Source organism: Rhyacophila brunnea, unplaced genomic scaffold (assembly GCF_057557595.1).
Source record: "Rhyacophila brunnea isolate RB1 unplaced genomic scaffold, BYU_Rbru_1.0 scaffold_20, whole genome shotgun sequence".
NCBI lineage: Eukaryota > Metazoa > Arthropoda > Insecta > Trichoptera > Rhyacophilidae > Rhyacophila > Rhyacophila brunnea.
The window spans coordinates 18,862,881-20,000,000 of NW_028232860.1; the positions used below are offsets into that span (position 1 = coordinate 18,862,881).

At 34.6% G+C, this 1,137,120-nt stretch overlaps 26 protein-coding genes and 1 long non-coding RNA gene across 37 annotated transcripts in view; 15 read left to right on the forward strand and 12 right to left on the reverse strand.

Moving 5' to 3' along the window:
* The first annotated feature begins 9,735 nt into the window (after positions 1–9,735).
* On the forward strand, positions 9,736–53,170 carry Pkc98E (Protein kinase C). Of its 3 annotated transcripts, none has more exons than XM_085948401.1 (18): positions 9,736–10,008; positions 10,254–10,386; positions 18,138–18,252; positions 23,915–23,975; positions 24,614–24,872; positions 29,573–29,604; positions 31,893–31,963; positions 32,652–32,796; positions 35,303–35,436; positions 36,195–36,276; positions 41,241–41,359; positions 45,973–46,205; positions 47,261–47,409; positions 48,383–48,435; positions 49,104–49,290; positions 51,035–51,198; positions 51,897–51,995; positions 52,432–53,170. In XM_085948401.1, exons 1-18 carry the CDS (start codon positions 9,912–9,914, stop codon positions 52,510–52,512), a joined length of 2,214 nt encoding a protein of 737 aa, XP_085804527.1. In that variant the 5' UTR covers positions 9,736–9,911; the 3' UTR covers positions 52,513–53,170. The 3 variants fall into 3 exon arrangements, with proteins under 3 accessions (XP_085804527.1, XP_085804526.1, XP_085804529.1); XM_085948400.1 differs by having other exon boundaries at positions 41,226–41,359; positions 52,432–52,640; XM_085948403.1 differs by lacking the exons at positions 9,736–10,008; positions 10,254–10,386; positions 18,138–18,252 and adding an exon at positions 23,589–23,831 and having other exon boundaries at positions 41,226–41,359; positions 52,432–52,640.
* Positions 53,171–75,574: 22,404 nt separating this feature from the next.
* On the reverse strand, positions 75,575–84,306 carry Pnn (desmosome associated protein-like protein pinnin). Its single transcript, XM_085948404.1, has 5 exons — positions 84,094–84,306; positions 83,841–84,005; positions 81,963–82,480; positions 79,034–79,456; positions 75,575–78,383 (listed from the first exon to the last, which is right to left on the reverse strand). The coding sequence occupies exons 1-5, from the start codon at positions 84,222–84,224 to the stop codon at positions 78,187–78,189; spliced, it is 1,434 nt and encodes a 477-aa protein (XP_085804530.1). The 5' UTR covers positions 84,225–84,306; the 3' UTR covers positions 75,575–78,186.
* A 103,114-nt stretch (positions 84,307–187,420) lies between these two features.
* Positions 187,421–188,559, forward strand: LOC147071325 (paired box protein Pax-1-like; the record flags this gene model as incomplete). The annotated part of the gene is made up of 1 exon (XM_085948567.1): positions 187,421–188,559. A coding segment is annotated over one exon (618 nt), but the record flags the coding sequence as incomplete, so codon positions are not given.
* A 20,317-nt stretch (positions 188,560–208,876) lies between these two features.
* LOC147071326 (high affinity copper uptake protein 1-like) lies at positions 208,877–264,711 on the reverse strand. Its single transcript, XM_085948658.1, has 4 exons — positions 264,571–264,711; positions 212,559–212,701; positions 211,484–211,722; positions 208,877–210,285 (listed from the first exon to the last, which is right to left on the reverse strand). The coding sequence occupies exons 2-4, from the start codon at positions 212,673–212,675 to the stop codon at positions 210,084–210,086; spliced, it is 558 nt and encodes a 185-aa protein (XP_085804784.1). The 5' UTR covers positions 212,676–212,701; positions 264,571–264,711; the 3' UTR covers positions 208,877–210,083.
* A 21,925-nt stretch (positions 264,712–286,636) lies between these two features.
* LOC147071327 (odorant receptor 4-like) lies at positions 286,637–294,336 on the forward strand. The gene is made up of 5 exons (XM_085948568.1): positions 286,637–287,466; positions 288,581–288,680; positions 290,725–290,829; positions 292,146–292,301; positions 294,218–294,336. Exons 1-5 carry the CDS (start codon positions 286,637–286,639, stop codon positions 294,269–294,271), a joined length of 1,245 nt encoding a protein of 414 aa, XP_085804694.1. The 3' UTR covers positions 294,272–294,336.
* A 6,981-nt stretch (positions 294,337–301,317) lies between these two features.
* On the reverse strand, positions 301,318–304,993 carry AP-2sigma (adaptor protein complex 2, sigma subunit). The gene is made up of 3 exons (XM_085947916.1): positions 304,909–304,993; positions 304,590–304,739; positions 301,318–301,742 (listed from the first exon to the last, which is right to left on the reverse strand). The coding sequence occupies exons 1-3, from the start codon at positions 304,909–304,911 to the stop codon at positions 301,467–301,469; spliced, it is 429 nt and encodes a 142-aa protein (XP_085804042.1). The 5' UTR covers positions 304,912–304,993; the 3' UTR covers positions 301,318–301,466.
* A 288-nt stretch (positions 304,994–305,281) lies between these two features.
* Positions 305,282–315,365, forward strand: LOC147071329 (uncharacterized). Of its 2 annotated transcripts, XM_085948058.1 has the most exons (5): positions 305,282–305,410; positions 305,486–307,168; positions 309,244–309,378; positions 309,770–310,003; positions 315,031–315,365. In XM_085948058.1, the coding sequence occupies exons 1-5, from the start codon at positions 305,389–305,391 to the stop codon at positions 315,363–315,365; spliced, it is 2,409 nt and encodes an 802-aa protein (XP_085804184.1). In that variant the 5' UTR covers positions 305,282–305,388. The 2 variants fall into 2 exon arrangements, 1 of the variants encoding a protein (XP_085804184.1); XR_015070765.1 differs by lacking the exons at positions 305,282–305,410; positions 305,486–307,168; positions 309,244–309,378; positions 309,770–310,003 and adding an exon at positions 310,651–314,770 and having other exon boundaries at positions 315,031–315,142.
* Positions 315,366–328,422: 13,057 nt separating this feature from the next.
* LOC147071330 (solute carrier family 71 member 1) lies at positions 328,423–329,985 on the reverse strand. The gene has a single exon (XM_085948059.1). It carries the CDS (start codon positions 329,869–329,871, stop codon positions 328,423–328,425), a length of 1,449 nt encoding a protein of 482 aa, XP_085804185.1. The 5' UTR covers positions 329,872–329,985.
* Positions 329,986–336,353: 6,368 nt separating this feature from the next.
* LOC147071331 (ubiquitin-conjugating enzyme E2 J1-like) lies at positions 336,354–341,802 on the forward strand. The gene has a single exon (XM_085948194.1). It carries the CDS (start codon positions 336,529–336,531, stop codon positions 337,258–337,260), a length of 732 nt encoding a protein of 243 aa, XP_085804320.1. The 5' UTR covers positions 336,354–336,528; the 3' UTR covers positions 337,261–341,802.
* A 7,441-nt stretch (positions 341,803–349,243) lies between these two features.
* Positions 349,244–375,594, forward strand: Sf3b2 (splicing factor 3b subunit 2). Its single transcript, XM_085947930.1, has 14 exons — positions 349,244–349,465; positions 350,349–351,384; positions 361,463–361,587; positions 364,622–364,776; positions 366,946–367,138; positions 367,994–368,203; positions 368,561–368,763; positions 370,020–370,170; positions 370,657–370,860; positions 371,406–371,484; positions 372,061–372,235; positions 373,011–373,135; positions 374,239–374,459; positions 375,429–375,594. The coding sequence occupies exons 1-14, from the start codon at positions 349,445–349,447 to the stop codon at positions 375,495–375,497; spliced, it is 2,967 nt and encodes a 988-aa protein (XP_085804056.1). The 5' UTR covers positions 349,244–349,444; the 3' UTR covers positions 375,498–375,594.
* Positions 375,595–379,075: 3,481 nt separating this feature from the next.
* LOC147071333 (eukaryotic initiation factor 4A-III) lies at positions 379,076–392,792 on the reverse strand. The gene is made up of 5 exons (XM_085947944.1): positions 392,547–392,792; positions 392,037–392,372; positions 390,126–390,348; positions 388,585–388,839; positions 379,076–380,768 (listed from the first exon to the last, which is right to left on the reverse strand). The coding sequence occupies exons 1-5, from the start codon at positions 392,689–392,691 to the stop codon at positions 380,516–380,518; spliced, it is 1,212 nt and encodes a 403-aa protein (XP_085804070.1). The 5' UTR covers positions 392,692–392,792; the 3' UTR covers positions 379,076–380,515.
* Positions 392,793–392,934: 142 nt separating this feature from the next.
* H (transcriptional corepressor hairless) lies at positions 392,935–641,966 on the forward strand. The gene is made up of 6 exons (XM_085947934.1): positions 392,935–393,498; positions 393,812–393,979; positions 397,513–397,732; positions 397,872–398,818; positions 399,526–404,273; positions 641,839–641,966. The coding sequence occupies exons 1-5, from the start codon at positions 393,312–393,314 to the stop codon at positions 399,552–399,554; spliced, it is 1,551 nt and encodes a 516-aa protein (XP_085804060.1). The 5' UTR covers positions 392,935–393,311; the 3' UTR covers positions 399,555–404,273; positions 641,839–641,966.
* MTA1-like (metastasis associated 1-like) lies at positions 425,256–622,441 on the reverse strand. Of its 3 annotated transcripts, XM_085947927.1 has the most exons (19): positions 622,262–622,441; positions 561,828–561,989; positions 505,550–505,657; positions 478,561–478,617; positions 449,165–449,469; positions 448,441–448,558; positions 447,305–447,522; positions 445,411–445,599; positions 444,406–444,539; positions 441,639–441,751; positions 437,517–437,617; positions 437,206–437,433; positions 435,881–436,106; positions 434,292–434,513; positions 433,119–433,244; positions 432,797–432,937; positions 428,793–429,064; positions 427,806–427,924; positions 425,256–427,517 (listed from the first exon to the last, which is right to left on the reverse strand). In XM_085947927.1, exons 1-19 carry the CDS (start codon positions 622,287–622,289, stop codon positions 427,349–427,351), a joined length of 3,036 nt encoding a protein of 1,011 aa, XP_085804053.1. In that variant the 5' UTR covers positions 622,290–622,441; the 3' UTR covers positions 425,256–427,348. The 3 variants fall into 3 exon arrangements, with proteins under 3 accessions (XP_085804053.1, XP_085804055.1, XP_085804054.1); XM_085947929.1 differs by lacking the exon at positions 432,797–432,937; XM_085947928.1 differs by lacking the exon at positions 432,797–432,937 and having other exon boundaries at positions 428,793–429,067.
* Sec23 (transport protein Sec23) lies at positions 623,271–642,287 on the forward strand. Of its 2 annotated transcripts, XM_085947931.1 has the most exons (14): positions 623,271–623,403; positions 623,491–623,781; positions 625,101–625,356; positions 625,983–626,565; positions 627,700–627,842; positions 628,422–628,561; positions 630,088–630,206; positions 632,421–632,574; positions 632,668–632,819; positions 633,334–633,508; positions 634,485–634,640; positions 636,105–636,170; positions 639,589–639,609; positions 641,947–642,287. In XM_085947931.1, exons 2-14 carry the CDS (start codon positions 623,503–623,505, stop codon positions 642,034–642,036), a joined length of 2,334 nt encoding a protein of 777 aa, XP_085804057.1. In that variant the 5' UTR covers positions 623,271–623,403; positions 623,491–623,502; the 3' UTR covers positions 642,037–642,287. The 2 variants fall into 2 exon arrangements, with proteins under 2 accessions (XP_085804057.1, XP_085804058.1); XM_085947932.1 differs by lacking the exon at positions 639,589–639,609.
* A 3,057-nt stretch (positions 642,288–645,344) lies between these two features.
* elm (calcineurin like EF-hand protein 1 elm) lies at positions 645,345–650,654 on the reverse strand. Its single transcript, XM_085947857.1, has 4 exons — positions 650,494–650,654; positions 648,181–648,444; positions 647,040–647,133; positions 645,345–646,104 (listed from the first exon to the last, which is right to left on the reverse strand). The coding sequence occupies exons 1-4, from the start codon at positions 650,558–650,560 to the stop codon at positions 645,960–645,962; spliced, it is 570 nt and encodes a 189-aa protein (XP_085803983.1). The 5' UTR covers positions 650,561–650,654; the 3' UTR covers positions 645,345–645,959.
* A 3,770-nt stretch (positions 650,655–654,424) lies between these two features.
* LOC147071338 (coiled-coil domain-containing protein lobo-like) lies at positions 654,425–853,914 on the forward strand. The gene is made up of 4 exons (XM_085948569.1): positions 654,425–654,826; positions 655,383–655,508; positions 853,624–853,818; positions 853,906–853,914. Exons 1-4 carry the CDS (start codon positions 654,425–654,427, stop codon positions 853,912–853,914), a joined length of 732 nt encoding a protein of 243 aa, XP_085804695.1.
* LOC147071339 (protein distal antenna-like) lies at positions 662,497–692,257 on the reverse strand. Its single transcript, XM_085948519.1, has 2 exons — positions 692,229–692,257; positions 662,497–664,973 (listed from the first exon to the last, which is right to left on the reverse strand). The coding sequence occupies exons 1-2, from the start codon at positions 692,255–692,257 to the stop codon at positions 663,215–663,217; spliced, it is 1,788 nt and encodes a 595-aa protein (XP_085804645.1). The 3' UTR covers positions 662,497–663,214.
* Positions 853,915–854,268: 354 nt separating the features above from the next.
* Positions 854,269–877,618, forward strand: LOC147071340 (dynein regulatory complex subunit 7-like). Its single transcript, XM_085948570.1, has 13 exons — positions 854,269–854,334; positions 855,608–855,766; positions 857,370–857,903; positions 858,924–859,083; positions 860,571–860,718; positions 862,212–862,321; positions 864,204–864,351; positions 865,333–865,399; positions 866,755–866,967; positions 868,864–869,085; positions 870,450–870,614; positions 875,126–875,217; positions 877,430–877,618. The coding sequence occupies exons 1-13, from the start codon at positions 854,269–854,271 to the stop codon at positions 877,569–877,571; spliced, it is 2,226 nt and encodes a 741-aa protein (XP_085804696.1). The 3' UTR covers positions 877,572–877,618.
* A 69,953-nt stretch (positions 877,619–947,571) lies between these two features.
* LOC147071341 (juvenile hormone esterase-like) lies at positions 947,572–990,137 on the forward strand. The gene is made up of 9 exons (XM_085947945.1): positions 947,572–947,699; positions 959,820–960,014; positions 970,141–970,336; positions 970,428–970,562; positions 971,811–971,946; positions 972,297–972,539; positions 981,969–982,153; positions 988,170–988,453; positions 989,922–990,137. The coding sequence occupies exons 1-9, from the start codon at positions 947,587–947,589 to the stop codon at positions 990,106–990,108; spliced, it is 1,674 nt and encodes a 557-aa protein (XP_085804071.1). The 5' UTR covers positions 947,572–947,586; the 3' UTR covers positions 990,109–990,137.
* A 1,381-nt stretch (positions 990,138–991,518) lies between these two features.
* On the reverse strand, positions 991,519–1,015,286 carry LOC147071342 (histidine ammonia-lyase-like). The gene is made up of 16 exons (XM_085947933.1): positions 1,015,151–1,015,286; positions 1,011,146–1,011,358; positions 1,009,215–1,009,281; positions 1,007,846–1,007,873; positions 1,006,690–1,006,837; positions 1,005,737–1,005,967; positions 1,003,750–1,003,889; positions 1,003,120–1,003,251; positions 1,000,398–1,000,557; positions 999,060–999,199; positions 998,195–998,339; positions 996,945–997,031; positions 995,440–995,552; positions 995,172–995,302; positions 993,403–993,520; positions 991,519–992,250 (listed from the first exon to the last, which is right to left on the reverse strand). Exons 1-16 carry the CDS (start codon positions 1,015,203–1,015,205, stop codon positions 992,119–992,121), a joined length of 2,040 nt encoding a protein of 679 aa, XP_085804059.1. The 5' UTR covers positions 1,015,206–1,015,286; the 3' UTR covers positions 991,519–992,118.
* A 5,620-nt stretch (positions 1,015,287–1,020,906) lies between these two features.
* On the reverse strand, positions 1,020,907–1,026,363 carry PQBP1 (poly-glutamine tract binding protein 1). Its single transcript, XM_085948213.1, has one exon. The coding sequence runs from the start codon at positions 1,026,258–1,026,260 to the stop codon at positions 1,025,370–1,025,372; it is 891 nt and encodes a 296-aa protein (XP_085804339.1). The 5' UTR covers positions 1,026,261–1,026,363; the 3' UTR covers positions 1,020,907–1,025,369.
* Positions 1,026,364–1,034,466: 8,103 nt separating this feature from the next.
* On the forward strand, positions 1,034,467–1,049,052 carry LOC147071344 (uncharacterized). Of its 3 annotated transcripts, XR_015070750.1 has the most exons (6): positions 1,034,467–1,034,769; positions 1,040,195–1,040,889; positions 1,041,303–1,041,410; positions 1,041,500–1,041,817; positions 1,043,139–1,043,447; positions 1,043,809–1,043,871. XR_015070750.1 is itself a non-coding variant. In XM_085947946.1 (5 exons), the coding sequence occupies exons 2-5, from the start codon at positions 1,040,793–1,040,795 to the stop codon at positions 1,045,566–1,045,568; spliced, it is 714 nt and encodes a 237-aa protein (XP_085804072.1). In that variant the 5' UTR covers positions 1,034,467–1,034,769; positions 1,040,195–1,040,792; the 3' UTR covers positions 1,045,569–1,049,052. The 3 variants fall into 3 exon arrangements, 2 of the variants coding, with proteins under 2 accessions (XP_085804072.1, XP_085804074.1); XM_085947946.1 differs by lacking the exons at positions 1,043,139–1,043,447; positions 1,043,809–1,043,871 and adding an exon at positions 1,045,378–1,049,052; XM_085947948.1 differs by lacking the exons at positions 1,043,139–1,043,447; positions 1,043,809–1,043,871 and adding an exon at positions 1,045,378–1,049,052 and having other exon boundaries at positions 1,034,467–1,034,657.
* Positions 1,049,053–1,051,255: 2,203 nt separating this feature from the next.
* On the reverse strand, positions 1,051,256–1,069,161 carry Cbs (Cystathionine beta-synthase). 2 transcript variants are annotated; one of them, XM_085947937.1, is made up of 12 exons: positions 1,069,015–1,069,081; positions 1,068,423–1,068,487; positions 1,067,972–1,068,115; positions 1,066,716–1,066,822; positions 1,064,835–1,065,002; positions 1,060,108–1,060,289; positions 1,058,371–1,058,610; positions 1,054,219–1,054,351; positions 1,053,372–1,053,546; positions 1,053,061–1,053,195; positions 1,052,451–1,052,641; positions 1,051,256–1,051,533 (listed from the first exon to the last, which is right to left on the reverse strand). In XM_085947937.1, the coding sequence occupies exons 3-12, from the start codon at positions 1,068,097–1,068,099 to the stop codon at positions 1,051,445–1,051,447; spliced, it is 1,548 nt and encodes a 515-aa protein (XP_085804063.1). In that variant the 5' UTR covers positions 1,068,100–1,068,115; positions 1,068,423–1,068,487; positions 1,069,015–1,069,081; the 3' UTR covers positions 1,051,256–1,051,444. The 2 variants fall into 2 exon arrangements, with proteins under 2 accessions (XP_085804063.1, XP_085804062.1); XM_085947936.1 differs by lacking the exon at positions 1,068,423–1,068,487 and having other exon boundaries at positions 1,069,015–1,069,161.
* A 1,087-nt stretch (positions 1,069,162–1,070,248) lies between these two features.
* On the forward strand, positions 1,070,249–1,076,740 carry Arl2 (ADP ribosylation factor-like 2). Of its 2 annotated transcripts, none has more exons than XM_085947950.1 (3): positions 1,070,249–1,070,388; positions 1,073,529–1,073,883; positions 1,075,503–1,076,740. In XM_085947950.1, exons 1-3 carry the CDS (start codon positions 1,070,324–1,070,326, stop codon positions 1,075,635–1,075,637), a joined length of 555 nt encoding a protein of 184 aa, XP_085804076.1. In that variant the 5' UTR covers positions 1,070,249–1,070,323; the 3' UTR covers positions 1,075,638–1,076,740. The 2 variants fall into 2 exon arrangements, with proteins under 2 accessions (XP_085804076.1, XP_085804075.1); XM_085947949.1 differs by lacking the exon at positions 1,070,249–1,070,388 and adding an exon at positions 1,071,931–1,072,033 and having other exon boundaries at positions 1,073,471–1,073,883.
* A 9,960-nt stretch (positions 1,076,741–1,086,700) lies between these two features.
* LOC147071347 (RNA helicase aquarius) overlaps positions 1,086,701–1,137,120 on the reverse strand; it is a 163,512-nt gene continuing 113,092 nt past the window's right edge. The window contains exons 7-27 of the mRNA XM_085947925.1: positions 1,111,478–1,111,591; positions 1,109,334–1,109,437; positions 1,105,691–1,105,802; positions 1,103,939–1,104,152; positions 1,103,149–1,103,197; positions 1,101,742–1,101,977; positions 1,101,409–1,101,626; positions 1,100,951–1,101,120; positions 1,100,202–1,100,333; positions 1,098,918–1,099,058; positions 1,098,718–1,098,809; positions 1,097,559–1,097,757; positions 1,095,509–1,095,707; positions 1,094,732–1,094,856; positions 1,094,403–1,094,563; positions 1,091,356–1,091,623; positions 1,089,727–1,089,898; positions 1,088,885–1,089,055; positions 1,088,523–1,088,720; positions 1,088,130–1,088,306; positions 1,086,701–1,087,418 (exon numbers count right to left, since the gene is read on the reverse strand). Coding sequence (XP_085804051.1) covers positions 1,087,197–1,087,418; positions 1,088,130–1,088,306; positions 1,088,523–1,088,720; positions 1,088,885–1,089,055; positions 1,089,727–1,089,898; positions 1,091,356–1,091,623; positions 1,094,403–1,094,563; positions 1,094,732–1,094,856; positions 1,095,509–1,095,707; positions 1,097,559–1,097,757; positions 1,098,718–1,098,809; positions 1,098,918–1,099,058; positions 1,100,202–1,100,333; positions 1,100,951–1,101,120; positions 1,101,409–1,101,626; positions 1,101,742–1,101,977; positions 1,103,149–1,103,197; positions 1,103,939–1,104,152; positions 1,105,691–1,105,802; positions 1,109,334–1,109,437; positions 1,111,478–1,111,591 — 3,474 coding nt within the window. The 3' untranslated portion in view covers positions 1,086,701–1,087,196. The remainder of the gene's footprint in view (positions 1,087,419–1,088,129; positions 1,088,307–1,088,522; positions 1,088,721–1,088,884; positions 1,089,056–1,089,726; positions 1,089,899–1,091,355; positions 1,091,624–1,094,402; positions 1,094,564–1,094,731; positions 1,094,857–1,095,508; positions 1,095,708–1,097,558; positions 1,097,758–1,098,717; positions 1,098,810–1,098,917; positions 1,099,059–1,100,201; positions 1,100,334–1,100,950; positions 1,101,121–1,101,408; positions 1,101,627–1,101,741; positions 1,101,978–1,103,148; positions 1,103,198–1,103,938; positions 1,104,153–1,105,690; positions 1,105,803–1,109,333; positions 1,109,438–1,111,477; positions 1,111,592–1,137,120) is intronic.
* LOC147071348 (uncharacterized) lies at positions 1,087,589–1,094,201 on the forward strand. Its single transcript, XR_015070751.1, has 3 exons — positions 1,087,589–1,088,125; positions 1,088,530–1,091,897; positions 1,093,892–1,094,201. It is a non-coding gene; the product is annotated as an uncharacterized LOC147071348 (long non-coding RNA).
* Positions 1,122,481–1,137,120, forward strand: part of LOC147071349 (G protein-coupled receptor Mth2-like) — an 80,100-nt gene continuing 65,460 nt past the window's right edge. The window contains exon 1 of the mRNA XM_085947942.1: positions 1,122,481–1,123,069. The gene's annotated coding sequence lies outside the window, so the exon portion shown is untranslated. The remainder of the gene's footprint in view (positions 1,123,070–1,137,120) is intronic.

Below are 1,137,120 nucleotides of genomic sequence, written 5' to 3' on the forward strand. Positions count from 1 at the left end.
AGAATACCATAAATAATTCATTTCGATCAATCTTCATAATTCGTAATCGTGATGAATGTATGCTGACAATAAAACTAATATAAAAAATTGACTATCTATTATTTTTGTATACGTGTGTTTTTTAATTATTTCTATATCTGTATATTTCGGATGTTAAACATCACTTCAAATCATTGTTGTGTCATAACAATATTATTATTCACAAAAAATTAATGTCATATTAGAATGTGTACCATGGCAAATGTTTATGAAATTGGAAGAAATGTCAAAAAAAATATGTTTTCATAGTATTTAATTACTGGCTAAATGATTGTATACACAACTAAATACTAAACTGTATAAATCTATTTATCTATTCAACGTAACTAAATAATAATGCTAGCCACTCTACATATCCCCAATAAATGTTAATTTTTTTTTTTAATATACGTATCAGGTTCTGTGTCTATGTCTTATTGTTTATACAAATTATTTTTTCTCATGTTTATGGCATGCAAATATTAATGAAAATAATACAGTAATAATTAGTTGATAATGAATGAATTGTTTATGAATATTTTGTGAAATCAATCACTTTAGTCAGTTATTTGACCAAAATTTATTGCCTGTAAATCAAAATTTGAACATACATGCATGCAAATAATAAGAAAATTTTAGAAAAAGCATAATGTCGCCTACATTACAACATATATATCAGTGGCAAGGAGGCGTAGGTTGTATTTGTTTCCATTAAACTAAGAATACAATTTGCAGATGGTGCTGGTTAGATTTTAAAATTCAATTTAAGCCCTGCCTTAACCAAACCATTATAGTTTGGGTATGTTATGGGCGATCTGACAAAAATAGTGCACACTTTTTCAGTCATACTTATTTGTTTTCGTTGAATTAAGAATACATGTTACAAGATAGTATTGGTTATTTTTTTTTATATTCGTTAAGCCCTGCGAATACAAAACCGTAAACGATAAAAAAATAAAAAATATTTATAAAACATCCAAAATTATGCGTGGTTTAATGGCATAATTTTATAAATAAACGAATATTTTTTTTCAATATTATCTATAATATGGCTTGGATTAGACAGGGTTTAATTAAATTTAAAAAAAATAATAAACACTATCTACACGTTGTAGTCTTAGTTCTACGAAAACAAATACGTTCAACTGACAAAGTTTAGTGTGCACTATTTATGTCGGATCTTAACAGCCTACCTCCACCTTTCGCTACTGATGTGTATTAAGACATTTTCCAATCTTGAGCTGTACAAAGCTATATTAATATGATTTATAAACATTCATTAAAAGACGTTCAGATATAATTAATAATGTGTTATGTTCATAATATTATAATCATTCCATTATTAATAATTAGGATCATTCTATATACTTTATAATATGTGTGTATTATAATAGACTTATAGATTGAATGACCAAGACAAATAATTTATATTTTATTTATATATACAAGCTATATATCTTTCTATGTTTAAATAAATAAACTGTTTTGTAGCAATCCTTTCCAGTTATTATATTGTACTCCTGTTAACATGTATCAATAATTATATTGTATCCATTACCTATCATTACTTTTGTATTAACTTTGTTGATTAGATTAAATATTTATGAATGGAAAAGCATCTTGTACAATTGAGTACTCATCTGCATAGGCATATAATCTACATGCTTATTTAAATGAGAACTCATTGTCATATAATGTACATATCTGTATGTATATTAAACAGTATGCTATGAATAAAATTACTAAAAATTCTTAATATCTAAATAGTTGAGAAACTCTTTCAGAGCCTGATAATATTAAATATAGTTTGAGTTCAATTATTTTCTTGTAAAAACAATTTACAATACAGCTCAGTGATGTCCATAATGATCATTGCTACACATTTTTTTTTGGCCATGTCCGGTCCTAAGAAGATCGTAATTGGCCTCTACACAATTACTCGATAGTCTGGTTGCCATTTCAAACTTAAAAGGTAAATAAATGTGTTCAAAATAAATATGTATGTATTATTCAATTAGATATTAATGATATCTACTAGATATTTATGTATCGTCAACACGCTTAATATTTCATTGTAGTTATATCAAAATTGGTCAGATATTATTATGAATTTATCTAGAATCTGTCATTGTCCCAGCCTTTTTTGTTTGGCGTAACCCTTGAAGCATGTTTTTAATCTTATGGAACCTTTACTTGGTGGACACACTTTAAGGTCCAGGTAATAAATTACAAAATGGCCGTGCATAGCAGTAGGCAGTAACATACCTACCTATGCAAAAAGTCGACCATAAACAGACGCAAAATGCCGATTCTTATTATTTTAGTCTCAAATATTATCTAAATTCATTAACTACTACAATATCTGTGTTAATATTGCAATTAAACAGATATGTGCGTAGAAAATCTTTAAAATTATGACTTATACCTCTACAAACATTCACAGGACATTAGCGCCGCACCCTACTTTCAAAAATTCTATTATTCATATCTCTTTCTTAAATTATTTTTAATAAAACTGAATTCCTCAATTTTTATTCCTTCATACAGCTGTTAGAAAAATTCTCTTCCCAAGTAGAATTCAGTCTAGTTCAATAATAACTATGATGCAATATCTAAACTAAACGTAAGCTCAACTTTCCAACACCGCCGTGCGTAAATGCATGTCATGTTCTTACTTTTAACCTATTAGCAAAAAGGTTGCAAAATGCATGTAGGTGCATATCTTTTCGGGGAGCTTATCCAAATTCTTGCTGAGCCCCTGACATGCCTTGCAGTGATACCAATAATGTTAATACACAGAATATCATCTGCTTAGTGGGAATAATTGTAATAATCAATTTTGAATCTTTTCTGTAAAAATTCATTGACATGTTGCAGACAGTCACGGTAAACACACATTAATGAACTGGTTCAATTTTATAACGGTTGATTTATTGTCCTACAATTTACTTTTATTATTAATATGATACATATACTACAATGAAATATTAAGTTGGTAATAATAAATAAAAGGCCCTCAATTTAAATAGCTAATGAAAGTGATGTGTATAAATACGTTAAGTGTGCAATTCTCTTAAGTCCTATGCATTAAGTTCGTTGATTTGAGAAAAGAAACTATAAGTTAATTATTATTAACGATAATTAAATATATGTAACATGATATTGTAAATTTAATTTAGAAATCAATTTTTATTATTTGTGTAAAGCGTGACATTAAAAACTATGTGAAGCGTGTGATACTAAGCTAACGAAATGAAATTCAATAGATATTTTTATAACTTTATGTACTATACAGATTTTATGGTTTATTATATTATTATTTCAGTGTTTGCAACACTTATTTAACTTATAATTTAGTTCTTACTACGATAAGTATAAAGTCTGCAGTGAGCTGCGATACTATAAAATAATATTTATAAGCAGGGCAGCATTATATTGTTTTCTAAATGAGCATCCATTAATTCGATGCACTTAACTGCACCCAATTAATCTATTTTCTACTTTTTCTTTCATGTGATACACCGTATCTTCTCTCTTGATATATCATCTATCATTCCAAAGCATATAACCATATTAACCTTTCTTTTTATTCTGGCTTTTAAAGCATGTAATAGCACTAATTTGTAAAATATTACATCATTAGACACAACTAGAAAATTGGTATTTAAATGTTGGTAATTTAGTTAGTGAAATCAGTAATTTTCATTTGGACAATACACTGATTCATCAAACCGTTTACTTTTTAAAAATCATTGTTACGACATTGTGGTGTGTATTAAAAATTATTACTACCCCGTTCATAACTATTCATTAAAGACCATAACTGTATGTGTGTTAGTTTATACAAATATGGATATTCAAAATAATTCAGATGTTTAATAAAACATTTAATTATTATATTTATGAAATAATAATAATAATAAACTAAGCACTGCCTTTGAATACAATGTTTTAAATTCTTAAAACATTCCTTAATCTACCTCTTTCTACAAACTTTAATCTTGTAAGTATCTCTTGATGGACTCATCCTATAATATATACAATATTATACACAATATAGTTAGTTATTTAAGTAAATAAATGTGAACCAATGTAAAAAATATTATTATATCTAACCAGTATAATAAATTTAATTAATAACCGTACATATTACTTTGAGACATCTTATAATAACATCGTGCAACATTTTAAATGATACCCCACACCAATAAAGTAAAACGCAATATATTATCCAGTACTTAATACATATAAATCAATAACGGTTAGTAGTGTGTTTTTATCCGATTTAAAGGACATTGTTAAACTGACAACAAGTACTATTTTATAATGAGTTTTATTTGTATTAATATAATGTCTTTCCAGCGAGAACTGAGAGTTAACACCATTAAAATGACCCCTAAATTAATTAATATTGTATTGTTGTTTGTGTGGGGGAAGAACAAACAATCGCTCGCTTGGTCTAAATGCGGCGTTAGAAAGTTATTCACATATACCTGAAGAATGCACGAGTTGCCAGAATACAATAATAATTTTAAATAATGTACCTTCATATAATTTAACTATCATGCATTTATTAGAGGATTGAATTGAATGAACGCGTACATAGATTAATGTTTGTGTTATGTAGACATTGAGTTTTGATTGTTGCAACTTATCTACCAACAGTAGAATCATAATATAAACTGATTTCTATTGATTCATAACATCATTTCTATATACCTAGATAGATAAACAAACTGGTTAGTTTATATTCTATTTATAATAAAAGGCGATATTGTTTCACATTTTTTGGTCTCAATTTCTAGATAAACCCACGTGGTATTTCTTTTTAAGGCTCTGATTTGCGTACTAATAATTTATTATTTAATATTATGTAATGTGTATTTTTATTTGATTTCGTTTCCGTGCTTCGCATCGTAAGTAATTTGATATAATTTATATAAAAGAATAACTATTTTCGAGACCTTTTTGAATTCATTGCCAATAGTAATAAATATATAACTAATGTCTTGCCAGTCGTGTAAGCATAGAATATATAAATGAAATTTTTGAATTAATTAATTAATATTTGATATTTTGTAAATATGTAAATAAATAAAAATACATTTATGGAATATTTTTTATAAGAACAGAGTAGTGATCTTGATTGTCACAAATAATTAATAATAATAATGATGTATTATTTTTCTACTGAACTTTAACGAAAACGATTTTGTAATGAAATAAATACTCATGGTTGATCTGCCTTAAAATTAATGCGACAATAAGTGTAGAACAACGATTTAATGTACTCAGTACTTACAATGCAAAAGAATATTTTTATTGTAGGATGAAATTAAAAATAAAAAAGTACAATATACTGTTTGAAGTTTTATTACAAAATGGACTACTCATTGATACCAACCAAAATCCTCTTATTCCACCCCGAATCACATTTAAATTAATTCTTATGAAGTTTATTTACTGTCATTGTACCTTGAATGCAACTACTGGTTCTCCAGTTCTAAAATCATAAGCCCTTGGTAACGGACGGATATATCTACTACTAATGTTGCGATTACATTATGATCACGTCACGTGCTGGCACGGTGACAAATTTTGTCTATGGTTTCGTCATTCCGCAGAATATTCAATGATGTAAAGTGCCAACTCTAATTTATTAGTATTTTGTAGTATTATTCATTATTCATGGTAATTTCAATTAATTATAATAGTTTCTACTTGTGCGTACGTTAAAATTACTTAAAATATTGCATCCATAGATAATATTTTGAACAGAAAACCCAACCAGCAGACCATAGATAATAGATGTGATCGCCAGACATAGATTATAATTTAATCATAGAGAAAAACAAAGAGCATGCGTTTTGACGTGAATCTAAAATGTGTGGGCATGCAGAACATAATAAAATCATTCATTGAGTCATGCGGTTGCCGATGTAGCGCGGTACGCGTGAGGTGACCATATTGCTGTTCTGGCCATTTCGGCAGATTTTGCTAACTGACAATGTCCGTTTTAAAAATTCATAATGTGCTATGGGATGGGAGCATCAGTCTAATAACATTATGTTAAATACCAAGAAAAATAACATTATACACCTTTTTCCGGTAGCGGCAGCTTACTATGACAGCACATAACATGATGATAAGAGGCGTTTCACACAACCTGGGCATGTCTTCTGGATACCATTTGAAACTATATGAATAAATGAGATGTTAATCCTCTCAGTAATCATTCTACTCAATACAGATGAGCACTGTTTCATCCGATGTTGGTTCATGAGAAAAGCAAATTAGACAAAACTATGGACTATGTCAAAATTGTACATATATATATAATGTTAAATTTAGATGTGGTCCCGTGCCATGAGAAAGAAATCGAAGGTTGAGAAACGACACCTTGTAAGTGACATTTTGTTCAAAATACGTTTTTTGCATTATTGAACACATTGGTAGTATCAGCTAGGCGTCTACTGACGAAAGCTGAAAATTCTTAAAAAAATATTTAGCTCCTAAAAATGTTTGAAACGATATCTCGTATCTGCTATTCAACTAATAAAACTCGTAAATGCATCATTTTGTTTGCTGCCAGTCACCTGTCAGATGCATGTAAGTAATCCTCATACTACATACATACATTCACTATAGATGACAAAAACATTGATTCGTAATATCAAATATCAAACACATTGTGCGCAGGTGATCCTTTTTCCTCTCCTGTAAAGTTGTTAATTTGTCATCTACGAAGTGTCGTTTCTTGAACGTCGATATGTATAGTATTTTGTTTTTTCATCTCAGAGAAGAGAATCACATCAGTAAACAAATTTAAGATCCAACATAAATTGTGCACGCTGAACTTTGCCAGTCAAACGTATTTGTTTTCATTGAATAACTACAATTGTAGATAGTGTTTGTTAGTTTTTAAAATTCAATTCACTAAAATTCAAGCACCATCTGCAAATAATTGTATTCTCAATGACAACAAATAAGTATGACTGACTGATCTTAACAGCCTACCTCCACCCCTCGTCACTGCCACCGACTTTATAAGAGTCTTGTAAAGCATGCTTGTTATTTGTTGAGATAGTAGGTGGAAGATATACCGAAATAGAATTTTTTTCTCGACCATATCCGATCCTAATGGGATCATATGGGCCTCCATAAAGTGGAGGTTTGTATTAACAGTTTTTGTTTTTACGAGAAATGGATGTCAGCTACTTGTTCAACCTATTAGGTCTATACACTGACTATACGTATATATGTATTTATATAGGGTCGTGGGTCCCAGGTTCGAATCCTGGGTGTGGTAAGTACAAATATTGTTTTTCAATTTTTAACAGCCTACCTCCACCCTTCCACTGGTCAGTGGTAATGTAGACATTGGAAACCTGGACAATAACTCTGCGAAATGAACAATCCTTAAATATTTTAGAAATAAAAATCTTATTCTATGGACATAAGAAGTATCATGAACTAGTCTACAAGATAATTTATTCCAAAACTGGGAGACTAAACCAGCTGCACCATATGCAGTCATGTGCACTGCATAAACTACAGTGCACTGACAAATAGAGCCAACAATTTAGTAGGACGTAGAAGAGGTAAGCGAAAAATTCACTGGTTAAATGGAGCTATCGATGACTGCCATATGTTTGAAGTACCGAATTGGTGAGTGGTCACTTTTTGTATTGTTTTAATTAATTTTCTGCGAAATAACACTGGATGTGAACTCAATGGCCTTTGGAAATAGTAACAAGTAAAGTAAATTGCCATGTTCACTTCTAAGCAGAGCATATGTACCTCCGCAGGGTCACTTCTTTTTTCGAAGGAACTATTTTTGGTTATAGTGCCGCAAATGACCACATGACCAGTCATCATTTTTTTACGGAAACAGTTTATCCCATGTGGATAATTATATTAAATACCTTTTTCTGTCGGCGGAGATGCTTTTCAATCCAATAATAATTGTTAATTTAAAGTTTGATACTTTCATACATTTCTATGCATCATTATCAGACACTAATATTAGGTTAGTGTTATACCCCCGAATGGTCCCCATTTGGGGATATCTCCTGGGGGTCTAAAGAGGCCTGAACCATTCCGAGCTGACGCATCGTAATGGTCGATTACGAGAAAATAAAAAAACCTGGCAACGTTGTTTGTCCGAATGTCAAAAAAAAGGCAACGACGCAGTTGTACACTGCTTTTGTGGTGAGAGATCGCTTGCAGCGCTAAAGTGCTTTTGCGCTTACAGCGATATCCAAAAGCGCTTTTTCACTGAGACCGGTCGAAAGGGAAAGCATGATTTTGGCGGACAGACGCATCTAGATATCGACATTGTAAACAGATACATTTTGTCCTCCACAAAAATTATTAAAATTATATAAAATTCCCACGGCTTCAGAAATAACCATTTTATCAACCAAGCTACCATGGATTTACTGTTGTAAAAACACACTTCATATATTATATTGACATCTCTAAAATAATGTTAGAGGTATTATACCATACATACAAATAACATCCATTATCACTTGATTGGTCATGGACAAAATTCTTTAATACGAGATATTGCTTCCAGTTCATTCTCAAAAAATGTCTTTCGTTAAAACTATTTAATTACTTACCGTTATTAAGAATTCATATATGTCATATTATTACCAACTGATATAATTAATGTAGGTACAGTTTGTGTTTCATGGATTACAAGTACTACCTAGATAATATTATCACGTTTTGACATTTACTTTTAGTACCTACATTGTTATAAAATAAAATATCACGATACTAAATTATTAACATACCTATATCACGATTAACATTAATCGTATTTTTCTTAATTTAATCTTTAATCTAATGCAATAATATGTAAAAATTCTTTGAAGAATACATCAGGTTGAAAAAACTCCATTTGATGTGAAGCATATTGCCATTTGTGCCAATATTATGATATATAGATCATCAATACTGGCATATTTTTCAATACTAGTTTATGTTTTTTTCTGTGCCATTCACTTCAGAGCTCAGAAATTTGCTTTCGGCGCGTACAATAATATGCTATTCAAATCGCCCTCGCCAAACGAGAACGAAAGATTTTGACAGCTAAAATCTAGTCCTTGCCAGTAAACCAAAAATACGTAGTAATAGATCTACAAAAACTGCAACGGAAAAACCTCTAATTATTCAAACGAAAAATAATTTAACTTAAAGTTTTGAACCCTATATTTTTTTTCATAAATTTTACAAATGTATTTGGGTGTTTTTTGTCCAATTTTTGTTTGATTATAGCAAAGAGGTTGGGATTATGTACCTACCTATGAAACTTATTTTACTTTTTTCAACATAAATAGGTATGCCTACAATATTTTAATCGTTAAGCAAGCTTTAAAAAAATAATTCGATTGTTTCGTTCGCGTTTTAAATATGATTAAAGAATAAATTTATTTACCTACAACAATTTTTATAACATTTTTTTAGAATGATTTTATCACTTTTGGTTCGATTTTCAAAATGTCAAAAAATCGATCTTATATAGGTACCTAGTACCTACTCACTAGTGTCAAAAAAATCAAGTTTCAGATAAAATCTTTGACATTCAAAAGATTTTCTTCAATTTCCTTTTCGTTAACAAAAATTTTCCAGGCATAAACCATTTTCGAATTTTCTCCATAGCGTCATTGGTTGAGTGGAAATATAAATAGATTTTGTAGGTCGTATGGATTCTGTCGCGAATCAGTGGAACCCATGGCCGATCTTCATGGCTGTCATGGAGTCGATTTAAGTTTTCTTTCATTTTTTATCATTTCCCAATGATTTTGGGCCCGAAAATCGGCACAAAGTGACCGTGCGGGGTGTAATTATTAGTTAAAAAGTAGTGTAAGGCTGATATAATAATGTTCAGCGGCACGGTTCGCGTTAAAGTGTGCGAAGCCACGGGCCTTAGGCCGACGGATTTTCAAAAACGGCACAACATGACATTTGGCAAGCCAGGTAATCATATGCTCGCAATATCTCACAACAACACCCGCTTAATAGTTAATACCGCAATCTAACTGAGGATAATTGATTAAGTGTTGTTTTCTTTACGTCCCGCGCGTCAAATGCATTTTATTCATTTGAAGTTCGACATATTTCGTCTGGACATATTTAGCGTTGGTATTTTGTAAATATACACTATTCTAAATCTGTTTAAGCTAATTGCTCATTGAAGGATTTCGTTTGCGATTGAATTTTAGATGATCAACCGATAGACCCGTATGTATCAATCGACGCTGATGACCATCATTTGGATAGATCGTCAACTAAGCCTAAAACATTCGACCCTGTTTGGAACGAGTATTTCGTACATGATGTCCATAATGTAACGAGGTATTTATCTAAATTGACTATCATATTTTTACAAACCATTAAATGTTTATGTCATTTCCATTCAGTCAAGTTATCTTGAACAATTATATTTAAGTAATCATAAAAACTTCACAACATAAATCGTATGTAGGTGCAATGCTTATCCGTGATAGAGAAACCTATACTTTTGTTATTGTAACGAAAAGTCTTTTGATTTTTAAGGAATATTTGAATTGTTGACTACATACTTTTATAACAGTGCCAATGACAGTTTATTAGTAATTAAAATTGAATAAATAAAACACTGTCTCAGATTTATATTAAATAAACATAAAGTGTTGTTTGTTATATAGACATACCACTAATTTTCGAAAGTAATTAAACTTATTCCCAACATTAACAATTGTGAAGACAGTGACATTTTATTTCTATGGAATAGTCCGTACACCCCGTTTACATGTGCATAGATTTACTGTGCACATAAGAAAATGTATGGGGGAACATGTATTATCCTGCAGTTGGCAATATTGCGTGCATGAATCAAACAAGTTTGGAAGCTGCTGAATTGTGCTGATTTTTTATGCGCAAGTAAGATCTGCGCCTGCGCAGTAAAACGATAATAGCGGACCTGCCGGTAAAAAAATGAACTACTCGTTTGAGGTTAACCAATTTTCAATACGTCCTGTCAAATAGTACTATAAAATGACAACATCGCGTCTCGCTTACTCTTGAAGAATGTGATTGGAGAGACAGCACTTTTACGTGTAAACAGTTATTGTCACGATCATTTAAAATAAGCACTATTGCCGACAGTAATTCCATGCACGTGTACAGGCGCTATTATGCACCAAAATCGTACTGTCAGTTTGGTCTTCTGTGAAGTTAGCTGCACACCGCCTTATACCAATGGGTTGCCCTGATTGCCCCCATACATCAAAATTATTAAACTTTACACCCAACCTACAAAATATACTAAAAGTCAGTCGATTGCGGTACCTAAGTTTTATTATTGAAATTCAGTTGCAGGGTGCTATTAGATCAGTGATGGCAAACCTTTTTACGTACGTTTGCCAAAATTTCCCAAATATTATTTATCAGCTGTCTGAAGTGCCCAGCAATTTTTAATGGGGGGAAAAAAATTTTAAAAAAGTTTTTCACTTGCTACGGTGATCATCAGCTGGGTCTAATTGTAAACAATAATAAACATTACCTCCAATGATGACAAATGTCGATGGTAGTGTTGCCAGCTTAAACATATACAGGGGTACGGAAAGATGAATCCACGTGATATCAAAATTTTTGTACGTGCCATTTTGCCTATTCCGAACCTGACTGTTTCACAAGCTTATTAAAAAAAAAACTATTACCTACTCACTGCAATATGTTGCGATGGGCATTCAAACATGGCCAAAATTAATTGGAATCAAATTTTGCCGTAGTTGTTCAATAATATATTACTATGCAAAATTACCGCATGTCAAAAAAATTAATCCCACGATGGCCACGCGGCTTAAGTGTCGGCTTATAGCGTCATGGGTCATCAGGCTAGAATCCTAGGTCTGGCAAATACATTTATATTTTTTTAAAATTTGTGTTGGTTTTTTGAGTCAGGGTATGGACCTAATAGATTGAGCAAGTGGCTATCCAATTTTAAGCAAACATCCATTTTGCGTATAAACAAAATCTGTTAATACGAGGGTGGGTCAATAAGTCCTTAGAAAAGCCGACAGGTGGCGCGACTAGTACTGTAAGCGGTTTGTTTTCATGCAGCGGCACTACCGATTCAGTATGCTGCGAAGTTTCAATCAGATTGGTCGGGTTGTTGTGTGTTTCTCGTACATTTAAAAAAAAAATTTGCTTGTGGAAAATGGAAAAATGGAAAATGGAGAAAATTGAGTTTAGAGCTGTTATTAAACATTTTAATATAAAAGGGTTAACAGCAAAGGAAATAAAAAATGAGTTGGATTTAGTTCACGGCATATCTGCTCCTTCACTTGCAACTATTTATAACTGGTTAAATGAATTTAAACGTGGTCGTACATCAACAAAGGATGAACCACGCTCAGGACGTCCTGTAGAGATGACTACACCAGAAATGATCAATAAAATCCACGATATGGTGTTAAGTGACCGAAGATTAAAGTTGAGTGAGATAATTGAGGTTACAGGGATCTCAAAAGGTAGCGTCATTTCTATTTTACATGACAAATTGGGCATGAAAAATATTTCTGCAAGATGGGTGCCGCGTTTGCTCACAGTCGACAATAAACGCAATAGGGTGGTGGCCTCTAGAGCCCTGTTGTCGCTCATGCAACGCAATCCGGATGAATTTTTTCGTCGCTTTGTGACTGTAGATGAAACATGGATACACCACTATACTCCCGAGACGAAAGAACAGTCAAAGCAGTGGATTGCGAAGGCAAACCATGTCCAAAGAAGGCGAAAACCGTAAAATCAGCTGGTAAGGTTATGGCTACTGTATTTTGGGATGCACGTGAAATTATTTTCGTTGACTATTTGGAAAAAGGAAAAAAAATAACAGGGGATTATTATGCATCTTTATTGGACCAGCTAAAAAACAAAATTGAAGAAAAACGGCCTCATTTAAACAGGAAAAAAATCCTCTTTCATCAGGACAATGCCCGTGTTCACACATGTTTACGATCAATGGCTAAAATTGAAGAATTGAAGTTCGAATTGGTCGACCACCCACCGTATTCGCCAGATTTAGCCCCCCCAGTGACTTTTTCCTTTTCCCAAACTTAAAAAAATGGCTAAGTGGACAACGTTTTTTTTCAAATGAAGAAATCGATCGGACAAATGCTTATTTTGAGGACCTTCCGAAAACTTATTTTTCTGACGGTTTAAAAAATATTGAGAAACGTCTAACCAAGTTAACCAAGTGTATTGAGCTCCAAGGAGATTATGTTGAGAAATAAAAAAAAAATACAAAAATAAAAACTGTTTTAATGCTTTTTTCTAAGGAATTATTGACCCACCCTCGTACATACCTCCACTCTGTGGAGGCCCATATAATCTTATTAGGATCAGACATGGTCGGAAAAAATTAATAACCTCTATGATGTCACTTTGGTACAACATGAATCATGTTTACAAACGTGCATTGCATTCTCTTTTAGAATTTTTAATAATTCAAGTTTAACATAATCTTGTGAATTTTTATTTGTATGCATTCCTGAATAATGCAGTGGCATTAAGTAAACAAACAAATGGAAAAAACAGCACTGGTAAATTTTCTGCGAATTTACTGTACCTATACATTTATGGATAAAGCGTAGCTATCACCAAATATCATTTCTTTCCATCCACTGGAAGTAAACGATTAAGAAAGTTATCGCACAATCCGTAGAAGGAAAGACACAATGATATTCGATTTTGTGAGGTGAAAAGCTATGCTGTGGGTATTAATAACGTTAATGAGATTATTGGTAATGCACAGGATGGGTGTAAGAAACCATTTTGGGAGGCAGCTAATGTCCACATCGAATTATATTACCAAAAAAAAAATTGTTATTAGAAAACCTAGACCTAGCTAAATTTAAAAAATGTTGGCGATTTGTTGTTTGCTTTTATTGATAATTAATATTTACCTACCCACCCATTGCAAAGTGAATGTCACCGGTTTACACTTTCGATTGTTGTGTCACAGGTTCAAATCCGCTGGGTGGGAAAGATTCAAATATTTGCTTATGTCCAGGATTGAGAAAATTGCTATAATGACACCACAGTGAATGTAAAGTCGAGTTCAGACCTACATACGTCTACTTGCAAATAAATGAACAATCTATAAATACTGTTTAATACTGTTGAAACGTTCTTTGAGTATATGAAAATTTATCTTTTATTCAAAATCTTCGTTCATACTGTTTTTTTATGGGAAATGCTTTGATAAACACACAAGCATGTTTGGACATATTTGCTGGAATATTTTTACCGGTAGTAACAGCATATGGTCCCGCAGATTGTTTATTTTTATTCAATTTTCACGATGTAGCCTGTCCAAACTACATTTAATTGGATATCAATCTTTGGAAGACGCGTGTACATATTGTGTTGAGTTTCAAAAAAAGTGTACTGCCAAAAGTTTACAAACCATTTTATAATTTGCTACATTTGTATATTGCACTTGCACATAATTTGTATATAGTCTACAGTCGCTATTGCTGTTCGAATTGGTTTGTCTCACTTGCCCCACTCTTGTTATTCAAACGAACTATCGAACCTTATTTACAATGTGATATAATTGTACCAACGAATCGTCGTAAACACTTTGTTAAGATACCCCACTTAGCCTGTCCACCAATATATGTGTTCTTGGTATTACATGTAATATTCTTGCAGCTCTTATAAATAAATAAATAAATTACCTACCATCTATTTGGATAGGTATAATATGACCCAAATAGATGATGACCCTATATTTTATCAATCATAATCATTGATAAGTATGGGATGTCACGTATCTACTAGAATCATAATAATACACAGAATGGTCATGTTATGATGTTGCCTTTACAATACAATAAAATGTAGCCGATTTTTGGAAATATTAGGTGCTTATTTGTTTGCAACTTTTCATCTAAACTTGTAAACAGTTTTTACTGAACAACCATTGTGAAATAAATTAATGATGTTTTTTACATCCTATCAGAGGTGTCTGTTCGGTCTCCCGGTACCGTTTAAGAGACTTTTAACAAATTGAAAGGATTAATGATAACTATTTGACTTAGACGTGAAATGAGAAAAAAATGTTGTCGCATACAATGTTGTAAACAACCTGCGTCCATTTACCAAAATCAGCATCATGTTAAAGATGATACCTCAATGGGAATGGCTGGAGCAGCATTCAGTTCAGTGCAGAATGTCTGGGATTCTCAATTATATTGAACGAAATGCCGCCTATACAATGATTGTATAGTCAGTGCTGTTTTACAGTAGCTAGTCATGATATTTTGCTGGGCTTCAAAACCAGATGTTTGCAAGCAGATACTAGGTGTGCAGTCTTATTACTTTATCAGTAATGTAGAGATAATAAAGTAGACCATGCACTAACCTGACTCCATTACATATTATAAATTCCAACCCTGCCTGTCGTTTCTTCGAGCCAAAGAGATTCTAAATTCCATCTACTAGATGTAATCAATGGATTTACAGGATGTTGGCATGACCATTGCCAAGCGAAAGGAATGTTTGGAGCCTCTGGGTAGTGTCCAAATCCTCCATCTTAAGAGCGGACATTAATTTAGAGCTCTTAGTCACGATACTGATAATAATGCGTGTCTCAATGGGGCTGAGTCAAAAATAATTTGATGTTATTATGATATAATCTTATGGCAGTCGCAATCTTGCTAATGGAAATACGTACAAATATAGCAAAAGAATTTGCAGTCGCAACTGGAATATAGGTCTAAGGCAGAAATTCCATAGGAGGCGGTGTGGCGAGGTGTGAAGTTTTAAAATATTTGCCTTTCATTATCTCAAAAATTAGATTGATGGCATATGTCTTTTTTTATATGTCTATTTGGAAACCAACTGCGAGGAAATCGATCAGCGAAAATTTTAGATCGATATCACCAATTACATGTTAGATAGGCAAGGGGTGTCACCGCTTGACCAAATCTCTACCGGTGTAAACTGAGTGGCTTACGTGCACATTTATTAACCCCTCATATAGTATTTTATCTTTTGCGGATCTGATATTGCTCATTCTGACAATCGCCGATTTCATAGTTTGTCTTCTTCTAGAATTGAAATCTCTTATGGAGCATTTCTCAAGTCAGTCAGTTGCGTCCGCATCAATCCGTACATGTGACCGTTTGATTACTCAACAATAGCCACAAACAAGCATTATCAAATTGGCCGAGTGCCAAATAATAATAATACCATCAATGAACACCCGCCGCCGATCTCTGGAATGGTAAATTTGTAATTGAGAAATTTGCCAACACTATAATATAGCACTATAACATCTTTCAAAACTAAATTAGCAGTTTTGAATTAAGAAATTAACTGAGATATTTAATTGAGTTACAAAGACTGCAATGGGTAGCTCATTTGAAAGAATCCCAGAGGAAAAGGGCGGGGGTTTAGAAGAGTGGTAGGCTGACGGCGTAGATGAAGATCAGAGCCGCATAGAATGGCCCCGCAAAAGAGCACCCAAGTGCGGAAGCCGAGTTGTGAAGATAAGACCATGTCAGATTTTAAATGAAAAACAAACTGAAACTTAACGCTATCTACTACTTATTATTATAAAAGAATAGGGGAAGTTGAGAATGCCAATCCAGAAAGAGAGAGAAACTATTCTAGAATGATCACGATTTTCAGTCATGAGGGGATGACAATTAAGAGAATGATTTTAATTGTCGTATAATCTATCAACACCATTTCAGTGTACCAACCCATGGTGGATATCTTAATAAAACGACGAATTGAATGTTTACTTTGAAGAATGAAGTCCCACCAGGAACGCGAATCCCAATACTATTGATAAATCGCCATCATCACTCTAAAACGGAGAAAAATAATGCATGACCACAGTGTGGCCGTTTCCTAACAGACTTTACGATGTTTGGGGCCCACATCATTGATCCAAACCATTGATAGTATACACTATCCCATACGATATTCCTACCAGTGGCGAAGGGTGGGGGTAGGCTGTTAAGATTCGCTATAAATAGTGCACACTAAACTTTTTTACTCATATTTATTTGATTTTATTGAACTAAGACTACAATTTACAGATGGTGTTAGTTAGTTTTTAAAAATCAATTAAACTCAGCCTAAACGAAACCATAATAGTTTTGGTCCAATTTGGGCAATACGACAAAATTGTGCACACTTTTTCATTCATAGTTATTTGTTTTCATTGGATTAAAAATACATATTACACATATTGTTGGTTAATTTTTTTAATTCATTAAGCCCTGCCTAAACCAAACTATAATAAATAAAAAATATCATTCTATTTATAAAATATTCAAAGTTATGTATGATTTAATTGCATAATTTTAGATATTTTATAGATAGACATGTATTTTTTGTCTATTATCTATTATGGCTTGGTTTCTCAGGGTTTACTTGAATTTTAAAAACTAACTAACACTATCTGTAAATTGTAGTCTTATTGCAATGAAAACAAATATGTATGTCTGAAAAAGTTTAATGTGCACTGTTTATGGCGGATCTTAACAGCCTACCTCCACCCTTCGCCACTGATTCCTACACTAATGTGAACACCAAGCATGGAGCATAGATCGATTGAAAATGAGACAAGTTTTAGTATGCTAGTTGTATAGTAGTGTAACAAATTGATGACTCTCAGATTAGATCAAATTTAATGGCCAACTATTTCATTTTCTGTATATTAACTATGGTGGACACGTTTTCCAGAATAGGTCAAAGACACCTGACAAAAATCTAAGAATCACCTTTATTACAATGCAGGTATAGTTCAGTTTTTAATCTCGTTTAGCTTTATCTGTTTATGATAGAATAAAATTAATATGAGCGGACTCGGGAAGTGTAAAGTAATGTATGGGGCACGGTGTCCTTTTATTATTAACAACCTTCGTCCATTCAATATTTTGAAAAAACATCCTGTGAATTTTACTCAGCTAACAGGATAAGAAACTGTGACACACCAGTCTGAAGGCAAATACAATCGTTTGACCAAAGATAATAAACTTTCATAGTTCTCGGGTGTTGAGAAATGTTGGGAATATTTTCTTAATTCTGAACATTTTTATTGTTAGCCTGGGGCTCACTGTTTTCCACGATGCGGCCATACCCCCTGATGACTTTGTCGCCAACTGCAATATACCCTTCGAGGACCTCATGCACAGGGACAAGGAGGCACCAGACTTCTGGGTAAGATATATCACTACTATATTATCTATATCGCTTTAACATTACTTGCTACTCTGATGCTATATCGTTTGTTACTGTGAAATATCATTCGGCGCAGTCACCCCATTACTACCTGTGTATCAGATCAAATTTCAACTCTCTAGGTAGGTATATGGAAAGTATGCGGACATTGAGCGTGACAGAAAAACACAGCAGATTTTAGCTTATCTTTTTATATCATATATATGAAGAGTTTCCTCTCTAGAAGACCTCCATTACAAAAATCTTTTGTCATTCTGTATGTTACCAATTGAACCACAAGCCTAGTTTCCTGATCTGAGTGAAATTTCAAACGAATCTTGACTCTTGGTACCATATTAAACGACTAATGGAATTCAACCTTGGTATGAAATTTGGGTTGATGACTTGTATCCCATTTGCTTCCCATACATCGGGACCTCGGTAATATTAAAAGAATAGGTTGAGCAAGTGGCTGACATCCATTTCTCGTAAAAACAAAGTTGCCGTAAGATATAAATTAAACAATTTACCCGCTTGGATCTCGATGTGAAACCTTTTTTTTTATGCCATTACTATGATTTCACAAGTATTGATTTGTGCATATTCACCAAGACACTGCATATTATTTTATTTACTAAAATAATAGAAAATAAAACACAAACTGGTGGCACTTTCAGTTGCTTGTTTTCATTAGTTTTCAATATTCCACACGATTGTTGCCTTGAACTATTTGTACAGTTCTCTTAAAATGTCGACAGATTTTGTAAAACTGAGCCGTGTAGAGTTGTTTTAATGTTGTTCAAACATCATTATCAACAAACTGTTGGTCCTTATCTGAGAACTGTGACTGATTACTGCAGATGTGTACATTCTGTTCTCGTCTGTATAGTATTTAATTAATGTTTTGAACTTTGATTTATCTAATTATAATATTATACTCGTATATTAATTTAGTTTGAAGACAGTAATATTCCAATTTTATTAGATTCAACAAGAACACCAATTTGATTGGTACAACTTGATGTAGTTTTATGTAGACAAGAATTTTTTCTCAATTCTATACGGCCATATTATGTTTCCGATACAACATCTCATCGTGAATTATGATATGGCAAACTGTGTACGTACAATTTTCCAGATACGAGTCTGAATAAATATATCATTCCATGGCTTATAATGTCATGGGTACGAGATTCACATTCTGGGTCTGGCAAATAATGGATGTCAGCCAATTGCTCAACCTATTGGGTCCATACCCTGACACACACAAATTGAAAAACAATGTGTACTTGCCAGACCCAAAATTCGAACCTGGGACCCACGGCATTATAGTCCGTTACATTACAGTAACATTACAAATTATAAATTCAAGACATTCACATGACATGAAAAAACAAAGAAATTGAGTGACAATATTTATACAAAAAACAGCATAATAAAAAAATTACATACAAAAATCATAAAAGGTACAAAGGTACATAGAAGTACCTACACCCAGTGATCTAATTAGACCCTTTTGTTATATATGAGGATATTGTAGATCAGGCATGTCGATCCGGCATGATCCGATTGAAGGATGAATCGTGGTCTATCACACTTCACCATCATATATTATCATTATGTCATACCATTGGAATTGAACTATGAGAATGTAAAAATCGTGTACCGCTGTGTGTAACATGTTGTACTATATGATTTCATTGAGATTTTGAAGAGGAAGCATTGATCAATCCTATTTATATATGTGTTCAAATTAACCGTGAAGAAGCCTGCGTTGAGTACCACTTGATTTGTATTGCATCACCCAGAGTCTGCCACGGTAGTGTAATGTAACGCGAATTTGTCCTATGGACGTAGCTACGATCCTTACATGCAATGCTCGTAGCGACGTTCGCGCTGATCCATCGGCTATCGGTTTTTAACACAAACACAAAGGAGCTCACAGTGGTCGTTTGAAATGGATCAACTCGAACAACAACACAATTAGAATTTTTCCCCGAAACAAGCATGGCATTCATAAACTACAAAAGAAGTTGTTTATTGTAATGAACGCTGGTAGGTACCTACTTACTTCACAAACCTTGGATTTTTTTTTCAACCATATGCGTGGTGACTTTTTGAATCTTGTCTCTTGTCGGCGAAAACACCAATTAGGTAGGTAGTTAACACTTAACTAGTGTCATAAACGTTATCTGACCCGGCGGCATCATGTCCGCTCTAATTTTATTGCTTAGGGACGAAATGTTGAAACGATCCACACATTAACAGTTATAAGAAAATTTTTGACCATATTTTAGCTCGGTATATCCGATAAGGAGCTCGATATAAAAGTGAATAAATGTAAGGAGAAAATCATAAACTAAAATGTCAACGAATGTTTCCTCATTGCATCCGAGATCTCGCTATATCATATTTTAATTATTTTTTTCGCCATGTTGGATATCTCATTCTATTGACTAACAATATTTTAGACCTTTATTTTGTCCAAAAGCAATTTGTCTAAAATTACCAGACTCCAAAAAAGTTATGTAATAGTTAAAGACAATGACTACTCACGAATGATTAAAACTTGCGCAAGTCTCTGCTACACATGTTCAGTTATACCTGCGGAAGTATGCAGTATAGAAATTCAAACATTTTCATTTTGCTTGTACAGTCAAAAGACTTGTGCAATACTATCATACAAAAACTCATGTGTACTTGTGCAAAAGAATTGCACAACTATAACGTTCAAGCATGGGCCCTACAAGGGAGGGGCTGACTAGCTATTTGAGATAAACACACACCACGATAGTTTGGCTCTAATAGTAAAAAATTTTCTTCACATAATTAACATTTGAGAATATATGGTTGCGCGATGCAATTTGGTGCAATATTGGATATACTTAAATAATAATTCACGTGTAGAGTTTTATTTTCAGTATGTTTCCTGATGGCTATTTATCCAATATGGCGAGGGGTCGCATATTACTTGGCTACCACAAAAGCGGGTCATAATCAGTGCATCATAATATGATGCCGAGTGCCGATAACTCAATAATTCAAGTAAATTTATTGAATAATACAAAAAATCACTAAAAATACTCTTAATTTCACCTGGCAGAACTGTCTTAAACCGTAAGCCCCGGCCAAGGTGGACGCGTTCGGCGGAGGGTTGAGCAGCGTGCGCAACTCAAACGTTTAAACATATAACCAAAAAAAGACATTGTCTACGAACATTTTCACGCACGGTTATACGTTTGAGTTGCGCACGCCGCTCGACGCTCCGCCGAACGCATCCACCCTGGCCGTACACTTAATGATAGGTAGGGGACCATAACCATCACGACATAAGCTATCATTGATGCCGGGTGATCATCATTGTACTCCCAGCTGTAAAACACTCCATGTATAAATTTATCCAATTGCATCCAGGGTGTCGCAATCTGTAGTGACCAGATTTATAATTATCTGAGGTAATCCATACCTAAAAAAAATAATATACAGTATTCATACTCTTTCCTGGAAATACTTGTTTAAACATTTTATCAAATTTATTTTGAGTGTAGAATCATAAAAAATAATTCCATCGTAAATCTATTATTAGCGTGCAAACTAATATGCAGATAAACAATGTACCCCATGTACATTGCTAATCATCTAATAATCGAAAACATTACGTGAATGCAACAGTTTTCGTCTATTAATTTGCCTGTATGGTGGCAGGTTGTCAATGATAGAATAAAATGAAATAATATCAAAAGTTTCCATTAAATTTTTATTTATTTTCACACATTATTAACACATTCACAAAAGTGAGAAATACGGGAAAAACATCAAGGAGTCTACTCTATTTTAAGTATTTATGAAACAACCCGGGCTTCAAACTGGAACTAAACCGAAAACCGGTTTTGTATGAACGTAAACTGGAACCGAACTTGGAAAAAAAAAAATCTTTTTTTTTCGGTCCGGTACATATTCAAACACGTGCGTTAACATGATCTTACTCTCCACTTCAGTTGTCATAGATAGATTATATGCGTATAGTGTGATGCATCCTGACATATAATTCTCATAATTTATAATATATTATTTTTTAAATTTATGGCTACGGCCGTGCGGTGCTGCATAACCATTGGTTTTGGAGCGTGGCACCGGGCAATCATACAAGTACCATAAAATTTTTAATACAAATAAAAACATTTAAAAATTAATCACTTGGAGCTAAACTAAAAACCGGAACCGAACCGATATATAGTTTTTTACTTGAACCAGAATGAAAACCGATATGAAAAAAAAAGACAGTTGGAAGCCCTGAAAACAATGTTCGATTAAGGCCATGCATTAGTTGAGGCACGGTCTAAAAAGATCGTTGCTAGGCGATGCGCGGATTGCGGGTGGCGGGTGAAAATGACGCCTGTCAAACGAAATATTATTTGTCATATAAATCCAACATACGTCCATTTTATGTTCTGTTTATTGTTCTATTAGTAACAATAATAATATATTCATTGACATGTTTTCTTTTTAAAGTAAATGGGTAACGTTTTTAGTCATCTTTACATGATTTTAGAATTAATTGACCCGTCGCCATCACGCAGCAAAGTGACGTGTTCCTGGGTCAACATTCTCTCACTAATTGGCAGCGAGTCCAAAATTTCGTCGCGCGTACAGTTGAAAATTATTTGGCGTTTCACTGATGCGTCACCTTAAATTGTTCACTATCATGTATATGGAATATATCAATATCAGAAGAGAGTTACCTTAATATTAAAATGGATCTGTTGGCAGAATAAGTCTAATGCCGGGTCCACACTGGCAACATGTTGCCGGCAACCTCATCAAATTTTACGATAAGTATGATAATTATCGTAAAATTTCTTAAGCAATTATGATAATTATTGTAAAATTTAACGAGGTTGCCAGCGACATGTTGCCAGTGTGGACCCGGCATAAGCATGAATGTCAATTTTCAACAATCACCCATACTATATTGGTAGAGTTCATTTTTAAATAATATACATAAAAATGCACTTTATATATATTATGTGTTATTATGTAAGCAGCCTTGTTAGGATAATAGGATATCAATGCTGTAAAGACAAGGGTTTTACAATAATGACCCTTATTGCAATATAAATCAACCACATTCATCTCTATAATACAAAATGCTATTGAACAAACAAGAGATGTCTGTGACCAGGGTCATGTAAGAGGCTCCTTTTATTCTTCACATGCTGTATCCATTAATGCCCATGGCATAGAAGATAAAAAAATTCTGGCTTTAGACCTATTTATATAAAAATAAAACTAGCCAGCATAGTTTTTATGATACGGTGCACCGCTCTCCATTCTAATGCTTTTATTATCAGCAAATAGGAAAGATAAACTGATAACACCTCATCTTAAGTCAATTGTTTGAAATAAACAAATATGTTTCACATCGTCGCGACATTTGCAATTAATTCTCCAATCCGAAAGTACTGTCAAATCGAGAGACCAAAATGTACTTCCAATCACCGATCACGATGAACTATTTAAAACGTGAAAACATCTACAGCAAAGCGTTGAAAAACAAATATGTGGCTTTGCAAAACGAAGTGGGTTTGCAATATTCAAAATGTTTTGTGTTTGTTTTTAATGTTCTGGTGGTTTGTTTAATTTTTATTATTTATTGTTTCAGGTGGACTTGGAACCACAAGGAAGATTGCACGTTCGCATAGACCTCAAATGGAACTCACAAGGTAAACAACATATTTGTGTTTTTTTTGTGTTATCAATAACAATTTCTTTTTTGTTTGTGTTTTCTAATTCGTATTTTGAAATAAATCTAAATTACTTAACCAGTAATGCCGCATTCTCACGTGTTAATTCTAGTTGCTCAACTATGTTGTTGAGTGTTGAAAAAAAATTTTTCCCACATATCAATTTAAGTTGAATCGATAATCGTAAACAAGATGGCGTCGGGTGAGTTTGTTAGTTCATTAACGTCATTTTATCACATTTAAAAAAAAAATTGGATGAAAACACTATACTTAATTCAGAAACTAAAACAATAGCACTCTGTGATCACGACAATCAACTATGTAATCGCTTGTAATTTGAAACATGTTTGATGTACCGATACGAGTTGTTATCACCATAGTTACTGTCAAGTCGTATGACGATTCACTATTAAATCGGTAAAAATAGAAAGGAGTTCAGCTTGGTTGAAATATGGTTCCCACTTATCAATTTACGTTCAATTGTCACGTGAAAATGCAGATTTCACCACGGACCACAACCACCTGTGAATGCTACAATCCGTGAAGGTTTTAGGAGTGAATATGGTAATTTACTTCTCTTTGAACATTGAGTCATAACTGTTGTTTGATGATTTCAGCGGAGACGTCCCAGGCGTCGAGCGTGAGCTCGGTGTCGACGGGTGGCAGCTGCGGGAGCGGGGGAGGCGGCGAAGGCAAGGGGGGGACCGGCGGGTCCGGAGGCGAAAAGGAAAAGGGGCGGGAGTTCAAAGAGCGGGCTGGCTTCAACCGGAGGCGGGGGGCCATGCGCCGGAGGGTGCACCAAGTCAACGGCCACAAGTTCATGGCCACCTTCCTCCGACAGCCCACATTCTGCTCTCACTGCAGGGAGTTTATATGGTGCGTACTTTTTGATTACCCACATTAATATCTAACCACATCAACATATCAGTCCAGGGCAGGAAAACGGCAATCAGTCATTCCAAATATAATCACTGTAGAAGCTATTTTTAACTAAATTACTTTTATTGCAGTTTTAGTACTTATGAATTTCTATCTACGCTATCGCCATGCCAATTTGGTATGTGGCAAAACACTGTATGTCACATAGATGAGTTATTGCATTTCCTGAAAATTTGAGGCATCTGTTTTCAAAAACGGATAGGTCCACGTATCGTAAAAATACATACACATTATATATGTAATTTTATGCAATATGTAATAATTTATAACTTTCATAACTCACCAAAAAAACTATATGAAAAAGATGTTTGAAAACTTCCAGTTTTCAGTTTGAAGACTTCCGAAACTCATAAATTAAAATGATACAAACAAATGTAGCTAGCTGTTAGTTTCAAGGTCAATAACGTCCCTCCGTATTGTGCCATTATGAGATAATCACAAAACAATTAGAAAAAGAAAATAGCGAAATAAATGTACTTCAATAATTAAACTTAATAAAAAAAATTATTTTAAAGTTAGTCACAAAATATAAAAAATGGCAGCTGATTTGAAATCAGGCTTCAGTTTAATTATTATATTTAACTGACAAACGGAGCTGAATTTGATATTTCATGAATATTTATACAATGGCAAAGTACTTCAGAATCACTTTTAGGATCAGTATCAAGAAAAATATGAAGAATGGTATAATCGTGTAAATCGGTAATAATCGAGGTTACCGATTGTGAAAGTGATAGTTACAAATAGCGATATGTGGAGTTTTATTTGCTTATATTTATTGCAATTAACCGTTGATCGTCTAATAAAAATGGACACATTGTTCTAATTTGTAAATACAATGGAATGGAAGTAAGAAACCAATGTTAAAACTAATCATTTATTCTTGTAACACATGAATTATTGTGGACATATTATAAATAGAGGCCTCATTTCACTTTTACTTGGCACAGCTGAAAAGACAACCTAAACACTACATATTTCATAATGAAACAACTGATATTCATTATAATCCTATCTCCGTAGTGACTTGTTTGGAAATATTCCTGTCTTGAACTGGTGTATATTATAATACCCAATCACACGCCATGTACAGTGTGAATTCACACTAATATGATCTTGAAACTGGTGACTTTCATGTATTATCTTAGCAGCAACTGAATACATCTAATGATAAATATATCAATACCCTGTCTATACTTTACTTTCAGTATCAATAAAATAACTTAACATTAACAATAAAACAGGCCTTAAGGGGGGACATGCTCGTCGAAGGTCAAAATTGAGTTTTTATTGTATTTTCAAACCATGATCCTGGACACTCCTTAAACGTTGTAGATAATCTATTTATATAATTTTAAAGCCTTATTATCCTTTATAGTTATTTTAAGCATTTGATGACTGCATAAAGTATTTTTGTTACATAAAATAGTATTCTTTTAAACCTCTCGCTCTAATGTTTTAGAATATAGTCATATTTCAGTACATAACTGTGCAGTGGTGTTAAGATTTTTTACATTTATTAATTTTTAAACGCATTTATAAAACCATTAGTATAATTTATTACGAGATAATTTTTGTAAAATATTCACGATAAAAAATTATATTGATAATCTCTGTGATCCCAAATTTGACTAGAATTAGGCATTTTATTATTCAAAAAATCGGCAAGATTAACACATTTGAAGATGATTCTAAAGATACTTATTATAAGCTATGTCTTTGACCATTCAAGTGTGATAAACATCTTATGAATAATGATTGCTTTATAATAATTATTGACCTAAGAATAAGGTAGTGTTTTTTTGAAATACGCCATTTCTTTTGTCATTCCCCAGTGGTTAAGCTACAACATACGGCCGTAGCCATAAATTGACAAACTACAATTAAAGTAGGGAGTAAAATTATGTTAACGCGCGTGTTTGAACATGTACCTAACCGAATTTTTTTTTATTTTTTTTTAAACGGTACATGTTCAAACACGCGCGTCAATATCATTTTACTCCCTACTTTAATTATAGTTTGTCAATTTATGGCTACGGCCGTATGTTGTAGCTTAACCACTGGGGAATGAAATGGCGTATTTCAAAAAAACACTACCTTATTCTTAGGTCAATAATTATTATAAAGCAATCATTATTCATAAGATGTTTATCACACTTGAATGGTCAAAGACATAGCTTATAATAAGTATCTTTAGAATCATCTTCAAATGTGTTAATCTTGCCGATTTTTTGAATAATAAAATGCCTAATTCTAGTCAAATTTGGGATCACAGAGATTATCAATATAATTTTTTATCGTGAATATTTTACAAAAATTATCTCGTAATAAATTATACTAATGGTTTTATAAATGCGTTTAAAAATTAATAAATGTAAAAAATCGTAACACCACTGCACAGTTATGTACCGAAATATGACTATATTCTAAAACATTGGAGCGAGAGGTTTAAAAGAATACTATTTTATGTAACAAAAATACTTTATGCAGTCATCAAATGTTTAAAATAACTATAAAGGATAAGGCTTCAAAATTGTATAAATAGATTATCTACAACGTTTAAGGAGTGTCCAGGATCATGGTTTGAAAATACAATAAAAACTCAATTTTGACCTACGACGAGCACGTGGGCCGTTAAGACCAGGTCTCGAGTGACAATTTATAATTAACGAGAATTTCAAACATGCAGTTGGATCATTCAGAGTCCAAGCATTCTTCAGACAGTGCAAAAACGTTTTTTGATAAACTCATAGGGTGTATAATGTATATTATTGATGAACCTCATGAATAGGTGTTATTGATGTTCAATAATGATGTTGAATAATTTGCCTTCTTTTATAATGATTTAGTTGTCTAATAACCCTATTGTTTTTGTGTTGATTTTTGATAAATAGCTATGTAATTTTAGTGCACTCTTTTGTTTAGTTATAATTATTATTATTTTCTTTTAATTGGTCAAATATTATTTTTACAGCCAAACTTTTTAATTTGTAATCTTAATTTGAATTATTAATGCATGTGGCTAAAATCACTACTGACAGATTTTGTTTTCCAAAGCGATTGTTATTAATTATTATTGTTTGTGTGTGTGTGTGTTTTTTTTTTGTTTTCTTGGCATTACCTTTAATCCATTGCCGCTTTTTGTTTTTAACATTTCCTCATTTTATTTTTTTCATGTTTATCTAATTACGCACCCATTTTGTTATATTAAAATCTTTAATGGTATCTCATAATATTTGTCTATTGTTCGTAAACCAAACTGTAAACATTCTTGACTCTGTCACTACTGACAGCACACAGTGTGTCAATACCATAAAGGGACTATTTATTGAATGGGCGGATTGGTAATGAATTTTCAACACCTATTTATCGTAAAAAGCAGTGTTTCACATTAATTAGTTGCCATATGCTCTGCCTGGTTACCTCGAAGAGAGAGACATTAATTGGTTGATGCAACAGTTAATTCAGAATATCCCTGAACTTATTTGGGCCTTACAGGGAAAGATCTCTGGTACGAGTTGGATCATAAAAATACCTTTTTACTGTTATTTAATCATACAAAACAATGTTTGCCAAAGGCTTTAAAAAAAACCATTTTGCTCTGCTCTCGTATATGAAAGCGAATCTGAAAAAAGTTACTAATGCTGTGATTAAATAAACTGCAAGTCATTTTACATTAGTGATTCATTATCAGGAAGCTTAACATTGCAGTCTGAGATTTATTTTACAATAAACTATCATTATTTAGATCTACAATCACATAAAATCACAAATAATAGTATGTAAGTAGCCAAAACAAAACAGTACCAGCATACCAACATTATCTTTCCTGTTTATAATACATTGCAAGTAATGCTGTCCGTCGACGGAGAGAATAATATTTTTTCTATGTGTACTCTTATCGTACATAGTACCTACATAGTTGGTAGCACACCCGTCTTTGAAGTCATATGTGTAGGTTCGATCCCGCATCTTACAAAAATTGCATGTTGTTTTTCATCAATGGGTTAGGTGAATAATGACAACCTTTCCTTATAAAAAGGGTTGTTAATTTATCCTTCACCTTATGGAGGCCCATATGCTCTGCTTATTAGTGAAAATGGCAATTTTTATACTTTTAAAATTAAATAATAATACAGATGGAGTGCGATCATGCAGTGGGAAAGGAAATAACACACTACAGCATCCGTTTTTTCTCCTGGCCCCGTGCTATCCCGCTGCCTACATTATTAATATTTGCCAATCACTGCTTGGCTTACAGATCAACTAGGTTACGTATGTCACAACATTTAAAGGGAATATATTATATCCAATTAAATATTGTTTGTGAACACACAAACTGACATACTATAGAATCTCTTGATTAATCTTGATATAGATCTTGATCGGCTGTGCTCCGTGCTTGCTTTTAAACATAGAAATTATTGCCGTTAGAATAAAGGCATGGCTAAGTATGTAGAATTATTTAATTGTTATTCGTGGTTCCGATGAATTGTTGAAATAAAGCATTATTTGCCGTTTGGTTTATGGACAATAGTATGTGTATGGAAAGAAATAAGCGGGTATCGCTGGCATGTATTATTTACTGGTGATGCATCAGGAAATGACGTGGGGCTTTCATTTTTTTCTGGTTTCAGGGGATTGGGCAAGCAAGGGTATCAGTGCCAAGGTATGTAGCCTACCAAACCTCTTTATACAAACTCAAACAATGTAGACCATTCTTCAACGTCTATCGTAGTGAATGATTTAATCGATCATGCGGAAACCAATAAAATATGACCATTACAAAAACAAATAATTTAAAAGTTCTTGTCTTTGCTGTGTCAACACACAATTTTGACTCATATGAGTATTGATGACAATTTAAATCGTAGATTGTTGTAATATAAGGGATTCTCCATGATCGATATAAATCCTGAATCAATACTGTGGTCAGCTTGTATTTTTTGTGTATGATAACTTTTCAATCGTGTGTTAATATGAATACAGTGAAACCCCGATTGTACGGTTTTCAAAGGACCCTAAAAATAAAATGATAGATGCGGGATATATAAAATATTTTTTCTAAAACAAACTCGTTTTTCTCCAGGATTTTTTTCGACATCTTGAATTATTTTCAGTTCCTCAGCTTGAGTTCTAGTTTTCTTCATGGGGGGCATTTTAGTTGTGACTTATAAAAAATCGTGATACGAGATGTGAGGCAAACCTGACCACCAACCGACATATGCAAACAAAGCGACACGACTGAAAGGTCTGTTCTGTATGTATCATAAACAATTCTACGAAAGCGAAATGAAAAATATTCAACGAAAACGGTCAATCGGGATAATATTTGTGACGAAACCATACTATTTAGACGATAGACCGAGGAAAATGATAAATCAGGGAACGGTAATGCGGGATTATTTAACATCGTTCTTATGGGTGTTTGGCGGAACTTTCAAAAATGAACGATCCGTGCGGGAAAACGATTTATGCGAGAACGGTAGATCGGGGTTCCACTGCACTGTCCAAAGATAACTGATACACATACTCTCAAAATATTAGTCCATCTGTTTTTCAAACTGCATCAGCCTACAAGCTATCAGTAATCGCGAGTGGAGAACTACAAGGTTCTAAGTGTTTGCCCTTGGCGAAACAAAAGTAACACTGATGCAGCTTAGAATACTACTTCATTGTTGGGTTTGTTTTCTCAAGGATGTACACTTAGAACCTTGCAGTATTCAGTTAAACAATTATGTCAGTTAAAAATTTAACTGGACTGAATTCAGATTGAAGCGTCTTAATTCTTTAATTATTGTATATTATGTATTTGTTACATTTACATACATTATGTAAATTAATTTCCACTATATTTTCCATTATAAAAAAGAAAATCTGTTAATACAAACCTCTACTTTGTGGAGTTCCATATGATCCTATCAGGATCGGACATGGTCGGATATTTACTTATACAAAACATAAAATTTTAAAATCTCAAAATTACTTAATACATAACGTGAAATAGCCGTAAAGACATTATAAAAATATGCTATTTAAGTCATGGACCTGGCAGGATTTGAACTCACAACTTTCGTATACCGGTCCATTATTGACTGGGTAGCTTAATGGATAAAACACTCGCCATGCAAAGGTTGTGTGTTTGAAACACATTTATAACAGGATATTTTTATAGGTATATTTTTGAGGCTGTTCCGAGTTATGTATTTTCAACTTTAAGAATGCTAAATTCTTCAAATCTTGTGTATATTAAGTATTTAATAAAAATAATTAAATATAAATTTTTGTGGTCTTATCAATATTATGACCTGAGAATAGAAAGCAGATTCTGAATAAATTTAATTAAAAATAGTTATCTTCTAATACAGGCTGACTTGAGTGGTATTATTTAACCTAAGGTGCTTTTTTAATTGGGGTAACAGTATTAATACTTTTCTTAGTCTTTTGATATAATTCTGCTCTTTATTTGAATAGTTACGATGGCGACATTGAATAAAAAAAATTTCCATTGATAATATTATTATAATGCATGAAGTCAAGAGTATTAAATATTCTTGTTTTCCAATAACTAACAATACTTCTAGTTTATTAATATTCAAACATTGGCTAACAGCATGCTTCAATAATTAAAGATAAATCATTAAATTTACTGGGTATTTCATAGTATGGTGTTCTTCTTGATATTATAATAACAATAAGTTTTAACACTTGGGGTGTAATTTGTAATAATTGATTACATACTAGACTTAAGTGATACACGGTGAATTAGGAAACAGTATTGTTTATTTTGTTTACATTTGCCATGTTTTAAAATGAATTGTAAAATGAAACATACGAAAAAAATACCCAATATGTAATAATGGTTTTCATGCTCGTTTCATTTGAATATCTGGCAAGTGTATATATTCAATAGATCGTGTATGTGTCAACTGTTAATGTATCGATTTCAAAATGCAGTTTGCACGTGCGTCGTCCACAAAAGATGTCACGCGTCCGTCGTCACAAAATGTCCGGGGATGAAAGACGAGGTAATTATTTTTTTCATGTTTTGTACGTTACAATTACAAGTAAAAAAAAATACTGCATGTGTGCAGTATAAAATATTTTTTAAAGGCATTATTGTCCATTATTTAAAAAGAATAACAGTTGTCTTGAATTTATGATCATGACAGCAAGAAATGATATTATATGTATATAACAGAAGAATTTTTTTAAATTTTTATATTACTTATTGTTATAAAAACTGCAAAAATATGTATATATGTCTTAATAATTGAAAGTGATAGCTCATACCATAATATTACATGTTATTTAGAAAAGTTATAAGATCACCACTTCTCATTATTAGAAATTCTCTTTCTTTCAAAAATATACATGTCAGTGATTAATTTGCTTGTCAATGAATGCTTCGAATATTGTCCTTTACAATAATGTACAAGCTCTATGAATAATACATCATACCATACTGCTCTTCCCTTATCTCTTAGATATAACCTCACTTCACAGTCAAATGAAAAACTTCAAAGCCGCTGAATTCCCTCATCCTCAAACAAAATATATATCATCTGCCGATGTAGTATTTTCCTGTCAACGTACATATAACTACTCCGATACTGGTACAGAACACATTCCAGATTTCGATGATCGACCTGTTTGATGAATAAGAATACTGTGCTGTCAGTCCTATCATCGATGTGTGTGTGTGTTTGCTTCCAGACGTCTCAGCCTTCAACGACGGGCCAGCGCTTCAATGTGAACATCCCGCACCGATTCGTGGTGCACTCGTACAAGCGCTTCACCTTCTGCGATCACTGCGGAAGTTTGCTCTATGGACTCATTAAACAAGGCCTACAATGTGAAGGTACACCCACTCGTAACTTTATTGACCGACTTGCTGAACTTAACTTGTTTAACCACCGGTTTTAACCGCTCCCTGCGAACCCTGTACCTTGTGAATTGTACCTGGACAGTCTGCATTTTGACTCGAGCAACGAACACTTGCCCTCCGGTTGGATGCTCAACTACAAGTCATTGCAACCTGTCACTCGCAAGTGATTATTGTACGAGGGTGGGTCAATAAGTCCTTAGAAAAGCCGACAAGTGGCGCGGCTAGTACTGTAAGCGGTTTGTTTTCATGCAGCGGCACTACCGATTCAGTATGCTGCGAAGTTTCAATCAGATTGGTCGGGTTGTTGTGTGTTTTTCGTACATTTAAAAAAAAAATTTGCTTGTGGAAAATGGAAAAATGGAAAATGGAGAAAATTGAGTTTAGAGCTGTTATTAAACATTTTAATATAAAAGGGTTAACAGCAAAGGAAATAAAAAATGAGTTGGATTTAGTTCACGGCATATCTGCTCCTTCACTTGCAACTATTTATAACTGGTTAAATGAATTTAAACGTGGTCGTACATCAACAAAGGATGAACCACGCTCAGGACGTCCTGTAGAGGTGACTACACCAGAAATGATCAATAAAATCCACGATATGGTGTTAAGTGACCGAAGATTAAAGTTGAGTGAGATAATTGAGGTTACAGGGATCTCAAAAGGTAGCGTCATTTCTATTTTACATGACAAATTGGGCATGAAAAATATTTCTGCAAGATGGGTGCCGCGTTTGCTCACAGTCGACAATAAACGCAATAGGGTGGTGGCCTCTAAAGCCCTGTTGTCGCTCATGCAACGCAATCCGGATGAATTTTTTCGTCGCTTTGTGACTGTAGATGAAACATGGATACACCACTATACTCCCGAGACGAAAGAACAGTCAAAGCAGTGGATTGCGAAGACAAACCATGTCCAAAGAAGGCGAAAACCGTAAAATCAGCTGGTAAGGTTATGGCTACTGTATTTTGGGATGCACGTGAAATTATTTTCGTTGACTATTTGGAAAAAGGAAAAACAATAACAGGGAATTATTATGCATCTTTATTGGACCAGCTAAAAAACGAAATTGAAGAAAAATGGCCTCATTTAAACAGGAAAAAAATCCTCTTTCATCAGGACAATGCCCGTGTTCACACATGTTTACGATCAATGGCTAAAATTGAAGAATTGAAGTTCGAATTGGTCGACCACCCACCGTATTCGCCAGATTTAGCCCCCAGTGACTTTTTCCTTTTCCCAAACTTAAAAAAATGGCTAAGTGGACAACGTTTTTTTTCAAATGAAGAAGTCATCGATCGGACAAATGCTTATTTTGAGGACCTTCCGAAAACTTATTTTTCTGACGGTTTAAAAAAAAATGAGAAACGTCTAACCAAGTGTATTGAGCTCCAAGGAGATTATGTTGAGAAATAAAAAAAAAATACAAAAATAAAAACTGTTTTAATGCTTTTTTCTAAGGAATTATTGACCCACCCTCGTATAATAATATTGTCTTGGATACATCTGTAGAAATAAGAATACAAAGTACAGTAAAAACAAAACAATGATTCGGTTGGTTGATGTTGTGCGTGCGGATGTCCGACATAGATAACATACGACTGACAACGGTATTCGTACACATACAATCCATGAACCGAATCATTGTCTTGTTTTTACTGTACACTCACCAGATTGAACTTGCTCTCACCACAGCAGGCTGGGAAAGGGTCCAAGGCGAAACTCAATCTCTTCAGTTAAATAGCCTGCAATATATTTTTATATGAATCTCTGCTACTATAAATAATAGTGAAATAAACACCGATATATATTGATAACTCCCTACCCGACCTCTTAGAAATCGCGTGTAATTCATGAATTTTACCACATTTTTGAGACCAGTATCATATGCGAGGTCTCTAGGTTAGGTGCCCCAAAAACGATCAACCTCTGCGAACCGTTTATGTTAAAAACCATGTTTTTAAATCCTCATACTAATTTACTGGACATTTTGATAGAAACTAATTACCTAATCAAGATAATGTTTTTATTGGCTTTTTATCCACAAAATTAAGTTTTGAAACGGTTGAATATTAGGCCGATTTTAGTCGCATTGACCCCATTATGAATGTATTTTTTTTTTAAATAATATCTAATTTTATTCTAAGTATGCTATGATTATATTGCACAAGAGTTCGGCATTTTAAATATTTTGCAATCACATATTTAATTAATAAAAAAGTACCTTTTTGTTTTATTTCATTATTTTTTCTTTGTAAGGCCATAAAACCAGGCCTGACAGTTGGTACATATCTCATTAAGAAATATATACATATTAGAGAAGCAAAGCGGTGAACCTATCTTTCATGCAAAATCAAGGTTATAATGAATTATCCATTTGTGAGTGAAATATTAATATTGGGTACCTACTTGCTTATCAATATTTGTAATTTGATGATTAATGTTGTCATTATTGATATTTAAATTATTATGTAATTTGCAGTATGTTCGATGAATGTGCACAAGAGATGCCAGAAAAACGTAGCGAACAATTGTGGCATCAACACCAAGCAGATGGCGGAGATCCTCAACGCCATGGGCATCTCGCCTGACAAGCAGACGCCGCGCCGATCCAAGGTACTTTTCTCTTTTGACCATCTATCGGTTGAATACATTCAAATTTGCATGCACCATAGACTGGCATAATAAGGTAAGAATTGCCATAATTTTTCAGAATGATGCCTCAACCAAGACGTCTTTCAAAGTTGTGTGTTAGAAATGGAAACGAAAAGTACTTCTTTATCTAAGAGCCGGATGTAAAGATGTAATTGTTCAATTTACATATAAAGTGCCATCACCAAATAGTGGCAGACTTGTGAAATGCATATGGAATCTGTCCAAACAGTCAAGCATATTGCAGACATAATGCACCTATATACTATTTCTACGCAAGATTAAATACCTAAATTTCAAATGAAATTGAAATTAAATACAACACCATACATACTTCCTCGAAATCCATTCACAATACACCTGACTATTTTGACAGTTGTCACTAGTGTTTCTCAACCAATATTACTTTGCACAAAATGTGATATATGTACCTACAAACTTTAAAAGTATGGACCAAAGTACATACATACTATGTGTCTGGACAGGTTTGCCAAGTCCGGATAATCCATACTTCATTCATATTTATAGAAAGCCTGAATAAGGTAGACATTCGTTAAACGTGAGTTAGCAGAAAGAACAAAATGTATATTTCAGTTCTGATATGTACATATTTGTGGTGGAAATAATTACAAAAAAAATGCCACTTGTTACTTACTACTACAGGGCTTGTAATACTGTTTTAAATTAAAACGAGTGCTAATATGTGTTTATTTTTTGCCTAGTATTTGAACCAAGGTGCCGGCGATGGTGAAGGCGCCTCAGTTGAACACGATCCCAAAGATGGCGACAAAAAAGACGACAAGGGTAAACTTCATTTAAATTAATATGTTACATTTTTATATTAACAATTTACCTACTGCTCTCACGATTGTGGCGTGATATAGTAGCCAAGTGTTACGAACCGCACACACCACAGTGGCGAGTATAGACATGTGCAACTTTCGTGCAAATCATTTTCAAAGTGGGTTAAGTTATTAATAAGTATATTTATCTAATATTAGCTAGAACTGAATAATTATCTGATGGGTAGTTTTTCATTCAGGCAATCTGGTATGCAGATGGTCCCGGATTCATGACTGAGGAAATTTCATGTTTTATTTTAAATTACGATTGGAATTCGGTTTTATGTATCATCATCATCGTCATCTTCCTTATTGCCTGAATGTAATATGTAATATTATAATCATATGTTTATAGTAAGATAAAATACAATGTCACAATTACTAGTCATACAACAAATCAACTGGCAAAGCATCAATCCATACAACAGCCTTCAGTATGGCTTGGTGTATTGTTGAAACTTCTCCTGGGAATTCATACAAGATGCAAGACTCACTGACATGCTCCGTGTTCTGAATCGCATCACACTCACAAAGTGGCCTGTAAATTGCTTGAATAAATATTGAAAAAATAAAACAACCATTTTCGCATTGTAAAAGCATTATGAACCTTCCTGCGTAGGTTAGTCGAGATTGTGTAGGTGGTGGTCGTCCGAGCTTATGAGCTGAAGTTTGGCACTAATGTAGAACTTACTCCCAAACCCCCATCGATCCGAGTGCTGTGAGGCTTTTTACGGTCCAGTTCGTAAATAGGATGATAATGAAATCTCGCCTGGCTCGGAATTACTCTATACTTACCAATAATCTATTTATCAAGATAAAGCTAATATATGAGGGTGGGTCAATAAGTCCTTAGAAAAGCCGACAGGTGGCGCGACTAGTACTGTAAGCGGTTTGTTTTCATGCAGCGGCACTACCGATTCAGTATGCTGCGAAGTTTCAATCAGATTGGTCGGGTTGTTGTGTGTTTCTCGTACATTTAAAAAAAAAATTTGCTTGTGGAAAATGGAAAAATGGAAAATGGAGAAAATTGAGTTTAGAGCTGTTATTAAACATTTTAATATAAAAGGGTTAACAGCAAAGGAAATAAAAAATGAGTTGGATTTAGTTCACGGCATATCTGCTCCTTCACTTGCAACTATTTATAACTGGTTAAATGAATTTAAACGTGGTCGTACATCAACAAAGGATGAACCACGCTCAGGACGTCCTGTAGAGGTGACTACACCAGAAATGATCAATAAAATCCACGATATGGTGTTAAGTGACCGAAGATTAAAGTTGAGTGAGATAATTGAGGTTACAGGGATCTCAAAAGGTAGCGTCATTTCTATTTTACATGACAAATTGGGCATGAAAAATATTTCTGCAAGATGGGTGCCGCGTTTGCTCACAGTCGACAATAAACGCAATAGGGTGGTGGCCTCTAAAGCCCTGTTGTCGCTCATGCAACGCAATCCAGATGAATTTTTTCGTCGCTTTGTGACTGTAGATGAAACATGGATACACCACTATACTCCCGAGACGAAAGAACAGTCAAAGCAGTGGATTGCGAAGGCAAACCATGTCCAAAGAAGGCGAAAACCGTAAAATCAGCTGGTAAGGTTATGGCTACTGTATTTTGGGATGCACGTGAAATTATTTTCGTTGACTATTTGGAAAAAGGAAAAACAATAACAGGGGATTATTATGCATCTTTATTGGACCAGCTAAAAAACAAAATTGAAGAAAAACGGCCTCATTTAAACAGGAAAAAAATCCTCTTTCATCAGGACAATGCCCGTGTTCACACATGTTTACGATCAATGGCTAAAATTGAAGAATTGAAGTTCGAATTGGTTGACCACCCACCGTATTCGCCAGATTTAGCCCCCCAGTGACTTTTTCCTTTTCCCAAACTTAAAAAAATGGCTAAGTGGACAACGTTTTTTTTCAAATGAAGAAGTCATCGATCGGACAAATGCTTATTTTGAGGACCTTCCGAAAACTTATTTTTCTGACGGTTTAAAAAAAATTGAGAAACGTCTAACCAAGTGTATTGAGCTCCAAGGAGATTATGTTGAGAAATAAAAAAAAAATACAAAAATAAAAACTGTTTTAATGCTTTTTTCTAAGGAATTATTGACCCACCCTCGTATTAAGGAATCGTACCTCATATAAAAATAATGTATGAATTAAACAATTACCTATCTACTTAATTTGCCGAAGAAAGGGTTTTTTTATATAAAACAGAATATTCTTACATAATTTTATCAATGTAGGACCCAAAAATTAATTTACTTTATAGTTTAGTAAAAATACTCATTTATTTGTCATTTGTTAGCCGTTTGTGTTATGTTAATAGTTTTTATAATAAAAAAGTTGTGTATGAAATAAGAATCACGCAGCACACGGTACTCACCAATTCGAATTGCATTGTCGTAGGTATTTAGTCGTACAAAATTGTATAAATTGTCCTCTGAATTAGGTAGAATTATTATGGTAACAATAACGTATGTCTTATTTTAACGTAGTTTTAGATGTACAATATTGTGATTTTTGACATGATTTTCCTAACGAAATAGTGTGGCATCTCCAAGCATGAGAATGGGCAAGGTCGAGGCAATTACGGAGGTCCCCCCCCCATTTAGATTGGCTGCTCTGTCGAGTTGTACTGTGGCTGCAAGATTGGATGTACCACAATGCATCGCGGCTTCCGAAAAGTTAGACTTCTATGCACAGCAATGTGTCGTTACTGCATGGATCATGACTGTGCGAATCGTCTGATCGGACTCTATATTATTTTGTCACATAAAATGTATTAAGTATCTGTGTCTCTTTTCTAGGACAGGACAAGCTTTACAAATCTTCACCAGCATCTGTGTCAGCCAATGTGTCTGTTTAGACTATGTCTCCTCAAATGAGTTGAAAAAGAATTTAAAATAATATTACTCTGTCAATTCTTAGTGGAAAGACACCGGGTGTCCTCTTGAAGCGGACGAAACCGGTTTTGATCATTATTAAATTATGTGAAATAAAGTACTAAATTTTGTGTTTTATTTTAATTAATTGAAATAATATCGTAAGAAACGTCATGTCAAAAACCACAATTATATCGTGTACCTTTACTCCTGGGGTGACGCAAACCTTTTTATGCTTAGGTGCCGAATATTAATATTTGTATTACATAGTTGTTTTATATAGTTCCACAGTTCTGTCATTCGTCAAAAGTTCGCCACTGCTGCTAATTTTTCTAAAGTATTGTCTGATTTGATTGTTTTTCAGTTTAGACATGTATTTTATGGTGCTGAATATTAGCTCGACGTTACGGCCAAAATTTAAATTACCTAAAATATTGATTGATTTTTAAACATTATTTTATGGTGAATATGCTTGGAGTTTATCTTCATATTTTGTAATTATTGTTAGATTCAATTGATATAAGTGCTAAGTTAAACTTGATGTTGTTTTGTAGTTGAATCCCATAAAATAGCAAGATGCGCAGCCAAAATTTCTATTTTCTCATCACTCATCACTCATTTTCATTTATTTTTAGTTTATGAGTTTTATGGTGCTGAATACTAATCCTGAATTAATCATTTTGCAATCGGATTCCGATAAAATAGCAAGATGGCGACCAAAATTTTATTTTTACCAAATTATTGTCCGATTTGATTGATTTTCAGTTTATACATTATTTTATGGTGCTGAATACTAATTCGAAGTTAAACTTTATATGTTGCGAATGAAAGCACATAAAATATCAAGATGGCAGGCAAAATTTTAAGTTGCTATATTTATATCGGACTTTCAGATTGGACTTGTATCTTATGGTGGTGAATACTATTTCCAATTTAAATTTGAAATTTTACAATAGAAGACCATGTAACAAGAAGATGGCGGCTAATTATTGGATTATTGTATTGTAATATTTCAGATTTACACAACAATCAGAACAATTAATACCTATCTATCTGTATGTGCTTACTACCTATTGCCCACAGCTTTATCGAATTCGAATTGGTGTTTATGTGTATAATATAGTGTACAGTGATATTCTTATTTCGCACATATCTTTTTTATTATACCTACCTTTTTTTAATAAAAAAAGTTTTTATTTTACATTTAATTTTTCGAAAATCTGCTGATTTTTAAAAAATCTACTTCATCTGACAACACTGGCTTATTTAATCAGGTTTCAAACAGATTTTGTGATAAGTTTAAAGACGGTTCCTATCGATATACCCTTAGTAATGTGTATATTAATATAAAGTAATATTGCATAATGTGAATGGAACCTCAATACATGATGCGTTTAATTCAATGAAAAAATTAGCAAACTGCTATTTACCACAGTATCCATATGCTCAACCTTACCACAATAATTTTTTAAATGTCGCCCTATAACGTGGGTCCCTGGTTCGAATCCTGGGTCTGGCAAATACACATTATTACTCTGGACCTAACAGGTTGAGCAAGTGTCTAACATCCATTTCTCGTAAAAACAAAAATCTGTTAATATAAACCTCCACAGGCCCATATGATCTTTTAGGATCGGATATGCTCAAAAAGTCATGGCTTTAAAGCCAGGATTTCATTTGAGCTCTCGACACTTGCTTGTGCCAGCGATGATCAATCTATCATTTCACGAGGGCAAAATTAAATACTTTTTGAGGTTCGCATTTTTTTACATAATATAAATTTTTCATATAATTATACAAACCGATTATTTTTCAACGCAATAAAATCTTATTCATTATTTGGCATAATACTATTATAAAAAAATCTTTGTTGGACCACAGAAAATCATCCGCAACTCATCAATTTGCGCAGTCTATGTTATGAATTAAATTTCCATAGGTAGAAGACATAAACAAATAATAATAGCATAAGTAGACATTTTACTGATATGTTGGGATGTTGTGGTTGAAATAGGAGAGTTTGCTTTAGAACGAAGCGATTCAGGCAGAGCCAACAAATTCAGTCTGGATGACTTCCACTTCATCAAGGTGCTCGGCAAAGGCTCCTTCGGAAAGGTCATGCTGGCGGAGAAGAAAAACACCGATGAGGTAAATTATTGCTACTATTCATTCATTATTAAAAAATATAATTCTGTGTTTTAGTGGAAGAGAAGTCTTTCCTAGCTCTATCTAGATGAGCATGGAATGGGTAATGTTGAAAAAATTTAGTCACCTTGTTCAATAACAAATCACTGTTAATATAAATCACTGTTAATATAAAAATCACTGTTAATATAAAAGCCTTACCACTATATCATGGCTATTGATGTGTTAGCGGCGAACTGCGTAACTATGTTTATCCCTGCGCTTTCAGGTGTATTTTTACAGTCCCGACCCTCGCTAAAGTCTTGATAATTGAATACAGCGCCATAAAATCAAGATATAATGGTTCTACCATTATACAACTATCACAATATAATATTATGTACATAGTTCTGATCTCTCCACAGTGTAGATATTGTCATATTTTATCAATCAGCCTAAGCTTTTGCTACCATGCTGAAATTCTATTCTACCAAGATGACGTACTTGGAGTCAATCTTCAAACTAATAAATTGCACTTACACCATGTTAGAATTGGGATGACGCTTTGTAAATTTTGAAAGCTGAATGATTAATGACCATTGTCCTCCCAGCAACTTTATTCCAATTTGCTGTGAGTGTTCCAAGTCACGATTGTATCTGTCATAAATTTTATTTTTATTCCTCCCATCTTCGAATCGCGGAAGTTTTTCTCGGGAATCTTTTGCGCAACCTCTATAGGCCGCGATGGTAATTATCTGTATATATATCTTACCGTTGAATAGTATATAGAAATATTATTAATTACATGGTGAATGTGTTTAAAAGTTTCTTATGATTCCATACAATTTGTTTCATAAAGGTTTTGCCTAGAATTTCATAGTTTATGTTATTTTTCGTTTGTTTAAAATCTACAATGATTTTTCCTTGTAATATCTAGTAATATCTAATGTCGAATTGTTCTTTGATTTTCATACAATATCAGTATTGTTTTAATTCTAAAAATATCCCTTCTGATGACTGCCATCCGAAGGTGAGAAATATGCAGAAATAATATCAAAGTAGTCCATCATTTGCAAATGTATTGTTTTATAATTTGAAGAAAAACGTTAGGTTCTTCTTTACAATACTGTGATTAGCCAATGACATTTTGTATTTCCTAATCGGCATACACGTCTCAAACAATCATAAATAAATTGAACGTAGTTATGCAGAATGTAACCAGTCCACAATAATGTCGAGCTGAGATAATCGCACTTTAGTAACAACATGATTGTTAAAAATGTATGTAAAAATGTAAAATGTCAAATTGTAAATAGTATTTTATTTCAAGAATATTTTTTTTGCGGCTTGGCTATTTTCAGCAAAATGTAGAGAAAACCTTCTCGCATCTGATCTATATCAAATCTCATTTTTTTATTTTTTTGTGGATTGGTTACTTTCTGCATAACTACGTTCAATTGTTAAAGTGCAAAAAAGTAGTTGTTAACCAATCGGTGGATCTCCCATAATAGATTACCAAGGCACGGATTTAAGTTGCCTAAACCAAAGTGAAAACTATTCACGAATGACAGCGCTATATATTGCACTCATGGTGGGTACATGGAATAAAGCCACAGGGATAATATGTAAATACCAGATTTTTCAATGTTTAACAGTTATGATCGTAGATACTTGTCGAATGTTTTAACACAATGACTAAAGGCTTTGATGAGTGACACAAATAGAATAAAATATTTTCAAAACAACGTACACATACGTTCGTTTGTGTTATACGGATATTTTTTTGCACAAAAGACATGACGTAACAGCTTTTTTTATATTTTTTTCTCTGTAAAAAAAATATTAATTCAATAGTTTTATAGATTGATAGCTTCAATCCCAATATTAAATATAAACCCCGAAATGGTCGAGTTGTAACATATCCACTTGGTAAGTCTAGGATCTCAGGCTCAAATCCTGGGTCTGGCAAAATTCACATATTGTTTTTCAATGTGTGTTTGAATCCAGAGCATGGACTTTAGGTTTAGGATAGGTTGAGTAAGTGACTGACATCCACTGGCGGCTCCCTCTATAGGTCATTCGGTCATTGACCTGCCAAAATAAATACCTAAAAGTGCGGCCACACCGGCAACAAGTCGTGCGACAACTCGTTAAATTTTACGATAATTATCATAATTGCTTAAGAAATTTTACGATAATTATCATGCTTATCGTAAAATTTAACGAGTTGTCGCGCGACTTGTTTTCGGTGTGGACCCGGCATTACAATCGACATAATAATATTTATAATATGTGCAATGTCATATATAATAATATTAATAATAATCGGTGGATTTGAAATTATAGGGCGCGCGATATTGTGTCAACCCAGTCTATTGGGCTTTTTTTGTTTGGGCGATAATTCCCCGAACAAAAATATTGTGTTCGCCGGCAGTCTGAAAATTGACCCAAATTGAATATTTTTATAAAATTTTCTCTCTCATTTCTCATACATAAGACAGAGATCGATATAACACAAAATACGAGATCGAAGCTTGTAACGGTGCGTGAATTACTGTAATATCGGCAATGCCCGAGTGTGAGACAAAAGATTTTTTCACCTAATTAAATGAAACAGAATGATAACACTGACTAGATAATTGGTCTCAAGACGCAACTGTGTATGCGGTTCGGATTCGTTGACAGGTTTTGACGAATGCCTTTGGTTATTTTAATAATATATAAGGAGTTTTTGGTGATTTATAACATTTTTGTGAAGCAGTTAGTACGCACGCAGTAGCAATTGAAGTCTGTGATACAATTATAATGGAAATGGAAGCACGATTTGCATCCAACGATCATCTCATTATATCCGATTTGTTCAATAAAGAAAATTACACTGATTTTAAAAATAATTTTCCCACACGTCAAGTAAATTTGGTAAAACTGTTAGAAGAAATAAACATAATCAAGTTAAAAAATGAATTATTGGTGTTTTATCAACGAGATGATTTGCATGGCGCTATTAGTGCAGTTTCTCTTCTACATTTTTTACTCAGCAATAATTTCAACGAAACATTTTCCGAGTCGATCAAAGTTCTCCAATTTATTTGCGTCATACCAATGACAACAGTTGAAAGTGAAAGATGTTTTTCCACTCTCAAAAGAATAAAAACCTTTCTACGCAATAGGGCCAGGATAGACTGACCGCTCTTGCAATGCTCAGTATTGAAAAAAAATATGTGGGAAAAATAGACAATTTTTATAATCGTGTGATTGATGATTTTTCAAAAAGCAAAGAAAGAAAAGTGGACCTGATTTACAAAAAATTATAACGCGTTGTGTGCAATTTCGGTTAACGATGGGTTGGCGTTATGAAAAACGGACATTTTTTGAAGGGTTAGTAGGTACCGACCTATAACAATTTCTAGCACTTATACTATAATGTATAAAAAGTCAATTTGCAATACGTCTTTTCAGTATACAACGAAAAGGCAAATTAAAATAATATATTCAAAATTGACCTGCTAGGTTTTTCCGGATTAAGCCGCCAATGCTGACATCCATAGCTCATAAAGAAAAAAATATTACCAAACCTCTTCGTGAGGTGGCCAAGATACACCGGATTGTAAATCCAATTTAAAAATAAATATAAACGGCTAAGATATAAATATCATCAACTATTAATAGACTTATATTGTATCGTGTCTCCGAACATCTTATTGGCAGTCTGCAGGACTGCAAATCTTCTTGTTCTTTCACATACAAATATATGACCCCGATTCCTGCTTCCGTCATTGACACTGCATGCATACAGCCGTGATATGACTGTTGCAGTGGCGGCTCCTCACACCATGCAGATGTAATGCACTCCCTGCATTTTTTTTAAAACATCGCATACTTGACATTGTTATTCATACGTTCATTATGAACAGTATATATTGGTGTACTTCATATGTCATACCCACTATGTTTAGTGCATAGACTTACTTGCACTTGAACACGGTTTTTAGTTTGCATTGAATCATTAAGAAACCACATTAACAGTGGTCTCACTAGTGTTTTTATAGCATGTTTACAACAATTGCGTACGGTGACCCAACTTGCCATTGAAAGTACGTCTACATTAATAAAAAAAAAACAGGCATACAGGTAACTGAAAATTAAAAAAGAACCGAAAATATTTTTAATCACATATAAATTCATTAGAAATAGACTTGAGTTCAAATAAAGTTTGATTTACAATATACATAGGTATTATCCACGTGATCATAATCCATTTTATATTGTCATATAAATTAATGAAGATGATTTCAAATTTACTGCTTTGCCCTTTTACACATACGGGAATGCTCCACATAATTGATGTATTAAAATTTTGTAGCCTGTCTGGCATTTTACCTCCCACCAACAATTTGTGCTTGACACTATTTTACCTCGAGATATTTTTGGATAAAAGATGACGTCCAAAAATACCCGTATCAACTGGATTATTTTAAATCAGTTTTATTCTGACTGATTTTTTACTTGACTCAATTTAAACCAAATGACAATTGACACTTTTTTATCCTGGCAGTTAATTTCTCATTATATTATGTATTCCCCTGTCTGCTTGAATAAATGAACAGGAATAAAAACTTTTGGACAATGTTGTGCAGGTGTATGCGGTGAAGGTGCTGAAGAAGGATGTGATAATCCAGGACGACGACGTAGACTGTACCATGACGGAGAAGCGCATCCTGGCGCTGGCAGCCCGCCATCCCTTCCTCACGGCGTTGCACTCCTGCTTTCAAACCAGGGACCGCCTCTTCTTTGTCATGGAGTACGTCAACGGCGGCGATCTCATGTTCCAGATACAGAGGGCGAGGAAATTCGACGAACCCCGCGCTAGGTCAGATGCTTCTCCCGCAATTACTATCTTAGCGAAATAAATTAATCGTTTCACCGGTACAAAGACTGCCTAAATGTGTTTACTGCATCCATTCACAGGTGAAACCAATGATTATTATCTGCGTTGGCTTTATAATCCAGTATGCATCTTAGCTGCTTCCTGAAGAGGTTTCCTAAAGCTGGCAACAAATGTAACTGCATACTTGTGCAATTTTTCTTCACGTGTATACCTACCACTCAAGTGTGCAGTTACATCCGTAGCTGACTTTACAGATTTTTTCACAAGACATGGTTCACTCACTCAATTATGCATTGTGCATGCTCTGGATCCAAACACATGTTAAAAAAACAACGTCTGAATATGCAGGATTCCCATCCAAGACCCTTTACCACTTGCGCAGCGTGGGCATATTTGGCGCAAAGCTAATCATTAAATTATGAAAATATCAATAAATAATTTCATATTCTGGATCTCTTCAATAGCAGTTGAATTCGGGATACTATCCCATTCCTGATGACAAAGGGGTGGTTGAAAATATGCTCTATCAAATTGGACATCGGGAGCAGCGAGAACATGTATATTTTAGCTAATTATATCTAAGTTTGGCAACTCTACATAATATAATATAATTGTGTAATTCATGTTATGCGAGTTGCTAATGATTTCGCAGTTATTTTATTTATTTTTAGAAGGAGGTTCATAAATAATGTTATTTAATTATCCTAGTTGGTAAAGTGGCTGCTTTGTATAAATACAAACCTGCGGCTCGTCAAAGAAATGCATATTGTTTTTTGAATGTGTCTTTGACACAATGAGTCGGGCGACTAGCTAACAACCATTCCTCGAAAAAAAGGTTGATTAATGTAACCTCTCTGTGGAGGCTTAAAGGCTCTGCTTAGGAATGAACATGATAATCTATATTTACTTATATTTAACTCATTTGGAGGATGGGTTTATAACCCGAAACAGTCGAAAGTCAGCAAAAAGTTCCACCACACATAATTTGTTGTCAATTTTGTTAGGTGATTGTGTAATAATTTTTTTTTCCTTTTTAGATTTTATGCAGCGGAAGTAACGCTGGCCCTCCAATTCCTGCACAAGCACGGAGTGATTTACCGAGATCTGAAACTTGACAACATCCTCCTGGATAACGAGGGCCACTGCAAGCTAGCCGACTTCGGAATGTGCAAGGAGGGCATCATGGGTACGATCATTTTCACCAATTACTGCATCTGATGGTGGTTGTGTAAGAGCCGAGCCACACCGGGCGACTCTGGTCTCGAGACCAGTCGCCGAGACCAGACCGATGCATGAAGTTATATGGACCATGCCACACCTGGTCGCCCAGTAATCGCGCAAGCAATAAAGTCGCGCGATCAGTAAAATCTTGTTCGTGCGCTCGGTCTGGTCTCCCGGTCTCTCTTGTCTCTCTAGTCGGGCGATCGGCAGCGATGTATGAAAACATATAGCTATGTATTGAGCGCTACCACACTAGGCGACCAGTCGCCGGCAGCCACGCCGCATTTTTTGCATAATTGCGTGTACATTCATTATTATTATTGGCTGCCTCTCTGGTCGCCGGCAAGTCGCCCGAGTAAATCGCCCGAAGAGACCAGAGTCGCCCGGTGTGGCTCGACACTAATTTAGGTAAACAAAAAAGACGACAACAACTGTTCAGATGGAATTTGAGTCAATTTAAGCACTTTTCAGCTCAACACAGCAACAATATTCAATAGACTAATAGTTGATTCTATAAATTTATATATAATTATGTTGTTATATGCTCAAGAAATTCTGAATATTTTTAACTTGGCGTATTGTGATGATGTGCAGCCTAATTTGAACTGATCTGTCATCAAATTGCTTTTCAGTATGGAATTGAATCGAATCACAAAGTTATATTGAGCGAATATTTAGATTAACAATCACAAATATACCATACACATCATCCAGGCCGACAAGCCTCCGTGTTTCAATACATAAATTATTAATTTTGTCTTCGCTTACCGGACAAGTGTGAATGAATAAATAGATGCTTGTACAAATTGGCTCCGCGCAGATCAGACTGCACGGGCTGCAAATATGTGATGGGTGGAGATGGGGTTACTCAAATCATGCACAGTTTGCATTGGCCGTGTCTAAACCGAGCTTAAATGATTGGTTTTTTTTCTTTCTAGATGGAATTACGACAACCACTTTCTGCGGAACGCCAGACTACATAGCACCTGAGGTTTGTTCTCCATAATATTCTAGACATTCTCATGTATTCTGGATACACTCAAAGATGTTCTGTGTATAGAGATGGAGCCTAGATGTATGAAATTGAAGCAAAAAAAGGATCTCCGTCCACTGACTAAGTTAGCTACAAATGACTTTACATTGCAGGCTCATTTGCAAAGAACTTCACACTGCTGCAATGACATTTATTTGCCACATTGCATGGTATATGAAAAGACATTTGTTATGAGTGCAGCCAATTATACAACACTTAGGCATTATTATTTTGTTGAAAAATCTTGTAAAATTTTTGTAAAACCGTTTATAACAACGCTTGAGTAAGTTTTCACAATGAACATAAAAAATGGCAACTATTACGTGAGTAAGAAAATCAGAATTGCAACAGAGTGATGTTAATATTTGTGGAGTTTATCAACTTATCCATGCTTCATGCGTTTGCTAAATATTTTCAAATGTCATAACAGAAATAAGAAGGCTCTCTATTTATGGTAAAATTTTTTCGGATACACCCAATATTTCATATTATTTTTGCTCAATGGTGTTTAACCAGATTGAATATTTGGTAGTTGCGTTTTATGATATTTTGACTATGGCTTAAGCGTTTTCATTGGTGTCGTGCACCTTAAATATTCATGTCTAAAATACTTATTCTGTTTACAGATCTTACAAGAATTGGAATACGGGCCGTCGGTGGACTGGTGGGCGTTGGGCGTCCTGATGTATGAAATGATGGCGGGGCAGCCGCCCTTCGAGGCGGACAATGAGGACGATCTCTTCGAATCCATCCTGCACGACGACGTCCTCTATCCTGTGTGGCTTTCCAAGGAAGCCGTCTCTATACTCAAAGGTGCACTTTCGATTCTCTCATACTGTTAACCTGCAAACACTGACTTCACATATTTAGCAAGTAACAGAGAATGTATTCTTAGTGCCACAAGTTAACACGATTATAGAGGCCTTCATAATAGAGTGTGCCAGAGCATCAGGAATTCCTGTTGCATCACACGACAGATTAGATAGCAGGTTCTATTAAAACATGAATTGTCTTAACACCAGTGTAAGTGCAATACTACGAATAAACCATTTATGATAATATTCAAGAGAGACAAAAAATCTTTTTACCAACTGAGTGTAGCTTTGAGTGATTCAAATATGGTTTCAACACAATATTGATTTAAGCCGATAACTCAAAAACTATCAGTGAAACTATAACTAATGAAATAAACTATCAGTATATTTTTAATGGTACCAATCCAAGATTACTTTGTCTATTCGTGTAGATCAGAAGATGAAAATTACGTACACGAATTACTGTACGTGGATAATTATTAATTGCCGTGGCTAATTGCATGCTCGGACAGATGCAATAATGTGTTTGAATATACTATTAGAAGTGTATAAAGGCTTAATTACATTGACAAAAAAAAAAAAAAAACATTGGCAGACACGCAGACCTAACCCGATCCAACGATCCACCCTAACCGTCGTGGTCAATGTTTTTACACTATTTGCAATTACACGCAATGATTCAATAGCGTTGGTCCTTGTTTTTGATTGGTTTAAAATAAACATAGTGTTGCTATTATTAAAAATATAGGTTGACCGAAAACTATTTCTTCGTTAGATTGGTGGCAACACTGAACAGTATTCCCGCGCAAATTTACGTCATAACGATCGGGACGATGGAAAATAGGACACTTTACTCACGATTGCTCCCGATCCTTGAAAACCATAGAGAATAGATTTTGACAGTCATGGCAGACGATCGGGCCAGACGCAATCTGCCAATGTAATTTGAGATTAACATTATACCTACGTAAGGTTCAATAGTGACCAAACAATAAATATGTCAACCCCATCTACCCATTACGACACTACAAAACAACAATTCTATAGACTAATGTTACTACAGTAAAACCTTGTTAATACGAATTCCATGGGACCGAAAATCGAAAAAAAATTCGAAATATGAAATGTATGGGGAAAGATATAAAAATTTTGAAATTTTTTTTTTTTATTTTCATTAATTTTGTTTCCGATCATAGATGTGCCTACCAAATTGGATCGTAAAATGTCAGGACTATTTTCATTACCTTCAAAAATAAATAATTTTTGATGTTTTAAGAAAAGTCTGTCACACTTTTCAACGACTGGCTCATGAAATAGTGTACTTTATTACGATTTATTGAATATTTTTATATGCCAGGACTCGGAAATTATTTCGAATTAAAGGTATGGTTTTATATGAAAATAATGTTCAAGGGACTTTTTTTTCGTGAAAATTTCGAATTACGGTGAATTTTGAATTATTAGTGTTCTTACTAATGAGGTTTTACTTATTTTTAGGTTTACATTCGATGATGTGGATTGGAGTGTATCCATTTAATTTTTGAGTAAATCAAGTTTACAAGCAATTTGATTTTTCATTCTCCATTCCTGAACAATGGAGCAACCGTAAAGTACACACAACTGGAAATAAAATACCTAGAGATATTGAACTTGTGTCAATGTTTTTTTTGTGAACCACGATTACACAAAAATTAGCACACCAAGCGTGATGGCAATAAAATTAATGCATCTTTTTATGGCAGGCTTCATGACAAAGAACCCGGCACGGCGCCTGGGCTGCGGCGGCGGTCAGGGCGGTAACCCGGCGCAGGGAGAGGCCAACATCCGAGCCCACGCCTTCTTCAAAGACATGGAGTGGGAGAATTTGGAAGCGAGACGCGTTCGCCCACCCTTCAAACCCAAAATCGTAAGAGAGCCCCATTTTAGTTTTGCTCACAAACACATTTCCTTCCAAAAGTTCATTGCAGTCACAGATGCATCTTGAATGCCCAATATAAGAAAAAAATCTGGTGTCTGATCAGCAATATTAACAGCAGGACAGGATGAAGTTAGATTTTACATATCTAGATAGAATGTATGAAAGAGAAGATGAAAAAAACGTTACTTAAACTAATGATTACATTACCTATGAGTAATTTTTCGCATTGTGGATCCATTTGTAGCAAAATTCACACTGTTATCGCCCATGAAGTCAAAAACTCTAACCATTTCAACACAATTTTAGATTCACTCAATTGTTCAATTCCATGAATTATTAAATGTACAGATATTGCCAAGATGAACTGTACAACTTGAATGGATGAAAAAAAGTGTTGTTAAATTTGTGGCCCATTTTGAACATGAAACATGTTCGACTTGTACCAGAACCAAAGCATTATTGGCATTATAATAAAAAAAATACTGTTATTGCATGTGAAAGATCTGATTGTGACAACTATTCTAAATAGACTCATTGAACTACACTGAATCAACATTATTTAAAAGATTTAGATGAACACAAAAATCATGTACGTCATATGTACATAGTAATGAAACGTCATAATATGCCGTTATCTTTCAATGTGACTTATGTATAAAATAATATGTATTAATTTTTAATTGCAGAAAAATAAGAAAGACGCACTGAACTTTGATGCGGAGTTCACGAAGGAAGACCCGGTGCTGACTCCCGTCTCAGCGGATGTACTGCGTTGCATCAATCAGGTGAAATAACACTCCACATCAAACAAATGATTTCTATTTTAACTCTTCATAAGTGAACAGACGAATTAAATATCTAGATGTCTGCCAATTGCGAAATGACACATTATACGCTGCCAATGCAATTATTAAGCAATGCAATGCAAGCAAGAAAGCAAAGTTTTTCTAGTTATATTTTTGAAATTTTACTATTAAACTTTCAATCAAATAAACAAAGAAAAATCGACATAATGCGTATAAGGAAACATGCGATTACTGCTTTTATTTCTTTAATATTTTGACGCATACTTTGATATTAATTTCACATGATTTTTAAAAACTTGTGAACATTTGATAACTGAAAAAAAAAAAATTACTATTCATTAGACGCGATATTTTTTGTGTTTCACTTCAGTTTCCGCTTGGTTTTTAACGATGTTTAATATTGTGCGTATTTCAGGAGGAATTCAAGGGCTTCTCGTTTGTAAACAAAGACTTCTGCCCGCCACGGGGAACCCCCGACAAGACGCCGCAGGCCTAAGCCAACACACTCAAGCCAACTCTCCCTTCTAACCATAGCATCTCACATTATTACAATTAAACTATTACCATTCGTTTATATCAGATCTTATTATAGTATGTTTTTGTTATGTGTAAACTGCACCATGTGTCAACAAAAGATCTTGCTTTTTTTTTACGTACTTTTTAAAGAATATATTTTTTATTTACTTTACTTTTTGGTCTGAGTGGGTGGGGGGGGGGGTGTAACTTTTGGTGCCATAATTGTAACTGTTATTGTAGTGTAACATGTTACGCCGACGAATAGTCAATGTGAAGCAAGACTTGGGATATTACCATTTATTCAGTGTTCTTGCTTTATTTGGGTTTTACAAAATCATTCGTGCCCATATTAACTTTCATAACTTTTACTCGCTTCGAATGAACCAATAGCCTCCTTTTTACTTGATTTTTGATTATGTAATATTTTTTACAACGACTGAGTTTTAAATACTTCACCCCTGTTAAATTGTCATTCTCTCAAAAGTCATCCTGTATGTCAATACGCATAATAATATTTATTTTATTTTTGTAATATAATGCCCACTCAGACTATTACAGACTGTACGCACACAAGTTGACAACATCATACAAAAGGCAACTCGGCTCGATTCGGCCATTAAATCTTGCAAGTAAGTGATAAAAATAAAGCTGTTATTTGAATGAATAGTATCACTCTCATCGGTAAAAATATGCCAGACAGGGTAAGAAAAGAACTTGAAGAAATCGATTGAACAGTCAATAAATATTTTATGCTGTAATAACATTTTAATTCCACTAAATCGTCAAAATATAATTTCTTTTTCTTGTCTGGATACTTGGTCAGTATCAGTCAAGTACGGACGCTTTTTTAGGAGTACCGACAAACACCTCCTACCGTCAAGTTGATAACGCTGGCAACAACACATTCAAATAAATTATGATAATTATATTACATATTTTACGAGGTTGTCAACTTTTTCTCTGTGTGTACACAGCTTTAAGCTGTTAATTATTTGTTTATTTTATTAAGAGTTTTACTTTAAATTATCTGTATATTGAATAGTCATTGTGATTGTTAGTTTAAGCCTTAATTTATTTCATGTAAAATGTGTATTATATTTTTGTTCAACAGTATTTATTTCTTGTCATATTTTTACCATTATAAATTTTTTCAACGATGTTTCTACTAATAACACTATTGTTTATCTTTGAATAATCAATTATTATTGATTTTGACTAGCCAAATAAGCATCCATTAATGTAAATATGGATAAACTATAACCCCATTTTGTAGTGATTACGGGAAGAGAGTGGGCGTGGCCGCAGAGATGCGTGCCCACCGGTGGGAGGTTATCTGAAAGAGGAATGTAAAATTAATTAACTAATTATTAGTAATCTTTGAAGAATCTTTAAATGGAAGATGTGGCCGAATCTTAGTTTGTAAGGTTGTTTTCAGTTCTTGTATATCACTGTGCGGATATTTGAACGTGCTCCTTTGTCCTGCATAACGCTAAGTGACTTATTATTAGTCAAGTAAATTAAATACGTGCACGAATCGTTGAAGAGTTCTACCTGTCAATTATCTTATCATTTCTCAAGGGCTCAATTTGTTAATTTCATTATTGGGCAGTGGCGAAGAATGACTATTGAGGGAAATAATCGATAAAAAAACGTGCACATACACTTACATGTAGTTTGATAGTTTTGACAGAAAATAAGTCATGGTCGGAGCAGCGACGAAATCTATGCAAAAGGTTGATTTATGTGAAGTCAGGAATATAAAATGTAATCAAATCCACTCTGTGTAATTCGTGCGCACCAGAATAAATTGCATCTGTGCATATTCAACGTTAAATGGTTCTACTACAGTCTAAATATACTATATTAATATTACTTAGATACATAAATCTTTTTTCAAATGTATTCATTTGCATTCATTAATGTATGTATGTAGTATTTTTATTTACTCATATATAATTGGTATATTTTTATTCATATTAATTGAAATATATTTAAATAATGATTCTATGTAAATAGGCGGATATAAATTTTTTATTTATTATATTACTGAGTGTCAAACCAAACGTTCACATCAACTCCGTATCAGAATGTTATTCCTATATTATTAACATGTCACATACTTACAGTTTTATTTTTCTGGTAAGCTCATCATTGATCACCCTGTTTTACCCATTTTTATGGTAAGCGCTATGTAATCACTCAGTAAGGAGTCTTCGCCACTGCTATTGGCTAAAATTGTAAATACTGATTTACGATGGGTGAAATTATTTCACACCTAGCAGCATTAAAAGTCAAACAAAAGAACACCAAATTAAAATCTCCATCATTATCTTTGGTAAAATTTCAAAATTGAAAGGAACAAACTGACATTCTTTGTATTTTATTATTATTAAACATTATTATAATACGTTAGTTTGAATGGAACGCAGGTGGAACTTTATCAACGATCGTGATAAATATCACAAATTAGAAGCTTCCTATACCATATTAACATATTAATGTATAATGGATGTCATAGAGATAAAAAATGGTATCGTCGCGGTCGAAAAAAAAAAGATCCTGGCGACATCGTAATTTACATTTTAATTTGTATGTAAATGATAATAAAATATATAATATTAATAATCATGTAATCGACGATAGGGAGGAGATATGCGAGCTACTCGTCATGGAACGGTGGTTATTCCGTTCCACTGTATATCAATCCACGCACAATGTGGCCGAGCCACTGATCGTTTCCTGCCCGTAACAAATCGAAACCGCTCACCTTCCGTTAGCTTCGTATGAGTGACATCTAGTGATGCAACTGATACACTCCGTGATAGCTATCCACTGAGAGGCGCCTTATAGCAATGACTATATGCCTTTTTATTATGGTGTATACAGACAATTTGATGATTCGCTCAACCTAACCTAACCCGTTGAAGACAGAATTAATATTACAGGGTCACTTACAAAGACATACTGAAGCTAAACTAAAGCTGATACTGTACAATTGAAGTTGCTCGTTTATTATTAATGTATAATTAATTTTTACAGCTTTTTGCAATCTCTCAGCTGCATCAATTGTCTCCCAACGGGTTAAGTCTCAATTAGTCCATTACATTTTACGCATGCGTAGAACGTAGTCGTAATGTGTGCGTCAAACTGAACTGGTGCTGGAATTTCATACCGTTCACCGGATAATTTGTAACATGAATCAACACATTGTTTTTGATCAGCATAACAATACGAAAGGTAAATTTATTGCTGTAACAGTGCCAACAGTGTAAACATTTGCCATTATGTTAAAGGTGCCAATGCTACAGCACTAACACATCAATTTTGTTTTCGGTATAGATATATATATGAAAACCTTGATTCAGTAATTGCTTGTTTTGATGACTTTATTCTTCAGGCATACAACCTGATCGAATAGAACCTATTGTAACTCACTTATATTGATCACAACATATACATAAAAGTATCATACTATAGTCTTATCTAAGTCTATTTATGTTTTAATACTCATCGAGTAAATAAAATATTTTTTGTATGTATTAGGAAATATCTTTGCCGATACGGGGTGAGCAATCTTCGGAATGCTTCATTTATCTTAATAATGAACAAATTTGTACCTCACCAAAGTTCAATCGGTCTATACTACGTGACTCTTCTAATCATCTAATAGAAAATAATCCTTTTACAGTTATCAATTCAAACAATTACTGACTACTGATAATAAATAATAGCTCACGAATATCTTTGTCGGGCTTTAGTCACTTGCGACTAGACACATGAGACTGATGACCTTTCACGTCTCAGTCGCGTGACTGCTTAGATTTCGACCGTTTTGAATTGAAGTCAGTTTTATAAAAGCAGTCACACGCGGCTGATACCTGTTGTCTCGCAACTAGTCGCAAGTGATGTAAAAAGTATCGGACGCTAGAATTATTATCATCTTTTCAAATATTCTAATAATTATTTTAGGTAAAGGTAAATATTATTGACTGAGTTGGTTTTATATTAACTTTTTATTTCATTACTTTTTTTTAAATTTACGTTTTATCAACGTATTGCCAGTGCTTAAATTATATATTTGAATCGCACATATGATTTGACGTGCAGTTTTTTCTGTAATGTATAGAAATTAAGTACGAAATATTTTAATAGCGCTATGTCTAGCATAATTTAAATATCTGAATCATGTTAAGCGTTAGAGATTTAGAGTAAAGATGCTTGATAGTACAAAAAGATCCTAGGTAAATATCGTGTAATTAATACAATCTTATTAAATGTGATGTTATGCGATGTCCAGTTTAGTCAATAATGTTTATTGTTACGCGCGCGCCACAGTAACCGGGCAAAATGTAATCATGCGGCCGATGATAGCCGACGTGATCATAATTGAACACAAAAAAAAACAGCTAAATATTCATTATATTGTATTCTGAAACGTACTTTTAAAATTATTTTTTTAATAAAAAAAAAATACCACTTAGGAAGTATGAAAATTAATGGACGTAAGATTATTTACATTGTGGAATTCGTGAAGCGTATTTTTATCTATTGCGCTTGGGTTGTATGATAGGGTTTCAGAAAATGCACATTATTACGTTATCTCTATTGCATATTGGATGTTTACTATACCTCCGTTATGCCGGGTCCACACCGGCAACAAGTCGCGCGACAACCTCGTTAAATTTTACGATAATTATCATAATTGCTTAAGAAATTTTACGATAATTATCATACTTATCGTAAAATTTAACGAAGTTGCCGGCGACATGTTGCCAATGTGGACCCGGCATTAGGTTGTACAAAAAATCGTGTCATATTATTGTATCATAGCCTCTTCGTTTAGTTGTCCTTGCCCGCTATGTTTTTAATGTGTTTTTACAGAGAGCGTAATTTAGTATCGTAGGGTAGAGTAACATATTATTGTCGAATCAAGTCTCGATCTATGCCTATTTCAAATTCACTGTAAATATAAAAATTAGACAGGTCGCCTCGAATAGTGTTCTAATCAATTGTCGTACTATTATAATATTGTTTAATTGTTTAGTTAGAGAGAATTATGTACTATTATACGACGCCGAGACGGTAGTGCAATCTACATTGGTTATTTGTTACACAAATAGATAAATATAGATCAAATTAGATAATATACCTATTGTTAATATTGGCACTTTAAAATGGATTTTAAATTCGAGTCGTTTATATCGAAACGTTTGTGTTATTATTATTTTTTAAATCACCTCGTCAGTCAATCACCGTCGTGTAGTTATTTTAAACACTTTTTTTTGACAGTGTTATTTATTTACGTCTTATAATAATTATTTATTACTGTTGGCCATCAATGTATTTTTTTTTATTATGGTTATTCAACACGTTAACTGTGCTTCGATGATTTTTTTTAAACAATAGATCAATTTGTATTTTTTATATTCATTAGAAGATGTAAAGAAATACCCATTTGACCCTAATGTAATTATGTGATTTAAAATTTTGTGAAATTGAATAAAATATATTCATCATTTCACAGTGGCAACATTAATTAGCGTGTCATTAATAATTAAATTTATAAACGTCTGGTAAATAATTCAATTACATTGTACGATTGAAGAGGACATTTTTGTTAAAAATGCATTATGACCTTTTTTTAAATAGATTTCTGACACCGTCAGTGTCAGGGTTATATCCAGGGTCAAAGCGATACAGTGAAACTTTGTTGAATGATTCAAACACAATAATTCCAAAATTTGTTTCGATTTTAATTATTAACCTTATTTCATTTCTGTGCTGATAGATAATCATAATAATAATTGTTAACGCAACTTCCAAATCGTCGATATCGATCATGCCAATACAATTCTCTAGTCAAAATGTGCACGTTATTGTCGCATGCGGTATTTTCAATTGTGAACTCGAATACTAGGATTACGCTAATATCTTTTTTTAAGTTTATATATAATTATATCATTTTGTTTTCATCGGTGAATCATTAAAATATTTGCTTTTGATTATTTTTGCTACTAACACACTGTGATCTCATTTAGTCACTGTGACTTTTTCTCGCATATAGTTATTGTTTACATACTGTGATGTGTATAACCAGTATGTTTATTGTTTTCACTACCTACTTGATATATTTCCAAATCACAGATATATTAATAATTATTTATCTTTTCGAATCTCTCCACACTTGTAATTTGCTAGGGTGTCAGCCTCGATAGTGATTTAAACAGATCAAAACACTCATAAGATTTTTTATATTATAAAGTATTTAGTTCAATCTTTATATTATATTCTATTTCGGTTCTATTTTTTTATTTTTAGATAGTTGCTATATTTTTAAACCAAAGACTAAATTGTTTACTACGTTTCATATTTTTTTCTACACGCAGTATTTTTATTTAGTAAAATAGTCAATGAAATTTTACTTGTTTAACTTGTCACACTAAAGCTTTAAAACATGAGACAAGCGCAAGCATAGACGCACTCTCTACGACTTGTGTATCTGCAGAGTGACATTATCAATTTAATCTTATATTATTGATGTTACTATTTTTGTGCTAGCCCTTGTCGCAATTGTCTTTTATATAGATATCTTCTATACATACTGATATAACATAGTTTAACCGAATGCAATTAAAAATCTGCTTGTATCACGAGACACAAAGAAATAAGCATGGATTGCCATTTTATTTAATGTTTCAAAATTATATTTGTTAATATTATTATATTCTAAATCGTTAAGTGCCATTAAATATTTATTCAATTTATATAATATGTCCAGTCAGCTCGTTTATTGATTAGTAGTCATTCGTATTGTCTTTGGTAATTCTTGTTACTAAGCATGCTACGTCAGTACATTTATAATTGAAACCTTACCATTATTAATGCAGAAATGTCATATTAAGCAATACTGCACGGTTCTGCCAACTGAACCGAAGAAATTTGTCCTTTGGCCCACCTGCAATGATAGCATCAATTAAACACAGTGCCAACAGTGTAAACATTTGCCATTTTGTTAAAGGTGCCAATGCTACAGCATAGATCAATTTTGTTTTCGGTATACATATATATATGAAAACCTTGATTCAGTAATTGCTTGTTTTGATGACTATTCTTCAGGCATACAACCTGATCGAATAGAATCTATTGTAACTCACTTATGTTGATCACAACATATACACAAAAGAATCATATTATAGTCTTATCTTAGTCTATTTTTGTTTTAATACTCATCGATTAAATAAAGATATTTTTTGTATGTATTAGGAAATATCTTTGCCGATATGGGGTGAGCAATCTTTGGAATGCTTCATTTATCTTAACCCATAGCTTACGGGCCGCACAAAATTGTGTTTTTGCTAATTACTTTTCAAATGCAAATTAACACGTTAATTACAAAATTAATTAAAAGGGCCCGTAAGCATTGTGTTAATAATGAACAAATTTGTTCCTCACCAAAGTTCAATCGGTCTATACTACGTGACTCTTCTAATCATCTAATAGAAAATAATCCTTTTACAGTTATCAATTCAAACAATTACTGACTACTGATAATAAATAATAGCTCACGAATATCTTTGTCGGGCTCCTAGTCACTTGCGACTAGACACGCGAGACTGATGACAGTTCACGTCTCAGTTGCGTGACTGCTTAGATTTCGACCGTTTTGAATTGAAGTCAGTTTTATAAAAGCAGTCACACGCGGCTGATACCTGTTGTCTCGCAACTAGTCGCAAGTGACGTACAAAGTATCGGATGTTAGAATTATTATCATCTTTTCAAATATTCTAATAATTATTTTAGGTAAAGGTAAATATTATGCCCACGGTGGCCGCGCGGCATAAGCGTTGGACTATCATGCCGTGGGTCCCAGGTTCGAATCCTGGGTCTGGCAAGTACACATATTGTTTTTCAATATGTGTGTGGGTCAGGGTATGGACCTAATAGGTTGAGCAAATGGCTGACATCCATTTCTCGTAAAAACAAAATCTGTTAAATACAAACCTCTACTGTGTGGAGGCCCATATGATCCTATTAGGATCGGACATGGTCGAAGAAGAAGAAGAAATATTATTGACTGAGTTGGTTTTATTTTAACTTTTTATTTCATTACTTTTTTTTAAATTTACGTTTTATCAACGTATTGCCAGTGTTTAAATTATATATTTGAATCGCACATATGATTTGACGTGCAGTTTTTTCTGTAATGTATAGAAATTAAGAAAAACGTCAAAAAAGTAAAAATGGAAACAAACGATTTTACATAGGTACTTTATATTTTAACTTCAGCCAATTATTTCGGAAAGGTTTCAATAGATTAAACATCACATGCACAGTAAATTAATTGCCGTGGCATTCGGATGGTTATAAATCAAATCAGTCAATGGTTATAAATTATTGGTGAATTTTATTTATTAACTTATTACACATGATATAATTATGCCTATATACCGTAATGGTCTGAAATGAAAAACGCTTGCCTCTGAAATTATTATGTTTTGCCAAAACGACATCTTATATTTTTTACATTAATTGTTTAGTTGAATCGTTAATTTCTTTTAATGGAAATATCCTGGGCGAGAATGATTTAAAGAAATGAAAAAAAACCTCGTACACATACTTGTTGTCACTAATCATGTAATAGGTAATCATGTATTCTGTGGAAATTTTAATATGTAGCTTAATTTTTAAGTCTATTCGTGAAACGAGAGAACATTGATTATCGTGTCGTTGTCGAAATTCCATTTTACAAAACGGAAATTCAAGAAAACTTATTATGCATCTTTTTTCAAAAGCTGTCAAATAAAATGCTCACTCCACACCCTTGTATCGGTGCTGAGTATGCATTTTATTTTTCAGAGTTATTTTATAAAATAATATTAAACGGGGTCATATTGTACATTTTATGTTTATCATCTCGCATGCAGTATAAAATTAAACACATTACCCGTCTTTGATAATTATTATTTACTTAGTTAAATACCGCGATGCGCTAATATGTCCCCTTGTAATATTCTTTTATAATAGCTGCAGTTCGGTACTTTGACATTCTGAAAATGTCCAACATTAGAACTGAAAAGTGCTTAAGAAAAAAATGTCGATTAGTGTTTTAGAAAATGTAATAATATACTCTTTTAATTAAAATATTATACATGTTATGGAATTAACACAGTGAAGCTTGTTTTTTTGCATTGAAGTATATAATAATATTAAATAATGAAAAAAATGTGCTTATAACTTAAAACAAGTGTAATTTGTACTGTTTTGAGTGAAAAATGTAATGTTAAAAACTATAAGTTAACCAAATATTACATAATAATTATTAAGTAATTAATATTAATTAATTAGTAAAAGTATGGATAATATATTATACATAAATATAATATAAAGAAATGTTGATGTTTCAGATACAATTATTATTGAAATTATACATATTAGTGTAATATTAATGCTGATTTTCATGTTATACTATAATTATTGCGTAGCGGAAACTATTCAGGCCCGGGTGGAATAGTATCTTGCAAAAATGGTTGCATATATTTGTGTTGAACACGCATTGATGGCATATATGATCATATTGATTCACATATTTAATTATTAATTAATAAATATGTACTTCAACTGGCCTACAGATGGCAGCACTATAGAAAATAAAATATTATTAATTTGATCAAGTATCCCTTCACCGAACCGGGTATACTAGCACTTTTAAATTTCTTATAATCCATGGAAGCAAGGCATTTCTATGGTATTAATTTCTTTACAGACCTACAAACTTATCTGTAAAATGGCCAAAATGGTACTATGAACTACCATGGGACGCCATTTTGAAAATTTCAAATGTCAAAATTGGGTAGTTTTTGACAGTGGCTTCCCCATTCCATTCTTCAGATAAGTTTGTAGGTCTGTAATATAGTAAAAAGTATGTTTCAATTTTGAAAGTCAGTGACACTGTTTTCAGTTGTTGCCAGTATTTTAATGGTTTTCCCACATTTCATTTTTTTTATATACTCTGTAATATTAGGTAATTAAAATTGGTAAACCAATATGATAAATGTATGCCGTCGCGTCTGGTGCGTTTAATATGATATCTTAGTACAAACCCAAAGCCAATGCCTGCCATATTAATATTAAAATTAACCACCGTTTGCAATACGCTTGCAAAATATCGTGTTTCACTCGATAGTTTTGTTTCGGCTTTGTTCTATTTCGTCTGTTGTAACTTTATCATTTTGGGCACATGTACCTGCTATAATTTTGTTCGTTACAAAACATTAAGCGAAATAATATGTCATGGATACAAAATGAAAATCATGTACTGCCAAAATAATCTCCATCAAGCGCTGTCTGACAGTTGTGCTATATCTTACTTTTGTAGGAAACCTTTTTTGACCAAGATCTCCTTTGTGAATATATTTGGAAAAGTCGTTTTTTTCTCTTTTGTGTTTAATTGGAACCCCTTTTCTTAATTGCGAATTTTTGTAAGATCCTATTTGACCTGTGCCCACGTATTTTTCTAAATTAGTTATATTTTGGTTGTCCTTTTCTCTTTGAAAATAGTTATTATTCCTAATCCTACATAAATGTGTGACCGTTATATTAATGTTTCGTTTTATTGTTGTACTAAATTCTGCATTTATATTGATGGTAATAATTAATGAATATTATTACAGTTTGATAGACATCTGAGAGGAAGAAGAATTGTAGCCATATGCGTACGGCGGGAAGTAATTTAACATAACAAATTCAGTGAATTTTGCCTTGAGATGTGTTTGAGACGTTCACTGTGCAAAAAAATACAATACTATAAGCATACCACATTTCTGTGACTTTCGATAGTTTTGACAGAAAACAAGACAGTCAGAACATCGGTGAGCGAGAGAAATTGATTTGGATAAAATTGTACATATTGATTGAATTTCTTTGCTTGCAACTATTTAGAAGACAGTATTTTATAAATTTTGGAAATCAGGTTTGATTGTTGATAGTTTGTTTTTATCGCTGGAACAATTCTTTACTAAATATTTACTGTTAAGTCGTATCACAATAATTTAGTTAAAATTCAAACCGTTTGATTGTTGTACTTTCATATAAATTACTCTGTGGTTAATATCTTGTCTATGGTTCCTCAATCGTAATGGTATGATGGCTTGAAATCATGTGATGGAACTTTTTTTTTCTGTTATGCAAATGTAGACTATCAACTTTGTCCAACTTAAATTTTGACCACTCAATACAAACCCAACTCGCAGTGTTAATTTTAAAGCTAATGTCATCGTTTTCACGTAACCATGCCCCTTTTACTCGGAATATGAAGAAAAAAATCAGTTACACATTGCTTTACAGTTGCTCAAGAGAACATGTGATACCCGACTCAATGTGAACAATTTTAGAATTATTTTTATTAAATTAAGACCCGCCGCACGCCTATGCCTTGAGGCATGCGTGTATGTTGTCGTATGAATGTATCTGAGTACATGTCTACCGCGTGGGATTGTGAAGTCTAATATAAATATGGCCTTTATTGACGCTTAAGCTAGTGCCATGGCGTAGCGCGTAATCCGTGCGGCCCTTCAAGGAGTTGTGTCATGTCTTTTACAATAAGCAATTTGCCTATGTCAAGCTAACTAGCAAGCCATTACTTGGCCTATCTAGTCATTGTCGACTGTGCAGTCTCGCGTAGAGCTCTGTTTTATTCGTTGTCATAGCTGATGATAGTTTTAAAATGATTTCGATTGACGGGTGACTGTTCAGAATGGTGGTAGAGTAGAAATTTTGTTTTCTAACTAATATTCAATGTTGTCATCCAAAAGAAATATTACAGTGATACAAAATCTAAAAATAATCTTTCAGTCTAAGACAGCCTTTCAAATTGTCCTAGATGGGCTTGTTCAACGCTTATTTAGAGGTTTATTAGTATGAAGTTGAAGAAGTGCTTTAGTAAAATGGGTCATTCTTCGCTTCTTTACCATGTTGCCAAAAATCACTTCGATCTAACGCCTACGGGTGCTAGTGCTAGTGGTCGAAAAGTAAATACTCTGATTTGACTTTGTTTAAATTTTCAAATGTGTTTGTTCTTAAAACTTGAAGATAGCATTTATGTCTGTCTTTTATAAGTCTCTGAATACTTAAAGAAAAGTTATTTTAAGACATATAAATGCTTCTTTATCCAGTTTGTTTCCATCGTCGTAATTGTAAACTCGAAACTCTGCATTAGTAAGCATTATATCGTATAAAATGAATATGCTTTATAAATATTTTAATTTTCTGTCTATATCCGGCTCTGAGACTTTGTTTTTGAGATGTTTTTGTGTCCACAGTCACACATTGAGTGTGTAAATTGTCGGTTAGCTGCTTTTGGAATGTGCAACACAGAAATGTAATCCAACCACAAACTCCTGTAAAAATAAAATAGGCAAAAAAAAACTCCTTTTCAGAACCACCATTTGTTTATTTTGTTAATCCTCTAATCAAATCACAAAAGAATGAATGCAGCTGATTAAATGACGACTTCTCAAATGTTTTATTTATTTTATTATCCTCGACTGAATTTTATTTATTAGTGAGTGAAACCAAATTATTTTTAATTTGTTAATCGGGAAAGTTATCAAAATAGCAATCTATCATTTGAAGATGGATAAATTTTAGCCTACTCGACAGTTCCTTTTATTTCAATAGATTAACTGTTAGGTATCGTTGTACCTTTTTGCCGAAATCATGTCTTAAGCTAAATGTTTTAATACCATTCATAGCTTTTTCGCAAATGTAGTTTCGGCAAATTAGATTAACAATTAAAAAAAAAAAAAGAACGGATTATGTTATTATATTATAATAAGAAATTATTCAATCAATATTTGAACTGTGAATGATACAAAAAGGCAATGATTAATATTGTATTGATGACTTTAAAATATATGTGTAATGCATATCTATCGAATCAATTATCATTCTGTTTCACTCAAATTATGTTGGGCAGAGTAATGACATATCGATCACCTTATTATTTATTGTCACCAATATAAACGATCAATGACTTATTGTTCTCTGTTATGGGTCGTCCGTAAATGACGTCAAATGATTTTCGGTATTTTTTCCCTCCTGTCAAAATTCCGTCAGATTTTCCACAACTCGTATCTCTTTCGTTACGTAACTTCGGTATTTTTTCCCTGTCGAAATTCCGTCAGATTTTCCACAACTCGTATCTCTTTCGTTACGTAACATCAGATCCCCCACACCTTAGGCCGTGACGTCATATACGGGTAACCCCTGATGCCTTACGACTTAAAACCTGAGATTTTTGTTTAAACCTAAACCTTCTTGGTTTGTAGTTATTATTAAATTTAATTCTGATGTGTACACCAAGTCACAAATTACTTGCTCGGATGTGATAAATAGGACAGATTTTAAAACAAATTCTTTTATCGCAAAGCAGATATTTTCTAAATACATACATGTTTTGTAATAATAGTATCTTATATATAGTAATACTGTATTTGTTGATCATTGAAAACCTTGTGCCAAACGCTGTGCTCTGTCGCACTCCACATATTATGAAACAGTGTATTAATTTATTTGTCATTAAACTAACATAGGTTACGTCTGAACTCAAACTGCAAGAATTGTATCAGTTATTTGAAGTAACAAATCAAATGAAAAATAGAGCATATTATTTATATCATGTATATAGAAGAATCGTATGGTTTTATAATAATGTTAAGTACATATTTTAGTCTTTTAGCTATGAAATTATCTAGTATTTATATTTTTTACTACACTGGTGTTTTAAGCATTAATTAACAAAACAAAGAAAATAACATTCTTTACTACATTCGATACATATTCGAGTCGTACTTCAAATAATTGACATGTTCTTTCTAAATTATAAATTGAATCTTCGCAAGACACTCGGGGAAAAAAACCTTTTAGCTAGCGGCACAATAGCTTCAAGAATACTAATCGTCACTTACTTATCCAAATTATCTGTCAATATTTTGTGCAATAGATGAAATTATTATTATACTAATTAATAAATATTGCACTTTTTTTACAAAATTTAAATGAAAATTCATCACTTTGATTTCTTATGGTATTTATTTGCGTTGAATTTGTGATTTTGTCACAATTGATATTGTATTTAAGTCACAAAGTGTTGTAACGTTTCGTTGGTTATCTTCACTTTCTATACGTTTGTGTACTTGCCTGCTAAAATGAAGATAGTGTGTTAATTTTTATAAAAGTGACGCGACGCTAGCTTGCAAGCTTATAATACGAAGTAACATAAAAATTGTATAGAAAATTGTGAGCTGGAATTGATGTATTTTTTGAAGAAAAAAACGTGATTCTGAGAAATGCACAATTGTTTATTTATTGTGATATCACGTGATTGTTTATTTTTCACTTAGGCATTCATAATATTACCCGCCATAGTTGAAATGTTTTGTAATGCTTGGAGGTTTCATTTTGTTATTGTAAAATTTTGCTATGTCTACTAATTATTCAGCCAAAGATTTACAAAATGTTTTTGTTGATTTATTGTAATGAATCTATACGTCAGCTTTATGTGACAGTTGAACGCGTGAAATGGACGCATGTACGCGGTCACACAGATGACCTTGTCGCCTATCAGTATGTCGTGAAATCTCTTTTTGTCTACGGAAGAGATCTATACTTTGTGAATGTACAAGTGGTGTGTTGAGATCTTTTTAAAAGTCAAACCAAATGAATTTTTGTCACAATTATTTCTAGACCACTGCGTGTATGTTATATACGAATATAATATATATATATATATTATAAATATATATATATCTAAAATAGATATAAAAGAAGGTATGTGTAATCCTACGTGTATTAAAAAATGAACTTAGATAATTGTGAATGATGTTTTATTTATCCACCTAAACCTTCGATAAACAAACTGACCACACAAATACGGAAGGCTTTTCCAAAATCATTTTTAAAAAGTGTTAAATATGCTAAGTCGTATTCCAAGAGTTAATTATCTTGAGATATGAACTGCCAGGCGTAGCAGTTGCAATGTGGAACCCGACAGCCTTGTTAACTGGTTGGAACGAGTAGAGGACAACAATTACATTTTGAGATGCGATGAGTTGGAAAATTAATGCAAACATTGTGACACTAATGCTGTTGCGCCAAGTCAGAGTTGTCGTATTACATGCATGCAGTCTGTCAAATGTCATGGATTATCCAAAATATGTTCAACAAACTGAAGGTTGTAGATTAAACAAATGTCGAAATTGCTTAATATAAAAAAATGTCAGTGGCATGGGCACATGTGCAACTTGCAATTTTATTTAGATAACCGCCTCGTATCCCGAAATGACCCAAGTAATATCAATGTTATTTCTGATCAAGAAAAATAACAGAAATGTGTTACTGTGTTAACTAGTTAAAATAGCTTTGCAGGATAAAAAAAATGTTGATGAGAATATATGTAATGGAGTAATAGAATTATATCGTTAGATTACATTATCGAACAATTACAAAAACCTTAAACTTTAATCCATGCTACTTTCAAACAAATTCGCCATTTAACGTTTTAGCGCCCATTTAGTTCGGGTGTAGGTAATCGTTGCACGACATGAAAACTATCTATTATATGTTATGAGATGCTGGTTGACCTGAAGAGACACGTATGCTCTACACAAAACAAGGGTGGATGAGAGAGTTTATAGTAACAGTAAGTAGGTATTAAAATGAACTTCAATATCTTTTGTTGTTTACTACAGCCTGAAGAAAATTGTTTTTCAAATAATTGATGCTTGGCAGAGGTCTCTCATGAATATAATTTCTAAGGGATCTTGATATTACGCTTGACAATAATTGAATGGCCATATAAGCCAGCTCGCACATCACAACTCGCCTTGTGTGCCTGACGGCCATAAATCAAAACTTCTGAGACTGCCGGCGAATGTTGCATGTTACAACCTCGCACATCTGCCTAGCGGCAAACGTCAAACGCGAAAAAGGAGAAGTCTCTCGTCTGCCATTTTTATTGTGTTGATTGTATGAACAGACGTCAAACGCGGTGACCAGCGATGAGCGAGCAATGACAGTGTAGACAGAGACAGAAATGGCCGCAGGCTGTGCGCATGCGCGGAATCGACATTTTTCGAGATCGACATGCATGCTTTGGCCAATGCAACTCGAGGCATGTCGCATAGTCGCAGTTGCATCGGCCAATCTGCGAAGCTCCATTTGATAACGTTTGTTTCTTGGTTTACGATGACGTCACATCGACGAATTCGTCGTAAGACGCATGCGGCGAGTTCTGATGTGCGAGCCCACTTATGGTTACCATTCTGCCATAAGGCCCTACAGATTTTGATTTTTCAAATGTTGGTGAGGCACACACAGAAAAATGTTACGGGGGGGGTACATTTCGAAAAAACATTGATAATCATTTTTTAGTGCAGTGGGAGGGAGCACCAATAATACAATCTATAGGCAGTATGTTGTAAAGTGTCAGAACTTGAGGAAGGAATGAATGCGAACGATATAACTTTTGAGAGAAGATTTCGTGTAAGTTGCAAAATTTTCGCCTGTGACGCGAAGTTCCTTTGTATATCAGAATTGTAATGAATCCATTTAAGATAGCCATGCAGAATGTAATAAAATTTGAGATTGCAGGTGGTAAGGAGAGGTAATTTGAGTCTGTTTATGGTCAACATTCCACTCAGGTATATCTCCACTTACTGATTTACATGTCTCTTTTGTAATTATGCACGCATTCTTTGTATAATTTTACACAATAATGTATTGATTTATAAATTCGAAAACGCGACAACCCTACGAAAAAAAATATTTTGAGTCTCGATTTATTACAAAAAGCGCCAAGTCTGTTTTTCATATTATTTAAAGCTTGGTTGATTTCGCGCGTGTTTAAGTCAACCAATAAGGGAACGTTCAATATTGAAAAGGGCGTCTCCCATGGTGTAGCATCTGGTAAACTTATGACAGTGCCACGGAAATAGGTGCCTTATGCGGGATAAATTAAAAAGTGAAGTACAAGTAGCGCTAAATCCAATTTTATTTTGCGTATATTTATTACATTTAAGAGTTTATCGGCTGAAACAAATTGCCATTTGGTTCTAATTTCGACATAAAATACAACAGAAAAAAAATCTCATGTTAAAACAAATAATTGAAGCTAGAAACATAAAAACGTTGTTTCCCGAAAATATTGAATTGTGGACTTGTCGCTTTTTGTAATTAGACGCCTCAATTATACTCACAAGATTTTAATAGGCGTCATGTAGGTTCCCGGAGATTTTACAAAATGCTCCAAGGGTTCTGCCAACCAAAAGAGGTTTTAAATCACTACAATATCGTATTGAATATGTATTTGAACTATGGTTTTCTTGAGTCACCTACAAACAATAACCAATGAAGCCTTCCTGTGTCATATTTTTTAAAGCATTAAAAGAATATTTTTGATTTCAGTTGATTGGATGATATTCTTAAAATAACCATACGCGATTCGGTTTTGGAACCTTTTTCAACTATAAAATCATACGAATTTCTTTGATTACAAGAAAACCTTTTAAATGTGGTAACACACAAGGAATTGAAATTGAAATTCAAAATCAGCCAACAAAAGTTCTGGCTTCAAAGACACCTTCACTTTATCATTAGTTATGAAGTACAAAAGTTTTTAATTGCATTTCCTTAGTCATGTTTAGTGGTAAAAAGAAACTGACAGCAAACAATTAACACAATCACTGCTAACCTTTTAATTACCACATTTAAATAACACGTTAATTGTATCTAATGGCCAACGAATCCAAACGCGCTAGTCGCGGTGTTAGCACTAAATGAATGCTGCTGACAAAAACATAGTCAAAAATTAATTATATTGTTACTAGTAGGTATACACGAGATGTTTTCAAATGTAGAATGTTACATTTTCAAATTTTGTGAATTATTCGTTGAATAAAGGAAGTGGTTTGTAGATCATGGTTTCGTAATGTTTATCAGTTTGATCTATAAGTGCACTACGCCATCCAATTGAGAAGAAAGAGTCCAGTGTGAAAAGGTTATTAGGTTGCATGGAAGAAAAACATGTTTTACCAATAGTATACATTTTATTTACTTGATTTACAGGTTTTAAACTTAATTATGGATAATTGGCTCCATGCAAAAAATAAATATACACCACAGACAATAAAACTGACTGTGAAAAATGATTAAATCAGAACATACAGTATTTTATGTAAAAAAAAATTTCATTTCTATTGTCGCTTCAAGGTTCAACAGACACACGTCATGTCGTCAAATTTCAAACCAAAACTAAATTTCCATGGACCGAAAGATGAAGTACAACGGACCAGTCTGGTTTAAAACTTTACTTAGGTAGTGAAATTCATCTTAAGTTATTTTGCAGTACTTATATGCAAAATTAACTAGGCATAAGGTTTTTTTTATATATTATTTAACTAACAGACATAAAATATAGGAAAATTTAAAGGAGCCTGTTAATAGATTATTATCCTTCGTAGTGCATCAACCATAATAGAAGGAACAATAGAGGTTAATCAACACAATAAGACTACTTGAAAAAATACAACACAATACCAACCAGGCACAGCGAACACAAGTGAATCGGACTTACTTGGCATGTTATATTATTATGTCATATGATTTTTGATATTTTTTTACACCCAAACAAGGAAAGAGTGATGTTTTCCTATACGTCTTCAGACCCGTCAGTGACATATAATCAATACAAATAGAAGATTGAGATTACAAGGAACTCTGCACCCACACATCAAAGCCATCTATAGTCAGGCAGTGGCACTAAATTGCCAGTTTCGATGACTGTGCTAGTTTAGTTATTGCTTAACTTCAAATGCAATGCGGTAACTTGTTTACAATAAATGAAAATTTTCGTTCGCCAATAGAAAAGAAGAAAAATAATGAACTTGTTAACAATCAACCACACTTAGTTATTCGATACGAAAATTGAATTGCCTTAAAAACTGAAGTCCAAATTCTTTGAGCAGTTCTAATATGGTTATTGTTACAGTTGGTATCGTCTATCAACAATATTGCATCGCTTCTTTCACTTGGCGCACTTTTTCCTATATTATGTTGATGTCACACCAAATGTGTCATATTTATAGTAGTAGCAGTGAAACAATCACAGAAACACCTAGGAATGAGAAAATCAAAAAGATGTATCATGATATAAACATAACATGAACCCAGATTACTCACTGCATTGGACTGCAAGGGTCATTTTATCGTTTATTCGTGCCCCTCTTCCACAATCATAGGATGGTATATTCGGCCCTTTCGAGACAAAGAAATGTATTATCTTTACCTTACAGGAAACCCCAAGCGCAAGTAAATTTAGCAAGAAGAGATACATATATTTTTATTTTCTGTTAATTTTTCCGTCATTTTGTATTATTTTATGTCCAATACAATACGACAGGGTTTCCCAAACCAGTGTTCCGCAAATTTATCAGAAGAGTACCACAGTATGTCAAAAAAAACCATTATTGTTTTACTTCCGTTTACTACGACATATAATTTATGCGAAGCAGGATTTTCTTATTATGCTGCAACAAAGTCAAAGTCCAGGAACAGGCCCGACGCTACACCAGATATAAGAATTCAACTTTCTAATATTCGAGATATCAAGAAGGTTTGCAATTCAAGGACCCAAAATCATCAAAGCCATTAAGAATTTCATTCACTTGTGTGCTGTTTTAAAAATAATTGTTTTTTTTTTTAATTTTTGATTATCTACTATTTACCTACCTAACCAACAAAATAAACGAGGTGTTCCGATACAATTTCAAGATTTGCAGTATTCCATCGCAGAAAAAATTTGGGAAGCTGTCAATACATAACTAAAATTGCTGATGCCGTTTCCACAGTCTTACCGAGACGTTTTGTCAAACCACTCAGTGAGACTTTTCGTGCTAGTATTTTGCACATTAGGGTCGAGTGCGCCTACTACACTCTCGTTCTCGGCCATGCTCGGGGAAAGTGTGGGCATAAAAATTGAGATGTTTCTTTGACCGTAACGGGCCGAATACTATTCTGTGTTCTTTTCACCACTGTCACAAAGTGTGTTCATAAAGAATATTTTTATTTTAGAATACATCATATCCCTAAAATGTTACTGGAAAAGTTATAAATTATAAATTATAGGACTAATAGCTTTACAATATTTTTATTACACAAAAACCACTACAAAAGCAAAATGCTTAATTATTACAATAAACGTTAAATGAAACAAATATTCAGCTAAAGGCACAATTATTTTCAACACATGTCATCAATAATTGAATTGGTGTTTCCTCAGGTAGAGCTTCATCGTAAACTTCATTTCGGCTAAATTTGACTAAAATTTGAAAAGTTTAATAATTAATTATCGTGCTTACAAAAATGTTTCACTTATCCTATTAAAATGTTATTTAAACCTAATACAATATTTTGACAATATCATGTATTATATTTGTAGTGTAATATTTACATCAAATTTATTCTATACCTACTTAAATAAATCTATTTCTACTTTTAACAAATTGATATTATCCATCAAATGCCACAAAATCATAGATCAACTCGAGTTGTATGAAAGTGTCATAAATGTACTTAATTATATGGAAAACACATTATGACTGGCGTAAAAGGAAATTAATTATTTACATTGAAGAAGATAAATATGTACACATAATTAAGTATTATGTACACATGAATAAACCATAAATGATGAATAAATTCACAAATTTTATTTATCATTTGATTATACATACAGTCATTCCTCGCTATTCACAGTTTTTCTGTTTTTATTTGTCATCAATATGTTTCATGTGAATTATTTCATATAACTGTGTTTACCAGAGTGCTTCAAATTCCTTCAATCAAAAGGCTGTTACAGTAAAACCTCGTTAATACAAAATCCATGGGACCGAAAATCGAAAAAAAATTCGAATTACGAATTGTATGGGGGGAAAATATAAAAATTTTCATTAATTTTGTTTCCTATCATAGATGTGCCTACCGAAATGGGTCATAAAATGTCAGGATTATTTTTATAAACTTCATAAAATAAGTAATTTTTGATGTTTTAAGAAAAGTCGTCACAGTTTTCAATGATTGGCTCATGAAATGATGTACTTTATTACGATTTATTGAATATTTTTATATGCCAGGACTCTGAAATCATTTCGAATTACGAAATTTGAATTACAGCGAATTTCGAATTATCAGTGTTCTTACTAACGAGGTTTTACTGTATTAGCTAGCGCCGGACGTCAGTTACAATAATTAAGTTCTTATTCTTACTAATGCCAAAACCCTGTGGGTCTTGGGCTCTTCCAGCGTCTGCCTTCATCCAGGTCAGTCCAATGCCGATTCCCCCCAGTTTAGAACTTTAAATCCAATTTGACACTATCCCTCCATCTTTCCATCGGCTTCCCAAATTTGAGTTTCGTTGTTATGCGTGACATGTTTTGCAGCCCAGCCATCTAAGGTGGCCCAATTTGATAGACTGTACCAAACCGTACAGTTCATAATTTAATCTTCACACTTTCTGTGCTTTTAGTTATGTACCAAATCTCCGAGCTATACATGACAACTGGTCTTATTAGTGTTTAGTGTATTAGTATTACCTAGCACAATTCTTCTTTAAATTTCGATTTCTAGGCTACTCTCACTGTTGATAGAGGACTCCAGATAGACAAAATTCTTGTCCCTCCCAAACAATAATTAAGTTAGTGATCTATAATCGCAACCAATAGTGTATCTGTTACTTCTTATATAGTTAACCTCTTCTATGCCGCAATTAGTTAATTGCTGGTAATTAACTTAAGAATTGGTGGAATTACGGCGAATAAGTTCGCTTTCGGCAGTTAACAGATTAAATAAAATTTCAAATAAGTTTAAAAATGATCCTGATAATGGAAGTGTTTGACAGTAGACTGGAATTTAACATCAAAACATTGAATTGAAATTTAGTTCCATCAAGAAAACTCTGTACGTCATTCGAGTTGGATCTAAATATGTATGAGAAAGGAACACGACAATTAAATGAGAGCTTGATCGGCGTGATTGCATATTATAATGAAATTAACAAGGAAAACGAATAGAAAAAAAATTGTCAAAAGGTAAAATATATTATAAGTTGATCATAATTATTACAATATATTATATTTGTCTTGATTTATCTGTAACGCAGAGAGAAAACATGTAAATAAATGTTTAGGAGAGAACGAGACAGGGAGAGGACATATTAACCGGATAACTGCCGCCAGCATCTTAGCACGCTTTTCTATTCCGAGAACAGAGGACCGGCCAAGCAAAATGCGCATGCAAAGACGCTCCACTTGAAACGCAATATATTGGCCAAGGTCAATGTTTTGAATGATTCAATCACATTGCCCACACAGCGACATCTCTTAGAATCATGGTGTAATACTTACATTTGACAATTTCTATATTATCATCAACGAAACGTCAATTTTAAACAAAGCTTTCTTGGGTTACCGAAACGCGTTGCTAGTAGGGTTGTGCAATGGATCCGATATTTAAGAAATCACACGCCGGGATTCCCGTTTACTTATAGTAGATGCAATCGAAATTATGCTTCGCTTATGCATACGAAAAACGGGGAATACTGTGATTCCTGAATATACACTAATACTCGATAGGAGTGACACATCTCGGAATACATACCAGTTGAATATTCGTAGTCGTATTTGACGTATCTAATTCGGTTTCGCGGCTGAAATATTTTCACTTTATAATTCATTTCTTTTATGATAGTTTTATAATAATTACTTTTAAACTTTTTGCATTTTATTCGTAATTTACGGGTACGATTTCGTAAGTTTTAAACCTTCGTAATCTGTGTTGTGTCGGTTATTGTTTATTTTATAAGATATTAGTGTCGGGACTTATTTTATTCGCATAGTGCTTAACTTATTTGACTTTTTTGTATTAAATCTTTTTATAATAAGTCAAGTTTCTGGGATATTTGAACTTTTTTACATAAAATTTTTTATCTTCTTCCTAATCAAAATGGAAGGAACACAAAGTACATCAGAAAATGCCGAACAGGCCTCACTGTTGAATCGGATGACAGTAATTTTGATGTAGATTTTGATGAAGAGGAACAATATGTTTTGATTCCCAGTGCATATGAAGCTGCATATTGTAGAATTATTTCTCATACATAATCACGTTCTCATCTCTACTGTGTAAGTGTTGTGACAACCCCGACGTTTTGTGAAACATTAAGTTTTATTTATTTCGATAAATGATGGCGTAAATGGACACATCGTGTATTAATTTGGTAAGTTTATATGATATTGTATTAATATAATGCCAAAAAAGGTATATTTACTAAAGTTTATTTTTTCAAAGAAAATCGCGGCCCTCCGTATATGGCCATACTAATACCTCCTGGCATAGAACAGGTTAAAAGAGGTAAGGTGATAGAAAACACTACATACTTAATTCTAAATTTGAAAAATGAACTGACACGCAAATACAGAAATCGTTTATTTTAATTGGGTTGTGTGAAAAACAAATGATATGATACTTTTATAATAGTTTGACAAATGACTGAGAATGTTGACAGGTGGCACTGTCCCCTGGTAATTTTTTCTAGTTTGCAATGTGTGTAAAAATTCAAAGATGTATACGCATTCACTGTTTTAGTATTCACAGATGTTTTACAGAATAGCGAGGGACAACTAATATCGAAACAAAAACATAGTTTTGTGACTGTAATAGAATAAAGTACAGTAGAACCTCGGTTAACCGGATTAACCTTACGGAACTCTCGTGGAACGGAGGCTCTTCATAATAATTATAATACATACAGTTAAACTTGTTTCAACTTACAAATAAAAATATTTAAAAACTGTGAAATTGTATAATATAAATACAGCCTTCTGACTTATTGCATGTTTCAATCAAATGACATGACCATAGTATTACTCAAGAATTCGATATCACTATACAAGGCTATAAACTAAGATATATCAGAAAAGGTCGTCGCAATCGAACTCAACAAAACTATGTAATAAGGACAATTTTAGGTGTAAACAAATTCAGAGGACTGTCACAAAATATGTTCCTCGAGAGGATGATTTATAAACACTCGCACATGAGTCTAAAATTTGCACTATACTTTACACTTGTGAACACACAAGTGAACTATTTACACTATGTGATCACGATAAATGTTGCATCCAGATATTACGTTGATTCGTACGCGTTTCCAGGGTATATAAGCGGCTACCAGATCAGGTCGAGTCACTGACGATGCATATTTCACATTTCAAGATGATTTTAATGGTGAACTGAAAAAGTTACTGGCTTACATAGGGCACGGTAACTTAAATTCTGTTGCATATTGTATGGAATTTTGCACACATATCAAATGTTCTCCGCATGTAATGATATGAATTCAAATCAAAAATATGCCGATAAACATAGAAGTTAGTATCAAGAATCAATTTAAAATTAGATTAAAAATTGCAGAAATCCAAACCAGCTTGAATTTGGAACTAAGCTCATCACAGTATAAAAAATACTGAATAATATGCACAAATGTTAGCATGCAGCCACACTCAGTGGACAACTTATACTGGTGGATCTATAATAGGACCAAACTCATCCCCCACCAATGTCTATAAATGAATATGCAAGGTAGTGGCGAAAACTTGTTACTAAATGATCGGTAACGTATCCGCTTATGATGTTGTATCTTGTCCATTTCTCATAAAAAAACATGTTAGTGACGCAGCCAAGATCAACATGAAAAATAATAGTAACAGTGTCATATTATTAATTCATATTTAAGACAAGCAGTTAATCTATTCGTTCCGGCTGCCATCATTTACCTGCGTCCAATAGGAACACTTCACCACTGATGCAAACGCTATTTTCGGTTGCTCTGAAATTTAATCATTTTCGAGACTATGGACGTCTCTTAAAGAGATCTGCGGAACTAAAAATCCCCCTGTTCCTACACGTACATTCATATATATTGCCGTCCTGGAACCAGACTGAAAAATGTATCTTTCACTTTGCGTAGGTAATTAAATATATGTAACTTTAATCACTTTTCAACCCTCTATCCAACAATAAAACTGTCATATTTTAATTCAATTTTTACTTTTAACTTGCTATTGCTTTGACAACTGTCAGATGTCAGTTGTATCAGTGTAGTTTTACGGTTCACTGTTTTTATTTTACGAAATTATCTCTTCCTATATATCAAATACTCTATTCATTATTTTGTGGATTGGTTTACTGATTTATGGCAAAACTGTCATTTTTCATATTCTACAGTCTGGTTCCAGGACGGCGACATCTATACCCCTATACCCCCGACCTCTGTTTTCGTTCTTGACACTACACACAGCGATTTGAAATTGCAACCAAAACATATACATAGGTTGTAAAAAATTCAGTGTTAAATTCGGCCCCAAAATTGAAAACAATACAATGACACCACGAAATGGATTTAGACCTGACAGTTGACTTATAATCGGAACGCATGAGGTGACTATATTCCTCATATTAGACTCCTTCCCCTTGGGAAATGGATACAAATCAGCGCGTTACGTATTTGCGTCGTATTGTGCAAATCAATGGAGAACTTAGATTATCACTTGTCGTCTATTTCCTTTGTGGGTATTTCATCATCGGGTTTATCGGTAGATTCCGGAGGGATATCCACTGAAGGTTGCTCATTTTCTTTTTCTTTGCTGCCAGGATCGTCTTGGGTTGGGTGGTCTAGCTCAGCAACAGGTTGACTGGTTTCTTCCAATTTTTGTGCTTTGGTAGCGATAGCTGCGACTGCAACTGCAAGATAGACATTCTAAATAAAGTAAAAAATTCGCCTGGCCTGGCACCATCAGGTTACCACCTCTTCCGCAGTCCACATAATCTTATTAGTGAAAAACGGTTTAGTACAGAAGATGACGTTCGACGAGAGCTTGATTTATTCTTCAGCTCAAAACTGAGATGGCAAGGGAAGAAAATTAATCTAGAAAATAAACTTCATTCAACAAAAAAAAAATCATTCCAAACATTCTTAAAATACTGCAAATATTCACATACATACCAAAGAGCTTTAATTATGACTATTATGAGTGATATTCTGTAGATTAGTGTGTAATTTGCTCTTATGCGGAGCCCATCCCCTCCAGTCAACTAGGAATTGAAATAAATACTAACTATTCATTTCCCACAGCACATTAGCTCCCTTTCTATATCACCATGATACAGTATATAATATAGGTAATAATAACCTTACCAAACACAAATGTACATTTTGGTGGCCGTACTAAGCTAACGAAAAAAGCTCGCTATGTCACCAAAACACAGGTCTCAATATCTATAGAATTATTACCACCTACTAAACACTGAATGAAAATTGAAAAGATACCTACATATTATTATATTATACGATTAATATTATTAATAAAAATATTCCTATAAATATATTCTACCATTATCAGTCTCCGCTTCATCGTCATCAGAAGAACTATCATGATGCTGTGGAACCGCTTTCCTGTCGATAGTTTCTTTATCTCCATTCTCCACCTTCAGAAGTAATTTAATCTTCTCTTTCCCTTCCTGTTTAATCGGAAGATTGGCTTTAATTTTAATTCTATCAGATTCTTCGGCTTCCTGTTTGACTCGTACGGTAGAATTGAGTACGGCTGCCTCTACATATGAATCGCTGTCATCGTCGTCATCGTCATCAGATGCGGCCGAATCGGCCTGATCGTTTTCAGCATTGTCCTGATTGTCGGAGGATAAGCTGATCACCAGTGTTCGAGAGCCGGGCGGCAGTTTTACGTTGCGCAGGAACCGCTGCTCGATGGATTCTAATTCAGTCTTAACATCCTCTTGTTTCTTCTCAATGGTTTCTGGATGAAAAAACAACCAGACAAATATTAGTACATACTCAAAATACCCACGAGGATTCTATACTGAGATGAGAATGTGAAGATAGTGATGATTCCAGAATTGGTCACGTCGAATGGTGGGTCGGGTAGCAATGTTCTGATGTTTTGGTCAATGCTGAAATTATATTTACCCAAGTCGCCAGAGTTACGTCTAGCTGAACAGCAAAAAAAAAGTTTTTAAATTGGTTAGGTAAAACTTGCAAAACATAATTTAAGGCGCTTCATATTATCAAAAGAAGATTAAAATACAAGCTGTGGAGTATTTGTAGATCTTGAGTAAAACGCCACCACACCAGGACTGTTAATTAATAGCTGTCCATACACGGTGAGTTTGAGCTGCAGGTCGAGCCTGCAGGTCAATACGTAATAACGTACATACAGATATCTTTTGTAGATAAATCAGCTGCGAACATAGACGAGCAGTACATATTGGCCTACAATTAGACCGCCATGCTCAGACTCGCGGCGAATCTCAATCCTGTTTTGTAAAACTGTTGGATTTTCGACATGTTGAAAGATATTAGATGTACAAGACGTTAAGTAGAAGGTTGCGCATTGTAACATATGTGTTGCATGTTATAAAAAGTAAACCGAAAATAGCAATATTTGTACATATTATACAAAATCATTTATTAGTAATATTTAATAGGTACGCGGAGATTGCAAACAAATTGTATTTATAATAACGAGGGTCAACACATTATATAATAAATAATAGTTAAAAATATTAAGCTATTGTGAAAGTACCGAATAATAATACCCCGTTGACACGTGCACGGATTTATTGCTGACAGTACGTATCATCGCGGCCATAGCAAGAAAATGTACATGTAAACATGTATTATTCTGCAGTTGCCAGATTGCATGCATGAATCAAAACAGTTCGGAAGCTTCTGAATTTTCACGCGACAGTTAGGATTTTTTCGATCTGCGCCTGCGCAGTAGAACGATTGTGGCGAACCTGCCGGCAAAAAAACAAACTACGCCACGGAGACTCATTTTGGGGTTAACCGATGTTTACGACCAGTCAAACAGTACCATAAAATGACAACATCGCGTCTCGCTCACTCTTGAAGAATGAAGATTGGACAGACAGTCAGCTCTTTTACGTGTAAACAGTTATTGTCACGATAGTTTTAAATACAAATTATTGCTGACAATAAATCCATGCACGTGTACAGGCGCTATAAAATGATAACTTGGGTAATAAATTAATATAACTAATATATATAAGCAATATTTTTAGTAAATGACAATATCTGTAAATTGAATTAAAATTTACATATTATTCTATCTAATTATGGCGGTCTAATGTAATGAATGATACAATTATCATTTTCTATGAAATGTTCAACATTCGTGTACATATAAAATAAACAAATAAATATTGTTAATCTATTGTAAAAATATGACCAAATAGATATACGCTGACTCAAATGCCTATCGATACAGATACCTAAGTACATTTTGTTTCTAAAGTAAATTGTTTATTCAAAATAAAAGTACTCTTAAATAATGTGGTTTCGGCGAATCAATAAAACACTATTATACACCCACGATTGCCGCGCGGCTAAGTGTTGGTCTCTTTCGTTGGGTCTCAAGTTCGAATCCTGGGTCTGACATGTTGTTTTTCAATTTGTGTATGAGTCAGAGTATGAACCTAATAGGTTGAGCAAGTGGCTGACATCCATTTCTCGTAAAAACAAAAATCTGTCAATACAAACCTCCATTCTGTGGAGGACCATATGATCCTATTAGGATCGCACATAGTCGAAAGAAAAGAAGAAAGAATATTATAACTATATTATAACAACTTACTATTATCTCATAATAATATAAACAAAGAAAACTTGTTCGTGTACCCATATTGTTCAAGTATACCCCTACTTAAAACCAATTTGTAGCACTACCCCTGTGTGTCATCTAGACAAATCTAATCTTCATAGTTGCTGATGCTTGGTACAAACTTTACTTATATGGACAGGTCTGATGACGGTACTGAATGACGGTTTTGGATGACGGTAAAGATTTTAATGGTTCGGTTTGAACTGATCCGTGGTGTGCCCACTAACGTTTAGTTTTTGACCGTGGTATACTCAACCCGCAGGTCGAACTTGCAAATATATGCTTGTATAGAGGGCCGAAGAGAACATGTGACACTTTCGGGCCACACAACAGTGCTTTTGAGAGGTCAAGAAATACCTGGGATTCTCCATTAACAGTGATAGTCACCCAGAAATCAATATTAACACGAGAATTTTCGGAAATTATTGCCCGCTGAGTGATCAACTAAAACTATACGATAAATTTAGGGGTAATATCCTGTCCTTACTTGTCGCTTAGCATTGTTTTTAATAAATTAGATTTTTTATTTATATAAGATCAAGCCATCAAACACAGAAATAGGTTAAGTGGCTTTTGCATAATTCCATATCCAGTACGGGAAAAAAGAAACCATTGTACTTACTCTCAAGTCTCTTCCTACTGATAATTAATTTCTCTTGAGCGCTATCATTCATCTTTTTAGGATACCAGAATATGTGCGGCTTGGTTTTAGTCTGAATAAAGTTAAGCAGCGGCTTCTGTGCGCTTTCCCACTTCTCAAACTCCTGCATCCGGTACATCTTAGCCTCCAAAGCTTTTATCGTGGCCTTTTTCATTTCCCTCTCGGCGAAAAGATTCTGTCTCTCTTTTTTCTGATTCTCTCTTTCCTGATTCGCTTGCTCTTCTATCTTTTTTTCCACCTGAGCTTTTTTGTCTTCTTTATTCTTCAGAACTATTTCTTCTTGTTTGAATTTTTGCAGAGTTCCGAGCAAGGAACCAAACATCCTACGGTTACGAGCCTTTGATACTTCATCGCCAGTCTGCGCTTTGAGGACTTGTTGCTTTGTTGGCATATCTCGAATGACCTGTGAAGATATTCGAGGCTTTTTCGAAGATTTCTCATCTTCACCGTCACTCTCGACACCTGGCCGTGTTGAAAGCCTGAAATATTAAACCCACATTAAGACTTATGATGTACGCTTGCCACATTACAGTCCAAAAAGCTATATATTCATACTATCTCATGAACCAGATAAATTCAAATGATTTTTCCTCATGAGACAAAAAAACTGATTTAAATTTTTGTTATAAATGGAATTTTGAAATTCAAAAAATTAAAAAAGAATAAGCTCTACAATATGAGGTTTGCAAATTTTATTTTTGTATTGACATGATTAATAATGCCTGTACACGCGCATGGATTTACTGGCACCAATAGTGTGTAAATTCAACTATCGTTGACTGTATTCGATATTAATAGAGAATTCAAAAATGGTATATCGAACAAAATGAGATAATTATACGAATTTTACAAGATAGACTGACAATATATATTTAAAATTAGCGGTAAAACTATTAAGAGACATACAATAATACCCATGAAAGCACATCCACTTATGGCAAATGTGATACTCGGTTGAAGCTGTGAAAGGATTGGATTCTCTGTAAAAACCGCACAATAACGCCAGTGGCGAAGGTAGCCTGTTAAGATCTGACATAAATAGTGCACACTAAACTTTGTCAGTCAAATGTATTTGTTTTCATTGAACTAAGACTACAATATCTAGATAGTGTTTGTTAGTTTTTAAAATCCAAATAAACCCTGCCTAATCCAAACCATAATAATAGTATAAATTATGCTATTAAACCCCATAATTTTAGAAATTTTGAAGATAAAAGAATATTCTTGATCGATTATGATTTGGTTAGGCAGGGCTTAATGAATAATAAAAAAATATTCAATAGATTCTGTTATGTATTCTTATTTCTACGAACAAATAAGTATGACTGAAAAATTGCGCACTATTTTTGTCAGATCGCCCATACCTAAACAGGCATGGTTTAATTGAATTTTAAAAAGTAACCAGCACCATCTGCAAATTGTATTATTATAGTTCAATGAAAACAAATAAGTATGATGTATCTTAACATCCTACATCCATAGTGTGGAAATAAGAGATATGGCGGGTGGTGGATGGAAAAGCAAGAATTCAAATATAAATAAAGTAAAACCTCGGTTTATACAGATTCAGCTGATTGAATATTAAGCATTTTGGGCGTAGTTTAGCCCAAAATAATGATTCATTAGTACATTCGATTGACTCATTTGTCTGGTGAAACATAATCAATGTTACACCATGCATCTATTTATTGAACTAATCTAAGGTCGGAAGGTTTAAGCTGTCCATCAAGTTGATTTCATTTAAAATATAACAGCAAGTTTGGGTTCTAAAGCAAATGGCCCACAATTCGGTAGGCGGTTTGTAGTATATTAATAATTATAAACTAGGTACATAATTACCTGCTAAAAACAGTTTTTGTTTCTTGCGGCCTTTTTCTATTCTGTCTATCATCTTCGAAATTCCGATTACTCTGTTGATCCTGGTAAAAGTTCTGCCTACCTAATCTCGAACCGCCTCGTATGGGATAATTCGACGGAGAGTTCTGCGCTCCCCGATCGGTATTTCTGCAAATAAATCCTCAATTAGGGTTACCGTTCAAAACCAATTACCCATTAACACGATTGCAAAATATCTGAGCGACCGAATACTAACCTATCATTTTGATAACGGCCCGTCGTTTGGACAACCTTCTTTATGCGTTCGTCTATTTTTTGTAGGCTAACTTTCGCATTTTCCAATTGCGTTATGAAAGTGCCCACGGAGGAGCAGACCTCAGTACCCATGGTTTATTTTTTTACATTTATTTCGTCCAAACAACAAAACATTTGCTGTCAAACGAAGCAAGGTTGGTAAATTACTTTCCGTAAAAATGTTAAAATAAATCCATCTATTGATGTTCGGTGTTGCTAGCAATAGTAATTTAGTAAATCCAAATCGAAAAACGAGCTGTCAATGCGGTTGGCTTGTATTGACGGTCGATAAAACAGGAATACTCTATTGAATATATTAATATAATATATTCATAGATGGCAGTATACGAACTTGTAATAATTCATTTCGTTGCTTTTTTATGACAAAATATTATTGAATTGATTGTAGTATAGAAAGTAAAGGTACCTATTTAAATTCTAGTTTGCCATAAAAATTACTTACATTATTTTTCTACTTTTTCGTCAGGTCCTCATGAGTGAGGATCGTAACCCGAGTGATTTGGCTGTCGAACAGTCTTCTCAACGGTTTGGACCCTCTTCCCTCGGCATTCTACGACACGCAATGTTTGTATCAGCGGTAGACCCGTGGAATTCATGAAATTGTGCAACCATCTGAGGCATCCAATGTTTAGGAGATGTACTCGTAAAGGTGGGGGGCCGTGATTTTAGTGGTCAAGTGAATGACGCCTGCTAGATTTTGTTCAACCTGCCCCTCCCGCCGCCTAAAAATATGATAATGGATATATTTTCGAAATACCTCCCTCCCCCCAAAGAACAGATTAATAAATATAATTCTGATAGACTATTCCCCAATACATTACATTTTGACGCAGGGTTTTGAATGTTTTGAAAGTGTGTCTTGCAACCTTCAAATACACCAATATTGAATGAGCGTCACTACATGAACCGAGATCAGTTGTGAGAACGAAGGACAGGCGTATTATTTACAAGTGTTTAAGTTTATCCGATATTCTTCCACACTCGAGATCGCTTGCATGATACTCCACACCCGTTAGGTATTTCAGTTTCCATTTTTTCTGAGTTCCCCCCATACCTTTTTTTCTGTGTGCGCACCTGCAGATACCTATCTCGTTGACTATTTCTCAACCTGTTTGTAGGTACCTACGAGTATATAGAATTCTATAAACATTATATTAGGTAGGTACCTACCTAGCATAATATACTCATTTAAGTAGGTACCTACTCAGTCTTCATAATTTTAATTTATTCAATTTCCAGTTTTCAAAAGAAAAAATATTCATGTAGGTACCTAGTTCGCGAAAATACGATGTCAAAAACATACATATAATATTTCGGAATCCACAAATAAACGGGTCCCCGAAATTCTGGAACTTGGGATTGCAAACATAGCCCCACAAGGGGAGGGGGGGGGGTAACAGGGCTCTAGCCTGGTGACCCGGCCGGACGGGTCGACCTAATAGGAGATAAACACACATCATAAATTTGCTCCAATGGTAAAAAGTCACCGGCGACGCTATTTACCTTAAAAAATATTAACATTTTAAAACATGTGGTTGTATCATACAAATTTTGATTATTGTGTGTTGATATTCAAATACTCCATAATTCAAGTGGATTTATTCAAAAATATATTTAAAAAATGCTAAAAATTCACTGCATACCTACTCTTAATTTTACCTGGAACACCATTTGGAAAACGGTATCTGTTCTGAGCATCACACTACCTTTAACCCTAGCGATAGGTAGGGGGGCCAGCCAACGATTCTGGCATGGGGGCCCGCTTCGGGATGTGGGGGCCATGATTGAAAACCCTAGTAAGTTTGGAATCTACTAATGCCCTAAACATATTTTAATATCATAATAAAAATACTGCAGTGTAAATGCTCTAGCGACGTAAAATATTGGTTGACCGACGCCGTTTTGGCATAAATAACTCACAGTGAGTACTCCGTCGACATGAAATTGCCGAGGAGATGTCACTCGCCTTTGATTTTCTTTTTTTTCTTTTCGGGTGTATTTTTGCGGCGGTCCTCGCAAATTAATGAAACACGTGGTTCACTTCACTTTCAATTATTTTTATTATTTTACTCGCTCGCGATGGAGATGGAAGTCTTTATGCATATTTCTGGAAGAAAAATATTTTTCCATCTTGAATCTTAATTATTTATAGACCAAACTATAAACCGGTTTTTTTAATTAGCCGTAGTAGAAAAAATAATTGTGTGATGGAAAGCAATTTAAAGCCAAAATTCGTCACAAAAATCATAACCTATCTAGTAGTTATCTAGTTAACGCGCGTGAGTACCTAAGTGTACAATTCTGATATAAACGAAACTGAACAAAATACCTATAGGACAATAATTCAATTTTAATGATTATAATAATTGAAACAGGTGAAATTAATTTTACCATTAGGAAAATTAATTGATAATGATTGGATACAATATAAAATAAATGTCCTTGTTTATTTTCGAAATCTTTCTTCGATGCGAAAGGGCGACCATTTGCACAAGTACCTACATAAATACAAGACACAATTCATTGGCTCTTCAATCTGAAATTAATCTTGGCCGCCTCACGAAAAGGTTTCCTAAAATAAATGTTTTTGGTTGATAGAAATGGAGTTGCTCAACCTATCGGGTCCATGCTCTGGTCCAAGCAACACGTGAGTATGCCACGCCTGGGATTCGAACCCAATACCAGCGACTTCTTAAACGGGACATATTTCCACTTGTCAGTCACAGGCTGTTCCTTGATTGATTAGAAACATTTATGCTGCCAGCCGCGACCTATTATGGGCTCAGACTCCGCGGGTTGGACGGGGGGGGTGGCTGACAGGGCTCTAGCCTAGGGGCCCGGTCTCAGGGGGTGCCTGGCGTAGCAGGTCGACCAGATAAAAGAGATGAACACACATCGCACATTTGCCTTAATGGAGGAAAAGTCTATTCTGTAAAAATTCCCACTGCCTTTAACCCTAGCGATGGGTAGGGGGGCCTGCCAAAGATCTTAAATTTGGTCTAATAGTAAAAAAAGTCGCTTGCATTGTACTTCGGGGTTATTACCTTTTTAAAATATATGGTAGTGCGATGCAATTTTTGGTTGGTGTGTGTTTATACTCGACAACTCCATAATTCGATGTGTTAAAAAATCGCTAAAAACATGAAATGAACTTGATTTGACCTCGAACACTATTTGGAAAACACTGGAGAGCATCAGTCTGTCTTTAACCTCAGCGATAGGTAAAGGGCTCGGCAAAGATCCTGACCTGAGGGCGTGTTTGAGGATGTGAGGGCCATGCTGGCAAGAATAGGGAGAGATGCCCTTGGACGATGCTAGGACGCGCCTTGGGGCCCTTGAGTTGTTGTCACTTATGATTATGTTGATGATATTATGAAAAATAATAAAACTGAACTACTTTCGTGTGTTCAAGCGAAAGGGTCAAAATACAACATATAATGATATTATACCTAAGTCGTTTTTCGGAGATAAAAATGCATCTTTCCCACTAGCTCAGCATAAATGGAGTAGGTACCTATTTATTTTCCGTTTATTATTTTTGTAGTTTGCTGTTGGCTCGCTTTGAAAAAAAGAAACGACATAATTTTGCGAACGTCGCTTGAAGATAATAATTTATTCGTCGATTTTATTTTTATTCTGAACCATTCTGAAGTTCTGTCATGTCGAAAAATTAAACCGTTGACAGTTTCTTCATGTTGTGTGAATTAATTTCAAGTCCCCAGTAATAGTAATGTGCGAATACATACATGCAGGCATGGTAGAAATGTTTGAAAAGGAATCTATTAGTAAATGAGTGGAACAAATTATGTTTTACACGGATAGGTAATAATTGTTATGAGCATCTGAAATAAATAAAATTAAGTGGAAAAAAACATTAATTAAACTACAAATAGGTCATATAGAAATTGTCATCACAAATATTCTTCAAAATGTCAAATATACCTAGGTAGGTACCTACTACAAAAATAGCCGTAGCCAAAATAAGTAAAATAATATTTTTCCAGTATTTTAAAATGAAAGGAAAAGCTATGAAAACACTGAGTGACAACAATCGCGAGTTTTTTTCTATAAATCAATTTCTACACTTCTTTCTACAAATTCATGTCTCAACTACTAACTGTCAATGTAGCATATTATTAACAAAACTCGTCGTCTCGAAAAATCTCCAGTCATCGTAAGTTTTCCCAGGCCATGGTACGAGTATCATCCCATAGCTCGGCCGTATACATCCTGTGTATGGTATTAAGCGGCCTTCCACGACACTGGAATCCGGTTGGCTGAAGGACAAGCAAGTCAGTTTCAGTGTCGCTTTTTTACTTCCAATGTGACGAGAAGCTACATGGTCCACTTTCTTACCTACTCGTTATACTATTGCAAACCCAGTATTCGCCACAAGCACCTGTCATCGAATATTAGTATACGTTTGCTCTGAGATTTCGTAAGGTGCCTTGACTCTTTACCATAAAACAGCACCAGCATGCAAGCGTCCATCACGCGACATTGGTTTTAACCATAGGTGTATTAAAAGTAGAGATAGGCAACGATTTGGCTTCCTTACACAACTGAATGAAGCATGCCTACAACAGCCGATAACTCACGAGAAATGGCGACGCGATAAAAAAAATGCAGGGCATCACGGAGGATTTACTTTGGTCAGTATAACGTACCCATCAGCGCTCGAAATGGTAAAGTTTACGAACCGGAGCGCTCGACAGTTTTCTGAAGATATTTACACAGTTATCAAATTTTATGTGAATTTCTTAAAAATACATAATTGTGTTAGATTTTCTATTATGTGGCCTATCTAGCTCAGACGGTCAAACTATTTTTTCCACGAGACGGAACTAATTCCGGCGATAATTTTACCGATTTCACGAACAGGAACGGCGCTCCGGTGCGTTCCGGTCCATTTCGAGCCCTGGTACCCATATAATATAATGATAACGTGGAAATTTTTCCGCAAATTGATTACCAACCTGTTTCACCATACTTGCCGGCTTCACCATACTTTCATATACCATGCCGCCCCTAGGTTTTAACTGAGCCCGGTGATATACCAGGGGTAAATCTAAACCTAGACATGCACCTACTATTGGACAAAATGTTGGTTTTCTTCGCGTTGATTTTCAAACAGACACGAGAATAAATTATTGTCGTGTAGCCTATCGATTATTTTTCTCGAATGCCATTGAGTTGTTGAATAGGACAGCATTTTTTAAGTGATTGGTGATTGGTATAAGTGGACTTAAGCCTGGGGGGCCGGGTTTAGAGGGAGCCTGGCGTGGCGGGTCGACAAGTTAAGTGAAAATAAATAAATTTACCATAAATTACTAAAAAAAAGTGAGCTATTTTCCTTTATGATTATTAAAATTAAACAATATGTGACTGTGTGATGTAATTTGATGTATTATGATGATTGCTATAATTAAATGATAATTCTCGTGTAGAATTGTAGAATTGTATTTTCTAATTAATTTAAGTGTGTTTCCTAACTTACAAAATGGCGAAGGGTTGCATGTTACTTGGTTACAATAAAAGGAGGTCGCGATCAGTGCTTCATAATATTATGCTAAGTGCCGACCTCAAAAAATTGACTGGATTTATTTAAAAATCGCTAAAAATATACGGAATACCCATAGCCCTGAGGTTCCATGGAAACCACCTGGGGAATACTATTATAGAAAATCACACTGCCCTTAACCTTAGAGATAGGTGGGGAGTTCGCTTCAGGATGTGGGGGCCATGAGTGTAACTCTACCAAATAATTACGAGTAGAATACGATAGAGAAAGGATTATCCCGATGATAGCTTATATGTCATAAGATTCATAAAAAAGAAGTGTCTATTCATTCAAATTCCAGAAAGGTATTTAAATAAGCTAAGACCAAGTAGGTATATAGTGAAAATTAAAATTAAGAATCTTAAGCATTAAGCTCACCAAAAATAGTCAAAGAAACACTGGTTTAAAGAGTTAAACGAAATTAACTAATCAGTACCAATCAAACTACTAATCAATTTAAAATTCCATTACCTTGAAACCAGCTTCGCGTAATTATTAATTACTAATTCGCTGTATTGCCATGTTATTGTTTTAGAAATAATAAATCCCTTGGTAGTTACCACACTGTGCCACCCAAAGGAGCCAGTTTTTCAGTGAGACACAAATAGATTGTTATAGCGCTCGCTCGATTTAAGCTAACATTTCATGGGCAACTTTATGGCCGCGATCTGCTTGTGTTGCCGCTCTCTATCCGCTGCCGGAGCTGGAGACTCTTTGGAGTTCATGCGAAAGCCTGCGTATTCACTTATGACGGACGATCACGGCTCGGGGTCGAGGACCACCCGCGGGCGCAATGTGAACTGATCGAGACGTACCTACTACTAACTACATAATTACAATATTATCTATTAGGTATTAGATTTAATATTGAATATCAAGTTATAAAACAACTCAGTGCATAGCTCTTACTGACGCATTTTTGGGCGTGTCCGGAAACTTTTACGTATGCAATTCGCCGTATCACACTTCACCGTGAAATATTGTATCGGAAATATAAAATTATGGCCGTATTTTTTTTTCTAGATGCCTTTATGGATACCTCGCATTTACTATCGAGATTTCTAAAGGACTTTGGCACGCAAACTACTCTACTTGATGCTAGTCAAATGAAAATTGTGCCGCCCGAGAGAATATGCCTTATTGAAAACTATGGTATTGCTAATTTGAATTCGGCCAGGGCCTTTGTAGCGCAAAGCGATGGTGATTCTGATGAATATTTTGTCGTATTCATTGGGAACTGAGGACTGCGATTTGTAGCCGAGTTTTTTCCCGTGGTAAAAGAAATGTCGCATAGGACTGATATTCTGAGCATATACTTATCCTATCTTATATGGTTGCAGTCACTGGATCTGAAAGGCATGAATCATCGTTACATGTCACCATTTATCATTTTTATCCTTTTTATTACATCAATACAGAAATTAAAAAGTGCGTCTCTTCCGACTTAGTTTGTCATGGTCCCCGGAAGGTCTCGAATGTCCGCATCTGCCATATGTAATAAAAAGTTCAGGTTGTGCCGCTCCTTGCTAAAGATTTGACAATCTAGGAGTAAATGTAGGACGTCCTGATCGCTTCCGTCGTCGTATGGCCGTATATTAAAGACCGTCCAACGTCTTTGAGTCGTATGGTACCTAACTACTGACATAAAATTATTGTCTAAATAAAACACGGTTCTTGTCTGTTTACATTTACACTTCACAGGAAGTCGGCAGCAAACAAATTTTGAAAATAGTCGATATACTGGATTATTTATTAGGTTAGGTTTTCATTCTTGAATTCATGAATTTTGCCAAAATCAGCTATGAAAATTGAATTAATGTTCATATTGAATCTAATAAAATTGGAGACCGTATAGTAAACGGTCATCTCTTTCTTATATAAAGCTCACGGCAAACTGTGCCATGGTGAAATGTTTTACGTACAATTTACATGTAACCGTAATATGTACGATTTTGTAAAAGTATTGAGGTAGGTACCTACAAATATATTTTAAAGCCAATTCACCCTTTGAGTACCTATATCAAATTTCATAATAGAAACTTAAAATTCCTAAATCTAAAACTGCGAAAGTATATAAGTAAGTACATATCAATCAAGTGGCTAAAAAATCTTCAATTTATTGTGTCTTACTGGAAATATTGTAATAATAGACCTAATATTAAATTAAGATCAAGTCATAGATTATTGTAAATATTTATTTACAAAACAAACATAAACAAAACCGACGTCTATGCGGGAATAAACTCAATTAATAAAAAGCTTTCGAGTTTTCTCGCCGCACCGTTTTCCGGCGCTGCCCTCCGTCCGGCAGCAAGCTCGCACAAAGCGAAATTTTAATTTCACGCCGGTTTGACTTCGCTAAGTCGCAGCGAGGAATAATGGCGACGTTCGGAAGTAAACGGTCGCAAACGCCGTTCCATTTAACTCGATTTAATTGAATTAACCGACTCGCCACTCTTCCAACCCGAGTGATTCAATTATATTAGCGTCGAGATAAAATCGCGTAAAACAACTGTGTGGCAGGATTTCTTGGACATTAGTTAGCATGGTGCGATTATTAATTGAAATGCACAATATGAGTTTCAAAACATAAAACCGGATCGTCAATATTATGATCAGTCTTTCTTAATCCACTGAAAAGAGTAGATATCTACAGGCCCATTACTGTGTGTCTACTAGCGCAGGCATGTCCAACTTCAAATAGGCTGTGATCTGCAGTGACGTCCCGTGGGGGTAGGCAGATTGAGCGTCGCTTGGAGGCGGCAGTTACTCGAAGGGCGGCAAATCTAGGAGAATCATTAAATATATAGGAATAGGTACCTAAACTTTGTAATAACGGAAATATCTATCCATTAAAAAATTCAGCTCACTGGAAACTGGGCGGAAACAAAATGTATTAATTAGCATAAAAGGTTAAACAAGACTGTATTTTTTTAGTCGGGTTCGCGATTTCTAGTTTACTTCCGTTGTCTTTGGACATCGTTCCTTGATGACCAACAATGACACGTGCAGATTTGTGAATTATATTTGAATTATATGTAGGTACATACTTAGGTACCTAATTAATTTATCCAAATATTTTTGTCAGTCATTCGCGAGTTTTGAAAGTTGTCAGGTGTATTTTTAAATATATCTGAAACTGTGGACTCGCAATATTGTCTATTGAAGTAGAGATGACATTTAAATTAAATTTTGTGGTATATATTTTGTTATTAATTTTGTTAACAATGTATTTCTTAGATATTGAAGTCATGAAAGGATAATAAAAAATACTGTATAATGGGGTGGAATTTTGACGCTGCCTAGGGGCGGCATTTTGTCTAGGGACGTCACTGGTGATCTGTGATCTACTACAGCATGCGCGCACACAAGGTGGTGGGGGGGGAGGTATTTGAGTCTGGACCACGGGTCCCCATACATACTCCCCCCAAAAATGAAAATTATCAGAATGATTCTAAACATTGAAATTGAAAGCCAATAAACTATACCTTTGGGCTTAGACAAATAAAAACATGGCAAAAAATGATTTGTAATACTTCTCCAGCACCCTTTTTAAAAAAAATTCTTAGATTTTAATTTCTAACACAAAAATTTCGAAACACTAATGTCAGGTTTTTTTAGAAACCCAATCCCTAATGGAACTGTCAAAATATTCTCGGTGTCCACCCGAATACCGGAGTGGTGTAGGTCATGGCTGGGGAGGGCTGACAGGGCTCTAGCCTGGGGGCCCTGGCTGTGGGGGGCCCGGCGTGTCGGGTTGACCAGATAAGTGAGATAAACACACATCATAAATTAGCTTTAATAGCAATTATACTATTAGTTATTATACTTCATGGCCGTGAACATTTTCAATTACTTATATAACTGTTCAATATATTTTTTGATTATTATGTGTCGATACTCGACAGCTCCATTATTAAAGTAGATGTATTAAAAATCGCCAATAATTCACTGTATAAGTACCTAACCTTCATTTGAACTAAAACACAATTTGGTAGGGGGCCGCCAAATATCCTAGCCTGAGGGCCCGTTTCAGAATGTGGGGACCATGGTGTAGTTACACCGAGTGCAATAGACAAAAGGCCGATAAACGAGAAATTAGGCTGTGAAGAAGAAAAAGAGCCTATAGCACTAATTTACATTCTCTTCCTTGCCCCCCCCCCCCAATATTAAATTCTGGGTGCGCCACTGGTTCTAAGCAATGATTATTCCAAACTAAAAAAAGCAAACAAAAAAATACATAATATTTTAATGGTTTCTGATAATATTATGAATCTCTACAATCGTTCGTTTAGTAGCTACTTAGACATTATAATACCAACCTAATACAAAAATGGCTTGCTTAAATAAGGAAATCATTACCTCGGCGGAAATTGAGATTTTCTTTTTGAAAAATCGTCTCATTTTATCGCTGACATGGCAACATAATTATTCATTGTTACGTTGGCAATAAAATAATTAAAACAATGTGTTTACATTAGAGAAAAAGCGTGTAGGTTGATAGAATAATGTGTCACACTTGATTTCCAGGGACGTGTGCGCTAAACTGTCAGGCTTGATGGATCACTTCGAAGCGCTTTTGTCTATGTAATTTGTCTATTCTTTACCAGCTTTACTCGTTTATTCTATTTTTAAATTATTGCATTGAGAAAAGTGTTCAGATAGTACCATACGTACTAAACTTGTTGAATATCTTTGAACGTTTTCTTGACGCCTGTCCAGGCCACTCTAAGGTTTATATCTACATTAATAGGTAGGTAAGTGTGAGATCTGTTACTGTGCATAGTATTGATAACCTAAATATAACTAAACCAAAAGTAATACCCACATCAACTTTGTAATTTGGTAGATGTAGGTATCTACCTATTGCATGTTGGCGGCTGATTATATTTCATGATGAGTTCTTATAACCAAGGATACATCGATTCGGAAAACTATCAAGTAGAAAGTAGACTCTTAAAGGTTCACCTCTTATTCAATGGGCCATGCCCTATATACTTACCATATTTTGATAATACATGGATCAATTTAAATAAATAGTCAAAACATAAAGTATATTCTGGCTTTATTAATATTAGCAAATCAGTGACGTCCCCCACCCACCCATACCACCCTCTAGGCAGCGCCAAAATGCCGCTCTATTTTTTATACAGTATTTTTTATCATTCTTTCACGACTCCAATATCTAAGAAATGTGTTGTATGGATACATTACCTACTAACAAAATATATATCGCTAAAATATACAAAATTTAATTTAGATATAAAAAGCGAATAAATAATATAATAGGTAATCATGTCCCATCAATCATCCAATCAATCATTAACCCAAATCACCAGAAGTCTGAGGTTCTATTTGGTCACATTTTGGTCTGTACAATTTAGCAATACACAGATTTATTATTTTCAGATCATTTTTACTATACAACACGTAAATAAAATAATATTAGCTATTTCTATATATACCAAATGATTCTCCACGATTTGCCGCAATTCAACTACCGCCCACAAGCGACGCTCAATCTGCCTACCCTAATATCTCTTTATACTGCTGAAGAAACTGTCAAAATGGACATGATTCACATTCAATTTAATGTCGCATCAATACTAGTATTGTCATTTATGCGGAAAATTGTAAAGCTACGATTGTGATATTAACACACAATATAGAAATCTGTTTTATCTGGCCACTGAAACATAAAAACGATTGTTATGAAAATTGGACTTGATCTATAATTATTATGAACAGCGATTAGTTCATCTTATAGGCAGCATCGATAAGTGTTGGGTTGCATTTTTCCTGTCTGAAAGTATGGCTAGAATCTATCTGTGTTATAGGTATTATAATATCTAGTACCTATAATAAATTGATTTTGATTCTTGTCTTCAAATTTCAATTATACAACGAAATAAGAAGTTTATCTCTCTACCTCAGCCATATATTAAGTACAGTAAGATAAAAACAAAATGAATGTCTCCAACTTAAAAATAGTTCAACGAACCGGCGAGGGGCCAAATGCATTGGCTCGGATGGCCACAGACAGACATGTGAGCGGGCAGCGAGGCAGTGTGCTGGCACTCAAGTCTGCAGCCGGCCGTGCCAATTTTTAATCTCATTAAATTACGCATCTGCATAGATTGAATTCGCAGTTACGCTGGAGTAACCAGTAACACCGGCATCTGTTAGAGTTAGACGACATCACAAGAATCTATTTCCCCGCAGAGGTGCTTCGCCGCAAATCAGGCGGCGGTCCTCGAAGGCGGTCGACCGTTCAAGCGAGGAATGAAAGCCAACACACAATCTGACGCTGCGTTCCTACAAATAGCACATTTCATGACTACACAAGAAAAGACAACATACAATACACATATATAAACAGTACAGTACCCACAAATACCATAAAATCGCGACCAAAGACGTTCTTGCTTTAACTGTCCATCAATAATAATAATGTTTATTAGGTTTTGTTTCCGTAAGCATCCGCTTCCGTTTGGCGCATGCGCGATATGAATTTTTGAGTTATACCCACAAGTCAACACAATTGAGTGAAACGCTATCATAAATCAGTTCATGCTCAGAGGAATGTTGCCAACTAGTGACGTTCTGTAGAGGTAGGCAGGTCATGCATTATTTAAGGGCAACTTTTGAAATCAATGGCTATAAAGCAGACAATGCGATCGCTTCGTTACGAAATACCGACATGATAGTTTAAAAAATTATAGGTATGGGTGCCTCCAAACTTGTCAGCGCCTCGGACCTCTTCGTACCTAATATCAGCGTCCTTCGAGAGTATGTTTAATTGAATAGATGACAATGGCATGTGTATGTCAATTTTTCAAGATTTTCGTTTCTGTCAAGTGAAGTCTGCCTGGATGGCACTTTTCCTTTGGATGTCACCGTTGCCAAACCACGACGACAAATTAACGCGTACGGATTCGACGGAAAACTGAAGCGCCTAGTTTCAAAAGCCCCTAAAACGGTTTTTGAAAATGTTTGAGTTAGATATGTTAGATAGATATTTTTGTTACCCATATGATGGCCAAAGATTGAACTTTAAAAAACGTCAAAAACCGTCAATACGTTTGATCAAAAATAAGGGTAAATTTCAAAACCCGCAAAAATGATTGGGTGTGCCTTTCAAATACCCCTAAAATGGAAAGCCAAAATACTTTTTAGAATGTGACGAATTGAAAAATAATTACATAAAGTTCACATATGTAATAGATATGATTTTTTCTCATTTTTCTGAAAACTACCTAAAATCGTTTTTCTCATTTTTCTCAGAACTACCTAAAATCGTTTTAGGGGCTTTTCAAACTAGGCGCTTCAATTATTCTTATTCCAGGGCAAAATACATCGGTTCGTGAACAAGAGTGTAGGTACATTGTATACATACAAACTGTTCGCAAGTTATATGAAAGAACATTTCTTTCTGAATATTTAAATAAATTATCAAAAATTTTATATGTTTTGATACACATGTACCTACACGTATTTTTATTTTCCACTGCGGAATGAAAACACTGTAGATGTACATGTCGATGTTCATAGTTTGAACTAGGCTTTATTATTACAGGTAGGTACCTACCTACCTTCACTCAAAAAAATCAATTTTCAAAACGAGTCACAGTGTGCGTCTAGTGACTGATTTTAAGGTCCCCAATGATAACAAAATACCAATGGTCGACGTTCACGAAATCTACTATAAAATATGTAGGTCCGTATATAATATTCACAGTTTCTACCTTTCAACGTATAATTTACCTACTTTCACGAGATGTCACTGATTTTAATATTGTTGATTGTAGTCGAGCGCTTCTTCTGTAAAATCTAAAGCAATATTATTTTTTAAAAAAATCATAAATTTGTGAGAAATACACATATTTTTATATATTTTGGTATAATGTAATAATTTTATGTGTACAAGTCTGTTTACTGGACGTCAGGCGGGAATAATGACAATTTTCATAGCCGAATTCGGCAAAATTCATAAATTCTAGAATGATAACTTAACCTAATCTAACAAATAATCCAGTATATCGGCTATTTTCAAAATTTGGTTGCCGCTGGCTTTCACTAAACTAAACAGACAAGAACCATTTTATGCTTGGAGACAGTGGCGGCTCGACGACTTTCTAGGTGGTGGGGTTTAGCCATTAATTGTTAAATATATACTTATACCTACCAAACTATCTCATATTATACATTAAGTACCAAGCTACTTAAAATAATAGGATTTCATTAATGAGGAAATAAGTAATTTTAGATAATATGATTATATGAGTTGTTACTTAATCACATCTAAAAAACTAATAATTTAATTAATAATAATAGCTATTATAGACTTACCATTATCAGTTTTGAACCTACGGGTTATTAATTGATTCTCTCCCCAGTATGTGTAGACTAACGCTAATGCATTCAAATACTTTGTAGAACGAGATTTGTAATCATGTGTTTAATATGTAATTAAGTAGGTATATTATAACAATGATAAAAATATCGGACGTGTATTTTTGACTTATAACGATGTGGGGATGGTCCCTACGAACCCTTAAGGTAGAGCCGCCCCTGCTTGGATACCCCTATAGCGAATCGGATGCATCATTAGCGTCAAAGAAAATCACCCCGCCGATACGCAGGTAAATAGTTTCCATCCGTAATACCTATCTAATTTTACATTCTCACGTAACCATTTTCCGTAGACTTTTCCAGCTAGTCAATCTGTTTTTACGTCATATGCCAAAAGAATATTATTTTTATTTGCCGACTAATTCAGTTATTTATAGCCGCACAGCTCATTAAATGCTACGTAACATTACAAATATCAAGATTCGTCCAATGATATAAGATGGTTCCTCGAGATTAAAAGAAGCGAGGGAAACTACGGAGGTGGCGTTTTCATTGGCAGAGAAAATTAACAAGTCTTGCTCTATAAAACCCAACTACGTATGACCGAGAATCGCGTGGGATTTATAGAGTTAGAGGTAATCATCTCGAATTAGATAGTTTTACAGAAAAATCATTAACGAACTTTTAATTAGATATTCTTTAAATAATTTAAAACAAGAATTTTCTGAATGACATTTTTATCTACGTCGCAAATGGATCATTTTTAATGTTCCGTTTGAAGTATTCAACTTAGCTACACCTGCAAGAACATATTATCGCCAATTTCTATGAGAGTATTTTCATCATGGGTCTTATAAAATATGTGGGAGGATGCTGGATTTATATATATACCTATATATCTCTCATTTTGATTTAAAAAAATAGAATACACAAGTACCTATTGTCGAATATTTAGGTACCTACCTACTCGTGTCATTTGTATGTAAGAATCTTGCACCAATGTCATGAGACATTCAAAAAAAATATTTAAAAAAAAAACAGTCTACAGAAACCTAGTAGGCATATAATCCGTGTCATTTAAAACGTTAAACTTATATTTAAAATGAAATAATTACAAGATAAAAAGAACTTTTTATATAAGTACCTACCACTTTTTAAATTTTCTGTTGAATCATATAAACTTGATAAATCTATGTACTTATTAATAACTTCTTTTTTTGTACTTGATAGAAATACTGAATAAATATTATATAATACAGAAATGTCATTTTGACATTTCTGTATTGATATATTGATTTCCATAGTAACGCACGTATATATTAATAATTAAGTTGCTAGGACCCACTTAGCAACCAATAATAATGAGTAGTAAATATTACTTTAACGATTTTTTTCCGAAACATACTTACAAAACAGAATTAACTGAATGAATTCAATTCTGCTTAAAGATGGCCAAAAGTATTAAAAGAATGCATTATCGTCGTGTTCTGATACCTATATTCTAAAAGTTTCAAATGTCTAGCTAGTCAGGAAGTTAGTTAAAAATCTTGGACAAACAAGAAAAAATCAGTACCGGACAAACAAGAATACGAGCTAATAAAAACGTGGTAAAGGTAAAATGGATAGTTTTTACCGCCTGCTGATTTTTTTTTCGATTAATGAGATTTACAAGATACCTACAACGACGATATTGACATAGGTCTTTAGAATTATAGGCTGTTTTCCATGAAGCAGAATAGAGATGAAGCAGTCGGTTTGTCAGAAAGAATCATAAAAATCTTCAAAACAATCTTGATCTTAATTGTAAAAGAATAAATCATATGGGTAAGTAATATTAAAAAATCCTGACAATATAACAACAATTGCATTTTTAACCCTAATAGCGGTTTCACCTCTCACAAAACTTTCCGAAAAGGTGGCTCCAAGCCTGTCACCGCCATGAACCGCGACGTATGCGACGAGAGACGACTCCAATCGTATCACACGTAAAAGTTTAGCTGCTCACGTCTGGATAATTAATAGAAGACACACAGCCACCTCAGAGGTTCCGCAACAATTAATAAACGAATAAAAATGTAAAAAAGGGTTGGGAGAACTACTCTATTGTTGTTGGGCTGTGTAGAAAAGAACACAGCATCCCTGGAACTAGAGATACCTTGCAGTAGATATTATATAGAGGGGAATTGAGACGACGTTTCTTGTAGGCGTCAAAACCCCACATTGACAAAGGAGATAACTTTTATGTGATTAAAATAGATAGGTACGATTTAAACTTCGATATGCTCATCAATATAAATTATTATTAGCGTGTAGGCTACGTAATCCACCGACAAACCTACGCAAATTGAATTTCGTACGCAGTAAATATATTTTTCTTAGATTTTATAGAAGACAATAACAAACCATAGTGTTGCTCTACGCTAAGATTTGGCGGATATAATATTCAAAAATAATGGAACAAAATATAATAATGTCGACGGTTTTCCCGCCCTCGCTTGTTTTTTTTTTCTGACATGTCATCGTTTGACAAATCTGTCTGTATGCAGCCGTCAAAAGATTTGAGTCGCCGGCTCTGCGGCCACGTGTTTTAGCTTTAATTACAAATTAGTTTCTTTATTTAAGAGCACCGCCATTCCATAGTTAGCTGGATACCTATCTATTTCAAAAGGGATGCCGCTACGAGACAAAGAGGCTCATTTTCTTTTCCAAATAGTGGTCGGAAACTAACTCCGTTCGTGTTATACAGGTACGCCATAATAAATGCCATTACACACGTCTTATCTAGATACCTATATTGAATATTATATCCTATTAGTGATGACTTGTATGGGGTAGGCAGATCATGCACTCTATATGGGAGGCAGATGAAGGAAAGGTAGAAAATAATATGAACATATTTTGAGAGTGTGTTCCGTTGAAACCAATATCTGCTGGCAGCGATAACAATGTAGTTATGTTATGTATGTATAGACAGATTGTCGGTTTAAGATGTTCGAGAAGAAGTGATAGTAGGTACCTATAAAAAGGATAGGTTTATGAATTTATATGCAATTTGTAGCTAAACATGGAAAAAGGCGTTTTATTTATGATTTAGACAGCGCATTGCTTTTGGATGACTCTTTCAGTGACGATCCTAAATCCTAAGCTAAATTCTTCCCCCTACCATATTAAGTATATTAGTCTCAAATGTTATTAAAATTCATTGGTAATTAGTTATATTGTATTATTTTTTCTTTGTTTTATTATGTATCCAGATTCTAGAACATGTATTGAAAACCTTAAAAGTTCCAATGCACCTTCACAGACATTATATCCAATTACCTAAAATGCCGTAGACGAAAAAAAAGAATCGATACGCAAATGAGGACATATTTTTATGTATTTTATAATTTGCTGCCCCTAAACAGCGTACGAGTCCTGCCGTAGGCACCACACGGGACATCACTATTTTTTTTGTCAAATACTCCACTGCAGGTACATCAATGCAGAGTATATAACGAACCTTTAAGGCCATGTTAATGTGAATAACCAAAAGCCGTATTACTTCGAGTCCGTTCTCAATCTCAACATTAACCATCTGACCTGTTATGTTCTATGAATTCATTTAGACCTACGTATTTCAATATGTAGAAACCTAATACCTACTTATATATTTTACAATATATGTATGATAATATATGTATTACAATATATGTAAGATGGATGTATATTTGATGAAATTGTTCGCAGAGTAAAGCTAGGCTGGAGTGCTTTTGGCCGCCTGAATAATGTCTTCAAAAGTGACCTTCCACTGTGCCTAAAGCGCAAAGTGTTCAACCAGTGTGTGCTTCCCGTGATGACATATGCGTGTGAAACATGGACCCTAAGTAAAAGAGAGATCCAGAAACTTAGAGTAGCACAACGTGGTATGGAGAGGTGCATGCTGGGCATAACGCGAAAGGACAAAAAGAGGAATGAGTGGATAAGGAAGCAGACAAGGGTTTGCGATGTAATAGAGTTTATTAAAAGCCTTAAATGGAGATGGGCTGGACACATAGCTCGAAGAAGAGACAATCGTTGGACAAATCTAGTCATCCAGTGGTATCCAAGAAGTACAAAACGTCCACAAGGTAGACCTAGAGGCCGCTGGATCGATGAAATGATAAAGTTCTGCGGAAGTACGTGGCAACGCAATGCACAGGACCGAGAGAAGTGGAAGCAACTTGAAGAGGCCTTCATCCAGCAGTGGATAGATTCAGGCTGATGATGATGATGATGATGATGTATGATAAAAGAACACCATACCTACACCGGCAGTATACCACGTGCGGACACAACCACTAACCACAGCCACCGGTGGCAATCAATCACACGCTGTGGAGTGCATTCCCTTTCTATTGTATAATATATATTTGTATGAGACGTTCATATACGTTGTAGGTATAGCATAATATGATAACACCATGCAAATTGTTGCGAAGTTCGGAAAATCCATAGCCAACCGATTTGACTGAACACCGCTCTTAACTTGTCTTATCGCACCTTATTGCTTCCAGCGCAGTTTCCCACGTGCATTACCCATTACTAGACAGACTTCGCTTTGATTCCAGCAATAAACACAATGGCTATAAGCTGTAACCACTGACGGGATTTTCACCTAAACTACATTCTAACTATTGAACACCGAAACACGTTGCGCCTGCATTCTCTCCATTAAAATAGTATATTTTAAACAATTGGTCTATGGTTGCGTATCTCTGATTTAGAATAGGTTTTAATATGAAGGTATGAGTTCCACAGGAAGATGCGCATTTAATTACCGTTATGTACGAGTATGACAGTTCCGCGTTATTTTTGAGGGAACGAACATTCAAAATTCGAAGAATATTTCCACATCATTGTACAAAGGGAGACACTATCAATAATAATCTTACTGTATTGTCATATTTGATAATATAACTAACTGTCGATGAGGAATATACACGACTTGTTTTTCATTATTGTCATATGTGAGAAATTACCGTTGTTATGGTGTTGTCATAATTAATTAATTACTTACCTACCTAAAATTTATATTAGATACCTAAGTAGGTATTGTTTTTTTTTTGTTATAAAAAATGCTTAATTTTGTAATGCTGAAATTTGAACACCAAAAGTTATATTAATTATATCAACATAAACTTAGTGACCGACCGTCTACAAAGCAAATCATCATCCCCATTTATAAGAATTTGTTATTTTCTCAACCTCTTGAACTCATTCTCTAGATCCAAATAGATCCAAATACACAACCATGACGTAAAACATAATAATTTTGTAGATTTTACCAAGCTCGCATAAACAGATGGATATTACCACTGACGTCCCGTGGGACCCGTGGGAGTAGGCAGGTCGCGCGTTGCATATGGGTGGCACATTATAATGGCAGCGAATGAATGAATACATACAAATGAGACCGGTAGCGGTTTTCCACGAAGCAGGCGATGCTGTCATTTCATTAGAAAGTATCAACATCTTAGTTTAAAAAATAATCAGACCCTAAAAAATCCTGAAAACATAACTATTGTTGTATTGTAGTAGGTATATGTTGCAATACATAAGCTTTACCAATTATTGATCTACCGACTCAGGTAGGTATTAATAATCCTAGATTTGATTGCTAGATCAACTCTAGATCTCCAAATTTTATTTTTCTGCAAATAATTTTTAATTCGGGTTTTTTTTTTATTTTTATTAAACATTCTTACGGTGAGAATATAAAAAAAATATATATAAATACACAATAAATGCGTAATTATTGACATTACTTTTGATATTAGATTTGAAATTGTAATATTCATCATTGGACGTACCTAGGTACCAACATTATTTTTAATAACAAATTTTAGATTTAATCTATTCGATCGCCAAAAACTGGCTGTCATTTTCCACAAAAAAACGACATAATAGTTTACTTACTTACCTATGTATCGAGCTGAAAACGTTTTCCTGTTCATGATTAATGATAAACATAGTAATTTATCACAAAGTAGATGACAGGAATTTATTTTTAGCTTTCCCTTCTCCGTTTGCTTTCATTTATCCATGGACCATGCAGTTGCTCGTTGTGACGTTAGCGCCATAATATTACCTACCTACTTACTTACCTATTCAGCGCTCATTCTAATTTATTAACAACCGGTTCGCAATTAAATTCAACATTAAATGTGTAGAAACAGTGCCAACGACTCGTTCCTAAACTGTTACTAGTGTTACCTTCAATTAAATACATAAATAAACCTAATGTAGGTACATGTAACACACTGCTAAGCCAAATACCCGGTACCCATATACCTACCTACAACGCAATTACTAGAAAATGGAGAAGTACTAGAGAACTAGAGAATTACAAAAAAAAATAAGAGAAATGAATTAGCTCCTGGGCTTGGCTGTAAGAAGTTATAATTCTTGAGTGTAGAGAAATATGGGTTGAACTTAAACACGTAGGTACAAAGGTACCTAATAAATTATTTGGTATTTTCAAAAGTTACGTCTGTACCTATCATGATATGGTACCTATCCTTTAAATTTAAAGTTTGACATGTACCTACTTAAACGAATCGCGCAAATATTAATAATATTTGAAGACCAGTGCTCGAAATGGACAATTCTACGAACCGGAGCGCTGCATAACCTTCAAAAAAATATCAAAGAGTGTTCGATTTTTTGTTCCAATCTTAAACCGATGAAAGAAATAAAAACAATCTTTGAACTTTTGACATTCACAGCATTATAATCAAGTTATGAGTATGAATACTTAATTTTTTTCCACGTGGTAACTTTGATAATTGTATCTATTTACATCATTTATTTTCCGCCCCTTAATAAAATGGCAATATTGAACAGTGCCATTATCTGCATACTTTTTTATCATACGTATGGCATCACAAGTCCTGAAATTTTGTTATACCATATTAATTTAAATATCTAACTTAACCGTTTTATGGGCAAAGAAATTACAAGACCATAGATAAATTCTTTTTTATCGACCATGTCCGATCCTAATAAGATCATATGGGCCTCCACAGAGTAGAGGTTTGTATTAACAGTTTTTTTTTGTTTTTACGAGAAATGGATCTCAACCACTTGCCCTACCTATTAGGTACATACTCTGATACACAATATGTGTACTTGCCAGACCCAGGATTCGAACCTGGGACCAACGACACTATAGGCCGACACTTAAGCCGCGCGACCATCGTGGGTGTTGTATATTTAAGATTTTGTAAATATGATATAAAAGATATTAAGTAAATTCTCTCCTAAAAATACACTTACTAAAAGTATCATATATTTAAAATTAATAATCATTATACATAAATACATTTGTAACCAGTGTAACATGCAAGAAAGCTTCTCTTTGTCAATATTGTCAATTGTTATTGTAATTGAACATGTGCTAAGCGAAATAATTTGTTCCCGAATTTCAATGTATTATAAATTTTAATACGTTGGAACGTCATTCATACAGTATATTTTTATATTGGATTAATCTTGAACAACAAACAAATTAATTCACAACTTAACATTACCTGCTGTATTAACTGTTGTACTGTATTTTGTAAATAATACACATATTTTAAAATCTTGGCTTTATTGAATTTACACAATGCAATGAAACCGAGATTTTGAGCCGAGTTATAGACTAATTGTTTTCAATAAAAAATGAACAATACTGTCCAGATTGACCACGTGGAGGTGTAAGCATATTCCTTACCAGGAAAGGAATACTGTAGGATAAGGGCGTTAGTGGAGAGAGGAGGGATCCAAGCAATACATTATTAATTATTACAATTACATATTATTATGTGAGTGCATTCATAATTATTATACATATTTATATATAGATAGATAGTATGTATACATTTATATATTTACTACAAGGTTTACGTATTGACACGTTGATAAACAATCATTAAGAAAAATAAGAAATGCATATCCGCATTGGTTTGTTTAATTTTTACAATAATTTCCACAGGAGGTCGTACGTTTTGTCATCTTTCAATTCTCTTTTTCGACTTGCCGTGTCATCCGCTGAATGCCGACCTTTAGCTAACCATGACCGAACATATTTTTTAGGATTAAATTGCCTCAATGGCGGACCTACACTATTTATAAATAACAACGTAGCACACGTTTTAATATTAAGACATGATCTTGGTGGTGTCATTATCTCATTTAAAGCGCTAAAATTTCTTTCGCATTCAGCTGTTGATATTGGGATCGTCGCTATAGCTTTAAGGAGAGGTTTCAAATCTTCTGGAGTTTTATTAGAATCATCACACATTTAAAAAAAAAAACCTAAAACCGCGTTTAATATCTAATTCATTTAAATGAAATTGATGGCATAATCTGATAATGTTATCCTCTCCATATCGTATGTCCACGCCGTCATCATCTGATTTGCGATAATTATTACGATCCAGTACTTGCATACTCTCTAATAAATTGTTATATAGATTAATGTTTTCTTGGTGAATGTTTGCGTTTCGACTGACATGCAATGAACTTGTAATCATTCGATTTCTTAAGTTATTGGCTAGACTTCTATATAATTGAGAAACATTAATGGCTTTAACCTTACCTTCCTGAATAATTAGTCCTTTGTATATCTTTTCATCTATGGCTCTAAGAGCGTCTAATAATTTTAGACCGGGATCATTTGCCATCGAATCAAGGACACGAATGGTGGTTTTAATCGCTTTATCAGCATCAACTAGTGTAATATTACGCCTTTGAAGATAATTCGATAAGAAACCTAATTCATCTAGTGCATCTGACATTGTATTTAAATTTCGAACAAATTCCACACCTGTTAACATTTTTCCAAGGCCACTATATTTGCATCGTTCTGATTCATCCCTAGTATTATCTTCGGATGCTTTATTAAAATGATCGTATAGTGCCGAATAATTATTAATAACGGCATTTACTGTAAGCATACTTGAAACCACCCACCGCACTGATAAAACTCTTCCAATTTTTAATAACTGGGTTTCTAGTGAATTGGCCGCTTGTCTCTTGGGAATATTTTTCAATAGTTTCGGTTGGAACTTTTCGATCATCCAATTTTTTTTTATGTGCAGATATATTAGTTTCTTGTGTAATGTTATTGCCTGCTGGGATTTTTAATCAAATTTTTAAGAGAACCCATTTTCTTTAAAATGTAACTTACATATATATAAAACAGTTAACATTTTAAATTGAAACACAAAACTTACCAGAATGTAGCGACGTCAGCATAAAAATAATTATTATAAACTTATAAACAATCAAATAAAATGACCTACTTTTAGTTAAATTGAAGTAGGTATGCAAGTACCTATACAAAATACATACAAAAAAGGTATAACATGACATATGGTATATAATTTAATAGATAATCACACGACACAACACTTAAATATAGGTATTACCTATAACCGCAATGAATAATTTAAATTATAAAATAAAATTAATGTTTTTGTCTGGAAATTTATTAATTGGTGAATTATTAAAAGTGGTATGAACTCGCCAAAGGGAAAAACAAAACTTTATTAACAATTACATATTTAATTTGAAATATTTCAACCCCTTAAAAACATGTAGGTTATTTAGGGAAAACTTTTTACTATTTACTACAAAGGCTTTTGTCAGGGCACACATTTTGTCGGTAATAAAATAATTTAGCGAACTCATCTGCGAAGGTCTAACTACCTAGTTAGGTTTTTTCATGTATGCAATATTTATTTAGTTTACACTTTACAGCTTTAGTGTCTTTAGACAATGCATTTCGCCCGGTCGCCCGGAAGAATACGTAGAAGGTGAACACAAAATTTATGACATGCATTTGTTTTTTTAACACGCACGCTCTTAATATTTCGGTGCGTACCAAATTCTTTTAAAAAATGCAATGTTTTTTCTGTGACTATAAATGGAAACAATTGAGAGAAATTATACAATTCTCTCCAGTACATATGCTCGTGTTTTAAAACAATCTTTTTTGAAGCCCAGTTTCATATTGTCTTGAAAAAATAATATTTTGTTGTTTACCCACCGTTCTTGAGTACGTAATATGTACGGGTCATAGAAAATTCAGTGGTTGTAAACCAGTAAAATTATTTTTTAATAAAAATTAATTTTCGTCAATTTTAAATCTGACCCGGAACGTAATAATATTAAGTATGACGCTTGAGGATTTTACTAGACGACTCGCTGTCCGTCGGATATTTTACGAACCGGTACGCCATTTTCGAATTTTTAACGAACAGGAACGCCATCCTCGGAAATCCCACGAACAGGAACGGCGCTCCGGGGCGTTCCGCTCCATTCCGAGCGCTGTTGAAGACATTCAACAAGCTTAGTATTTCTTGCCTTTTATTGCCTGACCGTCATTAAATCGTTACTAAAGCTGGCTTCAAAGTCTTGGTTTATGGCTTCTCGCTTTAGCATTTCTGTCTTATTAATCTGATATGTGGCCACGAATAATGCATATTGATTTATTATTCCATACGTATCTACGTAATAAAAATACAACATGAACTAGCGACATCTTTAAAAAGTATAAAATAATTTGTATATATGTAATTGTAACTGATATCTGTACGAAAAAAACTGGTGCCGTATTTTGGAGACATATGTAGGTACATAATAAAGAAAGATATAAAATTGTTTAAAATGTAATTTAGTTTATTCCAAAAATGTTGGAGTCCGAGTCCAGGAGTTCCAAGTCTAAATTGAATCCGTGGTCGTCGTTAGAGGTAAGAATCTGAAATTCTATTGAAATGTAGCCTCCATATTGAGTATTGACAGTCCAGCTTCAAAGTAAGTATAACACACAGGTATTTTTCACACACACACGTCTCAGGTATTTTTTATACGATGTTTACAAAATCGTGTCTGTCAATAGTGTCATCAACAGTGACGTCAGACAATTCGTTCGGATTTATTTTGCCAAAACCGAAAATATTCAAGAACATAATACAATCTACAATTTATAAACTATGCCACTAGTTTCTTACCAGAGCGTTGGTGAGGAGCTCGGAGCAGGAACACGGAGTTTAAAACAATGGGGTTTTACCCGGAGCAGGAGCGGAGCCGGAGCACCCAAAATTTGTAGTGCCCTACTGCTCTGGATGTTTTTATTATTATTATAATTAAATTTTTGTCTTAAATTCCAATGAAAATATTATATTTTACACGAAGACGAACTCAAGCGAGTTATTAATTAATTAATTCTAAGTGAGAAGAGGCAGATAATGAACGACGATTTGCTGTCGGTTTTGTTTTTTTAACGTTTGTATACATATAATAACCTACCTATTATAACTTTTTACTCGGAGCGGAGCAGACCCTGGGGCGGTGCTTGATCCTACCAACTCAAAAAGGGGTCCGCTCCAGCCCTCTGTTTCTTACATTACATTTTAAAAACGAGTGGAAGATATACCAAGGTGTTCTATGTGTCGAAAATAAGGTAAATTATTGTTATTATTAACGAATTCCGGTAAGTATCTAGGTAGAAATAAAATACATTATTATAAATATTATGTACCTACATGACTAATGATGGCTACTGCCATCTAGTGTCTACTTAAATGATTAATAAAATTCGTAATATTTTAAGCGGCACAGTTCTTCAGTTAAAATTTTCCCGCCGTAACGCGCGTAGCACTGGCGTAGCAATATCTACGTTCTACGAGGTGTAATGTCTACGACTTGCTGAGCGGCTTGTGTCACGCCCAGCAGCAACATGGCCACCCCGATTTGGCGCGCTGCGGTCCAATGGGCGTGGCGCTAACTTTTTAAATCAAGAGCATTCCACTCCATTAAGTTTATAGCCAGGACCAGATCGAGCACGTCGAACATCGAAATAGAAAAATATGTGAATAGATAATTTTCAAAATCAATTCGAATTTAAGCTCGTAACTGTAATTTAGGTATTATTTTCTCAGATGCACTACAGAATACATAATATATAAATAGGTAGGTACATCATGCTGTACCTACCTAAGTTAAAATTCTCTCGCGAATATCTTCTGTAATGGATCTTGGTAATACGTTTGACAAGAAACTGACATTTATGGTTAGGTACCACTTATGACAAATATTGAGCTTCGTCTTTTCGGATGTTACTGTAGTCAAAGTTTTTACAATTCCTTAACTAGAAACAGACTTGACCGTATGTTTATTGTCTGGTCTCCGCACCAGGAAAGTACGGCGTTATCGTGCAGAGGGTGTAGAGTGGAGAGAAAAAATGAGACCCTTTACTTTAAGCTGCATGTATATTATCCGTGGCTATATTCAACTGACTTTCTCCTGAAGTACCTACATGTACCCTGTACCTATGCTTACATGCCGTAGCTTAAATTTTAGAAGAGATCGATATTTAGCTGTAAGCAGGTAAATTTTTTCCGACATCTACACGGTATATATGGAAAGTCTGATATTCTTTTTAGTATTGACTGTGTGTAACTGATAATTATCTTAGATATCGGGAGCATCCTTTGTTTGTTCTCCCAAGGTGTCCCAAACTCTCAAACTCACCTGCGATTGATAATACCAATCTTATTACCAATAGCCTTCGGATAATGATATATTCCACTTACGTGAGGGTGAGTTTAGGCGGTCGTTGTTGTATAGGATTTTAAGATAGGGTGTAGATCACTCTGTATGGTTCCATGTACCTACCTACATTTTAACAATATTTTTATGCCATGTCATGAACGCTTTGAATTTGTAATTAGTTCTGTTCATTATATTATGTAAAATAAATACATTTAAATTTAAAAAAAAAAACAGAATACCCTTTTTACAATCACCTGATACATTCTCTTCTTGCGCCGTCTTGTGACGATGGTCGACTACCAGGGCAATCTTCACTATAGGTACATAATAATAATTCGTTGGAGATGTACTCGTACCAATCACAGAGATTCTTAATCCACAAAATTCTGTGCAAAATGTGTACAATTCAGTGCTGATATTTTGTATGCGGGCTTGTATTCTGTATGTATGTAGGTATATCAAAATAAATATCAATGACTCCAGCTAAAAAAATGAAGTAGGTAGTAGACGATATATTTCAAAATTAATAATTACCAGGCGCCCCTTACAGTTAAACTAAGTACCTAGGTACAATTTAAGTCTGCCAGCTTTAGTATTGTGAATTTTCTCATAGCTGTGGCAATATAATACCTTATTGCACTCCTGCTAATAAGAAATATTTTACTGCTATTTTATGTGGCTACCAAAAACATGGTTTTGATTTAACGATGTTATATTATGCTACGTCTTTTATAGCTTTTTATTAGGAATGTTTAGATAGGATATCGAAAGTGATTAAAGGTGGGGAATGGCAGGAAACTGTACACAATCTCAAACCAAGGGTAGGTAATTGACAACCGGCATTTTTAAACAAACACATTTATTTCGGTAGTAATTAATTATACGTTAAAGCACATTGTATGATAATTGGGTATACATTATACTCGGTTAAGTAATCGATTTTAATTTTTTTGTTCAAACACGCGCGTTAACATCATTTTACTCCCTACTTCAATTATAGTTTGTCAATTTATGGCTACGGCCGTATGTTGTAGCTTAACCACTGGGGAATGCCAAAAGAAATGGCGTATTTCAAAAAAACACTACCTTATTCTTAGGTCAATAATTATTATAAAGCCATCATTATTCGTAGGATGTTTATCACACTTGAATGGTCAAAGACATAGCTTATAATGAGTATCTTTAGAATTATCTTCAAATGTGTTAATCTTGCCCATTTTTTGAATAATAAAATGCCCAATTCTTGTCAAATTTGGGATCACAGAGATTATCAATAAATTTTTTTATCGTAAATATTTCACTATAATAATGTCGATATAAATTATACTGATGGTTTTATAAATGCGTTTAAATATTAATAAATGTAAAAAATCTTAACACCACTGCACATTTATGTACTGAAATATGACTATATTCTAAAACATTAGAACGAGAGGATTAAAAGAATACTATTTTATGTAATAAAAATACTTTATGCAGTCATCAAATGTTTAAAATAAATATAAAGGATAATAAGGCTTCAAAATTATATAAATAGATTATCTACAACGTTTAAGGTATGTCCAGGATCATGCTTTGAAAATAGAACAAAAGCTCCATTTTGGCTACGCTGAGCATGTCCCCCCTTAACAGGGGTTGCAGATAATACCTACCTATCTACGTTCTATCGACCCAGAAATAAACGAGCCTAAGAAAGTTACATTTTGAATAGAATGTCTGTTCGTGTTCGCAACGGTGACGGTCAACTGGCCGATTTTCATAATATATATCTCAAACAATGTCCGACTATATTATTTTATTTCGCCACATCTCTTTCCGATACAAAAGCTGACGGTGAACGATGCTGCGGCAACTACGTAGATACCTATAATTTACAGAACATGTATACCTATTTCGATATCTCCACTTGTAGAAAACGGTTCGCTATCTCGTATGCATTATTTGGGTTCAATTATTAGACTAAGCAACAGTTAATGGAAAATTAGAATAGAACCAAATTTACTCTATGTAGAATTTAGAGTTAGGTATTTAGTTAAATAAGTTAGGTATAGGTAAAACACTCTACAGAGTCACTGTTGTACGCTAAAATTGCTTCTCATCTGTTTTGGTATTATTTGTGTGTATGCATTAAGCCCTGCAATAAGACCCTACTTAGAACCGCCTGCAATTATTACCTTATCACCAATTGGTTAGGCGTGCAGTGCAGGGGCATAAAAGGCGGAGTTTCTGTTGTTATTGAGAGTCACTAGCCATAAACCTGTCATAAACTCATTATTTGCAGTTGTCTACAGTGTGTTCATATAGTGATAATGAAGATCTTGGCATAAAAACAGCAAATGTCACAAAACACTTTTTTTTCAGGAGAGGGTAAAAACATAATATCTTGGTTGTCAATTTTTTTTTTATTAATTTGACAATGAGAAATTATAGAGAAACCGTATATGCACTATATGAATGTAAAAAAAATATTAAATTTATTTCGGTTAAATAGATATTTAAAAAAGAATGAGTGTGACATTTGCTGTTTTTACACAATTTTTGGACATTTGTTGTTTTTATTGCAAAATTGAAAAGATCGAAATGTAAATAGTATGACTAAAAACTATAATTTTATTAAATAAAATAAAGAATATATATTTCTGTTATTTTTTAATCATAATACAACTTTTAATAAGTTTTGAACATATTATTTACCTATTAACTTCAATGTTTCTAAAAAATTAAGAATTAAATATTTGAAAAAATGTTTTAATCATGTGCAGGTTAATACTGATTAGCTAAGTATTATTATTATTGATTTAATTTAATAAAACACATTTTTTAGTATCTACTTATTCCACTTTTAATAAATAAATCTGGACAGGTTTCGTCCGCCTCTGTTTTTTCTGCCAACTGTTTTCAACAGTTGAAAATGTCCCTCTAAGGCGGACGAAACCTATCCAGATTTATTTATTAAAAGTGGAATAAGTACTAAAAAAAATGTGATTTATTAAATAAAATCATTAACACAATGGATTTCCACCATGAATTGATAGTTACAACGAAAAAAAGAAAACCGATAAGCCTCGTCTGACACCTTCACTATCAGCAAATTATACGATACATTTATAAGGGTTTTGTAAATATTTAGCTAATTTTAAAATATTTTTTTATTTAGCTCCTTTCAATGGAACTAATCCACCATATGTTGTTTTAAATGCAATCGTGACTTGCATTTGATTTTTATTCACTACATTGAATCTATACCACAGCCTAGAGAGAAACAGAAATGTTCGCAAAGCACTTTTCCCTTACTAGCCTGGTCTTTTTTTGTACATTATAACTAGCCTACAAATTTTTACCGAAAAATGCCTAAGTTTTAACCTATATTTCATATTAAAAAAATCTTTTTCTCCGGTCTCTTTAGATTTTATAATGAAGGGCCCAGAATTTTCCTTATTGCATCCAACTGAACAATAATGAAAGTCACCGTTATTTGGTAAAAACGTTGCATGGTTTTGTTAATTTTTCTCTTTCGAGACATTTCAGATGTCTATACTAGTAATATCCATGATAAAATATAAAAACAATCATAAGAAAACGTTATAAAAAGCAATAATTAAACGAATCAAGGATAATTTCACAGCTTAGACACTAAATTGTATGGAATGTATACTAACATTACTAACGCCGCCTGGTGATAAAAGTGTAGAACTACTGGACCTTTGCTGTTTTCACACAAAAATGCCTGGACTATTGCGGTTTTTAGAAAAGTGGCATATTTTTGAGAGCAGATTTGTGGGACTTATGATTTTTTTTTAAATATATCTTTGCACAGTTGTATGTAATCATACACAGGGAATATAGAAATGCAATAAAATGAAAATGGAAAAAAGTGGACATTTGATGTTTTTATGCCAAGATATTGATTGTTATCGAAACGATTTTGCATACTGAATTATGTCCCGTTTAATTCATCCATAATATAAATGCCCAAACGAAGGAAGTTGTATATAATATAATATATCATTATATATTATATCCATACATAAAAAATTAAAACGAAATGTGTAGTGAAATTAGTGGTGTGACGGAAGTTTCGGAAGCATCAGGAGTTGGTTTAAGAACGGTTTGGCGTGTTTAGGTCAAATGGATGACATTAACGATTACCTTCATTAAATTGTGTTCTTCCTATTATTTATTTTACTTTAACAGCATATCATTTATTGTGTACTTATAGTTGAAAATGCCATTTGTAATTGTTCTACGAAGTCCTAATTATTATATGTATACTTAAATGACATTGCCAACGAAATTATGATTTTATTTTTTTTATTTATTAATTTTTAAAACGCATTTACAAAACCATTAGTAAAATTAATGTTAACATTATATAGTGACATATTTACGACAAAAATATATATTTTATAATCTTTGTGATCCCAAGTTTGACAAGAATTAAGCATTTTATTATTTAAAAAATCGGCACGATTAACACATTTGAAGATAATTCTACAGATACTGATTATAAGCTATGTCAATATATATAAATAGATTATCTACAACGATTAAGGAATGTCCATGGCTATGCTCTGAAAATACCATAAAAGCTCCATTTTCACCTACGCTGAGCATGTGGGCCGTAAGGGTAATTCATAAATTCCAAAACATTGTATATTCCCAATCCCCACCTAATTAAATAATAATACACGATGTTTTCATTCAATTGTAACTATCAGTATAAGTAAATAATATATAGGTACCTATACGCATTTTTTATTCGATATATAAGTCATAAAATATGCTTATTTACCGTAATACTTCATGCACACTCTGTGTCAATACTACTAAAGAACACCAACACAACTGCAAATCGTTTTTAGCGTACAACAGTGTCGCTGTAGAACGAAACACCTATACTTACCTAGATATTTTTGTAATAAAACAGTTGAATAGGAAACCTTGTTGATAGTAATATAATATACAAGAAATCACACAATCTTATCGTATGTCGTAAATGCCGTTTTGAAAAATGTATAAATTTTAATCTGATTTAATTGACAAGAGTTATTCGCGGCGGCCATCGCTGTCTAGATGACGACCGGTCAAATGTAATTTTCAAACGGCTTTTTAGGTCGTTATATCGGTATAGGTCAGCAAACCTTTAATGTTAAAAACATTTTTAAAAAATGTAATAATGTAACGGCAATTGTTAATTTTTTTCGTCCGAGCGCTGACCCTCAAAGAAAATACGTCTTTATTTGAGTCAAAGGTTTTTTTTGCTTTCCTTCCAAAATAATACCACCCCCCTTATCCATAAGTTTTTTTTTTCGACCATGTCCGATCCTAACAGGATCTTATGGGCCTCCACAGAGTAGAGGTTTGTATTAACAGATTTTGTTTTTTACGAGAAATGGATGTCAGCCACTTGCTCAACCTATTAGGTCCATACCCTGACTCACGCACAAATTGAAAAACAATATGTGTACTTGCCAGACCCAGGATTCGAACCTGGGACCCACGGCGTGATAGTTCAACGCTTAAGCCGCGCGGCCACCGTGAGTGTCTTCCATAAGTACCTGCCTATATATTTTTCATCCAAGCAGCTTTTCCCATGTGATTTGTTTTCATACTATTTCAAGGTACCAACCTATTTTTATGTTACCAATCAAAGATATACTACATTTTCTAGGTGCTAGGTATACCTATAATTATTCCAAATCGCACGCTAACTATCTACTATTTCAAATTCCGAGACGTTCTGCATCGTCGTTGAGATTCAAATTGGGTTAGATACATGAACTTGTTTTTTAGGACAATCTCACTCGTACACAATTCTTTGTATGTTAACAGAAGGTACCTACTTCCGCGGATGCCAAAGGTGGCACATATGCCATAGGTTCGCCAACGCTGGTAGGTATAGGTGACACGCGGAAAACAAAATGTTTTGAAAACGAGAACAATCAAAGGTGTTGAAGAAGACCATTTCTATTAATTATTACAGAAGATTTTTTTCATCAACTTTTTTTGTGACTACGATAAGGTATGCATATGACATTAAATTAAAATTAATAGATTTCTTATCAAGAATAATAGTTTTTTCTCCACGTCTCGGCTGTAATTTTATTCAATTCCGCCGCCATTTTATGACCCTTTGTGGGGGAGAATCGGGTGCTCCGAAATGCCCGGAATGGCAGTAAAAACAGCGTAAAACAAAAACAATTTAAAAAATGTTTTATTTGAAGCAGTCAGAAGCGGCGCGGGATTTATATCTGATATTAGTGAAAATTATAAAATATACCCACCTAGTTTATTAAGTTGTCTTTTATAATATAGGGACATATAGGTTGATTTAATACCTACTAGAAGTAAGTTGTTACTAGCCTAGGCATTTGTTCATTGGGTGTGGTCCAGCGCTTGATGAACGAGTATTAACCAGGCCTGCACTTAGGGCGATCGCACCGAATTGGCCCAATCGGGAATCGAGTGTAGCAATTTAAAAATAATAATGAAACTACACGAGAAGTGTTTTTTTCTTTAATTGTGCCTGTACAGCGGACTCAGATCGCAATATACCTACTTACATAACAATGATTACCTACATTTTGTTGATAAAGCTATTTATAACCACTATCTTCCTATTCCGGCCCAATTTAACATTCACCTCGAGTAAGTTGTAAAACAAATTTAATTGCGAGAATTTTTTAAACATTATCTTATGTAACCTATTGACACGATTAGTGTAAAGTGATTCGTACCTAAGTATTGAAATTACATAACAAGAAAAATAAATATAGGTACAACATCTGTCTGCACAAAACAGAATAATTATGGTTCTCTTATTGACATAAATAAATGTCATAAATATTAGGTACCTACATATGTAGAAATTGTTATGATGATTGCATTGTTATTATTTTTTCTTACAAACTTATGTATATTGATATCATCATCCAATGAGGATAAGTAGGTAAGTAATTATTACCTACATAATATACTTTTTAGAAAATCTATCTTGTTATGTTGAATATAAATTATGTTTTCAGCATTTTCGTGGTGATAAAAATCAGTTGGAAATGAAATAGTGGATATTTTGGCATTTATCCAGACTATAAATTTCTTTATGGTGTATAAAAAGATTTAGGTACCTACATTATTTATAACATGGAATGACACTCACCTTCCTAGTAGAGTAGTAGGTATAGGTATAGTATATTAAGATGAACTAGGGAGTTAAATGTATTGCCAGTTTTCTCAAAATACAGTTAAATGTTCATTTATTATTTATTTATGCGAATTTATAAATCATATTCTGATAGGAAAACGTTCATTTACTGGATGAATAAAATTTAGTTCAGGTTTATTATTACAGTAGCCATAAATAATATTAAAAAACTATCTTCATATCAAAATTATTAGTAATTCTCTGTTCTATATTCGAATTTCGATTAAATCGAATTTAAAATGAAGCAAAATCGAAAAAGATTTAGCGTTTTCGTGATTCATGATTAGTTTATAACGTTTTTACAACGTTTTTATTAGCTCGTATTCTTGTTTGTCCGGTGGTTTTTTGTCCAGTATAAATCTTGCAATCGATTTTTAACTAACTACCCGACTAGCTAGAAATTTAAAACTTTTAGAATATAGCATAACACGATGCCAATGCATTCTTTTAATATTTTTAGCCATCTTTAAGCAGAATTGAATTCATTTTCAGTTAATTCAGTTTTGTATGGAAAGTTATTTCAGAAAAATCCGTAAAAAGTAAAAGACTATTATTGGTTTCTAAGGGGGTGGTCCTAGCAACTAAATTATTAATATATACGTGCGTTACTATGGAAATCAAAATGAAATGTCAAAATGACATTTCAGTATTCTATATTTGTTTGTATTTTATTTAAGTACTTCATATCAAGTACAAGTTTGAGCATAGTGAGCATAATAATTCAACAGAAAATTTAAAAACGGTGTATATAAAAAGTTCTTTTTATCTTGTAATTTATTATAAAATGAACTTCTCACTAATTAATTGACATTCACCATAATATAATATAGCTACTTACATAAAAGTTTACAATAGGTAGGTATATGGCATATGCTATGTGTATCACTTACACTTAGTTACATGGTGAACTTTATCAAATAAAATCCTACTAAAGCTTCATAAAGCTCACCGAAACGCGTTTCGTAATGAATCCTAGGTATGTATAATATGTTTATACCTAAATGCGACGTTTATAAATAAATAAACCCATAGGTATTTATTATCAGTGAAAACTACAAGGTAGGTAAGTGATAAATTTATTTTTTAATACAGTTATAGATACCTAGATACTATCTACTACTAGATAGACCTACATACTTTTTATTTACCTACATCTAAGAAAACCTTCTTCTGTAGATATGGAACCTAAACATAGGTAATCAATATATTCTAATTAATTTTAGTTTTGTAGGTAGGTATTATTCCATCTGAGTATTTTTTGCGACCTGGGTTTTGCCTTTCGGCATCTTCAGGCACTATGTGCACTCACCAATTGGAAATATAATTTATTTAACAACTTATCGATACCATTTGCAATTATTTGAACCTATTATTAGTTCCATGAAAATAAATAAGTACCTATCTACGACTGTCAAAGCTTAGTGTGCAGTATTTTCGTCGGATCTCCACAGCCAACCTCCACCCTTCGCCACTGCTTTCTATCCAGCGGCGATTTGACGCAAATGACGCAATCAATTCGCCAGAAGATTTAAAAACGGGGCCTCAAAAGAGTTTATAATAGTCATACAATTATTTAATTACTTAATATAACCCCATAAAGGGGGGGGTGACAGGGCTCTAGCCTAAGGGCCCGGGCTTAGGAAGGGCCCGGCGTGACGAGTCGACCGATAAATGACATAAACACAGACCACAAATTTGCTGTAATAGTTTAAAAAATTGACTGCGGCGTTATTTTAGTTCAGGAATTGCTAATAATTAAAATATTTGATTGTACGATGCAATTTTTAACTGTGTGCCTATACTCGACAACTCCTTAATTCAAATGGATGAATTTACATATTAAAAATACAAAAAAACGCTAAAAATACACCATGGAAAACGCTACTGTAGCGCGTCACACTGGCTTTATCTTTAGCGATAGGTAGGGGGCCCCGCCAAACATCCTAGACTGGGAGCCCGCTTCAGGATGTGGGGGGCATAGCCAGGTGTCTACGTCACTAAGCACTGGCGCTCTAACAATTTAATATCTCTTGTTTCGACGCCTTTCTCCTGTAAATACCAAAGTAGGTACCAATCCATACTGTAGGTATAATATATTTAGTAGGTATAAGAAAAGCGTCGTCAATATTACTTAGATCATTATTTAGTTAGGTACAGCATTTCAAACATTTGTATGTATGTATAAGTAAGTAGGTATGTACATATCTCTGATCACGCACCGCCACTATTATCGTAAATTTTCATTAGGGAAAACCATCATTCATCATTCACCTGAGAAAAGCAGTCAGAAGTCGACTTAAAATTCAGAACGCTAATATTTTTAAATATCCGTCCATTAGACAGATCATAAATCGATGGCACGTCAACACAGATGTGAATTTTTAAACTTTTTTTAGCTATTAAACTTTCATCGTGTTTGCCAAGCAGAAGAAAAACCATCGAAGTAAATCGCTCATTTCCATTCATTTCAAAACAAATGTTTTATCTCAGCGCAGAATCAGCTCCTTCTTCGAACGCGCGAACTTGAAGGAAAATTCTTTAGAATTAATTCGAAACGGAGTGACCCGATTGGTCGGAGGGCAGGATTTCGGTGTTCGCAGATGAAACGGAAGATAGCACCGGCTCCGTCTTTCGCGGTCATTCGACTGTTTCGGCGGCCAATGAGACAGAACCGTTCCGAACGGAATTGATATGGAAAAGGAAAAAAGCACAACGCATGTGAAGCGTGGAACGGATGTTGCCAGTCGTTCCCCTGCCACGGTCGGGAGTAAACAAATTAGTGGGGGTTGGATGCATTTTTCCCGCTTTCTCAAGATCGATTTAGCATTGCGAAAATTAAATGGACTATATCATTAGGCATACAATATAAGTGAATATATAACATAATAGGTATGTGACCGTGACGCAATTCATAAAAACTAATGTCACATTCATTTAAAAAAAAACAATCGTGACGTTTTTCGATTTTTAATCGACATTTAAAATATTTTAATTTCGTAATGTGATTTAGGAACGAGGTGCCTATTCTAAAACAAACAAACAGTTATCTAGAAGAACTTTATTCTATCTAAACAATATTATTATAAAAATACGTGCCAAGACACATATTTTTACTGTTCAAAACTACTAATTTAATTAAGTGTCCTAAAAATGCCTGAAAGAATGAAAATAAGGAAAAAGTGCCAAATTGTTATTAGTTGTTGTGAATTAAATAATTAGACTGGATTTATACACATCAGCCAAACTGGAGGCGTACAGGATGGATACAGGTAATTTTTACCTATACATTACTTACCTACTATTCTTACCTATCCAATTAAATATTTTATAGTTTATTTAAATATCTATCAATTAAATTAATTATTTTTTTATTAATACTGGGTCTGGCAAGTACACGTACTGTTTTTCAATTTGTGTATGAGTCAGAGTATGGACCTAATAGGTTGATCAAGTCGCTAACATCCATTTCTCGTAAAAAAATTCTGTTAAAAACAGAAATCTCCACTCTGTGGAGGCCCATATGATCTTATTATTGGACATGGTCGAAAAATAATTAATAACATTGAAAAATTGCGAGACATGCGACATTTTTTACAAATTAGGTATAATATGTAGAATAAAATTATGTAGGCTCATCAAGATTATCACTCAATTGCAGTTAATATTGTATGCTTCTATTATTCAAGCACTGATACATTCGAATGCTACATTCACTTTGAAAGAATACTTTTATTTGTATAGGTACAATTATTGTGCATTAGTCGTAAATTGGAGTACCTATTTAAACTCTTATATGGGGATATTCATCTATTTTTGAAATATGTTTTTTGGTCGTTTTACAATTTTCCACCATTCAGCTGTACGCAGTACGTGTTGGTACCATATAGGTATTAAATAAAAAGAGGGGTAAGGAATCGGCTTTCTCACAGAACTGAATGAAGCATTCCAACAATAGCCGATAACTTACGAGAAATAGAAACGCGATAAAAAAAACAGGGCATCACGGAGCCTACTTTGGTCATTATAACGTATAGGTAAATCATTCTACAGTGGCACCATAGGCAATTCGCACGTGTACTGAATTGCTTGCGACAATGCCAGTTTCAATGCTAGCAAACAATACCACTACAACTGCAAGCCGCATTTGCCGTCTCCATGGTGCCACTGTAAAACGATTTACCTATACCCATATAATATAATGTCAACGTGGAAATTTTGCCGCAACTCGATTACCAGCCTGCCTAACCATACTTTTCCATCATACTTTCATATAACCTGCTTCCCCTAGGTAGGTACCTACCTCATATATAGCAATATAACGTTGCGGTCGTGATGGAATTTAATATATTATTATTTTAACAATAGATATAATTAATAAATATAAGTACCTATCGTTTCTAATGTTTGCCGCCCCCTGTTCCCTGCCGCCCGAATAAAATGCACTCCCAAAATTACGTTTGGCGCAGGATGGTGGGTGTATAAATGAGTGTCGAAGACACGATACTAATCCAAAAATCTAAAACAATAAATTGGGAACAATAGGTATGTACGTATGTCAGTGATCGATTTGATAAATTATTATATTCACAATATAGATAGTAACGCCAAGTAACGCGCAGCAATTTATACGTCTTGTATATTCGGCTTAGCAATCATAAGTATATTTTTTAAGTATTTTTTATATAGAAACTCCCGAATCTTATTCCTCAAAAGTGTGGCGCATGTTATTTGTATATAATATATGCCATATATGTTACGACTCCTATAATCTCATACTATCAAAATATGTCACTAGTTTCTCGCGTTGTAATTTCATTGCTTCAGGGTGTAATAATAAATCAATGAACCAGCTATTGCAGTGTTGCAGCCAATTCTCGTTTTTTAAATTATGTTTGTAAGTCGAGATAAACTTTAAATAATCAATACTCAATACTTATTGAATTTTCGTCACACTCATGAAGTTAGGTTAAAAGGGCTACCGTCCACCCTGTTGTCTGGTGACTTTTATTTGCCAAGCTATTAACTTCATCATTTATTGTTAAATTCTCGCCTGCGGCACCATTTCCTTCAATTACACATTTTTGATTAAATCAAAAGTGTCAAAAAGTTTATTGGCTTTAGGTATGCGGAAGCATGGCGTTGTTAATTAAGAAGAGATAAGAAAGCAGTTATGCAGCCTCTCATCACATATATGGTGAAGTTACAACGCTGACGTGGTACGGATGCGTGCAGCACTCGAAATGGAAAATTTTACGAACCGGAGCGTGTGATAATTTTACAAAAATATCAGCATAGTTATCTAATTTTATATGTATTTTATAAAAATAAGTTTGTTTGATTTTTCGTTATATGGCCTATCTAGCTCAGACGGTCAATTTATTTTTCTCATGAGACGGAGTGATAATGTTGAGGATTTTATGAACCGGAACGGCGCTCCAGTGCGCTCCTGTCCATTTCGAGCCCTGTATGCGTTTCGACAAACCCTCAATCAGGCCGGCCTTTTATTCAAACCAACCAAATATCCCGGCGTCCTGGAAAAGCCACTAAATACCTACCATCCAAGACCTGGGAAGACGCAAGTAGACTGGCGAGCGACAGAGATTCTTGGAGGCAAAATCAAATACCATTTTAAAATCGAATGAAGCAGGCCATTTGAAAAAAGAAAAATAGCAAGTCCACACTAAGGAAGAACATTAAATTTATATATTATAATTTGTTTAGTTCAGTTCATCTTCGTATATAAATAAAATTATTTATTTTAAATGGGCGCAGATAAAAAAAATACTACATTGACATTTAATTACATGCTCAGTGAATGTTTCACAATTTTATAATATTATTTTTTATAATTGATGTTTATGTTTCCATGTCGTTAAATGATATCAAATTATTTCTTAGGTAGGTACTAATAAATTTCCAATGAGAGTAGCTTCGCTGTCTACTTTGTAAGGCATACTCAGTAAGTAGACAAATTAAGTAGTTAGTACTTCCGGCGCGCACTACCACTGACAGTTGTTCTTGTCCACGTTTCCGATCCATCAACAAATTGAATGATTACTCTGTCATAAAAACTCATCATCATAGTTGAGGGTTTTTCGTTGTGTATTGAATGAATATCGAAAAAGATATGTAGGTGTAGGTACATTAGGTATATGAGGTTGTAACATGTTTATTCATTTCCTAATGTGTCAGCAACCAGTGACGTCCCTAGACAAAATGCCGCCACATTTTTTTTATACAATACTTTTTATCATCCTTTCATGACTCCAATATCTAAGAAATGTGTTGTATGTATTCGTTACTAACAAGATATCGTCACTGTTCTGGCAGAAGACACTAATTCGAAAAAATTACATATTGAGTTAGTTATGCCAAAATGTTCCTTATTTCAAACTTTACCGTCTGGAAACCTTCTTAACAAATAAACCGTCTTTATTTTAAAGTCATCCTTTTTACGATTACTTAATAAACTCACATGATAGACCATTTCGAACATTTTTAAAACTTCAAAGTCAAATTACTCAAAACTAGTATTCTCCAGTTAGTGTGTTCTGCCAGAACATAGACGATACATACCACTATATCTAATTTAAATGCCATCTCTGCTCCAATAGGCAATATTGCGAATCTACGGTTTCAGATAGGTGTCTACATTTAAAAATACACTTGACAACTTCCAAATGTCGCGAGTGACTGGCAAACATATTTGGATAAATTTTAAATTAGGTGTGCACGTGTCATTGTTTTTCACCAAGAACGTGACGTCCAAGGACGACGGAAGTAAACTAGACATCGCGAAACCGACAAAAAATCCTGTTAACTTTTATAGTAGGTAGGTACCTAATTAATACATATTGTTTCCAATCAGTGAGATGATTTTTGTAATGGAAAGATATTTCCTGTGTTACTAAGTTTAGGTAGCTATTTCTATACTTATATACCTAGTGATTCTCCTCGATTTTCCGCCCTTTGGGTAACTGCCGCCCCCAAGCAACGCTCAATTTGCCTACCCACTGGGGACGTCACTGTCGTCAACAACTATATCTAGGTAATAGATCCACCAGTATAAGTTGTCCGTAGAGTGAGGGCGCCACATGCTAACATTTGTCCGGGACATTTTTACAGACAATTATTTTGAATCATGCTGGTATAGAAAATTAAGTTAAGTATCATTATTTATTTTAAACATGGTAAAAAAAACAGGGAAACGATTAGTCAGTCCAACTCCGATACGATTATGGGAGTATTCATTGCATTTTTACCCATGCAAAATACAATCTTTGCAATATCAAACAGTAATAATTATTGAGAATTATTATTGTATTCAATTAGTTTTTGCCTAGCAATAAACGTTGTCATTATGTTACAAGTTTTCCGATAGGTACCTAACCATCAAGATATTGAAAAATGTGAACGGGGGGGGGGAGTTGTTGAGGTTTTAAAAACAGCGACCTGCCATTATTTTACTTGTCACTGCGCCCCGTGGCGTAACAAAGGGTGTGCGAACGGGGAAACTATCCCAGGCGCAACGCGGGTAGAGGCGGTGGAGTAGTTTCATTGAATGTGCAAGAATAAAAAGTGAAAAGAAAATTTCATCTTGAAAAGACTAAGCTATGGCGAGAAGAATTTTCATGATTATTATAAATAAATACTTAGTAATCTTTTACCAGTCAAGTTCTTTGGTGTTTATTATCTTTAGAAAATATACGTTTTTGATTAGGTACCAATATTGTTTATCAATAATTAACCACTTTTGGTTAAGTGATTATATTCAATCTTGAAAATTCATTGTTTTTTCTTCACCAGCTTAATTAAATGAATCTTATATATAGATAGGATCTTGATTTTTTTTCACATTTAGGGATTATACAATTTGAAAATACATTTAGTAATCCGTAACATTTAAACCTGTTAGTCGTAACAGAGCACAGTTAAACTTATCTACTTATTTAGAGGTTTACGAATTTTGTATTAGGTACTTACCTACGCAACTGACGTATTTTTATGTACTGCCTTCGGCGCTATAATATCTTGTTACCCCCCTGACTACACCTCAGCCCTATGTAATAATAAAATCTCTAGGTACTCTGGAAGCTGGTAAAAATGCGTATATATAGGTTTATAATACATACTTTATTTATAATATATAAGGCCCAAATGAAGTTCATATAAGAATTATCGGTTTAAAAAAATATGTTTTTGTAATAGGAATCCTTGTGTAACCAAACAAAATAAGAATGTCATCTCTATCTTTACGTAAATCAAAATATCAAAAGCTTCCGTTTTCACCCGCCACAAGAGTATCGCGCTGTCACTCCGTGCAGGCCTTCTCGTATTTCCACAGCCACTTTTTCACACTAGGTACTGATTTTTTTCTTTTTTAAATTTATGACCTCAAAGTGAGCGGCGTATTTTCTTTACAAATCACATATTAAATCACTTTGAAAAGGTCTTAGTTCATGTTACTATTCCGCGGTTATGTCAAATATAATGTATATATTTTTTGATACCAGTGATTTTGAACCTTTACTTGGAGGAAATCTTTAATCATATTATAAATTATATGTGAACCCTAACCTGTTTGAATCAAGCGTTCGGAATTTACTTTAAACAAGTATATTATACACACTGGTTACCAGTGGCGCACCCAGGGGGGGCAAGGGGCCTTGGCCCCCCCCAAAAACATTTAAAATGAAAGCCAATATATTAGACAAATAAAAACACGGCAAAAAAATGATAAGAAATTCTCCAGCACCCTCTAGAAAAATTTCTTAGATTTTAATTTCTAACACAAAAATTTCGAAACACTACAGGTTTTTTTAGAAACCCAATCCCTAATGGAACTGTCAAAAAATTCTCGTGTCCACCCGAATTCCGGAGTGGTGTAGGTCATGGCTGGGGAGGGCTGACAGGGCTCTAGCCTGGGGGCCCGGGCTTTGGGGGGCCCGGCGTGTTGGTTTGACCAGATAAGTGAGATAAACACACATCATAAATTAGCTTTAATAGTAAAAAAGTCGCCTGCGGCGCTATTATACTTCATGGCCATGAACATTTTCAATTGCTTATATAATTGTGCAATATATTTTTTGATTATTATGTGTCGATACTCGACAGCTCCATTATTAAAGTGGATGTATTGAAAATCACCAATAATTCACTGTATAAGTACCCTTAATTTGAACTAAAACACAATTTGAAAACGTTAATGTAGTGTTTCACACTGCCTTTAATCTTAGCGGTAGGTAGGGGGCCCGCCAAATATCCTAGCCTGAGGGCCCGTTTCAGGATGTGGGGATCATGATGTAGGTACACCGAGTGCAATAGACAACGAGGAATTAGGCTGTGAAGAAGAAAAAGAGCCTATGGGACTAATTTACATTCTCCTCCTTGCCCCCCCCCCCAATATTAAATCCTGGGTGCGCCACTGCTGGTTACAAATATGTCTATAGTTTTCAATCAATGGTTTTGTATTAATATACCTACTTAGGTAGGTATTTGTGTCGTTTACAAAGTTACACAATAATAATTAATCATGACACAAATATCTAACTATGATAAACTTTCAAACTACTTACTTCACTGTTTTTTTAATAAGCCACGATAAAACTGAAATATATATTTTGCTCAATAATTATAAAATGGGTCGGTAGATAGTAAGCAAGTTGCTAATTTTCTTGGAACCCAAGAGTTTTGTTTGACTTTGGCTTGAGATTTGTTGATCCCAAAATTCCAGGTTTGAAGCAAAATCGACAAGCTGAAATATGATTCATTAAATACCTACTTAGAAATCTCTAATTAACTATTTTAAAACTTTAATGACTTTTGCAATAGATACATAGGTACTTACATTCATCTCACTCAAGTTCTCGCTATTTATTATTTTTGAAACATTATCCAATCACATGCACAAATTCTGCTTTTTGTCATTTGCCAATAAGTTCACGGGTAGAGTTGGGTATTTCCCGAGAAAATCTCAATCTCGAGATTCGGGATTTCCAGAAAAGAATTCTCGAGAATTCTAGAGATATCGGGAAATTTAAAAAAAAACTGTAAAAATCCTAAAATCAGTCTAAAAACAGATAAATTCAAAAAAATGAGTTTTTTTTAATTTATGTAAAAAGACAGACAAAATAGAAGTAAGAAAACCAAAAATAATTCAAAACATTCGTTATTAAAATGGAATTTCAAAAAAACACACAATCGCGTACGCTTTCTAGACAAAATATTCCCTGATGTTGCAAAAATTGCGCTCATTTTGAATCGACGTTGGCTTAATTGTGTTAAATGCCCCGATCACTCTTTGGACGTTTTGTGATTTCTGTCGATTTTTTTCATAAAGAAAATGATTCATTCAATCAATATTTGATAATAAAAAAATCCCGAGAAAAGATTCTCGAGATCCGGGATTTAACGAAATGTTAAAAATTTGAATTCTCGAGATTCGGGATGGAATATCTCGAAAATTTCTCGAGAATTCCCGTCGGGAAATTTCCGAAACCCAACTCTATTCACGGGTATGTACGGATTTGATTCTCGTTGCCTCATATTGAGGAATACTCAATGAAAATAGACTCTAAATAAATGTTAGTTCTGCCATAAATAATGTAAGAACCTACCTAAGTACACCGTGGATTCATTTGTAGAGATATCCTACCTATTAGCCAGAGCCTCATATAATAAAAACACCACAGAACAGAACTATTTCTGAGTTCCCTGAAAAACGCATTGCATTAGTATCACAAGCCTAAAGTTTTTGTATGTACAGTTAACCATTATTATTTCGTTGGACAATAATTATTACCTCCAGTCTCCAAAGCAAAACATCAAAACCAGTTGTTCACAGTTCACAACAATTCACAAAGCTAACGCAAAGAATACGCACACGAACACGCATCTTTTTCTTACCGGATATGGGGGCTCGAACTAATGAGAAATCGACTTTAGTCGAAAACATAGTCAAACCATTATTTGATACAAGATTTTTTATGTGTCGCTCTGGACAAAATTAATTTATTAATAAGTTTCAAAAATCTTTTTTTATACTATGTACCTATGTTTTGTGGGTACCCACAAATCTACAAAATTAGAAATTACAATTTCTCCACTAGGTACTCTCCAGTTTCACCGACGAGGCTGTTTACATAACAATGTTTATCGAGCTTGTCCCAAAATCAATGTTCACATACCTACATATTATTATTTGTAATAATTTTAAAAGCCACATAAGTTTTTTGTCCCCGTTTACAGTGTTGGCACAATATATTATTATTTGAGTTGGCCAATGTTTGCGCGGGGACATGTTTCGTGTTCGGGGACACTAAGTGTGCAGCTACCGTCAAAGGTTCTTACGCCTACGGTACTGATTTACTTAAACAAGGGCTTTCCAACTTGCAGGGTCATCAAGAGAAAGACTTTTATTTTTCATCCACTAACTAAATGATCTCGTTTTTTTTAATAAGTAGTAGACCTATTCAAAAGCTCCTTTAAGCTCGACGGTCCTCGGCCATTCTTTTCTGCACTCTACAACTATGAAGGCCACAGCAAGGGCGTAGAAATGTATTTTAGCGTCCCTTACATCAGTGCTCCGCAACCTTTTCTCACCCACGGCACACAAAAGGTCTTCCTAAAATTCCGCGGCACACCAAACGTAAAACAATTTATACACCAAAGCATGGACCCCAGGCCAGAATCTTCGGCGCCCCCCTACCTATCGCTAAGGTTAAAGACAGTGTGATACTTTAAAATAGCGTTTTTCAAATGAAGTTCGAATTAAAATAAATCGTATTGATTTTGTTTAGCGTTTTTTTGTATTTATTAATTCATCCACTTGAACTACGGTTAATTGTCGGTGAACAATGATTATTTGTCGAGTATTGACACAATAATAATAAATTGTATACCACAATCGTATGTGTTGAAATATTAATGTCAGCGAAGTAAAATAGCGCCGCAGCCGACTTTTTTTGCAATTAGAGCATATCTGCTTGACCTGCCACGCCAACCCCTCTGAGCTTGGGCCCACAGGGCACCAAAATTACATTACATACCTACTTATTTAATAAATAATTAAATAAACATAACACTCGACGAAGAACCAAATGTACTTACATCATTATTCCCATGTATTGGTATTATCAATAAATAGCTTGTTTCAATGATCGTACAAGTTTTTAGCCTTACTTAGTTAGTTTGGTAGCCATGTCAGAAATACGAGGATATTCTTTACTAACCGAAATCCATAAAATACCATACGAGGTTCTATAGAATTTTTGGCATTGGTTGCAAAAGGTTTTCGAATCCAGTCGTATTGATTGTATGAAAGTAATGATGAAATTTCTTTTGAAGCAAAGTTAAATGTTTTTGAGACGGATCCAAAATTAATTGCTTGTTTTCATTGGTGGTCTGGTAGGTCCTTTGGTACATTTGTAGAGATCCTTGTCTTAAATCTTTCTAATTTATCAGATCACGTGAATATATTTTATTCTGACCTTGCATTGTTTTATTAAGTTCATGCAGGTGCTCAAATGTATTTATTACCAGCCACGTGCGCAAATTTAGCTATTAAGTAAGTATTGTATAATATACAAAATTATTTGTGTTTTTTTTGGAAGCAATGCTCCACGGCACACCTAGCATCGTCTCGTGGCACACCAGTGTGCCGCGGCACACCGGTTGCGGAGCACTGCCTTACATAATAGAAAATAATATGTACAAATGCACAATTGTACCTACCTATTTTAATAATGTACCTACGCCCCTAAAACTGAATAAAAAAATTCACGGAACCCGATTTAGTATAAAAATGACGCCCACTATGGCTCAGCGGAAATGTGTTGGCTTATAATATCGTGTGCCCGGGCTCGAATCGCAGTTCTGGCAAATAATTCACGTGCTGTTTTTCGTTGCTTGTTTGGAGTTTGAGTAAGTATGCACCTAATATGTTGAGCAAGTGGCTACATCCATTTCTCGTCTTCTTCTTATTCTGCCATCCCCTAGCGGAGGTCGGCCACCGTCAAGGCGACCTTTGATTTGTCGTCTGCTACCCGGAACTGTTCAGTGGAGCTGCACTCGTACCAATCACGAAGGTTCTTAAGCCACGAAATGCGGCGCCGTCCTCTGCTACGCTTACCATTGATCTTTCCTTGAATGACAAGTTGGGGAATGCTGTATTTTTATCCTCTCATAATGTGGCCGAGGTACTGTAGTTTCCTGGTTTTGATACTACGTGGAACTTCTCGGTCCACATGGCAATATTACGATCCAACGTGGTGATGTAATGTAATAAAAGTCATATAACTCTTTATATTAGGTATATCTAATTGTTAATAAATGAAAAACAGTGAATTTTCAACTAATTTCAGCAAGACAAAATGGCTTAACGATTATAGTTGAAAACCATTCTTTACAGTGGCGAAGACTCCATACTAGGCGAATATTTGAAGCCTACATTCTTAAGAACACTATTTTTTAATTGCGTATTGACTTATTTATATAATCACTTGGTTATATGTTCTATAAAATAATTTATTTTGCCAACGAGAGATGCCGTATGTGCCGTAGGAACGTATTAAACAGATAATTACAGAACAATCGGCAAAGGTTTTAAAAAATATACCATAGCGCGCCATATTGTCTTGACGTAAATAAAGGTCAGATTATGTTTCAAATAATTCAGATTTTTTTTCATATCGACTTTACATCACGTCTCACGCTCAGTCGATCGAATTGTATGAACTAAGGTAAGCTCCGATCGCAGAGCCTAAAATCGAAAAAAATAACTTCTATGATGTTTAATCGAATATTTATAAATATAGACTGTTTTAAAAAATAAAAAGAACTTTTCTGTAATGATTTTTGATGTGTATAAATGTTTTGAAAAAATCCGTAATTTAAACTGATCGCTTAATTTTATGTCGTCAGAGAGTTTTTGAAGGTTCTTTAAATTAGTGTGTCGTTGTCATTAGTGTGTACGTATTCATTAATAGTAATATCGTATTATCTTCTTATTTCTCGTAGGTATACCTGACAAGTGTATTCTTTTTATCAGATCTCTACAGCCTACCTCTTTCCAAAAGTCACCCTTTGCCACTGATTCTTTATATACATATAATAAAAATAATAAGGGTATGAATACGTATTCATTAGTAGTAATATCGTATTATCTTCTTATTTCTCGTAGGTATACCTGACAAGTGTGTTCTTTTTATCAGATCTCCACAGCCTACCTCTTTCCAAAAGTCACCCTTCGCCACTGATTCTTTATATACATATAATAAAAATAATAAGGGTATGAATGGCTCTGCAGGCGATTTTTTCAACGATAAAACAGTATTTTTTATCTAAATTATAAGAAAGATTGTTCTCCCAATAATTTCGTACTTTCTGGATGAAATTTTCTTTCCATTTCTTATTCTTGCATGTTCAACAAAACAACTATTCTGCGCCCCCATTCAAGCTGCCCCACGCGCACATCCTTCGTTACTCTACTCAGGACGACAGCCTAAAGTAGGACTTGGTGTGGTCTAGTAGAAATCTCGTAAAAGTAATACCTCGGTGCATGCTATTTGCAAATAAAGTATAAACAGTAAAATAGGAGCAGCTAATTTAATCATTACGCTTAGTAACTATTTTTAAAGTTTCACACACATATAATTATTTAGGTTCCTTTTTCACAGAATGATTTCTTGATAATTTTTGGAAACAACCGATTTATTGTTTACAAGAAATATATACCTTTATCGAAACGTTTAGTATTGAAACATAACTAACAAAATTCTGTGTTTGTTGTTTTTTAAAATGTTATTGTGATATTAAATCTTTTCTGTCAACATTATCGTTTAAACTTTATTTGCGAAAAAGCTTTGACAGACCTGTCAAATCGCTGAAGGCTGTGTTTGAACAACATTTGTTTTAGCTGCGACTGCAAACATTGCCCCTGTTTAAACCATACCTTATTCAGTGGAAGCTTGTGAGCTTTCATGCTTTTAACGACGATACGTAGGTAGATTGTGCTTACCTTCCCAGGTACTTAGTTACTCTGGTTGGAAGCTACTTTTTAAATTTAAATATAGTTTGATAAAATTAATTGAATATTAACATACCTACCTACTACTTACAAATAAAGTTGGGATAAAATATACAATATGTCTAGACTCAAGTTTTATCGAATTAATCGAAGGAGAACTACTTACTGCAATGTTTTAATAGCTCCTCTCCTGGCTGTGTTAACTTTTAGAGTGAGATAGACAGTTTTGAAAGTTAAGACGGTTAGTTTATTAGTGTATAGAATAGACCCCCTGTAAGTAATAATTCAAATAATTATGTAGTTAATTTAATACCTCTTTGATGTAGGTGCACTAAATTTAATAATATTCTTTACTAAATAATGCTGCGAGATTTCACTGTTTAATTTATTGGTAAATATTATTTCTTTAGTGGTTAGGAAGTGTATTCTCGCAGCTAAATAATGTATTACAAGTCAAAGTAAACATTAAATGTTAAATAAGCGTTTACTATAAATAGACTTCACCATTATTCGTTGATAATTATTTTTATTAAATTCCTAATTAGGCGTCCTCGTCAATGCTATCTAATCATCATATCAAGGTATCCAGATATATCCTCAATGCTGGTGATACCCAACACCTCTACAAATAGAGACAAGACTACGAACAAATAAAAATAAACAAATATGCCGCGTCTCTCATACTTCCGCACGGCTACTTATCGTAGGTATTGTTACAAGATTTTGTCCACAGGGTGGCCAATTCTTAAACACCAGTGACGTACGTAACCATTAGCATTTAATTATATTTCCTTTCTTTTCAGTACTTTTAATTGGTAAATGATTTCTATGTCAGTGACTATATTTCCTTGACGGAAATAGAGGACGTAATAGTCATAAATTTAAAAAAAAATATACGTCCATAATAAAAGTCAAGGGCGTTTCCGTCGAAGCTCAAGTCGCGAGCTTTTTTTGGACATTCCTCCCAAAAAAGCCGTAAGATATCAATCTCTAAGGGTTCCATGAAGAATAAGAATATTTATAACAGAACGGTGACAAAATAGAACACGAAAAAACAGAACAGTGACAAAACAGAACAGCGATAAATATAACTATGGCCTTTCAGTAAAATTAATATAACATTTAATATCGAAATTGTCGTATCTGTATATGTTGTAGGTATAGATTTTTATTAACACAAATTTTTCAATACCTACGCCGTAGAAAATCAAATTATATAATTTGTGAATTCCTAATCGCTGTAAAGCATCAATTAAATGGGACTCAACTCAGTGTTGCCATTATGCTAGTTATATCTCGTCCTATTAAATCTAGGTAATATGTTAAAAAAATTTGGGTGACTAGGTACAACGAAATAATGAGTTTAATAATTCTGTGAAGTTGTGCATGATTGTCAAAATCAAGCAGATAAATTGAGTTTTTTTTACGCCGAATGGCCAACGTGCAGTGATTATATGTTATATTTCTTTATTTAATAAACATAAATATAATATGTGGATTTCCCCGGGCTGTTCTGTTTTTTCATGTTCTGTTTTGTCACCGTTCTGTTTCTTCATGCTCTGTTATAGCATCTTCTGTTTTGTCCGGTTACCATCTCTAAGGCACCTACCAGATGTTTTCTGATGTTCAGAAAAATGGGTACGATTTAAAAAATAAAATAGATACCTAACTATGTAAATAAAATAAATCTAGAGGGCAGCATACATAAATAACGGGTGGTCACAGAAATGATACCACAAACTAATAAATACATATTTTGTGTCGTACTTCCTTAAATATGTCAAAATTATTTACAATTTACATACAGAAACTCTTTTTTATCTATCATTTATTACTTTAGTTCATTGCATACTAAATTAAAAAAAAACGGTAATCAATCAATAGTTTGGACGATGTATAGAGAAAATCAAATGTAGGTTCTTTGTGTGACACACTTTTTTATAGCTATACCGTAATCAGGGAAAACAAAAATAAGGGAAGTAGGTCCCCATCTGGGTAAATCTCTATATATATAAAAATCTCGTGTCACGATGTTTGTGGTCGAACTCCTCCGAAATGGCTCGACCGATTTTTATGAAATTTTTTATGTAGATTTTTTAGGTATGAGAATAGGTCAACAAGTATATTTCATACCGCTAGGTGATTAAGGTATCTCTATCCAGAAAATTTTTCTTTGATTTTTTTGACAATTTTTTTTTTTTATTTTTTTTATTATTTAGCATAAAAAAATACCTATAACCCCAAATTTTCACCCTCCTACCCCCACCCTCCCATTTTTATATCGCGATTTTATTATTTTTGTATGAACAAATTTAACCGTCGTTCGTATTTCAAACAGAACGAAATTATTTATGTTGTTGATAGACAGATGGCGCTACGTCCGAGAAGAATTCAAGAGAAGCGTCGCTTTGACATTTTATTCGGCATATCACAACGCAGTGCGTGCAAAATTTTGTACGATTTATTTCAATTTATCTATTTTTATGTGCATGTATTACAGTGCACAATGCCAGCAAGACGCAAGGGGGGCCGTTTGGGCTTTCAAACGAATAAAGCAACAAACATGTGAAATAGTAAAGCAGAAAGAACAGACGAACAAATCTTACAAGATAACAAAAACGTGCGTGTAAGCATGTCACAATTGCGTGCATCTCAATCACAAGAGGCACGAGCTGAACGAAATCAACAACGACAATTGGAACGGAGCCAAGCGCGCCGGTTTGTAGTTAACACACGCAGAACAAATGACCGACAACGCCAACAAGTACATCGAGCATTTACATCCGCTTCGTTCCTTCGTCTCGCATTCGATTACGAGCCAGATGTTGAATATTCCGCTCAACCGAAAGTGCTGATTGGTGCTATGGACAAAGAATGTCCCCATTGTCATGCGCTCAAATTCAAACATGAGTCAGCCGGGATGTGTTGCGCATCAGGAAAAGTGCAACTATCAGAAATTGAGATACCACCAGAACCATTGAACGGCTTGCTCATCGGCACGGTTCCAGATTCAAACCTGTTCCTGAAGTCCATTCACACATTCAATTCATGCTTCCAAATGACTTCGTCCGGAGCAACAGAAATAGTTCACAATACTGCGGCAAATGGTCAACAATTCTATTCAACATTCAAAATCAAAGGCCAAGTATACCACAAAGTAGGCTCATTGCTGCCAATGCCAAACGAACCACATACATTTTTACAAATCTACTTCATGGGCGCGGCGGTGAGGACATCAATCATGTGGATGCACGTTGTGGCTACAATAGCCTCAATCCGCCTAATGCCAGGCGCATCGTCGGCGAACTGGACGCCCTGTTGAATGAGCACAATGAATTATTGAAATTCTTCAAAGCACACATGCACGAATTGCAAAGTAACAATCACGCTATTGTCATCAATCCTGATAAAACACCAGCTGGAGAGCACGTACGTCGATTCAATGCGACTGTTGTTGACGACATTGCTGGAATCATGGTTGGCGACCGCACATCGACGCGAGAAATCGTGATTCGAAGAAGAAACAATAATCTGGAGTTCATCGCTGACACACACCGTTCATACGACGCTCTCCAATATCCGCTAATTTTCTGGAAGGGACACGACGGATATTGTATAAACATTAAACAACGAGATCCTGTCACGGGTAATTCATTCATTATGAACATCATTACTCATTTTGAATTGAGAAAATGAATGGTTGATGTTTTTTTGTTTTTATCGGCGGTCATCGTCTACAGCGCTCTATTCCTCTTTCTGTCATAGATCCCATCCCCACACACTTACGATACATTTTTTATTTTTTATTTAACAACCAAAATATTTACTAGAAACAGCGCTCGAAATGGAAAAATTTACGAACCGGAGCGCTCGACAGTTTTCTGAAGATTTTTACATAGTAAAGTTATCAAAGTTTATGTGTTTTTTTCATAAAAATAAGTGTTAGATTTTCTATTATATGGCCTATCCAGCTCAGACGGTCAAATTATCTATTCCACGAGACGGAGCGAAAATTTTACCGATTTCACGAATAGGAACGGCGCTCCGGTGCGTTCCGGTTCATTTCGAGCCCTGACTAGAAATAATTTATATGGCAGAACAACGTTTGCTGGGTCAGCTAGTATGGGTATAAAAGTCTTAAACACGTGTTAAAGAATATATTATTTTCAATATTTAAATGCTTTAAAATTTGTCACGTAAAAAAAATGCACATTCAATATTAAATTAGTAATAATATTCAGGGACATTCCCGAGGCTAATATGACATGTCAGTTGTTATGTTATTAACCAAAACTCCTTTTAAAGTCTTGGTCACTGGCAACTAACTGACTTTTGCATTTCCATCGTGTTAGTCTTTTTTGTGACGGTAACGATATTATTAGAGAGTACCAAGTTAGAATTGGTAAACATAAGTACAAAAATATTATTTTCGATATTTAAAACATGAAATACGTATTCTTTTACGCAATAATTGTTCATCTACAGAATAATACATCATTTTATAATATGTGCTTATGACACTTAATCAACAAATAAATCACAGAGCATGTGTGTGTGGATCTTAGGATTTTATTGTCGTTCAATTGTCTGGTACGGTGTAGGTATATATGTAAATAATTAAAAATCTATATATGTATCTTTATGGATATATTCTGGGAAAAAGCAAATGTGCCCATGCAGCTGGTTACGCCACTGAATAAAATTATACCTATCCGCTGCACCGCGAAGCAAGCGGCGCATCCGACTGCAAGAAGACAACAAACAAGATGAAATAAGTAAAGAGAAGTGCTCCTCAAACACTCATTTGTAATTCGATAAAGCCAAATCCATTAGCAGGTGTTTGGCGGGCTCCCGCTCGGGTGCTCGGCCCTACAACGGGGGCCCGAGGCGAGGCGGCTCCGGTAAATATTTGCGGAAGGACTGGCCACTTTTAACATCTCGGACTCTGGGTCGCCATAGCACCATACTATGGTAATGTTATTCGGATGCTGACTGTCAATAACTTTGGGAAACGTTTTGATTAATTAAAGCAAATGTTATAATCAAATATAGAATCTGGGGATTGAAATAATACAGGCATAACCGAATTGACTAAACATGCTATTATAATATTTTACATAGCTGCTTTCAACATTTTCATAATAATAAAATAATAAAAAATATTAACATTTTAGTACATGTTTGAAGGGGTATACGCAGTGGCGGCTCGACGACTTTCTATGTGGTGGGGTTTAGCCATTAATTATTAAATATACATACCTACCTACTTTATCATAATATACATTATGTACCAAGCCCACGCTACTTATATTATTATGATTTTATTAATGAGGAAATGAGTAATTTTTCAGAATAAATAATATGAATCTGAGTCATTACCTACTTAATCACATCTAAAAAGCGTGCCTTAAATATTAACTTAATTAATAGTAATAATTCTTATAGACTCACCATTATCAGTTTTGAACAACTACATACAGTGAGTGTTTTTACTCGCCTCGGGGTTATTTAATTAGCTCCCCAGTATGCGGATACTAACGCTAATGTATTCACATTATTTGTAGCATGAGATTTGTACTGCGGCGACGGGATGGAACTGATTGACCCTAGTCAGCGAAAAATAGACGCCATTAATTTTAATTAACTATTTTAATACAGCGTAATCATCATTATGTTATTACAAAATTGACAATTATTGCTTTATTTATTTTTATGATAATAATAAATATCTCTATAAAATTGCGATGGGTTTAGATGGATAAAATATATTAAATAGTTCATTTAATCATGTCATTAAGTAGGTATACTATGACAATGTTAAAAATATTGGACGTGTATTTTTGACATGATAATAATGTGGGGTTGGTCCCTACGAACCCTTAAGGTAGAGCCGCCCCTGGGTATACGATATACTTCTAGGTACACCTTGTTTTTCCATCCACCACCCTCCACGTTTCCGGCGTACAGCAGTTGCCCTTCAAAGTTGTGCCAAGAGTATCTCAGGAGTAACTTTCCGAAACCTTGATTGGCGTGCATTTGAGTGCACATGATTCCTGCTTTGATATACCTATGTAGTAAATTACGGTCAATTCTCGATGAGAAAAAACCTCGCTCCCCGTAAAATGCCGCAAACTTTATGAAAGCTGAGAAATTTTTCCTTGTAATACCAAATCGAATGGCCGATTCAATTGGATTACATGTAAATTGTAAGTAAAACATTTCACCATAGCACAATTCGCCGTGAGTTTTCTATCGGAAAGAGATGACCGTATACTATACGCATACGGTCTCCAATTTTATTAAATTCAATATGAACATTAATTCAATTTTCATAGCTGATTTTGGCAAAATTCATGAATTCAAGAATGAAAACCTAACCTAACCTAACAAATAATCCAGTATATCGGCTATTTTAAAAATTTGTTTGCTGCTGGTGTAAACCGATAAGACCCGTGTTTTATTTAGACATGAATATTATGTCAGTACTATACGACTCAAAGATGTCGGACGATCTTTAATATACGGCCATATATTTCCGATACAACATTTCACGGTGAAGTGTGATACGGCGAACTGCGTATGTACAAGTTTCCGGACACGGTTAAATTGAGGGTCGGGTCTGATCGGCTTGACAAGCTCTTCCCTTTCAACCGACATAAATAACAGATATATAACAGATTCACCTTCAACTTTCTTGCACATTTCTTCGGTTACATGTCAATAATTGTACGTATGAAGTTCGCCTTATCACAGTTCACCGTGAGCTGTTATACCGAAAATAGGCGGTCGTATAGCATTGGGATCGCGTTGTTATTAATTTATACTAACAAATTTACAAATTAAATTTATTTGTTGTAGAACACGTATAAACAATAATTTAAAAACGTAAAAACATTAACTAAACCATACCAGTCCTGCGCATCTATTTTATACACAAGGCTGCTATCGGCGGCTATGAGGGTAGTTTATCATATTTATGTATTGAGGTATTATACAATAAGTTAGCCGTCTAAAGTGTAGTAAAAGTGATAAAATATTATGCTTAACATCAAGAGTAGGGTCCCTTAATATGCTCAAATAAGAGTGGGTGTGGTGCGTGGTGGATGTGGTTTGGTGGAGCAATTAACTTCAATGAATCTAAAGTAAAAATTACAATATCCATCTGAGACGTAATGGGTACGTTGGTCGATATGAAAAACACAACAATGGTTCATTAATGAAGTGATCTACTACTTGCTCTCGTGTTTGCATACTATGATAATTTCTAATGCTGATTAGTGATTACGAAATAATTTGTTTATCGCTGTTTCCGAGCGCGGACCGCTATCAATCGGCGTGCCTCGTGTGAAGAAAGCTGAACGGAGCCCGCCAATTATTAATTGCGCGCTGGGCCACGGGGTCGCCTCTGACAGATAGCCTAATGCCCCCCTGCTCTCCGCGCTTTGGTGCCTCATCATCCGTCAGCTGCATGACCCCGTGCACCCGTGGAAGTGCGTCATAAAATTACTTATTGTAGAGATTTATGCGAAAGCTGCTGTCAAGATTCGTTTGTGTCGCACCACCAGCCCCTGCAATGCCGGTGACATTAAAACACTGGAAAAAATTGGCAGAAACTACTCGACGCAATCGATTAGTCAGAAGCTTTAAAAGGGGGGCTCGAAACAGTTCAAACAAGTCACACAATTATTAAAGTATACTGAAATCTTAATCGATTTCAAATCATTAATATTAGCGTGTAGTTTTTTTTTACTAGATACCTACAAGGTAGACTGGTGTCAGATTCTTACGGTAGTGCAGGTGACTCATTTAAGTGTTGGTGTATTTACTTTCCAATGACATTAACACCGTTCCAAAGTGATTTCGTCATGGTCACTGAAAGAAAATCTGTCCTTCCTCTAACCATATTTTTTTCTAATAGGTAAGTTTCTGAGATGTTTCAAATTATAGGTATATGACCGATACACTATTGCAATATTAGAAACGGAGGATTTTTGATATCCCAGCAATTATTGGCGTGTTTAGTGACGTAGAGACGCTCTACGATAAAAACATATGAGTCAAATTTTAATTTTCCAAATAAATGCATTCATTTGAACGATTTATTATCCTTAGGCTTAGGTACATTATACACTGTAAAAAATATAGGCACACACGTGGTTTAATCGCATTTAATTCTATCTATTCGGGTAAACGTATTTCTTTTTTATAAATCACAATACCTGTAATATATATACATATAATATAATACAATACAATATAATACATATAGTATATTATACTTACTTACAATGCATATGCTTATAAATAATGTAGTACGTACCTATTTAGATTAATAGCTTTCATAAATTAAAAAAAAAACTAATAGAACGTATGTAGTTGTGTGATAGAAGTGTGATATGAAGGATAAACCGCCAGAGACGGCGAAAAATTTCATAACCTCGGAATTCACAATCAAAAATGAAGGTAGTAATAATATAATATTCGGAAGAATATTAAGAAGCTCAATGTAATTGAGGCTTTAAGCCTCAATTACATTGAGCTTCTTTACGAGCTGTTTGTTGGCGAATTTATAATCTACCTGTAAAGTCGCCCAGTGTAATCATCGAACAAGCTAACATGTTCGATGATTACACTGGGCGACTTTACAGGCAGATTATAAATTCGCCAACACACAGCTCGTAAAGAATCTCAATGTAATTGAGGCTTAATATAATAGTAGAGTGTTTGGCCTGTTGCTATTGATATTTTTTTTTTTTTTTTTGTGATTTTACCGAGGCTTTGACTGCGACTCGCTGTCATATCGCCTCTTCTCTTCTAGAAGGGGATCCGTCGATCAGGTCCTCACTCCTATTCTGTTAAATAACTTTACAATTTTGCCTACCTCTTCCGTCTTACCCACCGCCAGGACACCCTTCAATTCGTCGACATTCTCATAGATCTATTGATATTATTAAAAAAATAAAATCAACTACTTACCTATTTATTAAAAAAAATCAATTTGTGAGAAATATGCATCTTTTTGAGATGTTGGTATAATTTAATAATAGTGTGACTGGTTTTATATTTTTATTTGGAGGACCCATCTAAAATTTATGACGGATCGATTGCTTTATTTGTGTCACAAAAAATCACCACTGGGAAATAGCTGTGATTAAAAGTTAAGCCACGAATTTCTTATAAAATTCAAATAAATGCTTACACTTCAGTAGGAGAATGCAAATTGTAACGGTATGATGTATTAAAATTTAAAACAAAGCTTTATTTTATATACCTAGTTCCATATTCTTAATTTGTAATTTCTTTTATTTTGTTAACTGTCAATTTATGGTGGAACTGCATTGTATTGTTGTTTTAATTTAATAAAACGCATTTTTTTTGTAGTACTTATTCCAATTTTAATCAATAGATTAGGACCGGGTTCGTCCGCCTCAGAGGACATTTTGAAAATGTCCCTCTGAGGTGGAAGTGGAAGAAACATGAAAGTGGAATAAGTACTAAAACAATGCGTTTTATTAAAGTAAAACAACAATATCTTAATTTGTAGATGATCAATAAATTCCTCCACAAGTATCAAGAGTTTTATTTATATTATTAATAATAAAAATAGCAATGTAAGCATATTAATTTATATTGGAGATATTATTGTAAATGTCTCTCTTCGATTTATTTATTTTATCGCCACATTATAATGACATGCACCGTGGAAGCATGGATCAACAAACTTAAATTATTATAACAATTAAATACCAGAGATGAATTAAGCAATTTTGTGCCTACCGACTTTTAAGGTTTTTTTATTCTTCAAAAATAAAATTTTACTGACTTCTGTGTGTATTATAGAGTGGTATGACTTTATCAGAAATGAATAGATAAAGCAGCTGACTTTAAAACGATTTTTTAACGCTATCGAACATTTAACTTGATTTTACAATAGTGATTTAATTACGAAAAATCGTTAAACGTCCATACGTATACCCATGTATACATTATAATTTAATTTCCATCCGTATGTATTGAAATAAAAATGCGACAATGTGTCAATTGTAACAAGTCGAATGTATGAAATTTTTGTCTAGCTAGGAAATCTATGAAATATATGAAAACAACAAACGCCGCACCACGTTGAAATATGAAAAATTCAGAAATATCCACACAAAAATGTGTTTGCTTAAATAATTTGATTAGCCATCACTATGTATGTGCACCGGTTTATGTACCGTTTCACAAAATTTATTAATGTATTTTTTTGATTTTTTTCGTCACTTAGCTTCGTTCAACGTGCACTTTTCGCCACTGTCGCATGTGGGTAAGTATACCTCAACATATATGAATTGAATTGAAAATAATGTATGTTATTTTGTGGGTTTTTAAAACTTATGTACCACTACGGAAACTTTCAAAAAATTGTATATAACAACAAGTCAGAAAAAATGACCTTCGAGAATTTACCCGAACGAATTTGTCACGCATCATTATGATACTGCATCTACACTGATACTACACCGATGGATTTCCTGTTCCAAAAAATATTATCGGGTTTTCATAATATTATTTGCTCATCGTATACCACCATTACCTGCAGAGTCTTGCAATTCAAATTACAAATGCAACGAATAACGTAACATTTACCAGGCGCTTAAATTGTACTGCATATAATTTTCTTAGTACACTTCACAATCACTCATGCCACACAGGAGTCCAACGGAATATTGGTTAGGAAGCTCTGCGCATCTATTCTATACACAAGACTGCTTTCGGCCCGCTACGGCAGCTATCTAGAATGGTCACATGTAAATTGTACGTAAAACATTTCATCGTGGCACAATTCGCCGTGAGCTTTCTATTGGAAACAGATGACCGTATAATATCTACTATACGGTCTCCAATTTTATTAGATTCAATATGAACATTAGGTTCAATTTTCATAGCTGATTGTGGCAAAATGTATGAATTCAAGAATGTAAACCTAACAAATAATCCAGTATTTCGCCTATTTTCAAAATTTGTTTGCTGCTGCCTTCCTGTAAAGCGTAAACCGACAAGAACGGCAAAGAGGTTTAAAATACGGCCATATATTTCCGGTAAAACATTTCACGGTGAAGTGTGATACGGCGAACTGCATACGTGCAAGTTTCCGGACACGATCTAGAGTAGGAAAGTATATGAGTATTAGTATTCATTGTAACAATTACACTAAGTTGGCCGTCTAAAAGGTCAAAACTAACTATCTCGCTCTGAAATTTAGCATAGCCAAGAGAGGTGCTGTTAAAACATAGCACTTATTGAAACAATTACAACTAACTTATTGCAATTGTTACAATAAGTGCTAATACTTCGATGCTTTCCTACTCTAGATAGCTGTTGTAGCGGCCGAAAGCAGTTTTGTGTATAGAATAGATGCGCTAATCTAGGTCACGTCGATATTAAAAAAAATAGTATTTTGGCATTTTAATGTTCTCATTCAACTCTGTATCGTGAAATGAGTAAAATCGAATAAATGCAATAATCATTACATGCGCCGATAGTAAGAAGCTACTAGTACTTTAACAAATTGATGCACATTGTTGCAGACAGAATTGATTTCCTCGCTTCGTTTATTTAATGAGACGAAACCGAATAAAAAGAAATGTTTGATAAGAAATAACAAAATAGTTGCGACTTATCAAATTAGTTTTTTTTTCAGACTTTGATAAACATCAACAATTTTATGTCCAAATAAGAGTAAAATATTAAAACATCTTAATTAATTATATACATACCTACCCGTATCTCCAAAGTATAATTTTCGCTGAATTATTGCTTATAGATTTTCTACCATAATATTGTAAAATATGTCACGCCTATTTAACACCTTGAGTTTATTCAGAACAGAAACTTGATTAACCAACATTAAGGCTATACTTCAGCTGGGGCACGGTCTAAAACGATCGTGACTACGCGACGCGGGAGATTGTGCAAACGACGGGTGCAGAACAAAACATAATTTGTTATAAAAATTCAACATGCGTCCATTTAATGTTCTGTTTATTGTTCTATTAGTAACAATAATAATATTTTCTTTTTCAAGTAAATGGGTAACGTTTTTTAGTCATCTCTACACGATTTAAGAATTTATACCCCCGTCGCCATCACGAAACAAACTGACGTGTTCACAGCTCGACTTTCGCTCTCCGATTGCCAGCGAGTCCAAAATTTCGTCGCACCTATAGTTGAAAATTATTTGCCGTTTGACTGAGATATGCTCTTAAGGTGAATGCTCCGCCCTATCAGAGACACCTAACAGAAATACAATTTTTTAAATATGTATTTTACATTTTTAACTGTTTTAATTAATCAATACGTAGGTATCTAAAAACATTAAAAGATAAGTTATTTTTAAATTAAAAAAATAACTTGTCATAAAAAAAGTTATTTTATTATTAGGTACATAATATTCTTTTATTATTTAAAAAGATTTTTCTTTTGTATGTAGGTACTACTAAAAATACTTTTGAATACTTCATAGTTTTATGTATTTTACATCGTTTTTATTAGCTCGTATTCTTGTTTGTCCGGTGGTTGTTTGTCCAGTACAAATCTTGCAATCGATTTTTTACTAACTTCCCGACTAGCTAGACATTTGAAACTTTTAGAATATATCAGAACACGATGCCAATGCATTCTTTTAATACTTTTAGCCATATTCAAGCAGAATTGAATTCATTTTCAGTTAATTCTGTTTTGTGTGGAAAGTTATTTCAGAAAAATTCGTAAAAGTAAAAGACTATTATTGGTTGCTAAGGGGGTGGTCCTAGCAACTAAATTATTAATATATACGTGCGTTACTATGGAAATCAAAATGAAATGTCAAAATGACATTTCAGTATTCTATATTTGTTTGTTTGATTGTTTGTTTTTTTTATTTAAGTACTTCATATCAAGTACAAGTTTGAGCATATTGAGCATAATAATTCAACAAAAAATTTAAAAACGTAAGTATATAAAAAGCTCTTTTTATCTTGAAATTATTTTATTTATTTAAAAAAAAACATATACTCACTAAGTACTTTTTTGAAATGTAAACATATAACTGTAAATCCTTTTTATTTGTACCAAATCGATCTTCCACATTGTGACTATAACGAAATTAAAAATAAAAAGGATTTCAAAATATACTACACATTTTTATTTCTTATAAAAATCGATATTTTTTAAATAAATATATAATGGGTAGTGTACATTAATTTAAGTATGAATCACTTATTAAAATATTTTTACTACCTACATAAGAGAAAATTTAATAAACTAAATGTTAATGATAAAAATATTTATAAATAACATATAGGTAATAATATGACAGTGTGGAGGTAGACTTTAGGTGTGCACAATTTTGTCATATCGCCCAAAGTATACCAAAACTATTATGGCTTGGTTTCGCAGGGCTCGATTGAATTTTAAAAACTAACCAACACCATCTGTAAATAAATTGTAGTTTTGTTTCAATGTAAACACATATGATTGACAAAGTTTAATGTGCACTATTTATGCCGCATCTTAACAGCCTATCTCTACCCTTCGCCACTGTGAGATGTGATCCTATAACGAATTCACATTTTTACTTATAGTGATGACCTCCATGCGACCCTTAATTGGCCGTAACCCCGCCATGCTCACTAGAGACATTGTTGTATGCAGTGGTCGAAATGCCTGCAGTAATCCGGCCCACCATTTATTTTAATGTGTAGATATTATTTAAATTTAGATTTAGAGAACACCTGGTAAATGGCACGTGTCCTGACCACGTGACGTGCCTTTACCTTCAACACAAAACGTCGTTTCGGTTCACTTAATTATTAAATACTTTGTCTCAGTAAATATTTCAGAAGCCAAACTTTCACCCCAAATTAGCTCATCTACTAACTTTTGAACAGTTGGAATTTGTGTTTAAATTTACCGTATTCATTAAAATTACAGTTATGCATGGCATCAGTACCATCAGTCTACTTATATCACTTTTAGTTTTAATAATGTACCCACATCAGCGGTGTCATTCTTTTCTATGCTGATGATAGTACAAAGGTGTATAAATTACAGTAAGTACTATAGTAGGTACATGGAACATGTTTTCGATCGAATTCTTTAAAGTTTTTAACTTACTATTTTACCTTTTTCTCGGAATCAAAATTATGATACGGTTGCAAACCTGACCCACATAATTATTTACTGTCGAATGTCGTACAAAAATTAGTTTTTGTCACTGAGGGATGAAGATCAGACATTAAATGCTTTCAAATTTTGAAAAAACTACCACTTTACAGTTGGGTAAATTTTTCCGCGTGTTATGTGTTAATTACAACGTTTTTATTAGCTCGTATTCTTGTTTGTTCGGTGGTTGTTTGTCCAGTACAAATTGTGCAATCGATTTTTAACTAACTTCCCGACTAGCTAGTAGCTAGACATTTGAAAGGTTTAGAATATATCAGAACACGATGTCAATGCATTCTTTTAATACTTTTAGCCATATTTAAGCAGAATTGAATTCATTTTCAGTTAATTCTGTTTTGTATGGAAAGTTATTTCAGAAAAATCCGTAAAAAGTAAAAGACTATTATTGGTTGCTAAGGGGGTGGTCCTAGCAACTAAATTATTAATATATACGTGCGTTACTGTGGAAATCAAAAGGAAATGTCAAAATGACATTTCAGTATTCTATATTTCGCACCCCCAGTAAAATACTGTCGTAAGTCTGAAATGGGCGTTTTCGAGTTATGGATGTGGTTGGATTCGTATTTTTTTTGCTATTTTAATAAAATACTATCGTATCTCAAACTCAAATAGTGTCGGAGAGAAAGCACTTAATACAGTACATTACTTTCCGAAAACTGTTGAATAGATAATAAAATAGTGTTGTAACTAAGTTACGACAGTATTTTACAAGAAGCTTTCTAAAAAACTAAAACAATACTTTTCAAAAAAATACTGTTGTAACTCTGTTACTACAGGAAAATCTTGAGATACAGCGTAATTTTCTCACTAATTGCATGGATATTATTGTTCTAAAGTATTCAAACAAAAAAAACTGGAAGCAGCAGAGGCAACAATTTTTGTTATCAACAATTAAATGGAAGTAAAATACAAGAAGTATGCAAAAAATACTTTATCAACACATTTGGGGTGAGTGAAAGGTACTGCTCCACTGCATGGAAAACAAGAGATCTTCTTTCCGGAACGCCAATTCCAGAACAAAGAGATCACAAAAATCACAAAAAAATAGTGATGTTTAAAAAAATGATATAAGAGCTCACATTAAGTCTTTCCCAGTGATCGAGTAACATTATTTGCGTGCACAGACGTCCAAATTGTATTTAGATGGTAAATTAACAATTGCTGAAATGTATCGGTTATACAAAAAACAACAAGCTGACAGCAATATGCCATTTGGAAAAGAACACTATTATACGCATCTATATTTAATGACGAATTTAATATTGGCTTCTTTAAGCCTAAAAAAAGATTTGTGCGTTGAATGCGACCTATACATTAATTCTTCACCACCAGATGAAAAAATACAACTTCAAGAAAAATATGAGACACATCAACCTGGAAAAAAGAGGCAAGGGATGAAAAGATCAAAGACGTAGCAGAGTCCCGAACTAATGGCCAAAATAGCGTCATTAATGTAGCTGTTTATGATTTGCAGGCTGTTTTACCGCTTCCTTGCGGAAATGTGTCAACTTTCTATTATAAACGAAAGTTTGGCAATGTACAATCGTACAGTCTATAATTTCACTGAAAATATTGCAAACTGATACATGTGGGACGAGAGTCAAGCTGCATGAGGATCCAATAAAATTGGTAGCTGTGTACTCGATTACAATGCATGTAAAAAATATCACCACAATGAGCATTTTATTTTTTACAGTGACAATTGTGCCGGGCAGAATAAAAATAAATACATTGCTGCAATGTATTTATATGTCACCGGGAATTCACAAAAAAATACAACGATCTCTCATAAGTTTTTGGTCACCGGGCATAAGCAAAATGAAGGCGATATCGTCCATTCTACAATTGAGCAGCAGAAAACCAGGGCTCTAAAAAGTGGACCAATATTTGTGCCCAGCCAAATGATTACCATTGTACAAACAAGTAATAAAACAGGACAACCATACATAGTTAAACCCATGACGACAAATAATTTTCTCAACATGAAAAAACTAGCAGATGAAATCGGTAAAAATTACAACACGGATGAAAATGGAGAAAAAGTTTTGTGGCAGAAGATTAAAGTTATAAAAGTAGACAGAGACTATCCATACATTATTTTTTTTAAAACCAGTTATCATGAAGAATGTAGGAAATTGAATGTTCGACAACAGCAAATAGGCAAACCGTTACCAATGGATGGTCTCAATATATCCAAAGCATATCAAGAGTGGCCAAAAATAACGACAATTAAAAAGAAGGATTTGCTTTCCTCTGCACCGCTAAACATCGTGAATTTTATTATGATTTTTTGCTTCTCTTCCAAGTGATGTTTAAAAATTAAAAATCGTATGTAAAAAATTTATTTTCCCATTAAATTAAATAATTAAGTATTTTTTTGTTGTTTTGAACTAATAATTGTATTTTTCTTTTTTTTTTCAATAAATCTTTAAAGATTGTACCATAACTTAATATTTTGAAAACCTTCCTTTACAGTGCCCAACAAATTAGTTGAAATTATTAGAGTGATGGTAGGGAAATTTACATAGAAAGTATTGAGTTGATTCAAATTTTAACATGAAATTGTCAAATATCCTAATAAAATACAGTCGTAACTCAGAAATATTCAAATATCTCCGTTTGTATATGTTTTAGAGAAAAATGATGAATACAGTTGAAAATAGATCATGTTTTTCCATAAAAATGAGTAATAATTTTTACATTCAGACTTTTCCTGTATTTACAAAGAATATTTGAAACTTCAAATGGCTCTCCTGCAAAATGCCAATTTTTGACTTACTACAGTATTTTACTGGGGGTGCGATTTGTTTGTTTGTTTGTTTTTTATTTACTTCATATTATTATCAAGTACAAGTTTGAGCATAATAATTCAACAAAAAATTTTAAAACGTTGCATATAAAAAGTTCTTTTTATCTTGTAATTATTTTATGTAGGTATAGGCCAATGAAATTAAGTACCTATTTTAAAAATGGAATTCGTTATCATTCAATGGCATTACCAATATGATACCCAAATTTGTTGGTATTAGAAGATTTTAATGCACTGGAAACCAACGGTTAAAATATACGTTTACACTCTTCTACCAGATTTCGTGAAGTTGAATGTGCAAAAATAAAAATTGACAATTATCTAACGATGAGAATAAGTGAAAATAAATGATGTATACACATTTTAAACATTAAAAAAATGACGAGAGAAGGACGTTAATAGCATTCTTGAATATGGGTCGATTATCTGGTGTCCTTACGAGGTTTCCTATAAGCTTATTTTAGAACGCGTCCAGAAGGAATTTCTTCGATGTCTTTATTTTAAGACATTTAACTATTTTCCATTCGATAATTCGTCAAATGAGTATTTTCCGACTGCCTTTCTACAGGGCATGCTTACTTTTCACTCTCTTGAATCTCGTAGGTCTCTTCTGCTCTTGAAACACTTTTGCCTGTTATCGCGACGGATGGTTTCCAATCCTGGTGTCCTAATGAATTTGAATTTACATGCGCCTGTCAATTACCCACGTGGTCGCAGCCATGATTTATTCTGGATCGGAACCGTTTCCCCGAGTCAAGCCTATCAGGCACCATCAGCGAGGGGTTCAAGATTAGTAAATGCGCTCCCTAAAGACATAGACATTTACAATGATGTACTTTGCATTTTCTTTTTGAAACTTTATTTTTCTGTATAAAATTGTATGTTTTTTTGTTTTTAAAATTTTGTTTTTCTGTAAAAAAATTGTACTTAAGTAGGTATGTTTTGATTTTAATATTATTATTATTTTCTATGTTCTCTTCTTCTCTCTTGTGAGGGTAATATTTCTTATAATGTAAATCTCATGTTGTGTACGTCTTCAATTTAGATTTGTTATGTCCACAATGTTTTGTTTAAATAAATAAATAAAATAAATAAAAGTGTCATTGCACGAATTAGCCAATGCTTCTTAAACTGAAGGGCGTGGTTCTTCCCTGAGCCGTGAAATATTTCAGTACCTACCTACTTCGAAAAAAATCTACAAATATTTCTTTCAAAATGTGCACAATTAAATATTGCAGTACCTTCCTTCCGCAGACAGCTCTTCATACTTAGTGGAATCGATATCAAGAGATGGGGTAGTTTAATATTGGTGCGCAGCTAATTAATAATGGCTGATATAAGTATAACGACTGCTCCGTGTAAGACGGAAGTAACTCCCTTTTTTGGGTTTTCGAGTTAGGTCCACTTTCGTATGCAGAAAATTTTTCTCTATTTTTCTGTGAGACAGTGGTTACTCTAACGTAAATAGATTGTCTTTAAATTCAATTAAAAAATAGTCGTATGTCAAATACTAATATTTTTTCCATGTATTACAGAAGTAAGTTGAATTACTGCCGTTTTCATGGGATATTATTTTGATGTATCGGCCATAAGTCAGACATACGTCTGTCTTCACCGGAAGTATTATGTCTATGGCGCAAAACTTGTTGATTGACATTTCTTGAAGTGCGTACGTATCACTGCGATAATCAAGTGAATATAATATTATACTATACGATGTAACATCAAAATGATTTCTAACAGAACAAAAATAATAATGGAAATGGTAAGCGGAGGATCTTTGCCCATAGTGGATACTAGTAAGTAGATTAGTAAATCGAACAATCACATTACAAAAAATTATAAGACGTTTTAATTTTGAAAGGCAAGATACAACGTCGCCTATGATGCACCTTAATGAGAAGACAGGAATATTCTATGATACTTCGGATGCTACTAATTTGGAAGAATTAGTACCAAACTCTGTATGAAAATACATACTTTTATAATTTGAAATATCCGATGAGATTGATGTACAAATACCTGATAGGTAATATCATAACTATATATTACATTTACAGAGACCGGAAAATTTGCTTGATATCGAAAATGAAATGCATCCAGTAAAACAATCATCTGGTATTCACAAAAGACAGGTGACACCTTGAGGAAAGATTGTTAGAAAACGCATGAGAAATCCTGACAGTGGGCTGTCAATAAATCTAAAAAGAATCATAAGCGAGGTTTAGAATATAAAACTAGAAAAGGTGAAGTTATGGTTGCCAAGTACATGGGAGCAGGTTTTAGGTTGAACTATCATAAAATTAAATGCATGATAAATATATGCGATGAAGCTCGAAAAAAAATATTTGAAGCTTTGTGGATATTACCAGATTGTGAAAAACAGTGGAATTTTATCACCTGGTACATCAAATTTGTGCCGAAGAAGCAAATAAGAGCTTCCGATGCCTATAATTCTAGGCGAACCGTTTCACGACAATATTTCATAAAAATTGTGAATGATGATTGTAATATTTCTGACATGCGTGTTTTTCAAAAGATGTTTATAGAGACATTGGGAATCTCTGACAAAATGGTATCTACTGCGTGTAAAAAGCTTGATGAAGGAGGTGGAATGGTGGCAGATATGCGAGGAACACATGTAAAAAGGGTAAATAAAATTTCTTCAGAGATTATTGAAACGGTTCGAGACCACATACTAAGTTTTCCAGTAGTCGAGTCTCATTATACCCGAAAATCGTCTAAAAAACTATACTTGGATAGCGACCTTTCCATTGCTAAAATGCATAGGCTCTATATAGAATAGCTGAAAGAAGACAACACCAAAACATCTGCCATTTTGCGTCAGTACTCAGATGTTTTTAATAGTGAGTTCAATAATGCGTTCCAGCAACCGAAGAAGGACCAGTGTGAGATACTATACGAGAAATAAGTATAAAGTCGCAGCAGAAAATGAAAAAGTAATTTAAAAAAAAATGAGTATGAAACCCATTTAACCAATACAATTTAAGTAACAGCATTAAAAGATGGTGACAAAAAGAAATGCGTAACCGCGTAACAGCAAATGAAATACCCATAGCTTTTTAGAGAAAGGACATACATAAAATGAGGGGGACTCAATGCATGCAACAATAGAAAATGCAAGAAAACACAAAATTATCTATGTCCCTGAACAATGGGTCATGTTAATTCGCTGTGCGAAAGTGAAAGGTCACCCATACAAAATAAATGAAATGTCTTATGAAGACTGGACTTTAAGCCATTAGTTACAGCAAGAAATTGGAAAACGGCTAATGATAATTCCACAGTGAAATGGAATAAAGTCCGCGAGGTGTCGTGCAATATAAAAAACCTTCCGAAGTGTGTATTAAATACACATACACGCAGGATCTCTTGACCATTTTACTTCAAAGACGAATAAGACTGAAAGATTTGTCATCGTTATGCGAAAACACTCTCATTCCGAAAGCTTATCATAATTTGTATCGGTCACTTACTTCAAACGATAATTTTCTTGAACATTCTCATAACGAAAGAGTTGACGCAACGGATGAGTTAGAAAGTGATTAAACGATATTTTTTATTAATTTCACTATCATTTCAATGGTATCCTTTGAAGATAGTGACCGTATATTAATTCAACTACTCGGTATTGATATTGTTCTTCTATTTTGTATTGATATCCAATTCCCCGGCGGCTTGTTCTGAGGATGGGATAGCTACACGAAACAGCTGTCACCAACATTGTTCTTTACCATTATTTGGTTTTGTTCTTTTTATTGATCTGTTTGCATTAACTGTGTATTGTGTTAATTAATGTGGGAAAAATACCCTATTGTTTATGTTATTCTGGACTTTTTGCATGTATACATTAGGTATATTAATTGCCTTAATGATTTCTTCTCATATATTTTTTATAATTGTGTCAATTTATTGATATTTTCTTTAATAAATATTTTTTTTTTCAATTACTTGTTTACATTTATTTAAAAATTATCAGAGAATAAGGAAGTAACTCAACATACTGCCTTGATATATTTTTATTATATCCGAGGAAAATGGCAGTAAGTCATAGTGTACCCCGAAAGAATGTCGATGGAAACAAAACAGTACATTAATAAATTTAACCATTAAAAATTATGGTAGAATCAAAAAAAAAATTGAAATTTCCGTACAGGAGAATAAGAATATTTTTTCAAAACTTAAATTAATTCTCCTGCAAAATGCCAAATTTTGACTTACTTCCGTCTTACTTGGAGCAGTCGATAAGTTACCCGTCTAAACTGTCTATTAGAGCTCTAAAAGTTAACACAGCCAAGAGAGCGGCTGTTAAAATAAAGCATTTTTCGACCGTTTGGACGGTTAACTTATTGTAACAATTAACCGTCTCAACACCTACATAGATATGATAAACTACCGTCGATAGCCGCTGATAGCCGATATTGTGTACAGAGTGGACGCAATAATGGTATTAGGAAAAAATCTTGAAGCCAATGGAATTCAAACCCACATAAACATCACATGCCTTGCGAATATTTACATTATATTTTACTTGATCAATGTATGTCATTCTAGTGGGTAACCCTAAGGGACAAAGCCCACCAAACGCGGCGGATCGGGGCGCTCACTAGGTAGTAGGCCCGTGAAGCGTGAATACAACCGAAATGACACTTCTTCCACCCGCGCATTACCCTTCACCTATGTAATAAGGAGCGCGAGAAGCACAAAATAATTATTATTATCAGCGCCTCTCATAACATAGCAATAAAAATATTATTTTATTTCTCGGCGGCCTGTAATTCATATTCACGATGATATAATTCTACTAGCAATATATCGCAAACCCAGCAACTAAACAATGACTTTATTGTTATTAAAATAATGCCAAGGCGCCCGTCTATCGACAACGCGTCCAGAAGCGGATAAATAAAAAAGCGCGCGCCCTTTTGCTTGCCGCATTCAATGAGCTTTGACATATTTGAATATGTAGTATTTTCGGTAATTCGTCCCGCTGAGAAGCCAAACAACGCGTGCGCCTCCACCTATGTGCTCTGAATTATGGGACAGGCGGGCGCAGCGCTTCGTCAAAACCAGTATTCTCTGCCGTATTTGATCACGTTGTATTTTCGATGATTCACCGCGCCACTTGTGAAATTTTGCGCGAGCGCCCCACTCGCTGCGTTAAGTGGGTTTCACGCCTAACCTAACAATCTACTTATGAATTGTATTTTATGAATTCCATATTATTACTTATTGATTTTAATAATACACGCATTATTAGATATATTTAAATGACGTTTAATAAAAATAATAAGATGTATGATGTTAATAAAATTGGCTACAGCAAACAAAACAGATTAGAAAGTAAATAATAACATTTTTAAATATAGATACACAAGTAGCTGACCATTGATCTTTCCTTTCAAGGATTTTACATACGCGTGTAGCGAAATCTTCAATTATTAATCAGTATAAACATTATTTGGTACTGTTCGGTTATACCGGAGCCAGCGGAAAACGCATTTTGAAAATAGCCGATAAACTGGATTATTTGTTAGGTTAACCTAACCAAACCTAACCTTACCTAACCTAACCTAACCTAACCCAACCTAACCGAACCTAAACTAACCCAAACTAACAAATAATCCAGTTTATCGGCTATTTTCAAAATGCTTTTTCCGCTGGCTCCGGTATAACCGAACAGTACCCATTATTTTATTTAAGAAGGAAATTGCCAGTGCCATAAATACACAGCAATAAATAAAAAAAATTGCGTTATCATTTTTAGGAACCAGTATATTTTTTCGGTTCGCTAATTATAAAGAAACCAAAAAAATATTCGACAGATAACAATAATAATTACGCATGACAAACAGCCTAACTTTGCGGTTCAATAAAGAAGATTTAACATTAAAAACGGGATATGTAATAATATTATAAGTCAGGGATGGCGAACCTTTTTATGTAGGTACGCGTGCCAAAATTTCCCAAATAATATTTTTCGACTGTCTGACGTGCCAAGCAGTTTTTTATGGCGAAAAAAAATAGTTATTAAGAGTTCTATTAAAAAAGTTTGAAAATTACAATTGGGTTATTAATATTCTATCTTACACCGTATTTCTAATTCTTTTAATGTTTTTTTTCTTGTTTTCAAATCACTCAAAGAGATCGTGGAAGCATTTAAACCACTCTTCTTTTATATTATATTCTCCATCACTGAACGGTTTTCCATTTTTAGAGATTATGTTTGAGGTAAAATAACGAGCAGTTATTATATTTGAGTGACTGCCAATAATTAATTTCATAAGGTTTGTCGATTGTATATTTTTAATTCCCCGATGCTAAGGACCAACCTATGCAATTGTATATTTACATTAAACGTAATGATTATTCTTTAAAATGATTTGCCTGCAATTTTTTATACAATGCGATTTGTTATTATTTATGGATGTATTTCGTCGTTTCCGTTTCCGCATCGATTGGCACCTTAACTGAATATGAAAAACCGAAGAAAATACGCGTGGCAATGTCGTCATCATTTTTTTAATGTTATAATTATATAAGTAAGTACTTACTTAAGTACATAATCTATAAGTATTTATTTGTAAAATATTTTTATAAAAAAAAACATTTTTTAAATATATAAAAAAGCAATATTTCTTTTCTCTTCAAAATGAAACATTCGCGTGCCATGCAAAATCCTCTCGTGCCATAGGTTCGCCATCCCTGTTATAAGGAATAGATTCTTTACGAAATACAATTTTTGCTAGATTTAATCGATTTTCGCTAAAACTTTAAAGTATCGAATCAAAATAATCGTATTTTTTTAAATTTCCCTTAAAAGGTGATCCATTAGTATGTTTCATCAGTGATTACTATAAGAGTTATGAATTAAAAAAAAAACGATCTACGCGCTGCAGGTCTGGGGTGGCGGGATACGCGAGAGTTGGCGGTGGACCGAGGGAAGTGGCGCGAACTTGTGCTTGCAATGCTGAGTGTGACAGGGTAAAGTAATAGTAGTAGGTATAACGTTAACTCTGAACTATAAAGATATATTTTATTCTGATGTCATAAATTAAATATATTGTACACGTTTCACCGTACCGCGGAAGGTAGGTAAGAAACTAAAATAAATTTCTAGAATGGCAATATTTTAAATTTAATTGCCATTAATGGTGTCCTTTGACATGGAGGTTACAAGCGTCCCCTTTGACTCCTTTTGACACAACGAGGTTTGGACCCTTGCATATTTTTCGACGACCGAGGAAACAAGCGTGAAAACTTGAACATATTATTAGATAAATCAACATTAAAATTTGAGACAGCAAACTATCGGTACCTTAGACCCGACGATATGCGCTCCACCATCATATACTGTAGTTGTAATCCCAATATTAAACATAGAGCGATAATAGACCTAGATATATTATGTATTTCGGTACAGTGGCAGGAGGCGCTGAATGATTTGAGACCCCGATGTGGTCTGAGGTGGGAAGATTTGGAGGGGTCTATGTTTGTGTATCAACGTAACAGTGGCGAAGGGTGGAGGTAGGCTGTTAAGATCCACCATAAACGGTGCACACTAAACTTTGTCAGTCATACGTATTTGTTTTTTATTGGAATAAGACTACAATTTATTTACAGATGCCGTTGGTTAGTTTTTAAAATTCAATTAAACCCTGCGAACCAAGCCATAATAGATAATAGTCAAAAAATACTCGTCTATCTATAAAATATCTTAAATGATGCAATTAAACATACATAACTTTGTATGGGTATTTTATAGATAGATTAATATTTTTTATCTGTTATACTTTGGTTTATATTAATATTTATATAACAATATGACATTAATCGAACCAAAATAAATAAGTATGCATGAAAAAGTGTGCACAATTTTATCATATCGCCCAAAATATAGCAAAACTACTCTGGTTTGGTTTAAGCAGGGTTTAATTGATTTTTAAAAACTAACCAATATCATCAAATACGTATGACTAACAACGTGTAATGTGCACTACTTATTGCGGATCTTAACAGCCTACCTCAACCCTTCGCTACTGCAACGTAGGTATCTATCTACGATGTAAAAATGCCAATATCTCAACATATAACATAAGTACTATTATTCTAGATGACAATGATGGGACAACAATTATTACAACAATTACTTTAGTTTGTTTTTCCTGTGGGTATAAGTAGGTGCCTACGTAGTTATTTGCAGAGATTTTGTTATGCTCAATTTGTAAAACACGCCTCTTTTTTTTTAAATATGATATAAGTAATTTAACAATTTCATGGCTGGTATGAACTGTTTCGAGGTTCTTTTTTAAATCTTCTGACGAGTCAATGGCGTCGTCTGCATTAAATTTTAATTGCCCCCTTTAAAATGCACGTTAATTACATCGATCGGCCGCCTGGTCATTACGCACCGTGTGCGTCTTCCGCGTCCAAAGTATTAAATCCAACATGCGTCCATTTAATGTTCTGTTTATTGTTCTATTAGTAACAATAATAATATATTCATTGACATGTTTTCTTTTTAAAGTAAATGGGTAACGTTTTTAGTCATCTTTACACGATTTAAGAATTACTACCTCCGTCGCCATCACGAAATAAATTGACGTATTCACACCTCGACGTTTGGTCTCCAAAATTTCGTCGCGCCTATAGTTGAAAATTATTTGCCGTTTCACTGAAGTGTCGCCTTAATCTAATTTGTTTGTTTAGCTGGCCTAAATGAAGTATAATAAACCAGATAACTACACGTGCTTTGTTTTAACTCCATAAGTTAGCAATATTCTTTTTTCAAATCGTTTTGTCGTCGAATTCTCGGAAAATCCAGTGCCGCCGCCGTCGGAAGGAAGCGGAAAGGGGTAAAAAAATATTCGTATACGCCCCCGCGGTTCTGGGAAAGCACGTAACATCGCATCCGTCGCGAAGACAGTAAAAAAATAACGAAAAAATGATTTTCGATTAATTTCGTGGCTAAGTTTTCGGCATGGGTATTATATTAACAAATTATGAAATCGTTTATAATACTAACTAGTAATATGTTACAGATACGATGTAAACTATAAACAAAAGTTAACAATGGAAGTTTTATATTTGAAAAACCACCTACTAAACAGTAAGCCGGCTCTCACATCTAAACTCGTCTTGTTTGCCGCACAGTCATAAATCAAAACTTCTAGGAACGTCGCTCCGGTGTTGCATATGAAGACACCTACCTAGCGACAGTCGAAACGGTATAGGAATGACCAATTCGTAGGCGTGCGGATGCGTTCTGGCGTCTTCGACTCACAGCCCGAAACGCATGCGATTTGTTGACAACAGCACTAGATGTTTTTTTTTTCAAACTAAAAAGTCGCATTCGACCAATCTGCAGAGCTCCATTTGGCAATGTGTATTTTGTGAATAACGATGACGTCACATCGACGTATTCGACACGTTGCAGACGAGACGAGTTTTGATGTGCGAGCCGGCTTAATTAAATAATAAAAGGCTATCAAAATAAATAGAAATATACATATATTATATAGCCTCGGAATGCAACACATTTTGAAAATTAATAATAAATAAATACCGTCGGTAAATACCACGGAATACAAAAATAAGGAAAATGCGACTGGCTAGGCACGACTCTCAAGTATTGATACACGTGACGTGATAAACATTAGTATTGATCAATATTTACGTATGCATTATAATGATATGCATTCATAAAGTTTATCACGTAAACATGCATTAAATATTAGTAATATTTGAATACATTCAGCGGGCATTATATTTCTTGCGTTTTATGGCCTAGTTTGTGGTGACTGGCCTTCGCATTTTAATCTTACATTACATACATTTTTTAAAACATTGTAAGCAAGATCAAGGCTATACTTCAGCTGGGGCACGGTCTAAAACGATCGTGACTACGCGACGCAAAGATTGTGCAAATGACGCGTGCAGAACAAAACATAATTTGTCATAAAAAGTCAACATGCGTCCATTTAATGCTATTTTTATTGCTCTATTACTAGTAATAATAATATTTTCATTGACATGTTTTCTTTTTCAACTAAAAGGGTAACGTTTTTTAGTCATCTTTACACGATTTAAGAATTAATTCCCCCATCGCCATCACAAAACAAATTGACGTGTTCGCAGCTCGACTTTCGCTCTCTGATTGCTAGCCAGTTCGAAATTTCGTCGCACCTATAGTTGAAAATTATTTGCCGTTTCACTGAAGTACCGTTTTAATGCAGATAAGTTTTACAAAATGTTTTCCAGACGTTTTAGCAAAACGAATGAAATGATTTGTATTAATAAAAACAATATACAATATACAGCGTAATTCAAAACGATCTCAAGGTAACGTCAAATTACCTGTTTAATTATTTGAATTTAATGTCTTACTAACAAATGGCATTCATAACATGTCGCTTAATCTAAAAATTCATTACTCGGTCAATTACTCCGCCAAGTTGCACGTACGTCTAGCGTCAGCTATCCGCCGGATAAATCAGGAAGATGCGAACGTAATAATTAGACTACTAATTACATAATCATTTCAGCCACTTGAACTTTGGCTGGCGGTAAATCTGGCAAGCTATTGACGAAATCTTGATGGTTCCGGTTGTCCAATCGCACGCGCCCAAGCCTCGCGATTCGCGCGCCCAATTACCGATCACTGGGCGCAATTTGCGACGCCACTGTCCATTGCAGAGGTATTTTTCGGATACTTGGTCTCGGTAATATACTGTTTAATTATTTTCCAAGCATAGTCCCTTATAGCGCCTGTACACGTGTATGGATTTACTGGCAGCATTAGTAAGTATTTCAAACTAGCAACTGTTTACACGTAAAAGTGCTGACTGTCTCTCCAATATCATTCTTTAGTTCTTTAATTCTTTAGTTCGAAGCAGACTTGAGAGTGGGTCTATTATTTGGGCACCGCATCAGTTGAAGTATGGACTTATGGTGGAGATGGTTCAGAAGAAATTCTTGAGACTCCTTTACTTGAGGTTTTATGAATAGGTACTATCCGTGGCTTTATCCAACTGACTTTCTCTTAGGCATGCTTACATACTGCAGTCTGAAATTTAGAAGAAATCTTTTTTTAGCTACGTATTTTTTTCGACTTATACGAGGTATAAATGAGAACTCTGCCATTCTGGGCAGTGTTGACTTGTGTGTCCCTGTTAACTATCTTAGAAATAGTGACCATCAGTTGTTTATTCTCCCAAGGTGCAGACCCAACCTGCCACTGGTAATGAAAATTGGGAGGGCGATAACTATGTTCAACGAAATTGCTTCGGGTGTTGATATATTCCACCTACGTGAGATGAGTATATGTGGACGTTGTTTTATAAATTCCTAAAATAGGGTCTGCTTAACTCATCCGATGTACTTCCTTGTACCTATCTAATTTATATTTTTTGTATTTACACATTTCTACTGTTTAATAACATACTATCTATCTCTTTTATTATGTAATACTGTTTTATAGTTCTTTGTTTCTAAATGTCATGTTGTGAACGTCTTAAACTTATAATTTTAGTGTCCATAATACCTTTGTTAAAAATAAATAAATTGAAATTGAAAATTGAATTCTTAAAGAGTTAGCGAGATGCGATGTTGTCATTTTATGGTACTATTTGACAGGTAGTGAAAATCGGTTAACCTCAAAAAATAATCACCTCAATTACTAACCGCTGTCAGGATCTCTCCAAATTGTTGTACTTACACTTGCTAATAATTTAATGATCTATTTTTTTTATTCAAAGAATAATTCAAACATTTAAGAATTTAATACTATTTAATTTCTAGTGGTTATACCTATATACGATGGTTTTGTGGCGTTTTAAGAATCAGCCTATGGCATCGTGGATCCCAGGTTCGAATCCAGCGTCTGACAAGTGCACGTCATATTACTTTTCAATTTGTGTATTAGTCAGAGTAGGGACCTAATAGGTTGAGCAAGTGGCTGATATCCATTTCTCATAAAAATAAAATCTGTTAATTCAAACCTTCACTATGTGGAGGCCCATATGATCATAGGTGTATTCAAATTATGTATGTCCAATAAAGAGGCAAGGTGTCTACTCCTGAGACATAAAAACTGCTGATGCTTTACAGCCAAACGTAGGACCTCGTGACACGCTCAATAAAGACCGAGCGTGGTGCGTGGGGGTAGATTTTAAGGGGTCTTGTTTGTGTTGTCTAACTATAGTCTGCACTTAGCCTACCATAACATTTACAGTAGAGGCAAACATTAAATTTCTCTAACATTCTTTTTGTTCACCATCCGTTTTTTTTAAGAATGAATTCTACCTATTTATCACGGTGTTACTTGTCAATGAAAATCGTTTAAAATGATATATTTTGAATTTTTATTTCGACTGAAAACGTTGCGAAATTCAAATACTTATCCCAGTTTACAGTATGGATCATTAATTAGCGTATCTATTTGTTGAATGCTGCTGCGACGAAAGATTCTATTAGTAAACACTGTTATTATAGACACAACATAATAATCAAATAAACGTATAGAAATAATAATATTATACAAGCGAAATATTATAATAATTCATTAGGTACAATCAACGATTTGTCACGAAAAGCAACCGACCATGGTCGACTGGAAACCAATGGGCTGACGAAAGTGGTCTTTTATCATAACTTCAAAACAAAACATGGCGTTCAATCATAACAATATTTATTAATTTCATACATTTGTGTTGTTTATTGGATTGTTTTAGTGTCTACTTGCTATTTAAAATTGATGTAAATCATTCAAAATCGTCACTAAATTATGCAGAACAAATGTATAACAATATATCGATTTTTTTTTTCATTTCAAAGTTTAAATACCAATTAGCCATGGTTATTATTTGAAAATACTTATGTATGATTTAGTAAAACAATATTATTGTTCGCGAAGTGTTAAACGTATTGTAAAATTAGTTGTGTCTTACTTGCGGGTTTATTCTATATACAAGCCTGCTTTCGGTCCGCTACGGCAGCTAAATAGGGTAGGAAAGTATCGAATAATTAACACTTATTGTAACAATTACAATAAATGTTAACCGTCTGAACTGTCTATCTCGGTCTAAAATTTATCACAGCCGAACAAGAGCTGTTAAAACATAGTATCTATTTATTGTTCCAATTATAACTAAATTATTGTAATTGTTATAATAAGTGTTAATAATTCGACACTTTCCTAACATATTTAGCTGCCGTAGCGGACCGAAAGCAGCCTTGTGTATAGAATAAACCCGCTGTTACATTTAGAGTTAATAAAATATCATTAAAAGAGTGTTTTTTTTTTCCTTTTGTCTGTTGCCTTATTTTTTTAATAAAAGCTGTCACCAAAATGGATATTGATACTTATAGATAAATGATGACAGTATGTTCACACAGTATTTATATTCACACATTAATATACCCTCGTGGAATCAACTAAACTTACTAAACGCACAAACTACCTACAATCAAACATTAATGCTGCGGATTCGTATGAGGAAGGGATGGCCACCAAAATCACCACCGCTGACCGTTGATTATATTAGTAGGGCGCAAGTCGTATCCTATCGGTGTAAACGGGATTGACAAAAATAATAGGGATGCCGGATGGGTGAACGAAATACTAAAAAACTAAAACATAGTAATATTATTATGTATTAAATTTTCTTTGGCCATATCCGCCCCTTAATTGGGGCATATGGACACCACGCGGCGCCTCCAAGAATCCCTGTCGCTCGCCAGTCTTCTTGCTTCGTTCCAAGTCAAATCAGCATCCCGTAGCTCCGCCGTATACACTCTGTATATACTATTTAGCAGCCTTCCAGGACGCCGGAATCCAGTCGGCTTGAAGAACAGGCAAGCCAGGTCGAGGTTCTCTTCTGGCATCCGCAGCACATGGACCAACCAGGTCCAACGTCGCCTCTTCACTTTCAGCGTGATGAGAGGCTACTCGGTGCATTCTCTTATCTCGTCGTTGCTCCTAAAGTCATACCACCCCACCGCACACCCAGTATTCGACACATTACACGACACAGTACATCGACAAAATATTAAATAAATTTAGATAGGTACATACACATTTAAATATTTCAACGGCTATTACTGATTAGCTTTTAACAAAATAAATTTATAGTTAGAAGAATTGCTAACTACATTGAAGTGGTGTTTCATTAAACGTGCAAGAATAAAAAGTAAACCGTAACGTTCATTGTAAAATGACGAAATTATGGGGGGAAGAACATTCTTATATATAATAAAAATTTATGTTTCATTGTAAACAATATTTTTACTGTTTATTGTCTTTAAAACATTTGTTGATGAATTATTTATTAAATATTACGTTATCGATTGTTCAGTCTTTTGCCTGGTTAATGATAGTTATTATGTAATGTCAAAAAATAGCTGCCTTTCCTTCTTAGGTACCTAAGTTCCTACCTATATGAAAAGTTATATGATTTTAATATTAACAAAAAACAGGGATCTTGAATTTTTTCAGTCTTAGGGGACCGTATATTTTTGAAAATACTGTTATTAGTTATTAAATCCGTATTATTTAATTCTTTTAATGGTAGCTGGACAACATCGAGCTTGGTATCTATTTATAGGTTGGTAGTAAGTGTGCATAGGTACGTAAGGGGCGCATTTTTCGTTACTGCCTGCCTTGGGCGCTAAAATACCTTGCTACGCCCCTGTACGCAGACCTGTAACGTGAAAAACGTTAGGCAACCTACAAACTTGTGCCGAGATTGTCCCAGAGTAACCTTTCAAAACCTTGACTATCTAACTCTGATTCCTACTCTGGTATATGGTATATTAATATATTACTATGGTCAATCCTAGCCAGCCAATTCATGCTTATTATTGTCTTGTATAAATTATACAAACATGATTATTTAATCGCATTTAATTAAATGTGTTCGCGTAAACGACTCCATTTTTGGACGTTACAAGTAAAACTATAAATAATGCATTATTTAGCTTGATAACTTTCATGAATTTATATTATTAAAACACCAATAAAACACAAAGTATGTAGGTACTAGGTAAGTATGTGAATTAGAATGGTAATGGTATAATCAAAATCATTAAATATATACTTTCATATTATGAAGGTACTGGTGGTAGCTTCTTTTTTATCCACTTTAATAGATATAGGTAGGTAAGCATATAAAATTCGCGAGTTGTGTTTTAATTTTCCGTCTCTTAACAACGCATGGTCTGCATACTCCCATGGAACGTCAGTGACTTTAACATTGTGATATTTCAGCGTATGTTCTGTGAAATCTAAATCGATATTTAGAAAATTAATACTATCGACCGAGGGTACGAGATGGAATTTGAATTTAAATTTAATTGATTTATTTACTTATTTAAAAATATAAAACATTGTGGACATAACAAATCAAAATTCAGGATGTGCACAAAATGAGATTTAAATTGAAGAAAATCTGGTGTTAATCAAACAAAGTTAAATAAAAATACATACTTGTTTAACAAATTAATATTACCCTCACAAGAGAGTTAGTATGTTATGCAATAAAATAAATATTAAAAAAAAAAATACACAGCACATCGATGAAAATGTCTATGTCTTTAGGGAGCGCATTGACTAGTCTTGCACCCCTCGCTAATGATGCCTGATAAGCTTAATATGAGAAAACGGTTCTGCGGGTCTATTCTATACAAAAGGCTGCTTTCGTCCGCTAAAACCGCTAACTAGGGTATGTTTGTGTCAAATTGTTAACACGTATTGTAACAATTATAATTAGCCGGTATTAATTGTTGCAATAAATGATATATTTTAACGGCATGCCCCCTGCCTGTGCTAAAATTTAGAGCATGAGCGATATAGAGAGAGCGAGAGAAAGACAGTTTCGACTGATTGACTGATTACAATACAATTACAATTATAATATTTCAATATAAAATGTATGTAACAAATACTAACACATTATCACGGTCGTTAGCACGTTAGCGGTCGATAGTCGCCTTTTGTATAGAATAGACCCACTGATCCAGTATAATTATGTCATGGCTGCGACCACGTAGGTAATTGAAGTTCTGTATTATTACATTTGAGTCATTTTTTGCAACCCAAATGGTAACTAAAATGGAGAATGGTTCAACAGTTAAATCAATATTATTTTTTTTAAAAAATCAATTTGTGAGAAAATCTTTTTTAGATTTTGATATAATTTGATAGTTTGAACTATTTGAGGACCCAATTTGAAATTTTCTGATGAATCGATTTCATCGAAGAAAATCATCAATACTTCATCGTCATCCAAAATAAAACAATATTTTAAATATAGGTAGGTACTCGTACGTGTGTACGAAGTAATATTACAAATTATTATGAAATACATTTGTGGCAGAATCTTCACCATTGATTCAAATACATACTACATACTCAAGCAAATCGTTATCTCCACACGTCTGCGATAGCCTATGGACTATGTTAAAAGTTTATCGGTACGTTTAGCGGAAACTTCTGGTTTTATAAAAAAATAAACAATTCTTAAAAGAAGTAAGTACTAAAATATACCTAATCAAGTGTACGTACGTTGTATCCTTACAAAAGTTTGCATATTATACTGGAAATATCACAGGACAGATAATAAATAGAATTCCGATAGGCATGTGAGTGAGAGTGACTGAGAGAGACTTGAGAGTGGGTCTATTGTTTGGGCACCGCATCAGTTGAAGTATGGCCTTATAGTGGAGAGGGTTCAGAAGAAATTCTTGAGACTCCTTAATTTGAGGTTGTACGGATACTATACGTGGCTTTATCCAACTGACTTTCTCTTAGGCATGCTTACATACTGCAGTTTGCAATTTAGAAGAAATCTTTATTTAGCTATGTATTTTTTCGACTTATACGAGGTATAAATGAGAACTCTGCCATTCTGGGCAGTGTTGACCTGTGTGTCCCTGATAACTATCTTAGAAATAGAGAACATCAGTTGTTTATTCTCCCAAGGTGCAGAACCAACCTGCCACTGGCAATGCCAATTGGGAGGGCGATAACTATGTTCAACGAAATTGCTTCGGGTGTTGATATATTCCACCTACGTGAGGATGAGTATAGGTGGACGTTATTTTATAAATTTTTAAAATAGGGTCTGCTTAACTCATCCGGTGTATTTCCAAGTACCTATATAATTAATATTTGTGTATGTACATATTTGTTTAATAACATATTATCTATCTCTTTTTTTATGTCATGTTGTGAACGTCTTAAACTTATAATTTGTAATGTCCACAATATGTAAAAATAAATAAATTGAAATTGAAATTGAAAATTGAAATTGAAATACATTACATTTTGATGCTGGCTTTTGAATGTGTGAGTGTCCTAATAAAATGAAAGACGCATTATGCACTTGAAATAGTGTGTGTAATACACAAATATTAAATGAGCGTCAACGCATAAGCCGAGAGCAGTTGTCAGTATTCGATGTGACGTATTATTGACACGTGTTTAAGTTTATCCCGGATCACTCCTTACTCGAGATTGGTTAAGCTGCGTTGACACGGTCCAAGTACACTTGTATCGAGTGCCATCCAAGTGACAGCTTCATACTAATTATTCCTATCCGAGTTAACGTGGATGAGTAGGACGCGGTCCAAGTAGCTTGGATAGGAATAATTAGTATGAAGATGTCTCATACGAGTGCACTTGGATGGCACTCGGTCCAAGTGTACTTGGATCGTACTTGGACCGTGTCAACGCGGCTTTACCTGCTACTCCTTACCCGCAAGGTATTTCAGTTCCCTGATAAATATCGAATGGTTTTCACAGATTTCAATTGAATTTTAAAAACTAACCAACACCATCTGTAAATTGTAGTCATATTTCAATGACAACAAATACGTATGACTGACAAAGTTTAGTGTGTACTATTTGGGTCGGATCTTAACAGTCTACCTCAACCCTTCGCCACTACCTTCCACTATGCATTATTTCTCGCCAAAACTATCGAACTTTATGCTAATGCGGTATTAATTGAGTTAATATTAAATTCTACTGAATTCTACTCTAATATTTAATTCTAGTCTTGATAATGGTGTTACAACCGATATAGCTATCGATAAACCTTCTAAAAAACCTGTAGAATTTAATATTAATTATATTTTCATTTCTTCTAGTGCGGTATGTTTATAGTTAAATTCGCATATGATTGGCGCGTAGTTTGTAAGTTTGTCAGGATTTATTGGTCTATACTCTATTTGTATTCGTGTCAGCTGGTCGCATCAGAGTTCACCATGAGCTGCTATTGCGGAATCCAATGCCCATATAACATTAAGATCAAATTCTTGTCGAAATAAAACGGTTGCAAAATACGTACCTAGTGTTACACCCCCGAATGGTCCCCATTTGGGGATGTCTCTGTGAATCTGGAGAGGCCCGAATCGATACCAAATCGACAAATAGTAAGGGTTGATTACGATAAATAATAAAACTGTAATATAATGTAATTTAACAAGAATGGCAGCACACCATTTTGCGCATTGCTTTCTGCGCCGGATCTTGGCGCGCATGCACTGAAGAAAAAGGAAGGATTTTGGATAGTAAAATAAAAAACACGTTTATTCGAGCTCCGCATATAACTGTATAAAAATGTAACCATTAGATAATATTAAACGTAAATACATCTCGTCGTTTCCATCACAATTCCGGTGTGTTATTTGTTCACCTCCAAGTCTCGAATCCAGACGAAAAACCACAAAGACTAAAAGTGACAGCGTGCTTGCCACTTTCTAAAATGGAGGGAGATGACACTAGGTAAAAACACCGGAATACAAGAGAAAGACAGAATAGAATATGTAGGTAAAATTAGAAATAGGTACAATCTTATCGTATGTATATTATTATATTTATATAAAAATTCTAAATGATTCAAAAGTATGTTAGCAAGTAAGTGCTCGTACCTATCAAATACCTGATAATAATGACAGCGTTATCACCAGATATTTGATGCCAATTGTAACTGATTGGAATTAAAATTGGAACATTACTGTCTGAAATGCTCCACGAACAATGCGTTGTTTTTTATCCCGATGCTATACGGCCATCTCTTTCCGATACGACAGCTCACGGTAAACTGTGATACGGCTAAATAAACCTGTAACCATCGGTATTATGTGGTGGGTACCTATGCATGGGCCCCACATCGTGAAGCGGACCCCCAGGCTAGGATCTTTGGGGGACCTCCCTGCCTAACGCTAAGCCGGCTCGCACATCACAATTCTCCTTGTGTGCCTGACGGCCATAAATCAAAGACTTCTGAGACTGCCGGCGAATGTTGCATGCTACAACCTCGCACATCTGCCTAGCGGCAAACGTCAAACGCGAAAAAGGAGAAGTCTCTCGTCTGCTATTTTATTGTGTTGATTGTATGAACAAACGTCAAACGCGGTGACCAACGATGAGCGAGCAATGACAGTGTAGACAGAGAAAGCAATGGCCGATGGCCGCAGGCTGTGCGCTTGCGCGGAGCCGACATTTTTTGAGATCGACATGCAGGCTTTGGCCAATGCAACTAGACGAATGTCGTAAGGTCGCAGAGTTGCAGTTGCATCGGCCAATCTGCGAAGCTCCATTTGATAACGTTTGTTTCTTGGTTTACGATGACGTCACATTGACGAATTCGTCGTAAGACGCATGCGGCGAGTTCTGATGTGCGAGCCCACTAAGGATAAAGGCAGTATGAAGCTCTACAGTAGCGTTTTCCAAATGGTGTACGCGGCATAATTAATAATGTGTATGTTTAGTGTTTTATTGTAAATTTTAATACATCCATTTGAATTATTATGGAGATGGCGAGTATTGATACAGAATTAAAAATTTTATCGTACAACCACATGACTTTAAATAATATCTAATATTATTGAAGGAAAATAGCGCTACAGTAGACTTTTTTTACTATTAAAGCAATTTTGTGATATGTGTTTATCTCACTTATCTGGTCGACTCGCCTCGCCGGGTTCCTCATTAGTCCGGCCTCCCAGGCTAGAGCCCTGTCAGCCCCCCCCCCCCCCCCCCCCCCCCTTGTGGGGGCCATGTACACATGCATCCAATGTGGTGTCGGTTGATTATGGATTAGTATGGAGCGCTTTTCAGTCAATGAAATTATATGATGATGCAGGTGAGCCTAAACTGAAAATGGACTTCTACTTTTTATCGTGCCATTTCCTAACGGAGTCAGCTGTTTTCAGGGCGATGGCTTTTGTAAGGACATCTTCATGAGCGAAACTTACATATTAAACCTCGTTGGTTCCGGGTCTTCTAGCATTCGTGTCGCTTGCATGTCCGCACCGCTTTTGGAAAGCTCTCTCTGTGTTCAGCACCTGACCGCTGACCAGTGAACCTGAGACCATTATTCTCAAAGCAAAAACTGTTGTCCTCTCTCAGTGCGGCACTTCATTATTCCTTCAACGGGGTAACGAGCCGATAATGGCTTTCCATTCGAATTGTTTCAACTGGCCACAAGACGTAAAGTGGCAGTAAATATTAACTAATATTCTCCGCGTGCAACAGTGAGAAACTGTTTATTACTCCACAACAAAGTTGCCAAGTTTGTACATTGTTTTAAAATACGCTAAATCGGTTTAGTAAACAAGTAAAAGTAAGGTATGTGCATATTCGGAATTCTGAGATATGCTGACTTCTCCAATAAAGGGTTATTACCAGGGCAGCAGAAAGCTTCTGCAACCAATTTAAAAGAGAATAAAGTAGACAGTAATTAAGAAATATTATCGGTACAAGTCTGTTTACAGGAAGCCGGACGCAGTGGCGTCCCGTGGGGGTAGGCAGATTGATCATCGCTCGGGGCGGCAGTTACTCGAAGGGCGGCAAATCGAGGAGAATCATTTGGAATATATAGAAATAGCTACCTTAACTCATTTAGTGCCGACAACGCGACTGGCGCGTTTGCATTAGGTGGCCATTAGATATAATTAACATGATATTTAAATGTGGTAATTCATTCGTAATTATCTTGTCAGCAGTAAATGTGTATTAACTTAGTATTAACGAAAATATCTTTTCATTATCAAATTTAGTTCACTGGTTTTTTCGGGTTCGCGATATCTAGTTTACTGCCGTTGCCCTTTGATGTCCTTGATGACCAGAAACGACACGGCCAGATTTGCGAATAATTAGTCTGATATTTGGTTAGTAATGGATCCATACAGTACATTTCTTAGATACTGCACTCATGAAAGGATGATAAAAATACTGTATAAAAAATGGGGCGGCATTTTGGCGCTGCCTAGGGGCGGCATTTTATCTAGGGACGTCACTGGGCGGACGGAAACTGCGATAATGTTCATGGCCGATTTTGACAAAAATAATGAATTCAATAATGAAAACCTAACCTAACATTTGAATTTTCGTAGCGATTGTCCACTCGCCAAGCCAGCACATTGCCATTTGATCACCTTTGTCTGCCTTCTTGGTTACGCATTATATGTATTTATTTCCAGTAGCATCCAGACATATTCGTTTTATTATAATGTAGGCACATGCAGGGGAGGGGTTACATGTAAATTGTACGTAAAACATTTCACCATAGCACAGCTCACCGTGCGCTTTATATCGGAAAGAGATGGCCGTATACTATACGGTCTCCAATTTTATTAGATTCAATATGAACATTAACTCAATTTTCGTAGCCGATTTTGGCAAAATTCATGAATTCAAGAATGTAAACCTAACCTAACCTAACAAATAATCCAGTACTTATATCGGCTATTTTCAAAATTTGTTTGCCGCTAACTTCCTGTAAAGTAGTGTAAACCGACAAGAACCATAATAACATTAAATTCATTTTTTTTAAAGTAAATGTACCTATACCTACTTTGGATATTTAATACCGGTATTTCGGTAGATATCGATAAATACTCTAATGCCGGTATTGCAATCGCTACGTACCATCGCGTCATTCAAATATATATCGATGCGTCGTTTTTTGTCGATACGATACGTAAGTTGTAAATAGATGAAAATGAAAGGAAAGGAGAGTCTCGGGTTCGTATCCCGACCGTGACGCGCTCAGCACATGTTGCCACGCTTCGGTTGCATTCAAAGAGCTAGGTCGGCGGTTTCAAAGTGACATACATGCCTAGGACGCGGTCTTGGATATTATCCTGACGATGTGACCAAGTTTTACTGTCGTTGATAATTAATTGTATTACTTATATAATTTGAAACAACTTCAGAAATTATACATAATAAAATGCCAGCTCTAAAATCTCGTCTGGCCAAAGTTTGGAAAATCCACAGCATCATTAAAAAACGCTGATATTTATTTTCAATCTTCCAATAGGGTGTTGAAATAGACTCCTATAGAATTCGATACAGTGTACAAATACCGCCCTCACTATTGTCTACAAATGCGTTAGGCACCTACATAAATATATTTTATTATTTATCTTCGGCTATCTTAAATAGACAAAACCAACAAAAAAAAATGAAATTGATATAGGTGCGCACCATCTATTGAGAATTAGAGCATTTGCATACAACCTACTCTCAAACATTGGTGGTTTTAGGTACGTGAAAGTTTGTGGCGCTGACAGGTTTGGAGGCACCCTTGAAAAAGAATGCCAATGTGGTAAACCGACATTATACAATGTATTACAGTGGGTTTTACGAAACAATAATAGTTGGGTTGTCAGGATTTGTTATGCTTAGATTATTTTCTAAGCTTTGATGTCAATATTATATTTTAATATGCGACAACATTATTTGCTTCGTGGAAACCGTCACTACTCTCAAAATTCGTAATAATTGCATTCGTTCCTTTATTCGCCGCCCTTTATAATGTGCCGCCTCTATGCAACGCATGACCTGCCTACACCCACGGAATGTCTCTGATTCGATGTATTCGATGTATGGTGCTGGCGGAGGATGCTCCGCATTCTTTGGACGGCCATACGCATACATCAACCTGCAAGTGACGATATCTTCAATTATTTGGTCACATTGTTAGAAGAGACAGAATGTGGTCAATGGTCGCACCTTCCAGATGGAATGACATGTGACTGAATTTACAATGATTAAATCAACCAGATCAGCGCAGGTCGATCCTGATGGAAAGAGATTGTTTGTAACGCGCATGTGAACCATTCCACCACCATTCGCTGTAATGTGGCAAAAGATAATATGAAGGGCAGTCACGGCGAGACACCTTGTCAAGATATTCGTTGGTATTTTTCCCAGGGTGATGGACATCGAGTACTACTTTTTTCATTTTTTGTATTGGTGCTGCGCTGCTTATCTTCAGCTCGGGCACAAAATACTGCCACAAAAGCAAACTCAGGCAAGGCACCACAAGTAACTCCGAACCAAATTGTAGCAGAATTTCATGACTTCTAATATAATTTTTTTTTTACTAATTATTTTTTATTTATAATATTCAATTTAACCTACCGACATTTCCAATGAAGGGGGTTAATTGTCTTTGTTTTTTATAAGGGGCAATTAATACTAAGTGGTTGAAAACCATGAAACCATTTTTCTTAGCCGAATGCGTGGGTATTCTACTGTATTTATGCATATTTCAATTATTGGAGCCGTTATGACTTACAAACGTTTTATATATTATGGTCGACGGTCGGGGAGGATTATTTTATTAAATGTTCATTTACGCTTTGGTATTTTTATACATATTTATTTAAATGATAACAGTTAATACGTTTATGTTTAATTTGGACGTGGACACCCTACTCAAATGCATAGCATGACTAATGTCACCATATTATTTGGATCTGGACAAGGAAAAACTAAATCACATGTCTGCCGTTTTATTCACTGTTCTTTGGGTGAATTTGAAACTTCTCCCGCCGTATTTAAACTTAAACTTACACCAACGATTGTAGCCATAGTCACATTCTGATTGAAAAATAAATATACACCATTGAAATATAATATGTATGATAAATAGTATAGATAAATAAGTTTCTAACCCAAGAATACATATAGACCTGTGGAGTGTGGAGATAATTTAAAAGATTATTTTATAACAATTGGTTATTCACCAATCGCGGAACCTATTTGTTACATGCCCTTGATCACATACATGCCTGTTACACACAAACCGGTCGAAAAAACGTAACAGCGAATTTGAGTTGCGGGATTCGAACCTATAGTATATTATATAATGTCGGCTGAAAGGCAAGTGCCAAAAACTCATAATTTGTTCGAACAATATAGAACCTCATGAACTTTTAGTATTACAGGAGTTAACGATGTTAATGATGTCTGCATGTTTCCGCTTCTTGTCGCGAGAGAGAATATTTCAAGACTTGTCCGCAGTAATCCAGTAATAATAATACTTATATAATATTAGGCATTGCACGCCAATCACAATAATAAGATCTCGGTACCTTTTCTCCTACTGTGACACTCCCAGCATTACTTTGAAAAGCACTTCCCATTCGTCACGCAACAGTTTACGCCCGAAAGGTGGAAGGCAAGTTTGCTAACTTTTACGAAATGGAGGGGGGGGGTAGGTACAGGGTGTGATTATAAGAATGAAATACATTGATATTTTACTACGTGTGTGCGTTGGTAGTGGGAATTTGTGGCTTTTATTTTATTTTTTATCGTAGAAGGCCTCAAACCCATCAGGGCCTCCACGTCCCTAAACCCGCCATTGTGAGTGGTGACCCTGGGTATAGTATACCTACGCTGTTTTAGGTTCACTTCTGATCTAAATACTTACATCATTTTTTGAAAGCGTAGAGGTAGAGAGTGAAATCGAATTATCCACCTATAAAATTTTCCTTCATTACCATAGTTGCCAATTGATTGGAAAATCGATCGATTATAGAAACCATATTATAGGGATATGAATGGACCAATACCTACAATATTTTTTGCCAATTCCAATGCTTTAAATTAAAATTATCAGTATTATTTTCATAACCTCCATGACCTCATAAAATAGAAATATTTTGAAAATTACCCTCGAGCGGCGACTCAAAAAGAATATTATCATTTCCCTTCCGCACGCCCATTTTTCGAAGCAGACAGACGGTCACAAAATGCAAGATGCTCGTGTCATATGTCATCGGGCTCCACAGAAGTGACATTTAGTTTGCTAATGACATTGGATACCTATTTTTTATATCTTTAAAGGTTAGAATACGTTTTGTCTGGCCACTCTTATTTTGTGATATCAACGTTGAAAATTATGCTAAATTTTAATATTATAACCAGTTACATAATATTATCATAATCATCAGTCGGGGTCGATCCACTGCTGGATGAAGGCCTCCCCTAGCTCCGTCCACTCTTCTCGGTCCTTCACTACAATGTACATCCACGAAACTTATTGATTTCGTTGTTCCAATAGGTTTCTGGACGTCTTGTGGTCGTTATTACCCACCATTTGAAATTGCGCAGCGATTGTCCACTCGCCAAGCTAGCACATTGCCATTTCTTCACTTTTGTCTGTCTCCTTGGTTACACATTATATGTATTTATTTCCAGTAGCATCCAGATATATACGTTTTAATATAATGTAGGCATATGCATGGATTACATGTACATTGTACGTAAAACATTTCACCGTAGCACAATTCGCCGTGAGCATTCTATCGGAAAGAGATGACCGAATACTACACGGTCTCCAATTTTATTAGATTCAATATGAACATTAATTCAATTTGCACAGCCGATTTTGGCAAAATTCATGAATTCAAGAACGAAAACCTAACCTAAAAAATAATCCAGTATAACGGCTATTTTCAAAATTTGTTTACCTCTGGCTTCCTGTAAAGTGTAAACCGACCAGAACCGTGTTTTATGTAGACATGAATTTTATCACAGTAGGTACTATACGACCCAAAGAGGTTGGACGGTCTTTAATATACGACCATATATTTCCGATACAACATTTCACGGTGAAGTGTGATACGGCGAACTGCATACACACAACGGCCTTTCAGAGAAAACGAGAGACCCGGACCTACAGGTGTTTTTGAGCACCCTCTTCTATGACCCCCTTCAAAATTTAATAAATTGTAGAATGCTAGTTATTCTTCAGTACAATTATTTAACAAAAACCATTTCGATTTCCCGCTAGCAAATGTTTTTTTCGGAATTTCGGAATAATTGAAAGTACTTATGTAAATCTAGTCTATTTAGTCACTTTTGATAAAAAAAATGATCTTTGTCTCATATTTACACTAAATCATTTTTTCCTTCTTCTGCATTCATAGACATGGTTAAAAAAATCCATTCGTAATAAGTAACACTATGCGTTAATCATTAATCGGTATTTGCAAAACCATGAGATTTTCAATGAAAATAATCTGTCACCCCACCCCTCTGATATACATAGCTTGTGTGTTGTCATGATGTGAATTCACGAGAAGCATAGTAAACAGTTTTTATCAGAGCGTTGGATCGGAGCTTGGAGCAGGAGCACGGAGAAGTGGAGCAATGGGGTTTTACCCGGAGCAGGAGCAGAGCTGGAGCACCGAAAATTTGTAGTGCTCCACTGCTCCGGATGTTTTTTCTATTATTACATTTTTGTCCTATAATCCGATGAAAATATTATATTTGACACTTTTATAACTCTGGAATTATTTTTAACACTACCGAGTGATAAATAACCTCACTCTTTAGACAGAAGAGGTAGATAATGTAAGACGATTTGCTGTCGGAATTTTGTTAAATATAATGTTTAATAATAATGAATAGTACGAATAATAAACCTTGTTTCAAAACTACTTGTTTTTAAAATTGTTAGGATTTGTATACATATAACACGTATTAAAACTTTTAACCCGGAGCGGAGCAGACCCTGGAGCGGAGCTGGAGCGGAGCAACTCAAAAAGGGGTCTGCTCCAACGCTCTGGTTTTTATGTCCAAATGTCACTAAAAATTAACGCCGGAAGACCAGGTGAAAAACGTACTCGTAATACTTCATATTCTTATCAATGTAAATCAAAGAGTTTGGTTATACTTTTTACAAAATGTTCATAGTTATTGTCTTTCCATATTTGACAACTATTAACTATTCCAAAATTATTTTACTATCGTTGAATTGGTACCTACCTAATGTAATTTGTGATTCTGTGACAAATTAAAATTAAGATAGCATCAATTACATTATATATTTGCCTTGATTTATCTACACATACATGATCTGTCTGTAACGCATAAGCTGAGAGGTTGCGTTTTGTTGCGTGATTTCATAAATAGAACAACAACGTTACATCCATCTCATGCGCACAGCGCGTAATCGCTTAGTCACGTATATGCATTTCGCACACAAGCTTACTCACATAAAATACACCGGCTTTATCGAAATATATACCTATCTACCAATCTATATTGGTATTCAAATCGATGCGTTCTTTACCTGTGAATAGTGTTACCATGTATTGCGTTGCGTATGATATTATTGTCAGCTAAGTAGTATTATTGAGCGCATCGACACGTATGTTGAGTGTTGACAGGTGACACTGCCACCTTGTATTTTTGTCGAGTTGTATATACCTATAAAACTTTTTTTGGGTTCATAACATTAATGCAAAACGTTTCTAACGGAATAAAGTTTGTCAAGTTTGTTACAAATATAATATTATGTACCTACCAATGGATTATGCTCCAAGGTTCGAATCCTGGGTCTGGCAAATACACATATTGTTTTTCAATATCTGTATGAGTCAGATTATGGACCTAATAGGTTGAGCAAGTGGCTGACATACATTTATCTGCTAATACAAACCTCCACTCTGTGGTGGTCTATAATAATAATATGATCTTATTAGGATCGGACACGGTCGTGATTTTTTTTTATAATAAGTTTAATAAAACCCTTTCCTCCGCGTAACGTTGATACAACGCCATCTACATAGAAGGTTTTTATCAACATCTTTGCTCGTATGTATGCAGTTGAATTTAAAATCATTTTTCAAACGAAATTTAAAATATTCTAAAACAAACGAAACCCAACCTTCGCATCTTCCCTGACAGGTTATCGCGAGTGGCGACCGCTGGGAGAAAGCGATCTTTATTTTGGTAAACGCTGGTATAAATTAGGTAGATATACGCAGAACCTTTTGTCAATATGATATTATTAAAATACTACTCCGTGCTCACTTTCTGTGAAATAGTCGTGTATAAGTTGAGCTATTAAAAACACTTTATCCCCGATACTTGCGAACTCCGCCGGCTGGAAATAGGGGACATTTTTTAATGTCTTTTTTATCACAGAGGAAACATATTAATTTCGTAGTTATTCTTTAGAAGTTGGACCGCAGATCCTACTCTGCAGTTAATTAAATTTAAATGTTTTTATGCTGTTTTTTGTTTTGTTTTGTGGCAACACAACGTCTGGTGTGAGTAGACTGGCCGGTAATATTTTTATGTTTATTAAAGAGTTAATTTCAAGAATTGCTGAATAATTCAGCAATCATTTTAAGAAAACATTTTAACAAAAAACGTTTACTGAACTTGCATGCAGTAATTGCATGCGTATTGTGTTGTGTAAAGCACCTGTGATGACCAACCGAGCGTTAACGTATCTACTTACAAAGCCTTGGGTCTCGGCTTAGTATCTCCGTTTATCCGTTATTACAATGTGTGTTTCCACCCAGAGTATGGACCTAATAGATTCAGGCAGTGGCTAACATCCGTTGCTCGTAAAATCAAAAATCTGTTAAGAAATCTCTTCGTGAGGCGGTCAAGAAAAAAGTATATTCCATGGACACCAATGTTTGTAAGTAGGTGCTTAATTTCAATTAAATACAGTTAGATTAATTAAAGTTATTGATATTAAATTCGCTCATATAATTTTGGTCATTTTTTGTTGCATTGTGTTGCATTTTACTTTTGCGTACAATTTTTTTACGTATTTTGTAGACAGCGATTAAATACAAAAATTAAAAATGACGAAATAGACTGATCATAAATTATGTTGTTTCAAATCATTGAGACAGAAAACGGTTGGACCAACCCGCACCTCACCTCACCACTCCACCGATTCTGACCACGTTACCTACTCCATTAATTCAAGTTAGTGTGTTAATTTCAAGAAGTTGTATTTTGTGATTTGGGAACCTCTTGAGTAGGGATTCCAATCCCGGGATCCCGAATCCCGGGATCCCGGGATCCCGAGCTATTTTCGATACCTATGAATCCCGGGATTGATAAACATAATCCCGGGATTTCGGGATTGATTTTTTTATCAATTGTTATGCAAAATAAAATAAAAGCGAAAATATAACAGAAAAAATACTTTTAATAAAAAATAACTACATTAGAAATAAACTGAGTTTGAATGAAGTTTGATTTATACCCATTTGTAGGTTGCCGATTCATTTTATTTTTTCACATAAAGTATTAAAAATGAGAAAGATTGGAAAAAAACAATGCTTCGCAGTTTTAACAAAGTAATTCCACCATGATATCATACGTTTTACGGCAGTTTCATATTTGGCTGACTAATTAGATTTATGAAGCGGAAAGGCCATAAGTACGCCATGATTATTTGCTTTACTATTTTAAATCTCACTAATCCATTCATCATGTCTTTACTATCAGAAACAGCAATCTCATATTAAATTCACATTATTATTTATATTACAATATTATTTACTCCATTAAACTTGTGTATGTATGTTCAAGATTGAACGTATACAATGTTAACAATAAATGTCTTAAATAGTATAAATTATACTAGATTTATTTTTGACCGATTTTATCAATGTCATTTGTAAATATAAAAATTTTATATTACCAATTGAAAAAAATGCCAATCCCGGGACCAGTCCCGGGATCCCGGGATTGTCAAATTGTAATCCCGAAATCCCGGGATCAGAATTTTGGCTCGGGATTGGATTCCCTACTCTTGAGACATCGATATAAACCTACTTGGTAGAATATTTTCATCTATGTTGGTAGATAACAAAATGTAGTCCGTGCAATGCAAGTTTCATTAATATTTTTCCATAGTTGTATAATTGAATAAACAGACATATAGGCAGAATTGAAAAATATATATTTTGTGGTTTAGCATCAAGGAAATAATCAAATATTTCACATTTATACTTACCAATGGCGATTTTATATGGCGCAAATGACGCAAACGAATCGTCAGAAAAATTTAAAGGTGGCTTCCAAGTTGTTTAAACCAGTCATTAAATAATTAAAATATTATAAGTAAAGTACCTACCAAAATCTAAAAAAGATAAAGTCTGTTTAAAATAAACCTTGTTTGTTTAGTTTATACTTACAAAATGAAAATAATAAATTGTTTGAATGCGTGGATTTATGTAGAAAATTAAAATTTTTACATCGTACCTATGTGGTTTCAAAACTAGTCAGTGCGTCGGGTCTTGCTTTTTTAATGTCTGAGCATCTCGATTAATTTTTTGCCTTTCCCCCGCAATTGCCTCTGTGCTAAGCCCTTTTTCAGTACAGACGTTACAATTATTAATTGTAAAACTTCGACCCACATCATTGTCTATAGGTATTCGGTATCAAACATTATTAAGAATTTTATTTTTAAAATATGTATAATGTATATTTTATTATATTCTGCCATGATTCATTGCGTACATAAAATGCTTCCTACATGTTTAGAGAAATTTTCGAACACGCAAACAAATTAGTTGATTTCTTCTCTTCATTTGTTAATCGCGACGCGTCTTGTAATTTTCTCGCGAAGATGAAATAGTTCGACAAATCACCGCTGTCGCTTTTCCGCAATCACTTTGACAGACGTCCAGCTTTCGCCAGGGTTGCACAATACTAAAATATATTTTTTTAATTAATTCTATTTACCAAATATTTGGTACAAAAGAACTGATCATATTGTATTAGCTACAAAATGGAAAATGTATTTCAACAAAAGTTGTTCCCAGATTCACGAAACAATAAGCTTCATGAATGTTTTCACGTGTTCCAATAACTGACTTAATATGATGTACAACTAATTAATATATGTTTAAATTGATAAAACCACTATATAGACTCAGTGTGTCGCGAGGATAACTCAAATGAGTACAAATGTGTTATTGTTTCAAGCAAAACTTTTTAATTTACCATTTTTTGTACGTCGCAAAACCCTGATTAGATTTAAAATGACTGAAAAAGTTGAATAACACTGAGTAGTATAAAATAAGTTTGTGGTCGATCAAACATATTGTGCAGAATTACTCCCAGATGTTAACCTTTATTATATTTTTGATTTAACTCTTCTGGTGTAAAGTTCATAAAATATACCTACCATACTATTTTTCTTAAAAAAAAATGGTTGGCAACCGAGTATAGTTGTTGAAAAATCGAGTGTGATCTTATTTTTCAGTAAAATATTAATGGTTCCAATTAATTATTATTAGTCGGTGTATTTTCTAAAGCCCACTCGTGTAAGCAGAGAATACGATAAAATATCTAGTAGCCATATGAAATAAATACCTAAAATTACAAGACATTATAATAATTAGATTCCTACTTATGTAATCAGCGGTGATTTTCTTTGACGCGACTGAATCGCCAGAAAGTTTTTAAAGGGTGCCTCCAAACAGTTATAAGTATCTCACAAATTGATGACTATATTTTTCAATAATATCGATTTTGAATTCACAGAAGAAATTATAGTCATATCATGCGTTGCTAAGAGATATCAAATTAAAGCAGATTGCTAATATTTTATACCTACATTTTTAGAGTAGGTAGTTAAATTTCGTGAACGTGAAATTTATATTTTTATCGTAACGAAATCAATCAGTGCGTCAGGCCTCTACGTCAATGAACGCGCCACTGTGTGTAAAGCAATATATTAGTATGCGGAAATTCTTATAAATTATGAGGCCCTGAAAGATCTTACAGTTGCGTTATGCGGACTGAAACACGTTATCTTCTATGTTTTTAATTCATAAGATTTTTAAATAAGTATGTTCTTCTTCTTCTTTTGATGGCTCTACAGATCAACACTCTTACGTCGATTTGCACTCTCTCCTCACAGTGCATCTATCGTCTCCCGACAACGCTTTTTCTTCCAGGGTTCCTAAGAAATACTGCTTTTGACAGCCGTGTCTCTAGCGTGCGCTGGACGGTAGATACAGCTTAATTGCCTTAGCTATTTATTATCTACACAATTAGTTTTGATCTTAATTCTAAATTATATTCACGTCATCAAAATGTATCTCAAAATTTATTAAGATTTAAACATATAAAATGTTCGGCAACCCTAATAATCTTTCTCCTGTTTTCTTTGTGAAATCTCTCAGCTCCTTTTCAAATGCGACAGAAATCGTTTTTCCGAACATACAAGCGTCCGTTCGAAACAATTTGAAACATTTTAATCTGTCACTTTTTGAATTTAGAACCATTATATTGTACAAAAGCGACATAACACTGCTATAAAACTGATTTAACTGTCAAATAGCGTGTTTTATTTTAATGGATTATGGCAACAAGATGTTCTTATTACTTATTAAATACCTGCATTAAACAAACCTTATGTATCATTGTCAATAAAACAATAAATAAAGAAGATTTTATTAACTCTTTAAGTTTTTATTATTTTATACAAACTTTATTATCTTATAATGTTCTATCTTAGATATGCCTTTAACTAACTCATTATTCTAGAATAAATCATATTTATATTGTAAAAAGAATTGTTTTTAAATGGACAACGAACCATTATACAAAAAAAAAATAGGTATCATATTATTGTCGGTATTAGGTATTTGGTTGGTATTAAAAATGTTAGTACCTAATGGAATCCTATGGCACTAGGACAACTGGACGCCAGGACATGTGGGCGCCGGACTGTCTAATGAAATAACGTTCATTAATGAAATAAATAGACGTTCGCTATGGTTTTGATGCAGAATGTAAAAAAGGAAGTTTAATAAGTTTATATCTGCTATTTAGTAGTTTTAATTGATTTTCCTCTTTTTTTTTTATTGCGGATTGAAAATTATTATGCCTGACGCTTCATATAAAAATAAAAGAACTCTCTTCTCCGTGGAACTAAAACATATGCACAATTAAATCATTATTTACGTTTATTCAATATTTTAAAAGTACCTATATTTCATGAACGTCTATTTTATTTTCAAATTTAATTCGATTGCGTAGCGCCCAGTTTTCCCAACGCCGAATCAAGCCGCGCCAATCATATGGCATACAGTTAGCAACCTAATAGGTTGAGCAAGTGGCTAACATACATTAAATTTCTCGTAATACGAAACATCTTCTTGAGGCGACCGAACACAAATGAGTGGATTGAACTGTTTCAAGGCCCCTTGTTTAAATATTCGAACGAATCGATTGCGTCATTTGCGTTAAAGAAATCGACTCTGTTGTTTATCAAAGGCTAATTAAAAACATGTTTGCACATTGATTGGCCCTCCAATTACTTTAATTTATTACTTTGAGACACAATATGTTGGTCACCTTCTGCATAAATTTATTTAACACCTATTTTAATCATATTTTTACATTATAAATGATAGTTTGTAACACTGATACATTGAACGTTTTACCATCCAAAACAGAACCTAGTTTCATTTTAAAACCATCGAGGCAAAATTAAATAGTAATAATGCTCGGCATTTTAGAACGATTTTTTAATGGGCAACACTGACGTTGATCAAATAATTAAAACTTAAAATATCAAAGGACTTTAGTGTAAGTATCTTACAAAATGTTTATCCAAAGGGACGGGCGTTGCTGTGAAAACATGCCATCCATCTCTTTCCTGTCACGAAATTAATTCTTCTCTTGAGAACACAACACCGCGACAATGTATCATTTTGGAAACATTTTGTGTTTCTCTTTGAGAGAGTTTTTTTCAGCTTTTTTACGACATATAGGCGGATCGGATCATTGGTATATGTGGTTGTCTTTTGATCACGATAATAGTATAATTATTGTAATTAAACTAGGTATACTTAGTTATGTTTATAGCATCTCACTTGTCGAAACGAATGTTATATAAATAATAAAAGGTATCTACCTATAGATGATCTTTAATAATATACCTAGTAATAGTTTCTTATTTTCACGGCAATAAATGTTGTGTACCTACGTCGAATAATCCATTTAGGGAAAAGATTTCCTGTTGGAGGAGAGGCACGCGATCGTAAAATGTTCACATATTATAGACAGTCATACTCACAACTCACAGCAGAATATTACACCATCTTCAAAATCTAAAAAATATTTTTGCAAATACCTATATGAATATGAATTATTTTAAAATATTTACATTTCCATACATAATTTGAAAACATCTCATGCAGTACCCACTAGAAAAAATCTTTTCAGAAAAAATATGACATCCGATGGGTCTTGAGCCTTGAACCTTTGGATTCGCGCCATTATGCTTTTCCAATTAATCTACAGGTATCCTACTTAAATACAACGATTCTAGTAGTTGTTAGATGAAATATTTATCAAACTGCGTTATAAAGTTGGCTATCGGTATTTTATTAAATTAAGGTAGATATTAATTAATTAATGCTCGATATTATGTTACAATCTTCTGTCTTATTTGTTGAATAAAATAAATGGTTTATTAGATTGATATTTCGTTTAATTAATTGGACATCTTAAATGCAATAAAAGTGTTTCTAAACCCCGCCATTGTTGCATTTCACTGTCCGTCGCTATTGAGGAATCTGACCTCTTTTATATGTCCTAACTATGTGTCTCCAATGATCCCTGCGTTCCGCCGTCCACATAACCGTGAAGATACTGATGGGTCATTTACGTGGTCGGACCATAGCCTTTTTTAATTATTGTTTTCCCCTCTGGCTATGTGGTCGAATAACAGCAGAACTTTCTGAAGGCTTAAGGGAGTCGGTCTTTCACTTTTAGTTTATTCAGAACCGTTGACATACAAAACGTAGATATATATTCGTGCCTACATTTTGCCGTCAGCCGTTATACATATCTCAATTTCATCAATCCGCCTCATGTCTTTTTTATTCAAAGTATGGTTCAAGTCTCAACACCACAAAGAAAGATGAAGAATACCATAGTCGTGACGAGGCGAACTTAGATCCATTTTAATATTTGATAAACATCTAGGTAACAACTGCTACTAAATTCTAAAGCATACCTAAATCAATCGGATAATCAAATTCGATCGCATTAATTTGAATTTGGAACATCTCTAAGTTCAACTTTCAAATTTCCCCGTCAGATCTCTTTGAACGTATTCATTTTTATAGAATACATTGTATCTAGCGGCCTCTTTGACTAGAGTTAATTAGACGCGGAGGGGGACGGCGATAGTCGACGCCGGAGGACAACTATCACGATTGAAAGAGACGGATGTATGCCAAACGCGAAATGGATTGGTCGCGTTTAAAAGAATTTGTTCTAAAACGTCAACTGTTTGGTACTGTGAAATTTATCGCGGAAATTTATCACCTCCTCCACTGGCGTGCGTAAGAAAGGGAGATTTCCCTATAAGAAAATATGAGGGGCCATCCATATATGCCGTCACGCTTTAATAGGAGAAAGGGGTCTGGTATAATGACAAAACCAACAAAATATAAACATTTTTTAGGTCGAAACAACCTTTTGACGTGTTATTTTAAATACTGAGTATATTGGCGACTATCTTCTGTATTTTTAAATCAAGGTATTAACAATAACTAAGTGCCAATTAATTTTGATTCCTGTATGACGTTTGAATTTCTAAATTTTAGTTTTTTTACCTGTTAGCCCTGCCACTATCGTTTCTGTCGATTCTAATAATTATTAAGTACACTAAGGAATATACAATTATTGAGAACTGGGTTTACCTTACCGGGTGTAATAGCGGTTTTAAGGAGGGTTCGCTTTATTACTTTAGGCCATAAAAACAATAGACACAACGCGAGCCGACTGTCCTCAAATATTGAATGCGCGTTATGTTAACACAAACTTTAATTTATATTATGAGACAGACGTGACTATTGAAACATTCCTTAATACATGTTTCAGTTTATCCCATATTTTTCCATACTCGAGATCCGTACCTACCTTGTTATACTACACCCGGTAGGGAAACCAGTTCCCATTAAGTTTGTGTTCCCTGAAATCCACGTATATATTTTTAGTTAAAATATGTTTTATTTAATATTTACCTGCAAAAGGAAAAAATATAAGTACTATTTATTTATGTACCTATTCTTAAATCTCATTGTAAAAAAATAATTAAATTAATTTAGTCTTCCTGTGATCATTTAACCCCGCCACTGCTCCAATCTAAATGTGTTCCGCTCATCAATAGCTTGTGGAAGCCGTTGCCTCGTGAGGGATTGATGTTTTCAACTCGTTTGTTGGACATCGTCAAGTCTGCGCTCTAATAAAAAAAATCCCCCGCCTAATTAATCATTGTGGGGTGAGACGCCTAACGGAAAGGCGGGAAACGCGTCATACGTCACCTCAGACACTAAATGACGCGTTCTGAATTTGAAAAACCGAGAAAATTACGAACACGGTACCTACTTAATCGAAAAAAAATAATTAAGTATTACATTCTAATATATGTTGCTGAATATAAAGATTAACAAACCCTATACCTTATGTAGGTACCTACCTATCTATGTCTCCAATGTCAAGTAAGAAGTCAGCTATAATAATATCCGAGTTTAGCATCTGGGTGTTTGCCCATTCGGCACATGATAATAACTTTTGACAACAAATTTTTAAATTGAGCATCTCAAACAATGGTTGTTGTTTCAGACTTTTTAGAGACTATGGGTATGTACAATGATGGACTGCCTGGGTAATGTTTAATAAAAGGTTTCAACTTTCAACAGGTCAGATGATAACAGTATAGAACCACGACAATATAAGAATACACACGGACAACTACGGAAACTTATTTAAATAATATTTAATCTTCTATTTCCAGATATGTCGTTCTTTGATATTTTTGACGGTTACATGATTGTAAATTGTACGTAGCTATTACATTCCACGGTATCACAATTCGACGTGAGATGTCGTACCGGAAAGAGATGACCGTATGCATTGAGATTTAAAAAATGACGCGTTGTTCGTCGAGTATTGCAGACAATGTTCCAATTTTATTAGATTTGACAAGAATATTAATTTGATCTGATATTAACGCTGTCATTATTATCAGATATTTGATTGGTACGAGCATCTATCAGAATTTTATATAAATATATAGTACATAATTATATGATTGTATTTCTAATTTACTTACCTCGGTACATATCATTTTCTTCTGTCCTTTCCCTTGTATTCCGGTGGTTTTTATTGCGCATTTTTAATTGTTTTATTTAGAAATGGATTTTATCTCAATACTATACGACCATCAGTTTTCTATACAACCGCTCACGGTGAACTGCGATACGGGCAACTACATACGTACACATTTCCGGACACGGTTTTTGACTAGATTTAGATTTATAATGTACCTACAGTTGGTGTCAAATAATTAGTTCAGATTGTTGGATCGACATTCACCATAATATCATTATTATACCCGTGCTAGAAATAAATAAACAATATTAATTTATTTTCTTTCTATTTCCAGAGGGCCAGGTGCAGCAGTACGGCGAAGTGAACCAGTTGGGTGGCGTCTTCGTGAACGGACGCCCTCTCCCCAACGGCGTCCGCCTCCGTATAGTCGAGCTGGCCCAGCTGGGAATAAGACCCTGCGACATCTCGAGACAGCTGCGCGTCTCCCACGGGTGCGTCTCCAAAATCCTGGCGCGCTACCACGAGACGGGCAGCATCCTGCCGGGCGCCATCGGCGGATCTAAACCGAGAGTCACAACACCAAAAGTCGTCTCCTACATTAAAGAACTGAAGCAAAAAGATCCCGGAATTTTTGCGTGGGAAATTCGCGACAGATTATTGTCAGATGGAGTCTGTGATAAATACAACGTACCTTCTGTGAGTTCTATCTCCAGAATATTGAGGAATAAGATAGGGGGAGTAGGGGGTCCACCACCACACGCTCATTTGTATACTCCTTTGTATCCAGGGCCCTTGTATTATGGTCCCCAGGGTGGAAAAGCACCCCCTTCGCCACCTAGAGCACCTTGCTGGCCGCCTCCGTCTCGGCCTGCGCCCCCGCCACATCCACCGTATAATTATTATATGTATCTACAGGGAGCGCCGCCCCCGCCTGGTACTCTATGATATAGGTGAGCGCTCTATGCGGCGACTCTCGGGCAGTGGAAATGTGGACGTCAAAGTGTCAATAGAGACAATAAAAAATATGTTAACATATATTTGACATAATGTACGTCCGCAGCAACACGAAGTGATGTAAAATTAGTTTTTAAGACACCGTTTTTTAATAGTGAGTGATAAAAGCATTAAAACATCAATCAGACTGAGAATAAAACAGAGCAGCAAAGTTATAATAAAAACTTACATTTTTAATTTAATTTATAAGTCATAATATCGTACTTATGATCAGTGAACCAGTGACATTTTCCGTAATCAATTGATTAATGTTAAACATTTTTGTTTTAATAGCTACTATTAGACAGGAACATCCTAGCTATTTGGACTAGGGAGAATGTATGTATTCAGTGACGTCCCTAGGTAAAGTGCATCCTTAAGCTGACTTAGAATACAGTCCTCTTTCATTGTTACTTTAAAATTATCTACAAATTTGTTAGCGTAAGGTTAGGCCTCAGTGGCCGCGTTTTGCAGTGCGGAGCGTGAAGCGTGCATATTATGTGCACTCGTTTAACATGCACGCCCCGCTCTACAAAACGCAGCCATCGAGGCTTTACACTTAGGTACCTACCTATTTCCCTATTTTGTTATATTTTTTTGGATAATTAATTAGACAAATACACAAAACATCTTTAAATTGACAAACCTATACAGGAAATACAGTCACGAAACTTACCCTCGTACAGTGGTGGTTTTGGGTATGTGAAGGTTTGTAAGGCACCGACATGTTTTCCAGTGTGTTAAACCGACATTGAAATATGTAGGTATCACAATCCAATAATAGTTATGTAGTCAGGATTTTTTATACTTCAATTATTTTTAACTGAGATGTTCATACTTTCTAATGGTGCGACAGAATCGTCTGCTTCATGAAAATCCGCCACTGTTCTCAGCAATTGTAGTATTATTGTATTCGTGTCTGCATTCACCGCCCCGACGGGACGACACTGTATGTTTAGTTACAGACACATTTTTTTAGCCCGCAGGCTTCGCTGAAGACAGAAACAGTCATTTTACCTCAATTAATTCTGTATTCATAATCATAATAGCAACCGTGCCGTGCCATAAAAAATAACAATTATTTATTATGTCTATGATATTGATGAATCAAGAGGACTTTCATAAATTCTATCATTATTGTTTTCTTCGGCTTTCGCTGGTCGTCTTTACAAGTTGCTTTCGAGTGAGATCCCCATCATACCGACGATAAAAATATTGCTTTGCAAAATATGCTATATTGCGATATTTCATTAAAATCTTTAGCATTTTGGACAATTAAAATATTATTATTGGTTCTTTTAATTTGGTATACAACGATATGGCAGCTTTTTGTAAATTTTAGATCGATAAGGTTTTACTTCTAATTCGGCCGGACGACAATTTATTTAGTTAGTGAATCTTCACATATATTTTAGGAAATCATACGATTAATACCGTATGGGGCGTGAACATGTTGATAAGTCTAAAAACATCAATTCTCAGGGCAACTCTCTGTAATATTTTTTTAAAGTTTAGTTTGTTTGGAATTTACAAGCATTTAAGTAAAATTTAAAATCATCCAAAATATATAATCTGATTTACCACAGAATACCAACCTTACAAAGAGCGGGCCTGAGCATTGGTGTTTTTAGACTTATCAACATATTCACGCCATCCCTAATTATAGTGATAGGGACGTTATTTCGTGCGCCTAACGTCCTATAGAGCGATGCAGTTGTGTTGATGGACTCGTCACTAATTCAAGAGAATGAATTAGCATAGAAGCAGAACCACATTACTCTAAATGTCTAAATGAACAGATTCTTCAGTTTTAATACACAACCGGCCACAAGTCTTCCGGCGGCCAGGATTATCTACAATAAATAGGTTAGATACCTATTCGCATGAAAGTAACTAACTAACTGCCTTGAAACCGGTCGAATCTATAAACATATTAAATTTAATAACTATGTTAGCTTAAACTATTTATGTACCTACCTACTAATACCCAGGCAATACCTAATTATTACTAATTGTTGTGTAATATTCGAATATCGTATTAGTTTGCCCATTTCAACAGCTTTCCAAAACGGTGACACAACATTAACCCCCTGGACAAAAACTCTCCGTGTAAATCACCCCCTATAATATATACTTATACATATTTTTCTTTTTAATTTTACTTATTTAAACTAAGTACATTTTTTGTTAAATATTTACCTATATCAATATTTCAGTAATTATTTTCCCTCACTCTCTATCTCTAAAATGTGCATATTAGTTGTTGTATAATTTTATATATATATACAATTTTTTCCGTGTCAAATAAATATTTATTTTGTCAAATTCATTTTAAAACATTTATTTTGTCAACTAAAATATTATTTTATACGTGGGGTTAATTTCCAGGTGTTTTTGATATAGGGGGTTAACGTCCGGGGGGTAATTGTCCTAGAACCTTCTAAAACGTAGCAAATAAATAAAATACTTAATTTATTCAATAAAATCCAAAATTCTTTAAATTAACAAAAAATCTTTACCAACATAAAGTTATTATACACACCTCAAACCAAATCACATTAATGTCCAATCGATTTTAGATGCATATTATGAAGTACCTTCCTAGGTGGCATAGTTTAGGAGCAATAGTTTATTATTTCCGTTAACCTTCAGATAACTCTTCAATTGCATAGTAGTACTTAACAGCCACCGCAAAATGTTATAATAAATGCGGTATCCTGCGGCAGTTAACGGTCACCTGAGGTTACTACTTGTGAGTAATGGTAACTTTTAATGGAATTTGTCTGACCCCACAGAGCGATGCTTTCGTCCGCCGCAAGATACCGCATTTTTGTAGCAACTTGCGCTTTGTGAAATCGACCTTGTAATTAAAATTTAATAAACAGACATAGCATTGTATCTCATTAGGTATTTGTTTCCAGCGCCGACAATAAGACATATTATCACGACATAATTGGGTGAAAAAGAATTAACAAATGCATCTGTGCAATCTTAGTTGCATTAGATATTACTTACAATAACATTAATATTTAAAAAGCTACTATACTTACTGATGGTATATACTATATAGTATCTATACTTACTTCAATTATGTGTTTTAAATTATAGTTGATTTTCTAATAACATACGATTAAAAAGTTTGTAATTGGTATTTTTTTAATACCTAGATGTTTTAATTGTGTTTATACTGACTGTTATTGGGATCTTGCTTTCCAAACCTTGTATTTCTGTATATGAAAAGTGAGATACAAAAGATGTTACACGTTATTTATAATTTATTTGATATTAAAACAGTGAAATTTACTTTTGTAGGTACGTACTTATATTGAAAATTATTTTAAGATATTTGATGAATCACGTATTCCTAGTTCTATAATATGTACAGTGCTCGAAATGGAAAATTTCACGAACAGGAACGCTGTATAATTTTCCGAAACTAAGTACTTATGCTAATCCTTTCTTTACGTACGTACGTACTTTTGATATAAAAATGCAACAATAAACTTTAAACTTCTTACGTGGATCTATATTGGGCAGGTTGGTAAGGATTGTCAGCGCCGCAGGCGAAATAATCTTGTTTTAACAAAGTATACCGTCAAAAATTGTATTATTCTTTATTTTTACTTTATCTACCACTATAACCAGTGCATGATACCTCTACCACCACTCGTCACTGATTATAACTTACTGTCTCATTTGGGATAGATAAGTTTGTAATTAATTAGTCATAACAAACAACATATCCACATAAGTACCTTATAGATTCAAATTAAAAAAATATTTACGTAGTTATAGAAAATTTTACAAATTCCATTTAAATACGAGCACAGAATATCAAACATCAAGAAATAGTATTAAAATAGTGTTTAAAAAATAAAGAAATAGTATTAGAAAAAACAGTAAGTGCCTACCTATATCAAGAATTTATAAAATAGCGTTCACATAAACTCGTTCTCACGCAGGTGGAATATACGATTATCCGAAGCGATTTGGTTGAACATAGTTATATCCTGCCCAATTATCATTAGCAATTATTGCACCTTGGCAGAACAAACAACTTAGATTATCAAGAAAGTTATAAAATAATATATAATAAAATCAATACTAAGTACCAATAATGGCAGAGTTCTCATTTGTACTGGGTAGATATAAGTTGGAAAAAGTACGTAGCCTAAATACCTAGCTCTCTTTTTAACTTTCAGAATACAGTATGTAAGCATACGTCTTGAGAAATCAATCGGATAAAACCATGGATAGTATCCACTATCCACACAGCTTTAAAGGATTCTCAAAGATTTATTTTGAACCTTCTCCACTATAAGAAGGCCGTACCTACATCTAATAAAAGTTTCAAGTCATCCAAACAACGTAAACATGGCATTATTTGTAATTAAATTACCAATGGTGTGTCATTTTCATTTATATAAGATAAAACATGACGGAAGGTGAAACTCAGGTTGCTAAGCGCGATTCTTATAGAATAATATAAAATTGTCATTAATTAGTACCTACTATATTCAACATTATAAGGACTAATATTGTATTGTATGCATGTTATGTTACAATGGTGATGCTTTGGTTACAATTATTGTAATATACATCTACCACCGTATTTATTTAATAATCTATGACTAACACCACCTAAGATAATTAGATGTCCGCACTGGACACATAGGTACCTAATTTGTTAGTACCTACTTATTCTAAACGATTCAATCTATATTGTTTGTCCTTCCCTACTCACGTTATTATTGCCATGGAAATGATAATAGGTACCTACATACAATACAGATATTATGATGGTCGTACATTTTTATTAAAGGATATTCCTATATTTTTTTTAAACAAATTTACAAACAAAAATTAAGTAAAAGTTCTCTCCACACTACCTATGTATTATTTCTATTATTTTTAAAGTCACAAGCTACAATGCATGTAATAATAATTGTAATACAATAGGAACGTCCCAAATAAATAAACTCTGCAGAAGGCTATTCAATATTTTCTGCCCAAACCATCAATGGCCCAAACACATTTTTGTAGAAAAAATCATTCATTATTCATTGTGAAAATTGGAGTTTACGACTTATCATAAATATTTTTTTAACACAAGTCAAGTTGTTGAGATGATAATAATTATTGAATCACAGAACAGATGTTGCCACTGTATTGTCCACCGGAAAGAATTCCTAATGTTTTAGCAGATTTACACGAAGTACCTACTACGTAATTAAGCCTTCATTATTTTTATAAATATCCACAAAATTATCAAATTGTGCGTGTGGCCAGAATTATCTTAAATCAGTTTGGATACCAGCGACAATAGTATATAGGTATATATGTAATAATATAATTAAGTATGTAAAAATGGCGAATTTGTATCCCACAGGAAAGTACTTATTAAAAACGATAATTGTAAGGGTGATTATCCACTTAGTGTTACGAAGGAAAAGCGAATTTAACATAATAGACTTTTTAAAATATTATATTATAAAGCCTATTATAAGGAAAGTATTCATCCACAGGTACTCATCATGACATATGGCAAATAAATGAATGAATGTAGTAGTTATATCACAAGATTTATTGTACTATAGTCGCAATTCAACAATAATGTAAATTACAAAACAAATGTAAACATCGTAAAAAGAGGGGTTTACGACACGTCATAAGCTTTTTTTAAGAAAAGTTAATTGTTGAGATGAATACCATCTGTTGCCACTTCAATGGTTATTGGAGTGAATTCCTAATGTAATGTAATGTGGTTTTAGCAGATTTACACGAATTACCTACTACTTTATTATACCTTCATTATTTTTATAAATAACCACTCAATATCATTTTTTAAATGATCAAATTGTGTAGGTATGTGGCCAGCGTTACGTTACCTGCGACAAAATATTTTTCAATAGTTTCGGTTAACACGTTTCGCCTGATGACATTTTTGACCAACTTTTAGAACAATTGTTTATTAAAAAATCAAGTTAAACACACAGTTAAAATTAAAACACAAAACTTACTAGAATGTAGCAAAAAAACACCAAACTAATAATATAAACAATTTTGTTTAGAAACGTATTTATATCTTAAATAATACAAAATATTTTAAAAGGCAACTAATAGGAATATTATAGCGGATTGCACGAGTCAAATTATCAAACTTTTTTGTACTAATTTAACCATCGAAAACACAATTCATTCACCCGAAAATAAATGGCGAAGTAATAATTTTTGTCACTCCGAATAAAATAATATAATAAATTAGTAGGTAAGTAAATTAACAATGCGTAAGTCAAAGGCAAGATTGTATTGAGATTTGAAATGTTTCATCCTTTAGAAATTATTAAACAATGTATACTTTATTTTTTAAGGGTTTTCAAATAGTGTCAAGCAAGGCACATTTTTTTGGGTAATAAAGTAATTTACGCTTGCAGCTGGTTGTTTCTTGTTATTTAGACAATGCATTTAGGCATGGACATATCGACACAAAATAAGAAGGTTGAAATAAATTTAGGGATGTCATAATTTTTATTTTTAACCCTTGCACGCCCGGCATAACATAACTTCGTTAATTTTTAATTTTGAGAAAAACTTTAAAAGATACATTCATATATAATTATCTCAATCTAACGAACCGCAACGCAATTTTAAATGAATCCACGAGCCGGAACGGTATATTTTGGAATTCCACGAACCACAACGGCGCTCCGGTGCGTTCCTGTCCATTCCGAGCGCTGAATATGTATGATTATACCAGCCAATATTTCTCAAAATGTCATTGACCCTATCAATATAATAATATAATGATTCACGGAAAATGCACCACCACGAACAATTAAGCGCAGACGAAACATTTTAAGACTTTTCTTTTATCATCCAGATGATTCAGACAGTTTTTTTATTCTTGTGAATCCATCACACGTGCAATTGTTCGTGCGGTCAATTATCTATGTACAACATGTAATAACTACTAAAATGTAATATTATTTCTGTATCATACGTCACGTTTAGGAAACATTCCTAATTGTGACCATAAAGTTGCATACGTGATTTACAAATTATATTTACTGCTAAGGCTAAGCTTCTGCCATGCTTTTCTTTTATCGTCCAGATAAGTAGTTATAATATCACGCAAAATGGCATGACTCAGTTCCATTATTAAAAGTTGTATTCACAAACGTACCGCAAGTTGCCGCAGTCTTCACGCCATGCTACCGCATTATGCTGCAAACTGGCGCGTCCGTGTGCCGGTTTGCGATATGTGTGGAACTATAACCTAAGTATTGATATATGAAATTAATTATTTGCTATAGGCACGTGAAATGGACAGTCTAGCTAGCCTGTCCCTGTTATCTACTAACGTTATGAAATAAAACCGGACACCTATTCCTACAACCAATCGTAGGTATATTAATAAAATATTATAGACGTACTTATATGTAGATTTTAGACGTTATGGATTTATTTAGATGTGAATATCTTGTGCCATTATAATATGTAAATATTACAATACTAAGAGTGATTTACAAAATCAGAATGAAAAATGCTTTAATCTGAACAAATAAAGTGCCCTGGAAAATATTGAAATTTGTATCTACTAATTACAATCATAATACCGTTTATGGTCCAAGAAATACTTTCATCGTACGAAACAACGACAATATTGATAATATATGACGTTGTTTTACTAAAATAATCAAAGCTTAAATTAGTTTATACAGGTATATGGTATAATCTATACAGTGACGTCCCTAGACAAAATGCCGCCCCTAGGCAGTGCCAAAATGCCGCTACATTTTTTTTTATACTGTACTTCATGTCATCCTTTCATGACTCTAATATCTAAGAAATGTGTTGTATGGATACATTACTAACAATATATATACAACTAAATCTAATTTAAATGCCATCTCTGCTTCAATAGACAATATTGCGAGTCTACGGTTTCAGATAGGTAGATTTAAAAATACACCTGACAACTTCCAAAACACGAGAGTCACTGGCAAACATATTTGGATAAATTTTAAATTAGGCATACACGTGTCAATTGATATATTAATATTTTGTAGTTGTGATCCTTATCGTCACAACTACAAAATAAAAGGGAAAGTCGACAGGTAGGATGGAATAAAGTATAAAGTTAAAGAGCTGAGCATGAGACATAAGCAAAGGCCATGAGTTACGAGCATCCTTTTCAGGCTGAACAATAATTACTTCCGTACCCTCGCAACTGACAACTGTAAAAAATTAAATTAGAATACAAAAGGGGATTGCACGGCTGAAGGCACGTGCAATCTATGATTAAAGATGTACTTATTAAAGTCCTGGACGCCACACGGTCTTGATACAGTGAAAGATTATAATTATATAGCAGTGTGGAATAAAGGGGAAATAATAAATGAAAGAGCAATTTATGTACTTGACCGAAACTATATTATAGCAAAAAAAACAAGAATATTACATTAAAAAGTTATTAAGGAAATACTATAATAAAGGCAAGCAGCTAAGTTTTAAAAGAAACATTGGAAGATAAGTGAATCAAATAGTAATAGTTTTAAAATACCAAACTTGGAACGACACAGAGGCTTGAAGCACTGCGGCTGCAATCGTGCTGCTTTAAGTGACGTCCATTATGAATGTTGGGTAAACCAAAGCAGAGCACGACTATACTGTATGACAGACCGAATCCAAAAAGCCCTGTTGCTTCTTTCGCACCTCGCGACGTCCGTTGCGGCCGGAAATTCTAACAGCGACATCTGTGCAATGGCGTACGCTCCATGACGTGACCATAAATATTCGTCGGGGTTGCCAGAGTATGAATGTTGGTTATGTTCATTTTGAACATAACACAATGCTGTTCACCAAGAACGTGACGCCCAAAGACAACGGAAGTAAACTAGACATCGCGAATCCGACAAGAAAATCGTGTTAAAACAACCCGTGAGGAGTGGGCTGATTTTTTTAATGGAAAGATATTTCCGTTATTACCAAGAAATAGCTACCTATTCTATAATATACCTAGTGATTCTCCTCGATTTGCCGCCCCTTGGGTAACTGCCGCCCCCAAGCGACGCTCAATCTGCCTACCCCCACGGGACGTCACTGTATCTATATAAATACAGTGGCGAATCGCAGTTTCGTTGACCATACAAAAAACTTACAATTTTCTTATATTGAGAACTAGTAATGCAGTAATGATTTAATAGGAACCTATTTAGAATCACTGGTCAACGAAACGTTTTTCAGAAAATTATTAGTAAGTATTTAAATGCGTGCACATTTTAAGTTTCAAATAGGAGAGCGCAGAGCACCAGGTGCTCGAAAAATTTGTGAGTGCATTTATCACACAGAATTATATGATTTTTATACCAACGAAAAAATATCGGAAACCCTTGATTTTTTTCTGTTTTAAGGAGGCTGTCAATTTCTTAAAGCACTTATATTATGTACCTACCTATCAATTATTTAATTCATACTATATAATGGTAATCGAACACGTGTGAACTTAATGTGGTAATAGGTACTGTCTAGTGTGCATAAGTTTTGTATTATGTAAAGGGCGCATTTTTTGCTACTGCCACTGGCGATAAGACACATTGCTACGACCCTGCATATTATAGGTAATAATAATCAGGACTGATGTCCTCCGTTTGAATGGAGATTGCCAAATTTAATGATTCTATTTATTTGTTTAAAATAATCTCTTTTCTCAAATAATTGGTAGGTACATAGGTACTTAGTTATATGTATTACTACCAGAACGTTTAATGGAGACAGTCAATAAATACGAATTAATGGTATACGCATACTATAATTACAGTGTTTCCTACCTAATCTGTTCGGCTTTGCTAAGTATCAGGGCTCGAAATGAACCGGAACGCACCGGAGCGCCGTTCCGGGTCGTAAAATCGGCAACATTATCGTTCCGTCTCATGGAAAAAAAAATTACCATTTGAGCTAGAATGGCCATAATATAACAAAAAATCACACACTTATTTTTATAAAACACATAAAATTAGATAACTATGTTAATATTTTCATAAAATTACCGAGCGCTCCGGTTCGTAAAATTCTCCATTTCGAGTGCTACTAAGTATAGCAGTGTCACTGCACACCTACGGGTAGGGCCGTATTTACACTTAAAGGGACCTGGGCTATTACTTATTGCCCCCCCCCCCCCTCCACCAAAACACAACTTATTAAAACGTATTAATTTAAAAACATGTTTATTTGTTCACAATATATAGTTATTTGCTTAATCGCATGTTTAATTTTTAAAAAAAGAACAACTAAAATGCAACACGAGACTTTCTTAGAAATATTTTATTTATATTTGATTTAATATATTGAACTCTAAAATCAATGAAAAAAATGATAATATTATGTCGTATTCCAAGAGTTAATAATTATCTCGAGGTATGAACTGTCAGGTGAAACGTTTTTTAGTCGGGCTCTGTCACCCGTGATAATTAGATAGAACGAGATAAAGCAGAACACTTATATTATCTTGAGATTCACTAATTGAACCTTACATAATTCTGATGAAGGTATTTATAATTTCCTCGTTTAGTTACAATAAGATGTTCAACTGTCGTTTTAACCATAGTTTTAACATACATTATAATTGCAATAAATACATAGGTCTTGTAATAAATATTATTTATAACTTGTACTTAGTTATTTCCTAGGTATTGTAATTATTATTAATTTACGATAATTTTATATTGTTCGTGAATCTTTTTAGCGATATTTTATATACGAGATGAATGTATTAAGTATTTATTATTTTTAATTAATTATTTTTAACATTTGTACATATTTTCCCACCTTAAATACCTGTGTTTATAAATAAAGCATATTTTGTGTACTTACAGCATATTACTTGTTTTATTCGCCCGTGTGATGAAAATAGCATTTTCCTAAATATCCTTATTCCCATACTGGAAGTCAACATGATAATTAAAATGACACATCCGAATTAGTACAGAACAAGGCCTGAACAAAAACGATGCATGAGTGCGAGTGAGAAAGTATTCGGCACCCTTATAATCTCTGCGACACGCGCTAGAGTAAGATAAAAGGTCTACATATGTGTGAGTTAGTTTCCAAAAGTGTCGCCGGCAAATCGTGGCGAATCGCTTCACTTAGCGTCGATAACCTGCGAGGTTGTGTTGCTAAAATTGCTATTTTTGTGTTAAACATAAAGTCAGTGGTAAATATTTTTGGTTAATTAAGTAGAAAATATGGTTCTGTGAGTTGTATTAAAATATGGTAGCCGTACTGATAAGCAAGAAGATGGTATTACGTTTCATAGGTAAGTTGATTCATGTTCGTGATAATTTATTTGTATATTATTATATATTATAATATCAGTGACCTAGTGTTTCTTTGAAATAACTTAAATTATGGATATCTTTACCTAATGGTTGCATTTTGATCACTTAAAAATACTATATAACGTAAAAAAATAGAAAATTATATTTTAATTCTGAGCGTCTAGTGCGAGCACTTTGGGCGAGCACTAGCAAAATGGTCTATGGTCTCGAACATTTGTAGACGAATGCGTTCGCTCGCCCACAAATCAAACGCACGGCACGCAGCTTCATTTAGCAATGCAACGGGTGGCGTCTAGATGTATCTATAGTCTATGGTACAGAAGCTGTGACTGGGATAGATACATACATGTAAAATATACAATCACTCTCCTGTCGCCTGTCGCATGCTTCGGTTGGGTTAAGTTTTAATAGGTAGATTAAATAATATAAGTAATACAATTTTATTTAGTTGAAAACTGTTAACATTCTAAAGCAGGTAGGTATTACAGAAATGTGATTAATTAGTGTCCACGGCGGCATAGTTTCTAATGGAAGAGCGTCTGTCTCTAAATCCATGGATGCGGGCTCGTTCCCGCCCCTGGTAAAAATGACATGCTGTGTTTTCAATATGCATTTGATCCTTTTGGTGAAGGGAATGACTAATAAAATAATCATTTCTCAGAATGAAAGCGTGGGCCCTATGGATGCCCAGACTATTTCCTACATGCCTTCATACCTACCCCGTGTTTACTATCAACGTTTTTTTACGGACTTTGGCACGCAATCTACTATACTTGATGCTCTTCTTCTTGGTCGTTTACTTCAGATTTTGTCATCTTTTGAGCAAACTAGACTTTCCAGTTTCCACTCTTCTCGAATCGTCTGCTTCTCTCAGGACAGGGTCAAGGCTGTCCCCGGTCAGCTCCTTCACTTGGTCGCGTCGGCGCGCCAACGCTCTTCCTCTGCTTCGCCTTCTCTGGAAGTTACTCAAAAGTTTTGGGCCAAAACAACCAATATCTCTAGGAGTAGGTAGGTTATCCAGTGCGCGCCGAAAAATGTGTCCAAAAAACTGCAGAATGCTTCTCAAACATACATTGAATATATACCTACTGTCTCAAACATATTGTCGACAGCCGTTTATTTATCTGTAGACTTTGTATGTTTGACTGTTTCATCGTGTGCTCACTGTACAAAGCATTCGGCGCCAATACCACATTTTGATGGCAACAATTGCCTTCCGCTCCCTTGTCCTCTGGTCGATCCCAGGTATACAAACTCATCCACTGTTTCTAAGTTACGAGTAGGTATAATTACTTGCTGGTAGGTATAAGATTAGCCCGATCGATCCTAATTCAAAAGATAAATGCATCAATGAAAATCATTTGTATACTCGCATCGGGTATTGCTGATTTGAATTCGGCCAATGTCTAGTTTTCTACCTGTGTGAAATCCATACCTACTCAGAATTAAATATAATAATTACAATATAAGAAGAACAACATTTTTAAATTTTCTGTTGAATCATATAAACTTGACTTGACTAGCTTAAACGATCAAAAAAAATTGTACTTGATAGAAATAATACTGAAATGTCATTTTGATTTCCATAGTACCTAACGCACGTATATATTAATAATTTAGTTGCTAGGACCCCAGACCCCTAGCAACCAATAATGGTGTCGAAATAACTTTTCATACAAAACAGAATTAACTGAAAATGAATTCAATTCTACTTAAACAAGGCTAAAAAAGTATTAAAAAAATGCATTGGCATCGTGTTCTGAATGTTCTGATATACTCTATAAGTTCTTAAATGTCTAGCTAGTCGGGAAGTTAGTTAAAAATCGATTGCAAGATTTGTATCGGACAAAGAACCACCGGACAAATAAGAATACGAGCAAAGAAAAACGTTGTAAAAATCAGAGCCTTATCTTATATTTAGTCAGTCGACACTAATACAATGCGCAACGAAAAGATTTATTATCTATGTAGGTTAACATATTATTTACTATGACGTTGATGTGTAGGCATGGGAACTACGACCACTAATCCGGTCTGCCACCATGACTTTTCCTGTATACTATCGTCTCATGTAGACGAATCACAAAAGAGAGTGCGTCTCTCTAATTATGTGAAGTGATTCGATTACAGCACTCGGTCAATGTCCACGTCCAACAACATTTTGCCGCTTTTCAGCAAGGCGTTGTTTGTTGGCTTTAAAAACATTTAAATATTATTCAGTTGTCAAAAAACTTTTTATGTGAAAATGTGCTGCCAACTTTACTATGAAGTGCTAGAAATGTGCCGGAACAGAACTCCGGTTCGTAAAACTGCGGTGTATCAGTCGCAGAAGCGAAATTATGATTTGGATTTGAATATCTTGCTTTTAAAATAAAATTCATTTTTTTGTAACTAAAATATTTTTATTAGGTAACACACATAATATTCTGCAGTAAATAAATTACAGTTACAGATAGAAAACTTAATAGGTACAGTACATTTTTTTTTTCAAAAAATTTACAAAATCAAAATCAACATTAGTGGACATAATATAAGTACCTCATCTATGTACATCACGTTAGTCAAGGGTAGTCAACCTGGTTCCTATCGCCCACTAGTGGGCGTTCCAGCTTTCATGATTGGCGGTAGGGGTTTTAAAAACATTTTCATTATTTTTTCATAAAAGTCCCCGTGACAATTTAAATTTCAGAAAATATACTATTTGTATGCCCTCGCATAAGTTTAGTTCACGTTTCGTAAGTGAAACTAAATGGCGCTATAGTGCGACTGCAGACAAAAAACCTCGTCCTAGAGCAGCGGTTGTTCCTCACAAAAATTGATCCAGATATCCAGTATTTAATTTTGCAGCATCAGCCTCAGGGATCTCATTAATAATTTAATTAATTAAATGTAATTTCATCAGACTTCATGCTTCTATGTAAGCAGAGTATAAATAAAAATATAGATTTAAGTACAGTAAGTTATTTTATAAAGATTTATTTTGCCAAACTCAGTGAAAGTCTGACATAAAGTACTTGGTAAGTAATTATTATTATATGCTTTCTGTAAATCAGCTTTATAAATTTACTTCCCTACTTTATAAACCACCATTACTGTGGAACTGGTGGGCGGTCAGAAAATTCTACTACTAACAGAGATACAAACGTGGGCGGTATGTATAAAAAGGTTGACTACCCCTGCGTTAGATTAATAAATTATATATTTTTTAAATCAGAATTTCAAAACTATTATAATTTTTTATGCTGTCAATATCGGATTTATCTAATAGTAAGAATAGCATTAAAATAATAATAAAAAATATACTTAATAAGTATAATTATTTATAAAATATACATTGCTCAAATTATACTGACAGATTTTCTCACTGATCGTCTGCCCCGATCGTAAAATGTCATTTTGGACCGTTCCCTGGAGTCATGGACCTAATTAAATCTCTCCGATGGTCAACTGAGTCGTCTGTGAAAAACAAGAATTATTAGATTTCGGCATTTTGTCAATTTACATTTCCAAAATACATTTCTTGATCTGTATGAGTATGCCAATGTAATTTGAGCTTTACATCCAGTGCTTTATCTATTAACTTTATAGTAGTAACAGCTCATTACATCATCCTTATAATTTTATCACACAGTGCTAATTCCGCAATTTATGAAGCTTAAGAAAGATGTATAGTTGGAAGACCATAACTTTGATGGCTTTCTGGTATCCAGAAAGACTTACGAGTGCCAGGAATCAATAACTGGATAAGACATCTGCTTGAAACGACCAAAGTCCACCTTAGGAGAAGGAGGCAGACAAGAATAGATATGTAATGTGAAAGAGGCTGCCAAGTTGATGAAATGTGTCTCACTTAGTGAGTGGACAACCGCTGGGCAATTGCAGTTATAATGCTACCCAACGGCCACTAAACGAACACAAGAGTGGCCTAACCCCGGTGGATCAACGAAGTTATCAAGTTCGGTAAATGTATGTAGCAGCGAAGAACAAGTAACAAGTAGAAGGAGCTAGGGCAGGCATTCATTCAGCAGTAGACCGATTGTATCGTTAATTTGTAAGTAATGTGATAACTTCTCAAAGTGATATAACCAAATTCTTGAAATTAGATTAAATCAATAATACAAAACACTTGTAGAGTAACAGTTCTCAATAATTATTATTAGTGACAGGAAACAAAATATTATCATATATCAAGCGCTCAACAGATTTATACCAAAAATAATTTATAACCATAAATTCTAAATTAAACTTAACTATATTTTATTACATTTTTTTTAATATCATTTCTGGCATTTGATAAAACTATCTACATTAAATTTAAATATTATAAAGTATATCAAAAACATGTAGTAATATTTTCTGTTGATATCAAACGGTGAAGAAGAATATCTTTATAATGAACAGGACGTCACTGATTCTACAGCAGTAACACAAACTCGTGGAATCACATAATATAATCAGGAGTCATACCGGTTATACCAAGATTCAAAACTCCACGTTTATAAATCTACGAAACTGCCTAGTGTAAGCCAGAGACATAGGTGGTGAAAAAATTCTTGTAAGCAACCCGGGGAGATAGAGACTAGTCACAAATTTGTTAGGACAGTGAGACAAGAGTAGTCATACAACCACTAAATGTAACATACTAAAGAATGGATGGAAGCCAGACCGTCTTGAAGAACACGTCATGAAGACTTGATATAAGAAATAGGAATGTACGATTAATTGAGATAGATATTCAAAGAATTCACACTGCTAAATACGACAGCAATTAAATGTTAATTACACCCACTGTTTTATAAAAAAATGAATTACCTACGGTAAAGTAACGTTTGATTAAAAAAGTGCTAACTTTTAGCAATCTATTTCTTAGTCTTGGGTAATAATTCATTTTGTGACGTGTTTAAGTACTAAAAATACACTAAATATCCATAATTTTACCGTGAACATTATTTATTTTTAGTGATAGATAGGGGCCATGCATATTAGTACCTACATATTAAAGAGTTTGAATTTTCTCAGCTCAATTTAAAATAAGTAAATTAAATCGTTGAGAACAAAAATTTTTAAATTTCAATCAATAATAATATATTATATTGCACATTGTTTATAGCGTATTTTTAAATGTCGAGAATGAATAGGAAGTTATTATACTGTTGATATTGCGTTTATATTTGAAATAAAAATAAGTGAAACAATATGAAAATCACAACATTATCCTTAGCTTATCAAATAACGTATTATATAAGTTAATAAAATCTGAGCTGATTGATAACATAATTTTAATAGAAAAAAATGGTGAATAAAGGTTTATTAGAATAATAAAATAGGCAATGAATTCCAATATAAAATTAAATTAAATTACCTATCTGAAGTTGTTTTTATAAAATATTTCATTTTTGAAAACGCATTTTATTCATATTTCATTTCATTAATACGATATTAAGTTCATTATTATGTCTCCACTTTCACCAGGAAATCACATGGCGTCGCCTGAGGATTGGTTTGTCAAAAGCGACAATATATGAGATGTTCAAGAGACGAAAAACAAAGTTCACTACCTTATGCTATGCTTGAAGATCATTAATATTTATTTATTTTACGTAGTGATAGATACATTAAATTAGAATAGGTATATTAAAAGACTATTCCTGCGATATCACTCATTTAATTCAGAAGAATTTGTATTTATTTAACAGCATAATATACTGCAGCGGGGGTAGGGATACAAATATACCTCCGGCAGTATTTGGATTTTCGACACTTTCTAAATTGCTTTTTTTTAAATATTGCTCGGTGCTGGTTTGTAAAATGTCCACACATTAGACAAACCAGCACGGAATGATTGTTTTCTACCGTGGTTTAAAATTGAAATTTAAAAAAAAATTTAAAAAAAATATCTGATCCAAATAGAGCTTCGAAAAATCAATCCTAAGCGACAATGTGTTGGTACACATCAATACAATCGATCACATGCAATATTATATAAATGTAAATAATAACATGACTTTACTATTATAATCTATAATGGTTGAAGATTTTGTTTATGTTGGCTCTTGCATTATACACATCAGAGGTTGTGAAAAGGAGAATAATCACAGAATACGTATCGCACGAGGAGTGATGAAAAGCTACAATAAAATATGGATTAAAATAGACCAGTCGCCTGGTCAAATCTACGTTCTTCTTCATCTTTCTTTATGGTGTTGTAACTTGGAGCATGATGCAGAACCATATTTAGAAACATTGATTTACCAAAATATAGGATAGGCATTTAGCTAAATTCGCATAGATTTGATGCGTATACAATTTTCTGACAGTTCGTAAAGCATTCGGAGGCATTCATTGTTTGGTTTATTAGACGGTATGCAGCCAATGGGGTAATGACTGATTAGTATGGAATGGTTTTCAGCCAATAAAATTTTATATTGTTATGATGCAGGTTTGCTAACACTGAAGGTGGGCAATATATGTATGATGTTAAAGTCAGATTTCCTACCCGTAATGGTCCAATCAAATGAATGTCGTAACAGGTTTCATAACACCTTCTACAAAATGCATGGTGGAATGTTGGGATCACTGAGGACATATAAAAGAAATTACGATTTTAACCAATGAGAAACACAATTTTTTTTATTAAAACCTACATTTACAAAGGCACTTTGTTTTGACATTTTATAATTTTTATTATAATAGTCCATTATTTAGGTACACAATCAGTTCAGTTGTCTAAAAGTTTGAGTTGTCTCCAGTGTCAGTTTAAATTTGGACATGCGAGGTATTAACAATACTGGATTATTTAGAGGCACGCAATATTTTCAATTAAAGCAAAAACTAATAGCGCCTGTAAACGTACATGGATTTACTTGCACCAATAGTGTGTATTTTAAACTATCGCGATAATAACTGTTTACACGTAAAAGTGCTGACTGTCTCGCCAATCTCATTCTTCAAGAGTAAGCGAGACGCGATATTGTCATTTTATGTTACTATTTTTTGACAGTTGTGAAAATCGGTTAACCTCAAAATGAGTCTGGGCGGTGTAGTTGGTTTTTTTCTGGCAGGTTTGTCACTAGCGCGGGCATCGAACAAACCCCAACTGTCGCGTGAAAATTCAGAAGCTTCCGAACTTTTTTGATTCATTCATGCAATCTTGCAACTTGCATGATAATACATGTTTACACATGCATTTTCTTGTTATGGCCGCGATAATATGTACTGTCAGCAGTAAATCCATACACGTGTATACGGGGTATAAATCATATTATAAAAACTTATTATATTATAATTATTCTTCACTGTTATGTTTTGGCTTCAATGGCTACAATGCCACTGTAGCTAGAAGTAAGCAAAGACAACAGCCGTCTCCTCAGTTTGTAGGATCTCATTGAAATTGAATTTTAATGGGCACGCCTTGCTTGAAAACATGTATTCCGCGTTTAGCAATACTCGCGGCTTATCATAGATCCCCACATCACAATATTGCCTCAAGCGCACTCTATTGTGGCGTGGAGTCTGTCGAGGGCTTTCTATAGTTTGTATTCAAGACTAGCTGTGGGGAGGAAATGCCCTGCTGGCCATATTATCCATTATTTGAATTCGAATTAATATCATGTATAACCCGTAACTAGTTAACTATACATCAAATTCATCAGTAAATAAACAATTGGGAGAAGGAAATAATATCGTTTTCTACTTTGAACATTCTACTAAAAATTTGCATTTTTTCAAATAATCCAGGTTACTTCTCGGGTTCAGAAATGTAAATACAAAACAGTTGTAGACATTTCGATGATCCAGTTTTAAACAGTAACAACTCAAAAAACGTAGTTTTGAGATAATCATGTTTTATTATTTTGAATGTTTTACAATACACAAGATTTGACAAGTTTTCAAAGGATACATGTCATAATTTATCTATTCTAAATGGATCTATACAAAAATGGTTTTGTTTGAAAGTTTGTAAAATTTCATCATGGCTCTCAAGATATCTAAATTATTTTTTTCGGATTGTTTCTGTACAAAACCGACAAAAGCTCATTTTTATGAGTATTTTGATTCGAATTTTTGACTTGTTACCGTTCAATACTGGGTCATCGAATTTTGATTGTAGAGGATACTTGAACTTGACTGAACTGATAACTCTATTAATAACAGATCAATGATCGTAAAATAATGATACTCTTACTTCGATATTGATAATAAATTGAACAGTTGGCACTGTTAACCAAAGTTATAGCGGGAAAATACAGTTTTGGAGTGATAGCAATGAGTCAATTATTGTAAAATGGAATTGTTAGGATGTAGTTACAATAATAGATTACATTGATATGCTACCAACTGAAGATAATTAAAAGCTACACAATACATACCTACTTAATAATATTATAACCTGTTTTATTTAAAAAATAAATTAACCTATCACAACTTATTACCTACAAAAATACGGATCACTATGTTTCACAATTTATTATCAACTGCAATGGAAATTTGCATATTACAATAATATCTCAAGAATATGAATATCAAAATAGTGTTTATAAGTATTGTGGTATAAATCATATTTACAATACATGATATGTAAATTGAAATTATTGCCTTCCATCTTGAGCAATTTTACTATTCAGGGTTTAGAATGATGAAAACAGTTCAATAATTAATATAATATTGTCTATGGCAATGGAATTATTATAAATATTGTCAATTCTTTTAGTCTATAGCGCTCTATGGAATGACGGTTCAATCTACTCCAATCTACTCATTTATTATTGTACAATTATTACTACATTTATAAACTTTAATGGCAATATATTATTTATCAAGGAATATCTTTTCTTACTATTAACTCTTAATTTATTAAATATCTTTTGACATTATACTGTCATTCGTAACTGAGAAGCAAGATGGATTTATGTTACAATACAATAATAAGATGAAATTATGTGTCATAATACTTTTGATATAATACAGAGGTGTCTCGGCACGATACAGTCACTGATACAAGGCTCTGAGAAGGGGGGAATGAACACAAGTTGAGTACCTGACATCTGCACATTGTCTTGATGGCATGATAAGATAACAATATAATTATGTTATTATACACATTCTAATAAGATTAACAAAATCGATCCAATATCCTCTCTGGTACACACATTAAAATAAAGCGAAAAGAGAACCCAAACAATGATAATTAATTTACTGATTTTAATTATAAGAGTTATGCTTAGATGGTATATTGCTATGCATGTTACATAATACAGATTTTACTGTCCAACAACAACATGTGGACAACTCGTCGCTAACCGGAAGGCGCTATAATCGAAGTGCGGTTAAAAATGGGAGGAAAAATGGGGTTTTAAATCGTTTTAAATTCGAAAACAATCGATGGCGATTATTCTGGAACTAATACGGATCATTCATTTTCCAGCTAAAATTTCCAATATTTTTTTAATTGATGACCAACAGATGGCATTGATAATACATTTTATTTCGATGAAAAATTTAAACATTAAGAAAAATTAAATATTTACTTACTACTTAATGAACATTACACCTGGAAGACAAATTTTATAATTTTCAATTTTTTATCATTAATTAACGTTACAATATTGAAAAATCTTTTAAATAATAATAAGGTTAATAATTATTCACAGAAAAGTAAAGTGATGAAAATTACCGATAACTAAATTTGACTGCTATGTTGCATATGAATTAAACGTGGCAAGTAGTAAGAAAGAGTCGACGAGAGATGTGTCCAATAAGAAATCATAAATTGTTGTGATATTTTTCTCTCCTATATTTATTATGCTATGTCTCATGAATTTTGTCTTAATTCATGAGACATAGCATAATAAATAATATATATGTCATATAAAAATGGTCTAACAAGATTTTTAGATCTAGTAATGTATTGCCATAATACTCGTACATATTAAATAATATATTATTATTGTGTCTTATTTTTACATGTATCATTTAACTCACAAGCAGATTTTCATTCTATTAGATATTCAAACCCTACTTATACACACATAATAATAGAATTTTATATAATGGAAAAACAAAAGAAGAACAATCAAAAGTCAGAACATAAAATTTGAAATTGGAAGTTATGTCATGAGGTTATTTGACAAATGAGCGAAAACTTTTCATGTTACAATAAGTTAGCCATCTAAACAGTCAAAACTGTCTATCTCGTTCTAAATTTTATCACAGCCAAGAGAGGTTCTGTTAGAATATGGCACTTATTGCAATAATTACAACCAAATTATTGTAATTGTTACAATAAGTGCTAATACTTTGATACAAACCTACCCTAGTTAGCCGTCTTTCGCTTTTTATCACATTAGCGGTTGATAAGTATAGAATAGACCCCTAGGTATTGTTATTAGTTGCTATGTTGTCAAGACAACTCTCACCAAGAAATTTCAACATGGAAATAGTGGTGAAAACTAACATCTGTCAAGTTATTTTACTCTCAGTGTGACGTTTGCCGCTTGATTATTGTCCAATATTTTATTTGCTAAGAACCTCACCGTAGGGGGAGTGTGGCTCACGCTACTTTCCTTACACACAACCTTGCACATATTCCACTAATATCAGCCTCATATTGTTAGCAGTTGTTATTAATAGCTGTACATTATATTTCATCGTTAAATAATTAATTATTGACAATGTTCACTGGTGTCGATTACTGAATGCTTTCTCCACGCAAACAGGAAATATCCTAAGCCTGTTCCTAAGATGAGGGCTAAGCACAGCCAGATGTTGTAGGTCATCACAACCAACATGAGCAGATACGAGAAGAAGATTTGGATCATGTGCAAAACGGTTTGTAATGAATGCATCCCCGAGAGCATCGGATATCTGAAACCAACAATAAAAAAGAACATTATTATCGATTCTAATTTTATTTTCAAATAGAGGTGAAAATATAAAAATACAGATAGATACTTGGGTAATATTTTTTTTCAGTGTTACAAAAAGTGTCAATATTTTCTGCTGTCACAGGTACAGCTCTTACAGCAAGTAGCAATTGCACGCAACGATTCAGGTGACGACGGCTGAATCGACTGACTGAATTGTCTCGACACTTGTGATTGGTTAATAACAATAGATTAAATATAATACAGATGGAGTGAAGTGAAGAATTGGGACAAGAAATGGCACGGTGCCGCCTCAGTTTTTCCCCAAATCCCTGGCTATTCCGGTGCATGCCTTATTATTCGAAAATGGATATGCCCAGTTCATATTATTAGCCAATCACAGCTTAGCTTACAGATTGACTCGGTACTCAACGAATATCCAAAATATTGTTTATGTCGTATTTCCACATGGTAATTAATTCTGTCAGTTTTTCTTATCTACATAACGTTCTTCTTGTATATAAAACAAAATGGCATTTTTTTACAGTTTCCCGGAGTTTGTATTGGCTCTGTGACAAAATACCGACTGACGATAACTAACAGTGAGTCTGACAAGAAACGCACAAACTGGCATACTAAAAAATCTCTCAGCAAAATATTGTTTGGTATACTTCAAATGTCATGGTGAACTATGTATTTGTATTGCATTTGGATAAGATATAACAAGTTGCTAACTGTATTTACCTTATGAAGCATATTTTTGTTTCGTATTATCATTATTGTCTATTCAAATAATGAATAAAGTCCGGCAACAAGTATTGTAAAGGAAAATGGTCAACATGACAACATTGACAGCAGTTGAAGATCACACCAGCTATCAAGTTGGGTCAGGTGGTAATAGAAAAATTTTACTGAGACTCAACGAAAAGATTTAAAGTGACACTTCTCAATCAGATCAAACAGTCGGTGGAAGTCAGCGAGTCGGTGAGGCAACTTGTGTAATTTAACCATAACTGGGATTACATAATAAGATAATTAAAAACTCAATAATGAAACTTTTAAACATGGCAACATCAATGGTCAGATAAATAATAAAGCTAGGGTTTTTGATATCTGAAATAAATCATAATTCACTCTTCCAGTCTATGGTAGATGTTTCTAAAATACAAGGCAATATTTATTATAAATCATATTTATACCTGACAATCTTCTGTCCGCTGCAGTTTCCATCGGGGCCGCACTCCTGCTTGGTGATGTTCACCTGGCTTGACGCCGGGGACGATGGCGCTCCCGACCGGAACAACGTTTCCCGGAAACTCTTCAATCCTTCGTAGAGGATTCCGGCCAGGAACATTACTACGCAGGCTCCCACCATTTCTCCAACATTTGTTGAAGTCCATCCTGGGAACAAGATGTCTTGTTGTACACTTGCGTGGAACTGAAAAAAGGGTTTTATTTGGTTTAGTGTTAGATATTTACAATCTCAATAATATGGTGATCTAATTGTTATTCATTCAAAATATCTTCTACATTATTCCTTCCTAATTTTCCTGAGATATTTGTAACATGTAGCCCAATCCAGGTCTAATACTGCTTATGATAAAAAGGTTACATGGTTGGCTCTCTTATCAACTCAAAATAAGTAGATTTATAACCAGCAAATATTTTAGAACACAATCTAGATGAGATTGACCGGGTTATTCGAAGAATGTAGATTTTAAACGAAAAAACTAAATTTTATTATTTAAATTTCAAATTTATTTATTTTTACATATAGTGCACTTTACAAACTATAAATTTAAGATGATCACAACATGACATTTAAAAAAAAAGAAACAATATTAGAATAGTATATAAAAAAATAAATAGATGCAGTATTAGAAAAACAGCAGGAAGAGTAAATACAAAAATAATAAAGTAGATATAAGGAAGTACACCGAATGACCTAAGTAGACCCTATTTTAAGAATTTTTAAAACAACACCCACCTATACTCATCGATACGAAGGTGGAATATGTCAACATCTAAAGTGATTTGGTTGAACAGAGTTATTGCCCTCCCAATTGGCATCACCAATAGCAGGTTAGTTCAGCACCTAGGGAGAACAAACAACTGATGCTACCAATTTCTAAAATTTCAATATCATGTAAAATCACATGCATTTTAAATGAAACGTTTTCTTTTTTTGTCTCAACTGTATAAATTGTCGTTTGTCTTGTAAATCTATTTAGGTACCTCACAGACACACATATAGATATAATAAATTCTACTTACCACCATTGCCATCATGTGCATTCCTCCTGGACTATCTCCACCATCTCCTCCATGATTTCCATGGTCCATCGCAGCATGCGGATCGTCACCCATTGCATGGTGGTGTGAATGATCCATGTTGGTCTGTGAATATTCTGCAACAACTGAAAATAACATATCATTAAGATGGTTTCGAATAATATCCTTGTAACCCTTTCACGTTCAAAATGATTTAAAATAAGTACACTTCTAACATTGGGCATTTTCATTTGCAAGTTCCAGAAATGTTAATTTTTATTTCGTTTGCATAAAGTGCAGTTTATTTAAATACCATCTATTAAAAATATTTGGAAGCTTATATCATTTTAGTTTTAGGAAAATTCCGCTAGATGGAAGTATTAATAATCCGTCAAACGTCAAAACATAAACATTTATTGTCTGGTTTTAAGGTTAGGATTTTATTGTATTTGAGAAGGAAAACTTACGTTTTTGACCATTGTTTCGATTATATCTTAATAAGTAATCACATAAGACATACACTCCACAAAGGGGCACTAACATATAAAGTAGTCGTTTATATTTTCTTCGCGATCTCATCATAAAACAACTTTTATAAATGTACGTAATGTTATTATCACTACCTACTCACTCACTGCTGACGACACAGAAATTGTATTTTTTTAAATGTAATAAATAATTCACAACATATATTACTATCATAACCAAATGCTTGCATTGTATCTACAGATCGTTATAAGTAATTTAAACTAAAATAATATTGAGTCAAGACAACACTTTCTCCAACTTCATATCGACGTAGGTATGTAAAAGACAGTAGGTGTAGGTATATTAGCTATGGACGTATGTTTATGTTACCTGTTACCTAAGTTGTCATACCTACCTATATTATGGCATGGTAATACTACGCCCGATGTAACGAATGCAGACATTCAAATATAAACGCGATGGAGCTTTTTCTTACCATCATTTAAATAGGTATGAAATTAATATTTACTTTATATCAGTGGTTTTAAGACTTCTTTTATAAGATGCTCTTTTGCCAAAAAAACAACGTTTCCATCCAAAACGGTACAGTTCGGTTATGAGGAATACAGCGGCAAACACATTTTTAAAATAGCCGATATACTGGATTATTTGTTAGGTTAACCTAACCAAACCTAACCCAACCTAAACTAACCCAAACTAACAAATAATCCAGTATATCGGGTATTTTCAAAATGTGTTTTCCGCTGTATTCCTCATAACCGAACTGTACCCATAGATCTGACATGTTTATGTAACGCAGATGTGGGAAATGAATGGTGCCATGATGGATAATAATACGTAAAATAGTACCTCGCCAACGGGCTTCCGGAATATTATGATACAAAAAAAAACATTATTTTATTTAAATACGAATGAAAATTTAACTGTACAGTCGCACTTAAACAATAAAAGTATTAATCTATGTAGGTACATACCTACCCAGGTGCGACTCTACCTTAGGGGTTTGTAGGGATCATCCCCACATTACTAGTATGTCAAAAATACACATCTAATATTTTTATTATTGGACAGAATACCTACATACCTACATAATTTTTTTATTAAACTTTACTCGTTATATTTATTTTAACTCGTATTCTATGGACACATTTATTATAATTATAACAGAGCAATTGTCGTAAATTATGTAATAATATAATGTCCGATTTCTGCAGCAATAAAATAGTTAGTACCTATGTACAAATTAAGAAAGCTTTGGCATCTATTTCTCGCTGACCGGGAATGATTGTGTACTTTCCCGTCTCCGAGGTACATTCTCGTTATACGAAGGAATCGAATGCATTTAAGCGTTAGTGCGCGCCGACTGGGGAGCAATTTGAATAACCCCGAAGTGAGTAAAAACAGCTTGCTAGATGTGATTGAATAACGACTCAGATAATGATAGTATTTATTCTAAAGGGGGTATTTAACATATAAAATTACCCATCACTATAAATCATATTATTATATTAGATAGCTTGGTACCTACATAATGTATAATATGAGAAAGTATATGTATATTTAATAATTAATGGCTAAACCCCGCCACTTATAAAGTCGTACAGCCGCCACTGTAGGTACCTACCTACTTAAATAATATCGGTACCAGTGGCGAAGGGTGACTTTTGGAAAGAGGTAGGCTGTGGAGATCTGATAAAAAGTATACCTACGAGAATAGTACGATAGTTAATACTAATGAATAGGTACACACTAGTAAATGACAACGACACACTAATTCAATGAAACTTCAAAAACTCATTGTCGACATAAAAATGAGCGATGTGTTTAAATTACGTATTTTTCAAAACATGTAGGTATACCCATCAAAAATCATTAGATAAAATTTATTTTTATTTATAAAAACAATCTGTACTTACTTATTTATTAATAGGTATTCGATTAAACGCCGTTAAAATTATTTTTTTAATTATCTAATTATTAATGATTTTGGACAAAGTGCGCAGTCGTGACAACATTATTATGCGCGAATGTTTTAGGCTCTGCGATAGTAGCTTACCTTATTTCGTAAAAATCAGCAGACTTGCTGAGGTTACGAGACGTAAAGTCCATAAGAAAAAAATTCAGAATTATTTCACACATAATCGGAGATTTATTTACGTCGAGACGTCGCGGCGTTTTTTATTTATTTACGGCGCGCTGTGGTATATTTTTTAATACCTTTGCAGTTGTTTTGTAAACTGTGTAATACTGTAATACATTCCTACATATACGACATCTCTCGTTGGCAAAATAATTTATTTTTATATAACATAAAATAATGAAGTGATTAAGTATATAAATATTTCAATATGCAATTAAAAAATATTTTTCTTAAGAAGGTAGGCTTTAAATAATCGCCTAGTATGGAGTCTTCGCCACTGATCGGTACGAGTAGGTAAATGGGGATCTTGGTAAAGTTACATTCGAAATAGCTATCGATTGATAAAAGACCCTATAGAACTTAATATAGTGTCTATTATCTTTTTATTCAGGTGGATGAAGACGTTTTTTCGTTCTGTTAAGCATATCAAATGCCCACATTTTTTCCTTGTCTACATTCATATCTAACGCCGCTAAAATAGAACCCAGGATTCGGTGAGTTCTATTCATGCAACTGACAGTATCTAAACGTCTGGAGCAGGGAACTCATTTCTTTTCTGTGGTCTGGAGAGAAAACCCGATTTGGACTAAATAATAAACTACGAGTAGGTACCTACCTATATTATTTGCCAATCAAATCAGATCGTCTGAAATTTCTAAAAACATAAAAATTCATCAAGGAAAATAGTTGATAGGTATAATATGCAGTGTGGCGTCATTTTAGAATGTTGCTACCTACCTATCAGAAAACTAGGTATCTAATGTTCGGTTAACAGGAATACAGCGGAAAACACATTTTGAAAATAGCCGATAAACTGGATTATTTGTTAGGTTAACCTAACCAAACCTAACCCAATCTAACCTAGCCCAACCTAAACTAACAAATAATCCAGTATATCGGGTATTTTCAAAATGTGTTTTCCGCTGTATTCCTGATAACCGAACAGTACCGAAAAATATAATATGGTACAAGTCGGTTATGGGGAAGCGAGGGGAAACACCTTTTGAAAATAGACGATATACTGGATTATTTGTTGGGTTGGGTTAAGTTAGGTTAGGTTAGGGTTTCATTCTTGAATTCATGAATTTTATCCAAAATCAGCTATGCCAATTAGCACGGTTCTCGCCTGGCTTCCCAAGCAAAAAACAATATTGAGATATGAATTAGTTTACAAAAAAGGAAGATTTATAATTAGTAGGTATATATGAAAATTTAACATAATTGTTTTACTGCAGAGGTCTGCTAAATACACGATTTGCTCCAGAGGCCTCCAAATTACTTAATTCGCCACTGCCGTTACATATTTTTCTTGAAATAGTGACCGCAATATTGTGTCGATTGCAACAGGTGTTACGAAAATCTCGCAAGATTGCATCCGCGTTTGCATTTGTCGAGGCGTAACAAATCGAATTATTTTTATTTGGTGTTGTTCAATTGCAAGACTTTCCATTTTTTTTTTATTAGTGATAAAGTCGACGGCCAAAATAATCTATATCGATTTACACGTATCTGTTGATCATTCACTCATTAGTCATTCGGTTTATTTGTGTTAATTAGATTCTATTAATTTAATACATTGAATTAGGTATCGATTACTCTTAAGGCTATAGGTACTTCAGCTGGGGCACGGTCTAAAACGATCGTGACTACGCTACGCCAAGATTGTGCAAATGACGTGTGCAGAACAAAACATAATTTGCCATAAAAAGTCAACATGCGTCCATTTAATGTTATGTTTATTGTTATATTACTAATAATAATAATATGTTCATTGACATGTTTTCTTTTTCAAGTAAATGGGTAACGTTTTTTAGTCATCTTTACACGATTTAAGAATTAATTCCCCCGTCGCCATCACAAAACAAATTGACGTGTTCACAGCTCGACTTTCGCTCTCCGATTGCCAGTCAGTCCGAAATTTCGTCGCACCTATAGTTGAAAATTATTTGCCGTTTCACTGAAGTACCTACCGTCTTAATAATAAAATTGTGTTAATGTTGTATATTTAAAAAATATTTGGTTTAGATATACTGACCTAATTACTCACTGATACTTTACTCAAAATAATTGGCAACAAAATAACTTACTATATCTTGAATATGCCGGTTTCCGTAATTTTGTGTGTCCAATGAAATAATTTAGATAGAAATTTCTCCCTAATATTTGTATCTTTCTTGTGTGTGTCCCTGTATAATATATTATCTAATAAACTTTTTTTTTTTTATTCAAAGAATAATTCACAAGATTTGATAATGTAAAATTCTTTATTGAACAATAGGGAGAGGTCGTAATGGACCGGAGCACGGTTCCGGTTCGTTAAATCCCCGAGACTATCGTTTCGTCTTGTGGAAAAAATAATTTGACCGTCCGAATTAGCTAGGCAATATACCTAACACTAAACCAAACACACTTATTTTAATAGAATATAAATAAAATTAAATATTAACAATTAAACACTATCCAGTGCTCCGTTTTGTAAAATTGTCCATTTCGATCGCTGACTAGCGGTACATAATTTTAAAAAATACGGCACCAGGCAGTTATATGGCGATAGTACAAAAAATATTTGGTTAGAAAACAAAAAATACATTAGAAAACAAAACCACAAAAAAACAAAATCACAGAAATTGCAACAGCCTCCTGTTTGGCCTGGTTATGATAAGCTGATAATATTACGCACTAACCAATCAGACTTTTACAAATACTTTTTTAGTTTTAGAAATACTTTAAATACAGTTTTATAGCTATTACATTTGACGAATTATTATTCAAATAGTATACAGAAGAAGAAGATAGAACGTCACAGAATAGATTGCCGATAAGATGGGATACAATTTCAACATTAAATATAATATTACAGTGGCGAGGTGTGGAGGTAGACTGTTATGATCCGACATAAATAGTGCACACTAAACTTTGTCAGGCATACTTATTTGTTTTCATTGAACTAAGAATATAAATTGCAGATGGTGCTGGTTAGTTTTGAAAATTCAATTAAACCCTGCCTCAACCAAGCCAGAATAGATTAGGGATGCTATGGGCGATCCGACAAAAATAGTGCACACTTTTTCAGTCATACTCATTTGTTTTCGTTGAATTAAGAATATATATTACAGATGTTGTCGCTTAGTTTTTTTAAATTCATTAAGCCATGTCTAAATCAAGCTATAATCGATAAAAAATATTCTTCTATCTATACAATTATGTATGGTTTAATGGAATAGTTAGATAAACGAATATTTTTTGACTATTAAATACTGTGGCTTGGATTAGGCAGGGTTTGATTGAATTTTAAAAACTGACAAACACTATCTACAGCTACATATTGTAGTTTTAGTTAAATTAAAACAAATACGTTTGATTGACAAAATTTAGTGTGCACTATTTATGTCGGATATTAACAGCATACTCTTCGCCAGCGATATATTGTAAATGAAAAAATGGTGGCTTAAAAATACTTATGAAAGTTCCTCGTTGTAACAAATAATATGTTTTATTATCTTAATGTGGCATTGAAAATAAATATCAGAAAAGTTGAAGAAAAGATTAAGGTGCAACTTTATTTAATACCTCTATGGTTGCAATAAATGGACGAAATCACTCGCGGCTCATTTATTCACTAGCCTAACACTCTTAAGTTTTTTGATGAGTCTGACATCCACTGGAGAAGTATAACCTAGGACCGCGTACTGAACCGGAACAATAAAAAATATAAGAAGATTTTCCTTCGTTGATACGTAAGTCGATACCCATATCGTGTTCAGAGACGGTGATACTTGATAAATTAATAGATACCTACATTTTGAGGATGATGGTGAATTAATTAATGAAAAATAATTTGATATTCGAATAGCAATGGGAGGGAAGCAAGCACGATTTCATAATCCAAGATGGCGAAACCTACTCTTCCGGTTGGCTCGTTGAAGGTTACAGATAGTCAAAACAAATTCCTTTCATCGTCTATCTATGTTAGAGATATTCATTAACAATAGAATCAAAATATTAACATGACGTTATGAACGGTGCTACATCAGTCATCATTCACTGACATTGTAATTTTCCCACTATGGAGTGGGTTTTTCACAAGGCTTCCATTGATAATCGGATGCGCCAGTGAACATCAATTAACTTCGAATTATATAACTTTTGAAGTGTGTCATATTTTGTTCAACTTTTCAATTATAATTAGCGTGCTATTCAGAAAGATTTTCCCGAGATTATCTCATTTGGTAGGTAATACCTACCGACCTATCCCATGAATATTATGTCAACAAGGATAATTGGTTTTATAATGTATTAACAGAGAATGTATTACTTACAGCCTATGATATGGGGTTGAAATTTATTTTTTTATAAATTTATGCTCATGTGAATTAATTATATTATTCGGTGGGTACACATTTCTGTAGATTATTATGAATACCGCTGCGCCAAATTAATCGGTTTAAAAAATATGAGCCTGATTGACGATTCGGATATTTTTCTATTGGTAATTGGTGATTAAAATATATTATTTATAGTTTAATGTGGCAGTACATTATTACACGGTAATGGATCACACATGGAATGAATGATACGAATAAATAACACCAGGTAATTGATATTATCTGAACAATATATTATACAAGTTGAAAGTCCATGTCTATTCAAATTGTTCGATATGAGATTCAGCATAATGATGGATTTCAACACAGAACCATAATATAGAAACTTCTAAAATGTCAGTAATAAAGGTTAAAATAAGACGCTAAGTTTCACACTCGATATTAACTGGAAGGCATTGCACCTTACCGAGCTTTAAAAGTCTCTGACTTTTGGCCTATACTATTAGTATTATTAATAATAATATATAACTAACTATAGGTATTTATAGTAGGATTTAATTTTGAACCTATTGACTAGAAAAATTCTCCAGCTGGTTTCAAGCCACCAGTCCGGCACTGTCTGTGTGTGAAAATAAAATATATAAAGAGGAAAATTATTGTAGTATCTCTTATTTAGAAACACGAATGGTATAGATTCACCAATATAAGTTGTCCGCTGAGTTGGGCGCCACATGCTAACATTTGACATAATAAATCATTCAATACTTTTTTATGCTGTGATGAGTTTACTTCTAAAATTATTCGAACATTGACGATGTACGATGCTACCTATATATATAATATTATTAATTTTTATTAGTTATAAGTACAGTGTATTTCTTATTGCGTCGTTTATAATACCTACATACTTAATAGTTTATTACCTACGTACGATTGATAAGAGAATCAGAAGCAATTTCTGTCATCAATATTTTAATTATACATTTATAAATATTTAATTTTTGTGAACATGCGCGATTGTTAATAAATCATTGTAAGTATTTCTAATCGATTTTTAAGTCATGCTTTTAAAATCAACCGGTTTGTTTTTGAATAGTAATATGACATAATATTATGTAATATGTTCTAGCGGCGTGATTCAATGAAGCAGGCGAGGCGATCGCTTCGTCACTCATCAGAAGGATATAATGATATATATAAGATCTATCGTAGACAGTGTTGCCAACTGTATATCTCACATATTAATGTTTAATCAATCACAATCTCAGTGTAACTACATAACTCAAACCGTAAAAAAACATATAAGGGTAGCTGTGGGTATTTATAATAATCAATAGTGGTTTATCGCTTAGAAAGAATATTCGCTAGAGGGCTTCCACGTTCCTAAGATTTTCCGTTACTAACATTAATTGATAACGATCCTGGATCGTTTTTAGTAATTAGTATGCAGGGCCACGCCAAGGGTGGTTGCCGCCCGGGTGCCAACCCAAAATTGCCGCCCACCCCCCAAATACATAAAAAGTTTAGTTTCACATTTATATTATAAACGAAAATTGTACCACAGTCTATTTTTTCCCCGCTTATTAAACCAATCCATTATAATAGTGCCCCTCACATATTATAGCTTAATGACTCGGTTAATATCCTAGATATATACAATTACATTTTGCCCTAATATTTTATGTCTATTATGATAGAACACTGCACCATTATAAATGATGACTTCAAGGTAATGCTTTTCAAAATATTTTTATACATTTGTGATGCATGTCACTAGTCATAGATCAGAGATCTTTAACTCATAAAGAGGATGTTTATTTTATGCATATGTTTATATTTATCATGTGTTAATTCTTCAATTTGCCGCCCTTTCATGAGTGTCACCCTTTGGTAGTATACAGTACACAAAGGTAATTCATAATATTTTTTAACATTAGATTTAGTTTACGTACCTATGTAATTGAATTGCATATACTATATTTTTAATAATGAATATCAAGTATTATAAAATGTATTTCTATGCATTTTCCGCCCCCTGAATCCTGCTGCCCGAGTGCTTCACACCCCCAGCACCCTCGCTTGGTGCGTCCCCGTTAGTGTGCTTCAATTGGAACGTACTATTCTCTGCTCCGCAATTGGGAGACATTGCTTGTAAACAAAAAAAGAAATAGCGGCCTACGGTTGACGTCTCGTTTTGATTACTTACTTTGGTACGTCTGTGAACCTAGGTATAGATATAAATTCTAAATAATTATTATGGTTATTCTTATAAATAAAAAACTTATTTTAGTATTGTATCGCTAATGAAAGTTAACACTCACGATGGCCGCGCGGCTAATTATAACGCCGTGGGTCCCAGGTCGAATTATTATATTATTTTTCAATTTGTGTCTGTCAGGGTATGGATAGGTTGAGCAAGTGGCTGACATTCATTTCTCGTAAAAAACAAAATCTGTTAATACAAACCTCTACTCCAATGGTACTCAACCTTTTTTTTCTTCGGGCCAGATACATATATTTGTAAAGTAACGCGGGCCGCACCACTACTGGTGTGACGAAAAAAATCATGAAACCCCCCTTTTTTACAAAACATTTTTGAGATTTTAAAAATTATGCGTGTTTTTTAAATTAATCGTGTGCAATAGCAACACTCATACCAGATCTGATGTGGACCATAATGACAATCCTCTTCGGGTGTCACTATCTGTGCGTCAAAGTCGAAACGAATCTCAAGATATACGAAATTCCTGATAATAAATGTTTTTCGGGCCGCACATAAAAGCTTAAAGGGCCGCAGGTTGAGTATCGCTGCTCTACTCTGTGGAGGCCCATATGATCCTATTAGGATCGGACATGGTCGAAAAGAATGAAAGTGAAGCCATTTCAAATAAATCTAAGAATAGTGTAGTGTGAAACTTCACACAAATGAATCTTGCAGATAATTTAATCATGTGTTACTTTTTAAACATATAAAAACTATATAGGTAGGTATGCATAGAAGAGAGTCGTTCTTCGATATCTTTAATTGGTACCAGGATTGCCATATTAACATTATTCTTGCCAGATCTAGCATTTTTCACTAGTCACCTAGCTTGTAAAAATCACTCCTTGCGTTTTACATAATCTATCGCTTCAAATTCAATTAATACAGGGAACACAAAAACAAAACGAATTGGGTTATATTCTGGATTTAGCTGAAAAACGGTACAATTAATATTGAATAAAATGAATATCAGTGCTACAGAATATTACGTTATTACTTATTTTTACATGTATCATAATATAATATAATATGCCATATTGGTAATATTTGAGGACACTATTTGTAAATATCTTTTTTTGTTTTATGGCCTTACCGTCATTAAATAATTAACCAAAACTGGTTTCAAATTCTTAGTCTATGGCTACTGGCTTTCGCACTTACATCTTATTAATCAATACATACGTTATAGATGAATAATAAGATGGTATACCTTCAACGCAATGTATTGCCATAATGTTAAATTTTCACGTAAACGTGATTGCCATGTTAATAAAAACAGTTAGTTCAGTATGTCATGTTCATGAATTCATCGTCACGCAATTAATGTCATATCATATTGAATAATATTGTTATATCAAAACATTACATCGCGTGGCATCACATAATATAATATATTTGACAATATATTATTATATAACTTGTGATACTCTTAAGTATGATTGATATAGGTATACTTTCACATCTCTTCGTCGTATTATCTGACGAAAGTGATAACTGATATGATAACAATCGCTCATAATGTAGGACGTATACTATGTAGAGGTGAATTTAATATTTAAGACGGTCAATAACACCAACATAATATTTGTTATCCGATAGAATTTGCTTTATATGGCTACCCATTGGCTGATATAAATAGTCAGTATTATCAGTTATTTTAACTAAATTTTATTGTATATTCTTTTAGTTTAAACTATTATTTTTGAGCACAAAAAGCTACACAAAAGCACTGATCACTGATCACTGAAACCCAATCTGATTTCACTAAAATCTTTCTCCAACATTTATACCGAAGGCCATGGTAAAAGATGAACGTTCTGGCGCAAGAACCTCGGAGACTGGTTTGAACTCAACACTCCATCACTATTCGGGACAGAGGTAGTCAGGGAGAGAGGTAGTCAGGGAGAGAATGGCCGAACCAGGCGAGCTCACAGAAAAATGATATGAGGGGTATTTTTATATGTACCTAATACAGCGGGAGGGGCGGGGTGAACAACATCTAGTAGATGCCACTGACTTCCTTACTTACCCAAATACAACGAACTTTTCCGTGTATATTCCCCATATACGCAATGGTTACTGTCCGTTTGTGTTGTAGGCTGTTTCTTGTATCTTAGACATACTACGTCAGAATATTAAAGCACACATTGCTTGCCTCAGATGGTTGCACCAATAATTCATGAGTTCCGTTGATAAATCATCCGGGTCACTATCTTGAATCATGGGGTCGTGTCGAAGAAGAAGTGATATTCTATTCACCTAAATAATTTGTATATTTCTTTCGTTGCTGTGCACGCCTGGACCGAACTCATCGCCGACGTCCGATAACGGATACGGTCAGGCTCGCACGCAAGGGTTTCGGGTCCGGACACCCCCTCAAAATGGGGAAAATTACTTAATAAAAGTTATTTAGGTAAGTATAATAATAAAATAAAACTTTACCTATCTACCTGCCACTATAATAATTATAATGTTGCCATTATTTATTATTACATGCCTGTTATTGGTATTTAATTCAATTGTAAGTACCAATCTATCTACATAAGACCGTGAGCATTGTTCTTTTTTTATCATTCAGCAATACAACGTGGCTTCAACATTGCAAGTAGATATTATTTATTTAATTTCATAACCGCATGCAAATCATGCCATGAATATAATTTATTATACCATAGAGATGATATAATAATAATATTAATAATAATTACTACTCACGTTTATATAAACTTATTATTTATTATTAACGAATATTTTCAAACATTTAGAAGTATTAAATCATGAAGATTTAGATACCTTCAATATTTGATATTTTCAGTTAATGATAATTTGATTGTCACTATAAAATTTAGACTTCATATCACTCAGCATTAAATTAGTTGAACACTTTAATATGTAGGTTTTTTTGTTACAAAACATTAGAGAAATAATAATTGTGAGCGTTTCCTCAATCATAACTAGATCAATAGGGTCTGTTTTGATTAGTAAATACGACAATATATATTGTTATATATACTGCATTAATATAAATAAGAAGGACAATCTATAAATCCTCACTCAACTCATCGAGTCCGTCACGAGTTCTTCACTCGACATAGTACATCCGTTATTCCACTCGAATTAAGTTTCTCAGTTCATTAATACAATTAATCTCTTGATCATATCGATCTTACCATTAGATAATTATTCACGATTATAATCTCACATTATCATCCTTATTATTGTATTCAGTCAACCAATAAACTCTCATCTAAACAACCAAGCAGCAACAACCTTCTATCACCTCCACCTCACCACCTCCAAAATATGTTTAGACGGATACATTATTGAAATACATATTATGTTTATAATACCTATAATTATTTCTATAAGTAAACTATGTTGGAAATAAGACGCTAAGTTTCACACTAGATATTAACTGGAAGGCATGGCACCTTACTGAGCTTAGTGAATAAATTATTCTGGTGGTATTTGATAAACAATATTATTTAATGTAACACTAACACCAAATTATTTTGTTTACATTCATACGTTAGATTGTTAGTACTTAATTAATATTTATTTATGAATTATAATAGTCAAATAATATAATATTATTTGTATAATGTTGTTAAAAACGATAATTTTCTTCGGTCAATGGTATCCTGGTATAATAACCGTGTAATTTAGCAATCTATTTAAATTAAAATATAATATAAACACAGACATACTTTTCAAGAAAAAATCCTATTTAAATGCAACTTTCTAGATCGTTGAACTGCACAAATATAATTCAAATAATGTTCACTGTCAATACTCACTTGCACTTTGACTTAGATATAATTAAATTACTAATTATTACTTACTTAAAACAAATAGATTACAAAGAAATACAACAGCCCGTAATCGCGCGTATGAAAAATTGCCACGGAGTGATTTTATATTCACTGTGCGCAACTGGGAGACAAACAATATACTAAATACAAACTGAGCCTCGAACGTATCTAGCAGGCAGGTTGGATATTGGCCGAAGAATTTTCGATCAGATATGGTCAACGTAACGTCAAGTAATTAACCAAAATAATGACCGCATCAATGCACTATTAACTTAGGTATAGTATATATTTCTCAAGATTTACACGATTTTATTCGTAATATCCTCTGGTACTTTAAGCACAGGCGTTTTATGCTATATTCTTCCTGCTTTCCCAGTAGCGGTTTTCTAATAAGCAACCAAACCGGTGGCTACGTCAGAATGTACCAAAATCTTAAAACGACACGTGTTTTTTTTACAAATTGAGTATTACAAAATTATTCTCCTGGCTTATTTGCTTGCGTCATTGGTAATGTGACAAGCCCAAGAAATCCTAATCGAAGTAGGTACATCTTGAAGTACGTCTCGGAAGATATCAGTCTTCTAATGGTTCATTCCTTTAACCTTTAACGTTATTTGATGCTTTCGATTATGCTGTATATCATGCGATTATCCTATTTGATGACACCATACGGTTGATTTTTTAAAAATAAACTACCTATTTAATGTTTGCGGACTTGTGGATTATTTTACTTTCATATTACATAAGAATCAACTTTCTATTCTTCTTTTTTGTTTTTACCTGTAATTAACATTTTTTATCTATTTCATGGCTTTGTTTATAATTAAATACCTCATTTCTATTATATTATGTCGCATTGGCCAAAATCTATAATAATATTTTTAAAAAAATCTAAATAAATAAATACGGATTAGGTCAAGTTAAGGCCGATTATATTTAGGCCTGAATTGCAAATTACGATGGTAGTGCTAGTTATTAATTATCTTCCTTATTGACTTTCGATGGAATATTTCGTTCAATTTAAACAATCTTCATTTTCTACAAACAGTTTACGACTAATAACTAACACTACCACCAAAGATTACAGTTTCGTGTCACGGCGTGACAAGAAAATCAATACTAGGATAATATTTAACTAAATGTTATAATCTTGATCTGGAATAAAGACAGTTTTACAACTATATTGTTTAAATATCTCACCATGAGGTACACTTAATAATTATATCACAATATCTATCATATAACTGTCTGATCTTCACTTCTTTACTTATCGACTTCACAAAATAGAATAAACCTTGATTGATTAATAATAACGAATATCTAAGATGAGATTTGGATTGCCAATATATTTTACGAAATTAAATTTAGATAGTGTCCATTAAAGGCCCTTTGTTTTTCTCTCCAATTCGTAATAACCTTCGAGCATTATTAATTAACCGGTGATTATTTCTTATATACGTTCTTGAATGGTAATGGATATAAAAATGCAGCAAGAGGGTATAAACATGTACTATACCTAACGGATACCTTTCACCTGACCCTGACAGTATCGTATGCGCCTAACTTCAACTTAATTTTGGCGCCATCAATATTAATTTATTAAAATCTAATATAACCCTCAGGCGTAGTTGACAATATCGCATCCCATGTCATGTTATGGTTGAAAATGCCTGTCAAGCATGTGATTATTATTATCAAATCGCTGCCTTCGCCGGAGAAACCTAGGTTAGGTACAATAATGTATCTGAAATCGCAACACCGACTCGCAGCAGCTGTTTACTTCATATCATTATGATGACGAAAGAACGAGAAGTAAAAGTGAATTCCGCCTCAACAAGAATAAAAATAAGACAAGACAAGTGACTGCGAAACGTTTAAACAGTTTCATTACGCCTCAATGGTTTTAAAAGGAAACTGTTTAATCATTAATAACAGTTTTAAAAAGTTACATTATGCAAAGTCATCTCTAATCTCTCCCAGACGAATTTTGGAGAAATTTTCAAGTGAGACGAGAGTAGAAAACATTATGCTAGGCTTACAAAATTAGATGCATCTTGATTTTATGAATCGTACAATATTTTTACATTAGTACGATAAACAAAGATTGCGCACAGTCATGTCGTGTATAATGCGCAGTGTTCCAATTTTTAAATATATAATTTTATATAAAGAATTATTAATGACAGATTTATAAAACAAATGAAAATTAATGTTACTGTTACTGTCATTTTCATTCAAAATGAATTAGCTACCCACTGAAAAATAAGCCCGTAAACGAGCAACTTTTTACGGCACTATGATTCGGCAATGTTCCCATGCTGCCGAATGATTCCATCTATTGTCCAAACTTTCTGGCAACAAGGTTGGTCGATATATCGAATATTAATACTTTTTATATTCCGCCGCGGATGAAAATTTTTACAAAAGTATTAACAAACAAGCATGTGTAATGTTTTTTTATTAACTGCGCATATTTCTACTTACTGTCCAGACCACATTTCATTTTCTAACTGATGTTAACTGTCAATAATTATTGGTGGAAGACATTAAAAAAATACAATATGTTCTAATGTACTTTATTTTAATCATGTAATTTTATAGCAAGGTTTGCAGACGCGAATGTGCGTTGAGTTTCAAAACCTTTAAATAAATGATTGTGCACGACAATTGTTTTAGGACAAATGTTTACAAACATTAAATTTTGTATAATGTTTATTAACGGATAAGTGTATCTTGGTAAGGACTATGCATTAGCAAACCCAACACAACATGTGAGTTGTGACACAGAATATCACCATTAATAATAATAATTACCCACAGTGACATCCCTATGCAAAGTGCCGCCCTTAATCATAATTAGAATGTCGCTCTCTTACATTAGTTAATTATTATCTTTATGTACCAACTGAGTTATGTTTTATTTGATATTTCAATCGGATAAAATTCAATAAATGACTTTAAACGTATTTGTCTTTCCTTTCTTCATTTGCCGCACATTATAATGTACCGCCTCTGAGCAACGCATGACCTGTCTACCTCTACGGGATGCCACTGATCACCCATGTCTAAATTGTGTTTTACGCTTAGCAATTATTCAATTGTAACTAAATTCGTACAAATCTCCGCCATTCTTGTGGTTTAATTAAAATTCAATGATTTACCGTTTCGAAATTTATATTTACCTAGAGACAATACAAACAATGACAAAACCCTTTTGTTTAGTAACACAGTTACCGAGAAATAATCATTTAGCGTTAAGTGTCGCAATCAGCAAAAAGTTGACAATGATTATGAGGTACAGCCATTAAATCTGCACTGGTAACATTCTCAGAACTTATTTTCAAAGACAATGGAAAAATTTAGCACAAGCTAATATTGCCAGTATCAAAATGATGCTGTTGTAGTTTTTAAACGTAAACAATTCTAATATACTTACTGCATTTTATGAGTTATTGCCTAGGCCTAGGCCCTAAGTAACTAATCATTCAATTGATTCAATAATAAAAGTTAATTTATCGCTTTTCAGTCAGTAGCGTGAAGATTAATAATTACAAGATAAAAAGAACTTTTTATATACTACGTTTTTAAATTTTCTGTTGAATCATATAAACTTGACAATTCTATGTCAATATCTATTAATAAATACTTTTTTGTACTTGATAGAAATACTGAATAAATATAGAATATTGAAATGTCATTTTGATTTCCATTGTAACACACGTATATATTAATAATTTAGTTGCTAGGACCCCCTTAGTAACCAATAATAGTGTTTTACTTACAAATTTTTTTCGAAATAACTTTCCGTACAAAACAGAATTAACTGACTAACTTCCTGACTAGCTAGACATTTTAAACTTTTAGAATACATCAGAACACGATGCCAATGCATTCTTTTAATACTTTTAGCCATATTTAAGCAGAATTGAATTCATTTTCAGTTAATTCTGTTTTGTATGAAAAGTTATTTCGGAAGAAATCCGTAATCCAATCCACTATTATTGGTTGCAAAAGGAGTGGTCATAGCAATTAAATTATTATGGGACTTACTATGGAAATCAAAATGACATTTCAGTATTCTATATTTGTTTGTTTGTTGCAAAATAGCAAAAAAATGATTTGTTGACAATAATTGCCTTATTTGTCCTAAATTATAAATACATAGAATTGTAAAGTTTATATGATTCAACAGAAAATTTAAAAACGTGGTATATAAAAAGTTATTTTTATCTTGCAATTATTTTTAACCAGGTTGTTAAGCGGAATATCATAGATCCCAAAATATCCTCGTACAAAGTTATTTTGTTTTACTATTTTGAATGTTTTATTATTCTATATTAGCTGGTTTCCTATGCACAATTCCTAAAACAGGTTTCTATAATATCTCAAGGTTCTTATAATCGACGATCGCTGCTACAAAAAACCAAATCTAAATTTATTATTACTACACTACCTTTAAAAATAGGTTCGGTCATACCAATCACTCTATCAAAATATTATTACGATGAACAACTAACAGTGTTTCAATGTTGAATTCTACAAACGATCAAAATTAATTATGAGTAGAAATATCGAACTTTTAGTAAAATATAACAACTATATCATGAACTAGACTAATTCTGAACTATATGTAGGTATATTAACTGATTTATTTGGTAACTATAAAAAAGGAATATATTCTTCATGTAACAAACTCAGTATAATTCAATGACATTAATGTGGACGAATCATCTGGAAAAGAAAATGACACTCACTTTATTGTCGGGTCTGCCGAATGGGATAATCTGTTCTAACGCCATTACAATAAAGGTGATATTGCTATAAATTCCTGATGGTTTTTGTTGGGTCTGCCGAATGGTTCGGTTCGAATGGGTTCGCTCAAATGAACATTGACATTAGAAACACTGCTCTAACGCCATTACAATAAAGGTCATATTGCTATAAATTCCCGATGCGTGATATCGCGTAATGGAAATTGCGTGACGTCTACCAATACATGCGAATGCGCGAATTTACTTGCTAGCTACTGTATTGAGTGCGTCGTCCATTAATAATGTCATTGGTATAATTACAATAATTACACCGCATGCTGTTGATATTTCGCTTTAGTTTCTTACTTACATATTTACGAATCTACTGTGGAGTGTTCAATAATAATGAACGCTCGTTGAAATCATGCAGCTAATTTAATAATGGCTATTTCTAACCCATTTTCAGATTCACTTTCATAATATATTAATTTGCAAATGACGCTGAGACATGGAAGAAAATTGTGCAGCAGGCGACTTTTTTTACTATCCGTGAGACACAATGTTTTTTTCTTGAGATATTTTACTTCCACTCACTTCATTTTTTGGTGACTGGTTCTTGAGACTTTTGCCGCCCCTTAAATCCTGCCACTTTGACACGCCCCTGCACCTAACAATATGTAAAAGGTTCTTAAAATATTTTACTGACATATTTTACCTATTAAAAAATATAATATTCTGAATTATAATGCGGCTTGGTACGATCGATATGTATGAATGGAGTACGGAAGACTAAATTTATAAAATAATCTTTAATGATATTGAAGACAATTGCGCGAGAAATTTACTATCCGTGAAACAAGCTCATGTTCTTGAAATATTGTACCTTTATGACGTCTCTTTTTATTTTTTGGTCACCGGTTCTTGGAACTTTTTCCGCCTCTTAAATCTTGCAACCCGCGTGTTTGGTACTCCTAACACCCCCGCTCGGAGCGCCCCTGTGTGACAACACGTTCCCAAGGTGTTTCCCACTTTCAAAAACAAACAGTGTTCCCGATTTGGCCATGGTACAAAAATATTTCGACAAAAATACCTGCCCGGAATGACGATGCGTCTGTTTGTCAACAAAGTGTGTCAACAAAAGCGCATGGGGATTCCCCTCACGTTTTTCCTGAATCGCTGATTATCTCATCTTGCGAAACAAAACGGTGGTTGACACGTCTACCGTCACGCGACGCGGGGCGCATGCGCCTGTCTCATGCATAATACTATGCACAAAGCAGAACCGAATTTTGGTATAGTATAGTATAGAATTATAACCTAAACGTACCACACTTTGTATAATGGACATGCACATAATTCGAAACAACAAATCATTGGTAGATTCTTTAAGTCACGACGACTGAGAGGGGCTGGAGGGGTTGTTGAAAGAATATTGGATAGGAGACCAAAGATCCTAACCAAGTAGGAACCGGAATAAACTCCCAACGCCGCGAAAGAAGAACATGAAGTGCCACAATTATGTACAGGCGGTTTTCACAGATAAGTGAAACCCATTTTTTTACAAATAATATATCAACAGTCTTGGAGCGGTCAGGACCCTATGTACGCGCCTGTCTACAGAAAAACGCGAAGGCCTGCACATTAACCCATAATCGATGCAGTGTGCAAGACTTGGCATTTTCCCAAAGTGAAAACATCGGTCATTAAAATTGCATTCTTTTTGTTCCCGTTAAATTTAAGTTAATTCGGCCGATTTGACCGCTGAAATACAACCTTTATTTTTTTATTTTCAACCTTATTTTAGTTATATTAATACTATCGACCGAAGGTACTTGATGGAATTAGAATTTAAATCCATTAAAACTTATTTTAATTCTTGTCAAAGTATCGATCTACCAAACAATTATTTATTACTATGAAACAGCTGGATCCAATTATTCCTAAGTGAACCAAGAAGATGTTATTATTTGATGTATTTTTTAATGTTGTCCCGTAATACCATAGTAATTATTAATTATTATTGTCTTCAATGGTGCAATTAGTATTTACTATTATGAATTTGTCGACTAGTGCAATTCATTTTACGCTCATTTAATTGTAGTGTCCGGGTTTAGTCATTCATATTGTTCAAGCGAAACAGTTGATAAAATAATAGTGAATTATTATCATTTTTATACAGACATAACAATGTTGTAAAATCACTGATCTCATGACCTACAGTGCTATTGCCCCGTTGGATGAGCATTAAATTTGATTTCAATTACCTGCTTTTTATGGTTTAATGTGGCGTGAACTACAATTTGGTAATCAGAGAACTGACAATTTTCAAGCCAAATTTCATGCTATTTGAATCAGTGTTGGCTTGGTAATGTGGTATTATGGAAACAGGAAAGAGATGATTCTGACGTTACTGCCTTGGGATTTTGGTAGTATTATAGCAGTGACGGAAATACACGGCAAAAGACTCGTTTTTCTATAATAAAAATAAATTTATTGGAATTGTGGATACTTATCACGGCTCAGTGACGTCCCGTGGGGGTAGGCAGATTGAGCGTCGCTTGGGGGCGGCAGTTATTCGAAGGGCGGAAAATCGAGGAAAATCGTTAGGTATATGTAAAAATAGCTACCTAAACTTAGTAATAAATGAAAAATCTTTCCATTAAAAAAAATCAGCTCACTGGTTGGAAACAAAATGTAATAATAATTAACATAAAAGATTTAACAGGACTGTAACTTTTTGTTGGGTTCGCGATGTCTAGTTTACTTCCGTTGTCATTGGACGTCACGTCTTTGATGACCAGCAATGACACGTCGTGCAGATTTGCAAATTATATTTGAATCATAGAGGTAAATACTTAACTGAAGTTATCGGATGTATTTTTAAATGCATCTGAAACCGTGGATTCAGAATATTGTCTATTGAAGCAGAGATGGCATTTAAATACAATTAGATTTAGTGGTAATAAAATTTTGTTAGTGATATACAATACATTTCTTAGATATTAGGAAAGGATGATAAAAGATACTGTATAAAAATGGGGTAGCATTTTGGCCCTGCCTAGGGGCGGCATTTTGTCTAGAAACATCACTGTGACACGGCTTGCCTTAATATGACGTATTGAAGATGACTCGAATTTGAGGCAAAACGATGTATCTATAAATAGTCTATGGGCAAAACCAATGTTTCTTCTCAATTATTATCTTGTTTATATAATTTTACATTTTCCAAACAATAAAGTACGCACGAATTTTGTACATAGTTCCAATTTTAAAAACATTATTTTGAAGTCGATGACAGATAAAAAAAAAACAAAATCGTTTTGCTGTCATTCCATTGGCACTATTTATTGTGATGGTTCCTTAAAATAATGGGAAACATTCTGCAAAGCATCAAAAAGCTTTATTGAAAGATTTTAGAACACATTCTGGCTATTTGGATGACTTCATTAATTATTAATATCGTGGAAATAATACTAATATGCAAGACATTTTCCTTGGCAGTGGTAAAAAATGATAATAGGATAAGGTACGTACCAAATAATGTCTAGAGGGCTTTAGGCAATCTTTTTATCTTATCTTACTTGAGACACATTCCTAAATTATAAATACCAGCATTGAGTTAGGTACTAATAAAGATTATTAGATATATAATTTAGATATTATTTCGTACATCTTTGGATGGACTTTACACATTGTTTTAATAATGTCATATAAAATACCAATAGGTACATTTTGCTCGAGTCAATTTTTTTTATTACGTACGCCAGTGGGTCTATTCTATGCTTATCGACCGCTAAAGTGATAAAGTGATAAATATTATCAAACTTAGGGTAGGTTTGTATCAAAATATTAGCACTTATTGTAACAATTACACGAAGCTGGTTTTTATTGTTGCAATAAGTGCTATATTTTAACAGCACCTATCTTGCTGCTGTTAAAATATCGCACTTATTGCAACAATAAAAACCAGCTTCGTGTAATTGTTACAATAAGTGCTAATATTTTGATACAAACCTACCCTAAGTTTGATACTATTTATCAATTTAGTGTTCGATAAGTATAGAATAGACCCACAGGGACAGATAACATTGTACTGCGGGGATGGTGTTTAAAATTTACAATTCCGCCACTGTATTAACTACTAAGTATAGTATTTTTTATGTTAAAACATTACTTGCCCGTTTGAGGCATTAATGTCAAAACAAAGACGTTTCGGGCGTTGGTGTAAAAAAAACCTACACAACATCACTGTATTTTTAGTACACCTATGCAATATTACAAGTCAGTAAAACATAGTAGAAAATAATATTATTTGAATTACCTACAATAAACAATAATAATTAACTGATGGCATTCCGGAGATAACTATCTGTTCATCCTGTTTGAAAATTTTGCAACGTCGTTATTACGTTTTTTTTTTTTTAAACGCTTCGTGCAAAAATACACTTCAAGGTTTTAAATAAATTATAAATTCAATGTTTAAATGTGACCTTCTTTGGACCAAAAGAAAACTTTGGTTTTAACGTTTCACAGAATGCGTTGCCAACTTAGTGTTTTTCTTGCCAGATCTAGCATTTTTGAATAGGCATCTAGCTTCATTTGGCGTATGGCGTTAAATTTAGCGTTTTTCAACAGAGCAAACAGCTTAAAATTTCTCATAATAAAGCGCGAATATTACACCAGATTTACTCGAAAATCAACATGCTGGTCTTACGTAGGTACTTTATATCTTACAGGTCAAAATACCGGGTGGCAGGGTCATCTGTCAACATTATTGTCGACGCACTCAATGCGTTCAATATGTTCAATGTGCAGACAGATATATTGTAATGTGTGTGTGCTTCAATGTGTGTCTTGCGCTGTGTTGCTGACAGATAAATCTCGACGAATAATGTTGCCAACAGTTGGCAACACTGTTTACAGATTTTCAAATAGGTATATCAAAATATTTTTTACAATTACACAACTAGCTTCTTAGTGGCCGGTTAGCTTGACTGATATGATACCGATAAGTTTCCTTCCTACAGTAGGAGACAAAAGAGAGGCCATTATGTTTTTTCTCCATCTGCATAGATATCAAAAAATGTAGTGCTGACTCCTACATCCTATTTTTCCCTGTTATTTTTTTTTGCTTTCTTCCTTTAGACTCACGACGAAGGACCATGAGCTCTTTGTCGTGAGTCTGTATAAAAATGTATACAAACGCGAGTACTTACTATAGATGATGAGGATAGAATGCTGTTTTTCAATTTGTGTATGAGTCAGAGTATGGATCTAATAGGTTGAGCAAGTGGCTGACATTCATTTCTCGTAAAAAACAAATTATGTTAACAAAAAACCTCCACCCTGTGGAGGCCCATATGATCTTATTACGATCGGACATGGTCGGAGATATATATTATACAGCGATCGAATTGGAAAATTTGACGAACCGGAGCGCTCGACAATTTTACGAAAATATTAACATAGTTTTAATTCTAATTCATTGTTCTAATTTTGTGTATTCTATAAAAATAAGATGTTAGATTTTTTGTTATAATATGGCATATCTAGCTCAGATGGTCAAATTATTTTTTCCACGAGACGGAGCGAAAATTTTAGGGATTTTATGAACTGGAACGGCGCTCCGGTGCGTTCCGGTCCATTTCGAGCCCTGATATTATACCGATATATAATATTATAATAGATTCACATTTTTCTAGATATCGCTAGCATGGACGATAGCAACCGGAAGGATTGGAGGCGATATAGATGATGCCTGTATTGGATGAAAATCACACTATAATAATAATGTTCCCGTACAAACTCTCTCGTTTAGCGCCCATGATGGCCGAGCGGCATCGTGAGTCCCAGGTTCGAATCCTGGGTCTGGAAAATACACATATTATTGTTTTTCAATTTGTGTTTTGAGTCAGAGTATGGACCTAATACGTTGGACAAAGTGGCTAACACTCATTTCTTGTAAAAACAAAAACCCTCACTCAATGGAACCCTATATGATATTATTAGGATCGGACATGGAAAAAAAAACTCTCGAGTAAAAAATTCGATTCGATAGCAAGTAAATACTGCATATTAATATATAATTTATATTACAATGAATTCGTGTACTATATAATAAGTTTTACTGTTTTATTTTATGATTTTAAGTCGTGTTACTTTTGTTATTTTTATTACCTACTCTACTGGATGCTTTATGTTTTTTTTTAATAATATATCTGTCTACCTACCACTTTATAGGTTTCTAAATTTATAGTTAGCGGTATTGAATGTTCCCACACAAAAGAAAAAAAATACCATTTCCTGTGTATCTATATATTTATCATATAATTTTTGTTGCTGACAGATGTGATTGTAAAAAGTGATAATTTTAAAATCAATTTTACTACTATTTATATTTTTAAAAGCGTGAGTATTCGTGGGTAATCGTAAAAATACTAAAATACACCCAATACACAATGAATAAAAATAGGGTCACCATTATTCAAAATAAAAAATGCAGATATTTTTCAATGTAAAAACATTAATAATAGATATCGATATGTGAATTTGATGCATCCGCTGGGTATGTATACCATTGGAGGGAAGAAGAAGAAAATCAATCACTCAAGTGGATCTTCAGCATCACACCAGAAATTAGAAAAGGCAATTATAAATTAATGTTTCACCACATATGGAATACCTTTCATTTTTTTGTGACACGTAATATTGTCAAATTTATCAATTATGGCCGAGTGGTAACTTGTCCGCGTATGAAGTCGGCGTCTCGGGTTCGAATCCCGGGGTTATCAAGTTCACATACTAATTTACAATGTGTGTTTGAAGATCTACGTATATCAGATCGTAGTGCCATATAGTAAAAGATCAAATAAGATTTACTAAAAGATCTGTACCTATTGTCAGTGACGCCCCGTGGGGGTGGGCAGATTGAGCGTCGCTTGGGGCGACAGATACTCGAAAGGGAGGCAAATCGAGGAGAATCATTGGGTATAATAGAAAAATAGCTCCCTAAGCTGAGTACTTACTTAATAACGAAGATATCTTTCCTTTAAAAAATTCAGCTCACTGCTTGGAAACAAAATGTCATAAAAAGTTTAACAGGACTGTATTTTTCGTGGGGTTCGCGATGTCTAGTTTACTTCCGTTGCCCTTCGACGTCTTTGGTGACCAGAAATGACACGAGCACAGATGATAAAAAATATTATTAAAAATAATGGGGCGGCATTATGGCCCAGGGGCGGCATTTTGTCTAGGGACGTCATTGCCTATTGTCCTATGGTACAGATACGTGGAAATATACTGCTAGCGACTCCCAGAAGTTGCAAGTGTTTCATTGATTCCGTCTTCAAGAAAAGTATCTGATGACATAGTTGCAAGCACTAGCTCTCTTCGGTTGGTCTAACTAACGTCATCGGATAATCTAGTATCTACCCACTAAGTGTCTAAGCTGTTGTATGTAGTAAACCAGAATAAAAACGGACTACGAGAAGAACATTGGTGGTAGGTATACAGAAAGCTTTGCGAGGAGTACGTGAGGTGGATAGCTGGAGAAAGAAAACGTAATACTAAATAGAAAATTATGATATTTGAGGCGGTCAAGGTCCATCTCGATCTCTATGCCACAAAATAAGAAGAGTATTATCAAAATATTATTTATTAATTCACATAAATGTCCGCTTCCAAAGCACGGTCTCTAATTCATCATCTTGCAAATTATTCATGTTGATCTTTTAACTTTAAACTAAGCTAAGATACAACATATACATAGAAAACAGATCAGCAGTATGTCGCAGCGGTTGGCAGACCAGCACATCTACCAGCACACAGACGGTTATCTTATTGTAACAATGAACCACCTCAATACATAATAATTACAAGATAAAAAGAACTTTTTATATACAACGTTTTTTAAATTCTGTTGAACCATATAAACTTGACTTGACTAGCTTAAACGATCAAAAAATTTTGTACTTGACATGTCATATTGATTTCCATAGTAACGCACGTATATATTATTTTAATAATTTAGTTGTTAGGACCGCAGACCTCTAGCAACCAATAATGGTGTTGAAATAGCTTTTCATATAAAACAGAATTAACTGAAAATGAATTCAATTCTACTTAAAGATGGCTAACAGTATTTAAAAAAATACATTGGCGTCGTGTTCTGATATATTCTAAAAGTTTCAAATGTCTAGCTAGTCGGGAAGTTAGTTAAAAATCGATTGCAAGATTTGTACCGGAGAAATAACCACCAGGCAAATAAGAATACGAGCTAAGAAAAACGTTGTAAAAATATGATAATCTTCCCTTTATAGCGCCGACAGCAGCCTTGTGTATAGAATAAAATATGCGCTGGATCGTCAATGGTGTGGGGAAAACAAACATAGGTGTTTTAACTATCATTATAATAATATACTATATAGTTTAGTGATTGTCGTCACCCTACCCAAAAATATCTACATAGGTATTCTGATAATTACTACGTAATTTTGCAAGGTAAACCGGTTTTTCTGTTTGTAAATAAATACCACTCTCGAGTCTCGTATAATACGTTGTATAACAGGTCCAATACACCGGTGTTATTGTAGCTATAATAAATTATATGTATAATAATAATATATTCACTTTTATAAATTTTATACCGTTTATGTTTATCAATCTAATTTACAATAATCAATAATGTTACCTATCAGTAGCGGAGGTAGGCTGTTAAGATTCGACATAGATAGTTAAAATTAAACTTCACTAAGAATACATTTTGCATGTAGTGCCGATTAGTTTGTAAAATTCAATTAAACCCTGTCTGAACCAAACCATAATAGTTTAGGTATGATTGGGCGATCCGACATAAATAGTACACACCAGGCTGTAGTATATTATTATGGTGCTGGTTAGTTTTTTAAAATTCATTATGTCATGCCTAACCAAACATAATCGATAAACCATAAAATATCATAGCGTAAATTTAGATATTTTATAGATAAATGAATATTTTCTGACTATTATCTACTATGGTTTGGATTATGCAGTGCCTAATTAAATTTTAAACACTATCTACATTCTACACATTTTAGTTTTAGTTCAATGAAAACAAATACGTTTGATTGACAAAGACTAATAATTATGCACGTATGTCTGATCTTAACAGCCTACCTCCACCCCTCGCCACTGATCGACACCGGTATCGCATCGGTCAAATACTATCGATAATTTTTTAGAAGACCCTACGTATATATCATATCATAACATAATATAGAATGACAAAATGATAGTTTTTGAGGCATTCAATATTCAATACCTACGTGTTAGCCGATGGCTCCTTCAAGGTGTAATTCCGACCCGATGTTGCAAGAATAGAAAATGCATACATATGCCTGGTAGGTATGTATTACTCAAAACAATATTATCATTAAGCAACGTAGTAACATGATTTAAAATCAGATAATGTAATGCGGTCAATCGGACAAGAAAAAATAACACGACAACAAAAAAATATAAAAAATATATTCCCTTGCGGTTTCTCTTATTTTGGAATCGTCATGTCAAGCAAACAAGCAAACAACATAACAATAATATTCGACACTTCTCAAAAATACCATAAATATTGTCAGAAATAATATTTTGTAATAAGTAGATAATTAAAATATATTTCCTGATCAAATTTATATTTCTTCAAACACCCTTATTTCATAACGGAGTAACCTAATGCAGAGGGTTTGGGAAAACGTTATTTAACAATGTGTATGTGTCATTAAATAATAAATAACTTGGTTCACAACGTTTTGATAAATAATATTATCATCAATCAGAGAGCCAGTGTAGTTAAAGTCCAAAAAGGACATCTGCACTGTAACGGCGTCATAGATTTTTCTAACTTTGAGCAGGGCTCGAAATGGAACGGAACGCACCGGAGCGCCGTTCCGGCTCGTGAAATTTGTAAAATTATCGCTCCGTCTCGTGGAAAAAATATGTTGACCGTCTGAGCTAGATAGGCCATAGAATACAAAATCTGACACACTTGTTTTTATAAAATACACATACGATTTGATGATTATGTAAATATCTTCAGAAAATTTATCGAGCGCTCCGGTTCGTAAACTTTTCCATTTCGAGCGCTGACTTTGAGTACAGTTTTGCACTTGCCAGGAATTCGACGTGGGACATAAAATCACACCAAAACCTAACACAACCTCTTCTCCTTCTTATTTGACCATATTCGCCCGACGTCTCCGAGAATCCCTGTCGCTCGCCAGTCTTCTTTGTATCTTCCCTGATCTCTGTCTTATACACTGTGTGGATGGTATTAAGCGGCATTCCAGGATGCCGGAATCCGGTTGACTTATAGAATAGGCAAGAAAGGTTGAAATTCTCTTGAAACATCCGTAGCACGTGGCTAATCGTTACTCCTAAAGCTATACCACTGCACACTCAGCAGTGACGTCCCGTGGGGGTAGGCAGATTGAGCGTCGCTTGGGGGCGGCAGTTACTCAAAGGGCGGCGAATCGAGGAGAATCATTAGGTATATAAAGAAAGCTACCTAAACTTAGTAATAACGGAAATATCTTCCCATTAAAAAATCAGCTCACTGGTTGGAAACAGAATATACCTATCTATTAATTAGGTAAGTACTGTACAATTTTCAACAGGACTTTATTTTTTTGTCGGGTTCGCGATGTCTAGTTTACTTCCGTTTTCCTTGAACGTCACGTTCTTCACAGTCACTCGCGAGTTATGGAAGTTGTCAGGTGTATTTTTAAATGTACCTATCTGAAACCGTAGACTCGCAATATTGTCTATTGAAGCAGAGATGGCATTTAAGTTAGATTTAGTATAGGTAACCATATCTTGTTAGTAATGTATCCATACAACACAATTCTTAGATATTGGAGTCATGAAAGAATGATAAAAAGTACTGTATAAAAAAATGTGGCGGCATTTTGGCACTGCCTAGGGGCGGCATTTTGTCTAGGAACGTCACTGACACTCAGTATCCGCCGCAAACATTTGTTTAGCACACGGTTAACTTCTAAGGTACCATGACTCGCTACGGTAACGCAGCACCGTCAGAATTCAAGCGTCATGACATTTGGTTTTAGATGAATACAGTCGTGAGTTCCAGACAATCCAACCTTTCCTATTCACAAAGTGCTTTCTTCTGTGATGTGTACCTCCAGGTATTTAAAACTGTCGACACATTCGATCCCATCGCTAATCACGTAGAAATCTGGACCAATTAATTCCACATAACGCAATTTTTCATCACGTTGATTTTCAAATCGACCCGAGACGAATTGTTATGAGCCTGCTGATTGGATGGGAAGGAGAGTTGACACCACAATCTACCGTAACCTAAAAATAAACACCTGCTTAGTACCTACTTAGCAAATTATTTTCCTTTTTGGTTTGTTCTTATGAAAAAAATGCATACTCATATGCATATCACATCGCACACAGATTTTTCTTTAAATCAGTGTCGCCGTTATAATTCAGAAGTACCAAGATTGCTCATGTTAATTTAGGCACTTACAGCTTTATGGTTTAAAAGATTTCGGTTTTCTCAGAAGAATTGTTCAAAAATATGATAGGTCATAATGACAACCGCACTATAATTGTTTTGATTCCGTGAAAAATCTTAGCTATATTAATAAATTTGGAGCATTCAATAAGGAAAATGTTACGTGTTCTATAGTTTTTTTTTTCAGAAATATTATAATAAGTGTTACACCATTTTAAAGGAAGGATAAATTCTTCTGGCATTGCGGCCACGACGAAATCACGTTGGAACGGTGTTGTTTGAAAGTAACAATACCTAAACCTAAACGAGTTGCCTGCAATGCCAGAAGATTCTGACCATTCCACTATAAACTATAATTAGCAAATAACAAGATGGCAACACTGTCTGAGATAATTGACTATCTTTTAATCGTACACTCTGTGATGTCCTCAGGTAAATTTCCGCTTTAAAACGGAAGTCAAAGTGCCTCCCCCTCATAACAATAAAAACTATGGTATACTTACTCTAAAAGATATCACCAATACCGTCGAGTCAATATATAAGACAATATCTATAGCATCGATCGTAGTGCTAGTTATTGCTTATACTTTGAATGCAATACGATAGTCTGTTCGCAATAAATAAAAGATTTACTATTGCATATTTCGTTCACATGAATTAACGTGTTCCTATTTTTGTTAAATTGAGATAATGGCACAAATCTAGAAAAAATAGGATTACGCCACTATGTTTAGACAGTCTATGTACGTACTGTTTTTTTTATGTTTTTATGAGAATAAAGTATAATTTCGGTATTTTATCGCAAAAGCAGATATTTAATACTAATGAGATCAATCGATTTAACTTCACTGACTCTAAGTGACTAAAGCCCTTTTCTCTCAAATTACTCTGGTGTATTTTAGTACTTTTTAATGTTGGATAATTTAAAAAACAGAAATATCATGTTACATTAGAAACACGTTCTCCTCAAATTTTGGTGCTTGGTCCTTTATTTATTCCAATTCTTCAAGTTGCCTACATTAATTATCAATTGTAATTTATTATTCATTTTAAGTTATTTTAAATTGAAAAAAAAAGTGCAATGAAAATCTTTTAAATTCTGAGATAGACTGGCTTTAACGTTTTCACAGTTTATTAATGGTTCAGGCCAAGAAAAATCTCATATATACACTCTCCATTATATCTACTTAATATTCGTGTGTACACCTTGGTTTGTCGCCTTCAAACAGCGCATAATCTGCCTACACTGCCGGACACTGATTACACTATCCATAAAAACAAGGCGAGTGGAGGAGAGAAATAATAAACGATATACAACTATAATATTATGTCAATCAAATTACTGAAGCGTCAATCTGACATCAAGGATCTTAGCATATTGTTTGACACACGATTCTTCTTCACTCACACATCGCTTCTACTCTTCTGCGTGCAAGCAAGCTTTTAAGATGCATCATGAGACAAACTAAACCATTCCATAATCCAACGTAGTACTTTACGTGTCGTTAGTATTCTTGAATATGGGTTCATTATCTGGGGTCCTTGTGAGTTTCCTATAAGCTTCTTTCAGAGCGTGTCCAGAAGAAATTTCTTCGACATCTTTGCTTCAATGTATAATTTGATCATTTTTCAGACGAGTATTTTCCGACTAGCTTTCTTCAAGGCCGCCACTCATTCTCTTGAAGCTCGTATGTTAATTCTGCTCTAAAAGCATTTTCCCTGCTCTCACGTGATATAGTTTCTAATCCTGATATATTATGTAAAGTTTGAATTTATATGAACCCGTTAATTACATGTGTGGTCGCAGACATGACCCATTTTGGATAAAAATTGTTCCCTCGTGTCAGGCTGTGCGGTTGGTCAATGCACTTCCTAGAGACGTAGACATTTTTAGTGATGCGTTATGTATTGCGTAAAATTCTACTTTATTGATATTTTTTTCTTAAATTATTTTTATCTAGAATATTGTCGTTCACTGTTTTTTTTTAATTTTCTTTTTGCTATAAGATTAATTTTTGACTTGTTTTTTATAATAATATGATTTACATGTTCTTTTTATTTTAAATATCATGTTGTGAACGTTTTGAATTAATAATTTGTTATATACTCAACATAGTTGTTTTTTTTTTTAATAAATACATAAATAAATTATTATAAAATTAAAACCCAAACCATTGTAAGATGTCGACGTGAATTTATACATTATATTATTATCTTTCGAATAATGATTCTATTGACATGTTCAATACCTCTGTTCACACAATCAGACACTATAGTAAATGGCCTAATTTTATATCGACGTGTCTTCAATAATATGCTGATTCTATTGTACTTATAATTTATTTTGTTATATTATGTACATACTTAAATATTAAATTTCACAGGACTGTAATATTTTATATAAGTAGTTATTGTTTTGTGTGCTGTTTTGTACTGTTTTATTTATATATTTTCTTTCTTAGCTGTATGCGCCGTTTATAAATAAAAATGAAATATAAATAAATTGAATACGAGTTAGTTAGTTTTCATGTGATTTAATGCGAATTCAGTCAAGATTATCTCGCGTTAATTCTAGAAAACACATTAGGTACAATACATTATCCATTGTTTCATTATCACTAATCCCATCGATTCCAAGATGTTTAACGGTTATTTGAATTGTGTCTTTATCCTAATATTAATAACTACACACTGATAAGAGCAATAAGCCTGATAAGGCGAGCAACGTAGGTACTGTCTGCTTTAGTGCTGACAAGTGTGATTCACAAAAATAATAGCAGATGAAGTAAAAAAATAAACTACATGACATACAAAAATGTGTGTATTTCAAGAAGTCGTAATTATTATTATGACCTTTGTTTCTAATACAATGAAGATTAAAGAACAATTTATTATTTCGCAACTAACAGACAAGTCATACTTACAACTATTAAACGTACCAATGTTTCTGAAGTGTTTAAAATGATGTATGTTCAATAAAGAGTATTTATTACTTTGCTTGTGAATTTACAAGTTTATTCAAAAAAAGACATAAAATGTCAATTTTTATTGAAATCAACATTTGAATGCCATCTTGCGGGCGTTTACGATATCTAGGTATCTGTAGGTAAGTCTCAAAAATCGTTGTTTCTACAAAAACGTCATATGTTGCAAAGGTTTTTTCTCTCTCTTCAAAAATCATATTTTTTGACAATTAATGTCGTTTTTGTAATCAACTCGTCATTATTATTCATAGATTGAAAAATATTTTAAATAAGAAATACTGTCGAACAAGATCTTTTTGGCTACGTGTTAAAACTCTGAACTAACAAGCTCCTCCCATTTTTAACCGCAATTCCATTATAAACTAACAAGCTCTTCCTATTTAGTCGACGACAGCGCCTTCCGGCTTGTGCCTAAATCTTCTTGTTGGACAGTAATTATGAACATGAATTGCAGAAAAAATGATAATTTATTAACAATGTCATAATGCTAAAAACTAATGAAGGGAGAAAAGTACAAAATTTGATAGGAACATTCCAAAAAATATGAGAAATTTTTAGCTGTTTGTGGTGGCGAAAAACGCTTATTTTAACGCCATAGCAGACACGTATTATGCATGCTAGATACCTACATACAGGGGCGGCTCTACCTAAAGGGTTCATAGAGACCATCCCCACATAGTTTTGTCAAAAATACACATTCGATATTTTTATCACTGTCACAATATACCTACTTACTTGATTAAATGAACTATTTAATTTATTTTATCATACTGGGGAGCGAATAGAATGACCCCATGGTGAGTAAAAACGCTCGCTGCATGTCGGTGTTCAAAATTGAAAAATGGTAAGTCTTTAATAATTATTAATACGTATTACATAAATAGGTTAATATTTTTAAGCGCACTTTTTAGATGTAGTAAAGTGACGACTCAAATAATCATATTATTTATTCTGAAAAATTACTCATCTCCTCAATAATAACATCATTATTATTATAAGTATCTTGGTATATAATGTATATTATGAGAAAATAGGTACATGGGTGTGTATATTTAATAATTAATGGCTAAACCCCACCACCTAGAAAGTCGTCGAGCCTCCACTGCCTACATATTATTCAAAAAATGACAAGTCTGGGTAGAAAAACAATAAGTTGGAAATACTACCTATGTATGCCTCGAAATCCTTATAGATTAATAACGACGAAAAGTGGTGAAATCGTTTATCAAAATATGCAGTTGCAAGTTGCAACAGAAGGATACAAATTGTGTTATCTTTGAACTCGTCGATAATATTGTCACTAAGTTGTAGAAGATAAATAAAATATGATAAGTTATCAATTTCTATACATTTTCAAAACACACACTTATTGTAAAATTAATACAATTTAGTTTATTAGGTATTTATCTACGTACAATATAAAATTAAAAACAATTTTTAAAAACAAAACAACCTTTACATGTCTGACACAATATTATGTAAAGCTACAAAGGTTGACCGGCAAAATATACATATTAAAGCGTAAATCTAAGACCAGTCGCACATTGAAAATCATCTCGACTGGGATAATAGTCATAAATCAAAACTGAGCGCAACATGCAACTTTCTTATGTACGTATGGGCAAGGCCTTGCGAGGACAGTGACGTCACACGGAAAGCCAAAATGAATGACGAAGTGCGACATTTCAGGATTATACCTGCGCTGCATTTCGGATGAAAATAGTTGCATGTGACTCCAGATGTTTTTTCAAACTAAAATGTGTTATTATAGCAGTGTGTATAGCATAAGAGAACGTGTGTTTTGTGAATAATGATTACGTCACATCGACGTATTCGACACGTTGTAGACGGACGAGTTTAGATGTGCAAGCCAGCTAACACCAGCGTGCAATTTTAAGCAATTCGGTAAAAACGAAAGGAATAGACGGTGACATAACACCAGAATCACGGCACCTTAGTTGAGAAGCACTGGCTTAGAGGGGAGGTTGCCAAGAATAATAATTGATAGTCGGCAAAATTTCAATGAACAATATAAAATGGCTAACGAGGTTTACAAATCATTGTTTGGTAAAACTACTTACAGATGACATATCTTATGAAACATTCAAACGATATTATCTACCGACCGACCAGTTCATTGAAAAATGTTATATTTATTATATTATTTTTAAATTAAAGTACTTTTCCGCATTTTTATAATAAGCTAAACCGTATATCGATTTCGTCTTACGACATTTCAATTGGTAACAAATAGTTTAAGAATTTGGAACTATTTATTTAGACCGTTATGGATTAACACATTCACTCTGTTTTAATAATTATAAGGCCATTTTTTATTAAATTAGAAAAAAAATCTGTAAATATGATAGTGCCAAACGATATGAATAAACCATGTGTTCGTAAACTAGTTGTCACCAATTGAAAATGTCGTTAGATGAAACCGGTCTTTGTTTATTATAAAATGTGGAAATGAATATGCTGTAAATTAAAAAGTAGAACAACCATAATATAAGTAACTTATGTGGTTATTTATTTTAAGATAACATATGATAATATTTTTTTAAGTTGATATACAAATGATGCAGGCATGTCCAACTTTAAATATGCTCTGATACATATGTCATCATAGTCTACTACACTCTCTTATAGTCATTATTCAACATAAACTACTAACGTATTAGTGCCCGGTAGCGTTACAAATTAAACGACACCCATGTTTCACCGGTTACATGTAAATTGTACATAAAACATTTCACCGTGGCACAGTTCGCCGTGAGCTTTCTTATCGGAAAGAGATGACCATATTATACTATACAAAACATTCTCCAATTTTATTAGATTCGACATGAAAATTAATTAAACTGGCATAGATGATTTTGGCAAAATTCATGAATTCAAGAATGAAAACCTAACATAATCTAACCTAAGGTAATCTAACCTAACTTACCAACCGAAACTAACCTGACCTAACAAATAATGCAGTATATTCCTTCAGTATATGGCTTCCTGTAAAATGTAAACAGACAAGAACCGTGTTTTATTTAGACATGAATTTTATGTCAGTATTATACAACCCAAAGAGGTTGGACGATCTTTAGTATACGGCCATATATTTCCCATACAACATTTAACGGTGAAGTGTGATACGGCGAACTGCATACGTACAAGTATCCGGACACGTGTTTCACCACCACAAATAAATACTAATTTTCCCATTCGTCAAATTATTCTTCTACTGCGCTACGGTAAGGGAACTGCGTCTCTTAAGCGCAGGAGTTCAGATTTTCTCTTTCTTTCACGCATCTGGCAGGCTGTGTGTGGTGCAATTCGAATCAAGTGATACGATTACGCGGGTTTATCTCATGGTTAATTTGAAAACAAAATTTACGTAATCTGGCTTAGAAAATAAAAATAGGAATTGATAATGCTCCCCCTTCAAAATTTCAATGAAATCATAATATTATATTACAACTTTTTTTTTACATTTCCATCACTCAATTTGTAAGGGTAGGTATATGGTGCGATCGACCAATATCAATCTGTAAGGGTAGGTATATGGTGCGATCGACCAATATCAATCTGTAAGGGTAGGTATATGGTGCGATCGACCAATATCAATCTGTAAGGGTAGGTATATGGTGCGATCGACCAATATCAATTTGTAAGGGTAGGTATATGGTGCGATCGACCAATATCAATTTGTAAGGGTAGGTATATGGTGCGATCGACCAATATCAATCTGTAAGGGTAGGTATATGGTGCGATCGACCAATATCAATTTGTAAGGGTAGGTATATGGTGCGATCGACCAATATCAATTTGTAAGGGTAGGTATATGGTGCGATCGACCAATATCAATTTGTAAGGGTAGGTATATGGTGCGATCGACCAATATCAATCTGTAAGGGTAGGTATATGGTGCGATCGACCAATATCAATTTGTAAGGGTAGGTATATGGTGCGATCGACCAATATCAATTTGTAAGGGTAGGTATATGGTGCGATCGACCAATATCAATCTGTAAGGGTAGGTATATGGTGCGATCGACCAATATCAATTTGTAAGGGTAGGTATATGGTGCGATCGACCAATATCAATTTGTAAGGGTAGGTATATGGTGCGATCGACCAATATCAATTTGTAAGGGTAGGTATATGGTGCGATCGACCAATATCAATTTGTAAGGGTAGGTATATGGTGCGATCGACCAATATCAATTTGTAAGGGTAGGTATATGGTGCGATCGACCAATATCAATCCCGCTATCGACACATTTGACATATATGTTATATTTTATAGGATGTATTATTAGAGGTTGTGACCGAGAAATTTCATCTTGGCAATTCTCGAGAAATCATTAGAAAAAAGGTCCAATCTATACGAGAAATGAATTTTTCGATATTTGGGGAATTCTTATTTCATACAATGAAATTCTCGAGAATAGGAGATTTTTTTAGGGATAAATAAGTAAGGGAAAGGGTGAAATGGAAAAAGAAAGTTTTCGACCACAAATTCGGGGTTAAAAAGGCATAACATCTAAAAAACCCCTCGATTTTGATTCTGAACGGAATATTTAAATTTCGTCGATTAAAAAGTAATACGGCCGAAGAGAAAAAAATAAGAAGAGCGAAAAAACGCGATTTTTTAACCAAAATACCTTAAAAATTACAGCAAGACAAGTATGACGTTGATTTTCGAGAAATCAATAAACCAATTTCGAATTCTCGAGATATATGAGGTTGGAGCGGACAATTTTGTAAGTTGCTCCGCTCCGGGACCTAATACTTTCTCCAGCTCCGTTCCAGGGTCTGCTCCACTCCGGGTTTAATAGTTATTATATGTAGGTATACAAATGTTAAAAAATAAAAAAAATAGTAGTTTTGAAATAAGGTTATTATTCGTCCTTTTTATTATTAATTCTATTAAACAAAATTTCCAACAGAAAATCGTCTTTCATTATCTGCCTCTTCCATCAAAAAAGTTAGGTTATTTATCACTATATTCGTATTTCAAATAATTCCGGTGTTGCAGTGTCAATATAATATTTTCATTGGATTATAGGACGATAATTTAATAATAAAAAAAAACATCCGGAACACTGGAGCACTACAAATTTTCGGTGCTCCGGGTAAAACCCTATTGCTCTACTGCTACGAACTCCGCTCCAACGCTATGTTTAAATGTGAGAAAAGTCGAGAAATGACAAGCTCTAGTTATTATGTACTCTACCGATTCAGCAGTCTTTTGATTTTTATATGCCACGTAATCGTTTCGCCATTCATAAAAATATTAAATCATTTTTAATATTTCGTTTTCATCAATAATGTCAAATTATGCACCATGCAATATCAATAGATTGGGTCGGTAGATAGTGCATTCTTATCATTAAATAAACATTATTAATATAAGTATTATTAATATGTATAGGTTGCGTTTTAAAATAACTGTGTTTACACGGAAACCTGAATATAAATTAGAAGACAACACGCTCACGGATGTCGACATAACAAAAACACCTATGTAAATATTTTCAAACTTTTTTACTCATTTTTCTGTCTATAAACTGCAGCGGTCGGCAAAGTGTCGATAGCTACGCTTTTTGAGGTCGATCGTGTTGGATGTTGGGTAAAAATAAAAATCGACGAATTATATTATTTCTAAATTTATACGGACTAAAATAATTTAAGTCGTTTTTTAATAATCACATCATAACGCTTCCTTCTCTCGATAAAAAGGACCGAAGACGCTCTCTTTCTCATATAATCACAGTGAAGTACCGCCCTTAGACAGACCTTTGGTTTTTTTGTTTTAAATTCTTTGCAAATTTGTTAGATACCTAACTACGTACCTATTTTATATCGAGTTTAAGTTCGATTAACGAGTGGATTTCACAAAGAACCATAATATAAGATCATACACAAAGTGGTCCAAAAGTCAATCTTGTTCGGTTTTCCTGAAAAGAAGTGTTCACTTAATTCACATAATGTATACTTAACAGAAAACGCGCCAAAGCCATACGAAAAAATATATTTAAAACCCCAGCGATTAGCAGAAACCGCATATTTAATGTGATATAAATATATTTTATTTTTCATACATTTATTCAAAAAAAGAAGTTCATAAGCTAATAATATAAATGGCCAGATTATTCAAATTTGTAAATAAAATACAATAAAAAGAAACTAACGTTAAAACCAACCAGTTATACCTACCAGCCTAGTGCACAAAAACGATATCTACCACTAATGTTGAAAAGTGGACTTATCGGTTTTGTAATTAGACTCTTTTTATCTACCATGTCGACACGGTACGTTGATACCTGATTTTAAACGGAACTCTGCACGTCTGAACAGTTTTTTGAAAAAGTATAGTATGGTTTTTATTTATAAAATAGAAACACTTCCGGTTTAGTATTTATTCAGGGTTCACAGATATTAATCAACAATAACAGAGAATACTTTAAACGGTACACGAAAACAGATTAACAAGATAAGATGACTCGCTAAACCAAATAACCAGACGAACTTGCCAAAGAATTAGTTCAGTTCAGGTAGGTATCCTAAACCACACTTATCACTAGAAACGAATCTCGATAGTGTAAGGTACTTAGTTTCAAAATAGAGGACCTGTATGATCAAAAGGGTCAGAGAGAATCAGACTAAACTGACTGGCTGTGACACTAAAAAAAAAGTTCCCATCACTACCCGTCATATACCGTGCATATGCACAGCCGTGGATATGCACGGCCGCTTTTCATGACGCTTTAAACGTGTCTGAAAGAAGTGATTTTAAATGCTCATTCCGTCCCAAGACGGAGACGCACGGGACTGATGCTGCAACCATCCACCGTAGTGACTGTGAGAGATAAAATTACGGAGTTAACATAGAGTTAAATCCTAACCTGTCTACATAGCGCCTGCGGCGTCCGGTCAATCGGCAGCGCCATTTACGGTTTTCTTTTGGAAGTCACGCCGCTACAGAAGTGAGTTTTCTACCACTGCTGTATTTATATACATTATCATTTATGCGGGCGTAGTAAATATTTATTATCGGCATATTCCTAACATTCCAAGTTTAGTAACTCACGTATTTAAAATTTAATAATTAAGGTAATTCAAAATTAATTATGAAACGAAAATTCAGATTTTAATATTATGTCATAGGTATATTATTTAAAATAACCCCAGGAAAAACTACAGTGTTACCAGTATGACATTAATGACTGCAGTAAATATTGATAATTTTCTGAAAAAACGACCATTATCTCAGAAATAGATAAATGTTTTGTAATTAGCGGCGATAGAATTGCCTAATAATAGCTTATGATTATGCGGTGTGGTAAATACTAAATTCACAACAAGAAAAACATTATTTTACTGTAGTGATAACGAAAAGGTTTCGTTATATCTTGAAAATAATTACAGTTTATATTGACATGCATTTGGATAGTGTTGTGAAATATTATTATATTTACGACATGAATCAATAAATAAATTTATGACTGACCGAATCCCTACATTATCATGTTATATTGTTAGACATTATAGCAAGGGATGGTTTTATACAAATAAATAAGGAGGCACGATGGCCACGCGGCTTAAGCGTTGGCCTATTGCGTCGTGGGTCTCAGATTCGAATCCTGGGTCTGACAAGTACACATATAGGTTGAGCAAGTGGCTGACATCCATTTCTCGTAAAAAAAATCTGTCAATACAAACCTCCACTCTGTGGAGGCCTATATGATCCTATTAGGATCGGACATGGTCGAAAAAAAAATTAGGATTACTTTTAGATTAAGTACTGATTAGACTAAATAAAGATATATTGTGTAATTTTAAGAACTAGCTATAATCCCACAATATTGTAGATGTATAGGGTGTAGTAACATGGATTGTAATTGTTCACATCATAAAATTGATAGTTTCTGATGTTTTTGTGGAAGATCTTTTCTTTAGGGGAACTACATATTATTCTCCGCTTAATCCTTGCCCGTGGGAAGTTCGCAAAGATCCAGTATTCAAGCTATATAGTGAATGTAAAGATTACTCTCGTTTCAGATGCCATACCGATAAGTTATGATACCTGATTTTACAACTGTCAATTAATTGAATCCAATAAAGTATTTTAATAATAAAAAATCGTTAATAACTAATTTTGAATAATTATAGCAGCCTGGTTAAACCGTGCTATAACAGTGTATTAAAATTATTAATAGTTTCTGTATTTCCCAATATCGCGGACAATAAGAGCATGATTAACTGGTAATACCGCCAATAAAACAAAATAAACCTTAGAATAACGAAATTCATATCTTCTTCTTTCGACCATGTCCGATCCTAATAGCATCATATTATGGGCCTCCACAGTGTGGAGTGGAGGTTTGTATTGACAGATTTTGTTTTTACGAGAAATGGATGTCAGCCACTTGCTCAACCTATTACGTCCATACTCTGACTTTAAACAAATTTAAAAACAATATGTGTACGTGTGAGACCCAGGATTCGAGCCTGGAACCCACGGCGTTATAGTCCAACGCTTAAGCCGCGCGGCCACCGTAGGATCTAACTGCTGTGATTTATTTCCATCAACGACTCTCAGTTAGAACAGGTGGAAAACTATGTCGATCTGCGACATCATTGTTAATTTTTAGATTGTGCAAATATATAATATGTAGGGATTATAAAAATAAAACAATATGGATAGCAATTGTCAGTTATGCTTTGCGGAATAGCGCAATCTGCAGCGTGCGCACCTGATAATCGAAAGATATGTCGATCGTTCCCACCCGTTACCCTTTTCATTGCTATTTTATTAATTTGTTGAATAAATCATGACGATTTTTTGACACAGATCAGAGTGGTTCACTCTCCTGGGAATATTCTTGTACCTACCGCAAGTAACAAAGTTTTACGTCAAAAATGCATCAAGATAATAATACTATCAATTGTATAAGTAATATATAATTTGTGTAATTAGAGATAATATCAAGAAGCAATGTCATTGCATTGTGATTTTTTTAATACCGGTAATAAAGATATAAGTAAAATTATCAATGTTGTTATTTGACACGAGGAAAATTGAGGTATTATTGCTCACGATTTTTTTTACTGTAGACATAAAAATCATACCCGGTGACAGAGACGCATTAAGGAATACATCTATCTACACTGCCTGAAATGCCATCATATTATTTTACTTGATAAATATAATAATATATAATATAGAACCCATGGGAAGTTATAATTGTGACATTCTTCAAGCTCAAAGTTTCAAAATTTTTTCAATTGGTATTTCAATCATTCTTTCCAAGACCAACAATGTTATCTCGCACTAATATAGGACAAAGAATCTTTTAGTTAATTTAGCTTATTCTCGTTTCGCGGAATTTTTCTCACAATCAAAGGATAAATATCTTTACATGTCACCTTATGTCTGCGTGTGTATAAATTTTGAATAACAACGTGGGTCTTCGAGCCCACAATTAAGAACCTACGAGTCAATAGGTATATATTATATACCTACCTATTATATTATATTGACATGGCCCAACACAAAGAGGATGACATGCCATTATAGCATGGCTAGTCACGCGATGCAAAATTAGTAGGCAGTAAAAATGTTCAAACTGCCCCGCCCTGCGAAAGTCCTTGATTCGTCCCTGAAATAAATAAGGCAAAACCCTAACCGGACCTAAACTTAATTAATTCAAGACACATTTCGTGTCAAATCCTGCCTGCATTTTTCGCAGTATTTATAATGTTTTCATTTCTTCAAATCTTCTGAATGTGTTGGAAAAAAAACATTACAAAGTTTATGACACTTTTTGATGCAGTATGTAGCACTATTCTGAAGAACACAACGTTCTTTTTTTCTGTTTTCAAATATACTTTCTTTTGTTTTCGTATATCATTTGTTTTTATTCTGCCGTCATCATTTTCATCAAAGATGTCTAAAACCTCCTCTATACAAAAGCCTAAATGTATGAAATTGAAACAAAAAAGGACTACTTTATTGGTTCACAGGTGAAATTAACTACAAGTCAATGCACGGGACAAAGACATCTGCAAGTCGCGGTTCTACTCCGCGTCGCTCAATTTTAGGACTTTATTCCAGTGTGCAATGTCCTCCTGGACATCACATCCATCGCAGAGCTGCATAGCTTCTCCCCATAAGGACATCAAACACGACCCTTTTGTCAGCCAAACGTGACATCACGATGTGCTTGTATTTTTCGGCTTCTCATTAATTGAAGATCCATGTTATGAATGAATATGAAGAGTGCATAGGTACATCGATGAAGAATAAGAATCAAGCAATTTCTACATCAACACAATTTACAAAATTTTAATTTTTAACATTAATACAAATTTGTTACATTGAATAATATTTTTCCCGCTCATCAATACGTAAATAATTCTGTCTACACGATTTTCCAAGAATATTTGATCAGTTGTATTAATCTGCTTACAATAAAAAATGATATCATTTTTTATCCACAATATATTAATCAGATATAAGTTATTAATATAATCGCATTAGCATTCATTCAATATTCCAACTTAACTATTGAAGATTATACTATCTTGTAGTGTCTGAATAATATTATTACCTAATACCTGTCATATCATAATGTCTAATACATTATAAACAAGACGATAATTCATATTATTATTTATAGAAAATGGGTAAGTCCGAGTAAGTGGATAGTTACAATTTTTAATAGCCAAAAATAAAATTGTGATTATACTCGTACCTACCTACCAAAGATAATAATATGATTTTGTGTAGATATCTTTGCGCGTTTCAGTTGCTATGTAATGCTTCAAATACACTCTATGACGATCGGTCATACATAATATGTCGAAAAAACAGTTTCTTATGTTGGCGTCCTGTGTCACAGGGTGTCACAGAGTGTAAATACGAAGTCATAGCTGTCATACAATATGTATTTATAAATGTCAGAATGGCATAGATTTGATCATAGACACTAAAACGCTCTTAGCATATATGTGCCCGATCGTCATATAGTCTATTTGAACCATAACGATGAAAAATATTCACTTCAATTGGTTGTCAAAATTATGTCAAACTGAAAATCAACTGGACGTCGTTATGCTTTGATCTAGTGACGTCAGCTGTTTTCACAAAACTGAGATAATTAGATTTTAGATTACGCGTCTTTTCATACAATACTTATACTATATGATATGTTGGTTTGGGCGTGATGAGGTGTGGAGGATAAGGTCGTAGTTGTTTGGATGTTGTGAGGAGAGAGTTTATTTATCGTTACAAGAATAAATAAATACAATGATAAAGATGACAGGGTGACGTTATAATCGCAGGTACGGATGTACTGATGAGATTGACTATATTAATGAACTGACTGGTGATGTACCGAGATGTTAATATAACCGAGAGACTGGACTCGAGTGGAATGAGGTTGACTATGTCTAGTGAGTGGACTCGAAGTGATAGTGAGCCGAGTGATGGACGCGAGTGGAGTGATATTTTATAGATTGTCCTTGGTATTTATAGAAATGTAGTTCGTACATTACAAGAGACATTTTCGCAATTAAACAAATCATAATAAATCCTATTGATCTAGATTATGATTGAGAAAATGCTGACAATCGTTTCCGCTACGTTGTTTTGTTTTGACCACAAAACATACATTTTAAAGTGTGTCACCCTTCTAATGCTGAGTGGTATGATTGCTACATAGGTAGCGATACCAAATAACACACTAAATACAGGGCTCGAAATGGACTGGAGCGCACCGGAGCGCCATTCCGGTTCGTGAACTCGGTAAAATTATCGCTCCGTCTCGTGGAAAAAATAATTTGACCGTTTGAACTAGATAGGCTACACAACAAAAATCTAACACACATATTTTTATAAAGTAGTACACATAAAATTTGATACCTATGTAAATATCTTCAGAAAATTGTCGAGCGCTTCGGTTCGTAAACGTTTCCATTTCGAGCGCTGACTAAATACTTAAATCCCCCACCAATAATCCTGCAATCGACAGAATTAGGAAGAAAAATAATAAATCTATTATCTAACTCTTGTGTTGTTACTATTAGTTGTAACTTTTAAATAAACGAAACAGAGTGAGAAAGTAAAATAGAAATACTTACCGAAAAAAGTACCGTTGTTAGGACGAGTTTGACAATAGAGAGTAGGTAGTAGTGACTCGGGAGACGCGAAGCATCCCTTGAAACTGCCTAACGTTACTCGTCACCTTTTTTTCGCGCCAAATTTTTGTTACGTCAATCTAGGTATATCCACGTCGCATAGGTATCTCATGTAAAAAGCCAAATACACGTAATATTTAATGTTCCCGACTCCGCGGTTTTATTCATTAAAGTGTCTCATAAACCCTTTGCATATCAGTTGACGTGCATAATTCAAAACGATCTAAAAAGAGAACGTATCTATATACGTATATATTATATTTTAATTTAATGAGTTAACTTTAGATTTATGATACATAACAAAAGTTATTTAAACAAAATATACACAGTGCAAGGATCGGGGAACTAACTCGTTTGGGGATTGCCCCAAAATATATTTTGTTTACAGCGATATAACTCCCTCAAATTGAAATTGAGATGTTTTACCTTAAGTAATTTTACAGAATTCGGAAAAAAATCAAAATAGTTTATTGAATCCATTCACATGGAGAACAGAGTCGTAAATGTGAAATATATAGCGTATTATAATTACGATAAATAAAACACAAGCAATTGTGGATTCTAGGCAAAATTAATAAAATATCTCATAATAATTTACTTTTATTTATCGAAACGATTCTATTTTAGATAAGTTACCTAGATGGTTAATTAATAATTATAATACCTACGTATACTACCTACCTACCTAATATATCTATAATAGGTGTACAGTTGCAAATTTGGTATCAGTTAACAATGTTCCATTGAATAGGGCGATACCGGTCCTGATTATTATTAAATTATGTGGATCATGCACTAAATAGTGTGTTTTATAATTGATTACAATAATAATAGGCACAAATATATTGTACTCTTTTTTTAATTTTCTCCATTTTATTACACCAGTGTAACTCGCCACTTCAGACAAAAGTTTTAAGGGTTAGTGTTTTCTACGAAACTGATAATTTATATTCCCCCACTGGTAGAGTTGGGTTTCGGGAATTCTCGAGAAATTTTCGAGATTTTCAATCCCGAATCTAGAGAATTGAAATTTTTAACATTTCGGGAAATCCCGGATCTCGAGAATCTTTCCTCGGTATTCGGGATTTCTTTATTATCAGATATTAATTGAAAAAACGATTTTCTATATGAAAAAAGTCTACAGAAAACACAAAATGTTCCAAGACTGATCGGGGCATTAAACACAATTAAGCCAACGTCGACTCAAAATGAGCGCAATTTTTGCAACATCAGGGAATTTTGTGTATCATAAGCGTACGCGATTGTCAGATGCAGCGATTGACAGTCTGTGTTTTTTGAAATTCCATTTTAATAAGTAATGTTTTGAAATATTTTTGTTTTCCTACTTTATTTGGTTTGTCTTCTTACACACTTAAATAAAAAAAACATGTTTTTCGAATTTGTCTGTTTTTACCATAGAGGTATTTTACACTGATTTTAGTATTTTTACAGGTTTTTTTAAATTTCCCGATATCTCGAGAATTCTTTTCTGGAAATCCCGAATCTCGAGATTGAGATTTTCTCGGGAAATACCCAATTCCCCACTGGTGAAGAGATATTTTGAAAAAAAAAAACGATTTTGTGCGCCATTTTTTCAAGATGGCGGTAACAGCGGAAGTGCACCAAGGTTGATAACTTTAATTTTTTATTACCATCCCAATCGATAAAATTCATCCCTGCATAACAATGTCGGGATTCAATTTTGAATTTTTATTAACTCAAAACTTATAAATCGTAGCACACATTAGGTTACAATAAGGTGACGTCACGTAACTAAATATACCTTTACCTACGCACATAATTACCTATGCTATTTATAGTTTATACTTCCCAAAAAGATTTCGTTATATTGCATCTAATATTGCACAACACCTGTCTCAACGCACCATTAATTGAATAGGTAATTTATTAATGCGTTTTTATCCTTATTCAGATTTAAACAGGAAACTTATTTGCTGGAAGTTGTTAAAGAATGCTGATATAAGGAAATTCCATTGATATTACAAAATCCTTTATTACATTAAATTAGTAGGTAGGAAACGGTGGTGTGTGATGACGTTCGAAACGTGGGATGCTCTTCAAAATACGTGGCTTAAAATATATATAACTTGAACTTGCTATCTATATACATACTCATGCGGGATTTATGTGGAAAGTAGATACCTACATATATAAATATATATGTATTTTACTATGATATAAATAGAAAACGCAGCGATCGCTATAAAATACCAACGGGTAATATTTAGGTTAGGTATAGTAAATATTTTGTTTATATGATATATTATAATAATATTAACTAAAATGATTTTATTTACATTAGAATAAATTAGGAGTGCGCTGCATCCGCAGTATCTATGGGCCGTACGTCACTGGTATACAGTTATAAAAAATGTCAGGTAAAACATAACAAGTGATTCAATTCTTAGTTCATGTGAGTAAATATTATATAGAACATTGTGTACACTTATTAAGAATTTCAAATACTCTGTAGCGTACTTTAGATAATATTTTTATGACTTTTATTTAACCTTTGATTGACGAAATTGGCTTAAAATGGCATACGATGTGAATAGGTACCTAATCATAATTGGATTAATATTATTATGAATGCTTACCTACTTGCGAATATTTTAAGTAGGTAGGTACAGTTTTAAGAACATAACACTTGTGGAATTTCTTCTTATTAGCCAACTGTTCAGTTGGAATATTGAATGAGTGATAGTGAGATTATTTTAATAAAATAACTCAACACTATATTATATGCTATTAATAAGTGAATAATTATAAAATGATATCATTTTTCATTATAACCAGATACATCTGAGCAAATATCCTTGGAAATGTGTAGGTACGAATTTATTTATTCATGAGTAGGAAAAACAGCATTATTCGATGCAGTGGTGAATAGGGAATCCAATCCCGAGCCAAAATTCTGATCCCGGGATTTCGGGATTACAATTTGACAATCCCGGGATCCCGGGACTGGTCCCGGGATTGGCATTTTTTCCATTGTTTATATAAAATTTTTATATTTACAAATAACACTGATAAAATCGACCAAAAATAAATCTAGTATAATTCATTCTATTTAAGAAATTTATTGTTATTATTGTATACGTTCAATCTTGGAAATACACAAGTTTAATGGAGTAAATAATAATGTAATATAAATAATAATGTGAATTTAATATGAGATTGCTGTTTCTGATAGTAAAAACATAATGAATGGATTAGCGAGATTTAAAATAGTAAAGCAAATAATCATGGCGTACTTATGGCCTTTCCGCTTCATAAATCTAATTAGTCAGCCAAATATGAAATTGCCGTAAAACGTATGATATCATGGTGGAATTACTTTGTTAAAAGTGCGAAGCATTGTTTTTTTCCAATCTTTCTCATTTTTAATAATTTATGTGAAAAAATAAAATGAATCGGCTACCTACACATGGGTATAAATCAAACTTCATTCAAACTCAGTTTATTTCTAATGTAGTTATTTTTTATTAAAAGTATTATTTCCGTTATATTTTCGCTTTTATTTTATTTTCCATACAAATTGATAAAAAAAATCAATCCCGAAATCCCGGGATTATGTTTATCAATCCCGGGATTCATAGGTATCGAAAATAGCTCGGGATCCCGGGATCCCGGGATTGGAATCCCTAGTGGTGAAGACTCTAGGTGTCTATAGCTATGTTACATACGTACAAGTTGGCCTCTACATCTACTTAAGTTTTCACCCCAAGTTGATGTGTAATAATTTTCTGCCATATTTTTATTGCTAAAAGTAGGTAGGTATACAAGGCAAATTTGAGATAAAAATCCAAAAATACACACAGGTAATTAGAAATTAAGTAATAAAACTATTTTTATTCAATGAATAATATAGACAAAAGATGTTCTTTTTAGACAAATGTCTAATATTATTAATACATCAACCAAAAGGTAGCTGCAGATACTAAATAATAATCTATATTATTTTAGTTTAAAATACATACATTTTATGTATCAAAAAATCCATGTCCGCAATGAATAATATTTAAACAAATTTTAAAAATTCTTTATTAAATCAATAATGTATGTAACAGTGAAGTGTTTTATATACGAGATTAGGACTAGGAACTTCAGATCATGGCCCCCACAAGAGGGGGGGGGGTGACAGGGCTCTAGCCTGGGGCCCGAGCTCAGGAGGGGCCCGGCGAGGCGAGTCGACCAGATAAGTGAGATAAGCACACATCACAAATTTGATTCAATAGTAAAAAAAATCACCTGCGTCACTATTTTCATTCAACAGTATTATTGTTTAAAATTATGTGGTTGTACGATACAATTTTTAATTGTGTATCAATACTCGACATCTCCATAATTCAAATGGATGTATTGAAATATACAATAAAACACTAAATATACACATTATTTTTTTCCGCGTACACCATTTGGAAAACGCTACTGTAGAGCGTCACACTGCCTTTACTCTTAGCGATAGGTAGGGGGGCCGCCAAATCTCCTAGCCTGGGGGCCCGCTTCACGATGTGGGGCCCATGCTTCAGATCCTATATTATATTAGGTACATGTTAACCAAAATATATCTGCAGTGACAAACTTATAATATTCTTACGAAGTAGTAATTACTAATAATTACATAATATATTTTAAGTTCAACAGTATATATTTCCGCTCCGAGTTGAAGTATATAGGGCTGGAAAATGAGTTTTTTTTTTAAATTATAGTATTTAATGGGGATGCGAAATATCTACATCCACAATATGGAGGTACATATTCAGACATTATAGTATTATGACGTTTGCTTTAAGCCATTCGCTCAATCCATATTCATGGGCTTAAAGAAAGTGGAGGTGAGGTAAGGTTACAAACACGCGCGACCTGGATCTAAAATATTTATATTAAGTATAATAATATATTTTATTATCCAGTCAGCGGGATTCTATCTCAGACTCACCGATCGCAAACGAGATACGTTAACCTCTGATCTATTACTCTGGACGACATACATTTATATAGTATAAGTATCTAATAATAATCACTTAACCTACAATAAATATGCAAATTTGTTTTCGTCGTCCAATATGAGTTAGTAGTAAATTCGATGATTTCCGTAGAATGACAATGCATATATATTTTTATGTGATAAATGAAGCCAGTTTTGAATGCGAAAACTGATGTGGAGAATGTCATTTCCATACATTGATTTACTAATGGACACAGCATCTGAAGAATACGTTGACCCCCGACACTTGTAAACGACCCTGCTCTCTCTCTCTCTCATCCGATTCTGAGCAGCAAATTTCCATTCGTTCGTAAACAAATAAATACAGTTGGATGTGGTTGAAAAATTAACTCGTCGTTATCGCAGAATCTACCATCGTGCCTCACTTCTTCTACTAACGTGTCCACTTTAATACAAAGATTTTCTTCGTGCTTGAGTGTCCCGCTATAAGAAAATGTTGCAATGATAATAAACTTTAAAGTATTAAATCGAAATTGTTGTTGGTATTATATATTTTCAAATCAAAGAAAGCACTTACGTATTGCGATTTTTTCTAAATAATATCCATGCATGTAATGTTAATATAAAAAGAGTCTTGTCAATACTACAAACGGTGGTTTCAAATAGCTGTAGATATAGCCAATACCAAACATTGCCACTCTATCATTTTGTTATCCAATGATGGGTAAGCATTCTTTGGAAATTTTAATTTATAGACAATGCAATTTATTAAATTAATTAAATTAATCTATCTATAAAACACAACATAATGTGTATTATATTTCCTTTCATACATGGCCACAACTGATATCTACATATTATTATAATAATAAAAAAATACGTTTGTTTGTTCAAATTACCATTCCAGTTTCCTGCCAGTTCCAATATTTTGAATTTTCACGATAGACAAAGTTTGCATATTTTGGATTCGATTGTAATTCCGTTTGTTTTATTTGGCTGTCAGAATTTATTTTCATTTTAACATGTCGTACGCCTGGGTACAGATACTTTAATATTGGATAATGTAATTATTATTGTTTTGTTAATTTAGAGTTAGATAGATATATTGTATATCGATCAATGAAGCGACCTCGTGCGAAGCTGGATATTTCATCTAGTAAGATATAAAAGCGAAAACCAGTTGCCATAGACAAAGTATTTGAAGTCAGTTTTGGTGTATGATTATTTAATGACGGCCAGACCATAAAAAGCTCAAATATTACCAATATCAAATGCGCGTTTCCTTTACGTTACAAAATGCATAATATGTATGATACTGGCGTAAATATTGCAAATATCATTTAACACGTGTTTGATTTTGTCCCATATTTCTCGCACTCAAGAATTGTACCTTATAACCACACACAGAAGTCACCCACATCCCTTATTTTTGTGTTTCCTGGTATCAACAAATTTTACATAATATTATCTTCGAATTTGAGTATTTTATTGAATTCCTATGTTTTTTTTCTACTATCAGAGTCGAATTTACCATTAAGGGCCTAGAAAATATATTTAACCGTGCTATTTTTTAACAATGCCAACTTGTAAACTTCGGGTTCTTTTAAGACTACAGCTAGTGAACTCAATATTGATGTTGACCAATGGAGTTAGTGTTTTTAATTACAGTAGGTAGTAGCAATCCGGTAAAAACCTTTTTTCCGCAAATAATTTATTTCTCAAACCATGCCAAGCAAAGTGATCGCTTCACCATTTTCATATTCTGTACGTACCTAATGTACATTAAAAAACAACGATGTTCAAGTTCCTGACATGTTCTTCGGGAGTCAGAGTAGATGGGTCAATAACACTGTCCCACGCGAAGGGTTGTATCAATATTATAACAACTTTCAAGTACACTGATTGTTTAGGGCGTTTAGGCTCTAATATTAACCCAACCGCTTACGTAACGCAGGTTTATGATGTACCTATATACTTTCATACCCGTTCACATACAGACAATCGAAATTGGCCGCATCACATAATAATATGATATATGAGATATATATACTCAAACATTTGTATACGAATGCGTTCGCTCGCCCACAAACCAAACGCACGCTGCGTCGGCGTCTAGATGTATATATAGTCTAAGATAAGCCCCATTTACTTACTTTTTATTTAATATAAATATGTATATGAAAATGAGAGTATAAAAAAATAATATTGATAAACCCAGGGCTCGAAATGACCGGAGCGCCGTTCTGGTTCGTGAAATCTGTAAAATTATCGCTCCATATCGTGGAAAAATAATTTGACCGTCTGAGCTAGCTATGTCATATAACAAAAAATCTAAAACACTTATTTTTGAAAAAAAGTTAAATTTGATTACTATGTTAGGTTAATATATTCAAAAAAATGTCGAGCGCTTCGATTCGTAAACTTTTCTATTTCGATCGCTGGATAAACCCCAACCGTACACTACCTACAAGGCCGGTTGTATTTATTAGGCAGAAACTTCCTTGATATTTTTTATATTAAATTTCGCAATAGAATTATTTAATAGTAGGTAAAAAAAACTTACCTCTTAACTACTAAATCACAGTTTCTCAATCCAAATATCTCCAGCTGCACAATCACTTATTTAAAATACTATTTTCACTGTCAACAAATATTATCTTATACATAAACAGTGTCAGTTAAAGATACCTATTTAAATTAAATTAAACTTTACGATAAATTGATCCAAGTATTAAAGTGTCGAGTGTTAATTATATTCGATAACAGAGTTTCGAAGTTACTGACTGGTCTGGCAGAGTTCGCGGCGAGAATGACAGCAAACTTGCACCGCGATTGTAATTTTATTTGACTTAACCGTATCTAATTGGCCAGTGGCGGTCACTGTTGGAAATAATAAATATAATATAGGTACACATAATATAATATTATGCAATTATTTATAAAATAATACTTTTTAAACAATAGCTCTGGAATTAATCGGATAATAAATTATATTATGTAAATATCACCTTCGCATTGTTGAATATGGGAAAGATCGTAAAGTATTTTCTTTCAATAATTTGATTTAATATTACTCATGCTCTATTAAAAATAATATTCGAGTTTATTTAACCAGGAAAGTAAAGCAGTAGATAAAAAATTATATTAGCATTTTTCATTTAAAATATTCAGAGATAGGTGATACCTAGATACGACAAAATTAGACGACTCTTGTAGTAAATTATCTAAGGGTAAGTATTTTTATATAACTCTAGATTTTTAATATTAATATCTGAATATCGGAAATATTATATTATATTTGACGAAATAGATTTTCCAAAAATGTTGTTTCCTAAAGTCACTGAAAAGATTGATAGTATTTTATTATTATTATTTGTTTCTTTATTAAACACCACAACAGGTCTACTAATAGTGGAAAAACTTTCAGGGTTGAGGAATTTACATATTAGATTATGTAAATATATTTTGACCTCACTGGGAATCGAACCCAGAACTCCGTGATGGAAGGCCAGCGCATTGCGCACTGCACCACGAAAGCCGCCAATTGCATATTACACAAGTGCGGTCACTTTCATCTTACGTACAGATGTGTTGTCCATCTACCCTGAAATGGTCGTAGTGACAATTATATAAGTATTTAATATTTTTACACAGATATTAACCTCACACGAATGCTGAAGAATTAATATATTAGGGGCATCTATATATGGCGTCACGCTCTAGTGGGGCGGGTCTGATACAATGTGATGCTTTGTGACGAGGCGGGTCAGAGAAAATGTGACGTCACAAAGGAAACAAAACATATAAAAATATCTGAAAACTCAATATTGAAGATCGGGGATTTAAAGATAAATATCAAGATTTTTTTCTGTTTTTTACGTTTACGATGGGTGTCAAAAAAGTTATATGACGAAATGTGATGATGGGGGGGGGAGGTTTAAAAATAGCTAAAGTCATGTGACGTCATAATATGACATGGACAGCCCCTTATATAAAATCGTTCAATGAGGTACCTACGAGTCCCCCGCCCTCAATGAATCCACTTATTGGTTTTTTCCCTCCTAAAAGGAACATACAATCGACTGTGGAGGTAGTCTTATTAAAATACTTTTTCAAGGAATAGCTGTCAGCCAATCACATAAACACGAGAAACGAATGATGAAACGACTAATGCCCTCCCGCTACTGCTAGTCCACCGCGGGCGTCTGGGTAGATAGGGCGATTAGATAGATGACGTTTATATTTCTAACTGTCGTGATATTATTATTTCAAAAGTGGTTTGTATAAAATATGAATAGTTTCCTAGCTTAAACTTCAGTATTTGGGAAAGGTTGTAATTATTGGAAACGATATAAAAATAACGTAATGAATTATAAGTCGTAAATACAAAATATGAATTAAGTAGTAATTATTAAGTATTTATGTGTATTATATTATATAGTTCGCCTGAACTGGGCATACCAATCAGACCAATTTATTAACCGCATCCTGAATCGTTATCAGTTAGCTCTATTGTCAGCTCTTTCAAAAATAATATTGTATCGCTTTCTAATGTTGTTATCGCAAATAATCTGATGTTTACGATTTTAGCAGTGCACAATGTGTCAATGCACAAATACTATATCTATTCCAATAACCAATAAACAATAATATTTCCCTATTATAGAAAATACTACGCAGATTGGAGTGTTCGCGCGTAAATATTGTTAATTAGGTCGGAAAATGTATTTACGCGATGACAAATAGGTTAGGTACTTTCTTGACCCAAAAACATAAAAACAATATTGTTATGACATTTTAATAGGCGACTGTAAGAGCCGAATTAAGGCTACATTCCAGGGGCCTCTGCCGAGTCTACATCGTATTTATTTATTATCAAATTATCATCTTAATGCAAAAAATAATTTATTTTTATTTAATGACAAATCATACGCAATCGCAAAGAATTGTGCCAAATAAGAGATAAAAAGTAATGGTCCTGTTGAGCATTTCATGTCCACGTTTTAAGAATTAACGAAGCAGAATATGTAGTGGCCTCGTCTTACATGAATAAATATTTTTCATAATCTGACCAAAAAATCGCAAAACATAAAAAATTTAGTAACATAACTGATATTCAATGACAGTTTATCGCATAGGCAACATTTTGCAATGGGGCCTCCATACCAGCCTGTCACTAAAGACGATCTCGAAACTAATTATTGTCAGAGCCTCGGATTTCCAAATACATAAAACCACCATTCATTCCATAAGAAGATTGTATCTTGCTAAATCCTTGACGACATTCCGCTGCTGTGCAACCTAAGGCAACTTAAACAAAAAATACAATTGAAATTTATATTCGTTATTTTTTATGAACTCAGATATTGGGAAGTTAGAATCATAAAACTCATAAATAATAGATATTGTGATATAGGTAGCTACAACATAATGTTAGTTTAATTCCTGGTAAGTTTTATTTAACCATTATAGTTTAAAAACGAACAATATCAAGATCAGATCATAAAACTGCATTAATTTCCGATTGCGTATTTTACCGTTTACAATATTTGATTTATTAGTTGAGGCTTACAGTATTGAGTATATGCAGCCTACAAAGTCTTAATCTGGCCCTGGCTACTATAAATTACGTGTTTTTTGCCTGTTTCAAGATATGCGACTCGTCAATCGAGAGATGAATACAATAATTATTAACTTTATTATTATTTTTACTTTTACGGAGCAGATTACAAGGAACTTGGAAGTATTATTATAGCTACGCCAAAACTTCCAGGGTTTGATAAGCATGCGAATAAGGATCGTTAGTCAATTAGAGTATATTGTGTTTCAATTAGTTTGAATTCTAGTAAAATTAACCGGTACACAGTACCCAAATGATAGTGAAATCTGAATTACGTAATCATAAAATCATTCCGGAATAACATAGTGCAGTGCTCCGCAACCGGTGTGCTCCACAACCGGTGTGCCGTGAGACGATGCTAGGTGTGCCGCGAGACGATGCTAGGTGTGCCGCGGTGCAATAGCCAAATTTGCGTACATGGCTGGTAATATATTTGAGCACCTGCATGAAATTAATAAAACAATGCAAGGTCAGAATGAAAATATATTGACGTGCTCTGATAAATTAGCAGAATTCAAAAATAAACTCGAACTTTGGCAGGAGTTAAGACAAGGATCTCTACAAATATTCCAAAGGAACTACCAGACCACCATTGAATATTGAAAACAAGCAATCAATTTTGGATCCGTCTCAAAAACATTTTACTTTGCTGCAAAAGAAATTTCATCAGTACTTTCATACAATCAATGCGACTGGATACGAAACCCTTTTGCAACCAATGCCGAAAATTCTATAGAAGCGCTTTTCCTATAAATTCGAGAGGAATTTGTTGAATTGATAAATGACGGGACGCTAAAACTGATCTTCGCCGATATTCCATTGGTTATTTTCTGGATTTCGGTTCATAAAAAATATCCTCGGATTTCAAAAAAGTCACCTGCGGCGCTTTTTTACTACGCAAGTATTAATATTTTAAAATATCTTATTGTAGGATACAATTTATTATTATTGTGTCAATACTCGACAAATAATTATTCCTAACCCGACAACTAACCATACGAAAAATTGCTAAACATAAAATCAATACCATTAATTTTACCTTGAACACTATTTTTAAAATGCTATTTTAGAGTATCACGCTGTCTTCAACCTTAGCTATAGGTAGGGGGGCCGCCAAAGTTCTTGGCCTGGGGTCCCCCTTCAGGATGTGGGGTCCATGTTTTGGAGTATAAATTGTTTTACGTGCACTAATTAAAAATGCCAAAAAATATTTTGCGAAACGTATAAACAAAATCACCTCAACATTGTCGACTGTCAAGTAGGTATTTGATTTAAAAGTAATTAAATTAAATTAATATTAAACTAAATAAAAACTTACATACTTTAATAGTGGTTAGGGCCTATTTCGTTCGCTCAAAACGAGGGCTCACAATCTATGATTAATGGGGGAAAGAATTATTCGTCATAAGAATTTAATTAAAGGATTCTAGATTCTAAATTCCATAATATTTAAAAATGAAATGGCAAAATTCATACTCACGGTGCATGTAAAAATTTAGTGCACTTACATGGATATTGACCTCTTTGTGTGGATAAGGGTTTTTTTTTTGCAAAAAAACATTCGACTTGTTTTTGGACGGATACTATTAAATTGGTATTGACTTTGATTGTTATGTTTATAGAAAAGGTTAGAAACGTTCGACGTAAAAGAACATTGTCAACTTATCTGATCAATAATCGACACTAAGTGAAGGAAACAGTCCCGGTCGTTATTAAATTGTGTGAACATTCTATACATTTTGTTTTTCAATTTAGTTTAAATTAATATTGTTTTTATTTTTCAATTATGTACGCCAATGTAATACTTATAATTATACCTACAGCCTTGTTCTTACATAATAGAATAGTAATTTTATTTTCTTACAAGTTTTGCACCCATCTTCAAATCATAATTACATGCTAATTAAAAAAACATTTAGTAACCAATTTGGAAAACAGATTCAAGAATAGAGGAATGAGTGCAAAATTTATAATTAACATTCTAATTAACACTTAATATTAGGTAGTATTAAACACCTCTCTGTCAAGTGGTTTTTTTTTTTTTTTTTGTGATTTTACCGAGGCTTTGACTGCGACTCGCTGTCATATCGCCTCTTCTCTTCTAGAAGGGGATCCGTCGATCAGGTCCTCACTCCTATTCTGTTAAATAACTTTACAATTTTGCCTAACTCTTCCGTCTTACCCACCGCCAGGACACCCTTCAATTCGTCGACATTCTCATAGATATCTGCAATTCGCAGCTGTACTCTGTGAACTTCATATTTGGGGCATTGCAGTGCTATATGTACAATGTCCTCTAAAACATGACATTCATCGCAGAGCTGCGATTCGCTTCTTCCCATGAGGACATCAAATCTTTTGCCCATGGTGTGCCCTGTTCTTAGCCTCAGTATTAACTTAAGCTCATTCCTCGTCAAAGAAGACTCTACAAACCAGGGCACCTCTCGTGGTGTTGGTAGAATCGACTTACTCCATTTCCCCTTTTCTAATGATGCCCTATGGTGAAAATCTATCCACATACTATGGCACATTTTCTTTATAGCCTCATTCCAGTCCAGGTTTTCTGGTATCCACTGATATGGTACCCCTGAATGGCCGGCTACCTTTGCCAGCTCATCTGCCCTTTCATTTCCCTCAATGCCCATGTGCGATGGGATCCATTGAAGGCATAGATCTCCTCCTCTATTTTTCTTGGCGTCGATCTGGTCAAGGATGTGGTATGCTATGGTTTTACTGTTATGTGAGCGAGTTGCTGCGGCAAGATGTTGTAAAGCGCTTTTAGAGTCTGTTAAAATGACAGCGGATTGCGCCGAGAAATCATCGCTTAAAGTGTATTTAATTGCTTCGTTTATCGCGATGAGTTCCGCTGTCATTATTGGTATTGCTGGGTTTAGCTTCCAGCTCTTGTTTATACCTACTTCTGGTATCACAAGAGCTGCTCCTGCTCTATTCTGATCTTTGGATCCATCTGTATAAAGGTGGCTCCATCCTGCGTACATCTCTGTCAGCATTTTTTCGACACGCTCTCTTCCTTTATCGGATACTATGCTCCGTTTTGGTTTGTCTATTCCTTTGACCTCTAGTTGGATAACAGAGCTGAGGTCGTAGGTACCAACTGGCCTCCTCAGCGAATACATACCTAGGCATTTTGTATTTAATACCTCCCAACTTTCTGTGGCTTTTAGGATTCCTACCAGTAGAGGGAGCTTTCTTTTCTCATAATATGTATTGCTTTCAACAAGCTCGTATAGGAGTTTCACCTTTGCCAATATGGGGTTATCTATTATAGATTTCCACTTCATCCATGTCTTGGTAGCCAGTGCCCATCTCCTGACATTCAGTGGAGGTACGCTGAGTTCCGCTTGGAGCACGTGAATGGGTGTTGTCCTGATAAATCCTCCACATATTCTTAATGCTTTGGACTGGATGCGGTCTAGCCTCACCGAATTAGTTTCGGCGGCGGAGTGGTAAAACATGCTCCCGTAATCTAATCGGCTTCTAATGAGTGCCGTGTATAACCTTCTCATATGAATGGGGTGTACGCCCCACCCACCTCCCGCGAGTACTTTGAGTATGTTCAGAGGTTGTGTCAGGCTATTCGCGCAATGACTAATATGATGCTTCCACGTTAGTCTATAGTCCAGGTTCATACCTAAAAATTCATAAGTGTCTACTCTTTCTATTATAGTGCCGTCGATTTTTAAGTTAAGCTGGTTTTGTCTCTTGCCTCTGGCAAAAAGAACCACCTTAGTTTTGCTGGGAGCTACTTTGAGGCCTCGCGTTTCCAATAATAATTTCATTTCGTCAAGACTCTTCTGCATTAACCTTTGACATTCATCTACTCTTTTTCCCGAACAAAAAAGTGCGAAATCATCTGCATATTGTACAATGTTGACCCTCGTCATTAACTTTAATATGTCAGTTGTAAGAATGTTGAATAGTAATGGGGACAGGGGGTCTCCTTGCGGAAGGCCTCTTGAGCATACCGTACTCTTCTTTTCATTATTAATGCACATGGTGATTTTTCTTTCATTTAAATACTGCTTAAGATATTTAGTGATCTTCCCACCGATTCCCCATTCATTCAACACCCTTGACACTTCTTTCACATGCACATTATTATACGCATCCTGGATGTCCAGGAATGTTGTCAGGGTTACTTCGTTTTTGACCTGTGCTGCATTGATGTCTAGTACTAGGTTGCCTATGTTCTCCAGAGTCGACTTTTGCCTTCTGAATCCCGTAGTATTGTGATGAAATAGTTGTTTTTTCTCTGCAAACCATTCGATTCTTCTTGCAATCATCTGGTTGAACGTTTTGCACATGCATGATATGAGTGCAATTGGTCTGACTGACGACACTAGGGTAGGGTCTCGCCCTGGTTTTAAGATTGGGATAATCATCGTTTCCTTCCATTGCCTAGGGACTTTGCCGGTTTCCATGATTAAGTTGAATATCTCCACTAGTTTATTTTTTCCGATCTCTGGCAGCTGAGCGATCATGGAATATGAAACTTCGTCCATGCCGGGGGCAGTGTCTTTATTTTTGGTTACTGATCTTAGTTCCGCCACTGTAAGAATTTCATTCATTGTATCATTAGGATTATATGTTTCCTGTTCTGCGATTTCTTCCTTCATTTCGTCACTTTTACTTGCTAGTTGTTGAAGGAGGAGTGACGCCATGCTTTCATCCAGTTGATTATTGAATTTGTTTCCCGATTTGCCCTTCATCCAACTCATTTTTCTCCACATTTCTGAGTAGGAAGTTTCCGAGTTGACGGAGTCACAAAATGTTTTCCAACTTTCTCTTTTGGCTTTTAGAATTACTTTTCGAGTCGTGGCTTGCTTTTTCTTTAGTTCTAGGTAGTTTTCTGTGGAACTGATTTTTTTGAAGCGAGTATAGGCAAGCCTTCTCTCAGCGATTGCCTTTGATACTTCGGAGTTCCACCATGGTTTTGGTCTAAAGTTTGGGTGACTGCATACTTTGAGTCTCGGAATGCTTGAATTTGCCCCATTATTCAATATTGCCTCCAATTTATCATACTCTACTTGTGCATCTCTGGTAGGTTCTGTAAGTCTGTCTATGTCATTTGAGATTATTTCTCGATATTGTTCCCAGTTTGCTTTAGGGTAATTTCTTCTTGGGATGATTTCTGTTTGGCATTGATTTTCCACAAACTCGATGATAATGGGTAAGTGGTCACTGCCCATCGTATCGGAGTCTATTTTCCAATCGGTTTCCAGTACCAGCTCGTTGGAGATAAATGTTATATCCGGTGCCGCTCCTCTCTGATTTGGAGGGGCGACCCTGGTACTTTGTCCATTGTTAATCGCTACTAAGTCAGAGTCAAGGCATACGTCAGCGACATCCTCTCCTCTTGCGTCTCGAAGTATATGATCCCACATTGGGTGGTGTGCATTGAAATCTCCACCCATAATTGATCCCTCTCCCATTTGATCGAAGAGCCTGCTCCATGCGTTTTTCCGAATGGTAACATTGGGTTTACAATATATTGCTGTCACTGTTTTTAGTTTTTGTGTCCCTCTGATTTCGACTTGACATGCCTCCAGTTCAGTTGGAAGGCCTTGTAGGGTCTTTTCTTTAGACGCCAGTGTTTTATGCACCAGAATCGCTATTCCTCCGTAACCATCCCCTCTGTCTTTTCTATACATCGTGTAATCATTGAATTTCAGATAGTCTAATTCAGACCTCAGCCAAGTCTCTGAGATTAATGCTATTGAAATTTTTTGTCTTATTAAATAGAGTTCTATATCATCCTTTTTTTGCTTCATACTTCTGGCATTCCATTGTAAAATCCTAATTTGTTTTTTACTATCCATTTTGCTCCAGAACCTCTCCTAGAATTTCCTTTAAGTGTCCTTCTTTGAATTGTTTGCATACCCAGTCCACTGCTTTAATTATTAGTTGTTTAATGATCTGCTGCCAGTCTCCCCCTTTCAGCAAGACTTTCATAATTTCTCCCATCGCGTTAACCTCTGTCTTCCCCTTTGAATTTTTCTTATTTTTTGTAGGCTTTACGCCACTACCTGTAGCTATTATTGTTGAGCCTGAAGCTTCTACCACCGCTTCTTCTTTCTTTTTGATTTCCTTAGTTTTTTGAATTGTTTCGCTTTCATCTCTTCCTACGATTTTTTTTTGTTTTAATATGTCAGCATAGCTATTATTTAACATATTTTTTTTTGCTTCCTTGAAAGGTATGTTCATTTTTTTCATTGCTTCTTTGCAATTCTTTTCCTCTTGCCACTTTAGGCATTTTTGGCTGTTTGCCGCGTGGTTACCTTTGCAATTGATGCACGTAATTTCCTCATTTTTTTCGCAGGTTTTGTGGTTTTCACCACACTTAGGGCACGTTTCTACTGTACGTCCGCAATTGTTCGCGATATGTCCATATCGCCAGCATTTGTAGCATTGCATAACCCTGAATACATACGGTTCTACAGCAAAAGAGACTCCATATATGTAAATTGTTCTCGGCAATATTTTCTCCCCAAATTTAATACTGACTGACGAGGTCTTTGTCAGCTCTCCTGTATCACCTTTTCTTGTCAACCTCTTAAGGTTGATTACTTTTGCATCACTTTTGATTTCCATTTGCAGTTCTTGGAGGTCCATATCAATATCGACTTTTCTTATTACTCCATAAGAGCAGGAGTCATTCTCTTTGGTCACAAAACCGAGATCTTTGAGTTCTCCAGCTTGTTTCACTTTATCTGCTTCTTTTTCGTCTTCTACTTGGATGTACGTCTTTAAATTTTTATTGTAAATTTTCTGTACTTTTACTCCTGCCTTATGCAGCATCTGCGCTATTTTTAACTTTAATGGAATTTTACTTCCCGTCGCTATCATGACGATGTTTTGGTTTCCCTTTGGAGTGACCCCAGAGTCTCTTCTGGGTTTTTTTCCAGAGGTCACCGTCTGCCATTCTTCTTCTTTTTCTCCAACCACTTCCTCTTCATCATCGTTTCTTTTCTTCTTCGATTTTTTGGTTTCATTCACTTCCATTGTGGTGTTTTCCATTTTATTGTTTTTGCCGTTCACGCGGTCTTGGAATTCGCGCAACAGTGTGAACAAAAAACAGTGTGGACAACCCCTCGCTTCACAGCGTTTGACGCACTCCCCGCACAAAGTGCACTATCCGTGCAACAATAAATATTTTTCACTTTTTCTCAAGCACTGGCACTGATTGTCAAAATCACATGGGACCACACATGTTGAGTTTATTGTCAAATTCATTTACAAACAATATTATTTTTGTTGTATCCCGTATTTATAACCGTTCGCGAGTAACCAGGCGAGTAGCGACACGAATACGCAAGCGAAGTTGTACAACCTCACTCCACCGCTGTTGGCTTCCGACTGTGTCAAGTGGTTTGTTTTTTTTTTTGAAGTTATACTTCTTTTGGCGCATTTGGGAAATCAGATTAGAGGGTATTTTTGGCGTGTGACATGTAACACATAATTTATTTTTTCACACGATAAAAAACGCAGTCGATTGGATTCGAACCACCGATTGTTGGGTTATCGGCCGAACGCACTACCTTTACGCCACAGTATAATACTGCAATCGTGACGATTATACAGTTTAATATTATAGTTTAGTATTGTTTCGTTGCCTAGGCAGCGAATTTATTATTGTCGGCAATTTGAAATTCCTTACGTAAACAAACGATTAAACATCAGTGACAGTTGATACTTTAAAAATAGAAACAATGAAAAACCATTAAGTATATAATTTAGTCATATAATTTAAAGTGTATAGAAATAAACCAACGGCGTTCCAATAAGCGGTCCTTTTTCTTGAGTGTGTAATTTAACAAGATAATTAAGAACTAGAAGAATCTAGTTTATCACAAGTTTTGTTTTTGTTTTGTTACGCCAAAGAAGTATAACTTCTAACGCGCATATATAAGTACACACACCGATTTTTTTCAATACAATATTAATATCATTTAATTAAAGCATCATCAGCATCATTAGAATAGTGTTAACTCAGAGTATCTTTGACTTCATTCAATAACTCTCTCCACCTGTCAGTGATTTCCTTAGGCAAAGTCCCGCCCTTTATAAATCGGTGGAATAATGGATTTGCATACGACCGCGTCTTGAAACTTTCTAAAAATTCTCCCTGACAGCAGACTTCCCAAACCAGTCGATCAAAGATCTAAAGAATAACGATCCAGCCATCCCCGCCGAATTTTTGAGACCACAAGCGATATTGCTCTTAAAGATATTTTCCCTACAGTAGGAGACAAAAGAGAAGCCATTTAGTTCCCTCTCCATCTGCATAGATATCGTCGGTGTTTTGTAAAAAGGACGAATCAACCATTTTGGCGAAATCGAGATTTTAATGAAAATACAATATGTACCCCACTAGCTTTGTTGTGTAAAAACGGCGAATTTTTATCTAATCGACTAAAATTAAATTAATTAAAATTACGAATAAAAAGCGAATGTGACATATTAGGCCTTTTCAAATATTATATAATAATGCCTATTATAATGTCAGTATTCTTTCTAAGCTTTATTATAAACTTGTTAGATATTTATAATCATCCACAGGTCATAAACAACTAAATGTCAATAGTTAAAAATCCTCCTCCTGTAAAATAGCATTTTGGTTAATTCGCCCTTTTTGCAAACACCAACGATATAAAAAATAAAATACTTCGAAGTGCTGACTTAATTCGAAGGAACTGTATAAACCCCTATTTTCCCTGTACTTTTTCTTTTTTTCCCTTCAGACCCACGACGAATGATGACGAATTTTCTGTGAATAGATTTTGTTGTATGGTACGGAAATAATTACTGTGGCAGCAGAGATGGCAATACCGGCGACAGGCAGAAAATATGAGAGTAGAAAACCATAGCAACCAAAATCAACAACCATATGCAAGACCGACAGATGACCGACAGCAACGAACACAAAACGAACTATATGTTATTACTATTATATTATACAATCAAATATAAAGACATTGAGCATTACAACGATTATTCTAAACTACCAAAAGCAGGCGAGCACACAAAGGGTTTTTGGGACTGGGCCCCGCACAGCAACGAAAAAATACAAATTATTTAGATTTTAGGTGAACGCGCCCCGGATGATTTGCTTATCGAACAGCCTTCTCGGCGGGTTAGTCCCTCCCCATTTCGGCATACTATGATTGGCAAGGCCTGTTTCAGTGGAACTCATGAATTGGTGCAACCATCTGATTCACAGACATCCAATATTTGCTTTAATATTCAGACACCGCACGTCTAAAGACAGCATGACAATGCAGACAACACAAACGGACACTAACGATCCCTAGAAATATGAAAATTACGCCACGCACATTCGATAACCACTCGTGGTCACAATAACTCAAAGAAGTAAAGTCAGGTAAGGTCAGGTGTTCATCGTTGGACTCAAAGTGCGTAGTTTCTGGGTATGAAGAATGGCCCGGAAAAGTGCGGGAGCTCGAGGTTAAGGCGACAAGACGCTATAAGTAATAATGCGGAGTAAATACGAAAGTCATGACACCTGCTAGATTTTGTGAACCCTGACTTCCCTCACCGCGTTAAAAAAAACAATGATACTCGTATATTATTATGGATATATTTTCAAAATTGACCCAATTTTTCTGACCAAAATAATACAAACTAGTGTGAATTAGCATCACTTTATATGACCTTTATTTTTTTAAACGGTTATAAATGCTAATGAATAATGTTTTAGAAAGAAAAAAACAATAGACATTGTATAAATAAGTGCATGACGTGAATCGTTGTTTAAATTTCCATCGTATTCTTTACTGCTCTGAAAAATAACTGTGCTTTGTTTAAACTACTGAATACAACAGATCCGCTGAACAGCATCATATGCGGGTGCAATGCAGTCACCATGGCCACCTCTTGAACGAATTTAATTTTAAATACATATATTTTAATATGTCACCATGCACTTAATATATTATTCATAAGAGATTATTATATGTGAAATATATTTTACATCGTATTTAAAATGCCACCACATCCAGGACTATGCAATGTAAGACCAAAGCCATCGTTCGCCCTGTTATAGCAGATAGCTTAATTTCAAATGGTAGGTAGAAACCTACAGTGCTGGATTTATACTTGAAAGGACCCAAAAAACCCCAAATTATTCCTGCTTAATATTTGATTGTGTGGGAGTCATGGTGTGATGGATGATGAAGTCGGGATTTGGTGGTTGCTCCGATGGATGAAGGAGCGTTTTTTTATTTGCAGCGTAAACAGTCGGTACAAGAGTATGTTACAGTAGTTATGTTACAAGTTACAATACTTATGATACTGTTCCGAGGTCCGAATCTCGGGAGAATAAAATGTTGTGCGGAGCGATACAGAGACTGAGATTCTAACAGACCGGGAACTTATATTCGAGTGACATGTCTAAGGAATTATGATCCGCTATTTATTGACGTACTCACAATCAAAATAATATCTTGAAAAGAATATTTAGGAAACAATTATTATAATTGAGTCAGCTACTATATGGCTTTTGCGTCATTGGATGTAACCGACTGTGTGAAAAAATGGATATCGCGGAAATTATCATGGCAGTCAGCTATTTACTGAGTTTGCCACAATTGGACGCATGGAGAAAAGGATATTTAATATCGCCGATCAATATGCTGACACGGATTGAGTTGTTTATTCCGATAATGCAAATTTTGATCAGTCTAATGATCAGATCAGATCAGATCCTATTATGATCGGATATGGTAGGAAAAAAATATATTAACATGGGCGGTGTCTGATATATTATTTGTACATTGTACATATTTTTCTGGTGCTTTTTTTCTGCAATTGATTTCAATAATATTATATTTTAATGTAAGTACCTTCCTGTTTTTATAGAGATTGATGCGGAGATAGCTGCATACTTTGCCTCAAGATTTTTCCAGATTATTTTTCTGGCTCCAGGGCCGCTATAAATTAATTCAGGCGCACTAGGCTATAATCCATTTAGCTTTTTGGCAAATCTGGCCCTGGGTACCTTAAATGCATTACTTTTTACCCTAAACCAATGCCAACATTACTTTTATTCTGATGCTAACCCTTCGTGCTATATAGACTATGTATCGATTTATATGTTATAGTACCTAGTCATAATAATATGTTTGTTGGTAAAAAACCCAGAAAAGTATCATCGTACAGAGGTAAATATGTTGTTTTGTTATATTATTATCAACGTGTCTATAAATTGTTAAAATATAGATAGAATTTTTGCAAATGACAATATATGTGGCCGTCGCACTTGCTAGTACCGGCCTTGATCGGTACCTATTATTGGGGGGACGGATTTGAAAAGATATTTACACAATAAGGGCGCCGTAAAAAAGAGAAGTTCAAAAACCATCGGAATATACTGTTCGAAGCCAACAACCGGTTCACAATTAATCGGAATATATTTTTAGCAACCGGAACACGAATCTGCCAAATGGCACCACAGGGTTTCTTCGGCCATTGTACGTCATAAATGTTAGCCATTATCCTCATAACTTGGCGAGTCGACATAAACAATAAAGATGCGAGATATTCACCAGTAAACCAAGGGTTCAATGTTGCCAGTTGACATAATTTTGCACGTCGGCTTTGCTCAAATAAAGCTTATCGGGCGTTATACGTGCACAGAGATTCTGAAAAAAAACCGGTTTAATTCAAATCGCGCGAACTCCGAAAGTCAAGAGCCAAGTGTGGGTTGGAGTGCAACACTACAATTCATATCATACTGCTGATTGTTTATTGATAAGCTGGTCAGGGCCGAATGCGGAATCAAAGCTGCCCAACGCATTGAATTACTCATATACACATCAGCTGATGAATAAAAAGACTTTCGCAAAAGATTCTGCACATTAAAATTTGTTAGTCATTCGTATTTGTTTTTATTGAACTAAGACTACAATTTATATATGGTGTTGGTTAGTTTTTTAAAAATCAATTAAACACTGCCTAAACCAAACCATAATAATTTTGTATACTTTGGGCGATACGATAAAATTGTGTACATTTTTTCATTCATACTTATTTGTTTTCGTTGGATTAAGAATACATATTATTATTACACATATTGTTGGTTCATTTTTTCAATTCATTAAGCCCTGCCTAAACCAAACTATAATAGATAAAAAATATTATACTATACTATATTATACTATAGAGTATAGATGTTTTATAGATAGATGAGTATTTTTTGACTATTATCTATTACGGCTTGGTTTTCGCAGGCAGGGTTTAATTGAATTTTTAAAATTATCCAACACTATCTGTAAATTATAGTATCATTTCAAAGAAAACATATACGTATGACTGACATAGTTTAGTGTGCACTATTTATGGCGGATCTTAACAGCCTACCTCCACCCTTCGCCACTGGTTCATACAAATGTAATAATTCGTAAACGGGTGAATGTGGTTAAAGCATCCACCCACATTTCAATAAGAATGCTTATTCTAAATTCTCTTCCATGTCTTTACAGCAGTATTTTTATAGTCTTCTTACGTTTCCGTTAAATGTTCTCACTAAGGAACACAAAAATAATGAGAGGTTGTAACTGTAACACGGTTTAATTATCGAGTATCGTGAAATATATGGTCAACTGAAACACGTGTTCAATAATATGTATATTATTTTGATTAGTTATGTCTGTACCAGGGAACTCAGAAATAATGGGAACTCAGGGCTCGAAATGGCTCTAATAACAACATTGATTAAACAAAAATAATATTCATCCAAAAAGCGATAACACCTGTGTCACCGAACCATACAGTTATCGTAAGGCGCTTAAAGAAAAATGATTTATATAGGTACTAATATATCCGTAATGTCACATTGGCACTGTCGGTTACGATGATTCGGCTTGGGAAATAATACGTTTGCTAAACACTCAATATCGAAACAATATCACCAGTTTGATATACTTTGCCAAATGTTTCTTATCACAAATGTCTGTTTCTTGTAATCAATTTCTACATAAGGATTATTTTCACACGGCGACAATTTCCCCAAGTGCCGTGTGCATACATTTGATTATGGAGATTTATTGATTGATAATTAATTGAATGCTGTGTTATTTTGACAGAACCGTCTTAATAACATTTGGCAAAATATATTATTATATAGCATAGAAGATAGATGTAATATATAGCAGTGAACAATTGCTACTTTTTTTTTTCGACCATGTCCGATCCTAATAGGATCATATGGGCCTCCACAAAGTAAAGGGTTGTATTAACAGATTTTTGTTTTTTACGAGAAATGGATGTCAGCCACTTGCTCAACCTATTAGGTCCATACCCTGACTCGTACACAAATTGAAAAACAATATGTGTTCTTGTCAGACCGGCGTGATAGTCCAGCGCTTAAGCCACGCGGCCACCGTGGGTGTAACTGGGGTGCTACTTTGGTCTACCAAATCTACTAAAGAATCACATACTCCACTGTTGTAAAAAATCTGATTTACAAGACGCTGATCCAAACGATATTAACCTACTGTTCGAATTATTGGACTCTCGTCTCTCACCATAGCGATGAGCGTGCGCTCGATATACACCTATTCGAGAGAAAAGTATTCGGCATAAGCTGGAGCCCTATCACCTCTTCCAAGAAGAATGTATCTCGTATCAACATAGCAAGAAGGGAATCCTGGATACCAGACCGGACGGTCAGAGGTCGATTGACAGGCCTAGACTCCGGTGTTTAGACGGTGTCAACAAAGAGGATTCTTTAAGCCGATCCAGTGGTAGGTAGGTATAACTAACTATAATTTCGATAGGTGTGCTATTTTGGCATAATCCGTAATACCGTGTATTCAGCGCTCGAAATGGAAAAGTTTACGAACCGGAGCGCTCGACAGTTTTCTGAAGAACAATACATAGTTATCATCGTTAGAAGACATAGTTATCAAACTTTATGTGTATTTCATAAAAATAAGTGTGTTAGATTTTCTATTATATGGCCTATCTAGCTCAGACGGTCAAATTATTTTTTCCACGAGACGGAGCGATAATTTTACCGATTTCACGAACAGGAACGGCGCTACGGTCCATTTCGAACCCTGCGTGTATTAATTGTGTGTGTGTAAATAAATTAATTATATATCAGTTTGTGACTTCCAATGCTTCCTTTCACGATATAAAATTGTTTTTGAACAGCACCTATCTCACATTAGCAACTGGTTTCAAAAACACTTTCAGTATGATACTACGGAGAAGTTCACATGGATTCAAGATCTGAGATAGAGAAGAGAAATGAAGGTAGCTACAGGGACGTCCCGTGTGATTACGAGATCATGCGTTGCTTGGGAGTGACAAATTAAGGAAGAAATGTAAATAATACCGTTTTTGAGAGTACATTCCGTGAAATCTATACATGTTCGCCTACAGTCTACAACCTACAGGCTAACGATATATGTTGGTATGTTTAAATCAGGCTGAAAAAATAATGCAGTAAAAGTAGGTAATGAACTATTAACAAATTTGTGACTATGTATATATATTATGCATTTTCAGTCTACTTTGGGGCGGAACTTTACCTAGATAATAATATGTCACTTGGATAACTCCGACCCCACTAATGACGCCGTGAGATGAAAAAGTTTGGGCGACGATAGTTGATGAATAAAATAAACTCCATACTTTTTAATAATAATAAGTCCGCTCCTGCATTTTCTAATTTAATTAATATAATCTTCTCTGCACACGGCTCGAATCTTTAGAAGGTGTTTTAATATTATGTTATCGTATAACCTTATTATAATAAGAATTTTAAATCCTTTTGCACCTATCCGATTCACATCTGTATAATATTATTTGATTGAACAATCGTTTTGCACACGACTCTCGATTGTCTTGTGATAAAATGATACGGAAAAAGTTTCTTGCTATATTTATAATAAAATCTCGATTGACATTATTTATTAATATCAATAATATTATACTTATACATTATTGAACAATGGATGTGATCCATTTAATTGAATATTAGTTAATCATACTGTGTTATATAATTAAAAATTAAATAATAATATTCCTAGAAGCGCCCAAAGAAAACGGTCAATGTAGATTGTATATAGTTGAATATCTAAATGTGTAATAATGATATCAAAATAACCGCTTTCCATCTCATGCATGAACTATAAATAATACTCTACTACTAACACAAGTAAAAAAATAAAGGGGAGAATATGGGTAGGTACACGATATTATCATGAAAACTATCAACCAAACATTAAATAATGGACACTAAAGAACACAAAAATAATGGCAGGTGCGCTATCTTCTCGGCGTGGTTGTAAGAATTTACGATTGTCAAGTTTGCAGAAATAAGAGAAAAACAAAGATAATATGCTATTTTCAATATTAAACTTTGTCACGTAAACCCAATATTAGTAACTCTTGGTTCTCCGGGTTAACTCCGGGTTCGATTCCCGATGAGGTCACAATATAGTTATGTGGTTTTCTCAAAGCCTGGGTGTTTGTGTTTGTCTCACTTACATTAGTAATTACAATAGAATAGTCTTGCAGAAAATTGTTAGTAAATAGATGTAACAATTTAAAAATATAAATGTATGGATTTAGGTGAAGGGGGTACTAGAAATACCTATTTTAAATTAAAGCACTCCGGGACTTTTTTCTTTACCACAATCAACAAAATTTAAAATACTTACAACGACTTACATTTAACAAGTTCATTTGAAAATCTGGTACCTACACCTAAACTTGCAATACAATATAGCAATATATTTATTATCTTCATTTAATTGGTTATCATTATTATATATTTGCACACGACGCTATTAAATGATTTAGATAGGTACTTAGAGAAGATACACACTATTATCTTTCATTTTGTGTATTAAATTGATAAGGTATCGTCTCCATCATAATGCCAATGTGTGAAGTGCCTTATAATTATTTTATAATACTAAATTCCTGAATATATTCTTGGTTTTCGTGTATTTTCAGTACATTATGAAGGGAAGATTCGCCGTCACCCTGTATACTATTTCCGTGACTCAGTAATTTCCAGACCAAAGCTGTGGCACTGACTTACGAATTTAGATGGTAGTGCTAGAGATCGATTATCTTCGATTACAATACGGTAACCTGTTCGCAATAAAAAAAACAAATCGCTAAAAAATTATTACCATTCATTTCAATATGCAACAATCGTCATTTTTCTACAAACAGTTTCCCAAATTGCATTCGAAATATGAGCAATAACTAGCACTACCATCTAAGTTTATAGTTTCGTGTTACAGACTGACTATAGTGGACTTTGGTCCGGACCAGGGGCGTCTATAAATAGTCAGGCCATGGCATTAAACGGCAAGTTCATATGATAGTTATTGCGTAGTTTCGAATACAATGTGGTAATCCACAGTAAATAAAGATTTTCGATTGCACATTTTGTATTATAATTTATCAATATGAAATAATCATCATTTTCTACAAACAGTTTACCATATTGCAGTCGAAGTATAAGCAATAACTAGCACTACGGTCGAAATTCACAACTTCGTGCCGCAATCAGAATACAGTAGGCCTTGAAATTAATGAGGGACGCTGTTTTTTTTTTATTTTATGGACACAATGCATATAATAGAATGTATAATATTTATATGCACATTAGTATAAATATTCTTTTTAACACTACAGTAGTGTAGTAGTGTAGTCGATTTCGTGCCGCAACCAGAAGACAGTAGGCCATGAAATTGATGAGGAAAGCTGTTTTTTTATTTCATATACACAATACATATATTATAGGTAGGTATATACACATATGAGTCGTATAGTATCAAAAGTCGATCTGTGCGCTATTCATCATTTCGAGAAAATGACGAAAAACGTTTTGTTGGGTTTTTTAGTGTTATGAAATGAAATGTTTCTACATTTAGAAATTAGAAATTCAATTCAAATTGAACAGTTCTACTTTTGTTTCCAAAGTATTGAACAGTTCTAATTCTGATACCAAGCCCTATTTTATACCACACAGAATATATGATTTTGATTCAAATATTATATTGCTAGTCGTACATTATGGTCAGAAGAATAATTTGGCATATTTAGTTAAAAATCGATATATTTGCGACAGTTCTACTTTTGATACTATACGACTCATATATTCTACACTATAGCGGGCCATGAGGCCCAATGGCAGTAGTGTAGTGGAAACAGTGTAATTAGTAATAGTAGTGAAACAATCACAAACAGCTAGACTATTTATGAAAATCGCATGAATACCTATATTGTACCTCACTGGGAATCGAACAAGGAACCCCCAGATATAAAGCCAGCCCCTTACGGAATGGACTACGAGGGCCGTTGTTTTATTATCCTAGAACCTACTATGTACTTACTAACTCCACTGTCACGTAAAATAAAGCACGTATCAATTTATCGTATACCTACTGCTTGATTTGTGTTTCCATTAATTTCTCTGACATTGATGTAAAATCGTCAGCTTGTAATTTAACTATGTGCAGGTGAGTATTAATGGGGTAAAACGTAAAACGGTAACTAGGGGTAGCTAACTACTCCACCTGCATATACCTACCTAACTAGTAATTTCTCTTGTCACTAGAAGAAAATTAGTAGGTAACTAACAACCTGTGTGAACTGTTTTCATTAGATAATTTATTTTATTCCCTAGTTTAAAGTTCCACTTTTCCACAGGTCCAAAGCTTTTTCAAATTTCGAATAAACGACGAAAAACTGTTTTGCAGATTATACCAAGCAGTAAATTTATTCTTTTTATCATTGTTTTCATAATATGTGTTAACAAATTTAATTTGTATGCAGATAACGTGTAACGTGGAAAAATGGGTTTGGAACTCATTGACAAAATTTGTCTATTTAATAGAGTGGATTCTGAATCTTACTTTTATGAACATAAGTTACTTCACTTTTGTAATAATTCAGTACTACGGCTATAATTATTGTATTTTATGTTTGAATCGCGACACCTGATTGGCCGACATAATTTGGAATGACTTTTGAAAGTCAGTTCTCAAAACATAATGGTTTGCAAGTTGAAACTCTCACCAGGCTAACACTATAGATGAAGATGGCATTCACACATAAAATCATCCAGAATTGTTTTTACCAGAGCGTTGGAGCGGACCTTTTCTTGAGTTGCTCCGCTCCAGCTCCGCTCCGGTACCTAACACTTGCTCCAGCTCCGCTCCATGCTCTGCTCCGCTCTGGGTATTTTTTTTAATGTGTATTATGTAGGTAGGTATACCAATGTTATAAAAGGCAGTTTTGAAATAAGGTTTATTATTCGTCCTTTTGGTTACCTACCTATTGAATCTATTAAACAAAATTACCGGCAGCAAATCGTCTTTCATTATCTGCCTCTTCTGTCAAAAAAAATAGCTTATTTATCACTCAGCAGTGTTGCCGTATTTAAAATAGCATGTTGCAAATTGTCAAATATAATATTTTCATTGGATTTTAGGACGAAAATTTAATAATAAAAAAGCATCCGGAGCAGTTGAGCACTATAAATGTTTGGTGCTCCGGGTAAAACCACATTGCTCCACTGCTCCGTGCTCCCGCTCCAATGCTCTAGTTTTTACAATTCGATGATTCAATAATTATTAACCGGTTCGGTTCAGAAAATCGGTTAAAAAGTCATGTTTATTACCCACCAACTATAAAATATTTAGAATCTGAATAATATTGCTGTATGGAATGATAATAAAATTCTGCACGCTTTGATGTGACATTATTCTGATAGATAGATATATTATTATTATCGAGTATTGACACGTTAAACGACACGTTTATAATAAATTGTACACTTCATTTTCCTCTGAATAACTAAGTAGTCCAAACGCTTAATATACCTACCTACCTATATTATAAAAACAATTTTTAATCATCTTTATATTCATTGTGAAAGAAACTTGATGTGGAAGACACGATAAGTGTTTTTTTATCATTTAAATTGTGTAATTCAAAAATGGAATCGGTTCGACGCAATTTTGTGATATCATTTTTTAACCCAAAAATATCTGATAATTTATTCCAATTGGCCTGCTTTAGAGAGACTTTCACGAAGACATGTATGGGGATGCTCTTGAACGGAGTATATCCCGGCCGTCCATATCTCATATCATCAATCTGGCTGATCACAAACTACCTTCTTCAGACGGTGGCCATCTCAATCCTTCTATACACAGCTGTTATCGATTTGACAAATGGCCACTTTCTGGATGCCACCCGGCAGATGTCAATATTATTCTTATTAATCAACATGCTGATTAAAATGTCAAATCTTTGGTATCACAGACACATTATTGCATCTCTTATTGACCGTCTAAATTACGATTATAAAACGGCAAATGAAAACTTTAACGAAATTGAACTGAATATTGTCAAACAATATGCAATTTCTGGTGTCTTTCTCCAAAATATCTGGTCGTGTTTGGTAGCCTTTGTTGGTAGTGTTTTCCCCGTGTCAGCAATTATCTTGATGATATATTCGAGGGTTTCTGAGAATGTTGTCGCGAAAAGAATGGTGTTTTATTGTCTGCTTCCATGGCTCGACAGCATTAAGTTTGAGACACCATTATTCGAACTGTTTTTCGTTTATGAATTGTTCTTGAGTATCTGGTCTTCGCTTCTTTACATGGGATTTGACCCGCTGATACCTATTTTCTCTCTTCACATGTGTGGACAGCTGGAACTGGTGAAAGAGAGATTGACAAAGGTTTTTGGTAAAGATTTTACGGTTTTAGAGACACGACGAAGAATTTCTATGATAGTTGAACATCTTCAAGATATATATAGGTAGGTAAGCCAAGATTGTAGATACTAGATACAACTAAACAATCAAACTTATCTGAAAATATACTCTTCAGGAAAAAGTATACCTACTCATTTAGTTTGTATTCCCTGTCATTCATTCTAGTCCTTACATTCCCGTTACAGGTCACTAGAGGACACCAAAAGATAAAAATGTATTTATGTCGTTATTAATTTTATGTTATGTTATGTACCTACGTCATACATTTCACTAAAAACCTAAGCTGCCTAAGTGAGGTCTCGTTTTCAAATAATCCTGTTTTTATTACTATAGTAACTAGGATACTTGTACAAACTTTTAAAAATATGTTGATTAATAAATGCTTAATTAATTTATTAAACCAGGAAAACATTCAAATATACGATTGCTATGAAAATAATTACGACATTTTATACATCATGTCCATGGGAAGTAGTTACATTGTAGTGATGGAAAACTGCTTTTCAGCATCATAATATTGTGTCACGTGTATTCGTTTAATCGTCGACATCTCTATCGGTCACTTGTTTAACAGTCACGAAATATCGGACGTGCACCTCAACATTCTTGCCTTGGGAGTCTTGGGACAATTTCCATTCCGACATAATTAAAATGCTAAATCTCTAACCATGTTTGCCAATTTCTGATTTTATGCAGGGCATGCCAAGCGGGGTGATATTGGTGCGAAATACCCGAGCGGAAGGATTCAGGGGACTGTAAAAGTCAGAAAAAATATTTTAGGATGTTATTAAAACATACATAGGTACATGATATCTAAGTTTACGTTGGAAAAATCGCGCAATTTTCTTCGCTGTTATTAAATATTTTTTTTACAAACTATTCTTTCGTGCTCCATTGATACAAATCTGTCAATTTAAAACGCTTTACATTATAATTCAGAATAATTGTTTCAACTTTTCTTTGACTTCTGTCATATTTTCACTAAAAAAATTATCTTTTTATTTGGAGGGGGGCTCTCATCCGGGCTCTCAATCTTGGGCTGACACCCGGGTGGCAACCATTCTTGGCGCGACACTGTTTTTATGTAGCAATATGTTTCAATAATTGCATATTACGTTTGAAGTTGTATTCAAAATATTTTATTGTTCAATGTACCAGGTTCTCCGAAGACGTGAACACAGTATCTAGTTTCGTATATGAAGCAATATTCTCGTTGGCGCCATTTCTGTCCACAGCTGCTGCTTTTCAAATATTTACTGTAAGTAATTAGCTGAGTGGGTAGGTACATATTATATTAATTATTGATACATTATTTTATTTTATTACATACTTATCTATTATTATCCTTTTCCTTGGCCTGTAATACACAGGGCGCAGTCTCATGCCGCGTTTACAATCTTCTTCTGACGATGTCGCCCTTCATTAGATTAATAAAGCCTGAGCATGTCTTTTTTCACAAGCAACGAGTGGTCCACTGTTCAGCTGTCAGAATCAGATCCCAGATTACTAACTTGACATATTGATTCGCCCTTTCTCGTTTCAAATTGAATTATATTTTTTTTTTAAATCAAATATAGGTATTAACTATCAGTGTTATTTATAAATAATATAAATTCCTGTTATTCATCATCTGTCAAAGTCAGACTAGTCCTTCACACAAAAACCGGTGGTAATATCGATTTCCAAAAAATATGTACCTAGCATTGATCTATGCATTACATTAATTGTAGGTGTGTTATTGCTAGTGTATTATTTATCATGTAACTGTAACTCATATATCCAAATCAAACCATTCCCTGTGTCGAGACAGCTGGAAATATCGATTTGTAATAGCATTTTATTTTTTATTATATGTCTAAAATACTCCAGTTTCGCTTGTCTTTACTTACTTCTCCATTTTAGAAATTTGGTATTTTAAAAGCTACATGGTAATATTATATCGTCGATATACTGGCAGACAACGTTAAGTCTAAAAATACAGTTTTGAGAAAATTGACTTTTAAAGTTTGAATCTCTCTGTTAAATACAATTAACCACAAATTGTTCATAATGAAAGGCAATGACAGGTCATCCATAGACAACGGGAGGGGCGGAAAAGGTAGGCCCAGTCGTGAATGTTTCGGCCTTCTCTTGAGTCGGCAATGCTCTGGTTAAAAAAAACAAATGTTATTATTATTAATTCAAAACGAAGCGTACATCTTTCTAGAAGAGGGTTGAGTGAAAAGCAATCAACCAATCTCCTTCAAAAGAAATCACGTCCCGGAATCTACTAGGTGTAGGTATAATATTCGCAATTTCTACCTTAGGCTGTCTCTTAGCAACGCACTACTCTACTCCTACAGGACGTCGTTAATTTTAACATTGTTGAATAATAATAATAGTTAAGTGTTTTTAAATCGGTATCATTAAAAATACCCCTAAATTTATTAGGAATACGCTTATTTTATTAGATCTTAGTATACCTACCCTACGAAGGCCGAGCGGGTAACGCGTCGGCCTGTAATGTGGGTCCCGAGTTCGAAAAAATTACAATAATGTTGTTTTTCAATGTGTATTATTTGGATCATATGGGCCTCCACAGAGTAAAGGTTTGTATTGACAGATTTTGTTTTTTTACGATAAATGGATGTCAGCCACTTGCTCAACCTATTTGGTCCACACCCTGACTCACACACAAATTGAAAAACAATATGTGTATACTTGCCAGACCCAGGACTCGGTCCTAATATTTGGTCCCAGAGTTTGAACCTAATAAGTTGAGCAAGTGACTAACATCCATTTCTCGTAAAAACAAAAATCTATTAATATAACTTTCACTATGTGGAGGCCCATATGATCATAGAATCGGATATGGTTTTAAAAAAAACCATGACTGGTTTGGAGGCCCCCTTTAATTTTTTTGACGAATCGGTTGGGTCATTTACGTTAAAGTTAAACTCGCCACTGTCTATACACAAGAATATAATATGTGTCGCTAGATTTCAAAATCAGCCTAGTCCATAATAGATGAATAGGAAAAAACAACTTTTTGTTTTCACAAGGGTGAAAGTTTATATTATTTCGAGTATAGAATATTTAAAATCAATAAATTCCACATTTTGATAATGCAAGAATGTTAGAAAGCAGTAGTTCATTAGCAATTCACAAAAAAAGTCAAAAATACCTAAAGGTGGACTTGGCTGATTTTGAAATGTAGCGACACATATGTCACTTTATTTTAATAAATAATCGAATAATTATTTATGTATCCAATCTACCCAGTGTCAGTATGTACATACATTTAATTAATCTTATTTTTCTAGTGCCTGAAAACTGGAGAAGTGCCATATGAATTTACATTCTTCTTTGTGGCAACTGTTATCCATGTATTTATTCCGAGTTACTATGGAGACTTACTTCAAGAAAAGGTAATATACTTCGTTGGGTAGGCATCAGTGACGTGAGGTGAGTTTTGCTTGTAGGGATGCTATTGAAAAAATACATAGATACACACTCCATGATCGTATAAAATATAATATTACCATTTAAGGGTGAATAGGGTAAAAAAATATATACATGTCTGACCTATAATGTCCTGGGTCTCGTGTTCGAATCCCGGGTCTGTCAAATTCATACAGGTGTTGTTTTTCAATGTGTTTTTGGACGACCTAATAAGTTGAGCAATTGGCTAACCTCCATTTCTCATAAAAAAAACTGTTAATACAACCTCCATTCTGTAGAGCCTCCTATGGTTTAAAATTTTAAATAACCATACAGGGTTTGTATAAAAGGAGCTGCCCAGAGACCCAGAGCCCGAATAATAAATCGAAAAAATACATGACATTGTTTTTAATTACTTTTTGATCTGTGTCGTTTCTGAGGCCCACAATACGTTTTAACCCAGGGTTTTCCCTTCGAGTGTAAATCCAACCCTGTAAATGCGGTCATTTAATCTACCAGGTTATGAATAATTTATTGTTAATATCAAACGATGACGTTTACAATAATACCTTTTTATAGTAGATACGTTATATTAATATATTTTATATTATGATCGTGAAGTGTTGGTTTCTAAGAGGAGTAAAATAGGATATAAGAATGACATAAAATGAATACGTGTATTAATTAAGGCGCTAACTACCAAAAAAATAAAAACTGACATTTTTATAGAAAAATGTTCTACATAACAACGCCAATAACGTCAACTATGGTCTAAGTGCCTCAATCAAGTCAAAAAAATACAGCAAAATATTTAAATCTGGCAACGTTGTATGTCCGTTGGCGTATTTATTTTAAATGGTGTAAGTACCACTGCAGTGGTCAACGGCATTCAATATAAAATGGCTGACGACGGTGTGTTGACACTCGCGAGTTCTTAATTCCTAAAATTATGGAGGCAGCCGAGATTGCTTCACACTGTGTAACCACATTTTTTAAAAGGTCTGCTTCATGCAATTTTACTGCAATGACTCAGTATTTTGTAACCACAGAAATTACTACTTTATGGTACTTAGAGCTCTCCCTATTCATATAATATATATATCTTTCCTACAAAGTGTACAGATTACTTAGACTAAACTTCCAAATATATTACAAAATCTTAATTTTTTACCATCACGGGTCATGTGGAGTACCATTAGTACGCGAGGAGCGGCCTGAAGCAATGCATGACCTTCCTACTTTCACAGGACACCACCGTTCAAACTTGTTGAAATTAATGTTTAATAAGTAAATGATATTGTAGAGTTTATCAGTGGTCGAAAGCGTTTACGGTTGCAAATGGGAGGAACACGTGGACAAGAGTGCCTGCAGAACTCTGATCATTGTGATGCTTCGCTCACAGCGGCCAATTCAGCTCACCACCATGTTTAAGCCTGTCAGTCTTATGCTCTTTTCTGAGGTTTGTTTGTCATTTTCTTGTATTTGTAAAGATTCAAAAATTGGAAAACTAAAAATGCCCACAGTCAACCTCGAACCACCAACCTTTTAATTGACAGCCAAGCCGCACTACCAAATGTACAATTGAGGGTATGGAAAAATAAATTTGTCAATTTTTGAGAAAACTAATTAGTACGCACCAGTGGCAAAGACTCCATTCTATGCGATTATTTAAAGCCTACCATCTAAAGAAAAATAATTTTTAATTAAATATTAACGTATTTAAATAATAACTTGATTATTTTATATTCTACAAAAATAATTTATTTTGCCAACAACATCTGTCGTATATGTAGGAATGTATTATAAATATATACAGAACCATCTGTCAAAGGTTAAAAATAATATGCCACAGCGCCATCTCTCTTCAACTAGTGTACGTATCGGATTATTGTGCGAGGAATGCAGATTAGTTTGTATGGACTTTCCTCACGTGTCCTCATGCCCGTCTACCGTAATCTATACAATACAGTAAGCTCGAAAGGCAAATCCTGAAACCCTTACGTATAATAATATGATTGTCTATGACTGCAGCTTTACCCAAAATAATTAATAATAACATAATTTACAAAAAAAAATATTTCTACGGCATTCAACCACATATAAATATAGATTGTTTTTAAAAATAAAAATTTAATGCAATGATTTTTGATGTGTATAAGTAAATACATAATTTAAAGTCATCTCTCAATTTTATATTGTCAGTGAGCTATTGAAATTTCATTGATTTATTGAAACTTGTTAAACTTAGTGAACTTATTTATATTGAAAAACTACTGAGCAAAACCCTGTTAAAGCAAAAAAACCAGTGTAAATAAAAAATAATCGGTACTTTTTTTAAACCGTGTTATTTTGAAACCGTGCAAAAAGAGGATCGGGTGTATACATTTATATGTGAATGGGCCTCATCTGACTCATTATGATTTTTTCATGAAAATTAGGGTTATCATGAGCAAGCTGTAACATCTTTTTGGCATATGTACAGCGTCGTAAATGGTCTTGTGGAAGAAGCTCTTATGTCAACTGAATTTTAAATAGGTACAAATGGAAGTCTTTATGTATAATTTCCCACAAAGTTGCTGTCTTAAGTCCAATTTCTTGAGCACGGTGTCGAAAGGTTGATGGATTGTTTTGAACACTTTCTAGGATAGCAGAAATATTTTCAGCTGATCTTCTAATACGTTGTGGCCCAAGCCTGTACGTATCTGCTACAGAGCCTCTTTCTTAAAGATCATTCACTAATCGATAAATAGTGGGTTTTGATGGCAAATTATTTTTACCCAAAACTTCACGTAATTTTCTAGTCGTCACAATAATTGATGATTAATTTTGATACAATGTTTTTACAATTAAAACGCACTGGCTTATAGCATATTTTTCCATAACAAATTTGCCACGTCTTCACAACTTCCAAATATGAACTGTCAAAATTCGTGTTTACCAAAAAAAGTAATAAACCTTCCCGGCGAACACCCTGTATGTTTGAGGTTCCCTTTTAAAATCTTCTGACGAATCAATTGAGTCATGTTGCGTTATAAAAACGCACCACTGCATACATAATAATGAAATGCCGAAGATGACAGGACCATAAAAAAGAGCTTGTAGCTGCCATCTTTCGATGTAGGTACACAATGTTAAGAACATTAATTTCTTAAAGCCGCGTTGCAACGTTTCAAGTTGACTTAGACCGAGCGCACTCGTATGAAGATGTCTCGTATTAGTGCGCTTGGATGGCGCTCAGTCCAAGTGTACTTGGATCGTGGCAACGCGGCTTTATGGCTACCAATTCAACTACACTAAAAACTTATTATTTCAATAAAATTTAAGATAATATAGATTAGTCTCATAATTAATTATTAATACTATACTTTATTCCAGGTGTGTCAGCAGTCGTGGACAATTTTTAATCTACTTACAGCTGTTTTTAAATAAATAATTTTGTCTATTAATATAGTCATAATGATATTATTATGTGAAGCGCCTAGTTTCAAAAGCCCCTAAAACGTTTTTAACGTTTTTAGGTAGTTCTGAGAAAAATGAGAAAAACTATTTTAGGTAGTTTTGAAATAAATGAGATAAAATCATATCTATTAAATCTGTGAACTTTATGTATTTATTTTTTAATTCGTTACATTCTAAGGAGTATTTTGGCTTTCCATTTTAGGGGTATTTGAAAAGCACACCCAACCATTTTAGCACGTTTTGAAATTTACCCTAATTTTTGATCACACGCATTGACGGTTTTTGACGTTTCTTAAAGTTCAATCTTTGGCCATCTTATAGCTTATAGGTAACAAAAATATCCATTTAAATACATATTATCTAACTCAAAAATTTTCAAAAACTGTTTTAGGGGCTTTTGAAACTAGGCGCTTCATGTGTTACTTATTCACACTACAATAATTTTAAATCCCATTATGCACTGATATTTAATACCTATGTAGAGAGACATCCAAAAAATGAAAAAAATCACTTAAATTCTAGTTGAACTATTTTAATATCACCCAAAAGGTATCAATCCCCAAAGGATCCAATTCCGTGCTATATGAAAAAATGTTTCGTGATATTTGAATTACCTGTTACTATAATTATAATTAGGTATACCTGAATCGTATATAATCATTGCTAGTTAGGTACAGTAGTAGAATTCACACTAAAAATAACTTACATTAGTGTCACAAGTATAAAAAATAATTAACCATCATAATTATAGAAAATTTATAACATATCTTTAAGAATATAGATAGCTAGTACCTACTATTGAAATCAACCAAGAAATATTCGAAGGAGTCTTATTTATTAAGGAATTATTTTACTGTAAATTCCTTTTATTTCTGGATACCTACTCTCTACGATTAATTGTTTGTCAACCATTGACATATTGTACCACAATACCAGTGACATCCCGTGGGGGTAGGCAGACTGAGCGTCGCTTGGGGGCGGCAGTTACTTGAAGGGCGGCAAATCGAGGAGAATCATTTCGAATATTTAGAAATAGGTACCTAAACTTAGTAATAACAAAAATATCTTTTCATTAAAAAATTCAGCTTTCTGGTTAGAAACAAAATGTATTAATTAAAATAAAGGGTTTAACAGGACTATATTTTTTTGTCAGTTCGCGATGTCTAATTTACTCAGTTGTCCTTGGACGTCACGTCCTCGATGACCAGCAATGACACATGCAGATTTGCGAATTATATTTGAATTTTAGGTAGGTACATACTTACCAAATAAATTTCTCCAAATATTTTTGCCGGTTATTCCCGAGTTTTGAAAATTGTCAGGTGTATTTTTAAATGAATCTGAAACCGTGGACTCCCAATATTGTCTATTGAAGTATAGATTTTATTTATCATTTAAATAAGATTTAGCGGTATATATTTTGTTAGTAATGTATCCATACAATACATTACTTAGATATTGGAGTCTTGAAAGAATGATAAAAAATACTGTAAAAAAGATGTGGCGGCATTTTGTCTAGGGACGTCACTGCACAATAAAATACTAATTCGTGGAGTGCTGCTACAGTAGCATAAAATTCATGTGTTGTTTAACCAATGGGTAACAATCAAAACTCAATAAAAGTATTTCAAAATACCTCCATACCATGCTCCTTCTTGTGACATAAGTCAAAACTAATGGTTTAATTTTTTGCTCTTATCTCCCTTTATCCTAAAATCAAACATTGACTTAAATTGACATCTTGAATCGATGAATGACTGTAATATGTAAGTACCAGATTTGGCAACAGCGTTTTTCTTGCCAGATCTAGCATTTAAGAATAGGCTTGCGAAATTCGCATCTGGCAGCTGATCTATTGTGCTTTATATTCTTATAAATAAATTAAATGCTATATACAAAATGATGACTAAGCTTCTTACCTCCAATAATTTTATGACTTATTTTAATAAGTTGTAAAACATTTAAATCTTCTTGAATCGTTGTTCTTAAAAAAACAATCTTAATAATTATGACACATTTTTTTAAAATCCTGGTTCATGACATTTTTAGAATTTTGAGAAAATCTAGTATTTTTTTCTACCACCTAGCTTATTTTTTTACCTTAAGCTAGGGTTTCCTAAGAAAGCAGTACCGTTATGGAGTGGCCGTCACAATAACAAGGCATGATGCGGCGGACGTAAGAAAACGGCTGTAAGAACGGTAACCAGAGATGTAAACTTAAAAAAAACAGACAACAGTTAGTGAGTGTATTGCGGTGGAGAATGGACGAACTAGATATAGCATTATTATTATATTTGGAAGATGAGGAGTCATCAGAAGACGTAAACTGTCGTTTGGAGGAAAGTGAGATATTTAGAAATGCTGCTACAGAGGGTGCCTTTCCAATTTTAGTGCGTCGCCGTCTGCACTGCAAACAGGAAAAATTCAGGCAATACTTTCGCTTAACACCAGGATTGTTTGTTTATGTACTGAATCACATAAGACATGACTTAACTTCCGATATTATTCCACAGATTTCGTTTTAACTGGGGTTTTCTATAATTTTTGCTCTTCACATTTTATAAAGATTCATTATTTCTTACAAAATCAATCAATATTTCATCATTTTCGATGGACCAAATTACGTTTCCAGTGTTTTTTTTTTACTTATTTTTTATTTTAAAACGGTCACCGCTACACGGGAAAAAATGTTTCACTATGACGGCCGTCATGTAAATGGTGGCACCGCTATTTAACGTTACGCTCATAACCAACGCTCTCTAGGAAACCAACACCATCTGGTTTGCATAGACAACGTTTTAGTGACGTCAACCACTGCTACATAACGGTACTGCTTTCTTAGGAAACCCTAGCTTTACCCAGCATATTTTGTTGGTGAGTTTCGAAAATGAAGTGAGCAATGAAATCATTGCTAATAAGTACTTCTTATGGTTTGCTAAATCAAGTTAAATCATAATCTCATTAGGCCGATATTATTGTACGGAACTGAGGTTATATATTACACCCTGTGGTCAACTGATTCCCAGAAACTGATGAGGTATGAGTACAGGGTATTCAGAAAGATTCTTGGGCCAATCGGTGAAATGGAGTGTGACGGTGTCGGTTCTATCCCAAATTGTACAATGTCTGCAAAAAGTTGGATATGTATTGTGAAATTTATTAAAATCCAAAAACTCTACTAGGTAGGATACTTTACCTGGTGGTACAAAAAAATAATTGTAACATACGTGTATTTCATTCACCTGTGCAGGCGTGCGAGGGTTTTGGGTCCGGACCCCGTCTACCAGGAACGAAAAAACTTATTTAGGTAAATGGAATATTACTTCTTCTTCGTCAATACTCCATGACTGAGGATCATGACCATGACCCGGATGATTTGACTGCCGAACAGCTTTCTTAATGAGTAGACCCCTCGAGTCTTGGCATTATACGATACGAAAGGCTTGTGTTAGTGGAACTCATGAATTACTGCAAACTGAGACATTCAATGTTAACCTTTTCTATGCCTCACGATATTACTATGGCAGTATCTGACACACCGCAGATTTTTAATGACACGTTGAATATAGAGCTTTACTAAAATCGCTGAAATACTGATGATTTATGGCTTAGTATTTTTCATAATTATTCAAACAGATGGCATTGTGTTAAATTTTTTAACACATTGACTGCTGACTAGATAATTACTAATTAATTACCACATTTAAATAGCATGCTAATTATATATAATGGCCACCTAATCGTTACGCGCTAGGCGTGTCGTTAGCGTCCAAATAAATTATGCATATCAATCAACAGTGACTAGTAATTCGAGTTTAAAGTCGGACAAGATAACTCACGAAATTTGTATGTATGGCTTGTCGATCACGGCCTCATAGAGAAAAGTCACTGAAGGCATAGAACCGGTTAAGTTTGCTTTAATATTGTACACTACACAAATGGACACTTAGAGGCCATCCATGGACTGAAACCGTATGCGGTTTAGATCCGTGTGCCATACTAAACTTATGATTTTTGTTCATGAAAATATTATATTTTCATTAAATTTGTAAGTGGAAGTGTATGGTAGAAACGGATACGATCAGATGCTTATAATATACTTTGTGAAAATATATTTAAAATAATATAAAAATAAGCTAAGTATGGCACACGCTTCGAAACCGCATACGGTTTCAGTCCATGGATGGCCTATAACCTTTTCACCGCAGAGCATTTAATTAATTACTACATTTTAAATAACATGCTAATTATATCGAATGGCCTACTAATGAGGACACAACAGCTATGCCGTCAGCGGTGAAAAGGCTATGATCATAATAATTATGATCGTTAGTCCAAGCACATTCGATAAATACTTGTGGATGAGACAAGTTACATAGGTGTAGTTATAGCTGGAGTGTCTGGGTATGAGTAATGTACCCAGTAAACTGTGAGAGTCCACCGTTAAAGAAACGAAAAGCTATAAGTAGTATCTGTGGTAAATTGGTGGTATCTGCTATATTTTTAAATCCCATCCCCTCCTGCCGCCTTAAAAATCAAATTAAGGATATTTTTTCCAAATGGACACCCCCCCCCCAAACCATTTTTGTGAAGTGCCTAGCTGTCTGTTGGTCAATTGTCCTGGCATCCAATCAGCGGTGCCAAAATGTCCTAGACCTGTCAACGATAGACAATATGATTTAGGGACCCCAATGTCAAATCAAATTAGCTAGAATTCTCTTCAGTATTTTTGGTGGTAAATTAAAAAACATTCTTCAAAAAATCTTCATTTTATTATACAATGATACTATTTAATAACTATATTAAACTATACATAGTGGAATTTACGAGAAGTCTAACTAAAAATAACAGTAAAAAATAAAGATTATTTAACTAATACTACGACTTTAGTTTTAAGTTGAGAATCTTTCAAAATAAACAAAACATCTTGCTATGTAATAAGAGATAGCAAATATTGTCAGTTTTGGTATATATTATGCAGATCACATTAAGATGGTTTTTAATTTTAGTAATATTTGAAATTTTCCTAAAATATTAAAAAGTGCTTTTGTGAAAGCTATATTTTTACATCAATCTTAACCAATTCACTTTTTAGGCATTAAAAGAAATATTCAGTAAAAATAGTCCTCCATCCGAAATTAAAACTAAAAACTTTGGTGGGTAATCAGAGTAACAATACAATCTATTGGTGAAATTACTAGTCTGTTCATAGATACATACATGTAATGAATCTAGTTGTAATTTATTTATGGTCGCCAAGTTCATAGATAATAAATAGATTTGAATACATACATACATCAATATTATTTTTAATGTTTTATAATCAATATCCAGATATATGTAAATGTACCCAGATATATCCAGTTTTACATCAGTATGTTTGTGAAAATAGTAATTCATTGCCGATTCGCAATATAAATAAACCTTATCAAATACTACCATGATGTTCATTAATATGTACATTAATAATATATTCAGATGGATTTTTTAAAACAGGAATTATAACAGTTGTAAATATGACTTTTAAAATGATATATATATATATAAAGAATTTTATTACGGTAATCCCTTGTTATGAACATAAGAAACGATTCATCTACTTGACAAATTAGTAATTGAAGGAACCCCCTAACAGACTCGTAAATCTCATAGTGAGAAACCCCACAGGAAGCTGCATTGCCCAGCGCATACAGAAAGCAAACACTCCATGAAAACTCAAGACAAATAATGAAAAATATGGCCGAGTGGCATGGAGAGCACGACCCTTTAATTACTAAGAGTCTAGTAGCGTAAAATTGAACGACCCGCACCTCCGTCACCTCCTGTGAATTTTACGGTATTAGAACACATTGTGCTTTTACTGTATGGATGCGCTGCTCGAAAAATTAACGCACACGCTGTTGCCCAACTGCTTCCTGCAGATGAAATCATTGATTGTAATGAAGAAACTTTTTAAACGTATTTGACATAGATTAATCTATAATAGCTATGAATTTACTATAGTTTTTTTATAACGAATCCTCTTTATATACGGTTGTCTAAATGGCCTCTTTGCTAAACGTGAACTTAAAAGAACATTAGCACAATATTTACACAATACTAAATATTTTAAATACATAGATATTATTTTTTTACATCAATACATTCTTAGATTATTGAGAACACCGCACGCTTGAGTATTTCATTTTAAATTCATTACAAACGTCAACAATGCGGCAGATATATGTGCTTATACTATGCATGAGGGGAATCCTCAATCAACAGAACTCAATTCAAAGACAGTTTACCTTCAATTGGGTGTTAAAAAATCTCTTGTACGACAAATATATTTTTAGTTGGTATTATTAAACTACGACTAGGCAAATCTTTTTTCTACAATTGCGTGGCCTTAAAATAATATTATAATATCTGAAAGCAATTTAAAAATTCAGCTGCATAGATTTTTCATTTAATAATTTCAACAATAATTGAAATGCAGAATAATATTTAATCCGATAACTTACTGACAAAAATAGTAGGATTTTCAGTTATCGTCTAGCAGGTATGTTCAATGTCAAAGCAAAAATTACCACCTGCATGAGGACAACAATTTGTATACACTTCACCAGTGCGAGTACAGGTGCTAAATACAGCTTCAACCAAAGATATTGAAGACAGCTTCTTATTCCAGATGAAGCCATCTGTGGTTTCTCTATCAGTCACTGAAGAGTGTTTTAGTTTGTCTTAAGTGTAATCTTTCTAAGCAACAAACAATGAATGCCCTTCTGACTCTTCAGAGTTTGTATGTAAAATTAGTTGAAAAAGGGTTTTTCTTAAGCTTCACCTTTATACATTTAGGCTCCATCTTTATAAAAAAAGGTTTTCTTCAACATCATTGAGTTCATTAGTAAGCACGTAACTGCTAAAATATCCGCCAGGTTAGAAATAAACCTCATTTCTCTAACGCTACAGTTTTTAGTTTGTTGTGCTGATTGCAATCACTGATTCTATAAATTACAAAAAAGGCCTACCACATAAATGCCAGTTCAATTTGTATAATATATATAATTTATTTTAGATTTTTATGGTCATATAAAAACATCTATAACCAACCCAAAAGTCTTTAAATTGCTTCTATTGACTCAGAACCAACCCCTGTCTGATTGTGCATATAATATGGGTAAGATTATTCCAACGAGTTTAACATTAGTAACTGTTTTAAAACTTTGGTCTGGGACGTCTCTCTGATTTCTCCCGCCAAAAACATTTCGTCGACGACTGTGTACACTTTGTAGAAGTTGAATACCAGGTCTAGTTCGCACACATTGTGGAAGTATTCGTTGAGTACCTCCACAAAGTTGTGTATCGCCTCCAGATAGCAGAGATTGTTGTCGTTGACGTCCACACAGATGCAAAAGTACAAACCTGCGTACCGCCTGTATACTATTTTGAAGTTTCGGAACTAAAACAAAAGAATGTAACAGTTAATACAATAAATTAATTAAATACAATACGAAGATAAAATTTAAACCAAGAAACTCTTTTAGGAAGAAAAATATAGTATTTTCACAAGGCCTTCCTCATTATTTAGATGAACAATCGTGTAAAATCACAGATAACAGTACATTCGCACACACGACTTGGTTTCCCTTGTGTAAAAAAGCAGCCCCCTCACTCGATTAAAATGTATTTGTACAAATTTGCATTAAAATTAAGTATGTCAAATATTTTTTCGCTTTAAGAAAGTATGTCATGCCTCATTGACTATAAGATATGATAGATAAGATGGAAATATATGTTGAAGGTACTTCTGGAAATGGGAGTTGGAGGAAACCTTACCTGTCTCATCAAAAACCAATATAACAATAGCCACACAAAGGTAAGAGTAGCGTAAAATAGCGTATTTTCAGAGTTTCCAAACCGAGAAATGAGTCTGTCTCTCGATAAAGTTTATGAAGGAACTCCTGTAAGCACTCGGCCCCTGGGCCAACCCCGGAGGTGGCTGGATAATGTCAAAAGGGACGCAGATAGGCTGAGTGTCACTGAAGAGAGAGAGCTCTGAATAGAAATTCCCAGAGGATGGTCGTGCGGTCGGCCATGTACCTGAATGATACGTAGTACCAGCTTAACTATCTAAATACAGTCGAACTTGGTTATTACGAGGAAGATGGGACCGACTGAATTTGCTCGTTATAAGCATTACTCGTTATATCAGAGAATAGGTATTTTTAAATGAGCGGTCACATAACACAAAAAGTTGCAATTCAAACAAAAATACACAATTAGAATTTTCCCCCGAAATAAGCATGGCATTCATAAACTACAAAAGAAGTTGTTTATTGTAATGAACGCTGGTAGGTACCTACTGACTTCAGCTTGGATTTTTTACATGAAATTTCAACCATATGCGTGGATACTTTTTCAGCGAAAACACCAATTAGGTACTTAAGACTCTTAACTAGTGTCATAAACTTAATCCGATCCCGGCGGCATCGGTCTACGATAGGATTTTATTGCTTAGGGTCAAAAATGTTTTTAAACGATCGACACATTAACAGTTTTAAGAAAATTTTTGATGATACGTTTGCTCGGTATATCCGATAAGTAGCTCGTTATAAAAGTGAATAAATGTATGGAGAAAATCATAAACTATAATGTCAACGAACTCCGTCCGAACATCTGAGATCTCGCTATGTCCGTGATCGTAATAACCAAGATCGACTGTAACAGTTCGACTGTTCGAAGTAAAATAACAGAAAAGATTGCATTATCCAAAGTTGGTACCTAACCCCATGATCATTTTTTTACCACTGCTAAGGATGTTTGTAAAAGTATTATTTCCATAATAATTAGTGAGCTCATCCAACTGGCCAGAATTTCCTCTAAAACCTTCCAATAAATCTTTTTCATACATCACCACAATATAATATAATATGCAACATCTGGTTTTTATGTTAATTCTCTGTTGTATTATTGAATTGTACAATGTGATTTAACAATGTCCTTTTATAATAATTACCCACACACTTTTTTACACATTTACTTACCTACATTATGTTAGAAAAGGTACACAGAAAGAAGAAACCGGACCCACCCCATGTTTACATGCAGTGTCACTTACACAAGGGCGGAAAAAAAACTGTCAAACATTGATTTTTTACTTAAAAAATCTTAAACTTTGTGACCACTGTCCTTCCTGAAGATATCTTGTCAACCGCGCGCTTTGCAAAAATTAATAAAATGTGAATGAATGCACCAGTGGCGAAGAGTGGATGTAGGGTGTGGAGATCAGACACAAATTGTGCACACTAAACGTTGTCAGTCGTATACTTATAGCCCCTGTACACGTGCATGGATTTACTTGCAGCAGTAGTATGTATTTTAAACTATCGCGATAAACTATTTACACGTAAAAGTGCTGACTCTCTCGCCAATCTCATTCTTCAAGAGTAAGTGAGACGCAATGTTGTGATTTTATAGTACTATTTGACAGGTCGTGAAAATCAGATAACCTCAAAATGAGTCTGCGTGGTGTAGTTCGTGTTTTTACCGGAAGGTTCGCCACTATTGTTCTACTGCGCAGGCGGAGATATAGAACAAAACTGTCATGTCAAAATTCAGAAGCTTCCGAACTTTTTTGATTCATGCATGCAATCTTGCAACTTGCATGATAATACATGTTTACATGTGCATTTCTTATTGTGGCCGTGATAATACGTACTATCAGCAGTAAATCCATGCACGTGTAAACGGGGTATTATTTGTTTTCATTGAACTAAGAATACAAATTGCAGGTGGTGACAGTTAGTTTTAAAATTCAATTATACCCTGCGTAAACTAAACCATAATAGATTATAGATTAAAAAATCGTCTCTCTATAAAATATCTCAAATTGTGCCATTAAATCACACATATTTTTAGATAATTAATAGATAGATGAAGAACATGTTTTATCTATTATGGTTTGGTAGGGGTTACTTGAATTTTAAAAACTAACTAACTCCAACTGTAATTTCTGCTCTTAATTCAATGAAAATAAATATGTATAACTGACAAAGTGTATGCTATTTTTGACGGATTTCCACAGCTTACCTCCACTATTATGGCATGCTTAGGCAGGGTTTAATTAAATTTTAAAAACTAACCAGTACCTTCTGCAATTTGTATTCTTAGTTAAATGAAAACAAATGTCGCACCGGACAGCTGAGTTTATTTATGAGCAAATAATTTATATTTATGAGCAAATAATTAATAGGTAATTAAATGTCATTTGTAATCGGTAGGTATTATTATAATAATATGTACTCACTTCCACAAAATTCGTATGTTTAGCATCTCTGACTGTAACGACGGCATGCACCTCTTCGATAAGCTTCTGCTTTTCGTCATCATCGAAGTTCATGTACCATTTCGCTAATCGCGTTTTACCAGCTCGATTCTGGATAAGGATAAACCGAATCTAAAAAAAAACGAAAAATTGTCATTTCAAAAAGTTCAATCGCAAAATTTCAAAGGCATGAAAACAATCCAACGAGGTAACAAAATAGAGGCCCCGTTTGGTGTATGTTTAGAAATATCAGATAATTTCAGTCAAGATTTACTTCGAATATAAAATATAACAAAATTACCATTTTGATCGATCTGACAGTTCAAGTCTTCGCCGCTGACGTACGCAATACCACAAAGTTGTTAACGATTGCCCGTAGAAACTCCCTACAGCTGTTACCAACCGTATTTACAAAATCCTCGCACGATTGCGTTTCATTGGGAATACTTGAAACATTATTTACCTATCTAGGTATCTCGTACAATTATATTTTTCAGTTTCAACAAACAGCATACCTATGTAATATTATTATTTTATCTATTCTGATCGGAAAATGTAATCTTTTTATTACTGAAATTGATTTATTCTCAAGGTTGTTTGGTTGTTAATTTTTATAATATTTTTCATATGGCAACAGTTTCTCTATTTCAAACTGTTTAAATTTTGAACGTTTTATTACTAACGTTTGATTTCGATTGTTTGTGTTGCCTTGCTGTTTAATGTTTTGGCACATTTCATAAATTGGTGGCTATTGAAATACAACTTAATTGATTGATAAACAATGTCTACGAGAGCCAGTAAAAGTATGTATTTATTTACACAACATTATCTTGTTATATTCGTTTAATCCTTGTATCTAATTCATATCATTATTTTAGGGGGTAAAGTGACACCGTTGAATAGTGCAGTTTTAGATGTTTTGGTGTCACAGAAACCATCTCCAACGATGACAATAATCGAGAAAAAAAGAAACCGGAGAACTCGCAAGTGCGATTCGATTGTAGATTCTTTCAATAAAGAGAACGAATTCGTGGAACCGACAATTCTTGTGCAACAAAAGGTACTTGATAATAAACATCAAAAACAGGCAGATTCTGATAAAAACTCAGAAGGTCCTCGGAGGTTTACTCGTTCATTGAAGGTTCTTCCTGAAAATAATGACATCAGCGACTCGATTATACCAAAAGTCAGCGGAAAGCGTACGAAAAAAGTAAAAGTTGATGAAAATTTGAGCGATGCCCCTTCCGTTACATTGCCTGTTCAAAGGGGTACCAGAAGAAACAAACCGGACACTGTTCATGTTAGTCTTATATTAGATTCTGATTCCAGTAATATTTCGGCAGCATCTGAAGTACCAGTCGTGAATCTGGAACCGACGAAAAAGAAAAATGCAAGAAAACAAGTCCAGAAAAAAGTGTCAGAAAATGAGCCGACGGTTAATTTAAATATGCCATCTAAACGAGGATCCACGGGAAGCTCAAACGTTGTCAACAATACACGCACACGAAGTAAAATAATAAATGTTGCTAACCCTGATGTTGTGGATAATGATTATGTCAAACCAACGAAAAAGTCAAAGAAAACATCCTCAAAACAAAAAAATGACAACAGCAAAGCTATCTCTGAACATGACAGCGTCTCTAATGTGGCGTCGGATAAAAACTTATCGGCTGCTTCTGATGAGACTTCATACCACAGCGTTAACGGCAGTCTTTGTAATATCGACAAGGATGACACCAGCTTTAGCTCAGCGATAGAATCTCTCAATGATGTTAATAAAAAGACATCTCTGCTTACAAAAAGTAACAAAGATGACACATTTACAAAGATGGAGATTCAAAATATATCGAGCCAAAACAGATCAGATCACCTAAATGAGACTTATCCCATCCTACCATTAGATTCTTCACAACCTGATAGCGAACTCCTGATCAAACCGGCTGTTTTAAAGTCTTTACAGTCAAAGAAGTCTTTGAGAATATCGGGTATCGAAGAATTCGAGCAGCCGATCGTTCCAGTCCCTGTAATGCAGAGACAAGGCACTTATATAAAAGAAAATAGCTTTGATATTTCAAACACGGGGATTATAAACATCTCAGACAGTTCCCGGAACTGCAGCATGGATCGTAGCTCGAGGAGAAAGGCGTTATCGGCGTCTAGTCCTTGTAGAATATTCGGCGATAGGAGTACGATAAATTTGGACAGCTTCGCGACAATTAAAACACCACTGAAACCGATCTGCCTAGCTGTATCGGTCGGGTCGGCCGGACAGACTCCAATGCCACCGAGAAAATCGTCAAACGCTTCGAGAGACCCTGTTAGTTCTACACCGTCGAAAGGTCCAAAAGTATTAAATAGAACTCATTCATTGGAGAAACCGTCAAAACAGAATTCTGTGTTGCTGAACGATAAGCTGGTTAATTTATCTGCCGCAAAGAGCGGGGGACGTGTGGCCTTTCGAAGTCCTAATCGGCGGCAGGTGTCGTTTGCAGCACAATCCGGTAAAATCATCAAGTCCAGTATGAAGGGATCCACCAAAAGCTTCCTTCTAACAGACTCTTGTAAGTGTTTTTCACTTTCTAGTAAGTAAAATATGATAAAGTAATATTCATTTTTTATTTATTCAATGAACAATTTACAAGATTCAAGAATGTAGCATTCTTTATTGAAAATATATAATTTGGAAATACTCCAGAAACATGTATATTTAAAAAAAAAAATGTCACCAATATTAACACCTCAGATGTATAATTGTTGATTGATTTCATTGTGCTTTATGGTGAAATCGGTAAAGCACATTGGCCAGAATCCAATGGAAGCAGGTTCGAGTCCTACCCGGTACCAATATTTTTGCTAACAGGTATGTTTGAACCTTAATTACCCAGATTTATCTCAATTTGCTAAATTTTTGTTCAGAAAATTTACACAGAACTGATAATCATTATTATAGAAATCCAGTTAATTGAGGTGCTACTGTATCTGTATTCAATAAAGAATACTATATTCTGGAATCATATGAATCAGTCATTGAATAAAAATATTGTTTTTTTTTTTTTTTTATATTTGGCAACTCAATATTGAGCCATAACCCATAGATAAGGAATCCTTGCTCAAAAGTTATTAGACAAAAAGCCCACTAGATAAACTCTAGTCAGTTTTAGGTGTTGACAAATTAATTAGTCACATATTAAAGTTTATCATGTGCCATGTGCCCATATACCTACATAGTCAATTTTGGAAACAAGCTTCATTTGTGTGGGAAGCAATTCACTTGTATGGCACCCGTCTAAAAACAATAGCACTATTTATCTAGAGCAGGGGTTCCTAACCTTATTTTCTATTTCTTAAATGATCCTTAATGATCTTAAATTTCTTAAATCCCATGATTGCCGCGCGGCTTAAGCGTCAGTCTATCGCGTCGTGGGTCGCAGGTTCGAATCCTGGGTATGGTAAGTACACATATTGTTTTTCATTTTGTGTATGAGCCAGAGTATGGACCTAACAGGTTGAGCAAGTGGCTGACATCCATTTCTCGTAAAAACAAAATCTATTAAAACAAACATCCACTCTGTGGAGGACCATAATGGTCTTATTAGGATCGGACATGGTCGGGGGGAAATATTTATAGGCAAAGATGGAATGGCTGGCATCATATTTTCCGGTGAAACTTACACAAGAATAACGTAATTTTGAAAAACCTCCATACATATTAGAAAAAATTCTAGAAAATAGTTAAAAACGTCTTTCACTTTCTAGGTGAGTACTTTCGCCTCTGATGATTTATGTGAATTATTTCTTATAACTAGACTCCGATTTCTATTAGCTGGCTTATATGTCATTGCGTCACATTGACGATGGAGTTGGCGGGTGGCGGACGTAATGCAGCGTTAAGATACTGAAGCAGGGGGAATTTAGGAATTTAGTTCCACTGGTTCATAAAAGAACCGTGATGACGTGTACGCCAGCTTATAGAAATCGGACTACATTTTAACTGGGGTTTATCAAATTACAATAGCTTTTACTAGTTTTTAACAATTCCTAGTCAAATATCAAATCAAATCAAATAACCTTGTATTAATGAAGATGAAATATTATTTAAAAACATTAAATATAATGAAACCGATACTTAATTATAAATATGTAATTATGTTTTTTAATTGAAAAAAATAATAATTTAATTAATGAGATCTTCGACATTAGATTTCTTCAATCAATTTTTCATAGTTAGAAATGTATGTGCATATTCCTATTACGCTCAGCTATATATATATTCTAATGCTGCATTGTTATCCCTCTTCGACACAACTTCTGATCGCGCTTCAACTAAGCGCCAAATGTATGCAGTTTTGTTTGTTCAACCATACATCGACGATAAATTTAATAAATCCAATCAACCAATACAATAATAATCGATTTAAAATAGTATAACAATTATATTTTTGTTTATTAATATATCAAATGCACCTATGTGTCCATGAGCGCTCACAAAAGTGCTTGCAGATGCTCTAGCGGGCACAGGGTTGGGAATCCCTGATCTACAGTCCAGTTGATTAATAACACAGCTTTATTGATTCAATGTATCTGCGTAATACCAGAGATAACATTAAGTAGTTTTCATGTCTTTTGTGCTTTTCAGTGAGGCCAGGATCAAGAAAACGCACCATAACCCAAGAGGCCGACAGCCGAGAGGGGAAAATCAGAAAGATGACTGCCAAGGATCTAAATGTCAGCGCAAGTCGGCTATCCAAACCAAAAACACCCATCAGTGAAGGTTCATTTCAAGTTCCACTGTTTTGTTTGTCCTTCTACCAACATCTATCATACTAACTACTATTTGTGACCATGTTCTAATCGTCATATTGTTTGGTTTATTGAGTTGCAAACTCCGCTTCACTATAAGAGGGGATATGTAATATAAATATTTAAGTGAAATCCAATCCCACCTTATTAGTTATATATGTTCACAGATCCCTGTGATAATAGTAAAAATTGAATGATTGAAAAGAAGTGGTGGGCATTATTAAAATATTTTATTTCCGGTACAGAACGGTTATCGCTATTGACTCCCCTTCATTAATGATAACCTCATCGTTTTGGACACTTCAATACATCTTAACGTGTCTAAGATTTAAATTCATATTATTATTTAATCTTCCCTACAGCACAATCTCGATTCAACGGCAGAGCTAATATTGCAACACGCGTTTCAACACCTGCCAAACTTCAACTAATTAAGCTGGCCGCTCCGCTTTCGCGAAGCAAAATGCCCGACTTCGCATCCCTCCACAAAAAACAGTTTGAACAGATGGAGTCACTCATTCAAAACAAATCCAGGAAAGAAGAGAGGGCGAAACAGCTTCTCTTTCCTGCTCAGCCGCCGGTCAATTCTCCAAAAGGTTTGTAGCTTTTGTTTTTTTTTCACAGTAAATTAAGTTTTTTCACTGCATGGAATGACAGGATGATAAGGACCGGATTGATATTAAATACATGCGTCATGATATTCAAATTGAGCCGTGAGGATCTATCTCCCAGGGTCACCACGATCTTGTGTTTTTCGAAAGCTAAAAAAGTAATTAAATAATTTGCCACTGGGTTGTGGATGAGTTTGTATAATCTTACGAGTAATTACCGCAGGTAAAGGTAAATTATTCCATAGTGGCACCATGGGGGTATGACTAAAGCTATTCGCAGTTGTTTCGATAATGATTACTAACATTGAAACAGGCATTGTAATACGTATGTAGTACTAATTAATACACATGAGAATTCCCACTGTAGAATGATTTTCTTATATGCCCATGTAAGTACCTGTCGTCCAAATGTTTGAATCATTTTTCATTACCTCACTTGCACTGATGTCGGAGATGGATAAAAAAGGTTAATATAATATGTTATTAAAAAAGTAACTAAATAAAGTCAGTACTTACATTTTAATAAAACTGTTTTTGAAGGCCCCAAAATACATTAACCCAAGGCCCCTTGAAGTTTTAGGACTAGGAGGGTATAATTTTGTATAAAATGAACAATGTATCTTATTTTTTGAAATATATTTATTTTACAAATAAAAATATGGATGCAGCTAATAGGCTCGATGTCCCTACATTACAATTATATTTATGTTTGTTAGTGTGAGACTAGTCATTCTTACATCGATTGCGATTTACCCTTTGAAAAATACTTTCAAAATAACCTTTCCCACTCAAACACACAATGGAAAATTGCCCTAGCAATACCATAGAGCTCTCACAATTTCAGCAAACTCTATGGTGATTGTTAAATTCACACTTGTCTATACATAATATATTATCCATTATTAAAAATATATAGATATTAATTTTGATAGAACCAGCATTGCATTTGCCAACAAAAATATGTTACTACTTACAATAATCTGTGTGATCAGATTACAATTAATACTCTCATCGTATTTTACTTGATGTTACTATTTACTGTACAATCTTTTTATGAATTATCCACTCATTATATTAAAAGTTTTGCCATATGGCAACATTCTCTTTTCAGTTCTTATAACACAGCAAGTATGCAAATCTCTCGCCAAATCAAAATATGACACCTCCCCATATATTATATAGCTTTCTCTTTGTAATATGATATTTACAAAATCATAATTCCCAAACCGCAAATTTGATGAAAAACATTTAATTACCAAATAAATTTACCCAAAATTCTCTGAAGCACTTTCATCTTTTGGTATAAAGTTAAATTACCATTTTTTTCATATATTATATGCCTCCACGGCGTGGAGGTTACCTCAATACATTTTTTTTATGAGGAATGGAATAATTAACCGTATTCCCAACCCATGTTTTCTCTAGATCTCAACATATTAAATAACACAACATGCTATGAATTTGATCCAGCCATGGAATTCAACCCCGCATGACCCACAGACAATGATATGGGCGTTTTGTCCACTATTCGAGTGCAGGCTCTTTATTTTGACAATGTCATAATTACTCATCAGATTACAATACTTTTGCATCCGCAACGTTCAATATACAAATAATATGAAAAACCTCCAAGTGTTCACACTAACATTTATAAAAAAATGAGATAATATAATAATCAATTACATTTATTACATAATTAGTAAAATGAATTATCTAAAAATATAATCCGAACGAAATGTAAAATATAATACATTGTTATGACTCGAGTGCTTTCCCAAAGTGCTAAACGTCAAATCACAACTTGCAACATTCCTAAAAATAATTATAAAAAAAAACTAAAAACACATTTTATATCATCGAGATGTATTTATTTACATTTCAGGCAATGAGTTAATTTAAAAAAAAATATATATATATTATCTTTCATCATCAAATTAGCCTTTTCTACCATTTTTTTATACATTCGATAAATAATCCGAAACCCCTCTTGTCAAATTTAATTCACTCGAAACCATTTTTTTTTATTATTATTTTATCAATCGAAAGCAATGGATAATATTGTTAGCAAACATTTTTAGCTTATCCTTTTATTATTAATATATAATATATATTCTAGAATAATTTAATTAATAAACTTTGGTACATTTCAACAAATCATTGCAGCATGTCACACTATTATTTTTCAACAACACTCTAAAAAGCTTATTATACTACAAGTACAAGGTTTATTACCATAAAATCATGGAAATGGTGGGAGGGTTTTTTTTTCCATCATCAAATGATGAGTTTATGTGAGTATTAACCGGTTAAGTGCCCAGAGCGTCTTTGCACGCCTTAATTACACCGATTCTTACGTTAATTACTATCAATTAACTAATTGCGGCATAGAAAGGATTAAGCATAAAATTTAATGTGACATGGCTGAATTTATTTACATACAAAAATACATAATATTATCAGTTAATTATTCAATAAAATGTAGTTGCAATATTATCATTTAATTTAACTTCGGGGGGTACAGCGATTATTTAAGACGTACATATTATATATAATAATATATAAGTAGTTAATTAAAGATTCCTTTTTGCAAAAATTATACTAGAATCTTAAGATATACGTGTATAATATAAAATAAATAGTTAAGTAAGCATAACATACATTTACGATTATGCAATGATGTCTGATAAAAATAATTACTCAGCAAATGCAAATGTTCATGTTAAACTTACTCATTCAATATTTCATATGGCATATGCGGTGGTCTCCGATTGTTGAGAACACAGCGACGCACGCATACACAAAGGAGGACTGTGTACAAAAATATCATTTAAAATCACAATATGACTCGGTCGTGTTATAAACTATCCGCGCGCGTTCAATTCGTCTCCACCGTAGCGACCCGTCTACGCTGGACCGTTGTCTTTCTATGATTCAAAGATCGTAATATTCAGTTATTCACTAGTACTTACGATGGTTAAAAATGTGTTTGTTTTATATTATATAAAAATAAATTAATCGGTTCAAAAAAAATATTTTACGCCTTACAAGCGAGCGAATTGACTTACCCCGATATAATCACTCAGGTATTACTCTAGTTCAGTTTTCAAATTTAAAAAAAAAAAAACTACTCAATCGATGCGTGTCAATAATTACATATCTAATTCAGAAGAATTAATTAATTTATTATTATTACATTACATAATATGAGAGGATAGCATTGTTGATATTTTAAATGCAAAATTTATGTACATGTATTCTTTCGCATCATAAAGAAATCTTCAAAGTTTGAAATCTTCACAGCATTCATTATATTTTTAGCATACAAATACTCTCTGTTTGCATATTGATCTGAACATAAAGGAAGATCTTTTCTTTAAAAGTATTATATCATAAAATCAAGCCGTCAATTCACACAAGCGTGCCGTGCCGGAGAGGGTGTAACAAAAAGACTAATTTCGTGCACTTCTAAAAAAGTGTTCGTATTTACCAGATATTCAATTTATCATGATATTAATGCATACGGAAGATTTTAATCTGATGCATTACACCACTGATTTTAAATATCATTCTAAATGGTGCCACAATATTTAATTAGGTTATCATTATATTGTAAATGGCAATGTTTCGGTGTGTCTGGCTGAAAATGCAATCTATAAATATAAATTTTCTTATCAAATATTACATTATTTCGGTGCTCAGACCTCCTCATTGAAAAACGTGTGATCGCCGTCTTATATTCAGACCAATACGGCAGTGTTAACTTGCAAATTTTCTACACTGTGTACACGGGAACAGTGGAAGAGAGTTTGGTGAAATTGCAATATAACACTCATTTTTAAAAAGTTTCATTAAATTCCTTCAAATAAATTAATATAAGTAGTCCCAGTGTAATTTATCAAGGAAAATAATATACTATAAACCTATATTATAAATTACAATTATTGATATAGAATATAGTATTATTACGCCAATCTTAAAATTAATTTAATTTTTAAAGGTTTTAATTAGCAATTATGTTTACACAAAGGATATTAATTAATATACAGTGAAATTACTTGACTTATTGTTTATAAAACAAATTAAACCACCAAAATACTGTTTGATTTATCCTGGAAAGACATAACATAACCGTCACAATTAATAGTTATCAACCTTAACAGAAGGACGTAAATAAATAAATCAAAATATTTTTATGTTATAATAAATGTAAATTGTATGCTAGAAAATTAATACGTTTTTGATAAGTTTCTTTTACATAATTATTATTAAATGATGCTATTGAATTTTTAATAATACCTTACATGATTCTTAAATTTTTAAAATACAAAAAAGCCAATATAAATAAGAACACAATATTGACTAAATTTCTAGGATTATCATATTGTCATCAATTAATGAATACTTAGTGTTGCACATGTCGTAATAAATATTATGTGAACATTTTATTAGTCTCATAAATGAAAACAAAATGTGTTTTTCAAATATTTCGAAACTTAAGTTAATATTAAAGCTGACTAAAAAAACGTTCGGTGCGCTTATATACTACGCATCTTTGAAAGATTATTTTTTAAACTCTTGCAGAATTGTTTGTAACATTCCGATAATTGGGTATCAAATAAAATGTAACCGAATTCATTACCTCGCGGTCTTATTAACATAAAAGTAACGTGAAGTTTTAGTGATCCAGACACCATAACAGAACATTTTTTTGTTTTGTTTTAATCAAGCTTAAGAATTTTAAATCAATCTAAGGTAATCACGGTGTAATAAATGATTGCATTAACAGTTTAATTTTTATTGGTAAGCACGCACGCCACCTGGATTACGATGGTCACACGAGTTGCATTCAGTAAAAATATTTTTCTAATAAAGATGTTCCAAAAGATGTAAGAATAGAAAAGAAGACCTATGTCGTAAGATTTGATTGAAAAAATCTATAAACGATAATAAAATGATTGTAGATTTTGCATTGCTAATAATGACACATAATGGATTGCGTATTTTTTTTACAGTTGGCAAACAAGAGGTGAAGTCGCTCTTCAAAGATTTGCCCGTGATACGGAATCAGGTGTACACGAGGTTCGGATACAAGTTCCCGGTCCCACAGGGCGATGAGAATTCGGCGAAAAACGTTTCCGTCGTTGACAACGAAAACAAAAATATCGCTGTGCCACCGAGTTCTACCAAAACCAAAATGACAAAGTCGCAAGTGCGGAACGTCGTGATGAGGGAAGAATCCGTCTCATTGGTGGAGAAGAAGAGGATTGAGAACAGAGCGTACGTCAAGGGGATAAGGACCAACCGACGATTCGAGCTGCAGATGAAGTCCAGGAATCTAGCTGTTTAGTTTTGATGAGTTAGGGCTGACATACAACACTGCCGTTTGCTTTTATCATCGCACGTCTTACTAGATTCCAAATGCAATGCAATTAGAATCTCCAATTGGATTTTTTTAAATCTAATTGGAGATTCTAATCAGATGCATTTGGAATCAAATGAGACCTGCGTCAACGCACGCAAACTGCAGTGTCGTGTCTGAGCCCTTAATATGTTTTGGAATTGACATTTTATAATTTGATTATGAATAATTTTATTTTAGTTATAAATCTAGAAACATACTTAATTTGCATTTAATTTACTGACACTAATAATAATTAAAGAAATACATACATGTATATTGATGATTTTTTTTGATGAAGTGTGAAATTGATTTTTTTTAAATCATTAATATCCATTGTTGTATTTAGTGATTAATATTAACTATTTTTAATATAAAGTTATAAGTTGGTATCAAATATAAAATTTCAAAGTCATCAGATAATTTGAATTTATTTTAATTGATGTTGCCAACATTTAAAAAATTAATAATATATTATATATGAGTAGAGCATCATTGATCAAAAGCTGGGGTAAATTATAGTTTAGTATTATGTAATTATAAAGTGATATTAAAATCATTATTACAATATAGGTCCATAATTTTATTGATGTCATTTTTTAGTTGCCTTGGAGGTTATGATTGTCCGCATTTTACTTTATTTATAACAAAATAAATAATGCTTTAATTGTGAAAGTATTTTTAGATTTACTTGTTTCGTTAGTTAAGTTTTTTCCAGTTTTAAATAATTTGGTGTCCGAATGAAGACATTTTATCATGATAAATTTTCACAATAAATGACTAAATAATCGAAATGAAAACTTTTCATTTCTGCCTACTGCCCCTTTTCACAAATTAACAAATACAATTACTATCTCAACAACGAATAGACATGAATCTACATTATTAGGTATATAGAAGTACTAAAAGCTTTCAAAAGTTTTCATTGTATAGTAACATAATATATTATTACAATCAATATGCATGTTATATTACTCCATTCTTAGGTTTCTTACCATAATACAATTTCAGATTCATTAGTAGTTTTGTAATTGGTGTAAATTTGGTGTATGTAATACAAATTAAAAAAAAACCTCAAAGTACCCTTGAAATTAGTACCTAATACGTAAATGTAAACCACAAGGTGCCAAAATATTTACGAAAATAATGTTCAAAAACGAAATGAATAAGAAAAATATGTTTGTCTCGATAACTTTGAAATAAAATCGATTTGACAGATAGATAGAAACATATCTCCATTAGAAGAACACACCATGAAACCCCACGGTTACTTTTAATATCTGGCTAGCGTGCAAGGCTTTAGTTCGTTTGTCGGCAACACCAAAGATTCCATTTAATGAGACTACTTTGCGGTAGTCAGTTAGAGTGTTACATTACACTTGTACTTATCTGAATCAACGAATTAGTTAAGAATATGATAAATGTTGTCTTGTTGGTCATTTCCTCATGACTGAGGATCGTGACCACCTTGAAATTGAATCTTCTAAGCGAACAAGACTTTCCACCCCTCTCCATCCTCTGCTATAGTAAATACATGGCAGCAAATATCTATTCAATCACTCGTATGACGTGTAAAGCGCCGGTTAAGACGCACATGCTTTACGACAAGCTTACCTGCGCAAACCAATTTGTATCGGGAAGCCCGTGCGTATGGACGGGAAAACTGTACGTGCAAGCCTGCACTGTAAAAGTGTTCCATATTTTTATACCGCGCAGGCAAATCGCTGCCGTCTAGCTGATGCATAAGAGGCAATGTAGAAATACTCATACAAACAAAACCATATACGAACATAAAATGATATTGTCAGAACCAGTTCAAGAACCTGTACATCGTCAACTTATGCCACCGAATTTTTAAAAACTTTGCAGATGGTATATACGGCACAGGTCTCAACGACGTGTTCAGTGGTCTGGATGTCTTCGCACTCCCACAACATGGGTTTAATACTCGCTTATCCATGCTATACGCACGTTGGCTATGAACTCAGTATATGCAAACGAGGCCCATGGATGTAAGTAAAAGTATTCGATACAACTGAATGAAACATGACCTGTTTAATATGACAAATCTGTCAGTTGAGTGGTGGACGGAATTTTGGGGAGGACTTTATAAAGCAGTGGATTGACCCTCTGATAATGACAATAGATATAATTTAATTTATCTGGATATGTCATTATAATTCACACTTGATGAATGAATAACAAGTTATAAATTAGTGAGTATGAATATTTGCTTTTGCTTATGTATGACATTGCCAATGATGGAACTAATAATAATTGATAATTTGTTTATGTTTGAACTAGGCAAATCAAAAATGAGGGGGGCAATTAATTGTATCACGTTTTAAATCACTCTTATGCAATGAAACCACAACCTATCCTAAAGATAAAGCGCAAACGATGCATGGCATAACATGTTATCTTGAAAAGTATATCGTTCAGTGTGACAAGCAAATTTATCATAGCAGGTTGGTAGATAGTGAACATGTTTTTTTTTCAATTTGTCACACTTTTTTTATTGTACAATCTGAAATGTAAAATATTTACCAACATTCAACACATATATTAAATTGAAAATCAAACAAATGAAATGATACTACTGTAAACTGATTTATTTAGCAAGAATATCATTATTATAACATTTCCCAAATGGGTTCCACGAGGGTTTTTGTAAGATATGATTTTAACAAGGCGATTGAAGAAGACTAGCTAAAAACACAAAACTGCTATACGGAGCAGTTCAAATTAATTTTTCAAAAAACTTAAGAAGCTTCTGAATTTTCACGCAATAATTGGTACTATATGGCGGTCCACATGGGCAGTAGAACGATAGTGGCGAACCTGCCGGAAGAAATACAAACTACACTGCACAGAATATTTTGATGTTTATCGATTATCTACGAACTTGTCTGAATCTGTCAAATAGCATCATACGATGACAGCATCGTGTCTCGCTTATACTTGAAGAATGAGATTGGCGAGACAGTCAGCACTTTTATATGTAAACAGTTATTATCGTGATAGTTTAAAATTATGTAAAGATATGGGTAACTACCACTCAGTACAACTTTTGCATTTAGATGACTGGGGGCTATCATGCCGGCAAGGATTTTTTGCATATTTTCTGAATCACACATTCTGATCATTTCGTTGTCGTCCAAAATTGCATATAAAGTATGTTTTATCATTTTAAGGAACATTTTTATCATGAGAGATAAAATACGGAAAGGAATAATTACGCTACATTATGCTGTATAAAACAGAAAAGCGTTCTGCGACATTTTTTAGGTTTGGAAATACGTCATGATAACTGACAATGATGGTAATTTTAGCAGCTGCAACAAACGTGATAAACCACAGACAATTTGATTGAAACACTAAACAATTCTATAATAAGACATACATTAAGTAATGTGTATTTGGTAGATTCAACTAAATTACATGGATAAAATTGACAAGTCGCGTTGAGTTTGTAATCTTGTTTGTACTTGGCAACACTCAATTTTACTGTAAGAATAACACCCTCAGAGATGTAAAAGCAATTCTGTCATCGGTGTTGATCTTTTAGACATGACAATAATGAATATTTTTTTTGAATATTGATAATGCAAATTATTTCTATTGATCTTGTGTGTGCTATTATGATATGACATACTAAAACCTGTATCGATAAATAAAATATGCAGAGTAACTCGAGGACTGCTACGTCTGAGGTAGATGAACAAACATATGGTAAGACAAAAACATTAGGTAAAAAATATTATCATAGAAGTAAACAATTCTGTATAAATTAAATTTTATTATGTAGTAAGAGTTGTATATTTATTTAATTAAAGTATTTAACAAAAAAAAGTCTCACTGCATTCATTTTTTTTTAAAGAAAATATTCATATCACATCTGGCAAAATAATGAACAGTAAAAACGAATTAATAATATTATGTAATAATAAAACTAAAGATAGGTATCCGATACGGTCCAAAACTAAGGGGCATTCCCAAATTTTAATTTAGATATGAAGCCAAATGAATTACTGAATAATAACAAATGACTTAATTGGGGAGCCTCATAGTTGCGGGCGCATATCGGACTAGTAGATCACATCAAAAAATAATAATAAAAAGTAAACGATTGAAACATTACTGCGCAAGGGTACTAATAATTATTAATCAAAATTAGTCAACGTAGTTTAATTTTCATCAGTTAAGGACTGCATATTGGGTGATTTTCATTTCCACAACACGATCAGCCGTCATGGTAACTGCGCTGATAAAGGAAGATACCAATGACAATGATGGGACTTTGAGAGATCATAGCGTGGCACTGGGCTTAATGATTAATGTTTTTTCTAAATTAAAAATTGATTTGAGATTCAAACACCCATAACTCAACGATTTAAAACTTTGCTAGGTACAAAGAATGATTTGATTGTCAGAAGAATACAGAATACATCTAATATTTTTCGTCAATAAATATTCGGGTTTAATTGAATTTAATACTTGTTCTGCAATTTTAGAAAAATGATTCTGTTCTTGGTTAAAATTTGTTTTCATACATTATACCCTTGTTGTAAAGAAATGCTTCAATTTTTATAAGTAGGTCAGTCAGCTAGAACCATGATTGTTGTTACTACCATTGTAGTTTCATACATAAGCAGTGACATTATAATATTATGTGTATTGGTAAGTGATTGAAAATGTTTACATCATTTTAAAAAGTCACAATATACCTAAAATAATTATTAATAGTGCATACTTGAACATAGGCAATGGAACTGTCATGCTTAAAACAGAGTTATCACTAAACATAAGCTAAGAGCAGTTAGGCCATCCTCCCACGGCGCAACTTATGTTCGTCGAAACTGAAACTAAAATTCCAGCCAGTATCTAGCTAATGTATTTCAATGGCGGCTCGCTGACGGCGAGACTGGAATCTCTCAACTTCAAAACGGTCGCGAAGAGATGCGACATGCTAGTCGCGCGGTCTCTGAAGTTTCCAAAACAGTAGTACCAACATCATTAGATTTCGGTGAAAAATCATATTTTCTTACCAAAATTGGTAGCACTTCGTAAAGCCGCTAGCGTCATATCGTAAAAACCAAAACAACCAGAGACGTCAAAAGTAAATATTAATCGGAAAATTAAAATAACATAATTGTAAACGCTGCAGCGCGCGTATTGTCAGTTTTTGTACAACACAGCTGACAGTCCAGTTTGATAGTTTGAGGTTATGTGATTATTATTTCAACTGGGTTTCAGTAGCGCCGTGTGCGAAGCATCACATTGGTCAGTTTATGAGTTCCTTCACAAACCAGTTCCATCAGATTTCAGTTGCGCCGTGGGAGGATGGCCTTAAACTTGATCTGATTCAACCACATGCCATTCGAGGAAGACAACATTGCTTTTTTAAACCTTGATTATTCAGATGAATTAGGGTTGAATGTAGTCCGGATGAATTTAATTTCTTTTATACTTTTAAGAGCTTTCCATAACTGTCATCTTGTAAAAAAATAAAAAAAAAAGGAAAAATAGGACAAACTCTGCAAAATGACAATTCCAGATTCCAGAGATTTTAAAAATCAGAATACCAGCATTTTCAATGAAAGTCTCATTTTACAAGATATATAGAGACCGACAACTAAAACTTGAGGTGCAGTAGTTTGGTGATACTAATAGCTCACAATACCCACATCACTTCACTAATGCCAAGTTATAGTTGCCAGTTTCTAGGTGCATTCATAGCAATCGTTGAAAAATTCACCACTAATTGACTGTTTTTATGAGTCTCAATCGAAAATGATGTTCATAATGAAATCTAAATAATTGAGATTCTAGTGTATTTATGCCATTTTTTTAAATTACACTATCAATTATTATCAAAATTCAATATTTTAAGACCCCATACGCTATTGCGTTAAATCGTAGATGTATTTTGTAAAACATGTGGGCAGTCCGTTGTCAATAAGTGAAAACTATCACATGCTTGTACACATTGAATACGGCTACGTTTTACACATTAGCAATATTTGAAATTGTATCATTCATATGAAAATTCATTCAAATGTACAAAAAACCTGCAGGTGTTATTTCTCGAGATCCTATCGTAGGCACGGGGTTAATCAGTATGATTTCTCCATTTTAACACCGAGAGCAAAGAAACATTGTTCATATTAAATTAAATAATGAACCCAGGGGGTTCCCTGACCCACAGTCGAGAAGTGATAAAATACTGAATTAAATAATGGGATAAACAAATATATAGACATTTTATAGATACATTCACCGTTAAATCCTGACAACGTCTTGGCAATGTGTAGTCGTCATATTAAGTCAATAGGCGGCTTCACAAATTCCCAGTGATTAAAATAATAGAGATTTTTAGAAAAGTCTCTTTAAATAAATAAATAATTGATAAATAACTAAGATACTAAGTAATTTGACTTAATTATAGTTTATTGATTTTGATATTGCACATAGACTTACAGAAGTAATTATACTTCCTGAAAGCCAGCAAAACAAATGGTAAAGAACCAATCCTGGCAAAGATACCAACACAAAACATTCTAATCATACAAAATATGCTAGATCCAAATGTGGATTTGTAAATAAAAATATCAACTCGAATTCCATATTAACCGTGTTATTGATAATATTATTTAGTATGATAATACAGTTGTTTTTAATATCAGTTTTTGAGTAAGTGCCCTCATGAGTCACTTGTAACTACATTCTGCTATGATTGTTCAATGTTGGAGTGCCTAACCACACATATCCGTTACACACCTGGAACTCAGATAAAGAAACAACAACATGTTAAGTAAATATAATAATCTGTTTACCCTGGATAATTATTATAAATTTGACATGTCTTGCAATATCTTCACAAAGCCACTATCAGTTGCAACATGTAAGTAATCTCACATTAAATCTACCTCTCTTCGACTCAATGAATCAGAATGGGATTACAGACCACATGATAGCTATTATTATTTTTAAAGAAATTATCATGGTCATCATAGCAACGAATTGCTTGATATTTTACATAGAAAGGATTTGTGGATTAACAACAAAAATATCACCAAACTATAATGAATGATTGAATTAAAGCGCAGACTGTTATCAGTGTCATTAAGGAAAGAATACTGCAGTCATTGTCCCCATAAATATTCATTCATATTATGAATATCATTGTGTGAAAACAGTGACGTCCCGTGGGGGTAGGCAGATTGAGCATCGCTTAGGGGTGGCAAATTGAGGAGAATCGTTAGGGGGACAATATAGAAATAGGTATCTAAACTTAGTTAAAACGGAAATATCTTTCCATTAAAAGGTTGATCTCACTGGTTGGAAACAAAATATATTAATTAACATAATGGGTTTAACAGGCCTAAATTTGGGTTCGCGATGTCTAGTTTACTTCAGTTGGCCTTGGACATAACATCCTTGATGACTAGCAATGACACGTGCATATTTGTAAATTATATGTAGGTAAATACTGACCTAATTAATTTATCTAAATATTTTTGCCAGTCATTCGTGAGTTTTGAAAGTTATCAACTGTATAAATTTAAATGTATCTGAATCCGAAACCACACAATATTGTCTGTTGAAGTATGTCGTTTAAATTAGATTTAGTGGTATATATTTTGTGAGTAATGTATCCATACAACACATTTCTTAGATATTGGAGTCATGAAAGGATGATAAAAAATGGAGCGGCATTTTGGCACTGCTGAGGGCCGGCATTTTGTCTAGGGACGTCACTGTGTGAAAATCTCTTTGTTGTCCTGCGATAAACAAAGAAAGGGAAGAATTACCCAAGCGATTCAACAGTAAATCTCCCCGAAGTTAAATGAGCTATTTAATTATTTACGGAAAGCAAATAAGTCTTCATTAATTGCTTCTGGAATATATCCAGAAATCAACATCAGATTGTTATTGTGGTGCAGAAAAAGTGAGTGAAATCATCAAATGAATCAATCAAATAAAGACCAGCCCATCACTGCTACGTATACAAACAGTGTTCGCCTAACGAGATAGCATTTCAGGCACCCTTTTTATTTTGTAAACCTATTAAGTAGCTATGTCAAATATGTGGATATGTAGAGGTACTTTAAAAATGACGACAGCCATGTATAGATAGTAATAAGTACAGCAATTACTCTGCCATTTTTCTGGCTACCCATTACCAGATGGGGAGATTATCCAATGTATCTATTAGTGACATCGGATATGCACGGTTAGACACTCAATGTAAAAATAATTAACCAAAATCACCGGTAAGAATGACGACACACTAATGACCCATTATTTATTTACAAATAAATATATAATACTGTTTATCGTGTACGCAGATATAAAATTTTATTTGCTCAATCCACCATTAAACGTTTACTCAAATAAGACATTTCTGTAATGGCCACAGATGCAAATAAAAAAGCCTTAATTACTCTGACGTAATTAAGTCAACAAGATGGCATATGTTTTCAGTAAAGATAACATATATATTCCTGCCACCTGCGTATACGTTTAAATTCTACTGAATAGATAATATTTTCTCACTAGACTTCGAACTCACTAAAATACAAGTGTCAACTACCTAACACATTGAAGGATTTCGACACTTCTAAATTCATTAAGTGAACATTTTTTTCGTACTGATTGGACAATGCACACCTAATTGGCTATTATTGGTCATGATTCTAATTTGGGAAATAATTACTTTGTCAGACAGAGACAATACAATGTTATTTCATACTTTGATAAAAACTAAAATATACCAATATTTTAGGTGTTCATAATGGTTTCACATAATTTCAGATATTATTAAAGATTGGATATTGTGCATTATTTAAAGTTCAAAATCTAAGATGACTTAGAATAAATTAATATTCAAGGATATCAACAACACGAGAAACTACGCGGAAAATCAAGGAATTTGAATTAAAATTCAATGATTATTATACAAATATTTTTTAATCTGCTTATGGGCTTACCCACTTGATCTTCGGGACATCAATAAATTTTGATATTCATTTTTGGAACCTCATCGGTAAATTAATTGCATAACATCCCTATAACGTGGCAAATGGTGGAGGCAGGCTATGGAGAATAATACACACCTTTTCAGTCATACTTATTTGTCTTCATAGAACTAAAAATACAAATTACAGATGGTTTCTAAAATTTAATTAAACCAACCGTACCTAAAGTAAACTATAATAGATAATATTGTATAAAAAATATTCTTCTATCTATAAAATATCTAAAGTTATGTACAATATAAGGCATAATTTAAAAAAAATATAACTATAACATAACTAAAATTATGCCTTATATCATACATAACTTTAGATATTTTATAGATATAAGAATATTTTTGATCTATTATGGTTTGGTTTAGGCAGGGTTTAATCGAATTTAAAAAACCATCTGCAATTTGTATTCTTAGTTCAACGAAAACAAATAAGTATGACTGACAAAGTGTAGTGTGCTCTAATTATGTTGAATCTCCACAACCTACCTCCGCCCTTCGCCTCGGTCCTATAGTTGTAGTAAATAACCATAGTGTGTTTCTATACAGAAATACTTTACCAGGGAATTTAAGCCAATTTCAATAATCGACAATGCTAAACCCACACTGCCACCTACTAAAACATGTCACCGCCACAAGCCGTCCTATGACCTTGCCAATGGTATACTAAAAGTTGCATTTTTGATCGATCTATGCTCCTGACGCGCGGGGTATTTATTGTCAGCCCGACTTGTACTGACTTCTGCTAATTTTCAACAGTATTTTCAACAGCGAAGGATATTGAATTAAGTCAAAACAATCTTGAAACAGTCAAACTCGGTTATTACGATCACGGACATAGCGAGATCTCGGATGTAATGAGGAAACATTCGTTGACATTTTAGTTTATGATTTTCTCCATACATTTATTCACTTTTATATCGAGCTACTTATCGGATATACCGAACAAAAATATTGTCAAAAATTTTCTTAGTTAATGTGTCAATCGTTTCAAAAGATTTTCGACCCTAAGCAATAAAATCTGACCGTAGACCGATACCGCCGAGACCGGATTATGTTTATGACACTGGTTAAGTGTCTAAGTACCCAATTGGTGTTTTCGCCGATAACATTCAAAAAGTATCCACGCATATGGTTAAAATTTCATGTAAAAAAATCCAAGCTGAAGTCAGTAGCTACCAGCGTTCATTCAATAAACAACTTCTTTTGTAGTTTATGAATGCCATGCTTGTTGGATGGTTTTCATATTTTTTTATGTTCTACATATTATGCTTACTCTGGACAATGCATAATAAACATTACGAGGTTCTAATTGTGTATTTTTGTTTGAATTGCGACTTTTTGTGTTATGTGACCGCTCATTTAAAAATACCTATTCTCTGATATAAGGAGTAATGCTTATAACGAGCGAATTCAGTTGGTCCCGTCTTCCTCATAATAACCAAGTTCGACTGTATTTATTATTCACCGTTGATATAAGAAGAATTGAAATATATTCCATACTTACTGCATGTAAAGAATATGAATCATCTACTCCTAATTACCAATCAATATAGAATTTTTCTTAAAACCAGTTTATCGAATCAATTTACCACAATTAATATCAATAAATTATTGCAACTCAAAGAAATCTATTAATTAAAGAAACTATTTTTCTTTTGCCCTTGATATAATATATATATATTATAGCCTATTTGACATGCATCATCTTGATATTTTCCATAAATTTTGAAAAAATTCAATGTTTTTAGAAAAATTTTGATATTTATGACGTTTCAGTATTATTTATGCATTAATCAACTGTGGGTCGCCCCGATTGATTTACGTAATTAAATTAGCACTTATAAGTATTGTTAAATTAGCATTTTATCAGACGACGTTTCAAATATATCTTTTGTACTTTACTTTACTTTAGTAAGAAGTCTTTACATATTCAGAATGCCCGTAAACAAATTAAATATTGAAATGCAAGAATGACTCGATAAAAAAATATTAATGAAAAAGTTATAAGTAAGTATAGTATACTCTTTTTATAAATTAAATCGCTTACAGCAAAAATCCAACACACCCCCAAAAATCACAAAAAAAAAAAAAAATCACTCGCTTAAAACATGTAAAAATTCATCTTTTACGACCCGGTGAATATTTTCAGGGTTTTGTCAAAAATAATAGTTAAATACTATCACTAAAAGGAGCGCTTATCAGGTATTATACTGAAAGAATATTCAATAATAATACAATTATTTACATAGAATAAATTAAACTCCAAATTTAAACAGAATAAAGTTCTTTGTGCAATATTTATATCTTGCATTCTAGTTATCATTTTTTTTTATAATATATAGTATATATTATATAAAATAAATGGTGGTGCCTTTGAAACAGAAAACACAATAATTATTATCAATACAATTTTATTTACACATACCGACCGCCGCTTATCTGCGCATATCTTATATTAAATTCATATAAAAACTGTGAATATCTGTCAAATTTTGAGCACATGCCATACTGAATTATAAAACATGTAATAGGTACATCTTGGGTATTACCTAAAAGGGCTTGAACAGACAGAAAGCGGTCAGGCGTTCTGCGTTCAGCGTTCTTTGCAGTGTCTGGATCGGCACGGTCGAACTGCCTGCTGTGTGTACAGTTTTGATGAAGTCCATACACTACAAAGAACACTGAATTCTGAACGCGTAACGCAGAACGCCTGACCGCTATCTGTCTGTTCAAGCCCTTAATTAAACCGTCCATTGAATATTTACAGTGAACTATTGTTTTATTTTATGAGAAAAAGTATATTATTATATAAGTGTAGGTAGGTCAGATCAGAATGATTCTGTTCATTATCTTTATGAAATATTCTTTGGGTTTTACCGTAATGTGGAACTTGCGATTGCTATGACCATCGAACCACATTATGAAAACCCAAAGAAAACTACATACTTAATGGATAGATGAATAAGTACATTTAATCAAGGGGCCTGAGGCTTATATTTTTGATAATGACCAATTAAGTAATTAATAACTCACAAAAATATAAGTCATTACACAAAATCAAAACAACAAAAATGTTGTTTGCACAGTATGTATGTGTACATTTTGTTATGCAGATTTATTGTGTGGTCAAAAATAGATTAAGTGCGGCAGATAAACGGTTTAGTGGGTAAAAATGGACGCTAATGGGAAATTTTAAATTTATTCCTAAAAATACTATGGAATGATTGCAATGCACACTGGCCACTAGAAGAAGGGTTTTGATTGGGGAAAAAACTACACAAGACAATAAACATATGAAAGTCAATAGGCGGCACTGTCCAAAAAAAAAAAGCGTATAATAAAAGATTAAAATTACACAATTGATTATTTCCTATATTCACAGCTCACACTCACGTATGTATTAAACACTAGGAGAATATATTTCTCGAAACACCATTAGGATTTGTCCGTTACCAATAGACCACAGGGACGTCGAGAGACGGCAAGAGGGAAGCGAAAAATAAATTTCATCTACTTAATGCAAAATTCGGCAACATTTACCCGCAGCACAGAGAAGCGCTTGCGGTTATCTCGGTAAAACTATGATATCTTTACGTCTACGGGAAGGGAAATAAATGCAAAACACAGAGGTCAACGAATAGACTGAGGACTGTTGACAGCGAATGATTGTCACTGAACACCCCGATGGCCGACACCGCCCGATCGGATCGGGACTCCGCACTTCGACAGACTACCGTCGCGTCAATAATTCGATAGAAATAAAGCAATCGAATCCGGAGACATCCCGCCTCTCGCTCAACAGTTTCTGTTTCTTATAAATTCCAGGATGTCGCTGCGTAGATGAGTGAGGACGCTGGTAAGTATCTGAGACCGCCCACTTCACACGTCGAAAGCTTCGATGGACGCAGAGTCAGCATCGGAAGCGGCGCGCGGAGGCGATCGAGAGGGTGAGGGGGAGGGGGAAAGCGAGCACTAGAGGGCGGCGGAGTCGGCGGCCATGAGCGGCGACAGGGGACCCGCCACCCGCCTCCCTCTCTCGACTTCGTAGTGCAGCTCCGTGCTCTGGCGTCGCGGCAGCTCTTCGGGAATGAAGGCGGCGACGAGCAGGGCGCAGATGACCAGGAGGGCTCCGAACACGAACGGAGGGCCGGGCACCAGCCTGATGTACTGCGCCTCCGCTTCCGTGTAATTGCGGTGAATCTTGTTCCCCAAGTGGTCTTCGTTCAGATCGACATGGAAGAAGTAGAAGATCACCCCAAACATGGCCGGGCCCAGCCCGTTGCAGAGACCTCGCATTCCTGTCACCATCCCCTGGACCACGCCCTGCTGGTCCACAGTGCTGTTCATGGAGACAAAGGCGCTGATGGCGGGATATGTGATGGATGAGATGGAGGCGAGGACCCCCGCCGCCCACATCATCCAGGTCTGGCTTCCGAATCCGTACCACATCAGCTGCAAGGTCTCGAACAGCAGCCCTATCATAATGGTGTGCTTGGCACCCAGGGTTCTCATGAGGAAGCCGAGGATTATCTGCGCGGCGATGCTCAGGATGCCGACCGTGGCGATGAACACCGCCACCTGCACCACTCCGAAGCCCATCACCAGTTTAAGGTATACGAATATGCATGAGTACTGGCCGGCCTCTGGCAGGTACGACAGAAACACGGTGACGCACAGCATCAGGACAGTCTGGTCCTTGCCGACCTTACGCAGCGCCGCAAACGGGTCCGCCTGCTCCCAGCTGATTGGGGCACCCCACGAGCTCGGCCTCACTTTCTCGGGCAGACTCTCAGGCACGGCCACGAGGATAAAGAAAACGTCCAGGATCGCGATAGCCGTCGCCAAAGCCACCACTAGCGTCTCGTTGTACGCGTCCATCAGGTAAGCCCCCAGCGCGGGAGAGATGACCATGCTCGCGGCGAAGGTCGCAGAGACCAGCCCGTACGCCCGAGAGCGGTCGGCCTCAGAAGTCACGTCCGCCACGTACGCGAACACGATCGAAAACGTCACGGCGAACACCCCACTGATGCTGATCATGGCGAAAAACCACCACGTATTGACGGTCATCAGAGGTATGGGGAAGCAGGTGAAGAACACCGTTATCAGCAAAAAGAACTTGCGGCCCCACACGTCTGACAGGGCTCCGATCAACGGCGCGCTGAGAAACGACAGGATGCCCTTGATGCCCATTATTAGACCGTTCATCAGGAAAGTGTGTTCCGGGAAGGTCGAGTTCAGCACCGATATTATGGGCATCGTGAGCAAGCCCCACGCGAAAAACTCCAGAAAAATGACCACAAGGGCATGAAAAACGCTAGGATCACCCACTCCAGACATTGTCATAACTCCGTCTTTGATGACGGTTTTGCGATTTCGAATGACCATTTCGACTTCGTGTTTTGATGACTTTGTAGGCGTCATTTAAATGTCGCAATATGCTTTTTTCTAAAAACTATTCACTCACTCGACATTTTCGGTTTGACAACAAATTTACTCATGAAAGAAACCAATACGCCACCTAACGATCAAATCAACTCCATTATCTGAGTTTATAGTCTATGAACAATTGGACAATTTGTAATTTGGTGACCATAAACAATAGAAATTACAAAATGTATGTATTCTACAATTAAATTACCTACGTACCTACTGAAGTGATAGGTAGTTACCAAATAATTTAGCTGACAAAGACTAGGTACCTAGTATTTTCGAAAAAATAAGAATATTTATTTTGATCTAGGTAATTTCATCATTACTTTTCAGCCAATAATAAACAATTTTATAAAAAGCAAATACCATTCCTACCTAGGTACCTACATTACGTTTATATTTTCACACCTAGTAGGATTAATTTTCACTGAATGTAGACACTGCACACACACAATCTTGTCTGCGTGAAAGCCTCGTGTGCGCGATATCACACGGGAATGGTCGTGTGTCTAAAGTCGCGTTGGTCGCGCCCAATCTTTCACGCGTGCCGTACCTCAAATCGTTTTACTACGTTCGTCACAAATGGACGTTCGCAATTTCTCTCGCCAATTTATTACAGACCTTATGGACATGTATAAAATACTCCCATGTTTGTGGAGAATCAAATCGGCGGCATATAAAAATAAAAATTTACGCGATGTGGCGTATGCAAAAATAATAAATTTATTCAAAGAGAGAGGATTTCCCGAGGCCAATGAAAGGAGTTTTACCTACCTTCTTGTTGACTCTGAAGTCCCTTGAGATGTTGATCGTATTTTTCGCCTTGTGTTCTTCTGTGATGGCCCCTTTTTACCCCCTTTTCTTCTCGATTACTTATCTCTCTGGTTGCTCATCTTGTTTTACCGGCTGGCAGGACTGACGCTTCTATCGTAGCGTGCTTTGTCTTTTGTTCTTCAATTTGATATGTCTCAAGGAAACCAGGTAGGTGTTCTCTGGACTTCAGAGTCAATAAGAATAATAAGAGTTTTAATGGTAGGTAAAACTCCTTTCATATTCGCTATTGACTCTGAAGTCCCTTGAGATATCTGTTTGTTATCACCTGGTAAAGCAAGATAGATCCTGCAAGATAAGGTGGATGAACCTAACATGAGAATTAGGTATAACATCTCCTTGCTTTTAGGCTCAGTGCACCGGGCTGAACAGAGAGGTCAACATATTTTGTTCCCCCGCTGTAGAAGTCTGTGTGTCTATCGGTCTCTGGTAAAATGTTTTAAAAGTAGCTTCTTGGCGCCAATTACCTCTCTGCAAGATGTCATCTAGGGGTAGTTCTCTAACCAATTTAGAAAGGCGACTGCTGATCGAGTACTGCCTGGTGATTCCTGTACCCCTGCATCAGCGAGTACTGACTTCACCCAATTTCCGATGACTGCTCGAGTCGCAGGTTTTGGGGGGCCTCTTGACGAGATAAATAATGCCAGAATATTACCACCCTCTTCTCTTCTCTCATTGGAAACGCAGATAAGTTTTCGTAGCCAAAATACTGGATGGATGTTTTGGCAGCTGGAAGCGCTTAATTTCCATCCAGATTGGCGGTTCCTTGATGTGTCTGTCTTGGAACCAAACACTGGCCATAGAATTAATTATATGGTCGCCATTATCGACTAGGCCATTATCCGCTAGACTGAGTAGGGTAAGGTCATGAACCCGTCGTCCCGATGCGAGTCATAATAATATAGCTGTTCTGCGTGAAACTTCATAGAGGTTGTATACTAGTGGTGTTGTTTTCTTGAGGTAGTCCACGATTATTCTTGGATCCCAAATCGATGGTTTTATAGGTCTAGTCTTGCGGGTGGATATGGCTTTTAACATATGACGCACTACTATGTTACTGCTGATGTCTTTACTGATCATAGGTTTGCAAAAAGTAGCTATGGCTGACTTATGTACAAGAATAGTGTTATATGAAAGACCTTCATTAATGTATAATGACCCAGGTATCTAGCCACTTCAATTGGCTCGGGGGTATTATAGCTTATCGTGTTGTCCATGCACCATGTCTTCCATTTGTCCCATGCAGGTATATAAGTCTTCAAAGTGGATTGTCGCCAGCCGGAAGTGAGAAGTGATCTGTCCTCTACCGACCAGCTAGAAACTAACTCTGCCCACCCAAAATTATCCATAACTGGAGTGATAGATCCCGGACTTGTGGAGGTGGATGGTTTGTCACCGTATCCACTAGAAATAACTCCAAGTGCGGGATCGGGTAGGGGGGTTCCAGTGATCTCTGCTGTAAGTCTGCGCTCCAAAAACACTTCTTCCACCATGGGGCCACTAGTAAATATTTTCACCTTGCCATGGTCAGGTGTGCCAATACTTGTGGAATTAGATTCAGTGGCGGGAATATCCAGGCTAGTTTGAAGTCCCACTGTCGACTGAAGGCATCGTGGAACAGTGCAAGGGCATCGTTCGGATTTCGTGAGACATACGTTGCGACAACATGGGCTGTGTTGGGCGCGAACAGGTCTACGTCTGGGAGTCGCCATCTTTGAAATAGGGGAGCTGTAGCCGCCATAACTAGGTGCCATTCTGCGATAATTTTGCTGCGTGAGAGATGGTCTGCCACGCAGTTGTATTTTCCTGGAAGGCTTCAGCAAAGACTTAGTAGGGTTGCAGACTTTGTGCCCCCTTCGTTGTTGATGTAGGCCACCACTGTTTTGTTGTCAGTTTGTAGGAGTAATTCTGATCCCCTGAGCGTTTGCTCTCGGAGTTGTATGGCTGAGAGTACTGCATACAGCTCTTTTCGGTTGGAGTGCCACGTAGATTGGCGTTTTGTCCATGTACCTGATATGTGGCACTCGTCTAACTGCGCTCCCCAGCCTGACTCGGCTGCGTCTGTGGTGAGGAAATGATTGTAGGGTGCCCTGTGAATCTTTCCTGAGGAGCTCACCGCTCGAATCCACCACATGATGTCCTCTCGAGCTTGTGGTGGAATCGATGTTGATTTGTGAGGGTGACTCCTTGATAATTGAGCGCTCGTACGTTGTAGACGTCGGCAATGCAACCTCCCCTGTGGAGTGACGAAGGTTGCAAAGTTGAGTCGCCCGAGGAGGCGTTGGGCCTGCCTGAGCGACCAACTGCCTTTTTGGATCTGCAATTGCAGGTGGTGACGAAGTGATGTGCACTTCTCTGTTGATAGATATTTCCGATTGTTGTGAGTATCCCACGTGATACCCAAGAACTCCCGCTGTTGGCTTGGAATCAGACAAGATTTTTTCTTGTTTATTATCCAGCCTAGTGCCTGCATGAAATCTATCATATAAGTCAGTTGCGACAGAAGAATCTCTCTGGACTGATTTTCCAACAGTTAGTCGTCTAAGTAAGTGACGATTCTCATACCCTTTCCCCGGAGGTGTTCGGCCATCCAGTTTGTTAATGCGGCAAACAGTCTTGGTGCTGCCGACAGTCCGAACGGAAGGCATGTGAATTGATGGAGTTCTCCTTGGTAAACTAGCCGAAGAAATCGGCGATGTTGTATAGCTATAGCTACATGTAGGTACGCTTGGCTTAGGTCTATTTTTACTAACCAGTCTTCCCTTTGCAGGAATGTTGGGACCTTGAAATGGTGGAACAGTTTGAACGGCCTTGGTTGTAGGAAACCGTTTAGGCGTTTTAGGTTGAAGACGGGTCGTTAACTGCCGTCTTGCTTCCTTACTAGGAACAGGGTTGAGAGAAAGCTCGGAGATGGCTCTGCCAATTCCAATACTCCCGATTTCTTCAGTTCCGTGATTTGTGAAGTGATCTCCGGCGATTGTCACGTTTGGAAATCCTTCTGGAATTGTACGGAAGGCATTATTAGAGGGGGTTTCTTTATAAACGGAATACGGGTTCCCGTTATTATTTTTAATAATGGTGGTGGTGCACCCTTGGCCTGCCAGATTTCCTGGAAATGCTGGAGGCGTCCCCATTTGAACGTGGTGAGGGAGACCCGGTCACCTGCGTCTAGGGTAAGTGCCCCTCGCACCACCTCGGTTATCTCTCGGAAAACCTTGGTTGGATGGGCGTGGGCCTCTCGGCAAGCCACCTCTAACCTGGTCTGGTATCCTCCTCGTGTATCCCTGCCTCCAAAAGGTGTCCTTGTGTCCACCTGACGAAGTGCTAGGTTGACTCTCCCTGCCCTGGTCAACCACTTTGGTGGTCTGATCGAAGACCTTCTCACGACCCCCACCTCTTTCTAGTAACCCCGCCAGTGTATATTTATTGAAGATATGTTCGGCGCTAGGTGGGATCTTGTTAAGAGCCTCTCGGGTGAAAGTGTCTTTTAAACCGGAGAGGATTTTCTTCCGCCTCGTCTGAACCAACTCTGCCCGTTTTCCACAAAGGATTCGGGTGACGTCCTCAGACACTTTGTTGAGTGCTGAAGAGGGCCCGAACTCCTTTACGACCGTCTCAAAAAGAGCCGTACCGATGCTGTGGTCGCTGACAGAGTCGACCACTCGCTGTAACGCGTCCCGAATACACTCCTTTTGAGCATCGCATTTTGGAGGCCGGCGATCGTACGCTCCATTAGATGTATCGTTTGCGATGAACGATCGTAGGGGCGTAACTCATCGTTGAGTCCCAACTCAACGAAAGACGGGGCCGCCAAATATTGGCAACGGAATCCTGTTGGGTTTTTCCGCTGTTTCAGGCCTTGCGGGTGGCCGTAAAAAACTTACCGGAGAGTCGATGTTTACCGTCGGCCTCTGCAGAGTAGGCACCACTGCAGGCAGACCCTGTTGGGTCAAGATTGAAAAAATCTGTGATACCTTGTTATCAAGTGACATTACTGTTGCCCTCAGTTCACACACTGGATCGTCCAACAGCAATTCCGACTTATTCGAGTCGGTCTCCATCCCTAGTCCCTCCGCGACGTTGCTGGCTTCATTACGCTCCATTATTGCACAAATTTCACAATTTAACTGCACTTCAACGTTTGACAATTTTTTTTCGCTTCTGAAGAAAGGGAAAACCAAAGAGATTAGACTGTCCGGACGGAGGAATCCAATCTCTTTGGGGAAAACAATCAAAACAATTGAAGAACCAAAGACAAAGCACGCTACGATAGAAGCGTCAGTCCTGCCAGCCGGTAAAACAAGATGAGCAACCAGAGAGATAAGTAATCGAGAAGAAAAGGTGGTAAAAAGGGGCCATCACAGAAGAACACAAGGCGAAAAATACGATCAACATCTCAAAGGACTTCAGAGTCAATAGCGAATAATAGAGACTTTGTAGTAAAAATAATTCAAAGCCTTAGGGGTTCTTTTCGGAAAGAATTTTTTAAAAAAGTAGAGGAAAGTCGACGTAGCGGTTGCGGAAGAGATGAAGTAGGTATATGAGCCATCATTGCGGTGTTACGATCTGCTGCTCTTCACGAAGTACCAAGAGCTTCCAACGGCAAACATGTCAAATATGGATTGATAGATCGGGGATATTGAGAATGAATCTGTAATCAAATGATGTACTTCATTCATTCATTCTTAAATAAATTTTTAAATCATTGGGATATTTTGACGTAATTCATGAATTAAGAGTAGGTGATCAAAACACCGTATAGTCTTTAATCCAGACTTTTCGTTTTTTTGTTTTGACTTAAACTTATATTTGCGCACGCACAAGCGCAGCTAGTATAATATTTCTTCTTTGTATATCCATTTATAATGTACAAATTAAGTGTGTACGGATGCCTTCTTGTATAAAAATATAGTTAAATTGTTCACGCGTTATATTTTGGTTATGTTGTGTGCGGAAGGATTTGATTGAATTGTTTTATCTCAAGAATGGTTTGTTTGCGAAACTGTGTTTGAGCTAAATGTCAAAATGCAGTGTGTCAAAATAACACACTCACACACACTCACTAAAACCATGCTAAAACCGTTGAATTGTTGTACGCTCCGACAACGACAACGACCAACGATCACGCCGTAATGAACGCGCGATAACATGCCTAGACGCTCAATCCCGGCGCGTACTCCTCATAACATGCGCAAAACGTTGCTGATATAGTTGACATGTAAATTGTAGCAGCAGACATCTGACACGTGTGATATTACGCGCACACTACCGGATTCCGGCGCGTACGCTCCTGAGCATGCGGTAAATAATGTGTGTGTAAAGGCCATTAGGAATGACATTATATTCTGATATTTTTATGAATGCATTGCATTGAATAATAATTATTAAAAAGTAAAAAAATATTTTATAGCATCGATGTAATAATTATTATCGTTTAATTACATTGTTAAGTTACCTACCTATATACCCAGGTACCTACCTACCTATTTGAATATTATTCTATTCAACTCCATATTATACCTAGTTTTACTAATAATATCGAAAAAGAACGTTATATATATTTCATATAATTGTTTTGTATTTTATTGAGAGTGAAAAATATTTTTCTCTAAAAAATTGTTTAAAAATATATTTTTATGACATTACGTAGAATGATTTCATTGGTTACCATAAACACGACACCTACCTTCTTGGTAATATTTTGATAACATAGTGAATTGAAGTTTAGTTCAATAGAAAGGTGAAGTGGATTTGACAGATATAGCACAAATTGTTTCCTTATTACAAATTATTCAGTATTTTACGTAAAAAATTGAAATGGAAGATATTGGCAATAGATACAATACAAAGTGCCCCGGTGTGAAACGGCTCATGCGAGAAGCCATCGAATTGGCGGAAGCGACCGAAGAATATTGTGCAAAACCTTTAGAAGATAATTTGTTCGAGTGGCATTTTACAGTTCAAGGACCAAAAAGTACAGAGTTCGAAAATGGTGTCTACCATGGCAGAATAATCCTGCCAAAAGAATATCCCATGCAGCCTCCGCATATTATTTTGCTCACACCGAATGGCAGATTTGAGGTCAACAAAAAGATATGTCTGTCGATTTCAGGCCACCACCCGGAAACTTGGCAGCCCTCTTGGTCGATAAGGACAGCTCTCCTGGCATTGATAGCGTTCATGCCGACGCCCGCCGAAGGCACAATCGGATCATTGGAGTACACTCCCGCAGAGAGGCGAGCTCTTGCCAGAAAATCAAAGTGCTGGGAGTGTCCGCAGTGCGGTGTAACCTCCGCCCTCCTGTCACAGACCGCTGCGAAGCCTCTTACCGATGAAGAAAAAACAGTTTTGAGCCAAATAGCTTTAAAGGCGGAAGAAGAGAGACCCCCGAACGCAGCCTCACCTAATCACACTGAAGCTACTGTCACAGACGATCGTGACGCATTAGACAACTTCAAAGATGTCCTCGTTGTCTTTTTAGTCATCGCAATTGGTATATTTTTCTACAGGAGAATCAATATCTTTTATAGCCCTGAAAATGAGAGTTAGGAAACTATCACATATAAGTACCTATATACTGTCCCATATTGTAAACTGGGTACACACACCATCAAAATTTCCTTCAATATTTTCATCAATATGAAGTTTGTATGAAATCCGCCCATCAACATTTGACCTTCCACGGACATTATATTGATACATTGATTAAATATTTGAGTGTGTATGTAATTACAGGATTGTCAATGTGATTATGATAACATTCTGTTTCATTTGAAAATATTTAATACCTACATTTGTATTTAACTAACTTTTATATATACTAAGCTTAATTGCAGCATGCCCGTTAGTTATCAGTAGCCATTTTCATTGAGCAGATGGCGTAATTAATCCATCAAAAGGTTTGAAAGGGTGCATCGAAACCGGTCAAACCAGTTGTCATACAACTATTGAGTTATACCGGAATCCAAGAGACATTCATATTTCTAAATCGAGTGAGTACCTATAAAATATTACACAAAACAAAAAAATCCCTGTAACTAAATGGCATCTAAGAGTCCTATAATACAACTACTCCAACAGATAACGTACTTCTTATACACAAAAAAAAAAACAACTAATATGATTCAATAATAATTATTTTTAGTTACAGGATGTGATTCTAGGAAAGAGATAAATACATTGATATTTTTACTATGTACGTGCTACTACTAGTTACTATTTACTATGTAGTTAGTGCCTCGGCCTAAAAGCACACAAACATATTTAATTTAATATCTTTATCTTCCAAAGATGTTGATAAAAACCTTCTATATACATGCAGCCTAAAACCCATGAAGCAAAAAGCTACTGTTACGTCAGTTACAAGTTACTTTGTATCGCAACAGGTTCATTTGAAGATAACTTCACACTTTTGCTATGTGATTTGCCATCACGATGACTAACAATAATATTATATCAATTCGGCATTATTAAAAGTCCTGTTGAATCGTTTATAACTGCTGTAAATAAACTGTAAACACGATTAATATCAGAACGTATCAAACGCTTGCATTAGGAATTCGGATAGCAGTGTCAATATCTGTAGTTTACCAACTTAACCTTGCTACATTCGTTTAAATGTCATAATAGAAATAATGTTTATAAGACTCGAATATTATTATGTAGATCAAAATATTCTTTCATAGATATTTTAACAATTTTCTTTTATAGTAGATGCAATATAACAGCAAAAATTCATAATACCTCTGTTACAATTAAATATCTCTTTTTTTACATCACTCAGTTGAATTATACAAATTTAAATCTTTTAAATCTATATAGCTAAAAGGGCATGTTTTATTTCACATTAAAATAAAATACATAATGTTTTTAAAAACACGGGCTTGCTGCTCTTAAGCTTGGTTTTTCAGAATTACGTCTGCCCTATAATGAATTATTCTACAATAATCGTTGGTTAACATTTTGTCAGAACTAGGGTTTGCGGTCCACTATGATATAGTCACTATGAGACATTTCAGTTGCTTTTTTTGTAATCCCATAATATATTGGAGATAGGTATAGTAATCTTCAAATTCCAGGAATGTTCGAGATTGTAAACGTAAACCCTAAACAGAACTCGTTAAGTGGCAGATGTAAACTTTAATATACGTACTAATAAACAGAATATTTTCTTTGTTATTATTGTAAAAATATAACATTTATTTTTATCATTTTCCTCTCCAATTATATTGTATATTTGATTGGTCACGTGATAATGTTTATTATAGAAATTTAACTATTAGTTTATAATATATTATTTATACTACCTACCTATCTATGATATATGAATAATTTAGAAATCACATTTTAGTTGTAATAGATCCAAAAAGATGTTTAAAACTGTTATTTTGTCAAATTTCTATTGACACACTTTCATAGTATATTATTGAAGAAACTTGTTTTGATATGTGCCATCTCTTTGGTTATAAACCTAAATGATTTGGAGTTGAACTTTAGCATTCAGCTTTCATTATAATGATTCAATTTACATTCCTCTGTTATTATTTTTAATATTATTAGATTTCGATTTGTCATAGTGAACCGGAACGATATACAAATTATAATATGTATCATTATCAACAATTGTTTTATTATATTGACTTTTACAATTAGGATTTTTCTGTCCAATTAGACATTTGTTAACTACTTAATATAATCCTGATTGGACTTACAACAGCTGCGTCATGCGTTTATGGATCAAGTGAATTTAAAAAAAGTTATCTTCTCTATTGTGTTAGCATTGCTTATTCTATATATCCATATCACGGTCTAATATCAATACAATTATTCAAGCTGTTTGATGTATTAAATACATCGAAACTGTCACTCAGTATGTAGAATATACCCTTTGGATAACTGTGCTTATTCAGTCTTAGATGGTCACCTGAGCGGCATTCACCCATTCTGACAACCAATCCAAATGTCTAAAAACCCATTAGATAGAAAATTTCAAGTGGCCTTCACCAAGTACAGCAATAAATTTTAATTGATTTTTACTTTTATGTTTGAATTATTTTTTTGCGACCCGGGTTTCGCGTTTCGGAATCGCTAAGGACTAGGTGTAATTTGATTCACTATTTTTAAATCGTCTTCCATCCGGTGCTGGATAGAGGCCACTCCACCTTTACGCCACTCTTCACATATAGGGCTTCTTGCTACTCTTTGAGTCTTTTAAGTGTCCATTTAGTAACGTTGGATGATGAGATCCATTCAGCAACGTGACCTATCCATCTCTACCAAAAGATCTTCGCAGATGTTATGATAACCTCTAAAGTTTTCTTCCTTATACATTTATGTTGCTTGGGATGCTTCCAGAAGACAGTGCAGTTGATCGAATTTTTGAATGTTCATTTTTTCACTTTGCTAATCTACCTAATTATGCTTATAAGTATTTATAATAGGTATATCCAGTGCTTTTTAGGGATTCGCCGTATCTCTGCCTTTTTTTAAATCTATTTTAAAAAAATTCACAAATAGCAACCCTGTTAATATTTTCATTGTTAACTAAGAGTATCATGTGGAACCATATTATTTAGAACCGTAAATAGATAAAATAAACAATTTGTAACAACACATCACATGTTTTTTCTCGCTCAAACTAGAGTGCCGATTTTGATATTGTACGTTGGACGTCTATCTTTTATTTCTGGATTATACTCTTTGACAATATCAGCAGTGATGTTTATAAAGATCATTTAACAGTATTTTTTCGACCATGTCCGATCCTAATAAGATCATAGGGCCTCCACAGAGTGGAGGTTTCTATTGACAGATTTTGTTTTTACGAGAAATGGATGTCAGTCACTTGCTCAACCTATTAGGTCCATACTCTGACTCATACACAAATTGACATGTACATGTACAGTAATATACCCGTTTTTATCAAAAAAAACATCTTTGTCATTTCGTTATCTTACTTTGAAAAGGTTCTAATTGCACTTGACCATGTTTTGAGCTATGAGCGTTTGAAATATGGAATGGTCATATTTTCAATATAAAAAGACAGATAGAACTCCGGCATACTGCTAATTCCCATATTTGACAATAGATGACTCTGAAATGAACGTATATGATAGAATATGGCTAATGGAACCTTTTCACACCAAAAAGTCATTTTAGGCCAAAATGTCAGTTAGAACCTTTTCAAAGTAAGGTAACGATTTCGCAAGTTTCAAAAAATGAAAGCTACATTTTCGCATGGTTCTGTTCTCTGAAAGTACCGACTTTGAATATATTGTGATATTTAAAAAAATTATTGCCCTTGATTTGCAATAAAAATACAAAGTAATTAAATTAGCAAGTTTACTTCATATAATTCTATTTCAAACAGTTTTATCAGAGCTAACTCTTGTGTTATCAACACCATTCACGATAATTTTGACGAACGTTATGTAAAAATAACACATTTTGTTGACATAGGTGCTTTGTATAAATTCATCTTTTTATTATGATCGCCTATTTTATAATTATCCTTCCAACATGTTAGTTTTGTAGTTTTTTTTTTGTCACATTGTATAATCATACTCCATATTTGGCAAAAATTGTGTGTTTTGTATTAAGTTAAGTAATAATTTATGGCAAAATTAATTTAAATAAATTATTGATTGTGTTCGATGCAAGCATCAAATCTCAGGGAGAAAATAAAATAACATTGTGATTTATTATTTTAGATTGCATAAGAAAGTTGTAAATTAATTTAAAATCAAAAACACCGCTGCAGCAACATATTTGTTTTTATTTTATCGTAAGCGTGTAATATAAATATTTGGTGATTGTTTATTCTAATAATTCGACTATATGTTAAATATTTATTATTTCTAAATAAATAACTTTAATAATTATATTATATTTATTTGTTTTATTTTGTTACCTTATTAAGCTAACTCTATTACACATAGTCAAAACTATCCAATTTGTGTAAGTTTAACGACCCACAATCGCCGCGCGGCTTAAGTCTATTGCGTCGTGGGTCCCAGGTTCGAATCCTGGGTCTGATAAGTAGGCATATTGTTTTTCAATTTGTGTATGAGTCAGAGTATGGACCTAATAGGTTGAGCAAATGGCAGACATCCATTTCTCATAAAAACAAAATCTGTCAATACAAACATCCACTCTGTGGGAGCCGTATATATGATCTTATTAGGATCGGACATGGTCCAAAAAAAGAAAAAAATTGTGTAAGTATGGCACCCCCCAAACATGAAAATTATCAGAATGATTTTAAACATTGAAATTGAAAGCCAATAAACTATACCTTTGGGCTTAGACAAATAAAAACATGGCAAAAAAATGATTTGTTATTATTCTCCAGCAACCTTTTTATAAAAATTTCTTAGATTTTTATTTCTAACACAAAAATTTCGAAATACCAATGTCGGGTTTTTTTAGAAACCCAATCCCTAATGGAACTGTCAAAAAATTCTCCGTGTCTACCCGAATTTCGGAGTGGTGTAGGTCATAGCTTGGGAGGGCTGACAGGACTCTAGCCTGGGGGCCCGGCGTGTTGGGTTGACCAGATAAGTGAGATAAACACACATCATAAATTAGCTTTAATAGTAAAAATCTAGTGAATTTGCGTAGGCATCATCTTTGCTGTACAGTTTTATTTAGTTTTAGTTTAAATAATACCAACTTACACAATATAATATTTCTTTTACTTCTGTTTGAGTAGGATATACCTACCAAAGGTGGAAGCCGCCAAAGGTACCTACCTATCGAAATAAATATGGTAGCCCCAGTCCTAAAAGGTTTGCAATCGCTGCCATATATTATTAAAATAATTCAGAGCGTTGGAGCGGGCCCTTTTTGAGTTGCTCTGTTCCGGCACCTAACACTTGCTCCGGCTCCGCTCCAGGGCCTGCTCCGTTCCGGGTAAAAAGTTTTAATAAGTATTATAAATGTATACAAATATTAAAAAATTAGTACTTAGTTTTTAAATAATCGTCATTTTTATTATTAATTTTAATTCTATTAAACAAAAACAACAGCAAATCGTCTCTCACTATTCGCCTCTTCTGTCAAAAAAGTGAGGTTATTTATCACTCAGCAGTGTTGGCATATTTTAAATAATTCCAGTGTTGCAAAGTGTCAAAATAAATATTATTTTCATTGGATTTTAGGATGAAAATTTATTACTTAATAAAAAAAAATCCGGAGCAGTGGAGCACTACAAATTTTCTATGCTCCGGCTCCTCTCCTGCTCCGGGTGAAATCCCATTGCTCCAGTGCTCCGTGCTCCTGCTCCGAGCTCCGCTCCAACGTTCTGAAATAATTTGAACTTTATTATAATATGGATTAGAATAAAGTTCTAATTATTTTTAATAATATATGACAGTGATTGCAAACCTTTTAGAATATATTGTATTATAGTCTATGGACTTTATTAACTTTATTTATCTGAAAACCCTGAATTCTGGGGCATAGATTATTTTTATCTGGAGCTTATATTATTTCTCTATGGTCTAGAGGTAGAAGAGTATACCTAGTCTATGTGCTCGGCCGTAGTGGTTAGGCGGGCGCGGCGCGGCGGCGTCTAGCGAAACATTTGAGTTTCGCAGTACGTCACCGCGCCGCGCCCGCCAAACCACTACGGCTACAGTCTATGTGCTCGGACGTAGTGGTGTGGCGGGCGCGGGGCGGCGGCGGTGCAGGTAACTCAAACGTATGAACAAGTCTCGACATGTCCGTAGACAATGCGCGGAGACGGGTGTTCGCACGTGTTGTTTTTGCGCGCGTAGCTTAAGATCGTACATGCGGCGGTTTATTCCCATACTGCGTGCATAGAGATGTCCGCACTGAATAGACGGGCGCCGACGCGGAATAGGTGCGAGGTCGGGCACGGTTAGAGTGTCCGTAGTAGCCCACGCGCGTCCGGTCGTGTTCAGCGTCAAACCAGGGATACGAAACCATAAATACAGAAAAGTTTTTGCTGGAAAACTCCTATTTGAAATGGCAAAACTTTGCAGCAAAATATGGGGCCAATGAAATCAATATGGAAAGTAATTTAACAGAAGAATTTTATAACTTTACTAATACAAGAAACTGCGGGAACAACCAGACAAGTTTTTCGAATAAGAGGAACATGAGCAAATATTTGATTAAGTATATTCTAATTGATTGAGGTTTTTTACTATTCTTTTTGGGTCATTTTTTTGCGATCTGACTATCGCCTTTCGGCATCTTCAAACACCACCAATGGTGAATACACACTGTCATCTAATACAGTTAATTCCTGTTTATTTGGTAAATTTATATTATGAATTTAAATCTAAATTCCATCAAGTACCCTTGGTCGATTTTATAATTTGATTATATATTGGATAATAATATACAAGGAAACTAAGTTTCAAAATGATTCGGTTCATATGGTGTGAATGTAGGTGTAGAGTATACGCTTTATAACTTTGCACCCCGGCTCTAGGATGGAAATGATCTATTTAATATAAATCATTTTTTAAGTACCTTTATAAATATAAGTAAGATTAGTATACAATATTATATTATTTGCTATGGACTCTGAAGTCCCTTGAGTTGTTGATCGTATTTTTTGCCTTGTGTTCTTCTGTGCTGGCCCTCCTTTTACCCACTTTTCTTCTCAATTATTTATCTCTCTGGTTGCTCATCTTGTTTAGCAGGCTGGCAGGACTGACGCTTCTATCGTAGCGTCCTTTGTCTTTGGTTATACATAGTTGATTATTTTTTTCCTTTGTCAGAAGCGAAAAAATTTTGTCAAACGAAAGTTCAGTTAAATTGTGAAATTTATGCATTAACATGGAGCGTAATGAAGCCAGCAATATCGCGGAGGGACTAACGATGGAGACCGACTCGAATGAGTCGGAATTACTGTTGGACGATCCAGTAGGTGAACTGAGGGCATCAGTAATGTCACTGGATAACAAGGTATCTCAGATTTTTTCAATCATGACCCAACAGGGTCTGCCTGCAGTGGTGCCTACTCGGCAAAGACCGATGGTAAACATCGACTCTCCGGTAAGTTTTTTACGGCCGCCCACAAGGCCTGAAACAGCGGAAAAACCCAACAGGATTCCGTTGCCTGTATTTAGTGTCGTGGTACAGGAGCCTGATTTTCCGACACCAGACAAAGCTCGGGTAGCGGAACTTACCAGACTCCAACTGTTCGACACAGATAATTGGGCGGGGGTTCGCTACGCTGAATCCCAAAAACAATATTTGGCGGCCCCGTCTTTCGTTGAGTTGGGACTCAACGATGAGTTACGCCCCTACGATCGTTCATCGCAAACGATACATCTAATGGAGCGTACGATCGCCGGCCTCTAAAATGCGATGATCGCTCAAAAGGAGTGTATTCGGGACGCGTTACAGCGAGTGGTCGACTCTGTCAGCGACCACACCATCGGTACGGCTCTTTTTGAGTTGGTCGTAAAGGAGTTCGGGTCCTCTTCACCACTCAACAATGTGTCTGAGGACGTCACCCGAATCCTTTGTGGAAAACGGGCAGAGTTGGTTCAGACGAGGCGGAAGAAAATCCTCTCCGGTATAAAAGACACTTTCACCCGAGAGGCTCTTAACAAGATCCCACCTAGCGCCGAACATATCTTCAATAAAGATAGAAGAGATAACCGAGGTGGTGCGAGGGGCACTTACCCTAGACGCAGGTGACCGGGTCTCCCTCACCACGTTCAAAGGGGGACGCCTCCAGCATTTCCAGGAAATCTGGCAGGCCAAGGGTGCACCACCACCATTATTAAAAATAATAACGGGAACCCGTATTCCGTTTATAAAGAAACCCACTCTAATAATGCCTTCCGTATAATTCCAGAAGGATTTCCAAACGCGACAATCGCCGGAGATCACTTCACAAATCGCGGAACTGAAGAAATCGGGAGTATTGGAATCGGCAGAACCATCTCCGAGCTTCCTCTCAAACCTGTTCCTAGTAAGGAAGCAAGACGGCAGTCAACGAGCCGTCTTCAACCTAAAACGCCTAAACGGTTTCCTACAACCATGGCCGTTCAAACTGTTCCAGGGAATATCATTTGATATAATTTTATACGACGTAATAAGGCAAAGAGGCGTACCAGTGTAATAAAAAGTGCACAATTGTAAAACATATTCCGCGCATTGTCTACGGACATGTCGAGACGTGTTCATACGTTTGAGTTGCCCGCACCGCCGCCGCCCCGCGCCCGCCAAACCACTACGTCCGAGAATGGTGTCTCAAACCATCATGAGCTTACCGCGTGCGTCTTGCGCATTTGTGGCATTATTTTCACAAAGTATAGATAGTGCGAAGTGTTGTAAAGTAGGTATACGTTTTATTACTTTGCACTTTTTACATCACTGGTACGTCTCTTTGCCTTATTGCGTCGCATAAAATTATATCAAATAAATTATATTCACTTGTATTAATATAATATGTAGTACTAAATAAATAAATATATAATAAATATTATGTAAAAATAATATGTTTAAATTTCAATAATTCTTAGCACACATAATATTGTACACTTATTTTACTTGTATTTATAAAGGTACTTAAAAAACGGGAATATATATTCGCACACTTGAATAGACTGTTTTCACAAAGCGCTGACAACATTTAAAAAGATGTTCGATCGGAAATGGATGATATTCACAAATCAACTACAACAATCAAATGATTGATTTGCAGTAAGGAAAAGGTAGTCTTCACGTATCAATATACTATTGTAACCCAATTAATCGTACAAGATTAATTTGCCATTATCCCATTGATTTTGCCAATATCCTGCACTATTTTAATCATGTATGATACTACCTTTCGTGATAGTTCCTTGTGAACTATCACGGATCCGATGTCGCATAGGTCCTCATCTAGACTCCTGCATCGCGCCTCCAGCTGCTGTCTTTGGAAGCTGAAAATGGGGCAATGCATAAAAAGATGAGGGACATTTTGAGGGGTCATATCATCACACGGGCAGCTGTCGATCTCGGAGAGCTTAAATCGATGCAGGTAGCTCATGAACCCACCGTGACCCGTGAGGAATTGTGTGAGTTCAAAGCCAACTTCCTGCATTCTCCTGAAATCAAAGGCATGGAAAATTGTTGGAAAAACATTTTAGTAATATTTCCTGTCGTTTCTTTCAAATATCGATCATTCCAGAGTTGAAGGGTCCTGCTTTTTGTTTTCCTTTTGGCAAAACTGAGCGGAAACTTGGCAAAATCTGGGGCCGTCTTCTTAAGAGTAGCCTCTCGAGCCTTTTCGTCCGCTTTTTCATTTCCTAGGATTCCGCAGTGACCCCTTATCCAGCCGATGTACACGTTCTGTTTTCTGCATCGTAGTTCCTGGATATCAGTTTTAATGTCCATGACAATAGGATTGACCGAATTTCGGTCCGTTATTGCATGGACGCCTGATTTGCAGTCTGTCAAGATCGTTATTATTGTTTCCATCTCTTTGGTGGTTTCTTCAGAACGTAGCTCAAAGCTTCTCGGATCGCCAGGAGTTCCGCCTGAAACACTGAGCAGATGTCGTCGAGTTTGATCTTTCTCGACGGCAACTCTCTCACGCTATCGTAAGGTACAGATGCTGCACCCACTTTGCCGTTCAAGAGACTGCCATCAGTGAAGATTCTCAGCTCATTCTGCGTTGCCTCAGGCAGAGTATGATCATAGTATCCATGGTCAATCCGGTTGCATTCCGCGGGATGAGGCAGTGAGAAAAAGTCTCCGGTTCCCTGGTAGACTCTGTCTTGCGGCAAGTCCTGCAGGGTGAGATTCTTCTTTACCTCATATGCTTCTGCAAGCTGCCTGATCCTCAGGTCAAGTGGCATGAAGCCGCTCAAGACCTGAGCAAAAACTAGAGAGATCATTCTGTATCCTTTGCAAGATCTGATGGCAATTTGTCTTTGAATTGAGTTCAGTTTCTTACGGTTGACTTTTTTCTTTACAGCGTCCGCCCACACGCTGGAAGCGTACGTTATCAGAGGCTCGACAGCACCTAAATATATTTGCTGCATAACCCCCGGCGACGCACCCCCTGTGGGTTTGGCGGCTCTGATCAATTTGTTCGTGATGCTTGCAGCCTTTTTACAAATATTGTCGACGTGTTTGGACCAGTTAAAGTGGCGATCTATGGTGAGACCGAGAACCTTAAAGTGATCCACGTATTTTAGTTGAACTCCGTTCATGTAAATGTTTGGTTGTCGGTCCTTTTTTCTGGTAATATACATCACGTTGGTTTTGTCTTCTGCAAGTTAGGTTAGGTTAGGTTGGGTTAGGTTAGGTCAGGTCAGGTTAGGTTAGGTTAAGCTATATTAGGTTAGGTTACGTTAGAATAGGTTAGGTTAGATTAGGTTTAGTTCAAAAAAGATACTTATATAATCTCATGACGGCATCTGCGCCACGTTTACCAAAATTTATATCGATGAACCGAAAAAGATAAGTATACCTAGGTGGTGTTATTTGGTTGTAGATTTACATCAAATAATATATATACATATTTATATTACTGCATTAATTATATTGACAATTAAGCATCATTTTTGCGATTGCCTTCTAATAAAATTGTATTGCTACAATTATTAGTTTGACATTTGTGAATTTCTACCTTTTCTTTGTGCGATATATTATTTATCGGTGAAAACAATTTTACAAATGTGTGCAGTTGTCAAAATTGAGTGAATTTATATTTACAATGAGTGATTTATGATTTTTGTTTTGTGAAACAAACTATTTTATGTGATTTCATCTATTTATTTGTGAAATCATTTAATATATGTGAAAACTATTTTCCAAATGTTAAGAGCCGGGGTGCAAAGTTATGAAGCGTATACTCTACACCTACCTACATTACAAGTACGAGTATCATTTCGACAGTAACCATTCACACCATATGAACCGAATCATTTTTAAACTTAGTTTCCTTATATATAATCAAATTATATTATCGACCAAGGGTACTTGATGGAATTTAAATTTTCAATCACAAATATAAATTTACCAAATAAACAGGAATTAACTGTATTAGATGACAGTGTGTATTCGCCATTGGTGGTGTTTGAAGATGCTGAAAGGCGATACTCGGATTGTAAAAAATGACTCAAAATAAATAGTAAAAAACTTGAATCAATTAGAATATACTTAATCAAATATTTGCCCATGCTACTCTTATTCGAAAAACTTGTCAGGTTGTTCCCGCAGTTTATTGTATAAGTAAAGTTATAAAATTCTTCTGTTAAAGTGCTTTCCATATTGATTTTATTGGCCCCAAATTTTGCAGCAAAGTTTTGCCATTTCAAATAGGAGTTTTCCAGTAAAAACTTTTCTGTGTTTATGGTTTCCTATCCCTGATTTGACGCTGAACACAACCGGACGCGCGCGGGCTACTGCGGACACTCTACCCGTGCCCGACCCCGCACCTATTCCGCGTCGTACACGCCCGATCACTACGGCCAAGCACTATGAGTATATTAGTCTATGATCATAGCCTAATACACTTGTCTATGATGTGTCTATAATTGTTTTTGTGATTGTTTATGGTTGTTCGCTACCATAGATTCGCTACCGACCGGCCGTGGTGTAAAAAAATATTACTACTTGAAAAAGTCTAAATTTAATAATATTATTGATTATAACATTTAATTATCTACATTTGAAATATAACTAAAATATTGTAACTTTATTGGTGATGCGTAAATATTTTTTGCTCTGATAGTTCAGTTTACTTGTCAAAATGGATGACATTAACGAAGAGGTTAGTTATAAAAATGATACTGCATTCAAACTAGACGTTTAGCGTAACTTGTTATTGATATTAATTATCCTGTACTATTAAACACATTGACTATCTAGAAATAAAAGGGAGCCCACTTTTATTCCATCTTTTGAAAATACAATTTATTGGTATTCGTCTGACGGATGCTGGCATGCATATTAATTTCTATGAATAATTTGATATAACACCAATTTTTGTCTCGATCATGTTAATAAGTGTCATTTCAGTCGAGTGCCACTGAATCATTTGGGGTGGAGAAAGTATCTCACTCCGTATGAGGATGTATCCACCAAGCATTGTAGAGCAAAAATTATGATGAAACATTACAGAAAGCTGAAATTTACAGCTTCTATTGCACATCAACAATATCTAGTATTGAGGGTTACATGTAAATTGTACGTATTACATTTCACCGTAGCATAGTTCGCCGTGAGCTTTCTTATCGGAAAGAGATGACCGTATACTATACGGTCATCTATATTTTCATAGTCGATTTTGGCAAAATTCATGAATTCAAGAATGAAAACCTAACTTAACAAATAATCCAGTATACCAAAATTTGTTTGCCACTGGCCTGTAAACCAACAAAAACCGTGATTTATTTAGACATGAATTTTATCTCAGTACTATATGACCCAAAGAGGTTGGACGTCTTTAATAACACGGTGAAGTGTGATAAATGTATATTACGTAGTAAACCTATGTTTTGTTTTGCAATTAAAGATACCAAATTATTTTTTAATTGCTTAAGGTTTAAGGTTTTATGGCAATATATTAATTAAATAATGCTGTTTCAGTTCATAACGATAAAAACAATAATATACATTAACACGGATTCATGATAATTGTGATTTCATTTAAGGAGGGGATGTCGGTGCGCATCGCTCAACAGCAGGCGATGATCGAGCAGCAAAGACAGGAAGAGTTGCTCCGGCGGCAGCGCTCCGCTCTTCAAGAGATGGGCCATGACGGCTCCATGGCTGAACATGAGATGGAAATGCAATTACAGATGATGTCCGTCTTGCCCGGGGCCCCGGGATTCGGCGGCGCCCCAAACTTTTCCAAGGGTAACCGTGGAGGAAACCAACCACCTGGACCGCCCCAAGACATGCCCATGATGAGAGGCGGCCCAGGTAACCCTCCCGGTGGTCCGTTGCAAGGCATGAGGGGACCTCCGATGCCACCTTCCACATTCCCACCGGGGGCTTCGTCAGATAATCCTCCCCACATGGGTCCCGGACCGATGATGTCAGGCCCGCCTCAAAACGGCGGCGGAGGTCCTCCCGGCCCAATGGGACCGCCTGGGCTCGGTGGACCGGGACCAATGGGACCGCCCGGTATGGGACCTCCCGGCATGGGACCTCCTGGCATGGGACCTCCCGGAATGGGACCGCCGGGATCGGGTGGGCCTGGACCGATGGGTCCGCCCGGAATGGGACCGGGGCCGATGGGTCCTCCGGGAACGATGGGACCGGGCCCTATGGGCCCCCCGGGAACGATGGGTCAAGGCCCCATGGGACCGCCGGGAACCATGGGACCCGTGGGTGGGCCCCCGGGAACAATGGGTCAAGGTTCCGGACCCCCGCCAATGGGACATGGCATGGGACCCCCCGGAATGATGGGTCCGCCTGGCAGGGGCCCTCCTGGACCTCCCATGTGGGGCGGCGGCCCCATGGACGATGGCCCTCGCAACATGGACGATGGTCCTGCGAAGAATCAGAGGTCTCAGAATTCCAGCAACCTCCCGTCTCTGCTCTCCTTGAAGTTGGAGAAACCCGAAGAGCTAAAAAATAAAAAGCCTTCCGATGTTATTCTCCCTAAGGCGTTAGAAGAGGCTCTCGCTTTCAAAGATCAGAGAGCTGCGGCTGTCGGAACGGTAGACAACGAAGAACAAAATCGTTAGTACAGTACTTCTTTTTCTAAATACATTATTCAAAGGTAATTGATCTATACTAGCAGAGCCAGCTGGCGGTCGCCAGTCTGTCTCGCTAGGTCTTGCAGACGGCTTGGCGGTGTTGGATATTAATATAATTGTGAAGTATGCATAGACGGCGCCATAGTTTTCCCTTCGGGATGGGTTTTCAGTCACCTCAGACAGTTTGACATTTCGTCGATTTGTCAGTTTTACGATTTGCAAGTCGCCACTGCCAATATAAATTTGGGGTCATATGAGTAATCTATTCTGGAGTCTGGCCATCACAATACCGTCTTGACACCACCTCAGGCTGATAGGCCTAGCAGAACAGCTGGCAATCGCTGATTGCTACCACTGACATTTTAATAGAATATAATATGTTTATATATTGCACTTTTTCATTCATACTTATTTGTTTTCGTGGAACTAAGAACATACATTACCCGTCATGTTGTTGGTTAGTTTTTTATAATTCATTAAACCCTGCCTAAACCAAACAATAGTAGTTAAAATATTATTCTATCTATTAAATATCCAAAATGATGTATGATTTAATAGCATAATTTTAAATATTTTATGGACAGATACGTATTATGGCTTGGTTTTCCCAGGGTTAATTTGAATTTTAAAAACTAACCAACACCATCTGTAAATTGTAGTCTTAGTTCAATGTAAACAAATACGCATAACTGACAAAGCTTAGTCTGTACTATCTATGGTGGATCCACCCTACCTCCACCCATCGTCACTGCAGGATAGTCTAATTTTTCATACATTTAGATTATTGCGTTATAATACGTTTTATTAAACGCTTTCGCTGTTGAAGAGATAATGAGATTTTAATTGCCCCCTTTAAAATGCACGTTAATTACATCGATCGGCCGCCTGGTCATTACGCACCGTGTGCGTCTTCCGCGTCCAAAGTATTAATCAATGGGGGAAGATCCCATTAGATTGAAAAAATGTAAAAACTATATCTCATAATGTCTTTTAAGATACTCGTAATTACCACCCTGAAGCGGTGTGTCCATATGTTTTGCTTAAGAACAAAAATGGTATTTTGTTTTAAAATTCTTTAAAGTACTTAATATACTAATGAATAAATTCCAACATGCTAAATTTATTATTTAACAAATTAATTATCTGGGTGGGGAAATAAAGAAGTATTATTTTTATCATGTACAAAAGTGGAAAAAGTAGCAGGTATCCACTTACCTATTGGACCTAATTGTGTAATAAAAATGTCATAATTGACTATATTTCACTATAAGTATATTATATTTCACTTATAAGTGATGAATGATAAAATAGCAAACAGCATGCATATTAAGAAGCATTATTGGAATTTTATTTTTATTGAGTAGGTATTAATAGTTACTAATGATATAAAAGAAGAAGAAAGGTTACTATAATTTTATATACAATAATTATTATTATAAAATATATAAACATCATTAATTTTTAATTACCTACTTGTATTAAGAGTGGGCCGAACACCAACAAGGTCATTCATAGTTCATTCAGAGAGTAATCTCAGCGTTGAAAGGACGTCATTTTAATTCAGTCTAACCTCAAAAACCTTTAACCATCGGGGATTTATTTTAAGAAACGCAATAATTATTAATTACAATTCTCTGTCGAATGAATAATCATTATTATTATTATTATTACCTTCAAACATAACATGTACCTATGCGACGTTAGCTGATGCCGGCCGATGCAATACAGGGCTGTCAAAATAATATAATGGTACAATCTAATGGTAGATACGTTTGAAAGAGTTACAAATTTAAAGTTAAAAATATTTTACTGTACAGATGGAATAATTACATACTTCCAAGCGTCAAACGGCATACAACATTCATCTAAAATAATTATGAAAAGACTAGCTGATTATGTTATGTTATTTTTGTATTGTTCTTATTTTTTTGCTTATCAAAATATTTCACATATTATCTGATGATGTGTATTTTGGATATATCGTAATATGTATCTGGTCTCATTAAAATTGCTATTAAGTTGATATAACATAGGAAAATCTGTAAATCATTAAAATGTTAATTTCGTTACAGTTTTTAATTAAACCGGTGCAATTACATATTAGATTTAAACACTGTTGTACTGTGTGACTTTTATAATATCAGATAGCCTTACGCGAGATGGGCAAGATAAAAAATAAAACTGTAGGATGTCGGCAGAAGAGTAAACAAAACCCAGCTCATTGGATAACCGAATGGTAAGCAACTGTATATTATATCGTCGGTATAGTGGCAAAAGGTGTTAAGTCAAAAAACCTTGTTTTGAGATAATCGTCTTTTTCTAAATTCAAAAAATTGAAACCTCTATTTAAATAGTTTAAACATTTTTACCTAAACTTGCTACTTTATGATATTCGGTAATCATTTATGAATTCGATTTGAGTATTGTCAAGTCTTTTTTATAGTAATAATAATTAGTTTTTTGAGTTTATTTACAAAAAGGTGAATTAACGATTGCCACAACGATTTTTGAGTTAATAGAATAGTCAAACATAAAATGTTATAGTTGAGTAGTAATACATTGGACTCTAATAATAGAAACTGGCCAATTTAAAATAAAATTAAAACAGAAATAATGTTAGGTAGGTGGATACTATTAGGTAGGTATAGAAGTAATTTGATATTTTTGTATGTAAGATTAGTGATAATCTTGTTTCAAATTATGATACTTTTCATCTTTATTAAATTATTAAACATAAATTTGTGTAATTAAGTACTAGGTAAAAATAATAAAAAGAATACATTTTTATTTAATTTATTTATCAGAACATTGGATTAGAGGTGGATAAACGGTATGGGGATGATGATTACACAAAAATAATTTATGAAAACAATGAAAATTAACAATCACCCTATAAAATTAATTAAGAAAACTTAAAATATAATTAAGAGATCATTTCCGCTTCATCATAGCCAACCTCGAAGGGTTCGAGAACAGTATTTAATTTATTTATTAGAAACATCGGATAACAGGTGGATAAACGGTATGGAGATTTAAGAAAGAAATTTGGCAAATACTTTCTTTTAATTCATTTTGATAAAAGTGGTATGATTTTGAGTCCTTGCGCAGTTTGCCCTCAGCAATTCGTACCCTTTGGGTTTTTGGACCAGCACTGTCTGCATTCCTTAAAATAAAATCCCCTTTGCGTTCGAAGCTCTTTCTTCGTCTTCTTTGGCCATATCCGCCCCTTAATTGGAGCATATGGACACCACGCGGCGCCTCCAAGAATCCTTGTCGCTCGCCAGTCTTTTTTCTCCGTTCCAGGTCAAACCAGCATCCAGTAGCTCCGCCGTAAACACTCTATAGATAGTATTTAGCGGCCTTCCAGGACGCCGGAGTCAGGTTGGCTTGAAGAACAGGCAAGCCAAGTTGAGGTTATCTTCTGGCATCCGCAGCACGTGGCCGAGCCAGGTCCAACGTCGCCTCTTCACCCTCAGCGTGATGGGAAGCTGTTTGGTGCATTCTCTTATCTCCTCGATCCTAAAGTCATACCACCGCACACCCAGTATTCATCACAAACATCTGTTTTCGAAGCTCAGTATACGGTTGCTCTGAGCCTTCGTAAGGTGCCATGATTCGCTACCGTAAAGCAGCACTATCAGAATGCAAGCGTCAAATAGGCGGCATTTGGTTTTGACCGAGTACAATCGTGAGTCCCAGACATTATTAATATTTTCTCCATCCACAACATCACTTTGGTATGCATCATCTAAAATATATATAAAACATATGCGTTAGTGAGGATGTCTTCCGATTACATAAAAATACGCCATAGAAACGTGATATCAGTACACAAATAATCAATAATTGTAGAGCAAATTTCATTTTGAGGTTATGTTGAATTAAGTTGCTTACCTTTTACATGCTCCCTTATTTTATTCTGTTGCCCATACAGAAACATAATATTTTCCAATCTTAAATTATACACGTCGATAAAAACGATTATACAATAGATTACAAGCACAATTGTAGAAAATATGAGATATATAAATACGCGCGAAACGTCAACATTCAGAACCAACTGTCAAATGTGGTCAAATGGTTGCAAGCTGTGTGTGGCATAGACAATAAGTCAATATAAATAACGGACAAGTGACTAGAAGCTTGAAGCCAAATAACGTTAAGTCATCTTATTGTCATTTGCCACTATAAAGTATGAAAGAAAGTGACTTAATACGTATTGAATTCTTTAAATTATGTCACAACTACATGGACTTTGGCGGAGCTTGTTTTTTCAGACGATAGAGCGTGTTAAACTTTATCATTCTGCATTCATAACTCAAATCAGCCAATTTTTGACTTATCGTCTTCTGCCACTACACCGACGATATTATATTTTTCCGCCAAATTGCACACAATTAAAAAAAATTTATCATAAAAACAAGTAAGACGTCTTCGACAGCCCTGGGTGTCGCTGTCGGGCGTCGGCAGTTTTTTTGTCTTGTTCTCTGCGATCCGCTAGCTTTGAATAAAAAAAAATCTATGGGTGACCACGTTAATAATCATTTTTTATAAGTATAAATTATTTCTTGCATTGGCTTTACTCACCAACAAAATACAATAATTATTGTACCTACCAACTAAAAGTAAAGTTGCGTTACTTGTTTGTAAAAGTGTCAGACTAAATTTAAACCAATCGGGTAAGTAATAAAAAGTGACTTTCTTTTTATAATAAACTATATTCCACGTTTTTTTTAAATATGCATTAGAATTAAACAATATGTACCTATTTTTTTTAATAATTATGTAATAGGTCTTACACATTCAAAATAAATACTATTCATTAATAATGTTTTTTTGGATAGCACATGAAATAAAAATGTAGGTAGATATGTATTTCAACATCCTTCGTATGTTTAGTTAAAGGTTTTCAGGTTAAAACGTTATTAATATATTATTAAGTTTATATCGTGGCTATCTATCATATTGGTTGCAATTACTTGCCACCAAATAGCTGATTAACAAATTGAATTTAGTAACATTTACGTATATTAGAAGATATCATTTTTTGGTCTCCCCATTCTTTATTCACTTCGACAGTGTTTATGATTTAAATTTAATTAAGATAACATTATTTACTTTAGACCGAAGCATTGTCGGCGACCTTTGAATATTACCAGTAGAGCAACAATTCCGGACCACATGTAAAAAATCATATTTTCAATTCTCAAGGGCAATTCTGTAGAGCGTCCCCTTAAACGTCACATCAATTTCATGTACCTACCTAAATGTAAAAATAATACAATTATTACTGAATCACGATAACTACCTATCTATTTTATATGGAAGTATGTGATACTTCGACGTTGATTTGATAATAGTATCTATCTGACATTTATAGTGAATTTTTCAGGAGGCGCAAAAAATGTTTTTGTCGGTATCAGTATTATTTTTATATTTCAAGTGAAATGATTTAATATTAGTACTAAAACAGTCATTTAAAGATGTATGGAAATTGTAATGTCACAATAAAATAAATCAAGCAGATAGATAATATTTCTTTTTAGTTTCTAGACACTTCGATGCAGATAGACACCATTTTCCACGTCAAATTTGAGCATTTTAGGATTTTTTTTCGTAGAACAATAATATTTCCATTCGATCCGTCACCATTTTGTACAAAATACACCAATAACCTAGAATTCGCCAAAACTGCAGATAGATACTATTGTCGACTTACTATAATATTGAGAAGAACGTAATATGTACCTATATAATGTACTTTCTTATTTATTAAGTATGAAATTATTCAATTTATTGATAGAAGTATTAAAATTATCTTCATCTTAAATTAATGTCTTGATTGAAATTGATTATTTATGGGTGCTAATAGAAATGTCACATTTTTTCGATTATTTCTGCAAATTCAAAATTTGAATTCTGACACGTCAAATGAACTTGTTTATAGGCGGTTCACAAAAGAAAACAATTGAAAATCATTAGTCTATTATTTTGACAGATAAAAAGCAGTGACGTGGTTTTAGATTATATTTTCGTAATAATTAGTGAGGAGATATGCATTTATTTATTGTTAAATCTCAATAGTACGCCAATGTGCCGCTTACAGATTTGAATAGTTTTGTGGAATATTAATTGTGATTTGTGAAATATCGATTATATAGAAAGTATTAAGCGACATTACAATCAATTTGCCGTAGATGGCCAGCAAGATGCGAAAATGTATGGTGATGGATATAAAACGATATTATCTGTGATTGTGTCGAGTTTTATCAGATTGTGCCAGATTCAAATGGAAGTAGATTCGGGACTCCAAAAATTGAAGTGAATTCCTTTAATAATCAACAAAATGGTATTTAAATAAAAAATATGATGCGTATTCCAAAATCTCTTAGGATAATAATATATAGGAGATTATATATGTTACACCGAATGTGTGAAATTGCGTATTACATGAAACCGGCAAAATTTTGCCTAATTCATGAAAAATGCAAGCCTGTTGCCTTATTCATGAATTAGGCAAATTATCTCCCGAGTGCGTGAATTCCTGCGTTCTATGCGTTCCTATACCAAATTTGGAAAATCCATGCTTCTCACATGGACAGCCGTATGTGGCCTGCTCATGTGTTGGAAAACCTGATTTATTCGTGTACGCACCAGACTGAAAAACAAAAATATTGTGTATCCAAAAGCACTTCAATAAACAGAATTAAAACACAAACACTTTATTTCTTTGAGTGGCATTGCTACGCATGCCGGGTACTCGCTAGTTGTATTATAAAAATCATTTTAAGACGATACTTCAGTGAAACGGCAAATAATTTTCAACTATAGGCGCAACGAAATTTTGGACTCGCTGGCAGTTGAAAAGCGAACGTCGAGGTGTGAATACGTCAATTTGTTTCGTGATGGCGTCGGGGGGTATTAATTCTTAAATCGTGTAAAGATGACTAAAAACGTTACCCATTTAGTTGAAAAAGAAAACATGTCAATGAATATATTAATATTATTACTAATAGAACAATAAACAGAACATTAAATGGACGCATGTTGGATTTATATGACAAATTATATTTCGGCATGCGTCATTTCCACCCGCGACCCGCAATCTGCGCATCGCCTAGCCACGATCTTTTTAGACCATGCCTCAACTGAGGTATAGCCTTAATAGGTGCATAATTCAATGAAAAAGTCATTCCACTTTTTCTTTTATTTATTTTTCAACAAAAATTTTATAGATCCACCAGTATATGTTGTCAATAACATGTCAGTAACATTTGACATATCGTCGCTATAGTACTTGTTTTCCGAATATCCATTTTTGTCAAAATCGACATTTTAATGCAGTTATATTTCTTTTGTCTAACTACACCGAAATCATTTATAAAAATTGTATATTTTCATGTAGAAACAGAGATATTTTTTTAAAAACTCCGAATACGCCATGTTTCGCAACGATTGCTTTGGGCTTATTTTCCGAATGTCAAATAGAATAGCTCGGTCTTACTCTCGCATATCGCTTTCATATAGCGCTGTCTACTTCTAATGTCGCTCACTTCATATGTGACTGATGTCTGTTTTTCGTCTTTCAAAGCGCGCGATTTTGACTACTATTGTGTTATTTTAAGTTTCTATCGTTTAAATAGTAAATTTATCAAATTTAAAGTTATCAATCTTGTCTGGTACATCACCAGTTCGCTCTGAACTTACAGCAGAGTTATGGAAGTAAGTATTTTAACCTAAATTACTGTATTTTGTACTGAGAAACAGAGATAATATCCCAACGGTCATACGAATTGTACAGTGTGACTCGGTAACTACTGTCTTAAAAAATAATTATTATTAATGTCTATAATCAAAACTTTTTCTGTTTTTAATTTACTTTTTATCTATTCATGCTAAAATGTACGTGAATATTTAATCTCATTTATTAATAAGATGTATGTTTATACTTATTTTTTTTTTGTGGATTTCCATTGAATAGTACATTTGATTGTATTTTCATTGAGTATAATTATAATACTATTGGCTATCCAATAGATATTTTAGTAAACGTACGATCTATTAAGATTAATTCTGGTTTCGTGAGTGAATATTTTATATAATAATATTATACTCAGGATAGAATATTCGCAATCAATGGTTATTAAATAACACATGCCCCTATTTTTTGTTCCATGCCAATAAAACATAATACCTAATATGCAATATATGGTTTATAATAAGTTTAATTGTATCAAGTTCGATTAAAATCCATAATGAAGCATTATTTGTGACCAATAAAAATATCATTGCCACCGTTTTAATATAGAAATTAGGAAAATTTTACTACCTACATTATTATTACGTAAATCTATGATACAGATTTTTTATAACTATAATTAGGTATATAATTTTATGTTGATTCCCAATTTTGTAAACAGAAAATGGTGAATGGCATATTTTATAATTACCTATGAAATTAGGTAAAAACGATCATTGATACAACTTGATCACCTATTTACAAAAAATCATGTACCTATCAGTAAATTTATTAAAAATTACGTAAATAAATATTAAGTTTTTAAGTTTGTACTTTTTGACCACACGGTATACCGTGGTCCATGCAACGATACGCTACGGTCTTACATTCCGAATGTCCTTGTTTTGTTCCGAATATCCACTTTTCGGAGCCAGCGCTGAGAATGATCCGTATATCCACATTGCTTACTTGTAAATAAAACGTATTTTCTCTTAGTTTAATGAATTATACTAATATATTATTCATCAAATCTCTTCTTGGATAATGTGGCTATCATAAAAAGGAGACAGAGTGCTTGATATATAAACTGATATTTAAATATAAGACAGGGAACTTTGTTTTTCGTTTCCTGAACAATCGACATTTGGTCTATTCGGAAAACAAGTACTATAGCGACGATATATCAGGGGTAATATGTAGATGCTTATTAGTCCCTGATGTTATTAATATCTGTTAGTAGTAGTGTAGAAGGTTGTGTTGAGTCTGCGTGATATTGTAAATTCAGGTAGACTCAGATTTCTATAAGCTGGCGTACACGTCATCGCGTCGCATTGACGATGGAGTTGGCGGGGGGCGGACGTAATCCAGTTTTAAGATGCTAAAGCGGGTGGAATTTAGTTCCACTAGTTCATAAAAGAACCGTGATAACGTGTACGAGTTGGAAGGTTTACTTTATGATTTGAATTTAGGTTGAAAGTTTCTTTTGACTACATTGTTGAAAGGCCAAAATGCAACTGTTTTATCGACTGTCATTTCCTGTATATATCATTATTACAATACTTTTTATACTATGATGAACTTAGTTCTAAATTCGATCACATGACGATTTATGATGGTATACCTATAGATGATTTGGACATTATTCAGATACGAAACAGTTTGCTTAAGGCTCATTTACACGAGTCACTGCGGATGATCCTCCGCAGGGAATTGGATTCAGGCATTCCTTTTTGTTTACATGTGTCACTGAAAGTGAAATACTCGATTCATTCCAAAATGGTGTCTAGTGAAATAGCGAACAAATAAATCACAGAAACGGCAACCAAGAAACACAAAACAACACTTTGTTTATTACAATCAGTAATTAAATATGATGTGGACTGCAGGAACATCTATTTAATAGTTTACGTACCTATGTAAATGGTATGACAGTACTCAGGGGCGCAGAATCATCCGCAGCGATCAAAAAATGATCCAAAGTAGAACAAGTTCAACATGAATGTGTGTATATGCATTTATACGGGTCACTGCGGATGATTCCTCCGCGATGATCGTCAAAAGTGAACCATCTAAACGGATCTTTATATTATCATAAAAAAAATTTCATTGATAGGTTTGACCGCAAATCTCAAATACTAACAAAATATAATATACTCATGTGTGTACCAATGTATGATAGATGCATTTAATCCTATGGCATGTTACTGTTAAAAATAAATATATTGCAAAACATAAATTTAGATCCTGATAGTTATGCTCTGGAATAATTTGATTATATTTTCATTGTCTGATCTTAAAATTTTATACTTGTTTAATACGACAGCCGTCAGAATGCCTTCCCCGCCCCCCGCCCCTGTCATCAGCTCTGAATACGATGCGGAAGAAGACGATCCAGACTCTGATGAAGAAAATGAACCTACCTCTAAAACTAGCGCATCTAAACAAGAGGTATTTCGGCTCTATGTTACGACTGTACACCCTGGATAAACGTCAGATTTCTATAGTCAATACTTGAAAGCGTCTAAGCGAGATTTTTTGAGCATAGACAATCATCGGAAGGAATTTTTCAAAATAACGTTATAGATAACAATATTTTTTGTATAAAATTTTGCCGTGTTACATAACTAAACGATATTGTTATTATTTCAGATAATTTCGACTCAAATTTAATCAATAAAATAAGAAATACGAGTGAAAATGGCTTGAATTGTTCTTATTAACTCTTTGATTAGTGATTGTTTTTATAAGATAATAATATTTATCCATAGTCAGTATTGCGTATTTAATTTGTATTCATTTAATTAAATGTATAATAAATAAAACAGGCTCCAGTTTATGATATTTAACATTTCGCTTCCACAAACAAATGGCCCGGTCAAATAGCCTCGATAAAACGGCTCACACTGATTGAAATTAAACGTCACTGGTCTTCATTAAAATGCCACTTTTCCTACTTAGAACTTACCTTTCGGCATAATATTATACATATCATAAATATGCATGAAGCGTGTTATCTTTCATATTAAATATTATACCAAACTAACCTCGTATTTTTTACGAAATTTTAATTTTAATTTTAATCCTAATTTTCTCGGTCATGCGTTAATACGGAATACTGACTATGGATATAAATATTACAATATCTATTTATTATCTATAACGTTATTTTGAAAAATGTTCCTTATTTTCGCATACCTACTTATCTATTTAGAGCGTTTTTATGTGAAGGTAAGGCTCGCACAAACCAACGCGAATATTCACCAAGTACCCCGTCAAAATATCCCGAAAAAAGCACCGGCCATCGGTACGGAAGGTCCGGTCAAAAGAGTCTCAAAAAAGCCAATGCCGCTGTAATGCTCCCTACTTACCTGTTGTTAATGAACAAACGTAACATTTATTCACGCAGGGGATCAAAAGATACAATGAAAGCCATCAATTTGTCATATATTTGGCTATTTTTTGAGACTCTTTTGACCGGACCTTCCATATCGATGCGGGTGCTTTTTTCGGGTTATTTTGACGTGGTAAATGCGAATCGATGGCAGTGTCGGAGCAAATAATTGTATCAATGATAATATAAAATTATTGATATATTATTTGAATGCTCGATACCGAAACGTCAAACAATCGCAGCGCCCCATATTGAACTTTGTAAGATAATAACTTAATTTCCTTCGGAAATCTGAACGTCGCGTGCTCTTTCCCGTAAGCCAATACGAGCTTGATTGGCGAATAATTCGCTTTGGTGTGTGCACGAATGTTTTAGGTTACTTTATAATTATTTAAATTTTATGAAATGCATTGGCGAACTCTATTATGCTATACTGATTTTTGAAAACGGCGAATTTTGTTAATTTAAAATGTTTGAATTTTATACTTACATTGTAAATGATTTTTATATTTTTACTTATTGTCTACGCTTATAATAGCGTTTTCGCCATATAATAGCGGTTTTTTCGATGATTGTCTATGCTCAAAAAATCTCGCTTAGATGCTTTCAAGTATTGATATTAAAAATCTGACGTTTATCCAGGGTGTACGGTCGTAACATAGAGCCGGTATTTCATTAACATTAATTTCTAGTATCGTATATAAACAAAGTATGAGTTTTATCTAATCATCCGTTAACACATTTGTGGATTTACTGCTGGCAGTAAGGATTGTCACTAACATGACAATAAAATTCAAATTTCAACACTTATTGTCATGCAAGTTGCAACACTGTATGCACGGATGGAAAAAGCTCAGCGGATTCTGAATTATCACATGATAGTTGTAATTACATTAGCGGCCAGCGGTAACGACCACAGCGACCCTGGCGACTAATTATACCACGCAGCACACAAAATATGCAAACAACAATAATCACGCCTCGCAATAGTTTAATTTAAACATTATTTATTGCTGGCAGTAAATCCATGCATGTGTATGGGCGTAATTGCAATAAGTTTGCATCTGCAATTATGTCATGTGAATAAATTATATCGCACCATGAGTAGGTACTTTAGTGTATTAAGTCAAAAATTATCATTTTGTAGTTAATAATGCAGTTTTATTTAGAATTTTTTGTTTTATTTATTGCTTTAACGTAGTAAGTAACTCAAACAAAATGTGAAATGCGTTGTAATTGAGTTACTTCACTTAAGTATTTTGAAAATGTTTTAAGAAGTTGACTGTTTTACTATATTATTTAGATATACAGTAAAACCTCGTTAGTAAGAATACTGATAATACGAAATTCGCCGTAATTCGAAATTTTCCCGAAAAAAAAGTCCCTTGAACATTATTTTCATATAAAACCATACCTTTAATTCGAATTTCGTAATTCGAAATGATTTCAGAGTCCTCGGCATACAAAAATATTCAATAAATCGTAATAAAGTACACTATTTCATAAGCCAGTCATTGAAAATTGTGACAGACTTTTCTTAAAAAATCAAAAATTACTTATTTTAAGAAGGTAATAAAAATAATCCTGACATTTTATGACCCAATTCGGTAGGCACATCTATGATCGGAAACAAAATTAATGAAAATCAAAATTTTTTTTTTTTAAATTTTAATATTTTCCCCCCATACATTTCATAATTTGTAGTTCAAATTTTTTTTCGATTTTCGGTCCCATGGAATTCGTATTAACGAGGTTTCACTGTATTATGGTAATGCATCAATGTGATGTATATTTTGGTGCATTAGTGTATTATTTTGATTTGATATACTAAAGTATTAAACTCATACGAAGTTCTTAAACTTACCGCAATATTACAGATATAAATGATTTGTAACTTCAAACGTTGATATCTCAAAACTATACTTTTGGAGTTAATACACTAGTACTCATGGTGCGATATATATTACATTCCTCAATTATAAGATAAATGACCATTTTTTTTTCACTTCTAACTTGAGCATATGGGCCTCCACATTATTAAAAAAATAAATTTGTAGACAAGGAATGACTTCATTAATTGTGTTTTGCCAGGGAGCCGGCAGGGCAAACAAGAACCGCCGGAAAAAGAAGCGCAAGAAGCAGGCCAAGGCCAAACGGATGGAGCACAAAAAAGAAGAGGAGCTCAAGAAGCAGGAAGAGACCAAGGAGCCTGCCAAGGAAAAAGAAAAAGTCGACGTTGAAGTAGAGTAAGTCATATTTGGAAACACTCAAATCCCTTGATGCCGGAATCCTAGGAGCTTAATATATATTTTAGTCAGAAATATAACTTCAACATTTTAACAGTTTCTAAATTCTTCTTCATATTGTGATTCGGAACAATTCAATGGAGCTGCATTCGTACTGATCATGGAGGCATTGCCTTCTGCTACATTTACCGTTGATCTTTACTTGTATAATGAGTTGGGTAATGCTGTACTTTTGTCTTCTCATAATGTGGCCGAGGTACGGTAGTTTTCTGGTTTCCTTTGATACCGTGCAGTATTTCTTGTTTATTTCTCATTCAGTCAGTAATAAAAATGAATATTAAATCCTGTGTAAATTTCGATGAAAACCATTAAAATTTAATTTTTATTGCAAATTCAATTTAACCACTTGACTGTTTATCCCGAGTGTGACTCGGGCACACGTTTTCTTCGTACACTGACTAGCCCGAGTCTGACTCGGGCGTTTTTTTTATCAACTTGACAGGAATGTTTATCACGAGCTACATTCGGGAAGATCATATTTCAACTTGTCACACAGTTTATTATTTGTTTTGACTGGTATTTGAGTGATATATGAGCCATATGACATAATAAAAGCTTTATATACTGCCGGGCAGAGCGGGCCTGATTAGTCAATGACTTCATTGTTCCATTCATAGTTATTTTTGAGCACATTTTAGAAGTAAGTTCGTAAAAAATAAGTATATATTATTTATACTTATTAGCTTCATTTTAGTTACCAACCAATACCATCTACGGCGAATAAAGAAAGGCCTACTAGACGTGCAAAGTATGCTGCTCACATTTATGAATGAAAACGACAAACGAATACGGAATGAGACGAGATTGTGATGTAGGGTTGTGTATTGAATTTTTCAAAATTTACCATACCAAAAAGACTTTATTATTTCCGTAAAATTTAAAACATAAACCTACATATCTGTTGTGATAAAAAGTAAAAAAACATGTAAACAATTTATAATAAAACGTTAAAAGAAAATTTGACATTTTTCATAAAATTTTAAATATTGTAAAAAAGTGTTAATTGAATGTGAAAAAAAGTAAAACAAACGTAAGAATAAAATTTTTAATAAATTGTTTATAAAATGTTTAAAAAAATATCTGACAATTTTTAGACACTCTTTCTCACCAAAATATAACTGGGAAGTGGTTAATCTATTTGAAAAATTTTGTAGAAGTTATTATTATTTGTTATTCAAAGGTAAATATATATACAAGATGATTTAGGAATAGAGTAAAACCTCGTTAGTAAGAACACTGATAATTCTAAATTCGCCGTAATTCGAAATTTTCCCGAAAAAAAAGTCACTTGAACATTATTTTCATATAAAACCATACCTTTAATTCGAATTTCGTAATTCGAAATGATTTCAGAGTCCCTGGCATATAAAAATATTCAATAAATCGTAAAAAAGCCCACTATTTCATGAGCCAGTCATTGAAAATTATGACAGACTTTTCTTAAAACATCAAAAATTACTTATTTTATGATGGTAAAAACATTTTATGACCCAATTCAATAGGCACACATCTATGATCAGAAACGAAATTAATGAAAATATTTTTTTTTTTTTTTTTTAAATTTTAATATATTTCCCCCATACATTTCTTAATTCGTAATTCGAATATTTTTTCGATTTTCGGTCCCATGGAATTCGTATTAACGAGGTTTTACTGTATAAGATTATTTTTATATTATTTGAAACTTTCATGGTTTGTTATACTGTCCGACAAGAAGATCTAGGCAATAACCTGAAGTTGCTGGAGTCGAAGTGCGGTTAAAAACAGGAGGGGCTTATTAGTTCACAGTTTTAACACGTTGACAAGAAGATCTTGTTCGATAGTATAAAATTTTTGTGTTCAGAACACGCGGTGACAACTCAAAAATCTAATATGATAAGATTTATGATCATGACATCAGATGTAAAACCTCAAAAATCTTCCTAATCCTAAAAATTCTAAAATAAAATTTGGACAGACTAGGACATATCTTTTACTTTCCGGGTGATAACTCCTATCTATTAATTCTCCGATACAACTATGTATCACTATCGCAAATATCTGCATATAACCAAAGTTGTTAGCGGACACTTGATAGAATTTGAAACATCCCTTGATTACCGATTCTAGGTACATTCAAGAAAATCTGTTGTTCCACGAAATGCAGCCTATGTATCGGCAGTTTCATCAGATCTTCGAGATATTCAAGATGTCTGAGAAGAAGCCCGATTATGAGGAATCTCTTCCAACAAAGCCGACACCTGCACCCCGTAAACCGGAAAAAGTTCACGATCAGTTTGAAGTTGACGAGGAGACAGAAGAGGTAATGATGAACATGTACATGCGCAACAATATTAATTAAAAACATATTGAATAATCCATGGTTGTTAACTGACATTGACAAACGTTTGCCAAATAGGTTAAAATAATAAGCAAGATAGCAAATAAAAATTATAAATTTTATCATAATTTAAAAAATGTTGTAAGTACGAGGTCGTACCACTTTCCTTGATATAACCCCATGTTTTGTGCCTTTTTTGAGACGTGTAGTGCGTAGATTGAACTACCATAATGTCAGTATTTTATTAACAAAAAATGGATGCAAAGATTTAATTTTTCTATATTTAACAATTCAACCATTATTATCCAAAAATTATTTCGAAATTTATTGTCAAATGTTATATATTTCGAAAAATAGTGTTGTATGTAACAGTGATTGGCCAATATGCCACAGTACACAGTAGAACTACAATGTATGCAATCATTACAAATAGTAAAGCAGTGAATATGCAACACATCCACCATGGTGTATTTTCTTTTTTTATTCCCAAAAATGCAATCTATGTTGCCAATGCCGAAAATAAATATTCGCATTAGATTGAGATTTTCACGAAAATTTATACTTATTGATTACGAACAATTATACAAAAGTGGAACAACATTTTGCCATACATTTTATATTTCATAATTTGAAATTTTTTTCGTTTTTCTATCACGTCGATTTCAAATTGATAGGGTTTTACTGTATGTTTTTAGTTAATAATTCAACCAACTATGATAAAAATCTGTGGCATCGCTCTCAAGTGTTGTTTTTTTATAAAGTTCATAATACTTCTTCAAGTACCTATAGTAGATTAATCTGTTTGATTTAAACTCTTTTGTTACATGTGATGTTCAGAAAAAAGCAAACGACGAGAAGGACCGATTGTCGAAGAGGAAGCTGAAGAAACTGTCTCGGCTGTCAGTGGCGGAGCTGAAGCAGCTGGTGGCGAGGCCCGATGTCGTGGAGATGTACGACGTAACGGCGCGCGACCCCCGTCTCCTTGTCCAACTCAAAGCTCATCGAAACACCGTGCAAGTTCCCAGACATTGGTGCTATAAACGGAAGGTAAATACAATATCTTTACTTGTATTCATCTATTCTCTTGTAAGACACAGAAAAACCTTTACTCAAGTTATGAGTTATAAAATTACATCACTGTTTTGGGACTTGTGGCATTCATGAAAATGTGTAATGCCTTACTACCCCTTTCCGGAGTCAACAGCGTACGGTATAGCTCGAGTGGTCACCTATTCATGCGCGACACTGATTACCTTGGTGTTTGAATAGAAACCTGTTTAATTTATGTGCTAATTGTCTGTCTGCCTTAAACGTATTATGTACATAGTAGATTCATAGCTATTTATTTTTCGTTGTAATAAATTGTGCAAATGGGTAACATTAAATATTGTTTATTTCTTTCAGTATCTACAAGGCAAGAGAGGTATAGAAAAACCCGCCTTTGACCTGCCAGACTTCATAAAGAAGACGGGTATTATGGAGATGAGAGCATCTCTTCAAGACAAGGAAGAAACCAAAACCCTCAAAGCTAAAATGAGAGAAAGGGCGCGGCCCAAACTCGGCAAGATTGATATTGATTACCAGAAACTACACGACGCTTTCTTCAAGTATGTTTTCCTATTATAGATGGCATTTAACAGTTGTTTTCTTCTCTACTTATTCCTGAGTCAAGTAGGGGTCACCATTTGGTGGAGGCGTAAACATATTTTGTAATAACTTTTTTGCTAAGCTATAAAAGGTGTTACTGTGTTATATATATCGCACGCTTAATAATAAAGTGACCTAATCCAAAAAATGCGATTTTTCAGGACAGCCAAAAAACAGATTTACACATGGGGCTTCTCTCAATCAAATCTTGATTTTAGGATGATTTTAAATGTTACCATAGTTTTTTTTGCTTATAATGATAATTTGTTAAATTGAGATGTATACTGAAGTAATTTTAATAATGGTAATTGTTGATTAATTTTTTTTTTACATATTATTGTAGGCCAATTTATTACAAAATATTCCAAATTGTTTTGAACATTGTAAATTGTAAAACGACCCATATAAAAATAAAACATAAATGTATATCTCATATTTTGTATTACATCGAATTATGTAGTAATTAGTCATAATACATTTAAACATTTTTTTGTAAAAAAGGGACATAAGTACAAATAAGTCACTTTAGCATGAAATATTCATGTTAAATTTACCTTATTTTTTTTTATAAAAACGCCGTAAACAGTAGTGAGTCACTTTATCACGCAGGCAGGTGATGAACATGGTCAGTGTGAAAGAGACCCATGTATTGGTATCTCACTCATTCGTTGAAAGAATCCATGTTTTTAAATTTTAGCCCAATAGATGGTGTTGTATTAAGTCATTTTATCATTATAACCCAAAAACTCGAAATTTTGAGTTAGGTCACTTTATTATTGAGCGTGCGATATGATATATATCCGCAGCTGGATGAAGGCATGCCCAAGTGTTTTCAATTTTTCTTGGACCATGTTGACCAGCAGTATTCCCATCAAATTTAATTATTTCACTTGCCAGCTATGTCTAGCTGGCTTCTCTAGCTTCTTGGGTATCCTATACTTCTTGTGTACCATTGGATGACTGATCAGTTGTAAAACTATATATATATGTCATCGAACCTGGAGAATTAAATACGTATTTCCTGAAAACACTTTTTTTGTTAATGTCGGTGGAATGTAAATTTATTTGTTTTTAGTGTCTCCTGTAAAGTAGAGAAAAATGAGACACTTTTCTTTGATTCGAAGGGGCCAAATTAGAACCAACCACCATATGGATGTAAGATTTTGCACACTAGGTACATACCTATCCAGGTAATTGTTTATTTTTTCATTCATAGGTGGCAGACAAAACCCCGCATGACCATTCACGGCGACCTCTACTATGAAGGCAAAGAATTTGAGACCAGATTAAGAGAGAAAAAACCAGGCGATCTGAGCGAGGAGTTGAGAACCGCCTTGGGCATGCCTGTCGGTCCCAACTGCCACAAGGTGGGTGGATTTATCGACCAAATGCGATAAATTAAGTAGTTGACCAGGTAGTTATACGGAGATGCCTTTAAGGCTGATCAGAATTGTGCAGTGGTTTGAAAATTTTGTATCGATGTTGGTGCATTGGTGATTCAATGGAAACTTCAGTAAAATCTTTTTCACATTGCCGAAATATAAATTGATATGTAACTGCAATATTTTTCCTCTGAAAATAATGGCGTATTTACGCATTGAGAGAAAGTGGCAACACGTATTTCTGTGCCAAATATTTTCATTTGTTTGATTGAAAACTTTATCGCCACCATTTTTTCAATTTCAATCTGCCAACTTACAAAATATTAATTTTACTCCTGCTACATATTCAACCACACTAAAAACGTTGCAAAAGTGTTTTAATATGTACTAAAATTTCATAAGACTCCATCTTGCGGTAGTCGAAACATTTTGGGTATCTCAAAAATAACAATAAATATGTATAACTTACAGGTTCCCCCTCCATGGCTAATCGCCCAGCAGCGTTACGGTCCGCCACCATCATATCCCAACCTAAAGATCGCCGGCCTCAACGCTTCCATTCCAGACGGGTGCGCGTTCGGTTACCACGCTGGCGGGTGGGGCAAGCCGCCCGTTGATGAGCACGGGAAACCTCTCTATGGAGATGTCTTTGGTCATACTCAGAACTTACAAGATGTAAGCATACAGACTTTTACAGTTTTGTTTATATTATTTTGTATCGCTTGCATAATGAGCGACGTGCTAACGGCTAATTATAAATTAGGGACAGTATTATATTGTATTATTGAATTATTTCATAAAGTGAAAACTCAAATAAATGCTATGTCTGTTCATATATAGGCGGTCCTCGACTTTCGTACGTAATTGGTTCTTGAAGATGTGTACGAATGTTGAATGTATGAAAGTAGAGCAATGTAGAAAAACATCAAAAAGTGTACATTAAAATATTTATTTATTAATGGGTATGATAAAGTTAATGATGCGTGTTAGCAATCGAGTGTTTGCTGTGTCTTTATCAATTGCCACTGCATGGAAGTGCACAGTTTTTGCGTTATCAAAAAATTCTAAATTTTAAGAAATATACGAAATAGTGGATTGTACGAAAGTGGAATAACAGAGTAATAATAGTAGAACAATAGAGTAGAGTAACGCGATCGGGCCAGGATATCTTTAAAGTTATTGCTTTGTTACTCCATGTGATTGAAATCTTTTTTTTTCAGGATATCGAGGAGACTGAAATTGATCGGACAATGTGGGGAGAATTAGAATCAGAATCGGAGGGAGAATCGTCAGAAGAAGGTAAACAGTCATTCTTAATCATTCAATCTGAAAATTCCTCCTCTCTGCTTTCCACAACTTGCAGCAATAAATATGTAGAATTTAATCATCTGGCGATGTAAGACAAAAAATTGGATAAGAAAAGAAAATATAAAATGACAAAACATGTAAAAGTGGAATCGGCAAGGCATCATCCCCACACAACAGCCTCTGGCTCTGTTTGTAATTATAGAAATTGCAGGACTCTGTTCAAAATGGCTATTATCAATACTTAAATAATATGATGTGGCAGGTATTAAAACACAGGCTATTCTTTCTTCCATTTTTTCGATATTTCGACACAAATGTTGTTTACCATGGCTTATAAAATATCTCTAAAGATTGGGTAAGTAAAGAAATATAATAAAAATATTTACTTAATATTCATAAGATGTATGTTTTGAGAAATAGTGTTCTTGAAACCTTGTAATTTTTTCTGTTCCACTAAGTTCCTCTTAAAAATGAATACTTATTGGATTATTCATGACAATCATGACATATCACCAATTTAGCGCCTGAGTCGATTAAAAATAAATTAATTTATATTTTTAATAACAGAATCAGAAGGCGAAGAAGAAACAGTGGAAGGCGAATCCGGAGCTGGGGTTAGTGGTCTGGTGACTCCTGGTGAAGGCTTGGCAACTCCCTCCGGAATGTCCTCTGTTCCTCTTGGACTTGAGACCCCAGAGACTATTGAACTTAGGAAGAAGAAGATAGAAAATGATATGGAAGGGTAAGTTACTAATTTAATTAATAACATTATTATAAACATACGACATCAGCATGTACTTGGATAGTTTAGATAGAAAACAATACATAGTTGGAGCGGCATAAAGCGATGCAATAGGCTTGATGTTAGTGTAGTCGGGAATAGCAGAGGTATATTCGCAGTCGCCCTGTGTAATTCATGCAGTCTAGGAGATATTGTAAAATTAATTAATTGTTTCACTATCGAATGGAGACATATTATATGGGATTTTGTATACATTATGGTAATGTTATTAGAAATGATTTTCAGTCAGATACAGAGAAAATAAATTTCTATTATGTATTATTATTTCGTAAATAGACGTCATAAAATCTTGATAATTCCAGCCCACTGTGAACAATAAGTCTAAAAAATTGCAGAATACATGTTGAGACAATTATTGTGAATAGCCAATACTTTATTTCTGGTCTCTGGATGATTAACTGGCTTTTCCTGTGCTCTGTCCAAGAAATACGAAGCATTCAGCGCCAACACCACATTTTGAATTGCATTCCGCTCCATTGCCCTCAGGGTCTTTTAAAGTATGGATGGAAAAGACTAATGTTTGCATAAGCATCGTTTTCGTGGCAATTCAGATTCCTCGACCATTCTGTATGGTGGTAAAACGTGTCATCGTATTGTTGCAATTTGTGTACGCCTTTTTCTAAACTTATAACGAATATATTTTCTTGTAAAATATGATATTATTTCACATCACAATGAGAGACACTTCTACTAACCAAAATATTACTATTTTCAGAGGTGAGACACCGGTGTTGTACCAAGTCCTTCAAGAGAGACGAGGAGTCACAGCGGGCATGATGGCTTCCACTCACGTCTACGATATGACGGGGGCGGGAGGCGCCCAACCGCCAACTGTCATCGGTACGTCTAATTTGTCATACTGTTATTTTGTCAATACATATTTATTTATTATAGTCGTTTTATAAGAAATATTTTAATTATTAATCAATTAGCATTTTCTAACTTCCAATTTAAACAAAACTATTATGTAAAAATGCAATGATTAATTTTCTTGATGAAATGGCATTTAAGAAGATGATTCCACTATAGTACACTCCACTTTGACGGTTGTTATATTAGATACAGTAAAACCTCGTTAGTAAGAACACTGATAATTCGAAATTCGTCGTAATTCGAAATTTTCCCGAAAAAAAAGTCCCTTGAAAAAAGTCCCTATAAAACCATACCTTTAATTCGAATTTTGTAATTCGAAATTATTTCAGAGTCCTGGCATATAAAAATATTCAATAAATCGTAATAAAGTACACTATTTCATGAACCAGTCATTGAAAATTGTGACAGACTTTAGAGGCACAACTGCACTCCACTCAAAGGAAAAACAATAACTCACATGTTTCAGGGCTGTAGATATTTAATTGTTGATTGTTGATTGGATTTTCACATAGTTTTAATGAGAACCAATGCCAAACAATTGTGTTGACAAATTGGAAAAATAAAAAATAACTCTATAATTCTAGATAAGTAGGTACTTGGTAACTTCAATTTATGGATTAATGACACATGGTATTTGCACAGATTTTAATTTGAAAGAATTGTATCGGAAATTTGGTAGGTACATCTATGATCCGAAACGAAATTAATGAAAATCCACAGAAAATTTTTATATTTTTCTCCCATACATTTTGTAATTTGTAATTCGAATTTTTTTTCGATTTTCGGTCCCATGGAATTCGTATTAACGAGGTTCTACTGTATTTGGCTTATCACTATGTTATTCCACTGTTTGCTTTCAGTTAAAGAGACGGATCTCATTTTCATTACACCTTAAAACTAAGTTTGATCATAAAAACTTTATGAAATAAACTATGTACGCAGCGTATAAATGTTGCATTTGGGACGATACTTGTATTAGTGTCGTGGCATCTTAATATTACATATTGAAATATGGTGATTTCAATATTCAACATAGATATGAAAAAATAATTTTGGTATTGTCATTGCAGCGGCAGCCCGCAGACTGGCAGCAAACGTAGCTCCCTCAGAGCGAGGAGCGGGAGGTGGGGGCGCTGGCGGGGCTGTGGAATTGGCGCTGGACCCCTCGGAGTTGGAATTGGATGCAGAGGCAATGGCGGCTCGTTACGAACAACAGCTCAGAGCGCAGCAGCAGCAGCCCGCCAAGGAAGATCTCTCTGACATGTTGGCTGAGCACGTCGCCAGGCAAAAGGTTATATATTGCACAATTCATATATCGTCCAATGTCTACATATTGGTTGTATATTGCACAATTCATAAACACTCTTCTTAAAGTGGACATCCATTGTATTGCACAATTCATAAAAATACTCTTAAAGTGAACGTCCAATGTTCAATGTCTACATATTGTCTTTTATTGCAAAACGTATGTTGTTTTCTTGAAAGCTCTATTGTCATGTTTTTTATAAGTGTTAATAAATTTGCGAATATGGGTGAATAAGAAATGAGACCAGTCTCAGGGAATATAAAGTAGAATTGTGACCTTAACCTAGGTCTGAGACTGTGTATGGTTCTCTATTATGTTCTCAGTACTTTTCTATGGTGTATATGCTAAACCAAGAGATGTCATGAAGAGTTGAGGCTTTCAAGATGTGGCTGTATAAACACATCCTCAAAATTCCTTGGACCGACCGGATGATGAATGTTGACATTCTCAGTCGAATGGGAAAGGACCGAGAAGTTCTGTGCAGTATCAAAACCGGAATACTACAGTACCTCGGCCACATTATGTGAGGACAAAAGTACAGTATTCTCCAACTTGTCATCCATGGGAAGATCAACGGTAAACTGAGCAGAGGACGGTCACCCACTTCTTGGCTTAAGAACCTCTGTGATTGGTGCAGCTTCACCAAACTATTCCGGGTAGCAGATGATAAAACAAAGATCGCCTTGATGGTGGCCGACCTCTGTTAGGGGATGGTACGATAAAAAGAAGAATAAATATGTAGATACTTTACTCACAGAAAGAGACAGAATCTTCCCTTATTCACTCCAGTAATTATTTAAAAATTGGACATGGATATCCACGATTATTCTATTCGAACCCTCGAAAGGTTTTCTTGCCAATGCCACTTGAAAACCCTACCCAACCATTATCAATCGGCGTTACCTACACGTTTTTGTGACTGTAATGACTTATTTTCTTATATTTTTGTTGCAGAGCAAACGCAAGAGACAGCAAACAACAGATTCCAAGCAAGCCAAAAAATACAAGGAGTTCAAGTTTTAGGTTACTAGTGGTATAGGTACTGTTCGTACCGTAAATTATGTATATCTGTCAAAATGAGATAAAACAATTATTGAAATAAACTTCTTCACAAATTTATTGTCAATGTTTTTATTTATCTCCAGAGTGATTTAATACTAATGTGTATAAGAGAATATAAAATATATTATTTGATTTAATGTTAATAATAAATTTTAGTGGCGGAGCACACTGCAAGAAGCCGTGCAATATACGCACAGCGCCGAAACGGCACTCGCTCTTTACACCTCTCGCAGTGTGCTTTGCCGCTTAATCACTAAGACTCGCGGCTTTCCAAATCCGTTCTTGATAAAAACGAAATGTCTACCTTATCTCTTTCTGCTATAATTTATCTTGGTTTTCAAGAATGTAGTAATACAGTAGAACCTCAATAATTCGAAGTCCAAGGACCCTGAAAATTTGATTTCGAATTAGTAAAAATCGCTAGAACTCAAATTTTCAGAAAAAAAATCATCAATTTTATGGAGATGATGTAGTATTGAAAATAGTGTTACATGGCATTTACCAGTGAAAAAAGTAATTTAACGATGAACTAATTTCAAATTATCACTGAGTAATCAGACATCCAGTTAGTTAAATGGGTACCTAGTACAGTCAGTGCTCGGAATAGAAAATTTTACGAACCGGAACGCTCAATATTTTTTCAAAAAATATTTGCAATATTCAATATAATAACTGTAATACAAAAAATATCTCAGTTTTACATAATGTACTTTACAAAACATTTTCATCACGACATTCGCCCGAATCAGTTGTTTGTGACATCAAAATATAAAATAATATAAGTTTACGAAATCGTTTACAAAATCATAACATTAATGTACAAATATAAATATCTAAATGTATATGAATCTAATTGAATTAATCTAATCTAATTAATCTAAATAAACATAAAAATACATGAAATAATGGACAAACCAACACAATTTCCCATTGGTTTCATTGGCACAGTTCATTATAAGTTAAGATTTATCAACAATTGGACTATACTTCCACATAGGAGAAACAAAAACATTTCGTCAATAACTTTATGCGACTTGCCAAGCCGTTAACATCTAGATTGAAAATTAATAAAAGAAAATACATAGATCTTCAAGAACTTAAAAATACCATGCTTGTTGATTTTCACAATTACTACGACAATATACCATAAAATCACATCCTGGGAAATAACCCATGCTTTAAATTACATGAAAAGTGGGAAAGCCCCCGGGAAGACGGTCTAACGATAGATATCCTCAAAAATGCGGGAAAGGATGCAAATGAAGTACTTGCACAATTGTTCACAGCCTGCATATGCAAAGAGGATGTCCCAGAGGCATGGAAAAATGCCAGCATTGTCATTCTTCACAAAAAAGGTGACAGAGAAGACCTAGCAAATTATCGTCCAATAAGTCTACTCCCTATTCTCTACAAGACGTTCACAAAAATTCTCTCAAACCGTCTGCAAAATGTACTAGACGAAAACCAACCGAGAGAACAAGCCGGATTTAGAGGAGGATACAGCACTATGGACCATATCCAAGTCATCAGAGAAATCATAGAGTGGTGCCAGGAATACAAACTGCCACTATGCATGGGTTTTATAGACTACGAGAAGGCGTTTGATTCGATAAAGAAATGTTCAATACTCGACGCACTCAGAAAACAAGGAATCCCTGGGCGCTATATAAATATTTTCAATAATATATACAATAGCGCAACAGCATCTGTCAATCTCCATAAACCATCCGTTAGAAGTTATACTTCTTTGGCGTAACAAAACAAAAACACAACTTGTAATAACCTAGATTTTTCGACTAGCTCTGTTGTGGTGATTTAGAATCAGGTTCACAAAATAAATAAAAGTGTTTTTTAGGTTCATCGAACTATCCAAATTATTTGTTTTTCTTATTGGTAAGAAGTTGAAATGGAGTGCCGCTGGTTTAAAATTACCTTGTTGCTTAATTCCGTATTTATTAATACTAGCTGAGCCAGATGGCTCTCGCCAGTCTGTCTCGCTAGGTCTTGCAGACGGCTTGGCGTCCTAATGACATGGTGTTAGATTTTAATATAATTGTAAAGTATGTATAGACGGCGCCATAGTTTTCCTTTCGTGATGGATTTTCATTCACGTCAGACAGTTTGACATTTCGCTGATTTGTCACTTTTGCGATTTGCATGTCGTCACTGCCAATACAAATTTGGAGTCATATGCGTAATCTATTCTAGAGTCTGGCCTTCACAATATCGTTTGACTCCATTTCAGGCCTAGCAGAACAGCTGGCAATCACCGATTGCTACCACTGACATTTTAATACAATATATGTGTAGGTATGTGCATTTAAATATGATAAATAATTATACATCTTAATCGTGATTATCATAAATAGCGATCCAATATAACGCGTATATTAATATCTTTCGGGTCCCATTTATATAATAGAAAAAAGCAAAAGTGGATTGATTGCATCATGATACTTTTGTATTTCAAACGCCCACGGTGGCCGCGCGGCTTGACTATCATGCCGTGGGTCCCAGGTTCGAATCCTGGGTCTGGCAAGTACAGATATTGTTTTTCAATTTGTGTCAGGGTATGGACCTAATAGGTTGAGCAAGTGGCTGACATCCATTTCTCGTAAAAACAAACCTCTACTCTGTGGAGGCCCATATGATGCTATTAGGATCGGACATGGTCGAAAAAAAAAAAAAAACTTTTGTATTTCACAAACCATCTACCTTACGTCCTTCTATAATCTATACCCATAATACCAGGTACCCTAAATATATGTTGTATTTTGTGATTTTGTCTGCACGCAAAAAAACATTGTTATAATAATATACTATTATCTCAATGTGCTTATTAAAAAAACGGAAGAGAGGAATAAATCTAAGGTGCTTTCTTCAATAAAAACTTTTATTTTACGTTTTTTTTAGCTCGTATTCTTATTTGTCCGGTACAAATCTTGCAATCAATTTTTAACTAACTTCCCGACTAGCTAGGCATTTGAAACTTTTAAAATATATCAGAACACAATGCCAATGCATTTTTTTTAATACTTTTAGCCATCTTTAAGTAGAGTTTAATTCATTTTCAGTTAATACTGTTTTGTATGAAAAGTTATTTCGATACCATTATTGGTTGCTCGGGGGTCTAGCAACTAAATTATTAATATATACGTGCGTTACTATGGAAATCAATATGAAATGACATTTCATTATTCAGTATTTCTTTCTATCAAATACAAATTTTTTTGATCGTTTAAGCTAGTCAAGTCAAGTTTATATGATTCAACAGAAAATTTAAAAACGTTCTATATAAAAAGTTCTTTTTATCTTGTAACTATTTTATTATTAGACACATGGGTTATCTAGAATTTTATTGCATTGTTGGGAAAAAATATACCTAGCTCGATGCATTTTTAAGAACAAAATTTTAACTTGGCTAATTGTGGCACCCATTTTTTGTATCGACATATTATTATATGTAGGAACAGTAATCAGGGATTTTCAACCATTAAAATCATTGTTTAATAGAAAGATAATTATTTTATTATTTTTTTAAATATTTTGAACCAGAACGCCATATGAAATAATCAGATGAGGTTCGAGAATTTTACGAGACATCTTGCTATCTTCTAGGATTCCACGAGAAGAAACGGTATATTCAAGGATTCCACGAGACGGAACGATATTCTCGAGGAATTCACGAACCGGAAGCGCGCTCCAGGGCATTCTGCTCCATTCCGAGCGCTGAGTAGTCATACAAACTTATCTAAAGGTCAAAAATGGAACTATGACCTACTATATGGACGCCATTCGAATGTCAGATTCTGTCCAGTTGCGAGTCTTGATTGGGTAGTTTCGACGGTGGCTCCCCTATCCATTCTTTAGATAAGTCTGTAGGTCTGTAAGAATTACTTCCCCATGAGTTGTCGTGACTGATGTCCCATCCCATTTATTTTCCATCTATGTAGATATTTATAGTCCAGGGAATGAAGGGCTGATAATAACAATACAGTTTTTATAGAAAAGATTTATTGGAAAATACTCATAGTTACCGACAGATTCCTGGTTTTACTATCATTATACTTATATACCATTAGTTTTCAATGAAGAAAATGTTGTCGTATTTTAAAAGTAAAGTTTGCAGCATATAGTTAAGTCAAAACAATATTATATAATGTGTACATATTTATTTATTCTCTTTGGTGGATACTGTTTAATTTTGAAAATACAGTGAGCTTAGATCGCTACTTTTTAAAGTTTTCGACATAACCAAATAAGATTCTTTTTTGTTTAGATTGCCTTAGAACTCTCGGATAGTTCTATAGTTTGTTAAAGCAATAATTAATTACAATCGTGCTCTCATGATATGACATAATAATTGGGGGCATGTTAGTTTAAGGAAATGATTTTAAACACAGGATAATTACAATCAAACAAAACCCTTCCTTTGTATGAAAGATGCAAGTAAATTAACAGCATAATATTTAAGATTCGGTAAAGCAAACATAGAAATCCCAGTATTATTATTATGATAAATTAATAATGTTAAAGTATATCTTTCGCAAAGATATTCAGACACATACATAATCAATCACTCACACATCCATTCACATAATGTTAACATTATCTAGTTATCTAAATTGGTATATGAACTGAGCAACAATCGCTGAATATTTTGTGTTCAGCCATCAAGACATTTATTATCACTTTGCTGTCATAAATCTTCAATCCAGACTACTCTCATACGGTTTGTATAGAACGTTTGCATGGTTTGAGTTGCCATACATTTGCATGTGAACTATGGCAGGTTCTAGTGGCACACTCTCCCTGTGAATTACTAGTTTACATATTCCGAGGTTCTAATGGAGCATTGATTGCCTGGTTAAATAACATACATATCAAAACAATAATCATCCTACAGTCAGAATGTAAATTCTTCCTCGAATCTTGCTCAGTTCATACTCTGCTTAGAAATAAAGTCAGGCCGAGCCGGTTTAGATCAAATCCGCCACGTTCATTGGCATCTCGTCAATCTGCGTTGAGTAGTACTGTTCGATGTCTCGAAGGATTCTGATGTCGTCGGACTTGACAAAGTTGATGGCGACACCCTTCCTTCCGAAACGACCCGATCTGCCTATCCTGTGGATGTAGAGCTCGCGATTGTTCGGCAGGTCATAGTTGATGACCAGAGACACTTGCTGGACGTCGATACCTCTCGCCCACACGTCTGTTGTGATAAGGACACGGCTAAAAATGAAAAACATTACGAATAATTATGATTTTTTTATTGCTATATTATTACTATAAATAAAATTGAAACAATTACGATCTTCGCATTTTTTACACAATGCCATAATGTTATAATTAAATTATCTTCTATTCAATACTATATACACAAGATTTAAGAATGTAATATTCTTCGTTGAAAATACATAACTTTAAACAACCTGCAAAACATATTTATTAGAAAATTTTTTGAAAGAATTTTGGACAAAGTGGGATTTGAACCAGAATCGGTCCCATACCGAGCTTATGCTTTACTAATCAGACCAGCAACTTAAATATCAATTATGTTGATGTTTCCCAAGACTTTAATGAAGAAATTTAAATAAAAAATTTAAGACAGCAAATACTCATTGAGCTGTTAAAACCTCGGATGTGAGAAGAAATGTCGGTAGACATTCGATTCTTTTTGAGTCTGAACAACAGGTAGTCGAGAGCTCGTCATTATTGAGTGTTTGTAATAGCTTCGATGTGATGGCTGATTGATACATATCAGTTTCTTCAATTGATTATTATGTAATAGTGATAGTATAGAGAATATTGAGGGTTTTAGTAAACGACGCGGCCTAATATAAACGAATAAAGAATATAAAAATAACCATTTTGACATAATAATCATATCGGTGGATAAAACAGGTCAATGATAAAATTGAAAGTCGAAACTGAACTAAAATTTTGAGATTTTTTAATGCCAGGTATGAATCAAAGTTAGTAGGTATGTAACATAATGGTGGCCATTACTGACAGAATTTTGAAAAATCTCAGATGCAATGCTGTTAACCCATGGCGGTTAATTCAAAACGCATGGGAACAGAACATGGGATAATTTAATCTGTTAAATTATAAGACTGTACTAGCAATTATTTATAGCTTGTGTATCTATAATTATACTGCACTGTCGAATCGTTAGTCATAAAAGAATATAATCTAAATGGGTTTTGCATTGGAATCAATAAAACACTGAGTATGCTAATTTTCATCCTACTGAACGTCATTTAAGGCGATGTCTTTGGCCTAAATTACACATATAATGTGACTTTCACGCCATCTATTTATATTTACAGGCATCTACCATGAATTTCTAAAAATCTGTTACTAAAAACTTTGGTCGATTCTAACCAGATGGCAGTAAGTTACCATAATAAGTTGCAAGTATTGCCAGATGAAAAAAATCGCTAGACAAAAATTCATTTACATATTATAAGAATATAATATATTCTACTTACTATAATATTATTATATATATATACTTATTCAAATAATTATTAATTTTTTTAAATAAGTACAATATTTTATTATATCGTATTGACATTTTTATGATAGTATATTATAATATATTGTAGGTATATAATTTGATCAAATTCAATTACACAAAAAACGTTGTTTATGGAATTACCTTCACTTATTATAATATAAAAAAGTTCTACTAGTTATTTTGTAATATGTGACAATCTAATTCACTGTGAATTGACACATATAATTTTAAATCGTCTGCCAAGAGTAAAAACTGGATTCCATTGATAACATTGACAATGTCACAAGATTTGATATAATACACGTGATATGATATAAGAAAATAAAATATAATCGCTAAGACACTTCGCTTTCTTCCATTTTTTGTGATGCAAGTGCTTTAATCGTATGTCCAATCACGAGAGTCCTTTTTGCTGGACGGCGTAGGTACGGGGAATTTGAAAAAGAAAGTTAGTAAGCGTCCTTTGTAAACCGTGTACGGACCTGTGTAACTAATTGTAAAAACAAAATATGTAATGGACTATAAAGTAACGTTGTCCAACCAAATATTAAAATATATAACGCTAAGACCGCACGAGAAAGACTTAGTGTTTTATTTAATTTTACCAACATATATAAATCCTTTTTTTATCTTTTTTTTGTGAATCCGGGGTTCGATGGACACCTGAGCTAGCCGCTGGAACCCCGGGTATCTCAATTTCTTATCTCTGAAAACTGCTTGAGATTCATACAGGATAAGAAATGAGATGAATACAAATTGAAATCACCAATGATGGTTAGATGGTTATACAATTATCAACTGGCAAGTTTTCAAAGTATGAAAAGAACGAATTATATGCATCGCGAGACGATCGCGGTGGAAAATACACGCAACAGTGAAAAATGACCCATTTCACCGTAATCGAATAATAACGACGTCAATAGCTGCAGCAAAGTGACAGTCAACAACAGATATACTGTCTGGTCGGTCGGAGCGTACAGCAATGAGAACGCCACCACCTCTCTGCCCAAAATAAAAATTGCATTATAGTGAATTTTTTTTAGCTTTATAAGCTGGCGACCCCACAGAAAACCCGTCGAGTTCCGAGGTTGGGAACCCTTGGTCTAAACAGTCATCTCGCTCGAAAGTTTAGCTTTGCCAAGAAAAGTGCTGTTAAAACATAGCACTTATTGTAACAATTACAACAATTGGATACAAACCTTCCTTAGATAGCAGCGGGAAGCGTCTTGCGTACATAGTCTAAGGAATAGACACGCTGGATCCAAACACATGTTTGTGAAAAATTGTTTAGGTTTAGGAATCAGGTTATAGAAAGTATTGAGAATACTAGACGTGTTGAAAATAAATCTTGGTGAATATCTTCACCTTGGAAGTGAATAGAGGTAATCCACACAAAATTCAAAAACGTTTTTATTTGACCAAACAATTTTTGAAATACTTATTGGTTATAATTATTATTATGGTGAAGAAAAATAACTGATCTTTTTACAGGAACATGATTTCCATCAAATTTGCTAAACAATCTAATACACAAATGACATCCGTGAAGCTCTATTCACTTCCAAGGCGACGATATCAGGAAAACATGTATAATAAATAGTAAAACGCATGCGTAGATTAGAAATGCGTTTTATTATCGCTCAAGTCCGACAATTCTAGGAATATATTCTGGAAGAATTGCCAAAGAAACCAAAATAACCACTAAATAAACTAACTATATATGGTATATAATTATATAAAAAAGTTCCACTAGTTATTTTCATTAAAACATTTTAGAATATAATAAATCATTGGTTACATTGTATAGCATTGTAAATTAATAATAATTATGAGATATCGTTATAAGCATAGAACACGAAAAATCTGAAAACCATCGTGAAAATCCACGAAACAAGCATGGCATGCATAAACAGCTACAAAAGAAGTTGTTTATTCTAATGAAGTATATATAATAAGCAATATTATTGAAGTTAACCCACGAGCCATCACGTGGCCCTACATTGGTTGATGTGAAGCATCTAGTTCAGTTTTAGGCTGGGAATGCCCTAGGAAAAGATACCCAGGACTAAGGTTGCTACGCTCAAAGTGAGCTCTGACTGAGTTTAAAGAAGTTACTTTCTAATGCAAAGTTCCGGGGAGAGAAGAGCGCAAGGAAATTATTAAAATAAAAATAATTCTATTGTATATATGAAAAAATAATGAAGCTAATCATACGAACAGCAAAAATTACGTGTAGAGATCTTCACGCCCGCAGTAAGACGCCGCAAATTTTTTAAATGCAGGATAATTGGCCTTAGTAGCAACCAAGTCGGACGGCCCGATGGGCCCAACAGCTGGTTGGACCGACCTGAGCATCTCCTCCCGTTCGGGAGCACATTCTAAGACATTCCCAGAGGATGTGGTTGGCATCCTGAATTACCCCTCCGCATGGACATGTCGGACGGCTTACAAGTCCAAGCTCAAAGAGCTTGCCAGCTAACCCACCGTGTCCAATCACAAATTGATCGGTGTGATGGTCAGGAGTCAGATATTTGGTTATCTCCAATCGCCATTTAATGTCTGGAAAAAATTAAAATGTGTGCCGGCCCTTGGTTGATTCATTCCACCGTCGCTGCCAGGTCTTCTATGCCGCGTCAAGCGTCAATAGACGTATAGTCAGGTTACTTTTTCAGCAACATGCCGAGGAGGCGGGGCAAGGTGAAAGTCACCAACAACGGCCTCCTCACCTTTGAGGAGCTTCGTTGACGGACCGCTGACCTGTATGTGCAGGTCAAGTGGAAGAATGCGGCCAGGACCGGAAGCGCGTCCGTTGAAGTTGCTCGGTAGGCCTTTGTGATTTCTAAGAGCGCACTACGTAGTCTATCAGTTTTATGGATACGCGAAATTCCATGTCCAAATGTCAAGGAAAACTATGACATATTTATTGCGAGAATTATATCAGAAGTCAACATAAATTACTTTTTTATTTTCTTCGCTTTAGTTTGCAAATTATTTAATATAAACTCAGGTTCGCGAATTCTCATACCCCGTTGGATACGGCTATCAGCTAATTCTGGAAGAAGGCAATCATTATAAAAACTTATCAAACGCGGTAGAACACGTGTCTCAAACTGTGGATCTGGCAAAAGTCGTATGATTTCGATTCCACTGTCGGCATATACAATTAAATCACAGTATTCCTTCTTCGCAATGTACAACTGTCCCTGTATTTGAAACCAATAATTATGTGATTCTTTTAAGTGAAGTACGGAGTTCACAATAGTTAAACATAATATATTGTTTTGTAATGCTGCCTCTAAAATTGGTTTGGAACCGATGGACGGAAGACATTTAACTTCTATCAACCCATTTTCCCCAATTAAACCGTCGGGGCTTGCTCCTAAAAATGGGAATTCCGTTCTTACAAAAAGACCACAAGGCATAACAGTGACTTTGTTTTTTGCTTCATATAAGGCAATAGCAGTGCGTTCATTCTTCCTGCCATACATTATATCCTTTGTCACAATATCACTTGGGAAAAGTATATTTTTAACAGTATTATGCCGTGGTGTCGTATTTCTCATTTTGAAAATATTCCCAAACTTAGATGCTGTCAAACGTTTATGCCTGGCATCAATCCACAAATAATTTTCACTTTGCCCTACTGTCGCCAACTGCAATTGCTTACAATCTGTATCGCAAGAAACCCCAGCCTGTAAAGATTCCATAATTTCTTTCATTTTCTCCTGTAAGTCCAACTGTGGAATATCTGAATCGGCAGCATGCGGGCCATATTCACAGTCAGCTTGGTTGCTTACAGGGACAGTTGGTTTTTTATACCTGGAAGTGAAATCTAAACGTCTCGCCTTAAGACGATTTTGACGATTTAGCCGACTAATAACAACACTTTTAATTATTTGAAGTAATCTGCACGGCACTCAGAGTGTTCGCCAAATACATGATTGGGTCCATTTTTCAAATCCAACTTTAACTGAGTGATATTGCCTTCGCATCGTTTTATAGCGTATCGTGCAGCACTTTTGAGACGTTTAATCTCCTTCCGCAATAAGCTTCGGCTTTTCGTATCGTATTTTACGTTATTAACCATCGTATAAAGTTTGCTAGTGTAGCATTTGACCATGTGATTCGCGCATTCCATTTTTTTAATTTTATACCCAAACGGTGCTCTCTCACGCACCCTAGCAAATACACTTGAATCACCATCCCCTATTAAAAATTTTACCCATACTTGATGTTTGTCAAAAATATAATTTAGTCCCTCAACTACAATGGTTTGCTCCATGCCTGTCGATGGTCCAGAAAAAGATATATTACACTCATGTTTCTTAGCTGGTTTTTTTTCATTGGCTGCGATGGTACAAATGTGGCAATATTTGTTCTTAACACCTAGGTAAAGAAGTTTTCCTGTTCGTTTTCCGATGATGCATGCCACTCCGGATTTGGCAGAAAAACTATGGCCATAACTCCTTCTTGACCAACCTCCGTCAACAATGACCGTTATATAGGGGTGTTTTTCATCAATTTCATTATTTTCTATAGCCAACTGTTTCTCGATCTCTATATCCTTCGACATTTGATCACACAAATGAGTTTTCCATGACTGGCTAACTTTTTTTTCATGCCTTTGGAACGTTCCCGAAGACATGAATGGAATTCCCACAATACCGCATAATTCCTGTGCCTGACTGTAACCAATCCCGATATTTAAAGATCCCCAAACAAATGATGTATTAATCGTAGACGTTTGGGGTTCAGTTAATACTGACGCTGTTTTCTCACAACACCTGCATTCAAAATGCAATGTTGACTTAATACCGTATACGATATACCGTATACCGAATACGTTTTCAATTTTTTCGGCCAACAGCTCTGAATGTCTTCACAACTATCAAGTCTCACACAATAATTGTGCTCATCTGTCAATACTGGAAGATTGTCTGGGTCATCCGAGATGGATACATCACTATTTATCACCGGAATTGGTTCACAAGCAACGGCTGTGTTGGATGATACTAACTTCCGTTTCCTAAAGTATTCATCACGACTTTTCATCAATATTTTGGTAGTTTAAGATAGTTTTGTATTTTTTCTAGTGTAGGACTTATATTTTTTAACACTTACACATGGCACATCCATAATTATTAATAAAATATAGGTACTAGATCAATATGTAACAAAGATTTATATTCACTTATCACACACCTCTGGTATTCACTATTTAATTAAACTACACTGAATATGTGATGTAATTTAAACACTCACAATATAATTTATCACAACAATATCACGTAATTTGCACTGAGTAACATAAATTATATAAAAATGCATAAAACATAAAGAATAACAACACGCCAAACGTCAGTAGCTACAACATAACCTAATAAAATAATTTTGGTTGCAGAAAATCATACAATGTGTGATTTCTTCACCAAAAATCAATCAATAATCACACGACCTACTTAGTAACGAAAATGTTACTGATTAGTTAATTAATTTATAATTAATTATAATTATTACAATTAATTAATAAAAAGATAAAATTGATTGGCGGTTGCCTAAGCGCGCGGTGATTATTGATGGTGCTGCCATAATATGTCAAAATGCGAGATTTGTTTATTTTTATCATAAATAATGGTAAAAAACAGTTGTAATTTAAGCAAATACTAATTGAAAATAATTTTCAGTATCAAATTTTGAATATAGGCAGGTTCCTACGTATATTAAGTAAATATTGTAATTTTAATTTGTTAAGTTATTTTTATTCATATGGCAATTTCGCATAGAAGTTTAACACAAACTGATTTTTGCCAAGATTCAGAGAAAAATAATGTTATTTTGTCTTGTCTATGTGTGAGTTTCATTTTCAACGTCATGTTATGGTTGTGTGTGTATTTTGTATGAAGAAATTTTGTTTCCAAATAATTCCACGACGGCAGCACTATACGGCCAAGCGTCGGCTTAGTGTTGTCAGCATGTTGCCAATTCGAGCAATTATTATGGTTTCGATTTCTATCGATTCGTTAATATACAAAAATACAAGATTAAATTTAAATAACTGCCGTAAAAATTAATAAATAATATTTTTAATAGAAACGCTAAGCGTTATTCGCGATAAATTGCGTGTAAGCCGAGATATTTCGATTTTAATTGCGTGCTTTCTAACCTCTAAATCGATGTTTTTTAAATTTGAAAAAAAAGATATAAGGATATAATAAATTCCAATTTACGTTTAGCGTTTCGCTAGGTAATAGATTTAGGTATATTTTTATCGTAATTTTGATAATAAATCTTATGTCATTCATTCTTACCACCCGATAGAAATGTACCGAATTTGACACGTATTTTTGGTATATAGAACTCCACGATACATCTTAATTTTTTATTTTATTTTTCTCATTACTTTTGAATATATATCTACCGATTAATAAACTTTTCTAGCTATTTTTCGATAACAACTTTACCTAGAGACATCACCTTAAGGCTTATTATAACCATGTATGTACATAAATAATAAAACAAACAAACCTCTGTGCCGAACGGAACTCCTTCATGATGTTATCCCTCTCCTTTTGCGGCATGTCTCCGTGCATGGAACTAACGGTGAAGTTGGCTTCACGCATCTTCTCCGTGAGCCAGTCCACTTTGCGCTTGGTGTTGCAGAATATGACAGCCTGCGTGATGGTGAGCGTATCGTACAAGTCGCACAGCGTGTCGAATTTCCATTCCTCGCGTTCCACAGCTACAAAGAACTGTTTGATGCCTTCCAGTGTCAACTCATCACTAAAACAAAAATGATATTTAATTACATTCCATACCATAGTCGACTATCATAGTCTAGCTCCTGCATGAGTAAGATCTCTTATATAATATACTCGTTATAATCTCTTGGGGTCTGTTTTTATTCACATCCTTCAGATTTTATGAAGTTGAGTCCCAGCTATTACTCCATCAGAGGAGGATGGCTAGCGAGCCACAATGTGTATGAGCCTAGTTTTGCCTATTGTTTCGACAAGTGCATTCTACAATATTCTTTTGTTTTCTTCCCCATTTGATGACATTCTGAACATCACAATTTTTTCTGATCTGCTTCACTTTTAATACGATCTCTGAAAGTTCCTCATTTCTAGGCAGGGCTTCGAACCGTTATTTTTTTTTCATTTCTGTTCAAGGAAAAAAATATATATTGGTTCGGTTCCGGTTTTCGTTCTTAAACAAATAACCGTTTATCCACTTTTTCCGGTTTAGCTCTGAGTGATTGATCTTTATTTGTATTAAAAATTTATTTTCTACCATACTTTAGAACATTTTATGGAACTTGTATGTTAGCCGGGCGCCACACTCTCAAACCAATGGTTATGCTGCACCGCATGGCTGCGCCCATGAATTTTTAAAATACTATGACAACTGAAGTGGGGAGTAAGATCATGTTAACGCGCGTGTTTGAACATGTCGCACCGTGAGTGTAAAACCAATGCATCTGCAAATTTTTCAATTTCGAGATTAAATGCAAAACAACTGCAAAAGTCGTGAACTTGATAATGTAAAAGTGAAGTAACTGAAAGAACATGCAATATAATGTAGATATAAACCAAATATTATGGTTTTTTTTTTAGAAACTCTATTCCTCCTAACAAAACGAAGACTTCAAACCCTAATATATCCAAAATATGTCTTTTGCAGATGCCTTGGTTTTACACTCGCGGTACAATGTATATAGAACATTTTTTTCCAGTTTGGTTCTGGTTTTCGTTCCGTCAAAAATAACAGTTTTCGGTTCGATTCCCTGTTTCTAAGCTTCGCAACATACATTTCAGTTTGGCTGTCTTATACTCTAGTCTTGATATTCAATAATTTCCACTTCTTTCGCAAACTGAACATGGTACAACGTCAGGACAATTTATTGGAAGAGTTATGGAGAATGCAATTAAATTTAATGTAAGAATAATTATTTTTCTTTATGTGATTTTGATGTTATAATATCACCAACATTACCAAAGATATATTTAATAAATTTACTGTTTCAAGTGATATGGTAACTGTCTATATAATAAAGCGCTGTCTCTTACCGTTTGACCAATATTCTGATGGGATCTGTCATGAATTTGGAAGTCATCTCGAGTATTTCGTGAGGAAGGGTGGCAGAGATCAGCACCACCTGGGTGGCGGGAGGAAGGTAACGGTACACATCGTAGATCTGCTCTTTGAAGCCTTTGTTCAGCATCTCGTCAGCCTCGTCGAGGACCAGCATTTTAATTGATCTCGTACGCAACACACGCCGTCGAATCATATCTGAAGTTAGAAGAGATATGTTATTTACTACTCAAACGGCAATAAATATTCGTGAAAAACTCAAAAACACAAAACACACTCGAGATAACATTTCATCAACAATATGTCAATAAGTTAGTGCACCAGTTCAGTTCCTGTGTATACCAGTTATACAGAAAATTCATTATTATATTATGCAGTTCACCCGACTGCGTCATACGTTTCTACTGTAGAAACATAACATACTTTAACCATAAACCTTGGATTGCGGGCATAATTCGATCTGAATACATGTTTGTAATCCAAATCAGTCATATATAAAAATGTTTAATAATTACTCGGATGGTGTCTTCTACAAAATTTTACCAAGTACTATTGCAAGACCTCGCCCAACATCAAGTTAAAATTTATTAAAAAAATTTGCTCGCCTTGCAAAACACTCGCAGACCGAGTTACTTACAATCCAAGGTTATACTGTAAAGGCATTCTTCGACTTACGAGATCTTATACTTTGGTCGTGAGTTGAATTTCATAAAAAATATTAGATCATGAGCTTAGTCCATTACTTTTTGACCACTTTCATATGACAAAATCAATCAATAACAACTTATTTCTGTTAAATTTTCGAATTGAACGATATTACATGTAACTATTTTAGTAACAAGTCAGTTATTTTCTTCTTCCATTGGCTGACCATAAACAAAAATGGCAGCTCGCGTTATGGTTTGAAGTCTATTGCTTTGTTTACATAACCTACATAGAAATTTCTCAGAGTTTTATGTGATTATTACTTACAAAACAGTGTTCAATATATTGGTTTTTACTGGCTACATAAAATTGATAGGGGAATATCTTTCCACAGGGGTTTATAGCTAAATTTTATATTCAAATGTCTGCTTTAATACGGCGATATGTGAGATTCATGAAATATCAAATTGAAGTCGAATTTAATTATACACTATCAAATCTTATCCTGGACAGGGATTCTTGGAGGCGCTGCGCAGTGTCCATATTATGCTCCAACTAGGGGAATCTGAAGAATCCTATGAATTTAAATAATCAGGTATTTTTTTCAACATCGTGACTTTTTGCAATTTGCGCCAATAATACTCATGCAAGTGACACCAAACAGTTAAGGGAGTGTCAAAATCAATGTTTTTTTCGGTAAATATGCCGCAGATGCCACCATGAAATTTTATAACTTTCTTTTTAGACCAAACCAAACCTAATATAACCTAATGTAATCTTAGTTTGTGGTAATGATGCATCAAAATGTATGAAAATATCAAATTTTAAATTAACAATTATTGGATCGAAAAGCATCTGCGAAAAAGGTATTCAATATAATTGTCTACATGGAATAAACTGTTTTCGTTAAAAAAAATATATAAAAGCTCATGCGGGCATCTGCGGCACAATTATCGTTTTTTCAACCGAAAAGTATATAGTAGATATTTTAAGTCCAAGGCATTGGGCTCTCAACCGAGGACTTTGGATTTGATTATCATTAAGGTCACAATACATTTATGATTTCCTTCAAAGGCTGGGTGTTTGTTTGAGATTGTTTGACTTATATTACTACACTACTGTCATTGGGCCTCGTGGCCTGCTGTAGTGTAAGGTTTAGCAAATTTTCACAGACCCATGGCTAGAAATAACTGCATTAATAGATAAGTAAGTTAAGAAATTTAAAATAACACATTACTAACCAAATACTCTTCCTGGAGTACCAGAGACGACATGCTGGCCGTAATCAAGTTTTCTGATATCTTCTCCGAGGTTTGTGCCTCCGATGCAAGCATGGCACTGTACATTCATAAAGTCTCCGAGAGCCAGGATCACCTTCTGAATCTGCGTCGCCAACTCCCTGGTCGGTGATAAGCACAGGACTTGGGTTTCACGAACTGTCGTGTCCAATGACTGAAGAATAGAAATGGAAAATGTTGCAGTTTTGCCTGTTCCTGATTGGGCTTGAGCAATTACATCTCTGCCTTTCACTATGGGCTGAATACTACGCTGCTGGATTGCGGAGGGCTTTTCAAAACCTGGAATATAAACATATAAAATGTCACAAGGAATGTTATAACCTCAAAATGTAAACCCTGCCAAAATGACAGTTAAGCGAATAAAATATATCGTCAAGGGATATTGTTGCACAATTATTATTGAAACGAGTATAAACAGTAGTAAATAACGTAGGAATAACCAATTGTATTCACCGTAAGCGTAAATCCCGCGTAGTAATTCTTCACGAAGTCCCATGGAATTGAAAGTCGGAATAACTTCGACATCTTCGCTGGTGTCGAATTCAACGTTTGAAAGATCCTCCGTCGCCAAGGTTCTCTTGAACGAAACCTCCGACATGTTATGATTTTAAATTGAAATTTGCAGAGCGAATGACAAATTCTAAACAGTGGGACAAAACCGAGATGGCCGCCACAACCACAACACGTATTTTGGCGATCAGCGGAGTGCGTGAGCGCCGGCGACGAAGTGTTGCCAGTGAAAGAAATCATTTGAGCCAATCGCCGCTCAGGAAATTAGACCAAAGAAAGAACAAATCCATTTGAACGAACCAAAATGGATGCTGGGTGTGAATGAACTAGTAGAAAACGAACAACTAATGTCGAGTTGTGTCGTGGGTTCGATTTGTGGTAAAGAATCCGGCGTCGGAATTTCTCAATCATAGGTGTTGTGGGTGTTATAAAATGTGTAGAATAGAAGACATCGCGTCGCTAATGCTATAAGTTACCGAATTTTGTGCCCGAGTGTTCCCTAAATATGTTCGATTCAGCGTCAAGTCGAGCTGTTTTTCGCAGGTGGTAAATGAAGAATGAAGTGTTTGAAGTTTCGCGAGATTTCTGTATCAAATAATAAGCCTTCGGCCCGCGCCAGACGGGATATAAACGACGGGGAGGCGATGAGAAACCGCGACGGCCCCGGGAGGACATCATGCTGACGATTCTCGATTTGTCAGAAATGAAATGCATATACAGGAAAGAAACAACACAACTCTGACAACATGTACAAAAATGACAGAGGAAGTGGACAGAAGACATGGCATGAATGGCAACAGCGGCAGTAAAGGAGTCTCCGACGACAATTCACCGCAAGGACCCGTTCCGCACAATAATTCCACTTCCGGAGGAGGACGACTCAAGTTCTTCAAAGGTGATAATATGCCACTCGCGGCGACGAGTGATGTTTTTCTTTCGTTTCTGTCATTTTATCATCCCGAACGATCGCTATCGATCAGATAATCGAATATTTGCCGTTATTTACGTTCTCCGCTAGCGATTTTCGCAGCCTCTTACTTATCATTCATAATGTTCTGTAATGACTAGAAAGTTTCGAGTGTTTCATGCTCTGATAAGCTCACATATATTATCGTTAACATTCTTTCGGCGACGTTAGCCTTTTGTTTTGGTGTAGCCCCGTTGCTCGCTGACCCGATCGGGGTGCTAACGATGCGGTGATGTTTCAGATGGAAAGTTTATATTGGAATTGGCGAGGGCCCGGGAGGGGGAGCGCGTTGGATGGGTGTCCGTGCCGCGCAAGACGTTCTGGCCCCCGACACCCTCTGCACCGGCCACTCAGGCCGCCATGCCCCCCGCGCACAACGCCAGACAGGAGAGGGCTACTTCCCTCAGTGGTGAGTATAACTTTGTTAAGTAAAGCGATTCTTGACATCGTCTGCCGGTGTGTATACATGCCGCCCGCCATCGTCTAGTAAGTGTTGTTGGTAGTATGGCGCATCCTTGGTTCTAATGGGTGTGGGTTTGAGTCTTGTCAGCTGGCTTTAATTCGCATAACATTTCAAACTATCTTGTATTGAATCGTTAGTACATACTTAATACAATTCAAATACAAGTTTTTGTGTAACAGAATTTGGTATCTTCAATAGGAGTCCTTTAAAATTTAGATTTAAATCATCATAATCTGCCTGAATCAATTCACTGCCAGATAGACGCATCTCCAAGTTGATTCTAATACTTTTCGTCCTATTAGCTACGTTATCGTATACTTCTAGGTTTACCTTTAAAATGTTTTCCACTTGTTGGGTACTACTAGATTAATCAAGCGATTGCTATTTCTTCTAGATTAGTGCAGATTTCAATTTTAAAAAATTGACAAACTCAATGTTAGATTTAGCTCGGTCGCACATAGAAAGTATCGACTGAATTATGGTCATAAATCAAAATGACTGGCAATATTGTAACTCTCCTCGCACACAGGCCAGACCATGCCAGGACAGTGTTGTCATGTGGTTAGCTAAAATGAATTGAAAATCAGCTACTACACGTGTACCGATGCAACATTTTGCTATTCTACCTGTGGCCCTTGTCATGTGTTTTTTTCTAGATACATGTGATTATTTGAATTAAATTCATTCTTTCAGTTTCATCTATTAAACCGGTTCATATATAGTAGGGCTGCATTACAAAATTTTGACTTCCGATGGTAGTGCCAGTTATTGCTTAACTTTTAATGCAATGCGGTAACCTGTTCGCAGTAAGTGAAGGTTTTCAATTGTATATTTCGTTAATATAAATTAACGTACTACTCTATGACAACATCTTCTTGCCTACGTGTTAAAACTGTGAACTAATATGCTCCTCCCATTTTTAACCGCACTTCCATTATAAACTACAAGCTCCTCCCATTTAGTCGACAACAGCGCCTTCCTTCACGGAGCCAAGAAGATGTTGTCGTACAATACTTACAATTATCATTTTCTACGAACAATTTACCATATAGCATTCTAATTGTATAAGCAATAACTAGTGCTATGATCGAAATTCACACTTGCATCCCGCAACTTGACTATTATAGAGGACTTTAATTAAACCCCTAATGTTATACATTTTCTCACAACATGTACTGCCAAGAAACCGGGATTTTAACCACTGTGTACTTCATGTTCGTAAAGAAGGGGATCATTTAGACCGGGACATGGCGTGTTTCCGCAGAAACGAAGCAATCATTGTCGACGCTCGAAACGTGAGAGTTGCCAGATCAATAGCTTTAACCTCTGTCATTTTTTATTCAGACCGAAATTATCCAGGTATTATACATTGCAGTTAAAGTTAATGTAAATTGATGTTTTTGAAAAGCTATCAAGCTTAGTTAACCGACTATGGTAAAAGTACACGAGTTTCGGTGAAATTTTCTCATATCAGTAGGTTGTTATGAACTCAATTTATCAGCTGTGTAAAAAATAGAACATCAATGATATTTAAAAATTAAAACAACCGAAAAGACAAGAGAAATCTACACCCAGCGTTTAGAAGTTCAGCAATAACACAGAAAAGTGTGTAACTATTTTTGTTTTTTGTTTTCAAATTCACTGTAAGCAACAGTAAGTAAGCTATAAAGGAGCGGAGAAAATTGCAGCATTTCGAGAGCGCTTGTAGCTCCATGAGCAGTAACTAAATATTTTTAGTAATATCCAAGAAATGAAAACCATAATCATATCTTTTCTTACGTTTATCATATCAAACTATTTAGTCTTCCAATGCACTTTGAAATTAGATCGCTGAGATATTAACGCTTGCAATTTAACAAGACTGTTTACTGTGATATTGGATGGGAATAATTGCTCAGCATGGGTTTTGTCAAATGCCTGGACTTTAAATATTTAAAATATTTCCCATGGATTTATTGCAAATTTAGTAATAGTAAAATTACAGGATTATTATTTAATACAACATTATAATTTTGTAAATTCATACATTTGTGTTGACGGTGGATTGCGTATATTTTACGTAGTGGATAGCCTTTAACATCTCATATACATACATAATTTTGAAAACACTCATGAGAAAATATAGCCAATAGAAAAAATCGTTTTCGAAAAAAGTAAGACACAGCAGGTATCGAACCTACGTCTCTTGGGTTTTACGCCCTGTACATTACCACTATGCTACGAATGCCATGCTTAATTTGCGACAAACCCTGGTTCGTTATTTAGAGAGAGCATTATGAATGTGGTCTGTATCCGCCTGGTCTCAAGGTGGTAGGATTCTTGAACTGCAAGAGCTTCATGAAGTACATATCAATAGATTGTTTTTACAGCTGTTACCCATTGACTGCAGATTACAGATTCCAAAATGTTGACTGTTTCCAGTCTATCAAATGTATATGACTAACTACGTTATCGCGCTTCGCTTTCAGATCTGTATTCCCTCTTCAAGCCGAGCTCAGATGGCTGGATGATAGATATGAAACGCATCTAATCTGTAACAACAAAACATTTATAACGTTTTCGTCACAACCCTAACTTCTACTACTAAGAGGTTAAACTCCTACAATGACATCAGTAGAGATTTATGATATACTACATAATGTAACAATAATTTTCTTCATTGCTAAATTATGACAAGTGATCGAGGACCGATTTATTTAGTCGCTATAAGCCATTGAAAAAAAATAATATGTCAGCCGCATATCATGTGCAGCTGACTAATGCGATCGCTATTTACATTACACATAATTATGTCAACTCAAATATCAGATAGATTATTAAGAATCAGCATTAATTTAATGGATTACTATCTTGATGAATCTTAGAGAAAATTCATTTGTAATTAATTACGCATAAAATTTAACTTACCCAAGTAGATGTCGATCAATTCAATTTGTGCAAACAGATTTTCTTTTCCTGTGGACTAATTATTATTACACACATAATACCTGCTTATGCTTTCTACATGCAGACTACAACATGTCCTGTTAATTTAAGGTCACTCAAAGTTGTGGCATCCGCGTTACAGGGTGCATTCCAGATATTTCACGCATAGAATAATTTCCTCAGAGTTACACTACCAGTGGAAATATCACTCAGCGACTGGATAATCATTGGACAAAATTGTTTTCCAGGAAGCATAAAAAAACCTACTGAGTTGGCCTGAATAAAATCTACAGGGGTTAAAGGAGAACTTAATCCAGCCCCGGCGGATGATTATATAATATTACATCATATTATTATTACACGTCCAGATGTCACATTGATGATTCAGTCATTATAATTGATTTATTTTTAATCAAAACTGGAATATACAAGATTTAAAAACTTACTTAAACATACTATTTGGTAAAAGATTTTCTAATTTGTATGTTTTAGAAATGTGATGACCAAGGATTCTCTGTAATATCTGAGCTGATTGAATAATTTAATGTTTTTAGTATCAGACGACAACAGTTCGGTGCAGTCATCTCCATGGCAGCGCGACCACTGCTGGAAGCAGCCGTCGCCCCGCCGCAACGTGTCTCGCGAACTGTGCATGCTGTACGTGCGCCCCGCATCCCTCTCCGCCTCCGTGTTCGCATTGCCGCACGCCCGCAGGAAGAGGAGACGCCCCCATGACCTCACCCCTGTGCACACGCACAACCACTCGCTCAACGGGTGAGTCAAACACTTCATTTCTTTTCAAGATAACAAGTAAATATCGTTGGTCAGGCATCGACTGGGATAATATTGTTCTTATTCTTCTCTGAGAAAGAACGTTTCATGTGAGTGCTAATGTCTTTCTCTCTTCTAACAGATACTCATCGGGGCACCGGCTGGTCAACGGGTCTGCGTCTCACGAGGAGCCCCGCTCGGAGGATGCGACGGACGGGCAGGCTGACGTAGAGCCCGAGCGCCTCGCGAGGGTCGGCAAGTTCAAGTACCACCGGAGACCGTCTCCCAGAGTCTACAAAAAGACAAAGAAGAAGAGGGAGAGAAAGAATATTGATAAAATTGCCGATGCCCTGCGGGAGAGAGGACCCGCAAGAACGGCGGCGGACGCCAAGGGCATCACAGTCGTCGTCAAGCGGGAGCACTCCACCGTGTCGCCCCGAAAGAGAATCCTGGAAAGGGTGAGCCTGGAGGACCGAGCGGGAAAAAAGAAGACGGCCGCAGTATCGCCCTCGCAGCCTGGACCGTCGCGCGCCCCCGATCGCCCGCCCGTTGCCAATGGCCTGCCCAGACGCGAACGGACCTCCAAGCCCGTCTCCAGCTACAGCATCCTCTCGATCCTCAGCATTCCTGAGGAGTCTGAAGCCCGAAGGAGGTCACCGCTGCCTCCCATCCCGCCCCCCGGATTGGAGTCTCCGTTGGGGGCCGCCTCGCCTGATCCCGGCCCTGAACCCTACCGACGGACGGGCGGCTGGGCTCGCTCGCCCCGCCTGCGCTCCTCCCCCTTGCCTTACTGCCCGCCTGGGCCCTCGGGCTCTGCGTCCCCGGCTGGCCACCGCCCCCCTCCTGACAGACCGCCACCCGTCAAATATCCATATCCTGAGGTGTCCTACCGGCACGAGGCAATCCCCAGTCCCTATCACCTATACCCTTCTCCCATGGCTGCCTATCACCCGATGGCCACAGGGCCCTATTATGCTGGTTACGCTCCACGCAGTCAGCCCGTGTGGCTCTTTCCTCCAGCTCCCTGGGCTCCTGCTCCCGCCCCACATCCTCTCATCTCGGACCGACCGCCGGGGGACGACACCTCAGGTGAGTCTTTCAACATTCTATCAAAATGCATTCTTTCCGGTAGCAGTACCAGCAAACTGTAGGATAGTGATAGGTATTTTTCAATCAACTGCAAAGTTCGTCTGAGAATACCTGCATTCTTTGAAACCCAACTCAACTTAGTACATATTAGAAATTCATCTACTCTCTATAAATTGACCTAGCTATTAATATTTCAATTCATAAATCAGTGATTCACAATCTTTAGTGTAGATTAATACACATATTAAGGTCCACCAGGTCTATTCCAACTCCAAAATCAAGAAAAAAATGTCTTAATGCTCTTCAATGCGTTTATTCCGCCAGGTAAGTTAGTTACATAACTTTTTGAGTTATGTTATTGCGACATTAGTGATAGTGCACTGTGCAGGCGGGACACCACACCACAAGTTCATACTTCGGATGAATCACAGATACCAACTGTAAGATTCGCCTTTTAGATAAACGCAGATAACTATTTTGCACACTGAATACATTCAAAAAATATTGGGGATACTTATTTCGAAAATATAATAAAATGGTGTTATTGGGTTTCATGGCGATACGTAGTTGGAATAGACCTGCTTAGATACAACAGAGACAGATGAAGTAGTAAGCAATGAAATATGCATGGTATGCCATGGAGTGCCACTCATGGCAATGGCAATCTTAGGATTTTTTTTAATAGTATATATATTTTTTTGTTGCAGAACTGCCGCTGAATCTGTCGAAACGCTAAACGATGTGCAATTGTGGCGAGATGCCGCCAGAACAAAATAATCTGAATAGCTCGGAGAGTTTGGGCCGGAGTGGACGCAGGGGCCTCATGAATGTCTGAGAATTATTAGACTGATACTACAATGTTAAAAGAAATAAAAATCAAACAAAAAAAATTACAAAGACATTATGATTATGTAATTTGTATTGTTTATTTGATGTCTGGATCGGCTTTTTTCTCCAACTATTCATGCTGATGATTCAATAATGTAACCTGACCGTTGTGTCACTTGTGACTCGTCACACAATGAAATTTATACAAACTGACCGGGAAACAGTGTTTCGGTGTTGGCATTGTAATTTTACAATTTGTAATGATCGTTTATGAATTTGAATCAAAACAAAATAATAAAATAATGTCACACTAATTAAATTTAAAATTTTGGACTATTATACACCTAGAGGGAATCAATCGTATGAATGTTTTGTATTACAATATTTTATAGCGATATGTGACTGTCAATCTAAGCAATGATGGTTTATTGTGTAAATACTTCTTTTAGGCTTGTAACACTACAATGCAAGGTGAAAATAAATCTAAAAACATAAGTGAAAAGTTTGTTACTTGAATTAATCTTCAATGCAAAATGACAAAATGAATGAAGCTATCAACTTTAGAGAGGTTTCCTACAACATATTTGTATTAAATCATAAATGTATCAAGCATTAATATTCCGGTTGATTTGTTAACAAGACATTCAAATATCCAACAGATTACCCAAGACGTAAATGTTTAATTTACCACTGGTATATATAAAATTAATATTGGATGTAAATTAAGTAACATCACACTGAGAGGAATAATTGTCAATTATAACAGCGTGTGGCCGCTAACCCCTTTACATGCACTGCATTATAAATAGTTGAGAAACGCTGTTCTAGACGTCGCGCGATCCTCAAAATCAAAAATCTTGAATCGTCGAGTGATTGAATATATTTTTTAATTATATTGTATGGAATTTTTGTATAAATAATATTCGTCTTTTTTGTTGGGGTGTGATCCATGAATTTCTTCAGTGGCACAGCATAGTACGTCTACCATTTTCTTTGGAAAATTTAAAGGTTACATTATACCTTTTACTTGAATCTATTATATTATAATATCTTTGGTCGATTTATGGTAATTGCAAAACTGAATTTAAATATTTCTTTCATGTAAACTGACAAAAGAAACTATGTTTGTATTAATAGACCAAACTAATGTGCTCACAATACTTAGTGAAGGTGTATATGTATGTGCATGACTATACGGCCACTCGTTGTACAACTTTTCGCTGTATTGGCCTTAATTATGGTGCAAAAAAATTGAATAAACATTTTGACAGATTTCATAAAATTCGTCATTTGACATGTGATGTGAATGACTCGGCTGACGTTAAGTCCTCAACAATTGCAACTGGTCCAGTAGAAATTGTATGGATATAAATGATTTTACGACATTTCAATACCTTGTTTTTTATTCTTGTACCATATTTGCATTTATCATGATTTGACCGAAGATTTCAGATATTATTGTACGTTCCATGTCTCTAATTTTGGAAAACTACTCTATAGTGATATAGCTAATCTTATAATATCACATTGTACAATACGTCGATCACCCCCCGTTAAAGGCTTATTGAATAATAATAAGGAGTATCATGGTGCTACATTGGGATGCAATAATAAAATTTTTAATCAAAAGTAAATCTAAAAAGAGATTTTCAATTGAATTGACTGTTAAGGTGTATCTAAATTCCATTTGAATGGTTAATTTTCTGATTACTGAAACTAGAGATCTCAACAAGTATTATTCTTACAACATTAAATTGAGTGCCTCATTGGCCGTTCGATTCCTGTGGTTGGGGCAAATTCATGTGTTTTTTTTATCAACTAATATTTAGGATCCATGACATGGATCCAATAAGTTAGTGCGAATTGCTAACGACCTATTCCCAATATATCTGGAAGTTAATATGCTCTATGTTGGAACTATCAAATTTTATATAATATCTTATTAAATAAGTAAAAATGATAAACCTACAGATATGTACCCTATGCATAGTCATATTTAGTTATTAATCAGTGGGCTTATGCGTTATGTAGCTGATTTTCGGGTTCATTACACAGTGCATGACTAGAGTTGGGTATTTCCCGAGAAAATTTCAATTTCGAGATTCGGGATTTTCCCGAAATGATAAAATTTTGAATTCTCGAGATTCGGGATTTCCAGAAAAGAATTCTCAAGATATCGGGGAATTTAAAAAAAACCTGTGTAAAAACAGACAATATCAAAAAAAATATGATTTTTTTTATTTATGTAAGAAGACAAACAAAATAGAAGTAGGAGAACAAAAATAATTCAAAACATTACTTATTAAAATAGGATTTCAAAAAACACAGACTGTCAATCGCTGCATCTGACAATTGCGTACGTTTTTGATACACAAAATTCCCTGATGTTGCAAAAATTGCGATCATTTTGAGTCGACGTTGGCTAAATTGTGTTAAATGCCGCGATCAGTCTTTGAACGTTTTGTGTCTTCTGTCCATTTTTTTTCATATACAAAATCGTTTTTTCAATTAATATTTGATAATAAAGAAATCCCGAATCCCGAGGAAAGATTCCCGAAATGTTAAAAATTTCATTTCTCGCGATTCGTGATAGAAAATCTCGAAAATTTCTCGAGAATTCCCGAAACCCAACTCTACGCATGAGTGACAGATGTCAATGGAGAGGTATATTATATTACAAACAGAAGTAATATAAAATTTAATGTCATTTTACTTGTTTCTGCCAAAACAAATTTGTGTCGAGTACCGATTATCCAAACAAACATGGAAGACTAACAGTGTTAAAAATGTCTTCACTGTTATTGAAACTTGAATTTAAAAAATGGCAGCACTTTCGATCGCTATAATATGCAACGGTGCCTATGCAGTCAACTATACATAGGGTTCATAATTATTAGTTAGTTTTACTTACATCTTTACATTTGGCCCTTAGTAAAAATAATAATATATCTACATATTATTATTGAAAGGATAGAAATGAATCTATCAAGGTTCTAAATAGATAATATTCATTGACATGTGGCGACTTTCGCTTTTGGGGATGTGCTATTTGCCACTACTAACGTGCGTTCGTGAAAGTAGCACAATATTAATATTGTACAATCCTAAGAAAAAGTACAATTATGTAAAATTTACCATGCAATAATATATACATAATAGTATTATAATATTACTTCTAGGGATGCACCGCATATACAGTATCTATAGACCGCACGTCACTGATAATAATCACACCTGTTAACTTCGATTGAAATTTGCCATTTTCCATATTGTGACTTCCATTTTGTGGACCCTTGTTGCATAATGTTACTTCTTATGATATTCCTCAAAACGTACTAACTCCCTTGTTTTTTTTATCACCTATTATCCGGATTGAAGCGTTATCGTGTGTAGTGCCTTCTCAGATGAACATAAGTCTTTTTTTTAAGAAAAAAAACAGATTGCTATATTTTACGATGAATATATTGTACAGTTTATAATATTATAAATGGAAAAATTGTAATTACTGTAGTCTATATATATATATAATTTCTTTAGAGGTGTCTACCTCGCAATGATCGATCGTAGCGATATTGTATGTGTTGAAAGATGTTATTTGTATTGCGAATCTATTTGTTTCGCATATCGTACGTGTGAATAGTTATTTTTAATGAATATTTTTGATGATTGCAAATTTTTCGGGTGTTGTGAAATATATCGCGACGTCCGTCTTTGAAAATAGCGGCCGAGTGACACTATTTTTTATGAATATATTCGAATATAAATGCGAAACTAACGCCGTGCTGCTGTGTATTAAAGTTTCGATTTAAATTTTACACATTACTATAATAATAGCAGGATAGAAATTATTACCAAAAATCAATGGTAATGTCATGTGCTTACAGAGGAAACTGATTTTAACCCTTTGCACTCGATCGGGTATCAAATAAGCATGTAAAATTATATTTAATTTGGAGGCCGTTCCATAGACTGAAACCGTATGTGGTTTTGTACCGTGTAAACATAATATGATTTCTGTTCATGGATGTATATTTATATTATATGGCAGTGGCGAAGGGTGGAGGTAGGCTGTTAGGATTAGCTATATATAGTTCACACTAAACTTTTTTAGTCATATGTATTTGTTTTTATTGAACTAAGACTACAATTTACAGATGGTGTTAGTCAGTTTTTAAAAATCAATTAAACCCTGCCTAAACGAAGCCATAATAGTTTTGGTCTAATTTGGGCAATACGACAAAATTGTGCACACTTTTTCATTCATAGTTATTTGTTTTCATTGGATTAAAAATACATATTACACATATTGTTGGTTATTTTTTTTAATTCATTAAGCCCTGCCTAAACCAAACTATAATAAATAAAAAATATTATTCTATTTATAAAATATTCAAAGTTATGTATGATTTAATTGCATAATTTTAGATATTTTATATATAGACATGTATTTTTTGACTATTATCTATTATGGCTTGGTTTCTCAGGGTTTAATTGAATTTTAAAAACTAACCAACACTATCTGTAAATTGTAGTCTTATTTCAATGAAAACAAATATGTATGTCTGAAAAAGTTTAATGTGCACTGTTTATGGCGGATCTTAACAGCCTACCTCCACCCTTCGCCACTGTTATATGGTAATGATGTTTATATACAGTAATACCCCGAAGTTACACGATAGATAGGTGGGTCCGATTAAAATCCATTAAGTCGAATTCACCAAAGTCGGAGTACAACTTCGCATATAAATACATATGTATAAATTGTGTTTAATTGGGACCAAGGACCAAGGACTAACAAAAACACTAATTTAGAAGAAAAATATTTAATAAAGTTGCAGTTCTTTGTACATACCTATTAATATGTACAATATGTACAAAATATTAAAAAAATAGTTATGTAAAAAAGTTATTTCGATGGCTTCATAAAATCTAACAAATTCATCTGACGACACAATGCCTCTTTTTTTCTCACAGAATTTTTTCGTAGCAAGATAATAATTTTTTTATTCCTTGCTTTGTAGCTATAACACGTTCTTCGTTGGAGGTTATGTTTTCTAACCTTTTTAAGCCTTTTTCAATTGTGCTGAGACCTTCTGTCAAGCTTGCAATTGTCATGTACTTTTCTGGTGGAACTGAGGCTGAAGTGTCAGATCAAGAACCGCGTAAGTCTAAAAATATTTCCATGAACAGATATAGGCTTATTAATATTGCACACCTTTCAAAACCGCATGCGGTTTCAGTCTATGAATTTCCTATAACACAGTGAGATATTTTTCTTTCATTGGACAAAATTCATTTCATGAAAAAATTCTGTGTGCTAAAGGAAACGGGAGATGAGTCTAAAATCATTACTTTTCAGGGCATCATAAAGATTGAGTTTTTCAACAACTTGGGAACTCCTTATGTGTGAAAATCAGTATCTCAACCTTTTCCTTGAAGTTGGTGTGTATAACGTATTTTTCAATTTTTAAGACTTATCTCCCTTTTTTTTCTGACGCAAAATTGTCATGCACTCGGCATTGATTCCGATGGCACATTAAATTTGAAATTATAACAAATTTATTGTCATGAAGATTTGGTCCTAATTATAGCAAACTTCAAATAAGAAATCAAGAAAATCTCAACGTGGAAATAATGCTTTGAATATTGATTATCTATATTATTTTCTATGTATTTTTTTATAAAAAATATTTACAAATTTGAATGTAAAATTAAGCATTTCAAAAAGTGGTATATGTCTAACTGGGAAAATTTTAGTAAACAAGAAAACGTGTTGCATAGTAACTGCGATATTATGTCGTAAAGTTTTATAACATCTTTAAAGCTAATTGAATTAGGATATATTGGGTATAGGGGTTGTTCATATATGATGTCATACCTCGTGGGGTAGGAGATTGGGTCTTAAATAATGCGATGATTTGTGATGAAGAAGGAGAAAAAGGTTGTAGAAAACATGATTACGATATCAACAAAATATAAACTCATTTTTAAACATAATATTCAGTGAAAACATGTTAAACTCGATAATCTTATGAAGTGTGTCATGATTTAGACAGTTTGGTATAAGATTTTGTGGCAATGGGGGGAGGAGGGTCAAAAAATACTGAACATCGTGTTTATACGTCATTTATTGATGACCCCATACGATTCCACTTTGAAATGCCTTTTCTTTGCTCTTTTCTTAACAGATCTTATAATCATTGAAAGATTTTGTAAAATTCTTTAGTCTTATTTTAAATTTAGTTGTTTTACCGTAATGTGTAGACCGAGTGCAAAGGGCCGATATACCTAATCTAACCTCACAGACTGATGACGATTGATTCCTCACTTCGATCCTCTCGTATATTTAAAAAAATTACCTTTAAGTCAATAAGTATTCATCGCCGTGCCTTCCATCCGACAATTAATTATTCTCATCGATCATTCCTATCATTAACCGCACGGGACAGTCAATAAACATACATTAATCGAACCGAGTGAAAGAAATATTTCCTTTTGCCTGATATTTTTTTCCGTAAATGATTACAGATTTCCACGGAAGTTGTGTATAAGCATTTACTTTAAAAAAGTTAAATTTAAACGATCTGTTTTCATTTACTCGGTCAGTTGTCACTAATCATACTCTGGACTGATACGACAGTTCAATCTTTAATGTTACACATCACCAGCAATGTAATATATTACGGTACTTTAAAATGATAATAATATGTGTGTATATAATAATGATAATCAAAGAAATTAATAATATTGTAGTATATTATGAAACTATAATAGAGGAGTCTTTTTTTAAATTCTAGTAGATAATTCAGGGACCATATAACGATTTATGGAATATTATTTTTTTGTATTCTAGTATTATGTGAAAAAAAAATTCCAAATGTTGACAAAAATTGTATTTGATAATGCGGATTTGTCAGATTTATTTTGATATTGTTAAATTATTGGCAAGCTTGGTTTTTATATTATATCTCTACGCGGCTACCCTGGCTACGCGGATTTTAATTAAATATAACCAATTGAAACATTGCATGCTCTGATTTCTGAATGAGATTTTCTCTTATAATAACGAATGTAATGCTATATTTCGTGAGGTAACTGCAAAAAGTTGGTATGTCTCGAAATCATGTGGTGGAGTAATTGTAATTTAAAGTTAGACATGCCCCTCTAAAATCAGGCATAACGCTAATTACTTTGTGATTCATATGCATGTTTTATGCATAGGATGACCTTGATTTTTTTTCCTAGTACATATTTATATATAGACCGTTGTTAACTCTGAATACCTAATTTATCGACTTACCAACTTTTGGCAGGAACCTCACGATTTTTGTTTGTTTTTTCTTTTTGTTTAATTCGCCACTCTGAAGAGGAAACGTGTCATAATCTGAGCAGAGTAATGTTTGAATTGTTTCAATTGAATTAAGATTCAGCGCATGCTCAAAGCGCACGGTAGGAGAAGTACAAAATTGGGATTGGATTATTCTTAAATTGTCATTATAGTGGCGCGTTGAGCTACCCGTCTGTATGTTTTGTAAATAGTCATAAAGCAGGAGAGTAGTAGGTAAGACGCACATATATTCCAAGGTGTCTCGTCGAGCGGTGATCGCCGCTTATGTCTTAGTCTGTAGTATATAAATAGTAAAAAATGTACAGTATTTTTATAGTAAAAGTAACCTTTGCACGGTTTAAGGTATCTTACGATTGTGCATAGACAGCTCTCTCGTTGCGGAACGCCTCAGATGACGTTTCGCGAGCGCAAACGTTCCAATAATTTGTATAGCCTTGGATTTTTCTTCACGCCAGATGCCTTAGACGTTGGAGGACTTGTAATTCCTATATGAATAAAAAGTATTTTACGTCCGGGAGAGGTATTCCGGGATCTTGAGATTAATTTGTAGGTGATAGTTTATTTGCAAAACTTCCAAGGGTTTGCTTTTCGTATCCTATGTTGTGAGAAGGAATGTATCGGTACGGGACTGACTTTTTATATTTTTTCATATCATCGTTATTTGTAAAATATTTCGTATCAGTGTAATTCATTTTGATAAATATATATATATATTATAAATCATAGAATGTCTGGTCCGTGGGTCGTGCGTTTCTCTTTAAAATGTGCCATTTTTAATCTTCTACTTGTTGCATACTTTTGTTTTGATCCGCACCATCTTCTCTGACATGTTTTTTCACTTATTTATTGTGATATGACTGAAATTGCTTCCCCGAGTTTTATTTTGTTTGTTCTGTTTCGCATCGGACATGACGTCAGTCGCTGTCTTCCTATTTAAACAACTGAAGATGATCTATGATTTTAAAATTATTCATAATTAAGATATAGCTATTTACTCGAATAAAACAAATTTTCTACAATTTACATCTTTTACTTCCCCTTTGTTCTCCTAATATTGTCTCTTATTAATAAGGGGCCTCACATCCTCAGTTGCTCATGAGCCTAAAATATCGGCTCAAAATTGGAAACTATTTTTTAACAATTATAATGCACTATCCAGAGTAAAGCGTCGATGACATTGAGCTACTTTACAAGCTACAAGCTGGCGAATTTAATCTGCTTGTAAACTTGCCCAGTGTCATCATCGAACTAGCTAACAAGCAGATTGTAAACAATCTACCGAGAAAAGTTAAACGGGCTACTTTACTCGCTGGCGTGTGGGTCGATCTGCATCAGCGCAGTAGAGCGAACTTGCCGGTAAAAAAACGAACTACTCAGCACGTCCTGTCAAATAGTACCAAAAATGACAGTTTCAACTCGCTAGCTTCTGAGCGAGTGGAAAGTTTTGTGTGTCATCATCACAATTGCACTAGCTGACTCGCCGACTAGCAGCTTGTAAAGTAGCTTAATGTCATCGATGCTTAACCGGTTTTACATGAGGTTACGCTGTTGATCGATTTACATTCATCTTATCTAACAAAGCAGTAATGAAATGATTATTATTCTGACAGCTGTAAAAGTCAAATTAAAAATGAATCTGAAATATATAATTTCTTTTGAAGACCTCAAAAACATATTGGACATTGGCTAGAATCTGATGGGTGCAGGTTCGTGTCCCAGTAGGTACCCATATTTTTTCTGACAGACCAAGTATCTTAAATAATGAATGCTTCATTCTTAAATCTTGTGTATTTATCATTGTACCTATAAAAATGTTTATTATTTATAATATTAATAATATCAACCGAATTTGAATTTAAAATCCATTAAAGTTCATTATTTAATCTTGAAAACTAACACAGCCTGCGAAAGTCCTTTTTTGCTATATAAAGCTGTGTTCGAATCCTGTTTGTGGACTGAACTCCCACGATGGCCGCGCGGCATAAGTTTCGTGGGTCCCAGGTTCGAATCCTGGATCTGACAAGTACACATATTGTTTTTCAGTTTGTGTATGAGTCAAGAGTATGGACCTATAAGGTTGGCAAGAGGCTGACATCTATTTCTTGTAAAAACAAAATCTGTTAATACAAACCTCCACTATAGCCCATAGAGGCCCATATGATCCTATTAGGATGGACATGGTCGGGATAATAAAGTGTGGACTGAGAGAAAAGTATCCTGTTATCTGCTACTGCTCCGGTGAGGTTTTGGTAAAGTTTGGACATATCGATACTTGTTACCGCCGACACGGAATTGAGTGTGCGTCAGAAAAGGATTTTAGAAATAAAATAATTACAAGATAAAAAGAACTTTTTATATACCACGTTTTTAAATTTTCTATTGAATCATGTAAACTTGAGAATGTATTAATAAATACTTTTTTGTACTTGATAGAAATACTGAATAAATATAGAATACTGAAATGTTATTTTGACATTTCATATTGATTTCCATAGTAACGCACGTATATATTAATAATTTAGTTGCTAGGACCCCCTTAGCAACCAATAGTGATTTACTTTTTACGCATATTTTCAGAAATAACTTTACATACAAAACAGAATTAACTAAAAATGAATTAAATTCTGCTTAAAAATGGCTAAAAGTATTAAAAGAATGCATTGTCGTCATGTTCTGATATATTCTAAAAGTTTCAAATGTCTAGCTAGTCGGGAAGTTAGTTAAAAATTTTCAATCGTCCAATACAAATCTTGGATAAACAAGAAAAAATTTGTATGGGACAGACAAGAAAAAATGTGTAATAGACAAACAAGAATATTTGACATATTAGACAGTGGTCGACAAACTTCGGCTCGCGAGCCACATGAGGCTCTTTGGCCCTTGAGTGTGGCTCTACCACAAATGACCACATACGGACTAAAATAGTGAAAGATAGAACAGTCAAAATGTCTTCGAATATAACCAACCAGCAAGTCAAAAATCTTAAATTGGTTTCAGCTTTATCAATAGCAGTTGACGAGTCTTGTTACATAAATGATAAGGCACAAATTTGTACGATTTATTTCATCGACTGGTCTTAAAGAAGAACTTTTAGGATTATTGCCACTCAAAGGTCAAGCACGTGGAGAGGATAATGCTGTAATTGAGTGCATGGAAAAACATCATATTCCCACTCGATAAAATTGTGTCAATTTCAACAGACAGGGCGAAAAGCATTACACGTAAGAAAAGGTTGTGTTGCTATTTTGAAAGAAAAAAATAATCACGAGATACTTGCTTACCATTGCATCATTCGCCAAGAAGCGCTTTATGCGCAGATGTTTCCAGAAGAAATTTGCAAAGTTATGGAATTTGTGATTAAGATTATCAACTCCATTATAGGCTAAAGCTCTTAATTGTCGCCAATTTAAATATTTTTTAGTTGAAATGGAGAGTGAGTACGCAGATCTTCTGCTGCATAACAAGGTACTGACATGGCCACGAAATGCACGCCTTCAGCCGGCATTTCTTGTGACGATTTTGTGACGTCACAACTTTTCAGTCCGATCGTAAATGTCGATTTTTGTATGAAATTGCGCGGCCTACCTCTAAACAATGCTATAATGAATATGTAATAAGTCCCGTAGTATAGTCTGAGCAGCTCACGGCCACTCAGAGTGAACTATGGATGAATTTCTTTCAGATAGACCAAACGGTCTTGTAAGAAAAATGTGAGTAACTAAAATGTCTAGAATGTTAAAAATAAATAATAATATGTAAACGACTTATGTGATATCATTAGCTAAATGTTGTAAACAAATGTCAATTCATAACTAATCCAATTTTGAATTATATAAAATCAAATTTTATTTACGTGAAAGCATTTGAAATTTTGTCGCGATGTATTTGCCGCTGAACATAGTAAAATATTTTAAATAAATAAAATATGATATCAGATAACGTCGTAATTAAAATCTAATGATTGTACATTGTACGTACTAGATGTAGGTACATACTAAATTTAAATAATAAATAAATGTTATTAATTATAACAAAGTACGTACGAGTTTAGTACCTACTTTTGTAAAAAGTAGATAAAGGAATTTCAAGAATCGAAATTCTAATAATGTAAGTCTGAAGACATTATTATTTTGCTAATTTACAAATAAAAATTATTTCTTAGATCTGTCAATGAGGCCCTACAGATCATTTTCAAATTGTAAAAAGTTACCCTAAACAGGTAAATTTCAAACCTTATAAATCAATACTTGTCGTACGAATCTTACTTCGATCTAAAGCCATATCCCAAGTTTAAAGTACCTTATAAGTGTAATTATATAAATTTTAATCGTACCTACCCCCCAGCGGAGTAGAACCGGCGCGGAAGCGGATTAAATTTTGACTCATTGCTTTTACACTGACATACCAGAACAGTTGATTTTGTTATTCGTATTAGCGATACACACCGTTTTGAACCGATAGTTTTTTATTTTTCATAATCGCAATCCTGATAAATGAATCAGAAGATATTTAGCCAATCTGTGTCAAAGGTACCAGAGGGACTTTTACGATTATTACGAAACTTGTTTCACCTATAGACACCTCGCGAGTCGAGAACTACAAGGTTCTAAGTGTTTGTCTTTGGTGAAACAAAAGTAACAATGAGGCACCTTAGAATAGTACTTCATTGTTGGGTTTGTTTTCTCAAGGACGAACACTTAGAACCTTGTAGTATTAGGCTCGCGACCTATAGGCCGCTTGTTTTTACCTAATTAAATATTCATAATTTTCCGGAAAAGCCGGGAAATAAACTGCTTTTCTGTAATTGGTCCAAGAGTCTGGCTCTTGGTCTGATGAAGGAGGTAGAAAAACTGCCCCATTGGTCCACTTTTCGCGTGTGAACACGCCCCGAAAAGTCATGTACGACCTTTTCCTATCTTTTTCTGTATTTTAAGTTAATAAAATCAATATTTCAGCGACAAGTATTTGAACCCTTACGCGTAGACATAATTTCTTAATCAAAATAATTATGAACGATTCTTTCGATAATCGATGAAAACATAAATTTAGAGTGGGGGAATTTTGCATCTGTGATGTCAATATTCGGGGAAATCCCATCTGGAGGGTATAAAAAGATGTCTTTTTCTATACAAAGTCAGTCATCGATCTTTAATACTAGAGTTAAGTTCTCTGAATCTGTGTCGCTGCCGAACGAAAACACAGAATAAAATCGCGTAGTTTGAAAATATTCTCGGGAATATTTTACGTGAAAATAGCGTCACGTCATAGTCGTGTCGTCATCACTCATAGTGACGTAGAACGCGTCGGAGAGAAATATTCGTAAACAAACGAATACGTCATTAAGTACCTCGTCATAGGTACTTCGCGATCTTCTATAAATGGAACATGGTTTCCCAAACTTTATAGACGGCGACTCATTAATATATGTGTGCAGCTATACATTAAATAAATATAAAAATAATTACGATTAGTTTTTATATAATAAATTAATTAAATAAGTTTATAAAATAATTATAATAATTATTTAAAGTTAAAATATAATATTAAATTGTTTATAAATGTTAATTATAATAAATTGATCTATAGAAAGATAATTTAATAAATATTTGAAGCTGTGTTACCAAGGAGTTTTATTTTGAAATAATTCCACGATGTTTTTGATGGACAAATAATCCGATACAAAAACCAAGTGACAGCCGATCAGCTGTTTTTGAAATTTCACGTATATAGTTACGAAATAAAATTAAATTGGAGGTTAATAAAGTAATTAAAGATCCTGACGTCAACCTATTACTAGGTGGCGATTCTTTTTGGACAATTAAATAAATAATATTGTTACGGTGTGTTTAGTAGTGTCGAACAGAACTTTACGTGACTACCTCCTCCCACTTAAGGGGGCGTTCTACAGAATTATCCTTGAGAATTGAAAATATGATTTTTTAACATGTGGTCCATAATATCTGGTCTACTAGTTAATATAAAAAGGTCGTGTCAAAGTTGTTTGTGTCAATAAATTTGCTCTATGACTCGATCCGACTCATATTTCATCAGGGCTGTCGAAGACATAAATCATAAATATTTAAAATTTTTATTTAATATATATATTATTTAAGTTTTGTGCATCTAATGCCGGGTCCACACTGGTAACAAGTTAAGTTGCAGGCAACCTCGTTAGATTTTACGATAATTATGATGATTATCGTAAAATTTCTTAAGCAATTATGGTAAGTATCGTAAAATTTAATGAGGTTGCCAGCAACTTGTTGCCAGTGTGGAAATGGCTTAATATCCACTGTGGTTCACGTAGTGGCATGGACCTGGGGTTAACTAATTCAGGAAGTCAACACCCATGATAGAATTTTTTCCAGTTTTGGTTGCATTATATTCCAAAACTCTTCTGTAAAAATCGTTTCCGATTTTATAAATGGAAATTTCTCGTGTACATAGTAAACAAACCTACGAATAAAAAAAGACAAGAAGGAACATACTGATTCATCGCAGTAAAATCTGGCAATCAAATTCGCCATTTTGAAAAGCGACGATTTTGCGTAAACAAATATCACGTGGTCTGTACGTGTGCGGCAAACTTCGAATGTATTTGTAATTTTGTGTATTTTATGTTTGTGTATCACGCATTGTCGGCCATATTTGCCGGCATTTCTGATTGCCGTGATTTGTACACATCTTCCTTCCAGTCGTTTTTTTATTCGTAGAAACAAACAGTATTTTTTATTAGTTACTAGCTGAAGTACCCGGCTTCGCACAGGGTCGCTTCGTGGTTATATTTATCTTAGATATTTAAAAAATAATAAGAGGTAATTTTTTTTTTAATATTAAAATATCTGTGTTATACAATATGGCAATATGAAAATAATTCTAATAGGAGTATAGGTCAAATAAAAGACCACTAAATTAAAATCGAATCCAAAGTATGCAAACCAAGGCCTGAACAAAAACGATGCATGAGTGCGAATGAGAAAGTATTCGGCACCCTTATAATCTCTGCGACACGCGCTAGAGTAAGATAAAAGGTCTACATATGTTTTCGTTAGTTTCCAAAAGTATCGCCAACAAATCGTGGAGAATCGCTTCACGTAGCATCGTAGCTCGTGTTGCTAAATTGCTATTTTTTGTGTTAGACATAAAGTCAATGGTAAATATTTTTTGTTAATTAAGTAGGAAAGATGGTTCTGTGTGTTGTATTAAAATATGGTAGCCGTACTGATAAGCAAGAATATGGTATTACGTTTCATAGGTAAGTTGATACATGTTCATGATAATTTATTTGTATATTATTATATATATTATCAGTGACCTAGTGTTTCTTTAAAATAACTTAAATTATGGATATCTTTACCTAATGGTTGCATTTTGACCGCTTAAAAATACTATATAACGTAAAAAAATAGAAAATTATATTTTAATTCTGAGCGTCTAGTGCGAGCACTACCGAAATGGTCTATGGTCTCGAACATTTGTAGACGAATGCGTTCGCTCGCTCACAAACCAAACGCATGGCACGCAGCTTCATTTAGCAATGCAACGGGTGGTGTCTAGATGTATCTATAGCCTATGATGCAAACGTTATTAATATGTAGTAAAAAAAATCAAAATTGCATGGAACAAACAAACAATAAACGTTGTATTTTATATAATACTAATTTAGAAACCTTCGCAGGTGTACGCACAACAACTCACAAAAGTTTCATCGCAATCGGTTGAATGTTATAGGAACGCATACGAATAGAAGAAGTAGATGATTTTCTAATTCAGAAATCTTCGTGGGCATGCGCACGACAACTCACCAAAGTTTCATTGGGAATAGAAGAAGAAGGAGATGGTTATTCTAATTCAGAAACCTTTGCAGGTATTGGCACAATTATTGACGAAAGTTTTATTGCAATCGGATGAATGGAAGAATATAAAATAAAAGAAGAAGATGGTTGTATTAATTCATAAACCTTTGCGGGTGTTACCACAACAACTGACGAAGGTTTCATCGCAATCGGATGATTAGTGTAGGAACCATACGTATAAAAGAAGATATAATGAAGAAGAAGAAGAAGATGGTTGTACTAATTCAGAAACCTTTGCAGGTGTTGGCACAACCACTAACGAAAGTTTCATCGCAATCGAAAGAATGGTATAGGGAACATACAAATAAAAGAAGATAGAATGATGAAGAAGAAGAAGAAGAAGGAGATGGTTGTACTTATTCAGAAACCTTTGCGGGTGTTACCACAACAACTGACGAAGGTTTCATCGCAATCGGATGAATGGTATAGGAACCATACGAATAATGTATAAAGTGTAAAGAATAATGTATAAAGTATATAGGAACCATAAGATATAATGAAGAAGAAGAAGAAGATGGTTGTACTTATTCAGAAACCTTTGCGGATGTTACCACAACAACTGACGAAGGTTTCATCGCAATCCGATGAATGGTATAGGAACGCATACGGGACAGACAGAAAGACAGATAGACAAACAGACATTCATTTTTATATATAAGATATAGCCTATACTCTTCACGAAAGTGCAAGCAATAAGTTAACAAAGTTTTATCACAATCGGATGAACGGTATGGCAGTGCATTCAATACCAACAAACAAACAAACACACAAACAAATATTATTTTTTATATATTAGATATGAAGTTGGCCTTGAATCTGTAATAAAATAATACACAATTAAAAGATTTTGAAATAGAAAAAAACACATTTCCAAGCTTTCAGCCGTGCTCACTCATGAATGTCATTCGTCATTTAGATAAGTATATACACATTTTGATGTTATCTTGCAAAGTGCGAATGTAATGTTTTCAAATAATTGATAAGGATTAATTATACCATCGTATTATTTTCTCGAAATCATAAACATACTATAATAGTATTTGACAATCAACCTATGTTCAATTTGAATTGGGTTATAATAATAATATACCCGTATATATATCAATAGTATGTTTGCTACAAAATCCACCCAAGTTATCAGTACGTACTTGCACAGGTTTGATTAAATGATGATGAAATTAACATTTTTAAACTATTAATTCATATTATTTTGACAGCCCTGTTTTCTGATCGGCGTACATCTTGCAGGTGTTTATAAAATAATAATAATGTTCAGCGGCAGACAATATCAATAATAATAATAATGTTTCTTGAAATAAAATCTCCGATGATTAGTGATTTTTGCGAAAAGATCAATTTAAATTAACGTACTTACGACGCCGAGGTTCTTTTAAGACTAAATTATATTTGAATGTCGAGCTCTTCAGCCCCCCAAGGCTGAGCTAGCTTAAGCAAAGGTTCTCAACCAGGCCTAAGGGCAGGACCGATTGAGGGTATAGTGCCGTTGTGGTTATACCGGGACCGGGGTAACGTCAGTACGTTGGTTACCAAGAGGAAACGTTTTAAAATGTTTCGCTTCCTTATTAATAGAAACCAAAGCATTTCTCCTTGAGAAGGGTGTTCACTATTCAGAAATAATGGATGATCAGTTGATCGAAAAATTTTATTTCATGGTAGACGTTACGTCTTATCTAAATCAGCTTAATCTTAAACTGCGGGGGAAGGAAACACATTTTTTTCGATGTTAGAAGAATTAATTATTTCATTCGAAAACAAATTATCCCTTTTTGCTCAAGATTTCGAAAGAGAATCTTTGCTAACTAAGCCTGCTGGAACATCGCCAAGAAAATCATTCCGATATTGACATTTACTATTTCGAAACAACAATTTTAAATAAGAGGGAAGGTTTTCTTAACAGGTTTCAGGAATTCAGAAACAGCAAAGCGACGTCAGTCTTTTTTAAAAATAACCTCTTAATGCCGAGGTAACAGAATTATTTTTTTTCCCCTTAATGTTGACATTGGCAACTTTGAAATGCAATTGCTGGATTTAAAAATAAAGAATTACGGAGCTCAAAATTTGGACGTCTCTGTGCTGATATGGATATATTGGAGAAAAACAAATATGAACATGGTTCACAGTAACTTCTAAAAAAACTTAAACTAGTACTTTCACTTTCCGGTTCTACATATTCATGCGAACAATCTTTTTCAAGCATGAACCTTATCGAGAGTAAATTGAGAAGTTGTCTTATTGATGAGAACCTGGAATCGTGCCTAAAATTAAAAACAACAACATACACACCTGACTTCCCCAAACTTTTCAAGGAGATGGATATCAAGTGTTTGTTATGATTTAATTGTATGGGTACTTAACAATTTAATTTTTATCAATAAATACGATCATTATTAAGTATGATATCAAGTTTTATTTAGTGTACTTATAGTTTAATTAAGATTTAAAACTTTAATTAAAGTTTATTTAGTTACTAAACAGTGTACCTACATATTATATATACTTTAAGTTTAAGAAATTTGGGTCTCAAAAGAAATCTCAATTGTTGTACTGTTGATATTTGGCTCTTTTGACTAATGAGTTTGCCGACCACTGAGTTAGGTGATATTACTGAATGTCGCTATTTATTATATCGCACGATATTTTATTACAAAAGCTATGTACATTTGGCGCATCATATAATTTCAATATTTTTTTTGCTTCTTATTTTAAAAATCATCGCCAACTTGTTGATTACCATGGGAATGAATCTCGGAGTTTTAGAACAAACTCTGGTGTCCCTCAAGGCTCAAATCTTGTTTTCAATATTTTTCGATGCTATTGTCAAAATTATAACATAACCAATTCTTCTTGTTTGTTATTCGCAGATGATCTTAAACTTTTTCGAATTATTGAAACCCCATTATGCTGTGCCATGATGCAGTCTGATCTATTTCGCAATGGTTTATTTTAAATAAACTTGAATTTGCTACCTCCAAATGTAATATCATTTCATCCAGTCGTTCAAGACCCACCAATATCACTCGTAACTCTACGGTCTTCATGATACCCCGTCGCAGGACGGATGTGATGTTTCATGATGCTGTGTATCGTGAGATTAACTTATTTGATGATACCATAAAGGTTGATTTATTTTTTATTAACTATATCATGTTTGTGGACGTGTTACTTAAATAGGTTAAATTTATAATTATATTTATCATTTTACTTTAATATCTACATAAGCACATACTTTCTTGTTATATTGGTTATTTGTAATTAAGTCACGTTTATAATTTCTATTTATTATGTATTATGGCGCATTGGCCAATCGCTGTAATGCCATAATACTCTTTCCTAAAATAAATATAAGTGCTTTAAATTTCGTCTTGGTAGTGACTATATATAATATTCTACAGCTGCAAGAGATAATTAATGGTGTCAGAAAATTTTCAAGTCATACTATACCATAGATACTGGAAAAAAACCCTTCTACAATCCAAATTCTTTCTCCTAAACACACCCTTAAGGGGGGACATGCTCAGCGTAGGTCAAAATGGAGCTTTTATTCTATTTTCAAAGCATGATCCAGGACATTCCTTAAACGTTGTAGATAATCCATTTATATAATTTTGAAGCCTTATTATCCTTTATATTTATTTTAAACATTTGATGACTGCATAACGTATTTTTATTACATAAAATAGTATTCTTTTAAATCTCTCGCTCTAATGTTTTAGAATATTATATATAAACATGCGCGTTAACATCATTTTACTCCCTACTTCAATTATAGTGTGTCAATTTATGGCTACGGCCGTATGTTGTAGCTTGACCACTGGGGAATGCCAAAAGAAATGGCGTATTTCAAAATACACTACCTTTTTCTTTGGTCAATAATTGTTATAAAGCAATCATTATTCGTAGGACTTTTATCAGACTTGAATGGTCAAAAACATAGCTTATAATTAGTATCTTTAAAATTATCTTCAAATGTGTTAATCTTGCCCATTTTTTGAATAATAAAATGCCTAATTCTTGTCAAATTTGGGATCACAGAGATTATCAATATAATTTTTTATCGTAAATATTTCACTATAATAATGTCGACATAAATTATACTGATGGTATAATAAATGCGTTTAAAAATTAATAAATGTAAAAAATCTTAACATCACTGCACATTTATGTACTGAAATATGACTATAGTCTAAAACATTAGAGCGAGAGGTTTAAAAGAATACTATTTTATGTAATAAAAATACGTTATGCAGTTATCAAATGTTTAAAATAAATATAAAGGATAATAAGGCTTCAAAATTATATAAACAGATTATCTACAACGTTTAAGGAATGTCCAGGATCATGCTTTGAAAATAGAATAAAAGCTCCATTTTGACCCACGCTGAGCACGTCCGCCCTTAAGAAAATTTTAATAAAACCATATTCCTATCAAAATATCATTTGGATCGATCATCACCATAAAATTAGGTATTTTAAGTCATCAAATAAATCAGCATCGAGACAGTTGATGAGATTATCTACTATAAATTTCGAAAGCGCCAACTTGTGCCATAATGGTCTATTGGGCATCACTTGGGTCCAAATAAAAAACTAAATAATTGTTACGGGTAATTAATGAGTACTTATTATTTATGGCCATGACTACCTGCTAAATAACCGCCCTTTGGCTCCGAACAAATACGGTGAGGAATCGCAAGAGGGGTGGAATGTTTTTGGTGGGGGAGGGTTGCTTCAGGATGAACACCTTTGGTAATTTATTGACTCAGTAGAGATTAGAAAGATGGTATACAATATTGTACAGGAAAGAGTTTCAGAGTATGTACATAAATATATAGAATGTGTCTGTTTCAACATGGAGGTCGGTACAGTCCATAGTTCGCGGTGTTGCGCGTGTACAGGAGAGGAGTATGATCAAAAGCGCGTCTTGATCTGCCGGCTGAAAGGCGGATACTAAATCACTTAGGAGGAATGAAATCACACATTCATGCGCAAATAGAACTCCTTGGTCCTTCACCATTTTTTTTTGAGGACAAACATTTGTCACATTCGTTGTTCACGTTTATGGAGTCTTAAATCACTGTGATATAGTGTCCATTCCTTTATGGATTCAAAAGGATCGGGATGACATAACTGCAAACCATAATATTCAGTTTTAGGTTAAATTAGGTTAAAATACATATTACGCTTTCATCCCTGTATATAGATAGAATTGCAGAATGCAGATGCAGTTGGAACCTTGTAAAATTAGTATCTACGTCAATTATCAGCAGACAATCCTGAAAATAGAATAATACTATGTCATAATTATGGATAAGAGAAATACTTTCCCAACACTAAATGTCAGTTGGACCCTGTCGTACTAGTGGTACGATTTGGTTAAAAAGAAATATATTTTAATGTTTACTGTTTCAGCCAGCGACCCCACAGAAAACCCTTGGCGACCCTTTGGTTGGGAACCCATGTATCTATAGTATAGAGCAGTGCTCCGCAACTGGTGCGCCGCGAGACGATGCTAGGTGTGTCACGGTGCATTGCTTCCGATAAAACGTAAATAATTGTATAATATATCAATACGTTAGAGCAGTGCTTCGCAACCTTTTCCAACGCATGGCACAGCAAAGGTCATCCCAGAATTCCGCGGCACACCACACGTAAAACAATATATACACCAAAACATGGACTCCACATCCTGAAGGGGGACCCCAGCCCAAGTTCTTTGGCGGGCCCCCCTACCTATCGTTAAAGTTAAAGACAGTGTGATACTCTAAAATAGCGTTTTTCAAATAGTGTTCGAGGTAAAATTAATGGTATTGATTTTATGTTTAGTGATTTTTGTATGGTTATATTCTATTAATATAATTATGGTTAGTTGTCGGGTTAGGAGTAATTATTTGTCGAGTATTTATACAATAATAATAAATTGTGTCCTACAATGACATGTTTTAAAATATTAATACTTATTAGCGTAGTAAAATAGCACCGCAGGCGACTTTTTTTGACTCGAAAATGGGAGCTGAACTGCGATAGCCTTGTCGGAAATCCGAGGATATTTTTTATTAACCGAAATCCATAAAATAGCCAATGGAAAATCGGCGAACTTCAGTTTTAGCGTCCCTGCGTTTATCAATTATTCAACAAATTCCTCTCAAATTTATAGGAAAAGCGCTTCTATAGAATTTTCTGCATTGGTTACAAAAGGGTTTTGTATCCAGTCGCATTTATTGTATGAAAGTACTGATGAAATTTCTTTTGCAGCAAAGTTAAATGTTTTTGAGACGGATATAAAATTAATTGCTTGTTTTCAATGGTAGTCTGGTAGTTCCTTTGGAACATTTGTAGAGATCCTTGTCTTAATTCCTTCTGCCAAAGTTCCATTTTATTTTTGACTTCTAATTTATCAGAGCATGTCAATATATTTTCATTCTGACCTTGCATTGTTTTATTAAGTTCATGCAGGTGCTCAAATATATTACCAGCCATGTATGAAAATTTGGCTATTGCACCGCGGCACACCTAGCATCGTCTGGCGGCACACCGGTTGCGGAGCACTGCGTTAGAGGATAAACCACGGAAGTTACGTTTAGACTTTTGTTCAGGAGAGTGATACAGTATAACCCCTATTTTACGTTTTTCAAGGGACTGAAGAAAAAAAACCTAATTGGAGGGAAAATGTAAAAGGGGGGTATTGAATAAAAGAACATTTAAAATTTATGTTTCTAAAAAAATAACGTTTTATTAAAAAAAAATATTCAATTAAAATTTTTATTGAATTTTTTTTTATTTTCTATTAAAAAAATCATGTATATCAGTTTGTTGCATTTTTGTCATGTAAAGACCAATCACCGTGCGCCGTTCTAAAGACACGGAGTTTTCCCTCCAAACACCTTACGCTGTTGTCGGGTAATGTCACGACCCAATCATTGTCAAGTGCGCGTAACTCGCATATTTTGAATATTTCTGACGTAAATTGCGGGAAAGAAAAACGTAAATGCGGGTATTAAATGTACTGAAATACATCGGGACTGAAAAAATTACACGCAATTGCCGGGAAAACGTGAATTCCGGGCACGTAAAAACGAGGTTATACTGTATAATAATTAGGGTCTGTAAACGGTATCATTCATAATTAAATTTATTTTTGACCATAGTATGGATAGAAAGACCAAATCATTTAGAATTAATAAATTAATGGACTTTATTAATGGGTTTTATGTTCTAACACATAATGTAGAAGTACCACTAAGCAATACTTCACCTATAGGTAATACACGGAAGCCCATATAGGTATAAATTATTTTTATTTCCTGTGCATCATTATTAATAATTATTTTATTATAAATACACAAAATATTTCAGTAAGTCTACATATATATGAAAAGGAATTATATTTTTTTTTAAATTTACATAAGTACAACATTATTTGAAATTTATTACTGCTCTAGAAAAAAATCAACACAATGAGAATTATTCCTGGTCATTCTCCAGGACATCAGCTGATGAGGAATTATGTGGAATTCTACCATAAAATTCTTGAAATTCCCGAGATATCCATTGTTTCATAGTTTGCATATCTTAACCGGACACGGTGGTTTTGCCTTCAAGGTCTGTCAGCATGGCCTAATAGAATTTCCGACTTGCTTATGTGCCGAATTGCAGGATGCCGATCACATCCTCAGGGAGTGTCTAGTTGGACCGGTCGGCCATTGTGACTTGGTATCTACGAGGGATAATTTTTCAGCTTTTAAAAAGTTTGCGGCATTTTACGGCGAGCGATAAGGTCTTTTCTCATCAAGAATTGACCGCAATACATTATATCAAATAAGGGATCACGCACACTCTAGTGCACGCCAACCAAGGCCTTGGGAAGTTGCTCCTGGGACACTTTCGGCACACATTTTTAAGAGCGCCTAACGTTCGTTACGCCACGGTATACGCCTGCATAACGGGTGTAGAAACGTGGATGGAAAAGAAAGTTTGCAGATCTTTGTAATTTGGCCGTGCTAATTGGACGTTTTGAACATGTGGAATGCCAATGTGAAACAAAATATTTTGCGACCTTGTTTTTCTACGGAGGTCCTCAGTTTGGAAATCATCGGAGAACTTCGCCTTATAACGTAGATAACCAGCGCCATCTTAAGATATAAATAAAAAAGAAAAAAAAGGTGTGCCATCAATATTCTTTTTTCGAGCCACAAAAGGAGCTGAAGATGTTGCATACAAAGAGCAATAATTGTTTATATCACTTAACTCCATGTTAATAACATTAAAAGGCTTGTTTTTTTACATGTTCCTACAAACTGAACCCAATCCTATGGAGTAACAATCTACATACCGTTCAGCATCTTTTTTGACGTTCTGTTATAGAGTGGTCAGTGTCTATCTCCATGTGTGTATGGCCTCGTAATAGGAATTTGTGATTTATGATTTTCAGCGTAGGAATGGTTTTCAGAAACCAGGTATATGAAAAAACAATCATGATATTCCTATTTTGGCCAGGGCAATTAATTATCATACCAAATCGTCAGCTCTTCAATATTTGCTAAAACATTGCTAGATGCCCATTTCATCAAACAGCAGCCGACTGCCTTCCACTTTTTATTTCATCCACATCAGTGTTGTGTCTCACCACTTGCATCATCGTAAATTGTAAAATTCAGAGTCCACAATTTTCTCAGATGGAAACTATATGGAGTAGGTAAACACTTCTCCAAGTCAACCATTATTACTTTTATACTGGTAAATTTTTCTTTTGCAAGAGTTTTATCAATCTTATTTAAATTGCAGTTGCTTCCTGTGTGATCTTCCGAAAGGTGTCTTTGAATTTCTTTTTCTTCAAAAGAAATATTAACATCTTTAAGACTCATCTTAGGGCTATCGCAGGCGTCACAGGTATCATTGCTTGGCAATTTTAATTTTATTTAATTGAAAATAGATTTGAATAGGTATATGGCGATAGAGCCACAATTTTGTGTTCATTCATGTGGTTATATTCTTTGAAGAATAAATCAAACATTTTTGTAATACTTATTTATGTATAACTAGCTGTATCACCCGGGAGTTACGTAGAGTGCAAAGGATTGAATTTAAAAAAGTAAAAAATATAATATTTTAGATTTTTATTTTTTGTACATTTATTGCATTTAAATATCTTAAAAAGTAGTACGAATTCAATTTATTATTGTAAAACTGTCCCCGGGGTGCAACAGGTTAAAACTGAAATTTGAGACCCCGACCACTCACTCCGGCTCTGATGCGTCCCCGGGGTGCAACGGGTTAAAACTGAAATTTGGGACCCTGACCACTCACTCCGGATCTGATGCGTCCCCGGGGTGCAACAGGTTAAAACTGAAAATTGGGACCCTGACCACTCACTCCGGCTCTGATGCCACTACATACAATTATTGTCCGTGAGTGAAGCATTCCGATCTACGCGTAACACGTCATTTGCATCTAACTTTGCCATTTGACCTCCGATCAAGCTGAAATAAACGCCAATATTTTTTAAATGTACACATTCTAGCGATATTTTCAATAAAAAAATGGAGGTTGCAGCATTAACTTCCGCGTTTCAAGGCCTTGTACGCAGCGACTTTTTTTCCACAAAAACCGTAAAACTGTCTCCGGGGTGCAACGGGTTAAATCTGAAATTCGAGACCCCAACCACGCACCCCGGCTCGTCGGTCTCCGTCTACTGTCCAAATTTTGTCGAAATCCGACTCCGAGTGTGGATTTGTACAAAGAAAAACGAAAATTATAGTATAGATAATATGTACCTACCTAACGTTTGTTGGATTTCCGTGTTTATGGAATTATTATAATGGTTTATTAACATTTTTCTTAGAGCATAAACATCGTAAAAAGGACATCCGTTGTTTATGCACTAAAGTGAATTGGACTTCAGGTGATTTTTTAATTAAATATATCGGTTAATTTACTACTTATGGACTTCAGTGTTTCATTTATTTGTGTAATGAAATAAAATAAAATTTTCTGCATATTTAACTCGGAAACGGTAAAAACTGGACTTCCGTGGTTTATCCTCTAATGTACAGATATTATACAATGTTTACTTAATAGCCAAAGTTACGTTTACGTACCTGGCTGATAATATATTTGAGCATCTGAAATTCGACTGTATGTACATTTAGTTTTTCCTCGTATGATATTATCTAGGTATATTTAATTATTTATCAAATAATAAAAAAACTAAAAAATTAATGTAATTTCGGTGTATATTATTTTTACTTGTGGTGTGCTGTGGAATTCTGGGAAAACCTTTGGTGTGCCTGGATCGGCGCATTACTTATGTTTAGGTAGGTTAGTTATTCAGTAAAAATGTTTGTACATTTTATTAAAAGATAGGGTTGATGAAATAAAAATCATATGATATTCTGAATTTGTGCTTTATTTATGAAAAAAATGTAAATTATCCTACAACGAATCTCCGAATGAATTAAAATTACATATCAGTATGTACCGAGACACATTTATCACCTTCCGGCACCGCCAGTGGCGCTATAATTAGGGCACACCGAAACCAAAGCGGCGTCCCGAGAAAGAGCGCCACTGGCCGTGCGGCTCGCTCTATCTACAAATTCATTCTCAGTGATTGTATTTATGAAAATACGATTTTGTGTTTTTTTTAGTCCACATTGTTTGAATTAAATTTTAAGTTTTAAATTTACACACAATAATAATATTTTGAAAAGTAATATTTGATTTTACACGTCATTGTCATTGAGAATGTTTACATTATTGCATAAAAAAAATGGATCGATATTATTTAACAACATTACATATTTCACAAGTTATATCCGGTCCTGATTCTGCCGGTGTACAAAAACAAAATGAACATACAAATGAGCGAAACACAGAAACGCCTGTCGTTGTACATTATCTATCGCCCGTCCGGTGGCGCCATTCCAAATGAAACAAATTAAAAATATTGAGGGTCTGATATCGTGTATCCATCGGTAAAAATCATCATCATCTTCATGAACACTAAAATATTTACTATCTCAAAAACCTTGAATAACTTAAAACATAATTCGCTTAATAGAAATCATCGAAACCTCTCTCCGAAGGGCGCGGGCGGTGCTCACCCCGCGGCCAATTTACAACAAAAAGAAAATAATCACAAGATATTCAAATTATATTATTATAAAATAACAAAAACATCCCTTCATTAGTTATTTTCATTACACAGTTCTCTTCCGGGGGAGTGCGGGAGTTGTCTCCCTTCACTGTATTATTTTAGAGTTTTTTTTTTATTTATCATTATTATTTATATTCATTTTTGTAAATATTTATTTAGGAAACAAAGAAAAACACGCATTTTGTAATAATGAGATACAAAATATGTTTAAAGATTAGCATTAGATTGAAAAGGGGGGGGGGACATTTCTGAGTTCAGCGTCCGTATTGTCTGTCTGTCGGACGCCACTCACACTCACTCACTTGTAAACTCACAATAAATATTTATTTATCATCTTCGACCGGGACACCGATCAATATCTCGTACAATCTTTCAATTCATTTGCTATTATTTATATAAAGTTATCCATACAACCCAAGTAATTTGGAGATTCTCAATATAAACACAACGAATCGAGATAATTCCCGTCGAACACGGAAAGGGTTGCCTTAAAAAAATATAGCAGGCGGATAAAAAAGAAGCGTGGACCCGCATTGATGTCCATTCTGTTACAATTTATCATTCCTGATCACAACACCACAGTACAACAATATTTCTATTAACTCACCGATAGAAGGTAATATAGACATGAAGTGAATTACTGTTTGTTTTGATTTAGAAATTATATAAATATAAAGTGTGATTAGCGTTTAAATCAGTCAGCATGCACACAACCGTACATAAGTTAGTAAACTACATAAAAATTCTACTTGAAATATCGATCGGGCTATCTCTTTCGTTGTGTTTTGATCTAAATTAAGTAAGAATTCAGTAGCGTAGCGTCTCTGATGCGCATGTAATATATATATACAGATGTCTGAAGACAGCGACACACGGGTTTCATCCGGGTTTTCAAGATGTACAATAATCGGAGTGGACAGGATATCTCTTCTTATAACTGTAAGCGGAGCAATAATGATTGATGCCGTGATGCTTTTAGGTATTGATCAGTATCTCTTTTACTGTGTAGATATTTTTGTTAATTACACGCTAATAAATAGCTCAGCACGATCAGATAGATTCCAATGCTTCGTATTTTCACCTTTCTAAGCAATACGACCAACATTATGTTGCGGTGATCCCTCACCCTGGCTGGAATACGAGAACGTATCAGTTGAATGCACTCAATTTGTAGATAATTCTGTTGATGCCAAAATGAGGCGTCGCCGTGGGGCGGCAGACGGTTGATCCTATCCGAGAAGTGCCTCCATGGTGTAGGGGCGGGGGTGTGCGGTGGGCGGGGCGTGGGCGAGGGTGCGCGTGCGGGAATCGGGGGTGGGCGTGGGTCAGTCGAGGATGACGAGGTGCAGGGGGTGCTGCGGATGGGGCGCGGCGTTGGCGGGGGGCGGGTGCGGGGCGGCAGCCACGGTCACGCCCTTGTTTGCGGGTAGCGTGCGCCACGGCTTGCGGGCCGCCCTCCGAAGTTCGATCGACGACAGCACGCGTCGTCTCACCCTGCAATTTCAACATATTCCATTCAGTCACAATTGCACGGATCTTACACTCACATATTCGAAATCAAAAGAACTGGAATTTAAAAAAAATATTGTAGTTCAATTGAAAATCGGCCTGTGAGTGTGACAGAGAGCGTTTAGTGACAAAGTTAGATGGAATTAACTGCTGTGAAGCGTCTTTATTGCTGTTTGGCTTAAACTAGCCGTTTAAACTTGGCTACACTATCGCAAAGAGATGCAAAGTGCAAAGGTAATATAAGATATTTATGGTAAAATTAAATAAACAGACTTGGCCTGATCGGTGGCTCTGAAGTAGAGATCGTCGGGGGCATCCATCCAACTGATGACGTGGCGGCGGTTGCGTGAACCGCCCACCGCTCCGCTACCACTGCCCGGCTTGCCGTTCACCTGTAACAACAAACATTCCCATCACATAATTCTCGACCACTATCACCACATGTCCATTTCATTGGTATGCATATTGTAAGACATTTATTGTTAGTTAGTAGGGGTCAGACATAGTTATGTCATTGAAATTATTATGCTCAGAATGCAAGGGTCACTTTATCAGTGGTATGTGCATTTATTCAATTTAATCATTTAACACGCATGATTCAGAAACACCTTAGAAATAAACTTGAAAAAATATAGGTACGAGGCGGGACTCGAACCCAGCTATCAATTCCAGCCAAATGTGCTTTACTAATTTAGTCATCTGCACCATTAGACGAAATTAAGTAATATGTGACTGAAGTGTTTATCAAATTTGGTTAATATTGGCAACTTATTAACCGTAAAAGTGTATATTAACTGCAATTTTATAATTATTCAATTTATATTGGTGCAGTCAGTCATATAATAATTTAGCCATTGCATGTCAATTGAAAATATTGAATAGAGAAAAATGACTGCAAATTTTGACCTGTAGGTACTGTACCAGAATGTCAACATAAAATCCAAATTAATTCTAGTTATGTATGGAAATGAAGTGTGGACAATTTTTGCTAAAATCGTTTGAAAGGAAATTTCCACGGTTTATTTTTGGAACCAACTAGCCTGGAGAAAGGCAAATTATAAAAGTTGTACAAGATGTACAATACAGCTAGGTATGATCATCTACATCTCAGGGGGTGTCCACCAAATTTCAAAGAGACAGGATACGAAAATGGTTCTCAATGAACAGACCACAGCGCTGCTGATTTGATGAGGTCAAGGCGGACACGTTGGATCTATATGACCTGCAGTACTGGAAAAAGTAAGCAAGTGTGCAACTGACATGGGCAAAGATGTGTTTGGGCAGAGGCTGCCCTGTGGCCTGGGCGCGTGCGCACATGGCGGCGTACTGCTCCGCAGAGGGTCTCTGCATGGGTTGCGGGTGCTTGTTGGGGCGCTTGGCGGGGGGAGGGGCGCAGCGTGACTCTCCGACGCCACCACCCCCTCCCCCGGTGCCTCCCCCACCGCCCGCCACGCCTGCTGTGTTTCCGCTTCCGCCCGACGCTCCAGTACCCGAGTTGGGCGGACATGCCGAGCCTGCTTCGCCCGCACCCCCTACTCCACAACAGATGCACATCATTATTTTTAACATCACAGTTTATTTCACATCGTTTTGATATAGTTTTCATAATGTAGTTCAAGACATCAGTACTATGATTGCCAGTTAATGTTCGAGTGCAGGGAAATGTTCCTAATAGGTACTGTATTTCTTGATAAAAAAAAAATACAGCCCAACAGTTATGAATGTAATATTTATTTAGCAAGAGAAGAGATGTCTACATTAATATATGACACTTAAAAACCACACACAGTAAAAAAACATGGGCACCGCAAATGTGTATAAATAGAAATGCACTTGTGCTTCTGCAATCCATTTCAATGATTGCAATGCATTCAAATAAATGTCTTCAAATAAATAAAATTTTGAATATTTCTAATGTAAATTGTGGAAATAAAAATAAAAAGTCAGGTATTCAATGTCCTAAAATGAAACCTTGCTTCAGAATCTGCATGCAAATGGCAGAAAAACGTGAATTCCGGACACATAAAATTGGAATTACAGTATTCGTTCGATTTTATAACAAAAGAATTTAAATACAAATGGTAAATCAAATAAAAATTGGCCAAAGAACTCTAAATGTTACATTTAAAATCTTTTGCCTGACCCATTTCAAAATATTGTTTTAACTCTCTTGTAAAATTGTGTTCCGAACAGATATGTAATAACTATAAACATTATACAGTAAAACCTCGTCAATACGAATTCCACGGGACCGAAAAACGAAAAAAAATTCAAATTACGAAATATGAAATGTATGGGGGAAAAATAGAAAAATTTTAATTGTGTGTTAATGGGTCATAAAATGTCAAGATTATTTATATTACCTTCTTAAAATAAGTAATTTATGATGTTTTTAGAAAAATCTGTCACAATTTTCAATGACTGGCTCAAGAAATAGTGTACTTTATTACGATTTCTTGAATATTTTTCGAATTACGAAATTCGAATTAAAGGTATGGTTTTATATGAAAATAATCAAGGGACTTTTTTTTGCGAAAATTTCGAATTACTGGCGAATTTCGAATTATCTTTGTTCTTATTAACGAGGTTTTACTGTAATATTTAATGCATCTTGAAATAAACGCTTATTTCATTATATTACCATGTTTTGACACATTCCTATCAAATACTCAACATGCCCTGCACTTAACTACATTTATATATCTCGTACTATGAACATTCAATCAATAGAAATTTCTTGTTTGTAATATGTAGTAATTTTTTTATTTCACGAAGGCACTTCCAAACGCCGCCGAACATGCGCAGAGCAATTAGAAATGATGTTGCTTTTGCTTCTCTGCATCCCGTTTGGCAGAAAGTAAGCGTTCGTAAAGTAAAATAATAAAAATATACAATAGTGTACAGTCAAAATGGTTTTCAAGGGCTTATAAAACGGCTAATAATATTATAATTTTATGATTATAGTAAAATGGACGAAACATTGTAATTATTGCACCAAATTTTAAACTATCTTGACACCGTGTTATTTCACCCTTCATATTATAGTAAAGAGAAAATTCCCAGTACAAAAACACTTGCTGATTGACCTTTATAATGGCAAGCAATAGTAATTATAAGCCTACTATAAATAATTACATATAATGATTCTTTAGAATATAAAGTAAGTTTGGAGAAGATGCCTAATGATAAAGAAACTTATGTTCGCTTAATTTGTTCACAAATGGTGAGACTCTTGCAGCTTTATTCCAATGTAACCCTAAATTCTGGAATTGATATAAATCGGGTTACATAGCCCGGGATATTCAGTCAATCAACCCAGGATACATGGCGTCATTTATCTTTGCTGACCGTGTTATTATGTAGATTTATTTGTTCATGAGCTATCGTTATAGAAAATATTTTCAACAGATTATACAATAGCAATGTACCTTGCATGGACGTTATATTATGTGGAATTAGATTCATATTATGATAGTATATATTACACGACATCGCTAGGATGACTTTCTAGATTTCAGAAAGATTGCAACAATTTGTACTCTCATACGGCTATGGAATTTTGCAGAAAGACCTACACCCATATAAGCTCACACAAGCACTAAAGCCAACGGACCAAGGGCAGCGTTCCACATTCACCGATTCGGTCTTGGAAGAGCAGGCAACCGATTCATTCGACAACATATTCAGTTCAATGGGTATGTTAACATAAAACTGTCATATATGGGGTGAGAGAAACCCAATTGATTCAAGAGAGACCATTACATACTGCGAAAATTACAGTTTGGTGTGGTTTTTGGGCTGGAGGCGCCATCGTGTCGTACATCTTCGAAAATGATGAAAGAGAGACCGTTATGGCCATTGGCGTCCGGTATAGGCAAATGATTGTTGATTTTTGATTAATGATTTTTGTGGCCGGAATTGGAAAATTTCGAACATGTGGTTCCAACAGGATGGGGCCCACATTCTATACAGCTCATGAAACACTGGCTTTATTGCGTGCAAATGCACTAATTCATATCAGAACTTGGATTATCCTTTAATTTAATAAAATAATGTTTTTCAAATTACATTAAATCACCATGTTCGATCCAAAGAGGATCATTATGGACCTCTACAGAGTGAAGGTTGTATTAACTGATTTTTGTTTTTACGAGAAATGGATGTTAGACACTTGTTGCTCAACCAATTGAAGGCACCCCACACATTTCAACAAATTTGAGGAATGAAGAAAAACAATTAATCAAATATTTTTGTAGGCAAATAATATTTTTTATTTATTAATATATAAAACAGACTTCTATACTTGTAAACTTCCCTTTTCTGCCTTTATTTGATTGATTTATTTCACTAGATGACAAGCTCACACCACTAACATCCGCCATCTTTGTTCTGCTTTTCGTTGATCTTGTATTAAATAGTTTTCAAAACCTTACAGCACCATCTAGGAGTGAATGATAAACCTTTTCTATATATTAAAACGTTCATAGGGTCCTAACAATCATTATTTTATAGTAATCCAGCAAAATCAAAATTAGGCATCTTTTCCTAACTTATTCTATGCATTACAACTTAAAAGTTAAATAATGTTCTACGAGAAGTATCTTAGGAATACTTATCCAAATGTCTGAGTAAGATATCTCACATTGTCACTCACCGTCATCCCAATCCAAATCAGAGTAGAAGCCAACAAAACGCAAAGCAACAAAACATTACAATTTAATAACAATAGACAATAATAAACGAACAGATAATATTATTAAGCGGGCAATAAATGTGTTATATTATATACAACCATTTAAAATAATCTTATTACTCTCCGATAAATTGTCTCAACAATTCTTTTTTTAGCAGTGAGAAAATTGTTTATTGTCGAACTGGCATTTAAATGGTGGATTCATTCGTAATAGAAAGAGATTAATTTTAAATTAAGATTTAAAAATCCAAAAGAAACTCATAAACAATTCAAGTGAATCAGGGATAAAAGTATTGAAAAATTAAAATAGTAATAATGGAAAGTGAGACTTTTGACGGGATTTGAACCCGATATTTTGGACACTTAAAGAGTTATGTTAGTATATGATCAATTTTACCCACAGAATGATTAATATAACACATTGTCGTATTTGCTCGTCATCAAGAGTTCAATAAACTTCCGAATTCTTACCCAATCAATGAACAACGCTAATGATATTCAAAATAGAACAGATTATGTACATTACGATCTAATAAAAATATGCTATAATCATTAATATAAATTGAAAAACCTCTGAGGTTGTGAAGGGAGTGATCTCTTTTAGTGATGCCTTCGTGGGGGGGCTTTCGTTTTATTAAATTGTGCCTCATCGGAGCGGCAATTAACTTCGAAATATGCAGTTCCCCGTTAAATAATAGGTCATGGGGTAGATCTAGTGATTCAGACAAAAAATTTACACATTCAATGACCATATTATTTAAAATTCGTGATGAAAATAATGACCATGAGTGCGATGTAGCATTGAATATATCATTTACAATCGGTAAATTCAAAATGGTGCTGATGAAAATAAATGTATTGTGATATCGTGTGACGCTGAATAATGTACTTACTATCGACTCCGTTGAGATCATCGTAGGCTCTCCTCTTGAGAGCGGGCGAGGGGCTGGTTCCTGAGGAGGGTCTCACGCCTTCCAATTCACCTTTGTTTGGAATCCGCTCATACATTAAACTGCCGTCTGTAATCAATACAACACTTTCATAAGCTTCACAACGGGACAATCTGGTATGGCCACATACATAATAATATAATGTTCAAAAGCAAAATGGAGATTATGTATGTCTAAAAAATTGAGAAATGTATTGAATACGCCACAAAAATGACCCTTATAATAGAAACACATTATCATCACATCACAGTAAGCTCGCGACACAGGTAAAAAGCGTGAAATGTTGTTTTACATAGCATGTATTTAAAATGTTATCAGACAGATGCTCCCATCCTGTAGCGCATTTTGAGCCGAAAACGAATAGAGCTAGTTAGCAAAATCTGCCAAAATGTATCAAAGCCCACACTAAGGTCACTTCAGGCCACACCATGAACCACCAACCCCATGCATGATAAAACTTTTTTTTTTATTTCTTGAAAATGTACATACTTTTGAGTCACATGCTCTCACGTATCTTTGATTTTAGTAGTTTGGATGGGGACTACAAATGACAGGTAATTGATACATTGTTTTTATAAGTCGTCAGTTTTTATTGTTGAATGTTCTGACTGTTATAGCATGTGCATTCATGTGACGTGGTGATAATGTGGTTCTAGCAATAGAATCAAAATTCTATTACGTAGAAACAAAAATTCAAAAGTTGTCCAAAACCACTGATTTACTATTATATGGTTTGGCGGTGCACACACGGTTTTTGACTGTTGGCCTTATTGAGTATTAGGCGGTTTGGCAAAATTCTTATTTTTAAATGTGTGTGATCCAAAGCAAGGACCCAATGTGTTGTGCAAATGGTCTACAACAATATCTTAGTAAGATAAATAATTGTGTCAATATAACATCGTTTCTTCTTCATGGAAATTGAAATTCTTTTCAATGTATACACCTATGTATCAATCCAATGCTTCAAATATTTCTTCACGAGTAAAAATGAAAAATTCTGTTAGAAAAGCTTGAATCAATACCTCACCGATGGTTTATGCAATGAAAACCTTCCTTTATTCAAGTCCTAAGTCGAAAAAACACTGTAATAATAAGAGTAAATAAAATATATTGTACCTGGCGCTTTGGGTGGTTTGGGGAAAGCCACTTTGGGCGGCTGAGGCATCCTATCCTTGGGGGTGAGTCGGAGCCACGCGTACTGCGGTGCGCCAGGAACAGGGGGGACTCCGCCAGCCAAGCGCTCTGCCACACGCGACACTTGCCCTCGACAGCGCCCGCCTCGTCCAGCCGCCAGCGATACTAATTCAGATGGACTCAGACCGGCCATGCCTACGCTACCTGTTAATCGTAAAATAGTACAAGAATATAGTAAAATTGGTGGATTGAAGGTGCTAAATGGAAATTGACTTTTAATTCAAATCATCTAAAATTTGTATTTATGTATGGCACTCCCAATTTTTTGGATACCACAAACTTTTGATCGTAAACCATCCTGAAGTGTATGTCTCTTGTAAAGTCATTCACAATGTAAAAAACCCAGATTCTACATTCAATCAATTTCAAAGACAAAATATATCAGAGCAGAATCTTTTCGTATGTGATTCCTAAATTAAACAAATACAGTAAACTCCAGATTATCCATGCACGATACGGTGTATACAACGATATTCGATTCCCGCAAACAAACCAAAATCACAGATTTTTTTAATAAATAATGAGTATTTAACATAATAACAAAATATTTGCCTGTTTTAGAAATGTATAATATGTAGTATTTTATAAAGAAATAGCATAGTTCGGATTATCCGTTTTTTTTCGTTTAACTGTGCCGCCTCTCTCTACCATTATCCCGGATAATTGGGAGTCTACTGTACCTGCTATTATAACAATAGTTTAACTGATATAGCAAATAGTTATTTAAATAAATTTCAACCATTATGCAATCTGCTTTTACAAAGCAAATAATTATGTCATAATATTATGAAGACGTACAATAACATACAACATTATAAATTGACTTCAATATTATGTACTACTATAGTACAATCTCAAAATTATAAATAAATTATTAGAGTTGAAAGAGATCTATTATATTACTGGACATACAATCAAACTCGGTTATTACGATCACAGAAATAGCGAGACCTCGGATGTAATGAGGAAACATTCGTTGACATTTTAGTTTATGATTTTCTCCATACATTTATTCACTTTTATAATGAGCTACTTATCGGGTATACCGAGCAAAAATATTGTCAAAATTTTTCTTAAAACTGTTAATGTGTCGATCGTTTAAAAAGATTTTCGTCCCTAAGCAATAAAATCCGACCAGGATTACGTTTATGACACTAGTTAAGTGTCTAAGTACCTAATTGGTGTATTCGCCGACAACATTAAAAAAGTATCCACGCATATGGTTGAAATTGCATGTAAAAAATCCAAGCTTTGTGAAGTTAGTAGGTACCTACCAGCGCCGGCGGCTCAGCACTTCATTAAATAAACAACTTCTTTTGTAGTTTATGAATGCCATGCTTGTTTCGGGAATTTTTACGATGGTTTTCAGATTTTTTATGTTTTATGTTTATGCGTGGCGCGAAAAATGTTATAGAACGATATAATGAGTAATGCTTATAACGAGCAAATTCAGTCAGTCCCATCTTTTTCGTAATAACCAAGTTCGACTGTATAATATTAAATGTACTCACAGTCATGTTTGACCTGGTGTATATTAACGGGCGTGAAAGGTGCTCTGGCGACGCGTCGTGGGCGCCGTAGCGCTCTGGAGAGGCGTCTGGCGAGGCGCGTGAGGGGCGACGTCCGCAGGTAAAAGGCCGCCCGCGTCTTCATCACAGGCCGCGGGCTGCCCGCCCGCACCGCTACGCCGTGAGCCGCCGCATAGTGACGGGCCAACTGTGCTTTCAATTTGAACTCCTACAAACAAGGAAAACAAATGTTGACTGCTGAAATATTCCAGAATATTATTCTTGCAGAAATGCTTGAAAAGTAATACATAATGACGCTGCACAATGTCTTTAAACACTAAGAGCATGATGCAGAACCTTACTTACAAGCGTAAGTCCCTAAGATAGGCAACTATCTTTAAGAGACCAATATCGGCAACATAGATTGCATTGCCTACAGTATCCATACATAATGTACGTCTTATAGCAGGTAGTAAATCTACAAAAAAAGGCAGTGGCCCAAAATGAAACCATTTAAATTACGGTCAAGACATGTATAATTAAATCAAGCAAAATTAGCAACTCTGGATGGGGTTTATTATCAGGTGCGACTTCTGGATAACGGTTCTGCATCGCGTTCTAAGAACGGGAGAAGAAAGAACGCACGAACAACAAAACTAAAATATGAACAGAGATATATATGAGGAAAATGAGGATTCTGAATAAGTAAATTTCACACAGAAATACATGAGTTCACAAAATTGTCCAAAACTATTGGCTTCCCGAAAAGTAGTGATTTTTGACCTATCTCCCATTTTCTTTGACTCACAAATATGTTATAGTAAAGTTATTCTACATAACTTGCTTCCGCTTTGATAAGACATTCACAACAGAGATAAAACATTTCAGTTAAGAATGTTTTATTGAATCAGACGAAAGCGGTTCTGTTCATATATTCCATTGCACTCACCGCAAATGGAATGTATCGTAACGGAATTATTTAGGCAATTTCATAGAGCAACCAAGGTAATAACAACTCAATGATTCCGTCGCGATACATTCCACTCGCGGTGAGTGCAATGAAATAAAGGTGCTGATCGTCATATTATGTGGAATAAATAAGTACAATTGCAATTATTGTGTTTTATTTTAATTCGTACAATGTCTTTCCAAAAAGAATTGACAGTTAACATCACTAAGATCTTCTACCTATGGCAAATATACAACTGCCAAAAATGAACTTGTATGTCTTACTGTGTATATACTAAAATAACCGATTAAAAGATAACAAAAATTCATGTGATGATATTATTGTGTTTTTTTTGCCCATGAAGTTGTGAAATGCTAACCTTCCCGCAGTTGAGGATAGAGCATCGGTGGGGGCGATGTGACATGGCGGAATGTTGTCCAGGGGGTCCGCTTTCCTCCCCGTCGCTACTCCGGCCTCCGGAGAGGGTCCCCCGTCGGACGGAGCCGCTAGTCGCATTGACATTGGCATTCAGTGAACTATTCAACGCAGTACCGCCAGGCGCCGCCGCGCCTGTCTCTGATTCTCCTTCACAAACACCTCCCGCGACCTGAACAAAAAAAACATTTGTAGAATAACATGCTCTGTTGGCATTGTTCAAAAAGACACCTAGTATCAATAGCTCACACTTACTTTGAATCCTCCATATTTTTTCCAGTACTGCCAACAGGACGAACAAAGTCTGCTCTGAAGTTGTGACGGACCCCACGCATACCATTGTTGTGATGAAGTGGCTGAAATGAAAAATATTAGTTAAATTTTTGTGATATGATATAATTTTCTCCAGCACAATAGCGCACTTAATTCAAAAATCTTTCAAAGTTACATGTATCAATATTTCTGCCTGTAAAGCCACAAAGCCCACGGAAAGCAACATGGTGACAGAACAAGCATAAATTTTGTGAGCAGCACGTAACTATTCAACCAAAATACAATGTGATAAATACAACAGTGCCGACAGGTATGACGGGCAGAAGAAGCACGCAGGCGGCTCAATTTATGCCGCTTTCACCTATCTTTTTATCATCGGCCTTATCGATCTAAAATATTCACCAAGCGATTCCTTGTGGATGGATTATAGACAGGAGTGTAAAAATAAGTATGCCATTCATTTACTTTTTGAGATAATGAAAGGAAAATATTTCACTCCTTCATAACTAATTCTGTCTAAATTGAAGGTTTGTATTTAGAGTTAAGGTGATGTCTCTATGTAAAGTTGTTATCGAAAAATAGCTAGAAAAGTTTATTAATCGGTAAATATATATTCAAAAGTAATGAGAAAAAAAAAATAAAAAATTAAGATGTATCGTGGAGTTCTATATACCAAAAATACGTGTCAAATTCGGTACATTTCTATCGGGTGGTAAGAATGAATGACATAAGATTTATTATCAAAATTACGATAAAAATGTACGTAAATCTATTACCTAGGGAAACGCTAAACGTTAATTGGAATTTATTATATCCTTATATCTTTTTTTTCAAATTTAAAAAACATCGATTTAGAGGTTAGAAAGCATGCAATTAAAATCGAAACATCTCGGTTCAGACATAATTTATCGCAAAAAACGGTTAGCGTTTCTATTAAAAATATTATTTATTAATTTTTAGGCTAGTTATTTAAATTTAATCTTGTATTTTTGTATATTAACGAATCGATTGTAAATAAAATGAATATTTGACAAGACTTTATCGACATATGCTGCTAACGCGGAAATAAATCGAACTATTTTTGAAACAGTACTTGCATAGATTAAAAAATACATACACACACACATACATTGAAAATAAAGGTTCGCCAGGTACGAAGACAAAAACTGTGTTAATTCTGCTGTCAATAATTTTTGTTTGCGATATTGGAGCATATGTCAATGGACTACATATATCAACCTCCACTTTCTGAAATAGTGTTGTGTAATTATTTCAGATATTTATTACTGTTTTGACGTACCTACCTTTTATAAAGCGATTTTAAAATAAATATAGTTTCATAATAATATAAAGAAAGCATACGAGCGAAAATGCCTAAGATACTTCTGACACACATCAAATTTAATCTTTGTCTAGTAACTGTACAATTTATCCATATTTATGTTAAGTGTTTAAAATGTTATAAGTAAAAAAAAAATCGTCTATTCACGTGGTAGTCGCGAAAATTATGAACAATATACAATGTTAAAAATAATAAGAATTGTTAAAATTTCTAGTCACAATATTATTCAAAGACAAATTAACCCGATCAAAACAGCCTCGACAAACTTCCACTTCACTAACTTTTGTTCTATATGTTTATCCTGGATACAGCGGCAAACACATTTTGAAAATAGCCGATATACTGGATTATTTGTTAGTTTGGGTTAGTTTAAGTTAGATTAGGTAATCCTAACAAATAATCCAGTATATAGGCTATTTTCAAAATGTCTTTGCCGCTGTATCCAGGATAACCGACTTGTACCCTAACTTTAATTACATACATACTATTATACTATATTTGGGCCATCAAACGTTCATTCCTGTCTACGGCCTTAAAATTATTATCTACGTGCCTATATAACTGTATGCCGTCCTGTCAAAAAGTGGAGGTTGATAATTTAGTATGTAGAAAATAGAAGTTATTATTATTCTCCATAAAATATAGGGTAAACAATTCAGTGAATGAACACATAAGAGGTGAATTTGAAAATAAATTAAATTAAAAACGATTAAATGAACTAAGAAAATTATAACAATAGGTAGGTACAATAAATTGTGTATAACCGTGGTATTACTAATTTTATGCCGTGATGCTTTGATAGTTGAACTTTTCATAATATTTGGATCACTATTTAGTTGCTCATTTATCTGCTACATCATAAAGTCGTAAATATTGTTTTTTTATGAAGCAATCATAAATACAAAAAATTAAGATCTACTTTTCAATCATAGTAGATACCTAGGAATATGGTATAGGTGTTGATAATTTTTAATTATTTATTCGAGATCTTCAGGGAATTACCTAGAAATCACTGGGCCAATAAGGTTTCTTTTTATATCTCCAAATCCATTTCACTTACACATTTATAGGTAAAATAAATAAAACTATCTTTTATTTTATCTTGCACTGTTCTTTAAAATCGACATTAGATTTTTTCAAAGAAATAACGTTCTGTCTTTTTCTTAGAATATTATGTAATCAGTGGTGCACTTACTTCAAATTCTAAATTTTTTTCTTACGTTTTACAATTTTTTTTTTAATTTGTCACTTATTTTGTCCTTGGGTTTGCTTATCAAGATTTGTTCGCATGTTTATTTACGTTTTTTCTTACCTCCAACTTCTTTTTTATTCAATTCGTTGCGTGTCTTACTTTATTCTTATCTCAGATATAGTTAGTTAGTTAATACAAACCGTCCACTCTGTGGAGGCCCATATGAACCCATTAGGATCGGACATGGTTGAAACGAAATGAATTGGGATGTCTATATAATATCGACATTGTCATAATTATAACTACAGTCGAACTCGGTTATTACAATCTCGGACATAGCGAGATCTCGGATGTAATGAGGAAACAGTCGTTGACATTTGGTATATGATTTTCTCCATACATTTTTATTCACTGTTATAACGAGATACTTATCGGATATACCGAGCTAAAATACTGGTAATGTGTTGATCGTTTAAAGACATTTCGACCCTAAGCAATAAAATCCGATCGGACAGGATGCCGCCGGGGACAGATTACGTTTATGACACTAGTTAAGTGTCTAATTGTTGTTTTCGCCGACAATAAAAATACCTATTCTCTGATATAACGAGTACCGCTTATAACGAGCAAATTCAGCCGGTCCAACCTTCCTAGTAATAACCAAGTACAACTGTATATTCCTTATTTTGTTTAATAATAATTCGAATGGCATTTGTTTTGCTATTCATTTCATATCATTCTTTTATTCCACCTCTAGTAGAAATTCGATGTAATTGTCAATTGTACAAGATTAAACTCAATCTTATAAACATTTGTACTTAAATGTTCATTTACTACTATAAATGAATTTTACTGTAGAAAAATATTTATATTAATTCGTATTGACAACGTAAAAAAATCTGGTTCATTGACTGGACAGGATACCCTTGTATTGCCACTGTAAAAATAACTACGGTAAACAAAATGTAAAAATCATAAACACTTTAAATCAAATCGACATGTTAGAATTGTAAATATTTTATGTGGAAATATTAATTGTAAATATTTTTACATAGGTAAATAAATATATAATAAATTTAAATGCATTTTTATCAAGCTTATAATTTTTAATATGTGGCGACACACAATATTTTATTTTATATTTTATTGCCATCTGGTTGTGATCGACGAAAGTTTTTAGTAACACATTTTTAGAAATTCATGGTAGATGCCTGTAGATGCCTTTAGATGGCGTTGAAGTCACATTTGATCGTAAATTGAGGCAAAGAATTCGCCTTAAGACTCATCACCAATGTAGCTACATAATGCGTTACATGTTTTATAATGATTGATATAATAATTTAAGCAATTATCATTGTAAGCTGTGTTCACAAGCAATGTCACATATTTTTGGAACCGTGCCACAATCTTAATTATTTCCCGACGCCATGTCCATAATCCTGTATTTATGTTTACTGTGATTATTTGTAAAACAAATTATCGAAAAGTTCATAATATCGAATGTGACAAATATAATACACTCGACTTTGGCGGATGAGAGTAAAAATTAACAGATGGCATGCCTGCTTACCTTGACACGAATTACAAATGTCTCCCGTAGAAAGATTAACTGCTGATCCATTTGTACCTCCGTTCATGACACCACTTGATTTGTTAGGGATTATAGCCGGGTTGGGTTTGTTACTGCAAAACAAATTATCAACGTATATAATAACAATTAAAGAATACATACTTTCTAGTGACAGCTTCATCGGACACAACAATTTTATAAACATCTCATGTCTAGCTAGAAATTCCTATAATATGAGTTGCTACTACAGTCGAACTTGGTTATTACGAGGAAGATGGGACCAACTGAATTTGCTCGTTATAAGCATTACTCGTTAGGTGAAAGTATGCTATATCGTATTGATACCAGATGAAAGTCTCCCACAGGAGATTACCTCAAAGGGCAGACCGAACCATCAACTTTCCCAGAACACCACAGCCTACGTCCACTCATCGCGGTTCTCGGCCGAGCGGAGCCCGCCTCGAAATCAAAAATCCAAATTCGTCAGAATCCCGCCAAAACAGACGCGGCCTACCGATAGCGCCGCCACCGGTCAATTTGTCGGTAAAACAGGGAGGTTCGCGACCGAGAGCGGGATGACGCCGAATCTGACGGTTGAACACGCGCGAAAACGTTCTTCTTCGATTGGCCGCCGGACAGCGAGCATCATCTCTGCTCGCCTCGGACGCGAAGCCAAGATACATATCCCGCCAAAAGGACCGCGTCGGCAGACTTCTTAAGCATCTCCAGGAAATAAAGGACCACATCGGCAGCACGCCAAGCCGCAAGCCCCGATCCTATCTCCCATCGGACAGCGAGCATCGCCTCGGATGCCAAGCATCAGCAGCTAGGACGCAAAGAAGCCACGCTTGCAGCCCGCCAATTACCGACCGACCGCCATGACAATAACATGTAACGACTTACAATAAACCAGCCTTGACCAAATACCCCGTGCGTTTCTGTCTCCCACCCCCGCTTTGACCTTGACGTTATCACGGCCTGCTATCTCTGCTTCACACGCGGAAGGCCGGTGATAGTATCGTATAATCGTACCACCTCAATATCTCTAAAACTAGCCAACATTTTTTAAGACTAGTAACATTCAGCGAAGCGTAGCCAAGTTCATAGTTGACCTGTTATGTTTGATTTATGTTTAATGCACGCGTGCGTTTGTTATTGAGTAATTTCGCGTTTTTGCATTCTTCATCTAACTTTTTCGGATCTTGCGTAAGGTGATTTCGTGGGTGAAGGTAAGTCTTTTAATTTTTTTCTCAAACAAAGTTTTGCTAACATTTTCATACAGTTTAATATTGAGTCACGGTAAAAATGTTTTAAATATATAGGTTACCTTTTGGTGATATTAATTTTACAAAACTCAGAGTTGGATAAATCGTACCACCCAGGATTTGGTAAGTCGTACCGGTACGATTTACCTCACCACAATAAAACCATTAGTTGTTTAACTAAAAAACTGTTTTCATGTTATCATTTCAGATGACATCGACAAGAAAATACTATCAATGGTATTTTGCCAATTATGGCCAAAAATATTTTATTTTCCTGTTTGCAAATTTCAAATGTTGAACCTAGGTACGATTTACCGAACTTGTGGTACGATTTATCCTACCAGTTCGTCAAATCGTACCGAAAGCCTTTTTTTTTTTTAAAACTTGATATTTTAATACTTTGGACGCGGAAGACGCACACGGCGCGTAATGACCAGGCGGCCGATCGATGTAATTAACGTGCATTTTAAAGGGGGCAATTAAAATCTCATTATCTATTCAGCAGCGAAAGCGTTAATATGTTCCGGTTATTAAAAAGTATTTTTTTTAATAAAATATTATCTGAAATTTGATAATCTTTCATTTAAATCCTCTTTCACTTTCCAGACTCTTTTCAATCGATAAATAAAGAGAGTTAAGTACGAAGTGGTACGATATACCATACCTTCCCCTACATCGTTTTTTTTTTAACATTTTTCGTGCCACGTTTTATTTAAGCATAGAACATAAAATTCTGAAAACCATCGTTAAAATCCCTGAAACTAGCATGGCATTCATGAACTACAAAAGAAGTTGTTTATTGTAATGAAGTGCTGAGCTGCCGGCGCTGATAGGTACCTACTGACTTCACAAAGCTTGGATTTTTTACATGCAATTTTAACAATATGCATGGAAACTTTTTCAATGTTGTTGGCGAAAACACCAATTAGGTACTTAAACACTTAACTAGTGTCATAAACGTAATCCGATCCCGGCGGCATAGGTCTAGTTAACTGCCCAGTTGCATTTTATTGCTTAGGATTAAAAATGTTGTTTTTAAACGATCGACACATTAACATTTTTGCTCGGTATACCTGAGAAGTAGCTCGTTATAAAAGTGAATAAATGTATGGAGAAAATCATAAACTAAAATGTCAACGAATGTTTCCTCATTACGTCCGAGATCTCGCTATTTCCGTCATCGTAATAACCAAGTTCGACTGTATTTCAAAACTTATAGTAATCTTGTAGATTGATATTATGGGTTTTAGTGTGTAGTTTAAATTCTCATTGGTTCATGTATGAAAACGTAGGAACTGTATATGTATAATATCTAATTACATTTTTGCGGTTGCAATCATCCACCTAAGCTATCATCATACTATGTAAATTGAAAAATGTTATTAACATCTAAATAGAGGGAGATTTGTTATGAGACATGATTGGCTGAAATTTTAGTTATCCCAATATGTGGATGTTTGGTAGATATTATATAAGAGTATGAAACGACCACAAACACTCACTAGTTGGGAATGTAGACTTGCTTGAGCTTGGACTCGGCTTCGACGGCTTTCACTCTCTTCTGCTGTACGTACCGGTCCGTCGTCTTCCACATATAGTAGTATTCGATTATGTTTTTTAACGTTTTCCACGGGAGCTGAAGAATACAAAACCAAATCAATAAAAATTAGCACAATGCATTTCACAAAATGGAGATTATGACAGACAATCTCATGTACAACAACGACAGAATTATTTTAATAAAGATTACATCATTAATAATAAAATATTGTCATATAAAAAAAATAATACTCTTTACTAATTCATCGGAACATCATCTGTTACATATTACTGGGTGCGCCAGTTGATTCCAATGATTCTCGAGGTTTGATAATTTTGCCACGAAACAAGACATAGTTGGAGCGGCACTGAGCAAGAAAAAATGGTGCAATAGGCTTGATGCGAGTACAGTTGAGAACAGCAGCCATAACAACAATCATATGAACCCTGCTTAATTCAATTACCTATATAATATATTTTTACATTCTTTTAACACTACAACAGGCTATCAGGTAAGGCCCAATGACAGTAGTGTAGTAGTAGAAGTGAAACAATCAAACATGCAGGCTTTGAGAAAATCGCATTAATATAGTATGACCTGACTGGGAATCGAACCCAGAGCCCACGGATGAGAAGCCAGTGTCTTACGCACTGGACTATGAGGGCCGACTCGGCCACTATAAAAAATATAGCTGTATTAGTGTAATCGAATATGGTCAAAATAAATTTACATTACAAACGAATGAAAACATGTCTATACGCAAGATTCGGTGTACAGTGATACAGAAAATTTGTAGTGCTGCATATTGTTAGAAAACACCTTTTACCGCACTAAACACACAATTGTAACAATTATAATGAAAATGCTGCTACTTAGACAGCACAATGTGTGTTTCAGTTGGTTACCGGTGATATAGATTACTGTTGAATGAATTATTAAAGTAAGAAGACATCATGATATAACTTACGAAATCTGCCCGGATGTCATTGAAGTCTTTGCCGTACTTGTCGAGTGCCTCCTCGAATAGATTGGCTTCCGAGGCGCTCCACTCTTCCATCTCGTCGCGGCAGAGGACCGGCCCTGACGGCGGAACGAGCGATGAGAGTGCGCCTTCCATGCAGTACGTGTGTCGGTGCAATGTGTCCATTGCATGAAACTGCACACGACAAAACAATTATCATTTTAAATACCATAAGTTATTATAGATGTAACCTGTACATGTTTTGACATACCTAATATATTATACTAAGTAATAAATAAACTTGTTCTTTGGGGAATATAATGAGGAAAGCACTAGAGGGCAACACTTTTGAGGTACAGAAGAACCTCGACATAACAGACAAAATATCTGGTCAAATGTGAAAATTGTTAAAAACAACAATCACGGCATACATTTCGCACTCGATTTCGACTGCGAATTAGCTGAACGTAGCACTGATATTTACATTTGCAACACTGGCCGCTAATTCACACAGCTGCAGAGACAGCAGTTTAATTTGTTTACTTGACGTGAATGGATGCATTTATTCGTCCATTCAATAAGTTTGCAATCGTTAGCAGTAGATGAAGGTGATCATAGGTATATTATATCATGACTGATTTTTGTAATTTTAGAGTTGATTATAAAAAAATCAGCAGACTTCAAAAGTAAGAACAAAACTTGATTTTTTTTCAAACCAAGATTACCGAAAGCCAGCGCGTCGACATCGAACATTAACGTCACTCCACAACGGGTGTATCTGGATATATTCATTTAAAGACAAATAAACAGGATTTTGTTTGTGTTTTTATATAACGGACTTTCGGCTTTAATAGACACCCCCTCACCAGCATTAGTCCATTATATCGAGGTTCTACTATTTCAATAAATGGCTAATTAATAAATTTGAGATTTATTAATATGCTACTCATTGCATCTAATCAGGATTAAATGACAGAGCTATTGCGCAGAGTAGAATGCACCATTATGCGAACTTTCTATGAATACCACTAAAATGAACCTGATGATCGTAGATAGAGCACGTTTGCTGCAACAGAGCTATTACAAAACCTGGGGTCGACTATAAGTAACTCAGGTGGGCGTGTCGATTGACACCTATATAAAAAGATCGTAATATCTCAAAAAACAAAAAGTCATAGCTGGTTCAGTAAAGGGTGGAATCCTGGACATTACCAAGGAAAGATATTGCTTGATGGTTTCGAGTGTTGGTGAGGTCTGCCGTGAGAATCCTAGATGGAACACAGAACCAATACGTATGAGACTCCTCTATGTGCCCGTGTTGTTTTACGATTCTTTAAACATAGTGTTCGCCGTGGCTCAGAAAGTTTTGAAAGATTTATTGGGCAATGTGCCTCTTAGCATCCATCACAAGGGTTGCAGAAGATAGGGAAAGCTGGACAAGGCTAATAGAAACACAATTAATAATTGAAAAATATCCTATAAAAATACAATCTGTGCACCGGGTTGCATTTAAAGTTAGCAACGAAAATTCCCGTAAAATAGACGGCAGAATGTGTTATTCGATATCACGACTGGTATACAGTAGAGGTGGCTGTGGTAATTTCCATATAAAAATCACTAAAGCAAGTTCCAGTTTGAAATGAGTGCCACTTTTGTACACAAAAAAAAAGTTTTTATGACAATTGGAGGTCCCTGAGGTTCTTTTTTGCCTCACATTCATTATGTTTAGGCGCTATAAAAGAAAATTTTCTTCAAAACCTTTGGTAGAGCCAATATTATTTTCATTAATTATTGCTCATTGATCATAGTTTAAAAATAATCATTTTAGACACTGTTAATTTCTGTGTAATACTCTAAAAGGCATGGGCTGTTTTGATTGTTAGAATGGGTGGTGTCTCACAAGGGTTATATCTCTGCTGGCGGCGGCGGCAGACATGTGCAAGGAGGGCTGTTTTACACTACTGCTGCAGTCGAGGGCGCGGGCGAAGGTTCCCACAGAGCGGGACACCACCAGGAACTGATCGATCTGCCGGTCCGTCAAACCGTGCTCCGGCGTCCACACCAGTGTCTCCAACGCCTCACCCTCTCCATCCACCTGCACCCGGTTGTCTTCTTCTCCTGCAAATATGCATCAATTTGCTGATTCATTTTATCCAACACACATCGCTATTATGAAATAGCTTTTGGATGGATTACATTAGCAACATTTAGAATTCTGTCATTCCGGGGTAAAAGTTCTTAAAGCAATTTTATTGCTGTAAAGATAATCGCACTTGCAGTATGTATATTATCAATAAGATAAAGCATTTTACATTGAACATATGCAAAAAATAATTGTATGCATAGTAGAATTAAAATCTTATTTTTATAAAATATGTGACATGCAGAAAAGGGGCAAAATCTGTTTCTCCTCATCCCCAAAAACAGTGACAGGATGAATTTATATAGGTACTCAAATTATACTTCCATAAACATACCACATATGCTTGAAGTTGACAATTTTTGAAGAAAATATGACATTGTATTAGCATAGTCGAGCGAGAGAAAACGATGCAATAGGCTTCATGTAAGAGCAGTCGGAAATAGTATCGGTAACAATAATTAAATTGACCCTATGTAATTCATGCGCACTCGAAGAAATCGCAATCTCCGCAGGTTCAAGATTAAATTGTTCCACTATAGCACACGTTACTACGCAGGGTCCGTTGTGTCTACCAAGAAAACGGCTTGTTTTTAATGTTACAAAACTACACAAGATATGAATTTAAGAAATGAGATGGTTATGTGATCAAATTAATTCCATAAACATAACAATACATCGATTCACATCCCTCACTGATGAATTTACTATGTTGGTCACAGTAGATATTATTATTGTAAATATGAGAAATGACATTAATATGCTTAAAGCAGTTCCATTTTTAAGTCAGAATAATAAAATTACTCTGTACATGATAGATAACGAAGCTGTGTGAAAATTTCCAATGTTATCTTTAGACTTGTCACATTATGCATGAGTGGATGGGTTATACATACCTTCTTTTAACAGATTCGTCACATCAGTTTGATATCTGCTGCCTACGCGAATTTCACCCTTATCTGCTAATAAAGTCTTTTGTGTTGGATCAAACACCAGGCAATAGAAAAATGTGTCCTGCAATTAAATAAACCACAAATTACAATCAGCAATGAAGCTGAATCAATAATAATCTTATTAAAATGAATGGAAAAGGGTTTTTGGAGTTTGTCAAAAATATACAAAACGTTTGATGGATGAATATAACTGACTTTGCAACTAACCTATGGTTTAATACTATTTTACTAGCAAAAGACGCTAGATTTGATAGTTTATGAATATACTATTTTTCTTTCTTTTGACCATGTCCGATCCTAATAGGATCATATGGACCTCCATAGAGTGGAGGTTTGTATTAACAAATTATTATTTTTATGAGAAATGGATGTTAGCCACTTGTTCAACCTATTAGGTACATACTCTTAACTCCAAACACAAATTGGAAAATATTACATATACCTATTTGTCAGACCCAGGATTCGAACCAGGAACCCGCGACATTATAAGTAGACGCGTAAGCATTATAAATATACATAGTCTGAAAAACTATTTTGAATAACAGAATCATGATAGAAAGTGAATGTAAGTGACTTTAAAACCAATAGTCTCATATGACAGGATCAGTGGACCATAAGAAAATGATAGATTTTAATGATATTAATAAATGAATGTTTAGGAACTTACGTCCTTGTTCAGGTAGCTGAGCAGCGACTCGGTCTCGTTGAGCAACGTGACAGAGCACTTCCCTCGGATGTGCGTGGCGGGAAGCGTCTCTACGTGGCGCGACAAGAACAATTCGCGGTGCTTCATCTGGTGGCGCTGTTTGTCCGCTACGCCCCCCATCCCCGTGGCCCCTCCCCCGCCCGCCCCTGCACCCGATAAGGGCGGCGCTTGCCCCGTGGGGCTCAGCGCTGCGCTCGCAACTGCCCCCGTTGCGACGCTACCCGGTATTGCGTTCATCACTATGTCTGTGTCTTCATCCATGGCGACTGCAACAACAACAAAACATAAAATTGTCATTAAATGATTATAATTTTACATTAACATTTGACTTAGTAATACTTAAAGGAATACAAATAACAAAAATTAAAAAAACAATACTTTGGACCAGTTTACAGTTACAATCATTTTATTCCAAACAGTATACCCCATAAACATTGTGTATATTAAAATGTTAGGTACAGTTCGGTTATGGTGAATACAGCGGAAAACACATTTTGAAAATACCCGATATACTGGATTATTTGTTAGTTTGGGTTAGTTTAAGTTAGGTTAGGTTAGGTTTGGTTAGGTTAGGTTAACCTAACAAATAATAAGTATATCGGTTATTTTCAAAATGTGTTTGCCGCTGTATTCCTCATAACCGAACTGTACCAAATGTTATTGTTTCACACAAGGCCTGAACAAAAATGAACCATAAATGTGAATGAGAAAGCATCCCGCACGCTTATATCTCTGCAATATGGGTTAGAGTAAGATAGAATTTCTACGGCTGAATTAAATATGTTTTGTACACGTTTCCGGTAAATATAGACTTGGATAAGTAGTCATTTAAAAACTGCGAGCATATGTTGCTGATATTTATTGTTTAAGTGTTAAATATAAAGTTAATGGTGCTTAATTAATTTTAGTTAATTTAGTAGAAGATATGGTTATGTAACTATTTTGTGTTCAAATTTGGCAGCCATACCGAGAAGCAATATGATGATGAATAATAAAATGGAGATTCTACTGTGCGTTTACACAATAAACACGGCTTCATTTTGCCGAACAATACCCACTCTCATTATATTATTACTCTGAGTTTTCGCAAGTAGGTATATAATTTGAATGTTTTGATCTGATTTGTCCTCCTTCTAAAAACATTAATTAACATAAAGAATGAGCTTTTTCTTATAGTAATAATGAATTATTTGAGCGGCCCTCGTAGTCCTGTGTGTAAGGTGCTGGATCTTTGATCCGGGGGCCCCGAGTTCGATCTCAGTGAGATTAAAATACATGAATATGATTTTTTCTAAAGCCTGGGTGTATGTGATTGTTTCTCTTCTATTACTAAATACACTACTGTCATTGGGCCTCATGGTCTGTTGTAGTGTTAAAAAGAATATATATTATTTTATGTAGGTATATGTACTTATATACATTGTTCTATTAAAAAAACAAAACCTGATTTACAGAATGTTGAAAACAATTACAGTAGGTACTCTCTCAGTAATCAGAGCAATTTTGTGATGACAGATATCACTAAGAATTATAGAACCAAATCGGTGACAGTAGTCTGGATAATGAGAAGTGGAGTTGGTGGAGAAAGCTAGAAAGCACCCTGAGTTTTATAGGTCCTACAGAAGCGATGACTATGGTCAACCAAGAAGACATGCGTCGGTCATGTATTGACTTGACTTGAAACATGTGTCAGAGGCTGCCTGAAGAACAGTCATCCACTAGGTTTTATGTGCATGCATCAGTCAGATGGTACTTTGTGAAACCAGGAGCGACTCAGACTGTACATAGTGAACGCTCTGAAGGCAGAAGCAAGTTTGAGCATTCCTCGTGATTGAGTTTGATGAGAATTGTTCGTGACTCAAATGACCTAATCAGTAAGAACGAGACATTACATGTAATTGACATGAAGGTGTTCAAATTTAACTGACTCGTTTCCCATGACTAAACCAAAGATTATACGCTTGACGATTTATAATTACCTATCTATATTTGACCACAGCAATCTGTGTGAAAAACATTTTCAAAGATCCCATAGGTACGTTAAATCTTAATACAGACTATCATTTTCAATGTACTCTGATGATAAGGTGTAATAACTTTGAACCCCAATTTGGTTCCAAAAAGCAATTCCAATCCATCTCATTCATTAGTGGAGCTAAATTTCAAGCAATAAATTATTGTTGTAAGTAATTGATTTTACAACATTTTTCTTAGGTCGTATTCTCATTTGTCCGGTGGTTGTTTGTCCGGTACAAATCTTGCAATCGATTTTTAACTAACTTCCTGACTAGCTGAAACTTTTAGAATATATCAGAACACGATGCCAATGAATTTTTTAAATATTTGAATAAATATTGAATTCATTTTTAGTTAATTCTGTTTTGTATGAAAAGTTATTATAAAAATTATTAAATAATATATACGTGCGTTACTATGGAAATCAATATGAAATGACATTTCATTATTCAGTATTTCTATCAAGTACATTTTTTTTTGATTGTTTAAGCTAGTCAAGTCAAATTTATATGATTCAACAGAAAATTTAAAAACGTTGTATATAAAAAGTTCTTCTTATATTGTAATTATTTCATAATAATAGCCATTTTGTTCAATTTCTTGGTGAAAAGTTGTCTTTCTTCTTGGTATTTAAATAAATATTGTTAAAGTTTGCCGACCCCTGGTCTAAATGTCTACACCCAAGTAGTACGTGGAATGGTTGACATTTTTTATTGTGATTATTATCTATCCATAGTGTTCTGAGAGTATTTTTTATTCAAAAATTACTAAGTAGGTAGGTAGCTATGCAAAATTATGATTCAATGGTTCCAACTCAGAACCCAGACACACAAGTGATTCATACTCAGTGTTTTTGTTTTGAATGCAAGCAGTAAATCAATCTGTATTTATGAGTGTAAAAAAATATTTCAAACTGCATATTAAAAAAAGGTTATTATGTCATGGGACTGGGATAAATTTAAGACATTTTTGAAACAGAGTCTAGACCAGTGGTTCTCATGTGAAATTTAACTGTGGCAGCACAATTGACACTGACAGTTCTATGGAAACTTCTGGTGGCTGCACCAAATTTCACTTTTGTTGTGATTGAAAAAAATAAAGCTATATTTTATTTACTAAAATAATGGATCAATTTATTTATAGCAACAAGTCCTGAATATTTTAGTACATATCTATTTATTTAAAAATAATGCAAATGGAAATTCCTCAATACTCCGTTTTTCCAATGCGAGCCGCATGGCTGCTTCTAAGTTTACATCTGTCAACTGGCTTCGATATTTTGTTTTTTATGAAGTGCATTACACTGAATGATCTTTCACAGTATACAGTAGTTGGAAAAATCGACAATATTAATAAAGCAATTGTTGCCAATTCTTTGAATTTACTTGATCTTGGTCAACGTATAACTTCGACCAAAATTTTTCAACCGTGGTATTATTAAAATGGTTTTTAAGTACTTGGTCATGACTCATTTCCAATAACACATATTTAACATTAGCCCAGTTAATTAAGTTAAATACTGAAAATGATGTTGGCGGCCGCAGCAAAATCCTCTGGTGGCCGCACATGAGAACCACTGGTCTAGACGTAATTTTGTGGCCAAGCCAGTGGGGTGGGGCCAATGTTTGAAATAAGAAACAATAATATTATGTATTATTGGATTACTGAGATTAAATTAACTGCTTCCTACTTGAAGTAATTAGGTATTCTTGTTGAGACCCATTTCACAAAAATACGTAATGATGAAATTACAAAACGTAATTGATTAAAATACAATCTTTATTGCCCCTAATTTTTTTTCCGAAAAAACAGTATGTAGAAAAGTATCCAAGTACCGGTAAAAACATCGAAGGTTTACACATGCATACATAGGTATTTTAACGTTCTGTGATTGGTATTATATTTATAATAAAAAATTAATAGGTCTATAAAAAAAGCTTTTGCATTTTTTTTAATGCTGGTTGTTTCAGTTTCTCAATAATTAAGTATCGGTGTTTATAATATCAAACTAAAACAACTTTACATTAATTACTCAATAAGAGCATTGGTGTACATATTTGTCGAAGTTGTGATTTATTGTACCTATACAGTGAAACAATGATCTAATTCCTATGGGTGGGTCCATTATAGAAATACTACAGTATATTTATTACTTGATGTCGGGATTATACCTGTGTAGCAAAATGTGGAACGCGTCAAAAGCAATCTTCAATTATTAAAAATGCTCCCACTGGGACCTACTGCATCAACGCAGTCGCAAAGCACTCAATCGCAACATTGCCCATTTGAAACGGGGCTTCCCAAATGGACAACAAAATCGTTGCGTAAATTTCTGCCTACTTGATGGCAAAGGACGAAGAGGGTGCGGAAGGATCCAGACTCGCTGGAGGACACCACAGGCTTCACTCCAACAATGTATTTCATCAGAAAATAGGCGGTGTATCGTAGAAGGTAACGTAACTGTTCGTCAGTGCCGTCAGTGGATGTTACGACCCTCAAGCAGTGAGAAAAAAACAACTTCGAAGAAAGAATGATAGTTCAGATATTCTGAAAATACTTTTTGATATGAGTCTGCGGTGACCATTCATTATATTTTATTTCCGGGAAGTCTTTTATTTGAGCTTAAATTCTTTTAGATTAATTTTATTTAGAAAAAACTACCTGTCTTTTATTTACAAATCGTAGGTAGATATTTTATATTTGTCAACCCATTTTTGTCAATCACTGTCAATTGTTAAGAGTACCTATCTAATATAAAAACCCCTCGGGTCCGTTTCTAGGGGAGTAGATTTTCATTGGTAAGAATCGTCAAAAGAAAGGTTTTGGAATCTTAATTCTGAACGGATTATTTCGATGGAAAGCCCAGCGTGTGTCCAAACAACAGTCAAAGATAAACATCAAAAAATAAGTATCATGGGTTCTTTATTTAAAAATTTTCTTTATTTGGAAAACCCCAGTTGTGCCCTCTATTTTTTAAATTGTTTGCGAATCCCGAAAAAAGATCTGGCGTATCTTAGAAAATGGCAACATTGGGGGAATATGGTTTTAGGTAGGATAAGAAAAAAAGGAAGTGGTTTTAAAAAAAAATCTTGTTTTATAGCAAAACGGCTGACGGGATTTTTTTAAATAAAAAAGACCTCATAAAAGACCCATATTCTGGTCGGAGACGCAGATCGTATTAAGTTTTTTTTTATTCGTCGAACAACTGAATTGACGAAAAATTAATGTTTGGCAAGGAGTTAGGAGGACAAAAGGTATCGATATTGTATGTGTGGCCCAAAATAATACCTCTTCACTCAATGTGGTCCAGCGAAGTCAAAAGGCTGGACACAATTGAGTGTTTCACAAGCATAGTGAACCAAGTCCATTCTGGTTATTTTTGAGTAAGCTAGGTTCAAACATAATTTTTGAGTATTTTTTATTCTGTAAGGGTATGATTTCCCTTACATAATAACTTAAAATGACTCAAAATAACACTTCAGAATTGCAATCACACCCTTACAGAATTAGAAATACTCAGATATTATGTTTGAACCTAGCTTACTCAAAAATAACCAGAATGGACTTGGTTCACCATGCTTGTGAAACACTCATATTTTTTGTAAGTTACATCAACAAAATAGTATGGTCACCGTAGTTTTGTAGTTTATGACTAAAGCAGAAGAAGAATACCTGTACTTTTCAATTAAACAAAAAAATCAAAGCGAATCATAAATTCAATTACGAATTTGGAGCAACTCTGGTACACATTGCAGAAGAGAGTAACTACACATACCTACATGGGCGGTTGGCTAAACACTAAACAGTAAGCAGTGGAGTGCTCAGTTTAGTTCAGATACATTTAAAATGGTTTTTTTAAACTCTGAAATCCATTTATCGATAAGTATGAAATTTAGCTAACTACTAATCATGGCACCTACATGTTACGAAATTAATCAGTATTGAAATCGCTATAGGTAGTATTATTAAAAATGACAGGTAATAGTCTGCATCAACAACGAATCGGTGATTAATAAAAAAAAATGCTGCCTTGGACGCCTATACGGAACATAGAACTAGACACTGCAAGAGCTGAGCATCAGTAAATAGCTGTCTTTTGTGTGCCTGGGTCGTGCCCGGTCCAGAAAGCCTAGAAAGGTTAATTGTTATGGGCAGTATGCTAGGGAATCAGGACAGAGGGCGAACGCTGATAACGTGAAGTCACCAGGAAAAATAATTCCCAGAGTATCCACCACAAGGAAAAATATATGGAAAGGCAGATTAATGCTGATTCAAAATTCGCTCCTCAATCACGACAGACGCGACAAGGAAATATAAATATTTTACGTGAATTAAAAAAATAATAAGCGTATTAGTTTCAAATTCGGTTAAGTACCTCATTTTTTTGTTGTTGGTGGTATTCTTGATTCTGGTTCGATAAGCATTTTCCATTGTATGTAAGTAGGTATATTCATAATTATTTATCAAGTTGGTAAACATGTATTAAATCTGAGGTGGATCCAAAGTCGGTTATATTCAAAATCCGCTGTTTTATATCATGTCTGGACCAATTTAAAACAAAAGTTTTTTAATAATGACTCGTTTTTATGATTACTTACTATGTTTGCGAAAGAAAAAAAAACTATTTTGAATCCTAAATGTGCTTGACGATTTTTGCGATTATCTCAAATGACGGAATATGGTGGTAGCCGACTTTGATGCTGATAGCCTGTTTAATTTTTAAAAGGGTTTCTTCAACGTCTTTGGCATCAACGAATTTATCGTTTAATTCGCCTGCGGCGCTAAGACAACTATTCTATTGCCAAATAATACTTTTATGAATCTATTCAACACAAAAAAATAATATAATATAATGGACATGCACCACTGTTGATGGGAGATAAGCGAATAGCTCACGATATCCGCGCGACCGGCCGGCGTGAATATTTGATGACCACGTGGCAGACAGATTGACGGACCTGTCGGCGGGCGGGGGGAGGTCGCGGCGGCCATTTTGAGATCGTCATCGTCGTAATGTTAGCTCATTTTATAAATTCCCCCTCACCTCGCGGACAGTAATGCTATGGAGATCAGTAGGCTCGCAGATACTAGTCCAATGATACGTAATATCATAGCGAGTACTAAAGTTTCGACCGGTAATGAACTTCTTTCTCACTCGTCCACTCCATAAAAGACAAAAGTTCAGTAATAGCTTCGATGTTCTTTTTATTCAAAACGGAAAGTAAAAGGGCGTTCATTTTTGGCAATAGACAGGAAATCAAGTGTGGCCCGTCAAAAGTTCAGCACAAACTTGATTATCTGGATTATGTTAATTGGACGTTGTCTCATGCATTTGAGCAACTTATTATCAAAACTTGCCGAACTCAACGAACCAAAGCATTGACAAATAAAAAAAACTGCTTGATTAATATGCATAGGTAGGTACCTACGTAAAAATAAAACAAGCAAAATTAATGAATGAAGAAATAAATAATCACACTGTTCCTGCCTGGTTTTTACTGTGGAAGTAACATTTAATTAAAAAGTTATTTAATGTCATGTGGATATTGGTTGTAGCTTGAACGAAAAAGAAAAGGACCATTTTTGTTTCTGATGCCATGGTTGCATGGATATTAAATTATTAGCTTATTGCGAACCTAAACCATTTTGAACGTGCAGCTTTTGAAAGTCCTGCTAAGCAGGTGAGGTCATAAATGTTTATTAAACTATTTGGCATATTAAAGTATTTATTTTAATTAGGGGAAAGTTTAGAGCGACGTTGCTTTATTTATATATTCTTAAAATGGGGTAAGCTACGCATTACCGAATAGTTCCACACCGGTACGTACCATTTTATATATCATTATAATTATCTTCTAATTATTATGCTGCTTTTGTATAAATACTGTTAATACTGGTACCCATTTAATCAGGACAACTTGTTTCATGCAATTTGAAAAACATCTCATGTAAAGACATTTAGAACAGCTGTAAGATGTAATATCAGTAGTTGTCAATGTAATTTTAACTAAGGAGACGAAACCGAACCTGATTATATGATTGTTTTATTTTAAAGTTTTAAGCAATTTTTCCTTTTATAATATTGACATAACTACATACATTACAACGAAGATACGATTAACTGATTGGGTAAACTGAGCTCATTCCGTGATAATAAGGTTTTTTAGGGTTTTCAGATTTATGGTTTGAGATATGAAAATGGTCCGAAATATTGAGCTTACTCTGTGATAGTATGACCCTAACTACGCGATAGGGAGTTTTTATGAGCTTTCACACAAAAAAAATGAAAAATATAAAATATATTTTAATAACAATATTAAAACAAATCGATACTCCCCCAACTACGAAAATTTAGTTAATTATATTATTTTTCTAGAACTACATTTCGCTTTTTTATGAATTATTTTGATTTCTATTTATTAATAAAGCAATAATATTATCGACCGCTGTGTATTCGAAAATTAATAAGTACCTATATCGATTATTTAATTTGATATTTTTTGTAGGTAGGTACTACTTATCCATTACAGAAAAATAAATAGAATTTATTATTTTTAATTTTTTAACAAGGTACCTATTATTACCTACTTATATTATTTTATTGACAAGAATAGTTACTTGATTGATAATAATAATATACAAAAAAATATAGTGATCAATCTAAGCCCGTGATACCCAAATTACGAAGTAACATACAATTGCTAAGAAATAGTCACTGAAGTCCGAAGCTAAGCTTCTGCAGACCATTACAACTACCCCCGTTTCAGACGGGACTCCGGTGTCGCGCTCGTATATAATAAGGAGGCCTTTGTATTATATTTATGAACGCCAATGAGTCAACGCATAATTTCTCGATATAAATTAGAAGATAAAACTGGCTGCGGTCATAAAAACATGTGTATCGGCGGCTTGAGAATGTAGCGGGCGACGGAAAAGTGTACGGGGCGTTCATAAACATACTACAAATGCCCTTTTATTCGAATACAAAGGCCTCCTTATTATAAACGAGCGCGACATGGGTGTCCCGTCTGAAACGGGCCTTAGAGCTGTTTCAGACGGGATACCGGTGTCGCGCTCGTATATAATATAGGAGGCCTTTGTATTATGTTTGTGAACGCCCCAGAGCTAATGAGTCAACGCATAATTTCGCGTTATAAATTAGAACATAAAACTGGCTGCGGTAATAAAAACAAGTGTACCGGACACGCGTTGACTCATAAGCTCTGGGGCGTTCATAAACATAATACAAAGACCTCCTTATTATATACGAGCGCGACACCGGTGTCCCGTCTGAAACGGCCCTTACTGAATGTATATATTTATAATAAAATTTGTACAAATTTTACGGCTCGCAGACGAAAAGTCATTAAAATGTAAATAAATTAAAACGATACCAAATGTTGATAAATATAGGAATTTGTCGAAAGCGCCTGAAATATTTTTAAACATTAGATTGTTAAATTATCGCATGCCTTATGCTTATAGTTTGTACCAGATTCGTTAAATATAAATACAAATTCCAACTTCTTTCGGTACGCTTTTATATTAAAAATGTCAACTGTCACAGAATAAGGAACCATCATGAAGAAAGCTCAGTTTGGCCTTATTATACGGCTATACGCAATATTAACGGGACGCATCATATTATTCTTCGTGACTTAGGACAAAAAACATACATATCGAGAGTCAAAGCCGTAAGAAAATCGTGATCGGAGAGGACCTCGTTCACATTAGATTTAATAATCGCAATGGCTGACACCTGGCGAAAAATACGAAGTAGGTAGGTACCTACTGACAAACAAAATGTCTATTTTTTTAAATATCATGTTGCAATTTTTACAGTAACGAATAAAGCAGGGCAAGGTACATAATGTTATTTATTGTAAATAATCATATAGGTAGCACGAAATTCACGGAAAATCGATAAGGGGTATCAGCAGCATGGCTATAATATGAATTTTGAGCCAATTTCGAGTCGCGAATAATGGTTGTCAAGAGTGTCCCCTCCATGCTTATTGCTTATCTTCCGAATAGGTATGTGTTACATTGTTGATGCCAGAACATGTAAATCAATTATTTTCCTTGAATACAATACAGCAAGCGGTGTCCTAATGATGAAAATATAATCATTATTGAGATCAATAACTGACAAAAATTATCCGTTTGCCACCTCTAAATAAAAATCATCTCTTTTCAAAAAGAAACGCGACTTTACTTTTAGGGCAATTTATAAAATGTATTCCCACGGTGGCCGCGCGGCTTAAGCGTTGGACTATCACGCCGTGGGTCTCAGGTTCGAATCCTGAGTCTGGCAAGTACACATATTGTTTTTCAATTTGTGTGTTAGTCAGGGTATGGATCTAATAGGCCGAGCAAGTGGCTGACATCCATTTCTCGTAAAAAACAAAATCTGTTAATACAAACCTCTACTCTGTGGAGGCCCCCATATGATCCTATTAGGATCGGATAGTCGGGGAAAAAAATTTATCGCTTCTAATTCACCACGTAAAACAAATTGTTTACGTTAACATTTCGCTCATACGGTGAGCATTATCAAAAATGAGTACGTACCAACATTTAACGTATCAGCCTGACAGTGGCGAAGGATGTAGATAGGCTGTTGTGATCCTACATAAAAATAGTGCACACTAAACTTTGTCAGCCATACTTATTTGTTTTCATTAATATAATAATACAAATTGCAGATGGTACTGGTTAGTTTTGTTTTAATTCAAATACAACCTGCCTAACCAAACCGTTATAGTGTAGGAAACGTTGTGGAGATACGATTATTTATGTATTTTTTTAAAATTCATATTACCCTTGTCTAAACCAATCTATTGATCAAAAACATTATTCTACCTACAAAAAATCTGAAATTATGTATGATTTAATGGCATAATTTTAGATACTTTAAAGATCGACGAACCAACTAACATCATCTTTATTTATTCTTACTTTTAGTTCAGTGAAAACAAAATATAAAATATAAGTATGACTGACAAAGTTCAGTTTGCACTATTATGTCGGATCTTATGGGCCACGGAAGAGGGCAAAGTCTGCTAACTTTCAAATTAAATGTAGATATTTGCCTTCGAAACAAGATTTTTTTGCCTGTGATGTATTGAAACATAAAAGGGTTCAATGGTGAAAAATATTTGGGCGACGCTGGTCTAGGGCAGTGGTCCCCAACCCCCGGTCCGTGGATCAAATGGTACCGAGCCGCCCAAGGAACATTAAATTATTTAGTTCGAGCGCTACTTCCCAACCACAAAAGAACCACGAACTGGTAAGGAATGGATCCGCAACTCATTTGTCAACAAGCCAGGCGAATCTAGCATGTCTGCGCAAGAAAAACAACTGCTGGAGATTGCAAATGACGGCGGCCTTAAAACTACGTTCCAGACAACAACTCTGCCGGTGTTCTGGATTAGAGTCATGGCGGAATACCCTGAGATTGCCACCACAGCACTTAAATCCCTATTGCCATTTCCGACATCCTATCTGTGTGAAGCGGGGTTTTCTGCAATGACAGCAACCAAAACAAAACAACGGAATAAACTGGACATAAGCAACACACTTCGGGTGTCATTGTCTCCTATTACCCCCAGATGGAACCGTTTTGTTGCAAAGAAACTAGGTCAGGGTTCTCATTGATTTAGGCGTTCTAGTGAGTTAAAATGTTAAATCACTTTACATTCATTTTTTGGTGTAACTGTATTTTATTTTGAAGGCATGTTTAAATACAATTAAATTAAAATTATTAAATCAAAACAATCTAAAATATAAACAATCAACGTCCTCCCCTCAGCGGGCCGCGGTAAAATTATCAAACGTTTACCGGTCCGCGGCGACAAAAAGGTTGGGGACTACTGGTCTAGGGTATTCCCTATACATAGAGTTATTATATGGTGAGTGGTTCCCGTAAGCCATGTCTTTAAACAGCATCCACAGTGAGAGCACACAAACCCTTTGAAGAAAATGTGCGTTTTCGTGACCGGTAAATACCAGCCAATCTACACTGTCTTATTATCACTGCAATCATCCACGAGCTCATTGCAATAATTGTCTTGTGTGAGAATCAGTGATACGCAATACGCCTGTGCCAGCTATGAATCACTAAAAATTGTCCAGAAATTCACTCAATGTATTGATGATACGAAATTGAATTCAAAATAATAATAAAAGCTATAATAACAAATATTCATTTTTAACTGAAATGTCGCAACGGCAAAGAACGGTGATCTTGGATACACGTCCCGCCGTAATGAAATATTATTGTATATGAAATTATGACGACCCTTTCATTTACAGCAACCCTTGAATAATGGTTTCAAGTCTGCCAAAATATTTCTATAGTTCAGAGTCAAACTAAACTATAGAGCTTGTGACATCTGGAGGTTTTTCGTTTCTCGAGATGTTCAAGAAATCAACACTATTAATAACCACTTCTTGCTGATTTTTGATATTTCGGTCAAAAAATTTTCTACCTTCTACCGAGATATCAAATTTTCCGTTCAGTTTTTTTAAACTACGGTTGCGGTCAGCAGCTTAGCCTTGTGACATTTTTTCAAATTATCTCATTGATGATTTCTCGAGAATGAGAATTCTCGAAATTCGAGATTGACCTTTGACCCGAGTGATCTAGGCATTCCAGGTGATCTACGAGATGTACTGCAATTTTGTCGCCCACCTTCGAAATAAGAATTAAGGACAATATATTTCATTTTAATAATTATATTTTATTCCATAGTTGTGTGTTTATAAAACGAGCATTCTTATGGCTAAATCTTTATCTGTCAATGTGAATTAGATACTATGAAGAGTGAAGACAAGCTATCAATATGTAATTACGAATATGTACCTATTAAGTATCGTTCCACTATGAAGGATATGGGGCACCACAGAATATGTCAAAGAGGTCACTATTGATATTTCGATTACGTAAGTACGTATGTAAGTGAACTCGATTTAATATTATAACCTACATTTACTGATACCATAAATACATACCTAGATCTAGTCAATTATAAACAAACTTTTAAATTATCAATACGTTCCAAATAAATGTATTCTCTAGACTTATTTTAGTTCCTACAGCACACGCACCCGCAGTTGTGCGTGGCAGATCGGATCTAGGCAGTATCATTTATTTCCATAGCGTTATTAGTAGGATAGTCAGAGTTCATAGTCATTGCGGCTCTCACGCGAGCAAGTTTTGCCCATGATCTTGAAGAAGCAAGCAAGGCAAAGGTATGCACGGCAAAACGTGCAGTGTATTCTTTGACGCAGCGGCGGAACATTGGGAGGGTATAAATCTTAATAAAAATGTATAGTTATGATTTTATGACATTTTTTATAACATTCTGCAGCATTCGACATTGTATACGATAAAGTTTCTATTAACTCAATGGGCTTTCAATGAGAGCATTTTATCCAATACTTATCGGGTACTTCGTCTACAGTACAGTGTACTCTACACATTGGAAATAATTTCTTTATTGGCTTCAAACCATGCGCTTGTTTGTTCCCAGATCCAATTATCCCATATGTTATCCTTATGCATTACGCCCAACATGCACCTCTCCAAGCCACGCTGTGCTACTACTTGAAGTTACTTCTCTTTTACCATATTATGTGGACTATCACGGGGAGTAGGTACACCAGTATTTAAGGAAAATAACATATTACACTCAGAAGATCGCGTTGCATTTAGGTTTGGCATCAATATATCTACAACATTATTATTAAACACGACGTTCAATATGAATTTTGTCATGTTAAGTTTCGATTGAAAATGTCTCCGTAATCGAACCAATATACACATGTGCCAGAAGACACGGACACCTAGGCTTGCCATAACGTCCAGATCATTCTGTCTTGGCACCCCTGTCTGGTATCATTGTTTCGTCGGAAATGTTAAATCTAAAAAAAATGTGACAACCCTACGAATGCACAATGACTTGTGATTTAGGTACGCCAATGGTTAGACGCGTATGCATTGTGCAATCATTAGACAAGTATGCCGGGTTCAAGGCCTACAGACGCACATCACTTTTACCGTGTCAAGGTGTTGACTACATGATACTCTCACACAGTGGTTTTCAAATTTCTTCGTTCCACGGCGCCTTAATTCATAAATGTTTTTTCTCGGCGCACTAAAAAGTGTACCTATGTTTACACTTTAAATCTAGAATATGTCGGAAACCTTTCTGCCATGAAGGGGACAACACACAAAAAACAACCGTGGTTACTCTGCACAAAAAGGGTGACCAGACTGTAATAATTACAGAGGTATCACTCTCCTCAGCGTTCCCGGAAAGGTGTTAGTAATTAATAGTAGTAGTAATCAATAATGAGTGTTATTATCAAATATTTGATACCAATCAATATCACATTAATTCACTTATTGAATCTAACAAAATTGGAATTTTCTGCAATGCTTTGAATAATGTAAAACGTGCAATTTACCTACATGTAATCCACAATATGTTGTAACTAGTGAATTCTACCAATTTCTCATCGTAATGACATTATAGAAATTTTAAGATATTTTGATATTTATGACAATATGTTTAGTAGATATTCTGACCAAACGATCTGTATGTAGTCAAAAACTAAATGACCGTTTTCTGGCAACATTAATTTTGTGATTGATATTTCTTTGGCAGTCGATTGACATGGAACTAATTGTCAGCAAAAAAAGACCATCACGCCTTTTTCATTCGGACAGGGTGTCAAATAACAACATTGTGACCTGTCAAGTCAGAATGAGACTATGCCAAAAGTCATATAGGAATGCGCGACAAAATGAAGCATTAACTTATTATTTTCTATAATAAGCAAAACATAATAAATCACATTGTCAGCATGATAAATATATACATACATAAGTACTTCGGGCGTTGGGTGTAGACGTGTGGGTATATAATTACGAAAATAATAACTGGATCCGAACGGTCAGGTGACTTATTTGTTGTAAAACGCAAGTTTTCAGTCAGAAATATAAATATTATATGGAAAGTCCGGAATATAAAATAGCGAAAGATAATCCTTAGCATGCTTTTTTGGCATGGTCATAATTTCGTTCCAATTGAAAATAAATGTAGTGGGTAGGTAGGTTCCACAATAATAATATGTAAAGGATTGTTGTTTCTAGGAATTTGCTTAAAATCATTGTGAAACTGACAGTAATAGTTCTGTATATCATTTTATGCGAAAGAAATCACTAATAACTACCCAAATGTGGCAGAATATGGATCCAGGGTCCATAATATCCAGGGTTCTGGCGTGCTCGTGACGTTACTCATTCACGAGGAAGCGATGAAGAACATTATTGATAAGCATTATTTTAAAGAAATACCTATTACCTGAATCTCTTAAGAAATATAAGGAAGAAAAAGACAAGAGTGGCGGCCCTGACGACCCGGGGACTCGAGTTCGAACCCGGTGAGGTAATAATAAATTTTTAGGGATGTTGTTTCTCAAAGCCTGGGTGTTAATGTAATCGTTTTACTTCAACTACTGCATTACCGTTTCACTACATTACTGTCAATGGGCCTCATGGCCTACTCTAGTGTTAAAAAAAATTTATATGTAGGTACATATATTATATAAATACTTGTTAAATTTTAATATAAATAATATTTAGATAGTTTATTTATTGTACGACGTATCCTTCTATTTGGAATAGGCGACAATCACAGAACAGATTTATAAATAGAATTCCAATAGGCTGGTTCTACGGGTTATACCCCCAATATATTACATTTTGTCGCAGGGTTTTGAATGTGTGAGTGTCCTACGAAAATGAAATACACATTATAGACGTGCAATAGTGTGTGTTGCAACCTTCAAATACACCAATATTTAATGAGCGATAGTGCATAGACCGAGATCAGTAGTCAGATTGAAGGACAAGCGAATTCCTAACACGTGTTCAAGTTTATCCCATATTCTTCCACACTCGTTAGGTATTTCAGTTCCCATTATTTCTGAGTTCCCTGGCGACAATCAAACTAAAACATTTCATAGTTTTTGTACCCACAAAACATGCAATATCGTTTTTAAACTGTAGACTCCGGAGGACGAAAGTATTAATTCTATCGTGAACGGGAAACACAAGTAGAAGAATTCTGATCAAATATTAAGAGGCAACCATAATTCTGGAAAGAATCCAATTCCTCGAAATATCGTCGGAATAAACAATAGGTACGGATGAAACGTGTATTGATATTGTATTTTTTTTTTGTTGTGTAGGTATTTTTTTCACCGTGATTATGGGGGGGAGGGTGATAGCGCTCAATGGCAGAACGTAATTTAATTTTGCAGCATTGCGAGCACACGGAATAAGTAGACGGGTACGCCGCCGCTGGAGGTCTATCCAAGAGGGATGAACGGCGGCAAATAAATAATAGTGGATAGGATTTTGAAGTGTCCTCATCTAGCAGTGGATACGTGACGTTAGATGGCGAAGATGCACTGTATACAAGATTGACTCTACATTATCGAGTGAAGGAGAATGTCATATTTTGATAATTAACTGGAAAAAATGCGGAATTTATAAAAAAAAATAAAAAATGTAAATTACTAATTTCGCTACTGGTACAAAATACACAATGGCATACACAAGGTAGTTATCAGCCTTAATTTAATGTACAGTTTTAAATGGAAAGGTTTTAACCTTAGACTATAGATACATCTAGACGCCACCCGTTGCATTGCTAAATGAAGCCGCGTGCCTTGCGTTTGGCTTGTGAGCGAGTGAACGAATTCGTCTACAAATGTTCGAGACCATAGACCATTTCGCTAGTACTCGCCCAAAATGCTCGCACTAGACGCTCAGAATTAAAATATAATTAAGCGGTCAAAATGCAACCATTAGATAAAGATATCCATGATTTAAGTTATTTTAAAGCAACACTAGGTCACTGATATTAAAATATATAATAAAATACAAATAAATTATCACGAACATGTATCAACTTACTTATGAAACGTAATACCATCTTCTTGCTTATCAGTAAGGCTACCATATTTTAAGACAACACACAGAACCATCTTTTCTACTTAATTAACCAAAAATATTTACCACTGGCTTTATGTTTAACACAAAAATATCAATTTTAGCAACACGAGCTCGCAAGTTATCGACGCTATGTGAAGCGTTTCGCCCCGATTTGATGACGATACTTTTGGAAACTGGCTTGTAGCTAGTAGACCTTTTATCTTACTCTAGCGCGTGTCGCAGAGATTGTAAGGGTGCCGAATACTTTCTCACTCGCACTCATGCATCGTTTTTGTTCAGGCCTTGGTTTTAACCATTCCGCCAAGCCAACTAGGTCTTTGATTACCCGAAGCCATTCACCCAAAACCTATTGGGTGCTTGCGCTGGAACAAAACATAAGCGGGATTCGAACTGATTTCAGAAACGGGTAGTCCTCAACCGTGGGCCTTCAAAGTTAACTACTTAATTAATTCTATCGACTAAGGATAATTGATATAAATATATTTAAAAAAAATCTCAATACCCACCAACATTTAATAATGCTTTCACAATCTTTTAATAGATAAATATATATATTTTTTTATATGTCGTATATAAACGGTAATTAATTATATTCCGTGTCTGGTGTGCATTTGCTATCGCTGAGTGTGCTTAGTGTGCCTGAAGATGCCGAAAGGCGAAACTCGGGTCACATAAATTGACTGAAATGAAAACGTATAAATCATAACCCGGACACATAATATACAACCTCGACTCGATTGTACCACATCAAATCAATAGATGTGATTTTGATGTCATTCACAAAACACGTTTAACTTAATGTAATACCGCACATAGCGTCATTGCCACATTTTTGGTAGAAAAAAAAAACATCCGCGTGTCTCACATGGAACAAATTTCAGTCGACATGTGCATGTGCGCATACGCATGTCATTCGTGTCGGCTAACTGCGTGACGTCACTGTCCCGCCTGTACTCGCGGAAGAGAATTGCAACATTGCCGGCAGTTTTGATTTATGAACATGACGCAATCGAGACAATAATTGTGAATGTGCAACCGGACTAAGTACACCATAGTGCTGTACATACTTGCGTATTGCCCCTGTCGAATACAATATAATGGTTCAAGTCAGATAGATTGGCATTATCCGAGATTAAAGAACATAGTTCAAAGGTTACTTGAAAGAGGTTCGGAGTCACTGGATTGATTCATGTCTAATAAGACGTATCTACACCGTAGCGCGTACCAGTTCGAATTCTTGAGAACCGGGCAATGTGCGATTGACACACGCTTGTCTATTAGAAATTTCAAATTTTTCCATTTCTGTTCGACCGTGGACCGGAAATGGGGATTTACTTTCTTGTTTGTAAATAATCGGTAATAATGTGTGACATAGCTCACTCATGTCCACGCGGAATTGGGACTAGAAAGGTGAAGGGCGTCCATGACATGGCGTGGCGAGGTATAGGAAAAAGAAAGCACTTCAGGGTTGACAAAGCCTCAAGCTGTAACTTTTTTGCTACTGCGAAATGAATATAAACCAAATTGCGAATCAGTATCTGATCATTAACATGCAACTAAAATTCAACAAAAATGCACATTGGATTATTGATTATGTATATCCATTTTTTCACACATCACTATGAGCTTCGTCATAACAGTATTGTGTATAAAAAAATGAAAATAAGTAGGTAGGAAGTGTCTGGAAATGTGTACGTATGCAGTTGGCCATTCTCCGTAAGGTGCTGTATCGGAAACCGATGGCCATATAGCATTGTGATCAAAATCATGTCTACATGAAAAACGTAGTAAAAACCACAAGTATATATTTATATAAAATTATCTAATAACATTGTCTGTCTGCAATGCTCCACGAACAACGCATCATTATTTTATAGCAATGCTATACGGCCATCTTTTTGCGATACGACATCTCACGGTGAACTTTGATACGGTGAAATGTAATTCGTACAATTTATACATAGCCGGTATGCCTAATTTATTCACGTTAGCTGAAAGTCAATGGCAGTGGCGAAGAGTCCATACTAGGCGATTATTTAAAGCCTACCTTCTTAAGAAAAATAATAATATATGCAATATGCCTAACGACATCTATCGTATAATTGTCATTATAAGTTTACGATCTTTTCCACTATTTCAATAAGCACCATTTATGGCATGTCTCGAAGGTTTAAAAAAATAAGCGACATCTCGTTTCGCTTTACATATTGTATGGATTACGTTCGCGTGAATCGAAAACTTTTTTTATATGAAGTTTATTTCTCATAATTTCAAGACGTCTGCGGCGGCCCATATAAATTGGTAAGATATTTAAGGAGCGCTTACGCATACATATTACGTAAGTGCACATTTATTCAAAATAATTTATAAGATAATTTAAAAAAATGATTTCTAGGGATTCAATCACATATAAATATTGATTGTCGTTAAAAATAATAAATAATTTATCTCGTGATTTTTATTTGTCAGTTAGTTTATTCATAGACTAAGACAATTTATTCAGCCAATTATGTAAGTTGAAATCTGATATTGTATCTAAGTCTGTATTTTAAATATAGAAGTATTTTAAAATGTCTAGTTTACGGGTTAAATCATAAATTGTTATGGAACAGATTCACAACAACGGATATTTTCAATATATTTTGAGCGTATCTTGCGTTTATATTTAAGAAAATACATAATTCAAATTAATTGTTTAATTTTATACCATCAGTGAGCTTTTGAAATTCCATCGGTTTTTGTGTACCTACCTATTCATCAGTAGCTATGTCGGATTATCTTCTTATTTCCCGTAAATACATCTAACAAGTGTGCTTTCTCCACAGCCTACCTGTTTCCAAAAATCACCCTTCGCCACTGGTCAATGATATGTATTGGCTGGTAGGTGTTAGGTACCTAGTAGGTTTTACGTTAGACATTCATATTAATTATGTTCCCGTTTCCTATTACTCTTCTCATAATGTATGCTAGTTATGCCAAATGAGTGGCATGTCACATTGCTCGAAAGACCAGAACATCACTCAACAAATCGAGTCAGCCAGTGGTTCCCAAGAGAAGTAAACACATTGCACAGGAATTGCTTTCATTTAGCCGGGTCGCACATCTAAACTAGTCTCGACTGCAACATGTCAAATATGTTGATCTGATTCTGTTGGTATTCACAAAACACATGTAACTTAATAATAATTAAGATTAATATTAAACTCGAATGCGACATTTTAGTTTGAAGAAAAAAAACAGCTGGTGTCGTTTTTTGAACGTTATACAATCATTAAAACACGGCCGTATAATATCAATTGAAAAATGGTTATCGGCAGCCCTGAGCGGGAGGGAGAACAAAGTATTGTACATCTGACGGAAGAGGGTTGGGAAGGTGATGGCAGAAAGTGGTGCACGGGGTGGATGGAACGCAGAAATATGATACAGTGGCGGGCTCATCCACCACCAGTGGATACATGAACAATTTACGACTTTCTTCACTCAGAGATGTTGAAAAAACTTTCTTCTATAGAGATGGGGGCGTTAACGTATGAAATTGAAGCAAAAAAAGAACATCTAGTCACTGCTTAAGTTAGCTACAGGTGACTTCGTATTTCAGGTTCGTTTGCAGAGCTTTACAGTGCTGCCAATTTGCAGGGCGTATGTAGTAGATAAGTAGTCAATAAATACTATTTGAAAAATCCAGTAAAATGTGTAAACACTCGAGTAAGTGAGCACAATGAAAATACAAATTGGCCGCCACGGCGTGAGTAAGAGAATCGGAAGGCAACTTACTAACTAACTTAACCGTATTCATGCGCTTAATAAATAATGTCTATACTTTAATATACTTACTTACTTATATATACTATATAATTTACTATAATTTACTTACTTACTTATATATACTATATACTATATATAATATACTTTATAATTTTTTTTATACGGGTGAGTGACTAAGTGCTAAACAGTTTTATTACAATATTGACAAACTCTTCAACAAGTAAAAAAAAGTTGACATTATTTTAGGGCACTTACTTTTTTCACCCTTTCACTACGCCGCTGGAAAGAGGAGAGAGGGGCATAGCGATATCATCGGAAAGAAACCATAAAAAGCCAATATTGTGACGGGCATTGTAAGGGCGGGATGCTCCACTTTACTCTGAGCAAGGACACGCGCCGAACAAAAACGCGGTCGCTTTGGAAGCGAGATTGTATACTATTATTTAGTAGGTGTCTTCATACATAGGTAGGTAGGTAATACGGTTACGTAAACTAGAAATCGACCTCATATTGAGAATATTATGATACCATGAATTGGATTAGTCATTGAATAGTTATATAATTACTTGAATTAACAATGTCAAATGGATATCGAATACACTAATTGTCTGGTCAGCATTAATCTCGGTAAAAGCTAAAGCTAAGCATCAGTATTATTTAGATTACTTTCATTACATACATTACGGCAGCGATTTCCATACTGGGAGGCACGCCTCCTTGGGGAGGCGCGGAGTGTTGCAAAGGGAAGCGCGAAAAGATTAACACAAATGTAGCCACAAGTTTTCAGTTTGCAAATGCATAGTTTATAAAGAGCCTGGGGCCCGGGCATAACAGACATCACAAATTTAATCTAATAGTTTTAAAAAAGTCGCCTGCGGCGCTACTTTCTTTCAAGTCTGTTAAATATTTTAAATATGTAGTTGTGCATTGCAATTTGATGTGATATCTATATGATGATTTCTATAGGTACTTAAATGATAACTGCCGTGTATAATTTAGGAAACACTACTTTAGAGCACCACACTGCCCCTTACCTCAACGATAGGTAGGTAGACCCTCCAAAGATTTTGGCCTGGGGGCCCGCTTCAGGATGTGGGGCCCATGATAGAATCCTTTTGCCAATGAACGATGATGAATTTGGATTTACTACTATTGAAAAGGAAAAAATGAAACAAAAACCCTAGTTCAATTATGATTGAATCGAAGTGAAGAATTTTGTCAAGAAAAGCAATGCAAGTTGTAAGTAAAGTAGGTACCTACTACTATATAACTATACCATCCGTAACATCATATTTTTATGCGAAACGGAATTTTCTGCATTAGCTGCAACGAAATCCAAATATCGACCCCGTTTAGTAGAAAAAGAGCACTTTGTGCTAAGAAACAAGCACATCCATCGCATGAAAAACAAATTGATTTAAAAATGAATATAATAAAAGTAATTAGTAAAATCTTGTTTATTTTTATACTTAATTAAGTTTTTTTCTTTGTTGTATCAAGTAGTACATTTTTAGCTATTTAAAAAGCTGTCTGTATTATTTAATGAAATAAAGGGGGGCGTAGTAACCTAAAGTTTGGAAACCACTGCATTACGGGATAACCTAACCAGGACGGTGTCAATAAACAGTGGTTCTAGTAGTATAGTAGTATGCGATTCTCGAGAACACTGCATCTCCACGAGCTCATCTGTAGAAACGGACCAAGGTCGCGGTTTTGTGGAACAGCGTCCCAGTGGAAACCACCTGCGTTCTACGCCCAACGGCGTGTAAATCGACGCAGGGGAATCGAATCGCATGACAATATTCTTTACGCGCCTTACGGTATCGAATTCGAATCTTGATAGGGATGCGTTTAATTTTATTCATTTTTGGAAATGCATTATTGTTGCATTACAATCTAGGTCAAACCACTTTGTATTGGACAGGATAAGCAGGACTACATCATTAATTAGTAAATTGCACGTGTACGTAGGATAAACGGCATTCGAAGTGGATCTATGTGGATGAGCGATGTGGCCCCGTTGGAATGTGAATAAGAATTATTTTAACTAGCTGTTGTTCTAGAATCTAGACTAATGTTCCAGGTACAAGTTCCCAATATCTTGGTTGGCGTACACAAGAGCGTGCACAATTCATGTTATGATTTAATCTAGTATTATGGATAATCTTGATGAGAAAACGCCGCTGAAGACGCTGCCCACTCACTTAATAGAAACTAACCAGTCAACAGAGGGTCGGACCGGCTTGAGACGCCGTTCACATTTAAACGATAAAGACACCCTCAGACGTCCTCCCAGAAGCTGGCCGAACTTGCAAACAAAACTATGTGTTTTATTCATCCGTAAATTTGATCTCGATGCTGTACGCCATCGGTTTACGATACAACAGTTCATGGTGAACTGTGATACGGCCAACTAAATACGTAAAAGTTTCCGGACACGCACCAGTAACAATAAACACTTCCACATAATATTAAAATTAGTAAGCAAATAAATAATATAACCCAGAATCATTCATCACCAATAACCACTATTGACGATAATATCGAGTACCTCATGGAATAACACACTAACTCTAAATTATCAACTTTTCAGGAGAGCAAAAAAAAAACACCCAAAAAAATGTGTAGCAAAAGCCGTTTACTGAATCCAAATATTATTTAAATTATAATTTATATCTTTGTATATAGTGTCATATTCAGTGTCGCATAAAAATAATAACAATAACTTACTTGTGATACCAACTACAGGTGGATTATTTTTCCATGTTATTTAAGATATTACGAAAAATGTTATATAATCATAACTCTACTTACTCTACTAGTATTATTTTAAACAGTATTTTGGGTGTTCTTCGAGAAAAAAATCCAAAAAAAAATTGGCTGGTGTACTATTTTTTTCTATGCAACAATAGCTCATACAAAAAACACACTATGTTGAGTTGGTGTGTTATTCCATGAGGTAGTGGATATTATTAGGATCGAACATGACGTAGTAATGTGTAGTAAGTAAACGCAACTTATATTTTTAGTCGTGTTAGTATCTTAAAATGCAAGAGAGTTTATTTTAACTTGAATTAAAAAAAAGCTTTGAATGATTATAAAGCATTGTTCGTTTTTTGATAACACGATAAGCAGTTTTAATAGATTGAGTAGACACCTACTAACTAGTTACTAGACTGGTTCCAGACGCGTTATGCGAGATTTCGTCCAAGAGATCTGGTATAATCAAAATACACAAAGAAAACAATTGGAAGAGATAGGCGAGATTACAAAATCCTCGTTAAGAGTAACGTGAGAGGGAGACAGTGGTAAGTATACCGTTGATATTACATCCCCAGATAAAGATGTAGGTACATACAAATTTTTTTAAATTACAATATATATAATATATAGGTACACCTGATACCTGACATGGTCAATACTAATACTATTCAACCTCAATCATATTACATTTCCCTATGTTACCGACACAATGTAATTTACAGAATTAATATAGGTACCTACTACAGGTGTCTACTCTGTCTTGTATGATCATAAATTTGGGGTACTATCCGCTCGATTAAATATGGCGCCTTTCGCTGAGCAGTGCGTAAGATGCTGGTCTTCCACCCGGGAGCTCCGGGTTCGATTCCGGTGAGGTCAAAATATATTTACATAATCTAATATGCAAATTCCTCAAGCCTGGGAGTTTTGCCACTGTAATTGGGCTTCACGGCATATTGTGGTGTTTAAAAAAGAAACAAATACAAATAAAATATTAAGTACATTTTTTTCAATAAATTTAATTTTTGTACTCATTTTATTGTGTTTTCACATTGTGGACATAACAAATCTAAATTCAAGACGTATACGACATGAGATTTACATTATAACAAATATAACCCTCACAAGAGAATATAGAAAATAATAATAACAAAAAAAATAAATAAAATCAAAACATACTTGAGTACAATTTTATACAGAAAAATAAAATTTCGAATATAAAATACATAGCAGGTCACCGAAAATATCTACGTCTTTGGGGAGCGCATTGACTAGTCTTGCACCCGTCGCTAATGGTGCCTGATAAGGATTGACACGAGAAAACGGTTCCGATCCAGAATAAATCATGGCTTGTGACCACGTAGGTAATTGACAGGCGCGTGTAACACAAGAGAGTGAAAAGTAAGCGTGCCTTGTAGAAAGGCGTCGGAAAATAATCATTTGACAAATTATCGAAAGGAAAATAGTTATGTCTTAAAATAAAGACATCGAAGAAATTTCCTCTGGACGCGTTCTAAAATAAGCTTATAGGAAACCTCATAAGGAGACACCAGATAATCGACCCATATTCAAGAATGCTACGCACTGATGAGACGTAGAGTGTACGTATTTGATACATTTCGGGATCCAGGTCCATCATTCAAGCCATCAAAGATACAGTGGCTTTCGCATAATAAATTTCGAGCAGGTACAATACTGTTTAATATATAATATTATGAAATAGGTATAATGTAACTACTGTGAATTAAATAGTAGTAAAGTAGCCCGCGATACCGTGTCAGTTAATAAAGTCGTGGGTCTCGGGTTCGAGTCCCAGGTCTGGCAAAATTAAATGTTGTTTTGTTCAATGTGTATTATGCCCCGGAGCATGGATCTCGTGCAAGCGGATAGGTAGAGCAAGTGGCCAACATCGTGTAAATGTAAAAAGCTTTAACATTCAGTCGTAATATAATATTATTTAATTTAGATTTTGAAGGGGAAGTATTTATCATTCGCATTTTAATTTCCTTAACTGGTTTACTTGAAAGTCGTTTACTCTTTTATTCGTATTGTATCACTCGCTGCCTGCCGCAAGAGTGAGGGAAAATTAATACCGCGGTATTTTCTCCTAACCGTCGTGCAGTAGGCTCTTTACACAGTAGGCGAATGGTTTGATGGTGAGTGCAATGAGTGCCCAAAAGCAGATTCACTACGGTAAAAGACAAGTTTTGTTGTTTAATTTGTAACGCCTCAGTGTCCTCAACCAAATATGTTTGTTCAAGTTAAATTATGACAATGGGAAAGCGTTGTAGAATGTAGATCACTGCCAGTTTCAATACTGGATAGTATGATCACAGCCTATTTGAAGTTGGACATGCTTGTATTATTCCATTCGTAATAACTAATAATATAAATAATAATAATAATACGTAATAAGATTACAGGAGTGTGAGACATTTTAATAACCATGCCCTTGCTTTTTCGTACAAGGTGGTTGAGAGGGTTAATTACATTGGTGTGTAGTTAATTATATTCTTCCATTTATGTTTTTAATTTTCTTTATGGCCAGAATTAAATAATATTATATAGTTTGTGTAGTGTATGTAGTTGTGTTGTTTAGTATTTCGCGAGGTTTTTTGAGTTCAATTTCGTGATTATAGTCTCTACAGACTCCGTCGCTCCTTTTCTAGTATGGGGCAGTCGTTGATGACATGCCACACAGCTCGAGATGTGTAGCCGTCACACGGACAACTGTCATCGTCCCCCAGTTTATATCTTTTTGGATAGGCTCGCCGTGCTCCGTGGCCTGTTAGTTAGTATCTGCTGCGACATTTTAAATAGTATGAAATTATTGGAGCTGGGGCCAAATTTGAGAAATACGAAAGAATTAGAGATTTAGATACAAAAATAATATTTAAAATTAGCTCGAAATATTCAAATATTACTATTTAAAAATATGATTAAACCCAATATGACGGATCTACTGAATGCACCTACATTATCAAACTCTGAAGACTGTCTAGATGTGTAGGTATAAGTAGTGTGTAAATTATTCTACAGTGGCACCGTAGACGATTTGCGGGTGTATTGTAATCGTTGGTTGAATGCTTATTTCAATGCTAGCAAAACCTCTACGACACTGCAAGCCGCTTTTCCGTACCCATGGTGCACACTGTATAATGATTTACCTATACCCGATGCAACTATGGCCATACGCAAATATGCAAACTGGGAAAGCTTTCAATTGGCAGTGCATCTACGATACGTGCGTTAAATTATCAGGGTTGGCGACGCTACCACTAGCGCCGGATCGCAGTTTTAAGCGCCGCGGCTCAGCATAAAGACGCTCACCTCTCAACAAAGAAGCGACGCCTACAAACACCACCGCTGCGGGAAAGGGCGGCGGCGAAACGCACCAGACATGAAACATACCCCGGAAACAGGGTTGTCGATAAATGTATTATTCAATGTAAATTTTATATTGGATCAGAAGCCGGCATACATACGACGTAACAGTGTCAGCGCATGCAGCGCCGTGACGTAGAAGACTTTATATAAAAGTCGCACTATACGTATATGGAATGTGGATACGTATTTGGACGAAACTACTCCAGGCGAAAAAATCACAATACATGAGTTTTTTTGATAATACAGCGGTTAAAAAAAACACATAAATGCTGGAGTTGTGTAGTATAATACCTACTGCTTGTTTTTAAACATACGTAGGTAATTCTAAAATAACTGGATTCTAATTCTAAGTCGAAAGAAAAAGGGAGATAAATAAATAAATTTTCACCAATTTAGTATGGTAACTTGCATGTTTCTGTGTAAAATTTAATAATTAAACGGTGTTAAGTCGACTTCTTTTCATTCGATCATTTCCTCCTTACTTATATGTAACGTACATTATTGTTAATTTGGAATATTTAACTCATTTTTTTACATTCAGACTTATCTCGACTTCCTTTCGCACATAGAATTATTTTAGTCCTAAACGACCTAAACGATTTTTGGCTATAGATGTGTTATGCGATATTAAATGCTGCACACACCATGGCACAACCCTACATTTCAAAATTGCAAGGTTTAAACAATTTTGATGATTTTTGGATATTTGTTGGTGGGATGATATGATTTTGCTTTATAGTGATCTGTACATATAACTATTTTTCACGGTTGGCTATTCTGATCGGAACGTTCATAGACAATGGTGTTTGTGATACATTATAACATGTGGGAGATTTTGTTTCTTTAGTAGTGTAACCCTGCAACGAACAAGAGCACATCAACAAGAACCATCGGACGGACGGCGAGCCGCTAATTAGAAGAGAGCTATCACACACACATCTAAATATCATATGCATCCACACATCCCCGCATACACACACTAGCAATAATTACAACACCTCCTCCCCCACCCTACGGTACCGGGTAACCCCCACCCCCGCCCCCCTCGGTGTGCTTTTTCTACATCGGGCATCCTTTGCCTGCTGCTTATTGATCCAGTCAAATGTGTGGGGGCGACGGGTGCCCCATGGGGTGGGTGTGTATATATATATAAACATATATATGGGGGGGAGGTGTACGTCGGGGTGGCGGCGCCCAAATAAATCTGTCCGCCGCGGCTCCCGTGCCACGCGCCGGAGCCCTCCCCCCAGACCCCCTCCGCAGTCCACCTGCTGACCCCCTTAACAGCATTTCGGGGGTGGGGGGCGACACCCCCCCGCGTCGCGAGATGAAAACACGGGAAATGGATATACCGGCGGAGAAAAGTGAGGCGGCGGTCGGTCGGCGGCGCCCGGTGCAGCAAGGGTTAATGACGGATTTCGGACGCACTCGAAGGGTTAAGATTTTCTCTAAATACGGCGTGATCTCTAAAGCTTTGAACGGGACTTTAAAAAATTCTCAGATCGGACATACATTTCCTTCATGAAAATTAATAAATGTTAAACCATATGATATCGCGTTAAGCACCAAAAGATCAAAGAGAAAACACAAAACTTCAATCATGTATATTTTTGTACAACGTCCCTTAATAGGTAACATGCAAAATCATATTTTCACGTATTTAAGGCAGCAAAATTGAAGAAATGAAAAACGAATGGTATCGAACGTATGCTGCATGCTTATGAGGTGTACACAATCACTGATATTATTATCTCAACAAGCCATTTTCACGCAAATAAACATTTAATACACAATATAATATGCAGACTGCATTAAAACATTTGACTAGTCCTTTTATCAGATAGCATATGAATTTTGACATGTACTATTACACTATCGAGGAGATAGTTAGTATGCTGCGTGCGTGATCGATCACAGCACAGCGTTTGATTCGATCGGGTGGAGAAGCTGCACGATTTTTATTTTAAAGTAATCTAGGTATAATATTCCGGAATCCAATCCAACTTTTGTACAGTCTGTAAAGTAAGAAATGGAGCGTAGGTGTAGGTACCTATACACTAAATAATTTTACTCTACCCGTTCAAACGTCTAGATTTCAGGCTGACATTTGTTCCCAGCCGAGACTGGGAGACATTCGCCCATGCTAAGCTTTCACATGCGGCGAAATGAGATTTTTAAATGACTTTTCAACAAACGAGATAATATCTCACACTAAGTAGTGCCCACTGACGTTTGCTACGGTTATATTATTGTATCGTAATAATATTATATTACATGAAAATAACATTATCGCTCACACGTTCAGCTTGTAGTATAAGTTTAGTCATTTATCGGCTAAATCTAAATGATCGCTAATGCAAATACAATCCCCTAACGAAAACAGAAAAAAAATACTTACATGTTTTTGACGGTGAATTATGTCTGATTGATAGGTCACTTATCATACTGTCGCCATCTGAAATAAAATATAAAAAATATAGTTAATACAGGGACAAAATATAATGAGAACACAAGTAGACCCCTCCAAACCAACCGTCCGCACGACACCCGGTTTTAATCAGGCGTATCGCGAAGCCCTATGAAGCATCATCAATCTTTAAACCTGGGAATGTTTCAGGAACAGTTAGTTACCCAAGACTGAGGTATGTATGAACATGTTGGCCGAGTACTAAGTCCAAACTCATAGAGCTTGACAGCGAAGCCACACCATTCCAGATATTATCTCCAATCGCTATCGTGTAGAGAAGTCACAAAAAATGACCAAGCATACAAGTCGAAGAAGATCAATCAGACAATCGCTGGATAAGTCAAGTCTGCACAAAGACAACTTTAAGCCTTTAGGCCGTGCTGTTTTGATGAGATAGTTGAGTTGTGCGGAAGTAGATACGTGTTAATGCAACGTACAGAAACGTGGTAAAGCTTGGAATTGCTTTCATATATCCGAGGATGGATCCAGACCGATGATTAATAATATTGCAATACTTGTTCAATCTACGGTTTCTAGTAGGCCAGTAGGGGATATCGATAATTTCTTTTGACAATACAGTCACACTTCTATCAAATCGTTCACCAGTCAACGAATAAGACACCATGAATAATCAACTATCACTTACTAAAATGGTCCGTTGCTTTCTTTAAAATAATCCCACCGATAAATCAAAAAAGGCGCACACAAAAATAAATCATAAAAAGTAAACAGAAAATTACTATTTTCAGGCCAATTAACATAATGTAGAAGTTATATTAACATACGAGGAATGGTTGTTAGCTGTCATCCAATCCATTTGATCTTTTTTCTGGGTCTGAGCCCATTCCCGCGCCTTTAAAAACGGACGATCTACCAAATATGTCAGCGTAGGGAAGTTAGAAAACACTTTTAAACGCTGCAAAATTCAGCAATATTGTTGAAACTTAGAATTAGTATTACCAATAGGAATAGGTTATTGTATATCGTTCAATAATTAATTGTGTATAACGGACTAGAAATCGAATAAACCCCTAATAGGATCCTTCATTGAAATTTGTGATTTCCATGCATTGATGTATTACAATAGTACCTATATGGACGAAGAGATAAAAAAATAAAGACCACATCTGGACCTGCCTTTAGTCTAGTTTATCACTTACCATCGGGATCACCATTAGTAGTTGTTTGGTATGTATTTTAATTTGGCATGATGTGCATCTACCAACTAATTTTAATTTTATATGGATACATATTTGAGTAATAAACTCAGAACTATTTTTATAGTTGTTTATTGTTTCATATATATTTATTGTTGTGATGGTCTAATGTCTATTTCTGACATACAAAGTATGCGAGGTACGATTATTTTATTGAGAGATTATTTGTGAACTTACGCTTGATTCAAAGGTTTCATATCGACTAATCATTATATTATCTAATGCAATGTAATATAGTAAGTTCGAGTGACGAGTACTTAATTAACGTCGAGTTTTATTTTAAGTCCATAGATAGATGTTACTATAAGTCCGCTCAAATAAATGTTATTATTTTGTAAACATATTATAAATACAAACAAAAGTGGTTGAAAAATTATATATATTATATATTATCTGCATTTTAATAAGGGTTAATTTGTAAGCTGCATAATAATATACGTCATTATTGTTATATTCTACTACCGTGCGAGCAGCTAAGTATACCCAAAATACATATTACGGTAACTATGTAGTTAAAAATAAACTCTGTTTACATGGCAATAAGAGCGATTTAAAATCTAAGACGTGTTTGACCTATTCTGCAAAACACGTTGAATTTAGTGACAAGAATTATGGAATTTTAAATCCTGTAGATATAATACGAGGGTGGGTCAATAAGTCCTTAGAAAAAAGCATTAAAACAGTTTTTATTTTTGTATTTTTTTTTTATTTCTCAACATAAATCTCCTTGGAGCTCAATACACTTGGTTAGACGTTTCTCAATTTTTTTTAAACCGTCAGAAAAATAAGTTTTCGGAAGGTCCTCAAAATAAGCATTTGTCCGATCGATGACTTCTTCATTTGAAAAAAAACGTTGTCCACTTAGCCATTTTTTTAAGTTTGGGAAAAGGAAAAAGTCACTGGGGGCTAAATCTGGCGAATACGGTGGGTGGTCGACCAATTCGAACTTCAATTCTTCAATTTTAGCCATTGATCGTAAACATGTGTGAACACGGGCATTGTCCTGATGAAAGAGGATTTTTTTCCTGTTTAAATGAGGCCGTTTTCCTTCAATTTTTTTTTTTAGCTGGTCCAATAAAGATGTATAATAATCCCCTGTTATTGTTTTTCCTTTTTCCAAATAGTCAACGAAAATAATTCCACGTGCATCCCAAAATACAGTAGCCATAACCTTACCAGCTGATTTTACGGTTTTCGCCTTCTTTGGACATGGTTCGCCTTTCGCAATCCACTGCTTTGACTGTTCTTTCGTCTCGGGAGTATAGTGGTGTATCCATGTTTCATCTACAGTCACAAAGCGACGAAAAAATTCATCCGGATTGCGTTGCATGAGCGACAACAGGGCATTAGAGGCCACCACCCTATTGCGTTTATTGTCGACTGTGAGCAAACGCGGCACCCATCTTGCAGAAATTTTTTTCATGCCCAATTTGTCATGTAAAATAGAAATGACGCTACCTTTTGAGATCCCTGTAACCTCAATTATCTCACTCAACTTTAATCTTCGGTCACTTAACACCATATCGTGGATTTTATTGATCATTTCTGGTGTAGTCACCTCTACAAGACGTCCTGAGCGTGGTTCATCCTTTGTTGATGTACGACCACGTTTAAATTCATTTAACCAGTTATAAATAGTTGCAAGTGAAGGAGCAGATATGCCGTGAACTAAATCCAACTCATTTTTTATTTCCTTTGCTGTTAACCCTTTTATATTAAAATGTTTAATAACAGCTCTAAACTCAATTTTCTCCATTTTTGTAAACAAGCAATTTTTTTTTTAAATGTACGAAAATAAAAAACAACAACCCGACCAATCTGATTGAAACTTCGCAGCATACTGAATCGGTAGTGCCGCTGCATGAAAACAAACCGCTTACAGTACTAGTCGCGCCACCTGTCGGCTTTTCTAAGGACTTATTGACCCACCCTCGTATTAAAATGTTTAATAACAGCTCTAAACTCAATTTTCTCCATTTTTGTAAACAAGCAAATTTTTTTTTTAAATGTACGAGAAACACACAACAACCCGACCAATCTGATTGAAACTTCGCAGCATACTGAATCAGTAGTGCCGCTGCATGAAAACAAACCGCTTACAGTACTAGTCGCGCCACCTGTCGGCTTTTCTAAGGACTTATTGACCCACCCTCGTATATGGCAACCTACTTGTTGTAATGATCAATTTTTTACATACAAATATTTTATTATCATATTATACAATTTGTTACGAACTATTCACGAAATTTGCATAATAAATATGAAAACACCGCATTGATATAGTTTGTCAGCAGCAGCAGCAGCAGCAGCAGCAGCAGGTACGTATCTTAAGTACACCGAACCACATGCATTTAAATGCGACAAACATTGCATATACATACCTATATGCTTTTTCACAAATATATTTAATGTGACGTATTTTGAAATGGGAAGTATCAAGAATTTAAATGAGCAAACATCGCATTGCTACGGATTTTCACTAGTAGGTTAAGTACGTATGTATAACACTGGATAACACAATCGATTGGACGAATGGGTAAGAACCATTACTCGTAAAAATACTAAGAGGCCTACATGCTTCGCTTAGAAGCAAAAAAATATATATTTATACCTAATATGAAAAAATATGGTAATTTCAGATTTAAATCTGATCATAGAGAAACATAATATTACATTAATACTAAATAAAATCTTTGTTTTTTTGTAATCTAACAATCAGGACTTCGCAGTTTGGAAGACGAATAATCGGATATCAACCGGAACTAAAAACAATATGATGAAGAGCGGTGGCTCTCGTGGTGCAGTGCGTAAGGCGCTGTCCTTCCACCCGAAAGTTCTGGGTTCGATCCCGGTGAGGACACAATATTCATGTGTTTTTCTCAAAGCCTGGATGTTTGTGATTGTTCAAAATTACTAACCACCTTGTACGAAAAAGCAAGGACATGGTTATTAATAATTTAAAAAAAAATGATGAAGCGCACTCCGATGATTCTTCAAACAGTGAAAGTGTCGCTGAGCAAAAGCAAACTACAAAACACGTGATGATTTGTCCGCTAGTTACACCAAAAATTATTTCAACTGCACAATCAATGACATGTTTAAAGCCAATGACGCGGCCATCACAGTGACCGAGACGTGGTTGGGAAAAATGCGCTGAAGCATCTCGGAAGAAGAAGACAGTATAATTTTTAAACGTACATTTAAAATTGGAACGTTTCGTAAATGGTTATCCATAATTATTTCAACATTCTTCTTCTTATTTCACCCTGTCACGACCCAGCGTTGGGGTATAGGGCAAGCACATGTTCGCGCCACTTTCCTCGATCCATCGCCAACTCTTTCGCCTCCCGCCATTCCAGATCTGCAGCGTGTAGATCGCTTTTGTAGCACCGCTGCAGGGTTAGGGAGGGCCGGCCACGACGACGGAACCCTTGAGGCTGTGTGAGGGAGGGCCGACATTAAAAATGATTTTTATAAGCTATTAAAACTACATACAATTACTAAGCATCCTGACTTATTTCTTCGTCGCAGTTACAAATCTTATATCTTAAAGATAACGATAACAGAAACGCTTGATTTATCTAAAATGTAAAAAGAGATGTCACGGAGACTTGAAGCTTTCGAGATGTGGCTGTATAGACGCATCCTCAAAATTCCTTGGACTGACCGGGTGACAAATGTTGAAGTTCTCAATCGAACGGGGAAGGACCGAGAAGTTCTACGTAGTATCAAAACCAGGAAACTACAATACCTCGGCCACATTATGAGAGGACAAAAATACAGCATTCCCCAACTCGTCGTTCAAGGAAAAGTCAATGGGAAGCGTAGCAGAGGACGGCGCCGCATTTCGTGGCTTAAGAACCCCCGTGATTGGTACGAGCGCAGCTCCACCGAACTGTTCCGGGTAGCAGACGACAAAGATAAGATCGCCTTGATGGTGGCCGACCTCCGCTAGGGGATGGCACAATAAGAAGTATGTATAAGACAGCCCAAAAATTAGTTACACGTATGAATTTGATATCAAAGCTATTCGGCCATATTATGTTAGCTATACAACAGCTCACGGTGAACTGCATACGTACAATTTTCCGGACACGCCAAAAATTACTTTGCGATCGACCTGTTGGCCATACCGTACATCATTTTGTCGCAACACCATTTTAAATTATTGTGAAGTGAACCATCATAAAAGCAGTCACCCTCTGATATACATCTCATCAATGGGAATCATATGGCGGCCAACAAGTAATAATATCGCCATCGTAGGTAGGCGCCGCCACCTCCCGCCCTTAGCTCCCGAGGTGGAGTAGGCGACGACGGGCGGCGGATCCAGATTCCGGGCGGCAGTGGGTAGGTACTTTACTTTGCCTGCGTGTTGTACCATTTCACCGTGGGGTCTACTTACTTGGGTACCCGCCACACGTAATATTAAAAGTGGGATTGTAAAAGCGCCTACATTTAACCTCGTTTTTTATAGTGGCATTTGATAGATAGAATAAAACCCAAGTGTTTCGGCAAACAGTGGATTATAACTGGACGGTAAAGCACAGGATTTTTTTCAGTACGATACATAGGCGCGACTCCTCGATGTTTACAGCGCGAGTGAAATGGCGTGTCGAACACACACGACAGAAGTAAATCTTATTGTAAATGCCCTCTGATTTTCGGACACAGAGAGTATTAGTAATGTCCATGGTAAATTAAATATATGTTTAATATTAATACTTTCGACCGAAGGTACTTGATGGAATTTGAATTTAATTCTAATGGATTCAAGCTCTGTACTATTCCATTTAAGTCGTTTTTTGCGACCCGGGTTTCGCCTTTCGGCATCTTCAGGCATTGTGTACACTCACCAAAGGCAAACACACACTGACAACGAACACTCTTAACTCTACCTTATAAATAGTAAATCAATACAATAAAGTAGGTAAAAACTCCATTACCTACCTATCTAGTTAGAGGTTACAAAAAATCCAATAAACAAATTATGAATAGCTGAAGTGTTACCTATATGTATTGATTTACTATATAAGGTAGAGTTAAGAGTGTTCGTTGTCAGTGTGTGTTTGCCTTTGGTGAGTGTACACAACGCCTGAAGATGCCGAAAGGCGAAACCCGGGTCGCAAAAAACGACTTAAATGGAATAGTACAGAGCTTGAATCCATTAGAATTTAAATATATTTTTGTTTAAATGTAGTTGGAATTTATATTTTTTCACAATTCTTAAAATTGGAATGTACCTATACTACTACCAACTAATAAATTTTCAAACACATGTAATCAAAAAATATATTGCATCGGTTACTTAAAAAATATCAATAACTTATTGGTTTGCGTCTACAATAATAGCTACCTTCTATATCAATAAAAAGAAAATGTTTGAAAATATCCACCCAAATTTAATTCGAAAATCAACAATAGGGCATTAATGCAATAACATGTATAATTTATTATGTTGTTATGTTATGTGATTATTAATGTTATGATAGGTGAAAATGGTTGCTTGGGTATTATTGTAATTAAAATAATCATATTATAAACAAAGTCACCCAGTCGACGGTCGGAATAGTATACTCGGCAGCGTGCGCGCCTTCTAATCGATCCACCAGTTGGCATTATTTTTTATTTTGTTTATCGAATTATCATACAAAAGAAATGGGATTTTTGTTTTCATTTAATGGTAACACTGTCCATATATAGATGTTCCTGGTCCGGGCTTGGCTTTAAAAAAAAAACAATAAATAATACAGTGGCGAGGGGTGGAGGTAGACTGTTGTTAAGATTCGACATAAATAGTGCACACTAAAGTTTGTCAGTGATACCTACCTATTTGTTTTTATTGAACTAAGAATACAATTTGCAGATGGTACTAGTTAGTTTTTAAAATTCAATTAAAAATTAAACCCTGCCTAATCAAATCATAATAATTTAGGTATGCTATGGGCAATCGAAAAAATAGTGCTCATTTTTCAGTCATACTTATTTTCGTTGAATTAAGAATACAAATTACAGGTGGTGTTGGTAATTTTTAAATTCATTAAGCCCTGGCTATAACAATTCATAATCGATAAAAAATATTCATCCATCTATAAAATGTCTAATATTATGCATGGTTTAACGGCATCATTTTATATTTTATAGATAAACGAATATTTTTTTACTATGGCTTGGATTAGGCGAGGTTTAATCGAATTTAAAAAACTAACACTATCAACACATCGTAGTCTTAGTTCAATGAAAACAATTAATACGTTTGACTGACAAACTTTAGTGTGCACTAATTATGTCGGATCTTAGCAGCCTACCTCAACCCTTCGCCACTGAAATATGGATTAACCTCACTTTGTATTACCACAAATAACATTTAATGATAATGCTTATCGATAACAGTGATCTCCGCTAGAATCTTTAATAATTCGACTAAATACAGCCGAATGGGTGAGTTACGCCAAGCTTGTAATTCCTGTCCAATAAACAAATAAATGATTTTTTTAAATTCTGCAGTATGTAGTAAATTTCCCATGAACCCAACCCTAACGCATACATGTTTGTATTAATTATCGAATACGAATATTCAATAAGATCCATAAACCGCAAGATAACCAAACTCGACCGAACGCAACCACCAGCGGTTTATACGGTCAATTCGTATAGGTACTGCGTATACGTTGCACGCATTGACGTATTAAATAATTAAATAAACGAATTGTATAAATATAAAACATAAAAGGGCCGTCGGCACAACCATACATTCATTTAGAGTTTAGTCTGTTCAGATGAAAGTGATCGAAAAATGAACTCTACCTGCATTGTACCTAATAGGGCCATAATTTGTTAAACTACGATAATTTTTATATTTAGCCAACACTTCCGCTACCAGATGATTATTGTTTACTATTGTTTATTATTGTATTACTGTCGAAAAGAAAAGGGGCTAACCCTCAGTGTTTCCAAAATAGGTTTTATTGGATAATAACATTTAAACACGACTACACGCTGTAACAAAAAATGTAACCGGAAAATGCCGAATTATTATCTAAATTTAACATGATAAGTGAAGTAGGAAAAAAGACCATCATTTTTATTGGGTTTTCATTAATTACTTACCTCAATAATTAACATCGAATTGAAAAAATAAGACACCGAATTAATTATCATTACGCATTTAAGGTTTATGCCTATTGTATATTAATTTAACTTACCGAAAACCACAACAAAAGCGTTTTTGTGCCTCCTGTAAAATTTGATTTGTGTGGGTTAAGTTCTTTTTCTTTTTAAAAAGCGAATGGTATGTACTTAAAAATTAACTCTACTTTCGTTGCAATATAAGCGATTCTTACTTATTTTCGTCAAATATCTTAGAATTATTAAAGTTGATTTACGTTTTGTCCTGTTTTAATTGAATTGCTTTTCTGCGTCCTGGGTTTCGCTTACGCCATCTTCGGGCAATATGCTCCACTCACCGATGGCAAACGTAGCTACAACTCACGCAGAATATAATTACTTACTGCTTATATACCAAATTACATTTTGAACAACCGTGAAAACACATTATTACTAAACTAAGTAAAGAAATTACATAGGCAATGGAAAATCTGAAGTGTTGTTAATTGCATACATTAAAGTGCCCTCTGTTAAACTAGCATATTAAGATGACATTAATCGATTTTTTTCAAATTGTTTAAACTGGTTTGACTTAGTTATATGGAGAACGTATTGACTTCAGTCCAGTTAGTTCAGTCATAATATGACGGTGTATCATATACATACATTATACCTAGACGTAGACCCCGCGTAGCTTTCGCGTAACCAAAATGCATGCAACATCGACGCGCAAATAATAGGCTGTCTGAACATACATATCCAACGCAACTCTGACAAGATTAAGAAAAAAATTTGGATGCTTCCGAACAAGTGTTATAACAAATATCATTGTGTCACACGCCACCTTCCAAAAATGTATGTCTCCTGGGCACATTATTTAAAATTTAATGCTAAATCGATCGCCACCAGACTAACCATCAATTACAAACATTCAACAATTAAAGTAGGTGCAAGGTGACCAACTAATTAAAAAAAGTAACTTAACCCCACCATAAACATAACAAGTGCGAATGAGTGACCCGAAGTCAATGAGACCCACCCTCAAAAGGTTAGTGCCTTGAATCCATCCCTCCGTCCACTCTTCTCCACAAAACTCGACCTCATCCAAATACAGTCCACTCAAAAATATCATAGGATTCTTTCCAAAGATAAATGTGTAATTTATATGTATTTGGTTTCTTTTTCGTATTGGTATTTCGACGTATCATTTATTATCACGATGTCTGGGCGGGTCGGTATGCGGATTTCTGTCTGGATTTTCCTTCCCGTAGTCAAAAAATGTCTCTCGTTCCGAGGCGCAAGAGTTTCGCCTTTTACCCTTCTCTATTAGCTACAGGTGGGCTACACTGTCGAACCATACACAGAATCTACATTGCCCGGGGACGGCCGCGTAGCGACTAGAGATAGGATTTGTTGGTATCCATTAAATGGCGTCTCAATATTTTATATAATTATACCTATTAAAATTAGTATACTTCATTGAGGCCGTAATCAACCTTTCGTCGCACCAAGACCCAATAAACGACCACAGATCACCACGCGCCCTAAAACCCACTGAATAGACTAAATCATCGTAGTAGGTACCATTTCTATCCACTATTGAAGGTTCATTACACATTAGAAAAATGTGAATTACGGTAATAGATCGGTCAATTTTTAATAATAAGATTTTATGATAAGAAGTTGAATGTAGTGCGTCAGTTTATTCAGTAATGTGCTGTGTGGATGTGAACTAATTAATAAAATGTACAAATTGTCCAAGTTGTTGTCGCGTTGAGTTTGCGTGTGAGAGTCGGCTCATATTGCATAAAATAGTATTGCCATGGTTAGAAATGTATTTTAAACAGGTTACCGAGGCGTTTCCTTAGCCTGTGGACATTTTGTTGCTATTGTTTCGAGAATACCAACATGCAAAATGTAATTTATTATCGACATACAAGAGAAAGTTAAGATTAATGTTGACCAGCGTCAATTTTGCGTTTCAGATAAATGTTGAACATTGCGTCAACTTTTTACAATATTATAGTGTGGTTTAGTTTAGATGGCAATAGTGTGACGACACTATGCATTAGCATTAGCGATGAAGCCTAAGTCCAGACCAACATAAACAATATATACCTACATCAGTGATGCCCACCGTACTATAATAATTATAGTACAATACTATAATTTAAATTCCGCGAAAAATGTAAAATACTATAATTTTACGCCAAATATACCAAAATACTATAATTTTGAAAAATGTTCCTGTACTATACATTTATCAGAAATAGTATAATTTTTACGCCTTTGTACTATAATCAGCATAGAAAAAGATGGCAACACTGACCTACATAAACATTTAACTAAAAAAAAATATTGGTTTATAATATCTATATTTCTCTCGCGGTGGTCACAATGCCACCACATTTGGAGGATATACCCTGTCTGTGGATTTCATTTATTTCTTATTTTTAAGTTGCACGTTGGGCATTAGCTGAACAAATAAAAAAAATACTGATTTAAAAAAATCCCTAAATAAACTTGTCAGACGCAAATATAGAAAGGTGGAAGTATTTTTGATTTTGTTTTTCCCATAATTAATAAATTTGTGTTTAATATACTAAATTTCTGAGAAAAATTGTCTAAATACAGCTCTGTCGGGAAAATTTCGAGATTGACTAAGCTCATTTAATGAGAAGATTCTGTCTTCTAGGAGCTGGCGTTCACGACGTCGTTTGCAGACGGAAAGCATTGTGCCATCGCGTTCGACTGTTGCAAGTTTTCAATGGAAGGGAACAATAGGTAATTCAGTGTTAAGATGCTGAAGCGGGGGGAAACCGCACGCCAGCTTAAAGAAGATAGACCTCTAGTGAGACATTTTTTCTAGATAACTTTCATATATGTGTTTACTATATTATATTATGATGGTTTTCTTCAACGAAATTTGAGGCAGCTTTTAATACAAGTATGAGAAGCAGTTGGCTGCTAGTAGTGCATCAGCACTACCAACCTCCTTTGGCGAAACATCGCGTATCAGTTTGGCCGCTCAGCATCGTTTAACGCTTATAAGCTTGAAGACAATTATTACGAGGGTGGGTCAATAATTCCTTAGAAAAAAGCATTAAAACAGTTTTTATTTTTGTATTTTTTTTTATTTCTCAACATAATCTCCTTGGAGCTCAATACACTTGGTTAGACGTTTCTCAATTTTTTTTAAACCGTCAGAAAAATAAGTTTTCGGAAGGTCCTCAAAATAAGCATTTGTCCGATCGATGACTTCTTCATTTGAAAAAAAAACGTTGTCCACTTAGCCATTTTTTTTAAGTTTGGGAAAAGGAAAAAGTCACTGGGGGCTAAATCTGGCGAATACGGTGGGTGGTTGACCAATTCGAACTTCAATTCTTCAATTTTAGCCATTGATCGTAAACATGTGTGAACACGGGCATTGTCCTGATGAAAGAGGATTTTTTTCCTGTTTAAATGAGGCCGTTTTTCTTCAATTTCGTTTTTTAGCTGGTCCAATAAAGATGCATAATAATCCCCTGTTATTGTTTTTCCTTTTTCCAAATAGTCAACGAAAATAATTCCACGTGCATCCCAAAATACAGTAGCCATAACCTTACCAGCTGATTTTACGGTTTTCGCCTTCTTTGGACATGGTTCGCCTTTCGCAATCCACTGCTTTGACTGTTCTTTCGTCTCGGGAGTATAGTGGTGTATCCATGTTTCATCTACAGTCACAAAGCGACGAAAAAATTCATCCGGATTGCGTTGCATGAGCGACAACAGGGCTTTAGAGGCCACCACCCTATTGCGTTTATTGTCGACTGTGAGCAAACGCGGCACCCATCTTGCAGAAACTTTTTTCATGCCCAATTTGTCATGTAAAATAGAAATGACGCTACCTTTTGAGATCCCTGTAACCTCAATTATCTCACTCAACTTTAATCTTCGGTCACTTAACACCATATCGTGGATTTTATTGATCATTTCTGGTGTAGTCACCTCTACAGGACGTCCTGAGCGTGGTTCATCCTTTGTTGATGTACGACCACGTTTAAATTCATTTAACCAGTTATAAATAGTTGCAAGTGAAGGAGCAGATATGCCGTGAACTAAATCCAACTCATTTTTTATTTCCTTTGCTGTTAACCCTTTTATATTAAAATGTTTAATAACAGCTCTAAACTCAATTTTCTCCATTTTTGTAAACAAGCAATTTTTTTTTAAATGTACGAAAATAAAAAACAACAACCCGACCAATCTGATTGAAACTTCGCAGCATACTGAATCGGTAGTGCCGCTGCATGAAAACAAACCGCTTACAGTACTAGTCGCGCCACCTGTCGGCTTTTCTAAGGACTTATTGACCCACCCTCGTACTATTCCGATTATTGTTAATTTAGTGACAAAAATTTCGAATTATAAAACGCTGTCGACATATCTCGCCTACTTTCAAAAGCCTGAAAGCTCCGTTCTCTTGCATTATAATACAGTATAACCTCGTTTTTCCGTGCCCGGTATTCACGTTTTCCCGGCAATTGCGTGTAATTTTTTCGGTCCCGATGTATTTCAGTACATTTAATACCCGCATTTACGTCTTTCTTTCCCGCGATTTACGTCGGAAATATTCAAAATATGCAAGTTACGCGCGCTTCTGAAGAACTGTCTGATGAAGAAGATGTTGATATTCCAACAAAAGAAGAAGCAATGAGGTTCACCGAGGGTTTAAAAACCTACTTTACAAACTTTGCTGATATCCAAGATGACACTTTTAAATGTTTATATAGTCTTGAAAGAGAATTACATAACAAAAAAACAAAAATGCAACAAACTAATATACTTATGTACATGATTTTTTCAATAAAAATTTAAATTGAATGTTGTTTTTTAATAAAACGTTATTTTTTAGAAACATACAATTTTAATGTTCTTTTTTTCAATACCCCCCTTTTACATTTTCCCTCCAATTAGGTTTTTTTTCCAGTCCCTTAAAAACGTAAAATAGGGGTTATACTGTATACACAAGAGTTCCTAACATTTTTCAACAAACATTATTATAGCTTAAACAGAATGGCAGCGATTTTTTTCTAATGAAGTTACATAACTTAAGACTGAGACGAGGTACTACAAAATATCGTCTCTGTTCTGGCAGAACACACTAACTGGAGAATACTAGTTTTAAGTAATTTGACTTTGAAGTTGTTAAAATGTTTGAATTAATGGTCTATCATGTGAGTTTATTAAGTAATCGTAAAAAGGATGACTTTAAAATAAAGACATAAATAAATAATGTTTATTTATTAAGAAGGTTTCCAGACGGTAAAGTTTGAAAGAAGGAACATTTAGGTACTAACTCAATATGTATTTTTTTCGAATTAGTGTCTTCTGCCAGAACAATGACGATATATTTGACAAAATAACCTTGTATTATTGAAGTTTTAAATATTATTTTAATAAAACATTAAAAATATCGAATGAAACATGCAATGTCAAGCACAAAAAAGTATACTTTGACAACAGAGCATGCCCACATCTATTACTCTTATGACAACATCTTCTTGGCTACGTGTTAAAATTGTGAACTAACACGCTCCTCCCATTTTTAACCACACTTCCATTATAAACTAACAAGCTCTTCCCATTTAGTCGACAACAGCGCCCCCCTTCACGGAGTCAAGAAGATGTTGTCTTGCTGTATAACAAGCTCTTCCCATTTAGTCGACAACAGCGCCCCCCTTCACGGAGTCAAGAAGATGTTGTCTTGCTGTAATAGACTACATCTGCATCGTTACCCCGATAGGCGGCAACACTGCTGGTTACGCTTTTTTTGCAATATTGTGTGCAGTTTTAAACATTGCTGAAGTAAATTAAGTTGCTTGTTTAACCGTACATCGACGATAAATTTAATATATCCAATCAACCAACAAAAATTCAATTGCAATTATGTTTTTAATCGATTATAAAAATATTTTTTAAATCATAAATTAGTGGGCACAGGATTGAAAATCCCTGGTATAGACTTCATATAATATAACATATCTTCAATATTGCGTATGCGTATAGCACGAAACAAGATACATTGAAATAATTTCCACGCGCCCTTCTGCTGAATAACAAAGGCAGTAATTTTCCTACGCACAATAAAAGCCTGTCGCACCGCACTAATGGATAACACATTTTATCTCACGCACACCATACCACCGATACACTCGCTCGAAGATGGCAAAGAAGACCGATATAGCAACATTATTACACACCTCAGTGTAGGCTGTAGGGTAAGATTTACTAGAAGTCAAATAGGCAAGAAAATAAAATTTACAATAGGGACCTACATCTAAAACATAAAATGACACGAAGCCGCATAGGTACATTTTAGTCACACAGAATCTTTTCATACACATTTTATACTTTCGTAACACAGCCGCACCACCCACCCACACGTGATTTCTTCTCGCATGAATCTACTACTACTAATTCACCCTGTCACGCATCAGTGTTGTGGCATAGGGCATGCACAAAGTCGCGCCTCCCGCAATGTGTCACGTCCAGCGTGTAGATAGCGCCGCTGCTGGGCGAGGGAGAGTGTACCCCTGAACCGGCTGGCACATCAAAACTCGTCTCGTCTGCAACGTGTCGAATACGTCGATTTGATGTCATTATTTATTCACAAAACACACATTTCCAAATGGATATCGCACATTGGTGGAATGCAACTTATTAGTTTGAAAAAAACATCTAGTGCTGCTAGCAACAAATCGCATGAGTCTCGGGCTGCGAGACGAAGCCGCCAGAACACATACGCACACCTACGAATTGATCATTCACGAGGTTACGCGTGACTATCGCCAGGTCATATGCAACATCGGTAGCGACGTCCCTATAAAGTTTTATTTATGGCTGAGCAGCAGACGACGCCAGTTTAGATGTGAGAGCCGGCTAAGATTCGGCGGAGACATCGATTCTCAATGCTCAAATGTCTGAACTCTTGAGCTTTGAACAATTCATATTTTTTTCTAATATCTAATTTTAAAATATTTGATTACATTCCGATAAATATGTCAAAGTATGCATTACACTATTTTTCATTATTATCGCAAAGCATAGTGAAATAAGAAGGGATTGTTTAGTTTACGTGCAGGTGGGTCCTTGGGTAAAATAAATTCTCAATATTGAAACCGCAGGCTAAACTTTTCTTTGATAGAACAAGCGAGAGACGCCGAGAGAAAATTGGAAAACAGAGAGAATTGATTTTCCACACGCTGTGGTGGATCATATCTTGCTAGGGGATGTCTTTGCTCTACATATTGATGATATTAAACTTATACAATAAAATACGATGAAAACTCCTTTGAAGGAACTATCCGAGTAGAGAAAATATAAACAAATGAAAAAACTTATTTAATAAAATATTGAAATATAGTACCTATATAAGTCTTTGGCGGTAGATGATATGGAGGAGATAGAAGGTCAATGTTGCGTGTATGTTTGGAGGAGAGTTTATTGATCGATACGAAAATACAATAATAATTTAATAAAGATGACAGTGTGAGATTACAATCGCGGGTAATGATGTACTGGTGAGATCGATGTGATCAAGAGATTGATTATATGAATGAACTGAGAGACTTGATTCGAGTGGAATGACGGTTGACCATATCGAGTGAAGGACTCGTGACAATATTAGTGCGTCTCGTGACGGACTCGACGAGTGAGTGAGGATTCATGTATTGTCATGATTTATACAAATGTAGTCCATATATTACAAGAGATAATATAGTCGCAATTAACAAATTATAACAGACCCTACTGATCTAGTTATGATTGAGGAAATGCTGACGATCATTATCACTTTATTATTTTGTTTTGTAAACAAAACATACATATTAAAGTGTGGCACTCATTTAATGCTGAGTAGTATGATTGCTACAAGTATGCATATCTAAAACTGTATATACAGATAAAAAAAATACATAATAAAATGTTTATTACTTATATTTTATAATATAATGGTGTTCACTCTGAATTCTTGGTGGAAAGACATTATACTAATTAAAATAAAACATACCGTGGCGTAAGTAATGTAATTGACTTATTATTTATCAATAGAGAAGTTCTTATAATTTTGAACTAACTTGACTAAAATATTTTCAATAAATAACATGGAACTAACTAGGAAAAACCTTTAACGTCGGATTCGGAAATACACTTCACATTTTCGATTGGTAGCTCGGAAAAGCTTATAATGTCGCTAATCTGTCATTGAAGGAATAAAATCAATTAATTTATCAAACAGAGTTAGAATATTATACATTTTACTATTTTTTTTTTTTTAATATTTGTAGGTAGGTACACGAATGCACTGTGAAAGTAAACGTTTGAGACCGACTCATTTAAATAAATATAGGTATTCAAAATACCGGCGGGTTATTGTATATTAACATGTTTTAGATATGAAACACTTCAATCAAAGTGCAGCCAAGAAAAATAAATCGCCAGTGTGAAATTTTCTACAAACGAATTTGCAATGTGAAATGACGGAGCTAATATAATATTATAATCGTTCGCCCTACATAGTAACCTTTTTTAAGCTTCACTATTAGGCAATGCTTTTGACGTCACAGAAAATTGGAATATAACCGATAAATAAATCGTCGATATTTTTAAATGTCAAACTGGGAAACCGTGAAATTAAAAAAAATCTTTGAAGGCCATCATCCTTCCTTACGTAATGAAAAAATCTTCACAAAAGACTTTCAATAACGTAGAAAATATACGAATAACCTGACAGGGCGAAAGAAATTGTCTTTTTTGTCGAGAATCATTATGCTACACTGTAGCTCACTGGGCCTGCAGTCGTAGTCGACGCTACCTCATCGTGCAACGACGTTACAAGAGAGATTTACGCGCCACGTGGATGTTGACTGCTGGAGAAAGTACACCACAAAGCTGCCAAGGCTCTTTGTTGCAAAGTTGAAGCGCAATAGACAAAAATATTAATTATAAGTAATTAGCATTCAGATGAAAACTCATATTATTTAAGATCCAAGTTAATATACAGTTAATAATTTAGTTGGCAATCGTAATACCTACATATTCATTTATTCTGGATCACAAAAAACATGGCGCTTCCTGGAGGTGGCCAAGATCTATATTGGGTTGTAGTTAAGGATGTCATATCATTAAATGTATCTAGGGGGGACATGCTCAGCGTACGTCAAAATGGAGCTTTTATACTATTTTCAAAGCATGATCCTGGACATTCTTTAAACGTTGTAGATAATCTATTTACATAATTTTGAAGTCTTATTATCATTTATATTTATTTTAAACATTTGATGACTGCATAAAGTATTTTTATTACATAAAATAGTATTCTTTTAAACCTCTCGCTCTAATGTTTTAGAATATAGTCATATTTCAGTACGTTATTGGGAAGTGGTGTTAAGATTTTTTATATTTATTAATTTTTAAAAGCGTTTATAAAACTATTAGTAAAATTTATGTCGACATTATTATAGTGAAATATTTACAATAAAAGATTATATTGATAATCTCTGTGATCCCAAATTTGACAAGAATTAGGCATTTTATTATTCAAAAAATGGGCAAGATTTACACATTTAAAGATACTATTAGAAATACTGATTATAAGCTATGTCTTTGACCATTCTACGAATAATGTTTGCTTTATAATAATTATTGACCTAAGAATAAAGTAGTATTTTTTTGAAATACGCCATCTCTATTGGCATTTCACAGTGGCTAAGCTACAATATACGGCCGTAGTCATACATTGACAAACGATAAATGAAGTAGGGAGTAAGATCACAGTAACGCGCGTGTTTGAACATGTACCGTTTTAAAAAAATCGGTTAGGTACAGAGGTGAGAGGTTTAAAAGAATACTATTTTATGTAATAATAATACTTTATGCAGTCATCAAATGTTTAAAATAAATATAAAGGATAATAAGGCTTCAAAATTATGTAAATAGATTATCTACAACGTTTAAGGAATGTCCAGGATCATGCTTTGAAAATAGCATTAAAGCTCCATTTTGACGTACGCTGAGCATGTGGGCTGTTAATCAATACCTGGAATCGATAGAAAACAAGTCTCTTTTACAACTTTTCTAACTTTAACGCCGCCGCTCTGACTATTTATTGTTTACTGTCAAAACTATCGAACTTCACACTTATGTGGTAGGTACGTATGTCAAAGTTATATCTGTCCGGAAATCGATGAAATGTTGCATCGAAAATAGATGGCCGATCATATTGACATTACATTCGTGTAAGTATACACACAAAACACATAAAAATATGTAATTAAAAACCATCAGAATACAAGGCAAGGACAGAATAAGATAGGTAAGCATTGTATATATTTAGATAAAATTCTGGTAGGTGCTCCAACGTATTAAGTCAGACCTATCAAATATCTAATTAATATTTGTATTGAATCTTGATAAAATTGTCTCTAGTAACTCCGTGAAGAACGTATCATTTTCCCATCTCTATCCGGTAAGCCAGCACACGGTAGAATGTAAGAGGTATAACAATTTACATGTACACTATGCTAGGATGAGAGAAAATAAAGGATAAATAATTACTAGATAAAAAGAACTTTTTATATACCACGTTTTTAAATTTTTTGTTGAATCATATAAACTTGACAATTCTATGTATTAATAAAAACTTTTTATTGTACTTGATAGAAATACTGAATAAATATTGAATACAGAAATGTCATTTTGACATTTCATATTGATTTCCATAGTAACGCACGTATATATTAATAATTTAGTTGCTAGGATCCACTTAGCAACCAATAATAGTAGTAAATATTACTTCTAACGAATTTTTTTCCGAAACATACAAAACAGAATTAACTGAAAATGAATTCAATTCTGCTTAAGGGGGGACATGCTCGTCGAAGGTCAAAATTGAGTTTTTATTGTATTTTCAAACCATGATTCTGGACACTCCTTAAACGTTGTAGATAATCTATTTATATAATTTTGAAGCCTTATTATCCTTTATAGTTATTTTGAACATTTGATGACTGCATAAAGTATTTTTGTTACATAAAATAGTATTCTTTTAAACCTCTCGCTCTAATGTTTTAGAATATAGTCATATTTCGGTACATATCTGTGCAGCGGTGTTAAGATTTTTTACATTTATTAATTTTTAAACGCATTTATGAAACCATTAGTATAATTTATTACGAGATAATTTTTGTAAAATATTCACGATAAAAAATTATATTGATAATCTCTGTGATCCCAAATTTGACAAGAATTAGGCATTTTATTATTCAAAAAATCGGCAAGATTAACACATTTGAAGATGATTTTAAAGATATTTATTATAAGCTATGTCTTTGAACATTCAAGTGTGATAAACATCTTATGAATAATGATTGCTTTATAATAATTATTGACCTAAGAATAAGGTAGTGTTTTTTTGAAATACGCCATTTCTTTTGTCATTCCCCAGTGGTTAAGCTACAACATACGGCCGTAGCCATAAATTGACAAACTATAATTAAAGTAAAGAGTAAAATTATGTTAACGCGCGTGTTTGAACATGTACCTAACTGAATTTTTTTTTATTTTTTTTTAAACGGTGCATGTTCAAACACGCGCGTCAATATCATTTTACTCCCTACTTCAATTATAGTTTGTCAATTTATGGCTACGGCCGTATGTTGTAGCTTAACCACTGGGGAATGACAAAAGAAATGGCGTATTTCAAAAAAACACTACTTATTCTTAGGTCAATAATTATTATAAAGCAATTATTATTCATAAGACGTTTATCACACTTGAATGGTCAAAGACATAGCTTATAATAAGTATCTTTAAAATTATCTTCAAATGTGTTAATCTTGCTGATTTTTTGAATAATAAAATGCCTAATTCTTGTCAAATTTGGGATCACAGAGATTATCAATATAATTTTTTATCGTGAATATTTTACAAAAAATATCTCGTAATAAATTATACTAATGGTTTTATAAATGCGTTTAAAAATTAATAAATGTAAAAAATTTTAACACCGCTGCACAGTTATGTACCGAAATATGACTATATTCTAAAACATTAGAGCGAGAGGTTTAAAAGAATACTATTTTATGTAACAAAAATACTTTATGCAGTCATCAAATGTTCAAAATAACTATAAAGGATAATAAGGCTTCAAAATTATATAAATAGATTATCTACAACGTTTAAGGAGTGTCCAGAGCACTGGCGGCTCCTTGCTTAGGTCATTCGGTCATTGACCTGCCAAAATAAATACCTTACAATCGACATAATAATATTAATAATATGTGCAATGTCATATATAATAATATTAATAATAATCGGTGGATTTGAAATTATAGGGCGCGCGATATTGTGTCGACCCAGTCTATGGGGCTTTTTTTTGTTTGGGCGATAATTCCCCGAACAAAAATATTGTGTTCGCCGGCAGTCTGAAAATTGACCCAAATTGAATATTTTTATAAAATTTTCTCTCACGTTTCTCATACATAAGACAGAGATCGATATAACACAAAATACGAGATCGAAGCTTGTAACGGTGCGTGAATTACTGTAATATCGGCAATGCCCGAGTGTGAGACAAGATTTTTTCACCTAATTAAATGAAACAGAATGATAACACTGACTAGATAATTGGTCTCAAGACGCAACTGTGTATGCGGTTCGGATTCGTTGACAGGTTTTGATGAATGCCTTTGGTTATTTTAATCATATGTAAGGAGTTTTTGGTGCAGTTACTGCATATACACACAACGTTTGGTTTTTAGTGATTTATAACATTTTTGTGAAGCAGTTAGTACGCACGCAGTAGCAATTGAAGTCTGTGATACAATTATAATGGAAATGGAAGCACGATTCGCATCCAACGATCATTCCATTATATCCGATTTGTTCAATAAAGAAAATTACACTGATTTTAAAAATAATTTTCCCACACGTCAAGTAAATTTGGTAAAACTGTTAGAAGAAATAAACATAATCAAGTTAAAAAATGAATTATTGGTGTTTTATCAATGAGATGATTTGCATGGCGCTAATAGTGCAGTTTCTCTTCTACATTTTTTACTCAGCAATAATTTCAACGAAACATTTTCCGAGTCGATCAAAGTTCTCCAATTTATTTGCGTCATACCAATGACAACAGTTGAAAGTGAAAGATGTTTTTCCACTCTCAAAAGAATAAAAACCTTTCTACGCAATAGGGCCAGGATAGACTGACCGCTCTTGCAATGCTCAGTATTGAAAAAAAATATGTGGGAAAAATAGACAATTTTTATAATCGTGTGATTGATGATTTTTCAAAAAGCAAAGAAAGAAAAGTGGACCTAATTTACAAAAAATTATAACGCGTTGTGTGCAATTTCGGTTAACGATGGGTTGGCGTTATGAAAAACGGACATTTTTTGAAGGGTAAGTAGGTACCTACCTATAACAATTTCTAGCACTTATTCTATAATGTATAAAAAGTCAATTTGCAATACGTCTTTTCAGTATACAACGAAAAGGCAAATTAAAATAATAAATTCAAAATTGACCTGCTAGTTTATTCCGGATTAAGCCGCCAATGGTCCAGAGTCATGGTTTGAAAATACAATAAAAACTCAATTTTGACCTTCGACGAGCATGTCCCCCCTTAAAGATGAATAAAAGTATTAAAAGAATGCATTGTCGTCGTGTTCTGATATATTCTAAAAGTTTCAAATGTCTAGCTAGTCGGGAAGTTAGTTAAAAATCTTGGACAAACAAGAAAAATTTTGTATTGCACAAGAATAAATCTGCACCGGACAAACAAGAATACGAGCTAATAAAAACGTGGTAAAATAACATAATAATACTACCTTCTTACAAATTCTACATATTGATCAGATTAAGCTTGCCCAAATTTAAAATTTTTGGGCATGTGAACAATATTTTCTATTCGCGGCGGTCATTTTGTTTCAAAACATTTTAAATGTTCACAAAACTGAGATATGCAGTATTTATACAATATTTATTTGTTCGTGAATATTATGTATATTGGCCTGGAATAATCATTACAAGCCGATTGCACAGATCGGTGTGAACGCGCACCGTGCAAAGGTCGCGGGAAACACGTGGTTAGGAGGCCGTCAGGACCTCCCGCGCGTTGAACGTAGGGAACACGCGGCAGAGTTATACAACGAGAGGAGAAATCGAACACGTGTTCGGAGGGAAACGTCACCAAGTATGTATGTGCAAGAAGCGATCAAATGATTTGCGCAACGCATTTAACCTATTAATTTGTGACTATTTAGTCTTAGTGCCACAATGTATATTATAATAATTATTATTATCTATAAGAAATTTTGAATAAGTACTAAATAATTGGATATTTCACCACTGCCACGAAAATACAAAGAATAAAATTATGAAGCACTCTCACTGTATTTGATAATTATTTAGTATTGCATGCAAATAATATAACGAATTTTTAACATTGACACCTCGTATCAGGCCACAGAACAGATTAATTAATAAATAAGCCAGATAGGCTATACCGCCCCAATACAATACACATTTTGAAGCAGGGTTTTGAATGTGTGAGTGTTCTACGAAAATTAAACACACATTGTAGACGTGCAATTGTGTGTGTTGCAACCTTCAAATACACCAATATCGAATGAGCGTCAGTGCATAAACTGAGAACAGTTGTCAGAACGAAGGACAAGTTCAGAATGACGTATTCTTGACACGCGTTTAAGCTTATCCCATATTCTTACACACTAGAGAGATCGGTTGCCTGTTACTCCACACCCGTTAGGTATTTCAGTTCCCATTAATTCTGTGTTCCCTGTATCAAACATTCATAATTTTTGACAGGGGTGCTAAATGTTATTAAAAAAAGTACTTAAATGAAATTAAATAAAAATACGCTTAGCGCAAAAAAAATATTTTTTAATGTAGTGTATTTTTGATTTTTTCTAATTTGATTAACATCTGATTTTTATAACATTTAAACTCCCCAATGTCAACAATGTTGAATATCAGATACGAGGTGTCAATGTTAGAACATCGATAAAATATGTTATATAAAAAAATTCTTATGCATGCCACTCATTCGAGCAGGTGAACTGCGCATATCTAACTGCAATTTGGACGCTGTGGGTCTATTCTCTATTCCAGGGTTTCCCAAACCATGTTCCGCCGAACCTGAATAAGTGTTCCGCGACAATTTGGAAAGGTTTTATACACTTTTGCAATATTTTCTGACAACTAGTAAAGACGATTTCTGGGTTCGGAATCCATTTTCCGTGTAGCACCACCAGTAGGCTTAAGCGAAAGTGATTATGAAAATCTTATTGATTTAATTAGTGACTCTGATTTTGAAGATCAGCCTTTAAATGGTTTCTGGGCGAGTTTGTCAGAAGAGTACCCCAATATTTTTCAAAACAAGCTATTATTGTTTTCATGGCCCCCACAAAGGGGGGCTGACAGGGCTTTAGCCTGGGGGCACGTGTTCTGGGTGGGCCCGGCGTGGCGAGTTGATCAGATAAGTAAGATAAACACACATCAAAAATTCGCATTAATAGTTAAAAAAGTCGCCTGCGGCGCTATTATACTTCATGGCTATTAACAATTGTTAATTTTAAACTATATAATTGAACGATGTAATTTTTGATTATTGAGTATTGATACTCGACCACTCCATGATGAAAGTAGATGTATTAAAAATAGATAGTAATACACTGAATAAAGGCCCTTAATTTGAGCTGTAACAAAATGTTAATGAGATGTGTCACACTGCCTTTAACATTAGAGATAGGTAGGGGGCCCGCCAAAGATCCTAGCCTGAGGGCCCGCTTCAGGATGTGGGGGCCATGATTGTTTTACTTCCGTTTTCTACTACCTATTTATCCGAAGCGGGATTTTCTATTTATGCTGCAACGAAGTCAAAGTGCAGGCTCGACGCCACACCAGATATTAGAATGCAACTTACGAATATTGTGCCTGATATCAAGAAGATATGCAATTCAAGGACTCAAAATTATCAAAGTCATTAATTTGTTTTTAAATTTCAACTAGTAGGAATCAATCTAAAAAAATAAGCTAAGCGTTCCGTTAAAATTTCCGGGTTTACGAAGTGTTCCATTGCAGAAAATTTTTTGGGAAACCCTGCTCTATTCTATACACAAAGCGGCTATCGGTGGCTATCGACAGTAGTTTATCATAATATTTATGTATTGAGGAGGTTAATTGTTATAAGTCGCATTGTGTATAGAATAGACCCACTGAATAATACCTTAAATGGTGACCGCCCATCGTGTCTTGCGTCAAGTGTTCATCTGATGTGTGCTACCAGTGCTCGCTCGTGTATGCATGTGAAGTATGAACATTTAATATAAAAGAAATTTAAAAAATACGAGTAGCAAAATGTGACATGGAGAAGTGCATATTGAGCAATTGAGCATAGAGACGAAAGACCGCAAAACAAACCAATGGAAGAGGAAGTAGACAGTAGTACGCGATGTGTCAGAAGTCGCCAACCAAATGAAATGGGTGGTGTCATACAGTGGTACTCAAGAAGCACTATACAACAACAGGGACGCATTAAAATTCGCTAGATCGACGAATTTATAAAGTTCGGTTAATGTACTCGTACATGGCGGCGAAGAACTAGGGAGCAAGGTGAGTGGAATGAGTTAGAGTAGGCCTTCATCCACCACTGCAGCGATCCCGGTTGAAAATTGAGATAAAGAAAAATAATTACAAGATAAAAAGAACTTTTTATATACAACGTTTTTAAATTTTCTGTTGAATCATATAAACTTGACTTCACTAGCTTAAACGATCAAAAAATGTATTTGATAGAAATAATAATGAAATGTCATTTTGACACTCATATTGATTTCCATAGTAACGCACGTATATATTAATATTATTAATATTTAGCTGTTAGGACCCTAGCAACCAATAATAGTGGATTGGATTACGGATTTCTCCCGAAATAACTTTTCATACAAAACAGAATTAACTGAAAATGATTTAATTCTATTTAAAAATGGCTAAAAGTATTAAAAAATGCATTGGCATCGTGTTCTGATGTATTCTAAAAGTTTCAAATATCTAGCTAGTCGGGAAGTTAGTTAAAAATCGATTGCAAGATTTGTACCGGACAAACAACCACCGGATAAATAAGAATACGACCTAATAAAAACGTTGTAAAAAATAATGTGTGACATTGATAGAAACGGCTCTATGGAATCCTATTAGGGTACGTAATCGAGAAATTTTTATAACAAATTTTCTTCATACAGTAATGTGTCTATAGCGACCGCAAGGGCGTCGCGACGTCTGCCCACGCGTCCTGCGCCTCCTCCCCGCGCCCACCTGTCTTGCCAACCGCCGCCGTTGCCATGACGCCTCAGCTCGTCTCCTCGGTAACTGCCGGTCTGATCCCTGAACCAGTCTGTTATGATAATATTATATGGATACCAGGTCCAGGTAAGTACATATGTGTTTATAGTGCTTGATCAATGAGACATATTTCCCGCTAGTCCAAAATACAGGGAGACATAATATTACTCACTTAATACCGGCAACTGTCCATTCTTGGTAGAAAGACATTTAATTAATTAAAATTAAACACAATATAATATAATAGGCACTTATTAAATTACATAGTTATCTTGATTTAACTGTCAGTCGACCTGTGGAGGTGGAGGGTGGTGGAAGGAGGGTGGAGGGAGATGGAAGGGTGGAGGTAGGCTGTTAAGATCCGATATAAATAGTGGATACTGAACATTGTCAGTCAAACGTATTTGTTTTCATTGAACTAATACTACAATGCGTAGATGGTGTTTGTTAGTTTTTTTAAATTCAATTAAACCATGTCTTATCCAAGTCATAGTAGATAATAGTCAAAAAATATTGGTTTATCTATAAAATATCTAAAAATATAATTTTAATATTTTATAGATAGAGGAATATTTTTCATCGATTATGGTTTGACATAGGCAAGACTTTTAAACAACTAACCAACATCATCTGTAATATGTATACTGAATTCAACGAAAACAAACAAGTATGAGTACTGTGTGCACTATTTATGTTGAATATTAACAGCCTACCTCCATCCTTTCTCACTGCTGCCGACGTAGATGACGCAATCGATTCGTCAGAAGATTTAAAAGTGGGCCTCGAAATAATTCAAACCAGTCAAACAATTGTTAAATTATACAAAGCTTCGTATAGACTATAGATACATTATTATACAACAGTACAATGTAAGTTTTTACGCATCCACCAGAATTCGAACTACGTACTAGTTCGCAAGAGCTCGTAATAGTATGCTCTTTATTTAGTTATGTATTGAAAAACTCCGATTTCGATTGCCATCTCCTTAACCAATGGTCAGTGAAATACATAACTTGGTTGATAGTAGAAAAAGGGTTTTAACATTTTTAGACTACATAGAACAACATGAATTTAAACAAATGTTCTATGATAGTTTAACCCTGTATCTCGACGACGAACAAATGTTGCAAGTTTGAGAAACGCTGTAATCCCAAGATTAGTGTTATGTGATGCAATAATAAATAACTCACCAATCGAGGGGTCTATTACAGCCTGTGAGGCTTGTTCCTCCCCAACGGGAGTTTTAAGCCACATTTTCTTTAATTTCATCGCTACGGGGGAGTCTTCTGATTGGGCCACTGAAACAATAAAGAGAAAATCAAATTAATACAGTGATGAGTAAATACATAATATTTAAAATAAAATTGTATTTTAGTAAGCCACGAAGTAGGTAGGTACTTATTGAATAACTTGGACAAACTTATTTCCAGAAGTCTTCCATTATTTTATACGTATGTTATGGGTACTAAAAGTACGTATTCAGTCAATTGGTAGTATTCCATGTTACAAAATGATAATAAATATTATATTCGGCAGGTTGGCTTATTAGCCGATAGCACATTAATCGTTTGATATGCGAGTAGTCTTGATAATGATGTGACAATCGAAATAACTATCGACTAATGAACGCACCTGTATAATTTAATATATTTTTTATTATCATTCTGTATAGTGTATAATCATCCGACTATACAAAGAAGCTTCATATACCTCATAATAAGTGTAAGTTGTAAATTTATACAGATAGCACATAATTCGCTAGAGGTACTAGGTCAATATCTGAATCACTGTAAATTGTTCTTAGCGGATGTATTGTCCATATTTTGGATTTTTTTCCATCTTTCCGTCACCATGTCTTCAGACATATTCTCTATTAAAGGCTGCACAAAGTTATCAAAACCTTCTCCGTATCTCTCGCTTCTCACTGTAATTGTATTCGTATTACCATCCCCCACAAAAAATAAGGCCCGATTACCATTTCGAATGTTACACCGCACCAACACAAATCACTGAGGGTCTGATACATAGAAATTGATGTTATATAAAACTAACAAATTATGATCCCTATGCGTGGATAAAATTTTACCAAAACAACCAGTAACACAACACGGCAACGTTGCTTCCCGCGATCAAACTTGTTAGGATTTTCCGTAAATTATACAATTTTTTTTTGATTGATATACAACGGTGAACTTGTGAAAACTGCGCAAAATTGAATTATTAATTAATAATTTTAGGTATAGTATAAATAATTTAATAGTGGCATTAGTGGCTAATTAAAATTGAATAAACGCACGTATTTTCGGACAATAAGCGATTCCCGGGTGTATTGGAATAAATTGTTTGCAGAAATGCGTAGCTCTTACCTAGTCAACAGGTTTACCCTTCTACAGTGGCACTATGGGTACGGCAAAAGCGATTTGCAGTTGTATTACTGTAAGTACTAGTAATGATCGCTAGCATTGAAACGGGCACTGTAGCAACAATACCAATACACTTGCGAATCGCACACAGTGCCACCGTAGAATGACGTAATTACACAATAATATATCAATCTGGTTTCAATTGTTTGAATGATATAATAACGCGTATTTTCTTTTGTGTTTCCGCATATAAACAGTACGTAAAACAATAATTGAGCTTTATCTTTTACCTAAACGACATTCTAAAATCAAAACTATATTTACTTGATTTCTAATTTGACAGCAGCTGTTTTAATTAAGCCGCCAGGGGCCTTATGTTATAACTTGTGACATGAAGTCACCCAACGACATGACGTAATTGTGACGTAACCTCAATACACGCATCGAGGCGAGCCCCCACATTACACGGCTCACCATAGATATTATTATGCTGAAACACCTATTTGTGTATGGGGACAATGAATAACGCCAGTATTTGAGTAGCGTTAATTTCTCGAATGCTATTATCACTTCGGTAAGTACGTCACAATGATGTCATATGACGTCATGTCGACCGGGCGACTTCAACTCGCAAGTTACAACATAAGGCCCCAGGGGCGTCACCTGCCCCTCATGCGTACGAAAATCGAATAAGCACACGTATTTAAAATATAAGCATCACTATGCATTAGGCCGTAACATACTCTTATTGCTGAAAAAATCGTTGCTATCGAATGAGATTCTCAGCGTCGTCTACACGCGTCGCCTGCAAGTTCTACAAAGTAAACCTATTTCTTATAGGGGCGAATAAAAAGCGCAACGTTTGTAAATACAATCGTAATGCGTGATACGAGGCCGTTAGCTAACGATTTGACTCTCTCTCTCTCTAGCGTGTTTACGACCATTTTCACTATACTAACTTGAACCTATTGATTAATTGTACAAAAGAAATGATTTATTTCATCACAACAATCGACTTGCTTGTACACTTTTATCGTATGTAGAAATATCTTACAATGTACCTATTCCCTGGATCGTACGGGATCTAATATAAAATAATAGATATCGCATACTTAAAATACAGATTGTGTTCGAAGTTGCGATCGAGATTCCTCGTCGCGAGTATTCTAGTGAAATAATGAGAAAAGTTAATTTAAGTTTTTCAGAATATTGAGCTCATTTTTTGAGTTTGGAAGTATGACTAAAAAAATCTCGACCTTTGTTTTGGGTGGAAAATTTAAAAGAGCTAAAAGACACTTTTTAAAAGAATTTCCAAAAAAAATGCGCACACAATTGAATGAAAATTTCCTGAGAATCAATTATGTTTGAATCTCAAGAATCTAAAAAGTCGACAAACCACTGGTTCTAATTTAGACCCCAGGTTTAGAGCCAAATTTCGATCGTAGTGTTAATTATTAGTCATACTTCATATGCAATATGGTAAACTGTATAAAAAATGATTGTTGTAAAATGGAAATACTTAATTTGAACGAAATATTCAATAGAAAATCTTGATTTATCAACCAGCTTCCCTATAGTCGGCCTTGTTTAGGCCTATATACACACACTTACTACTTTACTACAGCGTTATGTAGTCACAGTAGTCACACGCTTTGAAAATTTTCATTATAGGTTCAGATAAAAACATACAAATTGTACCTAGTGTAGGTAACTTATGATTTAGAAATAGTGATAATATGTCTTAATAGATAATCAATACTTATGTATACTTTATGCATATAGTAGTTATGCATGAGATGAAATTATTCGCAGAGTAGTTTTGGCCGCCTGAATACTGTTTTCAAAAGCGACCTCCCATTGCGCCTAAGCAGTGTTCAGGCAGTGTGCACTTACCGTAATCACAAATATGCATGCGATACATCTACAGTCAGTAAAAGAGAACTCCAGAAATTTAAAATAGGTAACATAACCTAACACAAGGTTGTGGTACTTAGAGATGCATAATATTTACCGTAACACGTATGGTGTGCAGTGTAGTTTGTTGAATATGTACACGGAAAAGGGTACGACACACGGTTTAGACTTTAGACAATCAATGGAATCTAGTCATACAGTGGTACGCAAGAGGAAGAGGTATACAGAATCTACTGGAATAAAGAAATAGTTGGTACCGGAATCATCTCACAGTGGCACCATGGGAGCAGACAAAAATACAAATTTAAGCGATAACGAACTCGAGTGTGGAACAATATGGGATAAACTTAGTCACGTGTTAAAGAATGTTATTTTCAATAGTTACGTCTGTATCATAAATATAATATGCATTAAAGTTTGTCACGTAAATGTAACGCGCATTCAATATTTGAGGACAGTCGGCGCGCTTTGTTTTACTTGGGTTTGGTGGGCTGGCCGTCGCAAAGTATCCTGCCTTAAAAGCTTCGTCCATGACGATGGCCTTTACATTTATATCTTATTAATAGGTGCATCTGCATTGATGTTTGGTAAAATGCCCGTGTCTATACTAGCGAAATATACCAATACAACTACGAATCACTTTTGCCGTACCCATGGTGGCAATGTAGACGGATTCCAGTATAGCTGGCAACACAACGATGAATAGAATCGGCTTGAAGAGGCCTTCATCTAGCTTTGGTTTACGACATATATTTCAACAACTGCCAAGACAATTGCCATGATACAATATTATTCATTGTTTTGTGTCGATACTTCCAAGCTAATGCAACGTATACACACTTTGGTAGTAATATTTAATCATACGTACATACGTAAGCAGGTGTGCAGAACAAAATATAGCAAAGTGTGTGAAGGAAAAAAAACTCATCTCGTCAAAAGGTGGCGAGGCGTCGTCTTGTAATACTTCCGCCGGTGCTTACGGCCGCCTTTGACGAGAGGGCGGGAAATTTGAAATAAATAATGCAGGGCGGAGGGAGGCGATCCCCGCCCCACCTGCATCAACAATTCTTTCACTCCGGCCAAAGACAAAGAGGACCGAGGTACTGCGAACACCTCCGACAATGAGAGTGTAACTTTACCCCGAGCACGGGTTTCAAATAATGGACGCGACGGCAAAAGACAACAGTTTTTTTGATGTCTCTTTACCCTAGTTCTAACCTTACGTAAAGAGCGAATTATTAGTTTCAAATTAAAATTTATTGATTTTACATATAATACACGTGAGAGGTCACCAAGCCCAGATTATCGTTTGGCGAGTGGACAACTGAAGTATAAATTAATGCAGTCATATAGTGGTACCCAAGAGGCACTGAATGACCATGCGGACGCCCTAAAACCCGCTGTATCGATCAACTTATGAAGTTCGGCGAATGTACACGATACCGAAGAAATAGGAATGTTCGCGCGGACCCGAAACAAACCCACCCCCTCCTCACCAGAAACGGAAAAAAATACAAATGAATTAGGTAAATGAAATAGTTTATTAACAATCCTAATAATTAATATGTCACATGCATTCTTAAACCATTTGTGGATGCGACAGCTCGCGATAAGTCGTAGGTGAACACCATTAGTTATACCTGCGGCCAGGTGTTTACGCTCGACTAGAAATGTTCGAGTGTCTGGGTATGAGAAATGTATCCGGAAAGTGCAGTATTCCGCGGTTGAAGCGACGAGAAGCTATAAGTAGTAGGCGGGGTAAATGTGGAATAAACAGGGGGCAGATTTTGTTTACCCCACCCCCTCCCAATATTTTAGATATTGTAACAAAATGGACCCCCCCAAAACATTTTTCAGTGTCGGCGCCTGGCTAACACTACGATTTACGTAAGCGACGTCGGCGAAGCGACGAGCGGCGCGCGCAACTCAAACGTATAACCGTATCAACGTACAACCAAAAAAAGACTGTTTACGAACATTTTCACACACAGTTATACGTTTGAGTTGCGCGTGCCGCTAAACGCTTCGCCGACTTCGCCCACGTAAAACGCCCCCGTAAGGGTCATTTTATCATTTCCGCGTGTGCCCAACAATCTGAGACATAGGTCAGGATGTGTCTGGTGGAGAGCGTATTGTGCAATCGATATAAAATTTAATCTTGTTCTGAGTGTCCTCCTTGACCCGTGTTTTTGGAGTCTATAGTAGCATTTATCGGCCAATAATACACGCCTTTTGGCTGGTATTATTTTGATGCGTAACATGAGACCCGAAGTACACAAAGCCTAATCCCCACTATTTCGATTAATATTGACGCAAAAAACAAATTACAGAGTTTTCACTTTCCACCCAAGCTCGACGATTCGAACACCGTACCCAGGATTCAATTTCAATTCCAATTTATTTCAATTTCAATTTATTTATTTATTTTACATATTGTGGACATTACATTACAAATTATAAGTTTAAGACATTCACAACATGACATTTAGAAACAAAGAAATATTATTAAAACAGTATTAGGTACCTACATAAAAAGAGATAGATCAGTATTAACTTATTCTACAGAAGAAATGTGTAAATACAAATAATATATATATAAAGTATATAGGTACAAGGAAGTACGCCGGATGAGTTAAGCAGACCCTATTTTAAGAATTTATAAAACAACGTCCACCTATACTCATCCTCACGTAGATGGAATATATCAATATCCGAAGCGATTTGGTTGAACAGAGTTATTGCCCTCCCAATTGGCATCACCAATGGCAGGTTAGTTCTGCTCCTCGGGAGAACAAACAACTGATGCTCCCGATTTCTAAGATAGTTATCAGGGACACACAAGTCAATACTACCAAGATTAACAGAGTGCTCATTCACACTTCGAAAAAAATACGTGGCCAAATATTGATATCTTCAGTGTGTAAGCATACCTAAGAGAAAGTCAGTTGGATAAAGCCAGGATCACTGTCTGAGAGCGCTGGGTTACGTACGACGTGGTGTGTATACCCACATTATTTATAATAGTAAATGTTATATGGATATAAAAATAGTGCAGGTACTTTTGAATAGTAAACACTATTTACATACATTGATACGATACGAAAAGCAAATGAAATCCGATAACAACTCTGGCACTGTATTGATTTATTATCTTATCACCCGTGAGGTTATCAGCGAAGTGCCTAAGCTAGTACCAGCACTCTTGACCTTTTGCTGTGAAACTGTCAATGTATGTACTACAATAACTTTACCTAGTAGGCGGCTTTCGTGGTGAAGTTGGTAAGGCGCTCGCCTTCCACCCGAGAGTTCCTGGGTTCGATTCCCGGTCATGACAAAAACATTTATGTGTTTTTCTCAAAGCCTGGTTGTTTGTGATTGTTCAAAATTACTAACAACCACCTTGTACGAAAAAGCAAGGACATGGTTATTAATAATTCAAAAAAAAAACTTAAGTAAGTTATTCACAATACCAAGTCCTAGATATGTTTGCCAACCAATAAAAGCGATGTTATTCAATTGGATGGACGCTTCAAATTGATACTTACTTATGTACGAATTGTTATTAAATTTGTGACAATCTAACTAAATCATAGTTTTTCCAACTTTGTTGGCTCAACGCTCCCACAAATATATTTTCCCATCTCTCCCCCTCCCGAAATATCATTTTTTCGTGTGTTCGCTGTTTCATAATGTAACATAAAAATTCGATCTTCATAATATAAAATTTTGTAATGTAGGATTTTCAATTTTCCAGAATACCAATATTGCATGATATACCCATACAAACATCCATTGATGTGCAAATAAATACCTACCCAGTTCAAAAGCAGTTGAGACGACTTCCGGTAAAGACAGGTCCTTATGTCCAACTTTGAGTAGGCTACACACGTGAAAATATACTTTGGCCTGCATCCAAAACCTCGAGTGTTTGTTTTGGTTATACAATAACCATCCATACTGTGAGTTTAAATGACATAGAAAAATAGAATTTTAAAAACATAACGACAATATTTTGTTTACATTAAGCTATAAGCATAACGCAGAAAGACCACTAAATCCAATTGATAAATAATCAGACAAGAGTACGCGATGTGATAAAGGCCGCTGAGCAGATAAAATACCAATGGGCTGGACATGTCGATCGACGAGTTGATAACCTTTGGCAAATGCCGTCATACATCGGTACCTTACGGTCGCCCTAAAACTGGCTGCATATACGAACTCATAAAGTTCGGTGAATATAATTAGCGACCGAGAAGAGTGTAAGCTAGGGGAGATCCAACACTGGATCGACCATGGCTGATGATGATATTAACTGATTCAATCTTTTTTGCAAAAATATTAACAAAATAAAAACTGTAGGTACATCTCGACATTTATTCAATCGATTACTGTATTTCACAACGTTTTTCTTAGCTCGTATTCTTATTTGTCCGGTGGTTGTTTGTCCGGTACAAATCTTGCAATCGATTTTTAACTAACTTCCCGACTAGCTAGACATTTTAAACTTTTAGAATATATCATAACACGATGCCAATGCATTTTTTAATACTTTTAGCCATCGTTAAGTAGAATTGATTTCATTTTCAATTAACTCTGTTTTGTATGAAAAGTTATTTCGGAAGAAATCCGTAAGAAGTAAAACTATTATTGGTTGCTAAGTGGGTCCTAGCAACTAAATTATTAATATTAATATAGACTTGCGTTACTATGGAAATCAATATGACATTCCAGTATTATTTCTATCAGTACACATTTTTTTGATCGTTTAAGCTAGTCAAGTCAAGTTTATATGATTCAACAGAAAATTTAAAAACGTTGTATATAAAAAGTTCTTTTTATCTTGTAATTATTTTTTCGTATGCTTATAGATCATTAGTCATTACTCATTACATAGTTTGTGATGTGAGGTGACACATCTAATATCAGGTAGGTACGAGGGTGGGTCAATAAGTCCTTAGAAAAGCCGACAAATGGCGCGACTAGTACTGTAAGCGGTTTGTTTTCATGCAGCGGCACTACCGATTCAGTATGCTGCGAAGTTTCAATCAGATTGGTCGGGTTGTTGTGTGTTTTTCGTACATTTAAAAAAAAATTTGCTTGTGGAAAATGGAAAAATGGAAAATGGAGAAAATTGAGTTTAGAGCTGTTATTAAACATTTTAATATAAAAGGGTTAACAGCAAAGGAAATAAAAAATGAGTTGGATTTAGTTCACGGCATATCTGCTCCTTCACTCGCAACTATTTATAACTGGTTAAATGAATTTAAACGTGGTCGTACATCAACAAAGGATGAACCACGCTCAGGACGTCCTGTAGAGGTGACTACACCAGAAATGATCAATAAAATCCACGATATGGTGTTAAGTGACCGAAGATTAAAGTTGAGTGAGATAATTGAGGTTACAGGGATCTCAAAAGGTAACGTCATTTCTATTTTACATGACAAATTGGGCATGAAAAATATTTCTGCAAGATGGGTGCCGCGTTTGCTCACAGTCGACAATAAACGCAATAGGGTGGTGGCCTCTAAAGCCCTGTTGTCGCTCATGCAACGCAATCCGGATCAATTTTTTCGTCGCTTTGTGACTGTAGATGAAACATGGATACACCACTATACTCCCGAGACGAAAGAGCAGTCAAAGCAGTGGATTGCGATGACAAACCATGTCCAAAGAAGGCAAAAACCGTAAAATCAGCTGGTAAGGTTATGGCTACTGTATTTTGGGATGCACGTGAAATTATTTTCGTTGACTATTTGGAAAAAGGAAAAACAATAACAGGGGATTATTATGCATCTTTATTGGACCAGCTAAAAAACGAAATTGAAGAAAAATGGCCTCATTTAAACAGGAAAAAAATCCTCTTTCATCAGGACAATGCCCGTGTTCACACATGTTTACGATCAATGGCTAAAATTGAAGAATTGAAGTTCGAATTGGTCGACCACCCACCGTATTCGCCAGATTTAGCCCCCAGTGACTTTTTCCTTTTCCCAAACTTAAAAAAATGGCTAAGTGGACAAGGTTTTTTTGCAAATGAAGAAGTCATCGATCGGACAAATGCTTATTTTGAGGACCTTCCGAAAACTTATTTTTCTGACGGTTTAAAAAAAATTGAGAAACGTCTAACCAAGTGTATTGAGCTCCAAGGAGATTATGTTGAGAAATAAAAAAAAAATACAAAAATAAAAACTGTTTTAATGCTTTTTTCTAAGGAATTATTGACCCACCCTCGTAGATACTTTTTTAGTTTTGTTAATTTTTCAACCATCTACTTTGAGGTATTATCTACTTTGCAGTCATGTCCTATTGATGATACGGTCGTGAACGCCACACGGTGGTTTTGACTCCTCACGCGGTGCTTACGGGCGTCGGGCCGGAACAGCCGGTATGGCGTCTACCGAGAGCGACCTTGCGCTGTGGGAGCTTTCGGGCTAGTGTGCCGCGGTTGTTGGCCAACTGCCAATCGAAAGCGTGCACCGGATTTGGTTAAATAAAATAATATAAACAACCTAAGGTCTGAACGATATAGCGATAATTTATTAAGTACAATTTCATTCACATAAGTCAAAATTAAAATAGCCTTTCAGTCGGAAACAAGAAAATATTCAGAGTGGTTGGGAAGATGGCAGACATGTACGAGCTTTATTTACAAAATTCGCACCACCGCCTATGGCAGCTGGAAGGGATGACCGGGGCCAATTAACAAAAGCAAGGCAAAAATGAAAATCTTGTAGGTAAGTAAGGGTCCATAAATATATAAATAAAAAGCACAAAACAAAATTTAACAAGCAATGCGAATCTGCAAGGACCATTTTTTGAGATGGCAATAATGTAAATCGGGCAAGGGTAAGGATGCAAAATCAATAGAAAAAATGTTTTCAAGAAATTTTTTATCGCTTTTAAATTTTAAATAGAACTATTTTTATTTTCTGTTTTATTTTTAATGTTCATTTATCGTATACAATATACATAATGCATATTTTACAATGACTAAGTATTCTCCAATGGATTCAATATGTAAACATTGTCAAACATTGAGTTTCCGTATTAAGAAGACTTTAATACATACAGTTTTAAATTCAATGAAACATTAAGTTAATTCCTTAAATTAATATAATATGTATTAATTGGTATTCCTAATTCATAAAGTGGTTCACAACGACACGTAGCAAAGTGTAGTTATACATATATATAGATTGTGGGTCTAGGACGATTTGGCACCGGACAACTGGACACCACGGAATTCGAAAATAAATAGACGTTAGGTACTTATATGTACTTTAAAAAAAAATATTCAATATTATTATTTATATTGCAATGATTATATTATGATTTAATAGTTCGTGAGAATGTAAATATGCAGACGTAAATAATGATTTAATCGTGCATATGTTTAAGTTTCAGCGAAAAAGGAGTTTTTTATTTTATATAAAGCCTTAGGCATGGTAATTCTCAATCCGCGATAAAGAATACATTATGTTAAGAGTAAAACGAATTCAAACTACTAAGAAGTAGATATAAACTGATTAAACTACCTCGTCTACACGTGTCTACGACAGTGCGGCGTCCAATTGTCCGGAGGCCAATCGTCCCATTCCCATAGATTGGAATTGTAAATATTTACATAGTAGACAAATTCTCACATTCAGTAATATAGTTACATGTAAATTATACGTTTGTAAGATTTTACTGTATCACAGTTCACCGTGAGCGTTCTGGAAAGTATCGAAGTTATAAAATTATACATTGTTCGTGGAGCATTGCAGACTGTAATCTTCAAATTTTAAGAACATTAATTTGATATTGATTTTGTATCAAATATCTAATTAGGTACAACCGCTGTCATTATTATCACTATTATCAGATAGTTGATAGGTACGACTTGATAATTCCGAGCATCTTACCTTTGAATAATTCAGAACTTGATATTAGTACATAATATATACGATATGGTTATATTTATAATTTACTTTCCTATAAAATAGGTAAGTTTATTCTATCTTTCCCTTGTTTCCGGTGGTTTTATTAAGTATTTTATTTTTTTATACATGAAGTTGATTTCAATACAATACGGCCATCTATTTCCGATACAACATCTCACGGTGAACTGTGATACGGTTAACCCCATACGTACAAATTTCCAGACACAGTAAATATATTGCCTAGATATCAAGATGAACAATCACAAATAATATGTCATTCGTATGGAAAGTTTAAAACTAAGACTGAGGTTAACGTTAATTCAGAATTGGACACGTTAAAAAAAACGTCCTATAGATGTGAACAAGTATTTTAATATTAACATTTTATAAGGCTCCCTTGGGTCGAACTAAACGAAATAACATAATAATGATGCTGGTTTGCAACACTATGTCTAGGAAAGCGATATCCTCACATATGGGCATTTTCGCCAAAGTTTGTACATGTTTGAAATTTGGGTAATATTATTTTTTCACTCAAATTAACCATTTTTATATAGCTAGCAGATTCCTTGTTCTATTGCTGAATTGGTGATAGCAATTTTTCAGCAAAATATTGATTAATACAATATTTATATCATTTTTATTATGAAATTGGGCATAATAAGTTTCCGTTCCGTGACTACGAAACTTAGCTTTTAAAACATGAATGAAACACTTTTTATCACTTAAAAGAGCTCTATTAGATTAAAAAAACCATACACTTCAAAATAAAACTACAAATAGTCAAAAAATATTATTGAATTTTAATTCTTGGGCACATTTCGTTCCCCTCCGTTACCCTATGTCTATAATGGCAGAGCATTTTTCCTTTAGTATTTGAAAAAACCAATCAATGTTCGTTCTGCTATTTTTTTAAAGACAATAATCACTTTTACTAAATTTTATTGGAAAAATAAATAAGTTTCGTTATTTAATAATCAAATGAAAAATAGTTAACGTTCAACTTTTTTGGGGACATTTTCGGAATGGAACGAAATGGTAACGGAGTGTAATTTGTAAAGCTTAAGTTACATGTTACCATAAAAACAAATTTTTGTTTTATGAAATTTATTTGAATTTTTTGATAGACAGATAAATATTCAACGTGCGTCAAAATAACAAAACAAATCAAACTTAATCACTAAAATAGACATATTTTATAATAAATTTCACAATACTTGTAAAATAAGGTAGGTAATAATTTTGACACACTATACATTACCATAACTTTATTTGGCATTTATATTATTTGTAACTCAGATAAAAAATATTTTTAAGCAAATTAACAATATATGAAAAAAAAAATCAGCAAGGGATTCAGACGCGAGTTCCTAGCGCGGCACGGAGTATATAACTTTTACGAAAATAATTATAGTCAAACTCGGTTATTACGATCTCTGACATAGCGAGATCTCGGATGTAATAACGAAACATTTGTTGACAATTGGTTTATGATTTTCGCCATACATTTAATTCTTTCACTGTTATAACGAGCAACTTATCGGATATACCGAGCTAAAATACTGTTAATGTGTCGACCGTTTTAAAACATTTCGACCCTAAGCAATAAAATCCGATTGGACAGGATGCCGCCGGGGTCGGATTACGTTTATGACACTAGTAAAGTGTCTAAGTACCTACCTTATTGGTGTTTCACCGACAATAATAAAAAAGTATCCACGCATATGGTTGAAAAATCCAAGGTTTGTGAAGTCCGTAGGTACCTACCAGCGTTAATTACAATAAACAACTTCTTTTGTAGTTTATGAATGCCATGCTCGTTTCGGGGATTTTTACGATGGTTTCCAAATTTTTTATTTTCGGCTTTTTGTGTAATGTGACATGCTCATTTAAAAATACCTATTCTCTGATATAACGAGTAACGCTTATAACAAGCAAATTCAGTCGGTCCCATCTTCCTCGTAATAACCAAGTTCGACTTTATGTTGTCTTGAAATTTAATTGTATTCATCAACATAAAATGTAGCTATACAGGTTGATTGTAATCAAGACGTACTTTTCTGACATTTCGTGAATACCTACAGTTCTAGGTATTAAATCTAATCGAGTACACATTTCTGTTAAACGTGACAAAAAAATACTTTTTCATACATTTTTATAAATTTCTATGCCTAAAATGTATGGAGAAGTTTTAAAATTTTGGTGGCGTATAACAGAAAGAGTATGACAGAGCCAGTGCCTGTCTCGCAATTATTTCAGTCTGGTGTTTTTTCTTTTCCTTCTGTTGTTTTTTTTTATCTCCATACTTTTATGTGCGCTATTTTTGCGTATTCAGACATATCACATACTTTTTTAATCTTTATTATATTATTATATTATAGTCAGGTTATTTTTTATATTTTTTAATGAAAATATTTTTGTTTTTCATACGAACAGACAAAATAATTTTTTTTATAATCTATGAAGAACTAAACACACACTGTAAACCCAACTTTATGCATGCCATTTCGTTACTTTTACATTCCACATATACGTTACCACCAATATAGTTTCGGAGTGGAAGTAACGGATTCTGTTTCAGAAGTGTTTGAAGCCAAAATTTAGCTTAGTTTTATTGTTAAACCTGCGATATGTTTTATTATATCTGTAGTATGAAAGATAAGCTCCATATGTGTAGTATGTGAAATAGAAATATGTGTTTTCTTACCTTATAAATCGTGGTAACAGTAGTGGAACTTCTTAAATGACCAACCCAGAAAGCAACCTGTTCCGATAGCGATACCGACACACACCAACAATTTAAAGTGTACATGGCGATCAGTGTTATACAAAAATGTTGCTACATTAAAAAAAAACATATTTATAGTGAAAATTTTTCGCCTTCATGCTAAAATCGTGGTAACGGAATGTGGAGTTCCACTTTTTCAAATATCCTGGGACACACTTTAAACGTGATTTTTTTTCAATATTGGTACAAATTTACGAAAAAACTATATATTTTCCAAAAATATATAATGTAAGCTGTTGAAAACACTACGAATTTAATTTTACACACTCAAAATTAATGACGAAATCAGACTTTGTTTATTTGAATTTATGGGTGGGACATGGTAAAAACGCACTACCTTTCGATCTAAATAATCAATTAAAAATATATACAGGTCAGATAGTTGTATTTAACTGATTGAATAGAGTAAATTAATAAATTTGCATGTTAAAAGTACATAACTTTCCAACATTTTATAATATAATAACTATGAAAAAATCAATCAAAGTCATGGGACATGCCAAAAACGCAATGTACAAACTTTGGCGAAAATGCCCATATATCATTTACCAGTAATGCAATCAGATCGAAAAAATGGGTCAGCACAATAATAGGTACTGTTCGATATTCATTACAGGCAACCCACCCGCTGATGGCCCGGTGAAAATTGAGATGCCTCGTCGGCTTTCGTCCCTTGGGCTTTACCACTTATATTCAGGGAAGAAGATATACTATCGTGTATCTATCCGTACTGCGCACAACACTACTGCTGTCCATTGTGAGAAAACTGGTAGAAGAAAATAATAAAATTGGAAGCTTATTCGTACCTAAAATAAAAACCCTGTCCGAGAGGTAATTTGAGCGAGCGAAAAGGTGAGGTGACATTCGCGTGCATTTGTTTTTCTTTTCTGTAAATAACAGTACCTATATAAGTTGCCAACCTGTTTCTTCATCTTCTAATATCATATCCTTATGGTTGTATCTACTTGTATAAACACAATTACACACGATCCATAACGTTACATTGGCAATACGGAGGTTTTAAGACGAGACAATGGGCCAAAATAACTTTTTAGCTAGGTACTATAACGCGCAAAAAGGCTGCATATTTCGGCCATCGTTTCCGTATTGAGAAGTGCTATTTATGCTCATAACGCTATGCTGCGGTCGCCATCTTGGTAAATGACGGACGATTTTTAGTGTTTCAGTCATATTTCATTAACGGCTGAAAATATCGAAAAACATTTCATATAAAAGAATAAAAATGTTTTTCACCGTTTCTGCAACGGTTACCGAGACGTAAAGTAGAAAAGAGTTTAGGTATATAAAACAACATTTTTGTTATAAGGGAGATTGTTTTAAATTTTTTCTCTAAGATTACGGCAGTAGCACTTATTTGCAGCCCTCGTGCTTCACTGGGTAAAGCATTTCATCCGGGGGTTCAGGGTGCGACTCGGTGAGGTGTTTGATTGTTCCATTTCTATTACTGAATTTAAGTTTCACTACACTACTGTCATTGAGACACATGGCGTGTTGTAGTGTTTAAAAAACAAGAATATATATATATATATATCAGTGGAGTGCGGTGAGGTTATCTCGTGGTATAATATTATGGGAAAAAAATCCATAATATACCCATTATTTACTACAAATTATCAGCACTCATAAACTTCCTCGAGTCCTCCCTATTCTAAATAAAGTTATAGTAATTTACCTACATCACTTGGGAAAGTCAAAATGAGTGTTCGTCTCACAAAGTTATGCAACATAACATGTATTACATTTATGCATCGAATGCTTTTATAAATAAAATATATCATTAGGTACCGATTACGATTACACGATAAATACACAATATTACTGCATACTGTGATCGAGTATTTCTGGGTACGTTCCGCATCACAACATCTATAGACCGCACGCCACTGATATGTAGGATTATAATATATATCCATATAATATATTATGTCTTTCCGCTTTACGCCGCTAATCATCGACAATCTTACCAAAGATTTGGGAGAAGGAACATGTAAATATATATATTATATATTATGGTACTCGAAAAAAAATTGCGTCACCACTTATATTGTGTCAAAAGTTCGATGACCTCCCTACCCCATGGTGAACGATATAGGTACCCTACGTTCCCAGTACAACTACCGAGATTATCATTAGAAGTATGGCATTCCATCACGATTTGTAGTCGGAACATCCGACTAATTATCGTCCACCTCAATATTAATGCGAGTTAGTGCATATTAGATTTGGTGCGCGGCCAAAACAACTCAAGATTCGCGCAAAACAATTTCCGAAAAAGTGGTTTTCGAGACGCGGGACGGGAATTCGCGAGAACACAGATTGCGTATTCCCGCCGCGACTTCGTATATTTTGTATTATAGAATAAAGAGCAAGGATACAGTGAGGTCGGCGGCGGGGTGGCGGCTGGCGGGGGAGGGGGCGGAATGTCGCACGGGTGGCGAGAGGGTTGAACGGGCGGGGGGGCAATTTCACGGTGAGCGGAGAGCGAGACCCTTCCGAGGAATAAATAGTAATAACGGATCGCACAAAGGGAAGCTGAAGAAATTAGGAAACGTAGTCGACTCCCACCCTGCGTCTCTCCCTCTGACCGCCACCCCTCTCCAATATAATGTATCTACCTACACACAACAAGAAACAAGGTTGTCGACTCTTGAGCAGACACAATACATTCATCATATGTTCACGGGCTTATAAATTTGCTAAATATGTACCATATAACAGATTAATAAGATTGAAATGCAAAGCCAGTCGCGCATAACCCGGATTTTGTTTAGCCCATTGTCCTTAAATATTTAGAGTATATGCTTCATAACTTTGCACTCCGGCTCTAGGGTGAAAATGATGTAATATATTCTAAAAATATTGTTTTTAAATATATTATCTAGTTATTTATTTATTACCACACATATTAAAGTGAATATCATTTGATTTAATTTTATGCGAGGTAATCAGGCAAAGAGACGTGTCAGTGTAGTAAAAAGTTATACAACGTATACTGTACCAATATTGAATGTGCGTTTAGGTTACGTGACAAACTTTAATACAATTTACAAACGTAGCTAATGATAACAATATAATATTCTTTAACGCGTGTACGTTTATCCCACGTTTATCTATACTCAAGAATTAAAACTTGTTTCACACAGAAGATGCACTTTCCATACCTAAATAAATACCATTGACATAAGCATACAGAGCTTTTAATTTTTATTTCACGGCACCCTCAGTGTATAAAAAATGTTTCACGCAGCCCTATAAAGATGTGGGTATGGGCACAGTAAAACTTAATTTTCCTAACGGGATCAGATTTGGAGACTTTGTTTTTGTGAAAGTGATTTTCTTTGTATCAATCTATAATCCATTTTTTTTTAATACTAATGACTTTTCCAATGAAAATAAAACAAATCTAAAGGATAGTGCCAACATAAAAGAATGTAACATACATCCCGAAATAAATGACGGATGAGCAGGCGTATATCAGAGTGAATCGAATTAATTGGAATTATTAATTTTTCCAAACAGCACGGTTTACATGCCACTAGCAGTTTAAACACAAGAGTCTCAATATTTAAGAAGACTTCATAGGATAACAAGCTATTGCTTTCAACCTTTGTAATAATCATACGCCGACGTTACTTCACAGCGACGACATCAACGCGAATTTTCAATTTGCAATATAATTGCAAATTGCAATGCAAGAAGAATTGTTTTGTCAAACACATTCAATAATATATAATATTATCAAAATAATGAATCTGTATAATGAAAGAATGGAGAGGGCCGTTAAGTATTGCCAGGACCTTATACTTAAAGAAAAGTGATATGTATATGAGCAGGACCGGAAAATGAGGTTTTTAATGATTAATTCCATTAAGTGTTATACGTCAACGACCTATCTATACCGACTGAAGTAGATTGATAATCTACCGATAACTTAGAATAATTGACGCAGGCTACGGTACGGTGATTTCAAATGAATCCAATCAAGCAAGAACCACCATTGACACAATCGGAAACCGATCAATAAATAAAATAGTGCGAAATCTCCTGCCGCATCTTTGCTAGAATAGTCAGTTGATGACATGGCTTTAGTGTTGTTGCGGAGACGAAGTACTGCATTGACATCTAGAACGTCTTCTCACATGAATAGGTAGTCAAAAATGTGGACGATAATCTAGTATCTTTGTAACTGACAATGTTTGTATTTTAGGTCTCGAGTATTAAGCTTCCATGAACGCATTACAATTTTTGGATGAGGATTTGCTTGGAATTTTTGACATAATGTGCACATTACAATCGGGAACAACCGGGACGACTATCTGCGGACCGGCGGTTGGGACACACTGGTCTATATAACGATAAATGAAAAATACTTGGAATAAGGACATACTATAAATAATATAGTGCAGCGAGATATAGTAATGTATCACCACTAGACCTACGCACCGAGAAGAGTAGATACAGCAATGATAAGCCTACGTTTATAAATGGGTCGAGTGGCTGAGATGAGGTATAAGTACCTTCCTACCGAATATTAACACTAGTTCTTCCTATGTATTCCAAAAAGCTGCTAAATACAGTGAACATAATATAAGTATTTTTTAATCTAATTAAAAACATGAAATCTTTCCGAGTAAGTTTGATTGATTGATTGGCAACCCTGCGGCAAAAGCGGAGGTCTCTTTTCTAAATGGGCAAAATACGCAAACCGAGGAAAGGTTAGCTAGCTCACGGCCACCTACAGACAAACCCGCCTACACCCACCTCCACAGCATCGCACCGCCCCTCCCCCCTCACCCATTCGGGGGATACAAACCCCAGCATCCCCCAATAGCCTCCGCGCCACCACCCCCCCAGCTCGAGGCGGCGGGGGTGGGTCAAATGCGATGATACGCAAATAAAGAAACGCTGACGAAAGGCCGTGATACGGTTCGGTTTTGTTTAGTTAGCCGGTGTACGGTCTGTACGCACTCGCCGTGTTTTCCTGCACGCCGCTATTGATCCACCCCTGCGGCCTGGTCTCCTTTCAAATTTGATAATAATTATTGCGATATTGACTACGATTGACACAGCACACAAACACAACCCGCGGCAAACAAATAACGCGATACTTCTATGCACGACTTGTTTCTGTAGTGCAAACAGCGTTAACTTCATAATCGGACGCAGCATCTGAAGAATAAAAGATCCCTCGTAAATCTGACCATAGACATCCGAGGCTGCTCATACAAATGTCATTCAATGATAAATACAATAAATTATTATTTATTTTTTTATTCAACGAAAAATTCATAATATTGGAGAATGCTACATTATTTTTTATCGAAATTAAGTACATAATTTGGAATCTGCAAAAAATATTGCGCCGGACAGGACTCGAATCCATATTCATCGGATACCAGTCAATAAAGAATGTTACAGTTGTTAGTCCAAACGCACGTTAAGACTATAATTTGAAAGATATCTTTACACTAGCTAATCAACGTAAGTGCCTATTATTGATACATTAATTCAAGCCACAAGAGTCAGTCGCCAATGTTAAGGAATTTATTAAAGCACTTCAGATGCATGATTATTAATTAATTTTGTCGTAATTAGGGAAGGCGCAGGTAGCTAAATTGTTAAAGATAATATAAGTACACATATGATCATGATTTTAAAAAATATACTCTTACTGAAGATAATTACATAAACTGCACGCTTTCGTAAATTATGTAACACACACAGAGGAGGGCAATTCTGGATGTCATTATTTGCTGTACATAAAAAAAATGTCCGTTGTAAACATAATATGAATATCTCATCTTCTTCCGATTAAAGTAGTTAGAGTTTATTTCTCAAACACTTACATTTGTATTAAATAAAAAAACACAATAATTATGTCGTACTTATTTCACATAATTTAATAATAATCACTAAAGCCTCAATTACATTGAGCTTCTTTACGAGCTGTTTATTGGCGAATTTAAAAGCGGGCGATTCAGCTACTGCGATTTGATGATTACACATAAAACTTTCCATTCGCTGAGAAGCCACAAGCCAGCGACTATTTTGACGGAACGTAGTTCGTTTTTTTACCGGGAGGTTGGTACTGCGCTCTACTGCGCAGACGCAGTAGGCCCACACGCCGGCGTGTAGCGTGTAAAGTTGACTGGCTTTCAACTTTTCTCGGTAGAGTGTTTACAACCTGCTTATTAGCTTATTCGATGAGTACACTGGGCGACTTTACAGGCAGATTGTAAATTCGCCAATAAACAGCTCGTAATGAAGCTCAATGTAATTGAGGCTTAATCAGACCGGTTTCGTTTGCTCCAATGGTACCACTATCACTGTCAACAATAAGTAGTTATCGAAAATATAGAAAACAAAATTAATATATGTATACCTAAGTAAAATTAATGAAAATTTTTGTCCAAAAATAAAGTAACTAAATTTACCTATTTGATTTACAGATAAATTCTAAGAATTTCATTTATTTATTGTCCATATTTTCAATCAATCATTTTGACTTTAAACTTCGTTAGTATAAATAGCTGCAATATTGTTTATTTTGTATAGGTTGGCAGTGTCCCATTGAAGCCGACGAAGCTGGTCCTGATATTATTAAATAAGAGGATTCTTTAAATAATCTCTTTCCACCAAAAAGATGAAAAACCATTAAAGATTCTTTCATCAGTATTTATCTGTTTCGTATGTATAATTAAAATTGCACGAGTACCTAGATGTTTACGGCAGTGTCGTTTCGAAAGGTTCATTTTATTCTTTATAGTATGTGAGTACATGAATTAATAAGTCAATGATACAGACCATGCGAACAATTGGTAAAATACAGGAAAATACTAGTTTCCTGACACATCAATAATGTTGTTATCTCAAGGAAATCATATTCACTAAAATCAAACAACAAATTAGGTGTCAAAGTTAAAAATGTTTGCAGATTTTAAGATGCGTCATAAAGAAATATTATTTCGTTTGAAATTTTGAAAGAACCATTGCATTTTGGGGAAAAAATACTTTATTATTTACTAGTGGGACACGCGTCTCAATGATGGTTGTGAAGGTTTCAGATCGATAGGATCATTAACATTTTTCATTCAGAACTTTGTATCTAAATCGCGTATTTGGTAGTACCGGACCGCCCCCGATTATAAATAGATTGTACTGTGACCGCCTTCGCACCGAATTTCATGCCTCTGGTATATAGGAAATGGCGAAGTATCATAGTAAAATGAAGTGATAGGGAAATGTGACACAAACATAGTATAGCTCAACATATTTTTTACGTTTAGTAGATTAGACTAAATATATTAAAGTTACACATACACAACTTGACAATACCTCAGAAATATCCACTAGAAAAAATCACATTTGAAAAAAATACGATGCTCGACGGGATTTGAACTCGTACCTATATCCACTGCTATCGCGCCAAAATGGTTTAACCAATTAAGTTACGAGCCTCCTAACTAATTGCGATAATTTAAACTAGTAGGTCCTACATGAAATGCTTATCAAAATGCGTTATTTTTGACTATCATTATTAATTACCAAGATTAATTAATAAGATATTAATTACCTTAATTACTAACTGACTCCAACTCTCGCCAAATATTTAGTTATTATAACGTATACTTGATACATACGGGTATATATCTAAGGTGTTTTCAAGTTATGTATGTTCACTATATTATGGAATGTTACATTTTCAAATCTTGTGAATTATTCGTTGAATAAAAGAAATGGTTTATTAAAGTTAAAATTAATTCGATGCAGAGGAATAGAGGAACTTTAGATGTTTGGAAGTCGTCAGATAATCTGAAAGTAGGTTAACCAAGGTGAAAGACGAAACTGAAAGGTGGAGCAACTGAAACGAAGCGGCAAGAACATCTAATATCATGAGTGTGGTGAGGTGGTTCAGGGCGTCACCCGTACAATGATCCACCCTTGTATCGTAGTCAAATGCAATACAAAAGACCTTGTGAAGGCGACTAATAGGGCTATCTCCGATACAATATTTTGGGGAGAAATTATATGATTTCGGACACGCTAAATAACCAAGAATTCAGAACACATGAACCTACTTGATGGCGCTAAATAGACCAAAAGTAATAAGATTCGTTATCTTTGATTTTTATGGTATGATCCCGTTGAGAAATATCAACATTTTTTTTTACAACTAATAATTATTGCCGGCCCAACGTTGCACGATATTGCTATTAATTATCTGGAAGCTGTATGTGTATTGCTTTTTGTCTCAAAAATATCTGATATATTTTAAATAGGGCCCTGAGTGAAGGCAGCGTTATAACACTTGTAACAAACTTAGCCCAGTCGCACAATAAAGATCGTCTCGACTGGAATATAGTCATAAATCAAAACAGGGCGTAATGTTGCAACTTTCTTCTGTGCGCATACGCGAGGCCACTCCGGGACAGAGACGTGGCTAGCTGAAATGAATAAACAAGTTGATCCTGCACATGTTTCGAAGCAACATTTTGTTATTGTACCTGCGCCCCATGTCGAATAAAATTTGCTGTTGGCGACGCCAGCTGTATAATAAATTACATTTTTTGAGAATACCAACAAAATTATATAGACAAATTCGACGGGCTGCAGTCGGACGAGTTTAGATGTACGACCAGCCTTAAGTTTGAGAAAATGCATGTGTTGTGTGTTTCATCCAATGCACAATCAACCTAAAAAGGCATGTCTAATAACCATCTCCACTCTCAGGAGACCCAGAAGCTCCGCTTAAGAAAGAAAATGACAATTGAAGCGCCTAGTTTAAAAAGTCCCTAAAACTGTTTTTGAAAATTTTTGAGTTAGATATGTATTTAAATGGATATTTTTGTTACCTATATGATGGCCAAAGATTGACTTTAAAAAAAAGTCAAAAACCGTCAATACGTATGATCAAAAATTAGGGGAAATTTTAAAACATTCTAAAATGATTGGGTGTGCTTTTCAAATACCCCTAAAATGGAAAGCCAGAATATTCCTTAGAATGTAACGAATTAAAAAAATAAATACATAAAATTCACAGATTTAATAGATATGATTTTATCTCATTTTTTGCAAAACTACCTAAAATATTTTTTCTCATAACTACCTAAAATCGTTTTAGGGGCTTTTGGAACTAGGCGCTTCAATTAACCATTCATTATTTACTTACAAAATATGCAAGCTTAGTTTTCCACTATAAAAGTGGATAAAAACAAATACATACATAGAAACAGATTCACTGACAACCGCATTCGAATGGCAGTGTTACCATAATACCTACTCGTCAACATTTTTAAATGTTGTGGAGAAAACTGATGCCATTCCTATATTATTATTATACACACATTCGCTCACTATTTGGAGTTGTAATTTTGATTAAATTATGTAGTAATGCATGGATGTATCCGTATTTAGCTCTACTGATAATTTAGATTTCAAAGGTAGCTCACACGCTCATTGAGTTTGGAGTCCACCGATATAAACTAAACTGTCAATGCGTTGCATCTAATACGATTGAATTCGTGAGTCGATTTGTATCACCGAGAATTAGACAGCAGAAGCAGTAATATCCAAACTCAATTCCGCCGATAAAATCGATTATGTAACGTAATTATTATTTCCAATACAGGTTGTGGTCGACCTTAGGAGGGACACTGACCGCGTAGCGGAGACGCTATACTGATCTCAAACCAGCGACGTAAAATAACACAGATAAAATACCACTTACGAGAATAATATAATTTTATGCAACTATAATAGTGTCGAATATATTAAAATAGATAAAGACAGTTTTTTACTTCTCTATATTATCCACAATATAGTGGTTTGTCAAACCAAAATATAGTTGGTTGAAACTGTGATATTGCATTCAACACGAAGTCAAATTATCAACACTAAGATAGTGACTACAAAGTTAGGTAATAGTAATCTTTGCTCATTGAATAGGTCTCAGAATCGATTAAATCAAATGATGAAGCCATCGAAAATGCGTTGTCCCGTGACAATATGTATCAAATACATTTTTGGTTATGGCACCCGGTGTTAACTAAATATGATTTTAAAGTTGAGGCGTTTATATTCAGCCCCGAATGCCGAGCACAAGTAATCGATTGGTGAAGAAAAAAGTTGATATTTTTTTTAAGAACGTCGTTGTATTAAGATGACCTATGTTTGGAGCAGCAGCCTCCAAATTTAATATAATATTATGATCACATGTACCTATACAGAATTTATTACTATTGATTACTTCCGATTAGGTGGGCAATTTTTAAGTAGAATAAAGTAGGTTTTAAAATCAATGGATTAGAATTCCTGAAAATATTTTTTTTAAATCTACAGTTACACAAATTACTCCCCAATCCCTACGACTTTCCAATTAAAAATTCCCACCTTTTCTACTCAATTATGACTTGGAATTATATTAACTATCCCTTTCCCACAACACATTACCCCCCTTTATACACCCATCACAGTTTTTGTTTCTAAGCCCCTCAATTCATTTATTCGAAATGAATATTTGTTTTTATCGAGATTTTGCGATTAATTTGTAAAATTTATCCATCTATAGGTAACTTTTTAATTACACATAATTAAACTCATTTATTGCATTTTGGATGAGATTTTATTTCTGTACGTGACGATATTTATTATTGTAAAAGTTCAAATTTCATGATATAATTTGGGTCTATAATGCGGCCCTCGCAGTCCAGTGCAAGGCGATTCTCGGCGTGGTTACAATAATATGTTTATGTGACTTTCTTGAAGGGTGGTTGCGATTGTTTTTCTTCTAAATACGCTACTGTTTTACAACACTACTCTTATTTGGCCTCATGGCCTACTGTAGTATTAAAAAGAATATATTATATCAGTCTTTCTCAAAGTGGGTGCTGGAGGCTTTTAGGGGGGCAGTAGAAGGCTCAAAGAAAATTAGGGGGCGTTAAAGAAATCTAGAGGGGCGACGGCAGACAAGTTATATATATAAAATAAAGAACTGACAACGAACGAAGAATTAAAAATTAAATTCAAGAATGGCTACCAAGAATTTTGGCTGCAGAAGCGAATCTCTCAACTGTAATCCTGGGATATGATCATTTGTTCAACGATTTCTTATAGCATTCCCATCGTAGTATTTGTGTGAACGTGAACTTAGTGCTGTAGCAACGCTACTAACTAATAAGAGAAAACGGCTGCAAGTTACTGAACACGGCGACTTACGGCTGTTTTTGAGATTAAGATTCATCCTTCACATTAGATAAGTTTTAAATTCAAAGCTTTCTTTTAATGTTAATAAAAATACTTATAAATATGATTAAGTATGAGTTTTATTTCCTATCATTGAAACATTCTTTGATCTCATAAATATGATATGGGTGACACCCAATCTATCCTATCCATATAATAATGCATGTTTAAAAATTATATTTGCAATAACTGTTTTAGGGATACGCAACAGATGGTAATGTAATGTAAAAGGGTTAAGTTAAAAATATGGGTGGCACTAGATTTTTTAAATCTCAAAGTGGGCGTGGGCGGTGGTCGAAATAAGTTTGAGAACCTGTGATATATATGAATTTTTATAATACATATTTAAAAAAAATTAAAACTGCATCCAATTTTGTAAATTCCCTTATGTTTCAAACGCCTCAGTTAAGTATTCAATTAGTTATTAAACTATAATAAAGCGTAACCAAGAAAAAACAACCCCATCCCGCCCGGTGGCGAACCGTCAAACCACAACAGTGTAGCCGACGTCGAATCCGTGGAGGAGGCGCGCGCGAGGCCTAGACCTACTAGACGACGAGGCAACGGCGGTCCGCCCACCCTCAGCGGCGGCGGGCGCTCCGTGTGTTTTGTATGCGAATAAATGAGTGGGCGGCCGACTGGGCGGGGGTGATATTACGCCTAGGAAAGCGCCGCTTCCCAATGTGAGACGCGCGTAGCTTAGGACAAAACATTATGACGATCAAGGATTGGTGAGATAATATGTCCACTATCGGCATGTAAATAATAAGTTAAGAAGACAAAAGTATGGCACAGGTACATATTTTGAACATTGAATATGCACAACATTTAATGATGATCCTTTTATTTAAAATATATTAATAACGAAGCTTTCGAGATTCGGTTGTACAGACGCATCCTCAAAATTCCTTGGACTGACCGGGTGACAGACGTTCTCAATCGAATGGGAAAAGGTCGAGAAGTTCTGCGTAGTATCAAAACCAGAAAACTACATTGAGGTTAATGCCCCCACCAAACTATACCTGTGGGCAGTGTTGCCATCTTTTTCTATGCTGATTATAGTGCAAAGGTGTAAAAATTATAGTATTTTGAAAAATATAGGTATAGTACAGGAACATTTTACGTCTTGAATCTTTTAAAATTATAGTATTTTGGCGTATAACTATAGTACTTATTTTACATTTTTCGCGAAATTAAAATTATAGTATTGTACTATAATTATAGTACGGTTGGCATCACTGCCTGTGGGTCTATTCTATACTTATCGACCGCTAAAGTGATAAATATTATCAAACTTAGGGTAGGTTTGTATCAAAGTATTAGCACGTATTGTAACAATTACAATAAGTTGGTTGTAATTGTTGCAATAAGTGCTATATTTTAACAGCACCTCTCTTGGCTGTGCTAAAATTTAGAGCGATACTGTTTTGACTGTTTAGACGGCTAACTTATTGTAACAATTATAATACCTCAATACAAATATGTAATAAATAATTGTTACAATAAGTGCTAATACTTTGATACAAACCTACCCTAAGTTTCATAATATTTATCACTTTAGCGGTCGATAAGTCGCACCCCCAGACTTACACTGACGTAAGTCAGAAATCTCAGGAGAACACTGGCGTATCGCTAAAAAATATTTAACGAGATATACCCCTAACTCTAGTGTTATTTTAAATAAATTGAGTCAAATATCGAGAAGAACACTCCAGTAACTCTGATACTCTTAAAATTCGCATTACTTAAATGAATGCCACTAGAAAGATATATTTTTTTCCAATTCTACAAAAAAATGGACAGTGTAAAACTATTAGACTTTAAATCAAGTACCATAAACATGGTTCAAAAAGTTTGTTTCGGCTCTCCTGGAAAATGGCTAATTTTGACTTACGTCAGTGTAGGTCTGGGGGTGCGAAGTATAGAATAGACCCACTGGTCCTAATCAGGCGTCACGGGACGCTACGTTTGGATGGATCATTTTTTCATAGGTGGGACATGCACAAAATACTAAAATATGCTTTGACTGAATTTAAATGACTTTAATTTAAGAGTACCCAAGGGAGAAAGAGCACGTAGAGGTAAAATTCCGTAAACTATAATACCTCAGTCACATTACGAAAGTAAAAAAGCACAGCATACCCCCAACGAAGAAAAGATCAACGACAAACGTAGTGGAGGATGCGGCCGCATTTCGTGACTTAAAAACCTCCGTGATTGGTACGAGTGCAGCTCCGTCGAACTGTTGCGGGTAGTGATAAAACAAAGGTCACCCGAAAGTTGGCCGACCTCCGTTAGGGGATGTCATGATATGAATAAGAACAATAATAATTATTAACAACCACAAGTGCAACGACGGCATAATTTTTAAAATATATAATTATCACCGCTGACGCCAACAAGTAATTGTCAGCAATAGTACCTCCAATTAAATTACAAAGTTAGTAGGTAGTAATTTCTTGGCGAAATGAGAAACCTCAGATAGGGCCCCCGTATTCGTGCGTAAGGCGCTGTCTTCCTATCCGGGGGACTCCGGCTCCGGGTTCGATTCCAGGAGAGGTTACAGTATATTTATGTGATTTTCTCAATGTCTGGGTGTTCGTGATGTTCAGTTAACTACACTACTATCATTGGGCCTCGTGGCCCGTTGTGTGAAAAAAATATAAATAAAAATAGCGTAGTTATTAGCAATAATTCGCAAGAGTGAAAAGTAGATCCAATAGCCTACGTAAGAGCACTCACCTGAACAGATTCGACTCAGATCTTAAAGTACAAATCAGATTTAATTCAATTAGAATTTATTTATATTACGATGGGAAAAATAATATAATCACACACTCCAGTCATGTTAGGTCAAAATAACACCTTACTTGGAATCATTAATTCCCTTGATAGGGTGTGAAAAGGCCGTATCTATAGTGCAACAACATACCAAAAATCAACATTCATACATGCTGTGCTACGGCTGCCATCTTGGAAAATGGAGGAAAGATATTTTAATTTTTCAGCTTTATATCATAACGGCTGAAAATATCGAAAATATTTCAAAAAGAATTTGAAGACAATGATAAAATAAACGTCTATAAGATCAATTGTTATCGTAAATGCAATGGTTACCATTTATAAATGCAAAAATAAACAGATTTTGAATTTGAACTTTTAAATCACCCTGTCACCCGAACATAATTTATGTCCAAAATAGAAATGAAAAGTTTCACTGTTAATCGTGTTATTACTGTTTTATCATCGTCATCCAAAGAGGTGATGATCCTTACCGCAGATGAACGACAAAATAAGTTAAAAATATTAGACACAAGTAATTGTACAGGTTAAAGAAAATGTAGAATATATATGGATGTAGGTAATAGCATTTAATTGAAGAGATTATATTACTTTTTTTATATTTCAATTGACTATAAGTTTCGTATGTGACTGTCAATAATCTAATTCTATATAAACCGCAATCTATTTTAAGATGGGTAACTTAGCTAGTGGAAGTGCGTATAGGTACTTATATAAAATCACTTATTCAAAATATCTTATTTGACATAAAGAAAATGTCACTACTTCACAATTCACCAGCATAGCAATATCGAACAGAGTTTTATCGAAGACAGGTTGTTGAATATTCACTCGGACCATGGGTCCCACGCGGTGGGTCTAAACAAAAGTAGGTACTTTGCCTGGTCCACGGCATATGAACCTGTGATCCATGATCAATCAATACGTGAAGATCTACACTCTACGCCAGTATCTGCCAAACTTTTTTACCTGACGGTACACTGTGTAATGGAGGTTTGTTTTGTGATACACCAAATAAAAATCCCACAAATAATAAATACATACACTTTAATAATATTAATAAAAAAAATAATCTCAATCGATATAGTTATCAATCAAATAATCAGGGAACTCATACATAACGGGTACTGAAATACCTAACGGGTGTGGAGTAATAGGCAACCGATCTCAAGTGTGGAAGAATATGGGATAAACTAAAACATGTGTCCAGAATACGCTTGTCATTCGTTCCGACAACTGCTCTCGGTGTATGCACTGACGCTCATTCAATATTGGTGTATTTGAAGGTGGCAGCACACTCTATTGCACTTCTATAATGCGTGGTTCGTTTTCGTAGGACACACGTAGGACAGTCACACATTCAAAACGCTGCGTCAAAATGTAGTGTATCGGGGTATAGCCTGCCGGAATCCTATTTATTAAACTGTTCTGTGCAAATAATATTATTGTATCAACGTATACCTATACTATATAAGTAGGTATATACATAGGTAGGCTATATAAATAATAATTATTGTATTATGTAGTGAGAAGAATGCAATTAATTTAGAGAATCAATCATGTCAAAAGACGGCTCAAAATTAAATAAACAAACTCCTCGTCCACAATCTGCTATCGTTCCAGTTTTTTTAATGTCATTTCCATGAGAACTGATAAACCCAATTCGCAAAGATACGACGATCGAAACAGCAAGAGAGATTTAATGAATGTAATAGCTAATCGAGGATATCGACTCTAACCAAAATCTCGACAACTCTAGGTTAGAAAATGAGGTTTTATACACTGGATCGTTTTTTTTAAGTCGATTAAATTTTTCATCCACTGTTAATGTCAGGACCCGCATAAGAGTGTAATACATACACAACATGGGCTGATTCACAGACCCTTCCTTCGCGCCACACAGTTTGGCAGATACTGCAGTCTACTTAATGGGAGAAAACAGACATAAATCTTAACATCATTAATACGACAATTGATTGTCAGCAATTCGTTCAACCCTGTTCAAGACATAGTGCAAGTTCGTGAAATTATGTTTTAAATAGTCAAGCTTAGATTGTAGGTACATTAAAAGTTGACGAGAAAATGGTCCATTCTTTGGCATTTGCAGAAGGTTACCCCTAAAGACTGACCCCATTATCATTATCATTGAATAATAATACGACTATAAGAACGTATAACTATTAACGTTCGCAGCCCGCAGTGTAGTAGTGGACATAATACTTATCCGTTTAAATCGCACGCGTGAATCAAATCCACACACTGTATTATAATATGTATTGATTGATCCACAATTTTTTGGACTCCATAGGTCGATCGAATGGCTAATAATCCATTCCATGTTAACTAAAATTAACCAAACTAAAATTATCATAATAATTATGCGCAGACAAGAGTACGCGTTGTGTTAAAGGTCGCCAAGTTGATGAAACGGCGATTGGCCGGAATGTCGTTTGGAGAATGGATAGCTGCTGGATAGGTCATTTGGGATCATCCTAACTCGTCCAAGTTAAACGGAAAATCATCAGGTATGAAATGGGTACCGAGAAGGCTCAATAGTGCGATGGGGAGGATTTCACTTAGCACTGAATCAACCACGGCTGATGATGGTATAAATACTGTAACCCAGAGGTTTAGACGCAGGAACTACCTACTCCATGAAAATACGTAGGTACTTATGTATATTATGATTAATTGCTAGTATATAATAATATAACAACGATCGGTCTGACTGACTGGCAGGATAACAGGACCGGGACTTGTACGCGAGGTAAAGGACACATTGAGCTAGGTCAGGGTATTCCATATCTAAGAAGAAGGTCATCTAGCAAACACTCAAAGCAACCGAGTGTGTTTATGACGAGGGGGGTCCTGGTGTGAAAGCACTCCAAGGATCCCTGCCCCTCGGGGGTGGGGGCGGCAGTCTGTTTTGAGGTGGCGGGTTTGGGGGTCTCGTTGGGACGAAATGAAATGAGCTGCCGGGGGTGGGGTGGGGGCGCGGGACGGCGGGCGGAGGAGACACATCTTAACAAATCGATAGGATATGACTATTCTCTTTCGCGCTCTCGCGGAAGGCGGAAAGTAAGGCGGCGAGGGCACCGGGACTGCGCGGTTTCGGCGCGGACGGGAACAGAACGCGGCTTACCCGACACCGCGCGAACAATTGAAATTCTTATGTAAAATGTACCGCATTATAATGGTCAAAACCAGAAGTCATACTAAATTACAAGTAGGTACCTATTTGCCGTTACACACTTATTCTGTTTCTGGGAAAATACCGACATGCTAACACAGTACATTCGAGCTACTTACTATAGTCAGGCTCCAACTACCTTGACCACAGATAGATTTTAATTTGCAATGGTATTAGTAGCTAGCTACTCGTTAATAAGATTTCGCAATATTATTGATCAATATTTAACAACAATTAATACATATTGCACTATTTCGAAAATTGCGCAATTTGGAGGAATGTTTTGTATATTTACGATTTCTGCAATATATTGTGCCAATACAAGTTCGTTAAAATACATTACGCAATTTGCGGTGTTTCGAGCAATTTGTAATCGATGAAATGCAGTTCAGTCCAATATTTGAATGTGAATACACACCATCCATGAGTATTTGCAACGACCATAAACCTCGTAGATACATATGATATAGGTATAAATGTTATATTAGATTTGCAGGTTTCGGTCATAACGTGTGTATTTTTTTGCGCATTATATTTAACTATAGCGGCCCCAGGTGTCCGTCGTCCAGTTGTTCATGTGTCCAATCAGCGGCGCCGAATCGTCACATTCTTGTCTAGAATGGGATAGTGGACAGAACTCCCCCGTAAAAATAAGACCTCACCAATTTGTGAACGAATTGTAGAGAATATTTTATTACGTTTTTTCGTACAATCTAATGATTGTCATGACATCATTATTCAGTGATTTTTTTAAATTAGTTACACGTATAACGTAGATAAATAATTGTAGGGGACGTTTACCTGGCTACGTTGTGCTAACCCGCAGATTATTACGTGGATTACGACTGCGCTCGTCGAAATTGCATTTGGACCACTGTAACCAGTGTATTAAATATCAATGCCGAAATAGAATATTTTAATTAAAAGGATTTCATTCATCTAGCGTTTGTATATTTTTACTCTGCTGTATCGCACTTTCATAACTGCATAAGAGAGCTGGTAGCGTTGTCTATTATCTTATCAACCGAATAGAATGAACATACCTATTGCGACTGGAATCATATTGCCGACTTTTGGTAGCCCTCGTAGTCCAATGCGTAATGCTCATCATACAGGGAGATTTCTGAATCGATTCCCAGCGAAGTCACAAAACTAACCTGAGTAGTTCTGTGATGTGTTTCACTACCGTAATTATTGGACAACCCGGTCTGTTCTAGTGTTGACAAAATAACTTTTACATTGATAGCCGCAAGTAGATATTGCTTTTTTTGAAGACACTGTAATGTACTGTAATTGAGTAGTTTATTTTTTGATTAACATTATTAATAACACTGTTCGTGTTAATGTTCGGGCAAAGCTTGCAAAAACCTTTACATAATTTTACATTTAAAAGGAAGAATATGACCTAGATATTTTCTCTATTCGACATAGTCACAGAATAATAATAGTGCGTATATTCGATCGCTGTTAAAATTAGCATTTATCAAATCTATCAGGCCAGTACCGCGCCGGGCTACTTTTACCCTGAGAGCCCTCTCATCAACCCAATCTACGAGGCCTTTGTCTTTGTGCCATGGCCTATCCGAAAACCTCACCTCTGCACGGAATTAATCAACGCTGCACGCACACCATTGCAAGCCACCCACTGCAGTTCGCGACGGCGGACAGTGTATTGGTATATTCATATTGTATCAAGTTCTACGTGAGAATTTCAGATAATAGGTACCTACTTCTGTTGGTCTAGTTACAGATGGGTGGTTTCTATAGATGCGGCAACCGCGATTTAATGGGCATAATGATGACGTAAACTCATTACCCATTACGTAATCTGTACGATATAATGCAATTATTTAGTGTAGCGCATACGTTACAATAATGAAATTGGGGAACCCAAAAAACATCGTCGTCAACCTATCCGGCAAGTCGTAGTCTTAGGAGAACCGAAATGTGGTGGGTGGATGGCGTGGCCCAGAATCAACAAGTTATCGTTACCTGGGTTTTGAGGATATACTAGAACGGAGACATCGATTGGAGAATGCCGGGGTGTAACCGCGTTGTTGTACCACACTCACACTATAATGTGACAGGTAGACTGTCAGGATAATCAGACACAGTTGTATGAACGCGTAGGTTATGTCAATTTGTTTTTTTTAAATATGCATCAGGTGCAGAGCCGCTTTGAGACTTTCGTATGCCCTAGGGAAGTTTTATTTTATGAGTCAATCTGAAATTTTTACTTCATTTTTTTCTACACGATGAAATTTTTTCGTACATCATATTAACATTGTAAACGGTAAGTGACAGTCGTATGACAAAGTTCCGTGTAGGTACTGGTTGTACAAGGTAGATTTTAAAACATCTTTCCGAATGGATTCCATGGAGCCCTCAGTCTGCACTTGTTTGAATCAACTGCGTAGAGTGTTGTTAAGAGGTTATATTTGTTTTTGAATTTGCACATAAAGATGACGCCAAATTATCATTTAACTGAAATTACACACAACACTACTGTGACTGATAATCTATAGACACGTAATATAAATTTAAATTAGGAGGTTTTTGTTTATAGTTTACCTGTTTATTTTGTTTTTGTTGAAATGGCCTAAAAGGATCGTAGGCCCTAAGATATTCGTGGATAATAAGTCAATGTGCCGATTGTGCCTTGTGAATAAAGCGCCCCTGATCGATGAGCTCGGTTATTTATGTTATTCGAGGGGAAAATCTACACCACAATAACGGCAAACTTCACTTATGCCCAGATATGACATACCAAAGTAAGAAGTAGGTATGGATAACTATTTGACATCGATATAGTTTTCTAGATAAATTAGGTACGAGGGTGGGTCAATAATTCCTTAGAAAAAAGCATTAAAACAGGCTTTATTTTTGTATTTTTTTTTTATTTCTCAACATAATTTCCTTGGAGCTCAATACACTTGGTTAGACGTTTCTCAATTTTTTTTAAACCGTCAGAAAAATAAGTTTTCGGAAGGTCCTCAAAATAAGCATTTGTCCGATCGATGACTTCTTCATTTGAAAAAAAACGTTGTCCACTTAGCCATTTTTTTAAGTTTGGGAAAAGGAAAAAGTCACTGGGGGCTAAATCTGGCGAATACGGTGCGTGGTCGACCAATTCGAACTTTAATTCTTCAATTTTAGCCATTGATCGTAAACATGTGTGAACACGGGCATTGTTCTGATGAAAGAGGATTTTTTTCCTGTTTAAATGAGGCTGTTTTTCTTCAATTTTGTTTTTTAGCTGGTCCAATAAAGATGCATAATAATCCCCTGTTATTGTTTTTCCTTTTTCCAAATAGTCAACGAAAATAATTTCACGTGCATCCCAAAATACAGTAGCCATAACCTTACCAGCTGATTTTACGGTTTTCGCCTTCTTTGGACATGGTTTGCCTTCGCAATCCACTGCTTTGACTGTTCTTTCGTCTCGGGAGTATAGTGGTGTATCCATGTTTCATCTACAGTCACAAAGCGACGAAAAAATTCATCCGGATTGCGTTGCATGAGCGACAACAGGGCTTTAGAGGCAACCACCCTATTGCGTTTATTGTCGACTGTGAGAAAACGCGGCACCCATCTTGCAGAAATATTTTTCATGCCCAATTTGTCATGTAAAATAGAAATGACGCTACCTTTTGAGATCCCTGTAACCTCAATTATCTCACTCAACTTTAATCTTCGGTCACTTAACACCATATCGTGGATTTTATTGATCATTTCTGGTGTAGTCACCTCTACAGGACGTCCTGAGCGTGGTTCATCCTTTGTTGATGTACGACCACGTTTAAATTCATTTAACCAGTTATAAATAGTTGCAAGTGAAGGAGCAGATATGCCGTGAACTAAATCCAACTCATTTTTTATTACCTTTGCTGTTAACCCTTTTATATTAAAATGTTTAATAACAACTCTAAACTCAATTTTCTTCATTTTCCATTTTTCCATTTTCCACAAGCAATTTTTTTTTTTAAATGTACGAGAAACACACAACAACCCGACCAATCTGATTGAAACTTTGCAGCATACTAAATCGGTAGTGCCGCTGCATGAAAACAAACCGCTTGCAGTACTAGTCGCGCCACCTGTCGGCTTTTCTAAGGACTTATTGACCCACCCTCGTAATTTGTATCGGTGTTATTAAATGTCAAGCTAACGAAAAAGGACATGGAAATCGCGTCGTTTTATACTACAACGGAATCAGAGACAAGAAAAATACATTTCCGGAAGCAAATCCACGTCAGTTTGAGCACGGAAAAGTTGAGCACAAAGTGCCTAAAAATGTCGGCAACGAGAATAGGCTGAGCAATGTTTTTCCAAGTGTTCCTGAAAACCGGCACGCCATAAAAAAAAGAAAATCTGGAAACAGCGGCACGTGCTGACTGACGATGTCATGTTATTAAATTGACAGGCGAGACGACGCTGACGTGTGGCTAATTTTACGCAAAATTCGAATTAATGAATACTCAATATTTTAAAAAAGTCGGCCACCAGTGGTTGAGGTACAAAATAAAAATCGAGCCCCGCGTGTCGAGTACAAGCTCTGACAGCATGAAAAAAATTAATGATTAATAATTTTAATCAATAAAAATATGAATTTTAATAGATTTTACCGCCATCATGGGGTAGAGACCTAGATAATTAGCATACTGTGTTTGCGATCAATCCCAGATTCAAATCCGATTGGGTAGAATAGATGCACGATTAGACGTGGGTAACTATGGCGAGCTACACTCACTATGTGCAGGCGATGTACGCATCCCACGGGAATAGGAGAATACCTGAACCGCGCCACGGGGGATTTTAAGATGCTCGAGCAAAGTAATAGGAAAGCGGCAGCACTAAATCGTAGGGGATGGACGTCTTTGGAAGAGGCCAAGATCCGCCAAGGGCTGTAGTAGCAGTAGACAGTAGAATAAAGCGCGACCCAAATTGAGGTGCATGTCACGGTGCTTGTCGCCTACTGTCACGGGCTATCTATGAGAATGTTGTCTATTATCTATGGTCTGCAAGTTGGGTTCTAACCCTTATCACTGCCAGCCAATTTTTACTAGGTGGACACTTGTAGACCAGCTATTTTCGGAATAAAATAAATCCCTTAAAAATATGAAAAAGGAAAAGAATGATAAATATTTGTGGAAAACTTACCAACACAACATGTTTATCGTGAATATTTTCACACTAAAATGATAAATATTGTTTAGAAAATATACACAGAATGTTTATTCAGAAGTTATGACATTTACAAGAACCCGCGAGTTAACTCGTCTGACGCGGCATACGTGCTTTGGCAAGTTAACTCGTCCGTGGCACGGATCAGGTATATTATCTATGGATGTCATGTCAAACGTAATTTTAATGTACGCACACGTAGAAACTGTTAAAATTGATTGAAATTAGCATGAATAATTAATTATAATTCAAATTACTAATACATTATAGTAGGCACTCTTAATCAGTGTCATTCTTCAGTGAATTAACGATATGGTGCACGTTCAAAATATTCTGCAAAATGACGAAACCATAGACTAAATTTTCGCCGCGACCGCGTGAGAGTAGGCGACATGCACCTCAGTGTGGGTTGCGCTTAACAAGGGATCTGTGAGCGGGGCAGTCACCCCGGGCACAGAAGTGGAGTTTTGTTGAACGTGCAAGAATAAAAAGTGAACGGAATATAATTACCACTCTAAGATGACCAAATCTATTCTTATGATTATGATAAAAATGCATTTTTATAGTAAAAGCCTGCAATCTAAAAAAAAATTGTGTTAATTTTCTTTAAAAATGTGTTTTGTGTTAAATACTACATTGTCGATAATTGTATGTTGATTGTTTAATCATCAGCCTGGGTATATTATGTAATATTGAAAATTTACTGTGTTTCCTATATAATTAAGTAAGTAGGTAAATATATGAAAAGTTTTATGACTTTAATACTAACAAATTTCAATTTTACGGGGAGTTTTATCTTTGATAGGTATATTAATACTATAATTAATTATTAAATCCGTGTCATTTAATTATCATAATGTAACCAGACACCATGGAACTTAGTAGCTATTTATAGATTGACGGTAAGTGTGAATCTACAAATTTTGTATTACGTAAGGGGCGGATTTTTCATTACTGCCCACCGCTAAAACACTTTACTACGCCCTTGGCAGAAGATACCAACAACGATGATATGGGCCGAGCTTCAATCCGGGGCTGGTACTTAAAGAGAGAAACTTAAATAAAACTGTAATGTGTCCTCTCCTGAAGACAGTATAATAGATTCGACGACTCAGTTTGAATTGAATAACTAATAAACTACTAGTTTAATATTCTAGTACTCGACCATTAGGTGTATAATCTACTAAAAAGGCAAGAATCACAGCATTCACAGCACCTATTTTCAAAAGTTAGTTTCGTTTTGGTGAACGACGAACCATACACTTCATCTATACACCCTCATTGAATCTGCCAGGGAACTCAGAAATAATGGGAACTGAAATACCCAACGGGTAAGGCGATAGCAGGTAACCGTCTCGAGTAAGGAAGAATCCGGGTTAAACTTACACACGTGTCAAGAATACGCTGTACGTCTGATACTGAAAACTGCTCTCGGTTTATGCATTTACGCTCATTTAATGTTGGTGTATTACACACACCATTGCACGTGCATAATGCGTGCTTCATTTTCGTACGACACTCACATATTCAAAAACCCTGCTTCAACGTGCGGCGTATTGAATATAGCCTATTGGTATTCTATTTATTATCGGTTCTGTGGAATCTGCCATCCCCCGACGGGGTAGACCGTACCGAGCTACCCAGTTCTCGTCAAAAAATCTACTAAGATATATCTGAAGTAAGTTAAATATAGACAACGTTATTGATAGATTATGACTATTATATTAGATATTAATCTTATATTAATTGAGGGCAAACGATTAGTTTCGGGTCTTAGAAGTGCCGTCGGTGACATGTACGAACTTCGCGACCTATATTAACGGTACCCTGCTCTTGTAACGCAAAGAAAATGTATCGACAATCGACAAACGCGCGGAGAACACCTAATCACGCGATGCCCATACCTATAATACATAATATTATCTACCAATGAAAAATAAAATGAATATTCTTCTATTGATTTCATTCGTTTTTAAAACTCGGCGATCTTCAGTCTACTCGATCAAAGGACAAAATACGATATTTCGTGACCCTCTATCTATATCGTGCGGTTATCCATTTAATAGTAACATTATTTTTTTTCTCGATGGAATCAAATCTCAAGAATCCGGTGTGGATCTTGGCCGCCTCACGAAGAAATTTAGTCACATTTTATGTTTTTACGAAAAATCAGTGGCTTAACCTATTAGGCCGTGTTCTGGATTCAAACACACAAAGAAAAACAACATGTGAATTTCGCCAGAACCGGTATTCGACCCCGACTAAACCACGCGGATACGTATCCACTCGGCCGTGGTCTATACCTATTATTTAATTAATGAGTGTCTAAAATAATGAATTACAAGTAACTACAATCCGATCTGGATCTTGGCGCCTTGGAGGTTTTTAAATAGGATTTTTTTTTTTACGAAAAATGAATGTTCGCCATTTGCTCGTCAGTCGCTAACACCAAGAATTTCTCTTAAAACAAAAATCTGTTAAGAACCCTCTTTGTGAGACAGCCAAGATGCACATCGGATTATAGAGCTAATTAATTAAAGGGAGCATTACTTACTATTATAATTATTATTACCTATGTCAAATATGAACGTTTTATATATTTTATTATTATTAATTAGGTATTTATTTTTTGTCTAATGAAGGTACTACGTACGATATTAAGTCAACCGACACTTGAAATGTAGGTATATTGTACAAAACACAGACCAGTGGAGCATGCCGTGTGGTATCTTCGGACCCATCAATGACACAGTTGGGGTGGAGACGAAGATACGAGGGTTTTCTAAGAATTAAAGACCTTTATTATTTTAAAAATCAGAAAAATTTTAGTTTTATAAAAAAAACCAAATTTTAGGTACCTACGTATCCCTACTATTTTTCGACGTAGCTAGTCCCCGTTACGATCGATGTACTTGGTGGGCCGTGGCACTAGGTCCTTCATACCCTTGTCGTAGAACTCAAAAATGTCCTCTTCCTCCACGTCCTCGTCGGTCTCGAAGCGTTTTCCGGCCAAATGTTGCTTCAGGTGAAGAAAAAGATGGAAATAACTCGGCGCCAGGCCGGGGCTATGTGCAGGATGACATCCCATTTGAATTAGTCCAAAAGGTTTAAAAAGACTTAAGCGCTTTTCACACGATTTTGTTTGTGAGGTTTCGTCAGCACTTTGGCACCCAACGAGCAAACCTTTGCATACCTCAATTTTCCCCTCAATATCGTTTGTATGGTAGAGTTACTGACGTCCGGGATCAAAATTGCGAGCTCACGGACTGCCAGACGGCGATCTTCACGAACTTTATCATTGATTTTCTTCAACAAAACGTCACCAATTGAGGAGGACCTCCTTCCTCTCCCCTCCTCTTCATGAACACTCGTTATACCACTCAAAAACTCAGTACACCACTTCCTGACATTCCCCTGGTTCATCACATTACCATAATTGGATGTGAGACGACGATGGATATCAATAGGGTGGACTCCCTCCTGGTTGAGAAAGCGAATGATTGAACGCACCTCGCAGGCGGCGGGATTCGACAGCGAAGCGTCCATCTCAAACGGACGCAAAGGTCATACTGAAGCAACTACCGAGCCGGCTCACCACTCGTTCTGAAGACTGGAGAGGGAAGTCTACTATACACGCCAGTGCTGCCATCTTTTGAGAAATAACATCCGCGTCGCCAAAAATGAATAAAAGTCTTTAATTCTTGGACAACCCTCGCACAATTACGAGCTATACACATCGTACGAGGGCTGTAGCAGGGTATGGTTGTAGCACTGGGAAGAAGATTTTTGTAACCATTGTATAGTTTGTAGTTTCTTTGTTTACTATGTATTGTAGCGTATTGTCGTTAACTTGTCAATTCTACAATTATTTAGTTATTGATGTTGACGACTGTTTCGGGTAATAAAATATACGAGTCGATGACCCCGTCACATAGATGCACAGGTACAGGAGCATGAGTTGAATATATAATATGACTGTTTTCTATAAAGTGTCTGGCAAATTGTGTAGTCTGTCTTATCTGTTTTCCATAAATGATTGTACTCTTTGTACAACACAACATGAAAAGTCCCTTAGGCGTTGGACTACCAGATATCTATAAGCTAGTTTTAATTAATATATATCGAACGTCGGCTAAACTAGACGATGAAAATGTTGCCTCTTTTACTCCGACCCGCTTTCCCCACCAATAGTCACACTATGAAAAATGTACATGATGCTTCTAGCAATTAAATTAACTCTTACCGGTGGGACTGAGGGTGGGAGGGGGTATGTATATAATGTAAAAATAGCTAGATTAATTTTATCATCAGCTATAAATATAAAATAATTGGAAGAACTATAATTTACCGTATGTACCGAATTCCATTCAAATATTCAATAAAACTCGACATCTGGAGTAAAGAGAAACTATAGTGAAACCTACATACTAGATATGCTGAAGAAAACCTTCCGTTAAAATATTGCTAACTAACTATTTGAGAGTGTAGCTGAAAAGCTCTATAAAACCGTCATACGCACAGTCGTTGCATACGGATGCGAATCATGGACGCTAAATATGAAAGCAGCTGAAATGGTGGACTGCTTTGAGAGAAAGATCCTGAGGCGGATATACTGACCCATGAATGATGGTGGGGAGTGGAGAATTAGGTACAACACGGAACTATACCACTTATACCAAGATTCAAAACTCTCCACCTTCATAAAACTCCAGAGGCTAAACTGGGCAGGCCATGTCCAGCGCATGCCTGAGTCACGGATACCGAAGAAGATCCTCGAAGGAAACCCAGCGGGGAAAAGGTCGGAGGGAAAGCCACGCACACGATGGGGTGATAACATTACAAAACATGCCAACCAGCTGCTAAAAATCTGGAAAAGACGTGCCGAGGACCGTTCCGGCTGGAAGCCAGGGCTCGACTTGAGCTGTAGCGTCATGGAAGAAGAAGCTGCAAAGGGTGTTACTAAGCAACTGCAGATTAATTTTCAGCAAACATAACATTCATCATTTTGAGATTTAGGTATTTGCCAATTTGTGAAAATCCCGTTAAAAGAAAAAAAACCAATTGCAGTTTTGTTACGTTGATAACTACAAGCCTAAACGCTTTGTTAAATAATATACCATCATTATTTTAATAACAAAAACGTAATTAATAATACATAATAGGTAATACGAAGGAAATCGAACCTAAACGTCAACATTAAGCCGATATTATAGACGTGGAGGATATTAACTTTTCTAGTGTTACAAACACAAGCATAATGAAACGGTGTTAAAATTCCCATTGAAATATTACAACACTAAAACTTCATATCATCAACCCTACTTTCTACAATCCACCCAGACTATATGATACCTACATACCTAATATGCTAACCAGTGACAATCGATCTCGCTAATTTCCCTTTACTATAAGATATTTCGGTTTAAAAGTAAACACTATCGATTACCCACATTTCTTTATGTAGTCAGCGGGATTCGAATATAATAGCCTCTGTCCCGTGGCGGGCGATAATTCCTATATTATGCTCAGCACCTGGCATTTAATTAAAACAATATTTATTAATAAAATTATTGATCCACTTAATATTTAATGGATAATAATATTATGCATAATATATATTATATCGAGTACTTGTTCACGGTAATACTATTAATAATAATTGATTGTCGTCGGATATCCGAACGGCAATCCGGATGCAGCTGTTGTAATAGCATGCCAATAAATTAATAATCAATAGTAATTATTATTGAAGATAAAATAATTGCATGCATCTGGATTTCATCAATTAATTCCGCGAGTCGCAAACCACATTATTTCCTAATAGCAGGGTTCGCCAATCAATCGCTGATCATTCTATTATATTGAAAGCTTAAATAATATTTCAATTAATTTAATAATTTTATAGACGGATAACAAAATGAAGATTCATATAATGTGGATATACCTACTTAAAGCCGCTATATGGTCATAAAGACTGCCTGTAGGTATACTATCCTCTATGTGATTATTATTGAAATGGCACTTTAAACGAAATTTCCCGGGAGAGTGAAGCTGGATTCATCACAGTTAGATTTGTGATGATTTACGTGAACCAACCAAATGAAAATGCCAGCGGGTGAGATCGATATATCTATACATACGCCTTTTTATCAGCGTAAAATAATTGTTAATGACACAAATCAATAAATTGTCAAAAATTAACGGACAATATAAAATTGTGATTGTTTAGACAAATACCTAGTTATATTTTAAAAGCGCAGAAAAATATATTCGATTCGGGTCTTTTGAAAATTACGAAAATGATTTTTTAATTAAGTATTAAGTAAATTTTATTTCAAATAAAAATACCAATTACATTTTAAAAGTTCAAAAACGTTTCACTCGAGTCTCCTGTGCTCTCTACACACACCCATGTTTTACCAATCAAACTAATTCTGTTGTTTCTGTATTTGATGCATACAACTAACAGTAAAACACAACGGTTAAAATTCTCTAAAATTCTTCAAAAACCCAACACACGTGAGTAACCTACTTTATATTATTTTATTCAATACCCCTGGTAAAAAATATTTGGTAAGTAAATTCAGTGGGCCTATTGAAAACATAGCACATTGGTTAGGTTATTACTGGTTAGAGCTATAATGGTTTTATATATGATTGAAATAATTGAGTGTCAATTAAAAATAATATCAATATTAACATTTTGCTTTCGTTTTGACACACCATAAAATAAACAATTATTGGTGTTTTTTATACGTTGCCTGCGGTCACTTTCTTTTAATTTAAATAACAATGGCTCCCTCTTATGATATGGATTAAGATTATACATGGATTTTTATGGATTGACAAGGACTTGTCAAATGCGTCCATACATTTTGCTACAAGTGGATGTATTACATGCGCAACTCCCGGAAAATGCACAACACTAATTTAGACAGGCAAGGGTTTGGCCACGCCAAAAGTAAAAAGTGGAAACGTAAAAAGGGTGCTACTGTGTAAAAATACACGTCTACGGGAAACAGCGGGAACGCAACATTTTCCATTTTTCTTCGTAAATAATTTCAATCAGTATCTTATAGAATCTATAATATAGATTATATTAACACATACAAACGAATTCAAGCGATAATCTAAATTTCACCAACACAAACATAGACCCCTTCGAACCAACCGCCCCGCACAACACTTGGCCCTAATCGAGCGTACCATGAGGCTCTACGTTTGATGTGAAGCATCATAAGGTTTTTACACCTGAGAATGTCTTAGGAGCAGATACCCAAGCCAAGCTAATGTCACCACGCACTCAAGCGTGCTTTGATTGATTTTACTGTGACTCTTTCTAACAAAAAGTCCGCATTCCCATGAGAGCACGGTGAACCAACAAAAACAGTGATTCTAATTAATAAAATAGGTATATCTATAATAGTGACGAACAAGAGTGAAGAGATCTTCACCGTCCGCATTTTTTTTTAAAAGCAATAACGTTCGCCTTTGTGGCAAACAAGTCGGGTCCAACAGCAGCTGGTTGGACCGACTTGAGTACATACACTTTCCCATTCGCTACATTCTTAGACTTTCTCAGAAGGTGTGATTTTCATCCTGTATTTCTTCGCCACATGGACACGTTGATAGGTTGACAACTCGAAGCTCATATGCATTGACAACGATTCCACCGTGTCCAGTCAAAAATCGACTAGTGCAGTGGTCAGGAGTCGAAGCGGTTATTTCCAGTGGCCATTGAAAATTAGGAGAAAAAAAAACAAATATTAATTGTGCTTCCCCTTGGTGCAGGCATCCCACTTTCGCTGCCAGGTATTCGACGCTGCATTCACTATCATTAAATTTTACGTATTGTCAGCTTCATCAGTACAGTGTGAACAGATTATTTGACAGTTGCAGACAGGCCAAGCAGAAACTACATAATATGTAGATTGTTTTTTTGCAACGCGGAAAAAAATAAATGTTATTTTTTTTCAGTTTATTGCAATATATATTATATAATATTGTTAGTTTTATTTTATGTACCTAAGTATGACGTTTTATTATTATTTACCGTGTTCGATCATAAGAAGTTCATAAAATGGGACTTCACAGAATGGAGAATGTACAAACAGATTTTTATTTTTACGAGAAATTTATATTAGCACTTGCTCAACCTGCTAATTACATTAGGTACCTATATTATAATGTACTATGACATTTCAAACACTTCAAATTAAATTTCCAACACTAGATTGTATAAGTACATATATTTTTATATAATAATGTTTTCGTGTTCTTTTATCATATTAATTTCATATACAAACGAGAATTAACTGTATTCCGTGTCAACATGCATTTGCCATTAGTGAGTGTTCCTATTAACATGCCTACTATAGAGTATACGTTTTAAAACTTTGCACTTTTTTGCATTTTGACTACACAGATACGCCTTTTTGCCTGATTACCTTGCATAAAATGATATTCACTTATATTAATATTGTGTAGTAATAAGATAATAAATAGTATGTAAAAATATATTTTTAGAACACCATATCGTCGCTGTAGGATTGGTTTGTCGAATAGACCAAATGTCAAATGTTCAGGAGACAAAAAACAAATTACATTATCCTATATTTAAATACATGGAGGTATTTAATTTGTTGTGAACACAGCATATGAATGCTGTATTCATTACAATCTAATTTAAAGAAAAGGATGGTTCTGGTCCATTTAGATACAAAAAATCATTCTGCATTGCATAATTTTTTTCATAGAGCCAGAGTGCAAAGTTATGAAGCGGCAACTCTACTAGCTTGAAGATACCGAAAGGCAAGATACCCATACCCGGCCGCAAAAAAATACTAAAATTAAATTCAAATTCCACCAAGTAACCTAAATTTAAATATAAGTAGTATTAATCTTTGTTCGAGTTGTATTGTAAACGTTAAATCATTAAATCGTGAAGCATTTACTTTACAAGATTGATCGATTGATTGATTCCTTTCTAGCCACCGTCAGGATTCCGCCAAATTTTAGTTTGATCGTACTTACGCTTGCTGATAATTTACTCAACTATTTTTTTTTATTCGACGCTCAGATACCAAATAGAAAAAATCCGAATTATGTACCTATGTTCAATAAAGAATTTCACATTCTTAAATCTTGTGAATTACTTCGTTAAATAAAAAAATATGAATCATTACGTTATTTGCATATTAATCTCGTTTCGTACAAATAGCTCTAAGTAAGACCTACATAATATGATGTATATTTTTCGAACAGGTATATCGAAGTCAAAATTGTAATGTAATTGCCATTTCGTGTCGTGGCCTAACTATATGTATTGTATTATACAGTGGCGAAGGGTGGAGGTAGGCTGTTAAGATCCGACATAAATAGTGCACACTAAACATTATCAGTCAAACGTATTTTTTGTTTTAATTTAACTAAGGCTACATACAATGTGTAGATAGTATTAGTTAGTTTTTAAAATTCAATTAAACCGTGCGTAAACCAAGCCATAATAAATAGTCAAAAAATATTTATCTATATTTTATAGATAGCATTGTATCTGTTATGTTTTAAGCAGAGTTTAATGAATTTTAAAAAGCTAACCATCACCATCGTATTCAAAAAGTATGCACTATTTTTATCGGATCGCCCATATCATACCTAAACTATTATGATTTTACTTAGGCAGGGTTTAACCGAATTTTAAAAACTAACCATCTGCAATTTGTATTCTTAGTTCAATGAAAACAAATAAATATGACTGATGAACTTTAGCCTACCTCCATCCCTCGCCCCTGTTCTACTTATAGGTAGGTACACACAAGTGCTTTACGGAAAAGGAACCTGGCGGTGTTTCGAATTTCGCTGATTTTCAACGTGTCACTATTAATAGGTTTACTTGAGTATTCGCGTGTACGCAAATTAGCGCGATATTCTTGATCCGGCCGCGCATTGAGAGCGCGGGAGGCCGTCTGGAGCGACAGCACCTCCTCGGAGGGCCAGGCGGGTGGAGGAGGAGGACGCGGCAACAAATCGATAAAACCCTCACACTCAAAATGGTGGACCGTGTGCGGCGGGGGTGGCGAAGAGGGGGTTCACCCCAATTATCATCGCGGGCTGCGGGATCGTGGACCAGACCGTCAGGTGTTGTGTGTAAGCAAGCGACCGGATGCCGTGGATGAACACTACACGAGTGCTGTGCGAGCCCGGCAATGTTGTCTATCTCTGTTGTTGTAGGCGGCGGCTGACACCTATGAAGTTTTGAGCGAACTACTTTCAGATACATACATTCCGGATATTGTTCCAAAGCTCTCACATACACGAATTCGCATAACAAATGAATGCATAAGTAAATTGACTGAGAAAATTCTGTAATTTCTCTATCAAACCACCCACGTATAATAAAAGTTCATAAATACCATAGTCGCAGTAACACTAAAAGCTCATCTTCGAATCGCGGCATTCGCTACAACAAACATAAATGATACTGAGGATTGTGCAGTGCAATCAATAAAATGCACTCGTAGTGCATTCCATTCCGTAAGGCGCTGGCCATTCATCTGGGGGATTCGATTCGAGTTCGATTCGGTGAGGTTACACTATATTTATGTGATTTCTCAAAGCCTGGGTAGGTATGTGTGATCGTTTTTCTTATTTTACTAAATACACTATTGTTTTTACTACACTACAGTCATTAGGCCTCATGGCCTGTTTTAGCGTAAAACAGACACGCATAATAATATGTATAATATGTACCTACTTAATATTTTTTTTAAATTGCATTCTATTTTGTATAATGATATGTCGGTTATTCCCTTATGCTCCCAATTCCTCAGTTATTACATTAATTATGTAAATATAAAAAAGATTAAATAATTACAAGATAAAAAGACTTTTTATATACCTACAACGTTTTTAAATTTACTGTTGAATCATATAAACTTGACTTGACTAGCTCAAACGATCAAAAAAATTGTACTTGATTGAAATAATACTGAAATATCATTTTGAAATGTCATATTGATTTCCATATTACGCACGTATATATTAATAATTTAGTTGCTAGGACCCCAGACGCCTAGCAACCAATAATGGTGTCGAAATAACTTTTCATCCAAAAAAGAATTAACTGAAAATGAATTCATTTCTACTTAAGGCCGTACATCAGTTGAGGCACGGTCTAAAAAGATCGTTGCTAGGCGATGCGCGGATTGCGGGTCGCGGGTGCAAATGACGCCTGTCAAACGAAATATTATTTGTCATATAAATCCAACATACGTCCATTTTATGTTCTGTTTATTGTTCTATTAGCAACAATAATAATATATTCATTGACATGTTTTCTTTTTAAAGTAAATGGGTAACGTTTTTAGTCATCTTTACACGATTTAAGAATTAATTAGCCCGTCGCCATCACGAAGCAGAGTGACATGTTTCTAGCTCGACGTTCTCTCACTGAATGCGAGCGACAGTGTTGCCAAGTCAAAATTTTTAATTTCAGTAGAATGTGTAAAAAAAATTCAGTAGATTCGACAAAATATCAGTAGATTTCTGTTTTAGGAAAAATATTTCGCCGCGGGCCGCAGGTTCCCTATTTTTCATGGTCGCCTTGTTTTTTTTAGGAGATATATTTCACCGCGCGCCGCAGGTTCCCAAATTTTCAGAGACGACTGATCCGGATGGTGGGAATTTTGTGGAATGAAGAAATATCAGTAGATTTCATAAAATATCAGTAGATTCAGTATATTGCCAAAAATTTCAGTAGACATGGCAACACTGGCGAGCGAGTCCAAAATTTCGTCGCGCCTACAGTTGAAAATTATTTGCCGTTTCACTGATGCGTCACCTTAAAGATGGCTAAAAGTATTAAAATAATGCATTGGCATCGTGTTCTGATATATTCCAAAAGATTCAAATGTCTAGCTAGTCGGGAAGTTAGTTAAAAATCGATTGCAAGATTTGTACCGGACAAAGAACCACCGGACAAATAAGAATACGAGCTAAGAAAAACGTTGTAATACAGGCCTGGGTGTTTGTATTCTCTTACTAAATACAAAACGAAACCGATTGAACTTTTGACACTTTTTTTGTGTCTGCAGCCAAGCAATAATATAACTATGTATTATAACTTCACACTATCGAAAAAAGATATACTTACGCAATATTATTGTAGAGCTTTATTCGTACGTCAAGTTTACAGTAAAACAGAGATGTGCGTGAAAAAACGAATATCACAGTTCGAAAGTTGTATAACATCTGATTACGAACGAGAACATTTCGAATGTTCAGATACAAATGACATGATAATAATTCAACTCAAACGTAATAAGAAATTTGCATCACGTAACGTCGTAACTAGGTAATCCAATCCCGAGCCAAAATTCTGACCCCGGGATTACAATTTGACAATCCCGGGATCCCGGGACTGGTCCCGGGATTGACATTTTTTTTTCCATTGTTGATATAAAAAAATATATTAACAAATAACATTGATAAAATCGGTCAAAAATAAATCTAGTATAATTTATACTATTTATTACTTATATTGTTAATATTGTATACATTCAATCTTGGAAATACAAAAAAAAAAGTTTAATGGAGTAAATAATATTGTAATATAAATAATGTGAATTTAATATGAGATTGCTGTTTCTGATAGTAACGACTTAATGAATGGGTTAGCGAGATTTAAAATAGTAAAGCAAATCATGGTGTACTTATGGCCTAATTCTAATTCGTCAGCCAAATATGAAACTGCCGTAAAACGTATGAGATCATGGCGGAATTACTTCAATTAGTTAATAGTGCGAAGCATTGTTTTCTTCCAATCTTTCTCATTTTTATTAATCTATGTGAAAAAATAAAATGCATCGGAAACTTACAAATGGGTATAAATCAAACTTTATTCAAACTCAGATTATTTCTAATGTAGTTATTTGTTATTATAAGTATTTTTCTGTTATATTTTCGTTTTTATTTTATTTTCCATAAAAATTGATCAAAAAATCAATCCGAAGGTTTCGGGATTATGTTTATCAATCCCGGGATTCATAGGTATCGAAAATAGCTCGGGATCCCGGGATTGGAATCCCTAGTCGTAACGTATTGTAATAATCGTGAGTAAAAAAAAATAAAAACAAACACGACAAGCGACATCTATTATACTTAATACAGTGATGGGTTTAGGGCCGACGCCCTATTTGATTTTGAGCCCCCCTCACCATAAAAATTTGAATAAAAACCATAAATCACATCCTTTAACTAAAAACAATAATCATTGAGGATGACAGTGATAACACATAATAAAGTGGTTTATTTTCTTAAGTAGGTTCAAGTACTATTTGGTTGGTTGTGTTGGTTTGCAGGGTTTTGTTATGCTTCGGGTAATACTTGAGAAATGCCTACGCAGGATTTTGGTATATTTTATTATTTGTTTCATCGGTTTGACCTGTTTCGAGGCCCTTTTTAATATTCTGGCGAAACGATTGAATCATCCGCGTCAATGAAAATCTCTACTTAAAACATTACACCTTCTAAACTTAATAATAAATATTATAGCATGAAATCTTATTATCAATCCCTTTCCCACATTACATAACTCATTTTCCAACCCCGCCACATAATACTGACAATAATTATAATATTAACATAAATTTCTGTTCTCATAGTAGATAAGACCCAACATAATAATATGTGCGAAGAGCGTGTCGTAAAAATGTTGTGTCGAATAAACGCTGAATTTTTCATTTTCGACCTATTACACAGTACACGCTGAACATCACGGGACAATACGTTGCGGAAATCCGACGACCGTGGCCTAGCGAAGGCAGCGAGAGCCTTGCATCGGGACAAGGACGCTGCGACTTGCAGGGTCGCCCCGCAAAGAAAATCCACACCCAACGTCTTTTCAGATCCGGGGGAGGAGAATCTCCCATATTCTATGAGTTTTATTTTTATGATACATTATTTCACTAATGTATTCAGTGTACAAAACGTATCCAATCTGCTATCACTGTAACGACGTATTATAAGTTATCACTAGGGAGCGGATTTATATGCAACAAAAAACATGATTATATGCATGCACGTATGCACTTAAAATCAATAGAATATGCACTAAAACCGAAAAAATATGCAGTCAAAAATTGACATTTTTTGTGGGAAAAAAATGTAAATACCCACTTTACCCAATATTACTGACAAAAAATCGAATAACTAGTTAATAATTTTTCAACATAATATGATAGCAGAACAAAAAAACACTAACAATGAATATAAAGTTAATCAATTACAATTTTCAAAATAGTTTTTTCACAAGTACAAATAATTGAATAATAAATGCAAAGTAAACCAAACATAACTTAAAAAACAAAAATGACACACTTAACTATTCCTTAAATATGCATTTATTTATGAAATATGCACTAATATCTCAAATATGCTCTAACGTCTCAAATATGAATTTATTATATGCACAATCAAATTTTATTTTTGGATTCTGTGTCTTTCAAAACAGATGTCTGTGCAACTCTCATAACTGTACATACACCCTAACAAAACATCCTTGAGTTTTTGACACAGGTTTCGACCTGCAGCCATCACAGAGTGCGGCCGTTTGAATGAATCAACATTTTGGCGGGCGAAAAATAGAGAACTAGCATTTCAAAAAATTTAACAACCGTTACACGTGAAGAAAAATTAATTGTTTCGCAGCTAATAAATCAATCATCTAAAAAATAACTACTATATTAGGAAATTCAATTTAAATTCGATGATTGAATAAATGAGATATCAATACTAAATATCGATGGTCTAAGATTGACACCTCGTTATCTGGCAGTCAATACTTTCGATATGGGGAATTAAAATGTTAAAATAAACTAATTTATTTTTACACTAAGCGTATTTTTGTTTTTATTTAATTTAATTTGTAGTTTATTTATAACATTTTAATTCTCCCCTGTCAAAAATATTGAATGTCAGATACGAGATGTCAGTGATAGAAGATCGATATGTCAGTTTATTTTTTTAATATTGTAGTACCTACCTACATTTTCCTCATTTATAATATAGATCACCAATCCAAAAAGCGGTATTGGGTATGCAACACAGAAAAAAAATAGTTTTAAGTACTTATTTCGTTAAATACGAATTACTTACAAAATGTTACTCAATAAAAATGCGTTCCCATCAAAAATTCACCGTTGAAATCGTTGACTTTTCATACATTTCAATATACATGCCTAGACTGTTACAATAATGTTCACTGAGAGCATTGCTACATCGAATATGGTCGATTACAAAATATTACAATATTTCCGTGTTCCGGGCAGATAGATAGATGCGGATTACACGTTCCACGGATAATACCTACCATGCAGGCGAAATTGAAGACAATGTGCAAACGACAGGGGCTATTTTTAGTTTTCTCTCCTCGAAGCTAAATATAGCTTTTCTAAATCCACACAATACCCAAAGTAGACGGTCGCAATATAAACGTACGCCGATCGGGTCCACTCTGCACTCGACTGAATTATTTATACCGCCATGATTGAGTTGGGGCGATGGTGTCGCTATGAAATGCGGCCGGAATGTTCTCGAACACAAATCGCAACAATTTCATATTAATTTTACAATCACTAATTAAATTATTTTTTATCCCATACATACTGAATATTTTTCTTATTTCACATCGTGTCAGATCTTCAATAACAACGCGTTGTCGCTCCAGACGTTAGCAAAAACAGCACAGTTGTACACACAATATTTAACCTTAAAACTGCCAGCCAATTTTTACTAGGCGGGCACTTGTAGGCCAGCTATTTTTGGAATAAAATAAATCCCTTAAAAAATATGAAATGGGAACAGAATGATAAATATTTGTGAAAATTTACCAAATCCACATGTTTCTCGAGTTTAACGTGAATATTTTCACACTAAAATGATAAATATTGTTTAGAAAATATACACAAACAATTCATTCAGAAGTTATGACTTTACAAGATCCCGCGAGTTAACTCGTCCGTGGCACTGATTAGGTGGAATGTCAGATAGGTACCAAATAATTGAAAAACTAAAGAAACTTTCATATTCTAGAAAAAGATCATTCGTGCGAATAATTAAAGGCTATTTCAAACCTGGCAAGAAATGATCTTTGTAATTTAAATCGTGGTGATGTTACCAACATGATATACATTGTAGTACAGTGATAGTGACGTATGCTAAACAAAATAGTACCGGTTTTAAGCACATGTTTTATTATTTCGACGGATACGTACAGAAAATATCGTAACAGCGATTACCTATCGATAGACAAAAAAACGAAGCAACGGGATCAATACATTTTCCCATAATAACTTAAGAATTGAACTGACCAATCGCTTCCCTTATATTTTTACGCCCAGTATACTGGTTCTCGATTGTTTAAAAAAATCAAAAATCAAAATAACGGCGACATTGTTTACTTCATTCGCATTACTCACAACTAGAGTAAGTACCTATACGTTTTATAACTTTGAATTTTTTGCACTAGTTACTACACTGATACGCTTCTTTGCCTGATTACCTTGCATAAAATTAGATCAAATGATATTCACGTGCATTAATATATGTAGTAATAAGAAAATAAATAGATAATAAATGTAAAAAATGATTTTGGAATAAATTACATCATTTTTATCCGAGAGTCGGAGTGCAAGTTATAAAGTAGCAACTCTACTTATTGCGTGTTACTTAAAATTTGTGAAAACTGTCTAAAGAGGTGCCGGAACGCCGCCCCGGCACGCTCTGAACCACTACACTGGATGTACAGTACAGGCGTCAAAAGTTAACTTTTTTCTTAAATATTTTTTATTCAATACTGATTACCCACGGTGGCCGCGCGGCTTAAGCGTTGGACTATAAAGCCGTGGGTCCCAGGTTCGAATCCTGGGTCTGGCAAGTACACATATTATTGTTTTTCAATTTGTATGTGTCAGGGTATGGACCTAATGGGTTGAGCAAGTGGCTGACATCCATTTCTCGTAAAAAACAAAATCTGTCAATACAAACCTCCACTCTGTGGAGGCCCATATGATCCTAGCAGGATCGGACATGGTCTTGGATTACACACGTTTCATCACTGCGAATAATAAAATTACAAATAACTTTTTTTTACCATGTTCGATCACGCGGGCCTGCACGGAGTTCAGGTTGTATTACCACATCTTCGTGTTTACGAGAAATGGATGTTGGCCACTTGCTCAACCTATTAGGTCAATAATCTGGGTCCAAGCACACATTTTAAAAAAACATATTTTTTGCCAGGCCCGGGATTCGATCTAGGGACCCACGACATTAACGCATAATTGCGTATTTCAAAAGGGAAAGAGAGCTGGGGGTGCCTCGCACAGCAGGAGATCGAAACTTTGCACACAGCACGACCAACATTATCAATACTATTTTAAATATTTAAATGATTTTTTCCAACGTATATTAATTATAATCAACTTATATTTGGGGCTTTGGTGATCAATGATCAAAATATAAGGTACATGAACTGAGGCTTTCGTTTTATGAACATATTACATTCACTCTCTGACTTATAAACAAATCCGATGATTCTACTCATTTTAATAATGAAGGGTATGTTAATACTACGATGAAATGAAATTACATTGCTATAGCATGATTTAACAGTTTTATTTATGATTTTGGCAAAATTTAAGTTTTTTTGCATAACAAACAGAAAATATAAGAGAACATTGTTACGAAATATTTAATTTAAAAAAAAATAATATGTACAATAATTATTGGAATCGGAAAGAAATTATCGAAATAACGGACAGTTTTATTTTAAACTAACCCTAATATGTTGATGCCCACGCTGTTGATGCAATAGTTAAACATCGGATGCAAGCCAACATAAATACAATAATATTTCTAGCATTATTGTTATGAATATTATTTGATGTTAGTGCACATTAATAATATTATGGTGATTTCCGCTATTTAATAATTAGCCTCGTGCTAACAAAAAAAAAATACACGAAGGATGTTTTAGTTTTGGAGAATTCGTTTTCGTCCGAATAAATTTCACGCCGTCTGCCCAGCGAAATATGACAATGTTAATATTTTTTTGCAACAAGTTTAATAATCGCATTTGTAATACAGCGAACGATATAGAATTTATGATCAGCACTATAAGGCAAAATTATCTAATTCTGAGAATTCAATTCATTAATACATTTCAATTGAAACGAATATTATTCATTCTGTAAGTAATGGCATTACAACGAGAGATAAAATTAATGATCTATACCCATTATCATTAATATATTATATTATTTACTATTGCCAAATTTTGGTCAAATAATAAGCAGTTTTATTGGTGCCAGGAAATTATTTGTTCATATGCAGTTGGCCACAGACCACAGTCACCCGACAGGAAAGAATTGTATAAATTAAGTGAATTTTAAATCCAGGTAGGTACTTACTTAACCGATATTAATAAATTTGATTACACACTTTGGTTTCACCATACGTGGACTCGTATCCGAAATTTTGTACGTATGCAGTTAGTTGATGGCCCAATATGTCTACACATGTCTGAATAAAACACGTAATAAAAACCACAGGAATAAACGGGAAATCTTCGAGATTTCGTCCGGCACCCAGTACCTAAGTAGTTTATCAATCAAACTACTAAAACATTTATACTTAGCAGATAACTTACTTAATATTTTGTTTGTAATTTCATACTATCTTAAAATACGCATTTATGCATAATAATATACATGTTTAAGCTTTATTATAATATTAAGTCGATAAAACGCTGAAATATAATGTAATTTTCATTCTAACATCTAACATTATTTTTAATATTTGTTGTAAATATAAATAAGTACCCATGTATAGACAATAAATTAATTGATTATGCACATCTTTAAGTTTTAGCGAGGAAAGAATTATTTTCTTTTAATAAACATCATAAGGCATAATAATTTTTCTCAATCTATATTAAAAATGTGTCAAGCTCGAAATGTATAAGGTACGACTACTGAGAAGATAGAAGCATATTAAACTGACTTGCTTATTTACTCCAACAAATCGTAACGTACGTCTATTCCTTTGCGCATTTAATTCAACTGTGCGGCGTCCAATCTCCCGGAGGCCAGTTGGGTCGGCGTCGAATTGGGTCGGCGTCCAATTGGGCCGGCGTCCGATTGTACCGGCGGCCAATTACCGGAGGCCAATCGGCGGAGGCCAGTTCGCGGTGCCAAATCGTCCTAGACCCTTATACGTAGTATAATATACTCTTCTACATAATTATATTTCTATTTTTTTAAATTATGTAACTTCGGATCCGTTTTCAAATTTGACCAAAACACCTCTTGCACCACGAATTGTAGGTAGGTGTACAAGGCTTAATATTCATTTTAGAGATATATATTGTAAGAAAGAATTATGGAGAATAATATGTTTTATTAATTGATATTTGTAAAAATAAAGATTTTTTGCCATTTGAATTTCAGTGAGATTGAGCGAGTTTGAATGATTTTTTTTTCATAGAAAATATTGTATAGGTAAAAATATTTTTTTATTGTAATTTAACATATTTTTATTAAGTACAATAGAACATAAGTTGCAATGGAAAAAAATAAAACCTATTAATTTGGTACATTAAGCGACGTTGTATTACTAATTACCATAATACGTGTTACGTTTCATGATGTCATATTAAACAAATATTGTATATACATATATATATAAAAAAACACCACATAATCAATATTATTGATCCGCATAGTTTTGTCTTTGCAATTATATAACTTTTTAATGAACGGGGCTCGCTGTGATTGTAATTGTTTTTCTTTTATTAGTAAATACACTACTTTTCACTACACTACTGTCACTGGGCCTAATGGCCTGTTGCAGTGTTAAAGTACCTCCTCGCATACTATGAAGCCCGCAACTTCGTCGAATTTCGTGACGAATTTTGTTCTCACATCAATCACTACACACGTTTAACAATACATATTATTATTCGTGAAATTGTAAACTTACTTTGGTGTTTGTCTGCAAGCTGTATGAGCTGACTGGGCAAGTCCCTCCGCCTGTAAAAGCACATGACTTTGGCTTCGACATTGCCCGACGGTGTTTTGTTCAGCTCCTCTATCCGCCGGATTTGGTAAGGGAGCGTTGACGACGTTTCGAAATACACACAATCTGCAAATCAGAAAAAAAGACATTTAGCAAAACGTTCATTGTATTCGAAACAGACAAAAAGTTTACTCCACACATTTTTGTTCCTGGTATATATTGGTTTTAACAATCACTAATAATCTCTATGTTAAGGCGAATTCTTTGCCTCAATTTACGATCAAATGTGACTTCAACGCCATCTAAAGGCATCTACAGGCATCTACCATGAATTTCTAAAAATGTGTTACTAAAAACTTTCGTCGATCGCAACCAGATGGCAATAAAATATAAAATAAAATATTGTGTGTCGCCACATATTAAAAATCATAAGTTTGATAAAAATGCATTTAAATTTATTATATATTTACTTACCTATGTAAAAATATTTACAATTAATATTTCCCCATAAAATATTTACAATTCTAACATGTCGATTTGATTTAAAGTGTTTATGATTTTTACATTTTGTTTACCGTAGTTATTTTTACAGTGGCAATACAAGGGTATCCTGTCCAGTCAATGAACCAGATTTTTTTACGTTGTCAATACGAATTAATATAAATATTTTTCTACAGTAAAATTCATTTATAGTAGTAAATGAACATTTAAGTACAAATGTTTATAAGATTGAGTTTAATCTTGTACAATTGACAATTACATCGAATTTCTACTAGAGGTGGAATAAAAGAATGATATGAAATGAATAGCAAAACAAATGCCATTCGAATTATTATTAAACAAAATAAGGAATATACAGTTGTACTTGGTTATTACTAGGAAGGTTGGACCGGCTGAATTTGCTCGTTATAAGCGGTACTCGTTATATCAGAGAATAGGTATTTTTATTGTCGGCGAAAACAACAATTAGACACTTGACTAGTGTCATAAACGTAATCTGTCCCCGGCGGCATCCTGTCCGATCGGATTTTATTGCTTAGGGTTTAAATGTCTTTAAACGATCAACACATTACCAGTATTTTAGCTCGGTATATCCGATAAGTATCTCGTTATAACAGTGAATAAAAATGTATGGAGAAAATCATATACCAAATGTCAACGACTGTTTCCTCATTACATCCGAGATCTCGCTATGTCCGAGATTGTAATAACCGAGTTCGACTGTAGTTATAATTATGACAATGTCGATATTATATAGACATCCCAATTCATTTCGTTTCAACCATGTCCGATCCTAATGGGTTCATATGGGCCTCCACAGAGTGGACGGTTTGTATTAACTAACTAACTATATCTGAGATAAGAATAAAGTAAGACACGCAACGAATTGAATAAAAAAGAAGTTGGAGGTAAGAAAAAACGTAAATAAACATGCGAACAAATCTTGATAAGCAAACCCAAGGACAAAATAAGTGACAAATTAAAAAAAAAATTGTAAAACGTAAGAAAAAAATTTAGAATTTGAAGTAAGTGCACCACTGATTACATAATATTCTAAGAAAAAGACAGAACGTTATTTCTTTGAAAAAATCTAATGTCGATTTTAAAGAACAGTGCAAGATAAAATAAAAGATAGTTTTATTTATTTTACCTATAAATGTGTAAGTGAAATGGATTTGGAGATATAAAAAGAAACCTTATTGGCCCAGTGATTTCTAGGTAATTCCCTGAAGATCTCGAATAAATAATTAAAAATTATCAACACCTATACCATATTCCTAGGTATCTACTATGATTGAAAAGTAGATCTTAATTTTTTGTATTTATGATTGCTTCATAAAAAAACAATATTTACGACTTTATGATGTAGCAGATAAATGAGCAACTAAATAGTGATCCAAATATTATGAAAAGTTGAACTATCAAAGCATCACGGCATAAAATTAGTAATACCACGGTTATACACAATTTATTGTACCTACCTATTGTTATAATTTTCTTAGTTCATTTAATCGTTTTTAATTTAATTTATTTTCAAATTCACCTCTTATGTGTTCATTCACTGAATTGTTTACCCTATATTTTATGGAGAATAATAATAACTTCTATTTTCTACATACTAAATTATCAACCTCCACTTTTTGACAGGACGGCATACAGTTATATAGGCACGTAGATAATAATTTTAAGGCCGTAGACAGGAATGAACGTTTGATGGCCCAAATATAGTACAATAGTATGTATGTAATTAAAGTTAGGGTACAAGTCGGTTATCCTGGATACAGCGGCAAAGACATTTTGAAAATAGCCTATATACTGGATTATTTGTTAGGATTACCTAATCTAACTTAAACTAACCCAAACTAACAAATAATCCAGTATATCGGCTATTTTCAAAATGTGTTTGCCGCTGTATCCAGGATAAACATATAGAACAAAAGTTAGTGAAGTGGAAGTTTGTCGAGGCTGTTTTGATCGGGTTAATTTGTCTTTGAATAATATTGTGACTAGAAATTTTAACAATTCTTATTATTTTTAACATTGTATATTGTTCATAATTTTCGCGACTACCACGTGAATAGACGATTTTTTTTTACTTATAACATTTTAAACACTTAACATAAATATGGATAAATTGTACAGTTACTAGACAAAGATTAAATTTGATGTGTGTCAGAAGTATCTTAGGCATTTTCGCTCGTATGCTTTCTTTATATTATTATGAAACTATATTTATTTTAAAATCGCTTTATAAAAGGTAGGTGCGTCAAAACAGTAATAAATATCTGAAATAATTACACAACACTATTTCAGAAAGTGGAGGTTGATATATGTAGTCCATTGACATATGCTCCAATATCGCAAACAAAAATTATTGACAGCAGAATTAACACAGTTTTTGTCTTCGTACCTGGCGAACCTTTATTTTCAATGTATGTGTGTGTGTATGTATTTTTTAATCTATGCAAGTACTGTTTCAAAAATAGTTCGATTTATTTCCGCGTTAGCAGCATATGTCGATAAAGTCTTGTCAAATATTCATTTTATTTACAATCGATTCGTTAATATACAAAAATACAAGATTAAATTTAAATAACTAGCCTAAAAATTAATAAATAATATTTTTAATAGAAACGCTAAGCGTTTTTTGCGATAAATTATGTCTGAACCGAGACGTTTCGATTTTAATTGCGTGCTTTCTAACCTCTAAATCGATGTTTTTTAAATTTGAAAAAAAAGATATAAGGATATAATAAATTCCAATTAACGTTTAGCGTTTCCCTAGGTAATAGATTTACGTACATTTTTATCGTAATTTTGATAATAAATCTTATGTCATTCATTCTTACCACCCGATAGAAATGTACCGAATTTGACACGTATTTTTGGTATATAGAACTCCACGATACATCTTAATTTTTTATTTTATTTTTCTCATTACTTTTGAATATATATTTACCGATTAATAAACTTTTCTAGCTATTTTTCGATAACAACTTTACATAGAGACATCACCTTAAGAAGTATGTAGGTATATATTATGCCTAGAACTAAATATACCCCATCATATTTAAACTCACTCACTTAGGTGGAATATTTCAAGCGAGCGATTTAGTTGAATACAAGTGATTGCCCTATCAATTGGCATTCCAATACTCCCAATTTCTTAGATAGTTATCAGTGACAGATCAACACTGATAAGTGTAGCAAAGTTCCTATTTATACCAAGAATGTTGCATAATTACAACGATAGCCATCCAAAAGTTGATTGCTGATATGAACTGAGGCTCTATCTGTGACTTCCTAGTGCCGCTGTCTTTATAATGTTATTTCGTGTTTGTGACTGGTTTTATTTTGATACATCTATGATTGTCGCCCATATCATGCCGCAATACGAGTGAATGGGTACATGTGGCAGCGAGAGTAGGGGATAATATATAGGGAACTTAATAAAATACCTATAGATAAAAGATAATAAATACAAGTAATATCGATAAATGTTACTACTAGGTCCTAGGAGATGAATGTCTGCGATGCAGTTAAAAATTAGTGACACGTAATCGAAAAAATAACCGAAGCCCACGATCGCGCAGTTCGTGGGAAAATATGAAACAGCGCTTCTGTGGCCACTATCCTACCGCGCCCGGCTTTCCGAAAGAGGGATCCCAATGAGAAACTGGCTACAGGGGAAACCACTTCTTTAAGATAATAATTTTGATTTAGAAAACCCTTTCACAAGGGTGGACATTCTATGAAAGTGAGAGGCGTTGCAAAAAATATGGTTTCATATTGTTACGAAATATTTAGTGGATGGTGGACTTCGCGTCGTATTTTAGAATAACACATAAATTTGGTTGGAAATTAAAATATTCTACACTGAAAATTCCTCGTTCGCGGCACTCTAATAAGACTTACTATATTTGAAGCTATGTAATGCATACTATGCAACTGTGTTGCCCTTGTCTCCAAGAGCCTCAATTATTTTGTGCTTCTTCATGTATGATTTATAATATAATATAGATTATTTATGTAATAGTATGTTAAAGTTATTAACTTGTTATCGTACACCTTGAAATTGATTTCGTTTATCAAACATTGAGATACCTACCTACTATTGGATACTGCTTAAAATGTATAGAGAATTTCAATCATGTCAAAGACATAGGCGAATTTGTAATATGAACCCTTATTGCAATGCGAGTAGAATTAATTTTGTGTGTGACAATATTTAAGCGAACAAGTTAGCTAAATAGGGCTGCCAAAAACAATAATCCCCACTTATTACAAGGTAGGTGGTACATAAAGTGCTTTTTAGCCTCACACATTATTATCATTCTTTCGTATACATGACGTTTCGTATACGTATCAATGACCAGACCCAGATGTATATCAGCCGAGTGCTTTACGAGGGTAGTTTTATTCCTCATGTGTAGTGAGTGTCAAGGGATTGAAATAAGCCTTGCAAGTAGATAATTTAAACATTATTATTAGCTTGTCCATAATATTATATCGTGCTCCCAAAATGATACACGTAACATTTAAAAAATATATAATTTGAGAAACGTGACTGATCCCACCGTTAAATAAATAAAATTCATTGAAAAGGAGCTGCAATTTTCTCATATCCCAAAACATTCATTTTCGAGCTGTCATCTCAATATGCCTACTTCCTGAACAAGCAATAGGTATCACTAACTTTTTACGCCAATAAGCAATCTGGAATCACATGAAAATTCTGGTCTGTCGCGCGATAAAACATGCCTGATTGAACCATTTCTTTTATTTTGTTAACTGTCAATTCATGGTGGAACAGCATTGTATTGTTGTTTTAATTTAATAAAACGCAATTTTTTTTGTAGTACTTATCCCACTTTTAATCAATGATTGAACCATTGTTACAATTGCTATTTACGAGGAAATTTTACAATACCCATGTATGTCTCCAATTATGTTAATATTGTAATTTTAAAATTTCAAAAATGGTCGCCAATTGAAATAACATTCCAAATGCATAGTTTTAGTAAACTTACGCATGATAACTTAATCGGTAAAGCTCACCGCCCGAATTGCGATGGATGTCGATGCAAGTCCCCTCCAAATTTTTCTTGCAACTAGATCTGCACAAACAATTGTTTGAAACCAGCGCATCTATTCTATACCTAATACACAAGACTGCTCTCGGCCGCTATTTAGGGTAGGAAAGTATTCAAGTGTAACAATTACAATAAGTTAGTTGTAATTATTGTTACAATAAGTGCTATGTTTTAACATCACCTCTCTTGGCTGTGATAAATGTTAGAGTGAGATAGACAGTTTTGACAGTTCAGACGGCTAACTTATTGTAATTGTTACAATACGTGTTAATATTTCGATACTTTCATATCCTAGTTAGCTGCCGTAAAGGCCGAAAGCAGTCTTGTGTATAGAATAGATGCGCAGGGACCGGTTGTGTTTGAAACCCAAAGCAGTCAACATTTGCAAACATTGCTATTAAATTCCATACCGGGTGAAAAGACATCGTATAATTGAAATACAACTAAATGTAGTTTGGACAGTCCACATTGTACAACTTTGCGAGGTTTAATCAAAACAACATCCCACAATATCCCGCATCGCTACTTCCGATGAAAAAGTGAAATTTCTTCCGCACATATGGCCACTTGCTTGCTTGTCGGTATATTTACACACGTTTCCATCTGGGGCGAAATACAAAAAAAAATGGATATTTGTATAAAAAAAACATTCCAAATGTTCTTATACAATGTTTTATTTGATTACGGACAAATGTATGTTGGTCTGGACTTCCCACTGGGCAATGATTTTGGGTAAGTCCACCCACACCCGGCATGTATATGCAGCCACTATGCAGGTTTTTGTCTTTATCGTGTAAGGAGGAAGCCGATCATGTAACCGGTAGACACTGGAACGTCATATCATCGGCTTTGCTTTCCACGAGAGCACAGAGTGCCGCCCGAAAGGCAGCCGTTGCTCACCTTTTCGGATCGCGCCTACAAGGCGACAATAATAATAAGACTCGGGGCGCAGTGACTAGTGAGCACCGAGACGTTTTTCGCGCTGCGGTGCGGATTAACCGGCGGGGGCAGGGGGGCGGACGTCCCCCTCCCCGCGGACCCCGACCCCCACCCCCACGCCCCGAGAATAATCAATACCGCCGGTGAGCGACTGCGGGAGGGTGGGCGAGGGTGGTCTTACACTCTCACATTAGGCGATGCGTCTGCCATTATTGTTATTTATACTATTACCTAATATTGATTGGCGGCCGGCCATCTAGCGACAACACCCTCGAACCCCCACACAGTCTGAACACCGCTCCGACCACAGTTACTATCGCTTCACGTACCTATTCCATGTTTGAATTTCACAAAGAAACGCTCTCAAAAAGATGGCGCCATTATTACACATCTAGATTCGAGTGTAATCATAATTTCGACGCTCAAATCGACACGAACCAAAATCAAGCGGGCCAGATTTGGCATCAATCTTTGAACAGTTGGTCAGCACTGAAATAATCGACTTCAATTAAATTTTCTTTAGTTCGAGTAATTATTTTTGAAACTAAAGCTAACAGTAATCACGATAATAAGAAAACCAGAAAAAATGAAAGTACTTACATAAATGTATGATAATAACATGTAATTTAAAACGTCCAGGACCGGTTTAGTCCGCTTAGAGCAGTCATAAACAACCCGTGTTCTTCGGTATGTTTTAATGTATAAACATGTATGTTTGTACTTAATCAATGTTTAATAGCGTTCAATATTAACTATACATTTCGATCGTAATACTAGCTATGTTCATACTTCGAATGCAATGTGGAAAACGAGTTTTAGAAAATGATGATATTGCCATAAATGATAATCATTTGAACAAAATATGCAATCGACCATTTTCATTTTTATTGCTAACAGGTTTCCTCATTGCATTTGAATATAACCAATAACTAGCACTAACATCGTAATTCGCAATCCAGTGTCACGACCTGCATATAGTCGGTCTTGATTCGACATACATTCGTATTTCTTTCAAATGAATATTATTTCCTACTACGATACTAATTATGGCACGTTGATTCAAAAAAAGGTTACATATGCCTGGCTTACATTTTACACCACAAAAAGCCATAAGTCCCGGTCACGATAGTGTAGTACCTATCAACATTGTAATGACAGTGAAATAACTACAGAAACACCCAGACTTTGATAAAATCACATAAACGTATTATTACATCACAGGGAATCAAACCCGGAGACCCCGGATGACAAGATAATGCATTACGCATTGAACTATGAGGGCCACCTACTAGATAGATTACATTCACAACGGATATATTTTCTTACATCAATACATAAAATGGGTTTTATCAATAATTGACATTATCCCTCTAAGCTGATGTAACCGGTCCTGATCGCTATTATTGACTATATTTTTCATTCCATCTTCCTTCTATAATGTTTATCTACCAACGATAGACGAACTCATGAAGTTCGGTGGATGTATGTACAAGAGAAGACCTGGGCGGAGCTAGGAGAGACCTTCATCCAGCAGTGGATTGACCCCAACTCTATACATATATGTTGAAAACCTACGTCATTCAGTGACAGTATGGCGAATTCATTTCAAATTCCGTTAATATTAGTGTTATCAATACCGTTATAATTGATTTCAAAAGAAGAAAAGAAAGTCGCCATTATCCACGAGCTTTAAAAAACACCTCAAAAGCATAGCAGAAATTTGCGCGTGATTAGCAATTGTATAGATAGCTTAGTCGGTGATATGGTCACCTTCCAGATTACAGTACCTATATATATGTATATATTGACTACGGTCATTCATTGATGGACTCATGTAATAGATGAAAAAAAGTTTCGATAGTTAGCGATTGTATGAAATTACAACCCGTTTAATTGGTAAGACTCCATAGTAAAATCCGGTGTAAGTGAAGCGTTCCCCCAATGCCCAATAATACAACCTTTCTCCGGGTAAATCACTGCATGTATCTAAATTCTACCAGGCAAACAGCACTTCGTAGTGGCGTATTTTAAAAGCCGTGTGAAGGTGTTGAAACGACAAAAAAATATTGAAAAGTAAGTTTTTTTGTAATTTATATTGATATTTTGAACATAATATTATTAGCTCAACAGGGAGCACTTCAGTCTATTATTTTAATGATAGGTTTTTTTTAAACTATTTCTTTGTTACATTATTCACGAATGGACAACAAAATAAACTGATGTAGGAAACTAAGTTAATTGTCGGCAAACTAGAATTAATCAAAAAAATAAAAGGATACACTCCCTAATTCGTATTATTAAACGTTCTTCGTGAATGGATTTTAACTGATTTCAGCAAGATAGCAAGGTTCCTATCATGGTCCTCACAAGTGGGGGCTGACAGGGTTCTATCCTGGAGGCCCGGCGAGGCGGGTCAACCAGCTGTGAGATAAAGACATCACAAATTTTCTCCAATGGTAAAAAAAAGTCACATGCGCCTTTGAAATGGTCATTAATATAATTAAAAGATACCTAATTCGTGTGTAGATTTTTATTTTATATTATTTTTTTGTGTTGCTGACAGCTATTTATCCACTATGGCGAGGATATATTATGATATATATGAGTTCCGGAAATTCAATAATTTAAGTGAGTTTATTTTTGAATACAAAAAAAATCTAAAAATATCCTTATTTTTACCTCGCAGAACCTTGGGGCTCCGCGAAATATTTGGAAAACGTTGCCGTTAACGCGATAGGTAAGGGCGCCCGACAAAGATCCTAGTCTGGCGTCCCGCTCCAGGATGTGGAAGCCATGGTACCCATAGTGACAACATTTGAAAATGTGATATTTAGAGTAATATTGAAGTATTCCAGAAGGCTAAATCGACCTAATATTATGGTAATAAATTATCAGATTTTGACGGCTGAAATTCTTATTGTTTTTTATGTGTGACTCGTCGGTTCCGGGGAAAGCCTTCTTCGGGGCACAGGAGTGAGGCAGTAAAATCTTCATATTCTGACACGATTATAAGATCCACGTCTGGCGGCCGTACACAAACCGCAGATATGAGTGACTGACTCAGATAAATGTTGTCAATATTACAAAAATAAGTTTAACTTTCTTATATTACAAAGATTTTACAGCGTATTACCCATCACTGTGGTTTTTGGTAATTTTCCGACTAATATACGAAATGGCAGTAACAAGGCAGATAACCCCGCAACATTTGCACAGATTGGTAACTATCGCAACTATCGCAATATCACTTATGTAGATATAACAGCAAAATATGTTACTTAGGTATTTTTTTAAAATTAGGTAGGTACAGTGAAGTAAAATTAGGGATATATAAGTATGTACTCTCGTATAAGATATAGGAATACTTATGTAAGTACTTAGGCACTGGGATATTATAGCAAAGAAGTTACAGACAAAACCACTCACCCAAAGTCATCCTGCTTCAAAATAGAGAAACTTTAGGGGTTGTCTTGCCAATGAGAGTGGAGGGGTCGTCATAAAATACATACATAAGAAGACATGATTCTCAATTTGCCAGGCACGATGGTTGTCAAATTTTGTAAATCTGAAAGGTTTTACTGAGACTTCGCGTTCATCTGCGACGTAATGAAACTGTTCAATTTACCATATTACTATCATGTTTACTGGGACTTAATGGATGTCGTATGACTATATTATGTAATCCAAGTGTTTGGTTTGGTGTACTGGTTTTATATCCTATTGCATTTAATACTTACAATTAGTTTGACCAGAATAACAAAACAATTTGTTATTCAAGTTATATTAAAGTTATTAAAAAATTATATAAAAAACATTTTCTTGTACTGCAGTGATTTATATAAATTTTGAGAAACTTGTTTTTTGAGAAGAATTGGACGCTCGTCAAGGATTTTAAATAAATACATACTGTCATAAGCTCAATGATAAGTAGGTAGGTATAGCCCAAAGACTGAAGAAATAGGGATTAGTTAGAGCTTTTTGTATAATTGCGTTTTGATAACAATTCCACCACGGGCCACTAGGCCGAATTGATAACTACAGAAAATTATAAACAAAATCAAAATGGCGGTCTGGAATTGACGTTTTGCTTTAATTACCTAAAAGTCAATTTTCCATTTTTGTTCATAAGCGAACCCTGTGGGCCTTCACGAAGATTTTTCTGATGAATTGCTAACCATTCGCACAACCCATCGGGTCTTTAGACGGGATCAAACAACAAACATGCATTTTTTTTGTACAGCCACTTGATCAAAACATGCGAATCGCATCTTCAGAAACGACCGCTCTAACAACCAGACCACCGTGACCCGTGAGAGTATCTTACTTACATATACAAGTCTGAGATTCTACATGATTGTTCATTCAAATAAAAATATCTACTGAATATAAATATATTCAGTACATATATGGAATGATACATTCTGAAATCATGTGTGTTATTCGTTGAATAAAAAAATTGTTAATTAAAAATATCTACATTTTACATTATTGATATAGTATTTGCATGACGTTTTAATCTGTCAGTGCGGCCCAAGTAAAATTTAAAATAAATCCTAAGAGAATGAGTGTGATGTCTGCTACAAATTAATCTGCAATGCGAAATACTTTCAGCCTTTGTCAGCTTCACTTTAATAATAATATATTTAGTAGTATTCCACCTTCGCGGAAGATTTTTTTCTACATAATAAGTGACATACCTAATCTATTTCTCATAATGCGGTGCTCTCAAAAACGTTATACATATAGAAACCATAAACATAAAAGGGAAACTGACGATTTTAATCCTTCCGTAGCTGTGATAAGTATCTACTGTACCTATTATCAGTTATATTTTCACATGATTACAACAATCTACGATAGCTCCAAAATATACAAATCCATGATACCTCTAAAATATATCGCTTTTATAGCGAAAGCAATGTAATATTGATTTTGTGAAAATGCTATAAGTATGTAGGGCATAACTTCAAACAGAAAAATGTGTGTCTATGTTCCCCAATTTGAAAACCGCTGCCAGGTCATAGAGCATATCAGAATATCAGCTGTCTTTCTTTCTCTTCTTCCATTACCGAGATTACGTCCCCCAGGTTTCGATTTATTATTCCTTATTATGCCGCTTTAAATATAAACCAGAACTTGCATCATCTCAAACCAAGATATCTTATTTATTGGCGTATCTACTGTATCTTACATAGTTATATTTTATCTACGATTGGGTAATGCCTTTCTTTCAATGTACATATTCTTCCAAATTAAATTAACAACATTCAAGTGCCACACCCTTTACCAATCTACTGACGATAAAGATGGATTCAGAGGTCAGAAGTCGTTGGATTTTAATGTTGGTAAAAACATAAGGAGAGTGTCGTATGTGTATTTTCTTTATAGTTGAGTGGAGTCGGATTGTCTCCCTTTACATTGTTCGGCCACTGTCATTAGCATAGAAAAATCTGTCCAAATTTATAGTACATTAAGTGGCAACGCTTAAGTACGTAGAAACATATGTCTTAGTGGTTGCTCCTGAGACTTTGCCAGACCTAAAACTACAGGTATCTGTCGAATATTTACATAATTCGACGCATCGTCTCCCGACGTCAGTACAGGGGTTGGAAAATAAATATGTCTATGCCTTTGCAAAACCGCGTTTCTGGGTTTACAACATCAGTATCCTATTCTGCTATCGTGTAAACATGCAGGTGTCCGCATATTGCATGGTAAATTCTACATGCACACTGTGATTATTACAGATTTGCCATCACGTCTGTGACACACTATTCAGACATCGTGTTTATATTGATATTTTGTATGTGAAAAAAAAATCATCGTATTACTTATATGAAGAATGTAAGTAGGTAGGAACTTATTATAATCTTTAAATAAGAGTTTATACAAAGACTCACAGTTTAAAGGTTTTGGCTTAATAATGCCATTCAATGTAAAAAGGTCATCTCTTTATAATGCAAGAAAAAAAGTCAAAAAATTCTTAATTGTGTCATGAAATCGAGTAACCCTTTCTGAGATTAATCATTTACATATTCAATTATATACTGAAATGTATGGGTTAATTCCAGGGAACTCAGAAATAATGGGATCTGAAATACATAACGGGTAAGGCGAAGCACGTAACCGACTCCGAGTAAGGAAGAATAAACTTACACACGTGTCAAGAATACGTTTTACCTCGAATACTGAAAACTGTTCTCGGTTTATGCATTTACGCTCATTTAATGTTGGTGTATTACACACACTATTGCACGTGCGTAATGCGTGCTTCATTTTTCGTAGGACACTCACACATTCAAAATACTGCATCAACATGTGGCGTATTGAATATAGCCTATCGATATTCTATTTATTATCAGTTCTGTGGTTAATTCTTTATTAAACTGTAAAATTTCATTATGCATTGCCGAATTTCACTAAATTTAAAAAAAAAACACTCAATATTAAGGCTATAAAATTAAAATGAGAATATCTGCAAAAATTTCAAACGCCATTAGGTATCTTGGAAGAAGGTTTATTGAGTTGTTCCGCTATTGACACGGAATTAATGCAAAATGCCAATTTGATTATATTTATAAAGAGTTACCATCATGAACGATATTAACATTTCTATAGTAACCAATGCAAAAATTTCGTACGAATCATTAAGATTTTCTTTCCGAGGAAATTTTCTGGATAAACCAATGATATTATCAATGATAAATACATAATATATTATCATCAATATTGTTATCAAGTTGTGAAGTTAAGATTGTATAGAATCCCGCACAATCGCCACACATTAGAAAATATTAAAATCGATGGTAGGCATTGTTCGAAAAACGCTCCTCGAAGTTAAAGTAAAAAAATGATAATGTACTGCAGAGTGCCGCCGAATCGGCAATGGCCGCGCACCGGAGCGGCGAGGACCTTGAACCGGTCACAAAGTTATAAAATACGAATCGCTTTTACTGTTAACATGACGCCATTTCCTGCGATTAGACAATGATATCTAGTCACTATTTGAAATTGAACGTGGAAACTGGATGTTCGCCCGCCTATCGTTACATAATAATACGAGGGTGGGTCAATAATTCCTTAGAAAAAAGCATTAAAACAGGTTTTATTTTTGTATTTTTTTTTATTTCTCAACATAATTTCCTTGGAGCTCAATACACTTGGTTAGACGTTTCTCAATTTTTTTTAAACCGTCAGAAAAATAAGTTTTCGGAAGGTCCTCAAAATAAGCATTTGTCCGATCGATGACTTCTTCATTTGAAAAAAAACGTTGTCCACTTAGCCATTTTTTTAAGTTTGGGAAAAGGAAAAAGTCACTGGGGGCTAAATCTGGCGAATACGGTGGGTGGTCGACCAATTCGAACTTCAATTCTTCAATTTTAGCCATTGATCGTAAACATGTGTGAACACGGGCATTGTCCTGATGAAAGAGGATTTTTTTCCTGTTTAAATGAGGCCGTTTTTCTTCAATTTTGTTTTTTAGCTGGTCCAATAAAGATGCATAATAATCCCCTGTTATTGTTTTTCCTTTTTCCAAATAGTCAACGAAAATAATTTCACGTGCATCCCAAAATACAGTAGCCATAACCTTACCAGCTGATTTTACGGTTTTCGCCTTCTTTGGACATGGTTTGCCTTCGCAATCCACTGCTTTGACTGTTCTTTCGTCTCGGGAGTATAGTGGTGTATCCATGTTTCATCTACAGTCACAAAGCGACGAAAAAATTCATCCGGATTGCGTTGCATGAGCGACAACAGGGCTTTAGAGGCCACCACCCTACTGCGTTTATTGTCGACTGTGAGCAAACGCGGCACCCATCTTGCAGAAATATTTTTCATGCCCAATTTGTCATGTAAAATAGAAATGACGCTACCTTTTGAGATCCCTGTAACCTCAATTATCTCACTGAACTTTAATCTTCGGTCACTTAATACCATATCGTGGATTTTATTGATCATTTCTGGTGTAGTCACCTCTACAGGACGTCCTGAGCGTGGTTCATCCTTTGTTGATGTACGACCACGTTTAAATTCATTTAACCAGTTATAAATAGTTGCAAGTGAAGGAGCAGATATGCCGTGAACTAAATCCAACTCATTTTTTATTTCCTTTGCTGTTAACCCTTTTATATTAAAATGTTTAATAACAACTCTAAACTCAATTTTCTCCATTTTCCATTTTTCCATTTTCCACTTTTTTTTTTTAATGTACGAGAAACACACAACAACCCGACCAATCTGATTGAAACTTCGCAGCATACTGAATCGGTAGTGCCGCTGCATGAAAACAAACCGCTTGCAGTACTAGTCGCGCCACCTGTCGGCTTTTCTAAGGACTTATTGACCCACCCTCGTACCTATATAAATTATTAATCAGCGGCGAAGACTCCATACTAGGTGATTATTTAAACTTAAAGCCTACCTTCATAAGAGCACTGATTTTTAATTACCTACGTATTCAAATAATAACTTCATTATTTTATATTCTACAAAAAAATATATATATATAATTTGCCTAATCTGTCTATAGGTATGTACTTGCATAACTAGACCGAACGGACATGTAGATATATGGCACTAATACTTAATCATATATATCACAATACATTCAAAAAAAAAAGATTCCAAATTATTCCTTACATGTCTCGCATACAACACATACATACGATTACAAACGTACTGTTAAAAAAAACACACGCAATGCCAAAACCAGCGACATTCTATCATGTGATCTGTGACTGTATTAACTTAACGGGGCCCTCCGGTGCACACAGCGACGCAATTTTTGTTTAAATATATTGTATATTAATTATGCGCGCTGGACTCAATGCCAAATAGTCTCGCGGTCAAAACGCCCAACTGTGTGAAAGGAAAATTTTCTAGCCCGAGTTGAAATCACAGTTGGGCATTAATTTTTCAGATATCTATTTTAGTACATGTTGCCTTTTCTCGTGAAATATCGATTATAAAACTATTTTTGTAAATTTAATTATTATTAACAACCTGAGTCGATGCACTGCTGGATTAAGGCCTCTCCACAGCTCGTTCGATCCACGATTCTTCACTGTCATATTATACTTGATCAAATCATATACGAACGTAGTCATGCAGAATGTAGCCAGTCCACAATAATGTCGAGCGATAATGGCACTTTAGCAACAACGTGATGATTAAAAATGCATGTAAAATGCAAAATGTAAAATTGTAAATAGTATTTTATTTTCAAGAATATTTTTTTTGCGGCTTGGCTATTTTCAGCAGAACGTAGAGAAAGCCTTCTCGCATCTGATCTGTATCATATGTCATTTTTTTTAGTTTTTGTGGACTGGCTAATTTCTGCATAACTATGTCCATACTGATGTCTGTCTACATATCAATTGGTTCGTTTTGTGATCATTCATCGTTATGACCAATATGCACCTTTCCGTGAAAGTTTCAGTATTTTTATTTAATTGATTTTTCTTAAAAGGGTCCATATTTTCCAATACCTTCTGAATATGTGTCATTATTATCGTGGAAAGATGTCAGACACCTGAGTTATTTTAGGAACCGTCAACAATACGTATCGTACGGCCTATATCAGTCACGAATATTTAAAACATTTTCTGGTGTTCCTCAGGGCTCAAACTTGGGGCCGTTGGTGTTCACGATTTTTATAAATATGACATAGCATTGGTGATAAAAAATGCTATGTTTTTGTTGTTCGCTGATGACTTGAAACGCGTTTTGGAAGTTTTCACCAAGGATGATTGTCGTCAGCTCCAACTTGATTCAGATAATATATTAGATTGAGGCAGGCGTAACAAACTGGAATTCAATATTGATAAATGCAATCTTTTGTCGTTTACCAGAGCCTCAAAAGTGTTGTTTTCCCAATACTCGATGCATGGGAGAGTTCTGTCACGAATATCATCTGTGAGGGACCATGGCGTTACGTTTGAGAGTCAACTGACATTTATTAGCCATCTTGAGCTTGGGTCCTCAAGCTGAGCATCTTGAGCAGGCTTGAGAGTGGGTCTGTTGTTTGGGCACCGCATCAGTTGAAGTATGGTCTTATGGTCGAGAGGGTTCAGAAGAAAAACTTGAGACTCCTTTACTCGAGGTTGTATGGATACTATCCGTGGCTTTACCCAACCGACTTTCTCTTAGGTATGCTTACATACTGCAGTCTAAAATTTAGAAGAGGTCTTTATTTAACTACGTATTTTTTTCGACTTATACAAGGTATAAATGAGAACATGTTGTGAAAGTCTTAAACTTATAATTTGTAACGTCTACCATACGAAAAAAAAATTGAAAATAAATTAACCCTTACAGACCCTGCACTCACTCTTGTGAGGGTCACTTTAGTATGGAATAAATAATTATTTTGGTAGTGTATGTGGTTTGGCCCTGGCTCACATGAAAGTGAGTGTAGTTGGCAGAGTGAAAACAGTCATCCTTAATTCTACACGTGCGTCGGTTGGCGACACTGGAACATTGCAAAGTGACATTTTGACAGCACTGTGTAAGGAGCATTCTGTGTGAGTACTTTATTGATTTTATTACCAAAAAATTGTTCCCAATGATATTTTTGGGATGAATAATGTAATAAACATATCCTGCAACATATTTAACTATTTTTTGAAGTCATAACTATTAATTTATTATGTTTTTGACATGTTCAATCTTGTGACTCACGTTTGTGAGTGCCAGGTCTCAACAGTCACTAAATTACCAATTTTCATCTTTTTACTCATTAGGAATTTCATATTATTTGAAGATTAAAGAAATTAATTATATTGATTTATATTGTTATACATGTTGTTTATATTTATTTTAGATTTCAAAATGGAAAATATTGAAACTGATAAATAATATAATAGGAAATGGAGATAATTCCGATGTTGAGTAAAAAGACGATGATAAGAATGATTTTGATTACATTCCGCCAACTATCGACAAAGATGACTCATCAGATTCGAATTTTGACACCGATGGTAATTTGTGGAACTCAGATGTAGCACCACAACCATCCACTACAACCATAGGTTTTATTCTTGTACATCAATTTTATTAGTAATTTCTAACTAATTATTATTGTATTTAATATATATTGTTATATTTGTTCATTGTGCCCCATATTAAAAATAAAAAAATGTCTCAAAATCGTAAAAAAACAGTTCTTTACATTTTACATTTCAACTTTCCATTCCTATTATTGTAGTGTTTGAGACCCGACCATCACAAATGTGAGGGTCGCTTTTTCTAAATAACGAAGAAAGTAAAAAAAAAATATATATATATATTTTTGATTTCTTCAAACCCATTTTAGATATGTTTTAAAGAGAAAACCGTTAAAAGTATTCAATTTTAGGCTTGGGTCTGTAAGGGTTAAATTAATTTGCAACGAATGTGTTAGCGGCACGCCGGAATCTAAATTGTTCCGTACCACTGTCGCAGACACAAACGGCTGGCAATGCGCGCAAAGGCTTCCACAATCGTGAATAAGAAATGAGATTCGCATCTCGGGACGCAGACAGCCTTCGAAGCCACACATCTTGAGCGGGCGCTCCTCAAACCGTCATCACAAAACGTATAATATGCCCGTATCGCTTTCTGTAATATTATGTCAACATTCAATAGAAATTCACAAAACAATTAAACCGCCATCGTAGTTAGCGTTACAAACTGAACGAAATCTGAAAGTTAAAAATACTAGTGTTGGAAATAAGTTTGTTCGAATTCTTGTTCAGATGAGTTTTGATTAACTATTCTTCGACACTGTAACCACACCAGTGGGCAGTGACAATACAACGATGACGAAAATGATCACATCAATGAATTTTTTAGTGCACTTAGCGAGGAATCGCAGCGATGGATGATTGCCTGACTGATTATTGGTGGTAATTCATTCGTATCTACTTAATTGATTTTTTACAATTTTATTTTACATGCATCGTTGTCATTTCCGAGTTCTCGAGTTTATTCGACTCACTCCTTTAAATAATAGCACTGTTAATTAACCACAACATTAGAGCTGTTGATATACAAGAAACTTTCAGAGAAAACGTGAGACATAGAGCGGCTGACATTTTAGCCAAAAACTATTTATCAAAAACTTCTCTCCATTCCGCACCAGAAATTTGTAGAATATTTCAGAATAATCGAAAGTGCGTGCAATCTCGCCAGTCTATTTAGTGATCGTCGCTTCATCGTAGAGTTTGTAACCCTTTTCAATAAATAATATGCATAGTAGGGAACTTTTCATTGACATAAAAATATTTCCCGCGTAAGTGATATTTCTCTTTCTTTTACGCGGGAGTGTCCGAGTGTATTTTGTTTTTGAAATTTTATTTTCCCGTATGAAGTTGGGTTTTTTTCTTCTCTCTTGTGAGGGTAATATGTGTTATAATGTAAATCTCATGTTGTGAAATATGGTTTGTTATGTCCACATTGTTTTGTTTTCTTAACTAAATAAGTATGTGAAGACACGGTAAAATATTATATAATCAATCGATACCATTTATAAAACAGTGAAAAACTGTTAAAATCGTGAAGCTCAAAGCAATCTGCCCCTTTTGCCTACTCACATTTTTATTTCTAATGGATCTAATACCTAATCATAAGTTGAAACTGTAAAATTTAAAACCAAATTGTTTGTCGTCGATATTGTTTTTGGCGGGAAAATTGAGAAGCGCTGATGGCTCGGAACACGAATAAAAGCATTGGGCATAGGCACGCACCTCGTGGCCCGCTACTCGGGAGTGAACACACGGCCATTGCCAGGTGACAGTGACTGCCAACCGTGCCACCTGCGTGTGAAATAAACTTATTTTACAAAAAATAAATGTCACCAATTACTATTTCCACAGAAGCATATTGTCCATAATATTGAGACTTTTGGGGATAGATAGATGGACTATGAATGCCAACTTGTTCAGATTTTCAATACCTACCGATTTGTTGACTCAAAGTATTAAGAAACGTAATAAAACTAATCATAATAACAAAAGTAGTTACCTCGTAACCATAATGTCCAGTGTTTAATGGAAAAAGTTTATTGTCTCACTCATCACAATAAATCAAACTGATTGAGATGGAATTGAGAGGTTCTATTTAGTATGAACTGTTTCCTCGTATCATAGAATTAAGCCTTTTTTGTCGTATATTGTAACCTCGTAAGATATATTTTCGTCAATAACTTCTATGTTTCATAAAAATGTTAACATTATCTGATAAATAAAAACATTGTTTCACTATTTAAACAAAGTGTATTTTTAGTTTTGCTTTATTTTCAATACTTTCGTTTTATTCAGTTTTAATGCTCCCCTGTAAAGAAGTGAAAATGGTGGTTACGAGTGGTCAACTTTAACTGGAAACTGGGTTACGAGTAGTCAATTTTTCACCATAGATTTAATTTGAATCAATGCTACATTGACCTTGCCAAGCGAAAGATAATATGTAAGTATATATTGATGGTTCTAATACCTATTATAAGTTTTTTTAATATATTTGTTCCTGCGGGATTTCCAATATATCTACATGTATAAATAAAGTCTTAGAATAAATTGTTATTTATTTTAATTATTTTATTGGCCTCATAAAAACATAATACGAAATGTACTTATATCCCCACAGAACAGATTAATATTTATTTATTTATTTAAGAATACAAATCATTGAGGACATAACAAATCTAAATTCAAGACGTACACAACATGAGATTTACATTATAAGTCAAACATTACCCACACAAGAGAGAAGAGAATATAGAAAAAATATATAATAATAATAAAAAAAAAAAATTTTTAATTTTTAAAAAAATCAAATCATACTTAAGTACAATTTAATACAGAAAATATAATTTTTGAAAACAAAAAACATACTTACAATTTTATACAGCAAAATACAGTTTCAAAAACAAAATGCAAAGTACATCATTGAAAATGTCTATGTCTTTAGGGAGCGCATTTACCAATCTTGCACCCCTCGCTAATAGTGCCTGATAGGCTTGAATATGATACGTGAAAGTCAGTGTACATGGACAACGGATTTAAAGCCAGATATGGTTTATTACGATCAAGTCGACCGGGTTATATAGGTCAAGAAACAAAAAGCGCACCGTCCTCAAATATTTTTTTTTTTTTTTTTTTTTTCGACCATGTCCGATCCTGATAGGATCATATGGGCCTCCACAGAGTGGAGGTTTGTATTGACAGATTTTGTTTTTTACGAGAAATGGATGTCAGCCACTTGCTCAACCTATTAGGTCCATACCCTGACACACACAAATTGAAAAACAATTTTTTTGTACTTGCCAGACCCAGGATTCGAACCTGGGACCCACGGCTTTGTAGTCCAACGCTTATGCCGCGCGGCCACCGTGGGCGTATATTAGCAATATTAAATGCGCATTTCGTTTACGTAACAAACTTTAATGCATAATATTATAATACAGATGTAATTGAAAATAACATATTCTTTAACACGTGTTTAAGTTTATCCCATATTTCTCCACACTTAAGATTTAAACCTTAAATAATATAAGATGTATGACTAAAATTACCCATTGGTCATTGAATCATATTAAATGTAAACAAATGAATAATCCATCGCGAAAACGACATCACATAGATGGGGAATATTCTTTCTTGAGAGAGATTGGAAAAAAGTAATAAAAGAAAACATGTCTTATTTGCAGGTAACAATATCTGCTTTGTAATTACTAATAAGTATCTGTTGAAAGGTAATCGGAAGCGATTACTGAATTGTAAGCCCAATAACATAACTGTAAGTTTAAAAAAATGGCAATGGTTGAATTAGCAGCCCGTGGATTAACATCGGATTTTCAGCTCGGCTGCTCCGATCTGGAGCAACTAATAATGGCGACGAGAAAAAAGACACAAATAAAATGCCATCTCTATTCGAGTCACAGATAATGGCGCTCCGAGAGGCGGATGTTATGATATCCGCAAAAAGTGTCGCCAATCGAAATCTGCCAGGCATTTGACAATGGCGGCCGGCCACGACGCGGTGCAGGCACTGTAAAAAAACGTAATATCGAGATTTTTTTTTGTTCATATTCGAGTAAGTATGAAAATATATTAATAAAAGTTATTTAAAAAAAAAATTGCGTCGTGTATTATTTTATTGTGTAGTAATGATTAGTAGTCATACTAAGTTCGTATAATAAAATGTATTAGGTACCTACCTATTCAACAGCGTTTTTTGTAAACATCAAAACTAGGGATTGCAATACCGAATAAAAATGTCAATACCGGTTTTTCGGTATTTCTTATTGAATACCGGTATTTCTTAAACATTAAAAAAACAGAAGTGGGTGCTTATCAATAAATATAGCTATTAAAATCCTTTTAAAATATTATTTTATAGCAAAAACCTACATACCTACATTTACTATGTTGACATTTAAAAATATGTATTGATCATAATTGTAGAACTAAATAGTGATTTTTTACAAATAATATGAACATATTGATAATTTTAACTAAAGCCCTCAAAAGTTCATCAAGTGCAAATAAGTCCGGCTGCAGGAAAAGCTTCTTAAATTCAACGCTTGTACAGTAATCAATATTTATAGAATAGGTAATTGAACATTTTTGTCACAGATGTTTTCTATTTCGAAATAATATTATGATAATAATTCGTCGCGACAATTACTTATATAAATATATTTCATGAAATTTGTTTTATTATTTTTTCACCTCTGTTGGGTTGCATTTTAGCAGCACATAACTTATAATTCATTTTCAAAAAGGTAAACAAGTGTGCATTCTTAATACCGAAAATTCCCGAATTTTGGATTTTAAAAACCGGTATTTCGGTATTGATAAATACTGGAATACCGGTATTGCAATCCCTAATAAAAACGTTCAGATAAAAAACACCAGGTATTAGTGAAAATTGGTGGTAATTTATACGCTTATATTGAGTGTAATACAGTGGCGAAAGTGTGGATGTAGGCTAACTAGATCAAACATAAATAGGTGCACACTACAATTTAACGGTACCTAGTACTTATTTGTTTATGTTGAACTAAAAATACAAATTGCAAATGGTAATAGTTAGTTTTAAAATTTCAATTAGTCCTGCCTAACCAATCCATAATAGATACAAAAATCTTTTATCTATAAAATATAATTATGTCCGATCTCCACAACCTACCTCCACACACTTTGCCATTAGTGTAATATACTAGGTTTAATGTTATAAGTATTTCATTTGTTTTGCAACATAATGTTTAATGGAAAATTCAAAACAAAATTAAGCTCGTATCAATACAATACAGTATAGTTTACTCGTAGAACATGTAAATTACTTGATAAAAAGTTCTGCCTTTCACTCAATCTTTTTACGTGTTCAATACTTAAATAAATTATAGTCTAATCTAATGGATTTAAATTCAAATACCATCAAGTACCCTCGATCGATAGTGTTGATAACATAAATTATAATTAAAAAATGACGACTGTCTTTGATGTTATGTTATTGGAAGTATGGTAGAGTTGCGAAGATTTACGAAAGCGGCCGGAAATGATGTTTCATCAATTTAGATAGCAAGTATATCGCTGATGGAATTTAATTTTGCAACTGCACATCTATCTACATGTAATATTATAAATATTATATTTCTATTAGTTATTTAGTCGATAGTAATTATTCTGGTTACAACACAATAGCAATGACATTGATAGGTACAACCGATATAGAAGTAACAAAAAAACTATTACTATATTAATAATAGTAAATTTAGATTTTTCTATATTATTAATAAATGTAAATGATAGTACTCAAATGGAATAGTACATAACTTAAATCCATTAGAATTTAAATGTAAATAAATTAATTTAACAATAGATTCTGGAGATAAATCGATACACGTTGAAATATTAGCGAATACAATTTAATTTAAGTATGTATTTTTAAATATAAATACCTAGCATTTATTAAATTATAAGACGGTTAGAAAATTTCGTATTTGCCTTGAATCTGGACTTTGAGACTAACCTGCATTCGGAAAATGAACGCGAAGACTGTAGTCATAATAAGTAAACTGAAATTAAACCCTCAATACGTGCCAATATTTTTTTCAAAAATATTGAATAGGTCCGAAATTACTTTACCCTCAAAATATTTTAAAATATGTCAGAATGAAGTATTGTAGATGGAATGCACTCCTAATATTTAGATCGTGTATGCCAACAAGTAGGCCGGTGGTGAAAATCTCAATAAACCAACACAGTCGCCATCGGGAGCGCGTGCCGTTGATCAAACACGACTGGTAATTTGGGGTAAGCAGCCCCCCAGGCGAGGGAGCGAGTGGGTCTCGAGGGGCAGAGGCGCGAAGCTAGCGCAGCGCCGCGACGGGAAAATCCCGCTGTAGGCCGGCGGCGGCGCGATTTCACGGGCGTCGGAAAAGCCGACGCCGCACGACGCCCGACGTCTGGCAATCCACGCGCTACGTTTCGGGCCTCGGACAATTATTTTCGAGGTGTCCATGCACGTTTGTCGCCGGGAAATTATAATCATTGATAAACAACGCGTAGATAACAGTTGGGTTATTTAATTTTAATTTAACAAAGGCCATAAGTTTATTCAGAATACGTAAAAATATACTTATAAATTCCATTTTTTGCAATGATCATAGATATAAAAATCGAAAAAGTGATTAGCACGAGTGTAGTTCCGCCGCTGTTCCTGGGAGTAGACAATATAGCAAAGATCGCCCAGATGGCGGCCGACCTCCGATAGGGGTAGCACGAGAAGGTCATATGACTATTTCTATAACCTGTGGCTAATACTAAAACATAACACTTCGACAACATGCGTGGAAGATACACAATTTCGCCTAGACAGTGACCCCCAAAAGCATGAACGATAAAAGGACTATAGAATTATTATAGTTTAATAACTCGACCTTAAACATGCTCCCACGGTTTTTCTAGTGCGCAGGGCTAATATGATTATTGTTACTGTTGCTATTCTGCACTTACACCAAGCTATTGCATCAAATTTTATCGCTAAGCGCCGCCGCTCCGACCACATTATCTTCTTGTTTGTCAAAATTATCGAGCGTGATCAATAAATCTTATTTATTTAATTTACGTATTAAACGTTATAAATCGTACATAAGATTTAAATGTATGTCATATCATATAGCCATCACATATTAGAATCCTCTATGATATTATTATTGATTAACAAGTCTCAAAAATACTACTTATTATACAGTTTTGTATGTGTCCATATTTACAACAATCTACAAACAAATAGGTAGGTATGTCCCTAACAAAATAAATATTATTTTTTTCCCGAGACGAATTGTTCGGCTGGCGATATAGTGCCCCGCAGAGATAGCCCTCATTGAAACCCCAACTGAAGATCCAGTGCAATATCACAGCGGGCGGGCAAGAGGGGCACGAGCCAAACCGTGCAGCCTCAAGAGTGGCATAAGGCAAATATTGACACTCCTTTGAAGTAGAATGACGTATGATGACGTGATGCCTGACGAATGAATGATAGATGACAAGCCTTAGGGTAAAGCTCACATCCAGCGTTCGTTTAGGGTAGGTCATGACTTTAAATTGAGTGTTATTTAGACTCACTTCAGGATAGAATCATGGAGAATCAAGAAAAACACAGCTGATTATATTTTATATATTATTTCATAATCAAAGTGACCGTCGCTGTGCATAGGCAGAGTTTATCACTAAAATATGTAAATGTTTGTAAATAATGGATAATTTATGTTAATTAAAAACTAGCAAGTATATTTTTTTAAGACATCCATTATTCTGGACAGCACAATTTATAGGTAATTCAATCATATACCTATAAGTTTAAAAATAAAGTAAAACATTACGTCGGGGTCGGGATGTAGAATACGTTACGTATAGGTATATATTTATATATTATGTGTGTATTTTTTTTAATAACTGGTATCATAATCAAAAACTATATAAAGAAATTTAAAAAAATCAATGGTACCTCGGAAATTCCGAAATTATATAAGGGGTTCCCGGTTCGGGGATCCGAACATTCAGAATCAAGGGTTCGCAGATAGGTTTCAAAATCAGTAAGTGATTCTACGGGTTCCCGGGATCGGTCCCGGTTACATTCGCAGCTCCGGTATTAATATTCTGAGGTTGTGAAGAATGTGTAAATAAAACCAAATATGACACCACACGATTTTGCTCAGCGTGGAATTCGTAGTAAGGACGGATTTGGGGCAAGTAAAAAATTACACCTGTCCCAATGCTTTACGCCTACATCCATGCGCTGAAGAAGGGCACTATGGCCAAACGGGTTATTACGATTTATCTCGTCATCACAATATTTCAGTTATTGACGTTGGAAGGCCCTCGTAGTCAAATGCGTAAGGTACTGGTTTCTCATATTGGAGATCCCGGGTTCGATTCCCATTACGGTCACGGTACAAATAGGTAAATTTATGTTTTTTAACCCTTGGTATTTCTTTGGTGTGTTCCAAGTTTCACTACTACAACTGGCTTAAGAAAAAAGTACCTACTTACGACGAATAAATACTATCCACAGGTAGGTTACGTAGTAAAAATTATTTAATAATGTTGTCCAAATAAGTTTGTTTATAAAATGAGACGTTTGAGAGACTGGAAAACATACAAACGGAAAAAAAAACATATGACTCGCAAGGATCATAGTATTCGCCTGAATAGGTAACAATAGTAGGTACTTACCTGAGTATAATACATGAAAGTGAAATGTAGATACCTACCTACGTAAGAACCAACAAAAAAAAACTATTGTAAGGAAATCTGTGAGCTGTCATGGAAAGGGCGTTAATCCCCGAACCGGTTTAGCATTTTTTCGTTTAAATTTCAAAACAATTTTTTAGATACAAAATATCACAGAACAGATTAATAGATTATACCCCAAATTCAGTCCATTTTGACGCAGGGGTTTGAATGTGTGAGTGTCCAACGAAAATTAACCACACATTATAGACATGCAATAATGTGTTGAAACCTTCAAATAAACCAATATTGAATGAGCGTCAATGTATAAACCAAGAGCAGTTGTCAGAACAAAAGACAAACGTATTCTTAACATGTGTTTAAGTTTATCCCATATTCTTCCACACTCAAGATCGGTTGCCCGTTACTCCACACCCGTTAGGTATTTCAGTTCCCATGATTTCTGAGTTCCGTGAAAATACTAACAACAATTAATATTGTGATACAAATAGGTATATGGATAAGAAAACGTATTGTAAACAAATTATAACGAATTAAATAAATAGTTGGTGGCCATTCGCCCAACCTGTTGGGTCCTTCACTGGAACAAACACATTGAAAAAACACAACGTGCATTTTTTTGACCAGCTGCGGGATCGTTCCGCTTCAGTGACTGCTGCTCTAGTAACCAGCTAATCTGGGTGCAACAATTACAATAATGAGGCCGTATTGTGTTTAAATTTACTGTTGTTTTTTTTCCAGAAAACACATACCTACCTATTCCTTCTCGGGTCCAGATATTTTTTATATACTGGATTATATTTTATTTATGGCAATAAAATAATTTATAGATCCAGTAAGTAATATGCCTACGGATTAAATAAAATCCACGGCGATTATTGCGTCACGGAATGGCCGCAGCGTTTTCTCTACACCCGCCATAACAAAACGAAGTCCGTGAGCCCATCATCTCCGTGATACTAACATGACCGCACCCAGTGTTGCCAAATGACATTGTTAAAATTTGGTATACCTTTTGATTTTGTTATTTAAAAAAATATATGAATGAATAATCACATAATGACAATTGGATAAGTAGTGTAGTAACGACCTGGTGGTGTAGGCCTGATCTGGCAATCACTGTTCAAAATCATACCGTGCCATAAAGAAGCTACCTATATCATACACTGTGTAATCGTCTTGCATTACAAATGATTAATTAAAAAAATAAACGATATACTTCATAATTACAAATAATAGTTTTACTATAATATAGACCAGTGATTCCCAAACGTTTCGCGGAACTATGGGGCTCCACGAGGCGTGTTAGGTTAGGTTAGAATTTGGGCAGTAAAGTGAAAAAAGGTTTAAGAGCATACTTCAGTGAAACGGCAAATAATTTTCAACTATAGGTGCGACGAAATTTCGGACTCGCTGGCAATCGGAGAGCGAAAGTCGAGCTGTGAACACGTCAATTTGTTTTGTGATGGCGACGGGGGAATTAATTCTTAAATCGTATAAAGATGACTAAAAAACGTTACCCGTTTACTTGAAAAAGAAAACATGTCAATTAATATATTATTATTATTATTACTAATATAACAATAAACATAACATTAAATGGACGCATGTTGACTTTTTATGACAAATTATGTTTTGTTCTGCACGCGTCGTTTGCACAATCTTCGCGTCGCGTAGTCACGATCGTTTTAGACCGTGCACCAGCTGAAGTATAAATAGCCGTAACCTGATTAAGTATTAAAAATAGAGTTGTCAGTAATAAAAAACAATGTCACCAGACTACGCCCTGCAGCCCGATTTCCTAACTATCGTCTCGTGTGGTACCAGACGACATGACGTAATTGTGTCGTCAGCCAATACATGCCGCCCGCTCGAGCGTGTATTGGCTGACGTCACAATTACGTCATGTCGTCTGGTGCCACACGAGACGATAGTTAGGAAATCGGGCCCCTGTTCGTTTAATTTATGTCAAAGCGTTTTAAATTTGCACGATAAAGTTGTAAGTAGAGCACAGAAAGGACAAAATGTTAAAATAACTATCCCATCGAAAATTTTGCCTGCGGCCACAATACATGAAGAGTGAAAAAAACTGTGTTATCAATATCGGCATATTCGATGAAAAATATTATTTCTTTCTTCGGACTAACCAGCTTTCAATAAAGATGGCAACACTGATCGCGTCGCCGAATACTAGCATGGCGTATATAATACTAGACGACGGCCGGTGTGCTACGTCACATCACAATCGACGAGAGGGCCCCCGAGTGACGTAGCTGAAGACAACAAACACAGGGATGTCCATAACACAACAGTATTAGATAAAGCTTTATGTTAAATAAAAAAAATAAGGAATTAATAAGAAAGCCGAAATGTTTAATGAAAATATTCTTTAAAAAATATCCAACAATATAAAAAACGTGTGACACCTGTCAAACAAAATATGAAAGAAATATAATCGAGAATTAACTACTATATATCATAATATTACTTAACCCACATAACGTGTGAATTTCAATAGTTTTGACTGAAAATAGTCGAAGTGACGCCAAGCGAGAGAAAACAATGCAATTCATGTAAGAGCAGTCGGAGATATTATTATCATCGGGAAAAATAATTAAATTCGACCTGTGTAATTTATGCGCAATAGAAGAAATCGCAATCTGCGCAAGTTAAATGTTAAATTGTGCCACGTATGTACCTACCTAGATTTTTAGTTTTATCGATCATTTAATATTCGGTTGATGATACAGAAATTAGGAATTATAAATTGTTTATTATTAAACAAATTAGCTCCGCCCACATTCGTCAGTGCATTGATGCTGGCTGTAACAAAGACGCAGGACGTCAATACGTTAACAGTTAACCTAACAAATCAATGTCATTAATTACTCGTGGCACATAATAATATATATAGACAAACGTACCTATAATACTCATCGGTAGTGCGCGAGTTCTTGTTTATGAAAGACACTATCATTCATTAATAATAAGAAAAATAAAGGAAACATTATATACTACAAAACTCAAACGTAAACTCCCCTGAAATCTGTTAGTTTAGTGCTTTCCCGCCTTCATTCATACGTCCAGTATGCCCAGCGTGAAAATCGAAACTCATTTTCATTGACGGTGGACTATTCCTGTCTACAAGCAGGGCTACCAAATATTTAATTATAGTATCACTATTAAAAAAGTCGAACAAGACATAAATAATAGTATATTTACAGAATTCATAATATAATGTAAATAAAATTAATTAATGTAGTTGGTGTATTTTATGTTTACTTAGAAGTACTTACTATCTATACATTATTTTTATAAGGAATCTCGTGTCAAGAGTTTATGATTCTCAATTATTACACAAAAAGGGCACAAGGATGTCAAAATGTACACGATCTAATAAATGATTTATACGGAAATTAAGGTTTTATCCATTGTAACGACTATTGAACCCAGCGAACACAAAAATATGGGAAATGGGCTACTTTCTGGGTAAATAGGATAAACTTAAACACACATTAAAGAATAACAATACGTTATGTTCAATATTTACGTATGTATCATAATATCGAAGCATTCAATATTGGGAAGATTGGAGGACATTCGAAGTGCTTATATATTTATTGCATTTCTCGTCATTAAAACTGGCTTCAAAGTCTTGGTCTATGGAGAATGGTTTTCGAAATTCATATCCATACTCTGGATCCAGGAGGGCACATTTATTGAAAAACTATTCGGCCCAGTTAACGAGATACGAGCTCTGGACCACGGCCACAGCGGGCGAATATAATAAACAAGATGTTACATATTATATTGCCCGAGACTCTGGTTGTTAATTGATATATTGTTTGATCATAATAAAATTATGATCTGTGACAACATAAACAAAAGAAGGAAGTATACATTATCGAAGATTTTGTCAGCTTCGTTTCATTAGTTAAAATAAAGATTCGATGACTTTAACAATGATAAATGATATAATTTTATTAGTAAGTTTACATCGATGTCAACCCTAATCTGCCATCAAGTAGTTTTTGAAAATCGAACGCGAATTTCCACGCGCCCGCCATCTGCCGGTCGGCGGCGGATCGCGTACATACAGCGCGCGCGAGACATCCACAACACAACAAACCGACACCGCAGTGGTTACAAACTGACGACATTCAATTTTATTTTCTGCTGAACAAAATAGAATAATTCATTTTAATTAGCTAAAAATTTTCTGACACTTTCTAACAGGACGCACAATACAAAATGATAATATGGAATTCTACAAAGTAAATGCTGACTCAATTTAGGACGCATCGGTTATGTCGACAGTAAAGTTGTATATTGCTCGCATGAGATTAAAGTAGTACTAATTTGAAAAAAATGGGTATAGTTTCTCTACTCTGAACAACGTTCGTTAACACCTACCATAACATTTTTCAATACACACGTTTCTTGGAGCAACGTTAGCTTTCATACACCATTTATAATCCTGTGAAGAATGCAGCACACATTGACAACCCGATTACCACCAGCTATGAGTACCTATGATACTTGTTTGATTTAATAAAACGGATTTTTTGTAGTACTTATTCCACTTTAATAAATAAATTTGGACCGGTTTCGTCCGCCTCAGAGGGACATTTTTAACTGAATAGAACGTCATACTGACTCTAATGGTTAGGGTTGTCAAGTCTCTAGCTGTACATACAAATAGAATATCATTATTTGCATGTCGTCACAGTACTAACTAAAAACACTTGATTAACTCTGGGAAAAATTAGTTGTCAATTAAAACTATTAGCGCCTGTGCACGTGCTTGGACTTACTGGCAGCAATAGTGTATATTTTAAACTATCGTGACAATAACTGTTTACACGTAAAAGTCCAGACTGTCTCTCCCATCTCATTTTTCAAGAGTGAACGAGACGCGATGTTGTCATTTGATGGTATTATTTGACAGTTAGTGAAAATCGGTTAACCTCAAAATTCGTTCGTAATTCGTTTTTTGCCGGCAGGTTCGTCACAATATTCAGAAGCTTCAACGTAAATAATTTTATTGAAATCATATTATATGCATCGTTTTAATAACTACATATACACACATACCACATAGTATTGAGGTTCGATAGTTATGGTAGAAAACAAGACACGGATATGTTCAAGATTAAATTAATTGTTCCCAATACAATTATGTGTGGTCATTGATCACTGTAACACTGATGGGTGGGAAAATATTACATCTTTTCAATATAATGAATTTTGTAATGTATAATATACTATTTGATCGTATCTCAATGACATTTGAATTCGACAGTTGTGAAAGAGGACACTCGAGTCATCTGGAATCAAAGATTGAACTATTTTATAATAAATAGGATGGTTCTACCTCCGAGTCCTGAGCTCATTTGAAATTGTTGACAACATTCAATATTCAAACGGTTTCAATCAGACCATTCTTTTGGGACTGCCAGCCGCACATTGAGCATGCCGCGAAACGAACAGTGGTGGAGCGGAGAGAAGCGCGGGGCGGGGTCAATGGCCGCGCGCGATGGTCGACCGGCCACTGCCATTGCCACCGCGGCGACGGAGGCGCGCGGACCCCCGCAGCCCTGCGCCCCACTGACTCAACACCAACAATCGCTTGGGAAGAAGTGTTCCATATTTGATATTATAGTACTCGTACCACATGTTTACTACCCCGCCACCATTCAATCGGGTAAAGTGTTCCAAATTTGAATTCACATTACAATGTTCTATTTTTAGTAAAAAAAATAATAACCAGTTCAAAACGTGCTCAATGGTGAAATTAGCGGGCTAATGAATAGCACCGGATATATAATATTAATATCGTTCAAGATGGCGGCATATTACAAATTACAATAAACCAACTTTAATAAATAAATTTAAAAAAACTTATGTATGTACGCAAGCAGCCGAATATTATAAACGAAATGATTTTAATGAGATACGTTTGTTTCATTTTCTAAACACATATGTCACTATAGGTGTTCCGCCCGGTCGTTGGACGGTGTACACGCCATAGTTGTCTCATTTCAGTCTCAAACAGTGTTTCAGAAACTGATAAATGCCGTTCAAACTTTGACTTTGAGTGAAAATAACTAAATAATTTAAAGACATAAACTACGGTTTTCCTAATCCGGAAATCAGGGCATAAAAAATGCAGTGTTTTAATATTTATTTTTTGCTATAAAATACACGTTTTTGTCAACTAAAGATAGGTATATGTATATAATGAAAACGGTTATTTATAAAGAAAAATGTATTGAAATCCCAGATACTATGGGATTGCATTATATATTTATTAAATTATCAATCAAAAAAGTGCCACAAAAAATGTGAAATTACTAAAACGTTTTTTTGTCAAAATACCATATTGCAGGCATGCCCAACGCGTCGATCGCGGGATGGATTTTGGTCGATCGCACTATGACTATGCGATCATATAAATTGAGCATGGAAATGTTAAAAGCGTGTATCTACAATATTCTACATAATGATTTCATTATGATTTTGAACGGGAAGAATTAGCCATTCATATTTTTATTCAGCTATGCAGTAGGCTCTTTGGTACAGTATTAAAATATAGTGAAATGAGTGTCCAAAAGAAGACCACAAAATGATTTCTACGACGAATGGGAAATTTAGTATTACTTTGTGACGATGAAAGACGGTTGTTTAATTTGAAACACCTAAGTGTCCTCTGCTAAAAATAACAAGTTAAAGAATGGTGATGAGAGAGTGGTAGATCACTGCGAGTTTTAATAGGGTTTTAATAAAACATTTAGAAAATAGTTTTCACACAAAGTAAACCAAACAAAGGTTACGTATCACGTTTTAAAAATATAAGTAAACATAGTTTTGACAACTAACTAGTCACATAGAAAAGGGAGGGAATTCATAAAGCGAAACAATATTTCACATTATAGCAAATAATCCTTTCTCACAGCGGTCAGTAGTATGGTCGGCTATGGTCACGTCATTGCGCGAAACGTCATATCAAAAAGAAAATATTTCAGATCTGTCAAATAAAGTATGATATTATTGTAGAAATTGTCGTTTTAATAAACCCATATCAATAAAATGTAATATAAGAGAATAAGACATACGTTTATGCTCTATATATATGATAATTTATTAAAACCTTTTATCAAATTGATCATATTTATTTTTTAATAATTTTGTTCATAGTTTTATGTACTATATGCTATTATATCCGAATATAATGTGTGGATTATTTGTTAATAATCCAGTATATCGGCTATTTTCAAAATTTGTTTGCCGCTGGCTTCCTGTAAACCGATAAGAACCGTGTTTTATTTAGACATGAATTATATGTCAGTAGGTACTATACGACCCACAGAGGTTGATACGGCCATATATTTCCGATACGGCATTTCACGGTGAAGTATGATACGGCGAACTGCGTACGTACAAGTTTCCGGACACGGGACATGCCTGCCATCTGCATCGGCACCAGACACTAACAAAATATATCCGACGAAATTTCACTAAATGCTTACTTATCCCGTGAATAAAAATCCTTTCTGGGATTAAGCGCCATTTCAACATTTGACCAACAGTGAAAATTATTAGATAACTAGGAGGCTATAATATTACAAATCAATTTACTCCACGAAAAAGATTGCAGTGAATTACGTACGGCATGATCGTACCACGTAATATTGCGATACAACGATGATAGTCAGTTGTTGATAATAGTTAACGTATTGTAATGTTGTCTATGACCGCCATGCCATGCCCAATGTGTCTGTCCCTCCGCCACGACAAAAACGTGTTTCTTTTCAATATTATTAAGGTTATCCATTACGCGTGTTTTAAAAATCGATATCAAGGAGTCACAGAGCGTAACATGGCACCGCATTCACTTACCGAGTTGTTAATAATACGATTCGTTTTAATTTCAAACTGATCACTACACGATACGATGATTTCATTGAGAGTATTGAGTTGAGACCAGTGATTCCCGATCGGGTCCGGAGTATGGACAAAGTTTAGAGGAATTTTTTCAATTTTCCGATAAAAGATACGATTTGAATTGTTTTGGTTGTCAGGTTAAAAAAGTGATGAATTTCTTTTAAATAATTGTCACTGGCAAGCAGGTCACACTTGCTTAAGGACGGCACATACACTGCGGCGCTAACCCTCACACTTCTTATGAACTACATTTTTTCAATGTGTTCTTTGTATATAAGGTACCCGATTAAGATATACATGCAAAATACGTATATTTTCTCTATACCCTTCTAGACGATAACTAACTTTTCTCGCAGAATGCGTTAAGGAACCTTGCTTGACGCGTTTTGAAAAAAAAGGTTGGAAATCGCCGATTCCAGACCAATATAAATACAATGGTTTGTAAATTTGACCACTACACAAATGCACGTCCACAAACATTTGATTGAAAATGCAAGTCCAGAAGACCACGCATCGCTACTTACGATGAAACAGTAATACAAATCCTCTGCAATTATGACGAAACTTGGCTTGGCTTGTTTATCAGTACATTTGCATCTATTATTTTAGGCACAGTTTTGACATGAAGTTTTACGTGAGGACAAGCGGTGCAATTTGCATACTATGAACCGCCCACATGTAAATTGTACGTGTAACATTTTACCGTATCACAGTTGACCGAGAGCTGTCGTACTGGAAAAAGGTGGGCGTATAGCATTGAGATAAAAAAAATGGCGCGTTGTTTGTGGAGCATTTTATTGGTTTCGATAAGAGCATTACTTTGATATTTATTAGTATCTATCAAATATTTATTAATAACGCTGTCATTATAAATAAGTACCTACAACCCTACCAGAATTTTAAATATATATACAAGATGTGATTGTATTTCTAATTTACTTACCTATCTATTAATTCTCTGGTCGTTCCCTGGTATTCCGGTGCTTTTTATTAGGTACGTGTTATTTAGACATGAATTCATCTCAGTGCAACACGGTCATCTGTTAACGACACAATATCCCCAGTGAACTGTGATACGGCTAACTGCATACGCACAATTTTCTGGAGACGACGATGAATATGGCATGGGCAGCTCGTGTTGTCTTTTATTTAATGCAATAGAGCCGTGGACGTCGGAGGGCTTTTTGATTACAAAGAAAATCGCGTTAAACTCTGGTGTTAAGGGTTACGAAGAAAAAATCTATGGATGCATGAACATAATATTAAGTGACCGGAATTCTAACGTGAAATCGAGTCCACGTCACGCAAAAATGCTTCCCGCCTTTTCACTAGCCTGCGTCCTCCATTTTACTACATACAAGCTAATCTTTACTGTATGTACGTATTCAATTAATTAATGCCAATCCCCGATGCTTTTTGATTATGACAATTCTTACACGTATCATGCAAACATCGCCGCGGTATAAAACATAACATATAATAATATTATATTCAATTACAACTGTCCACAAGTCGCGAAATTATCCGTAATACGCCGACGACGCAAATGCACGAATGAAAAAGTTCAGAAAATCTTTATGACGTTATAATTAATCATTTTTGTGTACTAAATCTAAAATAATTACAAGATAAAAAGAACTTTTTATAAACAACGTTTTTAATTTTTATGTTGAATCATATAAACTTGACTTAACTAGCTTAAACGATCAAAAAAAATTGTAGTTAATAGAAATAATACTGAAATGTCATTTTGACATTTCATATTGATTTCCATAGTAACGCACGTATATATTAATAATTTAGTTGCTAGGACCCCAGACCCCTAGCAACCAATAATACTGGATTGGATTACGGATTTCTTCCGAAATAACTTTTCATACAAAACAGAATTAACTGAAAATGAATTCAATTCTACTTAAAGATGGCTAAAAGCATTAAAAAAATCCATTGGCATCGTGTTCTGATATATTCTAAAAGTTTCAAATGTCTAGCTAGTCGGGGAGTTAGTTAAAAATCGATTGCAAGATTTGTACCCGATAAACAACCACCGGACAAATAAGAATACGACCTAATAAAAACGTTGGAATAAACGTATTTTTTATCGTCGCTTTCGTGCTGGGACAACTATTGACTGTAGTGATTTATTTTTTGAATGGAGAGTTTTTTTATTTTGAAAAGGATGGTACAGAAAAGCGTGTTGCCACTTTGGCGGACTTGCTTCGACTACTTAATTTATAAGCAAAAAACAATTATGTCTCTAATATTATAAATTAATCAAAAAACTAAATAGCTAGATTTCAATAAAGTTAGTAAAAACGTGATTGCCGCTTTACTGCATCAATATTGCGAATTGTTAAATAAAACGAAAATTCGAAAAAATATTCAGTTATATTCACTAGATTGATAGTATATTCTATTCATCACTATGCGAAAATGTACCGAAACCATGCGACTTATTTACCAATGCCAACTATATTCAAGCCGTGGCACTGAATTGCAAATCACGATGGTAGTGCTAGTTATTAAACATCTTCGAATGCAATGCGGTAACCTGGTCGCAATAAAAATGATGATTGCGATTGAAAAATAACTAATACTATGTAAGCTTTTGAAGTATGTATCTATCTCAGTTTGGTAAAAGCCTCAATTGGTCTACAAATTCATAACACCATACAAATTATTACTCTACATATTGCACAAATGCAATAACTTGCGAATTAAAAAAAAAACATAGACAAGTATTTTTTGCATACTTTAATTTAGTACAACAGACAAATTTTACTGACAGCCGACGAAAACAGTGCGCGAACGTTTTTACGAATCACTATCACCGCACCGCTATGCCCGCCATTTACAATCTCGAAATGTACAAAATATAATTATTAGCTTTGCGAGTAAGTCGGTTGGTGTATTATCCATCTCGATGTTATTTTTATTGTTTAGTCGGAATGAAAAAAAAACCTGCTCCATTGTGAACCGGTCATTGTCGTGATCGCTCGACAAATAGATCGCGTTATAAAACATCGCCTCTTTTCATTTTTATCGCAATATTATAAATTATAACACTTCCAATTTGACATTGCACCTACATAATATTATTCTATTCCAACATCACTTAACTCCAAAATCTAGGTATAAATATTTCAAATAATTTCTACCGCATCTAGTTACAGTTATCGCCTTACGCGCTCACAAGCTATCAGAAATCATAGACTGAAAGTGTACCTCAATTACGGCTGACTTTTGGACTGGTTCTTTAAACATTGTTATAAAGTAAACTTTTACTAATATATATTTTCTGGCTATTGCACTCCCACTTTCAGGGAAAGTGCATCGTGGCAACGGTGCACGCTTGTCCACGAAATTGAAATTACTGTACCTACTTAATTAATTAATTAGGGTACCTACCACTAAATATTGGATACCATTACTAAGTAGAAATAGAATACAACTCAAACCAATAACACACCACGCAAAATTGTGAGTGAGACAGGGCAGGGGTATGTCCAAGTCCTTACAATTATTAAGTTCCTATATCTATTATTATTATAAATGTTATTGTCCTTATCGTGAGATTGAGTCTATTCCTACGTTCTGTTTTCAAAATTACGCAAGATAGATTTCTTTCTCTGGTAGGTAATAATAGTACTTTCCCCACTTATAATACAGTTGTCCGCAATACGTACCAATCCTTACCATGTATGTATAGCACCCACCTAGTAAATTAAATGTGGAAAAATAAATCTTAAAAATTATTATCTAATGTGGTGTTTAGTGAAACATTGGTAAATGCTTTCATCTATCATCAATTATTAAAACTTCTAAAAAGTATTGTCCTGCAACAAATAAATGTATCATTGATTTCACGTGAAATGATTGGACCAAACATCATTGCATTATACATCAATAAAATTTGTTTGAAAAACATCTGACTGCTCACTTTTAGAGGAAATCAAAATGTTCCTTAGTATTAATTAAAATAAAACACAATATGGAATTGGAGTCTGGAAAAGCAGTTAACAATATCCATTTGAAGCGGACGAAGTCGGTCCTGGTTAATATTAAACTAATTGCAATTAGTACATTGTTTCAGCCGATAAACTCTTAAATGTAATAAATATAGGCAAAATAAAATTGGACATGGCGCTACTTGAACCTCACTTTTTAATTTATTCCGCATAAGGCACATATTTCCGTGGCACTGTCATGAGTTTACCGGATACTACAGCATGGGAGACGCCATTTCCAACATTGAACGTTCCCTTATTGGTTGACTTAAACACGAGCGAAATCGAATTTATAGATCAATACATATTGTGTAAAATTATACAAAGAATACGTGCGTTTTTTTTTCGATTTTGACCAAATGTGGACTTATCGCTTTTTGGAATTAGACGCCTCATATTACATATTGTGATTTATTTTAATTAATACAATGTATTTCCACCAACAATTGACAAAAAGTCATGGTTGACATAAAAATCTATCGATGACAGCTATTGAGCGATCTCACTAGCGCCGACACTGAAATTACATAATATTGTAAATATTATATACGTAATATGGATTTGTGAGTGATCTGACTATCTGGTAGGCATGCATGTAGCAGTGGCTAAAGGTAGAGGTAGGCTGTTAAGATTCAACATAAATAGTGCACAATAAATTTTGTCAGTTAAACGGATTTGTTTTCATTGAACTAATACTACATTTTACATTATGGTGCTAGTAAGTTTTTAAAAGTCAATTAAACCCTGCCTAAACCAAACTAAATAGTTTTGGTATGCTTTATTTAGGCGATCAGATAAAATTGTGCACACTTTGACAATGTTTAGTATATATTATGTATGTCAGATCTAAACAGCCTACCTCCACCCTTCGCCACTGACATGTACATATATGTGCCCGCAACAATTAGAAAATAGATAAATTAGCCCTCGCGATGGAAAGGCTGCCCATCACTAATATAGTGAATAATATCCCGTAATGCCAACCGAACACACCGCGAAACCACAAAATTAGTTTTGCTGTCATTTTTCGGCTTGTTTGATAGAAGCATCTAATCAACTATATTATGTTTTACAATAATTGATATTCTAAATTTAATTTTTAATTCATGTTAATTTTTGCTCATCTAAAAAATTCCGTCCATTATGAATTTTGAAATGCCACACGTATTGTCTTTGATTGCGGATTACCGCATTTTTAGAGAACATTAAAACGCATCGTTAAACTATTATTAACATCTAACATGGAATTAGAATATTTTTTTATTCGCTTGGGAAGCTATTTTGAATCACAAGCAAAATTCTACAATACACAATTATTATGAAACAGCGTCTTACAACTAGTCAAACAACGGTTATCTCAGTTTGACCGCCTTATGCAAAAACAGATCAACCGACGTAACTACGAAAAAACGGGTTACGCCTAGCCCAGACTATACAACGCACACAAATGCACGTACACAATAATTTGTTTGAAACCACCATAATATATTGCCATCAAATTAAATATAGATTTGACAGTCCATATCGTAAACATTTGCGCAATTTAATAATAAAAATACAACACTCCGCAAAACCACGCGTCGCTACTTCCGATGAAACAATAAAAATCGGCCGAGGCTTTCAACAAGTAATTAGTAAAGGCTAAAAAAGGGATATCGAAGCTGATTTTTGGGAAAACTTTCAATTTGCATCTGAGAACATATCTACATTTTTAGGCCGCCGTGAAACGAAGAAGTTAAAAACCACTATCCTAAAATATCTCACTATCAGTGGTGAAGGGTGGAGGTAGGCAGTTAAGATCCGACGTAAATAGTGTTCACTAAACTTTGTCAGTCAAACGTATTTGTTTTCATTGAACTAAGACTACAATTTATATACATAGATGCCATAGATGGTATTTGTTAGTTTTTAAAATGCAATTATTAAACTCTGCTGATCCAAGCCATTACAAATATTAGTCAAAAATATTCGTTTATCTATAAAATATCTTAAATTACACCATTAAACCATAGATAGTTTTAGATATTCTATCGATAGAAGAATATTTTTATCGATTATGGTTTGAAGGAGGCAGGGCTGGTTAAGCAAGGTTTAATTAAACTTAAAAAAAAACTAACTAGCAAAGTCTGCAAATTGTATTATTAGTTCAATGAAAACAAATAAGTATTCACTATTCATGTCGAATCTTGACAACCTACATCCACCCGTCGCCACTGCTCACTATATAACAATCAGCAGATACAACACAAAAATAACGTTACAAAATCACAAATAATATGTATTAATACTATTGATTGAGGATACATGGTGGAAATTAAATTTTAATTCAAACATTTATATAGGTATTTTTACATGTGGTCAATTTATAATAAGATACGATTTTTTTTCATTATAAGAATTATAATCTTTAATTTCATTTATCCTGAGAAGAAACTGCAATTGTAAATTTTCTAAAATTGACCATCAATAACTAAGTATTTTTTTTCAATACTTGGTGGATGTCAAGGTTTCCTAATGAAATTAAGTACCAAACCCTTTTACCTTTTACATTTTATACAATATAACGGAATCCTTTAAATATTAAATAATCTATACCTACGTAGTTTGTCTGTAGTTCATTTTTTGATAGTTCGGTTTTGTATATAGCGAGAATCTAGTTTCTCTTCAGGATAAATGGCCCATAAATCGAATACCAACAATGTCTTTCCATTTTTGCGTTGGTCTCGTCTGTAAGAAGTAATATTTATCAGATTTTCAAAGTCTGTCTGGCTGGTTTTCTGTAGGTACAAATGGATTTTTAATCGTCTTTATTTTTGTCATTCTAGCATCTATACATATTATATCAGACCATTTATATAATTTATTTAATTTTATCGCGTTGCTCATTTGGAAAACGCCGGTTTAGTTTTAAACAATGAGAGTTCATAACACGTCTTGGTTAAGCTTTGTATTTCGAAATTACCAGTGTTTTTCCTAAATTAATTGACAAGCAACACAGACAAACGAAACCAGCAAAATTTGATCTATACCGAAGCGTAGAAAGTTATATAAAGTTTTATAATATATTAATAATTAATTACACCGAAAACGAATAATGATAACTGAGCTCGATTCAATACAATCATCGCTGGCTCGTTAACTTTCTCCGAATTCCATACAATATTCCACAACAACAAAATATACAACGTGTCCATGCAATACAACACACATGTACAACCAACATTAGTATACTCAGAAGCTACTTATTTTACATTTAAATAAAAACACGTGCCAACCTCTGGTAAGTGTTACACGTCAAATATGATATTATTATCTCTGCCTTACAAATTTCGTCAGCACGCAAACAGGTACAACACAAAATCTATACTAAATTCTTAATTCATCATCGGTATTACGACCCAATGTGGCTCTTGGTCCGGGAAACGTCTCCAACCCCCTCCTTATTCCTCAAACTTCTTCCACCATCCCAGCGTCAGAGATGCTATTCCATTTAGTATATTTATCATTACTCTCCTTTTGACTGCCGGTTTCAATAACAGGAGCCTCTTGTGTGATTGCGTGTCATCTATCCTCGAGACATGGCCTGCCCAACAAAATCGTCCAATTTTCACGGGTAAAACGACAGGGGGATCACTGTATAAGACATATAATTCGTGGCTGTAACTTCATATACATACCTACTTACTATAGATATTTACTTTATAACACAGTATCTATGATTATTTTACTGTTGGCTGTCTATTTGAAAAAGTCTCACTTAAGGTATAAACTTTAAATTGTAAATCTAAGCATATAAAGTGCCATTTATAAGTTATATAAAAAATAAATTAGCTAATTGGATATGCCTGATACGACTATAGAGCGTAAATATGCAAATCATACGGAGCTACGGGCAACTGGCATAACTTCGAAAGTCTCGAAAAAGATTGGCGCGCGAAACCGATTGTTAAGAAGCACTGCATGATGTCAGTGGCTAAGGATGGTGGTAGGCTGTGGAGGAGTTCGACATAAATTGTGCACACTAAACTTTGTCGGTCATACTTCTTTGTTTTTCATACAAATTTGATTATGCCCTGCCTCACCAAACCATAAAAGATAAAAAATATTCTTATATATTAAATATCTAAAATTATGTATGATTTAATGCCATAATTTTAGATAGTTTACACTTTTTAAAGAGAATATTCTTTACCTAATACTTATGGTATATTATGGTTTGCTTTAGGCAGGGCTTGATTGGATTGATTTCTAAAAACTAGCCAACACTATCTGCAATGTATATTCTTAGTTCAATGAAAACAAATAAGTATGGCTGACATAGTTTAGTGATCTTCGCCACTGCATGGTCTACATCAGGGGTACCCAACCAAAGGGGCCAAAAAATATTACTGAGCTTAGGTGGGCCACACCTATAACAAATAAAACAAAGAACACACGCAGCACGACAAGAAAGTTATAATTTCACAAAATATATTATAAATGTGGTAAATTTACGAGAACGCTTCTTTGTTATTGTATGAATACCAAAATGCAAAATATAGAATACTGAAAACTTTACTTGGGCCTTGGGTCGCAAAGTCCTCATTTGGGCCGCGGGTTGGGCATGCCTGGTACACATATTATACTCAATCTAAGGAAAAGGCAAGAACTAAGAAAAACAATCATTAGAACCGATTATTTACACAATTCGTCACCCCCTTTATATCCAGACTGGCAAATTTAGCAAACAGTCATTCTTATTCTAACGTTGGTCAGAAAAAAATGTTGTGAACATTATGGCTAGATAATGAAATAAGTAAATGTAAGCCAATCGGTATGCATAGTAATGAAACATTTATTAATCAAATCATCGGTCCGTGGCTAACTGCAGGATATCTCCAGGTGGCGACCGCAAACCCCCTTCGCTGTAACAACTTTTACCTCGGAAACTTGGAAGTCGCTCTAGGGTGGGTGTGAGGTGAGTGCAATAGCACAAAGGGGAGAAGAAGCGAAACGAAACTATGTGACGATACCAGTACTACACTAACAAATGGATACATAGACACGGTTATCATACAGGAGTAATGACTAAATTAATTAAATTAATGAAACGGCAAATAATTTTCAACAGTGGGTGCGACGAAATTTGGCACTCGTCGCTAATCGGAGACCGATAGTCGAGGTGTGCGCACGTCGATTTGTTTTGTCATGGCGTCGGATGAATATATTCTTAAATTGTGTAAAGATGACTAAAAAACTTTACGTACTTGAAAAAGAAAACATGTCAATGAATATACTATTATTTTTAGTAGATAATATAACAATAAACATAACATTAAATTGACACATGTTGAATTTTTATGACAAATTATATTTCGTTCGGCACGCGTCATTTGCACAATCCGCGCATCGCCTAGCCACTATCTTTTTAGACCATGCCTCAACTGAAGTATAAGCCTTAAGTGAATTTTAAATCCAGGTTCAGATCAAAATTCAAATTTGATTACACGCATTGATTTCAACGTACGCGGACTCGTGCCAGGAAATCTGTGCGGATGCAGTTGGCAGTATCACAGTTCACCGTGAGGTGTTGTATCGGAAATATATAACCGTGTATTATGTGGCTATAAAGCAGGTACAATTCTTGGGTGTGTAGAAATATGGGATAAACTTCGACACGACGTGCTAAAGAATTTGTTATTTTCAATATTTACCTGTATAATAAATACACTAAAGATTGTCACGTAAACGAAATGCGTACGCAATGCTGCAAGCTGATCCCATTTCTCCCAATACAGTGCGCTGTGTTGAAATTTGTTTCCGAAAAAACATAACTTACTAAACAAGACATTTTCAGAAGCTATATACAATTCAGTACATATATTTTTTAACGTGTATCATTCATAGACGGACGGATGCACATATTTCAGTGTAGGATACGGTAATACGCACACACACGCATTCAATACACGGATATTACATATCCTATGGTTTTCTACGGTGCATAATTATTATCATCCGCGTTTGAACACATTCAATATTATATTATAATAATAAAAGCAACACGTCTATTGTACGTATGTATGCGGCGCACACACGCTTGAAAATATAGTGTTGAGTAAAACAATGGCAGCGAAGAGCCGATATCTTGAGCTCGCCCGTATTTAAAATAATACATTCAAAATATTTTATAACTGACTATCTTATACATTACAATTACGTATCACCTAATTCAAAAATATTCTAAAATATTGTGAGACATTTCAAATTAAGAACAGCTTCGAATAACCTTGATTAAAATTTAGTGACACTGCAGTGGCGAAGGGTGGAGGTAGGCTGTTAAGATTCGCTATAAATAATGCACACTAAACTTTTTTAGTCATATGTATTTGTTTTTATTGAACTAAGACTACAATTTACAGATGGTGTTAGTTAGTTTTTAAAAATCAATTAAACCCGGTCTAAACGAAACCATAATAGTTTTGGTCTAACTTGGGCAATACGACAAAATTGTGCACACTTTTTCATTCATAGTTATTTGTTTTCATTGTATTACAAATACATATTACACATATTGTTGGTTAATTTTTTTAATTCATTAAGCCCTGCCTAAACCAAACTATAATAAATAAAAAATATTATTCTATTTATAAAATATTCAAAGTTATGTATGATTTAATTGCATAATTTTAGATATTTTATAGATAGACATGTATTTTTTGACTATTATCTATTATGGTTTGGTTTCTCAGGGTTTAATTGAATTTTAAAAACTAACCAACACTACCTGTAAATTGTAGTCTTATTTTAATGAAAAAAAATATGTATGTGTGAAAAAGTTTAATGTGCACTGTTTATGGCGGATCTTAACAGCTTACCTCCACCCTTCGCCACTGAGTGACAGTGACTGTCGCAAGCAATACCACGTATCATCAAATATAAAGAAGTACAAATTGATCTATCAGTTCCGATTATTTTGTAAATAAATAGTACAGGAAAGCAAAAACACAAGTAACAAAGCAAACCAAACCAATTGTAATACATAATATTGAAGAATATACCATTCGTTGTCGAACATATGGATATTATTAGTAAGTGCAAGTACGTAACAACCAAAATTTGGAGAGATCTTGATACCATCTAGGAATCAAGGGAAGTACTTACATATTTTTTTAAACTTTGTTCACAAAAGTTTGTCGCCAATATTAACAAAATTTAAGATAACACCTCGCACAAATAGTTGTAAATTTCGACGTGATCGGTATTGTGCAAATATCTAATTGGTAAAGCTTTCGGGTTCGAGGCCCGATCGGTATAAATATTTGTATAACGTGTAAGTTTCTGTGATGTTTCAAATTGTATACAAAGTTGAATTCTCGAATATATTATTATAGTAGGACTTAATAAAGAGAACCTACATTCTGCGAAATTTTGTCTACATAATATTTATATATATAAAAAAAACATCTACACGTGTAGGTACTATTATACTACTTATTTTCTTTCTTATTTTTGCAAGTATGTCTGCAACTCCTGCGAGAGAAGCTTTATCAAATTATTCCGTCACGACTCACGTGGTAAGAGGAGATCCAAGCAGCATAAAGAAAAGAGTGATCTCTGATGGCATCGAAGGAACCCTTCCAGATGAAGCGACACCATCAAGAAAGCGACTGAAACAACGAGATCAGCCCAGAATGCGATTTTTGACAATGCTTGTAATTTTAGTGATGATCATCCTCTGTAATGAGGCAGAGGATTTGTATAGTATTTTGCGTACTTAGTATTCACAAGTCCTATCATCAATGATTTAGAAAATCTATAATATTTGGCTATAACACCGGCAGTGATCTACCATCCTTTCTCATTGTCATTTTCAACTTTAAACAACCACAAGAAACCACACGTTCGTTCCACAACATCGTTAATATTTTTTTGTATTCATTTTACTTAACAATTTAACTTCTAAACAATAATTACAACAACCAGTAGATACAAAATGATAACACAAATTAATTAAATTCTACTTGTTTTTCTAAGTTGATAGCTATTTCGGTTGTAACTTATAAATGGTGTTACAACCGAAATAACTATCAACTTAAATAAACAACCTGTAGAATTTAACAAAATGTATACCTACATATTATTATTTTGTAAAATGGAATTCTACCAGGTAAATAATGTTAACTCAATTAATAGATACGTAGGTAAGTAGTTAATTGATTTGCTGTTGCAGAATTTAAAATTAATTTCGAACAAATTACACCATACAAGACCATCAAGATTATTCAATGACAGTGCAATGTCGAAGATATTACGATAACCCATTTTAATGAGATTGGGTAAGCCATAACTCCCTAAAATATCCAGAATGGCTGGTGTGGAAAAGTATCTCTAAAGAAATAATGCAAATCTACGCTGCTACGCAGAAGAAAGTGAGGCAGAAAAAAAATCATCGCAGAAACAATCAACGTTGAAAGCTCCTCTGGGATGTAAAGGGTTTGCCTAGTAATAACATGGAAGAAACTTGGGGATATGGGGTGAAATCTTCGTTCCATTTATACCCACCCCTGCCTACATGTTTCAAAGGAGTAATTTGCATTTTTATTGCTGAATTATTTCAACAATACATTATAATATTATATTAGCATGCCTGTGTTACATACAATATTATAAACGCCACACTTCGAATTGTATATTATTATTTAATATATTTTTCAATTTACGTGGAAATATATAACATAAGCGAATAAACAAATACATATTTAATAAACATTTTTTTTATACGACGAATAAATTCACAAGATTTAACCTTATCACTGCCAGCCAATTTTTATTAGGTGTGTAGCACGGCTATTTTTGCAATAAATTTAATCCCTTAAAAATATGAAACAGGAACAGAATAATAAATATCTGTGAAAATTTACCAAATCAATATGTTTCTCGAGTTAATCGTGAATATTTTTCACACTAAAATGATAAATATTGTTTAGAAAATATACACAAACAGTTTATTCAGAAGTTATGACGAACGAGTTAACTCGTCCACGGCCTGGCGCGACATACATGCTTTGACTCTTTAACTCGGCTCTGGCAGTTATCAGGTTGAGAATGTAACATTAATAAAAAATATAGCAGCAGATTAAATTCCTAACATGTAAGGTAAGCAAAATGTCAATGTTAAATAGCATCTGCTTATATTAGTATATAGCAGTGGCGAAGGGTGGAGGTAGGCTTTTAAGATACTGCATATTAAACTTTGTAAGTCATACGTATTTGTTTTCATTGGACTAAAACTACAATTTGCACTACAGATGGTGTTTATTTCATTCATTCATTTAAACCATGCGAAACCAAACCATAATAGACGATAGTTAAAAAATATCTAAATCATAGGTACATAATTTTGGATAATTCACAGATACAATAATATTTTTCTATCTACATATTATAGTTTAGTATAGGCAGAGCTTAATGAATTTTAAATAATTGACCAACAACATGTATAATATGTATTTCTAATTCAACGAAAACTAATAAGTATGGATGAAAATGTGTGCACAATTTTGTCGGATACCCAAAGTATACCAACACTATTATGGTTTCGTTTAGGTAGGGTTTAATTTATTTTTTTAAAACTAACTAACACTAAATTGTAGTATAAGTTTAAAAAAAACAAATACGAATGACTAACAAAGTTTGATGTACACTATTTATGTCGGATGTTAGCAGCCTACCTCCACCCTTCGCAACTGATATATAGTAACAGGCAGTGGCCTACCAACACTATCTGTAAATTGTAGTCTTAGTTCAATAAAAACAAATACATATGACTAAAAAAGTTTAGTGTGCACTATTTATAGCGAATCTTAACAGCCTACCTCCACCCTTCGCCACTGGTAACAGGTACAGGTCCCTTATTAGCAATCATGAATCGCAGTAATACGCAACGAAAAAAATGTAAATTTAAAATTCTAGATTGATGCAATTGTCTAGCATTTTATTTATACGACAGGTTTTACAAAAATGGCGACATATAAGCATGTATAAAAATAATATGTAATCATAATGAATTCATAAATAAATTGGATGACAGCAGGCAACCATTGCGACGACGACAATGATAATGATGATGTACACGGGTTAATTTATTCAATTAAAACGGTCGAAATTGTTTAGTATAAATAATAATAAAACGTGTCTGCCATCTTGTCTCAGTCTTGAATCTTGATACCGTAAAATATTATTGAAAATAAGGTCAGCCGATGTTTTTGTAATGAAACGGATTCCGGCCTTGGTTAGTAAGAAACGCAACAAACACGAATATTATTACAACTATGTTTTACGAGTACTTGGTTATGCCGAACGACGAAGGTCAATACTGCACCCATTCTTATAGAAAATCTTCCAAATATCGAACTAAACCGTAATGAAATCTTTACATCTTTACAATTCACCAATAGTTAGTACGGTAAATCGGGTAAATCATCACCAAACGCATGACACAATGGCCAGACGAGTGCGAGTGCAAGTTTATATAAAATCGACATATTGATAAGGTTTAATATAATATTTCGATCTTCAAATTTGACAGTTTTTCTGTGATTTTATTTTGTGATTCGTCTACCAGCTACCTGAGACGATAGTATAACTACACGAAGTCATGATGCCAACCCCGAATGTGGCCGTGGCTCCCAGTCCTCACCTCCGTAACTTTTACGTAAAATACACCGAATGCACACATCGATTTCGTATGGATAATATAAAAAACGCAGTTTATGTTGTAATTCATCTACCTCAGACGAAAAATCATGACCTGGAAGTAATCGTGGATCCCATTCGTCACCGTCCCAACTCAGGATTTGAAAGGCAACGAGTCTCATATATTTCATGCGTATATTTTGGATTCCACGACTGATGAACGTGACGTGAATGATTTGGCTGTCAGGAAGCAGCCTTATTTGTTTATCAGTGGAAAACCCTTGATTTAAACCATCCGTATTGCTCATCCTCGTCATCTTCAACTTCAACCTGAGTGACCAAAATACTGAAGAGCCCAGCTCAGACTACCATTTGGGTTCATGAATAGGTATATACGTTACCAGTTAAATGGTCACGTTAGACAGATACATATGTGTTAACATCATACTATAAACAAATATCGTGAGGTAAAACTATAGTTATTAACAAAAAAATCGGTTAACAGTGCATTTATTTGGATTTAAAGTTCTTATTAAATGGTTGAACATTAATTCTATTTGAAAACTTAACAAAATGTAATGGCGGTTTGATGTGCAAGCGACCAAATCACGATAATGCTCATCTACTTGCTTGGTTCTATTTTTAAGTCATTGATGGATTTTTACAAGACGTTGGCGTTAGCGTTACGGTCTAAAAATGACAGAGGTAGATCACGCGTATTTACTGTTTTTAAAAACGATATTGAATAAGCATATTTCAAAAGAGCGTCAATGTCTAATGTCTTCATACATGATAAAAACATCTTAAATTGATCTACAAAGTACATATTTATAGTAAGGTAAAACAGTTTAATTTTTGTGTAAAGCACAGTTCTCAAACGCTTTGATTTGTGTTTATGACAACTCAAGACTTACAGGACGTGGAAACTTGGAAAAATGTGATATTTGGCCAGGCAGATGATCGACGAGGACGAGGAAAAGCTCTGCCCAGATGGATACACCAAATTAAAGGTGCCTGAAGCGATTCACTAATACAGGCCGTGCGTGTCGCTGAATGGCAAGAGATGTGGAGTCGAGCGGGGAAGCAAGCTGCTGCCAGTGTTTTCCAACCATCAGTCCGCTAATAGGTAGTTGTCAGCCATTTTAAAATGCATCTATGTAAGATTATAAGTGTATGCCAAAAAATCCAAGCAATTCGTCATCAAAATATAATATGTACTTTGTACTTATATATATTTTTTTAATATTTGGGGTAGTCGTGTACAAGAGAAAGATATAATGTTTAAATAGTTTTAGATTGTTGCTGACGTGAACCGGAAAGTCGTTTTAAATAATATAAGTCGTTAGTTCAAAAGTTTAATCGATATTGCCCTGAAAATGAGCATCCTCGTAAAGGGAAAATCTATGGATTAATCCCTTCTAGGAGGACATGGGCACTACTGATGAAAAGGGAAACCTAATCAAGTGTCCAAACATTAAAAAAAAAAATGATGGTCTCAGCTTTGGATACAACTGGAAGTAGAATATCCATCTTCAAGCTACAAAACCATTCAATTATTGTCAAGTTTTCGACTACCTATTCATGTGAGAAGACTTTTTCCTACATGGTAGTAAAAACAACAAAACAGAGAAACCGAATGGATGTTTTTCGAAGCGAACGACTGAAACCGAAACGGCGACGAGATAGGATGAGTTTTCCATCAGTTATCGTATCAATTTTTAGAGTTTCCAGTTAAATTAATTGACGTGTAAATTACTACTTAGTTGCCGTATTTTTCATACAAATTTTCTAATTTCGATTGAAATATTATTATTTCTTCAAATATAGGTATCTACTGCATTATACCAACCAATATATTGTTTAGAAAGACTAAAAATAAGTAAATACTTATACATCGCCATTTTCCAACTGAGACTGAACGGACAACTAAACTGATCGTCTAAATAATATCGTCGGTGTTTTGTGAAAAGGGCGAATCAACCATTTAGGCGAAATCGAGATTTTAATGAAAATACAATATGTACCCCACTAGCTTTGTTGTGTAAAAACGGCGAATTTGTATCTCCACAGGAAAGTACTTAAAAACGATAATCGACTAAAATCAAATTAATTAAAATTACGAATAAAAAGCGAATGTGCCATATTAGGCCTTTTCAAATATTATATAATAATGCATATTATAATGTCAGTATTCTTTCTAAGCTTCATTATAAACTTGTTAGATATTTATAATCATCCACAGGTCATAAACAAATAAATGTCAATAGTTAAAAATCCTCCTCCTGTAAAATAGCATTTTGGGTAATTCGCCCTTTTTACAAAACATCGACGATATGTACACCGCGTACCAAAACTGAAACCTCGACTGAACGGACTGACGTCTAAAAGGACCTTTACTATGACAAAAAGACAAACGTCACATACCACCAAATGTAGCTATAACGGTATAGGGCAAATTTTCTGCATACTTTATAATGTAATTCCAGTAGATAATGCCTGGGTTCAATATGATAAAAAGTTGAAGACTCATTGAAATCGAAGCGACGAGTCAGATAGGCGAGTCCGCCAGGAAACGAGATAATGGAATAGGTATTATAATTTACGATAGGTATAAGTAATAACAAGGCAAAAGGACTAGGCTAGCAGAAAGAACATTACGATGATTAACAATAACAGCGGCGACTTTACTACGGAAGAGAACACCTATTATAAAATATATGGAAACTACCATGTGGCAACGGAAGTGTCGTTTGTTACACTTACTTAAATAATAATTAGATGGTATTGTTTTCTTACGTTGGGTTTAGTTTTGGTCCATCAGAATTAATCCGAAACAAAAAGTCCGGACTCTAGAGGGAATCATTGGAACTGTTTGTAGTACATTTGCTAGCCAGAGATAAAACAGCATCTGGAGACCTAGACCAATAAATTAAAACGCACCAAAATATTATATTATTTTGAAAACAGAATCATAATTCTTAGTACATATTAATATTCATCAAAAAATACTCGCCTGTGTGTCTAGGATTATACCTGCCCCCAATTTGTGGTACACTGTTTTATCTCTAGATATTTATACAAATATTTTTATTTACACTTTTATCAGTCGAAATTTAAATCGGGTTTTTCACGGACACGATTTTAACCAAAACACTTGAGTAATTCAAGGCGTTTTTATCGCAGTATTACCCTGGCAAATAAATTTTAGAACACAGGGTTATTATGAAAGCATTAAGGCAATACAGTTAATCAAGATATCATCCGAAATCGTCCGCGACGACTCGAAACAAAATCATACACTAAATTTATTAAAAGTTATCCCTGATTTCTTTCGTTATTTTCGTGCTGGGTCAAATGCTTTCTCTTTCGAGTGCAAGAGTTTTTTTAAGAATTAAAGTTTCACTCGGCTGTTTTTTATTTTTAAAAGGGTTACGAAGACCAATGATTAAAATTAGCTGCAAATCGTTTTGCATTGGAGATTCAGCTTGACTTAGATGGTCGTTGCTTTAAAATTTAAAGAAACCTTTAGATAAACATAAATAGTATCTCCTGATATTTACTTAAAAGTAATGTAACACAAATTATATACGAAACCGGTATTAACACCTGTTTCGTATTACCGGCAGCCTTTCCCTTATTAATGAGAGAAGTAATTAAGGCTCTTTGCCGTCCAATATTAAATTAAAAAGTATACTTCAGAGAGAAATCTGTACACGTGTAAGAAAAGGTTAAGGGTTAAAATCAGCCATCTCCCCCTCCCCCCAAGCCCGCCCGCCCGGCGCGCACATGTTCCGAAGTGCCAATAGTAGAATAAATAAATTACGCCCGTTCGGATTACTTACTGTGCCCCCGACCAACCCCCCCCCACCCCCGCTTTACCGCCCCGCCGACGAGGAAGTGAAAAATATATTTAGCGGAGGGTGAAAAAAACCGGAATGAGAGAAGCGGATAGGACACCATTAGCGATGATAAGTAAAGTTTTGCAGAGTTTTTTTGTTAAGGGGGTTTACGGGGGACATCGGGTGGAAGGGGGTGTTTTAAGAGAGGAAAGGGGGTGGGTCACGTGGTTCAGGTGTCGGTACGCGCGCAGTTCGGGTGACGTGGCAATTCGAAAAAAATATATTCGAGAAAATCGTACCTAAGCATTGTAATCGTAATTGCAATGCAATCTAGGTGTTGCGATAAAATTATTGCAATCAAACATTTAATTACTATCTGTCAATACAATTCAATATAATAAAAACATCCTACGAATAATGATTGTTTTATAATAATTACTGACCTAATAAGTAATATTTTGTTGAAAAACGCCATTTCTATTGGCATTTCCCAGTGGTTAAGCTACAACATACGGCCGTGGCCATAAATTGACAAACGATAACTGAAATAGGAGGTAAGATCATGTTAACGCGCGTGTTGGAACATGTGCAGACCGAAAAAAATCATTTTTTTTCACATTTGAATGGTCAAAGACATGGCTTATAATCAGTATCTTTAGAATTATTTGCAAATGTGTTAATCGTGCCCATTTTTTGAATAATAAAATGCCTAATTCTTGTCTATTTAGGATCACAGAGATTATAAATATAATTTTTTATCGTAAATATTTCACTATATAATGTTAACAACAATTTTACTAATGGTTTTATAAATGCGTTTAAAAAGTAATAAATCAAAAAATCTTAACACCACTGTACATGGATGTACTGAAATATGACTATATTCTAAAACATTAGATCGAAAGGTTTAAAAGAATACTATTTTATGTAATAGAAATACTTTATGCAGTCATCAAATGTATAAAATAAATATAAAGGATAATAAGGCTTCAAATTAAATAAATAGATTATCTACAACATTTAAGGAATGTCCAGGCTTGTGCTCTGAAAATACCATAAAACCCCATGTTGACCAACGTGGCGCATTATAAACTTTCAAGTGGAAGGTAAATAATATCAAACACAAATAGATGAAAGCCTCGTCTACCCACTATATTCAGATCGCAACACGAAACTGTAGTGCTAGTTATTGCTTATACTTAGAATGTTTATACTAGACTGTTTAGACTATTTATAGGAAATGGTATTTATTCATTAATAATTAATATGCAATCGAAAACCTTCATTTACTGCGACCATTGCGTTCAAATTTAAGTAATAACTCGCAATACCATCGTAAACCGCGATGTAGTGCCGTGGCCTGACTATTAGACGGCGTCGTATATCAATAGGGAAGAGGGCATGGCGTGATCAACTGCGAGAAATGTTTAATATTTTATCCTTACATAGAAACATTTGTAAAGTAGTCAATTAGAAGCAATCTCCAAAATACCTAATCAAGATGGCTTAGAAAATAATACTTAAAATAATGTGTAGATATTGTAGATCGTAGATTATAATTAATTACCATAAAAACTAACGTTACACTACTTATTATACTTACTAACTGTAGTACGTAAGACACAGTGTTAAATAGTAGTCTGTAGTATGTCCTACATACACTAAAATTCAATAAATAAAACACAATTATACCACACTTTCTACATTCATGATAAATGATTAGCCTTGTCACAACAATATGTGTTAAAAATAAGTTTAAGGTGAGATGAGGCACTTGTATACGTTATTTATGAATCATAATTCTTAATAGTATCAAAAGCATAACATAACCATCTCAAAAACACCCAAAAACGTTTAAAAAGATAAACTTTTTAAATACAAAATTAATTATTTAAGTATACACTTTGCTTGCACATTACGTGTTATTGCTGTTTCCCAAAGCTTGCAAAGGAGACTTAACAACTTTAGGAAGTATTGGACCCCATGAGGCCTCCCCCCTTTTGCAACACAAACTTTTACTGCAAGTACTACATTGAATAAAATGGCAAATCATGTGTATTGACAACAATCGATCATTCAAAGTTCAAAGTGTGACCTTTTTAAATCTTTTTTTATAAAAATAAATTTTCAAAATGTGTCCATTGGTATGGTTTTGCGCCATAGAATTGGAGTAAGTGCATACAGATAAATAAATCTTTAATAATTATTATAGTTCTCATTCTATAAACACAAAAACATAAGACGGTAAAACAGTAAATATGATTTTCAAAATAATGTAACTTGAAATTGAAAATGCCCGTGACGATTTATCATCGGTTTTGTTAATAATATTATCATTTCATTGGATTTGTTATGTTTCATAGTGTTTTGAATAAGACACCATTAGACTAGAAAAAACAACTCTATGGGTAATTCAGGTAATTCTAGGTCCTCGTCATCAATGTGACACTAGTAGCTATCGAAATTAAACCGGTTCCATAAAATCGTTCAGAAAAACTTTAATTGGAATAAGAAGCAGATATAAAACTTGGATCCGTGATATATTTTTAATCACTCTACATATAAATTCTACATTATATATTAAATATTTTTTAACACTACGATAGGCCATGATGCCCAGTGACAGTAGTGTAGGGAGAGACCAGTGTACTAAGTAATAAAAGACAAACACCCAGGCTTTGAGAAAATCACAAATATATTGTGACCTCACTGAGTCGAACTCGGGGCCCCCGGATGAAAGAGAAGCACTTTACGCACTGGACTACAGGGGCCAATATAGCCATTTAAAACACATCTGCTATCTGAAATGCTTATATTGTTATAAGTACCCAGATAATACAAAAAGCGGGGAAAGCAGGTCACCTTCTGGGTGACCTGTAAGAAGGTACGATTCTCGAGGTTATGGTCAATATTTACGCCAGTGTCATAGATTAAAATTTGCCAATATTTGGGGGGGGCACTCAGCGAACTTTACATTAAGTGATAAACCAAACCTGGCTTTAAAGCCTCGGAATAAAATTTTATTTATTTTACATAAGTATTATAGTAAACTTTACAAATTATAAATTTAATACGTTCAGAACATGACATTTAAAAACATATAAATATGTAGTATTAAAATAGTAGGTATATAAAAAAATGTGTGTTTTATAAAATAATAGAAAGAATACTTAATAGGCCATCCATAGACTGAAACCACATGTGGTTTTAAACCGTCTGCCATACTAAACTTATGATTTCTGTTCATGGAAATATATTTTCACAAAGTATATTATAAGCATCTAATCGTATCCGTTTTTATACCATACACACACTTACAAACTTGGTGAAAATATATTTTCATGAACAGAAATCATAAGTTTAGTATGGCACACGGTTCTAAACCGCACACGGTTCTAAACCGCACACGGTTTCAGTCTATGGATAGCCTCTTAGTAAATACAAAAATTATAAATTATGTAGATACAAGGAAACACATACACCGAATGAATGTTATACCAAAATAAATAACGTACTAACGTCCACCGCTAAATAAACGAACGATGAACGAAAACGAGTTCCGTTTTTCACTTTAATCGCTTTGCCTTTCGGGTCAAGAAATGAATTGATGGCCAATAATGTCATCAAATCCTGCATAAGTATAAATAATCACATGCAAATTTATTCAAGCAGTAGATGAAACTTGACAAAAAGGCAAGATTACAATATTTTATCAACATATCGGTATGCATGCGAAAATCTAAATATTAAATGGATTATGTTAGCCTAATGAAAAAAATCTTAATTAATCTTGTCCAGGCGCAGAGACATCTCCCGCCGGCATTTTTAATTAGCCTATAGCCCTAATAAGTAAAATATATCATAATTTAGTTTAATAAAATGGTAGGCAATAGCACCCACTGACTCCGTGTAGGTATTATCATTTCCTATGCATGCATTCAAATTATCGTTGGCTACGAAAAACGAAAACAGCGTAACACGTTATATGCAACATACAGGATTACTAAAAATGCATTAATAAATTATAGGTATACTTATAAATTATAGTAAGTTAATAAGTATTATATTTTCCCTGAATATTTTTTTAAATCCACGAAAAAAAATGACATAAGTACTTAAAAGAGAAATATTTGTATTGACCACAGACATTCCCTGATAAAATTTTTTTCAATATATAAAAGGATGTCAAATAACAAAAGAATAAACGAATGTTTAACTTATTATATTTCAAAATATTACATTATTAAGACATAATATAGAAATTAATAATTTCATTGTATTTGCCATTGTTTTTTTTAAACATATTTAAAATATATAAATGCTGGTTCTGCTAGCAAGCTATAATTGTGTCATTTAGATGTATACAAAATACAAATATGAAAGCAAAAGCGTTTAAAACCTCAAGCGAGCATCCTGAAGCATTAAAGTGAATTAGCCTAGAACAGATCCTTGCATTAATATCTTTATTGTTAAATTGAGTTGATATGAATTACAATTTGGTGCTAGATAAACATGTTCTTACTTGCACCAATTGCAATAAACTGACCATCTTACTTCAATAACTGAATACAAAACTGGGAATTGGCTGACTCCAATTATTGTTTTAATTAACAAAGATTTACCAGAATATTAATTCTGATAACCAAACAAGGAACCGCTGCCTAAATAAATACTTAATCTAGTTCCTAATTTAATATTCAGTTGTAAAAATTGAATTTATTTAAGAGTCGATTAGATAATATTACTGACCTAAGATGATACAAACATAAGACAATGCTGAAAAATACTTCATCACCATCGTAATGAAGTTATACCATGTTTTATTATTCATTTGAAAACAATGATGGAATAATCAACTAATACCTAATATCACTCATATGGTGGAGGGTACCTAATCGGATGAATGTGAAATACTAATATTCAATAATATGTTAAAAGAAAGTGCTTAGTATCAGAGAAACTTTATTAGTAAGTAAAGTACTTACCATGCAAATAAAATTCAGTAGAACAAGATATACCAGTATAATGTTTCGTCTTTTTTTCACAGTTATATCGTTATGACAAAGTATATTATAGGTACTTCATACATGTACAAGAAGACAATATAGAATCTACCAACGGGTTTTGTTAATTGAGCTGTATCTTCAGAGTGTCACTAAACCTTTTCTGATACTACTGTCCAAATAGGTATGAGTATAAAAATGAACGAAACATTAAAATATTTACAACGTGAAGGTGAACGATGAACATAAACGAAATTTTAAGTCAGTAATTTTCTCTATAGTATATACCTAGCAGAGTGACTTTGTCACAACATACATAATGACACAGTTAACTTGGATTAATATATTATTATCTGGGTTCAAATTTAAGTACTGTAAGATCCACTATATTGAAACAAGTGAATAAACCCAACGACTGGAATTTCAATACACAAAATATTAATTATAAACTCAAGTTGATTACTCAGAAACATTGTAGTCTACCAAAATTATTATATTAAATAATTTAATCATTAATAATATGTTGTATAAGAAATTATAGACTAAATATTTAAATAAAAATCTACACAAATGTATGTGTATAACAACATCACAATCAAATTTATATCAATCGTACATCCTTCAAAATGCAATGTTTATGATAGCGGAACGTTCCTGCAATTAATATGTAAAAAAAAAATATATTAAATGAGTAACTATAATAAAATTAATAAAACATTGTCAGGCAAACTATTATTATACATATTGATTCATAGATTAATTGTTTTGGTATTCCAAAGAAAAAAATTCAAATTATTTTCTACGTCGACTCCTCAAGGGAACATATGAATAACTGTGTTTATTAACTAAGTATATTTACAAGGATCAGTGGTTGCTCATTCTTTTGAAGCATTTTCAAGCCAGTGATAAAGTGTATAAACCAACATAATCATTATAATAATGCTTTGAATGAAATATCTTATTAGGAGGGAAAGACTCAAATGATACATAATATAATAATATTATAGCGCAGGTGCAAAATACCTGCAGTGTATCCTACATACAGAACATTGTGTGGGTACAATAATTATTTTTATATGAAAGTACTTATATGAATGAATACTATAATGTACCAGACCAGACAGTATGTATGACCAGGAGTATTTATGTATTCAAGTCATTAAACATCTTAGCATGTAACATAAGTATGTATGTAATTATAATAAGAATAAGGATAAAATATTATAATCCAAATGATATAATCAGTACTGAGTACATATAGATAAGCAAATAAGTAATTGTATGATATTATCAGTACATGTTTTGCAATTTACAATAAAGTATTCAATCCAAGATAACAAAATAAATAATGCAAATTAGTTCAGCTAGGTAATGTACTTGTTAAATAGGTACAAGAATCAAGAACTACAAAAAGGATTCTTAATTCAAAATTAATACCTACTTCCCTGCCTAATTAATAAGTGTGTAAATAATGTGTTGCCATGAGCCAACTACTTATTTTAACAACAATAATGTGATACAATATGGACTAGACGCTTTTTATATTTATAATAGTAGTTAACATGGCCGACTATACCTAATGAAAGTTTGACAGATAATTACTTCGACCTACTTGACAACTGAGACTAGTAGTAAAATTAACATAATATTTAACTAGTTAAACTGGTCAATGATTTCTGTATAAATAAGGAACCATTTGTCATACCAGAATAATTATTTAATTTTAACAATAAACTAATTATGAAACCACGATGAAGTAATTAATAATAATATAGTTCTATATTCGTGAAATGTGTACCTAAATTAATATATAAATGTATGAGATGGACATTTATAAATAGGGAAGATAGTCATAATTTTTGACATTTAAGAGGTAAGTACCAACATTGTAATATTATGTTTTGACGTTTCTTTGGAATTTGAGTTTATTCGACAGAAACACAATATTTCGACAAAATCAACAATACGTAATACTTACCTAATATAGATACATAAAACGTATTTTGGGTATGAAGTTAAATCGGTTGTAAGGATTTTTCAAAACGTCAAAACACAACAAACATTGTCCACCATTTCGTTAAAATAACACAAAGTTCGTGCATTTGTCAATTAAAAAGTAAGAACAAAGCTGTTGTCAAACAAAACTAGAGGACTGGATTGGGTAATATGAAATTAAATTGACTTTATATTCGATTTTCCAATTGTCAAAACACACCATAACAGTTTTGACAAGTGCGTAAAGAAAAATATAACCTATACGAGAAAAGTAAAGTAAAATAAAATTGTCACTATGTTCGGCTTCCAGTGCAATTGAAGAGATAAGACTCAGCCTCTGTTTGCTTTACCCGATCGAATTAATGCATATAGATACTTATACACTACTACGTATACACGAATAGTAATGCCTATTTTGTCTGAATTTTTGGCAATATTACGGATTCGGCCGCGATGAACCCAATTGTTGAGGTTAAGATCCTGGTTTTAGCATCGTCGAACGACATTTTTAACACAAACGAAGATTGGTAGCCGAATTCGAACGTTAACGCACTAATTAAACGGTATAATTAATGAAGGTACGACAATCAAAGCAAAGCACCGCTAAGTTGCTTGCGGTGAACCGGCGAAGCTACAATAAAAATAACCAATTATCATTTCTCACCTCCGACCCGATACATATTTGCAGTCATTTTTGTACACAATCACTAAAAACACACACCTTAATTATTCTACATTTGATACAAATAACAATTAAAACACTACGTAATTGAGCCGTAATAAATGTTTTTCACTAAGTTAACTCTAGACGCCTTTCGTTAATCGCCATTTTCTTTCACACTACACATCTGGCCAGTGCGCAGTCGCGCGTGCTGCTGTAAACTTCCTGTCTTCAACTTACAACGATGGCAGCCCTGCCAAATCGTACTATTCCATTCAAAATACGGATATGAAAATAGGTACATTCAAAATGTTTTTTTATAATATAAAATAGAAGTGAAATACTGAACAAAAGTAATTAGATATAATCCTAACATTTACATTTTAACACAGTGGATAAAAACTATTCAGCTAAAATACACATCCATTTATAAAGTATGTACATTTATTAACAGAAAATTGTATAAATAAACATATAAAATTAATACGTTTAGTTACCTATTGAAGTAGGTAGATATAGTTGTTTACATTATTATGGGTATCTTTGGAGTTTTTCATAATATTATTGATTATAAATCTTTTGTTGCATTCGATAATATAAATAAAAAATTAGGTAGGTAGGTACCTACATATTTACTGGAAGATTTTATGTGTCTTTTTTTGTGAAATATAGTTAATTTTTTGTTATATTATTACCACAAATATTGATAGACAAGATTTTTATTTTTGTACACCGAAATTAATAAAACCTATATAAAATATACTTGAATGAAATGACTGACCCCTTTGGGATTCTTTATACTAAATTGAAAAAAAAATACCTACCTACCTATATTTTATTACTCTAGTTAAAATAACTAATTAAAAAAACAATAGGACGTAGGTTTTTAAATGTCCTAAATTAAAAATTAATTCCTAATAAGCTTTAACAATATTTAAAAATTATTTTATTAGAATGTAAATAAAATCGGTGTTGGCAGTAATGAGTTAAATATTTCCCTACATGACGTGGCCCAAATGACAGTTCTCTTCCATGTCGGCATCCTAGGTGTTTCGCACTGACGTTCTAGGACTAATTTGAGAAAATTAGAACTATGCGGAATTCCATCTAAACATTGAGAGGACAATTGCTTCAACCAATTGTCGGTAAGTATAACGTGACATTGATTGAAATAATTTTGATTTATTATATGCGTTTATTTATAAATTTAAGGGTAATCGTATTTGTCATAGGCGGACCCGAAGATGACAACATACGAAGAATTTATCCAACAAAACGAGGACAGGGATGGAGTGCGGTTCACGTGGAACGTGTGGCCTTCCAGCAGAACTGAAGCCACCAGATTGGTGGTCCCTTTGGCCTGCTTGTACCAACCGCTGAAGGAGAGGCCAGATTTGCCACCGATTCAATACGACCCGGTTCTTTGCACCAGGAATACATGCAGAGCCATTCTGAACCCCATGTGTCAAGTGGACTACCGGGCGAAATTATGGGTGTGCAATTTCTGCTTCCAAAGAAACCCTGTAAGTGGATTTTTAATTATAATAAATGTAGATTTTTAAAAGTAATGAATGACAGCTGCCATACTGAAGTGACGTACCTATTAGTTATGCATTAATTACGCTACCTAGTGAGATAATTACATATAATGAATTCGAATTGTAAGAGCGAGTGGTTGGTTATTTATTATCCAGACATGGATTATTTAAAATACCAGAGGCTTTGATTAACATGAAGATAGTTACAATCTTTTTGTAACTTCCTACAATTCAAATTCAACAAACAAGACATAATATTGGTATGTTTTAACTTCTTCTTTTTTTAAATACTGATGTATCGCTTATGGGTTGATTGTGCAACGAAAAAAGACTACCTATATTAATACTTTGGACGCTGAAGACGCACCTGGCGTGTAATGACCAGGCGGCTGATTGATGTAATTAACGTGCATTTTAAAGGTGGTAATTAAAAAATCATTATGTAGTCAGCAGCGAATGAGTTAAGCTAGTATGTTTTCTTCATTGAATTTTAATTTTTAAATTTTAGTTGGTAGTTTTGTACAATGTTTCTTTCATTTTTTTCAATATTACAAATTACAACTTGAAGATATTCACAGTATTACATGTGAGAATCAGTGGCGGAGGTAGACTGTTTAGACTGTTAAACCCTTTAAATGCTGAGAGGTATTAGAATGGTGGTACTCGGCGGGCCATGAATTTCTATGAAAAAATAAAACCTTAACAACACCATTATTTTGAAATATATCAAAAGTATACCATAAAGACTTGTATATCGGTTAAGAATGTCATCATGTTTACAAGAGATGGCAGCATATTGTGTACAAGATATTAATTTATTTAAAACGACCGACCGGGGCTAGTGTAGCGAGTGTAAAGTGCAGCGTGTATACACCCTCATTTTCTATGGCCGGCAATGCATAAACGCGCTTGTGGCATACATCCGATTATGATCCAACATAAATAGTGCACACTAAACTTTGTCAGTCATACTTATTTGTTGTCGTTGAACTAAGAATACAAATATTTAGTGTGCACTTTTTATGTCAGATCTCCAGAGCCTACTTCCACTCTTCGCTACTACTATATGGCTAGCATGAGTAAAATAATTTACACATCTACAATAGTTTGCGTAGTTCAGCTGGCTCAGTTGCACCCAGCAAGTGTCGCATTGTTAATTGCGCTAGAATTACCTGAATGTACTAAGCTTATTATGTCATCCAATAAACTTGAAAAATGGAAACAATGTCTGTCCAAGCTCACCTCACCGAAGTGGGAATATATTTATAAACTACAACAAACTATATTAAATATTTTTTATACAGTTTCCAACTCAATATGCCGCCATCTCAGAGCAGCACCAGCCGGCCGAGCTGATCCCCAGCTTCTCCACCATCGAGTATACTATTACCCGGGCCCAGGCCATGCCGCCCATCTTTCTCCTACTCGTGGATACGTGCCTCGACGAAGAGGAGTTGGGAGCCCTCAAAGACTCTCTGCAGATGTCTCTCAGCTTGATGCCACCCACTGCCCTCATCGGGCTTATCACTTTCGGCAGGATGGTGCAAGTTCATGAACTCGGTAGGGAGGGCTTATCTTAAACTTCCTTGATTTGATAGTGAAATCAGAAGTTTCTGGTTTATTTCGGGATTAGATTTAGTTTAACTGTACATAATATGAGACTCATGAAAAATTAGCCGCAGCGTACAATTTAGCGCGCCTACTAAACACAGCTATATTTTAATTTCAATTTTCTTTTTAACCTTTTATTTGTTTACTTTATAGTTGCTGCATTATATAGCAAATCTATTTTAACTACGTAATTCTATTATTCGGATGCATTTTGTTTGCAAAACGGTTAGGTATCTAGAAGGTAAATCTTTGAGTTGATACTCGTGTTTCTAAATTTCACACCCACAGTAGCCTAGTTATAGAACGGCCATCTCTTAAGGCGTGAGTTGCGGGTTTGATACCAAAAAATGGGCAAAAATTCCATGTTGTAGTTTCAATGTGTGTTTGATTCAGGGCAAAGATCCAATGGGTTGACCAAATGTCTATCAACAATTCTTTGCAAAAACTATATAAAATTTACTTTGCGGAGGCCTGTATGCTATGCTTAAGAGCAATCATGGTAATTTACTATTTTTTATATTTGAATCAACAAGAAAATGCCTGGGACGATGATTTATTGAAAATTATTTTCACAGGAACCGAAGGCATTTCAAAGAGTTATGTCTTCAAAGGGACTAAAGATCTGACGGCCAAGCAAATCCAAGAGCAGTTAGGAATCGGGCGCGTGAACCAAGCGACTCCTCAGCAGCCGTCTAGAGGCCCTCCGGGAGCCCCGGCGCCCCAACAGCCTGCCAACCGCTTCCTGCAGCCTGTCCGCCAGTGTGACATGGCCCTCACAGACATGATCGGGGAGTTGGGCCGTGATCCATGGCCTCTGAGCGTGGGCAAACGCCCCCTGCGGTGTAGCGGAGTAGCACTGAGCCTCGCCGTTGGTCTACTTGAGGTGGCTTACCCTAACACAGGGGCGCGTGTCATGATGTTCCTCGGGGGACCGTGCTCCCAGGGGCCCGGCCAGGTGGTAAATGACGAGCTGAAGCAGCCCATCCGGTCTCACCACGACATCCACAAGGACAACGCTAAATATATGAAGAAGGCTGTGAAGCATTACGAGGCGCTGGCGTTCAGGGCCGCCACTAACGGCCACGCTATCGATATTTACTCGTGTGCTCTCGATCAGACCGGTCTTCTGGAGATGAAACAGTGCTGCAATTCGACAGGGTAAACACTTTTTAATGATTCTATTGTGCAAACTCTATAGAAATACATTCATTGTATCAGTAAATATGTCATTGTTTCTTTGAAGGAACCAAAATACTTTAAAAAAATATTCGCACTTGTAATTTGAAGAAAATAAACTCTAAACATTTATACATATAAATTCTATTTGTACTATTCCTTTTGAATCATTTTTTGCGACCCGGGTTTCACCTTATGGCATCTTCAGGTACTAGTGCTCACTCACAGATGTTAAATGCACACTGACAGCGGGCACAGTTAATTTTCATTTATATAACAAATTAATACAACATAAGGATGTGTAAACCTTATTATTGTGTACTAAGTAAAGGAGTGAGTATAAAAACTAATGTTGGAAATTTGAAGTGTTTTAAAAAACCCCGTAGTAGATACGTTAGATACTCACTATTAATACATTCAGGAAACGCATTAAAATGTCGTTATTCATAAATAATGGAACTAGATGCCAAAATGCGTAACCCGGGTCGTAAAAAAAAACTCAAATTGAATATTAGTACAAAACTTAAATCAATTAGAATTCAAATTCTATCAAGTTCCTTGGTTGATAGTATTAATTTATACATATTTCCTACTTTGGCATTCGGTGTTCGATGACTACTACCACGAAACTGGCCACAACTTCCAAATGCGAGTTTATTAGCACGATTTCATTAAATGATAAACATCATTGGCCGCAATGACTCTGGTCGTGGCTGCATTTCTGCATGCGTAGCGTTAAAATTCTTAATAGACCAAAGTCGCAAAATTCACTTGTTAATTGTCTTTGTGGTATTGTCTGTTCATGATGATCCAATGTAGACGAAACGGTCAACAGTATCAAATTTGTGTGCAGATTACTGTAATGTGAAAAAGACAGGTTTATATTTTGTTTTTGCCTCATTATTTTGACCTATGCTTCCAGTATTGTGAATGCCTTTTTCAATGCCGATTCTGACATAGCCGTAATATCAATCGGCCTACTGCAACGGCTGTTTGGGTTTAGTTAGTATTGTATCACTGCTGCGGTCATTGGTGTCTTATTTAGGGTTTTTTAATTTTTTACTGTTCTGTATAATATATGTAGTCAAGAAATCAACTTTACTTGTATTGTTTTAGCGGTCATATGGTAATGGGAGATTCCTTCAATTCGTCACTGTTCAAGCAAACATTCCAGCGTGTCTTTGCCAAAGATCAGAAAGGTGATTACAAAATGGCGTTCAATGGGAGTTTGGAAGTGAAATGCTCGCGAGAATTGAAAGGTACGTAATTATATTTACAGATTAAGTGATAAGGCTTTCTTTATGATACTTCTCCAAATAAATTTGAACTATAAATAGAAGGAACCTTATACATTGTTTCTGTTAGCATTTATTAAGCATGGTTATGTTGGTAAACTTTTTAAATATTAACATTGCTCAATTGTCATTCTGATTTTCTTACTCACACAATGGTTGTAATTTTTTTATGTTCATTGTAATTACTTATTCGAGTGCGTATGGACGGTTTTACACAAAGTTTAGTGAGTATTATTGGCTACTTATGTACTCATTGTGATGGGTTGTCTTTTCATATGCCCTACAAATTGGCAAATAAAATTTCATAGCAGTATGTATGTAGTGTGAAGTTCTCTGCAAATGAACCTGCAATTCATTACTTCTTATTTTTTACTTAAATTACATACATTTAGGCTCTATTTCTATAGAAGGTTTTTTTTCAACATCTTTGGTTTTCTGTTATTTTAAGACATAGTGAGAAACACAGCAAAAGTGTTTACAATTATTGTTTTACCCTATTACAACTGTTCAACATTGAAGTATGTTATTCTTTTATCATTTCAGTATCAGGTGGTATTGGGTCTTGTGTTTCGTCGAACATTAAAAGTCCGTGTGTATCGGACCAAGAGATGGGAATGGGTAATACTTGCCAGTGGAAATTGTGTACATTCACCCCCAACTCCACCATTGCTCTATTCTTTGAGGTGAGAACTTTAATTATCGTGTCTGTATGCTCTATCTTGGAGTTGAAATGCTATACCCCTCTTCTATGTATATATATATATAGATCAAGCAACATTTTTGATAGACTGAGATGATTGAGACGCTGGGGATTGAATGAATACAGGTACGCTTGTGACCGAGTTGAGTAAATCAACTTGAAAGTAAAATATATTATGATTGTAATTTCAACATTCTGTAAATGAGGTTTAGTTCACAAATGATTCCAAAAATTTATTTTTTATTTTAGTATTGCCTTTTTAGTGGTAAGTCAGGCAAAAATGTTTAAATATTAAAACTGTCGACTAAGGGTACTTGTGGGAATTTGATTCAAAATTGTAATTGATTTGTTTTGTACTATTCCAATTTGAGTCAGTTTTTGCGACTCAGATTTTGCCTTTCGCCATCATCAGGCACAATACACTCACCAATGGCAAATTCGCAAGTGAATATTTATAATGTATATTAAAGGTAATTAACCCAATGCTTACGGGCCGCACAAAAATGTGTTTTTGCTAATTGCTTTTCAAATGCAAATTAACACGTTAATTAAAAAAATAATTAAAAGGGCCCGTAAGCATTGGGTTAACAAGGCCTGGACAAAAACGAACCATAAGTGCGAGGAGTAAGCATTCAGCACGCTTATATCTCCGCTCTATCCGTTAGAGTAAGATAGAATTTCTATGGCTGAATTAAATATTTTTTGAAAAAATCGCCGGTAAATATGGATTTGACTGATTACATTCATTTAAAAACTGCGAGCACGTGTTGCTGAAATTTATTGTTTTCATGTTAAATATAAAGTTAGTGGTAATTATTTTTAGTTATTTTAGTAGAACATAGTGTTAACTATGTTGTGTTTAAATTTGGTAGCCGTACTGAGAAGCAACACGATGGTATAACATTTCATAGTAAAGTTGATAATAATAAAATCGAGGTTCTACTGTGCGTTATACGCAAGAAACACGACTTCGTTTTGTGGAAAAATAGGCGCTCTATATATCATTACTATGAGGTAATTAACTATTCTGTGTCAGTTGTGCATTTGCCATTGGTGAGTGTGCATAGTGTCTGAAGATGATGAAAGGTGAAAATTAAGTCCCAGAAAAATGACTCAACTGTACAAGGACACAACCTAAATCAATTAGATAGAAAGAAAATTAGAAAAGAAAGATTATTTTTGTTGCTATAAAAATAATTACAACATTATAAATATACACTCATGTGCATGGAATATAATTCAATGTTAGCAATCTTTGTAATCAATAATGGCCATCACTGCTTTTTTGTCTGATGTCATTTTGTTCATTAAAATTTCGACATTTTAAGTACTTGACAGTTAAGTCAATATTAGCATTTTGATTTTGTGGAATAAATCGCATCTGTGTATGATTGGGATAGTGATTTTGTTGGCTTTTCCGAAATCAGATTATGTTGAGATCGCATTGATTCTCTGTATACGGGGATCTCCCATAATTTATTTACTGACGAGTTTTATTATTTTTGATAGGTTGTGAACCAGCACTCGGCGCCTGTACCGCAAGGAGGTCGTGGCTGCGTGCAATTGATTACTCATTATCAACATTCAAGCGGACAACGTCGTATCCGTGTTACGACAGCTGCACGCAAGTACGATCATTGTTTTTTATTGCTTTTATTGCTCCCACCAGACTTTACTGGCATTGGCACCATTTGTTTCGTTTCCCCCCTAGACTCGTTGGTCGTGGGATTGAATCCCGTATCTGGAAAATTTTACATGTTGCTTTATTTGCACGTATTCGCGCCTAGAGGCTTCAAAATTTAATGCAAATATAGATTCTTAAAAGAACATCACCATAAACATCTTAATACATATAAGTAATCATTTATAATATCCATAATATTGTATTGGAATTATATGGTCACTAAATCCAATACATACTTAGAATCAAGGCCTGAACAAAAACGATGCATGAGTGCGAGTGAGAAAGTATTCGGCACACTTACAATCTCTGCGACACGCGCTAGAGTAAGATAAAAGGTCTACATATGTGTTAGCTAGTTTCCAAAAGTATCGCCATCAAATCGGGGCGAAACGCTTCACATAGCGTCGATAACTTGCGAGGTTGTGTTGCTAAAATTGCTATTTTTTGTGTTATACATAAAGTCAGTGGTAAATATTTTTAGTTAATTAAGTAGAAAAGATGGTTCTGTGTGTTGTCTTAAAATGTGGTAGCTGTACTGATAAGCAAGAAGATGGTATTACGTTTCATAGGTAAGTTGATACGTGTTCGTGATAATTGATTTGTATTTTTTTATATATTTTAATATCAGTGACCTAGTGTTTCTTTAAAATAACTTAAATTATGTATATATATATCTAATGGTTGCATTTTGACCGCTTAAAAATACTATATAACGTAAAAAAATAGAAAATTATATTTTAATTCTGAGCGTCTAGTGCGAGCACTAGCGAAATGGTCTATGGTCTCGAACATTTGTAGACGAATGCGTTCGCTCGCCCACAAACCAAACGCAAGGCACGCGGCTTCATTTAGCAATGCAACGGGTGGCGTCTAGATGTGTCTATAGTCTAAGCTTAGAATGGTTTTTGTCAAGGTTCCATAAATAAACAGAACATGAAGAAAACAGAACGGTGAAAATTCAGAACAGTAGAAAAATATAACATTTTATATTGAAATTGTCGTATCTCTATAATATTATTATGTTGTATAGATTTTTAATCACACTGGTTTCCAATACGGTGTAAAAAAAAATCAAATTAAGTATATAGTTTGTCTAATCGCTGGAAAGCCTCAATTAAACGGGACTCAACTCGGTGTTGCCGGCATGTTATATCTCGTCTTAACCAATCTAATATGTTTAAAATACTTGGGTGACTACAATGAAATAATGAGTTTAATAATTTTATTCTGTGAAGATAAAAAATGGAAATTTAGCTATTTGAATATGTATTCTATTCTGAATTTTCATAGTTATGTATGTTTATCGCTGTCGTGTTTTATCGCCATTCTGTTTTTCATGTTCTGTTTTGTCTGGTTATCATTTTTCAGATATGTAGAAAATTAGTAGATATTTAGGATTTTTCTGAAAATGCAAAAGATACCGTTCTTTTGGAAAAAACAATTTGTACCAAAGATCTTGAGAAAACCCTTGTTCTACAATCTTTTGAGAGGGAGCATAAACATATGAAAGTTTAGTATTAACGCAAAAAAGGACCTCATGTCAACTAATTTTCATAGAAACTGAGGATTGTGGAAGCCGTCCATTCTTTGTTGCATAGAAAAATGTCGCTTCCTTCAGGGATTTTTATAGGCAAACCACGATGGCTCCATCTGGCAGGAGAAAGATTTTTTCAACATCTTTGGGTGGATCATTATTTTTGGTCATACATATTGACACGTGTAAGGTCGGAACTGCAATATGGTAACTTTTTAGTAGTACGATTTTAATAAATTTTATTGACACCACAATGTTAATTTAAATACCGGAATCGTAATTTTTTAGTTATAAGTACCTATAAAATATTGATTGAATTTTTGTTTTTTTTTCAATATCGTTTTATTATCTTTAAAATTATTTAATAAAAGGCATATAAGCCAAAATAGCGAAAAACGCAGTTACGATCTTTTACGTAGGAGGTGTCGATATATGGTTTGTTTGAAGTATTCTTTTTTTTGTATTACGTACATCCGCAATAATGACTCCCAACTCATAGAAAAGAGTCATCTGATGGACATGGTGCCATACACTACTACGATTTAAGTGTCACATATTATTAGAACATTCTTGGATATTATTGCCAATTGAGATTATAATCGAAAGACTGGGGGAAATTTTCAGTTGGGGCGATGCTGCGGTGAACTTGCATCACATAAGCGCAGGCTTCGACCAGGAGGCGGCCGCCGTAGTCATGGCCCGACTCGTGGTGTACCGAGCCGAGCAGGAAGACGCTCCAGACGTCCTGCGATGGGTCGACCGGATGCTCATTCGATTGGTAAACAACAATATTCATAAATATAAATATTGTACACGTTTCTGGGTCAATTTCAAGATGGAAATAAAACTTCATTCTATTGTTAATTTTCAGTGCCAGAAATTCGGAGAGTATGCTAAAGATGATCCAAACAGTTTCCGGCTGTCAGAAAACTTCAGTTTGTACCCTCAATTCATGTACCATTTGAGGCGATCACAATTCCTGCAAGTCTTCAATAATTCACCTGATGAGACCAGTTTCTACAGGTATGGTACATATTATGCCAACATTTTGTTTACTACATGCCCGGAAAATCGACCGCGCAGACAGATTCATAAGCTAAAGGGGGCGTGGCAATGTGTGGAATTTGCGTTGTTTACGGGACATCGCTTAATGCGCAAAAAAAGCAGACAATAGTAGATTGATGCCATATATTTTGTTTTTAATTCTATCTGTATACCGATCACGAAGAATCTATTGGCAAAAAGTTCAGATCGAAGAGTCTCCCCATAACCAATATCTCTAACTGTGTAAACTGAGCGGTCCACGTGTTCCTTCCACCCCATCATACTTCGTGAGCTCTACAGTATTAGGTCACATTCTATTTTGATTGAGTGTTTCCGCCATTCGCAAAATTGACGCATTGCACTATAGACAATAACGATTATGACTTTAGTGTTAATGTTACATACATAACTGTCATATAATTCCTACTAGAGTTATCTAAAATAGTTCCTACTAACATCTGTCAAATAAATTAATTACTTTGTTATTTTCTAGGCACATGCTGATGAGAGAGGACTTGACCCAATCGCTTATCATGATCCAGCCCATTCTGTACGCATACAGTTTCAATGGCCCGCCCGAACCTGTTCTTCTGGACACCAGCTCCATTCAGCCTGACCGCATTCTTCTCATGGACACCTTCTTCCAAATTCTCATCTTCCACGGCGAGGTGAATACCGCACTCTGTTTTATGCCACGATTATTAATTTATTCATTGACACTTTCCAAGCGGATATACTTATTGTTATATGTTATTTATGCATTATCATTTAAAAGAAAATATCTAATTAATATGATTCCTTTAAAAGATATATGTATTTTTGTGAATAGTAACGAAATAATTATTCGATATTTAATTTAGTTATCTAACAAGCAGTCATTTTTTAAAAGTCATGTCATACAAAATATTAAAATATTACTGAAATGAAAGCGGTAATCATTTTATATATTTTTTTATACTTTGTAATAATATAAAAACTATTATGATTTGTCCAGATTATTTACATGAAAAGTATTCCTCCACGTGAATGTTATCAGAAATGTTTGTCTTGCTACATTTATCTTGGAGGAAAGACATTATCCTCGTGTCACTTTTTTTCATATATGCGATTGTAATCATTATAATCGTAAAATTACTTCTAGCACTTGAAAAAGAAACCATTTTAAAGGGTATTTGTACCAGCACCGAAATAATTACTTTAGACTGCGATTACTTTGGCTTTATTATTACATATTATTAATGGTGCTACAGTCCGGTGTGGGTCCCAGCCGTCTAGCATTGCTCTCGATGATCTTCTCTCCCTTACCCTAGAATGTTATTTGGACGCACCGATTGGAGGTCGTTTTTTACTCTTTCCAATCACAGGAGTCATAGTTTCCCAGCGAATCGTCCGGCTTTATCGATGTTAAGTGCTTCGAGGCTGATGTATTGTTCATCCTTTTTATGTGTCCCATCCAGTGGAGTTTTATTAATTTCAGAATATCCAGGTCATCGCATATATGATGCAGTTTGGATTTAGTAGACAAAACATCCTGATTTAAGGAAACATATACCGTGTATTTATACATTTTTTTATGTATTTGTGTCACCGGTCTAGCCTTAAGCCAATGGCGGCGATAACGATGGTTCAATTGATTTTTTGCAGACTATTGCCCAATGGCGTGCCCTCCGTTACCAGGACATGCCGGAGTATGAGAGTTTAAAGCAACTGCTTCAAGCGCCAGTAGACGATGCTCAGGAGATTCTCCAAACTCGTTTCCCCATGCCTAGATATATCGATACCGAACAAGGAGGATCACAGGTGATTGAAATACTCTGATTTATTAATTTATTAGCAAATAAAACAGATCTCTTCGACATTGGGTCTTAGATACGAGCGATGCTGTAGTGTAGTGGTGGACAGAATGCCCACACTTAAAGCCATGTCGTCGCTGTAGGATTTGTTTGTCGAATAAACCAAAAATGTCAAATATTCAGGAGACGAAAGACAAACTTCGTTATCCAATATTTAAATACATGGAGGTATTTAAATTGTTGTTTTTACAGCATATGAATGCTGTATTCATTACAAAGCAATTTAAAGAAAAGGATGGTTCTGGGCCATTTAGATACAAAATGAACATCATTCTCCATTAAAAGGTCGATTTCGACAAAAATGGATATTCAACAAACCAATCCTATAACGACGATGTGTCACGATTTTGAATTTTGGTGCTCGGTAAAAAAATAAATGTTTTGTGAATGTTTTGATGATTATTTTCATGTATATTAATTGATCCAATATAAATCATTATACAAATCCGTTAATATAACCTCCATTCCAGTTGGTAGAGTGTCCGTTAATGAAGCCATGGATTGTAGGTTCAATCCTGTAGCCAGACAAAACATATTGTTTTTGGGCTACGGGTTTGGCCTTGGATTGTATTCTTTCTAAAAATAATATGTTAATATAAGCCGGCGCTAACATCTAAACTCATCTCGTCTGATGTATGTAGTCATTATTAACAAAAGACATGTTATCTTATGGACGTTCACACACTGCTGGAATGTAACATGTTAGTTTAAAAAAATAGATGGTATTGTTAGCAACAAATTTCACACGACTCGCATCGCATGACGCTCGTCCCTCCGTGTTGCAGTTACACATGCGCACACACTACGAGACGGCCATTTCTATTCAGACATAAAGTTCGCCGGTCGCCGTATCCCATACTTATCCACGTTCAAAATGACAGATGAGCGCAACAGCATTTACTAAGGATGTGCCTAATTGACGGATGTACCTAATATTGTTGCCTTTTACTTAAATTTCTGCAGTACCATTAGGTACATAATATTCGCTGTTTCGGCATCTGATGGCATTTGACAACTTTTATGTTTCGAGAGGTTACGCGCGTCACTGTCGCTAGGCGCCTATGTGCACTGCCGACTATGCAACATGCAAGCGACATTCCTACAAGGTTTGGTTTATGGCTGTGCCTCAAACGAGACAAGTTTAGATGTGTGAGCCGGCTAACATGCACTGTGTGGAGCAACATATTAATGCTTTGCTTACGAGCAAAAAACAAACAATCCTTAAAAACTGTGTTATGATAGTAATCTCTAGAAGCTTATAATGTGTTCCATTTTGGAGTGAAAATGGTAATTTACCTTTGCATGCAGTGTAATCCAGAGCATTCTGGTCTCCAGCGTTGCAAATTAAAACGCAATTTTTTTGATTTTTAATGACATTGTACATATTTATATTATTCTTTTGTTTTTGTAGGCTCGATTCCTTCTCTCGAAAGTGAATCCCTCTCAGACCCACAACAATATGTACGCCTACGGAGGGGTGAGTAACGTTAATTGCTATAATAATTACTCCGTTAATATCTTCAACTTCCAACACAATTCACCAAACACGGCTAGTTGTAGAATCTACTCACTTGCTAAAAACCTCAAAGAATCTAAATTATTCAATTAATGTGCTTTTTGTTTTAACAACATTCATATTATTAAAATTCTATTTTGTCATCCCATTATTTGAGATGAAAGCAATTTCTTGTCCAAATCATTCATAAGACGATTTGCCAGTAATGGAATCAGAGGACTACCCATAGAAACCCCTTATGTCTGTCAATATGACATATGTCTGTTAATACCTAGTATTTTTTATTGACAGTTATTGGGGCTTCCTATGAGTAATCCCCTGTGCTCTACTAGCGAATTGTTTTATGGACGATTTAGATAGAATAATATTCAAATTATTCGATAGACAATATTTAAAATGTAAACAATGCAGCTAGGTATCAGACTTGTGGCCCCTTTCTAGTAGTAGCCTTTTGTACTGTTAAAGGTCATCCATTAATGACGTCACACGATTTTTAGTATTTTTCACCCCTTTCCTCTCCTCCATTTTTAATTCCCCGCTCTAATCCGATATAACGGACAAAATATCCGGTCAAATGTGAAAATTGTTAAAAACATCCTGTTAATGTTATACATGTTTAAATTCAAATGTCACTGCTTGTAAACAATGTTCTTCACATGATAATCTAATAACATTTATTGACTATTCGTCAGATACCGAAATTCAACCATATTATGTGCATTTTCATAATTTTGAAGAGTTGATTATAAAAAACTACCGACTTCAAAACTGCAAACAAAACTTGATTCTTTTTTCAAAGCCGCATTACCGAAACCAAGTGCGTCGACATCAAATATTAATGTCACTTCACAACGGGTGTGTCTGGATCATCTGAAGATGAATAAACAGGACTTATTTTTGGGTTTTTATATAACAGACTTTTGGCTTTAGCGGACACCCCCTCACATGCATTAGTCCGTTATATCGCGGTTCTACTATATAATGATCTAATGGAATATTTTATTCTAAGAAAAAAAAATATAGATTGTGTTGTTTTTGTGACATCACAATTTTCTATAACCCACCCAATAATCCCTTTTGTCACATCATCATATTAAATTAGAACCCCTCATCCCCTTTAGGAGTGGCGTCATATATGTATCACCCCTAACACGAAATTTAGCATGTGCACAATATAGCTAATAAATAATGGGCATGCACTTATAAGCGCAGGTGTTGAGTTTTGTGATAATAGTAAAAATAATTGCTAGAATAAGGCCACTGGTCACCCTGTCCTGTCTCATGGTCCAGTCAAAGCTCAGTAGCATCCCATGACTAAAAATCAATAAACACGACATGCTGTGGTGAACCTATGTCATGCACGCAAATTCTGTTTGCGTTTGAAAGATTTGTAGAACCTTAGCTGAGACACAAAATTTCCTGGAATTTTAAAGAGCACCGATGATACGAAGCACCTGGCAAAAATGGGAAAGATAGCTAAAAAGGCTTTCGATTTGGAATCTGGGACTCTTTTTATTTTTGTTGAGACAAGGCTTCGATGGGAAGGAAAGTTTTAAAAAAACCCAGCCCAAACTAAAAATGCTGTTTCTAATTTTTAAACTTCTATTGGCATGTTATTACAAATATTTTGTAATTTTTTTTAAAAAGGTTCGCCTCCGCTGCCTTATCACAAATACAATATAATATTGAATACACCAGTATGACATAATTATTGATTTGAAGTCATCGGGTGCTACTAAACCATGGAATTAGGACACCAAATTAATTAGTGTCAATGCTGGTCTTACAATAATTTCAATAAATTTAATGCTGTATTTATAACTTAAAAAAAAATCTAATTTGAATAATACATAGAAAGCTTTTAAAAGTCAATTTGCTTGGCCACAAACACCTATATACACAGCTAGGACTACTATCACAGTGATAAATTAATATCAATATTGTCAATTGAGCTCAAATTAATCATTTCCTTTCTTAATCAAATGTGTGACGCTCATATTTTATGCATGTTTGTGCTGTAACGATGTGATTGTATCCTGAATGAAAGCATGATTCTGACAAGTTATTATTTTTTTTACAATTTAATATGCCAAAGCTTTTTTCAGTTTGTTTTTATAATTATTCGATTCATACAATATATAAATGCACACTTTCATAAAACCAAAATTATATTTTTTCCTTCATTGTTTTGGTAGAGACATATAATGCACATCGTCTTTTAATACATATCTACTTCTATGTGCTATAAATTAATGAATGCACCGACGGTGGTTTGGCCGATAGAGAGGCCTTCCCTGTCAGAGGAAAACAATTCATTTTGTTTTTGTCAATGCATGTTTAATCCAATACCAGGACCCAATAGATTGGGCGATTGGTTAACATCCATTCCTAATTTTAAAAAGTCCTATAGATTGCTCCGTTTGGTAGTGTACATGGCAGTGGCGAATGGTGGAAACAGGCTGTGGAGATCCGACATAAATAGTACACACTAAACTTTGTCAGTCATACTTATTTGTTTTCATCAAACTGTAGATGGTATTGGTTAACCAAACCTGCCTAACCAAATCATATATTATCAAATAATTATGTCACTTATTCCGTGTATGGCGTGAATATGTTGATAAGTCTAAAAACATGAATTCTTAGGGCAGCTCTTTGTAAGGTTGGTATTCTGTGGTAAATCAGTTATGTTTTTAAATTTTAGTTTGTTGAGAATTTACAAGCATTTTTTTACTAAATTTTTAAATCTAAAAACATATGATAATCTGATTTACCACATAATACCAACCTTACAAAAAGCTGCCCTGAGAATTGATGTTCTTAGACTTATCAACATATTCACGCCATACACTGAATTTATCTATTATGGTTTGGTTAGGCAGGGTTTAATTGAATTTTAAAAACTAACGATCACCTGCAATTTTTATTCTTTGTTCAATGAAAACAAATAGGTATGACTGAGATAGTTTAGTGTATACTATTTATGTTGGATTTTCATAGTGTACGTCCACACCCTTCACCACTGGTACATGGTACATAAATTATTATGCCTATATAATTAATACATAAGGATGTATAACAAACATAGATTTGTATTAATCATAATAATTAAATCAGGACACGGCGAGGATGTGAGCATTTTATAAATTAATTTCTATCATTATTTTTATTCACTTTTCATTCATTCGGCGGTGAGTATTAAATAATGATGAACGCATTTAAAATGAGATGCTCTTTTTTGTAACTTGGTTTTATGAAGTGTACTTTAATGTTCTTATGTCGATTCCCAATAATTGCTAAATTAAAATTGCACAATCGCATAATTTTTTTGACATGTTTTATTAACCATTTTGTTTTTTTAACGATGCTGTTCCAACAGGCGATGCCAGTTCCCAGTTCGGTAGAGTTTTTTTTTATTATTTATATTCTTTTGTCATTTTTTATTTCTATAATTTTTGCAAAGCTGTGCACTCTAAAGCTTATTTAACACAAAATAATATGTTATAATATTCCTGAATATCTAGTAGTATTTTTATTTTATAATAACCCTAATCAATCGATAAATTTTAATTTTACCCAGAGATGCACTAAGTGATATTTTTAAGTAATGAATGGATTTATTTATTTTGGTGGTTGGGATAATAAAATAAGTTCAATGTTGTATTCTATTATTGTAATAATATATTTATATATTCAAAGCTTGACACTATCAATCTATATAATATTACCCAATACAGCGTTTCCCATTTGATTGCCACGACCCAGTACTGATCACAGAATTATATACAGTCACAGTGGATAGCATGGAAAATATAAATTATCTTTTATATATTTATTAATGATTTCATGATTTTTTACTGATTGATGTTTAAACGCAATATTACATCTACTGTCTTGGATGTTTTTAAAAGGCGAGACAGCAACACTTCCATGCATATGAATTGAGACAAAAATCAGTTAGACAATCCACATTATAGTAGATTAGCCCAGAATTCAATTTTAGAATAAAATTTTGCGTTCTTCTCTGAATGTTTGTTAAACTAATCATGCTTCACATTTGATATTGTATAAATGTTAAAATTTAAATGTTGTATTTTCATTAAATAGGAAATACTTTTAGCTAATGTCGCATGGGTTTTACGCATTTATACCTTTCGACATTTAAGAATGATTCTGACGTTTCGTGTAAGAAAATCAGGACTGTTCATTGGTCAGCCGATTAGTATGGGGCGGTGTTTGACCGAACAGATTTTATTTTGTTATCGTGCAGCTAACTTCACGGCAGTGAAAACTGTCAGTGAGCTCTGTATGATTTTTGTGCAATAAGGTGTCTCTTTCACCGGCAGTGAAAAAATTTCAAACCTCTTAGGTTTTTCCTAGTAATAATATCTTGATTTCCATATATTATGTAATCAACAATAGAATTATTATGTAAAATAAAATCAATAATTGAAGATTTTTTGTATAATATACTGGGTCACGATAATGTCAAATTTTGGGAAACGCTAGTATAAAATAAATGTATCGGTGATAAGGAATCAATTTTTGTTGCTTAATATAGAGCCATGTCAATGTTGCCACATTTCAAAAGTTTCTTATTACAAAATATTTGATGACATTGAATTGTCATAAGTTTTTTGGGACACCAAAATATTTGGGACACAGATTGGTCATAACTGAAATATATTACTATTTTTACACATTATTCACGTGCATACATAAAGTGTCGCTGCGTTGAATATATTGAAATTGAACATATTGAAATTTTTGAATTTGTTATGTTTCGAATATAATATTATTATGAAAACGTGAATCAGCCACTCAATACAGTAGTAAATTATTATACACATACTATGTACTATTATTTGCAGTCATAAATTTAGCTCCTATTATGGTAAAAAAAGATTTCATTCTGCTTCTGATTGGTGATTCACAAGTTTGAATCCCATGCACCGGGTAATATTAACTCATGTTGATGTCTAATCAATCTGTGTATACTGGAATCTTTCTACAATGCTACTAAACAATACCAATACAACTGCGAATCGCTTGCCGTATCCATAATGCAACTGTAGAATGATTTCACTATAATAAGTAGGAGGAACTGGGTAGAAGAGAGTTGAGAGTGATAAAATATACCTTCAAATTTAAACATTTCAATTAAGACTGACAAGGCATATCAGTACTTATTACTTATTGAGCACTAGCAGTGCCTGTAGTCATCATATTATGTAGCTATTTTTCGATGACACGATGAAGACGTATTCTTAAAACGCTGTCACAGCTCCCTCTTACAACGCCCTAATTTTACTTAGGATTCGGCTCTTAAATTAAATTTACGGTATGATCTCTAGAATTTGAGGATAATAACAAAATAGTTTGTTAAAGTACCCGCATACTGTGGGTTGAACATAATATGGTCTGTCTTGAAGCAGAAATTCAATTCATAAGGTTTTTATATATTATACAAAACACACAAGTTTATTTCTTTCTTCAAGAATTCGTTTGAATACTATCATAATATTATTATCAATTATATCTTATATTACATAATAAGTCATAACTACTTAAAAACTATATTTATAACTGTTTTTGTACACACACTCTTTTGCCACAAGATTCTACAAAGTATACTCGGGGTGTTATATTGAAATTTGAACACCTCAATATTGTAAATAATCCGTTGGAAGTTTTTCTTTGTTTATTTAGTTTCTAATATGTATCAATTTGTTTTTAGGATGGCGGAGCTCCCGTGTTGACGGATGATGTGTCTCTACAAGTATTCATGGAGCATCTCAAGAAATTGGCTGTCTCCTCCAACGCTTAGATTTCAATAAAACGTTTTTTACAAAGCAATTTACTTTAGTATTTCAACATTTTGGGAATTAATAGTAATATATTATTATAATATTGTATTATCAAAATTAGGTATGAATTTTTATCAAAAGAATAAGTTTAATCCGCCATCACTACTGTAAATATGTTAAAAGTATTCTTTTGTTGTTGTCCTACTGGTATAATGTTGTGTCTCGTAAGCTTTTACATATTGTGTTGCAATAAAATAAAATTTATTCTTTATATGGTTGTCTTTTATTTATTGTATGAAGTGTGTACCTGGCAACGCGCTACGATCTATTTAAGCATAAAACATAAAAAATCTGAAAACCATCGTAAAAATCCCCGAAACAAGCATGGCATTCAAAAACTACAAAAGAAGTTGTAATGAAGTGCTGAGCCACCGGCGCTGGTAGGTACCTACTGACTTCACAAAGCTTGGATTTTTTACATGCAATTTCAACCATATGCGTGGCTACTTTTTCAATCTTGTCGGCGAAAACACCAATTAGGTACTTAGACACCTAACTAGTGTCATAAACGTAATCCGATCCCAGCGGCATCGATCTAGTTAACTGCCCGGTCGGATTTTATTGCTTACGGTCGAAAATGTTGTTTTTAAACCCGAGAAGTAGCTCGTTATAGAAGTGAATAAATGTATAGAGAAAATTATAAACTAAAATGTCAATGAATGTTTCCTTATCACATCCGAGATCTCGCTATTTCTGTGATCGTAATAACCAAGTTCGACTGTACATTATGATGCAAGTCGCATACTGTCGCATGCTGTTACGGTGACAAGTTTAGTCTATGGTTTCTTCATTCCGCAGAATATTTTGAATGATCGCTATTTCTAATGTGCTACGGGATGGGAGCATCAGTCTGATAACATTTTAAGTACCAAAAAAAACAACATTACACACTTTTTCCCCGTAGCGGCAGCTTACTGTGACAGTATATATATATTTTTTTTTCGACCATGTCCGATCCTAATAGGATCATATGGACCTCCACAGAGTAGAGGTTTGTATTAACAGAATTTGTTTTTTACGAGAAATGGATGTCAGCCACTTGCTCAACCTATTAGGTCCATACCCTGACTCACACACGGTATATAATGTGATCATAATATATTTGAACCTTAAACATACAATAAATTTGATTAAATATTGTGTCTAACTTATAGCGTCTGTACACATTCATGGATTTACTGGCACCAATAGTGTGTAAATTACACTATCGTGATATTAACTGTTTACCAGGTGCAAAGGGTGGAGGTAGGCTGTTAAAATACGACATAAATAGTGCGCACTAAACTTTGTCAGTCATACATATATTTTGTTTTCATTGAGCTAAGAATACAATTTGCAAATGGTGCTGGTTGGTTTTCAAAATTCAAATAAACCCTGCGGACACCAAGCCATAATAGATAACAGTCAAGAAATACTCACCTATCTATAAAATATCTAAAATCATACATGATTTTGGCTATTTTACAGATCGCTGCCTGAGTTCCAGGTCGTTCTATGTCACTTTCAGTAAAATTCTCAGGAGAGCAATTTGATAGTTCACATTGAAATAATTGCACAACCTATATATATTAAAAACTGTGTTCTGCATAAAAAAGAATAACTTATTATCGACAAATGCGTTCATAATTTTTGTATTCTGACTAATAAGTTAAACAGAGTTCTGGAAATAGAACAAAATGGCATTAAAAAGTCATTTTGCTTAAAAATGTGATATAGAACAACCTGAAAATCAGGCAGCGAGATAGTATAATATTTATTATATACTTCTACTATTATGGTTTGGTTGGACAGGGGTTAATGAATTTTAAAAAACTAACCAACAACATGTATATAATATTCTTAATTCAACGTATGAATGAAAAAGTGTGTACAATTTTGTCTGATCGCCCAAACCATACCGAAACTATTTTGTTTTGGTTTTAAAAACTAACCTAACACCTGGCTGGCAGTAGAAGAAAAAAGTGTATTTTTAGTGAGTATTTCCAACTAACAATATCACTGATGAAAAACTGTTTAAGAATTTTGGAACAAAGTCAGTCAGAAATTAGCCATGAGGTCAGTTTACTTCGGAATTTGATAGTCAAATAAATCACTTCTCCCACATTTTTAAACCCATGCTAAAAATAATGACGGCATAATTTTCTATGTTCACATGATTTAAAATTCTTACATGTAATATTATTGAGAACTGTTTGATGAAGTGTCAGAGTGAATCCTCCTGAATCGGAACAAAATGTGTAAATAAAACAATTTTTTTTTTTGTAAATATTTGTATTTCTAAAATATAATATTTTATATACAATTCAAATAAGTACAGTATGTACAGTATTCCACTGTCAACAGAAATCTTTCTAAATAGAATGGATTTTTACCATAATTATTAGGTATACAAATGATTACAATGTATTGTAGTTTATTCAATACAGTGAATTTAAAAAATCTTTGGAATTACATTATAATTTTAAAGTTGATAGTAAATTATAACTGTTACATTTTTTCTAACCAACATGGTGAACAAAATTTAAGCTGTCATTAAACCATAAGAATGACACCTAATCGTAATTATTATTTAACAACTGTACAATTGACAATTTATTGTTATAAATAACTAATATTATGACACGTCATTAGTTCTTGAAAATTAATTGAAAGCTCTTTATAGCAATTAATTATTTCATTTCAACTGTAAATAATTAGTCGTCTGTTGTTGATTCGGCATTTCCAGTAAATATTTCAATTAAAAAATAACTAAGTATCTGTCAATTAGGTTGACTATAAAATTTTATAACATTAATTGAAATGGATGGATCAGAATGTTGGGCAGTCGGCAAACAGAATCCGAGATTGATACATAGTCCTGAGAAGAATCGAAAGTGGCATTTGGAGGTTGAGGTACAATAAGAAGTTATAATCACTTTATGGGGATGTAAAGATCATGTTGTATATAAGAACATAGAAACTATCGGAGGAGTTACCAAGTCAGGCTATGTATGCATCCCCTAAAGGCAAGAGAAGAGCTGGATTTTGTCACGGGAGATTTAAAAATGCCCAGCTAAAGCAACTGAAAAGCGTTGGCGCTGCACCATACAGGATGGAAAAAGTTTTCAGAGGAGGCACAGACCCGTTGAGGCTTGATGATAATTGAATTGATGAATTATCAACTGAAAGAATGACAATAGTCAATACATCTTGTTTTATGTCTTTATAAGCACATAAAATATATATTAAGTATTCCTAACATGGTAAATCTTGTTTTTATTTTTTTATTATAATATTTTAGTGATTATAAATGGGAAGAAAAAAGTAATTTACCTGGCAATGTATATAATGCAAAACATTGATGAAATAATATTATTATGTATGAAACTATTTAATTGAAAATTATTGATAAGTATGCAATTATGTACTACAAAATGACAAAATAGTATAATAACTAATAAACACTGGAATGACAAGACTTAACTAATATTATTGATTGCGGGGTATAATAAATAAGCAACTATTGTTTTAATTATTGAAAATTATATTGTAGATTTAAAAAATATATAACCAAAAGAAAATCTAAAATAAATAATATTCCCTAACACCCTTTTACCCATAATACTTGCAATATTTATATTAAACATTCCTTTGTACGTAAAGCCATATTTTATAAAATTAAAAAAAAAACAGACTAAAAATCATACATGAATAAAATCAATTAGCAGCCAGTATTGAAAATTAATAAAGAGGTAACACTGGCTTTATCATAGGTTAACATATTACAATTTAAAAATCAACTAGTATAACCAGTAAGCAAGAATTTTATATTATTGTAGACAATATTTTGCTCAAATTAGGCAGATACTCAATACATAGTAATAGTTGCAAAATATTATTGCGATCAATTTAAGAATCTAATGGACATCTTTTGTTCAACATCGGTCCTTTCGAGAGCGTGGCAGAACTCTTCGAAGGAAATCATCTGATCGTTGTTTGTGTCTGCTTCCAAAATTGTTCGCTCAGCAATGCTGGTCAGCTGCTCCTCACTGAAATCAATACATAATACATTAATTTAGTTAAATGCTTCATTGAAGAATGCAAACTAATGAGAAATAAAATGTTCATTATTTTATAACAATTGCATTAGATTAAAATGTAGCAGTTAGGCCGGCGTTAGTCCATATTTTATAAAAGGTAGAGCCAGCTGAATCTTCTATCGATGTGATTGCGAAAGATTCTAAAGACTTAGCTGCACACAAATGCCATTAGTCATTCAAGATACTCGGAAAGAGACTAAAAATATTTTCAAGCTAATTTCATTTATTTTAAGCATATTAACATACAATGGCTATATATTGAACAGGTATTTTCTCAGATGAATTTAAAATGATCAGATGCAAGAAGCAGATGTTCTATTGAGTTGATAAAATCAGAATTACTTGTTCAATTCAATATGTGCTGAATTTTATACTGCAGCAGAAAGAAACTCTTCAGCCAAGCACAAATAGGCGAGTGTCAGGAAAAAATATTGTTTAATATTATTAGTTTGATAGTTAAAGAGTGTTGTAGTTTGTGTTGTGTCATTTATGATTGATATTATATAAATAAACATTAGAAATATTGAACTATGCATTTTTTAGGTTGTCACGCTTATTGCTCCTAAATCCCGTTTTTTTTTTATTTCACATGTTATAAATTCCTTAGCCCTTCCTTCCCACATGGTATAAATACTTAGAATTCCATATATTATACAATAATAAAACTAAAGTAAATTCTATGATCATATTCTATGATATAATCTTTATGATCATTTGATACGAAATGTAAAAACCCGTAATAGCTTTTGACTGCAATTATATGTAAATATTGCTCTATTGTTAACAAATTATTATTTGTGGCTGTTATATAGTAGATATTATTGTGTATTGGCTGAGTGGGATTGTTGGACCGAAAGAGATCAGTTATAGCAATGAAAAATCACCTTATATTAGCACCGACCATCATATGCAAGATAGCTAATAGTTCATCTCTTGAAATCATGTCATCATTGTCAAGGTCATACATCTTAAAGGCAACTGCAAAAAAAAAGAAAAAATTGAAACTTCATCAACGTACACAACGAATATTAGTAAGTTTTGTGAGGCTCTGTGGACAGTTTGCCGACGTTTCAAGTCAATTCACGGCGATTGATTCTGATCTCGTTGCTTCAACATTGACTAAGATGGAAGCGACCAAAGATTGGTTCAAGCTCAAACTGCTTTCGGTTCATCTGGAATAACTGTCAATTAACTGTTAAAGTGACGGATAACATAATCATTATGGCGAAATGAGTCGCGTAGTCGCAAAACCCGCTTTGTAGGTTTTTTTGAGTTTCGAGTAAATCACAAAAAACTGTTTTGTGCATTTATGACCATGTTTATGCTAGTAGTGGTGACGTTTGTATAGCGATTTAAATGTATGCTAAAAATCATTTTGATTGGTCGGCTATGTAGAGCGGATTTAGTAACCTGTTATTTATCCTAGAGCGGATTTGGGGACTCAAATCAATATCCATTTTGATTTTTTGAGAATTTAAAACTCGTACCTCGATAGGCTGGTAGACCTATCGATATAGCACATTCATACATTCAAACCCAATTCTATTGAAAAATAGCCCAGAGCGGGTTTGGCGACGAAGCGTTTAAGTGTAAATTGACCGTTTTCTAATTCATAGTTTTCCCTCATTGGTTATTTAAAATTGCATCTAATTTGCCGCATCTTCTTGGATTGATTTTTTTGTGCAGAATAAACATGTATATGCTGAGATAGACTATTAATCGATATCTCGTGCTCTTTTGGAGTATGAGGGCATCCACTCTAAATACCATTTATGCAAAAAAAATGTGAAATTCTATTTAGAATATTGTTAATTATAAGGAATTATTATTGTTTTGGTGTATTTATGGTTTGGTTCACGTTCTCTTCAGAAATGATTTATCGATCATCCGTTGTATATAAGTTCAATAGTTGTGCGCTAATCTTTTCTGTTTCCCATCATTTACTTCCGTCCAATAGGCACTATTTCCTATTAATATTGCCGATATTCATAAAGCCAACGATACAATTGCGATCGACATACTTACATTTAAGTTTTTCCTCTCGGCTGTTAAGTTTGTTGTCCTTATGCTTCTTGATGGGCCGAAAGTGAGCAAGCACTTGCATGAACTGCAGAAAGTTAACCCGGTCATCATGGCTGCTGTCGAAGAAGGCGTGGACTATCCTGTCTCCCAGAGGGTTGATGGCAAGCTCGGGAATCCTCAAGAAGTCTTCCCGTGACAAGGTGCCGCAGTCTCCTCGGTCCAGTGACGTGAATCGAGAGTATAGCCTCTCGATTTGATTTGGCGTAACTGAGAAATGTAAAGAGTCTCATTCATTGTTTCCTCTAATGTAATACTGCATGTGTGAAAAAATTCTAGATATGCAATATAACAAAAAAAATCAGAATCGAGGTGGCATATAGTTGCCGAATACATGAAAACATTCTAAAGAATATTGGTTAGTTTTTAAAATTCAGAGAATCCCTGCCTAAAGCAAACCATAATAGGTATAGTAGATAAAAAATATTCTTCTCTCTATAAAATGTCTAAAATTATGCCATTACATCATAGATAATTTTAAAATTTTTATAGAGATAGAAGAGTATTTTTTATCTACTATCTATTATGGTTTGCTTTAGGTAGGGCTTAGTCGAATTTTAAAAACCATCAGCAATTTGTATTCTTAGTTCAATGAAAACAAATAAGTATGATTGAAAAAATGTGCATTATTTTTGTCGGATCTCCACAGCCTACCTCTACTACTATGGTTTGGTCTAGGCAGGGTTTAATAGAATTTTAAAAACTAACCATTACCATCTGCAATTTTTATTCTTAGTTCAATGAAAACAAATAAATATGACTGACAAAGCTTAGTGTTCACTATTTATGTCAAATCTCCACAGCCTACCTCCACCTTTCGCCACTGTATGGTGCACATGACGAAATACTGCTCTTATTGACCAATTGAATAGGCTTAATGAGTTCCAATTAACACTTCAAGAAGGATCATTTTGGTTTTTAGAAAAGACTGTTTATTTAACAAGGGTTACTAAGTGCCTATCGTTTTTTGTATGCAAAGTGCGATATGCGGCAGGCCGGTGCGGTTAGCCGGCATACAAAAAACGATAGGCGGCAGGGCACTTAGTTGTTAAGACAATTTATTGTTGAACACCTTGGGCCCAGCTCTGTGCATTAAATTTGTGGATGTGAATGTTATGCAATCGAAGGGATTCAAACCTTTGATAGATTAATGAGAAACCTAGTGTGTTAAACTTAGCCTTGTCCGGAAACTTGTACGCATGCAGTTCGCCGTATCACACTTCCCGGAAATATATGGCCGCATATTAAAGACCGTCCTGACTGAAAGACTGACATAAAAGTCATGTTTAAATAAAACACGGTTCTTGTCGGTTTACACTTTACAGGAAACCAGCAGCAAACAAATTTTGAAAATAGCCGATATACTTACTGGATTATTTGTTAGGTTAGGTTACGTAGGGTTTTCATTTGTTTTGCCAAAATCAGCTATGAAAATTGAATTAATGTTCATATTGAATCTAATAAAATTGGAGACCGTATACCTAGTATACGGTCATCTCTTTCCGATAAGAAAGCTCACGGTGAAATGTTTTACATACAATTTACATGTAACCTGACGGAGCACCATCCGTACAAATTCCTACTCATAGCTTTCATGATATTTTAAATTATTCTAAATATGAAGAAATGGAATCAAAAACGTCTTGTACTGTCGTACGCCCGGTGAGTTGTTTGCAGCATAGATTTTGATTCACTATTTCATTTTTATTTATGAAACAAAAACCTGCGAGGCCAATGGAAGACGCATGAGATCGATTCGGCAAAATCGAAATCACATTAGATCTTTCGCTGGCTTTCATAATTTCACGAAAGACTATTTCAGTTTTCACTATTTCGCGGATTTTTCTGCTTTTATCATTTTTTTCGCGGTGCACTTACAACAAGCTAGTTGTGCATCGGTTAAAACCACTGCACTAGAGAAAGAAGTTGGTAAATACATAGATATTTATATTTTGAATTAATTTTGAGGGAATACCATGATGCAAAAGTAAGCTAGGTAAGGAAGATTGCTATTTAGAAATAAATCTATTGAAAATTAAAATTTCTTATTGCCTACAATATTAGACCTTTGTGACTATTTAGGTTAATGTTATTCACTTGGTAGTAGAGTGCAATTGCTAATCTCACGCATTTATTGAAATTATCGGTGCTTGAATGCCGTAATATTAAGATAGAGATCAAGGTCTAATAAAAAATATAGTAATCATAATTATTTTGATACACGTTACGCTAATTAAATGACAGATAAAGGTTGCTTACATCCTGTTTCGTCTTGAATCTGCGCGATTTCATCTTCCCGGAGGAGTAGTGATGATTTATTTCCCATTTTGTTTTATTTCTTTATTACATTCAATAATCCGCCTCGGAAAATAAAAACATTCAAAGATAAACGTCAGAAGGACAAACGTCACGCGAGCTCTGTCAGTTCAAGTTGTCAGAATAAAATATGTGCTGCTAGTATAAAAAAAATATATTTTCCAGACTAATTGGCGACAAAGTTGGCCATAGTGCGACAACATTTGGCGACAAACAAAAATAAAATAAATCTAGGTATAAATAATTTATTAATTTATTAAAGTAATTATTACCAAAATTAATATTCACATGGTTAAAATCGTGGGTATTCTGCGAAAAAGCACTAAGTCAAAATTTTGCTGTTTTGACTATGATGAGGTAATCTTATTAAGAATACGCTCTATAGTCTACAAAAACACACACAGTCATATCTATAAAACTGGCGAAGATAATTTATGTTATAAATCAAAAAGACATACATCTATCCAGGGAAAAGGCACTAAAGAGACTTAGTGCATTTTCTTCTCTCAATCTCAGGCTATATTCACAAAATTCTGCGTGCGAAACTGCATTAAGACTCAAAGCAATATCGCAGAAAGGAATTTGCATATGAATTGGTATGAAGTTATTTTTTTTGTCTCATATGTATTTTGACCGTTGGCAGGATTAGTGTGTTACTGATTTATAAACGTACCTAGCCAAAAATGAGGTAACGGGCTGCGAAAATATTAAAAATGGCAAAAAAACAATATGAAAGTGAAATGTTGAAGCTAAATGGTAAGTTTTTTCTTATTTTACTGTGTAACATGCTTATTTAATATTATGTGGATACATAACTTAAAAATGTTTATTGCTTTTACTGTTTTGTTGAACAGTTGTCATTGAAATCTTTTGTTTTACTATAACAAAACCTATATTACATTAAAGTATACCTACTGTAATAATTATGTGATTGTTGAATATCTACATGTTGTTTTGTCAGATACATCATAATTTTGCTTTCAATTGTTTGTCATAAATGTTATATTATTTATTGTTATTTCGAGTACTATCTACAAAATCTACATTATACTTATTTTCATTTTCTAGTGACAACTACTACTTTTACGGATTTATCACAAAAAAACAAGTTGAATGGTACCCAAAATATGAAGGAAATTAGATGTAGCCAGCACCTCAATGGACTTGCCAATTAATGAAGATAGTTTGTTGGATGATAGCCAAATACAGGTTTTTACAATGATGGAATCATTTGTAGACTTTAGTGACAATGACATTGCTGATGAAGATTACATTCCAAGCCCATCTGATTCTTTGGATCCTTTATTGGCATAGCAGACAATATTCTGGAAATGCTATTATTCAACCTGACGAACAAAAGCATGATACTTATGTCTATGATTTATACTGCTGAAGATAATAATTCTAGTGATCCGTCTATCCAACCTCAGCATATAGGTAATACTACAATAGATAAATATACCATTGAAATGTGTCCAAAAGAAAATGCTCGTTGGCGTAAAACTAAGCCAGTACGTGGAAGGTAAATGTGGAGAAAAAAACGAGATGATTGCCTACCATATTTGGGAAAGCATAATATCTTAAGACAAGCAAAGCTCCCTAATCAATCGATTGTGCTAAATGCCGCCATCAGTGTTCTGCTAATTTTTCAGAAAATGAGCGTCTGAATGTATGTAAAATGTATTGGGCAATTGGATCTCACGAGAGAAAAAAGGATTTCATTTTACGAAACTTTTCTTTTGAACAAACATGTATAAAAAATATTACTATTGGGAGAAATATGTTTTTTTTTCTGATTTTTATACTTTTGATAAAATATGTTTGTGAAACCATTGTAAATATTGCAAAATTGTATGAAAAAAAATATATGACATAGTCACCATATACTGTGTTTTCTGTTTTTGTACTTTAATTTGTCACCGAAAATGCACTAAGTCAAGTACTACCTTCATATTTTTTCCAAAAAGTAGCAAACCTGCTGTTATTTTTTAGTAAGTACCACATTAAGAAATTTGTAGCCAATAAAATGATCTGCAATTTGAAATGCATAACTACATGACCTTTTATATATATAAAAAAAGTTAGGAGCGTGCAAACTTTCAAACTCGATTATCTCAAAACTAGCATTTTTGACTTAATGCTTATTCTCAGAATACCCACGAAATACTAAACATAAATACAATATTAAATTATTCCCTTCTTTTTAAATTCAATTGAAAGTTCCATAGTGTATAGTTGTATCAGTTTCATATTGGGACGACCATGGTCCCCACATTCTAAAGCGGGCCCCAGGCTAAGATCTTTAGCGGGCCCCAGGCTAGGATCTTTGGCGGGCCCCCCTACCTATCGCTAAGGATAAAGGCACCGTGATCTCCACAGTAGTGTTTTCCAAATGGTATACGCAGTAAAATTAATGTGTATATATAGTGTTTTTTTGTATCTTTTAATACATCCATTTGAATTGAATTATATTAAATTGTATCGTACAAGCACATAATTTGAAATAATAACGTATTGAAGGAAAATAGCGCTTTTTTTTTTACTACCTATGCGAGCAAATTTGTTATGTATGTTTATTTCGCTTATCTGGTCGAATCGCCACGCCAGGCCCCTCTTGAGTCCGGGCCCCCAGGCTAGAGCCCTGTCAGCCCCCCCCCCCCCCCTTGTGGGGGCCATGGGGACGACACGCAAGTAAGCTGTGTTGGCAACCGTACTATAATTATAGTAGAATACTATAATTTTGAATCCGCAAAAAATGTAAAATACTATAATTTTACGGAAATATCACAAAAATGCTATAATTTTGAGGGATTCGAGACGAAAAATGTTCCTGTACTATAATTTTTTCTGAAATACTATGAATTTTACCCTTTTGTACTATAATCAACATAGAAAACACTGAGTAAGCATGAAAGTTTTTCATTCTGACACATCTATAGGGCCATGAAAAGAGGTAATACCAAAGAGATTGAAGACTAGGTAATACACAATAGATGGCTGCATGGCGGACCCCAAGCTAGGAACTTTTGCGGGCCCCCCTCCTAATCGCTAAGGTTATAGGCAGTGTGTAAAAAATGGGGATTTAATTATTATAATATGATACCTAACACTTTATTAATAAAATAACAAAATAAATCTTATAATAGCTATAGCTACATAAAATAAAAACAAAGTAACTTTGCAATAAACATTGATTTTGTTCAGCATTGCAAAAACATTGTGTTGCGACGTATCGGCTTGCCATTGTTAACTCAAGCTCGTTACTTAATTATAATATGCGAGCAAGCGAGAATAAATGTATGCGTATAATTCCAATTCATTATGACGATTCCTGGCACATGTGAAAACAAGTAGAAGACAAAAAGAAAATATTAAAAATTGATAGCAATCTAATTAATTCTCACTCATAATGAAGAATATCATTCAAACAATAATTTTATTTATCGACTAATATAAAATTATTTTTCTACCCGCACTTTGTTATGGGGTACCTAAATAAAGTGTTTGAAAATATTGATATTTTTTGTTCATTTGAAAGAATTATTACCTTAATAATGATTATTGAAAGTAAAACCACAGAATTGGTTATCAAATTTAGCTAATGAGGTATTGAAAGAGAAAAAAAATTAATGAATTATTAACGCCATGCTAACCAAATCTTTTGAAACAATCACGCAGTAGGCAAATCCAATGAAGTTTATGTTTATATCAGCTACTAATTACTTTCTGTTTACAAAAATACATCAGATTCTGGCAAGTAGTCAGTTGATATAAAACAAACCTATACTTCATCTGTTTCCAAGGCGACCCATCATAAAAGAAAAATTTTGACAGTAGAGATATCAACTTGCTTTGAGTTATATATAATTCCAAAATGTTTGACCTATCAGACAATGAAGAGAAAGAGTTCGAACGTCCGGATGATTCTGGTGAAACAAAAAATAATAATGTAACATCCACCGAGGATGTCATAATCTTACCGCAACGCAAAATATCTGATCCACATATCTACGGGGTGAAAGATATCCATGATACTTTAAACTTAAAGGCATTAAAAGATGTAATTTATGAATTGGGGATTATTCCACTGACTTGGCCTGTTATAACGGAACCGGAGTTCGAGTGCAGGACATGTTTTCCAGAGAGTTATTACAAGAACAGCGAGAAAGAAAAAATATTGTTTGCGTACGCAGAAAACTTCAGACAACAATTTTGTTGGAAATATCCCCATAGAAAGCCGATTTTATTACAAGCACCGAATGACTGCAATCTCCAGGTTGGTGAATTTAATTTAACAATGTCTCAAATTGCAAGCTTCTTATTTTTACCCTAGGTGCCTCTGGTAGGTGGAGTACCTCAAATTATTAGCAAGACATGCAATTTATTAGTATGGTGAAATTAAAATTTGGTGGGATTTTTTCAAATTATGTATATATTTTCAAATCTTGTGAATTATTCATTGAATTTGACTCAGGATTAAATATTTTACAACCTTTAATTTTGTTCATTATTTAGGAATCTATTATTTTTTAATATCATTTGTTGCAGAAAGTAGCTTAAATTATTTTATTCTTAAATTAATTTGGTTAGAAAAGATAGCTAATTAATGTCATCATCGCATAACTTTTTACCCCCCCCCCCCCCCACGCCCTTAACATTAAAAAACAGAAAAAATGTTTTTTCCTTAAATCCCTGATCCCCACTGTGTTTACTTTGTGACGTCACATTTTCTCTGACCCCCCCCCCCAACCCTAGAGTCTGACGTCATATTATATATTATATGGACGGCCCCTTATAAAAAATAATACATTTTTTCTATTATCACCGTACAGAAAATGGTGTGTACCAGTATTCGGCCGACTTGGCTTCCTTATCCTGAGATGCACAGCTGGGAAGGGTGTGCAGCTTTTGTTGCTGATCATTTGGATTATGAGCCACTGAAAAAGCCTATTCTACTGGTGAGTTTTCATAATTATGACTATTTGGAACGTCTTCTTGATACACCCCTGTTACAGGCGGGCTTCTCCCGGTGTAAAATAATCATTTAGTAGTCATAAGTCGAAACGTAACCCTGACCTCTAGAAACGGCTTCATAAAACATCTAATCTGATTCCTTGCTCAACTACTTAATTTTTTTTATTTATTCATAAGTAAAGGCCTTCATTCGGTGTGTGAAAATCATATACTGGGCGGAGGTGTAATTAAGATAAATTTAATTTAATTTAAAAAGTATAAATGATGATTGATGAAAGAGATAATTTTAAGACTAAATATAATGTATAAAATATAAGTATTTAAATCTAATAAATTTTTCCGGCAACGTTAAAATCTCCGCGCGCCTGCGCCGAGGTGGTCCTCGTGATTCGTCAAATCAAAAGGATCACGCGATAAAATTTGGCCAATCACGAGAGTCCTTTTTGCTGGTCGGCGTGGGTACGTGGAATTTAAAAAGAGAAAAAAAAAGAGAGTAAGCGTCCCTTTTCCAATATGTACGGACCTGCGACTATAATTGTAAAAACCCAGATATAAATTTGTGAAACAAAAAATCAAAAAAAAATATAAGACAAGACCACATTACGAACACAAAAGACCTTGTTTTATTTCCACTCCAATCGTTTAACTTTTTTTTGTGAATCCTGGGTTCGATCAATGCTTGAGCTAGCCGCTGGAACCCCGGACATCTCATTCTGAAAGTTTTTTTTTGTTTTTTGATTTTACCGAGGCTTTGACTGCGACTCGCTGTCATATCGCCTGTTCTCTTCTAGAAGGGGATCCGTCGATCAGGTCCTCACTCCTATTCTGTTAAATAGCTTTATAATTATTTTGCCTAGCTCTTCCGTCTTTCTTTCTTTCTTCTTTAGACGCCGTTGTTTTATGCACCAGAATCGCTCTCCTCCGTATCCATCCCCCCTGTATTTTCGATACATCGTGTAATCATTGAATTTCAGATAGTCTAATTCAGACCTCAGCCAAGTCTCTGAGATTAATGCTATTGTTATTTTTTGTCTTATTAAGTAAAGTTCTAGGTATATCATTCTTTTTTTGCTTCATACTTCTGGCATTCCATTGTAAAATCCTAATTTGTTTTTTATTAGTCTTCTGAAAGTATTTCTTGCCTCTTGTATGTTTGGAAATTTTATATTATAGTGTAACTATTTAACCTTCTAAGATGATGACAAGCAGATACAATTTCTACCAGTGCACAGGAATTAGGCAGGGCAAATATTATTATCATTACGGTCGCAATTCCCAACTGTACTTACTTCAAGCCTATTGCATTGCTTTCTCTCACTCAGCATTGATCCAATTACGCTAATTTGGTATGTTTATACTATGTATAATAAATAATATCATTATATTATTATAATTGTTTGTGTGTATGTTGTGTACTATATTATACCATCTGGCAGTGGCGAAGACTCCATACTAGGCGATTATTTAAAACCTACCTTCTTGAGAAAAATAATTTTTAATTGCATATTGACATTAAAAAGAATTTAATTTTCCAACTACATCTGTTGTATATGTCAGAAAGTAGGAATGTATTATAAAGAAATACAGATTAAAGCACATACATATTATAATTCGAGTGCTTAAAGTCAGACAACGTTATCTACAAAAAAGTGCTTTTTTTTTTTTTTTTGAGATAACCTTATTTTACATTTACGGCTACATGATAGTTAAACAACGTTATGTCAATCTTTTTTAATTTCTGATTAAATCGTCAGTAAAGTTTATCGCTAACTACATAAGTTACCCTTGTTTTCATATTTTTTAAAACTATCCCTATAAATTTTAACATCATCATAAGCAAGATAAATGTACAATACACAATAAATTATAAAATATTAACATTAGGTTATAAATAAACATTTCCCTTGTTGAGTTACAAGAATCTAAAATAACGATTTTTGGCTCTCCTGTAAAGTTGCACTTTTGTAGATAGTGTTGTTTGACACTAAGCCCTCGAATTATGCCACAGCGTAGCATCTGTCTTAAACAAATTTGACGAATTATTTGCCAGGAATTGTGTTGCTTTTTTTTTGGATGGACTTTTGAAACGTGACCTCAGGATGTGTGTATTCCAGTGTATAGAAAATGATAGGCGCTAATGCGTAAGCCTAAAATCTTTGCTAAAAAGTGGCCTTCCATTTTTCGTAAAAACAAAAATCTGTCACTGTGTAGTATGCATTAGTTGAACGCTACGTTTTAGGCGCAATAACAGATGTCATTTGAAAATACCATTCAGGCACTAGAATGGTTCTGCTAATCACACAATATACTTCTGGCTATACTGATATCGTTACGAAGAAAATGGCTTCTCTAAAAAGTGAAATGTTTATATAATAAAAAACAAAGACATAAAATGCTGATTTTTTATTTCAGTTTGTGGTTGATACCAATTTATTAGTGATGTGATGCAGTAAAGTTTGTCATGTAAATGGAATGTGCATTCAACATTATCTGAGGGCTGCTGGCGCGCTGCGCTTTATGTTGGATCACAGAATAATAAAGGTAGTCCCGTCCCGCTCCAGATTCAAAACCTTCATGGCAACTTGCTTTCACATTTCTAAATCTGTTCTGTGTAGATAACTCATTTTATGAAAAAAATGTGATATCACTTTCTGGATAAGAATGTAGCATAGACATTTTCCAAGATAGATAAAAATTTTGAATTTTTCATCATTGATTGCTGATTATAATCAATCGAAAGAGTCTGTTATAGGATGCAGGATGGGTTGTATTAAGAAAAGCAGCTGTAAACTTTTGCGGTGTTTTTATATTAGAAAAATAATAAGGTACAATAGATTTGAGTCATTTAGATACAATAAGCTTTCATCGTTCATAAATTTTTACTAACATGAGATCACAATTCTATAAAATACTATATTGGTAATAATATCCACGTAAATTTGGCATCCTCTATTCAACAAACGGCGGGAAAGCGACCAGGCGCACCCGCAGGCGGTTGGGATGGCGCATCCTTGGACTTCCGCTGCGGCGACGCGTGATGTTTCCCGCACCCCATCGTCAATATCAATCTTTACATCTTTTGTTACTTTCAATATTTAAATTTCAATTTGTAAGAGATAAAACCTTAAGCCTATTATTTTATTATTATAATACATTAATAATGAGATTATACAAAATTTATCTTTGGAAGGACTTAAACAATGCGTTAATATTACTATGAGTGGATTTTTTTAAACTATTAAAATTATATCAGGCTTCAGATAATCAAGAAATTAATAAAGTCTGTATTATCTTTTATCTGAATGCATTTAAAAAAAATACGTATAAGTGACTTTCGTTGAGTGGCACGCGTAATAACAGGACAGGACAAGCGACAAATTCAAAAAATTTTTTACGAATCAAAACGTTGGGCGTAACCTTCATTTGTTAAGAAAATCTTAACATAACATAAAAGGGAATATGAAAAAAAAAAAATACGTCCGCTGCAAGTTGTTTTGTATTAACAATTAATTTGTAGCAAGCTTCACATTTGTGTTCTGATTTATTTCATACTGAAATAAAAATGTTTTGCGTGAATGTTACAACCCAAGTACATTATATCCAATGAACCATCTTTGTCAAGATGGACAATAACATATTATTATAATCGCAAATGGCACGAAAATAAGACTTCAGTACTGGCAGCCATGTTATTTTTTATTTATAAAATAATGTATTTATTGCTACTGACGCAAGAGAATAGTAATTGTTCTACGGTTACTAATTTAATTTTATTGTATTCGTTCTGGAATTGGCAGTACCTATGAAAAGTTTATGAGATTCCCTTCATTTTAAATGATAACATTTTAACACGCAGATTATGTTAATCGACATTAGTTTGAGAGAGATTTGAAATTACTGCCTTTGCATTGGGTATACATACTCTTAGATAGCCAGACCTTTCAAGCAAATTATTTGTTTATAAATTGGTGGACGTACCTTTTTATTATCTCACTTTGGTAAAATTGTCGCTTGACTTTTAAACTTCCAACAACTCGACAACAACAAATCTTTTCTCTCTTTCCAGTATTTTCAGAATCTTAGGGCCCGATGCATAGTAGTACAGTCTGCCGATTTTCAGAAAAATAAGAAATAAGATCTAACAAATAACGATAAAAGTGACAAAGCGTGATTGTGTTGACATTGATTATCTACAATAAACACAATCCAAAAATGAATGAATATTTTGCAAGCATTTAATGCATGCAGAATTTTGTGAATAATATTTATCGAGTGTGTTAACATTTAAATAAAAAATAAAAATAATGTTGGGGATACTTTTAACGTGGTGTGAGCATTTACAATTTAAACACTGACTGAACTTAAGTTTATAATATTAACTATTAATTTATATTGTGCAGTTTTCATAGTTATAAATGTAAATTTTAAAATATTTTAATAATTTACAGAAAAGCATAATGTAAAAAAAATGAGTAAAAAAACGGTATCATCAATCAGTATAGGGATGGTAATTAGTTAATTTTACATAACATCAACATTCTATGCATCGGGCCCTTAGAATAAAGGCTATTTTTACAGGTTTCGGGGCAGCTAAGCTTTACTAATTCAAAATGCATTCTATAATTCTTTTTTGCATGAGATAGAACAAAACTTTACTACAATTTCTTAATTATCTTAGCCATGAATTGATCGGAATAACATAAAATTTATCTATATATTGATGCTAAACAATAAATAATCCTCAAAAATACATTTAAAAGAAAGCGTAATAGTTTCACATGGCATGCTAACATATTGGCGATGGTGGAACACATTTTAATTATTTAATTATTAAAAATCTATTAATCAGTGGATTATTGTGCTGGCAATATTTTCAAATAAATTCAATGCCTGATTATTGTGGATACATTGTAATTAAAATGGCTGACTGTTAAAATAATATAATTCGGACATAAGAAAAAATAAGACTGTTTTCTTCACTAGTTCAGAAAAAATATGGCATTAGAAGAAAAAAAGTATCACACATGACTGAAGTTTGTCGACTATGCTGCAATTAGTTAATTGGTAGTAATTAACGTAAGAATTGGTGTAATTACGGTGAGTAAGTTTGCTTTCGGCAGTTAACCGGTTGGTTAATGACATAAAAGGTAGTCAAATATAATCATACAAATAATAATTATTAAGGTAGGTAAGTTTTTACCTAATGTAATAACATACATGCATACATAATAATATAAAAAACTTTTCTATGCCTCACGATATTATTATGGCAGTATCTGACAGGCCGCAGATTTTTAACGACACACGTTGAATGTAGAGCAAAGGTCTTACTAAAATCGCTGTAATACTGATAATTTGTGGCTTAGTATTTTATAATTATTCAAACAGATGTCACTGTGTGTTTAATTTTTTAGATTATGCAAATCAATTGACAGTGGCTAGTAATTTGAGTTTAAAGTCGGACGAGATAGGTCGTGTAATCGGTGATGAGCGGCCTGTCGATCACGGCCTTATAGACCGAGATAACTCGAAGGCATAGAACAGGATAAATAATTTTATTTAAATGTGTAGCCAGAGAGCATTGAATAAGTCTTTTTGTTTATTTATCATAGACATTATTTAGATTTTAATTGTATCTCTGCCTTAGCTGGCAAAAATAATTAAATTAAATCCCGATGAAATGTATCTAATTAAAAAAATATTAAGTACTTATGTGATATTATATAATATTGTTTAATATTATATTCAGAAGATGTATAATTAATATTCAATAGATATGGATATTTAAATGAAATGGGAAGATTTTGGTGAATGTAAACATTAAAACATCAGACTGTTAAAAGAAATAAACATCATTTTATAATAGGTACTATATAATATAATTTTTGATTGCATCTGAAAATTGCTATAGCTTTTAACTATGATATAAAGTCTTTATTTTAACAAGATCCTAGATTTTGTACTTCCTTTTGATTTATTTATTTTTTTGATAATATGATTTTACAGATAGTTAATATAGATTTTTTTATACAACATGAAACAGCTAAAAATCAGATTAAAAAAAACATGACAACACTAATTCAAATAAGCTCGAAGTTGGAATAGATATTTTCTAGTCTTGCAAAATTTAAAAATGGAATAAAATATTACCTTATTGTGAATGACATGATGCAGGTACAAGAAAATAATCCAAAATATCATAATTTAGTACTAGGAAATAAATGAGAACGGTTCAATGCGTTGGACTTAGATTGCGGATACATAGTACTTAGGATTGATGGCACATCGACATGCTACCGTTATAAATAACAGGCAATATCAACTTTTTTTAAACATTGGTGTCAGTTAAAAACGTTCTATAGAAACTACAGAAACATATTCACTGAATTACTGCAACATAAATTGAGCGTCAGGTTCCTGTGGGAAAATCAAATGAGTCTCGATTCCATCAAATGAAAAACCAAAAGCCCCAGTTTCGATTCTTTAAAAACCAATAAATTTACTTATCTATCTACCTGAATATAAATAGATGTTATAGGTATTTTATGGATATTTAAAATTAATTTAAAAACTTAAAATGACTATTTCAAGATATCTTTACCAGGTGGATGTATGATGTCACAATTTATAGGCATTCAACGACATTAATAAAACATAGTAAAAGTAATTATTTGTAGTAAGTAACTGGATTTCAAGAATCTCAGAATTCAAAATCAAGGATTCTGGCCCCGTTTCCAAAATAATTTAATGGCGTTCAGGGTTCAGTTCTATTTCCAGCTCTGTTTTTCTTACATCGATCACTGTCTTCGTGTCAATTGTTATTTTTTTGGTTGCTATAATTGTTTATCACCATCCAACTGGCGGAATTCTCCATCGGTGTTGAGTTAACACAGTTGGTAAATGTAGCTTTCGCATGAGTAGTTGCAATAATGGACAGTTACGGCTTCACCAATTACCAATTATTTACGGCGGTATTATAGTGACCACTAAAATATTTAAGAATTGTATGTATTAAAACTAATCACAAACCGTCGCATATTTTATTGGATATTTCATATAAAAAGATACGGAGAGATGTTCTTAATAAAACAATAAGCGAGGAGTAGTCAAAAATGGTAACCCTCACTGAGTGAATGCAAATCAATAAAACATTAGGACATTGGTAACACTATTGGAAAGCACCAGATATTAATTCCAAGATGGCAGCTATTTATTTACAAACAGCTGACATGACAATCTGATACGACTGAAACTGATTTTTTTGTTATTAATTGTGATTATAATGACTCATAATAATGTAGTTCCCGCTTCAGATGTCAGCTGTTGAATTGTCGCCATGTTGAATTTCACCAGAGACCCTTCCCAGTAGTCAGGATACTTAATTTTCAATAAAATCTTGTTTTAAATAATCTCCGAACTATACACGAATAGCATCAAGCAAAGGTTGCCACAGTCTGTGACAAAAATAAATTAGTCACACCCACGATCCAGAGCTTTGAGCAAAGTAGGCGACCTTGATAAGCATTTATACAAAAAGACTTTTTAATTAATATATTTATATTTATAATTATTCCTATTCTACCTATCTACACAATGTCAAAAAATTGACGTTCCCTGTAGTGTTTGTCTTTGTATGTGATTACGAATTTTGGTAACATTACATTGTATTACTAATCTCGAATGTTGTCGACTACTTACGCCTACTGACTCTGTCTTTTATATTTCCGTTTTGGTTTCGCCTCTCGGCATTGGCCTTGATATTGTTGAGCATTCCTTTGAGCTGGTGCACCTGCATTCTGGTGACGCTGGGCTCTTGGCACGCCTCCAGCCACCGCAGGAACTTCTCGCCGTGCTCCAGAGCTTCGATCACTTCGCAGCCGAATTCGTTTTCAGCATTCGAATCTTTCTCGCCTTCTTCCGGATCCGACTGCTTCAGCGCCACATTGTTGTTGTTGTTATTATTATTGAAGAGAAGATTGTCTAAAACGGCGCGAGCTCTTGTGCTATTGTTTTTATTCGACGGTTCCTTGTCAAACTTTTCCATTTCGGGCGGCGTGCTACACTCTTTTCTCGGTGCTTCTTCAACTTTAATTTCCATTTTTACATTGACTTCCGCCGCTTCCTCGTGAGGTGCTGTCACATCCATTTTTTCTTTCATTAAATGTGAATACAATATATTCTCATAAGATTCTGGTTTCGGCATGGACAAGAGTTTCATTTTGTCGTCTTGCAGTCCCAAATTGCCGGTAAACTGTTTGTAATACTGCCAAAACCAAGAGTTTTTGTTCAGGGTATCCAAAGGAGGCACCATAGGCGGTATAGATGTGACCGGTTTGGCGCTGTGAGACATGGACGACTCCTTATTACTTCTGCTCGACGGCATAGAGTGCGGCATGCTGAGTGGTGCGTGGGAGGTCTGTGCCAGATTGAGCATCGCCTGTTGTTTCTTGAACCAATACCACAAGGTGTCATCCATGGGCGGTTCTTTGTAAGAGTTGTGACTTGACCTCGACGATCGAGTTGTCTTTTCGCTGTATCCATCTGAGTGGTGGTGCGACTTCCCGCTGGACTTGTGTTTGATGTCATTCATGGTATGACCTGAGATGGGCGTGTTGTGACCGGGTTTTGGTGAGCGTATCGACCTCAAAGCTTTGGCACTGGAGTTAATACTGTTCGTCAACGCACTTAAACTAGGGTTAAGTTGAGCGATGAGGCTCAAGTTGGTTGCTATTTCGTTAAAGCTCAATCCCAAATGGCTCTGACCGAGACCCGATAATCCGGAGAGGTGATTTAACCCTGAGAGTGGACTGATGGCGCTCATCGACATACTCGCACCGGGGTCAATTTTCGGGGGTTTCGTTTCCTTGGGGGGAGGAATAGGGGCGGGGATATCGGCGGAAAATTTGTTCAACTCGGGCGTGACTTTTGTTTTGGACAAATCTAATGAGGCCCGAGTGAAACAGGAGAAGTCTGTTCTCGCGGCCGCTTCGGTCATTTCGTGTTCAGCCGTTGTCTCTGATTCTTTTTTAACCCTTGATAAATCAAGGCCTGCTCCTTCGGGAGTCGCTCTGACGGATAAATCTGTGCCGCTTACTTCGTATTGGGGCATCGCTGTGGTCGCTGGATTGCTGCTACCATTTTGCGAATAATTTAGAGCCGTGGTATCGAACTTTGCACGTTTTTCAGAGGGGTGCCCTTCGATCATACCGTCGGAGGATTTGTCGGTGTCGGGAGTGGAGTGTCTCGACGACATGTATCTGAGTTTGTCTTCGTTCTTGCACCAGCCTCGCAGGGTGGACTCGGGGACTCCGATGTCGCGCGCCACGGACGCCTTGGACTCTCCCTCGTTCACTCGCTGAATGGCGTCTATCTTGTCGCTGGCGCTAAGGGCGCGGAGGGGTCGCTTGCCTTTCGTGCCGGTGGTCGTCCCAAGGGGGCATGATCCTTCCCTGGAAATATAAAAGAGAGATGGTTAGAATCTTGTAGGTATCTAATATCGTCGCATCTTTAACAGTCCTTCCGTATTAATACCACGAAGGAACCAAAGGCGGTCGAAACTCTTATTCTTTAAATAACTTTATTAGGCATATAAATAAAACAATGATCTTGGTCTAAGGTTCAACCATGTAACTGCTTTGTAGGTAGGTATATATATAACTAGGGGTTAAATTAACTAGGGGATAAATTGGGTATTTTCAAAATGTGTTTTCCGCTGTATTCCTGATAACCGAACAGTACCAAACACACTATTGCACGTCTATAATGTGTGGTTCATTTTCGTCGGACACTCACACATTCAAAACCTTGCGCCAAAATTTACTGCATTGGTATCTATGCCTATCGGAATTATATTTATCTGACGGTGTTTTATGCATTTAATGCTGTAATAATTTTCATGGACAGAGAAAATAATGTTGCCATTTGCCAATGTGTATGTGCATACCGATGGGTGATTCTTGCAAGAGGGCTCATGAAAATGTATGGCATATTATTAGGATTGATAAGAGAGGATTTTTCTTTTAAAATAATGTCCGCGACTCAAGATATAATATCGCGATTGCTCGCCAATAAAATCGCTTCTGGGAAACGAAATCGTCGAGTCTTGCGAGGGAATGTGTACCTATTCGAAATCAGAAACGAGAGGCTATCCGCTATAGGCAAGCCCTAAACAGAGGCGTGCGAAGGCTGGCCGGCCGGCATAAAGATAAGACCGTGTGACCCGCTGAACAAAAATAATGGCCAACAACCGCGTTCGGGCCAGGGTTGCCGCTGGATCCGCTAATTCAAGATCAATAACATAATTACGCCATCAAGAACATCCATGTTTTAGAAACCGAGTGATCGGTATGATATTTTGTTGATAATCAAGTGATGGATTTATGAGTAGGTATACAGGTCATGGCCCCCACATCCTGAAGCGGGCCCCCTACCTATCGCTAAGGTTAAAGGCAGTGTGATTTTCTACGGTAGTATTACCCGGGTAGTTTCCACGGAACCCTATTTTCAACATTTGTTTGCCGCTGACTTCCACTAATGACAAAATAGACAAGAGCTGATAATCAATTTTCATATTGACATACTTACGAAGTTAAAATAATAATCGTTTATTTTAAATGTAAAAATTTACATGGTTTTAGGTTTGAATATAATAGGTACTATTATAATGTAGTTAGGTATACATATTTTCTAATAATTTATAGATAAATTCAGAAAAAATATTTTTTTCATTAATTTATTTAGAATTATGGCAGGTGCATTACTATATTATCGAGATCTAGCAATCATTGACGTGCAATTGGAGTGGCAAAATATATCACAGAAACACTCAGAATTGAGAAAATCACATGTATGTATTGTGAGAACGCGGAGACCCCGTACGGCATTGGACTATGGGGCTATATCACATAATATGGGAACCCCAATCCCGCGACATCCCAAAATTGTAAGTCTAATGAATTTTTGTCAGCATTCAACAAATTTAATTTTATATTACATATTATGTCCATTATGTATGTATGAATATCATCGAACTAACGGACAAATTAATGGTATCATAAATTGGTGTGGTTTCAGACAACTAAACTAAACTAAAATGTGTTGGTAATTAATTGATTTAGGGGGTGGCGAAAATATTTAGTCAATACCTATATCTTCCTGATACCTTTCCATTTTAAATGGGTAAGAAATACCTATCATATTATTATATAAATTACCATTTTATTACAACGTTTTTATTAGCTCGTATTCTTATTTGTCCGGTGGTTGTTTATCCGGTACAAATCTTGCAATTGATTTTTAACTAACTTCCCTAGCCTTCCCTTCCCTTCAAATGTCTAGCTAGAGATTTGAAACTTTTAGAATATATCAGAACACAATGCCAATGCATTCTTTTAATACTTTTAGCCATCTTTAAGTAGAATTGAATTCATTTTCAGTTAATTCTGTTTTGTATGAAAAGTTATTTCGGAAGAAATCCATGATCCAATCCACTATTATTGGTTGCTAAGTGGGTGGTCCTAGCAACTAAATTATTAATATATATTACCTGCGTTACTATTGAAATCAAAATGACATTTCAGTATTCAGTATTTCTATATTTGTTTGTTTGTTTTATATTTACTTCATATCAAGTACAAGTTTGAGCATATTGAGCATAATAATTCAACAGAAAATTTAAAAACGTTGTATATAAAAAGTTCTTTTTATCTTGTAATTATTTACATTTTTGGTGCACTTATTTCTATTGTATTTTGATTTTTTTGACCGCAACAGTAAGGGAGAATATTTTAGCCAAGATCACTAGATAACCTGTGAAAAGTTTACTTTTATAATATATTTTTAGCCGCTTTTGTGCGATGTACATTTTGGACACCTGGGCGCGGGCCTGTTCATAACGACCAGCTCATATAATTTTCATTAGTTAATAATTAAACAAGATTTTTCGATTTTTTAACATACCTATCCAATAATAATAATGTTCAAGTGTTGGGTTTCAGTGAACATATTACATTGTGATCTGCTCGCTATCCCATATTTTTAACGCAATACGGCTGACCAGTCCGTTTGACGGTTGAACCGACTGACGTGGGTACAAAGAATCCATGTATTCACTGTTTACAGTTTTTACACGTAGCATGCCATTCCGATAGGGAGTAAGCAACATACTTTAATTCCGGCTTATCTACTACCCTGACAAACTGTACGAGCTTGCCATCGAAAGCAACCCTGCCTGTGAATCACATCGTCCCGAGGCCATACATTATTATCGGCCGCGTGTATCAGGATTGAGGGTAGGGGTGGGTCCGCGCGTCCGACCTTTTCGTCGCCCGCTTCTAATCAGCGCCGCTTCAGTTAGGCAAACACCAACGCGACACGAGAAGACGCGAGAGGAGCGTGGTTGGAATGTGTGCGCCACGTTGTTGTTGTTGTCGTCCCGGATGACGTGGCAGAGACAGGAAGTGGGCAACGTTGGACCCGCGGACTGTGCTTATGGATTTAGCGATAGGGAACCTACACTATCGCATGTGTGCGAATAAAATTTCGCCCGACGCTTAGCATACAAAACGACAATCATCAACCGCGCATTACAATAATTTAAATTTTGTTTAAAATAAACAAATGATTCGACCATAGGAAAACAAGTCCAGATGGGTACATAGGTATTAAGTTGAGTAAATGGCTAACAATCTTCTGTTGGCTTCGCTCCTATCGGCACTCAGCTACACCCAGAGTCTGTGTCAGTGGAAAGCTCGTGACATTCTTGATTTCTACCGTCCATCTCGAAAGATTTCTTCGTCGTCCTCTTCAACTTGATCAAATACCTACTACGAGTTTCCCACCAATGTTTTCCTCTTTGCGGGCTATATTATATGACCAACAAATTCCGACCAACAAGAGTCCGGCGCAGGCATACCGAGGAGAATCCGTCACGAATGTGGAGTTCTGTGATTACGAATGCGTCTATCGTCCACGAGATTCCCATCATCCATTTCAAAGTCACATGTGAAGTATCTCAAGATTATCTATTACCTAGGTTCATGTGCTTTTGTATCAGAAATGGTGATTATAATAAATTAAGTATGTACCTACTTTCTTCATATTAGATTTGAAGAATCAAAAACGATACTATAATAAGCCTCCCAAATCAGTTTTCAGGTTCGTCTAATGTAATTTATATGTTATTTAGAGTTCCCTGGTTATTTATTATATTGAAGAAATACGACGCATGCAAAAAAAGGTTACCGCCCGCTGCTCTATTTGGCCAATCGTTTCCATTGCAAATGCCGCGGGGGTGGAAATTTCCACGAATGCAAGCAACACTGACAACTTGGCGGGATGATTGTATACGCACACTATGATGCAGATTGCTAATACACTATTGGAAGACTATTGCTATTGACTATATACCTACCGCGTGGTATTTTTGTTGTGTTTTTTTTGTTGTGTTTTTTTCTATCGTTCGAAATTTGAATCGCGGGAATTATTACACAGTGGTTTTTTTAGACAGGCGTCTCTGCTCTATTGCAAGCAATGACGTTAAAAAATGTGCAATTATGACTATAGTAATAATCTCTATGGTGCAAAGATCTTTCGAAATTCGAATGGGATAAACGTTAAACCAAATACTTTTGTATTTCTTTGCCAATACAATACAATATACAATCGATCTATTATCGCTGGCTCTTCTAGACGTTCCTATAAATGAAAATCGTTCATTGTTCACATTCAGTTTGGGAAAACCGGATGTAAAATTTCATTGGCTGATAAACACTCCATACTAATAATTAGTCGATACCTCGTTGGCTGCTTGTCGTTTTTAATACCAATACGCTCCGAATGCGTTTTGAACTGTTAGAAATTGTGTAGGTACCTAGGCATCAAATCTATGTGAATTTAGCTAATGGCCTATCCTATATGATAAATCTATGATCTATCAATAAAACTTATCTATATAATAAATTGAAGGGTTATTGATATGTAGGTAAGTGGTACAGTTCGGTTATGAGGAATACAGCGGAAAACACATTTTGAAAATACCCGATATACTGGATTTTTTGTTAGGTTAACCTAACCAAACCTAACCTAACTCAACCTAACCCAACCCAAACTAACAAATAATCCAGTATATTATCGGGTATTTTCAAAACGTGTTTTCCGCTGTATTCCTCATAACCGAATTGTACCGAATGTTTTGTTCGTGGTCAAAAAAGATAATGGCGACCTTGATACTTTGGTTATTTATTTTCGATATAATATTTGCAATTTTAGGTGACTATTCATATTGCAAACTCTAAATAACAATGGTCAATTGTATCTCATTGCGGTACTGATAAAGCAAAACTGTGAAATTTGACACAATTCAAAATGATCTGCAAGTAATTTAACCATTGCCCTAAAATGTAAACATTCATCAGTCTCACTTTTATAGTTATATAAAATGTCTATAGGTATATAGAAGAAGGTTTATTTTCAATATCTTTGCGTATTATAAATTATATGTGCAGAATAAATATGTTACTGGTCATCACTGTGTTTTGAAATTAGGTACCGAACTTGTTTTTTACTCACACTATGACTATACACTGACATATTCAATAAAACAAACCTTTCGAAGTATGCTAAAATACATCAGATTTAAAAACAGATCATAATAATTAGCAGATGGTGCAGAATGCCGCAGGTTATTGTCCGCTGCGGAGTGGGGTTTCAATTGTAGACGGGGGGCTAGGTAAGTAGGGTCCGCGCAATAATTTAGGCGCGGATTTTGCGCCCCCGCTGTTTTTACCGCCCCGAATAACTTTTGGGGACAGCGCGGGTGGATCGAGCCAAGGTGGACGGTGACCCTGCCAACTCAGAAGAGTGTGTTTCCCATCGTTGTAGCTATCTTGGTTTTTTTCCTACACAAACGGTTAAATATAAATTGTGGATAAAAACCTTCTTTCGTAAAGATTAGAACTAATCGAAGAGTAGGTAGGTACGTTCTAAGACAGGCGTGTACAATGCATCGATCGCGGGATGGCTTTTGGTCGATTGCAACATAGGCCTATAACATGAAAATGTAACAAGCGTGTACCTATATTAAGTTATATACAGTATGATTTCATCGCGATTTTTAGGGAAATTCATTAACCATTTATATTTCCCGTTTATATTTCCTAAACCAACTTACGTTAAAGTCGTTTTCGAATAAAATTAAGCATGTGAAACCTGTATGACCTCGTTGTATCACTCACGGCCTGCCACACGAGTGAAAAAAAAGATTTGAATCCTCGCGCATTAAGGCTATACCTCAGTTGAGACACGGTCTAAAAAGTCGTGTCTAGGCGATGCGCGAATTGCGGGTCGCGGGTGCAAATGACGCATGCCAAACGAAATATAATTTGTCATATAAATCCAACATGCGTCCATTTAATGTTCTGTTTATTGTTCTATTCTTTCTTAACTTTCTTCTTTAAGCACTACGGTGCATGGTTGCAGCATCCGTCCCGTGCGGCTCCGTCTCGGGGCGGAATGGGCACTTAAAATAACTTCTTTCAGACACGTTTAAAGCGTCATAGAAAGCGGCCGTGCATATATGACGGGTGGTGGTGGGCACTTTTTTTTGTTCTATTAGTAAGAATAATAATATATTCATTGACACGTTTTCTTTTTCAAGTAAATGGGTAACGTTTTTAGTCATCTTTACACGATTTAAGATTAATACCCCCGTCGCCATCACGAAACAAATTGACGTGTTCCCAGCTCGACGTTCTCTCTTCGAACGCCAGCGAGTCCAAAATTTCGTCGCGCCTATAGTTGAAAATTATTTGCCGTTTCTCTGATGTATCGTCTTAAACTGAAGTGTACGTTTGCCCATACCGTCGTGCAGTAGACTCTTTACACAGTAGGATAATAATTTGACGATGAGTGCAGAGTAATCAAAAGAAGACCAAATCTTGTCATTTTCACGACGAATGGGAAATTGAGTATTTCTTTGTGACGGTGAAAAGACAATTAATTGTTGTTAATAATAATACGATAGGTATGATTTTAACATCAAAACAATTACATCGTCAATCTCTCTCATAAGTTTTTATAACAAAGGCTTAATTATTATGGATTGACCCAAAGACGAGAAAGGAAACCTTTTTTCTATAGAGACGGAGCATAACATTTTAATAATATTAAAGTGAAGCTGAAAAAGAACTACGAATAGTGGTGAAATAATTGCCGCTATAGTTCAGGCAGCCGCAAATAGCCGAGTTTCTGCAGTCGCTTACGATATGCATGCAAATGCAATTTCAACAAAACTACAGACAGACGAAAACTGTGATAAGATAACACTTCTGGAGTGACACCAGCGCATCTATTCTATACACAAGACTGCTATCGGCAGCTATCTAGGGTAGTTTTTCATGTTTGTATCAAAGTATTATAATTTATTGTTACAATAAGTTAGCCGTCTAAACAGTCAAAACTGTCTATCTCGCTCTAAAATTTAGCACACCTAATCTGTTAAAACATAGCACTTCAGTGATGTCCATAGACAAAATGCCGCCACATTTTTTTATACTTACAGTAGGTACTTTTTATCATCCTTTCCTCCAATATCTAAGAAATGAGTTGTATGGATAGATTACTAACAATACCACTAGGTAATTAATCTAATTTAAATGCCATTTTTGCTTCAATAGACAATATTGCGATTCTACGATTTCAGATAGGTACATTTAAAAATACGCCTGAAGACTTCCAAAACAAGTAACTAGTAAACATATTTGGATAAATTTTAAATTAATCTAGGTATGTATCTACCTACAATTCAAATATTATTTGCAAATCTACACGGTCGTGTCATTGCTGTTCACTAAGGACGTGACGTCCAAGGACAATGGAAGTAAACAAGACATCGTGAACCCGACAAAAAAAATAAAGTCCTTTTAAAACTTTTATAGTAGGTAATAATGAATACATTGTTTCCAACCAGTGAGCTGAATTTTTCAATGGAAATATATTTCCGTTATTACTAAGTTTATGTAGCTATTTCTATATTATATAAATAATGAGTCTCCTCGATTTGCCGCCCTTCAAGTAACTGCCGCCCCCAAGTGACGCTCAATATGCCTGGAACGTCACTGCACTTATTGTAACAATTACTAACTTATTGTACTTAATTGTTACAATAAGTGCTAATCCTTCGATACAAAACTACCCCCGGTAGCTGCCGATAACAGTCTTGTGTATAGAATAGGTGCGCAGGTGGCACTGAAAACTCGACACGAGGAAGAAGAACATATTATGTCATCACGATGATCGCCGAACTTTAATCAAGTTACTAAGATGTGTGAGATATAATGAGCCTTAAAACAGCCAATGATAATTACATATATCTGTTTATGACTGATGATGAAATGTCTCGCGAGCCTCTCGACCCCGCATTGGTGAGTCGCCGAATGAAGGTGGGGGGGGGTCCAGTCGCTGTCACGACGGAATAGAGTGAAGGGGGGCAAATCAGTCAACTGGGGGATGGGATGGGGGTTTGCAGAAAGGACGAAACCCACCCCCGAATTTATCCCCCGCGCAATGTCTTTTGGGGACGACGGGATACGAATCAGGTACACAAGGTTGTATACTGTATATACGAAACCTACCTCTGGATTTGGCACATAGTTCTATGTGCCGAGAGGGAATTCAAGAGGACGCCTGGTTTGCAAACATTTCGACGACATTATTGTTACAACATCTGGCACTATATACATAATTATCAATCTATTATCGGCATGCAATGATAATTAGCGGTCACTTGAGAACTGGAAAGAGCGTGTCTCAAGAATTCAGAGCCCTGGGTCTTGGGATAGAGGAATTCAAAACTAAAATCATGATGATAAATAGATCGAAGCAGTCTTTAATCAATATTGAATTCGACAAGACTAGGACACGGTTGGAGTCACGATCAGTAACAGTGAAGGACACGAAAACGAACTCATGCAAATGAAGATAGAATGCTATAAGATACAGAAATGATTGCGTAATATTCTTTGACTCAAGAACCCTGATCCGGGCTGGAGTAATAAGATTGTTGAACAACACAAAAGTCAACCTCTACGAGGACACTGCCTAGATGGCAATTTTCAAAATTACGACTTGTTTATACTGTTATTATATTATTTTTAATTTAAACCAATATTTACAAGATGTACTTTTAGTGAAGTACCGTACCTAAAGCAGTAATGTCCAATTTATTGTAGCTGATAATTTGATCATCCAAACCACTTGACGGCGTCCATTTCAAACTACTAAGAAACAGGAAACAAAAATCTAAATAGGTATATGGAATATTGTTCGAGTAGGTATATTAAGTTGGTTGTTAGATATGTGAGTAAATAAGTTAAGGTTCTGTCCTACAACAAGATCTCGTTGATAACAGGAAGCCGCTGTAGTCGCATAATATAGAAGACTTCTCAGTGACGTACCTGTCATGGCGGCAGCGTGTTTAAATAATGTATTGGCCCTCTTTTTAGATGCGACTCCTTTTCTTCTTTGCAATAAACCGAAAGTTTACTAATAATAATTCTAACATCACCCTTGATCGTTTTAAACATATTTTTATTACAAAAAGCATCAAATGACGTAAATTGATAGATCCATACACCACGGAAGCGTAAAATGACATGTTAAATTTGGGGGCGTTTCTCATTTGAAAACGGAAGTGCGATTAGCTGCACAGGAGGCGTTTGTTATATCACAGTTTTAACACGTGGACAAGAAGTTCTTGTACGATAGCATGAGAATGGCAAACGAAAATATTATGATTCTAAAGTCTACGTTATACGTTCCAATTATGCAATTTTGTCCATGGGCGCCTTTATCAATTTTCATAGAAAACGTTAGCGTTAGTTAGTATTAACTTATTTAGGGATTATCCTCATAGGAAGTGTGGATCAAAAGCGTGCACCGGAAATGTATTGATGCAATTTAAATTATTATAAACAAGCTAGGTACTTATGTATGGAATTATTGATAAATTAAAAATGTATTGGGGAACCATTGTCCTGCAAAATCTATCCACCCCCAACCCCGTCTCAGCCGTCAAACTCTCCCCACCGGCTTGTGCAAAGCTAGAATCTTCGCGAAATCATGTCCGCGTAGGGGCGACAAAGAAGTCGCGAAGTTGATTATTATAAATATCTCAGCGGCTGTTATGTCTTTGGCGTGTAAAAGTTTGCGTTCTTGGTTCATACAGAGAAGTAATAAATCCTGATTGAACTTTCATCGATCAGCGCATAGCACAACGTAAGTAGCACCTATTCTAGATAGTAATTTATTTGAAAACAATGATGTAGGTATTACTTAGATTAAATTAGAACGTGTAATGGTAGCATTGATGTTTATCGTTGACCGCGGTGGTCAACATCGAATCTTCCGAGTCGGCGAGATTGGTTGTGTAATTTGATCATACGCCGAAGAACAGACCATAATGCATTTAAAAATAAGCAAAATAATTTCGTTCTTAAAATCAATCGGTTGAGTGTGTCTATAGGTATAATATTATAGGTATATATATGAAGAACTTTTATGTTTTATTACTTAAATATTGTCTCTGGCATGAACGACTAATTGGTGATACTTCACAAAGACACGTGATGCGAAGTCGGTCGGTTTGAAGGTACTATGTTTGTGTTATCTCCCATTGTGCATAAGCATAATATTATCATGTGTACTACCAGTGCTGAAGTATGCATGTGAAAATGGACTCTTAATGTAAGAGAAACCCTTAATCTACACAAGCAGTATGTAAAGGTGCAAGTTGGGCATAACGCGATAAGATCACAAAATAAACCAATGGATAAGGAGGCTGACAAGAGTAGAATGGGAATGACATATTATTGTCTCCGGGCGAGTGGGGAATCGTTGATACATGCTGCTATACAATGGTATTCAACGGGCATTGAAGTTAAATTCCCTCCACCAAAACCCGCCCCGTACCACCCTCGGTCTTAATCGAGAGTATCACGGGACCCATCAATTGGTGATGTGAAGCATCTAAAAATTGGCCTGGGAGTGTCCTGGGAGAAGATGCCCACCCAAGACTTAGGTTGCTACGCTCAAAGTGAGCTCTGACTGAGTTTAATAAACGACTATGGAGCTGTACCAAGCCCTGCTGGATCGGCGAGAGAACTTCATCCAGCAGTGGATCTACCTCGGGTGACTTAAGCCGTGTACACATAGAAAAAAAATCAACCAGATAAAATACACATTTTAATAATATTACAATTCATTTCACTATACTTTGTTTTTATTGATTCTTGAACTAACAGAATCATTAATTATATCGCTTTATACCGAGATTTAATGGGTGGGTCGAAGTTGCCGTTTTTATGAATTATTTTAAGATATTGTCAATTCCCTGTGTCTCTCCTGATGATGATTTAATTTGATCGTTGTGATCTTTAGAAAGCCTCGCGTTGCTTTCGCGTCGCCTGTGTGCGCGGCACGCAGCCATCCCGCGCGCCCCCATAAAGTGGAGTCCCTCGAGGCCTTCGCGTCAAGTCCGCCGCTGTGTCCGCCGGCCGCCGCTTACGGCGCTCGAGACGAGGGTGGCGCGCGGGCGGGGGCGGTGGGGGCCGCGATTCGCAGCTGGGGGCGTCCGCCAAAAACAATGACGGCGCCCTGCCGCCGCCGACGGCTCGCGAAACGGCGTGCAGGGCCGCATCGGGGGCCGTTCAATTTGGACGATGGTCAATTTATATGTATAGCACCAACCTCGTGGGTTCAGTTGCAGAGTTGAAACCATGTCTACTCTTTCCAACAGTGCACATTTTGTAGTAAATTGTAAAAGCCGAAATTATTTTAACTATAAATACATACGCACAAAAAAATGGTTTCATCCAACCCACATACCCGTCGTTCGCCAAGCTATATATTATTATGTTATTGCGTTTTGGTATTAAATCTGTGGTTGGAGTCCAACATATAAGTATGTGATGTACATAATAGTAATGTAAGTCATCAATAAATATAAATAATAAACAGTAACACACAAAGAATCTATTACATTGGCATGCACATGATGTATTCAGAATTTAAAAAGTCATACTAATAAACCCCACCTCAATGAATGCATCGCCACTAAACGCTGAACGCATACCTAGTGGCGAAAAAGTGGCACCACCGTTCGGAGCTCACGCGTATGCCTGCGTTTGTGGTGATTCTAAAAAATGGCAATGTGTGAACTGTAAGGGCTCTTTTTGGCAAAGGTAAAAAACACAGTACAGTTAAGGCCTAACAGACGTAACCACTTATGGCTGAGAATATTGATAGCTGTACTATGTATTGTGTTCACAGTTCGGATCAGAGCAAGGAGTTTAGTCGCGAGTATGTTTGCGGGATGAGATCCGAGTTCAGCAGTACTGACAAGCTGGAGACTGACAGTCGCTTGTGTTCGACGCTATACAAATATTATCAGAAATGCAGTCAGCAGCGTGTGACTGCCACCGCCCACCGGTTACAGCAACAAATAGTGGTTGTGTCTGCGGTAGGTTTAATTTAGTGCAAAATAACTAATGGCTCGTATTGTATTTATAGACTTGTGTACATATTTAATAATATCCACTTCAACGCCATTTTACTCATAATTATTTGAAAAGTCTCTCATTATGGCTTTGGCTAATTATTGTCTTAGTGCGCTCCTGCACGCGGGGCGAATAATATTTTTTCCCCACTTTAAATTTAAATACTTGAGCTGTATGCGCGCCTCTTCAGTCAGGGCGTAATGATGATGATCACCATGATGGAGGAGGAGGGGACTGATTAATTTGCAGACAGAAAGTTCATCGAGAGAAAAGATTGGGGCCCCTGGTGCACTTCGTTTAACAATATTAGCGAGATATAAGATACAAGTCTTAATAATTGATTGTAGTATTAAAAAGCATGTTGATTGCCAGTCCAAACTCTCGTGGAATTGGAATGTTTGAAATATTATTAGGTAGGTACCTATTGGTAGTGATAATTTCATTGGTACCATCAACGGACTCGTAATCCAATGTGTATGTAATGCCAGGTCCACACTGGCAACCTCGTTAGATTTTACGATAATTATCGTAAAATTTAACAAGGTTGCCAGTGTGGACACGGCATAAGGCACTGGCTTCTCGTATCGAGAGTCAACATTCGACTCCCTGTGGAGTCCAGTGGTGCCATCTTTTTGTCACCGAATTATAGTACGGGGTCCAAGATATTATAGTATTTTGGCAAAAATTATAGTACTAACGCATTTTCATAATATGTTGAAAACGTATAGGTTTTTTTGCTTCTCACCAAAAAAAATAACGGAGACTATGAACAATTCCAAGACCCCTTTTTAATTAGGTACCTACCTCTTCCGACCAAAAACCCTTGAAGACGAATTCAAGAAATTTCACTATAACCAAAGCTAAGGGCCTTTTTTTCAGGTTCTTCAAATTTTCTTATATTGTGAAATTATAGTAGGTACTTTGCACCAATTTATAGTACGGAAATAGCGAAATTTTAGAACTTTTTGCGTATTTTTCCGATATTTAAAATTATAGTGTTTTGGGCGTACTATAGGTACCTGTTTTATATCATACATAGTACGCAGACGAAAATTATAGTACAAATACTATAATTATAGTACGGTTGGCAACACTGGTAGAGTCACAATTATTCAGAATACATCTTTATGATTTGTTCAAGACTGGGAGTGGGAGTGCTTCATTTGTATTAGCTCGTATTCTTGTTTGTCCGGTACAGATTTTTTCTTGTGTCCAGTACATTTTTTTTCTTGTTTGTCCAAGATTTTTAACTAACTTCTCGACTAGCTAGACATTTGAAACTTTTAGAATATATCAGAACACGACGACAATGCATTATTTTAATACTTTTGGCCATCTTTAAGCAGAATTGAATTCATTTTCAGTTAATTCTGTTTTGTATGTTTCGAAAAAATTGGTTAAAAGTAATATTTACTACTCAGTATTATTGGTTGCTAAGTGGGTCCTAGCAACTAAATTATTAATATATAGTGCGTTACTATGAAAATGAATATGAAATGTCAAAATGACATTTTTGTATTCTATAATATTTATTCAGTATTTCTATCAAGTACAAAAAAAGGTATTTATTAATACATAGAATTGTCCAGTTTATATGATTCAACAGAAAATTTAAAAACGTGGTATATAAAAAGTTCTTTTTATCTTGTAATTATTACTACAATACTACTATAATAATTGGGCTTCGTGGCCGTTTGCTGTGTTAAAAAAAAGAAACCTTATAATATTATGTAGGTTTAGGCGGAGCCTAAATATATTAAAGTGAACCTAAAAAGGGGTACTAAGAGTAAGGATTAGATTAAATTAAAGTAGTTATACGAGGTAGATTAATTTGAGCATCTGTCAAAAACATCAATCATTTTTAAATAATTTTAAAATCACTAATCAGCCAATTCGGTGAATTATTATTGAATGTGAAACTTGTGTCTCTTGTGAATGGATTGTGGAATGGGTTGTATTGCATTATTAATTACCTACTACCACTTCAGATTAAAAGCTGATAAATGACGATAAATTACGTGGATGAACCATTTAGCAATTTCGAACACGAAACATGTCCGAAAAGTACTGAAACCAAAACATTGATAATGCAGTTATAACTGTAGGTACTTATGTGAAATGAGAATACGTTGCCCTCTTCAACCCGGTCGCACATTTAAAATCGTTTCGATTTGGACCATGGGCGCCGGCAGCGTGGTGCAAGGTGGTGCAAGTGCACCACCTTTGGTTCAGAAAAGGTATAACATGTCAATGTAAAAGGTACCGACTGTGATGAACAAAAATATTCTTGGCTGTTATAGTTTAGGTATGAATTCCTAGCCGCTTAAGCGGTACCGTTATACCTATTAAGGTTTAAGTAAGTGAATGCCGACGGGACAGGGGACTGGGGACTATGGGGTGGCTGCAAATTATAAACTGCGATGCTACGCGAAATATCCAACATTTAGTGGAATAAGAATATTTAATTTCAATTTATTTTACATATTGTGGACATTACAAATTATAAGTTTAAGACGTTCACAACATGACATTTAGAAACAAATAAATATTATTAAAAAAGTATTATGTAATATTGTAATTATGCAATATTAAGTTATTCTATTGTATAAATGTGTAAATACAAAAAATATGAAGTATATAGGTACAAGGAAGTACACCGGATGAGTTAAGCAGACCCTATTTTAAGAATTTATAAAATAACGTCCACCTATACTCATTCTCACGTAGATGGAATATATCAACATCCGAAGCAATTTGGTTGAACAGAGTTATTGCTCTCCCAATTGGCATCACCAATGGCAGGTTAGTTCTGCTCCTCGGGAGAACAAACAACTGATGCTCCCGATTTCTAAGATAGTTATCAGGGACACACAAGTCAATATTACCAAGAATGGCAGAGTTCTCATTCACACCACGTATAAGTCGAAAAAAATACGTGGCCAAATATTGATATCTTCTAGCACTTAAACTACAGTATATAAGCATACCTAAGAGAAAGTCAGTTGGATAAAGCCACGGATAGTATCTTACATGCACAACCTAACACAAAATCGCACCACCTAACACAAAATCCTGGCGGGACCATGATTTGGATATACCTATTCATAAATCAAAATTGGACATAACGTTGCAACGGTATGAGTGCGTATAGGCGAGGCCATGCCGGGACAGTGGCATTATAATGATATGGTTATCAATTGAGTTAGCATTTACTTGGTAGAATTCCATTTTACAAGAGATGAAAATATAATTAATATTAAATTCTACAGGTTTTAAAAGGTTTGTCGATAGCTATTTCGGTTGTAACACCATTATCAAGACTATTCAGATAGGCCGTTTGCCTTTGCTTAAATACTATACGTGTATAGATAGAGACAGAATACATTTTCTTATTCGTTCCAGCAATATTATGAATTTGTACACTTATTATTAATTGTAATATTATTAATACTTTGAAAACCCTAAGTGGGTTTTTTTAAAATGGATATCAAAATTTACAAAATTTATCAAAATTACAGTGGTTATGGTTATCCAAAATTAATGTTTTTTTTAAACTAAAATATCGCATTCGAGCTGTGTGCGGGGAGGTACATTAAATAATTACATTGTGTTTGTGAATACCAACAAAATCACATTCGACGTGTTGCAGTCGAGACCAGTTTAGATTAGCGACACGGCTAACAGGCAGGCATGCCAGAGGACTACACTTAACCATTATTATTTTGAATTTTTGATTAACAGTCGTGTGAAATGAGTGCAAATGTGCAAATTTTTTAATCTGACAATTTTGCTGTGTCTTGAAACACAAGTGAATTTTAAAGTGAGTCGCTAAATTTAAAAAGGTAGAAAACACGGCACCAATGAATATAATAATATTGATTGACAGCAGAAATACAGAGTAGGAGTTTATCAATAAATTATTTATCATTACAATTAAAGAGCTGTCTTGATTTGACTGCGGTAATATTTTTTTTAATTTTCCGTGTTATTTTTGTTGCTGGTCGCAGTGGCTATTTATTATTGCCTTGCTTAACTACTGATACCATCAAAACTGGCCAGTCGCAAATCGTACCTACTGGGTCAGTGGTTGGCACGCGAGAAGGTGAAAATTATTACTGCATATTAAATAAAACATTTATATTGTATTACTAGAAAAAGCTTCCAGCCAAAGCTCAGTAAATAATGTGTACATTATTTCATCTCCTTTTTAGTATTTACATAATATAACAAGGTAAACGATAGATCCTGAGTGAATATAATATATACGTAGGTAAATGCATTGGCGGGTTTATGGACGTGGAGGCCCGGCTCACTGACTGATTCTGAGATCTCCCCCACGATAAAAAAAAATAAACACCACAAATCACATTCCTTAATCAAAATTAATATTATTATTAAGTATATACGTATGTTTCAATGGTAATGCTAGGATTCGTTTGATATTGGTTGGAGGTATTTCGTTATGCTCTGGGCAATATCTTATATATCTATTCAATTTGTGAGAAATGCGCATATTTTGAAGATTTTGGAATAATTTAGTAATTGTATGACGGTTCCGACACCCCTTTTAAATATTCTGATGTACGTACCTATGTAAGTGATACTGTCACTTACATAGGTACGTAATGAAAATATATATTTCCATGAACAGAAATAATAATATTTTTTTTTAAAAAACATGTAAGGTGAATTTAGATTTGATCAGAGAACACAAAACTAATGGAAACCGTTTTACCCTACCGGGTAGGATAAAACAGGCTACGGATCTTGAGTGTGGAATAATAATTGTGGTAATTTCAATCTGTATCATAATTAAAGTTTGTCGCGTAAACGAACCGCGCAATCAATGTTTGACGACATTCGGCGCGCTTTGTGTTCTTTGGGTTGGGTGATAAAATAATAAACATAGCCTGACTTTGGTCCATGGTAACTGGATTTCACATTTGTTTCTTATTAATCTGTTCTGTGATAAGGACCCAGTGGCCTTCTAGCAATACTCGTAAAACTGTTGATAAATTACATTATTTTACAATGTGGAATACCTAGTATGCTCCGTTTTAAAACGATAACGACTGTTTAGTCCAACTTTGTCAGGAAAAAGCTCATTCCTTAAGAGCGTACTTCAGTGAAACGGCAAATAATTTTCAACAGTAGGTGCGACGAACTTTCTCACTCGTCGCCTGGACTCGCCAATCGGAGACCGACAGTCGAAGTGTGCGCACGTCGATTTGCTTTGTCATGGCGTCGAATGACTTAAACATTGACATTTACTTAAAAAAGAAAACATGTCAGTGAATATACTATTATTATTAGTAATATAACAATAAACATAACATTAAATGGACGCATGATGGACTTTTATGACAAATTATATTTCGTTCGGCACGCGTCATTTGCACAATCCGCGCATCGTCTAGCCACGATCTTTTTAGACCATGCCTCAACTGAAGTATAGCCTTAACTAGATCATCATGTAACACTAAATCTATTTCTCTTTCATATTTCTTGGAGAACGTATTTCACAACGTATATTCCTTCTAAAAAAATATATCTCTATATATATAAAAATCTTGTGTCACGATGTTTGTGGTCGAACTCCTCCGAAATGGCTCGACCGATTTTTATGAATTTTTTTATGTATATTTGGTAGGTATGAGAATAGGTCAACAAGTATATTTCATACCGCTAGATGATTAGGGTATCTCTATCCAGAAAAATTTTCTTTTATTTTTTAGACAATTTTATTTTTGTATTTTTTTTATTATTTGGCATAAAAAATACTTATAACCCCAAATTTTAACTTTCCTACCCCCACCCTCCCATTTTTAATCGCGATTTTATTATTTTTGTATGAACAAATTTAACCGTCGTTCGTATTTCAAACAGAACAAAATTATTTATGTTGTTGAATGACAGATGGCGCTACGTCCGAGAAGAATTCAAAAGAAGCGTCGCGTCATTTTGACATTTCATTCGGCATATCAAAACGCAGTGCGTGCAAAATTTTGTACGATTTATTTTAATTTATCTATTTTTATGTGCGTGTATTACAGTGCACAATGCCAGATGAATGAATAAAGCAACAAACATGCGAAATAGTAGAGCAGAAAGAACAGACGAACAAATCCAACAAGAGAACAAAAACGTGCTTGTAAGCATATCGCAATTGCGTGCATCTCAATCATAAGAGGCACGAGCTGAACGAAATCAACAACTGCAATTGGAACGGAGCCAAGCGCGCCGGTTCGTAGTTAACACACGCAGAACAAATGACCGACAACGAAAACAAGTACATCGAACATTTACATCCGCTTCGTTCCTTCGTCTCGCACTCGAGTACGAGCCAAATATTGAATATTCCGCTCATCCGAAAGTGCTGATTGGTGCTATGGACAAAGAATGTCCCCATTGTCATGCGCTCAAATTCAAACATGAGTCAGCCGGGATGTGTTGCGCATCAGGAAAAGTGCAACTACCAGAAATTGAGATACCACCAGAACCATTGAACGGCTTGCTCATCGGCACGGTTCCAGATTCAAACCTGTTCCTGAAGTCCATTCGTACATTCAATTCATGCTTCCAATTGACTTCGTTCGGAGCAACAGAAATAGTTCACAATACTGCGGCAAATGGTCAACAATTCCATTCTACGTTCAAAATCAAAGGCCAAGTATACCACAAAGTAGGCTCGGCTCATTGCTGCCAATGCCAAACGAACCACATACATTTTTACAAATCTACTTCATGGGCGGTGAGGACATCAATCATGTGGATGCACGTTGCGGCTACAATAGTCTTAATTCGCCTAATGCCAGGCGCATCGTCGGCGAACTGGACGCCCTGTTGAATGAGCACAATGAATTATTGAAATTCTTCAAAGCACACATGCACGAATTGCAAAGTGACAATCACGCTATTGTCATCAATCCTGATAAAACACCAGCTGGAGAGCACGTGCGTCAATTCAATGCACCTGTTGTTGACGACATTGCTGGAATCATGGTTGCGACCGCACATCGACGCGAGAAATCGTGATTCGAAGAAGAAACAATAATCTGGAGTTCATCGCTGACACACACCGTTCATACGACGCTCTCCAATATCCGCTAATTTTCTGGAAGGGACAAGACGGATATTGCATAAACATTAAACAACGAGATCCTGTCACAGGTAATTCATTCATTATGAACAACATTAGTCATTTTTAATTGAGAAAATGAATGGTTAATGTTTTTTTGTTTTTATTGGCGGTCATCGTCTACAGCGCTCTATTCCTCTTTCTGTCATAGATCCCATCCCCACACACTTACGATACATTCGTTATTTTTTATTTAACAACCAAAATATTCACTAGAAATAATTTATATGGCAGAACAACGTTTGCCGGGTCAGCTAGTAATAATATATAGGAGACTGACGTCGGATTGTGATCGACCGTTTGCCGACCGCTAACTGCGGACCCAAGGGTCTCGAGTCAGCTGTTATCTTTTGGCCATCGGCAGTTTGACGAATCGCGGACGGGCGGACCGCGAGGATTCCGCGAAGCCGGGCGAGCAGCGAGCACCATCTCATTTCTCGTTTTCAGCCGCCGTGTCATTCATTATGTATTTTTTGTTACTCCTCTCCACTCCAACCGTCCGAGCGATCGCGAGAATTTTTCTCTTTTTTTGTGCCGCTGTCACTGGCCAAGGATCGCCTTGACGAGGGTGACGGAAGGGTTGGCACAACCTCAGAGCGATAATACCAAAGAGTGATGGTATTGTCGGGCTATAATCTATCTATATGAAGCCGTTTTCTTTGCGTATGAATCGTAGTAGAGTAGAACCTCGATTTTACTATTATAAACTAAAACGTTCACGGTACGGCTACCAAAATTAAATACAAGACATGCTTACTCTCGGTTTTGCTCTAAGCACATACGTCAAAACAATATTTTTTACCGGCTTCACTTCTAGTTTCACCAAGTCGATTATTCATATTATGTCGGATATTTTACTCAAATCCATATTTCCGAATGTTTTATCACTCCAACTTATGGTTAATTTTTGTTCAGGCCTTGGGTACAGCGCTTTTTACAACGTTTTTATTAGATCGTATTCTTATTTGTCCGGTGGTTGTTTATCCGGTACAAATCTTGCAATCGATTTTAACTAACTTCCCGACTAGCTAGACTTTTGAAGCTTTTAGAATACATTAGAACACGATGCCAATGCATTCTTTTAATACTTTTAGCCATCTTTAAGTATAATTGAATTCATTTTCAGTTAATTCTGTTTTGAATGAAAAGTTATTTTGGAAGAAACCGTAATCCAATCCACTATTATTGGTTGCTAAGTGGGTGGTCCTAGCAACTAAATTATTAAAATATACGTGCGTATTTCAGTATTCTATATTTGTTTGTTTGTTGCAAAATAGTAATAAAATGATTTGTTGACAATTATTGCCTTATTTGTCCTAAATTATTAATACATAGGATTGTCAAGTTTATATTATGATTCAACAGAAAATTATATAAAAAGTTCTTTATATCTTGTAATTATTTACATTCCAGCTCCCACGGTCAATTTAGTTTTCCTGATGTGATCGATGCACAGGTTGTACCTACGTTATAATTTGAGGTGTTGTGCATATCATTGTGAGTTTTCCGAATGAGTAATGATTGGTGCAATACTGCCATCCAATATTTACCTCAGATTCACTTATCGTCGACAAACATCAATAGGTACGTATTTATTATTACAGATTGCTATTGCAAACTGTCTTAGTCACATTGGAAAATAAATTGTCCACATCCAGTTCAAACGATTTTAACGATAAATATCTAAAGTATATACTACTCTGTTTATAAGATAAGGAAGCATTTTGGCATTGACAAAATAGTAATGATTGATTTTCTAAAATCGGTAAAAACGGTTTTGGAAACGGAGAATTAAAAAAAATATGAATGGAAAAACACCGGAAGGAAAGAAGAAATTTTGGAAGACCGAACTCCGAAGCCATGGTGGATTTGCAGTGTGAATAGATACGCTATCGCACTGCGCCTGTCCAAATGTATTGTATTTTAAAATACACAATCTAAATCGTTTAATCTTCGAGATATTCATTACACAGTATTCAACAACAACAATTTCGAAACCAATTAGGGGCGCAACAGGTGATGGTAATAATTTTGGATTGTGGGACTATTAAATTTTATAATAGATTATGGATTTTTGTTGGATTGATCATTTAGTTTAGGACGTAAAACAGTGCAAATGTTAATAATATCGTCTACAATTTTTATTTTGCTTAATACCTTTTTACCATTAGAATTATTAATTCGTTGTACTTTTGTAAGTTATATTCTGGTCGTTAGGCGCAATGTGGCAGCCCTGGAAAATCCAAGGGAGTAGATGGCGAGATTGTACGGTTCAAATTAGGGTCCATGCGACATTCGCATTAGATTGAGGTGTTATTTGTTTTTGGACAAGGGGTCCGCAAGAAATTTCAAATACCATTTAAATCGATACCTACGAAACTATGGAATAATCAGTTTAAAATTTAAATAATGACCATTATTTGGTGAAATATATATATATACATATCAATAGCGAGGGGTGGAGGTAGGCTGTTAACATCCGACACATACTGCACACTAAATTCTGTCAGCATACTTATTTGTTTTCATTGAACTAAGAATACAATTTGCAGATTGTGCCGGTTAGTTTTTAAAATTTAATTAAACCCTTCCTAATCCAAACCATGGTAGTTTAGGTATGATATGGGCAATCCGACAAAAATAGTACACACTTTTTCAGTAATTTTTTATTTGTTTTTGTTGAATTAATAATAATACACTGTAATAATGTGGTGATGATGGTGAAGCTCTAACTGTAGGTACCAAACCATATTAGAATTTTAGATATTTTATAGATAAACGAATAATTGTTTACTATTATCTACTATGGCTTAGATTAGGAAAGTTGTAATTGAATTTTCAAAACTAACATCTACACGTTTTTGTAGTCTTAGTTCAACGAAAACAATTACGTTTGACTGACGAAAGTTTAGTGTTCACTATTTATGTCGGACCTTAACAGCCTACCTCCACCCTTACTGATATATTATTAATCGCTGGATTGATGAAATTATTGAGCACATAGATACACATAAAAATGAAGAGTTATGGCCACATGAGATTCAAAATCCAATGTCGGCGACGGGCCGGGCTACTGATAATTATGTGTGGTGATCTAGCACCGACCAAGTTTAGTGGACCCGATAGCGGCTGAGTGCGGGAAGACCACAACTTTGGTGGCTTGAAAGTTGTCAGGTTTATCAATGTGGTTAGACGACCGAGCCTCCTGACTGGAGGAGCCAGCTTGACACGAGAGACCAATGACATTAATATGGACGAAGCATCTAGAAAATAAAATGACACTCACTTTGTGTCGGGTCTGCCGGATGGCGAAATTCATATTTTAATATCGGTATCCTACGCTCAAATGAACATTCTGCTTGCAATCGGTCTGGCGACACCGCTGGGTCTGCCCATACAAAATTTCTGACTGTCAGGTTTCGACTCCACCGTTATTATTGTGTTACAAAATGCCAATGTGCCTAGTTAAAAATTGTAAAAAAATCTACTAAACACTCCAAGAAAGATGGGATATCACTTTGCATGTGTTAGTATTATTTATTATTTATAAAATGCCATTTTAAGATATTGATGAATGTTTATTCAATGCAATTGAATGACAGGAACCATTGGACAGTCAGTCGCCTGTGATTCGCTGGTCTCACTTGCGTCTAATCTCCGAGAAGTCGTAAGTAACCGAGAATCTGTTTCTAACGCAATGAGTCATGACACTAATACGCCATTACAATAAAGGTTATATTACTATAAATTCTCGAAGCTTGTATCGCATAATGGAAACGGATACGTCAATGGTCACGTGACATCTACCTATACATCTGTGAATGACTTTCATGCACAATTTCTCGTGCGCGCCGGGTATGAAGTGAGTCGTCCATTTAATATGTCATTGCGAGAGACAATCAGTAAATGTATTATCGATAAACTCTTAAAAACAGTAAGAAATCAATAGGCGATACATATTATAACTACTCGTAGGTGGAGTCTTGGATTAAAATAGTTGATGGCGATTCCTCGACGATTCTTGTGGGGTTGAATTGGTAGCTTAGGTAGTTACCGCCTACCAATTCTTAGCTTATTTTTTTCTTACTAAAGCTCAATTAATTCTTAATTTCTCGAGCCATATAAAATTTCACATTTGTACGTTTCAATATGACATTTACGATTTTTTTTAAATAACTATTGAAAATAATGACGGTTGTATATTTATGTACTACAATAATATTCGATGCGCCCTGTCTTTCACAGGCAGTTGGGGTTACATTTGCATTTCAATATGAAGTGTTTAATTCCGGTTACATGTAAATTGTACGTATTACACATTACCGTAGGGCGTAAGCTATCTTACAGGAAAGAGATGACCGTATAGCAATAAGATAAAGAACGACGCGTTGTTCGTGGAGCATTACAAACTGTAATGTATCAATTTTATTAGATGCAATAAGAATATTAATTTGATGTTTATCGGTAGCAAATATCTGATAATAATGCTAGTTACCTAAGAACATACTTGCTAAGGTATTTTGAATCATTCAAAATCTTATATAAACATATACCTACCTAGATATGATTGTATTTCTAATTCACTATCCTACCGATTTTCTTCTGTCTTCACCTTATATTTTGGTGGTTTAAGAGTGTTTCTAGTTAGACATGAAATTGGTCTCAATAATATACGGCCATCTATTTCCTATACAACAGCTCACGGTGAACTGTGATACCGCCAACTGCATACGTACATATTTCCGGAAACGCTCTTTTATGCCGGGTACTCTTTAGCGTGCCGTAACAGTGACCATTTGCAGATACAGTAACCAGTATGGACGCCAAATGAATAGTTCGCGAGACTAATAAATAATTATTTCGCATACTAGAGTTGGCTACAGTATCTGGAACGGTTACAGTTACGGCTCGCTAATGAGTACCCAGCTTTAGATGTACCCTTTTTTCTTTTTATAATAATATATTATATATTCATAATAAAATACCTAACAAACTGTTCAGTTAATTGAGTTTTGAGTGGCGTGACAATTTACACTGTCAATCGAATTAAAATAATTAACAGTAGATATGGGTAGTAGGTAATGACTAATAATAATATTGCTATTAGTGATTAGTGGTGAGACATTGTACTTAATAACATTTCACTGAATGCATTTCTTTATTTTAATAGTGATATGCAACAATGTTAGGAATGAAACTTAATACAATTTGATCATTTCGCGAAACCTTTGTCAGTAAATTGATAACAATGCTGATAACTGATAAGAAAGATCCACATTGTCAGCATTTATCATGAACGCGTAGCAATGATTATGGATGTGGGTACTGGTGCGAACTATTGGCGGTTTTCCACGAAGCAGATAAAGCGGTCGTTTCGTCGGAGAGAACCAACATCTTTAGAAGTGCGCGTTTTTCTCACAATGTAACTGTAAAAAATAACCAAAGCGTTCAGTAATGTTCAACACTTAATGGGCTGTTTAGTGTATTGTAATTTATGCAAGGGGACCTCAAACCCGTTAGCGACTCGGGCCTCTGCGTATCTAAACCCGTCACTGGGGCCAGTATAACTTATAAGATTCGATCAGTGATCGTTGCCGCGTGGAGCTGAAATTTGGCTGGGAAGTAGCCGTCATTAACCTTATTAATTATTGACTAACAACGTCTCTGGCGATCTGAGTGACGCGGGGGCTTTTAATGGGGCGGTCCAGTTCCATCTGTTGGTGTTTATAGTATTTATTTTTATACGCCCTACGGTGTAATGGGTTGGTTTTATAATAATTATTGTACAGTAACAGTGGACAAAATGGACATATTACTTGGGTCAAAAGATGACTGCGTCCAAACTTGCTTCGTTTGAATTGCGATTTCGCTCCCAAACGGGCAACGTGGAATTCGACAGGGTGGAAGGACATATTTACATTAATGAGGAAAATATAATAGTCTTTAGTCGCTAATGCGGTTAATGATTTGCCCAACTCATCGGGTCGTTGGTCTGGATCAAACACACATTAAAAAAGACGACACGTGATTTTTGCCATCTGCGGGAATCGGACCCGCACTAACAGTTTTGGAGACGGACACTCTAGCACTACTGACTACTTTGAGTACAACCATTAAAAAAATATTTCTGTATCCGTTTCCGGTCTAAGACGGAGCATATTAAAAGACCTTTTACGATGATCAGTAATTGTTAGCCAATTACACATGATTAATTGTATTTATAAAACTAACGTGTATCTCAGCGAAAAAGTGGGACCGCAAAACGTGGAAATAGCATGGAGAGGCCTTTATATGACAGTGAATTGTGCCCCGACTAGTAACGATAATCGATATAGGTACAATAATTAAAATATTAGCATACATTTTGTATTGGTGAAAACAACTATAGAATTTTTGTTATTAATTAAACAAATATGGGTAGGTACGTACCTGTCTTATCTAAGATAAGAGATAATATCAAAAAGCTCTGGTGCGTACAAAGCTGATAAATAACATAAAACTAGGTGTAGAGGAGATCAAAGTATGTTTTTTTTTCAAATCACACACTTCATAATATTAAGTGATCACTGTTTCGATTAAATGACATGAATATTGAATTATTATTAATGAATTAACATAAGTAAACAAGGTTTAACTACGTTAAACAAAGCGGGAAAGTTTTAAATTTCAAATTCCATTATAGAATATAACATTTATAATTAAATTAAAAGTTACCTAATTAAGAATTAAAATAATTTGAAATTTGTAAAAGTTTTCTATGGGTCTTTGCGTGCTTGTGGATGCCAAAATTAGAAACACAGCTAGTATTATATAATTATAGTTTGATTAAATCATAAAAAAATGTAATGTTCTTCGATTATTATTAATACATATTTATGGCAGTAAAAATAATTAAGTAATAGTTGAGAATATTATCAGTATTTAAAAAAGGAACACATGATTAAAATATAATCTAGGTTGACAGTGTGCAACCAAAACAGAACGGAATAATCACATAATTAATAATGGTACCTGGGTATTGAAGTAGGCAACTGGTCCATTCTATTGAAGGCTCCTGGCATGTTAAAAATGTTACAAAAACACAGATAAAATAAGCAAATATTATTCAGTCAATAGTAAATTCACAGTAAATTGTCTCACATAGTTTCGAATCGACGATAACAAAGTTCGCTCGCGAAAGTTTTAAATTACATCGCTATCAATTATTGCTATAATAATGCAAACGGCAAAGTCTATTCCGGCAAATTGTTTACGCCGCGATTTTATACCTGAGCCACGTCACGACTCGAGTCCGCAAATGTTTCAAAAAGACGCCGAAATTTCGCGACACCTTTCTACCTGAGCGAGAGATCCTAATTGATAATGTAATAATAATATCAACAGTTTGTTTTGCGAAGCGCGCGGCGGACGGCCGACCGATCGCGATGACATCCGCCGAAAAACTGCGATTATTGTTGTACGCGATGGAGAATCTACGGCCACGCGGCCGGGCCGTGTTTACCAACCCCCGCTGTCCGCCCCCGCCCCAATAAAACTAATCATTTTAAAGTCGAATGAATGGGGCTGCCTGATAAAAAACCGCATCAGGCATGCGCCAACCGTAAAAACTGCACGAATCACGTCGCCATGTTTATGGTCGGTGCAATACCCGCCTCATTTCAAATTTGGAAAAGTTTTCAAGTTTCACGACACTCCGCGAGCGTCGACGTGAAAACTCTTATTTTTCGTGGCCACTGAAAACGTTTCATTTACAGCCGGATGCTATCGCATTTGGCGCTATTTGAAAACATACATAAACTTTATATTATTTTTATTTCGTATCTATGGATAAGTAGGTATACTCTGTTCTTTTTTTAAAATGTTTTAGTGAAATGTCATTTTGTATGATTTTCGTGAAGTTGGCGCGAAAAGCTTCCGCCGTTTCATGTTGTCTAGCTATTCAGCGAGCGTTTTCCGCTGTAGGTCAAAGTTTATTGTTATGATTTTTTTCTTTGTAAAAACTTTTGAAAACTCACGCTGACTGCCTGTGCGGGTGATTCGGCATGTCCGCGGCTGGGTTTGTTTATTTTTTCGCTCGGCGGAGTTTCGCAGCGGCCGTCGATTTTGCGAGCGGCGTTATCGGCGCGGATCGGCGAGCGTCTCCTCGCCCAGAGACGGTGTCCGGCGGCCGTCCTTTGTCCACTACGATCAATACTGAGAAACTAACAGGTCCGCGAGAGAGCTTGGACGCGGCGGAGCGCGGCGCTGCGGAGGGGTGACGCGAGACGCGGGGGGCGGTTGCGAGGGGTCGCGAGGCGGCAGGAGGGTTGGGGGCGCCGGCCGACGAGCCGCGCCGCGCCTAAGGGTTGCACGGGCGTAGCCGGAACAAGTCGCGAAAATTTCAACCATTTATAAATAGGTTGGTAACTCAGTCAGAGCTCACTTTGAGAGTCCTAGGTATCTTCTCCTAGGGCATTCCCGGCCTAAAACTGAACTAGATGCTTCACATCGCCAATCTAGGGCCACGTGATACGCTCGATTAAGACCGAGTGTGGTGCGTGGCGGGTTTTGGTTTGGAGGGATTAACTTCATGGTACATCTGCAGAACAGATTCATAAGATAGAAATGCGAAAGCCAGTCGCCATAGACCAAGCCTTTGACGGGAATTTCGGTTAGTCACTTACCATTTGGGTCCGTGGCCCGCTACACAACTATCATCCAAGAATATTTATCCTGAGCTTTCCCTCTCCAGTCGGTTTCACTCAGCCTCTGAGCATTCGCGCCTCATATTGGGCGTGTATTCCACATTTCTCAATCGTACCCCCTTACAATGCACTTCCCATTATTGTCCTGGATACATCCTAATTACAATTCAATATCATCTGACCTGACCGAAGCATAGTTGTTATCCCACGCTGAAACTATATGACTCCAAGTATGCCGATGACACTGTTTTATGTCAATTCTATCGGGGGAATCCTAGAGGCAATTGACAGGCTGCATAACAATAATTTGGCCTGTTAATCGACGGAAAGAAAACCAATGATATGTCCAATAGCAATAGCACCAGTACTAAACCAGATTGCCCCTTGTCAGCGACGAACAGAATACCAAGAACATTGATACCTAGCGTTAGATTAGATAGTTGAGGTGGATATTTTCACGGTCATGGCCCCCACAAGGGGGGGGGGGGGCTGACAGGGCTCTAGCCTGGAGGCCCGGCGTGGAGCGTCTACCTTATAAGTGAGATAAACAGTCATCACAAATTTGCTCTAATGGTAAAAAAGTTGCCTGCGGCGCAATTTTACTTAAAGAATATTAGATAACATTATAAAATATGTAATTACGTGATGCAAATTTTGATTATTGTGTGTCGATATTCGAAAACTTCATAACTCCAGTGGCTTTATTGAAAAATACATATAATCGCTAAAATACACTGAATACCCTAAATTTTAACTGAAACACCATTTTCGTCGAATGTCACACTGCTTTTAACCCTTGCAATAGGTAAGGGGGCCCGACAAAGATCCTGGCCTGGGGGACCGCTTCAGGATGTGGGGGGCATGGTCACGGCAGATGGTACTTCATAAAACGAATGGGAATTATTGAAGAATCATTTAAGTCAACAGTCAACGCGGAATGCCCGAATACATGGTTTAAAAATATATAATATTATGTATCCTCCAAGTAAATTACTTGAATATTTTTAACACACTAAGTAATATTCTTAGTGAAAAGATTGAAACATTAAAACAAATTATAATATATGTACATATAGTCAAATGATTATTTTCCGACTGCCTTTCTACAAGGCATGCTTACTTTTCACTCTCTTGAATCTCGTAGGTCTCTTCTGCTCTTGAAACACTTTTGCCTGTTATCGCGAGGGATGGTTTACATTCCTGGTGTCCTGATGAATTTGAATTTACATGCGCCTGACAATTACCTACGTGGTCGCAGCCATGATTTATTCTAGATCGGAACCGTTTCCTCGTGTCAAGCCTATCAGGCGCCATTAGCGAGGAGTGCAAGACTAGTTAATGCGCTCCCCAAAGACGTCGACATTTTCGGTGACGTGCTATGTATTTTGTATTCCAAATTTTATTTTTCTCTATACAATTATTGTACTTAAGTATGTTTTAATTTTTATTTTATATTAAGTATTATTATTTTATATATTCTCTTCTTCTCTCTTGTGGGGGGGTAATATTTTTTTATAATGTAAATCTCATGTTGTGGACGTATTGAATTTAGATTTGTTATGTCCACAATATTTTTGTTTTCTAAAATAAATAAATAAATAAATAAATAAATAAATAAATAAATAAATAAATAAATAAATAAATAAATAAATAAATAAATAAATAAATAAATAAATAAATAAATAAATAAACAAATAAATTACTTACCTTACTTAACTTACCCGTTAGCTATTCAAAACGTTAATGATATAGACACTCCGCATTAATTGGATTTATTTTGCCCTTCTCTACCAGTTTCGTTAATAAATTATCTATTTTATAGTAAACGAATTTATACATTGTTTGTGGTAGAAAATATCGTTTTCTTTATGGCTAACAAGGAATATTATCCTGTATAGGTATATATGCATATCTCTTATCAATATTATACTTAAACATCATTAGATAGGTACATTTAACTACCATTTACGGTTAGTAGTTCTGGCTATTAATTTGACAATAATTAATGATAATATTTATCTTATATTTAATTTAAATAACAAATTATAGATATGTAGATGATAATAATAAAAATAGTCATAGTGGATGATAGGTTTCACAAATTCAATATACTTAACAATATATTATTGTGTTGCAATTAATTTTTTGTTCGCTTATAAGATAAAAAGAACTTTTTATATACCACGTTTTTAAATTTTCTGTTGAATCATATAAACTTGACAATTCTATGTATTAATCTAAGGTACTTGATAGAAATACTGAATAAATATAGAATACTGAAATGTCATTTTGACATTTCATATTGATTTCCATAGTAACGCACGTACATATTAATAATTTAGTTGCTAGGACCCCCTTAGCAACCAATAATAGTGTTTTACTTTTTACGAATTTTTTCCGAAAAAATAACTTTCCATACAAAACAGAATTAACTGAAAATTAATTCAATTCCGCTTAAAAATGGCTAAAAGTATTAAAATAATGCATTGTAATCATGTTCTAATATATTCTAAAAGTTTCAAATGTATAGCTAGTCGGGAAGTTAGTTAAAAAATTTCAATCGTCCAATACAAATCTTGGACAAACAAGAAAAAATTTGTACTGGACAAACAAGAATACGAGCTAATAAAAACTTGGTAATAAGACATGGTTGGGTGTGATGTGATACAAGATATAATGCGTCATATTTTAATTGATTCAATGTATTTCCATCAAGAATAAATTGACAATTAACTATTTTTTTTATTCAACGAATAATTCACAAGATTTATGAATGTAACATTCTAATTATTAACACAGTGGTCTATGTGCGTGGGCGCGATACCCGAGAGATGCAGATTCGATCCTGCGGGGTGGGGTGTCTTACTTTTTTCAAAATGATTTTTTCTATTGGTTATTAAGTGTTGTTTATTGCAAAATTATGTATGTTTTAAATTGACAGTTAACACAATAAAAAAGTTATGTATTACATTAATTCACAAGCTTTCCATGACTTAATTTATGTATGAATTGAAAACGTTTGTTAAAATTATTTGAAAATAATACCTATATCGAATTATTTTTGTTTGCCAACCTACGTCAATCGTTCCCGCCTAATTTGAGTTTAAGTTCGATCCGCCCAAATTTTTTTCATGGATTTTTTTTTTAATATTATGTAAGTATTTAGGTATGTTTTTCAGGTCGTTCCAAATTATTGATTACCTACCTATTCAACGGAAGATTATTGCATTCTTAGCCTAAGTTTAAATTTTAAAAGTTGTAGGCACTTATAAATTTTTTTTTTATTAGTTCAACAATAACCATGTTTTTTTAAAATCTATACGCTGGTGGAAAACGTGATGTGCGAATGCACTGTCAAAGAAACATGTGTGGCCATATTTTCGGGATTTTTGTTTAATATTTCATCAGTAGGTACTTATAGCGTATACGTGTATGGATTTACCGCCAGCAGTAGTGCGTATATCGCGGCCATAACAAGAAAATGTACGTGTAAACATGTTAAACCTGCAGTTGGCAAGCTTGCATGCATGAATCAAAAAAGTTTGGAAGCTTCTGAATTACTCACTGTCAGCGAAGTATGGTGCTGCGAAATGTTGTTTAGATTAAAAATCTAAAATTTTTACGATGTGGACTGTCCAAAATACATTTAATTTAATAACAATGTTAACAAATGTACAGTTGCGTTTGTTTTACTAGGCATAGACAAGTATCTACGAATATTTATAATTGGAATGTTTTCATTATATATCAACCCCTGATCTAATAAACTGAATTGTTTAATTAATATATTTAATATATTTTTTATTAGGTTTGGGGTAGTTGGGCTGCGCCCCTGTCCGCGTTCTTGTGTCCGCGAGAGATCTGCGCTTCAATTTTGGTTACGGTCGGCAAGTTCGATAGGGCCCCGCGGGGGTGAGGCGAACAGCGAACTGCCAACGGGAGGGGGGAGGGATAGAGTAAAGGCGAATAGTAGGTACATACTGCGATCGTAACGCTGGCGTTTCGTCGTCGGAAAATTGGCACACTTTAATGCAGACGTTACTAATGAAAATAAGATACTTGATATTCTTTAACATGCGTTTGAGTTTATCCCAAATTTCAGCACACTCGAAATCTGTAGCATGTTATATCACACCCCGTAATTGTGTGTTCCCCGAATACAAAATATCTAGAAGGCCACACTGTTCCTAGCTTTATAGACTTATTTGTGTCTTGAATTATCTTGATGGCAATATTAATAAAAATAAATGCGTTTCATTCACCGGTTATGGGTACTTATATTTTTTTGACAGTTGTGAACGTTAGCATACAATATACCTACATAATATTATAAATGGAATAAATAATTATCGAGCGTAATAAATATCTCCCACCCTATTGATGTTTTTCTTTGTTTGAATTTCTTTTTTTCTTTGATTGAAGTTTTGCAACTAATGCCATTTTAAAAATATATATATTATCTTGGGATAACGGTCCATATTGATATAATAAGAATACACCCTTGCGTACAAAATCTCATTATTAAACTGGACACGTTTTAAGAAAGTTTCAATAGGTCATTAACAATATGTCATCAGCTACCGATAATCTAGAAAATCCACTGTATTGAAATGTATGTTCATTATCAATTGCAAAATTATCTGGCAGTCAGTAGTAGACGGAGTAACCAGAAGAGGACAATAATGAAACATAGACAAAAATGAATTTGTAAAAATGGCCTTTATTGCAATGTACTTAGTTGAATCAATCTGTTTACAAAATAATGAAATTCTTACTTATATGCGGACGAGGTGTGAACCCTAGCAGACTCAAAATTCTATAAACATACTTACTTGTTTTTGACGTAGGTACCTTTACTTTTCACGTGGTTCATCCAGTTATTACACTTTAATTTCCCTACTAATGGTGTACGACGATGTTGATATTATTATTATATACCTAAAAATATGTGCTGAACGCCATTTAGGACTGTAGATTCTTCTGATGTTAGTATGTATCCCGAGAGTGAGGTAGTGCTAGGTTGCCTGTCTCTATAGCCGTGGGTGCGAGATCAACCCCGTTCTCTCAGAATTAAATTAAGTAAATTGTAAAACCACCATTCCTGGTAATATTAATTCAAGTTTGTGGGAGCTCATCATGGCGCCCTAGAGATCGAACATGATAATTAATTATGGTAACGCTACAGCGATATTTAAATTATATAATAGAATACTTATGCTATTTGTTAAAAGTTTATATTAGTTATTGAAAAGTTGATTTTGAATTAATTTCCTGGAAGTTGGTTTGGAAACAGCAGACGTTGGCTAATTTTATTGTTCACTTGTTAATAAACATGAAATTAAGGGTTGAAAGTTGGTGTCGACGAACTGTTAGCATGCCAAACGGTACATACCACTCACCACTGACACGGGGCAAACGAAGCACGAAGCGGGGTGCTGGGGGGCGATGCGGGGCAAAAGGTTTCTCGGGGGATGAGGCTTCGGGGACGCTCGGTGGAGGGTGCGGGGGTGTCCGCCGGCCGCGCGGTTTTCTAATCGCGCGCCTTGCATAAGTTTGGCGACAGACCAAGAGTAGATAGAGAAAGCGCGCGAGGGAAAATTATGCGCGGGTGTGCGTGACGCGACTCACTGCCTCGCGCCGGTGTGCGTGTGTACGTACACGGGCGGCAGGGCGCCAGGCGTCCGTCGTCGTCGCATTGTTCTTTTTTACTGTTTTGTTTCCGAACACTCTTTCTTTGAGTGTTCCTTTTTTGAAATTAATTAAGTCGGTTTGATTTGGCTGTCAGAATTATTTGAACATGGATTGTTCTCATTTCAAATGCTTCTAGCTAGAAACTTCAGAAAGTCAATATTACCTATTCCTGTTTTTGAAATATTTGACCTAGGTATGAGGCTGTTACGGAAAACTCTTTAATTGAATACGTAGGTATAACGTATCACTGACTTGCTACTTCTAGATGTCACAACTCACAATTATTTCCTCAATTTAAAATTAACCATAAGCAATTTTCACAGAAAAATTTGCCGCCTTTATAATAAAAATATTATAAACAACCTGCCCAAAACAGCTGTGCGAAATATTTGTTTGTATTTCGTTTATAAAATTGGTAGGTAATCAAAACTTTACAACTGAACTTACTTGCTTGATTAGTGGGTTCGTAGTGACACTTAATCAGCAATATTTTAATAACTCATCGACAAGTCAGCTAGCTACCTATATCGATACTCGGCTAAAATTTTATCTGAAAGTTGAATAATGTAAAGTATTATATTTTAATGAGGGTCTTTTTATCGATGGAAAGATACTAAATCCGATTGTATCTGTCTACTGGATACGATTAATATGCGTATACCAACTTGATCTTTTTATTAAAATTATTTCATAAATTATTTCACCCACGATCGCCGAACGGTAACGTGTCGGCTGTCAAGTTTTACCAAAGATGTTGAAAAATGAAAACCTCTCTCTGTAGGTGTAAAGTGTTATAGCCCGCGTAGCTTTATGCATTTTGTCTTAGTATTAATCTGTCCACTATTTCTTATCAATTACCAAGTATTGATAAACAAACATGCATAATGAATGTCTGTCAATGTATTTGATACAGATTTGCTTTATCGCACCATTGTTCTTATCAATCTAAAGGTCTGGAATGCAATGCATCTTTATCGTTCATTGTTTCAAACCTTATTTCTAGCGGAAATGGTTTTATATATAGTTTTATTATCAGACTAAACGTCTGAGAATGTTATGCGTATAAGTTTATTTTATATAGAATCGTAGTACCTTTTCAAATCAGTATTACCTGAACCTTAAAGAAAGAATCATCGACTGCATTAAATCACTCTTTCAAACAAGACTTTTAACAAATTATTATCCATAACATAATCTATTCTAATACATATTCTTCTATTACATTCTAATAAAGCCGGTTTAAATAATATAAAAGGTGTTTATATGAAGTTGATTCCACCATTCCATAACAAGAGATGGATGAAATTGAAGCAAAAAAAGATCTCTGGCCCACTGATTAAGTTAGCTACAAGTGACTTCGGATTGTAGGTTCATTGCAGAGAACTTCACACTAATGCTATAACATTTATTTTCCCATTAGCAGGGTGCATAAAAAACAATCTATCAGAATGCTGCTAATATTACTACACTTTACTACATTATTTAATTGAAAATCCTCTAAAATGTCTGTCTATAAAATGCCTACATAGTATGTACCTAGTTACAAAGCACATAAAAAATGGCCGCCATTGCGTATATAAGACAATCGTCTTAATTGTTGTGGATTTTACCAACTTAACCATGCTTCATGCGCATGTAAAATAATTTCAAACGTCATAACAGAAATAACATATTATTATTATAAGACTCTTTGGATAAAACATAAAACACCATTTTGAAAAAACGTCTAAGCCGTAAAATAATATAAACATCGGCACATGCATAAATGATAAATGTAATAAATTAGGTACCTACCTAAGTGGTAATGTATCGAAAGTGATATTAAATTCAAATCGATAATATTTTTTCGAACCTTCCCTCGCAAATGTAAAAAACTCGATAGTATTTTTGTATCAATAGATGAAGATGTTAATAAAAAATAAGGCGTCCGAATAGGTGAACATGTAGTCTCAATTAATCACAATCAGGCCCCCATGATATACTTGCCTACTAGAAGGTCAATAGGTTACCTAATAACTCTGCATTGAAACTTTCTAAGACTCCTTGGGGATAGCAGATTTATGAATGGAAAAATCACATAATAATTAATTAATACAATTTTTGCTTTTATTATTGTGGCCAGAGATCATGTGTGCGCCAACTGTGGTGTACGTACCGGATATGTGAATTTAATTTATATGATATTATATAATATATTATTTTTAATCCTACAATAACGTTACAAGACAAATATGATATAGAAGGTAGGTAATGATATATTTCTGTAATCTTATGTACGTACATAGATTTATATAGCTGGTAAAGGTTATTTGGTTCGTTTTTTAACGTTGTTACAATCAGTTGTGTTGTAAGTACTAAATAAATAGTGCCGCGTTGCTGGGCGCCTATTTAAAATCCTAATCAATGATCAAAAATCACTGTTTTCAATATTTTAATATTAATGTGTAGACATACAGTGATTCATTTACAATATGGGTAAGTACTTATATATTCTTTTTGTAATAGAACAATACAATTGTTTTGTGAAACAGTAGTAGGCAGGGAACTCGGAAATAATGGGAACTGAAATACCTAACGGGTAAGGCGATAGCAGGTAACCGTCTCGAGTAAGGAAGAATCCGGGTTAAACTTACACACGTGTCAAGAATACGTCGTACGTCTAATACTGAAAACTGCTCTCGGTTTATGCATTTACGCTTATTTAATGTTCGGGTATTACACACACTATTGCACGTGCATAATGCGTGCTTCATTTTCGTAGGACACTCACACATTCAAAAACCCTGCTTCAACGTGCGGCGTATTGAATATAGCCAATCGGTATTCTATTTATTATCTGTTCTGTGGTAGTAGGTAATGTAGTTGTAGAAGTGAAACAATCGTGCAACCAGGCAATGAGAAAATCACATAAATTTATTTTGAACTCACCGGGATCGAGCTTGGAGCCCTCGGATGAAAGGCCTTAATCACTGGTCTACGAGCCCAGAGACGAATACAGAGGTTTCTTATGGCCTAATTACAGTGGCAGACGCGTAGACCCAACCCGATCCAACGATCCACGCCGACCGTCGTGGCCAACGTTTTTACACTATTTGCAATTACACGCAACGATTCAATCGCATTGGTCCTTGTTTTTGATTCGTTTAAAATAAACATAGTGTTGCTATTATTAAAAATATGGGTTGACCGAAAACTATTTCTTCGTTAGATTGGTGGTAACACTGAACAGTATTCCCGCACAAATTTACGTCAAAACTGAGCTGTCAAACCTAGTGGGCGGTGTTCGGATATCTTCGTACGTTCTCGGCAATCTTCGCATGGATCGGGACGACAGAAAATAGAATTTATCCCACTTTACGCACGATCGCTCCCGATCCTTGACAACCATAGAGAATAGATTTTGAAAGTCGTGGTAGACGATCGGGCCAGACGCAATCTGCAAATGTAATTTGAGCTTTACAGAATTGTATCGTTATGTACAACCCTCTGCCAAAGATGGCAAGTTCGGAGATCTGAGAAATTCTGAAATAAATATATTATCTTGCAAAATAAGTGGACGCCATCAACTCGGAATAAACGAACCATTAATTATTCTTCTAACTCAAATTAAAATGTCTTACAGTTTCTTTGTATCCACAGTAAAAAAAATTGCCTGCAGCACAGTTTTTTTTGTATATAATATATCTATATTGATAAAAAAAATATGCTCACGCGATACTACAATATATTTTCGATAAGCTTTTAGGTGTTTAAAAATATTTCGTAAAAGAAAACTAATTAAGAATTTTCCATACTTATGAAATTAAGGCATAATTTCAAGTTCCGTTGTGGAGAACATAAATATTTTAGCAGGAATAATTTATTATTATTAACGTATTTTTTTATTTTGATTTTTGTTGAGATAATATGTCATCGTATTTTTGACAATCTGGTAGTCATATATTTTTTGAATTTATACGTATAGTAGAAGTATTATAATATCTTGGCTATGATTATAAATTATAAATGCGAAAAGTATAAAAATTATAAGTACAAGCAAATATCTAAAAAATATCTGTAAAATGAAAACATTAAGGAAAATAGGTACCTATAGTTTATCAAAATCGATATACAATCAAGAATTTTTATCATTCGGATGCCGGGGTGTCAGCATTATTTTCTCACTTGAAATTAAATAGCTATGCTTTGTTTCTATGTCAATTTCTTTCGAGAGCCGGTGGTTGTCGATCACCCTCCCGCTGGAGCATGCTGACCGCGACCCTCGGGACATCCACAGCGGCCGAGAAAGCCGTGGGAGGGGTTGCGGAGGGGGCCGCGCCTCCATCGCCCCCGACCGATATAGCTGGCGATGCGACAAGCCGAACTTCCTGTTTGCGCGACGGGGGGCCGCGATTCCGCCTCGTGGCCCCCTTCCGCACCGCACCACCTTACCCCCCGCGCCGGCCCCGAACAGTAGGCTGGAGATTAGGATGCTGGCGCCTTTGGGACCTCGGGGGGTGTCGGGCGGCCTCGGATAAGCAAGTTTGATGATGATGGTTTAGGTTTTGGATCCCAGTTTCCTTCGAATAAACTATTGCTACCCTGGATGAATAACGCAACGAGGGTATGCTTCTATAAACGCGTCATTTAAATTCAAACTTGGATACATTAATTTATTCATACGTAGTGAAAATTTACAATAATAAACCGATTATGTTTTTAGGTATTTTATTTAATCTATGATTATTGGGTACTGTTCGGTTAAAGCGGATACAGCGGAAAACGCATTTTGAAAATAGCCGATAAACTGGATTATTTGTTAGGTTAACCTAACCAAACCTAACCTAACCTAACCTAACCCAACCTAACCTAACCTAACCTAAACTAACAAATAATCCAGTTTATCGGCTATTTTCAAAATGCGTTTTCCGCTGTATCCGCTTTAACCGAACAGTACCGATTATTGTACCTATATTTATCCAATTAGTGCGTTAGTACTGTCACCACTCACTACGTTTCCAAACACTTATCGGCGTATACCGTGGCGTACACAAAGAGGTCAGGAGGAGGGGGGGAGGGTCCAGACCTCTCTCCAAACACCACAGTTGAAAAAAAAATACAAAAACTGTGTGAATGGAACAGTCCTTGTTTTTATTTTTTTTTATTTAAGACCTGATGACTGAGGGTTGTAACTTGGATATTTAACAGTTGAACAGCAATGTCAACGGGTTGGCCACACTCCTCTCGGTATTATACGACACACAAGGCATATTTCGTCAGTGGAAGATACGTGGCCCTCACATATAGGTGCAACTATCTGAGGCAATCAAATGATATTCTGATGCAGCCTGTCTAAAAGACAAGGCAGCGCGGACGACACAAATGATCTTAATAATTTATTATGATTGTTAGGCCACGCGCATTCCATAACCACTTGTTACAAAGGTTACAATCAATGTTCCCTCAGGTGTGTTTTTACATGTTTTCATCCCTCGTACAGTCCTCATACAAAAATGTTGTTAAAGAAAGTTTCCTTTGCCAGATTTTAGTTTTGCTCGAATGCACGAAACCATCACACATCACAAACCTGTACCACATTACAAATGTACCATAAAAATATAAATTTTAAAGACAAATTGTATATGTGTGTTTGTGGGGGGGGGGGTGTAAATTTACCGCTACCAACCCTAGTTACGCCACTGCTCGGATGCGTTGATGATCCGCACACACAATAGAAAAATGATTAGAGGAAACGTTGGTTATAAGTTATAAGTTATAATTAATCGCAGGTGATTTCCTGTAGTTATAGCTGCAGGCCAAATGTTTATCGTTAAACTATGTACCTGTATGGATATGGAGTATGTGCCTGGAAAAGTACGGGGGTTGAAGTGATGAAAAGCTATAAAGCGTGGGAGGGATAAATTCGAAAGTCAGTGAATTATCATAGACAATTTTTATAAATGGATACCTATACCTGTCAATATTCTGTGTGTACGTCTAACCTATAGGTAACTATAATACAATCGCGAGTCCTAGAGACGTCGAGGATAAACTTCCGTTTGGCGTGGGATGTTATGGAACGGTGGGATCATTTTCATATAAACACCTTTTATATTTAAACTGATTTTATTAGAATCTAATTAATTTTATAATATAATATGTATATAGCAGATTATATTTTAGACAGTAATTTGTTGCAGTATAGTTTGATACAGTGAATGCATTCGATGCGTCTTTCTCTAAAGCTGAATTTAAACTCAATTGAAAAGCTATTTTGATTAAGTATATTATAAAACAAACATTGATATAACGCAGGGATGGCGAACCTATGGCACGCGAGATGATTTTGCGTGGCACGCCAATGTTTTATTTAAAAATAATACAAAAGAGTTTTACAAATAAATTTAAAAATAATGAAAATAACATAGCATATAAAAATAACATAGCCATGCGTATTTCCTCCGGTTTTTAATATTATTTTTACGATAATATTTACCCATCGATGCGCAAATGGAAGCAAAGTATTGCGTGAATGTCAAATCGCATTGTATAAAAATAGCATGCAAATACTACAAATTTCAAGAATAATCATTACGTTTGTAAAATTAATATAAATAAGTATATAATTTTATACGTTGATCCTTAGGCTTTATGTGTCACAAATAATATTATCGCACTGACCTCATCAGACGCCGGGAGAAGCCGTCTCGTGAACCTCTGATTTTGATCGATTTACAATGCTTGAGACCAATTAGGCAATTAAAAATGAAAATATTCAAACAAAACACCTGATGAAATTTATTGACAGTCGTTCAAATACAAACAGCTGATTGCTATTTTTCCTTAAACATTATCGTTAAAAATGGAAGGACATAATAATATGAAGGAAGCGTGGTTAAAATGCTTCCACGATCTCTTTGAACATGGAAAAAAAAGAATAAAAGATATAAAAAGGCTAGAAATACGATGAAAGATAGAATCTCAATAACTCAATTGTAATTTTCCAGCTCTTCTAACAGAATTCTTAAAAATATGTTTTTTTTATTTTTTTCCCTATGAAAAACTGCTCGGCACGCAAGACAGTCGAAAAATAATATTTAGGAAATTTTGGCACGCGTGCGTAAAAAGGTTCGCCATCCCTGATATATCGTATAGAATTCTCCGACGACAATATCCGTTAGAAGAAAGTTTGAAACAATAAGCGATAAATCAAATCTTTATCAAACGTATTGCAAGACATTCATTGTACTGCTTACTAACACTTTGATAAGAATAATATAAAGATTAGCTCTAATTGCGGGGCTATAACAGGGAACCTTATACTGTACTAGATACATATTATAATAAATAATAGAATCGAAAAGATTTGCGTTTGGTCGTCAACATCTTCAACTTAAATTAGTTAGTAGCAGTCAGGATTTTCGTAATGGCGAACAGCCTCTACGTGCATAATCCGAGGCCGCGCTACTTGGTCGTGCATTGCCTGCAGGGGGCGCAGCGCCAGCGAAGGTAGGAGGGGGTGGGCACTGTAATAAGTTCGGCGGCGCGAAAGAATAGGACGCGATGGAGAAAGAAAAAAATCGCGGGGTTCGCATGGTCGGTCGAGCTGGGGATGTTCGAGGGATGGGGGTCGCAGCCGCTTTGGATTAAACGCGCGGAATGACGGGGGTGAGAATCGAATGTCTTCAGGTAGGCGGATGAAGTCCTCGTCTGGAAACCGATTTTGGGGGATGGTTTGTTTTATTATTTTAACTGGAAATCTGTCTAGGAATTTAGACGCATGCAACTGAAATCCCATAATAAGCCCTGCTCGAATAGGTACTATATCAATAGTAGTAGTCGTTGGAGAAAACCTTCTTTATTATAAAGTACTTAGGTACTTATATATTGAAGGTCAAATAATTGAAACTAGAGTTCAAAAATGGTTCGTTGCTTTACTATACTTATAAAAATGTTAATTTTGAAAACCTCAGCGACATACATATTGGAAAAATGTCTAGAAAAAAAGTTGGACAGCGTGCCACTCGAACTCACGTCTTGCATTTTCCGGGTGAGTGCTTTCGCCTCTAAGCTATCGATCCGTCTATGATTCATGCAAATTATATCTCATCTTATAACCACGATGAAACTGAGGTACCTACCTACCACTTAATATTCCACTAATCAGGAGGCGATCTGCTTGGTAGAGACATTACGTATTAACTTAATTATAACAGATGTAGGTATTTTTATGAATAATGCAATTTTAAATAAAATTTAATAAGTAGGTAGTTGCTTTACTTACATTGAGGTTCATTTGCTTTTATCATATCAACCGGCAAAAACCGCAGGCATTTCAATACAATTTTAGCTAAATTCAATCATTCGAGGCCATACAGTATTATATTGCAATATGGTAAGGTATTGACAATATCTGTCAATATGAACTGTACATGAGTGTCTGCAATGAGCTGAAAATGTATACAGATCCAAAGACTTGGTGGACACATAGAAAGGAATCTTAGTATGTTACGTCGATCTAGTATACTAAGGTAAGGGAGAGAAGACGGTGAAGATCTATGTTGGAGGCGGCTGGGATCCACACCAGGTTGTAGCGATATTATTATTAGGTAATTAAACATTGTTCAAAGACGAAACATTGTCGACTTGTGCCATAACAAAAGCATTTACATTTATAATGCTTATTATGCAGCCATATGAAAGAACTTATTGTACGTAGACCGACAATCAAATACAAAGAACTATGATTATTTAGAATTTAGATGAATAAATGAGATTATTTGTCAACAGGTTCAGTACCTACCTACTGAAGTCTGAAATAATAAATAAGTACTGACAATCTTTTATAATATTCAGGTAATGGCGTTTAAAAACTTGCCGGGGTCAAAATACAAAATATTGTAGAGGTAGTAGGTACATACAGGTATAAATAATATTGTTACCTGGCTGAATTTGTTATATTCTGCGCAAAAAGGGTAAATTCTGAATCAAAAGAGAGAAAAAAATGCCGCCAGAGAAAGCTCCCGGAGCTTAAAACTAGAAAGAAAAAAGTATATCTCGCGTTGCGATGTTGCGACAGATAGAATATTATACGCAGTCTAGCTTGCTATCTATCGTTGTTACGAATTCGTTCACTTAGTGACATCAGACAACTTTATTATAATTACAGTAAGGCGCGCACACACAAACGTGGTAGGCATAGGGGTGGGGGTTCATTTCGAAAAATGATCAATAATTATTACAGGTTTTTTTTAATGATGCGGGAGAGGGCAGTGTTAACAAAATCAGCGACTTCCGTATTTACCATTTTACGGGTACATTCCTCTTACCCAGATACTCTTTAACTCCAGCGATGAACACCTACGAGTGATTGCGACATGTCACATCCACAAGTGGTTATCGAATGTACTTGGCCTAACGGTTAGGATCGTTAGTGTCCGCTTGTGTCGTCGGCGTTGTCTTGTGTATTAGACTTGCTTTATCAGAATATGAAGGGAACCATTGAATGCCCCAGATCATTGCTGCAATCTAGATGAGTGGGGCTAACCCAAGGCTTCCATTCTCGTAAATTATTTGTATTTATTCGTTTCTGGGGTAGGGTGTTCGGACCGGAAATCCTACCCCCTTTTATGTACACGCCTGATTACAGTTAAGAGCATACTTCAGTGAAACCGCAAATAATTTTCAGCAATAGGTGGGACGTAATTTTGCATGCGTTGCCAGTTGGTGAGCGATAGTCGACCTGTTCGCACGTCAATTTGTTTTGTGATGGCGTCGGCGGAATTAATTCTTAAATCGTGTAGAGATGACTAAAAAATGTTACGTATTTACTCGAAAAACAAAACATGTCAATGAATATATTATTATTATTATTAATACTTAAATAACAATAAACATAAAATTAAATGAACGCATGTTGAATTTGTATGTCAAATTATGTTTTGTTCGTCACGCATCGTTTGCACATTCTGTGCGTTGCGTAGTCACGATCGTTTTAGACCGTGCCTCAGCTGAAGTATAGCTTTAAGTATCAATTTGTTGTTCTAAAAAACTACTTCTTCAGTCTAAACGTTGTCTTACAAACTAATCACTGCATACGTTTGTATGATCCAGTTAATATGGCAATATTGAACACGCACTATTGAAGCAATAATGTATTATGAATGTATTAATTGAGTTAGCATTTACTTGGTAGAATTCCATTTTACAAGAAATGAAAATATAATTAATATTAAATTCTACAGGTTTTTTTAAAAAGGTTTGTCGATAGCTATTTCGGTTGTAACACCATTATCAAGACTATTCAGATAGGCCGTTTGCCTTTGCTTAAATACTATACGTGTATAGATAGAGACATAATACATTTTCTTATTCGTTCCAGCAATATTATGAATTTTTACATTATTATTAATTGTAATATTATTAATACTTTGAAAACCCTAAGTGGGTTTTTTTAGTCTTTTAGGGTTTAGCCTAAGGAATAGTCTTGATAATGGTGTTACAACCGAAATAGCTATCGACAAACCTTTTTAAAAAAACCTGTAGAATTTAATATTAATTATATTTTCATTTCTTGTATTATGAATGTTCTAAAAACAAGATCCGTTTTTCGGATAGTGGTACTGAGAGAATCCAAAGAATATTCATCTAAACAATCTTGGTAGCTACTTTGACTTCTAGGTGAGACTTAAACAAGGTTGAATTCTCGAGTGAGCAGAAATATGGGATTTTAAAGAATACGTTTTTTCCAATAGTCTACGTCTGAATTATAATATTATTATATTATTTAAACGTGCATTCAATATTGTAGATTATTAGTGTGTGCCTTGTTTCCGTCGATACGTGAAACCATAGATAGGTAGGTACAAGGAATGATAGTTTTAGATTAATGTTGCCATCACAAAGTGAACGATCATGTTGCTAGCAACGTTGACTAACATTTGTATAGACTTCGTACTTTGTAGATTGTGGGAATTTGAAACAGGACGTGTCCAAATCTTACTCGTCAGGTATGTTATAATGTTATTATTATTATCAGAGATTTCTCAGAAGGTAAGTCGCGAAAACAAAATCAGCTGTGAGGTGGTCACGGTATTTATTTCACTGAGTGATATTATATTTAATTTTTTTATCTATTCCGTAAAAACATCATGGCATTAATGTTTATTGGCCAATGCACTATATGACTATAATAATACACTACGTCATCATAATTACCATCATCAGTTGGGCTCGGTTCACTGGTGGATGAAGGCCTCTCTTTATTGACTGTAGTTATCACGTCATTTCATGTCATTTGTGACAACCCTAAATCCAGGCGAAGTTTAGGAACAAGTAGTTCACAAAACATTGCATACTCAAATAATTGATGTTTTAATATACATATTGAAAAATGCAAGTTACATTTGGCAAGCAGACTATATCACTATATTATAGTAAAAATATGAAGAATCTACCTCTACAAGATTCGTAGAAATCAGCAAAAGTTCAGAGGTATTCCGAAAAAATGTCTTCAAACCGGACTCGAAAAAACGTTACTAACACAAACACGGCGAAAATAATGGCGGTTTGAAAATTGTGTATTGAGAGGACGAATATTATCTTTAAAATCGCCTTAGTGGCTTAAAGTGGTGCAATAGTAAAAACATAAATTTTTAGTGTTTAATTGATTTAGGTAAAGTTAGGGACACTTGGCGAAGTTAGGGGGTTTTACGGTATTAAGCTCCTACCTAAAGAATCCGTACTTAAGTCCTTGACAAAGACAGAATAAATTTATTATAATCATGATCCAGTTTCATTATATGGATTATAAAAGAGTATCTGGATGGGTCTGTGAGGAGTGCACAATAAATAATAGCCCCGACAGTCCAGTGCGTAAGGCGCGGGGGTTCCGGGTTCAATTCCTGGTATGGTCACAATATATTTACTTTATGTGATTTTCTCAATGCCTGAGTGTTTGTGATCGTTTCACTACTGTTACTAATTACTAATTACAGTACCCACTGTATTGGGGCTCATGTTGTAGTGTTAAAAAAGAATATAATATAATACTAAATTATACTACTTATACACTTATAAGAACTTTACTTGTTAAGTTAAGTTAGATTTAAATTTAGTTTTTTTTATAATGTAGGTCAGGCATATCTAACGCATTGCTCGCGATCGGCCGGTAGATCGCGGAATGGATTTCGGTTGATCACACTTTACACAACTGTCTCGTGAAAATATTATGAAGCGTGTAATTCAGTTGTAATACATATAAGTAATAGGATTTCATTGAGATTTAAAAGTGGAAGAATTAACTATTCCTATTACTGTTTCCCTAACCAGCTTTCGTGAAAGTTATTGTGAAATTAACCGTAACGTAAGAAAACCCGTTTGACCTCATCGTATCACTTGAATCGTATTACATCACTTACGGCCGGGTACGAGTCGGAGAAAGAGAAGATGTGAATCCCCGCGCTTTAAACTGCGGCATAGTTCACTTTATCGTCGGGCATAGATAGAGTCTTGCTATTGCATTGTGATTACTGATTACATACTCGAGTGTGGTTATAAACAGTTGTACACAAATTTTATAGGATTTTTCGGTACTGTTAGGTTAAAGCGGATACAGCGGAAAACGCATTTTGAAAATAGCCGATAAACTGGATTATTTGTTAGTTTGGGTTAGTTTAGGTTAGGTTAGGTTGGGTTAGGTTAGGTTAGGTATCCGCTTTAATCGAACAGTACCGATTTTTCAATTGAATAATAATGCCGAAGTGTAGTATTGCTGACTGCTTATCTACTCATGGTGACGGATTGTCTATTTATACGCCCTGAAAATTGACAAATAAATGTCAAAGCAGTAGTGTGAAGTTTTCTGTAAATGCACCTGCAATTCGAAGTCACTTGTAGCTAATTTAATCAATGAACCAGTCGTCCTTTCTTTGCTTCAATTTCATTCATTTAGGCTCCATCTCCATAGAAAGTGGTTTTCAACATCTTTCGCATATCTTGAAAAACTTTCAGTTGATAATATTTCAATGGACATTTTATAATGTATGGATGTACAATATTATAATATACAATAGTATATTTTATAATGTATGGATGGACATTATATATCAAAAACGTTATATCGTTCTGTTATGTCCCTCGGGTAAGAAGGCTAAGGATTCAGATGACTGGGGTTGAAAGGATCCTGAGGTGGTATTATGGTGTTATCCTTCATTTGTCTCTTTACCAATGACTAGACTTCTGTGCAATCTTGAGTAGTATTATACATACACAGGAATATGTAACGTTTAAAGGCCGTCGTCTAGAAAATAATTGTTAGGTGATTTACCTCCTGAGATATAGACATTTTTGAAAAACATTTCCCTTTACATCGTCATAGTATTATATTCATTACAGCACCAAACTTTCAACCGAATATATTATTTTTAAACTCTTCCATAATACTCTTTTCTAATTTTACACTTACGTGTTATGGAGTGATAGGCAGGTTATTAGGTACATTAAAAAAAAATAGAGTTGACCGATTATTGGAAGGAGTTAGAATTGGTAGGTCGCGTGACCACGGCCAGGATGCGTGAACAGGGTGGGTGCGTGACACGTCACCCGTACTCAGTTGGAGTGACGACCCTGGCCCGCGGACTAACTCGCGATGAAGAGGTAGTATTGTACGTGGTGGTCAAACTGCGATTTAAAATATAGTCAGGCAATAATGCTGGTTATTGATCATACTTCGAATGCAATAAGGTAAACTGAACGAAATGAACTGAAATTTGAATGAAATATGCATTTATTTCGAACAGGTCACCGCATTGCATTCGATGATAGTTACATTCGTGATTTGCACGGCCTGAATATAGTCGGCTTTGTGGTTGAATTTTATTGAAATCGAATCAGTCTATTTCTTATAGTGTACATGTAGGTATAATATACATATTATATCTGACTCTGCGCATTACGTCGATTTTTATGCCTTCTTGACCCACCGTTTGGTTTATGAAAAAAATGGAACTTCATCTCTATTGTGTATCTGTTATCCAGATTCCCAGGATCTGTCTATGCGCGGGATGTCACAGGTTGGAGCTGTTTTCAACAGGACAAATCCTATGGCCGGGGAAACTACACGTCATGAAATTGTATTTTTCGTTTTTACAACCGGTTCAATAAGCCAATAAGATTTTATAAATTACAAATTGGTGTATAAACACATTAGTCAATTAATGTCATTTGGAAAATTACGTATTTAAGTTATCTACCTCTGTAAAATATAAGTGTGAAAAAATATCAAATAGAATATAGGAACGAATGTAGCAATAATTAATACTGGATGACTTATATATTATTAGTTATCTGATGTATGACAATAGTTATTGGTTATCCTATTAATTATATTTGTTCACAAAAATACATAATATAGCTAGGTTTACTATATTTAATTTTTTATTTTTTCCATAACCATGCACACTTTATTTCGATTGAGTATTGGTTGAGGACGTTTAAAAAATATGACGTTATAATTGGAAACATAAAATACGATTGAATATAGGATTTCCACTACCTATAAGTTTATGCCAGCCAACGATTAGACTGATTAGGGCAAATAATTATTGTCAGTTCTAAATGGTTTATTTTTTATAATGTCTTGGTTAATAATAAATAAACCCATAATAATGTAAGTAACATACATAATTTGAAAATACTTCAAACACATACTGATTTATTTGTATTAAATACGACGCCGGGCGTCTCTCAAACCGAAATTAACTATAATATAGTATTTCTTATATACAAATCAAGCGCAAACTGAGTCAATATTATATTAGCAATCGGCTTTTTGTGGTTTGAATCAAGATGAATAGGTACTTTCCTTGCATGATTCCTAACCGATGTCATGAAGAAATTTTTCGCAGCTATGTTTTTAAATTATGTATGTATGTTCAATAAAGAATCTTTCTTTCTCAAATATTGTGAATTATTCGTTGAATAAAGAAATAGTTTATTCAATTATTAGCAAGTGCAAGTACGTTATAACTAAAATTTGAAGAGCGCCCTATTTCTATATAATACTACCAGTTAATTTCGTTGTATATAAGACGAAGATGGCTCAAAAATGGTAAAGCACATTGGTCGGAAGCCGCGGGCTCGATTTCCATCAGTTGTCGTTTTTTTCTGTTAGGTGTTTTTTTTTTAATTGTGTATGTTCAATAAAGTATGTCAAATTCTCAAATATTGTGATTTATTCGTTAAGTTCATAAATAGTTTGGTTTAATTTGTATCGTAGGATACCTCTAATTCTGTCGGCATCTATTTCCTCTACGTCCCTTAAATCACCATTGCCGGATTCAGTGCCTGGCGGTTTATCCCTGCACTAGGAAAGAGTAAAGATAAATATATTATATAGCTGGGCGTTTTCTTTGTTTTCCCAGCTTTTTGTGGACCTTTGGCATTCCGCGACGGCCGGACGTCGGACGTGAGCGCCGATCGCAATCGCCGCAGGGGGGCGCAGCAGCCCCCCGCAGCCGCGCGAATTTAAGGCAGTGATCACAACACTTTTATTAGTTTGGGCAATTATTTATCCAATAATTTCTGAATGAGCGCTGGTCGGAGAGGGAACTAATCATATGATATAAGTATTATAAAGAGTCTAGACAGCGTTGCCAACTTTTCTTACCAGATCTAGCATTTTTTGATAGGCATCTAGCTTATGGCGTTTTTATTAGCGTTTTTTGATGACTTCGAAAGCATTAAATGTGCTGAAAATAAGCAAGATATTTAGTTTATTTATCCAGATATTTAATGAAGGTAGATCGGTAGGTACAACACAATGAAACAAATTAATAGGAGCATTTTTGACATCATTGTGATATAATGGTATCAGTTATTATAATATAATGTGTACTAAGGCATGAGGTATCTGATTGCCGATTATCGGGTATTCAATTCTCTGGTATTACCTAATTATTAGAAACTTATCGTAGGTTGTTAGGTTAGTTAATTATATTTTTGTCAATTTTGAGATATGAGTTTCTGAGAAAATGTGGTGTGATCTTTTTGCATTTTTTTCGATAGGCAAAAAGGGATATGAAATTTTATTTTCACAAAATCTAACGTTTTTTCCTGCCAAATAGCTTGTTTTCGTACCCCGTCTGGCTTGTTTTTTGTCAATGAGAGTTTGCAACACTGAGTCTAGTCTTATTATTTTCAATTATTACATTGACAATATCACCTATATAAGGTCACAATCCATTCAGCACTATGTACACGCATTACGTAGATATTTACAAGATGAAATTCAATGGCAGCTGTAGTAAAATTGCCAACACTGCAACATATTATATACCTAGTCATTCATGTTATGTAGTAAAGTTCTCCACTGATGACTCAGTACCACTCTTACCGATTGGAGTAACCTTTGGACATCTTCCTTCATTTCCGGTAAGATATCCGTCTCCATTATGAGATTAAATATATAAAAAGATTTGACAAAGTCAATACACTCATTTAAAAAAAAATATTGAGACATTATCCGGTTCTGAAGAGCGAGTATCTATCCTTTAGTTTTTAACGAACCTAAACATATCGGAAGGATATTAATATTATTAATAGATTGGGTACCGCGGTGATTGTTTTCTTGACATTGAGGTACCTAACATCCAGATTCGCTTGCGTACACGACAGAGCTGAAGTAACATACTATTATTATGATCCATTTAGGAGTCAACATGGTTATTTATTTTGTTATTTTTACATAAGAAACTTAGCATTGACTATTAACGCATAATACGCCATTGACGCTTAAAAATACTGTAATATAATTCGTCACCCCAATACTACAACTAGATAACATGGTTTTCACTGTGATATAACTGTTGAATATGATTCCACATTTCCTTCTCTACAAAATGATACAACTAGGTAAGTCAGAATTTAAAGGGAGCTGTATTAATTTTGTGTTTGAAAATATTAGATAACACTTTAAAACCATAAATACATTCATCATCATCATCAGCCGGGGTCAATCCACTGCTAAATGAAGGCCTCCCCAAGCTTCTTCCAACTCTCTCGGTCCTGTGTCGTTCGCTGCCACGTATTTCCGCCGAACTTTACCAGTTCGTCAATCCAGCGGCTTTTAGGGCGACCCTGTGGCCGTTTCGTGCCCCTTGGGTACCATAAATACATTAAATAATAAAAATTATTTAATTGTTCCCAGTTAGACAAGCACAATTTTCCATTTTTATTTTAAATAAAAAATATAGCCTATATTTATGTTAATCAAGTAAGGTTTAAATTTCATTTTCCCAACAATGACCAAATCAGAGTTATCTAGTTATAGTATTAAGGTGACGTGTAATATACTTCTGCTTTGGGAGGATTCTGACGAAGTGCGCGCCTCCCACACTTCGTGAAAAACCGCCGCTTAGTACAATCTCTGTGCGTGCAGATATCTGTATAACTACGTCTTTATATATTGTGTTCAAGGGTATGTGTGAATTCGCGCGTGTCCGTCTGTCCGTCGGCCGCTACTTACTTCCGCCCAGCCTCCCCTTTTAACGTTCGAAGCGACCCCACTCTCCCTAATCACTCGCCCGCGCGCTATCGGGAGTTATTTTAATTGAGATTTTTTATCCGGGACAATTCCGCGAAGCTGAATATGCGATCAAGAATTCTAGGCAGCGCGCTAACCCCTCGCGTTGTTAAGAAATCGATAGTTTTTTGTTAGTTACCTACCAAACCTATCACTGAATTAGAAACATTTTCCTCAATATCACCATTTGTGAAATTGAGTTATGAATGCCATCCGTTAGGTAATTTTGAAAGCCATATATTCTGTTCACTTTAAAATCAGTATTATCACTAAAATACCGTTAAAATCCTTAGTGAAAAAATAGACATCTTCTAAAATAATACATTTTTTTTAGCAAAAGGGCAGTAATTACACCTATTCATTGCAGTTACTGCTTGTTTATTATTACTTTGTTTATATTTTAACATCCTACTAATAAAAATTACCACCGTTTTTTTATTAATTCACAGTACAAAAGTTTGAGAAAAAACACATTATGTCATTTATCTCGAAAGTGTGTGAGAGTCAGTTACTGCCTTCTTCCTTAGAAGGGCAGTACAGTCCTACACAATGGTTTTCCTCCTCCTTGTTTAAAACCAATTGTAATATTATAATCTTGTCATTAAGTCCAGTTCAGTTAAAATAATAACATAAAGCGTTTTTTTATATGCATGATTGTTAACAATGTTTACATTATGCCGATTGTCGGAAAATTAGTAGGTAGGAACGTTGTACAGAGATACATTGAAGAAAGCTTTTTTCTCTATATGTGTGTTATAAGAACACTTACCAGAATTTTATAATTATAAATTATACGATATGATTATATTTCTTAGGAACCTACACATTTTCTTCTGGCTTATAGTGCGGTGGTTTTTATTACCGTCTTGACTCTGAACTTCGCCTAGGATTGTAATTTTGCGTAATATCATAAAAATTAAGACGTTTTCGCAACTAGTAAGTAATTATATCCAAATAAGTATTTTGTTGTCAATTTCATACGAGTGACATAAAATTGCACATTTTATAGCAAACATATTAATTTTTGATCATTCAAAGACATCATGCGAACTTTGGTGAACTTAACCTAACTTCGCCTAGTGTTGTATTTTGCGTAGGTTGCCATATAGGTATCTAATATCGAAAGTGTTTTATTTAGACATGAATTTGATCTCAATACTACACGACCATCTATTTAAGATACGATATCTCGCGATGAAGTGTGATACGCCCAACTGCATACATACAGATTTCCGGACACGAGTTTGATGGCTACCACGATATCCACCCGCGGTTTCATTTAGGTCATATTCCAATGCAATTCATTTTTTCTTCTTAATATCACATTGACTGCTGATTAGATAATTACCAATTAATCGCCACATTTAAAGCATGCTAATTATATCTAATGACCACCTAATCGTTACGCGTCTAGCGCGTCTTTAGCACTGAAAGACTTAATTATTTACAGACTTACAGACATACGTCTCATACAAGAAAATTCTTCAATTTAATTAAGTGTTAATCTTGTGTTTTCATTACAGAGCTTAGCATAATATCAAGTTTAGCTCTCACTCCTTATTCTATTATTTAAATTCAAATTTCCCGTCGAAACGAAGTCGAAGTCTCGGTGGTCACCTCGTGCCGGCTGTTTGGATGTGCAAGCGACCGTTCGGCGCCCCCCGCGACAAGGAAGCGAGCGCTAATCCGCGAGTAGGCGTCGCTCGCTGGGCTGCCGAGGGGGCGCAAACTGAGAATCGATAATATCGGCGGCGATCGCGACCGGCCCCTGAACCCGGAGACCGAGGGGTTCCAAGCCGGGATCTAACTACCGCACTGCGATATGTAATGCACCAATCAGCCGAACCAAGCAACTGGGAAAGAATATTAATTAAAATCATTTTTAAAGACATTTCATTGACACCTACAAATAAATTCACTACGTTTACTACTACATACTTTTTTATTACTACTCGACTTGGAATGTAGGTTGGTATTATACTACGGTGTTTTTTGTTTAACGGCCCATATGCCCAACGTAGGTCAAAATGGAGATTTTATGGTATTTTCAAAGCATTAGCCTGAATATTTCTTAAACGTTGTAGATAATCTATTTATATAATTTTGAAGTCTTATTATCTTTTATATTGATTTTAAACATTTTATGACTGCATAAAGTATTTTTATTTTCAATAAATGGTATTCTTTTAAGAGGACGTTCTACAGAATTGGCCTTGAGAATTGAAAATATGATTTTTTAACATGTGGTCCATAATATCTGGTCTACTAGTTAATATAAAAAGGTCGTGTCAAAGTTGTTTGTGTTAATAAATTTGCTCTGTGACTGATCCGACTCATATTTCACATTTATTTCATCAGGGCTGTCGAAGACATAAATCATAATATATATTTATAATTTTAAATTTTTATTTATAATATATATTATTTAAGTTTTGTGCATCTAATGCCGGGTCCACACTGGCAACAAGTTAATTTGCTGGCAACCTCGTTAGATTTTACGATAATTATTGTAAAATTTCTTAAGCAATTATGGTAAGTATCGTAAAATTTAATGAGGTTGCCAGCAACTTGTTGCCAGTGTGGAAATGGCTTAATATCCACTGTGGTTCACGTAGTGGCATGGACCTGGGGTTAGCTAATTCAGGAAGTCAACACCCATGATAGAATTTTTTTCCGGTTTTGGTTGCATTATATTCCAAAACTCTTCTGTAAAAATCGTTTCCGAGTTTATAAATGGAAATTTCTCGGTGTACATAGTAAACAAACCTACGAATAAAAAAAGACAAAAAGGAACATACTGATTCATCGCAGTAAAATCTGGTAATCAAATTCGCCATTTTGAAAAGCGACGATTTTGCGTAAACAAATATCACGTGGTCTGTACGTGTGCGGCAAACTTCGAATGTGTTTGTAATTTTGTGCAAAGTGCGAATGTAATGTTTTCAAATAATTGATATGGATTAATTATACCATCGTATTATTTTCTCGAAATCATAAACATACTATAATAGTATTTGAGTATCAACCTATGTTCAATTTGAATTGGGTTATAATAATAATATACCCGTATATATATCAATAGTATGTTTGCTACAAAATCCACCCAAGTTATCAGTACGTACTTGCACAGGTTTGATTAAAAACCATGATGAAATTAACATTTAAAAAATATGAATGCTTAATATTATTTTGACAGCCCTGTTTTCTGATCGGCTTCATCTCGCAGGTGTTCATAAAATAATAATAATTCTCCGCGCGGCAGAAATTATCAGTAATAATAATAATATTTCTTGAAATAAAATCTCCGATGATTAGTGATTTTTGCGAAAAGATCGATTTAAATTGACGTAGTTACGACGCCGAGGTCCTTTTTATACTGAATTATATTTGAACGGCGGGCTCTTCAGCGGGCCCTTAAACCTCTCGATCAAATGGATCAAGCGTGAGCCACCATAGTTTTCGTCAACTTGGTCTACATTGCAGCGCCGTGACCTTACCTCAATGTTTCAGACTCAAGCGTTTAAAAATTAATAAACCTAAAAAAATTTAACACCACTGCACATGGATGTACTGAAATATGACTATATTCTAAAACATTTGAACGAGAGGTTTAAAAGAATACTATTTTATGTAATAAAAATACTTTATGCAGTAATTAGGTAAAGAGGCGAATCAGTGTAGTAAAAAGTGCAAAGTTATAAAACGTATACTCGAATAAGTACTGTAATCGCATACAGCGCCATGACGAAGATGTCAATAGGTACATATAAAGCGCACAGTATCTTTTTTCTCGGTATATCTTGAGAATAACTTCTGCAATGAGTCTGAAACATTGAGGTAAGGTCACGGCGCTGCAATGTAGACCAAGTTGACGAAAACTATGGTGGCTCACGCTTGATCCATTTGGAAGCAATCAAGACATGCGTTGTAGCACCACAGGGAGGAAGAATAACTGAATGGCGACAGTTTTAACAGCGGACATTATGTGAATTGTAATCGTTCATTCATAAAATAAGTTGAAATATAATATAATGCTATTTAGGGCATGGGGTCGGGGTTGAAAATCGTTGTAAACAATAACAAAACAAATCCAAAGTCAAAAGAAAAACTTTTGATAACCACGTGACTCGAAATTTAATTCTGTGTTCATTCATCGCGAAAAGTTTTGCTCTGCTTGTTGCGGACTGCGTCATAAAGTTTTGGAAAGTTTTCCATACAAACAAAAGTGTAATATCCACTACTGTGTTATTTGATACTTAGTAGGTATGAGGTTATTTTTATTTCAATAGGTACTAATTATTTATCCCCGAAATAACTTTCGATATTTTTTGCGTTTTCTGGATATATTGAGTATGAACAGCTTCATTTCAACCTACCGCGCGTGTTTCAAATAATGATTGGTAGCCGCGGTAAATGATGTATTTATTCCATCTTCTCGTCTCTCCACTTCCAAGTTTCTCGCGAAAAATTTTGCGTCGCGATATTTCCATTCTAACTGTCATGATCAAGGCCTGAACAAAAACGATGCATAAGTGCGAGTGAGAAAGTATTCGGCACTCTTATAATCTCTGCGACACGCGCTAGAGTAAGATAAAAGGTTTACAGATGTGGGAGATGGTTTGCTACGGTGTAGCCGCCAATCTTACCTTATTGCTTAACTAAGCGTCGATAACCGTGTTGCTAAAATTGCGATTTCTTGTGTTAAACATAAAGTCAGTGGTAAATATTTTTAGTTAATTAAGAAGAAAAGATGGTTCTGTGTGTTGTATTAAAATGTGATAAGCATGAAGATGGTATTACGTTTCATAGGTAAGTTGATACATGTTCGTGACGATTTATTTGTATATTATTATATATTTTAATATCAAGTGACCGTGTTTCTTTAAAATAACTTAAATTATGGATATTTTTACCTAATGGTTGCATTTTGACCGCTTAAAAATACTATATAACGTAAAAAAATAAAAAAATATATTTTAATTCTGAGCGTCTAGTGCGAGCACTAGCGAAATAGTCTATGGTCTCGAACATTTGAATACGAATGCGTTCGATCGCCCACAAACCAGGCGCACGGCACGCAGCTTCATGCAGCAATGCAATGGGTGGCGTCTAGATGTATCTATAGTCTAAGGTCATGACCGAAAAAAATTTGACAGTTCTTCGAAGATTCCGCCGCGATTCGTCTCCGTGGCCCCGCATAGGTCGTCATAGTATTTATTCAAATAATATATCACACCGACAAATAGAATAATAACTATCGTATTACTTGATTGGTTATTACATTTTAAATATGTATAAAAGTTACTTACAAAACAATACAATTTTTTTTAATTGAAAATACAAAATACTCACCAATATAAAATGTCTCGTAAATGTATATAAGTACTTGTGATAAATAGTGTTTATTTTTTGTCTTCGAAAGAATATAATGATTATGTAATTATAATAATTATGTAATATGTATAATAAAATTTGGTTATCATATACTATATTGTATACGTTTGTATTTCTCGAGTCCGATCCTTTCGAGCAGCATTATTTCTAGTCCAGAACAAGATACATTTGACACGGAAACAAATACACATTGTATAAAAACTGTTTGCAAACAGTTGAAATGTTTTTACACAAATTACATGCTTATAATGTTTTTTGTATTCCGCCGTGGATGGAAAACATCATACTGACAAACAATCAAGAGTGATAATTGGGAAAACTTTTTATTGTTTCATCGGATTGAGTGATTTTGTGTAATGTTGTTCTGATTAAAGCCCGCAAATTTATGCGACCTGAACTGTCGAAATTGAAATTCGATAGCGGTGTTTTTACGTGTGGACGTGCGTCGAGAACAAATCGTGTAGTCACAAAATTTTACAATTGTATGTTGTGTATGTGAACATACATATTAGTATGTATGTTGGTCTGGACTACCCTATACAGCACCTACGTAAAAAATACACACACATCATCTACTTAGGATTACGAAACGACCTCTCAAACAGCGGTGGTTTTAGGTAAGATGTCCTTAGTTTCTTACGAAGCAACTGCATTACCCGCTGCACGGAAAACCGCCACTGCTTTCAAAAGTTTCAACAGTCGTATTCGTTGATTTGGCACTCCTAAGCAACGCATGACCCGCTTATCGCCATATGATGTTAGCGGTCTCATCGCAGGAAGTAGTAACCGCGACTGGACGGTGTGGACCATCGTTTATCGCTATGTCCAAGTTGGCCCGAAAATGTCCCTAGACTGCTATTTTTCTCGGGATTTGTTGTGTCTCACCATTGTAATGGGCGACAGGCCTTATGGTCCTAAAGCTACAGTTACTCGATCGATAGGTCCGCGGAACAATCCGCAGAGGTCAGAGCCTGCCTAATCGTAAACAAGATAAAATATATAGAAAAGGTGAAGCACGCATACACAAGTGAGTAAAGTTGTACACGGTATAAAAACGTCAGGTAGAAAAAGTCCCCGCGGGAAAATTCGAAACGCGCGCCTCGCTTCCGGCGGAAGTGGTCCGAATAAGCAAACAGGCCCGCCAACTTCGTTCGCTGCGCGCCAAAAAACATTGCACGACTTTTCGAAAATAATCACAGCCATGCCAGCTTTCATTGATTAAACATATTGTGCTCGCGTGGTGAACTTACTTCACTATAAAAAGGCGAGAAACAATACGCCAATGGCGGAAACTAAAGATATGAAATAAGACATTCAGAAAACAAAAGAGGGCCTCCAAATAGTCGAAAGATATTAACTTATACCAAAATCTAAAAAACATACCTACCTATATAAGTATATGTGAAGAGTTGTGAGGTAGGCTATTAAGATCTGATATAAATAGTGCACACTAAACTTTATCTTCAATTGAATGAAAAATGCAATTGGACATTCTAATCGGGCGCATTTTTAATCGAGAGCAATGGAGTAGGGACTTTTAACTTCAACCAAACTTTATTAAGCTCAAATTACATCGGCAGACTCTCAAGCCAATCGTCTGCCCCGATTGTCTGCGCCGATTGCCTCTGATCGTGAAATGTTATTTTGCATGATTACCTAGAGTCGCGACCAAAATAGAATAATTTATATTTTTCGCCCATAACTCAATTATTGGTGATCAGTGAAAGTTGGGTCGACGATAATCGATAACACTAGGTTGAGTCGTGGGCAAAAAATTGGATTTTTTCTGTTTTGACCACGTGAATGATTTAAAGTGACATTTCATGATCGGGGGTGATCGGCGCAAGCTATCGGAGGGACGATCGTGGCAGACAATTGGCATGAGAATCTGGCAGTTTAATTTGGCCTTTTGTAATTTCGGCCGAAAATGGAATATATTTAGCTGTTGTTCTCAAAATTATCAATCAAAATTGACACTTTTACTGGGTGCTATGTCAGCCGGGATGTTTTGCATGCAGGCTGTTCAGGTTTTACATGGTTCTACAATAATTCTGTCATGACGTGTCAACAGAATTTCTCCGTATGCAATAAGTTTGCCACCACTATATTATTAGGGTATACCCAAGGATCACTATAGTCAGGCCGCGACACGAAACTGTAACCTTTGATAGTAGTGCTAGTTATTGGTTATTGCTCATACCTACTTCGGATGTAATATGGAAAAGAAAATGATTGTTACATATTGATATAAATCGCAATCATTTCTACGAAATATGCAATCAAAAATCATCATTTATTGTGAACAAGTTACTTCAATGCATTCGAAGATAATCAATAACTAGCATTATCATCGTAATTCGCAATTCAATACCACGGCCTATGGATTATACCTAGTCGGCCTTGGGGTATACCAGTTTGTTGGCGTCGGTCTTAAATTCACGTTAATTGTAAATTTCAAACTTGAATACCTCGGTAGGACGTGGTTAATTCCAATAGGTAGCAGTGGCGAAGGGTGGAGGTAGGCTGAAGATCCCACATAAATAGTGCACATTAAACTTTGTTAGTCACACGTATTTGTTTTTATTGAACTCAGACTACAATTTACAGATGGTATTGGTTAGTTTTTAAAAATCAATTAACCTGCCTAAACCAAAACAATAGTTTTCGTATGTTTTGGGCGATTGCAACAAAATTGTGCACACTTTTTCACTCATACTTATTTGTTTTCGTTGAATTAGAAATAAGTACTTATATATTACACATGTTGGTTATTTTTTTTAAATTTATTAAACCCTGCCTAATCCAAACTATAATACGTAGATAAAAAAATATTATTCTATCTATAAAATATCCAAAATTATGTATGATTTAATGGCATAATTATAGATATTTTATAGATATAAGAGTATTTTTCGACTATTATCTATTTTAATTTAATATTCGCAGGGTTTAATTAAATTTTAAAAACTAACCAACACTATCTGTAAATTGTAGTCTTATGTCAATGAAAATAAATACGTATGACTGACAAAGTTTAATTTGCACTATTCATGGCGGATCTTTACAGCCTACCTCCACCCTTCGCCACTGATAGGTAGGAGGGTAGGTATACGTTTTATAACTTTGCACTTTTTACTACACGTTGCCTGATTAGGTACCTCACATACAATTGGATCCTTGGACATTCACTTGATTTAAATTTTAAAACGTCAAGTAAGTAATAAGCCAATAAATAGATAATTCACATTATCCTGATGCGTAAAGCCGTAAATATTCACATTAGTTTTATGATACAAACCTAAGTATTACATCCGCAGTGCAATATAACGGACACACACAGCCATTTAAATTTTGTTGTTTGTCCACCGCGCTAAGATAAAATAATAATATATGACACCCTCGTAAATTATTTAGCCCGCGTCGCCATTTTAAGCTGTCCTGGTGCCATTGAGCGGTCCGTGGACAGGAATTGCTTCTCGGAATTTGGGTAAAGTTTTTGCAAAAAAAAATGAAACGCGGGTGGATGCGGGCGGTGAAACCGTGAAATAATGTGCGAGCGGCGCTGGACAGCGTAGTTAGGGTTGGCGAAAGCAACCTTTGAGGGTTTTTTTTTACCCTTCCGCTATTCCTAATATATATATATATATATTTCGACCATGTCTGATCCTAATAAGATCATGTTATCGGACTCCGCAGAGTGGAGGTTTGTATTAACAGATTATTATTATTGTCTTGACACACGTAAGTCGGCTTGCATATCTAAACTACCCTCGAATGCATCGCGTCGAATACGTCGATGTGTCACCATCGTTATCCACAAAACACACGTTACCAAATGGAGCTCCGCACATTGGTGGAATGCGTCATTTTAGGTTGAAAAAAAACAGCTGGAGTAACATGCAACTATTTTCACCCGACACGCAGCGCGGGTATAATCCCGAAATCTCGCATTTCGTCATTCATTTTGGTTTGCCGTGTGACGTCACTGTCCTCGCACGGCCTTGCCTATACGCACATAAGAAAGTTGCATGTTGCGCTCAGTTTTGATTTATAAGTATTATCCCAGTCGAGACGATTTTCAACGTGTAACTGGGCTAACAGATTAATAAGATAAAACTGAAAAACCCAGTCACCATAGAGTATAGACATAGACCAATATTTTAATGGTAGTTTTGGTTTATTATTTAATGAGCGGCAAGCCCACAGAACTGGTTAATCAGATAAAAATGTGAAAGCCAGTTGCCATGAACCAAAGTTTTTAAAGCAGAATTCGCTTTATTAATTTAGGTCATAAATATTGAATAAATTGAAATAACATATTCTCTAACAAGTGTTGAAGTTTATTCCATATTTTTCCAGTCAAGATCGGTACCTTGTTATGCCACACCTGGTAGGGTAAACTATTTCCCAATCATTATGTGTGCTATGGGCAAGTCAGTAAACGTAGCAAATACAAAGCACCTTAAATGTTCTTAAATATTACCAATATTGATTGTGCGTTTCGTTTACGTGACAAACTTTAATGCTCATCATGAAAATGAACAAATAATATCAAATGTGTTCGTAACAAGACAGTTTTATACGGTCAGTACTAAACTATCAACGTCATATTCTGGAATATATTTTTTTCACGATGTTGGCAACCCTGCTCTTCCGTCAGGGACATGCCATTATTATTTAGTTTAGATCTCTTTAGATATTTCACCGTGTCCGCTGATGCTTGTTTATTGTTTACGACGCTTTTTTGTTTATCTTCGGACCTTCGGAGGGTTTCATCCTGTCCTTGGAGCTTATTGATTCGTCAAACTGATGATTTTCAAAGGGCAGGAATTTAGAAACGCGAAGGAAAAACATTGCATTGTTCTATGAATCTGCGCCTCGAACAATTACTGACAATTTGTTGATTTATTGCCTTAATTGCCTTAGTTAAGTACTGTGTTACTTACGAAACTACATACTGGAATAGACGATAGATATGCACAGAGATTTTATTTATGAAATAATTTAAGTTGGTACCTAGGCACCTACTTATAATAAAATGCCTCTAAATCTATGCTCTTAATAGAATTAATTATCGTTATCGCAGTTAATTGATCCATCGATAGGACTTTTCCGCATCGTAATTTCAAACACACTCGATCCATTGCTGGGTGAAGGCCGCGCCGAAATCTCTCCACCCTTCTTGGATCCTTATTCTTCGCTGCCACGCAATTCTATCAATGAATATTTCAATGCGTTGTCAATCCAACTTTACCCAGTCGCACATTGAACTTAGACTTAACTATAACTATGATATGATAATGGAAGAATTTTATTAAAAGGTATTTTCGCTATTTGATTCGTGCTTGGGTATCAGGCAATGGTCGATTGTTTGTTTGTGATAGTATGATTTGATAGTTTGTTGACAGTTGTTAGCTAACCTCAAAACGGACATTCAGTTGAATTCAGAATTACAAAACCTAACCTAACCTTATATTATGTTATAATTATATTATGTCAAATTATAACTAATAAAACCATCCGTATTAAAGTTACTTTTTCTACTGTCATGTTGATACTTTAAGAATTCCATACCCTGCGGAATTCACGCACTCGGCAGATATTTTGCCTAATTCATGAATAAGGCAACGGGCTTGCATTTTTCATGAAATAGGCAAAATTTTGCCGTTTTCATGTTATACGCAATTTCACACATTCGGTGTAACATATACATATATGGCCGGGTCTCTAGCCTTTTAAAACTCTAATGAAAACCCACCTTCCCCCTAACATTTTTATAATTGAACATTTTTTAATAAAGTTACATGCCAAACATGTTGAATTCCATGTTTATAAGTAGGTATCTTTCTTTTTTAACGATGTTTGCCCGTTAGTTGAAATGGACTGTCTAATCGCTTTTATCCCATTTTACGAGCGTATAATATACGAGGGTGGGTCAATAATTCCTTAGAAAAAAGCATTAAAACAGTTTTTATTTTTGTATTTTTTTTTTATTTCTCAACATAATCTCCTTGGAGCTCAATACACTTGGTTAGACGTTTCTCAATTTTTTTTAAACCGTCAGAAAAATAAGTTTTCGAAAGGTCCTCAAAATAAGCATTTGTCCGATCGATGACTTCTTCATTTGAAAAAAAACGTTGTCCACTTAGCCATTTTTTTAAGTTTGGGAAAAGAAAAAAGGCACTGGGGGCTAAATCTGGCAAATACGGTGGGTGGTCGACCAATTCGAACTTCAATTCTTCAATTTTAGCCATTGATCGTAAACATGCGTGAACACGGGCATTGTCGTGATGAAAGAGGATTTTTTTCCTGTTTAAATGAGGCCGTTTTTCTTCAATTTCGTTTTTTAGCTGGTCCAATAAAAATGCATAATAATCCCCTGTTATTGTTTTTCCTTTTTCCAAATAGTCAACGAAAATAATTCCACGTGCATCCCAAAATACAGCAGCCATAACCTTACCAGCTGATTTTACGGTTTTCGCCTTCTTTGGACATGGTTCGCCTTTCGCAATCCACTGCTTTGACTGTTCTTTCGTCTCGGGAGTATAGTGGTGTATCCATGTTTTATCTACAGTCACAAAGCGACGAAAAAATTCATCCGGATTGCGTTGCATGAGCGACAACAGGGCTTTAGAGGCCGCCACCCTATTGCGTTTATTGTCGACTGTGAGCAAACGCGGCACCCATCTTGCAGAATTTTTTTTCATGCCCAATTTGTCATGTAAAATAGAAATGACGCTACCTTTTGAGATCCCTGTAACCTCAATTATCTCACTCAACTTTAATCTTCGGTCACTTAACACCATATCGTGGATTTTATTGATCATTTCTGGTGTAGTCACCTCTACAGGACGTCCTGAGCGTGGTTCATCCTTTGTTGATGTACGACCACGTTTAAATTCATTTAACCAGTTATAAATAGTTGCAAGTGAAGGAGCAGATATGCCGTGAACTAAATCCAACTCATTTTTTATTTCCTTTGCTGTTAACCCTTTTATATTAAAATGTTTAATAACAGCTCTAAACTCAATTTTCTCCATTTTTGTAAACAAGCAAATTTTTTTTTTAAATGTACGAAAATAAAAAACAACAACCCGACCAATCTGATTGAAACTTCGTAGCATACTGAATCGGTAGTGCCGCTGCATGAAAACAAACCGCTTACAGTACTAGTCGCGCCACCTGTCGGCTTTTCTAAGGACTTATTGACCCACCCTCGTACCTACCAACAATCTATATATTTAAAAATAACGACAAATTTTTTCTACATTTACATGATTCAAAATCATTGTATTTAACTGTATTTAAATAACATAATATTGATAAGAACTGTTTCAAGATGAGGTACCAGTGCGCGCTCTGGTCCACTAAACTAGTGTTTCCCAACCACCTGTCCGGATAATAGTTACGTTACGACCATTTTAAAATGCCTATAAGTACTAAAAATTCCAAGCATTACCAACTCAATATTTCTCATCTGGGATTTTCCACAATACTAGATATTTTTACACTGTGAAATAAGATGGAGGCGCTTAAAAACTGTATCTTTGGAATATTTTTGTACCGGACAAGGAGAAGAATCATAAATAATGTCTTTACATTTTCAAGAATTTTTGTTTGCTGCCAACGTCAACAGGCAAGTCATTGTAAGTTGTAAACATTTAATGGCGTTATTTCAGAACTAAAAGATTGTAATCTCGCTTGTAAGCTCTTGTAATTATTTCATGGAAGACGTCATTTCATGCACACTAATAATACTCGAGAAAAAGGGTAAAATTAATCGAGATGTATCTTGAATCCAAACATAAAATACAAACGTTGTCTCAGTATCACTGGAAGAAGAATATCAAACTATTTAATCTAAGGTAACAGAGCCATTAAATTGTTGCCAGCGTTTTAGACTACATATTATTTTCACCACAACAGATATAAATATAATTCCGATAGGCTATATTCAATACACTACATTTTGATGCAGGGTTTTGAATGTTTGAGTGTCCTACTGTTATGGCTATCTATTGTAATCATATTATTTAACAACTAATCAACGAAATACTATTTAAGTAAATAATTTCTGCGTTAGGGGTCCGCGAAATATTTTTACTATTTTCACCTGTCCGCAGGTGTAAAAAAGTTGGGAAACATTGAACTACCTACACTACCGTGTATAGTCAATTTTTTTGGACCATGTCCGATCCTAATAGGATCATATGGGCCTCCACAGAGTAGAGGTTTGTATTAACAGATTTAGTTTTTTACGAGAAATGGATGTCAGCCACTTGCTCAACCTATTAGGTCCATACCCTGACACACACATAAATTGAAAAACAATATGTGTACTTTCCAGACCCAGGATTCGAGCCTGAGACCCACAGCGTGATAGTCCAACGCTTAAGCCGCGCGACCACCGTGGGTCAATAGTGTATGTATATTGTATACCGTATAAGACATAAGTAATCAATGATACGTGTTGCATTATTAAATCTTAAGGGGGGACATGCTCAGCGTACGTCAAAACGGAGCTTTTATGCTATTTTCAAAACGCGTTAACATGATCTTACTCCCTACTTCATTTATCGTTTGTCAATTTATGGCTACGGCCGTATGTTGTAGCTTAGCCACTGGGAAATGCCAATAGAAATGGCGTATTTAAAAAAAATACTACCTTTTTCTTAGGTCAATAATTATTATAAAGCAAACATTATTCGTAGAATGTTTAAATCACACTTGAATTGTCAAAGAAATAGCTTATAATCAGTATGCAGTATGCCCAACGCAGGTCAAAATGGAGTTTTTATGGTATTTTCAAAGCATTTGCCTGAACATTTCTTAAGCGTTGTAGATAATCTGTTTATATAATTTTGAAGCCTTATTATCCTTTATATTGATTTTAAGCATTTGATGACTGCATAAAGTATTTTTATTACATAAAATAGTATTCTTTTAAACCTCTCGCTTTAATGTTTTAAAATATAGTCATATTTCAGTACGTCCATGTGAAGTGGTGTTAAGATTTTTTATATTTATTAATTTTTAAAAGCATTTATAAAAGCATTAGTAAAATGTATGTCGACATTATTATACTTAGTGAAATATTTACAATAAAAAATTATATTGATAATCTCTGTGATCCCAAATTTGACAAGAATTAGGCATTTTATTATTCCAAAAATGGGCAAAATTTACACATGTAAAGATAATTTTAAAGACACTGATTATAAGCTATTTCTTTGACAATTCAAGTGTGATTTAAACATTCTACGAATAATGTTTGCTTTATAATAATTATTGACCTAAGAAAAAGATAGTATTTTTTTGAAATACGCCATTTCTATTGGCATTTCCCAGTGGCTAAGCTACAACATACGGCCGTAGCCATAAATTGACAAACGATAAATGAAGTAGGGAGTAAGATCATGTTAACGCGTTTTGAAAATAGCATAAAAGCTCCATTTTGACGTACGCTGAGCACGTGGGCCGTTAAGTAGGTAGGTATCTAGATATTCTGTCTGGAATAAAAACTAATTTAATCAAAAAGTTTATTAATTTGGAATCTTTGCAATAATACTGGGGATCTAACGATTTTTTTATTGGCAAAGGTATTAATTTGATGCGTATTAAAACGGATTGCAATAAACTGTTTAAAGTGGTCAATTATTATTCGATTTCTCTCTACCTATTATTGGCAGGTAAAGATCGTTCGTGACTAATCGCAAACCTCTTCACGCAAAGTCAATCATCCGCGACGTCCTGCTTCACTTAAAAAAAATACCTGATGGTTATCATAAAGAAGGTAACGCTCAGACTACCTATCTCAGTTCCCACATAGATTTAATTGAATTCTTGATTTATATTATTCTTTTCAAATTATTGTAATGCAAGGGGTGTCTGCACATTTCTATGCTACGTTGCGCTACAGGTAATTTTTGGATTTCAATTAAAATATTACATTAATGCTAGAAACACATTCATTATCATCACTTCACGTAAGCGCACATACTATAACGAACAGAACATTCAATAATAAACAGCCTAAAAAATATTGTCATATTATTATGAAGCACCTTTCCAAACCACTAAAATCAAAGATACGTGAGAGAACATGACTCAAAAATGTGTGTATTTTAGGAAATTAAAAAAAAAAAGTTGATTATAATATATCATGCGTGAGGTGACCTTAGTGTGATTCTGATACATTTTGCCGACACTGACTCCTTTTCGGCTCAAAATGTGCTACACGATGGGGGCATCTGTCTGATAAACAGAACAGATTAATAAATAGAGATGTAAAATCCATAGCAATGGACCGAAGTTCGAAGCAGGGTAGTTTATATATACATAAATATATAAACCCAAGTAAAAAAAAAAACGTGTCGACTGTTCCCAAAGATTGAAAGGACATTACATTAACGTGACAAACTAAAATGCATATTATGAACTATTGAAAATAGCATATTCTTTTACACGTGTTTAAGTTTATCCCATATTTTTTCCACTCTCCAGGTATTTAGACTCATTAATGCTGTGTTCCCTGGTTTGATAACATTTTAAATACAAAGGAAAACAACATTGCACACTTTTTATCCGCGGTGCGGGTACGTGTGCTCACGTGACGTAATAGTAATGTGTTCATGCCATAATACGCAGGGCTCGAAATGGACCGGAACGCACCGGAGCGCCGTTCTGGGTCGTAAAATCGGCAACATTATCGTTCCGTCTCATGGAAAAAAATAATTTTACCATTTTAGCTAGAATGGCCATAATATAACAGAAAATCACGCTTATTTTTTATAAAACTTAACTTAACTAAAAAAATTAGATAACTATGTTAATATTTTCATAAAATTACCGAGCGTTCCGGTTCGTAAAATTCTCCATTTCGAGTGCTACATAATAGTCCATGTTTCATACGTATACCGTTGGTAGAACACATTGATTGAACACTATGCGCTGAAGATACAATGGGAGGTCACTTTCGAAGATACCATTCCGTCGCCTAAATGCATACCAGCTTGATTCTGAGAGCAATCTCGTCATGAATATCACTGTCAAATGTCAATCGACATTTGTTCTTCAAGATAGACGTAGTTGTTGACTCGCTCGAATTGAATGTTATGTCAGCAAAGCAGTTTATTATTACCTTTGTCTTCAAGACAGAGGACGTAGGTATACTCACCTATATTAATGGTCTTTATAACAATCGACAAAATAGTCTGCGTGCGTCTGACATGGCGAAATTCAGGCTTCAGGGCCCACTCCGCTTCTGAGTAAAAGAAATCATTACAATAATGCGAGGGCCGCGGTAATGGGCCGAATTATACTGGCCCCTCAATTGGCCCTACGAGCGCCGGGGGCCCGCTTCTTGAATGATACCTCGCGTGTCGCGACGCCATGCGTTCAATGTCCGTCAACCCAATCCATGTCTTGAGTATGTGTATTTTTTTTGTATCTGTTTCGCTTGATACGACACCAGACTCACCTCGCGATATCGCGTTATTTTTTTGTTGTTGAGTTTTTTTTTTAATAAATTACGTGGCTATCGGGTTGTTGTTTTTTTCGCGTGTCCTTAGAGTTGAAGGTACAGGATGCGAACCAGTTGCCTGCGGGATGAAGCCGCAAATTTGCACTCGAGGATTGTCCGTCAGATATTATTTTGCATTTTGTCGTTTTTTATCAACACGGAGGTGATATTATAATGTTTTTTGGTTCTTGTTGTATTACACTTCACTGTGAATTAATGTTATATCGGATATAATATAATATGGTCGTTAGCAACGTTCCCTCTAATTTTTCTATTGTGTGTGCGGATCATCAACGCATCTGAGCAGTGTCACTCGTCACCCAGTGCGGAAAATTTACACCCTCCCACCCCACAAACACAAACACACACATACAATTTTAAGGTATTTATTAATTTCGTAATTAACGTATAAAATTAGCATTTTTGAACAGATATATCCGTACTTTCATCAACAATATTAATGTATGAAACCGAGACTTCCGTAATTCGTCAAAAAATCGTTTTTAATGACTGCATTAATTCATTCGACAAATTCGAACGCATAATTTTTACATCGCCAGCTTTCGGGAATATCTGTGTATTATAATATATAGATACATAATTATGAATATCTTATACAGAAAGCATAGAAGCTTTTATTTTTTATTTTTATTGCCAATTATAAATCAACATCATCAATAAATAACACTTTGACTAGATCGCAACCAGATTTTATACGCTCAGCGATCTCAATCCTATTCTTTCGTTCTTCGGGTGTTTCCATCATTATTTTCAAAGGTCTACCTCTTTTCAAATTTTTCAATTTCGCAATAGCATCCCGGTGTACTTTTTGACTTAAATGCATTTTTTAAATATACAACCTCCATTCAATCCACTTCTTTCTAGACGTAAATTCTCCTTGCATATTTTCTGTGGAGCATAATATTATGATGCATTTGACCCAATCATCTGTTTCTCAATAAACAAATAATATATCATCAATTTTATTCTTACTTTTTGCGAATTCATTGAAGATGGCATATCTGTTTCGACGATTTCAGAGAGCCATTAATTAAAATTAATCGCAGGATTTCTTCTTAATGATCGCATTTTAAATATCACATCAACTCCTTTTTGACATTTTTAGGGGATAAGTTTTCTATAGTACCTAATTATTTCTATATTAATTTGTACTATATTATGTAACTTTGCAAGCAATTGTATTGTTCACTTGAATTGTTTGTTACGTACACTGATCACACCAGTAGGTGTATAACTAAAATCTGGCAAAGGAAACCTTCTTTAACAATATTTTTGTGTGAGGACTGTGCGGGGGATGAAAACGTGTGTGCGGAAACATTTTGATAGGCGTGCGCGCGCACACGCGCACACCTTACAGGGAACATTGGTCGTTAGTATATTAAAGACCGTCCAACCTCTTTGGGTCGTATAGTACTGACATAAAATTCAGTAATTTATTCAACATTTAATAAAACACGGTTCTTGTCGGTTTACAGGAAGCAAACAGCAAACAAATTTTGAAAATAGCCGATATACTGGATTATTAATTATTGTTAGATTAGGTTAGGTTAGGATATGTTAGGTTTTCATTCTTGAATTATTCATGAATTTTTCCAAAATCGAATATGAAAACTATCGCGGTTCCCGCCTGGCTTCCAATAAAATGACTTAAGTATACCAACAATATTTGTTTAGTTAGGTAGGTACCTACTAAAAATAAAAAATATGAATATTATAATATAAGAACAATATATAACAATGAAGCATTCGTGGTACTGTTCGGTTATACGGAATACAGCGGAAAACACATTTTGAAAATAGCCGATAAACTGGATTAGTTGTTAGGTTAACCTAACCAAACCTAATCTAACCTAACCTAACCTAACCTAAACTAACCCAAACTAACAAATAATCCAGTATATCGGGTATTTTAAAAATGTGTTTTCCGCTGTATTCCGTATAACCGAACAGTACCGCATTCGTTATTAAATATACATAATGGGCCCTGGCTTCCTGTAAGTAAACCGACTTGTACGTAAGTACCTGTTTTTTTAATTTTTTTTTTAATGCATTTGATATATTTCCCGTCTTGTCCGGAACCCGAAGCCCCCCCCCATTGTGTACGCGCCTGCACATAACCACGTATTTTCGCTCTTACGTGATATCATTGCCCTCTTTAACTAGGCACCTTTCTATGCTCATAACGGTATTTCCATGTCCAAGAATGAATTTTGTGGAGGGAGCAATGTATTTAGCTTGAAGACAATATCATTAAGATAATTATATGACAATTAACACTTTGTTGATTTTAATGATATGTTCAAGGTTCAAAGCACTTGAGAATAGCATACCTACATATTTCGCTATTTACAATAATGTGTAGGCACCAACTTGCATAGCGTTCGCGACGCCATATCGCGCCTTCTCGCCGAACCCCGACCCTCTTGCGTCCCCCGATTTCGCTAGGCGGCACCCCCCGCGGCGCTGCTAATGTACTTCGCCCCCCCCCTGCTGGCCATTCTCGCGTTTCTCGCCGACCGTCGTCGTGCCTACTCCTATGTCCGGCAGGGCTGGCCATATTCGCATTGCCATAGCATTTATTAGAAATATGATTGAATTATGGAATTCAGTTATTTTTTAATAGTATTTACTGGTACTGTTCGGTTATCAGGAATACAGCGGAAAACACATTTTGAAAATACCCGATATACTGGATTATTTGTTAGTTTGAATTAGTTTAGGTTAGGTTGGGTTGGGTTGGGTTAGGTTAGGTTAGGTAAGGTTAGGTTTGGTTAGGTTAACTTAACAAATAATCCAGTTTATCGGCTATTTTCAAAATGTGTTTTCCGCTGTATTCCTGATAACCGAACAGTACCTATTTACTTAATATAATAATTAAATAATTGGACATTAGACAAAATTTAAATTTTTAGTAGAAGTGTGTTTTAAGAAATCAACCGAACGTGAATGAAACTAATTGTCATCCAGTAACTAATAACGATTACCGAGCGGTAATGTATCATGTTAGTAAACCGTGGAATTCACACATTGTTTTTCAATGTGTGTTTGAACTGAGAGCATGGATCCAGTAAGAAAAATTCGTTATGAAACGTCTTCATGAGGCGGCCAAGATCCACATCGGATAATAGAACCAATGGAAAAAACTTCATCCAGTATTGCAAAATTTAAATAAATATTTTTTAAAGAATCACAAATTCTTACTTATATGTTTTTCATCTCCTTTTCCCCCTCAAGATAACTATTGTAATATTTGTTTGTAATAATATAACATTTTCCAAACAACAATTGACTTATGTGCTTATACACAAATGTATTTTTGTCTATGTAAGAGTACGCGATGTGATAGGTGTAGCATAGTTAAGCAGATGAATTGGCAATGTACTGATGGAGTGGACAACTGCTGGATAGATACTGTCATATAGTGGTACCCAATAGATACAGAAGGACCACAGGGACGCAAAAAACTCGCTGGATAAACGAATTTGTAAAGTTCGGTGAATGTACTTAGCAGCGAAGAACTAAATAAGAATGGAGTGAGCTAGGATAGGCCTTTATTCGGCGGTGAATCGAACCCCGCTAATAATGGTGATGATGACAGAAATGTATGGACCCTCATTGGCTTATCGAATCGGTAATAAAACGTAAAGTGAAATTTTATGACAGACGACTAACTTATGTAGTTTTACACCCCCCGGCCAGAATTGATTTTAATGAGCAATATAATTAATTAATTTCTATAATTAATGATAAAATTATTTAGGAGTAGTTTATACGCTGAGTTAGTAATTGATTGATTTATGTTTGTTTACAAATTTCTCCTTTCTCAGCCCTGCATCCCTGGGTAAGATTTGACCTACTTTGGTGTCTAATCGTCTGGTATTCTTTTAATATGCATTTCCTATAAATAGTCCATTCGTGTTTATTAGTTCCAATGGTATAACCGGTTAGACAAGAATGTCGATGAAACAAGCCAGTTTCTTTTCAATTAAACGAGATGTACATGTAATCTTTTTCCGATGCTGAGCTTTTTGTAAGTACATGTATTTTTGCATGCATTTTAATTCATCATATAATTAATATCGTGACATTATTATCATTTTTATTATTTTTTTCTTTAAATTATAATGTATGTTTTTTTCTTTTGTCGCTATCATAATTTTATTGGTGTGATTCTTGGTTATGTATTTATGTTTAGTATATAATATTATTTTATTCGACCATGTCCGATCCTAATAGGATCATATGGGCCTCCACAGAGTAGAGGTTTATATTAACAGATTTTTGTTTTATACGAGAAATGGATGTCAGCCACTTGCTCAACCTATTAGGTCCATACCCTGACTCACACACAAATTGAAAAACAATATGTGTACTTGCCAGACCCAGGATTCGAACCTGAGACCCACGGCGTGATAGTCCAACGCTTAAGCCACGCGGTAACCTAGTAAATACTTATTTATTTGCTTACAATCCTCTACACTCATAAAAATAATTAAATTATCCGCTATTACCCAAGACGTAGAAAACGTCCGAAAAGTAAACCTAGAAGCCAGTATGTCTACGAATTTCCGTGAAAGTACGTAGATGTGCACAAGACTGAGAAGAATGGAACCAGGCTTTCATTCAACAGTGGCTTAATTCAGGCTACTGCTGATGATAATAATGATGACATTATTATGGTGCCATGGTAGTTTTTTTTTTTCAACAAATAAATAAGTAGATATTTATTAAAATTTTGTCGATTCGATACTTATTATTAAAATAATCGTTAAATAATATAATGATAGGCAGTCGGAAGCCAACAGCGGTGGAGTGAGGTTGTACAACTTCGCTTGCGTATTCGTGTCGCTATTTGCCTGGTTACTCGCGAACGTTTATAAATACGTGATACAACAAAAATAATATTGTTTGTAAATGAATTTGACAATAAACTCAACATGTGTGGTCCCATGTGATTTTGACAATCAGTGCCAGTGCTTGAGAAAAAGTGAAAAATATTTATTGTTGCACGGATAGTGCACTTTGTGCGGGGAGTGCGTCAAACGCTGTGAAGCGAGGGGTTGTCCACACTGTTTTTTGTTCACACTGTTGCGCGAATTCCAAGACCGCGTGAACGGCAAAAACAATAAAATGGAAAACACCACAATGGAAGTGAATGAAACGAAAAAAACGAAGAAGAAAAGAAACGATGATGAAGAGGAAGTGGTTGGAGAAAAAGAAGAAGAATGGCAGACGGTGACCTCTGGAAAAAAACCCAGAAGAGACTCTGGGGTCACTCCAAAGGGAAACCAAAACATCGTCATGATAGCGACGGGAAGTAAAATTCCATTAAAGCTGAAAATAGCGCAGATGCTGCATAAGGCAGGAGTAAAAGTACAGAAAATTTACAATAAAAATTTAAAGACGTACATCCAAGTAGAAGACGAAAAAGAAGCAGATAAAGTGAAACAAGCTGAAGAACTCAAAGATCTCGGTTTTGTGACCAAAGAGAATGACTCCTGCTCTTATGGAGTAATAAGAAAAGTCGATATTGATATGGACCTCCAAGAACTGCAAATGGAAATCAAAAGTGATGCAAAAGTAATCAACCTTAAGAGGTTGACAAGAAAAGGTGATACAGGAGAGCTGACAAAGACCTCGTCAGTCAGTATTAAATTTGGGGAGAAAATATTGCCGAGAACAATTTACATATATGGAGTCTCTTTTGCTGTAGAACCGTATGTATTCAGGGTTATGCAATGCTACAAATGCTGGCGATATGGGCATATCGCGAACAATTGCGGACGTACAGTAGAAACGTGCCCTAAGTGTGGTGAAAACCACAAAACCTGCGAAAAAAATGAGGAAATTACGTGCATCAATTGCAAAGGCAACCACGCGGCAAACAGCCAAAAATGCCCAAAGTGGCAAGAGGAAAAGAATTGCAAAGAAGCAATGAAAAAAATGAACATACCTTTCAAGGAAGCAAAAAAAAATATGTTAAATAATAGCTATGCTGACATATTAAAACAAAAAAAAATCGTAGGAAGAGATGAAAGCGAAACAATTCAAAAAACTAAGGAAATCAAAAAGAAAGAAGAAGCGGTGGTAGAAGCTTCAGGCTCAACAATAATAGCTACAGGTAGTAGCGTAAAGCCTACAAAAAATAAGAAAAATTCAAAGGGGAAGACAGAGGTTAACGCGATGGGAGAAATTATGAAAGTCTTGCTGAAAGGGGGAGACTGGCAGCAGATCATTAAACAACTAATAATTAAAGCAGTGGACTGGGTATGCAAACACTTCAAAGAAGGAAACTTAGGGGAAATTCTAGGGGAGGTTCTGCAGCAAAATGGATAATAAAAAACAAATTAGGATTTTACAATGGAATGCCAGAAGTATGAAGCAAAAGAAGGATGATATAGAACTCTACTTAATAAGACAAAAAAATTCAATAGCATTAATCTCAGAGACTTGGCTGAGGTCTGAATTAGACTATCTGAAATTCAATGATTACACGATGTATAGAAAAGACAGAGGGGATGGGTACGGAGGAATAGCGATTCTGGTGCATAAAACACTGGCGTCTAAAGAAAAGACCCTACAAGGCCTTCCAACTGAACTGGAGGCATGTCAAGTCGAAATCAGAGGGACACAAAAACTAAAAACAGTGACAGCAATATATTGTAAACCCAATGTTACCATTTGGAAAAACGCATGGAGCAGGCTCTTCGATCAAATGGGAGAGGGATCAATTATGGGTGGGGATTTCAATGCACACCACCCAATGTGGGATCATATACTTCGAGACGCAAGAGGAGAGGATGTCGCTGACGTATGTCTTGACTCTGACTTAGTAGCGATTAACAATGGACAAAGTACCAGGGTCGCCCCTCCAAATCAGAGAGGAGCGGCACCGGATATAACATTTATCTCCAATGAGCTGGTACTGGAAACCGATTGGAAAATAGACTCCGATACTATGGGCAGTGACCACTTACCCATTATCATCGAGTTTGTGGAAAATCAATGCCAAACAGAAATTATCCCAAGAAGAAATTACCCTAAAGCAAACTGGGAACAATATCGAGAAATTATCTCAAATGACATAGACAGACTTACAGAACCTACCAGAGATGTACAAGTAGAGTATGATAAATTGGAGGCAATATTGAATAATGGGGCAAATTCAAGCATTCCGAGACTCAAAGTATGCAGTCACCCAAACTTTAAACCAAAACCATGGTGGAACTCCGAAGTATCAAAGGCAATCGCTGAGAGAAGGCTTGCCTATACTCGCTTCAAAAAAATCAGTTCAACAGAAAACTACCTAGAACTAAAGAAAAAGCAAGCCACAACTCGAAAAGTAATCCTAAAAGCCAAAAGAGAAAGTTGGAAAGCATTTTGTGACTCCGTCAACTCGGAGACTTCCTACTCAGAAATGTGGAGAAAAATGAGTTGGATGAAGGGCAAATCGGGAAACAAATTCAAAAATCAACTGGATGAAAGCATGGCGTCACTCCTCCTTGAACAACTAGCAAGTAAAAGTGACGAAACGAAGGAAGAAATTGCAGAACAGGAAACATATAATCCTAATGATACAATGAATGAAATTCTTACAGTGGCGGAACTAAGATCAGTAACCAAAAATAAAGACACTGCCCCCGGCATGGACGAAGTTTCATATTCCATGATCGCTCAGCTGCCAGAGACCGGAAAAAATAAACTAGTGGAGATATACAACTTAATCATGGAAACCGGAAAAGTCCCTAGGCAATGGAAGGAAACGATGATTATCCCAATCTTAAAACCAGGGCGAGACCCTACCCTAGTGTCGTCAGTCAGACCAATTGCACTCATATCATGCATGTGCAAAACGTTCAACCAGATGATTGCAAGAAGAATCGAATGGTTTGCAGAGAAAAAACAACTATTTCATCACAATACTACGGGATTCAGAAGGCAAAAGTCGACTCTGGAGAACATAGGCAACCTAGTACTAGAAATCAATGCAGCACAGGTCAAAAACGAAGTAACTCTGACAACATTCCTGGACATCCAGGATGCGTATAATAATGTGCATGTGAAAGAAGTGTCAAGGGTGTTGAATGAATGGGGAATCGGTGGGAAGATCACTAAATATCTTAAGCAGTATTTAAATGAAAGAAAAATCACCATGTGCATTAATAATGAAAAGAAGAGTACGGTATGCTCAAGAGGCCTTCCGCAAGGAGACCCCCTATCCCCATTACTATTCAACATTCTTACAACTGACATATTAAAGTTAATAACAAGGGTCAACATTGTACAATATGCAGATGATTTTGCACTTTTTTGTTCGGGAAAAAGAGTAGATGAATGTCAAAGGTTAATGCAGAAGAGTCTTGACGAAATAAAATTATTATTGGAAACGCGAGGCCTCAAAGTAGCTCCCAGCAAAACTAAGGTGGTACTTTTTGCCAGAGGCAAGAGACAAAACCAGCTTAACTTAAAAATCGACGGCACTATAATAGAAAGAGTAGACACTTATAAATTTTTAGGTATGAACCTGGACTATAGACTAACGTGGAAGCATCATATTAGTCATTGCGCGAATAGCCTGACACAACCTCTGAACATACTCAAAGTACTGGCGGGAGGTGGGTGGGGCGTACACCCCATTCATATGAGAAGGTTATACACGGCACTCATTAGAAGCCGATTAGATTACGGGAGCATGTTTTACCACTCCGCTGCCGAAACTAATTCGGTGAGGCTAGATCGCATCCAGTCCAAAGCATTAAGAATATGTGGAGGATTTATCAGGACAACGCCCATTCACGTGCTACAAGCGGAACTCAGCGTACCTCCACTGAATGTCAGGAGATGGGCACTGGCTACCAAGACATGGATGAAGTGGAAATCTATAATAGATAACCCCATATTGGCAAAGGTGAAACTCCTATACGAGCTCGTTGAAAGCAATACATACTATGAGAAAAGAAAGCTCCCACTACTGGTAGGAATCCTTAAAGCCACAGAAAGTTGGGAGGTATTAAATACAAAATGCCTAGGTATGTATTCGCTGAGGAGGCCAGTTGGTACCTACGACCTCAGTTCTGTTATCCAACTAGAGGTCAAAGGAATAGACAAACCAAAACGGAGCATAGTATCTGATAAAGCAAGAGAGCGTGTCGAAAAAATGCTGACAGAGAGGTACGCAGGATGGAGCCACCTTTATACAGATGGATCCAAAGATCAGAATAGAGCAGGAGCAGCTCTTGTGATACCAGAAGTAGGTATAAACAAGAGCTGGAAGCTAAACCCAGCAATACCAATAATGACGGCGGAACTCATCGCGATAAACGAAGCAATTAAATACACTTTAAGCGATGATTTCTCGGCGCAATCCGCTGTCATTTTAACAGACTCCAAAAGCGCTTTACAACATCTTGCCGCAGCAACTCGCTCACATAACAGTAAAACCATAGCATACCACATCCTTGACCAGATCGACGCCAAGAAAAATAGAGGAGGAGATCTATGCCTTCAATGGATCCCATCGCACATGGGCATTGAGGGAAATGAAAGGGCAGATGATCTGGCAAAGGAAGCCGGCCATTCAGGGGTACCACATCAGTGGATACCAGAAAACCTGGACTGGAATGAGGCTATAAAAAAAATGTGCCATAGTATGTGGATAGATTTTCACCATAGGGCATCATTAGAAAAGGGGAAATGGAGTAAGTCAATTCTACCATCACCACGAGAGGTGCCCTGGTTTGTAGAGTCTGCTTTGACGAGGAATGAGCTTAAGTTAATACTGAGGCTAAGAACAGGGCACACCATGGGCAAAAGATTTGATGTCCTCATGGGAAGAAGCGAATCGCAGCTCTGCGATGAATGTCATGTTTTAGAGGACATTGTACATATAGCACTGCAATGCCCCAAATATGAAATTCACAGAGTACAGCTGCGAGTTGCAGATATCTATGAGAATGTCGACGAATTGAAGGGTGTCCTGGCGGTGGGTAAGACGGAAGAGCTAGGCAAAATTGTAAAGTTATTTAACAGAATAGGAGTGAGGACCTGATCGACGGATCCCCTTCTAGAAGAGAAGAGGCGATATGACAGCGAGTCGCAGTCAAAGCCTCGGTAAAATCACAAAAAAAAAAAAAAAAATAATATAATGATAGGTATGGTACTTTCTAGGACGTAGGTAGTCGAGGAAACTGTTGAAATACAATTTGATTCATGCTAACCTGCGCTAATAATATGATTTTGTTTGCCACTGTGGCAATTGAAATATTCCGCACCCCTGCCCTCCAAGTCCTGCCGTTTCGGATTTCGCCCTCACGTGTCCACAGTCCAGATGAGACGCGACCCCCCACGCCGCCCCCTCTAACCACCCCGCTCCAATTTCCATCCGTTTCAAACGCCTCTCGCTCTTCACCCTTTGCGGATTCGGACCCGCTTCGCAACCGATGCAGAGAGGGTTGGTCGCGGCACCCGGGCTCTGCCAAGATTTCGGGGGATCAAGAGTCAAGACGTTTTGACAGGAGTGAGAATAGTAATAATAATTGAAATTTCATATTCGGGAAATTTGAATATGATTCCATGTAAAAGAGTAAAAGTCCATTTCGAGCGAAATCTCAATTGTTACACCTAATGACCTAATATTATCAATGTCATATAGGCGCGCACGCAGAGGGGAGATTCGGGTCCGGACCCCCCCAGGAACGAAAAGAAACAAAATACTTAGGGGCGGCTCTACCTTAAGGGTTCGTAGGGACCATCCCCACATCGCTAGGTCAAAAATACAAGTTCGATATTTTTATCACTGTCACAATATACATACTTATTTACATGATTAAATGAACTATTTAATTTATTTTATCATACTGAGGAGCGAATCAAATGACCCCATGGTGAGTAAAAACGCTCGCTGTACGTCGTTGTTCAAAACTGATAATGGTAAATCTATAATAATTATTGATCGGTATTATATATATATATATATAATAATTAATGGCTAAAACCCCACCACCTAGAAAGTCGGCGAGCCGCCACTGCTTAGGTGAATGGAATATTACATCAGGCCCTCATCTCTGAGGACCGTGACCCGGATGATTTGGTGTCGCACAGCCTTCTCAACGGGTTGGTCCCTCTACTTTTAACATTCTCTGACATGCAAGGCCTAATGAAGCATCTAATGTTTGTTCTAATATTCTGACGTACCATGCCTAAAAGACAAGACAGCACGGACGATACAAACGGGCACTAACGATTATAATAATTATAACCGATAGCCGGTCGTGGTGTCGATCTGTAACTATTTATAACTCGTAGGTGAGCACCCATAGTAATAGCTGAAGGTCAGGTGTTCATCGCTAGACTCAAAGTGCGGAGTGTCTAGGTATGGGGAATGTGCCCGGAAAAGTTCGTTGTTCACGGTTGAAGCGATGAGACACTTTAAGTAATAAACGGGGTAAGCTCGGAAGTCAGCTCCCCCTGATGGATTTTTTAAACCCCGACCCCTCCTGCCGCCTTAAAAACTCAATAATAAATTATTATGGCTATTTTTCCGAAATGGAACCCCCAAACTATTTTTCTTTGTGCGCGCCCGAGTCACACAACCATACTTAATACTTTGGACGCTGAAGACACACCTGGCGCGTAATGACCAGGCAGCCGATCGATGTAATTAACGTGCATTTTAAAGGTGGTAATTAGAAAAAATTATTATCTAGTCAGCAGCGAATGAGTTGCAGTGGTATTAATAGGTTATCAAATACAGCTCTCTTTTTTTTTCAAGACGTCAAAAATGACGTTTTATCGTTAAATGTGTTTTAAAAGTATTGTATAATTTGATTAAGTATTTGTAATTAAATAGAACTTATTCCACTTTTTAATTAAATTTTTGTACCGGTTTCGCCAAAAATTTAATTAAAAAGTGGAATAATTACTAAAAAAATGTGTTTTATTTAATTAAAAATAATTAATCAAATAATACAATGCGGTTCCACCATGAATTTACAGTTAATACTATAAAAGAAAGGTACTGTTCGGTTATCAGGAATACAGCGGAAAACACATTTTGAAAATACCCGATATACTGGATTATTTGTTAGTTTGGGTTAGTTTAGGTTAGGTTGGGTTAGGTTAGGTTAGGTTAGGTTTGGTTAGGTTAACCTAACAGATAATCCAGTTTATCGGCTATTTTCAAAATGTGTTTTCCGCTGTATTCCTGATAACCGAGCAGTACCAAAAGAAATTGAAAGTGTTGTGTGAAGCTTAATATTGATAATAAGTGCTGTGCGCTCCGGACCCTACACCACCGTAAATCAAAATATTTAAAAATCAGAAGATGTTTACTTACTTATTATTTTATCATTTCTGCCGTTACTTTATTGTATACATATCTAGAGCAGTCTAGTTTTACTGATATAATAAGCTTGATTCCTACTGAATGATTTATTCTATGAAATAAATGCTCAAATTTAATATAATTTCGTATCCAAAAGCCTTAGTTTCGCAATAGTAAAATGTGGGTACATTTCCGAAAGTGACCTCAAAATTAGTACGCTACCAACTTAGGCCAAAGTCGAAGGCTTCTCTTTATTACAGCCTGCCGCAAGGGTTGGCAGGAGTAGATAGCCAAAGCCTACAGCTAAACTAAATACCTACCCACCTACCTAACCTACCCAACTACGGGCTAGCTAGGTAGGTATAACTGCCTTCCGCCATCATCGTGTACTATGTACGGGTCTCGAGATCGCCATTTTCCACCCCCACGAATAAACTCACCCCTCCTCCCGTGGAGTGGCGGTCGTGCGCCACTGGGGTTGTTCCAGTGGCGTGTCGGGAAAATTGTCTTGGATGGTGTTAGCCGTTAGCCTTATCTAAACTCGTCTCGACTGTGATACGTCGACGAATATGCCGATTTAATATTGTTTGCATTCACAAAACAAGGTATGTAACAAAATGTACCGCCGCACTCCGCATGATTGAAGCTTTTAGTTAAAAAATAAAAACAGCTGTTGCCGCATGCAACAAATTTCATCCGGAATGCAGCTCATCTACAATCCTGTTCGTCATTCATTTTGGCTTGCCGTGTGACGTCACTGTTCCGGCATGGCCTCGCCTATGCGCACGGAAAAAGTTGCATGTTGCGCACAGTTTTCATGTAGGACTATAATATAATCACAGCCGGACGATTTTCAATGTGCAACTAGGCTTAGATTTACAAAATAATACACATCTTCACCTAATACCTATGCAAATAGCTTAGGTATCATGGATAAATGGTATCAAGGTTTTGTCAGTTATGGTTGTTAGCTGTTCGATTAAGTCGTTTTTACTGTCAATTTAACTGTGGCTTTGGATTTTTTGGTCTTTGAGATCTTTTTGCTTTTGACGTTACCTAATCCATGTAATTTTAACAATGGCGAAGGGTGGAGACTTTTCAGTCATACTTATTTGTTTTCATTGAACTAAAAATAAAAATTGCAGACGTGTTTGTTACTTTTTAAAATTCAATTAAACTCTCAATAAAGTAGTTAATTGGATATTTTGAGACATGTAAAAATCATGATCCATTATCAAACCAAATTTTATAATATGCATTGATTTTAATATTTGCAGTTTTTGAATAGGAACGAATTGACTTTCAGAAAAAGATATTAATTACCACTGTCATAATACATAACATATTATACACATATACATATACAGTGACGTCCCTAGACAAAATTCCGCCCCTGGGCAGCGCCAAAATCTCACCCCATTTTTTATACAGTATTTTGTATCATCCGTACCCGGTGTCGTTTCTTGTCACCATGGACGTCGAAAGGCAACGGAAGTAAACTAGACATCGCGTACTCAACAAAAAAATTACAGTAATTAATTAATACATTTTGTTTCCAACCAGTGAGCTTAATTTATTAATGGAAATATTTCTTCGTTATCACTAAGTTTAGGTACCTATTTCTATATATATCAAATGATTTTCCTCGATTTGCCGCCCTTCGAGTAACTGTCGCCCCCAAGCGACGCTCTATCTACCTACCCCCACGGGACGTCACTATATATATTATATAATGCAAATATGGAACGCAAAATGTTGTAATTTCTCCAAAATTACGAGTCGTTTACAAACTACTTTGATTAATTTACCGAAAATATTTGATTAACATTTGTTAAAATTGATGGAAATTGAAGCTACCTATAATGCAGAAGACAACATAATATTTTGAAAAAGTGTTATAACCACACCAAATATGGCTTTATTCTATACAACAAATTATTATAAGTATGACATTTACGTTCTTCCAAGTCTACAGATTATCTAGCAAAGCTACCCCATTTCTTAATTTCCCACGTTCACATAGCTGCTATAGCCCCGTAGATTTGCGTCTATGTATTTGTATTAATCTGTATCAATACCAAAATTATTAATAAGCAGCACAATGTTATGTCTGGTGATGCTTTTAATAATGTATGCTTTATCGCCCATTGTTTCAAGCCTTCTGTCTTATACATGGGACTTATACATTTATATTTCGGGAATTGGCAACACTGGTATTGCTAGGTGCAATTTGACTTATGTATTTTGAAGATTGACATTTTTAACGGCAAAAGTACTCAGAACGTTTTAACAAACGGATGATTTTTATTTGTATAAATTCATTTGAAATATTTATCTCGGCCAAAAATGGAATTAACTCGTGAAAATTTTCGTGCGATTATTTTTCACAACTTTCGACGTGGATTATCGCGGGAAAAGTGCATTATTGAACTTAGTGCTTTATATGGTAATAAAGCACCATTAAAAACTAAGGTATATCGCTGGTTCCGCGAATTTTCTCGTGGCCGTCGTTTGCTAGCAGACGAGCCGCGTTAAGGTCGTCCAAAATTGGCTGTTTCTTCAGAAAACATCGATGCTGTACGTGAACTGGTAATTCAAGATCGTCATGTGACATACCGCGAGATTGAAGCGTCTCTGGGCATTAGTAACACCAGCGAGTATACAATCTTGCATGAACGTTTAGACGTGAAGAAGCTATGTTTGCGTTGGATCCCGCATAATTTGACAATCACACAAAAAAGGCGCATGTCGATTGGTGCAATGAAATGCTCAAAAAATACGATCGAAGTGCTTCAAAAAACGTTTATAAGATTGTTACAGTTGACGAATCTTGGATGGATATATACGTATGAGCCCGAAAGTACCTAAACAGCAGTCGACCGTATGGGTCTTCCAAAATGAGCTTAAACCAACAAAAGTTGCTCGCGCTCGAAGCACTTCGAAGCAAATGGTCGCCTGTTTTTTCGGAAAAAACGGGCCATGTCGCAACTGTGCCTTTAGAAAATCGTAGAACTACCAATTCTGAATGGTACAATTTTGTTTGCCAGAAGTTTTTGGAGAAATAAGGAAAAGCAACCGTCGGCGTCACATCATCCTTCATCAAGACAATGCGAGCTCTCACACATCGGCTCATACAAGCGCCTATTTGAGAACTGAAAACATCAAATTGATGGGCCATTCGCCGTACAGCTTTGATTTGCCACCAAATGATTTCTTTTTATTCCCGACAGTCCAAGATAAATTGCGCGGCCAACGATTTTCTACACCAGAAGAGGCGGTTGATGTATTCAAAAACCATGTTTTGGAGTTACACTTAAATGCTTTTGAGATTGGTTCAAACGCATGGAAAAGTGTATAAGTTATCGTGGAGAATATTTTGAAAAACAATAAAACTGTTTTCATTGATAAAAAATTCGTTTTTGTTGGTTTTTACCGAAATATAAGCGGCTACCCTTGTAGTATGTTGTATATCTACTTTTCTTATCAACCTAAACGTCTGAGAATGCTGGTGAAACTAGTGCGTTGCCCACCAGGTGGCCATTAGATATAATTAGCATGTTATTTACATGTGGTAATTAAATATTAATTAAAACGTCCGCAGTGAATGATAATATTTGTTTATCAACTCAGCCCTAAAGAAGGAAGCATCAACTGCTTTCGATCACTGTATTCAAGCAAACTGTTAACAAGTTATTGTCCAACATATAATCCATTATATATTATTACTAAGTTATGATATATTACTATTCTAATAAAGTCAGTTAAAATATAAATAATTATTGTTTACGTCAAGTTAATCCCGCCGTTCCATAACACAGCACTCTGGCCTTTAATATAAAGTACCAGAAGAGAATAGGTAAGTCCAAAATAAATAAATTTTATTTAATTGTAAGAATTCTTTCAGTTCTGGAAACGCCTCTGACACCAAGAGCAGTTCTATCCCCATTCCATTAAGCACTGGCGGCGTAGCGGGTATAAGGTAGGCATGTACCTCGCGAGTCCTCCTCGCTAATCGCGCGGCCTCGTAGATACGTCGTATTGTCAGGGTGCAGTGTGACTGTGGTTTTGGATGTAACATCCGGGACCTTTCTGTACATTTCGTTTAACAAATACTATGGATTGTGATTCGCAAATATTAATCAATTTGGGAAAATGGGGGATAGATTTCAGGCGGTTCCCCTCCCCAAACGATGACGATGGATGCGGAGGAGTACATACTCCTCAAAAAGTGTAGTTATTTTTTTGTGATTTTACCGAGGCTTTGACTGCGACTCGCTGTCATATCGCCTCTTCTCTTCTAGAAGGGGATCCGTCGATCAGGTCCTCACTCCTATTCTGTTAAATAACTTTACAATTTTGCCTAGCTCTTCCGTCTTACCCACCGCCAGGACACCTTTCAATTCGTCGATATTCTCATAGATATCCGCAATTCGCAGCTGTACTCTGTGAAGTTCATATTTAGGGCATTGTAGTGCTATATGTACAATGTCCTCCAAAACATGACATTCATCGCAAAGCTGCGATTCGCTTCTTCCCATGAGGACATCAAATCTTTGTGTGCCCTGTTCTTAGCCTCAGTATTAACTTAAGCTCATTCTTCGTCAAAGGAGACTCTACAAGCCAGGGCACCTCTCGTGGTGATGGTAGAATAGACTTACTCCATTTCTCCTTTTCTAATGATGCCCTAGTAGTTTTCTTATAAAAACGTTACTTGCACGATCTATAAAGCATCTATGAAGACGCCACCGCCGACTTTCATACATTTTTAACTTGTCAAAAGATATACATACTATAGCAATCCACTGATTCAATTGAAATAGATTGACGTCACTGTGCGTAATTTAAAGATGCTGACCTTAGATTATAGAAAAATAATGCTGACAAAAAATCGATTTAAGTTTTCACACATTTCTCAGTTAAATATTAAATATTCGATCGTTTTTTCTTGAGTCTTGTTGAATTTGATGAGCTACCCAGAACTTTAAAATATTTCATTGAAATCCCTGATGTAGATACCTACCTAGTCAGAATGTAGTTTTACGTAAAAATCCATTACGCGTTTATACAAGTCAGTTATTTAGCTGAAATAATAATTTATTGTTTTACATTACATGCTTTTCCCTCTACCACCCGCCACGTCTCCACATCCTGTTTTACATTACTGTAATATTTAAAAAATTTGGTAATCATAGTTCAAAGTGAAGTTCGCGAGAGATGTATCTTCCCCCAAGTATCTTTAATTAACACTACAACTCGTGAATATTTAAAACTTTCCATTTTGCCAGATTTTTGTTTTTTTATGAATGCTATTTTTAGATTCTGTTGAGATCATGGCCCCCACAAGGGAGGGCTGCCAGGGCCCTAGCCTGGAGGCCCGGGCTCAGGAGGGGCCTGGCAAGCCGAGTTGACCAGATAAGTGAGACACACATCACAAATTTGCTTCACTAGTAAAAAAAAAGTCGCCTACTGTGCTATTTTCATTCAATACTAAATACCTATTATTATTTAAAATTATGCGGTTGTACGATACAATTTTTAATTGTGTATCAATATTCGACAACTCCATACTTAATTCAAACTGATGTATTAAAATATACTTACAAAAAAACACTAAATCATATCTGTAGGTACACATTAATTTTACGGTATACCTACACAATTTGGAAAACGCTACTGTAGAGCATCACGCTGCCTTTATCCTAAGCAATAAGTAGGGGGGCCCGCTTCAGGATGTGGGGGCCATGGTTGAGATAGTAAACTAAAATTTCAGAAACCATTCCAGTTTTCAAGATAAAGCTTGTTTATATATCATGTTATACATCGTCATGGTCACCCTCTCCGGCCGTAGGCAGGATGGCGCATTAGCGAAATAGTAATTTGGAGTCGCAGCCGTGGAGGCGTCGCCGTCGCCGGCGTCGGTGGACGGTCACCAGATGGCCACTGGACTCCCCGCACCGCACCGCCCCCGCATCGCTCGGACCTTTGGCCATATTGCGTGCCATAATTCTTGACTCCCTCCCTTTCTTGCTGTCGTAAAGTGAGACGAGACGAATCGGATTATTGTCACAATCGACGCACTTTGACTTGGAGCACGTCTTTTTGTTTTCGGCCACATGCCGAATTGTCTTCTGCGAACTTAATCTGTAGCAGTGGTAGAAATTTGTCTTTGTAGAAGCAATATCAGCACATTGCACAATACGAGTGCATGTAAAATGAATCTATGGTGATAAACAACTCAATCGAATCGAAATTAGAATTTTTCTAATAATACCTATTTCCCGGAGTGTCCAATCATTGTAAACTCAGTAAATAGCTTACTGCAGATTGTTTCCGCGATATCCATTTTGAGCTATATCCGATGACGCAAACTCCAATATTCAATTACAATAATTATTTTCAAAATATTATTTTGATTGTGAGTACGCCAATAAATAGCGGATCATAATTCATTGGACATGTCACTCGAATAAAAGTTCCCGGTCTGTTAGTATCTCAGTCTCGGAATCGCTCCGCACAACATCTCATTCTACCGAGATCGGACCTCGGAACAGTATCATAAGTATTGTAACATACTACTGTAACATACTCTTGTACCGACTGTTTACGCTGCAAATAAAACTCGCTCCTTCATCCATCGGAGTAACCACCAAATATCGACTTCACATCTCTCCTTCTGACGACCTCTTCATCGACAATACCATGACCCCTACAAATCTATAGCGATGATTGATGTTGGTAACGAGGTCATGCCCACGGGTTATATGTTAATGTGTACAACGGAGAATCGGCCGAAACTATCGGGACTAGGGATTCCAATCCCGGGATCCCGAGCTATTTTCGATACCTATGAATCCCGGGATTGATAAACATAATCCCGGGATTTCGGGATTGATTTTTTTTATCAATTTTTACGGAAAATATAACAGAAAAAATACTTTTAATAACAAATAACTACATTAGAAATAAACTGAGTTTGAATGAAGTTTGATTTATACCCATGTGTAGGTTGCCGATTCATTTTATTTTTTCACATAAATTGTTAAAAATGAGAAAGATTGGAAAAAAACAATGCTTCGCACTTTTAACAAAGTAATTCCACCATGATTATCATACGTTTTACGGCAGTTTCATATTTGGCTGACTAATTAGATTTATGAAGCGGAAAGGCCATAAGTACGCCATGATTATTTGCTTTACTATTTTAAGTCTCGTTAATCCATTCATTATGTCTTTACTATCAGAAACAGGAATCTCATATTAAATTCACATTATTATTTATATTACAATATTATTTACTCAATTAAACTTGTGTATTTCCAAGATTGAACGTATACAATATTAACAATAAATGTCTTAAATAGTATAAATTATACTAGATTTTTTTTTGACCGATTTTATCAATGTTATTTGTAAATATAAAAATTTTATATTAACAATGGAAAAAAATGTCAATCCCGGGACCAGTCCCAGGATCCCGGGATTGTCAAATTGTAATCCCGAAATCCCGGGATCAGAATTTTGGCTCGGGATTGGATTCCCTAATCGGGACGGATCGCAAATGGCAGAAAAGAATACAAACTGAATAAAATATTATATATCAGCTTTACTAATTGTACGACTTATAAAAATAAAATAGTATTTCGTCAATCGAATGTTTATAATAAATAACTGTGTATATAAAATACTTATGTAATATTTAGTGGCGATTTTCTTTGACTTGAAAATTGGGCATCAAAACAGTATAAAGTCGTCATACAATCATTAAATTAAGTACCTATATTATTATCAGTGACGTCGCCTGGGGGTAGGCAGATTGAGCGTTGCTTGGGGGCGGCCGTTACTCGAAGGGCGGCAAATCGAGGAAAATCATTCATTAGGTATATTTAGAAATAGCTACCTAAGCTTAGTAATAACGGAAATATCGTTCCATTAAAAAATCAGCTCACTGGTTGGAAACAAAATGTATTTAACATACAAGGTTTAACAGGACTGTATTTTTTGTCAGGTTCGCGATGTCCAGCTTACTTCCGTTGTACTTGGACGTCACTCCTTGATGACCAGTAATTACACGTGCAGATTTGCGAATTATAGGTAGTACATACTTACCTAATTTTAAATTTATCCAAATATTTTTGCCAGTCACTCGTGAGTTTTGGAAATAGTCAGGTGTATTTTTAAATGTATTTGAAACCGTGGACTCGCAATATTGTCTATTGAAGCAAAGATGGCATTTAAATTAGATTTAGCGGTAATTATTTTGTTAGTAATGTATCCATACAACACATTTTTTAGATATTTTAGTCATGAAAAGATGATAAAAATAAAAAATACTGTATAAAAAATGGGGCGGCATTTTGTCTAGGGACGTCACTGATTATTATAAATTATAACATTACTAGAAGCTTAACAAAATTCATGCAACTAATGTCAAAGATAATCACTCAAACATATACTTAGGTAGGTACTTGTAATTTAACGTATTATAGTGTACATAATAACCACAGAACAGATAATAAATATAATTCCGATACACTATATTCAATACGATACATTTTAATGCAGGATTTTAAATGCGTCTTACAAAATTAACTATTCTGAAATCCATATTTTTGAGCCATTTTTAAGTGGATAACTAAAATCCGTCCCTGTTCAAAAGCTACAAATTCGGTTCAAATATTTTTTGAGGATTTTTATGAGGTTAAATTTAAACTGTATGAAGGTATTACATTTTTCCGTATCACAGTTCACCGTGAGCTAACGTAAAGGAAAGTTTGGGATCAAAAATATGACACGCTGTTCGTGGAGCATTGCTGACAGTAATGTTACAATTTTATTAAATTCAATAAGAACATTACGTTGATTTTGATCAGTATCAAATATATTTATATAAACATACCTATACGATATGATTGTATTTCTTACTTAACCCTTAGAATGCTACGCAACGATATATCATTGTTTTTGATAATGGCCAGAAATGCTAACAACGATCGTCGTTTTGCTTTTGATGACTGAAATGTTAAGTTGATTTGGGAACATACTACTGTACCAGTGGTACGAAACATTGTTTTACCATCTATTTATTTTAGTTGTATTGTTGTGTAATATAACCCGATTCATATATGTTTTGTGACTGGGTAAGTTTTGACCTTATAACTATTGTATTTTTTTCATGGCATCACCCTTTTTACAATAAAAACATTAATTCCAAATACAAATTACAGTTTACAATGTAAAACTTTTTTTTACAGTCAAATTCTTGGTGGAATAACAATGTTTTATTTTATTTTATTTTATTTTATCCATTTGAAACAATGGGAAAGTCTTTTACTCAACTCAGAGTTTAAAGTAAAGTGGATTTGTGCTATATAAAAACAGTTTCATTTAACCGGTGAAGTGCCCAAAGCGTCTTTGGACGCCCTAATTACACCAATTCTTATGTTAATTACTATCAATTATCTAATTCCGGCATAGAAAGGATTAAGTATAAAAAAGTAATGAAATTAAATCATTTGCAATACATATTTAAAATGTTCCAATAAACAAACACCATAAAGACCTTTTTCACAAATCACGCATATTGTACTCGATCTTTTAACGAGGCCACCATGCAAAAAATTTCTTTTCGACCGAGTAGTTTCCTAATTCCACTACTTTGTATTATCCCTCGTGTGGGATAACCGATTGTTTCCAATAACTGGTAAAAATCAAAACTCCGTGCGCGGATCGTGCATTTCGCTCGCTTTCGCGATCGCCCGTATGATGGAGTGAGAAAGAGATATGTCAATTACTTTTAACAGTATATGCAGCGTGGGATATCTAATTGCCTCATTATCTATTCACAATGATAAATTAATTACGAAACGTGTTTTCATAATATTCCTATTCCGCAGAATCAATTAGGGTGGTAAGGTGTCTAAAAATAATACAATACTTTCATTTATTGACAATTATTGGTAGCAATCCTCGCCCGGATTTTAAAAAACACCGTAGCAGCCAAAGGGTTTAATAACCTTTTTATTATTTTCTGTTTTAAATAATTTATTTAGACATGAATTTCATCTTAATTCTATACGGTCATCTGTTTACGTTACAACAGCTCACGGTGGACAGTGATACGTACAATTTTCCGGACACGTTTTTCTGAGGATGTTCGAAATTATGTGTGTACAAATTAATACATGCCTACCATAATCGCTCAAAGGGATTGGGAAGGTTTTCATGGAGCAGTGAATTGACTGACGATGATGAAATCGTCTTGCAGGCTCCAGGGCCGCACTCGTGCGAAATCGCCGCGCTTGACCGGCGGCACGTCCGCGGGCGTGGGGCTCGGCGCGGCGGCGATCAAGGCGAGGGCGCGTGTGTGCAAGGGAGAGATAAGACAGCATTGATTGCCGAGCCGCGGACGGCGGACAGGAAGGTGGGGCAGATGTGTATTGCGGTCATTATTATCTCGTTTTCCGGCGCATTAATGAAACTTTGGAAAATGCGTGGAAGGAATCGCCTTTCGGTCCTATGGGAGTGTATCGTAGGTAGGGACGCAGCGGCGATTTTCTTTGACGCGGATGACGCAATCGATTCGTCATAAAATTTAAAAAGGGGTCTCTAAACAGATCACACCAGTTATATGATTCTTAAATCATACCGAAATATTAAAAAGTTGATTATAACATATAACACAAAGTATTAAAAGATCCCTGCAACCAACATCAAATGAGCCTATATCAAAACCACTAAAACAGATACATATAGTGTAGGCAGAGCATTCATAAAAAAAACCACTAAGTAATATTCGTGTAATGTGTCATCAATGTCATCTTCAATAATAATTATTTTTAATTACAGGATGTTATTCTAGAAAAGAGATAAATTGATATATTTAATAGATATGTTGAACGTTGGTTTTTATTTTGGGCCTCCAAGTTCCTAAAGCCGCTACTGTATTGATTATAGATGACGTAATATGTATATTATTGAAACAGAGCACAAATAACTAAGTTACCGGTAGGTTTGGGAAAGACGAAACATACCTATTTGAAAAAATCATAGATAAAAAATGGACTGATTTGAACCAAATCCATCACAATCCAGATGATCTGTTTCACCGATTTAGCTACAAGCACAATCGCTCGCTATCCATGCATTCGTTTATTAACATATGCATGAGGTATTATTTAAAACCATGAAATTTTTAGAAAATTTCTACACCTATAGTCTTTGAGCTGGGAGGATCGGTAAAACTGATCGCCCGGGTCGGAATGATTTCTAGTTTAAGAAAGATGTTATTTCTTTCATGTTAAATACCTATCATATGGTTAAACATGGGTACCGCAAAATAAAACAATGAAATTGATTTGTAGCAATCATTACAAGTGTGGCACACTTCAATGTGTATGTTTTGTTGTCAAAATAAAACGACGTCGTGGAAGCGATTGTCAGCATTTCCTCAATCATAATCTAGACCAAGGGTAGTCAACCTTTTTATACCTATCGCCCACTTTTGTGTCTCTGTTAGTAATAAAATGTTCTAACCGCCCACCGGTTCCACAGTAATGGTGATTTTTAAAGTAGGGAAGTAACTTTACTTTATAAAATTTATAAGCAGAGTTACAGCAAGTTAAAGCATATATTATTATAATACCTAATAATTACTTACCAAAAACTTCATGTCAGACTTTCGCTAAGTTTGAAAGAATGAATCTTTATAAAACAATTTATTGCAGTTAAATCTATATTTTTATTTATACTTTGCATACATAGAAGCATGAAGTCTGATGAAATCACATTTAATTGTTTTTAAAACCCTTACCACCCACCATGAAAGCTGGAACGCCCACTAGTGAGCGGCAGGGACCAGGTTGACTACCCTTGATCTAGATTCTAGACCAATAAAGTCTATTGTAATTTGTTAATTGCGACAATGTCTCTTGGAATATATGAACTGCATTAGTATAAATAGCAAGGACGATCCATAACTCGTCACTGAAATCGAGTCCGTCACTCGGCGTACTACTCATCTCGAGTCCAGTCTCTCGGTTATATTGACGTCTCGGTACATCGCCCGTCAGTTCAATAATGTATAGTCAATCTCATCAGTACATCCGTACACGCGATTATATCATTCCTGTCATCTTTATCATTGTATTTATTTATTCTTGTATTGACCAATAAACTCTCTCCTCGAAACTTACAAACAACCATGACTTTCTCTCATCCACCTCATTATCCCCAAAGATTCTTTGTTTGTTGTTGCCATATTATATATTATTGTATTTTAGTTGAAGGGTGCTACTTTGAATGGTGTGTATAATAATTTTATTCCTGGGGACACCTGTCGCATTTAACGAAATAACAATATCAATCAAGAGAAGTCATGTACAAACTGCGATAAGTATCGTAATGCAATGGACAGAGGTGTCCGATTAATCGTTAATAAATAAATAAACTGTTGTCATAGGGCCCGATTAATACTAGATTGCACCCCCTCGCTGCGTGTTTACGGGAGGCTGACAAGGGGCGGAGTGAGTGGGCATCATTCTGATGATGCCAAGGCGGCTTCGTGAGGGCGCGGGTGGATCGGGTGACGTGGAGTGGGCGCCAATTAAGACGGCCTACTCACGTACGCCGGTCGTAGGCTGCCAAAGCACCGCGAGCCGGTCAAAGGAGATAACCAACGCGGCGTGTGGACGCATCCAGTGGCGTGATATTTTCTAAATAGTCTGTTTTTTAGTGAAACTTATTTACACGCGATTACGTGTAGTGTAGCTCACAAAAACACTGTCGACAGAAAGTCTCGAAATAAATAATCCTGAATATTGTCCGTACGAAACATCGAAATAATGTTTGGCGTTGGATATTTGGTTTTGCCCACTCAAGTATGGCGAAATCGGTCGCACAATGATCGATAGAGTATCGTGAAATAAAATCTACGAATGGACTTCCGAAGACTACGAAAATTTTTTAAAACAAATTAAGGCAACATGCGAAAAAATAGAAATCAAAGTTATTGTTCCGGTCATTAAATTTGTTCTCGTTTTTTAGTAAGTAAGTACTAAAATAATTCTACGCCCGTGATGGCCAAGTGATAATATGTCCACTTGTGAAGTTGTGTATCTTCACATGTTATTTTTCAATATTTATATTTGTAGCTAGTGTTGACCTAATAAATCAAGCAAACGGCGACATGCACATCTGAAATATTCTTTATTAAAAATTCATTTTATTTAAAACATTCAATTATGGTGTTCAACGCCAAAATTACACGAAGCGATTGATGAGGAATCTTTTACTGTAGCTAATTAGGGGTGAACACTTGGCATTATTCTTTATTCTGCTTTTTGGCTCAAATATTACAATCGCTTGTTACTAACATTTTGACTATCAATGACGACTTACAAGACGAAACCTTCAAGTCAATTTATAATATTTTTAGAGTAAACAAAGCAAAAAATATGCACCAAACCACTTATATTTTTTGTCAGATTCTTCAAAAACGTAAAATTATGGTTTCAATGTACTTACTCAAACGATCAACATCAGTTATTAGAGTCATTGCCCCCACAAGGGGGGGGGGGGGCGGACAGGGTTCTAGCCTGAGGGCCCGGGCTCAGGAGGAGCCCGGAGAGGCGAGTCGCCCAGATAAGTGAGATAAACACACATCACAAAGTGGCTTTACTAGTAAAAAAAGTCGCTATTTTCTTCAGTGATGTTATTATTTAAAATTATGTGATTATACGATAAAATTATTAATTTTGTATCGATACTCGATAATTTCATAATTCAAACGGATGTATTAAAAAAATATACAATAAACACTAAATGCACATTAATTTTACCGCGTACACCATTTGGAAAACGCTACTGTAGAGTGTTAGCCTTTATCATTTGCGATAGGTAGGGGGCCCCGCCAAAGATCCTAGCTTGCGGGCCCGCTTCAGGATGTGGGGGTCATGACCAGAGTATACGCTTTATAACTTTTCACTCCGACTTCAGGATGAAAATGATGTAATATATTCTATTTTTTTTACATATATATTATCTATTTCTTTATTAATTACTACATATATTAATACTACGCGAGATAATCAGGCAAAGAGGCGTAAGAGTGTAGTAAAAAGAGCAAAAAAGTGCGAAGTTATATAACGTATAAGTACTCTATTAGAGATGATTATTTATGCGCTTGAGAACTTTGCTATGAATTTTCTATTCCATATATCCAGCCAAACTGCTACGCCACTGGCAGATACCCAGTAATTATCAGCGCAGATGACCATAGAGTCCAGAAACACGGATGTATAGGGTGGGAAACGGGGGGTGGGTTGTTCTAGAGTGCTTTAGTTTATGGTTGAGAACTGCGATATCTACACTGATCAGGGACGAATTCGGCTCAGGGCGAAGCGTCGACGTGCTCGGTTGCTTTCGTTGTTGTTTTGAAAGTCACATCTGCAATTAAAAATGATTGTTATTGTCATCTTGATAGTAAGTTTGCGCTTTATTTGGTCCGCAATTTGCGTATCTCTTTGTCCACTGACCGTAAGTTATTGTTAATTAAATACGTATTTTACAATTGCCGAATGTAAAACATAGGTATTATATGAAAAATGACAATTAAGGTATAAATTATGAAGTGCTGAGAACCAAACGAAAATGACATACATATTATAATTAAAAAAATTATGAGCGGGTATTCGCCTGTTCGGACCCTGTGATTATCTGTATTTCTGGCACCCAACTCGAGCAAGTCAGCAGCTACGTATATCTCGCACAGCAGGTGTCCATAGACGGAAGCATGCACGATGAAATTGCTCGAAGAACAAAGCTGGGATGGAGTGCTTTCGGACGTCTGAATAGTATCTTCAAGAGTGACCTACCATTATGTCTTAAGCGTAGGGTGTTCAGCCAATGTGTGCTACTCGTGCTCACGTATGGCTGCGAGACGTGGCCCTTAACACGAGAGATATCGAAAGGCTAAGAGTCACACAGCGAGGCATGGATAGGTGTATGTTGGGCATCACGCGAAAGGACCGTAAGAGAAACGAATGGGTTAGGAAGCAGACAAGAGTACGCGATGTAATAGACGTTGCCAAACAGCTGAAATGGAGATGGGCGGGGCACATTGCTCGCCGAAAGGACGGCCGCTGGACAAATGCCGTCATCCAGTGGTACCCAAGGGGCACGAAACGGCCACAGGGTCGCCCTAAAAGCCGCTGGATTGACGAACTGGTAAAGTTCGGCGGAAATACGTGGCAGCGAACGACACAGGACCGAGAGAGTTGGAGAAAGCTTGGGGAGGCCTTCATCCAGCAGTGGATTGACCCCGGCTGATGATGATGATGATGATTCGCCTGTAGTCGTTATTTTAATTTCGTACAACGTTTACGTCCAACTACCAAGTTGAGTTTTTTTTATATGGATACATAATTATATGATTAATAAACGCAGAACCGTTTTTATTGTTTCATGTCTATTTTAATAATATGTGTGTATGGCTTTATTATTTTGGTAGTTTTATGTACCTATACTGCGGACAAACACAGTATGCGAGGAACAATTATTCAATCGATAATTTATTTGTGAATGCTTGATTGAAAGGTTTGATATCGACTACTCCTTATAATATATATTATCGTCAGCTAAATGCAGAACTATTCTAACTCACATTTGAAACATATTGCAGAAGAGTTTTTTGAAACAGCCTACTTCAGTTAAGTATTTATTATTTATATGGACAAGTGTATGCACCATTTTTTTTCATCAATAATCTTACTAAAATATGATGCATCCATTTATCCATGAAGATAATAAATAATTTCAGTAAGTTGTTTCAAAAAACTCTCTCCTAAAAAATTTAAATGTAAGTTAGAATAGTTCTGCATTCAGCTGACGTTATTATTACTTATATAAGTTCGGTTAACGTCAGTTTGTGTGAACTGTTTTTGTGACGAGTGTTTCATTATTGACTGAAACCGTTAGTTATATTTTATGTATATATATTATATATATGGACTTCTTTATTATTTTACAGCAACTTTATACAATTTCAATGTTTTTGCTTGACTTGTCCTAATTCAAAGACTAAAAATATTAATAAGCATAAGGAATTATGAATAATACGTTTCTTTACCTACTAATAAAAAAGGTCATTTGAAAACGGAGCCTCGTTTACCGAACGTTAAACACAGTAAAGTTGTGTTTAATTTACAATCGCATATTTAATTTTTAAGTCAATTTACTCAACTTGCTCACCGGTGCAATTGCAGCAAGGATTCATTCTCTTTCGAATAGTTCTTCTATTGGCATGTTTAATACCTTCGTTCTGACACTGGCAACGGAGCAGTAATTATTTTTTATTTTTGTTGTAAAGGTACTTTTGTTATTTTGTATTATGTTTTATATAACATTTCAAGTGAATGTAGATAATATTTTATTATCATTGTTCTTTGTGCTCTATTGTATGTTCTTATTTTTTTTTTCTTCTGAGGATAATTTGTATTTGACTAATGCATCTCACCATACCGCGATGTGTTAAGAGGACGTTCTACAGAATTGGCCTTGAGAATTGAAAATATGATTTTTTAACATGTGGTCCATAATATCTGGTCTACTAGTTAATATAAAAAGGTCATGTCAAAGTTGTTTGTGTTAATAAATTTGCTTTGTGACTGATCCGACTCATATTTCACATTTATTTCATCAGGGCTGTCGAAAACATAAATCATAATATATATTTATAATTTTAAATTTTTATTTATAATATATATTATTTAAGTTTTGTGCATCTAATGCCGGGTCCACACTGCCAACAAGTTAATTTGCTGGCAACCTCGTTAGATTTTACGATAATTATTGTAAAATTTCTTAAGCAATTATGGTAAGTATCGTAAAATTTAATGAGGTTGCCAGCAACTTGTTGCCAGTGTGGAAATGGCTTAATATCCACTGTGGTTCACGTAGTGGCATGGACCTGGGGTTAGCTAATTCAGGAAGTCAACACCCATGATAGAATTTTTTCCAGTTTTGGTTGCATTATATTCCAAAACTCTTCTGTAAAAATCGTTTCCGAGTTTATAAATGGAAATTTCTCGGTGTACATAGTAAACAAACCTACGAATAAAAAAAGACAAAAAGGAACATACTGATTCATCGCAGTAAAATCTGGTAATCAAATTCGCCATTTTGAAAAGCGACGATTTTGCGTAAACAAATATCACGTGGTCTGTACGTGTGCGGCAAACTTCGAATGTGTTTGTAATTTTGTGCAAAGTGCGAATGTAATGTTTTCAAATAATTGATATGGATTAATTATACCATCGTATTATTTTCTCGAAATCATAAACATACTATAATAGTATTTGAGTATCAACCTATGTTCAATTTGAATTGGGTTATAATAATAATATACCCGTATATATATCAATAGTATGTTTGCTACAAAATCCACCCAAGTTATCAGTACGTACTTGCACAGGTTTGATTAAAAACCATGATGAAATTAACATTTAAAAAATATGAATGCTTAATATTATTTTGACAGTCCTGTTTTCTGATCGGCTTCATCTCGCAGGTGTTCATAAAATAATAATAATTCTCCGCGCGGCAGAAATTATCAGTAATAATAATAATATTTCTTGAAATAAAATCTCCGATGATTAGTGATTTTTGCGAAAAGATCGATTTAAATTGACGTAGTTACGACGCCGAGGTCCTTTTTATACTAAATTATATTTGAAAGGCGGGCTCTTCAGCGGGCCCTTAATGTTAGCTTTTTTATCCATGCTTTTCAGACATACTTCAGTACTGGAAGAACACATTAGATTACTACATTAGGCGTCATCCTTTAACATTTTATTCAAACGTCGAAAAACACATTCGGATTCCAAGATATAATACGTATGCAGGTAGGTACGTAATTTCTGACATGTTAATGGCCGAAATATAGTAGCGAGTTTAATGACACTTTGAGCCCCCCCCCCACGATAAACAATGAAATAAAACCACAAATTCCAACATCCAATGTACTTGGTGAAGATTAGAATGAATTTTTTACTTATCCTGGTATTATTGTAGATTAAAGTGATGACACATAGGTACAGTAAAAACGAAACAATAATGCGGTCGGTCGATAGTGTGATGGGGAGCCGTGATAATCAATATAATGTTATACTAACTAACTGTTATACTACTATAATGAATATCATGTTATGCTAACGCAATTGGTGAGAAATACGCTCCTTTTTTAGTTTTTATTAACAACTTAGTTGCTAGGACCTCCTAGCAACCAATAATGGTATCGAAATAACTTTTCATACAAAACAGAATTAACTGAAAATGAATTAAATTCTACTTAAAGATAGCTAAAAGTATTAAAAAAATGCATTGTCATCGTGTTCTGATATATATATATATATATTTTTTAGAATTATTAATAACCATGTCCTTGCTTTTTCGTACAAGGTGGTTGTTGTTAGTAATTTTGAACAATCACAAACACCCAGGCTTTGAGAAAAACACATAAATGTTTTTGTCACGACCGGGAATCGAACCCAGGAACTCTCGGGTGCAAGGCGAGCGCCTTACCAACTTCACCACGAGAGCCGCCTGTTCTGATATATTCTAAAAGTTTCAAATGTCTAGCTAGTCGGGAAGTTAGTTAAAAATCGATTGCAAGATTTGTACCGGACAAACAACCACCGGACCAATAAGAATACGAGCTAAGAAAAACGTTGTAAAATAAAAAAGCCAATTGCCAATAGTAACTCAATTTAGAAAGCTCTTCACAGAGTATTGTAAGAGCCGTTAGTTAAAATTTGTCGCAATTAGATAGGAAACCTATATAGCATTGTGGTCGGCGTGCGTGGGCTCAAATCCAGAGAGACGCAGGTTCGATTCCCGCTGGGTGTCGATTTTTTTTCCATTTTTTTTTTCTATTGGTTACTTATATATTTTTTCAGTGTTTTCAAAATCATGTATGTTTAATAAAAAGAATGTTACATTCTTAAATCTTGTGAATTATACGTTGAATAGAAAAAAATAGTAAATTAAATTCAATAATAAAATTGTATGAATAGGTTAAACTGGTTCTAGGTCTCGTTTCATGACTTCTGATGAATCTATTGCGTACTTATAGGAAAGACGCCGCTCGCTAAATAACGAAATAAAAAAAATGGTGTGGGTAGTTCATGTGGATTAATATTATTATAACTGCTACTGTTCATAATTAAAATGTAATACGTGTAACTTAACCCGTTCATTGACGCATTCAATTGTACGCGGGTATCTTTGATCAGCGATCACCAACCGCACCCAAGATAGCAATTTCGTTTTCAGCAATACGAGCACTTTACTTTAACATATTATATTAAACTGCGAGAGGCACAGTGCCGAACTCGTTACGGCGGGCAACATCTTCCCGCGCCCGAGAGCGACGCGATAAGGGCGGGCAATTAACCGGGCGATCCGTGAACCCCCACCGCCCCCTTATTTGCTTAGGGTCGCCCCTATTATGTGCCCTGTCCGTCCGTCTGTCCGTCTTGGGCTTTGTGCCTCGCGTTTCTCGCCGCCCGGATCGATACTGCGGACCATCGGCAAGGTGTGGGAGATGTGGGGCCTCGCGCCCGACCCCCTTCCACCCCCCTAGGTGAGGGCATATTCTACATACGCCGTGTGGGCGGCCGTGTCCGCGAGGTGCGAACTATGTGCTCGGGTACATGGGTATCGGCAGAGAGAGGGTTAAGAGAAAATATCACGGGGTCGAAAAGAAAGCGAGACGTCTTCTTTTATGTAGCCATTTTCTTGACTGTACGGGTGACAAAATATTTTATTAAACATTATATTCTTACTTATATTTACCATTGAAGTTGATGCCACCACCAAACTACAACCGCCCGCACCACACCTGTGAGGCTATTCTAACATATCAAATTTATCACGTTGTGTATCCAGGCAGTTAGTTATCACGGGAAGTTAACCGTCAAACGTGCTATCTTTTCACACGGCCTACGTCAATTACATGTTGAGAATTGAGACTACATATTTTGGAAATTTGCACAACTACGTCACGGCCGCTGACTTAACTTATAGTTTACCCGTGAGCTGTCAAATATTGTAGGTTATGTTTGATTATTATTTGACATTTGTACACAACATTTCGCTTCGGTTAGGAAAGCATACACGAGTACACTCGAGCTTGACTGAGCTCCGCAAAAAAAGAGACGTATTTCACACGACATGCGTACCAACTTAAATTTTTGTCTATTTATGAATTATCACTGTATTACCAATACTTACCAATACAATATTATTATTATTATATAGATACCGCCTTCTTTATGGAATTGGTTTCGTGTGAATTTATTACCGGTGTTACCGTGTTAACTGTTAAGAATAGCTCTGCTGGTCCTAATCAGGCGTATCACGGGACCCTTCGATTAATGTGAAGCATCGGCAATATTTTTATTACTGGAAATAACTCAGGTGTGTATCCAAGACTAATGTTGCACACAAGTGTGCTCTAACTGAGTTCAAAAAGATAAGTGTACCAGAGGAGCACGGATAACAAACGAATATGGAATAACAAAATATAAAACAAAAGCTAATAGAAAACTCCCGAACAATTTTAGGTGAAGAGATCTTCACGTTTGCAGTATGACGCCACAAATTTTCTAAATGCAACGAAATTGGCCTTTGTGGCGACCAAGTCAAACAGCCCGATAGCTTATACTTACCAGTCATTAGTTTCTTCACTTCCGGGTTTCACACTGTTGACGTCTTTTAGATAGTATACTAATGTCTCTCCATGATCGCTGTATTTCACTGCCCGCATTGTTGACGATAATTAAAAAAAAGTCTGTAGCGTCCTTTACCTGGTCGAACATCGTGTAGTGTAGGCGATCTTTCTCTCCCTCCGACGGTGAGCCTTTCCAAATTATTGTTTTCCATTTTGGCAATGTGGCCAAAGAACTGCAGAACTATCTAAAGAAATATTTTAGGGAGCTGATTTTTCAGAACGGGGATTACTTTTTACCATCCACGGAATTATTAGTATGCGCGTCCAATACCACATCTCGAATGCAATAATCTCACGTCTTATGAAAGAGTAAATACCTAATATTGATGACTTTGTCTCATTGGTTACTGATGGATGGGTACTGGAGCTGGATACAATCATCAGGATATAAACGTCCAATATTTTCTTACTTTTTTCTTCTTAGTACAATATGTCCGCTTCTTAGATATTCTTAGTTTATGGCTTTGATGGAGTGCCTCCAAGAACACTAAATCTCTCATGAAAATCCGTCACTAAAAGCGAACGACTCAATCGTTGACAGAAAGTACCGACAATTCCTGAATACTGCCGGATATTCCCGACGATGCACATAACGCGGTAACAGGTCAGTAAAACTTAATTTCGCCATGCACGTCGTCAGAATAAGAAAACTCCTAAAAATAGGCGACAGCGTATCCGAGAATGGAGAGAAAAACCAAAAATTACTTCTGCAGAATGTGGTTGCTTTACGCAGCTTTTTACGATGAATAATGGGATATGCCACCATGTTTTCACAAGAGCTCTGTTTATTACTTAGCATTTTGAAAGTTTTCGGCCAAAAAGAAGATATTATGATGTCATTAAAACTCGTTAGGAGTGTTGAAACTATAAATTAATCAGATACATCTAGAGCACGGCGTCAGGGACCCGATAAAACTATTAAGTTCTTTCTATGATGCTCTTAATCCAACATATTTTATTATGCAACGCAATGCAATTCTCCGAAGGACGTGGAAACGCGTTGCAACTGCAGTACTGTGTGTCTGCGCCCTTATACGTAAATTTACACGTAACCTTATATCGACTGCTAATTAATTCACATAGAATGCGTAACACAACGATTACGATAACAATCATTTTCCCCTTCTGTCATCACCACTTATCCGGGTCCTGATTAATATGAACCCAATAATATTATTGACAGGCGTATTTAACACTGTTAGTCTTTCGTGTTTGTGTAGATAATCGGAATCCAAAATAAAATTATTTATCAAAATAAATTTGTCAGGCACAAGTGAATATTAAGCGATATTAAAGAAAGTATTTTTTTGACTTTTGATTTAAAGACGTAATTATATGACAGCTGTCAGATTTGTTTAGATATTTCGATAGGTGACATTCTATGAATCAGAATCTAACATAATACATAATGTGTTTTAAAAACGTTTTATAATATGTATGTAATTTAATTAATATGATCATGATGGTGTGATTTAATTATTAAATTAGTTTTTCACTAGTAAGATTTTTTTATCCATCGGCCCAATAACTCGATACGGCACTGATTCAAAAACTCTCGTCTTTGACTTACCTACCTACCGAGCTACCTATGTAAGCACGCAGGCCAGTGATCGATCGACCTGGCAGGCCTGGCAATCGAATCCACAATTCCACTTCCAAACATTTTACCTACCTACCTACCTACCTATAATACCTATTCCATGCCTAGACCCATACACCACACATCTTCATCCATCAATAGGTAATCCTTCGTCGGAGGAGGGCAGTGCCGCACTTAGACACGGGCGTACTAGATGGAAAACCATTTGTGAATTTATTATTTGGTCCTGTCAGCTGGTGATGGTCTGTGGGTATATGTATGTTTATTAGACGAAAATTGAGAGTGACAGAAAAATGTTGCAACAATTAACTATACTATAATATCTACTATATTATAGTAGTTTATGAGGTATTAAATGAATGACCACAATATAAAATATGGGGTTAGAAAAGCTTCCTGTACTTTTATTATCGAGTTTAAGAAAAGTTACATTTCAAATGGCAAATAAATTGGCCGGATTTGCATAAACTTTAGCGTTGAGGGGTCCGTCCTTAATAAACCAAACAGTGGCGGGCCTAAGCGGCGGAGTGGGAGGGGTCCCGCAATTAAATATTCATACGCTGACCGTTTAGGGAGGGCGCGCAGGATCAAAAAGCAAAGAAGTTTTCATTGCCATAATAAATATATTACGCACGCACGGTGTATCCGAAAACTTTTGCTGAAATATAAATTTGACTCGCTAATTTCTGATAAAGTTCTGCACACATAGTACGCAACTAGGCTGGCATTGTTTTGAATAGCGGGAATAAAACAATACATGTTATTATTATTATATATATATACTTTTTACCACGTTTTTATTAGCTCGTATTCTTGTTTGTCCGGTACAGATTTTTTCCTGTGTGTCCAGTACAATTTTTTTCTTGTTTGTCCAAGATTTTTAGCTAACTCCCCGACTAGCTAGACATTTGAAACTTTTAGAATATATCAGAACACGACGACAATCTTTAAGCAGAATTGAATTCATTTTCAGTTAATTCTGTTTTGTATGTTTCGGAAAAAAATCCTTAAAAGTTATGTTTACTACTCACTATTATTGGTTGCTAAGTGGGTCCTAGCAACAAAATTATTAATATATACGTGCGTTACTATGGAAATCAATATGTAATGTCAAAATGATATTTCAGTATTCTATAATATTTATTCAGTATTTCTATCAAGTACAAAAAAAAGTATTTATTAATACATAGAATTGTCAAGTTTATATGATTCAACAGAAAATTTGAAAACGTGGTATATAAAAAGTTATTTTTATCTTGTAATTATTATTTATTGTTATGTGTGTGTGCTGTGTGCGTCAGGGTATGGACCTAATAGGTTGATCAAGTGGCTGACACCCATTTCTCGTAAAAAAACAAAAAATCTGTCAATACAAACCTTCACTCTGTGAAGGCCCATATGATCCTATCAAGATCGGACATGGTCGAAAAAAAAATAATACTAACGACCGAGGGTACTTGATGGAATTTGAATTTAAATTTTAATGGATTTAAGTTTTGTACTATTCCATTTGAGTCGTTTTCTGCGACCCGGGGTTCGCCTTTCGGCTTCTTAAGGCATTATGTGCACTCACTAAAAGGTAAATAAATACACACTGACAATGAATACAATTAATTTTAACGTACATAATAAATTAATACAATAAAGTAGGTAAAAACTTTATCACTTGCCCATTAAGTCAAGGATCTCAATAAAAAATATAATAATTAATTATGAATAGTTGAAGTCTTTGTAAAATACTCCTACGTCAGGGGTCGGCAGTTTGTCAAGGAAACAGGATAATAAATGTACCAGAGAGCCGCATATATGTAATATTATACATAATATGTATATGGATATGGTTTTTTAGGGGGAAAGTTTAAGATTTTTTATTTAAAAAAATAATTAGAACGGCGTCCATGCATCGCTTTTGATAGCTTTACTATACCTGGCAAATAGCTAAGTACTTACTTATTTTTAATTGAATACATGATCAAAATCCGTTATTCTGCTTCTAAGTATATTTTTTATTTGGTTCATCGATGAGAATGTTTGTTCGCATATATAGTACGAGTATGTAGAGCCAAAGACTGTGAGAATATCAAAAGCTAGTTTTTTTAACGCCTCATATTTCAGGAAAACTATTCCATGTATCAAAACATATTATTGTTTCTATTTTAGGCAGTTGTTTTATAGCTGTCCACTTGTGCTGAGAAATCAAAACTTATGCGTTATAAGGCAGCTTGAGATGGGGCGAAATTTGAGTTTATGTCTGAAGAGCCGCATGCGGCTCGCGAGCCGCTTCTGCCGACCCCTGCCCTACGTTATCACTAATAATCAATAGACGTATACATCGTCAAAACCCTAATAATAGATCATTAGATAATAATCAATATTAATACTACATTCAAGAGGTCAATACGGGGAAAACAATGGCAACGTATAAAAACGACTTAAATGGAATAGTACAGAACTTAAATCCTTTAGCCGGCTCGCACATCACAACTCGCCTCGTGTGCCTGACCGCCATAAATCAAAACTTCCGAGAACGGGCAGCCGGTGTTCCATGATACAACCTCGCACATCTGCCTAGCGACATCGACATTCGCCGCATCGCGGCTGCTCCGAACGCGGCGACAATCTGGAGAGAAATAGCCGGTTGTGCGGCTGTGCGCATGCGCGGAGTCGATATTGGCCGATGTCGACATGCAGGCCCTGGCCAACGCAACTCGATGCATGCAGCAGCGTCGCAGCGTCGCAGTTGCATCGGCCAGTCTGCGAAGCTCCATTTGATAACGTTTGTTTCTTGGTTTACGATGACGTCACATTGACGAATTCGTCGTAAGACGCATGCGGCGAGTTCTGATGTGCGAGCCCTCTTAAGGCTATACTTCAGTTGAGGCATGGTCTAAAAAGATTGAGACTAGGCAATGCGCGGATTGTGCAAATGACGCGAGCCGAACGAAATATAATTTGTCATAAAAATTCAACACGCGTCCATTTAATGTTATGTTATTGTTATATTAGTAATAGTGTATTCATTGTCATGTTTTCTTTTTAAAGTAAATGGGTAACGTTTTTTAGTTATCTTTACACGATTTAAGAATATATTCCTCCGACGCCATCAAAAAACAAATTGACTTGCTTACACCTCGACTGTCGGTCCCCGATTGGCGACGAGTGAAAAATTTCGTCCCACCTACTGTTGAAAATTATTAGCTGTTTCACTTATGCATGCTCTTAAGTTTGGATGATTAGAATTTATCATAATGCTGTTATTGCATTATCGAAAAAAGATTCATAATCACCCATCGAAAATGTATGAATGTAAAGATGCTCCATATGTATTCTTAAGCCGGATCGCACATACAAATTTGTCTTGACTACAACACTTTGAATTTGTCGATGTCGGTGCGTCATTTTTGGTAGTGAAGGAATGACGAGGTGTGTAGAGATAAAGCTGTAGTTGCTTGGAAGTTTCGAGGAGAGAGTTTATTTATTGATACAAGAATAAATAAATAAAATGATAAAGATGATAGAGTAATGTTATTGAGAGATCAATAGGACCGATTTTTCTGGACTGGACTCGAGTGGAATGGCAGTTGAAAGTGTCGAATGACCGGACTCGAGATGAGTGAAGAGTTATGGATCTTCCTTGCTATTTATACAATCGCAGTCCATACATTACAAGAGATATTGTCGCAATTAAATAAATCATAATATACACTGTCGATCTAGGTTATGATTGAGGAAACGCTGACAATCGCTTCCGCCACTTTTGGTATTGTTTTGACAACAAAACATTATATCGAAGTGTGTCACCCTTGTAATGCTGAGTGGTATGATTGCTATAGTAGAGAAAAAAACATCTGCTTGTCGCTCGTAACTAATTTCACTCAACATGTGCAGAAGCTGATTTTTGATACGTTTCGGATAGCCGCGTCCCCGATAGACTGTCGGGAAGGCTTCGCCTGTGCGCGTCTTGTATTATGACCGTGTCGCAGTCGAGACGATTTTATATGTGCGACCAGGCTTAATCATGCTTTTTCATCTACTAAATCCAAACTTATCGCAGTTACTGCAAGTTTCAAATTTATTTATTTTACATATAATTAACATGAGAAATTACAAATTGAAAGCGGTCTCAACAAAAAAAAAATAGATAAAAAAGTAGGTACTTATTTACATGGAAGCACACCGTCTGAACGAAGTATACCCTGTTTTAAAACGTATAAAACAACGCATACCTAAACTCACCCTACGTAAGTGGATATATCAATATCCAAAGCAATTTGATCGAATACGGATATTGCCCTCTCAATTAGAATTACCAATGGCAGGTTAGTTCTACACGCCGGGAGAACAAACAACGGATGATCCTCCTGATTTCAAATATAGTTAACAGGCACGCACAGTGATGTACCGTGGGGGTAAGAAGACCATGCGTTGCGTAGTAAATGTTAGAACTTATGAGCACAATGGTAGTTTCCAATGAAGCTGACAATGCGATAGCTTCATTTGAAAGTACGTATCGAGATCTTAGTTTAAAAAAATAATCAAAGTATAAAAAATCCTGACAGCATAATTGTTCTTGTATGGTCATGACGATTAATCGTACAGACAACATTTTTACAAAGTGTGTCTCCAAATATGTCCACTGTAAAACCACTGTTTTTTGAGAGTACGTTTTGTGGAAATGCTCTAATTCTCAGACGCACACGAGTCAAAACTACCAAGAATGACAGAGTTTATATTTACACCGTGTATGAGTCGGACAACTGTATTGTCATTTTCACAATTGAATATCTAATAACAAAAGTATTACTGTTTTTCTTAAATTTTAATAATAATATTCCAATTTTATTACAACTGTTGATTTTACTTGATATTGTCGTGATAATGTTTATTTTTTGTAACCAAAAACATTTCCTGAAAACCAGACATCCAAAACAAAGGGTTGTTTTTATTCACTCGGCTCATTGGTGTGTCAACCCTTACCTCTCACATATTATTATTATACGATACGCTGTGAAAAAATAAACGCTGGGTGGTTTATCCCTTTTGTCGTTAAAGGACTCCGTTATCCTTTTTATTAATAATTCGCCTCCTTTAGACGGGGTCAAAGGGACGCGCCACGGTTTGCGTGCAGCGGCACTCAGCGAATTTCACGCATCTCCATTATTTATTTGATTATTCTAGTGTGGCGCCCAGACCAGCGTGCGTTTGACCTATCCCCTTCTGACTGGACAGTCGGTCGCCTGGTTTAAGACAATAAAATTCTATAAAGATAATACGCTCATTTTAATCTACATGCCTGCGCGACCTAATGAATCATTTTTTTTATTTAATCATTCATTATCATCATCAGCCTCCTTAGCAATCGAGATCTTAACCTAGGTCTGAGACTGCGTATGGTATGTTGTTATGTGCTCTCAATTCTTTTTTATGGTATGGAAGTATGGACGCTAAACCAAGAGATGTCACGGAGACTTGAAGCTTTCGAGATGTGGCTGTATAGACGCATCCTCAAAATTCCTTGGACTGACCGGGTGACAAATGTTGAAGTTCTCAATCGAATGGGGAAGGACCGAGAAGTTCTACGTAGTATCAAAACCAGGAAACTACAATAACTCGGCCACATTATAAGAGGACAAAAATACAGCTTTCCCCAACTTGTCATTCAAGGAAAGATCAATGGGAAGCGTAGCAGAGGACGGCCCCGCATTTCGTGGCTTAAGAACCTCCGTGATTGGTACAAGTGCAGCTCCACCGAACTGTTCCGGGTAGCAGACGACAAAGATAAGATCGCCTTGATGGTGGCCGACCTCCGCTAGGGGATGACACAATAAGAAGAAGATCATCATCAGGATCACGACAACTCAGTACTGGTCCCGGTTTCTTTTAATATTTGTCACAAAAATTCCCTACTCAAAGTGGCCGCTTTCCAAACTTCTACCCCAAGCATTCGGCACTCACCAATAGCTACAATATCCACCTAATTTTGACGCGCCTCTTTCCCTTACTCAAGGGTAAGCAGCTACAGCACGGGCGTCAGTTTTGTGAGCGGCACGACTATTCAACTAAAATGCAATGAAAACTAATACTGTAGACTTCTAGAGTGTAGAGATCATTCAAGGAGGCAATATTGACGTCCCGTTTCGTTGCCACTAGAGGTTTAGATGAAAAGGCAGAGGGTTACTGTCAATGGAGAACACTACAGACCGATTTTTTCTGGCAAGAATTAAATGATTTTGATCTGGACGATATGTTGTTCCAATAAGATGGTGCAACATGCCACACAGCTCGTGATACAATCAACTTATTGAGATATATCACTAATTTATTTCTCTTATTTGATAACCCTTTAGTAAGCCTGTCCGCGTGAACACTTGTCACGATATTGGTGTATGCTACCCTTTAATTCGGTGTTCCATGTTGATTTGAGACACATTGAAATTTTTTTGTCATGAATGAATATGGACAGTAATAATTCTTCATGCACCCGATAAAACTTTTGCCAGAGCGGTAAGAGGAAGTTGTGAGACAAACAAACAAAAAAGCAAACATCACGTCTGCGCAAGTGAACCAAGGCGAACTTGAAAACCAACACCGAACTTGAAATAAGTTTGAGCTGTAACAAAAGTTGGAACGACCGACGCTAACTCAACAGGTTGATTTTTAAAAGCCATTAAAATTGCCGGGGAAGCCCTCACCCCGGTTTATTGCGGCGCGCGCCATTGCACAATAAATCAGCTATTTTCGGCCAGTTATTTTATTATCGGTTTGTTCTTCGCGTTTTTATTGAGCACTTTCATTATTTTGTTGTGTTTTCTGACATTTATGGTCATTGAATTTGGGGTCTATCAATGGTGGTGTGTGGTGGCATCTAGTTATATTATTTTTTGATTCCAACGTCTTTGTATTCGGTAAAGTAGGTCACCAACCACGATGATTAAAAAAAAGTGTTACATTAAAATCGCCTATAACATTTTGAAGAAATAAACATACCGAAACAAAAATTATATTATTATTTAGCCGGCTCTCACATCAAAACTCGTCCGCCTCGTTATTCACAAAACACACGCAGATTGGTTGAATGAATGCGAATTTTCAGTTTGAAAAAACATCCTACTGTTGCAATCGACTTGCTTCTCGGGCTGCAAGTCGAAGACGCCAACACCTACGAATTAGTCATTTCTATACCGGTTCGCCGATCGCCCCATCCAAATATCTATACGTTTCGAAGGTTACGTGCGACTGTCACGAGGTAAATGTGCGCAGTCTTCATATGCAACACTGAATCGACGTTCTTTGAAGGTTTGATTTATGGCTGTGCGGCAGACGAGGTAGGTTTAGATGTGAGAGCCGGCTTAGGGTTAAATGTAAATTGTACGTATTATCCCCGCAGAACAGTTCACCATAAGCTGTCATACCGTAAAAGATGACCGTACCTATAGCATTGAGATAAAAAATACGCATTGTCTATTAAGTATTGCAGACAGAGTTGTGTACCAATTTTAATTTACTTACCTACCTTTCTATATTTCCTAAGTATTCCGGAGGGGTTTATTAAGTTTTTTAAGTGTTTTCTTTAGACTTAAGAATTTTAGAATAAGATTTAGTTTTAAGAATTTTTGGTTATCTAACAAAAATGCATGTTGAGAGGACAAGCTAAACAATCTGCTTCAAAGAAATTCAAATGAACTATAGCTGCATAATATGCAGTTATATCGACGTAATTGGAGTTACCTGCAGGCATGTAATGGCCAAGCCCGGTATTCGGGCGATTAGACTGATCGGGCGCAGTCGGATCTTGCACTCTAGGGGTCACGTGCCAGTTGCCCGTGTCGCAATAAAGAAGGAAGAAACGACAGTTGGTTTTAATTTCATATTAAAAAGCCCATGTGCATTAATTGGAAAAAAAGTTTTTTCAAGTAAACTATTCCCACTGATAAACACCCCTCCCCCTCGTAACCGTTGAGGAGAGAATAAAATACACAATGGCCTCGCAAATGCTAGGACTGGCCCTGGTGATGGTGTTAGTGGTTCAGCAAAATAATTGAGGTGCCCTATAAGTGCCTCAATAAAGCATGTTACATTCTCAAATCTTGTGAATTATTCGTAGAATAATTCTTTTATTTGATTATAAAACAAATAAAAATAATAATATGAATTCACTTATAGATAATATTGGGTACCTACTAGAGGTGGGAAAACTGGTCGATTTTGAAGACTAAGTATACTTACTACCAGTATTAAAAAATCCTTAGTATTGAAACTTGTTCCAAAATACTGACTAGTATTTTGGAATACTATATAGAGCGTTTGGCATACGTATGCGACATAAGTCTCATACTGAACTGGAACTATAACCAACTCCATATTAGTATTTGAAATATCGGCTTCAATAGAATCGCTAAAAATATACTGAGCTCAGCTTTTCAAAATGTCCCATTTATTATAAAATTTTAAACACATTTTAAATGTATGAGTTGTTTTTCTGTTAGGTTATAATATTATTGTTAACAAAATGAATAACAATGATTTTTTTTAAATTTTAAACATGTTTTGAATGGTAATAACAAGCACCTGTGCGTCATCTCACCATATTCCCGAGGGAATGTGGTTGCGACACAAAATTTATGACCTATTGTTCATACATAAAATTACTTATGTCATTCGTCAATTGTCAATAGTATTGAAAGTCTACCAACTGGAGAGCGACTCGCTATGATATCATCACAAGTTTTTTTGGAACAAGTTTATTGGGCCACACATACTGAGTATGGGTAGTTTCATCCGAGACTTGAGTACACAAACTGGTGACAGTATTTCCAACTCACCTCAAGTACCTACATACAGTATGGAATAACGCCAGTTTCCTCATCAGATGAACTTGCAAAGTTCTGAAAAAAACTAAATGTCTTCCATTTATTTTAAAAACCTATTATTATTTCATTGAAACTTCTGCATCTCTTTATTTTTACAAAGTTCGTCGCCGATTTGTATACATAATACGAGTATATTAGTTACGATTACAGATTCAATAATTTTATAGTAGTTAGAAAAGTTTAAACAATGTCAGTAGTCTCGTTATAATTTATTATATTTGAATCAAATGTTACAATAATTCATACCATTCGTAGCAAATGCATTTATAAAAGCTATAAAATTTAAATGATTTTGGCGAGTATTATATTAAAAACTAAAATTAAGTTTCTGCTGATCTTATTTATTTATATTTTAACGAATTAGTTTCATTATTTTTTAAAAACCGATATTTTCGTGGCACAGTAATATATACTGACACACTTGAACCAAGTCCAGACGTTTGCGAGACTTTCACTCACACATACATACCGATATTACAATACGTACAGACGAGAGATACACACCTGCAATATAAATGTACATACATACCTCAAACACACACACTCACGGGGGCGTTTGTAAAACTGTATAACTTTTAAAAGTTATGAATGAAAGTGAACGGAATTTTCTCAACTTAATGTTGGCCGGAGTGGGTAGTAGGAGGGAACGGGAAGAGGGGTGTGTTATGAGCAGGGGTCGAGAACATTAGGAAGCTTTTTATTGAGATAGTATTTTACGCTACGGTATTTTAGTGATGGCAGGTGTATTAAACCGTTTTGGTTATTAATGAGAAACGTATTATATTTTTGTTGTCACATACATATTATAAACGAAGTCGTTTATATGTATCCTGACGATTAATCTGTCTGAGGTTTTTTTCTATAAATAGTTTGGTATAATGCGACATGACGTGGGACATGGTTATGTTGAGAGTTTTTAAGATTTTTGTTTCTCTAGAAATCGAGAAGTTTTAACCATATCTGTATATTGAACACACTCGGCCGGTACTATCAGTGAATCGCACGATATAACGACATAATCACAAAACCATAATGATTATATTCTTCAATATTAAAATATCTGTATCTACATTCTACGTATACAATATGTTAAAATGAAAATAATTTTGATAGCTAAGTCAAATAAAAGAATATCAAAATAAAATCGAATCAAAAACTGCAAACTTTATCCTTGATCTGTCGTAAATATTCAATTTAGGAATTGGTAGGAAAGATAATTTGTCATTTGGGGCCAAGAAGAAAATGGAGATCAAAGAAACATATTTTGACTTTTATTTGTATAAGTATGTATTACAATATAAGTAGATACTTTTGAACATAGACAAAGTTAGATGTCTAGTAAAAGAAGTCTCAATATAATCATAATTTCAAAGGAAACTATTGATGCTATACAGCATCTTGGCGTTTTTCCTTGCCAGATCTATAATTTTTTTACTAATATGTAATTAGATTGCAAACATCGGATTAAAGTACCTACTTAATAATAATATTAAACATTATGATATCATTTTACCACTACAATATGTCATGAAACCTCATGACAGTGATGTAGTGAAACAGTAACATTATAGTAGTAGACGTGAAACAATCAAACACTCAAGCCTTGAGAATACATATCACATAAATATATTTTGATGTAAACTCATCACCAGGGAACTCAGAAATACTGGGAACTGAAATACACAACGGGTAAGGCGATAGCAGGTAACCGACTCGAGTAAGGATGAATCCGGGTTAAACTTACACAAGTGTCTAGAATACGTTTAAGGTCGAATACTGAAAACTGCTCTCGGTTTATGCATTTACGCTCCTTTAATGTTGGTATATTACACATTCTATTGCACGTGCATAATGCGTGCTTCATTTTCGTAGGACACTTACACATTCAAAAGCCTACTTCACCACGCGGCGTATTGAATATAGCCTATTGGTATTCTTATTATTATCTGTTCTGTGCTCATCACTCATGCGATTACGGACAACTTTAAATAAAAAAAGGTTTTAAATCTGGTTAGGAGATTTTTCATTTGGCTGCTTTGAAAAACTAACTATCGAATCTGGGTTTGAAGGGAGCCAAAATACCAATTTTTATTTCTCAATAATTTTGAATCAAAAATATTCCCTAAGTTTCGATATTCTATAATGAAATACTTTGAATTCTCGACTTACCGAATCTTGACACTCAAAAAAGTCGTGAGATCAGAACCTCTAGTCGCGAGGGCGTCGAAGAGACGAGCGTAAAATATCCCTGGCGTGACAGTCAATACCCCGCCAGAGTCCAAGTGGCGGAGTCTGCGTGGAGTATACTTAATGCTTTACGACATATTTATTCGACCGTTGCGAAAGAGGGAAGCAACGCATCACTCTGCACCTCTTTCTTTCCCTCCGTCTTTCCCTCCCCCGCCCCCGCTCTCTGTTTGTTTAGATTAAACGCGAACGTATGTGGGTCACGGCCGGCGCGGAAAAATGGCGTAAACATCCGCCGGCGAAAAGATAATGGCGATTATTATCTTACGACAAAAATCGCGAAATATTAGTCGTAGTGATTTTTCATGTTATTTTTTTTGTCTGTTTGCTCCATCACACGGCGCCTCTAACAGTCACTGTCGCTCGAAAATCTTCTTGTGTTTATGGAATGTCAAGATCAACTTCATATAAACACCTTTTATATTTTAAACTGTTTTTATTAGAATGTAATATATTATTTATTGTAGATTATGTTTTAGACATAACCTGTTAACAGTCTGATTTGATACAGTGATTGAAAACAGTCGATGCGTCCTTCTTTAAGATTGGGGTAATACTAAATTGAAAAGCTATTTTTATTCTATATACTTAAAACAAACTTTATTAACAATACGCATTACATTCTCAGACGTTTAGTTTGATAATAAAAGTGGATATAAAACATTATACATTACAAAGAAGTTTTAAAACAATGAGCGATAAGATACATTTCATTCCAGACGTTTAGATTGATAAGGACAATGGTGCGATAAAGCAATTCTTTATCAAATGCATTTTCAGACATTCATTATGCTGATTAATACAAAGATATGCTCAAACGGCAGGGCTATTATAAAATGTACCTTCCTAGATCATTCACGAATCTTAAAGCTCTACTGTATACCTACACTAGTGGCGAAGGGTGCTTATGAAGGAAGGTAGACTTTGGTAGGTAATTGAAAAATGTCCTAGTGCATTTATATTTACGGGACATGAATTTATTTTAATAAACCCAAATCAATTATAATTTTATCTAGATATATTTAAAGTAGGCATATTACACGTTAGTATGATTTAAAATCCATATTTTTCTATTTTTTTTTTTATTTTATCAAATAAACTTTTGTATCCATTATTTGTTGTGTCAAATCAAATTTTATTTTAAAATTTTTAATTTTTATACAGGGGATGAATATCCGGAGGGAGGGGGGCGGGTGGTTCCTGGAGCAATCGTCCTGGAACCACATATTGGTATTCGTGTATTATCAAGATGTGAATAAGAGTTACATCATAGGCGGTGACTGTTACAAAGGACAACATTTTTCAATATTTTTATTTTATTCATCCATGATCACATAACAAAAATAATATGAAAATAGTCTTAATACTCTTAATGATATAATTATGTCAAAATAATCAACTTTTTAACTTGGTCTTGTGATATAAAAAAACAATTTACGTTGTTTTGCAGCATAAGAAAATATCTAACTCGAAAGTGGCGTAGCGGGTCTACGCCGAGCCGTAGAAGCCGCCGTAGCATGAATGGAAATGATGAATGCTCGGAAAGTTTCGCAATAAATTTGCTAAAGCTCGAATTTTACTTTGTAAACACCGTTTCGTCATTTTTGACACAGCCTTGCGGACGAGTGGTCGCGATAGATTGTTATAGCTGAAAATGTCGAAAGCTTTTCGCGAAAATAATAATTAGTCAAATTAATTTATGAGTGTCAATTTTATTTCGTATTTCGACGATAATATTAGGTAGGGTAATTATAGACTGATCGCAAAATACATTTTTTTCGTTGCCTTGATGCTCGTAGGTTGTTATTTGGAGTCCATATGAAGTTTCATATATTCCGAAATATTTGAGTGCGTTGAGAAAAAAATTCTTTGATGTCTTTGTTTTAACATAATATCGTCGTCAATCTGCTAAAACACTACCAATAATAATAAAAGTTTTCAATATAAAAATAACCGTTTAATCTAGGCATAGGTATATGTGAAAATAAAAATAATTCTGACAGCCTGCAGTCAAAGTTAAACAAAATAACACAAAATTGAAATTGAATCTAAAATAAGCAAACTTTGTCTTCATGCGCGGTAAAAATTCAATATTGGAAGGAGCAAACAAACATAATTTATATTTTATACAATATAATATATATAATATACAATCAAAATTAAAATATTATTAATCATACAAACCTTCGATTTAGCAAGTCACCTTTTAACAAGACCGTAATATCTCAAATTTACGTATTATTCACATCGAGGCTAGTAAAAATCCTTTATCTATGTTAATGACTCATTTACTAATTTTTAGGTAAATCCAATTTTCCAAAAAAATAAATGAATACCTTCATGTTTGTGCTTATAGAACAATTTTTGTTTCTCCTGTAAAATTCCATTTTTATCATATCAGATGTTTTAACAGATCAACTATACTTACTATATTTTCCTTTACTTACTATATACTTACTATATCTACGAATATTTTCCTACTATCTTTCTTCACGACATGCATGCGGCTCGTAGCGCTTTTCACTCTGTGCGGTTGACTTGTTTTCTATCATCCTGATGCTCTGATTTGTATGCACCTGTTAATTACCTGCATGGTTGCAGCCATAGCCCTTATTGGATCAAACTGAATCTCTAGCAGGCTTGCCAGGTAGGTACCGATAGTGAGGGCCCGCGAAACTCATAAATTCGCTGTCTATAGATATAGACTTTTTTAGTGATGTATGTACTACTGTGTTTTTTGTGATTATATATTATTGTTTTTTAAACAATATTTAATATATTATTATTAACTTTGTCTCTTTTACATATGATTTTTTTTAAATGTAAATGTCCTAGTGCAACCTATTTAATCAATAATGATTTGTTTTATGCACAATACTATGTTTTAAATAGATAAATAGTCGAAATTATTATTTCAATTATCATCAGCTTGGGTAGATGCTCAAATCATCACTACTCCATGAAAGCCTCACATAGCTTCTTAAGATATCTATCTCAATGTAGGCCTGATAAGGGGATGTCTAGAGCTTTGTTTGAGAAGTACCTTGCCTCTCTATCAACTCGGCCGCCGTGGATACAATGTTGCAAATAATAGTACCAAAAGATACATAATTTGAAAACACCTCATGCATATACCTACTATGTAGAAATACATCCATTACAAAAAATACGACAAAAATTCTTAAATGAACTACTAGTTAAAATCATCATATTAATTAAGTAGGATGCCCGTATTTTATTTGGTAGAGCACACTGGCGCAAATCCAGCGGTTACGGGTTCAAGTCTCGTCGAGTGTTTTCAAATTATGTATGTGGCCGCGCGGCTTAAGCGTTGGACTATAACGCCGTGGGTCCCAGGTTCGAATCCTGGGTCAGGGAAGTACACATATTGTTTTTCAATTTGTGGGTGTCAGGGTATGGACCTAATAGGTTTAGCTAGTGGCTGACATCCATTTCTCGTAAAAAACAAAATCTGTCAACACAAACCTCTACTCTGTGGAAGCCCATATGATCCTATTAGGATCGGACATGGTCGAAAGAAAAAAGAAAAAGAAAAAAAGAATATACTTATAGAATGTTACATTCTCAAATCTTGTGAATTATTCATTTAATAAAAAAGTGGTTTATTAATAGTAATAAATAATATACTACGATTTAGTATATTGTACTATTTACTGCCACTCATATTTAAACGTAAAAGGTGTATGGACGAAATTTGGACAGTCTGAATTGATCGCGTGAAAATTGAAAATATTTCTTCGAGTCCCGCGGGATTCGATCCGCGCGCGACATCATCGCCCGCTGGAGACTTCTAAGAAGAAGCAGGGCCGGAGCGAGTTATTCGGCGATCGATACCGCCCCGTGGAAGGCTTTTAGAACGATATGTAGGGCGGGAGTGAGGCGCCAGTGGGCGGGCGGGCGGTCGGCTCGGCCAAAACAAAGGAAATCCGCCCCGTCCCCCCGCGCTCGGGTTCGCGCCGCGGCTTCTGGGGGCGGTCTCGGGGTGTGGGGGCGCTCGCGGCCTTCTGCGGCGTGCATCTAATATACTCCGACTGGAAAGACGAACGTTTGATCTCGAGTTAATTTGTTTTGGATGCGAAGAGAGGGTGTCAAATAATGGGCTACGTTTCCATTATTTGAGATCTGCCGACTCGCGACGATTCATGATATCGAACTTGTGATTATTATCTTTTTTTAATCACGATTGTGTTTTTATGGTCAAATACATAAGTAAAAATGCTCCATAAACTATTGTCATCGAATGGTAATCACAGCGATAGTGTTAAGCCAAAAGGTCATCAGCATAGAATAGATTAATAAGATCCGAACGCCAGTTACCGTAGACCAAGATTTTTACGGAAGTTTTGGTTTATTACTAAGGCCGCGTTCCCATGTAACAAGTTGTACGGTTAAACTATAAGTTGGATGATAATTGAAAGTAAATTGGTAAGTGGGAACAGTATTTAAACAAAATGTCGTCTCTGTTCTGGCAGAACACACTAACTGGAGAATACTAGTTTTGAGTAATTTGACTTTGAAGTTGTTAAAATGTTTGAAATGGTTTATCATGTGAGTTTATTAAGTAATCGTATAAAGGATGACTTTAAAATAAAGACTGTTTATTTATTAAGAAGGTTTCCAGACGGTAAAGTTTGAAATAAGGAACATTTTGGTATAACTAACTCAATATGTCATTTTTTCGAATTAGTGTCTTCTGCCAGAACAGTGACGATGTATCAACTTGTAAATTGAACTGAATGGAGTTAAGGTGTTATTGATTAATTTAATAAAACGCAAGTTTTGTTTTTAGTATTTATTTCACTTTTAATAAATAAATTTAGACCGATTTCGTCCGCCTCAGAGGGACATTTTTAACTCTGAGGCTTGCTGGCCGTTGTGAGGCTATGAGGAAATTGAAAATGTCCCTCTGAAGCGGACGAAACCCGTCCAGATTTATTTATTAAAAGTGGAATAAGTTCTAAAAAAATTTGCGTTCGATTAAAATAATCAATAATACAGTGCAGTTCCACCGTGAATTGACAGTTAACACACTACAAAATGAGTTTAGGTGCTTTTTATTTTTGCCGATTCAACGGTGATAGATCATTCGAGTCAATTGGTTGCCCACAGTTACTGAGGTGATAACAATTCGTATATATTTATACGTCACACTTGTTTGATTTATTCGCTGCGCTCGTGGAGACGTTCTAACAAATGAAAATCGTACATGGCCCACATTCAATTTGGGCAAATCTGACAGAACATCTCATTGGCTAAAAACCACTCCATACTAATCAGTCGATACCTCATTGACTGCATACTGTTCAATACCAATAAACTGTCAGAAATTGTGTATGCATCAAATCTATGTGAATTTAGCAAATCCTATGTAGTAAGTCAATGGTTTCACTTGACGCCATCTTTATTACGACTATCGTTTCAGTGACAACGTCAAGTGAGAAGATGGCATTGATGGGGAGCAAGCCATTTAACTCAAGAAATATTGAACCATCTGAATGTCCTCAAATATTACCAATATTGAATGCACATTGCAGTTTACATGGCGAAATTTATTGCATATTAATATGTAAATATTTAAAATAACATAATAATATTCTCTAACACATGTTTAAGTATATCGCATATTAATTATTCATAACGCACTTTGCATTATTTTATGTTACCTGGCCATTAGTGACAATTTGCAACTATGCAAAAGAATTCATAACAATGTTGTAACAACTTCATCACGGAATACTTTTGATACACTTTTTGGTGCACTGAAAATAATATTCCAAAATTTATAATTCATTCCGATAAATAAATAATTTTCGCAGTAAGGTCCCTAAAGCCTTTTTGGCGTAGCGCTTTCTCCTTCAAATGTCGATTGAAAAGGAAGGACCTTCAAATATGTCAAACCATCACATGCACTGATACCGATCGGCTATTGTAAAGTGGTTTCTACGAAAAAATATATTTAGCTTTGCAAATACACGGCGTGAGTGAAAGTTCCCTCTCAACGGAAATAGTATTATTATAAGTAAAACTATGAATTCTGCATGCAATTGGGTTTTGACAAGCTCCTCCCGGGGACACTAACACAACTCTGAAGAGCGTCTCTCATTTATTGCGCCACGGTATAACCTTGAAAGAATGTGAAGACGTGGCGTATGGCGAAAGGAAAGCAAACGTGAGTATGTATGCTGAAGACGGATAATTGTCATGAGCTATTGTCAGTCCCCTGCTGGATGAAAGTCATACTTTGGTGCTTCCAGTCGTCTACGTAATATATTGCAGTGTATTTCAGCTATTGAATTCAATTAATTTCTGTTATCAATATACTTAGTAGTTATTAAAGAAAATATTCATTTGTCGACTAAGGTTCCAGCGTATTGCAGTGTAATAACATCATCTTTTGGCTTGCTAATGGATGAATCTTCTGTAGAGTAAAAGGGGAGTAGAACTAATAGTAATAATCATCACTTAAAAAAAACATCTTTAATAACTTTGTGGTTGTTTTTTTTTAATTTTAGTAACAATGTTTAGTGAGGTATATATACGTTTTATCGGTGGAATTATTTCACACACCAGTAAATGACAAATAAACGTATATTGATATTGTGTGGTTAAACTATCTGTCACAAATTGATAATAGCCATTAGAATGAAATTAGTATCGGGTGTATTATAATAGTTAATTGTGGAATTACTAACAAAACTTGTGTGTTGGGGATGATGAATGTGGACGAGATAGAAGGTCGTTGTTGCGTGGATGTTTGGAGGAGAGTATATTTGTCGTTGCAAGAATACAATAATACTTTAATGAAGATGAAAGCGTGAGATTATAATCGCGGTTAATGATCTACTGGTCGATCGATGTGATCAAGAGATTGATTATATATATTATATATATATATGTATTAATGAACTGAAAGACTTGATTCGAGTGGAATGACGGTTGACTATGTTGAGTGAAGGACTCGTGACAACAGGAGTGCATCTCGTGATGGACTCGATGAGTGAGTGAGGATCCATGCATTGTCCTTCCAATTTATGCAAATGCAGTACATATATTACAAGAGATATTGTCGCAATTAACAAATGAATCATAACATACCCTACTGATCTAGTTATGATTGAGGAAATTATTGTTTTGTTTTGACAAAAAAAACATATACTTATATTAATGTGTGTCACTCATTTAATGCTTAGTGGTATGATTGCTACAAGTGTTTGTTATTTCTAATAACGTTGGATATATTTTAATTGTAACAATGATTGTATATAATATTACCGTAACCGTGTATAGAATTTTAATTATTATGATATACAAATATATTATTTTTTGGTAAGTAACACGTATAGTAAGTTTTTTTTTCCTCAGTGCGACCGTGGCAAATTGGAAAATTAATCTCAAAGTATCAGTACTTAGTACAAATAAATGATAATATGTAACTAATCGAAGCATTGATTGTTCTTATTACTTAACTTTTTAATTTTATAATTTTACATTAATATATTATTTAGGTTTAGGTATTACTATGGTGAACCCATTTTATTAATATTTCATTTCGAAAAAACTATGTCCATAATAATTTATTGTCGATTTAGAAAGGTGGCGGGACGTGGTATTTAGGTACCTCGCCTACTACTCATACCTTCTCGTCGCTTCAATCGTGGACCCCAGACACTCCGCACTTTGGGTATAGATATGAAGACGGCCTGCACCTATAACTATTGGTGCTCATTTACGAGTTATTGCAACCTTCCGCGTCCACAACTGGTTATTGAATACCCGTGGCCTAACGGTCTTAATAATTATTAGAAGTCCGTTTATGTCGTCCGCGCGGTCTTGTCTTTAAGATATGCCGCGTCAGAATATTAAAGGAAATATTAGATGGTTCATATGGTTGCATCGATTCACGGCTTCAATAGGCTTTTCGTGTCGTAGAATACCGAGTGAGAGGGAGTAACTTGTGGAGAATGCTGTTCGACACCCAAATCATCCGGGTTCTGAAAAAGAAGACGACATTCCATTTATCTAAATAATTTTCTTTTTTTTGTTCCTGGGATGGAAGGTCCGAACCCGAAAACCGCCCCTTGGATGCGTGCCTGATTATTGTGAAAGTATTGCGAGTAAATGTTGAATCTATTCAAAATATTGTATTTAGGGTTGATTATAATATAATAAGGGTTCTCAAATTCTAATAGAAGAATGTCTTCAACATCTTTGACTGTTGTTATCATTATAGGAATATCATTCGTAATAAAGAATCTTGGCCAGGCCCGCGATTCTATTCCAGGGCCACCCGCAGTTCGCGAGCCGCCCGCCGAGATCCGCCGGGAAAGGTGTGCGCGGAGTGGGGGCGGTGAACACGTACTCGCGATTGCGAGGCATCAGTTGAAGTGTCGCCTACATTTTTTGTTTCGCCCCAGTGGCGTCGTTGCTGTCGGTGGGTGGGGGGGGGGGGGGGGGGCAACGATGTGTAAGTGCCCACCCCCTTACATTACAGCTAGGTGCCTGAAAAAAATATGTTTGTTTTTCTTTATTTAAATAATACATTAAACAAATTTAGAATATCGCAGATATCTTTTAATTTTACGGAATATACGTGTCGATATTATATGAGTCGGTAGATTAATTGGTAAAATTAGATTAGTTGGTTCAAATTCTATTTGATCCGAAAAAATCTAGGATGTCCAGTGACGGCTTATCACATAAGTTAAATATAGCTAAGGGTCATCAAGTCTCGTCATATAATAAAACAAAACATAAATAGGTACATATTATATATGTGCATACGTCGATGTTTTTAGAACATTTTACTATTTGCAACGTAAATTTTATACATTTGGTACTAGAAAATTAGACCAATTATAATTTAAAATCAAATTCCTTCAGTCGTCTTTTTCATTGTAAAATATTTTTTATAACTACCTAACATAATATAAAAAGTCAAGTTAATTACCAATAAATCATGAAAGATCATCTTCTAATTGATAAAAACACGTGAATGCCGTTCAATTTAGTACCTGAGACAGTAAATAGGCATGTAAATCTAGAAGACTAGAGGAGATATTTTATATTACTAATGGAAACCTACGATATTAAAGGTTATATAAATATTAGTTTTGTTAGTATATATTATGTACTTATAATATATCTAAATTTTACACATTTCTCATTGTTATTTTGTTTTACTCTTCTATTGCTATTATTGTACATATTATATAAATTCTCCTTGTAGATATATTCTCTAGTTACCTATAATTTTAATAAGCATTTCTTTCCTACAAAAATGTAGATTTGTCTGCCATATTAATTAGTTAGATAATGTAATCCCATATATTATATTTATACTACCTTACTCCTCTAACCAGTGATTCCCAACTGGGGGTCTAAGAGAATTTGTGAAGACTTGCGATATTAGTATGACTAAAAACATTTTTGATGTATTTAAACGAAAGAATACAACTTGAAAAATTGAGTTTTCATTAATGATACTCACTGTCTACGATGGACTATTCCTTAGTGTTTTAAATTTGCACGTTAACATTACATAGAGATCATAAAATCTGTCTTTGTGTGAATGTGTATATAATATTTTTTTTAAATGAATTTATACATAATTTGACATTAAAAACATTAAATTTTAAGTTTGCTAATAGGATTTATACAGTTTTTGTCGTTTACTCAGTTTTTAAACTATTAAGCTACAAAGTCTCAGCTGAGGCTTATTTAGCTGTACCTATATATACTGTTTTATATTTATATAAGATTAATGAATATAAAAAAAAATATTATTTATAATGGGTCGGTAGGTACATAATTATTACATATTAGTTTCAACCATGTGGTACCTATTATAATAAATACTTGCAAGTCACATTCTCTCAGAGACTTTTGGATACTTGAAAGCGCTTTGAAGTTTTGCTGAGCTATAAACATATCAATATTAAGTAGTAATTGAGAATTTTGACTTATTAAATTTTCTAGGAGGCTTTGTTTTTTGACCATCATAAAGCGGACACTGCCAAACAACGCTGTAAGTACCTTAATTACGTGTCAACCATATATGTGTTCCCCGAGGTTCAGTGGCGAAGGGTAACTTACTAAGTCTATTCAATTGGTCAATAAGAGTAGTATTCCGTCATGTGCACCATACAGTGGTGAAGGGTGGAGGTAGGCTGTAGAGATTCGACATAAATAGTGCTCAATTAACTTTGTCAGTCATATGTATTTCTTTTCCTTGAACTAAGAATACAAATTGCAGATCGTATTAGTTAGTTTTTAAAATTCAATTAAACTCTGTCTAGATTACTACTACCAATACTAGTAGTAACGAATACTAGCAGAAGTAGTCTGTTAAGATCCAAAAAAATACAGAATACTTTGTCAGTCATACTTATTTGTTTTACATATATAATTTAGAAAAACACTTTCTGAGAGCATATATTATAACCAATAGAAAAAATCTTTTTTGAAAAAAAGTAAGCCAACCCGACGGGGAATCGAGCTCCGTATCTCCCAGGTTTACGCCCTGATCCGCTGCATTACCATTATGCTACGAGGTGACATACTAATTGCGACAAATTTTAACTATTGGTCAATTTTAATACCTACTCATCAGTGTTCTTCCGAAATAAGCTACTTTGGCAATGGTTTTTTGTTTCTTAAATCAAAGTATGTAACTATTTACTTATTACTTTGATTACTAACCGACGTCGTGGAATTTCTCCAATATTTTTTAGATGTAACTACTCGCACTTGCTAATAATTTATAATTAACTATTTCTTTTATTCAACGAATAATTCACAAGATTTAAGAATATATCATTCTGACTATCGAACATAATATATAATTTAGAAAAACACTTTCTGAGAGCATATATTATAACCAATAGAAAAAATCTTTGAATAATTTAATATAATATATGCTCTCAGAAAGTGTTTTTCTAACTTATATATTATGTTCAATAATCAGAATGATATATTCTTAAATCTCGTGAATTATTCGTGAATAAAAGAAATAGTTAATTATTTGTTTTAATTGAACTAACAATACAAATTGCAGGTGGTTTGCAGGAGGTCTGCCGAAACCAAACAATAAAAGATAAAAAATATTCTTCTATCAATAAAATATCTAAAATTATGTATGATTAAATAGATATTTTACAGAAAAGAATATTTTTACTTAATATCTATTGTCGTTTGCTTTCGGCATGGGTTAATTGATTTTTAAAAACCATATTTGATAATTTTTAGTGTGTAGGTTTCTATTTATGTCGGATTTCCACAGCTAACCTCAATTTTTTGCAACTGAAGTACTTAAAAGGTTCTGCCAATCAACAGAGGTTGAAATCATTACTACAGACCATAATAAATATTGTTTGATTGTTTTAATGACATTAAAGATTAACATACTGTTAAAATTCTATTTATGGAGCAGTCTCCTCTAGAACACCTGTAGGTATATGTTATGGGTAACATATCGTAATTGTCAGGGTATCGTGAAAATTAATAGTTACGTACTGAACTATATATACATACACGTATTTAATATTGCAAAATACGTTCGGAAAGGTGGCACAGTGCGGTCAGAAGTAGGAAAGACGCCGCGGGCAAAGTTGAACCGACGTCGAATCCACGAGCGACGTCTCATACCCGTTATAGACGTCACGTACACTGTACGAAGCACACCATGGGCTCCGTGAGTACTAGTTACACACTTGGCTAGGCATGCGGTGGTTAAGTTTCGTTGGGAATGGGCACTGTAGTTTAGTAGACATTTAAATAAAAACGAATTCTTTGAAATAACACAAGGATTTTGACATTACTATATACCTAATTATTTCTTTTATTCAACGAATAATTCACAAGATTTAAGAATGTACCATTCTGATTATTGAACATACATAATTTTGAAAGACACTTTCTGAGAGAATATATTATTATAACCAATAGAAAAAATCTTTTTTGAAAAAAGTAAGCCACCCCGGCCGGGAATCGAACCCTGCATCTCCCAGGTTTACGCCCCGTCCGTCGCATTTACCAATATGCTACGCAGTGACATACTAATTGCGACAAATTTTAACTATTGGCTTTTTAAATACCCACTCATCAGCGTTCTTCGAAATCAAGCTACTATGGCAATCGGTTTTTGTTTTTATTAATCAAAGTAGATACCTATTACTTCAATTCCTAACCGACATCGTGGATTTCTCCAATATTTCTCCAAACCGATTGCCAAAGTAGCGTGATTTCGAAGAACGCTGATGAGTGGGTATTTAAAAAAAACACTACCTTATTCTTAGGTCAATAATTATTATAAAGCAATCATTATTCGTAGGATGTTGATCACACTTGAATGGTCAAATACATAACTTATAATGAGTATCTTTAGAATTATCTTCAAATGTGTTAATCTTGCCCATTTTTTGAATAATAAAATGCCCAATTCTTGTCAAATTTGGGATCACAGAGATTATCAATATAATTTTTTATCGTAAATATTTCACTATAATAATGTCGATATAAATTATACTGATGGTTATATAAATGCGTTTAAAAATTAATAAATGTAAAAAATCTTAACACCACTGCACATTTATGTACTGAAATATGAGTATATTCTAAAACATTAAAGCGAGAGGTTTAAAAGACTACTATTTTATGTAATAAAAATACTTTATGCAGTCATCAAATGTTTAAAATAAATATAACAGATAATATGGCTTCAAAATTATATGAATAGATTATCTACAACGTTTAAGGTATGTCCAGGATCATGCTTTGAAAATAGAAAAAAGCTCCATTTTGACCCACGCTGAGCACGTCCGCCCTTAAGTAGGCTTTACATAATCACCTGGTAAGGAGTCGTTACTACTGCAAATCGTTATCCGAAATCAACAGTGAGATAAAGTGAAAAAGTCGATTTTTAGATAAGTATGCCAACCGGTTGCTGAAGGCTATACCTACATAATGAATCACTGAGATTTAAAAAAATGTAATATCCCATTTAAAAGAAATAATGCCAGTGTTGCATTCATTAAAATTGTCAAACTACAAAGCAACAGTGGGATGACTATAATAGATAGATAATATACTATTAATAATGTTATACCAAAAAATCTTACTATTATTATATATTTCAAACCTCAGAAAAAAAACCTAATATACATAAAGTAATCCATTTAATTTGTATGATATTAAAGTTGTTACTTTTAGGTAGCGATATAATATATTATTATTATAACATATTTATCACAGTTATTTTATTTTTGTTTGTAATACTCGTTTACTTCCCCCCAACAGAAAGTCTTCTCCACCGCCTGTCAATATAGTATTTCATTGATAATCTGTCGCCATATGAATAAATACATACATTATACTCATAGACAATCCAAATAGAAGATACAGTGTACAAACAATAGTGATACATATCAATACTTCTATAGGTATCGATACTTTCTTTCCGCGTCGCAGCACTGTGCACACTCCCGCTTGGGTACTTGCAAATTCGGTCCGTCCAGCGGCGATCGACTGATTTGGGGCGCGCGCCCGACCCCCGCTTTTCCGCCCTCCGGTGGGGGCCCGTGCGGTGACCGACGGGCGGGCGGGGGGCGGGTCGCGAGGGGGGAAGTCCGTCTTGATTAGGTCTTTGTATCACGCGGGCTGGCGCTCCCTGTGTGTATGTAGATACGTGTGTGAGTTTATATCCTCCTAGGTACGCGGGGGCGGCGGGTTTTGAATGCGGTCATCTTGCCATAATACCCAACGAATATATAACAATAACAGAGGAGTCCCTGTTGTATGAAGTTAAATGACGGGTGATCGAAAAAATAGTGTACCTACACTTGAACAGTCGTACTTTCATTGAGGTGTGATTAATTTTCACTGAATAAGTTGAATACACATAAATCCAGTGGGACTCTTTGGAGGAGGCCTTCACCCGAAGAGGGGTTCTTACAAACCAAACAAACTAATTACATATCACTGCTTAATTTATAAACATTATCTAATAGCATTATATACAAAATAAAAAATCTTAATATATATATGTATTATACATAAATATAAAAAAATAATAATAATTAATATTATATAAACTAGAAAATAAGTAGATAATACAATCATAGATAGATATATATACATAATATTAATATATATTAATATATTCATTAGATATAGTCACTTAACTGTCATTTACTTTGTTTGTAAGAAATAAAAAGGCCTTTTTATTTTTATTTTTATTTTATAAGTTGAATACCCACCTACCAGCGCAGCTATTCTTAACAGTTAGCACTTTAGCACGTTACCATTATTTTCATTGGTCCAAATTAATACGGGAAGCATTCCATATATAAGGCAGTTATCGACGAATATTGGCGGTTATTTACAATAATTGATAAATTCGTAATACGCTGAAAATTTAGGTTGGTAGGCATGTCGATCAAATTCGGGTATGTTCGTGCTAGCGTAACCACCCAAATCCCAAATCCACCCAAACCCCAAAAAATTGTATTGAAATGTCAAGCATATCAACATAACCTACAATTTTATTAGTCATGTCATTGCGATTGCAGCATGTAATAAAACAAATATGTTACTACTAGTCACTCGATATTTGATAGCTCGCGGGGAACTATAAATTAAAGCGGCGGCCGTGACGTTATTATTTTTTTCAAAACAGTCGTATCCTGCATCTCAATTCTCAATATGTAAAATTGACGTACTCTATCTCTCTCTAATACAGCCAAGAGAGGTTGACGGCGAAAATTTGAAAACTTCATAAACTAACAACACCCACGGTGGCCGCGCGGTTTAAGGCTGTCCCTCAGCTGCATGGTCTAAAAAAATCGTGACTAGGCGATGCGCGAATTGCGGGTCGCGGGTGCAAATGACGCGAACCGAACGAAATGTAATTTGTCATAAAAATTCAACATGCATCCTTTTTATGTTATGTTTATTATTATATTCGTAATAATAATAGTATATTCATTGACATGTTTTCTTTTTCAAGTACATGTGAAACATTTTTAAGTCATCTTTACACGATTTAAGAATATATTCAGGCGACTCCATCACAAAAGAAATTGACGTGCGAACAGGTCAACTATTCCTCTCCAAATGGCAACGCGCCTCAACGCGGTCGAAATTTCGTTCCACATAGTGTTGAAAATTATTTGCCGTTTCACTTATGTACGCTCTTAAGCGTTGGACTATCATGCCGTGCGTCTGGCAAGTAGACATATTGTTTTTTTAATTTGTGTGTGAGTCAGGGTATGGATCTAATAGGTTGAGCAAGTGGCTGACATACATTTCTCGTAAAAACAAAATCTGTTAATACAAACCTCTACTCTGTGGAGGCCCATTGATCCTATTAGAATCGGAATGGTCGAAAATAAAAAACCAAATTTTAATAATAAATATGACCATAAAATATAATGTAATTATAAGATGTGACCCTCCAACGAATTCACATTTTATTACATTTTTTTACAATTGTAAGTTTATCTTTGAATTAAAAAAAAATATGTATTAATGTTTTCAGATACATATTTATTAATTAATAGAGTTGAAATTGTAAATTATCAAAAAAAAATCTCAAATTGGAAGCTTCGTATTTTTTCACTAGGTTCTCTGTTGGCATATTATGATCCCCCTTAAGTAGGTACCCTTGTATTTACAGTAGGTACACGTGGCTTTTTAGAGCTTTGTGTAATTATTAAAAAAGTTTATTTTTCTGTAAATGGTTTTTGTTTTCATTTAAGTTTTGAAACGACTAACACGACACTAATCGTGATCACTTGTCTATGAATTTTATTCTAACTCCACATAGCAAAATAACCTCGTGTAGATAGTTTGAGAATATATCAACTTTTTGTATCATCGATGATAATATAAAGTATAGAAACTTTGAATGTTATACAATTGTTAAACTACACGGGTACCTGGATATGAGGGTTGCGAATCCACAAAGACCACCTTTGAAAAGTGACACCTCACGTGTGTATCCAGCGGCGCGTGTGTGTTGAGGCAGCGGCCGCGCTACCTGGAGACCAGCCGCCCGCCCTCCCCGCAGCCGCCCTCGCGCCTTGGCGAGGCCTGTAACTAATGGCGACAGCCGCCCGCGGCGCTGGCCGCCCACGGACCGGCCAAGGCGGCGAGATGGGGATGGGCATGGGGGAGGGCGGCCAGTGACTTGGCAACCGTCCGGGTGGGCGGCCCGATCGATCCGCGGTGGATCGGAGGAGTCATCGCCAATGTGGATCGGATCCCTGATGATGGATTTAAGATGTTATCTTACTGGGTGGCTAAGGTTTAAGGTAGGAGAACCTTTATCGCGATCTGATGCCAATCGAGAGGACAATGGGTGTGTGGAATAAAATTGATTCAGATATCGATATTTTTCACATGAATGAGTTTAGTTGAACATAATACTTTGTTATTTGTCTAAAATTAATCATGAGTTATACAGTATGTTGATACAATATACACCTACGTTGATTAAACATGATAATATGTCACCCGAATTTCTTAAGAATGTGTTTATTATTATCAAATCAAATCACTATTATGTACTTACATATAATATTTTTTGAAAATTTCTCAGTATTTTTCTCCCTATGGTCCCATTTAAATCAAGAAGTTAAAATAAGAGGCCTCAATGCTATGATAATGAATTGTACCTATACTATAACTACTCACTACTTCTTCTAACATAAAAAATAACTACATTGAATAGTTCTCCGAACTTTTGAAACATTCTGACAGAACCACTAACTTATTAATTGTGAATGGTACTATCGATTTGAAACTATGGTGGTGTTGTAGCGCATAATCTTTGTTGTCCCTCTCCAAAATAATTAGTAGGTACCTACTTAGTGAGAAATAGTATCAAGTATACGTATACAAACATATTATATTATATTGGTATAGTAATACACAAAGTTTAAGATTCGACTGTTCGTAGAACTGAATCACATACAGACTCAGTCAGTATTTATTTACTCATAATACAAAATAATATTTCTCCAACGCAACGAAACACCTGTTGAGCGTTGAGCTGTGTACTTTTAAATTAACTTACTCACAAATGGATAATTTTCACACCGCAGTACAGTATCTACGCAAAAAACAGTATAATACAATGAATACCTAATTATTAAAGTTATTGATAATTCACAAGATTTAAGAATGTACCATTATAACTATTAAACATACGTTCTTTGTTCATATTCTATATATTTATTTATCTATATTATTTATATGTATCTATATTTAGATAATATTTCGGCATTTGCGGCTTACTTCCCTTTTATAGAACGTGTATTTAGTTGTATACATTGTTAATAATCTAATAAAAGCACTTTTCGAAAAATCGAGGCTTACGGCCTTTTTCCTAAACACAGTCGATATGGTTGTTTAGTTTACATTCATAGTACTTATGTCATTGTACTAAGTCATTTAAGAGTATTTAGGGGTATATATTTGCACATTTGAAAAAACTGTTATTAATATAATATCACTTACATTAAAAATGCTGTGTTTGACATTTATGTAACATATAAAACTCGTATTATCGCCAACCTATTTAAATTAAAAATAATTAAGTATTTGAACAATTACTAATAAGTTTTCATTGGATTTTCTTATTGTTTATATTATTATTTATATTTCGGATTATGCAGTTTGCATTTTCTTTACACTTGACGATTTATAATTATTTTTTGATATCATCATCATCACACTTGGCTTCCTCTAAGAACTTCATCCATCTCCCCCTTTCGACCGACCGGTCTGGTATCCAGTATTACCTTCGGCGGTTGAGCGCTGTCCATTCTTGCTGCATGGTCCGCCCATCGGAGTTTACCAAGTTTAACGAATGCGACGATTCACTGTCCTTGGAAGATGTAGTAGAGCTCAAGATTATGCAGAATACGTAATTATTCTTCTTCTATTATGGTCTCACATATCTTACGCAGCACTTCCCTCTCAAATACATCTAGATTAATACTTTATAGGTACTTTAATTCATACAATGTATCTAAATAAATAATAAATAAATCAAAGCTGACATACGAAAGTAGATTTCTAAGTGAGAAACACGCCCTGTTGGCAAATTAGTAATTCAGTAGAGGAGTACTATAGGATGCAAATCACATCCTCTAGGAATGTCCGAGGATGTGCTCCGAAAGGGAAGAGATGCTCAAGTCGACGTCTTATTCCGGACGTGAAGATCTTTTTACATAATTTTGTATTGTTTTTTATACATCTATTTCTTTCCGGGTGCTTTAAGCTATGGATCCAGTTGGAATCATGGTTCGGTGACGATATTTTGACGTTTGTCTTACTTAACTTTTTACTAGTTCATATATTTCGGCGACATTTAAAGAAAAAAACAATGAAAAGAAATTTGAAGAAAACTTCTTAGAGTAGCCAAGTGGGCTGAAAGATTATTTTTTCATATACTTTTAATATTTTGTAAATACAACGCAATGTTATGAAGCAATCAAAACAAGAGTCGAGATCAGTGGCGTAACAAAGCCCACAATGCCGGGGTTTGTTTGGGCGGGGGGTGTTAATGAGGGTCGTTTTTAAAACAAAATTAACCACTCTATTATTTGAGGTAAGAAATACTGTTTATTGTACAATTTTATTGTTTCACAGTCTCATAACTTATTATTAGGATATAAATATGAAATCCAGACTTTGAAGCCAGATACGATTTATTACTTTATGATTGTCACGCCATAATCTCCAAGAAATGGAAAGCGCACTGAGTCTCCTCGACGGTTTATTATCAATATTGAATGAGTATTTCGTTTACGTGACAAACTTTAACGTATGGCACGATACAGACGTAACTATTGAAAATAATATATTCTTTAACATATTGTGTTTAAGTTTATTCCATATTTCTCCTAAGTAAAGATTTAAGCTTTGTTACAGCCTCACCGACATAAATAGTGCATACAAAATTTTGTCAGTCAAACGTATTTATTTTCATTGTACTAAGACTACAATGATGTGTAGATAGTGTTTGTTAGTTTTTAAAATTCAATTAAACCTACCTAATCGAAGCCATAGTTGGTATTAGTCAAAAAATATTCATTTATCTACAAAATATCTAAAATTATGCCATTATGGATTCAATAAAGCACGTTCGGATAATTTACTTTAGTTTTTTTTATGAAGGTCGGTGGCTCTGATTTTTTGTTTGCAGTGTGGTAAATTTGATATCTGAATTAATTATTATTGTTTGTAAGTGTTATTTACGATTGACGATTGCTCACGACGATCTGCGTGAATCTGTCGTCGTCGTCGTGGAATGTTCACGTAATTTAGCTATACTCCCAGTTTCGTGACAGAAATCTACATGGGTCAACTACAATTTTCTTTGTAACAAATACTTTGTCGAAATGTACTCCGGGCAGGTACGCAAAACCGAGGGGTCGGCTTTCACCTACGTGGGCGGACCTTTGCGGACCTCAGCACGTGTACCTAAGTGCTTTGTACCCACTGATCTAGTGCCTTCGCAGTCCGGCGTGGTCCGGCCCTGGGCGTGGGGTGGGGAGGCAGGGCCGTAGTTTGACCTTGCGCGCAGAGGCGGAACTATCACTTTTAAAGTTCAGCGCAGACTCGATTTGTTTTCGTGACGAAATGACTAATGGCCAGCTCTAATCTATACGGAATACTATCCTGGATTGAACCGGTTCAGTTGGATTTAATTTTACCAATGAGCTTTTTTTTATTTTTAGCACTACAACGTGATATTGTCAACATTGCTGAAATTCAAATAGCAGCAGTAGTTGTTAAACAATTAGAGGCTTTAGCCAGTACCTTATTTATTGGAATTGTATATCAGTAGTGGTCACATATTTTTTTTTATATTTCAACTAGTTATCGATTCCATAGCATTTAAGTGTGGTTATATTAGTAACTACAGTAAATTAATTTTATAAACATTGGCATATTGACAGTTACCCTAAAGTTGTGATTATATTGAGGTGCATGTCGCGTACTATCACGTGACGGCACAGTAAGCTGCCGCTACGGGGGAAAAGTGTGTAATGTCGAAAACGAAATAAAGAAAAATCTTGGTGTTAAAAATGTTATCAGACTGCTGCTCCCATCCCGTAGCACATTTTGAACCTTTAAACGAACATTGTCAGTTAGCAAAATTAGAACAACAATGAGGTTACCTCACGTTGTACCGCACTACATCTACACCTGTATGACTCAATGAACGTTTTTTATCATTTCCTACATGCTACATATTTTCTACATGTCGAAATCGCATGTTTTTTTGTCTTTAGCGGTTGGCACTATATATTTTCTATAAGAATGTTGTCTATTATCTATGGTCTGCAGGTTGGGTTCTGTTCAAAGTATTATATATGAATATAATATTGCAAGTAAGTTTAACGTATTCACACGTAGAAACTGTTAAAATTAGCATGAATAATTAATATAAATTCTAAATACTGATACATTAGAGTTGGCACCCATCATTAAAGAATTTACAGATGTGGTGATCATTCAAAATATTCTGCAAAATAACGAAACCATGGACTTAATTTGTCGCCGCACCAGCGTGACAGTACGCGACGTGCATCTCAATATGATTACAGCTTTATCGGCGTTAAGGAAAAGGACACTCAATTCGGTCCAACCTTCAGTCGGGCCGATCAGTTATTGCGACATGTTTTCTACGAGGGGAAATTATTTAGATTTTAGCGGCGTTAAAATGCGATATTATATAATTATAAGGTATTCGCAACTAGGGCATTAAGAAGTTTTCCTGCGATACATCCAGCGCAACTTTGAATGGCGAATTTCGTATTTCATGCCACGGTATATGCCTGAAAGGATCTAAAAACGTGACAGGTAGTGAAAGGGATTTTGATGTTTTGTTATAATGCACATAATAATATAGGTTATATTATTACATTTAGCAATTTTTAAAGAGCATGCTTTGAAAAATCTAAATAAATAATTCCAGTGACAATTTTGTATTGCTTACATACTGATATGTACATTATATCCAATGTCACGTGATTGTTCATCTAAATAATTATTAAAACATGGATATAAAAGGCACCAGAAACCTTTTAACATACAAAATATTATGTCAATCACAGTAGTGTGGTAAAAGTAGTTAAATGATTATTATAAAACGTCTAATCTTTGAGAAAATCACTTTATATAATATTATATTGTGACATTATCGGAAATCGATCCCGGAGCCCCCCCCAGTGAGAAGTCGATGCCTTACGCATTGGACTACAATGACTGTCATTCGCAATATTTCCAGGGAACTCAGAAATAATGGGAACTGAAATACCTAACGGGTAAGCAGGTAACCGATATCGAGTAAGGAAAAATCCGGGATAAATTTAAACACGTGTCAAGAATATGTCATACGTCGAATACTGACAACTGCTCTCGGCTTATGCATTGACGCTCATTTAATATTGGTGTATTACACACACTATTGCACATGCATAATGCGTGTTTTAATTTCGTAGGACACTCACACATTCAAAACCGTGCATCAAAATGTAGTGTATTGAATATCGCCTATCGGAATTCTGTTTATTGTCTGTTCTGTGATTTAAACGTTACAAATAATTTGAATAAAACAATGATTTCTCCCATACCTTTGTTAACGGCCTATAAAATTTGTCACCAGTTCGTCCCTGAGTATAAGTAAGCAATATCGGCCAGCGTTGCGTAGTTGTGTGGGTGCTCTCGGGAGCCCGGGGCCTAATCCGCCCCTATCAAGGGAGCATAAAGCAAAGAAGAAGTTTAGTGTTTCAATTAGAACCCTACTAAACTAATCGCCGATTGATACAGACGGCGCTGCGCAGTCATTTGATATTATAATATGCCGTAATTATTAGTGAAAACGTAGGTACATATTATATTTTGTGAAAGTAAGTATATCTCTCGTGCTTTTAATGCTTACCTACATATTATGAAATTATCAACGTTAGAGAAAGATGCTCCTCGGGGAATGGTCAGTAATAAATCTTGTAGTTAAGTCCAGAGCAATGTATACAATTTATAACTTTAACGAGTATATTATTTTGTATTATAATATCGCCCTCTATTTTTTTACTTGCAACGTTTTAACATTTTTATATATACATAATTCTACTATATTTAATTAACTTAACATAACATATTAGATCATATTATAATATCTGCCTTGGTTTATCTATTTGTCAGGTTGTATGTAACGCGGCACTCTCTCTGCCCGCGTGGACTCACTCTCCAAAAATATAATGGCTTTATCGAAATATATATATATGTTACGCCGAATGTGCAAAATTGACTATTACATGAAATGGGCAAAATTTTGCCTAAATCATGAAAAATGCAAGCCCGATTCATGAATTAGACAAAATATCTGCCGAGTGCGTGAATTCGGCAGTAATTTTTCTGCCTAGTTCATGAATTGGACAAATTATATAGTGGTGTTTTTTGCAACTAAACTAAACGTGTCAAATGCTCATGCATTAGTCAAAATTTACGTATATTATCTATGGTCAAAATAGATGGTCGCGCTCCGGTGTTGTTTTTTGCAACTAATCAAACTAACCAAATGTGTCAAATGTCATTGATTATAGGTAATATAAAAATATACCAATCAATAACTACAATGACGTTCATATCCATTTACCATGCACAAAAAAAATCTAGAACTATACCTACTATGATAACGGTAGAATTTTATTAAAAGGTATTTTCGCGATTTGATTCGTGCTTGGGCATCAATCATGCAATGGTCGATTGTATGTTTGCGATAGTTTGTTGACACTTGTTAGCTAAGCTCAAAATGGACATTCAGTTGAATTCAGAATTACAAAACATAACCTAACCTAACTTAATAATAATAATATTATATTATGTCCAATTATAATCAATAAAACCATCCGTATTAAATTTACTATTTCTACTGTCATGTTGACAGTTTAGGAATTCCATACCCTGACGAATTCACGTACTCGGCAGATAATTTACCTAATTCATGAATAAGGCAATGGGCTTGACTAGTACATGAATTAGCCAAAATTTTGCCCATTTCATGTAATCGTCAATTTCGCACATTCGGCGTAACATATATACCAATCTATAGTGGTGTTTAAATCAATGCGTTCTTTAACTATTAATATTGTTATCCTATATTACCTTGCTTATATTGTTAGTTAAATAGTATGTTACCTACTTAAAATATGATGATAGATAATTTGAAAAACCCCTGGAGACATAAATATTAGAAAAAAATATTTTACTTGGATGGACTCGAACCAGCATCTAGTGATTAAGTGATTTACCAATTTAGACACATGTACCTTACCTACAGTAATGCAACTGAAGCGTTTCTCAAATTAAGCTAATATTTGCTACGGAGTTTTGTGGTTTGAATCAATTAATGTTACAATATTCTTAAATCTTGTGAATTATTCGTCAAATAAAATGAATAGTTTATCAAAATATGATGCGCGAAGAATTCTATGTAGTGCGCGGCCGCACAATCTCGCAACTTAGAGGTTTAAGAATACTATATTGAAATGCAATTAAGGAATATTTTTTCTATGGAAAACATCTGATAAAGAAGACATCCTTATATTAATATCATTGATATGTTTTTTGTGGCCTAAAGAGCGTTGGCCTATTGCATTGTGGGTCCCAGGTTCGAATCCTGGGTCTGACAAGTACACATATTGTTTTTCAATTTGTGTATGAGTCAGAGTATGGACCTAATAGGTTGAGCAAGTGGCTGACATCCCTTTCTCGTAACAACAAAATCTGTCAATACAAACCTCCACTCTGTGGAGGCCCATATGATCCTATTAGGATCGGACATGGTCGAAAGAAGAAGTTTGTGGGTTAAGTTTTTTATTTTACTGGATTGAATTTTCCTGATACTAAGGCATTTAAAGTCTTTATAAACATTATTCTATTATTATTTCAGATTTTTTGTCATTAGTAATTAGTGGTTTTTCGTCTTTTAAAAGCTTTCTATTTCAAAAAAAATCGGTACTGTTCGGTTAAAGCGGATACAGCGGAAAACGCATTTTGAAAATAGCCGATAAACTGGATTATTTGTTAGGTTAACCTAACCAAACCTAACCTAACCTAACCTAACCCAACCTAAATTTACCTAAACTAACCCAAACTAACAAATAATCCAGTTTATCGGCTATTTTCAAAATGCGTTTTCCGCTGTATCCGCTTTAACCGAACAGTACCAAAAAATCTCTTTAGTGCGATTTTTATATCAAGTCTTCGACGATACCACGATCGTTTTTGGAAATAAAACCTACTTCATATACCCGTTGCGATATTTCATGCGCCCATGATTATGTGTGTGCGTGTTCGATATCGCGTGGAGTTTTATTAACATTAAATTGCCTAAACCCTTGGCGAAGCAGACGAATGGAATTATTACGAATATAAAAGTACTGTGGGGAGGAGAAACAGAATCTGCTATGACAAGTCAACATGCAAACAGCACGCGACTAGGGATTGCAATACCGGTATTTCGATATTTCTTATTGAATACCGGTATTCGTCAAAACATTTTACAGTAAAAAAAAAAGAAGTACCTATCTATCAATAAATTAATATAGCTATTAAAATCTATTGAAAACACTATTTTATGACAGCCTAAAGGACCTACCTACATTTATTACATTTACCTTTATAAATATGTATAGATAATAATATTATAGAACTGCTAATTTTCACAAATACTTACTAGTTCAAGTAAAGGAAAATCTTTCAAATTCAACGTTTGTTTGATGTACTATGAACGTTAGATCAATAGTTATAGAATACTTACCTAATTGGAAATATTTGCCACGGATGTTTTCTTTTTCGAAATACATCATCACGACAATTCTTTTTGGTTTTTAAGAATATTTGAGGGATTTTGTTTTATTATTATTTAACTTGTGTTGGGTTCAGTCAATATATTTGAGTTTTGGCAGCATTGATCGTATACACTAAATTTAATTTACAACATAGTAGTAAGTAATGAAAAAATAACATTAAATTCATTTTCAAAAAACATAAACTGGAAGTATGCTTTCTTAATATAGAAAACACCGGTATTTTGGATTTTTGAAACCGGTATTTCGGTATCGATAAATAATTTAATACCGGTTTTGAAATACCGGTATTGCAATCCCTACAGGCGACGTTATAGTATCAGCGCGCAGAACGCTAAATTTTAAAGTCGCACTGTATGTGGATCTTGTCACCCTCACGAAGAAGTTTTTGTTTTACGAGAGATGTGTGTTAGCCACTTGATTAACCTATTACTCTAAGTTCAAACACACAACATGTGAATTTGCCTGACCCGAAACTCTAACATGAGACCCATGACTTTAAACGTCGACACGTTGCCGCTCGGCCATCGCGGGCTCTACTTTACCATTATTATAATTATTCGATAATTTCTACATTATTGTATCTACTGTTTTGAATAAGTCAATAAATTAAATACAATATTTCTGTGAATAGTAACAATTTTTTTTTTCCAATTTTAAATATTCAGTGGTTTAAAAAAAATAAATAACGAGTTTACATATACTCATCAGCGACATCTTCTTGGCTACGTGTTAAAACTGTGAACTAACATGCTCCACCCATTTTTAACCGTACTTCCATTATAAACTAAAAAGCTCCTCCCATTTAGTAGACAGCAGCGCCTAGAACCGTAGCCAAGAAGATGTTGCAGACGAATAGCAAAGCAAGGAAAGCTTTTATAGTAGCCGCAAGTAGAGTAATAATTGTTAGAGCTCCCATCGGGCCGTCCGACTTGGTTGCTACTAAGGCCAATTATCTTGCATTTAAAAAATTTGCGGCGTCTTACTGCGGGCGTGAAGATCTCTTCACATAATTTTTGCTGTCCGTATGATTAGCTTCATTATTTTGTTTTATATACACTAGAATCATTTTTATTTTCATAATTTCCCTGTGCTCTTCTCTCCCCGGCACTTTGCATTAGAAAGTAACTTTAAACTCAGTCAGAGCTCACTCTGAGCGTAGCAACCTTAGTCCTGGGGTATCTCTTCCTAGGGCATTCCCGGCCTAAAACTTAACTAGATGCTTCACATCGCCAATGTAGGGCCACGTGATACGCCCGATTAAGACCGGGTGTGGTGCGTGGCGGGTTTTGGTTTGGAGGGATTAACTTCAATGTTAGAGCTCCCGTCTCTGACACCGCGTGTTTCGATTTAATAATCGCATGAAGTTTTTTTTTCAAATTCTTCGTATAAGGCTGTAAAATTAACCTCAACTCTCTATGGATATATATCGGTTCCATGAATAAACAGACAATTTACAAAACAGAACAGCGAAAAATAGAACTCTGACCGTTCTGGAAAAATATAAAATTTAATATTGAAATTGTCGTATGTCTATATAATGTTGTAAGTATAGATTTAACACAGGTTTTCAATACGCCGTTAAAAATGTATAATTTCTGCATTCCTAATCGCTGGAAAGTCTCAATTAAACGGGACTCAACTTGGTGTTGTCGGCAAGCTAGGTATATCTCGTCTTAATCAATCTTATAATGTTCAAAATGCTTGGGTGACTAGCTACAACAAAATACCGTCGATTGGGGTGAATAGAGACTGTGGGGTGAAAAGAGACAAAAACATGGTATGAATTTCAACACAACTTTAATAAGTATCCTACGTATTTATCATGAGTATGTGAATATTTTTTGACTGCTGGTAATCTCATATTTTGGATGACAACACCAAAGCAACTCTATAATCTGTCAAAATTTAAACAACTGCGTTAGACTTCGGTGTCCGTGAATCGTTACTTTTCGACTGCTCAAAAACTTTGATATTATTCCAGAAAACGTAAGTATAACTGTGTTAACATAATAATTTACATTTACTGCAAGTGTTTTTTATACTATAAACACAAGTTTGTATAGTATTTCATCGAATTTCGGCATTATTGGGCTCTTTTTACAGAACTTGAAATTTTCACATATTTTGGGGTGAATAGAGACGAGAAGGGGGTGAATAGAGACGCCATAAGGGGTGAATAGAGACGCAATACGGGGTGAATAAGGACAGCCTGTGGGTGAATAGAGACAGTGATGATACAGAAAACTTAAATTTAAATAGTTTGAAAAGTGACTATGTTTGGTATAATATTTCTTCTTTTTCTTTTTTTAGAAAGATCACTGTACAATATAAACATGCCAAGTGTTTTAAACCAGATCCCCGAAGCACCAAAAGACACCTCAAACACAACCCATAGGTTTTGAAGAATGCTGTACAAGCTATTATATTGGGAAAACTTCCAATAATACTAATTAATGTTAATAACTAAATAATAATGATTTTATTCATTGATAAATATCTTTTTAAATAGTGCACATGTAAAATTAATAATTTCATTTAATATCTAAACTCCATAGATTTGAGCATTTTTAATTTTCAGTTACCTACTCATCTACCTAATAAACTCACAATATTAATTTTATGTAACTAGATACCTACCTATTTTATAATATTTTCATAATTGATTGATAATTATCTTTCAAAAAGAAACCTAGTGCAATAATTGTAAAATAAATATTTTGATTTTATAAATTCCATAAATGTATGTAAAGTTAGTGTAAGGAAACCAAATGCTTATATTTTATATATTGATAAATATTATGTTTTATAAAATTGCACTTGTAACATTATAATTCGATTTAATAATCTCAAATGTATGAATGTTTATAAATGACCTACATCTACCTACCTCCCTATACATTTTGTCTCTATTCACCTTCCAAGTCTCTATTCACCCCCCTCTCGTCTCTATTCACCCCAATTCAAGTTAAATAGAGACATCGAACAAAATTGGCTGTTCTTTAATAACCTTAAAGGATATTTGAAAAATATGTCCATAAACATGTAGAAGGACTATAAAAACAAGTTTTAAGCTAATCGTGTTGATATAATTTGGAATAAGTATGCAGATACATTATCGTCAAGGGAAAAAAGTGTCTCTATCCACCCCATTCGACGGTAATGAGTTTAATAATTCTTTGGAGTTGTGCATGATTATCAAAATCAAGCAGATGTTTTACGCCGAATGGCCAACACGCAGTATTTCGTTTATAAACTTAAATTTTATAAGTATTTAATTAATAAATAGATACGACGAAAATGAATGGTTTATTTTTCCCCTGGCTGTTCTGTTTCTTCATGTTCTGTTACAAGTTACATCATGTTCTGTTTTGTCCGGTTACCATCTGTATCAATACTATCAATATCCTCTGCGTATGAGCAAAGGTAGTAAATGTAACATTAAAATATTGAACCATCTATAAAGCTATTTCGTATCTTGATTCACTTAAATCTAAACAAGATCGCTGAGACATTAATTATCAGTGGCGATTTCATTTAACGTAGATGACGCAATCGATTCATCAGAAGATTTAAAGGGGGCATCGAAACAGTTTAAACAAGCATACAATCATTAAATTATACCAAAATATATTATATAAAAAACTTAGTTCTCACAAATTAAGTATACAATATTACTTACGCAAAGCATGATCAAATCCTTGCAACTAACAGGGCCAACATAAGCACTTAAACAGATACTTTCTACATACACAAAAACATTAACCACATATTAATACTATCGACTGAAGGTACTTGATGGAATTTGAATTTAAATTCTAATGTATTCAAGCTCTGTACTATTCCATTTAAGTACGTAAGTTAAATGGAATACCACAGAGCTCGAATCCATTAGAAATTAACCACATATATTAATATTATTATTTGTCATCAATGTTACCTCAATAGTAATTGGATGGGAGAGATACATTATTATTTTTACTAGATACCTTCGTTGGTAGTTAGAATTTATGGTTTTTATTTTATTTTTATTGTAGGGGACCACAAAATCAGCTTGTGCCTAGGGTCACCAAGTTCCTAAGCCCGCCACTGTAAATTATTGTTGCATTTTTTCAGACTATTTACTATGACTTTTGTACAAAAATTGGTTCACATGAATTTGTTTGGATGTCTTGTTTCGCTGCTCGTGGCATATATGTAGGACACTAATACCCTCTGTACTGCCCTTCCAAGGAAGGCAAGGAGGCAGTAACTCGCAAAATTTGTGAAATTGAGCTATGAATGCCATCCGTTAGGTAATTTTGAAAGCTATGTATTCCGTTCACTTTAAAATCAGTATTATCACTAAAATACCGTTAAATCCTTAGTGAAAAAATCGACATCTGCTAAATTAATACAAATTTCTTAGCAAAGAGCCAGTAATTGCACCTATTTATTGCAGTTACTGCTTATTTATTATTACATTATTTGTATGTTAATATCCTATTAATAAAAATTATCACTGTTTTTTATTAATTAACCTAATTAAAATAAAGTTTGAAAAAAAAACACATTATGTCATTTATCTCGAAAGTGTGTGAGAATCAGTTAGGTACTGCCTTCTTCTTTAGAAGGGCAGTGTACACGTGCATAGATTTACTGGTGCCAGTAAATATTATCGCGGCCATAATAAGAAAATGTGCGTGTAAACATGTATTATCCTGCAGTTACAAGATTGCATGCATGAATCAAAAAAGTTCGGAAGCGGCGAACCTGCCGGCAAAAAACCAAACTATATTGCGGAAAGACTCATTTTGATGTTAACCGATTTTTACGACCTGTCAAATAGTACCTATCATAAAACGACAACATCGCGTCTCGTCGTCTTGAAAAACGAGATTGGAGAGACAGTCAGCACTTTTACGTGTAAGCAGTTATTGTCACAATAGTTTAAAATACGCACTATTGCTGCCAGTAAATCCATGCATGTGTACAGGCGTTATTATTTCGTGTCGCATTTTATCTCAATTTTGTTGGTACATTGTATTAAATTTGTTGTACGTCGCAAACCGCGATAAAAAAACTACGCTTAGTTTGAAATTCACTATTTAATTCGCCATATGAATTCTTACATTTTCGTCGGTTGTTTTTTCATTTGGATTTTTTTCGTATAATGGACAGACTTAATGAATTCCGAAAATAATAATTAAGTAGGTAACTTGTATGTATTTGAATTGATTCAATGGTGTATCATGTATAAATATACTATAAGTACCTATATATTATAATGTATACTCATACTAGTAATAATTATTCATAGTGTGATGTCATCGAAAATTCTCCCAGCGTACTGACCGCGCATAGCTATAGTGCGTGCGGTTTGTGAGAGAATGCCCACTATCTACGGCCATTCGAAGGCCTGCCGCGTGTGGCGTGCGGGTTATGACATTGGCGTCTTCTTGTAGCTAGAGCTACGCGGCGTAGAGGTCTGTGCTACGGCGTAGTGCCAGTGATAGAAAAGCTTTCGTTTTTTACTTTCTAGCATGAGAGAAATACTTGAAGGTTTCGGGAGGATGTTTTTGGGACGTCATTTACAGTTCCTATTACTACATTGGTTAAATATATTATTATTTGGTATTATGACTGTAGTCAGCTACTTGCGAAATGATGTGTAACCCGTCACTGATACCCCTGTGTGACTGTGTGACCCCTTATGATTTTGGCGTAGCCTACTAATGTAAACTAATTGCAGTTTCTTATCGTTATTTACGTACCGAGGTAAATAATTATTAGAATTCCCTCTTTGTCTAATACATAGTTTTTTTGAGTGGTGGTTTTGTAATTTTCTATAATATTTCCTAGTTAATTAATGCAAAAATGCGATACAGATTAGGAAAATATTGATAAATCTAGCGAAAATCAAATATTCCTCCGCACTGCAGGAACTGTAAACTAGCCATGGGAATCGAGTCACTTAGTAGTGACTCGTAAACTTTCGTTCAGTTAGGAATAATCATCCATTTTGTCTCGTTAGTTCATTTGAGTCAGTTGTAAACATGGACGTCAGGGAACTCAGAAATAATGGGAACAGAAATACCTAACGGGTAAGGAGAAGCAGGCAACCGATCTCGAGTAGGGAAGAGTATGGGATAAATTTAAACACGTGTCAAGAATACGTAATACGTCGAATACTGAAATCTGCTTTCGGTTTATGCATTGACGCTCATTTAATATTGGTGTATTACACACATTATTGCAGGTCTATAATGCGTGGTTCATTTTTGTAAGACACTCACACATTCAAAACCCTGCGTCAAAACTTACTGTATTGGTATATAGCCTATCGGAATTCTATTTATTATTTGTTCTGTGATGGACATATTTTGGATATTTTAACACGTAAGTCTTGTTTAACTCAGTTAGTGCTAACACCGCGACTGGCGCGTTTGGGGGAGTTGGCCGTTAGATATAATTAACGTGTTATTTAAATGTGGTAATTAAAAGGTAATTAAAAGGTCAGCAGTGATTGTGTTAATTTTCTTTATTCACGACGTCTCGCTTTTTCGAAGAAACAATCATATTATCATCAAGTGAATTCATATCATTCATTCATATGAATCGTGAAAAGCTGGTCACTGTTTCACAAGCAGCCTCTGACTCTGTGGAAAAGATGGTTTTTATTAATGACGTCGTGATTGAATTGTGACGCATTCTCGTAGAAATTGGTGCATGACTGATTATCGGGCGGGCTCTCACTCATATTGTATTAATCAGTCGTACATGAATATCGCACATCTACTGTGAACCCACAGAACAGATACTAAATAGAATACCGATAGGCTATATTCAATACACCGCATGTTGATGCAGTGTTTTGAATGTGTGAGTGTCCTACGAAAAATTAAGCGCGCATTATGCACGTGCAATAGTGTGTGTAATACGCCAACATTAAATGAGCGTAAATGCATAAACCGAGAGCAGTTTTCAGTATTCGACGTAAAACGTATTCTATTCTTGATACGTGTGTAAGTTTAACCTGGATTAACCAGATATAACCAACGGAATAAAAAGTAGTCCGGTCAGATTGCAATCATTTATATCGGCAATCTAATTTCTCAGCGAATTTTGCAGATATACATAAAAAAATCTGATATTGAGAGGCCCAAAGTTTTTACAATTCGCCTCAGATTATGTTAGGTAAATAAACAGATGTAACGTTTCTATATAAACGTGCAACAACATAGTTTTTCATAAAATTGCGAGACCAAATAATTCATCATACAAGTCTATCATATCAATCAATGCAAATGAGGTAATATAAATTATCTCTTTTTCACACTGCTTTATTTAAAAATCTAAAAAAATTGATAACTCAACGATAAATAAAAAAAAAAGTTACTATTCATGAAGAGTGTACACACCGTTTAAAAGAATCATTTTTAAAGTAGCATTATTTACTATTTCTTTTATTCAACGAATAATTTACAAGATTTTGGAATGTAACATTCTTTATATTGACCATATTATATATTTTGAAAACACCTTGATTTAAAAACACAAAAGCCGATAGCCAATATTAACACAATTTGATAAGCATTTCATGTACAAACCACCAGTTCATCGTAATTAGATAAGACGCTCGTTGTTTACCTAATTGGTAAATCACACAGGTGCGAATCCAGTAGTCACAGGTTCAAGTCCCGTCGGGAATTTTTACAAAAACGATTTTTATAGTATGTCTTGAGGTATCTGAGGTGTTTTCATATTTTTTTTATCCATTCAATACTGAAAAAGACTCAAATGCTTCGATAATTTGCGATTAAATGTGACTTACCCCCGTTTCAGACGGCACACCGGTGTCGCGCTCGTATATAATAAAGAGGCCTTTGTATTCGAATAAAGGGGCCTTTGTATTATGTTTATGAACGCCCAGAGCTAATGAGTCAACGCATAATTTCGCAATATAAATTAGAACATAAAACTGGCTGCGGTCATAAAAACATGTGTATCGGCGGCTTGAGAATGTAGCGGCTGACGGAAAAGTGTACCATATACGCTTTGACTCACTAGCTCGGGGCGTTCATAAACATAATGTAAAGACCCTTTTATTCAAATACAAAGGCCTCCTTATTATATACGAGCGCGACACCGGTGTCCCGTCTGAAACCGGCCTTGGTTTCTCTAATCGGTAGGATGATCGTAGACGGAGAAAGAAGGAAAGACGTATTGCATTATATTTAAGGTATACAAAAATTAAATAAAATCATTGCTATCTACGTCCATAGATCATAAAGTTCATCGTCACTGCCGCAAAGCCGGCCGGCTACCCGCGAGACAGTGGCGTCCTTCGGATAGCGAGTTTGTGGGAGGGGGAGGCGCTGGACCGCGGTCCGAGTCTACTTGACGCGGGGGGCGCACGATTCGCAGGGGAGGGAGTTAAAGTGGGGTTTATGGTGAGTTTTCGCGAGGATGGGGGTGACACGCGCGCCGCGGGCAGAGCACATCCCGTCGCTGGCCGTCGTTTCGGCGATGGGTTTTCCAAAACGTGGGAGATTCGAATGTTGCGTAATGAATAACTGTGACTATGTCCTATTGAGATGAATTATATTTCATGATTATTAATATTCATATTCAAGATGGGGGGGGGGGATAGATCGATTGAAAAAATAGTAACCCTTTTGCACGGTCGTAGGACTATCGTACATTTACAAAAGCCAGCATTATCGATGGGAATTGGCTTAAATTATTATTATAAAATTATTTTCTAGTATTTCATTATAGAAACTCTTCGTCTATTCTTTACTACATCTTAGAGTATATTATTCAAAATGATGTCTGAGCGTTGAGACTGGAGTCATGTAGCGAAAAGTTTGATAGCACCATTTAAACCAATTCAATGCTAGATTAAGGCGTCTCCAAGCTGATTCAATTCTTGCGTTGTCTCGTCTACCGCTTATTAATGGTGAAAATACACTATATGATGATTGGGCATATATATGCCGAAAAACCCGTTTTTTTATGTTGGCGTCCTGTGTCACAGAGTGTAAATACAATGTCATAGCTGTCATATAATATGTATGTATAATATGTCGGAATGGCATATATATGAACATAAACACTAAAACGCTCTTGGCATATATATGCGTGATCGTCATAGAGTGTATTTTCACCTTAAGTATAACCGTAGTTTTGTGTCGTACCCATTTTTATTAAAGGTATTTAACGTTCATTGAATATGAATCAGGGTTGATACTAAGACTTTGTTTCATCGTGCAAATATAATACACGTAATATTGGAGTGATTGAAGCATCTGATATGTAAAATTAAAAATAATAACATGTATGTCTGATATACACTTTTATCCACTGTGGCCCGTGTACAATTAGAGAGTGGATAAATTGGCCACTGCAATATTACATTATAAACCTTTGTTTGTTAGCTTTCCAATTATTCCATTTTACCACGTTTTTCTTAGCTCGTATTCTTGTATGTCCAGTACAAATCTTTTCTTATTTGTCCAATACAAATCTGCAATCGATTTTTAACTAACTTCCCGACTAGCTAGACATTTGAAACTTTTAGAATATATCAGAACACTATGAAAATGCATTCTTCTAATACTTTTAGCCATCTTTAAGCAGAATTTGATTAATTTTGTATGGAAAATTATTTCGGAAAAAAATCCGTAATAAGTGAAACACTATTATTGGTTGCTAAGGGGGTCCTAGCAACTAAATCATTAATATATACGTGCGTTACTATGGAAATCAATATGAAATGTCAAAATGACATTTCAGTATATTTATTCAGTATCTCTAATTATAATTCATCAAAAAATTTTGAAAAAAGTCTTAATTAATACATAGAAATGTCAAGTTTATATGATTCAACAGAAAATTTAAAAACGTGGTTTATAAAAAGTTCTTTTTATCTTGTAATTATTTGTCCTTACGTGCCCTGCATACTACGATGTAGGTCATGCTTTGCATGAATATGCCATTACGGTAAGTACACATTGGTTGAACAATGAGTTTTAGGCACACTGTAAAGTGACCTTTGAAGATATTATTGAGACGACCAACACCAAATATAGATCAGTACGAGGTTCTTTCTTAGACACTCTTTGAAAACCACCTCTTGTTTGTTCTTCTACGCCTTTACAGTATACCCGAAAAGGTGTGGGACGTCAAGGTTTATAAACCACAACACGCATGTATAGATAAGCATGTGTTTTTCATTTGATAATGATAAGGTAGCTCTTATCGCTTGCGGAATACGTTACGCCTGAGCTACAACAGTGGGGGGCAGCAAAAAGATACCCGTACATAGTGCGACTCTTCACAGTTTCAGGGCCTGTCGGCAAGGCTTCTCGGCAATCTACCCTTATCCGTTCGCCCGCTAAATTCCGCCGGGCACCCCCTACCCCCATCCGCCACCTTCCGCTCCACCCCTGCGGCCCTGGGGCCAGGTTAGGTTAGGTTAACTCGGGGAAACTTGTCCCTTATACATTTAGCGATTATACACTGTGGCTCAGAGATAGCGAACGACGGACGACACTTCGCGAGACTAGGCGCACAAGTTTTATAGCCAGCGTGTTCATGCTAAGAAAACATTTTGTTTTGTATACATATTTCAAGAGTGGGATCACTAAAAGCCGAAACGCATTGTGGACTCGGCATGTGAAAAACAAAGGGACCTCGTAAAAGGTCCAGCTCACCGGGGCTGCTAAAACAAAATTCACTCTTACCTAAATAGATAAAGTATTTTTTTTTGTGAATTTGGTTGACTCTATCTACGATGTAAAAAAGTGACATTATTTTTATTTACTTTTAGTGCCTTTTATACATTTCATAAAATTTCAAAAGTGCACGTTGGGCATAAGGCGGAAAGACAACAAAATAAATCAATGAATAAAGAGGCAGACAAGAATGCGTGATGTGATAGTTGTCACCAAGCTAATGAGCATGTGGCATTGTTGCCTTGATATATATTAAAAAAGATGGTAGCAATTATTGAAGGAATTTAAAAACGTTTTAGATAGATAGTATCTCCAATATTAGTCTCTATGTCAGTACCTAAAGTGGTAAAAAAAATGCATGAAAAGCGAAAGACGTGTGTTTGAAAGGCTTTTCCAAGTTATGCAGTGTCAATGAAGAGGGTTTCATTATTCATTATTGTGTAAGTATACCTACCTACTCAATATTGAATAAAAATAATTTTGAAAAATCTCATACCGGAGAAATAAACGTGTGAGTTCCAATGCTACCATTTTTATATGATTTTTAAAAATTGAGTGGAATCCTGATTTTACGTGTCCCGAATTTCCCGGTATTTACGTGTAGTTTCTGCCGTACCGTTTCATTTTAGCACATTTAATTCCCGGTCTTACGTTTTTATTTGAACTAATGCACAAATGAATAATTCTAAGCGTATGCGTGCGTTTATATTTATAAACATATCTGCTGTACCCAAGACCAAGGTTAGAACACGCGATTGGATAAATTTGTTGTTTTGTGTATTTTTTGGTTTGTGAAAGAATGTATTGATATAATTTACTCCAAGCCAGTCTTTAAATAAAAATACCCCCAATTTACGTTTTCCCTTTATTTGACTTATTTTGCCAGTCCTTTCAAAAATATAAAATCGGGGTTTCACTGTATGTACGTTCTTGAAATTTTATAATATTAAAAACTATGTGTTTTCAATAATAAGAATTTAAGATTCATAAATTTTGGTCGTATTCAGTATTGCATAATAAATAATTAATAAACTAATACCGATTTAAAGTATAATTGAAGATAGTGTCGAACGTGAAATAAATTCAAAAGGTTATTTAAATAATGTAGGGACAGTACGTTAGAGGGCATTCTGTATTTACGACCCTTGCAAGTACCCTCAAATCCTAATCCCGACTTGTTTTGAACCTGACACCCCCCTCCGCCGCCACCCCCGCCCTTGGTTCTTGGGCGATCTTCTTCACCTACGCATCACCGGCGTCGGATTTAAAATTGGGCGTCGGGGCGCTGCTTTGCGTTTCCTTTGTTTAAATTACGTACGGCCGACGCGATTGATCAGTGACCGGCGGCCAGCTCATCCATTATCTCACTACGATGCCTATTGGGTGTGTTCTGTGTTCACTTAAAGCATAGACAGTCATTGATTGAGCTGGCAACTACATGAAACAGTGGAATAAGAACCGCTCATGGTCATACTCAGACAGGTACACAAAGAGAGCGATGATTGTTCCGCGTCGCCGAACCTCATTTGAAACATTTATTTTTTAAAAACGCAAAAAAATATTTTCCAGCATTATACCGAGAGTTCAATCGTTCCCCTACATATTTATAGTGACACCATTATTGCTATGAATATTCGCAGGACCGATTTTTTCTCGTGCGTAGAAATTAGAATTGTTGCAAATTGCGGAGAAATACAAGATGGCGAATCACATCCTCTGGGAATTCCCTGAAATGTGTACGTATAGGAAAATATGTTCAAGTCGGTCAAACGAGCTGTTGGACCCATCGGGCCGTCCGACCTGGTCGTCGTAAAGACTCATTTTATTGCATTAAAAAATGCGTGATCGTTTGAATTAGCTTTGCTTTGTATTATTTTACAACGTTTTTCTTAGCTCGTATTCTTATTTTTCCGGTGGTTGTTTATCCGGTACAAATCTTGCAATCGATTTTTAACTAACTTCCCGACTAGCTAGACATTTGAAACTTTTAGAATATATCAGAACACGATGCCAATGCATTTTTTAAATACTTTTAGCCATCTTTAAGTAGAATTGATTTCATTTTCAGTTAATTCTGTTTTGTATGAAAAATTATTTCGAAAGAAATCCGTAAAAAGTAAAACTATTATTGGTTGCTAAGTGGGTCGTAGCAACTAAATTATTAATATTAATATATACGTGCGTTACCATGGAAATCAATATGACATTTCAGTATTATTTCTATCAAGTACACATTTTTTGATCGTTTAAGCTAGTCAAGTCAAGTTTATATGATTCAACAGAAAATTTAAAAACGTTGTATATAAAAAGTTCTTTTTATCTTGTAATTATTATTTATATATTTTTTGATGGTTCTCCATAACACATTTTAATAAAGAAGTTAATTTAAATTCAGTCAAATCTACACTTGAGTGTGTGGCGACATTAAATCTAGGGTAACTGTAAAAAAACTGCTGCTGCTTCACATCGAGATGTAGAGTCTCGCGATACGCTCGATTAATACCGAGTGTGGTACGGGACGGGTTGGTATGGTATGTCCTTCGTTGTGTTTTACTTACATCAAGCCTATTGCATCGCCTTCTTTCGCTCGGTGACCCTTCGACTTATTACTTGATACATTATGCATTTGAAAAGTCTCATCTTTGCAATAATTATTTCCAAGCAAAATCCTAATATGGCATGAACCAAATTGGAATGGATTGCCTGAATAATATCTTCGATAGTGACCTCCCATTATGCCTCAACCAATGTATTCTATTGGTGCTTATATGCAGCAAATATACCCTTAATGTAAGAGCGATTAAACACTATGTGTAGCGCAACTTGGCGTGGAAATGTACATGTTGGGAATAACGCATCAAGACCACAAAAGAAACAAATGGATAAATAGGCAGAAAAGAGTACGCGATGTAATGGAGGTCGGCAAGTTGATGAACTCGCAATGAGTTGGGCATGTTGCGCATTGAATTAATAAATAATAAACACTATGGGCAATACTATCACAGAAACGCACTAAACCCAGCTGGATCGACGAACTCAAAAAGTTAAGTGGATATAGGTGATAGGGAAGAACCAGGGGCCGAGAAGAGCGGAAATGGTTAGGCAAGGCCTTCATCCGGTAGTGGATGGACTGCAGCTTATGATGTATAGGTATACCTATTTATTATTTATCGTAATGATAATTTGAAAACACGTCAGAAATATATCTATTATGATTTTTTTTTTTGACCATGTCCGATCCTAATGGGATCATATGGGCCTCCACAGAGTAGGGGTTTGTATTAACAGATTTTGTTTTTTACGAGAAATGGATGTCAGCCACGTGCTCAACCTATTAGGTCCATACCCTGACTCACACACAAATTGAAAAACAATATGTGTACTTGCCAGACCCAGGATTCGAACCTGAGACCCACGGCGTGATAGTCCAACGCTTGAGCTGCGCGGCCACCGTGGGTGTCTAATATGGTGCCAGCCTCCTACGACCTGCCCTACCTACATATTATTTACAACGAAATTAAGTAATAGTCATAAAATTGAAGCGATCATCGGCTTTTGTTGTTTTAATCAAGGTATTGATAATAGCTAGGTGCCTACCTAAATTTTAGTCGTAACGTATTTGCACCAGTTAACGATTCCATAAACTTTTTATTTTATTCAACGAATAATTCATTAGCTTGAATATGGATGCAGGTTCAAGTCCTATTCGGCACCAAATTTTTTTCTAATATATATATTTCTGACCTGTTCCAAATTATGTATCAATGTTCAATATAAAATGTTGAGTATATTCTTTAATTCATTCGTAGAATAAACTATCGATTTCTTATTCATACTATTTGTATAAATTAAGATATATACATTTTTATGTAAATTCCCCCTCTACAAAATTTTTTACGTTCGGATTTATCCAGGTAGAACTTTTTTTTATCTAATCGCAATGCTCAAGCGGCACATAGAGGTATTCGCACAAATAGCTGGAATAAAATATATATATGCTGTGAAACGTAGCGCGAATCTCGCGCACTCCACCTTTCGCCGCTTGTTTGGATTGCCGCCCGGCCTTATCTGCGCCCCCCGCCGGCCACCCCCTCCCCAGTACGGCCCTGAACGTCCGTTTGGTCAGCGCGCGACAATTTGCGTAAGATAGCGAGCTCTGCCTGCCAGCGCTGAATTGCGGATTGAGGGCAGGGTCGCATCAGGTAATTCGAATACAAAATTTTCTTTGCAATTGTCACATTAATTAATTTAACTCGACTACAAAATTTATTTTAAAAAAGTACAATAGAGGCTGTCGATACCCAATAAAATACGTACATACACTAATATATGTATTCAGCTGAATTTGGTTCAAGTCTGTTGATGTAGGACGCAGGAACAACTACTGGAAGATTGCCATTACCGCGGCGTCGGTAAAGATTCATGTAATGCGTGAAAAAATGCACGCACGCAATGATTTAAACTAGCAAGTTACCAACACACGGCAAAGGAAAAAAGTCCACAGACTGCTTTCGGGATGAATATAGAATTTGCAAGTCGGTTAATTATAATGATGTTATTTGAATTTTAATTCCAATTAATGAGAATGAAAGGACTATACCTACATATAATGGAAATCGATTTTCGAATATCCAGATTACATTTTTACAGAAAAAATCAATTTTCGAATATGTACGTAAAATTGAAAAAAAGTAAATTACTATGTTCTATCCTAAGCGGAGGATATGGCCCTCTACGATATGATGGTTTTATTAACAGGTTTTTGTATTTATGAGAAATGGATGTTAGTCACTTTCTCAACCAAGTATATTAGAGGTCCAAACAAAAGTGCTTTATAAGCCGACGCCCGAAACATTACCGCTCAGCCATCGTGGCCACTAATTAATGTTCTATTTAATTACAGAGTAATAAATTTTCAATTTTTCAGATACCAATTAATACCCAATCTATACGGTCTGAAGATACTTAACTGTAAAATCCGGATCGCTAAAACCAATTCCAACGGATTAACGCAAAACCTGATCAATTGTAATTTAAACAAGTGATTGCCGTATTGAAAATATCGCAAAATTATTGTTAAAAAATAAAGATATTTTCCAATTTATGAGGTTTCCCATTCGGTCCTGGTTGACCCGCTCAGGCTTAATGTCGCGCGGGAGGAGGCCTGTCGCCTACCCCAGCTTCGCCCACCCCCCCACAGCCGCGACGCCTTTGTCTCAAATTCGCCGCGGACCTTCGACTCGACGACTATGCGGTTTTTGGAACTTATAGTATAGTTGTAGGCTGTAGCATAAGCTATCCCACTTATGGGTAGTTAGTTGTCTATGCTGTATTTGGTACTATACTATACAATCGTAGACAGTGTGGTCCTTTTAGCGACTTCATTAATCTGTGTGAAGTTGTTTATCTGGCTAATGAATAAAGCTACTGACCGAAATAAATATCCACTATCCATAGTCATAGTTATGTAAATAAGTAGTAGGCTTATGCGTTATGCCAGTGACCCCTAATCGAAGTTAGTTTATTATCGTGATAATTCGAAAAAGTTAGCGATAAAAGTTAAACTGCAAACCAATTAAGCAAAAGAGTAAACCAGAGATTTAACGTGCCTTATTTTTAAGCAATGAAGTATGTTTAATGTCTAGCTTTCGGAACGAAGAAATAAAAATAATTGAGGAATTTCCATTTAATAAATAAGTTATAATAATATGTAATAAGACACTAGGGCAGGGATGGCGAACCTATGGGACGCGTGTCACTAGTGGCACGCGAGATGATTTTGCATGGCACGCGAATGTTTTATTTTGAAGAGAAAAAAATGATTTATTACAAAAAAATACAAACGAGTTTTACAAATAAATTAAAAATAATGACGACATAGCCATGCGTATTTTCTTTGGTTTTTAATATTATTTTTACGAATAATATTTACCTATCGATGCGCAACCGGAAACAACGAAATGCGTAAATGACTGAACGCATTGTATAAAAAATTGCATGCAAATACTACAAATTTCAAGAATAAGCATTAAGTTTGTAAAATTAATGTAAATATATAATTATATAGGCCGGTCCTTAGGCTTTATGCCGTTATGCGTCATACATAATATTATCGCACTGATCTCATTAGGCGGTGGGAGAAGCCATGTCGTGAACCTCGATCAATTTACAATGCTTGAGACTAATCAAGTAATTAAAAATGAAAATATTCAATCAACAAACCTGATGAAATTTGTCGACAGTCGTTCAAATACAAACAGCTGATTGCTATTTAGCCTCAAACATAATCGCTAAAATGGAAGAGAAAAACACGAATATATGAAGGAAGCGTGGTTAAAATGCTTCCGCGATCTCTTTGAACATGGAAAAAATTATTCAAAGAATAAAAATATAAAAAGGAAACACGGTGAAAGATACAATCTCAAGAAATCAATTGTAATTTTCCAACTTTCTTAACAGAATTCTTAAAAATATATTTTTTCATTTTTCCCTATGAAAAACTGCTCGGCACGTCAGACAGTCGAAAAATAATATTTAGGAAATTTTGGCACGCGTACGTAAAAAGGTTCGCCAACCCTCCACTAGGGTTATGGTACTTTACGAGGAATGGTTGGGAACTTGATATGATTTCGATTCGAGGGATAGATAATTGACATGTAGGTAGGTAGGTACTTCATTTCATTTACAGTCGGGTCCGACCAAAGACATTTGTTTTTAAACGAGTTTACATCATTTTTATATGGTGACTATTATAATACAATACACGGCTATAGATAGAATTTGTGTTTAACATAATGGCGAGCTCGTAATTACAACACGCTCTATGGCCCGAAATAAACAGGCTTGAGAAAGCTACACTTTGAATGGAATCTAGTTCGTCTTAGCAAAAGTAAACGAAAATAAAAAACAGTACCTACCTTTTTACGAAATTGATGTAGGTTCCTCATAAAAATATTATCATATATCGGAATCTATAAATAGTACTTACTAGTCATAGGTAATTTTAAAACCTGTTAAAGATATATTTAAAAAGAAGACATCCGAAATTAATATCTTACCTAACTGAAAAAATCGGTTTTTTTTAAACGGTACATGTTCAAACACGCGCGTTAACATGATCTTACTCCCTACTTCGTAGGATGTTTATCACATTTGAATGGTTAAAGATACAGCTTATAATCAGTATCTTCAGAATTATCTTCAAATGTGTTAATCGTGCCCATTTTTTGAACAATAAAATGCCTAATTCTTGTCAAATTTGGGATCACAGAGATTATAAAATATATTTTTTTATTGTAAATATTTCAATATATAATGTTAACATTAATTTTACGAATGATTTTATAAATGCGTTTAAAAATCAATAAATCTAAAAAATCTTAACACCACGTTGAAAAGAATACTATTTTATGTAATAAAAATGCTTTATGCACTCATCAAATGTTTAAAATAAATATAAAGGATAATAAGGCTTCAAAATTTTATAAATAGATTATCTACAACGTTTAAGGAATGTCGAGGGTTATGCTCTGAAAATACCACAAAAGCTCCATTTTGACCTACGCTGAGCATGTGGGTCGTTAAGTCTATTAAATCGTTTTCTCTCGCTCGGCGACGCTCTAACTACGTCATATTTTCCGTCAAAACTATCTCACTCACAAAATTCCTTTGGTCACAATATTATGACATGACAAAAGGATCGCATTCCACAGAGCGGAAGACGACGCTGAGTTTCGTGGTTTTAGAACCTCAGTCATCGGTACGAGTGTAGCTCTACTGAATTATTTTGATGGTGGGTGACCTGCGACAGGGGGTGTCACAAGAATAAGAAGATTGATACCTACCTTTAATATGATCGAAAATTTTGAATCACTAATTTATCACTAATTTAATTCGCTCTACTTAGGTATCCCGTGTGTTGCTCCTGCCACGCTCATTAATTTGTTTCTCTTAACATTCCAAGGTTTCCACAACTCAGGTTTTACCATTCATGATATCATTTTCAAACAGTTACTAATTTAAAGTATCAGTTTATATTATATTCGAACAAAGGAATAAATAGTTTTTGCCGTATTTTGTCCAGGGCCTTGCTTGCTCAAACAAAGAAAATGGGCCGTGGTTCGCTGGGTACAAAATCTCCCGAGCATCTATCTCTACGTTCTACTTACTTACCTACCACTATTCTGGAGGCACGGTGGGGCCAAGTGTCCGCTGTCCGTCGTAGCGCGGACGTAAAAGAGGGGTTGGGGTGTATTCGCGTCCCCACAACCCCCCCGGCTTTTAGGTCCACAGTAAATTCAGAGCAGGGCTATGCTAGCCATGGAACACTAAGTATATATTTATTTTAGCAGCTTTAGAATATTATTATACAAATTTCAGTTGAATTTGATAAGTAAGCATTGACTTACTTATGGCTTTTTGGACAAAAAATCGTTAAAAATATGTTGCTCTCCGATTAAAAAAAATACTTGTAACCGGTATTACAACCAAAATGGTGAGATGTGTGGATGGCTGATTAATTGAATTATACCAGGACAGACGCATATATACAAAACTCAATGTTAGAATAATAAGTCAATGATATTAATAACACACAAATAAAAAGTAACGCAAAACAATAATCAAAGTGAGCAAAATCTGAAACAAAACGCATCAATATTAATACTATCGACCGAAGGTACTTGATGGAATTTGAATTTAAATCCTTTAGAATTTAACTGTTATGATTGAATAAATTCTGACAATCGCTTCCGCTACTCTGATTTGTTTTGACAACAAAACCTGAATATCGAAAACTGTGTTACCCTTATAATACTGAGTGGTATAATTGCTACTAGGGATTCCAATTCCGGGATCCCGAGCTATTTTCGATACCCCGGAATGATACCCATGAATCCCGTGATTGATAAACATAATCCCGAAACTTTCGGGATTGATTTTTTATCAATTTTTATGGAAAATAAAATATAAACGAAAATATAACAGAAAAAATACTTTTAATAACAAATAACTACATTAGAAATAAACTGAGTTTGAATAAAGTTTGATTTATACCCATGTGTAAGTTGCCGATTCATTTTATTTTTTCACATAAATTAATAAAAATGAGAAAGATTGGAAAAAAACAATGCTTCGCCCTATTAACAAAGTAATTCCACCATGATCTCATACGTTTTACGGCAGTTTCATATTTGGCTGACTAATTAGATTTATGAAGCGGAAAGGCCATAAGTACACTATGATTATTGGCATTACTATTTTAAATCTCGCTAATTCATTTATTAGGTCTTTACTATCAAACACAGCAATCTCATATTAAATTTACTCCATTAAACTTTTGTATTTCCAAGATTGAACGTAGATATACAATGTTAACAATAAATGTCTTAAATAGTATAAATTATACTTGATTTATTTTTGACCGATTTTATCAATGTTATTAAATTTGTAAATATAAATTTTTTATATTAACAATGGAAAAAAATGCCAATCCCGGGACCAGTCCCGGGATTGTCAAATTGTAATCCCGAAATCCCGGGATCAGAATTTTGGCTCGGGATTGGATTCCCTAATTGATACAGTATTAAATGCATATAGTAGGTACGTAATTAGTTAGTTTTACATGACCTCGACATACTATGTTGCTCTGTTAAGTAAAAAGACAAACTATTGTGTAAAATTATTGGATTGTTTTGACATAATTTTACATAATACAAGAGAAGGGGTAGTTTAAAACTTGGGTTCTCACTGATACAACAATTTCACTAAAACCAAAAACTGTCTTTTTATTTAGCAGGGCAATTGCCGGCCACAGACGGACAGTTCTCGTAACAGGTTGAACATGCCAGTTAATAACCATACAGTTATCTTTGGTAGATAATCTGCTGCGCTCATAGACGGACACTTTTCGACCTTTCAGATGTGTGCCATGTTCAAACTGCCAGCGACCCCCCACTCCCGTGTTTTTGTAAAACTGTTGGAATTTCAACTAGCCGAAAGTTCTCGAGTGACATTAGATGTCGGTAACGTAAAGTAGAATATACCGCGCGATACAACTACGGCTGGTGTTGCTTGTTATAAAATACAAATTCATTTATTATTAAAAATATAATAATATTATGTACGCGGAGATCGCAAATATTATATTTTATTTATTTTTACGAGAGTAAAACAAAGTAATAGTTATTTATATAAACATATTATTTTATACAATATAATATAAATGTTAAAATTTTAGAGAGCATTATAAATATTAAGTTATTGTGAAAATATAGACTAATTTTATTTATTGTATGTAGTGAATATTACAAATTATTAATTTAAGACGTTCACAACATAAATTAATATACCTAATTGTGAATGACAATGTCGCTAAATCTAAATAAAATTTAAGTATATATTTTAATAACATCATAGTAATTAATTATTATACTGATGATTGATGTAAATATAATTTTGTGGCTTATTGTATATAAAATCAATACCTTTATAAATATTACCGTTTTCTTATTTAATTAATACTGTCCATTAAAGGGAATAATTTATTCAAAAGAAAAGATTATATTTTATATTTACACGAATGTGTATAATATTGTTTCGGTGAATCGATAAAATACACAATCCACTAGCGAAATCATGATTTATTTTACCAACGTCATAGGTGTGTATTTATGTCAATTTGTTTCTAATAAAAACAATTATAACCATAATAAATTCAAAGTTAAATTATTCGTGTATCATCGTTCAAGTATACCCTACCTAAAACTAATTTAAACAATACCCCTGTGTATTATCTCCGCGAACATAACCTCCATAGTTTTTGACACTTGCTCTGTCACGGACAATAACTGTACGTATATGGGCACGTCTGTTGACAGTTCGACAGATTTAAATGGGGTAGTTAAACTGATCTGTGGTGTGGCCACTAACGTACAGTTATTGAACAGTTATTGTCTGTGCCATGTTCAACCTGTTACGAGAACTGTCCGTCTGTGGCCGCCTAATATGCACCAGGCCCTTACGGGTAGGCTTTTATTCTGCTTCGCCCGTTGTTTTTAAATGTCTTGGTGGCATATTAATAATAGAAACCCGTCTATATGTTACGCCCGAATGTGTGAAATTGCGTATCACATGAAATCGGCAAAATTTTGCCTAATTCATGAAAAATGAAAGCCCGTTGCCTTATTCGTGAATTAGGCAAAATATCTGCCGAGTGCGTGAATCCGGCAGTAATTTTTCTGCCTAGTTCATGCATTGGGCAAATTAGATATTGGCGCTCCGGTGGTGTTTCTTGCAACTAAACCAAATGTGTCAAATGCTCATGCATTGTTCAAAATAGATGGTGGAGCTCCGGTGGTGTTTTAACTAACTAATTTAACTAAACTAATTTAACTAAACTAATTTAACTAATCAAACTAACCAATTGTGTCAAGTGTCATTGATTATATAGAAATATACCAATCAATAACTACAATGACGTTCATTTCCATTTACTATGCAAAAAAAAATCTAGAACTATAATAGGATAATGGAAGAATTTTATTAAAATGTATTTTCGCTATTTGATTCGTGCTTGGGTATCAGGCAATGGTCGATTGTTTGTTTGTGATAGTATGATTTGATAGTTTGTTGACAGTTGTTAGCTAACTTCAAAATGGACATTTAGATGAATTCAGAATTACAAAACCTAACCTAACCTAACCTTATGTTATAATTATATTATGTCTAATTGTAAATACTGTCCGTATTAAATTTACTTTTTCTATTGTCGTGTTGACAGCTTAAGAATACCATACCCTGCCGAATTCACGCACTCGGCAGATACTTTGCCTAATTCATGAATAAGGCAACGGGCTTGCATTTTTCATGAATTAGGCAAAACTTTGCCGATTTGATGTAATACGCAATTTCACACATTCGGTGTAACATATATAATAGGTATCGCCAAGTTTAGCCCTTCATTCCAAATAACTTGATCATCTCTGTGCTACAGCGTTTGAAACTTCAAACGTCGACATGGCATATCCCCGTGGACGGTCGTAATTTGGCTAGGCCGTCATTGCGGCAGCCCTGGAGAAGTCCCCTAAGGGCTCCGCGGTTACCGGGCAACTGCTGAATCCGACAAACGCCAACTGCCACCCCTGCCCTGCCACCACACTGACGAAACAAAGCCGACTTGATTATCTGAAAGCCCTGATCGAACTCTGAAGATGGAAATAATAATAGTTTCCCGTGGATTCTTAGCTTTGCGGTTATGGAATTCTAGGATTTTGATCTAGCTGAAGATTCATAATTAATAATCATCCTCCTTCCAGCATTTTTCCTTCACTGTAAGACATATTATGAATCCCTTTGTTTGTCCCAATTTTCAAGATCAGGCAATTCTTTTATTTGCCTTTAAAATGTAATTGATCGTCAAACTGACTATGTTCATTGTGAATAGGTACAGCCCCGAGATTTAAATATTGTTATAAACTCTGTTATTACAAATGAAATTTTACTCATATTTTTTTGTCTAGTACCAACTAGGTACCAGTAGCGAGGAGTGGAGGCAGCGTGTTAAGATTCGATATAAATAGTACACACTAAACTTTGTCAGTCATACTTCTTTATTTTCATTGAACTAATAATACAATTTGCCGATGGCGCAGATTAGTTATTAAAATTCAATCAAACCTTGCCTAAACCAAACCATAATGGTTTAGGTATGCTATGGGCGATCTGACATAATATTGCACACTTTTCAGTCATATTTATTGGTTTTCGTTGAATTCAGATTATATATTACAGATGATGTTGGATAGTTTTTAAAAATTCATTATTCCCTGTCTCATCCAAACCATAATCGATAAAAAATATTCTTCTATCTATATAATATCTAACATTATGTACGGTTTAATTGCATCATTTTAGATATTTGATAGGTAAACGAATATTGTTTGACTATTATCTATTATGGCTTGGATTAGGCAGGGTTTAATTTAACTTTAAAAACTAACAAACACTATCTAGAATTAGATATTGTAGTCTTAGTTCAATAAAAACAAATACGTTTGACTGACAAAGTTTAGTGTGCACTATCTATGTCGGATCTTAACAGTTTACTTCCACCCTTCGCCACTGCTAGGTACTATTCAATATTATACCAACATAAAAGCATATAAGAAATTTCACAATTGGTAGCACTTTCTTGATTATTAATTTAGTAGTAACAATAATTATTATTGGAATATTCTTCAATCTCGGGTATTATTAAATAAATAAAAAAATAACATTAATTTTAATCTCTTCTTATAGGTTAAACGTATCTACTTGAATTATTTTATAATTAACTATTTTTTATTTAATGAACAATACGCAAGATTTAAGAATGTAGCATTCATTACATACTACACAACAAATTATTAATCAACAAAATGTTTACTATACGTGAAATGTCTTCTGATAATCAATATCTAGGAATCAAATAAATTATTGTAGGTATCCATGGTAAATACATTGATTCGAAATTTAAAAAATTGTCACCAATATTAACGGAATTTCAGATGATACCTCAGATGCAGGGTTATTAAGACATTTTGGCTTGATTAGTATTGCACCAGATGCATAATTGGTTTAGTACATTGTCCGGAATGCGATGGATACGGGTTCAAATTTCGCTCCGAACCAATATGTATGTTTCTTAGGAGTTTCAAATTTTGTATATTATTATTATTTTACTTATATGAATTACTTTATTATAAGTAAAGTAGTTACGTAGTTCTGGTATCTGGAATATGTCGATAATATAAGAGTGTTGAAAAGTGAGTGAAAAAAAACTTATGTCAGTTTGCCTCACTTACATGGCTTACATCCATTGTCGGTTACATGTAAATTGTACGTGACACATTTCACCATAGCACAATTCGCCGTGAGTTTTCTTATCGGAAAGAGATGACCGTATACTATTCGGTCTCCAATTTTATTATATTAAATATGAACGTTAATTCAATTATCATAGCTGATTTTGGCAAAATTCATGAATTATTCAAGAATGAAAATCTAACCTAACCTAACCTAACCTAATAAATAATCCAGTATATCGGCTATTTTCAAAATTTGTTTGCTGCTGGCTTCCTGTAAACGTAAACCGACAAGAACCGTGTTTTATTTAGACATGATTTTATGTCAGTACTATACGACCCTCAGAGGTTGGACAGTCTTTAATATACGGACATATATTTCCGATACTACATTTCAAGGTGAAATGTGATACGGCGAACGTATATTAACGCTTTCGCTGCTGAATAGATAATGAGATTTTAATTGCCCCCTTTAAAATGCACGTTAATTACATCGATCGGCCACCTGGTCATTACGCACCGTGTGCGTCTTCCGCGTCCAAAGTATTAACAAAATAATGGTTCTTATAATGTTAATAACAGTTGGTGGCCGATACGTGGTCATCTTCATTCAAAATCATCTAGTCGCCACGACTAATCGTACGAGCTTTATCTAAGCTTCTATGTACATATGTAATAGTTAGAGGTGTATTTATTATGTATGTATGCTTTATTATTTGACTTTTATTTGAAGCATTCTTTTGAACTCTAGGTTAGCTGGTCACGCTGTATCTACCGTACATGGCGTTTATTTACTTAGTAATTTATATTGGCATTTAGATTTTGATAACCTACGGCTATCCTGTCCCTTAAAAATATTCACAGATCCAGAAGGTAAACATTATTAATGTTACGATACACATCTGTGGATCGCCAGCTATTCTGGTTATAGTTAAAACATCTCTATGTCCGCACGAAACGAAATATTTTACATAGCAGTGGCGGGTTTTCATGAAACAGAAAAGACTGTCACTTCACCAGAAAGTATCAACATCTTAAAAAGATACGTATTTTTCACAATCGGAAAGTTAAAAAATTAACCAAAGATTTTTTTAAATCTTGGCAACATATCTGTCTATCCGCCGGGTCTCGACGTATCTAAAACTTTCACTGATCTCAGAGTTTATTGAAAATAAGCAGAAATAAAATAAATATGTGCATACTTGTAAACGATTGCTGGGTATGGGTGATTGTTTCGTCAAAAATACCAGAATCTTAAAAACGTACATATTTTGTGTTCAGGATGGATAAAATCAAAGTATAAAGAGATCTTTGCAACATAACTAGGTATTACTGTATTCTCATAATTATTTTAACTTTCAGTGGTCGTTTATCGAGTAGGTAACTTTTTCGTAAGGGGTCTCCAAACCTGTCAGAACCTCGGGTCATTGCATAACTAAATTACCACTGCTGCTGGGGTTGAAAATACTGGGGCTACAAAGCAGATTTCTGTACTAACTTTCCGTGGAGAAACGTCATGGTGGTTGGCCCAGAATGTAGAAAAGAAATTAGCAGTCCTTGGGAGAAAAAATAATATTGAATAAATATAAAAAAAATCTTTGTAATTTCACGTATACTTTTCATAAATAAATATTACTTCATCAAAGAAAGGTACGATAACTATAATAATAAGACCGCTCACATGGACATTGAAAGATATAAGTTCGAATCCCAATCGTTTCAACTGTTTTTTAAAGGTTTTTAAAAACTAGGTATATTCAATAATGACAATGAAACATTCTTAATCTTGTGTGCGTAGGTATATTCAGTATTAATATAATTTAAAAAAATATTCGCTGGTACAAAGACGGTGTCAATTAATTCAATTAACACTGGTCACCCATTTATAATAATTTAATATCATTACTACATACCTTGATATAAATATTACAAATCTGGTTTCCCATACATTGGAGGACTTTGGATCGATTCACATATCTTCAAGAATAATATCATTATCATAGCCCAAATCTCACTCGGTCCAGATTTTTTCCCAGGAAATTTTCTAATAAGTAGTTATGTTTCTAAGGTTTTTTAAAAATATATATTTTTAATAATATGAATCTAACATTCTTAAACCCTGTTAAAATAGACTATGTTATTAAGTTTAGCATAAGTTGGTGCTACGTGAAGACTAAAATTTGGAGAGCTCATGGCGTCGGTTAGGAATCAAGATAAGGAGATATTATTGGTATCTTAAATCAAACAACAAAAGCCGTGTGCTAACATTGAATCCAATTTAAGAAGCGCGTCAGATACACACTAGTTAATTTCGTCGTAATTGGGTAGGACGCAGGTGGTTCAATTATTGGTAAGCACATTGGCCCAAATTCGATGTCCCACCCGGTGTCTAATTTTTTTCAGAAGATATTTTCTGGTAGACATGTTTTCAAATTACGTATGCAATGACTTCATAATATTGGTATTACTGTAAAGTAGAAATATCAAAAAATTAAAAATACTAATTTGTGTAATTTATTATAATACAATATATTCCATTATGTTGGAAATATTGCTTTGTTCCGTGTAGACTTTCCACTGTGGCAAACTTTAATAAGGGTAAAGTGTATAATTAAATCGGCACGTGGACGGTCCCCGGACTCTAAGGTCCTGCCCACCTTTGGCATCCGGTCCTCTCGCTGCCCTCCGGCCCTCCTACCTCTTCGCTTTGACCAGCCCTGACGGAGGTTTAGCGGACCGCGTCCGAATAATGTACACACCGGGAGGTGTACGATAGTCATGTTCCATTTGCAATATTTAATTTAAACGATCTCGATGACACATTAGGTAAGTAGTATCGATCTTGAAACAAACCTTGTATTTAACATAATGAGTATGAAACAAAACGCGGAATTTAGAACCTTATTATATACATGAAAAGCTTTTGCAACAACTGGGAAAGCCTGAAATGAATCAATTTGGGCATGGAGGGAACCTATTGTGACGTATAAGAAACTGAGAGGTGTGGAAAGATCTAATACTCTGGCTAATGATGGTGCTGTATGATTATTTATCTGTGACTGATGTCAAGTTTTCCATTACTATGCGTATGTGAGGTCCCTTGGTACGTGGGTATATTTATTTCTCTGTATTAAGTCAAGCAACTTAGTCAATTTTATTATGTTCCAAAGATTGGTTAAATAATATTAAAAAAAAGAGTATGTATACACTTTTGGTCGCCTAGCTGTTAGAAGCCGTCTCTGAAATCTTCGATTGTGGGTGGCAAACAATGCATCTGTTTTTTTTCAATCTGTAATTTGATTCAGTGCATGTACTAAATTGCAAATTTAAAATAAACTGTTACCATAATATCGAGCTAACCATAATATCAGCTTAGGAGCGACAACGGTGCGTCGTTGAAAGCGGGCCAAATAGGTAATAAATGAATTTTGAATCAACCTCTCTTGATACGCGTTACCGGCCGGAGTGCATACTTATTGCGTTAAGGCTATACTTCAGTTGAAGCATGGTCTAAAAAGATCGTGGCTAGGCGATGCGCGGATTTTTCAAATGACGCGTGCCGACCGAATTATAATTTGTCATATAAATCCAACATGCGTACATTTAATGTTCTGTTTATTGTTATATTAGTAACAATAATAAAATATTCATTGACATGTTTTCTTTTTCAAGTAAGTGGGTAACGTTTTTTAGTCATCTTTACACGATTTAAGAATTAATACTCCCGTCGCCATCACGAAACAAATTGACGTGTTCACAGCTCGACTTTCGTTCTCCGATTGCCAGCGAGTCCAAAATTTCGTCGCGCATATAGTTGAAAACTATTTGCCGTTTCACTGAAGTTTGCTCTTAACGGCTTGTAGAACAGTAGTACCTGTTTCGTTGACATTAATTTTGTTGTTTTAAGACATTGATTTTATCAACTCGACTCGAATTCGGATGGCACATAGCTGGACTATACATGCCGTCTTGCTTTGACATTTCTCACGCGCACTTGTTAAAAGAATTTAATGCAGTGCAAAGTGGTATCTAATATCAACATTAACAAATCTGTAAATACGATGTAACATTTTGCAAGCGTCGATGGCATTTCGATTTTCGTGTCCGGAAACTTGTACGTATGCAGTTCGCCGTATCAGACTTCACCGTGAAATGTTATATCGGAAAAATATGACCGTATATTAAAGACCGTCCAATCTCTTTGGGTCGTATAGTACTGACATAAAATCCATGTCTAAATAAAACACGGTTCTTGTCGATTTACACTTTACAGGAAGGAACAAATTTTGAAAATAGCCGATATACTGAATTATTTGTGTTAGGTTATATATATATATTTAGGTTAGGTTAGGTTTTCATTCTTGAATTCATCAATTTTTCCAAAATCAGCTATGAAAATTGAATTAATGTTCATATTGAATCTAATAAAATTGGGGACCGTATAGTATACAGTCATCTCTTTCCGATTGAAAGCTCACGGCGAACTGTGCTACGGTGAAATGTTTTACGTACAGTTTACATGTAACTTTTAATTTTAACGGTTTACATTATTGATTTTTAGTATTATTGAGTTGTATTCTAAAAAAAATGGTGTCTTGAATTCAGCGTTAATAAATAAATAAATAAATAAAAATAAATAAAAAAGCCTTTTTATTTCTTACAAACAAAAGTAAATGACAGTTAATTGACTATATATAATGAATATATATATAACCTATGATTATATCTATTATGTATATATTATTACTATAATTCATTGTTAAATTAAATTATGTAATTGATTGATTTATGGATGATAATATATACTTACTTCAAACTGTGAAAGATACATATTACATTGTATAATTATGTATATTATACAATGTAACATAATGTGTTAAAAGATAGAGACAATATTATATCCGATTTAGCTATCTGACTTCTTATGTTAGAACTATAAAAGTTATACATATAATAAATCTAGTGATAAATTCTGTGTCTAAGTGTAATTAATTGTATTATTCAATGGAAAATGTAATAATTATTTTTAATTTTCTTACAATAATGGCCGTCGAGAGTTCCTAGATCAAAGTGTAAAGGTGTAAGTACCTACCTACTCTTGCGCGGAGGGCTTCCCTGAAATGTCCGTAGAATCCTGGACAGGGGGCAATGGCAAAAGTAGTAGCTTGCTCATCTTTACCAGGGTTGCTTGCCTACCTTACAAGTAGTTTTCAAGCATATTGCCTTTGGGCCTTAGTGCCCCCAACATCCCCCCTCCCGATTCACAAAGTTGGCATTTGATACGTTTCGCGCTATCGAAATTGTTGACTAGAGAGGATTGCTATGTACAGTATGACAGCGTTGATTAGTCCTGCGGGGATGTTACTAGGCGTACATTTTTTTCTGCCTGTTGTAACTCATAGACGTAGCGTCGTTTGTCGGGCTATATTAATATCAGATATCAAATAACTTTATTCGGCACTTGATCGCTTGACAGGGCACTTAAATCTTGGGTTGTTTACCCTGTCACACACATAAGGATTTTATTTAATGAATTTCATTTTTTATAAATGCTCACCTTATACTTATGTAATTTTACATTTTCCAAAAAATTAAGCCTGAAATGCGCACGAGTTTTCTTCGCTGTTTCAACTTCCAGCATTATATTAAGTAGATGACAGATGAACAAAACAAATGAAGATATCATTGCTGTCATTCACATTTCGTTGGTTAATTTCAGTGACGTCCCGTTGCGGTAGGCAGATTGAGCGTCGCTTTAGGGTCGGCAGTTACTCGAAGGGAGGCAAATCGACGAGTATCATTAGGTATATATAGAAATAGGTACCTAAACTTAGTAATAACGGAGATATCTTTCCATTAAAGAATTCAGCTCACTGGTTTGAAACAAAATGTATGTATAATTAACATGACAGGTTTAACAGGACTGTATTTTTTGTCGGATTCGCGGTGTCTAGATTACTTCCGTTGTCCTTGGACGTCACGTCCTTGATGATCAGCAATGACACGTGCAGATTTGCAAATTATATTTGAATATTATAGGAAGGTGCATACTTACCTAATAATTAATGTATCCAAATATGTTTGCCAATGTATCTATAATGTATCCATACAACACATTTCTTAGATATTGGAGTCATGAAAGGATGATAAAAATACTGTAAGTATAAAAAAATGGGGCGGCATTTTGTCTAGGGACGTTATTGTCTAATTTATGCATGCGTGGTGATTCCTTAAAAAAATGAATAACATTTTGTAAAGCATTACATTACATTCTGGTCATTAAAATAACTTTGTTAATTGTTAATTATGGAAATAATAATTTTAAATACGTAAGACGTTTTCCATGTCAGATGTAAAGGAATGATGGGTAAGTAAGGTTAGATACTAACCTGATGGGCATCTTTTTCTGTTATTTTACATTTGGGTCGTTAGATGCCAAACTAAGAAGATTTACTTATGTATCCTTCGATGGGATTTCCATATAGTGTAAGCTTAGTACAGAAGTAAACACATAATAATATGTCCACAAATAAATTATACAATTGTTTGTAAAATTTTACACTGCATAAATGCCGGTACAGAAGTATATATATATATTATGTACATCTACAAACATTGATATCATGCAATGGAATTAAATGTAGTTTAAAGTTTAAACTGTCGACACCGTAAAAACATGCACACTTTAATTCAAACAACGCTCTATGAGACCAAGCGTCGCTACTCATGGTGGAAAGGAAACATCTCTACATTTGCATGTTTGACAGTGTATTTTAACACGTTTTTAATTTCCAGCTAAATGAAAAAGAACACGGGCATTTGTATAAAACCATTTTGTTTTTATACACTTGTTTACAAACAGTAATGATGCTTTTTATTAGATTGCTGGCAGATGTATGTGTTTACAGATCCACATACGTCTGTTTTGGCTTTAGGCAACAAAACAAAGTGGTAATCTAATAATAATGATATGATTATTTGGTATTACACATCTAACGTTGCCCGACCTGAGATGTCAAGTCACGTTACATAGGTTACTACATATTTTTTCATTTTAGTTATACATTTAATTTACTTTTAGATATTCCTAGAAACATTAACAGAACAAACGGTGTCAGTAAATAATGATGCAGGTATATTATAAGTCTATATAATAGGTATGTATTACGTTGGAAAAATCGGCATATTATAATATAAGTACTTTAAAATACTGTGAAACTAGTACGATAACACAACATACGATGGAGCTAAATTATTAGAACAGTTAGAAAAAGATTAATGGGATCGGTAATTTCTAAACTAATTTATGATTTCTATTAAAATGCCCGTTCATAAAAACTAATACGTTTGTGTGTATTGTTCTTTTTTTAAATCTTAATTTTTAACTGAATTTTAAATGTACTAATATGTGTCGGAATCAGCCGAATTTGAAATTAAAATTGTCAGAGAGAATGATGTCGAGCGTTACTTTTTCTTCTTCTTGTACATTCGTTCCATAGTGGAGAAACTGCACCTCATGTGGCACTTCTCAAAATCCTCACCAATTTTCTCGTTTTCTCTTAGGTTATGGCAACATACAGTAGATCTGCCGGACATTTCTCGGAGTTGTATTGCGTATCAGAATATTGTATTGTAAATTGTAAAGCAGAATAATTGTGTGAAGTGTGAAAAATGAAGACTACACTGCAATAAGGGTGATTTATTCCGCTAATGTGTTCACTTTAATATTTAAATATTCCTTACGAGTGTCTGCTTTAATAGTTTACACAAATTAATTGCTATTCCTGTGAATTTTAAATAAAACAAATTGTTCAAATTTGTGTAGTATAATATTATATTAATTATAAGGGCCCGCCGCGGGGTCTAGAACGATTTGGCGCCGGTTGACGCAATTCGAAAATAAATATACGTTAGGTACCTACTTATAGGTACTTTTAAAAATATATTTAATATTAATATTTATATTTAAATTATTATATTATTGAACATTATATAATTTAGAAAAACACTTTCTGAGAGAGTATATTATAACCAATAGAAAAAATCTTTTTTGAAAAAAGTAAGCCACCCGGCCGGGAACCGAACCCTGCATCTCCACGGGTAAACGCCCCAATCGTCGCATTTATCCAATATGCTACGGTGTGACATACTAATAGCGACAAATTTTAACTATTGGTCACTTTAATACCTACTCATCAGCGCTCTTCGAAATCAAGCTACTTTGGCAATATTATATTATTATTTAATAGTTGGTGAGAATTTAAATATGCACACGTAAATAATGATTTAATCGAGCATATGTTTAAGTTCCAACGAAAAAAGAGTTTTTTATTTTTATGTAAAGCCTTAGGCATGGTAATTCTCAATCCGCAATAAAGAAACATTATGTTAAGAGTAAAATGAATTAAAACTACTAAGTAGTAGATAGAAACTGATTAAAATTCCTCGTCTACGTTCTGTATACGTGTCTACGACAGTGCGGCGTCCAATTGTCCTGGCGCCCAGTTGTCCCATTCCTTCCGCCGTGTACCTTAAAACGTCACTGGATTACCCAGTTAAATTCAGTTATTATTTAATGCTTGGTCATTTCCGAGGAGAAATCTTAGGGATTTAATCTTATACCCCATCAACTTCTTCCTACATAATTACGAGGCGATTACGTTCTCGTTGTCCTGACAGCGTACACCTAGATATTCTAAGCACCTATGACGTCACCGGAGCGTAAAGCGAGCCGTCAAAGAAGCCGCGGGCAAATCGCCCGAAAGGGGGTGGAAGGGTAGCCGAGGGGCGCAATCGATAACGCCCCCTGAGCGCCCCCGCGTGAACCGCGAGCCTCTTCGTCCCACTCCACGAAGACGGATCCGCCGGTTCGGCCATTATTGACCTCCCGTGAATAGTTAATGCCCCGGGGGCGGTAGGGGATAGTCCGGCCCCGGGGTGGCGGGGTCCGGCCCTGGCGGGTTAGGATAGCTTTACATTCTGTGTGGGTGGGTTGCGTTATTTCGGGACATGGCGCTACGGTGGATTAGATGTCTTAGGGTCCCCGGCGGCATCGATGGAAGTAATTAATAGGTGTCGCCATTCGCCACCCCCCATGGCTGACATTTTTATCACTTGACCGCATACAAGGCGCCAAGTAAAGCATGATTCCAATTTTTATGTAGAATACTTGAGTAACAGAAAAAATCTGTTAAGAACTGTAAATTAATATTATAGTATTACTTTGGCAAAAATAAATATTCTCCAGTCTTGGGGTAACAGTACCTATAATTTATTGAGGTGTTGAGGATTTAACAACGAGAAGTATTCCGGTGACCAAATTGAGTAAACTGAATCCAATGTTAAATATGATGCCACTGTGATTCCATAAAAATGTTTTCAACATTCTGTTAAGTTTATTTCTAAAATGATCCTTTTTTCACGAAAGAGATTAATGTTTATTATTTTTATTAAAAAAACTATTAATTTTATTCCTAACCAGCATCCATCCGATTTAAGTCAATATTATTAACCAATTTAACCACCTAATTATGAAAAAATGAACTAATCTTTATGCGATTGAAGTGCTTCTCAAATTTTGCTAATATTGGCGGCTGGCTTTTGTGGTTTGAATCAAGGCATTAATTAATAATATAATTGTGTCGCTGAGTTTCAAAACCCGATATAACACTTTTTTGAAATAATTAAGATATATATATCGATGGATTCGTTATTAAAATCTCCTCTACATGAAAATTGTATCGCCTCTTTCAAAATCCGCTACGATTAACTGACATTTATGAAACAAAATCAAAGCGTCTATCAATACCCGCTATAACACTACTGAAACATTCAAAAACCTTTTTGGTTTTTGGTTTGGTTTTTATTGATTTTCTCAACATAATGAAAAAGTGTCATAGCGGATTTTGAAACTCAGCGACGCAGATACAGTGTCCCTCTGAAGTGGACGGAAGTGATACAGTTTAATATTTAATAAAAGTGGAATTAGTACTGTAAACTTGCGTTTTATTTAAATCAATAGTACAATGTATTTCCACCATGAATTGACAACATCATAAAATAAAAAAAATTGTACTAACCTTGATTTCTAACCAGTTGCTAATAGTTTAATTTATTTTAACGAATTAATTCACAAGATTAAATGATGTGCCTAACATTCTTTATTGAACATACATAATTTAGAAACACCTCATAAACAGAACAAATCTTGAAAAAAAATATGGTGCCCGACATGGCCCGCATCTACATGTATCGGATCCAGAGCATGTGCTTTGCCAATTAAGCCAGTCGCACTCTACCTAATTACGACGAAATTAATTAATAAATAATAATAATCATGCAACTGAAACACTGTTCAATGTTTGCTAATATTGGCGACTGGTTTTTTTGGTTTGAATCATTTTTTTATTGTTTCAAGATAAGCCAAGCCAAAACATTCTAATTTAAATAATAACGATATTGAGTTATAAACCATTTTTACGGGTCATAATCCAATATTGCACAATATCTAAATAATAAAATTGATATTAATATTTTCCACGTGCCATAGAGAGACCGATGAAGATTTTTTGTGAATGGGCTAAAAATACTCTCGACCTTAATTCTGGGCGGAAACGTCTTCTCTGGTAGAAAAATCGACAGTAGTGAGACGTTGTTTTAAAAGTTAATAATTACAAGATAAAAAGAACTTTTTATATACTTACAACGCTTTTAAATTTTCTGTTGAACCATATAAACTTGACTTGACTAGCTTAAACGATCAAAAAAATTTGTACTTTATAGAAATACTGAATAATGAAATGTCATTTCATATTGATTTCCATAAAAACGCACGTATATATTAATAATTTAGTTGCTAGGACCCCAGACCCCTAGCAACCAATAATGGTGTTGAAATAACTTTTCATACAAAACAGAATTAACTGAAAATGAATTCAATTCTACTTAAAGATGGCTAAAAGTATTAAAAAATGCATTGGCATCGTGTTCTGATATATTCTAAAAGTTTCAAATGTCTAGCTAGTCGGGAAGTTAGTTAATAATCGATTGCAAGATTTGTACCGGACAAATAAGAATACGAGCTAAAAAAAACGTTGTAAAAATGAGCTGTCCGTTATTTTCAACGGAATTTTCATTTCTCGTTTCAGTTTCGCGCTTTTTATTTTAATGAGCTATAAAACGTGTCATCTCCGATTCTGGACGGAATGATTTTTTCGGCGAAAATAAAAATTAGCCCCGTTGCACACAGACAATCTGTCATAAATCGATACTTTCGCCAATGTTGCAAATCTCTTCCACGTGCACATTCGGGACCATGCTGGAATAGTGATGTCATGTGGCTGAGCCGAAACGAATGCATAGTAGCTGAAATCTGGTACACGCGACAGGCAGATGTACGGCATTATATTAAGTTATATCTGTCTTGTAAATGACAAAAAATCACATTTCGACGTGTTGCAGTCGAGACGAGTTTCTATGTGCGACCAGGCTAAGCATGAAAGAATTTTTACACACTACGGGCGTCTTGAAACGAAAAAGTTTGAAAACAATTGCACTACATTATTATAAAACAGCAGTGATGGCACATTCATCCCGAACCTTTTTTCAAAAAAATCATGAAAAAAGATTAGAAGATATAAAAAAAACTTTTGTTCTAAATCAGTAAGGTAAACTTATATGATTAATCACAGGCTCATTGAAGTTAAATGACCAGAGCAAACCATAGCCGCATCGCACCATACCCGATCGTAATCGGACATTTCACGGGACCCTACGTTTATTTATATTTATGAATCATCAGTATTTTTTAAGACTGGGAATGCCTCAGGAGCCCAAGACTATCGGCATACACTCAAGTGTACTGAGATTTAATGGATTGGGAGGATTGCTATAAAGTATAAACATACCATATTATTAGTGTGAGGCTTGATAATTTTGACAGAAAATAAGTCATATTAACATCGGCACCGAGCGAGAAAAAGCGATGTTGGAAATAATAGACTCGATATAAATGCTAGTTGAGAGTAGCAACCGAAACAATGATCACATTCATCCTTCTCATTGCTTCGCGCTAGAAGATATCGTTACTGCGCATGTTCAAAGATTATTTTTGTTTCACTGTAAAAAGCACGGAACTCAGAAATAATGGGTACTTTTCCTTCTGGGTGTGGTAGTAAAAAGGTTTAATTCTCAAGAAAGGAGATATATGGGATACATTTTAACGTGTGTTAAAGAATATTATGTTATTTTCAATAGTTACGTCTGTTACCAAAACACGCATTCATATTGGTAATATTTAAGGAGATTCCGGATGTTTTGTGTTTTAACTTTCAAGTATTTTATAGCCTGACCGTCATTAAGTCATAAACAAAATTTGGCTTAAAAATCTTAGTCTATGTCAACTAAATGTGTATTTATATCTTATTGACCTGTTCTGTGGTGCAAAGTATGTAAGTTTTTAAGTCGCAAAAAATAGCGTAGATGTATGGTATGTAAGAGTGCAGCCCAAGTGTTCACCGCTCGTATCACTGCTCCGAACCACAAGTGTGGCTGCCACCGATCGCAGCTACAATTGCTCGTTTCTGTTAGGCCTCAACAGTGGCGTCTCTAGATAAAATACCGCCCCTAGGCAGCGCCAATATGCCGCTCCATTTTTTATACAGTATTTTTATCATCCTTTCATGAGTCCAATATCTAAGATATGTATTGTATGGATACATTACTAACAAAATATCAGATTGTAATTATTTGCAAATCTGCACGTGTCGTTTCTGATCACCAAGGACTTCGAAGGGCAACGGAAGTAAACTAGATATCGCAAACCCGACAAAATCAGTGGGCTGATTTTTTTAATGGAAGATATTTTCGTTATTACTAAGTTTAGGCACCTAGCTATTTCTATATATTCCAAATGATTCTCCTCGATTGCGGAGTAACTGCCGCCCCTAAGCGGCGCTCAATCTGCATACCCCCACGGGACGTCACTGGGCCTCAAGTATATGTTCAATCGAGAATTTTTCAATGACTTCTTTCTTGACTTTATGGTTACAAGTTGTCCGTAAACTCAAATTATAAAAAAAAATATAATGGAGACATTCTAATACATGTTTATGGTAGTAAAAGTACTTGAGGTTGTATGGATACTATCCGTGGCTTTATCCAACTGACTTTCTCTTAGGCATGCTCACATACTGCAGTCTGCAATTTAGAAGAAATCTTTATTTAGCTACGTATTTTTTTCGACTTATACGAGGTATAAATGAGAACTCTGCCATTCTGGGCAGTGTTGACCTGTGTGTCCCTGATAACTATCTTAGAAATAGAGAACATCAGTTGTTTATTCTCTCAAGGTGCAGAACCAACCTGCCACTGGTAATGCCAATTGGGAGGGCGATAGCTGTGTTCAAAGAAATTGCTTCGGGTGTTGATATATTCCACCTACGTGAGAATGAGTATAGATGGACGATGTTTTATAAATTCTTTAAATAGGGTCTGCTTAACTCATCCGGTGTACTTCCTTGTACCTATCTAATTTATATTTTTTGTATGTACACATTTCTACTGTTTAATAACTTACTATCTATCTCTATACTGATTAAGTATTTTTTTATGTAATACTGTTTTATATTTCTTTTTTTCTAAATGTCATGTTGTGAACGTCTTAAACTTATAATTTGTAATGTCCACAATATGTTAAATATAAATTGAATTAAAGTGTATTTTGTTGGTAGTAATTTATTATATGTATAAGTATATTATAATTTTTCGAAAGTATTCCGTGTACGTCATACATTATGTAGCGACGTCTTTGCTATCGCGTCATGTTGTTTGAATATGTAAATGTGCTAGTCATGACGCAGCCCTGAAACAATTTTTAACGAAATAATCAGGCGAATAATATTAGCCGTAAAGTCATAAGTCAAATTCCCATTCACAACAAAATATGTGTTTCTAAGCGCTTTTCAAGTATAAAGTTCACCGAGCGGAGGATGCAGCGGAGAGAGAGAAATTGAAATATTGTTATGAGCGGTTTATTTACTAACAAAGCGAGAGTTTATTCACTCGGTTACGATAATGTCCAAAGTTATTGTACGAGGTAAAACTTTTATAGTAGCGTAAAAATGGGGCGACCACGTGGCGGTAGCTGTTATTGCGATTGGGAAAAGTAAAATAATATATTTTTACGATCGCTGTATTATAATATATTGGGGATATTTTATAAATTTAGTATGTAGTGGCTTTTTATAGCAGCATAAGAGACATGGGTACAAGTCGGTTTACGGGAAGCCAGGCGGGAGCCGCGTTAATTTTCATAGCCGATTTTAGAAAAATTCATGAATTCAAGAATGAAAACATAACCTAACCTACCCTAACAAATAATCCAGTATATCGGCTATTTTCAAAACTTGGTTGGCGATGGCTTCCCTTAAACCGACAAGAATCGAAACATCTAATGAACACACGAGAATAAATCTATTGCAATCCAAGAATAATAGATGTCGCAGATAGTACTGTCTATCGGTAAAGTAGTAATCTGCATAATCTCCATTACTTTAGCATCTTTGTCTTTGGCTGTCATATCGTAAGAAGAAATATTGCCACCTGGTATCGGCATCGTATCGAAAAAAGTATAGTATAAAGATTCAATTTATTTCTAATAAACGCACGAGAATAAATCAGCTACAATGCAAGAATAATAGATTTCGCAGATAGTACTGTCAGTAAAACAGTAATCTGCACTATGACTTCCTCCTTATATTAAAAGGCGCAGACGAATAAGGGGAGCGGGTGTGTTGTGTTAATAGCGACAGTATACGAATGATGAAATTTAATAAAATTTAGTGGTAATTCATAATATACATATTAAAGTTATTAAGCACTTAATCTAAGCATGCATTTATTTGATGGATACAAGTTCAAATTCTGCTCAGTAGAAATATTTTTTCTAATAGGTAGGTATCTATATTTTTAGGTGTTAAAAAACGCGTTTAATCCTCAGTATCTCAGTTGTAGCTTAAAACCTATTTTTCGAACAAATTTAGTTTTTAACTATTGTTTAAAATGCAGTTATGAAAAAGTGATGCTGGTTGTCAATTTCGTATTTAAAATTTTAGGAGTAGGTATATATTGTTATTTTTCTGGTGAGTCAAATTCGTTCATATTTTTTGCAGATAAAATATGAAAAATTGTCCAGTTATTATTATGTCGCGGTCGCCCCAGCGAGCATAACAATTTTTCCCTCCCCCGTCGCTTTTCATTCAATAAAAACTCCATTCATACAAACCGCCGGCGCCCGTAGTGGGGGAGGAGTGCTACGTCGTAGACCCAGTCGTAGCCTCGTAGTACTACGCTTCGCAGGCGGGGGAGTGGAGTGGTCAGGGGGGTGGGGCTGCAGTCACAACTCGTCGTAGACCCATTTATTAAAAAGTTTCGCGCAAGAGAGGGAAAAAATATTCATACAATTTTATTGGGCTGTTGCGGGCGTTATTATTTTCCGCTCGACCTACTGGCAATCTAATAACGTGTTTTGTGTGAAAGTTGAAGGTTTTGTTTCTACTTTCAGTGATGTTTGATTGAAATATTTATTGTTTTATGTAACGATATAAGTGTATTGTTAGTATAATGTTTTATGAATCACAGTATTGCTCTAATTAACAGGTTTATTTTGTCGACAATAAATCAAAAATCAAACTATGTATTTTCTTTATTCATTGAATTATAAACACAAAACGTGTATTATTTTTTTAATACTGCATCAGTCTAAAATGACAGGTAGTATAATAGCGCCTGTACACATGCATGGAATTACTGTCGGCAATCAGTGGCGGCCGGTGACAAGAATATGAGGGAGTGCAAAAAAGACTCACCTATTTATGCAAGAAGTCCATCCTCCGATCCTTGGATTTTGAAAACACGTCAATAACACGAATATTAAAGTCTGGTATTGACGATATCAATTGTTTTTCTATACTAAGCATCGCAAGAGCATTTAGCCTGCCTTGAGACATGGTATTTCTCAAAAATGACTTAACCCTCTTTAAAGTTGAGAAACAACGCTCACTTTCCACTGAAGTCATCGGAATTGTACAAATTATTTTTAATAGGGTAACACTTTCACTAAATACTTCCAGTAAATTATTATTAGTGAAAAGTTGAAGTATCGACAATGCTCCATCAGTAACGTAGAAATCTTCTCTACTGTATAAGACTATTAGTTCATTTTTAAGTTTAAATTTGTCAATAATGTCGTATAATGTGGTTACCGTATTAAAATCTGTAGTTGGAAAATTTGTATGATAATCCCGGAACTTTTCACTAAAAAACAATTTGGCTATTACTAAATGACCTTTATATTCGAAACGATCTTTCGCTTGGTTCACTATAATGTCGCATACTTCATTGCATATTACAGAATGAGGTAAATCATTGGGACGACGTTTTTTCGATGGTTGAATTTGTGACATATGATTATTTTGACGAATACATTGTATAGCACGCGTAAAGTGTTCAATGTCCATATTTATCTCCAACACGTCCTTTGACCTCGATTGAAGTTGTTTAAAAAGTATATCACAGTTTGGCATAATTTTGGCAAAGAAATCTAACCAATAGTTAAAATTGTCTTCGTTTAAATACCGTAACAACATTCCAGCTTGATTAATGGTATCGGCGTCTAAATTTTCAGATTCTAAAATGTGTTCCATGCACTCTTTTAACTGATCGCGATAAGTATGCACAACAGTAACTGTTCTTATATTGAAATTCCACCTCGTTGTTGGTGCTGCTGGTATTTTTCTATGAACTATTTCTTTCAAGATATCAGTTCGCTTCGCAGACCTCGAAAAAATAAATTGGAAACGCTCGTAAATTAGCAAAAAAGTTTCGGACTATGGTGTTAGCTGAAACACTTCTTTCCATTATCAAATTCAATTGATGTGCATAACAATGTATGAAGTGTGCGTGTGGATACGAAGCTTTTATCAAAGCCTGTACACCACCTAATCGGCCACTCATCACGGATGCGCCGTCATAACTCTGGCCAATTAGTTGTGCTTGTTTAATGTCGAGAACTTCTAGTTCTTTCAAAATTTCAGATGCAATACCTGCCGCAGTGTGGTTTTTCGGCGTCATAAATTTCCAGAATCGTTCATGTATCTGTCCGCGTAGTTCATACCTTATGACCAAAACAAGTTGTTCTGTAGTAGATATGTCCGTTGTTTCATCTGCTTGTATAGCTACAAACTTGCTTTGTGATATTTCATTTTTAATTTCGTTACGGCACACCTCTAGAATCGAATCTAAAATGTCATTTTGAATCGTTTTTGACGTACCCTTAAAAACACTATTGCTCTCCAAATGCTGTTTCATGGCTATGTCAATTTCCGAGACAAAGTCAATAAGCCCTCTGTAAACACCTGGATTATTTGAATCTGCAGATTCATCATGTCCTCTAAGAGCTAATTCAAATGCACCACAGAACTTCACACAGTCAATCAATCTGGATAAAATATAACGATTTTTGTCAACACGTTCGTTAAATTGTTTCACAGATAAACGGTACCCTGCATCCAATTGTGAACGTATATCTATTTCTCCCAAGACTGCAAGTTGCATTTCATTTAAAATATGTTTTTCTGAACCACTGTGTTTTTTGATTTTTACTGACAGGTGGACCAAGTCTTGAATCCCATGGACCGTCCAGTTAACATCTCCGCCGAACAACAGACACGGAAAACAAAATAGGGTATTAAGAATATTACATCCGCAAAGCCATTGTGTTTTTGAGTACATTTGCACATTAAATTTCCGATTAACAATCTTCGATTTCACTGTACACTTTTGAATTAAATTTATACATGGCAAAGGACGGCCTGCCACTTTAATATCAATTCGTTTGGAAAAATCGTGACGATTGTCCTTAATATATGCAACTAAATACACGGTACTCATTGTAAATACTATTAGATCTATATTATAAACCCAACTGTCGAACGATCAACCCATAGACTATATCAACCAAACTAACAGTCGTGAATATGATTATATTTTTGACACAATATGCATCGACATGAAGTTCGTCATTTCATTATAATAATTAGGCTTCCAACTGTACCTCGACGCGTCGCCTGAGTTATATGTAGGAATATTCATATTGGTTTGTGAGGTTTGTGTATAAAGTCCAAATGACTAGCTTATGTGTGTGTGCTTTCGGCCGGTGCACTGTACTTGAAATGAAAAGAATATGAAAAACATCGTTTCCAACGAAAACTCATGTAGTCTTATAGAACTTTGGTGATTTTGATTCTACAAGCTTCATTTCTTTTGTCGCAGTGGTTGTCCGCTATAAATGTATGCGTGAAAAATGTGCGTAAATTCAAGGAACACTTGGAATAATGCTCCTGCATCGATGGAATTATTACGTGTGTATTGGTCGCGTCTCATCGACATTGTTTTTTCGACATTTGTGTGTATGGGTGGCTGAGGCGAAGTGTTGAAACGCTTGCGTCACCATTGTTCGAAAACGCGCGGAATTTAAAATGAGTGATTTCGCATAAGTTTTCGATATCGCATTTTTCTGAATACATGGGGGTTTTATATTACCTATATATTTTTATTTAATCTATGACGGGAGTGCACTGCACACTTTGCTCCTTTACTAGAGCCGTCCCTGTCGGCAATAGTGTTTATTTTAAACTGTCATGACAATAACTGTTTACACGTAAAAGTGCTGATTGTCTCTCCAATCTCATTCTTCAAGAGTAAGCGAGGCGCGAGGTTGTCATTTTATTTTGACAGATCCTATTGAAAATCGGAGCTCAAAATGAGTAGTTCGTTTTTTTTGCCGGCAGGTTCGCTACGATCGCTCTACTGCGCAGGCGCAGATCGAAAATAATCTTACTTGCGCGCAATAAATCATCACAATTTGGAATCTTCCAATCTTGTTTGATTTACTCACGCAATCCTGCCAACTGCAGGATAATACATATTTCCCCGTACATTTTCTTACTGTGCACAGTACATCCATGCACGTGTAAACGGGGTAGTATTGTAGCAGTAAAAGTGTAGTAAATACATATTACATATTTATATTGTGACCTCAGCGGGAATCAAACCCGGCTGCCCGAATAAGAATCTAGTGTCTCACGCAATAGATTATTAAGGAATTTAAGCAAATCTTCTTCTTTTTTGACCATACTTAATTAGAGCATAATATGGACACTACACGACGTCTCTAAGAATCCCAGCCGCTTCTAATCTTCTTGCATTATCCTAGGGCCTAGGCCATTGTCAACAGCTTGTAGCTCCATCTCCATCGTATTTACTCTGTGTATGACCGAGTCTAGTCCAACGTTGCCTATTTATACTCCACTCTCTTATGACCTCGTTACTTTTAAAGTTATACCACCCCACCGCATAGTGCGCTGCAAACATTTATTATCTAAGCTCAGAAAGTATACGGTTGCTCAGAGCCTTCAAAGGGTGCCATGACTCGCTATCGTAAAGCAGTACCGACAGAATACAAGCATCGCATAGGCGGCATTTGATTTAACCGCGTACAGTCTTGTATCCTTAATATTCCGCATCGAGTTGAATGTTGCTCCAGCCATTCCCATTCGGATGGCGAACTCTGTTTGCAAAGTGTTTTTTCCCGTAATATGCACCCTCGGGTATTTAATGCTATATGAATACCGACATCATTGATTATACATTAGATGATTTGGTACACTTAAAAATATGATTAGGTATTAGAAAAAATATGTCTAAACTTTTACTATGCAAAAAAATGGAATATATAATTCAATGTACATACTGTACAATGACTTGTTGAAGTTTTAAAATATTTTTTATGGTGAAATTTTGGAAGCTATTGTCCTCTGTCCAGGTGACATGTAGGAATAGTGGAAAGCATAACATCATAAAAATCTATGCTCTGTACCTACTCGATGATATATAATAATATTATATCAGTGGCAAAGGGTAGAGGTAGGCTGTTAGGATCCGTCATCGATAGTGCACACCAAACCTTGCCAGTCGTACGTATTTTTGTTTTCATTAAACTAAGAAACAAATTGCAGATAGTGTTGATTACTTTTTAAAATTTATTTGAACAGAGAACATAATCAAAAAATATTCATATATCTGTAAAATATCTCAAACTATGTCATTAAATCATAATTTTAGATATTTTATAGATAGAAGAATGTTTTTTGATTTTTGTTTTTGATAGTTTGATCTAAGCAATGCTGACATGAATTAAAAAAAACTAACTAACATAAATATAACAGCCTAAATCTACTGCATATTATTGTTTGGTCTAAGCAGGGTATACTTGAATTTATAAAACTAACCAGCACCATCTGCAATTGCTATTCTTAGTTCAATGAAAACAAATACGTATGGTTGACAAAGTTTAATATGCACTATTTATGTCGGACCTTAACAACCTACCTACACCCTTGGCCACTTATATTTATGTCTTATATGTATGTATGCATAACTTTAAAAAACACACTTATCTATAAAGTTGATGCTCGTAGCAGTCGTAGCTTCTGTTTGATAGTTGAATAATCTACGAAATCAAAAAGTCGGAAAGAGTGATTCTAATGTTAGATTTATTAGACAATTGACACGGAAAAACAATACCTCGGAGTATAATATATATTTTCATCCGGGTTCGATCCACTGCTGTATGAAGACCTCCCCCAGCTCCCTCCACTCTTCTCGGTTCCTTGATTTTCTCTGCCACGTACTTCCACCAAACCTGACAAGTTCTTCAATCCAGCGGGTTTTGGGGCGCCCTTGTGGCCGCTTAGTGCCCCTCGGATACCACTGAATGACTGTATTAGTCCAGCGGTTGTCCGTTCGTCGTGCGATATGTCTGGCCCACCGCCATTTTATCAATTTGGTGACCTCTATGACATCTCTCACTCTTGTTTGCTTCCTTATCCATTTGTTTCTTCTGCTATCCTTACGCGTTATGCCCAACATGCACCTTTCCATGCCACGTTGCGGAGTATCAGACATTATATACAGTTCACAGAGTTTTTTTCTCACGGTCGCCTATAAATGGAAAAATATCAATTCTGTATATAATGTACCTTGCCGTTTATAATTATTGGTCTATTTTATTATTTGCATTTGTCCGTTTTGGCCCACATCAAAGATTTCATAGAGTTTTGTGTCGCATTTATTGTGATGCAATATGGTATGCCGTATTTTTTTTATTTTGGTAATAAACTGTGTGTTCATAGAATATATGCTACGAGAAAGGTAAAGAGTTAAAAAATATAAAGTATATTATTGAAATTAGACAATGAAATTCATTACATACTTTTAAAAAATATATATATATATATATTATTGAATAGTAATAATATTCTAACATTTAAATGAATTACAATTATACAAATCGGTCATTGGCAAATTTGATTGTAAGCCTAGATTTTTATAATGGTATTAAATCAACAAACAAACAAAATAATACCTGACTGACCTAACATCAGAAAAAAATTAACTTATTTAAAACGTATATTTTATAGTAACATTTATCAACATAAAATAGAACGTATGATTTCAGTCGATATCAAACCTTTTAATTAAGCAGTTCACAAATAATCTCTCAATTGAATTATCGTTCCTCACATACTGTGTTTATCCGCAATAGACATGAAACTACCAAAATAATAAAGCCATACTAGCATGTACTTTAAAAATAGACATGAAACAATAAACAATCATAAAAACAGCTCTGTGTGTATTAATCAAATACGTATATATATAAAAATACTAAGCTCAGTAGTTGGACGTATTGCAAGGTATTCACAATAGAATATTTATATATTATTATAGTAGACTAAGTTACAATAAAAATTCAACAACAAACTTTTATAAAAATCTCAGATCAACACACTACCTACCAGAAAAAAAATCTAAAAAAAGGTCGCTCACATTTTTTACTGGACCAGTGGCGGCTCTCTCGATTGAGCTATCGGCCTAACCGTGACTTATAGGAATTAAATTTATTATCCGCATTATCCGAGGTATTCCATCGGTATTGAATGAAAAAGTAACAAAAAATGTAAACAAACTACACTGAAAATGTCCATAGTATGCCCTCAGCACCTCAGAGTTTATAATAATTGTATATCAATTTAAAAATAATCTATCACAGTAGATTGTTAGCACCCTGTAAAAACAGTTGCAAAAATTTTTCACCCCTTCATTTGACCTCCATCTAAATCGCGAATGTTATCACGTCGTATACAATAAGATGAATCTCGCCGACCCGATAAAATCAACCCTTGTGATCAAATATAATTTACTTACCTTCATTTTCAAACCCCTTTCATCATTATACATATTTAAATATTGTTAGAAGTTATAGACCGTTTCTCAACCTTTTTCAAGACATATGCAGAGATTTTTTTGATAATTCAATTTCGTCGTTACGATATTATGAAAACCGGTTATATCCACACTTTAAATAACATAATGTTTTAGCATCAAAACATTTAAATAATTCAGTACACTGTTAAGTATACTATAATTATTATACTTATGTAATATACATCTATTTTTTTTAAATACTACAATAAGCTGTGGGGCCAAATGACAGTAGTGTAGTGAAATAATAGTGCATGGTTTTGAGAAAAGTCGCTAGCTTTGAGAAAATTATATGAATATATCGTTACTGGGTATCGAACCAGCAGCCCTATGTTCTAACTAGTGATATTAAGTTACCCGACGACATGACGTAATTGTGACGTCAGCCAATACACGCTACAGGCAAGCCGTCCAACGCACACGGCTCACCATAGATATTATTATGCTGAAACACCTATTTGTGTATGGGGACAATGGATATCGCCACTATTTTAGTAGCGTTATTTTCTCGAATGCTATTATCACTCCGGTAGTACGTCACAATGATGTCATATGACGTCATGTCGGCCGGGCGACTACAACTCGCAAGTTATAACATAAGGCCCCTGGAGCCCCAAGTGAGAGCCCAATGCCCTACGCACTGGAACACGGTGGGCGCCGGGGTTAAAGATTAGTTTGAATAAAAACAGACGTCATGTGAATTGTCCGCTATTTAATCGGCTACATGCATGAAAAATTAAACTAATTTTTTTAAAACAAGATTTAAAAAAAAAACCTCAGAAAAAATAATTCGTAAAAATGTTGGACCGAGTGGTATTTGAACTCACATCCATAGCCGACGTACACCATTCTGTTTCTCAATGAGTGCTCTCGCCTTTAAACTATCGATCCTTCTAGGATTTATGCGAATTATTTCAAATACGTAGCTGCGTTTTAGAGGTACTTCCGCCAATCCAAAGGCAATCTGCTTTATAATCAATTAAGGTAAATGACGTTATTAACGTAATGGTAAGTCGCAACAAATGACCGGCGTGAATTATTTTTTTATTATAATTGATGTTCTTGTACTTTTTTTATTTAATACTGAATATACACATGGTTTAAGAATATTGAATTCTTTATTATAGCAAAAACATAATTTTGAAAAACCTCAGAAACATAAGTATATTAGAAAAAATCCAAGAAAGCAGTTGGATCGTAAATGTAAAAAATAATTCGCATGAATGATGAATATAATATGGATATGGATATAATATTATTAAGGGGGGACATGCTCGTCGAAGGTCCAAATTGAGTTTTTATTGTATTTTCAAACCATGATCCTGGACACTCCTTAAACGTTGTAGATAATCTATTTATATAATTTTGAAGCCTTATTATCCTTTATAGTTATTTTAAACATTTGATGACTGCATGAAGTATTTTTGTTACATAAAATAGTATTCTTTTAAACCTCTCGCTCTAATGTTTTAGAATATAGTCATATTTCGGTACATAACTGTGCAGTGGTGTTAAGATTTTTTACATTTATTAATTTTTAAACGCATTTATAAAACCATTAGTATAATTTATTACGAGATAATTTTTGTAAAATATTCACGATAAAAAATTATATTAATAATCTCTGTGATCCCAAATTTGACAAGAATTAGGCATTTTATTATTCAAAAAATCGGCAAGATTAACACATTTGAAGATGATTCTAAAGATATTTATTATAAGCTATGTCTTTGACCATTCAAGTGTGATGAACATCTTATGAATAATGATTGCTTTATAATAATTATTGACCTAAGAATAAGGTAGTGTTTTTTTGAAATACGCCATTTCTTTTGTCATTCCCCAGTGGTTAAGCTACAACATACGGCCGTAGCCATAAATTGACAAACTATAATTAAAGTAGGGAGTAAAATTATGTTAACGCGCGTGTTTGAACATGTACCTAACCGAATTTTTTTAAATTTTTTTTTAAATTGTACATGTTCAAACACGCGCATCAATATCATTTTACTCCCTATTTCAATTATAGTTTGTCAATTTATGGCTACGGCCGTATGTTGTAGCTTAACCACTGGGGAATGACAAAAGAAATGGCGTATTTCAAAAAAACACTACCTTATTCTTAGGTCAATAATTATTATAAAGCAATCATTATTCATAAGATGTTCATCACACTTGAATGGTCAAAGACATAGCTTATAATAAATATCTTTAGAATCATCTTCAAATGTGTTAATCTTGCCGATTTTTTTAATAATAAAATGCCTAATTCTTGTCAAATTTGGGATCACAGAGATTATCAATATAATTTTTTATCGTGAATATTTTACAAAAATTATCCCTTAATAAATTATGCTAATGGTTTTATAAATGCGTTTAAAAATTAATAAACGTAAAAAATCTTAACACCACTGCACAGTTATGTACCGAAATATGACTATATTCTAAAACATTAGAGCGAGAGGTTTAAAAGAATACTATTTTATGTAACAAAAATACTTTATGCAGTCATCAAATGTTTAAAATAACTATAAAGGATAATAAGGCTTCAAAATTATATAAATAGATTATCTACAACGTTTAAGGAGTGTCCAGGATCATGGTTTGAAAATACAATAAAAACTCAATTTTGACCTTCGACGAGCATGTCCCCCCAGGCGAGTGCACGCACCGTAAAATGAATGGTGTGAGTTCTAGTCCCACAAAAATAGTTCAACCTTTTTATTGGATTTCTTATAATATGTATTTTTAAGGTTTTCCAATATTATGTTTTTTTTAAATGACGAATCCAATATTCTTAAACCTTGTGCATATTCAGTTTGAAAAATATCAATAATGTCTCTTATTTTCTTGTTCGTCTCCTCTTAGCCTGATCGTATCCTGTCTCCGTTCAGCATCCTGAAGCGACACCGCGGCAACAGCTTCGAGTACGCCACACTCCTGGCATCTTTTCTTATCGGCTCTGGTCTGGACGCTTATATAGTCTTCGGAATCGCAACCAGAGATTTGACCCTGAACATTCAAAGTAGAACTTCATGTCCGGATATCCCCAAAGTCGTCGAGGTCTGTAAACAACAAAGAGAAAGTGGTAATGCCGCGTTCTCATCTAGCAATTTTTGTCGTTCAATTATTGTATCTTGAATTTTTAAGAATAAATGAAAAGAAATCTTCCCACGTATCGATTAAAGTTAAAGCAATAATCGTAATCGAGAGGGGTCAAATGAAATAAACAAGTTGTACCTACGTCGCACAGTAGGATAAAAGCCCAAAATCGTGGCCAAAACCTGAAATCACCTCTGATTTGAATAAAAATTGGCATACAGAGGCTTTGAAGGTCGTTGATTACGAATTCGAAAGCCATAATTATTGTAAACAAAATGGCCGATCCAATATGGCGGACATGGATGTTAAAAAGGTGCCAGATCTTGACGAAAATTGGTATATACGGGTTTTCAAGGTCGCTGATTACGAATCCGAAATATAAATGATCGTAAACAAAATGGCCGATCCAAAATGGCAGACATGGATGTTAAAAAAGTGTCAGATCGTGACAAAAATTGGTATATGCGGGTTTTGAAGGTCACTGATTACGCATTCAAAAGCTAAATTATAGTAAACAAAGTAGCCTATCAAGCACAAGACGCACCGCAGGTAACTTTTATAAATGAGCTTTGCAAAATGTGACAAAATATATAACTTTTCGAATAGTTGAAAATGCTATTTTTTTTTAAATTATTCAATTTTATTTATGCAGAAATTTATACTATAATTCAATAATTTATACATTAAGTTTAGACTCAACCAATGTAAAAATATTTTCTACATACCTCCAGAAGTCGTATTCATGTCGCAGAATTGAAATTGAACACTTCACTTGAAATTTATGGGTTTTCAAAGTCACCGTTATTTTCGTCTGTTTAGCACGCGACACGTACACTCTCCACGAAGGCTAACTTCCAATTGACGCAGAGACGAAGGTATACGGTCAAAACGCTTCCCCTTTCACAATGAAATGCAGTCATTAGTCCTCTACCTGACTGACTACTCAAGTATCCCCATTTAGAAAATTCATTTACTGGGGTTTTGGCCACGTTTTTGGGCTTTTCTTCTACTGTGCGTCGGTAACAACTAGTCGTCTTGAATGTTGAACGTATAACGCAGAAAGGATCTTACAGTGCCACAAACTTATCTGAAGAATTGATGGGGGAGCCACAGTCGAAAAGTATCCATTCAAGACTCACAACTGGACAGAATTTGACAGTGGAATGACGTATTTAAAATGCCGTCCATATGGCGTCATAGTAGTTCCATTTATATCCGTTCTTCAGATAAGTTTGTGGGACTGTAACTTAGCTTGAATCAACTTACAAGATGATCAAGTTTGTTGATATGTGGTTCTCATTTATCAATAATTAACATTCGATTGTTATTCAATACACGGTTTAATGACAAAAAACACCACGTGGATGTCTGAACCACTATATTCCATACAAGTAAATCAACGTGTAAGCTGAATTTAACGAAATTGAGGTCCTTTATACTTTTTTCGATTCAGCAGTGAACCACTCGAGTTAGCCGGTTGCCTAGCAAGTTGCCTAAAGTAGCCAAGGTTATAACAATTCAATTTGATGCCGTGTTGATTACGTCTATTAGTTCAACTTAGAATGATACCTGGGAATATTATTTTTGATTTCTTGTTCAACATTCAACCTTCAACAGACCGCCACGGAAAACTAATGAACGTTATCGTGTCAATCAACCTTAAAATGGAATGGCTAATACCATAATACACAATAATTATTACATATGAATAAAGAGTATAAACATACGTCACTAATACTTTATTTTTAAGGAAGTCCAACAAGAGGTTGATACGATTAACACAAAGTATAAGGTGAACCCTGGGACAGACTTTCGCAGTCAGCATCTCTTGAGGAGAGAGGCGCAGAGGCAGCAGAGACTCCGGGAGCGAGAGTTGGAAGAAGAGGAGGCTAGTAGAAAGGCTATTGAGGTATGATTAAAAGTAAAATGTCTGAGAATTGTATCTTGTATGTGGAATTTTTATTTTTTGATAGTATAATAATATTGTTCATTAGCGTAGTTTACTAGGTAACTGTGGTTCAGGGAAAATAGACTGCACAAATAAAAAAAAAATTTGCCACTGACACAAATACCTGACGACAGTGGCGAAGACTTCTAATAGGCGATTATTTAAACTAAAGTCTCCTACCTTAGTACGAGTGTAAACACATTTATAATAGTATAGGCATCGCTACGTAATACTACAGATGCGCTGCGTCATATATTTACCATCAATCACGTGCGTTCAAAGACTGTAATAACATAAACTGATCATATTTTAAATAGGCACATATAGAATATCGTAACAAATCAGCAAATCGTAATATACTTTGAAAGAATGCAAATAATTAAGAATTAGATCATTTCAATTTTTTTTTTCTTCAAGGCCGTAAAATCACATTTAAGCATAGATATTTTAAAACACAGTGCTGAAGACTCCATACTAGGTGATTATTAACGCGTACCTTCTAAATAAAGATGGATTTTAATCACCTTAAAACACCTCAAAAAAAAAAAACATAGCCTAGAATTCACATACCATAAATAAACTGTATATCAGTATACATAATATTCTACTAACACATGAAAACAAGGCTTTACGTAATTTAAAGGATTTTTGTATGTAGTTTGACACGATTTAGGTATCCATGTGATTTTTATTTTGTCTCACTCCCTATAATATGAAACGAATCAACGACTACGCCGTTGTGTATATTATTATCAATGACTGTTATTTTATGCATGGTGGACTCTGCCTTAGCGGTCAATCAATTGGATAAGATGCTCTACTAATGAGACCGTAGAATTTTCGGCTGAATTTTGATCACGGCTGGGTATCACTTTCTTCAGTAAAATATTGTAATAATAGTGAAATCTCTATATAAAAAAAGTTAAATTATAGTAAGGTTTTATTTATTTATAAAATAGAAACACTCCGGTTTTAGTATTTATTCCGAGTTCACAGAGATTAACCAACAATAACAGAGAATACTTAGTACGCGAAAACAGATTAACAAGATAAGATGCCTCACTCGACCAAATAACTAGATGAACTTGCAAAAGGATTAGTTCAATTCAGGTAGGTATCACATTTGACATCTAAATACCACACTTATCACTAGAAACGAATTTTGATAGTGTGAGGTGCTTAGTCTCAAAATAGAAGACATATATGGTCAAAAGGGTCAGAGTTAATCAGACTAAACTGACTGGCTGTAAGACTGTGAGAGATCTGCGAGAGATATCAATTATGACGGAGTCAAATCGGAGTTAAATCCTAATCCATCTACATAGTGCTTGCGGCGTCCAGTCAATGAGCATCGCCATCTATGGGTCTGTTTTCGAAGTTACGCAGCTATATATAGACTAATAGAGTTAAATCCTAATCTGTATACATAACGCTTGTGGCGTCTAGTCAATGGGCCGCATCTATTTACCTAGTATTTTTTTTCAGTCACCTACCACAGCGGACCTTCTTTCCTTCATCAGGATATGAGACGGGTAACTAAATAAAAACATTCTTTGTTAAACAGGAATTAGAAAAACCCCCTCACGATGAACTGCATGGTTGGCGAGTCCACGCGTGGATCCTTGTTTTACCAACTATCACCAAGAAACCACTCGTCATCCAGCAAAGTTCTCCGAGTAAAAATGAATCTTTCAGTCCAGAAAAAATATACTCCACTACTGAAGAAGTAGAATTTGAAAAGGAGAAAGTATCTCAAATGAGCACAGACGAGACTGAAGTAGTGGTAGAAGAATCGGAAGTTTCGATAGAAGAAGAAAAATCTCCAAAGCAACTGATCGAAAATACAGAAATAGATAGTCCAAAAGAAAAACTTGAAGATAATGTAAAAGACGAAGAAGTATTCGTTGAAAACGATAATGTAAATATTTCTGAGGAAGTTGTTAACCGCGTTGCTGATGACGCTGCTGTGATTGAAGTACAAGAGGAGAATCTGGATGATCAGCCATATTATATTGAACCGACCACTGGAAGAAGATACAGTACTTCTCATGAGGGATATTTGTCTGTGGAATGTGTTTATGATAATCAAAATTACTATGTAAGTTAATATAGCTGTTGTAGATAATATTATTTCATATAGGTACGTTATTTGTCAATGAAATCTGAATATATTATACCATTGCTTTTATCCTGGAGGTGTGTGGGACGCTCGCTTCGTCAGTTAATTCTTCGAAGTGTCATCTTTCAGCTAAGTTTCTTTTATAGTGTTAACTGTCAATTCATGGTGGAACTGCATTGCATTATTTGATTATGTATTTGTTTACTTAAATAAAACACAATTTTATAGTACTTATTCTACTTTATTAATTAAATTTTGTACCGGTTTCATCCTCTTCAATTACAATTATCACAGTTGATAATGTCCCTTTGAAGAGGACGAAACAGGTACAAATTTAAATTAATAAAGTGGAATAAGTACTATAAAATTGTGTTTTATTTAAGTAAACAAATAAATAATCAAATAATTTCAGTTAAGTAGTATGTAACATACGTTGGTACTTTTTATTATATCCATTCATTCAACTTTATATTAATTTTATGTAAATTAATTGTATATATTTTATTTTTTCACCATGTTCGATCCTTAGAAGATCATATGAGCCTACACAGAGTGGAGGTTCGTATTACCAGATTTTTGTGTTTTTGTGAGAAACCGATGTTGCGACTTAGGTCCAAACACATATTGAAAAACAATATGTGAATTTTCCAATCCCGGGACCGCTCGGCCATTTTGGGTGCATTAAAATTAATAATAAATATAAAATTAATGTATCTGCCGCCCGGATTCTGTGCAGTACCAACACCCCTGGCGCTTTCTTAACTTAACCCCAATTCCAGGCAAAGCCAATAAGTAATTTTAATATTGTTCTGTAATATTCATGTACCTATATAACTACTTGACGGGAATAAGGGATATTCGCATCCTATCAATCCCTGTGACAATCGCGACAGGGATTTTGTATGCGTCTTATGATGTACATCATATAATCCATCTGGAATGTGAACAGAGTAGAATTTCAAGCTGAGAGCCTGTAAAAGTAGGTATTTTTGATGTTAGGTAAACTTGCAAGAAAATCGGGTGCCTGCCAGCTTTGATCTAAAAGACAAGGTATGCTGGCTGCCATTGCTTCGGACGAACGAGGTGGACTCTACGGATTTCCGGAAGTTTCTGGACATGCCGATGAGCTGGGTGGAGAGACTTGACATACCTGCTATTGGTATGAATATTTTTACATTCGTATTATTTACTTACACCAATATCGGAGCTTAGAATAAACATATTATGGTCGTGCTATTTTCCTGGCTGCAGCGCCACATTGCATGTCAGATATATAATGCGTATGTTGGGTAGATAGCAAACTTAAAAAATGCCGCCCCTAGGCAGCGCCAAAATGCCGCCCCATTTTTTTTATACAGTATTTTTTAATCATCCTTTCATGACTCCAATATCTAAGAAATGTGTTGTATGGATACATTAGGTACCTACTATCAAAATAATATTTTACCATTACCTACCACTAAGACATACAAAATTAAATTTATAAATATTTTTTCCCTAAAAGTGGGGATTTTTTGACGTTGGTAATACTAAAATCGTGGACCAAGAGCGGTAGGTGGAACGCACCGTGGGAGGAGGAGGGGGGGGGCATGCATCTTTAGAGTCGACGGCAGACAAATCTGCACGTGTCACCAAAGACATCGGACGTCGAAGGCCAACGGAAGTAAACTAGACATCGCGAACCCGACAAAAAATGGCAGCTTTGTTAAACTTAGTTAATTAATACATTTTGTTTCCAACCAATGAGCTGATATTTTTAATGAAAAGAAATTTTCGTTGTAACTAAGGTTAGGTAGGTAGCTATATCTAAATATGTCAAATGATTCTCATCGATTTGCCGCCCTTCTAGTAACTGCCGCCCCCAAGCGACGCTCAATCTTCCTACCCACGGGACGTCACTGCTTTCCGTCCTCAAGTCATTCCGTCAAAGTGTACTTCAATTCATGACCAAGTAATAACATATAAAACCATGCTGCTCGAGATGTTCCAATATTCCAATCCATCCTAAAAATTATTTCTATCATCCGTTTGCACAATGCACACGTAAAATAAAATAAAACAATCAAAATCATCATTTCAATCAAAAATTTATCCTGCCTTATTTCCGAGCCGCTTCATGATTTTCGTTAAACATAACAAATAATACATGGGAGTTGCAAAATCATAGCCAACAGTCAACACCACAGAACGATCGGTTACATGTAAGTTGTACGTATGCAGTTTATCGTGGGACACTTATTCGTGAGCCGCAGTACGTGAAACATGAGTTCGTATAAACATTTTATCAAATGACGAGTTCTTTGTTGAACATTTCACCGTGAAATACATTTGTACGTATCTTACAAAATGCGGCGATAGTTTGCAAATAGTACTATTCCAATTAGATTAACCCTAACCTAACCTAACCTAGTAAAGACATCTCATAAAATTCGCCACATGTTGTAGCATACATACAAATATAATCCACGGTGAAATGTTTAACGAAGAACTCGTCATTTGATTAAATCAATGTTACACGAACTCATGTTTCACGTACTGCGGCGCACGAATAAGTGTCCTGCGGTGAACTGTTTACGTACAAATTTCCGGATACGAGAACGACCTGCCACAGTTCACCGAAAAAAATCCCGTAATATTCTTTTATAGACTTTGAGAGGAGATATCCAGGGGGTGAAAAAGTTGTTCGCTACAAGAAAGCGGTTTTGGAAAAATACGCGCCGTTTTCCCGAGACGATGGGCTGGTGAAAAAGATCACCACTTTCGATGACTATGAATACCAATATCCTTTGCTGGGGTACGTATAATTTGATGCAACGTTGGTGAAGCGCGCACACAAGGGGAGAGTTTTCAGGTTCAGACTACCCCCCAATTGAAAACAAAAATATGGTGCCAGGAGAGACTTATCTGACTTACCGGACAATGTACTTTACCACCCGCACTCTAAAAAGCAACGACTCCAATGAACATTTGTCCTGGTACAAAGACAATCTGAAAATAATTTCAATAACTTTAAATCTAGTAAACAAAAATTAAGATTGAACTTGAAGACACCTCAGATATATACTCGTACCTACTTGAAAAAAATCACAATTGAAAAAAATACGATGATCCCTGACGGGGTTTGAACTCGTATATCTACCGGTATCGCGCCAATATGCTTTAATCATTAAAGCAACTGGCCTCCTTCTTAATTACGAACGATAAAGGTTTTACATGAAATGCTTATCAAATTGCGTTATTAATGACTATCGGAATTTTAATTGCCGTCATTACTAACCGACGCCAAATATTTAGTTATAACGTCTACTTAAACTTGGTAACAATTTTTAATAAACCGTTTCTTTTATTCAACGAATAATTCACAAGATTTGAGAATTTCACATTCCATATATTGAACATACATAACTTGAAAACAGCCTTTATTCCATATACCTAAACACAACACTAAGTACGCTAGTAATGCTGTATTCGTTAGAATGATGACTACGTACAATAATCTTTTCAGCGATACAGACATTTTACACCTAACATTTGACACATTCACAAAAACAATTTGTGATAAAACATACAAAACTAACTTCACACTACCGCAATAAATTCCAAAGCCTACTCCCACGCACTCTCACCCACATATACACACGCACGTAAACACCTACCTTATATATTATTATATACTTATTTTAAAGTTGTTTCTTCTCTCTCGCTTTTTTTAAATTTAATATAAATATAATAATAAATGTGGAAATCCATTATTGGTCCTTGTATATTATGTAAAATGTTGTAATATGTACTTGCAATGTCGACTGTGAAGTTTCCCAAATAAAATAAAAATAAAAAAAATAAAATATACAGATCACCGAAGACAGATAGTAAAAAATAGCGCAATTTGATAAGCATTTCATGTAGGACCTACTAGTTTAAATTATCGTAATTAAGTAGGAGGCATGTAGCTTAATTGGTTAAAGCATATTGGCGCGATACCAGTGGATATACGGGTTCAATTCCCGTCTGGCGTCGTATTTTTGTCAAATGTGATTTTTTTCTGTTATGTATATATCTGAGGTGTTTTCAAGATAATAATATGTATGTTCAATATATTATGGAATGTTATATTCTCAAATCTTGTGAAAGATTCAAACCTTCAAAGATTCAAACCATTGAATAAAAGAAATGGTTTCTTATTATAAATTCAGATAAGATTAGGTCGCATGGCCTTGTAACCTAATTTTTATAAAATGTCGCATATGAACCAAAGTTTTACAAAAATTGTCTTTAATTTAATTTCAGATACGAGTGGTATGACAAACGTTTTGACAATCTGAAAGAAATCCATACGGAATATAAAAACAAACAGGTCATTGAATACTTCGATAAAGGCAGAGAGGACAGTCTTAAAGGTTGGTTAATAAAAACTTACTTTATGGTGGATACAATTTTGAATTTTGTTAGGTCAGCCTTAAATATCTACTCTTGTAAGACTGGTGTTGAGGACTACGTTGCCAAACCCATAGAAAGCGGTGAGGCGACGGGATGGGCGTCAAATTTGTGACCTAGTATTGTAAAGCCCATCAAGTGTGACGCGCTAAATGTGTGGTTAAAACGCCACTCACGCCATCTATTGTATTGATATTGTGGTAATCATCTTGGTATAGATCTAAAAATTGTCGTCGGTTTACTTTTCGAGATAATTAATAGCAAACGTCACGTAAGTCCGTCGCAAATTATATACCTCGCCACGCTGCCATCATTTGGGCTTTCTGTATGTGCGGTGTGCACCCTATCTCACAGGGTTGCACAATATTATATATATTAAATTCATCCAGTAAAGTTTATTACTGCTTTGTAAAACGGCATTTTCTATGTCAACGCTTTTGATTCTAACCAGTAACCTAACCTAACCTAACGAATAAAACCAGATATAGTAAGTAGCAGACAGATTTTTTTCGAATAGTCTAAAGAAAATGACTATACCAAATTAGTTAGCTGGTCTTGTGAGTTTTGGTGTCGGTGTAGGTTAAATAATAATTGCTTGTATTAAATTTTGCCGATCATAGTTTACCGTGGGCTGTCGTACCGTTAAGTGATGGCCGTAAACCATTGAGATCAAAAAATGGCACGTTGATCGTGGAACATTGCGCTGGGTCGCTGATTTTTTAACGCGTTTTTATTAGCTCGTATTCTTGTTTGTCCGGTACAGATTTTTTCTTGTGTGTCCAGTACATTTTTTTTCTTGTTTGTCCAAGATTTGTATTGGACGATTGAAGATTTTTAACTAACTTCCTGACTAGCTAGACATTTGAAACTTTTAGAATATATCAGAACACGACGACAATGCATTCTTTTAATACTTTTAGCCATTTTTAAGCAGAATTGAATTCATTTTCAGTTAATTCTGTTTTTATGGAAAGTTATTATTGTCGGTTGCTAAGGGGGTCCTAGCAACTAAATCATTAATATATACGTGCGTTACTATGGAAATCATTATGAAATGTCAAAATGACATTTCAATATTCTATAATATTTATTCAGTATTTCTATCAAGTACAATAAAAAGTTTTTATTAATACATTGAATTGTCAAGTTTATATGATTCAACCAATGACATTATTAATGGACAACGCACTCAGTAGTATATATACAGTAGCTAGCAAGTAAATTCACGCATAGCGACATTCGCACATGCATAGGTAGACGTCACGCAATTTCCATTATGCGATATCACGCATCGGGAATTTATAGCAGTATCACATTTATTGTAATGGCGTTAGAACAGTGTTTCTAGTGTCAATGTTCATTTGAGTAAACCCGTTCGAACCGAACCATTCGGCAGACCCGATAAAAAGCATCGGGAATTTATAGCAATATCACCTTTATTGTAATGGTGTTAGAACAGATTATGCCATTCGGCAGACCCGACAAAAAAGTGAGTGTCATTTTTTTCCCAGATGCTTCGTCCATATTAATGTCATTGGATTCAACAGAAAATTTAAAAACGTGGTATATAAAAAGTTCTTTTTATCTCGTAATTATTCAAACGCTACTCAGAAAAGTCTCATTATAGTTATATGACAGAAAAAATAATAAATAACATTTCCAATCCATTGATTCGTGAGATGTTTTAATTTTTAAGCTAAATGTAATGTTATCTTAAAAATCCGCTCTCGGTCAAATCAAAGTCAGTCGATGCGTCGGGCCTTTGCGTCACCAAATGAGACACTGTTGTCAATGAGATAGATTCTTACATAAACCGCCGTTGACGTGGAAATTGTTAATTGGTAGTTCACAGGTTTGAAGCAAGCTGCAAGGATAACTCGATTGAGTGTAATAGGAAGTTGGAATTTTACCACAACGCACGAGAGGACAACCTTTCATCGATAGTCGCTACCCCTGATACACTGTCTGAAAACTTTAAGGGCAGGGACGATAGGTGAGTAATAATGAATTGGGTACTAAACATAAGTGGTAACACTTTTTTTTAAACTGGTGGAGGCTTTGCTTTACTCGCTGTACTACTAGTATGTAACTCGACTCTAGAGCAATATAGACTACAGGATTGACGTAGCAGGAGAGGCGCTATACCGAGAGGAGTGACGCAGACCTGTGTTTACTATAATGCTCTCCGCGGCCTGACCATGACAGGTAGTAGTTGCATTAAAAATTCAATGCAAGTTATGACCCGAATACATTACCATCACGTCACGTGCTGTCACGCTGAGATAGGTAGTGATTCAGTGTTATTCATTCAATATAATATTAATGGTTCAAATATATAATGATCACGTTATGTACTGTCACATGATGCCACAATAAGTTGCCGCTACGAGAAAATGTCGTTATTATTGATGTTTAAAATATTATCAGACCGATGCTCCCATCCCGTAGTAAATTTTGAACCTTTAATTAAATGAAAATTCTCAAAAATCACCAGCACAACAGTTATGTCACGTCACGCGCACCGCACTGCATCGACACCCGCACGACTCAATGAACGTTTTCTATAATTTTATACATGCCTACACATTTTTGACGCATTTAAAAACCGCGCGCTTTTTTTAGTGGTTGGCACTAGGTATGTATTTTCTATAAGAAGGTTGGGTTCTGTTTAAAATATTATCTATGGATGCAATATCGCAAGTAATTTTAACGTACGCACACGTAGAAACTGTTAAAATTAATTGAAAATAGCATGAATAATAATTCAAAATACTAATACATTAGAGTTGGCACTATCCATCATTGAATTTATAGAGATAGTGATCGTTCAAAATATTCTGAAAAATGACGAAACCATAGACTTAATTTGTCGCCGTGGCAGCATGACAATATGCGACGTGCATCATAATGTATTTTAGCCTTAGTCGTACAATATTATTTAATTACGATAAATATTTAGTATTTACTGTTTCAGGTTATATCTGCGGAAGATAGAGTTTGGTAAATATTACGATTACGACGATGTTCACAGATACGTCATTGTAAGTAAAAAAAAAAACATTTTTAATTAATTATTTTTGTTGTTTATATGAACCTTTGTCCAAATAGAATCCGTGTATGCACATACATATGTATATAAATATCTAGAATATAGATAATATACACGACAATCTCATCATCAGCTTTTTTGGATGAAGATCTCGGCTACCAAATGGGTAGCGACCAAGGCCTGAACAAAAACGATGCATAAGTGCGAGTGAGAAAGTATTCGACACCCTTATAATCTCTGCGACTCGCGCTAGAGTAAGATAAAAGGTTTACAGATGTGGGAGATGGTTTGCTACGATGTAGCCGCCAAATCTTACCTTATTGCTTAACTAGGCGTCGATAACTGTGTTGCTAAAATTGCTATTAAGTAGAAAAGATGGTTCTGTGTGTTGTATTAAAATGTGGTAGCCATACTGATAAGCCAGCAGATGGTATTACGTTTCATATGTAAGTTGATACATGTTCGTGATAATTTATTTGTATATTATTATATATTTTAATATCAAGTGACCTTGTTTCTTTAAAATTACTTAAATTATGGATATTTTTACCTAATGGTTGCATTTTGACCGCTTACAAATACTATATAACGTAAAAAAGTAGAAAAATATATTTCAATTCTGAGCGTCTAGTGCGAGCACTTTGGGCGAGCACTAGCGAAATGGTCTATGTTCTCGAACATTTGTATACGAATGCGTTCGCTCGCCCACAAACCAAACGCACGGCACGCAGCTTCATTTAGCAATGCAATTGGTGGCGTCTAGATGTATCTATAGTCTAAGGTAGTGACAATATCACATAATAATCTTCGAATCTCAACATGCCGCGTATTTTAATAATTACCCAGAACGATGACTTCGACCCCATCCACACGCATGTGATCCTTCCATTGTAAGGCTTGTGGGAGCTTAGTGTATTTATAGAGTACAAATGCAGCAACGTGCCGGCGTAGTGGGGTAAAATTACACTGGTAGACTCCCAAGCTGATCGTTTGATCCGATCGCCGTTGGTTGCCACCGATCGTGAAATGTCATTCGGATCGTTCCCTAGAGTTGTGGCCAAAATATAATAATTCCTATTTTTTCCACACGATTACTCAGTGTATATCAGTCAGTGACGATCATCATAATCAAAATGTTAGCTTGTTCGATGATTACACTGGGCGACTTTACAGGCAGATTATAAATTCGCCAACAAACAGCTCGTAAAGAAGCTTAATGTAATTGACGCATAACATAAATTTTAAAGTTGACGTTTGCTCAGAACGATTGCCGTGAGTTATCGAGTCTCCTCGTGATAGGTATAATATAATAATATATACCTAGTATATGCATGATTGTGATTTCAGTCGGTTCAAGAAAAATACGACCGCAACGATGATATACCAGCGACAGAGAACATTGCCGAGAAAATATTTTCGGTTAAAGCGAACGAAATAAAAGTCGTGTACCATTACGAGAAAAATTTATTCACGAAGTCAACGCAGGAGTTCGTGAAACCCGGCGTGACAGAAATGGGAGGGCTCAATTCATTCACACCGGAACTGTTCACCGGATATATGGTAGGCAATGACATTAATATGGACGAAGCATCTGGGAAAAAAAATGACACTCACTTTATTTGTCGGGTCTGCCGAATGGCATATACTGTTCTAACGCCATTACAATAAAGGTGATATTGCTATAAATTCCCGAAACTTTTTGTCGGGTCTGCCGAATAGTTCGGTTCGAACAGGTTCGCTCAAACGAACATTGATACTAGAAACACTGTTCTAACGCCGTTACAATAAAGGTGATATTGCTATAAATTCCCGATGCGTGATATCGCATAATGATACTGCGTGATGTCTACCTATACACGTGCGAATGTCACTATGGGCGAATTTACTTGCTAGCTACTGTACTGAATGCGTCGTCCATTAATAATGTCATTGATGGTAGGTATTATTGTCAATTATCGCATTTTATGTTTGCACTTATTCCGTGCGTGGTAGTGGGCGAAACCTTTAATTGATTTGTAGCTTTTGAGATGTGTCTCCATCGAAGAACCCATTCACTGGCAGTTTGTCTAGCAAGCGAAGAAAAGATTTTAATAATTACACATGAAAAAATGTAGGTTACATGTAAATTGTACGTAAAATATTTTCACAGTGGCACAGTTCGCCGTGGGCTTTAATATGAACATTAATTCAATTTTCATAGCTGATTTTGGCAAAATTCATCAATTCAAGAATGAAAACGTATCACCGAAATTACCAGTTTTCCCACCTCTAGTTCATACATAATATTCGAGTATTTCTTATTCTGTTTAGGGTATGATTTCCCTTTCATAATAACTTAAATATACTCAAAATATCACTTCAGAATTGCAATTAGTTGCATTGTGAGAGCCGGCTAAAAAACTATACCGCAATCCAGTGATCGCCAAACGGTCGCTCGCGAGCTACCGGCAGCTCGCGTAGGATATTTTATGATATTTATAAATTTGCCTCTCAAATTTTATTATTGGGCTCTGAAAAGAAATATTTCTCGAATGAAAAACTTAGCAAGTTGCCTTAACTGTAGAATCTGTATGGCCTTTCGTCCCAACAGAAAAGTATCCAATTTTAGTTCAAATTGCGCTCAAAACGAAGGCATTGTTTTGTTCTACCTATATGAATCAACGTTTTCCACTATGAAGGTGGTCAAAAATAAATATGTTTTTGGGGGTGCCGGATGAAATCCCGAAGGCCGAAATCCCGAATGCTGAAATCCCGAATGACCGAAATCCCGAAAGCATAAATCCCGAAAGCCGAAATCCCGAAGGCTGAAATCCCAAATGCCGAAATCCCGAATGCTGAAAACCCGAATGACCGAAATCCTGAATGGCCGGAATCCCGAAGGCCGAAATCCCGAAAAATAAAAAAAATACAAACAGTAATAATTGCGCAATCTTAACACTTAACTTGAATTGCGCAAATTTTACAAGAGAGACAAAAAACCATGTTTTTGTGGAAAATGGGTTTTTGTCTCTCCTGTAAAAAATGACGCAATCTTAACACTTATCTTGAATTGCGCAAATTATTACTGTTTGTATTTTTTTTTATTTTTCGGGATCTCGACCTTTGGGATTCCGGCCATTCGGGATTTCAGCATTCGGGAATTCGGCATTCGGGATTTCGGCTTTCAGGATTTAGGCTTTCGGAATTTCGGCCATACGGGATTTCGGCCTTCGAGATTCCGGCCTTCGGGATTTCGACCCAAACCCGTTTTTTGTAAGTCCGATGTTCTAATTTATTTTAAGTAATAAAATAATATTATGTATGGTACGATAAAGGATGATTAAAAAATATAAAGAAGGAATATGTATAAGTAGCTCACCAGACAATTTCAATTTCTGATAGTAGCTCACATCCTTATTGAGTTTGGAGACCACTGCCGTAATCCAAGTAATCATACTGTGTGAGTCATGTTTGAAGGCAAACCCTAATGCGAAAGACGACCGCAGCCTGAAGCATTACAAGCTGTTATGCTCGTTGATGGAGGAAGAGGAACGAGTTAAGCTGCACATCCGGCATATGGAGAGGTGGCTCAAAGAATGTCTAGCCAGCAGACCAGTGGAAAGGTCGATCCCAGCAAAATGTTTAGGACTGTTTGACATCGACAAGAATGAGGCAGCAAAGGAGAGTTACTTGGAGATGGTACCTATAACTTAATAATTACCCAATTGACTTACATTTAAGGCTGCCTATTACTTGTGACAATCTCCGTAACTCCTCACATACTGAACTATGTACCAAATCATATGGTGTGTTATAAACATACCTCATGGGTGAAGTTCGATAGTTTTGACAGGTAATAAAACGGGGTGAATATAAAATAAATGACGTGTTCAATAGGAACAGTTCCCGGGGAAAAGATTCAGAGTGCTACAATTGCCAAAATGCTACTGTTTGCGTTTCAGTATATTATTGTATCTTATTTGACAGATATTTTTTTTCTGTCTTATGGAAATTCCAATAGGACAGTAAACTTGATCGTTTTTATTCATCAGACGTGAAAAGTTGCTTCGCGAGAAAAAGATTCGCATGTTTTGCATGTTAAAATTTGCAATTTTCACTTTCTGTTCCTACTGGCCCCGTGATGGCGAGTGAATAATGAGCATTCCCATTCACCAAAGCCAGGGATTGAAATGAACCGGAGCGCCGTTCCGGTTTATACAATCCCCAAAATTATCGCTCCGTCTCGTAAAATATTTGACTGTCTGAGCTAGAATGCCATATAATAAAAATCAAAGTTATTTTTATAAAAATACATAACATTGGATAAATATTATCACTTCCCTCCATTTTCGTAAATGAATAGCAAGCTGTCACTTTTATTTTTAGTATGGTTTTTCGTCTGGATTTAAGGACTTGAAGGTGGACAATTAACACACCGGAATTATGATGGAAACGACGAGTTTATTTGATGTTAATATATACTAGATTTCTACATTTTATATAATTTATTTTATGGAGGACGAAATGTGTGTAGCGCGAGCGAACAGTGTTTTCTGTCTGGTAGCCGGCCACGTTCTGCCGCGCCCAAACGAAACAAAAAAGACCATTTGTGAACCAACACAATGCGGAGTTCCCCACTATGAAATTTCGCCGGCAACCATATACAACGTTGCCGGTTTATTAATATTTATTTTTGTAATCAACCCACTATTTTTTGGTTTGATATCGATTTGGGCCTCTCCAGATTCACAGAGACATCCCCAAATGGGGGACCATTTGGGAATGTAACACTATGTCAATATTTTTGTAAATTTATCGAGCGCTCCGGTTCGTAAAATTTTCCATTTCGAGTGCTGCAAACCATACTGTTGAATTGCAAACACAACTTTTTGCATGAAATTTAAGGTTTTCTGTAATCCATTTAAAAAATTGAATTAATCTGAAAACGTTCCTATTTTACCGTTTTACCGTAGCTAAAATATTACAGGCAAAAAGGAGCTGGGGGTGTCTCAACGACGGTAGGGTGACAAGACGTATACGATATTGTCATAATTAATTTACAGAAGGCGGCCGAGAGGGCAGCCCGCGCGCGGGAGCTGGCAGCCGATTTCCAACCGGGGGCCCCGTATGCGGTGCGTCGTTCTTCTCAGGCGATCACTCTTTGCCTCAAGGACTTCACCAAAAGACAGCTTGCCAAGCAGAACATTGTACAGGCCAGATACGACCGGGTAAAAATAGAAACCATTACATTACTACCCAGTGGCGCACCCAGGAATTATTATTGGGGGGGGCCCAAGAAGGAGAATGTAAATTAGTCCCATAGGCTCTTTTTCTTCTTCATATAAATATTTTTACATATTTTCACAATACATGGCGATATACATAGGGACATTTTCAACTAGTTGAAAATGTTCCTCTGAGGCGGACGAAACCGGTCCTAATCTATTTAATAAAAGTGGAATAAGTACTAAAAAAAAAATTACGTTTTATTAAATTAAAACAACAATACAATATTTATTCCGAATTCCACCGAAAAAAATGTTCTTTTGATTTACACCACCACCGTAGTGGGTGTAGTCGTTCTTTTCGCAGAATGTTGCAGATTTTTGGTATTTTAATATTTAGGTTCCAACATATTATTGTTGTTTTTATTTAATAAAACGCAATTTTTTATAGTACTTATTCCACTTTTAATTAATATATTAGGACCGGTTTCGTCCGCCTCAGTGGGACATTTTCAACTGAATACATTTTTTTTTTATTTTAAAACAATATTTATCAAACAAAATTCAAAGCGGTAGAAATAATATAACAATAGGTACATAATAATTATCCGTCCAATAATACCTTCCCAATAACAGACTAATTTAAAACTAATGAGGTTGGACATTAATATTTCATACTACGTCAGAGGCATTAAACAAATTATTTGAAATATTAACAAACCACAAAATATGAAACAATCTACACTTACAATAACATTAATATCAACAAATAATTCTAATTAGTCAAAATTAACAATAATTTTTTTTTTTTTTATAAAAAATAAAATAAAATTATCAATTGAAGTGAGATGAAATAAAAAACAAATACAACCAAAATATGAGTCAGAATTCAATAAAAATAATAAATAATGTACAATATATAAAGTTATGTTATGACAATCCCAAATATTAAATAGGGTACAATAATGGAGAAGACACAAAATATAATTGATCATTTAACAAATTAGAATTTGGCAAAAATTTATACCTATTAATTTCTAGGATTTCCTGTTTATCCAATTTTATAGATTTCTCATTCAAATGCAGGATTTTAAAATTTTTACTGATATTAAAAGAGTGATTATTTAAACTTAAATGATTTCCAAAAGCTGAAGATTCATTACCATTTTTGGCACAGGCTAAATGTTCTTTGATCCTAGTATTAAAGGATCGTCCCGTTTGTCCAACATATTTGGCATCACAAGAGTCACAACTTAATAGATAAATTTCACTTTGGTTAAGTTTATCTAATCTATCTTTAGTATTCACCAGTATATCCAACATATTAATTGAAAATGGACAAAAAAAGTATTATTGCCTTTAAATTATACACAACCTACTCAATACAACACAGCCTTATATCTCGTTTATCGGTCTTTTGTCTATTGCACTCGGTGTACCTACACCATGGCCCCCACATCCTGAAACGGACCCTCAGGCTAGGGCAGTGGTCGGCAAACTGCGGCTCTTTGGCCCTTTGAGTGCGGCTCTGCCACAGATGCTCTCTGTCATATTTGACATGACTACAAAGAAGAAGCAAATAAAATGGAAGAGGATAACCGTAAATGTAATGTTGAGTAGACCGAGACTTCGCGTTTATTCAAAACTTAAATGGCTTCCCGACCTGTATTTATGTGTCGGGAAAAATTGACGCATTCAAATAATTTAGAGAGATACTACAACTAAAAACTAGTAATTTTGCGCTAAATATTCTGTCGATGATGCAAGGAAGAAAGCAGCTGAGGAGAAGAGTCAAGAAAAATAAAGTTCTGTATTTAATTAGGTACTGAATAAAATCTTTCAACAATGTTAATATTGCAAGTTTTGTGGTTAGTAAAAAGATTTCCAAGAGAGGAAATCAAGAGTAAATTGAGAAATCGATTTATTGATGAGAACCTGGAATCGTGCTTAAAATTAAATCAACAACATACGAACCTGACTTACCCAAACTTTACAAGGAGATGCAAGGCCATTATTCACATTGAAATTGTCAGTCATTATCATGATTCAATTGTATGGATACCTTACTTACAATTTAATTTTTATTAATAAATAAGATCATTATTACGTATGATATTCAGTTTTATTCAGTGTACCTACCTATAATTTAATTAGGACTTTAACTAAACTACCTACGTATATAATTTAAGTTTAAGAAATTTGGCTCTCAAAAGAAATCTCAATCGTTGTACTGTTGATATTTGCTCTATTGACTAATGAGTTTTCCGACCACTGGGCTAGGGTATTTGACGGGCCCCCTATCCACCGCTTAGATTAAAGGCAGTGTGAAACACTACATTAACGTTTTTCAAATTGTGTTTTAGTTCAAATTGAGGGTACTTATACAGTGAATTATTGGCGATTTTCAGTACGTCATATACTTTAATAATGGAGCTATCGACACATAATAATCAGAAAATATATTGGACATTCATATAAATTAAAATGTTGATAGTCATAAAGTATAATAGCGCCGCAGGCGACTTTTTTTACTATTAAAGCTAATTTATGATATGTGTTTATCTCACTTATCTGGTCAACCCGACACGCCGGGCCCCCCACAGCCCGGGCCCCCAGGCTAGACCTGTCAACCCTCCCCAGCCATGACCTATACCACTCCGGAATTCGGGTGGACACCGAGAATTTCATTAGGGAACGGGTTTCTAAAAAAACCTGACATTAGTGTTTCGAAATTTTTGTATTAGAAATTAAAATCTAAGAAATATTACTATAAAGGGTACTGGAGAATTACAAATCATTTTTTGCCGTGTTGTTTGTCTAAGCCCAAGGTATAGTTTATTGGCTTTCGATTTCAATATGTAAAATCATTCTGATGATTTTCATATTTTGGGGGGGGGCCAAGGCCCCCTGGCCCCCCCCCTGGGTGCGCTACTGTTACTACCTACTGACGATCTTGAAAGACTTCTCGATATTATTGAGACAGGTTCGACAACAGGTAGAGTATACGTTTTATAACTTTGCACTTTTTACTGCACTGATAAGCCTCTTTGTCTGATAACGTCGTATAAATTTAGATAAAATGATATTCACGTATATTAATATAATATGTAATAATAAATAAATAAATATATAATATATGTTAAATTTATATCATTTAGCCGGAGTGCAAAGTTATGAAGCATATACTCTATCTAGGACTCTTTGCGCGCTCATTTGCTGTCTTTTAGAAGTACTCCCCACTGACGTCCCTAGGCAAAGTGCCGCCCCAAGAAGATTAATAATGACCTCCCCTTTCATTTTTTTTTTAAATATTAAAATCATATTAAAACAAAATACCCACCTACGCAATATACTTATTTTACTTTTCATCCACCATTTTGTCCAAATTATGTGGGTACAGTAATAACAAAACAATGATTCGGTTGGTCGATGGTGTGCGTGCGGATGTTTACTCCTAATAGTAGGTACTACAAATTACCTGGCAGCCGATGTAAGTACTCGTAGCGCTGACGACGGTATACGACGATACGTATTCGTACGCATACAACCCACGTACCGAATCATTGTTTTGTTTTTACTGTACGTATCTATTTCACTATTATTATATTCATTTTTAAGAAGTCAACTCTTACTTTAATATAACTGTAATAGCCTAATAACTTTATGACTGGTTTGAAATGTTTGGAGTATGGAATCCAATCCCGAGCCAAAATTCTGATCCCGGGATCCCGGGGTATGGTCTCGGGATTGGCATTTTTTCCATTGTTAATATAAAAAAAAATATTTACAAATAACATTAATAAAATCGGTCAAAAATAAATCTAGTATAATTTATACTATTTAAGACATTTTTTTTAATATTGTATACGTTCAATCTTGGAAAGTTAAATGGAGTAAATAATATTGTAATAAAAATAATAATGTGAATTTAATATGAGATTGCTGTTTCTGATAGTAAAGAGTTGATGAATGGGTTAGTGAGATTTAAAATAGTAAAACAAATCATGGTGTACTTATGGCCTTTCCGCTTCATAAATCTAATTAGTCAGCCAAATATGAAACTGCCGTAAAACGTATGAGATCATGGTGGGATTACTTGTTAATAGTGCGAAGCATTGTTTTTTCCAATCTTTCTCATTTTTATTAATTTATGTGAAAAAATAAAATGAATCGGCAACTTACACATGGGTATATATCAAACTTCATTCAAACTCAGTTTATTTCTAATGTAGTTTTTTGTTATTAATAGTATTTTTTCTGTTATATTTTCGTTTTTATTTTATTTTCCATATAAATTGATAAAAAAATCAATCCCGAAAGTTTCGGAATTATGTTTATCAATCCCAGGATTCATGGGTATCGAAAATGGCTCGGGATCCCTAGTTTGGAGGCCTTATTTGAATTTTTCCAACGAATCATTTGCGTCATTGAAATCGCCGCTGATGTCACTCCGTTTGCTAATATCGTATGCTTTCAGTAACTTAAACTAAAATATTTTTTTGTTTGTTTTTCAGTGTATACAACTACTGGATGCACAAAGACGTTGGTATGCCACGAACCAATACACTATAAATTCACAGGTAGAAGAAGAATACATTGAGACAGAGTGAGTACTTACTAACATGTTAACTTTTTTAAATTTGGATTACCCGTTTACAAATTTAAGTAGACTCGAGAGAATATAATTTTTTTCGAAGGATCATCATAAAACCTGTACGGCGAGTCAGGGCTCGAAATGGATCGGAACGCACCGAAGCGTCGTTCCGGTTCATAGAATCCTCAAAATTATCGCTCCATCTCGTGAGAATATATCAATTTTACTGCCCGCGCATATATTCTATACACAAAACTGCTATCGATGGTAGTTTATTATATTTATGTATTGAGGTATTATAATTGATACAATAAGTTAGCCATTAAACTGTCTATCTCGCTTTGAAAGTTAACACGGCCAAGAGAGGTGCTTTTTGACAGTTCAGACGGTTAACTTATGGTGACAATTAACCGCTTCAATAGATAAATATCATAAATATGAACTACCCTCGATAGCCGTCAATAGCAGCCTTGTGTATAGAATAGATGAGCCGACCTAGATAATATGTCATATAATAAAAAATCTAACGTACTTATTTTTATAAAATACATACATACATATACAACTAGATAACAATGTTAACATTGTCGTAAAATTATCGAGCGCTCCGGTTCGTAAAATTTCGAGCGCTGCGGCGAGTGGATACTCACTGTGGATAGAGCCTTTGGTAACTATGTTTTCACATGTTGTTGGTATCCTGTCAATTAATGGTTTAAGTAAAGACATTGTACAAATTTTAATCAAACACAATAGGTAAGTATGTAGTATAAAACAAATCGGTCCCTGTCTATTTAGTGGAAGCCAGCATCAAATAAATTTTGAAAAAAGCCGATATACTGGATTATTTCTTAGGTTAGTTTTGGTTAGGTTATCATTCTTGAATTCATGAATTTTGCCGAAATAGGCTTTGAAAATTTCCGCTGTTCCCGCCTGTCTTCCAGTGAGTAAACAGACCTGTACCTTAAACTTGTAAAAAAAGGTACCTATTACAATATATTGTGTGTTATTTTAACTGTTAAATATTAATTATTGAATACGCCAGTAGGCACTTTTCTTTCATGCGTAATTTCTCAAATCATGCCACAAATACTTCGTGAATCATGTCCATACAATGAACATTTTTGCAAAACTCGTACATACGAGAAATCGTCGAAATTGTTAGACTTATTCTTCATTTTTTAAATGTCTAAATAATATTTAAAGCAACAATTAGATCAGGTATACTCGAACAACATCTTCTTAGCTACGTGTTAAAACTGTGAACTAACAAGCTCCTCCCATTTAGTCGACAACAGTGCCTTCCGGCTTTTGCCTAAATCTTCTTGTTGGATAGTACGTCTAATTATTATCAATAGTATCACTAGTAATTCTTACATTATTAATTTATATTTTTAACCAAATGTACGTTAAAAATATTCTTCTATTAATAAAATGGTTAATTTTCCTGAATCATCTCATATGAAAAGACATATCCTGATATGTGCATTGAATTCTATTACCATTTCTTCAAGTGAATGTGAACGCGAATTTTCGCAAATGAATCTGATTATTACCCCAAAAGAGCTTCGTTGAAGACCAAAACAGTTTCAGCACTTTTGGTCATCAAACTCGTCGGACCTCATTTGACACTTTTCGATCGTTCAAAATACATTGATCGGTGGTGACTCAGTGGAAGAAGACATTCGGCCATAGACTCTAACTATAAGAAAAGGAATCGAGACGATTTGTCAGACGAAAATTGGACTGAACTTGGAAATCACCATGTCCCCCACAAAGGGGGGGCTGATAGGGCTTTAGCATGGGTGATCGACCAGATAATTGAAATAACGCACATCAAAAATTTGCTCTAATCGTAAAAAAATCGCCTGCGGCGCTAATTTCTTTCGGGCTTATTGACATTTTAAAATATGTGGTTATGTGCTTGCATTTTTTGGTTAATGTTTGTTGATACACTGAATACCTTTAATTTGACCACGAACACCATTTGAAAAACACTACTATAGAGCATCACACTGCCTTTAACTTTAGTGATAGGTAGGGGGCCCGCTTCAGGATGTGGGTACCATGGAAATCACCATATACTTTTATTCAAATATATGAGATTTTAAATTGTTTGGCAAGAAGTGAGTAAAAAAAAAGCCGCTGGTAGGTATATCTATAAATAATGTATCCGAGAAGTTTCATGAAGTGTGTGACAGTGTTTTTTTGTTGTCTTATCTTTCAGAGCTCAGCTTACCTTCGAGATTAACGCCCTGGAGGTGCACTTGGAGAGAGAGAAGATCATGTCTGCGCAACGCTACGCCAGATTGAAGCAGCAGTTAAAAGCCGACCCAGCATTGCAATCCACCGATAAAAAGATGCAGTGATCGAGATCGAGAGAAGCTCTTTTTATATCAAATAAAATTACTGTTACAAAACCAATTGATTTTAGTTTTATTATGAAACACATAAAAAACATAAATTCCCACTTTCCATATTTGTAATAGAACGAACAATATTGAAACTATAATTTATATACCTACTAAGTATTATATCTTTTCTGAAAAAAAATGTACAACAAACATTTTCAAAAAAAATGTTCCTAATCACAAAGGTAAAAGAGAAATAAACCATATTTGGAGAACCATTGTCGTTTTTATTGTGCTGTACAATACTATTCTCGATATCAGTGGCGAAAGTGGAGGTAGGCTGTTAAGATCCGACATAAATAGTGGACACTAAACTTACCCAAACATATTTATTTTCATTGAACTAAGATATAAATAAAAAGGATTTCAAGCTATACACATTTATATTTTTTATAAAAATCGATGTTTTTTAAAATATATATAAAAAATATTAAAACTATGAATTAGTCAAAAATCTCTTAAGTGGTGCTTAGAAAACTTAATATACTAAATTTTAATAATAAATATGACCACAAAATATATGTAATAATAGGGTGCGGTCCGATTCAACAAATTCACATTTTATTACATTTTTTACAATTGTAAGTTTATCTTTGACTTAAAATAAAAAATATTTTTCTTTTTAATGTTTTCAGATACATATTTATTCATTAATACAGTTGAAATTGTAAATTATCAAAAAAATATCTCAAATTGCAAGCTTCGTATTTTTCCGCTAGGTGCCTCTTTAAAAAAGGCTCAGTGAAGACTTCGCTTTAAATGAAATCAAAAAAGTTGGGTAAGTGCGGCATATATAGCACTAGTGATGTGACTGTGGTAAAATAAAATAGGTAACTCCTTATTTTTAAAATATTTTATTTGATGAATAATTTGAGATGTATAATGTAAAATTCAACATGTTCACAGTACAAAGTATGTTATAAAAAATATTCTTTTCGATTTTAATTGTACCTAAGTAATTACACAGTTGCCACCATCAAAACGCATTTTAAATATAATTTCTCCCCTTCGTCCTGTAGTCGGTGTCGGTAGTAAGTACCGAAATTATATGCTCGTGGCCAATTTCGTATATATTCTCTACTTTAGGGTATGAAAAATTATTGAATTAGATTTTCTTACAAATTTTACAGTTTTATTTTTGTTCAATTTCATATTTTTTCCAATAAAATGTTTTTCACACTTTTTCGCAAGGCATTTCACAAGTACTCATTTCGCCCAACTTCTTTTTGGTTTAAGTATATCATTTCTTTTAGTTGACTCACTGGTGGAATTTAATGGAATATCAGCATTCCACATTTCATTAGTAATTACAACCCCTTCGTCAATTTGAAAATCGTCAAGCAAATTCTTCTAATATTCTTCTAATAATCAATCATCTTCGAATATAAGACCGTTCCTATAAAAGTCATCAACAGTTTCCTCTTCCGAAGAGGATTTCCATTCAGACTCACTCTCGTCTGATCCACTGGTTGTAACTGTTTTTTTTTTTTAATTTCTTCGATTTTGTAAAAACTTTAATTATTTTTTTGTTTGAATTTTTGTCAATCTTCTTAACATAATCATTGCGTCCCTTTTAATTATTGCATCTAATGGCCGTTTAATGGGGACACGGCAGCCGTGTCGTCCGGGTCCAACGTCGTTTTTTTGGTTAGCGGATGTTTTCAGACGGTTCAAAACATCGTAATAGGTAATTATTACTTCTGCTCCTTGATTTTTTAAATTTTACAGGATCCTTCCTTTTTATCCGCAACAACAGGTTTTTTTTTTATTCCTACTGGCGATTTTATTATTTGACAATCCAAAAATTGTATTCGCTTAGTAGATTTCACTGGTGTCATTCAATCATTAGAAGTAGAAGGTGCTTGAATATGTATGTTATTTTCCTCGCCAAATATTGAAGAATCTGTTGATTTTTGATGTGTTAATTCATCCGTAGATTGTGTCATTGCAAATGATTCCTGATCAATACAATGTTCATAATCAATTAGAGTTTCCATAATATTTTTACTGTCAATCATAGGGTCAAACTTGTCTTAGCCTAAAACATTTAAATTAAATGACTGAATCCTCCCTTTTTAAATCCGTTTTTGATTATTTGGTAGTCAAGTATTTTCTAGGTTTCTGCGATTATTCTTGAAAATCATTTTTAGGCAGTTTTGAACCTACATGTAGTCTGCCATTTCACCAATGATTCATCCCAAGCATCTTTCAGGAGGCAATTTTAAAATTGTGACATTATTTTTTCCTGCTTCTTCTATTAGGCTGGCAATCAAGTGTGACGTATGATCTCATAAATTAATAATAAAGGCCAAGATGCTCCTATTTCTGAAAGAAAAGAAAAGTTTTTTCGCTCTACTGAAAAGTTAACATTTTAGATTTGGTGTGTTATTCCATGAAGTAATCGGTCATGTCGATATGATGCACTGCACGGTAGCTATTTAATCTGTAGCCTTATATTTTAAGTAATGTACTGTATTAATCTAGAGGTTGTATTAAAAAATGTTTAGGTACCACAAATTACAAATTCAATACATTTTTTATTTCAAGGACAATCACTAGCCAAAAACTTTTCCATAAAAAAAAATACAGAATATGGGGTAAGAGCATCTGACCCTCTTACCCCATGATATATTTTTGGCGGGGTAAGTGCATCTAGTTCAATAAAACATAATCATTTGCATTAATCATAAATCTTACAGTCGGAACACAAATTAAAATTTAAAACAAAGGTACTCACCAAATATCACCTTCTTAGCACGAAAGATTGTTGAGATACGATCGATTGAAAAAAACATGTCCAACATGATTTTCGACTTCAAACGAACGTCAAACTCTTAGTTGTCATACTGGACACATCAAACATTATTATGATGCCATCTTTGGGTGTTGACATACATTTATGTATTTGTAATAGATTCCTATCGACGGCAGTAATTACATTCATTGCAGTAAAAAGTTGCTCTTCCCCCGTAGACGCACTTACCCTAACTCACCTTATGTATGATTGATAGAGTGTGCATTATTTTTGTCGGATCGCCCATAAGATAAGCAATAATATAATAAATGCATAAGCATAAGCAGGGTTTAATAGAATTTAAAAAACTTACTTACTTACTTCACCATGTTCGATCCTGAGTTGATCATGTGGGATCATATCATATTAACAGATTTTTTAAAAGAGAAATGGATGTTAGCCACTTGCTTAACCTATTAGGTCCTTACCATTACTCCAAACACAAATTGAAAAACCGTGTGCCAATCCCAGGATTCGAACCTGGGACCCTCGACATCATGGCAATCGTGGGGGAACCTTATTTTAAAAACTCACCAGTACCATCTGCAAATTGTATTCTTAGTTCAATGAAAACAAAATAAATAAGTATGAATGACTAAGCTTAGTACCACAGAACAGATAATAAATAGAATACCAATAGGCTATATTCAATACGCCGCATGGTGAAGCAGGCTTTTGAATGTGTGAGTGTTCTACGAAAATGAAGCACGCATTATGCACATGCAATAGTGTGTATAATACACCAACATTAAAGGAGCGTAAATGCATAAACCGAGAGCAGTTTTTAGTATTCGACGCTAAATGTATTCTAGACACGTGTGTAAGTTTAACCCGGTTTCATCCTTACTCGAGTCGGTTACCTGCTATCGCCAGTGTGTATTTCAGTTCCCATTATTTATGAGTTCCCTGCTTAGTACCATGCACTATTTTATGTGGAATCTCAACAGCCTACCTCCACCCCTCGCCTCTATTCGATACGTATTACAATTAACAAATATTATTTCATGATATAAAACGAACATGTTTAAAAAAAATCAATATAGGTACTTAATACAATAAATATAGCAGATTTCAGACGTGCCTTACGTACTTGTAACATGAAAGGTTAAAATATTATTATTTATTTTTATTTTTATTTAAAAAACCGAAAAACGGGTTTTAGATTAGCCATCTGTGAAAATAGTTTCTAAGCTAAAATTAAAACTCTTACAACAGTTTCGTCAACACGTTTACCGTAATGCTCAAAAGGTGGCGGTAAGAATCAGTAGACGCCTAATTTTTTGTTTTCTGTAAATTTTATTGTGTGCAGGTTTTGCCAAACGTGGCTCTTCTAAAATTAGTGGACAATCTAGTAATCTCTTCGATATAGCGAATTTCTTTCCTAGGAAAATACTTTGGAATTGACTGACAGCAATAACAAACCTTTGTATCACCAGAGTTAGATAAAGTGTGTAGCAAAAATTATTGAATTCATTGATTTCCTCTGGATTCTGTTTTCTTGCGTAGGTAACATAATTATTGTAGAATTTAATCCAGCGATGGTAGGCAGATCATGCGTTGTTTAGGGGCGGCAGACGAAGGAACGAATGCTATCACTACAACTTTTGAAAGCAGTGACTGTTGTCCGTGAAGTGAAGATGCGGTCACTCAGTGGCGCACCCAGGATTTATTATTGGGGGGGGGCAGGAGGAGGGTTAAATATAGTTTTCATGCAAATGGAAAAAAAAACATTTAGTAGGATTTGAAAATTTATTATTTATTATACAGCATGTTATTTAAATGTTATAATTAAAAAGTAATTATCTAGTCAGCAGTCAATGTGTTTTTGTGTATATAAAGTAAGGCCAGTCCATTTAATCTTGACTACGTCATGGTGTGTCACCATGTAGGTACACCTTATATAATGTTTGTTTTATGTATGTTTTTAAAAGGCGTAAGGTTAAAAATGATCTTTCACTGACGCATGTTGTGACGGGAGTGTTTCACATATTTTAAAAGATCAACAGCATTTATTATTGGGCACAATGGCCAAATAATTATTATTTAGATGGCAACATTATTATTTTATAAGGTGAAGTTATGAAGTTATCTAGAATAGTTTAAAATACCTCGAAGAAGTTTTGTAAAGTAAATAATTCATTTGTTTACATAGAAATCATACCACAACAGCCAGTGCTCGAAATGGAAAATTTCACGAACAGGAACGCTCTATAATTTTCCGAAAAAAATAATTTAAGTTAATTTAATTAATAAGTTAATTTTTTTCGTTACATACGTACGATGTATAAATGCAACAATAAACTTTGAACTTCTTACGTGGATGTATATTGAGCAAATGGGCAAGGATTGTCAGCGCCGCAGGCGAAAGAACCTCGTCTCAACAAAGGATACCATCAAAAGTTGTATTATTCTTTATTCTTACTTTATCTACCACCCATAATCAGCAGGCATGATACTTCTACCATCACTCGTCACTGCTTATAACTTTTATTACTGTATCATTTGGGATAGTTCAGTTTGTTAATTAATTAGACTTAAAAAACAACATATCCACATACCTACCATAAAGATTCAAATTAAAAATTAATTTACATATAGCAAATTTTACAGATTATAGATTCAAGGCGAGCACAGAATATTTTAAAAAAATCAAAGAAATAGTATTAAAATAGTGTTTAAAAAATAAAGAAATAGATGCAGTAACTATTAGAAAAAATAGTAAGTACCTATACAGAGACGAGTAAATACAACATTTATACAGTACATAATATATGTACACCGATAGAGCTAACTACGCCATTTAATTATTTAAGAAGTTATAAAACTAAGAATTTATAAACCATTTACATAAACTCGTTCTCACGCAGGTGGAATATAGCAATATCCGAAGCGATTAGGTTGAACACAGTTATTTCCTGCCCAATCATTATTAGCAAATTCAGATTAGTTCTCCACCATAAGGGTCATTAGGCCATACCTACTTCTAAGAAAAGTTTCAAGCCATCATCACCAAACAACGTAATTATAGCATTTTAAATTACCAATGGTGTATCATTAATTTTTTGCTTCAGCTTTTGAGCTTTGAGAATCGATGTCTCCACCGAATCTTAGGGGTACATTGGTACGACCGCGTTACAAATACCCGAGTTCGTAAGCAGACACAACAGCCTTCAGTGATTGAAGTTATCACGAAGAGACGATTTACGTGGCTGGGACACGTATCCCGGATGCCGGGATGCCGCCAAAGAGTACGGCACTTCGTACCCTTGTGGCACAGCCTCAAGGGTTCCGTCGCCGTGGCCGCCCCTCCCTCACCCTGCAGCGGTGCTACAAAAGCGACCTATGTGCTGCAGGTCTGACATGGCGGGAGGCGCAGGAGTTGGCGATGGACCGAGGGAAGTGGCGCCAACTTGCGCTTGCCCTATGCCCCAATGTTGGGACGTGACAGGGTGGAAAAAGAAGAAGTATCATTAATTATATAAGATAAAACATGACAGAAGGTGTAACTCGAGTTGCTAAACACGATTCCTATAGAATAATATAAAATTGTCGTTAATCAGTAGGTACCTACCTATATTCAATATTATAAGGACTAATATTGTGGTGTATGTATGTGTGTACCTATATCATGGGCCCCAAATCGTGAAGCAGGCCCCTAGGCTAGGATCTTTGGTAGGGCCCCCTTCCTATCGCTAAGAATAAAGGCAGTATATAGGTACGCGGTAACAATAATCTGTATATTTAGTGTTTTATTGTATATTTTAATACATCCATAAGAATTATGGAGATGTCGAGTATTGATACACAATTTAAAATTGTATCGTATAACCACATAACTTTAAATAATATAATTGTAAGAAAATAGCACCGTAGGCGACTTTTTTTTATTATTAAAGCAAATTTGTGATGTGTGTTTATCTCACTTATCTGGTCGATTCGCCTCGCCGGGCCCCTCCTGAGCCCGGGCCCCCAGGCTAGAGCCATCTCAGCCCCCCCTTTGTGGGGGCCATGACCTATATGTTACAATGATGATGCTTAGGTTACCATTATTGTAATATACCTACACTTATCAGCTCAGATTAAAGAACTTACCACCGTATTTATTTAATCTATGACTACCACCTAAAATTATTAGATGTTCGCACTGAACACTTACCTACCTAATTTGTGAGTGTATTTTAAACTAAACGATTCAATTTATGATATTTGTCCTGACCTACTCTCATTATTATTGCCACGGTGATGAATGATGATAATACAGAACAATACTTTATTATTATGATAGTAATAAATTTTTATTGGAGGATATTCCTATTTTTTTAAAACAAATTTACAAACAAAAATTAACTAAAAGTTCTCTACATAGTAGGTATGTATTATTTCTATTATTTTTAAGGTAGCAAGTTACAACGTATGTAATTATAACACAATATAAACGTCCCTTAAAAATAAACTAATTGCGGTAGGCTATTCAATAGTTTCATACCAAAAACATTTTTGTAGGAAAATGGCATAATGGTGCATTCATTCATTATTCATTGTAAAAATATGGGTTACGACACGTCATAAATATTATTTAACACGAGTCAATTGTTGGAATGGCATTGAATCAGAAAACCCTGTTCCCACTGTATTGTCGATCTTAAATGCTTATCGGAGTGAATTCTTAATGTTTTAGCAGATTTACACGAAGTATCTACTACTTAATTAAGCCTTCATTAAATGTATAAATATCCACTCATTTTATCATTTTCAAAATTATAAAATTCTGCTTGTGGCCACTGGTCAACAGCATTATGTTAAATCAGTTTCGATACCAACGACAAAAAATATATATGTAATATATAGAAAAGTATCGCCTGCTGAGATGTTTAACCAAATTTTAAGAGAACAAACTTAAATAATACAAAAAGTTTTAAAAAACAAGCGATGATCACTAAGGCCTACCGCGCATGGAAGATTACATTACCGGTCGGTACCATTCGGACCATCGTTGGTTTGCTCGCGCATGATCCAAATTATTACCGGCCAGTATGTTTGAGCGCGCATGGCGTGATATAGATCGGAGGCAATGCGCGCGCACTGAAGATATGCGTCGGCACCGAAAAATGGCGGACGCAATATAAGAAACGTCAAAATGGATTTTGTAGAGCTTATATTATATAATATATAGAGGTTTTGTATAGATTATCAAACTGTTTTAAAATGTGGGTGTATATATTATTAATTTATGAAGAAAGAAACTGAAAAAATGGGACTGGTACGTGCATGCAAAGTCAATAGGTACGCATCGATGAACTGTCAAGTCAAATGTGGATCTCATAACGGCTCGATGTATGCGTGTGCTCCATACGACCGCGTCACTTGTGCGTGCATGTATGAGTGCACTCTCGGCCGGCCAAGAACTGTCATGTGCGGGCTCTCATTTGAAAGCATAGCCAATGGGACCCCAGCCGGTTCGAATCGGTGTAAAATTTTGTGTCTGAACACAGATTTTCAATTCGGCCGTTCGCTCGATCGTCCATGCGCGGGGTTGCATTGCAATACGATGGTTACAACTCCTCGATTGTTGACCGTACGATAGTAAATCGTTCATGCGCGGTAGGCCTAATAAGTATATTTTAGCGGAATTGTACGATTTAAATTACCAAACTTTATCATAATAATTTTACCACCGAAAACTCAATTCATTTGCCCGCAAAAATATACGTGGGTATAAAATTAACACGGCGATGATAATAAATAAGTTTTATCACTCACAATAAAATATAAGTAATAAATTAGTAAGTAAGTAAATTTGCAATGCATACCAGTCAAAGTTAAAAGCGAGACTGTACTGAGATGATTCATATGCTAGAATATATTATACAAATATGTAGGTGCCTACTTTATTTTTTATTGAATTTAATTTATTTAAGTACAAAAGGTTTTCAAACAATGTCAGCAAAGGCACAATTTTTTTGTAACTTGCAGCTGCAGTTACTTTTTTCATGTAAATATGCAATTATTTGGAGTGTTTAGACAATGCATTTAGACACGGACGTATCGACACAAAAAAAGAAAATTGAAAGAAATTTAGGGATGTCATAAATTTTATTCTTAACCCTTGCACGCCCGGCATAACATAACTTCGTTAATTTTTAATTTTGAGAAAAACTTTAAAAGATACATTCATCAGTGGCGAAGGCTCCATACTAAGCGATTATTTAAAGCTTACCTTATATTTTCAAGTATTTAATTTATATAAATAAATATCTATATTGTAGGACATTGAAGGTTATATTAAAAATATTGATTGCCATCTATCGTCGTTATTTATAAGTAGAGCTTTTAATTTAGTCAAGTTTCGAATCAAAAATAAATGATCGAACGTCACAACGTGAGTGCTATTTTTAGAATTATTTCAACGATAACCCAAGCCGAATTTTCTACCGCAAATCAGTTGCCAACTTCATGCATGTCTGCGTTTTTGTTCGAGACTCGGAAGCGTAAACAGACAAGCTTATTCGAAATGTTGATTTGTTTATTGTCTATGCTTATCTTTAAAAGCAAATAATAAATAATAAGGATGATTAAAAAAATAATAACTATTGTGTTCGACCACATATAATTTATAAAATGTTATTAAAAATAAATATTGTATTAATTCGCGATTATTATTTAAGTTACTTCAGTCATAGACAAACATAACATGCTATTCACAGTTTATGTCATTTTGACATTTCAAAGCGGTGATAAAGGTTTATTTTATTATACAAAATTCATTGTGTTACTGTGTTTTGAATGTGGATAAATTATCTCATATTGTACCGAAATCATTCGCCAGTGCTTTAAATATATAAGTATTTATTAAATTGTGTAGTGTCCCGGTAGAAAATGTGCGAACGATTGCATTTAAAAATTATCAAAGCTTGACCTTCTTCATTTAGATTTGAATACAGCAAAAAAACTTATATTAGACATTTTCACAACAATTTATATGATAAATATTTGTTTTTAACTGGCAGTTATACATTAAACAAACTTTTTTGTTGGCGATGCGTATTGTTTGGTAAAGAAAGTATGCGTGGAATTCTACTGCAATAAGTGATTTAAATAATTTGACAAATTCAGCGGTGAAACCTATGACCAGTGTGTCGTTGTCATTAGTGTGCACCTATTCATCAGTAGTAATATCGTAAGTATTATCTTCTTATTTCCCGTAAGTTACCTGACAAGTGTGCTCTTTTTCTCTGATCTCCACAGCTTACCTCTTTCCAAAAGTCACCCTTCGCCACTGACATTCATACATAATTATCTTAATCTAACGAACCGCAACGCAATTTTAAATTAATCTACGAGCCGGAACGGTATATTTTGGAATTCCACGAACCACAACGGCGCTCCGGTGCGCTCCGGTCCATTCCGAGCGCTGACAACAGCCTTTTCGTTAATGTATTGTTTTAATAGTCACAAAGAGACAGTAGATTACTCCTTCTGTCAGTAGTTTGTTGATGTCGGTGAACAATACCGTGTCTATAAACTTGTACGTATGCAGTTTGCCGTATCACACTTCACCGTGAAATGTTGTATCGAAAATATAATATGGCCGTATATTAAAGACCATCTAACCTAAAGAGGTCGTATATAACTGACATAAAATTCATGTCTAAATAAAACACGGTTCTTGTCGGTTTACATTTTACAGGAAGCCAGCAGCAAACAAATTTCGAAAATAGGCAATATACTGGATTATTTGTTAGGTTGGATTAGGTTAGGTTTTCATTCTTGAATTCATAAATTTTGCCAAAATTAGCTATTTAAATTGAATAATTAGTGTTCATATTGAATCTAATAAAATTGGAGACCGTATATTATACGGCCATCTCTTTCCGATAAGAAATCTCACGGCAAACTGTGCTACGGTGAAATGTTTTACGTACAATTTACATTTTACCAAACAATATTATAGCGACTAGTTATTTGAAATAGTTTTACACAAGCACTTTATGTGATTTCGCAGAAAATACTGCTGACTCAAGCCGTGATTGAACCATCAACTTAGTGAGATGCATATGGGCCAATAATTTAATAATTGCTTTCACCTGTTCATACCTTCCTATCACCGTTGCAAACAGTATCGCTGGGTGTTTGGTGCTCAAAGTAATTCAACAAAATTTGGATCCTACCAGATTCTCATTTCAATTTGTATACAAAATATATCTAAGTATCTATCTCATTTTAACTTCCAACAGGCTTTTACTACATTTTTTTTTATAAAATCGATACTTACTTATTTTTTTTTTAATATGTTAATTTTTTTGAAAAATCGTTGTGTCACCTTATAAACAACTAATCAAACTATATTTTAACGATACAATTATGGTCTGACTTTAAAACACACACATTTAATAAGTATCTTCTTCTTCCAAGGCGCTACATCCCGGGATGGGATTTGGCCTCCTCCACAACCGCTCTCCACTCACTCCGGTCTCTCGTCACACTTCTCCAGTTAGCGGGTCTTCCTATATGAAGCCAGTCCACTTCTACGGCGTCAGCCCATCTCCTTCTTGGACGGCCTCTAGGTCTCTTCCGTTGGGGTAGCCACTTCGTCATGATCCTTGGCGCTCTCTCCCGCCCATCGTAGTCTTTGGGACTTACAGTATCTTATGATTGTTTGCTGTTCAATCAGCTCTTCCAACTCGTGGTTCATTTTTATTCTGTAGTTCCCATTTTCCAACGTGGGTCCAAAAATTTTTCGGAGTATTTTGCGCACGAAGACAGCTAATTTGTTTTCCTCGTTTTGAGTTAAGCACCAAATCTCACACATTTAATATAGTTTTTTTAAGCTGTAAGTATATTTTATTACTAATTCTTTAATTCGTAATGATTTCAAATTAAATTAATTGATAAATTGCAGTTTTTACTAAAATATTACTCTCCCCAAACATCACTCCTTTCTCCCACCAGCGAATTATGGATGTAGGTACTTGGACTTTCCAACTTATTAAATAATTTGAACGAAATCACCGCGCTTTCAACAAATTTAAGCTTTCACCAATAATTTTCTACAAACAGTTAATTCAATTAAATAACAGTGCCTGCGGGCACAGTGTTGATGACCACTGCTATAGTGAATCAATCTTTTTGCACACAGGTACCCATTGGTGGTTGATGTGCGTGGATGCTCGAGATTCTGGGAGGTTTAGGAACCCACTATGAAAATGTTTCCTATGCAATAAACCGCCAATAAATGTTGCATATACAAATGTTTCCAGTAGGGGACCGGCCGGAGCAAGTGCGAGGCCCGATTGCATAAGAGGGCTCGCACATCAGAACTCGCCGCATGCGTCTTACGACGAATTCGTCGATGTGACGTCATCGTAAACCAAGAAACAAACGTTATCAAATGGAGCTTCGCAGATTGGCCAATGCAACTGCGACGCGAGACGATCCGGAGATGCAACATGTCGCATTAGTTACAGCCTGCATGTTGGATCTAAAAAAAGTCGACTCCGCTCAAGCGCACAGCTGCACAAACGGCCATTTCTCTCCAGATTGTCGCCGCGTTCGGAGCAGCCACGATGCGGCGAATGTCGATATCGCTAGGCAGATGTGCGAGGTTTTATCAAGGAACACCGCCTGCCCGTTCTCGGAAGCTTTGATTTATGGCGGTTAGGCACACGAGGCGAGTTGTGATGTGCGAGCCAGCTAAAATGCGCGAGGCCGTTAAGTATGGAACACGAATTGTGGATACTTTACTTTGCTTGTGAAAACCAATTAAGCAAATCTTCATTACTTGCCAAAAATTTTGATAATATAAAAACTACCACCGCCCCTTTATCGGCAAATTGGTTATAATTAAATCTTACCTAATTCAGTAGGAAATTTGCAAATTCCTTGAAAAAGATCTGTTTACCGACATCCGCTGAATTAACCCAATTCGGGGATTGGGTCGGAACTGGCTTCTAACGGTCCTATAACAAGGAGTTGGCTACAACGCAGTTAAATATTAGTATTACGCTTTATTAAAATAGTGTTACAAATGTCCAAAAATATATATAAGGTGTGTAAACATTTCAAAGAAATCAAAGTTCAAGTAACACGCGCTGTGCGTTGGATTTAGCAAAATGAGGGTACTCAGACCTTGTCCCTTACCTAGCGATCGAAATGGAAAAGTTTACGAACCGGAGCGCTCGACATTCTTCTGAAAATATTTACATATTTATCAAATTTTATATGTATTTCATAAAAATTAGTGTGTTTGATTTACTATTTATATGGATTATCTAGTTCAGACGGTCAAATTATTTTTCCACGAGACGGAGAGATAGTCATACCGATTTTACGAACAGGAACGGCGCTCCGGTCCATTTCGAGCCTTACATGGGAGAGTCGCTTGATTTTAATCCTCGAGCATTGAAAATTTATAGACAATCTAATTCGCAAACTGGACGCTGTCTGTCTTAATCTTTATTTTATTGATTTTCAAGTATGTTTGAGTATTAGACTCGCCCCACCTCACATTACGAGAAAAATGTAATTATTTAGAAAATTAAAAATCACTGTGATATTGCAAAGTAATGTGTAAATATTATACATATTGTTTCTCCGCATATATCGTTTGCCGAGCTTCCATCGTACATGAGTTACACAGGTGGACTTTTTTCATTTTATACATTCATGATGCATCTATTTTGTCATCGGCTCTACAATGCGATGTGGATCTTGGCCGCCCCACAAAGAGGTTTTTTAACAGATATTTTTTTAAAAGAAATTGATGTTAGCCACTTTCTCTATTAAGTCAAAAAACACTCATGTCAATTTGTTAGACTCAGATTCAAACCCGAGGCCCACCATTTCGCAAGCAGACACCATGAAGACATATTATGCATCTATAGTAAGAATAAAAGGTACTGTTTGGTTATACGGAATACAGCGGAAAACACATTTTGAAAATAGCCGATAAATTGGATTATTTGTTAGGTTAACCTAACCAAACCTAACCTAACCTAACCGAACCTAACCTAGCCCAACCTAACCTAACCTCAGTACCGAATAAAATTATTGTGTCCGTTCCTAATCCAAGCCATAGTAGATAATAGTAAAAGAAATATTCGTTTATCTATAAAATATCTAAAATTGTGCCAATGAAACCATACACAATTTTAGACATTTTAGAGATAGAAGATAGATACGAATTTGTTTTCTAAGTATAACTGAATAAATATACACTATTTATGTCGGATCGCCCATAGCATACCTAAAATATTATGGTTTGGTTTAGTCAGGGTTTAATGGAATTTTAAAAACTAACCAGAACCATCTGCAAATTGTATTCTTAGTACAACGGAAATAAATAAGTATGAATGGCAAGTTTTGTGTGCACTATTTATGTCGAATTTTAACAGCCTACCTCCAACCCTCGCCTCTGCTCGATATGATTTACAATTTACACAATATATTCCATCATATAAGTCGAACATGTTTTAAAATAAATCAATCTAATAAAATAAATAGGTACAGTAGATTTTAAACGTAATTTACGTAGGTACGGCATGAAAGGCTAAATCGCTAAATATTATTATTTTATTACAACGTTTTTATTAGCTCGTATTCTTGTTTGTCCGGTGGTTGTTTGTCCAGTACGAATTTTGCAATCGATTTTTAACTAACTTCCCGACTAGCTAGACATTTGAAACTTTTAGAATATATCAGAACACGATGCCAATGCATTCTTTTAATACTTTTAGCTATCTTTAAGCAGAATTGAATTAATTTTCAGTTAATTCTGTTTTGTATGGAAAGTTATTTTAGAAAAATCCGTAAAAAGTAAAAGACTATTATCGGTTGCGAAGGGGGTGGTCCTAGCAACTAAATTATTAATATAGGTATACGTGCGTTACTATGGAAATCAAAATGAAATGTCAAAATGACATTTCAGTATTCTATATTTGTTTGTTTGTTTGTTTATTATTTAGTTATTTTAGTTGATATCAAGTACAAGTTTGAGCATATTGAGCATAATAATTCAACAGAAAATTTAAAAAGGTTGTAAGTATATAAAAAGTTCTTTTTACGAGTATCTTGTAATTATTTTAATATAAAAAAACTGAAAACGGGTTTGAGTTGAGACTAACCATCTGTGAAAATAGTTTCTAAGCTAAAATCAAAACTCTAACAACAGTTTCGTCAACGCCTTTACTGTAATGCTCAAAAGGTGGAAGAGTATCAGAAGACTCCTAATTTTTGGTTTTCTGTACTTACTTAAATAATTTTATTCTGTGTAGGAATTGCCAAACTTGGTTCTCCTAAAATAAATAGTGGGCAATGTTGTAGTAATCTCAATACAGCGAACTTCTTTCTCAATTAAATGCTTTGGAATTGACTCAGCATAACAAACCTTTGTATCACCATAGTTAGTGTATAACAAAAATTATTGAATTAGTTGATTTCCTCATTATATTCTTACCTAACTTAAACTACTATCATAATAAGTTTTATTAATTATTGTAGAAATTAATCCAGTGAGGTCCCGAGAGTGTAGGCAGATCAAGCGTAGCTTGGGGGCGGCAAATGAAGGAATGAATATGATCATTACAACTTGAGAAAGCAGTGGCTGTTTTCCATGAAGCAGAGATGCGATCACTTCATTATGTAGGTATTCTGATATGTTCAAAGAGGGGCTTCAAACTAATCGGCTCTTCAGACCTCCACGTACCTAAAACCACCGTTGTTTGAGAGTAGATTTCATAGAAATGCTCTAATCATCAGTAGACGATACACATGCTCCTAGCAATATTGCATTAAATTGGAGACTAAATATAAAAGGGGACGACATTCTATGTCTGCATAAGGGCGGAACTGTATCTAGAGATATCACTCAGTAGATCATTCTTCAATGGTACCATGGGTACAGCAACAGCGATTCACAGTTGTATGTATTGGTATCATGGCCCCCACATCCTGAAGCGGGCCCCCTACCTATCGCTAAGGTTAAGGGCAGTGTGATGTTCCTCAACTGATATTCCACTTAATTGCATCGCATAGTCATTTTAAATGGTACTATTCTCTAAGTAAAATAGCGCCGCAGGCGACTTTCTCTCAATATTACAACAAATCTGTGGTGTATTACTTAACTTAACTTATCTTATCTTACTTATCTTACGTATCTTACTTATATGATCGAATCACCACGCCGGGCCCTCTTTAGCCCGGGCCCCCAGGCTAGAGCCCTGTCAGTCCCCCCTTTGTGGGGGCCATGATGGGTATCATTTAGTGGTAATCATCCATCATGGTCACTATTGTGTTTTATTCTTTTAAAATGAGTGTTTTAATTATGATTTTATTAATTTTTAATACATACTCATCCTAACCCCAAAAAGATAATCGTTTTTATTTAATAATTCAGAATCTATCAAATTATATTACTTATTAGTAAATTCATATCTGGTAGTTTTTGTAGTCCAGTGGATTCTTACGCCAAAGGTTCCTGGTTCGAGTCGCATCACGTAAGGCACTGGGCTCTCACCCGCGGGATCCGTGTTCGATTCATGTTTGTGGTTTTCTCAAAGCCGTGGTGTTTAGACTTTATTAGACTTCAAAGGCAATTGTAGTGTTAAGAAGAATATATTATAGTGTAGGTAGGTATATCACAAATATATGTTTTTATTAAAAAAAATATATTTCACTCACTTACCTACGTAAATTTCTTAAGTATGGGGTGTTTTTGTGATGTTTCACTACTGTAATAGAATATTTTGGTATAGACCAATTTATGGAAACGTATGTATTCTAATGAGTGACTTTTGCTGCGATAGATTTTTGGCACATGTAAAATATCGGTGTGTCAAATAGTTTTCATATGTCTATGACCAAAACCATACTATGCTTCTTATTATGAATGACTGCCGTTGCACTTTCGATTAAGTATGTGTTATTTGCAAAACTTTACATGAGAGGCAAACGAATCTGAATTGATTTTATTTAGTGCAAAAACCTTTCATGAAAACAGAATCGGGCGATTCTGAAAGATGTTTTGAAAGAAACAATTCAAGGAAACAACACAATAATAAAAGATATTTATAATCGAACCGATATTATTTTAAAACATTGGGCAATCAATGATTACAATAATTTATATTTAAAAAAAAACATAAGGAGGTACATAACATACAAGTCGTCGACATTACAAACAATAATAATTTAACACACAAAATTTTTTAGACACTTAGTTTAACACCAGTATTATTTAGCATCAATATAACATTTTTTATTTATAAAATTCATAATTCAATTGACACTGACACTCGAAGAGATTTGATTTACAAAACATTAAAGCGTCTTAACAATCTAACTGTATAAATATAAATGTGTCCTGTAAATTGTACCGAAACAAGCAGTTGTCCGTATACATTATGACCATGAACATTTATTCAAATAGCATTGAGACCGGATGACACGTTCAGTATTTTACCGAGCGGTAATTTGTATGCATCTATAAAAAATATCTGTATCTGTATGAATTACAATACCTAATATCGTATATATTTACATAGTTTATATATTAAATTAACATAGCAACCATATAAATCAACACGGTAGTATTGAATTTCATGTTTTTAAAATACGTACGAATTACTGCTCAGTGAAATGCTGAACGAAGAACTTATCATCTGGTCTCAATGATTTTCTGCAATATATTTTGAATAAATGTTCACTGTCATAATGTAGCTGTTTAAATACAATTTACATGTAACGAAATATAAATTCTCTTCGCTGGCAGGTTCTTAATAATAATTCAGAATTAATTAAGCCGCTTGTCAATTATTATGAGACCCTATCAAAAACTAGGCCCCCTACCGGCTTGGAGGGGCCACGCATGAGATATCTTATTGGTTCCGCTGCTAGACGATTTGGCTTAGATTTTGTATTGATGCTGTCGGAATAATTGGAGATCAAATCTTTTGTGGATGAGCTGTGATGTAATATTTCATTCCTTTCAGCTAAGGTACGAGATTTATTTATTACATCAGATTTTATTTTTTTGCTGCACTGCAACAATCGTGAAGACGCCGAAATATAAAAGAAATCACCAAGTGTCCAGTGACATCTTTTGTATTACGGCATCATTATGATGGGTGTACTGTACAGGTTTCTGAAATTATAAAATAATCATTCGAATGCCAAAAACACCAAATTTTTCCCATGTGCTACTTCAATTTTTAGATTTTTTCTTAGGAACCACCTCCTCCGGCGACCATCTTGGATTGTATAGTGGCCTTCTTAAAATAATACTATATAACCAATATCCTGACTTCTATAGCACATAATATAATCATAACTTAGGTGTATATAATACACATATACATTTCCAGGGTCAAAGAATACAAAAAAACATCAGATGATATATTTAGTCACAAAATTATATTTTACTAGTGTACCGTGTACCCAAGGCCGCCAGCACTTTCTATATATTATGTCATTCATAAAATATTCACCAATTTTTTGTATTAGAAATTAAACATATTGTATTATTGTACATAATAATTATTATTATGTATATACTAAATTTAATAAACATTAAATGACATAATTTTTTCAAAACAAATCGTGAATATTTTCTAAATGGTACTCCGGTTCGCCAGTAAAATGTAACTTTTGAATAAATAGGTCATCTGACACATTTTATAATAGTCTATTTGTATTTTCTGGCCCTGACGTGTATAAACATACCTACGAGTTTATACATCAATATTGCAATCCTTTCTTTAGAAGCCGGGGATGAGTTTGAGAAGATATTACTTCAAGATGGCTGTTATAAGATCAAAGATGGCCGCCGAATGAGATGGATCCTATCAAAAATTTATTGGATAATTTTGGTGCGGTCCGGTGTATCCATATTTACCTCAAATTTCTAGTTAAGCTGCTAGCTAAAACTAATAATAGTGTAGAAGAGCATCTAAGAAATATTCAAATTATTGTTCACGAAGTTGGTACCAGTCTACATTTTTAAAATCTATAACAAGTTGAATTATTTTCAACAAAGACAACAAATTACTAATGATGTACCTTGATAGAAATGTCACTCATTGATGTGGTCTATGTTTTGTTATTAGATGATATAGATTTCATTCTCATCAGTGCAGTGTTCACCTGTCTATTCAATCTTGACAGCATCTCGATCGTTTTTAGATCAGTCGTTTCCATTTGGTTCGGATGACTATTCTCATTTAACAAAGATTTGGGCTGTGTATGCCGAGTTGTCTTACTGCCGAATGCCATATCTGTGATGCACCTCTTTGAACTGCTGCATCGTTCGGGACTCAATACCTTTTTGGATTTCTGAAGAAATTTTTTCTCAGCATACGATGAGTTAATCATCTTTTTGCCGGTGGATTGATTTTTCACTGCAGCCTTGGAATTATTGGCGGCAGAATGGTTCTCACTTTTAATAGACATGTTCGCCGTCATGGCTTGCGATATATCACTCAAAATAATCTTTCCCAGCTCACTTTCGCAGTGACATATTAATCTTGAAAATGAAATCTGCCTTTGCAATGTTTTAGCTGAACTAATACTCATTTTGTCACTCATTAAATGTGCTGCAGATTTTGACTTCTTTTGACAATCGCAACATTTATAATTGGTTCTATTTTTTAAAATATTACGCGAAAAGTCAGAAATCAGTTGCATAGCTTCCAATTCTTTTACTTTATCCGTTTTATGACAGCTTGTTTGACACGGTTTGCAATGGTTTTCTAACTTGGTACGCCTCCTGTTTCTCTTTGCTTCTCCGCAGCATATTTTTAGTGGATATATCACCGCTTTTGGGCATTGATTTTTAGGCTTTTCCATTGGCAATATACCACAAGTAGTTACTTGTTGTGGAGGTCCGATGTTCAAATGTTGACTGTGACTAAAATCTAATTCAATCATACTCTCCACCATAGCATCTATAGTATCTTGTAAACCGGCGTGCGTGATAGATTCAGCTTTATCATTCGTTTCGTTTTCAATGCTTATTTCACCAGCAACATTTTCAGAGTTATGTTCTGAACTGGAACTTTGTATGGATTCATCTTTATTTGGAATGTCAATTAATTTTGTACTACTAATAACAACAGAAATAATAGACTTAATGTCAGAACTATCATTGGATTTTAATGATTCATGTGATACTTCAATACTTTTCTTGTCATCCGGTTGTGATGGAATTATTGAAGGGTCTTCCTCGGAAACTGTTATGACTGATGCATCTGGGGTGTTCTCAACCATTGTTTTGCTAGAATCTTTTTTCTCCGATATTTTAGAACTTTCCTTAGTTGTTACAGTTTCATGCGATTCTTCAATACTCTTCTCTTTGTCACCCGGCTGTGATGATATTATGGAAGTCTCTTCCTCAGGAACGGTTATGTCTGATACATCTGGAGTGTTCTCAACCAACGTTTCGCTAGAATCTTTTTTCTCTGATATTTTAGAACTTTCCTTAGTTGTTACAGTTTCATGCGATTCTTCAATACTTTTCTCTTTGTCGTCCGGCTGTGACGATATTATTGAAGTCTCTTCCACAGCAACTGTTATTTCTGATACATCTGGAGTGTTCTCAACCAATGTTTTGCTAGAATCCTCTTTCTCAGATATTTTAGAACTTTCCTTTGTTGTTACTGTTTCGTGCGATTCTTCAATACTCTTGTCCTTGTCATCCGGCTGTGACGATATTATTGAAGTCTCTATCTCAGGAACTATTATGTCTGATACCTCTGGAGTGTTAACTAATGTTTTGCTAGAATCTTTTTTCTCCGATAATTTAGAACTTTCTTTTGTTGTTACAGTTTCGTGCGATTCTTCAATACTCTTCTCTTTGTCATCCGGCTGTGATGATATTATTGAAGTCTCTTCCTCAGGAACAGTTATGTCTGATACATCTGGAGTGTTCTCATCCAATGTTTTACTAGAATCCTTTTTCTCCGATATTTTAGAACTTTCCTTTGTTGTTACAGTTTCGTGCGATTCTTCAATACTCTTGTCCTTGTCATCCGGCTGTGACGATATTATTGAAGTCTCTATCTCAGGAACTATTATGTCTGATACCTCTGGAGTGTTAACTGATGTTTTGCTAGAATCTTTTTTCTCCGATATTTTAGAACTTTCTTTTGTTGTTACAGTTTCATGCGATTCTTCAATACTCTTCTCTTTGTCACCCGGCTGTGATGATATTATGGAAGTCTCTTCCTCAGGAACTGTTATGTCTGATACATCTGGAGTGTTCTCAACCAATGTTTTGCTAGAATCTTTTTTCTCCGATATTTTAGAACTTTCTTTAGTTGTTACAGTTTCATGCGATTCTTCAATACTCTTTTCTTTGTCACCCGGCTGTGATGATATTATGGAAGTCTCTTCCTCAGGAACGGTTATGTCTGATACATCTGGAGTGTTCTCAACCAACGTTTTGCTAGAATCCTCTTTCTCCGATATTTTAGAACTTTCCTTTGTTGTTACAGTTTCGTGCGATTCTTCAATACTTTTCTCTTTGTCATCCGGCTGTGACGATATTATTGAAGTCTCTTCCACAGCAACTGTTATGTCTGATGCATCTGGAGTGTTCTCAACCAATGTTTTGCTCGAATCCTCTTTCTCCGATATTTTAGAACTTTCTTTTGTTGTTACAGTTTCGTGCGATTCTTCAATACTCTTCTCTTTGTCATCCGGCTGTGATGATATTATGGAAGTCTCTTCCTCAGGAACTGTTATGTCTGATACATCTGGAGTGTTCTCAACCAATGTTTTGCTAGAATCCTCTTTCTCCGATATTTTAGAACTTTCCTTTGTTGTTACAGTTTCGTGCGATTCTTCAATACTCTTCTCTTTGTCATCCGGCTGTGATGATATTATGGAAGTCTCTTCCTCAGGAACTGTTATGTCTGATACATCTGGAGTGTTCTCAACCAATGTTTTGCTAGAATCCTCTTTCTCCGATATTTTAGAACTTTCCTTTGTTGTTACAGTTTCGTGCGATTCTTCAATACTCTTCTCTTTGTCATCCGGCTGTGATGATATTATGGAAGTCTCTTCCTCAGGAACTGTTATGTCTGATACATCTGGAGTGTTCTCAACCAATGTTTTGCTAGAATCCTCTTTCTCCGATATTTTAGAACTTTCCTTTGTTGTTACAGTTTCGTGCGATTCTTCAATACTCTTCTCTTTGTCATCCGGCTGTGATGATATTATGGAAGTCTCTTCCTCAGGAACAGTTATGTCTGATACATCTGGAGTGTTAACTAATGTTTTGCTAGAATCTTTTTTCTCCGATAATTTAGAACTTTCTTTTGTTGTTACAGTTTCGTGCGATTCTTCAATACTCTTCTCTTTGTCATCCGGCTGTGATGATATTATGGAAGTCTCTTCCTCAGGAACTGTTATGTCTGATACATCTGGAGTGTTCTCAACCAATGTTTTGCTAGAATCCTCTTTCTCCGATATTTTAGAACTTTCCTTTGTTGTTACAGTTTCGTGCGATTCTTCAATACTCTTCTCTTTGTCATCCGGCTGTGATGATATTATGGAAGTCTCTTCCTCAGGAACAGTTATGTCTGATACATCTGGAGTGTTAACTAATGTTTTGCTAGAATCTTTTTTCTCCGATAATTTAGAACTTTCTTTTGTTGTTACAGTTTCGTGCGATTCTTCAATACTCTTCTCTTTGTCATCCGGCTGTGATGATATTATGGAAGTCTCTTCCTCAGGAACTGTTATGTCTGATACATCTGGAGTGTTCTCAACCAATGTTTTGCTAGAATCCTCTTTCTCCGATATTTTAGAACTTTCCTTTGTTGTTACAGTTTCGTGCGATTCTTCAATACTCTTCTCTTTGTCATCCGGCTGTGATGATATTATGGAAGTCTCTTCCTCAGGAACTGTTATGTCTGATACATCTGGAGTATTCTCAACCAATGTTTTGGTAGAATCCTCTTTCTCCGATATTTTAGAACTTTCCTTTGTTACAGTTTCGTGTGATTCTTCAATACTCTTCTCTTTGCCATCCAGCTGTGATGATATTATTGAAGTCTCTTCCAGAGGAACTGTTATGTCTGATACATCTGGAGTGTTCTCAACCAATGTTTTGCTAGAATCCTCTTTCTCCGATATTTTAGAACTTTCCTTTGTTGTTACAGTTTCGTGCGATTCTTCAATACTCTTCTCTTTGTCATCCGGCTGTGATGATATTATGGAAGTCTCTTCCTCAGGAACTGTTATGTCTGATACATCTGGAGTGTTCTCAACCAATGTTTTGCTAGAATCCTCTTTCTCCGATATTTTAGAACTTTCCTTTGTTGTTACAGTTTCGTGCGATTCTTCAATACTCTTTTCTTTGTCATCCGGCTGTGATGATATTATTGAAGTCTCTTCCTCAGGAACTGTTATGTCTGATACATCTGGAGTGTTCTCAACCAATGTTTTGCTAGAATCTTTTTTCTCCGATATTTCAGAACTTTCTTTTGTTGTTACAGTTTTGTGCGATTCTTCAATACTCTTCTCTTTGTCATCCGGCTGTGATGATATTATTGAAGTCTCTTCCTCAAGATCTGTTATGTCTGATACATCTGGAGTGTTCTCAACCAATGTTTTGCTAGAATCTTTTTTTTCCGATATTTTAGAACTTTCTTTTGTTGTTACAGTTTCTTGTGATACTGCAATACTTTCCTTATTATCCGGCTGTGGTGATGTCATTGAACTTTCTTTTACTATCACTGAGGTGATGGTTTCAGCTATTGATTCATTTGTGACATCTGTACTCCCATCACTGTCTATCTGTTCTGAAGAATTTTCTATAGACACTGGTGGATCTTCTTGTAATTCAATTGATATTTCAAAAGTGACTTCATTTGATGTATTTATTATTTGATCTGATGGTAATTTTGAAGGACTTTCAACGGTTTCTTTGAGCTCTGATAGCTCACTGGGTTCTATCTCAATATGTACGGTTAAAAATGATTCTCGTATTCGCTTCCGTTTTACACAGCGACAGACTTTTTTAACTCTCCGCACTCCGGATGATGGTGTATCAATATTTGTTAAAGGTAATACATCATCGACATAATCGATAATTTCATTTTGTGACTCGTTTACTAGATCAATTACAACCAAAACGTCATCACCAATAGAATTTTCAGCTTCTGCCTGTTCTAATAAATTGTCTTCTACCTTATCTATGTTTTCTGAACTCGAAGTTGCAGCAATGTCACTGATTTGGTCTGGAACTCTACTGATTGAAGATTCTGTGGTCAGTGTGCATTCAGGTAATGCATCAGCTATATTACATTCAGATACTTTAATCTTATTATTTTCTAAAATTTGCGAATCAACCTGAATAACTTTAGTGTCCGACGAAGAACATATAATATCTGCAGGCTGTAATTGTTCTTCGCTCTTTGAAGAAAGGTTTTGTATAGATTCATCACCTTTTTCTACAATTTCTGAGACCTTCGAAAGACTTTCTAATTCTGTAACGCAAAAATTGGAACTACCGTTTTCCTCAAAATTCACTATCAACTCAGAAATGTAATTCGAGATTTCTACTTTAAAGTCATCCGAAATCGGAATTTGTTCGCCATTTTCGTCCACAACCTCCGAGACCGTTGAAAGACTTTCTTCATCTATAATGCAAGAATAGGAACATTTTCCATCGTCAGATATTTTTATGCACATATTCGAAGAGACCTTCGATAACGGTTTTTGATTTATAAAATTTACCGTATCACTATCAAAGTCATTTTTTCTTTCATCTGCGGTAATGATTACACTGGACTTTTTAGACAAAAGGATATTCTCAGACAATTCTGACTGACTAAACTCTTTGTTTGAAGGTTGTGCACTCTGTACATGAGCACTTTCTTTACCGCTCGTCGAAATGTTTACGCTGGGCATTTTAGATGCTTGGCGATTGTCAGACGTTGCAATTTCCTTTTTTGATGATTCAATACTGGTTTCCTGCGACCTATTAACACTGTCATCTTCAATCGTCGCTTTATCGCATTTGGTAACTTGAGAAACTCCCGAGGGCTTGGAACGCTTTGAACAACTGCCTTTGCACGACGACTTACACGGGGGACACTTCTTTCCCGCGAGGTCAATAACGGATCGGCGTTTCGATAGACAACACTTAGCGGGACACGTCATGCTTTTCTTGCCGTCTTGTGAGTTGCATGGACTGCACATCTCCTGCTTCTTCACTCTATTCTTTTGCGACGTAAGACTCTTTCTAGAACTAGTTTTGGGTGAGACTATAGACATTTTTGACTGGTTGCAATTTATCATTATTGATGGTTTACTATTACTAAAATGTCGGGAACTGGTTTTAGAAGGCGTCACCAAACTTTTTTCAGATTTTTTCGAAATGGATTTTATGGTTGGGGTACTTATATCTTTTAAGGTTTCCGATGTGTCCTTTTTGCATACAGGGGTTTCATAGCTCGTGTATTTGATAAACTTTTCATCGAAAGACTTTTTTTTTTCAGCGATCTGAGGAAAAGAAGGATTGCGTCTGTTAGTGTTGCAATTTATTAATGTATTTACATATTATAGAAATTGTAAATCAATAGCCAACTTACCGATTCTTGAACGTGCAAACCCTGAAAGCAAAAAAATAAATATCAATACTACTGAAAACCCATTTAGGTACATTGCTTGAATAATTTTCGATAATATTAAACTTCAAAAACCCTTATATTGGTTGTTTGTGTTCACAATAGATTTTGTAGGTTGATACCGCGTGCGTGTATCCCCTACCCCTCTTGTATGCATATACCCAACTTTTGCTACCTACACTATCTCTTGAGAATCGCCTCTGGAACGAGCTCAAAAAATCGAGAAATGAAGTAGAAAGAATACGCGGTCACAACCCAAAAATCCGTTGAAAACTCCTTTACTTCAATACCCATTTTTTGAGTACCGGGCTCATCTTATTACGTTTTTAATCAGAATATCCAGAGAAAGGACCCAAGCGGTTGGGCAAATTTAATAAGAATAACTAAAACTGATAAGATATCTCCACACTTTGGGCCTATGTAGACCGCCACCAACTTAGAAAAATGAAAATGTGCGATTGTACTTTTTTCAAACCATTGTTTTGAAAAGTGGTACTTAATCCCATAAACCAATGCTTCGAATACCTACTTTACTCTTTGGCATCAGAAACTGCTACAATACATTTTCAGTAGTTCGACTGAATGATTCAAATAACATTTTTATGTAAGGTATCTATTTTTAACACCCGCATTGGCCGTCTCTGAAGCCGTGGGTCACGGGTTCGATCCTGTGACTGGGGAAAATATATGTTACTTATATTTTTCTATATGCGTTTTATCCGGTGCAGGGACACGACGGTTCAGGCGAATGGCTAATATCCATAGCTCGTAAAAAACTGTCAATATAACCGCCACACCTTGGAGACGCAATAGCGAACATGATTAAAAAATAAAGCAATATAATATAATGACATACATGCGAACGCGTCCAGAAATATGTTATACAGTCGACCGTATCACAGTTCACTGTGAAGATAGATGGCATATAGAAGGAAATAGATGGCAGTATAATGTTGAAATCAAATCCATGTATAAATTTAAAAAAAACCTACAAAATACGTAATCAAAACCATCGAAATACACGAAAAATACCGAAGATTATCAGTAGATGGCTAAGTAAATTATAAAATTTAATATACAATTATATCTATCGTGTAATTTATATAAAATTTCTGATGGGTGCTTGTAAGTTTGAAACCATATCTATCAAATATCCGATAATAATGACAGTGTTATTATCAGACATTGTTCTTAACGAATCTTATAAAATTGTAACATTGTCTGCAATGTACCACGAACAACGCGTTATTTTTTTTAAATCTTAATGCTATATGGCCACCTCTTTCCGGTACGACAGCTCAGTCTTACAGAAATGTAATACGTACAATTTACATATAGCAACATAGGAGAAGGAGTAATTATTTACCAAAGTGTCCTCTGAAGTGTGTGTTTTTCCCAAATGCATATCTTTGTCATTCTCACTGTTGACATTAGACTCCTGTAAGAGATGAAAAAAAATGCATATGTACTGATCGAAATATAAATACACATGAAAATGAAAAAACCCTTCGGCGGTGATTTTTTGTAGGTTTTTTTGTCATTTTACAATTTGAATTTTGTCATTATTCATACCTGCAATCTGGTTTCAATTATTTTTTCACACGACTGAGGGATTACTGTTTTATCTACAACCGCCACTCTTTTGAGGCACGTCGTCAATTTCATAATTTCTTCTTTTAACTGAAAAAATATAAGAAATTATTTTAATTTTTAATTATTTAAATAAAAATATTTGGAAATTTCATGTTCATTTCCAAAGACAGTATTTTTCAAAATTATTACAAACGTCTTAGCCTTAAATAGAACACATAAATCTCTGGATAAATATTTAAAATAATCAGGTGCGCACACACGGGGGGTTTCGTCTCTAGAGCCCCCAGGAACGAAACAAATACACATTATTTAGATGAATGGAATACTTCTTCCTCTTCTTCGTCCGGACCTTATGACCGTGGATCGATTCTTCTCAGCGGATTCACCCCTCTTATATTGTAATCATATTACACGCAAGTCCTGTGTCGGTAACATGTTGCTTTGGTATTATGGCAGACGGACATTAACGATGCTAATAATTATTATGATCGTTTTACCCACGCTCATTCGATAACCGCTCGTGCATGAGACAGGTCACAACAATTCGTAGGTAAGCAACCTTAGTTATAGCCGCAGGCAGTGACGTCCCGTATGGGTAGGCAGATTGAGCATCGCTTGGGAGTGGCAGTTGTTCGAAGGGCGACAATTCGAGGATAATCATTAGGTATATATAGAAATATATATCTAAACTTAGTAATAACGGAAATATCTTTAAAAAATTGAGCTCACTGGTTGGAAACAAAATGTATTAATTAATATGCAAGGTTTAACAGGAATGTAATTTTGTTGTCGAGTTCGCGATGTCTAGTTTACTTCCGTTGTTCTTGGACGTCACGTCCTTGATGACCAGCAATGACACGTGCAGATTTGCGAATTATATTTCAATTATAGGTGGGTACTAATACCCAGAAGAATGATAGGAACTCACATGTATGCCGGTGGTAGAATCTTCTTCAGTATTATTTTGATTGTGAGATGTGTGACATCACGGGGTTTAATTTATATAAAACACATCTTTTGATTTAACAGCCCTGCGCAGGCGGGATTTATTTACACTAAATTATACAGACATCGACGGATATTACATTATAGATTACATTGTAGATTACAACAGAGAAGACACGTTATTATTACTGGCCATTGCCGCAACACTTTTAATTCATTCGAAGCTAACACGGAGGCAGGTTAATGTTTAGGCACATTGCCGGGATCAACACCGAAACACTTTATCGGACACACAATTCGTTTTGAGTGTGGTTATATGAATTATTATTAACACGATAACGGGGAAAGAGATTCACTGAATTATAATATTGAGGCAAGCGTGGCTTTGCACTTCGCGTTGAGGAGAGCCGGCCGGGCCACGCCGAACGCGTGGTCCTAGACACCTTCCACTCTCCCGGGAGAATTTGTACTCCCATGAATTATCTACGACGGATCTATGGGTGATGAGACAGCAGGGGGGGGGGGTGCAAAGGGATGAAACAAATTACGGTAAATTTTTGTTTGTCTCCCGGCAAGTTACCATTTCCTAGTAGCCGGACTAAGGTACTTGCCCTTTTCGCCGCTGTCGAAATGCGTCGTGATGATGTTATTTCGTAAATCAAGGGAGGTGAACCATTATTCATGGCTGTTTGACATCGATGTTAAATTCCTGTTAAATTCCATTCGAGGCATTTTTTTTTATGGTGAGGGTTGTATTTGGTAATAGTACATACTAAACTAATAAATTTATCCATATATTTTTGCCAGTCACTCGCGAGTTTTGAAAGTTGTGTCCATACAAAAGGTGAAGTATCCATACAACACATTTATTAGATATTGGAGTCATGAAAGGATGATAAAAATACTGTGTAAAAAATGGGGCGGCATATTGGCGCTGCTTAGGGGCGGCATTTTCTCTAGGGACGTCACTGGCCGCAGGTCAGGTATTCTTGACTAGAAAAAAAATCCCCCCCCTCCCCACATTAACCATTTTTCTGTGTACGTGGCCTGGGAATAATTGGGAAAAGTTGTATGATAATTTATTTTTCAAAATGGCTACGATTCAAATACGCACCATTTTATTGTCATCTAAAAGTGTTTTGATGTTTTCTTTGAGTGTTTTCTCCGTAGTTGTTTCATTTTCTGATTCCTCAACGGAAGCCGTCATCATCTGTTCTGTGTCATTCATTGGCTATTTTTTATTTCACATGCAACAGTTAAAAAACGTTAGTAACATACAACTAATATGACTGTAAGTACAAATTTTGAAAATATTATAGCGTACCTAATATAAATATGACAATAATATATAAACTGTCAACGAAGGCAATCGGACCAATCAGTACATATTAATAATATTGGGATTAGCAATGTACCTCACAAAGACTCATTTAAGACTATAAGACTCGACTGTTTTTTATTATCTGTTTGAATGGTTATGTTATAGTTTGATATTAATTCAGTGGCCAAAATAGACCGGAGCGCACCGGAACGCAGCTCCGGTTCTTGAAATCCCCAAAATTATTGCTTCTTCGAAAAATGAAATATCCCGTGAATAAAATATTAAAAAGTAATTAAATTCATTCAATGTATTTATTATACATACTTAAAATTGAATACGAAATTAATTAAGTAAAAAATAATCTGTATGACGTATCGTGAACCCCATTACTCGCCGAGAGCGCTGACTATTATTCAATTTGACCGTCTGAGCTAGGTAAGTATGTAACAAAAAATACATGAACCACTTATGTGTACATAATATACAGAAAACTTTGTAAATATGTTAATGTTTTCTGAAAATTATCGAGCGCTCCAAACTGTAAAATCTTCCATTTCAAGCGCTGTAAAATATTTGCAGGAATTTGGTTACGCTTTGCATAATATTTTATACTAAATTTGTATGAAATGCGTACTTTTTAAAGAGCTTAGCATAATTTTATAATTGTATCACTGGTTTGAACTGGTTCGAGGCACCCTTTTAACTCTTATGACGAATCATCGAATTCATCACAGGCCAATTGCTTTAGTAATTCAGCTGTTACATTTAGTTGTAAGCCATAAATTGGAAAGGCTCACCTTTTCAGATGCAGGATGTGCAGAATCGTCCAAATAAGTGTCCATTGAGTCGTGAATAGTTTTAAAGATACTCATTTCAAAATCGTAATTTTCTTTATTAGCTTTTGAATCGATCGCGTTCATCAAACCACCGGTCAATCCTTTGGAGGATGTTTTCGCAGACTCTTTAGATGGCTTCGAGACCTTATTGAGACCCCTCTGAAGCGAGTTCTTCTTGTGCTCTTCACTTCTGAGAGCGGTGTGCATCGGAGTTATGCTTGTTTTTCGCATTTTCGGTCCGCTCTGCCCTACGCTAGACTGCGCCGATTGAATTGAGGTCTTTGGTACGATAGAATCATTTTTACCGGGCAATCTTCCATCAACCGTTTCCGCAGTGGTGTCAGTCATGACAGATTTGTCGGATTTTTGTGCAGACTCACGCGTTTCTGCACTGCAATGACACAAACGGTCACACGATTTAGAGTGTTCTGAATTTTCAGTGGTTTCGTTTATCTGCTGCTTGAGGTTTTTACAGATGCATATCTTATCATTGAAGCTGCTTTCGAGAGATGTTGATTTTTCACATTGCTGAAGTTCTTCGTGGGCGGACGGGAGATGCTGATAATCGGTTGTTTTTTTCTCCGGTTGGTTCAATTCATTTGACTTATCGGCGATAGATAGTTGTATCACTTCATCTTCAGGAGTGTCCACCTGACAAATATTTTTCATTTTCATTTATCGGTTTACAATAAACGTTATTTTTAGATTATTTAAAAAGCATGGCATGGCATTTGAAGAATGAGAAATTATAATAAGTGGGTGGAATATAGAATTATAATAGATAGGTATGTTACGTAAAGAGATCAGACGTTGAAAATAATTCGCTGGTACGCTGGTTCGCTGAAAGGTACATGTTCAGACACGCGCGTTATCATGATCTTACTCCTTACTTCAGTTATAGTTTGTCAATTTATGGCTACGGCCGTATATTGTAGCTTAACCACTGGGGAATGCCAAAAGAAATGGCGTATTTCAAAAAAACACTTCCTTATTCTTAGGTCAATAATTATTATAAAGCAATCATTATTCGTAGGATGTTTATCACTTTTGAATGGTCAAAGACATAGCTTATAATCGGTATCTTTAGAATTATCTTCAAATGTGTTAATCTTGCCCATTTTTTGAATAATAAAATGCCTAATTCTTGTAAAATTTGGGATCACAGAGATTATCAATTTAATTTTTTATCGTAAATATTTCACTGTAATAATGTCGACATAAATTATACTGATGGTTTTATAAATGCGTTTAAAAATTAATAAATGTATCAAATCTTAACACCACTGCACATTTATGTACTGAAATATGACTATATTCTAAAACATTAGAGCGAGAGGTTTAAAAGAATACTATTTTATGTAATAAAAATACTTTATGCAGTCATCAAATCTTTAAAATAAATATAAAGGATAATTAGGTTTCAAAATTATATAAATAGATTATCTACAACGTTTAAGGAATGTCCAAGATCATGCTTTGAAAATAGAATAAAAGCTCCATTTTGACCCACAGTGAGCACGTCCGCCCTTAAGGTTGAGAATTCTTATAGTATGTTTTTAGTAATGATTATAACTGCTTGAGTGTAACACACTGGTTAAAATGCCGCCCTGAATGCGACATAGAATGCCGCACCATTTCACTTTTAGTCTTAAATTGTCTGCAAATTCGTTAGGTACATACCTACCTACATATACATTTATTGAATTAAAGTATTTCCACGGAGCCGACGCTCAAACAGTGTTGGTTTTAAATACGTAGAGGTCTGTTTCACGTTTAGAGGCACCCTTGTGAAAATGTCTGTGTGATAAATCGCCATTGCAATATGTAATATAATACAATAATAGTTATGTTATCAGAATCATTCGTGCTTCGATTATTTTTTTAATCAAAGAACCGCATCGTCTGTTTCGTTGAAAAGGTCGATAGGTACCTACTTAATAATGAAGCGACAGCATCGTTTGCATCATCCGCCACTGTTCTCAAAAGTTGTAATATTTGTATACGTTCCTTCAATCACCATCCTATATAATGTGCCGCCCTTATGCAACGCACGACCTACCTACTATCCCGGGATGTCACTGGGTGCATCGTTCTATTCTACAGTGACGACACTAGCAGTTGTGTACATGTATGAAGCATTGAAGTGACTAATAATTGAAAGATATGACAATCATTCCTACTAGACAGACCTTAGTTAGACTATAGATACATCAGACAGACCCTAAATATATTATGAACGTGAGATTGAAAAAAGCTCGCATGGACTACCGTTTAAATCAGGTACAATTCATTTTTATTAAACTAAATTATTGTCAATGGCATTTAACAAAAACCTCAACCATTTTAGATTCACACCAACAGTATATTCGTATTTTGCCAAGATACCTATATCCTGAGGCTTGCGTATATTACGAATGAATGACATTGTTTTAATATTTTTTGGTCATGTAGGTAGAGGTACATGACCATTTTGAACATGATGTTTATACTGTAATCAAAACAGTACAGTGGAAATGTATTCTGTTCAATACACGTGTATTAATAAATTTAAACAAAGTTTCCTTCTGCATAGGTACCTTAAGAGCTTCTAAATCGAATTTGCTTTGTTCCTTGAACTGATTCAGCTGCATTTTGAGATTCTCTGCATGTTTGGAAAGGTCCGCATTAAACGTAATCAAACTCTGAGATTCATCTTGCAGCTTTTTAATACCCGACTCGAGATCCGTCTCTGATTCTTCCAATTGCCGCACCTGGTGAATTAATAAATCATTAATTATACAATAATCAATGCATTTCAAATAATCGAGCAATGTTGGGCAATTTATTAAAAGGATTGTAGGTATTTCGTTGTTTGTTAGTGTTCCCACAGTCACCCGGTTTCTGAAGCCATGGATCGCGGGATCGATCCCGCAACTGTAAAAATATAAATGTAGTGTCTGAGTCAGTATTGAAAGACACGATATGTTGGACGAATGACCAATAACTATCAACAACAAAAACTGTTAATATATCTTCCACTCTGTAGCGGCATATTGCGGTCCACTTAGAAACAAATAACATTATTTTATTTGTAAAAACTGATCAACGTAAGCATAAGTGAGTTATTAATTTGAAATAATAGTTACTATCAAGTGAAGGTCATAAATTGTAATTTGACCCAATTTGGTCATTTATTTCATTATATATGCTACAAATTCATAACCGCGTTGTTTTTTAAGTACCTACTAAGTAGATGAGGCTAGAAGAAAAATGAGTCGGAAGTGGGAATAGAAACATTATTTTATACACAAAAACTGTCTAAATTACTAACAATTACCACATTACTAGCATTAAATCCTGTCATAATATCGAATAGATGCGTTATTATGACTGCGACGGGGAACACAAAAATAAGGAAATTGGGTCGCCGTCTAGGTGAGGCTGTAAGAAGGTATAATTCTCGAATGTCGAGAAATATGGGATAAATTTATACATGTGTTAAATATATTGTGTTTTATGGCCGTCATTAAGTAATAAAACGAAACTATTTTCAAAGTATTGGCTTTCCTATTTCGATCATACAAACTGTAACCGCGCAGTGGTGATTGCATAAATCAAAATAAAATTTAAAAGATCAGAATGTTTCTTTTCATTTTAAGGTATAGCAACCGTGACATGAGAAATCAGTTGTTTGGTATTTAATTCAAAGTATTGGCTGTTTTGGTGCATATCCCACTGTCACTGCCTGATTGCGTGTGAACGATTCTTTACAAACTCAATACTTTCACGAGAATCACGACACATTCATTCACTGTGTTATTAGTAGGGAAATACTTTTTAATTACCTTCTGTTCAAGCAGTGCGCACATTTCCTTCCACCTGTTGATGTCGCTCTCGCACCTGTGTATTTTGTCATTGAGTGTGGCCTCGTTCTCTTCATACTGCTTCATCTTCTGCTTGTTATGTTGTTCAATTTCGGCCCACAGCTCGTCTCCCTGGTTGAGAGTATTGATGTAAGCGGCCTCTTTCATCTGCAGCTCTTCGATCTGACACTTCAGTTCGCCCTCTTTTGCGATCAGCGTTTGTAATTTTTTCGTGCAGTCAGCATCAGATGTGCAAACCTTGAAGTAAAAGTATATTATGATACAATAGAGCAGATACGCACACAGAAAAATAGTATTGGGAGGGTCCATTACGTTTACGTACGTACGGTACGTTTATCACCTACGAGTTATTGCGACCTGTCGCATCCACGAGTGGTTATCGAATGCACGTGGGAAAACGATCATAATTATTTAGATCGTCAGTGTCTGTTCGTGTCATCCGCGCTGTCTTGTCTTTAAGATAAGCCACGTCAGAACATTATAGCAAACATTGAATGCCCCAGATGATTGCACCGATTCATGACTTCCACTGACCCAGGCCGTACGTGTCGTATGATGCTGAAAGGATAGGGGCCAACCCGATGAGAAAACTGTTATACAGCCAGAACATCTGGGTCACGATCCTTAGTTAAGAAGTCGTGACAAAAAAGCAGAAGAAGTAATACTTTAGTTAGATCATACAGCTTCAAGTAAATTAGTCTAAAAAAATATTTTGAACCACTCCGACTATGTTTTGTTTTTTGTCAAAACTGTCGAACTTCGCCCTAATATGGTATGTAAGCATATAAAACTACAAAAACAAAATATGTAACATTCATCATCAGACATACATAATTAACACATCCACCAATGCTGATATGCCTAGATTGTCATATACGTGAGATCAAGTTCTAATTATGAAAATAACACCAGATGGTACTTACTTGAATTTCGTGGCTGGTGGATGGCTCTCTAACGATTGATAACTCCCGTTCCAACGACTTAATTCTATCATTGGCTTCTTCTTCCTGTTTCTTACATGTTTCTTTGCTTTCTACAATAATCCTTTCCAGCTGTGCCATCCTCCTTCGTAAAATATCCTCTTGTTCTTTGCAACGTTTTTGCATTACCTTCCTCTCACCATCCATACTGGAAAGATTATCAAAAACCTCGATTATTGAATCCAAATATATTATTTTCATACGAAACTTGTATTTGTACTCTAAAAATAATAATTTTAATAAGGTCGTTTCGATTAATTCGACCAGTAAGCAGCTTTCAACTCTTTCACAAACGGATACATACTTACTACCAAAAACAAAATTCAAACATGTCAGTATCTTCCAACATAACATTAAAAATAACGATGGATCAGTGCACAAATTTAGTATGTCTAGTTTGAGCGAATTTATTATAAAATCGCGTCAAATATTAGGATATCGACTGGTTAATCCACAAACCAGCTAACTTCACTTTTGACCAAAAATGAGATGTTCATGACATTTATTATAAAGTATGTTTTCTATACTCACACAAAATTTCAAATTCCTAAACCTATAAATAAATGCGTTCATCACACAAAACACCCAACTGCACGTGCCAAATTTCCAATATCATAAATGGAAGAACTCCGCTCATATAAATAAAAAAATATAAAAGGGAAGCTAAAATAGTATATTAATTCATAGTGCATCTTATTTGTAAAAAAAAATTCTAAGTGTATTTTTGGAATTTTTAAATTCCGCTCGATAGTAAAGTTAAATAATTAAGTTTTTTCTCCTTCCTGAACAATTTGCCCAAGTCGATATGCAGACGACATTGGTATCATGAGCGAATATGCTGTTAGAGAAGTAGGTGCCTATTTATAGACTGAGGAAAACGCCAATGGTTGTATCCAGAGAATCGCGATACTTTAAAACTACGTAACCACCTTTTTTATAGGGTCAAGACTTTCGTGTAACCGGGGTCCAACATTGCAGTAAGACTAACTTAGAAATCAACATTAAAAGAATAATAATTATGCTAGGCAACACATTTATGCTACGTCATTCAAATGAACGTAGTACGTCCCATGCATCCTTCGCATTTAATACCCTCTATGGTCCCATGGCATCGAACCGACAAGAGAGACGCATCTTTAGAAAACACCAATAAGACCAGTGTTGCTATGTGTGACTGTAAAGGAGGTTATCGACATTCATAGAAACCCTGACCTTATTAACAGGGATGATAGTTTACGTTTAAAAACGTCAAACGTCCGGCACTGGTATCTCTGGTCATCACAACTGATGCAGTGCACCATCACCCTTTTTATTTTGAGGAACATTTTCTTCCAGCTAAACAGATCTATCTCCGATACATCTTATAGCGGGGTTTGCATTTATATATATCACAGTACACTTCTTCAATACATCTCTTGAGAATTATCTCTGCAACGAGCTCGAAAGGAAAGGGAGGAAAGAAGAAGGAAACACACTCGGTGACAACCCAAAAATCTCGAACATTATACAATATCTTACTGTTGAAACTGTTTCTCGATGCAGACGAGAGGATCACATCCATTGTCTTTGTATTTGCATTTTGAAGAGATGATCACTTTCGGTGATTTTGAGTCTTGGCTCTTATCCGATGTTTCTCCGCATCTGACTATCGGCATCTTGCCAAATCTCGCCTGGCAAGCGGTCTGCGACAGATAACAATAGATAATTTTATGACCGACGTGGTTGAAATATTTATATGAACTTTTTGTATTACAACAAGATTCGATGGTGATTCTTAAACGTTGAATATGTAGACATAGAAATAATGATTTATTTAAGCTGGCACTTAAAAAATTCATCTACAATCGAGATGGCAGCTTGTTTTGTAACGTACGTATTGAATTCTGTTATTCACGATTTTTTTGTGTTAAGTAAGCGATATCGCCCCCTAGGGGGTACTTGAACAATTCAGGGGGATATCGGTAATCTTAAAACCATTTGGAGGCATTGATTATAAATACAAATTTGGTAGAAGCAAAAAGAAAGTGGAAGAAATATAAATAAGTAATAAAAACTGTTCGAAAGTATTTCATGGATTGTACAACATACGGTTAAATTTGTAGTGATATCTATATATTCCAAATAAATACTCAGTTAGCTGACAGGTCTTAACTAACAAGTGTTGTAATGTGAGCGTATCGATGTAGTTAACAAAACACTAACAAATTGGTAGGATTCATCCTCATTAGAATTATTTTTAATGTTATTCGTGATTTTTATCCAAACAGCGTTCCGTTACCTTAATTTTCTGTTATTTGGTTATAATAAATAAGCAATAAGAATGGTAGAGATAATATAGAATTATAGATAGTACATCAAACAACGCAAATTTGATAATGCATCTTTCTATTTGCTCCAAAGAGAAAGTAGATTTCCAAGGGGGTATTGAGATGATTTTTTTTTCTGAAAGGGGGGCAGTGGGACAAATAAGTTTCGGAATCTCTGACATAAATATTTTAAATAATGATGGTTGATTGTATAAAAAAAATATTTCACTCTTGTAACACCGGTTGATGGCGTTTTTATCTCAGTAAAGCCTTGATAAATAAGTCCCAAAACTGGAGTGGAGACTGTATTAAAAGATATTTGTTTTTACCAGATGTTAGCCACTAATTGTTCAATCTAATAGGTATTCTATACTCCAAACATACATTGAATAACAACTAGTGATTGTTTTGTTGTCAGACCCGGGAGTCGAGCCCGGGACCCGCGACATTATAGACCGACACGTTTTCCGCTTGGCTATCGTGGACGTAATTCAAATTAACTGAAAGCCAATTTAATCGTATTCAGATTTACTTCCATGTATTGTATGGAACAAAGTGTTTGTTAATGAAATAATTAAACTCTGTTTTAATAAACAATGTCTATTTATTTCACTATCAGTAATATTACAAGAAAACTGTAGAAGGTTAAAGAAGATAAGTACTTGTTGCTGTTTAAATAATTACCTTGAAATCAAATTCTGGATACTGGTCGATGAGTTTGCAAATATTCCAGAAGATGAGAGCGGGAACTGTCTTCTCCATAATCTGCAGCCTCTCCTTCAACTCTTTCTCCTGCTCCATCATGCACATGGACTTGCCCTCGTACTCTTGGACCAGCTCCCGATAACATTCCGCCTTATTCTTTCCACATTTTTTCTTCTCGTCCATTTCTACCAATTTTACCGACAGCAATTAAAATTATGCTTCTCGCCTGACGATATAAAAAGTATACATGTATATTACATATATTATAAGTCAATGATTCTTTAATAAACATCCAAAGTAGATACATCTACACATGGACGCAGTGTCCTAAAGTGTCCAATATTTACCAAGATGGTCAATATTCAATTATAGACGTCGTCAATATACAATATTGTAAAAGGTGCCGAAATATAATATTATGTATTACATTTTAATAAATAATTTGGAACACCATAGAGACATAATATTAGAAAAATTTAAGCTATTCACTAGTAAAGTGAACTAGATAGTATATTAATTGATGTAGAACCCAGGGTTGTCAGCGAGGACGCTTCTGGGGGTGAAATTAACTAAAACAGTTTTTTGATTTTTTTTTGTTTATTGAATAAACGATTGGCTTATAAGTACAATGTAAACATCCGGGTCGATTGGGATCTCAAGGAGTTATGTGCATAAAACATCATCAGGAATGCAATTATTATCAAGTCCTGCTTTCCCCCACCCTTCTCACCAATTTGGAGGGTCTGATTTAAGCATGCGTCAGACGATTAATAAAGTTGAAAAAGTTACCATGTCCGATCCTGATAAGTTTCGGAATATCTAGTCTCAATATTATAAATAATTATGGTTGAATGTATAAAAAAATATTATACTCTTGTAACACCGATTCATGACGTATTTATCTCAGTAAAGCTTTGGTAAATATCCAAATATTGCCAACAATTAATGTCCTATAAATGAATCCATGTCTGATCATAAGAAGATCATTTTGGGTCTCCACTTAGTGAAGGTTTGCATTAACAGACCTTTTTTATGAGAAATGGATGTTAGCCACTTGCTCAACCTATTAGGTCAACAACACGACATTAAAAGTAGACGCGTAAGCCGCTCGGCCATCGTTGACGTAATAAACGATTATAGTATAACACTTTTACTTAGAGTATTATCGATCGGTTGGCCTCCTACCTTACTAAGTCCATTAATCCACATTGATCTACGTCACAAATATTTTTCAAAACATGCAGGACTCGAACCTGCATCCATCTGATTTTGGCCGATGCACTTTGCCAATATGTTTTCTTAATTTTCAAAATAAACTGAATAAAATTTGGTATCTTTTTAACCCTCTAAAAATTTTAAGGCGTTCTTCTGAAATACATTTCCATCGTATTTTTTCTGAATACGCCTTCTAGTAAATTATTTTACTTAGGTATGTCAAAAACGGCTAAAAATATATTACCTAGTTGAACTGCCGTTTACAATATGGTAAAACTCTATTATAATATTTTGAGACTAAGTCATTTTTGTTAACTCTACTTTAATTGAAACATTTACTTAGATAGCTGTTTCGGGTTATAAAGCCGTCTTCAGAACGGTTGACTATAACTGAATGTATCTAAAATATAGGATACCATTCCAATTATATGATTGATAGTTTATAGCCCGAAATAGCTGTCAATGCAAATGACTCAATTAATGTAAAATTAACAAAAATAACACTGCTTCAACGCCTTTAGCTGAAAATGTGTTTTGATTAGCTTAGAGCCTATAAACAGAAAGCGACCAATCTAATAAAGATTATTTGAAGAAAGTAAAATAATATGATACTACCTATACAATACAGGTTTAATAAAGCTTACCTTTACTTTTTATTGTAAAGCAATTTCAGTTTGACGTCTATTACGCCGGATTTTTCCAGTTACTCTCCTACTTCTTTCCTCTTCGACTACTGTTTCTAGATCACCTGTAGGCTCAGTATAAACACATTCACACCAATCAGTCTCGGTGCTTTGTTATCCTCGCCAAATATAGCAATTTCTTTGATTCCTCCTTGATCAAGATGTTTAACAAATCTGATTCGTCAATCGAAACAGATTTCGTGACATCTGCAATCTTGTGGTGAGATGTTGTAAGTAAGGCGATATAGTTACGATAATTTTTCTTGTTTCCGTTTGCTGACAGCGTCGTTGTATGATATCTTTTAATTCTTTATCTGCAATAGTTTAAAAAATCATAATAAGTCAAATTAAAATTATATTTTCAAACATAATTCAATGTTGAAAATTCAACTGTAGTGTGAATAGTTACAATTTAGTTATTCACCTGAAAACTGCTTTCGGGGCATACTATTGGCAAGGCATTTTAAAATTTATGCCTAAAATTGTCATTTTTATCCTAAATTATGTCAAAATAACATTTTTATAAAAAATACTCATACAAAATTTCTGACAAGACAATATCGCACAAAGCATAAAATAAAACTTCTTCTCATTTTTCTTGAAAATATTCAAACATGGAACACATACTTTTTAAAATAATTTATTAGGCTGTTGGATTGATTACTGTTGTGTGTTCCAATGCTTCTCGTTTTATTATCTAAAATGATTGTTTCAATTAAGAGGCTTTCAGCAGGACTCGACAAACTTTTTTTTTTGTAAAGGGTTAAAATATATTAAATGTTTGAACCCATGCCGGTCAAGAGGCAAACTCGAGGATATTTATCTAGTAGGCCTAATAATTAAATAACAAGACAAATCCATCTTTCATGACATAATTTGTTTAACAACTAGATAATAATAGTGATGTTACGTAAGGGTAGGTAGGTCATGCGTTGTACATATGGGCGGCACATTATAGGGGGCGGGGAATAAAAAAACCAATACAAATAGGTACTTTATTACAACTTTTGAGAGCAGTGGTGGTTTTCAATGAAGTGAAGGATGCCTTGGGTTTCCACCGCGTATGCTCCTCGAGGATTTGGGCTCGTTGTAGAGGCCATTATCAAGATATATATGTTATATTACAAAACGAATCTGATTATCATACCGGACCCGGAAATTTCCGTGATTAATGTTTATTCCTTTTAATACCGGACCCGGAAATTTCCGGTCTTTTTTTCTGGGCCGTAATTAATTTAATATTTTCAGCCATCTATTGACTTTTTCGAAAAAAATTTGAAGCAAGTAAGTAAAGATTCAAAACACTCTTTCTAGCAATAATTTTCTATGTTTTTGTAAGAATTAAATACTACTTGGATCGTTCATTTTCGAGCTTTTTTCATCTGTCATAGTTCTTACCTTAACATGCGTAAACAGTTTTGACGTTTATGTTTATTACATTCTATTTCTAATACTTATAAGTACCTATGAGTTTATTGTTTTCCCAGATCATTTCTATCAATAATATTCTGTTTTTTAAAGAGTTTGGAGAATTCCGAATCGGAGAATCGGAGATATTGGAGACAGTTGGCGAGAGTTGGAGACAGTTGGAGACAGTTGGCAAGAGTTGGGGACAGTTGGAGACAGTTGGCGAGAGTTGGAGACAATTGACGAGAGTTGGAGACAGTTAAAGACAGTTGGAGACAGTTTTAGACAGTTGGAGACAGTTGAAGATAGTTGAAAACATTTGGAGACAGTTGGCGAGAGTTAGGGACAGTTGGAGACAGTTGACGAGAGTTGGGGACAGTTGGAAACAGTTGGCGAGAGTTGGAGATAATTGACGAGAGTTGGAGACAGTTAAAGACAGTTGGAAACAGTTTTAGACAGTTGGAGACAGTTGAAGACAGTTAAAGACAGTTGAAAACATTTGGAGACAGTTGGCGAGAGTTGGGGACAGTTGAAGGCAGTTGACGAGAGTTGGAGACAATGGAAGACAGTTGGAGACAGTGGAAGACAGTTGGAGACAGTTGGCGAGAGTTGGTGACAGTTGGAGACAGTTGACGAGAGTTGGAGACAGTTGAAGACAGTTAGAGACAGTTGGAGACAGTCAGCGAGAGTTGGAGACACTTGAAGACAGTTGGAAACATTTGGATACAGTTTTAGACAGTTGGAGACAGTTGGCGAGAGTTGAAGATAGTTTCAGACAGTTGGAGACAGTTGACGCGTTTTGGAGAGACTTGGAGACAGTTCGGATTATCCGAATCCCGAATTAAATGAATTCACCGGCAATAATAGATTGTCTGAAATAATGTCCAGACATATTCTGAAGGCGATTCCACCGATTGCAAAAAAACAGTATCCATCGCGAGTCTGCCAAGTATGTGCTGCGCATAAGAGGCGAGGAGAGACCAGATACCTTTGTCAAAAGTGCAATATGCCTCTTCACAAATGATCTCGCTGGCAAAAATACCACACAATAAATAAATATTGATTGCATTGTCAAAAAATCTGAGTTTTATTCCAATGTCTTCATAAATATATCTTTTGTAAGCATTTTAGTACAACACTGTGTAATGAAAGATTTTTCTGAAATCATGCCGGTGTGGGAGGGTTTTCTATATTTTTTTTGCCGGTATTGCCGGTTGCTCAGAGTGTGACCAGAGATACCGTGTCGAATATTGGATTTTTCTGACAGTACCGGAATCCATGACGTTTTTAACCGTAACCCATCACTATTCATATTTTCAGGGGTTTCAAGTGCATACAAAAACACCATTCAGTCAAATGGTCTACTAATAACGTGTTATTTTGATGCTAGGATTATACCGGTACAACAACTCACGGCGATAATATTGTATTCGGCAAAAGGCATACCTACATACAATTTACCGGACACGATTTTTCATTTATGGTAATCCTATATAATAAGAGTATTACAATAATAATTAAGAGTGAAATGATTATGTCCAAACCAAAAAAGACATTTCCGTGATTCATTAAATCTGATTTCAATACCTACAAAATAGGAAAAAATAATTGGGCGTAATAGCAAAATAAATATTATTTAGATGGCAACATTACTATTTTTAAGTTGGAGTTATTTCAAACTTAGAAAATGCCTACAATACCTTAAAATACCTTGAAGTTTTGTAAAGTAAATAATAATTCATTTTTAGTCTACATAGAAATCATATCAGCCCTTTCATAATTAATTGTTTCAATAGTCACAAAGGGACAGTGTTTTATTTAATATTTACTCCTTCTGTCAGTAATTTGTTGATGTAGATAAACAATATAATATAGCGACTAGTTATTTTAAATAGCTTTTTGTGATTTTGCAGAAACCAATTCTGACTCAAGCCATTGAGCCATTATCTCAAGTGAGACGCACATACACGAATCACCATAATTGCTTTCACCTGTTCGTACTTCCTATCACTTTTGCAAACAGTATCGCTGGGTGTTTGGTGCTCAAAGTAATCCAACAAAGTTAGACCCTACCAGAATCTCATTTTAATTTGCATACAAAATATAATTAAGTATCTATCTCATTTGGGCCAACAGGCTTTTACTACCAATTTTTTTTATTTTTTTTTATAAAATCGATACTTAATTTTTTTAAATATGTCAAAACTACGATTTTTTGACAAATCGTTTTGTCACCTTATAAAGTAAACTATATTTTAACGATCGAATTAATGTCTAACTTCTAAAAACAAATACTTAATATAGATTTTTTTAACAGGAAGTTTATTTTTTTACTATTTTTTTTAATTCGTACTGATTTAAAATTAAATTATCGATAAAACGTATTCAATTTAAGTTTATACTAAAACATTTCTCTCTCATAACATATCACTCCTTTCACCCATCGGTAAATTATGGATATAGGTACCTGGACTTTCCAACTTATTAAATAATAAGAATGAAATCAGCGCTCTTCTGACAAATTCAAGCTTTCACCGATAATTTTTGACAAACAGTTAATCAAATTTAATAACAATGCCTGCAGGCCTAGCATTGACGACCACTGCCATAATGAATCAATCTTTTTGCGTACACAGGTACCCATTGGTGGTTTTAGGTGCGTGGATGCTCGAAATTCTGAGAGGTTTAGAAACCCACTTTGCAAATATTGCCTGTGCAATAATAAACCATAGCTGTTGCCATTGCCGCATATACAGCAATAGTTATGTTTCCGGTAGGGCCGGCCCTAGCAAGTACGAGGCCCACAGAACAGATAATCACAGAACAGATTTCTGAGTTCCCTGACGAGGCCCGATTGAATACAATGCGTGAGGCCGTTAGGTATGGGGCACGAATTGTGGATACTTTGTAAAAACTATTTAAACAAATCTTCATTATTTACTTAAAATTTTGCCATTTAAATCACTTTGTTATGGTAATGAATACATCATTCATATGCTCTAAAAACAACAATTTAAATATCTCCATGTATTTAAATATAGGATTATGAAATTTGTTTTTCGTCTCCTGAACATTTAGTCTATTCGACAAACCAATCCTACAGTGACGAAATGTCCAAAATTATCTATAAGATATGTAACAAACATTTCCGAGAAATCGAAGCTCTAGTTTTGTGTGTCAGATTTAGCCATCACCTGGGCGAGTTGCTTGACTTAATTCTCGAAAATTAGCATTAAAAATTTGTAAAAAAACATAAATTTTAAAGTGTACATGTCTGTCTTAATTTTTACTCTCTTGATTTTTATATACGTTTTATTATTAGACTCACCCCACCTCATATTGTGAGAAAAGTGTAAGTATTAATAAAATTAAAATCACTATGATATTTCAAAGTAATGTGTAAAAACACGCTGTTTCTTTACAAATCTCGTTTGCCGAGCTTGCATCATATTAAATAAGTTACATAGGTGGATTTTTCATTATATACATACACGATGCATATATTTCCCCATCTGCTCTACATTGGTCATCTCACGAAGAGGTTTCTTCAGATATTTTTTTACGAGAAATGGATGTTAGCCACTTTCTCAACCTAATAAGTCTGAGCTCTGAGTCAAAACACACTTTGTAAAACAACATGTCAGTTAGTTAGACCCGGATTCAAACCCGAGGCCTACCATTTCGCAAGCAGACACATCACCACATATCTAATATATCGCGGATAATATTATTATGATACATATATATACTAAAAATATAAGTGTCCGTTTGTCTGCTTATTCTAATATAACTCAAAAACTACTGGGCAAATAGTGATGAAACTTGGACAGCTTATATATTACATCACCGTTAACAATTTAGTATCATTTAGGTACCTATCTCAACAGATTGCAAAGGTAAGAGAACGCACAAAAATATTGAACTTGCAATAATTCATCACGAGTAGATTAAGTAGTCAGACCATTGTCGATTGCGCCGGTTTTAAAGGCACCATAACTCAATTTCAATTTCAATTTATTTTCATTTTTTTTTAGCATATTGTGAACATTACAAATTATAAGTTTAAGACGTTCACAACATGACATTTAGAAACAAAGATATACACATATAACAGTATTACATAAAAAAGAGATAGATCAGTAGATAAATTAGATAGGTAGGTACAAGGAAGTACACCGGATGAGTTAAGCAGACCCTATTTTAAGAATTTATAAAACAGCGTCCACCTAAACTCATTCTTACGTAGGTGGAATATATCAACACCCATAACGAAGAAATAAACCGGCTGGGTAGAACGTCCGCCACCCAAATTCAACCCTTGTCTATATCTTGGATTTTAAAAATAATAATATGTCGGTAAATCACATTGCAATTGAATAAATATATTTCTTTATTCTGCACCTGTATATTATCTTCTTCTTCTTCAAGCCTGTCACGTTCCAACATTGGGGCATATGGCAAGCACAAGTTGGCGCCACTTCCCTCGGTCCATCGCCAATTCTTGCGCCTCCCGCCATGTCAGACCTGCAGCACGTAGGTCGCTCTTGTAGCACCGCTGCAGGGTGATAGCGACGTAACCCTTGAGGCTGTGCCACAAGGGTGCAAAGTGTCGCACTCTTTGGCGGCATCCGGAATACGTGTCCCAGCCACGTAAAGCATCTCTTCATGATAACTTCAATCACCGAAGGCTGCTGTGTCTGCTCACGAACTCGGCTGTTTGTAACGCGGTCGTACCAATGTACCCCCAAAATTCGGCGGAGACATCGATTCTCAACGCTCAAAAGCCGAGACTCTTGAAGCTTAGTAAGATGCCACATCCATACAGGAGCACAGGTAGAACGCACGCGTTAAACAAACGACATATTTGGTCCTCACAGAATATAGTGAACCATAAAATAATCAAATATACATATTATGGTAGAAACACGTTCTAAAAGGGTTTTGTATGTTGTATACGATCAATTCTCCGTTGCAATCAATTTTTCGCGAACCGTGTAAAATATTAGGTGTGTTATTTTTGAGTGACAGTGGGAAAAGTGCATTCGCACGGAAATGTATTTCCAAGTCTTGATTAATCGAGATCGATGCACTGTTATCTATAAATAAAATGTATCGTCGATGTAATGCGATTATGTCAGAAGTAGGGAAACAACACGGTAAGTACACCGGAATCAGAGGCGCACAACTGGTGGTACATGACGTTATCACAAAATCAAGAAATATAGGTACATATTATATGACCGCATACAAATTATAAACTTTTGCTTATAAAGCGTTATGCATAATATTTATTTTAAGTTTACGTCCGCAGCTGCAAACATTGCTATTAAATTAGAATAATATGTAGGTACTTTAAAATATTTTGGATATTTCACATTACACAAATTATCAGCAATTACATTATACAAATCACATTTCGTTATTTCCGATGAAACAATAAAAAAACAACCCTTGTTTATCCATACGTAGCGGAATATAATAAACATGGTCTTATAAAACAATACAAATTTAATGTTTTTGAACAATTTGTATACAATGTTTCTTCTGACATCCGTAATTGGTGCAAACGTCTTCGTGCAATTTACCGGACAAGGTAGCCCAAAGTCATACCTATACATTTTGAATCCAACTCGACATGGCAAGAACATACTTTTATATTTATAAAGACATTCCATTGAGACATTCCATTTGAGACATTGGGGGCAGATAGGCTATGCGCCGCATAGGGACAACAGTTATTCGAAAGGCGGCTAATTCAAGAAAGAATGAATCGCCGAATATTTTTTCAATTAATAAATTCAGTTTACTGATATTAAATAATCCTTGGCCAACTAAGGGCTCGTATTTGAATCTTAACCAACTGGAGATTCCAATCGGATGTATTTGAAATCAAGTAATACCTGCATTGATGCGCTGCAACTGCAGTGTTGTGTGTATAAGCCTTAAATGTTAACAGATATTCTTAAATCCATAGATAACGCACATGATATTAAGAAATAAATCAATAACGGGTCCATTTTTTTGTTCACATGCAAATATTACTTAAATAACTTTTTATTATTTATTATTTAAACGGTAAATGTCAGAATAATAAAATAACACATTACTGCTATGGAAAAGACTACAAAATATCGATACCTAGTGTATTGAAAAACTAATTAGAATCAGTTTTTTAAACAAAAATAACGGGATGAGCAGAATTTTTAGTTTTTTAAAGGCGGAACTTTGCCTAAGGTCAACACTGTATATTTATATATTTTTATCATTCTGTTCCACACCACAATAGACCATACTGGCCAATGAAAGTAGTGTAGAGTAACATTTATGTCGTTCTCGCAGGCTTTGAGAAAATCATATATTATGTAAATATAGTATGACCTCACCGATGTGATCAAGATCCACATAGGATTGTAGAGTTAATAAAAAAAACAAGTAGGCTGTCGTTAAAATAAAATATTTTCATAATAGTTTATGACAAATGCTTAGTGATAAATAATGTTGATAATAAAATAATACCCCGTTTACACGTGCATGGATTTATTGCTGACAGTACGTATTATCGCGGCCGTAACAAGAAAATGTACCAGTAAATATGTATTTATCCTGCAGTTGCAAGATTGCATGTATGAATCAAAAAAGTTCGGAATCTTCTGAATTTTCACGAGACAGCCTGCGCAGTAGAACGATAGTGGCGAACCTGCCGGTAAAAAAATGAACTACACCGTGGAGAGGCTCATTTTGAGGTTAACCGATGTCTACGACTTGTCAAATAGTACCATAAAATGACAACATCGCGTCTCGCTTAGTCTTCAAGAATGAGATTGGAGAGACAGTCAGGACTTTTACGTGCAAACAGTTATTGTCACGATAGTTTAAAATGCACACTATTGCTGCCAGTAAACTCATTCAAGTGTACAGGCGCTATAATGTTATTTAATATAGTTGATAATTATTATTAATTATTTATAAATTATACATTTAGTATATTTCTGAGATTCGGGGTTACACATCCCTTTCGCTGTGCACCTAATGAAACGTACCGGCAACTTTCTTTATTCACTTTCAGTATGGAATCACTCGTGAGCCAAATCGACACAGCCGCAGACTATTGCATTTCTTATTACATATTGCAGACTGCAATTATCACGTTTAACTTCAGCAGCGAAAGTCTTTAGCAAATACAAATAGTGAATCAGTGATAAACTTTCCAAAAAAAAAATCTTGAAATACAGAGGTGCAAGTATGTATTTTTTCATTTAAAAACTGCATAGTTTTTTTCGTGTGCTAAATCATCAAGGTGAACCTATCGAATTTAAATAGGTGACCTTATGCAATTATTAAAATGGCTACTGCAGATTTTGGATGGAAAAAAAACAGTGATTGTGTTTTAATAAAAATATTGTGATCTATATTAAAATATACATTCTAAAAAGTGATAAGCTATTGTACATTAATACATTAAAAATTCTAGTTTTAAATAATGGTAGATCTGTGTTAAAATCATTTTAGTGTTAAAACAACATTCTAATAGTATTAATTTGTTTTAAAACTTAAATAAATATATACCTATATATTATGTGTTGATACTAAAAACAATTAATAATAACAACCATATTTTTTTTACTTTATTATTTTAAATTACATACAATATGGATGGATTTGAATTCTAATAATTATAGTGTCACCGTTTAACAATTAGTTAAAGTTTTTGCTGCGTAAGTAGCTATCGCCGATAGTTTATAAATCGCGCCTGTTATATCGCCTTGTCTTGCTAGACGCTTATTCCTCTTTTTCTTATTCTCTTCTAAAAGTATCGAATCTTAATTTTTTTTCGACCATGTCTGATCCTAATAAGATCATATAGGCCTCCACTCCGTGGAGGTTTGTATTACCAGATTTTTGTTTTTACGAGAAATGGATGTCAGCCACTTGCTCAAACTAATAGGTCCATACTCTGACACAAACACAAATTGAAAAACAATACGTGTATTTGTCAGACCCAGGATTCAAACCTGGGACCCACAACAATATAGATTGGCCGACGCTTAAGCTGCGCGGCCATTGTGGGTACTTATAATGTGGTACATTTATATGGTATGAGGGTACTCGAATGGTAACTTGTCTGCTTATGAAGCCGTGAGTCTGACAAATTCATGTACTTTTGTTTGGAGCTAATGAATTTAACAAGTGGCTAACATCAATTTCTCATAAAAAAATCGGTCAATCAAGATAAGATTCAAAAATAGAGGGTACTTGATGGAAAAAATTGATTTTATATTTCTATTAAATTCAGGTGTGTCCTGTAACAAGGTCTGAAGAGTGAAAATATTCGAGAGGCAAATGTCGGCCAGCCAAAAATGATCAAAGTATTTCATCATTTGGAAGGCTATCAACATCAACCACTTCTTAATTATTATATATTAATTTATTAGATAAGGATTAAAGAAATTCACGAAGTGACATACATAAAACATTAAATAGGAGCAGTTTTAGAATGAACAGATAAATGTGCATTGTACGAGTATGGCCAAAAATATTTTCGATTGTATTTCAAGTTTCCATAATATTTGGAAATTGTTCAATTATATTATTTTATAAGATGTTGAAAACAGTTAAGTAATACGAACGTATAATCGCATATTTAACTTTCAAGTTGATTTACTCAATTTAGTTAAGTACATATGCTTCTTTTAATCTTAGAGAAGTAACAACGACCATAAACAAACGTAACCTGAATTCGTTATATTATTTACTATTTTATTCTTAATAGTTTTTTTTAATTTAACATTTCAATTATATGCATACGACTGCATAAACTATTTTCTCCTTGAATTGTCTCGTAAACAATTTCCACTTCGAATAGTTTTAGATATAGATTGCAGATTAGATTATATAATTATTGATATTGCTTAATAATTTAGTTAGTATTTTAGACTCAGAGGATAGATAGGTAACCCAAATAAATTTACTTACTACATAAAAGGAGATAAATGGAATTTTAGTATTACGAAACGTTTTAGCAATTTGATAACTGTTTTGTTTGGTTGAATTGGTACAATAGCTAATCGACAGAAGCATGGCCCACACAAGGGGGGACTGACAGGGCTCTAGTCTATGGACACGGACTCAGGGGACTCGAGTCGACCAGATAAAAGAGATAAACACACATCTAAAATTTGCTATAATAGTAAAAAAAGAAAAATACACAAAGTTTTATTTGATCTCGAAAACCATTTAAAAAACGCCACTATAGAGCATCAGACTGCCTTTAACATTAGCGACATGTAGGGAGGGGCCGCCAAAGTTCCTGGCCTGGTGGCTCGCTTCAGGATGTGGGGGCCATGGCAGAAGTAAAACTTTTTATAGTATAAATCAATAATTGGAGTTATTTTTAACGTCATGAGATATTTTCGGCAATCTAGGCTAGCGGTATACTCATTATTAGAGCGCTCGACTGCAGATCAAATGATTTGCAATTTGACTATACCCGGTGACGTTTATTAATTTTAACTTTTTTAATCAGCTTTTTCGGTAGCCGGACATAGGCCCCGTCCAGCGTAGGCGCGTTCGGCGGAGCGTTGAGCGCAACTCAAACGTGTAACCGTATAAACGTATAACCAAAAAAAGACATTGTCTATGAACATTTTCACACACGGTTATACGTTTTAGTCAACGCTCCGCCGAACACGCGTACGCTGGACGAGCGCTTACTCTACCATCGATATTACTGTACCGCGTTTAACGAGTCTCACTTAAAAATAAAGCATTGAACCGCACTGTTTGTACATAAAAAGGCGATTTGCTGTTGTCATGTTGTCCATATAAATAATAGTTATAGTTAATTGTTTTTAAAACTGTCTTTAAGCTTCTATAAATAACGCATAAAATGATTAATAATTGCGCAATGTTTTTTATTGAACCTTGGTTTGAATATTTCATCTTTTCGTTTTATATTTTCTGTGCCACCATTTCCTTGTTTCGTCTGCAGTCAGGGTCGTATTACCAACTTAGTAGGGTCCTCGGTAAAGGAAAAATAAAGGGTCTAGGACGATTTGGCACCGGACAACTGGACGCCACGGAATTCGAAAATAAATAAACGTTAGGTACTTCTTGGTACTTATAGGTACTTTAAAAAAAATATGTAATATTATTATTTATATTTAAATGATTATATTATGATTTAATAGTTGGTGAGAATGTAAATATGCAGACGTAAATAATGATTTAATCGTGCATATGTTTAAGTTCCAACGAAAAAAGAGTTTTTTATTTTATACTAGCTGAAGTACCCGGCTTCGCACAGGGTCGCTTCGTGGTTATATTTATCTTAGATATTTAAAAAATAATAAGAGGTAATTATTTTTTTAATATTAAAATATCTGTGTAATACAATATATCAATATGAAAATAATTCTAATAGGAGTAAAGGTCAAACAAAAGAACACTAAATTAAAATCGAATCCAAAATATGCAAACGTTATTAATGTTATTAATATGCAGTAACAAACCAAAATTGGATGGAACAAACTTTGTATTTTATATAATACTAATTTAGAAACCTTCGCAGGTGTGCGCCCAACAACTTACAAAAATTTCATCGCAATCAGATGAATGGTATAAGAACGCATATGAATAGAAGAAGATAGAATAGATGAAAAAGAAGAAGAAATGGTTGTCTCAATTTAGAAACCCTTGCGGGCGTGAGCACAACACTTTCATTGCACAAAAATTTCATTGCAATCGGATGAATGGTATAGGAACACATACGAATAGAAGAAGACGGTTGTACTAATTCAGAAACCTTCGCGGGTGTTGGCACAATTACTGAAGAAAGTTTTATTGCAATCGGATGAATGGAATAGGAACTCATACAAATAGAAGAAGAAGATGGTTGTACTAATTCAGAAACCTTTGCGGGTGTTACCACAACAACTGACGAAGGTTTCATCGCAATCGGATGAATGGTATAGGAACCATACGAATAAAAGAAGATATAATGAAGAAGACGAAGAAGATGTTTGTACAAATTCATAAACCATTGCGGGTGTTGGCACAACCACTGACGAAAGTTTCATCGTAATCGGATGAATGATATAGGGACCATACGAATAAAAGAAGATATAATGAAGAAGAAGAAGAAGATGGTTGTACTAATTCAGAAACCTTTACGGGTGTTACCACAATAACTTATGAAGGTTTCATAGCAATCGGATGAATGATATAGGATCCATACGAATAAAAGAAGATATAATGAAGAAGAAGATGGTTGTACAAATTCAGAAACCTTCGCGGGTGTTGGCACAACCACTGATGAAAGTTTCATCGCAATCGGATGAATGATATAGGGACCATACGAATAAAAGAAGATATAATGAAGAAAAAGAAGAAGATGGTTGTACTAATTCAGAAACCTTTACGGGTGTTACCACAACAACTGATGAAAATTTCATCGCAATTGAATGAATGGTATAGGAACAATACGAATAAAAGAAGATAGAATGAAGAAGAAGAAGAAGATGATGATTTTTCTAATTCAGAAACCTTCATGGGTGTGCATACAACCACTTACCAAAATTTCATCGCAATCGGATGAATGGTATAGGAACCATATGAATAAAAGAAAATAGAATGAAGAAGAAGAAGAAGATGATGATTTTTCTAATTCAGAAACCTTTATGGGTGTGCATACAACCACTTACCAAAATTTCATCGCAATCGGATGAATGGTATAGGAACGCATACGGGACAGACACACAGACAGACAGACATTCATTTTTATATATTAGTATAGCCTATACTCTTCGCGAAAGTGCAAGCAATAAGTTGACAAAGTTTTATCCCAATCGGATGAACGGTATGGCAGTGCATTCAATACGAACAAACAAACAAACAAACAAACAAACAAACACACAAACAAATATTATTTTTTATATATTAGATAAAGCCTTAGGCATGGTAATTCTCAATCCGCAATAAAGAATACATTATGTTAAGAGTAAAATGAATTAAAACTACTAAGTAGTAGATAGAAACTGATTAAAATACCTCGTCTACGTTCTGTATACGTGTCTACGACAATGCGGCGTCCAATTGTCCGGAGTCCAGTCGTCCCATTCCCAAAATAAAATTTGAAAACATTTATGAAAAACACTTAAGGCGGACAAAACAGCTGCCCCCGTCAATGAATTTGTAGGGTAAAAACATGACATAGCTAGGTGGCTACTTACAATGAAATAAACTATTATCGAACGTGCATTAGGTATGCACACACGTATATACTAAAAGTCACCGTAGTGGTCAGACGTTATGCCATGTAAAAATCAGCAACTCATGTATCAGCCAAAACATTTGCTGATGAAATACGTTCAATATCGTACAAAAAACGAAAGAAGACTATTACAGATATTTAATATTTTGTAAAATGTGTTTTAAAAAGTTGTTTTTTAGGCGGTTTCAATTAGGCCAGGGCCCATTCAAGCGTAAATCAGGCACTGTCTGTAGAATACATTCATTTGCAAGCTTGTATCGTCTCCACATGACCTATCTACCTCTACCTCATTGTTTGTGATTTATTCACCGATTGCTGGTAATTTTTCTATACTAACCAGCTCTCCTAGCACATGCTTTAGTGTGTTTTTGACTGATCCAAATATTATTCTCATATTTTTTTTCAAATGACTCTAACTGGGCCTTTAGGTAAAGCTCCAGATCTCTCTAATACTTAGCTAATAGTTTTTTTGTTCAAAAATTTGAGTACGTTCTTGTTATTATTCTCGAACCGATTAATTATTAATGATCGCATCCATGAAACTACCTGTCTTTTGACTAAGATGTTCTTATCTAATATTAAATTATAATATGCCAATAATAAATTGAACATTTTATCCAAGATCTATTAATCATTTATACATAAATAAAATCAAGTGATAGTGTTCAAATTAATATACTGTACTGTGAAGTTTTTCAGTTTATATTCGATATTAAAAAATGAAGTGAAAACATCTCAATGAGTAATAAATTTAAAAGTGATGCTTGAAAATATTTTGTTCGCTTTACAAATTTAATATGCTTTTTTACAGGTTACTTGGCAATACTATTATGTTTGTCATAATATTACAATAACCTTTATTTATTTACAGGAGAACAATATTGTTTTTGAAAGTAAGTTACGAAACAAAAAAATATTTGCCTACCTCTATGTATGTCAGTATTTTACATTTAGATTAAAATTTATATTCTAATGGTTGTCATACACTATATTTTGGAACGCGAAATGCATTATTAAATTCATTCATACAATACGTCATGTTTCAGTGGCAAATGGTAACTTTTGGAAAGATGTAGGCTGTGGAGATCTGAGAAAAGAGCACACTTGTCAGGTATACTTACGAGAAATAAGAAGATAATACGATATTACTACTGATAAATAGGCACATACTAAGAACTCTGCCATTCTTGGTAGTATTGACTTGTGTATCCCTGATAACTATCTTAGAAATCGGGAGCATCAGTTGTTTGTTCTCCCGAGGAGCAGAACTAACCTGCCATTAGTAATGGCAATTGGGAGGGTAATAACTTTGTTCAACCAAATTGCTTCGGATGTTGATATATTCCATCTACGTGAGGATGAGTATAGGTGGACGTTGTTTTATAAATTCTTAAAATAGGGTCTGCTTAACTCATCCGGTGTACTTCCTTGTACCTATATACTTTATATTTTATATTTTTTTTTAATTTACACATTTCTACTGTAGAATAACTCAATACTGATCTATCTCTTTTTTATGTACCTAATACTTTTTTAATAATATTTATAGTTTCCAAATATCATGTTGTGAACATCTTAAACATATAATTTGTAATGTCCACAATTTGTAAAATAATTAAATAAATTAAAATTTAAATAATGACAACGACACACTAATTCAATGAAACTCCAAAACTCACTGATGACATAAAATTGAGCGATGAGTTTAAATTACGTATTTTTCAAAACATTTATACACATCAAAAATCATTAGATAAAATTTCTTTCATTTTAAAAAAATAACCTATATTTATATGTAATTATTAATTATTTTGGACCAGAGTCTATAATATGCGCAAAGGTTTTAGGCTCTGCGATAGGAGCCATCCATATTTCATACAATTCGATTGACTGACTGAGGTTACGTGACGTAAAGTCCATACAAAAAAATCACAATACCTTCAAACACAATCCGACCTTTATTTTCGTCAAGACAGATGGTGCGCCGTGGTTAATTTTTATAAATCTTTGCAGATTTGTCAACGACATCTGTCGTTGGCAAATTAAATTATTTTCATAGAATATGAAATAATCATAATTTGATTATGTCAATATGCAATAAAAAAAAATATTTTTTTTTAAGAAGGTAGGCTCTGTGTTTCGATATGTTATGGTAGAAATGATTGGATAATATTATAACAACACACAAATTATTTTTTTTATCTAATAGTGGAGAATGTGTACTTATTTTCATTTAAAATAGGTCCCATGCCCTCTCCGCATTGTGAGTTTTTTTCACTATGTAACCCAGTCATAGATTTCAGGAGCCAGGCTTTTTGCACATTTGGATGACAACACCCAATATGGGGAATTTTATTAAGTCCTTCTCTACTATTAAAATATTAGTTTAATTGTGTCGGAATTACTTAACTTAATTTGCCGGTCATGTAGACTAGAAAATGTACCACAAATTATTATTCCTCATTGCGCGCATACATTTAAAGGGAAATCCGGAAATATTATGCGCAATGGCACCCATTATTGTTTCATTATTTTCCTTAAATTTGCCGATTTATTTTTAACGCATGATGAGTTTTAAAAAGTTATGGGAGATATGTAGAAATTAATCAAAGGTCGAATGCTGAAACAATTTACAGAAAATTAAAGTAATTGCGGCCAACTGGGCGCATGCGTGTGATATAATGAGTGATTATATTATTATTTTTATATTGTAATATCATGAATAGTGTTAGTTAATTAATATTAATTTTATTCGAAATAACAGTAAAGTTAGTAGGTAATATAATAGTATTTTTAAAAATCATATTATGAAACTGTCTGCACGTGCAATTATTACCCATGTAGTAAATTATTCGAGTTTGCTTGAAAACAAGCTTATTAGTTTTTTATTGAATGAATTTCTAGAACAATAAAAAATGAATGAAAACTGTATTGTTTAGAACTGTACGACTAAAACTTGTAATTTCTTAACCTTTTCGAATATGTATCAAAATTCATGAATAGCTGAATTCAAGAAAATTTGATTGTCAAGAATTCGAGATTGGTTTAATGATTTCTCATCTCGAAAATTTTAGAAGATTTTTTATTTAAAATTTTGCGTGACCAAATTGTTTAAAAGTCAAAGGCTTTTTTTATTGTTTTTTTCCAGAATCTAAATTTCAGTCTAATGTAAAAATGTATTAATTTATCAAATTTAATTATAAAAAAAAAATGTCGAGAAACGAGAATCAAATTTTCCTTGGTATTTCTCAGTAATTTTCGAAACGAAAAATACCAATCATAAAATCTTAAGTTTATCATTTTAGTTAACTCCGTGAAATTAGTGTAAACAATCTTCTACGTAAGAAAATTTAACAAACCATAAGACCGATTTATAAAACTGATAGAAAAGTATTACTATCGAATTTTAAACGTTCACCAATTAAGTTTGAATCCAAATACACTACTATCAAATACACAAATAAAGAATCTTTCACATTTCAAATTGATGCGGAAATATGATTAAAATTAACGCTTGCATTAGTTTAAAAAATGCAGATTATTTTTATGAAAGTATTACGAAAATACACGAAAATCAACATAAACGTTATCTTGATAATACAGAGCTCTATTTATAATACTATTCGGGGTGTAAAACCACATCATAAGTTAAATAATAAAAAAAAAAGTTAAAATAAGAATAAACACAGAAAAATAGTGTGTAATCATTAGAATATTACAAATTGAACACAGAATGAAACCAATTGTTATCCACTGACTAATAATATAAGTCATCCAGTATTACAACATTAAAATGCATATATTTTTAAAACCTATATACAATTATTCTAGTTATGTGTTTTTCCACCCTTCTTTTCAGGGGTAAATAACTTCAACAAGGTAGATCATTTGTTTGTAATATAAGATGTTGTGACTTGTGCACTTATACGAGTATATAATAAGCAAGACTTAGGTACGTGTTTATACGGTGTATACGTGGTCACATATTATAATTAAGCAATAACATAACCTCTTATTTTTAAAAGTCAAGTACCTACATACAATATTGACAAGATACCTATATAATTTACATTATAAAAATTACGTGGAAAATTTACAATGTACATAATACTACATATGACGTGTGGTAACCAGTAAATAATGTAGGCTAAAACCACAAGACGAATCATTTATGTTTTAAATTTTAACATTTTTACCGCTAATTGTTGACATAATTTTAACGACTATTTTTTTCCCGCCGCCTGAATTCGGCAAAACATCTTTCTATACAGCCAAAACCGCATATATTATAATATACTTATTATGGACCAGGTAAGTTCAACATAGGCATTGAGAATGTGCATTTAAAACACAGTAATTATTATGTCTTATCATGATGTTATTGGCATAGGTAACGTTTGAAAGAATTGGTTAGGCACCTTCAATGAATGTATTGCAGTGTTTAATATAATATAGAAATAATATTTTTTAAGGGGTTCTGTTAAAGAACTTTACAATTTTGCCAGGCTCTTTCGACTTACCCACCACCAGGGCACCTTTCAATTCGTAGACATTCTCAAAGATATCCACAATCCGCAGCTTTCGTCAGCATAAGTTTTAATTCATCTCCAAAATTTGTGTTTAACGCTTGGTAAAGCAAAGAGATGTTGGACGTCACTCTGCATTATTTTTTACTCACGCGTTTGATTGTAATTATAATAGTAAAATTATAAAAATCTGACTTTAAAAATATATATGTATTTGCATTCGAAAAAAAATTCATTCCAATAATTATTAGTCTTAGCACGAAAATAATGATAAAAGAGCGATTATTTTTAATTTAGTACAATTTAGTAGAAAATGAACAAGAAAACAGTTTTGTGAAAGAAACAAGACAGTCAATCAACAATAATAATAATATAATGTTAGATATTATTTAATTATTCGCCGCCACTGAACTCGTCAGATGAGCCGCACAATAAAATAGCAGTCAAACAGCGGCGAAAGTTTTAACTTGCATAACAATATGTAGTACCTTCCTGAATACAGATTTGAACTAAGAATGTTTGGTTTGTGGAGAAATTATAAGATTCTGACTTAATTAACACATTGACTGCAGACTAGATAATTACTTTTCAATCACCACATTTAAAAAGCATGCTAATCATATCGAATGGCCACATAATCGTTAAGAATGTATTAATATGTAGGTTATCCTGCATTATTTACTATACGATATAAAAAACAGGGTCTTGGGAAGTTCTTTTTGGGACACTTACAGTCCAGGTTTGACGGGAGTATTTGAGTTGGTGAAGAGAAAGCATGGTGTGATTTTTTTCCTAAATAAGTCAATATATACACCGCTAGTTCACATAAAAATATTAAATTTAAATAGGCAAGGAAAAGGGTTGTACCTTGGGACATTTTTTAATTATAGTACAACCATCTTTTGTTCGATTAAAAAAAAATTTAGCACTGCAAAGGCAGTAACTGTAGTTAGCTTTTAGCTAACAATCGTTTATGCTATCATCAATGCATACATCACTACTCACCGTTGAACCAGTTCGTTATTTTTGTCATCAATAATGTTTCTACCTTGGAATATAGTGGTATAAATGAATATTGTGGTTTTTATTATGTGAAAATGAAGGAGAACTTGAGTAATAAATGTTTTTTATTAGGTAGATAATATGTTACATTTCTTATTGCATCTAGTCAGAGCCATCTTTAGATTAATAGAGCCCGAGCATATCTTTTTGCACAAGCAACGAGTGATCCACTGTTCAGCTGTCAAAATCAGATCCCAGCTTCCAGGCGCTTTCAAAAGTTGTAATGCTTGTATTCATTCCTTAATTTGTTGCCCTTTATAATTTTCCTCCCTAAGCAACGCATAGCATAGCCAGAAATTAATCTAAATTATGTACATATGTATGATCAATTAAGAATCATATTGACAAAAGAATCCCTGAAGCCGTACCTGACTATTTTATGTGCGTGTACGTAAGATATGCATGATTTTTATCGAAATTTATGACCGCTTCAAAATAAATCTAAACTCTCTTCAACGCACAGTGACATTTATTTTAAATATAATACTATACATAGTGTTGTGTACTATCATTTTTGTTTTAATTTTAAACCTAAACCATTTGAGAATGAATTGGGTAGGCAATATGTAAAGCTATAATTATCCTCAGTATAAATCGGAAGTCAAGGTGAATAATCATTTTCTTCCTCGGTGTCTTTGTATTGCAACGATTGACAGTAACACAAACAATGACCCCTCCAAACCAACCCGCACCGCCACATCACATGTAAATTGTACGTATTACATTTCACCGTAGCACAGTTTGCCGTGAGCTTTCTTATCGAAAAGAGATGACCGCATACTATACAGTCGCCTCTGATTTTGGCAAAATTCATGAATTCAATTATGAAAACCTACCCTAACCTAACCATACGTAATTTAACATAACCTGACCTAACAAATAATCCAGTATATCGGCTATTTTCAAAATTTGTTTGCCACTGGTTTCCGGTAAACCGACAGAAACCGTTTTTTTATTTATACATGAATTGTATCTTAGTAATATACGACCCAAAGAAGTTGGGCGGTCTTTAATATACGACCATATATTTCCGATCAACATTTCACGGTGAAGTGTGATACGGCGAACTGCATACGTACAAATTTCCGGACACGTCCATACTTGTTCTTAATTGAGCGTATAACGAAGCCCAACGTTTGGTGTATAGGTATAGCATCAGAAGTTTTTTACGGCCGGTAATGTCTCAGAAACAGATACCAAATACTGAGGTCGCCACGCTCTCAATTGAGCTTTAAATAAAAAGTAATTTAATTTAAGAGGCCATCTATGGACTGAAACCGTATGCGGTTTAGATCCTTGTGCCATTATACTAAACTTATGATTTTTGTTCATGAAAATACATTTTCACTAAATTTGTAAGTATAAGTGTATGGTATAAACGGATACGATCAGTTGCTTATAATATAGTTTGTGAAAATATATTTTCAAGAACATAAAAGATAAGCCTAGTATGGTACACGGTTCTAAACCGCATACGGTTTCAGTCCATGGATGGCCTATAAGTAAGTAATTTAAGTAAAATAATAGAATAGAAAAAAATGTAAATACATAAATATTTTTTTTAACACTACAACCGGCCTAGAGACGCAATGACAGTCGTGTATTTAGTGTAAAAGTGAAACAATCACAAACACCCAGGCTTTGAGAAAATCGCATACATATATTGTGTCCTTATCGGGATCGAACCCGGAGCTCCCGGATGAAATACCACTGCCTTACGTACTGTACTCTGAAAGCCGCGCTGTCCTATGCAACGCATGCAGTGCTTATCCCTACGGGAAGGCAATTTGTTTGTAAAATGTCGTTATTATTTTCATGATAATCGTATGTAATTTAATGTTTGTTGCGTGGCATGTACCCGTTCAAACACTAATTATACCAATAAACATAAACTAGCGATTATTTAAGAACAATGAATGCCTCACTTATATAATGTTGAAAACAGAGTTATGTATAATTTACAATCACGTATTAAACTTTGAAGTATAGTTACTCAATTTGGTCATTGGTGCACTTGTATTCGTTTCTCAGCACCTCATTTTTTTTTAAACTTGCTCTACTGCAAAGTTGCAAATCAAGTGTTTAATAGTGATGACTTTTCAGCGTCGATAAATCCCGTTAGTTTTTTTTTATCACTACTTGTCATGTGCTCTAAAAGAGTATTATAATTCATTACTGATAGTATTAATAACCACGTTATAAATTAGCTAAACCGGTTCCATAAGGGTCATGGCGGATAAAAATAAAGAAATTATAATTATTATTTTCTTATCTTTCTCATATCATTGACCGTAACCCAGAAAAAATAAATAAAAAAAGCGCGAATATTTATTTAACCGATATAAATTTTACAAGCTTGTTTTTATTTTATAAAAAAAGTTTGCATACAGTGCGGCCAATAAAAGAAATGCTTTAACTTGTTAATCTTAAAAGCTCATATTTTGTTCGTTTTAAAAAAACATGGAAGTTGAACCTGTAAATGGATTTTTTTCGGTACTGTTCGGTTATACGGAATACAGCGGAAAACGCATTTTGAAAATAGCCGATAAACTGGATTATTTGTTAGTTTGGGTTAGTTTAGGTTAGGTTAGGTTGGGTTGGGTTAGGTTAGGTTAGGTTAACCTAACAAATAATCCAGTTTATCGGCTATTTTCAAAATGCGTTTTCCGCTGTATTCCGTATAACCAAACAGTACCTTTTTTTTAGTGGGTAATAATGAGATGTTTCCAGATTATATAAGTTCAATAATATTGAATGTCACATTCTCAAATCTTGTGAATTATTCGTTGAATGAAAGGTATAGTTTATATTGTTAGAATATAGTCATTTTATAAATTCATATCCTAAAGCAAGATGTATTACTAAATGCTATTATGATTTGATTATTCCAGTGATTCTTAACCGGGGTCCACGGAACCCTGGGGCTCCGCGAGAATTCGAAAAAGTTACAAACTCTTATAATAAAAATTGCGGCGCTAATATGCTGTATATTTTAAGAATCTTGTAAACATAGTAACAGAGGGCATCTATAGTCTAAGCAGTGGGCGTTTTTTTATCTTCTTAAATGGCTACTAAGCGGCACACTGTTTCAATATATCACTGCTTACTTGCTTTACTTGTGGATTTTATCATTTTCCTATCTGGATCATAATAATGTGTCGACCAGGTACAGGGTCATCGAGTTTCTAGAAAATGTCTCAAATTTTCTGCAAAACAACCAAAAAAGGTTGGGAATCTCAGTGGGTTAAAAGCAAAATATCTAATCAGCATCTGTTGAAAATAAAAATAATAATATTTCTAATATAAACAATGGGTAATGTATTTCAATATTATAGGTAATGAATTAGTATATTATTGTAATATAATAAAAAAAAAAATCAAAATTGTGTACGTAATTATTTTTATCCGCATATCAATAGTAAGGTAATGAATAGTAGCCATTTTGCTTTTAATCTACTCATTTATTTGTTATTCATCACATTTCGGCTTCTCATTTAAGTTCGATTAAAAAAGATTCAGTTAAAAATATTTTTATTAATATAAAGGAGTGTTTGTCAACATTTTTGAGTCAGCTACACAATTCAAAACTCATTCGGACTTCGCAACACACTAAAATTGTCAAATTAAAAAAGTTTTGACAATAGTAATAGACTGATTAGGAAACACTGAGAGTGGACAAATGAATTTAAGCTATTGTTACGGTTGCTATTCTTAACTATACAAACATCAAGTTTATTGCATTGTATGTTTTGTTTCGAGGCAAAACTATCGAACCTCATACTTTTGTAGTATGTGTAATAGCTGATTTATTTGTTATTCATCACACTTCGGCTTCTCATTTAAGTTCAATTAAAAAAGATTCAGTTAAAAATATTTTTATTAATATAAAGGAGTATTTGTCAACATTTTTGAGTCAGCTACACAATTCGAAACTAATTCGGACTTCGCAACACACTAAAATTGTCAAATTAAAAAAGTTTTGACAATAATAGTAGACTGATTGGGAAACACTGATAGTGGAACAATTTAACTATAACCATGCGCAGATGCGATTTCTTCTAATGTGCTGGAATCGATGACATTTTTAATGGACGACGCACTCAATACAGTAGCTAGCAAGTAAATTTGCGCATTCGCATGTATAGGTAGACGTCACGCAATTTCCATTATGCGATATCAGTGATATCACGCATCGGGAATTTATAGCAATATCACCTTTATTGTAGTGGCGTTAGAATAGTGTTTCTAGTGCCAATGTTCATTCGAGCGAACTCGTTCGAACCGAACCGTTCGGCAGACCCGACTTAAAGCATCGGGAGTTTATAGAAGTATCACCTTTATTGCAGTGGCGTTAGAACAGATTATGCCATTCAGCAGACCTGACAAAAAAGTGAGTGTCATTTTTATTCCCAGATGATTCGTCCATATTAATGTCATGGCTGGAATGAAAAATTTGCTATTCTAAACTATACAAACATCAAGTTTATTGCATTTTATGTCTTGTTTCGAGCCAAAACTATCAAACCTCATGCTTTTGTGGTATGTGTAATAGCTGAATTTGAATAAATTTGAATTTATATAATGGCTTGATGGAATTTAATCTTATTTGAATAAATCTCTGGAGAATTGGGTACCTACATTAGGTTTTATAATTGGAATGTTAAGAGTCAATAAATAACAGAACGAATATAATATTATATAATGAGAAAATGAGAAAATGAGCGAAGAACATTTTTCACATCACAACTTTAAGTGAAACACGATTCAAACTTTGTAACAGCATTTTATTACCAAAATATGAATATATCCGATGGACATGCAGTATAAATTTTATTATCATTTTTATAACAGCCATTAAATTTGAATATGTTGGCTAGACTTTTTAAATACTACAAAATTCATATATTGATAATTTTTCATGGAATATAAATAAAAATCAGTTGAAATCGACATGTGATATACAAAATGTTGAAAACAGTATGTATAATAATTCTAAATTGTGTAAATTATTTAGCTTGGTCGATTTAGTCGATCTTGGTTAAATTTTCGTCACTTCAATTACCAGGTCAATGTAACAACTTGTAACTTTCTGGACACACTATCCATTACAGTTTTCGAATTCGAAATTCCAAACAATTCTTTTTTTACGGTTCTGTTCTACATTCAAAAAACTTTATGTATACAGCTAATTAAACACACGGAGACCGTCTAATTGAACACAGAGAAAAGTATTGAAAAGTATATACTTAAAGTATAAAACCACATACAAAAAATAATTGCCTAAATTTATATTATAATATAATATATAGGAGCTCAAGAAAAAATAAAGGTTGCTCACCATCACTCGTTAGTTTTCGTAAAATCAGAATTAAATAGGAATACCACAACCTTTTAGAATATTATGTACGCCGATATAAATAAAAATTAGGAATGAAATTATGTGTGCAACCTTTTTAATGAATACTACTTTTCCATTTGTTTAAAGTTTATTATTACATATTAGAGTCACGTAGTTATTTTTTTTACAAAATTATGTAAGTACATTTTGAAGTGTGTTTTTTTTTGGCCTTATTAGATTATAAATGCCAGTGGCAAAGGGTGGAGGTAGGCTATTAAGATCCGATATAAATATTGCACACTAAACTTTGACAGTTAAACGTTATTGTTTTCATTGAACTTACAATACTTACATAGAGTACAATGTATAGATAGTGTTTGTTAGTTTCTAAAATTCAATCAAACCTTACCTAATCCAAGCAATAGTAGATCATATTATTCATTTATCTATAAAATATATAAAATTATGCCATTATACCTTAATATATATTAACATAAGTTTAGTGTGCACTATTTATGTCAAATCTTAACAGCCTACCTCCACACCTCGCCACTGATAAATGCGACCTTCCAACGTAAAACGGCTACCCACCGTTTCACGCCAGATCTTCATATACATATTATTGATTCTATGAACAATAGTAATTTATGGTACTGTTCGGTTATCAGGAATACAGCGGAAAACACATTTTGAAAATAGCCGATAAACTGGATTATTTGTTGTGTTTGTGTTAATACTGTATATTAATCTGTTATTAATATTGAGAGTTAGTGTAGAAAAAAATCTGATATTTTTTTTAATCGAGTCACAATCTCAAACTATACGGTTACAGCATATAGAATATAAAATACTGTATTATTCTTCTGATCAAATCTTGCACAACATCGCGCACTTTAAATTAAAGCAAGCAGTAACCCCTTCCAAAATGTGTATTCTTTTTTTTAAATCTGACAGTTTCCATAGAGGAGGGCAAATGTAATCAAATTGTTAGAAGGAGCACATTGAAAATTTTTGTTTTCATTGCCAGTCAGTAAGCGACGCGATGTCGCACGTGACGGGCGTATTTTGTGTCGTGTTCGCGCTCCTGGTGGCTGAAGGCACGTGCAGTTCCGTCAACCCGGCTGCTATAGGGGAGGCTGTTTACAATGCAGGAGTTGGACTCAATCAGGTGACGGTGCGTTTACTATCGACTAACAGACCAGAGGGATTGCAGAGGACCAAGAGAGATGATAATATTACCCACTAACACAATTATTATGGATAAGGAAATTATACCATTTCCGGAAAATTTCGTCGTTCAATCAAGGGATGATATACTAAATTCAAACTATCATGAAATTAATAACAATACAATTGTAGTTTTATGGAAATATACAATATTAGAAAAGCTTTGATTTTAAATTGGACACCCATAAAATTTTAATTCCCGAGAAAAAATTTACATTTTTTAGTCATAATGTGTAGCCTTTCATCAACAGTGAAAAATTTTCATGAAAAAAATATATGACAAACACTTCATCAGAAGGTACATTTTTAAGAGGTTTGGCATAAAAACTCGATCAAAATATTATATAAACAACAAAAATAATAACAAATCGTGGCAACATAGCTATTTCTGAATTTGTTATACTTAATGAAAGTTTATTGCATTGGCAATATTTTCTAAAGGGGGCCTTCAAACCTGTCAGTGTGTATAAGCCCCAAAACCGCAACTGTTTTGGCCAATTTATGATAGATGCAAAGTAGATAGTCTCATACACTAAGTTTTATAAGGTCTTTCGTTTTATCTAAACTATTAAAATAATGATAGTAGGTACAGCTCTGTTCTTCATTTATAGGAGAAATTAAACTCTCTTAATGAAAAAATGTCAGTTATTTACATATTACAAGTTTACTGTAGAGCACATAATGATATGCTTAGTTTTAAGTAAATTTCCATTGCAGTTTTTTCGATTTACGGGGAAAGAGGTTGAAATTCCTCTAATAAAATAATGTAAATTTTTCAATTTCATAATTTTGCCAAAGTTCTCAGAAATATATGATTAAAATATTGAAATTTCTTTGAAAAATAGGCTAAAAATTGAAAAAAATGTCCACTTTTATAATGACTTAAGTGATATTATTGAATGTCTCATGGCTTAATCGTCGTTAGTGGGGTATAATTAAGCCACGACATTTTTCATAAATATATTTTTAAAAATTGCATAATGCATAAATTTGCATTCAAAATCATGACATATACCCAGTATATCTAGTATTAGAAAACATTTCATTGTGATAAATTAGTCATAACGAAATATAACAAAACATACTTTGCAATAAATGGATTCTATGATTCCTTCTCTCTGTTCAATATAATAAATGAGGTTAATAACCCAAAAGGCCTAGGGGACATCTTTTTGCAGTTATAACTTCCTAAAACTTTTTTTAGAAGGGCATTAGTGAGACATATTATGCCAATCTAATCAAATTAATATTTTTTTTTTCATTTTGCATTCCTAATTGTTTAAATTATGATTTACCCTTATATTCACTCAACACCCTCGATTACTTTTAAGATAGGGTCTATCAAAGTTCACTCTGTGTGCTTCCATCTCCTTTTATTTTGTTACTTATTATATTTATTTTCTTATTTTATTTCTTATTTTATTACTTATTCTCTGTATTTTTATTTTTTTAAATTATTAACACTTATTTTATGTCATGTCGTGAACGCTTTGAATTTATAATTTGTTATGTTCATTATATGTAAAATAAATAAATTTGATTTTATTTTATTTTGATTACTATTAGGTATTAACTGAAAATTTTACATGTAAATTATTTAAAATTATTTAAAATATAAATATTAAAACAATATTTATATTTTTATACGTATTCAATTTATTGGTTATGAAGTTATCGGGTCTAGAAAATTCACATATTGTTTTCTGATGCGCTTACATTGTCCTAATAGATTGGAGGAAGTGATATATAATATATATTGTATTGATATAAATGAAAGTTTAATAAATACAGTAAAGTTAACTAAAAAAACTAATTGACATTTTTTCAAAACCGAGCTGCAGTTAGTTCACGAAAAAGTCTAATCTAAAATACCTATTCGAAACGCAGTAATAATGTATTTTAAAAAATGATATAAAAATAATTGTATTAAATTTGTTAGACGGCCAATCATTCTGATATTATAATAGTATTTGTGCAAGAAGCAGAATGATATCGTTTTTGCACAAATTATTTCGGCAATGTGATGTTGGACGAAGCCGATTTCTAATACTTCAATTTATTAAAAATAATTATATTTCGATTACCTACGTCGGCAATTGAAAGAAAAATGATTTCAAAAATGCTCATCATCAAATGTACTAAGTTTGTATTACAAATATGGGTTAGTTTAATTCGGCATTATTAATTATTTCACATTCAATCAAATTCAACACTATTCCATACCAAAAACGTTGGTTTATGATACCCGTATTTCTATATAAACAAATACAAAATATTGTATGAGAGTATAACTGAAAAAGGATTTAATTACCTGCAAGTTAGCTGAAATTACCATTATCATACCTACTAGTATTGTTTTAGTTAGTTTATTTATATACATATTCAAATTGATAATTAATTTTTATTAGATTTCAGTTCAAGTAAGTAATACTTATCAAAGCACACAAAAACTTGCATTGTACTTGCATATTATTAATTAATCATTAGCTTTTGTAAAAAAAAAAAAACAGTTTGGGGTCTATTATTAAAACCAAATAGGGGTTCACATTTCATAGTATTTAAAAGGGTAAATCAACGTTAAAAGAATCAATGTGAGACAGGGTAGTTAGTTTATGTGTTAATTCGTTATAAAATTTTGTATAACCACGTATCTTCAGAAAATAATACTATTTCTAAATCAAAATTATAAACATGTCGATAATATCAATTAGTATTTGAGAACGAAATCATCACTGAAGTATTATAGAGTATACAAATAAAGCATTATATCAATGCATGATGATGCCAAATGACAGTGGCGAGGGGTGGAGGTAGACTGTTAAGATCCGACATAAATAGTGAATACTAAACTTTCTCAGCGAAACATATTTGTTTTCATTGAACTAAGACTAAAACATATGGATAGTATTTGTTAGTTTTTAAAATTACATTAAACCATGCCTAATCCAAGCCATTATAGATAATAGTCAACAAACAAAAAATATTCGTTTATCTATATAATATCTAAAATTATGCCATTAAACCATACACTGGGCACTATTTTGTCTGGCTTAAAGTAAACCATATTTTTATCTAGGTACTATGAGTTGGTTAGGCAGGGTTTAATTGAATTTTAAAAACTAACCATCACCATCTGCAAATTATATTCTTAGTACAATGAAAACAAATATTTATGACTGAAAAAGTTTTGTGTGCACTATTTATGTTGAATCTTAACAGCCTACCTCAACCCTTCGCCACTGGTCAATATCGTATACGATCTATGGTTGGAAAAACATGCATCGATTCATATATTGTCAAAATATAACAAAGATACATACATAATATTTCTACATGTAATTTCATATAATATTGTATAATATATTGATCTATCTATACGTTCTAAAATCTACAAAACCATTCACATCTATTAATTAGAATAATGGAATTAAATGGCTGTATATCCAATTTTGGTTATTGCAACAAAAGGTTTATCAGATAATGAAAATGAGTAGGTACACTATTGTAATTTAAAAATATAATATAATGGAAAAAAATATGAATTTATTTATTAAATTGAAACACACTAACTACAAGATAAAAAGAACTTTTTATATACCACGTTTTTAAATTTTCTGTTGAATTATATAAACTTGACAATTCTATGAATTAATAAATACTTTTTTTGTACTTGATAGAAATACTGAATAAATATTATAGAATACCGAAATGTCATTTCGACATGTCATTTGATTTCTATAGTAACGCACGTATATATTAATAATTTAGTTGCTAGGACCCCTTAGCAACTAATAATAGTGAGTAGTAAATATTACTTTTTTACTTTTTTTTCCGAAACATACAAAACAGAATTAACTGAAAATTAATTCAATTCTGATTAAAGATGGCCAAAAGTATTAAAATAATGCATTGTCGTCGTGTTCTGATATATTCTAAAAGTTTCAAATGTCTAGCTAGTCGGGAAGTTAGTTAAAAATATTGGAAAAACAAGAAAATATTTGTACTGGATACACAAGAAAAAATCTGTACCGGACAAACAAGAATACGAGCTAATAAAAACGTGGTAAAAATATGTTATTACCAAAAATAGTGAAATATGTGTTATTTTTTCACGTATAAAAACTATTTTTTCTAATATGTGTTTCGTGTGTAGGTGTCCGAAGCATGGCTCCGTATCTCCAGCCACGTGAACGGACACGCGGCTCTGAAGAAGGCCCTCCGACGATTGAGGATACTTCCTGTGCAGGCGGCACGTGTCGCGCACACCTTGGTGGAAAGAATGCGCGTCGGGGATGCCCCTTTCGTGAAGACGGCGCTGGGTGTACTGAGGGGAAGATCACTCACCACCAAGACGAGACCTAAGAAGCAGTATTACAGCTTTAAAGGCATCAGGTATGAACAGAATTATATCTTTTTATTACGATATGACTAGGGATTGCAGTACCGAATGAAAATGCCAATACCGATTTTTTGGTATTTCTTATTGAATACCGGTATTAATACCGGTATTTCTTAAACATTAATAAAAACATAAGTTGGTGCTTATCAATAAATATAACTATCAAAATCTTTTTATAATATTATTTATAGCAAAAACCTAGATACCTAAATTTATTTTGTTGACATTTAAAAATATATATTGATCATACTTGTAGAACTAGTGATTTTTTACCTAAAATAATTTGTATATATTGATAATTTTAACTAAAGCCCTCAAAAGTTCAAGTGCAAATAAATCCGGCTGCAGGAAATGCTTCTTAAATTCAAAGCTTGTACAGTCATCAATAATTATAGAATAATTGAACATTTTTGTCACGGATGTTTAATATTTCGTAATAATATTATGATAATTCATCGCGACAATTACTTATATAAATATATTTGATGAAATTTGTTGTATTACTTTTTCACTTCTGTTGGATTCACTCAATATATTTTCATTTTAGCAGCACATAACGTATAATTCATTTTCAAAAACGTAAACGAGTGTGCTTTATTAATACCGAAAATTCCGGTATTTTGGATTTTAAAACCGGTATTTCGGTATTGATACATACGGGAATACCGGTTTTGAAATACCGGTATTACAATCCCTAAATATGACCACAATAATGTGGACAACTAAAGGTAAGTTCATTATCACAAGCTGCGCATGTATTATATACACAAGACTGCTTTCGGCAGCTATCTAGGGTAGGTTTGTATCGAAGTATTTGCACATATTGTAACAATTACTATAAGTTAGCTATCTAAACAGTTAAAACTGACTATCTCGCTCTAAAATTTAGCATATCCAAGAGAGGTGCTGTTAAAACATAGCACTTATTGTAACAAATACAACTATCTTATTGTAATTGTTAAAATATGTGCTAATACTTTGGTAGGAATCTACCCTAAATAGCTGCCGTAGCGACTGAAAGCAGTCTTGTCTATAGAATAGATGCGGTAGTGCGTAATGTGAACACTATAATTTGTAGGTATTCAATAGCATTGACAATATATTATATAAATTTATTTTTTTGAGTGCAGGATGCCAATCACATCATCTGGGAGTATTCCCATAATATATCGGTTAAAAGAGAAGAATTTTTCAAGTAGGTCCGACCCTCATTTGGACTGGTCGGCCGTTACGACATGGTATCTAGAGGGAAAACTTTTTAGATTTCAAACAGTTTGCGGCGTTTTACGGCGTACGAGAGGGTCATTTTTCATCAAGAGTTGACCGTAATACATTATATATGAATGGAGCCTAACGTTTGTTACGCCACGGTATACGTCTGCATAGCAAATGTGGAGACGTGGCGGGTGCTGGAGGAAAAAGTAAAGTAACCGGCTCTAGCATAAGTGAATAACGAATGGACCACATAATAAAAAAAATGGATTTCAGTCATTCGTCTCTGATGATTCAAAATCCAGAGTCCCGGTTACGGTTCTAGTACCAGAATAATAAGGGGATTGTCATAGTTATATTGTCAACTCTCATTAATACACACGTTTTGTATTGAGATGGATATGTTTATTTTTTTTAAAATTAGATATTTGATACATCCTGGCAAGTACATTAATAAATATTTTTTTATTCCCGAAAGAAATTTTAAAATAATAATATTATACGTTCATTTAACTGTAGGAAATATTATATTACAGCATCATTAAACTTTATTATATTATTATAAAACGTTTTACTACATATTTTGTCATTAACACATTTACTAAATACTTATTTGTAAACACTATCAATGACAAAGTGACATTTCATTTCGTTTGAATAAGTGATTATTGTGTTATCTTGAAATTATAAAATCTGCAAGTATAACGTTTCCTTAGAAATACATGTTGAAACCTGAAGCTAATGTTATTCTAAGTAGTTATTTAGCGTCTACGTATACATACACAAGTGAGGAAATTCTTTTTGAAATCTTTTAAAAACTAGGCTACATAATTTCGTAAAATCCGGAATCAAAATTGAAATAAATTTTCTCTTGAAATGGTACATAAATCACTACAAGGACATCATAGTTTGAAGATTTAAAAATAACATTTAAAAATGATCATGTTATTTATTTCAATTTCACTCACTCTACTTAACGATCACATAGCTAGGAATATAAAAATCCAGGTTGTCCTTTTTAATGTTTTAGTGAAATGACTCAACCGCATAAAGTTTGGTTAAGTTGGCAAACTCCACAAATACTAAGATCGCTCAGTTTGCATTCCGGTTTTCTGACATACACAATGGTGGCCATATTTTATTTGCATTATGATTACTTACTCGAGTGCAGTTATACTTAAATGATTTTACACAACTTTTACATGATTTTTCAACTAAATAATAATGCCAAAATGTAGTGATAATTAGTATTTTATACTATCAATCAATATGTTGTTTCTTTATTATAAAACAATGGTTTCAAACCAACTGAGAAAGTACATAGTATTAGTAGATGCATACCATAGTATGTTGACTATAAATAAACAGAAGGATTTTGCAAGCACACAAAGCATGGTTAAGTTGGTATACTCCACAGATACTAATATTGCTAATTTACCAATCTGATTTTTTTACTCAAGCAATGGCGACCATTTTTTTAATAATTATATATAAATTAATAATGCCAAAATCTAGTATTACTGCCTGCTTATCTACTCATCGTATGTCTCCCGTATCCCTTAAAACTGACAACTAAATATCAAAGCAGTAATGTAAAGTTCTTAAAGGAAACGAACTTGAAATGTAAAGTCACTTATAGCTGATTTAATATGTGGACCAATGATCCTTGCTTGCTTAAATTTCATAGATTTAGGCGACAACTCTACAATAAGAAGTTTTTTTCAATATGTTTGTTTAATTTATATTATAAATAATTACAAGATAAAAAGAACTTTTTATATACAACGTTTTTAAATTTTCTATTGAACCATATAAACTAGACTTGACTAGCTTAAACTATCAAAAAAAATGTACTTAACATGTCATGTATCAATAGATAACAAGAGTCAGGTCGTGAGACGAATCTGTAAATTCCGATGCTAGTCCTAGTTATTGCTCATGCTTAGAATTCAATATGGTAAACTGTTAGTAGAAAATGATGATTCTTTAATATTGAAATAATTACAAGATAAAAAGAACTTTTTATATATTTTTTTAAATTTCCTGTTGAATCATATAAACTTGACTTGACTAGCTTAAACGATCAAAAAAATTTGTACTTGATAGAAATAATACTGAAATTTCATTTTGATTTCCATAATAACGCACGTATATATTAATAATTTAGTTGCTAGGACCCCAGACTCCTAGCAACCAATAATGGTGTCGAAATAACTTTTCATACAAAACAGAATTAACTGAAAATGAATTCAATTCAACTTAAAGATGCCTGACAGTATTAAAAAATGCATTGGCATCGTGTTCTGATATATTCTAAAAGTTTCAAATGTCTAGCTTGTCGGGAAGTTAGTTAAAAATCGATTGCAAGATTTGTACCGGACAAAGAACCACCGGACACATAATAATACGAGCTAAGAAAAACGTTGTAAAAATGTGTGCTGAGGAGCAACTATAATAATTTACTGACATATTAAAATTGTAATTGTTGAAACATCCGTACTATTAATATATATAGGAAAAGTTTTTAACGACCCGAGTTATACCTTCACCATCTTTGGGCGTAACTTACAAAAAATCAACGAGTTTTTTTATTAGTTACAGATGATAATGTTTCTAAAATAAAAAATAATGTAAAATTTGTTGAAAGATTATACTCTCCATATAGAAATATATATAAATGTGCCCTGAAGTAGACAACCCGTAAAGAGTTATCAAATAAGATATAATAATATACATACTGAACTTTTCTCTCAATAAATTGATTATATCACGAGCTGTATGACAATATGTTGCACTATTTTGTTGGAACCACATATCGTCCAGATCAAAATCGTCTAATTCATGCTAGAAATAAATAGTAATCATGTTTCTGTAACGTTCTTCGTTGACAGTAACTGCGTTGCCATTTATAGTTTCAAAAAAATACGGTTAAATTATACCTCCAAACCATAAACCATACCAAACTATTGATTTTTGTGGATGTAAAGGTATTTCAAGAATAGCATATGGGTTTTCATTACTCTAAATGCAACAATTATTATGATGCTTATTTGCGAAACCATTCATCCAAAAATGAGCTTCATCGCTGATTACTAATTATCTCCCATTTTGAGAGAATTCATTTTTCCTACGCCATACGGTATTTTCTGGCATTAGTAAATACTTATTGAAATAAACACCACATCTAAAATAACACATGTCCACGACTAGCAATATAACAATAGCTATCCCATATTATTTCACATTAAATGCTTATATTTACAGCTGTTATGGATTTTTATTGATCTCTATTATCGTCAACTGATAACCATGGGTAGCCCAACTAATATTAATGAACTATAATTTGTGAGCTATTTATTATGAAATATCACGTCCCTCAAATGCCTTGTATTCTCTCGCTGATATTTACTCTTTTCAGATTATTCTCGTAAGGTTTCTTGGTCCAAGGTTTTGATTAAGTTGCTAAATTATTTCAGGTTTATTAATACACCAACCCGTTAAGTAACTTAACAAAAATAATTACAAGATAAAAAGAACTTTTTATATACCACGTTTTTAAACTTTCTGTTGAATCGTATAAACTTGACAATTCTATGTATTAATAATTTAGGACAAATAAGGCAATTGTCAACAAATCAGTTTTTTGCTATTTTGCAACAAACAAATATAGAATACTTAAATGTCATTTTGATTTCCATAGTAACGCACGTATATATTAATAATTTAGTTGCTAGGACCACCCCCTTAGCACCAATAATATTGGATGGGATTACGGATTTAGAATTCGGAAGTTTCAAATGTCTAGCTAGTCGGTAAGTTAGTTAAAAATCGATTGCAAGATTTGTACTGGAAAAACAACCACCGGACAAATAAGAATACGAGATAAGAAAAACGTGGTAATATGTCGGAAACCATCAAATATTATGTACGGGGAGGCAAAGAAAAATAAATCTTGGAATAAGTCGTTAAACAAAAGGTTCAAAGAGAAGCTCCATTGTCACTCTACCTATGTGTATAGTAGCCAGATATGCAGAGTTAGCTATTATAGTCCTATTATTGAGCTCCAGTGATGGTTTCTAATTGGTTCACGTCATGTTTGAAAAAAAATAAGAAGCGATAACTTATCGACCATAACACTGCAACAAACTGTACATCTCGGGGTGTGCAATTAAGGTTGATGCAACATTCTAACATTTTCTGTGTTCCAAAATCTGCGATCTTATAGTAGACTAAAATGTTAATCATAGCCAATGTGTTCTAACGTTAAAATGCTGTCGGTATTTTTGTTAAGTTGATGTAATAAAACGTTCAGAATAATAAAAAAAATAATAATATTTTGCCTCATTGTTGCACATTACCAGTAAGGTGGCCTGCACATTCAAACTTGTTTTGACTGCAACACGTCAAATATGTCGATGTGATTTTGTTGGTATTCACAAAATACATGTAATTTCATTTACCTCTCCGCATACTGGTGCAATGCGACATTTAGTTTGAAAAAATCAGCTGGTATTGCAAGCAACAAATTTCACACGACATGAGACGCGAAAATATCGCACTGGCGCATGTGCAAAAGTAACTTTGCATATGCGTATGGAAAACGGTTGCAATATTGCGCTCAATTTTGATGATTTTTAATGTGCGACAGGGCTAATCATTACAAATCTTTTAAAAAATATATAACTTATTAAAAAACAAAAACTTTTTGATTTTTTTATACCAAACAGTCTCGGTTGGACCATCTTGTGTATCTGGCTATATTGTGTAATACAACTATTTGAAGATAATATAATATAGTCATGATTACAATATGAACTATTAAACTAAAATAGGTCAAATATGCATATCTTAAAATAGACTACCAAATATCCAAAGTTATCTAACAACAGAAACAATAAAAAAAATACCTGAGCAGCGTATTGGGCCATTGACATTAAAAACCGGATTCACCAAATTATTTTATCATAGCGCTGTACGCGTAAACGATTTATTGTTTTAAAAAGAGAAAATTATATATTAAATTTAATTACTACTGACGTAATTGTTTATCCCACGAACGTTGGAGATAACTAAATATCTTTTAAAGGGTTTTTGGAGTGTGTTTGATAAAAATGACATGCTGTTAGAAAGATACAACTATACACTACATGCGTTAAACCTTCACCTGACGTTTCACAAAAAGTGGGGTGATTCTAAGATTTCCCGCGCAAAATTTAAAAATTAGCCCAGTATTCATGTCAGTGTTTTAGCGCTTCTTCCAAAAACAAAATTCACATCCGTTTTTCAATAAAAAAATAACCTCCAGAAAAGTGTATATTTTAAAAATAAATTAATACAAGCGATTCTCATGGCGATATTATTTTGTTTGACATAGCTTATAAAAACGTTCAATTAATATCTACTTGAAATAGCCACAGACTTCTTCACTAATTCACAGATCTTTCTTTCAGAAGATTCATATTAAAATATATTCATAAGATGTTTGTTGTGAAAAATGGTGTTTCGAAACCCAGTTATTTATCATGTTTCAGCTAAGCTTACTCTTAAGTATATAAAAAAAAGAAAAATGGTTTTGAAAAAAATCATACTTAATATTTTTTATAGATAAAAGGCGGTGGGAGGGGGTGGGGTTAAAAACTTAGCAGGTACCACTGACTTTTACCCCGCTTATTACTTTTTCTTGATGCTTCAATCTTTTGTCCCATCCACTTTTGCAGGTGTATACCCCCATACCCAGATACTTCGCACGTTTAGTCTGGCTATAAACACTTGGCCTGCAGGTATAACTAAGGTCACTACGCATCCACAAGTCTTTATTGAAAGCGCGTGGCTTAACGGTCATGATTATTAGAATCGTTAGTGTCATCCGCGTTATCAGATTCCTCGCCTTTCAAAGATGCCGCATCGAAATATTAAAGCAGACATTGGATGCATCAGATGGCTGCATATGTCTTGCGTGTCGTTGAATGCAGAGACTTCAGAAGGTTGTTCGACAGCCAAATCATCCGGGTTGCGATCCTGAGTGATGAGGCCCTGATCAAGAATAAGAAAATGTAATATTCCACCTAGCTATTTGATTTGTATTTTTTCCATTTCTCAGGGAGAGCGCTGATATCGTATAATTTGTCAGGTTTTGTGTGTCCCCTTCCGTTGATGTCTATTGCGCAAAAATCGCTACCTCGTTTTTCCGAGCTTTGACAACAATAATATCGATATTATTTAAATATCATTCAGTGACGTCCCGTGGGGGTAGGCAGATTGAGCGTCGCTTGGGGGTGGCAGTTACTTGAAGGGCGGCAAATCGACGAAAAATATCCACCTAAACTTAGTAATAACGAAAATATTTCCTTATTAAACATTCAGCTTACTGCTCGGAAACATAATGTATTAATTAACATAATAGGTTTAACAGGACTTTATTTTTTTTGCTGGGTTCGCGATGTCTAGTTTACTTCCGTTGCCCTTCGACGTGTTTGGTGACCAGAAACGACACGTGCAAATTTGCGAATAATTAGTCTGATATTTTGTTAGTAATATATCCATACAATACATTTCTTAGATATTGGACTCATGAAAGGATGATAAAAAAAAAATGTATCAAAAATGAAGCGGCATTTTTTCTAGTGACGTCACTGATGTCATTACATGGTTTATATGAGTGCGTTAAAAGATTATTAATTTACTATTAATATTAAAAGTAGATAATTATGTTTACCTAATTTGTAAAAATAATATGGTAATTCAATGAACCGGATTTTTATAAAAAAATTGAGAAATGCATAATGTTCTTAATCATATTTATACAAAATCACGCATTTCAGACAACTTGATTTTACTTTAATATATAAAATATATTAAAAAAAAAAAAATGTCGACATACTCGTAGTTCACTTGTGGTTATGTAGCTTTGCACTATTGACTATACCAATGGTTCTCAATATTGTGTGTGAAGGTAACAGTGACACTATCTTTATACATAATATACAGAAAACTGATTAAAATAGCATACATAGTAATTGTGTTACACAACGTGAGCGAAACAAAAAAAGCAATAAGTCTTAGAAGTATAAAAATGAGTTAAATATGCCAAATGAAACATAATACATATATGCACAATTGAGAAAAAGATATAAGTCCAGTCATCGCCTCTGAATTACTAAATTCCACACAGAAACATTGCAGCCCCCATACAAACTCATTCAAAAATCAGTCTTCTTTTGACTCTGCTGAAAAGTAGCTATTTTAAACTTAAGACGATTCATCAGTGAAACGGCAAATAATTTTCAACTATAGGCGCGACGAAATTTTGGACTGGCTCCTAGCTGGCATTCGGAGAGCGAACGTCAAGGTGTCAATACGTCAATTTGTTTCGTGATGGCGACGCGAGTATTAATTCTTAAATCGTGTAAAGATGACTAAAAATATTACCCATTTACTTGAAAAAGAAAACATGTCAATGAATATATTATTATTGTTACTAATACAACAATAAACAGAACATTAAATGGACGCATGTTGGATTTTTATGACAAATTATATATATCGTTCGGCATGCGTCATTTACACCCGCGACCCGCAATCTGCGCATCTCCTAGCCATGATCTTTTTAGACCATGCCTCAACTGAGGTATAGACTTAACGCCTTCTTCCTTTCGCTCACAGTAAAATAAGGTTATATTCTAGCTATTTCATATTGCAGATTCATTTGTGTCAACCTTCAAAAACTACTAGCATTTCAATAAAGTTTAGTTTCACCAAATCACTCATTTTTTTAGATTATTATATGTTTAGATATCTTTAATTGTGTTAACTGTCAATTCTTGGTGGAAATGCATTGTATTAAGGCTATACTTCAGTTGAGGCATGGTCTAAAAAGATCTCGATGCTCGGATTGTGCAAATGACGCGTGCCGAACGAAATATAATTTGTTATGAAAATTCAACATGCGTCCATTTAATGTTAAGTTTATTGTTATATTACTAATAATAATAGTATATTTTCAAGTACATATGTAAAGTTTTTTAGTCATCTTTACATGATTTAAGAATATATTCATCCGACGCCATGACAAAACAAATCGACGGGCGCACACCTCAACCGTCGGTCTCCGATTGGCGACGAGTGCCAAATTTCGTCGCACCTACTGTTGAAAATTATTTGCCGTTTCACTGAAGTACGATCTTAATAATTTTAATAAAACACATTTTTTGTACTGAATCCACTTTTTATATTAAATAATTGTATCGGTTTCGTTCACCTCAAAGGGACATTTTAGAGTTAAAAAAGTAGATTCAGTAAAAAAAAATGTTTTATTAAAATTATTAAATATCTGTATATTTTCTCAAGGTACATATACCCATAAATTTTAATTTGTTATGAATAGATCAATTTGGCACTGTTTACATAATTACTACTGAATATAAGATATGTTCAACCAAAGCATTCACATTTATTATACAAAAATAGCTATAACGTCTACAACTGATTGTGAAATGAAAACTCACATGAAATACATTGAACGACAAAATGCCATTTAAATGCGCATCCGATTAAAAAAAATTGAGGACAACTGTGTTAGACGTATTTTTTAATCGCGGAAGTATTTGTAAATGTATAGATATATATCTGTGATGAGTGATGCAACTTTTTATTGGTGCATTGCGTAGTGACTATAAATTTATAACAGAGTTAAAAATTAAAAAAAAAAAACACATATTATCATCGCAGTCAGTTTGACAATACGTCTTTTAATATTCTTTTTGGTAATATAAATACGAAGAATTTCTTTTTTGATATTTTTTATAACCTGATTAAAAAATATTTACAAGATAAAAAGAACTTTTTATACACCACATTTTTAAATTTGCTGTTGAATCATATAAACTTGACAATTCTATGTATTAATAAATACTCTTTGTTGTACTAGAAATGAAATACTGAATAAATATTATAGAATACTGAAATGTCATTTTGACATTTCATATTGATTTCCATAGTAACGCACGTATATATTAATAATTTAGTTGCTAGGACCCCTTAGCAACCAATAATAGTGAGTAGTAAATATTACTTTTAACGATTTTCTTCCGAAACATACAAAACAGAATTAACTAAAAATGAATTCAGTTCTGCTTAAAGATGGCCAAAAGTATTAAAAGAATGGATTGTCGTCGTGTTCTGATATATTCTAAAGTTTCAAATGTCTAACTAGTCGGGAAGTTAGTTAAAAAAATTGTACTGCACAAGAAAAAATCTGTACCGGACAAAAAAGAATACGAGCTAATAAAAACTTGGTAATAAGTCATTAAATGTGTGTAAGTATGCGGTCAATCCAGTTCCTTATATGCAACTATTTCAAATATAAATGCAGCAAATGATCATATATTTTTAAATGACATTATTACCGACCACCGTTTACTATTGAAGTTTCTAAAAGGGCTTGGCTGATTGAAAAACAAAATGATATAAAGCAGTGATGAGCAAATTTTCTTTTCACGTGGGCCAACATTAATTCCAAAACCTTTTAGGAGCTCCCTTTCATCCATATGGACTTATTATCCTTTATATTTATTTTAAACATTTGATGACTGCATAAAGTATTTTTATTACATAAAATAGTATTCTTTTAAACCTCTCGCTCTAATGTTTTAGAATATAGTCATATTTCAGTACGTCCATGTGAAATGGTGTTAAGATTTTTTATATTTATTAATTTTTAAACGCATTTATAAAACCATCAGTATAATTTATATCGATATTATTATAGTGAAATATTTACAATAAAAAAATATATTGATAATTTCTGTGATCCCAAATTTGACAAGAATTAGGCATTTTATTATTCAAAAATGGGCAAGATTTACACATTTAAAGATAATTTTAAAGATACTGATTATAAGCTATGTCTTTGACCATTCAAATGTGATAAACAGTCTACGAATAATGTTTGCTTTATAATAATTATTGACCTAAGAATAAGGTAGTATTTTTTTTGAAATACACCATTTACATTGGCATTTCCCAGTGGCTAAGCTACAACATACGGCCGTAGCCATAAATTGACAAACGATAAATGAAGTAGAGAGTAAGATCATGGTAACGCGCGTGTTTGAACATGTACCGTTTAAAAAATCGGTTAATTAAAATTTATTAAAAAACAAAAATTTGAAATGATTCTGACACCGGTTAATAATTAATTTAAATTACAAAAACCGATTACCAAAAAGTAACGCAATTTAGAAAGCGTTTTTTGAATTGTAAAAACCGCTAGTTAACTTCGCCGGAATTTGATATGACACATGTAACTTAGTGATTAGAGAATCCCGAGAGACGCAGGTTCAAATCCTTCTGGGTGTCGTATGTTTTTCAAAAAAAAAAATCCAGTGGTTATGTATCTCTCAGAAGTGTTTTCAAATTATGTATAAATTTGATTGATTTTGGGCACCCGATATTAATTTTTTGCGAGTAAATGCGGTACTGTCTAAGTGCAACCATTCATAATGATATCGAATGCGTGCTTTTCCTTACTTGTGTATACTTTTATTATTAATTACCTACATTCTTCTCTCTAGCACCTCCATTAAAACCAAATAATCATTACCCTGGATCAATCCAACGCTGGATGAAAGCCTCTCCATCCTGAGTTCATTCACCTCTGTTTTGTGCATTACCAACTACTTCCGCAAACCTTAACTATCTAGTCGATTCAGTGGAGTCTGGATTTTTATAAAAAAAAAAGGTTTTTAGCAAATTATTACATCGCACCAAACAACGTATTAAATATACCTACGTGTTTTTAACACTTGTACGACTCCTTCTATGACGTAAGAACCTGTGTAATATTCAATAATGCTTGCTTACCTAAATATAGTAAATTATTTTCCATGTTTATTTTTTTACAGATACGGTCAACCGCCAACCGGTTCATTCCGGTTCAGGGCCCCTCGTCCAGTGGAGGCCTGGGAAGGCACGCGGGACGCCCTCGAGGAGGGCAACGTGTGCCCCCATAAGTTCGTACTATTCGACTCGTACAAAGGAGAAGAAGACTGTCTCTTCCTCAATATTTTCACACCAACTTTGCCGGACAAAGAATTGGGGTAAGTTAATTTAGTTAATCATGTTATTTGCATAAGTATCTATGTATTATAAGATCTCATTGCTGAATCTAATAAATAATGAAACGTCCAGACATGCATCGATAAAAATCAGATCATCTGGGCCTTATGTTTATTATTATTATTATGCACATCATGTTATTATGGGTTGTCTGGTTTGATTTATAAATCAATAACGCTCAGTGACGTCCTGTGGGGGTAGGCATATTGAGCGTCGCTTGGGGGCGGCAGTTACTCTAAGGACTGCAAATCGAGGAGAATCATTTCGTACATATAGAAATAGCTACCTAAACTTATCTTTCTTTTAAAAAATCACCTCATTAGTTGGAAACGAAATGTATTAATACATTGGACGCTAAAGACGCACCTAGCGCGTAACGATTAGATGGCCAAACGATATAATTAGCATGCTATTTAAATGTGGTAATTAAGTATGTTTTAGTGGTATACATTTTGTTAGTACCTGGTGTATCAATACAACACATTTCTTAGATTTTGGAGTTATGAAAGGATCATAAAAAATACTGGATAAAAAATAAAGCGGCATTTTGGCGCTGCCTAGGGGTGCATTTTGTCTAGGGACGTCACTGATAACGCTTTACCAAAACCAACCGTTGATTTTATTTCATCCATTTTTGCAGGTTCGTTGGTTGGTCCAACGACAACTTTGAAATTTTACGAATTTAGTTCATCAATGAATATAGCCGAGTACCATTACTAAAAAAAACTACTGGTTCACGTATACATAAATAAAAATATTATTTTTATATTCAATGCAGAATACTACTTATTTACTTCACACTATCACGCCCTGGTATTGGGGCATAGGGCATTACCTAGGGGCGGCAGGTTATATGAAAGTATGGTGAAGCCGGCTAGTATGGCGAAAAAGTATGGTGGGGCGGGCTGGTAATCAATTTGTGGCAAAATTTGAACGTTAACATTATATTATATGGGTACGTTATAATGACCAAAGTAAATCCTCTGTGATGCCCTGAATTTTTTTATCGCGTCGCTATTTTTCGTAAGTTATCGGCTATTGTTGGCCTGCTTCATTCAGCTGTATGACAAAGCCGATTACTTGCCCCTCTTTTAATTTAATACCTCTATGGGCATTACCAAATCTCGCGTCTCCCACCATGCAAGATCTGCAGCACGTAAGTCGCTTTTGTAGCAGGGTAAGGGAGGGCCGGCCAAGGCAACTAAGCCCATGAGGTTGTGTCACAAGAGTACGCAGCGTCGCACTCTCCGGCGGCATCCGGAATCATGTCTCAGTCACGTAAAGCATCTCTTCGTGATTATTTCAGTCATCAAGGGCTGCCATGTCCGCTCACGATCTTAGGTTTTGTAACGGGGTCGTACCAATTTACACTTAAGATTCGGTGGAGATATATCGATATCTCCACCGTCTCAAAGCTCAAAACCCGATACCTTTGAAGCTTAGTAAGACGCCACATCTCCAAGCCATACATGAGCACAAGCAGCACGCATGCGTTGAACAAACGACATATTTTTATGGCCCTCACATAGACGACTTCCTTGCAACTATGAGTTGTCTGAATACATGCCCGTCACAACCATGCGGATTACAATTTCACTGGAAATACAGCAACCGTCGGCGACTATGGCACCTAAGTATTTGAAACTGGTCACAAGCTCGACGAGCAGGAATAGAATATACATATGGTTAGAGTTGGCTATTTCCCGAGAAAGTCTAAATCTCGAGATTCTGGATTACGATCATCATTATGAAATTTTGAATTCTCGAGATTCGGAATTTCCAGAAAATAATTCTCGAAAATTCTCGAGATATCGAGAAAATTAAAAAAACCTGTAAAAATCCTAAAATCAGTGTAAAAACAGACAAATGCCAAAAAAAATAAGTTTTATTTAAAATTTAAGTAAGAAGACAAACAAAACAGAAGTAAGAAAACAAAAATAATTCAAAACATTACTTATTAAAATAGAATTTCAAAAAACACAGACCTTCAAGGGCTGCGTCTGACAATCGCGTACGCTTTTGAGACACAGAATTCCCTGATGTTGCAAAATTGCGCTCATTTTGAGTCGACGTTGGCTTAATTGTGTTAAATGCCCCGATCAGTCTTTGAACGTTTTGTATTGTCTGTCCACTTTTTTCATATAAAAAAATCGTTTTTTCAATTAATATTTGATAACAAAGAAATCCCGAATCCCGAGAAAAGATTCTCAAGATTCAGGATGGAGAAACTCAAAAATTTCTCGATAATTCCCGTCGGGAAAATCCCGAAACCCAACTCTATAGGTTTAAGAGTGTTTTTTTATTATAGAAAAAAAACATATATACCTACATATTATTTACACGAGTATTACAAAAAAAAAATGTATAAAAAGGTGGACTGAATGGGACTTTCACTTTACGAGTAAGTTCTTTCATCTTTAACCTATCGACCCGTCTATGATTCATGCGAATTATTTCATACAACTACTTTTTATCTTAGGTCTTCAAATGACACAAACCAGAAGCCAATCTGCTTCGTAATCAATTAAGGTACTTAAATGAGATTACAAACTTTATTGTAATATACGAATGTATTTAAAAATGGTCTTTTTAACGTTCTTATACTTATTAATACCTAATGAAATTGTTATTTTTTAATTCAATTATGGAGATATCAAAACTACACACAATAAATTATTATGATAAATAATAACACTGTAAAAAATCCCTGGTGACAATAAATATTCACTTAATAAATACTTATATTCATACCTAAATGTATTATCAAAGATGCGACATTAGAGTGACCTTAAACAGTACGTTTTTTTATTTGCAATATGACCATTAAAGAAAAAAAATAAAATTAAAAAAAAGAATTAAAAAAAATATACAACAACAATTTAATCGGTTACATAATTTTTATCTATGGACTAATTCTCACTAAGTTTGCTTAGCGATACAGAGGATTTACAAGAACTGAGCGAGGTAATCTTAAATATATTTTATTGAAAAAATCATTTAATTTTACTATCATTATAAATATTAGTGGCGAGTGGTGGTGTCGGTTATTTTTTTTAATTTACTAAGCCTTGCCTCAACCAAACCATAAAAGATTAAAAAAATATTCTTCTATCTATAAAATATCTAATTCTGTGTATGATTTATTGGCATGATTTTAGATATTTTATAGACAACTATTTTTGAATAATATCTATTATGGCTTGGTTTACGTCGGGTTTAATTAATTTTTAAAAACTAACCGACACTAGCTGCTACACTATTGCATAGTATCTGCATATAGCAGTTTTAGTTCAATAAAAGTAAATACGTATGACTGACAAAATTTAGTGTGCACAATTTATGTCGGATCTTAACAGCCTATCTCTACCCTTCCATCCGTAGGTAATGTACGGTAACCCAAGGTAACATCACCGGAACGAACGGAATTTATTAGTTTCGTAAAGGAAAGATTAATGACTAAACCTCATTTTTATAACGTTTTTATTAGCTCGTATTCTTATTTGTTCGGTGGTGGTTTGACCGGTGATTGTTTGTCCGGTAAAAATCTTGCAATCAATTTTTAACTAACTTCCCGACTAGCTAAACATTTGAAACTTTTAGAATATATCAGAACACGATGCCAATGCATTTTTTTAGTCATCTTTAAGTATAATTTAATTCATTTTCAGTTAATTCTGTTTTGTATGAAATGTTATTTCGGAAGAAATCCGTAATCCAATCCACTATTATTGGTTGCTAGGGTTCTGGGGTCCTAGCAACTAAATTATTAATGTATACGTGCGTTATTATGGAAATCAAAATGACATTTCAGTACTATTTCTTTCAAGTACAATTTTTTTTGATCGTTTAAGCTAGCAAGTCAAGTTTATATGATTCAACAGAAAATTTTAAAATGTTATATTCTTTTTACCTTGTAATTATTTTATTTAACTGAGTAATTATTAAACTAAAACAATTAACTAATATTATATTAAGCAGTTACAATTGGTAAATTGTCTTATATTAGTATGTGATTTTATATTGCGTGCACTCCAAGGTAGGTAAAAACGAATAAGACTTTCAAAATAGGCTTGCCTAACAGCCGATAAAAAGAAATTCATTATGTACTTAATATTATTATATACATACGTATCATACAAAATTTAGTATCACTATTCCGATATGATCGGTGTCTTTTTGACTATCGTTGATAAAACGTGTAGATAAAGAGGCTTATAGATTTCTTTGATGAGATATCTGTTTATTATGCTATTGTATCTTGGCTACAGTTGATGGGCTTAGTAAAAGAGAGGCGTACTTAAATGGTGAACTATAGTTTGACGACAAACCAATTAAAATGGTTGTGTATCAGGCATATCCAACTTCAAGTAGGCTGTGATCAACTATAGTGAGCCTCTATATATTGACAATTACGTCATGGCGCTTTATGCGATGACAGTATTACGTTACGCGCTTTTTGCATATTAGCGGTATTGCAATGGTTTTAGTTCCAGAAACGACCACGGTGGTATATGTCTCGATATAGAAGCCGCAGTCTACTATCCAGTATTAAAAATAGTTACTAATACACAAAAAGGTGTTACAAATTTACATAAAGAAACATTAAAAAATGTTCTATTCGTCATGAAAATTATTATCAGTTTTGTTCTTTTGTGCACTCGTTGCACTCATCCTTAAACTATTATCCTATTATGTAAAGAGCGTACTGCTCAACGGTAAGGAGAAACTTCGCCTTAGTTTAAAGCGCAGGTATTCACATATTTACTAAGTAAGTATATCTTTCTTCCACGCGAGATTAATTCTTGTGGACGTCGAACATGCCTACTGTATTACTATGACTCTCCTACAGCGGCACTGTAGTTCGTACAAGCTCAGTGCGTATAGTAACATAATATGTCAACATAAAAGATAACAAACAATCTTAGATGATAATTAATTACTCATCACTCGAATTTATTATACTGCATTGTATTGGACATAGACAGTAGTCGATATCAAACCTTTCAATCAAGCAGTTCACAAATAATTTCTCAGTTGAATAATCGTTCCTTTCATACTGTATTTGTCCGCAATACATATTAAGCTATCGAAATTTTAAAGTCATACTACTATTTTATATTAAAATAGACATGAAACAATAAAAAAGCATAAAAAGAGTTGTGCTTATTAATCAATTATGTATCCATATAAAGAATTTAATTTAGAACAACATGATAAATAAATAATTACAAGATAAAAAGAACTTTTTATATACCACGTTTTTAAATTTTCTGTTGAATCATAAAAACTTGACAATTCTATGTATTAATGATTTAGGACAAATAAGGCAATTGTCAACAATTCATTTTTTTACTATTATGCAACAAACAAACAAATATAGAATACTGAAATGTCATTTTGATTTCCATAGTAACGCACGTATATATGAATAATTTAATTGCTAGGACCACCTCCTTAGCAACCAATAATAGTGGATTGGATTACGGATTTCATCCGAAATAACTTTTCATACAATACAGAATTAAATGAAAATGAATTCAATTCTATTTAAAGATGGCTAAAAGTATTAAAAGTTTGCATTGGCATCGTGTTCTGATATATTCTAAAAGTTTCAATTGTCTAGCTAGTCGGGAAGTTAGTTAAAAATCGATTGCAAGATTTGTACTGGATAAACAACCACCGGACAAACAAGAATACGAGCTAAGAAAAACGTGGTAAAAAAATACCAAACAACTACAAATCGTGAACGCGATGGAAAATGATCAACTATGTATATATTTAAATTTTAACGAACCTTTGTTTAATCTGATCTTTTTTTTATCCTGCGACGCTTTATTAAGTCGTTATGATCATCAACAAAGAAACACTTGTTAGATGCGATTCTATTTCACACATCTACAAACAATTAACACACAATAAACCAGTTCGATAATATTCTCTAATTTGATTCACAGATTCAATTCCATTCGAAGTTGTTGATACTATATTATAAAGGTCAATGAGTGAATGTCAGCTTTGGGATTTTTTTTATGAATAAATTTATGAGGTGGACCACTTTCTTTTAGTATGTGACACCTTGATAGTTTATTTACAACATATTATAAACATGGCATCTATGATATGTTATATTTGTGATAATATAAAATCTAGCATTCCAAACATCGTTAAAATTAATTGACCATTTCGTTATCTGAGTTAATGCGTTTTGTTTTCCATAATACATGTAATATTCAGTGGCAGCTCTACCACTTTTCATAATATTATGATACTATGGTCAGATATTTAAAACCAGAGCGCTGGAGCGGAGCTCGGAGCAAGAGCACGGAGTACTGGAGCAATGGGATTTTACCCGGAGCACCGAAAATTTGTAGTGCTCCACTGCTCCGGATGTTTTTTATATTATTAAAATTTTGTCCTAAAATCCATCGAAAACAGTATATTTTGACAGTTTGCAACACTGGAATTATTTGAAATATGGCAACACTGCCGAGTGATAAATAACCTCACTTTTTTGACAGAAGAGGCAAATGATGAGAGACGATTTGCTGTCGGTTTTGTTTAATATAATTAATAATGAAAATGACGATTATTTTAAAACTACTTATTTTTTATTTCTTTAGCATTTGTATACATAGGTATAGCTATATTTGCTCAGGCAATGGCGGTCATTTTTTTTATTTTTATTGTGATTACTTACTCGAGTGCTGTTGTAAACGGTTTCACAAAATTTTTACACGATTTTTAAATTTAACAATAATGCCGAAGTATAGATTGGCTGCTTGTCTACTCATCGTGACGTTTATCTTTTATACGCCATGAAAATTGGAAAATAAATGTCATAACGATAGTGTAAAGATCTTTGCAAATGAACCTGCAATAACTTCTAGTTAAGGCTATACTTCAGCTGAGGCATGGTCTAAAAAGATGTGAACGTGAATACTAATTTGTCATAAAAATTCAACATGCGTCCATTTCAGTCCATTTAATGTTATGTTTATTAACAATAATAATATATTCAATGACGTTTGACATAATTGTTATTGTAACCGATGTTTTAGGAAAAACTATCAATATATAATTAATAATATGCATATTGTTCCAAAATGCTGTTACTCCTTTGTATTCTTCCATTATTAAACACTTTTTTAGCAGAATAACATCTGAAATCTTTGTAAAATACAATACTCAACATACAACAATATCCGCCATGTTTTTTTGTGAAGTAGCAGCTTACAGTAATACCAACAGACTTTTTTTCTATTTCACATTGCTTCGTACGTGTTCGTATGAAAATTATGATATGTTCACTCTCCAGAGTCTAATCTCTTTGGTCCATTTAATGTTATGTTTATTAACAATATAAAATACATTAATTTACATGTTTTGTTTTTCGAGTAAATACGTAACGTTTTTTAGTCATCTTTACACGATTTATGAATTAATTTCTCCGATGCCATCACAAAACAAATTGACGTGCTCACATGTCGACTATCGCTCTCCGATTGGCAACGCGTGCGAAATTACGTCCCACCTATTGCTGAAAATTATTTGCCATTTCACCGAAGTATTCTCTTAATTTAATCAGTAGACGAATGGTCCTTTGTACATAAATACATTATTAAAAACGCAATCCTATGGGACATATAATCAGGGAACACAAAAATGCTAGGAGGTTGATTGTCTTATAGGTGACGATGTAATTACGTTTAATTATCGAATGTGGTAAAATAGGAGATACACACACATGTCTTAGAAATATATAAAAAAAAAAAAAAATTATTCAATATTGAATAACATAATTTTGAAAAATCTCATAAATATAGAAAAAAAGTTAGATCTAGTGGGACTCGAACTCACGTCTTTCACTTTTCGGACGAGTGCTTTCACCACTGAATTATCAATCCGTCTATGATTCATGAGAATTATTTCTTCAATTTTTTTTATAAACATGCTATTTCTACACATTGACTGCTGACTAGATAATTACTTTTTAATCACCACATTTAAATATCATGCTAATTATATCAAATGGCCACCTAATCGTTACGCGCTAGGTGCGTCTTTAGCGTCCAATGTCACGTAAACGAAACGCGCATTCAATACTGGTAACGTTTTGTCTTTTTTGAGTTTATGGCCTGACCGTCATAAAGTAATACATCGTATTTGTCTTTAAAGTATTGGTGCATGGCAATTGGCTTTCACGTGTGTATATCTTATTAATCTGTTCTGTGGTGTCAATAGAGATGGGGAAATTGATTTATTTTTTATACGTCGACAAAATAAAATTGAATTAAAATTATTTCGTATAGTTAGAAGAAATCAAATTTTAATTATTATGGAGAACCCCCTTGAGCCCTAAGATAGAGCCGCCACTGGTAATAATTATGCACCTGATATGCAATCTACATGTGATGGTATCTAAATCTAATACAAAACCTTGTAACGACGTATGTGAAATTGTAAGAGGAATAACATTAGATGTTTCAATAATGATCGTATCATCATGTTAGAGGATTTTACTGAGAATCATTATGTAACTCCATATCATAAAAATCGCCCCAGGGACGCCACAGGCTGTTTAAAAAATTAATTATTATCGACTATCAAAATGCGTTATGTTTGTTCACAATAGATTATCTTATTTCAGAGATTGTTTTTATCATGCGATAATAACAATATGTAAACTGGTTTTCTTTTTAAAAAGACTTAAAAATATTTTTAAAAACATGAATACCATTGGAAAGAAAGGTGCAAAGTACTAAAAATACAAAAAAAAAACAACATATTTTACGTGGAATGGGTGCCAAGTACTATCATGCGTTAAATTGCAAAAGGGCTATGGCTCCAGAAGTATAGAAAACATTTTATGATCGATCAACAAATGGCAGTGCCCCGTGTTTTACACCATTTTAAATTTAATTTTTCATTACTTTTTTTCATATCTATTATTATCATATTGCTTTTTTAAGAATTGTAACCTATGAAGCGTAATATCGGAGATTCATTGTAATTTTACTGACAAAAATGAATAAATGTTTTTAACAAATAAAATGTTTTTCTTAATTTCCCACACTTTTGATTTATGGCACATAGCACCTTTCTTCTCAACGGTATTCGGTTATTAAGTTGAAATATATTCTGTTCAACAGTAGTTATTTATGTCGTATGATAAATCATTAAAATATAGCAAAAACTGGCGCAACTATCAGATCCATCATTGTAAGTGTGTCTGGAATGCCACATATTCGATGCTTACACACTGACCAGCGCACGAAATGTAAAATTTTACGAACCGGAGGGCTCGATAATTTGACGAAAATATTAGCATTGTTGTTTAATTGTATATGTATTTAAAAAAAAATAAGTGTGTTAGACTTTTGTATTATAATAATATGACATATCTCGCTCAGACAGTCAAATAAATATGTCCACGAGACGGAGCGATAATTTTGGGGATTTTATAAACAGCAACGGTACTCCGGTGCGTTCCAGTCTATTTCGAGCCCTGACACTGACAGTGCTGTTTCATAGTACATTACAAAAGCTCAGAAAGCAAACGTGTACTGAGCTTCGAGAACAGATGTTTGCGGCTGAAAATGAGTGTACGGAAGAAGTAGCGAGGACATAAGAGAGAACAGCAAGCAGTCTGTCGTCACGCTAAGAGTAATGAGGTGACGTTGAACCTGGCTTGTCTGTTCTTCAAGCCAACTGCTATGGAATGCTAGCAAGATGCAAGAAGATTGGCGATAGGGATTCTTGACGGCGTCGTTTGGTGTTTATATGCTCAAAGAAGAAGAAGAAGAAGAAGGAATTATCATATTTTTTTCAAAAAACCTACGACGCCGTAAGAATTTCTCGCAGCGCACAATTTTAAGTTTAAATATTACTGCTTTAACATATACGATTGACGATTCAGAAAGGTCTAATAAAAAACTTAGGTCATAAAAATAACTATATGGAAGTAGACTGACACATTTTAGATGTTGTAGAATAAAAACTCTCTTTTCAATATTTATAGAATTCTGTCTAAAATCAAGAGTCTGTTGTGTAGGTAAGGAATGAGTTTGGGTCTTTGTGTATTTAAATGTTATCTTTTTTGATCATTAGGACTAATCCTAAGCTCCCGGTGATGGTATGGTTCCATGGCGGCGGATTCGCCATGGGCTCCGGTAACGCATTCTTCTACGGACCTGACTACCTCATCACCGAAGACGTCCTCTTGGTGACGCTCAACTACCGTTTGGGATCCCTGGGATACCTCAGTTTGGAGAATGAAGATGTTCCGGGAAATGCAGGGCTCAAGGTGAAAGATAAAAATTTGATCAATGGTTTTTAGCATTTGAAATCTGTTAAATTATTATGTAGCAAAAACTAAAGATAATTTTGATTTCTAGGACCAAGTCTTGGCTCTGAGATGGATAAAGGAAAACATAGAATTCTTCGGCGGGGATCCAAACTTGGTGACGATATTTGGCACATCCGCTGGATCCGCTGCTGTGCAGTATCATATGATTTCACCAATGTCACAGGTACATAACATTAACTACTATAGGGGAACCCCATATTAGGAACATATGGTGGCATCTATAATTTAAAAACGTGCGGCATGTAAAATAAAAGGAAACATTGTTCCCCTATAAAATTGATCACTAATCTCAACATCCTTTTTTTCCACTGCCAAGTAAAATGTTTGAGTACCTAATAGTAATAGATGGCCAGAATGTCTTCTAAAACCTTCCAATAAATCTTTTCCATGCTTTGAAAAATATTCCTCTATATTTTAAGGAACCAACACACAATGTAATATGCACGTATAATTTAATTAATAACTTTATTTTCAGTGCGTAATTCGAATGACTGCAACACTATTTTTATTTATTTTCTTCGTCTTTGATTTGATTGAAAATACGCAAAAGACCCGTGCGCATTTCATGCTTTAAACTTGGAAAATTTAAAATTATATTTACATACCTAATAAGATTCCTTTTTTTGAATAATTTGTTTTAAAGAATTTTAGAAATTAAATGTCTATTTTTATATGAATATTTACTAATTTACCACCACCCTCTCTTCTCTTATTGCATGATTTTATTTTCACCCCCTAAAGGGCGTTACGCGGCATGGATAATAATAATATATATTTTTTTTTCGACCATGTTCGATCCTGATAGGATCATAATATGGTCCTCCACAGAGTGGAGATTTGTATTGACAGATTTTGTTTTTTTTTTTACGAGAAATGGATGTCAGCCACTTGCTCAACCTATTAGGTCCATACCCTGACACACACAAATTGAAAAACAATATGTGTACTTGCCAGATCCAGGATTCGAACCTGGGACCCACGGCTTTATAGTCCAACGCTTAAGCCGTTAATATCTATCTTCTGTCATATGATTTATTTATAGTCCTTCATTTAAAGCCAGGAAATTGTTAAAAGGTTCAATAATACTAATAGTGACTATTTCTCATTTTTACAACAGCTTTTTGTTCTTTTATTACACCCTTTTATAATAGTTTGTTTTAACCATTTTCCCAGACACCCTTTAAGGGGGGAAGATTAACAAATTTGAGAGACAAACTCAGTTATATGCTCACAAGTCTCGTGTAAACATTGTTATAAAAAATATTGGTCCCACTTTTACAAACAATTGACTTCATGCAATGCATTCCAGTTTGTCTGATAGATGCCAATGACCCACACGTTCCGATGGCAAATCCCCTGTAAATCCAAATAGATGTATACGGAAAAGTTAAATAGATTTATATTATTTTAGGGTCTATTCCACCGTGGCATCTCACAGTCAGGATGGAGTTTGAGTCCATGGGCCATAGCTGAAAAGCCTCTCGAAAGAGCCTTCTCCCTTGGAAGGGTATTAGGAAACGATACCACAGATCCCACTGAACTTTTGGGTAGGTATTTATGACTGCTTTATACAATGATTTTAAATTCATCATCTAGATTTATATGAATGCTATCAATGAATTAATTCTCCCACAATTTAAACTAAAATTGTACAAATATGTAAATTAATCAATGAAAAATTTAGAATACTTTTTTTCGATTTGAATTCTAATAATGTCAGTTGCTCACATGATGGTTACCTAAAGGACGAATTCTGGCAACTCGGCGAGTAAAATATGAAACATTTTTGAAATCCAATCCAGTCTGCGAATTTGGGGTGATCCACGCGAACAAAAGTCCGACGATTTCATTGTAATTTAAAATTTGCCAACTTACTCAATACGATGTTTTTCCTTAGCGTTCCTTCGCTCTATCAAACCCGAAACGTTGGTGATGGCGACAGCCAAGATAATAACCGAAGAAGATGCTCGCAAAAATATAGGCATCCCTTTCGTACCCGTTGTGGAGCCGGCGCAGATGAGCGGGATGCAAGAGGCCTTCATAGATCAGCACCCGAGAGCCCTACTGGAGCAGGGCAAATTCGCCAAGGTGCCATATATGACTGGATTCAATTCGCACGAAGGATTGCTGTTTGTCAGACGTAAGTAGTTTTTTTGTTTCAATTTATTTGATATAAGTGATATTGATCCGGCGAAATACCAGGAGAACTCCCGATAGGTCCCAAGTCCCAAATAATTGTTGTTATTACATTTTATTGCCTTCTGAGCTGTTTATTATTCGACAATGGGAATCATTCAGTTTTATGTTAACACTCACAGAACAGATTAATAAATAGAATTCCGATAGGCCATATTCAATACACTACATTTTGACATCTGGTTTTGAATGTGTGAGTGTCCTACGAAAATGAACCACGCAGTATGGACGTGCAATAGTGTGTGTAATACACCAATATTAAAATATCGTCAATGCATAAACCGAGAGCAGTTGTCAGTATTCGACGAATGACGTATAATTAACACGTGTTTAAGTTTATCCCGTATTTTTCCGCACTCGGTATCGGTTACCTGCTACTCCTTACCTGTTAAGTATTTCAGTTACCATTATTTCCCTATCAACACTTTTTTTACAGACATATTAGTCCACACAATTTGGTTTTTGAAGGATGATTATAATTTGTACTTTAATAATAGTTTTTATAAATACTTAAGGCTATACTTCAGCTGAGGCATGGTCTAAAAAGATCATGACTAGGCGATGCACGGATTGTGCAAATGACGCGAGCCAAACGAAATATAATTTGTCATAAAAATTCAACATGCGTCCTTTTAATGTTATGTTTATTATTATATTCGTAATAATAATAGTATATTCATTGACATGTTTTTTTTTCAAGTACATGCGGAACGTTTTTTAGTAATCTTTACACGATTTAAGAATATATTCCTCTGACGCCATCACAAAACAAATTGACGTGCTCACACATCGCTGTCAGTTTTCGATTGGCGACGACTGCGAAATTTCGTTCCACCTACTGTTGAAAATTATTTGCCGTTTCACTTAATACAATTGTCCGGGAAATAGTATTTTGTAGTACGCTTATACGGGATGGAGGCAGAATTTTAAGTATAGGCCACTGAGTATTACAATCCAATATTTTACAAACATTTCGTGTAACATTGAATAATCTGTGCACTTTATAAAAATATTGCAATTTAGAATACATGAACAATTATTGAAAATTGTATTGCGTATTGCGGCCCTTATGGCTTAATAATATCAATTGAATCTTTGTAAATGGAATACGATCATTATTGAATTGCAACATCTTTCTATCATTATACCAAGTAGTCATAATATATTACCTCTCACGGCATTATAAATATTTCACAATGCAAATCAAATGTCAGCAGAATTCCTTTTAAATAAATAAATAAATAATAGCATTATATACACATATCATCCTACACTATTATTTTTTTATCAACCGTAAATAACTTTAATCAATCTTAAATCGCTGCAAGGAATAATTTGCACCCGGGGAATAATAGTGGCACAACTCGAAAAACTTGTTTTTGCAGAAGAGCAGTTTGAATATTTTATTTTGGTGTGTTAAATCGGTATTTTTTTAAATTTACTCTATAATAGCGTGAAGTTGGCATACTTGAGACATTTCAAATATTATCCACAATAACAATGACACAATGATCATTGTGCCTCTATTTCTGCTTGAATCCAAGTAAAATTTTATAATAGATAATGACAAAAAACCATCTTTTAAGGCCATCATTATATTTTTAAGAATAATGCCGCTATTTGTGCCGATAGAAAAGATATCTTGGAACATTTCTGCATACTACAACTACTACAACTATACTACAACTACTTAAAAACGACAAATTTAGACTTGTGCCACTATTGTTCCTCGGGTGCGAATTTATCGAAGCTATATCTGTACAAAAAGTGGCGTGCTGTGACGTTTGCATTTAGAGATGCTGTTTAAAAATACATATTATTAACAGATTTAATTCTGGTGTGTGATGAATTACCTAACCAACTAATAAGACCTGGCAAAAAAAACTTTGCAGAAAAAATGGAATGCCTCCACCAAATGCAGGCATACATATATGTTTTTTTTTCCAAATTTCAAATGGCAAATGGAGATGGTTAATGTAAATTTTACGTAAAACATTTCACCGTGGCACAGTTCGCCATAAATTTTCTTATCGGAAAGAGTTGAACGGTCTCCAATTTATTATGATATTAAATATTCAATTTTCATTGCTGATTTTGACAAAATTCATGAATTCAGGAATGAAAACCTAACCTAACATAACCCAACGGTTTTATTAATCTATTTTTTATATACCTACACCAAGTGCTCTAGCAGACTCGTTCCTACATTGCATTATTATGTAAGTACGTACTGGGTTTTTATATAAATTAATATACATAGTATACTCTAAGTAACTCTACTCTACTCTAAGTACTCTTAGTCTTAAAAGAATGTCTTCATTATATTAACAAATTTTAACATTAGACCTATAATATACATATGACATGCCTGACCTTTGCCTTATTATTAAAATTGTTTTGTTTTGTGCCATAAACATAATAGGTAATAATTTACAGGATACCATTAACGAAATAAATTACTGGCATAAATAATAATATGATACTTGATGGTAATCTATTAAATGAATTTATCACTTATATTTTTTACTACATGTGCATTTACGTTTTAAAGGGCCCTAGAATAATACGTATTGGGACCCCAAAAAAAAGTATTGAAACCAAAATTGAAAAAGATCATCTTTATCGTAAAATCACTTATACATTATTGTTGGAATCTATTATTTTTTTTAATTTCAGACTGAATTTATTTTAACTAATGTAAATTCGTATTTTTAGTAGTAACAAAGTGAAACATGATTTTTCGCCTTGGTTAGTGAAAAAAATCTCAAATCGGTTTAAACTTTTGGTAAGGTATTTCAAATTAGGCTCTCATCTTATATAAGTTACCTCATTTGGGCAGAGTTTAAAACTGTACTTACTCATCCATTAACTCAATATCTAAAATTATATCCTCGTGATTGCAATGTCCTTATATTTCAAATAAAAACATCAATATTATTTATACATAACCTACATAATTTGTGAATGTCGTTGTTGAAGGGCATCTTCATTTTCTGACCTGTAGTCAACTATTGCATGTTTCCATTAGAAATTTATCACGTACGGAAAAAGTATCGTATAGGGGTATTCTTTTTTTAAATCCTACAGTTTTTCTTATATTTTACAACGTTTTTATTAGCTCGTATTCTTATTTTTCCGCTGGTTGTTTATCCAGTACAAATCTTGCAATCGATTTTTAACTAATTTCCCGTTTCAAATGTAGCTAGACATTTGAAACTTTTAGAATATGTCAGAACACGATGCCAATGCATTCTTTGAATACTTTTAGACATCTTTAAGTAGAATTGAATTCATTTTCAGTTAACTCTGTTTTGTATGAAAAGTTATTTTGGAAGAAATACGTAAGCCAATCCACTATTATTGGTTGCTAAGTGGGTGGTCCTAGCAACTAAATTATTAATATATACGTGCGTTACTATGGAAATCAAAATGACATTTCAGTATTATTTCTATCAAGTACATTTTTTTTGATCATTTAAGCTAGTCAAGTCAAGTTTATATGATGCAACTGAAAATTTAAAAACGTATATAAAAAGTTCTTTTTATCTTGTAATTATTTCAATATTCAAGAATAATCATTTTCTACAAAGAGTTTACCATATTGAATTCTAAGCATGAGCAATAACTAGGACTAGCATCGGAATTTACAGTTTCGCTCACGAAACTCTTGTACGAAATTATATGCAAAATAGTAGGTAATTGCATTATTTTACATTTGTGCATATCCGAAGACGTCATCGAACGAGACAAGGGAATCTGCTCGCTAACCCACCTTTAAAAGTTAAAAATAAATCATATCTAGACACTCTTTTTCTCCCCAATTATTATTACTGGTTATAATCAAGGTGTTCATCGTGGACGCTCGTCTTTACCGGTCGATGGTGTGAGTAAAGCTTTAAGATATACCATTTAGAAGGCAGCTCACGGTCATATATAAGTAACGTTTTTACAGAATTGATAACTTGTAAAAATGTTGAAAATTAGAATGTCATTTACGCATATTGAGAAATTTTATAATTGAATAATTTATAAACACGGATTAAACATGGATTAATAAAAAAAAATCGAAGAAATAAAGAGCAAACACCAAAAAAACATAATTTGACAAGACGAGGTAATTAAGTTGATTTGAATTAAAAATTTCAGCATTATATTATTTTACATTAAAATTGGAAACGGTTTTTAAAAAGGCGATTTTCTTTGACGCAATCGTTAGAAAATTTTAAAGGGGGCCTGTAAATGGTTCAAGTTTAACAGTCATAAAACTATCATATTATAACAAGATGCGTATTTCAGACACAAATTGAATGGCAAGTATACTGCTGTATGTATGTATTGTGATTGTAAAAACTAAAATTTGATTGCATTTTTTTATCGTAGGCGAGCCCAAAACTAGTCAGTGCATCAGGCCTCCGAGTCCCTAAACTCACTACTGAATATTGCAGTTGCTAGGGGTGGAGATAAGCTGTTAAGATTTGACGTATTTTTGGTATACTTTGGGCGATCCGACAAAATTGTGCACACTTTTTCATTCATACTTATTTGTTTTTGTTGAGTTATGATTACATATTAGTCATATTACACATGTTGTTAATTAATTTATTTAAACCAAACCTGTCTTAATCAAACTACAATTGATAAAAAATATTATTCTATCTATAAGATGTCCAAAGTTATGTATGATTTAATTGCATATTTTTAGATATTATGAGTATTTTTTGACTATTATCTAACATAGCTTGGTTTTCGCAGGGTTTAATCGAATGTTAAAACTAACCTACGCTATCTATAAATTGCAGTCTTAGTTCAATGATTATATGTATGACTAATAAAGTTTAGTGTGCACTATTTATAGCGGATCTTAATAGCCTACCTCCACCTTTCGCCACTTGAATATTGTCAAGTCATTACATCTTTCGTATAGGTGAAATATCTGAAAAAATATTTGTAAATAAAGTATGTTTGTTCAAATTACCTTTCCTGGCAATTCCAATTCCAATTTTGAATTTTCACAACAGATAAATTTTGCATATTTTGGATTCGATTTTAATTTACTATGTTTGACTTGACATGTTATATGCCTAGGATACAGATATTTTAACGTTGTAGAATGTAACTATTATTGTTTTTTTTAATATAGAAGCGACCTCGTGCGAAGCCGTGTACTGCAGCTAGTAATACATAACATTTTATAATACTTTTTTTCAGAAAGAAAAATGAGGCATTTTTATGTACTTCCTTCTTCTTATTGTGCCATCCCCTAGCGGAGGTCGGCCATCATCAAGGCGATCTTATCTTTGTTGTCTGTTACCCGGTACAGTTCAGTGGAGCTGCACTCGTACCAATCACGGAGGTTCTTAAGCCACGAAATGCGGCGCCGTCCTCTGCTACGCTTCCCATTGATCTTTCCTTGAATGACAAGTTGGGGAATGCCGTATTTTTGTCCTCTCATAATGTGGCCGAGGTACTGTAGTTTCCTGGTTTTGATACTACGTAGAACTTCTCGGTCCTTCCCCATTCGATTGAGAACTTCAACATTTGTCACCCGGTCAGTCCAAGGAATTTTGAGGATGCTTCTATACAGCCACATATCGAAAGCTTCAAGTCTCCGTGACATCTCTTGGTTTAGCGTACTTCCAGCATTTAAAATAAAATGGAAACTGTCGTTTTTATTTTTAGAGCCCTCATATATTGCAATATGAATAATTTGGTTTCAACATTAAACAATATTATTTCTTAAATGCTTATTTGCTTGACTGAAGTCATAGCGCATACAATTTATATATTAGTTAAATACAACGTTAAGTACCTACAAAATAAATAATGAAACAGCTAAATGTATGCCATTGCCCATTGACCAAGTTCACAGTGTATCGAAGCTAGAAATCAATATTATATGTAATTGATAATAATTTATTGGCGCGCCTAATCGTTGTGCAATTTTACCTTTTCCATCGCTTTTCACGGCTCGTTTCGCAAACAGCCGCAACACACAGGTGCTCGACTACGCGTAGATCACCTTGGGCACATATTTTCAAGTCTTTTATAGGCGAATCTTTCCTTTTAACACATTAAAGCCGACGGCAGCGTTGTGATTTTTATTGTAGTTACTAGTTACCCACACCTTAGGTATTCGATGGTTAGGTACCTACATGTAACACCCACGGTGGCCGCGCGGCTTAAGCGTTGGACTATAAAGCCGTGGGTCCCAGGTCCGAATCCTGGGTCTGGCAAGTACACATATTGTTTTTCAATTTGTGTGTGTCAGGGCATGGGCCTAATAAGTTGAGCAAGTGGCTGACATCCATTTCTCGTAAAAAACAAAATCTGTCAATACAAACCCCCACTTTGTGGAGGCCCATATTTTATGATCATATCAGGATCAAACATGGTCGGGAAAAAAAAAACATGTAAATTGTATGTAAAACATTTTACCGTGGCACAGTTCGCCGTGAGCTTTCTATCGGAAAGTGATGACCATATACTATACGGTCTCCAATGTTATTTGATTGTTTTATTTGATTGACCTATGAGAACATTCATTATTCAATTTTCATAGCTGATGTTGGCAAAATTCATGAATGTAAGAATGAAAACCTAACCTAACCTAACATATAATCCAGTATATCGGCTATTTTTAAAATTTGTTTGCTGCTGGCTTCCTGTAAAGTGTAAACGTAATAACTGCATAAGTACAAATTTCCGGACACGACAATTAATAGCACTCACTGACATAATATATGTACCTAGGCAACCTTATTACTACTCACTACCAGCGGCGATTTTCGTTGACGCAGATGACGCAATTGCTTTGCAGAAGATTTACAATTGGGCCTCAAAACAGTTTAAACCAGTCATACAGTTATTAAATTATAAATAAAAATAGCATAACCATACAAACGTACCAAATAAACCACTAATAGTACTTTTTATGTTGAAGATTGTAGTGTATATTCACTACAATCTTCGATAATAATCGGATAGGGAAGGTATTCTTACTGTGTTATTTTTACTAGGTATGATGGTAGTTGGAATGTATGGTTTTTATTTTGGTTTGAATGCCTACGCATCAAATAAAATCGTTGCTAATACTATAACACAATTATTGGAATGTCTGTCTATCCGTTTGTTCGGTTGTAACTTAAAACTACTGGAAGACTATTTATAAAACTTGCAGAACTAATGGTTTATATTATTGATACTGAATTAATAGAGTTTCATCTCGATTCACGATAATATCATTCACTGCATAACACCTAATACCAATAATAGGCCGACCAATGAATGGCCCCGATTGCCTTAAAAATGTCATAAATTATGTGTAGGTACGTCAAATACACTTAAGGCCCACCCACATTGAGGTGCATGTCGCGGACTATCACGTGAACTCACGGCGATAAAAACGTCTATGGTTTCGTCATTTCAGAATATTTTGAACGTGCACCATCTCCTAAATTCACTGAATAATGGCACTGATGAAGAGTGCCTACTATAATGTATTAGTAATTTGAATTATTCAATTTCAATTATGTTTAACAGTTTCTACGTGTGCGTACGTAAAATACATGCGGCATGACATTCATAGATAATAGAATACAGCCTGCAGACAACATTCTCATAGAAAATACATAGTGCCAACTAACTGCTAAAAACAAAAAAGAAGACAGTTTGACGTGACATTCGAAAAGTGCATAAGTACACGTGGAATATGATAAAAACGTTCAAAACGTCATGCAGGTGCAGATGCAGTGAATTTCAACGTGAAGTGCGCTCATTCTTGTTTTAATGATTACGGCAGATCCAACTGACAATGTTCGTTTAAAGGTTCAAAATGTGCTACGGGATGGGAGCATCAGTCTGATAAGATTTTAAATATCAAGAACAACGACATTACACACTTTTCTTCGCGTAACGGCAGCCCGTGACAGCAGACAACATGCACCTCAATGTGGGTGGGCCTTTATGCGAATTTAGTTTAAAGGATGTATCTAAGGCTTAAAGGCTATCATACTCGTACTAAATTATAATAATATGGTAAATCAATACCCCTGTAGTAGTGTATCATACATTTAAACATGGCTCTTAAAATTAAATTTTTAAAAAAAACAAAAGATCTGAAAAATATTGAATATCAGGTCGTTAATGTGTCCAATTATCAATTGCATTGCAACACCACTTATCATATTATTTAACAATTTTCATAAACCTCCTAATAAATTGACGATAGAGTGTCGCAAACTAAATATTTACTCTAACATTTTCTACCAATACTAATTTTATTGCCATGGAGTGAGGTCACACCATTGCAGGGCCATGCGTGGCTTTCCTTGAAGCGCAGAAGGCACTAGCCTCGTCAGAAAGTCTCAAAACGTATTACTACTTATAGCATATTTTTAATAAGCTAATGATTTAAGTGAAAATACCATTGCAGAGCTTTTATTATATTCCTGCATTTTAAACACTCAATGGCGTCTTATCGCACATGTTAAATCTCGCAGGGGGTCGAAACGTATCATAAAGCAGGAACAAAGGGGAATGTATCTACAACGTTATGTGTTGGTGAAAAAATATTGTATAATCCGAAGAGATGTATAATCACATAATCCATGACACTTGTTATACAGTTGGCAACATTGATCTGAAGAATACGACGCTCTTTTGTTCTGTTTTCAAATTTACTTTGTTTTGTTTTCGTGTGCTGTCACTATTTTGATATTATATCACACGTATTCAAAATGTAGTCTTGAAGCATCACAGTTCTATAAAAATTAAATATGTATTTCACATACATAATTCTGAAAACAATCATGAGAAAATATAGCCAATAGAAAAAATCTTTCCACTATACTACGACTGCCATGGTTAATTGCGACACATTTTAACTATTGGCCTTTTTAATACCTGCTCATAAGCGCTCTCCAAATTGAGTTACGGTAGGCTATCGGTTTTTGTACTCTTAATTAAAGTATTTATTACTTTAGCAGTTGTAGCATTCATAGTTGCATAGGGCGCGATACCCAAGAGACGTAGGTTCGATCCTGCCGGGTGTCTTACTTTTTTCAAAAAAGATTTTTTCTATTGGCTATATTTTCTCATGAGTGTTTTAAGAATTATGTATGTTCAATAATTAGATTGGTACATTTTTAAAATCTTGTGAATTATTCGTTGAATAAAAGAAATAGTTAAAAGGTATTTCAATTTTAAAACTTCAATAATATGCTTTATATAGATTTTTATTTAAAGCAATAAAACTAACTTTGTAAATCTTATGCAAATATCAATTCTAAAAAATTGGTAGGTGTGTAATTTTTGTTACATTTACAAAAATGTTTTAAAAAACTGAATACTTATTATGTGCATTTTTACACATTAGGGCTAAGAAAGGACCCTACCCTTTTGGAGCAAGTGGACAAGGACTTTGGAAGAATGGTTCCGCAGGACCTCAATATCCCCGGAGGAATTGATGGACCGATGGGGAAGCAGGTAGCCGACAGGATCCGACAATTCTACATACAAGGGAGACCTGTCAATATGGATACCTTGGGAGATATGATTTTAGTACGTACTTACTATACCTATAATAATAACATTTTCTCTTTATTTTCGCTTTATTCCAATGAACATTAAGGTCATTTAGTGGCCATAGAGTCAACTTTTACCATAGAGGCTTACCATTTTTTTTCAAGATTTTTTTATAAGAATAATATTATTAAATAAAAAAAAACACAATCTAAATTGGGTACAACTATGAATAGTCTGAATCTAGTCTATATCTAAAAATAGACAATTTCGTTTTTGCAATGTCTAGCGATAACTACTGACATTGACATAGCAATAACAAAAATGCACATGCTTCATGTAACGTAATGTGACGCCATCTATAAGAGGGAGGTCATAATCTCAGGTAAATATGAATTCAAGGCCTATACTATCTTGGGTCCCGGGTTCGAATCCCGGGTCTGGCAAATTCACATGCTGTTTTTCAATTTGTGTTTAAAATTTTACGAACGAATTTTTTTTTTTAGTAAGTTCTAATTTTATGTGTATTTTATAAAAATAAATGTGTTGGGTTTTGTTATGTGGCCTATTTAGCTTAGACAGTCAAATTATTTTCCCACGGAACGGAGCGATAATTTTGGAGATCTTATGATCCGAAATGGCGCTCCGGTGCACTCCAATCCATTTCGAGCCCTGTTTTCACCCATAGTATGGACCTAATAGGTTGAGCAAGTGGCTATTCAATGGAGGCCCATTTTATGATCTTCTTAGGATCACACAAGGTTAAAGCTATACTTCAGCTAAGGCATGATATAAAAAATATCGTGACTACGCGACGCGCAGATTGTGCAAACGACGCAAAACATAATTTTGTCATAAAAATTCAACATGCGTCCATTTAATGTTATGTTTATTGTTATATTAGTAATAATAATAATATATTCATTGACATGTTTTCTTTTTCGAGTAAATGCATAACTCATCTTTACACGATTTAAGAATATATTCCTCCGACGCCATCACAAAACAAATTGACGTGCTCACATCTCGACTATCTCTCTCCGATTGGCAACGAGTGCGAAATTATGTTCCACCTATTGTTGAAAATTATTTGCCATTTCACTGATGTAGGTATACTCTTAAAACAAAGTCTTTTTAAAACTGCAACAGTTTTTAGGGCCAAATTGTAAAATACGTACTATAATATTATAAAGCGGGACAAACTGACAAATCAGCCGGGAGTTCGTGGCCCATCCTCAAACCAGGACCAACCCGGTAACTAGACAGCGATGGCAAATAGGTGGCACGCGTGCCCTACCTAAGTACCAAAATATGACTATATTCTAAAACATTAGAGCGAGAGGTTTAAAAGAATACTATTTTTTGTAACAAAAATACTTTATGCGGTCATCAAATGTTTAAAATAAATATAAAGGATAATAAGGCTTCAAAATTACGTAAATAGATTATCTACAACGTTTAAGTAATGTCCAGGATCATGGTTTGAAAATACAATAAAAACTCAATTTTGACCTACGCTGAGCATGTGGGCCGTTAAAAAGCTAGCAATCTCGTTGTTGACCATTTTTCTATGTTGAATTATGTACATTCAAAGACTAGAAATAGTTTGACAAAGGAAGATTCAGCAGCATGTATTAAATTGCAATCAACGACAATAATTAATCAGCCTGATATAAAAAGTCTCGCAAATAAAATGAGACAAAAAATCTCAAACAAAAATTAGTGTGTTATTAAATGTTTTTTTTTTCTTATTTTCTTTTATTTTATGTGTATCATTTTTTTATATATCATTCAATAAACAATATAGTTACTAATGTGCCCACCTAATTGTTTTTTTTATATTCAACTAGCTGAAGTACCCGGCTTCGCACAGGGTCGCTTCGTGGTTATATTTATCTTAGATATTTAAAAAATAATAAGAGGTAATTATTTTTTTAATATTAAAATATCTGTGTAATACAATATATCTATATGAAAATAATTCTAATAGGAGTAAAGGTCAAACAAAAGAACACTAAATTAAAATCGAATCCAAAATACGCAAACGTTATTAATGTTATTAATATGCACTAACAAACCAAAATTGGACTAAACGAACTTTGTATTTTATATAATACTAATTTAGAAACCTTTGCAGGTGTGCGCACAACAACTTACAAAAATTTCATCGCAATCAGATGAATGGTATAAGAACGCATACGAATAGAAGAAGATAGAATAGATGAAAAAGAATAAGAAATGGTTGCCTCAATTCAGAAACCTTGGCGGGCGTGAGCACAATACTTGATCAAAATTTCATTGCAATCGGATGAATGGTATAGGAACGCATACGAATAGAAGAAGAAGAAGATGGTTGTACTAATTCAAAAACCTTTGCGGGCGTGCGCACAACAACTGGTCAAAATGTCATCGCAATCGGATGAATAGTATAAGAACGCACACGAATAGAAGAAGATAGAATTGAAGAAAAAGATGAAGAAAATAGTTTTATCAATTCATTAACCTTTGCGGGCGTGAGCACAACACTTGATCAAAATTTCATTGCAATCAGATGAATGGTATAGGAACGCATACGAATAGAAGAAGATAGAATATAAGAAGAAGATGGTTGTACTAATTCAGAAACCTTCGCGGGTGTTGGCACAATTACTGACGAAAGTTTCATCGCAATCGGATGAATGATATAGGGACCATACGAATAAAAGAAGAAATAATGAAGAAGGAGAAGAAGAAGAAGATGGTTGTACTAATTCAGAAACCTTTACGGGTGTTACCACAAAAACTGATAAAGGTTTCATCGCAATCGGATGAATGGAATAGGAACTCATACAAATAGAAGAATATAGAATAGAAGAAGAAGATGGTCGTACTAATTCAGAAACCTTTGCGGGTGGTTATCACAACAACTGACGAAGGTTTCATCGCAATCGGATGAATGGTATAGGAACCATACGAATAAAAGAAGATATAATGAAGAAGACGAAGAAAATGTTTGTACAAATTCATAAACCTTTGCGGGTGTTGGCACAACCACTGACGAAAGTTTCATTGCAATCGGATGAATGATATAGGGACCATACGAATAAAAGAAGAAATAATGAAGAAGGAGAAGAAGAAGAAGATGGTTGTACTAATTCAGAAACCTTTGCGGGTGTTACCACAAAAACTGATAAAGGTTTCATCGCAATCGGATGAATGGAATAGGAACTCATACAAATAGAAGAATATAGAATAGAAGAAGAAGATGGTCGTACTAATTCAGAAACCTTTGCGGGTGGTTATCACAACAACTGACGAAGGTTTCATCGCAATCGGATGAATGGTATAGGAACCATACGAATAAAAGAAGATATAATGAAGAAGACGAAGAAAATGTTTGTACAAATTCATAAACCTTTGCGGGTGTTGGCACAACCACTGACGAAAGTTTCATTGCAATCGGATGAATGATATAGGGACCATACGAATAAAAGAAGAAATAATGAAGAAGGAGAAGAAGAAGAAGATGGTTGTACTAATTCAGAAACCTTTACGGGTGTTACCACAAAAACTGATAAAGGTTTCATCGCAATCGGATGAATGGAATAGGAACTCATACAAATAGAAGAATATAGAATAGAAGAAGAAGATGGTCGTACTAATTCAGAAACCTTTGCGGGTGGTTATCACAACAACTGACGAAGGTTTCATCGCAATCGGATGAATGATATAGGAACCATACGAATAAAAGAATACATATATAATAAAGAAGAAGAAGAAGATGGTTGTACAAATTCAGAAACCTTCGCGGGTGTTGGCACAACCACTGACGATCGGAGTCGGATGAATGATATAGGGACCATACGAATAAAAGAAGATATAATGAAGAAGAAGAAGAAGAAGAAGATGGTTTTACTAATTCAGAAACCTTTTCGGGTGTTACCACAACAACTTATGAAGGTTTCATAGCAATCGGATGAATGATATAGGAACCATACGAATAAAAGAAGATAGAATGAAGAAAAAGAAGAAGATGGTTGTACTAATTCAGAAACCTTTACGGGTGTTACCACAACAACCGATGAAAGTTTCATCGCAATCGAATGAATGGTATAGGAACAATACGAATAAAAGAAGATAGAATGAAGAAGAAGAAGAAAATAATGATTTTTCTAATTTAGAAACCTTCATGGGTGTGCATACAACCACTTACCAAAATTTCATCGCAATCGGATGAATGGTATAGGAACCATACGAATAAAAGAAAATAGAATGAAGAAGAAGAAGAAGATGATGATTTTTCTAATTCAGAAACCTTCATGGGTGTGCATACAACCACTTACCAAAATTTCATCGCAATCGGATGAATGGTATAGGAACGCATACGGGACAGACACACAGACAGACAGACATACAGACAGACAGACATTCATTTTTATATATTAGTATAGCCTATACTCTTCGCGAAAGTGCAAGCAATAAGTTGACAAAGTTTTATCGCAATCGGATGAACGGTATGGCAGTGCATTCAAAACGAACAAACAAACAAACAAACCCACAAACAAATATTATTTTTTATATATTAGATAAATATGATTTAGATTATTATTCATGTGTACACCTAAAAAGGAATGGCACGCGCCACAAATTAAAAAAAATCGGCTTATTTTGGCACCTATTTGCCATCCCTGGCCTAGACATAGAGATAATGTACTATATTTTTTTCAGAGCTGTAATTTTTTTCAACATCTTTGGTCTAAAATGATTATGATCAGGTGTTATATTATTAATATTATGATGAGTGCAACCTAATATGGCGGTAAAGCCTATTATATTACTAAATAACTTGTAATTTAACTGGAGCGTGAACAAATCAAATTACTTCCTTCTATTTCAATCAATTACGTTTTTTTTATAGGTGCGTATGTTATTGCATTAATGAAAACAGGTCCAGATTATGGTATATGGGCTGAGTTTTGTTGGATACATGTTTTTAAACATTCGCGAACACTCGCTCCAACCGCGAAATTATGTTTTTATCAGAAATGCCTATTTATTTAAAATTCGAAGATCGTAGTAGTAAATAAAGGATTTTCACGATTAAAAAACCCCCTTTACATCGATTCTGAAAGTAAATAATTACAAGATAAAAAGAACTTTTTATATACAACGTTTTTAAATTTTCTGTTGAATCATATAAACTTGACTTGACTAGCTTAAACGATCAAAATAATTGTATTTGATAGAAATAATACTGAAATATCATATTGATTTCCATAGTAACGCACGTATATATTAATAATTTTCTAGCAACCAATAATAGTAGATTGGATTACGGATTTCTTCCGAAATAACTTTTCATACAAAACAGAATTAATTGAAAATAAATTCAATTCTACTTAAAGATGGCTAAAAGTATTAAAAAATGCATTGGCATCGTGTTCTGATATATTCTAAAAGTTTCAAATGTCTAGCTAGTCGGGAAGTTAATTAAAAATCGATTGCAAGATTTGTACCGGACAAACAACCACCGGACAAATAAAAATACGACCTAATAAAAACGTTGTAAAATAACAATCGATCGAACCTTTCGTATCGAATTCTGAAGGTAAAATTTCCAACTATTAAAAAATCACCGAATCGAGAAAAAGTATTGTCAGCTCGGACATTTAAAAAATACTCATAATACGTCTGTGAGGACATCTCGTGCCCATGTATCTTCGAGAGCAAAATTTTAAGGTTTTGTCTAGGGCTTAAAATTTTCTTAATACGGTCCTGGTTTAAGATAGTGCATGCATAGTTTAGAATTTATATGAAACCTAATATGTAACGATATTATTATACAAGTAGTTGTGGTATTCAATTTATGCACTGTGGACAATTTAATTTCGGATTTTTTGTCAAAAATATATTAAATTGTATGAAATACCTACCTATTTACAAAAATTTTAGCAACCGGATCGCATATATGATGTTGTTGCTTAAGAACCGGTTTGCGCCAATCATTTCTTTGAAAACAAATCATCCTAACGTGTTAAAAAGGTGTCTGGGTTAATAAAAAGTATTTTTTTTCTAGCTCATGACCGATCTGATGTTCCTACATCCAGTGATGACATCGATCCGTCTCCAATCGAAAGCAGCCCCCGAAGTTCCAATCTACTTCTACCGCTTCGCCTATGACGGTGCACTGGGACTCTTCAAACGATTCTTGGGCATCAACAGACCGGGCACGTGCCACGGAGACGAGATGGGATACCTATTCAAGCTGGGCGGCCTTAACATCCGGCTGGATGAAGACTCCACCGAGCTGATGGTCAAGAGACGCATGGTGAAGATGTGGACGGACTTTGCCAAATATGGGTTACTACTTATTTCATTACATGTTATAGAATTAACAAGGGTCTGATACTTTCGTCAAGACACCAGAAGGAATCCCGGTAGACCTACGAATCTTAAATCCAAAATTCATTGCTAAACAGATTCCTAATAAGATGTCTCAGATATTTGAAGCTTTTACACAATGTTTAATTTCTGATGCCTTGTTGTAACATGTGTTTATTACATTTTTATCACCCTCTGAGCTGTTCAATATTCAACAATATGATTAAATCGGTATGCTTGGCACTTTGTTCTGAAAAAACTTCAATGTTCATTCTGGTGTTGGGTGTTGACAAAATGTGCGCCACTTCAGGTTGTGGGTTTCAGTGTAATTACTATTCCATGTTTTTCTGATAGGTTTGTTTTTGATTTGTTGTGAAAAATTACACACCTACAATAAATGAAGTGGTTTTCTGCCATGATTTTCATGATGATCTCATGAATTACTACTTAGCCGTTTATCAGGTGATTAACAGTTAACTTCAGGGTAAACATGCATAGACCGTTGTGTGCGCACGATGGATAGCCCAGAAGTCTGATGTAAATAGTTTTTATTACAAAAGAGAATTATTTTTAGTTTAAATTATATACGAAAATACAGTATTAAAATACATATTTATTATATTATCAACACAGTTAACATTTACTTATGTAAACAGACGCCATCCTAATTTCATACATATTCTCATTGCCATACGAATAAAAAAAATCAGGAATGAGACACAATAGGACTAATAGGTAATAGGTATATTGTATCTGCGTATACGTCAATTTAAGCAATTAACCACTGATAAAGCTACCATTAAACTATTTAAAATATATAAATATTAACTACCTACTAATTTATAACTATTCAATTTATGTAGGTAGTGTGAAGTTTGCATTCTTTGACCATTGAATGTCAGTTAAAATATATTTTACTTAATGTACTATCGGACATTCAAATTTTTTTTAAATGACAGCAATTCTAGCTGTAGAATGCAACGTCGCCTCACTAACTACATTAACTGCTTTCACATGGGTGATTCCATTTTGATCTATGATACATGACATTCTGACGTTACTCAAATTTAATATATCGACATTCTTTGGGTCTCTGCGTTACCATCTAGTTTTAAAAATATAGCATAATATGGAGAAGTTCACGTGGATTCAACAACAATTATGTGCACAATATTAAATCAACTTAAGATCCACAGAAAAGGCGAAACTAATTAAGCTGTCTTAACAGTACATTAAAAGCGAAATTCGTTGATATGAGTTTTTGGTGTTAGTTCTAATAAAAACCAAATATTAATCACTCAAAACTCATCATGGAATTGATTAATATGGTTCCAAGGCATACCATATCTGGAGAGTAACAGGCTCACCTATCTTAGAAATTGGTAAAACAGTTTTCTTTTAAATCCACTACACAGTTGTTTCATCGATTAACTTTTCTTTCTTTCAGTAATCCGACTCCGGACGAAAGTGATCTAAAATCAGATTTCAAATGGGAACCGATCTCATCCAATCTGGTGGACCTCAACTACCTGGACATCACTGGGCAGTTCACGCCGAGGGTGACGCCAGAGAAAGAACGCATGGAGTTCTGGGATCAACTGTACAAAGAATTTAACAATGAAAATTGGGCTTAGGTCCGACTTAGACTTAAATATTTAATCTTGAGTTAATATGATAGAACTCGTGACTGAAACTGAATAAACATTCGGTTATTGTTGGTGTGCATTACAAACCTTCTACATATCTCTAAAATGTCATTTCTTGAAAGAAAACGGGTTAATTTTGTAGATTTAAGATTGTTTAAAAATCTTATAGTCTGCGAATAATATAGATAGCATATGGTTACACCTAACAATAAGCATATTGTCGTTGAGCTGCTAAATTCTCAGATGTGACTATTTTGTCAAAATCGTCAATGTAATAATGTCTCATTTTAATAAGACAGTAATACCTCCAAAATACAGTCATCAGATCGGACCTGTTGCAAACACTCGATGATAACGAGCACTCCACTACCTTTTATTTAGATAAATCAAGTTATTCAGAAACCTTTGTACTTGCAAAACAGTTTTTTGTCACATCTGAGGTTTTACACTTCAACGATGATAACCAATAAAGCGCTTCGTTTCAGACTTTTTTACTTCACGTAAAACATTTTAGTCTCATATCAATTCAGAGAATAATTGAGATGGTGAGGATTAAAATGATCCAAACATAATACAGATATCCCAGTTGAATAAATCTACGTTAAAGTTAATTATATGATTATAAATTCGACATAACTGTGTTAGCAAAAACATTCAAATTAAATACCTATATTGCTATGAAAATAATAACAAGGCTTTATCCACAGTAAAGGAGTGTTATCCAATATTAGAAATAAAATACTGTTACAAAAAAGCAGTTACATAATATCTGAATCCTTTTTCACATAAAATAGGTATGCATGTGATGTTTGGAAAACTCCTCTTAACTTGGTATCAGTTCTCATTTAATCCTCAGTTCCTCAGTTGAAAGTAACCAATGTCGATATAGTCCTGTATGTATTTTCAAAAATGAAAGAATGATTTACTTATATATATATATATAGGAACTTAAGAATGCCATTTCAAATAACCCAGTTATTCAAATCATTGCATATTGTTTTCAATTCCTGTTAATTTTGTACTTGTTAAATACTCTTGACCCATTTTAGCCCACTGTAAAAATACACATAATAATTTCATATATGCAAAATAAGATGAATCGCTTTCGTATATTTCGTATATATATTTGAAATGTTAAAACTATGAACACACTTTTGAAACATAAAAACGAATCAAAACGTAACAACATACTAGGTGCTTACCCGTAGGTTATGTTATGTTTTGGTTTATTTCACGTTATGTCAGGCTATTTAACAAGTACCTACTTTCAATTTTGATGAAAAAAATATGCAAATTTATAAGTTCATACTTAGGTAGAAGAAAATTGTTATTTAACAAAATATTCCAAATTAATTATATTATTACAATGATTGTTGAGGAAATTTGGGAGAAAAAATATTGTGTTACGAATTTTAGAACAATTTATTTGATGTAGGTATAACATTTTATTTAAATTTAAATTAAGTAGAGTAAATAATAAAAATCATTCGGTTGTAGAGCTTAACATAATAATTATTATTCAATACTTATATAGAAAGGACAACACAAATTTTTGGTCTCGTTAGCTGAAGGATAATGAGTTACACCAGGTTAATTGCCCTCGTCATCCGTTTTTTTAACTTTTGATAACATTGTAATTGTATTGTTAAAATTATTAATTTATTCTTATTCCATGAAATAACTATTAAGGAAAATAATTAAGTAGGTAGGCATAGAAAATTTATTTAAAATATTTTCATAACAAATAATTAGGTATTGAAAGAATTTGTAAAAATATTAAATTTACAATACAAACATAGTTTTTATTAATAAAATTTATTGTATTAGGAACATTCTCTATGAATATTTTGTAAGACCACATTTGTTATATATTATTAAAAACGAAATATTTTTTACAAACACATCTGTCCACTTATTAACCCTTCTAGTAATCTGTTTTCTATGTTTGATATTACTTATTCTTTCGTGCATTAGCTGTGAGCTATAACAATGTATTGTTTAGTCATTGAGAGCGCTCCGTTCAGCATTTCCTTTGGAAGAGAGCTTTCGCTTTTTGTTTCCTTGGAGTCGAGGACGCTGCGCCTCTCCGGCCATCACCGCGGTCGGGCTGAACACGTGAGTCTCAATCTCCTGCAAAATTAATTTATAATAATTTAATAACCAATAAAGAGGGAACCTATCAAATACAACATACGGTGCGAAGACTCGATTCTAAAATATTTAATATTCCAGAATTAATTGCTAAACAATGCAATTGTCACAAACAGTGACGTCTCTATATAAAATGCCGCCCATAGGCAGCGCCAAAAAGCCGCATCATTTTTTTTATACGGTATTTTATCCTCCTTCCATGAGTCCAATATCTAATAAATGTGTTGTATGGATACATTACTAACATAATATCAGACTAATTATTCGCAAATCTGCACGTGTCGTTTCTGGTCACCAAGGACGTCGAAGAGCAACGAAAGTGAACTAGATATCGCGAGCCTGATAAAACCTTGAGATGATTATTTTAATAGAAAGATATTTTCGTTATTACTAAGTTTAGGTAGCTATTTCTATATATTCCAAATGATTCTCCTCGATTTGCCGCCCTTCGAGTTCAACTGCCACCCCCAAGAGACGCTCTATCTGCCTACCCCCACGGGACGTCACTGGCCACAAATAGTGCCAATTAATTTATTAATTCATCTTAAGTTATGAAATTATAAAGTGAAAAGTTGGCAACATCTTTAAGTAATAGCAAAAAATTATTAGTCTGAAATAATCTGAATTTGCAACAATGTCCTTTAATAATTCCCTTTTTTTCTTTTTAAATGATGTCATTATCAGAACACAATTTAAGAATACTACAAATCAAAAATATACACTGTTAAAATTAGATTGCCACCGACGCTTGTAAAATATTACATCATATTGACAAATGTTGATATTAGATACCATGTAATACTGCACTAAATTCCATTAGCCACTGTGTGAGAGAAATGTCAAAGCAGGACAGCATGTAAGTATCTTCTAACCACATGTCATCCAAATTTGGATCGAGTATAATAGACAAGTCAGCAACAATAAATATTAGAGATTTAAGTGTAAACCACTTTTTAAACATTAATAATTGTTGTATTTATCTGGATTTGATTAGTCAATTTCGTATAAGTTGAATAACTCTTAAGTATGTAGATAATAACATGAATTTTGCACGCCAATTGCCAAGCTGGGCGCATTAACGAGCCATAGTTACTCTACTACGGTTGATCACGATGAATCATTAACACTTACAGTTGGTGCATGATAATAGTCGATGTGATGTCTGACAGCATTCCAAACCTTCTCTTCTACAAGCAATTTTGTGACAGCGTTTATGTCTGGAGCCATATATCTGTCTTTATCCCACGGTCTGGAATAATAACAGAAAACCATAATATGTACAGTAAAAAACATACAAATATATTATAAAGGTTTCATAAATTAAGAAATGTAGCAGTGAAGTATGTATGATTTCCATAAAATATTATGAATGTAATAAACACCTTTCTTGAAATAATGGTGTTCTTTGAAAAAGAAAAAAAAAGTAGCTAATGAAATAATAAAGAGACTCAAAATGAATGATAAATAATTACGAGATAAAAAGAACTTAAGAATTCTGTTGAACCATATTATAAACTTGACTTGACTAGCTAAAACGATCAAAAAAATTTGTACTTGACATGTCATATTGATTTCCATAGTAACGCACGTATATATTAATAATTTAGTTGCTAGGACCCCAGACCCCTAGCAACCAATAATGGTGTCGAAATAACTTTTCATACAAAACAGAATTAACTGAAAATGAATTCAATTCGACTTAAAGATGGCTAAAAGTATTAAAATAATGCATTGGCATCGTGTTCTGACATATTCTAAAAGTTTCAAATATCTAGCTAGTTAGTTAAAAATCGATTGCAAGACTTGTACCGGACAAATAAGAATACGAGCTAAGAAAAACGTTGTAAAATAGATTGGGATTACATGGAGTGCATGAGATCAGTGACCTGTGACCACAGAACATGTAAATAAATAGAATTCCTATAGGCTATACCCCAATACACTACATTTTGACGCACGGTTTTGAATGTGTGAGTGTCCTACGAAAATAAGCCACACATTATAGATGTGCAATAGTGTGTGTTGAGCAGTTGTCAGAACGAAGGACAAACTTAGAATGACGTACTCTTGACACGTGTTTAAGTTTATTCCATATTCTTCCACACTCGAGATCGGTTGCCTGTTACTCCACACCCTTTAGGTATTTCAGTTCCTATTATTTCTGAGTTCCCTGCCTGTGACTTTTTATTTCAGTACATACCGTGGCCCTAAACATTCTATAAAGATTCTACATACAATATCAATATTGTATATATATGAATATTGAATTCAAAATAATATGTCTTTCCTGTAAAAATTGTTCTTTTTAAACATGGGGAAAAATCTAAAACTTAAATAAGTCTATGAGATAAATGTTCTAATTGGGTAATAATAATACAGCCCTTCTTTTCATTTCAACTTTACCTATCTTAATCATTTACAATGTTTACATCCTTCACATCGATTCACTGACTACATGGCCAAATTTTGACTGACTCTCTTCTTAAATTCTTTGAATGACTTCTATGGTTCAAAATGTTATTTATTGATCATTAATCCTCTTTTTTCATCTGGTCATGTCTTTCTGTTCAAACATGCATCGAAAGTCAAAAAAATCTCACTAAGTAGGTAATGAAAAATTTAAATTTGGATTTTATTGAATATGGTTGGGCCAATTATGGTCGATTTTTAACAAATTCAAACAATACCGCACGAGTGATAGTGCAACCAGACCACGGAGCAAGCCTTAACAGCAATAAGGTTAGTGCCTGGCATCCTCACATAACCCCCCCAGCATCCACATCCACCATCACAATCATTCCATCACAAAATTACAGTCCACTATGAAAAGCGCAACCAGTTTAATAATATATTGAATTAATAAATGTTTCTTTGATTTCTTCTGTAAAATATTTAATTACCTGACAACACTACGAACTACTTTGTGGACCTCCTCTAGGGGAACAGTTGTTTTAAGCGGCCTCAGGAACTCTATCGCCTGACAGGCTGCAAGCAGCTCAATGGCTATTACCCGTTCAACGTTTTCAATAACCTGAAATTGTTTCAGAAAACTGTATTATACAATGGAATTAAAATTATGTACTGGTTATTTGCCTTTTAATTGAGTAATTGGCCTGCTCTAAAGACAGTTGGTAGATATGCTGGAAAGATTAGTTGTTGAGTACACACCAATAAAGCTTTCCGCGCTGCAAATCCACCCATGGACACGTGATCTTCTTGAGCAGCAGATGTACTGAGGGAGTCTACACTGCTGGGATGACACATTACCTTATTTTCAGACACTGAAATAAACACAATATAATTTAAAACAATAAATTGATGCTACTGGTTTCAATGTTTGGTTTAGGCAGGATTTTACCGATTTTTAAAAACTAACCAACGCCATCTGTAAATTGTAAGGATTGCAATACTGGTATTTCAAAACCAATAAATACATCAATACCGAAATACCGGTATTAAAAATCCAAAATACTGGAATTTTCTTTATTTTGAAAATTAATTTAATGTTATTTCTTCATTATTTTGTACATTGCCTATTAAATTGAGTGTATAAGTTATATTCCGCTAAAATGCAAATAATATATTGACTGAATCCAACAGAGATAAAATAATAATAAAACAAAATCCATCATAAAATTGTCGCGATAGATTAACATAAATTTATTTCGAAATAGGAAACATCCATGACAAATAAAGTTCAATTATTTTATAATAAAATTATTAATGCTTGTACAGTAGCGTTAAATTGAAGAAGCTTTTCCTGCAGCCGCACTTATTTGCACTTAATGAACTAGGTAGTCTTATACTTATACTAGGTATTAATATCGGTATTCAATAATAAATACCGAAAAACTGGTATTGATTTTTTCATTCAGTATTGCAATCCCTAGTAAATTGTAGTCTTAGGCGCCGGTCTCATAGAATCGGGCGTGCGGGGCGCTTGCGTATATTTTGCAAATTGGGCGGTGAATCACCAGGAATACAATAGAGCGTACACAGCGTATGATGAACATAACGCCTCGCACGCCTTATATTTCAACGCACACAGAGTTGAGCGCGGCGTCCTTTGACGTCATAGCACAACAATAAAACGAAAATACTATATATTCAAATACGTCAGGGCCCATTGGATGTGACCAGCGAAAGGGGCGCGACGGTCTCTAATTTACTCGGCTGACGGGAGCGTCGTCGTACAGGCGCGCACTTATTCCGCATATTATAATTTATTCTACACCGTGAGCTTACATCGCTCATTGCAAATATTAACATACTATGCTAGCACAATAACAACATTGTGAAAATGAATTTAGAGCCAACAAATAAATTAATAAATTTTATTGCTTTGCAAAGAAACACGAAGCGAAATGTGATCGGCGCCGCTTTTTATATAGGTGAGAGGTAATGCGCAGCAAGAGGCGTGTGATTATGGTTATGTATTTATGCTTCTTGTGCAGACTGCGCCGCGATCGCCGCGATCCGCTCCGTTTGATGGGCGCTATCGCTTAGTTCAATAAAAACAAATATGTATGACTAACAAAGTTTAATGTGCACAATTTATGGCGGATCTTAACAACCTGTCTCCACCCTTCGTTATTTCGCCTTTGCTATAGATAGGGTTTATTATATTTTATATTTATAATAACGAATAATGTGTAATTAATTGGGTACTTTACCCAAAGACGCTGCCGTACAGTGAGCCAACATGAAGCCAGAATTTATTCCACCGTCTTGCACCAAAAACGCCGGCAACTCACTTAGTGCTAAAATGGGTAAATCTCAATTATAATCTGGCATTAGAACTTACACTCATTTATATTACTAACGCTTGTAGTATGTTGATTTGTATGTTTTAATATTATGGGTGGGTGAGTAGAAGAATAGATGTTTTTTTATTTAACCGATGTCTTAAAGAGTGCTAAAAGAAGTTCTGGCACTAGGAGACAATGCATAACCTCGGCTGATGTCAGTAGATCAAAAGAGTGACACTAGTCAAGATATATGTACTAAAATCCGTTGATATTCGCTTTCATTTAATAAATAAGAAAACTTTTCTTCAACATCTTTGTTGCATATAATATTAATTTATTATTTCTTTTGGCTATTTTAAATGAATGCAAATCTTTAGTACTTTGACATAGTATACTTCTAGTGACCTTTGTAGTCATCTACAGATGACATCACACCATGGAGGGGGGAGGGGGGCTGATAAAATATTATAATTTATGATGAAGGGAAATTGGGTGGTTGTAAAAAATGTGTTGTCACAAAACCAATAAAACATACATGTTTCCTGAAAATAAACTACTACTAAAATCAAATATTATTAACAAATTTGTTTTTTAACTGGTGCTATACCTTCAGCGAGTTATCTCGCTGTATGAGGTTGTGATCGACAGGCCGCACATACAAATATCGCGAATTATCTCGTCCAACTTTAAACTCAAATTACTAGCCACTGTCGATTGATTTGCATAATCTAAAAAATTAAACATACAGTGACATCTGTTTGATTAATTATGAAATACTAAGCCACAAATTATCGGTATTACAGCGATTGTAGTAAGACCTTCGCTCTACATTCAACATCTGTCGTTAAAAATCTGCGGCCTGTCAGATATCGTCAGAGAAATTTTGTGAGGCATAGAAAAGGGGAGAGAAGTTCAAAAAAGTAACATAATTTTGACAGTAGGGTAAAAATTTCGACAATGAGAGGTTGGGACGTCAAAAAATACCAAAAATCCTGTGATGTTAGTTATGAACGACCCTTTTAGAAACTATATTATGTAGGTACCATTCGAATTCTACCCTTATTGTGACATCTTTAAGCAATATATTACCCGTTTAGCTTCGCAGAAAGTTAACGCATGAATATAATACATGAATAATAAATTAGTCACCATGTTTAATTTCTGGTTTAACATACCTGGGTTCACCAACCGTTCAATTCTTCTCTCGCTCATGGAAGCTATTTCATGGATACCAATAGCCAGATAATCTAAAACTTTGGCCGGGTACTCCCCATGGAAATTACCAGCTGATATAATTTCACCACGGTCGGCAAACACAATCTGAAATGATTCATAAGCACTTTAATTTATAATCATTCTAAATTAAATTTGTAGATAATATGATTGCGTTCATGGTTATGTAAATTGAAAAATGAGATGAAATGGTGTAGTTAGCAGGAAAATCGTTTCATGTTGTCAAAGTGTTTTGACTATACCTAATGATATTCATAATTGTTGGTGAAAAAACATTGCATAGTCTATGAAACTTACATAGTTATACAGTGTTGACAACACTGCTCTGAAAAATACAACACTCTTTTGTCTAGTTTTCAAATTTGTTTTCTATTGTTTTCTGGTTTTCATAATAATATATCATTTTTGTTGTCACACGTATTCAAATGTAATTGTAAAGCATCTCATCCTAATAAAAGCATATTATTTTAGTTTTAAATCTATGATCTTTTTATATTAAAATACTTGATAGCAATTTCAAAACGTTTTCAGTGACTTGTTGAATTGGCAAGTAACCATTAATAAAATTATATTCTATACACTTGCAGCATTGAAACATGGTACCATAAACAAGATGACGGATTGTTTTGATGTTGTTTCCAATATTTTTGTTATTGTTATGTAAATAATTTAAATAATGATTGACGCAACATGAAAAAATGTTGGTTTACTTTATATTATGAAAATTGTTACAGATTAATGATTATCAAGAAACTTAGTCAAATTACCAATCCCCATATCCCTATATCCCTAAGTCAATATAATTACCGGATTATCAGTTCCACTGTTGATTTCTGTTGCGATGACTTGGCTAACAAAGGTGATTGTGTCGTGGACGATGCCATGGACTTGTGGACAACATCTTAACGTGTATGCATCTTGTACTCGGTTGCAGAAACGATGAGATTCTGTAAAAACAATTGTACAAAATTAATTACTACATAATAAATTAGAGCTTGCAAACCAGCTCAAACCAAAACCAGTAAACTGAGTAAATAAAAAAATTTATCAAATTCTTTAGACTAAATATGAAATCTATTTTATTCAATGTGAGCATCCTAATATAACTGAGAATTGGTCTAGAATAGTGTCCTACAAAGTGACTGAGTCAATTTGTGAGTAAGCAAATAATAAAACGGTCTTTTTACGGTCGGTTGATATAGTATTGTATCCAGGTGATTCAGTCAGTAAGAAAGTATGCTAAATTGATAGTAAAGTTGCTCTAAATAATTATGTCATTTGTGGTGACGTCCCTAGGCAAAGTGCTACCCTTAAGCAGACTTAGAATGCCGCCCCCTTTCATTTTTTGTTTTATATTGTGACCATACTGAAATTAGATTTGATATAAATAAAAAAGATTCCAAGTTATACACATTTTCATTTTTTAAATCGTAATTTTTAAAATAAATATAAAAAACATAATTATTACTATGAATTAATAGTGAAAATTCTTTACTGTATTTCAAAGAAAACTATTAACTAGGTAATAAACTAAATTTTGATAATAAACAAGACGTTAAAATAATATAAGTAATAATAGTGAATTGCTTGAATTCCTTGAGTGAATTCACATTTTGTAACGTTTGCAAGTTTACCTTTGACTTTAAATAAAAAATATTTTTCTTTTTAATATTTTTAGATACATATTCATTAATTACCTAACTCATTCAGTGCTAACACCGCGACTGGCGCGTTTGGAGTACCTAATTGGCCATTATATATAATTAAAATGTTATTTAAATGTCGTAATTAAAAGATAATTAAAAGGTCAGCAGTGATTGTGTTAAAACTACTTTAAAATGTATATTATCAAAAAAATGTTACAAATTGCAAGCTTCGTATTTTTAAGTTAGGTGCCTCTGGTAAGTGGAGTATTTGCCTTAATATCTATACGGCAGACAAGTGATTTTTATTAAGTCCGCTATATGGATGAATTCAAATCAATCGTTAGCATGTCTTACTCACAATAAAAGATGTTTTGGTTATTGAAATACTTTTTGGTTAATTATGTCCTTTCGAAATGCTGATGCACTTAGTTCGATAGTTATCCTCGAATTGGGTATAACATATTCTGTCATGATAAAGAGTCAATTGAAATATACTTACGAGCAATTTGTGATGGATACGTGTCTGAATGTAACAAAGCTCTAAGTCTTTTGGCGACCAATGCCTGTCCTTTATGCGGCCGAATTAGCTGGACGTCAGAATCAAACGCTCGAGAGGTTCCTTTCAATACTTCTAATGTCATTGAAGCCACTACGTCAGCCTGTGTGGGTAAAACCATAGTATTACAATAAAACATCGTTACAACAGACTAATTCGGGTGAGGAGATGTTAGTTTCAAATATAATTTTTATTAAAATACAAAAAAAAATCCTATTTACATATCAGAACATCACCTGGTAGGTGTTAATACTATTGCAGAAAGTCACACCACGTAAAAACCGCGCTCGATACGACATACAAACTGAAAATTGTATCGAGAATAATCAAGGTTTTAGTATAGTAAGTTGTTTGGCCCCTACAGTTTGCCCAGTACACAAAATTAAGAGTAGTATGGCAAACTATGGAATAATCAATGTTAAAAAATTCATTGAGTAATAAAATCTTAAATTAAGGTATACATAGACGAATAAAACTCATATAAATCAACTGTTAGGTACATTGCAAGATATATACATTATTATAATATAGATCCACCATTATAAGTTATCCGCTGAATGAGGGCGCTGCATGCTAAAATTTTGCATATCATTCAATATTTTTATACTGTGATGAGCAAGGATCACGTGGCATATGAAAATGCAGAGACTGCGCTGGATCGGCCACGTGCATAGAATGCTGGAGGATATACCATCAAGGCGAATTATGTACGCAACCCCCAAGGGCAAGAGAAGACCTGGACAGCTGAAATTGAGAGATTTAAGAATGCACGGTCAAAGCAACTGGAGAGTGTCAGCATTAGATCGTCCAGGATGGAGAAGTTTTTGAATGAGCCTAAAACCCACCGAGGGTTGTAGTGCCGTATGAAATGATGGTGAGCAAGGCCCACTATAGTCAGGTCGTGATACGAAACTGTAGGCTTCGTTGGTGTTGCTACTTATTGCTCATACTTCTAATGCAATATAGTAAACTGATTAGAAAATTATTACGATTGTTGCATATTGGAATAAATGGTAATAAATTAAATGAAATATGCAATCGAAAATTTTTATTTAATGTGGACAGGTTACCACATTGTATTAGAAGGCAATAACCATGTTTAATGACATCGCTTCGGATATTGATATATTCCACTTACGTGAGGGTGAATTTAGGTGGACGTTGTTTTATAAGTTTTTAAGATAGGGTCTATCAAAGTTCACTCAGTGTGCTTCCATCTACTTTTATTTTGTTATTTTTGCTATTTACTCTATTTCTTTTCTTATTTTATTACTTATTGTATTATTAACTCACACTTCTCTGTATTTTTATTTTTAAAAATTATTAACACTTATTTTATGTCATGTCGTGAACGCTTTGAATTTATAATTTGTTATGTTCATTATATGTAAAATAAATGAATTTGATTTGATTTGATAATCAATAACTAGCACTAACATCGTAATTTGCAATTCAGTGCCACGGCCTAAATATACTCGGCCCTATTGGTGAGCTTAGTTTCAAAATCAAACAGTGGACAATTTAGGTAAGTAATTATATACATATGGAAGAATGGATGACCGATGGAGAAGAATAGAATCCCCTAATGGAAGATTATAATACTGGATTACAGTTGGCGACTGCAGGCTGAAGATGAAGAATATCATCCACATAGTCATCATCCTGGGCTGGTTCACTGTGCAGGATGAAGGCCTTAGCTCTTTAGTTTTTCCCTGCCACATAGAACTGCCCAGTAACTGATTTTAGGGTGTCCCTGTGACCGTTAGAATATCACTTTATGATGGTATTTGTTTAGCAGTTCAACATCAATTCGGCATGAACTACAGATGAGTATCATGAATTTGAGCAGGAACGTGAGATACCCGGGGTTCCAGCGGCTAGCTCAGGTGTCCATCGAACCCCGGATTCACAAAAAAAGATATTTTAAATTGAGGAGAAATTAAATGAAACCACGTCTGTCTCGTGCGTAACTTAGTATTATCTTATATTTTACATTTTCTTGACACGTTTACATATTTTGTTTTAACAATAAGTTTCGCAGGTCCGTACATGTTGGAAAAGGGACGCTCATTACTTTCTTTTTCTTTTTCAAATTTCGCGTACCCACGCCGTCCAGCAAAAAGGACTCTCGTGATTGGCCAAATTTTATCGCGTGATGTTTTTCAATTGACGAATCACGAGGACCACCCCGGCGCAGGCGCGTAGAAATTTGAACGTTGCCGGAAAGCGCGGCAAAATTTATTATATATGAATAAGTACTTATATTTAATCTTAAAATTATCTCTTTCATCCATCATCATTTATACTTTAAAATCTATCTTAATTACATTTCCGCCCAGTAAGTGATTTTCACGCACCGGACGAAGGCCTTTACTCGTGAATAAAAAAAAAAAAATTACGTAGTTGAGCAAGGAATCAGATTAGATGTTTTATGAAGCCGTTTCTAGAGGTCAGGGTTACGTTTCGACTTATGACTACTAAATGATTATTTTACACCGGGAGAAGCCCGCCTGTAACAGGGGTGTATCAAACGCTAACTCTAATTACCAATTATTTATTTCAAATAAAATTTTCTGAAAATATAAAAAAAACTGCACAAACAACATCTGTGCATCATTCCATCACCCATCAATATAGTCGAAAAAAATTAATTATTTTCTCAAACCTGTCGAGCAATGCTGGCTGCTCTCTCCACAGCTTCAGCTCCAAGACTTGTGATAAGTTGTGTGCCGTTGATCAATGCAATCCCTTCTTTGGCATACAAACGCATCTTCGGTAGGTTATTGGCTTCCAACACCTATCAAAATGATAACAGTGAAATTAAATGGATATTATTATGCTAAATAAAGTCGTCCATCGGAGCTCCATCGCGACCTTTGCCTACCTGGTCACAAAGTTGGCACCTATGAACTATATCAGCTTCATGGTGTACACTTACTAAACATCCCATTCGGTCCCTTCCCGCTGTTTTTGCACATGCCAAAAACTATTATTCGCGATTTTATGTGATTGTTAACTGTAATATTCTAAGTAATGACTGTTCTAAAAAAATTAAATTGTATTGTGAATGTTTTATGCTTGTAACACTAATGCCCTAATGACCACAAAGTGTCATGTAACTAATTTAATCTTCCCTTTTTGTCAGCTTCACTTTCATATATTTAGACTCCGTCTATAAGGTTTTCTTCAATGTCTTTGATATGTATATAGTTTGCATCACATATTGAAAGAGTATGGTGATGGTACATGATTAGAATGTACTAATTGACAATGTAAAATATGCTGTGCTATTTACCTTACTGGCGTCATCCCAGCCCGTGGAAGGGCTCCACATTTGACCTTCACCCATAATTCCGAGAGCAAGATGAGATAGTGGTGCCAAGTCTCCACTAGCACCAACCGATCCTTGCTCGGGCACCCACGATAAGCAATTGTCTGAAAAAAACCATTTGGGGTTATCGGATCATGTATAAAAAGTCGCAGCTGGTACAATTGATATTCTGTTCGGTAGTTCAACAGTGGGCATTATTTTCTTCACATTTTCGCGTTAAACCTTTTAAATGCCGGTAGGTTTTAGAATGGTGGTACCCGGCGTATATTAAAAGTATACCATAAAGACTTGTATATCGGTTAAGAATTTCACCATGATTACAATAAATGGCAGTATATTGCGTACAATAATATTAATTTATTTAAAAAAAACGACCGGAGCTAGTGTAGTGAGTGTAAAGAACAGCGTGTATACACGCTCATTTTCTATGGTCGGCCTTGTATGCATGGATTTGTAGAATGTGTATGGCATAAATCCGGTTAAATAATAATATATAATGAAGTTAAACACCACATCTATTCCAACTACATAACTCTATAACACTCAATAAGCAGTGCGTTATCGCTAACGTCACAATAAATGACAGCTCTAAATTATCTGATAACGCACCCGGCATTAAAAGCAGAGCGTTGGAGCGCATCTCGGAGCAGGAGCACGGAGCAGTGGAGCAATGTGATTTTACCCGGAACCGGAGCACCGAAAATTTGTAGTGCTCCACTGCTCCGGATGTTTTTATTATTATTGTTAAAATTTCGTCCTAAAATCCAATGGAAATAATATATTTGACACTTTGCAATATTGGAATTATTATTAATTTTCAGCAATAGGTGGGACGTAATTTCGCCCGCGTTGCCATTCGGAAAGCGATAGTCGACCTGTGAGCACGTTAATTTGTTTTGTGATGGCGTCGGAGGAATTAATTCTTAAATCGTGTAAAGATGACTAAAAAACGTTACGTAATTTACTCGAAAAACAAAACATGTCAATGAATATATTATTATTATTATTTAAATAACAATAAACATAACATTAAATGGACGCATGTTGAATTTTTATGACAAATTATGTTTCGTTCATCACGCATTGTTTTCACAATCTGTGTGTCGCGTAGTCACAATCCTTTTTAGACCATGCCTCAGCTGAAATATAGCCTTAAGAATTATTATGCCTACACTACCGAGTGATAAATAACCTCAGTTTTTTTGACAGAAGAGGCTGATAATGAAAGATGGTTTGCTGTTGGAAATTTTGTTTAATAGAATTATGAAAATGACGAATAATAAACCTTATTTTAAAATTATATATTTTTTAACATTTGTATACATTAATACTGATTAAAACTTTTTACCCGGAGCGGAGCAGACCATAGAGCGAAGCTGGAGCAAGTATTAAGTCCCAGAGCCGAGCAACTCAAAAAAGGGTCCACTCCAACCCTCTGATTAAAAGTGCCTTTTTATGTTTCATACGCGTAGAAGTCATCATAGCATTTTTATTACATTTTTTTAGGTAAGTTTTGTAGGTAAGTGGTACGCAGTGCAAAAAGTTATGCACTACTGACTACTGCGGGTCTATTATTCTATACACAAGGCGACTATCGACGGCTAAAGTGATAAAGTGATAGTATTTAATACATATTTGTATTGAGGTATTATAATTGTTACAATAAGTTAGCCGTTTAAACAGTCGAAACTGTCTACCTCGCTCTAAATTTTATCACAGCCAAGAGAGGTGCTGTTAAAATATAGCACTTATTGCAACAATTACAACCCTCTTATTGTAATTGTTACAATAAGTGCTAATACTTTGATACAAACCTACCCTAGTTAGCCGTCGCATTTATCACTTTATCACTTTAGTGGTCGATAAGTATAGAATAGACCCACTGGATGGTCTTCAGCAACTAATTAAAGTGAACAAGATAGTGATCAGAGTATAGAAACATTATCCTTACGATTAAAAGCGTTTATCAAACATTTGAGAGTTGGCAGCGAAATTCCACTATATCCTTTCGCCAATACGTTTATCCTCAACGCAAGCAACATTCGAGTTTTTTCGGGAGATAGAGGATTTCCCACTCCGGCTGAATGAGATCTGATGAGGTTGTACTGGAGTTCTTCAAGTTTGTCCATTGGGATCGTTGTTCTGGCAAAGTTTCCAAAGCCAGTTGTTATGCCGTACACCACTGAAAAAATACAAATTATCTTGAAATATTCTTCTGTATTGAATAAAGATAACAATGATTATCAAATTAATTAACAGCGAAAAGTAAATCGAGATGAATAATTAAGGCGCTGTGGATTGAACTAATTACACCAGTGACCGAAGGAGTGACAGTAGGTAATCGATGTCAGTGTAAAATAGGTATGCGATTGCAAATTCTACATAATTTTTTTCAACATTCTGTCAAATCCAATCTTATTCTAAAATGATTGTTTATTATTACCTATTCCAGAAAAAAATATTAATACATATTTCTCCGTTTATAATTTATTTTGTGTTTGAAAAATTATAGCCGCTTAATTATAGACAGTTACGTTAAAAATAAAAAACACATTTCATACCATGTCCATAGAATATATATATATAACTCCAATGGTGGGAATAAACGGTTATATTTTTTCTTAGAAAGCAGATACATGTTTGAATCCTGTTGAATATAGATATAAACAAGTATGTGGTAATGTGAAAACTGATTGTATGTCAGTTTTTTTAATTATATGTGACTTGTACTCATTTAATCCTGATAAGTACTCATTTCAACTATCCCATTTACATTTTCTCTCTACCTTGCCTCGCTTAGCTTAAGTTAGATTAGGTAACTAACAATACATCTGTTGAAATTTCAAATTTAAAAAAAGTATAAAAAATATGCTAGGTAATATAATAAATATAAGCACTAAATACCTTTCTTTTCTTTGAGAATTTTTTCAACCAAGTTTCTAGCTTTGATGACATTTTGCTCGGACTCCTTTGTCAGTTTTATTATATACCGGTTTCTGCCCAGTTGCCTCAAATCATCAGATGAAAGGCTGTTGCCATCTAAATAGAGAACCTGGAAATAATTAGAAAATTTGATCATGTCAAAAGAAGAATATTTGGCATATCGTCACTATAGGATTGGTTTGTCGAATATCCGTTTTTGTCGAAATCAACCTTTGAATGCAGAATGATTTTTTGTATCTAAATGGAACAGAACCATCCTTTTCTTTAAATTGCTTTGTAATGAAAACAGCATTCATATGTTGTAAAAATAACAATTTTAATACATACCTTCATATATTTAAATATAGGATAATCAAATTTGTTTTTCGTCTCCTTAACATTTGACATTTGGTCTATTCGACAAACCAATCCTACAGCGACGATATGTTGCCCTTAACTCATGTTGTTATAATCGAGAGACACAGGCAACATTTAAAGAACTTTAGTAGGGTTCCCAGATGTCCTCTTTTATCCGGACAAGTCCTCTTTGTTGAGGTTATTGCTTATTAAGCTATTGGTTTCAAAGTCGGTCACCTCCGTTTTTATTTACTTTTTATATTTTTCTTGATTCTGGTTCTCTAAGCACTTTTCCATTCTATATATATTCAAAACTTCTGCACCGTTCGATTACAAAGTTGGTTATATCCATCAGCCGCCATTTTGATATATTTTTTTAACACCTGTTTAATTTGAATGACTTTAAGGTCATTATATTTTGCCTTTTATAATTATTTACTAATATGTTCGCAAAAATAAAATTCTATTTATAGTCCCAAGTGTGCTTGATGCAAAGAGATTATCCAAGCTCTTTGGCTTGACCGTTTTTTGCGATTATCTCAAAATAGCGGAAAATGGAAGTAGGTAATTGACTTTGAAACTAATAATCTCATTTGTAAGTCTGATGCTTCTTTACAGCACTGACACATGTATCAACGATTTCTCAATGTTCTTTCCGGTTCTTGAGTCATAACTCTCATCAAAATAACTCGCCATGGAAGCAGTGTTCACAAGTTTATCCGGGAAGAAATAAGAAAAATCAATTATTATAAATTATATATAATAATATGGTACTACTTACGTCATTGGCTGGCTGGAACTCTGATGGACTTTATTCGTAAGTTATATTAAGGTAAATGCAGAAAGAACAATGTTACTAAACATACAAACACAAAAATGTGTAATAATTACATTATATATTGAAAACCAGTAACAGTCAATATATTATCATAAACAGATTATATCAGATCGGGGCACAGAAAAGGTAGCTGCAATGTGCTATGGCAGGGATTGCGAACCTTTTTACGAATGCGTGTCAAAATTTCCCAAATTATATTTTTCGGCTGTCAAGCAGTTTTTCATGGCGTAAAAAAAGTTTTTAAAAGTTTTTATTAAGAATTCCATTAAAAAAATTACAATTGAGTTCTTGATATTCTATCATTCACTGTATTTCTAGCCGAACGCATATCTTTTATTATTTGAATATTTTCGTCATGTTTTCAAAATTCTCAAAGAAATCGTGGAAGCATTTGAACCACTCTTTTTTTCATATTATATTCTCCATCACCAAACGGTTTTCCATTTTTAGAGATTATGTTTGAGTCGAAATAACAAGCAGTTATTATATTTGAATGACTGCGATAATTAATTTCGTAAGGTTTGTTGATTGAATATTTTTATTTTTAATTGCCCAATCTAAGGACCGACCTATGCACTTGTATAATTTACATTGAACGTAATGATTATCTTGAAAAGGATTTGCCTGCTGTTTTTTATACAATGCGATTTGTCATTATGCATGAATTTTGTCGTTTCCGTTTGCGCATCGATTGGTAAACATAAATATGAAAAAAAAAATTTAATATTATATATGAGTACTTAAGTATATATTGATTTGTAAAACTTTTTTATAAAAAAACATTTTTTTAATAGGTATAATATATAAAATAGTAACTTCTTTACTTTTCACATTGAAACATTCGTGTGCCATGCAAAATCATCTCGCGCGCCACCACTGGCACACGTGCCATAGGTTCGCCATCCCTGTGCTATGGGCTCACACATTTAGTGTTTTTTAAGACACATTTTGTTTGCAGTCTATAACACATCTCAATTTAAACAAATTGCATTAATAATATTGCATTTCAATCTTTTTCATCATGTCGTGCGTGTAGCAAAAGAAGAAACATAATTTCAATCTACTAAAAGGAATAAAACACTATCTACAATCATCAATGAGTCAAGAGCAAATGGAATCACGATGCTACACATAAATATGTAGATTATCTTCTCTCTTTTATCTACGTCCCACATCATAACACTTTATCACTAAATCTTTTATTCCCTTGTCTAAATAACGACTCATTTTTAACTCTTCCCCCCAACCGTTTAAATTCATTGAATTCATATCTATCCACATCCCATTAAGTATATTGTATTGAAAAGGATACACTGGTTCTAGGACATGCTTCAATTCATCCGGAATTATTTTCCTTTTCTCTCGGTCAGATGTCAGCACTGGAAAAAGAAAAAAATGTTATATTGGCACCATAGTGACGCTGGAGGAAGAGAATGACATGGTTTTAGTCTCTTCTTGCAAAATGACATTCTTCTCTGGATGATTGTCAAAGGGATAGGTACTGAGATACCCGGGGTTCCAGCGGCTAGCTCAGGTGTCCATCGAACCCTGGATTCACAAAAAAAAAGATATTTTAAATTGAGGAGAAATTAAATGAAACCACGTCTGTCTCGTGCGTAACTTGGTATTATCTTATATTTTACATTTTCTTTACACGTTTATATATTTTGTTTTAACAATAAGTTTTGCAGGTCCGTACATGTTGGAAAAGGGACGCTTACTAACTTTCTTTTTTTTCCAAACTTCGCGTACCCACGCCGTCCAGCAAAAAGGACTCTCGTGATTGGCCAAATTTTATTGCGTGATGCTTTTGATTTGACGAATCACGAGGACCACCCCGGCGGAGGCGCGTGGAAATTCGAACGTTGCCGGCAAGCGCGGCAAAATTTATTGTATTTGAATAAGTACTTATATTTAATCTTAAAATTATCTCTTTCATCCATCATCATTTATACTTTTTAAATTAAATTAAATTTATCTTAATTACACCTCCGCCCAATATGTGATTTTCACACACCGGACGAAGGCCTTTACTTATGAATAAGAAAAATTACGTAGTTGAGCAAGGAATCAGATTAGATGTTTTATGAAGCCGTTTCTAGAGGTCAGGGTTACGTTTCGACTTATGACTACTAAATGATTATTTTACACCGGGAGAAGCCCGCCTGTAACAGTGGTGTATCAGTACTATAGATATCAATCATTTTATTAATGGCAAAAACCTTTTTTTTCATTTAGAGTTTGTTTTTCTACATGAAAGAATATTGCATTAAGTCTGCGCCATCTTTAGATTAATAAAGCCTGAGCATATCTTTTTGCACAACCAACGAGTGGTCCACAGTTCAGCTGCCAAAATCAGATCACAGATTGCTTGATTCGCCCTTTCTCGTTTTAAATTTTTTAAATTGGATTATAAAAAAATTCTCAAATCAAATATATTAACTATCAGTGTTATTTATAAATAATATACATTCCAGTTATTCATCAGCTATCAAAGTCAGACTAGTCCTTCACACAAAAACCGGTGGTAATATCGATTTCCAAAAAACATGTAACATTGATCTATGCATTACATTTGTAGAAGGTGTGTTAATGCTAGTGTATTATTTATCAGGTAACACATCTATCCAATTCAAACCATTCCCTCTGCGTACACGACAGACGCGTCAGTATGAGTACTCTATAGAACAATGACAGGCAATGACAAGATCATCCATAGACAACAACGGGACGGGCGGAAAATGTAGGACCAGTCGTTGTGAATGTATCGGCTTTCTGCTTGAGTCGGCAATGATTAAGTTCATGAAATAAATTGTTAATAATAATATGTCAATAATCCTCTCATTAGACAGCTGCTACCTACAATATATGTCAAATACTGCTTTCGTTATGTACCTCTACACTTTCTAATACTCACAGATTTGAAATAACATATGCATGAAAAATTTTGGTTTATATTTTAATAATTCTATGAAAAGAATGATTTAAGTATAGATAACTAAAAAAAATAATTTTAAGCTAAAACGCATTGTGTAATTTGAAATTGGTACTTAATATTCTAGAATCATCATAATATTACGTTGGCTACGTTTTTATGGTATTGTGTGCAGTTGTAGTCTTTAGCAGGAGTCGGCGGTATATAAATGTACCTAAAAGTGCAAGGGGATCCATAGATCCACAGATCACCACTAAGACGTCATTAACCATGATTTAGTTTTATAAAATTGAAAAAAAATGTGTCACCTATATTAACGAATTCATTATCGTCGAGTACATCTTTCACCAGGTCATCAGGATCCAAGATCACACCGCCTCTGGTCTTCCTAACCTCTTCCACTACTAAAGGTGGGGAGCCGTTAACTTTTTTTGCATCGCCATTAGTCTGCTCTGTTGGTTTATTTAGCTTATTATATCTTCGGATGGACTCATTACCTAACCAGCGGATGTTGCATTTATCTGAAATCAAAAATATCATCATAATCTTATTTTATCAGAATAAAAAAAATCATACCATCCACCGTTATGCAGACTCATGTATTGTGCACTAACAATATTGGACTCACATTCTGGTGACTGAGTTAGTTAATAATTATAAACATACCGCATTACCGTGAAACTCATTAGTTTTGGCACAATACAAGACATAGTGGGAGGGCTGCTGAGTGAGACGAAACGATACAATAGGCAATGTAAGCATAGTTGTCTATTGTCATCGTAGACCCCAATCACATTAGCCCTGTCTACTGCGCAAGGTTTAGAAATCATTCATGCCTAAACAGTAAAATTAAACTTAAGAGCTAATTAACAGAGTGACACTTGATATCTGACGACCAGATACTAACTGTTGTTTAAGATTAGATGGCCAAAATCAGTCATTTAGTAAGTAGCAATACCACTACAATTAAGAAAAGCAAGTGACAGATGTCAAGATTGTACACAAAATTCAAGCAAATATAGTATTTACTTCACATTATATTTCATTTGAGTTTCAATCGAAATTATTCAAGTTTATTTTATCTTGCATAGGTACAAATAAATGAAATACAATTCTATGTTTGCTTGATTTGTATATGATATACCGTTATGACATCTCTGCATCTGGGCCTACATGGCCATCGATGTCCTATATTTTGTTATATGGTATTTTATATGGTAGTCCACGACATTGTCAATTCGATTTGATTTTTTTTCAAAACAATGAGATAAATAATGATTGAATGTAGGCGCACACCCCTCTACCAGCACCTCACCTCACCTCACCATTCCACTGCTACTATCTGATCAATTTTCCTTGTAAGTTACTTGTAAGAAGTATCATCTTGTAACTTCGAAATCTACAGAAATTCAATTCTACAAGATGAAACGGAAACGGGCATAAATAAACTTAGATTAGATTATGCAGATTTAAGAAATTGCCAATTATGGAATAAAATGTTGTCACGCCATTTCTGGGTTTTCTTTATTTATTTATTTTATTTAAATATTTGCTCCAATTGGTTAAATCCATCTCTGAAGTATAAGTACAAAACAATTAAAACAAATTTCTATGATATCATTAAATTATCTCCAAAGCTAATATTTGTGTTGCATACGTCATAAGCCTTTGCTTCTGTCCTACTTCTAGGTAAATAAATAATTGCAAATAACATAAGATAAAGAATACATCCACTGCACGAGTTTATAATGTCGCCAACTTTAAATTATGTAATAATTAAAGTCAGAGAAATTTACTTTAAAGTGATGATATGATTTCTACAGCGCTATTGTCTTTCCGGACCTCATTCATGTAGAGAGTATTTTCTCTGGACGTAAAAATAATAAATTATCTCCTTCCGAACAAAGTATCTGTAAGTTATTTTTTCATAATATTGTAACATCACTGAAAACTTATTGGTATTATGAAAGTTAAATCGTACCTATTATTTATAGTTTTTTGATATACCTACTTAATAAGGTAGATATATTTTCGTCAAACAATATTATTTATCCAAAAATGTTTGGAATTACGCATTAATAGGAATAAATTAAATTTCACGAAACTAGATATTTAACTTTTAAATTTTCTTATACATTCCAAAGGGTTCATGGAAAATTAATTGCTGCAGACTAAAAACTATATGTTGAATATTCTTTCTGGAAGCCATTACGTGAGTCTAATACTACAAGGTTCTAAGTGTTCGTCCTTGAGAAAACAAACCCAACAAGTACTATTCTTAGCTGCCTCATTGTTACTTGTTTCGCCAAGGACAAACACTTAGAACCTCGTAGTTCTCCACTCACGATTAGTGAATTTCCTACAAAATATTTAAAGCAAGTTCTATTTTGACATACCTAGGTGCCATATTTTATTCAACAAACAATAATTATTAATAACGTACAGAGTACTTGTAAATTGTATAAAAATTACAAGTACTTTTTCGGCTTATTTTTATATTATGTTTAGGATTCATCACTATTGAAGAAAGTTTTCTTCTAATTGGCTGCAACTTGGATTATTAAAAACCCTAAAGTAGACATTGCAATTAATATTAACCTTGTATTAATGATATTTATTGTAATACACAAAGTATAAACTGGTCAATACATAATAATTGTTTTTTAGTTTCATAACTGATCATAAATTTTCTCCAATATCGCAGTGAGTAGGAAATAGTTTTTTTTTTATGAAGCTTGTGAAGCTGTCATGTATGATCTGCACATGGTGCTTTATTCAAAATTCTTTTCACCTAACTTAGAGCAATATTATTGTTTCATGATTAAGTTTTCCATATTTGGTTGCATAATTACTTTAATCAATAAAATGTACCGTGACACAATAACAGTTTGTAAATTACATATTTTTATCCTTTGTTAAAATTATTTACGACTCCACGATGGCCGAGCAACTTACGCATTGGCTTATCATGTCGTGGGTGCCAGGTTCGAATTCTAGGTCTGGCAAATACACAATATATTGTGTTTGTAGTCAGAGTATGTAGCTAATAGGTTGGGCAAGTGGCTAACATCCATTTCTCATTAAAACAGAAATCTGTTAATACAAACCTCCACTCTGTGGAGGCCCATAGATCTTATCAGGATCGGATACGGTCAAAAGAAAAAAGAAAATTATATATGTGTCATTCATATTTTTTTATTCACAAAGGTTTGGTAGAAATTCTTTCCATAATAGTTCTAATCTTGGTTAAGAAAAATCTAAGTCTTTTATTTTGTTTTGATACCCAGGTTTTGCAAAAAAGAATTTAATAAAGACCTAACCAACATGAAATTTCAAAATGAGTACCTTTAATAAAAGAGACATGTAAAAAAAATATGACAATAGTTCACTATGTAAGATTATAGATGTTACAACATTGTGTACTATTATCATAAAAAGACCTATGTGGTATGTCGCAAAATCAGACATTTCATACAAAATGATTTTAACAGCAAATGATACTTTTACATTAAGCAATGTAATAAGCTAAATCAATTTTACTTCACTGACACTAAGGCCCTTTCAACTCATGATTAACATTATTTTCAAGATAGCATTGTACTTATTCAAAAACGTTTACTCTTTTTTTTAAATTCGATTTGTCAAAATAATAAATTTGGTGCTTAGGCCCTTTTATGCATTTTAAATCTTCAGTAATTTTATTATTATTATCTACAATACCATACAATTTTGGTAATTATCGAGGTAAATATCATTGAGAGGAGAGGTCTGAGAAGAATGTCACTTTGATAATGAGATATGAATATCACGTGACAAATCAAAATGTAGTGTTGGATTAGCTACATGCATAGAATGCCGGAGGAATCACCAGCAAAATGGGCTATGTATGCATCACTTAAAGGCAAGAGAAGACTTCCACGGCTGAAACTGAATAGCCAGACTGCACCATGGAATATTTAAGAATGCTCAGATAAAGCACTGGATTGTCCGGGATGGAGAAAGTATCCGGAGAAGGTCAAGGCTCCCTATGAGCCAAAAATGATAACAGTACACTTTCAAACTGGTTGATAATGTGGTAGCTGCCACATTATGTTTTTTAGATAATGCACACTATTCTTCCCTGAACGCACTACATATAATTTTCTTTGTCGAAGATTTTGCGTAAATTTTTCAAAACTGATTGAACTGGTATTACGCGTGATGAATCTAGTTAGCCAAAATAAAATACCAATAGCCAAGCGTATCATAGCACTGAAGCGTATTACAATACAGGTATGTAACAATAATTTATTTGCCAAGCGCATTGTACCCACCATCGGTGACCGGGACCTGGAGCCATTCCCCTTGTACGCGGCAGGAAATTTTCATCTCGAATGGTTTATATTCGACGGTGTTAATTACATATCAAATATCAGACATTTTTACTTCTCTTTACGCTTATATAGACAATTTGATTCAAACGCTTCTGTTGATATATTCTTACAAATGTTGACATTATCATTTGATCATTCAGGGTAACGTCAACACATGTTTAATTATTATATTTGCACAAGTTCTACGTGTTTTTTTGATCAAGAGACATCAAGGACATTCAACAAGTTTTCAGATAGAATTGTATACTAACTTTATTCTAGGCTGATAAGAATATATACCAACTATTTCCCTATTGAAAGTTATTACTTAATAATATAACCAGCAGCTATTTCGTTGCTTCAAAGGTAAATCGAACAAAGCGGCATTATCTGTAAAAAACTGAAACCTTTAGATACATTATCTGAACCCAATTGGTTGGATTAAATGTAAAATGTACATAAAACATTTCACCGTGGCACAGTTCGCCGTGAGCTTTCTTATCGGAAAGAGATGACCATGTACTATATGATCTCCAATTTTATTAGATTTAATATAAACATTAATTCAATTTTCATAGCTGATTTTGAAAAGAATTCAAGAATGAAAACCTAACCTAACCTAACCTAACAAATATTCCAGTATATCGGCTATTTTCAAAATTTGTTTGCTGCTGGCTTCCTGTAAAGTGTAATCCGACAAGAACCGTGTTTTATTTAGACATGAATTTTATGTCAGTACTATACGACCCAAAGAGGTTGGACCGTCTTTAATATATGGCCATATATTTACAATACAACATTTCACAGTGAAGTGTGATACGGCGAACTGCACATGTGTAAGTTTCCGGACACGAATTGGTTGAGCTATAAAATTGGCCAACAATCATAGCTCGTAAAAAAAGTCTTCTAAGATAACCGTCTTTTAGAAGAGATTCGGGCAGTTTGGAGAGGATGGTGGAAGAGGTCACGAGGCTGTGCATCTTCCAAGTGGTATTATCAAGAAAGCAACTGAACTAACAATGGCTGAAGCTACCAAATCAGTACAGAATCGCTCAAAATGGAAGTAGATTTGAGATATTTTTATCTATTTTTATATATATTTTGAGATTAACAGGTTAGTAAGTCAATTACATTAGTATAAGTAGTAAAACAGTAAAGCGGTAGTAGTGGTGAAAGCCAAGATAAGCTCAAAAATATACTGAAACATGGCCCTCACATCCTGAAGCGGGCCCTAGGCCAGGATCTTTGCCGGACCTCCTTACCTATCGCTAGGGTTAAAAGTAGCGTGACGCTCTATACTACAGAAACGTTTTCCTAATGGTGTTCCAGGTAAAATTAAGGATATTCAGTGTATTTTTAGCGATTTTTTTCCCTTTTTCAATAAATCCACTTGAGTAATGAAGTTTTTGAATATTAACATACAATAATCAAAATTTGCATCATACAATTACATATTAAATGTTTATATTCTAAAAGGAAAATGCCGCAGGCGACGTTTTACCATTAGAGCAAATCTGTGATGTGTGTTTACCTCACTTATATAAGGTAGATGCGCCACGCCCCCCCCCCCCCCCCCCCCAGAGCCCGGGCCCCCAGGCTAGAGCCCTGTCAGCCCCCCCGTTGTGGGTCCATGTACTGGAACCTCCGTATGAGAAACCAGTGCCTTATGCATAGGACTATAGAAGTCACCCATAAAGCTGTTTTCAGTAAAGCCAGTAATTTCAATCGCCATCCTCAGCAGTGAATTGCCATTCAGCTACGACGGCTGGATATCATCATTCAGAATAACATATTTCATTTTGGTTTGACGGTCACCCACAATAATTGTGGCTTTGTATTATCTCAGACCAATTCAAGCACTGCCTGCCTGTTTTGTAAAATGAGAATGTAAACCTCATGTACAATCTCTCGTGATGTTATTGAAATCTTCATTTCAATGTCGCCAATGTCATGCTCATTTCAGAATAATTTACAGCTGTTTATTTGACGCTTAATAAACTATGTTTAGATGGGTACATAAAAGTACATGCCCACCAAAGGTGTGACAGTACGTATGACACAATTTAAATGCGATGCTATTTAACTTTCTTATCTGATTATTTTTTCATAAATAACACATAACAAATTAGAAATATAAATCCAAGTGCCTCTCTGTGAGTAATTGAATTCTGTAATAAAAATACCATTTAATTTGTTGTGTTGTTATTGTAATAAATTAAATGTTTTTACAAGGTAGAAAATTAAATATTTATTAGAAAAATCCTATTGTACATTTGTGATGTCACTAACCTTTCCTAAATATCAGTAATACACAGTGATGTCCCAGACGTCCCATGGGGGTAGGTAGTCCGTGCGTTGCATAAGGGCAATTTTAACATTATAAAGAGCGGCTAATGGAGGAACGAATACAAATATTACAACTTTTGAGAGTAGTGACGGTTTTCAGAAGCAGACGATATAGTTACTTCATTAGAAAGTATGGTAAATGTGCTGCAGATGATGTCATGAGATTTTATAACTTTCTTTTTAGACCAAACCAAACCTAACTTAATCTAACCTACCCCAACCTAATATTACCTAATATAATCTTACTTTGTGATAATAATATATCAAAATGTATGAAAATTTCAAATTTTCAATCAATAATAAATTGGATCGAAAAGCCTATGCGACGACAGAAAAGGGTATTTATTATAATTGTCTACATGGAATAAACTGTTTTCGGAAAAAAAAAAATTATAAAAGCTCATGACGACATCTGCGGCACAATTACCGAAAATATTGACATCTTAGTTTAAAAAATCCTGATAAGATAACTTTTGTTGCATTGTAATACATATTGCAATGGTCTATCGCACATGCAAAATTTTCACAAGGGTGCCTCCAAACCAGTCAGCACAACAGACCTCCACATACTTAAAACCACCGCTATTTAAGAAACGGTTTTATGGAAATGCCTTATTCTTGAGTAGATAAAATAAGTAAGTCTGAGATGCATTCTGCAGTTTTTTTGGACATATTGTTCGGCGCGGACCGAATAACCTGGAGAGACTGGTGGTTTTGGGTAGCCTCCAGGGAAGACGAAGCCGAGGATGAGCGTCGGCGCACTGGACCGACTGAGTGTAGGAGCTGACTGAGCAGCATTCACTTTGCCCTGAGAAAAGCACAGGATCAAAAGGGGTGGAAAGTCTTGTTTGCTCAAAAGATGAAAAAATTCCAGGGTGATCATGATCCTCAGAATAACCGTGGAGAGAAATACCTAACGAATTTATTTTATAATTTAAAACTAAATAATTACAAGATAAAAAGAACTTTTTATATACCACGTTTTTAAATTTTCGGTTGAATCATATAAACTTCACAATTCTATCTATTAATAAACACTTTTTTTTGTACTTGACAGTCATTTTGACATTTCATTTTTAATTTAACTAATTTTCCCGTAAAACTAATTGTTTTTGATGAGATATTTATGAAACAAACTGATTTTTATACTGTCTAACTGGCTGTATATTATTGATCTCCATAGTAACGCACGTATATTTTAATAATTTAGTTGCTAGGACCCCCCTTAGCAACCAATAATAGTGTTTTACTTTTTACAAATTTATTCCGAAATAACTTTCCATACAAAACAGCATTAACTGAAAATGAATTCAATTCCGCTTAAAGATGGCTAAAAGCATTAAAAGAATGCATTGTCATCGTGTTCTGAAAGTTCTAAAAGTTTCAAATGTCTATCTAGTCGGGAAGTTAGTTAAAAATAGATTGCAAGATTTGGACAGACAAGAAAAAATTTGCACTGGACAAACAAGAATACGAGCTAATAAAAATGTGGTAAAATGTAAGGGGACTGTATTCTAAGTCTGCATAAGGGCGGCACTTTGCCTAGGAAAGTCATTATGAGTGCCCACAAGAAATAACCATTACCATAAACAATATTATTTTCAATTGAACTTTATTACCAAAAATATCGTAAATTTTACCTTCCGTAAAGTAGTTCCTGCAACATTTTAGTACAACACAGCTTATTGAATTCTTTATATTTTCATGGAAAGGATAATTTACGAAGTCTACCATTATTTGTTTTAAAATATCGTTATAAATATTAATATTTATATGCAAGAGTGTCAGCTAACTTTGTGTCACTTTACCTAATCATATTATTATAATATTATAATTATGTCCATATTATTAACGGCCCACATGCTCAGCGTACGTCAAAATGGAACTTTTATGCTATTTTCAAAGCATGATCCTGGACATTCCTTAAACGTTGTAGATAATCTATTTACATAATTTTAAAGCCTTATTATCCTTTATATTTATTTTAAACATTTGATGACTGCATAAAGTATTTTTATTACATAAAATAGTATTCTTTTAAACCTCTCGCTTTACTGTTTTAGAATATAGTCATATTTCAGTACGTCCATGTGAAGTGGTGTTAAGATTTTTTATATTTATTAATTTTTAAAAGCATTTATAAAACCATTAGTAAAATTTATGTCGACAACACATTTACAATAAAAAAATTATATTGATAATCTCTGTGACCCCAAATTTGACAAGAATTAGGCATTTTATTACTCAAAAAATGGGCAAGATTTACACATTTAAAGATACTGATTATAAGCTATGTCTTTGGCCATTCAAATGTGATAAACATTCTACGAATAATGTTTGCTTTATAATAATTATTGACCTAAGAATGAGGTAGTATTTTTTTGAAATACACCATTTCTATTGGCATTTCCCAGTGGCTAAGCTACAACATACGGCCGTAGCCATAAATTGACAAATGATAAATGAAGTAGGGAGTAAGATCATGTTAACGCGCGTGTTTGTACATGCACCGTTTTAAAAAAAAAAAAAAAAACGGTTAGAACCTCCTTAAGTGGTAGGTATTAATTACTAGCATGTTGTATATTACAATAGCGAAGGGTGGAGGTAGGATGTTAAGATCCGGCATAAATAGTGCACACTAAACTTTGTCAGTCAAACGTATTTATTGTCATTGAACTAAGACTACATGTGTAGATAGTGTTTGTCAGTTTTTAAAATTCAATTAAACATTGCCTAATCCAAGCCACAGTAGATAATAGTCAAAAATGGTTATTTATCTATAAAGTATCTAAAATTATGTCATTAAATCATACATCGTTTTATATATTTTATATTTAGAAGAATATTTTTTATCGGTTATGCTTTAGTATTATGCAGAGCTTAATGAATTTTAAAAAACTAACCAACAACATCTGTAATATGTGTTCTTAATCCAACGAAAACAAATAAGTATGACTGAAAAAGTGTGCACTATTTTTGTCAGATCACCCATAACATACCTAAACTATTATAGTTTGATTTAGCCAAGGTTTAATTGAATTTGAAAAACTAACCAGCACCATCTGCAAATTGTATTCTTAAGGGGCCCGTAAACGAGCATCAAAAATTGCAGATTGCCGGTACAATTGCCAAAAAAATGGTGTAACTATTGCCCAGTTGCTGGGCAATGTATGACCCGTCATCAGTGTCCGGCAAGTGAGGCTGATGTATTTTGTGCGTACACGTGACAACAACGGCCGGCAATGAAGTTTCTCCACCATATCTCGTCCCAAATAATCACATAAACAAATCTAATATAAAATAAGGATTTGGATCGGGTCCTACTTAAACAAACCTGAAACAATAATTAATATAAACCAGAAATTAGTTATTGATAATTATTTATTTAAAAACTTTACAAGAATGACAAAAATTTACTTTTAGTAGTATTTGTTAAATACAATTAGTGCGAAGAAAAAGAAAGTAGATACAATTATGAAGAAAGCAACACTGATTTCTATTATACTGCCAGTCACTCTTTGATTTTTGCCAACTGGAGATTCATACAGGAGTTAAATGTATTTATTCAGAGTGTTCAACTCTTCAACTCTTCAATTGCTCACATTGTTGCAGATCCAGACGTTTGTGCAGCTTTGATAATTGGCCTTTTCATATTTTGATCATTATATAGTTTGGCTTCCACGTTCCATAGTTCAAGACGTAAATAAACCTCGTTAATAAGCTTCAATACCCGGTGGTTTGTTCATTTATTCATTATACGTAGTATGAATTGACGATACGTAATAACTCCATAATAATATTAATAACAACACAGCGAAAAATTATAATAATGTCTTGTCGAATCGGCTGTCACTACATACAATGTTTTTATTGTTGCTAGGGGTGAGGTCAAACAGAGATGCATACATGGAGCAGAGCGAGAATGAAACAGATTTATTTAGCAATTATTGCCGTATTTTCGATTGCGTTCGATATTACATATATCGGCATATAGTTTTGGCAACGTAGACTACTATTGTCGTGTTTTGGGGAACTATTAACGGCGACACAAATGCCGTATCAAATTCCCGTAAAAAGTGGTTCGTTTACGGGCCCCTTTAGTTCAATGAAAACAAATAAATATGTCTGATAAAAGTTTAGTGTGTACTATTATTTATGTCAGATTTCCACAGCCTACCTCCACTCTTCGCTACTGGTATATTGATGCTGGACTTAGGTAATGTACATAGATTAATAGACCCTTCCAGGCTTAGGACTCCTGGCAGTGTACTTATGATGGGCCTTGTGGACCATAAGAATGTATGGAAATAATATGAAAATTATAATTAAGTTTAGATGCATATTTGATAATTTTATAGGAAAACAAGTGGCAAATAATGACAAAGAAACCATATTAGCATAATAAATATCTTCCTTTTACCTACTGTAATATGTAGCACCGGAACGGATGGAATTTTTTAGCACTGTACAGGAAAGGTTAATATCAGAAATTGGATTATTAGACCAATCTTAATGATTCCGTTATCTCATTCTGTAGGATGGATACATGTTACATGAGCAATGCACAAATAGTAGAAATATCTATCAGCTCTATGGCAGCAGAATTCCTCAACCAGTGGATTAAAAATCTTATTAACTATTATCCGGCCACCCTAAAAGACTTGAGACCACGAGAGCAATACTACTAAATAACCCTTAAAATCACGCTGTCAATTTTCATCTCTTCATGCCTTGATCAGAAGGAAGAACCACACATTAACTTTCTCCCTTATAAAATGCATCTAGTCATTACCCTATGTACTACTCATTTTTGCTGTACATTTTTTTATTCATTGACTCTACAATATGGATCGATATGGATCTTACTCACCTCACAGAGGTTTCATAAAAATTTTCGTGAGAAATGGATGTTTACTCAACCCATTATGCCCACTCTGGGTCTAATAACACTTTAAAAAACAACATAAGAATTTGCCAGACCCTGGATTCAAACCTGACACCAACGACCTAACAAGCAGGCTCATTCCACTTGGCCATCACAGGCACATTTCCTGACCATGGGCCATGGTCTCCTCCAGCAGCTGCCTCTATATAGGTCTGCTCAAAGCCGCTTCCCACCATTTTAGGATAACTAAGGTCTTTAAATCCAACTCCATCAACAACATGTGTGACTCATCCATCCTGTGTAGATGGGTTAGCCATCTGAGGCGGCCCAAAGCATACAGCTTGTTATAGTATCCATGTTTTCACTGACTGTTTGATTGATGGGACCGAAGATATGTAATGTTCCACTCAAATGAGTCCAACACTCTTTCCATGAATAAGCTCATTTATCAGGTTTCCAAGCCATACATGACAACTGGTTTTATTAATGTTTTGCACAAGATGCATTTTCAAGTATCAGTTCAATGCCTTGTAATGACGTCAAATCTTCATTAGACTGAAGCAACATTTGTTGCATAGTAAAATAATTCTTATCTTTCATATTGGTAGTGCTTTCCTTTAACCAGTTCTATGCCTTCAGCGAGTTTTCTCGCTCCATGAGGCCGTGATCGACAGGCCGCACATACAAATTTCGTGAGTTATCTCGTCCACCTTTAAACTCAATTACTAGCCACTGTCGATTGATTTGCATAATCTAAAAAATAAACAGTGACATCTGTTTGAATAATTATAAAATACTTCGCCACAAATTATCGGTATTACAGCGATTTTAGTAAGAACTTCACTCCACATTCAACGTGTCGTTAAAAATCTGCAGCCTGTCAGATACTGCCTTAGTAATATCGTGAGGCATAGAATAGGAAGTAAAAAAGAGAAATAATTATCAAATCTAATTAATTATTATTATCATGAATTACGATTTTGAAATTAACTCTTAGCTCAACTGCAGCTGGTGAATTAAAATAAATAAATAAAACACACAATAGTAAATAGATATTTTACTTATTTGTAATTTTGATAAGAATAAGGTACAAATAAAAATGATAAGTACAAGATAATTTAAAGAACTCGTAGTTATATTTTTGGCAAAAATGAGTGTTGAGGGTATAGTACTAATCCACAGAAATTAGTATTAGTTTATAAATGTTCATTTAATTCAACCTAAGTTTCAATATTGTGAAAATCATTTATTACAATTTACACATTGTTTCAACTGGGTCTGAAACAACAATTAAACTGGGTACTAATGTACACTGTGGGTCTCTGAAACAAAAGAATGAACTTTGACAGGTGCTAGAATTAGAAGAACAAACATTGTAAAGGGACATTGACTTGATGCATATTGGCATTGCCTACATTTAAATATAAAATGACCATTCTTTCAATTGTAATTTGTTGTGAATAGTTAGACCATAGCATAGCCCGATTGAAAATGTGGTAGGTTTTGTAGTGGACGAATATGACCATAAAATGTGCAGATGCAATATCTTCTACTGCGAATTCAATTATTGACATGGTTTCTATCCCCAGCCTCACCTACATCAAGCCTACTCAGCGCCATTTTTAGATTAATAAAGCCTGAGCATATCTTTTTGCACAAGCAACGAGTGGTCCACTTTTCAGCTGTCAAAATAAGATCCCAGATTGCTTGACATATTGATTCGTCCTTTCTCGTTTTAATTTGAGTGTTATTTATAAATAATATACATTCCTGTTATTCAACAGCTGTCAAAGTTAGACTAGTCCTTCACACAAAAACTGGTGGTAATATCGATTTCCAAAAAATATGTAGCATTGATCTATGCATTACATTTGTAGGTGTTTTAATGCTAGTGTACTATTTATCATGTAACTCATCTATCCAAATCAAACCATTCCCTGTGTCGACAGCTGTAAATATCAATTTGTAATAGCATTTTAAAACTCATATTTTTATTAACAGTGTATCCGACAGACGCGTCAGTATGAGCACTCTATAGAACAATGACAGGCAATGACAGGTCATCCATAGACAACAACGGGAGGGGCGGAAAAAGTAGGACCAGTCGTTGTGAATGTATCGGCTTTCTACTTGAGTCGGCAATGGCCTACTGCATCGCTCCAACTATGACTTATTTTCTGTCAAAACTATCAAACTTCACACTAATTGTGGTATGTTTATAATATTCCATTGACACGGAAGTATTTAAAACAGTAGATAGCATTATACTCTCCTTGCAATTGGTTCAAATTCCTTGGTAAACTATTATACTTACTACATTTATAGTGAAAAATAAATATTTCTGAAACAATCAAACATGCATTTTTCATTGGGAATTATACAAAATTTTGAACCTCATTAACTTTGTCTATATTCATGCATTTTTTCATTCACTAGATAACGCATTGCAGTGCCGTTTACTGTGATGAAAGAGCTGGCGCACGTAGCTCCACCAGCGATGGTTTTCTGTTCAGCATCACATCAGTGTTCTCAACTGAATGATTCCGCAAGAAAATATATAATAGTAAATTATACTATAATTTATGCCAAATATACCAAATATACTAATCAGCATATAAAAAGATGGCAACACTGTCTCCTGTAAAAAATTTAAAACTATTTGACATACAGGTAGACAGTTGACAGAGTGCGTTCCGCACATTCAATCTGAAGCATGCACAAAACTACTCGGTATTAAAACCAGAATTAAAAATATAAAATGAAGTGGACACTGAAGTAAACAAATGTAGACATAGATAGCTATTGGGTTATTAGGCTTGCCTAGAGTTCTATCTATGCTCCTGTCACAATTAAAGGTAGTTTATTATGACACTTCTTAATGACCCTCAGGGCACAGATGTGCCCTAAACTGATAATACAAACTAATACTGATCTAAACATTTACATATTCTATTTCGGTTGTTCAGGGAAAGAAACGGCTTTTTTAGACGGTGTCGTTGGGGGTTTAGTTTTATTGGCGAGCAGAACTGCACCGGGAGACGGGTACGGTCGCATCTGGAACAGCGGGCCGCTGGCCGTCATGTCAACTCCAGTCTTCGCGTCCCCGCGGTTTTCTAAACCAGCCGACCATTCACCGCGTGGCACATCAGAATAAGCAGCTGGATCCATAGGATCCAGTTCATTGTCTTTGACTTTGGGACGCTTATCGAATCGTCTAACCGGCCGCCGTTCCCTAGCTCTTCTGTCTCTATTTCTTTCCCGTTCCTCTCTAGATTCAATCTTCTTCTTCTGCGGTACTTCTTGGTCTGAATGACCTTCGCTGCTATTATCACTTTCATCTCCTTCCTTCAATAATCGCTCTTCTCTCAAATGCGCAGCGCTGTCAGAAAACGCAGCTTTTGGATGTGTAGGCGGTAACCATGACACCATATTATTGTAAATATTCCAATAGTAATCTCTCGCGCAACCTTCATCGTAGACTTCTTGCCATCCGTTTGGCAAGGGGTACTTCTCGAGTAGTTTTTTCTTCACTTCTAAATATTCTGGCGTCGGATTTAACGTTCCTTGGCGCCATTTTTTGACACAATACAGAGAGCACTCATGGTATGGGTTGTACTTATTTGGGCATCCTTTGTGTCCTTTGATGGGATCGACGTTGACGCCGTCGATTCCCTCCCAGAAGCTGTTCTTTTCGTTGGTCTCGTCGCGAAGCGAGTCGTAGTCCTCGGCGATTATTTCTTCGTTTGCTTGCTGGTCCGGTTCCACTTCTGGCTTTTTGGGCGTCTGGTTCAATAGGCCACGCTTGGCGAGGCGAGCTGCCAACGCTGCCGGAAGCGGCATATTTAATTATTCAATATAATTTAGAAAACTGACGACTTCAATTAAGTAAAATGACCACAAGCACCAAAATGTTTGACAGTTAACCGCAATGTTGCTACCATGCTACCATAGACTACATGCTACTAACGAACTTTAACTTATGTAAAAAAAACAGAATAGTGAACAGTATACCTATTTTAAAATGCTTTTTTTATTTTAACCCAGGTCCCTAGCTCAACCCACCGGTGCGTCGCATATTATTACGGCATATTATTTTTCAGTTGGCGTCATTGAATATAGGTCCGGCACACAGAAAAGAAAATAAATATAACTCCGATCTCCTATTCTACAAACGTTTGAAAGTGAAGCAGGATTTTAGTAGTGTGAGTAAATGTGTGGACGCAAAAAAAATGACCTTCGTAGCACGCACAGAGCCGCATTATTGATGACTACTTTCAGTAGAAAGACTTAATACGAAACATATTTTAAATACTTACATATTACTAATATTAGTGTTTTAACGCGTTTTTAAATTAACATACATACTTATTAATTTCACACACAATTAGGAATATACTTTCTAGAAATTAAAAAAAGGATATTAATTTGGTTTTTTAGAAAGTATATTTATATGAAATGAATGAACATAAATAACACATTGTACAGAATAATTATGAAAAATATTAAATATAATTATAAAAATCCCATTCAACTTATACGTCACATAATATATAAGATTAAGTAATAACAAGATAAGTACAGCAATATTTACATACAACAGGTAATTCTATATAGGTATAACATTAATCGCATTTATAATAATATATTAACAGAAAGCATACATTTTGTCTTATACCTAACTTACTGTCATCCATCAAACACACATTGTATTAATGGTGTGGGTTGAAAAAATCAATCTAATAAACAATAATGATGGGACCCATGTAGGGCTTCCAATTATTATTAACCAGAGGAAAATTACTTACTATCCAGTTAGCGGTTAGTTTGCTTATTTACATTATTTACAATATATTTGTATACAAACAAAATTATTTACGGGCAAGACAAGACGTGTACCTACTCAATTTAGGGGATTAAGCAAAAAACCCAATGCAGTTGTCGATATCCCACAGCTCTATAGATTTGCCGTGGATATCCAAGCCACGCGTAATCCTTAAAGACCGCCGCGCTATTATTTATTCTATGGAATTTGTCTCACACTATATCAATAACAATAAAAGTAAGCCATTTAAAGGGTAAGTAAGTAATAAAGTAATTTAGGCAGGCGATTTCATTACTTGAGTGAAGACTGAGATGTTGATTATTTGTTACGACGCGACGTTTTTGAAAAAGCTTTCACATGTTATTTTCGCGGTTTGTCTCTTTAGTTCATATACCTACTAATAATTATATAATAATAACCCGGTTTTCGGTTAGTTTACATATCCGCGGTTACCCAGTTAGCAGGTTTCAGTAAAAACAGGGTTGGAAGCTCTAATTCTATTAACACGCTATTCATTTTTCGTATACAAATATGAAAAACGACGGTACGGACGTAAATAAGAAAATATTATACACGATTTATTCAATCGAGACAGGGAGAAAAACCAAATATCAACTTTTTTGACTTTTCTGTCGCATGTATAATGGAAGATCTCTCTAAACATGGCATTATCACTTCCCTTCCGACTAAATATAGGTAGGTACACAATACATTTACGGTGAGCAATAATACATAACTGAAACATTTAATGACTTCAAAATAAAGTGATAGTCAGCAATTACAAGGTTTTTTGTCTGCTTATGGTAGTCGAGATGGATATCCAAAACAAGGTACCTATTTGGAATGATAAAAAGATCATGGCTATGTCAAAATGCCGACGGAGATTAGGTATGTCGACGTAGTTTTAAAATTTGAAATAATATAGCTAGCCATGTGTTTTTTTTTTAATTCATAATCGGCGGCAGTGCGTAAGGTACTGGCCTTCCATCCCAGATGATGAGTTCTGGGTTCGATCCCGGTGAAGTCAAAATATATTTACATAATCTAATATGTAAATTCCTTAAGCCTGGGAGTTTTACCACTATTATTGGGCTTCACGGCCTGTTATGGTGTTTAATAAAGAAACAAATAATAATTATAAAAAATAATACAGCCCCTTTATAAACATTATATATGTATACAATACTTATGTGTTTACGTTATTTCTTGATAATAGAAAGTACCTTCAGACCATCGACATCTAATTCAAATATAATTTTCTACAGTAAATATTTTACTATATAACTATAACAATACTAACCTAACATGATCTTGATCTTGATCCCGTGGAAATCTGTTATGCCAAAAGTCAATTCTTAGTATAATATCATTAATTATTCATAAAATATTTGAAATCGTTAAACTTTGTAATTTGTGTGTTTATCTCTTCATTTTGTGATTAAAATGAATATTGACAGTAAATAAATGCACATTTACCTATGCATATTGCATATGCAACTGTATAAACCATTATGATAAACGAAAACAGTTATAATTGATTATAATAAATATTATCTAATATTCCGTCTGAAATGCGGCCATGTTATTCGAACAAAACACACGTATTATATGCATACAATAGTGTGCGTCGCACTTTCCAAATGCATATAACATTTTTTGTGCGTAACTTCAAATAGCACGCATAAAATAAATTTTAATGCATGTTACGATATTGACATATATATTCAAAATAATAAAAAAATATGCTTACTTGTGAAATGTAGTTGCACTATTTCTTTTATTTTTCATATTTGTATCACTACTACAACCTTTTACTGAACAGATTGCCATTTTATATTTTAAATGAACATAAAACCGAGAGCACTCGGAGTAGTTGTCAGGCCGACGCACAAGTTTAGAGTGACGTTTTCTGAACACGCGGTTTAAGTTTACCTTACTCGAGATCGGTTGCTTGCATAGCCTTACCGGTTGGGTATTTCAGTTCCCTATATTTCTGAGTTCCCTGGTCCGGCATCTCTTGACGACTCACAAAATGAATATAAAGTTTTTATTTTGATAATTTTATTTTCATAAGAGAAATTCAACAAAAAGTGTATAGAGGTCGTAAGGGCTGTCACAACTTTTGATAAATATATACCACATAAATAGTATTTTGCATGTATACCTATCTAACTATAGGTTTCAATCTCCTATATATTATTATCCTACAGCTTTCCCGGGTTTTGGCGAGCGATTGTGTGCCTTATTCGTCATGTCCGATGGCTTCAAAAAAAAAATCGGTTCTCGGATCGTTCTGGGTTTTCCATAGTTGACAGCCGCATGATTAAATTCCATTCGAATTCGGTGATTTTTGTTCATTTCCCGATACATTTTCCAGCGACACGCGACTTTATTGACGACTGATTATGTCGGGAATTTATTTTTTCACAATGTTTGCAACACTTAAACCAACTCACCAAAGATGGCCGCTTTAAATTTAAAATGCGTTTTAACCGATATATTACACAATCAATTTTCACAAACTAATCATAACAAGATTAACCGATAAACATATTTAAACTGATTTAAGTATTTAAATTTTTATGAATTAAGTTCATTGTTTTAAGTTAAGTTTCTACACCTCTGACGGAGAGATAGTCTTTTGACACTACGTATTTATCACGCTATGTACACTAAACTACATTATTTCAATTTACCCACCACATATTTACTTATCGGATGCATTCGAGTGGCTATAATTCGAAGCGAGCACAATTTTATAAAACTCATCAGAGTTACAATGCTTTTTATGTCAATTTGGAAGTGTATAACATCAAAAAAGGTCATTCGTAAATCATTTCAAGTTTATTATTAAAAGAATCATCAGTTAATTCACAATTATGGAGAAACACAAATATCAGTAGATTTCTTGAATTCGAAAATTTACTATATTGGCAAAAAATATCAGTTGATCTACTGAAATTTCAGTAGATATGGCAACACTGGATCAACCATAGAATAATATTTCAAAATTTGATAACGTTACATTTTTTTATGGCTGTTAAATGATATTTTTTTAAACCAATGAAACTTATATACATTCAATTAGCTCATATAACCCAAAAATATTTAAAAGGTATTCAACAATAAAATTGGTGTTATAATATACATATTATTTAAATCATTATCAACCAGGATCAATCCACTGCTGGTTGAAGAGTGCCGCAACCTGATTCAACTACGAATTTGTGATATTATACCTATTTCTATCATCCTTATCATCATCGACCTGAACCAATCCACTGCTGGATAAAGGCCTCCCTAGCCTGATTATACTCCTTTCTGTCATTTGAATTGCTGTATTTATCAAGATCGGTGATATTATATTTATCTACATATTCATATCGTCATTATCATCATCATCATCAACCAGGATCAATCAACTGCTGGATGAAGGGTTCCGCAACCTGATTCTACTACTATCGGTTTAACGAATTTGTGATATTATACATATTTCTGTCGTCCTCGTCATCGACCTGAACCCATCTACTGCTAGATAAAGGCCTCCCTAGCCTGATTCTACTCCTTTCTGTCATTTGAATTGCTGTATTTATCAAAATCGTTGACGCATTTTGACATTGACGCCAGTAGATGTGTTCATAGCAAAAGTTGGGAAATGCCAAACTGCCAGCAAGTCCCATCTGCTGGCCTCCCCGTGGCGACCTCCGGGCAATGCAGCGTACGCTGTAGCTAACAGCAGGGGGCGAAGGGCGAGTGACCGGCGCCATAAAACTGGCCTTCTGGCTAAGGGAAGGAAATCCCCGACAGAAAAACCTGGTCGAGCCGACCTTCAGGGCCCTCGTGGCTCAGGCCTCGGGAGCGCTGGGCTAATCACCTTGCCTCCTTAAACGAAACAGATTAACAAAACACCTACACAGCAGCCTCGGACGACAACCGGCTCTGTAAAACGACGACCTTGCATGGAAATGGACAATGAAACAGGTAGAGTAATCCTCTCTAACAACTCGAGTATGCGCATTGGGACATATAATGTTCGCACCCTGCGTACCCCCGGAAAGGACCTGCACGCCACACGCATCATGCACACCTATGGTGTGGACATCCTAGGGCTGAGCGAAGTGCGCTGGAAAGGAGCCGGGAGAAAGTTGATTGAGGGTTACTCTATTGTCTACTCAGGTCAGGAGCAATACCATCGCCAGGGAGTGGCAGTGTTGATGTCAAAGAGAGCGGCCCGTTGCCTCGTGAAATGGGAACCAATCTCGGAGAGACTGATACGTGCCTCCTTCAAGACGCCTGGTAGCTCCTTGACCGTCTTTCAGTGCTACGCCCCCACTGAGGATGCCGACGCGCAGACAAAGGATGCTTTTTACGATTCTCTCCACGCGGCAGTCTCCGCAATCCCCCGAAGAGACCGCGTGATTGTAATGGGGGATTATAATGCGAGAGTAGGAGCAGACCCGGTGCTTGGCCCCACGGTGATGGGACGACACGGCCTCGGTGACCCCAACGATAATGGTGAGCGGCTCGTAGAATTCGCCACTCTGAACGAGCTTGCAATCGGAGGCACTGTTTTTCCCCACAAAGACATTCACAAATATACGTGGACGTCTCCTGATGGACGCATGAGGACGCAGATTGACCACTTCTTATACAGCTTGAAGCACCGAAAGGAACTTCTCGACGTGCGTACTTACAGAGGCGCCGATATCCATAGCGATCATGAGTTACTTATTGGAAACATCCGAGTAAAACTCAGTCGCCAGGCGAGGCCTCCAAAGTGCGAACGAATTGACGTTGAGAAGCTCCGACGCCGAAGAATTCGGACCGACTTCGAAACTGCTGTACGAGATAGTGTAGATCGTATCTACGAGCGGCACAAATCTGAATCCGACCTCATTGAGGCGGACTGGAGCCTCATAAAGAGTGCGATTGTGTCGTCGGCTCGTACCGTCCTTGGTACCAGAAGGAGTGAGCAGCCAAAGTGGATGTCTGACGAAACGTGGGTTGAAATTGGTGAACGAGCCAGGCTGAAAGCCCTGAGAGACGAGGAGAGAGACCCCGACCGAACCGAGGACCGCCGGACTGACTACCAGACCCAAGACAGGGTAGTCAAACGATCCGTGCGGTTGGACAAGCGCAATTTTATGAACCGGCAAATTGAAGCGGCAGAGGAGGCAGCAAGCAGAAATGACACCAGGAAACTCTTCCGAATCACCCGTGAAGTCTGCGGCAGGCGACCACCGACTCCCGGAGCCATTCGTGGTCCCAGTGGAGCAATAGAGTCTGACGCAGAATGCGTCAAGAAGATTTGGAAGAATCATTTCTGCGGAGTGCTGAACCGCCCACCCCCCTTGGATCCCTTTGACATATCTGCGGAAGCTTTACTTTTGGACATTCCCCGAGCGACCGACATTTCCGATTGCCCGCCCACGCACACCGAGATAAAATCGGCTGTGAAAAGGCTCAAGAACGGAAAGGCACCGGGGGGAGACGGGATTCATCCTGAATTCCTCAAGTACAGCTTGAGCGCAATCCTGCACCCTATGTTTCATCTGATGACAAAGGTGTGGGAAGAAGAGCGCTGCCCAAGGGACTGGGTGAACGGTGAAATCATCACACTTCTTAAAAAAGGTGACCCTCTAAGCTGCGACAATTACCGAGGCATTACGCTACTCAGTGTTCCGGGAAAGATTTTGGCAAACATCATTTTGATGAGAATAAGGGACCCAATAATGCACGTCCTCAGGAAAAACCAAGCCGGGTTTCTACCTGGTCGAGCGTGTGCAGACCAAATCCACAACCTTCGATGTCTTCTCCAGCAGAGCCCTGAGTTGAACAGTCCGATGGCCTGCTGTTTTGTGGATTATGAGAAGGCTTTCGACAGTCCGCACCGCCCCTCCCTCTGGATGATACTGGGAGCATACGGGATCCCTCCCAAGATCATTGCCATAATCAAAAGCCTGCACGAGAATAGCGAATGCTGTGTCAGAATTGGAGACACTGTCACGGAATGGTTCGGGGTCACGACCGGAGTCAGACAGGGTTGTGTCCTTGCACCGTTTCTCTTTATCATTCTCTTTGACTTCATACTACGGAAGTCAATACCACCCGACCGAGGCATACCTGTTACCCCCACGGTGAAGCTATGCGACCTGGAATACGCCGATGATGCTGTCCTATTCGACAACTCAATCGAGGGCATTCAAGAGACAATCGACAGGTTGCATAACAACTCCTCTCGCGTTGGTTTGAAAATCAACGCGAAGAAAACCAACGTCTTGTGCAATAGCACCTGTCCTGATCCAGATTTCCCTCTGATTAGCGATGGACAGAGCATCGAGAGCGTCGACAGCTTCAAGTACCTGGGGGTACACATCACGGGAGATGGCATTTTGCAGAAAGAGCTCGCTATCCGAATGGGAATGGCTGGAGCAACATTCAACTCGATGCGAAATGTCTGGGACTCACGATTGTACTCGGTCAAAACCAAATGCCGCCTATTCGACGCTTGCATTCTGACGGTGCTGCTTTACGGTAGCGAATCATGGCACCTTACGAAGGCTCAGAGCAACCGTATACTGAGCTTCGAAAACAGATGTTTGCGACGAATACTGGGTGTGCGGTGGTATGACTTTAGGAGCAACGAGGAGATAAGAGAACGTACCAAGCAGCCTCTCATCACGCTGAAAGTGAAGAGGCGACGTTGGACCTGGCTCGGCCACGTGCTGCGGATGCCAGAAGAGAACTTTAACCTGGCTTGCCTGTTCTTCAAGCCGACCGGATTCCGGCGTCCTGGAAGGCCGCTAAATACAATCTACAGAGTGTATACGGCGGAGCTACGGGATGCTGGTTTGACCTGGAACGAAGCAAGAAGACTGGCGAGCGACAGGGATTCTTGGAGGCGCCGCGTGGTGTCCATATGCTCCAGTTAAGGGGCGGATATGGGCAAAGAAGAAGAAGAAGATATTGCCTATGAGCCTGAATCAATCCACATGTGGATGAAGGCCTCTTTAAGTTGTTTGCATTTCTGTCGGTTATGAATTGCTATATTTATCAAAATTGCTGATATTATATTTACCCATTCAAAATATCATCATTCATCAACCAAGATCAATCCACTGCTGGATGAAGGTTATACCAACATAATTCTACTCTTCTTGGTCATGTAAACTGCTATATTTTTTTAAATTTGTGAGTCATTAGATAATAACTATTTTTGAAGAACTCGCTACGGACTATTTTAACTCGCGAGTGACCAGTTGGCAACATCGCCAAAACTGAGAAAATCGATGTCTATGGTACGAGATGAAACGTCAAAAATGAAATGTCAAACGAAATCATTATTTTTGTTGGTTATGTTTGTGTATAATTCGTATAATATTCGATTGATTTAGTATAATATGATATAGATATATGTACGTAGAATATAACCTTACATAAATGCGAAACTATATAATATTATTACACTGTAAAACAAGATTTAACAAAATAAACACAGTGTCTTCAATAACATTTATTTTTATTTAGGTATTTATTCATTACAAACCATTATAAAACATTAACATAATTAATTGAACTCAAGATAACAGAGTATTAACACAATGCTTACGGGCCCTTTTAATTAATTTTGTAATTAACGTGTTAATTTGCATTTGAAAAGTAATTAGCAAAAACACAATTTTGTGCGGCCCGTAAGCTATGGGTTAAGTAACATTGTGAATAATATAATAATTTGGCATCTGTATTGTTTATAAATTGGTAATTGCCGTGTTCTTTCCGTGAGCGAACTCCTTCATTTTGACGTTTTGATTTTCAAGGTCACTGTCACATACGAAACGAAATATCAAAATAAACATGGAAATCGGGAAATACATACATGAATTCACGTCATTCGTCGTGCAAAAGTAGCAAAAGAAAGGAGAGGTTTCAATTAAGTAATCTTAATTGAAATCAGGTAAGGTTATGTCCGTCTCAACATTATACCTACCTACGACTTTTTAATTCTCCATGGATATAATATTATAAACGTCATAATGTGTCAAAGAGGCGACGTTGGACCTGGCTCGGCCACGTGCTGCGGATGCCAGAAGAGAACTTTAACCTGGCTTGCCTGTTCTTCAAGCCGACCGGATTCCGGCGTCCTGGAAGGCCGCTAAATACAATCTACAGAGTGTATACGTCGGAGCTACGGGATGCTGGTTTGACCTGGAACGAAGCAAGAAGACTGGCGAGCGACAGGGATTCTTGGAGGCGCCGCGTGGTGTCCATATGCTCCAGCTAAGGGGCGGATATGGGCAAAGAAGAATGTGTCAAAATATAACATGGGCATTTTCGCCAAAGTTTGTACATTGCATTTTTGGCATGTCCCATGACTTTGATTGATTTTTTCATAGTTATTATATTATAGAATATTAGAAAGTTATGTATTTTTAACATGCAAATTTATTAATTTACTTTATTCGATCAGTTAAATACAACTGTCTGACCTGTATATATTTTTAATTGATTATTTAGATCGAAAGGTAGTGTGTTTTTACCATGTCCCACTCCTAAATTCAAATAAACAAAGTCTGATTTTGTCATTAATTTTGAGTGTGTAAAATTAAATTCATAGTGTCTTCAACAGCTTACATTATATATTTTTGGAAAATATACAGTTTTTCCGTAAATTTTGACCAATATTGAAAAAAATCACGTTTAAAGTGTGTTCCAGGATATTTGAAAAAGTGGAATTCCACATTCCGTTACCATGATTTTAGCATGAAGGCGAAAAATTTCCACTATAAATATGTATTTTTTTAATGTAGCAACACTTTTGTATAACACTGATCGCCATTTACAATTTAAATTGTTGGTGTGTGTCGGTATCGCTATCGGAACAGGTTGCTTTCTGGGTTGGTCATTTAAGAAGTTCCACTACTGTTACCACGATTTGTAAGGTAAGAAATCACATATTTCCATTTCACATACTATACATATGGAGCTTATCTTTCATACCACAGATATAATAAAACATATCGCAGGTTTAACAATAAAACTAAGCTAAATTTTGGCTTCAACCACTTCTGAAACAGAATCCGTTACTTCCACTCCGAAACTATATTGGTGGTAACATATATGTGGAATGTAAAAGTAACGAAATGGAATGCATAAAGTTGGGTTTACATTGTGTGTTTAGTTCTTCATAGATTATAAAAAGTTTTATTTTGTCTGTTCGTATGAAAAACAAAAATATTTTCATTAAAAAATATAGAAAATAACCTGACTATATAATAAAGATTAAAAAAGTATGTGATATGTCTGAATACGCAAAACTAGCGCAGATAAAAGTATGGAGAGATACAAAAACAACAGAAGGAAAAGAAAAAACACCAGACTGAAATAATTGCGAGACAAGCACTAGCTCTGTCATACTCTTTCTGTTATACGCCACCAAAATTTTAAAACTTCTCCATACATTTTAGGCATAGAAATTTATAAAAATGTATGAAAAGTATTTTTTTGTCACGTTCAACAGAAATGTGTACCCTATTAGATTTAATATCTGGAACTGTAGGTATTCGCGAAATGTCAGAAAAGTACGTCTTGATTACAATCAACCTGTATAGCTACATTTTATGTTGATGAATACATGTAAAGGCGCTACGAATGTTGGGCTTCGTCTTGCGTACTTCCCGGGTCTTTTCGGATGTTACTGTATTAAAAATTCTTTATAATTCCTTAGTAAGAAGCCGGCTTGAGAGTGGGTCGATTGTTTGGGCCCCGCATCAGTTGAAATATGACCTTATGGTGGAGCGAGTTCAAAAGAAATTTTTGAGACTCCTTTATTTGAGGTTATATGGATACTATCCGTGGCTTTATCCAACTGACTTTCTCTTAGGTATGCTAACATACTGTAGTTTAAGTGCTAGAAGATATCAATATTTGGCCACGTATTTTTTTCGACTAATACGTGGTGTGAATGAGAACTCTGCCATTCTTGGTAATATTGACTTGTGTGTCCCTGATAACTATCTTAGAAATCGGGAGCATCAGTTGTTTGTTCTCCCGAGGAGCAGAACTAACCTGCCATTGGTGATGCCAATTGGTAGAGCAATAACTCTGTTCAACCAAATTGCTTCGGATGTTGATATATTCCATCTACGTGAGAATGAGTATAGGTGGACGTTATTTTATAAATTCTTAAAATAGGGTCTGCTTAACTCATCCGGTGTACTTCCTTGTACCTATATACTTCATATTTTTTGTATTTACACATTTATACTATAGAATAACTTAATATTGCATAATTACAATATTACATAATACTTTTTTAATAATATTTATTTGTTTCTAAATGTCATGTTGTGAACGGCTTGAACTTATAATTTGTAATGTCCACAATATGTAAAATAAATTAAAATTGAAAATTGAAATTAAAATTGAAGTAAATTTCAAGACAACCTACAGTCGAACTTGGTTATTACGAGGAAGATGGGACCGACTGAATTTGCTTGTTATAAGCGTTACTCGTTATATCAGAGAATAGGTATTTTTAAATGAGCATGTCACATTACACAAAAAGTCGAAAATAAAAAATTTGGAAACCATCGTAAAAATCCCCGAAACGAGCATGGCATTCATAAACTACAAAATAAGTTGTTTATTGTAATGAACTCTGGTAGGTACCTACGAACTTCACAAACCTTGGATTTTTCAACCATATGCATGGATACTTTTTTTATTATTGTCGGCGAAACACCAATAAGGTAGGTACTTAGACACTTTACTAGTGTCATAAACGTAATCCGACCCCGGCGGCATCCTGTCCAATCGGATTTTATTGCTTAGGGTCGAAATGTTTTAAAACGATCGACACATTAACAGTATTTTAGCTCGGTATATCCGATAAGTTGCTCGTTATAACAGTGAATAAATTAAATGTATGGCGAAAATCATAAACCAAATGTCAACAAATGTTTCCTTATTACATCCGAGATCTCGCTATGTCCAAGATCGTAATAACCGAGTTCGACTGTAATTATTTTCGTAAAAGTTATATACTCCGTGCCGCGCTAGAAACTCGCGTCCGAATCCCTTGCTGATTTTTTTTTTTTCATATATTGTTAATTTGCTTTAAAGTATTTTTTATCTGAGTTACAAATAATATAAATGCCAAATAAAAGTTATGGTAATGTATAGTGTGTCAAAATTATTACCTACCTTATTTTACTAGTATTGTGAAATTTATTATAAAATATGTCTATTTTAGTGATTAAGTTTGATTTGTTTTGTTATTGTGACGCACGTTGAATAATATATATCTGACTATCAAAAAATTCAAATAAATTTCATAAAACAAAAATTTGTTTTTATGGTAACATGTAACTTTAGCTTTACAAATTACACTCCGTTACCATTTCGTTCCATTCCGAAAATGTCCCCAAAAAAGTTGAACGTTAACTATTTTTCATTTGATTATTAAATAACGAAACATATATATTTTTCCAATAAAATTTAGTAAAAGTGATTACTGTCTTTAAAAAAATAGCAGAACGAACATTGATTGGTTTTTTCAAATACTAAAGGAAAAATGCTCTGCCATTATAGACATAGGGTAACGGAGTGGAACAAAATGTGCCCAATAATTAAAATTCAATAATATTTTTTGACTATTTGTACTTTTATTTTTAAGTGTATGGTTTTTTTAATCTAATAGAGCTCTTTTAAGTGATAAAAAGTGTCTCATTCATGTTTTATAAGCTTAGTTTCGTCGTCACGGAACGGAAACTTATTATGCCCAATGTCATAAAAAAAATGATATAAATATTGTATTAATCAATATTTTGCTGAAAAATTGCTATCACCAATTCAGCAATAGAACAAGGAATCTGCTAGCTATATAAAAATGGTTAATTTGAGTGAAAAAATAATATTACCCAAATTTCAAACATGTACAAACTTTGGCGAAAATGCCCACATACATCTTCTATGTCTTTGATTAATTTTAAGCTATACAACCATATTCATTTTTTCGCATTGTAAACTCTTCACGCTTGTAGATAGTAACATTAAACTTACGATTATATACCTATATGGCGTGAGAATTTGTAAAATATATCTCACAAGCTCTTTGTTTAACCGGAAATTACGTATAAATAGTGCATCACTGAGTGAAAAAGCATTTTGACATAAGTTAGCATAATTACTTATTTGATCTTTTTCGCGGAAGATTATGTGATCCTAAAAGTGCAGCAAAAGTAACTATTTATGGGATTGACATCTTTTAAAATAATTGGGTGAACGATACAAATATATAGCAATGCTTTGGCGAAATATAAAATAATAATATGTAATTATTCTCGCGAGTAAAGATAAGATAATAGTATCCAATCGCAGTTTAGCCCCTCACCTTTGACAGTTAAAAACTAAACTACCTACGTATCGGCGCGAGACATCAATGCGAGAGAGAGAGAGAGAGACTCAAGTCATATGGCCGTCTCTGGTTACGAGTACCCTTTGATATGGGCAATAATGTCACAGGATTATGACTAATTCAGGAAGTGATAAGTTTCGACATGCCATATTTCGATAACCTACGTCACTTTCGCGAATAACTACGATGTTTCACACGACTCGCAAGTTCTAACATAAGGCCCCAGACTCCAGAATCGACTACGCATATGACTCCAAATTTGTATTGGCAGTGACGACATGCAAATCGTAAAACTGACAAATCAGCGAAATGTCAAACTATCTGACATGAATGAAAATCCATCCCGAAGGGAAAACTATGGCGCCGTCTATACATACTTTACAATTATATTAAAATCCAACTTCATGTCATTATGATGAAAAGCTGTCTGCAAGACCTAGTGAGACAGACTGGCGAGAGCCAGCTGGCTCAGCTAGTATTGTATTAATTTGTATGTTTTTAAAATATTTCAAATGCCGTATAATGTGTCTTTTGCAGATCGTACACCTGAAAATTTTCCTATGAATCTGACGGCCTTGACACCCAAGGCTCGAATGTATCGCCGCAAGTGTTTGCATTTGGAAAAATACATCTGACGAAGAAATAAGACGAACTTCAAGCATAGGATAAAGGGGGCAGAAAAATTTGCAGATTCACTAACCTTCGTTCAAGCCACCAAAGGCCTGTCAAAAATACAGCGAGACTTTTTCAAACTCCAATTAAAATCATGTAATTTAAAACCTAAAGGGCGTCGCTTTATCGAAAGAGATAAAGTCTTAGCCCTCACTTTACTTAAGCAAAGTGGAAGAGGATATAAATTTCTGTCAAAACTTTTTACGTTACTATCCATCCGAACTTTGCAAACATTATTATCATCTGTTCTTATCTCCACCGGTATCTCTGGTGTCATTATTTCTCAATTAAAATCAATAGTTAGTGGTTTTACTGACCATGAAAAATATTATACACTCATGTGGGATGGAATGAGTTTACAAGCGCACTTAGATTATAATAAAAAAAAAGTGACTTGATCGAAGGTTTTGAAGATTTTTGGCATCTGCGTTCTAAAAAAATTGCAGATCATGTCCTTGTCTTCATGATACGAAGTGTGGCTGGTAATAAAAAGCAGCCAATAGCGTCTGCTCAATTAGTTCGTTGCATTAAAGAGGTTTATAAGGCAGTAGTCTCCACAGGTATGCATTGTTTATAATATAATTATAGAAATAATATCAGTGACGAAGGGTGGAGGTAGGCTGTTAAGATCCGACATTAATAGAGCACACTAAACTTTGTTAATCATACGTATTTGTTTTCATTGAACAAATTAATTCTTAATTCAATGAAATCAAATAAGTATGAATGACAAGTTTAGTTGGCACTATTTATGTTGGATGTTAACAGTCTACCTCCACCCCTCGCCACTGCATTATATGAAGAAATATTATATATTTTATTCTTGCACGTATTCTAATTGAAAGAAACGCATTCCAAAATAAATGATTTCTATGGATTTTGAAAGAGCTTTTGCACAAAAATTATATTTTGAAGAAGAATATGTATTTTCAGTTAGAACATGTGTATTATACCTATATTATATATTTTACAGGTATAAAGATAATCACAACAGTATGCGATCAAAGCGCGACGAACACTGCTGCTTTGAAAAGTCTACGTGTCAATACAGAGAGACAAAGAGCCGATACCAGATATGAACGTATGTATTTATTACCTGTGTATATGTCAAATTAATTCTAATATTTTGCACATTATTATATGCTTTTCACTTATTCGTTTTATTCTCAGGTATCACAATAGAAATTATCAAAGGACAAGAGATTGTCGCCCTCTTTGATGTGCCTCATTTATTGAAAGGGATGAGAAATAACTCGATGACAAAAGACCTTATGTATTTCGATGGCACGACAATTAGGTACGCATCGTGGAAACATATTATTGATCTGTATAAGATAGATCAGGCGAACGTCGGCAATTTGAGGCTTATTCCCAAAATAAATGAGACACATATTTTTGCATCGAAAATGAACAAGATGAAGGTGTCGACTTGTGCCCGAGTGCTAAGCCAGAAGTTTGGCAGCCACATGGTGTTCTGTGCCACACAAGGTAACGTTGTTTTATATATTACTAGCTGAAGTACCCGGCTTTGCACAGGGTCGCTTTGTGGTTATATTTATCTTAGATATTTAAAAAATAATAAGAGGTAATTATTTTTTTAATATTAAAATATCTGTGTTATACAATATGGCAGTATGAAAATAATTCTAATAGGAGTAAAGGTCAAACAAAAGACCACTAAACTAAAATCGAATCCAAAATATGCAAACGTTATTAATGTTATTAACCCTTTTACTCCCACGGGGCCGATATTTCGGCCCACCATACCTATGCGAAAACTCCATCTGGGCCGATCCATCGGCCGAAAGTTTGGAACCAAATTTACGATTTATTTCAAATTTTTTCCCGTCATATTTCGTTCATGTAGACGAAGCATTATATTCACTGTGTGTTGATTGTGAGTAACATTTATTTTAGTGTCGGCATTGTTTATAATTATGCCATACCCTAATAACTCACAAGTCATAATTGCTCTGCTGTCGAACTTGAGACCAAAGAGGGTCATAAAAATAATAAAACATTATTTTTATGACACATTTTAAATTCTGATATTTCTTTTAGTTGTTTTATGATTCATATATCACATTACAAAATGAAATTTGTAATTTTTGAACTAACAATGGATGCCACTGTATTTTTGGTAAGATGGTGAAAAAATACATGAATATAAATATTATTATAAATGATTTAGTGCTTTGAGACTTATTTTTTGAAATTACTTCATTCCATATCAGTTAGTCGTCGATACTGTATCGAATTCTCTTGCGATTTCGTGAATTGAATAATATTCTTGAATACCTTGACACTATACGATTTTTTTTGATTACTTTATAAAAATTCTATTTCATAGAGAAATAATAATATGTTTATTTTTTTTCTGTTACTACATAAGGATAGATTATATTATAAAATTTGATATATCAATTATAAATAAAAAAATGTTGTCACACTTGTTTTGTTGTTCAAACATAGTTTTATCCGTTCATTTCTAAATAAATATTGATACATTATTTTTTTCTTTTGTTTTATTGATGTAAACTATCAATATTATTACTTATTATTGCTTTATACACCATTGAGAACACACAAAAAAAGTTTCAAATTTTTAAAACATGTGTAGAATTAGTTATTTAAAAAAAACTAAATCGACGATTTGTTGTCAAAAAACGCTTGGGAGTTTTCGCATATGCTAGGCTAAATCAGCTGGGAGTAAAAGAGTTAATATGCAGTAAAAAAAATCAAAATTGCATGGAACAAACAAACAACAAACGTTGTATTTTATATAATACTAATTTAGAAACCTTCGCAGGTGTGCGCACAACTGACAAAAGTTTCATCGCAATCGGATGAATGGTATAGGAACGCATACGAATAGAAGAAGAAGATGATTTTCTAATTCAGAAATCTTCGTGGGCATGCGCACAACAACTCACCAAAGTTTCATTGTGAATAGAAGAAGAAGAAGATGGTTATTCTAATCCAGAAACCTTCGTGGGTTTTGGCACAATTATTGACGAAAGTTTTATTGCAATCGGATGAATGGAATAGAAACGCATACGAATAGAAGAATATAAAATAAAAGAAGAAGATGGTTGTACTAATTCAGAAACCTTCGCAGGTGTTGGCACAACCACTAACGATAGTTTCATCGCAATCGGATGAATGGTATAGCGAAGATAGAATGATGAAGAAGAAGATGGTTGTACTAATTCAGAAACCTTTGCGGGTGCTACCACAACAACTGACGAAGGTTTCATCGCAATCGGATGAATAGTGTAGGAACCATACGAATAAAAGAAGATATAATCAAGAAGAAGAAGAAGATGATTGTACTAATTCAGAAACTTCGCAGGTGTTGGCACAACCACTAACAAAAGTTTCATCGCAATCGGATGAATGGTATAGGGACCATACGAATAAAAGAAGATATAATGAAGAAGAAGAAGAAGATGGTTGTACTAATTCAGAAACCTTCACAGGTGTTGGCACAACTACTAACGAAAGTTTCATCGCAATTGGATGAATGGTATAGGGACCATACGAATAAAAGAAGATATAATGAAGAAGAAGAAGAAGATGGTTGTACTAATTCAGAAACCTTCGCAGGTGTTGGCACAACCACTAACGATAGTTTCATCGCAATCGGATGAATGGTATAGCGAACATACAAATAAAAGAAGATAGAATGATGAAGAAGAAGATGGTTGTACTAATTCAGAAACCTTTGCGAGTGTTACCACAACAACTGACGAAGGTTTCATCGCACTCGGATGAATAGTGTAGGAACCATACAAATAAAAGAAGATATAATGAAGAAGAAGAAGAAGATGATTGTACTAATTCAGAAACCTTCGCAGGTGTTGGCACAACCACTAACAAAAGTTTCATCGCAATCGAATGAATGGTATAGGGACCATACAAATAAAAGAAGATAGAATGATGAAGAAGAAGAAGAAGAAGATGGTTGTACTTATTCAGAAACCTTTGCGGGTGTTACCACAACAACTGACGAAGGTTTCATCGCAATCGGATGAATGGTATAGGAACCATACGAATAAAAGAAGATATAATGAAGAAGAAGAAGAAGATGGTTGTACTAATTCAGAAACCTTCGCAGGTGTTGGCACAACCACTAACGATAGTTTCATCGCAATCGGATGAATGGTATAGCGAACATACAAATAAAAGAAGATAGAATGATGAAGAAGAAGATGTTTGTACTAATTCAGAAACCTTTGCGAGTGTTACCACAACAACTGACGAAGGTTTCATCGCAATTAGATTAATGGTATAGGAACCATACAAATAAAAGAAGATATAATGAAGGAGAAGTAGAAGAAGATGGTTTTTTCTAATTTTGAAACCTTTGCGGATGTGCGTACAATAACTGACGAAAGTTTTGTCGCAATCGGATGAATGGTATAGGAACCATACGAATAAAAGGAAATAGAATGATGAAGAAGAAGATGATGATGATTTTTCTAATTCAGAAACCTTTGCGGGTGTGCATACAACCACTTACCAAAATGTCATCGCAATCGGATGAATGGTATAGGAACGCATACGGGACAGACAGACAGACAGGCATACAGACAGACAGACATTCATTTTTATATTTATATGATATAGCCTATACTCTTCGCGAAAGTGCAAGCAATAAGTTAACAAAGTTTTATCGCAATCGGATGAACGGTATGGCAGCGCATACAAAACGAACAATCAAACAAACAAACAAATATTAATTTTTATATATTAGATGTAACTAATTTAATAACATTTAACTCAAAATCCGATTATTTTTATAACAATATATTAAAATAAATTAAAAAAGCATTTATAATTTTAAAGTTATCAGTTATGCCATCATGGATTAATTAAATATTTCCACCTGAATTAACCCTGCTGCAAAGTCATTCAAATTTATTCAATTACATATAAAGAGTAATTTCCAAATTAATTATAAAGTATACATGGAAGTACATCGAATGAGCTAGGCGAGTAGATACTATTTTCAGAAGATACTGAATATCTTTTTATTTCGATTCCAGGGATAGTGATGCCAAACGGACAAATCATCCCAAGAGAAGCTGAATACACCGGCAAAATTCTATTGTTTTGGGATGAAGTTTTTGACTCTGTGAATGGAACCTCACTGAAACCACATCCGTATTGGAAAACGAAAAGGGTTTGCGCTTCAAAGGAGTCATTACACCGAAAGGAGTCATTCCACCGACAATAGTATTGTAAAAATTAGACAGATGCAATTTGTAGACCAACATAAAAATCCAGTACCAAAGGTGCCATCACTTCTGAATTGGGAAAAAACTTTGGCTGGTTGCATTAAAATATTGGATACATTGCATGATGTGGGGTTTGAGTATGTAGCTTTTCGTAATTTCAACCAGGATTCGCTGGAAAATTTCTTTGGCTGTATAAGAAGCCACAATGTTCGTAATGTCAATCCCACACCATGTCAGTTTTCAAGATCCTTTAAAAGCCTTTTGATTAACAATTTAATGTCTAGATATTCCATCAGAAATAATTGTGAGAAAGACGATGCTGATGGCCTTTTTGAGAATTTATTAGGATTTTTAAAACAAACCGATGACACTCCACAAAACCTTGATGAAAGCATTGTAGGGGTAATTTCAGAGGATTATTTGGAAGATAATTTAACCTCTGCGAATGGTAAAATGTACACCGCTGGTTATGTTATTCGTAAAATTTCAAACTCTTGTACGCATTGTAAACGCGACATGAACACCGGGCCTTCCAGCAAGCACGCTAACGTAGCTATGCGAGAATTCGGAAAGTATAGAAAATTAAAATATGCCTCTGACAATATGCTTGACTGCTTCGATTCAACTGGAAATTTAATTAGAAATTATTTATCAGAAAATGCTTCTACGCATAATATTCAGGCAAAATTAAGAACCAAAATTCTTCAGAAAATTGATAATATTGACTTATAACCGTTGCATGTATGCGCATTAACTGGAAGTGAAAATAAAAATTATAGTTAGTTAACAAAGTTAACCTAAGTTAAATTAAGTTAAGCTAAAAGTGGTCACGATTCTCAGCCATGAGTGTACGACCAAGAAGATTACTTTTCATGACTTTTTTGTTGATCCTTTTGTTCTCATCATCTCGAATTCCAAGAATCCTCATATCTTTGGAAAAATCAAAAAATCATCGAAACTCATAGCATGGACGACGTATGGTTGCTGTCTTCTGGCCTGTATATTGGAATGAACTGTGTTTGAAGAAAGACTTCTCCGTCTTTTGAAATAGCTACACTTATAATATTCCACTGTGTGCCGAATCACCTTAATTTTGGCGATGATGTGCCTCGAAGAAACGGAGAGATATTTCTTTGGTGTTCTTGGATGTTGCGATTACATGTAAGAGCATAGATGCAACGATTGAATTTTTATTTTGACCGGTACTTCCAACGGCAAAAAGATAAACTTTATCATCAGTTCGTTTAAATATTGAAAAAGAGTAGTCGTTATTTCAGAAAATCCTCGTTTACTAATACCCTCATGCCACAAAAAACATTGACAACACTTAGAAACCACATTGTATATTGTAAAATTATACTATCTTCTTTTATAAAAAATGGCACCTTTGTTTGTAATAGGCAGGTATAATATCTACCTGTTGGACATCAAATACTGTGCTGAAGATATTTTTCCTTCAGTCTCTCTTGTGTTGCGGCATCATCTTGGTTATACATCATACAAAGACTGCATTGGTCTTTCTTTGGATGGTGAAAAGATAAATTCATCTCATTAAAAACACGATAATAATATGTTGCGATACTCGGTGAATGGGTGGGGTTTTCAATTAAAAACATGCTATGCATTTTCGCTATTGTTAAGTTGGGATGACTTTATTGTCTGCTAGTGGATTGGCGACAGTGATGTGATTTCACTCTTGGATATCTTTTGATATGGCTTTCTACTGCATCTCGCATAATTGCATCATTGTCTTTTAAAGATTGTACCCTTCTTCCTCTCTTATCTTTTTCTAAGACCCCTGTAGATTGAGTTTTTTCCATAGTTGTTCTTACTACTTTCTCACTAACTGGCAGTGTGTTAAGCTATTGTTTTAGTTATAACATAACACTGAAGTAATTGAACCTACATATACACACATAAACTATGAGAGTTATTATTATAATGTAACACTTGTTAATGCATCATATTTGTTGTGAATATTAACAAGTTACAAGAGAAAGTCTTTATAGTTTCAACAAAAACACCGATTCTTTGTATTTAAGAAAGGAAAAGATAAACCGAAACCCTAATCTGGGTCAAAAAGGTTAACAAACTCCGTTATAGACTGTAACAATATTTTATTAACCTGTTCTACAGTCAACAATACATATTTCAAAGAATTGTAAAAATACATTAATAAATGAAAAAAATAATCAAAATATATTTTACTTCTGGAATAAAATACCAATGATGAATATTTAAAAACGAGAAGTTATTTTTTTATAATCAAAATAATATGAAACTTTAAATCATGGTGAAACCCGGATAATCGATTTTACACTGTAATTAGACTGTTAAGTGTATTAAATGAAGAGGTTTGTTTAATGAACTGCATTCCATTTAGCTTGTGTGCGAGTACCGCTGCAGAAGTAATAAGGCATGGTAAGATACGTACGGAGGCGAGGGAATCACTGTGCTTCAAGAACGTCTGGTGGATAGCCCACCGACCGACTGTCGATGGGCCATTGCATGGTCTGAACGCGTTACCATCACGTGACGTGCTGTCACACTAAGATAGTAACGGTGAGATAGAGACAGTGATTCACTATCTCTATCTCAGCGTGAAAGCACATGACGTGATGGTGATGTGTTTGGGCCATAAGTATCAAATCAATGTTCTTTTTGAAACTAATAAAATTGGTACATTACTGTTTGCAATATTCCACGATCAAGGCATTATTTTTTGATATCAATACTATGCGTCCATCTTTCCGGTAAGACAGCTCACGATGAACTGTGCTACGGCGAAATGTAATACGTACAAATTACATATAATCCAAGGAGACAGCACTAGAGGTGAGTTAGAAATACTGTCACCAGTTTGCGTACTCAAGTTTCGGCATATACTACCCATACTCAGTACGTGTGGCGCAAAATACTTGAAACGTATTCAAAGTTCGAACGCATTCGATGATAATATCATCGCCGTGCATCGTGACTCTAGTTGGTAGACTTTCAATACTATTGACATTAAATGAGCGCGAGCGAGATAGCATAATACACGTATGTCTAGCTGTGATATTATACTCAATTGTCATTGCTCTCCATTTCTCCTCAGTTGTAAAGTTGGTATAGTGAAGGACAAAAATGGTCACATGTTCGTTTTATAGTAATACTATTGAATTAGTTTCAGTTGAGTATGAGAATTATATCGAGTTGACGTCAGTCTCAAGTCCCGGTCAAAGATAAACTTACAATTGTAAAAAATGTAATAAAATGTGAATTTGTTGAATCGGACCGCACCCTATTATTACATATATTTTATGGTCATATTTATTATTAAAATTTAGTTTATTAAGTTTTCTAAGCATCACCTAAGAGATTTTTGACTAATTCATAGTTTTAATAGTTTTTATATCTATTTTAAAAAACATCGATTTTTATAAAAAATATAAATGTGTATAACTTGAAATCCTTTTTATGTATATCGAATCAAGCTTCAATATTAGGACCATACATAAATAAAATTGGGTGCGGTCCGATTCAACAAATTCACATTTTATTACAATTGTAAGTTTATCTTTAAATAAAAAATATTTTTCTTTCTAATGTTTTCAGATACATATTTATTCATTAATACAGTTGAAATTGTAAATTATCAAAAAAATGTCTCACATTGCAAGCTTCGTATTTTTCCGCTAGGTGCCTCTTTAAAAAGGCTTGAAGACTTTGCCTTAAAGATAATTTTAAAGATACTGATTATAAGCTATGTCTTTAACCATTCAAATGTGATAAACATTCTACGAATAATGTTTGCTTTATAATAATTATTGACCTAAGAATAAGGTATTTTTTTGAAATACACCATTTCTATTGGCATTTCCCAGTGGCTAAGCTACAATATACGGCTGTAGCCATAAATTGACAAACGAAAAATGAAGTAGGGAGTAAGATCATAGTAACGCGCGTGTTTAAACATGTACCGTTTAAAAAAAAAAAAAAAAAACAGTTAACAAAAAGTACAATATGTTATCATCATATGTGTCAATTTATGGCTGAAAAAGCCTTATTTATTACTGAAAAAGTATTAAAAAAAGTTTGAGTAGTTGACCCCCCCACAAATTTGCTTCCTTGTAAAATAACATAATAATTAAAAATGATCTCGATACTTCAATATTATGACTGCCCGTAATGCATTAACTTAAATTAAACAAAAACATTAAATTGCCATATGCTTACATCTACTGATATCCTTAACAATTTACTTAAGAAATTAAAAACAAAATGCTTACGGCGTGACGTGTTGTTTTCAAATAGCTGCTATGATGCTCCTATGACATTTATGGTGATGTGTTAGTTCCTCAATCCAACCACAGATGGCTTCACTGGTCTGAACTTTACAATTTAGAGCAATACCACGTCTATGTTTCTTATTTTCACCATTTTTATTAAGAAAAGGTCAACTACTGGTACATTTACCTTATTGATAAATTCTTTCGTGGTAATTTTATTGCACTCCATGTCAATTTTGTGACCAAAACCTAATACAATCTACTGTAACCCAAAAATAAATAGGTTGTGTTGGATTTTGGGTTGTTTTTCAGTTGGTTGTGCATGGCCCCCACAAAAGAGGGGGCTGACAGGGCTCTAGCCTAGGGGCCCGTGCTCAGGGGGGGCCCAGCGTGGCGACCAGATAAATAAGATAAACACATATCTTAAACTTGCTCTAATAGTAAAAAAAAGTCGCCTGCGGTGTATTTTACTTCGAGGTTCTTACCATTTTAAAACATATGGTTGTGCGATGCAATTTTTGGTTGTTATATGTTGTTAGTCGACAACTTCATAATTCAATGTGTTAAAATACACTGAATTTTATTTGGGAAACGCCACTGTAGAACGTCAGACCAGTAGGGAGGCCCGCCAAAGATCCTGGCCTAGGTGCCCGCTTCAGAATGTGGGGGATCATTATGACGATATTATGGAGTACTATAAAATTACCCAATCCTTTAAAACGTTGCGTTGCAATATGCGTTAGAGTAAGATAAAATACATATGAATAAAGGAGTTGTGTTTTAGGACGGGAAGTCGGTTAATATTAGTTTGACGGATGAGGTATACGCAAGTACATGTTGCTGAAGTATATAGTTTTTATGCAAAAATAAAGATATTTTAATTTAATAGAAAAAAAGATAGTTACATATTATGTGTATTGGGTTGAAATGAGGTACCTAATTGTATTGAGAAGATGATGGTATGTTTTTTTAGGTAAATTAATAATAAAATTGAGGTTCTATTGTGCGTCATACACAAAGAAAACGGTCGCATATAGCCAGATAATACCCTTTCTCTTACATATAGGTTTCTATGTAAAAATGTATGTAGGTATATATGCGTGGAGTGGAAATAAGTGAATACCTAGGAGATGCAACATTTTCTTGAAAATGTCATTAGTTTGTCCTATTATAATATAATTATCCTATTATATCCATATTAGTTATTTTGTTGGCTTGACTTAATATGTTGTCATTGAATTGAAGAATAACTTGCCTATTTTTGTTACATGTGTTATGACAATTTATGAGACATTTGTGTGAAAATTAAAATTTGATTAATATCTTTATTATAGGGACTCAAAATTAGTCAGCATCACGTGCCCCACATTGGTGAAACCGCCACTGGATCGTAGGATAAAAAATAATAAAAACCATCAGCATACATCAATTTTTATATTTTAATTTATAAAATATATTGTAAAAATTCATCATAAAAAATATTTCTAAGAATTATTAGTATAAAATCTGTTACTGATATAATATTATGAACAAATAGAATGCAAAATTATTTGAATTTAGAATCGTAAAATATAAGGATATGAAATATTATATGATTTATTAAATTAGGCACCACTTCGGGATTTATTTTTAGAGTTGGAAATGAAATCAAGGAGATGTTCACTTGTGACAATTCCGACCACGGATTCTTGCGCTGTAAAACAAAAAGCAATATAGATTTAGTAACAAATTTACTGTTCAGCAATGCCTGCAATCTTTTGCAATCTTCTATGATCATGGCGAATTTCACTAACTTCACTATAAAAAATTCGGAAGGTTTTGAAACACTATTGTTTATCAAAATACAGGGAATCAATTGTGTATATTTATTATTTATATTTTAAAATAATATATATATACCAACATATTATGTATTCTTTTTTAACACTACAACAAGCCATGAGGGGCAATGACAGAAGTGTAGTGAAACACTAGCGTAATTATTAATAGAAGTTAGCTCATTTAGTGCTAACAACGCAACTGGCGCGTTTGCAGTAGTCGGCCATTACATATAATTAACATGATATTTAATTGTGGTAATTAAAAAGTAATTAACTGATCAGCAGTGAATGTATTAAACAATCACAAACCCCCAAACTTCGAGAAAATCACATAAATACGTTGTGACCCCACTGGGATCGAACCTGGAGCCCCCGGATGAAAGCCCAGTGCCTTACATACTGGACTACGAGGGCCGCATTATACCTACTATCTATTATAACGAGAAATCTGCCATGCAGTCAGAAACTGTACGCCTAGGACGGAGGCAGGACATCAACTCACATTTTTTTACACGCTCGATTTTAAATGTACTTAATAGCAAAATTACGAAAACATGACTTGCTTGCTCTCGAAAATTACAGCATTTTAACAAATATTTATTCCAGTACAAAAATAATGATAATAAACAGCAATTTGTTTGAATTTATTACATGAAAAATCAAGATTTAAGAAACCTCAATATTATGATATTATCTATGTATTTTATAGTCATATGTTTGTCACCGGTGGATTATGGATTATTTCATAACTAGCCCTAATCTAATAATATTTTTTACAGCCAATACTTACATCCACTGTGACGAGTGACAAGAACGAAAGGGTCTTTTTCCAATATGCGGGAAGCCTTTCCTAATGATGTGCTTACATCGATTTTGCGGAACATTTTGAATAGAGCGTTTTCAATAGGATCCGTCAGAGACACTTTTTTATTGAGAATCCTATTCATGAGATGATTGCGAGTCGCCATACCCTTAATAGTCCTAGAAAATAATGCAACAAACATACCGTATTAAAAAATATAGGGCGTAACGTCATGTCTTTTCTACAAACATGAAACCCTGATTTTATGTTTTTGAAGAGACTGACAATCATACAAATTGATTTGGAAAAACACTGTTTCAACGTGTTCTTTCACCTTTTTAAGAGTGTTCATTTTCTCTTGAACCGGCAATGTCTTTTTTGCTGAGACATCATTTATCGAATGGGTGTAAACGTACAAAAAACAACAAGACACATATACAATCGCTTTGTGTTATGTGTCTTCCAATAATTTGTAAATGAAGGCAACCCCCAAACAACGATAAGGGGCACATTTGAATTGAGGAATGAAGAAAAAGGATTTTAATGAATTATTGATATTAAACGTTGTTAATTAAAAATAAAAACTAATGCAATTTACCCTGACGAATCCACAACCGGAAGTTGAGAAACCCCCTCTTTCTTCATGATTTCAATTGCATTTTGGCACAACATGGATGGTTGTAATGTGGGAACGGTCGACATCGAGAGGTGTGAAACCTTGGTATTCCACCACCTAAACAAGAACAAAATAAGAAATCAACATAAGTTCTACAGAATTTAAATCAAATGCTAACTTGTAAATTGTTTAACATCAAAAATTAGTCTCAATCAAAACATAATACAAAATATGAATCAAAATATGCATTCTATTGGAGTAGACATACTAGATATAGAGAAATGACTGATTACCAGTGGCCTGCATCAGCAGTCTCTTTAAAATCTCTTGCCTCCATCCAGTTATCGGAGATAAACTTAGTCATGTAATTTCGCACTCCATCGGGGAGTAAAACAACGCACTTTTGTCCCTTCTTCAATGTCTTGGCTGCCCGCAGAGCGACAGACATCACTGTCCCACTGCTGCCACCTGTAGGTAAATATATTATGCTAATTAATGTTAATTAAATAGTGTAGCAAGTGTTTCTCAACCTTTTTACACCTGTGGACCACTGAAAATACGAGAAATAAAAAATATTATTTATATAGTAACGTATGATTCCACCCCACTATGGCCGCGTGGTTTAAGCGTCGGCCTATAGCGTCGTGGGTCCCAGGTTCGAATCCTGGGTCTGACAAATACACATACCTATTGTTTTTCAATTTGTGTTTGAGTCAGGGTATGGACCTAATAGGTTGAGCATGTGGCTGACCCATTTCTCGTAAACACAAAATCTGTTAATACAAATTTCCATTCTGTGGAGCCCCATATGATCTTATTAGGATAGGATGAAAAAGTATGATAACGTCTGATCGCAGTTGATTTCGTTACATAAAACCGTTAATCTATTTTAAGAACAAAAATACAATGCATCAAAACTTGCAGGTGCATGGGTCCCATACCCCGTGCCGTGGTTAAAACCCCACATGTCGTTGTAAAAAAAAAAATTTGTGTATCTTTAGGAGCTATGCTTGAACAATCTATAGACTTTTTGGAAAGATCTATATTATATCATTATGATGTCCAGTCATTCTTCATCCTGGGAATCAACATATCATGATCACATAAAATATATTAATACCATAAGGAAATATCAATTACCACAAAGTAATCCCTCTTCCCTAATAAGTCTTCGAGCCATAGGCAGGGCTTCCTTGTCATTAGACTTAATCCACTTGTCCACGACCAAGCGATCCAGCACCGTCGGAACAAAGTCATATCCGATGCCTTCAACCTACGACAAAATCAAGATAATCAATTAACAAAAGAGATCATTATCGATTCTGCCAGAAGAGAAAACTTTAAAACAAGTAAGTTGGGATGGATCAACGTTCCCTGAAGGTTTAAACAAATCTAAAGGTTGTTGGTAATGTATTATTATGAAGAAAAATTAGAACAATGATATGTAATTGTAGTATGTTTGCTATTGTCTGTTGACTATTCATAGATGGAACATTATTTCGTCACTGTTCTGGCAGAAAACACTAATTCGAAAAAATGACAATTGAGTTAGTACCAAATTATTTCTTTTATTTCAAACTTTACGGTCTGGAAACCTTCTTAATAAATAAACAGTCTTTATTTTAAAGTCATCCTTTTTACGATTACTTAATAAACTCACATGATAGACCATTATTTCAAACATTTTAACAACTTCAGAGTCAAATTACTCAAAACTAGTATTCTCCAGTTAGTGTGTTCTGCCAGAACAGAGACGATTTGCTTTAAAGAGTAAGGATATACAAATGTGAATTATGCAACATCTTGTGACAGCTAAGGTTAAGATGAGACGTTGGACCTGTGCTATGGATTCTTAACCTTTTCTATGCCTCACGATATTACTATGGCAGTATCTGACAGGCCGCAGATTTTTAGCGACACAGGTTGAATGTAGAGCGAAGCTCTTACTACAATCGCTGTAATACCGATAATTTATGGCTTAGTATGTCATAATTATTCAAACAGATGTCACCGTGTGTTTAATCTTTTAGATTATCCAAATCAATCGACAGTGGCTAGTAATTTGAGTTTAAAGTTGGGCAAAATAACTCGCGAAATTTGTGTGTGCAGCCTGTCGATCACGGCCTCATAGAGCGAAATAACTCGCTGAAAGCATAGAACCGGTTAAAGAGAGTCTGCAAATTGGTAATAAGATGTCTTCCATGATATAATGGTAAGTCTATAATAGTGAATATTGATAAAAACAACATAGAAAATCTACCCCAAAAATTGTATTTATATATTTGTTTTATTGAAAATTACTTCATTAAATTAATTAAAAACACTCTCAGTAATCCGCCACTCGATTCTACTATAATCCGCCGTTATTTTTACTAGTTGACAGCACAAAATCAAGCTCTATAATTCGCCGATGTTCGATTGTCCAAATCAATAGTCCGCCGTGTACAAGTATACAACGCAGATAAGATGGGTTTATTTTGGAAACTACTCCTTTGTAAAAAGTATGTTCATCGCGAAGAAAGTAATGTACTAGGGAGGAAAGTGCCCAAGGACCGCATCACAATAATTATGCCGTGATTCAATGCAACCGGGACACACAAACTGAAGCTTTTATTCATAGGGAAAGCCAGGTATCCTAAGCTATTCAAGAATATCTGCCTCACTGAATATTTAGTTAATAAACTTAGTTTATGAATATGTATAATTTAGTAAATACTTGATTTTGATTATAAATAAAACTGTTATTTTGAGATGTCCGGGGTTCCAGCGGCTAGCTCAGGTGTCCATCGAACCCCGGATTCACAAAAAAAAGATATTTTTTAAATTGAGGAGAAATTAAACGAAACCATGTGTCTCGTGCTTAACTTGGTATTATCTTATATTTTAAATTTTCTTTACAGGTTTATATATTTTGTTTTTACAATTATAGTCGCAGGTCCGTACATATTGGAAAAGGGACGCTTACTAACTTTCTTTTCTCTTTTTAAATTTCCCGTACCCACGCCGACCAGCAAAAAGGACTCTCGTGATTGGCCAAATATTATCACGTGATCCTTTTGATTTGATGAATCACGAGGACCACCTCGGCGCAGGCGCGCGGAGATTTTAACGTTGCCGCCATGCGCGGCAAAATTTATTATATTTGAATACTTATATTTAGTCTTAAAATTATCTCTTTCATCCATCATCATTTATACTTTAAAATCTATCTTAATTACACCCCCGCCCAGTAAGTGATTTTCACCTACCGGACGATGATATCAATTTGCTAGTACATCATATTTAAATGATGATATCAATTTGCTAGTACAAATTTCTCAAAAAAAACTATTTTTACGAAATACCTCTTTTAATTTTACCATATTTTGTATGTATGCACTATAATCCGCCGCTTTCACTAATTGGACACTTGTCTGGTTTTTGGGGTGGCGGATTACTGAAAGAGTATCTATTGTATAGATTTCACAGAAGTGTTTTCAAATTATCTATGTTCAAAAAATAAATCAGTTAATAACTTCATTTATAATGGCTATATTAGAAGAATTGGAGGAAGAAATTCTACGACAACTAATAAACTTGACTAAACATAGCGTGTTCAGACTTGTCTCGTGGCTTGTTTGGTATTAAGGGAGAGGTGGTGGGGCCCGTACTCGACCGAAAAATAGAACAAAATAGATTGACTCGACTAAATTTGTCTGTTCATATGCGGTTAGTTACTAAATTACTCGCCACTCGACTAATCCGGACTAGCTTAAAATTCAGTTTGCTTGGGTGTATTTTTTATTGACGATGGTTTAGAAATAAACACTGTTACAGACCTACAAACTTATCTAAAGAATGGCCAAAAATGGAACTGCGAAATACCATAGGACGCCATTTTGAAAATTTTATTCGAATGTCATATTTTGTCCAGTTACGAGTCTTGATTGAGTAGTTTTTGACAATGGCTCCCCCATCCCATTCTTCAGATAAGTTTGTAGGTCTGTACAAGAAATTGCCAGAGTAATATTAATATGTTGTTATGGCAACCGATTTTATCAGCTCGGTCAATGATACCCAAAATAATAATTACGCCTCACGATTAGTCAGTAAAATACGTCAAACTTTTTTAAGTTGTGTCACATAACAACAGATAAGACATTTCAAGCTGCGTCAACAAGTGATATGTATTACGATAGTTACGGTAATTCGGTGATAAATCAAAAAACATGTGACTAATTACAAAAATTTGCGCTACAATTTAACTGCAGATTGAAATTTATGTTATCAGTGTTTATTATTTAACAATTAGGTACATATCCTCATTTGCTATAATATGGCTTTAGTTTCTTTGCGAGTCAAAATAACAATAATCATATTGCAATATATGTATCAATTTTAATTTCATTTATAAATGAAATGGCATTTTTTTTGGCTATCAGCCAAATCGAGCCATCGCGGGAGGTAAATTCGCCTGTGTGTGACAAATAAATACCGCCTTAAGTTAGAAAATTAATAGTTTACAAATAATAAAAGGTATCAGCTTATCAGCCAAAATTACTGATCATTAATATTGTGAACTTTAATTAATACAATGTTGTTTATATTCAGACAAACACCATTTATATATATTACACAAACGCATCTATTCTATACACAAGGCTGCTATCGATGGCTATCGAGGATAGTTTTCCTATTTATGTATTTAGGTATTATAATTGTTACAATAAGTTAGCCGTCAAAATTTTTACAAATGTGTGTAATAATGGTCACAAGGACCCCACTTTTAAAATGTTTTATAATCAAATATTTGATTGAATTAAAAAAAATATGTTTATCTTGCTATCCATGAAATATAGCTATTCGTAATTGATTTTTAAGTTTTCGCCGCGTGTACTTCTTCCTTCTTTCCTCGGCGTTTTGGGCTCGTCGCAAACGTCATGGGTACCGGCACTGTCAGCGAAATCCAATATTCGATCCGGTATTTTTGATCGTCATGACTGACACAGCATATTATTCTGAGCAACGTTTGTTCTAATCGGATTCTTTTTGGCATTCTTGGAGTGGCGTTTGCATTCATACACCTACACTACATTTCATCATAACACGTATCTTGATAATGGCCTCTGCAATGAGCCCGAAACGTAGAGGAGATAAGGAAGAAGTGCACGCGGTGAAAAGCCAAAAATCAATTACGATGACAAACAACTGTGAAAGTCTCAAACACTAAATATAGCTATTGTATAGTAAGTATTAAACTTTGCAATCCTGTTTGAATTCTTAAATTAGGGAATAAAAGTTACAAAAACCAACCTCATAGAATTCCACATTAGTCTTATTGAGCTCTGCGGGCAATGATAGGATGGATCCTTCTGGATCTGCAGCGACCACCGCACAAGTGGGGCAGAGCTCTTTCATCTTCCGACCGACTCCAGCCACCGTTCCACCGGTTCCCGCTCCGATCACCACCATGTCCAACTTTCCATCAAATGCGTCCAGGATTTCACTAGCTGTGCCGTCATAGTGAGCTAAAGGGTTGCCTGCGTTGCGGTACTGTAAACAAGATATGGAACCGGACATTTAAACATCAAACATAACTAATCATTGGAGTATTTATTAACCACTGCTGAATAATAACTAGTAACACTATTTTTGTCAATGTGCAGATATTGCCAAAATAAACAGTAGACTAGAGATTCTTTTTTTTGCTTCAATTTCATACATTGAAACTTCATCTCAATAAACATCTTTGGGGTGGAGATATTGAGATATCAGGTAATGTCTGTCACATGAAAGAATATGACTTGTTCCTTCATGTATTATTCACTATGCTATGTTTATACCTATGTATTTACTTAGCATCCATTGTATATTTTTTACTGAGATCGAAAACTACATACAGGCAGTATAATAGTAAAATTGATAATATTTTTTTTATTATGTGTAAAAATAGGTCATTGTACGATGACCTGCTTTGATAAGAAAACAATGTAACATTCATTCAACAAACACAATAACAAAAATCGCAAATTGTAACACATGGAAAATTTGTTTTGTCAGATCTTGAATCTCTGACATTTTGAATAAGTAGACAAGTCTATAACAAGACTATTGTCTTGATAACCAATATGATGCTATTATATTTATACATACAAATTAAGAATACTCAAGTCCAGGTGCATAGAATGTGAATGTTATGTAAATCTAACTGCTATGCATAAATAAAAATGGAATGACAGATATGAAAATCGTAACTGGCACGGCATCGTTGATTTACATTGGTAATCAAAATTATTAACTTATTTTACTCTGAAAATTATTAAAATATTTTAACAATAAATTATTATAAATGTATAGAATACAATTTAAATTGAAAATTCATAGTATTATGTAATAGTTAATACTTAAAATTTTTAAATAATTGAATGGTTGCTTTATCAATGTTTTGATTATTATAAATGCACGCACCCACCACAATCAAAGTATTCCAATACATAATCTGTAATTAACATACATAATTTTGAAAACATCGTCGTAATTAGATAAGACATGTATAGCTAAGTGGTCAGAGTTCATGGGCGCAAATCCCGGGGGCGCAGGTTCGAAGCTGCTGGGTGTCGTAAGTTTTTTTTCAAAAAAGATTTTTTGTAGTGGGTGGTTATATATTTCTCAGAAGTGCTTTCAAAGACTATCAGATTCTTAAATCTTGTGAATTATTCATTGAATATAAAAAATATGCTTTTCGTGCACACTTCATCGATTATTTGATGTCACTTTAAATATATATCGACCACCGACATAGGATGACAATCCATCTAAATAATGATAGTTCATTCTATAAAAAACTTCATCGATGCTTGTAATACTAATGTATAGCGTTTTTTTGACTGTGCTTCCCTAACAAATAAATCTAAGAGCATATACGTGTGAAGATTGCTTCAAACGAATTTGCAATGGTAAATAACGTGCAACTAATTTTATTTAGTAACCATTATTATCATAATATATTTTAACTCCATTTTCATAAAAGAAAATTTTCTTCAAAATTACCTGATCAAGAATAATCGAGTTGGGAATCTCCTTATTGAGCCTGTGGGCAACCATGATGAGACTCTCAGGTGAGTCGAAGGCGGCCTCCGTGGGAGTCCGGATAATCTCCGCACCCAGTGCCTTCAGTGTGTCTACTTTCTCGTTTGACATCTTCTCCGGCATCACTATCACGCATCTGTATCCTGAAATAGATTTACGTTCAGCGTTCAACTAAATGAAGTTCTCAATCAAAGATAAGCTATTCTTAATGGGTGCATTTGAGTGATTGCTGCATTATAGCTTAACTGATTTATAAACCTTAATGAAATAGATGCAATATGTACTGGTTTTTGCTCCTGTGCAAACATTGTAGCCTTTGCCTATCAGGTGTTAATTCGAGAAGAATTGACTTTTTAATAAATGTAATCGAATAGGTTTTCAAAAAATTAGCATTGTAAACAATTTTGATGGGAGAAAGCCAGGAAACACAGAATTAACGGAAACTGAAATACCTAACGAGTATGGAGTTACAGGCAACCGATCTCGAGTGTGGAATAATATGGGATAAACTTAAACACGTGTCAAGAATACGTTATTCTAAGCTTGTCCTTCGTTCTGATAACTGCTCTCGGTTTATGCACTGACACTCATTCAATATTGGTGTATTTGAAGGTTACAACACACTGGAATTTACATGGTAGAACTCCATTATAATAGTTTTTAAACAAGTTTCTTAAAGTTGAATTAACAAAAATAACATTTATTCAAAATCATATTTTTTTAAGTAAGTATGTATACATATTATTATAATATAATATATTTGATTATGTTTAAGTTTTGTAGATCTGCTAATCAACTGTCATACCGTTGAAAAAATCGAAGATAAGAATAAGATTGATTGATAAGAATGAAAATGATTCTAATCTATTTTTATTTTTCAGTGATAGTATTCGATGCCCACAAAGGCCGAGCAGTTACGCGTCAGGTTTATAATGTCGTGGGTCCCGGGATTGAATCCCACGTCTGGTAAAAATTCACATGGAGTTCTTCAATGTGTATTGGAACCAGAGTATGGACCTAATAGGTTGAGCAAGTGGCTAACCTCTATCTCTCGTAACAACCTCCACACCGTGGATCTTCAGCCAAACCATAATATAAAAAAAAATATTCTTCTATCTATAAAATATCTTATGTTAATAAGTGTTATGTATGACTTAATGGCATAATTTTAAATATCTTATAAATAGAAGAATATTTTTTATCTATTATGGTTTGCTTTAGGCAGGGTTTAATTGAATTTTAAATACTAACCAACACCATCTGCAATAAAATTTGTATTCTTCGTTCAATGAAAACAAATAAGTATGGCTGACAAAGTGCAGTGTGCTATACTTATGTTGACTCTCCTCAGCCTACCCACACCCTTTGCCAATACGCTATTCACAATGTGTATTGTAATTACGATAATAACTCCATTAAATAATAGCCAGAAAATTATTTACATATTTCAGAGTTAAAGGGTTTTTGAACATAGATACATATATTTCGATGTGTGATTAACACAAAAAACTATCTAAAAAAAAATGCGTTTTTTAGTTGAGTATGCAGAATTGTTAACTATAATCGGTTCTATCTGTAACACATAAACGTATCTCCGTATATACTATGAATAAGGAAATAATCTAAAACGTATCTCATAATTTAATCGAAAAAAATTAACGCAAAAACCTTTCAGCTCATACATTTTTGTGTTTATGGATTTTTTTCTGACAGTTTGGAAACACGCAACGTATCGCCTTGTTCTTCAAATGTCAAACTGTTTTTTTTTCATTTTGAAGTCATTTTACATAGTTATTTCTTAAGAAATACTACATAAAAATAAAAAGACAATGTTTAGTAACTCAAAAACAGGATGATATCCCATTTTTTATAAATAATGAACATCAGGGATGATGAATCTCTAAAAAATTTTCACTGTATTGAAAGGGGAAAAAATCATTCCGATGCATAAAAAAAAAATCCATACTAGTTTTGTTAAAAAGTCTAATCTTGAAAAAAACTTATTTTTTCCACTCATTAAAACTTGCCAATTTGTAGATACATTTTTACATTAGGTAAATAACAAACTGCAAAGATAATTTGAAAATTTATTGGTAACACAAAAACGTAAGTTGGTTGACTTTTTTTAAAACAGTATTTTTTTTAATAATATAGATCATCAAAATTACATTTCTTTTCCAATTGATTTAGAAGAGAAATGATTATACTTTAAGAAGTTGAAAATTTCATCTTTCTATCATTCTTTAAATTCGTTAAAAAAAAACCTCTTGAAACAAAAAAAAACTTTGTTTTGCCTCTCCTGAAAAATTGACGTTTTGTAAATAGGTTTTTGTGTTAATCACCCATCGATTAGTGACCTTCAAATATAATATTCCACAAATAAATTTGTTTATTATAATATGGAATTATACAGAATAAACATGCGTATAATAATCAAAAAAAGAAAATAAATTATCATGAATTCAAAACAATATTTATTATTGTACAACTATAATCGTAAGTTCGTAAGGTCGATATGATAAAGATTCCAAGTCAACTTCCCATACCAATTTGATAAATCAAAATATTAAACCCCTTTGAAAATTAATTTTATTAAAATATTCATAAGGCAAAATATCAAAGGTATAAAATGCCGGATGACACCATAAATAATGGGCAGAGAATCAAATTAATAAACAGCAATCATATTGAAGGTGTTAAGGGCGTTAGGACCACTATGGAAGAGAAAATTAGTTATTTACAAAGACATTGAAAACCTCCTATAGAAATAGAGCCCAAATGTATGAAATCGAAGCAAAAAAAAAGGTCCACTGGCCCACGTTTGAATTTAGATACAGATGACTTTGGATTGCAGGTTCATTTGGAGATAACTTCACACTACTGTTATGACATTTTTTTCCTAATTTCCAGGGCGTATAAAAAGACAATCAGTTAGGATGAGTAGATAAGTAACCATTAGTTATTAATTATTTAGTTAAAATATCATGTAAAATTTGTGTAAAACCGTTTATAACTGCACTCGACTCATACAGTGCTGACAACACGGCTACCGTGTCGGCATTAGATGGCCATTTGATATTATTAACATGTTATTTAAATATGGTAATTAAATAGCAATTAACTGGTCCGCAGTGAATGAGTTAAGTTATTATAATAAACATAAAAAATGGCCGCCATTGTGTATGTAAGAAAATTGGAATGGCAACTGAGTGATCTTAATATTTGTGCAGTTTACCAACTTAACCATACTTCATGTGCTTGCAAAATAATTTAAAATGTCATAACAGTAATAATGTGTAAGACTTCTTCTATTTATAGTACAAATTCTTTGGTTATTTATGAGGTCAGATTATTTTGAATGTCACAATGGTGTATTGCATCACAAAGCTATTCCGTGACGTAGTGACGTAGTTGAAACTATTTTTGGTGGGGTAATAAGTGGAAAATTTATTACTAAACCAAAAAAAACCTTTTTTAAATTGGTCCACCATAAAATTACAGCAAAGTCGATATTTTAAGGCTTCAGCAAAAACCCAATACATATGACATTAAAACGAAAGCATTTATATGCAATATTACCTCGATTATTCAGACTAATTATGGACGTAGGTAGTTTTTTTAATTCCTCGATCACATTAGACTGAATAAACATTTGTTCATACCATTCAAATGCAAATTTTACTATTCATTCATCCATTCCAAAGAATTTGGAATGTAAATAGGAGGAATCTGATTATTTATGAAATTATTTTGCAAGCCCATGAAGTATGGTTAAGTTCGAAAAATGTACAAATATTAAGATTATTCAGTTGCTGTTCCGATTTTCTTACATGGACAATGGCAGCCATTTTTTATGATAATTATGATTACTTAATTGAGTGCAGTTATAAATGGTTTTACACGTATTTTACATGATTTTTCAATTAAATAACTATTCCAAAGTGTAGTATCATTGGCTACTTATCTACTCATTGTGACGGATTGTCTTTTTATACGCCCTGCGATTTGGAAAATAAGTGTCATAGCAATATTATGAATTTCTCTGCAAATGAATCTGCAATGCGAAGTCACTTATAGCAAATGTCATATTATGTGGACCAGTGACCCTTTTTTGCTTCGATTTGATCCATTCAGTCTATGTATCTCTATAGAAGCAGGTTTTCAATGTGTTTGATCTATCCCTTTTTCTGGTGAATTAAAGTTCTACTGCACAACAAACAACTATAATCAATGATATTATTAATGGACAACACACTCAATACAGTAGCTAGCAAGTAAATTCGGGCATAGCAACATTAGCACATGCATAGATAGACGTTACGCAATTTCCATTATGCGATATGACCTTTATTGTAATGGCGTTAGAACAGTGTTTCTAGTGTCAATGTTCACTTCAGCGAACCCGTTCGAACCGAACCATTCGGCAGACCCGACAAAAAGCATCAGGAATTTATAGCAATATCACCTTTATTGTAAGCGTTAGAACACATTATGCCATTCAACAGACCCGACAAAAAAGTGAGTTTCATTTTTTTCCCAGATGTTTCGTCCATATTAATGTCATTGACTATAATAGACTAAAGAAATGTCTAAAATATAATCATCGCAGAGTTAATTACATAACACCATATTATAAATATTGACATTCTGATAAACGTTATCGATGTAATGAGGTTGATATTAATTACCTTTGACGGCACAAGCCATGGCAAGTCCAATACCAGTATTTCCAGAAGTAGGTTCAATGATCACACTTCCCGGCTTGAGCAGTCCTTTGGCCTCAGCATCTTCAATCATTCGGTGTCCAATGCGGTCCTTCACGGAGCCCCCGGGATTCAGAAACTCGCATTTAACATCTTCAAGAAGTAGAGTTAATAAATTGAGGCTATTGGTTTCATAGTCGGTTACCTCCATGCAGCGGTGAGGGGTAGAGGTAGGTTGTTGAGATTCGACATAAATAGTGCACACTAAACTTTATCAGTCATACTTATTTATTTTCATTTAGCTTAGAATACAATTTACAGATGGTGCTGGTCAGTTTTTTAAATTCAATGAAACCTTGCCTAAAACAAACTATAATAGTTTAGGTATGCTGTGGGCGATCTGATAAAAATTGTGCACACTTTTTCAGTCTTACTTATTTGTTTTAGTTGAATTAAGAATACATAATCGATAAAAAATATTCTTCTATCTATAAAATATCTAAAATTATGTATGATTTAATTGCATACTTTTAGATATTTTATAGATAAACAAATATTTTTTGACTATTATCTATTATGGCTTGGATAAGGCAGGCTTGGATAAGGCAGGCTTGGATAAGGCAGGCTTGGATAAGGCAGGCTTTAATTGAATTTTAAAAACTATCTACACATAGTAGTCTTAGTTCAATGATAAAAAATACGTTTGACTGACAAAGCTTAGTGTGCACTATCTATGTCGGATATTGACAGCCTACCTCCACCCTTGCCACTGTCTCCATGAATATTTTATTGTGAGATAATCACAAAAAGCGGCAAAGCACATTATTTAGGACTGTGAATAGAATATTTTTTTGCAAACATATTAGTAAAAAAGAGTTTTAAAATTAGATGTAGATCATTATCAATGCCGTTGCTACGTTTACTGCATGACTATGTCAATTCAAACAATAATTAATTGTACAGTGTTTCCTTGTGGAGTCAAACTGACGTACTCAGCCATATTCCAAACATCAGGAGAATTACTTACCAAAATCTCACATAAATTGGTCTTTAAGTTATTGACCACAGAACAGATTAATAAATAGAATTCCGATAGGCCATAACCCAATACACTATATTTTGATGCAGGGTTTTGAATGTGAGTGTCTTACGAAAATGAACCACACATTATAGAATTGCAATAGTGTGTTGCAACTTCGTTAATGCATAAAACGACAGCAGTTGTCAGAACGAAATACAAGCGTATTCTTAACACGTGCTTAAGTTTATACCATATTCTTCCACACTCGAGATTGGTTGCCTGTTTCTCCACACCCATTAGGTATTTCAGTTCTTGACCATACATAATTTGGAAACCGCAGAAACATATCTACCTATTAAAAATCTTGAAAATTTTGAAAATCTTGAAAAAAATATAGGTCTGGACGGGACTCGAATCTGCATCCATCTCATGTACTAATATAGCCACCTACACCCAATCTCATTACGATGAAATTAACTAATATTCATACAACTGAAGGCTTCTCAAATTGTGTTAATATTGGCAACTGGCTTTTTGTATACCTATGAATAATAAATAATAATAATTCAATAAACTATTCTTTTAATTAAACGAATAATTCACAAGATTTAATAATGTGACATTCTTTTTGAACATAATTAATTCGGAAACACCTATTAGAAAAATCTTGAAATAAATATGGTGCCAAATTCGGTGGTGCTGGAAATCGCACCCATTGGATTCCGGTTAATGTGCTTTACCAATTTAGATACCTGCACCCTACCTATTATGTACTCTATTGTATGCATGAAGACCATGTTTGCATTAAATGACAACAGCTATGATAACTATACTGAATTACTTACACATGTCACATTCGATCCCGGCAGACTGCGGAATGTGATTCAGCTTCACCAGAGGAGAGTTTCCGATCGCATGTAGGATATTCGGCATGATCTTCGGACGAGGCGGTCTGAAAAAACACGATAATCATTACCATATGTTTGTTTTATCATTACATTATACATCATATTATAGTCTTGCATGTAAACAATCATATAGGATATAGCAATGGGCTATTAGGAAAGGTAAGCTGATCATTAAGAATAGGCAGACTCTGCAACTGTGCTCTATTTTTCTCTAATATTTCTTGGTAGAATAATTTTATTTATGATTACCCGTATGACGGTGAAGTAATTTTGCATCCTTTTGTATTTATTGTCAGTGTGTAGGTATTTACCATTGGTGAGTGCGCATAGTGCCTGAAAATGCTGAAAGGCGAAACCCAGGTCGCAAAAAACCACTGAAATACAGTCGAACTTGGTTATTACGAGGAAGATGGGACCGACTGAATTTGCTTGTTCTATCAGAGAATAGGTATTTTTAAATGAGCGGTCATGTAACAAAAAAAGTAGCAATTCAAACAAAAATAGAAGTAGAATATAAAAAATCTGAAAACCATCGTAAAAATCCCCGAAACAAGCATGGCATTCATAAACTACATAAGAAGTTGTTTATTGTAATGAAAGCTTGCAGGTACCTACTGACTTCAGCTTGGATTTTTTACATGCAGTTTCAACCATATGCGTGGATACTTTTTCAATGATGTGTCGGCGAAAACACCAATTAGATAGGTGTCAGAAACGTAATCTGATCCCGGTGGCATCGGTTTACGGTCGGATTTTATTGCTTAGGGTCGAAAATGTTTTTAAACAATCGACACATTAACAGTTTTAAGAAAGTTTTTGATATTTTTGCTCATCCGATAAGTAGTAAAAGTGAATAAATGTGTGGAGAAAATCATAAACTAAAATGTCAACGAATGTTTCCTCATTACATCCGAGATCTTGCTATGTCCGTGATCGTAATAACCGAGTTCGACTGTAGTACAAAACTTAAATCCATTAGAATTATCGGTTCTATACGTTTATCCTGTATACAGCGGCAAACACATTTTGAAAATAGTCAATATACTGGATTATTTGTTAGTTTAGGTTAGGTTAGGTTATCCTAACAAATAATCCAGTATATCGGCTATTTTCAAAATGTATTTGCCGCTGTATCCAGGAAACATATAGAACCGAATTATCAATATAACATTCAATAAACATGTTTTACTTACACAGGTCTCACACTGTGAGGTGAGCTTCCAGTATCATTGTCCAGCTTCCACGTGCACCGTGATGGTGTATCTGGACTGACGAATTTAATATCCCTTCCATTTTTCATAGGACATTCGTTTTGCGCCATTTTTGTGATAGTTAACCTAAAAATTACCAAAATTTAACAACATAATGTATAATATTATATTGAAATTTATAATAGGTAGGTACTATTTATACCTACCTAATATTTTTTAACTTCGTAAACTTCTAATTAGACTCGTAGGTACATATTTGTTTATCACACAATACCTATTATTAATTTATTCTCTCAATCTTTCGTTTTCAATTTTTAAAAAACCTTACAAACTGTGCCTAAGTAGATAGTTTGAATATGGAATTCAAATAATATTAAATAAGTCCATCTAAAAACCAGTTTGAATCAATAGGTATGTACATCAAAGTACCTACCTATTCTAAAAATAAATTTCAATTGACAGACAGCTGAGCCGGTTCAACCAGACGTAGGTACCTACCTACTAAGCAAACATTTTGTTTACTAATTTAATTGTACAGTTTACACTCATTTTATAAAACAACATGCATATATTTTATTGCAAAATAACTTCAAAACTTCATTATTAATAACTGTAATACTTTGTCATCAAAATTTAAGATCGAACTACGTCAGTTTTCATTCATGAATATCGGTAGCCTAATTTTATCATTATTAGTTAGTGAGAAACATGTGCTTCTGAAAATCAGTCCCACAGAATAAAAATAAACATTATTATTCGTGTAACAACACAGCTTGGATACATTTTCAACCCGTTGTATTATAATAAGATGTATAGTTTTCTCGATGAAAATGTTTTGATCGATACTTATTAGATTAATCACACGAATAGTACCTAGGTATTACACGTTTTCGATATATTATCTTTAGTATCAATTAAAACATAGTATTATTATGAAAAGTACTGCACAATATGTCAGGTAGGTACACAAGTTTATTATAAAATTGTATAATTTAATAATAATAAATGAAATATTAAATAATCACCGCTGTAGACTCTTTCAAACACCCCAAACTCAAATTTAACTCTATATCACCGTGTACGTAGAATAGATTTATCTGAGAGTTTGCGAACGAAAGAGAACCGAAATTTACCGAATACCGAAATACGAACGAAATTTGTGATCATTGATCATCGTTCGTAGTTTCTTATGTTTCAGTTGGTATTATAATGGTAAAGTGGTTTTCAAACTTTTCCGTTTCACGGCACCCTTCGTGTTATGAGGATTTTCACTTCAAAAATATTCACTTTTTATAACAGAAATGATACCGGTAGGTATTGTTTTATCATTCTGCCATTTATCGGAGTAGCATTTGCGTCTGATCTAAATACAGGACTCGTAATTACTAATTAATTAATTGATTTCTAAATGACATACATGCGACATCGGATATTTGAATGTCTCTCAAAATTTAATTGGCCACATATCATTAAAAACTTAAATTAAGCTGAATTTATTAATCGAAAAATATTCGGCGATTCATTCTTTCTTGAATTTGCCGTCCTTTGAAGCATTTTATTAAACTTACGATAACCTCTCAAACATAGAGGCGTACAAAGATTGTTTTATACGACCACGATCATTTTGAAACAATTGTTTTCCGCAAAATATACTTGCAAATATTATGTAATTTGCATACCTGCCTTTTTTCTTCTAATATGCAGGCAAGTAAAATACAATAGGTACCTTTATGTAACTAAGTGCAAGAACGTAGTGGTCGCCGGGAGCGGCGCGGCGGCGTCTTGCGAAACTCAAACGTATAACCGTGTGTAAAATGTTCGTAGACAGTGTCATTTTTGGAGCATAATACACACGGTTATACGTTTGAGTTAGACGCCGCCGCGCCGCGCCGGCGAAATCACTGCGGCCGAGCACTAAGCCTCCTTCATATTGGCGCTCGCTTAATGCAAGTAGATAGAACACCGTCACTACGACGACCGGTTACTCACGGAATCACAGCCCGGCTCGCGGAACCTAGTTTACAATCACTGATGCAGCAAAGATAATTATGTAGGTAGGTAGTTGTTTTTTAAGTATACATAATTTAGTTTTTAGTGACACAGTGGCATAGGAAAAGAAATTTTCTACCTTTCTGGATTAATCTCACTTCATAATAATAAATCAAAGAGATTGAAGTCCAATCTCTTTTTAAAAAATAGATAGTTAATTAATTTTTGTTTTTATTTTTTTAAGCTGGCAATGACTAGATTTTAACTGTCAAATGCAAATGTGTCAAAATCTTGACATGGTGAGGGCGATTTGTTTTTAATAACTTTTATGCACTTTAACGGAATATGGGATTTCTGACAGTGTTGAAGAAAATGCGACAGAAGGAAAAAGAAATGCGGATTCTAATGCTGTATCCTTTTTTTTATTAAAAACGTGTAAATACAATACCATCAGCAAATAACCAATGCCGATGCGTCACATACTTTTTTATTAGGTATTTTATTCACAATTATTATATTTTAAACTGTAGGTACATAATGATAAGGTCTTTTTAAATGCGTGTACACAGTCGGTATATGTTTAAAAATCCATCGTCATACTATTTTATTGTGTAATTTATTAAAACACAATGTCAAAAATTAATATTAGTCATTATTATAAGAATAGTTTCTTCTTCTTCTTAGTAGAGACAGAGCGCTGTATGTAGTGTGAAATAACAATAACAGAGGCTGTGAAATGAAGTAGTGATTTACCCTATAGGTAAGGCTGTCAAAAAAGTAGATATGAAGTTTCGATACTTTTTTGTCAGTATCGAATCATTCTATACGTTTTCCATAGTTAGGATCATGGCCCCCACATCTTGAAGCGGGCCCCCCTACTCATCGCTAGGGTTAAAGGCAGTAGGACGTTCTACAGAATCGTTTTCTAAATGTTGTTTCAGGTAAAATTAACACGTTCGCGGACACGTGTCGGCTAATAAATGTTACTGATATGACACATATTGAAAGTATTGTATTAAGAATGTTTTACTTACTTTTTTTTAAATTTCCGATATATGTATATAGAAATGACTGTAATCTATTGAAAAAAAGTTTTTTTCTTCGGCGTCAATACACGTTGTGTCATATTATCTATCATTTGAACACCGCGATATGACACAATGTACAGACCTACAAACTTATCTAAAGAATGGATGGGTGAGCCAACGTCGAAAACTACCCAATCGAGACTCGCAACTGGACAGAATCTGACATTCAAATGACGTTTTCAAAATGGCGTCCATATGGTAGTTTGTAGTTCCATTTGACCGTTCTTTAGATAAGTTTGTTAGACGGTACATAGACGTCGAACGTCGCGAATATTTGCACATTATGCACAACATAAATTCAATATAGAATCTAAGTACCAATATATCAATACTGTAACGACACAAGACCGTACAATAAGCGTGTATCGATAAATAATATTCTAAACTAATTTTACATGAAAAATCAGATTACGTACATACGCAAATCGTTCAGGAAAAAAATAATGTTCAAGATATTTGTAAAATAAACTAAATTTTATGTAACCATACAGCGGGAAACTAATGATGAAACACTTCTACTCAAATAAATAATAATAATCTACGTCATAGCTTCTTTATTATAAAATAAAACATTTTAACGTAACAAACATTTAAGCAACGAACAACTATTGTTGCATTGTGCTCACAGTATGACACATTGGATGTTACTAATGAGAAATGCATAGTGTCGCAACATGTATAGGCGTTTTACCGTTGTTAGAGGAAACAAATGAGTATCTAGCATCTCTTTCAAAACGGATTTTTACACTAAGATATGACGCTATCTAATGGAAATATGTCCACACTGTGGCACGAGTAGATATGGAACATAGTGTTTTAATCCAAAATACGACTTCTATAAACGTCGTGTCGTATTCCGTTCTACGGTACAGGACGTCAATGGACATTCTGTCATATCACATTTCACACAGTTTACAGAATACAACGTTTATAGACGTTGTGTCCGCAAATGTGTTTAAAGTATTCGGTGTATTTTTGGTGATTTTTTTGTTTTGTATAAATCTACTTGAATTATGGTGTTATCGAATATCGACACACAATAATCAAAAATTACATCACACAATTAGACATTTCAAAATGTTAAAAATAAAATAGTTAATCGCAGATGACTTTTTGCCCATTAGGTCGAATTTGTGATGTGTATTTATTTTACTTGTCAGGTCGACCCGCCACGCCGGGCCCCCCCAGAGCCTGGGCTCCAGGCTAGAATCCTGTCAGTTCTCCCCCTTGTGGGGGCCATGGTTAGGATATTTAAATGCTGATTGACGATGACAATGCATTAAAAGATTTGCAATATTTTAGGCATCGTTTTCAGTGAAATCAAAAGTATTTTATTCATGTTTATTGTTTTCAAGAAAATATTTTACATATAATACACCTGCGAGGCTATTTTACTTATTAAGAGCTAAATGTGATAAATATATCACATGTATCACTTCATGTATTCAGGTGGTTAATTATTATAATAAGTTAACCCTCTGAACTGTCTAAAAGTGCAAATGTTTAACAGCCCCTCTCTTAGCTGTGTTAACTTTTAGAGCGAGATAAAATATGTTAATTACATATTAAGAATAGAGACGCAAGATGCGGCTGTTTTGAAAAATAATTGCGTCACGGCCGCCGCCGTAATTTATAGATCCCTGCGAGCTTTCAAACATCAAGTGACTAGTAGTAACGTAATATTTGTTTTACTGCATGCTACAATGACATAACTAATAAAATTGTAGGTTATGTTATGTTTGACGTTTCAATAAAAACTTCGAGCATTTCAAGGTTTGGGTTGAAAAAATCATAAATACACCGTCACGAACATACCCGAATTTGAGCGAATAGAGACGTATTTCACACGCTTGTCTACCAACTTAAATTTTAGCCGTATGACGAATTACCAATTATTGTAGATAACTTATATTAGAACAAAGAAAATAATGGAAACGTGCTAAAGTGCTAACTATTAAGAATAACTGCGCAGATATCGTTACTTTTTCTTTCGATATGACAGCCTTACCAGTAGGTTAGACCAGTGTTCAAATGTCATGCTAAATACCCACGCACGTTCTTGCTCGATGGTTTTACGCTCATTCGAACATGTCTCAACGTGTTCACGTTCACGCTCGATGCTATTTTGTTCGATATCGAGCAAACGGCTCGATGCGAAAAAGATTCAAGATCCGTAATTCTTGCTCGATATTCGACAGAAAATCGCTTGAGCATGTCTCAACTCGTAGCGCGTTGACTGAGCGTCTTGTACCGAGCTGCTCGAGCGTGTGGACGCAACACGAGCATGCTTCCAAGTCAACGTGTCCGATCGAGCGAAACCGTCTAGCAAGAACGTGCGTGGGTACTTAGCATCAGGTTTAAAAAATATTCCTAACATAATCCTAAGCTTTCTATTCTTATGAAGCTACTATCATAATAATAAGTGTTCACAAGCGTGCATTATCCTTAACATATTTAATTAGCGGCTTGGACAATGCTGGAAAGACGACAATCCTTAAACGATTCAATGGAGAAGAAATCGACACTATATCACCGACTCTCGGCTTCAACATAAAAACTCTCGAACACAAAGGCTACAAATTAAACATTTGGGATGTAGGCGGTCAAAAGTCTCTCCGCTCGTACTGGAAAAACTATTTTGAATGCACAGACGGACTGATCTGGGTAGTGGACAGCGCAGACAAGAGGAGGTTAAACGATTGTAAAAATGAACTGTATGTTTTGTTGAAGGAAGAGAGGCTCGCTAGTGCGACGCTGCTTGTTTTTGCTAACAAACAGGATTTACCGGGAGCTCTCTCTGCACAGGAAATTAAAGAGGTGATTATTTTTTATTATGCAGATCATCGGTTGTGTCCACATATTCTGGTTTAATTATGTCAACTATAATAGTAGAGTATATGCTTCATAACTTTGCATTCTTTGCGGCTCTAGGATGAAAATGATATAATATTTATTCAAAAATATTTTTTTTACATATTATCTACTTATTTATTTATTACTAGGTACATATTATTATATTAATACAAATGAATATCATTTGATCTAATTTTATGCGAGGTAATCAGGCAGAGTCGTATAAGCATAGTAAAAAATGCAAACAAAGTGAAAAGTTATAAAACGTAAACTCTACCATTTAACAAAAGGTGTAGGGATCTGATTTAGTAGGCAATATTGCAGAGCGTTGGAGTGGAGCTCGGAGCAGAAGCACGGAGCAGTGGAGCAATAGGGTTTTACCCGGAGCCGGAGCACCAAAAATCTGTAGTACTCCACTGCTCCGGATGTTTTTCTTATTATTAAATTTTCGTCCTACAATCTGATGACAATATTATATTCGGTACTTTGCAACACTGGAATTATTTGAAATACGGCAACATTGCCGACAAAAGGGGCAGATAATGAAAGACGATTTGCTGTCGGTAATTTTATTTAATAGAATTAATAATGAAAAGTACGAATAATAAACCTTATTTCAAAACTATGTACCTACTTATTTTTAGCATTTTTATAGATATATAACACCTATTATAAGTTTTAACCCGGACCGGAACTGGAGTAAATATTCGGTCCCGGAGCGGAGCAACTCAAAAAAGGGTCTGCTCCAACGCTCTGCAATATTGTGTTTATTGTAATATGGTCATAATCATCAACAGTGTTAAGATTGTTTCGATTGTATCACCTTACCTTACTCGACACCCCTCCCACTCTTGTTTCTTGTTGAAGTAATGTTACCACGCTATTGTGGCGAAGGTCGAAGCGGCTCATGGATGTATCAGGATCAATTAATTAAAAGATTACTTGAATGCGATTTAGTTTATTCACTGGTTGAGGCACTGTACAATGAATGTTGCAGTACTACTAATCTGCAGCTGAAAATATTCCGCTACTGATGTGAAGCGACATCAAATTGATTTACATTTGGCTCAATAGATCTTGGTACACTGTCCAAACTATCTAACTACATGTAATGTGGTACTATTATAATAAATTATCTATATGATAATATAATCTGGTGTACTTCAAGGATCCCGCCTTGGACCCCTATTATTTATTTATATATTATTAATGATATCAATACCTGTTTATACCTCACTCAATTCTCCATTTACATGTCACAAAACTATTTAGAAGGTAACATGAATCGAAGACTATCTTGGGTTACAATCCATTTTAAACAGGCCATATGAATACTTAATCAAATTGAAACTTTACTAGAGTCGAGCACCGATTATCCGGGTAGATTATAACTCAGTGGTTATCCGTAACTCAGTGGTTATCCGTATAACCGAAGATCCAGACAATGGATCGTATAAAAAAAATTTTAATATTAAAGAGTAAACATTGGATGTCTGTCTATCCAAGATGACCACATTCCTCGACTTTTGATATTTTGTAATTATCTATGATGAAATAATTATTTTAATTAATTTCAATTCCAGGTGTTGGATTTGGATTCCATCAAATCTCATCACTGGCAGATCTTATATTGCTCCGCGGTGAGTGGACAAAATCTCTTGGAGGGAATCGACTGGCTGCTGGATGATATTGCTGCCAGAATATTTACTCTCGAATAAGACATCATTAATTTTAATCTAATGTAAAGGCGTGTACACATTTAGCAACAGTTATAAATCACAAATATTGGCTATTTAGTAGTGACCAATGTGTGTCGACCATATTACATCCAATGAGTAAACAACTTAGGGTACCTACCCATTTAGCGACCGCTTATAACTGATCAGTCGATTATATATATTTTTTTTTATATAAAAAAAGATTCTAAAAGAATTTCATTTCAGTTTTGAATTGCCAACTCAGAAAATACAGACTGATAATAATTTGTCATTAAAAGTGGGTATATCCTGGTAAAATCTTCATCTCTAAGTTGGCTCTCACTTTTAAACTCGCCTCGTCTGCTGAACAGCCATAAATCAAACCTTCCAAGAACGTCGATCCGGTGTTGCATAATATGAAGATCGCACACATTTACCTAGCGACAGTCGCACGTAACCTTCGAAACGTATAGATATTTGGATGCAGCGATCGGCAAGCCGGTATAGGAATGATAACTAATTCGTAGGTGTTCGTATGCATCTTGGCATCTTCGACTAGCAGCCCAAGAAGCATGCAACTTGTCGATTGCAACAGTAGATGTTTTTTCAAACTAATAAGTCGCATTCAACCAATCTGCGGAGCTCCATTTGCTAACGTATGTTTTGTGAATAACGATGACGTCACATCGACGTATTCAACACGTTGCAGGCGAGACGAGTTTTGATGTGAGAGCCGGCTAAAGGGGTACAAAGTAGCATGTTGAAGATTTGACAAACGCTACATAAGCTCAACCACGTGTGTGCAATGTGTATTCGCCCTTATAAACCCAACCAAATTTATTATCATTCTGCTAACTTTAAGAAACATGATACTCATTTAAAACAAAAATAAATTGTGTCAAGTGTCTCGCTTTATTAATGTATTAACAATAAATATACAACTAAAAAAATGGGTAAACAATTATTTGATTGTAAAGATAAATTGAAACCACACATGATATGATATTTATCGAATAAAATTCCAGTCGTCCCGTTCCAACATTAGGCTGTAAGTACACGTGATAAAATTGTATGTAAAACTTTTTATAATTTATTTGATTTTCTATTAAAATGTGACAAAACTACTTCTTGTTTTATTTTCACCCTTTTCCTTTTTCATTTACTTAAGCCGCGTTGACACGGTCCAAGTACGATCCAAGTATACTTGGACTGAGTGCCATCCAAATGCACTCATATGAGACATCTTCATACTAATTATTCCTATCCAAGCTGCTTAGACCGCGTCCTACTCATCCAAGTTAGCTTGGATAGGAATAATTAGCATGAAGCTGTCACTTGGATGGCACTCGGTCCAAGTGTACTTGGACCGTGTCAACGCGGCTTTAGTTGAAAGTTTGTAGGAAAAGGTTTGTTCCAAATAATAATAATAAATAAAATATAATTGGATATCCTTAGAGCTTATTCTTGATTGATTGAAGAGTGTTTTACAAGAAGTGTTTATAGAGCAATGGAATGCAGGTTATATTTTATTGTATAACAATAAATTAATACAGGTGTAAACATAAAAAAATTAATCAATTGAAAGAATGTCCTGTTTGACATAATAGCAAATAGAAGGAATAAGTAAAATTATTAACTAACACCTGTCTAAATAAATGTCATAAAATACACGATCACGAGTGTGTTCTGCGATGTAGTTATTTGTATATGTTACGCCAAATGTGCGAAATTGACTTACATGAAATGGGCTAAATTTTGGCTAATTCATGTAATAGTCAAGTCTGTTGCCTTATTCATGAATAAGGTAAATTTTCTGCCGAGTACATGAAGTCGCCAGGGCATGGAATTCTTAAACTGTCAACATGACAGCAGAAAAAGTAAATTTAATACGGATGATTTTATTAGTTATAATTGGACATAATATAATATTATTAGGTTAGGTTGGGTTGGGTTACGTTAGGTTAGGTTAGGTTTTGAAATTCTGAATTATTCAACTGAATGTCCATTTTGAGGTTAGCTAACAAGTGTCAACAAACTATCAAAAACGTACAATCGACCATTGCATGTACCAGTGGCGAAGGGTGACTTTTGGAAAGAGGTAGGCTGTGGAGATATGATAAAAAGAGCACACTTGTCAGGTATACTTACGAGAATAGTACGATATTTACTACTAATGAATAGGCACACACTAATAAATGATAACGACACACTAATTCAATGAAACTTCAAAAACTCATTGACGACATAAAAATGAGCGATGTGTTTAAATTACGTATTTTTCAAAACATGTATACCCATCAAAAATCATTAGATAAAATTTATTTTTATTTTTAAAAACAATCTATACTTATTTATTAATATTCGATTAAATGCCGTTGAAATTATTTTTTTAATTATATAATTATTAATGATTTTGGACAAAGTGCGCAGTTGTGACAACAATATTATGCGCGAATGTTTTAGGCTCTGCGAAAGGAGCTTGCCTCATTTCGTACAAATCAGCAGACTTGCTGAGGTTACGAGACGTAAAGTCCATACAAAAAAAATTCAGAATTATTCCAAACATAATCGGAAATTTATTTACGTCGAGAAATCGCGGCATTTATTATTTAATTTACGGCGCGGCGCGCTGTGGTTTTTTTAATACCTTTGCAGTTGTTTTGTAAACTGTGTAATACTGTAATACATTCCTACATATGCGATCTCGTTGGCAAAATAAATTATTTTTATATAACATAAAATAATGAAGTGATTAAGTATATTAATATGTCAATATGCAATTAAAAAATATTTTTCTTAAGAAGGTAGGCTTTAAATAATCGCCTAGTATGGAGTCTTCGCCACTGGCATGTACGATACCCAAGCACGAATCAAATCGCGAAAATACCTTTTAATAAAATTCATCCATTATCATACGAGGGTGGGTCAATAATTCCTTAGAAAAAAGCATTAAAACACTTTTTATTTTTATTTCTCAACATAATCTCCTTGGAGCTCAATACACTTGGTTAGACGTTTCTCAATTTTTTTTAAACCGTCAGAAAAATAAGTTTTCGGAAGGTCCTCAAAATAAGCATTTGTCCGATCGATGACTTCTTCATTTGAAAAAAAACGTTGTCCACTTAGCCATTTTTTTAAGTTTGGGAAAAGGAAAAAGTCACTGGGGGCTAAATCTGGCGAATACGGTGGGTGGTCGACCAATTCGAACTTCAATTCTTCAATTTTAGCCATTGATCGTAAACATGTGTGAACACGGGCATTGTCCTGATGAAAGAGGATTTTTTTCCTGTTTAAATGAGGCCGTTTTTCTTCAATTTTGTTTTTTAGCTGGTCCAATAAAGATGCATAATAATCCCCTGTTATTGTTTTTCCTTTTTCCAAATAGTCAACGAAAATAATTTCACGTGCATCCCAAAATACAGTAGCCATAACCTTACCAGCTGATTTTACGGTTTTCGCCTTCTTTGGACATGGTTTGCCTTCGCAATCCACTGCTTTGACTGTTCTTTCGTCTCGGGAGTATAGTGGTGTATCCATGTTTCATCTACAGTCACAAAACGACGAAAAAATTCATCCGGATTGCGTTGCATGAGCGACAACAGGGCTTTAGAGGCCACCACCCTATTGCGTTTATTGTCGACTGTGAGCAAACGCGGCACCCATCTTGCAGAAATATTTTTCATGCCCAATTTGTCATGTAAAATAGAAATGACGCTACCTTTTGAGATCCCTGTAACCTCAATTATCTCACTCAACTTTAATCTTCGGTCAGTTAACACCATATCGTGGATTTTATTGATCATTTCTGGTGTAGTCACCTCTACAGGACGTCCTGAGCGTGGTTCATCCTTTGTTGATGTGTGACCACGTTTAAATTCATTTAACCAGTTATAAATAGTTGCAAGTGAAGGAGCAGATATGCCGTGAACTAAATCCAACTCATTTTTTATTTCCTTTGCTGTTAACCCTTTTATATTAAAATGTTTAATAACAGCTCTAAACTCAATTTTCTCCATTTTCCATTTTTCCATTTTCCACAAGCAAATTTTTTTTTTAAATGTACGAGAAACACACAACAACCCGACCGATCTGATTGAAACTTCGCAGCATACTGAATCGGTAGTGCCGCTTCATGAAAACAAACCGCTTACAGTACAATTCGCGCCACCTGTCGGATTTTCTAAGGACTTATTGACCCACCCTCGTATTATAGTTCTAGTTTTTTTTGCGCATAGTAAATGGATATGAACGTCATTTTAGTTATTGATTGTAACACCAACATAAAATACCGTTTAAATATCTATGATAATATAATATATATTTGATGGCCCAAACATCGTCACCTAATCTTTACCCCGGCGGCTTTATAAAACTCGTAACTAAAATCCCTTGGAAAATCGTCAATCTATCTTTCTATTTCAGTTTAAGTCCTCGCCCTGTGTATGCACTGGTGTACACTAGGTGGGAAGAATTTGGTAAATTGAAACAAGTATGCGAGGTGACGAATGGAGTCAATAGATTAAGTAAATATTTAAATTGTTTAATTATGATTTCAAATAATATGGTATGTACCTAGCACGTAAGTTTTAAATAAAGAAATATCTTAATAATAAATATGTATACTGGTATGTGAGGAAGATGTAAAATTGTTATACTATAAAGGAGATGAATGCCGGAGTAAATGAGAATTGAGATAAATAAATGTAAGCGAGGATTAAAATATAATAATATGTATAGCATAATTACCGCAGAGAGTTACTATTAAACTCAGTAGTTTTGTTTTGTATAATTAAATTCAGTAGCTGCATTTTATAATTTAAAATAAATAACGTGTTTAAATAAAATCTGTAAATTTAAAATAATACACGCACTGCACTGCGTATTCTGTCAATCACTCGATATGCGTGAATCGGGACTATTTTGATAGTGTGTGTGCACCGCTCACACCGATTCTAAACAAAGAGACAATTTTCGGCGGGAGATATGTTTTTATAATTTGGAAATTGAAATAACTTCTTAAATACTTAACTTCCTGCGTAGCTTTCTTCCGTAATTATGTTTTAAATAATTTTACCTAGTTGTTTATAGATTAGAATAAGAGTTTATAACAAATTAAATGTTAAGGAATAATACGCGCGATCGCACTGCTAATTAGGTGGTGCCTCTGAAGGGGGACAGGCTTTAAAAAATAGGTCTTCTCCCGAAATAGAAGTAGTGTGTTCAGTTCGATTCTGTCCTTCTAATAAGATAGTAATGTAGTTCGATTTCGCTCTTCTAACAAGATAGTTGAGTTCGATTCGGCTCCTCTAGGAATATAGTATAAAACCCACGCTCCTTTATGGCGTGCCAGTTAATAACTAAATAAGTAAAAATTATCAATTGAATATTAAAAAAATAAGTTCCTAAATAAATAATCCTTTTTATATAAAGTTAAAAATTAGATGTATAAACCCTGAAATGTTTTAAATGATAAAAACCGTGTTATAACAAAATAAATAAATAAACAGATTTTAATATTTTCTTTAAGACTTTAATTCACATTGTATACATTTCCAAAAAAAAACTATAAACATTTAATAACCACCCTATGGTACGTGCACTAACAAGTGAGCTAGCCAGATTTGTGTCGTGCTATTGAGGGTGTGTTATTTTGGCGCCCAGAACGTGCAGGCTGAGGAAGTGCATGGCTTCTTCCGGAACCATGACCTGGTAAAACGCAAATATTAAAAAAAAAAAAAATTAATATAATAATAAATGTGTATAAATGCTAACGCGCTCCAAGACTCGCACCATGGCCAAAAATAATTCGGAGGACCCCAACCTTTTGGAGGAGGAGGTGCTGACTCCTATTTCAAAATTAGGAACTGTTCCGCTATCACTGGACATCAGACCATCGAGCTTCTAAATGAAGGAGACCAGTTACGAGTGGGCCAATCTGGCTGGTCCGATTTCGAAGGATTTATGGAGATTGGAGGAAGGGGATTCTTAAGTGGCAGACTTCTAATGCCTTGCGAGTGTGGAACCCGGCCGTGCCAAATCTGCAGGAACGGGTACTACGAGTATTACACGTGCCCGGACTATCCAGCCTGGAGAAGGAACCAGGAAGCATCAAGACGAGAAGACCAGTCACAACAATGAGGAGACGACGCAGGGCCTGGTCACCGCCTCCGAGTCAAGGTTAGGAGCCCGGACGCTGCTGATGTCTCCCCACATGACGGCGATACGTTTGAGAACTTTCTTCCAAAGTCTACTAGTGTAAAGTGTCATAGTAACTTTCTTAAAAAGCCTGTGAAGTTAAGTGGTATATTAGAAAATAGAAACAATACTTCGACGGACAATGTCAATACCTATTTTAAAAATAATAATGTAAATTCAAAAGAAAGAGATGTAAAATCACAGGTATTGCTCGCCGACGTTTGTTTAAATAATAAGTTACTTAAAGATAAAAATATTAATAAGTGTGAAAGGTTGAATGAATGTAGAATGTCAGAAAAAAATGGTGTACGTGACTTCCGCGATGCGGCCGTTGGAGAGAATTCCCACAGAAAAACCGTAAGTTATTGTTTATATCCCGAGACTGGGCTGATAAAATTAGAAAAACAATCTCATATTATGGCGCGTAAAAATTTTGAAACGCCAAACGAAACTGTAAACAAATATTCTCTTTGTCCTTCACAGAATATACAAATGCCTTATGCAAAGTTGAATAAATACTTTAAGTATAATCCGTTGAAAACCTTTCAGGTAATTAATTCTAATAAAATAGATGTGTATAATAAATGTAGAAATATTCAAGATAACAAGACTACAAAAAACAAAACATCGAAAATGCCATCGTTCGATAAATCAACGCATAAAAATGTTACGCATCTAGATTTCAGTGACAGCTCATCTTGTGAAATGAGTGATTTACGAAATATTACAAGTCAAGAACAATTAAATTCGTCTTTGTATATGACTCCACATCTAAATAAAGCGATTATGTTACCATCGGCTGGTTTCAAAGAAAGGAATAACGTGCTTGACATTTGAAAAAAATATTAATGAAAGAAATAGTGTGAAGTGTTTAGATATAATTAAGAATAACGCATCGATATCTGATTTAAACAAGAACAGTGGTGAATATATTGAGAAGATTGACAGTAGCGTACATGTAAAGAATATAGGAAATAAAAGTGTGAAATATAAGAAGTTCCAAAGTCGAGGCCAGGGGCGAGTTCGGGCCTTGACCCTCGTTGGTCGGGGCCTCATAAAATTATATGGAAGGTAGGTCGGGTATCGTACTACGTATTGCGTCGGGGCAGACCTTTTAAGTTCCACGTGGACCACTTACGCAAGTATTACCCGCCGATTGTACCAGAACTGGAGCATATTAATACCGATGAAGAAGAAGAGGAAGATAACACGGAGGCACAGAACACATCCCTTCAGGAAGTACCTGATACTCAGGACATCGTTACAAGACGAGACACGACCACTGGACACGACATAGCGCAGGGAACTGTACACTCCCCGCCTGCGTCGCCGTATCGTGACGAGTCTACAAATGATTTGTCCCTGGGACATGATGATGCAACTGGAAGGACATGTGAAGCGTCGACGTCAAAAAGTGACAAAGTAGTGAGAAATTGGAAAAGAATCAGGACTCCAGAAACGTCCTCGGAATCTTGTGGGGAAGAGGGGCAGGTAACCGGGTTCGAAACCGGGACAACTAACCATAATCTCTCCTTGACAAAGGTACCTGACGTAGAAGGATTGACTGACGATGATATACCGCTTAGTGAGGTGAAAATTGCCTTAGACGCCTCTCGCCAGAGGACAACCACTGTACCGACGGGTACAGTCCCTCTTGACACAACACTTATTCACCCAGTGAAAAGAAGAGCTCGACGTCAACAAAGGACGCGACCGACGCTCAAAAAGAAATAAAATAAAATAAAAAGAAAACTAAAAACGATTGATATTCTAGACATCAATACGAAAAACATATACCCAGCAAAACTCAATGATCTCGCACAACGACGTCTTGAGTGGATGACTGGAAAATAAAATAAATATACCTAGCACACTCAATAATCCCGCACAACGGCGTTTTGAGGAGATGACTAGAAGTAAACAATTAACTAAATAAAATAAATAACGAAAGTAAGTTCTAACGCTTTTGACAACGTAACCAATTATGTCCTATCTAACAAAAAGTAACACAACAATATAAAGATGAAATGGTAATAAGGTGAACGAAAAAAAAATATTATGTAAATCGATGTAGATAAAGAGAATTGTTGGACGAAAATTTTAATAAATAAGATTATAAACATGTAAGTATTAAAATATACACTGAACGAATTATTGAGGAATCGGGAATATGGCCGAGAAATCAGGGTGAACGTACAAATCGCTGAAAGGGGGAAATTTTGTTTTGCCGATCCCTACACCCGCTCTTTAACTGGTAAAATAAACGGCTTAACAAAAACATATAACCAGATTCCCCAATAACCTATCAGGATTGTAGGCTAATACAAGTCTTTTAAGACTTTAAAGTTTGAATCGTATAACTAAATAAAATGTAAATGTATGTACCATAACATGTATTGACGATCGTCCAAAGGACAAAGTACGTGGCCGTGAGATTGGGATCGACGTTTGTGCATCAAAAATTAGGGGCGAATTAACACCAACATAAAATACCGTTTAAATATCTATGATAATATAATATATATTTGATGGCCCAAACATCGTCACCTAATCTTTACCCCGGCGGCTTTATAAAACTCGTAACTAAAATCCCTTGGAAAATCGTCAATCTATCTTTCTATTTCAGTTTAAGTCCTCGCCCTGTGTATGCACTGGTGTACACTAGGTGGGAAGAATTTGGTAAATTGAAACAAGTATGCGAGGTGACGAATGGAGTCAATAGATTAAGTAAATATTTAAATTGTTTAATTATGATTTCAAATAATATGGTATGTACCTAGCACGTAAGTTTTAAATAAAGAAATATCTTAATAATAAATATGTATACTGGTATGTGAGGAAGATGTAAAATTGTTATACTATAAAGGAGATGAATGCCGGAGTAAATGAGAATTGAGATAAATAAATGTAAGCGAGGATTAAAATATAATAATATGTATAGCATAATTACCGCAGAGAGTTACTATTAAACTCAGTAGTTTTGTTTTGTATAATTAAATTCAGTAGCTGCATTTTATAATTTAAAATAAATAACGTGTTTAAATAAAATCTGTAAATTTAAAATAATACACGCACTGCACTGCGTATTCTGTCAATCACTCGATATGCGTGAATCGGGACTATTTTGATAGTGTGTGTGCACCGCTCACACCGATTCTAAACAAAGAGACAATTTTCGGCGGGAGATATGTTTTTATAATTTGGAAATTGAAATAACTTCTTAAATACTTAACTTCCTGCGTAGCTTTCTTCCGTAATTATGTTTTAAATAATTTTACCTAGTTGTTTATAGATTAGAATAAGAGTTTATAACAAATTAAATGTTAAGGAATAATACGCGCGATCGCACTGCTAATTAGGTGGTGCCTCTGAAGGGGGACAGGCTTTAAAAAATAGGTCTTCTCCCGAAATAGAAGTAGTGTGTTCAGTTCGATTCTGTCCTTCTAATAAGATAGTAATGTAGTTCGATTTCGCTCTTCTAACAAGATAGTTGAGTTCGATTCGGCTCCTCTAGGAATATAGTATAAAACCCACGCTCCTTTATGGCGTGCCAGTTAATAACTAAATAAGTAAAAATTATCAATTGAATATTAAAAAAATAAGTTCCTAAATAAATAATCCTTTTTATATAAAGTTAAAAATTAGATGTATAAACCCTGAAATGTTTTAAATGATAAAAACCGTGTTATAACAAAATAAATAAATAAACAGATTTTAATATTTTCTTTAAGACTTTAATTCACATTGTATACATTTCCAAAAAAAAACTATAAACATTTAATAACCACCCTATGGTACGTGCACTAACAAGTGAGCTAGCCAGATTTGTGTCGTGCTATTGAGGGTGTGTTAATTGGTATATTTTTATATTATAATCAATGACATCTGACACATTTCATTTGGTTAGTTTGATTAGTTGCAAAAAATACCACCGGAGCGCGACCACCTATTTTGACCATAGATAATATACGTATATTTTGACCAATCCACGAGCATTTCACACATTTAGTTTAGTTGCAAAAAATACCACCGTAGCGCTACTATCTAATTTGTCCAATGCATGAACAAGGCAGAAAAATTACTGCGGAATTCATGCACTCACCAGATATTTTGTCTAATTCATGAATAAGGCAACGAGCTTGCATTTTTCATGATTTAGGCAAAATTTAGCCCATTTCATGTAATAGTCAATTTCGCACATTCGGCGTAACATATATATATATATTAATATTATGGTCACAATATTTAATGACATTCATACTTTCAACTGTTTTGAAATGATGCATTGACCAAAACTTAATATTGTTAATTAAAATTAAAAAAACACTGATTTCATTCACAATTACTCAATATACTGATCATTTATGAATACCAATGTCAAGCATTGAGCGATGTTTTCTTCTATAAAATCGTAAGGAGTGCAATGCACTTGTATGAATATTAGAGCAGCCACCACCGGGTGTAATAGAAGTAGGTAATTTTGGACACAGTATACACGTTTATATTAATAATTCAGAGAGTGGTTAGCCAGCACTCGTGATGTCATCACGCAGTCATCCCTAACCGCCCCCAAATTGAGCGTGTGAGTGAAAAGTGAGAGCATTCAATAGGAATGAAATTCCGATTCACGAATGCGATTATATACAAAAATATATAGGTATATATTCTTTTTAGCATTACAACAGGCCATAAAGCCCAATGACAGTAGTTTAGTAAATATTTTAAGTGAAACAATCAACCACACAGGCTTCGAGAAGATGTCCAATCTAAATTTGTGTCTGTATGTAGTTTCCTAAGTCATATGGCAATTTTTCTTGCCTGCCAAGAATTGTTTTGGAATTAAGGTCGATAATTACATAGCTGGAATGAAAGTGTATAATTAAAAGACATTTTAAGTTTAATTTTATTTACTATATTTGATTACATATAACTTATATGGCATTTTACAATGAGTATAAAAAAATAATTTACTAAAATGAGATATGATATCTATAAGTTATCATGTCTTTGAAACCCTACGGAAAATATATGCAGATATTCAACTATCCGTGGAAGTAAATTTGATGGAATGAAGATGTCTTAATTATTATTAAACATTAAATTGTATAACGTAATTCTACCAGTGGTGGAACTTGATAACTATGTATGTCTATCTCGGTCATCAAATTACAATTGTTAGCGATCGTCGGCCAATAACCACAATAAGGAACACAGAATAAATCTTGCAAGGCAATTCAAGAAACTAATGACGCTTTGAAAGCCATCTTCCCGTATCCAAAATTTGTGCATGTTTCAATCCTAAAGGACTGGCCAGACATTATGACCCTCACTAAGCACATTGCAGTCAAGATGATTTTTATTGATACTACAATCATATTGTTAGATCTACATGTCTTCGATTTCATTATGAATCTCTGTGACTTGAAAATCTTTGGCTGAATCTTCAGGTTTGGTCTTCTTGGCCTTCTTGGGTTTGCTAGGCTTGACGCTCGGGCCTTCTCCATCACTGTCAGAGTCTCTATCGGCTCCCGGATGCTGTGGAACAAACCTCTGAGGACCTTTCTGCAATACCGCTTCGCCAGGCGCCGACCATTCCTTCTTTGATTGCTGTAATATAAAATTATTGTTATCTGAATTGGTACCATTTTTGCAAAAGTTTTTATACGACTGATCATCAGCTATTCACTCAACACAGTGGGTAAATAATAACATGTAAATTTGAAATATAAGTAATTTTGATACATGAAAACACTTTGGTCGAAATCAAAACACATACAGATGAACCCTGATTTTAGTAGTTTCCACTATAGTTTTGAGATATTCTGACTATTATTTTTTTTTTAATCTGCTCAAGATATAGGACTGCATGTCACGCAAGTATCATGTGAAAAATCAGAAACCGCTAAACTTTCTTGATCCATGCATGCAGTCTTGCAACTTGCACGATAATACGTGTTTACATTTGCATTTTGTTATTTTAGTACAGTAAATCTATGACCCGACTGGAAAAAATTATTATCCGGTTTTATGTTTTCATTTCTTGCAATTTATGTCTGAAATATTTAAAATTCAATTAAAGTTATTCAAATTAAAAATTCAGTTTATTTTAATACATGCAATTTTTGAAATGAACATTAAGGACGCACATGTGAATTTCTATTTATACTAGGCACGTCTGCACACCCAAGGCTAAGGATACACAACACAATTAGTGGACAATATTTGCAGCATATTGTTTTCTGTCTCTCGTTAGGAATTGAATCTGACTGGAAAACTAGCCTGGTGGATAATATAAAAACATTTAAATAATACACGTACGTAAAATTTGTCTTTCATTGATTTGACTTTATCAATGTAGAAATCGTAGACGTACTGCGCCATATGCTGCATGTCTCTGACGACCAGGGGAGCTGAACCGGGAAGACTGTCAGCCAATCTACCCACAGGATGTCTCTCCTGAGGGAACAGTTCCAATTGGAGAGGCCGAGACATCAACTGAAAAGAAATAATCATAAAATATATATATTTGGAATATAAATACCTTTAAAATAAATGTAAAAATCTTGGGGATGAGTCCAGTTTCATTAAACAAGTAACATTTGACATAGTGATTAGTCTATTTTTGAAGGTTCAAACGAAGAGTCCAATCAAAAAAATCTGGAGATATTACTCTGAAGATATCTACACGATGTCATATACATATTTTCTTACCTGGTAGAATGTGGGCTGCAGTTCAAAGCAGTTCCTGAAGAGGGAAGCGCGTGCAAAGACGTAGAGCCCGAGGCGCGCACGAGACATGGCCACCACCAGACGTCGCACGTCGCGCAGATGACCCACGGCTCGCGTGCGGACCAGTGACACCAGCACAAAGTCATTCTGCTGACCTTGGTATTTGTCAACAGTTGTCACCTAGTCAAAAAGTTGTAAATTAAACGAATTTACTATTGGATTGGCAATTATAGTGGAAGGTAACTGAAAAGGGGGAGGTTACGGTATGAATAATCATTCTATCTCCGTTAGGTGAGGACAAAGAAGAAGCAATTGGTGAATAAATATTCAACAACAAATCTTACCTTGTGAGGTCTTCCTATCAGTGGATTGTCAGCGCATCTAATATTTATGACGTCTCTTATAAGATGCTTTTGTCCATTGTAGGTTGTCAAAATTGAAATCTTCTCTGCAGGATAACCAATGAGCCGCATGTACATGAACACAGCGACCACGTATTCGGCTTCAGCCAAGTTCTGCAGAAAATAGCATAAACAATCAATAGTACTTTGATTATCTCTCATTTGAAAGAGCACAGTTGAACAGATACGATAATAGATACACCCGATGTGATACTTAATAACTTATTCATTTCCTAATGGTGAGCATTCTGTCACTTAAGATTGTGTTATGTATAACTAAACTACAAGCTAATCAATAATTTTTAAAAAATAGCCAACACATCAAAACTAAAATAATAAAAATAATCAATTATTTATTCTTTCACGTTTTTGCTTATACATAATTGGTATTACCAATTGCCATGATGATTGCACAAACTGATAAAATAGTAATGGGTCAAATATCTCACTCAGCGAGTGAACAACCGCTGGGCAAACACAGTCACACAGTGGTACCCAAAGGACACTAAACAGTAATAATACGTCAATCTCAATGGCACTATCAAATGGGTTAAACGCACGATAGACAGCGTCATGAAACACTATTTAAGGATTGTAAATGGATCCACAAAAAAGTAAAAAGAATTATTTAAAAGAAAATTTACTCATCGGGTGAACAAGGATTGTATTGACCACAAGAAAACGTGTATGAAGTTTCCTTTGATTTTACTTTCATTGATTCAGTAAGATTTCTCTGGACTTATTAATTGCGAGTGAACAATAATTATCAAGCCATCGTCACATACCTGATAGAAGTATGGACTGGGTTCACTCTCTCCGACACCGTTGAAGTCTTCCACGTTCACTAGTTGAAAGTCATGGCAAAAGCCTGCATTAGCCGCTCGGTATTCCGGAAGGTTCAACACGTGACCCAAGTTTCCCAGTAACTTGTAACGCCAGTTGTAGAGGTTGCATATGCTGATGGAAACAAATGACACGCATGACACCGAATACTTCTATCACAGACTTAAAATATTTAACAAAATGATTAACATATATAAGAAAAAGGACAACACAAAGAGAGACGATACCTAGAGGGATTCACATTACAAAATTTGATAGCGATTCCAGAAATTTTTTAATGTGGTTGAATTGGTAGCCATAAAAAAATAAACATTCAACGATTTGACAACATTCAAACATGGCATTCTAAATAAGATTGCAGCCAGTTTTTACTTTCTATTATATGGAAGAAACATTGTATAAAAAAACTTCTCTTGCGATGGTATTACTTAGTCCAGACCAAGAACATCTGTATGTGAATAATGGTTTAGACCTGCGGTGGAATACAAAAAAAATCATGGGCGTATCAGATGTTCACATAATTTTTTTTATACAATGTCTATTATTTGTGTGTACAGATGTATCTTGCTATGGACTAGACATAACACAAAGGGTCTAGGACGACTTGGCACTGGGATAACCTGGCGCTACGCAATCTAATGAAATTCGAAAATAAATAGACATGAATTATAGGTACTTTTAAAATATATATTTAATACTTAGTGAGAATTTAAATATGCACACGTAAATAATGATTTAATTGTGCATATGTTTGAGTTCTAACGAGAAGAAAGCTATTTTACTTTTATATGAAGCGTCGGATATAATAATTCTCAATCTGCAATAAAAAACATTATGTTAAGATCAAGAAAAATTAAAACTACCAATAGATAGAAATTTATTAAACTTCCTCTTCTACTTTATGTATCAAACAATAAAGAACGTCTGTTTATTTCATTAATAATAGTTATTTCATTTGACAGTGCGGCGGCCATTTGTCCTGGCGTCCAGTTGTCCCAGAGTCACAAATGCAATGTGTTTCTATCTCATTACAGCCCTGGCAAATAAATCTCAGAGCACAACAGTGTAATGTTTGCTACGAATGAATCTGCAATGCGAGAGTTATTGTAGCAGATTGAATCACCCTAAAAACGTTCACTTTTCATTGAATCAGAATTAAAACTCATTAAGTGCAATGTTAACTATTGCACTTAATGAGTTTTACGTTTGATGCTATGAATTGAGTATCTTGATATCAAAGTAGGCCAAACGCCATTTTTAACAAAATGTATGTTTTAATTGATTTTTGTAGTACAAGTGATGCTCTTTTCAAAAAATCCACTAAAAGTATCAAAAACGGTAGTTTTCATAGAGATTTTTGAGTTAAAAGTTGGTATGTTATATGAAAAACAGACACTTTTCACACATATTTGTGAGTCTCCTGTAAAATTTTGTAAATGGCGTTTGGCCTACTTTGATATCAAGCTACTCAATTATTTAACCCCTATCTCTATAGAACCAAGTTTTCTTTTAAGTCGTTGGATAAACATATGAACACAATTAAAGTAAGCCATCGAGATAATATTGTTAACCTTGCTCTGGCTCTGCCCTGGGCGTCAAGATCCACAGTCGGCACTCCCAGCCTGACCATCCTGGTGAAGAGACTCTGCTCCATGTTGGAATACTTCTGGAAAGCCATGTTCTTGATAACGGGCGGCAGCTGATGATGATCCCCGATCATAATCCAGCGTTTGAGGCGGGAGAAGCCGTCCTGGGGGTTCTGCAACAGCAGCGGAATGAACGTCTCTATTTCCAGAATTTGGGCCGACTCCTCCATTAATATGTTGTCATATTTGAAACCTGTAACAAAAGAATATTAGAAAAGTTGATATAAATTTTGAATGTAAAACGGTGTTCTACAAGGCTGTGCCATCTCTTCCGATTTATTCAATGTTCATGAGTGCAGTATAAAAAAGATATTGTAACATAATTTAAGTACAATACAAATGAGTTATTATTGTCATTATATGCATAAGTCATTCAAAGCTTTATTACACTGGCAACACGGTACTGCTTGATAAATGAAAAGGAAAAAAATGGTTTGACTCAAGGCCTGAACAAAAACGATGCATAAGTGCGAGTGAGAAAGTATTCGGCACCCTTATAATCTCTGCGGCAAGCGGTAGAGTAAGATAAAAGGTTTACAGATGTGGGAGACAGGGACGGCTCTAGTAAAGGAGCAAAGTGTGCACTGCACTCCCATCATCGATTAAATAAAAATATATAATATACAACCCCCATGTATTCCGCAAAATGCGATATCGGAAACTTATACGAAATCAATCATTTTGAATTCCGCGCGTATTCGAACATGTGATTTCGACGCGCCAACGCCACCGTCTACCAATACACACGTAACTACACCAATGAGACGCGACCAATACACACATGCCTCCATCGGTGAGACATGCCAAGGAGCAAAATTCAAAGTGTACCTTGAATTTACACTATTTTTCACGCATACATTTAAAAATTTAGATCGACAAATGAGGCTAGTAGAATCAAAACCAACAAAGTTCTATAAGACTACATGAATCTTCGTTGGAAATGATGTTTTCCAAGTTAATTCTTCAGGAGGTTGCCTGTACATAATGCCATAGTACACAAATCTTAACTCGGCGTTCGGACAATAAAATCATACACTGGCCGATATAAATATTCCAACACAAGCGCTTAGGCCACGCGGCATTGGCCGACATTATTAGCTCAGCCAAGTATTCATTCATTGAACGGTACCTACCTACCTATTTATAATTTTTCTTATTTGAAACGATAATGGGGCCCTATTTCGTGGTCGATTTGAGATTAGGTGGTACCTATTTTGATAAGTAAGTACGATAAAAAGGCCCCATTTCTTTTGTGGTCATTTTGAGATTAGGTAGGTATCATTAACCTTATCATTATGTAGGTAATTGTGTAGGTAGTATGTCGATAACTACCCACTGTCCTATAGTTTAATGGGAATTAATTTTCCGAGTCGAATTCATGAAGCAATTATTATTCACATCGGCGCATCATCTATTCTATAGGTGGGTAAGTATAAAGACTGCTTTTGGATCACAATAAGTGCTAATACTTCGATACAACCCTACCTTGGATAGCTGCCGTAGCGGCAGAATGTCATCAATGGGAATTTAGAGCATAAATCGACGATTCAATTCAATAACGTCATCGTAGGTATCGTGAAAATGCATTCATTAAACGAAGTTGCGATTTTATATGACAGATCACAGCACTGTCGTGTCGCGGGAACGTTCTGCGATTTGAATCTGACATGGGCTGATTTTAAAGAAAATACCGAAGATATTAATTTTTTCCACTCAATATCGACGTTTCGGCTTAAATATGTTCAATAAGCATGTCACTCATCATGTTAAATGTGCCGAAATTCCTTCGTTGCAAAGTTTATATCATTTTTTGCAGTTCGACGTTTAACATAGGGGCAGATTGGCAATGCGCGGAGGTGACATTTATTTTTTATAACTTTTATTATAACTATCTTATTACTCGATGGAAAACGCTAAAACTTTGGAATATGTAAATATTCATCGTCTGAAACATATCTACAATGCGGCCGCACGCAATGAATTTTTAAAAATCGGCGGTCACAGTTAGAGTTCCGTAAACAACGCGACCGAATTATGCCAAATTATCAGCTATGTTTCGCATTAATCATTTCAAAATCATACGTATATTTAAAATGTGTACTGAAGAGAGCTAGCCGCCTACCTAGCCGGCTGGCTTTATATTTTAGTAAATGATTTTTTTTTAAATCGGGTAATTTAATACTTAATTATAAATAATGAATAATTATTATTAATGTGACAAATTTAAACTTAAAAATGAACTAATAGTCTTATACAGTAGAGAAGATTTTTACGTTACTGTTGGAGCATTATTGATACTTCAACTTTTCATTAATAATAATTTACTGGAAGTATTTGGCAAAAGTGTTACCCTATTAAAAATAATTTGTACAATCCCGATGATTTCAGTGGGAAGTGAGCGTTGTTTCTCAACTTTAGAAAAGGTTAAGTCATTTTTGAGAAATACAATGACTCAAGACAGGCTAAATGCTCTTGCGATGTTAAGTATAGATGTTCGTCTTAGATAATGAACTGAATTGAACTAACTTAACTGATACAGAAGAAATATGGATGCAGGTACTGATGCTCCTAAAACATGGATGGACAACAGAGAAAGAGCATTTTCCAGTGGAAACATACTCTACAAACAAACTTTGTGGTTTAAAACCTGATCTGTGCCGAAAGATTTTGTATGGCGGAAAGTGAGAGGCCGCGAATTTTTTAGCAAAAATAAACCTTATTTATTTATTTTTTAAATATATTGAAAGATTATCATAAACACTAACCAATCATTTGCTAAATGTCTCATTATTAGACCAGTATTCTTCCGAATTTTAAATTATTCAAAACAAACGCCTGAGACTGGCATTCTGTCTTCAAAGACAGGCGAATAAGTTCGCATTTTTTGTATGACAGGCACTGTATGCCCGGCCATATCCGCGAACTAGTTCGCTTTGGCACAGAATCGGGTTGAGAAAAAGAACAAGGCTTACCCATATCCACCAACTCCTTCCTCTTCAAAGCAGCGTGGGTACAAGTCATGGCAATAATTTTTGCTTCCTTCACAAGTAAATATTTTGACCTATCCAATCCAGAACGCAGCAGTTCAAAAGCCCTGAATTCGTCCAGCTCTTCGAATATCCTCTCGATATACCTAAAACAAAATCATAATTAATTTTAATACAACACGAGCCATTATTAATCTTTCATAGCACTACATGGCCGGAGAGGTTTAAAACCAAAGTATAAAGGAAGAAAGTTATGGGGGAGCTCATGGTTTAATATAAACTGTTGTGCCATTGCAAAAGAGGTCTAAATTTACCTGAAACATCCTTCAGCTATTCCCATGTCTTCATCATACGACTTTCCCTTGAAGAGTGGCTTCGGCGCATTATCAAAGAAACCATTGAATGGAAACTCTGCTGATATTAGATTGACAGGAACTTCCTGAAAAGAAATATTATAATTCGTATATGTAGATAGGTTCCACAGTTTATTTAAAGTAAAAATGGTTTAATTTTCTGTCATACTATGACGTATTGAAGTGAGCAATCAGTGACTGAAGTCATAAATTGTTGGTTGCTGTTCAACCTCACATAAAACCTATTTCATGTCAAACATCCATCATAAATTGTTGCAGTGGTGGTGAATAGAGCTATTCCAGCTGGATTTATAAAAACGGTTTTATTTGACCAAACAACTCTTAAAATACCAATTTTTATAGTGGTGAAGAGAAATAAGATATTTGGTTTTATTAAAATTGCTAGTGGGAAATATATGTGTTTAGTTCATATACTTTCAAATGCCAAATTTTGCAGATGTGGGATAAATAGATGTAATCATCACCAAGGCGATGAAATATAGAATTATCACAAAGACTATTTCACTGAGAAAAGTTTTGTTTAGTTTAACCAGCGTTGCTAATGCTCCGGTAGTGTCGAAATCATCAGACTCCTGGATAATGTTGACATACTAGACACGTAAAACACTCATGTAGATTGACATTTATCTTCTATACATTGATTTGTTCAACTGACTTGACAATGACAACAGCATCGGTATAGAATGAATGATACTAGGATTTTAAAGCTACACAAACCTTCTGCTGTTTAGATCCTTTGGGCTTGCATACAGAGGTAAACTTCTCCCAGCGAGCCACAATGTGGTAGAGGAAGAAGTGAGCAGCCGTCTCGCACGTGGCTCCCACGTCTCCCTCTCCGCCCAGGCTCTCCTGGAGGCGCTGGACTGACTCCAGTAACTCCAAACGCTTGGCCAGAACATAGTTTACTCGTCCATATCTATCAAAATAATTAATTCAAAATTTATTATGTTCAAGATTTAACAGTAGGTATCGATGGCAATGAAGAAATTTTATTATGTATGTTATGGGCACCTAGTTGTCAGCGTACCAGGCGATGGTCAGGAGACTGAGTAGGACTAGTTCAAATTATTAGCACATTGTTGTGGAGAACGGTATTTATTTTGAGATCAAGGATACAGACAGTGACTAAGTACGGAGTCATTCAAAATGCAGCAGACAGGTATCGATTGCGTGAAGGTTAAAGTCCGAGGATCACAGGTAACCGACAACCAAGTGACAATGTGTAAAATGTTTCACACAAAACTGTCCCCATCAAAGACCTGTGATGCAACTTTCTCAGAAACTGTCCACAACACTCTCAGTAGATGCTCATTATATTGTCACTGTTCTGGCAGAAAACACTAATTCGAAAAAATGACATATTGAGTTAGTACCAAAATGTTCCTTATTTCAAACTTTACCGTCTGGAAACCTTCTGTGTAACCTTCTGTGAAAATGTCTTTATTTTAAAGTCATCCTTTTTACGATTACTTAATAAACTCACATGATAGACCATTATTTCAAACATTTTAACAACTGAGCCGTTGCCCGGAATAATGTTGTATCCAACAAAATTGTCAATGTTGAGTTATTGATGGAATAATTTTGGGTATGTTTTTATGCATCATTTAAGGTAGGTAGTATGGCAAAAAAAAAATATTTAGGCTTGTGGCAGCATTTTAAAGTTATTGGTTTGTGGAAGAACGTTGTATATGCTATTGTCAAAATGGCGTCGCTATCCGTCAATATCACGGAGCGTGGTATAATTCACTTGAATAAAGGAAGAAAACGGACATCTAATGTTTTAAGCTGGACAAATATCAAAGCTAGGAAGCTGAAGGATGTAGGAAAAGAGTATTTATCCAGAAAAAATATTATTAAGCCTGCAATTTACCCGTCGAAACAGTTTTGTGGAATAATGTTGTATACGATTTGACAGTTCTGTTGATCTCATGAATAAAATTATTACGTTCGACATATTATTAATATGTCGAACGTTAATCGATTGTATTCAATTGATTTATCCATATTGTTATTGAAAATGTTGTTTGATAATAATGCTGGCATTGTAGTTCTCTATATAGTGTAGCTTAATCTAATACTGTTTCAATTTTTTTAAATCGTTCCTAGTTCTATTTTGCAAGGTCACGTTTGTGCCAAAAAAAATTTAATCCGGGATGTGTTCTCGATTTTAATATAAAGACAAATATTCAATTAGCATTCAGGTTACTGAATCACAATGGACAAAGTCATCATCTCGTCTCATGTATTGAGAGTCGAATGTCGCACGCTATGTTCAGAAAGCAGACGAAGATAATTCTAAGCTCATAGACCTCAATGACATGTGTGAATTCATGTTAGATGAGCATGCTGCCTTTTTTAAGGCACTATTGAGTGAAGCAGAATGAATAAAATACATTTTGTGGAATAATGTTGTATGTGAAATTTTCATATACAACATTTTTCCACTAATTTACTATATTTTTTTGTAATAAATCCAAATTTTATTGCCTTTCTTCGCCACTTTACATTTAAAACTCTCAAGAATTGTATGTTTATTGTATTTAAAATATAAAATGTAGCAAAACATAACTGGTTAATTTTTTCCATTTTTCTCAAAACAAGAATATTGTTGGATACAACATTATTCCGGGCAACGGCTCAACTTCAAAGTCAAATTACTCAAAACTAGTATTCTCCAGTTAGTGTGTTTTGCCAGAACAGAGACGATATGCTCAGTAGTAAATGCTCATTATATGGGATCTTTAACATTATTCAGTCAATATACCTTGAGAAATCTTTGTCGGTGTCGAGTGCCTCCTCTCCGTGTCCTAAACGTAGAAGATGCCTCTCGTCCACATCGAGGGTCATGATCTTCTCAAACAGCTGATTGAGAGCCTGATTGGAATGTGTCACGATCAGAGTCCGTTGCCACGGAAAGTTGTGGTAAAGATTCGAGATTATCTGTACAGCAACGTCAGTTTTACCTGTGAGTTTAAACACATTTTACTCAGTGATGTAGTGCTAAGTGCCAGGTCACTGGTTTTTTTAAACCACGTTTACTCCATGTAAATATATCTATCTCGATTTATTTTCCAAGCTAAAAGTAAGATCGACATAATTTTCTATATATTTTCTTCTTTCTTTTGACTATGTCCAATCCTAACAGGATCATATGGGCCTCCACAGAGTGGACCAACACAAATTGAAAACAATATGTGAATTTTCTAGACCCAGGATTCGAACCTGGGATCCACGACATTATAAACCGACGCATAAGCCGCTCGGCCATCATACACCTGATTCAAAATTATTGTGTGAAACATAATATTGACGAAAACTGTTTGAAAAAGTGCCGAAGCACGTTCCAGCCTGAAAAAAACTCCCAGATCATCGACCAGCGGGCTCCGGCACCACACCACTAGATCACTAATTGCATTATGAAGCGATGAAGTTTAAATTATGTTGGTATGTTAAAAAAAATACAAAATTTATAGCAAAAAACAGTAAAAACAAATGTACAGACCTACAAACTTATCTGAAGAATGGGATGGGGGAGCCACTGTCGAAAACTACCCAATCAAGACTCGTAACTGGACAAAATCTGACAAATCTGGCGTCCTATGGTAGTTCGTAGTTCCATTTTTGGCCATTCTTCAGATAAGTTTGTAGTGTGTCATATGAGGTTTAAAAGAATACTATTTTATGTAATAAAAATACTTTATGCAGTCATCAAATGTTTAAAATAAATATAAAGGATAATAAGGCTTCAAAATTATATAAATAGATTATCTACAACGTTTAATGAATATCCAGGATCATGCTTTGAAAATAGAATAAAAGCTCCATTTTGACCCATGCTGAGCACGTCCGCCCTTGAGTTTTCGTATTAACGAGATTTTACTGTAGGTAGTAACATTATTTTGATATAAGTAGACTAAACATACCCGTTCCGGGAGGTCCAACAACCAGAGTTAAGCCAGGCTGCATTCCCGCTCTGATTGCTTCTACCTGTGTCGGTGTAAACAGAATTGCGTTCCTGAAATAACAAACAATATATGAATAACCACAATGTTAAATATATTATATGATTCATAACGTCAATTTACTCTACAGAGTTTACTCTGTAATTTTCTTTGTTTCTTACTTCTTGGGTTCATTGAAGAGATAAGGTCCTCTGCTCGGCGTTACATGAGGTTCAACCATGATGGCTTTCTTTTTAGATTTAGAAATATCTTCAGATTCTTCACCTTCACTATTCTTGCGGAGCACGTCTTCAAAAGTGAGCCTGGTAACAATCAGAAAAGCATTACATGATATCGTATTGATTTATCTAGAAGCCATGTCATTTGAGATTAACTTTTTAGACGATAGATTAACCATAATGAAAAAACCTTAACAACGAGAAGGTTACTACCATCAAATAGTCATTCCCTCAACCCGTTGGGTTCATGAGCTGGATGAAAACATACATAGTGATTGAAAAAACATCCCAATGTAACCCACTCGTGAGATTCAAACCCGCGATCCATTGAATAGGGGGGTATACCAGTGGTGAAGGGTGGAGGTAAGCTGTGGAGATCCGACATAAATTGTGTACACTAAACTATGTCAGACATACTTATTTGTTTTCATTGAACTAAGAATAGACATTGTAGATGGCGTGATTAGTTTTTATAATTCAATTAAACCCTGCATAAATCAACCTGTAACAAACTCAGCTGATCGCTATCAGTCAGAAATCTGTGATTGGACACATATTTTAAAATCGGCCGGTTTTGTGATCATTCGTGCGTTCTTCTACATACAAAGCCACATTCATACTATCTGATTGTTGAAAGACCGACATTAATCGTTCATATGAGCTTGGCTTTATAGCGCCTGTACACATGCATGGATTTACTTGCACCAATAGTGTGTATTTTAAACTATCGCGATAATAACTGCTTAGACGTAGAAATTCTGACTGTCCCACCAATCTCATTCTTCAAGAGAAAGCAAGACGCAATGTTGTCATTGTAAGGTACTATTTGGCAGGTGCCTCTACCGTTCTACTGCGCAGGCGCAGATACATCTGCTTCTGAACTGTTTTGATATATGCATGCAATCTTGCAATTTGCACGATAATACGTTTACACATGCATTTTTTTGTTATGTTACTGTCATCAGTAAATCCACGCACGTGTAAACGAAGTATTGCTGCCATTTGTTATTGACATTTTTTATTCTTATTGTTTCATCATTTTTACATTCTGTTTGTTAAGTTGTTTTTGTTGATCATAACAAAAGAAGATACTACGAAGTACAACGATGACCTAACAAGTCAAATCGAGAGTAGTTTCTACTGCCAAATTTTCAAAATACCCCGGAAAATCTATTTCCCAGCGAGGTAATAGGTAATTTGAAAAGCCAGTAGTGACTGCATGCTTACTTAAAGGGCCGAATGAGTTTCTTTGGATCGTTCGTATTTGTCTTAATCTGGTGATCAGGAAAGCTTTTTCGTAGGTGATCCATGTCCAAGAATGTATCGTTAAAGTCCATCATACCTATCTCATTCGGCATTCTGAAAAAACATTAAAAAACATTATATCTTAAGGCACTTAAGGTATTCAATGATAGTATTTATGTTGCAAAGAGAGTAATATAAATTGTCTGGAGATGCCTTCATTCAGCAGATTCAAATCGATTTTCATGATTAAACAAAATATTAAATATATATAATTTTGAAAAACACTTTCTGAGAGAGTATATTATTATAACGTAAAAGTAAGCCACCCCAGCCGGGAATCGAACCCTGCATCTCCACGGGTTTACGCACCATTCCGTCGCATTTAACCTATATGCTACGGCGTGACATACTAATTGCGACAAATTTTAACTATTGGTCACTTTTAATACCTACTCATCAGCGCTCTTCGAAATCAAGCTACTTTGGCAATCGATTTTTGTTTCTTAAATCAAAGTAGGTAACTATTTACTATTACTTCGATTACTAACCGACGTCGTGGAATTTCTCCAATATGCAACTAGTTACATCTAAGAAAAGTGTTTTTCTAAATTATATATGTTCAATAATCAGAATGATATATTCTTAAGTCTTGTGAATTATTCGTTTGAATAAAAAGAAATAGTTAATTATAAAATATTAAAATTTATTAATGAAATATTCTGAAATCATACCTTGCATAATGTGCCTGACCAGGGTCTCCGTAGCCTAAGATAATATCATGAAGCCAGTCGGGAACGACGCACTCCGTGTTCATCAGCTCTCGGATCGTCTCCAAGACGGCTTTGAAGTTATTTTCTTTCGGCTTACGGCGCATCAGCACATTGAATGACTCATAAACGTCCTGGAAAAATATTGCACATGTTGACTATCCTGGGTTTAGGGATTACTTTAGAATGGACGGTAGAATGTGTAGAATGTTGACACTTTCTTACAAGGATTAAGTGATAAATTATAACACAGAATTTGTTCAAGGCCCCGAAGATCGAATTTATTTATTTTTAGTTTTTGCAATTTTATAAAAATTCACCGGTCATGTTTATAAAAAACAATCATCCCGATCATAATATTGAATAAGTTTACAAGCCTTACCGCGATTCACAAAAGAAAATGTTGCATGCTATTTCCAAACCTCTTTCCCCTTGCTGGCTTCGTCCAAATCCTGAGCGTACTGGTTAGGGTCCAAGCTCACCCTGAAGGTCCTCGTGTCTCCGGGCAGTTGAGGTTTCTCGGCCACCCCTTCCTCGATAACTCTCCCTCCTGCATCTAACATTCCTTCAACCTCACATCCTCGGACACACACCACACCCGTCTGTGGCAGGAAGGGTTCCCTATGGTCATATTTTGTACCTGAAATAAAATTATATTTGAAATCTAAACTCTGATAAAGGCTACTGGGAGCAGAGTATTGAATTAGCAAAGATTAGCAATCAATTGATTTATTACTACATTTATCTTGCCTTACCAATTGGTTTTGTTGGTTTGATTGTGATCAAAAAACAGACATCTCGCTTTCTGAGATTCTCCCATTCAGTTTTGATGTCTCCTCGGACGGAGAGGATGACTGTGACATCAGCCCTCACCCTCGAAGGTTTTCTCTCACCGATGTTGGGCTTGGCCACTTCCACAACCGCAAATCCAGTGATTGGTTGAGCCATGCGAGCCCATCCACCATAGAATATTTCACTGTCTTCGGCTTTCCTAAAAACAACAAAAAAGAAAATACTTTTCAAGTGAAAATACATCTCATACCCAACTCTGAGGACACAACCTTTCAACTATTTTTAAAGAATCTTACAGTTATTCATTGTATTGCCGATTTGGACTAAAAATAAAAGGAGCCTTACACATTATTTCTGTTATGACATTTGAAATTATTTAGCAAACGCATTAAGTTGGTAAACTTCACAAATATTAACATCACTCAGTTGGCATTCCGATTTTCTGACACACGCAATGGCTGCCATTTTTTATGTTCATTTTGATCACTTACTCGACTACAGTTATAAATAGTTTTATACATTTATATATATGCAATATTACCTCGATTATCCAGACTAATTATGGACGAAGGCAGTTTTTTTAATTTCCGGAATACATTAGAATAAATAAACATTTGTTCATACCTTTCATTGCAAATTTTACTATTTATTCGTCCATTCCAAAGAATTTGGAATGTAATTAGAAGGAGTCTGATTATTTATGAAATTATTATGCAAGCCTATAAAGTATGGTTAAGTTCGTAAACTGCACAAATATTAAGATCATTCAGTTGCTGTTCCGATTTTCTTACATACACAATGGCGGCCATTTTTTATGTTGACTATGATTACATAAACGAGTGCAGTTATAAACGGTTTTACACAAATTTTACATGATTTTTCAACTAAATAATTATGCTGAAGTGTAACTGCTTATCTACTCATTAGTGACAGATTGTCATTTTACAAGTCCTGCAAATTGGCAAATAAATGTCATAGGAGTAGTGTGACGTTTCCTGCAGAAAAACCTGCAATGCAGTCACTTGTAGCTAACTTAATTAGTGGACAATTGGTCTTTTTTTTGTTTCAATTTCATACACTTAGGCTTCATCTCTATAAAAGAAGGTTTTTTCAACATATTTGCCATTGTCACATGTATTTGTATATTAGGAAAGGATAAGAAACCATGATACTAAGTTTAAATCAAAGGCATTCTTCAGAAGTGAAGGAATCCATTGAAGTACAAAATAAGGACGGTGTGCTTTGACTGAAAACTTCATGGCTTTCGGCACTTTCAGTGAGGTAAAATTTATACTCGAGTAAAACGATACAGCACAAATAAATATTGTGTGGTTTGTTCATTTTCTAAATGTTTAATTTAAAAATCTTACCATGGTGATAATCTGCTAATGGCATCTTCAATGTCTTGCCGAATCTCATCTGAAAATAGACAAAAAACGTTAATTATGCTGACATCTCTTAATGATTTCTTGGTGGTATATAAACCAAATGCCGCCTAACTGACACTTGCATTCTGACGGTAATGAGCCATGGCACATAACAACAACTCAGAACAGCAAACATATACTGAGCTTCGAGAATAGATGTCTGCGGCGGATACTGAATGTGCATAACTTTAAGACTAACGAGGAGATGACAGAGCAAATCATGCAGCCTCTCATCATACTCAGTGAAGAAGAGATGTCAAGAAGAGATCTGACAAAAATAATGTACACCTTGTCAGTCATACTTATCCGTTTTCATTAAACTAAATTGCAGGTGGTATTGGTTAGTTTTTAAAATTCAATTAACCTATGTCTAAACCAAACCATAATCGATAAAAAATATTGTTTTATCTATAAAATATCTAAAATTATGTATGGTTTAATCAATGGCATAATTTTAGATATTTTATAGATAGATTATTATCTACTAGGGCTTGGATTAAGCAGGTTTAATAACCAACAAACACTATCTACACATTGAATTATTAGTTCAATGAAAACAAATACGTTTGACTGACAAAGTTTAGTGTGCACTTTTCACGTCCTTATATTATACCTCCACCCTTCGCCACTGGGGTATCCAATATCAAGATACGATTTGTGATCTCCATGTGCAGATGGGAAAGGACATCAATACAAGAGAAAATAATTTGAGAAATTACATTTCATAACTCACAAGTACTCTCCAATCGAAAGAGATTAAAATTCCTCAGCAGATAATCATGCAGCGTCAGGAACTGCAAATTGAGTTTGGGTAGTGCCAGACAACCTTCTCCGCTATAGTATTCCGAAGGTACAGCACTCTCGTTCCAGACCACTTCTTCCGTCGGATACAGTGGCATGGCGTTCAGCTCTTCCAGCTGGGAGGCTCGACGGGAATGGCGGGAGATCTGGGTAATAAATAAAGTAATATCATTACTATGAGAAAGAAAATTTTAATAGGTCTGTTCACTGCGGCTCAACTTGATGGCAGAGAAAGAATATACAAGAGGTCAGCTATTGCAGAACACTGCTTTACCGGCGGGTCATAACATTTACTATTTATTTGTCCTATGGTGCATTTTTTTACTCTTTGATTGTCAGATGTCGTTATAGATATAACGCCTCGGACATTCTTTCAATCGACATTTACATGTGAATGTAATAGTTCATTTTTATGTATGAGATTGTGTGCTTTTGTACAATGAATTTGTAATTCGATATGTTAATTTAAAATTAAATAAGTAATGCAATATTTTATTTTTGAAAAAAATGGGACCCCGGTTGCTAGATGGAATTAAAATCAGTGGCAGTTTAAGGTACACGGTAGCTTCAGGTGGTGACTGATTTCGAGACCCTCAACAATAGAAAGTACACCAATCCAGTTTCAGTACATTTTTTTTTCATTCTTATTACAATGTGCATGTGTGGAAATCATCGGATCCATGTGACCCAGTTCTCAAATTAATATCATTTATTTATTTAATGGTTTACAGGCTATCAACAGTTTTGTATGACGCTGACTCGGTGAGAAAGGAAAAAAACAAGTCGTTCATTACGTATATTCTTTTGCATACAAAATTCACACAGTCAAATTACTTCTTGTAAGTACCTACTTAAGCACTTTTTTTCAACTCAGTAACATTATTAATGTTTATTTATGTTTAAATGTTTTTCTCACCAAAAGCATTTATTTTAACCGTATTGGGTTAAATAAAAAGCTAGAACAATTGAACAAATGTCTCACTTCGTAAACTCACTTCACATCGAGAAATACCACTCTATACTTTTTTTTTTTTTTTTAAACCATGTCCGATCCTAATAGGATCATATGGGCCTCCACAGAGTAGAGGTTTGTATTAAAAGGTTTTGTTTTTTTACGAGAAATGGATGTCAGCCACTTGCTCAACCTATTAGGTCCATACCCTGACACACAAATTGAAAAACAATATGTGTACTTGCCAGACCCAGGATTCGAACCTGGGACCCACGGCGTGATAGTCCAACGCTTAAGCCGCGCGGCCACCATGGGTGTCTATATTACCTCGTTATTATCTTTTACTACTGTATCACTGTGCCTGTCAATCTATCAAATAAACTCGCCATCTCCACCAGCAACTACCAGTCTTCATACTTCAGTTCTTCACTCCTCCATCGCTCATTCACCTTCACATTCATCCAAACTGGTGACCTCAACCACATCACTAAACATTTAATTAATTTGAGTAACCAAATCAATGTGCATACGTATCTGTTTCATGCATTATTTAATCGTATTTTATGACAGGTTTGGGATGCCCTCTTCCAAAATTTTGTCTGTGACATAAGCTGCAACTGAATATTCAAAATACAGTAATAGAGTTGTACGGCATGGATATTTTACACTTCAGAAAAATGTGAAATATCTATTTGTGGTTTTTGGAAACCAGTCACTGAATTGGGTACTGACCAAAAGTTCTCGTAGGAATCCTTGATCCAGTCGGTGCCATTCTGCTTCGTGCTCAGATCCCTCGGGCGGCACCAAATTCAGATGAGTCGCAATCGCACGAAGCTTGTCAACACTAAAAATTACAACATTACAAAAGTTGGAAGATGTTATGTATTTAGGTATAAAATCAGATGATATTTTTGAAAAACTGAAATGATTCAATTTTAAGTTTTGTTTTCTCGCTACCCCTGTATTAATTAGGTTTGGATCAAGTGAGATTCAAACATACATATTCTGCTTGAAGGGCAAATAGAATACTACTGAGCTGTCAACCCATATGCCTCCTGGCAGATTTAGTTCAATATGTATATTACATGGCAATGGGATGAACATGTCGCTCGGTGAGTGGACAACGGCTGGACAAATGCTGTCATGCAATGGTACCCACAGAGACTCCCTAAAACCCGCTGAATAGACGAATTCATAAAGCTCGGTGGATGTATGTGGCAGCAAAGAACTGGTGACCGAGAAGAGTGGGAGAGCTAGGGGAGACCTTCGTCTGATGATGATGATGGCTACGTATATAATAACATGGGGATGTTTTTACATTCCATCAACAAAGTGTTATCTTTCTAATTTAAAACAAAGTAATAGGATTGCCCAAAATTTTCATTTTAAAGTACCTAAGTATTATACCTAGAATGGTTTTGAAACAAAGTTATTTTTGTTAATTCTATGTACGTTGACATCTGTTTCGGGCTATAAAACCATCTTCGGAACAGGTTTATAACCCGAAACAGCTATCAACATAAACGAATCAATAAAATAGAATAAAATTTATTTTATTTCTGTTCTATTTAATAAAAATTACTTTGTTTCAAAACCGTTACAATTAGGTACTTTAAAATGAAAATTTTGAGCATAATTATAATGGAATTCTACCACGTAACAGCCAGTTCAATCAATGTATAACTAATTTTTAATATTGATTATTTTTTATTTGACTAACTTTAAGAATGTAGGATTTTTTATTGAAAATAAATATCTTGTAAAATATCAGAAACGTACATATTATTTTTGTGGGATTCGAACACACATATTTCGCTTACTGGGTGACTATTGTAACCAACCACTGAGGTATCGACCTAAGTGCCTTCCTTGCGGATTTAATATAATATATATTAAAAAAAATATTTTCTTTATTTTAAAACGTTACTAATATTTTTCATATTTATGAAACAACTACGGCTGTTAATCCAGGACCATTTTTAATACAATGACTAGGGATTCCAATCCCGGGATCCCGGAATCCCGAGCTATTTTCGATACCTATGAATCCCGGGATTGATTAACATAATCCCGAAACTTTCGGGATTGATTTTTTTATCAATTTTTATGAAAAATAAAATAAAAACGAAAATATAACAGAAAAAATACTTTTAATAACAAATAACTACATTAGAAATAAACTGAGTTTGAATGAAATTTGATGTGTAAGTTGTTGATTCATTTTATTTTTTCATATAAATTACTAAAAATGAGAAAGATTGGAAAAAAACAATGCTTCGCATTATTAACAAGTAATTCCACCACGATCTCATACGTTTTACGGCAGTTTCATATTTGGCTGACTAATTAAATTTATGAAGCGGAAAGCCCATAAGTACACCATGATTTGCTTTACTATCAGAAACAGCAATCTCATATTAAATGACATTATTATTTATATTACAATATTACTTACTCCATTAAACTTATGTATTTCCAAGATTGAACGTATATAATATTAACAATAAATGTCTTAAATAGTATAAATTATACTAGATTTATTTTTGACCGATTTTATCAATGTTATTTGTAAATATAAAAATTTTATACTAACACAAAAAAAATACAAAGAAACACTTATCAGTAGATATTAAAGACATTAATAACAGTATAATGTACAAGGCCCACCATAGTCAGGCCGTGGCACGAAACTGTAAAATTCGATGGTAGTGTTAATTATTGCAAATATTCCGAATGCAATATGGTAAACTGTTTGTAGAAAATAATGATTATTGCATATTGAAATAAATGGTAGTAATTAAACGAAATACGCGATCGAAAATCTTCATTTATTCCAAACAGGTTATCGGTTTGCATTCGAAGATGACAAATAGCTTGTAATATCATGGTAATTCGCAATTCATTGTCACGCCATGAATATAACCGGCCTTGGGTCATGTAGCATAAACACGAAATAGATCGTTTCATTTATGTGTTTTAATTGCTTTGCCAAATAATACAGTTTTCCTCTTAATACCTCTGCGTGAAGGAATTTTGGCACGCGCCATTGCTTTAAATCAGTGACGTCCCGTGGGGGTAGGCATATTAAGCGTCGCTTGGGGGCGGCAGTTACTCGAAGAGCGGCAAATCGAGGAAAATCATTTGGAATATGTATATAGAAATAGCTAAGAACCTACCTAACTTAGTAATAACTAAAATATCTTTCCATTAAAAAAAATCAGCTCACTGGATTTGTCGGGTTTGCAATATCTAGTTTACTTCCGTTGCCCTTTGACGTCCTCGCTGATCAGAAACGACACGAGCAGATTATATATAGCGGGCAGATATAATTAGTCTGATATTTTGTTAGTAATGTATCCATACAACACATTTCTTAGATATTTGACTCATGAAAGGATGATAAAAATAATGTATAAAAAAATGAGGCGGCATTTTGGCGCTGCCTAGGGGCGGCATTTTATCTAGGGACGTCACTGCTTTAAATTACATTAATTTTCCACTAATGCAAAAATGCAACATTGAAATATGAAATATTGATTCTGAACTATTACAAATCCCAACTATTTTACATCGGATTATTTTGACTCATTAACGTTATAAATGCATGAATCCTCCATCAAAAATAAGTGGTTCACAAGCATAGTGAACCAAGTCCATATTGGTTATTTTTGAGTATTTCTAATTCTGTATGATTACAATTCTGAATGTTATTTTGAGTACCTTTAAGTTATTATGTGAGGGAAATTCATACCCTTACAGAATAATAAATATTTAAATATTATGTTTGAACAACACAGCTTACTCAAAAATGACCAGAATGGACTTGGCTATGCTTGTGAATCATTCAAATCATGTAAGTAAACAAAAGAGTTAGGGAGAAAAATATTTAAAATGGTAATAATGCGAATAAGACTCCTTCTATTTGGAGTCCAAACTTTTTGGTTGAATTTAATTCTGAAGAGAAATAATGTTTAATAAGCATCAGCAGATAAACTACCCTCGATAGCCGCCGATAGCAGCCTTGTGTATAGAATAGATACGCATGTATCGAAGAAGAGCTAAAAAATCGCTCACATGACAATATGATAATGAATCTGCTTACTGATTTTTAAGGCATCTCTAGAGATAACAGATGAACACTCTAAAATAAATAGCAACATGTAGGTATAATTTTTGCGAGTATGCTCTTTATGGCGCCAAAAAAACTCTTGATTAACAACTACTAGCACCATGAAAGGGATAAGTTTGATAACCACTGTAATAATATGAAGAGTTGAATAATTGTATAAGTAAGCAATCACCAGATTCATAATCCTGATTGATATCAGAATCAATAAATTTGGCGGGATTCTGGGACGATTCGTATTTGCCATACCTCAAATTGCCGAAATGTTTTTGCAAACTCTCTCTCGTATCGACGCTGGCAACATTGGCGAGAGAAAACATCCGCAGGTCTGGAAACTTAGAGAATGCAGCTTTCTGTAAATAAAACAGAAATAGATATTTTTGGCAGCAATCTGAAATATCTGAAAAATTATGGGGCATGTCAAATTGTATTATTTCAATGGGGCATGTTTTTTGCACAGGAAATGTTGTCATATAAGATGGAAAATAATTTTTAAATCGTTGTAAGTACCTAGCTAAAGATTTCATATTTCCGTTTAAATTTTGCCAAAAAAACAAAACGTCATTGTGAATGGCAGAAAAACTAAAGATATTAATAATATTTCTTCCGTCAGAAATTTAAGCGAAAAAAAGGACATTGGTCCACCGATTAAGTTAGTTACAAGGACCGCAATTGCAGATAACTTCACACTACTTCTATGACATTTATTTGCCAATTTGTAGGGTGTATAAAATGATAAACCATTACGATGAGTAGGTAGATAAAGCAACCTACACTTTGTCATTATTATTTAGTTGAAAAATCCTGTAAAATTTATGTAAAACCGTTTCTAACCAGCACTCGAGTAAATAATCTCATTGAACATTTTAAAAATGGCCGCTATTGCGTGAGTAATAAAATCGGGACAGCAATTGAACGATGTTAATTTTCTCGCAGTTTACCAACAAAACCATGCTTCATGCGCTTACCAAATAGTTTCAAATTACATAACACATAGGTATAATAAACGTTTTATGTTCCTTCTATGTATAGTCCAAAGTCTCTGGCAGAAACCCAATTGTAACTGGAAATATTATTTTGGTTTACGTCTCGTTTGCGTCCAAGGGCAAGACACACAGCACTGCAGTTTTAGCGCGTCCACGCAGGTCTTACTTGATTCCAAATACATGCGATTAGAATCTCCAGTTGGGTAGAAAAATCAAATAGGTTACATTTAGAATCATGTAAGACAACTGTCGACGCGCTGCAACTGCAGTGCTGTATGTCTTAGCCCTAACAGGCAGTCTAATGACGTCGTCTGGAGGCAGATAAGCATTGTGCTGCTGGGGGAAAGCACATTAAAACCTTTGAACATTGAACAAAATTGATGGCGGGATTTGGAAAAATGATGTTGGTATTTAAATAATTAATATCAAAAGAATCGTCACCTTAATAATTGTCCTTGCACATTTATGTTATCTTGGTGCGGACCAAGGCCCACTATAATCAGGCCATGACACAAAATTATAAACTTCGATGGTAGTGCTAGTTATTGCTCATACTTCGAATGCAATATGGGAAACTATGTGGACAATGATGAGTGTTGCACATTGAAATAAATTGCAATAATTTTAACGAAATATGCAATCGAAAATCTTCATTTATTGCGAACAATACAAACAAACATAGACCTCTCCAAAGCGTATCACGATGCCCCAAGATTAAGGTCGCCACGAACTTAAGTGTGCTTTGACTGAGTTTGCTTTTTAATAAAAATGCCAATAGGAGAGAGGAGCATAGTGAACTAACAAAAACAAATGATTCTAATTATAATTATATAGCACAAAAACAAATCTAAAACAATACGGACATACAAAACTATGTGATGAAATCTTCACGTCCGCAATAGGACACGCAGTTTTCTTAAATACAATAAAATTAGCCTATGCGGCGACCAGGTCGAACGGTCCAATGGGCCTAACAGCTGTTTGGACCGACTTGAGCATTTCTTTCCTTTCGGAGCACATTCTCGAACATTCCCAGATGATGTGGTTTGCATCCTGTAGTACTCCGCCACGTGGACATGTTGGTCGGGTGACAAGTCCAAGTTCAAAGAGTTTGGCAGTGAATCCAACGTGGCCTGTCAAAAATTGACTGGTGTAGTGGTCAGGTGTCAAACCGGTTGTCTCCATTGCGAACGGATTACCGCATTGCATTCGAAGATAATCAATAACTAACACTACCGTGTTAATTTGCAATTCAGTGCTAAGGTCTGAATATAGTCGGCCTTGGAGCAGGTCACCACATATTTTTATTGTGCATTTTAGACAAGTTACGGAACGGACGACTTTTGTTACAATATTTTCAGCCCTCTCCCCCCCCTGTTTAGTTGAAGTTATATCGTGGGTACTAACCTGTAGAGAAGTGATGCGGTAGTAATGATTGAGGGTCATGTCATGATCCGTCAGAGGATCTCCACTCTCGTCACTGATCTCGAACCGTGCGTAGAACTTGAGCATATCCAGAAGCTGAAACAAAAAAAATATAATAAAGATTTTTGTTGCTTAGGTAGAACTTACGAAAGGGTTGTTAACAGTCAAACAGAGATATGATACTACGAGTACTACTATTTTACAACAATTAATTACAATCGTTTTATCGCAAAATAGCGAACAGAGATGAGGCTCATTTTCGGCTTAACGCGTTTATTAATACGCAAAATTGCCACATATGGAGTGAGACCAATCCAGAAGATAAACTACAGACTCCATACATCCACAAAAATGCACCGTTTGGTGCGGTTTACACACTGCTAGCAACATAGAATCTTATTTCTCCTAAAATGAGGCCGAAACTCGCGTTGATTTTTTTTTTTTATGGACAACACTCATCCAGACGAAATGTAGTTTCAACAGGATGGCGCTACGTGCCATAACGACGACCGCAACCATCGACTTATTGAAATCAAAATTTGGCTTATATCGGGCTCAAAAAAAACCCTTAATAACCACCGTTGTATACAGTGGCAATTTTAGGCATATGCAACCCCAAGGCTCTGACTGGTTTGGACACAGCTCGTGGAGCACTGATTAGGGGTGCATGTAAATTGTACGTATTGCATTTCTCCGTATCACAGTACTAATATTATATTATAGGTAGTAATAAGTAGGTGCGTACTATTACAACGATGGTCGGACTATCATTTGGGAAACCTCCATTTCTACATCGATCATTGACTTTTCCTCTATATAAATTATATTATATCCTATCAACGTAAAACATTGACATGCATATGCACCTTGTCCGTATGCATCTTTTAATCCATAAATCGATGTTATCGGTTCAGCCACAGTGAGCCTAAACTCAAATTACATTGGCAAATTCTCAGGCCAACCGTTTGGCCCGACCGTCTACCACGATCGCCCCCAATCGTGAAAGATCACGTCGTTATATGGACTCGTGACCGAATCAGAACAATTTCTAATTTTGTATGTACGATCATGTCGAAGACTACCGAAAACGTACGAAAATATCCGAATTAACCTTGAGCTTCCAAGTGTGGCCGCACGTAGCATGTCCTGTCTTGCGTTTGACATAACAACATACATTTTACATACCTATACATAATGAAGACTGCCTGACTGTATCTTTCAAACAGCGATCATTTAAGGTACCTAAGTGAACATCTGAGGTACTGAAAAGTTTGAAGGCCCCCTTGTGATTTCTTTAAACAAAGATTTCGGTACTTTATAACAAGGCATTCTCATCGTCCGCTTCGTGGATGATCGCCGCTGCTTTCAAAAGTTGTAATGATAGGTAGTAGGTATTCGTTACTTAATTTGCCACCCCTAAGCAACGCATGGCCTGCCTACTTTCACGAGACGTCACATAGAATAGCAATTATACCGGATGACAATATGTTCTTCGTCGAGCATTTCACACACCGGTAATGTGTACGTATATCAAAAATATATGTTTATCTGTGTGAAATAAAATAATATCATATCGTATATATATCTTTCATAATATAATTCTAATATCAACATAAAGTATACGGAAAACTTTTCACATATAATTTATTTACTTGTGAGGCAAAATCAGTGGTTGTAACATCTCGTGTCCGGAAATTTGTACGTATGCCTTTCGCCGTATCCATTGATATACTACTGGATGAATCATATGCTTCTTAAAATGATGCCCGATTTTCAGCGACTCGGCCTTTGTTAAACTTACTGAGTAAGCCCGATCTAGCTTGCATCTTACTCTAACTAATAGTCAGCGCATGACGACTTGCTCTGTCTGTTTTGCGTTGCAGCTACCCTTAGGTTCACTATTCCAAGAACGCAAATTTAGTTTTACAGCCAGGGCAATACGGGTGAAATTCGGGAATCCATGTTAACGGTCTTAACGCATTATACATACAAGGAAATATTATAAGACGATATTCGTAATATCTTTTGTGGTACATTTTTAAAATGACACTTGTATAGGAACTGCTCATCTAGTAGTATATCAATGGGCGTATCACACTTCACTGTGAAATATTGTATCGGAAATATATGGTCGCATATTAAAGACCAACCTCTGGGTCGGATAGTACTGAGATAAATGCATGTCTAAATAAAACACGGTTCTCGTCGGTTTACAGAAAGCCAGAGGCAAAGAAAATTTGAATAGCCGATATACTGGATTATTTGTTAGGTTAGATTAGGTTTTCATTCTTGAATTCATGAATTTTGCCAAAATCGGCTATGAAAATTGGCTCGGTTCTCGCCTGGCTTCCTGTAAACCTACTTTTACCGAAAACATATTAGCATAACACAAAATACATAATAAAAACTACCGAAATACAAGGGAAAGACAGTATAAAATAGGTATACAATTAAATTAGACATAGGTACAGAACAACGCGTATTGTTTACATCTCGATGCTATAGAGATGATGACTGTGTAGTAAACGGTCATCTCTTTCCGATAAGAAAGCTCACGGCGAACTATTTAACTACTACTTTTACGGTGAAATGAAATACGTACAATTTACATGTAACCGTAAGGCTAAGGCCACATAGGCAGCTGCCTTGCTTGGTGGCTACGTGCTAGGTGACATATCCTAGCAAGCGGACGCACACTATACTATCGCAATAGCCACACTGCACGCTTCGCACCTCGCTTACAGTGTTTCTAACCGTACTATAATTATAGTATTTGTACTATAATTTTGGTCCGCGTACTATGTACGATATAAAACAGGTAGGTATAGTACGCCCAAAATACTATAATTTTGAATATCGGAAAAAATATGTAAAAAGTACTAAAATTTTGATATTTTCATTCGATAAATTGGTGCAAAGTAGGTACTATAATTTCGCAATATAATAAGATTTGGAGAACTTGGAAAAAAATTGCTCGACATGAATCCTTTGACATGGTTAGAGACTTGATTGAGAAACAAAAAAACCTATACATTTTCAACAGATGACAACGCGTACTATAATTTTTCTTCAAATACTATAATTTTGGAGGTTCTGTACTATATTTCCACTTTGAAAAGATGGCAACACTGCCTCGCTACGCCATGATTAGTCACCTCGTGAGTCTCCCGGCGAACAAACGTGTTGGTTATTTTTATTGTGTCACCTAGTGATTTTGCAAATGGCGGATGTTTCTTCAGTATGACAAACGTCAAACACCGTATATTTTGACGTTATGAATAATGACGCATGGGCCGTAGTGTGAAAAGAAGACGAAAAAATATTGTGAGGCAGAGAGATGAAATTTTAAACTTAAATTCTCTGTGAGAAGTAACTTTCTGGTTAGTTTTGAGAGTGACATCGTTGTTGACTTGAGCGCTCCTAAATGTCAAATGAATTTGTATCTACCTAACCCTTACAGACCCAAGCCTAAAATTGAATACTTTTAACGGTTTTCTTTTTAAAACATATCTAAAATGGGTTTGAAGAAATCAAAAATATATTTTTTTTTTTACTTTCTTCGTTATTTAGAAAAAGCGACCCTCACATTTGTGATGGTCGGGTCTCAAACACTACAATAATAGGAATGGAAAGTTGAAATGTAAAATGTAAAGAACTGTTTTTTACGATTTTGAGACATTTTTTTATTTTTAATATGGGGCACAATGAACAATTATAACAATATATATTAAATACAATATTAATTAGTTGGAAATTACTAATAAAATTGATGTACAAGAATAAAACCTATGGTTGTAGTGGATGGTTGTGGTGCTACATCTAAGTTCCACAAATTACCATCGGTGTCAAAATTCGAATCTGATGAGTCATCTTTGTCGATAGTTGGCGGAATGTAATCAAAATCATTCTCATCATCGTCTTTTTACTCAACATCGGAATTATCTCCATTTCCTATTAAATTATTTATCAGCTTCAATATTTTCCATTTTGAAATCTAAAATAAATATAATAAATATAAACAACATGTATGACAACATAAATCAATATAATTAAGTTCTTTAATCTTCAAATAATATGAAATTCCTAATGAGTAAAAAGATGAAAATTGGTAATTTAGTGACTGTTGAGACCTGGCACTCACAAACGTGAGTCACAAGATTGAACATGTCAAAAACATAATAAATTTATAGTTATGACTTCAAAAACTAGTTAAATATGTTGCAGGATATGTTTATTACATTATTCATCCCAAAAATATCATTGGGAACAATTTTTTGGTAATAAAATCAATAAAGTACTCACACAGAATGCTCCTTACACAGTGCTGTCAAAATGTCACTTTGCAATGTTCCAGTGTCGCCAACCGACGCACGTGTAGAATTAAGGATGACTATTTTCACTCTGCCAACTACACTCACTTTCATGTGAGCCAGGGCCAAACCACATACACTACCAAAATAATTATTTATTCCATACTAAAGTGACCCTCACAAGAGTGAGTGCAGGGTCTGTAAGGGCTAAGCACGTAACATGCAATGTGGCAGTAGTGTTTTTAGTAGACAAGCATAGCACCTAGCTTAGCACTAGCGAAGCACCTACCTATTATGTGGCCGAAACCTAACAGCTCTGGCAATTTTGTTCAACGACACCCAACCAGTGGCGCACTCAGGATTTAATATTGGGGGGGGGGGGGCAAGGAGGAGAATGTAAATTAGTCCCATAGGCTCTTTTTCTTCTTCATATACTTATTTTCACAATACACGGCGATATATTTGTACAGTTTCTCCTAGTTTTTATTGAATTAGAGTCATAGTGGACATGTGCACCTAGTATGCTAAAACATAACTCAAATAATATCGGCTGTGCTACCCGCTTGGTCTAGAGCAGTGTTTCCCTAAGTGTGGTACGCGTACCCCCTGGGGTACGGGAAGAGTTTGGTATGCGCTGCACCGGGCTATGACTGCGCCTGGTGCAACAAGCATTAACACAACATCCATGCTAGAAGGTTTATCGCATGCGGAAGAAGAGCAATTGTTGGAATTACGAGTAGTTTCAGACGGATTCTTGCAAAATAAATATAAGGAGTATACTTTAACATCATTCAGGTTACAAATGCAACATGTGTATCCAGTTTCAACAGAGAAATTCCTGAAATACATCTTGCCTTTTCCAACTTCATGTCAGAAAAAGGAACAGCCTTTTGGGTGTGGAACCGCATCTCAGATTAAAATTAATAACCGGGGAACCAAATTACGATCATCTGTCGTTTTAACATAAACAATTTCATCCTTTTCATTGATTATAATGAATGTTACTTTTTATAATATAACTTTTATTTATATTTTATTATGAATGAATTTTATTTTTCGTTTATTATTATTTTGTTTATGTACCTACTACAAAAGGAAATTATAAATATATTTTGATTGTTATTAAAGTACTTATATGCATTTTTTTTGACGAGGGGTACTCAGTGTTACGAAAATTATAGAAGGGGTACACAGATGTCGAAAGTTTGGGAAACACTGGTCTAGAGAGCTACAATAATTATGCCGAATTCCACCGAAAAAAAAAGTTCTTTTGATTTACTCTACCACCGACTGTAGTGGGTGTAGTCGTTCTTTTTGCCGAATGTTTATCGTAGATTTTTGGTTTTGTGAGGTTCCAAAATATTAATTGAAAACGGACAAAAAAAGTATTATTGCATTTAACTTATACACAAACCTACTCAACACAACACAGCCTAATACCTCGTTTATCGGTCTTGCACTCGGTGTACCGACACCAAGGCCCCACATCCTGAAACGGGCCCTCAGTCTAGGGTATTTGGCGGGCCCCCTATCCACCGCTTAGATTAAAGGCAGTGTGAAACACTACATTAACGTTTTTCAAATTGTGTTTTAGTGCAAATTGAGGGTACTTATACAGCGAATTATTGGCGATTTTCAGTACGTCATCTACTTTAATAATGGAGCTGTCGACACATAATAATCAGAAAATATATTGGACATTTATATAAATTAAAATGTTCATAGTCATGAAGTATAATAGCGCCGCAGGCGACTTTTTTTACTATTAAAGCTAATTTATGATATGTGTTTATCTCACTTATCTGGTCAACCCGACACGCCGGGCCCCCCACAGCCCGGGCTCCCAGGCTAGACCTGTCAACCCTCCCCAGCCATGACCTATACCACTCCGGAATTCGGGTGGACACCGAAAATTTTTTGACAGTTCGTTAGGGAACGGGTTTCTAAAAAAACCCGACATTAGTGTTTCGAAAATTTTGTGTTAGAAATTAAAATCTAAGAAATTTTTCTAAAAAGGGTGCTAGAGAATTACAAATCATTTTTTTGCCGTGTTATTTGTGTAAGCCTAGTTTATTTAAAATCATTCTGATAATTTTCATGTTTGGGGGGTGCCAGGGCCCCTTGTCCCCCCCCCCCCCCCCTGGGTGCGCCACTGCACCCAACTATCACATGTTTTTAACTGGATAGTTCTAGTACCCTAGTAAATTGAGCCATGGAGCCATACATGATGAATCAATACTATAATTATTTATAATACCTAATTACAAATGAACGATGTTCTTGCAAAATCATGCGATTAAATACAGAGGTACTTAGGTAGGATCTATCGTCATAATATGATAAAGTTTTAATAAGAAAAACATTATTCATTCCAGTTAAAGTGACGTACACAAATATTTCACATGCCCATCCCTTACGTCAGCTGCTCTCAACAATTTTGATCCCTGGATCACAATTATTATTGGTACCCGTTACAGCACGCTCCGCGATAATTAACAACCAGCTTACACAAGAATAAGAGTAGTAGGGTGAGACTGTAAAGTTTAATTCTCCAATGTGGAGAAATATGGGATAAACTCAAACATGTGTTCAAAAATATGTTACTTTCAAAAGTTGCGTCTGTATGATAGTATGCATTAGAGTTTTTTCCCTGTAAACGATACGCGCAGTCATCAATTAATTACACTCTTAGCTGGCTCGCACATCAAAACTCGTTTCGTCTGCAACGTGTCGAATACGTCGATGTGACGTCATCGTTATTCATAAAACATACGTTGACAAATGGAGCTCCGCAGATTGGTCGAATGCGACTTTTTAATTTGAAAAAAAACATCTAGTGATACCATCAACAAATCGCATGCGTTTCGGGCTGCGAGTCGAAGATGCCAAAACACTGAAGTGCTTTCCAAATTGAGCTACCCACTAATGGCGATCGACTTTCAAGTCAACGTTTTCAAAAATTTACAAATGATTCTACGAGTTATTGCGATCTGTCGCATCCACAAAAGACTATCGATGGCAAGTGATCTAATGGTCGTAATTATTACGATTGTTAGTGTCCGTTTGTATCGTCAGCTGACTTGTCTTTTAGACATGCCGCGTCAGAATCTTAAAGCAATTAGCAAACATTGAATGCCTTAAAAATTACAGTACGCGACGTACTACTTCAGCGCCATCTTTAGATTAATAAAGACTGAGCGTATCTTTTCGCACAAGCAACGAGTGGTCCACTGTTCAGCTGTCAAAATCAGCTACCAGATTGCTTGACATATTGATTCCCCCTTTCTCGTTTCAAATTGAATTATAAAAAAATCTCAAATGAAATATATGAACTATCAGTGTTATTTATGAATAATATACATTCCTGTTATTCATCATCAGCTATCAAAGTCAGACTAGTCCTTCACACAAAAATCAGTGGTAGTAATATCGATTTCCAAAAAAATGTACCATTGATATATGCATTACATTTGTAGAAGATGTGTTAATACTAGTGTAGTATTCATCATGTAACTCATCTATCCAAATCAAACCATTCACTTTGTGAACACGACAGACGCGTCAGTATGAGCACTCTATAGAACAATGACAGGTCACCCATAGACAACAACGGGAGGGGCGGAAAAAGTAGGACCAGTCGTTGTGAATGTATTGGCTTTCTACTTGAGTCGGCAATGACTACTTACATACATACTTAATTTACAATTTAATATTTCGTATACAGTAGGTTGAAAACCTCTCACAATTGAAGAATAATTATCAATTCGTCTTAGAAATATGACCATTTAAATTTAATAACTATGTATTATAATATGTATCCAGGGATGTCAAAAACTGTCAATGCTTTTTTACCGATAATTCTAGAATTTGGTTTTAATCGATGGTGCAATAATATCGTATGTTATTAAAACAGAGAATAATCGATATTTCTAGTAATATTATGAGTATTTGATAAGAAATACTTACGTCCTACGCCACGTCCTAATCTTCGAATAAATAATTATCTGTAGTACGAGTATTTTAATGTGTGATAATATGTTCTAGATATATTTAGTGATGAAATTACAGAGATTTACAAGTAAAGTCGTGGACCCTGAAGGCCAGGTTCAAATACTTGGGTACCACGGTTGCCGACGGTGGTGGCATTTCTAGTGAGCTTAGAATCCGCATGGGTATGGTGGGGTCTGCATTCAGCCAACTTGCAGGCACATAGAGGTCAAGGTTGTATTCTATGAGGACCAAATGTCGTTTGGTCGACGCGTGCGTGCTACCTGTGCTTCTGTTTGGCTGTGAGACATGGCATCTTACTAAGCTTCAAATGTTATCGGCTTTTGAGCTTTGAGATTCGATGTCTCGGCCGAATCTTAGGGGTACATTGGTACGACCGCGTTACAAACACCCGAGTTTGTGAGCAGACACAGCAGCCTTCGGTGATTGAGGTAATCACGAAGAGGCGTTTTACGTGGCTGGGACATGTGTTCCGGATGCCACCAAAGAGTGCGACACTTCTTAAGGGTTCCGTCGTCATGGCCGGCCCTCCCTCACCCTGCAGCGGTGCTACAAAAGCGATCTACGCGCTGCAAGTCTGGAATGGAGGCGCAAGAGTTGGCAATGGATCGAGGGAAGTGGTGCGAACTTATGCTTGCTCTATGCTCCAATGCTGGGTCGTGGCAGAGTGAAGGAAGGAAGGCAGCGACGTTCATTATTTACAAATGTAACATTCCTCGATAGTACAAGAATCCCCTATCTCGCCACTTCAATAATACCGACGACTCGATACTCGTATCTAGGTAATCAAGCAAAACTTTAAAATTTTTCATTGTTTAAAAATAGGTGACAAATTTTATTCAACAGCCAAATTGGTTTTAAGTTACCCGGTTGAGAATCACTGACTGTAGAACGAGATGCGAACTTATAGTTTTGATTAGTTTTGAGTTTAAATCTAAGATATCGCATTACTGCCCATAAATATAAAACATGCACCATCATATTTCGTCACTGTTCTGGCAGAAGACACTAATTCGAAAAAAATGACATATTGAGTTAGTTAAACCAAAATGTTCCTTATTTCAAGCTTTACCGTCTGGAAACCTTCTTAATAAATAGTCTTTATTTTAAAGTCATGCTTTTTAGGATTAATTAATAAACTCACATGATAGACCAATTCAAACATTTTAACAACTTCAAAGTCAAATTACTCAAAACTAGTATATTCCAGTTAGTGTGTTCTGCCAGAACAGAGACGATTTGCCATATATTTGTCAGTTTTATTTCAGGGCCCTATGTCCTGAGCGCTGTGACTGTGCACCTGTTTCACCTGCCTAATTACGGTACTCGCTATAGGGCTATTACCTATACATTATTTTTATTATAACATAATATTATCCTCGTATGACCTCAACAATAAGTGATGAAATATCAGCATTTAAAAAAAATTCGCCGACTTGTAGGGTCCGGAAATGCGTTGAATTCATATGTTCACATTAAATTTCGAAGGTAACCATGTTAAACCGGGTAGGTACACACGTGGTATTTTCTGTGACGACCATAAGTTTCCAAATGATTTTCGTGTGTACCTATATACTTTTTAATTTTTTTATTCCACTACTAATTATTGTATTCAATAATACATAAGATCTTAAGCAAGGACGCCAGAACTATTTTTTTTTTATATACTAAGGATGCCTGTTAATGAATTGAGGTGTCTAGAAACAAAAACAGCAGTTTTTAAAAATTGATAAAAACAAAAATGGAATTGTTCACCAGCTGCCACCAGAATATTGCTGTTTTTGTGTCTATAGATTTTTAAAAACTGCCGTTTTTGTTTCCAGACACCTCAATTGTTTTAAATTACTAAATTGGCCGCTTTCTCTTAGCGGAATTTGAGAACAATAATTCGCAAAAATACGGTATGTTACGAACAGTTCGTCCATCGACATGTTCAAAATCTCCGTTCATAGAGTAAAATTTATGTCAATGGACGAACTATTCGTAACATAACGTATCTTTGCGAATTATTGTTCTCAAAATACTGAACGTTTTGTGTCGCGTAGCCGACGTGTCTTTTGATGTATTTTTTGCAATTGTAATTGCTGATATTATTTTTTTCGCTTCCTTTTTCCTTTTATTTGTTTTTAGGTATATATGTCTACATAACAGTATATATAATGGAATTGTAATATTCTAATGAGAGGTTTATTTTATTATATTCCTTTTTACTGTGTCTATAATAATTACGTATTGTTTATGCAATGCCGATTATGGTACTGGATTGCGAGTTACTAATGGTAGTGCTAGTCATTAATTATCTTATAATGCATTGTTCGCAGTAAATGAAGATTTTCGATTGAACATTTCGTCCAAATTAATTAATTCATCTATTACCATTTTACACAAACAGATAATCGTATTGCATTCGAAGAATAAGCAACAACCACCACTAGCAAGAGCGAAATCTATAGCTTCATCCCCGGACGGGACATAGACGGCGTTGTGCTTATATCATTCTCATTTAAGAAAACTGACAATTATGTATGGTTCAGGCGCTATTTGTAAACAAATACATATATGGAAATCTAAAACGAATTAAGTATTTATTAAATAAGTTGTTATCAGCATTTATCATAAAACCAGGTAGGACTATATAAACAATACAATTTATTACCTTCCGTGTTTAAGTGTCAATATGTCAGTATTGCTTGTGCCATAGAGATGCGAAGACGTGCATTCGTGTAAAGTAAAATATAATTTCTCATACAGATGTGAGCCTAACAGTTGATATTCATCTTACTAAAATATTACCATCACGATAATGTTGTTTACTAACAAAACATATTTATCAATATTATCCAGTGGCATATGATAGTAAACCAACAAATCAATGAACGATACCTAATAGAAGGAAAAAAATAGAAAATACGCAATGTCCATGAATATGTGTACTTTGACAAAAATAACGTGTATTTTTATGTAAATTACTTGCCAAAATAATGACATTTTTAAAGTGACTCAGTGAAATGAATAAAGTGAATAAAAGTGTCGAACAAATACATTTTAAAGTGTATTTGATTTAGTGCCAGTTTAAAAAATACAAAAGTTAATGATTTCATTTGCCATAAATAATAATAAAAAAAAAACAAATAAGTACATAATATACTCACTCGATGTGAATAAATATATTGAAACCTCAAAAAACATCTGACAGAAATCTACAACAAGTTGTTGTAGCAAAACATACCAAATTTTAAAGTAACTAATTAAAAAGGTAAGAATGACAATATATTATCTAAATAAAATATCACTATAGCCCATAATAAACAAAAACTTTTACCTGTCTTATTTTTTAAGTTTTCTACTATTTCCTACTAGTGCTACTACAATCAGCTGTTTCACGAATTGTAATCACAAGTATATTGTCCTTTATTCTTGGTGATCTTCGCTCACGGAGCTCTGCTTCTGTCGGGCAGAGTGAAGGCTGCCTTCAATAGACTCCTTCACTTGGTCACTCAATATTGTAATACACTTAAAATAACATTTTCTAAGAAGAACGAGATGCACTTTTACTGAATTTAAATAATAAGTAAGTATATTGTTATTCTTTTTCTTTTGACCATGTCCGATCCTGATAGGATCATAAATGGGCCTGCAAAGAGGAGATTTTTGTTTTTTCGACAAATGGATGTTAGCCACTTGCTCAATCTATTATGTACATACTCCAAACATAAAATAAATTGAAAAACAATACATATATGTATTTGTCAGACCCACGATTTGAACCTGGGACAAACGTCATTATAAGGTGATGCGTAAGCCCCTCGGCCATTGTGGGCGTATTATATCATAAATCAGAAGATATCTATATTAATTTGGGCACTTTTTCCGACTTATACGAGGTGTAAATGCGAACTCTGCCATTATTGTGTGTCCCTGATAACTGTCAGCTGTAAACCCAAGGTGCAGAACCAACCTGCAATTGGCAATGCCAATTGGGCGACCAATAACTGTCTTCAACCAAATCGCTTCGGATATTGATATATTCCACCTACGTGAGGATGGATTTAGATAGACGTTGTTGTATAAATTCTCAAAATAGGTGTACTTAGCTCATTCGGCGTACTTTCATATATTTTTTGTATTTACTCTTTTTATAATGGTTTTCTAATACTGCTTATATTTCCTTGTTTTCATGTCATGTTAACGTCTTGAATTTGTAAATTGTAAAATTCACTAGAAGTATGTTTAAATAAAACAATTTGAATATTATACTAGAAGGGCCCAGCCACACCCCGCTAAACCCTCTAGCCTAAGCGCAAAACAACGACACGCACTTAATGCAATATTCAAGTTCCACTATATCGAAAAGAATATCGACGACAAACATTTTTTGTTCATTGACAAAAAAGTTAGTATTTTTTAAGAACGTTGCATGTTTGGAGTACCGGACCGTCCCCAAATTTGAACAGAATTTATTTTCACCCCATTAGCACCTGTGTACCGAACAAGGTGAAACTTTGGAAATTTAACTTATTTTTTATATTATTGCATAGTGATTTGATTAGTGGCAATTTCAGGACCTTAAAGGTAATGTGTCGTATTTGCAAAAAACCAGTTCAGTAAAAGCAGAAAACGAGATCTGACAGTTTCCTTTCTTCATACAACGTTTTTAAATTTCCTGTTGAATTATTATGCTCAATATGCTCAAACTTGTACTTGATATGAAGTAAATAAAAAACAAGCAAACAAACATATATATAATACTGAAATGACATTTTGATTTCCATAGTAACGCACGTATATATTAATAATTAATAATATTAATAAGACCACCCACTTAGCAACCAATAATGGTGGATTGGATTAGGGATTTCTTCCGAAATAACTTTTCATACAAAACAGAATTAACTGAAAATGAATTCAATTCTACTTAAAGATGGCTAAAAGTATTAAAAGAATGCATTGGCATCGTGTTCAGATATATTCTAAAAGTTTCAAATGTCTAGCTAGTCGGGAAGTTAGTTAAAATCGATTGCAAGATTTGTACTCGATAAACAACCACCGGACAAATAAGAATACGGGCTAATAAAAACGTTGTAAAAAATATATGAAAAGTTAGAACTAAAGTTGATTAACCGATTTAATTTTAACCGCTCAAATTCTATGACGTATTTGCACTACGAATGAGCCATTGGCAACCGATAACCCGCGGGCCAGATTTGGTTCTCGGTCTGTAAATGTGACCGAATATATTTTTTATTATTATAGAAATAATCTCAATAGAAGACATGTAAATCCATTTATTTCTTCAAAATGGTATTGCTAATTTTGATACGAGTAATATTGCCCTCGCTTTGTGGCCCGCGCTGATTCTGGCAAGTGAACCAAAACAGGTTGCCCATCCATGCCTGCTTTAAAATGTGCATTCTTTTAGAAGAAAAGAAAAAAGATTACGATATCAGCGAAATGAAAAATGCCCATTCGTTGCACCACAGTGAGTTAGTTGGAATGCATAATATAACCAAAACTGGTTTGCTGAACAACCTACTTTAACATTCTTTCGCAAACCAAGTTTAAATGATGTACGGGAAGCGCGTTACCTTCTAGTTGTGGTTGTAAGACGGTACGATTATCGAGTTTGGAGAAATATAAGATAAACTAAAACAAGTGTTAAAAATATGTTATTTTCAATATTTACGTCTGTATCATAATAATATATTAGACATAAAGTTTTTCATTAAACGCAACACGCATTCAATATTTTTAATATTTGAAGACATATAGGAGGCTATATTTTTTAAACGATTTCAAGTTGAGTAAGTATACATTTTTTTTAAATCGATGTTTTTTAAAATAAATATAAAAAAAACAATGAATTAGTCAAAACTCAAAACTCGTTTCAATATATTATTATAAAAAAACTTAATAAACTAAATTCTAATAATAAACACGGCCATAAAATAATAAGATGAGATCCGATAGCAAATTTATATTTCAAAACATTGTTTTTAAATTGTACGTTTAACTTTTGACTAAATTTTGAAAAATAATGTTTTTAGATACGTACCTACTTATTTATTAATTAAAACACAATAGATAGTAAATTATCAAAAACATGTCTCAAATCGAAAGCTTCGTATATTTCTGCTAGATTTAGTTAAATAGAAAAAGTCGTCAAAGCTTATTTTGTGACTCTATGCATATTGTATTTTATATACATACCCATATAATATAATAAACCAAAAGTTTACTAATAATAATTCTAGCATCACTCCTGATCGTTTTAGACATATTTTTATTATAAAAAGCTTCAAATTATGTAAATTGAGAGATCCGTACACCACGGAAGCGTAAAATTGAATTGATAAATTTGGGGACGTTCTTAATTTGAAAATGGAAGTGTGATTAGATTAATTACTGGATGGGATTGTTAGTAAAGTTCTCAGTTTTAACACGTGGACAAAGAAGTTTTTGTTCGACAGCAGTGAAGTTGATTATTATAAAGATAAGTAAAAAAAGATGACCAATTCGGCGGGGTTACGCGTTCATTTTTGCTAAACTGAAACAAACGACTGTGAAATTTTCTCGTTTCAATATGTAGGTATGCAGACAGCGTAATTGCGACCAATTAAAACTGTCCTAAAGCAGTGATGCATAACCTTTTTTCCTCTTCTTTCTGAAAAAAGTAGCCAATTCTATGTTATTTATTGTATGGAATGGGTGTAGCCAGTAGATATATCAATGTGTCCAATGGTATTTTTTTGTGTCACTTAAAAGGCTATGAATATATTTATGTATGTGGTCCTATGGCACTACTATGCGAGTGACAGCTGTCAAATAAATATGCTTCGTAAACAGACAATCAATTAAATAAGTGGTCTTAATAAACTATTTCTTTTATTCAACAAATGACACAAGATTTCAGAATGCAACATTCTATAAATACTGAATATACATAATTTGAAAACATCGTATGCATATACACACTACAAAAAATCATTTGTAGAAAAAAAATACGACACCCGACGGGATTTGATCTGCTGTATTCGCACCAGTATGCTTTTCCAATTAAGCTACGGGAATCTTATTGAATCACGACAATTTTAACTATTGCTTGTTACATGAAATGCTTATCGAATTGCGTTATAATGATGGCTATCGGTTTTAGTACCTATATTAAATTAAGGTAGGTATCAATTAACTCCTTAATTACCAACCGACCTTTTCTTAAAATTGCTAATAAGTTTAATAAACCATTTCTTTTATTCAACGAATTAGACACCAAGATTTCAGATGTTATGCAGATTATGTCGTTGGAAAAATATATGTTTTGTAGTAAGTATATAAAAGTATTTTATTTAAATACGCAAATAAAAATTATTATTACAACGTTTTTATTAGCTCGTATTCTTGTTTGTCCGGTGGTTGTTTGTCCAGTACAAATCTTGCAATCGATTTTTAACTAACTTCCCGACCACTAGACATTTGAAACTTTAAGAATATATCAGAACACGATGACAATGCATTCTTTTAATACTTTTAGCCATCTTTGAGCAGAATTGAATTCATTTTCAGTTAATTGTATGAAAAGTTATTTCAGAAAAATCCGTAAAAAGTAAAAGACTATTACTGGTTGCTAAGGGGGTAGTCCTAGCAACTAAATTATTAATATATACGTGCGTTACTATGAAAATTAAAATGAAATGTCAAAATGACATTTCAGTATTCTATATTTGTTTGTTTGTTTGTTTTTTTATTTACTTCTTATCAAGTACAAGTTTGAGCATATTGAGCATAATTCAACAGAAATTTTAAAAACGTTATATATAAAAAGTTCTTTTTATATTGTAATTTTATTTTTTATTAAGAAGGTATGTTTTAAATGATCGCCTAGTAAGGAGTGTTCGTCACAGTTATACTAATTAGTATGTATTATATCTTACACATGAAAAATATGTTCAGTATGCACCTACACCAATAATAATGTTTGAATATTTTCATTTATTGGATTGGTACCAATATTCAGTAATTTCTGACATATATCGCTTATACAAATACACAATGAGACGTGATGTTTGTATTATTTAAGTCAATTGCTTAGTTAAATATTTGAAACACAGATGGTTTGTTGACATTTTGCAATGAAAGCTCAACAAAATGATAATTCTGTTTATTTTAGAATGGAATTCTTTACTAAGTAGATTCATTATGATAAAAGAATTAGAGATTGCAAGCAGAGTTTAATTATCTGAATTAAGTACAGTGTGTGCTTTAAATCTTTGGAAATGACCATATTGTATGATGTAGGTCCATATTAAAGCCTATTATTTATAACCCAATTAATGAAAGAATGGGTGTCACATTTTAATTAGGCAGCATACGAACGTTTCACAAAAAAATGCGAATTAATTCGATTCGATTAGTTGGATCCTAGGAGGATGCTCAGGGCAGTAACGAGGAGTAGAAGTAGGCTGTTAAGATCCGCCATAAATAGTGCACATTAAACTTTGTTAGTCATACGCATTTGTTTTTATTGAACCAAGACAACAATTTACAGATAGTGTTGGTTAGTTTTTAAAAATCAATTAAACTAGGAAAATTTATAAGTACGAGTATATAAAGCAAATTAAAAAAACACACTTGGATATTAGACGATGTTTATTTACTATTATTAAAACTCATTTAGTGCTAACACCGCGACTGACGCGTTTGAGGTACTTGGCCATTAGTTATAATTAACGTGTTATTTAAATGTGCTAATTAAAAGGTCAGGATAACCGCGCGAATGGTGACGCAGTCTCGGGCCACTATCGCGGTTCGGGGTACATTTCCTACTGCCTTCATTTTAAAATAAAAAAAATCGGCATCATGTAAACATATGTCTTGGGGTCCAGTTAAATTTTTTGTTGGTTCCTCAGTGCATCCTTGCTGAGGTGCACGGGATCAGTAGATCTGTATCGCCGCCGCATGCAAGGTCACCCAATAATTATAATTTAGTAAAATCTCGTCGTAGATTGCAAAGATATTTTTTTACTATGCACAACATACGTAAAGGGAAAAGTCGCGATTTTATGAAATTAAGATTTTATTGCCAATCTGTGTAAAGAATTGAGTTCTTTTTTTGTATATAAAATTTGTCACACGTAAGCAAAATAATTTTAATAAATTTTAATTTGTAAAAATATCTTAAATTGAAAAAATCATTTTTAACTCTTAAGGAAAATTACTTATTCAATACATTGAATATAACACAATATCAAAAACTTAATTATACATAAATAATGTAAAAGATAACCAAACATACCCGAATTAATATAAATATTTTATTTATATTGATAAAAATAATTGATTTGATATAAATAAAAAGGATTTCAAGTTATACACATTTATATTTTTTATAAAAATCGATGTTTTTTAAAATAGATATAAAAATATTAAAACTATGAATTTGTCAAAAATCGCTTAGGTGATGCTTAGAAAACTTAATAAACTAAATTTTAATAATAAATATGACCATAAAATATATGTAATAATAGGGTGCGGACCGATAGAACAAATTCACATTTTATTACATTTTTTACAATTGTAAGTTTGTCTTTGACTTAAAATAAAAAATATTTTTATTTTTAATGTTTTCAGATACATATTTATTCATTAATACAGTTGAAATTGTAAATTATCAAAAAAATGTCTCAAATTGCAAGCTTCGTATTTTTCCGCTAGGTGCCTCTTTAAAAAAGGCTCAGTGAAGAATTCGCCTTAACCTGGAAATTGTGATTCACCGAGTTTTACCTTTGAGCCTACTGGCGAATATTTTTACAATTATTTACCTTTACAAGAATATTCATATGAAGTATCAGAAAACACGGGCACTGCCTGCCTAATTACACGGTCGCCGAGATGATTTACACGAATATAATACACTGCAATTATGCTGTAAAAAATATAATCGCAGGTAATAAAAATGTAATTATTACGGAGATATGTATTTTAAAAACATGTCGCTGGCAGCTGAGATTTTGCAGACGTCACTTTGACACACGTTATTTTGCAGTAGGCATAAATAGATAGCATAAAAAGATATAATTTTGAAAAGCAACTTAAATCGTGTCACTTTGTTTATATAGTAGCCCATAAGTCGGGCGCCAGTTTGTTTACTCTATTATTAAATACAGTAAAACGGGGTGAATAGGAACGTTTTCAGATTTCATATTCAACTTAAATTTTATGCTGAATGACTGAAAAGCTAAATTTGCTTGCCAAAAGTTGTGTTTGCAATTCAGCATTATGGTTTGATGCATGTGAACGCTCATTATTCGCTCGCTATTAGGAAATGCAATACTGATATCCCAGTATTTTTCGATACCAAAATACCGGTTTTAAAAATCGTGGAAAAAGTGGAAACAAAATGTATCAATTAACATAAAAGGTTTAAGATGGCTGTATTTTTTGTCGGGTTACGCGATGTCTGGTTTATTTCCCTTTGCCCTTCAACACCCTTGAACAACAACAATGGCACGTGTTATAAAATATTAATATTTTAAAGAGCTTTATATGTGTATTAGTAGATTCTTCTGTTTATTTCCATATATTTCACGAATACCGGTAATCAATAGGAAATACCGGTATTAGTGTTTTCATTCGATATTGCAATCTCTACTCGCTATCGATATTTAGCGATATATATAGCACATCTTTATATAGCACATCTCCACCCTTCGCTACTGCCCCTAAACCATTTTTCTGTGCGCGCCTGATTAACGCGGTCAAGCCATCTCAACTAGTTCCATTTTTCTTCTTCCTTCCGGATTTGTTGTCATTAGAATTTTTGGGGGCCGGGTTTACTCCATTCATGCAGAAATAAATGGCCCATCGTAAGCGTGCGATATTAACAAATTTCGTTATTATTAGCACCGCAAAGAGCTTATAACATCAAACATAAAAATAAGAATACGTTAACGTGGAACGCGACTTATGAGCCCCTATATACATATATTTAGCCTATTGTTTATTTAAATAATAATATAAGCACTAAAGTAGACATAAATACATAATATTAGGCAGCGTTGCCAACTTAGGGTTTTTCTTGCCCGATTAAGCATTTTTTTAAAGACATCTAGCTTGCAAAATACGCAGTATTTGGCGATCCAGCATTTTTGATACCGCGAGCAGCTTAAAATTTCTCACAAAAAGGTTAGAATATAACACCATGTTGCTTGAAAATCAACATACTGGCATCTTGTACCGTACTTATAATAATTGATACCTCACCAATAAATTAATTAATATAAATACGATATTGACGTGATGAACAAACTAGAAGTTACCAATCAAAACTGAATAAGTATGTCCAGTATTTACTATTTAAAGATAATTCTGTAATTCGATTTACCTGCAATGATGTAATAAAAAAATGTAAATGGGCGTGCCACATTGTGGTGTTACTTACGTTGGATATGTCCCGATTTGAAAGTCACCACATTTTTTAAAGACTCATTCCAATATTACATTGACGTTTTTTGGATATTAGATTATTAAAAGTCAACCTGTGTAGCTATTCTATACACAAGGCGGCTATCGACGGCTAATGTGATCACTGTATCATATTTATGTATTGAGGCGGTTAATTTGTTACAATAAGTTAACCGTATAAACCGTCAAAACTGTCTATCTCGCATTAAAAGTTAACACAGCCAAGAGAGAGACTATTAAAACATTTGAGCACTTTTTGACAGTTTAGAGATGGTTAACGTATTGTAACAATTAACCGCATTAATACATAAATATGATAAACTACCGTCGATAGCCTTCTTGTGTATCGAATAGCTGCACAGATGCGTGTGCAATTATAGAATTATATTCCGTTAATAACACTTATTTTATGTATGGGACATGTCCAGTTTTGATTGTTATCTACTGAAATATCGTAGCTGATATTTTTTGGCTGTATGACTAAGGCTATACTTTAGTTGAGGCATGGTCTAAAAAGATCGTGGCTAGGCGATGCGCGGATTGCGGGTCGCGGGTGCAAATGACGCATGCCGAACGAAATATAATTTGTCATATAAATCCAACATGCGTCCGTTTAATGTTCTGTTTATTGTTCTATTAGTAACAATAATAATGTATTCATTGACATGTTTTCTTTTTCAAGGAAATGAGTAACGTTTTTAGTCATCTTTACACGATTTAAGAATTAATACCCCCGTCGCCATCACGAAACAAAGTGACGTGTTTCCAGCTCGACGTTCTCTCTCAGAATGCGAGCGAGTCCAAAATTTCATCGCGCCTATAGTTGACAATTATTTGCCGTTTCACTGATGTATCGTCTTAAGGAATTTATTATTCTCCTTCACTATATTTTATTCTCGTAAAACAATGTTCAAAATTATGACTTATTGTTTTGAAGAGTTAGTTTATAGGCATTTGGAATTTTTAGAATATATAGGATTTTTTTCTCCCACCTAGCATATTTTCTTACTCTGTCTGGCATATGTTTGTGTATGACAGTTGGAAACACTGCTATTAGGGTATCGTGTGGTGCGGAACGCAATTTAGCCGGAACGTCTATCCCACATCCGCAGAATATCGACCACTCATACTATAGATTTACGGAATTTGCGAACAGAAGAAATTCCACCCGTAACTGCAACGAGATTAAAGTACTACTCATATGACTACTCAACATTATACTTATTCAAATTACCGACCTATTTTATCATCGTTAGCTTTTTCGGTCAATACTTTTTTTTACCGGGATATTTAAAATTCCATTCAGGATCAAGTTTTCAACGGGTTTTTTTTAGCAAAAAACAGACGTTTCATACCGGAGTAGTGTGGTGTTATCCATACCAATACATGTATCGGAAGAAAACTCAACGATTTCGCATAGTGTGGCCCGGAACTTATTGCTTCCAAAGTCGTTTTTTGTAGAAATATTCAATGAGTGTTGAATTACCACTCGTTAATATTTTCATTCAGTACAATACCACTCGTAAGTCGTAACTCTGCAGTCTTACCCCATAGCAGGACAAATCAAATGTTCCATGTTGCTATCTATTGCGGCTAATCTATTCCATAGCACATTTTTTTCAACCATGTCTGATCCTAATAGGATCATATGGGTCTAACAGAGTAGAGGTTTATATTAACAGATTTTGTTTTTTACGAGAAATTTATGTAAGCCACTTGCTCAACCTATTAGGTCTATACCCTGACTCACACACAAATTGAAAAACAATATGTGTACTTTCCAGACCCAGGATTCGAACCTGAGACCCACGGCGTGATAGTCCAATGCTTATACCCCTTAGCACCAATAGGGTTGATTAATAAATTAATTTTCGTATGAGTTGCTACATAAGTCAAGTTTATAATTATGTACACCAGAAAAAAAGGTCGGATATATTAAAAGTTGTTCAGGAGAGACCGAAATATAACATAACGCAAGTGTTTGGACTCAATGGTTAAGTTTATGTTTTTTATCTCCATGTAATAGTATTCTGTTAGTGACAAAAAATCACTGGTAGTCCGCAGAGATTTTCTGGTGGTCCGCGAATTATCAGCGTCCAAATGCCTACGCTAAAAATTCCAATAAAATCTTCAAAACCCATGCACCTGCAAGTGTTCTGTTGTTGTTCTTAAAATAGATTAATTGTTTTACGTGACAAAATCATAAACAATATTTTTTATTTCTGCCGTTAGCGGTCCGCAAAACGTTTCTTCTATTTTCGGTGATCCGCAGGTGTACAAAGGTTGATAAACACTGATTTGTCTAGATTATCTAGCTAGACCAGAGGTCGGCAAACCGCGGCTCGCGAGCCACATGTGGCTCTTTGGGTATTGGCGTGCGGCTCTTTGCCAAATTCCCAATTCACATTTTTTTACAAAAAAGGCATAATTGTTGTCGTTTTAAATCCGCCCATTGCAAAAGTCGACAAATTAATTTTTTCTCCATTTCATATTGACACGAGCACTTTTGAAATAGATTTTTTTGGTGGATTTAGGTCTTGCCACCAAAACTTAGGATTTGGAGAGAGAAAAATGCAATTTAATTTCACAACACAGCGGAGCGCTCTAAAAAATCTACATAATAAGGTAGATACTACGATTTTTAATACATGGTATAGCTTTCCGAACTCATATTCGAGTCTACATAATATGTATGTGAACAATCATTTTCAAACATGAACAATATAAATAGTATTTAGAGAAGCCAAATAACCGAAGAGATTTTGGAGTCGCGCCTAAAATTGCAAACTACAAGTTACATACCAAACATACAGACACTCTCCAAAGAAATGCAAGGTAGGAAATTGTTCACACTAGTTTAAAGGAATGCGTGAAAATTGTATGTAACTCATTTTCTGTAAAAATTATATTTATAATTTCAACAATAAAAAAACTTATAACTTATTCGTAAAATCTTCTTCACTTGATAAATAAACAACAACATTCACTGAAATTAATCATATTTATAAAAATATAATATGTATGGCTCTCGAAAAAATTTTTAACCGTTGTGATACTCATATTTGGCTCTTTTGGTCCAAAAGTTTGCCGACCCCTGAGCTAGACTAAAGAACTTTGATTTCGATAAGGACTTTGGACATAATATATTAATAATAAATTATACAGTGACTAATATTCGCCAGTTTGCATTGTAGGTCATCCATTCATTTGCCAATAAGCAGATAAAAATGTTAAGAATGACTATATTATACATAACTCATCTTCGTTAAAAAAAACTGTCACCCGACCTTTTATTTCTGCGGTACCTACAGTAATAATTTTATTAATAATGTTTTTTGTTTCTTTGGGCATTTAATTTCTATCTATTATATTATTGTTTCATATTCCTTGTCATAATAATATTATGTATTTTTTTTGTCGATTACCTGTTCTTTACTATTTATAATCAACGCATAGGTACTTTTACTGTGTATTGTGGCGCATTGGCCGATCTCTGTTACCTGTTAAGTTTTTTATAACGTATAAATAAATAAACGATACTACTTGTAGAATATTAATTAAACAATTTACAATTTAAACAAATAACATAGTAATGAAAAATTATTGGCATAAATAAGTGATCATAAATCAATGTTTACATGCTTAAGTGTTATTTTATTAATTAAAACCAAAATGTCCACTTTGTATTCACCACGTACGAAACAATTGTTTATATCACGTGTTTCGTTTACTTAGCATATTTTTGAACACTGAATACTAAGTAAAAAATTGTATTACAAATTCACAATAACCTATGTAAGCAAAGATCATTGCCAAATTTAATGAAATAAAAATACGTATTTTTTTTAAATAATATGTAAATAGTGTGGTGTGAGATTTGCTATTTGCTAATGAAAAATAAAATTGCTATAGTGCACTAGTTCTGCGTTTAGCTTGCCCACTTCACACGCATTTTATTAGATGACTTTTCTTAGATCTATACTGCCCAACAAACTGAATAAAGTCGACAGAAATAATAATGTATTAAAAATGTTCCAAGGGCACCCGAGTTATTCTGCTAAACCAATAATACCATCACATGTCTGTAGATAGGTCCAATCATTTCGATATACTTTCATAATAAATGCTGATCTAGTGTATTAAAGTACTTGTATAGCTTGCACACACCACACGCCAATTCAATAAACTATTTCTTTTATTCAACAAAAAATAATTCACAAGATTTGAGAATTTAGCACTCTTTTCATTGAATATACATGATTAGAAAACATCTCAGACATTAGAAAACATTTTTTTTTAAAATACAATGCCCGATAATGACGACGGTGAAATAAGAACCCAAGTTTTAAACTACCTTTTTTCTTATATTATCTAAAATTATTGGATTGTTTTGATATAATCTCAGGGCTCAAAATGGACCGGAGCGCACCGGAGCGCCGTTCCTGTTCGTGAAGTCGGTAAAATTCACGCTCCGTCTCGTAGAAAAAAAAAATTATTGTCTGAGCTAGATATGCCATATTATAATAGAAAATCTAACACACTTATTTTTATAGAATACTCATAAAATTTGATAACTATGTAAATATCTTCAGAAAATTGTCGAGCGTTCTGGTTCGTAAACTTTTCCATTTCGAGCGCTGCGATAATCTCTAAATGCACACTTGTATCTAAAATAAAAAACAATGTCTTTTTACTTAGCAGGGCGGTGTAGCTATCAATAACAATGTACCTACATAATATTAGTATTTAGATAAGTGAATAAATTGAACAACACAGACTTACATTACATTTATGAGAAGGAAATTTAATCCACAAGGGTTCAATAGCACGGTTATAAAAATATTTACATGTGTGAGCAAAAATAGATTTTATGCGTAAAGTCTGGAGTAAGGCACTTATGATATGGGAAGAATTCTTGGTTGCAGGGACGTTTTAAAAGCTTCGTAGGCCATATGCAATAGAGGACTTAGTTTTGTTTATATCAATATAAATTCATCGTTCGCGCGTACACAATTGTCATTACAATAATATTTGTTAAACCTTAAAAGGCTCTCGTAAATTACAACACCAGCTTTCCAATACAATATCCTAGAGTTAGACCAAACAAGTCCTTGGATTTTAGAACTTCATAGATTAATTTGGGTAAGGGTAGAAGTGACATTGGTCCCACAAGGAGAGTGGAGCTGGTAGGGCTCTAGTCTAGGGGCCCGGCGTGGGAAGTGAGATAAACACACACCATAAATTTTCTCTAATAGTAAAAAAGCCGCCTGCGGAACTATTTTTCTTAAATAATTTCAAATACCTATATGCAACTTGACGTGATATGACGATTGATATAGTTAAATGATCATTCACGAGTTGAATTTTATTTTATAATAATTTTTAGTGTATTATTTATTGATTTAATTTAATAAAACGCCATTTTTTAGTACTTATTCCACATTTAATAAAATCTGGATCGGTTTCGTCCGCCTCAGTTGAAAATGTCCCGCTGAGGCGGACGAAGCCGGTTTTACAGATTTATTTATTAAAAGTGGAATAAGAACTTAAAAAAATGCGTTTTATTAAATTAAATCAATAATACGATGTATTTCCACCATGAATTGACAGTTAACACAATAAAAGAATGTTTTATTGTATTTCCTGACTAATAAAAATGGCTATTTATCCAATATGGCGATGGGTCGCATGCTACTTGGCTACCACAAAAGGGGGTCGCGATCATTTATAATATGATGTCGAGTGTTGACAATTCAATAATTCAAGTGAATTTATTTAAACATAAAAAATCGCGATATCTACACATATTAATTAATTTAACCACGCAGAAACATATCAATGGAATTTAAC

Bases quoted from the DNA above. Each gene is read 5' to 3' on its own strand.
- Pkc98E (XM_085948400.1), top strand. From the start codon at position 9,912: ATGTTCAGCGGCACGGTTCGCGTTAAAGTGTGCGAAGCCACGGGCCTT. The intron at 10,387-18,137 runs GTATTTATCTAA...TTTTATTGTTAG, and splicing joins GATGTCCATAATGTAACGAG to CCTGGGGCTCACTGTTTTCC. The intron at 36,277-41,225 runs GTAAACTTCATT...TGGTTGAAATAG, and splicing joins CGACAAAAAAGACGACAAGG to GAGAGTTTGCTTTAGAACGA.
- Pnn (XM_085948404.1), bottom strand. From the start codon at position 84,224: ATGGGTACTGAGGTCTGCTCCTCCGTGGGCACTTTCATAACGCAATTG. The intron at 84,006-84,093 runs GTTAGTATTCGG...ATTTATTTGCAG, and splicing joins GGCCGTTATCAAAATGATAG to AAATACCGATCGGGGAGCGC. The intron at 78,384-79,033 runs GTAGAATATATT...TCTATCTTGCAG, and splicing joins TGAAGCGGAGACTGATAATG to TTGCAGTCGCAGCTATCGCT.
- LOC147071326 (XM_085948658.1), bottom strand. From the start codon at position 212,675: ATGGATCATTCACACCACCATGCAATGGGTGACGATCCGCATGCTGCG. The intron at 211,723-212,558 runs GTAAGTAGAATT...CCCTTTTTTCAG, and splicing joins TGCACATGATGGCAATGGTG to TTCCACGCAAGTGTACAACA. The intron at 210,286-211,483 runs GTATAAATATGA...TGTTGGTTTCAG, and splicing joins AGCGGACAGAAGATTGTCAG to ATATCCGATGCTCTCGGGGA.
- LOC147071327 (XM_085948568.1), top strand. From the start codon at position 286,637: ATGGAATCGGTTCGACGCAATTTTGTGATATCATTTTTTAACCCAAAA. The intron at 288,681-290,724 runs GTAAGTAATTAG...TTATTTTTCTAG, and splicing joins CTGCTTTTCAAATATTTACT to TGCCTGAAAACTGGAGAAGT. The intron at 290,830-292,145 runs GTAATATACTTC...ATGATATTGTAG, and splicing joins GAGACTTACTTCAAGAAAAG to AGTTTATCAGTGGTCGAAAG.
- AP-2sigma (XM_085947916.1), bottom strand. The intron at 301,743-304,589 runs GTGAGTACATAT...CTTTTGTTTTAG, and splicing joins AACATACGAATTTTGTGGAA to TTCCGAAACTTCAAAATAGT.
- LOC147071329 (XM_085948058.1), top strand. From the start codon at position 305,389: ATGTCTACGAGAGCCAGTAAAA. The intron at 305,411-305,485 runs GTATGTATTTAT...TCATTATTTTAG, and splicing joins GTCTACGAGAGCCAGTAAAA to GGGGTAAAGTGACACCGTTG. The intron at 309,379-309,769 runs GTTCATTTCAAG...TCTTCCCTACAG, and splicing joins AAAAACACCCATCAGTGAAG to CACAATCTCGATTCAACGGC.
- LOC147071330 (XM_085948059.1), bottom strand. From the start codon at position 329,871: ATGACGCCTACAAAGTCATCAAAACACGAAGTCGAAATGGTCATTCGA.
- LOC147071331 (XM_085948194.1), top strand. From the start codon at position 336,529: ATGGAAGATATTGGCAATAGATACAATACAAAGTGCCCCGGTGTGAAA.
- Sf3b2 (XM_085947930.1), top strand. From the start codon at position 349,445: ATGGATGACATTAACGAAGAG. The intron at 351,385-361,462 runs GTTAGTACAGTA...TTAATACGACAG, and splicing joins AGACAACGAAGAACAAAATC to CCGTCAGAATGCCTTCCCCG. The intron at 370,861-371,405 runs GTAAGCATACAG...TTTTTTTTTCAG, and splicing joins ATACTCAGAACTTACAAGAT to GATATCGAGGAGACTGAAAT.
- LOC147071333 (XM_085947944.1), bottom strand. From the start codon at position 392,691: ATGTCGGAGGTTTCGTTCAAGAGAACCTTGGCGACGGAGGATCTTTCA. The intron at 392,373-392,546 runs GTGAATACAATT...TTTATATTCCAG, and splicing joins ACGCGGGATTTACGCTTACG to GTTTTGAAAAGCCCTCCGCA. The intron at 390,349-392,036 runs GTTAGTAATGTG...TTCTAACTTCAG, and splicing joins TACTCCAGGAAGAGTATTTG to ATATGATTCGACGGCGTGTG.
- H (XM_085947934.1), top strand. From the start codon at position 393,312: ATGCATATACAGGAAAGAAACAACACAACTCTGACAACATGTACAAAA. The intron at 393,499-393,811 runs GTGATAATATGC...GTGATGTTTCAG, and splicing joins ACGACTCAAGTTCTTCAAAG to ATGGAAAGTTTATATTGGAA. The intron at 397,733-397,871 runs GTGAGTCAAACA...CTCTTCTAACAG, and splicing joins CACAACCACTCGCTCAACGG to ATACTCATCGGGGCACCGGC.
- MTA1-like (XM_085947927.1), bottom strand. From the start codon at position 622,289: ATGACTGCAAATATGTATCGGGTCGGAG. The intron at 561,990-622,261 runs GTGAGAAATGAT...TCTGATTTGCAG, and splicing joins AAATATGTATCGGGTCGGAG to ATTGTGTGTATTTCGAAACG. The intron at 444,540-445,410 runs GTAAGTTATATC...TGTATTCTTCAG, and splicing joins ATGACATCCGGGCAGATTTC to CTCCCGTGGAAAACGTTAAA.
- Sec23 (XM_085947931.1), top strand. From the start codon at position 623,503: ATGACAACATACGAAGAATTTATCCAACAAAACGAGGACAGGGATGGA. The intron at 625,357-625,982 runs GTAGGGAGGGCT...TTATTTTCACAG, and splicing joins GGTGCAAGTTCATGAACTCG to GAACCGAAGGCATTTCAAAG. The intron at 632,575-632,667 runs GTAAACAACAAT...GTTAATTTTCAG, and splicing joins ACCGGATGCTCATTCGATTG to TGCCAGAAATTCGGAGAGTA.
- elm (XM_085947857.1), bottom strand. From the start codon at position 650,560: ATGGGAAATAAATCATCACTACTCCTCCGGGAAGATGAAATCGCGCAG. The intron at 648,445-650,493 runs GTAAGCAACCTT...TACATTTCTCAG, and splicing joins GATTCAAGACGAAACAGGAT to TTACGCCAAATCAAATCGAG. The intron at 646,105-647,039 runs GTGATTTTTCAT...TATTGATTTCAG, and splicing joins ATGGTCGGTGCTAATATAAG to TGAGGAGCAGCTGACCAGCA.
- LOC147071338 (XM_085948569.1), top strand. From the start codon at position 654,425: ATGTTTGACCTATCAGACAATGAAGAGAAAGAGTTCGAACGTCCGGAT. The intron at 654,827-655,382 runs GTTGGTGAATTT...ATCACCGTACAG, and splicing joins CGAATGACTGCAATCTCCAG to AAAATGGTGTGTACCAGTAT. The intron at 655,509-853,623 runs GTGAGTTTTCAT...GTCTCCTCTTAG, and splicing joins TGAAAAAGCCTATTCTACTG to CCTGATCGTATCCTGTCTCC.
- LOC147071339 (XM_085948519.1), bottom strand. From the start codon at position 692,257: ATGCCGAATCACCCGCACAGGCAGTCAGC. The intron at 664,974-692,228 runs GTGAGTTTTCAA...TTATATTTCCAG, and splicing joins CACCCGCACAGGCAGTCAGC to GGAAGGATCATGCCCCCTTG.
- LOC147071340 (XM_085948570.1), top strand. From the start codon at position 854,269: ATGGCAGACATGGATGTTAAAAAAGTGTCAGATCGTGACAAAAATTGG. The intron at 857,904-858,923 runs GTAAGTTAATAT...TTTTGATGTTAG, and splicing joins ATGATAATCAAAATTACTAT to GTAAACTTGCAAGAAAATCG. The intron at 870,615-875,125 runs GTAAAAATAGAA...TTTGTTTTTCAG, and splicing joins TACAGGCCAGATACGACCGG to TGTATACAACTACTGGATGC.
- LOC147071341 (XM_085947945.1), top strand. From the start codon at position 947,587: ATGCGCGTCGGGGATGCCCCTTTCGTGAAGACGGCGCTGGGTGTACTG. The intron at 982,154-988,169 runs GTACGTACTTAC...TTTTTTTTCTAG, and splicing joins CCTTGGGAGATATGATTTTA to CTCATGACCGATCTGATGTT. The intron at 988,454-989,921 runs GTTACTACTTAT...TCTTTCTTTCAG, and splicing joins ACGGACTTTGCCAAATATGG to TAATCCGACTCCGGACGAAA.
- LOC147071342 (XM_085947933.1), bottom strand. From the start codon at position 1,015,205: ATGAAAATTTCCTGCCGCGTACAAGGGGAATGGCTCCAGGTCCCGGTC. The intron at 993,521-995,171 runs GTAATTAAATAT...TTATTATTCCAG, and splicing joins GTAGTTCGTAGTGTTGTCAG to ACCGTGGGATAAAGACAGAT. The intron at 992,251-993,402 runs GTAAGTGTTAAT...TTAATTTTGCAG, and splicing joins ACTATTATCATGCACCAACT to GAGATTGAGACTCACGTGTT.
- PQBP1 (XM_085948213.1), bottom strand. From the start codon at position 1,026,260: ATGCCGCTTCCGGCAGCGTTGGCAGCTCGCCTCGCCAAGCGTGGCCTA.
- LOC147071344 (XM_085947946.1), top strand. From the start codon at position 1,040,793: ATGATACGAAGTGTGGCTGGTAATAAAAAGCAGCCAATAGCGTCTGCT. The intron at 1,040,890-1,041,302 runs GTATGCATTGTT...TATATTTTACAG, and splicing joins TAAGGCAGTAGTCTCCACAG to GTATAAAGATAATCACAACA. The intron at 1,041,818-1,045,377 runs GTAACGTTGTTT...TTTCGATTCCAG, and splicing joins GGTGTTCTGTGCCACACAAG to GGATAGTGATGCCAAACGGA.
- Cbs (XM_085947936.1), bottom strand. From the start codon at position 1,068,099: ATGGCGCAAAACGAATGTCCTATGAAAAATGGAAGGGATATTAAATTC. The intron at 1,060,290-1,064,834 runs GTAATTAATATC...AATCTATTTCAG, and splicing joins CATGGCTTGTGCCGTCAAAG to GATACAGATGCGTGATAGTG. The intron at 1,058,611-1,060,107 runs GTAATTTTGAAG...TCTTGTTTACAG, and splicing joins ACTCGATTATTCTTGATCAG to TACCGCAACGCAGGCAACCC.
- Arl2 (XM_085947949.1), top strand. From the start codon at position 1,071,946: ATGGACATTCTGTCATATCACATTTCACACAGTTTACAGAATACAACG. The intron at 1,072,034-1,073,470 runs GTGTATTTTTGG...ATTCTTATGAAG, and splicing joins AAATGTGTTTAAAGTATTCG to CTACTATCATAATAATAAGT. The intron at 1,073,884-1,075,502 runs GTGATTATTTTT...TTTCAATTCCAG, and splicing joins CTGCACAGGAAATTAAAGAG to GTGTTGGATTTGGATTCCAT.